Source organism: Notechis scutatus, chromosome 2 (genome assembly GCF_049901735.1).
Source record: "Notechis scutatus isolate UNSWTSFEM ecotype Mainland chromosome 2, rNotScu1.2, whole genome shotgun sequence".
Taxonomy (NCBI): Eukaryota; Metazoa; Chordata; class Lepidosauria; order Squamata; family Elapidae; genus Notechis; species Notechis scutatus.
The window spans coordinates 54,511,883-55,525,514 of NC_142010.1; the positions used below are offsets into that span (position 1 = coordinate 54,511,883).

The following is a 1,013,632-nucleotide window of genomic DNA, read 5'->3' on the forward strand; positions in this document are numbered from 1 at the left end:
GTCCCATTTTGTGTCGGCGGCGATATCCCTTGCCGTTAGTGGCGGCGAGTTGAGGGTTTCAATTTGCACCGTATTGAGGGTCGGAGCTGGGTCGCTGACGGTTTCCGGAAGTGGGGAACGGCTCAAAGTGTCAGCGTGGGGAATGGCTTTCCCTGGGCGATGCTGCAGTACGTAGTTGTAGGCTGCTAGGAATTCTGACCAGCGAGTCATTCTAGGTGACAATATATGCGGCGTTGGTTTATCACCTGCTAAAATGCCAAGTAAAGGCTTGTGGTCTGTGACTAGAGTAAAGGGCCGCCCGTAAACATATTCGTGAAATCGTTTCACAGACGATACAATAGCAAGAGCCTCTTTGTCAAGTTGGCTATAGTTTCGTTCAGCCTTTGACAATGTGCGGGAAAAGTAAGCAATAGGAGCCTCATTCCCGTTTGGTAACACGTGGCTTAAAATGGCTCCAACCCCAAACGGTGACGCGTCGGATGTAATGTTTAATGGCAAAGTCTCGTTGTACTGCATCAGCACAGCGTCAGAAGTTAATAAGTCTTTAACCTTTCTGAAAGAGTGTTCTTCTCTGTGACCCCAAACCCAAATAGCTTTCTTGTCGAGAAGTCGATGTAAGGGTTCGGCTACTGTTGCCTTGTGAGGCAAGAAGATGTTATAAAAATTGATGAGTCCCAAGAAGGCCTGGAGATCAGCCTTATTTTTTAGGTCTTGGGGCGTTTTTAATTGCTTTGAGTTTGGTCTCGGTGGGGTGAATCCCTTGTTTATCGAGGAGATACCCAAGAAACTCCACCCGCTCAGTACACAGTTGACACTTATTTTTTTTCACCTTGAGGCCAGCGTCTTTGAATCTATGTAGAACTAGTTTGAGACGCCGTTCGAGCTCTTCTTTATTAGGGGCCGCAATTAAAACGTCATCAAAATACGGCACAACCCCTTTTATGCCTTGCAAAAGTCTCTCCATTAGACTCTGAAATATCCCTGGGGCTATACTCACTCCGAACTGGAGTCTGTTGCATTTAAAGGCACCTCGGTGTGTAACGATAGTCTGTGCCTCTGCGGTTTCCGTATCAATGGGTAGTTGTAGATACGCTTGCGCTAAGTCTAACTTTGCGAAGATCTTCCCGCCCCCCAGGGAGTGGAGAAGATGTTGAACCACCGGCACCGGATAAGCGCTCTGTTGGAGTGCGTGGTTCAGGGTGGCGTGGTAGTCTCCACAATTCTGATCGACCCATCCGGTTTGATGGGGGTTACGATTGGGGTCTCCCATCGGGCATGGTCAATAGGCTCCAACACCCCTTGGGCTATTAACTTATCAAGTTGCTCGTCGATCTTGGGTTTAAGGGCGAACGGCACCCGACGAGGCTTAAGGCGGATAGGGGCTACTTCTGGATTGAGGCTAAATGATATAGGGGTCCCCTTGTACTTGCCTAAGTTGTCCGAAAAGACGTCCTGGAATTCCTGGACGATGCCTTCTTCCCAATCATTGCTCTTGGCATGGTGAATGCCGGCTAATTCAATCCCTAGTGGGATGAACCATTGTAGGCCTAGCAAACTGGGCCGGTTGCCGTCGACAACAGTCAATGGGAGTGCTGCACTATGATTTTTGAAAGTTACTCGGACTTGAGTCAAGCCAGCGACTGGAATCGTGTTCCCCTGGTAATCCCTGAGGACGGTCCTCTGGATGCTGAGGTCCTGACGGCAGATGGTCGGGATGAGTTGTTTGAGGGTCTTCCAGGAGACCATCGAGAGGGACGATCCCGAATCGACTTCTATTTGGCAAGGTTGGTTTTCTATGGCGACTCTCACTCGGATTTTCTGTGCGTCTAGTAGCGAAGCGTGGTTGATGGTTGTCGTTTGGTGTGCCTCTTCTCGTTTTGCTTGAAGAGCCGGTGCCCTGTTTCTGTAGGAGTGGTTGTTTTCTTGGTTACCCAAGCGATGCCGGTTTACAAGAACGTTTCTTGCGGGTTGTCAGAGGTTGTTCTCCCTTCGGCTTGGGTTGGACTCTCTCTTGCTTCTGCAGGCCCGTGCGATGTGGCCTCTCTTCCCACAGGTGTGGCAGAGTGCGTAGCGGAATTTGCAGTTGCTTCTCTTATGGTTGGCTCCACAACTTTGCAAGAGTGCATAGCGGAATTTGCATTTGTGTGGAGTCCTTAGAATTCGTGGACTCTGATTGCCCCGAATCCTGATGACTTCTTCTTCATCACTCTTTGGTTTGCGATTCTTTGTTGCCGGAAACTTCTCTAAACCTGGTGAAGTGTCACGGGCGAGTTGACGAAGCGGTGCGTGGTTGCGGCGCCTTCGAGCAGCCGACTTCCTTGTTTCTTCTGCTGCAGTAGCATAGGTGACGGCCTTTGGAAAGCTGACGTTGTCGTGCATCTAATCCCAGAACTGGGCAGCTATGGCTTTTCTGTTGTTCCCTCTGGTAATACTCGCGTCTTCGGGCCAGTGTTGATGCTGTGGATGCATAATGAGCCCGAAGGAGGGGTGCGAGGGTGTCCCAACCCATTTCTGTTACTTCAGCCGGTTTTGCGATTGCTTTAGCCACCCGGAATACGGCAGGCCTGCAGTACGTCAAAAACACCGCTCTTTTCTTGCTGGTGGACACGTCCTCTAAATTGTTGGTTTCCAAGAATATCTGGAAACGTTCCATATACGACTCCCAGTCTTCTTTGTCTGGGTCAAAAGGAGCGGGTGGTATAGCGCCGCCTGACATCCTGTCGATGTAGGTGCACTCTCAGCCACGTGCTTCGGTTGGTGCTCTGTAGGGTTTAGCCAGCTCTATTGTCTCCGTATCCCACCCTCGTCGCCAGTGTTATGTACGAAGCATGGGCGTAGAAACGGAGACAAAACTGCTTCACGTGAACTTCAGCTCTTTATTTACAGCATAATAACAGAGACAAAAAAAACCCGGATAGCGACCGCCCTTTTATAGAGTGAACTGCTATCCGGATGACCAATGGATGTTGTTATAGGGTTTGAACCTCGTCCAATGGGACTCGGCCCGCCAACAGCCAGTCAGATTGCTCGGAATTAACCAATCATAACTTGCCATTATAAGGGCCAATAGGAAGTGCAGGATTACGATCCTGCTATGCAAATGAATCTTTATTAATTACATTTCTTTAGTTCACAACAAATACCAAAAAAAGTCTGCAGGAAAATCCGCCACCGTGTTTTCCTACTGATTGATCATTCTTTATTTGGGATCACAGGATACTGTCTCCAGCTCCATTCTCAGGGGAACAGAGAGAGAGAGAGAGAGAGAGAGAGAGAGAGACTTATTGACTTTTGGCTTTATGCAAGGAAAGCAGCAGAAGCAGCAGAAGTCTTTCTTTGTCTTCCCCAAACTCCACCAGAAATGAGTCTTTGTGAGATTTGTCATGCCGGCATAGCCTCTTGGAGCAGGATGCCTTGTAGGGTTCCAAAGACTCATTTCTGCAGTTTGGGGGAGAGAAAGAAAGACTTTTGCTGCTTTCCTTGCGTGCAGCCAAAAGCAGAAGAAAGAAGCGGAAAGAAGCAGCCCGGTGGCCGGGCCAGGCACATGGGTCGAGTAAGGCAAGTTCCCCCCCTCTGCCCTTTCCCCTAGGAGTGGGATCCAATAGGGTTAACTACCAGTTCGGTCATTTATGAAGTTTGGTGATTTACGATGTGCTTCCCTGCACGCTGCCAGCACACGCCTGTAAATCGTCATCAGCATGCTGTGTGCAGAGAAGCAGCCTTTCAAAAAACCCTTTTATCCTGTTTTTTTAACTGCAGCTGTGCCTCGCACGGCAGCTGAAGTTGAAAAAAATCAGGAAATAAAGGTCAGGTAAGAGTCTGGGTGGGCAGGTGGGCAAAAACATCAGCAGACATAGAACTGGTTCTATGTCTGCTGCTCTTCAGAGTTACTGGTTCTACAGAGGTGGACAGAACTGGTAGAAACCCACCCCTGCTTTCCCCTCTCCCCTCACTACCTTGTGGGGTTCACAATGCAAGCGACGCAAGCCTTAAGTTCCCACACAGCCTGGATTAATTGCTTTGGGGGAGTGCTTTGGGGGTGACATTTCTCTGTGGACCACCAAAATTTTCTCACGAACCACCAGTGGTCCCCCGGCCCACTGGTTGGCGACCACTGCCCTACTGCATACATCCTTCCACGTGGATATAGTAGAACCCTGTGTTAAAATGGTTGTTCATCCAATAATGAATCCTTCTGATAGTGAAACTATCCATACATATTGTTCCAGTTTATCAGAAGCTGTGATCTACTTTATGAAATGCCTTATTGAAATCTAAGTACATCAAATCCTTGGCCAACTAACCTAGTCACATTATTAGTGAAACAATAAGATTTATCTTGCACAACTTTTGCTTTAAACAAGTCTATGCTGGCTTCTGGTAATTACCTTGTTTGTTTTCAATGCTTGCAAACCCATTGTTTGAAAATTGACTGTTGTATCCTTGATAGCATCTGGAAAGGGGGCCTTGCTGAAGACCCAAAAGACCCAATTATCACTCTAATTGCATTCTTTTTAATTTTTTCAAAAGTTGATAAACCATTCCTGTAAATTCCTTATTAAATCATCTACCTTCATGGAGGTAAGGATGAAATTATAAGAAGCACACTGAAGCTACTTATAAGGATGGCTATGTATTTGTTTACATTTAGAAAACTGTGGTCTTAACACAGTTTCAAAATACAAATGCTATATTTCTTATGACACATGTGTTTAATGTACTTAAAGGGGAAAAAGACACTGGCTATAAATAAAATGGTTCTAAAATTGCTTTTGTTTGTAAGCTGTTATGAAGCTCTGAACTATTTCACTATTCACCAGTGTCAAATTCTTGGTCAGCTGCAACTCATTATTTCATGCTCCAGTGTTTATCATAGAAGAATGGGGTTCCTATGTTATGCTTACATCTTTTCTATAATTTTATTACTCTATGTAAAGTATTTTTCACTCATTATCTTAGTTTTAGAAATAAAACTTAAAACCAGGGAAACAAGCTCTTGAACTTCTGCTTTTTCTATTTAAGACAATTTTAGGCCTTAAAAGTTTAGGGTGTATAATTAAAATGGGACAGACAAATGATCCATTCTAAGACAACACACAGAGGGTAAAAAAATGTACATTATAATTATTTCATTTGCATCTGAAAGCCTTGCCTTATTCAGGTGACCAGAACATTCATTTCAAATTGCCTACTCTATTTGGTCCCTTCATAATCCACCAACATGTTTATTCCCTCACTGGATTTTAGTTTATGATAATTTTTCAGGCTGGCATAGCAACTAAATGGTTTTGAGGCAAAACAATCTGGTATTCATGCTTTTAGAAACTATTCTGTGTTCACATCGAGTCTCTGTGTTGCATGGAAGTTGCATAAGAGCTCAGATGGTACTCTGAGGCCTAGAAACCACACCAACCAATTCTAATCACTTACTGCTAACATGTCATATCACTCCCATCTCTCCCCCCACCCCATCCCTGGGCATGATCTGTCTAGAGTTTGGAATGTGGCTATAGCATTTTCTGTTGGGCTTGCAGGCCAACTGTTAGATGGTCTGCATTGGGAGTTATGTGATTAACATGCATAATTTGTTAGGTGAAATTACAGGTCTGGATTGGTCAATTAATCCTGTTGAAGGCACTTCTAACACATTTGTGATTCACCTAAGTAAGAATAACCTAGATGAGCAGAAGGATATAAATATTGAAATGTTGAAAGCCCAAATCCAGTGACAGTGAATCTGATCATAAAAGGGCTAGAGCCTTACTCTGTGTCCACTCTTTGTCTATCAGTCTGCTGCTCTCTATATAATCTATCTTCATTTCCTCCTGGCTTTCTTCTGAGGTATACATGAATGGAACACATGCTGTTGGGCTCCCCTTCTGGTTGGACGTATTTTGTTAAGTAGTAGGTTTTGCCTATACCTAACATGTATTTACTGTAAACAAATCTCCCTTTTATTATAGCTATGATAATACTAATTATTGCTTTCTCTCTTAACACACATTACAGAATGCTTCAGTCTCCAACATTAAAGCTATAGCTACACTGGACCTTTGAGAGGTGAGAGCTGCATTCGCAAAATTAGTCAGATTTGCTTGCTCAGGAAGAATGATGAGGGACACAAAAAAATACCAAGAACTGAGATTGGGTTTTGCATGCATCAGGGGAACAAAATACCTGCCAAATTTGAATTTGAATCTGGTTTTAGGATGATCAAATCTTGCATTTGTTATAACCAATATAGTTGTGTCAATACAATCCAATTTTGGACATATGTTGCCATGATACCCTTAGCTCTGGATGTAGTATATAGCATTTCCAGAGAAAATACATAACCTTTTGGTAAATAGGTAGTCCCAGAAACTGTTCCTCTAAACCAGGAGTGGGGAACAATAAAAATCGGGGTGAGTGGGGTGTTTGCAATTCAGCCTCTTAATACTTTAGAGAGATAAAAGAGGCTATGCAATGATATGACATCACCAAATGGGACGGGGTTAGTATTTTTGCTTTTGGGGGGTGAATAAGAATGTTACTGCCTTAAAAGTTACATTTATGAGTGAGGTCCTGGATATTTATTTTTTCCAGAACTACATGGACATGCAGTCAGAGCCCTCTAAATGAATAGCAAGATTATGTGTTTGTATGACATCTGAAGCACTTCCAAACCATTTTCAAAGTGTGCCTCACTATATTATATTATTTATTGGGCTTTAAAAATGTCGAGTTAACCATACAAACTAGTTGTAGGCATCAATCGGAAGTGCCCACAGGGTGGAAGATAGCAAATAACAAATCATACACCTGACTTCTGCTCTTAAATACAGCATTGTGCACAAGGTTATGGCAATGTCATCTTGACATAATATTTTGACATTATTGTGATTAGAAATTGATGTCCATGTCATCCATTGAGCAAGATACAAATATTGACAAAATTAATTACCTAAATACATCTACAGGCATATTATTATAAAGTATAGATTTAATTATTAATTATTTAAATATTTAAATAATCGTTAGTTAATTATTGTATCCTTGTTGATTTTTGAGTAGCTTAGAACCTGGACTTTCAAGCAATCCAACAATATTACCAAATTTCATCTGTCCACTTGGTAATGAAAAAGCTAATCTTTTAGGTGTCTAGTACTGGAGACTAAAGAAATTATGCTGAAGACAAGTTAACTGCTTTCTGATCTAAATATTTTCTAAACAATTTTCATTTGAACATGTACACATTTCTTGCAAATCTAATTTAAGTGGAGCCTCTGCTCAGAACTTTTGACAGTAATTCTTTCTTGCACCTGACTGCAACCATACCTTGCAATGTACCTTGGGAATTTTATTAAAGAAATAAATAAACTTATTTTCTCTAAGGCATCTATTTGGCCAATTCATATGGTAAGTTCATACATGATATGAAAGTCTTTAGAATCTACACTTCAGCAATTAAAGAACTAATCCAGAAATGTGATTTATGTTCCACTTGTTACAACATGTGGAATCCCACGCAATATTAAAAGGAATACTGTTTAATTTTCTTTTGAAAACAGAATTTAAAAAGACATTATGGTTCTGTAGTATGAACCCATTTTATCTAGGACATTATGCCTACATTAACATAACAGATTGAATATTATGATTGCAGTAGATGAGCTGCTCTGATGAACCAGTAACTAATTTAGAGTGAATTATGTAGCAGTATGCTGCTGGTTGAATTCATACAAAGATGACTGATTTAGATGTCTCTTGGTTTAATCCAGAAGGTACTGCATCTATCTCTTTAAGATTGCATGCTGAGAATAATCTCACAGACTAATTATGGATGAAGTACTGTAGTTAGTCATATAGGAATAGGAAAGTTTCAGATCTAAAGTTCTGTTTACGCTGTTACCATGTTTCTCCAACAATACGGCCTCCACCAATAGGAAGACCCAGCATGTTTTCTAGGCATAAAATCGAATTAAGCGCCTCCCCCCCCAAATTTAGGCCTAATTTAAAACATGCAAAATGGGGGGAAGGGTGGGGGGACTTGCTGTTAGGAGCACCCCGTGGGCAGCAATTCCTCGCCACCAGCCGCTCCTAACGGGTGATCATGGCAAAACGCAGAGAGCTCCCTACTCCCACCAAACACCTTTGCTGCAGACCCAAGACCTTTGGCACCTGCCGCTGTTGCTTTCCTTTCTGCCCATTCCGTCACCAGGTTTAGAGCTGCCGCTTCCGTGTTTGGAGCTGCCGCCGCCGTTTGGAGTGCCGCCGCCATTTGGAGCACCACCGCCACATTTGGAGCACCGCCACCATGTTTGGAGCTGCCGCTTTCATGTTTGGAGCTGCCACCGTGTTTGGAGTAGCGGTGGTGCTCCAAACAGCGGCAGTGCTCCAAACACGGAAGCGGCAGCTCCAAACACGGTGGCAGCTCCAAACACAGAAACAAAAATGGTGTTTGGAGCTGCCGCTGTGTTTGGAGCTGCCACTTCCGCGTTTGGAGCACGGCTGCTATTTGCAGCACCACCGCCATTTGGAGCGCCACCGCCACTCCAAACACGGCAGCAGCTCCAAACACGGAAACAAAAATGGTGTTTGGAGCTGCCGCTGTGTTTGGAGCTGCCGCTTCCACGTTTGGAGCTGCCGCCGTGTTTGGAGTGGCGGCGGTGCTCCAAATGGCTGTGGTGCTCCAAACAGCGGCAGTGCTCCAAACACGAGCCCCAACGGCAGCTCCAAACACCGTTTTTGTTTCCATGTTTGGAGCTGCCACTGTGTTTGGAGCTGCTGCTTCCGCGTTTGGAGCACTGCCGCTGTTTGGAGCACCACCGCCATTTGGAGCACCGCCACCATTCCAAACACGGCAGCAGCTCCAAACACGGAAGCGGCAGCTCCAAACGTGGCGGTGGTGCTCCAAATGGCAGCGGCAGCTCCAAACATGGAAGCAGCAGCTCCAAACGTGGCAGCGGTGCTCCAAATGTGGCGGCGGTGCTCCAAACAGTGGTGGCACTCCAAACGGCGGCGGCAGCTCCAAACACGGAAGCGGCAGCTCCAAACGTGGTGGCAGAATGGGCAGAAGGGAAAGCAACAGAGGCAGGTGCCAAAGGTCTTGGGTCTGCAGCAAAGGTGTTTGGTGGGAGTAGGGAGCTCTCTGCACTTCGCCATGATCACCCGTTAGGAGCGGCTGGTGGCGAGCTGCCCACGGGGTGCTCTAGATGAGGATGAAAGGGAGGGAATTAAGTCACCCCACAAAAGACGGCCTAGCCGTTTTTTCGGGGCTCAAAAAAAAATAAGTCCCGGCCTTATTTTATGAGAAACACAGTAGGAAATAAACATGTGCCAATTCCAGGACTAGCATACTTTCCTTCCTTGTGGGGATGACTGGACAGCTTTAGTGCTTTACTGGATCAACCAACATCTGCCTATCCCAGGTCCTTGGAAGGACTTGATAGGTAGACAAAAATGCCAAATGCAGTCTAAACATCTGGTTGTGTGACCAATTATAATTCTATGTTTACAATTGCTAATATCTTGGATGATAATCAGGTTTTATTCTGAAAGGATCAAAACAGGGTTGAACATATACAGTACAGATAAGTCCATTTAATTCAGAAAAGGGAGCATAAAGCATGTAGATGATTATATACACTAATTATCATGTGGCCTTAAGATGAATCTTTTCTGGGGGGAGAGAATTTGTACCTATGTCAACCAGAAGGTCACCAGGAGGAACTAAAAATAACTATTTTATTTTTACTACCAGTTTATATTTATTTTGTCCAAGTCATGAAGGCCACTGACTGTTCCCCTCTGTTCCCACACAGATATCCTCTTTCCTCTTGCTGCTTAATGTTTTAAAGTTTAATTAAGCCCATTCCGTAATTTGAAAACCACAAAGAGGTAGTTTTTCAGACTAAAATAAGGTGGTTGCTTGAGATCAAATAAGACATGGTCATTGCCACCCACTACTTCGCAAAGTCTAGTGATCTAAGCAAGGATTGCTCCCCACACACCTGCAGGCCAAATACCAAAGACCAAAGCCTGGATCAACAATCCCTCTCCAAGCCGCAACTAAAACCACAGTAGCAAAGGCAATCCTATTTTTGAACATGGAACTGAGACTGCTATTTAGAAAGAGGCCAAGTTGTGTTGGACAACTCTTTTTCAACCGTAGGATTTTTATTTTTTAAGAAAACATCCTTAATTCCCTCCAGATAATTGGCTAACCCCGCTGTTCTAGATAAGCACTTCCAAGGCAGTTCAGACAAGCTGTTTCTGCTTAATTAAGAAGACAGTGATCCAAGCAAGAAATGTCTTCAGTCCTTTTAGGAATGCAAACATTTCACAGGTGCAGATTTCTTTTTCTTCTGCAACAAAGTTGGAATGAAAAGGAAAACACCTGTGGTGCTTAGGTTTTCTTGGCCTCAGACAGTTCAAAGGAACAGGTTGCTGTTGCTTTTAATGAATATTTAGGCATTTAAATTTATAACTCTTTTATTGGCTTCTAGTCTTGTTAATTGGAGCAGAATGAAGTGCAACCCGAGATATAAATTATGGACCCCCTTGGCTTGCTCAGCTTTGACTTATATAAGTGACTCCAAAAAGTAGGTGTGGAGTGCAGAAATCCAAATAATCACTAGATGGCAGCAAAGAGATTCAGACAATTAACTTTTTTGCTCTCTAGTGCATTTTTTAAATATACCCAGATCAGATATCTCTACCAAAGAGATGAATCTCTGATTCTTGCAAGAAAGGTTCAGATTTTGAAATCCCAAAGAGAAGGAAATCACACTGGATCTGATCTTAGGTATATTTTTGCATCTGAACTTGGTAGAGCAACAGAACTATGGAAGCCTAGAATATGAGAATTCAGTGGTAGAAAACACACTTTCGGATATGTTAAAAGTCCAATTTCATTCCCTGGAAAGTGCAGTTCAAGACTTAGAGCAGCAGGGGAAAAACAGCCTGCCACAATGCATGAATCCAACGAAGATTTCTTCTAGCTAGATTTAGATTGGAAACCTGGCCAACATGTAAATTACTGGAAGACGATTGAGTTTATGATGCCTCTAGCTTTGATATTCCAAGTTAAACCTAAACAAATTAATCAGAGCAGAGACACTTATGTGCACATTCACATCTCATAACAGTTACACTGAATTATATTTAACAGATTCGGTGGAAGTAAAAATGAACGTTTTCTGCCACGACACAGTCTTTTGAAAGTATTTCACGCTACAATAGATTTGTTTTCCTTTCATGTGATTCAGTCCAGATTTCTCTGCACAAAATCAGATGATGCATATTGCTAAAGTGATAGGACAGATTGCTAGAAAGTACCATATGACAATCTGCAAGTCTATAGTTTGTCCATCAAACAGGTCAGCAATCATTAATGTTATGAATATTCCCATGAACATCCTGAAATTCTCTCTATACTTGGAGAAAAAGTCCTTGCACCATTTCAGGCAGAATTTCAGTGATGCAGAAATGTGACTGTTATACCTCAAAAAATGTAGAAAACAATTTTTACCTAGATACCATATTATTCCACAATTTTTCTCTATAATGTAAAAAACAATATTTTAAGCTGACCCTAACATTTGGGAATTGAGTACACTGACTGGCAGAACCAGAGAAGTATAGATGTTATAATAGTTGAATATCTCATTTGTTAAATATGTTAAACCTAAAGTAAGTTAGATGTGGGTAGTTCAGTTCCATTGTATCTGGAGAAACTGTAACACTTGAATTTACATTCTTTTTTCTACACTGTAAACTATAATTATACAGAGAGCTAAGTATACAGTACACACCTATAATATTTAATAGCACCCATTTTCACATAATATCCATAAAACAATAAGGGCAACTAATGTGTAGAAACAGATTTCTGTGCTGTTTCTGTATAAGGTGAAAAAAACATTTCTCCTCTAATAGTTATTTTATTTTTTATTCTGTTAAAAACACTTAGAATATGGGCATGGAACAAGTCCATTTTATTCTCCAATAACCATCTAAAGTAGATAAAGTTAAGAGACCATCCACATTTCTCAGTTGGGATAGACTTTGTTGATATCATTTGATTCCACAATGGTTTCAATTATATAAATAATTCAGTAGGTGTAAGCCAGCCTTCCCCAGCTAGGTGATATTCAGATACCTTGGGATTTAACTCCTATTATTCCTTACCACTACAGAGGTTGGCCATGATCATTGAAAGTAGCAGATTAACACACATGGAGAATGCCAGGTTGAGGAGAAATGGTGTAGACCAACAGTTTAATAATGCTATCATTGTTTCTTTCTTGATAATGAAATAGAATAGAATAGAATAGAATAGAATAGAATAGAATAGAATAGAATAGAATAGAATAGAATAGAATAGAATAAACAGAGTTTGAAGGGATTATGGAGTCTTCTAGTCCAACCTCCTGCTTAGGCAGGAAACCCTATACCATTTCAGACAATGTCTTCTTTAAAACATCCAGTGTTGGAGCATTTACAACTTCTGGAGGAAAGTTGTTCCATTGATTAATTGTTCTAACTGTCAGGAAATTTCTCCTGAAATTTCTTCTCTCCTTGATTAGTTTCCACCCACTGCTTCTTGTCCTGTCCTCAGGTGATTTGAAGAATAGCTTGACTCCCTCTTCTTTGTGGCAGCCCCTGAGATATTGGAACACTGCTATCATGTCACCCCTAGTCCTTTTCTTCAAACAACAGAAACAGAAAGAATCTTGTAGCACCCTTTAGATTGACCGGTTTTTATACTAAATTGAAAAGTTTCCTGAAATAATGCCATGGAATACACAAAATGGCTTCTCTGATGTGAGATGGGATTAAAATGCATAGGGATGTGGACCGGGGAGAGGAAGGGGAAAGGGTTAATGGAAAAGAGAAACATTAGCTTATAATTAAAATGGGTTAAAATCCCATTGTTTTTTGTTCAGGCCTTTTGAGGTTGTTTGAAAATGTTTGATCTCTTTAAATTCAGCACATTGGAAAGGAATTCTATGAATGCTTTAAATAACTGGGACAAACAAAAATATTATCTTTTTGATACTGTGGAACCTCCATAGGCTTCTCTTCTATTGTCCTTTCAGAGGTCCTGAAAGAAACCTGTTTAATTCCAACTCTGGTCAATACAATACAATTGCACTAATGACTGTTGTTGCATTTCTGCAGCCATTTATGACCTTCACAGGTAGCTTTCAAGAAGCAGAGTCAATGGAGAAGCTGGCATTAAAATTGCAAATTACACAATGTCTCACTTAACAACCACATCACTTAGTGGTGGAGTTGCCTGTTCCAATTGTGGTTATTAAGTGAGGACTACCTGTTATATGGCAATTATTCAATATGATGTGGATGGTAAAACACTGAATGATCCATATGAGGACATACATATAAAACAGGGGTGTCAAACTCCTGTCATCCTGGCATTGTCACGTGACATATCGGGACTTCCCCCCCTTTGCTAAACTGGGTGGGGGCAGGGCCAGCACGTGATGCATCTGGCCCTTGGGCCGTGAGTTTGACCCTCTGATAAAAACAACAGAATGTGATTTTTGAGAGTATCTTTCCTGTTATGCACATATCCATTTATTAAAAATGAATGAGAGTGATGCTGATGCTAAACAATGTTTCTTGCCTCAGAAATTTGCTGTATGGTAATCAATCTAAAAAAAAGTTATTTTTGATATGCATAGCAAAATTATAGAATTGGCTTTCTGTTTAGTTGTGGTTGGAACCAAATTTTATGAGTTTTTGGTACCAATTACAGGCTAATTTTATCATAAACCCACTATGCAGTCAGTTTGCTACTTACATGGTTCTCTTTTAATATTGTATGTTCTTCATTCGTTCAAGTTTTACATCAGTTGCATGGCTGTATCTCACTTCATGTTTATTTTGAAGGAAACATAAGCTAACATTTTAGAATACATTTTGATGTTGGAAAAGTCAACTTGCAAAAGTGGAAAAAAGCCTATTGTTGAAGGAAAAGCTGCCACAATATGAAATATTATCTTAAGTAGTATTGGGAGGGTTGAGAGCTGATCTTGATGATGATGTACCTACTGCAGCAGTTTCTCAACCTCAGCAACCTGAAGATGTGTGGATTCCAAATTGCTGGCTGGGGAATTCTGAGACCTGTTGTTCACACATATTAAAATTGCTGAGGTTTTGTTGGGAAATGCCCAGCCAGACAAGGAGAAGAGATGATGTGAGGAATTAACCTTGAATTGTTGTGTAGCCATAAAAGATCCAGGACTGATCCCCCTCCCCTTTCCTAGCTCCTTTATCTATCTGTTCCCAAGGGTTGGCAAGCAGTCTGTGGAAAATTCTTGTATTATCGGCAGAATACAATAAAATAGTTTCCTTGAGCTCTAAACATATGGATCTGGTTGCTTGTGTCTGGAAGGTTGAGAGACACTACACCACAGCAATTCTTGGAGAGCCATTTTGCTATGCAATGTGCCTTTAAAATAATGGATATTGCTCTGTTTAGCTATTACTGATGGATTACTGAAGGATTGTTGGAAAATGTCACTCCTTCTGATGACATATCTTCTAATATGTTGGTTATCCAATTTATGGAACCTGCTAGAATCCAAGACTATTATTTTGGCAATAATAGTCCTTATGTAGCAGTTGTTACCCACCTCTATGATTCCCTCCTTCCTTCCTGCACTTTATCTGGTTATGGTTAAGGCAGCTGTCAGCACTTCCCTTTAAAGAAATACAACCCCCCTTTTAGAAACTCTCAAACTACACAAAAACAAATGATGATAAATGCAGACCTCTTCTCGGCTGGTGACCATGTATAAGAAATCCCTGTAGATCTTTTTATTATGAGAGCTGATGTACCAAATAAGCCAAAATCTTTGTTGGGAAGTCAAGAGGGAACTGTCTGGAGAAAGAATTTGTGTTTATCAGAGAAGACAGAGCTGGAGAGAATGTAGAAAAGAGAATGTGATAAGTCAAACTATTGTTAAAGGCTGGATTTTAATATTTTCCATTATACTTTAACACCCAAACAATATTTTCTGTTGGAAATTTGATAGCCTTTTTCTCCTTACTTTTTTAAAAGAGAAGTTAGTTTGCCCTTATATCAAAATATTTTACCATTATAGACTTGAAGGATGGAGGAGGAACAGTTCAGCAGTGAAAAACTTATGAATTAGAATGATCTGTTAAGTGCCATACAGCGTAAGTGTGAAAGGGGACTAAGAACTTTGAGTTTGTTTCCCAGCTGTAAGTGAATGAGGATGTTCAGGGGAGAATCAGGTTGCATTACTGACAGCACATGATGGAGTGAACAACTTGGAATAAATTGCTTTCAAGTTGCCATTGGATAATCACTTTGTGAATAAGCAACTTAGTTTGACAGGTTTTGGCAAGAACCAGCTGTCCTGTAGCTGAAGGTTGCATCAAATATCAACTCTTACATTGTAAAATGCAGGGCAAGATGTTAAAGGAGTTCTGGAAAAGTTAAGAAATTCTCCAAGATTCAACTTCTGAAATCAATGAACAAGATGACAGACTGCATGAGGAAAACCACTTTTCCCTGTGTGAATTTTCCTCATGTCTCATTTGTAGGTGGATAAATCTGTCAGTTTTTGTAAGTTTGGGTTTCTTATTTCAACAGTCTTAAGTTTATGTTCTTGTTTCTGCATCAATTTGTGATTTCTTTCAACAAACACATATTTTTTCAAGCACATGTCTCCATGATAGAATCATGTACATTCTCTCCACATATATACTTTTTGCTGAAGATCTGCACCACAACATTTTAGATGGAAATTAAAATATGACAGCTACTGGACTTTATATATACTAATATATTAAATCATCTCTCACCACCATTCTATGCAGTCTTGAGGTGTGTTTTGTGGACCGAGTAAAGATATGCTTTATGATTGGAGTAAAGTAACAATCGCTATCAAAGAAAAAGAACAGCAACAGCCACTTTGCTTTATTAGAGCAACACTTGGTTCTGTCCATCTATTTTTCTAATAGTGGTCAGCCAAATGTTTCTGAGAAGGTCACACAAATCAAACTAAGTCTTCCTTTCTCTGCAGCCTATTAGCAACTGACATTAATTCCATTTAGTTGTTATGCAACTTGATCAGGAAAATTTTCAGCACTCATATTTTCAGTCCTCTCATATGTGAGATCATGAGAGCATCTACACTGCTTAAAAAAATAAAGGGAACACAAAAATAAGACACCCTAGATCTGAATAAATGAAATATTCTTATTAAATACTTTGTTCATTACATAGTTGAATGTTGAGTTCCATTATCAATGGAAATCAAATTTAGCAACCCATGGAGGTCTGGATTTGGAGTTACACTCAAAATTAAAGTGGAAAAAAACAGTACAGGCTGATTCAACTTTGATGTAATGTCCTTAAAACAAGTCAAAATGAGGCTCTATAGTGTGTGTGGCCTCCACGTGCCTGTATGACCTCCCTACAACACCTGGGCATGCTCCTGATGAGGTGGCGGATGGTCTCCTGAGGGATCTCCTCCCACACCTGGACTAAAGCATCCCCCAACTCCTGGACAGTCTGTGGTACAACATGGCATTGGTGGATGGAGCAAGACACGATGTCCCAGATGTGCTCAATTGGATTCAAGTCTGGGGAATGGGCGAGCCAGTCCATAGCATCAATGCCTTTGTCTTGCAGGAACTTCTGACACACTCTAGCCACATGAGGTCTAGCATTGTCTTGCATTAGGAGGAACCCAGGGCCAACCGCACCAGCATATGGACTCACAAGGGGTCTGAGGATCTCATCTCGGTACCTAATGGCAGTCAGGCTACCTCTGGCAAGCACATGGAGGGCTGTGCGGTCCCCTAAAGAAATGCCACCCCACACCATTACTGACCCACTGCCAAACCGGTCATGCTGGAGGATGTTGCAGGCAGCAGAACGTTCTCCATGGCATCTCCAGACCCTGTTACCTCTGTCACATGTGCTCAGTGTGAACCTGCTTTCATCTGTGAAGAGTGCAGGGTGCCAGTGATGAATTTGCCAATCTTGGTGTTCTCTGGGAAAAGCCAAACATCCTGCACGGTGTTGAGCTGTAAGCACAACCCCCACCTGTGGATGTCGGGCCCTCATACCACCCTCATGGAGTCTGTTCTGACTGTTTGAGCAGCCACATGCACATTTGTGGCCCGCTGGAGGTCATTTTGCACGGGTCTGGCAGTGCTCCTCCTGTCCCTCCTTGCACAAAGGCAGAGATAGCGGTCCTGATGCTGGGTTGTTGCCCTCCTAAGGCCTCCTCTACATCTCCTGATGTACTGGCCTGTCTCCCGGTAGCACCTCCATGCTCTGGACACTATGCTGACAGACACAGAAAATCTTCTTGCCACAGCTCGCATTGATGTGCCATCCTGGATGAGCTGCACTACCTGAGCCACTTGTGTGGGTTGTAGACTCCGTCTCATGCTACCACTAGAGTGACAGCACCGCCAGCATTCAAAAGTGACCAAACCATCAGCCAGAAAGCATAGGAACTGAGAAGTGGTCTGTGGTCACCACCTGCAGAACCACTCCTTTATGGGGGATGTCTTGCTAACTGCCTATGCTTTCCACCTGTTGTCTATTCCATTTACACAACAGCATGTGCAATTGATTGTCAATCAGTGTTTCTACCTAAGTGGACAGTTTGATTTCACAGAAGTGTGATTGACTTGGAGTTACATTGTGTTGTTTAAGTGTTCCCTTTATTTTTTTGAGCAGTGTATTTCCATTTTAAGTTTGCCAAAGAATATTCCACAAGCAGAGCTTTGGTAAACTGATTTTTAAGTAGGTAACCTGATTTATCTAGCAGGTTAGTATTTTATTACATTCACCTGAACTTCCCTTCAAATTGAAATTAATTGTAATTATAATCCAAAGTAAAATGGAACTGAAATGAATGTGACCTTTTGTTATATCCCACCCTCCTCAGTGACTTGGGAATATTTTGCCACTTACTGGCAATATATTCTTTATCTGACATTTGCAGTCAACATTCTTTGATATCTAATATTTTATTTATCTAGGAAATTGCCTACCAATGTTTACCGTACTAGACATCATTTGGCAAGTGACATAACTTAATAATATCTGAAAAAGCGCTCATTATTTGGCAGTTGACATATTGATTCTAGAGCAGGGTTTTAATCTTGGCAATTTATAAGATGTATGTACTCCAATTCCCAGAATTCCTCAGCCAGCATGCTGCCTGGAGGATTTTCAGAGTTGAAGTCCACACATCTTAAAATTGTCAACATTGAGAAACACTGTCAAATAACAGACATTTTCAACTTACTTAAATAATTGGGAAAGGGGAAAAATATTCGTCAAAATGTTGTACTGGAAAATATCATCTTAAAAGAAAAAATATGGACAGATGTATTTCCTATGTTTCTTAGGTTTCTTATGTTTTTTTTTCATTTTTCTTCTCCATAAAGAAAGAAAAATTACACATCTATTTTGAGAGAATAAATACAGTTGAGATTTTTTAGCAATAAATACCATAGAGAAAATAATAATCCCAGATATTATTTACAAGAGTATAAGAGTTGAGGCTGTTACCAATCTAGATTTTTCCAAGGCAATTATTAGTAATTCACTTAATGGATTAGCCAGCTGAGATTAGGCACATTGTGGACTATCTCAATTCTTTCCTATAATCTCAAATTCCAGTCTAAACTTTTCCACAGTGAGAGTCAAATCATTAATTATTTTAAAGCTTTAAAATAATATTAGTTTGTTCCCCATCACTTCAGAAATAGGAGAGGGCTCGATCTAGATTTGCCTTTCACTGTGCTCCCAATTCAGATAGGTCTCAGCTCTTATAGTTTCTATTTAAAAAATTTTTTGGAGTTTTTTTCTCCAATTTAATACTGTTGCCACTAAAGATGAAGAAACTAGGCAATAAGACAAATGCTGTATTGTCAGTTCCTTGTTGCTAGTGGGTTGTTGCAGGTGGGGCGGAGGCTTGTACCTTGATGACAATGGGACAGCACAGGTTGGTGAAAGCTTCTATATAAGGAGCCGTTGATTTCCTGTCAGTGCTTGAATAATAAGGGACAAGGAAAAGAGACCTTTAATAAACCTACTAGCTCCACCCTGCCTCCTTTGAGATGGAGCTAATTTCTTTATCATTTAAACATTTTTTTTCTTTTCAGAGTTCTGTCATTTATGACAGGTTGATAGTTAACTGCCTGTCTGGGCTCCTACTTAAAAGGCATTCCCAAATCCATCTGAATGCATCCCACTGACATGAATGCACTCTATCCCTGTGCCAACTGTCAACGAATTAGTTGTTTGTCAGTTTTGCCCTACAGCTTGTGTGGTTTCTTTTGCTGGATTTTACTTGTTCATATTCCCATTCTTCTCTTCTCCATCTTCATAGCTTTTCTTTAGCTGGTTTCATGTTATTTCTTTGTTGGATTTTGGATTACACTATCCAAACTGTCTTTAGTTTAGCAACATTTGCAGAGTGCTTAAATCCTTTTTACTAAAAAATATCATAGATCCTTGGAACATACCAAACAAAAAGATATACCAATAAAGCTCAAAGTAGCAGAAACCTCAAGATCTGCTGAGATTTTTTTCAGCTATGGAAGATGTTGAACTTGTAATTTTGGCAATTTCATTACAGAAGTACAGTGTTTTCTAAGAGTTAGGCAAGGTCAGCCTCTGAAGGGGCTCCAACCATAACTTATGTAGTTATAAGAGGAGCTCTAATATATATCTTTCATACAATGCTAATTTTCTGTAACTATCAGCCTCCACAGTCTTTAGAATCTCATATGACTACTATAATGATCACTGTAGTGACCAGCAAACTATATAACAGGCACAGATTTGACTAACATTCTATTGTTATATAACAATACAGTATATGTTCTCTAGGTAAGATGTTTGCAAGCATTTTTCATTTTTCAAGGTCTCTAACACTTCTTTAGGACAGAATTAGATGGCATTAATTAGTTGTTCAGTGGGGACCTGTGTCCTTCTGAATTTGAGACAGAGATTTTCAGATAGATTATTCATGGAAAAGAAAGCATTCTGTTTATTACAGCAAGTAAGCCACTCAAGAGCTCTGTGTGTGATTGTTCTGACCCTGGTTAAATGACATGCTTAATTGGGTCTAGAGGGAAAGAAGAGTTATTATGTTACTAAAAGAAAACCCACCCAGTTAATCTAGGAGATTAAATTTAACCCAAAATGAACAGTCACATCATACAGTTTAACTAACTCACCTCAGTCAGTTTTTTTAAACATTTAAACCCAACCAATTAATCAATTTTGCCTATACAGTTTTCCAAGAAAAAAAGAGCTAAGGAGATAGAATGACTGAAAAATCCCCAGCCATTCTTTAGAATTACATAGCTAGAATTCTGCAGCCACCGAATATCTTTCCAAAATGCCCAATGCCTGCAGGAGCAACCAAGTCCTCATCCATCAAGCTCTTACAGAGACTTACAACCAGCCATGAAATTAAAAAGGAAATCTCCAGTGGAGCCTCTCAGGCCTAACTCTCTGAAATAATCACACAATTCCCAGATGCTCCTAAACAATACTTGAGAGACAGATAAATCAATGTTCATAAGATTCCAAACCAAGATCACCAGGAGTATTTCCATTCTGTGCCATGCAATTCCATGATGACCCACCCATGAATAATAATGCTTTGGCACAGTACCAAACAAATCTTGGCTTTTTTCCATGTTACAACCCTTCAGGCATTTGCAAAGTATTATTGCATCCCACTGATTTCTTTTCTAAGAATTTTCTCTACCATACACACTGCTTACAGTGGTGTCTGATCAACATAGAATAAAGTAGAAATATGACTTACCGGGATTTGCAAACCATGTTCTTGTTGAAGCAGACTGAATTGCATTTGCCTTTTGTGCATCTGCATACCCAGCTGAATCATATTCTGTTTGCAATCAGCTTGCATTCTCTTTCCTGGGTTTAATTGCAAAGTTGGTATGCATTTAATTTCTTTGAGTTTATCTATGTTAAATGTCATGCGATTACACTCTGCCCATTTTGATAACATATTGAGACTATCTACTCTTCATTTGGGATACCCAAGGTACACATTTAGCTGAACTTGGCTTTAGTTTCCTCTCTTTCAAGACCCCCTGCAAAGTCACATTGGTTTCAGCTATCTACAATTTTTCTTGGAAAATATTGTGCAGAGAACTTGGCTCAGCAGAGAACAGTATACACCAACAACAGTTTTATTCCCCCCTATAATTTGTATTAAAATTATTAAACAAGATTAATAATTAACATCAACTAATATAAAATAGGAAAAGAACAATGAAAAGAAAAAAAGAAAGGAAAACTAAAATGTGCAAGGAAAAAAGAAAAGAAAAATAGAAATGAAAGAAAAGGTAGCTTCCGATATTCTTCTCAGCGCTGTAAATACAAAAATTTCTCTTTCTCTAAAGTTACATCATATTACCCTTCTGTTTGTAATCTGTCCTTACTAATTATCAAAACCATAGATCACTTGTTCATCTTTTATTTTTATGCAAAAAGCTCATAAGAGGCTTCCAGTCACCAATAAATGTAGATAATATCTTTTATCTAATAAAGAAGTCAATTTATCCTTTCAGCAAAATCTGTCAACTTCATCAGCCATAGTTGGTAATACCAAATCTTTCCATCTCTGCATATAGTAAACTTATCCTGATCAGGGGTGCCAAACTTTTGGCTTCCTTGGGTTGCATTGAGTGTAGAGGGCCACATATAAAATATATATAGTTAATGTATATAATTCACAGATTAATGCAAAAAGTCTACAATTTTGTGGGGCCGTATTACTAGCTGTCCATTACCACATGTCACTCACAGGCTACAGGTTAGGCATGCCTGATCTAGATCATATAGCAACCTGACAGAAACATAGAAGTGAGAGCCTGAATAACAGAATGCACTGTCTGAAGCAATATTTCACGAGACAGCCTCAATTGAGCAACATAGGAGACCCCATGGGGCAGAAACACTTGAAAAGATTAATCCAGGACAGAATCCATTGCCAGTTTGAGCTTACATTTTCAGAAAAAAATAGATCTTGGAAAGATTTCTGAAGAAAAAAGAGATAAGTGTCATCTAATACCCATATCTAGGCCCCATTGTACAGGCTGCATACTCCTGTGTTTGTGGGAAAGAGAAGGAATGGTGGCTGCTGCTCCAGTTGGCCTTTAGAGTGGCTATTCTCTCAGGTGCTTAAATACATTGAAAGACCTCTAGAAGCATTCATTCTCTCATTCTTTTGCATAGTGTATGGACTTGTACATGACCTTCACCCAAGAAAGCAATCAATGGCAAGGCCTTAGCAAAAGTCAGCAGTATCAGCATGTCCACATTGCAGAAGCAGTCTCCAACTAGCCCTTAGTATATTGCAACACCCATGCTGTCACCTGAAAGAGACTGACTAAAGAGTAAGCTTCCCATTCAGACATAAGAAATGTCAAGATTCCTGAGTACTACTACAGCAATGCTCCATGAACCAAAGTCTGTATTTGTTCTGAATACAGCAGCTGTGCCAGCTCCTTAGTCCACACTTGTGCCACTTGCTCTTGGCTACTAGGTTCCTGCAGAGAGGGCAATTGAGAGAGTTCCCATGATATTAATTGTACTTTTTCCCTGCTTACTTTCTTTTGGGATGATAAAGGGAGTGTCCAACAATATGAAAAGTTGATTGAGTCAGGAACAAACAAGGTCCTGGATATGAGAACAGGGCCATTATAGATGGACAACATCAACACTCCAATTTTGTTTATGGTTATATATTTTTAAATGAATTTTGGCAAGGGCAGCTCCTGAAATATCAAAAACACAATTGGAAACATTGAAGAAGAATTCAAGGAAAATAATTCCAGTTCATATAGTAACATTTAGAAGGTTAGGAGGGACACATTGTCCAAGTTCTGGCAGTAAAAGTGAGGGCTGGTTTTAAGAATCAAATAGTCTGAATCAAGCCATTGCAAATGTTATTTCAGTATTTGAATGAGCCCAGACAAAGACTTTTATCCCAGAAGCTTCTGATCTCCATCCAAGCACAGCTGCTGCTGGTTAGATTGGATGGACGTTGTTGGGCTACTTTGGTCCCACAGCCTACTCAGCAGCAACAGGCTATTTCCAAGTTAACCACTTCTTCCAAGGCAATCTTCCCAGCTATTTGGCATTCGGTGTCTTTGGTCTGTGGTGCTGGAGCATTGCTGTGGTGCAGTAATGCTCTGATTAGTTTAGTGACTGTGCACTTGTTTCAGAATCTGAACTGAGGATGGCAGTGGTAAAAAAAAGTGATTATGCTAGGCCTCAAAGCCATGGCCTATTGGTTTCTATTAGACTCTTACCTTCATCCAGAGCCTGCTCTTCTTTGGAAGATATATTTTCTGAATGAGGTGTGATGGCCAATAAATTGAAGTAGGAAGTGGAAATCTGCAGCTGTAGTAAGTGTTACCTTAGGAGTTAATACTTTCCCCTCAATGCTTTTTCACTGTTGCCTGATGTTTCTTTACTACTCAAACTAGAGTAGAAATTTTAGAGAAATGATGGAAAAATTATATCACATAGATTTAATCCTTGTAGCATCTAAAGGGAGTCATTGTAAGCAACAGGAAAAGAAACCAACTTCTTTTAACTCATACCCAATTGACCTCTAGAAAGCCTCAAGGTAGCTACATTTACTCTTCAAGCAATTGTGGCTACTTCAATTTGAGGAGAGGACCCCAAAGAGTGAAAAGTGCTTCATCAAATTATTTTCACAGGCTTGATACATAAGACAGATATGTGGGGATGTATGTTCTTACCATGAGGCAATATGAGTCACCATCTGAAGTTGCTAATTTTGGATTTCATAAATGAGCAACAAAATACTAGTTATCTAATTATGTACTAATTATATATATAATAGTAATTATACTAATTATATGAATATATAATTTGTTGGGCCATGGCTATCTATGACACATTTTGCTTCAGATAATAAATTAATTTCATTAATTTTGGATAGTAATCCACAACTGGAGAATGGGAAATCACTGGCTGATGATTTGGGCAACAAAACCTCTTAGGGCAACCCCAATGGACAAATAAGTTATGTATCTACTTTTGACTATCACTACTGTTATAATAACACTCCATTACATCAGGACGAGCACTTCCAGTCTGAACTGGGCTACTCCTTGTATGTCACAATTGGTGGCATATGGCAGTTTATAAATATCTAGATTGCAATAGCATGCACATATTACATAGATTTCATTCATAACTTTTTCCTTAATTTTTTTCATTGAATATTAATTTAGAATCCAATGTTCTTTTAAAATTTAAGATAATATGGTGATAGCCAAAATAATGCACAAATGTTATTCTTATTAATGGATGATACCTGAGACTGGTGATACCTAGATTTTTGAAAATGATTTCTGCATCTAATTCTATTTCTCTTCAAAGCACATGGAATAATACAGGAGTTTCTCATGACAGCAAATATGTTTCTTAAACAGCACATCGATAACTGAAATAAGTTGTAATTGAAAATGTTGGATATAAACAGCTTTTTACGATGCCAGATACTCAAAGCATTATGAAAAGGGAACAACCTTTAAGCCACACACAATCAATAACTTAGTACACATGTCTTTGCTACCAAAATGTCAATATCTCATTTTGTTTGTGACCTCTTATATTTGTTGCTTGTCCCAAGTTTTTGTACTGACATCCAGAAGCATGTGGTATAGTAAAAATGTTTTAATTAAAATGCTATTCAGAAAAATTTTGGTGTAGATATTTATAGCACTTTGCAGACCTTTGACAAGAAAGAATGCTATTCGGAACACATGCTATTTAATTGTAATCATTCTCATAGTAGCACATTGCATTTGATAAATGGTTATCATGAGAGACATTTCTGTGGTTGTTACTGTTATTTGTTGATTGAACACTGTATAATGTATAGTAAAGATACATTTAAGACTGCAACCAGGCCTGAGAAGAGGGTGGTTCCGGAACCCATGGACTCAAAGGGGGCCCATGAGGGGAATTTTTTTTTTTTTTACAAAACTAAATTTTTTTAAAAAAAAACAGTGGGATGGTGTGTCAACCTGGACATGCCCAGGTGGGGGTGGGGTGGGACGGTGGGGGTGGCTCGCAGCAAAACACTCCAAAGCTGGATCAAATCAACTAATTGGAAGGCAAATGACAAGGAAGAAACGCATGTCCTTCCTGCACAGCAGCAGCAGTAATGATAGGCCCGCCCACTTCTCATCCTGTTGAAATCCTTCATGGCAAAAGAAAGGAGACTCTACTGTCAGCTTAGTCAGAGGATCTGTGTGTGCCAGCCATGCCAAAGGGTAACTAGCATGAAGTGGCCTTAAAATGTAGGAGGATAAACCGGAGGAGGAGAGGGCAGGCGGGTGAGGGAAGCTTCATTTGTCTTTCATTCGTATAGACTAGAGTGAATTCTTCTGCCAGTCTGGAAAAATAAATCTACTTGGGGGCTGTGCGGACTCTGCTTGTCTGTACTTCATCTTCACCCACCCCCCTGCTTCCCAATCTGTTTCACTGCCCTGGCACCCCTCCTTTTTAATGAGCCTCTTGGTTAGTTAGGAGTTACGACGGTGCAGGGAGTAACATGAAATCCACAGGGTGGTGAGGAAGGGGAGATGTTAACTTAATGTATAGGTGAGAAGGCACATATTAGTCTTGTTCCAGCACTTAATGATTCTCTTGGAGGTCCTGACTGCAACATTATGTAAATTTAATTTGGGATACATAATCTTGCAGAAGTCTGAAAATCTTTAATGTAGAACCCTTGAATATGTGTAATAAAAGTTGCTAATGCATATAGCCTGAACACTGAGATGATTTTCTCCCACAGGTTGTACTTAATTCTTATAACTCCCAATCAGCATGATTAAACTAGCCACAATGGTTGGAGATTTAAGTGACACTAGGTTAGGAGTTACTGCATAATTGCATAAAGCAATGGGAGAATGATATGTCTAATGTAGACAAAACTGTGCACAGATATTATATAAATCTGGCCAGAAATTAAAGTTCTAAGATAGAGGAGATGTTGGCTGGGATATAAAATATTATGTGATGTTAATAAAAGATGGACAAAGATGAAAGAGGAGCAGAAAGATTAAGATAAATTTAAATTGTCTTAAAAAGAAAATTCAAGATCTGCCGATAGAATCTCTCTCATGGGAACAACATAAGGAATATAATGCCATGCATAAGATCAAAGGAATATTAGATAAAATCAAAATCAAAAGTAAGAGTAATTGTTATTCATTAGGTGTGCTAAAAGGTGGAATACCCATTGCTAATCCCGGTCTTGTGGTTGCTGTAACATTAAGTACTTACTTTGACTCCCATCCACCTTAATGGCAACTAATGAAGTGAGAAGCATTTATTTTTAGGGACCTTGCAGGAAGGAAGGTAATTTTGAGCTTTGAAATACCTCAATGTCTCTGCTGAAACTTGCAATTCAGCAACAAGACAGGCAAATGAGGATACAGGAAAAGAATCTAGTCGGAATTTTCTGCATTTTCAGTGGGACTCAAAATTGACTGCTGAACCTAAAATATTATTTTTTTTCATTAGGGAGAATGAGGAGATCCTTATGGTAAAAGCTACTAAAAAAAATCCCACGGAAACTTCAATGCAATGATAAAGGTGGAGTTACAATTTGCTTCTTCTTCTTGTTTCTTCTTGATGAACTAGGTAATGTGAAAGAGGAGAGCCATTAACAAACTGGACAATAATAATTCAGAATCACCAGTGTAGTGTCTTTAAGTCACTTTCCACACTTTCAAAGTGTTAGCTGCAAAACATGGGACACTGGGATGAGTAGATGTAGACCAAGTCACAATGGTCTGATCTTAGTAACAAAGTTCAAAAGACATTTGGTTCTAATCATAAAAAGCCCATTACTTTCCAACTGATCTTTATCCCAATTTTCAAACCTAGTAGTCTGGTTTTTTTGTTTTTGTTTTTTTGGTGGTGGTGGGAAGAGAATTCAAAGTGTGAATAGTAAAATGAAAAAGAGAACTAGTAAATTAGGAAAAATAAAATAACAGACTCTATCTGAAGTATACTGATTAGAAATTGCAAAAAGTAGAATCTGTTATATTCAGTTTATTCAGCAAACATATATGTACAACTGTAGTATCAGATTCCACAAACATTTCAGTGTTACATTGCTCATTTTTGCAATTTCCTTTTGTTCACTTCTATTAAAATATGTTTTTCTCTGTTTTGCATTGATTTTTTTTTGCTGCTGAGCCTTTCTACTTCAACCTAATAGTGTTAAGTAGACAAGAGAAATAATGAGAAGGGATGAAACTATATCACAGATGATTATAATAAAATATGTGTTACTGAAACAGTATGTGCAATTTTTATCATTTTCTTCCCTTATTTTTCATTTTTATCAGGATGGTTTATGTAAACCTGACACATTTGTGTATTTGAAACAGATGCAAAGTGAAGCAGTTTTATCCACTGCAAACACATTTTTTAAATCAGAGATAAGATTGATGGAAAGGTTTTTTTTTTTTTTGCTACAAAAGGTTTTTGTTGAATAAAAACAAGTTAACATATTAATCATATATTTTTCTTATACTTTCTTTGGGTGCTTTTAAGAGCAAGAAAATAATTTGGAAAATATGAGTGAAAAATCATACAATTTTTAGTCTATGGAGATGGATAGCATCCTTGATTCAATTAAATTTTTGTCAAGAATTACTTTCAAGTTTTAGAAATCAGATTTTCTTATTTTAAAACAATGCATAAGATTCTTTTACTTTCTAGAAGTCCAATTTGCAAGATACCCAGAAAGCTGGTTTTTTCACTAAAGCTGCCCAAATCATCCATTCATATGAATAATTAAATATAATTATGTTAAATATTTTATAACACAAGTTGTACACTAATAGTAGATGTCTCAGAACATATCATAGCTTGAAGCTATGCCATTTACCCTCAGAGATCAGACAATCCAATGAAGGCAGCAGCAATAGAGGCAGCATTCTAGAAGGTTATTTTGACTTTCCAGTCCAACTTAAATTACTGGGATTTCCTAAAATTCCTAAAGACTTCCAGATAAGCACCATTTTTCCCAATTTCACAGTGATCTTAGTCAAGATCAGCTACCTGGTGCTACCTACTACCAAACTTAGTTCTCCATAACGTAGGTCAGTTTATCTCTCTATTCTCCATTCACTTAGAAATAACAGTGGGCATAGTTAACTGTGGTAGCATAATCCTTGCAAAGTAGTTCTTGCTGATTTCCACAGGTTTTAGGAAAAATATATTTAGCCCAATTACATAAACTTTTGCACCAAAGCCATATCAAATTTGTGGAATATATGTGTTGGAAAAAGAGGACTTCTGATTGTGGAGACTTTGGGGTGACTCTAGGTTATGGGATGTTTTTCTTAACTTTTTTTTCTATTGGGTTACATAGCTAAGACCCTCAAGTTCTTATCTTATGTGATCAACAACGTTACTATATCTTTCTAGATATTTACATATCTATATATCTTTTTATATCTTTTTCTACTTATTATGTTCCTCTTTATATACTGTAATAGTAAAAAAGGAAATTGTTGTTGTTGTTTTTGTTGTAGTTCAGTCACTAAGTCAATGTCTGACTCTTTGCAATCCCATAGACCATAGCATGGCAGGTTCTCCTGTCCTCTGCTCTCTCCCTGCCCAAATTCATGTTCATTGCATCGATGAGTCTATCTAGCCATCTCATTCTTTGCTATCCCTGTCTCCTTTCCCAACATAGGGCCCTTTTCCAATGAGTCATCTCTTCTTATTAGGTAGCCAAAGTATGAACTTCAGCTTCAGTATCTGTTCTTCCTACAAACAGTCAGGGTTGATTTCCTTAAGGGGAAAAACAAGGAAATGCTGTATAATAATATTGTAGATTCTGGTGAGGACTGAACAGTTTACATAACATGGGGTTAATTTAGGATTAAAGTTATCTCAGAAAACATTATTGCTTGATGTCATGTTTGTATTGGGAAGTTATGATAAGTGTTTTTTTTTAAATGATGATCATTGCCAAATGTCTACCATAATGCATAAGCTGATGAAGGGAGATCATTCTAAAGAGGTGAAGTATTGCATGTCAGCTTTGCTTTTCAGCAGAGTTGGTTGAGGAAAGTAAGAACTGTGGAGGAATTTCACAAAGCTTTGCAGACCACCATCACTGCACTGAGCCCCGTTTGATATTTGCTGTCAGAAGGGATTAAATCTTTGGAGCAGATTAGGGAGCAGTTGCAGTGAAACAAAGTGAAAAGATTCCACAGGTACGTGGTAGATCAATATCGATTTAAATTCAGCAACAAAAGAAGGTCAGTGGGAATTAAGCAGTGGGTACCAGTCAGTATTTCCCAATAACCATTTTCCATTATTCCAAATGTTCCTAATAGGCATGTCAAACTTAAGGTTTATGGTGCAATCTTGAAGAAAAATATCTCATTACAGCTCCTGCCCCCGCCTTTTCCCTCTTCTGAAAATGGGACTTAAGCCAACAGCATTTTTGTAATACAGTTTTATAGAAAAACATTTTCTCAAAATATTCTAAGAAGAGGTGCATTTAGAAAAGCCCAGATCGATCTTCTAATACAATTCAGTAAGGTAGAAGTAGACAGAAATAATGGGAATTCAAATAAGGAGGCCACATTAGCCCTACTCCCTCTGGAATGAGGTTATTTTTAAAATCCAGATGAGCTGTACATTGCTGTTGGTTACAAGAGTCACGAAGACTTGATGTCCCTCCAGGCTTCTGATGAGGGACATTGAGACATTTTGCTTGATTTTGATATGGCCTGTTGTTCTTGTCATCTTTTGCTTTTTTTTCTTTTCTTTTAATTGGTTTTTTTAATTGTTGTGAGCTGCCCAGAGTCAGGTGCCAGGTGCATGTAATAAGTAAATACTTCAAATCAAAAGTGATCATTTAAAACTTGTGAATAATGTATTATGTAATTTAGCCAATAATTCAACAATGGTGTTGAGCTCTGAAGTCAATAAATATCTCTATTTTTAAATATTTTTACATTGTGCCTTTCTCTCAGAGTGGAATTAAAGCCATCATTCAAATAATTGGAAAGATTCCTTGTTAGTTTCTGGCTCAATAACATTTGGACCAAGTCATGCTTAATTTAATCAGATAGTTGACTGTGTGCCTTCATATAATTTCTTTGAACTTGTCCATTGCTCATATTCTCAGCCACCTGACTACCTACTGAGTTGCATGCGCCAAACTTCTTGTCAGCATTCCAACAAACCTCTACTCCAACCAATAACTCCGAGACAGACATCACTCAAAAGTTCTCTTTTATTTAAATAGTAACTGGCACAACTGGGGAAATCATGAATCTGAAAATTCCGGGCTTCCTTGCAATAATCAAAACTACAAATCCAACCTCCTACTCCCATCATCACATCACATGCCCCAATCATCATCCATCCCAACTGAAGACCTCCCTTCACAAATGCGCACAATAAAATGACCTTGAACTACAAAAATAATGTTATTTTGTCTAACTACATATACCCCAAGAACTTCTACCCTCACTCAATTTGTCCCAGGCTCAAATTGTGGCAGTGTGGGAACATCTGGTTTCAATATGGCTTCCAAAGCTGGTGTCCCTCCTTGAAAAAATTACATCCTGAAAAATACAACAAACAAAACAGAACCAAGGGTTAATGCATTTCTTAACCCCCTCTCCCCCCTCCAAGAGGACCCTTTGGCTTATCAGGGAATTGTTCATTAAATTGTTTAAGCGATCTATCTGCATGTAAATCCCAACTTTTCACCCATGTAGCTTCTGACAAAGGGTAACCTATGCATAGTACTAAATATTGTAATCGTCCTCTGTGCAATCTAGAATTTAGGATTTTCTTTATTTCATAATGTGTTTCACCCTGTACTACCAGAGGTTTGTGGGGAGCTGCAGGTCCTGGCCATAGATTGGAACCAATAGCAGGCTTCAACAAGCTACTATGGAATACTGAATGTATTTTCCCCAACAGCCCATGGAGACTAAGTTGGACAGTCACTGGATTGATTATCTTTGATATAGGGAATGGACCCAGGAATTTTGGTCCCAACTTTCTACTAGGAATTTTCAACTTAAGATATTTAGTTGACAAAAATACTTTGTCCCCCAGTTTAAATGGTGGTTGGAAAGATCTATGTTTTTCTGCCTGTTTCTTATATTCCTCAGCGGCTCACACTAGAGCTTTTTTTGTATTCTCCCAACTTTTCTTTAATGATTCCATACAATCCATTAAATACATGGATAATGGGGGTTCCCTAGGCAACTCTGGCATGGGGACAAAATCCATCCCGATAGTGATTTGGAAAGGAGTTTCACCTGTGTTGCTGTGTACTGCATTATTGTAAGCAACTTTTGCAAACAGTAATAGATCCGTCCAATTCTCCTGTTGATAATTCACATAGCATCTAATGTACTGTTCTACCATAGCGTTTGCTCTCTCAGAGACGCCGTTACACACCAAATGGAATGCTAAGGAAAGCCCTTGGGATGACCCAATAGACTTCAAAAACTCCCTCCAGAATTTAGCAGTAAACTGTATGCCTCAATCTGAGATTATTCTACGAGGCACTCTGTGGAGCCGATAAATATGCTTTACGAACAATTTCACCAGTTTTTAGCTGAAGGTAGTCCATTACGCACTGTAAAGAGGGCTTACTTCGAGAATAAATCAATAACAGTCCAAATCACGTACTTCCTCCACTCTACGGTAATTCCACAATAAAGTACATTGCAATTTCTTCCCATGGTTTCATTGGTTCAGCTACTCGTTGGAGGAGACCAGGGGTTTCCCAGTTCTGTGTTTCATTGTGACACAAATTGAACAGCTTTTTACATAGTCTTCAATATCAGTTTTCATTTTTGGCCACCAGAACTGTCTTCTGACTAAGTGTAGGGGTTTGAGGAACCCAAAGTGTCCCACCAACTGCGAGTCATGGTTACATTTTAGTACCATCAATCTTAGGATATTGGGTACATAGATTTTGGTTCCTTTCCAAACTAATCCTTCGTTCATTGTCAAATCGGTTTGATTTTCAGCAAACCATGGATTGGTTAAAAGTGCTGCTTTCAAATCAGTTGTAAGTTTGTCCTCTAGGAGCAGGGGTGGGATTCAACCGGAGTTACTACCGGTTCAGTGATTACGTACAGAACCAGGTATATGGCTACTGGCCATACAAAAAAGCATTGGCTGAATAGCGTTGTTACTGAATGATAAGAAAAATCAGAAAAGCAGGGATGAATTTATTATTTAGTCAAGTATGTATATTTATTTTTCTACTAGAAATGTACTGTTCTTTGGACCCAGTTGGCTTAGAATGGGTATGAGCACACATGCTGCATCTGTCATTGCTATTGTGTGGACAACCATCTTCTCAGCTTTAGATCCAAAATACAGGTCATACCCTATTTTCCACTAAAAGAGATTCAGGCTCTGTTACCTGAAGTGAAAAGTTCCATACTAGTAATGTGCAGTACCAATACCAGTAAAGTGAAAAGTCCCATACCAGTAGAGCATTAAAGTATTAAATGCTTTAAGATGATGACTTCAAATTGGTGTATTTTATTACAGGAAAAAAAATACATTCATCTGGTTCTTAGCAAGAATGCATCCTCCTTTTTTTGGCCATTGTTTCTTACATACCTCTTTCTTATTATCAGAATCTGGAAACAATATTTATACAATAACAAAACTGTAAGTTTTAAAAATAAAGAAAGAAAGAAAGAAAGAAAGAAAGAGACTAACCTCAAAACTGCTTGTAAGTAATTCAGAGAAATCTGGAAGGCTGGTTAATGGTAAATGTGAATGATAGGAATTGTAGTTCAGAACAACATTGGGTAGTCACAAAATTGGTAAGGTCTCTGCTAGACCTTTTGAGAGTCATGGGACAATTATATTACAATTGTGAGAGACAATGTAAGGAAAATAGTATGGATATATATATTTGGCTTTTATAATCATTTTTTCACTTCCATTGTTCATAATTTTATCAAACCACCATGAAATATACAGCAATTTTTATAAGCAAAGATCTGATATAATGTTTTGAACAAGTGATGCAGACAGCATTATCTTATCACCTACATAAAGGAAAGGAGGTTCAGCCTTTCAAAACTGGGCAGCAGTTGGTATACCAGCCTATAATAGTAGAAAGCAGGCATGTTGAATGTAACTGCTTGTGTTTTCTAAGCCAGTGGATAGACCACAAAGCCTCTCTGATATGAACTTTTAGAGGAAATGTAATCCTATCCAACGCTAGTTGTAAAAATAGTTATTCTTCTTACAGTATCTATCTGATCTATAGAACTTCTCAGTTTGTTTGTACTTAACTATCCTAACATAATTCCCAAACATTTATTTAAAAGTTTCATAAAATCCTATGGATAGTTAGAGAGAAATGAGACATTAGGTTAGCAATTATCTGCATATAGATAATTCATCTAATTTAAAGCCTTGAAAGATTGTCAAGGTACAGAAACTCAACATGGCAGCTGCAATAAAATCTTTGCCTGTTTATTTTACTTGTTTTTATTGTGCCATGCAGATTTTTCCCCTGCAAATGGGGAAGATCCAGTGGTTTTGGTAACAGAGAATACTTTTTAATGGTTAGGATTAATTTTATCTTTCCACTAGTGATACTTGTTGAGGGATGGTCATCAAGGGTGGTTGAGAAGTTATAATAGATGGAGAAGATGGCTGACTACTTATTGCTAGAAGACAATCAGTTGTGATGCACCATTCAGTACAACAATGTGCCATCTTTAACCTTTAAAATCTTCTGTGGTTTCAGATCAATTAACCGCCCTCATTCCCCTTCTTCGTACCATTCTGTCCAAATGTGGCAGAGTGGTATGAAGAAGGGGAAACGAGGGCAGTTATCTCAGGTGAGAACCTTTTCTTGGGCTGTCAATAAGAGCTCCTAGTTGATGGGCATAAAGAAATGGTTGCAACAGCTCCATTTGTGGAATGCAACATCAATCTTCATCTTATGGGCTTTGTAAAAATCTTAAAAACCTGTTTTCTGTCCCCTTTACATAGGAGAGATTCTTTTGAGCAGATAAAATTGCTGGGTTATGTATTAGTTTCACTTTTTTTCCCACCCACTGGTTCATATTCATGTTTGAAATTTATGGTTAATTTAATTTGGAAACTGTCTTGAGGGAATTTTTACCTTAAAGGAAGAGGATAAATATTTTTTGTAACGAAATAATTGAGAAATCATTAAAAATAATGTAGCTTTTTAATTTTTTTAGACAGAACCTGTATTTTGGCCTCAGACAAATATTTCTGCTGTAATTAATCTGTAAACTGTGTCTGGGAAAGTATTAATTGAATTTAATTTAATTATCTTAATGATAATTAAACTTTCAATCTTTCAATCTAAAGCTGTGGTTGATGGACTGATACATATACTTTGTTAGACTTCCCACATACAATAAAACAGTGGTATATGACTGGTCTTAAAGGAATAATGTGTTTTAAGAACAGAAGCAGATGAGGAACTTCTCACAGAATTGGAGTGGGTTGAAATTATTATAGTGTTCTAAAGATTTTTGCCTAGAAGACAAAAAAAAAAAAGAGAGAATCCCTTCCTACTAAAAATGCTATAATTGTTGAGATCCTGTATACAGGCAGGTTTCAATTAGTGTGGTTAATGAATCCCATGTAATGGTCACATTATTTGAATTTGCATTATTCAAAGTGATATTTCCATGGAACATAGGGTTGTTGGTTGCAGCTTGATGGAAATAGGCAATTAAAAATTTAAACACATGTTTTAATACATGTATTAATGAAGTGAAAGTAAAAGAGGTTATAAACCCATATCTAAAGTGTACCTGCTATGTCCTGAATTCCGCTGTATTTCTTCAAACTGAACCTCTTTTCAGCTTTCTTCAGACAGAACTTTTCTCCATTTTGCACACATGACAATTAGCATTTAAAAGCACAACCATGCAAGTGCTGGCCTGGACCACACACTGGCTAGCCTTGCATTAGTTGAATTTTGGCTTGCAATAAACAAAATCTGGTATCAATTTATAACTTGCACTAAATCAAATATTGCTACACACGCTCACATTAATCATAACCTACCTGTATAACTGAAGAGTTAAGCTCTGTTCTATTATTGCATATCTTCTCAAGCATTTATTCTGTCTAGTTACTGTTAAGATTATTTAAATTGCTTGTATTAATTCCATGTTGGAGAAAGCTGGCATTCAAATTTAAGAAGGTGTGCTGGAAAACTTCATGGGGATTAATAAAGTAAGTCAGGGATTGCATAGTGCAGCCTAGACAGAGGTGGTATTCAGCGGCTTTGGACAAGTTTATTATATATATAATAAATGTAACTTCAAAAAAGGCAACTATGATCTTATACACAACGATCTCTCATCCCTTGATTGGCAATCTCTATTCACTGGATGCAATACTGTTGAAGACCATTACAACATATTTTTACTTGAAGTCAAAAGAGTCATCAAACTATATGTACCAACAACAACTCCCAAAACAAAACAAAAAAGCAGATTACCCATATCAGTAAGGAAACTTCAATCCAAAAAGAGATCACTCTGGCGGAAAAACAAATCTGGTCACGTTGCCAATTTCAAAAACCGATACAAAAATTTATGCCACCAGATAAAGACCGAATGCACCAATTATCACATTAAACAAGAGGAAAACCTTCTAAGCACCAATTCCACCCATGCTTTTTACAATTTTGTAAACAACAAACTAAAAGACTCAAGGTCCATCCCTCCCTTGATAGGACCTGATGGTAAAGACTGCAACGACGACACCATTAAAGCCAACATCTTTAACACATTCTTCGGCTCAGTATTTGTAAACAGCAATGGATCATGCCCAGTATTTCCTAGCCCAGGGGTGGGCAAACTACGGCCCGCGGGCCACATCCGGCCCGTTGGTCTGTCCAATGCGGCCCGCCCCTGAAAAAAAATCGCTGGGCGTGGCGTATTGCCCTGTGCTGCGTGGCCCCCAAAGCTGCAAAACAGTGCGGAGCGATCTAGGGGTAGGAAAGAAAAGAAATTTGCAAAGGCTTCGGCTGGGAGTTCGAAATCACCTTCGAGTGCGACCTCTCCGAAGGTGAGTCCCCGCCGATCCCCCTTTTTTTTCTGGGGCTTCCAGGCTTAAACTTTGCAAAGGCAAAGCTTGCAGGCTGGAGCGTCTTCCCACCGAGGAGCGGGAAGGGTTCCACCCGGCGGGCGGGGCGGGCTGCTTGGAGCCACCTAAAGCTAGGCTGCTGCTGGTAGAGCCTTGCCCTGCCTTGGTGCCCCGTTTCCCGGCTCGGCGGTCCTGCTCGGGCAGCACTTTAAAAGCCTGCTCCCAGCACCCAAGCAACTTCCCAGCAACTTTCGGCTTCATTTTAACTCGCGGGCGCTCGCGCCTGGCCCCGAGCCGCGCGGCGGAGGGAAGCCCGGTGGGCAGGCGGGCAGGCGGGCTGCTTGGAGGAGGCGACCTGGCGGCGCTCCTGGCTTCCCCTCCGCCGTGCGGCTCGGGGGGCGGCGCGCCCGCGGTTAAAACGAAGCCGAAAGTTGCTGGGAAGTTGCTCGGTTTCCGGGCTTCCAGGCTTAAACTTTGCTTGGGCGGCACTTTAAAAGCCTGCTCCCAGCACCCAAGCAACTTCCCAGCAACTTTCAGCTCCTTTTTAACTCGCGGGCGCTCGCGCCTGGCCCCGAGCCACGCGGTGGAAGGGAAGCCCGGCGGGCGGGCGGGCGGGCTGCTTGGAGGAGGCTCCGGGCTTCCCCTCCGCCAGGCGCGAGCGCCCGCGAGTTAAAACGAAGCCGAAAGTTGCTGGGAAGTTGCTCGGGTTTCCGGGGCTTCCAGGGCTTTGCAAAGGCAAAGTTTACAGGCTGGAGTGTCTTCCCGCCGAGGAGCGGGAAGGATTCCGCCCGGCGGATGGGCGGACTGCTTAAACTTTGCTCAGGCGGCACTTTAAAAGCCTGCTCCCAGCACCCGAGCAACTTCCCAGCAACTTTCGGCTTCCTTTTAACTCACGGGCGCTCGCACCTGGCCCCAAGCCGCGCGGCGGAGGGGAAGCCCGGCGCGCTGGCAGGCTGCTTGGAGGAGGCGACTCGGCGGTGCTCCGGCAGCAGCAACAGGCAGTTCCGCCCAGGCTCCGCTCAGGTGTCCGGCTGGGGCTGTCAGGAGTTGCTACCGCCGGCGCAGCTCCGCACGGCTCCAGTCCCGCGTTGCCTTGGGAAGGGGAAGGCAAAACCAGGAGCTGCTGAGCCTGAGCCTCCGGTGCCACTGCTGCCGTTGCAAAGCACCGCCGCAGCTCTTCCTTTTTGCCTTTCCCTTCCCGAGGCAACAAGGGACTGGAACCGTGCCGGCGGTAGCAACTCCTGACTCAGGGGGCCTCCGAGGGGAGGGGAAGGAGGAGAAGAAGTGGGGAAAAGGAGGGGGGGCAATTCCCAAAAAATCTTGTGCTGACCCGGCCCGTCTGTCAAATTTTAAAAGTCAATGCGGCCCCCGAGCCAAAGAGTTTGCCCACCCCTGTCCTAGCCGTACCACAGATAACAACAATGATCTAATACATATCGATTTCACAGAAGACAATGTTGAAAAAGCACTACGCAACCTAAAACCATCTCTATCTATTGGACCGGATGGAATATGTGCCTACTTCTTAAGAAAGCTATCCACTGCCATAGCCAAACCTCTAAGCATAATCTTTGAAAAATCTTTCAGAACCAGCTCCTTGCCTAACCTATGGTCACAAGCCACAGTCATCCCCATCTTCAAAAAGGGAGACCCAAGCCTAGTTGAAAATTACAGGCCAATCTCCTTATGCTGCGTCACCTGTAAAGTCATGGAATCAATTATTAACCAATCCATCATCCTTCACTTAGAGACAAATAACCTACTCTCCAATAAACAATTTGGTTTCAGAAAAAAACTATCCTGTAATCTGCAACTCTTACACTGCAAAAACATATGGACGACACAACTCGACCAGGGCAAAGCAATAGACGCAATCTACATAGACTTCTGTAAAGCCTTTGATTCAGTGGTACACGACAAACTACTCCTAAAAATAAAATCCTATGGTATCTCTGGACAACTGAATAACTGGATAGAAGCATTCCTGTCAAACAGACAACAAATGGTCAAAATCGGGAGCGTACTATCAAACCCAGTACCTGTCAATAGTGGTGTTCCCCAAGGCAGTGTTCTAGGACCAACTCTCTTCATACTCTACATAAATGACCTCTGTGATCATATTAAGAGCAATTGCGTTCTCTTCGCTGATGATGTAAAGCTGTTCAATACCACAGACAATACTGCTACCCTACAAAAAGATCTTGACTATGTATCAGAGTGGTCAAACAAATGGCAACTTCAAATCTCAACAAATAAATGCTCTGTCTTACATATTGCCAAAAAAAATCAGAAAATAAAATACAAGCTGAATAGTCAAGATCTTGTTGATGACTCAAGCTCTGTAAAGGACCTTGGAATACTCACCTCTAATGATCTAAGTGCTAGAGCCCACTGCAACTACATAGCCAAAAAGGCATTAAGAGTTGTTAACCTAATCCTACGTAGCTTTTTCTCTGGTAATATCACACTACTAACCAGAGCATACAAAACATTTGCTAGACCAATACTCGAATACAGTTCATCAGTCTGGAACCCACACTACGTATCTGATATTAGCACAATTGAGAAAGTCCAGAAATATTTCACAAGAAGAGTTCTCCACTCCTCTACTCGTTATAGAATACCTTATGCCACCAGACTTGAAATTCTAGAACTAGAAAACCTTGAATTACGCCGTCTTCGGTCTGACTTAAGCATGGTATATAAAATCATACATTGCAATGTCCTACCTGTCAATGAATACTTCAGCTTCAACCATAACAACACAAGAGCACACAATAGATACAAACTCAAAGTAAACCGCACCAAACTTGATTGCAGGAAATACGACTTCAGCAATAGAGTGGTCAATGTCTGGAATACTCTACCCGACTCTGTAGTTTCTTCCCCAAACCCCAAAAACTTTAACCTTAGACTGTCTACTATTGACCTCACCCCTTTCCTAAGAGGTCTGTAGGGGGCGTGCATAAGCGCACCAACGTGCCTACTGTCCCTGTCCTATTGTTTCTCCTATTCTTTTATTTTTCTTATATGTACCCATTTCATGTATTCACAACTATGTATACATTTATACTTATTATCTTGTAAACAATTGGCAAATCAAATAAATAAATAAATAAAAATAAAAGTTCTGGATAACTGGTAGTGGAAAATTTGAGTAGTTCAAGAACCAGCAAATACTACCTCTGACTGGAGGTTTTACAGTATCCTTCCCCTGCCATATGAACCAAGCCACGTCCACAGAACCGGTAGTAAAAAAAATTGAATCCCACTACTGAGCCTAGAATAGATGGGACAGGATAGTACTGTACAAATAATCAAGTTTTACTTAATGGGACATTCAGTAAAATCTTTTACTGTGATGACTATGTCAGGACTCCATGAGACATAAAATGGATTTTTTTAAAATCAGCTATAACTTTCCCCCACTTTTCCTGTAAGGGGAGAACATTGTTTAAAAGCAATTATATAGAAAATTCTTGGGCACTGTATATCTTTAATACTTTGTTTCTACATAGTTCATGTACCATGAACTTTCAGTGTTTGCTCTTGGTTATTTTCAGGCCAAATATATGTTTGTGTATCTGAAAAGCATGGCATGCTTCACCCGGTATTAATTTTAAGATCGTACTGAAGCCATGCTTGAATCACAGGAATACCTCACAATGATCTCACAGGAGAAAACAAAGATTCAAGGTTAGCTTTGAACTTGATGTTTTCCTAACCTTCAGTTGAAAAGAAGCAACAGGTGAGCACTAAATTTTTAACTTTTCATTCAGAGAAATTAGATGACAGTTGTGTATTGTTTCTCCAAGCTAGTACTTCTCAAAATGATGAACTACAGCTCCCCATATCCCTGCCTATTGGCCTTAACAGCTGGAAATTATAGTGATTTTTGTTCAAAATCTCTAGGGCAGGGGTGTCATACTCTCGGCCCATGGGCCAGATGCATCACATGCTGGCCCCGGCCCGATCCAGTTTAGTGAAGGATAAAAACCCCGATATGTCACGTGACACCGCCATGATGACATGAGTTTGATATCCCTGCTCTAGGGTTTTTAGCTTGAGAAAGGAGCAAATTTTTACAGTTTTGACTCTTTTTCATACAGAAATGGCCAAGGATTTGGAAGTGAGATTTAGTACTTGGATGAAGACTAGCTGGGGAATGCCGGAGCAATAAGCTAAACTGGGAAGTTGAAAAACCATAGGGATGGAACTATCAAGGCAGGGAACAAACAACTGAGAAAATGTAAGGCCTTTTCTGATGCTATCAACAGCCCAGGTAGAAAAATGGGCTGCAAGCATTTGCTTCAATAAAAGGACAAGAAAAAGAAGCTCTGAACTTACATCTACGTATATGCTAGATGCTTAGTATAGGGAAACTGATTTTCATCATTATTAGAACTGCTTGTATCACCAATTAAGTTGCTTATGTATTCAGTCTGTGTCCTTAATTTTTGACGAAAGCCCTTAAATATATTTAGAGTTCCAAGAGGAAGATTTATTGAAGTGGCTTGAATGTAATTAATGCAGTAGAAAATCATTTCCCTAATGTTGGTCTAGAAAACAATATGGGACCTGCTTGTGAAGTAAGTCACCAGAAACTGCTCTTACTTTTTACCTTACAAAATTGTCCAATATTGTGGTATTAAAATCAAGCAAAGATAAGAACACTTAATAAGAGTACTAAAATAAATATTGTTAAGAGAATACATAAGCTTTTTGTTACAGTACTGGTAAATAGTAGGGAAATTTATGAAGTTATTTGCTCTAATCCATAATCTGTTATCCCATATTTACACTGATATAGTTAGCTACTACCTATGTTTCCCTGAAAATAAGACCATTATATATATATTTTTTGCTCCAAAAGACGTTTTAGGGCTTATTTTCAGATGATGTCTTATTTTGGGGGAAATATGGTACTAAATACATCCATCTGGCTGACAAGCTGAACTGGGGCTTATTTTGGGTTAGGGCTTATGAGCATACTGAAAAATCATGCTAGGACTTATTTTCAAGTTGGGTCTTATTTTCTGGGAAACATAGTACATCCTTAAAAGATGGAAATATATGCAACATATGAACCACTTAAATTCTTAGCATTCTTGACAATATTACATCACATATCAGTTCAACTAAGCAACCTTTTGCATCACACATTTTTTCCTCAGAAGTGTGGTAGTGAATCAAAACCAAGAACAAATGTATTTATTTTCCTACAAGATTTAAGAGCATCATAAAATTCTACTCGTATATTTGTGGCATGCCTACATTTTATTCTCATGTGTTGTAAGAGCATCACAACTCTTGTCATAATAATACAATTAAGTTAGACACCAAGAGTCCTTAACACCAGATCCTAACTTTGTGTGTAATTTAGAACCCATGACATTTATAGCAATCTGCCTAACCAATCTTGTGTACAGACTTCAGTGTGTAGTTCTTGTGAAGACTAGTGCTTATTTTTATTAATTTGCTATGAACAAGTCTGAATCCACATGGGACATTTTTTCACTCAACTCTTCATCAACATTGTGGCCATGCATAAGTCCTGAAACTAAAAGGGTGCTTTATGATAAGTCACCCTTCACTGGGTATTTCTCCCTTTCACATACATCATTCACCTACAACCCAGATCTGAAATATAATAAGTTTTATGGAATCTATTGCTGAATTATCCAGGTTTTGTACAGTGAAATGTACAACATGGAGTTCAAGAAAGACATTATTGGAGCCAAGAGGTATTGAGATTCCTTAGCAAACGTGGGTTTGTACTCCAACACTTTGCATGGATACAAGGACTTGCACAAACGAGGGGCATTGAGATAAATGGCAAGGAGGAGGAAGGACTGAAATGTGAGAAACTGGAGGGTGTCTCAAAAGTGTTGAGATCATGTTGGAATCCAAGCCCTTTTTCAATATTAATGCACACCTGTTGCCAGTGCCCATTTTTCCTCTTATGAAACATTCCAGTGCTTATCATTTCATCAGGCTACTTTTCCATGTAAGGGGCCAGTCCTTGCAGCTGCTGAATACTGAAACAGGCCAATTATCTGGGTTTCTTTGTAGAAAGATACACGGCCAAAGTGCACCTGAGCCTGACCATTGGAAACTGTTCAATTATTTGCTTTTAAAAAGTTCAGAATAATTTTTACTTTTGGCCTTTTCCTTTCCTTCTAGGCTCACTTCAATTCTACACATAACCAGATTCTGAACATACTATCTCTTTAGTCAGAGATATTTGCTTTCCCTGGTAATAGGATGCAGACAAGCAAATCAAGGGAAGAATAATGCCACACGTGTGACTGAATCTTTGAAGAGCAGGATTTGTCTGATGGCATGTTATTTCTGATTTTTAATTTACATTTTGTGGGTACTTATTTGGTTCTTTCCCATTTTTAAATGTGTGCTAAATAGTCATGTCCCATTAAATGAGATGCCCTTTAAAATAGCTTTTCAATCTTCCTTTGCTATCCATTTACCCTAAAGCAGCTGAAATTTCTCATTCTGGAAATGGAAATCCAAATGTTCAAAGTTAGCTTTGGTGAAGAAGGGAAATAAATTTCTGAATCTGTTCAGGAATTTGCTTGATTCCATGAATGGTTTAAACTGGATAGAAGTGGGTCGTTTGAATAAGAATTTTATGTGTGGCTCACAGCAAATACAGTATTTTATCATCTAGGACTTGCATGAAATCCTTACATTCAATAAGAGTATCTGGAAGCTATATATGTTACAAAATGCAACGGGCTGGGCTGGGCATTTATGTGTATTCTAAGATCAGTGCATGTTATATCTCTGTTCCAGATTTACTTTGGTTACCGTTTTGCTTCTGGGCTTACTTCAAGGTGTTAATTATGATCTCTAGAGCCCTATATAGCATGGGGCTGGGTCAGGTCCAGCAGAAGGAGCATATCGTGGATCCCAGATACAAAGGAAGTTCCATATGGTAGGATCCAGGAGGAGAGGATGATTTGCTGTGACATCACCCTCTGGAACATCATCCCTCCTGGTGTTAGATTGACCCCAACTTTGCTGGCCTTTAGGGAATCCCTGACGACATGGGTATGCCATCAGTCATAAGGATCCTGTGGACATTGGGAACCTGAAAAATTGCCATATTGTTTTGAACTATAGGTTGGAACGCTCTTGCACTTTGCATGTTTCCTGTTATTTGCTTTCAACTGTTTTAATTGCTTTTAAAATGTTATGCTATGCATTTGGTTTTGGTTGCTTAACTTATTAAGCTGCACAGAATCATGTAAGCAAATCTGCAGCAATATAAATAAAGAAGTGTGCATTGATTAATTATATCTGATAAAGGTAACTTCTTTTTCAGACTACTCTCATTCCATTTTTTCTTCCAAAACACTGACAACTGCTTCCATACAAAACTATATTTAGCTGAATTATTCTGTTCCCATCTGTATAAAAGCATTATTGCTTTATTAAAGTGGAGATGTAATATTTTTGTTTTACTTTAATGCAGCCTTCTCCAGTATGGCCATCTACCACCAGCATAAAAAGAAGTTGAGACTCTAGAAAGAATGCAGAGAACAGCAACAAATTTGATAGAGGATTGGAGGCTAAAATATATGACTAATGGTTGCAGGAACTGGGAATGTCTACTTTAACAAAGAGAAGACCTAAGGGTTAACAACATGGTAGCAATCTTACAATATTTGAGGGACTGCCACAGAGAAGGAGAGGTCAACTTATTTTACAAATAAAGGGCAAGACAAGAAGTAATGGATGAAATCTTAACAAAGAGAGATCCAACCTAGAATTAAAGAGAAATTTCTTGCCAATAAGAACAATTAATCAGTGGAAGGCTTACTTCCAGGAATTGTAAGTGCTCCATCACTAGAGGTTTTTAAGAAGAGATTGGACAGCCATTTGTCTGGAATATTATAGGATCTCCTGCTTGAGCAGGGGTTGGACTCGAAGACCTTGAAGGTCTCTTCCAAATCTGTCATTCTGTAATTCTGTAATAACTATTGCTGATAATTTTGAGAAAATGGGATCCACGTATCTGGAAGTTGCCCAAGTTGAAAAAAGCTGTCATAGCAACTGGAATACAATCTATCTCAAATCCAGGAATGTCCATCTTGAATCAGTTGAAGTAAATCATACATCTAATAATTCATTTTTAATAATATGGGTGTGCATATGTGTTAATGTATATGGAAACTTAATCTTTAATACCATAACAAGATTGAACATGCACACATTTTCAAATAGGTTCTTTTATCTCTAGAATTTCCTTACCACCTATGTTGAGGAGGAACCCCAAACTTGCTGCCCTTCAGCGCACTGGGCAAAACATGACTTCTGAATCCGTTCTCTCTGCCAAATTGTGCAACAGACTGGATTGTAGCAGGCTATGCCTGGATTTCAGCCAGCTAGGAAGAAGATCTCTGCCTATGGTTTGAGAAGTGGAGGAGCTTTGCTTTACTTCCTTGAGAGGGTAGATGTCTTGTCTAATGTATGTGATGGGTCCAGAAAAATAGGAGAAGATTCATTGTTTGTTTCCAAAGAGTAATTTGTAGCAGAGTGAAAAGGAGACTTTCCCCCTAATTTCTCAGTGTTCTAGCTTATGGCAATCCATTAAAGTAAGTTGAACAGAAAACACAAATTATTTTCCCATCTTAATTCACTTGGCTTTGCTGCTCATCTCTGAGAGTTTGTTATGTGAGACAACATGGTTTTTCAGATCTCCCTACATCAACTTAAAATTAAGTCACAGAGAAAGATAAATAGATGAACTGATTTAACTTCAGGGAAAATAGTTTCTATACTACTTCCCTTCCCCCAGTCACCCACCCTTTGGATTTATCACCCTAATTCTTAATTTTGTTTTTAAGAGCTGCCAACAAATTTGTTTTCTTTATTAAGAAGTTTAGAAACTAACACAACATTGCTCTAAGGTTATCATTTGTGATATGGTATAAGGTGTTGACTTTGAAGATTAGCAGCCCCAGGCTGCAGTGCTATACAAACTGACTTGGGAACAAGTCCTATGGATTTCCACCAGAGCTTACTTCTGAAGGAACATGAAAGGATTGTGTTATAAATCACTCCAAAACTGATACTCTTTGCAATATGAGAGAAGAGCTGATCATGCATAGAAGCAGTACTACCACCCCTGGGGGTTGGATGTCTTCCAATCAGTAAGAATGTTACACAAGCACATAAATTGTCAAGGTAGGAAGAATCTAGAGGAAGCAAGGCATTTCTGAAGTTTCTAAAACATGTTTTTAAAAGAGATATACATACCTAAGAGACAATAGTCCTTCAAATCATCTTCCATAATTTAGTATTATTAATGACATCCTTTCATTTTCCTTGCAGTACAGAAGACTGAAGCACAAATAACTTCCCAAATTATGTTCAATTTTGTTGCACCAAAAATGTCATGTATCTTTTTTCAAGTTTCAAGGTCAAAATGCCTAGATATGAAACAGAATGAAGTTGACCTGACTAGTTCAAATATATAACCAGAACAGGATTTACAGCAGGAATGTGCAATTTCAGTCAGCATGAGGTGCACACCAGGCCTTGTGCAGCATGTCAAAGGCTGTACCCCAGAAGTTGGCAGGGCTAACAATATTTTTTTAGGTGCTTCAGAATGAAATGCGTGTGTTAAAACTCTGCAAGACATAGTTTTCTCTTTAACCATCTCCGATTCCAAAACATAATAAATGATGAAATTGTTTGCTCACGCATTTAGAAGCAGAGTTCTGGAGAAATAAAAATAATGCTGAGGAAACACAAGGTGGGGCCTAGATTTTGTACCCCTGATTAAAGGGTACTCTATTCTGGATATGAACTCTATTCTGAACTCTATTTGAACTCTATTCTGGAGATATTTCCACCGTAGTCATCTTTTGGGTAAGAAAATGGAAGCGGCAGAAGAGCAACAAAGGAACGATCCAGTTTTTTGTTTTTATGTCTGTGCTTGTAATACGTTATGCTCATCAGAATTGTAACTGTTAACTGATAGAAATATGAGTGCAATCCTATCATAAAGTAACTGAAACAATAATCAGTATATTTTCTACGCAATGGGTATCTATCTGATTTGTATTTTATGGAACTCAAAAGTATTCATGGATAATACATGTTGCCTATAGGTATCCTATGCAAACCATTTGGAAATGAGGCTCAGAAGGAACTTGTCTTAGAAATGGGTAATAGCCAGAGCTGTTTACTCCGTGACAATGACACATATACTAAGGTGTATGTCTAAGGGAAACAGTGTTCTTCATAAGTTACTGGAAACTTCCTAAACAAGAAATGGTAGCCAGTAGCCAAGGTGAGAAAGATGCCATGAGTGAAAGTCTTAAAAAATTTATATCAACAACTGCATCATTTCCTAGGAGTCTCCATTCAAGCAGTCACCAGCTCCAACTTTACTTTTTTTTTTTTTTAGTCAGCCAAGGTTGACTAGAAGCTACCACTTGCTAAATCACAGCTTGTGCCTCAAAATGCATTTATAGCTCTCAGACATAAGTGGGTTGCACTTATGTTAATTACAGGTTCGCTGGTTGTGAGTGCGCACAGGGCTGAAACTCAGCTTCAAACATGCAGCTAATCTACTCAGGCAGCTCCAGTGAGTACAGCAGGCGCATTGCAGCTGTGCAGTGTGAGTGAGTGGGAATGAGCCAGAAAGTTAGTTATATATGGAAAGGATAGCACAGGGTGGGTGGGCAGGCCCAGCCAGTGATCGCAACTATCAGTTCACCCAAACCAGTCCGAGGCAGCAGCCCACTACTGTTCTCAGCATAAAAAGCATGCTATAAAAGAGAAATGATAAACACAAATGTCTCACTTATGATAACATATTAGAACTTGTCAAGGAGAATGCAAAATAAAATCAGGAGATCTGATGACAAAAAGACTAACTTGTCAATTATTTTCTAAAGTATAATTATTAGAAAGATTTAAATTAGATAAAATAACTTTTGATGTTTAACATGATGAGTTTGAAACAGAACTGTGGAAATGTTGAACATGTCATCACTAAAATGTATAAACATCTACTGAAATTTGAAACAGAAAAAGAAAAAGTGAAAGGATGTATGATAAAACTGTTTAAAAATGTAACAGTGGGAGAATATGTGATTGAAAGGATTGAAATTTATATGATATATTTTTAAAGATTTTTTTTAAATTAAATGATGTGCTGCTGGTAAATCCCACCAGAAAAATTCTCTAGAATGTACAAAGGTACTTCAGTTTTTTGGAAGTATAATTAGCATGAGGGGACATATCATCATGCTTGGTGGATGTGTAAGAACGTTAGAAACTTTGGCCTTATTTACATATATTAGTTCATAAGATTTTTAAAAAATATCATAGAGTTTAAACTAGTGGATTTTCTTTTGGGACTAACAATAAACAGTTGGGAAAAAAGGCATGGAACTTTGTTTTTATACATGATAACTGCAGCAAGACTATCATATGCACAAAGGTGGAAAGTTCTGACATTACTCTCAATGGAGGAATGGATGGTGAAACATGATGGAGAGCTAGTTTGGTCTAGTGATTAAGCACCAGGCTAAATAGTGGGAGCATGTGAATTCTAGTCCTGCCTTAGCAGAGGTGATATTCAGCAGGTTCTGATCAGTTCTGGAGAAATTTTGAGTAGTTCAGGGAACCAGCAAATACCACCTTTGACTGGGGATTTTACAGTATCCTTCCCCTGCCATGGCCACCAAGCCACGCCCACAGAACCAGTATTTAAAAAAATTGAATCCCGTTACTGTGCCTTAGCCATGTGCACCAGCTGGGCAACCTTGGGACAGTCATTCCCTCTTACCTCACAGGATTGTTATGGGTAAAATAAGAGCAGGAAGTGTTGGGTATGGTTGCTGAGATGGCCAAACTGGCAGCTTTGATAAAGGAAAAGACATTATCTAAGTTTAATGCTGATTGAAATCCCTTATAGATTTTTTTTGTGTAAAAAAATGAAATTTGACATATGGTTTTGATAATTAGAAAAAAATAGATTGTAGAAAAATGTAAGTTATGTTTAACCATAGAGGAAGAAGTTGACTTACATTTTTACCCATAGCTGTTGTAAAAAAACGAAAAGCAACTTCTTTTCTTTCTTTCCTTCCTTCCTTCCTTCCTTCCTTCCTTCCTTTCTTTCTTCTGCACTTTTGACTTTATCTGTTTAGTTCTTTCTTTTCTCTCTTTTTGCTTTATTCTAAACACCAACTCTTGTTAGCTTTTACATTTCTTATTTAACAATTTAAATAAAGCTATATAATTATGACTGAAATATCATAGGAAATGGATGTGGGCACAGCAAATTGCGGAATATCTGAAAATGGAGATCTTTCAAATGGAAGCTGAGGGGGCTCTTTATTGGACATTTAAATGTGGCAGGAAAGTTTTTGGTAGATTACTCAAATTAGAAGGGTCATCATATTTAACTTCCTAAACTGACTGCAATGAATTCAGAGGCACATTCTCCATCAAGCCTTAGAAAATTATGATGGTTGGACTAATCAGACATAACAAAGCAGTAACTAGCTTCCCCAAAGAAGCTTGCTTGCTGGCTTTTTATCTTATCTTTAATGTTTTCATCAGCCAGCTCATAAGGTAGATATTTCAAACCTGCTCTACTCCTTTTCCTGGGGTAAATCAACAGAGTTTGAAACCAAGCGTGTTGTTATTCAAACATCCTTCAGAAAAGAAAGAGAAGAGGGAGGGAGGGAGACTGGTGTTAAAACATTTATGTGACTCTGCCGTTATATTACTCATATTTAATAAAACACCAACCAACGGCACAATTCAGTTTTGCACAACAGGAGTCTGTTTCCCCTCCTCCTTTCCTGCGTATTTATAAAAACAGGTGGCTGGACCTCCTGAGGAATTTCATTTTAAACATTTTTTTTCAGGTGTACTTAGGAATGTGGAGCAGTCTAAGAACTCTATAGTTAGTCATGCAGACTGCCAAAGGATTGGTTTCTTAAAAAAAAAAATAACAGAAGCTTATTCTTAGCACTTGCTAATATTCTTTTTAATTTCAAGCTCAAATTACAGCAAAAGTTAATTATACTGAGTCAATATCTTTTCGAGTGATAAAAATCCTGACTACAAAGTCATGTTACAATTTAAAATCTGAAGTAAAATATATTCTGAACTATCATTTACAAAACAAATAAATTGCAATCCGCAGCAATATAATTTGATGGGTATTGTTTCATAGACATGTGTATAAATAATGATGGAAGCTTTACAAAAGCTGATCATTTCATTTCTGTGGTGGGAACATATTGTTTTTCTTCTGGGAAATAAATTATTTCATTGAAATAAATATGAATGGGGTCCATAAGAAAGATTTCTCTGAGATTAAATTTGACCCAGATAAAGAGGTCTAAAGCGGCCAACACATAATTCAGAAACCATTTATTCCCAGAGTAGACTTTACTTCAGAGAATTTCCAGAGCCAAAAAAGTTAAAATAATTTCAAGCTCATACACACACACACACACACACACACACACGAAAACTTTCAAAATGCATATTATTAAGAAATGTTATTTAGTGTATAAAATGCTGTACATCTGCTTTATATCCTTTAGTAATGTCCATTCCCCTCAAGTCTCTCCCATTCCTGTGGAGAGCTCTAATTAGATTTAATGTGTGGTTTCATTGTCTTTTGGGCAGATTATTCATCTGTGAAGTTGGAATTTCTGCAGTTATGAAATGAATTTTGCCACCAAAATTGATATCATTGAATATGACATTGTGATGATACAAAGTTTGAACAAAGTGAATTCTACCTCTGAAACATTTCAATCATATCAACCTAGCAATAGAATGCTAAATCCTTGCAGTCCTTAGTAGGGATTTGAGAAATGTACACCATGTACCTATATATATACTGAGCAAGGGTTCCCAAATGTTAAAAATTTTCTTTACCTAACAATTAAAAACAAAATTAAGATCTTTCCAGGGATGATCCTTCTGATATAGTGCAAGGATGGGTTCAATAAACTTGAGAACAACACTGACAACTTCTTGGGATTTCTTTTGTGTTTTTAAGCTCAAAAGAAGGGGATAAAACTAAGGATAATCTGCAACTATGTTGAAGACAAATGAAACTCTGCAGATATGAGGGAACTAGGAAAAAGGACCTCCAAAATCAAATCTAGAATAAGACAATGGCAAAGATTTTGGCAAGGTTTTTAAGTATATGGACATGACTGAAACCACTTTTTTTTTGCCAACAAAGTTATAAAGTTTTTGCCAGGAAAACTGTATAATTATGGCTGAAACATTTAATCAAATGTATACACTCAAATAAGAAAGCACTTCTGAACTCCTGGATTGTTCTGATAGAACCCTGATCATTAATTAGAATGAGCACTGCAAAGTCAGGACTAGGCAAATTCAGGAATTTTTCTTTCAATGAGCTGCTGATATAGAGATGAATCATTTTGTCCATGCATTTGATGAAATAACAACATGTCGATTCCCTCAATGCATAACCCAATTGTGTCTGTATCAATGAGACAAGAAGACCAAAAAAAAAAAGTCTTTTAATATTGCCCAACATAATTGTACAACAGAAAATGAAGAAGGCCATCAGTTGCAATCTCAAGACAGATACAGATAAACATCGGCACCTGTACACAGGAACTCTCTGAACCATGGCTTCTCCACTGTGGCAGCTTGAAGAGGTGTGGATTTCAATTCCCACAATTCTAAATAGAGATGAATCATTTTGTCCACGCATTTGATGAAATAACAACATGTTAGGTTGGGTTATTCCCTCAATGCATAACCCAATTGTTAGGTTGGGTTATTCCCTCAATGCATAACCCAATTGTGTCTGTATCAATGAGACAAGAAGACCAAAAAAAAAAAAGTCTTTTAATATTGCCCAACATAATTGTACAACAGGAGCTGGAAAGCAGGTTAGGGGGTGGGGAGGGAATGGGGAGTTGGCAGAATCCTTCCCCTGTACAACAGAAAATGCTATTTGAAGTCTTTCTCTCTCCCACTCCCTCTTCCCTTTCTCTCCTCTCTCTCTTTCTTTTTTCCTTCCACTTTACTTTCCTATCCAGAATTTATAAGATAGGTTCATCCCTCCTGGCATGTTGCCTATGACATCTATGTCTATCATGTGGAGGTCTACGCTAAGAATCCCTTGACATTTAGATTCCATAAGTTTGCAATGAGCATCCCTTTGCCATAGAATTAAATGATCTCCACTGATTTCCACATGAGAGGTTAGGTTGATCTCATTGGGTTCATTTCCCTCTCCTTATGATTGTTTGCAAAAGACCACAGACCTATAAATCATAGCGAAATCTGTATGAGTGCCCAATATGACTTCACATCGGAAGTGATGGGAGCTTGATGCTTGCCTTCTGCCCCCAAATGTATTATTTCCCAGAACGCAAGATGCATTATGGGGATGCAAACTTCACAGATTCACACTGAAAGCAGTAATTGAAACAAATCGGGTTTATTAAATTTCCAGATGTTCATAATTGGAACTACAACTGTAATGGATGGGAAGAAAAAAGCTACTTTGCTGCTTCCCATCATAAATGTAACATAATCATTTAAATAGTTGTATTTATCTTCTTGATCACACAAAAACTCCTTCATGCTGTAAATTTATGGAATAGCTAATGGCTTCCAAGTATGGGGATCATTAGGGAGTGGTATTTATTGCAGTATTCATTAAATAAAAACATTGTAATCTCATAAATTGAACAATTATGCTCATTTGAACATTCTGAAACAGAAAATCTTTTATGCACTAATTGTACTGCCTAATGAAAAGCAGGTGTCATACAAACCATAAACAAAGTCAAACTGGAATGGTTTGAATAGTAAAAACAAAAGCATAAAAAATGTGTACACCTTATTTTTCAGGACACGCAATAGGAAGATTCATTTCCAGATTTGTAACCTCTGAGTGTGGTATATTACTTCTAAGCAGATAGGCCACCCTCACATACCAGTTGGCTAACCCTTTCAACTTCAAAGTTACTGCTTGGCTACCAGCCTGAGACCATGACAGTCTGGCTGGGGGCCCAAAACCTGACAACCTGGCTCAAGGCCCAACAAATCAAGCTGACGGGCTTTTCTGCAAAAGGCTGATGAAAAGTTCCTGGCAGCTTGGACTGCTTGTGTGAATGCTATTCAATCACAAATATGTGCTTGGAAGCAACCTCCATCGATCTTGCCTACTAGCCAGATGAACTGCAGGTTTTCAGCCAGGTTTATACCTTCTGGTTGGAGGGGCTTAAAAGTCAATCCTCCTATAGCTCAGAGGTAGGCAATGTGGTGCCCATCTGCCTAAATATGTTTGTAGACATTTCCCTTACTGCCTCCCAGGTTCCAACCTCTCAAGTGATTTTAATTCTTAAATTAGTCTTTCAAACAGATAAATGGATGTTGCTGCTTTTGCAAAAACAAAGCAGTAGCTCTCGGTATCGTCTCTACACACAAGAATGTTTTAGGGCGTCACCTAAGGCCCATAGAAATCTTTGGAACATAATAATGGATGCTGGCTGACAGCCAAGGCTTTGTTTGAAAAAGCCAATCAATCTCTTGAGTCAAATCTTCAAAGCACATCCAATAACATCAGGCACCTTAGAATCAATTTAGCAGTCCAGTGGACTTTTGTTGTGCATACCTACACACTTTAGCGAATCATATGGAATTTTTAAATCCGGGGAATTTTTTCAGGAAAAAAATTATATTTCAGTTCAAATCCATGATCGAAACAATGTGGCACTTTTTTAATTGGATGATGGTGATTTTAATTAAGCATGCCTTTGATATCAGAAAGCACTGGCAGGTAGAAAGGAACAACCTCCTAGTTATTTCATCTATTTGTTTTTCAAATGCCAACTGCCTATGCTAACTATGTAAGCTATTAGGATTGTGCAAGTGCTCCTCTGACATCACTGGAAAAAAATGGAACAATACCTAAGAAGACGTATTTCTATTTAAAAAAAATCCCAGTGCAACAGTGGATATCTTAGGAAAGAAAAAATAGTAATTGAAAAAAGTTGTTGCTTGATTTTCAATGATGTTCAGTGTGTTGAGTAAGTGTTGTAGTAAGAGGTCTTTCCTGGTGGTTTGGTGGTTCTAACAGACAGCTGCAAGACCTTCTTTAAAAAATATTGGGAAATGCAAGAAAAACAGTCATATTTTTTTTAAATGGGTATCGTGCTTGCACTTTGCGTATATTGTTGTTTAGCAAGAAGGTAAAACAATAGTACTGTCAATGCTGCCAAAGTCTCTCACACTGCACAGGTTTCTCTTAAAATGGCTTAAGGTTAGGCCAGCATCACCATGGGACAAGAGCAGCTTAAAGGCTCAGAGCACATATATTCTGAAATAGTTTTTACTTTTGTCTTTCAGTGCAGTATTATCCATAGAGCTTTTGTGGAAATATTAACAGATAACAGATAATCAGAGTTGGAAGGGACCTTATAGGTCATCTAGTCCAGGGGTTGCCAACCTTTTGGACCTCAGGGACCACCAAACTTATAATTTTAAATCCCAGGGACCACAACTGGTACTGTGGACTTGTCCTAATTTGTGGGTGTGGCCTGGTGATCATGTGACAGGCTAGGCATGGCTTGTATGTAAATATTATAAATATTTATATAAATATTGAACTTTTTTAATAAAAAAGAGCAACTTTTACCCAAAATCAGGCAAAGCAGGCAGGCAGATTGAGTTGCTCACAGAATCACAGATTCATTCAGAGATCTATCTATCTGCCATTGGCTAGCTCAGTCTGTCACATAAAATTTGCTAGCAAGCAAACCCACACAATTAACTCACAACACATCATGTATGTAAATATTGAATTTTTTATAAAAGAAAGAACAACTTTTACCTCAAATCAGGCAAAGCAGGCAGGCAGATTGAGTTGCTCACAGAATCATTCAGTCATCTATCTATCTACCAGCGGCTAGCTCAAATTTGCTTGCCATGAGTCTGCACTGAATAATAGAACCTTCAGTCCTAAGGGAGGTTCGGCTGTGCTTAAAAGCAGAGACGAAGTTCTAAAGACTAGCTAGAAAGCAAGAAATCCAACCATTTCCTGTTACCTAGCTAATCTAAATCTCCCAGCACAGCAGAACAGATGATGGTCAGAAAAAGGAAAAATAGCAATTTAGCAGGCAAGTTTGCCGGGTAAGGAGTGAATGGGTGGAGAGGGTTCTCGCGGGCCATGTGGCAGCGCAGCCTTGTGTTTCTGCACAGCCTGAATTAATTGCTTTGGGGGGATGCTCTGGGGGTGAGATTTCTCTGCGGCCCACCAAAATTTTCTCACGGCCCACCAGTGAGCCATGGCCCATCGGTTGGTGACTGCTGATCTAGTCCAACCCCCCTCCCAAGTGGGAGACCCTACACCATTTCTGACAAATGGCAGTCCAATCTCTTCTTGAAAGTCTCAAGTGATATACTTCCACAACTTCTGAGGGCAAGCTATTCCATTGGTTAATTGTTCTCACTGTCAGAAAGGTTCTCCTTATTTCCAGGTTAAATCTTTCCTTGTGCAGTTTCCATCCATTATTCCTTGTCTGGCCTACAGGCGCTTTAGAAAATAGTTTGACCCCTTTGTCTCTGTGGCAGCACCTCAAATATTAGAAGACCGCTATCATGTCTCCCCTGGTCCTTCTCTTCACTAGACTAGCCATGCCCAGTTCCTGTAACCATTCTTCATAAGTTTTAGTCTCCAGTCCCCTAATCATCCTGGTTTCTCTTCTGTGTATATTTTCTAGAGTCTCAACATCTTTTTTAGAATGTGACCAAAACTGGATGCAGTACTCTAGGCGTGGTCTTACTAAGGCTTTATAGAGTGGTATTAGTACCTCACTTGATCTCGATTGTATCCCTCTGTTAATGCAATTTAGGATTGCATTAGCTTTTTTGGCTGCTGCTGCACACTGCTGGCTCATATTTAGCTGGTTATCCACTAAGACTCCAAGGTCCCTCTCACAGTTACTGCTGTTGAGCCTGGTTTCACCCGGTCTATATGTGTACTTTTGGTTTTTCTTGCCTAAGTGTAGGACTTTACTTTTCTCTACATTGAATTTCCTTTTTTTAGATATGGCCCAGTGTTCTAGTCTGTCAAGATCCATTTGGATCTTGAGCCTATCTTCTTGGGTGTTAGCTATTCCTGCCAGCTTAGTATCATCTGCAAATTTGGTAAGTTCTATTCCCTCGTCTAAGACGTTAATGAAGATATTGAAGAGTACTGGGCCTAAGACAGAACCTTGTGGCACCCCACTGCTTATTTGTAGACCTAGACCCATTATTCATTACCATGTAGACTACTACCCATTACCATGTAGACTTAGACCCATTATTGATGCAGAGTTGTTGATAAGTCTGACTGTTCTGTTTATTAGACTAGATAATGCTGAATCTGCAAACACACTCCAAATGATTACAGTTATGTTCCTTGATAGCATAATCTGACATTTTTATAGGTACATCTGCCCATAAAATAGTTGTATTCCTCATCTGAGTTCAACCCTGATAAAATAAGACAGCGTAGCAAAATATTTTGGCTGTATTCCTGTTCTGAAAACAGCATTCAGCACCGAAGTGTTTCTCTTTTTTTTCCCCTTACAAGCCTCCTGGTATAAAACCTAGAACCACAAAAGCTATTACAAAAGAGATATGAACATAATTTCTTTAAAGATCTATTTCCTTGACAAGGGAATATAATTGTGCTGGAAAGGGAGTGGCCCATTATTTGACATTTAAAAGTTCACAGGGATTACCAAGAGCTTGTGTGAGGAGTAGTCACAAAATCCTATCTTTTTTATGTCCATATAAGCTATAATTAAAAGTGGTAGATTGTCACGATTGTGCCTTGGAAGCACATTCCTGCCTGCATTATCTTAAACATGAGTAATTATTTATATGAATATTTCTCATAATCCCTCACCATGACTAAGCATTTATAGGTGTATAAATAAAAAAAGAGATTTACCTGACTGAAAGTGAAAAAAACAACACTCTTTTTAATGAATTGCTTTAGACAAAGAGAACATATGTGTTACTACTTTCAAGCTATGATAAAGGCTAATTGAGTTCTATGGGGATTGATCTTTGCCCAGTGTTGTGCTAACACTGTCACTGAGTGACAACTTCAATCCTAGCTAGTACTCCTGTGAATTGTGATATAACTTGCAATGGCATATAGATTTAGTCAGAGTGACACAGTCTTTTAGATGGTCTCCAAGGTCTTTTTTGATTCGTCTTCAGTTCAAATGTCTATCCATCAGGTCCATCCATAGAATGTGGGAATGGAGTCCTGGATCTGGCTGCCATCCTACTCTGTATTTTGTTGAATGTGCTCCCCTGCCTTGAGCAGGATCCTTCCATGGAAGTGTACCAGCCATAGAGAGCCACCCAAGTATCTGATCAATCTGAGTTCATGTGCTTAATCTATTGGTTATATTACATTATGACAGGAACCAGAGACAATCAATTGCAGCACCAGGTTGGAGTCTTGCTGTGACATTGTCCTCCAAAACAGGTCATTGTGGTATCCCTGGAATGGATCAAAATCTATAGAAAAAAACTTAGCTCAAGGGTCCAGGGTTTTCCAGTAAGCCAATAAGATCCTCCCTCAACAGTTATTCATGCAGATAGGTATTTTTTGGTTTGTTTTATTGACCTCTGTGATCATATTAAGAGCAATTGCGTTCTTTTCACTGATGATGTAAAGCTGTTCAATACCACAGACAATACTGCTACCCTACAAAAAGATCTTGACTATGTATCAGAATGGTCAAACAAATGGCAACTTCAAATCTCAACAAATAAATGCTCTGTCTTACATATTGGCAAAAAAAATCAGAAAATAAAATACAAGCTGAATAGTCAAGATCTTGTTGATGACCCAAGCTCTGTAAAGGACCTTGGAATACTCACCTCTAATGATCTAAGTGCTAGAGCCCACTGCAACTACATAGCCAAAAAGGCATTAAGAGTTGTTAACCTAATCCTACGTAGCTTTTTCTCTGGTAATATCACACTACTAACCAGAGCATACAAAACATTTGCTAGACCAATACTCGAATACAGTTCATCAGTCTGGAACCCACATTACGTATCTGATATTAGCACAATTGAGAAAGTCCAGAAATATTTCACAAGAAGAGTTCTCCACTCCTCTACTCGTTGTAGAATACCTTATGCCACCAGACTTGAAATTCTAGAACTAGAAAACCTTGAATTACGCCGTCTTCGGTCTGATTTAAGCATGGTATATAAAATCATACATTGCAATGTCCTACCTGTCAATGAATACTTCAGCTTCAACCATAACAACACAAGAGCACACAATAGATACAAACTCAAAGTTAACCGCACCAAACTTGATTGCAGAAAATACGACTTCAGCAATAGAGTGGTCAATGTCTGGAATACTCTACCCGACTCTGTAGTTTCTTCCCCAAACCCCAAAAACTTTAACCTTAGACTGTCTACTATTGACCTCACCCCTTTCCTAAGAGGTCTGTAGGGGGCGTGCATAAGCGCACCAACGTGCCTACCGTCCCTGTCCTATTGTTTCTCTTATTCTTCTTTTATTTTTCTTATATGTACCCATTTCATGTATTCACAACTATGTATACACTTATACTTATTATCTTGTAAACAATTGGCAAATCAAATAAATAAAAATAAAATAAATAAAAAAATACAACATTGTTTTGCAATTCTCTATGAATGAAGGGAAATTGAAATCAAGGGATGTCATTCTGGTCAATTTGTCATTCTTTTCAAAAGACATGGACAAGCCAAAACACTGATGGTGTTAAAAGAAAAACAAAAATGAACTTCAGTTGCATAGGCATGGTCATCATCCCTACTCCACCCAACCCTCTGGGTCCTTCTGCCTTCCTAGTTCATGAAAGATAGAAGTAGAAACTGCAGTGTTCTATTCTGATTCCTTCCAGATCTTTCTTGTGTGCCAAGTAAGTCATCCACTGAGGAAAAATGCGAAGAAATTGAAGAAAGTGAAGCTTTCTCTTTGAGAGATTCATCTTTTTTTTCTGCTAGTGTATCTTACCACAGCTAAAATAGCAGTTTCTGGTATATTTGTGTTCATCCTACTTCCAATACAGTAATGAATGAAGTTTGAAAATGGTGGGAACAAATAACAAATGTCATAGATCTCTCTCCCTGGGTGGGCTGATTCTAATGAATTAGTTTCACACACACACACCCCAAGCCTGTTGGCTGCCCTGTTCCTTTTCACAAATATCTGAGGAAGGGAAGGCAGAGCAAGGAAATCTCCAGAGTTTACTCATTATTATTATAACAGTAGCATTCCTAAGCATTTCGATAGGCAAGGCTGAGAATGATGCAAGATGTGAAGCTGTTTAAGATAAGGAAATTGATGGAATGAAAAGCAGCAAACACAAAAGTCCACTTTGAATTTCAGCAAGTTTATTATTCAACTGCCAGTGAAACACACATTTTTCTAAACTTCTGCTGTATGCACAGCATTAGAAATTTTATTTATGTATTTATTTAATTACATGATTTCGGTAGTGCTCCTGTCTTAGAACTTGAGCAGCTTACAAAAAATTCAAATAGTGATCTAAAATAGTGCATATGCAGGATCATCAAGCTAAGCTCAAGGATGAAGAAGAACAATTCATCCAGAATCCAGTTCCTGATTTGTTTACTCATAACAGAATCTTAGCATATAGATTTCAGTAGCTGTTCTGAAACCTGTTCATGACAAGGAAATACCATATTTTTCAGTGTATAAGACACACTTCCCTCCCAAAAAGTAGGTGGCTGTGCGAAGGCTAAAAATGGAACATGCGGGAGCCAAAAGCAGAGTGTGCAGAGGTTGAAAATGGGGTGCACGGAGATAAAAAATGGGACACGTGGAGGAGGTGATAGGCAGTGGCAATCCCTGCAGACTGGAACAGCTGATCGTCAGTATTCCAGGAGGCAGATCCAACTGACAATCAGCTGCTTGTGCTAAATCAAGCTGTGTTGAAGCTGACCAGCTGCTTGCTGTTTGCTGCAAGGAGGCAAATTGCTTGGAGGCAGAGACAGAGGCAGATTTTTTTTTCTTGTTTTCTTCCCCAAAGGCTAGGTGCGTCTTATAGTTCGGAGCATCTTATAGTCCGAAAAATATGGTAACTGTGAAAATCCTTCTCCACCAAAAAAAATAGATTCTAAGGCTTTCCATCATGTATGCTAAAATGCCAGATTCACTGTTTGGGGAACCTAAGCAACAAACCTGAGACCATCTTAGTCAGCCAGGGTGGAGAAACTTCAGTGCAATGGAGTCGGTGCTTTTACCCAGCAGAATTCCCAGTCCATTTTGAGCACCAAATACAACCACTAAAGATTAGCACTAAAATAGATAGGAAACAGAGAGATAAACAATTCATATTGGGTATAGCAATAGGATTGCTATTTGACTCCTGATAATACTTATCTGACTGAGTATAGCTCCTTATTTGACATCTGTGCTGAATATCCAATTAGATACAATCAATTTGGTCTGATGATAATACAGTGCCAAGCCATATTTATGACATTATACATGTGATAACTTCTAAGTTGACACATTACTCTGTTTTTAGGTTGATCATTACCATTTTAAGTTGCATTAATGAACAGATCAGTACAGGTGCATTTAAGGATTCCTAAATGCACCTCTCATTAAGATGAAGGTTTTCATCTTGAAGTACTTTCATCACTGATGCAACTGCAGAATTTTCATAAAACAAGAAAATGATGTACCTTGCCCAAGTCTATAAAATATCTTAGTGGCAGAGTATATCCCAACTATTTTAACCTTCAGTGTTGGTTGCACAAATTGTACAGCTTTTTTTGTTCTGTTCATGGATGTCCAGTGCTCATATACAACTCTTGGTAATTTTAAAAACTCCAGGGCTGCAGCCATTAATGGCGTATGAGATTACAGTAGTGTTTATATTTCCATGAAAAACTATTGATGTGACAACTTGGTCATTTATGTAACTTTAGAGGCCAGATGAAGATGGGGATCCTGGTTTCTTTCCATTTTCATTTGTGCCTAAAGTTTGTAACATTATCCCATTTTTTTCTCTCTCTCTCTCTGCATTGATGAATTTGTGATTAATGGGGTTTTATCATAAATGTATGTATACAACTATAAATCAAATGCAATTACGTGTGCAGAAGCAATCCCAAAAGGTATTTGCTTTTGAGTTCAAGTCATTGATCCAGCTATAATTTCTGGTTCCACACAACAGAATTTGGTAGATTTTGCAAGAAAAACAAAGTAATTAAATAATAGTGAGAAATCTTTGGCATCCAAACTATCAAGCCCTGGAGTTACACATTACTCATCTTGGTAAAATATAAAGTAAATATATTCACACTGTTTATTATTCTATCATCATATATGTTGAACCTTTATATCCTTTATATCCATGGGGATTAAAAAGAGTCATTGAAATATCTTTTTTATCATTTTTGTACAATTTTCCTGATTTTTCTAAACATGAACAGATATTAAACATGAACAGAATTTGACTCTAACATCTAAACAGAGCAGTAATATGATATCTTCTTGAGAGGCTATAGATGCTTTGTATGTAACCACATTTCAAAGAGTTTACCAGAAATAAATCTCTGACATATTGGTATGAGCAACTGATACTAGGCATATCTAGATGTTGTAGAATACATGCATGTGCATGTGTTTTTACTTGCTTCTTAATTGTTATGGCACTGAAAATAAAGTGCACTGCCAAAAAGTGCCAGGAAGGGCAGGTGCAGAGAATAACATAGCCCTAAGTGCTAATCCCCTAAGGGAACAGGCAGGGAGAAAAAAGACATGGTTATCCATGGAAGATGAAGAGCTCACATTTTTGAAACACCATCGTTTGACTGTCAGATTATAGATATATGATATATGGTAGATAGATAGATAGATAGATAGATAGATAGATAGATAGATAGATAGATAGATAGATAGATAGATAGATAGATAGATAGATAGATAGATGGATGGATGATAGAGATAGATAGATGATGTTAGAGATAGATAGATAGAAGATAGAAGATAGAAGATAGATAGATGATAGATAGATAGATGGATGGATGATATAGATAGATAGATAGATAGATAGATAGATAGATAGATAGATAGATAGATAGATAGATAGATAGATGGATGATAGAGATAGATAGATGATGTTAGAGATAGATAGATAGAAGATAGAAGATAGATAGATGATAGATAGATAGATGGATGGATGATAGATAGATAGATAGATAGATAGATAGATAGATAGATAGATAGATAGATAGATAGATAGATAGATAGATAGATAGATAGATAGATGGATGATAGAGATAGATAGATGATGTTAGAGATAGATAGATAGAAGATAGAAGATAGAAGAGATAGATAGATAGATAGATAGATAGATAGATAGATAGATAGATAGATAGATAGATAGATAGATAGATAGATAGATAGACAGACAGATAGATAAGACAGACAGATGATAGAAAGTTAAGATCATCTCCAGCACTGTAGAACTTATTTGAAAGACAACTTCTGTCAAATAAGTGCCCTGATAAACAGACATTGCTTTAAAAACATGTTCAAAACTTCTGCCAAATATACTTGACAAAATATATATTTACAATGAAATGTAATACAATGCATCACATTTGCACATTTGGACTTTGCTATATTTTATATTGAAACGATACGATGCTTGGTGTCCAACTCCAGAATGGACTAACTCTCTATCCAAATTAAACACATCCATTAAATTTAACGGGCACTGCATGAGAGTCAAAATGTGTATCTGTCTAAAGTTAAAGTAGCGTCATTATCAAACATTCCTCATGGAATGATCAAAATAGTTCCTTAAGGAGAAAAAAAAAGATTTGCAAAAAAAAGGTAGACTTTTTTTTTTTTTTAAATCCATTATCTTCAAACATGTCTCTCTTTTTTGTCTACAGAAGACAAATAAGTTGCTTTTCTGGTTAGGAGTTAGAAGGAAGTGAGGTTAATTATGGGGAAAAAAAGCCGTTCTGCTAGTTGATCTGTGGGGAAAAAACCATGCCCTACCTACAAAAGTAAAAGAAGTTATAAATGATCTGTGTAGAAACATTATGGCCAGATGCCAGCATAGAATTATGTGATCTTAAATTGACCAATATCAGGTGGTTTAAATCTGCATAACTCTGTATTAAATTTTAACCTACATAGAGTGCGTTTCATGGAGTGTCTTGGCAGGCTGCTCCACATTCACTGAATTCAGATAAACCCGGGCAATTGAAATGTATACCAATTATTTCTCTTCATAATTTGCATGTACTTGACTGATATGAGAATGCCGGTAAATATTTGCAAAAAGAATTCAGTTGTAAGAGCAATGAACACTAATTATTCAGCAGTATGACAAGGGTCCTGTTTGTATTAGCCCAACTAGAAAGTTTATCTGTATTTCAGCAGCAAGCAGACACCATAATTTATGTTTGCTGCCTAGTGAGTGAGAATTGGCTGAGAACTATTAGTAAGTGAAAGTAATGACCAGAAAGTGAAATAAAGGCATATGGTACCTGCAGGCAGTCTTCAGTTCACAGCTAATGTTCAGAATGCTGTCTCCAAGAAGTGCTGACAATGAAATGAAATTAGGGGACCACTTCAAAACACAAAACCTTACTTTCAGTTAAGGAATTTTACAGTTCATTCTCTATTGTGTCCTTAATAAATGTACTGGGAAATTACAAATCTATGCAGCCCACATGGGCTGCTGGATATTGCTGGCTGCTATTGCTGTAGATCCTAATCCACATGTAAATAAATAAACCAACCAACCAATCATGTTGAATATAGGAACAGAGAATGCTTTCCATGAGATGAGACATATATGCAATGGATTTATGACATGTATTTCAGTAGAATGGGAAATAGTTAATTCAAGTGAGATAATTAGCTCAAAAACCTCTTCTATGATCGGGGCTTTGACAAAGTGAAGGATGGGTAAATGAAATCATGGGCTATGACATTGGACATGAATATGTCCCAAAGGGTCATCCAAGGTGAACAGGCCATGATGGATACCCCAGACTAACACCAATCACATCTGCCAACCTGCATTGGAACAGCGTGGCAGATTATAGTCTATTCCTTCCACATGTCAATCTTCTTTTAATGACCCCATAATCCCTTGCAGGGTGAAATCTGGTCAACTGAATGCAGCTGAGTGTTTACTGGCCATATGCTTTTTCTGTCACCAATGCGGAGTTTTCTTCAGCTGTTATATTCTCGTTGTACCCAGAGAGAGAAATATCTGTCTCTACCTGGGATCGAACTCACAGCCTTCTGATTGTAGGGCATAAACGCCACCTCTAGGCCACACACCACTCTCCTTCCACATGCTAATACAACCTCAAAACCAGACCTCATTCCCTGGAGGCCCTAGGGGAACTATCCACAGCAGCAGGAAGATCCGCATGAAGGCAGAGATTGCTAAGAATTGCCAGGCTAAATCAGGCTGCCTTTGGACATATGAAGTATTGTGGGCCCAACTGTCAAAGGAAAGCTCAAGACCATATTGCTTGGAAACATGTGAAAGAGGCCTTCATCCTGCAATGGATAGACAATGCCTAGAATGATGATGGTGATAAATTAGCTAAAAAAACTATGTTTAAGAAACAAAGTATATGCTTTATGCTATTTATTATAAAAGAGAAAAATGACTAATTGGAATATCTGACCACAGCACAAGTATCACTGTACTAGTAGGCTTAAGGATGAGATTGGAAAAATACAGAGACGAAGGAAATTCAAGCTACAAATAAGAAGTTGGGAGTACATTACAGGATATAAAACCTATAAATAAGATAGATTTTAGGAATCTATATATTAGAAGAAAGTACATTGGTGATACATAAGAATGGAAAAAAAGATAGAAGTGTAAAAATTACACAATAGGAAAATAGAGGGACAATCTTAACTTGCCATGTATTTACCTACAAACACTTGGAAGTGTTTGAAGGTAAATGAGCCTCGGTGGCACTGTCGTTAGAATGCAGTACTGCAGGTCACTTCTGCTGACTGCCAGCTGCCTGCAATTTGGCAGTTCAAATCTCACTAGGCTCAAGGTTGACTCAGCCTTCCTTCCTTCCAAGGTGGGTAAAATGAGGACCCAGATTGTTGGGGGACAATATGCTGACTGTAAAACCGCTTAGAGAGAGCTGTAAAGCACCGTGAAGCGGTATATAAGTCTAAGTGCTATTCCTATTCCTAAATACAGCCTGTAGCTCTATCTTTTCTAAAGAATGAATAATCACAATAGAAATGGAATAATATATTAAAGACTCAGCTGAAACATCAGCCAAAAATAATTGTGCATCACTTGGGCCTGAATATTATTTACAGCTTTTGGAGTTTTGTGCCATCAGTAGCGTTAGGTCACTTGGTTCAAGTTATCTGTGATCAGACAGTAATTTATCTATCCTGGCCTGGATTGCTTTTACCTGAAGGAAAAAAGTATATTGCTTAGTGACATTCATAGAACTATAACAGTGACTACAGGCCCAAGTCACACTTTTTAACAACTTGACTGAAGCAGTAGGATGCTGTGACCCATTTTTTGGAATGCCAAATCTCATTTGCTACAGTGGGATATGTAGAGCTATCTTTAAGCATGGTACTTATAGTGCAGCATATATAAAATATATGTGCAAGGATGTTGAAGGGTATGCCAAACTGTTACCATATCTTAAAAGAACTGCTCTGATCTTGCTTTTGATCCCTAACATATGTATAAAATTGTGGGGCTAGGATACTTGAGAGAATACCTTCTCAGATACAGGACTTCTTGACCATTGTAGTTAACAAAAGGGACCCTGGTCATTGTACCCCTTCATGTGGAGTCTCCTTTGGTTCAGAGGTGGGGGGAGGGTATAGGAATGCATTAAGATATATAACTCTAATCTCCCTTCTCAACAATTTACTCTAAAATAGCTCTATCAGCATCAAGTGGAGATGACAGAAGGAGGTGCCTATCCTGCCATAGGTACTTGTCACACATAGCATCTGAACAGAAATGCAAGCAAAGCCAATGGAACATTCTCTCAGGCTATTGTTTCCCAAGTTAATGTCTTCCAGATCTGTGGCTGGAAATAATGGGATATAATCAGAACAGCTCTGGGGTAAGGAAAGACTAGAATACAGCATTCCACAAAATTAGAACAAAGTAGAGTAAGGGATCAAGATCACATTCTGAAGCAAACACTTCCTTCTGATTCTCTACTGATGCCCTGAGATCTCGTAATGGAACATAATAACACCCAAATGCAATATTTATTTTATTTTATTTTACTTTATTTTACTTTACTTTACTTTACTTTACTTTACTTTACTTTACTTTACTTTACTTTACTTTACTTTACTTTACTTTACTTTACTTTACTTTACTTTATTTTATTTTATTTGTCAATCGCTTACAAGATACAGGTATAAGTATAAACATAGTTTTGAATACATGAGATGGATACTTATAAGAAAAATAAAAAGAAACAATAGTACAGGGACGGTAGGCACAATTGGTGTACTTATGCACGCCCGCTACAGACCTCTTAGGAAGGGGGTGAGGTCAATAGTAGACAGTCTAAGGTTAAAGTTTTTAGGGTTTGGGGAAAGAAAACCACAAAATCAGGTAGAGTATTCCAAACATTGACCACTCTGTTGCTGAAGTCATATTTTCTGCAATCAAGTTTGGTGTGGTTAACCTTGAGTTTGTATCTATTGTGTGCTCTTGTATTGTTATGATTGAAGCTGAAGTATTCATTTATAGGTAGGACATTGCAATGTATAATTTTATATACAATATTTAGATTGGACCGAAGGCAGCGTAGTTCTAGGTTTTGTAGGTCTAGAGTTTCAAGTCTGGTGGCATCAGGTATTCTGCAATGAGTAGAGGAGCAGAGAACTCTTCTTGTGAAATATTTCTGGACTTTCTCAATTGTGTTAATATCCGATACATGATATGGGTTCCAGACTGATGAGCTGTATTCAAGTATAGGTCTAGCAAATGTTTTGTATGCTCTAGTTAGTAGTGTGATATTACCAGAGAAAAAGCTATGTAGGATTAGGTTAACAACTGTTAATGCCTTTTTGGCTATGTAGTTACAGTGGGCTCTAGCACTTAGATCATTAGAGATGAGTATTCCAAGGTCCTTGACAGAGTTTGGATCCTCAACAAGGTTCAACAAGGTTGAAATATCAGAATATGAGTTTGGAAGTCTCATTTGTATTTTTTCTCCAACAGAATTTTGTTTAAGTCCTTAGTCATATTATAATTCCTCTTGGCTCTCTGCCTTTAACATATCTAAACAAATCATTAATTCTTTACAAACCCTATTTATAAAGGTCCCTCCCTCAACTTGTTGCTCTTTGTCCATCTGCAGAAGAAACTGACCTAAGATTGAAAGAACTCATTAACATTTTTTTCTGAAGACATCAGTCCCAATCAACTGTATAATATTTTACTATAGTAGAATGCTTACAGCCACAATTATTATCAATACAGGAAAGAATAAAAAAAGTTTAGTTTATTTCAGAATTGAGAACCAGTTAGGTGTAGTGGATAAGATATCAGGCTAGAAAGTAGAAGAACATGAGTTCTACTCTCCCCTGAGCACAAAGCCAACTAGGTGACCTTGGGCAGTTGTTCCCTCCTGGCCCTAGAAAGGAGGCAATGGAAAAAATACTGTACTACTGAAAAACCTTGACAAGAAATCTTCAGGAACTATTTCAGACACTTGCCAGGTGTCAGAAACTGATGCCAAACACAACACTTCAGAATTAATAATGTATTGAAATTACAAATTAGAATTCTGTTCTCACTTTAAGTCACTTGGTTGCAATTGATTGCAATTACAAATATTTCAATCATTTTTTCTCAAGTGGCACATAGCACATTGGACTGTGGCTCAGGGGCTGTTTACATCTGTGCACATAAATACACATAGATGTGTACAAGCAGTCAGTGTTTCTATCTTAGTGTACAAGGGGGCCTGCTACTGATGGGATTCCTTTAAAAAAAAAACACATTTTTCTAGACCAAGGTTTTCCTATCCATTTTGTTGATTTGCCTGTTTCCATAACATTGCTCAACATTGCTAACTTACCCCATGGCACCCTGACAAATAGATTTGCTGTTTCCCAGGAGACTAATTAATAGACTTAAGGAGAAAGGTTTTTGCCCAATGATTCAGGGATGGTAAGGAAAGAAACATGAACTTCCATGAAGTGAGAAATCAAATGGCTGCTCCAAAATACATGTGGTTTTGATAAGTGACCTGTGATCAACAGAACCACTAATCTGTAGGCTGGATATGATATCAAGGGAAGTGTGTTGCTTCCCAGCCACAAAGATCCAGGATATGATGAAGAGGCAAATCTACTGATCATTTCCCCTTTCTCCTGTTTTTTGTTGAAACACAGTATTGCCCAGAAAAAGCATGGAAAGAATATTGAGGATGGCTGGAAACTTTCCAGAGAGAAACTCAGATTCAAAATAGAAAGTAATTTCCTGATTGTGAAAGTTATTAAGCAAGGAAACTGCCTGCCTCCTGGAATCATCAGTGTTCCATCAATAGAGGTTTTCAAGCAAAGTTAGGGAGCCATTGGTCTACTATGAGAGATTCTGCCCTAGGTAGGATGTGGAACTAGAAGATTTCCAAGCTCCTTTTCAACCCAAGGATTCTATGATTATTTTGGGATTATTGGAGAGGGCTAATAAAAAAAAATCTAAATTTATGTATATCTGTAGTATCTCTATGTATAATCCCCATACAATGGTGATAATTCCACAGGATTTTTACAGTGGATGTAAAAACAAAACAGATAACAGATAATCAGAGTCGGAAGGGACCTTGTAGGTCATCTAGTCCGACACCCTGCCCAAGCGGGAGACCCTATACCATTTCTGACAAATGGCAGTCCAATCTCTTCTTGAAGGTCTCAAGAGATGGTGCTCACACAATTTCTGAGGGCAAGCTGTTCCATTGGTTGATTGTTCTCACTGTCAGAAAGTTTCTCCTTATTTCCAGGTTAAATCTCTCCTTGTTCAGTTTCCATCCATTATTCCTTGTCTGACCTAAAGGCACTTTAGAAAATAGCTTGACCTCTTCCTCACTGTGGCAGCCCCTCAAATATTGGAAGACCGCTATCATGTCTCCCCTGGTCCTTCTCTTCACTAGACTAGACAAGCCCAGTTCCTGTAATAATTCTTCATAATTTTTAGTGTCCAGTCCCCTAATCATCCTGGTTGCTCTTCTCTGTACTTTTTCTAGAGTCTCAACATCTTTTTATAATATGGTGGACAAAACTGGATACGGTACTCTAGGTGTGGTCTTACTAAGGCTTTATAGAGTGGTATTAGTACCTCACTTGATCTCGATTGTATCCTTCTGTTAATGCAATTTAGGATTGCATTAGCTTTTTTGGCTGCTGCTGCACACTGCTGGCTCATATTTAGCTGGTTATCCACTAAGACTCCAAGATCCCCTCTCACAGTTGAGCCTGGTTTAACCCAGTCTATATGTGTACTTTTGGTTTTTCTTGCCTAAGTGTAGGACTTTACTTTTCTCTACATTGAATTTCGTTTTGTTAGATACGTCCCAGTGTTCTAGTCTGTCAAGATCCATCTGGATCTTGAGCCTGTCTTCTTGGGTGTTAGCTATTCCTGCCAGCTTAATATCAACTGCAAATTTGGTAAGTTCCCCTTCTATTCCCTCATCTAAGTTGTTAATGAAGATATTGAAGAGTACTGGGCCTAAGACAGAACCTTGGTATAGACCAAACATTTTCTGAGATCAGGTTTCAGCTGCTGAGGGACCATCATCATGTCCTTGATTTACTGAGGGAATACCTTACCACATGAGATTAAATTGGTCCCAAACCTCCTGGTCCTACAGAAAAAAAGCACTCAAGGCCTGTTGTGGGAAGCCAGAAAGTTAGGAAGACCTGGGTGGTTTGTTATTATTTTATTTTATTTTAAGGTTCTTCTTTAGTTCTTGTCTCCCAACCTGATGATAGGTTGCATTTTTCTAGGTATAGTATTGTTTTAATTTTACATGTTGTTCGCCAACCAGAATTCCTAGTGTGGGAGGGGAAGCCATATAAATAAATGTGTAAATGATGAATTGGGTTAATGGATATTCCAAATTATATTTTGCCCTTTGAATTTGGACTATGGTTCTTTTACAGATAAGATGTGTGGAGATCAATCTAAACATCCTTCTTTAAATTAGAGACAAATAAATAGTTGCAGATAATAGAGGAGATAGCCATTAACTTATGATCTGGGTTTATTGGACTATAGTAGCTAATGCTGTCTGAGGATTATAGAAGCTGTAGCCCAGAACATCTGGTGAATGCCACATTGGGGAGAGTTCATAAGAAATCCATCATCCATCATAGGCATACAAGGTCAAAGGACAACTAAGAACAAAGAAAGCCACATAAGAAATTTTAAGCCACATAGGAAATGGACATTTCAAATCTTTCCATTTCTATTCAGGAACAGTGGATGAACCCAAGCAAAACAGGCTTCTATACTAATGCAGCATAAAAAGTTCAGTATTTTTTTTTTTAAAAAAACACCCTGTAAATACAATTCCAAAGAAAATGCAATTTATTGTCTCCATATTTCAGGTTTCCTTGAGAACTGGGATATCAGTTGAGCATCAGTATTTGCCTGCTTAGTGGTATGATACCAGAGTTCCGGGGATGCAATATGTCAGTGGTTCACTTACCTTGAAATGTCTGTGCAGCTGAGCCAAAAGCCAACTGAGTGGCTTTTTTAGAGTTTGCGGTTATATGGAATACAGACTGTGCCTTCAGATCCAGTGTGCTTTTTAGTTTTGCTTTGGTGAAAGACTGTCTCACTGGTAATTATCTGTCTGTTGAAGCCTTGTTTTTTGAACATGGTGTTTTTCCTTTGCCTTTCCCATGGAAGACATGTATCCATTTATCTAACAGAATAACTACCCTTTTCTTACATATAGCTTTGCTATCATTCTTTTGCATGCTTGAATGTTCTCCCACCTGTCCTCAATTTAATCCACAAATGTTAAGCCATAAATCTTCATGACATTTTGGCAGAAATCACCCCATTTCAGAAGATTCCTTGAGGAAACGCTGAATCCAGGTGTTTGTTTTTTACATAACTGTTGCAAACTGAACATTTCAACATGGCTCTTTACAAATAAAGGTAGAAGGACTAATGTGTGGACGATTATAAAAGCAAGGCCATAGACTTGTACTCAGACTTTGTATAGACCAGCCACACTTTTAGGTACCTTCAGACAGAAAATGTAGACCAAGAATGCACCATCAATGCAACACAAAGTAAAATGTTGATTTTCTTTTAAAAAAGTGACTTACATTTTGCTCATGTGTAGTTTATTTGTTACACACACACACACACACACACACACACACACACACACCCTTTGTTTGAAAGGCTCCTCTTTTGCCAAATGGGAATAAAAAAAATGGAAAAAAATGGGTTTCTCAAAATAACTGAAACATTAAGGAAAGTGAAGAGAATAGAAGTCTATAGAAGCATTTGTTTCGAATGTATAGCTTAAGTGTAAATCTATTTATATGTGCACATGGCAAAGGAATATATTTAAAACTAAATATATGGTGTATGATGGAAGATTGAAAAAAAAATAGTGAAAGATATAAGGCTGATGAGAGTTTCTGACTACAGGACAGACTATAACATGTCAATGGACAATCTTACAAAAAAGATGCAAAAGGGTTCCAGTTTGTCAGGCTTCGGAGGCGGCAGGAATTCGCGTTTGTGTGCGATCCCTGCTGCGCTCGCTGCTGAAGTGCCTTTGATCCAGCTGGATTTGGAGGCTATAGTTATCCTGTAGGGATAACTGAAGACAGGAGAGATCCGGGCAGGGGTCTGGGGGCATCGCAACCCCCTTCCCCAGCCGGCTAAACTCCCTTTTCCAAAGGCGGTGGAGCGGCGGTCAGCAATGGCCGCCACAAAGAACCTCTCAGCCGGACAAGTTTTGTGCAGGAGGAAGTGGAGAAAGTGAAAGTTTTTGGCTGAACCGGGACAATAAGCAACATCTGAATACCCTGGAAGTTTGGCTCTCTAAAGGATACATTGTTTCCCAAGAAGATCGTAAAGCTGCGGTTGAAAGTGAAAGGGAAAGCTTTTTTTCCCCCTCACTCTCCTTCCCTACGGAGATAGCAGATGGAAATCGGAAATACCCGCTTTGGCAGCAGAAGGTAACTAATTTTGAAAATTAAAGCCAAGGGGACATTAGATTTCTAAACACTGACATTTAAAAATTAAAATCTTTTTGCTAACAGTGGGAAGGAAGAGAGGTAAATGATTTATACCAAGATTTGCTGAAGGAGACTGCTTGGAGCTTATAAGATCAGAGATTAATTTGCAATAAGACTTCAAAAAATTATTTTGGAATTGTGTAATTGAACTCTACCCCAGGAAGAGAAAGTATTAAAAGAAGAAAGTGCTAAATGAAACAGTTTGTGTTGATTTTGATTGCTTGATGACTTCGGGATTTTTGCAAACTATCTTTTGAAAGACTAAAAACATTTGGATTGTTTAAAATTTTTTTTACAATGGTATCTGTTGAAGAATTGAAAATGGAATTTGAAAAGCTAAAAGAAGAGGAGCAAGAAGGCAAGGGTTCTTTTGGATCTATTTTTCGCTTCTTAGAAATGGCGATTTCTACTTATCAGGAAATACAGCAACAAGAAAGTTGGGATGAAGAAGAAGAAGCCATCTTTAATGGACACATAACTTTAATTGAGGAAAAAAAGGGAAAAAAGGGAAAGAAAATGGAGAATTCAAGTTCTAAAAAAACAACCAAGAAAGGGAAAAATAAGGTGAAAAATCGATATAATGTCAGAAAGCAACAGAAAAGAGGAATACAACAGAGAGGGGAGACTAAGAGGGTGGAGATTGAGAGATGGGGGGGTAAAGGCTAGATTTGACAAGAAAGGAAGGGAAAAAGTGAAGAGAAGTTATAAAGGCTTAAAACAAGATGTTAAAAAACAGGTTTTTTTCAGAGACAAAGGGTAAAATATAATTTAAAAAGAGATTCTGCAAAAGTACATAAGATTGTATTGTAGTATTTGTATTTGAATAGAGTCAGAAAATTGGAATAATATATGTGTTAATAGAACATTGCAGGGAATGCGTAAATTGTCTAAGATTTAATAATAGAGTTTAATTAATTAATTTGTTATGGAACATTGTTTTTACCATACTATAAGTTCATTATGTTTTTTATTCTAAAATGTCATGTAGAATGTACTAAGCAGAATCAGAATGGAAATTATGTATTATTTTAAGTGTTAAATTTGGGGGAAAGAAAATGGAGAATTCAAGTTCTAAAAAAACAACCAAGAAAGGGAAAAATAAGGTGAAAAATCGATATAATGTCAGAAAGCAACAGAAAAGAGGAATACAACAGAGAGGGGAGACTAAGAGGGTGGAGATTGAGAGATGGGGGGGGGGGGTAAAAGGCTAGATTTGACAAGAAAGGAAGGGAAAAAGTGAAGAGAAGTTATAAAGGCTTAAAACAAGATGTTAAAAAACAGGTTTTTTTCAGAGACAAAGGGTAAAATATAATTTAAAAAGAGATTCTGCAAAAGTACATAAGATTGTATTGTAGTATTTGTATTTGAATAGAGTCAGAAAATTGGAATAATATATGTGTTAATAGAACATTGCAGGGAATGCGTAAATTGTCTAAGATTTAATAATAGAGTTTAATTAATTAATTTGTTATGGAACATTGTTTTTACCATACTATAAGTTCATTATGTTTTTTATTCTAAAATGTCATGTAGAATGTACTAAGCAGAATCAGAATGGAAATTATGTATTATTTTAAGTGTTAAATTTGGGGGAAAGATAGAAAGGCGTCATACTTCAACCAGTGATTACAGGAAAAAAATTGTATTAAAGAAAAAAGATAAATAGATAATTGAAAAAAAACGGACAAAAGATACAAGTATAATGATTTAAATTGAGATGAAATAAATAGAATTAAGAGAGTGAAAAGAGGGGAGAAGACATATAGAAAATATAGAATGTTATATAAGATATGAAATAGTATATAAGGTGAGCATGAATTTTATTTATGTCTGTACAAAAAGATGCAACCCGGGGTTAAGCCACTTTCTAAAAAGTGAGTGTGCCTAGGAAAGTATTTGGCATAATTCTGACTAAATAACAGAATTACAGAGTTGGAAGGGACCTTGGAAGTATTTTAGTCCAATGCCCTGCTCAGACAGGAAACCCTAGACCATTTCAGCCAAATGGTTGTCCAATCTCTTCTTAAAAACCTCCAGTATTGGAGCACCCACAACTTCTGGAGTCATTCCACTGATTAATTGTTCTCACTGTCAGGAAGTTTCTCCTTAGTGTTAGATTGGATCTTTCGTTGATTGGTTTCCATGCATTACTTCTTGTCCTGCCTTCAGGTGCTTTGGAAAATAAGTTGATCCCCTCTTCTTTGTGGCAGCTCCTCAAATACTAAAACATTGCTATCATGTCACCCCTTGTCCTTCTTTTCACTATCATAAGTCATACTCAATTCCTGCAACTGTTCTTCATATAATTTAGCCTCCAGTTCCCTAATCATATTTGTTGCTCTTCTCTGTATTCTGTATAGGGGACAAGAGCTAACAATAAGCAAAATGAGGGAGTGAAGTTTGCTAGGCATGGCATGTGTATGCCATATTTTTGCTTTTCAGGAGGTCAATGGGAAATGATGGATGTGAAAAGCAACTTTATTGTACATAATGGAAAAGCATTTTAAATAGGATATACTCAAAGACAGGCCTCATAGGCCAATCACAGTAGGTTTCAATTCTTTTTTTTTTTTCAGTGCACTTAGAAAAGTTCAAAAATTATGCATCAAGTAAGAAAATGCTTATAAGATAATGGCAAGCAATTTAGATTTTTAATTTAATTTATATAATAGATTGTTTATGGGCCTGACTTTATCTATGAGGCCTGATTTTTGATATATGGAATTAAAATTTGATTGGTAAATGCAAGAAATATATGATATAAATAAATTGAACATTTCAATTGCTTAAATGGGTAAACTGTAAACCCTTAAGAAGGAAGAAAGTTCACCTGGTTATTTAAAATATTTATTGATAATTGTAAAAAAGGAAGATTAATGCAATGTTGTGTATAATTTTGTATGCAGGTGGTTCCGTATTATTGGCTGAGAACACAAATAATTTACAACAAACATTGGGCAGTATAACTAGTATCACTCTGATTATACTAGCCAAAGTAAGATTGTGACAACTGCTGTACCAAAGAGCAAGGCAACTTTTTAAACCTAAAATGAAGGAAAGAAATAAAAGTTGTACATGAATATTTGTAAAAAGCATGTACTGTATATGAACTTATGTATCTAGTAGAATGTTCCCTTAAGATGGGAAAATGTACATAGGAATCTTAAGTTGCCCAAATTCTGATAGAACATAATGAATTGTATGTGAGTTATTGCAAGGAATGAATGTTTGCAGAAAGAAATGAAAATGACTGTATATAACAGCATGATTTTTTCCTTATATGGAAGTAAAAGTTGAGTGTGTCAGCTTAAAAGTAAATTGAATGCAGTGGAATGAATAACTAAGGTGTGTGTAGTCAAACAAGAAACTGGTTTAAGAATGAATGTGGATTGAATACAAAGATGTATAACCTATATAAAAGAGGTATGTTGAAGTGGTTAGGTCATATGGACAAAATAAAGGAAGCTGAATTTCATAACAAATATATGAATGGGTTGAAAGGAAAGGGAAGACTGATTGGGTGGAGTTGATAAAATCCTGAAAGAGAAAGTGATGAAAAGTTTAAAGTTCAGAGTAGAGGCAACATGTGAAGAAATGTATGAATGTGGAGAATGAAATAACATTTTGAAAGGATAAAAAGCTATGAAAAAGTATAATGAATATATTGATATATAGGTAGTCTGACGATATTTTCTTAAAATTAAGGGAAATATAGTCTTCTTTGGTGTACCTGCTCCTTTTCTGTCTTTTACATAACATTGCTTGTACCAAAATAAAATAGTGTAATGGATGGGTAGTTACCAACCTTATTTCAAGTTCAAAGCCTTTATTGTCATTGTACACCATGTATACAATGAAATTAGTTTAGCCTCTACTGGTGCAGTCCATACAAGAATACAAGACAACATGAATAATACTGTATAAAGAATAATCCTTATACAAATAGTGAGGGGGAAAAAACTAGTCATACGTTTCCATAGGTATGGCATATTCTGTACAATATATATATTACTCTGGTGTATGATCTTATATCATGGTATATTCATATTACACACTATACTGGCACGAGTGAAATTCATCACATTAATCTGTTTGTGGTGCTATATTGTGTTCAGGAGTCTGACAGCCCATGAGTAGAAGCTGTTTTTAAACCTGTTTGGCTGGCTGGCTGGCTGGCTATACTTCTATGTCTTCTGCCCAATGGTAAAAGTGAAAAGAGACACTGGCCAGGTGTGAATCATCCCTAAGTATCTTCCTTACTATGCTGAAACAGCGAGACCTGGCGATGTCATCCAGTGGTGTTCAGTGATGGCATTCAATTTTTTTTACTACCGGTTCTGTGGCCGTGGCTTAGTGCACGTGGTGTGGTTTGGTAGGCGTGGCAGGGGAAGGATACTGCAAAATCCCCATTCCCTCCCCATCCCACTAATCTGCTTTCCCGCTCCGTTCTCCTGTGCAGGGCAACAAAAGAAGACCCAGCCAAGCAGGTGGAATTGGGGAGGCAGAGAAGATATGGAGGTGGGGCTAGTCAGAGGTAGTATTCCAAACTACTCAAAATTTCTGCTACCGGTTCTCCGAACTACTCAAAATTTCTGCTACCGGTTCTCCAGAACTGGTCAGAACCTGTTGAATACCACCTCTGGTGGTGTTAGAGGGGCAATCAATGGTTTCTTGTGCTGAATTAATCACTCTCTGTAGTGCATTCCTGTCCCTGGCTGTTAAACTGCTCTGAGCAGGCTAGTTCATCAATAGTTCTGCAATGGCTATTGTGTGGCATATGAAACTACAGGTAGTATAAAGCCATATATAGTTTCCACCCAAACTTCAGCCTATGCAATAACTGTGGTAGCTATTACACAGTCTTTAGTCCAAAGCATTGAAACAAAGCATTTGGCAAATATAGTCTGCCTGCAACAGATCCACAGGTATACAAGAAATGCTGGGGTTAACCGCAGGCTATGCGGAATGAAACATGTTTCTTGTGCCAGCGCTTGTATGTCTTCATTTACTAATCACATTGTTTTTGCTTTTCAAGTCCACAGTTTTCCTAAGACATCTCAGCTTGCTTCCTTCTCCTTTCTAATTTCTTCAAAGCAATTGGTGGTAAATTCATTTTGCAGATTGGGAGGAGGAGAATACCATTTACCAGTTATACTTAAAGAGGGCTTACAATCTACTCTTCTACTCTCAACATATTACTCAGGGAGATAGAATGTATATTTTTTGTTGGAAGGAAGGATGATGATAATAATGATGACGATGATGATGAAGGAGTCCCAAAATCAAGTTTTGATAAGAAGGAGAGAGTTGTACAACTCATCTACACAGATTTAAAATATAAAGAAGCATCCATTGAAAGGCCCCAGAGATATTTTTATTTTAAAGGCATCTGGATTGGAATAAAAGCCCCTTTGGGACAATTATGACCTGAATGAATGAGAACCTAAATAGACATCCATTGAAAGGCTGCTTTCAAAACCTGTTGAATTGTCACACAAGGGCAGAAGGGACCCAAAGGAAAGTCAGCTGTAATTCTGTGATACAGATTTTCTTCATCTAAGCGCAGCCTCTGGCACAGCATTTCTGGAGAGCGTTTGAAGAGCAGGGAGGCTCAGATGAGAATGGAAGATCTCAATTCATTATCATTAATGACCAGCATGCTGATTAGGGTTTTGTTTTACTTTGGGGTCAAAGACCATTTGTCCATTTGCCTGCTATTGGTAGCATGGATTGGCAGCTGCTTTCCAGGACTGAAGGCAGAAGATTTTCCAGCCAGAGACTGAACCTGGACAGTTCCTTATGGCAACAGTTTGTTCTATCACTCTACCGCAGAACACCCTGCAGGCTACTCCAGCTGCTATAGAAATAGGTGTCATGTATTCCCTAGGATAAACAGTCACCACATAAATCACAAATGTCATGTCGTGGGGCATCCCAAAGTGTAGCCACAGATGGCTTGTGTTGGTTAACAGAAAGGAAGGTGTAATACTATTTCACCAACGCTGGCTTTAGTGCTTTTTTTCTGGGCTACGCTACATGCTTGTGCCAAACCATGCAGCTAATTCTTAGAGAACCTCTTTGGAATGTGGGACGTACTCAATAGTTGTCCTTTCATTTTGGAATCTCAAATAACAGAGACAGTGTTTAATTCTTGAATCCAGAATGAATGTTTTAAAAGAAACCTCTCCCCCCTGCACTCCCACCTCCTTACTCCTTTTCTTCTATCCAGCAGGGAATAGGTTCCTGTGGATCCATTCAACTGATCCCATAGAAGTCTGTTCTATGGTTATGATTTGGCATTACTGAATCAAGAGCATTTGGGCATTATCAATTTCTCCAAGGAGAATGTCTAGCTGCTAAGCAGCCTGCTGACTTCTATAATCTGTGTGGATGGTCCCCTCCTCTTTTTTATTGAAAAAGTTAGACTTCACTGCACTTCACTGTATGTTTCACACAATATCCACAAAGGAACCAACCCCCTGCTTGCAAACAGAAGGAAAGGTTTTTTTTTTAAAAAAAAAATTCCTAACTATTCAGTTTAACTTGGCTGCCTCCTTTTAAACAAGCAAGTTTCCCCTGAGTTGAAAATGCTAGATTTGGGTTGCCAAAAATAAATTCAGGGCAATTTATAAGGCGAAAATGGATTTACTGTTTAGCAGCAACCCGTTAAAATTCACTACAATACCTTGGAATCAAACAGCGATTAAAATTATTTTTGTTGAGAAAACATTTAAGAAGGCTTCTTGCTATGATCTCATGCAGTGTATGTATTCAAAGGACAAAGACCAGTTAAAGCATAGTTTTTGTTGTTAGGAAATAAAAAAGAACACTTGTGGGCCACATCAGACTAAATATTTGCTGCCTTCCTAAGTGTGCTAGTTTATAAAGGTTCAATGGGACCAGAAGATGCAATGTTTCCATCACATACATATATGTAAGAATGAATAACACATAGAAATCATTTCTGTACCCCCAGAAGTCTTTGGTCAATGGAAAACACAAAGCAGTATAATAATATGACAACATCTCAATAACAAAATGAAAACCAAAACTGAATGTCTTTAAAGATAATTTAGAAAACTGTATTCAAATCCTTCAAAGACCTGGTGCGATTAGCAAAGATGAAGGATACTGATATAAAAAAGATATATCCATCTCTAGTAATTTGCTCTCTAATTTCTCTTCATAGGTGAGACAAGCAACAGGTTTTTTGGTTAAGTTGAATTTTGGAAAGACTCAAACAGAGGAAACAATCTAAATCCAGAGCCACACTGGGCATTTTAGTGAACTAGACTTGGAATCAGATAGGTCAGTCAGGATAATGGATTAAAAGCAGACACTGCAGGTTTTATAAATGATACACCCTATAGCAGTGTAATCATTGAGTTTTGTGTTAGATTTTTTTCAAAGCCATTTGTAAAAATCTCAAGGGTTTTTATAAAAGAGCACCACGAGCAAAATGAGAGGTAATTACTGGGATCAAATAAGTTTCTCAGAATTGGACTTAGTTGGTGTAGTAGCTGAAATTGAATAAAGCTGCTCCTGGCACTTCAGGAAATCCCCCACTAAACCAAGCTGCCAATGTAGATGCAACCATATTCAGCTGGTCTTCATGCACATGAGAGCACTGGAACCTGGAAGAGCAGCCGCCCAGTGTGCATGCGTGCACTGGGCGGCTGCTGTTCTGGTTTCCTGCAGATGCATGTGCAACAGTCAGCTGGAGTTTGCATGCATATGTGCACCAGAAACCGGAATACCAGGTGGCCACATGCCAGAAACAGGAAGATCAGCCACTCTTCCTGTTTCTGGTGCACATGATCCCATTTTGGCACTCGATGCCAAACAGGTTCACCAACACTGCCCTATACCATTTCAGATAAATGATTGTCCAGTCTCTTTTTGAAAGCCTCCAGTGATGGAGCATTCACAAGTTCTGAAGGCAAGGTGTTCTATTGGTTGATTGCTCTCACCATTAGGACATTTCTCCTTAGTTCTAGATTGCTTCTCTCCTTGGTTATTTCCATCCATTGTTTCTCATCTTGCCTTTTGGTGCTTTGGAAAATAGTTTGACTCTTTTGCCTTTGGAGGAGCCCCTCAAATACTGGAACACTGCTATCATGCCTCTCCTAGTCTTTCTATTCATAAGACTGGACATACCCAATTCCTGTAACCATTCTTCATATGTTTTAGCCTCCAGCCCCCAATTATTCTTCTTGCTTTTCTCTGCATACTTTCCACAGTCTCAACATCTTTTTTTTAATATTGTGGTGACCAGGACTGGATGCAGTATTTCAAGTGTGGTCTTGGAATACTGCCTACCAGCAACTCTGTACCACCAGCTCTGTTGGGCTTTTGTATTAGGGTGAAGTGTAAAAACCACAAGCCAACAGCATTTATGCATTCTCCTTCTCTTACAACTTAATTACACCGATATTCACTGTAAAGTCTAAATGATGTTTGTTATATCAAATATTTTATAGTATCTAGCACAAGAGTTATATTGTCTATGAGACTATCTCTTCAACCATTCTGGGGAGGTGGAATTTCCTCCAGGCTTTTCTAAGAACCTTTGGCTTCCAGGGCTTAGGATTGCCCCAGGATGACAGTAGGGTGGTTTACTGTACATTGCATAAATAAAGGGAGGTCTTACGCACATTTAGGGTCCAATGGCTATAATGGTAAACGTACTGCTTTTATTCATCATGAGCAATTTGAACTGGTATTTAATCTTTATTTGTTAATTTTACTGTAGCTGGGCTGCTTGTGGATGGATGCATATTATAAATAATTTTTTTTGTTCATCTGAACCTAACTTATGGGAAATCATCAGTGAGAATTTTATTGCAAGCCACTCATTTTCATTACTCTGTTTAAAAAATATATACTTAGAATGAAAGTTTTTTTTGCCCTGGATAAACTCTAATGAAGTACAATACTCATAAAACCTCAAATATATAGAGAAACTAGGACCAGCATTTCCCATTTGGAAAGAAAATGAGTAACATAATAAATGTTATGCCTATGGGGTCTAATAAAATTGGTGTAATGAGTAATTTGCTTCTAAAGTGCATTTGCTCCATAAGCATAAAATAAAACACCAGTCATGTCTGTTTTATTGAAGTCTCTGTCTAGTCATTTATACTAGTATAAAAATGTTGAATACCTGCCAGCATTACAAATAAGTAGTAAATTTGCACTCAATAGTATTCAATGTCCTTTGTTTCATACTCACTGTTAACTCTGAAAATATTACCCAATGACAATAATATAAGACAACAGGATTTATTTATTTTAAAAAAAAAAATAATGTTAAGGTTCTGATGCCTCACTCTCTGTTTCTTTATCATTATAAAGAAAAAGATTATAAAAAATCTTTATAATATTTCTGAAAAAAAACACAGAAATTGGATTTTCTGAGTGTGGGTATCGTAATGCCAAAGCAGGACTTTAGATTCAGAGCATCATACAGTATATTGTTTACTGGAAAGGTTTACATCCAGGGACATTCATAAGAAGGAGGGTCAAGCAAGTGATTATTATGGTATCCACTAGAGTGTAATCAAGCCTACTTTGCAGGGGTAAAATGAGGGATGGGGGAGAGAACTTTTTATGCAGCCTTGAGCTTCTTAGAGAAAGGCAAGATAGAATTACCTCAGGAGACAACAATATGACATGGTTGTCAGCCACCCGGAGTCACAATGTGGAGATGGGCAGCCATATAACTTCTAGATCACAGGTGGTATTCAGCAGGTTCTGACTAGTTCTGGAGAACCAGTAGCGGAAATTTTAAGTAGTTTGGAGAACAGGCAAATATCACCTCTGACTGGAGATTTTACAGTATCTTTCCCCTGCCATGCCCACCAAGCCACACCCACAGAACCAGTAGTAAAAAAATTTGAATCCCACCACTGTTCTAGATACAGCTGAAAAGCTCAGGACCAAGTGTCCACAGTTTCTTTTACATAAGCCTCCAATTGATGAAAATCCACAGATTCAGAATGGAAGGTCTATTAGACTTGTGCCCAGTCTGTCTTCTTGATTAAACAAGCTTTGTTTTCTTCAGAAGGACGTTTGTGCATCCAATGAAATATTTTTGTTGCAATAGAAGAGGAGAAGAAGCTTTCCTGAAGATTAAATGCCTGTTTTGTAGTTTGAGAATGATAAAAGTTTAGCCAGAAATATATGAAGCAAGGATAAACTCCAAAGACATGAAGGGTCATCTCTTTCCATTTCATTCTAAATGTAAGCTGTGCCTTAACAACAACAAAAAATATTCCTTATGGTACAGGAAGAGATCTTTCTTGTTATACCTCTATTGTGTGCCCTAAAATGGCTTCTTGGTCTCTCTTGCTCTCTGTATAAGCCTTCTCTTGTTTAACAATTTTGCCTCTTCACAGACATTCACTCAAAAGTTTAGAAGGCTGTCGTTCTACCTTCTTTTGGAAGTAGTCTGTCTAACTAGACTTTCCACCCCTTCCCCCCTTTTCTCACCCCTTCCAGTTCTTTTCAACTGGAAAAACTGCAAGCCAAACTCAACAACCATTGTCCTCACTGGTCTTCAACAACATACAGATATTTGAACTTCCCTCAAGCCACAGCCTAAATTCATTTTTGGCTCAATGTGCTCCTCTGGCCAACGGAAGGGACCAAATCAAGAATTGTGGATAACTCTCAGTCCTTTTTTATTACAATTTAATTTAGGCCTGCTAATAATTAAATTAAAATGTTACATTATGACATAAAGCTAATATTACTTTCCCAAAAGCCATTACATAATGCAAATTAAACAGAGACATTTCCTATAATTTACATGGCGCATAAACCAAAGACTCTGTTCTTTTCCTCTTGACTATTCTGGCACTATAGGACCACATGGGGAGGGGAGGAGGGAAAGGAAAGGAGTCCTGAATATGTATCTGCTTGATGGAGATGGAGAATTAGGGCCCCATCACCACATTATGGAATGTTTTTCTCATTCAGACTGTATAAATAAATATTACAAAATGCTTTTTGGATTCTGCCTTGTCTGTTATGTAGACCACTGAGGTTTGCTTTACATTCATGGAGTTTTGCAGGCTGGCAGGCAGCCACCGGACAACTTATTGAAAATCATTTCAGAATCTTCCCTACCCCATAAGGCACACAAATTCAATTTATCACGAGGGGTGAAATCAAGTAGAAATATATCGGCTGTGATCATTGTAATGCCAGAACAGCAACAATGATAACAAACCACAATCACACTACACTCTGCCCAAAGACTGAATTGTAACTCAGTTCTGTTTGTCAAACAAAGAATTTTCTCTTAAAATTCTTGAACACAATTAATGTCACCTGTTTTTAAGAAATAATGAAAGAAGGAAGGAGGGAAGGAAGGAAGGAAAGAAAGAAAGAAAGAGAAAGAGAGAGAAAGAAAGAAAGAAAGTCAGACAAAAAGAAAGAAAGTCAGACAAAAAGAAAGAAAGAAAGAAAGAAAGAAAGAAAGAAAGAAAGAAAGAAAGAAAGAAAGAAAGAAAGAAAGAAAGAAAGAAAGAAAGAAAGAAAGACTCCAAAATAAAACACTGCTGATATGAGGAGTGTTAATCTGCACATTTGGAATGTAGTTTCTTTCATTTCCAAATGCTCAACACAGCATGTTGTATTAAAAAGAAGGCGACTGAGAATTTTTATCTGACACCATTAAATGTTATTATTCCTCTTCTGCATGCCAGAGCAGTACTGATCCCTATGATACCATGGTTTTTATGTCAATCTTTGTATGCTGACTCAATTAATTTGCTGTTCCAGAGAACAGGCAGCAAAGAGATTTGCAATCTTTCCTCTGTAGCTCTGAGGCTGTCAGCAGGAACTCCTATCCTGCCTAGCCTCCTGGAATGTCCCCACCTGTCTGAAGCAAAGTGCTCTATGCTCTGCTACCATTCTCCCATGGTTTCCTGGCCAGTTGGAGGGGAGCCTTTTTCATGTCCCCCTTTTAAAAAAACATTTTGAAAAGCCAATGCAGGAACAAAAGAATAAGGAAGGGGACAGAGAGGTGGCTCACTGCCATTTCTGGCTGTTCCCCTCTAGAGTTAATTTTGGCTTAATGGGAAGATCATGAGTTGTAAAATGCTACACTTTACTACAAAAAAAAATTACTTGCTGGCAGGTTTGGTAGTAAAGCTGGCAGCTGTTCTGATGGGGCCTACATGTAAAAGTCAATTAAGTTTAAAGCTAGCCTCTGTGAGGACCAATTATTTTGGGGCTTGTGCTGTTATAAGATTTAATGGCATAATGGCATAAAGAACCTAGAATATGTATGAAGACAACAGCAAGGTCAGAAATAAGTATGGAGTAGAAAATCATGGCCATCAGGAAAAGAAATATTGCTTCTGCAGAAGACTGTGGTTCATCTCATCAGTAGATGCCGCATTGCCATGAATGGCAGTTTACGAAAAGATTATATGCAGTTCAAATATTAATTTGAAATCTAAAGATCTAAACTATTGTAAAGAAGCAACTGGGCCAAGGCTATCAGAAAAAGAAGAATGAAGGTGGAAAGGAAGAACCTCTGAATTTTCCCTATGTCAGAATCACTTGATTAAAACAATCAGATATCAGGTAATATAACTGACTTCTTTTAGAGACATGGTAGAGTTTCTGACAATTGTACTAGGCAATATTGAGTGAGATGGATACGTGATCTGGATAAGATAATACATTTACAGATATTGTCCAGAGGCCCGCACAAGATGCATCAGAAATTTTGATCCCTCTTCCTCAGTTTGTCACAAAATTGTAACTTACAATTTGGGGAAAAGGAAAAAAGGGAAAAACACATGAACAAAACAATCATATTAACCAAATCTCATTTTATTTGTTGTAAATGAAATGGCTCTTTATTCTACTTTTTAACCTAAACCAAGACTGACGCCTGTTTTGCAGCTTTCTTAGCTTTTAGATGCTGAGATGCTCTTTATTTTGGCATCTGAAGAATACCAAGGACCAAGAAGCTTTTTTTTCGCCATACTTCTATATAGCTTGGGAAGCTGTTAGAAGCCAACTTGGCATCTTCTAGCTGTACTAGGGCTGCAGTTCTCATGATTTTCATCACTTGATATTGGTAATATGACAATGAAATTGTAATTGATGATTCAATACATCTAAAGGTTGCATTGGTTTACGCATCATAATTGCTATGATACCAGAGAGCAAATTCTTAGCAGAAAAAAGGATAAGTTGAACCTCTTGGGCAGAGGTGTGCAACTCAGCCCCTTTACAACCTGTGGACTTCAATTCTCAATTCTTGAGTCTGCCCTTAGGTGTATGCTTTAGAAAAACAGGTATTCTCAACTTCCACCCTCTTGTATCCTGGTGAACAATATGAATGTATAATATGTGCAAAAATATCTCTGGCCCAAAGATGAAGATGATTTATTCATTAACTGAGCAAGAATGATTGGGCATGGGGTGACTCCCTATATTAATGAGTTCCAGTATATAAAAAATAAGTTGCTTGGTTAGCTTAAAACATTGAATATGGCAGACAGAACCTGCAGAGCAACAACACAAAGAAAAATATGAACTCTGCAGAACTGATTTTTATGAGAAGAAGAGGCTGGGGGTGGTAGATCGGACATATCTGATTCAGTTCCCATCTTCTTCCTTTTTAAACGTTTGAGAGACCAGGAAATTGGCCTTTGAGCATATTCAGGGAGGTCATGTAATCAAATGTCTGAGGATTCTCCAGCCTTTTCATCATCATTCTACTCCCCTCCTTCCCTATTACAAATATGTTGATATGAGTTTCAATGTGCATAAGTCATCTGTTCAATTGGTGCCATAACAATGTATTTGAGCACTCCCAAATCCAGATCTGGGATTGGGCTAAAAAGTCTTGCACAGTCAAAATCCTCTAGAGTTAATGCTCATCATGCTAAGTGAGCATTTAGGGAAACATAAAACAGATGTTTATATCAAAATATGATGTTTCTTTCCCTCTTAAGAGCTAAACATGAAAAAGACATTAAGCTAAAACATGCATGCTAATAGTTCTCTTCAAACATTTTAGGCTTTTTCAGATCTGAAGATATTCATAAATGCATGGTCCAAGCAAGATTTGATAGTTTTTAAGAAGGCAGGATGATCTGGAATTAATAGATCTGCTGCTTTCTATCAACAGGGAAGATTTTCTTTTGAGTCTTGTCTCATCTTGGATTTTCCTCCTGCCTTCACTTATTAATCCTTGAGAGGATTGCTTATCTTTGGCTATTTCCCCACTAGTGACTTATAGCATCTTTTAGAATCATCTAACAATTTATTTTGCCAAAATAATAGTATGAGAATGGCTTAATATCACTTCAAAAAAGGCTGAAAAGAAAAACTAACAATGGGAAAATGTGGGTGGCAAACTGTCTCATCTGCTCCAAAGGACAGAATCATTTGGCAAACAGGCTCCCATGTAAACTGAACAAACTTTTATTAAATCTTTAATTTCTGAATAACTTGATGGAAAGTGCTGTGATTGCTTATATTATAATCCTTTGACAGATACATTCAGAACTTTAACATGCATCAGATTCAATAAGACTTATCCACAAGTCAAAAAATTCAATCTAGTCATATCCTCTCCCAATTTAAAAAGACAAGAAAATAGGATGGGTCATTCTGATCAGACTAGGTTCCCATGTGGTCTAATGCAGGGGTCCCCAACCGCCGGTCCGCGGACCGGTACCGGTCCACGGAACAAGTCTTACCGGGCCGCTGGTTGCTGGGCGCCGCCATCTTTTTGGTAAAAAGTGCTTCCGGTGAGCTTTTCCAGGGTAGAAAGCTCACCGGGCACTTTTCATCAAAAGATGGTGGCGCCAGCGCTTCCAGTGAGTTTTTCTGGGTAGAAAGCCATTTCTGCCGAAAAAGCTCACCAGAAGCGCTAGCGCCGCCATCTTTTCGTCAAAAAGATGGCGGCGCCCAGTTGATGCGCGGGCGCCCAGCTGATGCCGGTACCGGGCCGCGACATCAAAAAGGTTGGGGATCACTGGTCTAATGTATCACAAGGTGGCCAGCCAGTTGCACCCAGGATGTTCAGAAGCAAAGGACGAGGATGATTATTCTTTTTTATGGTCTTTCTTTTTAACGCTCTTCAGCACCTCCTGCTTGGGTGGAGGGGGATTGGACTAGATGACCTACAAGATCTCTTCCAACTCTGCTAATCTGTAAATAAACTGACAGTAAACAGTACTCCTTTCTAGCACTGATGATGTTACCTAGTTAGGGTAATGAAATGTCTCCAAGAAAATCATCAGAGAGCACCAAGGACTCCTCATTGCAACCCTGAGCTACAAATATTCTCCTTTATTGGTACAATAATTACAATATCCCCTCCCCATGGAATCTAGCATGCCTAAATGAAGTCTACAACCTGGCATTTACCTTGACAACAGACACGTTTGCCGATTTATTTACTTAGCTACATGCCACATTTATACCATAGTTTTCTTCCAAAGAGCTGAAGCTGACACTCCACACTGCCACTAACATTTATTTATTTATTTATTTATTTATTTATTTATTTATTTATTTATTTATTTATTTATTTATTTAGTCAGTCAGTCAGTCAGTCAGTCAGTCAGTCAGTCAGTCAAGCAATTATAAGATAACAGGTATAAGTGTAAACATAGTTATGGATACATTTTACATTCAAAACAACCTTGTTGTGGGGTTGTGGTGGGGAAGCATGATGGTCCCAAGATATGATCCTAAATATTGTTGTGGAGAACCACACTAACATTTAATCTCTCTGGCCTCTAAATTAGTAGGTTTATATGGAAAACTGTTCCATTTGATCTTTTTTCATGGATAGAGGCAAAATGGGAGTTGGACTCCTATTTTTGCTGAGTTACAGTTCTAGGATTTTAATTGGATCATTATTCCAAAGGGGATTGCACGTTTGGCTTATTTCACACATGACATAATGCTCATAAGAAGGACTCACCAGAATGGTTAGAGCATGACTTAGTCTAAGTAGGTTTTTGGAACGGTAAAAGATTTTAATGTTTCCTTTATTTTCATCTTGGCTGACATTTGGTGACATTTGGTGGGAGTATGAAGTGAGAAACTTGTACTAGTTATCAGTTTTCATCTGGTTTCATATTTTTTTTTAAAAAAATAACATTTTGAATCACTCATGGGCTGTTCCTTAGGGGTGAATGGGCAAGTCATGCAAACAAACCGTGAGGCCAAAATAAATGTTAATTCTTTATCTAGTGAACCTAAATGTTCATTTTATTTAAGAGACCAGAATCTGAAGATTGGATAAATATCCAGCTACTGTAAAAAAAAGTATGTATGTATAACTGTATATCCCATTCATATTCATTATCACTCATATAGCTCTTCCTTTACATACAACATACTGTACCTTTAGTACCCTGGAATTGTCCCAGATTCCAACTCTGAATTTATTGACAAACATTTGAAAGTGGGCATAACTTTTTTTTTTTTTTTGCCTTTTAGCAAAAGGAAAATAAATTTAACCTTTAACAGTTTGATACATCCATGGCATTTTATTCAACCTCTCCCAACTCGAACAAACAAATAAATAAATGGTGTAGCTTCCCCCACCCCCCCATACTGTACACCTTTTTGTTTGAGACCTTATGGTACAAAAAGAAACTCCCTTGTTGCCTCCTCCAGAAGTGGGTGTTACACACCATAAAGATCAATAGAATGATTGGGTTGGGTTTTCAATGCCCCCAATGAGAAGGCAATATTTATTTATTTGTTTATTATGTATTACACTTATACCCATCTCTCTTAGAAGCAACTCTAGGCAGCTTACGACCAATAGAAATAACAACATGAAACATTAAAATAATAAATAGTTATACAAAAATCTATTTAAAATTGACAAAGGAAGGAAGATGAACACAGGGTACAGTCTTATCCTAATGCATTAATCATCTTCAGAAAAACAGACTCCCACTGGGGCCCCAGGCCATTTGGCAGACCCTTTCATGCCAAAAGGGTGGGTGTAGAACTCACCTTGGGAGGCACGATGTTCCAGAGGGTGGGAGCCATGGCAGAAAAGTTTCTTCTCTTGGATCCCACCAGTCACAATTCCTTGACTGACAGGGTCCATAGCATTCCCCTTTTGCTGGTGCAGGCAAGGTTGGCCAATCCCATTGCAGTGAGATGGTTCCTCAGATAATGTGGACCCATTCCTGATGTTAATAAAGATTGCCATAAAATTAATGCCTGATGTTCAGCTCATTGAAGCAAAAAAAATTTTGCTCACACAATGCACACACCACAGAGGATTCAAGGAGTTTATTGAGGCTTTTGAAACTCTCTGAAAATCTTCCTCCAGGAATCCCAGTCCAGTGACAAGGCAGCTCCCAATGAGTTTCCCAATTCAAAAATTATTCCCGCACCAATCCACGAAGCTGGAACAGTCCACATGGCAAGGACAAAGTACAGGCAAGCAAGGCACACACACCCCGAAATCCACTTTCAAGGTCCAAACCACAATTTGAGAAGGAGGTCCAAGAGTCAAACCTGGGGGCTAAGTCCATAGTCTGGGTCAGGAACATCAATAAAGAAACTGGCAAACACTAGGCACCAAAATGGACACATTGTTGCCAGTGTCGTTCCCCTACTCTTGCTATATCAAATAGTCATTGCCCGATGCAGTCCATCAAGAGCGGTGAGGTTGCTACCTCACGAATAGCCAGGCTGAATGCCATTGCTCTTGCCTTTTTGCCACTTTGTGTACTCTTGGACCTCCTGATTCATGCTGTTCTGCTGCAGCTGTGTCTTGACTGTTGCACACTCAGAGGGCTGCTCATTCAGTCGCTGCCCCTGCAACCACTCCACGTCTCTTGGTCTTGCTGATCCTGGCTTGAGGCCACTGGCCGCCTCTCAGTATGTTGCCACCTCTTCCACCTGACATGTCTGGGACTAGCTCATCTTCCTCCAAGCTGGCATCCAGAGAAACAGCTGAGAAAGCCATCTCATATATTTATGCCATAACTCTGGATATTTGCACTATTCTCTTTATCCAACAAGGCATTGCTTGACTTCTGGCATATTTAGATGAACTGCTCATGGCATGGCTGTTGGAGTACCTGCTTGTAGAGAAGTTTGGCTTGGTCCATTGAAGCTAATGATGCCAAGTGGCTCTCCAGTTGATGAATCCCCTTGTTTTGTTTCATTCGTTTCATTCCTAGAGACATAATAAAAACAAGAGATGGCACATCCAGGCACAAAACTGTAGCCTGAGTGTGCCATGTTGTACTGTGTAATTAGAGCAGCCTTCTCTATGTAGAGCAGGGGTGTCAAACTTGAGTCATCACACGTCATCACGTGATGTATCAGGACTTTTTTCCCCTTTGCTAAACTGGGCGTGGGCATAGCCAGCACGTTATGCATCTGGCCCACGGGCATTGAGTTTGACAGCCCTGATGAAGAACCTTGATTTGGCATTTCTAGAAAACTTAAATCTAAGGTTGTCTACTCCTTGTTTAGCAACCAAAGTTCTCTTCCAACAATTAGGGTCATTAAACAAAATGGTCGCTCGCTAGGTGAACATGTGAGTGAGAAAGTGATAAAGGCATACAGCTATGCCTGGGTTGCTCTCATTTCGGTGAGTGTTGTTGTCAGGTACACAAAATATGGCTGTAAATGCATAGACTGGTTGAAAAAAAAATGTCTTTTTTATTATAGTCATATTTGCAAATGGTTGTTAACCAAGATAGTTGCTAAACCAGGAATGTCTGTAGTAGAACTGAAAATGCACATTCTTTTACAACCAGTAGAGCACTGTATCTTCTTCACTGACTTTCTATGTCCTGCTGTGATGGCACCATTTAGGATTTTTTTCAGTATGCAAGTAACACTAAATAGAGCTCTGTTAATAAGTGCATAGTGACAAATTGGAATGATCAATTAGATTTTGATTTTTTTTAATCCAAAATGCTTATGGAGACTGACAAGGTACACCTACCAAAGGGTTTAAAAGATTTAAAATTCAACAACTATATCCATTGAAGCAGACATAAATAATGCCAAATGAGCTTTGCAAGCACAAACAATTGCAATTCCAATGTTTATGGAATCAGGATGTATAACCAGAGAAGTAGATTATGAAACTGTCAGATCACACAAGCATTTTCTTTGACTCCTTCATGTGCATTGATATATTCCCTGCATACAAGCGATTCCTCACATATGATAAGATCTTCTGTCACACCCCCATTCTTAAAAGCATATACATGGCATTTTTACAGCAAAAATATTGTTGTTTTGCAATACCCACATGTATGGTATTTTTATTAGAGCTATGAAAGCTTATATAAACTTAGCATGCAAGGTAACAGCTAGATTATGAGACTTTCATGTGGAAAGGACACCTAAATAGTCTAGTAAAATGTAAGAATATCCAGAAGGGTGCAGAAGGGGGAACAAAAGCAAAATATGTGTAGAAGGGAGTGAGCAAACTGGATTCCACAATGAAAGACAAATATTTGATACATCCTCTGTATCTGATTTTGGTTATTGTGATCACTGATCTTTTAAAAGAAGATTAATGGGGAGGGGAGGAACATAAGTAGAACCAATAAATTATGGTTAGTAATAGATGTTTTATAGCAAGATTTTAGACAAGTCAACAGATTCTATAAGTAAATAAATAAATAGGAAGCAGTAACTTCCTCCCCCCCACACACACTTCTGTTAGCTTTTGATACACCAAAGTCTAGTTAGTAAAAGTATATGGTAGATGGCAGACAGACAGACAGACAGACACACACACACACACACACATATACACACAGAGAGAGATGATAGATAATAGCCCCATAATGTAGCTATTGGTATGATGATTGGTAGAGGCAATCTTGATGGGATTTTCACACATTAATTTTAATTATTTTATAATCTCATTAAAATTATTCTGCAGAGCATTTTGTTATAGCAGCACAACAGGATCCTAGTGCATTTCTGGCCCAGATAGCTGATTAATTATGAAGCTTATTTTGATCTGATCAGTATTAAAATCTTCAAGCAAAAGACTCATATAAACATGTCCAGGAATGCTAGAAACCATGTAAAAATCCTTTTCATTTCTCTTCGTATAATGGATGGGAGGAAGAGAGATAAAACAATGGCCTTGTTTTCCTAGAATACAAACTATCAATATGATTGGAAAGCTCTCCGTTAACTGTGCACGTTCACCCTGTAGAGTCTCTGTTTAGGATTTAAAGGCAGAAAGGAGGAAAGCCCCTTCTTATATGGGTTAGAAGAAATCTGTCCTGTACCCGGTTGAGGCAAATCAGAAAGCCAGGCAAATGCAGGCTTTATTGCCATGTCATAAACTTTCTGATAATAGAGTAACTAAGATTTCACAAGTTCACAGTCTATAATTTGTTTTGTAATTGAATTAGTGACCTGTCAATCAGAGAGATGCAGAGGCAGGGCTGCCTTGTAATGATCCAGATTCAAGCACTAGAGATTTCCATGAGCCAATTCAAATGCCAAGCTTAGGATAAGAGTAACAGGAATGCAGCTTTGTAGTTGTTGGAGAATTATTAGCATTGGAGGCACAACCCCCTGGAGGTAGCTCTTACATTGTAGACATACCTTGATTAGGAACATTGCTACCTGCCCTCTCTCAAGAGGACATACTTGTTGCCTTTGCTCTACTTCTCAAAGCTGCAGTGAGGTAGAGCCATGAGTCCAAGGGGATCCTTAAATTACATACCAGTACCATCTGGAGAAGTGCAATCCTTTCCAGAACTAAAGTTGGAAAAGTTCCTGAAAGCAGAGGTCCCGTGAATCTACAGCCACTCAGTCTTGCTAGGTTTGAGGTAGAGACCACGCAGATCATAAATGCCCCCAAAACCGAGATAGAACCTCAATTAAATCAGCTACAGGGATCAAGATATACAATTGGGTATCAAGTGCTCGTTAATGTTATATGAGCCCAGACTTGTGCATAATCATGGCATCAGAAGTTGGGGAATGGGTTGAGCCTAGTGAAAACTTGCAAAGAAATGGTCTTGAGATTGATTTCGTCCCTTCACTGCTATCGACTTAAAGGAGAACCATTACAACACTTTTTATTTATTTTTTAACATTGCTGCTGAATGACATTGTAAAAGAACATTTGATTCCAATAGTAAACTGCCAAGAAATTAAGATCTAATTTTTTTATACATTTGGGAAGAGAACAGTTTTTTAAAAGCAGACTGGCATTATTTAGCCCAGTGATTCCCAAAGTGGGCAGTATCACCCCCCGGGGGGGCAGTGGGATGACATAGGGGTGATGAGAGGCAAGGGGGAGGCAGAGGAGTGCTGGAGGTGGGTCCCTCACAGGGCTCAATTCAGCTTGCCCCCCACCACATTTGCCTGGCTTGCTGGTGGCCGAGAGGAAGGCTGACCCGTTGCCACTTGGATTCTCCGCACCTGCTGGGTCTTGCCTGCTAGGGGATGGGGTGGGGGATGGGGACGACCAGGGAGCACGATACAATGCCTCCTGCATCGCCCCTTACCTGCCGCCCCTTCCCTCTGCTGCCTGCCAGCCTGCACTCTTTGGCTGAATGTGGGCTACCACTATGAATAGAATGATGCGAATCAAGCCACATGAGAGTGGATTTTTCACCCATCGAGTTTGCATAGCAGCAGCCCACACTTGTCTAAAATGCTCAGAGGGGCGGCTGGCAGAGGGGCGATGCAGGCAGTGTAAGCCTCATGCTTCCTGGTTGCCTCCCACACTCCCCCTCAGCAGCCGCGACCCACGAGCCCCAGCAGCTGATGAGATGTGGGCTGGTGGGGAGCCAAGTATTTATTTATTTATTTATTTGATTTGCCAATTGTTTACAAGATAATAAGTATAAGTGTATGCATAGTTGTGAATACATGAAATGGGTACATATAAGAAAAATAAAAGAAGAATAAGAGAAACAATAGGACAGGGACGGTAGGCACGTTGGTGCGCTTATGCACGCCCCCTACAGACCTCTTAGGAAAGGGTGAGGTCAATAGTAGACAGTCTAAGGTTAAAGTTTTTGGGGTTTGGGGAAGAAACTACAGAGTCGGGTAGAGTATTCCAGACATTGACCACTCTATTGCTGAAGTCGTATTTCCTGCAATCAAGTTTGGTGCGGTTAACTTTGAGTTTGTATCTATTGTGTGCTCTTGTGTTGTTATGGTTGAAGCTGAAGTATTCATTGACAGGTAGGACATTGCAATGTATGATTTTATATACCATGCTTAAATCAGACCGAAGACGGCGTAATTCAAGGTTTTCTAGTTCTAGAATTTCAAGTCTGGTGGCATAAGGTATTCTACAACGAGTAGAGGAGTGGAGAACTCTTCTTGTGAAATATTTCTGGACTTTCTCAATTGTGCTAATATCAGATACGTAATGTGGGTTCCAGACTGATGAACTGTATTCGAGTATTGGTCTAGCAAATGTTTTGTATGCTCTGGTTAGTAGTGTGATATTACCAGAGAAAAAGCTACGTAGGATTAGGTTAACAACTCTTAATGCCTTTTTGGCTATGTAGTTGCAGTGGGCTCTAGCACTTAGATCATTAGAGGTGAGTATTCCAAGGTCCTTTACAGAGCTTGGGTCATCAACAAGATCTTGACTATTCAGCTTGTATTTTATTTTCTGATTTTTTTGCCAATATGTAAGACAGAGCATTTATTTGTTGAGATTTGAAGTTGCCATTTGTTTGACCATTCTGATACATAGTCAAGATCTTTTTGTAGGGTAGCAGTATTGTCTGTGGTATTGAACAGCTTTACATCATCAGCGAAAAGAACGCAATTGCTCTTAATATGATCACAGAGGTCATTTATGTAGAGTATGAAGAGAGTTGGTCCTAGAACACTGCCTTGGGGGACACCACTATTGACAGGTACAGAATTTGATAGGACGCTCCCAATTTTGACCATTTGTTGTCTGTTTGCCAGGAATGCTTCTATCCAGTTATTCAGTTGTCCAGAGATACCATAGGATTTTATTTTTAGGAGTAGTTTGTCGTGTACCACTGAATCAAAGGCTTTACAGAAGTCTATGTAGATTGCGTCTATTGCTTTGCCCTGGTCGAGTTGTGTCGTCCATATGTTTTTGCAGTGTAAGAGTTGCAGATTACAGGATAGTTTTTTTCTGAAACCAAATTGTTTATTGGAGAGTAGGTTGTTTGACTCTAAGTGGAGGATGATGGATAGGTTAATAATTGATTCCATGACTTTACAGGTGACGCAGCATAAGGAGATTGGCCTGTAGTTTTCAACTAGGCTTGGGTCTCCCTTTTTGAAGATGGGGATGACTGTGGCTTGTGACCATAGGTTAGGCAAGGAGCTGGTCCTGAAAGATTTTTCAAAGATTATGCTTAGAGGTTTGGCTATGGCAGTGGATAGCTTTCTTAAGAAGTAGGCACATATTCCATCCGGTCCAATAGATAGAGATGGTTTTAGGTTGCGTAGTGATTTTTCAACATTGTCTTCTGTAAAATTGATATGTATTAGATCATTGTTGTTATCTGTGGTACGGCTAGGAAATACTGGGCATGATCCATTGCTGTTTACAAATACTGAGCCGAAGAATGTGTTAAAGATGTTGGCTTTAATGGTGTCGTCAGGTCTGCCCTGACTGGCTTACCTTGCCCTCTGCCACCAGCCATAGGAGGAAGGTAAGTTTGTAGGCAGTCAGGAAACCCCAGACCACTGCAGTTTGGGCTTTCCCGACTGCCTCAAACTTACCTTCCTCCCGCGGCTGGTGGCAGAGGGAAAGAAGAGCCATTCAGGGTGGGCTGGTTCACCTTTCCTGCAGCTCACTTCTCCTGCAGCTCCTGAGGTGGGTGAGGCTGCAGCCTCGCTTGAAGTTCCCAGTCCTTTCCACAAAAGAGGGAGAGGTGGAAGTCCCGCCTGTGACCCCTGTGTTGGATCCGGAAGCCTTGCCTGCTAGCTTTTCTGGGCAACATGGGACCGGGCATGAATGGACAATCATGCCCAGTCCCTGAGACTCTGGGAGACTTATCACAAGTGATGCTGCCAGGTGACTACCTTGTTGGAAGAGAGAGAAAGAGAGTGTGTTTCAGGTGGGTTTCCTAGCTTAGGAGGAGAGAGCGAAGGAGGAAGGAAAGGGATAGAGAGAGAGAAAGAGAAAGAGGGAAAGAGAGAAAGAAAGAGAAAGAGTGAAAGAAAGAGAGAGAGTGGAAGAGACAAAAAAGTAAAGAAAGAAAGGGGAAAGAAAGAAAAAGGGAGAGAGAAAGGAAGAGAAAGGACGAAAAGGGATAGACAGAGGGGAGGATGGAAGGAAGGGACAGAAAGAGAGAAAGAAAGAGAGAGGAGAGAGGGAGAGAGGGAGGGAGGGAGAGGGAGGGAGGAAGAGGGAGGGAGGAGAAAGTGAATGGGACATATGGAGGGAGGGAGGGAGAGAGAAAGAGAAAGGGAAAGAGAGAGAGAAGGAAGAGACAAGAAAGAAAAGAAAGAGAAAAGGGAAAGAAAAAAAGGGAGAAAGAAAGGAAGAGAAAGGAAAAAAGGAATAGACAAAGAAAGAGGTGGGGATGGAAGGAAAGGACAGAAAGAAAGAAAAAGAAAGAAAGAAAGAAAGAAAGAAAGAAAGAAAGAGAGAGAGAGAGAGAGAGAGAGAGAGGGAGGGAGGGAGGAGAAAGTGAATGAGATATCTCGTCCAACCACCTGCTCCAGCAGGGTTAAAAGGGAATGTGTGTGCGTGTGTATGTGTGTGTGTGTGTGTGTGTGCATGGCTGTCAAAACTCCAAAAACAGGCCAAGTAGCTCTGGGGAGGTCAGTCATAAATTAGAACTCTTGCTAAGCAACCGGTCATTAAGCGAGGACCACTTGAATTTGGTTTGCCAGTCACATGGCCACCTGGCCATGCCCACCCAGTCACATGACCACCAAACCACGCCACCCGGTCATGTAACCACCAAGCCACGCCCAGCCAGCAAGCCATACCCAGCCAGTCACATGACCACCAAGCCACACCCACAAATTAGGCCATGCCCACAGGTTGTTAAGAAATTTGAATCCCACCCCTGGGTGGGGGGCACTGAGGATGAGTTTGTAGCACCAAGAGGGCGGTGGGTTGAAAACGTTTGGGAACCACTGATTGAGCCTATTTGGTCTAGTTTATATCAACCATTTATAAATTTTCTTCCCCATTACACACCTCATCTTTTGTCAACATTTTTATGTACCGTATGTTTCAGACAAGGAGTCTGGCAGAAAGGTCTGTGGCAAAAATAGGAAGTCATCAGAAAAATCGGGAATGGAAGGCGAGTGAAAAATATATTGGAAATATTTTGGCAGCACCCAACATTTTTGAAACATTTGGGAGAAGCTCACAAACAGTGCAGGAATTCTCATTGTCTCTTCACTGGAAGGCTAAAGTTCAAGCAAAGACAAGATTTGAAACTCTTATGGATATGTTTATTTGTTTACTTGTTTTAATTCTCCTTCCCTAAATCTGTCATATGTATGAAGATTTTCTTCTTCAATCTGTACTCGGCTTCTTAAATTCTTTGTTTTTCCATCTTGGCTCTTTGATATATTGTCCAAACAGAAGTTTTAGTTCTTGTGCAGTTGTCTGAAAACTACTACAGGAGGATTTAATTTTTTAAAAATACCTCCCATAATTAATTTATCAGGTTTCAAGAGCAACAAAATACCTCTCATTTGAACATTCCTGACTTGGGGGCACTTGGTTTAAAATAAAAGCCAAAAAAGGTGATTAACCAAAGGAATAAGTGGAACCTCAAAGTGGTACTAGGAGGCAAAATGTTATCGAGATAAAATACTAATCAGCCCATACACAGGAAATTATTCTTTGTCATGCAATCCTGTGAGAGGCCAGACTTAAAAAGGGAGATTATTTTTGACTCAAAATGGAAACATAAGGAAACACAGCAGTCCTCCAGTCAGGATATTCTACTTTTGAATGTGATAAGCAAATATTTAAACATACCATCTGTAATTCATGAAATATTTAAACGCACAGAAAACAAAGTATTAACTCTGGTTCATACAGGTATACAACAATCTACTCTTGTACCGAAATCTTTCAGCTTCTTTACAATTTTGTTCCACTGCAAAAAAAAAAAAGCTTTCTGTTTTCTACCTTCTCCTCAGGATGTTTGATAATAGCTTTTAATTGTGTTTACCTGTTTTGATTTGTTCTGTTTTTGTCTCAAGGGAGTGGAAGGTATGGTTGCTTTTCCCCCCCCCCTATTACAACACATTTCCTTATCCTACAGCCTTCTTGGCTAACACTGTTTCCCATTTTTAATTTTTAAAAGGCCACATCTTTCCCTGGGATTTAATTGAAGCCCTGAAAGCTAGAGAGGCTGCAGACAACTGGAGAGATGCCACACAAGGAGATTCAGGATTGTATCTGTGCAAAGCCTTGAAGGGCTGCTTTGTTTTGATGATACTTTGAGCAAAGTGGTCCTACAAGAAGCTTTCACAAAGCAACACAACTTCCCCTATCATTTGCTACCCTTTGGGTTGTGCTGGCATATACTGAATTCACTGCAATTTTAGCTCATATGCAGATGTCCAGATTGGCTGCCAGGGAAAGCCTCCAGAAATAAGGCTGACTGATTTAATGGGGCAAATGGGATCACTGCTGAGACTGGAGTGAGAAAATACAAGTATCCCTCAATGTACGACCATAATTGAGCCCAGAATTACAGTTAAAAGTTATGCTGGTCTTTAAGTGGATCACCAGATGACTGCACCCAATCTGATGACCTTTTTTGTGGTGGTTGTTAAGCAATCCCATTGCATGCAATGGATTTTTTTTTTTCTGGAAAATGGGAGTCAATAACATGAGAAACATGTTGGCAAAAACATGAGATGATGCAAACAGCAGTAAATGCAAGCCAGTTGCCATGCTCCCCAAATGCAATCATGTGCTAAAGAAAGAGGAGGTTTGGGTTGCCAGATCTGAAATTGTACTTTGATGCTTGTTGTTTGATCTGGCTAAAAGAAAAGGTGACTCTTCGAAGTAAGAGGTTACCTGAGCTGGAGGGCCACAAATTAAGATTGGAATAGCACACTTATTTATGGTATGATAAGGTTAAAGTAAATGTTGAATTCAACAATCACTTTGTTAGATGTGCCATCCAAGAGTTTGGAATAAATGCAAAGTAAGATTCTCTGTGAAGATGCCTCTTTGGGTGTTACACACACACACACACACACACACACACACACACATACCCTTCCCCCGAAAGCTTTTCCTTAGAAAAGAAATTGTGACAAGGCCTAATTGGTGGACTTATGGTGAAATAATATTTTTCAATTATCGTGACCCTATCCTCATATCTAAAGAGGAGGTGGAATTAAAGGACATATTTGTTATATTTTAAAAAGACAGAAAGATTTAAGCTAGATTTTAAAAAAACTATGCATTTTATTTTGTAGAAATTAATACCAATTGATAAACTGTAAAATTTCCATTTTATTTTGTAGAAAATAAAATGGAAATTTTACAGTTTATCAATTGGTATTAAAATTAAACTTGGAGAATGAGTATGTAAAGAACTGTATGACCCAATGGCCAAAGAACTTTGGGTATAACATAGTATTTGAACAATGGAAAAACATGCAGGTGAAAGGTTTAACATTTATATTAAATTATAATTTAAAATAAAAATTGTATATGATGTACGGTTGGTATTTAACTCTGGATAAATTGTCAACAATGTATAAAGTTACTTCAAATAAATGTTGGAAATGTAAATGTAAAGAAGGAACTTTTTACCATTTATGGTGGACATGTGACAAAGCAAAGAAATATTGGAGTAGGATTCACATCTTAATACAGAAGACTCTTAAAGTGAATGCAAAGATAAAATAGAGACTTTTCTTTTAGGCTTAATGGATAAAGAACTTGGGAAAATGGGATTTTGATACTATATATATGCTGACAGCAGCAAGAATACCTAATGCACAAAAAGGGAAGGATATTTGACTCCCACAATGTATGAATGGCTGCAAAAGTTGATAGAGTTAACAGACATGGCTAAATTGACTGCTTTGATTAAAGAAAAGAGTACAATTAATTTTGTTTCTACTTGAAAACCTCTTTTGGACTTCGTGGTTGAGTTGAAAAATATGAAACTTTGATTCTGGGTTTTTCTGATTAGTTAGATTTCTTGATATAGAAATAGCTAGTGGATATTATTATGTAATAATAAAAATAAAAGTTATTTTATTGCACCAAAAGACATTGGAAGTCAATACTTTTTTCTTTTCTCCTTCATTCTTTTTCCTCCTCCCCCTTTCCTACCCTGATTTCCCATTATTTTCATTTTTCTTTGCATCTCTGTAATTTATATTTTGATAAACTAATAAAATACTGAAACCAAAATGCAAGCATGTGACCACAGGAGGGGCGTGTGGCTTTTAAAACTTTGAAAGCAGGTCCTACTATAAGTAGTACTATAAGTGTCATAGCTTCGGTTGCTAAGCAACTGATTGTTAAGTGAGGACTACCTATACTGTCTTTACCTGAGAATCCTGACTTTAAAAGGATCTCTGCTCTAAAAGGGAAAAAACAACCAAAACAACCAGCATAAATATCAGCATATATGCAGGATGAAGGCCTTCTTCATGTTACCAATCAATATGGTCTTGAGCTTTCTTTTGTCAATTGGACCTACAATACTTTGGACATTCCTATGGCTATTCCTTAGCCTGATTTAGCCTTGCAGTTCTTAACCCTCTGCCTTTGGGCAGATCTTCCCATTGCTATGAGTAGTTGCCCTAAGGTCTCTAGAGAATGACGACCATTTTTGAGGTTGCATTGACTTGTTGAAGGAATAGACTATAGTCTGCCACAGTGGTCAATGCAGATTGGCAGATGTGACTGGTGTTAGTCTGGGGTATCCATCATGGCCTGTTTACCTTGGGTGACCCTTATGGACATATACATGTCTGACAACATAGAGCACAATTTTATTTACACATACAAGCCCCTTCCCCTGGTCAAGGTGCCGGTCATAGAAAAGGAAATATGTTTATGTGTGTGTGTACATGTGTGTGTGACTAATGTAGTGTGTGTGTATGCATTAGTACACAAACACATACACATATTAGTAATAATCCTTTTTTCTAAAAGAAAAAGTTAGTTTACAAATGTGTACTTGATTAATATCTCATCAAAGGAACAGTTTTTAAAAGATTTCATTGGTAAAAATGTAGAAAAAATGGGTACAAAATAAGAGGTTTAATAAATAAAGACAATAAGCTGATTGATGAAAGTGTGCTAAAGTTTCAAGAGAAATAGTGAACTCATCTATCAGAAATACATAAAAGAAAAATCAATATCCTTAAATGAAGGAAAGGCTAGAATAAAGCAATCTATAGTAGTGGTGTTTGCATTACTCTTCCTCCTCCCCCACCTCCCGAGTCTCATTATGTGCACTTGGAAGGAGACAGCAAAATCTACAAAGAGAAAAATGATTTTCTAATGACATTGTGAAGATGCCCAATAAGAATGAAGGAGGGAGCCATGACCATTTCATAGTAAACAGGCCATATGGATGTGTCCCAGCAAATGCTAATTCTTTGTTCTTCCCTCTGAGTGATACAATCAATTCACCTTTCCTCACGGTAAGGAACAGATTGTCATACAGAGAACAGAAGCTGACTCAATATTTCAGAGTCACATCCCTAATAAATCTACTTTACTTTCTTTTTTAACAATCACTTTCCGTGAAATTAGAAAACAAGCCCTAAGAATATTTTAAAAGGCTCTTTACACCAGTCTTATTGTTCTCTCTCAGTTCTTCCTCCTTGCCCTACAATCAAGCAATTTGATGGGATTTAATACCACAGAGAGGGAGGAATCTTAGCACAAAAACATGGCTAGGTTCCTATGGTGTTCCAGTAACTAGTCAGACATTCCTTTGCTAATAAAACTTCTTTACCACAAGAGCTAATTTACAGGTGTGCATTTTTCCTCAATAAAATATAAATTAAATAGCAAGCTGAATGAAAACCTTTTGAAAAAGGGGCAAAGTAAGATTAGGCTTACATTCCAGAGCCTTGACTTTTCTTTTGCTTTTCTGTATTAATGTCCAAAGAAACACACGTGTGCATAATTTTTAGTACAAACACATACAAATAACCAATAAAAGGGCCTGGCTTTATCTGGCAGCAAGACAAAGCATACACGTATGTCAAACAACATAGAAAACAGTTTCAATATTTTTAGAAAAAAATCCTTTATTTATTTCATTATTATTTTTCATTTTATTTGTTTTGTTTTGTTTATTTATTATTGTTATGATGCTGCCTATCTCCAATTGACTATGGGTGATATAATAAAACAAGCATGAAACTAAGAATCAAGAAAGGAAGGACAACCCACAATCATTTCCATCCCCAAAGATCCCTTCACTCACCTTCATTTCAGGAGGAATTCCATATAGAGCGCATTGCAGTAGTCCACATACAGAATGCAGAATTACAGAGTTGGAAGGGACCTTGGAGGTCTTCTAGTCCAACCCTCTGCTCAAGCAGGAAACCCTATACCATTTCAAACAAATGGTTGTGCGATCTCTTCTTAAAAAGAAGAGTTTCTATCCATTGCTTCTTGTCCTGCCCTCAGGTGCTTTGAAGAATAGATTCACCCCTCCTTCTTTGTGGCAGCCCTTTAGATATTGAAACACTGCTATCATGCCACCCTTAGTCCTTCTTTTTATTAAACTAGACATATCGAATTCCTGAAACCGTTCTTTACATGTTTTAGCCTTCAATACCCTGATCATCTTTGTCGCTCTTCTCTGCACATTATAAGGCATTATACAGGGGTGCACAGTGACTATGATGAATAAACATAACTAGCAAACAGAAGTTGTATGCAAACGCCTTTCTGGCTACAGTTAGCACCTGCTCATTAAACAAGACTGAACGGGGAAATATGATCTCATCCAATACTAAAATTGAAAGTTCTCCAGACCTGAATTCCCCCAATACCAATTCAGTCTTGCTAGAATTGATCTTGATAAGCATCACTTGGCCATCCTGAAGTTGAGACATACAAGTGAGTATTATCTATATACTGATGATACCTGAATCTGAACCAAGAGATGACTGTGACCAGCAGCCTCAGGTTCAGTGGTGGGATTCAGCCTGTTCGCACCAGTTCAGGAGAACCAGTTGTTAACTTTCTGAGCAGTTTGGTGAACTGGTTGTTGGAAGGAATCATTAGGGCAGAGAACCAGTTGTTAAATTATTTGAATCCCACCACTGTTCAGGTTGATGTTAAATAGGAAGTGTGTGAAGAATCAGGAACTTTGGACTTGATCTTTCTCTTCCTATCATCATAGACTCAAAACACACTTGGAGACAGGATGAAAAGCACCACCACAAAACACAAAAGAAGGGGCCCAGGGGCTCCCACTCTGACTCTCCATTAGTCCAGAGATATACCATGAGTTATGGTATCAAAAATTTACTGAAAATTCAAGGAAGGTCAGCATGGCTGCATGGCCCCATCTCAAATCCTCCATGATCATACATAAATGCTATCAATGCAGGCTCTGTAACTACCTTCTAGCCTGAAATGCAAATAAAAAGTTCTAGATCATACAGGATCTTCTGAAACTGAAACCCAGCTACCTTCCCAGCCAGCTTTCCCATAAAGGAAAGTTGAAGCCCTTCAACAGTTTTGAAAATCATTGGATTCAGCAAAGTCTTATTGAGAAGGCACTACCATCTCTTTCGAGGTAGATGAAACCATCCCCTTTTTCAGGCAACCTGTCATTAGTTTCCACTCTTCCTAATACTCCCAATACTTTGAGTCTACCATGATTAGATAACTACAATATTCCATTATCAATCATATATAGCAGGAGTGGCCCATTCCTGGAATTCTGATTAAACACAATCAGGTGGCCTCTGTAGATACCATCTGCTTCTCTGTGTGGTATAGAATCATAACCTTCAAATGGAAAGTAGATCAATCTTGTAAAGAAATTACCTTGGGGCATGTATGGAAGATTAATGGGTGAAAAGGGAAAGGAATAAGCTGTTAAGAAGAGATATTAAGAAGTGAATGAAACTTGAGAAAGAAACTCAAAATAACCCCACCTTGATTTTGTTTAGTATGTGATGGGACAGAGAACATGGACAGGACTTCAAGATTCTGCCACTACATCTTATAACAATAAAGTAGCATTCCACCTACCCACACCCACACCCACCAGTATCTGCTACTGTGGCAGGAGTTTGTTCCTGGGAGGGATGAAAGAAAAGCATTGGAATCAGAGGTGGTATTCAGCAGGTTCTGACCAGTTCTGGAAAACCGGTAATGGAAATTTTGAGTATTTTGGAGAACCAGCAAATACCACCTCTGACTGGCCCCGCCCCCATCTATTCTCTGCCTCCCAAGTCCCAGCTGATCATCTGGGTCTTCTTTTGTTGCTCTGCATAGGAGAATGGAGCTGGAAAGGAGGTTCATGGGGTAGGGAGGGAATGGGTTTTTGCAGTAACCTTCCCCCTGGAGTGGGGTGGGAATGGAGATTTTACAGTATCCTTTCCCTGCCACGACCACCAAGCCATGCCTACCAAGCCAAGCCATGCCCACCAAGCTACGCCCACAGAACCAATAGTTTAAAAAATTTGAATCCCACCACTGATTGGAAGTGTATGCCAAGTGTATATATTCCCAGTAGGATCACCCACAATATGAAGGTCATAAGCAGCTGCCCAGCTAAAACAAGCAGGGGCCTATTTTATAAGAAGATGACGGAGAGGGATTATCACTTTAGTGATAACAGCAAAAGCATAAATTTATACAAAGAGAAAGCAATGGCATATGACCATTCTATTTTTAACAAGAAAACCATATGGATAGAAAATATTCAAAATCTATTTATATGGTTGCTAGGAGCCAGAAATGACTTGATAGCATTAATTGACCAATCAAGCATTCCAAGGATTCCCTGTAGTGTCTGTTTCTTCACTTGGCTTACCTCAAGTGGCTGGCAAATCTAGAGGGTATTAATTGTTTATATTAGCCTGTCACATAATCAAATCTGATTGGAATATAGAGGGAAAACTTCCTTCCATAATATTTAGCATGAACTGTTTCCCCTATTATGGTATTTCTATTCTACTCTTGCAGATCAGATTCCAAATGATAAAGAGCACTTGAGGTGCGTGTGTGTGTGTGTGTGTGTGTGTGTGTGTGTGTGTGTAAGAGGGGATGTTTGACAGAGATGTGGGGAGAGAGAGCTGTTTCCAAGGAGTCACTCTGTGTATAATTTATTGAGAACAGGTGCTGCCTTATGATGAAAACAGATAGGAAACAGAGGCAGTCAACATGATTAACTGGAGCCAGCTTTTTCAAAAGTTAAATACAGCCAGACAAGGTGACTGTATAACTATAGCCAGATTTATAACATCCCACAGGTCATTATGAAGGGCAAGTCACTGTCTCGGAAGTCACAATCTAATGAAAGGCTGTATGTGACTCTTGTTGGAACGTAAAGGTAATTATGCAATGCTGGCTAAAATAAATTGATTAAGAAGAGGAGGGGGGAATTGAACATACTATGCTTCAATCAGATGGAAATAAACATTATGGTATGTATTAACTGCAATGTTTTCCTTCAATACTGAACTATCTTTTACTCCCCAAGTACAGAGATCAAAAGTAGACTGGTGTGCTTCAAAGAGTATGCGTTTGTTCTTTGTTGCCTCCTCTCCTATATGATACTGTAGCTGTGCTAAATTATCTTCTTTCTTCTCTAATATCTAGGACAGCTTTCCACAACCATATCTGTAACCTTTCAGATCTAGGCTTGAAGTGGTCTAGGGCAACTTTCCCCAGATGACATTATTGCGGTGTTAACTGTGCACATGTCCATATAATTGGCTGCTGTTGACAACTGGAACATTGGAACATTGCCAGAATGCAAGGTACTGTATATTATGGCAAGCATCAAATGAAAGAGAAATGTGATGCAGGGCAGCCATTTTCAGCAGCCCCCTCCTGTTTATTTTACTATTTGATTCCATCATAGCAGGCAGATCCCTCACATTCCTGACTCAGTAAATGTGTTTTTAGTATGATATATCTATTACTGCCTAAGGCCATCTTAAACTTAAACCAATGTCTCTGGAAATTTTAAATCTAAACTCAAGTCTGGATAAAAGAGGACAGAAGGGATGGGAAGCCTTTGTACATATGCAGTAAGATTCATTTTTAAATTAGTTGATATTGACCAGAGATCTCAAATAGTAGGCTCTAAGGCTGAGCCAAGTGGTGGAAATGAACTGTAATTCATAGTCGGTTGTAATAATGTTCATCTGCCACTTCAGTAACTCAGATATGGCCTTCAAGTTCTTCCTGAGCTACAGTTTTGGCAGTTTCAGCCAGAAAAGTCAATCTGAAGAAACCATCCTGGCTGTAAGTAAACCCAATTCATCACAATAAAATAAATTAACTCCATTAAAGCTGGATCAGCAATTTGATATAGCACTAACAATAGCATTTAGGCTTATATACCATCCCTTAGCTCTTTACAGCACTGTCTGGGTGGTTTGCAATGTATTATTTGCATTCTCCCCCCCTCCCAATAATCTGGGTCCTCATTTTATCAATCTTGGGAGGATGGAAAGCTTGAGCACCATCAGGATTGAACTCAAGGCTGTGGGCAGACTTTGCCTGCCATACTGCACTTTAACCACTGAGCCAAATATAGTGATTGACTTTCTTTTACTGTGTGAAAGTAGTGTAGTTATACAGAATCAGTCATATGTATCCCACCTAAAAACATTACACTTTTAATCCAGTTAGTATTTTGGAAGGATAAGAACCTGACTTGAAGAAGAGTTTAATAAAGGAGATTTCTCCATTTCCATCAGTAAGATTTGTTGCACATTGTAATATAATAGCTATAATAATAAAACTGTGGAAGTTGTCATATTTCCAGTCAAGCAAAGATTTCAGGCAAACAAACTATGACTGTAATGGTCTCTTACTAGTTTTGGAAATTCTGGAATCATCTTACTGTACAACATTTCACACAAAGTTAAGAAATTAGGTTATTAATAATATTTCTCCAACTTAGGTTTTCTGTCTAAATTTACTTCACTGTAATGTAAATGAAATGAATCCAGTGAAGAAAAGTGCATGATTACTGTTTATTCATGGACTAAATTTTGCATTTTTAAGAGTCCAAACCCTAATTTAATCATGAGTATACAGTATGTAGTTGACTCAGGGCAATCAATCGCCACACCATTTGTTTTGGAAAAAGGTTTTAGGCTCAGAATTAAAAAGCATAGAAATTTACATTTTGAAAATATGCCCGAAGCCATATGGGATCATATTAAGAACTAATAAGTCACCAGGTATTTCCTCTCCAACATTTGAATGTAAAATCTGAAATGACAAAATTAGATAAAGAAAATACAGGATACATGCTAATGATATCCACAAAACTTTATACTGCCCTTAGCAGCTATGTTCTATTTAATATGCATATAACATATTCGTACATTCTACAAGCAGATATTTGTTCTTAGCTGTCAGTGAAATTCCCCCATTTCTAATCTTGGGATTATTAAAGTATGTGAAGGAGAATTCAGCTGTATATGGGCCTTATGCTTCCAAATATATGTTCTTTCTTAGTTGTTAATGCATCTCTTTTTTGTGATCTGAGCTTAATTCAATCACAGGAAGGGAAAGACTTCCACCAGAAATTATAGTCTCACTGCTGAGAATATAAATGCCATTATCCATGCCAGGCAAGCACAATAAGGACAAGTATGGTTTGCATCTTTGCTCACATCCCAAGGCTTCCAACACCAAGATTCCTCCCCTTATTCTGAAAACAGGCCTCTGAAAGCTACTCATATGAATCTGGACAATGCTTTCACTTCTCTTGAGCTGATTTTGCTCATAATAACACAGGATGTTGTTGTCCACATATCTCAGTATTAAACCTGGGAGGGAAATCAACAGTTAAGAAATGCAGCTCTGATCATTTTATCAAAAAGAGTGGAAACTCTAGTAAGGTATTCAGGAGGAAGGCAGAGAGGGAAAAAGAGAAAGAAACGCAATGACAAAATGCTAGCTTAGGCAAAAATAGGTTGGGAAGTATTTGGTTTAGCATGCTGTGAGAATCCAAACATTGTCACATCAACCATTTTGTGCCCAAGCAATATGACTTAATCATTTTAAGTCATATTGCTTGGACAAAATACTGTATGTTATGTGAATATAGAAGTCCCATTTTATTAAGATGGCTTTAAAGGTAAAGGTAAAAGTTCCCCTCGCATATACATGCTAGTCATTTCCTGCTCTAGAGGGTGGTGCTCATCTCCGTTACAAAGCCAAAGAGCCAGCGCTGTCCAAAAACGTCTCCATAGTTATATGGCTGGTATGACTAAACGCCGAAGATGCACAGAACAATGCTACCTTCCCACCAAAATGGTCCCTATTTTTCTACTTGCATTTTTACATGCTTTAAAAATAATCCTAAATAACCCTAAATAATCCAAGAAGTAGAGATTATGAGTATACCAAGTATCAAATATCTATTTAATGTGGTGGCATTTTAATAGTTTCAGTATGTCTGTGCATAAGTCAGATGAGGCCAGAGGTAAACAAGTTCTCTTGGATTAGAAAGACAGATGCAACATCACATCCAAAGCCCTTTATTTGACCTTGAAAGATCAGCTATTCTAGAAAGAAAGAATACTGTTTTCATGATTCCCCAATCTTAGTTTTTCTTTGACTGAGATTTTTGGAAAGGAAAGCAAACAGCTAATGGAATAATAAACCCTCTTGCTAGAAAATATATAGGTTCTATTTATAGTGGAACCCGCTCAAATAAATATGCCATTAATAAACTTGTGTAAGGAATTATACTATCACATAGTGCACCTAGTGATGAAATAAAATGCCACAAGACAAGTGGTGAAACCTGATGATTGATTATCAGGGCTGCTAAGCAAATAAACCACTGTCAACTAATGATCATCATTTTTGATGAACATCTTAATACGTTAATGCATTAATGCCCAAACAAGGAATTAAAGGAGTTAAAGAAATCAGCTGCTTATATTTAAGGTGATATCTTCTGCATCCAGGTTAAAAGTATGGTAATATAGTTGAATGAGGATGTATTTTTTGGTCCCAGAAATCTTGGAGTTAAACTCCATAGGTCTGAAAATTGAGAAGCACTGAAGCATTGAAACAGAGAGTGATAGTGTGTAGACAACATAATTGGTGAACATGTGCAGCTGAACTTGAATTGGTTCCATTATCTGGCTGACATTTTGTTTTCTTCCATTTAATGGAAGAGGGAAAGGATAGCACATGAGTACCACATGTAGCATGAAGATACTTCTGCCATGTTGATTAAAGAGGAACTAAAAAGGCCACCACGTAATGATTATACAAACAAAAACAAATGAGCCCCACGGGCTAAGGTATTTGGAAGCTAATAAAAGAGAAATGGAGGACAGGGTTTCCCCCCTATTATTAATTACATTGCTTCAGAAAGTATTGTATGATTCAAAACAGGGTTTAAGAATGTCCTTGAATACCCTACAACTGTGTCCTAATGTCTCAAGAGATCTTGTTACAAATATGGATCATTATTTAAAAGCTCGCTTATCAATACTGAACATGGGAATTGTACAACACATGAATCTTACATATTCAGAAAATTCTTCGAATCAAGAAAGCTGGGCCTCATGTGCATTGTTTGCTCTTTGTGCATTGTTTGCTGTATGTGGTACACTGAAGCCTTTGAAATATGTGACACATATGCTTTAGGTAAGGGTACCTGAATCGTCATTGGGTTCCTTTCCTTTTTAAGTTTTCAAATCGTATAAAAGAAAAAAAACAAATATTTAAAGGAGTGGTGATGTTTTCTAAATGCAACTAAATCCTCCACCTTTCATCTTGAAATCGTGTTAATGCCTTTCACATCAAGATGAGACCAGTGAATTTCTTTAGATGTAAGTTTGACTGGAAGCAAAACTTTCCACGTGCCAGAAAATAGAAAGTGAGTGAGAATGAAGGCAAAGGGAACCCTCCAACTGCAATCTTCTGGAAAAGTAGGGAGAAGGTAGCAATAGTAATGGAAGTTGGAGGTGTTCAAGGATGCCAGCCAGGGATGAGAAAGGAATGTGAAGGCTAGTGTGATCGGTGGTTAGGAAGAAATTGGTATAAGAGGAAAGTAGTGGTGTATTTTAGGAGTCTCTGTTTTCTGTTGTTATACTCCATGCAATGCATGCACGCGTCTTACTATTCATTTCCTCAAATTATAATGGATCAATTGATAAATACTTTGGACTTCAGACTCCATTGTGTTCTAACATTTTAAAAATCAGTTTTGCTCACCCAAATTATAAAAATGTTATTCAGGTCTACACAGTTTAAATAGATCTGAATGTGACTAAAAATATGAAAGTTTTGCCTGCTATTTGGGAAATAGTGCCCCAGTACAACTACAGTATATAAAATGCATCCGTGTGCATGTTTTAAGTAATCCAAACTGTTCCTCAGTACAGTGAAGCCTTTGATGCTCGAAATCCAACACTAGTAAGAAGAATCTAAATCCTGGGATTGAAAAATGGGTGGCTTGACTGCTGATCTGTCAAGACCTGCACAATATAAACAGGAAAATATCAAAGATATCTTCCAGAAATCTTCTGTGTAGCACGTTGCCTCAGTAGAGCTCAATGCATTGCAGTTTCTATACATTTGTTTGTCAGATCAAGGATAGCATTTCATTTGTTTTTATAATGAAGAGTTTACCAATTCTTCAAAAATAATGGATGCCTTGGGAGAAGAAAGAAAGGGAAAAGGTGGAGAAAAGCTACAATGTCTTGAAATTAAATGAAAAAAGAAACTTTTTTTGGATAATGGATAAAGTATAAAATTTTTTTTTTTTTTTTAAAAAGATTTTGCAAGGTACATAAGATGAGATGGTAGTATTGTAATGATTTAAGAGTTGATAAGAGATTAAAATGTTAAAATGTTTAAAAATGATTGGCTTTAAAACTTAATAATAGGGGAGGTTTAGAATATTGTTTTAATTAAAGAGTTTAATAAGACTATGGTATTGATGTTATTATAAAATTTTTATTATAGTATCTTTTTTTAATATTTGGATTTATTGTCTAATTATGTACTTAATTATGTTGGATGTATTAGTTAGATAGAATGTACCAAAAAATCGGATTGGGTATTAGATATTATTTTAAAGATTAATTTGATTAACTTAGGGGAGATAGAAAGGCATCATACTCTGATTAATGATTTCAGGAGAAACTTATTTTCTTTTTTTTTATAAGGAATGAGACAAAGGGATGATAAAAAATGGACAAAAGATATAAATATAATGATTCAAATTAAGATGATTAATTAAGATAGAAGTAAGAAGTGTGAAATATGTGGGGAAGTTAATATAGAAGGCTTAGAATGGTAAATAAAATAAGTAATGATATGTAAGATGAGCATGAATATAATTGAAGTCCATGAAGAGAGACACCTGGGTCCAAGTTACTTTCCAAAAAGATTTTTTTATGTTTTGTGTGTTGTGTGTATATGTCTTTTTGGGGGAGAATTAGTTAAAAATTGTAGAAATATAGATTGAGAATAATGGTAACTAAGTCAGAAAGAAACAGATGAAATAATAATAATGATATTGAATAAGAGTAAAGAGAAGTAAAGAGAAATTGAATAAGAGGTTTTGGTATGTTGTATGGAAATGGTTTAAAACAGAATTATAATTTATCTGACTTGTTAAATTGACAATGAAAAAAGGTTTAAACATGTAATGAATAATGACAATTTGTGTGTTTTAAAAATTAATAAAACTTGTTTTTTTAAAAAAAATAAAATAATGGATGCCGAGAAATAGCAGGCCAATATGCCATTAATAAATTTTATTGAACTAAATTTTATTTACACTGAATAAATTATTGCAACAGTTGTCACTGATGTACCTACTGTAGGCATGATGATATTAAAGCGACACATGTGCCTGGATGTCATAAAAATGAAAGGGTTATATAATTTGTGATCTGCTCTCCACATTATTTTACACCATATCATCATGATGTAAGTCTTAACATGCTCCCTCCAACCTCAAAATAGATACTATATGTATGTGGAACAATCATGTAACTGAAATTTAATGCCCACCCAGTAGATTTATGTACTGTTTTAGTGCTATTTGAAGAATAGATTTTCTAATTTCCTAGAGGGTTTCTCAAAACTCAGAAATAATGTTTAGTCTTATAGCGTCAACAACAATATTTTAAAAATATTCTTTGGAACTGGACCAAATTTGAGTATCATGCATTTATTAAGCAAATTAGTAAAAATATTAAGAATTCATAACCGCAATACAAATTTATATGCATTGCACATAACTGAAAAAATTTCCAAGCCGTAATATCCTTTCATCAAATAATTACATGTTTGATATCCATATGTAGTACTAGCAGAAGAGAATAATTATACTGTTTTTGGTTACACTGACCACTCTAGCATCTGAGCAAATATATTTTCTACTTCGCTGAGGGGTTAAAGCACCAGGCTAGAAACTTGGGAGACTGTGACTTCTAGTCCTGCCTTTGGTATGAAAACTGATTGGGCCAGTCACAGTACAATCCACATCACAGGGCTGTTATAGTGGAGAAAATAGGAGAAGGAAGGAAGATTAACTATGTTTTGCCAGCTTAAGTTATTTATAATAATAATAAAGGTGGTATAAAAATAAATAAAATACTCTCAAATTATCCTGGTCTAATTCAAGATTAATAAAAGTAAAGGAAAAAGGGCTCCCTCCAAAGTCAATTTCAGTTGATCTAAAAAATACCCAGAGAGCAGAATGTTTACAGTAGAATATTCTTTAGAAAGGAAATAAAGTTGTTTTTAGAAATGTAGATAATTAAGGGCATAAGAATCCAAATAAAAATGGATTGTAGGTACAGAAATGGAACTAAGGTGGAAAGGAGGGGTGGGATTCAAATGTTTTAACAACCGGTTCTTTGTGCATGGCTTAGTAGTTGGTGGATGTGGCTTGGTGGTCATGTGACTGGGTGGACATGTCTTGGTGGTCATGTTATTGGCTGGGTGTGGCCAACTCAATATCACTCACATCGAGGCACGCATCTTCTCTCCTGGCCTGTCATGACTGTGGGGATGCTGCAACAGTTGTAAGTGTGAAAAATGGTCATAAGTCACTTTTTTCAGTGCCATTGTAACTTTGAATGGTCACTCCACACAAGCAAAGTACCAGCAAAGGAGGGGAAAAAAACTCCAGAGACGTTCCTGAGACAGGAAGTCTAGTCCTGCCAAGAATGTAATAAGGGTTAATGGAGAGGCAGTTTCTGTAAGCAACACCAGAATGTTTCCTTCCTGACTTCCTTCCAGGATTAGGCCAGTAATTTCTTCTAACAACCGGTTCTCCGAACTGCTTAGAATGTTAACAACCAGTTCTAGCAAATAGGTGCGAACTGGTAGAATCCCACCCCTGGTTATAAGACCATCTACTTAAAGGGTATTTTAAAGGCCCTCCAATCAACATGCTGATACAGAAATTAAGTTGATGCAACATTCCTGATAGGTGACTCCCAACCACTCATTAACAGCTTCTATCAAAGATAAATTCACCTTTAAAATGAATATAAAAACTTACTAGTCCCAGAATAAACAACCATTCCCACAACTAGTTAGCTCCAATGCCTAGATATGTTTGTGTGAGGGAGACTTTAAAAAAAATACAGTTGCATTCCATTAGCGTGAGTATTTTAAAAAGTTTAATAATCTGCTGCTACACCCCAGTTTTCTGGATTAACCTAAATGGACTTCTGCTGCTCCAAAGATTTTCTTCTATTACAGGAATAAGATATGCTATTGATCTGGCCTATTATGGCTATCAGCCAAACAACCAGGATAGTAGTATAGTTCCAGAGTTTAGAGGGCTGAATTTCATAGTATTTAACAAGAGAATTGATCAGATTGAGAAAAGAAGTATAAAAACATTGGAGTTGCATGATATTCATCTGCAACCAAATGGGTTTTTATGTTGAGCTTCTGAGCCTTTCCAAGAATGTGGAATCATAGGTGGAATCACAATGAGAAAAATGTAGAAAGGTGTGTCATAGTCAGGGGTGGGATATGACAGGGTTAACTACCGGTTTGGAATTTATGAGCATCCCTGCAGGCTGCGAGCTGCGCGCCTGCAAATCGTCATCAGCAGCTGTCTGCAGAGAAGTAGCCTTTGAAACAGCCCTCTTTTCTTGCTTTTCTAACTGCAGCTGTGCCTTGTTCAGCAGCTGAAGTTGAAAAATCAGGAAATAAAGAGGTGGGTGGGCGGGCAAAAACATCAGCAGACATAGTTCTAGTCTGCTGCTCTTCAGAGCTACCGGTTCTACAGAGGTGGACAGAACCAGTAGAAACCCACCCCTGGTCATGGTGTTTGTTCTATCTCGGAGAGTGGGCGTAATAACGGAGACGAGACATCGAATAGTGACTCCAACTCTTTATTTGTGACTTCAGGAAACAGAGCAAAGAGAATAGCAACAGCAGCTCCTTTTATAGAGCTGGCTGCTGTCAAAGCGTCCAATGGTTTAAGTTTGCCGCGCTTGGAGCGTCCAATCGCGGCAGCCCGTTAACTAGCCAATCAGATCAGTCCAGAATGACCAATCACGACTCGCTGTCAACGGACCAATCAAATGTGCATGATTACGAGTCTGCTTGTGGAACGGCCAGTCAGGTTTGTAGGCTTACGAGCCTGCTAGTTCGGAACAGTGCTGTGATGGAAGCTTTAGCCTTTTGTACTTGCACTGTGATATATACACAGATATAAGGGACAAAGTTTGCTTTGCGAGATCCCAACATACATTTCACCACTTGGCCAGCCCACTCATCCCCTGCTACCTCCTACAGAGAATGACTGTTATCACAAATACCGAATATTATAACACTATTTCTAAAAAGCATACTACAGACTCTGACATTTGAGACACAATCTAGCTACAATCTCAGTTGTGTGAAAGAAACTTCAAAAGTCAGAGAGCTGATTACACAATGTTAGCTTGCCCCTTTTTTGATCCATCTGTAAAATATTTCAAAAGTACTCTGTAAATGTAGGGGTGATGCTCCTTTGATATAAGAATCCTTGTTAAGGTTAACTTTAAACAGGCATACTGCAGTTTTCCTGAGGGAAGAGACAATTAAATCAATGCTTTGCTAATCTGTGTTTGTGACTTGCCCCAAGGGACTAGGAGAAGCCTGCATCTTATAGTACATCATAAACTAAAAGAAGTGAACAGTCACATTCTTCCTTTGCTCTTTAATTTCCCTTCCTGGAAGAGATAGAGCAGTTGTACTTGTAAACTTTAAATGGGTTGCATCAAGAGAATGTAGGGCTGTGATCCTCACATTCCCAACTCTGGAGTCACAGGATTCAAAAGAATAGAATAACTCTAAAGTAAAGGACATGCAGACTAAATTTCAGTGCCTCTGGTGGTGACTGGTGTGCGGGGAGAGGCTGACATTGCTCAATCCAGAACATATGCCAGTTATTGCTTCCACTCAGCAATTCTTCAGCAGGCATGGCAACCTTCTGTAAATAATATATAGAAACGTACACAAACCTACTGCTCTGCATATTCATAAATATACTAGAGAAGCTTAATTGACAGCAGAGCTTCCAACACAGAATCAGCTCCACATTGGCAGAAAACAGGCTGTCTTTTTATATAAAACATTTTGAGTCAATCATATTGCACAAACAAAATTATTTTCTCTTAGGCTCCAGTCTATGCTGAATGTGTTTTGCATTTTTTAAAGTCTTTCATTGGTACGTGTAGGTATGCTATAATAATAATATTAATAAAAAAATAACCTAGTCATATAGCTTTGTCAGCTCAGGTGCATACAATCTCACAACCTTGGTTAAGAATTGTCATTTAAGGGAACAAAGATATTTTGGACATGCCATAGAATCAGAAAAATGCTAGAGTTGGAAGGGATTATCAAGTCCCCTTGCTGTTCAATGCAGGAATTCTGATACCCTCTGCAAGGAATGATACAATGAAGAGAATCCCATTGTCTATCTGGGAGACTTATACTACTACATGTCTACTGTCTTGGAAAGGTGGACAAAGAAACAAAGCATTTAAACCCAGGCTGTATAGGCCAAGATTCTAGATGCTTTGTTCTGCAGTCATCTGTAAGCTACCAACTGTTGCGCTAAAGACCTCATTCTTGTCTGCTATAAAAAATTATTCTAGTCAAGTCATGTCTGAGAGTTTTCTTCCAAGTTAACTGAATAAAATATGAAGCATCTGGAGAGTTCTGCTGACTGCTGCTTTGAAAGCTAGCATTAGCATCGTTCATCAATCTCAGTTTGTTATGAGCTTTATGGATACCAGCTCTGTAATTCTGGGTTGTAATCGATATAAGCAACCCTGCTTTCCAACCTATTCCTTAATATCTTATACTAGGAAGTATCAAGAAAAATTCAAAAAAATGCAGTGGCCCATTTCTCAATTGTCTATCAGATAACAATAGGCATGGCTTGGGGTTTTGAAAGGTGTGCCCTCTGTGGCCTGACCTTGGCAGTGATCTCTGTAATGGAAAAACTTATTTTTCAGCCATTCTGTCTGTCAAACTACCTTCCTTATTGACTGGGTTTGGAAACAGCTTATTATCTTATGCTGGAGTGTGTATTTTACACACACAAACACACACACACACACACACACACACACACACACACACACACACAGAGAGAGAGAGAGAGAGAGAGAGAGAGAGATGGACAGATGACACATATATGGCCAGGGCAAAAACAATGACCTGGTGATGCAGTGGTTAGAAGGCAGGCTAATTCTACCAACTGCCAGTAGTTTGATTCTGACCAGCTCAAGATTGACTCAGCCTTCCATCCTTCTGAGATCGGTAAAATGAGAACCCAGATTGGGGGCAATAGGCTGACTCTGTAAACTCTTTAGAGAGGGTTATAAAAGCACTGTGAAATGGTATATATTTTTTAAATTTATTTTTATTTATTTATTTGTCAAGCAATTATAAGATAACAGGTATAAGTATAAACATAGTTATGAATACATGAAATGGATACATATAAGAAAAATAAAAAGAAACAATAGGACAGGGATGGTAGGCACGTTAGTGAGGTTATGCACACCCCCTACAGACCTCTTAGGAAAGGGGTGAGGTCAATAATAGACAGTCTAAGGTTAAAGTTTTGGGGGTTTGGGGAAGAAACCACAGTCAGGTAGAGTATTCCAGACATTGACCACTCTGTTGCTGAGTTGCATTTCCTGCAATCAAGTTTGGTGCGGTTTACCTTGCGTTTGTATCTATTGTGTGCTCTTGTACTGTTGTGGTTGAAGCTGAAGTATTTATTGACAGGTAGGACATTGCAATGTATAATTTTATATACTATACTTAGATCGGACCAAAGGCGACGTAGTTCTAGATTTTCTAGTTCTAGAATTTTAAGTCTGGTGGCATAAGGTATTCTGCAAGGAGTAGAGGAGTGGAGAACTCTTCTTGTGAAATATTTCTGGACTTTCTCAACTATGTTAATATCAGATACATAATGCGGGTTCCAGACTGATGAGCTGTATTCGAGTATTGGTCTAGCAAATGTTTTGTATGCTCTAGTTAGTAGTGTTATATTACCAGAGAAAAAGCTACGTAGGATTAGGTTAACAACTCTTAATGCCTTTTTGGCTATGTAGTTACAATGGGCTCTAGCACTTAGATCATTAGAGATGAGTACTCCAAGGTCCTTGACAGAGTTTGGATCATCATCAAGGTCTTGACTATTCAGATTGTATTTTATTTTCTGATTTTTGTTGCCAATATGTAAGACAGAGCATTTATTTGTTGAGATTTGAAGTTGCCATTTGTTTGACCATTCTGATACATAGTGAAGGTCTTTTTGAAGGGTAGCAGTATTGTCTGTGGTGTTCAATAGCTTCACATCATCAGTGAAGAGAACACAGTTGCTCTTAATATGATCACAGAGGTCATTTATGTAGAGTATAAAGAGAGTTGGTCCTAGAACACTGCCTTGGGGGACACCACTATTGACAGGTACAGAATTTGATAGGACACTCCCAATTTTGATCATTTATTGTCTGTTTGACAGGAATGCTTCTATCCAGTTATGCAGTTGTCCAGAGATACCATAAGATTTTAGTTTTAGTAGTAGTTTGTCATGTACCACTGAATCAAAGGCTTTAGGGTCTATGTAGGTTGTGTCTATTGCTTTGCCCTGATCGAGTTGTGTAGTCCATATGTTTTTGCAGTGTAAGAGTTGCAGATTACAGGATAGTTTTTTTCTGAAACCAAATTATTTATTAGAGAGTAGGTTCTTTGTCTCTAAGTGGAGGATAATGGATTGGTTAATAATTGTTTCCATGACTTTACAGGTGATGCAGCATAAAGAGATTGTTCTATAATTTTCAACTAGGCTGGGGTCTCCCTTTTTGAAGATGGGGATGACCATGGCTTGTGACCATAGTTTTGGCAAGAAGCTGGTCCTGAAAGATTTTTCAAAGATTATGCTTAGAGGTTCGGCTATGGCAGTGGATAGCTTTTTTAAGAAGTAGGCACATATTCCATCCGGTCCAATAGATAGAGACGGTTTTAGATTGCATAGTGCTTTTTCAACATTGTCTTCTGTAAAATCGATATGCATTAGATCATTATAGTTGCCTGTGGTTCGACTAGGAAATTCTGGGCATGATCCATTACTGTTTACAAAGACTGAGCCAAAGAATGTATTAAAGAGGTTGGCTTTAATGGTGTCGTCATTGCAGTCTAAGTGCTATTGCAATGCCAGGCTTTTCAAGGTTAAGCCTAAGACTCTTCTGCTTCACTGACTGGAATTTATGTTTGCGGGGAAACTAATCCTTCCAATATTAAGAATATTGTTCAAATCCAACCATTTTGTCCAATTTTATATGTAACATTTTCAATATTGTTTTGAGATCCATCATTATGGGAGTGGATACCTTTTTGTGTGTTCAGACAGATACTCAATAGATATTTTGAGGTGATGTTTAGTATGGATATCTGCATTTTGAACAGTAGTTGGTCTTAAGGAGGTATCCTTTTTTCTCCTTCTCGCATCACCCACCACTTAGAAAAACTGAAAATTATATAGGTGGATTGTCCATTATCAATACTCACACCAGTCTGCCAAACCCTCCCTGAGATTTCCTCTACTTCAGTTCTTAAAGTTTGGTTATAGCTATTTCCCCAAGTGAAAATTTCCCATTGACTCAGAGAGCTAGAATGACAGATAATCCTGTTCTTGAATAGGCAGTTGTCTTTCACACCAGGAAACTGGGTGGGGCAGAATAGGAAATCCCCCTCCTCTAGAGCATAGGTGTGGAACAACGGTCCCTTTATGACTTGTGGACTTCAACTCCCAGAATTCCAGAGCCAGAATGGTTGGCTCGGGAATTCTGGGAGTTAGGGTCCACAAGTCATAAAAGGGCCATCATTCCCCACCTCTGCCCTAGAACAAAACTTAGATAGTTTCACCATTTCCCTTTAAGCTGGTTTACCCAAATCAAGTGCTTTTGGAGATGCTAAACTGGGGAAAATAGATAATATATGAGACCAGAGAAAGCTATCTTATACAAAGAACTTGAATGCATGTTTTACAGGTTGTAAATATGCAGTACTAAAGTTATTCAACTGTTGCCTCAAGGCACTATATTTAAAAAAAAAACTTTTAATGAGTTATTGGGCAAGAGTTGCATTAAGTCAACTAACAATTGTAGATCAGAAGATTGTCATCAGCTTTAGGATTTTAGGATTTTGTCAGAATGGCAGATTGTGACACAGGCTGCTGAAAGCCCATAGGGCAACAGTTCTAACTTCTGAAAAGCATTGTCAGTCAACAAGGTGAGTAACTGATTTCCCATGCTGTCCAAGTATTCACTTTGCCAAAAGAAGCAACATTAGCCGCATGCTGCATTTAGTTGAGAGATAGATTCTTAATTTATATGTGGATCCAAACCACTTTTTATGGTTGTTGGAACCACATCAAATTCAAGAATATTGCATCACAATTCCTGTTAGTTTGAGAGGTTAAATACACAAACTCACAACGAATTTCCAAATAGCTTTAACAGTGTAAAAAAGAAACAAACAAAATTTTAAAAAAAATCCGCCTCAAACATTCCTGGAGTCTGTGTGGTTCTCCTTTGCTGTTCTTTCAACTCCAACTAAATGCAGCCTTAGCCACTGAAACTAGCTCTTTTCAACTTAGTGGTCCTCAAGGTGCAATCATGGATAACTGATGATCCACAGCCTCCTCACATTCATGGATCAGAGCCTGGTTGCCCCTTAAAATAGCCTCTTCCTATGTGCCAGAATACAGTTGGTGAGAACCTGCTTAACTCTCCATCCATTTCTTCATGTGTGTTTGAGCCCACCTGCCTCTTCCCAGAATGTGCTAGGAGCCTGCTTGCCACCATAGTTATCATGTCCCATCTGTACCATCAGAGGGAACCCATTCATCACATCACTTGGTTTTGGCTGCCCCCGTGTTCAATTAATCAATAGGAATATGTGAATAAGCCAGTGGCTGGATACTGTGGAGTTTTCCCCAAAATAAAACTTGGTCTTATATTAATTTTTGCTCTAAAAGACACATTGGGTCTTCTAGTTAGCTCTTATTTTCAGGAAAATATGGTACTAAATGCATCCGTTCATCTGGCGATCTTAACTGGGGCTTATTTGGGGGGTAGGGTTTATATTATGAGCATCCTGAAAAATCATATTAGGGCTTATTTTCCAGTTGAGTCTTATTTTAGGGGAAACGGTAGTTCACTGATGCAAGTGATAAACAAGAAGAATAAGCAGCAAAATGAATATTCTTAATATATGAAAACAGGACTGAACTGCATTTGTGGATGTAAGATACATACACTGGGTTTAATGGAATTGTGATCTCACACAAGTATTCATAGAAAAAAAGTACAATTAGAAAATAGGATGAAGAATATCTAAAATTGGATTTAATTAAGATGGAACTCTACCACTTAAGTCCTTTGCTTTCATAGATATTTCTACTAAAGAACATTATTGACAAGCTAGTTGGCACAAAAAATGTTTTTGTTGTACATGGTACATTAAATAATTCAAGTACCAGATAAATGTTTAATTTACAATTTCTTTTTCTGGTATAAGTTTATTTTTATTTATTTATTTTATTTATTTGATTTGCCAATTGTTTACAAGATAATAAGTATAAGTGTATACATAGTTGTGAATACATGAAATGGGTACATATAAGAAAAATAAAAGAAGAATAAGAGAAACAATAGGACAGGGACGGTAGGCACGTTGGTTGTTTTAAAAGTTTAGTTTTAAAAGGTTTTTAAAAATGGAGCTGGGAAAGCATATTTGGCAATGCAACCATAATTATTACTTTAATTTGTCCCTAAAGACAAATATTTAATATACTTGGTATTTATCTACAGTTACTCCTCAACTTACAATCATTCATTTAGTGACTGTCTAAGTTCAATGGCACTTATTGCCCCTAATAAGGAAGCAGTGAAGGTTTTGAGTAGTCTCTGAAGATTTTATTAATGTACCCTGTAACAAAGTAGCATTTCTGGATGCCATACAATGCCAGCTGTTGATCTGGTCTACCTTAAAAGACTGATAGCTTCCTATATAAAATGGCTTAATAAGTGATTGGACCATTCATATTAATTGTCTAGCTAACAATTAATACTCGTAAATATTAAAGGAAAATTAATCAGGTCCAGACACATTTCAAATAAATTGCATGGATGTTCATTCCTTTTCATCTAACCCAATATACTCACTTACAAATTTCTGAGTTGTTGAGAATTCCCAGAGCCGCTCAATATGTGTGATTTGGGGCAGATAACTCCCTGGATTGGATGTTACATTGCAAATGCCTAATGCACAGTGGGCATTGATAAATCTAGGCTGAAGAAGGCACGGGTAAATCTAAAATGATCTCTGCATGACAGATGCTTTGCATCAATCAGCAATTCTTTTATTAAATTTGTGAATAAGCAACAAGCCTCCAGCAGAAGTCTGATTCAAATACTTCAAAACATTTGAACCTTAGCATCCCTATCCGGATCTGTTCTTCAAGAAGAAATGTATTTATTAAAGAGGTCAACGTATATGCTACTGTATTTTTTTAAAAAACTTCTCTGCCATTTTACATAAAATATTGAATGTGCAGGACTATACTAAGAAGATTTCCTGGAAAGACAGCCTGCCCTCCCCAAGATGCACACTAAACATCTGTTTTGTATCTGAATGCCAAGCTTTTAAGAATGTTAGTCTGTAAAAAGTACCCAGTTCCTTATTTTAACTGAATCACCAGGTGCTTATGAAATATCATACCCTTGTGAAACCAGAGTGGACAGGAGATAAAAAGGCTGCTGGGGTAGAATATAACATTTCCCCACCAGGAAGATGGTCTGCGAACATAGTAGTTCTACGGAAGAGAGAAGAGAATATATTGGCTAAATAATAGGACGTACTTTTTAGATTGCATAACAGAAATTCTGCTGAGGCTATTTTTTTAAAAAAAGTCTTTAAACTAGGATAGAATTATATGCAATTCAAAGCACATTATTATACTTTAAAGTTCATATGCATGTCTAGATGCAAAACTAAGCCATGTGCAGCCTTTGCTATGCATGTATATGCCCTCCCCAAGTTATAATTGTGTATGTAGATTCCAACCTCTGAAGAACAATGATCAGTCACAGCAAGCGGTACTGTAGCATCAGCAAAGAACCGAACATCCATCTACACCAGGGGTCTCCAAACTTGGCAACTTTAAGACCTGTGGACTTCAACTCCCAGAATTCTCCAGCCAGCTATGTTGGCTGAGGAATTCTGGGAGTTGAAGTCCACAAGTCTTAAAGTTGCCAAGTTTGGAGACCTCTGATCTACACAATCCAAAATCAGTTCTGGGGAGCCTTCATGTTCGCACAAAGGCTTCCTTGCACATGAGTTTATTTGACACCTCCCCCCCCCCATCCCTCTTGCAACCCTCTTCTTCATTGCCCTCTTTTCCTAATGGATGAAAAATGATTCAAAGAAAACTAACAATGAGAAATTGAACTGAATGTTTTGCCTGGGTTTCCATTCAGATAATCCAAAAGTACTAACTGCTTTCCACCCCCCTGAATCACAGAAAAGAAGGAAACCAAGAACCTATTTTGCGACGACAGAAAAAGTCTGCTTAGCTTTTTCTTTGCTTCCCAGGATAGAAGTATTGTCCAAATACTGGCTTTGCTTTATTTGTCCTTGTCCTTCTCTTTGATGATCAGATATCAAGTCGAAGGCAAACATAAAGCTCTCTGATATCTCACTGTCTGTATACAAAGCAGAGGTGGAAAAGAAGGAAATGATCAAGACCTTTTTTTCATCTGACATTCTCTGCAAAGTCAAAGGACAGTTTCTGCTGCACAGTATTTTCTTCACTGTGGAAAGGTTGACCAATGGAGTGGCACAGTGGTGGGATTCAATTTTTTTATTTTTTTTACTACCGGTTCTGTGGGCGTGGCTTGGTGAGTGTGGCAGGGGAAGGATACTGTAAAATCTCTATTCCCTATCCACTCCTGGGGGAAGGTTACTGCAAAATCCCCATTCCCTCCCCACCCTGTTAACCTGCTTTCCCGCTCCGTTCTCCTGTGCAGGGCAACAAAAGAAGACCCAACTGATCAGCTGGAACTGGGGAGGCAGAGAAGATATGGAGGTGGGGCCAGTCAGAGGTAGTATTCCAAACTACTCAAAATTTCTGCTACCGGTTCTCCGAACTACTCAAAATTTCTGCTACCGGTTCTCCAGAACTGGTCAGAACCTGCTGAATACCACCTCTGGTGGTGTTAGAGGGGCAATCAATGGTTTCTTGTGCTGAATTAATCACTCTCTGTAGTGCATTCCTGTCCCTGGCTGTTAAACTGCTCTGAGCAGGCTAGTTCATCAATAGTTCTGCAATGGCTATTGTGTGGCATATGAAACTACAGGTAGTATAAAGCCATATATAGCTTCCATCCAAACTTCAGCCTATGCAATAACTGTGGTAGCTATTACACAGTCTTTAGTCCAAAGCATTGAAACAAAGCATTTGGCAAATATAGTCTGCCGGCAACAGATCCACAGGTATACAAGAAATGTTGGGGTTAACCGCAGGCTATGCGGAATGAAACATTACACAGTCTTTAGTCCAAAGCATCAGCCAATCAGCTGGGACTTGAGAGGCAGAGAATAGATGAGGGCAGGGCCGGTCAGAGGTGGCATTTGTCGGTTCTCCAAACTACTCAAAATTTCCGCTACCAGTTCTCTAGAACTGTGGCAGCTCCCTGGTCATACACAGATTGTTTTCTCTTTGCAGCCAGAGCAATGGATCTTTCATATTTTTTGTTCATTTTTTAAAATGGAAAGGAGAGCTGAAAGGCAATTTGGCAATGCATTTAAAAAAAACAACAAATAAAAATAAAACCAATTAACAGGCAGTTGTTTTGGAGACAAAAAGGGAAATAGTAATTAACCCTTAACCTTGCAATCTAGGCATGTTATGACTCTGCAAATGAATGGGAAGAAAACCATCATTAAAGGAACAGTACCTACTGGTAAGAAGGGGAGACCACTTACTTGAAAAGAAAAGAAAAACCTCTAGGAAGAAACTATTAATTAAAAGGCCTGCTGCAAGAAGAAACAAGATTTTTATGCTGGTAGGCATTTATAGGTGTACATGTCCCACGAGTGGCTTCTATTTGCCCACATGCCCTTTATTTTCAAATAAGGCCAAGATAAAACAGTATGACCATAAAACTAGTGATCAGCTACCCAAACCTGATAAGTTTCAATCTCAGCAGGGCTAAGATCCATTTTATTCTCTAGCTGATCAGCTTCCACACACGAGAGAGAAGCAAAGCTGAGCTGTGAGGAAAATTTATGCCCTCTTCCCCAGGGTTGGGATGTGATCAATGACTTCTGGAAGGGGTTTTAGAGGTCAGGTCATTCATGGGTGAAGGGAAGGCCCTGGGCATGGAGACGACTGAAAAGGGCTCCAGAAAATCATTGCTCTCAATTGTTCACCTGCAATTGTGGCCATGCAAGCTATAATTTAGAAGTAATTTGGCAGTAATTGCTGTAACTGCACCTTTTTAAAAAAGGTGCTAGATTCATTTTGTTTCTATAAACGTGATTTACTAATGATGCCATTCATCATTTTCTGTCAGAACAATGGCAGGTAAATCTGAGAATGTGCGTAGTACTTTTGCATGTGTATAAAGGGAAGGAAGTTATCTCATAAAAGAAAGCAAAACTGTCAACTGTTACTGTTAAATTAAAAAAAATATTCTAATATTATTAGGATCATTGAAACTAAACTAAAGACTATGCAAGTTCATGTGCTCATTTCCTCTGCTCAGGATGAATGTGTTTAACACACTTTCTTATTTTTCTACACCTTTGGGGTTTTTGAACTTGAACTGCTCATTCTTCTTGTCCCAAGGTATATAAGTTGGAATAAGTGCTGGAGAAGAATCTGATCAGAAAGGTTCAGAGAAACAAGAGCTACTGTAGACAAAGATGCAATGATCATCCCCTTGAATGATTATCCGCCTCAAAGGCATTTTTGTCCCGTCCCCCCCAAAAAAAGGCCAAACACATATGCCGGCTAGTCCTGAAAATTCCCTTGATATTAGTCTCTCAGTTATTGCTGACTTGGTATCCTGCTCTTCCTTTGAAAAAAAACTTAAGCAAGTTTCTTTTCAACCTGCAACTCGAGCAGTCCTCTGGTCCGCTTAAATAGTACTCATAATGCTACATCAGGGATATTTTAACCACTCCAAACTTCACATCACACCAAGCTATAATATGATTGGTTTGGTTTGGCTTTGCATGTTGTAGTAACCCAGGCTACTGCAGGGTTGAAAACCATGAATGGAGTTTAGCAATCCAACCGTTTCCTTGCTATCTAAGCTATGGGTCAACAGGATGTGGAAAAGTAAATTAATCCTTGAGACAAGAGCCTTCCTGCTTGGAACTTAATTGATATCTATCCTGACCTTAATGTGCTATAAAGCTATATCACAGCAATTTTCTGTTTCCATAAATGGAGGTTCTGTACAAGGAAGTGTATTCCTTGTTGTAGCAATGGGCCAGCGTTCTGTGAAAAAAATGTGTGTATCGCCTCATTCATAAACCTTGTTTGTTTGGCTGAAGATGTGCACATCGATATAAACATGTCCTTTTGCATGTAGAATGATAGGTCTATAATTATGCCCTGAAAACAGTTTGGAGAGTTCCAAAAGGAAATGTCATGTGTGCTTCGGTGAGAGACGAAAGTATAAAAGCAAACATCTTTCTACAATTAGTGTCTAACTTGTCCCTCAAGATTCTTCTGCTCCTTTTTATTGTCCAAGGCAGGCTTCCAGCTGCGGACACCAAAAAGTCATTTTGAGTTTGACCACAGACTAGGAACCATTTTTCCCCTTAGTTGTCTGCTCACATCAATATATTATTTAGGAAGAACATCTGGACCAAGCATTGGCTACATAGTTAGCCACACACATGATCTTTTGTTCCAATTGGCTGAGCAGAATGCTGATATTCTAGTCTGGAGCAGTTAAAATACTTGGAAATAAAGCTTTAATACGTGCTCAGGTTAAAGGCTTAAAAACTGGAAGGACATTGAGTCTTAACACATCTAGGAAGATGACAATATGGAAGCTGTATTGTAACACTAATATATTACCTCAGTATTCAAAACAGAATGACAGAGGCTAATTGAACTCATTTAACAGAATCAGCCATCAATCATACCTCATTCAGATCAATAACAGAATTCAAAATTCTGTACTCACAGGGCATCCAGACTGTAGTACAACACTGTTCTCACAGAATCAGTGTAAAGTAAGTTAGAACAGATCTGAGAAGTTGAGAAGAGATGCCTACTCCATTATGTCAGAAAACTATTTCACTAACCTGCCTGGCATATATCAAGGGAGATATATCCCACAGTTTGTCCAGCTTGCTTATCCATTGCTCTGGTTAGCTGGAAGGTTTTTGTTGTGTCTGGATGAAAAGGTCAGCAACCATCATCATAGCTCATCACTGGCCAAACATTCCACCAGCTCCTTTTGCACAGATAATATCCCTAGAGTCCGTTCATGGACTTGGTGATTATTTAGCAATATGGTACTTCTTAATCAATGTCTGAGCAAAATACATCGGCCTTATTTAAAACATTAGGATAAGCTAGTATGCAAGTGGACTCTTTCAGTGCACCAGTACTGATTTAACCTAACAAAGATGTGTGCAAGATGGTGTTAGGCTGGCCAACCTGTATTAAGCGTTTTTAAGCCAGCATTTTTAAGAAACCAAAGCTTTGTCTCTTCATCATCATCTAACATTTGCTTTTATTGCTTTTGCTGGCTTCTTCCTTTTACTATTGTCACTTCTTAATGACAAATTCTGAGCTTACAAGAAATATTCTCTGCTCTCTCTACTCTTTCCAACAGTTTCAGCACCAATGAATTCTGTATCTGGAAGCATGGCTGCCTGTCATCTGGTCATCATTCCATTGTTCAGTTAAAGCAAAAAAGGACAAAGTTATGATGGTAACGGACACCAGAAACCATGTGCTCCTTCTAACCAACTGAGTTGGGAGAAGAAAGATGGAGAAAATGATAGAGAAAATATTTTACTTACTGGGAAGAGAAGAGAGAAAGGAGGAGGAGCTGGATCATCCTGTCAGAAGAAATGACAAAAGTGACTATCTAGAGTGAAAAGGAAGAACCATTCTTGTTCCATTCTTGGATCTCAAATTATCTAGTGCTGGCTGAGGTTTGGTTGATTCCTTTCCATTCTTCTGCCATGCCAGAACTGTAAATTGGATGGGTGATTTCTCTGAAAGTTTCCATTGGCTGAATATATTCTTCAACAATTTCTCATGGGCAGCCTCTTCCATAGCCACGAGAGCAGCACCACTACTGAGAAAAAGGCCCATGAGAGGAGTTTCCTCATGAGGTCTTTCCTTGGCATATAATTGAAGCCTAGGAAGTCAGAAAGGCTGTAGACTGCTGGAGGGATAATTATATCATCCAAGACACACCCTTTGACCACTTCTTAACTAAATAGGTGCAAGTAGACCACATTCTGCCCGCAGGAATTTTTCTAAAATACTCTTCTCCTTTCTAAAGTAATTCATCAAATTGTATGAGAACTGGCAGCGGAAAATGCAGAAGAATTCCTCTTCCAGGAGCTACTTTCAGCCATCCTGTCAAAATTAAGCCAACTTTTTCCAACCTGTTGCCTTGCAGATTTGTTGACCCCAGAATTTCAAACCAACACAGCTAGGATGGCTATGTTCCTGAGAATAATGGGACTTGTAACAGGAGCATACCTAAACAGCATCATCTGGAGAAAATGGAAATATTTTTTTCTACATGAATGAGAGCTTTTCATACTCAACTGCTCCGGTGCAATCAAATGTATGTATGCATGCATATTCAGTATTCTGGAATACAGTACATATCAGGTAGTCCTCAATTTATGACCAGCATTTACTGCCATTTGCAGCAAATCGTAGTTATGAAGTTTTTGTCCTGTTTTGGCATTTAGTTCTGGCTTCAGGCAAAGCCCACACATAGCGAACATTTGCTTAACGATTGCTATGTTTGCTTAAACAACCTCTGCAAAAAAAAAAAAATGTTTGTAAAATAGAGCCTGTGATGAGATGACTTGCTTTATGACTGTCACAACTCATGTCCCTAATTGTGGAGCTCAATTACAGTAATAACTCAAGGACTCCTGTCTATAATATTTATAAGCATTTGCAGAATATCAGCGCAATGGCTAACCTCAAAAAGCTAAGCAGGATCAGACAGATTACTACTTGAATGGGAGATGACCACTGATGTAGGTTAGTCTAAAACCAGTTCAAGAGGCAGCACTGACATCCATTTCCATATTCTCACAAAGAAAATTATGTGGATAACTTTGTGAAGTCACCAGGACTTAGATTGTGGACAAGAGGTTTTTTTTTGAGTCCACGTTATATATTTCTTTAGAAAATAAAGAGTTAGCCTCGGATAACTCTCCTCCTCTTATACAGATCCAGTTCAGATGTTCCAGACATTTTTTTTTAATTGATAAGTATATATCCCTTGCTCCACATACTCCTATTAGCTAAGAAAATTTTACCATATGCCCCATGAGTATCAACATTAGAAAGACAAATGACTATTAAAATATGGCTATTCCCTTAGAAGAAAATGAATGAGCTATAGAAATCATAAGGATTTTTGTCACTTAAACTGCTGAAGGAAAAAAAAAAGATAAGTTTGTTCAACAAGAGCACATGTATACTAGGTATGTAACTTCCCTCCATGGTGCTGAGTGATCACTACAGATGACACAGTGCTTTCAGGCATCTTCCAAAATAAGTCTTTTTTTCATTCCTCCAATATTCCTCCTATATTTTAATTTTTCCCTGCCTTCCAGTCAACTTGTAAAACATCAAGCCCCATCTTTCTCTTAATCAAATGTTCAGTATAAAACACTTTCATGTTACCAGAGGCTTTGCCATAAAAAGGGTTTCCTATTCTGATTTTTACATAGTAAATGTAAAAAGGAGACTAGGTTGAAACCAATACACAAACAACAGAGATCTGTTGAGGAGGGAGGGAGGGAGGGAAAGAAGAAAGAGAGAGGGGGGGAGAGGGAGAGAGAGAGGAGAGATATAGATTGCCATTCTCATATATTGTGGAGAAAGAAATGCCAAAACAGAATTATGAAAAAAAAAAAAAACATTTCTGAGAGCTTACACATTTAGAACTTTGCTATGCTAAGAAGGAAATTAACTGTGATATAAATGCTGGAAGAATTATCTAGCTTGTGTGTGCATAAGATTTGTTCTTTTTTCTGAAATGTAATTTATTCTCTGAGATGCTGAGTACATTTTACTCTGAATGCCATAAACCATTTGCCTGCATTTCTCAGCTGCTATACTTAGTTTCCAATTCTTTTTTCCTCTTTCACTTGCATTAGCAAACAAGGCTCATGATACAGTTACCCTAAATCTTACAACCTCTGCCCCCCCCCCTCCTCCCCAACAATTACAACAAGAAAGACGAAAATACCAATTCCTGCTTGCTGGAGATTCCATTCTACCACTCTTTGTGAGCAGTTGTGGCAATTACACAAATAGCTTTGTAACTATTTTCCCAATCCTTATCCAATTTGGATGGATGTTTTACAGAGCTGTTTATATGAAACTTTGGAACTTTTTAGATTATGTGATCTCTACACCGGGAAACATCCAGAATTACCAACCATTTCTTCAATCAAGAAGAAAAAAGCTTATTATTTTTCATAGCAGCCCTTCAAGAGCAGGACTGGATATTTGAAACTTATCCCGTGAAAAAGAAAACACTAATATAACATAATACAATATTGATCTACCTTCACATATATTACAGTACATGAAAGCTATCTAGTTTATCTGCAATTCAATTTGTTTTCTATTCAAGGTTTTTTTTTTAAAAAAAAAGCCCTCCTAGCAGTGCCTTACTAATTATTGTAAAAAGAGCATATTAGCATCAAGATTAGTATGTTTAGATTAGCGCATAACCCTTAGAGAAATTTTGAGAGCACAGTGGTTAAAGTGCAGTATTACAGGCAAACCCTACCAACAGCCTAGAGTTCAATCCTGATGGGGATCAAGGGTGACTTAGCTTTCCATTTTTCTGAGGTCAATAAAATGAAGATCCAGATTGTTGGGGGCAATATGCAAATAATGCTTCAAACACTGTAAACCACCCAGACAGTGCTGTAAAGCATTATGTAGTAGGTAAACCTAAAGGCCACTGCCATGTTATTCTCTGCCCCACAAGTCTGCTAAGCTCCCATGTGCCAAAGAAAGGAAGTAACTATTGTCAATAAATATGCTTTGAAAGGATGCAAAAGGCATGCTGTGGAATTTACATTTGTTTAATACTGTACATTTCTGCCACTTATTTAACTATCTGACTTGTTCAGATAGAAATTTCAGAAATAAAGCTTCTTAATCGGGACCAGGATTGCTATCAATCAGCAATGCAGTTATAAAGTGAGATATCATGTGACTGCATTGCTTAGCAACAACAATCCTGGCAATCCCATTGGCTGTCGTAATGCCAAGATGAGCAAATCATTACTTGGGAAGCACTGGGGGTCCCTGCTAAGGAGCATGCAGCTACCATGGAAGGAGCAACAAACGCTCTTGAGAGGCCTGATACAAGCTATGCATAAGTACAGGAAGGATGAGGAGAGCAACAAAAAAGAGAGAAAAATATGAATATGATAAAGAAAGAAAAAAATAGATAGTCACTTCCAATCTTTAACACAACAAATAAAAAAATGAATGATTATTTAGCATTATTGTTATTTATATTTATTTATTTTTATTTATTTATTTATTTGATTTGCCAATTGTTTACAAGATAATAAGTATAAGTGTATACATAGTTGTGAATACATGAAATGGGTACATATAAGAAAAATAAAAGAAGAATAAGAGAAACAATAGGACAGGGACGGTAGGCACGTTGGTGCGCTTATGCATGCTCCCTACAGACCTCTTAGGAAAGGGGTGAGGTCAATAGTAGACAGTCTAAGGTTAAAGTTTTTGGGGTTTGGGGAAGAGACTACAGAGTTGGGTAGAGTATTCCAGACATTGACCACTCTATTGCTGAAGTCGTATTTCCTACAATCAAGTTTGGTGCGGTTAACTTTGAGTTTGTATCTATTGTGTGCTCTTGTGTTGTTATGGTTGAAGCTGAAGTATTCATTGACAGGTAGGACATTGCAATGTATGATTTTATATACCATGCTTAAATCAGACCGAAGACGGCGTAATTCAAGGTTTTCTAGTTCTAGAATTTCAAGTCTGGTGGCATAAGGTATTCTACAACGAGTAGAGGAGTGAAGAACTCTTCTTGTGAAATATTTCTGGACTTTCTCAATTGTGCTAATATCAGATACGTAATGTGGGTTCCAGACTGATGAACTGTATTCGAGTATTGGTCTAGCAAATGTTTTGTATGCTCTGGTTAGTAGTGTGATATTACCAGAGAAAAAGCTACGTAGGATTAGGTTAACAACTCTTAATGCCTTTTTGGCTATGTAGTTACAGTGGGCTCTAGCACTTAGATCATTAGAGGTGAGTATTCCAAGGTCCTTTACAGAGCTTGGGTCATCAATAAGATCTTGACTATTCAGCTTGTATTTTATTTTCTGATTTTTTTTGCCAATATGTAAGACAGAGCATTTATTTGTTGAGATTTGAAGTTGCCATTTGTTTGACCATTCTGATACATAGTCAAGATCTTTTTGTAGGGTAGCAGTATTGTCTGTTACTGTTATTATTACAGTTGAATTCCAAAGACATTGTTCTCTCCAGATTCTGCACTTTCTAGTGCATGAGCTCCCACAAGGCAACAGAAGATGCCACCTGCACTTGAATTGTAGGGATAAAGGCAAATAATCAGTCTTCTTTCTGACCAGAAATGAGGCTAGTGTTCCAATCCAACTTATGTCTTTGTCATGATCATATTTATGAAATGGAGTTGGCTCTGTCATGGTCTGAGTTTGAAATGGAGCTGACTTCTCCTGGATCTGTGATAAACACATTTACTTGGGACAAACCATATGTGTATATGTGTAAACAGTGAGTATTAGTAATGACCCTGATTGATTACGTACGAACCTACATTGTGTAATGAGTACTTATCAGCCTTAGCAAGCTGTAACATGTTCATGCCAATCCAGATGTTAATGGGCTGGGTAATCATTTAGAGACTCTATGAGCTTTGATCCAGCCATGTTACATTTTTAAATCAATAAAAATGTATTGATGTTTTTCAAAGAATTGTGGTAGCTACAAAAAAGCTCAGTCTAGCTTCTATTCTTGTGAAATGTTGACACTAACAGCCAATTCTGGAGAAACAACTGCTACCTGCAATCAAGGTTTTCACAAGAAGTCTTAAATTCATGAAAAATCCTTAGACTGTTTTCAAGAATGGAAAAGGCATTCTAAAATGCCCAGCTGTAACTGGTACAGTATACGTCTCTTCTATTTTTGTTAATGAATGCAAAATTAAACATAAACTCATTCATTTCATTCCTGTGGAACTGATTGAATTCAATCACATCATTGCTAAATGAAATCCTATTCATTACTCATTTAATTCTATTAAAAACATCCTGGAACAGCAGGTATGGTTACAAAGAGAATAACTTTCCAAGGCAACTTATAAAATGAGCAACGATTGTGCTATTCTTAGGTCATCTGGCAAATCTGATGCATCAATGAAGATTAGGAATTCCAAAATGATGTATGTTAACTCAACAGGCATCTGAAGATGAGTGGAATTTTCTATTAAAATCAATGATAAGCAAAAAAGAAATGAGCTGAAAAAAAAATGATTTAAATTTGTAATGAAAAAAATGTAATTCTAATGCAGAAGGAATTAAATGAAACTTCTCATAAAGAAAAAGGAATGACTAATAATAAAAAATACATATTCTTATTATATCAAAGGTAATATGTAGAAATCTGAACAAGTAGATCCAAGTCCATAATTATTTTATAATATAATATAGGCTACAGGGTTCTATTTAAATAATGGCAAATCACATTTAATAAAACTATTGGGCATCCTAATTCTTCTTCCCCCTACTTTTTATTCATCTTTCTCAGAATGGGACAACTCGCCACAGCAAATTTGCTACAAATAGCTCAATGCTGACAATTTGCCATGGCCAACTTACCATGGGACAATTTGCTGCAACCAATTTGCCACAGAAAAATTTGATGCAGGACAATTCAACAATTTTATTTAATTATTTAAAATAATTTTAAAAAACTATTTTAGTTTTTGTCATTCACATTTCTTTTTGTCCCTCTTTTTTAATTATTCTATTTTACCATTTCTTCAATATTATGTACCTTTTATCAGGGATGGGATCTGACCGGTATTACTACCACTTCTGTTGCTGTGCGTCGCGTGCACATGCGTGTGAGTCTCACAAGTCACATGAGTGCAATTTACGACCTGCTGAGCTGCCCGGACAGCTGAGCAGTGCAAGTGTGCAGCGGTTAGAAAAGCACTTTCCCCCTGCTTTTTCAACTGCAGCTGTGTCGCACAAAGCAGCTGAGGTTGAAAACGCAGGAAATAAAGGTCAGGTAAGAGCCTGGGCTGGTGGGTGGGCCAAAACAGCAGCAAACATAGAACCAGTTCTATGTATTCTCTCTGTTTGCTGCTCTTCAGAGCAACCGGTTCTACAGAAGTGGACAGAACTGGTAGAATCCCACCCCTGCCTTTTATCCTGCAGCAAGTTGTCCTGTGGTAAGTAGGCCATGGTAAATTGTCTTGCGGCAAGTTGGCTATGGCGAGTTGGCCATGGCAAGCTGGCCAAGGTGTGTTGCCTGTGGTGAGTTGTCCTCGACCCCATCTTTTTTCTTCCTTGATAAAAAGGAGTCAGATTTGAATCTATGGCATTTTGTTGTTGTTTATTATCTTGATAGACTAATAACAATGTATTTAAAATTGTCCTGCCAGATGGGACTTTTGGGGAAGACTGAAGACAACTTCATTAAAAGCAGAATCAGCATAAAGAGTGGCAAGTAGGCCAGCTTTTCTTAATTCTTCTCTGAATAAGGAAAGGATTTAAGTTTGCCCAAAAGTATTCCAGACAGTTGGTTCTGGAGATGAGGAGACTGCAAAGTAGTGGTCTCTGGTGGGTTTAATGCTCTAGGAGATGAGAGAATATCGATCTTGCTTAAATCAGGTCTATGCCTTTGAAAACACACTAAATTTACATACTTTTCTACTAAATTTCAGAAGTTGTTATGCCAAATCTTTGGCCTGACAAGTTTGAAAACAGGGAGTGAATTTCCTTCAATCTTTAGTGCGAGAAGCTTTAGCTACAAGTTTAAGAACTTTTTTTTTTTTTTTTTTAGTGAACAGCAAAAAAAAATTGATTTTAAAAAGTTACAAACAGATTCAGATAAATTTGAACTAAGAGTTTGGATTGAAGCAAAAAAAAAAATTAACCTTGGATATACTGAATGATATTTTTGAAAAGTGGATTCAGAAGTTAATTTTAATATGGTCCACTTCTACAGATAGACAGTGTCTAAAAGATTATATAGAAGAGGATCAAGTTTTTCCTGACAAGAGTGAGTATGAGTTTTGTGTGTTTTATGAGAATGACATGGAAAAAGATGTTATATCGGACAAACAAAAGAAATCAACTTCTTAATAATGTCTTAATAATTAAAAGGGATATCAAAACAGCAAACACAAGAGAGTGATCTAGATAATTTTCCTAAATTGGATTTACAAAAAAAAGCTTTTAAATTTGGAAACCCTTAATGGACTCTCGCTGATATCAGGAATGAAATGATGACACTTTATGGATTTGTTTATTGTTAAATGATGGGATATGGGGAGATCATTTCTTATATTTTAAGAGAAAATGATAAGTTACTAAAGTGGTTTGCACTTGGAATGAAGGTGTGAAGTCACTTCTCTATATTTTTCTTTATTTGTGTACTATATTTTTATTTTTTCTTTCTTTTTCTATTTTTTCCTTTGTTCTTTTTTCTGCACCTTTTACTCATTTTAACCTTTTTTCCCCATAGCATATTAGCTTTTAACTGTTGTAATTATAATATTTAATAAAATTGTTCTAATTGTCTTGCCAGATAATTCTTAGGAAATCAGACAAAAATGAAATTCATCCAATAATAACATTGACTTATATATACATTTAACACAATGGATTAAATCCTGGTTAGGAGGAGGAAGGAGTATTTAGATATATTCATAACCCCTTGAGTTATTTAGCAAAATAATAAAGGGAGTAAAAATAAATAAATAAAAATTGAATAAATAAATAAATACACTATAGAGATGACTCTCAAAATTCCCACCACTGATATAGATAATCAGTTCCAGAAATCTAATTATATCCAATGTGGGATATTTGTCTCATTTTCCAATTAGTGTAGACTATTGATAATAAAGGAACAAGTATGATAACAATTCCTGGCATTTGTAAGCTCCCCTAAACATTATCAACTTAAGCAAGCAGATACTATGACTAGTTTTATATATTGTAGTAAACCAGAATATAGTCTGCTTGCTTTGTGGATAATTATGTTTTGTAAGCCATAGTTTATGGCTTAGTGCTATGTGTGAACTCAGCCAACTGTGCATTTTTGAATAGTTTGTGGTTAACCAAAGTGTTGCTTAGAGCAATTTGTGATTTGGTAGAATTTTGGTTGAGATTCAACGTGAATGCCTTGCTTAATCAGTCTGAGTCAAAATGCTATAAACCAAGAGCAGAAATAATACTTGTTGCACTGAAAAAAAAAGTACAGATTTTAGTTTCCTCCTTGCCCAGAACAAATGAAAATCTATATAAACTAGTGTAGATACAAAAATTCATTTTCCTGGGGAACATGAATAGCAGCCAAATACAGTGTACATAAAGCTGGCTATTATGAGGTCATGATGGTTACACACAAAGGCCCTTTATCAAGGTCTGAGACCATAGTTTAACCAAGCTTTCTTTGCTCCACCAAGCCTTTCTTGTTACTCCTTGCATGGATTTTTTCTTCTTCTGCAAACTTGGTCTGTCGCTCTTATACACCTTGGGAGTGAAAATCAATAGATAAACTAGAAGATCTTGAATTTAGCTTTCATAAAGCAGGAGCAGCAAAGGAAAAGATTGCCTTTAATGTGTGGACATTGTTTCACATCAGGGGTGGGTTTCTACCGGTTCAGCCCAGTTTATAGAACCAGCAGGTCTGAAGAGCAGCTGACATCAAACTGGTTCACTCCGAATATCTTCTTATCTTTGGTTGGGCCCAACTGCCTGCCTGGGCTCGAGACTGTCCTTTATTCCCTGCTAAAGCAACCTTAGTTGCTTTGCGCAGCACGGCTGAGTGCCATGCATCAGCAGGAGGTTATTCTTTGCAGGAGAAGTTGATTTACAAGTACTGCGCATGCACACGCACACCAAACCAGTTGGTACGCTGGTTTGGATCCCACATATCTACAGGATGCATTCTTTATGAACTACAAAGGTATCAGAAGTTTTAAATCATTATTCTTCTACTAAAATCCTGGCTTTTATTTCCTTGCATTCACTGGGCCTTTCCTTGGTCCCCTCCTTCCAGTCTGGAATTAGCTTCACTCTCTGGTTTTTTTCTAAAAGACAAGAAAACAAGCAAGCAAGCAAACAAACAACCTTGCATGGTTCATTGTAATCTTACTCAACTTTCACAACTGACCCCCAACATAATCAGGGGTTAGCATTTTCAAGGCAATAGACAAGTTACAGAAAATCTATATTTCAGCAACCACAAGCTTTACAAGCCTTTCTTCACAAGATCAAAGATCAGGGCAGGTAGGAATTTATCCAGAGGCAAGAGATAATTTGGCATGATAAAACTTTATGGAAGATGTTAATGAAATGTTACGCACATGGTGGTCTCAAAAATTAGTAATTAAACTTTCCCAATGGCTTTTCTAATGATTGCTGAATAGTTTCCAGGAGATGGTAGTTGATATAAAAATCAAATCCAAAAATATCTCTGCTATGGGACTTTATTTGCTTTTAACCAACCAATTGTTACACTTCTAAAATATTTATCATCTTTTGCAGCTGTTTATGAATGATCCAATTGATTTGGCCTCCTTTTATGTCACTCTGGGTTACTTTATTCATAAACATTCCAAACTGCTCTTTGATACAAAAATAGATAACTTAAATGTTTTGCTAATAACAGTGACATTAATCAGAGCTCACAAACAATTTGCTGCAAAAAGTCTAAAAGAGAAGTGGACATTCAATGCTCTTCTAATCTTGATGATGTACAACTTAAGAGTAGCAAGGGTGAGAAATACCAGGAATTGGGCTAAGTAGTTCCTATTTTTATTTGAAGTATCAAGTTTAGGACTGCAGATTTTGAAAATAATATAATGCTCCAGTAATACAGTCTCATGATTAAGTAATATTTTAATAGCATTTCTTTGTATGTGTTACATTTTGAATTTTGAACAGTACTATTACATGATTAAATCATAATTACCAGCCAATTTTTGCACATCAGAGCTTTAGAAGTAAGAAATTTGCATGGGCCAATAAAAACAATCAATTTGAATTGGACAAATTGATCGTTTTTATTGGCCCATGCAAATTTCTTACTTCTAAAGCTCTGATGTGCAAAAATGGCAAAGGATGAGTAGAGACATGTTTTTTATATGAACAGTGTCCCTTATATCTTTGCTTATATACAGTCATATATAAGATTTTTAAAAATCAGACTGGGGCTTCTTAAAACTACATTGATTTGAAGAGCATGAATATTTTTCTGAAACTAATATAATCTTAGTTTTTTTAATATAGACATTTATTCCCAAGATTCTTGGGAGTCTGCCAATTTGTATTTTCTATGGTTCTAGACAGGGGTGGGATTCAAAAATTTTAACAACCAGTTCTGTGGGCATGGCTTAGGTGGTGGGCGTGGCTTGGTGGTTATGTGACTAGGTGGGCATGGCTTGGTAGTCATGTTATTGGCTGGGTGTAGCCAACTCAATATCACTCATGTGGAGGCACGCATCTCCTCACCTGGCCTCTGAAGACTGTGGGGATGCTGCTACAGTCGTAAGTGTGAACAATGGTCATAAGTCACTTTTTTCAGTGCTATTGTAACTTTGAATGGTCACTCCACACAAGCAAAGTACCAGCAAAGGAGGGGGAAAAAACTCCAGAGACGTTCCTGAGACAGGAAGTCTAGTCCTGCCAAGAATGTAATAAGGGTTAATGGAGAGGCAGTTTCTGTAAGCAACACCAGAATGTTTCCTTCCTGCCTTCCTTACAGGATTAGGCCAGTAATTTCTTCTAACAACCGGTTCTCCGAACTGCTTAGAATGTTAACAACCAGTTCTAGCAAATAGGTGCGAACTGGTAGAATCCCACCCCTGGTTCTAGAGAATGAGAATTTCAAGAATGAACATATATTATGTGTCTACAATAGTTCTACTCAGAACATACTAACTGTTCTATTCAGAGTCTATCTTCCAATGTTATTGCTCTTTGAAAAAGCATACCACTAAATTATTCTAATTACTATAGTTTTATTTCATTAAGTAAAAGAAAACACAAAACCTATTTTGTAACTGGCATGTACAAAAATTAATTTACACTTTCTAATGTGTCTTTACCCACAAATGTCCCTATCACACGAATCTGTTTGGGAGCTTGGCTTTCTGCTTTTATCAATAGGTTAGCTGTCTGTATTCCTTATTAACAGTTACCTTTGTTGTTCAGCTTTTCTTGGTCTTTTCTGTATCCTGCCTATCTTACGCCTTATTCTTCTTGAGCTCATCTCAAGGCTGAAATACAAATATACTAAGATTTGTTTCAATGCTAGCATTATTCTATATAATATTGGGCTCCAATAAAACAGGGCTGGAGGCAGGTCAGATTAAGTACAATCTTGAAGAAGAGCCACAGCCAAAATGAATGGCCAGATAAAAGAGAAATCTGAGTCCAAAACAGTAATGTAATTTGAAAAAAAAAATCTCAGATTTGACCTTACTAGTTCTCTTGCTTATTAAAACCAGGGAGGGAAGAAGTATATTTTCAGGCATGCATGTTACTATAATGTTATAATAAAAATAGTATTAGCATTTATATCTTTGGCTTCCTGGTCTAGATTACTTTGAAGGGCAGACATTAACAGGGTCTTTGACCAAATATGTTCTTAAAATGAATCCATTTGTTTCCAGAACTATAATCCTGATTTCTACCAGTGTCTTTAGAATAGTGCTCAAAATCAGATTTCCATTGTAGTGTTCGTTTTTAAAATTTGAAAACCCACCCCCCAAAATTTTAAATTATCTATACCAGATAAAAATGGATCAAATCGAATGGCCATAACAAAAGAAATTGAACATTAGTGATTTCTTGAGTGGGACATAAGCAACTTTGAATGACTCAAAGTCTCCTTCTTAAAGAAGCTGTGGAAAAACTGATCTACATAATCCTCTGTAAAATTAATTCTTATTATCTAAGTTTTCCCAGTAGAAATATCTTTCATTTTCAGCAGCACTTCCCAAAAGAAGTGTGCATTTTGTTGCGAGGTATCTAACGATTATTTATTTACCCATCAACAAGTTTGGGCAGAGCTTTTAGGCTGAACATGTCTTTTGTTTGCTAGCTTTTGTCAGATTGGAGACAACTGAGATGATTCATCCACCTTAAAATTGCTGCTGTTTTGCTAATGATGTTGTTGAAAGGGGAGTATTTTTTAGCTTTGTGCCTCTACCTCCAGTTGCTGTGCTCTCAGTTCCCTTCCTTAAATGCTACCTGAGCAAAACAATAGATGAGACTGATTTCTAAAAGTCCTTTCCAAGTTGGAAGGACCTGGAAAGGACTTCCAGATACTATGAGTTCATCTTGCCAATCTGGATGGTTGTAACTGAACCAGTCAGAATTTCTGCCTCCATATCTAGCACAAGCCATAACTAAAGTAGGATTAATGTGCTTCAATCATTGCCTACCTTGCCTAATTTCAGGGGCTGGGAGTCAACTATTGGCTGACAAAGAGACATTCAGAGATATCCCACAAATATGATCAAGGATTATCATTTTGTATGTGAGATCTTGGGGTTAAGGGAAGGTCATCATCTTTACAAAGATCCATACTCAGATAGCAAAGGCAGCTTTGTTTGACACTGACTAAGTCTTGAGAGAAAGCAGCATAACTAATGCTGGCACTATTAGGCAGCATAATTTTTTAGTCCCAAAAAGAGATGTTCCAAAAAACAGTGAGGTAAATTTCCTTCTGGGATAGGTTGGCGATGTTATTTCAGGGACAATGTGAATTACTTTTTTTAAAAAAAATCCTGAATCCACATTAGTAGACTTGGTATGTTGGGGTTTCCTGTCTGCTTTTCTATTCTTTTTTCCTCCTTCCTATTTGTATTTTTAAAGAATAGGATGAGCAACCTGAAACTATCCAAATGTTGATGCTTTATAATTCACTATCATCCCACTCTGCTAGTCATCCTGACTAAAGTTGATTGGTCTTGATAATTAGGTAGAAGTAAGCTAGTTATTAGACAACTTTATGTCTTAATCTCATTCTTTGGGGATTTCTTCTTATATCATTCATTTATTTCAAATAGTATGTTGTTGTAAAAAAAAAAACCTATTGTTTTCTGAACATGCTCAGATACAGAATAGCGATCTGATTTAGTGCTGTAGAAAGGAGTTTGTTTGAGATGAAATCCTTTTCAGAAGCAGAAACAATATTTGCATGAAAACCTAGGGGAAATATCCTGAATATAAATATTGAGAATATTCCTAGCTCTGAGCATAAGCAAACCAGCTTGAACTTGTACATTTGAATGGGATAATTAAAAACTTGGAAATCATAAGAAATTAGGTTCAAGGGTAACAAAGAGTTAATAAGAACTTCCAAATAATAAGATCAGAACTACGCACTGAAGATCATTTTTAATTTAAATAGTGTTCTTTTCCACAATTAAGTGAACTATCTATATATAATTATATTTGTCTATACGTAAATTATATTCAGATGCAAGGATAACGTTAAAAAACAGATTTAGCTGAAAAAGCATTCTACAAAAAATATTTGGTAATTATTTTAACTCAGATATGGAATGTATTCTTGTATAAGCTTGTTTAAAACGTGCTATAAGTGTATATTGTCAATTATTTTCTGCTTAAATGGGCAAAATTTGATATTATTGTGTGACTACTTGTCAATTATATGCTAGATTCATGTAACTGCAAAATTATACTTGATTTTGTACATTTTGCCAGAACATTTTCATTATCCAAATATTTAAACTACCATACAAAATATTATAACTACCGTACAAAATTAATATTATGTTCTTGTGGGAAACTCCAATTAGAGCATTTAAGTATGAAATCCCTACATTTTCAGGTCAGTTTTTAACATGAATTACAATAACTACTATTTCACTGCTTTCATTCAATATCTGGAATCTGTGACTTATATATTATAATTAAAAAGTGCAAATGGAAATAACTATTAGAGAAGTATGCAGTCTTGTGAAATAGCTATAAATGAATGTAGAATGAGATCTATTAAAAAGATAATGCAAGCAAATTATTTATTAAACCAAAAAAGCTACTCAAAATCATGTTTTTAAATTTCATAAAAAAGCTACTCAAAACCATGTTTTTAAATTTCATAAAATATTAAACTGTTAAAAAGTTAAATACTTAAATTTTTACAGCTAATTTAATGTAAAAGAATTGTAGCTATTGTTGAAATTATATTTTCTTTTTTCTTTTCCCTTTGTTTTTTTTACTTTCTTTTAAAAGCACTCTTTAAAATTTATTTTCTTTGCCAATATATGAATTTTTATTTTTATTTCACATTTATTTTTGTCATTATTTAAAGCAATAAAATAAAAGATAAATGCATTAGCAATATGCTTATTTTCAGCATTTGTCAAAGGTCATTTCTAATTCAATCCATAAAAAAACTAAGTTTGCAAAAATGATCATAATCAGCTATCATTAATTGTTGCTTAATTAAATTGCAAGTATGAAGTAAAATATGGACACATAAATTATATTTAACTCATGAAACTAATTTTGAGTAGCTTGGCAGAAAATATCTTGTAAATATATTTTGTTAACTATACTAACAGTTCATTATTTTTAGGATTTTATCTGAAAGGTCACTATGTTTACAGATTTTTATGTATTTTAAAATCTTAGTAATTTAAGTAAGGAGTGAGGAGATGAGTTCATAATAAAAATGTTTAATGTTTGCTGGATTCTTTTATTAATATTAATATTAACTGAGAATATAGACAAAGCAATCAATGTCTCTTTCCCTAAAATTCTGGGAATATATCCAACATTAATATAATTTACCAATTTGTTTTTTGCTTTTCACACAATATTTTTGACATTTAAAAAATATATTTGCCTTTTTTTTTTTTTTTTTAGAAAAAGCCCTACTTTTCTCCATTAAAGTGTTGTTAAATGGAATATCATGGCAATGAGAAGCCTGGCTTCAGAGCAGAACAGATGTGCAAATTCTCCTGTTTGTTATAAAATGGAAAATATACAGTACTGTCGTTATTTATTTCTGAAAGTACATATCTGTTGTTTTTAAAGAGAGAAGATGAAAAGTGCTATAATACACCACTGCGGTAATGAAATATAAGCCTGGAAATCTGAAGCAACTTGCTTGCGTGTTGTTTTATTTTTTTCTTGTGAGACTTACAAGCTCCTTGTTTAAAAAGAGTAATGTTCTTTTTGAGTGTTTCATTTACTCTGCAAAAAAATGGAAATCCATCTAGATGCAGCAACAGTTGCCAATTTTTCTTTTTTTACCCCTTTTTTCATTAACACTTAACATACGTTACCATATCAAACCCTAAAGATCACCCAAAGAAAGAAAATAAAATGCAGAACTATCCATCCACCAATTTCACATGCAGGACAGATATAGCCAGGGGAACAATATACTCCATCCTTATGAAGATATTCTGGTTTCATTTTCCCTTTTTGCTTCTTATACAAAGATGCCTGATATTCCTCCAGGTTCCACAATCTGGAGTTGATTAAATAATTATAAGTGTCGAACAGCAAATCTATCATTCGGGCTCCTGAACATGCCAATATGTGCTGTTTGTGGCTATGCCAACCAAATGCTAAAGCGCCTCTCATTATTGTCACTGAAAATATCGTGGTTTGGTGTTTGTGCTATTTCCTGGATTTTGGTGATATAAGGTTGCCCAGCAATTTGCTTCTGTTGCCAACAACACTAAAAAATTTTATAATAAATCCCTTCTATATTTATTCAGTCCACTCCTCTGTCTCTCAAATTAGCCATTTATGATCATATGTTCCAAAATACCTGCTTTCTTTTTTCATTTATTTTCTTTTGAATTGTAACAGAAAATTCATCAAAATAGTGCTTTTCCCCTTTGGGAAGACTTGGGTTCAATGGACATGTGGCTTTTTCCCCAATGCTGTAGTAATTCCATGCTAGACATTAGTGAAGCTAAATGAACCCTTTTGATCCTGACTAATTGACTTAAAAATGCATTGAAACCCCTGACATGAAATATTAATTGAAACTAAGTTTTGATGTAGTTGAGGGATACAAAAGTTAAATTGGAGGAAATGAAGTAGTTACAGTAGGTAACTACTGTATTGTACTGTAGTTACAGTAGGTAACTACTGCTGAGGATTGTATTGCTGAATCTATTACTTTGGTATTTGTTTTGTTATTTATTCTGTTTATTCTGACTCATCTGGAAAGGACAGAAAAGGACAGATAGGAAAGTTTATCCTATGTAGATAATTTTGTTTTGCTCTCAAGTCAGATTGATCCTGTTGCTACATAGGCAGCATTTTCAGAGGTTGCTTGTCATTGCTTTCTTCCTAAGAGTAGGAGTGAATGACTGGACCAAGGTCAGCTGGTTTTCATGCTGAAGGCATGAGTAGAACTCAGGTTTTCCTACTCATAGTCCACCATTTTAATCATTAAACCAAATTGGCTCTAAAGCATAGAACAGTGTAGTGCAAATGTAGCATAGAATTCTAGTATTTGAGGGGCTGCCACAAAAAAGAGAGGGTCAAGTTATTGCCCAAAGCACCAGAGGGAAAGGCAAGAAACAATGATTGGAAACTAATCAAAGAGGGAAGCAATCTGGAATTAAGGAAGAAATCCTAACAGTGAGGACAATTAACCAGTGGAACAGCTTGCCTGCAAAAACCATGGGGGCTCATCACTGGATGTTTTTAAGAAGAATCAGTCACTTATCTAAAATGGAATCGGTTCTCCTGCATGAGCAGGGGGCTGGACTAGAAGGTTCCTTCCAGCTCATTCTATTATATTCTAAATGAATTATAGTGTTCCCACTCAGAAGGTTGAGAGTTCAATCCTAGGTAACAGCAGATGTTTCTCTCTCAGAGTACAAAAAGAATATTTCTGTTGCAAACTCCATGTAGGAAGGGCATCTGGCTCAGCTACATTCTGTCACCCTGACTCTACCCCAAATTTAGGGATTTACAGGGTTGTAAAAAACAAACAAACAGAACTGTAGTATAATAATAAATCAAACTAAGCATTATGAACCGAGGAGGTGCAGTGGTTAGAATGCAGTACTGCAGGCTATTTCTGCTGACTGCTGGCTGCCAGCAGTTTGGCAGTTCGAATCTCACCAGCTCAAAGTTGACTCAACCTTCTATCCTTCCGAGATGGGTAAAATGAGGACTCAAATAATTGGAGGCAATACACTGACTCTGCAAACCACTTAGAGAGGGCTATAAAGCACTGTGAAGTAGTATATAAGTCTAAGTGCTATTGCTATTATTTTGATGGACAACAGCCTAAATCCACATATGTGTACTCTTGGTTATAAAGTTATGGCCAAGAAGAAAAGCAAAATAATTATGCTCCAATAATGCTTAAGTAATATTTGTTCTGCCCCAACTGTTAAATGAGGCAAAGAAAATGCATATCTGGCTGAAATTGTTCATCTACATAATTTCTTATCAAGAAATATCAGCATCTGTTCATGATATACAATGAAAAAATAAAGTCTCTTGAACATATCTTCATTTTAAATTCCCAGAAATGTGGGATTTGCTCTAAAAATCATCTATTATTTGGAGAAGGCTAGTAATCAGAAAATCCCAAGTCAACCTCATGACCTTTCCAAGTAGAAGAACAGATAGCAGGTCCTGGGGAAACCTTTTCTCTGAAATTTTGGAAAACTGTCTACCAATCAGAATGGACAATAATAAGAGGGGCAAACAAATTGGCCACCTCCTTATCTTTTTTATTATCATAAATATAAGTTCAATGAAGATGTTTTATGTGAAAAACAATCCTACATTTCTCATTATGTGATTTAAGAGGATGAGGAAACTGAACTACCTCTGTTACATTTGTTTATCTTGCTGTAGTTCCTCTATTACTTCGTCCTATATGAATACAGTTTAAATTGGATCACATTTAATACTATTCTTTTTAGCTCTGCAGACTTCAGTTTCTATGGAAAAGTCATCTAAGTAAGATAACAAACATGTAAGGAGAGTGTAAGAATATATAACATATTTAAAACCTATAAAGCAGAAACTATAAAATAATATTTTACTATGTAAGCAACCTGATTAATGAGATAAAGTAGAACTGACATCTTTTTGAGCTGGCCACAAGAGGTCACTCTTATTTTTTATAGCATGGATTAAAGCTGTATTAAATATTTCAGAATCCTATACCATAAAGGCCGTTATTAGTTTAGCTTCTGCACAGAAACAGCTACTTTCCTTTTAAGGCATACTATGAACTACTCTTCAGTGCAATTTCTTTGGGAACCAATTAGTATTAGAAATATGAAAAGCTGATAGTATTGCTGCTACACAAATGTTACTTTCAAGGCAGATTTCTGTAGGTTCCATAAATTGCTTAGTGGATCCAGTGATCTTTCCAGTAAAGAAATTGATATTATGAACAATATTTACTCTTCTATGTAAGACTTCTCCAACCTGATCTTCTGTAAATGTAATGGATGATGGCTTCATCATTGTCAGCTAGTATGGCAATATCCCAAACAGTACGTTTGGGATTGAACCCCTGCAAATCTGAAAGGACCAAGTTGAGGAACAATTCAGTGATTAATGACAATGCACTGTTGACCTGTAAATTCCACAGCAATGGACAAAGAATTTTTCCCATACTCTTCATTTATGGTCTCAGAGATTTATTCTATCATGGATATGGTTTGTCTGTGAGACACATACATCCAGAGCTTTCTGGCCCATGTACTACCACATCCCTATAAATCATAAGTGAATAAAATGTACAAAGATGTAGTATATTAATGTACATATATTCACAAAACATCACAAAGAGGTACATTTAATTTAATTTGTACTAGTTACAATCTTTGTAGACTCCTTCCCAGAGTGACCTTAGTTGCTTTGTATTCTGTTCTGTTACTTCTTGGTCACCATGCAGTGGGCAGATGAGGTGACCTGATAAGGGCTATTGATCACTTGTCATATCTGTACAATCAAGTCTTTATCTAACCCATAAAGTTAAAATACAGTTCAGGGAATATCCTTACCTTTACCATAATCCATCACATATAAATGATGTGACTGCAAGCATCTTTGAATACCGTAAATCCAATCTGTACATCTGGTAGTCCTCATTCCATATATCATTAAAGTCCTAAACTGCAAAATTATCTTATGGGCATATGAGATAAGTGCAACTCTTCAGTAGTATTTTTTACAATTGCCCAGGTTTGGTTTTTGAAATATAGATGGATCTTTTCTAGTCTCTAGGCCACTGGTGTGTTTTCCATTCTTGCTTACAAAATATACACATTTTAACTGTATCCTTTTTAAAATTTGAAACAGGTCTCCTGGTATTTCATCAGTTCCTGTGGCTTTGTTGTTAGCAATAGTTTCAAGAGCGTCACTTTCCAAAATGCCTGGTTCTTGTTCGGTGATCAAACCTTTGTACATAGCCTTGATTTGGAAATAATTATGTACAGTGTTTCTGTACATGCTTACTACCTCTTATTTATATTTTCTTTCCCAAGTATGTCTTTCCTTGAATTTTTCATGCTCACGTTTGCATAAAAGTTTTCTTTGATTTCTGTAATTTTCTTTAATACGTCTCTTGTTCCAGTCATTTGATTATTATTCTTGTCTTCTTTGCATTGTTTATTTATTTTCTCCTTGCCAACATAGGAAACTTTAACATAGTGAAAGATGAAATGAATTGACTGCACGTTGACATTAGGGGATTGAAATGGACTGGAATTGGATAAGCAGTCAGACAATCTTCTTGTTTACTTCTTAGAACATGAAAAATAAAGGAGTGGTGTTACTTTCATAGTCATGCAAGATATTGTAAAGAAAGTATTTGCTAATATAATATAAGTTAGATGTCATGGACAAAACTTTAATACCATGATTATCCAATTCAGGTTTATGGTCCAACCATTGATGCAGAAGAAGAGATTGACAAGTTTTACAATTAAATTCAATCTGAAATCAGCATAAGATGTGTTGCTTGTGGTTCACAAATTGGAAATGTTAATGAAGGAAATGCATTTGGCTGGCTTAGCAAACAGAAATGAAGGAGAATTGTGACTTATTAGTTTCTGCTAATCTACTGCTAACACAGCCTTCGATCAAAAAGTGCCTATATACAGTACATGAACATTACCAGAAAGAGTACACAGAAATCAAACTGACTATATGCTGGGTAGAAAGGCATGGAACAGCTCAATTGTAATAACAAAGATATGGCCGGTGATCAACTATGGAACAGACCATGCACTATTCATTTGTAACTTCCAAGTCAAACTAAAGAGCCAAATCAGCCAATCAGTTCCCATGATAGTTCCTGAGCATATACTTATCTCTTCAAGGTTAACACTAACAATCACTTTAATAAGCCCTGAACCTTATTGATAGGGAACCAGAGGAATCATGGAATGAAATCCAAGAAGTTGTTAAGGAAGAATGTGGAAAGAGGTTGTCAAAGACCAAGAAACAGAAGAAAACAAACTAAATGTCAAAACAGATAGTGGAAATTGCCAAAAAGAGAAGCCAAATCCAAGAAAGACAAAGATCTCAGGAAGAAACTTAACAAAGAATTTCAGATAACATGCAGAAGAGGAGGAAGCAACATTACTGTGATATTGTAATGGTATCAAAGATAAAATTGACAGAAAACAAGGGAAATCTTTTTTAAATCTCTAAAATAAGAACCTTAAATTGGTATATTAAAGTATGCCAGGGGACAAGTAATTATTACTATTATTTTGATTATATCCCATTATTTTTACAACTTAGGCTAGTGTACTAGTAACTGATTTCAAAAATTAATGATGATGGAAGGAGTAAGTCTGTACAACATCCAAGATACCTTGAAGATATCCTCTATTTATAAAAAAGTTTAGTATTAGAAATGAAATTAACACCAAATCAGAAGGCTATAGGTATTGATAGAGTAGCTACATAATTAAGGCAAGTCACAAAATCAGAAAAGGTTGTAATAAAACTATGCCAGCAGATCTGAAGAATGATACAGTGGCCCAAAGACTGAAAGAAATCAGTTTAAATATCAATTTAGAAAAGGGAAGTTGACAAGTGTACAAACTATTATACAATATCCTTAATTACACAGGCTAGCAAAAAAAAAAAAGCTTGAAATCATCCAATACAAATTAGGGTTCTACATGGAAAAGGAGTTGCCAGATGTTCAAACTGGTTTTAGAAAAGAAAGAAGAAAGAGTATTGTTGATGCACACTAAATAATGCCAACAAGAAATCAATATGGGATTTATTAGAAAGGTCTTTAGAGTGTATCAATCAAGTCAAACTGTGCTTAGGAAAATGAAAATCCCAGAACATCTCAAAGTAACATTCAAAATAAAATGCCTAACCAGGGAGATAAACTGATTCAGCAGTAGCAGTTTGAGACTTATTCTCCTTCTTTTACACCAACAATCTCAACCAGCCTTCCAACTTCAATTCTGAACATAGAAGCAACACCTTACTTGTGTACTCTCTGACCCCCTTCCTTCCCCAGGAGGAAGCACTCCAGTTTAAGGAACCAACTCTTTTCTCTTTCTGGACAATAAAATGTGTCAAGACCACCTGCAGAGAAGGTTAGGAGACTTGGTTTGTACAAGCCTGATAAGAATAATCTAGCAAGTGTTTTCTCTACAGACCTCTTTTTGTTATCTTCTGGCATCTCCCTCTTCTTCAACCTCTTCTTCAGAGTGGCCTTTATGCTCAACAGGCAAAAAGTCTTCAGATACTCATACTTTGCTACTAATTCCTTTATTCCTCCTTTATTCAAAAGGAGGCTAGCATTTTCCCTTCATGGCAGATAGATTTGCCTTTTTAGGATTGGCTTTCAATAATAAAGAGACTACCAATCAAGATATATTCCATAGACTAGCAATTGATAGGGCAGTAGTGGAGACTTTGGGAAAGATACTTAAACACTGTGATGTATCTCCATATTTACAAATATCAGAGTCATTCAGACACTGTTTATCTCTGTGACAGCATAGAAATAGAATTGATCCAATTAATGTTTGAGAATACTCCTGAGAATACCATATGTAGCCAAGAAAACAAACTGATAGATCATACCAGTAGAACAAATCAATCCTGAGTTCTCACTTGAAGCACAAATGGCCAAGCTCAAAGTATCATATTCTAAACACATTATGCAAAGACCTAGTTCTCTAGAGAAGTCTACAATTCTGGGAAATGTAGAAGGAAAGAAGGAGGATGACCAGCAACAAAGGAGATGGACTTTATTTACAATGGTAATATATGCACAATTGGAAGATCTGAAGTTCCAGATTGAGAACAGATTATCCTGGAGTAAGTCTATCTATGTGGTTGCTAAGAGTCAACATCAACAAGGGAACATAACCAATCAACTTCTTGCCATTTTTATTTATCTCTGAAATTCAGAGTTTAGATGAACAATATTTTATCTGTTGTTTTCCATGGTCAGAAGTTGCTGAGATTTCTGGCATACTTCCAGGTATCACTTTTTCAGTCCCAATCAGTCACCAATTTCTGGGTAATTAAAAGATGAATTTTTTTTTTTTTAGTTTGGACATGAGCACTGATTAGCTTGTTAGCTACTGCATATTTCTACCTCTCAGGTGCAGAAATGTTGAGGTGTGCTGAGAAAATAATTCCAGCACCAATAGCACAGTCTTCCCATCAAATTGCCAGAAAATATATATTTTTCCTCCTGGCAATTCTGTAAGTATATATTTCAATTAGATATGTTGCTGAAAATACAGTGATGACTGAATTATAGAGTGGCTCTATTCTATGATGCTTCTACTGCTTGAATTGTAGTTGAGCAAATGAATTTGTCTCTTTCCTCATCTAATCCTTCACTGATTTGGATGTTGCTGAGCCACTACTACTAGGCCAAACTAGCAACATTTTACTACTATCAGTCTTGAATCTGCCTTACAAGCACTGGCTATCTGATATCCATGCCTAAATCCAAATATGTGTCCTTCTAATGTGTTACGTTATAACTTCCACAATGTTTAGTTTGCATGACCATTGGGAACTCTGCCAGTTGTAGATCAACATCTGGAAGGTTGTATGGCATCATATGAAAGCATAAGACCAGTCAAGGAAGGCTGCATTATTCCATCTAACATGGAAAACAAAACAAAACATTTCAAGAATACACAAATGCAGAAGCGATCCATCTTGGTTCCATTTACTTTGTATCCATCTGCTCATTTTGAACAGGTTTCTTCATGAAATATTTGATTTCTTATTTATGTGACTTTATGAAATGTCACAGAGTCTGCTTATGTTTTCACTTAGAAGAGCAAACCTATTTTCTTGTTACTTGTTGGAAAGTGGATGACAGAAAAGTCAAGATATTTAATCCTAATTCTGCAAAGGTGGCAGTGATTACTCTCACACTATGTCTATTGGGAGAAAATCACTTTTAGCGGCGGTTTGGACAACTCATAGCAGTTGCCTAATATTTTCAATGATATTAACACAGCTGGTTGCAGCAGGGACAAACCCAAATCTGACAGTCGATCTCTTTCACATACATTTATTAAAAGCTCAGTTTTCAAGATTATTTCTACTATAAATTTCCTGCCAAAATTCAGACACTGGATCTGCAAATCATATCTGACCACTGTTCCTCCCAACACAATATTATTCTTGACTGTTTACTAATATAGAGAAAACCCAGGTGCTATCTCCAGTTACCATCAATTGGTCTGAATTTCAAGGATTCCTTTGTTGAATCATACTTGGATCTCACAGAATCTCCATGGGCATTTCAAATATATAGAAACCCAGGCATTTGTCTTGTTATAAATCCAGCCTTTATGTTATGCAGAAGTAGGAAAAAGGGAGAAAAGTTTGACTGACTTATATGCTACTGTTTCTCCTGTCTGCTGACATAATGTGCATAGTTTATGGATCTTTTCTACAAGAATTTATCCAAATGCCAAGAAATGTTGAAAGGAAGCTGTTGGAAATTAGTCATTAGTGTAACCACTTGACATCTGAGGCACATGCAACAGCATATATGGGCAATGAAAAAAATTTAATAGACCTATCCCCTCTAGGAAGCAATGCAATTCAACCAAACAAAACATTTACATTTATTTTTTAATTCATTATTTAGCTTTCCTCCCCGCTCTCAGGCACTAAATGAAATTTTTATACAAGATGGCTCTTCCAGTAAGTCACTGTGAAAAACAGAAGTAATTCCATGATGCCACTGTGAGGACGTGAATTTGACACCCCTGGTCTAGATTCTAGATTCTAGAAACATGAGATATAAATAACACTTACAAAGGCTTTGAAGCCCTACTGGGTCTCTCTTTCTCTCCACCATATCATCCAGTTGCTTCATACAGAAACCTCCCAAATATTATTTTGCTCTAGAAATTCTTAAAAGGATGGAATTTGAAATTCATTTAAATATAAAGAAACATCCAATGCACTTAGCAGTTGCCATTGCCCTTAGTATCTTTTTAACAACAGTATGTTGTAGAATAGATTGAAAGTAGCATCTGATCCAAGGTTATCCTACTGAATGCCAGCATATATAAGGATTATATAAACCCAGGTGTCTTCACCCAAGCCCAATACTTATATAACTCAATATAATTGATTAGTTCTAGTTATTGGCATTTGACTGATGGCCTTGGTTGATGCTGTGGAGATCACTAGAGTTGAAACATGGAGACCATTGTATTGCTAGGATATCAACGATACCCTGAATCAGTACCAGAGGTGGTATTCAGCAGGTTCTGACCAGTTCTGGAGAACAGGTAGCAGAAATTTTGAGTAGTTCGGAGAACCAGAAAATGCCACCTCAGACTAGAGGTTTTACAGTATTGTTCCCCTGCACGCCCACCAAGCCATGCACACAGAACCAGTAGTAAAAAAAATTGAATCCCACCACTGATCAGTACGTTAATCCAAGAGGAGGTGTAATACACCTATCTGCATGGCAACACTTTAAAAACAAAAGGCAAAAATTGCTGCAGAAAAATTGCATTTTGCCACAGTTTCAAAACTGAGGTCCTGAGGGGTTCATGAGCCATAAAAATGGGCTGGAGACTGCATTGAGCTCACACACAGTGTTCAGTCAGTTCCAAATCTAAGCACTCAGACATGACATAACATAATTTAAAAAAAAACTAATTGTAATTCTTATGCAGTTTGCATCAAAGAAAAACAGTATTAAGGTTATGGACTGATGGTACCCTATTATTCTGGTTTGGCTGAGATAAGAAAAATATTGACAAATTATTGCATATGCAGAAAAAATGATAACGATGATCTAACAACCAAACCATATAAAAATTGGAGCTTTTCTATTTTAAGCCCCTACCTACCAACCCAGAATCCTCATACCATCCTGAAAAGTTGAAGTACTTGATACGTTTTGATGGAAAAGATACATTATATTGACATTCCAATATCTAAAAGGTTGTCACAAAGTGAAGGAGAAAAATGGGTTTCTGCTACTTCTGTAGGAAGTTTCTCTCCTAGAAAAATGAAATGTTTTAGGATATATTAAAAAGGCATAATATTTCCCCTAAAAGAGAAGTAGAAATTCAGAAAGGCAGAAACTCAGCCCTCCCCCACCTTTGTTAATGAGCCATTAAGGCCCGGGCCAGTTTATTCTACATAACAAAGTTCTACCTCCTTCAGGCAGAGCCATTTAATTGTCCTTCATTGAACCACCCACCAAGTTTCAACCAAACTTAACACACAGACAACCTACAGAGCTAGCTATGACCCCTGACAGCAACCAGTCAGGATACTCTTTCTGTGCCCCAGGAAGTTCAAAGCCAGAGAGAGTATAAACCCAGAGACTCTCAGCATCCCTTCCCTTTTTCTTCGCCCAAGATCTCCAAGGCATGTGATTCTGTCCACCATTAAACCATCTTTTCAAACAGCCTCAATGTTTCCAGTGTCTTTCTCCCGACTTGAAACTGAACCCAGAAGGATATTTCTTCCAACACTTCTTAGAGCAAGATCTGAAGCAATTAATTCACATTCCAAGAGAATTCCATATGAATAATGCAAAGGCTGACTTCATACCCTACGCTGTATATTAAATATTCTCATAGAAGGATGTCTTAGTATTGCAAAAAAGCACCCAGGGTCACTTAGGAGAGGTGGACAATGTTGAAATTGAACAAAGAAACAAACATGATAGTATAAGCTACTGAAGAAGAAAACTGCTTGGAGGGCAGTGGTTTGTCCTTCATTAGAAACCCTTAAGCAGAGTTTGAACAGCTGATCTCTCGCATCAGGAAGGAGTTGGAGTGGTTAAACACAGAACTCCCACCCCCACTCTGAAATAGGAGTGCTGTTTCAGCTCATTAATTCCTCATGTATATTTCCCATTGAAGCTTATTGCTGACAGCTTTTGTCCCAACTGACAGGTACCACTAAGAGTGGCTGGCATCCCATGGAGAACTGTAAAAATTACATAGAGTTCTACCTTTGTTTTTTAGGAAATTTCCATTGCTCTTCTAGTCTTTAGAGTTGTTATAAACTGCACAAAGGAGCAAGCTGTTCATTAGATTATTCATAAAACAATTCTGGTAGTGTTACATTCCTGACCTGTGGAAGGGAGGGGGAACCACAATTAGCAAATAACAGACAAGCCCACACAACCAAACAGGACTTTTTTTTTTTGTATTGTTCCAAATAATGGCATCAGTGAAATACATGCTAATCCACTATGCGTTTCTCCCCTTCTTCTTCATTGGCATAAAAATTAAAGAGTCAATATGTGAGTGTATGAATTCTCAATTTTTGCAAAGCATGCTTCAGTCATAATGAAAGCATTGATCATTCATTTTAATACCTGCAGTGGCATGTGCCAGATATTCAGTTCTGCTCTTATCCAACTTACTAAAATGCAGTAGAAGGAAGAGGAATGGGCAAATCTCAAACAACAGCTTATTATATCTGAATCTGTGAATTAGGGCTTGTAAAGGGTCTCATTCCCTGAGTATCAGATCTCATCCATTCAGCTGGGCCAGCTCCAATGGATACAGCCAGTGATTGCTTTCAGTGAGACTACTTCTTTTCTGCTCCTTAAACCAGAGATTAAGAACAATCAAGGCTAAAAGGATGAAAACACCTTTTCCTTTTTCTTCATTAATAAATGGTCAGTTTAAGCCAGGGGTGGGATTCAACCGGCTCGGTATTTGTGTTTTGCAAATATTTTTTTACTGTATTTTCAACATCAGATGTGCCGCGCAAAGCAGCTGAGGTTGAAAAAGCAGGAAATAAAGGTCAGGTAAGAGCCCGGGCAGGCGGGCGGGCCAAACAGCAGCAGACATAGAACTGATCCTGTGTCTGCTGCTCTTCAGAGCTACCAGTTCTATAGAGCCGGGCATCCCGCCCCTGTTTTAAGCCCAATAATGAATAGGGAATTTGCAGAGGCCTAGTTTGTGAGATTACTATCTCCAAGACATAATACACAAGCAAAGATATCTATTTAAAATAGCATTCACTAGATTAGAAAACCACAGTGTCATAGGTGAACACAAGTAGGCTTAGAGAAACTGTTATAGTGTTACTGATCCATTGGGAATCTCTAGAATTATGTTATAGAAACATCTGTTATAGGTCTGTATGATATTTGCATCTCTCGGGGGGGGGGAGACAAATAAGAGCAAATGACACCCACTTTTTCCATGGGGTGGGACAATGTTTGCTTATTTGCCTGTCTAACTGTCTTTCAAATGTGTAGGCTACTCAAGTCTAACATGACTCTGGGTGGCTTCAGAGATTAAAAGGAAAAAAATTAAAAGGGCAACAGTCACTCTAAATCTAGGAAGCAGTTGAGTTTTCCAAGCCTGCTTAAAGGCAAATAGTGTGGGGCTAGAATCAGAAGAACAAAGGATTCCCAAGCACCCAATCTTGCTAGGGTGGGGGCTGAACCTGGTCCTTCCTAGACAGACATTAACAGCCTACACCATTGGAACAAAATCTTCAGAATATTGCTTAGTCAGCCAGAGTGAGCATGATCCAGAAAGCTTGGAAGAAAAACCCTGTGACCAACTCAGACTGGATCTACGGTATTATCAGCATTTCAAATTCCCAGCGGTTGTGGGAGGAGTTGCTGGCTGCTTGTGAAGGAAGCAGAGGGTGAGTAGAAAGGAGAGAAGCAGCTTGAATTGCTTCCATTGCATTTCAAATTCCCAGAGGTTGTGGGAGGAGGTGCTGGCTGCTTGTGAAGGAAGCAGAGGGTGAGTAGAAAGGAGAAAGACAGCGGCCCGTGCACCTAATGGTGCACGAATCATATAACCATAAACCAAGAATATCAATAAGACATTTAGGGTAAGTGTGCTTGAGATTGTGATTTTATTTTATTTCAAAATGACCAGTTTAGTTCAGTGTAATAATTGTTTTACAGCTGTCTTTCGCAGTACTCTTTTCAAACATGGATACTGTCCTCTTTGTAAAAAAAAATACCAGTCTACATGGACAGATTACCTATCTAGAATCTCTAATCTGTGCTCTCCAAGCAGAAATTAGGTGCCCAATCCAGCCATCTATTGAGCTGCTGTGCTACCAGCCCCCATTACCACAAAGATCCTACAGGAAAAGGGCAGTATGGACAACTGTGGGATCTGGTAGGGTGAGAGCTGTGGACCATAAACACAAAGCTTTTGCTGTGTCCCAGCATAACAGATACAGTGCCCTTGCTGACCTTAATAGGGACACTAAAGTGACAGGTCAAGGTAGTTGTGATTATGATAACTCAAGTAAGCCGGGGATCATGGTCCTAGAAGAAGAACTTACTTTGGAAAGGAGAAAGTGTGAATCAGGTTGAATATGTACCAGTCACACAAGAAGAGCAAGGCATCCAAAAAGAGAACCCACCTTCTGGTTGGGGACTCAATTGTAAGGGATGTAAATTTAGGAAAGGATACTGAGGTTTTGAAAGAGGTCAGGTGTCTACCAGGTGCTACTGCCAGCAGAGACAAGAAGCATATTCTTAAGATAGTCAAGAATACCAGCAAGGAATGTGATGTTGAAGCTATTATACATCTTGGTACAAATGATCTGTCCCAGAAGGATGTACTTTCTGTTGAGAAAGCCTTCCAGAGCTTGGGGTATGAACTTAGTAAATGGGCTGTAGGCTTATCTTTTCAAAGGTTCTACCAGTATACAAGGAACAAAAAGGGAAAGGGCAGCGTGTAGCAGAGTTTAATGTGTGGCTAAAGGAGTGGTGTAAAAGAGAAGGCTTTGGTTTTATTAGTCATGATGTCTGCAGCTGGTCCAATGAAAAACTGTACAAAAGAGATGGTTTGCATCCATCAAAGAAAGGGACTGAGTTACTTGGCATTAAATTCACAGATTTCCTGGATAAATATTTAAACTGAACAGTGGGGACAGAGAATTATTGGATTCAGAACATTTCTGTCCCCAGCAACCTAAAAATAATAAGGATACCAGTGGATACAAAATAGATGTTTGTGCAGGTAAGATTATCAACCTTGATGCCAACCAAAACCAAGCATTTAATAGTATGTGCCATACCATGTGCACTAATCAAACAGGTGGCAAGAAAGTAGGGCCAGGCAGGCACAACACAGGTTATCTAGACAGTAAACACAGTGTCAGACATAAAGATCTCAGGTGCCTATATACAAATGCACAAAGTCTGGGGAACAAACAGGGTGAACTCGAACTACGAATACATGAAGGTAAACATGATATAGTTGGAATAACAGAAACTTGGTGGGATGAAACCCGTGACTGGAACATACTGGTAGAAGGATACAAACTATTAAAAAAAAACAGACCCCATAAAAGAGGAGGTGGAGTTGCACTGTGTGTAAAGGACTACTATATTGCTACAGAAATGCATGAAACCAAAGATGAAAACCTCCTAGAATGCATATCAATATAAAAGAAAAAAAGAATGACATGGCCATAAGTGTATATTATAGGCCACCCAATCAAGCAGAAAAAATAGATGTCCTTTTTGCCAGCCAACTAACAAACATATGCAGGAAACACACAACAATAGTAATAGGAGACTTCAATTATCCTGATATCAATTGGAAAACTAATTCTGCACCAAGTGAGAAATCAAATATGTTCCTAACCAACCTAGCTGACAACTTCGTTGTCCAAAAGGTAGAGGGTGAAACTAGAGGGACTGCCATAGTGGACTTAATTCTTACAAACAGAGAAGAAATGATAGAGGGAGTTGAAACTGCAGGAACCTTGGATGAGAGTGACCATGTCATACTAGAAATTCAACATAACACAAACACAAGCAACAGAACATAATGACACCAGAGTCATTATTTTAAAAGAGCTGATTTCAATAAACTCAGAGAGAACTTGGGAAAGATTCCATGGATGAAAATCCTAAAGGGGAAAACAACTCAAGAATCTTGGGAAACTCTAAAAAGTATGATCAAAGAAGCCCAGACCAGCACAATACCACTGAGAAAGAAAAACAAGAAATCCAAGAAGAAAGCAGCATGGCTGCACAAAGATCTCTCTGGCAAATTGAAAGAAAGAAAGGACAAGTACAAAAAATGGAAAGAAGGACATACAACTAAGGCAGAATATCAGCAGATAGCCAGAATCTGCAAAGACGAAGTCAGGATAGCAAAGGCTCAGAATGAACAAAGATTTGCAACAAAAGTCAAAGATAATAAAAAAAGTTTCTTCCAACATATAAATAACAAGAAAAAAATCAAGGAAACAGTTGGTCCACTAAAGAGAGAAGATGGCAAGGAAGTAACAGGCAACAGATAGAAAGCAGAACTGCTTAACTCATTCTTTGCATCCGTCTTCACGCAAAAAGAAACTATAGCTCAACCCACCAAAAACATAACTGTAAAAGACAGACCAGAAATAAAATTTAAAATAAGCAAAAAAGAAAAAAGAAAACACCTGTCTGATCTTGATGAAAACAAATCACCGGGGCCTGAATTACATCCCAGAGTTTTAAAGGAGCTGGCAGAGGTCATCTCAGAACCACTGCACCATATCTTTCAAAAATCCTGGAGCATCTGGGAACTACCAGAGGACTGGAAACGAGCTGATGTGGTTCCCATCTTCAAAAAAGGAAAAAAAAAACAGACCCAGGAAACTATAGACCAATCAGCCTAACATCAATACCCAGGAAGATACTGGAAAAGATAATAAAAAAACAGATCTGCCAACATCTAGAAACAAGTAAAGTAATAACGAGCAGTCAGCACGGGTTTGTTAAAAACAGATCATGCCAAACCAATCTTACTTCATTCTTTAACAAAGTGACTAAATTAGTAGACCAGCAAAATACTGTGGACATAATATATTTAGATTTCAGCAAGGCATTTGACAAAGTAGACCACAACCTACTTCTTAGTAAGCTAGAAAAAAGTGGAATAGATAGCACCACCACTAGATGAACTCGCAACTGGCTGGCAAACCGTACTCAATGAGTAGTCCTCAATGGGTCTAAGTCTACATGGACTTAGATGAGGGAATAGAAGGGGAACTTACCAAATTTGCAGATGATACTAAGCTGGCAGGAATAGCTAACACCCAAGAAGATAGGCTCAAGATCCAGGTGGATCTTGACAGACTAGAACACTGGGCCATATCTAACAAAATGAAATTCAATGTAGAGAAAAGTAAAGTCCTGCACTTAGGCAAGAAAAACCAAAAGTATACATATAGACTGGGTGAAACCAGGCTCAATAGCAGTAACTGTGAGAGATATCTTGGAGTCTTAGTGGACAACCAGCTAAATATGAGCCAGCAGTGTGCAGCAGCAGCCAAAAAAGCTAATGCAACCCTAAATTGTATTAACAGAGGGATACATTCAAGATCAAGGGAAGTACTAATACCACTCTATAAAGCCTTTGTAAGACCACGCCTAGAGTACTGCACCCAGTTTTGTTCACCATATTATAAAAAAGATGTTGAGACTCTAGAAAAAGTACAGAGAAGAGCAATCAGGATAATTAGGGGACTGGAGGCTAAAACATACAACGAACAGTTGCAGGAACTGGGCTTGGCTAGTCTAGAAAGAGAAGGACCAGGGGAGACATGATAGCGGTCTTCCAATATTTGAGGGGCTGCCACAGGGAGGAAGGGGTCAAGCTATTTTCTAAAGCGCCTGTAGGCCAGACAAGGAATAATGGATGGAAACTGAACAAGGAGAGATTTAACCTGGAAATAAGGAGAAACTTTCTGACAGTGAGAACAATCAACCAATGGAACACCTTGCCCTCGGAAGTTGTGAGAGTGCCATCACTTGAGACTTTCAAGAAGAGATTGGACTGCCATTTGTCAGAAATGGTGTAGGGTCTCCCGCTTGGGTGGGGGGTTGGACTAGATGACCTACAAGTTCCCTTCCAACTCTGATTATCTGTTATCTGTTATTATCCTGGGGCACATATATTTACCTTCATTTGTGACTATCATCCCTATATTAATGAGGCCAAACATCTGGTCAGAACTGTACAATATTTGCTCAAAGCCACTGAGAGATCAAAAAGGGCCAGAATTGATGCACCAATGCATGTTGGTTCCACCAAAGCCATTAACAAATATAATCATCTCCATATTATGATCTGGCCTGAAACACAATTGAAAAGTTCCCAATTCTTCCAGGACATTATGCCAATGCAGTTCAAATTCCTTCTTAACAACTTTCTCAGGAAGAGGTGATTCAAGATAGGAGGGAAATTGTACAGGACAATTGGATCCAGGTATCATTTGTTTTGAGGTGGGTCATACCACCTCTTTCAAAGCTGATACTTCCTGCTTCACTTCACCTATCCAGACGGTTTCACCACCCAGGAGATCCTGATAAACAGATGGCTGGGTTAACACTGCTCAGGATCATGCTTACTTCCTCAGCAGTTACAGGATTGAAGTCTTCCCAATTAACCAAATGATACCCTGTCTCCTTTACCTCAGCCAGCCTAGCCCAATTAAGACCAAGTGAGTGACTCTGAGTGACATTATCTACTAGAGACCTATGTGTCCCCAAGAAGGAATGGTCATTGGTCTTCACAGCAGCCCAGAAGATAATTTTGAGGCCTATGTGTCCCCAAGAAGGAATGGTCATTGGTTGGCTGTCAACAGACTCAATAGGAAATAACTACTGCTCTTATTATACATGTAACCTCTACATTGGGTTATTATGTGTGCTAGGTCAGACTGACACTTTATCTTCCCCCAATATTGTTCTAAACATCTATTCTGAAATTTCATCTCTTGAGGTTCTTTGAAAAACCAAGTAGCCCCTACAGGACCAATCAAACTCATGTCATCACGGTGGCATCACTTGATGTTTCAGGACTTTTTTCTCCCTTCACTAAACCAGCATGGACATCATCAGCACATGATGCATCCAGACCATGGGCCAGGAGTTTGACAGCCCTGGTCTAATCCACGAGCCTTGTCACTCACTACCCATTCAAGGGAGAAACTATGGCCTCAAAGATCCTCAGGAAAACTTCCAAAATCCCTCTGGAACCCCCTGAGTTCAAGCTCCTGATGCAGAGAAATCCAGTGAGCTTATCTCACTGCTAGGAAGGGCACAGGGAAACTGTGAGGGAAGGCGCCCCTGGAGGAGGATGTGGTGTGATGGACTAAAAGGAAGCAGCAGTTTCCCAGGAAGGAGAGAGTACATTCCAAGGGAGTGGGGGAGAGAAGAGGCCTGGATCTGGATAGAAGATAGAGGAAGAGAGTCGGGACGGCCATTCCGTAGGTTATATCCATTAAGATGAAAAAAGTCATGGTTTGGTCTGGTAAGATTCTGTCCATTGCACATATACAAATAAAGAACTGAATTTTGCTGGATCATTCTATATTGGGCTGAGTTTGACGGGAGCAAAGGCAACATTAGCAAGTGAAAAGTTATCTAACATTGACAACAGACTAATAGTAGTTTTCTCCACCTTCAGATCATATTCGCAACAGCTCTGAGAAAAAAGCCAGAACTGATAAGCAACCTCCTGATAACTGACCGTCAGTTATTTAAGACAGGTCCATGGTTGTCATGGTGGCCATGAACATCTGACTCAACACACCCAGGGGAAAGCTAATAAGGTAATAAAAAAGCTAATAAAGCTAATAAATCTGCTGTCCCGGTGATGGAATCAAGCAGCTGAAGCAGGAAACCACTGCATAGCAAGGAGACAGCTCTCCAGAGCTCAACATTGACCAGAAGAGCTCATATATGGTTAGCAAGCTATCAAACTCCCAACTCGCAAACCAGATGCATCACATGCTGGCCACACCTGGTTTAGTGAAGGGGAGGGGAATCTTGATATGTCATGTGACACCGCCGTGATGATGTGAGTTTGACACCCCTGGAATAGAGCCTTTGAAAATCATCAAAGCTGCCCAGATGATAATCGCCACTCTTCTCTTTCATCTGGGGTTTTGTGGCTGATGCCAAACCAGAACTCAGGCAGGCACAGATCCAAGAAGGATCTTCCCTCATCACCACCCCCAATGAAGCCCACTAGCTGTTCCACAAGTTAGTGACAGATAGTGACTGCTCCACAAGCAAATTATGTGTGAAAATGGACTTATTCCTCTCTGGCATTTGATGGGTTGTGTTGAGAATGAAGTATAATTACTTCTTTGTCACCCTTTTTAAAAGGTAAGAAGCATAATGAATAAAATAGTCCTAAATGATGATATTTACAAATAATTATGGGTTGGGACATTTTTAATAAAACGTCATATAATGGCAGCAAATTGAAAACCAAAGCTCAGAATCCAGACTGTGATTCCAGAAAAACTAGTCTAGGATAGCAAAGCTTTCTTATTATTACTAGGAGGGAAAGGGAATTGTTTGATTCTCCTCCAAGAAAGCACAGTCGTTGTTATTGCAGCTGACATGGTGAAAGGAGATTCCAGAGAGAGACACCAATGTGGTATGACCTGGGATGGGAGGCATTACTCATCATAATAACTTTTGCAGTTATTATTTTAATGTCTTCTTGCCACACTCCCTCATCTAACACTGGAAATTTCATTTGCCCTTTTAATTTTTTTTTATCTATGCAATGAGTAAACTTTTTAAAAATGTTATTTTATTTATTTATTCATTTTGGTGCTTTTGAGTCAGTGTTGACTCCTGGCAACTGCCTGGACTGCCTGCAGTTTCCTTGGCAAAATTTTCGGAAGTGGTTTGCCCTTCCCTGCTTGCTAGGACCGAAGGAGAGAAGGACTGGTCCCAAATCATTGAACTTAACCTGGTGCCTTAGACACTATGCCAAAACTACAGTGCCTTATTTTATTTATTTGGATTTTTTTTTTTTTGCTCGCCATTGCTAGATTGGGGAAGCTGGGCATTCGTCACATATGTAGTCTATTTGACCCATGCACTTATCATCTTGGCAAAGTAACAGAAGAACCAAAGAGGAAATCTGTTGACCAGGCTAAAGCTTCATACAGTCCAGCATTCTGTTTTGTAACAATTTGGGAAAATCCACAGTCTTCTTCCCAGCAGTCCCATAAATGCAAACCTTTCTCTAGATGAAATGCTGACCAAACAGCAGGATACAATGACCTCGTTGTCCTATTCTGTTCAGGTGTTTGCTGTTCTGAAGAGATTGTTAGCTTGAAGGTTCTGGTCAGAAACTCTGAGTTTGTCTCAATCGTGTTTCCCATTTCAAATAGCAATATTTCTTTTTTTTTTTTCCCCTTCTATGTATAATTTTATTAAAACTTGACAAGCAAAAGGATAAAATCTAACACAAACTAGAATGATTGATGGGCAGAAGTTTCCCAGTGATATTACCAGAAGTGTCCCATGAAATTTACTGTATCTTCCCATTCGCCTCCCCCACAATATAACAGATCACCCTACTCCAACAAGCTTAAATTCTGTGAAGGGGGAGAAGGAAGAGATTGGTGAGATTGTCCTCCCACTTGGTTTATGCATGCTCTCACAGCTCTAATAAAAACAGCAAAAGAAGGTAAATTAGGATAGACAACTGCTTCTGTCAACACCGAACAAACAGAATCTTTAAAGTTTATGTGTGACTTAGAATTGAAAAATGCAGACTGTTGCAGTTGATCGGATTGTTAAAGAAAACACTTTGATGGGGGAAGGAAGGAGAATCATGGCAAAGAAACAAGAACAGATTTCAAGTACAAAAAAGAAAAGGGGAAAAAAAACCCTGACATTCAGGCAGAATTAGAAATGAAAGCAGAGAAATGGAAGATTGGATGCACTTAAAACTCTTCTTGGGACCATTGCAGAGGCTTATATGTATGCAAGCCAAAAAAAAAAAAGAAGAAGAAGAAGAGTTGGAATAGAGGCCGAAAGTCGCTCCTGACTTGAAAATCCCAGTGGTCAAGCAAGAAGGTTTTGAATAGCTTACAAAATATCTGATGACATGGAAGATATTAATTAAAGGCAGGGAAGAAGCAACTGTGAATGCTAGAATGGTTGGTAGGCGGGTGATTTAAAATTCATGCTTCTAGGCAGAGATAATAACAAATAAAGCACAAATAACAGAGTCCTAGACCAGGGGTGTCAAACTGGCAGCCCGTGGGCCAGATGCGTCACACGCAGGCCACATCCACCCCAGCTCCGTGAAGGGAAATTACTGGGTGTTGAGAAAACAAAGAGCAAGTAGGACAGTGTGCGTGCAAGTTGTTAGCAGAATGATCTGAGTGCAATAAATAATGTACACAGGCCTAGCCTGGCACAAAGTAGATGAAGCACAAGGCAGATGTCTTAGGACATCATCCACAGGTCATACTTGCCCAGTCTAACCCCTGTGCCATGCTGCCTCTTTTCCCCAGCATGGTTGGCTTTCTGCAACTGAGCTCTGTAGCTACACAAGAGCACAATTGTGCTGTGACAACTGTTCTGTAGTTGTTAGGCAAACTGTTTTCCTTTGGTGAGGAACACTGTCCAACTTCTTGGCTTCTTGGCCTTCTTTCCTCCTCATCACTAAAAGTAAGACACCATAAAACTGACCCACTATTTCAGTGTTCTTTCTTTTTTCAGTGTAGTGACTTTTGTTTTTACTGGCTGCAAAAATGACAGCAGAGCAATGATGAAGAGAGAGAGGGATGGTGGCCGGAAGCTGACTTTGGCACTCTCCCATTGGCCACTTGGATGGAGCTCTAGTCAGCTTGTGGGATTCAGGCACAACACAAGGACAACAACGTTGAGGATATTCATAGCAACACGAAACTGCTTCTGGCAAGTTGAGTAATAATCTGGTAGCTGTACGGTGGCTTTTTCATTTTATAAAGGCAAAAAGGCTTGTTATGTGCTAGTAGAAAAGCTCTGAGTATATTAATCTATTTTATTAAAGTTATTCATATTTTAAATATATTAATGAACTACAACAGTTAAACACATTTTATCATCATCATCATCATCATCACTAAACACAACTCCATATATTTATATAAGGACATGCTTTTCCAGCTAAGTTTTGTTCTCTGCATGCAAATGACATAATGCCAGTAAAACTTGTAGCTAGATTTTTGTTTACTAGCGTGCTCATTTTAAACAGAGATATTATGGTACTTCTTTGTAAGGTTGTGGATTGAGTGAAGATTATTCACATATTATTCTAAAAATAATTCAGAATATACTTATGCTTGCAGTCTAGGTTTGTTTTTTTAAGCTTGGCTAGTCTTTTTCAGATTTACTTCAGAAAGTCAGAGAACTGTAAAAAGCATGTGCATCAGTGAGTATATACAGCATATGTTTTTGCTTCTTATCAGCATCTACACAGGCATTTGTTTTTATCAAAGGCACATTCACAGAGGTTCTCAAGACATAAGGATTTTAGAAATGAATCACTGGCTCAGGATCTGGTTCTGCCAAGAGAACTTCAGATTCCTAGACCACGATCTGCATTACCTACTACTAGGACTTCTGGCAAGAGATAGGCTGCACCTCACAAGAACTAGGAAGAATGTATTTGGAAAACAACTGGCTCAGCTTATCCAAAGGGCTTTAAACTAAAATTGAGGGGGTGAGGGAGGATGAACAATCTTTAGGATCTTTATGACCTAATCCCGAGCATAAACTCCAAGACAACCAATCAAACAAGGAAGTAGAGAGTGATGGGAAGGAAGAAATACTTGATACAAACTAGGAGATGTAGGAAGCATACCAAGGTCAGCCATAAAGGACTCGGATGCCTATACACTAACATTCAAAGTTTTGGGAACAGACAGGTGCCATGTCATATTAGAATTCGACATAATGCAGACACAACACACCAGAAGACAAGCTCAAGATCCAAGGCTGGGACCTATCTAACAAAATGAAATTCAACGTAGATAAAAGTGAGGTTTTACACTTAAACAAGATAAATCAACTGTATAGGTACAAGCTAGGTGAAACTGGGTTTAACGCCAGTAACTCTGAGATGGATCTTGGGAGTCTAGTGGACAATCACTTAAATATGAGCCAATAGTGTGTGCTGGCAAACCCCCCCAAAAAAAGAAAGAAACACCCAATGCAACCCTAGACTGCATTAATAGAATCAAGGTCATGTGAAGTTCTAGTACCTTTTTACAAAGCCTTAGTAAGACCACACTTGGAACATTGCATCCAGTTCTGGTCATCACAATATAAAAAAAGATGTCGAGCAGGACTGTCAAACACCCATCCTGTGGGCCAGATGTGTCACGTGCTGGCCACTCCCACACCCAGTTTAGCAAAGGGGGAGAAATCCTGACACATCATGTGATGCTGCCGTGATGACGTGAGTTTGACACCCCTGATGTAGAGACTCAGAAAAGAGTGCAGAAAAGGGCAACAAAGAGGATTGCAGGGCTGGAGGCTAAAGCATATGAAGAACAGTTGCAGGAATTGGGTATGTCTAATGAAAAGAAGGACTGGGGTGACATGATAGCAATGTTCCAATATTTGAGGCACTGCCGCAAAGAAAAGGGGATCAACTTATTTTCCAAAGCACCTGAAAGCAGGACAAGAAGCAATGGATGGAAACTAATCAAGAAGAGAATCAACCTGGAGCTATGGAGAAATTTCCTGATAGTGACAACAATACATTAGTGGAACAGCTTGTGTCCAGAAGTTGTGGGTGTTCCAGACACTTTTTAAAAAGTACTTGTCTAAAACGGTATAGGGTCTCCTGCTAGAGCAGGGGGTTGGACTAGAAGACCTCCAAGATCCCTTCCAACTGAGTTATTCTGTTAAGATATGCTACAATATCTGGATCCTCTACCACATTTCTCTGATTCCATTAGCAAAGTAGGCAACTGTTTGCTTTAATATTTGTGATATACTGTAATTTGCTTGGTCTTTTATAGAATGATAAAAACCATATAATAAAGCAAATCAGTTATATTAGACCCTCTCTGGTAGTAGGAGAACAGCTGGTTGACAGATCTACAGGTAGATCTCCAATACTCTTAGTTTTTTTTAAAAAAACTTTTTTGACTGTCAAGAAATCAATGTTTTTCCTAGTAATCAAGTCATATTTTTTCTGCCTCAATTTTTGTTTGACTGTAGTGTAATACAGTTTTACTCATTATCACTTCAAATGGCTGACCAGATTATTGTAGTAGCTAAAGCAGATGGTTTGGCCATATGAAGAGTAATAATAAATCTGTTGACATTATATCCCAATCCTCTCCTCACAGAATTTCTTGTTTGGTATACTGTTTAAGTCATTATAAGTTGTTTCTGGTGATCCTGATTTATAAGTACCAGACAGAGTATTAGAAAGAATATTTTCATGTAGAACCAACATACATTTTATTTCACTAAATGTGCTTTTTAGGACAATCTGTGTTACTCCTGCATTTAAGAATGAAAAGTAGAGAAAGCTTAATTTGCTTTATATGTATATATGTAAGAGAAAGTGGGGACTGGATAGCATAGTGGTTGGAGCATTGCCCTTTGATGCGGAAGCCAGAGTTCAAATCCTGAACTGATATCTGCTTAACCAATTTTCTCCTTGGGCAAAGACCCCACTAACTGGGGTGGGATTCAACTGGTGTTACTACCAGTTCGGTGACTATGTTTTGCTGTGTGCATGTGTAAAAAAAACCTTAAGCTGTGCCACCCGGACAGCTGGAAAAGCCTCTTTTTTCCTGCTTTTTCAAGCTCAGCTGTGCCGCGCAAAGCAGCTGAGGTTGAAAAAGCAGGAAATAAAGGACAGGTAAGAGCCCAGGCAGGCGGGTGGGCCAAATAGCAGCAAACACAGAACCAGTTCGGTGTCTGCTGCTCTTCAGAGCTACTGGTTCTTTAGAACCAGGCAGAACCAGTAGCATCCCACCCCTGCCACTAACTCTTCACTTGCTTACTTACCTCAGATGTGAGAGTGATACAAACTAAGAGAGTCATGCCAATTCAGACATCACCCAGATTAACAGGGTTCATATCTGCTGTTGGACAACTAGGTCAATCTGATGATACATCAGCTACTGGAACAAATTATACATCAAAGAGATAGGAGAACCTGGGATTGGTATTACAATAATCGAGCAGTGAGAGGGGATATATGAAACATATGAGAGAACTATGCACGGACAAAATACCTTCACGTGGGCCATAAGTTTGACAGCCCTGCGATAGAGCCTTCACAACAATCCCTATTACCACCGTAACTCAAACCAATGAACTGATATAGGCTATAGCTGCTGTGTGCTGTAATCCTGGAGATGCTTGGCTACACAATCAAGAATAGCAGTACATACCACCACCACCCCCTGTGAAATGAGGTTGGAAGCTAAGATCAAGGCAGCTTGGAGAAAGGTGAGTCAGCTGGTGGAACTACAGAAGGATGTGGCAATTAAAGATAAGTCTTGGCTACTGAAAAATAATAATACTCTAGTGCAGGCTTGTCCAACCCGCGGCCCACGGGTCGCATGCAGCCCAGGTCGCCTCGTAATGCGGCCCAACACCCACCCCAACCTTCATGAAATATCCAGCGAGGAGGAGGAGGAGAGGCAGGCGCGAGGCGAGCAACAGAAAAGGCGGGCAGCCGCAGCCCAAAGTCCCGCCCGCCACCTCCTGCTGTTGGCGGCGCGAGGCGGGGCGAGGCGAGCAACAGAAAAGGCGGGCAGTCGCAGCCCAAAGTCCTGCCCGCCACCTCCTGCTGTTGGCGGGGCGAGGCGGGCGAGGCGAGCAACAGAAAAGGCGGGCAGTCGCAGCCCAAAAGTCCCGCCCGCCACCTCCTGCTGTTGCCGCCGCCGCCGCCACCGCTGCTGCATTTGCAGGAGGAGAGGTAGGCGCGAGGCGGGTGAGGCGAGCAACTGAAAAGGCGGGCAGCCGCAGCCCAAAAGTCCCGCCCGCCACCTCCTGCTGTTGCCGCCGCCGCCGCCACCGCTGCTGCATTTGCAGGAGGAGAGGTAGGCGCGAGGCGGGTGAGGCGAGCAACTGAAAAGGCGGGCAGCCGCAGCCCAAAAGTCCCGCCCTGCCACTTCCTGCTGTTGCCGCCGCTGCCGCCACCGCTGCTGCTTCTGCCCCCCACCGCTGCCGCCGCTGCTGCTTCTGCCCCCGCCGCCGCCGCTGCTGCTTCTGCCCCCACCGCCGCCACCGCTGCTGCTGCTTCTTCCCCGCCACCGCTGCCGCCGCTGCTGCATTTGCAGGAGGAGAGGTAGGCGTGAGGCGGGCGAGCTTTCTTCCCCCCCTCCCCCCACCCCGAAATTTGGCCGGAAAATTAATAAAAAATAAATAATTTGCAGGAGGAGAGGTAGGCGCAAGGCGGGCGAGCTTTCTCCCCGCAAAATTTGGCCGGAAAATTATAAAATAAATAATAAATAATTTTTAATAAATAATTAATAATAAATAATAAATAATTTTATTTTATTATTTTTTTAATTTAATAATTTAATTTAATTTAATTTAATTTAATTTAATTTAATTTAATTTAATATTTAATTTAATTTAATTTAATTTAATTTAATTTAATTTAATTTAATTTAATTTAATTTAATTTAATTTAATTTAATTTAATTTAATTTATTATTTAATTTAATTATGTGCGGCCCAAACCAAATTTTCATCTTCTAATGTGGCCCAGGGAAGGTGAAAGGTTGGACACCCCTGCTCTAGTGCTTCAGATGAACTCAAATGCTGCATTTTCCAAATGTTTTCCAGCTTCTCCAGATACGGCCTCTGTAGTAGCTACTGAGATCCTACAGATGGTGCTAGATGCTAAGCAGCAAACTGCCATCTAGAAACTCTATGTGGGCCTCTTGGCTATTGGCATGATCTCATTTCCTATATTTTGGTGAAGGTGGAAAGTCCCAGACTTTCCAGACTTATAGGTGTCCTCATTTTACTAACATCACCGCTAGTGTTAAGGATTGGTTGGGAGGTTGTACCAATGTGGATGGGAGCTTTCACCCATGTGGGATCTATTCTCCAATCCAGATGCTGTATCTATGTTGCCTTTGTCTTCTTGTAAAAACCCTATAAATGTAATAAACACTGCCCAGGCAGTCAGACATCTTGGCACCCTGCACAATGACTGGTCTTTGATCACCACAGTCCTCAACATAAAGTGGTATACAAGTTGGCTTATGACCACAATTGAGCCCAACATTTCTGCTTCTAAGTGAGATACTGGTTAAGTGAGTTTTGCCCTACTTTACAAACTTTCCTGCCACTGTTGCCAAGTGAATCGCTGCACTTGTTAAGTTAATAACATGGTTGTTAAATGAATCTGGCTTCCCCGTTGGCTCTGCTTGTTAGAGAGTTACAAAAGGAGATCACATGGCATTGGGACACTGCAACTGTCATAAATATGAGGTAGTTGCCAAGTGTCTGAATTTTGATCCCATGACCACGGGAATGCTGCAATAGCCTTAAGCGTGAAAAACAGTCATAAATCACTTTTTTCAGTGCTGTTGTAACTTTGAACACTCACTAAATGAACTGTTGTAAGTTGAGGACTACCTGTACTTTATATACCCTAATAGCTTAAAGAAGAACACATCAGAAAAGTCTCATGTATGTTTTACAAAATGTATTATAAATCATAGTACATAAACCGGATAAATAAGTATACCTGGAAACATAAATGACATAACTTCCTGCTGAGAAAACTATTTATTTCAGTTCTTAGTTAGGGTTGTTTTTGGTTAGCGCTCTATCCCTTATCCAAATATTTTGTGTCTGACTTAGTCTTAGAAATATTAGTGACAGTTTTCAGCTGCTACTACTATTCCATGTTTATGGCTTTCTTCCCCATCTAGCTCTCACATTCCTGACTCTACACCATTCCTTTTAAAAGAAGGAAGCAATTTAAATAATATTAGCAAAGTTGAAAGGTAATTTTTCCCCCCATTCCAGTGAGTGTTCTCTCCTTAATGAAATGATGCAGCTGGTCTTTCTTCAGAGATAGCCAGGAATTTGTTCACTTCTTTCTTCATAAAGAAGAGAGATTTCATGTTTGTGTCCTTAACTAAGCATCCTTGAGGGGGAAAAAATGTTAAGAATTGGACAAAGATCTCTCTTGGTTTCTGTCACCTCACCCAGAATCTCTTATTATCATTGGGATACTATTCTGCTAACAAAAGAATGCTTGAGAATTCATTTTCTGGCTTGATAATTGTCTGCAATATCAATTGGAAGAGATTTCCTGTTATTTAAGAGCGAGGGTGGGATTATCTATATATATAATCTTCAAAACAGAGAGACTGGAAGACTATATTCCTTTGACACCAAAAATGTCTCGAGAGTTTGGTGTACTGGTTAGAAACCAGAAGACCATGACTTCTAGTCCTCTCTTAGGTGCAAAGCAGGCTGGGTGACCTTGAGCCAGTAACTCATCATCAGCCCTAGGAAGGAGACAGTGGAAAACACTAAAGAAAATCTTGCTAAGAAAAGTGCAGGGACTAGACCAGAAGTTGACAGTGACTTGACGACAAAATAATAATAATAAAAAAAAAATAAACAGCAAAAATAGTGTGGGCATGAGATTCAGTGGGACTTTGGATGCAATAAAGCCTTTTACTTAAGAGCCATCTACCGTATTCCAGATAGAAAGAGAACTGGGAGGAGAATCTCTGATGAAGGTCTTAATGAACAACAGGCTGGTTTTGAAAAGACATCTCACTCTAGCCATGAAAGATTTTAAAAGTCAGGAAAGGTCATGAAGTTGATGGCTTGAATTTACACAGTTCCAAGGTTGAATTCCTAAACTTGACTACACTTTGCAAATTTTACATGTCTTTAGATCTTACATGTTATCTCTATTCAAGTGTTCTCTATGATCATACACAGAAGGATCTTTAGCTGGCTAGATAAAGAGAAGAAATATTAATCCCACTTTGTCTGCAAATCCTGCAGAGACAAATAATCTGTGGACAGTTGACAATTTTGTGTGCAAATATGGTGTTCTGGGTGTAAAACTATCGCAAAGATTAATAAATCAATTTTATGAATTTAACATAAATGAAAGAAAGTAGTACTAAAATATTGCATCAAAATATTGCAGAAGAAATGGCAATGCAGAGGAAATTGAAACTTAACTATTTCCTGATAGAAGTCCAGGTGGTTTGTGTCAGTCTACTGGATTATCAAAAGGAGTGCTGAAGAATTTAGCAAATTTCCCATTGCACAGCATTTCAAGTCCAGACTGACAACATGTAACAACAATGGGTGGAGACAAGGAGCTTATTTTGAAACAGAAGATCAGTCTATTAGCATGTGCTGCTTACCAGCAAATCCCAAGGTTGTAACTTACTTTGGCAGATGTCCATGTGCAAATATACATTTGCAATCTAAAGAAGCCCAGCAGGCTTTAGTGAAAAGGAGAACAGAAGGAGACACAGGAAATGGAATTATCTCCATGTCAAAGTAATTCTATCAGCAAGATTTCATCTCAAAATAGCCAAAGCAAACAAGTCCAAAAACAAACAGAAAAGCAGTCACACAGGAAGAACTGAGGCTTCCACTACCATTCCCCTCTCTGTGCTGTTTCCATAAATATTTCCAGATTGCTTACAGGGTTATTATCCTACCCTTTAAGGTGCAAATAAACCTCCAAAAAGTTCATAGATTTTACATAGTTCATTGTCATTGACAGTGCCTTCCCCAGCTTTACATTCCTTTTCTAGCTGCCCTTCCCCTTTCTCTCTCTCTCTGTATTTATTTATGTATTGCTATCTTGCATAATGAAGAATTCACAAAAATTCTAACTATTTTTGTAAATCTTAGTTTGCAGGTGACACCAAAAAGTTATTACCTTTATAAGGATTTGTTTTTTATAGGGAGGGAGGGAGGAAGGAAGTCATTTTTTTCTTTTTACCATAGAATAAATGAAGAATTATTCTCATTATCTGGAGGTAAACTTAGAGATAGGTTGTCACTGATGGCACCTAAATAATGAACCAGTTATCATGGAATAAACTCTTATTTGGAGTACAGCTAATAAGTAGGGAAAGGGATTTTAGACAGGATGGGTAGAAAACCATACAATGCAATTATCACTTCCCGATTTATACTAGAAAATGTCCATAGGGTATGGTCAATAAATTCAAGATGTTGACTATGATACTGCAACTGAAGCTCCGGTTTTTATTATTATCATTATTATTGTGTACTACGTATAAACAGGCAGAACTTTGATTTGATTTTAGCTATATTGGAAAAGTTTGCTTTCATGCTTTTTTAAAGATTTTATCTTGTTCAAGCCACAAATAACAGTCTTTTTGATCATTTTTAACTCAGCTGTTTTGTCCTAAAATCTATTTTTTCACTTTCTTTAAAGTCAGAGAGAAATTTTCTGGACAATTGAATCATTTTACCCATCCATCTAATTTTGTATATTGTAATGATGTAAAATGTAAAAATGAACTGGTGAAAATACATCTTGTTGGCATGTTGATTTGAGACGAAAGAATTACTATCACTGGCTGACAACATTTCATTTTCTTCTCAGGTTCTTTTTTTCCTGAGAGTCCCATGGGCCTTATTGGAGATAAAATGGATTTCAATGTACTGCAAAAATGACTATTGTCACAGAATCAATATAAATTTACAAATGTATTATTTACAAAATTATATTCTTTACAAATCTATATCATCAGTTTTAGTGACAATGAATAGAGTCTAGGAATAATCAAATCAAATTTCATTAATGGAATAGAACGAGTGATTTCTTGTTCCTCTGGAGCCTTGTCAAAGATTATGGAGTGACTCTGGAGATAACTTAGGGTCAACTTAGGGAGGGGAGAGGAAGCATCACATAAACAGACTTTTCGCTCAGAAGCTATTTGGTTGCCTCCAGTGTTAAAATCAGATCAAAACTCCAATGTGTGCAGAATTCTTTGTTGATTCAAGGAAGAAGCAGGCTGATTAAAAATTTAAAATAATAAAGAAGTTGGCAGATTACAGGCAGTCACTGGCAACCCTATGAGGCAGACCAGACCATGAAATAAACTTGGTCTAAATATTATTTTTATTTAGGCTAAATAAATGAAATATTATTTCTAGTTTAGACTATTTATATTAAAAACTATTTTTATTTAGATTGGCTGAATCTTGCAAGACTGATTGTGCTCCTTTACCTTTCTCTTTTATAACTCTGTGAATTTAGGGACATGTCTCTGCATACTTTTCTATATGTCCCAGGCTTAATCTATTTTCTCCCTTCTGTCTTTTTTAATGGCTTTCTTCTCTCTCCCTTAAAAGCTTTAATTCCATCTTCTGGCATCTACCAAAATATCCATATGCCAACACCTCTCACCTTCAATTCAAGGCTTTTGCCTATTTACATTGTTTGGCATTGCTCATCTCCTTCAATTTTAATCATTCCCCAGAACTACTACCATCTCCAAATCTGGATTCCAACACATAAACTTTATATATATGGTATTCAGCTTTGTTCGGGTATTTTCCCACGTCATTATAGTTGTGCTTTTAAAGTTGTAGCAACGTTTCGGCAGAATCTCATCTGCCATTATCAGGCTTCTGTATTGTACACCAGAAGCCGCACTGCAGCTGCATCACTACCCACTTCAAACCCCTCTGAGCCATACATGAAGCAAACTGACCCCCACCATGAAGATGCAGCACGACCACGAACTCGAAGCCAAACAGCAAGATCACAGCTCAACAGCTCAAATCCCCCAGTAACTAAGACCAACCTGAGCACAACCAAGCCCCCACCTGAACAGAAAACACCTCCAGCCAATCAGAACATGGCCAACCCCCAACCAATCAGAACACAGCCAAACCCCCAACCAATGAGAACACACCCCCACCCAATCAGAACACAGCCAAGCCCCCACCCAATCAAGTCACACCCCCACTAGCAGTTAAAAGGAAGAAGCAGCTGCAAGCTCACATCACTCTGAGAAGCACAGAGCTGAAGACAGAAGCCTGAAGATGATGAATGAGACTTCATCGAAACGTTGCCTAGATACTTCCAATCTTACGCGGGAGAAAACCCGAATAACCAAAGATATATATATATATATATATATATATTCTATAAATATATATGAATATGAATGATATCATAATTTCCTTTCTTCCAGCAAACTTCCAGCATACTATAGATCTTGTTTTAACTGGAGGGTTTTGAATTTTAGCCAATACTTTCAAGGTTGAATGGAAAGATGGCAAATAATGTTCCTAATAAAACATTAAAAAAAGATTTCATTCATATCCCACATAGCTATACAATCTCCTACCCCCCATTCCAAAGCCACAGAATGCCTGACAAATCATCTCTAACTCATACCATGATGGAAAAAAAGAAACCACCGTGGTGTGCAAACTGTGTGGATTGTTAACCTTAAACCTGAATGGTTTCACTTTTGTGGTCTGATGTTTGCAAAGCTATTCAAAAGCCAGATTTCTTTGTTGCCTCGTTCTAAAAAAGAGTTCATCAACTGTAGTAATGTGGGTAGGATATGAAGATCTTTCCAATACACACTTTCTCTCTGTTGTGACTAGAACACAAATTTAAATTTAGCAAATTCCTACAGTTATTCCATTGTATGTTTCAGTATATCCACTCTGCATCTTCAGGGGTTCTGAATGCAACCATCCAGAGATACAGAACGCGATGAGCTCTTAGACTGAAGTGGGCACCCTTAAAGGAAGGATAGTTCCTGAGGTCTGGTATATTTGCAAATCCAGGCAGAGAAGAAAAGCTGGGCATTGGGGGAGTGGGAAAGTGGGGTGCTGCAAGTGTAGCCCTAAAACCACCCACTGTAACAATTCTACTCATATTTTGTATAGAATGCTCAAGTGAAGAAATATTTCACTCTATTCAGGTGTAGAATTTATAAGAACAGGCCTCAAACTAATATAAGAATATAACATGTATCACCACAGGTCACGACTTGGAGAATAAAGCACATTTTTTTTAATTATTTGGCTGAAACAGTGTGCTGTCCAGCTTCCTACACACACACACACACACACACACACACACACACACACACACGGCAAGAGTTCTACAGATGTTTATTCAACCCCCCCCAAACAGGTTCTTAGAAAGTACCCTTGTTGCACAAGTCTGGATTCCAAACTCAATACAGCAGGAGTCATTGCATAACCAAGTCCAATGGGCACATACAAAGTCCAGGAAAGCAGCCCGGGTGTCAAAGAGGTTAGGATACACGGCAAAAGCACACAAGACACAGAACCAGGCATATTGCTCCAGCAACGTTCAAGTCCTTAGGGTGGGGTTAAGTAGGCAATGGCAGTGTATTCCTTCATGAGAAATAAAGTTTCCTCCTCATGACTAGTCCAGCTGACTGACATTCTGCCTGTATTTCTCTTGGCTCTAACATGCCCATAGATCAGGAGGGTCCTCCTCATTGATAATAGACAACAGCTACTCCCAGTCCTCACCTGGAGCCTCCTGGCCAACTTGCTGCAAGTTTGGCTCGTCCATCAACCCAGTTGAGGCTGCTCCATCAGGATAGCATTCTCTAAGCCCCAATCCTAATCATGCATTTCTCTGTAGACTCAAACTCATCTTCCTCGTCTGAACTTGTATCTGGAGAGGGTCGGGGGCAGATCCATGACAAACAGGTATAAGCACATATACACACACACTCTCTCCACCTCATCTCAACTATCTATCTATCCACCTCATCTCAACTATCTATCTATCTATCTATCTATCTATCTATCTATCTATCTATCTATCTTTATGTTCTGACGAAGGCTTCCAGAGACCGTAATTTAGCACATGCTTAGTTAAAACAACTCTTGGTTTTTTTCAACACTGGGAATTATTTTCATTCCCAGCCAGTAATTAGTTCCAAACCATCCCTTCAAGATGAGCACCCACCTTTCTTTCCTTTGAATTGCTGCCAACAACTAGAGTGCCAAATGAATTATAAAAAACCAACCGAAGTACAAAGTCCACACAGAGCTTCAAGGATTAATCCGAACAGAATGAACGATTTTGCTTCCTACAAAGGTTTTGTCACTTTTGCCTGTCCTTTATACCTTATGGGAGGGGCAATCACCTCCAAGCCTTACTCCCGAGTCTCCCCTTTTGTCTCAGCTGCTCTTATTTTCTAGCACCTCTGCGCGCACACACACTGGGAACAGGCTCCCCTTGTTCGTCGGCCTCACTGCTGCCAGACTCCGGAGGCCCTGGAGTCAGCACACCACTCCCAGATGGTCCTGGCCCCATCTCTGCATCGGACACAGGACCCTCATCCAAGTCCCCTCCAGACTTCCTGACTGGTCCCCGTTCTTCCCCTCTGTCTGATTCCGCTGCTGTCTGCACAGGCTGCTGGCGAACCACAACAATCTATTTACAGTATGTATCTATCATTATATATCCCACCTTGTATATGTAAACCTCTGCTGCTAGATTATGTGGACAAAAAAGAATTTGTACCACATGAACACAAATTCAAAAACATATTGAGCACATTAATGCACTTCAGATGATATTGGAAAGTGTTTTATTTATTTGTTCATTTATTTACCTATTGATCCCATTCAATAAAAAATTTCACTCTACTAGTAAGTGGAAGCCACAGATATTTTTGTTAAATCAGCAGTGCAGTTACATTTAACCTATGGATTGATACCCTCTATTTATAGTTATATAAATACCTCTGTTAAGTTATTGGAAGACTTTCCTGAACGCTTTTATTCTTTAAATCTTCCTGGGAGAGCAGCAGTTGGCTGCAAGGGATGGAAGGAATTTAGATTCATTCATTTTACTTCATTCATTGTGGAGTTAAATCTTCAAGGACAGCAAAAGAAATCCAATGCATTCAGACTTCTAGATGCAGGAATAATTAGATATCATGTGGCAGAGTTTTGTTTTGTTTTGTTTTTTTAAAATTTTGGACATGCTCAAAATCTTGCCTGAATAATTTCAAGCTTTTTTTGCCTTTTGCCTTTATCGTAATCCTATTTTTTAAAAAGTCCTGATCCTTTTTCTCTAAGGGTTTTTCCACATTACAACCTTAAGTGCATTAACTGTCTGGAAGTAAATCTGCCTTAAGAACTCTCTTTCTGGATTTCAGTTTCTTCTCTATTTTGGCCATGTTGATGGCCTGATGTCCCAACCTTATTTTACATGGCCCTTGGTTGCTGGATTCTTCTTATTGTCCATCCCCCATTGTTCAGGAAAAGAACAGTGCACAGTTTCACCATTTTTCCTGTCACTTGGGCTAGAAAGGGAAAATGGCAGAATTCTTGTCAATTTTAGGGGAAGGAGACCAAAACATATAAAGAACAGTTGCTGACATGATCTAGTCTTATGAAAAGAAGGACTAGCGGGGGTGACATGATATCAGTGTTCGATATCTCAGGGGCTGCCACAAAGAAGAGGGAGTCAAACTATTCTCCAAAGCACCTGAGAGCAAGGGTGGGCTGCTATGGGTTTGTCCAGGTTTGGGCAAACCCGTTGCTAATGTTATGGTTGGTTTGGTGAACTGCCAATTCCCAGCCCTGGCTGGCCCCGCCACCCCACCACCCCTGCTCCTCCCTTCCTAGGACCCTCCACGTGGCCTGTTTTGGATGTGAGGTAAGTGCAGGATCCACACAGAGGCTCGGGGAGGGGAAAACCAGGCTTCCTGGAGGCTCTGGAATTCTGGAAACTGGCTCATTTCCAGCCTCCACAGGGCCTCCAGAGCCTGGGGAGGCAGTTTTCGTCATCCCAGAGGTTCGAGGAATGTCTCCGGAGCCTGGGGAAGGTGAAACTTTTGACCTCACCCCTTTCCTAAGAGATCTGTAGGGGGCGTGCATAAGCACACAAACGTGCCTGCTGTCCCTGTCCTATTGTTTCTTTTTTTTTTCTTATTCGTATCCATTTCGTGTATTTATAACCATGTTTATACTTATACCTGTTATCTAATAATTGTTTGACAAAATAAAATAAATAAATAAATAAAATGCCCACCACCACCATGGTGCAGGAGGCTGACAAGGCTATGCCCACCATGGCCACGCCCACCCAGCAACCAGACAGAGAACCCATTGCTGAAATTTTGAAGCCCACCCCTGCCTAAGGGTAGGACAAGAAGCAATGTGTGGAAACTAGTTTCATTGGTGAATTTGTACATTAAGGGCTGGGGAGCACAGGGATGACCATGACTAGAAAGCAGGGTCATTTTGCATGACAATAACTAATTGGAGTCAAGCTATTCACTTATAACAAAATGAAGCCCAGAATAGCACCATTTGAGCCAGAAAAAGACAGAAAACAAGACTTTTGATGTATAGCAGAAAAAAAATGACCAACAACTTATTTCCTGTTTGTCTGAGGGTACATAGAGGAAGATAGAGTAGCTACTTGTCTTTGGGAAATGCCCTCAAGTCATGCTAAGGTCAGAAGATTTGCCCTGAGCCTATTATCTACTTGAGTTTCTATTAAACTTTCAAGCAGTCATTTTTGTCTCCAGTTTGTCTCCTGAAAGAGTTGGAACCTGATAATCCACCTCTCATAACCTAGACTTCTCCAGGCAGATTATATTGCTTATGGGATATTAGTTTAGGATTTCTCATGTAGTAGAAAGAAAAAAGGATGTCCTGCCTCCAGGAAAGATTAAGGGTGGCTGATATCCCTCAGCCCTTACATTGTTTAACTGACAAGAATTTAAAACTCAAAAGCTGAAAAGTAGAGGTGAATGTAACAGTGAAATGTTAAGGCCTGCCCCCTTTCACTTGGTGCCCCAAGAACATGCTTATTTTTTTTAATGGGTAATCCAGGGATGCTTTGTTTTTTGGCATTTCTCCTGCAGTTCTCTTTGGGGGAATACAAAAGAAACCATAATAAACTTGGGCAATTCAGGTTGGATGGGGCAGGAACTGGTGGTAAGAGACCCTGACTCTTTGTTTTTGGTCTCTTTAATTTTTCCTTCAGTAACAAAAACAGAGTGGCATAATATAGCCAATTTTGCATTTCCAAAGGGGATCGCTCTGAAGAAACACATTCTCTAAAGCAGTATTTTTCAAGCTTACCAACTTTAAGATGGATGGACTTCAACTCCCAGAATTCCCCAGCCAGCATGTGAAAATAATAAGAAAACAAAGAGCCTCAGCATTTTAAAGATTTGCTATTTAGTTTCACAACCATTTATTGTACAGGCTACTTTGCCCGCCCACCCCAACCGCAAAAAGGAAAAAGGAAACAGATACAACATAATATTGCAATTTCAAATGTTTAATCACAGATTACTGCCAGAAGGCTGTAGCTCACTGTATCAAATCATATATCAGAAAAACTTGAAATATTAATCTGATATGTTTTATATTTATATAAAAGGGTTAAAGGGCCAGGAAAAGCAAGAATTTTGCATTTTCTATTAATGTCAAGTCTTTAAAAGGGGTACTAAATATGGAGCAAAAATAACACGATGAGTCCATTAAAGAAATTATTATTATCCATAAAAATGATAGGTATTATGTTGAATTTCAGATTTTTGGCAAAGGGCAACATTCAACATGAATGTTGTCTATAAGAATGTTGGGCAAACTTCTTTATTGCTTAGATGTTGGATCAAAGACAAAGAATTCCCTAATATGCCCACCTTGAACTTATATTAGTGATGAGATGAATCCAAGATTTTGCTCTCACAGAGGAAGAAATATTTATTTCTCTAGAACAAAACAGGATATGGTGGTTGTCCATTTAAAAGTACTTTGCAGATGTAGTTTGCAAACACTTGTAACACCAAATTGCTGTGTTTCTTGCTGGTGTCTTCAAAAAGCATGAATTATTTTATGTCAAACTTGTTACCAGTCCAGCTAGATGCTTCCAATTTTTTGTGTGTGATAGTGCAGATGAACTGATGAGAAATAATGCAATTTGTTTATTCCAATCCTCCTTTGCCTGGACAGCACATAGTTATGGTCAGCCAAGCATTTATTCCCATTGGCAATGATTGAAATCAGGCTTTGGATGGGGCCAGCTCTTTAACTTCCAGGTATCTGGGCTTCATATTTAAAATCTATGGAGATAAACACTTGTAATAGTCATGAATAACTCTGACAACTTTTTTCTTTAAAGTGCCATAACTTCTGTTGCTGTAATTGGTTTGGAAATTAATGTCATAAGTAGACCACTAGAAAACATACAGACATTCCAGATTCGTCCCTGTATGTTATTGTGAAAGACTGAAAAATAAAATAGAAGGTTTTACTCCTGAAGGAATGTTCAAGAGGTTGTTAGCTATTTCCTCCATGGTAACACTAATAAAGAATAGACTCACAGCCACCAATCCTGCCCCCTTTCATTTGAACAGATGTGGTGTATGAGACCAGCGCCAGCAAATTTTAAATTCATTGCAGATGTCCAGTAGGAATGTGCTGTGGACTGTGCCCTTTGTCTACAACTCTTTAGCTATCTCTTGAATGAATTGATTTTGCCAGCTTTAGTGGTGACTCTTTGTAATCCATTCAGTATGTGAACTTCTCCTTGGATAGGAGACAGTAGTTTTGTGTTAAATTTCTATCTGCTCCTAATTTCCTACGTCGTGCATAATGTCATCTCATTTCTGACATTTTGCCAGTGGGGAAAATTTGTCTAGATCAATGCTATCAGCCCTCTTCAAATACTGCAAAACATCAGTTAGGTGTCCATTAATTCTCCTTCCTGGTGAGAAAAACTCTTCCCTCAGCGATTTAAATTCTCAGTGGGGAAATTCCCCAATTTTGTCATTTGACCCATTAATTTAGCTCCTTCTTCTATGAAGTAGGTTTTATACTTCATAGAGGAAAATGACAAAAGTTAGTAATACACAGTCTTTCCAGTAGAATCTGTAGAAATTATTTCTTTAACTGAAGGGGGAACAAATTAAAAGAAATTTTAAACTGATGTGGAATACTTTTTTTAAAAAGTACCAGTAACAAATGTTAATATGTGATAGTAACAGTGAAAATCAGTGTGGTATCTTGTTTTATCATTTATCATTATTACTGGCAAGACCATGCAGTGGATTGAAAAACATACCAAAATGAAATGAATTATATCCCAACAAAGCAGAAGGCAGATACGGGGGCAGGGGATATCAGTCTCCACGTTTCATTGGATCTCCTTTCTTTCTGGATTGCAAAACATATTTAGTAACCCCTAAAGAGGATCTCTTGCTAGGAAGTTGCTATTATAATATAGCATGGCTGGTGTTCAGTGCAAGAAGGAGCAAACTTAAAAATAATTTTCCATGTTGCTTTTCAAATATAATAAGAGAGTTCACTCAGAGTGCAGACTTGTTTAGGGCCTATATTTCCACATTGCATAACAAGTGGCTAGAGATAAGGAAATTTGCCTTGAGTATCTACTATAATAGGGGTTATATATTAGTTTGCATTGGATGCAACCCTAAGTCATTACATACTAGTTCAAACATCATGCTAAATAGTGATTGTTGGGATTAAACAAAATGCCAAGAAAAAAACAAATAATTGTGCTGAAATCTGCCATTCATTTTTTCAGAAATGTAAGAGGCTTCTGTTTCTCCTATAATATTTTCAACATCAGGACAACAGATCCAGCTATAACAATCTGGTGGACTATCAATACATGACCACAACAAGTTAGATTATTACAGCCTACCTCTTGTAGCCCTACACAAGTATGATATGTTACTATCTTCTGTAACATGTCATTTCCATCCCAGGTCTCTGAAATCTTCCTAGCTGGCCATATGTTTGGTACCAACAAACAAACAAGCAACAAACCTCCATGAGAAAGGTTTTCTTGCAAAATCTGCTCCTAGGATTTAATAGAAATGAGAGAAGACAAGGAAGCTGCAACCTGTTCTTCCGGTTTGCAGGGCTTCGGTGGCAGCAGGAATCCGCGATCGTGCGCGGTTTCTGCTTGCGCTCGCCACCGGAGTGCCCCGAGCCAGCCGGCTTTGGAGCTAAAGCCACCCCGTAGAGGTGGCCGAAGATAGGGGAGACGGTTTCAGGGGAGCCGCATCTCCCCTCCTCAGCTGGCTTAACTCCCTTTTCCGAAGGCGGTAGAGCGGCGGTCAGAAATGGCCACCACAAAGAAGCACTCATCCGGAAAAGAATGTACAGGAGGAAGCTAAGAAGTGAAAGTTTTGGCTGACCGGAATAAGAAGCAACATTCAAGATACCCTGGAATTTAAATTTTTTTTAAAAAGATACATCGCTCTCAAAGAAGATCCGGAAGCAGTGAATGAAAGTGAAAAGGGAAAGTTTGTTTTTTCTCACTCTCCTTCCTTACGGTGACAGCAGATGAATGAGAAATCAGAAAAACCCGCTTTGGCATCAGCAGGTAATTAAACTGGAAAATCAAAGCTAAGGGGACAATAAAGATTTCTGATCACTGAAAAAACTATTTTTTGCTGTAAGTGGGAAGGGAGAGGAAAAGAATAAGAGTAAGATTTGGCTGGAGGAGACTGCTTGGAATTTTTAAAGAATCTAAAGTTAAACTGTAACAAGACTTCTAAAAGATACATTTTAATTGGAACTTTGTAACTGAATTGCAACCCCAGGAAGAGAAAGTCAAAAAAGAAGAAAGTGTTAAATGAAAGAGCTTGTGTGTATTTGGACTGCTTGGTGACTCTGGGACTTTTGGAAATTATATTTCAATGATTAAAAACACTTGGGTGGTTGTTTAAAATTTTTTTTACAATGGCATCACTTGTGGATGAACTGAAAATGGAATTTAAAAAATATAAAGAAGAGGAACAAGAAGGGAAGGGCTCTTTTGGCTCCGTTTTTCATTTTTTAGAAATGGCGATTTCTACTTATGAGAAACTACAAGAACAAGAAGATTGGGACAAAGAAGAAGCCATCTTTAATGAACAAGTAACTTTATCTGGGGAAGAAAGGGGAAAGGGGGGGAAAGAGAATGGAGAATTTAAGACCTAAAAAAACAACCAAAAAGGGGAAAAATAAGGTGAAAAGTGGATATAATGTCAGAAAGCAACAGAAAAGAGGAATACAGAAGAGGGAAATGGAGATGGAGAGACAAGGGGGTAAAAAGGGCAAAGTGAAGAAGCAAGGGAGGAAGGAAGGGAAGAGAAGCTACAAAGGTTTGAAACAAGATGTAAAGAAACAGGATTTATTTAGAGATAATGGGTAAAAATATAACTGAAAAAGAGATTCTGCAAAGGTACATAAGACTGTATTGTTGTATTTGTATTAGAAATAATTTTAGAAAATTTGAATAACATATGATTATAAAATGGGATAAAATATTCAATGTAATTCAGTGAAACTTTTTTTTTCTTGAACAAAATAAATGAAATGAAATATGAGAGAATTGAATTAAGAAGGAATGGGAACATTTTAATGACATAATGTTTTAAAATATAAGTGAAATGGGGGGGGGAAGTAACTACGCAAAATTTATAACTGTTCCCATAGAAGCATGATACCTATTTGAAAAGGAATGTGTAAAATGTTTAAGATTTAAATAAATATTAATTTTAATGATAGAGTTCAATTGGTATGGATTGTTGTTTTTAATTATATTATATATTTATAATTTTTTCTTTTCTTAAAATAGCTTTAGCATGTACTAAGCAGAATCCGAATGAAAGCTATGTATTATATTAAGTGTTAAATTTAGGGGAAAGATATAAAGGCGTCATACTCCAATCAGTGATAACAGGAGAAATTTTGTGTTAATGAGAAAAGATAAATAGACAGCTGAAACAGGACAGACAAAGGATATAAGTATAATGATTTAAATTAAGATGAAATAAATAAAATAGAATTAAGAGAGTGAAAAGAGGGGAGAAGCTATATAAAAATGTAGAATGGTAATAAGATATGGAATGGTATATAAAAGTGAGCATGAACTTGAATTTATGTCTGTACAAAGAGATGTAACCCGGGATCAAGCTGCTTTCCAAAAAGATGTTTTATGTTTTTTATTTTTTGTGTTTTGTTTGTATATGTTTGTTTTTTTAAAAAAAATTAATAAAATTTTTGGGGAAAAAAAGGAAGCTGCAACTTGTTTAGATCATCTTGTAAAAAAAATTAACTCATTTATCATTTCAAGAAATAAAATTTCCAAGATGACCTCTCTATCATCAGAATAAAGAGAATTGGGGGGAATCACAGGTTGGTTGGTTGGCTTGTTGTTTTGAATATGTTTACAAATATATAAGCACTATGCAGGCACAAGATGAACGTGCATTGTTCTTGGATTCTCATTAACCAAATGGATTTGGCCATTTTATTCAGATAATCTTGCCTAACGGTTGAATTTTGCAGCCATGATAATATTAGAGTTGAGTACAGACCGCAGGAAGTAGTCTGGGACCAATTCCAGAAAATAGGTCAATTCAATTTAGACTAAGTTAGAGATTGAGTTGCTATCGCAATGTGGCCATCAAATCTTGATCTAGAGGTTAAGTTTCATTGACATTCCAGTACTGCTAAGGACAGTTTAAAAGGAAGGGTCTTAGAAGAACCTGTCTCAAAAGGAGCTGTCCTGCCCCACTCAAAAATCAGTGATGAACCAAGTGGGGTGCTAGCATATCTGACACCCAAAGCAATTCATTTGTTAACACACCTCCACAATCAAAATCCTGTTTGGTGTAGTGGTTAAGGCACCAGACGAGAAAACAGAGGATCATAAATTCTAGTCCTGCCATAGGTGCAAAGCCAGCTTGGGGTGGGGAGGGGACCATGGGGCCAGACACTCTCTCCTAACCCTATGAAGAAAGCAGTGGCAAGTCACTTTTGAAAGATGTTGCCAAGAAGACTGCAAGGATAGTTTCCAGGAGTTAAAACTGATTTGAAAACATAAATGTTTTATGCTGACCACTAATAAGCAAATTGAGATACCAGCAATAACAACCAACTTCACACTAGTTGTTATTGGCAGCATCCCCTCTTTGCCTGCAACTGAAATGGATACCCTTACCTTTGGTACAACCACTGCCTGATGTGTCTGCATTAAAACAAGTCTCATTCATGAAGGAAACATTGCAGCTCAGAGTTTAAAATTAAGCAGAATCACAATTTTATTTAAAACTATGCCAGCTCCTATTGTAAGAATTGCAAGAAAGGAACTTCCGGTTTGAGCCTCTTTGGCGACAGACCGAAACCTTGTCTCTGCGAGGCTTCGATCCGTGCTCGCCGCTGGAGTGCCCCAAGCCAGCTGGTTTCGGGGCTAAGCTACCCCGTAGAAGTGGGGGGAGACTGCCTGCAGGGTGGAGAGCCGCATCTCTCCTCCTCAGCTGTCCATTATTCTCTTCCCCAAAGGCGGTTGTAGTGATGGTCAGAAATGGCCACCACAAAGAAGAACTCGACCAGAAAAGAATGTGCAGGAGGAAGAAAAGAAGAGAAAGTTTTGGTTGACCGGGTCAAACAGCAAAAGCAACAAATAAGGTACCCTGGAATTGAAACTATTAAAAAAAAACAATAACATTGTTCCGTAAGAAGATTTTTAAGCTGCAAAGGAGAGAGAAAAGGGAAAGGATTCAGGTTTTTTTCTCCTTTTTCTATACTGACAGCTAAGAGACTTAAGCAAGAAATTGGGAAAAAATCCACTTTGATATTAATAGGCATTTAATGCTGAAAATAAAAAGTCAAAGGGATAATAAAGATTTCTGGATAATCAAAAGCTTTTGAAAACAGGAAAGGAGAGAAAAAGAATAAAAGGGCAGGATCTGGAAGGGAGGAGACTGCCTGGAATTAAAAAGAACTTACAGCAAAATCTCAACAAGACTTCCCAAAGATACACTTTAACTGAAATATCGCAAAAAAAAAAAAAAAAAAAAACAGGAAGAGAAAGTGGAAAAAGAAATAAGAAGAAATAACTTGGGACTATTTGGATTACTTGATTATTTCTGGATTTTTGGTTATTGTATTTGAATGACTAAAATCAATTGGGTGGTTGTTTAAAACTGTTTAAAATGGCTCCACTTTTAGAAGAACTGAAAATGGAACTTAAAAAGTAGAAAGAAGATGCACAAGAAGGGAGAGGTTCTTTTGGCTTCGTATTTCAGTTTTTAGAAATGGAGATTTGGAATTATGAGAAACAAGAAATGCCTGCAGAACAAGAAGATTGCAATAAAGAAGAAGACATCTTTAATGAACAAGTAATCTTAGGTGGGGGGATAAAAGAAAAGGGGGGGGAAAGAGAATGGAAAGTTTAAGATTGGGAATAACAACTCCCCCCCAAAATAGAGTGAAAAATAAGTATGAAATCAGAAAGCAACAGAAGAGGGAAATGCAGAAGAGAGAATTAGAAGTAGGGAGACAAGGGGGTAAAAAGGGGAGGAAGAAGATGAGAGGGAAGAAAGAAAGGAAAAGAAGCTATAAAGGACAGAAACAAAATATAGAGAAACAGGGCCTATTTAGAGATAATGGGTGAAAATATAATGGAAAAAGGGATTCTGCAAAGGTACATAGGATAGTATGGTTATATGAGAAACAGAAATAATTTTAGAAAATATGAAACAATGTATGATTAAAATGTTTGATAAAATAGCTATCGTAATTCAGTGGAATGCTTGTCAATAAACAAATGTAATAAAATGAATATTTAATGATTTACAAAACATATGTGAAGAGAAATAAGGGAAAAATTAATTATGGAGATTATATGTGTCTTTAAGGAAGTATGATATTTAATTTAAAAGAAGTGTTAAAGATGTTAAGATTTTAATGATTATTAATGATAGAACTGAATTGGAATGGAATGAGGGTTTATAATTACATATATTTATAATCTTTTTTTAAAAAAGAATACAGTGTGTATTATAAGAATGTATCAAGCAGAATTCGATTAGAAGTTATGTATTATGTATTATATTGAAGGTCATAACCTTAAGGTATATATTGAAGTTTAAATAAGAGTTGAATGGATGTAATTAAAAGATATAAAGGTGTCATACTCCAATTAGTAACTACAGGAGAAAATTTGTTTAATGAGAAAAGATAATATGAAATTGAAACAGAACAGACAAAAGTATAAATATAATGATTTGAACTGAGATGAGATAATCAAAATAAAATTGAGAAAATTAAAAGAGAGGAAAAACTATATAGAACATGTAGAATAATATAAGATATGGAACAGAACACAAAAAGGAGCATGAAATTGAATTTTGTGTCTGTATAAAGAAGTTCAACCCGGGACCATGCTATTTTCAAAAAAGATGTTTTACTTCTATTTTGTATGTGTGAAAACCCAAATAAAACTTTATTTAAAAAAAAGAATTGCAAGAAAGAAATGTTTGGATTTAATACAGCATTTAGCATCTTTAATACATTGGCCAGGATCCAGTAGAGAGTTAGGCATGCTTAAATGCTTTTATTTCAATGATATTAAGCATGCCTAACTTTCTACTGGATGCTGGCCATTGACTTAGAAGCCTATTTGAAATATCATATCCTTCCTCTCTCTCCTCCCTCTCTCTCACACACACATGAATAATTTTGAACTTTGAGTAAATAGTCTTGAACATTAGAATGAAGTGAAAACATTTTGGACTCATAATAAAATAGGGCATTTTTTTTTTGCTTTGTTTTCTGATAGACATAATACTGTATCACTTTGGCTACTTTTATCTCCTGAAATAAATGTAGAGTGTATCCTTATCGGTCCTACTATCTTCATCATTTAAGCACAAAGAAGTTACAAATGTAAGGAAGGAAGCATGTAGTGCTTGAATGTTTTTATTTCCATTGAGTAGGCACTAGCTTGATATCCATGTGTTCAATATCTCAACCGATCTGCCTTTCAGAGAGGTGGCTATGATGAAGAGATACATTATGTGAAGTAGTGTATACAGGAATGAGAGGAATACTGTTAGAAAATCATGCAATCATCATAAATGAAATTCCTTGGTGCAATGAATGAATCCCATCAGGACAACTAAAGAAAAAGTGGCTGGCATATATAAGCAAAGGTTGATTAATTATGGCAGAATAGCAATCAGGATGACTGAAGGTTCAAAAGGGCTGTAGAAATGCTAGATTACTATTTCCTCAAGATCTTACTACATTCTTTAAAACTAGTCCAATTGATAGCTGATGGGCCAGGATTATGAGGTTCAATCAGATTTTTGGAAGGTGTGGCAGTATATGTTAAATCATATCCATGTGTTTGTAAATTGAATGCACACAAAACAGAATAACATACAGACTCTTAAACCATGGTCACTTAAAAAGTCTTCTGCCCTTCTGCAAAAGATCTTACACAAAGTTATGGGAAATAGTGATTTGTTCACTGAAGAAAACCTGAAGCAAATTCAAAACACCCATTGGAGAAAGTAAATTTACATATTAAACTAAAGATATTAATTGATCTGAGGAATTAGAATCAATAAGAAAAAATAATAAATTGAAAGAGGAAATATTTGATGACAGTGTTTGTATTTGTTGATTTAAAATTGATTTAAAAATTAAATCTACCAAATTTCTAGGTAAGTGTTAGTCTGGCTAGATTAAAACAGTTTGCAGTGGTGGCAATGATTTTGAAACAGTACTTTTTGAAAAGTTATAGAAAAGGGAGAAGTTAGGAGTAAAACCAAGGATTTTCTAGCTTATGAGACATACAATGGAAAAAAGGAAGCTAACAACTGAAAACAGAACTGGGATCCAATTTAATTAACCGTAATTAGTTGAATAAAATGTGGGAGGTTTTGCAAATGTTGTGCCCATTGTGAAAAAATAAGAAAAGACATATGGAAAAGAGGTTAACTGATTTATGGACTAAGTTAGGGGAAAAATGTAACTGCCCTGCTGACTAGGATGTCATGGGAAGCTGTCTTAATTTATTCTAAAGAAGGAAAGAAGCAGAGATTGAGAAAGGGGATGGGATGTGTCTGTTGAACAGCAACAGACTTATGACAGACCTTCCTGGATGACAAGAATCTTCTTTCTAAAATCCTGGAAAGGGAAAAAAAAGTGTTTTCTTTTTTTTTCACTTATTCTCTGGTGAATTTAGGAAATTAAATTAAAAGAAAACCAAATTCTCTATTTGGGAAAACTCATTGGGTTTAGGAAATAAATTATTGACCATTCAAATGTGACAAAGCATTATATTTCAATCAATGAGAAACAGAAACTCCCAGTAACCAGTTCTGGTTACATGAATAGGATGTATTGAGGTAACTTTTGGAATGACAAATTATTCCTATGCTTCAAGTGCTGGGGTTTTCCTCTTTCTGATTCAAACTCTGAAAAATAAGGTCATAAAAGTCCAATCACACAAATAGAACAGAGAAATAAAAACAAGAATTCCAAGTGAAAACAACATACAAATATATATATACAAACTCATGAACACACAAATGCTTATTCATTGTAAAATTGGCTTATAACAACCTTCCCTTTTGGCTTAAATGAGAACATTAAAACCAGTATAAGGAATTACTTATATAGTGGAACTTCGGGTCGCGACCGTAATCCATTCCCGGATTCTGGTCGTGACCTGATTTGGTTGTGTCCAGAAGCAATAAAATGGTGGCAAAGGGGAAATCAGCATGGAAAGGGAATCTTTCCATGTCGATTTTGTTCACCACCTGATTTCTGAATTGTGGCCTGATTCAAAAATCGGGTGGATTTCTTGTTTGCCACTCGATTTGGTTGAGAACAGGAGCGTTCATGACCCAAGATTCCACTGTAATTATTTTTATCTCTCTTTCATGTAGTATCTGAAATTTGGGGTGTGTTAAAAGAGAGGAGTAGGAAGTAGTAGTAAAAGAATTTTCCAAAGGCAACAGAACCTATCACATTATTGACTAGACTACTGCAATGCATTCTGTATGGGGCTGCCTTTGAACACCTCCTGGAAACTGCAATTGGTGGAAAACACAGTGACCCAGGTAGTACGCGATGTTACCTACCAAAAGCACACTGTAGGTATGCTTTTGGCCTTATATTAGTCAACAATAGATTGATTTTGACCTTTAAAGGCCTGTATGCCTTGGTGCCTAGGCACTTACAGAACCATTTTTTCCTATCTGAATCAGCTCATTCAGCACATTCTTCCCAGGAGAAACTTTTGGTCATACAATATTTTATGAAGTAAGGGGAATAGAAGCCAGAACTGCTGCTGCTGCTGTCTCAACCTCATGGAATACCCTCCCCTTAAAATTAATACTTGCTCTATCTGTTCTATCATTCTGGAAGCTCTTAATCTTTATTATAACTTTAAAAACAGAAAACACAATATATATCCAATATGTACTGTATATTAGATATATAAAGAATCATGTACACCTATAATATATAGCAGTGGTGGCTAACCTTTTTGGGCTCCTGTGCCAAAAATTGTGTGTGCGCTTGCGCACGCTTACATGCCAGCACCCAGAAGGCAGTGCACCCGCCCCCTGCCCCTTGCGCATGCGCGTGCAATCCTCCACACCACCCCCTTACCTGCACTGTGCCTCACAGCTGATTTTTGACTTGTTTGAGGCCTTTTTCAGCCTCCCAGAGGCTTGAAAAAAGCTCTGCAGGCTTTGCAGGCCGAATAATAGTATTACAGGAAGTGATTAAACAGTATTACAGGAAATGATGGAACAGGCCTATTATTCGGCTTGTAAAGCCTGCAGAGTTTTTCAAGCCTCTGGGAGGCCGAAAAAGGCCTCAAACCAGCCAAAAATCAGCTGTTAGGTGCGCGCATGAGCAGTGAGGTAAGTTTGCCTGTGGCTCGCGTGCTGGCACAAATGGCTCTGCGTGCCATCTGTGGCACACATGCCATAGGTTTGCCATCACGGATATATAGTTATAGCCAAAAGATAAAAGTAATAAAACAAATAATGCATATAACCCTGGTGATTATCAAGATTAGTATTATTATGCAGTCATGAATGGGACAAGTAAAACAATATAGACAAGAATCAATCAACCTGGGAAAGTACATCAGACTCCTGGTCAGACAGAAGAAGTGACAAATATGATTCTTATTCTTTGCCAGGGTTTTTCATCCAAATGGAATGGATTACTATCATCTGAGATTCCCTATAAGGCAAGCAGAGCAGTATAGGGCTCATGCACTCTCCAGAGATTTCTCCACAAGAACATTTATGCTTGTGTAGAGGTAGATCTTTTTTAATGACCCCAGTAGTCCATCAAACCTGGCCACAGTGAAGTTTTGCCAAGTTTCAGAAGAGGGATGGAGGAAAGAGAGGATGATGGTGAATGTCAATTTTTTAAAAAATCAATATGAGATTAGATAATAGGCTTAGAATAATTTGTAAATCAATATTCCAGATACGTAACTTAAGATGACTCCTGGTGTTTTTGTACCCTAAGAGGCAGAGACTCTAAGAGGCAGAGACCTAAAGACTGGTATTTGCTACAAGCTCTTTTTAGCCAAATTGATCTATAATGGTCCATGAAAACCAATGGGGCCAAGCTCACAGAGGTAAAAATAAATAATTTTAACCAGAAATTAAGGAGATAGCAACAGGATCTGGCAGCCATGTGAACCAAATCTGCCTCTAATCCCAAGGCAGCATTCTTGTTGCATCTCAGACCTTCTAGGATAGCTTTTATAAACTTGCATTGGATAGTTATGAAAGACACTGAAGAAAGAACTTGTTTTCACCATCTTTCAGTTACATATCCTTGAATTTTTTATGTTTATTTAAGTGTTAATATTATTTCATTTGACCTTGTATTATTTATTTTCTTTATTGCTCTTACTATAATTTATACCTGTACTATTGTAACTTTGTTTAGGTATTAATTGTTTTAATCTATATTTTCTGTGGACATTGAACTATTAGGGCCATACTGTTTTGGCAATGTTTTGTAAACCACCATGAGTGGTTGATTCAGTAGTATAAAAATAGAAAAATAAAAGACAAAACACAGACTGTAGTGAGTAAGAAAGGGGACTTTGTCGGAGATATGTGAAATGGTTGCCTAGACTAGTGGTTCACCACCCCCTTGGTGCTAAAAACTCATCCTCTGTGCCCCCCACCCAGGAATGTAATTCAAATTTCTTAATTGGTTCTGTGGGTGTGGCCTAATTTGTGGGTGTGGCTTGGTGGTCATGTGACTGGCTGGGCATGGCTTGATGGCTGGGCGTGGCTTGGTGGTCACGTGACTGGGTAGGCGTGGCTTGGTGGTCACGTGATTGGGTGGGTGTGACCAGGTGGTCATTTGACTGGGTGGGCATGGCCATGTGGTCATGTGACTGGAAAACCAAATACAGTCCTCGCTTAATGGCCGGTTGCTTAGCAAATGTTCTAATTTATGATTGACCTCCCCAGAGCTACTTGACCTGTTTTTGGAGTTTTGACAGCCATGCACACACACACACACACACACACCCTTCTAACCCTGCTGGAGCAGGTGGTTGGACTAAATATCTCATTCACTTTCTCCTCCCTCCCTCCCTCCCTCTCTCTCTCTCTCTCTTTCTTTTTTTTCTATATCTTTCTTTCTGTTCCTTCCTTCCATCACCCCCTCTTCCTTTGTTTATCCCTTTTCTTCCTTTCTCTCTCCCTTTTTCTTTCCCTTTTCTCTTTCTTTTCTTTCTTGTCTCTTCCTTCTCTCTCTCTCTCTTTTCCTCTCTCTTTCTCTTTCTCTCCCTCCCTCCCTCTCTCCCTCCATATCCCATTCACTTTCTCCTCCCTCCGTCCTTCCCTCCCTCTTTCTTTCTTTCTCTTTCTCTTTCTTTCTCTCTTTCCCTCTCTCTCTTTCCCTCTCTCTCTATCTTCCTTTCTGTCCCTTCCTTCCACCCCCCTCTTTCTTTGTCTATCCCTTTTCTTCCTTTATCTTCCTTTCTCTCTCCCTTTTTCTTTCTTTACCTTCTTGTCTGTTCCTTCTCTCTTTCCCTCCCTTTCTCCCTCTTTTCCCCCTCTCTCTTTCTTTTCTCTCTCTCTTTCTCTCTCTTTTTCCCTCTCTCTTTCCCTCTCTCTCTATCCCTTCCCTAACCTATCTACCTATTTTCTGCCCAGGCAGGCATGGCCTAATCTGTCAAAGGATTGGGCTAATCCTGCATCACCCCATTTCCCCTTTCAGAGGCCCCGGCCCTTAATCTCCCTGTAACCTCCCCCACGACTGCCTCTTTTGTAGTCCCACAGCCGTGACTTTACCTTTCTCCCACAGTTGGTTGCCAGGGAAGGTCAGCCAGGGCTGAGTCATTGTTGCGACTGGGCTCCCTGCCAGTCCACGTCGCCCTTGTCATGAATGTCTGTAGCCACTGTGTGTATTTATGGTGCAGCTGGAGGCTTTTTGCAGCAAAAATTACCAACCACTGGCTTTGCTTGCTCCACTTCTCCAACACACCGCTGCGGCCTCACTCTAGGCACTGGCCCCGCAGGTCTGCCCCATTGAGCCCACTACACCAGAGGGACTTGCCCAAGCAAGTCCGAGCGGAGTGCTGCAAGCAGTCAATGGGGTGAGCCTGCATGGCCAGCACCTAGAATGCAGTGGTGGTGGCATGTTGGAGAAGCAGTGCAAAGTTGGAGATCAGTAATTTTCACTGCAAAAAGCCTCCAGATGCCACATGTTTTTTTCAGTGTGGCTGGAAAAAAGGACGCGGTGTCTGGATGCTTTTCGGAGCGAAAATTACCGACCTCCAGTTTTGCTGGCTCCGCTTCTCCAATGCGCTACTGTGGTGTCAGTGATTGTTGCACATGCATGCGATGTCACACATGCACAACAAGAACTGACTTGACAGGGAACAGAGGAGTGGGAGGAGAGGAGTGGGGCCAGCCAGGGGCCCATTTTAACAGTTTTCCAAAGTACTGGGAATAGTAATGAACTGATAGAATCCCACTCCTGCATTGCGCCCTGCGAGGGGCCCACCTCCAGTGCCCCTAGCCTCTTACCGCCCCCCTGCTGCCCCCCTTGCCTCTTAGCACCTCCTAAGTCATCCCACCGCTCCCAGGGGCGATATTGCCCACTTTGGGAACCACTGGCCTAGACAAAAGGGGATGAAGCAATTTTTAAAGACCAGAATGTCTACAGAGATTCTCCGTCATCCAGGTCATGGTTGTCCCAAAGGTGTTTCTTTGAACGAGAAGCAAAATGTTTTCAAAGAAAAAACCCCAAGAAAATCCAGTTGCCTTTTAGAAAAAGCACCTTTGGAATAAAGACTGGAACATCCAGATAACATTTGGAAGCAGCTCAGGTTAAACGGCTTCCTCATTTGCTGAACTATGAGGAGGAAGAGGTACGGCACAACCACACTTGCAAGATTCTGTTATTATAGCCAATCTCAACAAAAGTAGTTTTAGCCTTCCTGTGGAGCTGATTTCATGGTCTGTTCTGCATGGACCAATGCTTGCCATCTTGACTTGTCTCCAAGCAATAACTTCAGTTCTTTCAAGCATTGTTGGTTTTATTTTCCTAGTTCATTGTCTGCTTACATTACATGTCCAAAGTATGTGAAATTTTGCTATTTGATCACTGCCTCAAGGGTACAGTCAGTCTTTATTTCATCCAGGGCTGGCTAATTCATTCTTTTTGCAGTTCACAAGTAACTGTCTCAAAATTCATAATGTTTTTTATCTTGCTCTTTCTCAATGTGAAGCTTTCACAGCCATCCATTACTAGGGGAAATACTATCTATTTTGATCTTTGTTGTCATAGAAATATACTTATTCTTCATGATTTTAAGTTTGTCATTGTCTTCCTTTCTAGGATTAATCTATTCTTTATTACTCTGTTACATTAGCTTTTATCTACTCTTCAAACATGAAAATCAAGCTGTCTTCCACTTCCACTTCCATTCCCACTACTTTACCATCAACTGCAAATTCACTAAACATTTTTGTTGATATTATATCTGACTTAATATTTAACATAAGCCCAGATTTTTTTTACTTTGTATTTTTACTTTCATAACAAGTTCTTTTAAGGGTTCTATTGCTTTAGCTAGCAAAGTGGTCTTGCCTGCTTATCTCAAATGGCTAATGTTTTGACTTCCTATTTTGTTTCTCCTATCTCTTCTTGTTGTGCCATTCTTATATATAAATGGTGCATAAGTTAAACAGATACAGGGACATCATACATCTTTGTCTTACTCTCTTTTTGTATTCTGAACAATGTTGTTTCTCCAAACAACTGTCCTTATCTGTCCAGTAATAATGGAATGACAGAACCCACTCCATGTTCCTTGCCTTCCAAACAGAACATAGACAAATCTCGAAATTGGTATTTGTTGCCTGAATAAAGGAAAGAAAAATAACTCAGCTTTCTTTGGGACACCAATCTGTTAGCAGATGGGGAAAGAGAACTTTATTCAATTTAGATACAATAGGGAGTAGGAAATGGGATATAACCCAGGGATGAGAGGACTGAAGACCTATCTACTTCTTGTTGCAGTGCTGGGATTGCTAGATGCTTCTCCCACCAACTGAGGAAGGAAGGAAAGTAAATCAAAACTACTCAATCGTTTGGGCTAAAACATACTGAATATGCAAAATCACGATAGTACTATTCAGCAATGAGTCAAAAAAGAGACAAGAGAGGGGCAGCAAATTTCACTTGGGTATGACCATCAGTAAGAAAATGTCTAAAGATAGCTATGCATGTATTCATACACAGCCAAACAGACAGAAAAAGATAGGTTAGCCCTTAGATTATATTTGAATATCCTTTGAACTCCATTAAACATACATACGCATTTTGGTAGGTGTTTTTTTAATAAAAAAGAAAACCTTGTGCATACAATGGACAGAACTATAATTATGTAAATTTCTGCTATGCACACCGTTGCCAAGAGAGGAGAAATGCCAGGTCCCAGTTGATTGCCATTACTAGACTGTAGTGCATGCACCAAAAAAATCATCAGTAAAAAAGTACAATAGTGATCCTCTCCACCATGGTGTTAACTGAGCATTCTCTGCTTCCTCTGCTTTCTGACTCATATCATGACAAAATGCTTTATCAATTTTGTAAAAAAAATAAAATATTTGTTTTCAATGTGGGAACAAAGAAAAATGAACAATTTGTAGAGTTTATTTTAATTGTAAAGAACTGTTTCTATAGTATTTGCATATTTGGCAAGGAGACATCTCTTCTTATGCTTAAGTGTTATTCTGTCATTTCACACTAACTTCAACCACAAAGGATCCTACTTTGGTCAGATTTACTCTAGGTAATCTAAAAAAAATATCAACATTTGAATTATTGGTGGAAGGGAGGGCGTTCCTTAATTAAGAATGTTGGCTAGCCTTATGGAAGTAGACTCTTTAAAAGGTGGTGGGATATTATATATGTTAAATGAATACATTTAATTAGTGGATAAAACAGAATAACTTGCACTAGTGTTTTAAGAAAGACTCGTTAAACCAAATAATAGCATCGATATCCTCTCTACGCACAAAGTTGAAAAGGACTTTTCTAGAGCAGGAGTGTCAAATATACGTCGTCACAGTGGCATCACATGACCTATTGGAACTTTTCCCCCCCTTCACTAAACTGGGCATGGGTGTGGCCAGTGTATGACGCATCTGGCCCACGGCCGGGAGTTTGACAGCCCTGAACTAGAGCATGCTAGTATTCCAATGTTTCCCACCACTGATTAGAGCATTCTACTGTAGAAGTAAAGTTTATCGTGCACTACAACCTAGTTGATATAAGCTTTCTTAAATAATAAATATAATCATTTACCTGATCCTTTCAGATACTGAATTTACAGGGGCACGGTTCCAAACTGGTAGGATATTTGTAACAGTGATTTTAAAAAATCAAACATCTTGACTAATAATCAGATAACATTGACCCTAACCTGGTCAAAACCAGGGAAATACCAGGGTCTTGTGAGTTAACTGGTTTAAATCCAAAGAAAAAGTATCCATTTGCAAAAAACTACCAAGTGCCAATAAAATCAGGAAATTGTGTGAAGCTGTCACACCTGATGTATCAAATCATCCCATCTGTTTCCAATTAAGTATAAAGAAAGATGAGGGTAAATATTAACCACAATTGGGTTAGAATGAAGGGGCTACTTTGTAGTTTCTTGACCCTTCCATTTATTGACAGTATTGGACATGCCCTGCAGCATTTTTCCTCTGTTTGGAAAGCCTGTAATTAATGATATGGTTCATTAACCACAGGGAAGCTAAAGCAGCTAGTAATACAGTAGTTCACATGATTTGGAGAAGTAATTAATCCCACATGCTCAGGCACTTGTAATTCTAAAATATTTTCCCAATAATTTTTAAATGGCTTTTTATAGACATTCCAAGAAAGACAGACCCCAATCCATCTTATTTTTGAGTACCATGAATAGAAATGGCTCAAAATATTTAGCTGCTTGATGGTATACATTAGCAAGGAAAGCTTGATATTACAAAGTACCAATTGAGATATTTTGGGGGGGACAATAATACCCCCTTGACCAAATGTTGCCCACTTAAGCAGCATGAAAGTAGCCCCAGGGATGGGAGGTAGCGTAGGACTGTGAGAGACATAATCTGTTGAGTGTAACTCACTTCCTTATGTAAATGTTTCTAAATAAAGTGAAAAATCTGCCATTACAATCTACTGAACACTGACTGTGCAGTTCTCCTATCCAAAATATTCTGTCTTTGCATGATTCCTAATTGAAACCCCTGACAAAATGCATTTCATTCAACCTTTGAATCTGGAAGACTGTATCTTAATTAAGGATGTTTATCATTTTTTTCTCTGAATTTCACTTTTTTCTGTTTTATTTCAGATACAAACAGTAGGCCAGCCCTGCTTTGTTTGTTGGTCATTTTGGATACCTGCTGAGTGAACTTCAACCTGCTGAGATAGGACTACTGTTCCAAAATACAATAGAATTAAAGTATTGGGTTCGGGTTAGGGTCTCCAAGAAAGAAAGACCCCAATCCATCTTATTTTTGAGTACCATGAATAGAAGTGGCTCAAAATATTTTGCTGCTTGATGGTATACATTAGCAAGGAAAGTTTGATATTACAAAATACCAACTGAGGTATTTTTGAGGGACATTCTTTTATTGTCTTGTGTGTACTGCATTCCACAACTCTGCTTAGTTCCACACATGTGCCTTTACTTCCCCAAAGGAGTGACTTGCCTTGATTAAGTACTGCAAATCGATCTTCTCAATGCTTTTTCTCTATAGCTGTACCAAAATCAATTTCATTTTAAATTTTTATTAAAGTTTATTACAATATAAAATAAAGATAGAAACAAAGATATTAATGGAATAGGGGGTGGAAAATAAGGGAAAGGGGTTGAAGATAAAAGGGAAAGAAAAAAAGTAGTGACTTACAACTTTTGGGGTGTAGTAAAATATATAACATAGTTACATCAACTTTTTGCTTTCTATATTTAGTGAATTCTAGCTCTTTCTATAACAACAAATTAACCTAAGCATCAAAACCTAAGATCAAAGTTTCATTTTTTCTGCCTCGAGTATAAAGTCCAGAAGCAGTTTCCAAGTAAAAACAAAACTGGGTATGTTCTTTTCTTTAATTAGAGCAGTTAATTTTGCCTTCTCTCCCTGCTCCATCACTTTTTCCATGCATTCTTAATCCGTTTTGTAGCTATTTTGCTTCTGGCTTTGAAACTGGTAAGACACTTTAGCTATTATGGGCAGACAGAGTGGTGAAGATGTTGAAACTCCTGAGGAGAGTTAAAAGGGAGGGGATTCTCTTTTCTTTGCCCCTCTCAATTTTAAAACGTGGCTGTCAATATAGATATGCTGAGAGACATCACCAGGAAAGAGGAACTTGACAATTGTAAGAATCGTATTTGCCTCCCATGAAGTGGGAGGGAAAGAGGAAAAAAAGATGAAAAACTTTCCATTTACAAAAGTAAGATACCCTGTTACAAATACAAATATTTCAATAGGTCACCTCAAGATTTATTGCAACTTTTCTAACTTTCCCCACCCTTTATAGATAAAAAAGAAAAATATATTATACCCAGAACTTCAAGATCACTTGCTCAGGATTTACATATCAATAAATAGCACAAAAGAATAGTATTTTTTTTGAGTTGAGGTGGGAAAAACTTTTTTTTTTTGTAAAGTCCTACCAAGCACACAAGGAGCAAAAAGAAGCAAATGAACTGGAGCTGTGGCAAACTGTTCCCAGATGGCACATCATGCATCTCATCTACTGCTCCAGAAGAAACAAAGCAAAAGCCACATTGTAGCTTTCCTTCCAAAGTTGTGAGAAAAATAATTATCTAGAGGTGGAAAGTTGTTCTCTCTCTCTCTCTCTCTCTCTCTCTCTCTCTCTCTCTCTCTCTCTCTCTCTCCCTCTCCCTCCCTCCCTCCCTCCCCTCCCTCCCTCCCCTCCCTCCCCCCCCCAACTCCTTCAAATTCTCTCCTTGAGAATCAGAACATTCTTATTTTCCTTGAATCTCTGTCAAGAAGAGCAGGTCCTCTTCTACACTGGCCCATATAAAAATTCATGGAGCAAGCTAAGAATGGGGGCAGAATTTAGGCCTTCGACCACTTCTAAGTTTTTTGCCTCAGCCTTGGTCACCTGGAGAGGCTCCTGTCCACCTGGTAGAGAGGTCTGTACCCAATTAGTATGGCAATGATGGAGACGCTCAGAGGGGTTGTGAGAGGCTATTTCCGTTAGTTTGAAGGGTGGCACGGATGGTTCTGTGGGAATACCTCTGGGTCATTTGAAGGGTGACCAGGATGTTGGAATACCTTATATTGTCTGTATATCCAGAAATCTGTCTTGCTGCGGAACTGGAAAACCCCATTGCAAGTATTCCTCTGATCTTGATAGATTTGATAGCAAAGAAGACGGGGGTTGGAACTGTTGAAGGCAGAGCAGGGAAGCTTTGAATGATCAGGATCCAAAACTTTACTATTCCCAGACATGATTCTCGACAAGATCTTCTTTGTTATCCCTGCTCACAAAATACAGAAGTCCCATAACCAGAGGTGGTATTTAACAGGTTCTGACCAGTTCTGGAGAACCGGTAGCAGAAATTTTGAGTAGTTCAGAGAACCGGCAAATACCACCTTGACTGGCCCTGCCCCCATCTATTCTCTGCCTCCCGAGTCCCAGTTGATCAGCTGGGTCTTCTTTTGTTGTCCTGCACAGAAGAACGGAGCTGGAAAGCAGGTTAGTGGGGTGGGGTGGGAATGGGATTTTGCAATACCCTTCCCCTGCCACACCCACCAAGCCACACCCACAGAAACAGTAGTAAAAAAATGTTTGAATCCCACCACTGCCCATAACATTCTTTTCCTTGCTGTTGTGAGTAGATGGAACTTTTGACTGGAAGGCATCCTCTGTCATGGAATTTCCATCTCTCCCTCAACAAATAAATTTGCTTTCCCACTGAAATGGAATTGTAAGCGATGCAGACTTTGATGCTGCTGTTGCTTTTATTTGGGAAAGAATATGAGCCCTGCTGCTAAATTTTACAGTGAAGGCTCTCTTCTATTCCCCCCTCCCCTTGGCTGAATTGCACTTAACAACTGAAATACCTCATGTTCAGCATGATAAGTTGATGGTATTGATAAATGCCTTCCAACGTAGGCTTAAAATATTTCAGTATCTCTTTTAGAAAACAGCTTGATAACAAAATTAGTTTATTGTAAAAGCCTTTTGCTCCATTCATAAAATTTCTTTAAAAAAAAAAAAAAGAAGTAGCCAGTCAAACCAAATCAAAACAGAAACAATCCGCCATGATTTAATCTTAGAAGAAAATACATGAAAACATTTATAAAACTAGGAACTTATCTGTTCTCATCAGCAATTAGGCTGCAATCCAGGAATGCACTTAGGCTACAGTACTATGCACACTTTTCTGCCTATAAAACCTATAAAACCCATGTGTGTGTGAGAGAGAGAGAAAGAAAGAGAAAGAGAGGTGGATTTATGTTCAGATAATTGGATCTGGAAGCCAACAGATGGCAGCAGCTGGCCAATCATACCTGGATTCAGAAGATAAGCAGATATGGGCCTGCTTACTTGTTGAACCGGAGTCCACTGGGAATATCAACACTGAAGAAGGTTAGGACATTTATAATAAAGCCAATGGAAGAGGTTGTTTGGTCTTCAATGCAGACAATGCCATTCTACTGTTGGTTTTTGTGATACTAATCCCAGTTGAACTTCAGTGCTGGGTGATTGATGGCAGTGGCAAAATGGAGGAAGTTGAATATACTAAAAAAAAAAAAAAAAAACAAGACAAAAGTCCCAAATCTTCAAATATAGCCAGAGGAATTCCATTAATATGGAACGGGATCGATCCCTTTGGAAATACTAGATCTATGGTTTCAGATCCTTAAGACTTACTACTATGTAGGAAACAAAAGTTGCTCTCATCACAGCAGTTCTTCCTAAGGAAAGAAGCCTTGGCATCAGTCATCCTTCATTTACAAATACTTCATTCTTGGTGAAGGTGCTTAAGACCAAGATAAATGCTATTAAAAGAATATGTCATTTAATTCCAGATTGGGGTAGAATAAACTTTGGTGGATGACTTTATATTGATATGAAAAAGAGGAAGCACTCTGTGGTTTCTCGATGGTATTTAATACAACCAACCATGTATTCTCTTGCATTAATTCTATGATGTTGTAGTAGAAGACATTGTGTGCATGTAGAACCATGGTGAACATCTAATGACAATCTAACTCTACCCTTATTTATTTTGACAGAGCACCCATAGAGTTTGGAATTTTAAAACTTCTATTAGTTTGCAAAATGAACATGAATATAAGCATTGAAAAAGTTTTAGTTTGATCTCAGTCGTTTATTGCTTATAAAAAGGTAGGCTTTTAAAAATTCATTTAAATGCTACTATAACTGTATTCATAAATAAAGTGCATGTTTCAATACTGATAAAAGTAATATTCTTAAAACCATTAAAATATTTCCATATATAAAAAGGATACAATAAAGAACTCACAAAACTTGTGTCTTTGATAACATTTGCTAATCTAAAAAGGTATCACCAGACTACTGCCTTTAGGCTAGCATTTAGCAATAGCACTTAGACTTATATACTGCTTCACAATGTTTTACAGCCCACTCTAAGAGGTTTACAGAGTCAGCCTATTGCCCCCAACAATCTGATCCCTCATTTTATCGACCTCGGAAGGATGGAAGGCTGAGTCAATCTTGAGCCGGTAAGAATCAAACTGCCAACCTGCTGGCAGCCAGAAGGCAGCAGAAGTAACCTGCATTCTAACCACTGTGACACCACGGCTCTTGGTGGCATAGCATGCCTCTCCTCCGCATGTCCAAAATAAAGTGATGAATGTCCATTGAGTATAGCTCTAATATTGGTGGTTGTAAACAACTTAGGGGAGTTGTGAAACATATTTTTTCAGGGTTGCAGTTTCTTGTTTCTCCAGAAAACTCACATATATGTGAGATGGGTGGCATAGAAATTTAGTAAGTAAGTAAATAAATAAATAGTACACATTTAAGTCCCCCCCCCAATCATTTTCTAATATTTTAGAAATTTGTATAGGCAAATAGATTTTACATCTTTAAATTATTAGCATAATCAATATAATTGGTATGGGAAAACAATCTTGATCTTTAGCATTTTGAGACAGGTTTTTATTCCAGTTGTGGATGAAAAAAATAAGCATATGCATCTTTATTAGAAGAAAAATATTTCCTGTGACATAACCTGATGTTTAATTTTGAAAGGTTTTGCTTTGGAATTTGTAGGAGTAGGTCTTGTTAAGATGAGAAACATATCTGAATGGGGACAGAGTGGGTGTGTCCATAAAGTGGAGACCATTGGCTTAGCAAGCCATAAAGCTATTTTTCAAACTGCTTTGCAGCATTCTTTTTTCTATTTTTTTAAAGAAATTAAATGTTTTTAAAACAATTTAGATGATGCAGGGATGATACTAAGGTGGTTGTCCCTAAAATTAGTTGCTTTTATCATACCAACGTTTTCAATCCCAGAACACATTGGAGCATAAACCAATCAAAATTGAATGACCATGGTGAAAATCAAGCATCACATTTCTAGGATGAATTCCCCCCACCCCCCATTTTTCATTTTTATTTGTATGTATTTTTCTGATTTGACTTGGAGTCCTGGGTTTCAAAGTATGTGATGAAGCAGTGTGGCTGAAGAATTACAATCTGGCATGCTAGTCATACCATTTTCTTTCTTTTTAAAATTCATTTCAATTTTTCATTATGGTACTGCAATTATACTATTCAATATGCAGATAAACCATACTAAAGAAGAATAAACTGTGTGTTTGACTGTTTGCACAGTCAAAAAAGAGGGGGAAGGGAGAAGAATAAAAATACTAAAAATTGATATCAAGCCAAAGGACATGCATTACTTAGAATACCCCCAAAGTGTCAAATATTAAGCTAGAATAACCAAAGTTAAATTAATCAGCCAATCAAGCTATCGCATAAATATTGGCTACATTAAAACTGTTTGAGTGCTGCTCAGATAAAAGATAACAAACACAGAATTCATTTGGTAACCCAGGAAAAGTTTTAATAAGGGGTGCTAAAAATCTATTACAGAAAAGTCAGCAACAATCACTGTGGTTTTTCTTCAGATCATATAAATCTTTTTTCTTTCTAAAAATAAATGATTGTGGTATGCTTGTTCAGCTCTTTCTACTCCCTCTTTTAGCGATTCTGAGTATAACTTTGAGCTATTTTCTTTTCCAAATTAGTGAAGCAGGAATAACTATTTCTCAAATAACAAAACTTAGAGAGGCTGGGCTTATACAAAATATTAGGCTTAAATGCACTATGGAGGTTTTGTGGTTCAGGGTGTTTTGTGAACTCAGCCAGCATGGTTAGTTTATAGTTAAATACAAAACCAAGCCATTGTGTTAACAATCTGGACTGTGCATATCACCCCACCATTAAGAGAATCTTCAGACACATGACTAGTTATGCCCATGTCTGTACTTAGTTTGCATGCGCTTTGCGCATGCAGTCTTAATTGACCTTTCTTTGCATTCAAGTTACAATCAAAAGATTCTTGATATGGGTCAAAGTAAACTATGCACCCCTATTCTTTATAAGTTGGTCAGGAGCCATTTTAAGAAGAATTCCAACCCTTGGATGTCTTCTTCTAAATTCTAAATGAGATGTGGTTTCATATATTGCCTTTCATTTTCAAAATAGAACTCGGTTTGATGTAAGTAGATACTTGGGTTATTCTATTTTTCATCCACATGAAGGTGGATTTGAACAATACAACTGTGGATCCCTTATACTCAGGAAGGTGGAGTAGAATGGTATCAATAACATAAATCACTAAGGATCCATTTGACTTTTGAGAATCTCTTTACCTCTTAAAAAGTTGGTTATCAGTGTTGATCTGATTGAAAAAAGCATAATATTTTGGGGTCAGTTCTTGTAAATCATAGAGTCTAATATTTTCTCTTCCTTGTTCCCATGATGTTTGACATAAATAATGAAAACCTTTTCTTTCTGGTACAGCTTTTATGGCGTTGCCCTGAGTAAATCAGAATCTGTTCCAAATTAGGTGGATGCTGTGGAAGATAAAAGATCAGACCAAGTTGAAATCAGGAAGAAGGGGATTTAAAAAAGCAAATCAAGATTTGCCCGGCTTTTAAGGAACATTGAATTTTGTATCCTTTCAAATGAGAATATAAAATCATTAAAACAGCTACTGGAGCAGCAAGAATTTGCAAAAGCTTTGAAGATTAGTAAGTATCAATCAGTTTTTCAATATCATATACCTCTCTGTAAATATATAGTTCAATATAGCTAATTTTTAAAAAGTTATAAAGTGCAGGATTATCACTGAAGGTGCTATCAAACACATATAAATGAGGATCTTAGATATATTTTGAGGAAAGTTTTATTCCGTAGTTGTATTTACGGTTTGTTCCTGTTATATTTTTGTTCCTTCTGTCTTTGCTTCTGTACAATTGCTTAACTTTCTTTGTTGCTTTATTTGCTTGTTTCTAGGTTGTGGGGATGATCACTCTAATCTGTTTTATGGCCCAAAGAATTTATATAAATGCAATAAATAAAATAAGAACAGAAGTGGAATATCCAAAATAGTGTACAAGAATGCTAACTGCAAAGAAATTTCTATAAATGGTAGGAAACCTTTGACGCCCCATGACAATTCTCTTCCATTTTTCCACCACTTTCCTAGCAAAATCATACTTCCTAATATTCAGCCTCACTGTTTCAGTGGTGAAAAACTTTGAAAACTTCTAAAGTAATATCACTGAATGCTTTCTAAAATATAGCATCAAAATGGAAAAAAAGAAGAGCATAATATTTTCTGTTGAAAATGGTTGCAGAAGATTGAAAGCTATTTTGCCATCAGGAAACTCTGCTGTAAATTATTGTGCCAAAGTGCTGCTGTCTGAAATAATGAGGAGTAATTAGAAACAGAAAATATGTTTATGTTTTGTTTATCATTAACAAAAACAATTTAACACAGAATCCCTCTTTGCAACATTAGTTTTCTAGACTAAAATGTGTTTTCTGGAATAGTAAATCTGATCTTTCATGCTGAGGACTGAAAATACTGCATTAAGATGCTGGAAAAACTAACAAATATTGAGTTCGCTAATGGTTAGATCTGATTCCAGTTATTTCAAAAGAAAATAATTTTTGAATGGGAAGAAAATTAAACAAGGGGAGACAAATGTATCCTGAATATATACTTATATAATAAATCAATATATCAATGTATTTTGTTCAGTTAGGTGACATACTTGTAGCTATTTCTTTGCAAATAAAATAAAATTTGTTTCTGAGGTTTTTTTTTAAATTAAACCAGCATAAACTTGCATGTATATTTTGAATAAATATCTCTCCCATATTACCACATTTATTAACATTTTTCCTAAATGTATATAGATTTTGCAAACAATTTTCATAAAACTAGTACTTTTTGTATAATATGTTCATGAATAGGTTAGTTTTGTGCACTTTTATATTATATATAATATATGTATTTTATTAGAAAAGTGGATTGAAAATGTTGAAAATTTTATAACTGTTTCTTTGATTTAAAAAAAATGTATTTTTAGATATACAGATGCAAAGCAAATGAATTTCTTCTCCATCCCTAGCTAAAAATGAAAGTGTTAAATGAAAAAAAATCTTTTCATTTGTGTAATCCATACAAACATACATTATTTTCTTTCACCACAGTAAACCATGAAACCTCTGTTTTAAGACAGTTAATTAACTAGACCATGTTCATCAACCTTGATAATCTTGGAATTCCCCAGCCAACATGCTAGAAGCTGAAGTCCAGACATCTATTTTAGAGTATTAAGGTTGAGAAACAGTGATCTAGATGAGAAGAAAATGTATTTTTTTTCTCCTTTTTTAACTTGTTTCATTTCAACAACTGCTTAAAAAGAGGCAATATCTAAGCAACATTTGCTTTCTGCTATCCAAAAATGATGATTATAACTAAGAGACAATCCTGGTGAATTGATATCTCTTAGGTCATGAAGAGTCAGAAAAAACTAAAAACTAAACAACATCAACAGCAGCAGTAGAAGCAGCAAATTACAAAGCAATTTTACAGAGAAGAGAGCTTAGTATTTTATTTCTTAATGGAGCACCAAGCCATAAGATAAACACTCTTAATTTTTTTTCCACTAGTGGAAAATGTAGTTAATATCAAATTCTTCTTATTTTCTGATGGCCGTGAGAACAGAGATGAAAGTAACTTGCTTGCTACTTAGATTTTATTAACACGCGTAAAAAAGCCTGACTGGGTCACTACAAAAATTCTCCTATACAATCAGAGTTCCTTTACGTACCGTGGATGCCAGTAGGAAGAATTATCAAAATTAATCAGAGGGCATATAATTTAGCATATGTTATACTAAGTATAAGTTATGGGTAGCTATTTTATTTGATGCATGGAAGAATGCATACATTTTTTGAAATAAGTTGAAGCAAGAACAAAGATACTGATAGACAAGGAGAATAGATAAGAGCTGAGGATAAGAACAGGTTTGAAATAACCCACATAACTCATGGGTTACCCATAATCATGAGAATACTATTGAGACATACAATGTTTCTGAAAAAGTGCTGACAGGTCATTGACAAAGAGGAAAGGAAACCTGGGTGGATACAGTATGATATTCTTGTGGCAGATAGCAGATATGGAATGAGTAAGTTACTATGACCAGATGGATAAACAACTCAGGATTTTAAAGATGACAACATAACACAACACAAGTATGGTTTGACTATTGAAATGTGCTTTACATGGTTCTGCCTTTGAGGAACACCTGTTAGGAATGATAGTCACGTAACAGTTGGGTTGGAAATATATAAACCAGGATAGTAATTTAATACTGTATCTTTAAGAGAATGCTGTAATTGTGATTGGCTGAGGTTCCTCCAATGGCCATAAGATGGAGCCAGAAACCTGGTTTGTTCTCCTTGCATTTCCTGTTTTGCTGTATTGCCTGATCGTCGTTCTGCTTGGATTGCTGTGAGTCTTGTAACTGTTAGCAAACTCCGTTTACTGAACTTTGTTTATGATACTGGACTTCGTTTTTGGATTATCCCTGGACTGATTGTATTGAATACTACCTGCTTTAACCATGTATGATTTGGACTGTTTGTTGGACTTTGTTTACCTGTTTACTGGAAGTAAAACCGATATTTTACTATTCAGTGTATCTGTATGCTGGTTGTGTGATATTCAACACCACTCTCACTACATTTCCCTGAGTGCACTCATTCTCCTAATGGGGAATACCTCAACAACACCCAGAAGCTTCAACTGGTCCAAAATGCAACAATATAAGCAGTGATGGGTATAAAAAGTCATTTTTATAAAAAGTAACACCTCTTCTTCATGAACTTCAGTAGTTGCCAGTTTGCTTCTAGATGCAAGTCATGGTGGTGATCATTACGTATAAATCCCTTCATGGCATAGAGCAGGTTACTTGAGAGACCACTGACTCCTATAATATCGGCCTGGACAATTTGAACTTGCAGGTTTGTCACACTCCAGCTTTCTTCATTTAAACCTTGTTACCTATTGGGATCCAGGAACCACACAGTCTCTTTAACAGCACATATCCTTTGCAATGATGTCCCCTACCCCCCAAGATTCAAATGGTCTCCACTTTGCTGTTATTCAGAAGAGTCCTGAAGACCACAGGCCTCAAGTGAGAAAAAGCGAGACCCTCTGCTTCATTCTATCTGGTCTTTTGCACTTGCCTTCTGTTATCTTATATTAATTTTGTTATACTTTCATCGTGAGCCACTCAGAGTTGTTAAGAGTCAGGAGGCATACAAGCTTAATAAATTACAGTATAGCCATGTCTCAGACAATTTAAACAGACAGAAATGACAGAACATGCTATTTTTTTAAAGACATGCGAGTTATAATGAGAGAATAAGGGTATGTAAGAATGAAAGTGATTTGACAATAAGACAATTCTACACTGCCTCCTCTCCCCAAAAGCCACCTTGGGTGTGTATGAATATGAACTGAGAACCTTAGTTACTATTTCAGATAGTGATCCATCTTGCACAGTAAAATATGGACAAGGCATATTAATAATTCATTTTCAAGTAGTCTGTAATATTAAACAATTTCAAAACGACAACATAGTGTTGCACCATATTTGGGGTTGATATAATACCGGACTTGCTCAGTAATGTGCTCTGGTAATCCCAAGAAGCAGGTGTGCTCACTTTGCTTAGGAAATAAAGTGAATTAAAGCGCTATGTCTCTTTCCTGGCCCCACAAAAGGGATCTTGTGGACTCAAGGAAGCTCTGCTGAAAAGGCTGCTTCTGTACTTAGGCTGTATCCATTCCAGCTGCTGCTCCCTGGAGGAACCGGAACTTTATTTCAAGGAATTGCTTTCCCCCTCCTTGTTTCCATAAAAGCTTTTTTTTTGGTTTTGTTTTTGTTTTGGATTTCTTGCATCTAATCCTGTCTGAAAGGACCAGCTTGTTTTCTTCCGGAGATACAAGCCACTACATTAGCCATTAAGACCAAAAGGAAGAAAATAAATAATTAAAAAGAAAAGACACCAGACTGCATTGCTTCTCTCTTGTGCTGAATTGTAACCTAAGCTTCCTCTGTATCTATATAATGTAATTGGTGGCCAGCCTGGGATGGGGGTGGTCCCTTCATTTTTCCTTTGAGCCCATTAGCATCTCCTTAGGGTATCCTGTCTATATTAACCTTAAATCTGCCAGATCTTTCCAATGAGAAAGGAAAAGACTGAACAGGCACATTTCTGACTTCACGGCTATGAGTTTCAGACTTTCCCCAGTCAAGTGAAATGCATCTTGGAGGTTCCTGCTCGGTTCTAATCTGAAACAGAATTGCCTGGAGGCCTCAAAGACGGAGCTGGAAGTAAGGTGCCTGAACTGCAGATCATTTACATCCTTCATAAGGCTATTTAAGATCCTTGTTTACTCTTTGAGGAGACCATAAGTGATTAGTGCTAAATATGTTCAGTATATGTCTTTCCTTTCAAAGACAGACAGACTCAGAGATGTAATAACTGCCATATGTAAAAAAAAAAATTAAATTATTATTTTTTTTTAAGAAAAAAAAAAGAGTCTGTGATGAGGATTCTCAAGGGTAAGACTTGGAAAATGTTGTTTTTTTCATTTCCTGCAAATTCAACACTTTCCTAAGCTATGACAATTTTCCCGCTAGAACAGGAACAGTGTATATGTGCGTATATTTGAGGAGTGGGAGAATTATTACTACCCACTAAATATCTTATCTTGGCGCCTGTTCCACCAAACTGCTACAACATGGATTGCACAGAACAGCAAAACTAGAAAATCTTTTCTTTAAAAAAATAAATTATGGATACTTCAATTAATTATTTGCGAATTTTAGCTATTTTCCAGAATAAGAATCTCTTCATCACTTTTGGTCTTTTAAAATCTCTACACAATGGCTGATAGTTAAATCATTAATTATTTAACTAAAGGATCTTTTGGAAAACCCAAGAATAGAATACAAATTAAATTTGCAAATCATATATAAATATGAGTGGCTCTAATTTTGACTGCCTTTTATAAACTCATTTTATTGACTTTCCTGAAGAAAATAAAATGGCCTTTTAATCAGTTCCAAACTGGAGCTTGTCCATTATCTTATTTTTAAGTCCTCCATGTCACATTTTCTTTTATAAACAAACTGGACATATTTGGTGATAAAACAGCCAAAAAGAAACATTGTAAGGTTTATGAGATTACTCTTATTTTTTTCTTTAATGAATGCTCATATGTAAATCTGTGTAGTATGTTGTTAGTAAAATATCACATATTGTAAAGGGACATTATGGGAAAAAATATGCAGGAGCCTGATTGAGAAGGATTGCATACTTCAGATCCCCTCAACAAATTTGTGTCATCTTAGGGACTCCAGGAACCTATTTTCACTGTCACTGCTCCTATTACCTGACAGAATATCCCACTACCACCATCCACAACCTATCACAGACCATGTGGTTTTCAACCTGCTGGTCTTTAGGAAAACTTTAAGAACTATGGGTCATGGTAATTTATGAACACTATGGGTCATGGTAATTTGTGAACAAAGATGAATGTTCGTTAATTTATTTTTTGTAATTCCTCAAGAAAAAAATAATCTTAGTTTCTGTTCTCTTATTTCATGATTTCTGGTGATTATGATGTCTTATAAAGGTAATAAAATAAATGAAATGCATGCATTATTTCTGCATATACCCTTATACAGGGATCAAGCTGTACAGCAAATAAGTCTGAATGAAGATATTTTAAAATGTCTTTTGGAGAGATGTAAGCAAAACCAATGAAATATAACCCTGTAGGTATTTTCTTATTTTGTCTTCTACCTTAACCTCCAGATCAGAACAGTGGGAGAGTAGAAATGCTAAGAGCTTGTTGGATTTCTATTCCAAAAAGAAACTTTTATAGTTTCTTAACAATGAAACCATTATTGCTTTCCTTGGCTCACTTTGTCCCAGGTGACCTCTATTCTGGAGGAATTCAGAAAAAAACTGAAATTGGTAGTAAAAAGCTCAGTGATATAGCCCGAAAGAATGATGTTGGTCCATCGTGTTTGAAGAGGACCTTGATATCTAACAGGTTGTGGGCTGTCCATGGTTGTCTGCAGATGTCTGGTAAGGCCTATATGGGCATGGAATGTTCTGCCACATGTTCGGCAGACATGTGTGGGCACCATTGTTGCAGCATTTGAAGCTCTGGCTCTTTGGAGTGCTCACATCTTTGGTGCTGTAGTAGTTCTTTTGTCTTCAAATGTCTGTCAGCTTTGGTGGATCAACGTGTGCCATATCGATCGATCTTGTACCACAGTTTCCCAAGAGGAGGTGGCGATGTCCAGGGACTTGAAGGAGGCTTCCAATGTGTCTTTGTCCGAAAGAATACAGTGTCATAGCAGTGTTGGACTCCCCTAAACAAAACTAGGAAACCTCTGCAGCACAAGAAGCAAGTTTTCTTCCTACCATTCATAAATGGGGTGCGAGGGGAGGGGGAAGAAAGCAAGGGATCTGGCCTGGGGTCTTTGTAGTTGGGCCCTAAAATCCCCAGCATATTTGTTGAGGTAATTCCCTGTCAGGAGAATGCGCGCACACAGGGAGACATAGTGAGAGTAGTGAAGAATAACACACAACCAGCACACAGTTACACTGTATAGTAAAATGTAGGTTTTTACTTCCAGTAAATAGTTAAGCAAAATCCAACAAGCAGTCCAAGTCATACACAGTTTTAGCAGTCAGTTTTCAGTCCAGGGATAATCCAAATAACAAAGTCCAGTATCATAAACAGTTCAGTAATAGACTTACATCAAATCCAAGAATAACGATGATCAGTAACAGTCAATAGGGAAATGCAGGAACCAGAAACAGCGAACATCAACCAACTAGAACTAGCAACACTCTCGGAAAGGTTTCTGGCTCCATCTTATGGCCGTTTGAGGAACCACACCCAATTACAATTTTAGCATTCCCTTAAAGAGACAGTATTAAAATGTCTATCCTGGTTTATATATTTCCAACCCAACTGTTAGGTGACTTACATTCCTAACAATATTGACATCATGTGAGTCAGTATTAAATTGGATAGTAAATGCACAATTTTTGTCTCCATTTCATTTTTCTCCCCTATCCCCATCCTTTAAATATGTACAATTTAAATATGCAAGATAGATATCTATGGAATATATGTTTCAGGGTATCGTCTGCAGGAATCCATATTTTTTTTGGGGGGGGGCGCTTCACTGTATTTCCCTAGCCCATACGTCTTCCCCCCTCCCCACAAGAAATGATGGTCTTTGTCAGCAGTTTATCAACATTTTGGGTTTACTAACAGTGGTGGGATTCAAGTTATTTAACAATAGGTTCTCTGCCCTAACAATTTCTTCCAACAACCAGTTTGCCAAACTGCTCAGAATGTTAACAACCAGTTCTCCTAAAGTGGTGCGAACTGGCTGAATCCCATCAGTGTTTACTAAGCAAGCACTGTCCACAGTGACCGAACTTTTAGTTTTCTTTGGCCATCATTTTTCTGTTTCTACAAATTCTGGAGTTTTCCCCAGCTGGCTGATACCTTGTCTTTCTTTGGCATTCATGAAGCCTCCTTAAGGAAGTAGAATTGTCACTCGTAAATCATGCACCAAATATCTAGTCTTTGTTTAGCTGCCTCTTGGGTTTCTTCAAAATTCTGACCCAGATATGGCTCCTGAGCTTTGGGAGAATCTTCACTCTCTGCAGTGTGCCCTGTGTTCTCTGAAGACAGATGGTTTTGTTCCACCTCTAGCTGGAGTATGATTGAATGATCCCGGCACACCCAGTGCAAAGAACAGGCAAAATGTCACGCTCCAAGGAGAGAGTGATTGGAAGGAAGCAGGTGAGAAAACATTCTCTGTGGATGGGTGAGCAAGGTGTGTTCATAGCATTTCATTGTTTAATTCAATTCTGTCTTGCAGCACCCTGGCAGTCTGTTTGACCTGGGTATTGACAAATCTATCCGGAAAGACTGCATGAAGTGCTTCTTAAATTTTTCATGTATTTGTAGTATTGAAACGCTTTTTGCTCTCTTTCTTGCTCTGGGGTCTTCCAATCACAATTTTTCTTTCATTGTGTGGCTTTTATGATGTTGAAAGGTGCTGGTAGTTGTTATGTTGTACAAAAGAATGAGTAATAAATAATAAAATAATAAAATGAGCAGAGCTTGTCTGAGATATGTCTATTGTATCAGAGTTCAGGGGATTTTCCTAGATTGATTTTTAAAAACAGCCTCAATGCTCACATCAATCCTAACACACTCCTGATGAGAATAATTCACTTGATCAATTCAACTTAGAATATTCAATTCTTCTGTACTGTAAGAGTATATTCACTTTATTTATGTTCAGAGGCTTTCAGAGGGGGAAATGGGCTTCTAAAGAAAGTAAAGATGGAACCTGTGATTGTGCTATCAAAATCCCCTTTTTATCTGGGCTGCAAAAGAGTGTTTGGCTATATTGTCATAACTGCCTTCCTTGATGGTCCTTTGGATCAAGTAAAGAAGTCAAGGATGCATAGTACATTTTGAAGTCAGTTCAATAACTTACCTTTATTTTTTACAAGGTTCTCTTTTCCAAGTCGACAGCAGACTGTCTGCTATAGTGTTCTTTATCTTGAGTACCATGATGTTGTCAGTGGTCTGCTAAGTTAGGAAGGGGCAGTCTTCACTGGTTTTTTCTTTCTTCCCATTCTTATCAGACTTATAATGCAATCGCATTTTTAAATACACCCATGTGCCTTTTCTCAGACAATGTGCCTAGTGATGTCATTCTCAAGAAAGTGACATTGAAGCATGTGGGAAATGAATTGGAAGGGAGTATGACAAACCCTTAATCTAACTCAGGTGGTCCTCTACAGAACATTTAACTCAAGGCCTGGGGACCAGATATTGCCTATGGGGTGCTTAGATCTGGCCCGCAGGGTTCCCCTGGAAATAATGAAAGATCGGCCTGTGGTGCCTCTGCCAGCAAAAAATAGAGCCTGTGAGGGCTGTACATGGCCCACCCAAGCTCCATTTTTTGCTGGCAGAGGATTGCAGGAGGCTGTTGCAGCCAAAATAGAGCTTGGAGCCCCTTTTCACTGGCACAGTGTTCAGGCTACCACAGGTGACCCCCAACACAAGTGATGTCATGCTGGCCACACCCATCCTGGCCACGCCCCCTCACCCTCCCAAGGTCAAACACAACCCTGATGCGGCCCTTAATGAAATTGAGTTTGACACCCCTGGCTCTTGGCCCTTTTTGGAAAATACCTTAGAACTATCCTTTTGCATTGTTTAATAAAAGTTTACTCTTTCATTGAATTGTCTCATTTCTATCCTTCTGCATTTAGCATGATATACTCATTTCTATCCCCCCAATAATTCTCTGAAACCCATCTTTAAGAATCTAAAGTGAACCATTACTAAAAGCTTTTATGGCACTGTTATATGAATTTAAATGCTGCCTTTAGCTTTTTGCTTTATATGATTCTTTTTTGTGATGCTCTGTATTCTCTCAATGATTTTAATGTATTAAAATACTGTCTGTCATTTTGCTGAAAAATGCTTCTTGTTTCCATCTCCACTTATCTCCATCTACATCTGATTAAGAATTTAAATGTCTTTCATTTTCAATTCACATATGCATGCCACATTTCATTGTAATTTGTTAATAGCACTTCATCATCATACTTTAGCAAGAGAATTTCACAGACACCAACATCTTTTTAAAAGCACATGCACGTGCACATGCAAATCAATATGGGCTTTTCTTAGGTTTACAATGATTGAGAACTGGGCATTATATTTCAGTATTCCTTCCAATGCAAATGGATCAACTGGAACCATAATCTTGGCTTTTTGAATCTCTCATAATTTGATATCAGTCGGGACAATTCTAGACAGTTACTCAACAATTTCTTTGTTTAGGAGCTGGCTAAAATGAATGGAATGGAATTTTAACAGAGAGGAATTTGAAGTTCTGTATCTGGCTAAGAAAAATGTGAGGTAGAAGTATAAGATGGGGGACATCCAGCTTGGCAGTACATGGGAAAGAAGTCTGGATGCCCTTGTCAGCCATAAAACAATCAAGGGCCAGCAGGGTGATGTAGCTGCTGAAAAACAAAGGCTCTCCTAACAGAAACGTTGAAGCCATATTTTTGGTAGCAACTATTCCACTCTGCTCCTGATCAGATCTGGACACCAGAGTTCAGAAAAGATAGTGACAAATTGAGGCACCTTCTGGAGAGGGCTAGAAAAGTAGTAAAGGATCCAGAAGCAACTCCCTGAGGAGAATGATTCAAGGATCTGGATATGGCTAGCCTGGAGAAGACTGAAAGGAAATATTATAGCATATCTTCAAAAAACTGAAAGGTCATCATACAGAAGAAGGAATGAGCTTATTGTCTGTTATTATTAAACTCTATTAGTAGATTTGTCTAGAGCTGAGGAGTGACATCTGACTATATGAACAGCCAGCCAGCTGCCAAAGGTAATGGTGAGTTAAAGTAGAATAGAATAACAGAATTGGAAGGGAACTTGGAGGTCTTCTAGTCCAAACCCCTGCTTAGGCAGGAAATCTTATGACATTTTGGACAAATGGTTGTCCTATCTCTTCTTAAAAACTTCCAGTGTTGGAGTATTTACAATTTCTGGAGGCAAGTTGTTCCACTGATTAATTGTTCTAACTGTCAGGAATTTCTTCTTAGTTCTCTCCTTGATCAGTTTCCACCCATTGCTTCTTGTTCTACCCTCAGGTGCTTTGGAAAATAGCTTGACTTCTTTGTGGCAGCCCCTGATATAGCCCTTCTCCTTTCCTAATGGTCATCAGGCAGAAGATGATTATCCATCAGAAATCTTCTAGTTGGTTCTGCAATGAGAAGATTATTTGAATAGATGACCTGAAATATCCCTTCTAAGACTTTATAACTCTAGCTTTCTCTCATGAGGGGAAGTATGGGGCAAAAATGCTCTTATCCTCTGAAATGTAACCTCTTTTCCAAATTTCAAATGAACATTTTGAGAACCAGCAAACAATGGAGCATGCATACCAGTGCTACTTATTTTATCTTGATAATCTCATGCATTCAGCAAAGTTCTTAAGATAACATTCAGGACCCTGCTTTCTTAAGATTTATTCCCCAAATGGCAAGTGTAGCTCCCTTCCCTTGTATTCTTTTGCAGTAGTACTCTCCGGTCACCTCAACTTCAGTTGATTTTGCCTTGGTTCCTGATTCTGGCTTCCCATGTACCAGCAGTATGGGTAACGTTACAGTATCAAACTTTCCTTTTGCTTCTGGCCACTGCTCTCATACTGGCTCTTTGCTCTTTTCAGTAGCTTAAGGGGTCCTCTTTCAGTATCATGCCAATGTTGTGAATACACATTGTTGCTTTTGGGGAAGAATACTGGAGTGGGGTGGCGTTTTCTTCACCATTCCCTTCTTTATCATTGCCTCCTCCTCCAAAATTACAAGAAAATGTCAAAATGCTGAAAGTGAGAATAAAGCAAATCAGCTTTATTGCTTGGACATTTAATGTTTTTACCCATTCCATTGCTATCAAAATAGCACAACCCTGTTCTGAGAATAAGATGCTTTGATTTACAATGTTTTGAGGAACAGTGAAAATCCATAAAGTAAAGTGCACAGAGTTTCGTTGGCATATAGAAGTTTGGGGAAGTTGTTGTTTTGCATATGTTACTATTTATTTTCATTCTTGTTTTGATAATGATAAATCAGAGTTGGTCATTGGAAGATGTTTGAACGTGTATACATGCATGTATGTGAATATGTGTGTGGAGACAGCTGCAAAAGACATTTGGGCTACTCTGTACAAGTCTGAAAATAAAAAGAAAGAACGTAACTCCTGGAAACTGAAACGAGACATAGTGGAAGGTTATCTTAGTTCAGGATATAAGGAAATAGAAGACAGAGGCCATAAGCAATGTGACATATTTAGAGCGCTTACATCTATAGTAGCTATTGTCTTACCTATGTGAAGAATTTAGCAGACGTTGCAGAATCATAATGTTGGGAGTGTTTGAATTGCTGTACTTGGACCCGGAACATAATTGATTTCAAGGTTACGATTTTTGTCTGTTTGCATTTTTCATGAAAAGAGTGATGTACTTAGCTAGAAGGTTCTTAATTAATTAAGACATCTTTGAGCATGAACATCTGTCTCCTACTGAACATTTATATGGAACAGATTTGTCAAGCAAAGTTGTGTTTTTGCTGCATATTTCTGGGTGACCTGGAGTGCTATATATATCAAGGAGTGAGGACTTAAATCATTGGTGGAAAGCAGACAAGACAGAGGGGGAGAGGATCACTGGAAAAAGGAGGAAAAATAACCGAGGAACTCAGCAGGAACAAGCAGAATCAGAAAGAAAGATCTCCAGAGCACACTCCGTGGTGGAAGGACTGGGCCTAAACTGGAGAAGACAGAAGAGGAAAACATGACCAAAGTGATGTCTTCCCATGAGGTTCAGAAAAAGGGAAATTTCTCCTTCCATTTCTGTAAGGTAAGAGGAGAAGATGAAAGTATTGCTAATGTGCCTAAAGGAAGAGTTAACATCATAAAACAGTGATTGAGGATAGCATCCATGTACTGTAAGGTAAGAGAGGAACGGTTTAAGCCACAAAAAAACTACCCAAAACTTGTATACCAAGTTTTGTTGAACTAAGACTGCATATTATAAATATAAAAACAAAAAAATTCACTTCATTTGTACTTTAACAATACAAATTACCAGTTTGGAGAGGAACAATACATGTACACCTAGAGATGTTGCTATCCCAAGAATCTAACTTTTTCTATCTGCCCGTCATTAATTTGTAACTTCTGTTATTTTGGGTCTTGCCTTCTGAAACAAGAAAGAGCAGTTCCTAGTAAATATTGGAAAAGTATTATCATATAATTAATGTAGCTGGTTCAGTCACTCTTCATTAGACTTAATTTCTGGTCTCTTGATTGTCTTCATTGACTTTATCTCAACCTGTTTCTCTGAATAATTATTTTCCAAGATTTAGAAATTGTACAATTGTTAATGCTCTCTAAACTTGCATTTGTTTTCTATGCAGCCATACCACACTGATCTCTTTTTTGTTTGTTTTGGTTTTTGGCAACCATTGTTACTAAGTCAAGCACCCTATATATATGTTCATCTGATTTTTGGTTCATAAGTAATAATTTTGCATTTTTTCTATTATATTTCATTCTGTTCCTTTCATGATTGTTTTGAAGTTTAATTCTTGTCTTTTCAGCTATTATCTCAACCATTTTTGTGATTTTTGGAAATCTGAGCAGTCCTTTCAACTTTTTATCCAAACCATTAATGGAAACATTGAAGAGCAGAAAACTGAAGACTGATTCTTATGGCACCTCATTTGATACCTCTGTCCAATCTAATGAGGAAGCATTGATGAGCATCCTTTGAGTATAACTTTAAAACCAGATTGATATTCATTTACTTGTCATGTCAACCAGCCACCTTGCTAATCAGAATGTCACAGGGATACAATAGTTTTGTAAAAGTACATGCCTACAATATAATAAAAAGAGTCACTCCATCAAAAACTGAGATACATTTGGGGTGGCAAAAAAATTTTTAAATGTCTATGCTGACTTCTGATACTCACTACATTTATTTTTTTGCATTTTGCTGTCCTCAGTGAAGAGCTAATAGATTGGTGTTTTCCTACCTTTTCTTTTCCTTTTATTAGATTTTTTTTTTAAAGCTTTTAGAAATTGTTATCCACTCACCTGGCCTTATTCTGAACTTTTACTTTCTAAACAGCACTTCTAAAACTCTGGACTGCCTGCCTAAAATTCTCCTTTCAGCCTAACATTACCATTTCCTTTCCTCTTCCCCCCCCGTATCATCACTGGATGACATATTCCCCATTTTTTGCCCTCCTCACTGGAATTTTGTTTGCAATTATGTTTTTAGCATCTCTTTCTTTAGGAACGCTTTCCCATCATGAACTTCTTTTCCCATCAGCTTCTTCTGCTATGGAATCACATTATCTTTATTAAAATCTAGTTGAAACCCATTTGATTACGCTCAGGGTTTTCTTCTCTTAATATCTTTCCCTGATCCCATAAATAAATACATAAATATTTAAATAAGTATAAATAAAATATTTATTTATAGTTAAATACAATTAATGGCCATGTCAGATAAATCATCCACTAAAACATTTCCATTTTAATATACTTTATTTAAAAAGTACAGTGTTTTAAATTGTTTTCCATGGGGTAAAGCGGAAAGTAATGACCATTTGTTTCTATCTACTGAAGAGGCTCTGTTCTTGATGAATGGTGATTATTGTATGGCAAATCCATATATGCATGATGTGCAAAAAAAAAAAAAAAAAAGATAAATGTCTTTTATTTACATAATTTAGAGTTTTTATCATCCCATTGTTTAAAATCATGAAATGCTGATGTTTTGACTTATTTCATATCTTCTAGTTGCACCATTTCTCAGTTCACAGTTTATCCATAGATTTAACAGTACATCAGCCTTTGTCACCTTGAGAAAATGACCCACAGCAGAGATAGCACAAGAAGAGTAGGTTTAGCACTCAGGCCTGAAACACCACCACATTCTCTAGCATTCTCCTAGATATAAAATAAATATGGATGAAGGAAAAAAATAATTGTATTTCATTAAATAAAGCAATATTCACCAAAAGATCCAAGGGTTCTTTTTCAAAAGGCAACTGGACTTTGTTTTTCCTAGAAAATGTTTTGCTTCTCATCCAAGAAGTTTCTTCGGTTCTGATTGAATGGTGGAGAATGGAAGGATTTATATCCCTTTGCACTCATCTGGTCATTAGCAATAGGAATATAATCCAAGCATCCTCCACCAGTTGCCTTTTGAAAAAGCACCTTTTGGACAACCATGACATAGATGACTGACAATCTCCATAGATATTCACCAATGGAGGGAGTCAGAGGAAATATTACAGATGCGGATACAAAATTCAAATACAAGGACATTTTAGAAATCATCAATTGCTTACATATAATACAATATCATCAAGACTTGTACAATACCGGTATGTGCCTCTTTAAGACAAAGGACACAAACCTTGAATTACAGCACTGTGGGAAAGACTTAATACAGCTTCATGGATTACCTATAGCCCAAATACCACTGAATCCAATGATATTCCTCTGATGTCTAATCATATCATCTGGAACTTTCTAAGGTTTGAATTTCCCAGTTTTTCTTTTCTTTTTAATTGCAGAGGCTGGTGAGAAGCTGGGAATAGGAAACCATTTCTCCAGTGTGCTTCATGTTCCTTCTCAAACCTCTGAAGGAAAAATCTTATCATTCCTTAAGGATTTGCCACATCAGTACCTCTTTTGTATGTCTGCAAAATGGAACTATAGCAATCAGTACAGATGGAGCAGCAGAAGCACTGACCTCATCTTTTAGCTAGAGGTGATGCCTCACTGGTCTTTGATAGTGGGTCATGCTTTCCATTCATTTGGACCTCTGCTGCCCAATCAATAATTGTCCAATCGTAGCTAAAGAGAATTCTCCTATTGTTGACATTTTCTATCCTGTTTTCCTTTTTCCCCTGATTCACCACCCACCTATTCTTACTTGCCCTATATTTCTGATTTACTCTGAAATATTCAAGTTTTCTAACAGTATTAAGTGCATTAGATATAAGGAACAAATTCATGTATAAAATGGGCAGTCTGCTAATTATCATTATTACAATCGGAATCTAAGTGAAAGGAGTAGAGTCAGAAGCTGAGGAAAATAGTAGTGGAGTTTACAGAAAAACCTTAATCTAGCTTATTAACAATATACATACTATATGCTTAGATTTAGTTGCTAATTTTGTTGTGTGATAGCTCATGAGAACTAAAGAGTAGTGTGAAATGTTTCACAGGGAAAAAAACCAGTGGATTTGAGGCAGGAAGGAAGTGACAAAGAGATGTAGTACCAGACACATGTTTTGGGGGGCATGTGGAATATTCATAGGTAAAAATGGTAGAATGCATTGTAGTAGTAGATTACTTTTTGGATACCAGAACTGATGTAGCTGGCAAATGAAGACCATGGGCCGAGAAATATCATACAGACCATAAAAGCAGAGATGTAAACACAGCAAGAATTTGAAAAGACACCATATGTTCACACAAAGGCAAAAGAAATAATTTTGACTGTCTAGTTCTGAATATATAGCATTCAGACCAAGATGAGATAATGGAAAAATAGAAAAAATAAGATATGAAAAACTAATGGAGTTAGAATGCAAATGGATGCAATTAGAGAAGTGTAATCAGTGAAAGAAAGCAGTAGTTTTATTGTTAGGATAAAGCACTTACCTCAGGATGAAAACCATGACAAGATTCTGGACGTCTCCTAATCTTGTGAGATTTTAAGCGTTCACATTTTAGGGATTCGTTATGTTCACAGAAGTTAAAGATATAGCTTAAATCTTGAATTTTGTCACATTCAAAGTGATTAAAAAAGCCATCTAGGCCAACATTTGACACTTGGATTATCTGACAATAGTTGTTTTACCCCACCAATCCACTCCTGTTCTCTGCCTCTGGCATGCTAGCATAGTCATCTGGACATTAATAAAGCAAGCATTGTTAAATTAAGAAAGCAAGTTATTTCCTTAAAAAAAAGCTCTGTATGCTGCTATTGAGAAAGATTATCTAATTTTCCATCTCCATGTTCTAATGTCTTCACTTCTCTTGAAGATATATTCTATGTTTACATAATTAAGTAACATCCAAAATTCGGAACTCAACAGCATGTATTTTCATTGTATTTGAACAAACAATAGTTTGGATTAAAGTATCACTTGATTTAACTTTTAACTAATTCCAAATTGTTTCACTAAGTGCTAGTTAACCATTTGCTAAATATTTCTATCCAAACATATGACATTAACATAATTGTAGATGAAAAGGATATACCTTATTTCTATTGGTTCCATGGTAATTGGTGAAACTGACTCACAGTCACATTCATTACTTACTACTACCATGAAGAGATTGCTATTTTGAATTTGTTGAATAACAAAGGACCTGTTGACAAAGAATCAATAATTAATATAATAAGCACTAAAAGAAAACCAACAAAGAATCAAACATGGGCCAAAATGCCATGTTCCTATAGAACTTGGAAGGAGAAGTAAACATAGGAATATTCATTCTTCACCTGTGATTATTACTGTATATTGATTTCCATCATCCTATGAGATAATTATTTGTAGAATAATACAATAAAATTCTTTGTGGTAACATGATACGGCACATGGATTGATTTAACCCAACTTAGGCAATTACTTACCTGAGTATCTCTTTTTTTCCTCCTTACTAATTAAATATGAAGTAAATTTTATTCTCATCTAACATCCTACATATTAAAATTTGAGCACAATCCAGCCAAGATTGGCTCCTACCAGTCCCTGATGCAGATATGCAGATATACAAGCCTATGTTCACTTCAATGTTATTTGAATTAACTTTGCTTTGCAAAGTAGGATTTATTCCTCCTCTTCTCCTATAGATGCTTTCAAAAAGCTATGACTTCATATAATGGCATCACAGAAAATCAATTTTAATAAATCCCAAAAAGATGAAAGAAAAATAGTGAATAGAAAATCTTATTAGAAACCCCTGGCTGTAGTAGAAAAAAATGATTTATTTGAATATTTTGAATGATGTGGTGGAGAATCTCTTGTATCCATCTGCATCACTGTAGAAAAAAGGGGAGTCTGTCCACAAGTTTTTTTTTAACCCTCTTATAACCAGCAATTCCAAACAAGAATAGTCCTTGGAAAACAATAATGATTTAGATATTTCAAGATTCAGATTAGCACATTGGAAGTGGTAAAAACCTTTTTGAAAGCCCCTTGGAACAACCATGACCTGGATGACTAAGTAACTCCATAGACATTCCTCCTCTTCTCTTAGTAAGGATGGTGTAGGGCAAGGGGATAGGGAATGGGATCCTTCAGAATATATCTGAAGCAAACAACTGCATTATTAGTCTCTGTGTTGGCCCACAAGGATGTTTAAGCACAAACTTCTTTCTAAAATAATCATTTTCATATTTCTGGAATAAGTTTTTTTGGCACAATAGGTGATCCTTATTATTCAAGTTTCAAATCCATGTTTTCCACATTTGCAGTGGGTAAATTGCAAACTAAACATAATTACCGAAAGGGTTCCATGCATCCACAAGTTTGGGTGATGGGTTCCATCTGGAGGAACACATCTTTAATACTTTTTGTGTGCTTTATGAATGGGCAAGATAGCAGAGCTTACTATCTGTGGTTTCATTACATATAATAAATAGGCTGAAACAGATTCTCCTCCCCCCGCCACACACACATTGATAAGTTGCATATATCATTAGCTGAGTCACTTCATCTGAAATCTAAAGCTCCTCCAAAGCTCCTCCAGATCGAAAAGGAGATGGCCTTGTGGACAATAATATGTTTCAGAAATGTAGTTCAATATTCCTTTACGCTACTGTCCTGACATTTCCCTAACCATGTAGTAAAGGACTCTATTTTTGTCTTAATCTTTAAATCAGTTCCATGTAACATGTCATGACATATAACACCAATGAATCCAGAACAGACGATGTCAGTGGTTTGGCAGAAAAGCATGAAGTTAAATGAGGACTTGACGTGTAGATGTGGACAAAGGCATATTTCCACTCAGACGTCTTTACTTAAAATACATATTGTCTTACTAAGAAAATGCTCTGCTTTTTCCAAAAATCACAGAAAACTGAAGGTGGGGGAAGATTTGTAAGGGAGGCAGAATCCTTTGAACTGGCTCTGGGAAAGAAACAACAGGGGAAACTGCAATTAAAAGAGCACTAAGAGGAAGATTAAATGCTCTTGGGGGTTTTAAACTTACTGAACCCCCATTAAAATTACACTTACTGGGATCTGTAATACAATGATGATAAACACAATGTGCATTTACAGTCTAACACACTAGGTTTGAACTTTCTAGCAACGTCTACAAACAGCTGGACCTTGTAGCACAACTGACATCAGTGTAATGAAGCATCTGTGGCTTTGTGGATTTGTGGGGAGGGAAGAGAAAGAGGCCAATAAAAGGAAAAGAGGAACATTCCTTAACACAGTATTACAGCTATGTTTTAAATATGAAGATATCTCAGAAAGTTATAAATATTTATCTGATCCGCAGGGGAATAAAATACAGTTCCAGGGTACCCCTTTCAGGAAGGGCCATCAGCCAATCCTACAATAGGTTGCAAAATCCTACAACATGCTACAATAGATTGTAGCATTTTCAACAGCAACCTTGCATGCAAAATTAGCTCATCAGATGCCTGGAAGGGGATAGTATCCAGCAATTGTCAGAGTTACCATTTGCTGGAACTACTTATGGTGTCTGAAGAAGGTTAGTTTGGGTGGGGGAATAAAAAGGGATTAAACACGAGAGATTTGGCTAGACTTTTAAATGATGTGGACTGCCCCATATTTAGAAGTGTTCCCAAGGACATTTAAACATAGGAGGAAATCCAACATAAATGACACTGATCAGGAGACATTTTGTCCCAAACTGCCTGTGCTGTGGATGAACTATAATGACTTAATAATATATTATGTTAAAGTTATATATATGGATAACTGATCCAATCCCTATCAGCACAAGCCAACTCCTGGAAGGCACCAGATAAGGCAAAGCTGACTTTATCCATATGAAGGAACCGGAAAGGGTACAAGCTCGTCCAGCTTGTGGGATATGCTTTTAAGCAACTTCCTGCTTTGTCAAAATATATAAGGTACATTGGGGGATCTTCAGAGGTGTTATTCAGCAGGTTCTGACCAGTTCTGGAGAACCGTTAGTGGAAATTTTGAGTAGTTCGGACAACTGGCAAATACCACCTCTGAGTGGAGATTTTTACAGTATCCTTCCCCTGCCACGCCCACCAAGCCACGCCCACAGAACTGGTAGTAAAAAAAGTTGAACCCCACCACTGGGGATCTTGCTTTCTTGGAATCTTATTTTCAATTATATGTGCATAGTGTTCTAAAAAGAATTTGATCCTGGCAATCTTAGTGAGAATGTGGTTTTACTGGGTATTCCCTTTTCAAAAGGGCATCTCGGTCAGCTATTCAGCTTATAAGAAACCCATTTTAAAAATCTTTTAAATGATCTACAAAATCACGTATTACTCCAGCCAGATTCCTGACTTGTAAGATTTTAAAGACAGGGAGGGAGGGATGGTGTTATTTCTGGTCCACATCAGTTTCACCTGGGTTCATTCAAGAATTAATTGCATTCCATTTCCGTATATATCTGTTATTGTTTTAAAGAAACAAAAAAAAACACGACAATTTATCTTATTGTTTAACATTTCTTTCCAAGGTTTAGCAATCTTTCCATAAAAGTCCCCCCTGCACATTTTGCTTTAAAATCTAAGTTTTATATGAGAATAAGGGCTCAAAAAATAAATATATGGACGTTTGATCCTTCACCCCAGAGTTGTTCAACTGAGTTTTTCTCCAAAGTTTCATATATGCAAAGGCAAACAACAAACATCAGCACACAAACAAGAACAGCTCACACATCTGTCTAGTATGTTTTACTCCAGTAAGATGCATATATCTTTCCTGACCCATTAGACATTTTGCATCTGGATATATTCGATCCCAGGTAACAATCTAGAGTCACAGGCCCCAATGAATTGGATTCACGCCATTATTCTGACAAGTCATTAGCATCTTAGCTTAGGTTTATTCACTTATCCCTTCCTAGGATAGCTTTACTTACTTACTTACTTACTTACTTATTTGGTCAATGACTAACAACCTAAAATAATAAAAAGGGAAATAAAGACAACAATTACAACCAGGATCAATGGGAAGAAATAGGTGCAATTATATGCTGGCAACTATAAAATAAATCAAATATAGCATACTCTGATCACCCCTATTACAATAATAATATGTTTATTTGCCCAACACTAATAAATCTAAGGATGAGAGAACTTTCTTGGCTTTACAATATAAAAAGACCACACACAGATCATTCAGGCCTTCTCTGAATGAATATAGTAGTGCATTTTCTCAGACATTCTTATCTTAGATTCCATCTGTGCATAATTTAATGAAGTGTTGGTGGCTTCTCCATTCCTGTAGCCTAACTAGGCACAGAAATATCATGTCAATGTCTGAGTTATATACAAAGTCAATTCCATGTTGGTTCATATACAACGGATTAAATTATCACTATCAATTGTATAAGAAAGGTATAGTTAGTGTAGTGATGTTTACAGTCTCCATTGTGTAATTCATCAGAAAAAAAGTTCTCTTTTTGTCCAGTTTATTATTCCCAGATATTTGCAATAATATGCAAAAGATTTAAATTAAGAGAGGATGGATGGGAAACATGCAGTCTACAATATGTTTCTGAACTTCAACCTTTTCAGCATGGTCAATATTGAGGGTGCTGATCAACTCAAGGTGGAGAATATACCTACTGCTTGCTTCCCATTTTCTCCACAACAACTTTCCTGTGAGATGAGTTAGATTGAGAGAGAATAAGTCACCAGTCAGAAGAAGGCCTAGTCTTCTGGTTTCTAGGCTACCACCCAGGGGTGGAATTCAATTTTTTTAACAACTGGTTCTATGGGCATGGCTTAATTGGTGGGCATGTCTTGGTGGTCATGTGACTGGCTGGGCGTAGCCAATTCAACATCACTCACATCGAGGCACGCATCTCCTCGCCTGGCTTCTCATGACTGTGGGGATGCTGCAACAGTCATAAGTGTGAAAAATGGTTATAAGCCACTTTTTTCAGTGTCATTGTAACTTTGAATGGTCACTCCACACAAGCAAAGTACCAGCAAAGGAGGGGAAAAAACCTCCAGAGAAGTTCCAGACAAGTCTAGTCCTGCCAAGAATGTAATAAGGGTTAACGGAGAGTTTCTATAAGCAACACCAGAATGTTTCCTTCCTGCTTTCCTTACAGGATTAGGCCAGTAATTTCTTCTAACAACCGGTTCTCCGAACTGCTTAGAATGTTAACAACTGGTTCTAGCAAATAGGTGCGAACCTGTAGAATCCCACCCCTGCTACCACCTTCATCACTACACCAAATTGATTTATAGATTGATTATACACCATTAAGGCATTGCTGACTTTTAGTGACCAAATGGATTTTCTTCATGATGACCATTCCTAACATAGTCTTTCAGGTCTTCCAACTGTGCTTCCATCATGACTGCAATTGAATTGTATCCTTCTGATAGTTGTCCTGCTCTTTCCTTTCATCTTTCCCAGCATTACAGTCTCCTCCAAACTGCTAGCTTTTCACATAATGACATCACAGAAAATCAATTCTGAAAAAAAAAATCACTGGATGAAAAATCTTGTTAGAAACTCCTTGCTGCACTAGAAAAATGATCCACTCAAATATGATGTGGTGGAGAATCTCTTGTATCTATCTGCATCACCTTATAAAAAAGGAAGACTGTCACAGTTATTTTTTTTTTACTATTGAAATCAGCATGGAACAATTCTAAAGAAGAACAAGTAGCCCTTGGAAAATAGCAATGATTTAGATCACAGATTTCAAACTCGCTGTGTCACGTTGCCATCACGTGATGTTTCGTGGTATTTTTTCTATTTGTGGAGCTAAGCTGGGCATGGCCTGCACATGACACATCTGGCCTGCGGGCTACCAGTTTGACACCCTTGACTTAGATTCTTTAGGATTCAGATTAACACTTTGGAAGTCATAAAAATGGTTAATTATCTTCACTGGAAACCACTGTCTGAACATAGTACCAATTAAAATGTGGGTTAACTGGGGTCATTCTAACACTAGTTCAAGGAATTCAAAATAAGAGCAAAGATGTCAGCAGGAAAGGAAAAGGACACAGATTACCAAAATATCTGGCAACAAATATTATGGAAATCTGGATTTCTTCTCTTAAACAATAATAAAGAAATGTGTGACAGATAATCTGCACATTTGCTCAATCATTTGGGTTGTTATGCATGATGAGTACCTTCAAGGATATGTGTTACAAAAGCAATTCATTGCATCATTAGACAATCCATGCCTGTTTGGATCATTATTTCAGAAATATTTCCTTATGTAAGATAGAGAAACAGAATGACCATGAGCGGGCAAAAGAGCAGTGGAAGAGGGGCAACTTCCATATTTTGGATGCATTCTATAAGTTATTCCATTCTGAGCTACCTTGGTTCAAAAACTTTTGTGGTGTGATGCACCATTTCAGTGAGTTAAAGGTCATGACAACACTAGTTTTAGTATTATATATTGATGTAAGGGAGGAAGAAGTATGCTATTGCAAAACAAGTTTATAAAGCAAATCCCGAACATGAACCCAAACCAAAGTACTTGTTGGAATCATGGCTATAATGGCTGAATTATGCAGGGGTCATGGATTTCTTTGGTTTAGTTAGATTTCTTTAGCACCTGTTGAAATAATCTTTCCCTAGTATAATCTAACATAATGCTTGACGTTAGCTACCTATAATCTAGATAGGTAGCTAACTTCAAGCATTCTATTTTCACTGGTAGTTTTAGTGGTTATGCTGGGATTACATCTCACAGCTGTCTCATTTTGATTTTTCTTCCTGTTGGTTTAAGTCACAAAACAAAATGTGCACACATATATTCACAATTCATAATGTGGAAAATGATGTACAGTCTCTATTCAAGTATCTGTTACTCACATAATTAGCAGTTGCAAAACCCAAACCCTAATGGCATGGAACAAACTTCAACCGTTCAACAGGCAGATATCTGTTGTTTTGGTTTTCAATCCTTCTAATGTATTTTCCAGACTTCTGGCTAGATTTCTAATACACATTAAAAAAAAAAACCACCCTGATTGAATGTTACATCTACATTGCCAGGCTATTAAAAAAAGAGAGAATGGATCAGTTTTAAGCAATTAAAAAACAAAAGAAATTAATAAGACAGTAACTGAATTTCAGCATAATTTGGTGAAAAGATATATCTTATGGACAATTTGTGCTCGAAATTGGCAGTGGAAGCACATTTTTAGCCAGCTGGCCCAGCTTTGCTGAGCATGATCACTAAATTTGCTTGTTTTAACTGGGAAAGAAGAAGCTATTTCTAGTCTAATCATTGTCAGCTAACCAGGGGATGAAACTGGAATCGAACAGATCAATAATAATTACCCGGTTAAATATTGGAATGGGCCTGAGTCAGGAATCCAAGTGAAAACATCTTCCTTAAATTATTTTCTAGCTTTTATTTGAACACCTCTAACAAAGTGGGAAACCCCTACCTTTCTAGGTAATTGATTCCACTGTTGGGCAGTTTTTTTCTTCTTTTAATGTTCAACTGGAATCTGCCTTCCTGTAATTAAAATTCACTATTTCATGTCCTAAAATCTGCAATGAGAGAGAAGAAATCTTTAAAAAAAGATATACTTGTGTATCTGTGAGGGTTAGAGAAAGATAATAGATTCGAATGAGGGTGATGTTATGGACTTCAGGGGAACCAAAGTGGGCTCTGCAAAAGTGGAATTGACAATCACAGTAAAGACCAAGAAATTGGCGAATGACATCACCCCTTGGAGCTTCTGTGGATTAAGAGAGAGCAGATCATCTACCTGCGCTCCAGACAGCTGCTCTTTGTAAGCTGACCACAGGATAGCTTTCCATGGGTTTGAGTGCATAGAGACAATGAGGTTAGTCATCTTGCTTGCCATCATGGCAGTCTTTTAAAGAGAACTAAGCTTTCAAACCTTTCTAGCAAAGAACTTTTGGAAATTCTCATTAACTATTTTTAAGCGAACAGAGAGCTTTGGAACAATAACTTTGTACATGCTAGGTGAGCCTGCCTTTCATCCTGAATGAAAGAAATAATAATAATTGAAATCTGAAATAAACAGAAAAAAGCTAAATAAGGTTTTGATTCCAGAACGTTGTAAATGGACTAAGCATCCAGATAAAATTGTAATATTGAAATTTTTACAATAAGACCTTCAAATTAATTATAAAGTTAGAAACAACTTCTAATGGGAAATAGATCCTGTTTTGGTTTTTACAAGACATACCCTAAATAATTTCATTATTTCAAAAATGGACACTAGAGAGGACTAAAGATTTTAGGTAGAGGAAAGATATACAAGTCTGCAAGATGTGGTGCAAATGTTCTAACAATTAAAATATTGAAAGAGACTTTTGAAGAATGAAATCAGAAAATAGTAGTCATAATATTAACAATGTCAATAATGATGCCTGCTTCTATGGATAGTCATTGACAGGTAAGTCATTGCAATGTATAATTTTATATACCATACTTAGATCAGATCGAAGACGGCGTAATTCAAGGTTTTCTATGTCTAGAATTTCAAGTCTGGTGGCATAAGGTATTTTACAATGAGTAGAGGAGTGGAGAACTCTTCTTGTGAAATATTTCTGGACTTTCTCAACTGTGTTAATATCAGATACGTAATGTGGGTTCCAGACTGATGAGCTGTATTCGAGTATTGGTCTAGCAAATGTTTGTATGCTCTAGTTAGTAGTGTGATATTACCAGAGAAAAAGCTAGGTAGGATTAGGTTAACAACTCTTAATGCCTTTTTGGCTATGTAGTTACAGTGGGCTCTAGCACTTAGATCATTAAAGATGAGGTCCTTTTCAGAGCTTGGATCATCAACAAGATCTTGACTATTCAGCTTGTATTTTATTTTCTGATTTATTTATTTTTGCCAATATATAAGAGAGCATTTATTTGTTGAGATTTGAAGTTGCCATTTGTTTGACCATTCTGATACATAGTCAAGGTCTTTTTGAAGGGTAGCAGTATTGTCTGTGGTATTGAACAGCTTTACATCATCAGCGAAGAGGACGCAATTGCTCTTAATATGATCACAGAGGTCGTTTATGTAGAGTATGAAGAGAGTTGGTCCTAGAACACTGCCTTGGGGGACACCACTATTGACAGGTACAGAATTTGATAGGACACTCCCAATTTTGACCATTTGTTGTCTGTTTGACAGGAATGCTTCTATCCAGTTATGCAGTTGTCCAGAGATACCATAAGGTTTTAGTTTTAGGAGTAGTTTGTCATGTATTCTGGTGACTGTTGAGTTCTTAATGTTTGTCTCTTGACTGAAACTAGTTTTAGGAAACTAAAAATGCTTTAAAATTGGCTTATTTCTCTTACAATTTCTCCGTACTTGTCAATTTTAATATTTTCATCCTATTTTACTAACAAGGTGTCGTTGATCATCTAATACACATTACAAAATATTATTTCTTTGTAATAATTCTTTCAATCTATTAAGCAGGAAAATACATAAATCTTTCCTCAATTCATAGAGCAGCAGAATTACAGTATATAGTCCATGATCAAAACTAATTTCTGCTTTTTATTCTATACTTTTCTATCAATGTATCATGGCTTCACTGCCTTTTACAAAAGAAAAGGTAGATTTGAGCTAGGATTTCAGAGTAATGTCTAATTAAAAACATTTTAGAACACAAAGTCAATATTGTACTATCTGCTGGCTAGGTAAGCAAAATTAGATCTCTACTGCTATGCAATACAATGATAGTTTTCTATTTTTATTCTTTCCACTGCATTCATGGGGAACAAATAAGAGATGTTGGTCACAGAGAAAATATAGTATCCTATCATTTCCTTTAAGAAAAATATGGACTTGGAGATAGATCCAAACAGCTAAGCCTTCTCTATGCATTGACACTAGCACAAATTTTATTTTGTCTACTGTTAGGATTTCTCCATAAAATTCTTACAAATGTTAAAAAACTATAATTATAGATGTTAAAAAATAGAACTTTAGTAAATGTGGAAACAAATAGGTTTTCAAACCCAAATTAACCAGTCCAGATTTTTTTTCAAAATTAAAATTCTGTAGGTTTTTCTTTTTAAAAAACCCTTTTTTTAAATAGTTGAAAATCTGTTACGTACTTATTGAAAACTCACAATCTTTGCTATACAAGATTATTATTATTGCAAAAGCTGTTAAATTATGTGTTCTTGCATTTCATCAATTCAACACTGCTAATAGATGAAAAGATTTATTACCTGGTTTAAATCCTTGCCCAAATAAGAGCCAATTTACAATAACATTTGACTTCCTAAATTTGGCTGAAATGTACTCCAATTTTAATCGGTTTTCTTAATCCAAATAATTCCTCCCATGTATTTCTAACAACTTAGCTGAAAATATTATGACAATAATAGTCACCTTGTGTTTCAAAATGATCCCCTCCCTATGTAAACTATAATCTTTAACTTAAACCCTTTCTGTGGTGTGTTACAAATGAAAACATTAGACTTTCCAGCGATTCCATTTTAGTATTTTTCAAGAAGGAATATAGTTAGTCATGGATTTTGGATGGAAGAGAAACAGGACTAGTCATGGGTGAGCTCCCTTGTACTTGGTTCAGAAATTATCTATTTTTTCCAAGTGAGTCTTGGGGAAAAAAGGACAGATTTTTCTAATCTGATTCCAGAAAAGCTTGGGAAATAAAATTACAAGGAAATTTCTGCAAAATTATCTGGCAATTATTTTTACTTACTAAGCAGGAAGTTCCTTGTGACAAGATAGGTGACTGATTTTGAAGGAAGCTCACCAAAAATAAAGAAGCAATTTATGTATCTTCTTTATCTTCCAAATATTTCCTTGGGCATATGCCCACCAACACAAGCATTTTCTTCTAAAATTAATAGATTTTATAACTATTTATGGCTCCTGGTTAATATTCAATTATTTCCTGGGTCCACTGACTGATGTCTGTTAGGCTAAATTTTATATTTGTGGGATGGTGGGGGTGTGAGGAAAAGTTTAGAATGGTGGACACAAATCAGATGGATTGGAATCCAGCTCATAATGAATGTACTGAATTCCAACTCTATAAAGGAACTTTTGGATCTTTTGGGCATATTTAGAAATGTAAACATGCAGAATACTTTAGGCACATCCTCAAAATTAGGCTATTATGGTTAATATATTTTTCCATGTTTTTCTGGATACATGGATACATTTTCAGCAAACTATTGAACCATAGCTATTTGTCATTTTTATCTTCCAAGATGACAATGCCCATGCTACGCTAGTGTTAGAAAGATGCTAGAAATTAGTGCTCTGATTTACAATAAGAGTATGTTCTGCAGGCCACTCCAGCAATCTGAGTTTATGTAATGTATTAAATCAGGGCTGTCCAACCTTGGCAACTTTAAGACTTGTGGACTTCAATTCCCATGCTGACTGGTGAATTCTGGGACTTGAGGTCCACAAGTCTTAAAGCTGCCAAGATTGGACAGCCCTGCATTAGATAATAGATTGAAAAAGATATTGAATATCTTCTAAACTAAGGCGGCCCTTTTCAGTCAGGTACCATGCAGGTTAGGGTACACAGCTGAGACAGCATTAGTTGTGCTTGTTGATGGTATTTGGCAGGACAAGATGCGGGTGGTACACCCATCATTGTTTTCGTTGATTACTTAGCAATTTTCAATACCATCAATCACATTATCCTTCCTGACTGCATTGGATTGCAGTGGTTCACGTCCTCCCTCATAAATTGGATTCAGACAGTGGCTGTGGACCCCCCCTCCCAAATCATGCCTTCTGCCTTTTCCCTGGGGAGTGCTGTCTTACCCTACCTGTTAAATATCTACTAGACTGAGTGTTTGGGTCCCTGACTTTTAAGATGGTCTTGGATCTGTGCATTTCCCTATTCAAGACTAGTATGCAATTTGAGGGCCCTTCTGGAGTCATAGCTTGAAGAGGATCTGGATTTGTAAATATTGTTTTGCACATGTCCAGCTGCACGTTCCTTGAGTCGGAGGCTCTTCAATTGGTAATTTATTTCCTAGTCACTTCAAAACTGGACTACTGTAATGCATACTACATGGGACTACCTTTGAAGACCATCCATAAGCTACAGCTGGTCTGAAGTGCAGTGGTGTAGACAGTAATGGATCACCACTGCTTTGCAAGCTGAACCAATTAACAGTTGATTTTGAATGCAATTCAATGGCATTCACCACTATGTCTATGTGAAGAGTCCAAAACTGGATGTAATATTCCAAATCTGGTCTGATCAATGCAGAATAGAGAGGGGAAACAACCTCTCTTAGTTCTGATACAACCAATTAAATATGAGCCAACTGTGTGTGGCGGCAGCCAAAAAAGCCAATGCAATCCTAAATTGCATTAACAGAGAGTTACAATCAAAATCAAGGGAGGTACTAATACCACTCTATAAAGCCTTAGTAAGACCACACCTAGAGTACTGTTTTGGTTACCATACTATAAAAAAGATGTTGAGCTCTAGAAAGTGTACAGAGCAGAGTAACCAAGATGATTAGGGGACTGGAGGCTAAAACATACGATGAACGGTTGCAGGAACTGGGCATGCTAGTCTAGTGAAGAGAAGGACCAGGGGAGATATGATAGCAGTGTTCCAATATTTGAGGGACTGCCACAGAGAGGAGGGGGTCAAGCTATTTTCCAAAGCACCTGAAGGTCAGACAAGGAACAAAGTATGGAAACTGATCAAGGAGAGATTCAACCTAGAAATAAGGAGAACTTTTCTGATAGTGAGAACAATCAACCAAAGGGAATAGCTTACCTTCGGAAGTTGTGGGAGCTTCATCACTGGAAGCTTTCAAGAAGAGACTGGACTGACATCTGTCAAAAATGGTGTAGGGTCTGCCTGGATAGAGGGTTGGACTAGATGACCTACAAGTTGCTTTCCAACTCTGTTAATTTGTAATCTGATATTTTTTTTCTGTTGATGCAGCCTAGAACTTCATTTAGTTTTTAAAAATCTGTATTTCAACTTTAGCCCATTTTCAACTTGTGATCTAACAAGAGTTTCAGATCTTTTTTCCATGTTCTATCACCTATTATAGCCTCGTCTATCATACACTCATGCCTTTGCATTTTCCTTACTAAATAAAGGACTTTGCTAATCCCTTAACTTTGAGATGTTCACAAACTTGACCTTTATATTTTCTAACCTCTCATCCAGGTTATTTATTTTTTAGTGGTGGGCAAGCTTTCCATAGTATCCTGAATGTAACTTCAAAAGATCATTGCTGTCAGCCTTCAAGATTCTCTTCCTTTGCTTTGCATCTTTCGGCTGTCATAAGTAACGGCGGGAGGAGGGGGGGACATGATTATGGGAAGCAAGTTGGAGGTTTTAAAAAACAGAACTGTATAAGTTGGGGGGGGGGGGTTTTCTTGCTTAAGCTTCTATCCTATGCTATGTGCAACCACAACTCTTTATCAAAATATGTCAAGGTCAATGGACAGAGGCCTCATCACCACCTGGAGATGCCCACATGATGCTATACACAACTTTTAATTGGATGAGCCAATTGGACTATTGGGGGTGGGAACATTGCCATCACTTTGTATATGTGATTTACGTGCTCATTTTCTCAGATTCAGAATTCTTTTGTTGCTACCACTTGATTTCCAGTAAAATATATCTTTTCTCTAATTAATAGAGTCTAAGTATTTCTCTCTTGGATTTTGAATGAAGCACCATCTGACATTTGCATCGGTCTGTTTTAGTAGGGAGTCACTACCAACCATAGCTTTCTCTTCTTCTGGGCAGAGGTAAGTGTCGTCCTTTCCACCAAACCTGAACAGTCTTCTCCTCAATTTATGACACTTGTGGCATCCTTTCTTTGTTTAGGAGTCAAAAAACATTACATATAGTAAAGTTCTGCATCGGTTTGGGGTTTCAAAGGGAAAGAGCTCTTTCGACTTTTGTGAACCATTCCTTCATCTATTCATACAGGAAGATGTCTTGGTATTGTTGTTTCCTTGTAAGAACTTCCTATGTTCAATCGAAGAATTTCTTATTTCCATTGATAATTTGGAATGTAGATAGGTTTACCATTTCCTTTTCTTTTCAAGGACAGCCTGCCTGCACTTACAACATGTGTAGTTCTTGCTGTCTTCAAAAGCAAACAATTGTACATTCTACAGCCATACTACAGTAGTTTTCTCCATTGAGGAGGAGGAGTGACCTCCTGTACAAACATCCAGTTTACTTTCTGAAAAGTGGCTCCTTTATGTTTGTCTATGAAGCTGCCTCAACTAATAATGCTTCATTTACAAACAATGGGCTATCAACAGTCCTCAGGAACAACTGGTCAAAAATCAATCAGCTGCACTAATCAGTCAATTCTTTGTTGATATCTCCAAATCCCTTCAAATTCTCCTTTCAACATCTGAGTGCTTACCCGATTACTCATTTTAATCAAAAGCTGACAGCATATGACTTGATTAGTTGCAACCATCCATTATATTGAGGTGAAGTTTAAGTACGTATCAAAATACTTTGCATAATAATTTTAAAAATAATTTTCTACGTTTCTTTAAAAAATCCCATAGGTGAGCTGGACAAATGTTAATACAAATTATCTTGCTCAAATTGTAGGGGCAAATATAATGGACCTTTGAGGTTTGACATGGTTTTGACAATAATTGTTATGGGATAGAAACAGTTATGATTAGTAAAGGGGAAAAAAAACTTCCTCTTCCTGCAAATTAGAGTGGACGTTTCTTGAATTTTATACAGTGTTCCTTTAAAGAATCTATCAAATTTCAGATTGTTATTTGTATGTTAAGGACAAATACATTTAAGAACTTTTTTCTGTTTTCTTTGAACTGCAAAGCTTATTTAAGTCCTAGGTTTTAAGAAACCATCCAGACTCAGCTGATCAAAGTAAAATCCAAGCATATACAGATAGATGTGTACAGGTTTGACAACTCACAAGGAAATTTCAGATGAAGAAATGACAAAGAAATATCTTGTTGACACAAAGATGCCATGTTACTATAAGCTTAATACTAGAGATGATAAGTACACGCTAAGAAAATAGAAATTATAGGAATATTTTCTCGTACTATTTTGACAGCACTTCGAGCCTGCCCAGTTTACTTTGGAAGATGATTCACTGGCTAGCTACCAGATTTGACTTTCTGGAGATCTGCCTGCTGGACTGCTAGCGCCTTGGGTTTGCCCTACTTTGGGAGTAGGAGATCGAGTCAGTATTGTGGCAGCTGCTAGCCCAAGGGTTAGTGAGGGAAATGTTGAATTTATTGTTTAAAAAAACATTTATATAGCTGTCCATCTTAAAAGCAAACTCTGAATGGCTTACAATGAATAAAACAATGTATGCAACAATAAAAGCAAAAGAGACAATACATCCAAGAACAGAAAAATCTGGGGCCACAACCACACTTCTTGATGCAGACCAAAATATTCTCATTCTGCTCTAACCTCATCCTATCCCAATGCTTGGGAGTGGAGCCAGATTATTAAATACTCCCTGGAAGGTTAAAAGAGTGGGGGTTTGTTGGATCTCAAGGAGGATGGTGTTTTATATTAATTTATTTGATTCTTTTTATTAATTTTATTGTTTAAGATGTGACTTTATATTTTGTAAGCTGCCTTGAGTCACCACGGGAGAATAGGCGGAATAATAATCATAATCATAATAATAATAATATAGTAATAATAATAATAGTGCCTAGGTCTTTAGGCACAGCATCCAGTGGTATTCAGAACACTGGGTGCTGTGCCTAAAGACCTAGGCAAGCACTTAAAAACAATTGGCACTGACAAAATCACCATTGGTCAGCTGCAAAAGGCCACTTTACTGGGATCTGCTCACATAATCCGCCGATACATCACGCAGTCCTAAACGCTTGGGAAGTGTTCGACTACTGATTTGTGATATGAAACCTAGCATAGTCATCTCGTTTGCTGTGTACACCATCGCTTTTTGTGTATAATAATGCTAATAATAATAATCCATAGGCATTGACAAATTTGTCATCAATCAATTGCAGAAGGCAGCTTTACTTGGAACAGCTTCCATTCTGTGATGATATCTGTAACACCATCAAACATCCAGATTTGCCTATCCCAGGTCAATAGGTAGACAAAAATTCCAAACCTAGTCTGAACATCTGGATGAGTGTGCGATGATGATGATGATGCTATTATTGTTGTTGTTTGTTGTTATTCACAAAAAACAACAGTGTACACAGCAAACGAGATAACTATGCTGGGTTTCATATCACAAATCACTAGTTGAACACTTCCCAAGCATTTAGGACTGCGTGATGTTTTGGCGGATTATGCAAGCAGATTCCAGTAAGGTGGCCTTCTGCAGTTGACCAATGGTGATTTTGTCAGCGCCAATTGTTTATAATTGCTTGCCTAGGTCTTTAGGCACAGCAACCAGTGTGCCGAGTATCACTGGAACCACCTGAACTGTTTTATGCCAGAGTCTCTGCAGTTCGATTCTCAAGTCCTGATATCTGGTGATTTTTTTCAAGTTGTTTCTTGTTGATTCTGCTTTCACCAGGTATGGCAATGTCGACGATCCACACTTTTTTCTTCTCCACAATCATGATATCCAGGGTGTTGTGTTCCAAAACTTTATCAGTCTGTATTTGGAACTCCCACAGTGGTTTTGCATGCTCATTTTTGACTACTACTACTACTATTACTACTACTACTACTACTACCACGAAGAAGAAGAAGAAGAAGAAGAAGAAGAAGAAGAAGAAGAAGAAGAAGAAGAAGAAGAAGAAGAAGAAGTAGTAGTATTAGTAGTAGTATTAGTAGTAGTAGTAGTAGTAGTAGTCAGGAGCTGCAATGGAAAAGTTACACAAAGATCTGCAAAGTCACAATGTTTAAGGAAAGGGATCTAGAGCCAGTGCCTGCTGCCTGGTCTGGTGGGCTGGGCAGGTACCCTTAGGGGGAGGTTGTCCTGCAGACTAACCTGATTCCATTCCATGTAGGGCTTAAGCAGGTAATGATGTTTTGAAAGAAGTAAATTGCTCTGCTCTGATTGTTTTAATAAGGTGAATTTTTATTTTTGTGAAGGTATTGCCTTTACATTTACAGCTTCACCATAAGAACATATTGTCAGAATACTGGAATACTGTATAACGCTAAAGCTGAATTATTTCAAAATAATTAAACTCAAATCTTTTGAAGGACACTGAGCTTATAAAAAGCATAGATAATCAGAGGCCTGAGATGGAACCTCACAAATCTTATCTTTAAAGGCAACAGCCAAAAACATTTCCCTCCAGAAAAGTGAGCTAACGGCAATACATAATTTGGCCCTGGGATTTAAAGGCTTGTAAATCAAACCATTCTCACTGGACTGTATATATAAAATATTTCATAATTAACTTCTAACCTCTTGCATAGTTGAAGTAGTTTTTTTCACTCCCTTTTTTTCTCTTTGATGTTTTCTTTTTTTTATATACTATATTCAACATGATAGGAAAACTGCCAAATTGCCCCTTCCTTTTCTTCCTCTATTTTTAAATCAGTTATGTATTTATTTAAATTACAAGGTTCTGCTAGATAAGAGGCAGCATATGCATGCTTTCTTTTCTTCTAAAAAAAGCACATAAAAAAACAAACCTTTATCAATTAGGCTACAAAAAGGAACTGAAAATTCTTTAAACAACAGCAAAATGCTATTCACCTAAAGATAAATCCGGTGAACCTGAATAAAAAATGAAAAGAAACTTATTGGGAGTTTCAGGTGGACCGATGATGCAATCTTGAAACTGTAACCAAGCAATAAAATTTGTGGAGCTCATTTGAATTTATACCTAAACCTGCTTAGGATTTCACAATTCATAGATAAGATTTGGACCACTGTCTTCTTCAGTTTATTGTAGATGCTTCTATCTTTAAAAATGGAAATGAATGAGTCAATAATCACTTCCTGGAAAATGTGAAAAGCATTGTAACAATACCCAATTTTCTAATTCTTGTTGACAGGCACAGAGGTTCAAAAAATATAGCCTGACTTCTTCTGACTTGCTTTTTAACTAGAAGATTAATTTCATAATCAGTGGGATATAGGATGTCAAAAATTATTGATTATGCCTGCCAAATCATAACCAAAATGGCATTCCTACATAATTCTTATTTTCTTTTAGGCTCCTTCTTTCTCCAAGGCCCCTATATTTTGGAAAATAATGTAAACACTGCAATTCATGAAGTACAAATAATGCATTTTTGTCAAATACAAAGAGAGGAAAGAAACCAACTCGCATGTGTTACATATTCAATAGTGGATTAATTATTTCCAGGATTTGATTGTGTGTTGTCTACTCCCACACTGAAGAATCTTACAACTCATCATGTTTATTGGGATGAGGTCATTTTATATCTTGTACAAATGGCTTTTTGACATACGTTTGAAGCCAAGAACAGAAAATAGTGATATTCATATAATGTAAACATGGCAAGAGAACTTGTGGAAGGTTAACAATGGCTTCTATGTAAATTAAATTTAATGCCTCCTCAAAGGACTTATTTACAGTTTGGATGTTTGGATAAACCTCTGAGTTATCTAGTTCCTATAGATTTTAAGGTGGCTTACAATCAGCAGAATAAAACACAAATGAAAACTGTTGAGTAACTTAAATATCATCTCACCCCTGGACAACCAGGTTCTGCTTGCAGCTGGTTCCAATCACCTAGCAGCTCTCCCTTCACTGAAGCCTTTTGGTAAAACGCTGCCTGAATACTAATGTAGGGATGGCAACTGAGAAGGGACCAAACTGACCATTGGGGTGGGAAGGTTATTCCGTGCCAAGAGGACCTGCTTTTGGACATCCATCCATTTTTCATTTCAAAGTTGGAAACGCATTGAATGTTGTCCCAGCCCTGCACATTTGTAGAGAGCAATGGAGATAGCTCCGTAAAGGGCAGAACCATCCCTTAAACCCCGGGAAAGTCTAAGAAGAGATTCAGGCTGGTTCCTCCCCGAATGAATGGATAAAAAAGAAAGGGAAAGTAAAACACAAGAGTAAAAGTAAAGGTTTCCCTGTTGTGTCCTACTCTAAGGTGTAGTGCTCATTTCTTTCTTCTTCTTTTTTCTTTTTGGCTGAGGGAGCCAGAGTCATCTGAAGACATTTTCTGTGATCATGTGACCAGCATGGCTAAACATCAAAGGCACATTGGAACACTCTTACCTTCTCACCAAAGTTGTACCTATTTATTTACTCACATTTGCAAGCTTCCAAACTGCTAGGTGGGTAGGAGCTGAGGCAGGAACAGGCGCTCATCCTATTGCTCAGCTCTTGGGTCTCAAACCTGGGCTTTCAGCTTTCCAGCTAATAAGCTTAAATGTCTTTAATTGCTGAAGATTTGTGAAATTCTGCTACTACAGACTATCTCACAAAAGTATATGCCTAGCCTTCTTGTGGAGTCAGTTTCCTGACCTGATCTACATCATAGAGCTGACAATATTAGGTAGGTAAATGTATCTGGAGCAGACAGAAAGAAATAAAAATGCAACATTTAAAGAGCTTTATAACTAGCACTCCCAGCTGGAGCCATAAGCTTTCCATGAGCCAATACAGTTATTCCCAAAATGGTAGCTTCCTTTTTCCTGGTAAGCATGGCATTTCTGCTAGCTTCAGCTTCTTGCATCACTTTCAAGGGCAGATCTGTGTGCAGTGACTTGCAATGATTCAAGTTCAAGATCATGGCAAAAAGAGAACACCACACTTACATAGATTTAATAGGGCAATAGGTCCTTATAGGAAATTGGGCAAGGGATTGCTACTGCACCCCCCCTCCTTTATCTACCACATGTATATTATTTAAATTAATTTTCAGACTGGAACTGTCAGAAAGAAATCTGCAAAAGCTTTCAGATTATATTATTAAAACATTGTGTGGGACACACTTAGAAAAAAGTGACATCTGAATCACAGAGCCAATTTAAACATGTTCTCTCTGATGTGGTATAGTCTCAAACAGTAACTGTACCTTCTCAGGCTCCATTTATGGAATCTGTTTTATGAATAAACTACTCCATCAACACTATTTCCCACATTTTATGTTTATATAGAAGCCTAACTGTCGGGTACAGTGTTTTGAATTCTTTTCTTTCTTTCCTTCCTTCCTTTCTCTCTTTCTTCTCTCTCTTTTCTCTCTCTCTTTCCTTCTCTCTTTTCTCTCCCTCTTTCTTTCAATGGAAGTAACTTCCCACTCCACAAAGAACTAGCAAAACTATGCAAAAACATTGTGATGTCAGAAGCACAACATTGAGAATCTGCCCTATGTCACCATTCAGTGATTGCAAATGACAGTAATTGTATAAATTATACCATGAAGAATGTTCCCATGAGTCTTTAGCACTTATTTCTTTGGTTTACTATTCCTTGCTGTGAAAAAAAAAACCATGGGTGCCTTGAGATCAACATATTATTAGCATAGAATATTTATTTCTACTATGGAATATGAAATGATTTTATGAGAAAATTTATCACAACTTATTATTCTTAAAACTACATAATTTTAAGTAAAGTCATTTTTCCTACAGATTCCATCCAAGTATACATCATGACCTGAAAATACTTTTGAAAATATCAATGGTATATTTTTATTTCACATAGGGAAAAGCTGTCCATATTGAATTACAGTTCCTTTTTATATAATCATACACAAAGCATTAAATGATGAGCATATCACATTTGAAATGTTTTCCCAGTTCTTAATTTTGCAAAAAAAAAAAAAAAAAAAGAATGTGTAATTTTGCACCAGATCTTACAGTATAAAAATCTGTGTGTTGATTATTGCTACTTCAAATTTTCACCAACTTTCTCTTTTTTGAGGAGATAGCCAGTCAAATTAACCTATTCTCATTTTCAAGCATTATAATATTACTGAACTTAATAGGTACAAAATGTAACACCAATGGGGAAGACAGAAACCAATAATAAAAAAAGATACTAGGATGTATAAAACATCGTCTAGTGAGGAAATTCTCTAAGTGTAAAATTTCACAAAGATTCATGTATTCATTGTGCAGCTCTGAAACACAGAAGAACAAAAATCTGATAGAAGTATCTACATCTGGCAACTACATCAGCAGTTAATTTAAGCAGTTAACCAAGGGACTGGAAAATTGACTGCTGGAGAAACTAGCTAATAAATGTCATCTGCTTCTGACTAAACTAGGAGGAGTTACTTCAGGGTGTTCAGGTGACCATTCTCTTCCTACCTCATTTAAGATGCCTTTGAGATTGATTTGCAACCTATTTAAGTATCAAGACACTATAAACATGTTTATGTTCATAGTGTTGAGAGTTTAGAGCTTACAGAGAGACCTTGCTCTTTTGGGCTAATACCTAAATGCAGAGAATTAGCAACCAATTAAGTCTAGCTTACTAATTTGACCTCCCTCCTGGCTCAGTTTTCAATGTGTCCATATCTAAAACATTCCTTTCCTCTCTTCAGAACCAGAAAAGGAAATAAATAGCTAGTGTTTTTCTTCTCCTAAGCTCCATGTAGTTCTGTGCATAGATTTGTGAATACCTGTCTCTTGTTGTATCAATATTCTCAGTTTTGAGAGGAAAATGTACAAAAGAAGGAGGATCGCTTCAAACATCTCAAAACTTTCCCACTTACAATGGTGTCAAACATCTGTTGCCTTTACGTCTAACGTGATATACCAACAATTCTAGTATATCAGAACTGAATATTTCAGTTCCTTTTTCCAATCATGACACATGTGTCTATGCTGGGTTACACCCTGGAACAAAGGGTGAGCCAAGTTTCCAGGTCACTCCAACATAAATTCGCAAAATGTTGCTAATTTTGGAACCAGTTTTAGGTTTTCCTTCACCACAGATACTATAATTCTACTGTATCAGGAAACAGGAATGCATCAATTTGATTTGGATAATATGCCTCCTATATAGTATAATCAGGGGGCCTCATATACCTCCCCCCTTGACTTGGGCTGTGTTTTCCCTTGTGTCTAAATTTGTAATTGTATAGACTGAAGAGAAGATCAACTAATGTAACAGATAAAACAGTTGCTAACAGTTTATATGTCTTGCCATTGATTTCTCTTTGAATTATGGAACTTCATTAGATAGAATCCCAAGGAAGGGCTCCTATGAAGCACTAAAGTCACATGGCTTTACCTGATTTACTTATTACATTTATGAGGATCATCGTCTAAGCATTATCCATTCTGATGGAATTCGAGTAATATTAAGAGCCAGGTTTCCATGAGATTAGCATGAAGTTTAGAATTTTTCAACCAATTCCACGGAAAAAGAATTAAGTACTTACTTGAAGCAGTTGTCGCAATAAATATTTCCTGTGGTCTCCTTGATTGTGCGTTCAGAAACAAAAGCTGGATATTCAGTGTCACAAGGCTCTAGGGTTTGCTTCAATCGCTGAGCTAAAGAAAATAAGGGAGACTGAAGGGTTTTGATAATGACTCCATTTACAGTTCTTCGGTGTGAGATGCTGTATCAATGTTTTGGACCTTGTGAAATCATTACAGTGCTCCTGCCACCCTGTGATTTATGCTGGTAATGCATAAGATTTATTTTATAATTAAAGACATTTTAAAAAGACACAATGTACTAAGGGATATCCTTATAATACATGACTTTACTCTGATGATAGTTTGATAAGAAAGACATGGGATACTGATTCAGTGGTAACTGCATACATAAGTAAATGTAATATTTATGAACATATCAGCAACAATATAGATGTGGAACTGAAGTGGCATTTCAAAGTCATTCCCACCCTTATTTCTTAAAAAAAAAACAAAACAACACCTAGTTAGACATGGGAAATTATGGCAGTATTGTTCTCCTCAGTTTGGTAACATTCATTCAGCTGACAAGAGTGGCATTAATACCATACTTTGTATTTGCAATACAACTTTATAATTTACTCAAAGCTGTTTTGAAAAGCCAAACTTATTTAATTGTTTAACCTTACCCCTCCCTATCTTAAACCTGTTTGGAGAAGCTTTAAATCTATTATTTTTAATATTCTCCTTATTGCTGTTCTTTGCGTTATGCATATCGTATCGCCGGGTTGCATTTTGCCCACCACTTCATTCAATTATTTTAATATTAGTAGTTTAAATGTGTGTGGTTTTGATATCCAATTACTTATAATATATTGTTATCATTATTTTGGTGTACATTAGAAGGCTACAAGATATGCAAAAATATAAATACCATCTTCTGCCATGTCCCTTACCTAGTTAGCTATTATTTAAAATATTGATGACCAATTATGACAATTCTGTCAGAGAAGAAACATGAAAATCAGGTTGGTGCCAACCAGTTTAACATTCACTAACTACAATGGGTCTATATTAATTATGACAAGTTTGGATCCAGTCCAATTTTCTTTCAGTTGAAGTCAAGAAGAAAAATTAAAAGAAAATCCTATATCCTCAAGTTTTATTTTAGGTTTTCTTTAAAACCAACATATATCCATGCCTGTAAATTGTGTGTCTATTTGTATAGTGATAAGAAGTACCTGATGCCATATAATTATTGAATGTAACATCTGGGACTCCTATGATCAGTGCTTCATATTCTTTACTGAATTTACTGAATTTGTCAAAGTAAAAATAGGATGCAAACAACTGTAAATATTTTCTTTCTGTTTTGCAAGGTATATTCAGGAACTACCACCCTCCTCCAATCCAGCCAAAAAATAAAAAGGAAAATGAGATTTCATAAATCTCATTAGGATGGGATAAAACATCTTGCTCTCTATATTTGGATGTGTGCTGGTAATCATCTCTCCTATGATTGCCAGCTCACGCAATAGACTATAAACATCAACTGCATTAAAATGATGCCTTTCTTGTGATCAGAATGAGGGGGTACTTTGCAGCCTTCTGGTAATTAACAAAAGGGAGCAGGTGAAGTGTGTAATTATGTGCTCAGGTTCCAGTGTAAAGTAAATTCTAAAAGGCAGTATCGTTATCTACTGAGGTAATGGCAAACCTGTGTCCGTAAGGAAAGAAGGATGCAAGTTAATTATATATCCGCAACGCATATTTATTTCTAATTCTTCCAAAACAAAGAGTTGTGGATAGCAAACCATTTCACTGGACACTGTGAGACAGTATAATTTGCGATAGTTAAATAAAGATGCTATTTTATTGGGAAGATCTCAGAAGTGGTTGGCCATTGCCTGCTTCCTGAGGGTGGGGAGGAAGAGAGACAGAGAGCGGGCGGGGGGAGGGGGGGGGAGAGACTGGCCCAAGGTTTCCCAGCTGGCATTGTACCTAGCATGGAACTAGATTTCATAGTTTCCCAGTTTCTAGTCTGGTACCTTAACCACTACACCAAACTGGCTCCCCATATATGTTTATACTGCAATTGATTTAAATCTCAGGCACTAGGGGAGCTTAAGACTTCTTCCTTAAGACTGGTAAATCATGCAAAAATATTACAGTGGTTACATAGACTTTTTTTTAAAAAAAATTAAATTCCCATAACTATCTATCTCAACCAAGTTGCTCTGGGGAGTGAGCCGGATGATACAGTGTGCCTTGCGTTGGTTTGGGGTAGCTGTTTGACAAGCCACCAAGGTGATTTCTTTTTCAGTACAATGTGCCATAAAAATTGTTCTATCCAAAAGAGGCTATTTACTTATGACTGTTACCAATTGCATACATTAAATTCCACCAGAAACCTAAACCACAAAAACCAATGGATGTACTTAATTTGCTCCTTGCATTGGACAAGCCCACCACTAGGAAATAGGAATTCCTTTTTTCTCTTTTACAACTTCTGTCCAGATTATGTATTTAGTGGGTGCATACAGGAGCTTACACAGGAGCTACAAAACTCTGGGTGAAATACAGATTTTTGCACTGGGATTGATTCTTGCAAGATTAGTGTAATGACTGTCTCTCCCCTGCTTTTCCAGCAATGGTAGAAGTTTCATATAATCTCCAAGAAACTTGTTGGTTTACTGAAATTCCAGTGTTTGAAAAAAAAATAAACACAATGCAGTAATGATCACATCACTACAATACTGATAGAAAAGCCCTCTATGATAAAAAAAAATATTGTTAAACTGTCCTACTCCAACCTAAAAAATAAATAAATTCTTTTTTGTGCATAACCCTAACCCTAGGGAAACTGGAGCTTTCTGTCATGCATCAAGCTTTGTGGAATATTGACTTCTTATAAAAGCAAATAACACAGGTGTTAATATATCTGTTAATATAAATTATTCTTACCCTTTGCTATAAGATCTGAATGCCACCAATTGCATAGATTAAATTCCACCAGAAACCTAAGCCACAAAAATATATCATTTGATTAGATCTGGCATGTTCATACCATTAACTGTCAGTAGTACTTTTTTCTAGCATGTTCAAAAACAGAAATCAAGCTAAGTTCATGATGAGATATAGTCTGATATAGTTGTACATTTTCTCCCAGCTGAATTCATTTTACAATTTTAAATTCTGTTGAAATTGGTATCGCTGCTGGACTGTTCTGTAGCCAAGAATTTTATTTTAAAAATACCTTATTGCACTTTCTAGTGCATGACAAGCTGCAGTAGCTGTTGCTTCAGTACAGAGAACACTTTGATTGTGAGATTAAAATTTAGCCATGATGCATACATTCAATCTTGCATACTCAAAATCTCAAATTCTCACAATAGGCTCATAAACAATAAAATGTTATTTCTGATTTTATCAGCAAATGATCAAACCTTCTCATACAAAAATACAACTTTCCCAATGGCAGTAGCTTTTAAATGTTCACATTGAAAAGAAAAACAGTCATGATAAACAATCAACCAAGAAGCAATAAATTTTCTGAATTTCACCCTATAATACCCATATTGTTTTGTACAGTGATCATCAACGTTCAATATTATTTTGAATTTTGCAGATTTAGTTTGCAATAAATCATACACACACATTTCCTTCTACCCACTAGGAGAAATCTCATTTAAATCTATGTCATAAATATCTGTAAAGTAATAAGCCTGGCCAATTACAGATTGTTCAATCATGGCTCCACCATTCCTATTCTCCACCAAATGGATCTTCACAAAAGTGTTAAAGCTCCTTTGTGCTTTATTGGTACAGTCCAGTTATTCAAAAGAAATTACTACTCAAGTGTATAATCCATTTTTACTTTAAAACTGTTATGAATTGACAGGAGCTCTATATTATGTGGAAAACACCACTAGATCTTGCATGAACTTCAAATATGCCAATCATAGGACTGCAATCACTTAAGAAATTAGAGAACAACAGAAGATCCTCTGAGAAAATACACACATTAGTAGCCCACCCAAGCAGAACTTGAATTAGCCAAATATTTATATTACATCTAAGTGCAACCACAGTAATAAATTTAGGCTGCAGTCCTATATTTGAATTACCCAGTAGTTAGCTCCACTGAAAATAATAGGATTCTACTTTTGAGTAGGCATGTATTGAATTGCATTATTAGTTTATATTTTGGAAATGATTACTGTGAAATCCATAAGGCTTTAAGTACTTTTTAAACCGCTAAAATTATGCACTAAGGATTTGAAAATGTACATAAATTACTCAATTGGTACAACAAGAAGAATGAAAGATGGAAAAGTATAATCTTCAAATCAGAACAAGTTTTACTTACAAGACAAGTTCAGTCACAATCCATTTGACTGCAGCAAAGAAAGCTTTGTAAGGCTGAAGACAAACAAATTACTTAACCAAAAAGCCAGAATCTATAATATTTATATATTAAGTGACAGATGTATATCATGTTTTAAACACATTAACATTTCTACAAATAAAATACTATGAGTTCAGCTTAGTTATTATTGTGATGCTTATGTGTGATATAATTATTGGCAAAAATAATAACATGTTGCTTGAATTTTTATCACTTCTATCACTTCCCAGACTAATTGATTCTATAACTATTGCCCCACTATTGATTTACAGCAGCTTCTAGTATCATCCAAAAATCATAATGCTAAAAAAAAACAATAAATGAGGACAGACATTGTAGCACCTCAAGAATCATTAGAAAGTTTCAAAAAGTTCTATTGATGAGATACAAACCATACTGTTTTACATGAGATATAACTCATATTGTAAATTCATTTGTTCATTGCCAGAAAATCTAAGAAGCATTTAGTGAATGCTTGAGCAAATTTGCTGAATTGCACCAATAGTGTATGGTGTAATCCAGGGGGCTCCAAACTTGTCAACATTAAGACTTGTGGACTTCAATTCCCAAAATTCCTCAGCCAGCATGCAAGGAAATAGGAATTCTGGGAGTTGAAGTCCACAAGACTTAATGTTGCCAAGTTTGGAGCAACATTAAGTTGCTCCAAACCAACCCATGGTTTCTCAGAAGATTGCAAGAATGACAAAGGGCTAAAATTACATAAATATACCCTTCCTTCCTTCCTTCCTTCCTTCCTCCCTCCCTCCCTCCCTCCCTCCCTCCCTCCTTCCCTCCCTTCCCTTTTGCAATGAATTTGTGTATGTTCATTTTACTATTCATGGCAGTGATTCTTCCTTTTATATAAATCATATTTCTTATCAAAAACTCCCTGATTAGAATGCTTGAAAGTTAGAGTAAGGCCACTGCTTTATTTAATTCATAAAACCTACAGATCAATAGTACAATGATTAAAATGTGGACTATTCTATTCTATTCTATTCTATTCTATTCTATTCTATTCTATTCTATTCTATTCTATTCTATTCTATTCTATTCTATTCTATTGTTTCTATTTCTATTCCATTTTTCAGCTCAATATAATTCTCAGCCCAACATAACACTTTTGTGAGGAAATAAAGAAGATAGTGGTATGCCTTCTTGGGCAGAAATGGGATGTAAATCAAATGAATCAGTAGTAATTGCTTACTTTATAACACTTTTTATTTTTAAATATTATTCTAATTTTGATCCAACAATGATTATACTGATGTCTTATTGTTATAATATAAGAAAATATTCAAGCTGGCCAGAAACAAATATAATATTGCCTTTAAAATTCCCAATTTTCCAGCTAAATGAGGATTATGGTACAATTTTATGCATCTACTCCAAAACACATCCTGTTGTGATTTGAGCACAATATATGAAATGAAATGCCTACTGTGCTTATACAAAGTTATGCATTTATAGACAATTTACAAATCCAGGATGCAAGCATACATTAGGGACAAACATGCTGAAAAGTCTTCAACGTCCAGGTGAGCTAATAGCTTTTTAAAAATTACCATAATGTTGTTGGCCACCATAGGCACACTGTAAACACACAATAAGTAAAGGTCATTGATACTTTGAGAAGGATATATGATACCCATGCTTTGCTATGAAACTATGTGGTTGGGCTTCGTTTTTTGGGGAGGAAAATAAGGGGAAAAAATTCTGCCTCTGCCTACCAGCATCCATCTGTATTCATCTGGCTACTGTCCTGTCAGTGTATACGGATGTGAGAGAGTTGAGGGCTGTTTGGAAACTGAAACAATATTTGCTGTGTGAGCAAGAAGGAGACAGCAAGGCATGGCTTAGCTCAAGTGTTCTAAAGCTGCTTGGTGCTTTGAAACTGAAAATCCTCTCCACTGCTTGTGTTTTGCATTTGGAACAGATTTCTTTTCAGGTGGGGAGGGGGAGAAGAACTCGTTGGCATCAGAGTGTGTTAATAATAATATGCAAAATACTAATGCTCTGATGGTCATTTCAAAAAATTATTTCTTAGTGAGCACCTAGGATATGTGCCAAATTTCAAGTTTGTCCGCTTTACGGTTCTGAAGATTTTGTGATGATGAGTGAGTGGTATTTTGCATATATATATGTGTGTGTTTTCTTAAGTTTTCACGGGTATTTATATGTATGGTATTCAGCTTTGTTTGGTTATTTTCCCACGTCATTATAGTTGTGCTTTTAAAGTTGTAGCAACATTTCGGCAGAATCTCATCTGCCATCATCAGGCTTCTGTATTGTGTTCGTCTGTATCTGTATCGTCGAAGAACACAATACAGAAGCCTGATGATGGCAGATGAGATTCTGCTGAAACGTTGCTACAACTTTAAAAGCACAACTATAATGACGTGGGAAAATGCCCGAACAAAGCTGAATACCATTCATGTAAGTACCCGCGAAAACTTAAGAAAACACACACACACACACTATATAGTTAATATTGTAAATATTAAATAAATGACAATGTAATAATAAGCAGTAGAAGAATACTTACATCCAATAAGGTGTGGGCACTATCGCTACTTTCTTTGGTTGTTCTACACATGGCTTGGTAGTCATACAGAGTAATTCTATAGAGAAGAATAGAAAACTGCTTGACTAGAAGGAAAAAAATAAACCGAAAAATAATATGATATGCAACACGACTTGCTCACAAGGCAAAAATAGCAATAGCATTTTTAAACGAAGTGGTTGAATTATAGAATTAACACATACACAGATTTTAAAAATTCACAAAATAGAAGTATGCATTTAAAAACTAAAATATTGGTTTCTGTTCCCTTGGCAATTCTAAAAACAGTAACACTGAAGTACCAAAGTACTAAACATTGTGCTTATAAATAGTTTAAATAACACATATTAGAATGTCTAATGGTGTTATTTGTTTTTTTTTCTGGGATAAAAAACAGTATTTTGTATTGTCTGGTGCCTCAAAATAGTCTGTCACACATCCACATGCATCGTCACTTTCTATATTTATGTAAAAGGAAAGAAACAAATGAGATAATTTTCTTTTACTACAGGGTAGTAAAAGAAAATTATGTAATTAAAAAAAAAGATTATAAAACCCAACTCTTGATTGCAAATATATACAAAAACCCAACTAAAGTTATGTATATTTAGATCCATGGATATCCAGGATATTCTTTGTAAGCATGAAAGACAGTGTTTTTTTTCCCAGTGAATTGAATGATTGTATTTAGCAAGTTGCTTGTTGTCAACTATATATATTTATTAAAGTGTTTCTAGAACCAAAGGCCTATTTGATGTCCAAAATCTGCGGAGGCTGGTGAAAACATTACTTAGATCAGCAGCCCTCAACCTTTTGGGTGCCAGGGACCGGTTCCGTGGAGGGCATTTCCCCCCGCAGACTGGTAGTTTTGTATACTAACTGGATCTCATGTGTGTGTGGATAGAGAGCCTTGGCTTAGATTACTTAGAATAGGCCTTCCCCAATTTTGACAAATGCTCTTCCACTGTGATCTGATGTTCAAAAAAAGAATGGGAAAGAAAGAATGGAATGGTGAAGACTCTTCCTTTCTCCCTCTTTTCTTCCCCGTTTCTCCAGAGCCATGGGGTTGTGCATGTGAAACACTGCTCATATAGATACGCTTGTCTCTTTGATGCTCTACGATAGCTGATTCCAGATTAAAGCTGAATCAGAAAGCACATTTCATATGTTTTGCATTATTGCAGAGTGTAGCCCATTTGATTTTTATGGGGTTTTAATGGGGATAGTGGTTTCAATTTGGTTTAATTGGGTTATTTTTGTTTTTACTGTTATCTGCATTTTGTTTATTGTTCTTTGTGTTTGTTTTAATTACACGAGCTGCCCAGAGTCACAAATTTGAGATGTGTGGTAACACAAATTGAATGAATGAATGAATAAGCAAGCAAGAATGGCTAACCAAAATTTGTTTCCAGAAAATGCATAATATGAAAACAGCAACAACCTTGCCTGTGGTTTATTCTTAATTTTATGCTGCTAAATGTTAAAGCACTAAATCATCTCAAACAAATTTCTTTTCCTTGAATTGATTTTCATATTGATTGTCTAAAAACCTCTGGGTAATCTCAAAGAACAAAGAACTCTACTGGTATCCTGAGGATTGTAATGAGATCTTAAAATACTATAAAGTGAAGAATAATTAAGCGATCCATCAATATATCATAACCTAGAAGGCTGCAATTCTAAATTCTTAGGAAAGAGTCACTCCCTGTGAAGGCTGTTGTAACCCTTTCCCCTGTTAAACCTTATCTGTTTCTCAAAGACTGTCTGGACAAGTCCCTGCAGTTTTGGGGCAAGGATTTTCAGAAACGGTTTGCCATTGCCTTCTTCCTAAGGCTGAGGGAATGTGACTACTTCAAGGTCACACAGATGACCTTGTGCCTAAGATGGGATTCGAACGCAGTCTTCTGGTTTCTAGCCTGATGCCTATACCAAACTAGCTCTCCTTGAAACCATTAATATCAATAGCTGCAGTGTGAGAAAAATGTTGCAATGCCTATTTCGGTCTCAATATGATGTTTCTATTATATATTATATATTCTTTATATCTTTATCCATAAAGAAAACCCAAGCGCTGTCAAACTCCTTTCAGCAAATTATGACTTTGGTCCCAAAGCATTTAGCAAGGAGAAATGCTGTTTCTCTACAGGTTGTTTCTTTTTTATTTCTTATTCAAAAATCTTGTCACCAAGGTGATTGAAGAAACATCTCCACATAGATGATGTTCTCCATCTTACTAACATTTTTTCATCAAGATGGAGTTGTATCAATTAAAGGAGGTGCATTGCAAACAAATGTATGTAATGACTCAGGCACCATTAGCTGTTGAATACTAAAAACGTTCAGTAGTTTTAGACTTAGAAATTCAAACTGGTTAATGCAGAGCAGAACTGAGTTGGACTGCATTTTGGTGCAATCTTTTCCTGGCTATTTTATGTTTAACTGAAGCTAGTGAGAATCCAGCATCATCTGATCATCCCCACCCTCAACATTTTGTTGACCATGCCTGTTTTGTATCTTTGCAATCCATGAAAAAGATCTGGCTTTCCAAATCTCATAGTTGCTCTTTGGTTAGTTACCAAAAACAATTCAGTCATGACATTATATTTATTCTATGCAAATAAACTGTAATGTTTTAGCCAAAGTATCTGAACACTAACAAACTGAATGTGTAATTTAAATACATTGAGTAGCACTGGGCTTTGTTTGCCTACATCAGATGAAGGGAACTTAATGCAGAAATAAATTGGCTTGGCACGTGTTAACAAAAATGACAGCATCTTGTTGCTGTAAGACATAATCTTTTAAACAGAACTACATCTTTAGTTCAATTGCCCTGAATAAGCAAAATTGTTCACATTGTTTTCTAAAACAGCTTGTTATTTCATTGGCTTGCATGCTTTCATAAGAATTAAAATACAGAAGGATTAAACATATATATATATATATATAGTTTTTTTTTAAATTATACATCCATATTGTGGTTCTGGGTATCATTAGGTTTTTCAAATATATATAAGCAAAAAATGCCTAACTCCTCATCTTTATCTTTATCTTCACCTTCATCAATATCTTTCAGATTCAATCTAAATATTTCTCTATTATATATAAACAAATTTAACTAGGTTTCATTCCATATTGATCCAATTCATGCTAACATTGTTAATAGTCTCTCTCAGGGTTATCAAATTTAACCCTCATTTTATTTTAGCGTATTTCTACCTTTTTGTATTTCAATTTTTATCCATTTTTTTATATTAATTCACAATAATATGAAGAAATTTAACTTCGTATCATTCATATTAATTCAATTCACGCTAATATTATTATTAATCTCTATCAGAAGGATTAAACTTGATGTACCTCATGTACAGGTATACATTATTCAGGTTTGATTTTTCCCATCTTGAGATTGTCCTTGAACAGTGTTGACATAAGGAGCAAGATTCTGTTTTACTATTAGAAAAGCTAAGAACTGTCTCACATATGGGCTGGGCAATGAAGGCAATGTTGTAGAATTATGGCAGAAAAAAAGATATTGTCATTTATTTTTTGTGCCATGATAAGTTACCCAATTTTTAAAGCAGAGAGTGCACAAACCGAACAGCTGAAGTGCTGTAGTTTATAAAATGCACATTTTATATTCCAGTTTCCTGGATAGTTAAAATCAGAAACATTTTTTAAAATTTTATTTCCAAGACTTATATGGCCACGTCTCAGATAATAACTCCAGGTAGCTTACAACAATCAACAGAAAGAGAAATAAAGCTGGCTTGGTGACTTTGGGCCAGTTACTCTCTCTCTCAGCCCAACCAACCTCACAAGATGATTGTACAGAAAATAGGAGAAGGAAGAAATATTATGTACAATAATATCATTGTTTTGAGTGACTGATAACCACAACATCTGGAGGCAAAGTCCATTGATTAATTGTTCTCACTTTCAGGAAATTTCTCTTTAGTTCTAGGTTGCTTCCCTCCTTGGTTAATTTCCAATCACTGCTTCTTGCCTTGCCTTCTGGTGTCTTGGAAAATAGATTGACCCCCCCCCCCTCTTCTTTATAGAAACCCCTCAAATATTGGAATATTGCTATTTTATTCCTCCCTCTCTGGTACTTCTTTTCACTAAACTAGAACTTTTCACTAAAATATCCAATTCCTGCAACTGTTCTTGGTATATTTTATCCTCCAGTCTCCTAATCATCTTTGTTGTTCTTCTCTGTACTTCCAGAGTCTCAACATCTTTTTTATGTTGTGCAGACAAAAACTGGATGCAGTGATTCCAAGTTGTACCAATACTTCACGTGATCTTGATTTTATCCCTCCGTTAATGCAGTCTAGGACTGCACTGGCTATTTTAGCAGCTGCAGAACACTGCTGGCTCATATTTAAATGATTGTCCACTAGGATTCCAAGATCCCACTCACAATTACTACTATTGGGCTTGGTACCACCTATTTTATACCTGTGCATTTGGTTTTTCTTGCCTAAATGTAGAACCTTACTTTTCTTGCCTAAATGTAGAACCCAATTGAATTTCATTTTGTTAGATAGGGCCTGGTGTTCCAGTCTGTCAAAATCCTTCTGTATCTTGATCCTATCTTCTGGAGTATTGGCTATTCCTTCCAGCTTGATGTCATCTGCAAGTTTAATGAGTTCCCCTTCTGTTAGCATCTTAACAAGTTGCAACAATATTTGTAAAGCAATGTTTGTGAGATATTTAGATATTTTGTTAGAGTTGTGGTGGTGCAGGGATTAGAATGGAGTATTGGAGGCTAATTCTGTTGACTGCCGATTGCCAGCTGTTCAATTGGCTCAAGGTTGGCTCAGCCTTCCAGCCTTTCAGTAAAATGAAGACCCAGATTTTTGGGGGCAATATGCTGATTCTGTAAACCACTTAAGAGAGGGCTGTAAAGCACTGTGAAGCAGTATATAAGTCTAAATAGCTATTGCTATTTTATATCCCATTAAATGCCTAGTTAGGTGCTAAAGTCTTTAAATTCACAACTTATTTGAATGAAAGACATTCAGTAAAGCATCAAGTTTATTGTTGGATAGTATATATTTAGTATTTTTCATAACCCAGTGCTAACATGGAGTTTATAAAATAAACCTTTGACCAATATTGGACAACTCCATGTGTAGTCTCTTAGCTTTGCTCACCAGCTTCCCAACTTTCCAAAGGGGGGGCATTTTTTTCCCCCAGAGAGATTATATGTTTTAAATGGTTGAAGGGTACAGTGGGAACAGGAGATCTCTGTGATACAAATTGTTCCAATCCCTAACCTTAATCCTTCATTTTCTGGGCTGCATTTAGACAGCTTTTTGTGTTTTTGATTGGATGAAGGATTAAAGACAGAAAAGGGAGCTGTTTGCCTCCCACAGGCTTTCTGCTGCCATCCTGACCCTTAAACCTTTCCAAACTACTGAAAACGATCTGAAATTGGCTCAAAACCCCCCATCTTTCGGGGATTTGGGATATAGATTTAAGAGGAAGAATGGGAGTTGTTTGTCTCCATTTCCAGTCTTAATTTTGAATACATTGAACACAATTAAAAGGCTGTCACTGAAATGCTATAATTTTGTTGCCAATATCTGGGGGTGAGACTGGTAGAATATGCAGTGCAGAAGAATACAATCTGATTGTTATCCATCCTTAGTTTAGGTAATGTCTGGAAGCACATAATAGGACTTGTTCACACAAGTTTCTAAAAAATTTCTCCTGGAAAATTACTACATGAAAGTGATTACATAGAAAGAGAATTTTGTTTAAACAAATAGGCAGAGATTTGGCCTCCAAAAACAGTTTTAAGAAATGATTCAATGGGAGGGAGAGAGGGAGGGAGGACAAAGGGAGGGAGGGAGGGAGAGAGAATAAATTTACATAGCTTCTGTGGGTTTGTTTTTTAAGCACAAATTCCTTTAATTTTCCCACTGTATTCTTAACTATTACAATATATTAATAATGCTCATTTTACATGAGACAGTATTAACACTAGTTGTTTTCTTAATGTCAACAACTATTATTAATATTTTGACTTCATCAATGTACTAAGTTTTCATCAATGTACTAAATTAAAATGGTTACGTTTGATTTATTATAGCAATCAATCTGGGTCATGCAAAAGGATTGTTCCATTTTTTTTTTTTTTGTCCTGGGTTTCTTCCTGAGACACATCATCCTGGAACCTGGCAGTGAGATGACATCTCTGCTCCAAGAAATTCAATAAGTGCTCCTCTTTAATTTTTTGGAGGAGGACATCTCAGGACAGTATGATCAGGAATGGAGACCCAGCCTCAGCCCCAGGAAAAATCCTGGTCTCAAAAGATCAGAAAAAAAAAAGAGCATGAAATTAGATTATTCCATTACACAAAGAATTGGGGGGGGGGGGAATCTGCTTAACACAAATAAAGTGATTTCAAGCACTGCCTGGGTGGGTGGGGGAACTGAGAATTTAAAACTGGATATCATTATAGGCTTGAGTCTGGGTTGGAAAGATGGGGTGGAGGTTTTTTTTGGGGGGGGGTCCTGTCTGCCTGTCATAAATTCTCTTATCATCTGTATCCTCAAATGCCTGAATGCACCTGCTCCTAGATCTGTGCTGTCAAGAGAAGCCTGAGTCTGTCCTTAGACGGGAAGGGGAAAGAAAGGATTTTGGCTCCAGGCTGGGTCTGCCACTTTTAAAATATCTTTCATGAAACAGTGCAGTTTAAATTTTTGGGACTATCTTTGCTCTCTTTTGGTGCACTCATTCTACTTCTATTTGCAGGTCTTTCGTTTTGTGATTTTCTTCAATTCCTTTTTTTAAAAAAAATTCTCCTTTGTCCAGGCACTGCTACATCCACTGTCCAGACTTTTGTTGTCTTTCTTATCGATGATTGTTAAGTCGGGGGTGGGGGTGGGGGTTGCATGGCAGGTGTTTGTTTCAATTCTAAAATCTCAGAGCACTTTAACTTCTTCATTTTCTATTACTTTGGCCATTTTGTGGTCCCACCAGTTCTTGCTTGCCAAGCACATGGTATTTCTTGCCTTGCACCATTGTTGTTACTTTGCATGCCATTTTCTGTAGCTATGATGTGTGATCTTCTTGCAGCAACTAACTAGCAAGTCCACTGTTTCTTCAGCTTTTTTTTCAAAGACAACATTTGCTGTCTGTTGCTGTCATCTCAGCTCTAGCTTTGCATGCATTTGTTCTTAAGGCTTGGTCTTGTGCAGTCAGAATTAGTCCCAGATGAAGTTGTGTAAAGGCCTTAAGGATCATAGTTGCCATCCGTCGTTTTGCAGGAGCTGTGACTCCTGTAGGATCTCCAAGTTGCATCACACCCTTGAATGGAGAAATACCCCCTCCCCCATTCAAAGTCAGATATGAAATACCTTCAAATCTGGGAAGCCCAAAAACCCACAGTACTTGGTCTTGTTAAAACTGAGTTGGATTTAACTTCCTGAAAGGAAACATAAGATTGATTCAGGGATGTAAATATTTTTGATTCTGAAATTTGTTTGGGATTAGGTTTGTAAGAGTCTACTCTGATTTTATTTATTTTTATTTGCCTATCTATTTTTTAAATTGTATGCCGCCCATGTCACCTAGTGGCAACTCAAATTAAAAACGCAGAAGATGCTTTGTTTGTGCATGAGTTTAAGTAGAAATATGTATTCTGTTGTAATTGTTTTATGCATTTACTTCAATGTTGGCACCACTAAATTCCAGAGTAGCCTTGGGCAGCTCACAATAAGCAATAAAAATGCAATAAAAATGCAAAACAAAACAAAATGGAATCAGTCCCTCTCTCTGGATAGATAGATAGATACACACACACACACACACACACACACACACACACACACACTATATATATATATATATATATATATATATATATATATATATATATATATATATATACATATATATATATATACATATATATATGTGTGTGTGTGTGTGTGTGTGTGTGTGTGTGTGTGTGTGTATCTTTGGTTATTCGGGTTTTCTCCCGCGTAAGATTGGAAGTATCTAGGCAACGTTTCGATGAAGTCTCATTCATCATCTTCAGGCTTGTGTCTTCAGCTCTGTGCTTCTCAGAGAATCTATCTATATATCTATCTATCCTCTGTGCTCACTCGAAGCCAAACAGCAAGATCACAGCTCACCAGCTCAAATCCCCCAGCAACTAAGACTAACCTGAGTACTACCAAGCCCCCACCTGAACAGAACACACCTCCAGCCAATCAGAACACATCCAACCCCCCACCCAATCAGAACACAGCCAAGCCCCCACCCAATCGAGTCACACCCCCACTAGCAGTTAAAAGGAAGAAGCAGCCGCAAGCTCACATCACTCTGAGAAGCCCAGAGCTGAAGACACAAGCCTGAAGATGATGAATGAGACTTCATCGAAAAGTTGCCTAGATACTTCCAATGTTACGCAGGAGAAAACCCGAATAACCAAAGATCCACATACAAATACCCACAAGAACCTTAGAAAACAAACAAACACACACACACACACACACACACACACACCTGAAAAGTGGCTCCATTCCCACTCACCTAACACCTGCAAGAACAACCAGGACTTCGCCAAACACTAACAGGATGGGGAGGGGAGGAAACATGGATTTAAGTAGGGATTTCATTCAAGAGGGCAGGTCCAGGGATAGAAAAGGCATCATTCCTGGGTCCTGGTAGCTCCTTGTTTAATCAAAGGAACCCAGAATGCATTAATTCTTCTGGCATTTCTAGCTATGCAGAAAACATGCCAGACAGGCAATAACCTAGCCTTAAGCCATATAGTGCTCTGTAGATGATGGCCATCACCTTGAATCACCCAAAACAAACTGGCAAACAATGTCACTCAATAATCAAAGAACTCAGCTTTGAGTGGCTTTCTAGAGGAGGCCATGAACAACATATTGCTGTTGCAGTACACAAGTTTGTGTCTAAGATATAAGTGACAATTTGAAGGGCCGTCCAATCCAGGAAGGGGCTCAACTGGAGGACCAGATGGAGTTGTGCAACTTGGTTACATCTACCATTTATTCTTTGACTCCAAATCACTATTATAGGGGAAATATCTCTGTCTTTCTCTCTTTCTCACATACACATACACACACATACACATATGGACAGTGAGAATATGATGCTTTTATATAAACCATATAGACAGATGAAGGTGTCAAAATTAAAAAAAATTAAAAAGTGTTAACGAAATTATAGATAAAAGGGGAATATTTTAGAAGGAATCAAATTTGTGTTTGCCTTTGTAGTTTAATGTCAATCCTACAGTTATTATAGAGACAATGAGTTTATCACTGTAAATAGTGAGTAGACATCTGGCTCTCCAAACAGTTTAAATTTCAACCACAAGCAGCCTAGCTAGCATGGACAATGGTTACCACTGCTGAGCACTGTAATTCAGTAAAATTCAGGAAAACTTTAGTTCAGAAAGATAGATCTGATGAAGCATGGTAATTCATGTAATTTATGTAAAGTCAAATGCCTACTTATTATACCAGTATATATTAAATCCTCTGCAGTCAAAGCTGATGAAACTTCCTGGAAAAACTGTTCCTAACCAAATAGATACTGACTAAGGTTACTCAGTGGTAGTTATGGGAAGATTCTGGGTCCCTAAAATTTATAAATTTTGTGTAGTTATATTGTTTATAGCACTTCTTTTGCTGCAGACCCAGGACCCAGGACAAGTTTCAAGTAAATTATTTTAAAATCCCATGATTAAAAAATAATAATCCTAACAGTAAGAGCTGCATAGAATGGAATCAGGCACTTATCCAGGCAGAAAATGGGCAATAATCTATCACAGAGTCTTTAACTTGAATTTCTGCATGGAGCAAAATGTTCTACATAATGGTCAAAATGGGCTCTTCCAAAGCAATGATTCTGTATGGGGAAAAACGCAAAATATGGCCAATTCTTAATAATACCATTATGGTTGCTTACATACTGGATTCCAAGTATGGCAATAGTGACATAAATCAACAATCATATATCATGAATGTCAAGTGGAATTATGTAATTACATCTCAATATAATTTTCTGGGGTCAATAGTTCAATTGTGAAAAAATGAGCACATTTATTTGACACAATCTATTTGGTACCTATTGTTTGGCAGAACCAATAGTTCTACCAAACCAGTTTGGATTGGCTGAGGATTAAAAACAAACCTAGATGGATCCTGGACTAATTTAATGGGGCAGGTAGGGAAAGGTTGATAAGTACTATCTTATCACTTCTCGCCTTACCTCAGTATCACCCAGTATGGCCTCTTCTACCAAACTGCCTGACTTTCATCTTCCCTTCCCTTTATTGTCAAAGTAGCCTCAGCAGTAAGGAACAAAGTCCAGACAGTCTAGCTCTCTGACTCGCCCACATCCCTAACTTCTAGTATCCTCTACCTCCCTCTATCTCTCCATCTTGTCAACCACTGATGCTACTGATGTTCCAGAATAGCATGACCACCCCTTCTCTGATCTTCTCAATGTCTTCCCTTCTTTCCATTTTTCCCTAATGCACATCTCTAGAACAATTCCTATATGACTAATCCTACAATCTAGTTTGGTATAACTCATCTTTAGCTGAGTTAGATACAAATATTACTTCACCTGCATGGAAAATAAAACAAAAGGTTCATTTTCTATTTCATAACAGCTATTATTAGTTTAACAGAGGAAAATAAAGATGAATTATTTTATTTTATTTTATTTAATAAATTTATACCCATTTCACTGTCCCAAGTGTCTCTGGGAAGCTTTAAGTCTAATTATATAATTTGACAATTCATATATATATATATATATTTTGCAATAACCAGCGCCTTGTATTTAAACCACCAGCTCATTTTTTATAAGGTGTTTTTAACATGGAGCTTAGCTGTTCTCAGTAGACTTTGACACTGGAAATTTTATAAGCATTAATGCTTAATCCATAAACCATTCCAAATTAGCTATCAGAATTATAAAAATAGGTACCAGCACGTTATCCATAGTCTTTTTGCTTTATTCCTGTCAGATAGAACATTTAACAAAAAGCATAAAATATTTTATATAAATACAAATCACTGCTTGTAATCCTCACTCTCCTCCTTCTGCCTTCAGTTTATTTATTGGATGATATTTGGATTGGCTTTGATATTTCCTCCACTGGCAGAGAGACTATCCAGTGGGGGGAGAGTATATTGTTCTGGAAATCTCATTCTTTGCCCATGGAAGTCTTTCCAAGTATAGATCAAATTTTTGGGTCCCTACCAGGTGTGGTTTTCTTAAGTGATGGTGGATCTGCATTTTTAAGCACATCCATTCCCACAAAGCCCCCTTGCATCAGCATAAATAGCATTAATTGTGTAGGTTATCATTATGGAAGGCATGTCAGCAATATTGTTTTATACATAAATATACCTTGCAATTGTATGTGTACATTTATGTCACCAACCAATTTATCTCTAATATCATTTTCCCTACCCTGTCTTTATTTAAACAAGCTTTTAAAGCCCAGTTACTCCAAGCCTTAGGCTAGAGCGAATGGCAGAGCCCATAACAAGATGAGCGGTTTATTAGAAATAGTGTTATTTTTCCAGTCTTCTGCTTTTTTAATGCTTTGATTCTGTTTTTATATTGTTTGTAAGATCATGATTTAAACTGTACAATCCAGTGTCCTAATAGGAAGCTTATTCTCTTTTTTTTTACACCCTCCCCCTTAAATTCCATCCATTCTGCTGGAAGATTATACTTTTAATATCTTTTCATCAGGATAGTTACTTTTTCTTAGAGCCATCATTCCACTTTCACTTTAGTTTCTTTCCTTCACTATGTGGCTACTAGGCAGTGTTCCAGTCTTGTGAGATTTGTTACAACCTATTAGAAACAGTATTAAATTAGAACAAATCATTTTCTTGTAGCGAATTACCAGCCCAGGGCCTCATCTGTAAGTGTTGTTGTCCTTCAATATGGTTGAAATCCTGGTTACTTGTTTAAAAATGAACTTATTTAAAAATGATACTTGAGCTCTGGAAGCACTTAAACTATCACTGGATAGTCTTTCACACAAATTATTTCCTAGCCTAATCCATCTTGGAAGATGTTTTGGGAATAAAATCGGGCGGGGGGGGGGGGGGGATAATTTTATAGTAGAGAAAAGATGAGAAATGAAATCAGACAGAGTTACTTCACTATTGTATGATGCCAAATAGTTTGTTTCTTCTGAATTAGCCTAGCCTTTCAGCTGACTTTAATGCACACTTGTATTTCTATAAAAGACAAAAGCTGTTTCAATATGTGACTATCCTTCCCTAGCACTGAAACAAGGAGGATAAATATAGGAACAGTATCATTTTTTTTTCTTTTAACGACCCTGTAATCCCTTTCATTGGGATGGATTCAGGGCAATTGAATAGAGCTGAGCATTTACTGGCCAGATACCCTTCCTGATGCCTGTGTAAAGCTCACAGTAGATACTTTCTGAGAGAGAGAAATACCTGCTACTTCCTAACATCAAACTCACAACCTCCTGATTGTTAGGCGAGAGCTCTTCCATTAGGCCACCATGCCGTTCATGGGAACAATCAACAAGATTTACTGAAACTGTACTTTGATTATTAATTTGTGTATGGTGGGGATATTGGATTGGCTATCATCTTGAAAAATAAGCATCTTAAAGGAATTATGAATAACAGCTGATGATTGCATTTTGCTACAAAGATGTACTTCATTTTGGGATGCCACCTGCACAGAAGTATTGAAATACAGGACACTGTATGTCCTGTAGATAGATACATAAGATAGATACACAAACTAATCTTTGCATTTGTTGGACGTAGATACATATGCTCATTTTAGCAAGATGAAATAGGCATGTAAATCCTTACCTTTTAAATGAGTCCATTATTAGCAATTTGTTCATCACCGCACCTTCGATCTCACCAAAGAAATTTCCAGTCTGAAGCCAAAAGAAAATGTCCAGAAATTTCAGATAAATGCAAATCAACACGGGTTACAATTTTATTCCTATAAAATGATCAGAAAATTTTTAAAAAGCATGAAATGAAGTCTTTTGCTGTTGTAAAAGTTGAAAAAGGTTTAAATATCATGTTGAATGATAAAGCTTACAAACTAATTCCTTGAAAGTTATGAGAGTTTACATAATAGATTGCAGTTTATTGTGTAACATCTGATGCTGTATGTATGGCATTCAGCTTTGTTCGGAGTATTTTCCCACGTCCTTATAGTTGTGCTTTTAAAGTTGTAGCAACGTTTCGGCAGAATCTCATCTGCCATCATCAGACTTCTGTATTGTGTTCGTCTGTATCTGTATCGGTCGGCGAACACAATACAGAAGCCTGATGATGGCAGATGAGATTCTGCCGAAACGTTGCTACAACTTTAAAAGCACAACTATAATGACGGGAAAATACTCGAACAAAGCTGAATACTCATACATACCCACAAACACACACACACACACACACACACACACACATATATATATAAATGTGCTGAACTCAAGCTTGTAAAGAAAATGTTCTAATCTGAACATAAACCCATTTGATCAAAGTTCTATTTCCCAAAAATACAAATAGGGTTAGAAAGAAAATTCTAAACAAATAATAAAAAGTGCTTTGTTTAATAATTCCTACACAATCTATTTAATGCTCTGCATTTTAACCACATACATAAATATTTAGTTTTATATTACGAAATGAGCTATTTAGACTCTATTTACTACACTAAAAATGAATTGACAAAGATAAGTTTGAGATAAGAATTCAAAGTCTTAGATTGTGGATTTTCTGGGCAATCCCAAAGAGATTTGGCCAGGCTTTTCCCCTTGACATTCAAATCCTCCATATATGCAGCATATGTCATTTTGCAGTACAGGAACAACTTTTGTTTATTCCTCAAAGAAGTAATCCCAGCATTTCTACAGGGAAAAAAGGATGTTGCATTCTATGAAGTTTGCTTTAATGAAACACTGATATTGCTGTAAGTGATAGACTTGGCTTCAAATATGCACCTGGGAGTTTGCTGGCAAAGAAATTACAACTGAGGCCCATAATGGAATGTGTGTGTGTGTGTGTGTGTGTGTGTGTGTGTGAGTGTGTGTTTGGTTAATATAGTAAAAGCTCCCTTTTTTATATCCAAATTATTTGGGTGGGTAAAATTCGGTACCAACATTTGCATTTTATAGCTTGAACATATTCAGTTCTGAAGGCTTGTCTGAGGAGATCAGTCATCAAATAAGTCTAAACATGCCTCACTTTCAGAAGAACATATCCAAGTTACTGGAAAAAAAGGGGAGATATGCTTAAAATATACAAGAGTTATTAATCAACTGTAAAAGTTAACTTTCAACATAATATGGGTTAATTAATTTGAAACAAAAGGGTATGATCAGTTTTATTTCCCATTTTCAGGAAATATTAAAATCTGTGGTTTGTGTATAATAAAATTGTGGAACATAACTGTCTGCTTAACTTTATGTCCTAGAATTTTCTCTTCTACAGAAGTTAATTTGATCTGCTCAATTACTGTATATACAATACGACTAATTTTGTAGAGTACACAATTGTACTGCTTTTTCAATAACCCATGAAAGAGGATGTTTATAGAATTCCCATAAAAGGGAAATGGAAGCATATTCCATTATTTTTCAAGTTATAGTCCTGTTTCCATAAATTATATTCATTAGTGGAATCCAATGTAGTTTTTCCACTGACAGAACTTTTCAATTACAGAATCCCCTTCATCAACTCTCAAACTCAGTTGAGTTACATAACTTTTTAAAATAAATCTGGGGGAAACAGGATAAATTCAGCAGAGAATAAGAAATGCGATATCTGCTCATTAGCGTTTGATTGTGTCCCGCATCTGAAAATATCTGATTATCCAATATTTTTAGTTACTATTGCAAGGACCATTGTCTTATAGTTCTGTTTACTTCAAAAAGATTAAATGTTACATTTACCATCTTTAAAGTTATCATGGAAGAGATAGAAGCCATTATAGTATAAACATTGCTATTTAGTTAGCTGGAAGCCTGACACTAAGGAGTCATCTGGTAACATCTGTTCTGGCTGTGACATTTTGTTAAATGGCTTACAGTAAACATTTACAAATATGTATGTCTTTTAATAAAAGTTGTTAGTCAGAAAAGGTGCTATCAGACTTCTCATATTTCACAAAATTTTATAATATATATATATATATATATATATATATATATATTTTCTGAATCAAAGACTTCAGCTGCTGCATCAGGTTTGGCTAACATCCAGATCATGTACTGTCTTCTACTTTTGTTTCCGTTTCTAAAAATTAAATTAATCCTGTAAAATCCTATGCAATTATCAATTGCCATAACTTGCTTATATAAAATTGCCAGAATGTTCAAAACCTAAACACAAATGTTTCTAAATTGGGCAAAAGGCTTGAGGAGAAATCCATATTTAACATAAGTGTCTTCAGGCATGGTAGACATGTCTGAAGAAGGGATTCTACAACTTAAAGTTTTATGAGCTTAAAAACAGACCAACCCAATGAAAATTCATTATTCCAGACCATCAGAAAGGAAATTATTTCAGACCCTCTGAAAAGAAAACTGTGTGCTTTGGGGCAAGGTGTCTTTTTAAAATTCTTTCCATCTCATGCTATTCATTATTTCTGTATACCACCGGCAAAAGGCATTGCGTAACACTGGACTTTTGACAAGGCAAGAAACAGATTTCTTCTTACCTGAGTGTAGTCTTCTGAAACTAATATAAATCCATTATTATCAATGAGGTAACAGTTAATATTCTGTAAAGTAACAAAAATGTGTGTTAAGTCATTTCAATATTGTATTTTTCACTCAAGGAGGAAATAATATGCCTTAGTAAGACCACACCTAGAGTACTGTATCCAGTTTTGTTCACCACATTATAAAAAAGATGTTGAGACTCTAGAAAAAGTACAGAGAAGAGCAACCAGGATGATTAGGAGACTGGAGACTAAAACATATGAAGAACGTTTACAGGAACTGGGCTTGGCTAGTCTAGTGAAGAGAAGGACTAGGGGAGACATGATAGCAGTCTTCCAATATTTGAGGGGCTGCCACAGAGAGGAAGGGGTCAATCTATTTTCTAAAGCGCCTGAAGGCCAGACAAGGAATAATGGATGGAAACTGAACAAGGAGAGATTTAACCTGGAAATAAGGAGAAACTTTCTGACAGTGAGAACAATCAACCAATGGAACACCTTGCCCTCGGAAGTTGTGAGAGTGCCATCACTTGAGACTTTCAAGAAGAGATTGGACTGCCATCTGTCAGAAATGATGTAGGGTCTCCCACTTGGGCAGAGGGTTGGACTAGATGACCTACAAGGTCCCTTCCAACTCTGATTATCTGTTAAATCTGTTAATATTTCTGTTTTGATTTTAAAAACTAATCTGTAGTGCAGTGACTGAAGAAAACTTCACTGAGATTCAAGTGACATGATAGTAGTGTTCCAATATCTCAGGTGCTGTCACAAAGAAGAGAGAATGAAGCTATTCTCTGAAGCACCTGAGGGCAGGACAAGAAACAATGGGTGGAAACTAATCAAGGAAAGAAGCAACCTAGAACTAAGGAGAAATTTTCTAACAGTTAGAACAATTAATCAGTGGAACGACTTGCCTCCAGAAGTTGGGTGGGTGCTCTAACACTTGAAACTTTTAAGAAGAGATTGGACAGTAATTTGTCTGAAATGATATAGGGTTTCGTGCCTAAGTAACGGATTGGACTAGAAGACCTCCAAGGTCCCTTCCAACTTTGTTATTCTATTCTATTCTATTCTATTCTATTCTATTCTATTCTATTCTATTCTATTCTATTCTATTCTATTCTATTCTATTCTATTCTTCTATTCCTATTCCTATTCCTATTCCTATTCCATTCCTGTAATGATCTTGGAAAAAGGGAACTGGAGAAATGTCTGGCAAACTGCAAAAGTCAAACAGGAATATTATTGGGTTTATCCACTTGTTTCATGAAGTGACCATTTGAGAAAGGAGAACTGTACACAGAGAAGCACATTTATGGGGTTAAAAACTTTAGATAACATACTATATTTAGAATAGACATATAAGAGGTTTCCGAAAAGAGCTCAAGAGGTGACTTAAAGAATAAATGCCCTGTACTTCTACATTTTTCAAAACCAAGAAATGAAAACTGATACTGAAATTCATAATTTTTTCACATTTACTTTTAATCGGTGCATTTTAAATTTATACAGACATATCAAAGTTTTTCTCAAAAGGTAGGCATAAGTGCAGTTAACAGAATATTCACTAGAAAAACTTGTATATATGTTGTCTAAAAAATCAGAATAAGAGCATCCTCTCAAACATTTTTCTTCCCAACACTCAAGACTTGGAAATTTGAATAAAAAGAACTTTATGTTAAAAATGCTACTCATTGAAAAGATACTGGCTGCCACAGTAAAGGGCAGGTTAGTCATTCAGCAAGACTAAACAGTAAATCATTTCCTGAACTATGCCACTTCAGGTTTAAGTTAAATTGTGGTGGCATAGTTAAATATTTTGCCATCAAACACATATACACACAATCAATAAAAATATCACGTCAGGAAGAAAACTGGAGTAGATTATTTTTCAAATGTCAATGATTTCTTTTTACATTAAACATTTTCCTTTTGGAAATATTCAGACGTGATATAGCACAGTATTTACTACTACATTTGTGGTAAATGAGACCTTAGTTTTGAACAAGCAAATACTCAAGGCTAATTCTCCATGTCGTCTTCTAAAATTGCATCTCAGTTTCACGGTCATGCATCAGTATACCCAAGAGACAGAATATCTTTTCTAAACATACACTGTTTGTTTCATTTAGTATGAATATATGCTTTGAATAATTGTCTGCAGTTTTATTGCTAAGAAAAAATTGGCAGTGCATGTATGAAATATCTTGCTTACCTCATCATCACAGCTTATAGAACACCGACCATCAAGAGATGTGCACTGTAAATGGAGAAGATTTATAGTACTGAAACAAGTTTAGAATTTTCATCTTCTGGACGCAAAGAAATCTATAACATTTTGGTATGATATGGTGTGCAATAAAATAAATATTTATTTTGTGTGTGTGTTGGGTTCATAAAACTGTATGGTAACAAGGAACAATTAATTTACTGTTGCAAAATAAGAAACTGAGTCAACACAAAAGTGCACTATATTTGAACGCAATAAATATCTCTCTGATCCAAAAATGTCTTCAGACATTTGGAAATGAGAAATAAATTTGAGTCATCCAGATTTGGTGACTTGTGCCCCACATTTTGAGTGATTTCTCTTGGCACTTGTGTTAAACTCAACTAAAAAAAAAAATCCTGGCTCATTAGGCTATTTAAGCCTAGCTTCATCTTTAATTGATGATGATGACCACATGATGGAATTTATTTACCAAAACATTTTCTGCCAGTTATATTTAACTGGCAGAAATAACAGATTTTGTCAGATGTTTTCCTAATTCTCTCCAGCTTTATTGCTAGCCAGTGACTCAAGTTTTTTAAATACTCAATAATAACATACCTGTCTACTGGCAGTCCAAAATTTCCTTTGGAAGAACTCCAGTTTCATCTGGATACCTATAGCTGATTGAAATAACGAACAACAGGTATTTTAAAAGTTGTTTTCATACAGAGATTTACAAGTCCATTTTTTATAATCTGAAAAGTGTAAAACAAGAGCATGTAACTATATAATTCTACATCAAATGAAAAAGGACAACAAAGTGGGCAGCAAGTAAAATTTAACAAATAGATTTTCAAACTTTTTTATCTGATATTAAACATCTCTGATTCACTCTAACCTCATTTGGGAACCTGGTTAGGCTTCTTTAGCAAATCCTAATGTGTCCAAATATGAATCAAGATTCCTGCAGAGCTCTGAGGAAGTGTGGCAATATCTTGGAGTCAAGATGTCATTCTAATTATGGTGTATATTTCATTATCTAAGAAAAGGTCTTCATTATTTTCTACTATAACTTTGTGCAGCGGTCCCCAATCTTTGCGGCTTGGCATCCGAGTGGGGGGGAGGGGAACAGTGTCATGTGATCCGAGGGTTGGCACACATGCAACTCAACTTGCATGAATGGAGAACTGTCATGCATGTGCATGCACACGCAGCTCAACTGCAAGTTGAGCTATGCACGCATGTACAACGGCCCACCTCTTGTGTGGCCCAGTTCAAAATAGGCCATGGCCTAGTAGTAGGTTGCAGCCCGGGAGTTGGGGACTCTTGACTTAGTGTACATATGTACTGTATATACTCATGAATAAGCTGAGAATTTTAGATTCCAAAATGCAGCTCTAAAACTAGATTGGTTTATCCATGTATGGCATTTTTTAAAGTATATGTACTTGAGCACATGCCAAACCAAAATACTATGAAAAATATGCCACTTGCAGATAAACCAGTTGTGAAAATTTAAAACAAAAATTAAAAATAAGTCCTGCAGAATACATTTTAAAATCATAGAGTTTTAAGAGGCAGCTTATCCGTAGGGACAGATTTTCCATGGTGTTTTGATTAAAAATTTGAGGGTCAGCTTATTCTCAGCTGTGCTTATTTGCAAGTATATACATTAAGACTGAAGTATATAAGTGGCCTAAGAAACAAAAATAGAAAAGCATTTTAATTACATTTCTAATTATATCTAACTACTGTAGAAGAAACATTCCCTTTATGCGTGCTAGACTTTTAGCTATTTTATTGACACATCCATGCTTTTTTTCTACAGAAAGGTGGAAGCAGTTTGTTCTCTTGGAATTTTAAAACTCTTATTTTTCCTATGCTATGCTTGCCTTGCCTTGCTAGCAAGGATATCGCAGAAACATATAAAGGGGCAGGTCATCCGTTACACATTCATATCAGCTATCCTGCCCTTGATCACCTCAGTTGCAGGTCCTTCCGAGTTCTAGTAATGCTGAAGAGTCTCTCATCCAAGTACTAACTAGGCCTGATCCTAACTAACTAGGCCAAGCTAAGATTCAGTAGGAACTGTCACTTGCTGAAACTAACTAACAAGCTTATTTAATATTTACCACTGAAAAAGAGGATTGGGCTGTGCAAAACTGTTATTTCATGAGAAGGGGGAAAAGTGAGAACTATTGGTTTACTTTTATTGGTGTCAGTTTTACTTTAATGATTGGCTGGTGCAGTTTATAAATGGATTATGTAGGAAATCAAATATCAGATAGAGTCTTTTGATCTATTCCAGCTTGCTATTATTCAGGCAGAACACCTGTCATTTTCAGTGGAAAATTTCCTCGCTTAAAATAGATTTATCTCTGTTTTCTCAGGTGTGCAATCCACTATGATATCTTAAACCTTTGGCACATTTGGACACAGATACAATCAACTTAACTCTAGTATTTGGGATGTAAAACTGAAACTGTAGATTCAAAACAATAGCATGATCAAATAAACCTATTACATGATGCTTTGATAGTAGAGAATAGGGAAAAAAACACATTTCTCCCACATGAATTTCATGGGGTCACTGAAGAAATTTGTTTTAAAGAAAGAGAATTGATTTTTAATTCAAGTAGTCATGCTGGGATGTAGTACTGATTTTCTTTCAAGTCTCAAAGGTAAACATATTGTAAATGTCATATAAGAAATTTATATGAAGAAATGAACTACTTGAATTAGTGTATCTTTTTATTCTCTACAGTAAATGTTTAGATGATATCATATTGTAAGGATTAATCAAATATATTCTCGACAAACTTGAAAACTGGACCCTATCTAACAAAATGAAATTCAATGGAGAGAAATATACAGTTCTACTCTTAGGCAAAAAAAAATCAAATGTACAGATACAGATTAGGTGAAACCTGGCTCAATAGCAGTAACTGTGAGAAGGATCTTGAAATCCTAGTGGACAATCCCTTAAATTATGAGCCAGTAGTGTGCAGCACATATAAAAAAGCCAACACAATCCTAGGTTGCATTAACAGAGGGATAGAATCAAGATTACATGAATTATTAGTACCATTTTATAAAGCCTTAGTAAGATCACACTTAGAATACTGCATCCAGTTTTAGTCAATATATTATTTAAAAAAGATGTAATGCACTGGAGACAAATTCCTTGTGTGACCAATACTTGAATACAGCTCATCAGTCTGGAACCCACATTACGTATCTGATATTAATACAGTTGAGATAGTCCAGAAATATTTCACAAGAAGAGTTCTCCACTCCTCTACCCATTGCAGAATACCTTATGCCACCAGACTTGAAATTCTAGACCTAGAAAACCCAGAACTATGCCGCCTTCAGTCCAATCTAAATATAGTATATAAAATTATACATTGCAATGTCCTACCAGTCAATTAATACTTCAGCTTCAACCATAACAACACAAGAGATAGATACACAATAGATACAAACTCAAGGTTAATCGCAACAAACTTGAGTAAATACGACTTCAGCAACAGAGTGGTCAATGTCTGTAATACTCTACCTGACTGGTTTTTTCCTCAAACCCCAAAAAACTTTAACCTTAGACTGTCTACTATTGACCTCACCCCTTTCCTAAGAGGTCTATAGAGGGCGTGCATAAGCGCACCAACGTGCCTACCGTCCCTGTCCTATTGTTTCTTTTATTTTTTTTATTTTTCTTATATGTATCCATGTATTCATAACTATGTTTTTACTTATACCTATTATCCTGTAAGCAATTGACAAATCAAATAAATAAATAAAAATAAATAAAGAATTCTATCTAAAATTAATTAGTGGAGCAGGTTTCCTTCAGAAGTTGTAGGTGCCCCATCACTGGAGGCTTTTAAGAAAAGACTGGACGGTCACTTGTCTGGAATGTTATAGAGTCTCCTACTTGAGCAGGCAGTTGGAATAGAAGACCTCCTTGGACATCTTTTGTCCTTTAACTCGTTAGATGTTTTTTCTCTTTTTTTGTTTGCATTTAAAATAAATACCACACACAACTCTAAAAAAAAAAAAAAATTAATTTATTTTTTTATGTTTCTGCCTTTCTCCCAGGAACTTGAAACTTACAGGGGATTCTCCATGTATTTTATTCCCCATAATAGCAATCCTGTGAGGTAGGTTAACCTGCAAGTGTCTGGCCCAAAGTCACATTATCAGTTTCCAGGGCTGAGGGTGAACTGATTCCCTCCATTCCTAACCAATATTACAATCACTTCGCCATAATGAGTTCTTAGAACAAAGGTTAAAATGACCTATCAAAATAGAGAGCTACATAGGATATTTGACAATCAAGCTGCCTTTATGCTGTTTAGAAAGCAGAAATCTGGAACAGTAACCTGTCAAGTTACTGGATCAGTTGTGGGACAGGGTTTCAGATTCAAAGAATCAGGGCCATCCTTTAAATTCAAGCCTAAACACAAGAATCTGGTCAATTAAAGCTCAACAATAAATTGTTGACCCAGCAGGTAATTCAAGAGGGATTGAATTTGGATTGCTTGTGGGAACACAATGACTCTAAGCTGAGGATGCAATTAATTCTGCCTCCTCCCAGCTCTGCTTGCTCTTCTCTTACACAGAGGTACCTATAATTCTAGTGATCCACTAACAAGTGAGTGGGGCATCCACAACTTCAGCTTTACTCAAATGATAAAGAAGCCGTTTGCATAATTTTGCATTAAATGCCATTATAAAGTTAACATACACAACTGATAGAAAATAGGAATATTGTTCATGGTATCCAGCCACCATTGCATTAAGGCCCATTAAATGAAGTTTCCTTATGTAATTAAAGCCTATTACTATAAAGTACATATATAGCATCTATCTGCAAATAAGTTCCAAGTTGGTCTGTAATACAGAGGGTTAAAAAAAACCTGAATAATCTCTCCAATGTATTTCCTCATAAGGCAATCAGAGAGTAGTTAAGAAGATAAATGCACATTTATTACAATCACACACACAAACACAAATCAGTCACAGATATGGGCCCCACACTTCTGTGTACAAAAATGAGGAAACATTTGTCCTGAATTTTTAATAAGGATGTTGACATGCTGACATTTATGGAGGAGATTACCTGTTAAGGGATATACAGGCTAAGTACCTTAAAAGCAGCTTATCTATTTGTTATCATTATCCACTGTTAGGCATTTCTTTATTTAATATTTGTACAAAATATGTGGCATTTTGTAATCTCTGCAAAGGATAGTAGAATTCTATTTTGTAAAATGATCTTTAGTGCTCAATATAAACATAAAGTACTTACTATATTGGCTGAGAGCTTGCTAGCTTGAAGTACTCTGCTCTTTCATTTTAAGCCATGTTAAAATACAAAGTAATTAGTTAAATCCCAGAAAGATGCTGATGTAAATGGCAATGTTAAGATTTTCCTTTTTATAATTTGCATTTGCCTTGTAGCCCTTCAACATTTTTTAAAGATTAGGGCAGTTGTGTTTGTAATTAATTGCAGGTGTGCCAGGTAAGGTTCCTTTGACATTAACTTCAGAAGTTAAATGATACTCACCAGATCCCAGAAAAGTTCCTGATTCTGAAATTGCTTTTTACAGTATTTCACTGAAGCATTAAGAACAGGGAAGCATAAGGCATCATCCTGAGAGCTGTTAAAGTGGGTGGCACCTGCTTAGCTTCAACCATTTGAAGTCATCAACAAAAATGCAGTATGTTGTGTGTTATTAAAGTGAATGTTTTCAGTTTCTTTTTCAAATGTTATTAATTTGGTATATTTGTACAAGGAAAAACAACAACCATGTCTTCATAAATGAAGATCCAACCTCTTTCTAGATTGAGCAGGAAGATCTAAAAGAGAGCTTTAAATTCAGATAACGAACAGCTGGGAATGCCAAGAAAACTGATGCCAAGAAAACATGTCCCTTGGTCCTCTATTGCAGGGGTTCAAAGAGAGCTTCCCTAAAACCCATCTTGGTTTTTTGCACTTTCACCATTCATTGGAATATATCATGTAATTATATAACCAATTTATGAATTCATACTTCCATAAGCATTCCACAATATTCGTACACTCTGCATACATTTTAGCCTTTTCATTTATAATTAGGCATACATCTTTATTTCCATTAATATATTTTATTTCATCTTTCAGTTTTTCTTTGATTTAGACTCACAACATAACTATTTTTCATTTCATTTATTAATTCATGCTTATTCCATTTTTGACATTGCAATCTTTATAGGATCATAGAATGTAAGGGTTGGAAGAGAATATAGAGATCATTAATCCAGTACCTGGGTGCAGGAATCCACTATGATAGCTCTGCAAAATGGTCATTTAATCTTTGTTTAAACATTTTGAACTAATCTTTCATAAGCAGTTGAATATTTCACCTGATGTTCCACTGAAATTTACAGCCTTGTCAATTAATCCCACAATTAGTCTTCTGGAATACTGATGGTGAATCTGTTGACCTCAGTGTTTCAAAAATTGGGAAAGTGCTTAACTTCATTCTGCTGGTGTACTTTCTCCCCCAACAGAAGAGAAACAATTCTTTATATATTCATTTATAATGCAATGCACACAAGCAAAAAAGCCGATTTCATACAATTGCTGAAAGTATGCTCATTTAGGAGACTGTAGTCACAGGTATCCATTGCCCTTTCCCCTTGTAGTGATTGGAAGACAACCAAACTATGTGGTTGCCATGTTTCTATCACATTTTGCAAGTTGCTTTCTCTTTCATGTCACCATCAATCACAATTCTGAAATGACAGATCAGTGAAAAATGGTGAGAATCCATTTTAAGCTTCGAGTGGTGTGGCATTACATATTTAGAATCTTTTCTTAGAAACTTCCAGTGTTGGAGGCAAGTTGTTCCATTGATTAATTGTTCTAACTATCAGGAAATTTCTTCTTAGTTCTAGGTTGCTTCTCTCCTTGATTAGTTCCATCCATTGCTTTCTTGTATTTCTGTTCATTCAGTTTCTTTGGTAACTCAAACAGGGAGAATAGTTGTTGTCAGGTGTTGGTGAACACCGGCATGTCATCTAAAATATTGTGACATGTCATCTTTGACATGAGTGACATAAATTTGTCATCACTGTTCTAGAAGCACAAATCAACTACATCTTCTACAAAACAGTTCTTCAACTATGAAAGCAACTATAGTTTCCCCACAGTTGTCAAGTTCTTAATTATCCCATCTCCACAAAAAGCAATATTCTTCCCCAAAGTTTCAGTGAAACCTCCCAAGTTATACTGAAAGAGAATAGTTAAGAGTTCAGAAATCTTACCAAGAGACATTTTTCTTACATTATTGGATATCTTCACAGCCCAGAGATTGGCATTGCACTGTTTTCTAGACAGCTTTATTCTCTCTTTGTAGGACTGATCACCATCACTTGGTTTATCTTCAGTGTAGAGGTTCAAATCCTTCCCTTTGTATAGTTTTCTTCCCAGTCTCTGGGAGATATAGCAGCATTTTTTTTTAATGCAGCTTCATTAAAAAAAAATCAATGGAAAAATTCCAGAATCTTATTCTGAAGCTCCAAAGTAAAGGGGTCTTATTTTATAAGTATGGTCCTTCTCCCCGACCTCCACAAATATTTCCAGTATTTGAACCAACTGTTTTTCCTCATTAATGCAATGAGGGGTAGATAGGATCTTTCACTTTGTTCACCAGGAGGGCAATCAATCTGCACTTAAACCATATGCAATGTATAACATCTTCTAGGAAGAAAACAAAAGTGGCACATATTCTTTACAAGAGCAGTTCTTTTCATCCCTATCTTCCATAAAGAAAACCATGCTACTAAACATCTCTCCTCTGTAAAACCTCTATTTGGTCTCCCTGTTCACTTGCTTGCTGAGCTTGTTCTGTGGACCATGATTCCTAAAGCTTTTCTGAAACTGCTTGTACTAACTCAGTAAGAGGCAATCTGTAATGCCTTTTAAGATTCAAAAAGACCAGAAACCAATTACAAATAAAATGAGATTAGGAGGGAATCTAGTAATTCCTATCTTTTCCTACCTTTAATTGAGTCAAAGATTTGACCTTGCTTGTTAATCCTCGCATACATAACTTTCCAATGCTCCATTGCTTGATTATCATAAATGTACAAAACTGATATATATATAGAAAATTTTATTTTCTGACTGCAGAGTTGCTGGATTTTAAGACACAGCAGAGCAGAAAAACTACATAATAATGTAGTAAAATCTTATTCTTGAGTTCTAATTGTTGGCTTTTGAAATGGAGCTATCTCAGATTGTGCTTATTGGCTGTGGCAATAAAATGATCAAATCAACATTTCAACAGTGTTTCTCTATTCCTACCTTCTTAAAGTATAGGGACAATGGCCTGACTGTTTAATACACTGAATACATTTGATGGTAGATTGTTTTGTTTAAGGGATATTAACTGGGGCCACTATTTCCTAACAGCCTTACCAGGAAAAGAAACATTTACAGCAATGCTTTTATTCCAACAGACCTTCACAAAATAATCCCCACTTTCATCCCTTTTAATCACCAAAGAACAGGAACCATCAGCACTGCCATTTCTTATCTAACAAAGCCTGCACTTACTACTCTTACAACAATACTGTAATCTCCTTTACTAATTGACAAAACCCATCTTTCTTTAGTATAATTTTTGCAGGCATGCTGCATCTGGAGTTCTTAAAATGCCTACCCATAGGAAAAGCCAATATGGAACCAGGGTGGTCCACAGACAGAGGCATAGGCAATCTGCTGAAATATAGATGTGTGGCATAGAAGATGTATTCACTTCAAAAATCAGGAATCTGACATACATAGTCACTTGTAACCCAATTACCCCTCCCCCCCAAAACACACACACACTTCTATGTCTCACTACTCTTATACATTGGATTTTGCACCAGAAAATGAAAGGAGTTGATTGACTGAAGCATCCAGGATAGAACAACCTAGGAACTCCCCTTCTACATATTTTTGAAGGCTAGAAGGAGTAAATTATCAGAGGTTCCCACTACTATTACCTCTGCAAACTATAACATATCATGTAAGTATAGAGCAGAACCTTTCAAGATAGACCATTGGAGCTGAGTAACTAATAAATTCAAATACATACATACATACATACATACATACATACATACATACATACATACAAGTTAGGTAATTAAGTTATGCTATAAATATTTAAATAATTGAATATTTTGCTTTAAAGGCTTCACTAATGTCTATAAAATGTTCTTTAAGAACAGCTATTCTGGGATTCACTTCCACAGAAATTATGGATACAGTTGAGGGAGATCTGATTAAACTCATTAGAAAATACCTGTCCAATGTAAGGGATTAATTTACACACACACACACACACACACACACACACACACACAAAACAAAGAGGGAATACCTAAATTTTAATCTAGCTTTCTTTCAGAAATTTAAAAAAAACACTGCTAAATGGTTATTATCGTCAACAATTATGAGATAAAAGTTACTTTTATAAATATATTTTATAAATGAATTACATGGAATACTTGGAAATGCATGTTATTTTCACAAGCTGCAACACTTATTTTAATGGATATATCAAATGCTCTGTAAAGTTTGTGAAGGAACTTTTTTACTAAGATCTTCGGCAACTTTTAGGGCTGGCTTATATAAACCCCTAAACCATAATTTGGTTCGCTTGTTTTTGGCTTAATGTGATGCATGAATCTCTCTTCTGTGTCTATGTAGCCAAATGTAGATTGTTTCAGTACTGTAGATATTTAAAGTAGATACATTTCAATACTATTTCTTATTTCTAATATTATTAAAATGACCATATATCTCTGTTCTTCCAATAGATCCCAGAATGTTAACCAGTTAATATATCATAATCAACGAACAATACAAAAAAACTGAAGCATGCATAATAAAATAAGGCAGTAGCCCAACATATACAGCAACCCAAGGCACTTCTTAAATGCAAACAACCTTAGGGTTTAATGTTCTATTACAGAGGAGTCCTGACCATGATGTTTGTAATAGAATCAAATATAATTCATTATCCTTGAAATCATGAACAAGATTAGATAGCAGAAAAATCTTGCTATTCTTAGGCATCCATAAATCATGTGAATATTTTAATCTATAGCAGGATTTTTTTTTCAAACAAATAAAACTTCCCTTTTTCACTAAAAATTGATTTATTACCATTAATGTTCAAGCAAAATAAAGAATCCATTTAAGAAGAATTAAAAAATGTAAGAGATTTTTCTGAGGAGGTTAGAGAGTAGCCTTTTAACTGGACCAGGAAAAATCTCCATTGATTGATATGGGGAAATGCTACAGGATTCAGTTAAAAGTAACATTTGAGCAGAACCCTACGCATCATCCTCACCCCAAGGGCAAGTAACATCAGCACTTGTCTTTCAAAATTAACAAAATGAGCAAGCAAAAAACACACCCAAACAAAATCAGATTCTTTGCAACTCACACTGTAGCCTGGATATTCTCTTCTACCTGGCACAAACTCTAAGGTATATTTATTATGTGTTAGTCTTTGACATAACTCTCAGACCTCTTTTAAGACTTCAGCCTTCTCAAAGTATGTAATCTAAAACAATCAACAGGTGGTATTAAATCACAGAACAGCTCTTGAAAAGTTAAAGCAATAGTCAAAATAAAATACTATTTCAATGACCTAAAAGCTGCAAATGCCATAGAAGGCTTTTCATCAAAAGTCAAACAACGCGAAACATTTTTTTAAAAAAATATTAATCCAAACATACTAGGATGCGACTAGCCACATCTGACATTTTCACTGATGTAACACTATAGACATGCTTATGCTTAAAGAACAGCCTATTTAATAGCACGCTGCCATTTTCATAAATAGCATGTAGGTTTGTCATGGATTTTATTAAAAAACAAAACAGCATGGTCAATGTTGGAAATATCCAGCAGTAAAATCAGTATAATTTCTCTTCAACTGAGTGTTCCAAAGATTTAATACTTCTGACAACAGCACAACTGTGGTACATGTGGTGAATAACAAGGGTTCACTTACACATACCTTGCTTCCCTCTCCTTCTTCATATGTGGGTAGAAAAGAGATTATTTTTTTTTAAAAAAAGGTTCATATACTCTAAAGAAATCTGCTTGCTTTGTATGATATTATAGTAGATCTAAAAAATACACAGTTGCTTACTACACCAGTTGATAAAAAGGAGAGCTTTCCCTTTGGCAAGAATTTAAAAAGAAAAGTATGATAGATGATAAATTAGATAGATAGACAAATAGATAGATAGATAGATAGATAGATAGATAGATAGATAGATAGATAGATGGAGATGGATGGATGGATGGATGGATGGATGGATGGATGGATGGATGGATGGATGGATAGATAGATAGATAGATAGATAGATAGATAGATAGATAGATAGATAGATGATAGATATAAATGATATAGATATACACACATATAGTTATCTCCAGAAACAACCAATCATCAGCAAGCAGAGATATCCAACATATCATTAACATTGAACAGTATCACACAGAAATGTTCAACAGATTCATACATTAATGTCCTAGGAAATGCCACATAAAGTAGTAATACAGATATTTCATTTTCTATCTGGTTATCAAATTTATATATGCTATTGATTAAACCATTAAAGATTGCTAAAGCCAATTACTATGTAGTGGACTCAGTTATATATGTTAAATAAGTATAGATGAGATTATTTTCCAGAGGATTCTGGATAGCAAGTCTGATTATATTTTGCCAATGATTGTACTAACCAGATCAATGGGAACCATAGTTTCACCATATTCAATGAACCATAGAACAGAGAGCAATAAAAAAGAGACAGAACACAGAAAAGAACTTTGGAGGTCCAGCCAAGCAAATAGGTTGTCCAGTCCCATCTTGAAAACCTACAGTGATGGAACACCCATAACTTCTCATGGTAAGCCATTCCACTTATTAATTGTTCTCATTGACCACATGTTATATAGCTCTACTATAGAAACTGCCCACTTGCAAAAAAAGGAATACATTTGCCAAACAGCCATTTAGAACCCACTTGCTAGAGAAAAAGGAACAAATATTGCAATGGTAGCCTTCAAGGAGATACAGTAGTAAAAAGATAACACGCTGTTTTGGAAAATTAAAGAATGAATTAAGAAGAAGAAGAAAATTTCAAGAAAACCTGAAAAGTCATCTTAGTGGTATTCATTTACACACTGAAGAACATTTCCTGAAAACTTACTATACTATCCCTCTCTTTTATATTAAAGTAATCTAAATACCCTACATACTTTCTTTTACTTCTTGTCAAAGTTTTCTTTCTCAAGGTAATCTCAACCCTACATTTCACTTTCCTGCTTTGTATCAGTGCTCTATTCTGTCTATTTCTTATTCAAATTAACATGATTGTTGAGGGTCTCTAATAAAATGATAGTTTTTAATGTGAAACACTTCAAAACAAGTCATTATTTTCACAGTGTAATAAAAATAATATATAGGGTAAATAACTTCATAATCATATCCTAATATTTATCAAAATAGATAAATACATGTAGGAAGCACTATAAGTTAGAGAATACCCTGGTAGCCTCTAAGCTGAAAAACAAACAAACAAACAAACTTGAATAATGAAAAGTCAAAGCTGGAGTCTCCTTTGATGTAAATTGGGTGATCTATCATGTCTAAAAATGAAATTAAGTTAAATGTATAGCTTTTAAGAAGAGACCAGAAATGATCTAAATAAACAACATGTAAATCCTATATTTAATCTCAGACATGTTTTTCTAATTCTCCTTTTTCTTGATGCCTTTTGTTGCTATTACTTTTATGTCAAGTTTCATCTGTTTCCATTTACAGTAACAACTATATGAACTTACTAATTAACTTTAATCATGCTTATCTCCCCAGCATTTTTCCATATCTACAAAGATGTACATTGCACACAGCGCTCTATGCAAGCTGGGAATTGATTGACTGAAGCCTATGTGGCTGCCATCATGAAACAGGCAGACACATGAAATTTGATTTAAAGACTCTTGGCTACTTCTTTATTTAACTTGCAATTAAATGTAAGCTTAACCAGCCTTCTTAGATCCCTAGAATAGCACTAGACTCATAAGGCCCCCTTTCCGCAAACTAAAATACTATTTCACAGGATAGATGGAGTGCACAAAGCAATTCCTAGACCTGAACCAGGTTGCCAAAACATTTTATTCTCCACCTTAAAAGACTTCTGTCTCTTCTTGTCCTACAGTGAAGCCTACATTTCATAAAGATCATGCCAATAAATTACTTTTTGCAAGACTGATGCTTACATTAAAAAGTAAATAAAATCAAGCTGATTCTCTGATGGAATTCAAAATGTAAGCAAAAGATAAGGTGCATTAAACCATGGTACATCCACCATAGAATCATTTGAAAGATCAAATGACCCCGGACCTAATTTTCCTCCTAGTAGCTAACTTTTGAAGGGACGAAGATATTCTTTTATGTATCAGCAGCCATTGAGGAAATCTGAGACAATGTCAGAGACAAGAATCAAAGTTTTGATCCAGGTTCAATATAATATAATACGACATCCTGTGAACCCTCTGGCAGCAATGTTTTTTTTTCCCCTTTACAAATCACTATCTTCAACCTCAGCCAGCAGGCAAAAGAAACTGACATGTTACACACCCATATATAACTAAGCATTTACTGAAAATTACCTATACTAGAATAGCAAGACAAAAATTCAGGTCAAAATCTATGAGAAAAAGATGCTTTACAGCTCTATAAATCTAACTATTGTTTCTAGAAAAAGCCACTTAGATGCTTTTAATGAACTGGGCTTAACCCTTTTTCTGCCTGCTGTTACTCAATTTCAACTCATTCACAAAAATTCCTTTCTGCTATTAGTTTCCAAACCTCAAGCTGTGTATGGAAACCAGCAAATAAAAATGTAATTTGGAGAAGCAATTTGAAATGAAGAAGAAGTGAAAGATATATTAAAAGCTATCTGCCAACAGTACCACATTACTTTCTTAGTCCAACCAGCTTTTCTTGGAAAGAAAATGCGAATTAGCCAATTTTGATTTCTCTTGCAAATATTATTGTTAAATATCTTGGATTGTCTTTATATCTGAATTTAGTCAGTGTTTTGTCACAAAACATCAATTCCCTTACTTCACTCAGCAGTATTCTTTTTTAAAAAAATATTTTTTTTTGCAAACTAGCTATACTTCCACATGGAATCTGCAAGATACCAAGAGAAATTAAGAAGACTGATCACCAAAGTTTTAAATCGGTTTGAAAAGCTCAATTACAGAAAAGCTCAATTATATATATGGATATACAGAAAGCTTCTCAATTTTAACTCTATCTTTCTAACATCCGAAAAAAGCTGAGTCTTATCTTTAAGCATTTTAGGATTGACAGCTAGATCATAAAAATTAAAAAGTGCTGACATTTATCTTGAGATATTTCATAATATTTTATTGCATAATCATACATTATTTTATTATGTTTTGTTTGTGCCTTTGAATCAATGTTGACTGCAGGTTTTTGGAAATGGCTTGCCCTTACCTCCTTCCTAGGGCTGAGAGAGAGTGATTGGCCCAAGTCATCCAGGTGGCTTTATGCCTAAGTGGGGAAGGGGAAACTAAAATTCACAGAATACCAGCCTGCAGCCTAAACACTGCACCAAACTAGCTGTCTTTTATTAGGAGTAAGGTATGAATATACAGATGGCTCTCAAAGTAATCTTTATTGCATAATCAACCATAGCAGGTCCTTCGCATGTGTCAGGCTACTTTGGCACTTTCAAAGGGATTTATCCATTTGTTCCCGTTGATGCCTGTCTTCTTACCCTTTGTTTATTTTTAATAGACAGGGAGGAAGGGAGGGAGGGGAAAAAAGGGAAAGTACAAAGTAGAGGAGAATCTTCTTGCCAAATCCCTCAAGAGGAATGTGAAAATAGCCACACATGCCAGAACACTAACTTGACGATTCAAATCATATGTTGCCAAAAGATAGACCGAGCATGAATGTTTGACTAAGAAAGAAATGAAAAGCTCTGAAGGATAAAAATTTCTTCTACCACATCATGAAGCATATTAAACAAGGCCCATGTTGTTGTTGGAAATGAACCTCACACCGTGCTTAACTTTTCAGTGACCTTTCCCTGTGAACATCTTCTCAATTTGTTAATGCTAAAAATAACACAATTGTAGCTGTTGAGGATTACCTAACTATAAGAGGCAGTCGGGAGGCACGCTTTACAGATTCTATCCTCTGACACACATAAGAACTGCACCATCTTGAAAACAGCACCTGGCTAGCAAGCCTCCTTTTAAAGACAATGGTTATAAAAATAATGTGTCAACTAATCCAATATGTGAGCCAAAGGAAATATTTACTGAAGTCCATAGAGAATTATGAGCTGAGAAAAACCATAAATGCCACAGCAGGAAGCAATAATTTCTATATTACCATTCCACAAGGTCAGGAATCACTGGGTACAGCTTGATGTCAGTCATCGTGAAACAAAGGCACTGCCTAAGTCATGAATGTGAAGAATTTTACTTGTAAGAATTCATACAATGTAGCAAAGTCTCAGATCTCCTTCATGGCTTTTCAAAAATATAGAAGTATTTCAGCCCGCACTTTTAGACTTAGGCCTACACTTCAAGTCTCATTAACCGCAATACTGCCAAAAATTTGATAGAGCAGTGATTTGCAAAGGCATGTTCTGTAGTCAGTTGGGTGCATGTCAATAAGTATTCATCTCTTCTTCATGTGTCAAAGGATGTGGAAAATTCAAATTCTTTCTTCTTATTGAGTGGCTTTCCTTGTATCTTCTTTCATCATCTTCTAAGCTCTGTATAAAATGACAGCTGTGTCCTGAACAGAAGTGAGCAATTATTCCAAAACTTGATTAAGTCTTCCTACTTCTCATTTTGGATCTGAAATCCCTCTCTTTATATTAATATTCTCTGTATTTCGATTGTTCTACTATCTGTTGTTGATAAATTATTAATAACTGCTTTATTCCCTTCAATATTTGTGGATTTATTTCTACTATTTGTCATAAAATATCACCTTAAATGGTAAAGAGACCTCATTATTGTTATCACTGCCAAAGCATTTACAGAAAATTCTGCTGAAACTCTCATGCTTGAGTTTTATGAGCTGATAACCACTTATTATGTGTACTTATTTGAGAAAGCTCCAACCAACAGGACTAGAAATCAGAGAACGCCAACGTCAGCAATTTGTTCATGACCTTGAAGTGTATACCCATTTGGGGTTTTCAAGCAGTCCTAAAGAACCACATAACCAATCTAAATTCACAGGATGCCTTTATACAAGAGTTTTAGCCAGTCTTCTGTCTTTGCAATATATCAGTCATCAAGATCATTATGAGCTGAAACTAAGCAATGCTGAAATAGCAGCACAAACAGGGGAAAGGAAAAGGGTAGCCACTCAGTGCAATGTCACATCTTTGTTCAAATTAGTTTTCATCAACCAAAATTAGCTACAACACAACAAAAAATTTATCTCCTTGGGATGCAGGTCCCAGTAACTTTTGGAAAAGGAAGAACTGCAGTAGAAAACCATGAGAAAAATCTTTTTCTGAAGAAATCGAATCCACCATTTGTAAACAAACATTAGCAAACTAGCCAAATATAATGCATGGTATTATGGCTAGCTGTTGTGTTTTCCTATGGCTGGGCCACTAGAAAGCACGTATGAACATATATAATGAACATGTGTGCATCATAATGAAATGTAGAAAAATGCCAAAGATGCACAGAACGCTGTTACCTTCCCACCAAAGTGGGCCCTATTTTTCTACTTGCATTTTTACATGATTTCGAATTGCTAGGTTGGCAGAAGTTGGGACAAGTAATGGGAGCTCACTCCGTTACGCAGTTCTAGGTATTCGAACAATTGAACTACTGACCTTTCTGATAACAAGCTCACCGTCTTATCCACTGAGCCACCATGTCCCCTTAGTTCAGTATAGTTCGATATAATAATTACTATATATTAATTTCTACTTTCTGATAAGTTTGGTATTTCAATTTTAGAGGGAACATAACCCATAACCCATAATCTTAGAGCAATTAAAACACATTTAAATCTTGATTTATTTTACTCTTGAAAAACCACATTCCAGGTTCTGCTATGGCAACTATGGCCAATAATCATTCTCAGCTATTAAAGTTCATGTTTTTAAACACTGTAAGTAGAAATAAATATCGGTATAAATTTAAAAAGAGCTGTGTATAAGAGGCTAACTTGCATCGAATAAAACAAATTGTATTTATAAAAAATTGACTGTATTACTAAAGACTGTGTAGAAAAACATATAGTGGGTAGTTGAATAGGAATAAAAATATCATTTTTAAAAATCTGACAATATGTATTGAAAAACTGGTCCTTTTCTGTATTTTGCTCAAAATTGGAATGAGATGGAATAATCTGTAAAAACTTATTACACACAAATGGACTAGGTTTTTTTTAAATTAAAAATAAACTTTATTAAAGATTAAAAAGAACACTATGTACATTACATAGAATACAAAATTTCATTGCAAATGAAATCAATATACAGATACATAACAAATAAACATAAAAAACATATATGTTTCTAATCAACTAAGACAGTGTGATCTTTTATTGAAAACAATTTTACTACTATTCATTTCCTATTTTTGATAAATGTTCTTAATCTAACCACTGCATTCTTCAAATCCTTATCTTTTAATTCCCTGGTTTTTTTCTCCTTAATCCACTTGTACCATTTTTCCCAAGCTGTAGTATATCTTGAGTCTTCCTTATCCCTAAGTTTTTGTGTAAGTAGGTCCATTTCAGCACAGTCAAGAACTTTCTGAATAATCAAATTATTTGTTGGCATTTGGTCACCCTTCCAACATTGTGCCAATGCAATTCTTGCCGCCGTGATTATATGGAGAATTAAATATTTAGTTTCTTTTGCATAATCCCCTTTTAACATTCTCAGCAAAAATATTTTGGCCTTAAATTCTATTTGGATACCTGTGATTTCTTTAATCCACAATCTAATTTTTTTCCAGTATTTTTTACTTTTTGGGCAGAGCCACCAAGTGTGGAAAAAGGTACCCCTCATTTGCTTACATTTCCAGCAAATCAGCCTTAAGTTTGGGTACATGTTCACTAACCTTGAGGATACCACCAGTAACACATTTTATATTGATTTTCTTTATAGACAGCCAATTTTGTTATTTTATAATTTTGATTCCAAACTTTTTCCCAGTCTTCCAAATTAATGTTGTGCCCTACATTCCTTGCCCATGCAATCATTGGGCCTTTAACTATTTCTTCCACCATTTTGAATTCTAACAAGTAATTATATATTTTAGAAATTAATTTTTCATCCATTCCCTCCAATATTTTATTTAATTGGTTCAGTTTTACCTCAATTCCAAATTCTTCCATGTCTTTTTTATATCTTGTCTTGAGTTGTAAATATGGCCACCACTCTATTTTCATCCCTTGCTCTATAAATTCTTGGTTCACCTTTAATCCTCCTTGGGAGTTTAATACATCATAATATCTACCGTATTTGCCGGCGTATAAGACGACTTTTTGCCCTGAAAAAGATGCCTCCAATTGGGGGGGTCGTCTTATATGCCGGGTCGTCTTATACGCCGGCAAATAGTAATTGGGAAGCACTGCGGCTGCTCATAGGCTGAGGCACTTTGCGCACCGTGGAAACGAGATCCCGTGAAGCGAAGGAGCAGCCAGCCTTCTCCCAGCTCCCAAGGAACGAGGCTCGACCGCCGGGCTCCGCTGAGTATCTGGCTGGGGCTGTCAGGAGTTGTTACGCTGGCGGCTCAGTCCCACGTTTCGGGAAGGAAGGCAAAACCAGGAGCCGCTGCTGCATTGCAGCCGCCGCGCTCTTCCTTTTGCCTTCCTTCCCAAGGCAGGACTGGAGCGGAGCCGCCGCGGTAACTTCAGCGAGCCCGGCTGGCCTTTCAGCTTCATGGGATCGTTCACGAAAAAATGCCTCAAAAAAAAAAAGTGCAAAAGTGGAAGGCGTGTGGAAGAGGGGCAGTATATAACAAACTATATTTTGAGTGGAAATGTTGGGGGGCTTATCGCCAGGTCGCTTATTATACGGTAATTTTTCTTCCGGTTTCTAAGGCATTGGGTGGATCAATGCCTCCATGATGGATACCCACCCTGGAATCTTCATATAATGTTTGTGTTTAATCTCTTTCCACACTTTCAATAGTGAGCTTCTGATTATATGACTATTAAAGTGTGTATAACTTTTATTTCCAGGGTTCCACATGAAGGCATGCCACCCCGCCTCCAAATTGTGCCCTTCTAGAGTTAAAATTATTTTGTTTCTCATATTGGCCCATTCTTTAATCCATGTTAAAACTGCCGCTTCATAGTATAATTCCCAGGCAGGGAGTCCAAATCAACCTCTGCATCTATTATCTTGTAATGAGCTTAATTTTATTCTCAGTTTTTTCCCTGACCAAATAAATTTTGTGATAATTTTGTTTAATTCATTAAATTTTTTTATCTAATTTAATTGGAATAATTTGAAAGAGAAATAGTATTCTTGGCAAAATGGACTAGTTTTTTTTTATAGATTACACATCCCTAATTCAATTTATAGTTCTCCTTAGGTCCAGAAGCATTTTTCTTATTATCAGACAATAAATTGTTGATACATAGATCTTCTGCCAAAGCTGGCAAAGGGAACCAACAATCACCTCCAAGATTACACAAGGAACATAAAGTCTTCAGATTGCTTTGTTTGGAAAAGTAATAAAAGAGGTGTCGTTATAAAATATAGCCAACCATCCCTTTCTATAAAATTGGAAAATGAGAATAACTCCTAGTCCTGAAAATCAGATATGTGCTATTGAAGTCTTCAATGGAGAAAATAATAATACAAAACATATAGCTCCCAGTCACAAAAATGTTATCACCCCTTGATCTTTAGTATGACCTTCCACTAGAAGTATTCAATGAAACTAGGTGAAGAAGAGATATTTATCAGGAAGCCATCAGATCTGTTCCCAGGTATCTGCTATGGTGATACATGAGCCTGCTTAATGGATTTCTCTCATCTGTTTAGTGGAATACTGTAGTGCTTGGTGGGAGACACACACTAAGAGCTGCTGAGTCCAATCAACCGTTGGCATTCTTTGATCCAGCATGAAATTGCACCAAGAAACCCTAATCCCAATCTCTCATCCATAGGAGAAGACTGTTGAATATGTTTCTATTTGGATCATTTGTCAGGATTTTCTATTTTTATACAATACCAGATTTAAAAGAATTTAATTAGGAGGTCATAGAATGAAAGAGATCATTTCTCTCTCAGTCCAAATTGGTGGCTCATGGTTTTTGTGTGAAAGTGATTATAAAAATAGTTTTATTTTCAGGGGCACCAATAAATTGGTCCACACCTGCAGCATAAGAAAACCCATATATCAGTTGAAGTTCCTTCCTGTTTGGCAAAAACAGGCAAGCATATTTTGAATGCTTGAAGTTATATTTTTAAAAAACAAATAAGAAAAAGAAAGAAAGCTATGCACGCACATGCACATATACACAATGTTTTTTTTCTATGCAATGAAATCCTGTCAGCACAGCTAATCCCTAGAGAAATCAAAAGTATAAGCTCCAGAACAGCAACAAGTGCATGGTCAAAACCATGTAATCAAGATGAAGGCTTCTTCATACTGAGATTACACACCCCATTGCCTCCAATCACAACCAAAGATGACAGGAACACAAATTTAGAATCATCTTATTTTGCAAGGACTGACAACGTGGGTATAACTACTCAACAAATCATAAACTGCTCCGGATTTTAAAAATCCACTTTGTCTCTGTATCTTGGATTTGAGATAGGTTAAATAATTGAAAAGGCTGGGCTATTAGGTCATGATTTCTCTACTGCAGCTGTCCAGCACAAATTGACAGACACTCTGTAAATCCTCTTGATTGAATAAGAGGCAGAGAAAATCTATGTGCAGAGCAAAACATACTTGAAATGGAGAAAGGAGCGTAATCGACTGGAAAATAGAGACAACCTTTTATATGGATTTACTTAACTGGTCCTGTGGTAGTAAGAATAGTAATTTATAAATTAAGGCATCAATGGATACACAAAACCAGTATAAACGGCAACAGCAACTCAGACAGAATTACTGCTTCTCATAAAAATTGCACTGAACCTTCCGCAAACTTGACAAGTGAAGAACCATGAATGGTAAGACATGCCTTTATTTGGTACTATTGTGGAAAGATTCTGTCCAGCAAAGAAACACTGTGTTAACTTCTTAGCAATCCATGATATCTCTTGAAGCAGCTTGTTTCATTTGTACCTTAGCAAATAGTTGTACCCTTGGCTTACTGATACAGAATGAATCCTTTTTCTCACACAGCTTCAGAGTTCAGGAATGCTAAAAAAGATCTTTGGGTGAACCATTCAAACATTTCTGAATTTGGTTGAGCCATTGAAACTTTTTGAATTGTATTTAATGAAGGAGCACAAGTTCATTTCAGAAAGTGAAAAGCTTCGTTTGAAGGTTGACATATTTAGCTGTGCATATATAGTTTTCCAAGTAGCTAGGTCCTGATAGTATTAATGTAGACTCAGTGGCTTGCCCATCTTAGATATATTAAAGATTTGATTTCAAATTCAGTCTTTTGCATGTTTACTAAGTGAAATGTTCTCCCAAATTCAGCAGAATTTACCGTATTGATAATTGAAGCCCTTAATTATTATAAGTATAAAAAGAGACAGGAAATTCTGAAAACAGGAAAATACCAAAGCTATTTTGTGTTCCCTAGATGGGGATGAACTGAGCCAGTCTGGTGTAGTGATTAATGGCACCAGGAGACTATGTGTTCTAGACCCACCTTAGACCCCAAGCCAGAGGGTGACCTTAAGCCAATGACACATACTCATCCCTAGGAAGAAGGCAAGGATACACCACTTTTGAAAAACTTCCAAGAAAACTGCAGAGACTAGTCCAGGCATCACCAGAAATCAAACATCAGTTTGAAGGCACACACACACACACACACAGATGGAGATGACAAAATAATCCCACATATCATAAGACTAAAGGGAATAAGGTGTTGTATACAAAATGAAAGCACTCTTATGATTAAGCTAAATTCGTTTGAATGCTTTTCATGATCCTATTGAGCACTTAAAGGTGACTTTCAAGGTCTACACAATGCTAAGCAAAGTAGAATTTAAAATTCCTCAATCATTTTGAAGTTTTATTACAAGAAAAAGTAAAGTTGTGTATTCCCCACTGAATATTTTCTAGTTTTCTATATGTTATCAATAAGATTGCTTATAATCTTCTGAGTTCCTTCACATGTATTTTTATCCAGACATAAACATCTTAAAAGTTAATTACACTTCTGATAAAGAACGAAAAGTAATTATGTTTAAATTCTTAATCTTATCTAAAAGAAATTTCATATTCTAGGAATAGGGCATTGGGAACTAACAATATTGTGATTATTCAGCTTTCTACTTTGATATACAACCCCGGATTCCTAGAAAAACTCCAATTAAGTGTTGTGACAATAAACTAAATGTGTCATTAACAGTTATTTTCTTATTTTTAGGTTCATTGCTTTTTGTTTCAAGCATTATCATACTGGTAGATCTGGTGACCAGCTGTCCCCTCAAATGTCTATGTCATCCAAATTCAAGGACAGTGGATTGCAGAAATCAAGGCCTTGCCAAAGTTCCTTCCCATTTACCTGCTGAAACTCAAATATTACTTTTGTCAAACAATGGCATTCAGAAACTCAGTCAAAAGACTTTTAGAGGCACCCAAACTCTCAAAATTCTGGACTTATCAAACAATTCTATTTCAGGTTTACTACCTGAAACATTCAGAGAACTAGAGCATTTGCAGATTCTAAATCTAACAAACAATTTCATTGAATATGTAGATAATAAGATGTTTAGCTCTCTACCCCACCTAAGAGCACTGGATTTATCATCAAACAATATATCGAGGCTTCCTAGAACTTTAGGAAACAAGACAGAGAACATTACTTTATTGTCTCTGAAATATAATCATCTTCAGGAAGTTGACAGACTTCTGTTAGAATCACTTCCAAATCTGAAAATGATTCTTTTCAAGGGTAATTTCTGGCAATGTAATTGCCAAGTCTTTGGGTTGAAATTATGGCTGGAAACCTTTCTGTATAACGGTGAGTCTTTCTTTTCATAACACATATATTGAATGTCCAGCAACATTAGCTTCACTTAATGGTATTTCAAGGAAAGTTCTAAACATGCAAATTTGTTTTTTTCTAATAGTTGTGGGCACTTTTGACTTCCTGATTTACATAGCATCTGTACATTCTGCCCTGTGAAAACCTTATAGAATCTGCAGATTACAGTTGTAAAGTTAGCCTTCTCATCTTTTTCTACCACTTTCTCCTTTGGGTATCATTAGTATGATTATATTATATTACTTTGTTATTTGTATGTACACTGAGAGCTTATGCATCAGAGACAAATTCCTTGTGTGTTCAATCACATTTTGGCCATGGGGGAAGGGGATATATAGCCAGCCAAGCAATCTTAAGAATAAAAAGGACCTGTCTCTGAATTTGTAATTGTTACAAATGTTGGGAGAGTTAAAATCTACATTTTAAATCTTATAGGAGTTTTTTTTTAAAAAAAAAAATGCTCCTCTTAAAACGTCTAAAGTCTCCTTTCCAAAATACTAAGAGGGCTTTTGCACAAATATATGGTCATTTGTGCCCATTTTGAGATCACAAGGCACTGCTCATAGTAATCTATGCCTTATTCACCTCCTGATTGGACTATTGCAATGTGTTGTACAAGGGGCTGCCTTTGAAAAAGTATTTGGAAGCTTCATCTGGTCCACAATGCAGTGGCATGAGCTGTATGGCCACATGACATCATGCTCATGAAACATTACACTGTCTCCCAGTGGGCTTGCCAGTTGTGGGAAGATGCTGGTTGTTACATTTAAAGCCCTTCACAGCATAGGCTACTTGTAGGACCACCTCTCTCTGATCATTCCTCCCTGACCCAGAAGATCTGGCAAAGTAGACATAATCCTGCTGCCTTTGTGAGAGGAGCTCTGATGGATTCTAAGCAGTGGGCCTTCTCTGTCTTGGAGCAGCTTCCAACAGAAACCTGAACAAAGCTTTTTAGGCTTTGAGAAGGCTGTGAACACCTGTGTCATCCCCAGACATGGTGGGCAGGTTGTTAATTTCTGGAGCTCTCATGTGGGTGTATGGAATATAGATAGTTCTTGACTTAAAACTACAATTTGAACTGGACTATCAGTCAATAAGACGTGGTAATTAAGCCAGACACTATGTGACTGCTCTACTCAATGAGCTCAATCACTGAGTGAGAGAGAGTGATGGCCCCAAATCACTCAGCCAGCTTTCATGCCTAAGGTGGGACTAGAACTTGAGGTCTCCTGGTTTCCAGGCCAACACTTTAACCACTATATCAATGTATTTGAAATGGTGTTAACCCTGTTACAAATTATAATGGTAGCTTTACACTGTACAGGCTCTCTCCAAATTGCATTGAAACAAAATTTTGGTTTCTTTTCATGTATTCACTGACTATGTTGATACAAAATTAGAGAAAGCAAAGTGCATTAAATTTTGTTAACATGATTAAAAGTGTTTATTTCCCTGAGATAAATTTAGGAAACATAACAATTAAGATGCACTTAATCATCCATTCATTAGGAATTTTCTGCATTCAAAATTTGGAATTTCCAGGTATTCCCCTTTTGGAAACTGACTCCAATACTTTCTAGCAGGAATCCAGGATGGTAACAATATTTTAACCATCCAAATATATCAATGGTATCCAATATAAAAACTTGGGGGGCGGGGGGGACTTGGATGGACTGTAAAATTTATAATTTTACTTCCCGACTCTAGTTCTTCTTCCCAGTTTAAGCTAAAGTAAAATTAGTTTCTATGACAGGGAGAATTTTACTTTAGCTTAAAGTGGGAAGAAGTAATCACTAAAATAATCACTATGACTTAGCTACCACCCTGGCAGAGACACAGGTAATTCAAATGCTCATTTATTAATTTCACAGTCGTATGCAAATGTTTGTGCGCCCTTCATCAAATTGTGTTCCAATCCTTCAGTGATTAGAAGCTAGTCGAATTTTGATGTGGCATCCAGTTTAACATGAAACCATTCTGCAAATGTGAATGCATATTAAGTATTTTGGACATAGATCTCAAAGTATCAGTTTCGGAGGATAGAAAACATGAAAACCAAGTGAATATATTGAGTTAGAGTTTAGCACTTAGGAAAGAATTAACCACCTGTAACTTGATAGTTGTGGCCAGAACTTCTCAAGGAGACAGGAGACCTACAAATGTACAGTAAGTTGAAAATGAAAGAGGCACAGGTAATAAGATTTCAAGGAAAAGCTCCTTGAGAATTATGGTCTGCTTGACAGACACCATTTCTACTTAGTAGACAGTCTATGTTAGCTGTCTGTAGAGTTGACATAGTGAAGGGATCAAAAAAGAAAATATGGCAGTTGTGATGTGTGCTATTAAACCCCCATTGTTTGTTTACTTGTGTTATGCATGTTACCATGTGTGTGCATGTTTGCATACATAGGGCAGAATTTTGATACATTTTGTGTCTACCATCTTGACTTTTTGATGTCCCCTGTGGAAGCCCAGGGATGCAGGCCAGCTATATCAAAGGGATTCTGTGATTTTGCTCATGGAATTATGTAATCATATGAAATCTTACAAGATTTTGAATATGGTTTATAAAAAAAATTAGGTGGACTGCTGTTACCATTTATGGCATTGATGTTCTCAAGGGTGCCACATTGCTGACCATGGGTTAGTGTAAATGTGTGAAAGAATGAATCCAATTATAATATGTGATGAATTGGACTTTGATTGCTTTAGTTTAAGTATTTTTTAAATTACAAATTATAATGGTATGACTGATCATAATTATAATGTATTGCAATTTTAAACAATTTAATGCTTCACTGTATAATTTTTCTATGGTTGGCTCCTTTTCAAAGTAGTTGATAAAATAAGCATACATTGAATAGTTGTTTTTAATAATTGTTTTTAAAAATGTTTCTCCTTTTCACAACACATACTTATAGTATCTAATGCAGGGAGAAAAAGCAGTTTCTATCTTAGCTTAGCCAATCAGTAGTTTCAAAATTTTCTGAAATATCAAGAGTTAAGATACATCTTTTTTTTTCCCCATCAGGAGGAATTAGCGATGAAATCATCTGTTCCATCCCTGAAAATCAGAAGGGAAAAGACCTGCTGAAAATTCCCTATGAGTTGTATGGGACCTGCTTTCCTACAGCTTCTCAGGGTCACCAAGTCTATTGGCATCACAATTCTAAGCATAAAGGTTCTGCAAAGCACACCCACCCCAGTGAAAATGGAGGAAACAACACCCAGATAAACTGTGAACGTAAATCAAAGCCACAGCTGGTTAACTTGCGTCATTCAGTTGTCACTGTGGCTATAACTGGTGTTGTCTGTGGGATCATATGCCTCATGATGTTGGCTGCCGTAGTATATGGCTGTGCCTATGCAGTAATTACAGCAAAATATCACCAGGAAAATTCATATCCTGGCAAGGAGAAGGGGAGCCATGAGGAAAAAGAGCCATTTGAGAATTCATTGGCTTGACTTTCTGATGGCTCTGAACTGCCTGAAGGAAATTCTTTGGTTATTTGTGGTTCCTCTTTTCTCTAGAAACAAGAAGAGTATTGAAATAGGTCTAAATGTGTCCTGAGGATTGATTTCCTTGGTACAGGAACATGTTTCAATGTAGAAATAGTGTAATATGTGATGTTTTATATTTACCTGGTTCATCTGTATAATTTAATCCTGTTTACATATGGTAGGGTTGTAAAAGTTTATTAACAATTGGAGCAACATATATGCTTAGCAAAATAAATAAGCAAATTTACCCTGGCTTGATTTTTTCCCCCCACCATATTCCAGAGTGTTTTCATATAAATCTATTTTCATAAAATATCTTTTGAAATCTGTAAAAATGGAGTTAACAGGTAGATAGCAATAGAGGCAGAAATATTAGATGTTCTCTCCCTCCCCATGAATGGTCTTTAAAACCTTTGTTCTTGACCTCTAAAAAGATCTTATTGAAAGGAAAGATGAAATCCACTCTGTTCCATTCAACTGCTTTTCAAAAGCCTTTCATAAATAAGTTTGAGGTTCTGCTTGAGGTCTTCTACCAAACTTCTAATTTAATCCCCAAATCATAGCCTAGAAGAGAGACATGCTAATAACCATAAATGAATCCCGAAAGGAAAATTCAATGTAGATTATTGTAAATACACTGCACCACAAGTACAACTCTGATGGGATACCAAGAATAAAAATATCATAAGGAATTTGCCTAAAGAGTATGTGATGGATTAAATAGGCTTATTTATTTGCATTTTCATTTATTCCCTCCAAGAAACTTTTAATTCTTCAATCCTAAATTTAGTTTAATCACTATATCTTGGTAGCCTTTACAATTCTAGTTTATGCATAGTTGAAAAAAATATTATATGGGGGTTTGAATTAATAACTTATTTCATTGTTGTTGCTCTATGATAATTACATTTTATTACAGTACAGATTTTGTTCATATGACTGTTAAGTGGATATTACCAAATGAAACATTCAGCCTGTACACTATAATAAATAAATTATTTTGCAAACTATTTACTAACATTTCAATCTCCTAACTTGACTTAACATTAACAAATAAGACACTACTATGCTGCACCATGAAATACTTAATACTTCAATAGAGACAATGACTTTGAAAGTCGCAACTAGTTGTGAATTCTATGAGCATCACAAATTATTTCCTACTGCTAAACATTCAGGCCAATTTGCCAGCACAACTGTTCTTACTTCCAAATGCAAATTTGGGGGGATGGGAACTACCTAGACAAACCTTAGGGCAGAAGAAAGCAGCTGTGCTATTATCACTACAATCCTTTCCCAGGACCAATTAGACGATGGTTCCCTCCCAGTTTCTAACAGGATAAATCATTATGAGAGATAGTTTGCATGCCTCTGTATCAGAGGTGGTATTCAGCAGGTTCTGACCAGTTCTGGAGAAACAGTAGTGGAAAAATCTCTGGATACCTGCATAAGGATAGAGGCATTCCTGTCAAACAGGCAACAAATGGTCAAAATTGGGAGTGTCCTATCAAATTCTGTACCTGTCAACAGTAGTGTCCCCCAAGGCAGTGTTCTAGGACCAACTCTCTTCATACTCTACATAAATGACTTCTGTGATCATATTAAGAGCAACTGTGTTCTCTTCGCCAATGATATAAAGCTATTCAACACCACCGACAATACTGCTACCCTTCAAAAAGACCTTGACTATGTATCAGAATGGTCAAACAAATGGCAACTTCAAATCTCAACAAATAAATGCTCTGTCTTACATATTGGCAAAAAAATCAGAAAATAAAATACAAGCTGAATAGTCAAGACCTTGTTGATGATCCAAACTCTGTCAAGGACCTTGGAGTACTCATCTCTAATCATCTAAGTGCTAGAGCCCACTGTAATTACATAGCCAAAAAGGCATTAAGAGTTGTTAACCTAATCCTGTGTAGCTTTTTCTTTGGTAATATCACAGTACTAACTAGAGCATACAAAACATTTGCTAGACTAATACTTGAATACAGCTCATCAGTCTGGAACCCACATTACGTATCTGATAATAATACAGTTTGGAAAGTCCAGAAATATTTCACAAGAAGAGTTCTCCACTCCTATACTCGTTACAGAATATCTTATGCCACCAAACTTGAAATTCTAGACCTAGAAAACCTAGAACTATGCTGCCTTCAGTACATAGAATTATATATTGCAATGTCCTACCTGTCAATGAATACTTCAGCTTCAACCATAACAATACAAGAGCACACAATAGATACAAACTCAAGGTAAACCACACCAAACTTGATTGCAGCAAATACGACTTCAGCAACAGAGTGGTCAATGTCTGGAATGCTCTACCTGACTGGTTTTTATCCCAAACCCCAAAAAACTTTAACCTTAGACTGTCTACTATTGACCTCACCCCTTTCCTAAGAGGTCTGTAGGGGGCGTGTATAAGCACACCAATGTGCCTAGTGTCCCTGTCCTATTGTTTATTTTTATTTTTCTTATATGTGTCCATTTCATGTATTTATAACTATGTTTATACTTATACCGGTTATCTTATAATCGCTTGACAAAATAAAATAAATAAATAAATAAAATAAATAAATTTTGAGTAGTTCAGAGAACCGGCATGTACCACCTCTGACTGGAGATTTTACAGTATCGTTCCCCTGCCACACCCACCAAGCCACGCCCACAGAACCAGTAGTAAAAAAATTTGAATCCCACCACTGCTCTGTATACAAAAGACAACTACAACAATGTTGGGGACACCATGAGCATTCATAATTAGTTGTACTGGAAAATGCATTTGTGCAGTTGTTGATTCATTTAATCACTAATAAGCCACGGAAATAAATATCTCCTCATGAGCTTCATCAGGAAGAAGAAATATGACTTTTTCCCCCCTCAAAATTTCAGTCTCTTGGGATGAAAAATCAAGAATCAAATCAAGACTGTGATAGAAAATTCAGGATCAGTATTTACTTCTATTATAAAGAGAATGGAGATGGGGAGATAATTGTTAGGTAACTTTGCACAATTCTATTTTTTTTTTTTTAAAAAGGCATTTTACAAAATCTTTTATCAATGATTCATTAATAAATGTAGCACCCACTGGGATTTTAGATATAATTTTTGATGCACTGTACTTTAGCAGACTATATTGAGTTCAAAGAACAAGGCAGAGAGTTGTAAGTCACTAAGACTGTAATGAAAACACCTGTTGTTCTCATAAGCCAGTTTATCTAATTATATGCTATTTTCCATTGTGAAAGGAAAGTGTTTGATGACACTCATACCAGATGATCAGCATGGTCTCACAGGGAAATAGATACCTGGAACATCTATTAATATACTCAATTGGCTCTCCTGTTCTTTAAAAGATCTCAATGTCACAAAATATACTGTTACTTTTGTTCTTTCTGAAAGGTATACTAAGCGTATCACTGTTAGTTAAAATCTACATACATACTCTTAAAAGTCTGTGCAACTATGCTAGTTTGTAAAATACATAGTAATTATTGCTCAGTAAAGGAGAAAAATTTTGCATACAACTTTTCAGGCTGAGGTTCAGTTTTTCATGAACACCCAGAGCCAGTTGTTTGTGTCTTGTACAAACTATGGCTATATGCTTTGAATGTCAAAAAATAACCTGTGTTATGAAAGTTAGACACTTAGAACACTAAGCCTGATTTCCCTCTTTAACAAAGTTAACAATGTTGCACCAACGAAACAGAAGAACTCTAAAAAATAAAATAGGTCAAACAAAACTATTTTGAGAACTCAAATAAACTTGGAAAATTCTTGGTATATCAAATCAAAAAGGGAGGGGAGAAAGTTATGTGAGAGTGTGTGTATATATAGTATGTGCAGCTGCCCAGAGTGTTTTATTATGAGATAAACTGCAAATAAATTCAATAAAACAAACAAACAAATGAAATGTATATTTATACATTTCGATAGATAGATAGATAGATAGATGATAGATAGATAGATAGATAGATAGATAGATAACAGATAGATATAGATAGATAGATAATAGATAGATAGATAGATAGATAGATAGATAGATAGATAGATACTTTTCAGTGTTTTCCCGTAAGTGCAGGTTCTACTTGTTTTGGATCAACCAAGTGTCTATTCTAAATATAAAATAGACAGAGAAAGTTTGAAAACATACATTGAAGACATAGAATAAAAAAAAATACTCAAGAACACAGGCAAACATTAAGCAAACCCATTACAATTCAGGAGGTCAAAGAAGCAATAAAAAAATATCAAATCTGAAAAAAATGCCAGGTCCAGCACAATTCCCCCAAAAAGTAGAGGAAGAACTGGTGGAACTACTCCTGGGGAGATTGAATGAAATCCAAGTAACGAAAACAATACCAAAGACAGGGGGAAGAAGTATGTATACTGTAACTCTAATAACTGAATTATCCAAAGAAACTTCAGTCATGCAGACCAAGTTCTTTATTAATGTTGATTATAAGGCATTCACTACAATATTAGTTGAATGAATGAGGAAATACATTTCCAAAATCATACATAAAGATGAAACATGTTGCATTCTAAAGAGGATGCTAAAAGACAAGAACAGGATTTACAATAAAGGCAGTAGGACACATCAATACTTTCTTTTTTTCTTTTTTCTTTAAAGTAGCTGGTAGTAATATTTTTAGATACAGAAAAAGCATCTGTCAATTTGGAATAGACTTTTCTATTAAAGAGCTTAAATAAAATGAACTCAAGGAGAGAGTTCAAAACTTGAATGGAGAGAATATATCAATGACAACCACAAATATCATATTGAGTAGAACACTCTCTGAAAGCTTCTTAATATGTAAAAACAAGACAAAGTTGTCTACTTTCTCACTTACTACTATAATTGCTTTGGAAGTCATGGTGGATGAGATGCAAAAATATAAATAAATACAAATTGAAATGTTATATACATGTCAGCCTTTCCAGACAGGAAATCAGACAGGAAATACAATCAGAGCATCCAATTCTACTTTATGATAAAACTCTATTAACAGAATCTTGCATGTCTAAAAAAATAAATCTCCTGCTCTTTCCTTAACAGAAGGAGAAGCCAGGGAAAGTCCCCTCTGAGATTTTTTTCTCTGCCCATTAAGGGAACTGTACTTAGACCTTCTCTTATCTGATGGTTCCTTAGGCAGTATGTCTCTCAAAGTATTTTTTACAAACCATTACAGTAGATAATGTAATATTATGCATCCAGGAAAGGTCTATCAGGTAGTTAATAAAAGACTTAATGATTTTAGCTTTGGTTCTGGCTACAAAGTTAATGAGAAGAAAATGAAGATAATAACAAGGTATTTAATTTATGGGGAAATTGACTTGATTTAAAAAAAAAACCTGGCTGTGAGATCCCCTAAGACCCATGAAATACTTAAAGTTATTTGATATGATGAAATAAAGCTATATTTTAAAACAATTATAGCAAATTATGGAAAGAAGTAAAACAATACCTCAAAAGTGGAAGAATTTAAAATTCTCTTAACTGGGACTTACTGCAACAATAAAAATGAATATACTAATCATGATGAGCGCTTTATTTTAAATGGCATGACTATCCATCTCAGACCAAATGTTGCAGATAGGCACAAGACAATTAATAGCAAGAATGGGGGGAAATGAGAATAAGATTTACAAGACAAAAGAACGTGGTGTATATGCTCTTCCTAATCTTAAACATTATTAAGCAAATTATGTGTTATGGATAATGGAATGGATTAAATTTCTAAGAACAAAACATAAATCATAGGAGAAACTAATTTAGGTAATAGACTCATAGGCATTTATGGTGTCAAAAAAGAAAAGAACAAAAGATTTTGAAGGGACATATTATAAGAGAGCCAATTTGGTGGTTAAGGCAGGGGTGTCAAATTCGCGTCGTCACGGCCTGGTCATTTGATGTATTGTGACTTTGCTAAACTGAGTGTGGGCATGGCCAGTGCATGACACATCTGGCCCATGGGCCATGAGTTTGACAGCCCAGGGTTAAGGTATCAAGTTAGAAACCAGATGACTGTAAATTTCTAGTCCCACCTTAGGCACCAAGCTGGCTGGTTACCTTGGACTAGTTTCTCTCAGCCCTGGGAAAGAGATATAGGCAATCACTTACTAAAAAATCTCACCAAGAAAACTGCAGGGACTTTACCAAGCAGTCTTCAAAAATTGAACTTGATTGAATAAGTATTTGAATTCAGTGAAATTAGATTAAGATCAACAATTTCATCATTCACATCCCTGTCAAATGCTTTTTGCTTTAAGGATAAATTATTGGAAGATGTCAGTATGATACATTTAGATCCAGAAAACAGGATAAATAAATAAGATCTGCTCAATGAAGAAAGGAACTTACCATTGTTAAACACTTGCAAAAATTACTGGAAAAATAAAAGTGATCTTAAGAAAGGCTGTCCTTGAGAAAGAATTTGAAACGCTTAAACAAAACCAAGATTATTTTTTGGGGTGCATCTATAAATCGTTATTGAAATATGATAAGGAAGCAGAACAAATTAAAAACTACATGATAAAATGGCTGCAACATTTCAAAGAAAGAATTCTAATAGAACAATAGAAATAGCTATGAAGGGGAAAAATCAGAAAATTCACTCTAAGCTGCAATGTGAGAGAAAATTGGTACAAGATGTTTTATAGACAGTATATAATTCTTTCAGTGATTACCAGGCTGGACAAGTCATAAAATAACAAATGCTGGAAATGCTATTTTATCAAATGTGGTGTTCTTGTAAAGAAACCCAAAACCATTGGAAGGAAATGCATAATTTAAAAAAAAAATTAAAATAAATTTGAATTGAAACCACAGAGATTTTTATTAGGAATAATTCCAGAGAGTGTAAACAAGTACCATAATTTACTGAGATACATGCTGATAGCGGCAAGAACCAATTTGGCTCAACATTGGAAAAGTGAAACCTTGTTGACAACACCAGAATGGGAATCTAAAATTGGAGAATATGCAGCAATATAACAGAAGTTTAACTAAATTCAAGCAGTAATGGCTCCCTTGCATTCACCATATTACAAAGCAAGGCGAATTCAGATATTTATCAGAGAAGTTCTAAAAAAAGGAGCTACAAGATGCTGAACAAAGATAGCAGATACAATTATTTAAACAGCTGTAAGCAATAATTAGAAATCTTCAAGCAAAAGATCTTGAAAGAAAAGTATAAACTTTGAACAGAAGTTAGTAATTGAGAATAATGGAAAGAAAGAGGAAAATGTGCCGATGAAAGTTTTTTCCCCTTAATCTATCTCTGTGTATGCAATAGCTAAATCAATTACATTGATTTAAGCATCTCACTTTAATGAACAAATAATACTCCTTTTTTATAGCACTGGTCATCCTCCTGCATGCCAACTGCATACACTGCAATATTTATATTACATCAGTGGTTGGTTTCAAAGTGGTTTACTACTGGTTTGGTGGGTGTGGCTTGGTGGGCACGCTTTGCGTGCGTGCACGCCAAACGTGCACATGCAGAGGATTTCCTACTCACCTCCTGCAATCCCTGTAGCTTCAAGAGCTGACATGTGGCAATCTGCTGTGCCATGCAAAGCAGCTGCACTTCAAAAGCAGGGAATATGGGAGCCAGAGTAGGTGGGTAGGCCCAACAGCAGCTAATCAGAGAGAACCGCTTCGGTCTCAGCTGATCTTTGCTGCTACCGGTATGCCAGAACCAGGCTGAACCTGTAGAATAGCACCACTGTATTACATCAACTAATATGGAAAATCATCCAACAGTTTGGGGTGAAATATTACCAATGTAGTTCCACCTTGGAGGAGATATGGTGCAAATACAGGCCTGGTTCATCAGCTCTACGTGGGGAGAAACAATCCAAGCTACAGGAGAGGAGGGCCATTAATTTAGAAGACTGTTAACTCTGGGACAGTATCAAATCTGACTTTTCATAATAGTTGTCTCCTGAAAAGGCAAGATATGGGGCCTCCTGGACATACATCTTCTCTTGGAAGCACAGGTAAAGCTGTGGCCAGGAGATCCATTATCCAGTTCATGTGCCAGTTGTGGATAGGAATGTGATGCTTGATAACAGAGTCAATTATTCCTCTTACATAGATTACTATAATTCAGTTTACATGCTGCTGCTTTTGAAGAGTGTGTGTGGATTCTCAGCTGGTATAAAATGCCTATATGCTTACTGAAAAATCTAAATATACACCACTGCAAAGGAGTTGCATTGGCTACTGCTTTATCTCCAATTGCAATTCAAGGTGCTGGTTATCACCTATAAAGATTTAAATAGTTTGGGCCTGGGTATCTGCAAGACTGCTTTTTGGCCACCAACCCATGTGAGCAGAGAATGCATCTTCCATCTATAATGAGGGATGAGAGGAGGTAGCACAACTGAAGGCCCCTCTTTTAGAATAGCTTGCTTGCTATGATGAAGGTGACTCTTTTTCTCATGACCGCCCAAAATATGTTAAAACTTGGCATTTGTAGAAGACCCTTGGAAAATGAATGGTTTGTGGAGTCATCAAAATAGATGAATGTGGTGAAGTTGTTAATTTTTCTTTTATTGTATTAATATTATATTACTATTATTCTTATATACAGTCTAGAAATAGTCTAGAAATAGATTTAAACCTTTAAAGTAAAGGTTTCCACGGTCCAGTTGTGTCTGACTCTAGGTGCAGATCTCCTCTCCATTTCTTAGCTGAGGGAGCCAAGGTTGTCCAGTACATTTCTGTGGTTCATGTGGCCAGCATGACTATATGCCAAGGCACCTGGAACACTACCCGCCCATCAAAATGGTGCCTATTTATCTACTGATATTTGCATGCTTTTGAACTGGGCTGGCAAGAGCTGGGGCAAGTAACAGCAGCTTACCCTGTCACTCAGCACTCAGGTCTTGAACCCAGACTCTCAGCTTTCCAGTTGACAAGCTCAGCATCTTTAACAACTGAGTCATTGTGCCCCCTCCCAATTTAAATAAACAATCTATAAACACATTGCAAAAATTCAATGAATAGACAGATGCCAAATTTGTCTATTTGTTTTATTTATTATCCCACCTTTATTATTATTACAGATAACTGAAAGTAGCAAGCATATACAACACACTTTCCTCCTCCTATTTGTCCCACAACTATAACAACCCTGTGAGGTGAGTTGGGTTGAGAGAGAGAGAGAGTGACTGGCCCAAGGTTACCCAGCTGGCTTTCATAGCTAAAGTGGAACTAGAACTCATAGTCTCCTGCTTTCTAGTCTTAACCACTAAACAAAATGAAGGTAAATCAATGTTTTTAACATTTTATTTAGGAGAAAATATGTGAGATACCACAGAGCTTCCCAGGCCAATGTTTATTGATAATAATGATTATAATTTGGTTGGTTCCCCAACATATCAAGAGTCGTCTCTCACTCAGGAACAAATGTTTTAAAAAGACCTTCTAAAACTGTGAATTACTGAACTTTCTTCCAAAATAGGTTTTAAGTGACAATTCCTACGAATCAAGAAATCCCATTTAAAGCATTGTTATATAAATTAAGTTTTGTTTTTACCTGCTACCACAGGTGACTTTCGGTCATCCAGCAGCTGTATGGCAGTACTTGCTGTCACCACATTGCTCTTGTTTGCTGTTTCTATAAATTGAAAAGGAATGGATATTCAGGTCCAAATTCTCTCTCTGTATGGCAACAGCCATACCATTGTCCCTAACAATGGGGGTTGGCATGATAAATGGGGGGGGCACCATTTCTTTGAAGTTGGGGCATGCTTTGCCATTAATCTGGAAGGGAACTTCTAAGACCTTCAAGTTTTAAGTTAGGCTTACAAAGCTGGGGAAATTGACAGTTTTGTCCCTGTTTCAAACGGCACAACCTGCAATTGTTCTGGGGGCTAGGAACAGGGGACTGGGTGGGAAATGCACATTATCTATGAACTACCCAATTCTGGTATCTTGTATTATGATTGGATACATTACACTGGACATGGCTCCCTTTCTTTTCTTCTTTTATATTAAAGAATGGACGTCCAACCTTTTGGTTTGCCTGGATCACACTGAGTGAAGGAGAATTGTCTTGGGCCACATATAAGATATATAATATAATTAATGTACACAAATCACATAATAATGTTAAAAACTTTATGATCTTGTGGGGCCACATTACTAGCTGTCCAGGGCTGCATGTGATCCACGAGCCATAGGCTGGATATGGAAATTTTCCATTGTCTTCTGGCTATAAACCTCTTGAAATCAGTTTCCCTTTGTAGTTATCAAGAGTTTTTGTTTTTTCTTGAAAAAAATGGGTCAGGGAGGGAAAGAGGGGCCCCACCTTCCTATTCCATGAAAAAAGAGGGTTGCATAAGGGACAGAAAAAATAGGCCTTATCTCTCCAGATGCCAGTACTCAAGATGCCACCTCTCTCCAGGCCCCAGTATTTGGATTTGAATAAAACCCACCAAAGCCAAACAAGGATACAGAGGAATCGATGTATAATGTACATTGGGTAAAGTTTCTCTTCCTGCTTTAGATTTGATCATTTCTCAGGACTGCCATGAGAAATAAAAACAGCCTTCAAGTAATTGTATGCAACTTATTATACCTAATTGACCTTGGCCGATCTTGAACAAATAAGCAGGTTCAGGTTTAGATGGATGGAAGGCCAAAGAAATCCAAAGGACATAGGCTAGAGTGGTACATTGGAAAGGCACTCCCGGAAAAAAGACTGTGGCAAACTATCTCTGTTGAGTTACCAATAAAGTTCTCCCTTGCAAATTGTCATTTCCTATCATGTTTTGACATGCAAAGTGATATTATGTCCCAAACTGAATTATTTTAGTTAAGAATTAGCAGCAGGATAAAATGTAATTCCATAACAAACCTGTACTGAATGGAATGGAGTAGACAAAACTTCCTGGAATCTGCTCAGCAGCCCTTCTATACCAAAGTGGGAAATGATCCGCGTTAAAAATATTCTCCTTGTCTTCAGCTGTCAAAAAGTCTCTTGAAACAGAAGGAAATAAAAAATTGCTCTTTTTCATTTCATTTTTCACTTATCCTCTAACTTACCTAGTTTGTGTTTTATTCTTCTGTTTGTTACTCAGAGCTATCTTTGATTGATGCATGGCCATATAAATTGGCTGCCTAAATAAATAAGATATTGTAAAGCCTGGCTTATTTTCTCCCCAGTGTAAATAAGGTGGTGAACACCATTTTGCACGTTCTAGGTTTTGTAATCCCAGCAAAAAAGACATTTGGGGTGGAGGCCAGGGAGTGCCTTTCTCATCTGCTACTTCCCTTTGTTCTGTTACAAGAAATACAAATACAAATAGAAAGAAAATAAAGAGAATGGAATAAAGGGAATTGAAGGGGAATCCTGTTCTGAATCAATAACCAATTAAAGTACAAATAGACAGAGCAAGGAAAAAGGACCATTTTGCTGGTTGGTTGGACTTTCTGCAATTTGAAGTAGCCTCTAGGCAGTTGCTAGGAACTGAACAATTTCACCTTAGTGAGAGGGAAAGGAAGGAGGAAGGAGAGAAGTGCAAGAGAAAATGTATGATAATATCCACTGTGTGTTTCTTCCAGTATATACAGTGTCATCAGGGATCAAATTCCCCTTCTTCTGCCTTTGAATTTTCTAGAGCAGATTTGGGTGGCATCATGTTGCTCCTATGCTGAAAAGCACTGCAAAACCTGATTTGCTCCAGCAGAAGCCAATGAAATTCGATTTAATTTATCCTCTGTAGATAAGTTGCAAGTGCGTTATTTCAATAAGGCAAATGCCAGGTGGATTTTCCAGTCCCAAGGATCCAGGATTTGGATATAAAGTATTTTGAAATAAAAATCCCACAGTTGTTTTTTAAGTACATGCATGTGATATATATCCCATGCATTTTGCTTCCTTATTTGCCAAAGACTTTGAGCAGAAAAAAAGAAAACGAGCTGAGGAATATGTCTGATATCAGAATCAAACATGCACATGCAAAAAGATTTACAATGTGGTAACTTTCATGGCGCTTCTAGTTATTCTAGAAACAAAGCAATTTGGTTTGATATGTTCTGAAAGATGAAATCTATAGGGGCATAGCTCCAGGGTGGCTCCCTCCCCTTCCCATTATGAATCTCTTGAAATTCATGTGAACTATTATTTAGTTTCCAAAGAATTGCAAAAGACAGCTAAGCCCACCTAACTTGCAATTTAACCCCCTGATTTTTTTTCCTGATACCACCACTAGATGGAGAGAAAAGATCGAGCGTTTTCCCACAGCAAGCATCCTTCCTTTTCTCAGTATAGTGCAGTTACTATACCTAGTTTTAGTACTTACTGATTAGTTAATTGTTCTGGTCCAACAAAAAGATTGATCCGAGAAAGACCGGTCCGAGTTCCAAGGAAAGCAACCTCTACTCCCTTGTCTGAATTTCTGAAAAGCAGGAACAGCATGAAAGCATTCTATTTCTACAAAGTAAACAGTTTATGCCTATTTCAAGGTCACAAAACATGTGTAGAAACCAGGACTGCAACTGCAATCAGTTTACCAAATTCAATAATCAACTTAAGCTTTTAATGAAAATTAAAACGTGCCCCCAACGTCCAAATGAAAGCTGACTGAAAGGATATTATATTCTGCAAATGACATGGATGTATTATTTCCTGAATGAAGGGGTGAAGTTTCCAATGTTGGGGCAGCACAAATCTCAGAATAATTTAGGGAGAAAAAAAATCCACACGTAACCACTTATGGATTACAAAGGCTCAAGCCTTTATCTGGATAATTAAATGATGGGATATGGATCTCCCTCTCCAATAAATGAAGTAGATTTTGATAGTGGTAGATTTTGTGTGTGCGTGCACCATCTCTCTCTCTCTTCCCCTCTCCCTCCTCCCTCCCCCCCCCTCTCTCTCTCACACACACACCCTATGATATATTTTACATTTATCATGTTTGTCTGCATCCATATCTCTGGTGTATTGTTTTGTTTTGTGAGCTGCCCAGAGTTATATGCTTAAGCTGAGAAGTTATACAAATTTCCTAAATAAATATACAATTACTTTGACTTTTTGATACACATAAATGTATATATTTGTATAAGAAGCTTATACAATCTTTCATGAAATGCTTGAATTCATCTATGAAAGCCTGGTGCTCAGCAAAGTTGCCCTGTAGTCCTCCCCAAAATGGATGTTCATTGTGGAACCCCACAAGGATAGGTGGTGAACAAAACTGTCATATCAAGCTCCGGATTATCTGGGGCACTTTTATACCAACCATATGTGCCTGAATATTCTTTGATTGTGAGTGAAGTAACTTAATGAAGAATTTATATAGTCCTAAATTATATTCATATCCAAATTAATTAATATAAGAAGAAGGAAGTACAGTCTGTCCACTCACTCTGATTTATTTAGTGCAAGGCTGGTCCAATAAGCTTCAATTGGGGCACTCACTACTGCATCAAATAAGACTTCCTGTATCAATTCTTTGTCACCTGTAATGTTTAAAACATTCATGAAAAGCATGCATGGAATCTCCTCACCAGATAAATTTGACCTCACCAGATATTGATAGGTATTTTCCAGGTTTATTGTTTTAAACTTAATTTCAGAAAATGTTGGAAATGAAGGATAACTCCCCCATTTATTTTTGAGATAGAGAAGGGAAGCAATATTTTTTATCTCGCTTTTGCATATCAAAACCTAAATTTCAAATATTCCCTTTTCAATTTCAAAACTGGTGTGTAATTCATCTTGCTGGTATTAAGCTCATTAAGAAGTTTTATACTATTGCACCCTACCCGACTTCCTACTTTAAAAGTCAATGTTTACATAAGCAAATCAGTTATTTATTGTTTACCTTTTGATTGCAGAGTAAGGCTAGCCATTATTGTTTGTACTGTGCATATGGAAGATTGCAACTTAAACTACTTGAACCCACATAGTCAATTTGGTGGCTGCGACCCTGTACAACTCCACAGTGAAGTTAATCAGTGGTCCCCAACCACCGGGCCCCGGACCGGTACCAGTCCGTGGAGCATTTTTTACTGGGCCGCAAAGAAGTGGGCGCCGCCATCTTGTTTTGACGGCGCTTGAGAAAGTGCTTCCGGGTGAGCTTGTCGGCCGTCGATTGGAAAGCAGTGTTTGGGTGCTGAATCCTCGCGCCTTAGTTTCATCGAGGGGGGGGACGGCTTCGAACGAAGAGCCGTCCCGATGGCAGTGGAGTCTCGCGTTAGGAGGAGATTAAGAAAGAGCCCGAAAAGCCCATCGACAAAGGTACAAAGGAGGAGTTGAAGGTGGCGGGGAGAAGCGGGGGACGGCTGGCTGGCCAGTCGCTCGGCTCGCCTTGCCTTGGTCATGTGTGTTGATGCCGGTACCGGTCCGTGGATCATTTTGTGATGCCGGTACCAGGCCGTGGGACAAAAAAGGCTGGGGGGCCACTGAAGTTAATGACTTACTTCCATGGGTGCTGCTATACTAGATTTTACAATGAAGTGTGCCAGGTAAAAAGAGGATTGAACTTCTATTACCCTGAACAGTTGATTTGAAGAAAACAGGTAGGGCCTCAAAGGTTCTTTTTTAAAAAAACAACAACTAGACTTTCTTTGTTTTTTTTTGAAGATGTTTCACTTTTTATCCAAGGAGCTTCATCAGTTCTGACTGGATGGTTGCGGGGTGGAACAAATCCATCCGCACACACATACACATCACCCCACTATTTAGTGAAGCTTCTTGGATGAGAAATGAAAAAGCACCTTTGGGACAACTATTACCTGGTTTACTGAGAATATCCACAGACAAAGGCAGGTATAGCTTAAAGATACAGGAGCTATATAGTTTTCTTGGATCCCTTATTCCATTAAAAATTAAAAAGCAAACAGAATATATTTATTTGAAGAACTTTCCAGATTCATCTGAATTCAACTGTGATCAGAAATATACTCACAAGGAAGCAATGGCTCTTTCCCAGTGAGATAGTTTTTAATTGCCTTCAGTTGAGTCATTTGGCGGTGTTCCGGATGCAAGTCTGTGTTGCAATATGACCTGAGGACAATGTGTGGTTAAAAATAACAATAACAAATGATCTCCCTTTGTCTTTCCATAAGTGGGGAGCGGGCACACCAAGTACAGACAGAAAGAACATCACAAGTCAATTGCATGCAGATTTACCATTCATCTGCCAAAGAGACATCAGGCTGTTCTAAGTCATGTAATCCTGAAAGGAGAATAAATGATAAAGAGTTACTTTGGGGCACACAACAGCACCAGTTCAATCTTTGAATAACATTCATAAAAGTCAAAATGCCTTTCTCCTTAAAAATGCAACAAAACCCCCTCAATATACTTTAATCAATGATGGTAAGTCATAATTCTATCAGTGATTCGCAAATATGTAGGAAATTCTAATTCATCTATTTCAGCTTTCTTCTTCTCTTTTCCTTTTTATGGTTTTCCCTCCTAATGTCCCCCTATCTTTTATTTACAGATTGAAGCATCTATTGTCACATGAAATCAAGGGAACATCAGATTATGCAGGTGTCTTGCAGCTGTCTAGCTTCTATCATTTTGTGTACTTAATTATCTTCTCTTGCTTCGACTTAACTAAATAGTTAGGGATAAACAAGTTTGATTTCCCCCTCCCCCCAGTTTTCTATTTTTTCAGCTTTAAGTTGGAATTTTATTCCACCTCAAAATGCAAACTAAAAGAACGGCAACCCTGATTTATATTACTGTATGAAAACAACTGTCAATAATAAGGCAGCATCAGTGATCTGGATGTTCCAACTGTTGGAAAACATCTATTGAGAGCTGGTTTGTTGAAAAAAAAATTGGAAAAATTTGTTCAAGCTGAAGACAAATCAGAACCCTAATAGTAATGGCAGTAGAATTAATTTAGGCAAAACATCAGTTGTGAGTGGGGCTCCTGGGAATTTATAAATGGCGGCAAAAGTTACCAAGAGTGGCATGGAAGATTACTCTCCTCCCAGTCTAATCTAGTCTTCTTCACAAGAAGTGGAAATTTTCCTATGTACCAAGAAGCTGTTTTTCTCATCACTTGCTATTGGGTTGTGTTTACTTGGAGATACCTGGGGTAAGTGAGTAATTTTTGCATGCACCAGCTAAGTTTAGTAGCTGCAGATTTCAAAACTGCATGACCACAAGAGAATGAAAGCTCTCCTTCTCAATGTGTAATGCTGTCTAATAGCAATAGCACTTTGATTTATTGTTCTGACCCAACCGGGTTCCCAAAGAGCAAACACAGACAAAGGCAGCAGCCCCCACCTTTTAAGGTTTAATAATGAATTCTGTTCTGAAGGCTGCTTTCCACTAATTAGCTCCGACAAGAAAGAGCCTTGCCAATTTGTTTGTCAAGGCTGCCAAAAACCCAGAGATAAGAACTAATTTACAAAAATCTCCAAACACGAACTAAGATGTCCACCAGTTGAGTTTAAGAGCTTCTTTGCTGTCTGCAAAGAACGCTTTTCCAAACCTGGTTTTTATCCTGTTTAGGGAGGGGCCATTACCTTGCAGCCTTGCTCCCAAGTTGCCTGTGCTGCTGTAATTGTTCCTTCCTCCGAGTAATCCTTCATGCACATGCACTTGGCACAGGCTCCTCGGGAACCTCCTCATCACTGCTGCGAACCCACATAATCTCTGAAGGCAGCAGTCCACTCCCTGATGGTCCTGGCCCCTTATTAGAGTCATCGCTCTCCTCAGCCATCTGCACCTGCTGCCAGCTAACCACAACACTTATATACCACTTTACAGTGCTTTACAGCCCTCTCTAAGCTGTTTATAGCATATTGCCCCCAACAATCTGGTTCCTTATTTTACCCACCTCTGAAGGGTGGAAGGCTGAGTCAACCTTGAGCCTGGTGAGATTCGATTTGCCAAACTTCTGGCTGCCGGCAGTCAGCAGAAATAGCCTGCAGTACTGCATTGTAACCACTGCGCCACCATGCCTAATGCTGTCCAAAGGATCAAATCAATGCTTCAGCCCTAGTATTATTACACCATATGTTTTGTCAGTAAGTATTTATGTGCAATTCCAAAAGAAAAAGTAAGGCACCTGAAATGGACTCCTTTAGTAATCTAATGGGAAATCTTTGTGCTGCATGCTAGACTCAGAAGTCAAATAGGTAATTTTGAAAAAAGCAGCTGGAAAACCCTTGTGGTATTTTTGCCAAGAAAATGCAAAGGTTATTATACTCACACTGAAAGCATTTTTACCATTTGCACACAAATATACATTCATGCACACAGATGTCAAATTGGTTGATTTGTGTACCCAGGGCTCATTATTATCAGCACAATAACATGGTTTATAGGAATTGGATTGAGTCAGTCAAGTATTACCTTCTTCTATTGTCACGTTCCCTCTGAAAAAATATCTGCCGTGTCCTCTAGACAGAGCCACACCTAAACTGTGCAGATAAACAAAAAGCAGACCATAAAAACTGTGGCATAAACAAAGCTAGAAAATACAGGAAAAGATAATTACTCCCTAAGGTTTTAATTCCTGCTCTAGAAACAATTTTGTTTTGTTTCCAAGACCTTGGTGGTTACATGTCTTGGCCAACCAGCCACTTTGATGCCATTTTATGTTTGTTGTGCCAGCAGCAATGGACTGTGTATATTTATTAGGGGTGCAATAAGCCCTGCTCTCTCTGGCAAGCGAAAATGAACACTCACCAAGGTCAGCGTTGTTCAGCCAAGAGTAGAATCTGCCCATAGGCTTGTAGAGGAGGAGGCCGTTTTCATACAAATAAAAATCATCTGTATGGAAAATAATTCTTACTGATAGTATAAGAGCTAGCAGAGCTGTTGAGAGCAAGGAAATCTAAGAATGTGAAAATCGGAGCTTAATGACACACTTGGCATAATTTCTTGATTACATATGTTAACCTTGCTTAATATTTTTGTGATGGAAATAGTATTGCCATGCGCTTTTTCCCATAAAATACTAAGGGCAGCACAGTGGAGGGTTGCAATAATTGTTGCATTTTTAAAATGTTTCTTACATTTTTGAAAGTACTGATTTAACTGTATAGGTTGTCCTCGACTTACAACTGCAAATGAGCCCAGCATTTCTGTTGTTAAGTAACACATTTGTTAAGTGAGTTTTGCCCCATTTGACAAACTTGCACATGAGAAGGTCACAAAAGGGAATCAGGTGATCCCGGGACACTCCAACCATCATAATTATGAGTCAGCTGCCAAGCGTCCAAATTTTGATCACGTGACCGTGGGGATGCGGCAATGGTCATTAATGCAAAAAAATATCGTAAGTCACTTTTTCAGTGTCATTGTAACTTTGAACAGTCACTAAATGAACTGTTGTAAGTCGAGGAATACCTGTAGTGCAGGTGACTAGAAGAGACCAATAGAGTAAAAGCACTTGTTCTCATTTTGGAATCTGATCCAATCTGTGAATTGAATGCCAATTTTATGTAGGTAAGATTCAGCAAATTCTTCAATCTGGACATATGCTGCAAAAGTTATGCATGGAATTTAAAATCACATCTGCTGCTATCAAACCAAGACAACATGAGAAAGTTAGGCACATGACAAAGGAGAATTGACAAAAAAAGGGAAAAAAAAGAAAAAAATTGCAGTGGTTGTTCAACAGGTTTTTTGTATCTGAACTCACATCTATTTCATGAACATCTGCCTTGTGGGATGACAGACACAAAGCATCAGGAGAACTCATGCTTGAACTGAAAGAAGAGCCTTGAGTTTTCTGTGCAACTACTTCATACAAAAAGTTTACAAAATGGTAGCTTACAAAATCTCCCTAGCAGGGGTGGGTTTCTACTGGTTCTGTCCACCTCTGTAGAACTGGTAGCTCTGAAGAGCAGCAGACATAGAACCGGTTCTTTGTCTGCTGATGTTTTTGCCCACCCACCCACCCAGGCTCTTACCTGATCTTTATTCCTGATTTTTTCAACTTCAGCTGCCGTGCGAGGCACAGCTGCAGTTTAAAAAGCCGGGAAAAGGGGCTTTTTGAAAGGCTGCTTCTCTGCACCCAGCGTGCTGATTACAATTTACAGGCGTGCACCACAGCGTGCAGGGAAGCACATCATAAATCACCGAACCTCGTAAATGACCGAACTGGTAGTAAAGGAGTTTTATATACTGGACTACTGAGGCTTCCTACGGACCTTTCCTAAACAATGGAGTCTTGTCTCCAGTGTAAGTTAGTATGGCCCTCTTGGCATCAATCCTACCAGCTGACTAATCCCTGATTGGTGCATATGTTTGAGCTCTAATGTCTGGTTGAACGGTACTGATTTATTGCACAAGTAGACAGCATTGGGTGCCTGTCAGTGTCACAGCCAGAAATGAACTCCAGTCTGCTCACTAAAGGCAGAATTACACTACGAAAAGGACTACATATGGACTGTATCGTGCTTAGGATTTGATTTGTGGTTCAGTTACCGGAACAGGCATTCCATGAATATGTAGAACTAAGCTCTGTATAAATAAATTCTAATCATTTTATTTGCTAGTGCATCTACAATCAGTAAGTGTTGCATCATTGGATCAGTGTTACCAGTCTGGATATTGTTTAATTATTTTGTGGATGGGAAACATTTTAGTGAAACACAGCACTCATTCTTCCTTTCTTTTGAGTACAAGATGTGTTTATGCTTCATGTAATTGCTTATAACAAATGAATAACATTTCTGAGTGTGTGCATGACTCTCTGAGCCTTTGAATATGTGTGACTGAGGTAAAAGGAACTGCCTGTAGATAGTGATGGGGACTACAGATTTATAATGAAGATGTCAGTGTCCTAGAAGTGCGTATTAGTAATATTCTGTTAGCCACACCTAATCTACAGCGTACATACAAATGCATTTCTTTTAGCCCTGTACAAAAATCTGAGCATTTTTTTATCAATGGCAGGGAAAATTCAGCTGAAGATAGGCAGCAAATTTCTTAACAGAGCACAGAATGGAGTGCCTACTGAGTGACAGGCCAGGCAATTTATCTTTCATAAATTTTCCGTCTCTGAATAAAACCTGAAAAGGCACACTGGAAAGCAATTTCCCTTGCTTTTTTCAGCATCATTTAGGGACGTTTTATTGTCAGCCCTCTTCTGATGAGCTTTTAATGAGCTCATGAGGCCTGTAGAAATGCGATTGCAATAAGCCCGATGAAATATTCCATTTATTGTGAGCTGTTTTACCTGAAAGGGGTACCCTTGATATCTGTATAATAGTAGTCATTTGTCATCACCAACACTCGCTTCTAGATACAAGAGGGGGGAAAAAGCTTAATATGAAAAGTTTGGCAGGTTTGAACTAAAAAAAAGCAAACATGTAATCTAGGACAACATTAATAATAGCATCATAGAAAGATATGCAAACATTCAAAATTCATCTACATGTAATAAACACAAGTATACAATTTCATTTTTAAATTTTGTTGGAAAAGAATTGCCTATACAAAATACCCCTTTGTCCACTGTTTTCTTTACTTCCATGGAGAATTTTCCTGTTTTCCGATTCACCATTGCGTTCCGAAGCTTAAATAGGAAAAAAGAAAAAAAAGGGGGGGGGGAGTATAAAAAGAAATTTAAATAAAATAATTAAGACAACATCTTGTTTTTCCCTTTATATATGTCATCATTTAAAAAGATATTTGAACCAAAGGAAGAATAGGTACATATGCAATCTTTCCACTCTAATTTGTTTAACTACCAGTCATGCTCATTATATATTCCTATATCACAACTTCCAGAGCCAAAGACTATTTCACTGAAAATGCTGGGAATTTAGTCTAACAGGTTTTAAAAGCAATTGTGTTGAAAAACATATTATAAAATAAAACACGGCTGAAATGGGATTTGAGCCTGGGTCCCAATTTGTAGAAGTCTAAGACTGAAGGTACCACTCCAGTTACATTATAAATTTAGCACTTAAGACTTCTATACCACTTCACAGTTTACAGAAACCGCTTCTAAGCAGTTTACAGAATCAGCCTATTGCCTCCAACAATCTGGGTCCTCATTTTACCGACCTCGGAAAGATGGAAGGCTAAGTCAACCTTAAACCTATGAAAATCGAACTGCTGAATTGCTGGCAGCTGGCAATCAGCAGTAGTGGTCCACAGTACTGCAGTCTAACCACTGTGCCACCATGCCATTGCTTGGAAAGCTTAGTTTTGAAAGGAAGTTAAAACTGGCAACCTTTACCAGCAGGCAAGTAAAGGTTAAAATGAAAGTTAGTTGCAGGCTATAAGAGAAAAATAATTATGGTTCATGTATAAGTTTGGAGTGAACTTATGCATGAATCCATAACCCAAGCAATTCCTTAAATGTGGTACCTGATATGGCGGTACTTTCTTTCTCTTTCTCTCTCATTCAAAACATTCCTGTGTTTCTCTCTACATATGGTTATCCTGCCTTTCAACTTTGAAATTAAGCAGCCAAATAAAGAAGTCCAATGATGTCCCATCCTCGGAAACCTCCAAGATGTTTTTAGAATAGAATAGAATAGAATAGAATAGAATAGAATAGAATAGAATAGAATAGAATAGAATAGAATAGAATAGAATTCTTTATTGGCCAAGTGTGATTGAACACACAAGGAATTTGTCTTGGTGCAAATGCTCTCACCATACATAAAATAAAAGATACATTCATCAGAGTCAAGAATCATCAGGTACAACATTTAATGATAGTCATAGGGTACAATAAGCATTCAAATCATACTAGGAAACAGTCCATATAAATTGTAAGGATACAAACAACAAAGTTACAGTCACACAGTCACAAGTGGGAGGGGATGGGTGATAAGGAGTGATGAGATTAATAGTAATAGTAGTGCAGACTTTGTAAATAGTTGGACAGTGTTGAGGGAATTATTTGTTTAGCAGAGTGATGGCTGTTTGTTTTTTATTTGTTTAGCAGAGTGATGGACAACTGTCCTTGTGTCTAGTTGTTCTGGTGTGCAGTGCTCTATAGCGTTGTTTTGAGGGAAGGAGTTGAAACAGTTTATGTCCAGGATATGAGGGGTCTGTAAATGGACAGATCAGCTAAATTAATTTAAAATCTACTTTTATGTAGTCTTGATTACACGAACTAAAGCCCAATCATACCAGGTGTCTAGTAGAAGCCACAGCGATATCAAGTTTGGCTTAATATCACCATGCAAGTAATATTAATTACTTAAATTACATAAATGCTAATTATATAAAGTACATCTTTTGTTTCATGATGGTGTGACATACACAACATCATTTGGCCCTGAGTCCAACACATCTGGAGGTCATCTAGTTGGATAGGATTGACCTATGCCACATATTAGTGCCTTTCAGTGCTTTGAATATGAAGGTACTGAAAAGAATGTGTAGGTACAAACAAGTAGTACTTGCCACCAATAACTTAGATCAAAGCTATCTTTCTCCTGGATCATACTACAGATGCAGAGAACAGGCAGGCGATTCCAAGGAGAAGATATAACTGCTTTAAAAAGCTGTCTACACTGTTACATTAATCCTCTTGTGAGCTCTGAATCATTCCAATTCCACCCACCCCCAACCCTCTTTAATCTGAATCAGACAATATGTGCATTTTGTTAGGTTATCATTTTAGAGGTATTGCTTTACCTAAACAGAATGAGCATGTGTGGACAAAAAAAAAGGCAGTGGGAGTGGGAACTACTTCTTACTTACTTCCAGCTTCTCCTTTGAGTTTCCTTGTGAGAAACTGGCAAGGAGTATCAGAAATACATTCTTCTCCCTTCCCTTCCCTTCCCTTCCCTTCCCTTCTCTTCCCAGGAAGGGTAAATGGCTGCTGCTGGGTGGGGAGGGAGCAAGGGACTGCGAGACTGGGAACATTATGAGATTGGCTGTCATGCAACATTGAAACGAAAACTACATGACCACAGCAGCAGTCAAGTATGTTCAGCAGCAGCCAGGAGCACTGAAGCAGTCAAAGGTTTCCCCAAATTCCATTCCCTCAGGAGTCATGGATCCCAGATTTTGGCCACATTCTGTAAATTAGCCCATCTAAAGTGCTTCAGTTCAAAAACTGTTGCTCTAAAGCATTTTGCCCAATTAAAGATCAAGACAACAAGGATTTTAGTAGTATGTAGGTAGATTCCTGAATAGTATATCTAATTCACATCAAGTATATGTAGCTGTTGTAAAGAGCTTCTCCCAAGCATGTTGTGCTTCAGTTCATTGTTGACTCAAAGGTGAGCTGTTATGAAGCTAAAACTGATTACACTGCCTTTACAACTTGTTTAGTATTAATTTACAAAGCAGTATAAAATTCAAGTTTAAATATCAGTTAAAATAAATGTAGCATGTCTCATAAAAAAATGCATTTTAATGTGTTTCAGAGAGACAGGTCCAGTCCAGAGCTCCCATATTAAATCAGAACCAGAGGACCTTATCTAATCATATGAGAAAATTGAATCATTCATCATGCTCTGCTCCTTGCAGCTTTTATTTCCATTTAAAAAGTAGACCTATCTATTGCAGAGGTGGCTTGACAATCATCTTTGGGGGGATGCTTAAGTTCAGTTTCTCTATTGAATGGGGCAATTGGACTTTACTGGCCTTCTAATTCTCTGGTACTCTAATTCTACAGATACTTGATAGGGCCACGTGACATTTCTTTGCTCTTGACAATTTAAAATGATCATTTTCTTGAAGTCAAAGGCTGTCTTTCAAAGCTGAAAAGCACAGGGGAGCAAAGCTTGCTTCTCAGTAAAAATAACTGATTATTAGCATATTTTTTTTCATTTTGGGGCATCTTGATTTGAGCCCACTATCTTTTTTTACAGACAACAAATGTAAAGAATTTTAAAAATGTTTTTGTCTATAGGCTTTATCAAATAAAACATATATTTTACTGAAGGTTTTTTTAAAATATAAAATGTAATATGTAATATGCAATTCTGGAAATATTTTCCCTTTTTAACTTTTGTGGTTTTGGACTTGGAGAGCTGGTCTTAATTACCAATCTACTTTCTAATGTTTAAAGAACTGTTCCATTTATCTTTAACATGTTTCTCATTTTTCTTCATCTCAGAGCCTGCAGTATTCCACTCCCACACAACCCTCAGGCAAGTTGCAAAATTACAAAAAGGAAACTCTCCTAGCTTTTAAGATCAAGTATGCATATGGGAATAAGATCTCTTTTTTACCCCTGAATATAGTTTTTGGCTTGGGATAATAGATTTTCATTTATTCTGTAGATTTTTCTTTTGCTACCTCTACAGGGATTAAATTGGTGTTCAGTGATATGAATGCAGGACATCTTTCTTCCCACATTAGTATTGTTGCTAAAATAATAAAACGTCAACTTCCATGTATAAAGTTCTTTAAAAAGATCATTATAAAAGAAATAATAAATGTCAGTAAATGAAGTTATGCTTCCATTAATTTAATTAAAAGTAATTCTCTTAATAAATGATGAAATGTCAGAAAGCCATTTAGAGAATAATAACACAGATAGACAGACAGCTTCATTTGGGGCAGGAAATCTTACGCAGCCATTAGTAATTTTGAAAGGATGCTATGGGCCCTCTTACATAGGAATACTCCTGACTCTGATGTTTTCTGCTTGCCAATTCAACCTATTTCACTCTTTTTGATGGCTGGTGGGCACAGTTCCAAAGAAAATATCATTTGGAATTTCCATGGGTCACTATAGGGTCTAGGGAGGGATGACCAACCTTGGCAACTTTAAGACTTGTGGACTTCAACTGCCAGATTTGGCTGATTTCTGGGATTTGAAGTCCATAGGTCTCAAAGTTTCAAGGCTGGACACCCCTAGCCTAGGGTCAAATGTAAAAAAATGAAATTATAAGCTGCTATTCTGCTTTACATCAGATTAGTTTATTATTATTTTTTCTTAAATCAGGAAGGTTAGGATACCTGGGAAGAATAATCTTTGGGCATACCTGAGTATATGGACATCCTGTTGCCTGCTTCTGGATTAATATATAAGAATGTGAACTAGCATATTGTACTTCAAGTCCCAAGTCTTTTAGGGCAGATAGACTTGAAATTTCTCATGTATTGTGAGAACTCTCACAAAATGGCTTCTATAGAGTTCCACATGAACAAAATGGTGCCAAGACATTTCCTAAGCATTGATTTAATAGAATGCCAGTTGGTTTTCCTCTATTCCTTCTCTGTTGGGATGTTCTAATAACATGTCCCTGGCACTATTTTAGGAATTCAGGTTCTTGCAAGTTATATCCATGGTCCTGGGATGGTATTCTACCAGTTCAGTTCAGCCCAGTTCAGCCAAACTGGTAGCTCCGAGGATCATTTGTGAGTGAACCGGTTCGCTCCAATGATCAGCTACTGGGCTCGCCTGCCCGCCCTGGTTCTATTCTGAGCTTTATTTCCTGGTTTTGAAACTCAGCTGCTTCGCTCAGCACAGCGGATTGCTGCGTGTCAGCTGTTGAACACACAGGGAGAGTGCAGGATTGCAGGAGAAGGTCAGTATCAAACCCTCTGCGTGCGTGCGCGTAAAATGCACCTACCAGGAGATGCCCACAGAACCAGTGGTAAAAATAATTGAATCCCACCACTGCCATGGTCCCTGTTATAAACGAAGTATCAATTACAGAACAGAACAGTTATGGTATTCCGGAGGGCATAGGTTTCAGGGATGGAAACCCATCTACTGCAGCTATGGCTTCCTACAATAATTAAAACCATCACTGCTAATTCCCTTCCCAGTTTTAAGAATATACCTAGAAAAACCATATAACTGATGGAAAGTTTGCTGGCTAATTTTTAGAGCAATTTACATCATAACAGTTCAACATCTCAGGACAGGCAACATCCCTTCCCATGTCCTTCAATATGGCCCATGGGGATGGCAAAAGAGATGCACTGCCTCTACCTTACTGCTGAGTAGAAGCCTTCCCTCTAAAGATAACATTCTATGTCAGGGTGTCAAAATCATGTCATCAGGTTGTCGTCACATGACATATCATGACTCCCCCCTTTTTACTTTGGTCACTTCTGTTTTGTGGCATTTACCACTACCACCACCACAACAACTAAAGATTTTGGGAGGGGTCTCTAGTGCAATTGACAGACGCTACTCTTGGTGATCCTTCTTTAGAATGAGGCATTGGGTAGGTTCCTCTGGAGATAATTTGACTGATTCAGCATTCTGAAGGACACTTCAGCATAGCAGTCTGAGACCCAGACTGACATGCATTCTATTTGCACATATTTATTTACAGATGTTTTAATGTTATTTTGGTCACCCTAGAACATCTACCCAACACCCCACTCTGCTAACTAACTCCTCAGATAGTTCCAGTAAGTACAGAGGAGAAGTACACCTATTGCTTTGTTGAAATATCAGGGAACACCAATGGTTGTGAAAATTAGACATTTTGACATAGACAATTTAATTTTCAATTATAATCTTAAAAATGAAATAAGCCAATTTGTTTTTTAAAAAATAGAAAATGATATACTCTTAAAGAAGACTATTCAAGTAGAAACTGCAGGAACAAACATAGAAAGCATTTAAAATGCATCTCTGTGAATTGAGACCACAAGTGTCAAAATATGCAGGCAGTATGACCTGAGGAGGCACAGAAGATGGGAGAAATTAGTTAACAGTAAAGACAGACATTGCTTAGGTTATTATGACTCATAAATAACATTGTGATTTAAACCCTGAGTAAGGTAGGTTGACAAGGCAGAAATGTGTATATACATACAGACACACACAGACACACACATGAAAAGGCAGCAGACAGAAACTTGAGTCAGAGAAAAGTGATCAAGAAATGTCTACATTTGAATACTGACAATACTCCAGAGGCAGAGATACGTGATGAATCCCAGATTTCAGAAAGACGTGACACTGTAAATATGGGAAACTTCTGTTGATATATTCAAAACCTCTCAGAAATGATTGGAGTTTGGAAGGATATAGGAGCTGTTAATGTACTGCTGATATATGAGAAGGGTGCAAGGAAAGATTTGTAGAAAGGCAGACAAGAAGGCATGACTTTAGTTGGTACAGATGTTATGGGAAAAGCTAAATAACAGAAACCAAAAGGAGAACACCTGGAAAGTTATGATTTAATTAAGGACAGTCAGCATGGATTCACACAAAATGAAACATACCCCAAATATCAGATTTATGGAGGAAGTAACAGAAAAACAGACAAAGGTTAAGTCATAGACATAAGGAAAACTTTTGATACAGTACAGCAGAAAATTGAAATGTACAGAATGGCATTAAAGGGAACTGCAGAATGACCAGAAAGAAGCAATATGGAGTTTGATTAGAACAAAAAAGAATAAGACTGTGAAAGTTAACAGATAAGACATTTAATAGACAACATGAACATAGTGAATCTGTCACCTGGATATAGAACTAAATGCATTTCATCTTATAAATAGTAGCAAGCTTCAGGTAGTTCAGACTATAGCATAAGAGAGATAGAACTGTCTTGGCAAAATTTGGTACAGATTTTTGTTGCTGTGCTGCTGTTATTTGATCTAACATCTGAATGTTACTAAAGAGACCAAAGCAAAAGAGTTTTGGAATCCATATGGCTTTTTAAATTTTTGCTTCCTACTCATCTCACCTACTTTCATCTAACCATGGCAGCAGTACCCTCATTTGGGAAGGAATATGTTCCTCCCTTAGAACTGACCTAGCCAATTCAGTTTAGATGGGAGAAGGTTCTCCATTTAAAGAAGGTGTGGGCTGCTATTTCTTACTAAGAGAGCAGACCATCTGGAATCTCTAACTGATTGATTGCTGCTACACTTCAAAAAGACCTTGACTATGTGTCAGAATAGTCAAACAAGCGGCAACTTCAAATCTCAACAAACAAATTCTCTGTTCTTACATATTGGTAAGAAAAAAAATCAAAAAATAAAATACAAGCTGGAAAGACAAGACCTTGTAGATGACTCTCACTCTGTCAAGGACCTTGGAGTTCTCATCTCTGATGATCTAAGCGCTAGAGCCCACTGTAACAACATTGCCAAAAAGGCATTAAGAGTTGTTAACCTAATCCTGAGAAGCTTTTTCTCTGGTAATATTGTACTACTAACTAGAGCATACAAAACATTTGCTAGACCAATTCTTGAATACAGCTCATCTGTCTGGAATCCACACTGCATTTCAGACATTAATACAATTGAGAGAGTCCAGAAATATTTTACGAGAAGTGTCCTCCGCTCCTCTACTCGCAACAGAATACCCTATGCCTCCAGACTTGAAATTTTAGGCTTAGATAACTTAGAACTATTGAGCTTTTGGACTGACCTAAACATAGTACATAAAATTATCCATTACAATGTCCTACCCAACAATGACTACTTCAGCTTCAACCTCAACAATATACGAGCACATGACAGATACAAACTCAGGGTTAACTGCACAAAACTCGATTGCAGCAAATACAACTTCAGCAACAGAGTGGTCAATGCCTGAATACTCTACCTGACTCTCTGGTTTCTTCCACTAACCCCAAACACTTTAACCTTAGACTGTCTACTATTGACCTCACCCCATTTCTAAGTAGTCTGTCTTAATGTTCCCTTTTATTCATAGCTATTTCATATATTAATAATCATGTTTATATTTATATTTGTATTTGTGTGTGTGTGTGTGTGTGCATATATTCAAATGCATGCTTGACAAAATAAATAAATAAATAAATAAAATAAAATTCCCATTAGGGCTAAGGTCAATTCTGAACTTGGTGAAAGCAGCTGGAAGATGGAAATCTTCCAGAGAACACCTGAGATTGTCACTTGGGCTTAAATTTTTGATTTGTTTTTTTTAAAAAATGGTAGGTTTTTATTATTTGTATGGTACAGTGGATGTTTTAATGGTTTGCATATTCTGTAAAACCATCAAGAATCCTGTAGGAATTGCAGTGAGGTATAAATGTAATAAATAAATGAATAGGATTTGGATTGCTTTTTTGTTAAGTTTTTATCATTTTTATTGTACTCGTAGCTGTTTTAACGGTTCATTGATTCTAAAAAGCCTCCAAGAATCTTGTGAGATTGCAACAGGAAATGTGCAGTAATAAATCAGCTTCAACAGTTTCGGTACATGCCAGACCTCACATAGGCTGAAAGCGTGTACCAGGAACAAAGAACATCAATCAGTAACACATCACCATGGGCTACTAACTGAACTGCAGGCGCTGATTTGCTACTTTGTACCCACTAAACTGACCATATAACACTGTGATTGGATGCTACTATGTGTCCACTAACATTTCTACTCATGTAACATAATGATTGGATAGAGTTCACTGCTTGTGACGTATCACTAGGTGTTTTTAATAAAAGAGCTTCCTGAGCTCGTGTTCGGGGCAACTCACCCGAGATAGAACCAGCCTGGTGTCTTTCTTGATGCATTCGACCACTCAGTGAGAAGCCTTCCAAATGCGGAGCAAAGCCACAGAAATGATGTAGTCAGCCATGCAGACTACTTTTTATATTCATTCATTCATTCATTCTTCATTCATTCTATATTTTCTACAGCTGTCTATCTCAACAAGTGACTCTGGGCAGTGTATATCATAAAAACAATGCATCTGTCCTACATTTACTTTAGAACATGGGTCGCCAATCTTTTGGACCTCAGGGACCACCAAACTCATAATTTTAGATCCCAGGGACCACTAACCGGTTCTGTGAATGAGGCCTAATTTGTGGGTGTGGCTTGGTGGTCATGTGACTGGCTGGGCATGGCTTGTATGTAAATATTATAAATGTTTATATAAATATTGATTTTTTTTATAAAAAAAAGAACTTTTACCCAAAATCAGGCAAAGCAGGCAGATTCAGTTGCTCACAGAATCACAGATTCATTCAGAGATCTATCTGTCGGCCATTGGCTAGCTCAGTCTGTCACATAAAATTTGCTTGCAAACAAACTCACAAAATTAACTCACAACACACCATGCATGTAAATATTGAATTTTTTATTTTAAAAAAGAGCAACTTTTACACAAAATCAAGCAAAGCAGGCAGATTGAGTTGCTCACAGCATCATTCAGTGATCTATGTATCTTCCATTGGCTAGCTCAGTCTCTCAAATTTGCTTGCCATGAGTCTGCACTGAATTTGCTTGCAAGCAAACCTTCAGTCCTAGGGGAGGTTCGGCTGTGCTGAGCCGAAGAGCTAAAGACTAGCTAGGAAGCAAGAAATCCAACCATTTCCTGCCTCCTAGCTAATCTAAATCTCCCACCACAGCAGAACAGATGATGGTCGGAAAAAGGAAAAATAGCAATTTAGCAGGCAAGTTTACCAGGTAAGGAGTGAGTGGGCGGGGAGGTTTCCCATGGGCCATGTGGGCGGCACAGCCTTGTGTTTCTGCACAGCCAGGATTAATTGCTTTGTGGGGGTGCTCTGGGGGTGAGATTTCTTTGCGGCCCACCAAAATTTTCTCACGGCTCACCAGTGGGCCGCGGCTCACCGGTTGGCGACCGCTGCTTTAGAACATTCATTCCCCCTTTTTCTTTCATGTTGAAAAACAACCCTAGCTACATGTACAATGTATTAGTATTAGTAGTTCCAGGCATCTACGAGATCTACCATTGTTTTTGTGAGATCAATCTTGGCCTTTGTCTTGGCACTTTTCCCCCTCAGTTTGCAGATATTCATGGCCACTCTTTCATCCCTTTGGAACTCCTGAGGTCTCCTTCCCCAATGGGCCCTGAAAGTAGCTCTTCACAGGCCATTCAAGTCTAGTGCAGTCATTGAGTTAACTGGGACTACACAAATCTAGTAAGAATCTGCTTTCTAGGCTTGGGCCACTTCCATTCTAGAACTGAAAGCCACAACTGAAAATAGGGAGAAACGAGCCATTTCCCTTCCATGATAGTAGAAACTGGGCTTTAAATGATGGACATTAGGAACCAGTCAAAGAAAATGCTTATTGCCATTGGTTGCATGTCATAGGATAAAGTTACATTATGCAATTATGCTGCCATGAGGATCACCAACTTGGGGAATTTGAGAACACATCAGATGAACTTAAGAAGTGTAAAGCCATGAAGGATTCCATATGCCTCCATGATCAAAGGCACCGACCCTTTGATCAATACCTCTAGGAAAGCACTGTTTTGTGTATGTTCTGCACACAAAAGGTTGACTTGAGGATAATGAATGAGGTAAGAGGATTCTTATAGCATATATTGGGAAAAGAAAGTCAGTGAGGAAATAGAGATTTTTTTCATTTATCTACATTCTTAGTGATTTACTGTCTTTTGCTAGCAGAATAGGTAGCTAAAAATAAGCGCTCTGCACAATAGACTTGTAAACTCATGAACTATATTGATACAGAAAGACTCAGTGGCATTGAAGATCCCTTTTTTCTCTTAATGTTCCAGCTCAAGTTAGTAGAGTTGTGTAAGGAATGAAATGAAGGGACACCCTTCCCCCTTCAGCTGCTTTGAACTACCAGAGGAAGACGGGATGGTAAATGCAACAAGTAATAACAACACGCTCACACTTATATAGACACATGAACACAAATTAAAAACACAACTGAAGCATCGTGGAAACCCCCATTACATCAGTCAAGTATAACTGAAATATATTTGTTGGGAAAGGGCTAACATAAAATGAGATAAAAATAAAATGTGCCCATTTTTTAAAAAACAGTGGCTTTCCTTTCTTCTCTTCCTGTTGTCTAGTCAAGCTGGTAGTTGAGTGCAACTGACTTTTCTGTCAAGCAGTGACTGAACTATCACTTACCACATCATCTCTGTCTTCCCATTCAACCTCAGAGAGGTCAACGCTGCTGTAGTTGGGCTTTCTTCGCTTTTTCCCTTCTTCATACTAGGGTCATTAAAAAAAAAGAGAGAAATGAGATGCTGGGTGAAAAAACCCTGGCACTTCTATTTTTGTAGTAAATCGATACAGACATAGTCGACTTTCTCCTCCTGTTATGTTCACTTTTGCACAAATGTATAAAAAACTGTTCTTTTGGATTATATCAAGATGCTTTTTTCAACAACCTTCCATGCCGGATTACAAACCCATCTCATCCAGCCAGCATGACTATGGTAGTTAGAAACAGCACATTAAAAAGGTATCCTGTTAATCAGACTATGCCTTTTCCATTATTGTAGCTATGTGTTGGCAATGCACCCTTGCAACAGTATAAACATAGAACAATAAAAAATAGTGATTACTATTCATTTTCTTACAAAACTCTGTGCCATACATGAAATACAAGCTACATTCTGCTGCAAACCACTTCACACTACAGCAAATACACGAAAATACGCGAGACCTTGGTAATACTTGCAAAATTTACAAAAGACATCTTGAACCTTCTCTTCCAGACCCGCAGGAAGTTATATTTCCTAGAGTGTTATCAACAAACTGTTTATATATTTCTATTTAAACAAGATAAGAGACTACCCCTGGGAAGTTTGGTGTTAGTATCTGCTTGATATTACATTTTATCTGTTCTTTCATGGAGAAAAATGCAAGAAATACAGCAATAAGGAAATGTAACAATAAACACTGGTATTGTTATATTGTAAATCTCACTTTTTAAAAAATAAACATCAGTTACAAATGAGTTGACATTGGTGGTGTTTTCATAATGTAGAAAAATCCTGCCCCCTGCTGCATCCAACAGCAAAGAGATCCTGCTAAAAATAACTAACTTTCCAATGTGTAGGCTAAGTCTGAATTCTAAAGTGGAATTTGCTAGCTTTCCAAGAAAATAAATCAAAGATTATATTTTAAATATTTGTTATTCAGTATTAAAATTAACACTGTTCAAAAGCTGCTTTGAATTCATTAGTTGCAATTAGGCTTCAAAACTGAGTTTTAATCTTAAAGTTGTAATGCACAAAAGAGTGACACTTATGTTTCTGAAGGATCTAAATTATTCATGCAAAGATGCTCCTGCATCAGTCAAGGGCAGTTGGGTTTCATTATAGCCATCCCCTATCCCTTGTTTAACAAGAAGGCATGGTGAGCTTGCATTCAACTGGTGCCAGGGAAAAGTATCATCATGGTCATTTAAGAACTAATTATATACTTAGTGCCATAACTGAGTCATACAGCTGGCTGAACAAGAAAGTGATGGGCCAGAAGGGTCAGTGACGTAGGGCTGGAGGCAGAGAAAGAGGGAGTTTAGGAGCAGCACATTGACTGTATCATTGTGGTGTCAAGCCTGACCAGGATAGGAAACAGGTGTAGCTAAATGGAATGTTGCTGGAAGACAGAAAGGGGGGCGGGGAATTAAAGAGTGCTGTGGGCACAACATAATCAGCAATGGTTGAAGTCAGTCATGGGCTGATTTCATTATAGCTATCTTTTATAAAGACATTCTGAGGGTCAAGAAGGCCAGCTAACTAAGTCTATCAGACTTAAAAGTTTTTCTGAGCCCATTCGTGTCAGAGCAAATGGCAGCAAAGTACAACAGTGAAGGCAATCTTTGGGATGCCAGGAATGGCCATATTGCGCCTCTGTTCCACAAACTTCACTGGATACCAGTCTGCTTCCTTTTCACACATTAGTCTATGAAAGTTTCACTTTTGCTGGATAAAATCAGAACAGAGCTATTCCTTATATTTAATGTCTATTGTATCCTGATTAAAAAAATGAATCTGACAAAAGGCAAAGAAAAGATCTCCCATCCCAAAATCTCTTTAATTTTCAGCCTTACACTTCCTGAACATAACATTTTGATTTGTTCTGGATTTGCAATTTCTTTGCCTGCAATGTGGATTATAAGAATCAAAGTGATCCTTACCAATCCACATTGGTCAATGTCTGGAATACTCTACTTGACTCTGTGGTTTCTTCCCCAAACCCCAAAAACTTTAACCTTAGACTGTCTACTATTGACCTTACCCCTTTTCTAAGAGGTCTGTAGGGGGTGTGCATAAGCACACCAACGTGCCTACCGTCCCTGTCCTATTGTATTTTTTTTCTTATATGTATCCATTTCATGTATTCATGTTTATACTTATACCTGTTATCTTATAATTGCTTGACAAATAAAATAAATAAATAAAATAAATGATGCTACTGGGGGATGTGAGATTTAGAGGCTGCAGGAACATAAGACATGCATTCTTACCTGTCAAGAATAGCATAGCATTGTTCCCAACAATGAAAAGCTTAGCTAGTACTGAGTCAATTTTCCCCCTTTTTAATTCAATCCCTTCAGGAAGGCAAGTGGCAACTGAAATATGGAAAAAACCTGACATGGTTAAGGTGTGGTCATTCTCAGTAGGGAACCTGGGGAGAAAGGAAGTTGTAACTTCATAGTAATTGCTAGGCTGTGTAAACATCTGTCCTTGTTCCTTCTCTTTTATCTTTTTATATCTTTAGCTTTCAAAAAAGCTATGGTGTGCTTATTTCAGCATAATTGGGGATCTCCTTATAGTTTAATCACGATATAATATTGGTCATGTGACCTTAAAATATTGCATGGTTACCTGACCATTTCCAGAAAATGCTGCAAGCTTGTGCATAGTTTTACCAAAAATAAATAAAGAAGATGAATGGACAAATCAAATAGATATTCCTCCCTTGGCCATTTTCCAACCTTACTTCTTGTCCTAACTGAACTTCACAAATGTTTAAGTTCTTTTTTTCTCCCATGTGAAAGAGAAAAAATAAAATCTGTATCCTTTTGTGAGCATAAGAATGCATCAAAAACTTAGGATTCAACACAACAGCAGTCTTTGATACAGTCCAAATCAACTGAAATATGACAGATAATTTGATTTCCCCCTTACCAGTTCTAGTCCTGACCTACAGAAGCTGAAAACCTTTCAAAATAAGAAGGACTAAGTGTTGTCAGCTTCTCACCTACAAAAATGGCCCAAGTTGCTCCACTTACTAGAGAGAAGCTGTCATGATCAGAATCCAATGAGCAGCTAAGTACTGGCAGTCAATGTTATCTAGCTTGATGTGGCTCTACTGGTGTTCTCTCAACCTCTAGTGGCAAAAGAAATATATTTTCCCAACTCTTCCTTTCATCAAGGTTAGAGGAACATTATTTACGATTCCTGTAAGAATGCAAAACCTGCCAAGCTCTGCTCTCATTAGTCACATCTATGTCCATAGTTTATAATATTGCATCATAAATTCTTGAAATAGTACTACACAGATTTGTGAGGGAAAGCCTGTCTGATCATTTTTATCACAGTCAACTTTGAAATGCATTCTTTGCATTCCTCAGTGACAACCATGACAATACTTACTGAATCACCTGAAACCTGTTTGTTATAATAGAGTGTCAGACTAAACCCAGTTTCATAGCCCCATCCAGTCAGAAACCTTGTTTTACAGTGGCCTGCTTTAGCCAAAATGTAGGTAAAAGAGAGAATTGTATATTATGCCATGTTTATGGAGGAAAGATGAAATATAATGCATATATAATAACATGATACTTCAAATAATTTGGTAAGGATACTTTTCTTCTTGTTTAATTATTTCTGCTTTAAATTTTCATCTGGTTTACTATCTCAGTTATTTATTCATGCAGTGCATATTGTAAAACACTTGTAATACCACATACATTATAAATCCAGTATGATTAAATAATGTAGATGATGTGCAAAATGCTAGAGAAGTCAAAAGAATTAATTTAAGAAAGGCATATTTTTGGTTGAAGATTCAAACAATTCCAGAATGTAGCAGAAAGGCAGTGGAAATAATCCTTAAATTCCCAAAACCAGAATTCTTGGCCATTTTTAAATAGATAAAACATTTACCTAATTGTGGTCACTTACGAAGCAAACCAGATGTAGTAGCTAAGAAACCCTGAGAATTTCTCTAAAATAACTTTATTCACTATTGGAATGAGAAAGAGAGATTAACTTTTGGACCTAAAAATATAGCTTTCTGCTACATTTATTTGAGCTGAAGTCCCCATTAAATTGGCATCCCTGTGGATACAGGTAGTTAAGTTTAATTGCCTGACTTTTAAGGGATTGATCAATTGATTGATTGTGTTATCACTGGCACAATTCTAATTGATTTTCTAAAATCTTGGGGTTTTATAAAATGGAGTCATTTTTAACTACAAGAAGTCCTTTACTCAGAGATATTGAATTTGTGATGGACATGCAGCATATTATCTCCTAGAAAAGGACCTGTAAAGGCAAACTTACAAGATTAAGATTGAATTATATAAAAGAATAAGATGTTCCCCCCAAATAAAGACATTTAGAAGAAGGGTATAATTTAAGATTTTAATCCAAATGTTTTTAAATTACAGTTGGCAATAGAGACCAGTTATTTTTGATTAGAGTTTCTTACCAGCTGGCAATGATAAAATGCCTTGAAGTAAAATTGCCAATCTTTATTACAATGAAAAAGCAAGAGTTAACTGTGTCAAAGAAAGAGGGATGATAGATGATAGATCTATGTGCATATACATGAGCATAAATTACAAATGATAATAGGCAAAGTCTAAATCTCCAGATTTTGAAAAGCTAGTTTCAAGGTATCATGTCAGAGCGTTTGCAGTGTGACTACTATTGTGAGACAACCCAGGAGCAAAACACAGCACACACAGAGGCTTTGTCTTTTAACAGTAGTTTATATACAAGACTGCTATATACATAAATATATACATATATATATATATGGCATTCAGCTTTGTTCAGGTATTTTCCCATGTCATTGTAGTTGTGCTTTTAAAGCTGTAGCACGTTTCGGCAGAATCTCATCTGCCATCATCAGGCTTCTGTGGCAGATGAGATTCTGCCAAACTTGCTACAACTTTAAAAGCACAACTACAATGACGTGGGAAAATACCCGAACAAAGCTGAATGCCATACATGTAAGTACCCGCGAAAACTTAAGAATACACACACACACACACACACACACACACACACACACACACATGCAGGTCTTGGCATGTTCGGGTCTTTTCCAGTGTAAGATTGAGAGCATCTTGGCAACGTTTCGACGAGGTCCCACTCGCCATCTTCAGGCTGGTGCTTTCGGCTTCGTGCTTGTGCAAGCAAAGCGTGATCGGAGCTGCTGTCTCCCTATATATACTGGTGGGGAGGTTGGCTGTGTTGTCATTTCTTGATTGGTTGATGGAGTTGATGTTTGCAGATTGGCTGGCTTTTTCGTAAGAACATGTGTGGCTGAGGTATTGGCTGTGTGTCTATCAGCCTCCTGTGTTGTAACGACCTGGGTAATGGGCTGTGTGATGACCTTCTGAGTTCTATTGTTTTGACATCCTGGGTCTTGTGCTGTAATCTCCTGGGTCGTAATGACCTGGGTCATGGGCTGTGTGATGAACTTCTGAGTTCTATTGTTGTGACATCCTGAGTCTTGTGCTGTAATCTCCTGGGTCATTGGCTGTGTTGCAAGTGTGTGTGTGTGTATGTGTGTGTTAGGCAAATACCTGGCAATCAATCAATCTTCTTTACTCTGCACGGAGAACCACAATGGGGACAGAACACAAGGAGAGAGAGATATGCCTTCTCATGGCCTCATATATATATATATATATAGACAGTTTCTTAAAGTGGTAAAACTCTGTGGGACCCATCCGCAGTCTTAAAGCAGCAGTAACCATGCTGATTCATCCTCATTGGATCAGCCTTACAACAGCTGGTCAGCTATTAAATCTCAATATCTTGACATAAACCATTAAACTATTTCTACAGAAGTGAGCTGCTCTTTACCAGGCAAATGTGTGAGTACACACATATAATTTTGTAAATAATTATAACATTTCTATGGATGATGATAGTGAGGACTCTTGGAAATTACAGATAGAGCATGTCACCTTCCTAGTTTGATGCTCTCTGCTCATCCTGGGATCGCCAAACAATGTATTGTTTGGAATTATGGCAGTTCGATATATATCAAAGGTGGAAGTTGGGAAAATTGTAGTTGGTGTAGTGGTTTCCAATTTCATACATTAAATGTATAAATGTGGTCTCATTTCTTTTGGGGGATATCTGGCTTTGGTGTACTTCTTTACATTTTTTTAATGTTATATTGTTTGAACAAATCAGTTTCTAAAATAGTTGGGATATACCATATTAAGAAGGTCTGTAGTAGTCATTTGATTTCTCTTATATGGTCAACATCACCATTCATAAACTGGGGAAAAACAGATTGAGTTCATAATTCGCCACCTGGACCTTGTGACAAACTGGCTCATGGTGACCTTGACACATAAAATATAGAATCTTATACTTTAGGGGCAACTATTGAAACTCAATTAATGTTTGTCTACAAGACAGTTTAATAAGTCTTCATCTAAATGGATGAGAAAAATGAGGAACACCTTTCTATGCACCTACAAACATGGGAAAAACAATATCTTCATTCAGATCAGTTACACAGAAATAAATTAGTTGTGTGACTTATACTGCATATGATTCTTTCCATATCAGATCCTCTATATTTAACATTACATTTGCATTCTTAAGAAGTTATCATTCAGGATTATGTAAAACTGACAGCTGCTTATAATTAGATCTTTTTAGTATGGAAATAATTTAAAACATCTGCCCTTAGTTCAACATTTGCAGACTTCAACTCAGTGAATGTCGTTTTACCTAAAGTCAAAGTTGAAAAAAACAAATAATATAAAACTGCAAGTATTGCTACCAAATTTCTTGCATTTCATTTGTATTACAACTGGTTTTATGGGCAAAGCCTTCAAGCAGCTAATTGTCTTTTGTATATAATGTTGGATTACTAATGTGTGGCAATTTTTGCTCTCACAGGGATGCAGATGATCTTTCTCTTTTAAGATGGAAATATCAACAAAAATAATTGTTGATACCCAAATGATTGGGCTCTTCAGTTATTTAAATGAACACAAGGCATTTTCACTACTAGGTTTATTTAAATATTTGTTTGACAGCTACAGCTGTAGAGTTTTATAGAGCCTCTGAATTAGCAAGGGTAAGTGTAGGTTATCTTAGTTTCCAGCAGGCTTCCCCAGAGAAAAATAAGATTTGCTGCTTATGAAAGGCTAACACCACTTAAGTTGGCATTAATGTTTCCTCTGAGACTTGGATTCCTGTTTTTCTATATTAGGAGAAACAATTTTTCCCAGAATTTACTGCTATGTTAATACTGATTCAACAATCTTTACATATGTTGGGCTTTTTTGCTATGTACAATGTATTGTGACAGTTCATATATTTAATTTAAACTCGGGAGTTTATTATGAAAGCAAAATAGCTGTCATTTTAACACACACACACACACAGAGAGAGAGAGAGAGAAAGAGAGAGAGAGACAGAGACAGAGACAGACAGAGAGACACACACAGAGAGAGTTTTCCATATCCAGAGACATTTTCTGTTGTTTTGAAAAGGACAGATATAAACAATATAAATCAATATAACTCTTGAAAAATTGTTTGTTAGAACTATCTTTTACAAGAAACAATAGGAAAATTGAACTACTTTGTAACAAACGTTAACAGTTTACATTTTAACATTTTCAAGATCTCAATTTAAAGATCACCATCACTATTTATTAAATAATAAGAAAAGTGATGACTTTTTGTGCTATTTAAAACACACTCCTTAAACATTATATATTGCAACTTTCTTGTAAAATATTAGAAAAAAAAATAAGAATAATATATGTTCTGAAAAGTGACCAAAAATGCTACAGTGCAATCTAATATAGGTGTGCCCCCAAATGAGGAAGTATGGTCCCACAGGCTTAAATTACTACAGTTTTAGAAAATGAGGACTAGAGGACAACCCACTGTGTCTTTTTTGGTTGAATGACAAACAGAACCATCTCAAATTTTATCAATCAAAATTTACATTCCAAACTTTAAGAAAAAGGAGTGTTTTGGATGAATCATATTATGCATTAAGCAGATGATGAAACTGTGTGTTCAATCCAAATAATTTGGATTGCAACTGAAAGGGTATTTAGGAATATACAGAAAACTACTTAAATTTATCACCAGCGGGAAGTTAATACGTCCTATAGTTAACATGTCTACAATGAAGTTGGGATTTCCGGGGGCAGAATATGTTGAAAATTAGGATATCATGGTGATGAACTCATAATCTTGACATTGATTATGCATTTCTGAATTAAGAGGATTTTTATAGTGGTGGATTTGATGTGTGAAAATGGGACACAATAAGATATTCTATTGTTAAAACAAGAAAAGGTATGCTGGTGAGGAGTTGGTGATAAAATGCAGATAAAATGCCACTGGAGGACAGAATCTCTGTTATTGTCAGCTTTGCTTATAGTAAACAAGATAATAAAATCTGTCAAATACTACGGATAAATAATGAAACAAACAAAATACAACCCTGAAACATTTCATAATATAACAAGGTTTCAACCTTCTTGCAGGTATCTCAAAATTATTGGTCATTAAAAGAAGAGTGCTAATCTCTTGACCACAGGGACAATTGAATTTTCTGAGAATTGGCAATATGATATCTTTTTGCCATTTAGCATACAATGAAGTCTTTGACACCATATGCAATATGGTGACACTACTGCTGTATCAGAGCATATACAAATGTGGTTTTAATAGGCGAGACTAGTATGTTTATCCATTGTCCCCCTAATGGGTTACACATCAAATCAAGGCAGGAAGAAAAGTATACTGTGAAAGGATATATAAGATGTTAAATAAATATCTAGGGAGGGAGAGAATTGCACCATAGCCCAGATGAAAACTCAAGCTGTATTAATTTGAATATCTGCCTCTCAAATTCTCTGTTTAACTTCAGCCAAAGTTTTATTAAGATTGAGGGGATGTATTGTTAAACAGAAAAGCCACCTTTTGCAAGGTCATGATTAATTTGTCTCCTTAGGATTGAAATGAACCTATTTTACAATGTGTGTTGAACAAAGGAAATTCTCCAAATGATTTGGTTTGACCAAAATGTAAGGTGACAAAGTCTCAGATGAGGCCAAAGGAAGCACAACCTAGTTCTAGAAAAATGTGCATGTTGAGAGTTGAATAAAGGTATTGTGGCTGATGGGGTTTGGACTGGATGGCTTCTAAGCTTGATATATCTTTATAGATGCACAGCTGGGTGCCAACCAACATCAATCCAAAATGTTAGGTTTAAGCATTTAATCTGTTGCTGAAGTGCAATTGCTATAATATCATTTGCATATTTAATAATTAAAAAGATGCTTTTTTAAAATCATTTTGGCATCATTGCTGGATGCCAAAAGAATTTTTTTTAAAGTCAATCTTTTAACAACAGACTTGTCAAATCTTCTGACAATAGGTTTCAATTTTTGATTGATTACGTACCATCAAATCATTTTCAACTCTGTGACCACATAGGTTTTCTACAAGATGATTTACCCCTAACCTATGCACTCATTGCCTTTGTAATTGAATCCATCCACCTTGTTGCCAGTCATCCCCTTTTTGTCTTTCCTTCTACCTTTCCTGGCATTAGAACCTTTTCCAGAGAGCAGGATCTTCACATAATGTATCTGAAGTAGGATAATTTGAGCCTTGCCATTTGTGCCTTGAGTGAGAACTCTGGGTTGATTTGTTCAGTGATCTATCAGTTTATTTACTTGGCTGTACATTATATTCTCAGGAGTATTCTCCAACACCAAAGTTCAAAAGCATTACTCTTCATATTCTGTTTCTTTAAAGTCCAACTGTTGCTTCCATACAGTGTAACAGGGAGTATCATGACTTGCATAATTCTGATTTTTATAGGTATACATCAAGGCATTTGAATAGCTTTTCCAAGGCCTTCACAGCTGCTGTACTGAGTCTGTGCCATAGTTTTCAATTGCTTGATCCTTTATTGTTGATTGTTGATCTTAAAATGTAGAAGCCATCCATCACCTCAGTAATTCCTTACCACTAAGGATTGTTGTTCTACTCATCATTAATTTGATCATTTTTTACTCCAATTTTTTCACTGTGCTCTTTGATTTTGAATACTGAAGCTTGCAGATCCTTTGCATTTTCAACTATTAACATAGTGTCGTCAGCATAGCACAGCTAATGATGGTTCTTCCACCAGTTTTAAAACTAGACTCATCTTCCCTTCAATATACAGTATATAGTATATTTTGCATATAGATTGAATAACTAAAGGAAGAATATACAGCGTGGTCTCACTCCTTTGCCAACCTAGACCCAAGTCTGTTTTATCACATTCTGTCTGGATTGCAGCTTCCTGACCTGTGTATAAGTTTCCAATGAGGAAAATAAGATGTTTTGGGATTTCCATTTTTCTGAGCATATTCCACAACTTGATATGTTCATCACAGTCAAAGTTTAGTGCATGTAGTTGATCAAGACAGAGATGTGGGATCTCGATTTTAGGGAAGGATTTATGAAGTCCCTGCCAAAGATTTAGAATTCAGAAGTGCTTAGTCCATGCTGTTGCCATCTCCATCTCCCCTACACATAAATGTGTCTGTGGAAATTATCAGGTGCTGATCTCAACTTGGTGAAAGCTTTTTTTCTTAAAGAAAATGCATTGTTGTGGTGATGGTGATAATAACAGCAATACCAATTATAATCTAATAACCTTCAAACTATCCTTGATTCAACTATCTGAGACTAAATATGACTTGCTTCTGAATTAGTTAAGACTCATTTATGCAGCATAATCCTAAATTTATATTCTCAAAATAAAACCACATTTTGATAGACTTACATCCAGGTAAATACACATTGGATATAGCTTTAATGAATGCTGAAGATTATCAAAGAAAATAATTTTTTATGCCTTGGGTACCATACCAGGATGTTCTTAGATGCATTCAGAAAAGCCGATATGACAAAAGTTCCCAGTGATCATAGGAAAAGGATTAATCAGAACTGATTAAAATAACTTGCATATCAAAACAATAATAAGCACTTCCTAAAGTTAAAATAGATCAATGAGAGCCTCTGAGATAAAAGAAATAGAGGCTTGGGAGAAACAGGATGAATTAAAAGCCCACAGGTAACTGTAGATTTAAAAAATACAGAAAGTACACTGTAATTTACAGTAACAGTGGTTATACTGGATATCCAAAAAGATATCAATTGGATATCTCAAAAGAAGCACGCTGATTCACAGAATAGCTAGGATATAAATCCCAATCCAGGAAATATGATATGTAGGATGCAATGTTGTTCCCCCTTCTCCCTCTCCTCTCCTAGCTTAGGAAAGGTAATCAGGGAAACAACAGCAAAAGAACCTAATATTACAAAACCAGGCAACTTCATTATCCACCAGTAGATAAATTTAGTTCATGATAGTGGGGTGGGAGGAATGTCTTGTAGAGAAATGCTTTTTAGTATGGAAGAAATTGTTAATAATAGAATTAAGAATGGTAGAAAGAACTCTGTTTAAGTACAGCAAGGATGGAACCAATCAAGAGTTTTGAAAGTAAATTTCTTGCATACCATCCTTTTTATATGGCCAATGGTATAGAACATAACCAGGTACTGAAAACCAGGTGGAATTCTACAAACATTTACTGGAGAGAGGAGATGGGTGGAATCTAATGTGGTATCTTTTTTTTTTTTTTTGGCCTGGGATAGTGTGCCAACATCATGTTGCTAAACTATATTTTGTCTAATCTGTGAGGTTACTCACTCCAGCACTGATGCCAAAAAAGCAAACAAAAACAGGACAACAGATGAAGCTCTCTTCTGAAACTGTACGCAATTTTAATTATATCCTGACCCTATGACATGTGTGCCTCACTTACATAACCTGTTGTGAAATGGCAAGTTCTGAACCTGAAGCATCATTTTATGTGTTTTCTGACCTAGGTGGTACAGAAAATAACAAGAGCATGCCTCTTTTTGGTTCTAATCATTTGTGTATTAAAGTCAATGGATTGACTCTAACGTGCTCCCAGTGTGAACAAAAGTTTTATGTTCATTGTCAAATGGGAGTGAAATTTTTCCGGTGGAAGAGTGAAGACTATCACAGATCCTCCCTTTGACAACTGTTCAAACTGGTCCTCAGTTGCCAGGGGAAAATGCATCCCATTAGCGTAACTGGCCTGCTCTTGTTATTAATAGAGCAAATTTAAATTAAAATGCTTCAGTGAAATGCATTTTTGTGTAATTTGTTTCAAAATGGAGATTCAACAATATTGCTTTTTACAAAAATAATCATTTATTGAGGCGTGCCTATTATGCCTTTTAAGACATGAGAAAAAAAGTGACAGAATGTATTCAGATACCAATTTAAAGACCGAACTGCTAGTAAGGTAAAAGTCAACCACAGAGGTTCATTGATGGAATAGATTGATGAGACAGAGGTGAACATCCTACTGACTTCTGCAGCCTTCAAATCCTACCCAAGATTTTTTCAGAGAGAACCTCAACCTCCAGATCAGCTTCTGAGGCCAAAAAAAGTTGTAGGAAAGATGCAGTGTTTAATGCCTTTTTTCCCCCCAGCTGCGCTCAATATTATATTACATTATTATATTCAGATTTGTAATACAAGAGCAGACCTTACAACTGCGATAAAATTGTTGACTGCCTGTTGTATCATTGAGCTTCTGATTTTGCTTTCCTCTTTTGTGTGTGTGTGTGTGTGTGTGTGTGTGTGTGTGTGTGTGTGTGTAAGGAATAGCTCTCTCTCTGTGTGTTAAATATATATCTTTTTTTTACAAGGCTACTTCTTCGGACCGTGGAAACATTTCCTGTTAATATTTCCATACTACATCCAAGCAGAGCTTTTAAATGTAGCAGAAAGTAAAACATATAGAGTTTCTGTTTCCTTATTGCTACTTTTTTTTAAAAAAAAATGCCAGTGGGGTTTTGTTTCTGCATTTTAATAATACTGTATTTTGCAGTAAAGAGAAACACATTCAATTTAAGTCTTAACTTTCACTTTTTACATAAACACAATATATTCAAAACATGTATGATTTAAAGATGTGTGTGTGTGTGTGTGTGTGTGTGTGTGTGTGTGTGTTTTGAATAATGGCTCTGTCTGTTCAGATTCTGGTGAAGGCTCTGCTAGACTCACTAGATGGTAATAGATGGCAGTGCTATGCTGCCCTCTAACGTCACATTCTGTACAGTTCATCCCTGGCACTAAGAATCCTCTTTATAGAGAACAGAAATTCATTCAGTTAACAATAATACAGTGGTCCCCAAATTTGGCAACTTTAAGACTTGGGGACTTCAACTCCCAGTTGGCTGGAGAATTCTGGGAGTTGAAGCCCCCAAGTCTTAAAGTTGCCAAGTTTGGAGACCTCTGCAATAATAGAAGATACAGATGCATAGAGACTAATACAAGTGCATTAACTACATTTCACTAATCTGGTCAAAAGATGCTTCCTCATTACAGCACGTAATCTGCAGAACATTGATTCCTTTGAATAATTATATAAAGATACAGTTTATAATTGTAGCAGAGACCAAATCTTCAACAAAGTTAGTTTCTCGGGTATAAAAATAAACAGAAAGATTGTTCAAAATGTAACTTGATTTCTGAATATAAAACTGCAGTCTTTTTCCATCTGGTGTCCTCCAGCTGTCTTGTATTCTAACACTTGTAGTAATCCATAGCCAACATGGGTTTTGAAAAACACCCATTTGAAAAAAAGATATTTTTTTCTGAAATAATTTTAGCCTAGCCATTTTTACCAAAGATTATATCATCAATGGACCATAGATGTTTATATTAGAGAATCAAGGATTTTTTTCAAATTCACTTCTCATATTCAACTAGAAGCCATCCAGTATGGCCACCAGCAAGCAATGATGGAAGTTAACATATGTGGAAATCATGAAGCAGGATGTTTGTTTTAGACCTGAGCATATCGTATCACATTAGTGTCCAAATAATTAAACAGGAGCATTGTTAAATTGCTTTCATGAGCCCCACAACCTAGTACCTATTGGTTCCCCCCCAAAAAAAATTAGAATGGAATTGTACGTCAATCACTGAACTGGCATTGTGTTTTCAGGAAGAAAAGATATGGGTATTTGGCTACCCTTAGCATGTTACTTTTTTTCTCATTTCTGTCTTACTAATATTTTTATTAAGAAAGGAACATAAACAAATCCAGTACTCTAAATCCTAGAAACCAAACTCATGTGAGGGCAATTTTTGTGACGCAATTACTTTGTACACATAATGTCTTATGAGCCAAAAGAAATTCAATTTCCATGAAATAAACAATTGTAGTAATCACAGCACCACTTTAAACAAAGAAACAAATTGTTGGTCATCAAATGGGAATTTCCACATCATTAGTTACCCCTAGTAACAGTTGGATCATTGGAGTTCATTTCACCAACAGATCTTCCTGCCAGAAGCATCTCTGGGCAATATAACTTACTGGAAGTTTCTATGGCCTGAGAGTCTCCAGATGGTCTGGAACTACAATTCCCAGAATTCCCAGCAACTATGAGTTGGGAAGTGGAGAGTTACTCTCAACCTATTAGGAAGGCACCAGTGTAGACACTGCACCTAAGATGATGTTTATGGGGTGTATTTTCAACTTATGGGCCAATTTATCTAGGCAAGTAGAAATAGCATTAGAATATAAGATAGTGAATTCAAAGTTCTTAATTCCAAGTTTATAGTTTTATTTATCTGTGATCTTTTTAGTGGAATGATTGTGTATGGTAATGAGCCAGAAAGGTCAGTGATGTGAGGATAGAAAACATAACTACTTTTCCCCATTTTTTTTTTTTTAAAAAAACTTGCTGTCATGAATTACATCATTTGCCAGCTAGTCCTGGATCATTTATTATTGTTAGAATATATTACATAGATCCCTCTGAAACAGGGAATTTATGAGATTTAATTCATATAATGGCAAAACCATAAATAAAGAGAAGATGACAGAACAGGAACCCCTGTCTCTGTTGTAACTCCAATTTATCATGGCAATGATCCAATTCAAATTTATATTTGCATATTTCAATAGGTTTAAGGACATACAAGCTAGTATTGTGTCATGGGTTTTGTGAGCAACTCAAAAGCATCAAAGACTTGATCTCCATAGTGGATATTATTCTAAGAAACAACATAACTTTCCTACTTCAAATTCCATTTTTCATTTCCTAGTCTTTTATGACATTTTTTTTTTAAAAAGAAGAACATTTGTCAAAAGTTTGTTTAACAAGAAACTCTATAGCCTGGCCAAATTGTTAAATTTTTTTAAAAATAGAACTTACTTGATATACAAGGAGCATAACAGTGTTGCAACAGGCTCTTGAACTATTATTCATAATGGTATGTCAAGCTGCATACAGTGCTTACTTCAGAAATATACTGAAAGTCTCCTGACCTGAGCTAGAATGTTTGAGAACCATTCTCTCTTCTACTATAACAGCTTGTATCAAGAAGAGAAGCAACCTAGAACCAAGGAGAAATTTTCTGACAATTAGAGCAATTAATCAGTGGAATGACTTGACTCCAGAAGTTGTGGGTGCTCCAACATTGGAGATTTTAAAGAAGAGAATGGACAACTATTTTTTCTGAAATGACATAGGGTTTCCTGCTTGAGCAGGAGTTGCACTAGAAGATCTCCAATGTCTGCTTTTCTGTTAATTCTTCACCCGCCTCCAACCATGGCACCAATTTGGTGACCAATATTTTTTCCTGCTATTTCTTCATGATATTTCTTTTGACTCATCCATGATCAAGCCACATTGGAAGTAGCCACTTGTGGTCACTATCTCTGGAGGAATCCCATTTTCACCTGGAGGAATCCCATTTTGTTTTTGCAGAGACAACTGTCTGCATAATGTTCACCAATATTTTCTATTTTGTGTCTTTCATGCCAGCTTTGTTGACAGGAACCATGTCATAGTAATGACTGTGGCCACTACAATCATGTATATGCAGAGAATTGCACTAGTGCAGGGGTGTCAAACTCACATCATCACAGCGGCATCACGTGACGTATAGGGACTTTTATCCCCTTTGCTAAACCGGGAGTGGGCATGGTCAGCGTGTGACGCATCCGGCCCGCGGGCTGGGAGTTTGACAGTCCTGCTCTAGTGTGTTTGTTCCCCATGGTTATCCAGTAGCTATTTTCAGCCTCAAAGTCAGAACTAGATGATTTGGCCCCTTGCGGTCACCAGTAGCATTCTCTTAAAAGCCTAAGTGAAGATGGAGTTCATGTGTGATTGGTTGCTTCCTCCCTCTTTAACATACAGTATGCTCCTTTACCTGTCAGCTGGGTTCATGAATTCAGCCATTTTTCACCCAGACTGCATTGGACACAGGTAGAGAGAAGAATTGTGCTAATGAAGAGATTGCATGAGACCTTTAGTTGGTTTCAGGGAAACTTCACCTTTAACTTCCATAATATGGATGCAACAACTGAAGTCCTTCACGTCCAAGAAATGGTACTAAAAAAAGTTTTCAAAACTTTTTTTTTTACAATAAGCTGGTTCAAAAGCATATAATATTTTTCCTCAGTGTTGCTACATTTCAAAACAGAACCACAGGGGTGCATGGGGGAAATCTTGGCAGGTTTTTTTGGGTGTCCCAATAACATTTTTTAATCTCTTGACTGAATCTGCTAAAATGTAAATATTAACAAAGCCAAATCCAAATGTTTAGAGGAAGGAGGCTGCAATCATGGCTTCATATACAACAGAATCTAATGATTCCAAATTTATGATATGCAAGCATCCTTCTGATAAATATTCTTATTGCTTCTGTTAATTTATTATTAAATTCTGATGTTACATTATGTGTCCATCCTATTGGACTGAACTAATATTTTAGTGAATCCTTTAATACCATTCTTTTAGTAACATTTGGTGGTGTTGAAACCTTTAACAAATGTCTATCTATTGTATGTGTGTGTGTGTGTGTGTGTACACCAAACTAAAGTGTATGCCACTATTAAATAGATATCAAAAGAACAGACACATCACAAAAACTGTCCTTATGTCAGTTAACTGAGAGATAGAAGTAATAGTAATAGAGGAGAATACACCTAATCCTTGACTTGCAACAGTTAATTTAGTGACCATTCAAAGTTACAACGGCATTGAAAAAAGTGACTTATGACTGTTTTTCACACTTGAAACTGTTGCAGCATCCCTATGGTCATGTGATTAAAATTTGGACGCATGGCCACTGACTTATGGGGTCATGTGATCTCCTTTTGGGTTCCCCTAAGCAAAGTCAATGGGGAAGCCAGATTTGTTTTAACAACCAGGCTACCAACTTAACAACTATAGCAAGAAAGGTTGTAAAATGAGACAAAATTCACTTAACAAGTATTGTGCTTAGCAACAGAAATGTGGGCCTCAATTGTGGCCATAAATTGAGGATTACTTGTATTGCTATTTTTTATTTGAAACCTGGGAAGGATCCTTATTCTGTCTTTTTTAAAGGGGGAGGGGAGTGAGAGGGCTTGTAGAACAATTCTACAATTTATAAATTAGAGTCTACTTAAACATGACAAATAGGGGCTTTTAACTAGAAGTACAGCATTCCATTTCTATGTAAGTGTACATAATTGCTGCAATTTATGGCTTTGCCTTTCTATACTTTTAGGCGTCTGAGTCCTTTGCTCTGCGTCTTGTACTTGTCTGAATCACCAAACAACTCCCATTGTCATTTATGCTGGATCTCATACTGAAATCCCTGTAGCATTTACGTTAATCAACTATTTTTTTGAAACAGTTTCCTGTAGAAGCAATGATTTGTCCTTTTCTGAAAAACTTCAAATGCTACATTTGCTGTATGTCAAGAAGGGGTAAAATTGTGCACGTGGGGGGGGGGGGAATCCCTTTATCGAGTATTTCATGATCTTACCAGAGGCCTGAGTTCAGGATGAGTCAGAATATATCCATTATTCGTAATTGCAAATGCATATCCGTGAATGCCTAGCTGCAAGGAAGAACAAAAACAAGAACACATGGAATAAGTACGTCCTTTGAAAAGCAACAGGTGAAGTAGCTGCAACACAATCGCAGCAGGAGATTATGTTGCCTGGCTTCCCACTGGGATTTTCTAAGAAAACTTCCCTGAAAATTGGACCTTTTATTCACTTCAAATATACAGTTGGTTCCTTTGTTGCATCGACTAGTCACTTGTGTTTTTTAACTTTCAGCCTTTTCCAAAGAGAGTGGATTGGATATTTTTTTTAATATTCTATTTTTAAAGCTGTTTCCTTCTTTCATCTAAGTTTTCTTCCTTTCCTGAAAACCAACATGATAAATTCTGAGATTTTTCTCCCTAATGGTGACCTAGAAATATTTTGATTATATAAATTACTTTTTCTGTTCTATCATGCCCACTCACAAGGGTCAAAGCAGAGACATCTAGTGTGGCCAGCTACCTCAGTAAGACCACATCTAGAGTACTGCATCCAGTTTTGTTCACCACATTATAAAAAAGATGTTGAGACTCTAGAAATAGTACAGAGAAGAGCAACCAGGATGATTAGGGGACTGGAGGCTAAAACATACAACGAACGGTTGCATGTCTCCCAATATTTGAGGGGCTGCCACAGAGAGGAAGGGGTCAAGCTATTTTCTAAAGTACCTATAGGCCAGACAAGGAATAATGCATGGAAACTGAACAAGAAGAGATTTAACCTGGAAACAAGGAGAAACTTTCTGACAGTGAGAACAATCAACCAATGGAACAGCTTGCCCTCGGAAGTTGTGGGAGTGCCATCAGTTGAGACTTTCAAGAAGAGATTGGACTGCCATTTGTCAGAAATGGTGTAGGGTCTTCCGCTTGGGTGGGGGATTGGTCTAGATGACCTACAAGGCCCCTTCCAACTCTGATTATCTGAAATCTATCTGTAACCTTTGAAAAGGAATCCTTTTCAATAAGATAAGGAGAAATATTTAACTAGACTCTAACAGGTGATAACCACTGCATGTCACCTTACAACATTCTACATTCTGAGTGAATTTATCAGTATCCATTGATACTAAAATTCAAAAAAGTCCTAGAAACCATTTTGTCCACCTCCCAGAAAAAGAGAGCTGCCTGTGGTAGTTGATAACCTAAAGCAGGGGTGTCAAACTCATGGCCCGTGGGCCAGATGCATCACACACTGGGCATGCCCACCCCCAGTTTAGCAAAGGGGAAAAAAAGTGGTGATAGGTCACGTGATGATGTGACACCACAAATTTGACACCCCTGACCTAAAGCATTCGAGAATTGCAGAAAAAGAGTGAATAATTTAAAAACAATAATTTTAAAATAATTAATTGAGAGGAAAGAGAAAATAAAGTTATTATTGGGTAGCATATGAAAATTTTATTTTTTTTAAAGGGCAATATATGAATCATGGAAGAATAGGATGGAGGCAAAGGATGGTTTGCAAAACTAGAAAGGCCTGAAGTAATAAGTATACTGAGTGGCCTTGGATTAAAGTGGATTAAGACTCCTCACTGCATTAAAATGCCATCTATCAGTTCTTAAACTGGCATAAAAGTATGCCAGCTTAACATTTACTCCCAAAAGGCTAGACTTTATTCTTGCTCAATAATATGGCAGGTAAATGACTCTACCCTTAAAAACTGAGTGCACAACAAAGGAAGCAACCAGTGGAACCCTCTGGTTTCCCCCAAATATCAGCAGTCTGGGTGGGGGAACATCTACGAAATATTCTACATGTCCGTCCATCCATCCATCCATCCATCCATCCATCCATCCATCCATCCATCCATCTATCTATCTATCTATCTATCTATCTATCTATCTATCTATCTATCTATCTATCTATCTAGTATTCCATCCATTTCGCCAGAAGCAACTCTTTAAAACACGTATCAACTTTTCAGGAAGAGGGGAGACATGGTAACCTTTGCTTTATGTCCCACAAAGCAGTATGGGTGGGCTAATCAGAAGTGGTGGGAAATATTTAAAAAATGAACTGACATTTTGTGGGGTAACAGATGCTTTTAGTAAATTTAGAGAATGAGGAAAAACAAGGAGCAAAACTAACCCATTAGAGCTACACCGTTTATATGAAAAGCCTGAGAAAGAGCAGAAGAAGGGAAAAATGGGTTGAGAATGTCCTGCTTTACCAAGAGATTTCTATCATACCAAGAATCACTAGCCTAGAGTGAGTGGGAGATCCAGGGGGACAGTTGTGAGATGTAGTAAGAGCACAGGCAACCAGGCTTCCTAGTTTCTCCCTTAAAGCCCTCCAGGAAAGAAAATGACAAGCAGCCAGGAAGAACCCAAGCCATTAGGCTTCTAGAGCTGCAGAGAAGCGGAAGCCTAAGTTCAAGATTTCTTCTCAAGCCTTTTATCTCTCCCATCATCAATGATAACATTAGTTCCATTTTTCTTTAAATACTATTAACATTTACAGTAGCCTAATTAAAAAAGAGGGTGATCAGCAGCCCCCGCCCCCAGCCTGAAGATAGAGTGTAGAAAACAGCTGACTGGACCCAACTTGTGTACACAGATACAACTGAAGATTAGTGCTCTATTAAGAGAAGATTAATTTAAAAACAGGTCTACTGTGATTTCAGTATACTGGGAAATAAACCATCTCAAAGAAATGCTTTTTGTCAAAAGAAGTAATAAGCTTTAACTTCTTTTACCTGTGTTTTAATTAAGCCTTATTGCCTCTTGATCTTTTGTGATATAGGTAGGTCATTCTATATAATTTCAGGCTGTTTCCCAGAAGATTTATTTTCATTTGATCTTATGAACTGAAAAAGTTGCCTGCATTTTTGTAAACCAGGTTTGGTGTATTTCAACTCTTCCTTTCTCTCTTATTTTCCTGACAACATTTGGATTTATTTATCTCTTGCACTTCTTGAAGACAGGCAGTGGCAATAATAAATACTAAGCAGCTAACCCTGAGGAAGGTTATGATGGAGACTAGTTATTTAGACCTAGCAGGCTTCTGGAATAGAAGCTCTGGAATCACCAATACACACACTCCATAGATCTCCAGAATGCAACATCACAAATGAACAATGGAGCTTGTTCTGGGTGGCAGGGCAATCACGTTTTTCCCATATTCCCATTGGAACACTGTAAGATTTATATGGGAATTTTTACTGTTTTTTTCCCCTTTGAGTTGTTCTTCTTCATGTTGTAAGGCAATAGTCTGATATGAATAAAAATAAATTTCAATTTCAGACCTAAGAGAGCTATGGGAAATAATCTAAAATAATGTGGTGTTATATTAGCCCTAGAAGTTTACGCATAATCAAATTTAGACTATACCTATTTCACTAAAAATCCCATTTATATTTGACAATGCTTCTCTTGCACAGCTGAATGCACTCATTGATTGCAATAAATGTACCTTCAGATCAATGATGTGCAGTCATTAAAACATCCCTTGGTGGGAAACTCACTGTTAATAGCTTTCACAGATGTTCTGCATAACCCAGCTTTACCCCCAGGATGCAGAAATGATCTAAAACCTGCTGAGAGGAGGGGTTTTTTTTCCTTTTTAAGTTATTTTATTGTGGATTTTTATACAATGAGAATACAGCTCTGTTCTAAAATTCTCTGATTAAGCATAAAAGTGATGAGATGTTTTAAAACAATGTTTAGCTCAATGATTTTAAGCTAACCCACCTGTCCTGATCAGGCACATTTTAAAAGTGATGTCAGGAGTGTCCACAGAATGAGGTTATTGCCATTTATATCAAACAACTGGAATTCTGAAAAGCTTACAGAGTATAGAAGTCTTAATAAAGCTGATCTTTGGAGAAACTGAAAAGATTATTAAGAAAAACTGCCCAAAGGTGAACAAGTTTACGTTTAAAAACAAAACTCTGTTAAAGGATATGACTAATCATTTCCATGCAGCAAACTACAATGTGATTTCATATCTAAGGTATGAAAAGAATTTTTGGATTCCATGACAGCATTTTGGAATGCTATTTCTAATGGTAACTTTCTCATACAACAGTTGTGCTTTATTTTACATGAAAAGGTAGCTTCTATTACAATGACCGGCAAAGAACTGCATCCAACAATATGTCAGTTGGAAAAGTAAAGTTGCTGCTACTGAAATTTAATAGAATTTGATGCACCATTATAGAGTGAGCACATGTCTTCAGATAATATATAAGATCACAACCCAACAGTAATCATGTTAGTCTTGTGTAAGACAATGTACAGTGGCTTGTACAAGTAGACTTGTTTGCTTCTATATTAATTTTCTTTTGTGGTAAAAGCAATTATTTTCATAGAAGTGTTTCTTTGGTCATAGCTCTACCCATTTTTTTATTTACAATTCTACACATTCAATTAACTTTGAGTAGCAGCTTACAAATGGATAAATTACCTTGTATTTTGGAATCGCCTTCAGAAGTTCTTTCACTGGAACATCTGTGCCCACAACTCCCAGGAGAATGCCTTTTGATCTCTATTTTAAAATAAATATATATTTAATATTGGGTCAATAAACAATTAAAACCAGAGGTTTCAACCAATCAATTTAATCCCACATGGATTAAAACTGCGCCAAGGATTGCAGTAATTCTTCCTTTATTAAGAAGGATCCCTGTGTAGTTAATCTGCCTGTCTAAACACTAGGGCCACGTGAACCTGGGCAACCTCAAGTCTCATCACTATATGTGGCAATTCCCACAGAACATCAGGAAGGAAGACTTCTTCCTTGGATTTCTTGGATGATAAGCGAATCATCTTCAAAAATACAAGAAAATTCAGTTGCCTCCTCAGAAAGCACCTTTGGGACTTCCTTGGAAGAATCCCACTAAAAGAAGCTTGGGTGAACTATTAAGTTAAAGCAAAGGGCCTCTCGGAGATGTTGCATGGGCCTAATACCCAAATATCCAAAATCAAAAGTCATCAATTTTTTCCTAATCCTGAAAAGAAAAGCATAAATGATGTGCAACATTTCAGCTGATAAGGGTGCTTTCCATTAAACCCTTTGAGTCTGGAAGTGTATTGTGGAAAAATGTTGCATGGAACTATGCAATTTACTTTGGTTTCTTTTTGCCTTTTATAGAAATATGCAACTTACTTCCCCAGCCGCCTGATCCTGCTAACTGATACCTCAAAGGGAAGTTATTAAAAGCAGTTTAAAAAGTTAGAAATGAAGCAGAATGTTCAAAACATATTAAAACTTTGTTGAACTTATTTTTCCGTAGGCAACTTTATACCATAAGTACAGACATTTGTTCTAATAAAGAATTCTATAGGAACAAAAATAAAAGTGCATGCATTTGTGTTTATGTATATGTATGGTTGATTGTGTATATGTGCAGGGTGCTACTACAGACAAGAGTTTTTACACAGCCAGATAGTGTATAACTAGTTCAGATGTTTGAGACATAATGCAAATAATCTAGGAGCAGTTAACATGCTTACATGTAATTGAAACATAATTTTAAAACTTTTATAACAATTTTCAGGTTTTATATCCCGTTGGATATATTCCCTTTCCCTTTTACAAGCTTCAATAAACATGCAAATAAAGAGCTTAGCATTCTCAATTTTGTGCTTCATGAATTCATGACACTATATTTCAAACAGTATTTAATGCTCATTCGTATTAACAATGTGTGCTTTTATTTCAACGGCTAGTGCAAATATATGGGGAAACAGCAGAATTTAACAAAAATACCCATGATTTCATCAAGCCATTCAAATACTGTATGTGCTAGTTTAAAGCTTTCATTTTCCAGCCGATGACTGTGGGAATACTTACAGTCTCATTTTGCTTACTAAATACTGGCATGGCAACAGTGGTCATCAAAACCAATCCCTGATCGTCAGCAAGCTGTGTTTTTTTTTTAAAGAAAAGAAAGATCAAGAGAACACAAACTAAGATCACAATCAAGCCACAGCAATGAAGACATTCAAAGGAAGAGATTTCTGATTTACTAAAATAGTAGCATTTAAGTATAAATCTATACTTTGTATTTATGCATTGTTATTGGGCATTCAAAAACACGGGCTAAGGCTCTAATAAAAAAGTCTTCTCTTTAAAGAAAGAAAACACTTGGTGGGTAGTCCATTCATCTCTTGGATATAAGATGCACATTTTTTATTCATTTTCTGGACATTTGGTTTCTCATAGGAAACCACATCTTTTTTTTCCTAATAATTACACCACTGCAATAAAAATCATGGGGCATTAATGACATCAGTCTTCAGCTGGTTTCTGCATTCTGTTACTGATAAACAGCATGACCACACAGAAATCACTGTAATTTTGGTAACTTTGGATTTTCAAAATGAGCAACGAGAAGATGATAATCTTGCTAACCTTGGCAAACTCCCAGCTCACAGATTGCATTGTTCAGGCAAATTCCAGATAAATAGAAAAGCATTTCTGCATAGTGACTGAACCCAACTCCAATTTGGTTTTCACTGTCAGTCAGTCTGAAGCTTGGACACATTTAAGATATATGTTGTAATTAAACATGCAGTAATTCCATATTACGATTGCGAATAGTTGATATAAAAAGGGGGGAATCTTTCCTTCACAGAATTAATGGTTGATGAACTTTTCTGAAATTGTTCCTAAAATATAAGATAAGAGTTTTTCTTATATGATTTTCCAAGTCCCAGGGGATTTGTCTGGCCTTAGTATGATTTAGGTATTGCAAATGTAAACTATATTGTGTAAGACAAGCATGCAACTAAAAACCCATGAATCTTTACTTACAAATACATATGTAAGGGAAAAAATACTCTTTAATCTTCTACTACCAGCAATACTACTCTATTGCTGGTAGCAGAAGATTAAAATTAAAGCCTTCACATACAAATGAACAAAAATGGACTGTGGTGGGAAAACATTTCCCTGGGATTTTTTATTGCCTCAAGAATTTCCTTCATGCACAATTCCTACATAGGTCTTCTACAGCTTCTTCCACCCATTCCATCTATTTTTATTATGTCCCCAGATGGTAAAATCAGCAGGTTTTGTTGCTTATATTATTCCAACTAGAATGCCAACTAGCATGAAGCTGTACTTAGGGACCCCAAAACAAAAATTCCCAATTCACAAAATGTTTGCGTACAAATGATGCTCTTAAAATAATTGCTGCAATGTGAATGTAAGTAAGTTTAACCATGTTGGGAATGGTTTGGATTAGGTGACCTAATCCAGAGAAACATAAGGGCTTGAGTTCATTCCAAGAAACCAATATGAGTAACCACTGTAATTCACATGAAGATAACGCGAGGGAAGGAGAAGCATATTCTCATGTATACGATTCTGTTACTATAGCTATAGTAATAAAATTGGTTTTATATCTATATGGCAATGGTTTCTTAATCTGGTCTACTTTATAGGGCTGACATCAAGAGCAATTCCAAACTTATCCTGCCCTCCCTGCCTTTGGCTCATGATAATTTAAAACTGCCTGGGCTGCCCTTCAAATCCCTTTTAAAGAACAAGTTGAACATTGGAGTTTAGCAGGAAGAAGGAAGGAACAAAGCTGATGTTCTGATACATTTTTTTATTTTTTATGATGAGCTTCATCTGAATGAATCTGAATACCTGCTAACTGCAGAGGTTGTGTCTTCAGTAGCTACTTTCTACTTGGCCAACTTCAGGGAAGAATAAATGCAGTTCCAACTGTGATCCTTTAAAAAGTAAACATGAGGATGAGTGGACATGAGTTCTCAACTGGAAGTTTCAATACTTGTGATGTGTTCCTTTTTTAATCAGAAACACACACACACACACGCACACACACACGCACACACACCTGTCATATATTTGTAATAAATGCAAACATATATTTGTAGTAATGCAAATCTTCAAAGAAAAAATCAAAGGACTGCAGCAGCAAGTGGCTATAGTTTAGCTAATAAGAAAGAATAAAAGATTTCTTAGTTTAAAGAAAAGAGAATCTAATAGTTGATGCAATTCTCCACAAGACAAGAAGAGGATAATTCTGGTGCAGAAAATATTCTTCACTGTGGCAACCCAGAAAGAGATTTAGACCCCTGCAGCTAAAACATATTCTTTACATTTAATAAAGAGACGTTACAGAAGGGAAGGAGAGTTACTGGCTCTCTAAATGCCAGAGAAGGTGCCTTATAAGAAAGAAGAATCACAGTGGTTGGTGAATCACTCCTATAGGAATGTATAGAAAGACAATATACAGTATGCCGTTTGATACTAGATTCACTGTCAAATGAGCTATCTGCAAGGAGCTAAAATCAGGATGTAATAGAATGACTTCCAGGAATTCTCAAGTATAATTATTCCCTTTCTGTTATTATATTTGGGGACCAGTAATACTTCAGAGAACAGCCATAAATATGGTATATCACCAAAGACTTTAACAAAACCCTGAAAGAAAGGTTAAGCCCTGGAGACTCAGGTGATTCTCAGTTTATGGAAGAGATCTAAGAAAAAGAAAGAGGAATATTGCAAATCAATGACTACCTACACAAATGATATTGACAGAAAAGATTTGACTCCTCGGACAACAGCTTGAGTTATTCACGTGATGGTCTATGGGCATGAGATGCATAGAATTTCACAAAGAATGATTAAAACAAATATTTAAAAAATCTTGCTAGTTTGATTGAAGGGGACATCAAATCCTGTGAGTGCTGGTAATAAAGAAACAGAAAGTAGGATCTCTGATGAGCATTTGCACATAGTAGAAAGTAGAGTAATTATACAAATGGGTCACTCAGTGAAATATCAGAAGGAATATTGGCTCTTAAACCTTGTAGTTTTCAGTATCTAAACAGCAAGGTTCAGCATGTGGGAGTAACAAGAGAAGCCTAAGCTTTTAGTATGGAAAATTAAATGTGACTTAATTATTTTAAGAGATTTACTAAGACGATTCCCTTGATTTAATATAGGACTTGAAGGATACAATTTGTTAAAAAAAAAAAAATGAGAAGAAACCGAAAAAGAAGAGTTGTGATAAATGCTGAAAATGTCTAGAAAATGTTCAGAAATAAAAATGGGAGAACTTGGCAATGTTGCAGAGGTTCAAACAAAAACAATACCGTTGCTGGTGTTCATTATTCCTATTTATTCAAATAGCAATAAAAACTAGCTGGTGGTTTGGACCAATTCTTATGTATTCACTCATGGAGAGTGAATATTACTCAGAGTAATGTTTAAAAGAAGAAGAAGAAGATCCAGTAAGCTGTACCAGTCAGTCTGACATAATACTGGTAACAGAAAGGATTCTAGAGATAATCTGTAAGCATTTGAAAACAATGGATATTTGCAAACAATCAGAATTGGTTTGTCAGGAACACATTTTGCTTAAATAGCTTTATCTCATTTTTTGATCAGAGAATTTTCTTAATAGACTTTAAGGAATGTTGTAACTGCAATATATCTTGATTGCAGCAAAACATTCGAGAAAGTACCTCCTGAAACTGTACGTACCAAACTAATCCAGTGTGGGATGGATGGCACCACAATTAAGTGAATATAGAAGAGGCATAAAATTGTATTAAAGTAATCCTGGATCTTTTGATTCTTCACTATTTTTATTAAAGACCTAGAGGAAAAAGGTGAAGGCATACCTATCGAACCTGCAGGCGATACAAAACTGAGTGGGACAGTTAATACCCTAAAAATAGAAATAAAAATAAAAATGAAGTACACAGTAGAGGAATGAGTTCAAAATAAAATAATGAAACTTAACAGAACATCCCAATGTTCTGCACTCAATAAAAGTAGATCTTCTTCTACTGCTGTAGTTAACTAATTAATCAAAGAAATTTATATGGCTGCCCAACTCACATATATTGAGGTGGTTTACAACATTAAAAAAAAATCCAAATCATAAAACCCCACCCACCCACAGCAGTGATAAATATAATTATACCAACCACTTGATTGGCTCCACATAGCCCCTCCCCCTCAGGGGGAGAAGGCCTGCAGACAGAACCATGTCTTCAAGACCTTCTGGAAAAATAACAAATTGGGAACCAATCTTCTTTCTGGGGGAATATTTCATAGGGAGAGAGCTACCGTTGGAAGGTTCTTGCTCCCACCAGATGTATTTCCCTAGTATATGGGATCTGCAACATACCTGCCTCCCCCTCTCCCCCTGGTGGGTCACTAGATCTAATTGGAGTCCTTCAAATATCCTGGCTCCAAGTCATGTAGGGATTTTAATATGATAACCAGTGTAATTCTTGCAAAAGAGTTGATTCCTGAACAAATATTCCACAAAACTATGCAGGCTGATGTATTTTGAACCAACTGGATCTTCTGGATACTGTTCAAAGACAGCCCCATGTACAGTGCATTACAATAGGCCAAATGAGAAGTGAATCAAGGCATAGATGACTGTGACAAGGTGTTGTTCCAAGTAGGGGTGTAACTGGCCCACCTCTCGCAGTTGTGTAAAAGCTCTCCTGGTCACACTTTGAGTAGAAGTTGCAAGTCCAGGAGAATCCTTAAATTACATACTGGGTCTGTCTGGGGCAGGGCACACTTCATTCATGATGAAAGATGGGAATTATCCAAGGACCAAGGAGCTCTGAACTCAAAGTCACTTCATCTCATCCAGGTTGTCTTAGTCTGTTGCTCCCCTTCTAGACTTCAAAGCCAGGAAAAGGTGGTTGCAGCATAACTTAATTCAAAACAGGCAGTAGTACCCAACTGACTATCATCTGCATACTGATGATATCTCATCCCATGAAGCTGGATGTTTGACACAGCAGTTTCAAATAAGTGACAAATAGGAGCAGAAAAAGTACTGACCCTTGAGCAATCCTACAAAGCAGGAGCCATGTGTCAGATCTCTCCCCCTTCCCCCAATCATCACCAACTGCAAATAGCCTGAGAGGAAGGAAGTTAATCAGGAGAACACAATGCCTCCCCACCACCACCACCACCCAGAGCCATGCACATTGTTATGCACTTAGAAAATGTATGATAACTATGGAAAATATGGACACCTGATTTGGCAATATGAAAAAATGATTTATACCACTCAAACATAGGGATTCCCCCCCCCCCCAAGGTTAGACTTGGGAGAACTAGTTTTATTACATTAGTCATATAGCACAGCAGTCCCCAACCTTTTTGACAACTTTTCCATGGACCAGGAGAGGGATCTGTGGAAAGACAATTTTTTCATGGGCTGGGAGAAGGATGGTTTCAGTTTTGCTTGCTCACCTTCTTAAAAGTTCAAATAAAGATATTTGTCAAATCTACTGCCTGAGCAATTTATGATCATTCCTACATAGATTGAAGCAAAAAGATCTTTCACATGGTCTCTGTTTGCAATGGGCCATAAACATCAATATTTCTAGTAACTGTGAATCACTGGATTTCAAATATTAATATAATACTTAATGCAATTTGTTTGTGTCATTGTCAATACAATTTTATTTTTATTTTGAGGTCTTCTGTATTCCAACCTCAAATAGAAGGATGTGTGTTTGTCCTTTGAAATACAAGAATAATTAGATTAAATGTACTAACAAAGACCAGATTCTTCCACCCTATTGCTTTGATTTTTAAAGGCAAACATATTGCTGCTTCATCTTAAGTGCTTTCATGAAAGGGTATTTTTTTTTACATTTCATGAGGCGCTTCCATTTCCATGTGTAAATGGTGCACGTAAAACATTTAAGCAGACAGAAAGAGATAATGATTTTGAAGGAAAAAGCATTTTATATGTTGTACTATTACATTCCATTTCTCTATGTGTGGGTGTACGCACGCATGTGTATTAATGTAGAATAACCTAAACAGTCACATAACACACACACACACACTTTAAAAGATGAAAATCAGATTTAAATAATAATAAAACTTTTCAGATTCATAAGACTCCAGGGCAAGTTCTTTGTTCCCTTCCTTGCTACATTCTTGAAGAACTTCCTCCATCTCTTTTGAAGCCAGGATTCAGTGGGAAGAGGAAGAGAGATCTTGAATTTGGAGAATTTTCCTCAAAATGGAGTAAAGATTTAGCACTAAGGTACTAAAACCCTGGTAGTACCTTCTCTGAACTCATCCATTATCGCCTCACGTACTCATCCCTGAAGATGAGATTGCCTTTGATACCTGTCCTTCTTCTTGGGACATCTTCCCTAATTGCTCACTTCTCTCTCCCCACTGACAGTGGTGGAATGTCAGGGCTTTCCCTCCATCTCTTGAGAAACTGAGAGCTGGGATGGATCAAAGGGAAGCATGTCTTGGCATTCACATACAGTCCCAAATCTGAAAAGAGTCTAATCCTTTATGGTATATTGTCCACTTTTAGGGGTCTTCAGATGTGTTTACGCCCATCAAAAAAATGTTTAGGCTTGTCCATAGCAGGAAAGCAACAATGCAGTGACAGGGATAGTGAGGGAAAGGAAGAGTGTGTGTATGTAACAGAAGTGTCTATTTTCTAGTAGCAGACTAGGGGAGTGCTGGGATTTATTAAATTGATTTTCTCTATTGTATTGTTGGGTATTTTAATATAAAGCATGAGCTTTGTGCTACAGCTAAAACTTATGAATTGATTAAGTGACAGGAATTTTCTGTAACATATGAACCCTCCTGGTTTCTTAATTCTTCTAATTAGTCTTTACTTTTGAAACTATTTCCTGCCTATTTTCAATGTTTCCCATAACATGTTCCATTCTTAAACCATTTCTTTATGTTTTTATACTTTTTAATAAACAGAATTTAGGTTTCTTTTAAGGAAGATATTTGATATGTCTGATATGGATCTTCTTAGAACCTAATGTACACAGAAAGTCCCTTACTTCCCCCATTAGTTTAGGATATATTTGTAATCATTTACCCTGAAAAGAGTCACCTTCACTGTTTATGGAGATCTGGTTTAGAATTCCTTCTCTGTTTCCTTCTTTTTTCCCCCCTCCCAAATCAAGATCTAATTTCATCCATGACTTTAAAATTATTTTTTTAGTCTGAAATAGATTTTAGGTACTTTCTCCTTGTCTTTGTTACTTATCAAAAATCTATTGGACCTTAAACATTGTCCACAGTCTGAAAACTTTTGTTGTGCATGTCTGGGCTCAAGTACATTTAAGATTCTTCCTCCAAAGTTTTCACTCAGAAAGAATCATTGGCTTATATTTCTGCCTCCTGGTCAGTTTCTAGTTTTTACTATTTCCATAGTAATCTATTTAGCATTCTGGGTGTATATAATGATTATACATATGACAATCATTCAAGTATTACATAATCATAGGAGACAATGGTGGGAAACTGTTCCATTCCAACACCCAAAGTACCATCATTAGAAGCTGAGACTCTAGAATGTCTACAGAATTTCCCAAACAAACAATAGTGATATTGCAGAATAATTTGTAAAATTCCTCTGCTCCTATCTGTCTGAAATGTACCCTCTTAAAAGGAAAAAAAACTGTATTAAGAAACATTTTACATTTCTACAAAGAAACAAACATGTAGAAATTTCCCTCTTTTTATAATATTAAAAAAGCCAACACTGGAAAGTCTGCACCTATGTTTCTGACATTTGGCAGGTTTTAAATCTTAAAAATCTTAGAAGTTATTCCGTGCTAGCAAACATTAGCCAATTCTATTCAAAATAATAGTACAAAGAAAACTGATTGTGAAAGGCAAAACATTGGATTCCTGAAACTCATTTTGGATTCAGCCCCAAGTTTGATTAGGCAGCTTAATAAATCTGTCCAAGTTAAATTAGCCTACATTCTGAATTGCTTAATCAAACTTCAGATCTGACCTTGTGATGAAAACGTTTTGTAATCAGTAACCTAAGAACCCATGAGCAAGGCTTCAAGTATACCCTTGAAGAACTCCAGAATTTGCACTAGAGAATAGCTATTCCATGTGTAAACAACTTGTGTCAATTTGCCAGGATTATGTTCTTTTATAGCAATGTGTCATTGGTCACTTGTTATTCTCCAACTAATTTCTGGAATATGTAAGAACCAGACAAAAAAGCCAGAAAAGAAAATGGAAATACAGTAGAAATAGGAACATTAAAATTATTTTAAAATAGTACAAGCAGTAAAAAACAAAATACAGTTTTTATAGCCATGACAAATTTTGGGGAAGCATCCAGAAAAATGTAATTAATCCAAACTAGTTACCCTTCTCATCATTCATTGGGTAAAGTTTAGAGCTATCAGAATGGCTTTAGAGTTAGATACCCATTGTTCCTAAGAATGAGTAATATAGGTAGTCCTCAATTTATGATCATTCGTTTGGCAGCCATTCAAAGTTATGACAATGCTGGAAAAATAAACTTAAAACCTATACACAAAGATATGGCAATGCTGTGCCCCTGTGGTCACATGATCAATATTCAGGTGCTTGGCAACCTGCCTATACTTACAACTGGAGGGGCACTTCAACTTCCCCCCTTGACTTACAATTACAATTGGGACTGGTATTGCCATCAAAAATCAGTGAGCCATGATTCTGGGGCTGCTTGCTGCCCCATAGGGCAAGGTGCAGGGCAAAGGGTAGAGTTAGGATTATAGGTGGGTGGAGGGTTTGAGACAGTTTCTTATTTTACTGAGGCTCAGGGCTGGGTAAGACCAAACACGGAATGGCTTGGATTGGAATGGGTACTTATTAATAAGCTTTGAGTCTTGGTTAGGAACATTAACAGTGAATGCCAGGATTGCAGTTGTAAATCAACACAGTCATGTGATGTTTTGCTTTATGACCTATAATGGCAATCCCAATCCCAATTGTGGGCATAAGTTGAGCCACCTGCATAAAATGGGCTGGCTTCTGAATGAACACAACATCGTTGTGTTGATCCTAGGAATGTTCACAGGGGAAGTCAGTGTTCTTAAATCATAAATTGTTCATTCAGTGTTGTCAGGTCTGCATCTATAAAGGTTGAAGTCAAGAGTGAAACTAGAAGGCATAATGAAGATGCAGTGCTCCACACACCTATTTTACCTTGAATGTTCAAAGAAGGTTTTCATGTTCAACCAAGAGATATAAATAAGTGACACTTCAAAAAGAAACAAAAAATCATACACCAATCACTGTATTGTAACATTTTTTCTTCTTCTGAAATTCATTTGATTCCATTTAGCTTCTTGGTTAACTTTAATAAAATCTCTAATGTTTCTCCCAGTGCAGTTTCATGACAAGATCAAGACTGTAAATTTCCCATTCTTTATGTAATTCAACACCTTGAAGAATGAGAAAAAACTAAATGAAGCAAAGAATGATGAATGGTGTACCTAGATTTTTCAAAGCAAAATTGTATTAGGATAAAAGGACAGCATGCTGTGCTGAAAGAAAAGAGAAAGGGAACTTCTGGAAACTTTAAATGAACAGTTATTGCCCAAGTCATGTTCTTAAAACATTTGAAAAAGGGGTGAGAACAATATTTTCAAACAGAGCAAAATAATTTTCTTCAGGTGAGCTCTTTCATTAAGATGTGTAATAGATACAGTAGTCTCTCCAGTTTTACAGAGGATCAGCACAAAATACCTCACAATAGGAACAAGTTAACACATCTTGAAGCCTGCTGTTTCCACAAATCATGTAAAACAATGCCTTACTGGCTGTTATAAAGCAATACTTATGTCTGAGAGACACATGGCAGAAGAGGAATCAAGTGTGCTAATTCATGTCCACAAACTCCATAAATAAAATGATTTATTTACTCATAATAAATCATTCCTCCCTCCCCCAAGGAAACAACAAGGAAGAGACCATATATTTTATACCTTGCTAATTCCTTATTATATTTTAAATTGACCTGGACATGGTCCTAATTTGGATGGTTCATTATTAATATAATAACCATTTTGAAATGTGCCATTTCACATGCAAAACTCTATAACATGTTCCCTCTATTTACAAATCCTGTGTGCAATATTTCATTCTATATTCTAACACACATTTAAAGAAAGAAAACTTGTGTCTGCTTTCTTTTGTATCTTTTGTACTACAAAAAAGATACCTTATGTATTTTATGAACTATTTCTAAAATCTATCCACCCATCCCTCCCTCTCTCTATATATATATTTCACTACACATGAAATAACAGGTAATTCTAAGATTTGAAATCTGCCCCATATTCATGAAAATGTTCTGAATGGTAATTGATAGTCATAATTTTAAAAACTAAGAATTATACTGCTATTTCTTTAATTATGCTTAAATGATACCAGCATATGTACATATCATAGGTATCAAAAAAAATGCTGCCAAGAGATTGGCAATTCATAGAGAGTGACTGACATAATCATAAAGATAGCTAAAGTGAAAATAAATTTGATACAGTCTGACAAAGCTGACGTATTATGGGGTTTTTTTTTTAGATGTTCTATTGACCAGTATACAAAGTTGAATCATAAAGTTTCTTTGATCATTTATAACCAAACAAGTTTGACTTATTTCTTGGCTGATCACTAATAGGAACTATCATTGAATCAGGAGGAAACCTACAGATGTATAAAAGGAAAAGAGTTCTAGTTTTCTGAAAACAACTTAATTCAAATCAGATGAAAATAATTGAATGTAAGTGATTCAGCTGTCCTCCTAAGTAGTGATTACTGCTCTGAACTAGTGAACCTCTAATAAACTTTCAGCTATGTAGCTGAGGATGCTTTTTGGATCTATTTCTGTTACAAGAATGAGCAGTGAAAGATAGTTTAGTTGTATAATGACTGTTCCCAAACTAAGGCAACTAATTTAACAATTTATGTTCTGAAAATTGCCCATCTGGATGACTGCCATGCCATGCCATGTCACGGTATATGTGATTCTGCCTTTAAAAATCCCATTGAGTCCATAATAGGGTTACTAGATGTCTGTTTTAATCATATTATATATTTTTGTCATCTGCACTAGCAGTTTGTCCGTTTCCAAATGGATTTTATTTGAAATGCAGGTTTTAACCTACAGAGCCTTAAATGACTTGGAGGCAGATTAGATGAAGCAATGTCTCCTTCCATATTTATCAGCCTATATTTTAAACTCAAGGATGTAATCTCCAAGTGCCCTTACAACAAACAAGTAAATAAAGTAAGGGGGTGGCCACAGAAATGACAATTTTAATTATGATTCAGTCTGCAGTAGATTATCCTGAGTTAATCTGAGGCATTAAAGATCCTAGAATAGGTAGCAATAAAAATATTTGAAGAGGACAGGCTTCAAACTGAGTGCCCCCCCACCTCCCCAAATGGAAATTATTTTAGTAGGATTGTGAAAACTGTTCAAAGGCAAAGGGACTGAATTGCTGCTTTGAATCAAACTTTAGATCAAACAGCCAAATCAGTTGAATGCATTAAATCAAATCAGGTGGCTTGGAACCAATTTAATGGACTTTTGCACATGTACACACATTTTTTTTCTTACCATTAATTCAAATCAAATACTGTAGAGTTGGTTCTTCAAATTGAATCAACCCATTGAATCAATTCACTAATCAAAATCAGATCCTGGGTGATTTGCACATTGCTAGTTTTCAGTATTTTCATAGCTTTATAGTTACTTTTGCTGCAAGTGTTATATTTGATTTTATCATACAGTCTTTCTAATTTGCCTTGCTTTTCTCTGGGAACCACTAATATTTCATCATTGCAATGTATGTTTGTGATACATATGCAACTACAAAAAATTTAATATGGCAAATTTAAATATATTCTTCAGAATGAAGATACACCAATGAAAGGTCAGAAAATATAAGTTATTTAAAACACAGTTCTCTTTAATTGCAACCCTGATAATTTCAGTGACTATGGCTGACAGTAATAGAAAAAGAGTACTGCTTCTTGCAATAATGACTACTTATATGCAAAATGAATCACAGCATGGTTAGCTGGGGAATTCTGGGAGCTGAAGTCCACATACCTTAAAGTTGCCAAGATTGAGAAACACTGCTATATAGATTCAAACAAAATACAGCACATATTCAGCCACCATATGGGAAAACGTGCACTTGTGTTGACTCAGTCATTCATAAAGAATGCATCAACCTGTGCAGTGAGCTTCTTCAAAATGCCAGATGGATTTGAAAACTTCTCATCAAGTTCCACTTGGTTAGGCAAAAATCTGAATGTTATAATGGTAGGATTAAAAATTAAGAAAATGCCTTTTTATCCAACCAACCATTTCACTCAGGGTTTTGTATCATGTTCATCTCAGTAACCAACAATTACTTTTCCTTGATAATAGATCTGATGGTGACAATGTTGCTCAATCAAATCTTTCTTTCTGAGGACTGTAACTCTTGATCCAAAGAAGCTGTTCACTGTGCCCACACTAAGTGTGCAATTCAATAGTACTGCATTTACCCTAGCAAGGTTTTTTTTTTAGTGTTCAAAGAATATTTGTAGGAATCTTGCATTAAATGGCTCTACCATTAGAGATATGTCAGTATGGACATTTTTGAAACAGTAAAAGCCATGGAAGTTAGATGCAGTTCTAAGTAGTATACATAGGAGTATATTCTTAATTAAGAAATATATTTCTGCTAATGCACTGAGGAAATATTAGTGCTTTGAAAAATGTGCATATATTAATATCAACAAACCATTTTGTTTGTTTAGTTAATGCAGAGAAAGAAGCCTCTGACCCTTCAAATATGGTTCCATTAAATCTTCTAGCAAGAGCCCTGATGAGAATTGTGGGGAGCTGAAATTCATTAGTATCTGGAGGGTCACAAATTACTTGCTCTTGAATGTAGCTTAGGGAAGAGGGCAGCTAGCTCAAGGATGATTAGAATCAATGTTATATTTTCAGCCCAAAGAAAATGCTGAAAATTAAAAATGACTGCTGCAAAAGCAAAAAATAATATGGAAAATAATTGATGAAAATTCCTTAGAAGTGTAAAGATGGAACAAGTCCAAGAAAAGAAAACTGACTAATGAGGCAAATGTATTAAACCTTGCAGTCCCTTAACATTTTTTGATATTGCAAGAAAGCCAATGCTGCTGTAATTTATTTCATTTTTCATACTGCCCACTTCTTACCAAAAGTGCCTACAAATCAGAGGTGGTATTCAGCAGGTTCTGACCAGTTGTGGAAAACCACTAGTGGAAATTTTGAATAGTTCAGTGAACCGGAAAATACCACCTCTGACTGGAGAGTTTACAGTATCCTTCCCCTGTCATGCCCACCAAGCCACACTCACAGAACCGGTAGTAAAAAAAAAATTGAATCCCACCACTGCTACAAATTGTACTCAGTGATTTGGAGATCATGTTGCAAAATGAAGATATAGTTATATTTTCCTAATATTTTGCAAAAGAGATTAATATAAGCTTAAAACTTATTTCATACTTTCTAGTGGTGATCCTGGCATTTAGCTGGATCATTAAAGAACTGAACATAAGGGATTCAAGAAGGAAATGGCTGTATCTCTTTGCTTTTAGAAGTCTAAGCCAGAATTCCTGAACCTGTGATAGTATGCTTAAAAACTACAAAACTCCTGTGCAAATATTACAACGAACAATGTTGCATCAATCATATGTAGTAAGATTTAATACCAGAAGAACTTTAGGAACATTATCCTTTCCAGTCTACCACCATAGCTATTTCAAAATTGTGAGCGTGAAAGACATCTTACTTGCAACATGAAAGAGAATATTTAACAAACTTTTGCTTTGTCACTATTCAGTTTCATAACAAATCACTGTGAATGAGGCTAGTTTAAAAGGCGATTATAATTTTTAAGAAACTGTGGGGTTTTTTTAAAAAAGAAAAGGATAAGATGCTGAATAATTCTCTATAACATAGGGGTTTGTTTTTTCCGTTAAAGTTTGCCCATCCATGGCTATTTTCACTGCAAAAGAGTAGAAATTTTCTTTTTTGTACAATGAGAAGAATAGTCAGAAACTATTTGTAAGAAAAACAGCCAGTAAAGAAAATATAAAATATTATTAAATACAATTCCCATCAAATTAAGGTTCTTCCCTAACTATAGATGGTTTAAAGAATAATAATACCCAGATAAAACCATTCTTGCTTCTGTCTAGGTTAAACATAGAAAATGTTATTGCTAATCTATTTGTGCAGACAGTGTCTGCACGAATAGATTAGCAAGATCAGGAGATAGCAAGATCAGGAGAGAAGAATGGGTGGGGTGAAAGGCTGCAGTTCAAAAATAGAGAAAAAAGAAATCAAGCTAGGCACATAGACTGAAAGGCCTTCAGACTCCTACAACTGAAGTTAGATCCTTCAAGAATAAATTTTAAAATAGAGATTACTGTATTACCATGTTAGTGGAATCCTTGGAAGCTACAGATGGTGTTTCCTAATTATATGATGGCATTCCACTTTGAGGCATTTTTTGTTATACTTTTATCTCAATTACATTTGTAAATTATACATGAAATGGCAATGGGCACCAAGTGATATGTTGTAGCAGCCGCCATTATTATTTGTGAGATCATGAAATGCTATGAGATAGCTCTGGAACAGACCATATCAAAGCAGAAGCTGTACACTAATAATACCAGCACACTGCATGGAAACTTTTCTGCACAACATGTATGTTAGATGCACTCAGAGGCTTTTGAGAAGACAATACAATGGAGACCAGTGAAAGAATATAGCTGTGTATATAGTTCATTTGTTTCTCTAGAATAAATACCTTTGAATGACTTCTCTGTAATGATTAAGGCTACCAGTCTGTAGAGATTATATAGAGATTCCCAGTCATCCAGGTCATGGTTATCCCAAAGATTAAGGCTTCCCATTTTTTTTCTAAGTAAAAACAAAATGCATCCTTTATTTGCACAAAGCAGTAGTCCACCCTGTCTTCATTTGGTTTAAATTACTCTCATGTTGTGTCTCAATTGTAACTCAGTGGGTGATATGCCTATACATAGAGTCCTGCTCTGATTTAAACAATGTCATGCTCTCCAGTTCATTAGTGCTGACATTGTTAAGCATTTCACTGATCATCATTGTAAAGTAATTTCATGATGTAGAAGCGTGAGGAGTTGGTGATTTCTTCAAGTATTGACTGAAAGTAGTTTACCTTTTGAGCCTGAGGAAGCTGGGGAAGGAGGGAACAAGAACAGAATAGAAGAGGCCATCATTATATAATGAATATAATATATTTGAGCCACTTTAGCTGCTTAATTAAAAGAAAACACCAAAGTAGTAATGAGAAAAGGAGCTAGCATGAGAAATATTTCTACATTAGGTCAATGCAGGATAGTGGGATTACAGGAAGTCCAGATGACTTTTCTCTGTGGCATACCAGTCATGCTGTTTGTGAAAATGCTTTCATGCTATAAGGAAGAACTTTCCCCAAAGAATGGGGAAATGTACATTCACACAAACAATCCGGTACAGATCCCCTGAAGTCAGCCTTTTATAAAATCCTTAGGAAAATTCATTCTGATCCATGTATCCTTTAATTTGCTTAGATATAATGGTCTGTGATGTTTAAACACAAATATGTGCTGCATAGGTGTGACACAAGAATGGTTTTGTCAGTGGAAGCCATGGAAGCTAAGCATCCTATTATATCTGACTGTTCTATTGAAATCACTGAATCCCTTTGAAACGTTTGACTTTGGCTCGATCATTTTGTTAGAGTATATACATAACTGGAAAAAACAGTTTCCTCCAGGCATTTTCATTGTATCAGGAACTCCAAAAAAACCACCTAAAATGGCCATTAAGAGTACATACTTTCTATTACCTAAAAAGTCATATTATATTTCATAATACTTATGAAAAATGGCCTTTCTCTCTCTTCAACAGAGTTGACTACATAAAGCAAGAATCTACTACTCCCTGCTCCCAGCTTCTGTTTTCCTTAGAACTCCATTCCCAACCATGAAATAGCTGCTATATCATGGATAGAATAAGAAGAAATTTACAATATCACAGTACAATTTTAGTGTGATCAATTACCAGTCACTAGAAATATATGTTTACCCAAAGGGGGAAAAAAAGAAAAAGATTTATATACTACACTGTATTTATGATTTTAAAAAAGTTTCTTTCCACTGCAATCTGGTATAGAGTAATAGCAATATGTCTATGGAGATTCTCAGTCATCCAAATCATGGTTGTCCCAAAGGTGTTTTTTCAAGAGACAACTGGACTTTCTGGTTTTTCTTTGAAGACTTTTAGCTTCTTATTGAAGAAGCTTCTTGGATGAGAAGTGAAATGACTTCAAGGAAAAAACAGAAAGTCCAGTTGCCTTTTGAAAAAGCACCTTTGGAACAGTAATAGTAGTAGTAGTAGTAGTAGTAGTAGTAGTAGTAGTAGTAGTAGCAGCAGCAGTAGTAGTAGTGAATTTATTATAACCTTATTTTAGAACAGTAGTATAATATGTGATATATTGTATGAAGCATAAATAAACCACTCTCTCTTTTAAAACAGCCCATCCTCAGATATTTGGCCTAACCTCTTTTTTCTAAGCTTTCAAAAAGCGGTGAAAATTATTCAAGGATGAGTAAAGACCATCCTATTCCTGAAATATGACACATCAGATTGAGCATTATTAGCCACCATATAACTAGTTTGAATTACTAAATTTGTTGTAAGCTACTCAATATATCAGAGTTCGTAGTAATATATAAAGCAGAATAAATTAAATTTCATGAAATGTGGAGTTATACCATTAATCTGAACTGAAAACCATACAAGGCTAAGTCTACAACTTCACCTTGGCTTGAGACCTAGAAAGTCTGACAGTCTAAAATTTCTTTGTAATTTTAAAAGACAAAATAAGAATAGTCATTTGAAAACTAGTATAAGGAAATATTTTTTTCCCTCCCCCAAAAAAATCTACACATTCATCTTCAGAGTCCCTAAGGTATTCAATAATATGGATGGTTACATCATAGAAGGGTAGGACTGCACTTGTTTGATACCTGCCTATTTCATACTACATGTACAAAAATGCTGCTACTTGGATACTTTGTGGAAATATGACGATAGTATAGTTTGGAATCTAAGGTGGTGGATACCTTCCTTAATCCTGGACTAAAAAGCCATAATAGAAAACAATAAGTTTCCTTAATGAAGGATATCAAAGGAAAACTTTTGAGGGCTGGCCAAATTTAAAGCTCAACTAACAGCCTGCTGTAAGACTCAATCAAATATATTTTCTATTTCACAGGATTTAAGTCCCTCTGCACAATATGGGACATCATGTTTACGTCCTGATTTCCTCCCCAATGATACTAGTAACAAAACTAAACAATATTTAAGCCATCAATTTAATTTTTTTTTAGTAATGTTAGATGAATCCTGACAAAGACCAAGGGCAATTTAGTTCCCATTTAGATGTGCAGCAGGAAAGACTCAAGATTTTCCTTGAAAAGGTACTCTGTAATATTCAACTTCCAAATCTGGCCACAGTCTTCCCTTGGGGTTTGAAAAAAGAAATTTCAGCTTTTGTGCACATTTTAGCTGTGATTCATATCCAATACTTGAAGGAAAAGGGAAGAAATATACACTGCTCAAAAAAATAAAGGGAACACTTAAACAACACAATGTAACTCCAAGTTAATCACACTTCTATGAAATCAAATTGTTCACTTAGGTAGCAACACTGATTGACAATCAGTTTCACATGCTGTTGTGCAAATGGAATAGACAACAGGTGGAAAGCATAGGCAGTTAGCAAGACATCCCCAATAAAGGAGTGGTTCTGCTGGTGGTGACCACAGACCACTTCTCAGTTCCTATGCTTTCTGGCTGATGGTTTGGTCACTTTTGAATGCTGGCGTTGCTTTCACTCTAGTGGTAGCATGAGACGGAGTCTACAACCCACACAAGTGGCTCAGATAGTGCAGCTCATCCAGGATGGCACATCAATGTGAGCTGTGGCAAGAAGGTTTTCTGTGTCTGTCAGCATAGTGTCCAGAGCATGGAGGCGCTATCAGGAGACAGGCCAGTACATCAGGAGACGTGGAGGAGGCCATAGGAGGGCAACAACCCAGCATCAGGACCGCTACCTCCGTATTTGTGCAAGGAGGGACAGGAGGAGCATTGCCAGAGTCCTGCAAAATGACCTCCAGTGGGCCACAAATGTGCATGTGGATGCTCAAACGGTCAGAAACAGACTCCATGAGGGTGGTACGGGGGCCCTACTCCACAGGTGGGGGTTGTGCTTACAGACCAACACCATGCATTTGGCATTTGCCAGAGAACACCAAGATTGGCAAATTCGCCACTGGCGCCCTGTGCTGTTCACAGATGAAAGCAGGTTCACACTGAGCACATGTGACAGACGTGACAGGGTCTGGAGACGCCGTGGAGAATGTTCTGCTGCCTGCAACATCCTCCAGCATGACCGGTTTGGCAGTGGATCAATAATGGTGTGGGGTGGCATTTCTTTAGGGGGCCACACAGTCCTCCATGTGCTTGCCAGAGGTAGCCTGACTGCCATTAGGTACCGAGATGAGATCCTCAGACCCCTTGTGAAACCATATGCTGGTGCGGTTGGCCCTGGGTTCCTACTAATGCAAGACAATGCTAGACCTCATGTGGCTAGAGTGTGTCAGAAGTTCCTGCAAGATGAAGGCATTGATGCTATGGACTGGCCCGCTCGATCCCCAGACCTGAATCCAATTGAGCACATCTGGGACATCATGTCTCGCTCCATCCACCAATGCCACGATACACCACAGACTGTCCAGGAGTTGTGGGATGCTTTAGTCCAGGTGTGGGAGGAGATCCCTCAGGAGACCATCTGCCACCTCCTGATGAGGCCCAGGCATTGTAGGGAGGTCATACAGGCAGGTAGAGGCCACACAAACTATTGAGCCTCATTTTGACTTGTTTAAGGACATTACATCAAAGTTGGATCAGCCTGTAGTGTTTTTTCCACTTTAATTTTGAGTGTAACTCCAAATCCAGACCTCCATGGGTTGCTAAATTTGATTTCCATTGATATTTTTTGTGTGATTTTGTTGTCAGCACATTCAGCTATGTAATGAACAAAGTATTTAATAAGAATATTTCATTCATTCAGTTCTAGGATGTCTTATTTTTGTGTTTCCTTTATTTTTTTGAGCAGTATATGTGTTAGTACAATTTGTTCCTCTTTGCTGAACATCCATTAAGGGTGCCTATTTCAGCACATATCAGAATGGAAATTAATTGAATTTGACTCAGTTTTTCAGTTGAGAACATGAATTTCTCTGCCGTTATTTTGCACTTCAGCTCCTAGAATTCACAAGCAACACAGACATTCTGGAGGCTCTATAAATTGTAATAAGATTTTAGTTTTTAAATACTTGGGTGCCTTGGAGATAATCTAGGTCAGGAGTCAGAGTCATAAGGATGATTTTGGAGTGATGGTGATGATAGTATTGCTCATCCATGGCCACTTGAAGATGCATGGACTTCAATTCCATGAAAGCTGGAAGTTGAGGTCCATGGCACTTAAAGCATGATCTATCTATCTATCTATCTATCTATCTATCTATCTATCTATCTATCTATCTATCTATCATCTATCTATCTATCATCTATCTATCTATCTCTATTTCATATTTCTTAACTGTCCATCTTTCTCAGAGAGCGGCTCTGGGCAGTGTAGAATATATCCTGTTATTGTATAACTTCTTCAAGTTCATCTCTTAGCTTTCGATATCACCAGAGATTCATCAGGGCCATCTCTGTATTTATTATATTTTCTTTATTACCCAGTACCTACTAGTATTACTAATACTTTGTTTCTATCCAAAGCTCACTAACCAGATGAAAAGGGGGATGTGCACATCTTCCTACATGTCTTTCTTAAAGATGAAATATGTTTTATTAAATTGTATAACTTCTTCAAGTTCATCTCTTTGACTCTATAGCTTTCGATATCACCAGAGATTCATCAGGGCCATCTCTGTATTTATTATATTTTCTTTATTACCAGTACCTACTAGTATTACTAATACTTTGTTTCTATCCAAAGCTCACTAACCAGATGAAAAAAGGGATGTGCACATCTCCCTACATGTCTTTCTTAAAGATGAAATATGTTTTATTAAATTGAGTGGACTTTTATAAATGTTGCTTTAAAATTAAGGGTAATTTACAACAGTGGTAATTACAGTAAATAAACACATAAAGCAATAGGAATAGGGATAGCAGTTAAGACTTATTTACTGCTCCATAATGCTTTATAGCACCCTCTGAGTGGTTTACAGGCTCAGCATACTGCCCCCAACAATTTGGCTCATTTTATCAACCTTGGAAGGATGGAAGGCTGAGTCTACATTGAGTTCCATCAGGATCAAACTCCAGGCTGTGGGCAGAGTTGGCATGCAATACTGCATTCCAACCACTGTGCTACCAGGAGTCATATATCCATTATTTAGTCTTGAAATATTGCCATATTTTTTACAGGAAAAAAACAGCCATAGCAAATGTCATCATAATGACTATATGTACAATTGGTGACATTACACAAATGTCTTTATATCCTGTTACAGTGCTGATTAATTAATCAGCTATCCCCATGGCTTGACTTGGCAGGATATAAGTAGCTGTAAATTAAATAATCAAAGCTGTAAATGACCCATTTCCTCTTTCCTTTCTATGTAATGAAAATTACTTTTCCTATTTTTACAGAGGCCAAAGTATTTTAAGTCATTCATTTCTCTTGTCTGCATCCTTTTTCACTCAAGATTTTATTATCTTACATAAAGGACATTCTGCAGTTCACATTAACATAATGCCATTCAGGTCATATCTCCATCTGTTACAATCATTGTTTTAAAATAATTTCTTTGATAATTACCATTATTAAGCTACATAAATATTCACCAAAAGTGATTTATAGGGCTGAAACTAAATAGTATCTTGGAAGTTACATAGTTTCAATGAGATATGTCTAGAACTGTATTTGGGATAATCCCCCTCCCTCCCCCAAATAATTGCAAGATAAACACTTAATGAAAATTGTGAATAGCTGGGATATTTTAAGTACTGGAGAAGTAAAATGAACTCAGAGACATTATCGTAGAAAGTTCTTTTTCATGACTAGATATTTCATAATGGATGTACCTATACAAGGTTCTGGTTCTATACTTTAGCTGCCTTAATCAGTAGTTCATTTATTTCAGGAATAAAATTTACAGTCTCGACATTAAAGAAAAACATTTCAGATTTACTTTTGTTAATGTATAGATGCATATTTAGAAATAATTATATTTTATCAAAAAGGAGTACACTGAAGACCAACTTCACAGTTTTGTCTCTTCTTTTTTAATTTTTGAATTTGATTTGAAGAAGAGTATCTTAGGCTTTTATGTAAATGCTTCCAATGGCTGCCTAAAATAGCTCTGAAGTCCTTACACTGAAGAAATGTATGGAAGATTGACTGGGAGACCAATTAGGCTTTAATAAAAATTCTAATGGAAATTACACTTAAATATAACATAAATGATAGGACAGGCAATATATTAGGCTTGTAAATTTGGCTTTTTTTGGTCTTTAAAAAAAATACAGAAAATACTCATGAGTATTCATATTCTTTGTTATATTTTTCCATGTATACATTAATCATTGCTGGAGTTATACAACATTGTAAAATGACAGAAGCATTTTTAATGTAATAAGTACTTTATTTCAAACCTTATTTCTATTTTTTTAAATATTTATTATGCTGAACTATTAGAAGTTCTTAGAAGATAAAAGGAGAATAATCATGTTACAGATATGTATAATATGTTTGCTTAGACACCATTCTCATAAAGCACACTCATATTCATGAATTCTCTAAAGTAGGACCTATCAATCATTCTCTATTAAGAAATCATTGATCAAATATAATATGTATGCATTCAGCCAAAAACGAGAAAGTTGTCCATTTATTTTCAACACTAAGTTGGCTTTTCTCCAACTTACAACTTTCTAAATAAATTAGAGTTCAGCTTTTTTCTTTACTGGTGTTTATTTTTGTATATACTGCTTCTTATAACAAAGGATCACAGAATAGTAAAGAGAATGGTAAAATACATTCTAAAAGAAGAAAAAACTGTATTTAGGTCAGGGTTGAATTGTGGAATCCATGATGCTCTATGCTTGGCTGTTAGCTTGCAGATGTTTCATTACTTGGCTAGGAAATAACATCAGTGATAGCAGTAAAAAGATACAGAAAAATTTAACCCTTTGCTATCATTTTGTGATTATCCAGAGTTTTGCAGAGCAGATATGGTATACCCAATTTCAGATACAGACTACAATGCTGATTCCTTAAATATGATGCTCTTTTATCTATAAATGAAAGGAACATTTAAAAGGGAGGCCCTAAATTCCTAAGGATTGTTGTATTAATAGAAAGTCATAACTTACAACACTGTCTGAGAATCAAGATAGTGATTCAATCAGGAACCCAGGCTATTGCATAGCCAGCGAAAATGACTATCATTAAATTTAATGTGGCAGTGGGTTGTTTGTCCCAAAGAACTTGTTTGGCACAGAATTATATGGAAAACCAGCATAGCTTTATAAACCTTGGGAAAGGCTTCAGGGCATTCTTCCATGCTAACTTTATGGCAAAGATAATAATTATTTTTAGAGAATTTTGCAAAGTCTCCTGGGAGACTTTGGATAATCTTGCCGTTATCCAGAAGCAGCATATGAGGAGTGCCATACACCCAAGCAAATGTTTGCCATTCACATTTTCCACTTTATTTTCTATGACAACCCACATATTTAACTTGTTAGTGTAGCATGACAACCAATGTTTTTCAGAAAAATAATTCTCAATTGTCAACATGTTTGAGCTTATGATCCAATTACATTGTAGTCATGCAGGAACATTTGTTATTATGGACACATACACTGTTAAGCAAGGCTATACTTAGCAATAAAGAGAATATTTCTAGCTCAGGATTGAAATGAGGAGTCATTTGTGCTCTCTCTGTTTGGTTGTTTTCTTGCAGATATTTCATTCATGCTAGCACTGGTGATGTTACCTGGTTTGGGTAATGAAACATCTGCAAGAAAACAATCAAGCTCAAAGAGGAGCAAGGACCAATGGTGGGATTCAAATAATTCAACAACCAGTTCTCTGCCCTAATGATTTCTTACAACTACCAATTCACCAAACTGCTCAGAAAGTTAACAACTGCTTCTCCCAAACTGGTGCGAACTGGCTGAATCCTACCACTGCCAAGGACTCCTTAAGACTATCATATACCATGTAAATTTAAAAAGTCTTGGTCAGATTTTGTCACTATTTTTAACATCACTGAATTTTACCTACTTTAATTCTCAATGATTTAGAAGCATCAGAACTAAATATCTAAACAGGTTGCTGTAACAGTTTATTTTCTTAGAAGAATTGAAAATTCAGATGTTATTCCCAACAACATATAGAGTTATTAGTTGAGTAAACAACAGAATTATTTTCCAACCACAATATTACTTCTACTCTTCAAAATTTAACTTGTTAATCTAAAGTGTATTTCTTTAATATAAAAATTTCTGTGTGTGATCCTAAGCAGATTTACCAAAGCAGATTTACCAAAGGAAACATCACCACTCAAAATTTCCAAATTTTCTTTTGATCGAATGATCACTAAACTTATATAGGTTATTAAACTTTTATAGGTAACTCTGGGTAGTGAACAAAAATAAAAATGGAAATACAAATCCATTAAAGCTGAAAAAATACTCATAGTTTACTCATAGATACTCATAGATTACTCATAGATCAAACCCAGCCTTGCCAGTTCATTTAAGCTCCAGCATCTGGGAGAAAAACAAGGTCTCCTCTCCTTTCTTGAAGCCACTGCTAGATATTTCATGACAGGTATGTGACTTACCCATGGATGGCATGTTTAAAGGATATGAATAGGTTATTTTTTTTTCCTTTTGGAATTCAATTTACTTTTAAAAATATTCATTTCAATAGCAAGTCATCTGATGACTATAAAAAAGATGTGGGATCACATGTCAATGTTTCCATTCTGAAACATAAATTTCCTACATTGAAAATGAGGAACTGGGGAAAAAAACCTATGCTGATGAAGAAAAAAAAGAGTAGTACTATATACTCTATCATTAAAATTAGGAGTGAGATAGTTTATTGGTATTGGAAACTGATCCCCACACATTGCATTCTATTTGTCTTCTAACATAAAGTTTATTGAAGAACATTTTCATACCATATGTTAAAAAAAAAAAAAGGCAAAGGAAATCTAGGGAATCTTTTCCAATGTGGCAGCATCAAACAAAACTGAATACTTTTTTTAAAAGGACAGCCCTTCACCCATCCAGCTTCTGAGACTGCTTTAAGGACAGATAGAGGAAGGAAATAAAACCCACAAGGCCACAAATGACACTGTATCCAAAACTCGAGCAATCAGAGGAGCAGAAACAACAAAAGCTAGGCTGCCATGAGAAATCTACTCCTACAATTGCCATGAAGAGAAGCAGCAACAGTGAGGAGGAATTCCAACATATATTTCTTCAGTCAGGCACTAGATAGTTTTCCATTCAAACACCATTTAACCAAAACTGAGGCATGCACATTTAAGAAGACAATACATGGCATGAAAATAAAATAAAATATTTTGCAGAGCTCTGTGAAAAAGAAAGCTTTCTTTTGTCTAATTGTTAGAATTGAAAATAATTATTCAACTTTACAGATCAACTTTATCAGAGTAGGTAGACCTTGGAAGCAGTAGTTTCTTGAGCTTTTAAATGAGCCAAACCTGAGCCAATGGGGAGGTGTGTATATTAATAATATCAAGATACTTCCCAAAGGAAAGCTAGTAGAATGTGACCTAGAACAGGGGTCACCAACCTTTTGAATCCAAGGGACCACCAAATTTATACTTTTAAATCCTGAGGACCGCTAATACATTTTTTTAAAGCTAATATATTTAATATAAAAAAATTATATTAAATATACATTTATATATGTATTCATGTATGTATGTATGTATGTATGTATGTATGTATGTATGTATGTATGCATGTATGTATGGTATTTCTTCGGGTATTTTCCCACGTCTTAATATTTGTGCTTTTATTATAGCGACATTTCGGCAGAATCTCATCTGCCATCCTCAGGCTTGTGTATTGGGTTCTTTTTAACATCATTATAGTTGTGCTTTTAAAGTTGTAGCAACGTTTTGGCAGAATCTCATCTGCCATCATCAGGCTTCTGTATAGTATTCGTCTGTGAGTCAGACTTTTACAGTTGTTTCAGTTTTAAATTTGGGGCTAGCCTACTGCTGTGCCAGAATGGTTTTTTCTTCATCCTGATTGGTTGGGAGTCTTGGTCTAAGTTTATTGGTCTTGGAGTTTGCTGTGTTCTGCTTGATTGGTGTTTCTAATATCTTCTGTCTGTTTTGTGGCTTTTTTTGTGTCTTGATTGGCTGGCAACATTGTGTTCCTGTATTGGAGGCTTTTAGTGCAGCTTGGCTCCGAGTAAACAGACGGCTATCATTTGTTAGGAAGCTAGGTTTCATCTGGGTGCCTGGTTGGGGTGTGTTTGAGCTGGAGGTATCAGGGGGGATCTGTTTGTGCCCAGGTGTTTGCCTGGCTAGTGGTGTGGAGATTTTTTTGTTTGTGAGTGCAGGCTTCCAAATAATTGACAGTCTGGTGGAATCATCTCTTCTATTCATGCTTTCAGGTCTTTTTTCAATCTCTATGGCTTCTCTGATAATTCTGTGGCTGGGGTTTTCTATAGTGGCTAGGGTTTTGGTGCCATTGAAGTCGATGCTATGACCTGTGGCTTTCATGTGTTGGACTAGTGAGGAAGTGTGTTCCAGCTTTTTGACTGCATTTTTGTGTTCATCAAGGCGGGTACTTATTCTTCTATTGGTCTGTCCAATGTATGTGGCTGGGCATGATGCACAGGGGACTTCATATATGCCTTGGTTTTCCAGGTCAATTTTATCTTTGGGGTTTCTAAGGATGGCTGCTATTTTTCTGTCTGTTTTGAAGGCAAAACAGTCTTGATGTGATGCCTGTGTAGTATCTTACTGATTTTGTCTGTAGTACCTCTTATGTAGGGCAGGACAGCTGTTCCATAGGTCTGTTCATCTTCTAGGTCTCCATTATGGCTCAGTGTGTTTTTGTGGATCAAGCCGGTGATTTTGCTTTTGTGGAAGCCGTTGGCTGTCAGTACTTTAATCAGGGTGCATAGTTCAGTCTTTATGTGTGTCTTGTCTGCCAGTTCTTCAAAACCTTCAAACGCTCCCACTTGCAGTTCCCGCGCCTCCTGGCTCAGGTCCTTGAGATGCATGCTCCCACACATGGCAGCGGCAGCAACAACGTTCCCCTCCCCCAGCGCCCGCTGTCAGCTCTCCCCATTAGTTCTCTAGCTTTGAATTGCTCCTGGCTCTCTCTCTTTCCTTCCCCCTTTCCACCTCCCCTGCGCCCACGTGCAGGCAGGCAAGGAAAGGGAGACAGAGCCATGCACAGCTCTCAGCTCTTCCAGCCTTCACTGCCTCTCCCAACATCAAATCCTCGGAGACACAGGCAAAGCCACCACAGCAGTAGCACCCTGAGTTGCTTGCTTCTCCACTACTGCCTGCTCCTCCTCCAGCACCACCTCCTTCTCTGGGTAGGACGATTCTTAACTAACCGAGCATGCTAAGGCAACTCAGGACACTACCACTGCAGCAGCTTTGCCTGCATCTCCAAGGCTTCGATGTTGAGAGAGGCAGCGAGGGCTGGAAGAGCTGAGAGCTGAGCATGGCTCCATCTCCTTTTCCAAGCCTGCCTACACATGGGCGTGGGGAGGAGGGGGAAGGAAAAAGAGGCGGGAGCAATTCAAAGCTAGAACTAATTGGGAGAGCTAACAGTGGGAGCTGGGGGTAGGGATTGTTGTTGCTGCCACCGCCACCGTGTGTGGGAGCTGGTTGGCACATGCATCTCAGGGACCTGACTCTGGGATCCCTCAAAGAGCTGGGAGGCACGAGAACTGCGCAGCCCCGATTAATTGCTTTTGTTGGGTATTTCTTCTGCGGCCCACTAAAAAATTTTAATGGCCCACCAGTGGGCCATGGCCCACCGGTTGGCAACCACTGACCTAGAAGGCCAACCCAATCAAGAACTTTTTTTTGAAACCTCAAAAACAATTTTACTCTTTAGACATTCTTTTACAGTCCAGAATGTACTATACAACAAAGTTTAAAATATAATAATGGAAAGATAAAATTCCAATTTTGTTTAGTTGCTTTCTGCATTTTTAGTAAGGACGCTGATGTTCAAAAGAGAAAAACAGATGATAAGAGGTCTAGTAGGAATAATTTTTGAGAGGCAGAAAAACCTCAGAGAAACATTTAGTCTGATGAAGAGAAGGCGATGGGGAGACTTAACAGGGTCTTCAAACATTTGCAGAATATCTTACAAGAGAGATGACAGAATTATTCAGGGTTATTGCAGAAGTCAAGGCTTTTTTTAAAATTAAATTTAAAACAACATTTTAAAGTGGCTGGTTTATTTACATGCATATAATCTGTTGATTGAACTTGATCACAGCATGCATTTGATTTGTCAGTTGTTGCTGCATTGTATTTGTAGCTTATTGATTTACTTAATATCTCACCTTTCATTTGGGAATTCATAGTAATATACATAACCCAACAAGAAACCTGTAGAGTAGATTGAGCTGAGAAAAAGTGCCTGGCCCAAAGTCACCCATTAAACTTCTATGGTTGAACATGAACTAAAGAACCTGGGTCTTTCCCACTTGTAAATCAATTATCTTAACCATTACACTACACTATCTCTCAGGTTTTCAAGCAAGGTGTGACTTTAAAAAAGTTATATGCAAATTTTGTTTCCACTAAGTGTCATTGCATTTGTTTTAGAGCAGTGTCCCATTATTACCAACACATCAAAGAAGGAAGGAAGGAAGGAAGGAAATTCAGCCATTGAATCTGATTAATAATGCAGAATATAAATATTGTAACAAAACATTGCAAGTGTATGGGTATATTAGTATAAATGCATTTTAATGAAGTAAAATTTCACAAATATTCACTGAGATTTTAATTTGCTTTTTGTGGTGAGAGGAAACATAAGAAAGAATATGGCAATTTAACTTTAAACCAGGGGTCTTAAACTCATAGCCCACGGGCCAATTGCGGCCCGCAGGACGATATCCTGTGGCCCCCACCGTGATATGAAAGTATAATATTAGTGCAGCCCGCAGGGGAAATGGACCTCTGAAGGAAGTCCCGCCCGCCGTTCCTCGTCGTGGCTTCTTCTCCACCCTGAACTTTAACAAGTCCAAGTACAGGTCCAGACTTACTGATGATCATCTTCAAGCCATACTGAGGGTCTCAAGTGCCTCCTCTCTCAAGCCAAATGTGGCTCAGATATGTGAGAGGAAGCGTTGTCAAGTCTCTGGAAGCAAGGAGTAAGCTGGAGAAGCCATGTTCTGAGGAACTGTTCATGATCTTCATTCAATGTTCCATTCATGTGTTCAGGACAGTTCACGTATTGGAGAAATCATTAACCGTTGATAACATTTGAGGATATTTTTTTAACAACGTTTTTTGTGGAATCCCTTATGCGGCCCAGCCTCACCCAGCCTCTGCCTCCAGTGGTCCCCAGGTAAATTGAGTTTGAGACCCCTGCTTTAAACAAACTGAACAAGAGAGGAGATTATTCACTATGATACATCCATATTTTCCCTACATGAAAAATACCATAGAATGGTGCTAAAATTATATCATATTCATAGTTTTATAATTATAGTTTTTACATCTCAGTAATGATCTGATTGTACCAGAATTATAGCGCAATCTTAAAGTGATTCCAGGATTCCCAATGCTAAATGGCTCCTATAAGATAGTAGAGAAGGTAGTTGTGTGCATTTGTATGTATGCATGTGTTTGTCAGGTTTTTCAGCCTTTTTGTTTTTCAAATTTCCTTTGTAACTTTGTAAGTTTCAATCTGGACCCCTCTTAAAGGGATCCAGCAGAACTCAAGCAACTTCTGCCTTGTTTGCTACAATTTGCTACAATCCTGCCCCTCTCTAGGAAGACTTCCATCCTGATAGCAAATTTCCACAGGGAGAAATGTACCCAAGGTGCAATTGCCCTTCTCTCTTCTGATCCCCCTCCTACCTCCTACCTCCTTCTAGCAGGAGACACAGCTCTGGCTTTAGTATTTAGTATTTATTTGGTTTGTCAATTGCTTACAAGATAATAGGTATAAGTAAAAATATAGTTATGAATACATGGATACATGTAAGAAAAATAAAAAGAAACAATAGGACAGGGACGGTAGGCACGTTGGTGCGCTTATGCACGCTCCCTACAGACCTCTTAGGAAGGGGGTGAGGTCAATAGTAGACAGTCTTAAGGTTAAAGTTTTTGGGGTTTGGGGATGAAACCACAGAGTCAGATAGAGTATTCCAGACATTGACCACTCTGTTGCTGAAGTCGTATTTTCTGCAGTCAAGTTTGGTACGATTAACCTTGAGTTTGTATCTATTGTTTGCTCTTGTATTGTTATGGTTGAAGCTGAAGTATTCATTGACAGGTAGGACATTGCAATGTATGATTTTATATACTATATTTAGTTCAGACCGGAGGTGGCATAGCTCTAGGTTTTCTAGGTCTAGAGTTTCAAGTCTGGTGGCATAAGGTATTCTGCAATGAGTAGAGGAGTGGAGAACTCTTCTTGTGAAATATTTCTGGACTTTTTCAATTGTGTTAATATCAAATACATGATATGGGTTCCAGACTAATGAGATGTATTCAAGTACAGGTCTAGCAAATGCTCTAGTTAGTAGTGTGATATTACCAGAGAAGAAGCTACGTAGGATTAGATTAACAACTCTTAATGCCTTTTTGGCGATGTAGTTACAGTGGGCTCTAGCACTTAGATCATTAGAGATGAGTACTCCAAGGTCCTTGACAAAGTTTGGATCCTCAACAAGGTCTTGATTGTTTAGCTTGTATTTTATTTGCATCCTGTTTGGTACAGATGTGAAAAAAGCTTTTTTTGGGGGGGGGAGAATTATAACAGTGCTAGGAACTGTATTTTAAAACAAATTAGCTCATAAGCTTTTGAGTTTGTGCTAAAATAAAACATCATGAACACAATAGTTCAATAATTTTGTACTACTTAAGCAACAAAAAGATGTCATCAAACTCAAATAATTAGGCTGGTTAGCTGAGCAACTTTATTTCAGTGAATTAAAATGAGACTTCAGAATCTGAGAGCCTTTGAATCATTATGTTTAATGAGGCTTCACCTTTTAATGAAACACTTCAACCTTTATAAATTTTACCCAGCTTGCTGGTGTTCCCTTTCTATCTCCTTCCCACCACTGTCCTGCTGGAATTTTTAGCTGCAGTACCTAATTTACCATAATGAAAATTTATTTCTCTTTTCATATTCACAAGTGAAGTTTCAAATTTATTTAACCAACTTGCAGCAATATCACTTCACAGAAAGCAACTGGAATATCAGTTGGAAATTAAATGTGTCGTAACAATAACCTCTTGTAGCTGTATATTTTCACAATAATGCATGAAGCTTGCATGTAAAAGTGGTCAGCTACCTAACCAATATCTTGCCAATTTCCTGGATAGAGATTAAAAAATTTAAACTTAATTTAAAAATAATTCATACCTGGGATGATATTGCCCCAAACCTTGGGTTAGTTCTGGGCTTTGCATCTCAAGATTTGAGCTAAGTATAGTTTAAAGTGCCAGAGTAATCCCACTGTCATATCTCTTTCCTTAGAAATTGGTATACCTCATTTATCAAATAAAAAGCCTCCCTTGTGACCAATGTTTGTCTAGATCATAATTTAGGAGTTACTTCTGATATCAACAGAATTTTCAGTTATGAGAACATGGAGCAGATTTAGCTTAGCCTATCTTCACAAATAAGTGAAGTTTCTAGTCCTCTCCATCAGAAAACTGAGGGGAAATTGATTAGATTTATAGGTCTGTAAACTGCCTATAGAAGAATCTCATTTGGAGACAGAGGTCTCACTGGAATTCTCATACTGCAACCATATATTTCTTTTAATAAATATTATTAATCAGACCTATTATAAGTTTGCTTCTTGGGTTAACTACTGTATTTTCAGTCTAGACAGGTCACAATATATCCCTAATACTAGAGAATTACTGAATGACATCAGAACATTAACCTAACATGGAAACTAGAAAACATTTAATGTTCTAATAAAACAGAACAACCCGAAACCCCTGAATTTTTCTTGGCCCTGACTTTACTGTCTTTAAGAGGGCTGTGAAAATATTTACAGACCCCTCAACATCCAGGACATAAATTGTTTCAACTCCTTCCCTCAAAACGACGCTATAGAACACTGCACACCAAAACAACTAGACACACGAACAGTTTTTTCCCGAAAGCCATCACTCTGCTAAACAAATAATTCCCTCAACACTGTTCGACTATTTAGAAAATCTGCACTACTATTACTATTCATCTTCTCATCACTCCTTATCACCCATCCCCTCCCACTTGTGACTGTATGACTGTAACGTTGTCACTTGTATCCTTACGATTTATATGGACTGTTTCCTAGTATGATTTGATTGCTTATTGTACCCTATAACTATCATTAAGTGTTGTACCTATGGTTCTTGACTCTTGATGAATGTATCTTTTCTTTTATGTATACAGAGTATTTGCACCAAGCCAAATTCCTTGTGTGTCCAATCACACTTGGCCAATAAAGAATTCTGTTCTATTCTAAGAATGAAGACTTGATAGTTCTCCCAGTTCCTAGGCCAGCTTGTACATCAGCATCTTGTAGTTATATAAATTGTCTGTCTGGTCTTTATTACAGTACATTATATTTTAGTAGTTTATCATTTTGCTCTATATTTAATAATGTTAGCTGTCAACATTGCTTGTTGAATGGACAGCCATATTACATTGAACACATCAACCAACCACCAAACAAATCAGAACAATGGCTAATAAAGTGAATCTATCTGCATGTTTCAGAATCTACAAGTAGGCTATTTACAACCATTTGGAATAATTATAGCAACAAACCAGCAAAATCCCTATGAAGTGTATTAAATATGGTCTAAGGATTTTGTACCCAAGGAAGATAAGAAGAGTCTTTTACAAAACAAAGTACCTGGACTGTAAACACAACACATAGGACACACACAACTTAGAGCATACATACAAAACAGTGCAACAGATCTATGAGTTGAATTGACAGCTAGAAGATATATTTAAACTTCTGTTATTTCATGCTTAGATAAGATTGGTTTCAGTTGAGAAGATGTTGAAATTCTAAGTCATGCCAAAATCACATAATATATGTGAATGCCTAGAATGGTAGCATGATGGCTCAGTGGTTAGCCAACAACCTGGGTTCAAAACCTGAGCATCGTGCAATGAGATGAGCTTTTGTCTTCGCCTAGTTCTTGCCTACCTAGCAGTTCAAAAGCAAGCAAATATGAGTAAATGGTGAGGAGCTAACAGCTCTTTGCCACATCGTGCTGGCCAACAGTGGCTCAACGGCCTTGAAATGAGTAAACACTCCCCCTATAGTTGGCAACGACTAGTGTAATAAAATCCACAGGGATTCCTTTCTTTTAATACTTAGAAACATGGCATTCTGGCAAAATTAGCACTTAAGAGACACAGATATTTTGGATGGTTTATTGAAAATAACTAGCCAAAGGTTAAGTAGGGAGGGGGAGGGAAATGCAAATCTCAAAACACCTGTTATCACACGATTATTAGCCAACATCCAGTTGAAAAGGAGATGGGACAACATCAATATAACAACAAAAAAGATAATAGTATTCCAATCATAAAAGAAATAAGATCCAACAGTGTAGCCTACCTAATCATGTATAAGATTCCACAAAGGCAAATATATTCCACAACTAAATGATCAATTTCTTCAAGTTCACAGGAATAAATATAAATATCTGCTAATAAAATATCTGCGAATGAAAAAACAAGTTTAAATAATTCCTTCAACCCAAGATTTAATCTTTCTACATGGTGCCAAATGTTTCCACAATCAAACATTTTTGCATAGGATTTAAAATGATTCCATGTCAAATAAAATTCATACCTAGGGTTGTATCACAATATCAGAAATATTTTCTGTATCATGAAATATAAGTTTGACACACTGAAGAGAATACTTGTTTGAAACTTAAAACTTTGCCCTGTTTGTTATTCATTTTACTGTCTTTTCTCTCCCTTCCCCCTTCATGGTATGATTATGTAAAACAAAAGATTTTCTCCTACTTTTTTGTGAACATCGGTATTATCTGAACTGTAAGAAAAATATATATTTATACAAAGATAGTGTCTTTCTTGAAGAGGGGCAATTGGCTTAAGAAGGAAGAGAGAAACAAAGATTAATAAATAGAGCTGAGACCAGTTAAATGTACAAATCACAAAATGATCCAATAATTTCTATTCTAGTTTACCATACTTTTAGCTCCATGGAATAGCTCATAAAACAGAACATATATCATTATTTCATTTCTTCACTAGATACTGAAGAATGGCCAATCAGACTTTAACCCAAATTTTAATATCTCTTATGACACTTTCATATGTTGCAACATTTTGAAAGTGAAATAATTTAGCAATCACTTGGGCTTAATACCTAATTACATCCAACTCCAACTTATACATTCTTGTTCTTCTGCAATGATCTATATAACTTACAGGTAGCTATGTGGCTTTTTCCTGATTAGTGCCCTTACTCTTAGCTGTTATTGGCCTCACTATAAGATATTTGCTAAAAAAAATAGTATACTTTTACTTACTGCCAGCTTTAATGATTTTTAATTATCCTTTTATGAAGATTGAGGGGAAGGTGAAATACAACAACAGAGCCAGATTATAGTGCCTCTTAATTCCATCCTTGTACAGAAACAAATATGCACAAATGCCCTATAAATTTTAAAGTACAATTAATTTCCACTATACAATTCAAATATAGCAATTTGCAGCAAATTGGGAAATGTAATATTAGGAATGGAAGGAAAGAGAAAAAGAAGAAGATGACCAACAAGAAGATGGATGGATTCCATTACAGTGGCAATTCAGGAAACATTGGAAGAACTAATGGACCAATTTAAGGACAGATCATCATGGATTTACATGATCACTAAGAGTCAGCACCAACTTATGACACACAATCAGTCAATCAATAAAAAATATATATACTGATGTCTTATGAAATGAAGTACTTGTGATTTGATGCTATTTGGGGGATAGATTGAGGAGAAGCAAGATATGAATGGATTAGGTGCTCTTGGTAAGAATATGAACCACATGGGAAACTTAATGAAGTTCTTCTGTTTATAGGCTACTGGTTCTTGATATATATTAGCCGGTATAACTTCCCAAAGTTTGCTTTAATGGAAAGCTTTTAATTCTTTTCATCCAAAGGCCCAAACCTGCTGTTTTAGCTTTCCATGTTGGAAAGGAAGTCAAAAGTACAGCTATCTCTTCTTTCCTTGTCATAGACAGAAAAAAAATAGAAAAAAGTATATGTTTATATATATAATAAGGCCCAGCCTCCCAATATATAGAAATAGACAACTGAAAAATAAATATTTCATTTGAAAGCAACCTAGAATTAGAGTTTTTTTAAATGAAACACTCTACACAGTAGGAAGGTTTATTTTTGATTTTGATTCTCCAAATTCATGTTTTTCTTTTAATATTACACATTCTTCTAAATTTGTAAGCCACCCAAAGACCTTTTAGAGTAAGGAAGCCTCTATATCTAATAAACAAATAATAAAGTGTTTAAGACTGCACAAATAAGACCAACTTAACATTGTAGTTCAGAAATAAGTTATTAATAAGTTATTAACACGGAGCTCAAGAAGAAATAGAAAGTGAAACTGACAAGAGTGAATGGTGTAACTGAAATGGACATGAAGATTGCTTTTTTATTGTTAGCATAGTGTCGAACAAGTCTGGCAATATTTATTAACATATTTGTGTAGTTAAAGGTCTTTTATGACCACACCTTTTATGGACTTGAAGGACTCGAAAAACTAGACTGGAACTGAAATTAAACCATCAGCTGAAAAAAAGAAACATTTGGCTGACTACTGCCTTTTGAAACTTTCAGCTGATTTTGAATCTAATTGGTGGAAGTGCCCTACTCTCACACACTTTTAATCAGAACTGACCCAGATCTTTCTTTTGCAAACTTACATTCAGATGTAAGATCTGAAGAGATGGCAGATTTGAAAAAGTAGACAATATACAGCAGACAAAACAAATTTACACAATGATTGGCATTGAGTTTGAGGTGCCTGCAAATAACTTATATGGCTACTGTATCTTCCAAAATACATTTGAACTTTCTATTTGTGTTTGCAGTTTATATTCTACTTATTTTTGGAAGGACCTATTGTGTCTAATATTACTGACATGATAATTATATAATTAATCTGTTAATCATGTGAGTAATGGATATTGTATAAATTATTGGTCAATAAGAAGTCAACACATTAAAGTTATAGCTTACAAAGACCTGAGACATTTATAGTACTAAGCTGAAAGAAAACTTAATGGCTCTGGTCTTTCTCTATGCAGAAAAAATATTAGATATGTATATTTATGGAATACTAGAGAACAAGAGAGGGAGAGGAACTCCTAAGGAATGTTTACATTTTAATTTTATTTCATTTTTAAACAGGCATTACGTAAAGATTTCTTTTAAAAAATATGAGATCTTGTTTGATCTAACTTAAATGTATATTAAACATTCAGGAATATCTTTCTTTAATTAATCTTTTGCCTTTTGATTTTTGAAACTAGGTCATGATAAACATAAATGGTTTCCATAATAAACAAGGCAGAGAAATCTAAAGCATTTTTATCTTCTCAGAGAAAGGTGTTATATAACAATATAAATTGAAATATTTTCTAATCTGCCATATCTCTGAAAATAAGTACAAAAGGCATGCACAGAACAGAGGTCCTAACGGAATAATCTAGAAAAGTCAGAACTCAACACCAAGCTTGCTTCCTTGAATTTATGTAGAAAATATATAAAAGATGGTTTTATAGAGTCAAAACATTTGAGAGCCGATAAACATTACTCTAAAAGTTTCAGTCCAATGCTGTTTTATTCTTTCCAATCCTAGGGAATATAGGAAATAAATTATATACCGTGGCCCAGGAATCTGTATGTCAGGATAATTCTCATAAAAATGAATTGAATGGGATCAAATTTGGTATGGGAGTGGAAGTCGGGGGTGGGGGAGTTTTAAAATAGATTGGCTCTAGCTTGGGGTTACAGAGAACCCCCCTCAAAAAAAAAACCCAACCCAAACCCATCCAGAAAAATAATTCATTGCATCGCTGCGGGACAACAGCTCAGAATGCAGACATGTCCTCCATGCTAAGCCCCACTTCATTTCCCTCCTGATCACATGACCTAGAATGGAGATACTATTAATGGGGCTAAAAAGTACTCAGGATCCATGTTCTTCATGTTTTCCCTACCTTTGTTTAATAAAGTGACTTCATGAAAAAGCAACTAAAGTATAGCAAAGGTGGAACAATCCAGAAGATTTCTGACAATATTTTTAAGGGACTGGGATCATTGCACCCTTCAAAGTTTCTAGTAATAGAAGATATTCACTTACATCTAAATAATATTTTAAAATCAGAGATTATTTGAAATATTAGCTTGCGGCAGGCTTCAAATTTAAAAAAATGAAGCCATTATGGGGCTTTCAAGATTTAAAAAAAAACTGTGCTAATAACATGAATAATAGTAATTTCCTTCATTTCTGCATTTGGCTGAATAATGTGGGTAGGTGAGAATATGAAAACTGATTCCAGAAATATAGATATGGCAAGGAGAAATACACATACATTTATTAACAAATGGGGATATATGTATCTTTTAAGTCTACCTGTATGTTCAGGTTTCTTCATTTCACTGATTTTGATGACACAATTATATCTAGTTCCCCATATAATAAACTATAAATAGCAGAGTACACGCAACAACAAAAAGTATGAATGACAAAAAAAGATAAAGATTATTTGAAATAATTAAATTGCACAATCAACCGTAACACTTACCATGGCCATTTTTTTGTATTTCAACCAATATTAATCTGAAATCTACCAGTTCTCTTAACATTCAACTATTTTGATTTATATGTGGAAGACATGCTGTGGAGTTAGAAGAGATGTAACTTCCAATCCATTTTTTTAGATATTTGACACTATTGCCATTTATTTGTTTTTATAACCTGTTCAAAGAGTAACTTAAGAGGGGGGGAAAATTGTCCTAGAAACAAAAGGAGTGCTCTTCAAACCTAATTCCTGTTCCTATATGATAACTTAAAATCATGAAAAAATCTTAAAATCAAAAGCTGACTGGTCTTTATGCTTAACAGAATGTGTAACAGTATCCCAGCATGTTACATTGTTCTACAGGAAAAAAAAAGGTATATAATCAAAACTAACATCCCTTCGTATTTCAGCTGTGGTTTTTGAGATAAAACAGCATATCTTCTAGTTTCCTTGCCACCATAGGAGGTAAAGTGGCTAATTTTCTTAATCTTCTTGGCTGCATTTTAAATTTCTAATACGAGCTTGCAAGTTAAATAACAATTAGAACTCAATTTAACATGGAGATGAATGTATCTGAAGTTCAGCAGCAATGGATTATAAAAACTGTAATGCATTCTAGGAAAACAACATGAGGAAAGGCTCCAATATTTTTAAAATCACAGTACATGAACAGCAACAACAAGAAGTAATAATTAGAACAGTCATTTGTTTCAATAGAATAAAAGTACTGTAATATTTATAGTCTGTGCCAGAATTATAATGACTCTAGGGCTAGATGTGAAGTATCACAGCATGTTCCACATGTTTTTAACACTGTTTCTAAAAGCTCTAGAGGCTATTAAATTTAATGAACCCATCTGCTATGAAATAGAGGTCCAACATAATAAGTTTTCTCAGTGCCATATAATGCAGATGGCACTCCACAATCTAAAAGCTTAGATAGATTTTTATAATGGTCCCCTTTAGGTGTGTTCCTCCCTCCCATTTTGTTTGATGGTCAAGACATCTTTATAATCCACACTGTTTATTTTGCAAATAGCATGTGTCATGATCTGCATATAGAAGTATCACTGCTCAGGAATAGGCAGTTATTCTTCTCTCCAGAATCACATTTATCTTTTTCCTCCAGAAGTTAACCAAGTTCATGATTTTTCTATTATATATTTAAGGAACAGATTTCTGCCATGCAAAAGCAAATCATGACTTCAAATCAATTTATAATGTTTGAGGGCTCCATTGTTTACCTCTGTTCAAATATTATTTCTCTAATTTGCAAGGGAAACAAGATAAATGCTGTTCAGCCATTTTTAAAATGGATTTATAGATACAATCAAAAGAAAACAAAGAAAAAGAAAAAGAAAACTATTAAAAGGCGATAAAAAGACATTATAAAATTAGAAAAAAATAAAAATCACATTAATATAAATAAGTATATCATAATATCTTATTTTACCTTAAAGATTTTCAGTCAAACATTTTTAGTCAGTATTATCATTATGTAATAATTCATAATTATAAACACAATAATTCAAATTTTGTTATCAAATGAAATTAAAAATTACTGGAATTTCTGTATAAGAAACTCTGTGTGTGCGTGTGTGTGTGTGTGTGTGAGACTGTGTGTGTGTGAGACTGTGTCTATCTTCTGTCTGTCTGTCTATCTTCAAACCACTTTTTTGATTCCTGGCAACTGCCTGGAAAAGTTCCTATAGTTTTCCTGGCGAGATTTTAGAAGTGGTTTCCCATTGCTTCCTTCCTGGAGCTGAAAGAGAATGACAGGGCCAAGGTCACCCAGCTAGCTCCGGCCCTAAGGTAGGACTAGAACTCACAGTTCAAAGTTTGTTTTTATATTACATTACTTCCCAACTATACCAATGATCTGGAGCATACTCAGCTTACATTCATAATATTTAGTGGAGATGTTTATTTGTAAACTTCTCAGATTACTCACTAGTATCTCAGAGGAAGCAGTTATTTTTTTCTTGCACTGTTTTCACTATAGTAATGCCATTGGACAGCCAAATCATAATTGGTTTAGTTTAGTTTAACTTAGATTGGTTTAGTTTAGCTTAATTTAGTTCACTGCCCAGAGACCCTTGGTGAGATAGACTGTCTTACAAATTGAATGAATAAATAAATAAATACATGCATACACAGGCCAGTAAATGCAATAGTGGTCTTTGCTTCCATGCTGACATGTTCTGGGTGAGAACTTTGTTGAGGTTAATATATCCCCCAGCAGCGTGGAACTTAAATATTGCCAGCTATTTCTTGAGCACAGAATGTGACTATCAGCAAGACCAGACCAGAGCTGGAAAAATAATTTTATTTTCCTCAGTGTAACAAACTTTGGAGAATATTTGAAAATGTTGTAAATCATTATTCAAGCTGTTTTATTTGTCCTCTAATCTTTTTAGAAATAGCAATATAACATACCACCACAGCTAATCACAGTCTAAAAAATAACATCAAAGAATAAGCAGGTCTAAGAAACAACGGCAGGAAATAAGTTTGAACTGAAAGAACACTTTCATGGTAGAAATGAGAAAAGTGATTTGAAAACTGTCATGACTTCCAAAATCAATATTCAAAATAATATCTTCTGTGGAAAAATATGTTAGCCAAAGTTTATTCCAAAAATCACCTGAGGATGATATTAGCCAATGTTAATGTAGCAGCTTAGCTATTTTTACATTTTTATATAGAACAGATATAAAATTTAAAACATAGCATCGAGTTCATGCAAACAATTTATGTTAGAAAATAATACCTACAGCCATAGTTATGTCAGGTTAGTCATGGTTTCCTTGTCAGAAAACATATCTACAAAGTTTCTCTACAAAGGAAATGAAAAAAAAAGGAATAAAAAGGAGGGGGGAAAGAATGAAATTTAAATAAAAATGTATTTCAGAAAAGAAAAGTGCAAATCAAAAGCAAATATGATAGTTTAAAGCAAATTTGATTTGAGAGATAGTATTAAAAGGAACAGATCTTACATATTTTAATACTAAATAAATCCACTTTATTAAAAAATATTAAATAAACTTGGAATAAAATGGCATACAGAAATGAATGAGCATAAGCCAGAATTATGTGAAAATCTGTTTTGCATATTTGCATCTTCTGGCTGCGAGTAGCACACAGGCAAATAATTTAGGCATATATTATGATGGCTACCAGGGTAAGCTAATTTACCAGAAGAAATCTCTACCAATGGGGACTTGGCTTGTGATCTTACAATAATTTTAGGATCAATAATACTTAGAATTCATTCTAACTTTTTAATTACACCCTTTTTTATTGATTTTTTTTAAACCCAAACCCTGAAAACTTTTTCCTGTAAATTACATTCAATTTAATCCTCATCAATATTCAAGTACACTTAGGACTGTCTGTCTATGAGAATTACTTTCTGTCATAGTGAAATTTCTTACTGGGACCTTGTCAGTTAATTTAGTGAGATGTTTGTGAAGCTCTTCGGAGTCTAAGGGGTGTTTTTAAAAATCCAGGATAATTTCTGTCAGCTGCAAATCTGTGAACTAAACTGCTCAATACTATATCTAGATCATTTCAGATTTACACAGAAGAATCTATGAGCTGGTGCTTTTGTCCTGGAAATGTTATACTCTCCCAGTATTACTTTATTTTCTACTGTAAATATTCAGCATAAATGAAAGACTAAGTAAATAGTTATTTTGAGTTGTACTGCATTTGATATTATAAAAAGAGCAAACAGTACATGCTAAGCCAATATTTTATTAAACAGGATCTGTTTGTATTACTATACTGTGTCATTTTACCATATCACAAATTAATGCATTCATTTAATTGAGAATACTATATTTTTATATACATTATGGAAAGAAGACTTGGTAACTTTCAATAAATACAGTATATGTTGAATTTAAGGTCAAATGCTGATATTTGAAAATACAACTGAAAAAATATTATTAAATGCATTTAACAAGGATTCATTTAAAAGGCATATACAAAAAACATCAGGATAAAGCTAAAACATAGTTATAGCAGTTCAGATGTAGAGAACTACAAGAGAAAAAATATGGGAAATGGAAAAAGAACAGATTCAAGAAAAGGAAAAACAAAATGTTAACCTCTGTCCATCCCCCCACTCCTTCCATCTCCCAGGTTTACTGAGAAAAGAAACCATTGGTTCACTTTCTAGAAGGCATGAAGAGAACTTGGAGAGAGAATGACAACTTGTAAGGAAGATGGAAATGATTTCCAAAGAGATGCTTGAATAATTGGAATGTTCTTTTAAATAATAGGATGCTTTCTAACAGGAGGTGGAATGGGCTATGATAATAATCTTGAGAGAGAGGAGGAAGAGCTGCAGTTTAGATAATGGTCTGATAAAATAAACCGAGTCCAAAAAAGGCATGAGGATGGAGAATGTACTTCAGAACTGACCCCCTCTAGTTCTCTGGAACATAAAGGCAAGTGAGGGAAGAAGGCCATTCAGACTTGCAAGACTGATGACAGCCCTTTGGGGTACTCCAGACCAGGAAACTAAAACCACAGATATCACTACTACCTCCCAAAGTTATTTTTATGGCCACTTACAGAGACCTAGAAGGAATGCAGAAAACTTTCTGGCCAGTTCATATGAAGTTATAATCTGCAGATTCTATTTAGAAATTTAGAAACAATATAGGAGATGAGGGTTGAGTTATGGGTCCAATATGGGATAGGAGGGCTGAATGAAAAGAGCTGAATAAAGGAAAGACTAGAAAAAGTGAAATACATTGGGAGCTAAGGGTTCCTGGGATAAAAATACTACACATGACTAGCACAGTGTGTGAGAAGTATTAAGGAAGGTTTATACTACATTATGGAAGTTTCAGGAGAAAAGGGCACCAAATCTAAACTCAACAGGATAGAAAATGGGAGCAGCAGCCAATGCTATCAGAAGGAAATCAGTCCTCTGAACAAATCTGAATCCTCCAATGCAATGAAGATCCTTGACTATAGCAATTGGGTCACAATCTGGTAGCTTCAACCAAGTTTGAGCCAGCCAAGGGGAGACTGTCTTTTCTTAGCACAGTGACAACCAAAGGTGGGGATGAAACATGATACAGAGAAAGTGATTATTAGAATTGATAGGAACTATGGGCCAAGATGATAATAAGCTACAGAACAGAAAAGGCAGAAAACAATGTGATGCTTTGAAATAATCAGCTTTGCTTTTGTTTTGTAAAGAAAAAGAAGTATTACTGTATGTTAAATATGAATGGAATATGGACAAATATTGCAGAGAGATTTCTTTAGCAGAATACAAGTACATCTACATACCTTAGTCATATTGTATTACAAGAGCTAAGGATTAGATTCTGATATGTCTGTCCCAGTGCTGGTACCACCCAACTAAGATTCTCATGCATAAGTAATTTGTATATGGATGAAACTTGGTTTGTCTTGTATAAGTTCATTCACAAATCTGAATGACAATAATTTAAATTAATCCAATTCCAGAATACACACTGTTGAGCCTTGGCTTTGTGAATGATGGTTGCTTCTAAGAAAGTACAATAATGTGGAGAAAACTTGTCCTTTTACTATGGAGTGTGGAGCTGTAGCTGACATCAGTTTGTTTGCAAAAACAATAGCAGCATCTTGCAAAATACTGCATTTCGGGATTTTCAATTGTTGTGGTTTTATACTTCTTTATTATATTTCTTCTACCATAAAGAGAGTTGTCTGTTAATTGCCTGTTAATACCACAAGTATATTTTACACAAAACTAATTTTTATCTTGCTGATATTAATGCAAAATATTTAATTTAAATTCATTAGAACCAGTAGAACTTCAAAGTGCTTAATTTTGTTTACCAATTTTGTGAACCCTAGCTCACGTGTTTAATTAAAATCATAACAAAGTATTTCTCATATGGAATAGTAAAGGAATAGAAAAACCTAGAAACAAGAAGAGGTTAAAAATAGTTTCTTTAAGCAATTTAAATTCCTTTAAAGCATTTGAGCTCAAAATGCTAAATGGATCTTCTTCCAGCTAGATTTCTACTGCCAGTTGCTTTGTTCACATGATAAACAGCCAGAAACCAGGACGGCTGATATGCAATAATCATTTCACACAACTAACCACTCAGCTCCCAGACCAGAAAATAGCACTCATGGTGCTTTAAATCAAGTAAGAATGAAATACGCAATAAAACAGAATTTTTTAAAAATTATCAGCTCTCTTCCAGCTTTGCACAAAATTTGAGGTAGTAAGCAGTTATTGATGGGGCAGCAAACATTTCAGTGGAACAGATGAAAACTCATCAAAATTCTAATGCTACTTGAAAAAAATTGTTACAGCAATTACATTGTAAAGAAAGAGACCTGTAAAAAAGTTAGGACTATGCATTATGATGATGCTCATTGCTATAGTTAATATTTAGATTTAATATTTATCAAATATACTAGAAATTGAAACAATTAAAAACATTAAACAATTAAAAGCAATGAATCAAGACAGCCCTAATTAAAAACAAGCATTTAAGCATGTCAGCATCTCCCTCCCAATACATTAACTATAGTCATGGGACAAAGGCCTGAAAGGGCTTTTCTGAGCCTCGGAAGACAGGGAGTCCTTATCACTTGAGGGATGCCACTCCAGAGGGTGGGAAAGTATGAACACAGCAGAATATCAACTTCTTTAGAAAATTGTCATGCCCCCGTTGGAGTCTGAAACTTCGGAGGAAGATGAACTGGAACAAGAGCTGACAGAGATTGAGAGGCTGGTTCCATTGACCTTGGAGGAAACTGGGGAAGGGCAGAGTCAGTCCAGGCAAGGCTTTTCTGAATTAGTAAGGCCTGCAGTCAGGGAGAGTGAGGACCATCCCCTCCTGATATGAGAGCAAGGAGGGAAGAGAGACGGTGAGATCAACGCAGATTGAGATGGGCTATGAGGGAGGAGAGTGCCCCCTTTCACAAGGCACACCTGGGAACTGAGATGTAAGGAGGTGCCGCTGAGAGGGGCATTTGTCTGGAACAAGCATTGAATCTGTGAAGCCTCGTGTGCACTTGCCAAAGCCTGGAGATTGCTGTGCTCTGTGTTGTGGGGCTTGCTAGTTTGCCTGCTTTGCTGAATTTCTGGCTCTGGTTAATGTTTGGACTAACCTGGCTTCTTGGAATTCTGGCCCTGGTTGCTGTTTGGTTAACCTGGCTTACTGGACTGCTTGCAGCCAGAGGCTTCTGAAGGTGTACGTGAAAGCTTTGCTCCAGGACTTGTAGTGAATGTGGAAACATTTGAGGACACAGTTGGAGCAAAAAAAGGGAGATAGACCTGTTCTCTGGGTGTGTTGTTTTTGTGCCACACCCCCGGGTCATCACAAAAATCAAAATAACAAATGGTAAATAAAATAACTTTTCTTTCTTTTTTTTACCGTTTTAGTGAAGGGGAAAAATGTCATGATAAGTCACATGATGACAACATGGAACCACAAGTTTGACATCCCTGCTCTAAGTGGTGCTGCAGAGGATCATAAGAAGTCAAAAAGCCTATGCAGGCTCTTCTCAGTGATCTAGAAATGAACCTGTTGCTTTCCCTCCTCACTTTTTAGTATTAGTATTGATTTAATCATATGCCCTTAATTTAATCTGCTCATTTTTAAAAATTCTTTTTCACATTATGTATAATGTTGCATCCCTGAAATGGAAAAATAGGGATATGCATGTACATACAGTATATTTAAATATTAATATTGTATATTGAATGCACATTATATTACAATCATAAAGATAATTTTTATCAAATATAAATTATTGATACATGTCACCAGAGAAATTGTCTAGAATTTTAAAAGCATTTCAAATTTAAATTTATGTTGAAAATGTGAACAAGAAGGATCTAATTTTCTGAGATTGTGGATTTGGGGTTTACATGAGCTGTAAGCCATCATCATCACAATTATGACACATCAAGACTTGAACTATCTTGCTTTGCATGTAATGAGTCTATCTCATATATTAGTTTCACCTTTTAAGTTACATTACTGAAATAAATGAACTTTTGCATGATATTCTAATTTTTCGAGTTTCACCTGTATAACTGCTGTAAAGAAGATTGGAAGCTACTTCCTTGAATCTATTTTTCATTTTCTATTTTGCTTTTACTCTTTCCCCAACTTTCTTGCATTTTTAGATTATTTTTCAGTTATTAATTTTTCTTTTCTTCATATAACATTTTTCAGTTAGAATTGGTTTGTTTCTGTATTTGTTTTTATTTATATGCTAGGTTCCTTCAAGAGCTCACGGTATTTCCTCTCATTTTCTTTCGCATACGACTTTTTGAGGGAAGGTTGCAGTGACTGTCTCAGAGTGACAGCCTTGTGTTCTCTCTCTCTCTCTTCCTCCCTCCATCCCCCCCTCTCTCTCTCATAGATGAAGGATTCATGTATGAGTTTTCAACTCTTCTACTACCTGCCCAAAGTTAATTATGTTAGGGAATATGAAAGTTAAGTTCCAGTTCATTTTGAATAATTTTTTTTTACTGACTTTACACAATTCTGGCACTGTCAAACATTCATCAAGTCTGTCTTGACTCAGAACATGTTGCATTATTTGTTCTTGCATAAAATATGTAGATTAGAAGACTTTGAAAGAATTCTTGTATCCTTGTCAGCAATTAACCAGTCACCAATTTTTGCTTTACATCATAACAAGCATGATCCTGCTATTTGTCCTACAGAATTGTTTATAATTGAAAAACCAGTTGATAACATACATACTTCCTCTGTGTGTTTGTTGGACAATATGGCAGCTTTAATAAGCTCTGATACAGGGGATTTAACATTTATTTAAAATGAAAGCCTTTCCACCAAGTGCTGCAGCTGCAGAATTCAGTTCATTTAATATACGTAAATATTAGCAGCATTTGCATAACCCACATTAAAAAAAGGAGCAGAATCACAGAAAATGTATTACAACACTGGAGCAAAATTATTCAATACTTTACATATAAACAGGATTTTTCAAACATTGCCTCTTGCAGACTTACAGTACTGTCGACATAGGCTTCAGTCCACACTACATCATGTTCTTGATCAATCACTTTAGGTCGACTGAGCACATGGAGATATTCCATAACATTTTCTTGCACATCAGCTAGAGTAGAGATCTGAGTGAAAAATCCTGGATATATTTGAGCAGAGAGAGAAAAAAATGTGGTAATTCAGACATAATCAAATGAGAAATACACATAAAAGTTATAAATATCTTTTCTCTTTGTGTTAAAAGGAATGGGGTGTATGTGAGGGGAATTGACCAAGGAAGAAGCCCTGTCAAGTTTTAATTTGTGAAAGCACTAGTCTGTGAAATGATATGTCAGTCCAAAATGGCTCCATTCCTGTGAGTGTTCTACACCATTGCACAGCTGTCCTGACTTTTTTCCCTTCAGTTCCAAGTCAATTTTTTCAGCCTCAGGAGAAAGTAAAAAAGGAGGGAGTTTGTTCTTAAAGATAAATGCTTATGGCAGAGTTCTATTAACTTTTACTCCACAACCTTTGCAACTGCCAAGTATCACAAATATGAGGGTGATATTTTAGTTTTATCAAATTTTATCTCTAACATTCTATATCTGGATCAGAGTTTTAGTGCTTCCCATCAGAGTGTTCTAACCCATTTCTTACATAGTCCAATTATCCATGCAAGAACCTTAGCATGAAGTCCTATGGACACAACCACATAACCACATACTTCAGTCCTCAGGCCATCGTGAACTACTGGAAAACAACCCATGACTTATTTTATGATAACTTGATATACCAAGAATAAAGTAAATTTGCTTCAACAAATAATGTTTCACATAACATCCAATTGAAAATCATCATGGAATCTGTAGATTCAAGCATTTTATTCATTTCCCAAGTTTAGTTTTCTGCCGTAGAATGGATTGTCTACATTTGGACTTTCCTGAAAAACTGAAGTTCAAACTTAGGAATCATAGGGTAGATATAACGCAGCTTCAAAGTTATCTGCATTTTTCAAATACAATAAAAAAATTCAAATAGCTGCTTTTTCTCAGGTGGCATTCAATTCCTTCTAATCTGAAGATGTTAATTAATACATTAACTTAAAGTATCATGGACTACAAGGACTCTCAGCAATTTTGAAGAATACATAAACAGCAACAATAAAATCAGAAACAATCAAAGCCAAAAATATTAGCAGTCTGTTTTCAGAATGCATTTTAAGGTTTTTTTAAAAAGCCAATTATTTAAAAAGCCAATTAAAAGCCTCAACTCATTTGGAAGTGCACAGCAAAGAATGGGGGCAACTGCTTAGCTCAGAGCCACTTCGAGACAAATCCATGGCAAATGTAGGTGAACATCTTTAATATCAGGGAGAGAAGTCAAAGAATCATATGAAGAGAGGTGTTCTCTTACATAACTTAAACCTAAGCTATAGTATATAGGGTGTAAAGGTTTTTGTAAAATGTAATTGTACATTTTCTATTTCATACACATTTTTTTTTTTTTTTTTTTTGGCTAGCAATGGCAATGCATCTAAGTACTATGAAGCTTCTCTGGGTTCTTCCAGAGACAAATTTGGCTGTTGAAGTTTTGTTCCTGCCATACTTCCCAAACTTGACTCACAGGTTGTCCTATACACTACATGTTTTAGTGGTCAGGGTGGGACACTTCCAGCACAATAACTGTGCTGCTACAGTTTGGGCTGATAGTGATATTCAATAATACCTCAAAAGACCACTTCTTAAGATTAGTTCATTTCCAGACACCATACTGGTGACCTGATGCATCTTTTCTGAACTCCTTTCTCCTGAATTATCAAAAATGCTTGATATATCATTGATAATTAGACAAACTAATTTCAGATAAAACAGGTCTGTCAAATGACTGTAGTGAGATACACTTTTTTTTTATTACGATCCACTTAATAATGGTTATTTTGTTTGTGCCAAGCTAAAACATTATAGTCTGCCTTTGTTTTTTACAGCTGGCAAATTTTCAGTTGTATTTGACTGCTAATCTATTCCCTTCAAACCTGGTATGCTGAACTTCTGCAAAACTTTATTGAATATTGGACGGTCCTGGTAATATTTGCAATTTTTTCTCCCTTCAGGCTCATTGTCCTCCAGGCTTTTGGGGAAACCACTGTAAGTTCATTAGCTATTCCACAGCAGTGTTGGGATCTTGACTGTTTTAATGTATTTCAAATGAGTTGTCGCTCCACCTCATTAGGCTCACACTCCCTCAAGATATGCCCTACTTTTTATAAGAAAGTTGGAAACAAGATGGGAGGTAGAGGTCTCATACAGCATGGTGTAAATTTCTAGTGATCCAGTTCTGGAGAAAAGATTTTGTACCCTAAAATCCACTCACTTGGAAATCTTGTACAAATCTTTCATCTCTGCTAGGTGCTTCCAAGGGGAAAATCACCACAAGGAAAATTGATTTTGGGGTCAATGACCTCTGTGATAGCTACACTGTTTGACTTATCCATCTGTACAGGAATTAAAAATATATTCCACTCCTTCTCAGATTCAGCATTACAATGCTGCCAGGCCCTGTTGTTTTTTGCAACTATTATCCTTCACTTCCCCAACACTTAGGAATACTGTAATTGATTAATTATAATTAAAAATATAATTCCATGACTAAAAAAAAATATGCTAGAAAAGACATTGTATAGAATCCAAAGACTAATATCCCATGAATTATGCCAGCTTCTTCTCCAGGCAATGTTTCCTATGTGTTAAGAAAGCAATTTTAGAAGATGCTGATTTATTTACACACACACACACACACACACACACACACACACTATTAGAAGCATGTACTTTTGTTTTAAAAGTGTCAAAAGAAATAATTCATATTTACATAGATATAGAAACAGGAACAAAATCTCCTCAGATAACCAAGGAAAAAAAATAAATTTTGCAAATATTTTTTAAAAAATATTTTTTTCTTAAAATAAAAAAGTAGAAGAGAAAAACTTAATTAGATGGGGTGGGTACTTTTTTTCCAGAGCTACACATGCTATGTCTTAAAAGTGTATTTTATTTTATTTTAATTTAAATTACAGTATTTAAATACAGTTAATATAATTCAATGTTTTTGGTAATTTTGTCATATTCTAACTTAGTTTTGTCACCTTAAAAAAATCAATTCTTCAAGCACCTTTTAGGAGGCCACACCAAAAGATTTTGGGTAGCCAAACTGGACAAGGAGAAGTTTCATTTCACTCTGGCCTACTTCACATGGCTCCTCCACTTAGTAGTTACCACACTACAATGGATAGCCTCTAAATCACAAATGCTGCTTACTCTAGCAAATACAAGATAAGCACCATATAGACATTGGGAGCAGGCAGGCAACTGACAAAATGTGCATGACTTCATCAAACAAATACTTCAATTTATATACTGGTATCAAATTTTGGGACGGAGTATGCAATGAGTATGTGAGGTCATGATGATAGTTGAACTTATAGATGCCACTGACTCCCAGGTAGAAAAATTTATCTGGAAGTACTCAAAAGATATGGTTGAAGAAGAGGAAGTCCCAGAAGGCATTGTGTTCAAAATCCCAAGCTAAAGGATTTTGCTGGGTCATCACAAAATGTGAATACTAAGAAAGTAGGTTAGTAACCTTCTGATATATTTCCAATTTCTTCCCATTATTATCAAATTGTAATTTTCAAAGTCTTATATGGTACTTTTACAGTGAGACAATTAAAAATAAGAACACAAAGACAAACTGCTTTCCAACAGCACAAAATTATAGAACAATATATGATCTTTTTGGCCAATAATATAATGACAAGTGATTGGGCAAGACTCTTGAAATCAACCATTATGAAAGGAAGTGCCTTTTCATGAACAGATGTCCTTAGATCTTTATCAAGCGTGGGTAATGCACTGTCTGAAAATTGAACATGCTTTGGAAGTAACTAAACTGCCTTTGAAAAACTTGCTTCAAAGGATTCTTGTACAGTGACTAAGTCTAAATCCTAGTGTTCAATATTAGTTGATTAAGACAAATCTTTAAATAGGATAATTTCCATCAGATGGACACCAAGACTGGTTAATGCAGTAATGCATAACTAAATGCATATACTTCCAATGAGTCATTAAATGTCATGTGGCGTGCACACATGCATAAGTGAGAAAACCTCAGTACATATATAATGGAATTGCAGAATAAGCAAAGCATTTTTATTATTTTTACATCATGGCACCATATTATGTGTTTTGGAATCACAGTTATGTCATTATTTATCAAGAGATACATCTGCTTTAGTGTTGCCTGATGAGTGTTATGCAAGAGTGGGATCTGTTATGGCTCCACAATCTTTAGAAGCAAAAGGATGAACTAGACCAAACAAAGGCGTCATGGTCAAGTATTTCCTATTATTTTAAAATCAACTAGAAACCCCCAAAGCTGCAGTAAAACCTGATGACGTTAAGCAAGACAATTTCCACCTACTATCTCTTTAGTAAATATCCAGGCATTCCAATTTGTGGAGTTAAGTACATCATATAATGCATGTGTGTCTATATCTAAAAGAGAGAGAGACCAAGAAAAAAATATCATCTCTCATGTCACACCAAATTTGGCCCTTGCTTTCTCTCTTAAAATGCAAAATCTCTATTTTCCTTGATAGGATTTCTTTTGTTTCTCTATGTAAATCAAAAACTTCCTTCTTTCCAAAATTTCATTTAATTATCTTATATTAGTTATCTCTCCTTCCCTGCAGTTCAGAAGCACAAACAATACCTTACTGGGACACAGAGACCGTGATTTTCATTTTAGATTTAAGAGTGAGTTGATACTCTGTCTGTTATTTTCTTGTGGTCACAATTATTACAGGGGATGTTTGCATTTGGCAATGGTACATTATTCAATTTTAAACAAGAAAGATGCCAAAAGTGAATATTTACATTATTCAATATAGGCAAAAGACAAACAAAATTATCAACTAACATCAGGATATAAATTATGTTCTAAACACTTAGAAATTTTATCCACTCAACCACCTAGGAGGAAAGGTTTTGTCAACTATCTTTAGTTGCTTACGGAAGATTTTATTTGGCAAGATGCTCTGTGGAACTGGCACCTAACAAAATATATTCCTGCTTTTTTTCTCCTATATACCAATTCTGCTTCCCAATATCTAGATCAGCATTACCTCTCCAGCACATAATCATATGGATGTTTATTTCAGTGTTTCTCAACCTCAGCTATTTTAAAATGTATGGACTTCAACTCCCAACTACAATGCTGCTTGCAGAATTCTTGGGATTTGAAACTTAAAGTTTCTGAGGTTGAGAAATATTGGTTAATTTTACTGGCAGAGTGATTTACTCCCAGGTAAACATACATAAAATGGCAATCTTGCAAAGAGTTCATACTAGGCTACGTTTTTAGGCAGCAGGATCAAAGTGGCATAATACTTTGCAAGCTAAAATCCAGTATTTTTCATTAAATCTGGAAAGTTAGTGGGAGTAATGACAACTGAATGATATTGATAGAATAACTCCATTTCCCCTGGAGACAAAATGCATTATTTTGATACAAACAGTTGCACTTTACTGAAATGCTTGTAATGATTTCGTTTTTTCTATCCAGAAAGAAACAGTGATAATATAGATTCTGCATAATATTGTGACTACAGAGTTAATTGAAAAACCTGGTTCCAAAGTTAGTTGCCCTTGAAAATCAGGCCACTTTACATATAGCTATGTAATTGCAGCCTAGGTACTTGTGCTTAACTCCTGATTGTGACATTGCAGCAAGTCACAGTTATATGATAGCAATTTTTGACACTATTCCATGAGCAAATTTAATTGGAAAGCCAACAGAAAATCGTAGTTACACAAGGTTCTTGCTTAACAAGCCACCACATTTCTTGCATAACCATGGCAGGTGGGACTACTATCACTAAGTGCTGCAATCATGTTACATTGTATTTTACAAAGCAATTCCTTTTCCAATTGCCAGAGGGCTACCTATTTTCATGTGTCAACCTATTAAACCAAAACAAGGAACTTATAGATGCCACTGACTCCAAGGACTCAGATGCATTTTGCCAGGTCATTAAAGGTCCAAGAAGAACCAATCAGAAGGGAGGGAATAAGCATATTTTGCGTAGAATTGATACCCACCTTTGTTGGCACAAGCCATCCATTTGAGATTTTCTGCAAAGGGAGCTTCTCTTCCTATCAGGTAGGTGAAAATGCGAACCTGAAGATATAATTGTGTATTATTGTAAGAGAACTTCATTTACAGGAAACACTTTATATAAACTTTGTATTAAGCAGGTTATAGCACCAGACAAAAATATCAAAGAATTGCAAGCACATTCTATTGGAATTTTCTTTTGAGCTGAATCAGCAATAATTTCACACACTTACAGATTTTGGTTACACACACACACATTTGGCATTTTCTAGAATTATAAGTGAATGTAAATGAATAGGTATCATTTCAGAAGTTTAGCATGAAATCACACAAGAGAAAATGTATTATTTTGCTCTGATCCTAAGCTTGCATTTAATTACTGTACTGCCACAAAAGTCTCCTGCATATGCAAAAACATGAGGTAAGCTTCTATCTCTCAAATGCAGTAATACAGATTTCCCACAATAATGATAAATTATTTCAACCAAAAGAGCTATCCAACACTGACTGTTCGTTACAGGTTCATAAAGTCAAAGCTTAACATTCCTCCACTCCCAATTACATGAGAAAATAGTTGGAAGCATAAATTCAATTTGCAGTCCAAGGAAAATTCAGGTTATAAGTACCTCAGTTCATTAAAAATGACCTTTTTTGTTGTTGTTACTCATCCCTGACAATCATTTATTTGGGAAAATATTCAAGAGTATTCAACCAGAGCCTTCTGATTCTCTTTTTTAATTTTAAAAATAAATTTTATTAATCATATTTTCATCATAAAAACACATCTCCACTCATTACAGTGTTTCAATATTGGTGTTCACTCACATTGACATACTATCTAATTATGTAGGTAGTTACTATATATTACATATTTGTTTTTACATTCAACATAAATCAAATATTTACAGGCCTACAAACAGTATTTATCTCAACTTACTATATAGCTCCTACATACCCTTCATCTATCAGCTTTGAGTCTACTTTCCAACCAATTGTACCATAAATTCCAAATCTCATAGTACTCCGTTTCTTCTCTGTCGTTTAATTCCATCGATAACCTATCCATCTCTGCACATTCTAAAACCTTTTTTATTATCATTATATCAGAAGGAGTATTGTCTTGTTTCCAATTCTGGGCAAAGGTAATTCTGGCCATGGTTATTATATGAGTATTATGTATTGGAATTTTTTACATATATTATATCTTAATGTACACAATAAAAATATCTCTGGTTTCATCTTGATTTTTTGTTTCATAATTTCTTCTAGCCAATTCTTAATTTTTCACCAATATTTCTTAGCTTTGGGGAAGGTCCATCACATATGAAAATAGGTTCCTTATTTATGGTCACATCTCCAGCATTTCATTGATCTGGTAGGGAAAATTTTAGCCAATCCTGCCGGGGGTAAATGCCAGTGATAGAACATTTTATTCAAGTTTTCTTTGTAAGCTCTGACATTGTTAGTTTATCATTTATATCCCATAATTTTTCCCAATATCCCAATTCGATACTATATCCAAAATTTTTGGCCCAGGTTATCATAGACTCCTTAACTGTTTCTTCCTCCATTTTAAAATGTAGTTATATATTTTGGTAATTATTTTTTCCTCCATCCCTTGTAATATTTGTCTAATTCCTGTTGGTCTTTATAAAAACCATATTGCTCTACATCTTTTTTATACCTTGTCTGGATTTATAGATATGGCTACCAATCTATCTCTATTCCTTGTGCCTTTAACTCTTGGTTAGAGCCAAAATGGTTATGAGTCAACAATGGACTATTTCCCCCAGTAAAGAAGGCTAAGACATGATAGTCACTTCAATCTAAGAATTTCAAATATGCATAAATTCAGGAGTGATAGCTAAATTAGGCAATAGATTTCCAACAGCAATAACCAGTTCTGCTCTGGACTTTCATCTTGAAGGAGATAGTCTCTTCCTGTCCTCCCAATGCCTTTCCTGCCCCACATGGCACTTCTTGCATACCATTCTTGATCACACCACCTCTTGTGGACCATCCCAGTCACCCTTCCCAACTCTCATTGCCCCCTATACAGCCTTCCTAACTTGTATGGCACCTCTTGCATTTATCTGCGATGGTCAGGTATCCTTATCAGTTGCACCACATCCTCTTTCCCTTCCCTGGCCCATGTGCCACCTCTTGCATATCCTTAAGACCCCCACAGACCCCTATTGACCCACATTATCCTAGCAACACCCTATGACTTCTGAGACTGGATTCTGCCCTTAAAGATAGGAATCCAACACTGACTCCAATCCTAAGTCTTTTTAGCTGTTTTTCAGCCTGGGAATTCCCCATCCCATTGGTATATACACCAAACCCCTATATTGTTCCCAGTCCATTACTCTGAGTGGGAAAGACTAGTTTTTTTTTAATAAGCATAAAAGAAAATTAGGGGGGAACTAATATTGTTTTTCCTACTTCTGTGCTGCTGAAACTAATGTCTAGGGATATGCTAGACTTCTTCAGAGTCCCATCCATGTACTCTAATCACTGACTAGGTTTAAATTCAAACGCAAGAAAAGATGATGAGAATGGCAAGAAAGAGGTAGCCTCATACAGAGATAAATTAGATATCCGCCTTATTAATTTTGAAATGAGGAGAATTGGTTTTTCTGATTAGCAGGCTTATTCACTTGACTAACATAACACTTGACTGCTCTTCCATGTGCAGAGCATTGCCCAACAACAATTTTGGTACTGCCACTGAGGTAGCATCCTATCCCATGTTACAGACTAATATAATATTTCCTGCAGCCAATTAAAATCTGAAATGCTTTTGCTGGCCTATGGGTCTGTTTTTCATTACTTACTGCAGCTGTTACAAAGAATCAGTGAACTAATCAACCAATGTCAAATCAGGAAGTGCTTTAAGAGAGCTGAAAATCTTGCCCAACAGCAGCCAGATGGGCATGAAAACTTCTTCATCTATTCTGGTTTTAAAAAGCAATGAGGCTCACTAGAAACATCCATCATATAGTACATACACAAATGGTGGCATATATACAATATATAGACCTATTTCTTATTTCTCAAAATCATGTCTTATGTTTGGGCAACATGGATGGCCATAATAGTTACTCTGAGTTTCATAGGGCTTCTAGGAAGAGAAGAAACATATCTTTTTACCTCAGAGTGACCAACACCATAGCAGCAACAATAATGCAAACCTGTTTATAGAATTGTCTACTACAGGAGTCCCCAACCACCAGGCCACAGATCACTACTGGATCTTAAGCTGACCACAGAACCGGGCTGTGGAAGTGGCAGGCAAGCACACACGCACACAGATCCATTTGTGCAAGCAGTAGGTAAGCACATGTGCTCACACTGCATCTGCGTGAGTAGCAGGTGCAGGTGCTTGCCACTTGTGCAAATGGAGCTGAGCACATGCATGCACTTGATTGCCGCTTGCAATCTCCTCTGTCCCCAACAGTCTGCAAAGCTGGAAAAGTTAGGGAACTCTGGCCTGCCGTAAGAGATCCACTTCTTTTTAATATCCTTTTATAGTAATCCATATATATTTGCTCCCGAAGGTTATGTTGGGTTTGATTCAGCCTAACTGCTCACTTAGGCACAACTGCACTATTGTAAGCAAAATGTTTAATCACAAAAAGAGAAGGAAATAGTACCATCAGATTTATATCCAACCCTAATACATAAATTGTCCCCAGTGCTTATCTCAGAAAAGAATGTGCTGAAATACATTCTAAATAGAAAACAAATCAATCTGAGAGATTTATGGCTAATGGTCTTCTTTAACATACACACAATCAAACAACCATGTCCATAATAGAAGTAGAATAGACTGAGCTGCAGAAAAGAGAAAAATGACCTAATGTGGCATCAGGGCCAAAGTACTAGAGAAACTGAATTCAAGACATTAGCTTTGAACAATAGTTTCCTGAAGATCCCTATGAAGAAAAGGGCAATGAAAACTGTTTTCTCCTTCTATCAAATATGTATGTATGTGTATCTGTGTCTGTACCAACACACACTTGTGTACAAATATTGAATTCCAGAAAAGATGTGACACTTCTTATTTATCACAAGTATATTGCATTTCTTGAACATTATTTGTGATATAGAAAAGAACACACATCAGAATTCCCAGTCTTACTTTGGGCAGCACATTGTACAATGATTTTTTAACCATTTTTCAGAATTAAGTCTTTGGAGGGAAGATGCTAGCTTCCCAGAATTACAAACTTTCACCAAGCCACTTTTCAAAGTAGAAACCACAACATGAATTGCCATTATAACTCCCATCACAATATAATTTTTTTTTTGTCTGAATAGGTTCCTGTTTTGCTTACTGGTCTTCTACTTGAATTTAACTAGATTCTGAGAAAAAAATTTAGGCTAACAGGATGCTTTATTTACTCTGGTTTACAAGCAAACCTCTGCAGATTTACATCTGCTATTAGCACGGGAGCTTTCCTTACTTGAAACAGAAAGGAACATGTAAAAAGACAAAGGAAAAACCCCTAAGCAATGTAATCTACTAAATATTAATATATTAACTAAGTAACTTAGTTATTTACCAGTACCATTTTTTCAATAAAATATGTATTCTCATATTTCATATTTCACAAATTCCTTGTGTGTCCAATCACACATGGCCAATAAAAATATTCTATTGTAGTCTACATCCTTTGTCCTTATCCACAAATGATAGCATTAATAAAGCACAGCTGTGAATCATTTTACCCTTACCTTTCATTTTAGAATAAACCAAGATATAAATCAGTTCGTTGGCCATCTTTAATTATAGGTCAGCCTGATAAGCTAATCAATATAATTAATTCTTGGGCAGTTCAGAAGTAAAATCTTTCACTTTATCACTGGCACATTTTACACAGGGCAATCAGCACATTTTAAAGGACACACTTGCCACAATTAATTTCACTTCTGGATGATTCTACTATTAAGTTTCTTATGTATGGAAGCAATAAATATGCTATATGAAAAGCATTGGACAACATCTTTATCTAGATGGGCTAATGTCTATGGAGATTCTCAGTCATCCAGCTCATGGTTGTCCCAAAGGTGCTTTTTCAAGAGGCAACTGGACTCTCTATTTTTTCTTTGAAGATGTTTCACTTCTCATCCAAGAAGCTTCTTCAACCTTGAAAAAACACCTTTGCGATAGATATGCTAATTTTTTGGGAGCAATTCTTTCATGGGACTGGGCTCTTTGAGGGGCAGTCTCTCCCCACTTACAAATGGGCACACTCTGCGCTAGTAGATGCTGCCGAAATAAGAGATGGGGAACTATGACTTGTGGACTTCAGCTCCTAGAATTCCTGAGCTGAAGTCCACAGGTCATAAAAGGGTCATAGTTCCCCACTCCTGCCTTAAATTAAACCAGTAGAATAATCACTGGGTGTCTGAAATATACTTCCCTAGACAAGTCCACCATTAAACCAGTATCGCCTCCCTCCACTCCCTCTGCCCCATTCGTACAGAAGCAGCAACATACAAAGAGAGGCTTAAATCACTAACTTCCTAACAGCACCATCTCCACAGCCTCAGATTAGTTCCTCAGAGATTAAAATTCAGGAAAGTTTCCATAGCTCAAAGTAAGTCTTTGATAAATTTAAAAGTAGTGTGGACTTATGGAAATCTACTCCCACCCCAAAAAATTGGGATGGAACTTGCAGAGAAGCTGGCACTTGCCCACAAATAAAACTGGGAAGTTTGGACATTATTAAAAAGGCTGTTCAGGAAGAGCAAGAGAATGTGCAGATCTGCAGACTGTACATGTGCCCTCTGTGCCCTCTCCAATGTACTCTTGAGAACCTTAGGATCTCACAAAGAATACAATTGATTTGCATGCTTTTGGGCAGGCACTGACTAAATTAGGATTTTAAAGTCTATGTTGTTACTTCTGTACTTATACCTACACATAAAATTTTAATAATGAAGCTTGTGACATGAATAAATAATAATCAGCCCAGACCTTTAGATCTTGCAGAAAAAAAAAATCATGCTGCACGTGCCATCAACTAGGGGTCTACAACTGGCTGGGTCCTAAGAGACATGGTTGCCTTATGGAACATCACCCCCCCATTAGATTAACCCCATCCCATTTGATATTTTGAAAGGCCACGATGTGCTTAAACTCACTTTTAGTTAACTAGTATATATTATAATTAGTTAGCATACTTATTAGCTAATAATTAATTAGCATTGTTAAACGGACTGCATAGTTATCATTGTGCTTTTTGTTTATCCTCTTGAGCACCATTTTGGCAGAAAGGTAAGATATAAGGTCTATCCATCTTCAACATTAACAAGCCATTAATCACACCTGTTTCCCACTCTTCTTGCTCCAGCAAAAAGGGCTTAGTTGCCCACTTTAATGAGCCATATAAAATTGCCACAGCCAACCAATTTTCCACATTTAATGCATGACCCAGAATGAAAATTATATGGATCTCAGGTGCTTGGGAGAGATGCCAAAAATGAAATACCTTAATTTGCAACCTTAAACCTAAGAACATTTAAAGACTTCTATGGCTTGTACAGTTTATTCTCTTGTGGAAAATACAGTGTATTTACAGGGAGAAACATTAGTTTTCCATCATGAATGCTGTTTTATGTAACTTTGATATACTGGACCACAAGCAAATCATGTAACAAAAGCAAGCATTAAATAAAGGTTGGGTTTACTTGAGTTTCATATATCATATTTTACATCTATATCTGTGCTCTGTAACTTTTATTGGTTTGCTACAATTTGGCATTAAAAGAAAGTTCAATTAATTAGTAATTGTTTTATTTTTTTTCACTGAACATTCTCTCCACAAGACGTTTTTATTGTTGCACCTTGCCCGAAATTAAATGACAGATTTAATTGCACAGGCTCCTATCCAAATCCTAGCCACGTCTTTTCAGTTAATTTGCTACCCATATAGGTCTGAAGGATTTGAAGATTATAAATTACCATTATAAATTAGAAGTCTGATTGCTACATTTGGGAATAAATTCTGAAAAAAAGAACAGCAGCTGAAATGACATAAATTATTTATTACTAGATAGTTTTAATTCCAGCCATCCTCCAGGGAGCTTAGGCCTGCATATTACCGTTCCTTCAGTACCCCACCCAACACAGTGTGAGTCTCATAACGTACCTGTGAAATAAAATTAAAGACAGTGGTGCGTTTATTCTTCCACAGTAGCTTCTCGTCTAAGTTGGGAGTGTTTAAATCCAAATCTTTTCAATTAATTTTATCACACTAATTCTCCACTTTGTTGGATATTCTTTTAGTATTTAGAATGTAGCCCTTTCCAGAGGTCATTAAGAAGAATGCGCTTAAATTTATAACCCAAGTATAGCAGGGTGGGATTCAATTTTTTTTACTACCGGTTCTGTGGGCGTGACTTGGTGGGCATGGTGTGGCTTGGTGGGCATGAGTTGGTGGGCGTGGCAAGATACTGCAAAATCTCCATTCCCTCCCCACTCCTGGGGGAAGGTTACTGCAAAATCCCATTCCCCCCCCACACTAACCTGTTTTCCAGCTCTGTTCTCCTGTGCAGGGCAACAAAAGAAGACTCAGCCGATGAGCTGGGACTCGGGAGGCAGTGAATAGATGTGGGTGGGGCCAGTCAGAGGTCGTATTTGCCAGTTCTCCAAATTACTCAAAATTTCTGCTACCGGTTCTCCAGAACTGGTCAGGACCTGCTGAATACCACCTCTGAAGTGTAGGATTGTGTGAACGGGTACTGTCTTCTATACCTCATTTGGCCTCTAATTAATTCCCCTCTTAATATCTTTGCACACAGAAATGAGTACTAGAGAGAACGGCTTTGGTACCTATTGTATGAAGGCTTCCTGTGATATGCAACCCAGAACAAGACCCTTCTCTGCAGACATTCACACCGTGTATAGGTACTTCAGAAACTCTGTTGTGTCATGTATACTGCAGAGCCCAGAAGGAAATGCTCATGAGGAATGGGTGGAAGCAATGGGCATATTTAACCTAAAGAAGATGTAATGATTATTTCAACATATGAAAGGCTGTTAAATAGACTATGGGGCAGAATTGTTTAAAGTTTTTCCAGGAGACAGAAAAACAATATATAGGTTTAAATTACACAATTTTGACTGGACATTAGAAAAAAAACTGCCTTGGGACTTGCCTTCATTGGAGCTTCTTAAATAGGGGCTGAATGGCCATCAGTTAAGACATTTTGCAGTAATGTAGTGCCATAGAGGGCTGGCATTGGACTTGTTAATTTCTGAAGATTCCTTCCAATACTTACATTCTATGAGGTACTCATGTACTGCCAGTCCCTATTTAAATATGAAATATTTATCACATGATATTGAATATTTATATATTAATAGATATTTATTCCATAAATAGTCCACATGCAGGCTGTCCGGGGAATAGGAACTATAGGACATCAGCAATATTTTAGTTTATTTTGAAAATTTGTATTTCACAATTCAAAGCATCCTTTTTCAAAACTTTCAGTTACTTTAATATACTGAGAGTATTTACACCAAGACAAATTTCTTGTGTGTTCAATCACACTTGGCCAATAAAGTATTCTATTCTATTCTATTCTATTCTATTCTATTCTATTCTATTCTATTCTATTCTATTCTATTCTCTATTAAGGAATATTTGAATAGGATTATCATTGTCCTGCGTTAGTGAATGCAATGGCCTTCTACCACAGAACCCTCTAGCTGTTGGTTAAGTTTGGACTACTGAAAAATTAAGATGTGAAACTATCATTTGAAAAGCATTTGCCAAACAAGATTTACATGAAATATAATTCATACATCCAGCATGGAGCAAATTACAATTAAAGCAATTTTCTGCCACTCCAGTTTCTCTGCAGCAATTCTCCAGGGACCGGTCACAGCTCATTAAGCTAAGGCAGGGTTTCACTGAATGCCTGATCTTTTAGTCCAGGAATGTACTAATCATGATTGTGCATGTTGTTTACAGCTAATCAGCGTCTTCAGTACTTGACCATAAGTTGTTCAGGAGGTTTCTTGAGAGTAAATCTTTTTTTTTCCTCCCATTCTCCCTCTTTCAGGACTTCTTCTCCTTCTCCTCCTCTTTCCCTTTCTTTCTGCTATCATTTGTCATTTTGTTTTAGCACAAAACATTAGCTTCAACTATCCTAAGCATGTCCTGCTAAAGTCTAAAAGTCCTTCTTAAAGTGGGTTAAGGGCTACAGCTTTAATTAGAGGCAATATTATGGGATACTTCATCTAACTGCTGACATCGGAAGGTTCATTATTTCCTATTGTATGATTTTTTTGAGGGGGGGGCAAGTCTTTGCTTGATTTTCAACAGCTGTCCAAGTAATAACCTTAACTACCTCGGTTTACATGAGGGGAAGGAGGGCTTTTGGCTCTCAGCTGCCAGGAAAGAGAGAGGGTGAGGTTGCTCACAGCTGAAAGCCATTTTTGTGGACAATCCAGGCAGAGGAAAATTTTCGTATTTCTTTGTGCTCCCCAGAAATTGCTGCTACCTTTACAGGAAAGGAGGAAAGGAAAGGAGGCTGGCTGGATTTATTTTCCCCCATCACTAAAATAACAATCTAGGTTCTTTCCATGTTTCCCCCAAATGGTGAAAATATAGCTGGAATGCAAAGGAGAGTCAAGTACTACAGAAAAGCTTCAATTATTAAAAAATACATATTTTTCAATGTGCTTCACTTTGTATTCAGCTAAATGAAACCCAGTGGGGTTAGATAAGCAGTGACTTGGCTGAACCTAAATGAGAGGAATTGTCCATGTTCATAGTGAGATGAAAAAGAGATAAATGGAAAAACGTAGTTTTCATGCTCAGCCATAGAGATGTGTCAAGCAAATAACGTATGGAATTATAAAAATTAAAGATGGCAGGTTATCAATATTAGAAATAATGCTTCATTTGTTTGGATTATATTGAAGCAATAAAGGCATTTTGATTTTTGATTGAATACTATTTTCTGAAATAAAATGGCAAAGATAGGACTACTCATTGAATAAATGTTTTCTGTTTATAAAAAAGAATCTGTAATATAAAATTGGGACTTATATTATAGTAAATATTAGAAATGTTGCCCATGAAAGAATCTGAAAAAACACAATCTGTTCATGAAACTATTTTTATTAGAGATGTACTCCATATTTCTACTGTCAAAGACAGACAGTTTGGCATTAATCAGTGGAACAGAAAACTAAATATTAGAAAAATTATGAGAACATTGTTAAATTGAAAAAATATTGAAAAAACAATGATAACATAAAAATGCTAAAAACAATTCAGAAGACACAAATGCTAAATTTTGTCATTCTCCCTAAAAACAGAGCTGTGCCATAAATCCCTTTGGTGGGGGAAGTTTACATGCAAAATTATATGTACTGCATGAATGTTTCTATTGGATAAAGAAGCTCCTGGGAACATTTCTTTAGTTCAGAAAGTTCCCCAGGAGAAAACTCAAGTATATGTATTAAAGCACATTACAAGCATCAAAAGGTGAACAGTGTGCTCAATAATTTCTTGAAAAACTCTTAACCAGTGTTATTTAGTCAACCAATGGTTTTAAATGAGGAATTCAAGTTACAAATCAAAACATACTACAAACGAATTTCAGTACTATTAATTGTTGTGGAGAGAAGAAATCCAGAATGTTTAGTTTGATCTATCTATATTAAACTCAACTGTTTTGTTGTTATCAAAATCATCTACCACTTTTGGCAGATTATTTGAAAGATTATCTAACTCAAGTCCATTTTAACTATAAGGGATTGTAACAAGGAAAAAAGAAACTTTGAAGCTGACGTTTTGATAGCAGGCTGATTAAGTCACTTAAACAATACTATTTTCCATTATAATGAGACAGGCTCTTTTCCTGCTTAAATTGTATCTGTTAATCTAAATTGATCTAAATTGTTATTTGTCATATGGACATTTTTCCCCCTTTCTTTCTCTTTTCTTTCAATTTCTTGGTGAGATATTGCTACTCTCATTTTGCAAGTCATACAAGCTCCTGTGAAACTTACATATAGGGGGCAAAAGAATTTAGACACACCATGATTCATATTGATCCAGGAACAGATAGGAAAACAGGAACAGCTCTATCAACCATAATACAGGTGAATTAAATTGTCCTTTTAAATTTTATTTTTGATCTAACCAAATGATTAAATCAGGCTGCATTCTCACTAAGCCTATGTTATTGGCTTCTTTATTTCTAGTAGACATTTAATGGTTGTCAGGTATTGTGTGAATAGGCAGACATTCACGATATATTGTACTCTGCACAGAGCAGACAGAGATTAAACAGGTGACACAATGGATGAAATCCTGCCCTTTTGCCCCTGGGATTTTGTCCAGGCTGCAACCTTACCTGGTAATGAGCTTGGCAGTTGCTGTGATTTTCTGCCCATGCCCATCACAGAAGCCTCTGTATTCAAAATATAATTTAATATACCTGATAGGTTTAGCTTAGTTGAGTTTTTTTCTTAAATATTCATTCACAATGAAGTCAAGTGATTTTCAGATTACTACAGTTATAAACATTTCTGCAAAAACTGACAACCAAAACCGGCAATATACAACCTGAAATGATTTTTCACCCTCAATCTCCATAATCCTAGGAAGAAAATCTTCTAATTTGTTTTTTTTTTTTTTTTATAATACTTACAAAATTACAAAATCTTGTAATTCCTAAATTTGTTTCCTAAGTATCTTGAATGTTCACAGACTGGACTATTTATACCACTCAGGCAGTAATTGCAAATGGCTTTACTTCAACAAGTTCAGTACTCAATATTGAGGATGTATGTGTGGTAAGAATGTCAGCAACTGTGATGAGCTCAGGCAGGCTTCCACAATTTATCTATAAAGCTGAGCAGACTCCAGGAAATTGTCCTGTGGATGATCAGAGTACTGTATTCAAGAATAAAATCAGCATTTTGTCTTTATATTTGATTAAACTTTAACTCCTCTTTAGCTTTATGTTTTAGTAGCTTCACTGCATCTATAAATATTTAACACATTATTCTAATTAGGTACAAACTGTTACCTGATTTTTATCTGTAATCGAATTTGAAAAGCGTGTGGAGGCTTAATGTTAACCTTCATCCACTTGCATTATAGGTGCTAATTAGACTCTTTAAATTTCAAAGAAATAGAATTTTCATAACTAGCTAATTAAAAATCTAAGGCACCCTTGGGACAGGCCAAATTGCTTCCACTACAATCAGCAGTTTATTCTTGTACAATACCATGTAGAAGATTCATGTTGTCTGATTTTCACAGCTCATATTTCTCTCAAATTAATCAACAGCCACATTGGTCCAGCTGCCCCTTGGTGCTGGGGGAAAAAAATGAAAAACCATGGCTACTAAGTGTCCAAGCCAACTGCTAAATTAAAAAAAATAGCTTAAGGGGACACAGCTGTTGAGATGCCTGTTGACATTAAACTAATCAAGTCCATGAATACAGAATAAATGCCTGAAGATATTAAAAAAAAAAACCTGCCCCAAACAAATAACACCACTGTGGTTAAGTGTTTCATTAGATCAACTTTCAGTGAAGGTTTCGGCTTCTTTTTTTTAGTCCATGCAGAGATAGAAAGTTCTGAGAAATTTGGTCGAGAAAGCAGCCATTATTTGTCACTTGCCTGGAAAGTCTTGAATTGTTTGTACTAACAACAAAAACATGGAAATCATGATAATGATGTTATTACATAATAAGGGATATTGCAGTGTTTATGTCAAAAGGACTTAGGTTGGACAGTCAATTTCAATAATACATATACTTGATTATTTCATTGCATGCTGCACAGGGTCCGTGCTGAATGAGGCAACCTAAATTGTAAATAAATAAAGGTAATTTTTCTAGTAGAAACCTACTATGCAATGTAAGAGGAAAATATCTGACAGACTGGCAATTTCTGCTATGTAGGCAGCTGGGATATGATGAGATATGGACAGGTTATGCAATGTAAACCTGAAAGCACTTAAAATGGAAATAAGAAAAAGAATGTACTGGAAAAAGACAAAGCCATACTGTCTTAAATCCCTGTTACAGCTTATGAAAAAAAAAAAAGAGAAAGAATCAATCAAATGTTCATATGGTAATGAAAATGGTAGCAGTCACTCATGCCCCAGTGGTCAAGTCCTTGATTCTTGCAGCATCATAATACATAACATTTCTTATCCCCTTTGCTTAGATGTTCAAGACATGCAGTGAGATGTTTCCCCATGGAGCAGATGTTCTCACAGATGCTCTTTCCTGGGGAACCAAATACATTGGTTCTAGAACCACAGTAACACAGTGAATGCAGTATTGCAGACTATTTCTTCCCACTATCAGGAGTTTGATCCTGACCGGCTCAAGATTGACTCAGCTTCCATCCTTCCCAGGTTGGTAAAACCAGGAACCAGATTGTTGGGGCAATATGCTAACTCTGTAAACTGCTTAGGGAATCCGCATAAAGAACTATGGGATAATATATAAGTCTAAGTGCTATTGCTATCTACAGTATATACAGTACATATTCTAGCAGCAAATGAATTAAGGAGCTGCTGAATCACCTACTGGAGTAGACAATAATTTTAATAATTGTTGTGGGTGTATCTGCATTATATATACACCATACCATTGAGTTTGGTCTCTCTTATTCCCAGGTGAACATACTGAACCCTGATATCATAAGAATCTATATTTTGAAATGTCTGAGACCTAGCTCTTTAGGGAAGACTTTAATACTGGGAAAGGTGGAAGGAAAGAGAAGAGAACAACCAGTGGTAATTGTATTGAGATAGGGAAGGAAGGAAGGAAGGAAGGAAGGAAGGAAGGAAGGAAGGAAGGAAGGAAGGAAGGAAGGAAGGAAGGAAGGAAGGAAGGAAGGAAGGAAGGAAGGAAGGAAGGAAGGAAGGTGGATGGATGGACTCAGATACATTGGCAATAAGTGTACCATTAGAAGTTCTTTAAAGACCAGGTTAGGAGCAGATAGTGACAAATAAAATCTATGTGGTTGCTAAGAGACAACAATGACTTGGTGATATATCCATCCATCCATCCAAACACCAGGGAAGTTTTCTTGGAGAGGAAAAAAGTCTCTGAAAATGGGTCTACTAAAAATTAAATGTAGTTATTTGAAAATGCTACATCTAAAATCAAGGATCTCAAATATGATTTTGAAAAGAACCAACCAAAGCTTTGCATCATTAAAATTGAAGTGAATTGTGTTTTTGCTGTTTTTACTGAACTGCAGCCAACAAACTGTAATATGCAGGTATATATTTTAAGATTGTCCTGGGATGTAATATACACTGAAAATATAATTAATTTTACTTTTTTGATACATATTGTGTATAGAATTGCTAAAATACTTTTCAATGGGCATCATTATACACTGTTCAAAAAAATAAAGGGAACACAAAAATAAGACATCCTAGATCTGAATGAATGAAATATTCTTATTAAATACTGTGTTCATTACATAGTTGAATGTGCTGACAACAAAATCACACAAAAATTATCAATGGAAATCAAATTTAGCAACCCATGGAGGTCTGGATTTGGAGTTACACTCAAAATTAAAGTGGAAAACAACACTACAGGCTAATCCAACTTTGATGTAATGTCCTTAAAACAAGCCAAAATGAGGCTCAGTAGTGTGTGTGGCCTCCACGTGCCTGTATCACCTCCTCTTCAGACCCTGTCACGTCTGTCACACATGCTCAGTGTGAATCTGCTTTCATCTGTGAGGAGCACAGGGTGCCAGTGGCGAATTTGCCAATCTTGGTGTTCTCTGGCAAATGCCAAATGTCCTGCACGGTGTTGGGCTGTAAGCACAACCCCCACCTGTGGATGTTGGGCCCTCATACCACCCTCATGGAATCTGTTTCTGACCGTTTGAGCAGCCACATGCACATTTGTGGCCCGCTGGAGGTCATTTTGCAGGGCTCTGGCAGTGCTCCTCCTGTCCTTCCTTGCACAAAGGCGGAAGTAGCAGTCCTGATGCTTGGTTGTTGCCCTCCCATGCCCTCCTCCATATCTCCTGATGTACTGGCCTGTCTCCTGGTAGCACCTCCATGCTCTGGACACTACGCTGACAGACACAGCAAACCTTCTTGCCACAGCTCGCATTGATGTGCCATCCTGGATGAGCTGCACTACCTGAGCCACTTGTGTGGGTTGTAGACTCCGTCTCATGCTACCACTAGTGTGAAAGCACCACCAGCATTCAAAAGTGACCAAACCATCAGCCAGAAAGCATAGGACCTGAGAAGTGGTCTGTGGTGACCACCTGCAGAACCACTCCTTTATTGGGGATGTCTTGCTAACTGCCTATGCTTTCCATCAGTTGTCTATTCCAGGGGTCCCCAACCACTGGTCCGCGGACCAGTACCGGTCCGCTGAACAACTCCTACCGGGTTGTGAGCTGCAGTGGCGCGCCATCTTTTTCATGAAAAGTGCTTCCGTGAGCTTTTCCGGGTAGAGCTCACCGAAGCACGCTTTCATCAAAAAGATGGCGGCGCTTGCATGCTTTCCAGTGAGCTTTTCCGGTAGAAAGCCATTTCTACCTGGAAAAGCTCATCGAAGCGTTGGCGCCGCCATCTTTTTGATGAAAACGTGCTTCCGTGAGGTCACCGGAAGCACTTTTTCATAAAAAGATGGCGGCGCCCAGCTGATGCCAGTACCGGGCACAGACCCAGCTGATGCCGGTACTGGGCCGCGCATCAAAAAGGTTGGGGATCACTGGTCTATTCCATTTGCACAACAGCATGTGAAATTGATTGTCAATCAGTGTTGCTACCTAAATGGACAGTTTGATTTCACAGAAGTGTGATTGATTTGGAGTTACATTGTGTTGTTTAAGTGTTCCCTTTATTTTTTTGAGCAGTGTATATACTTCTCATACTATTTAACTGAATAAATATTTTTCCTCATTAAAACATAGACCTAAAACCTAAATCTCAATTAATACATTATCCACAGGAAAAAGCAGATGAATATTCTGACTGGGGGCGTGGGACATTGAAACGCAGCCTAAACAAAAGAATTCCATCTCTATTTGTAATAAGAAAAATGAGAAACAGAAAAACAAGATGCGGACACAGGGGTTTCAACAGTTGATAGCAATTAAAATGATTTTCATATTTGGTTGATGCATGTAGGAGGTCCAACATTTTGACTTAAAGAATCTCAAAATGATGGATTTTGGAAAATCTATACCTCAGACTACTGCCAAATACAATATGCACGGGCAGTCATATAACTGAGTTGTCTAACCTTGAAGCAGCAAAAGGATCTCCCTCTCCCCTCCAGCCCCTACCCCCCTATGATAACACAAGGAGAAAAGGACAAGTATCTATTGCATTAAGCATTAGAAGCTGGAAGGTGCCACAATCTACTTTTACAGCCATTATTAGTATGTTATTTTTTTATATGTATAATAAGCAATTTGTTCTACCAGGTCAAAGAGAATAGGCACTGGTATGGGGGTGGGTGTTAAAAAAAATAAGAGGATGGTCACAGCAATGCCACCCATTTGGACAATTAAATGGAACAAATGAGGCAGGGCTTTGAACTCTTGACTTTTTGAATTTTTTCTTCACAATGCTTCTGAAAACAGGCAGCCATTTTGAAGTGGTAGTTACATCTGAAATTTTCTGGATGCATGTTCTGGCTCAAAGGAATAAAGGGCATGACCACACCAAAAATATCAATTTCTTAGGCAGAAAAGAAGTAAGGCTACTCTGAAGCACCATTTTTAGCTTTCCAGGATAGCTTCTATCAGCTGGTTGCCTTTTTTGAGGGGAAAGTGGACATATTTTCAAGCAAAATCCTGGACTCCAGAAGCCATTTTTATTACTAAAGAGTGGCTATATGGGGCCCAGCAATATTCTTGGAAACACCTTCTAAGTTCCTTAGAATTGGAAATAACCCTGTAGAAATACAATAAGCCCTAATGTATCAGGCACCTACAGAGATATTAGTGAACACAGGTCTTTTTGCCATAACACAGAGAACATGAAAAGCTCTCATATGTCTGAGGTTAGGAATACTCTTTGTTTCAATGATGAAGAAGACTGACTTATTTTCACCGTATTTGTATCACAGGAGTGCTTATAGAGTCTTAAATATCAAGGTAAGCAATGTCAGAATACAAGTTTGTTCTGTAAATCAAGATAATGGATGGATGGATGGATGAACGGATAAACAGACAGACAGACATTTTTTGCCTAAGGAACTATTTTTCAGAAGAACCTGATTATTTTAAAACATTTTGACCCACTCTATTACTATACACGTTCTCCTTTTGGCAAAGTTTTAGAAAAAATAATTAAATCTACTCAAAGAGCTTCTTTCCTGATTATTTTTTTTATCACTTGCATGGCCACCCTAGTTACAAAGTTTAGAATAACAGCAATGAATCAGAGCTTGAGGGCATTTTAATAGGTAGCAATGTTCTTAGCACACCTATCAAGAGCTTTATCATAACTGACTGGTGCTCTTTTCTATCCTGAGGGTCCAGACAAAAAAGAAAACCTAAGGAATAGATGGATTCATGACTGGAATGATAAAGAGACTAATGATGATTAAAAATTAAAACAAACACACTATTTTCATGGGAATACAGGATACACATATATATAGGATATGTGGGTTTATGATGATGTCTGAACTTAGTTGTTTTCTTGCAGATGGTTTATTATTCAAACTAAATCCAGAATTAGTCAAAGAATCTATGACCACATTGCTCCATAATAACCTGATTTAACTAAATACATGAAGATTGAAACACCCAGGATTATGGATCTCATAAACCTTTGCCTAACCCAGGGTTGTCAACTTCATGTCGTCACAGTGATGTCACCTGATGTATTGGGACTTTAACCCCCGTCACTAAATCGGGTATGGGCATGGCCAGAGAATGATGCATCCGGCCCGTGGGCCAGGAGTTTGATAGAACTGGCCTAACTACATGCTTCCAATTTGATGGAAAAACTTATTAACAAATTCAAGATACACCTATGGGCTTATCTCTCTCAAGACATATGGTGGAGGTCATTATGCAATGTTTAAAAGTCATAGCACTTCCCCAAATACAGTCCAAAATATGAGTCAGATATGCAGACACCTTCACTACAATAAAAAAGGACTAATTAGAGTAGCGGTCCCCAACTTTTGGAGTTTGGTGGCCCAGCTGTGGGGGGGGAAGGGAACTGGGCAGTGCAAGCGGCAGGCCGATGCATGTGCATCCACACAGCCCTTGCATGACTGGCTCAAACTTCATGAAAATAAGTCTCCTTCTGACTTTATCTATAGGCTCAATGCTCTCACTGTCAACTCCTAAAACATTTTGTATACACGTTTTATAGCTGTCAACAGAAAGAAGAGGGGAAGTTTCAAAAAGCAGGCAGCAGTGTGGAATCAAAAGTGATTTTGATTCATATTTTCTTCAGACTGATTAAATGACTGAAGCTTCTGCCGTGCAAAAATCTAATTGGAGAGCATGATTGATGATTCTTGGCTATGGACATGTTTCATTGGATGAAACACCCAGAGGGGTGGTGGTGGGGAAGCAGGATCAAGGGTGACAGTGAATTACGTATCTCAGACTTGGTTACACCCAGGCTAATGCTGGCATGTTAACTTCTAATAAATCCTTTCAAGTTTTGGGAGGTTCATGATTTAATTGGAGTAACTGCCGGAATCCTGACACTCACATGGAGATCAATGAACATGGATACCAATACAGTCTTCATTCACTGGTGATGCATCCCAGTGTTGAGACAACCATGAACAGAAATAGTCCCTGCTGCCAGACTCATATTTGCTTTCCTTGCCTTAGTCCAACCTTTAGTATTGACATGTAGAAAAGCAGCAAAGAACACTAGCCAAATCCTAAATAAGAAAGTTAGTACAACACCTGGTCACTTTTATGCTTGACTCATAGGTATTTTCTTCCTCAATTCTCCATATGTATGAAGGCCAGGTCATTTAAAATAATAAACAATTCTTTGCTTGGAGAAGAACAACTCTGACTTTAAAATGCAGGTGTTCTGATTTTAAAGACAACAGCAAGAGAATGTTATTATATTATGAAGCAATTTTATATATGACAATAGAGAGGAAAAGGCACTCCATGGTCTGAATTACTGGATAATAAAATATGCCAAAATTTATTTATGCTCTCAGCCTAAAATGTATATTATGATAGTAATCATTACTTTCTCTGCTTTTAATACTCTACCTGTTTAATGCAAGGCTAATGAAATAAGGTAATAATCTTATGTCCTCAAAAGCAAATTTGGATCACCAGTTTACAGTGAGTTAATGTATTAGAGTTAGAAAAGAAAGGATTCTATTTACTTCCAAATAGATTTTGCTATAAGGTTGTATTCTTGATTCATGACCATTGTTTGTTAGAATTGGCTTGCATCTTCACAATTATATGCCAAGCATCCTCCCTCACTTTATCACTGCAGCAATAACCATACAACCCTGTAGGCTGGATTGAGGGAAACGGATTTAAAGTCACCATATTAGTTCCATGTATATACAAACTCAACATCTTGCCTACCCCTCCTGAGATTTGCACCTGCAGAAGGATGTTCCTAAGGCCTTCCTTGCCTAACAAAGCAGTTTATGACGATGATATTTGAAAGCGCTTAAAATCTGTATTTTTCTTGCTATTTAACAGTCCAAAAACTGGATGGTTATACTACTTCAGGGCTATATATTTGAAACATGAACCTTTTGAAGTTAGGCTATAAACAATGGCATCTTTGAAAAATATTACAAATTGGAAAGCAATTTGTTTGCCCTAGGTTGAACAGCTTCATCCTGGAGAAAGTCTACCCATGTACCGTGTTTCTCACAAAATAAGGCTGGGCCTTATTTATTTTTTTTGAGCCCTGAAAAAATGGCTAGGCCGTCTTTTTAGGGGTGACTTAATTTCCTTCCCCACCTAGAGCGGCCCATACACATGTACCTCTCCACGAGGTCATTTCTATCGGCCGACGAAAGCTCCCTTGAAGGCAGAGTCCCCAGCCACTTCGGGGCGAGGCATGGCTGCCTGTGTCCCCTTGCCATTAGGTGGTGCCTTTCGGGCGATGGAAGCTCCCCAAGGGTAGTCACCAGCCACTTCGATCAGCCGGTGGAAGCGGCCTCGGGGCAAGCGCACACACACACACCCCTCGCCGCGAGGCTGCTTCTATCGGCTGATCGAAGTGGCTGGTGACTGCCCTTGGGGAGCTTCTATCGCACGAAAGACATTGACTAATGGCGGGGACACGGGCAGCCATGCCTGCCCCAAGCGGCTGGAGACTCTGCCTTCAGGGAGCTTCTATCAGCTGATGTTCTATCGGTAGATTGGGGTATTCATTCTAGCCTAGGATACCTGCAGGGCACTCCTAAAGGCAAGTTTTCTCCCCACCCCCTGCCCTTCCCCCCATTTCTCTCCACCTCGTGCAGTTCTAACCAACGATGTGAGAAATGGCGGGGAAATGCATGGATTAAATAGGCCTAAATTTTGGGGGTGGGGCTTAATTTCACCTCATGCCTAGAAATCATGCTAGGCCTTCCTATTGGTGGAGGCCATATTGTTGGAGAAACACGGTAGTTACTAAGAGTCAAGGTCAACTTCATGATACATAATTAACAGAGGAGTTATTTCAAATGAATAGAGGACCCCCAAATTTTCTGTTCTCCTTGAAGAAGGCCACCTTAGTTTTTAGGGTATAAAGCGTAAGTAATTTATTGTTATTCTAAAAATTCTAATTGGCTTTAAGATATTGCTGTCTATATGGCTACTAGTTCCATAACTCTGTGGCTTTTATTTACATGAAACAAACTGGCAGATGTGTATCCTGACCAACGTTCAAAGATCAATACTCGTAATGTATTAAGCAGGTGGGATCTGACCAGTGTAACTACCGGTATGGTGATTTTATATTTTGCATGCACAAAATGCGATATACACATTGCACGCGCATGTATATCACTGTCATCTAGCTGCCTGGACAGCCGAGCAGCGCTGTGCACGGGTGCACAGCAGTTGAAAAAACACTTTTTTCCTGCTTTTTCACCTGCAGCTATGTCGCGCAAAGCAGCTGTGGTTGAAACACACAGGAAATAAAGGTTAGGTAAGAGCCTGGGTGGACGGGTGGGCCAAAACAACAGCAGACATAGAACCGGCTCTCTGTTTGCTGCTTTTCATAGCAACCGGTTCTACTGAAGTGGACAGAACCTATAGAATCCCACCCCTGGTATTAAGGTTTCTCTTATAGCAGGTTCTATGCTTGTGGAGATATGGATAAAATCACAAAATAAACAATCTTATCCTATGGGGCCTTTGGTGTCCTTTGGGCTTGTTTTCTTGCAGATATTTCATTACCAAACTAGGTAACACCAGAGGGTTGCCAGTGTTTGCTCTCATTTTATATATTAGTGGTTTGCTATGTAAGTGTTGATGGCAATAATCATGGTGGGTTTCAAGCTGTTGTTTATTTTTAGCTTGTTGTCTGAATTAGTAGTTCCTTGAAAGGGGTTTACTTCTTGATTGTTGTTTTAATGTTAAACTTAATGCTAATCTCTGCTCCTCTGGGTGTTGGTTGTTGGTGAGGAGGTATTTTGGTCTTTTTGTTCCCTTTTTGGCTTTCTGATTGTCTCTTTTGAATATGTATTATTATCATAAGTTACATTATATGTAATCATATCATAAGGAGAAATTTCCTTACAGAATCAGTGGAACAACTTGCCTGCAGACATTGGAGGTTTTAAAGACGAGATTGAATAATATTTTTTTTCTCAAATGGTAAGTGGTTTTTATTTGAGCAGGGGGTTTGACTAGAAGACCTCAAAGATACCTTCCAATTCTGTTGTTCTGTTCTGTTCTACAGTTGAAGGATATATCTCATCATAAGTTGTATGCGTATGTGAAATAAAACCCTTAACTTTTGATAAAATCTGAATGTATGGGGATCTATAGTCAGTGCAAATGGCAGTATTTTTCATCTGTTGGAAAAGGAACCCAGTCTTAGATTTTAAAAAAAGCAAAAATGATGATGAAAAATAAACATTGAAGATGTAACAAAATCTTTGAAGAGTTCTTTTCTTCTCAAGAATGCAGGTGGTTAGATACGGGTTTGCAACAGAGTTGTATGTTTAAATTGTAAAAAAGATCTTGGCCTACAAGGTTTAATTAATCAGATGCCTGTACAAATAATGTTTCCTACTTTTATAAGGCATTTTGGCCATGTTTGGGGCATAACGCTGCTAAAGTTCTACCTTTCCGTGCCTCTCTCCTCTTTCAACACATGCCTATTATAAATATCCAAAATTCCATTTTGGCAGTTCTCCAATTTGTTCCAGTCAAAGAGATTTTGTTCAGTTTCATCCATCAGATGTCATATGCCCCCTCCCCCACCTCCAGCCCCTTTGTAACCATAACATCCTCAGCAAACTTTCAATATAGCAATGGAAAGCTTCAACTTTCCACCTTAGAACTGAGATATTTCTGTTTTATTACTATGCAGTAATACTTTCCTTCTTCTCCTTCTCTTCCTCCTACCTACCATCAAACCCATTCTCTGTCTCTCTTTGGAAGTACCATTAAATCTATAACAGGTTAGCCCCTGCAGGTAATTCTTATTTGAATCAGTTACCAGTCGGTGGAATGGAATGGAGTACACAGACAGGACTCTTGAAAATGGTGGGTTTATTTATCCCTCATTTATCAGAGCCAAGAATTGCAAACCTCCAGGGGAATTAAACAAGTCCATAGTGTTTGGCTTTTTAGCAAGGAAGAAAGAGAATAATAATTCCCTCTTCCACCCATGACCTCCATTTTAGTGTGCAGTCTTTAGAATTATTGGGATCAAACTGGAAAAATACAACACTATGTTGTGGCCAGATAGCCATCAGATTGTTTAAGTAATGTTATAACAATGCAAATTAATACACACAAAAAGAAGGAATGCATAAAGAAAACATTGTTTAAATTGTTGACATCCTTAAAATATAGAGCAACCACACACTGCAAGGTATCTTTTAGAAACATACTGCAATGATTAGGAGCAGACAGCTAGAGTTAAGCTGCTTTCCAAGGTTGGCAAGGGTGGGCAATTAGAGGTCTCAATGCTGCACTGACACTCATTTTCTTCAGGACATTTGCAGCTCTCTTCAAACACAGCTATTTAAAATCAGTTACATAAGTAGTCCTCCATCTACAACAGTTCATTTAGTGGCCAAAGTTACAATGGCACTGGAAAAAGTGACTTATGACCGTGTTTCACACTTACGACCTTTGCAACATCCCCATGATCACATGATCCAAATTTGGATGCTTGTCAACTGATTCTTATTTATGACTGTAGCAGCGTCCTGAAATCATATGATTAAGTCTTTGCAACCTTCTGTCAAGCAAAGTCAATGGGGAAGCCAGATTTTCTTAGTAACTTAACCGGGTTACTAACTTAACAACTGCAGTGATTCACTTAACAACTGTGGCAAGAAAAGTCTTAAAATGAGGTAAATTTCACTTAATGAATGTTTCATTTAGCAACATAAATGTTAGGCTGATTTGTGGTCATAAGTTGAGGACTAGAACACTAGTGGGATTCAAAAACTTTTTACTTGGTTCTCTGGGTGGGGTGTGGCTTTGTGGGCATGGCATGGCTTGGTGGGCGTAGCTTGGTGGGCATGGCAGGGGAAGGATACTACAAAATCTCCATTGCCACCCAACTCCAGGCGGAAGGTTACTGCAAAATCCCATTGTCTCCCCACCCCATAACCTCCTTTCCAGCTCTGTTCTCCTGTGCAGGGCAACAAAAGAAGACCCAGCCAATCAGCTGGAACTCAGGAGGCAGAGAATAGATAGGGGAGGGGCCAGTCAGAGGTGGTATTTGGCGGTTCTGTGAACTACTCAAAATTTTTGCTACTGGTTCTCCAGAACCGGTCAGAACCTGCTGAATACCACCTCTGGACTAGAAGTAGTTTCCCAATCATTCTTGAAATTGAGGAACACTAAAAAGAACTGCAGTGCCATTTTGACTTACTTAAAAAAACAAGAAACATCTCCTCTAACTACTTCCCAATTCCCCCTGTTTATATGTGTGAGACCACTTAATTTACCACCCAAAATCAATGCAAATATAAAAGACATAATTTGGACATGATCATGACATTAACTGAATCGTGCATTTCATCTATTGTATCTACTGATTTTATATAGAACTATTTAATGTATTTCTGGTCCATCAGACCTCTAAGCCATTTACATCTTACTACTGAGATATTGCAGTAGCAAATCACGATGATTATAGTTAATATATTTGTGTCAATTATTAACATGCAAAGTAGATTCTTTCAAAGAAGGACTGAAATTAATGTACTTCAGAATTAATGTCTTCAGAAGTTGTGGATGCTTCATCACTGGAAGCTTTCAAGAAAGACTGGACAGCCATCTGTTAGAAATGGTATAGGATCTCCCGCTTGAGCAGGGGGGGGGTTGGACTACATGACCTAAAAGGTACCTTCCAACTCTGTTATTCTATTATACTCTGAAGGAATTACAGTTTTATGGTAGAGCTAAAATGTGTATATATTATACTGAAATGTATAAATACTTCATCTGCTAAAACCAAAGAAGTATTGACTATTTGGCATAAAGCATAAATAAGGCTAGGCTGAATATATCTGTGGCAATATCTTTTTAACTTATTTTGGTTGGTCTTTTATGTGGTTTCTACTGAAATGACATTGTTATATGATTTGAATGATGATCTGATTTGTAATACATAATCTGAGATTTACACAGGGTCCCCCTCCTAATAGCAGTGGTGATCAAGTATTTTCACTGACAGACAAGAAGACACACTGTCTAGTTCTTTTTTATAGACACCTCAACCATGCAAAACCAATTGGAAAGCATATCAGCACACATATTTTGCAGCTATTTACAAATGTTCTTTGAGAATACCTGACATTTGCAATCAGGGAAACAGAGCATAAAATCCCAATCTCTGCTTTTTGTATTCAGGCATGCTACAGATAAATATTTTTAAGGCCAGAAAAATTCCAACTGTAAATTCCTCTTCTCTATAACGGACATTCTTCAGGGAATTATTCCCCCCAGGACAAGAGACAGCCAAATTCTAGATTGCCTCCTTCAAAGAAGTGTTTTTGCAGACTAGCCAGGAAGAACTGAACATCTTCATCCCATTTACATAAAAATAAAAAACAATGCCAAATACAGAGAGCATCTGCCAGGGTAGATGGAAAGCATCTGCCAGGGTAGATGGAAACATATGATTTAAAAAAACCATCAAAACCTCAGTTCAGGAAAATCTCTATAAAATGTTCTATAGGTGGCATCTGCCCCCGGCGAGATTAGCTAAAATGTTTAAAACTATGTCCCCAACCTGTTGGAAATGTAAACAATCACCCGGTACATATTACCACATGTGGTGTACCTGTATAAAGACAAGGAAATTTTGGACTAGAATACATACGTGGCTAGAGAGAATGACCAAACAACATATAGATTTTAAACCAGAATTGTTTTTACTAGGTATCATATCAGAAGGCTAAGACAAAGGGACATTACTAACATGGGCTGTATCCTGCCCATACCCTTTTATCTTTCTTGGTGATTTCAATCTACCTCATATTGACTGGACCCTAAATGATTGTACAACTGAAATCATACACACAACCTTCTACAATGCTATTACAAATCTGGGACTGGAACAACTAGTAACCAACAACACTAGACTAAACAACTGCCTCGATCTCATCTTCTGCAATAGTTTGAATTTAATTTACGGAATACAAACTAAAGAACCCTTTTCCAGTAGTGACCACAATATGATTGACTTTTGTCTCAACATACGTCCACACAAAAATCACCACAATGATGTAATCCCCAATTGTAACTTCAAAAAAGGCAACTATGACCTTATAGACAACGATCTCTCATCCCTGGATTGGCAATCTCTATTCACTGGATGCAATACTGTTGAAGACCATTACAACATATTTTTACTTGAAGTCAAAAGAGTCATCAAACTATATGTACCAACAACAACTCCCAAAACAAAACAAAAAAGCAGATTACCCATATCAATAAGGAAACTTCAAGACTCAAGGTCCATCCCTCTCTTGATAGGACCTGATGGTAAAGACTGCAACGACGACACCATTAAAGCCAACATCTTTAACACATTCTTCGGCTCAGTATTTGTAAACAGCAATGGATCATGCCCAGTATTTCCTAGCCGTACCACAGATAACAATAATGATCTAATACATATTGATTTCACAGAAGACAATGTTGAAAAATCACTACGCAATCTAAAACCATCTCTATCTATTGGACCGGATGGAATATGTGCCTACTTCTTAAGAAAGCTATCCACTGCCATAGCCAAACCTCTAAGCATAATCTTTGAAAAATCTTTCAGGACCAGCTCCTTGCCTAACCTATGGTCACAAGCCACAGTCATCCCCATCTTCAAAAAGGGAGACCCAAGCCTAGTTGAAAATTACAGGCCAATCTCCTTATGCTGCGTCACCTGTAAAGTCATGGAATCAATTATTAACCAATCCATCATCCTCCACTTAGAGACAAATAACCTACTCTCCAATAAACAATTTCGTTTCAGAAAAAAACTATCCTGTAATCTACAACTCTTACACTGCAAAAACATATGGACGACACAACTCGACCAGGGCAAAGCAATAGACACAATCTACATAGACTTCTGTAAAGCCTTTGATTCAGTGGTACACGACAAACTACTCCTAAAAATAAAATCCTATGGTATCTCTGGACAACTGAATAACTGGATAGAAGCATTCCTGTCAAACAGACAACAAATGGTCAAAATCGGAAGCGTCCTATCAAATCCAGTACCTGTCAATAGTGGTGTTCCCCAAGGCAGTGTTCTAGGACCAACTCTCTTCATACTCTACATAAACGACCTCTGTGATCATATTAAGAGCAATTGCGTTCTCTTCGCTGATGATGTAAAGCTGTTCAATACCACAGACAATACTGCTACCCTACAAAAGATCTTGACTATGTATCAGAATGGTCAAACAAATGGCAACTTCAAATCTCAACAAATAAATGCTCTGTCTTACATATTGGCAAAAAAAATCAGAAAATAAAATACAAGCTGAATAGTCAAGAACTTGTTGATGACCCAAGCTCTGTAAAGGACCTTGGAATACTCATCTCTAATGATCTAAGTGCTAGAGCCCACTGCAACTACATAGCCAAAAAGGCATTAAGAGTTGTTAACCTAATCCTAAATAGCTTTTTCTCTGGTAATATCACACTACTAACCAGAGCATACAAAACATTTGCTAGACCAATACTCGAATACAGTTCATCAGTCTGGAACCCACATTACGTATCTGATATTAGCACAATTGAGAAAGTCCAGAAATATTTCACAAGAAGAGTTCTCCACTCCTCTACTCGTTGTAGAACACCTTATGCCACCAGACTTGAAATTCTAGAACTAGAAAACCTTGAATTACGCCGTCTTCGGTCTGACTTAAGCATGGTATATAAAATCATACATTGCAATGTCCTACCTGTCAGTGAATACTTCAGCTTCAACCATAACAACACAAGAGCACACAATAGATACAAACTCAAAGTAAACCGCACCAAACTTGATTGCAGGAAATACGACTTCAGCAATAGAGTGGTCAATGTCTGGAATACTCTACCCGACTCTGTAGTTTCTTCCCCAAACCCCAAAAACTTTAACCTTAGACTGTCTACTATCGACCTCACCCCTTTCCTAAGAGGTCTGTAGGGGGCGTGCATAAGCGCACCAACGTGCCTACCGTCCCTGTCCTATTGTTTCTCCTATTCTTTTATTTTTCTTATATGTACCCATTTCATGTATTCATAACTATGTATACACTTATACTTATTATCTTGTAAACAATTGGCAAATCAAATAAATAAAATAAATATATTTAATATTACATGTTTTGACCACAGCAAGAATTGTATATGCGGAACAGTGGAAGAACGAAAACAGACCATCAGAGGATGAGACGATAAGGAAGACTGTGCACAAATGGATAGACTAAAGCTAAAAATAAAAGATAAAGGAGATACAGAATACTATTTAACATGGAATAGGTTTTATCAATGATTAGAAACACTAGGTAGAAGTTGGAAGGCGAAAGAATCAGGTGAAAGGGACTTGGAAAGAGACTATTTGTATTATTGACAGAGGAATATAAGTATTAGTATGATAGATGAGTTGGCATATTAGAATATGATGATCAGAAACTATTGTACAACACTAGCTCAGTTTAAATAGTCTATATATTATTCTGTTTTTACTTCTGTTTTATGGCACTTAGAATGCCATAGCCAATTACACTGTATTCAATATATCTATATGTAAACAATAACAAATATATTAAAAAAATCAGTTCTGTTTTATCATTTTAGGTAGATTAAATGGTTTAAAAGAAAATTTTTAATTTCATACCCAGAAACATATTAAGGTTAATAGTTAAATTGGAATCATGACTGAAAAATCAAAGATTACAAAACTGGTTTTGATATTGTTTTAGAACTTACTTCTAAGAATAAGCATTGTAATTCAATGATTGTGTCCTGAAGATTTTTTTAAAGAAAGATGCTGTTTAAAGAATGAAACACCAATCAGCTTCCTTTCTTCCCATTTCACCTCCTCTTTCATGGCTGACTGCAGTACAACTTTCCTTGGTTTATTTAATCCCAGCTTTTCTGTGAAGTCTGAATGAGGATATTATGATTTAATATAGTTTCATGATCCTGAATCATGAAAAGCCATTGCTTTGAACTAAGGTTAGAGTTAAAATGTATGGGTTTGAACTGTAGTACTGGATAAAATTTTTGAGAATCCCTTGAATGAGAAAAAAACTTGGCAAGAGCCCCAGATGAAGTTCAACCAGACTGTTCCCTGAAGCTAAAGCTCAACTAACTTGAGCACATAATGCAAAGGCAGAAGAAGATCCCAGCTCTTGAAGCAACTGAAGGCAATAAAAATGAGGACAAAAAAATGTCATTGCCTAGATGAGCTTACAAAACATATTGTAGGACTGTAACTTGGTCGCTTGTATCCTTATGATTTATATTGACTGTTTCCTAGTATGATTTGATTGTTGATTGTACCCTATGACTATCATTAAGTGTTGTACGTTATGATTCTTGATTCTTAATGAATGTACCTTTTCTTTATGTATACTGAGAGTATTTACACTAACACAAATTCCTTGTGTGTCCAATCACACTTGGCCAATAAAAGTATTCTATTTTATTCTAGTTGCTTTATTTCTAATATTTCTAAGTTTCTAATACCTGTTTCTCTAAAAATATGACCTACTCTGAAAGTAAGTCCTAGCTTGATATTTACACATGAGCCAATATAAGCCTTACCCCCCAAAATAAGCCCTAATTAAGATCCCACCCACTCCAGAGTGCAGAGGTAAAAATTAAGCTAGGGTGGGGATGGGGCGGTGGAGCTGCCCTACTACTTACCTTTGGACAGCTGTAGGCAGGCCTCGCACACCTGACACATGCCTTGCCATGCATTTCTTCTGCAGCTGGCAAGGCTGACAAAGCTTTCCTGAAGACCTCTGTAGCTGATAACAAAGCTCAAGATTGATCTGGAGCTCTGTTATGCACTGCAAAGGCCTTCAGGAAAGCCTTGCTGGCTTCAGAAGAAGTTCCTAAAGGCCCCTGACAGCTAAAAGGAGGCCAGGAGCGAAGCGCGCAAGTGAGGTTAGTCAGTGGATGACATTCCCCTCAAAATAAGACCTGGTGCCTTTTTGGTGGTAAAAAAATATAAGACAGGTTCTTATTTTGGGGGAAACATGGTCTTAATTTTTAATTCTTATTTTAAACATTTTTGTACTTTTCATTCATATTTCAAGTGCATACAGTACATTTAAGTAATAGATTATGAATTATTCTGCCTTTGTCCCAAATATTTGCATCCTACAAAGAAACAATTCCTAAAATTGTCTAGAATGCAGCCCTAAAAAAGCTGGATATTTTCAGGCTTGTTTTTGCCACATCCACGTGTACTACACTGAAGTGTTCTCAGTTTTCTGTGATGTGATACTCCTGTGTTCTAGTGGGAAGGGAAGGAATGGAATTCAGCCAGTATTCCACTCCTTCATCTTTGTCCTTTCCTTACCATATTTTTTTTTAAATGATGGACAAGATTAAATGACCACTCTGTGGGAGAGCAATGGGATAGAGAAGACTGGCAAGACAGAAGATTTCTGCAAGATTATCCTGGGGATACAAAGATGCTCCACCAATCTTAGATCAACACAGTTCTTGCATGTGGAAGGCCTTCAAGGGATGAGAAAAGTTAGATATTTCAAAGTCTGGAGGATGTTAGAAGATGTTAGAGGGAAAAGAAAATATATCCAAATGATTAAGCAATAATCTTGTCTGTGACTTTTGTCTCAAAATATGAAGCAAAAAAGGATATTTAAAACAAAATCTTGGCCTTACAAATAATTGGAAAAAAGCTTTTTTTTTTCAGGCTTATGACTAATTCTGAGTTAATCTACTGGAATAAACTGTAGACATACTGTATGTTATAAAGTCTACAGACATATACATAAAGACACGCTGAAAAATAATCTCAGTTCCAGTTAGCAACCACAAAATGAGTCCTTGCTTGTGAACGTAAACAAGCTATTTCCCTAAATATTAATTGTTTGTCCTAAATCAGCCTTTTGAAGCCTGGTGCCCTCCAGATGTGTTGGACCATCTCTCATTATTCTCGCAACTTTTCTAAGAGTTATGGGAATTGAAGTTCAACACATCTGGAGTGTATATTGTTTTCCCCAAAGAACAATATTTTTTTCAAAAACAAAACATCATCTTACTTATTCCAGAATAACATGGTAGCTATAATGTAATAGGTTCTGACATATGACACTGTTTATTTGACGTTCTGAAGCACACCTCTCTGCCCAATATCGCTGGACAGGCAAAAACTATGGTTAATAGATAGTCCTTCAAATTCCACTGTGTGATTCCTGTAAAGCAGGGGTGTCAAACTTGATTTCATTTAGGGCTACATCAGGATTATGTTTGACCTTGGGGAGCCAGGCGTGACCTGGTTGGGCATGGCCAGCTTGACGTCACTTATGTCAGGTGATCCTTGTGCTCTGCTGGTGAAAATGGGATCCCGAGCTCCGTTTTTGGCTGGGGTGGCCTCCTGCAACACTCTGCCAGCAAAAACAGAGCTCAGGAAGGCCACACACAAGTTCCTTTTTTCACTGGCAGAGGCACTGCAGGCTGGTCCTTTGCTGTTTCCATGATGGCCCTGCAGGCCAGATTTAAGCACCCTGCAGTCCGAATCCAGCCCGCAGGCCTTGAGTTTGACATCCCTGCTGTAAGGAATATGCCAGACTGTCTTGAGCTGTAGTATACTGCTGCCCATTGTAATAATTTTAAAAAGACTTAGAACTGAATTAACTATAAAATTAGTTTAGTCTAGCAATGAATTTCAAACATGGAAATAAAATTCACACACATAAAGGTAGGATGACAAAGACAAGTGAAAATAAAAAATAGCTTAGAAAGGAAGAAGAATTTTTCTTTTCTTTCTTCATCACCAATTTCCAGCTATTTTTCATAATATTCTACAATCTCCCTTTCTCTTAGGGATGATTTGCTGTCGATCAGAAATATATTAATGGTTTCAACTATTACTTGAGTAAATCATAAATTTTCCTCCTGCTACCAAATAAGTACTACTAAATTCAACCAAAGGGAAAGTCATTTTAGGAATCCTTTTTATGGCCTTAATTAAACCTGTGACCAACTTCTCAGCCTCTTGCCTAATATAAAGCAAATTATCATTTACAAAGGAACAAGTTTTGCTACCAAAAATTACACACCCACAACTGTTATTTCAAGGGTTTCTCCAGTGGTGAGATTCAATTTTTTTTACTACCGGTTCTGTGGACGTGGCTTGGTGGGCATGGCAGGGGAAGGATACTGTAAAATCTCCAGTCAGAAGTAGTATTTGCCGGTTCCCTGAACTACTCAAAATTTCCTCTATTGGTTCTCCAGAACTGGTCAGAACCTGCTGAATACCACCTCTGGGTTTCTCCCTCAGCCACTCTCACTTAGGGGTTATAAACCAAAAAGTAATCTTTCCTGCCAACTGCGGATGTTGAAGTTAAATCCAGCACTTCTGGAGGGCACCAGCCTGGAAAACACTCTTTTGAAGAGCTTAGTGAGAGAAAAAATATTCACCAATAAATACACAGGCACAAACACACAAAGAAATAATTTTCTGATCAGTAGTTCTAGCACTAAATCCCCAAGGTTGGTCTTTCAGAGTCTTCAGAGTAATTCAGCATATAATTTAGTAGGTCAGAGCTGTTGATTGAGGTTCCCACTGACAGACATGTGTATATATTGTGGTATAGAAATGCCTCTTTTCATATAACATTCAAGTTTGGTGAATATATTCTATATTATTCCAGGAAATCTTACTGGCAGCAGATCTATCAACGTATTAAAAAAAGTTGAGGCAAGACAAGAGTTTCTAGAAACCTGAAGGTTATATTTAAAAAAATAACTTCATGTTACAGTATGTTCCCGATAATATTTACTTTGTGATTAACAGAATTTACCACCAGAATTCTTTATGTACAATTATCAATCACAAATTCTGTAATTAAATTATGCAAGTATGTGGAAATCTGTTCCAATAAACAGATTCCAAATACATCACAAAATACAAATCAAGATTGAACTGTGAACAGGTTGGTGATGTACTGGAACAAGCATCCTGCCAATCACATTCGATCAAGATGTCACTGGATTCAGATCCAGTGGATTAATTTTTCCCCAATGAATTAACGGAAGAGAAAAAAGCAAACACAATCAGTAATTATGGTTAAGACAAAGAATATTAGACTTGGCCACCATCACACAGAGACATCACAGGACAGTTAATGTGCCAAACAGCTTATAACTGTGTCTACAACCTTAGAAAATGTGGTTGTGTAGACCTCACAAAGATGCAGTAACATTTAGCAATAGCATTTAAACTTATATACTGCTTCATAGTGCTTTACAGCACTCTCTAAGTGATTTACAGAGTCAGCATATTGCCCCAACAATCTGTGTTTTCATTTTACCAACCTTGGAAGAATGGAAGACTGAGACAACCTTCAGCCTAACAGGATCTAACTGCTGGTAGTGAGCAGAATCAGCCTGAAATACTGCAATCTAACCACTGTATCATGGTCTGCTGTATTGTTTGAAACAGGAAATCTCTAGACAAGAAATTAATTGATACTGGGCTTTCTGGGTTGGGAAAGCATCTTAAAAAGGTATCATACCTTCTGTTGAATTGATCTTTAAGCATAGTGACATGATTAGGTTTTGCTATAAGTGTTACACATTTATGTCCCTAGAAGTTATTAATGAATTGGCGTATCAACTACATCAGTTGTAGGATGATGCTCTAAAGTGAAGGGAGAAGATCCTTAGGTTTCTTCTGCTAAAGAGCAGGGTACTAATAGCTTTCAGCATGCATATCCAGGACATAATATTTCAGCTGGGAGGGCAGGGGTCTTTTAAACAACACTCAAGTATATGCAGTGATTTATATGTCAAAATTTGAGAAAATTGAAAGACAAATGGGTCAATGGAACACTTACAGTAGGGTGGCTTTTAGGCTGAATTGTAGTCTCTTTCCTGATGCCTAATAAATTATCACCTCTGAAGAAACATCATTTATTGCTTAAATTCCATTTCCAGAAAATGTGCAGTTCTGTATTCCCTAGAAATTAATAATCATTGTGGTAATGCTGAATCTCATAATACTTATTTCTTGTCCACCTACACAAGCTAAAAAAGAGAAATTCTTCCAACCGTATCTTAGGAATCAATGTAAATATCATCAAGGGATAAATAGTTGAGTATATAGATTTTTAATTTCTCACTCACCCTCCATCTCAAATATAATTTATCCCAAAGGATAATTACCATGTAATGGTCTCTTTTTTTCTGTGTATATATTTAGTTCATATATAACATAAACTATTACAAAAACAAAGTGATTATGTGCTAGTAAAAGTAATCTAAATAAACCCTCATCTAATATCCCCATAGCAGACTGGAAAAGAAAGATAAAATTCCCTAGTTCCCAAATAGATTATTCCCTAAGCATGGAACATAGTGGAATAGTATTTGGAGAAGAGACAGATAACTTGTGGATAAAGGAAGAAAATAGGCACACCCACACCCCACATACAATCATTTTCCAGTCTTTTAAGGCAGCAGGGATGATAGGTAGGTAGTAGGTAGATAGGCATCACCAGGGGATGAAATTAAAATTTTCAGTCTTTTTTGGGGGGTATTTGGAGGATTTAAAGGATAAATATATATTTTAAAAATCTCTGTTTTGCTTATATTTTAATGCATTCTTTCTACAACATATCAGGAAGTTATAATCAATTTGCCACCAATTTTTATGATGCATTTTAGGAATGCTCATGGGCTGAGGAGATGTCCATCTCTGATTTCGAGAGTTGTGTTTTCTTGGAAAGCAAAATAACAGTAACAAATTCAAATCAAGAGGAACAAGTTGCAGTACATGTTCTATAGCTATTCATTAAATCTAGCCCTTTAATTTTATTTTATTTTATGCACGCCCTCTACAGACCTCTTAGGAAAGGGGTGAAGTCAATAGTAGACAGTCTAAGGTTACAGTTTTTGGGGTTTGGGGAAGAAACCACAGAGTCAGGTAGAGTATTCCAGACATTGACCACTATGTTGCTGAAGTCGTATTTCCTGCAATCAAGTTTGGTGCAGTTAACCTTGAGTTTGTATCTATTGTGTGCTCTTGTGTTGTTATGGTTGAAGCTGAAGTATTCATTGACAGGTAAGTCATTGCAATGTACGATTTTATATACCATACTTAGATCAGACCAAAACCAGCGTAATTCAAGGTTTTCTAGGTCTAGAATTTCAAATCTGGTGGCATAAGGTATTCTACAACGAGTAGAGGAGTGGAGAACTCTTCTTGTGAAATATTTCTGGACTTTCTCAACTGTGCTAATATCAAATACATAATGTGGGTTCCAGACTGATGAGCTGTATTGGAGTATTGGTCTAGCAAATGTTTTGTATGCTCTAGTTAGTAGTGTGATATTACCAGAGAAAAAGCTACATAGGATTAGGTTAACAACTCTCAATGCCTTTTTGGCTATGTAGTTACAGTGGGCTCTAGCACTTAGATCATTTGAGATGAGTACTCCAAGGTCCTTGGCAGAGTTTGGATCATCAACAAGGTCTTGACTATTCAGCTTGTATCTTATTTTCTGATTTTTTTTTTGCCAATATGTAAGACAGAGTATTTATTTGTTGAGATTTGAAGTTGTCATTTGTTTGGCCATTCTGATACATAGTTGAGGTCTTTTTGAAGGGTAGCAGAATTATCTGTGGTGTTGAATAGCTTTACCTTAATCCCTGAGGAGTAAGATTAAGATAGGATGCGAACATCATCTTTCAGAGGTAAAGCAGTATGTTTTTATTGGACAGACTTTTGAAGACCTGGTGTCTTTTTTTTTTAGTTGTCGTCTTGAATTTAAGCATAATTTGTTATTACTGCTATCGTCTATTTTTCCTTTATATTTTTAAATGCATTTTTCTACTATGCTTTGATATCAGAGCACATCTCACAATTTGTCTCTCTTTATATAATAGAATGAGAAAATATCAAAACATGTGCTTAGCAGCAACAGAGTAAACAGGGAGGATCGCCAAGTGAAGCATATGTTGGCCCTGAAAATAATAGTAACATTATGCATTAACAAAGAAGAAAAAATGTATTGTGGGATTCTTTCATAAAGAACTGAGCCCCAGCTATCTTATGAAAACAGGAAGGCATTTCTTTCAAACCAATCACCACACCTCTGGTTCACATTATCTTTGTATCTTACTCAGCTTAAACAAACTGTATCACAACTTCAAATAATTCTCATCATATACCCAGCCTGTTTCAGGGATCAGCACTAATTCATATGATAGACAAATTAATTATTGTTTAATATCAGCGCCTGCTAACAATGTTCTACCACAGATGTACCAAAGTACTAAAAACTGGAATTTGTTTCCATGTCCAGATGGAGCAAACATGTCAGGCAGCTATTAAAATGTTAAAAGAGACTCAGGAATTTATACAAAGACGCTGGCTAGAATCACACATTTTGCTCTGCCCTGCCTTGCTTAATAAAACACAATCGGATGTACTAAATTATAAATCTCGATTTACAAATCAGTCATTGGGTTTGCATACTATGCTACATGGGTTGCTTAACCTTGATTTGTTTCCTAACCCATAAGTGACTGCATTCACACACTGTGATAAACCACAGAGCAAAGTTAACAAAATTCATTGACTTAAACCAAAGCAAACAACCTTATCAGGCTTTCAGGTTTCAAAAAACCAATTGGCTGTAGTGGCTAAGGCACCAAGTTAGAAATTGAGAAACTGTGTGTTCTAATCTCACCTTAGGCACAAAGCTACTTGGAAAACCTTTGGCCAGTCAGCATCTGTCAGCCCTAGAAGAGTGGCAGGGGCAAGCCATTTCTGAAAATCTTGCCAAGAAAATTTACAGGGATTAGATGAAACAGTCATCAGAAATCAAAGCTCTCTGATAGGCACAAAAAAAGAAGCACACAAACAAAAGATGTATGAACCCTGTCACTGCCAGTCCTCCTCTATTTTTGTTCACAGCCAGATGCTTTATATCAGGGGTGAGGAATTCTGGGAGTTGAAGTCCACAAGTCTTAAAGTTGCCAAGGTTGGACACCCCTGCTTTATATCCTCTTAAACAGACTCCTGATAATGACACTTCAGGTAAATCTGAAGGAGTTCCATTAGCAATGCTAAAATTCTTGTACAGTTTATTGCTACCTTTCACGTGGAAAGTGAAGAGCACCAAATAAGAAGAATTAAAAACAAACCAGGATTTGATTGGTCAAAGGTGATTTGGGATCTCCAGGCCCTCTGTTATTTATTGCATTTTACTTCAGATCATTTATGGGAATGAATAAACTCACCAAAATCCCAAGAGGTCTTTTCAAGGTCCAGATCACATTGTAACCTAACCATATCATTCTAAACAAAGCTAAGTTAATAGACAAGGCTGCCTGTTCCCCCCACTATTATTTGTATTGAAACTGGAAATCTTGAATAGAAATATTAGAAAAAATGGAGAAATAAAGGGAATGAAAATAAAAAATGAAGAGTATAAACTACAAGCATTCGCAGATGATTTGGTTTTTATATTGGAAGAACCATTGGAAACAGGCCCAAAGTTGATTACAGAAATAGAGGAGTTTGGCGAAGTAGCAGGACTGAAAATAAATAAAGAAAAAACAAAAAAATTGGTGAAAAATATGACAGAAAAACAAAAGACTAATGGACAAATTAAATATTCAAATTACAAAAAAAAGTGAAATACTTAGGGATGCAAATGACAGTAGATGTGGAACACTTAAAGAAAATAACTATGACACATTATTACAACAGATTGCGATAGATCTAGAAAAATGGAAAAATCTACAACTATCCTTAATAGGAAGAATAGCGACAATTAAAATGAACATACTGCCAAAAATATTGTATCTATTTCAAACGATTCCAATAAAAAAATATTTTGAAGATTTAAATAAAATGATGATGAAATTTATTTGGCAGAGGAAAAGGCAAGAATCAAGATAAAATTACTACAGGAAGCAAGGTTGAGAGGGGGTTTTGGATTACCAAATTATGGGAATTATACTATCAGACAACAATATTGATGTGGGTGAAGGAATGGATTGTATTGAAAAATGCCAGATTACTAACGTTAGAAGGACATGATTTACAATTGGGTTGGCATGCATTTTTATGGTATAAAGAAAGTAAGGCACATGGATATTTTAGGAGACATTATATTAGAGGTGCTTTATTAACAGCATGGGAAAAGATAAGAGACTATCATTATTTGAAAATACCAGTCTGTTATCAACTTTAGAAGCCTTTTCATATCCATAGCTATTTAAAAAGGAAAATATAATAAGATATGATGAAATTTTAAATGAAAAGGGTGACCTCAAAACAAAGCAAGAATTTGATTTACAAGGAATAAATATAAATTGGTACTCTTACTTGCAAATACATACAAGGTATGAAAAAGACATTAAGATGACTGGGTTTTATAAGGAATTGGCTGAATTAGATAAAATCCTAACAGGCACTGATGAGAAGTTGATTAAAAAACTATATGGTTATCTATTAGGAATGAAGTTAGAGGATGAACAAGTAAATGAAACAATGATTGCGTGGGGGAAAATTTTTGGATATGGAATAAATCTTGATAAATGGCAGATATTATGGTCTGGAAATTATAAATTAACTATGTCAATGGCCAATAAAGAGAATTTGTATAAGATGTTTTACAGGTGGCATTTATCCCCAATGAGAATTGCTAAGATGTTTGAAGATAAGTCAGTGAAGTGTTGGAAATGCCAGAAGTTACCAGGATCATATTACCACATGTGGTGGACATGCACAGAGACTAAAAAGTACTTGGTTAAAATACACATGTGGCTGGAGAAGATGATAAAACAACCTATAGACTTAAAACCAGAGACATTTTTATTGGGAATTTTGCCTGAGGGTTATAACAAAGAAATAACATATTTGATTAGTAATATTTTAACAGTAGCTACGATTATATTTGCACAAAATTGGAGAAATGAAAAAAATCCGACAGAAGAGGAAATAATTAAGAAAATAATGGAATGTGCAGAAATGAGTAGATTAACAATGGTGATTAGAGAACAAGAAGAAAAAGACTATTATAAAATTTGGAATCTATTTTATGAATGGTTGGATAGAAGAGTAAATAATTGAATTATATAAGTATAGTATAACATATTGTTACTGATAAATAGATGAGTTAGATAAAGAAAATGAACTTGAAATATATTATTGAAAGTTAAGGACTTAAAAGCTAAGGATAATAGAATAAGCGACAAATGTGATATAAAATATTGATAAGAACAATTATAAATATATACAAGTTAAATATGTATGATATTATTTTGTGCATGAAGAAATATGTACTCAACTGATACACTGTGGAACAGAAAGGTTTTATGTTTATTTTTGTTGTTGTGATAAAAATAAAAAAAACTTTTATTTATACAAAGCTAAGTTAGGTCATTAAACTATTCGGTTAAGTTTTAATAACAGCAGGTTTTCTCAGTCAAAAGAATATCTCTATGATTCCTTCAACTAAGAATGTTTTATTTATATATAACAATAGCTACATACAATATCTTTGCTTTAAAAGGCAGGAAGTAAAAGATTGAGAAATTTTCAACTTTGTCTTCCCCTTCTTTTGAAACTTTAAGATTTGGTGTGTGCATGATTTGGAACTCAGATCCTATTCCAGATATTAAAATTAGAGCGCTTTATTGTAAACGTTGGCTGCAAATGGGCAAAAACGTTCAAACAATATTGATGAAACATTTGGTTTTAGCTTGCTTTTATGGACGCCTACTTGTTCATTTCAAAAGCAGATCCTGAGAGCAGTGGCTGCTCCTTTTTTCCTTTTCTTCAATTAAAACAGAGAGCTGTTAATAGAATAGAATAGAATAGAATAGAATAGAATAGAATAGAATAGAATAGAATAGAATAGAATAGAATAGAATAGAATAGAAGCTGGAAGGGACCTTGAAAAACTTCTAGTCCAGCCCCCTGCTCAAGCAGGAGATTTAATTATTTAAAATAAATAAAAATATTTTAATTTTTGTCATTCAAATTTCATTCTGTCCTCCTTTTGCATCCTTTCTTTGATTATTCTATTTCACCATTTCTTTGATATTAGTGTAACTCTTATCCCACAGTGAGGTGTCCTGTGGCAAGTTGGCCATGGTGAGTTATCCCGTATTGAGTTGGCCATGGCAAGTTGGCTGTGGTGAGTTGTCTATGGTGAGCTGGCTTTGATGAATTGTCATAGACCCTCCTTAAAATGCTATACCTTTATCCATTTGAATGTAATATAACATTTCAAAGCAAACTATCACTGAAGGGCTTAGAGAGACACAACAATATAATTGAAGCTCCAACCTGATGCTGCCTATGAATTGGAAGGAGATATATTTGGCTTATGTGAGGTAAAGGGGAAATAGAGATTAAACCACCTATGCATTCAACCAAACATCTTCATTTCTCTTTTGCCTTCTGTTTTTTTGTGCCAGTCACTTGGGAGGTCTGCATCCATGGAAAGCAGTTTGAGAGAAGTAACTGGCTACACACCACCCTCCCTTCTTTGGAATGCATAGAAAATAAGTAAAATCTGTGTTGCTCAAGCTGGCAGAGAAAGAATGTGATGAGCGAGGCAGAGGGAAAAAGGTTACCTCTGAAAAGGAAAACACAAAAAGTCCTCCTGAAAACCAAACAATTTATATTAGCAGTAATATTCAGGGTAGTAACCCAAAAGCAATTCCTGTGCTGACAAAATTAATCTTTAAGTTGTATGTTATATGATTACTATAAATCTAATAAAATAGTCTTGGCAAAACTTCAGAGTTACTTGTTACTCTCTTTTCTGTTTTGCTTTTCCTTAATCCATTTAATCTGCCACTTTTAGAAACAATTCAAAGTACATATTTGTATCCTTTATTTTGGCATTTTTGCATTAACCATTCTCTTCCCCCCTCTGCTTTTATTTTCTTTCACTCCCTCTGTGGAATACAATATGTTCACTGACACATGCACACTGGCACCTGTCAAGCTCCTAACTTCATTCGTCCTGTGAATTTAGTGCAAACTGATCAATGAATCGCTAAATCGATCAATATAATTTTAAATTACAAAGATGAAAGGAATGCCAATATGCTACAGAGCAAAGCATTACTCTGAAATATAATCAGCTTCACTTGTCCAAATCCCAGAAGGAAAATGGGTGACCTTGGGTCAGTCTCTCTCTCTCTTTCAGCCCAATTCACCTTACTGGGTTGCTGTTGGAGGAAAAATAAGAGGAAGAAGATACATTACATTATTTGTAAAAATAATAAAGGCAGGATACAGATAAATAAATAAAAATAAATTAAATGTGTACAAATATAATCACAAATGGTGACAGTTTACTGATTCCTTTAGTTTTCACTGGATTGATGTTTGTAATTGTCCAAATCCAATTCAACATTCCATATGGGCCAAAGGTTCTGCCTACAGCCTTTGATTTATGTGAAAGAATATCTCAAACCAAGCAGTAAAAGGTTGACTCATCCTTCCATCCTTCCGAGGTGGGTAAAATGAAGATTGTGGGTAAAATGAGGATTGTGGGTAAAATGAAGATTATTGCCTAGATTGTTGGGGGCAATTTGCTGACTCTGTAAACCTCTTAGAGAGGGCTGTAAAGCACTATAAAGTGGTATATAAGTCTAAGTGCTATTGCTATAATTATCTATTGTTCTCAAAAAGGTAAGAAAGGGAAAATGGGTGATTTATATAATTTTTTACAAGTCTGATAATATTCCAAAATGGATAACAATCTAAAGCTACTATATTCACATATTCTCTAATATATTTATATTAGAGAAAACATGCTGATTTTAGACCTGCCTAATACAGAAAAGACAAAATGGAACTGGACAATTTGTGGACATTTTGTGTTATGATTTGCAATACAATAATTGTAGAAATACCTCTAACAAAAAAAACTATTTATCAACTTCAGTGTTCACAATCTGTCCTTTGTTCACTTATCTACAATAAAGCAAAGCAAATTCATCAAAACATCTCTGTGTACAAGCTGTGTCAGCTACTCATTCCTCAATACGTAATTAGCAATTGTCTAGTCTTTTTCCTGTTACTACTTCCCTTCAGATGAATGTAACATGCGTGAATGTTAAGTTGATTGTGAGATATATACCGTGTTTCTCATATAATAAGACCAGGTCTTATTTTTGAGCCCGAAAAATGGCTAGGCCATCTTTTCGGGGTGACTAATTCCCCCCTTGCATCTTCGGGTGGCGGTGACGGCTTGGGTGTTGACCTCGGCTTTGGTGGGGCACTTCGTTGGGGTCAACGCAGGCAGCACCATATCCGGGTGTGCAACAAAAATACTTCCTAATGTCAAGCCCCCCACCATTCCCCCATTTCGCATGTTTTAATATAGGCCTTAATTTGGGGGAGGGGCTTAATTTCATTTCATGCCTATAAAACATGCTGGGACTTCATATTGGGGAGGCCATATTGTTGGAGAAACAGGGTGTGTGTGTATATATATATATATATATATATATATATATATATATATATCTTTGGTTATTCGGGTTTTCTCCGCGTAAGATTGGAAGTATCTAGGCAACGTTTCGATGAAGTCTCATTCATCATCTTCAGGCTTCTGTCTTCAGTTCTGTGCTTCTCAGAGTGATGTGAGCTTGCAGCTGCTTCTTCCTTTTAACTGCTAGTGGGGTGTGACTTGATTGGGTGGGGGCTTGGCTGTGTTCTGATTGGGTGGGGGTGTGTTCTCATTGGTTGGGGTTTTGGCTGTGTTCTGATTGGTTGGGGGGTTGGCCATGTTCTGATTGGCTGGAGGTGTGTTCTGTTCAGGTGGGGGCTTGGTTGTGCTCAGGTTGGTCTTAGTTACTGGGGGATTTGAGCTGGTGAGCTGTGATCTTGCTGTTTGGCTTTGAGTTCGTGGTCGTGCTGCATCTTCATGGTGGGGGTCAGTTCGCTTCATGTATGGCTCAGAGGGGTTTGAAGTGGGTAGTGATGCAGCTGCAGTGCGGCTTTTGGTCTGTGGTCGTGTCTCATCTTCTGTGTGGGTGTGAGTCTGCTTTTTACGTGGAAGTGTGGTGGTGGCATCTCGTGTGGCCCTCGTGGGTGTGGGTCTGGTGTCATTCATCATGTTAGGTACTCGTCTGTTCATGAGGGCGGGTTTCCAAATGGCTGGTAAGCGGGAGGTGTCATCTCTTTTATTCATGCTGTGTGGGCGTTTTTCTATCTCTATGGCTTCTCTGATTATTCTGCTGCTGTGGTGTTCAGTTTTGGCGATAGTTCTGGTATTTTTAAAGTCAATCTCATGTCCTGTGGCTTTGAGGTGTTGGACCAGGGAAGAGGTCGGTTCTTCTTTTTGATTGAGTTCTTATGTTCTTCAACGCGTGCACTTATTCTTCTGTTAGTTTGTCCAATGTATGTGGTGGGTCAGGCAGTGCAAGGGATTTCGTATACTCCTTGGCTTTCTAACTCGATTTTGTCTTTAGGGTTTCTTAGGATGGTGGATATTTTTCTGTTTGTGCAGAATGCTGTTTTAATGTTGTGTTTTTGGAGGATCTTGCTGATTTTGTCTGTAGTGCCTTTTTTTATATGGGAGGAGGGCTTTGCCGTTCTCTTGTTCTCTGTCTTGGATTTTGGTTGGGGTTTCTTTTTGGATTAGGTGGATAATCTTCTTTCTTTGGAATCCATTGGCTGTTAGTACGTTGGTGAGAGTGTTTAGTTCGGTTTTTAGGTGTTGTTCATCAGCTAAGCATTTTGTTCTGGAGATGAGTGTCTCAGCTACGGAATTGATCTGTGCTGGGTGGTGGTGTGAGAGTGCATGTAGATAGCGGTTTGTATGTGTTTTCTTCTGGTAGATGGTGTGTCCTAGGGAGCCATTGGGTTTTTTTGTATACCAAGACATCTAGGAAGGGAAGTTGATTGTTAGCTTCTGTTTCCATGGTGAATTGTATTTTGGGGTGTAGGCTGTTGAGGTGTGTGAGGAAGTTGTTCAGTTTTTCTTTCCCGTGTGGCCAGATTATGAAGGTGTCATCTACGTATCTGAGCCAGAGTTTGGGTTTGTGATCATATTTTTCTAGAGCTTGTGTTTCAAAGTGTTCCATGTAGAGGTTTGCGATGACAGGTGAGAGGGGTGATCCCATGGGTGCTCCTTCTATTTGTTTGTATTTTTGTCCGTTGTAGGTGAAGTATGTATTGGATAGACAGTGGTTGGTCAGATCTAGGATGTGCTGGGGGGGTTGTATTTGTTTTGGATGGCTGTCAAGGCTTCTTTTATTGGCACTTGGGTGAAGAGGGATATGACATCGAAGCTCACTAGTAGGTCGCTGGGTTGTAAGTTTTGTTTCTTTATGATCTCGATGAACTGGAATGAGTTTCTTACATGTGAGTTGATGGATTCTGCATAGGGCTGTAGTTGTTTGGCGAGAAATTTGGCTAAGTTTTGTAGAGGTGAGCCTATGGAGCCCCAAGCTTTATGGTCTCCCCAAGATACACAAAGAAGGAACTCCACTTAGACCAATAGTCAGCTCCATAGGCTCACCTCTACAAAACCTAGCCAAATTTCTCGCCAAACAACTGCAGCCCTATGCAGAATCCATCAAATTCCCCGAGAACCTCAGAAAACATATATATATATATATATATATATATATATATATATATATATATATATATATATATATATATATATATATATATATATATAGATATATATATATATATATATATATAGATATATAGATATATATATATATGGTGTTCGGCTTGGTTCGGGTATTTTCCCACGTCATTGTAGTTCTTTTAAAGTTGTAGCAACGTTTCAGCAGAATCTCATCTGCCATCATCAGGCTTCTGTATTGTGTCCGTCTGTGAGTCAGACTTTTACAGTAGTTTCAGATTTGAATTTGGGGCAGCCTATTGCTGTGCCAGAATGGTTTTTCTTCATCCTGATTGGTTGGGAGTCTTGGTCTGTGTTTATTGGTCTCGGAGTTTGCTGTGTTCTGCTTGATTGGTGTCTCTAATATCTAATGCATCATGCCCGGCCACATACATTGGACAGACCAATAGAAGAATAAGCACCCGCCTGGATGAACACAAAAATGCAGTCAAAAAGCTGGAACACACTTCCTCACTAGTCCAACACATGGAAGCCACAGGTCATAGCATCAACTTCAATGGCACCAAAACCCTGGCCACTATAGAAAACCCTAATCACAGAATCATCAGAGAAGCCATAGAGATTGAAAAAAGACCAGAAAGCATGAACAGAAGAGATGATTCCACCAGGCTGTCAATCATTTGGAAGCCTGCACTCACAAACAAAAAAATCTCCACACCACAAGCCAGGCAAACACCTGGGCACAAACAGATCCCCCTGATACCTCCAGCTCAAACACACCCCAACCAGGCACCCAGATGAAACCCAGCTTCCTAACTAATGATAGCCGTCCATTTACCCGAAGCCAAGCTGCACTAAAGGCCTCCATTAAAGCAACACAATGCTGCCAGCCAATCAAGATACAAAAAGAGCCAAAAAACAGACAGAAGATATTAGAGACACCAATCAAGCAGAACACAGCAAACTCCGAGACCAATAAACACAGACCAAGACTCCCAACCAATCAGGATGAAGAAAAACCATTCTGGCACAGCAATAGGCTGCCCCAAATTCAAATCTGAAACTACTGTAAAAGTCTGACTCACAGACGGACACAATACAGAAGCCTGATGATGGCAGATGAGATTCTGCTGAAACGTTGCTACAACTTTAAAAGAACTACAATGACGTGGGAAAATACCCGAACCAAGCCGAACACCATACATGTAAGTACCCGCGAAAACTTAAGAAAACAAATATCAAACCTCTACGGGAGGAAATAAACAGCCAGATCAAAACCTACGAGAAACTGGAAATTAAAAGAGCAGGAATACTATGTGACCTCCAATTCCTACGCAGCTGCAGAGACAACAATACTACACCAACCTGCTTCAAATTAACATTTCATCAAAGCACAGCAGCCACTAAACGTATCCTGAAAAGAACTGAAATGGCTTTACTACGGAACGAGCTCCACAGTAAGAGATTCCGATTAGATCAGTTAAACAAAGATTTGCTAGCACTACACCTGGAACTGAGCAGCAAAATCCACCCTCTACTTTGGGACAAGATAAAACAACTTACAACTTGGAGAGCTGATTCTGAAGGTATTTACAAACAGGAAAAATTATTGAAAAAATTAAAGAAATTAGAACATGACAAGAAAACCCCCAACAACTCACAACAACACCTGAAACAATTAGTGCACAACGTTTCCAACAGAGAACTCACCAAAACAGAAACAGATGTCCTAACCAAAGGATTCAATTATGCTATAGCACCCCAAAAATCCCCACAGAATCCATCATATGTGCAGTAGAATCCAGCCTAACTAAATTAAATACAGATGAAGCTGATAAAATAAGACACCAAGTTACCAACATCTTATGCACAAGCAAACCACCAAAAAGCAACTTACAGAAAAATGAAATCAAAGCACTACAAACCCTGAAAAGAGATAGCAGCATAATCATCCTCCCAGCAGACAAAGGGAATGCCACTGTAGTAATGGACAGAAAAGACTACGAAACAAAATTGACAGACCTACTCCAAGACTCCACATACAAACCCATAAACACTGACCCAACCACATATCTGGAAAAATTAACCAAGAAGAAAATTATAACCAGCCACATAAGCAAAGAGATCCAACACATGATCATACCCAGAGAGAAATCTTCCAGATGCCCCAAACTATACGGCCTCCCAAAAATACACAAAGAAGGCATACCTCTCAGACCCATAGTCAGCTCCAGAGGAGCACCACTACAAAACCTAGCTAAACACCTAGCAAAAGAGCTACAGCCCCATGCTGAAACAGCAGCTTCTCATGTAAAAACTCATACCACTTCTTGGAAATGATCAAAGATCTACACGTGGAGCAAGAAGATCTGCTTGTAAGTTTTGACGTGGTTTCACTATTCACTCAAGTCCCGATAAAAGAGACCCTTGAAATCATCAAAAATAAATACCAACCAGCTAAACACCTCATGGAACTAACAGAACACTGCTTAACCAACACATATTTCATATACAAAGGACAAAGATACAAACAAATAGAAGGAGCTCCCATGGGATCACCACTGTCACCTGTCATTGCAAACCTGTTCATGGAAGAATTCGAATCCAGAGCCCTGGCCAATGCCACCCTCAAACCCAAACTATGGTTAAGATACATCGATGACACATTCGTGATTTGGCCCCATGGACAAGAAAACCTAAACAATTTCCTAACACACCTAAACAGCGCACACCCCAAAATCAAGTTCACCATGGAAACAGAAACAAACAAACAACTACCATTCCTAGATGTACTAATCTACAAAAAACAGATGGCACACTAGGACACACCATATACCAGAAGAAAACCCACACCAACCGCTACCTCAACGCCCAATCCCACCACCACCCAGCACAGATAAACTCCGTGGCTAAAACACTAATTACCAGAACCAAACGCCTGGCAGACAAGACACACATTAAGACTGAACTATGCACCCTGACTAAAGTACTGACAGCCAACGGCTTCCACAAAAGCAAAATCACCAGCTTGATCCACAAAAACACACTGAAACATAATAGAGACCCAGAAGATGAACAGACCTATGGAACAGCTGTCCTGCCCTACATAAGAGGTACTACAGACAAAATTAGTAAGGTACTACACAGACATCACATCAGACTGCCTTCAAAACAGACAGAAAAATAGCAGCCATCCTTAGCAACCCCAAAGATAAAATTGACCTGGAAAACCAAGGCATATACGAAGTCCCTGTGCATCATGCCCGGCCACATACATTGGACAGACCAATAGAAGAATAAGCACCCGCCTGGATGAACACAAAAATGCAGTCAAAAAGCTGGAACACACTTCCTCACTAGTCCAACACATGGAAGCCACAGGTCATAGCATCAACTTCAATGGCACCAAAACCCTGGCCACTATAGAAAACCCTAATCACAGAATCATCAGAGAAGCCATAGAGATTGAAAAAAGACCAGAAAGCATGAACAGAAGAGATGATTCCACCAGGCTGTCAATCATTTGGAAGCCTGCACTCACAAACAAAAAATCTCCACACCACAAGCCAGGCAAACACCTGGGCACAAACAGATCCCCCTGATACCTCCAGCTCAAACACACCCCAACCAGGCACCCAGATGAAACCCAGCTTCCTAACTAATGATAGCCGTCCATTTACGAAGCCAAGCTGCACTAAAGGCCTCCATTAAAGCAACACAATGCTGCCAGCCAATCAAGATACAAAGAGCCAAAAACAGACAGAAGATATTAGAGACACCAATCAAGCAGAACACAGCAACTCCGAGACCAATAAACACAGACCAAGACTCCCAACCAATCAGGATGAAGAAAAAACCATTCTGGCACAGCAATAGGCTGCCCCAATTCAAATCTGAAACTACTGTAAAAGTCTGACTCACAGACGGACACAATACAGAAGCCTGATGATGGCAGATGAGATTCTGCTGAAAGCTGTTGCTACAACTTTAAAGAACTACAATGACGTGGGAAAATACCGAACCAAGCCGAACACCATACATGTAGTACCACAAAACTTAAGAAAACAAATATATATATATATATATATATATATATATATATATATATATATATATATATATATATATATATATATATATATTTTCTTAAGTTTTCAGGGTACTTACATGTATGGCCTTCAGCTTTGTTCGGGTATTTTCCCACGTCATTATAGTTGTGCTTTTAAAGTTGTAGCAACGTTTCAGTAGAAACGTTGCATGGTTCATCTGCCATCATCAGGCTTCTGTATTGTGTCCGTCTGTGAGTCAGACTTTTACAGTGGTTTCAGATTTAAATTTGGGGCAGCCTATTGCTGTGCCAGAATGGTTTTTTCTTCATCCTGATTGGTTGGGAGTCTTGGTCTGTGTTTATTGGTCTCGGAGTTTGCTGTGTTCTGCTTGATTGGTGTCTCTAATATCTTCTGTCTGTTTTTTGGCTCTTTTTGTATCTTGATTGGCTGGCAGCATTGTGTTACTTTATTGGAGGTCTTTAGTGCAGCTTGGCTTCAGGTAAATGGACGGCTATCATTAGTTAGGAAGCTGGGTTTCATCTGGGTGCCTGGTTGGGATGTGTTTGAGCTGGAGGTATCAGGGGGGATCTGTTTGTGCCCAGGTGTTTGTCTGGCTTGTGGTGTGGAGATTTTTTTGTTTGTGAGTGCAGGCTTCCAAATGATTGACAGCCTGGTGGAATCATCTCTTCTGTTCATGCTTTCTGGTCTTTTTTCAATCTCTATGGCTTCTCTGATGATTATGTGGCTGGAATTTTCTATGGTGGCTAGGGTTTTGGTGCCATTGAAGTTGATCCTATGACCTGTGGCTTCCATGTGTTGAACTAGTGAGGAAGTGTGTTCCAGCTTTTTGACTGCATTTTTGTGTTCATCCAGGCGGGTGCTTATTCTTCTATTGGTCTGTCCAATGTATGTGGCCGGGCATGATGCCTTGGTTTTCCAGGTCAATTTTGTCTTTGGGGTTTCTGAGGATGGCTGCTATTTTTCTGTCTGTTTTGAAGGCAGTCTTGATGTGGTGTCTGTATAGTATCTTACTAATTTTGTCTGTAGTGCCTCTTATGTAGGGCAGGACAGCTGTTCCATGGGTCTGTTCATCTTCTGGGTCTCTATTATGTCTCAGTGTGTTTTTGTGGATCAAGTTGGTGATTTTGCTTTTGTGGAAGCCGTTGGCTGTCAATATTTTGGTCAGGGTGCATAGTTCAGTCTTAATGTGTGTCTTGTCTGCCAGGCGTTTGGTTCTAGTAATTAGTGTTTTAGCCACGGAGTTTATCTGTGCTGGGTGGTGGTGGGATTGGGCGTTGAGGTAGCGGTTGGTGTGTGTTTTCTTCTGGTATATGGTGTGTCCTAGTGTGCCATATGTTTTTTTGTAGATTAGTACATCTAGGAATGGTAGTTGTTTGTTTGTTTCTGTTTCCATGGTGAACTTGATTTTGGGGTGTGCGTTGTTTAGGTGTGTTAGGAAATTGTTTAGGTTTTCTTGTCCATGGGGCCAAATCACGAATGTGTCATCGATGTATCTTAACCATAGTTTGGGTTTGAGGATGGCATTGGCCAGGGCTCTGGATTCGAATTCTTCCATGAACAGGTTTGCAATGACAGGTGATTACTAGAACCAAACGCCTGGTAGACTATAATGATGTGGGAAGGGGGAAAGAAGAAAAAAAAAAAAAAAAAAAAATATAAAATTATATAAAAAATTTTTTTTTATAAATTTTTTTTTTTTTTTTTTTGGGGGGGGGGGGCAAGGGGGTAAGGGGGGAGGAAAAAAATTTTTTTTGTTCCCCAAAAAATTTATCTCAAACTTGCCGGGGGGGGGGGGGAGGGCCCCCGGAGCCCTTTTTTTAAAAAATCTGTAGCAAATTTTAAAGGTGGTGAAAGGCAGCCATATAAACTTTTCATAGTCAGCATTATGACCAATTAAAAGAATAACAATAATTTAAAAGAATAAAATAATCCCACAATGACTTTTATGCATTTTATTTATGGATTTTACTGCACTTTTATTGAAAAGCCACGATGGGATCATAGATAAATATCTTCCTCTGATTTGGCTCCAAATTCCAAATTATCAACATTAAAACCATAAAAAGTAGGACACTGTTGAAGGCAGGTATTAATCAGGATAATGTTGCTTCCCTTTAAAATGGCAGGATATTTGTTCTATTATTTTGTCAAAATAATATTCTATTTTATTTGAATATATGTTTCTCCTTAATATTACTGTAAGTAGTATTAGTTGTCCTGTGTCTTTATACTTTATTTGAGGTAGCTTGTTTTGTAAAGTGAAAAAATCATTTTAAAATATGCAATATTTAAAAAAGAAGACTCCAGTAGAGTCTGATTAAACTTTCTGAAACTCAAGCCAAAGGAGATACGAGATGCTCAAGGAAAATGTACATACAATCTGTAGATTTATTAGTATTTAAATGCTCCATAGCAGCATGTGATCATGGGAAAAGAATGTAAAACTTTTTCCCTTGACTTAAGATTAGTTTTTATAATTATATTTCCCAGGGAAGCAATCTTCAAATTTCAATAATGAGAAGAAAGCAAATATAATGCATGTATTTTCTTTAACAGATAATGTTTATATTCCTGAAGGAACATCTTTGGCTCCAACTCTACTAAGGGTTCAATCTTTGGGGACGTATTAAGTCTCTAAAGGCCAAAGGAAACAGGCAAGGTTAATGTATAATTCAACATATTAATTTGCTGTATATGTCACTTGGGTTATATAGAGTGTTTTTTTATTCTTACACCATGCAAAATTCAGCTGTTAGGAACCAGATGTATTAAATACACACAGACATACACTACCTCACTTCTCACTCAATGAAAATAAAAATGAACTATACAATACCAAAAATATACAGAAATAAATACAAAACAGCTTCTTTTGCATGAAAACCAAAGGGCATAAAAGACCATCATTGCATTTCCAGACCCACAGCAGGTAATAAACAGATTTTAAAAATACAATGCCAGAAAAATCTCTATTTAAACTATATTTGTCATTTATGAAAATCACACAATTACTTGCATTAGTTTTATAAACACATTTTTAGAAATTAAAAGAAAAAACTTCTAAATTACTTCAGTGGTATGCAATTTAAGTGCAATTCATATGGTATATTCATTTATCAGTAATTCCCAAAGTAGAAAGTTTATCCTTCTGTTCCTATGAAGTGATCACAACAATATCATCCTTATCTTTCTGTTCGCACTGTAAAGTTGAAAGAAAAATCATCTACCTTTTGACTTCATTCAATAAATTGTGCAAAAACAGCCTGTGTGAATCATTTAATCAGGTAATGAAATAAGTCATTCTCTGGATTTGGTATATATTAATAAATATATAAATGTTGAGATTTTCATAACTGAAAAGAAGATCCTTCAAAAATTGAACATCTCTATTTGAGGTTAAAAAAAAGATTGGACATGTGTAAGTATCAAATAGGATCAAATTATCAGAATAGAATAGAATAGAATAGAATAGAATAGAATAGAATAGAATAGAATAGAATAGAATAGAATGGAATGGAATGGAATGGAATGGAATGGAATGGAATGGAATGGAAGGGAAGGGAAGGGAAGGGAAGGGAAGGGAAGGGAAAGGAAGGGAAAGGAAGGGAAAGGAAGGGAAGGGCCAAGTGTGATTGGCCACAAGATGATTTGTCTTCAGTACATAAGCTCTCAGTGTAAATAAAAGATATAAGTGATAAATCATGATCATAGTCATCATAAATACAGTCATCATGAATCATAAGATACAACACTTAGTGATAGTCATATAATACTAAATAAGCAATCAACGCAAATCATACTAGGAAACTAAATAAAACAATATAAATCATAAAGATACAATTTATTTAAACACATTATATGAAGATTCAGCTCTCTGAAAAAGGTCTAATGCTGGGGAAAGTGGAAGAAAAGTGAAGAGGATGGCCAGCAGCAAAATGGATCCATAAATAAATAAATGACCAGTCTCCGGTATGGAGAAAATTATTCCACAAGGAACAAAATGTGATGTCTTTGACAAAATGTTAATGACAACTAATATGGCATGCAGATGCTTTATGGGTAATAGATCAGAAATAAAACCCAAGAAAATCATGTCCTAAGGCCGTTATAGAGAGGAAAGGACATCCAACTATCTGGTTTGGTTTTTAAAGGCTTGGTAGCAAGATTGTCTAGGCCTTGACATCTGTTCAGAAATGAGAATACAAAGTCCGTAAGAAAAAGGCAGGCAATGTTAAACACATTAAAATGTTAGCTGATCAAAATATTCTCAGAAAAGGGGAGACAACTAATGATCTTATGTCAATACTCACATTATCATCATCCATTTCCTCAGTGAAGTTAGGAATGTGCTTCCCAGCATCTAAAATCTCACTAATTGGGACAAGTTGGTGACAATTGGAGACAAAATTTCCCAGTTGCAAGAAGTTTAAATAAGCAGGAAAGGGTGTCATTGTTTCCATCATTCATTCATTCATTCATTCATTCATTCATTCATTCATTCATTCATTCATTTTCTATTTCAATAAACTCATACAACTCAGAACAGCAGAAAAAGGATATGAAACATCCATACAATACATTCCAAATAAATGGATATCTATGCAACTTTATCAAAAAAAAGTCCCTGACCACTCAATCCAATACAGAACAACCAACACAAACCCTAAAAAGAATTACACTGCCATAAATCAAGGATATCTCGAGGTATGGTAGCCATATGGAACTTAATTCTAATGAATAGGAAAAAAGGAGGATTGAAATTGTGGTAACCTTGGGTGACAGTGAGTATGTCATACTGAAATTCAATGTAATTCAAACATAAGCAATACAACATAATGATACCAGAATCTTAGATTTTAAAAGAGCTGATTTTAACAAAACTTAGAGAGAAAATATTGGGAAATATTCCTTAGATGAAAATCCTAAAAAGGAAAACAACTCAAGAAGCTTAGGAAACTCTTAATAATATGATCATAAAAGCCCTGTCTGGCACAATACCACTGAAAAAGAAAAACAAGAAATCTAAGAAGAAACCAGCATGGCTGAAAAAAGATTTTTCTTACAAAGTGAAAGACAAAAAGGACAAAAAATGGAAAGAAGGACACGTAACTAAGGCAGAATATCAGCAGATAGCCAGAATCTGCTATTTCCTGATGAAGTTCATTCGCTCATAATGAATGAAGATCATGGAATTAATATAGTTGTCTCTTTGTTGATATTGTTACTAAGTTGAAGAAACTCTTCAGGTATACTAGTTTGGAAGCTGTCTTAGTAGTTCCTTTAATAAAAAGTATACTAAAACAGATTTCCTATTTCCTTTCCTTAATGTGTTGATTATCTGATTAAATAAGAAAAGAGCTGCATAATTTGAGACCCACCAAGCCAAAAGAAGCAATCGCCATTGATGCTTTAGGCATGCAACACAAACAGGAAGTTTATCAACTTCCAGTTGGGCTGCCAAACGTGACTGAGTTTTATTTGGCAGACCTTCAGTTGGTTTTCTCCAAATATATAATCCTGGAATAAAGCTAAAAAAAAAAAAAAAAAAAAGAATAATTTAACTATACAAATGAGAAAAGTAATTTAACTATACTTCTATTGAAATACTTTTTAAATCATGAAAACAATAGAAATAACTCCATGAAGTGCTTATGTTTGTCAACTTAATCTCCTTAATACATTGTCAGACTTAGCATTGAAGATTGAAATAAATCTTTTTCTACATACCAGTGTATGTTTGAAAAAGATAAATACTGTACAAAAGTAATCATGCACAAGATAACAATAGTGCCTGCTTCTAAAAGAAAAAAGTGTCATTTGCTATTTATTTCAGAATATTTTTTCTTGATGCACTTCACTGCATTTTCCTTATCTGTGGTTATTTTGAGAAGTTGCTGATGATCACTGAGTCTTTAAGGGGCAAATGACATATTTCAATTTCCATTTTAGAACTTAAATGTGCATACTGAACAGTAGACGTAAAATTACTTCAGTATACCTTCTTAGGGAAATATATTTACCCTAATTCTCCCAATTGCCTGAAAAAGACAGAATAATTGTTAATTTCTCTTTGCAGGTCAAATATTGTAGTTCCAGGCACTTTGAAAATGTGAGAAGACTTTTTACATATCAGTAAATAGGTTGACAAACACCTAACTTTTGACTATCCCTTGTATATTGAATGCAGTTTAGGCTAAGCCAGGATGTGGATTTTTGAGATGGCAGACCCTTTTTTTAAAAAATCTAAATATTAGGAGGGTTGCTAAAAGTGTTGAGTGAGTTAACTGCTTTATGTGAAGTCATATTTCTAAATGGATGCACGTTAGTATTAGCACCAGACGAAGAGAATATGTGGTCTGTGTTTCAACACAAACTATTTAAACTTTAATTGCTGCTGATTTCTGTCCCAGACATAAGCTGTCTTGCCACAAATCAGGCACCTGAAGAACTGGAATCCTGCTTAACCACTTTTCATGAAATAAAAAGCACCATGCATTAATTTCACAAATCCACTTAAAATATTTCTGGTGAAGAAAGAAGTTTGTATGAAAATCTTTCTTGACTGTGGAGAACTCTCAGTAATACAATCAAATGTACAATGGTAACTTTTATTAAAAAGTTAAATTAGCACACAATTGGAATATGCAAATTCATCTACCTTCATCTGAACTAAAATTGGGTTTTTGTCAATTTAAAAGAAGTTAGTGATGAAACAAAAAGTAAAACAAGCTTTTCTTGTTGTTCTTCTTTTTGGACACTTCAATTTTCTGGAGTGGAATGTAAATTACCTATGGTTATTCAAATCTCCATTGGAACAATAGCTGATATTTCATATTAGACTTTTTATTGATGATGGTAGGAGGGCTACTAAGCTCATCTATTAATTTCTGTTGAATTTGTTTGCCTCTCAAGAAATTCAATCAGACCATGGCCCAGAATTTGCATAATATCCATAGTAGGATATTTGCCTGTTCCTAATTTGAACTGTTTTAATTTTGTACGGCTAGATTCAGTCTACTCCATCATGCAGTATTCATTGTGAATGATTAGTGAGTTGGGAAGGACTGAGTGTGAATGGTTTGGTCTCAGGTGAGCAGCTTTTCATAAGTAATTGAAACTTTTGCCTCAATTTGTTATGGGACTAGTCAGGTGAATGGCATTTGTGACAGCCTGCGCTCTCTCTCTTTCTTTCTGTCAGAAAAGCCTTGGCAGTCCTGCTTTTGAAACAAATTTATTTTTTTAATGAAATCCTTTCCTCAGTTATGTTTGATGGGTGATAAAAAGAGAATAGCAGTAAATAATAACACAATAATAAATACATACAGAGGTGGGTTGCTGCAGGTTCAGATGGGTTCACCCAAGCCCCTTGTTCCAATTCTGCATGGTTCAGAGAACTGGAAAATTGGACCACCGGCTGGCCCTGGCCCCACCTGTTTTTCAGGCTGTTTTCAGCTGTTTTGGGGGTGAAAAATGACCTGGAAAAGGGACAAATAACAGCCTGAAAATGGACTGAAAACAGCCTGAAAAACAGGCTGTTTGGGGGCTGTTTTCAGACTGGTTTTGGGCCATTTTCAGGGAATTTTTCCAGCCAAAATTGGCCTGAAAACAGCCTGAAAACAGCCCAAAACTGGCCTGAAAATGCCCCTCAAATGGGCTGAAGATGGTTGGAGATACGGGCTGAAAATGGCATGAAAATCAATCTGAAAGTGCCCCCAAAACAGGCTGAAAAACAGGCCGGAAAACAGGTGGGGACGGGGCCAGCCAGTGATGAGATTAGCCCCAACCGGCTGAATCCTACCTGTTCCTTTGAGGGAAGTAACTGGGAGGCGGGGCTGGGTATGATGTATGACATCACCCACCCAGTCACATGATCAACCGGCCACGCCTACCCAGCCAGAGAACTGGCCACACATACCCAACCAGTTGTTAAAAAATTTGCAGCCCATCACTGAATACATATATTTTAAATATATATATTTAATTATTTGCCTTTAGTGAATGAAAATAAATAAAATTTGAGACTAATCACTTGGAATGCTGGGATAGGAGGACATCTATCACAAGTTACAACTTCACTCATTTTCACTTATTAATCTTGCCTTCTTAATATTATGTTTCCATTTGTGTTGAGTGGATGTCAGTGTTTATAATGAAATGCTATAAGCGATGCCAATGCGGAGAGGGGAGTTCTCTTGTCAATAGCCAAGCTATGATATAACCATTTTTTTTGGACATAATTAATTATAAATTCTCTCTTGAGGTGTCCAATCCAGCCTTCTCTGTCTGGTCTCTTTTCAAAAGGGAATATACAGTATATTGGGTAGAAATTTTATTAACAAGCTACCAAGGAACTGTGTATTTGTTGATAAGCCAATTACTTTTTATGCAATCTGTATTCTATCCTATACATGCCACAACTACAGAGAAAATATGGATGCAAACTTCTTGTGTTAACAAGTACACCCATTATTTAAGCTATAGACACTATTCTTAATGTAGAGAATGATGAAGATGGAAGAGTTCAAATGTTCCTCAGTTCAGATTAATTTATTCCTATATGTGACAGGTCTGGGCAATTCTAAATTTGTCATCACCACCACATAACACCTGTCTTTTCTTAAAGTTGTCACTCTTAAAAGGAAGTCAAGAGAATCAAATAAAGTCATTATTGGTATGACAAAGTGGCACTGGAATTGACATCCATATGATTTCCAACAGAATTCTTATTTATTTTTTACTCCATTTTCCAAATTGATTTGAGAGCTGAGTGGTTGCAACATAAATTCTTTTCTGACTCTCCTCCTTCTAGAGGGTCATTTTCCCAATTCTGAATCACTGGGTAGAAAAATGGGGACTAGAAAGAGAAATTTCCAGTTAAGAGAAGAAAGAATAGTAGTGGAAGCTAGACTGGATAAGTACAAGGAATTAGTTGGTTTAATTCATTCATTTTGTAAGGAATGAATTTACTAATATGAGTGCTCAAAATTACTGCTCAATTTTCAGATTCTGCGGCAGGCCAAAAGTAGAGGATTTAGTCCTATTTCAGGACCGGGACAGAAAGCCAGTATAAATAACACAAGAAATTGTTTGTTAGGCAGCGGTGGAACAGAACGAGACAAATTGCACCACTTGAACTGGAAGCTATCCCAAACACTGTGGAGAAGCCATCAGAAGCTGAGAAAACACTTGATCTTGCCTGCTTTGAGTGAATTGCTCCCAGCTGAGGGCTTTTTGTTGGGAGCAGCTGAGGACACAGGTCCAATCCTGGAAACAGACTATTAATACTGTGCTACTGAGTCCATGCATCAAAGAAAATATCCTTCCCACCTGCTAGAATGATGGTGGAGAACATTCAGGAACATGGAAAGCAACCCAACTGTTATCCTCATTTTGACACAAGAAAACATTATGCATATAGACTACATATTACAAACATTTATGAAACATATCTGTGTTTTCCTACCCTGCATCAACAGTCTCCTGGAAGCAGCCACAATAAAACATCAAATGCATAATGATGAGTGGAGTGAAGGATAACAAAATGAATGAGCATAACGTGTTCCTTTTTCAGGTGGCAGTTTAAGGCTCTTTTGCCACCAAACCTTTGGCAGATTTTGTTCTCTCTTGTTTCTAAAGCCTGAACTGACTCTATTATTTGTTCTTCTTAGTGCCTCTGAAATGTTTGTACTGTTGTATATTGTGTATGGTTTTGTTCTATCTTGTGAACACAGACATAAAGGAAATTATTTCCTTCTCCCAAGATTCTACCTTTGCTAGACCAATACTTGAATACAGCTTGGCTGTCTGGAATCCACACCGTATATTGGACATTAATACAATTGAGCGTGTCCAGAAGTATTACACAAGAAGAGTACTACACTCCTCTGTTTGCAACAGAATACCCTACACCACCAGGCTTGAGATTTTGAACTTGGACAACCTAGAACTATGCCATTTACAGTTTGACTTAAGCATAGTTTATAAAATAATCTGTTTTAATGTACTACCAATCAATGAATTTTTCACCTTCAACTGCAACAGTACAAGAGCACACAACAATATAAACTTAATGTACACCACTCCAAACTTGATTGCAGAAAGTATGACTTCAGCAACAGAGTGGTCAATGCCTGGAACACATTACCAGACTCAGTTGTCACATCCCCAAACCCACACTTCTTTTCCCTCAAACTAACCACTATTGACCTCACCCCCTTCCTAAGAGGTATGTAAGGGGTGTGAATGAGCGCACAATCATGCCTACCATCCCTGTCCTATTGTCCCCAATTATTCATACCCATTTACTGCATTTATATTTATGTTATTATCTTGTAAGCTATTGACAAATAAATAGATAAATAAAAATAAAATGTTTCAGAGCATAAAAATAAGAACCTGAGATTTTCTTAATGCCGTTAGAAAAATCTGTGATGAAGGAATTATTCACAGCACATTTTTTGGTGTAAGTTTTATAGCATGAGTCTCAGTTAGTGGAATGAGGTTGAAATGCCTCTTCTCTCCTGATGGCTAAGGCAATGTTTGTCATCTTCCTGAACCTTCTCCATAATGAGTATTTTTGACTCCTTTCAGAATGATTACAATGAGCTGCTCTTAGACCTCAAAAGAAAGCATTAATGTAGAACTAAATGTTACTTGTACTTCATTAAAATCAATAGACAAATTTAGGTTTTGTCTTAAAATATTAAGATACTGTATTGAATTGAAAGTTCATATCATCTGTACTTTCATTGTTTTAACATTCAAGAAAGATACTGTAAGTTTTAAAATAAATGGAGTAAGTTACACATAACTAACTTAAATCCTTTGGTGAGGATGGGTATATGTCTGTTATATTTTATACTTTCTTTTTTCTTTTTCTTTTACTTTTTCCTCTACTTTCCCTTTTTCCTTTATGTCCTGTTGTACTTTCCTCTACTTTCCAGTTCAGGGCTTGTTTGATTTATTTGATTGTGAATTATAAAATTACATCTATCATTTGATAAAGTGAACAAAGATGCAGTACCATGAATGATATCCAAAATAATTTAAAATGAAAACTTGGTGATAATAAACATTCTTTAATCCTATCTTTTAGATCAAACTAATAGGTAACAATAGTACATGGCAGTATAGCTTTAATTAATTTGATTCCTTCTCCTGTATTTGTTAAAAGTCAAGAATATTTGCTTAGGTTTGAGAGCTGCAGCACATTAAGAAAGGAAGGGTTAATGGTGACATTACCTTTTCTATTTTTGTTGCCACAACTATTCTCCACGATCCCCCTTCTTTTTCCTTAGACCTAATAATATGCATTATCTTTGACCATAATTTTTAAATCAAAGGCAACAAAGCCTTTTGATTTCATAATTCACAAGTAGTATATTCATATGTAGAAATACCAAATAGCTTATCACGGATAAAAGTGACATTCACACCCACCCACCCTGATGGTGCTCTGGAAGTCTTTAAAAACTTGGCTAATATCCCAGGACCATGGGGAGCCCTGTTGCATATGGGGTCTAGTTTGTATAGATATGTGTGATGAGCCTCTGAAAAAAATAAAATAAATCATAATTTTGCTGTGGATTCTGAATACATTAGACATTTGGAAGATGAATACCCAGCAGAATGAAAAGCCTATCCTGCCTAAAATTTTGAATGACGCCAAAAGGCTCTGAACAATTTGCTCCTAAAGTATATTTACTGTTACTATTTACTATTTATTCTCAGGTTGTATGATCATTTATAATTACAATTTACAAATTAAATATCTGTGTAAGATTCATTTAAACTCCACCCTAATATGCATCTTAAATAACTTCAAGGAAAAAGAGAGAGAGTGCAATTCCAAGAGCCGTCTGATAACAATCCTCTCACTTTAATGTCATTTTTGCATTAATTTGTATATTTATTTCCTGCCCAAACCATTTAGGCATTGCCATCCCTTCCCAGCAATATGTTACAAGGTAGATTTTTGTTATGCATTTCAGCATTGGAGATGGTTTTATTTGTTTCTAGGTGCTTATACTAGGAAGCTGAAGAACAGCATCCAACTAAGTGAGCCCTTGACACTACAGCACAAAGCCAATGTGAGTGGGAGGCAGGAAACCAGGCAGCACGGCTAATAAATGTAATTATGATAAAATCCCCCCAAATGGCTTCATTTTGCACTGTCATTCACAACCCAGCCTCTGATTGCTCACTGCTTCTGCTTTGCAAAATGACCTTTGTCTTGCTTGAGAAAATAGCTCCCGCTGCTATTTGACTCTTACTGAGTGACCAGATGGGGCAGTTTTGCTTCATTATTTGTGTCTGTGAAGTGGAAACGCCAACAGAAAGATTCATTACTGTCAAGACTATCTCCACAAAACACCACTGATTTATTAGGGCACAACCACAGTCCTGGATGTAATGAGACATAAATGTTCTATAAGGCCTGTGAACTCAAGAAGGAAATGCACTGCCATCAAGAGGCTAAAGTTTGCCTAATTTAGTTTTAGAAATGCATTATATAGTAACAGAAGGCAAAAATAGCCAGCTTCTTCAGTATTTTGATTTTGAAGAGTAAATTTTATCCAAGATCGGGATCTTAATGGAAGAACTGTGCATTGTAACATTTAAAACAAAATCCCTGCAAAGTAAGAAGGCTTTGATTCGGATTTTTGCAATTCAGTATGAATTCAGAAAAACAGCCTGGTATTTGAATATGAATGTGCGATGGATTTGTGCAGAATACATCAAATATTAAATCATAGAGCTGTTTCCTACAGGATAGGTTCAGTGGACAACTTTCACTTCATCTTATGTTTAATGTTCCACTGCAAGGATAATCGAATAGTGATAATAACGAGGTAACTTGATTCTGAATTGTAAATGTCTATGGAGAGTATCAGTCATCCATGTCATGGTTGTCCTAAAGGTGTTTTTTCAAGAGGCAAATGGACTTTCTGGTTTTTCTTTGTAGACATTTCACTTCTCATCCAAGAGCTTCTTCAGCTCTGATTAAATAGAATAGAATAGTATAACAGAGTTGGAAGGGACCTTGGAGGTCTTCTAGTCTAACCCCCTGCTTAGGCAGGAAACCCTACACCACTTCAGACAAATGGTTATCCATCATCTTTTTATAAACTTCCAGTGTTGGAACATTCACAACTTCTGGAGGCAAGTTGATTAATTGTTCTAACTGTCAGGAAATGGTAAGGAATGAAAGAATTTATACTCCTTGCAGACAGTTGATCATTCCATATGTTGCAGGAATATTGGAAAAGCTCAGGAGGAGCTTCAACCAACACAACATATGTGCATACTTCAAACCCAAGAATACACTAAGGCAGACGTTTGTCTACCCCAAAGATAAAACACCCAGACACAAACTAAGCAACATAGTATATGCAGTACAATGCAGTGAGCCACGTGCAGATCTGTACATTGGGAAAACAAAACAACCACTTCATAAACACATGGCACAACATAGGAGATCAAACCCATCAGGACTAGATTCAGCAGTTTATCTGCATTTAAAAGACAATGCCCACTCTTTTGAAGACGGCAAAGTCCAAATTTTGGACAGAGAAGACCGCTGGTTTAGTAGAGGGGTCAAAGAGGCCATCATGACAAAACTGAACAGTCCTCTCTCAACAGAAGGTGAGGGATATGACATCATCTATCTGTAGTGTACAACACAGATCTTTCAGCAGTTCCAAGAAGGATCCACATCCATTTGTACCACTCAGCTGACCCTGATGACACAGATAAATCTCCAGGTGGCCTTAAGACTTGCTAAAAGAATACAAAATGACCAGCTGTCTGCAAGGAGTATGAATCTTCCGATTCCCTACCATCCAGTCAGATCTAAAGAAGCTTCTTGGATGAGAAGCAAAACGTCTTCGAAGAAAAACCAGAAAGCCCAGTTGCCTCTTGAAAAAGCATCTTTGGAACATCCTGAATTATTTATCAGATTTAATCACTTTAACCACTTGTTGTTTATATCACATGACAGCTCAGTCCAACCTTATATATGATAGAGTGTATTTGTGATGGCATTCAAGGCCAATCTACTGACTTCATGAAAAATGCATTTCTACAGAATTGTAATTATATATGAATAATGCAGTGGTGGGATTCAAATTTTTTTACTACCGGTTCTACCGGCTTGGTGGGCATGGCAAGGGAAGGATACTGTAAAATCTCCAGTCAGAGATAGTATTTGCCAGTTCTCTGAACTACTCAAAATTTCCATTACCAGTTCTCCAGAACTGGTAAGAACCTGCTGAATACCACCTCTGGAATAATGGTACTGATAAAATAATATGTCAGAGAAACAGAAATCAGGGTTGAAAACTAACAGTTTTTGATTCCTCTGTATGAAGAACAAGACCAAGTTACATTTGAGCTACAGTAGTTAATATCAGAATCTTAAAAACTGGGTCTCATTTTTTTTAAAAAAAACTTTCTTTTCTTTTCATTCTTAATACTTACAGATTTAAACTCTAGTATGTATGTATGTGTGTGTGTGTGTGTGTGTGTGCGCACACACACACACACACACACACACACACACACACATACATACAGAAGCCTGATGATGGCAGATGACATTCTGCTGAAATGTTGCTACAACTTTAAAAGCACAACTATAATGACGTGGGAAAATATCCGAACAAAGCTGAATACCATACAAATACTCGTGAAAACTTAAGAAAACATACATACATACATACATACATACATACATACATACATACATATATATATATATATATATATATATATATATATATATATATATATATGTTTTCTTAAGTTTTCGGGTACTTCATGTATGTGTTCGGCTTGTTCGGTATTTTCCACGTCATTGTAGTTCTTTTAAAGTTGTAGCAACGTTTCAGCAGAATCTCATCTGCCATCATCAGGCTTCGTATTGCGTCCGTCTGTGGGTCAGACTTTTACAGTGGTTTCAGATTTAAATTTGGGGCAGCCTATTGCTGTGCCAGAATGGTTTTTCTTCATCCTGATTGGTTGGGAGTCTTGGTCTGTGTTTATTGGTCTCGGAGTTTGCTGTGTTCTGCTTGATGGGTGTTTCTGATATCTTCTGTCTCTTTTTGGCTCTTTTGTATCTTGATTGGCTGGCAGCATTGTGTTACTTTAATGGAGGTCTTTAGTGCAGCTTGGCTTCGGGTAAATGGCGCTATCATATATATATATATATATATATGGATCTTTGGTTATTCGGGTTTTCTCCGCGTAGATTCAAAGTATCTGGCACGTTTCGATGAAGTCTCATTCATCATCTTCAGGCTTGCTTCTTCGGCTCTGTGCTTCTCAGAGTGATGTGAGCTTTCAGCTGCTTCTTCCTTCTAACTGCCAGTGGGGGTGTGACTAGAAGAAGGAAGAAGCAGCTGAAAGCTCACATCACTCTGAGAAGCACAGAGCCAAGAAGCAAGCCTGAAGATGATGAATGAGACTTCATCAAACGTGCCTAGATACTTGAATCTACGCGGAGAAAACCAATACCAAAGATCCACACACAAATACCAGCGAGAACCTCAGAAAACTATATATATATATATATATATATATATATATATATATATATATATATATATATATATATATATATATATATTATATTTCATTTCGCATTTTCTTTAAGTTTTCACGTAGCGAATACTGCATCATGTATGGTGTTCTTGGCTTGGTTCGGGTATTTTCCCACGTCATTGTAGTTCTTTTTAAAGTTGTAGCAACGTTTCAGCAGAATCTCATCTGCCATCATCAGGCTTCTGTATTGCGTCCGTCTGTGGGTCAGACTTTTACAGTGGTTTCAGATTTAAATTTGGGGCAGCCTATTGCTGTGCCAGAATGGTTTTTTCTTCATCCTGATTGGTTGGGAGTCTTGGTCTGTGTTTATTGGTCTCGGAGTTTGCTGTGTTCTGCTTGATGGGTGTTTCTGATATCTTCTGTCTCTTTTTGGCTCTTTTTGTATCTTGATTGGCTGGCAGCATTGTGTTACTTTAATGGAGGTCTTTAGTGCAGCTTGGCTTCGGGTAAATGGACGGCTATCATATATATATATATATATATATGGATCTTTGGTTATTCGGGTTTTCTCCGCGTAAGATTCAAAGTATCTAGGCAGCGTTTCGATGAAGTCTCATTCATCATCTTCAGGCTTGCTTCTTCGGCTCTGTGCTTCTCAGAGTGATATGAGCTTTCAGCTGCTTCTTCCTTCTAACTGCCAGTGGGGTGTGACTAGAAGAAGGAAGAAGCAGCTGAAGCTCACATCACTCTGAGAAGCACAGAGCTGAAAAGCCTGAAGATGATGAATGAGACTTCATCAGCGTGCCTATCACTGATCACTGAATCTGCGAGGCGCCCAGCAACAAAGATCCACACACAAATGCCAGCGAGAACCTCAGAAAACTATATATATATATATATATATATATATATATATATATATATATATATATATATATATATATATATATATATATATTTGTTTTCTTAAGTTTTCGCGGGTACTTACATGTATGGTGTTCGGCTTGGTTGGGTATTTTCCCACGTCATTGTAGTTCTTTTAAAGTTGTAGCAACGTTTCAGCAGAATCTCATCTGCCATCATCAGGCTTCTGTATTGCGTCCGTCTGTGGGTCAGACTTTTACAGTGGTTTCAGATTTAAATTTGGGGCAGCCTATTGCTGTGCCAGAATGGTTTTTCTTCATCCTGATTGGTTGGGAGTCTTGGTCTGTGTTTATTGGTCTCGGAGTTTGCTGTGTTCTGCTTGATGGGTGTTTCTGATATCTTCTGTCTCTTTTTTGGCTCTTTTTGTATCTTGATTGGCTGGCAGCATTGTGTTACTTTAATGGAGGTCTTTAGTGCAGCTTGGCTTCGGGTAAATGGGCGGCTATCATATATATATATATATATGGATCTTTGGTTATTCGGGTTTTCTCCGCGTAAGATTCAAAGTATCTGAGCAACGTTTCGATGAAGTCTCATTCATCATCTTCAGGCTTGCTTCTTGACTCTGTGCTTCTCAGAGTGATATGAGCTTTCAGCTGCTTCTTCCTTCTAACTGCATTTCTACAGAATTGTAATTATACTATGAAGAATGCAGTGGTGGGATTCAAATCCTTACTACGCTACCGCTTGGTGGCATGGCAAGGGAAGGATACTGTAAAATCTCCAGTCAGAGATAGTATTTGCCAGTTCTCTGAACTCCACTCAAAATTTCCATTACCAGTTCTCCAGAACTGGTAAGAACCTATGATATACCACCTATATATAATGGTATATATATATATATATATATATATATATATATATATATATTTGAAAACTAACAGTTTTGATTCCTCATGTATGGTGAACAAGACCAAGTTACATTTGAGCCCAGTCAGTTAAAATCAGAATCTTTTAAAGTTGTCTCATTTTTTCAAAAGAATCTCATCTTTTCATCAGGCTTCTGTATTCGTAATCGTCAGATGGGTTAAACTTTTACAGTGGTTTCAGTATTTAAATGTGTGTGTGTGTGTGTGCTGTGCCAGACACACACACACACTTCATCCAGATTGATTGGCAGTCTTGGTCTGTGTTTATTGGTCTCGGAGTTTGCTGTGTTCACTTGATGGGTGTTTCTGAAAATATCTTCAAAGCTGTCTACCATTTGGCTCTTTGTAAACTTGAAGAAAACATACATACATACATACATATATATATATATATATATATATATATATATATATATATGGCGGCTATATATATATATATATATATATATGGATCTTTGGTTATTCGGGTTTTCTCCCGCGTAAGATTCAAAGTATCTGAACAGCGTTTCGATGAAGTCTCATTCATCATCTTCAGGCTTGCTTCTTCGGCTCTGTGCTTCTCAGAGTGATGTGAGCTTTCAGCTGCTTCTTCCTTCTAACTGCCAGTGGGGGTGTGACTAGAAGAAGGAAGAAGCAGCTGAAAGCTCACATCACTCTGAGAAGCACAGAGCCGAAGAAGCAAGCCTGAAGATGATGAATGAGACTTCATCAAACGTGCCTAGATACTTTGAATCTTGCGGAGAAACCGAATAACCAAAGATCCACACAAAATACCAGCGAGAACCTCAGAAAACTATATATATATATATATATATATATATATATATATATATATATATATATATATATATATATATATATATATGTTTTCTTAAGTTTTCATGGTACTTACATGTATGGTATTCGGCTTGGTTCGGGTATTTTCCCACGTCATTGTAGTTGTTCTTTTAAAGTTGTAGCAACGTTTCAGCAGAATCTCATCTGCCATCATCAATATATATATATATATATATATATATATATATATAGTATATATATATATATATATATATATATATATATATATATATATATATATATATATTCTTGAGTTTCGGGTACTTGCATGTATGGCATTCAGGTTTGTTCGGGTATTTTCCCACGTCATTGTAGTTGTGCTTTTAAAGTTGTAGCAACGTTTCGGCAGAATCTCATCTGCCATCATCAGGCTTCTTTATAGTGTTCATCTGTGAGTCAGACTTTTACAGTGGTTTCAGATTTAAATTTGGGGCAGCCTATTGCTGTGCCAGAATGGTTTTTCTTCATCCTGATTGGTTGGGAGTCTTGGTCTGTGTTTATTGGTCTTGGAGTTTGCTGTGTTCTGCTTGATTGGTGTTTCTAATATCTTCTGTCTGTTTTTTGGCTCTTTTTGTATCTTGATTGGCTGGCAACATTGTGTTACTCTATTGGAGGCCTTTAGTGCAGCTTGGCTCCGGGTAAATGGACAGCTATCATTAGTTAGGAAGCTAGGTTTCATCTGGGTGCCTGGTTGGGGTGTGTTTGAGCTGGAGGTATCAGGGGGGATCTGTTTGTGCCCAGGTGCTTGTCTGGCTAGTGGTGTGGAGATTTTTTTGTTTGTGAGTGCAGGCTTCCAAATGATTGACAGTCTGGTGGAATCATCTCTTCTATTCATGCTTTCTGGTCTTTTTTCAATCTCTATGGCTTCTCTGATGATTCTGTGGCTGGGGTTTTCTATAGTGGCTAGGGTTTTGGTGCCATTGAAGTTGATGCTATGACCTGTGGCTTCCATGTGTTGGACTAGTGAGGAAGTGTGTTCCAGCTTTTGGACTGCATTTTTGTGTTCATCCAGGCAGGTACTTATTCTTCTATTGGTCTGTCCAATGTATGTGGCCGGGCATGATGCACAGGGGACTTCGTATATGCCTTGGTTTTCCAGGTCAATTTTATCTTTGGGGTTCCTAAGGATGGCTGCTATTTTTCTGTCTGTTTTGAAGGCAGTCTTGATGTGATGTCTGTGTAGTATCTTACTAATTTTGTCTGTAGTACCTCTTATGTAGGGCAGGACAGCTGTTCCATTGGTCTGTTCATCTTCTGGGTCTCTATTATGTCTCAGTGTGTTTTTGTGGATCAAGACGGTGATTATACACACACACACACACACACACATACACACACATATATACATATGGGTGTATGTTTGTATGGATGTATGGATGTAGAAATTTATATATATTTATATATTGTTCCAAACCCTCAGGAACTTGTCAAAAAATATAAGGAAGCATAATTTCTTGCTATTTTTTTTTTTAGAATAAAATTGAACTGAATATGGAGTATAGTTCCTGGACACATGGAAGAGACCCAATCTGGTCTTAGGTTAGAAAGCAGGAGACTGTGAGTTCAAGTCCTGCCTTAGCCATGAAAGCAGATGGGTGATCTTGTAACTGTTGTGGGGAAAATAAGAGGAGAATGGTGTGTTGGATATGTTCATTGCCTTGAGTTATTTGTAAAAATAATAAAGGCAGAATAGAAATAAAAATAAATAAATATGACTCTATTTAGGATTAATATTATTTGTTAGCATATTAGATTTCTAGGCTATATTCTGAGGAGGGGAAAGAAACAAGGCCCACATCAAAGAACTAGATATGCTTTGACTATTTCATGATATTAATTTATCTGGCTATTTCTATGACATGCATTCAAATTATACTAACCCTATTCTCATTTTACTAACATGCTAGAAGTATTCTCTGTCTTATCCTTAAATAAAAATTCAGTGGCAACCATTAGTATGTACATTAGCAACAAAGAGATAAAGAAAGCATGAAACTATTTTTCTACTGTTTGTTCCAATTTTGGCAGTCCTTATTTTATACCCCTATTTTGGTTCATAAATGATAATAGGGTTGGCACCAGACTTAAATGCCTTGTAGATTTCTCCAAAATTTTAAGATGAAGGAGCTAATAAATGATCCATGAAGTTGAAAAAAAAAAACCTGCATAGTATGTGCATTCCAAGAAAAAAAAATCCTTCAAAGCAAGTTGTCAATTTCATACTTGAATTCTCCTATTCTATAAAGGATGAAGAGTATTTGAAAACTTCAGCTGGTGCTGAATGCAGCAGTGTGGGTAGTGAATGATGTATGGAACACCCCTACTCCATGAACTGGTATTGACATCCAGTGTGCATCTGGGTACTGGCTCTCAACTTTAAAGCCCACCATGGCTTATGACCAGTTATTTACAAAAACATATCTGCCCAGATTGTTTCTACCTATCCTATCCAATCTGGCAGGAAACATGTGCTTCAAGTCCAATTAGCTAGGAAATGTCAGCTGATGGGCCCCAGAAAAAAAGTTTTTTTCTGTCATGGCACCTGTCCTATGGACATTGTATTGTTCCTGTTCTTGATGGCCATTCATAAAGCTTTAGAAACATAACTTTATGGTGAAGCTGGGCCCCTGGGTATGGTTATAGCCCATTTTATGGTTGTATGAATGATAGGGTAGATCTTGCCTGACTGTTATGTGTTTTTATTTTTGCTTTCCATTATGTATTGTGTGTTGTTAATTGTTTTATTGTAAGCCTCCTAGAGTCACATAAAAGTGAGATGGGCAGCTATATAAATCAAGCAAATAAAAAATAAGCAAAAAAATTATTATTGATGTATTTCTTACATCACACTTAAAAATTCAAAAGCTGTCTCTCACATCTTCACTTATCATATCCATAGAAGATATCTTTATCTTCTTTTGTTTATTCTACACCTACTATACAAAATAATATTATCTATATATGTGGTATTCTCCAAACTTCGTGGTCTATACATATCTTGGCATCTCACTGACTTTTAGTGAGTTCTTTGTAAACCAGACATACTTTTTCAGCCTAAATCCAACCTGAATATGAGCATGGAAAATTATTTTTCTGAACAATCTGTAAAGAACTCAAAGACTTATTAATAATCACAATATAACAAAAAGACCAGAATACAATATAGCAAATTTTAAAAACTGGTTTTTTAAAAATCTATTAGCATATTATGCACAATAACATTGGATCTTTCCAAAGTGGGAAACCTTCAGTTAGCTAAAAAAAAGGTCAACTGAAAAGACTAAAAGAAGCCTTTGAGGGGGAAAAAAGGCAATGCCTTTACTAGATTTAATTATATAATTTTTTAAAAATGTTTTTTAAAACATTTATATAGTCCATCATCTAAAACCAAACTTTTGGTGCTTACAACCAAAATTAAAATAATACGTATGTACAATGAAAACATTGTAGGGGACGTGCATAAGTGCACCAACGTGCCTACTGTCCCTGTCCTATTGTTTCTTTTATTTTTCTTATATGTATCCATGTATTCATAACTATGTTTTTACTTATACCTATTATCTTGTAAGCAATTGACAAACCAAATAAAATAAATAAAGAAACAGAAAATCTTGCACAATATCTGCATTTCTCTGATGCAACTCATACATTCTCCTCCTGTGTTGATCTCTCCCCAACCAAGCAAGCACTTGGGGGCAGAGCCAGGTTTGAAGTGCTCTTCTGAAGGTTTAAAGGGTGGGGGCTTATTGGATCTCAGGGGCAGGGACTGAAATAGAAAAGGTATGCTTCTGAGGACCTACAAGGTGGCAGTGGGTACAAAATGGGTCTAAACTCCAAACATTTGAAGCAAGTCCACCTTAATTGCTTTGGTAGGATTGGCAGATATACTCTTAGGAACAGGCAGCCCTGCAGGTAACCTTAGATGGGTCTGTTCCATGTAAGGCTTTAAAAATGATAACCATCATTTTGAATTGCACTAGGAAGTAAACTGGGAGCCAGCACAGCTCACATAACAGGAGTGTGATATGGGTAAACCGACAGGGCTCAAACACTGTGGACACCAGTTGTACCTTCTGGCTGTCTTCAAGCACAACTGCAATAATCCAGACAGGAAGTGACCAAGTTGTGAATAATTGTGAGCAATTGTGAGTTCAGGAAAGGATGGACACTATTGTTGGGACACTACTAATAGTAGCGAACCATAAAATAAGCCCTAAGCTTTCCAAATACTCACATTTTGTAAAATCAAGGGCAGAAATAGACACAATAAAAATGCTTATGACTTATTCATAAAATAAACATAAAGGCTTTCCCCAGCCTAGTGTTTTTCAGATGCATTAACTATAATTTTCAGGCAGATTCTTCTTCCTGACACAAAATAACTTTCTTTTTTTGTCTCTTAAAAATCTTGAAATATTGTTCAGCATTGCTGTAGAAAACATTCAAAAATGTGCTCTTCTTCAAGGCCTTATACACAAATACAAGAAGGAAAATACTGAAGCTCTATATCTGTGTCCATATGCACAAGGCCTATTGAGCATAATGTGGAACTTACACCTGAATAAATATGCAAAGACCTGATCATCATGACATTTAGCTTTAAGCAAATTCATGTTGCTGTGGCTGAAGTCCAATCTTCTGAAAAAAAATAGGTAGAAATAATGAAGGAAAGTACAGTAAGGCCATGTGCTCTTATAGTTCAGCAACCCCAACTATAATTTTAATTATTCAGTATTCCTCGGAGATCTGTAATAATTTATACCAGCATAACATCTCTTAGAACTTTGGGGTCTTGTCAAGACCAAAGTTCTCTTAGCACTTGATTAATTAGTAAGATGGGAATAAGTTACAGTTTCTTTTGCCATTCAACAATTTGTTAATAAATCATTCTAGAGCACAAACCAAACTAGCTCAAAAACAGATGTTTGTTGTATCATTTTATATGAGTAAATGTAGCCTGATAACTTGGTGGAAAAAGTTAATTTGTTAGCTCCATTTTATACAGTACTCACTTTAACTTAAGATTCCCTTGTGGCTCATAAATAGTTTCTCTTTTACAATGCTCTGAAATGAACTCTAGAAAAATCAGGTGCTTTCTCATTAACTTATGCATATAAAAAAGTCTATTTTATGTTTCACTGTAATTTTACTTTACTGTTGAAAAAACATGCACAACAAAAAGTTATCTATGGAACATTACATGAAAAGAGTAAAATATACTTATTTAAACTGGTACAATTTTCATGTTTTAAACTCACAAAGCTCTAGAGGTGTGACAGACCGGCCATGTAGAGCAGGGGTATGAAACTCATGGCCCGCAGACCAGATGCATAACATGCTGGCCTCTGCCCGGTTTAGCGAAGTGGGAAAAAGTCCCGATACATCGTGTAGTGACACGGTGACAATGTGAGTTTGGCACACCTGGTTTAAAGATCATGACGTTTGGTTGGTCTTGGTGGTAAGCATTTTCTTCTACTATAATTTAGAATTTTAAAAAATGCCATATGGAATACTTGCCACTTTATGGAAAATCCCATCATTGCTTGGTAGGCCGTGACAAAGGAAATTCTCACTTTCTGCTTTCTGTGCAGTTATCAGTGGGCTCTTTGCAAACTCTGGATTGCATATCTTTACTTATTATTTCTTCTGAGCCTTCTATTCACTTGGAGAGCAAAGAATGTTACTTTTAAAACTTGAGATATTATGGGGATACAATGGTTTATATATGCAATTCCTGCATGCATATGCATGATCCAGGAAAGGTTCTTCCAGGTTATCTATTTAAGATATAATTTGCAAATTCATATGTTGAATTTTAGATGTATACTTTACAACATGAGATTTTAACAAGCTGGTCAAATATGGGTTCATGAGATAATAAATTATGTTTGACACATAAACCACTGAATTGTACATCCTACAGCAACCTGGAAAAATGCAAGACAATTTCATCTCATCTCACCAACCATCTTGGCTACTGACAGTTTTATTTAATTTGCTTCATTTGTTAAAACTGTATTAATTTAGTTTCTTCCATTAGCTTTTCTTTTTTTACTTTACCATCCATTTTAATGACACTCTTATTTGCAATTTTTCTATTTTCTCACTCAAATTGGCACAAATTTTCAGGCATTCTACTACCCTCCTACAAAGAAATGAGACATGCCAAATTTCACACAGATTAAAAAAGATTTTTTCCTATCCTATAGAATTTAATAAAACATATTTGACACACTGCTTTCAATTGGAAATTCTGTTGCCTGAAGTACCAGTATATTTTATTACCTAGCATGAAAACTTCAGGCATTTTGCTAACTTATTGAACGATTCATGTCAAATTTCAGAGAAAAGGGAAAGTATCTCCATGTTACAGGCAATTAAAGAAAGCCTAGTGATTGTCTTAAACAATGTAAACTAAACTAAATATAAAAAAATAATTAACAGACACAAAAAAGAGAATTGTAGAATTGCACAGAAATTTAAAAAATGATTGGGAAGTTGAAGCTATTTTTAAGAACAACAGAAAATTAGTGTTTGATCTCTGAAAAGAGGAAAAACAATCTGTATAACTCTCATTTATATGTGACTATGCTATGGCGACACTAGAATTTTGTTTAAAAAGAAAACTTATCAGAATTCTAGACTCTTTAATTACAAAAAGCTAATATCTGGACAGTTTAAACTGCCAATTTACTTCTTTGTTCCTACCCCTTCCTTTGGTTTCAGTCTTTCTTATGTTTCTTTCTGAGAAATGGAAACAAATAAAACTAACACATAGCTGTCCGTGAATAATGCATTAATTTATGTTGCATTTGTTCTTGGTGTTTTTTTCATGATGAATTGGTCATAACTGATCCCCCTTTCCAATCCTGTTTCTAGAATGGAGCAAAAAAAAAAGACACTACACTAAGCATAACTCACAAAGGATGAGGATGTGGCACATCATTTTTTGAAGCTGACAAGATGGAAACAAATATAGGTAAGAGGAAGTGGCAGTGTGAGACTTGGCCTACAAAGGGAAACTCTTCCATTAGCTAAGGAGTACGATTCACGGTGGAAGGTTGAAGAAAGGATTAAAGGAAGAAGGCTTATATTTACGATATTCAAAGAGTTAAAGCATGTCTAAAAGAAAAAGCACTCAAGCTTTTAAAGAATGCTAAAAAAAACAATAATAAAGAGGGTTAAAACTATGCAAACAATAAATAAGGAAAGCAAGGCAATATATTATTCAGATAGTTGAAAAATCAATTTTCTTAGAGTTGTTTTTTTTAAAGACTAGACAAAGGGCATCTTTTATGTGAGGTTAAGTTAGGACAGTATTCACATTTTAAAACTATTTTACATATCTGATCAAAACTCCAAGATCTGCCAGCCATACAAATAACATAAATTTCACTTTTAACAAAAAAAATGTTTCTCTCAACATATTCATAGTGTAGGAATTTATTTCGGGAACCAAAACTTCTGAGCTCATAGCTCTCTTGAACAACAACAACAAAATGGTTATTTCAAACTGTTATACCTATTATGGGAAGGAAATAAAAAAGAGGCAGAACCAACTAATACCCCTCTCTACCCATTTTTATTTTCCTCTTTTTTATTTTTATCTTGGGTTTGCAAGGGGCATTATTTTATATGTTGGTATTGTTAGCCATCTAGAACCTTCAGGAATAGGTGACCTAAAAGGTGAGTAAATATGCAAAAAAATACACACTGTAGATCAACTGGAGAGCTATATCTGGCCTACCCATTCTCCATGCCTGGATTTACAGTTTCTAAGTTTGATATCTATTTATTTATTTATTTTATTTTTATTTATTTATTTATTTTATTTATTTGATTTGCCAATTGTTTACAAGATAATAAGTATAAGTGTATACATAGTTGTGAATACATGAAATGGGTACATATAAGAAAAATAAAAGAAGAATAAGAGAAACAATAGGACAGGGACGGTAGGCACGTTGGTGCGCTTATGCACGCCCCCTACAGACCTCTTAGGAAAGGGGTGAGGTCAATAGTAGACAGTCTAAGGTTAAAGTTTTTGGGGTTTGGGAAGAAACTACAGAGTCGGGTAGAGTATTCCAGACATTGACCACTCTATTGCTGAAGTCGTATTTCCTGCAATCAAGTTTGGTGTGGTTAACTTTGAGTTTGTATCTATTGTGTGCTCTTGTGTTGTTATGGTTGAAGCTGAAGTATTCATTGACAGGTAGGACATTGCAATGTATGATTTTATATACTATGCTTAAATCAGACCGAAGACGGCGTAATTCAAGGTTTTCTAGTTCTAGAATTTCAAGTCTGGTGGCATAAGGTATTCTACAACGAGTAGAGGAATGGAGAACTCTTCTTGTGAAATATTTCTGGACTTTCTCAATTGTGCTAATATCAGATATGTAATGTGGGTTCCAGACTGATGAACTGTATTCGAGTATTGGTCTAGCAAATGTTTTGTATGCTCTGGTTAGTAGTGTGATATTACCAGAGAAAAAGCTACGTAGGATTAGGTTAACAACTCTTAATGCCTTTTTGGCTATGTAGTTGCAGTGGGCTCTAGCACTTAGATCATTAGAGGTGAGTATTCCAAGGTCCTTTACAGAGCTTGGGTCATCAACAAGATGTTGACTATTCAGCTTGTATTTTATTTTCTGATTTTTTTTGCCAATTTGCCATTTGTTTGACCATTCTGATACATAGTCAAGATCTTTTTGTAGGGTAGCAGTATTGTCTGTGGTATTGAACAGCTTTACATCATCAGCGAAAAGAACGCAATTGCTCTTAATATGATCACAGAGGTCATTTATGTAGAGTATGAAGAGAGTTGGTCCTAGAACACTGCCTTGGGGGACACCACTATTGACAGGTACAGAATTTGATAGGACGCTCCCAATTTTGACCATTTGTTGTCTGTTTGCCAGGAATGCTTCTATCCAGTTATTCAGTTGTCCAGAGATACCATAGGATTTTATTTTTAGGAGTAGTTTGTCGTGTACCACTGAATCAAAGGCTTTACAGAAGTCTATGTAGATTGCGTCTATTGCTTTGCCCTGGTCGAGTTGTGTCGTCCATATGTTTTTGCAGTGTAAGAGTTGCAGATTACAGGATAGTTTTTCTGAAACCAAATTGTTTATTGGAGAGTAGGTTATTTGTCTCTAAGTGGAGGATGATGGATTGGTTAATAATTGATTCCATGACTTTACAGGTGATGCAGCATAAGGAGATTGGTCTGTAATTTTCAACTAGGCTTGGGTCTCCCTTTTTGAAGATGGGGATGACAGTGGCTTGTGACCATAGGTTAGGCAAGGAGCTGGTCCTGAAAGATTTTTCAAAGATTATGCTTAGAGGTTTGGCTATGGCAGTGGATAGCTTTTTAAGAAGTAGGCACATATTCCATCCGGTCCAATAGATAGAGATGGTTTTAGATTGCGTAGTGCTTTTTCAACATTGTCTTCTGTAAAATTGATATGTATTAGATCATTGTTGTTATCTGTGGTACGGCTAGGAAATACTGGGCATGATCCATTGCTGTTTACAAATACTGAGCCGAAGAATGTGTTAAAGAGGTTGGCTTTAATGGTGTCGTCGTTGCAGTCTTTACCATCAGGTCCTATCAAGGGTGGGATGGACCTTGAGTCTTTTAGTTTGTTGTTTACAAAATTGTAAAAAGCACGGGTGGAATTGGTGCTTAGAAGGTTTTCCTCTTGTTTAATCTTGTTTAATAATCTAAGAAGAACTGGAAACAGCTCTGGCAAATCAATCAAAGCATCTGCTTGAATTTTTCTAAAAGAAATCTCCAACTATCAGTAGACTAGATATACCAAATCTCTTGCTCTTACCATTCTTATCCATTCCAAACTTCAGTGTAAATACAAATTGTCACAAAGTTGCTTTGAAATGGGTTGGGTGAAATGTGTGACACCACCTGATAAGCTTGTTTGTTTAAACATTTTACTTGAAATATTTTATTAACTAAAATGTATACAATGGGTTGAGATTCTTTTTTAAAAAGTAATAAGCCTACCAAACCAGAGATAAACAACCTTTTGCCCCCAAATCTCCTCTTTCTGCCTTGAACCATATTTTGGTCACTCCTACAAAACAATTACTCAGCTTGCTATAGAAGAAATAAACTGAGGTTTAAAACAGATTTTAAAAAAACAAAGAAAACCTTATTCATTTTATATCACGCTCACTATGGCCCTTGGACCAAATGGTCAATACTATTGGGATATAATACAACTACACATTTCCAACTCCAACCCTCTGCTTAATAACCGAATAGCAGAGTTGGAATGAACCTTGGAGATCTTGTGGTCCAACCCCCTGCTCAGATAAGAAACCCTATAACATTTCAGACAAATGGTTGTCCAATCACTTCTTAAAAACTTCCAGTGTTGGAGCATCCACAACTTCTGGAGGCAAATTGTTCCACTGATTAATTGTGCTAAGTTCTAGCTTGCTTCTCTCCTTGATTAGTTTCCATCCCTTGCTTCTCATCCTGCCTTCAGGTGCTTTGGAGAATAGCTCGATCCTCTTCTTTGTGGCAGCGCTTTAAATATTGGAACACTGCTATCATGTCACCTCTAGTCCTTCTTTTAATCAAATTAGAACTTCTTTTCATTAAACTAATGCTGAAATGCAAATTCAAAATCTCCAAAGATAACTATCCAGCCTTCACTTGAGCAAATCCAATAAAGGGAGAAACTGCGTCCTTTGGTATTAGACTTACTCTTGATCTGCTCTTTCTGTAACCTAAGATTATTATATGGCTTACTTTCTTGGATGATAGAGTACAACCTTTGGCAGTTCCTTTGGATTACTAAACTAGCTTGGTAAGAAAAACAGAAGCTACCCATGTGCCTGGTCAGTTTCCAGTATAGTATCCCTTTGTAGCATTCACTGCTGAGATTACATTTTTATTACTTAGCAGTAGCTGTAGTAGTCTTCCCACTTTTCTAATATATGGATCACTGCAAAAAACAAAATTAAGTCTGTTTTTGCAACCATGCTGCAGACTTTGTATATGTGTAATTTTGGTATGCAACTAAATTCCAGGCCCATAATCACATCCTTTTTCCTTCCATGGATGTAGATACATTTTTTTTATTGGTGTGTGAATTTGATAAAAGCAAATGTATTTAAATCTTTGGGCAATGTTTATAGCATTCCATTTATTTCTGTCACAGAAGTGTCAGCTGGTATAATTTAGCTAGCATGATCATTTACTTAAATGATTAACTTTTTTTACAGATATTCTCACAGCAGAATAAAAGTAAATAGACTTTAATTTATTCTTTTTGTTCCTTGGGATTCTTTTGTTCTGCAGGAAAATTAACAAGCACATTTATAAAATACAATGAAACCTTTATCAGATCTCAAAGCAATGGATTTCACATATAAAAGTCCCAATTTCTCCTGTGATTTACAACACTGGTCTCATGCCACTATGTCACAAATAATGTAAATTAGATTCTGCATAATAGCCAGGTTAATTAACAATACCTTTTCTTTCTTTTTGGGGAAAAAAAAAGATAAGGTAGACCTAAAAATAGCATGTAATGTGAAGCCGAGGCATGTAAATTAGCATCTATTACATGACTGGTTTTTTTACGATTATGAACTTGAATTGACTCAGCCCAACATGACTTAAACAATTTAGTTGATTCTAGTTAAAACACGCCTTTTATGTGCTCTTTGACAGTCTCCTGGATGAAGTTCTACCTAAACCTACCCTTCCTTTAATAGTCCCAACCATATTGTAAAATATCTCTCCAGAATTCAAAAGAATGAATTTGCTTTCTCATGTTGCCAAATTACTTTTCAAAAATGTAAAAGTAGACTGAAATTATTCTGCTAGAATATGAGATTTCCATTGCTCAATGTAAGAGAAACAAGAAGCGTAAAATTCCTGAAATGTAGAGAGGACATATAAAAATTAGTTCATGAGAATATAGTATGTCTCTTCAAAGATCAAATCAAAGGCTAATTTAACGTTCCACATTTTGTTTTAATAATAACCAACCAGATGCTTTTGGGAATTCCACAGGAAGGATAAAATATTTCACTTTTTGCCATTTATAGAGTAGAACTAGCAACAAAGCGTAAAGGACAATATAGTTTAAGATGGGCAAGAGACCCATAAGTATGCTTCCTTTTTTTCTTCACAAATATTGATTTAAGCAGCATAAATGCAGACACCATTAATGAACATTACCAGTACAACAAAGAATCATATAGATTATAAAAAAGGAAAGATCAGAAAGAGAAGTACAATCAAGTCAACTTGGATATTTCAGATGGAGGTTGCAAAACATTATTGGCGTCAAATACATAGGTTAAACTTGGAAGATTAAAGAAAATAGGTGCCAGCCCAGTATGAACAGGCAGATGAATATATTGTGCAGATTCAATAACCTTAATGTATGTGTAAAAGAATCTGAAAATCTATGGGGAGAGATAAAAGACTTTATAAGCAGAGAAAAAAGATATTCATAATATTTGAAAAAGCAAAGGATCACATTACTATGAAAGACAAGAACAGATAAAGATTGGGAATAAGAAGCAACATAACTTTTGAATGCAATCTTCCAGTGTTAAGCAAGAAATGATAAAGAAACACATTTCAAGTGAAAATATCAGCAAGTAAAGGAATAAAACAAGAAATGAAAAATGGAAGGTAGACTGACAGAAATGCCAGGAAAAATTATAGTTATGAGAGAAATACAACAAAGAAGCATGGAAATGGTCTAATAGATGCTACTCAGATTAAAGGAAGGTGGAAGAACTGTGGTGGACTGTGCTGACTTTTTTTTTAATAAAAGAGATAATAAAATAACAGAAATATACAATTCTACCAGAAAGTGCAACAATACAAATAATAAGTAAACATAGGAGAGGTAGACTGAGGTGACTGAGTAGACTGAGATACTCACTGAACTGTTTACAACTGCAAAAGAGGCAATCAAATGCTATCAACTCTGTCAATAAATATGGAACAAGATAGTAGAGAATTCCAAGGAAGGTACTTGCACAAAACGTGCATTTACTGAAGCACTACAGTTAATTCCTCATATAAGAGAAAGAAAGGTCAAACGGTCAATCAGATTTTAGAAAAAGTCAAAAGATCACAATGTCAAAATAAGATGGATAATAGAGACAGCAAAATACTATCTCCTAAGAGACTTAAGAAAAAGACTCAGCATTGCTTCATTGACTACACCAAGCCTTTTAAGTATTTAAATCATGCCAGAATAATGCATATATTAAGATGTGCCCAAATACCTGATTACTCTTCTGAGGAAACTTTACAATAAATAATAACTGAATTTGGACTAGCTGAGTAGTTCCGAATAGTAAAGAAAGTGAGTTAAGGAGGCCTATTGTCCCAATATCTATTTATAAATGCTAGCCCATTAAAAGAATGGCAGGACTAAAAGGGATGACAATTAGAATGAACATTGAAAGATAAAATATGAACAGTTGGCAACATCTGGAGAATGACACTTTATTTGACAAAAACAATTATAAAAGGAAAAAAGGAAAAAATTAATATTTAATATTAAAACCTAATTGTTCTGACCCAGGCTTTGTCAGACTTAATAAAACACAAACTGAATTTAAAAGTAAAACCTTTTTTAATGCAACACTGGGAATTACTTGCATTCCCAGCCAAAACTCATTATACACAGTTCCTCCAGATAAGAGCATGTTTTTCAGTGCTGTCGAATGCTGCCAAGAAATAGAGGTCCAATTAAGGCTAAAATAAACCAACCCAAAAACCTAGAAAAAACCAACCAGAGTACAGAGCTTCACAAAGGACTCGGAGATTACTGAACTTCTTTGCTTCCTGGAAAGCTCTTCGTAATTGAGGTCTGACTTTTATCCCTTATGGGAGGGGCAATCACCTCCCAGCCTTAGTCCTGAATTGCCCCTTCTGCATCAGCTGCTCTCGCCTTCTAGCAGCTCTGCGCACAGTACACTGGGAACAGGCTCCCCGGGGTCCTCTGCTTCGCTGCTGCCAGACTCCGAAAGCTCTGAAGGCAGCACCCCACGCTCAGATGGTCCTGGCCCCATCCCTGCATTGGATGCAGGACCCTCATCCAAGTCCTCACCAGACTCCCTGACTGGTTCCCTTTCATCCTCACTGTCCGATACCTCTGCCATCCACACCAGCTGTCAGTGAACCACAACACTAATATCAACCAGCATGCTTAGTGAATTTATAGCTGAAAGTGGACTTTAAAAAGTGAAAGTGATAGACAGTTTTATTTTTTGGGACTCAAGGAAAACAAGATGGAAAATTTAGTTTATTTATTAATAAAATTTGTATTGCCACCCATCTCAACAAAAGCAATCCTGGGCGATGCACAAACATCAGATTAAAAACCACAATGTGGACAACAATGTGGTAAACCAAAGAGAAGATTAATTTTATGTAGGAAGAAAATGACAAAATTAAACAGGTTCATAAAGGCTAACAAATATTTCAATGACAATAAAATTAAGCCAGTTAAAGAACTGAACTTTCCAATGATCATGTATGGCTATGAAGGCTGGAAACTGATCAACAAGGAAAAGAAAACAGACAGGACTTATAGACCTGGATACTGTTGTTAAGAGTACCTTGGAAGAATCAAGTATCAAATAAAGGTTGACTGATCCCTTGCAGTCATGATCAGCAACAGAAATATGCATATTTGGGGCATGTGATGCCAGCAGATGCTACATCTGGAAAAAATGTTTATGATTAACAAGGATTAGGGAGCTGAAAACAGACAAGTTAAGTTGGATAGATTTGTTTGTTTATTTTAAGGGCTTATAGGTCATTCCAATGAATGGTGCCATGGCCTAGAGGTGAAGCTCTTGACTCACAATCAGGAGGCTGTGAATTCAAGTCTAGGTAGTGAAGCGACAGATATTTCTCTCTTTAGGGACAATGAGTAAATATCAGCTGCAAACTCTGTATTGGTGACAGGAAGAACATCCGGCCAGTAAATACTCAGCTCCATTTAGTTGCCCTGACTCTAGCCCAATGCAAGGGATTATGGGGTCATTAAAAGACCAAAAAAAAAGGTCATTCCAGCTTGGAGTAGAACACAATTGTTCCACACAAATCAGGATAAAAACAAAACAAAAGACAATATGCAGTCATACAGGATATTCAATAAAATCACATATATATGATAAATGAAACCATAAAGTTAAGCATATTATGTAGCAGATAAAATGTCTGGTTTTAAGTTAGGTAATGTTGGCTTTAATTGGTTTTCTAGCTGTAGGCTATCCAGAGTTCGGTAGCCTATAAATCAAATATTAATATTTTTAAACAAATGTTTAAAAAATAAGCATGAAAGAGATTACTGTAATCTCCTATATATATTGGAAGCATTTGTCCATGAGATCATTAGGAGTTGAACTTGATAACTAACTATCTAACAAAACACCTAACTAATATAACTAGGATAAAACAAATTAACAGAAATTTTTCTCTACAAAAAGAGTCTATATTTAAGAATTGTTTTTGTTAGTTCTGTTATAGAATTGACCTATTTTATATAATCACATCTTTACATTTTTATTATCTAGGCTTTCACAAGGCTGTTTTTCTAAGGAACATGTTGAACAGCAGATGGTAGTACTTCAATAAAAAAAAATCACAATGCATTGTAATCTGCATTTCAGCACATAGATCAGGGGTTCCCAACCTGGGGTGCGAGACGATATTCCAGGGGGTGCGAGAAAAGTCCAGGTAAATAATAGGATATTGGCTATATGTTGGCATTTTTATTTATTATTTATTTCAGGGAGTGCGAGGTTCGAGTGAAATTTCTTTAGGGGTGCGGGGCGAAAAAAAGGTTGGGAACCACTGATATAGACCCTAGTGAGTCTTTATTCTTTTAGGTCTATTTTCAAGAACTAAATCCTAGACAACAATGTGAATAAACAAAAACTATACTATAGAGTCCTAGCAATGGATTCAGTTAATTTTCTGTGTTAAAACATATTGAAACAAGATTTCAGTTTAACAAAAATGGTACTTTACGGTTATTCCACACAAACAAGTTGTGTTTACTTCGAAGTATAAATTGCTTCATAACAGATTTTAGTTCCAGTTATGGAAAATGAAATTATAGTACGTTGTAAATGGGAGAATAAGGTACTCAAACAAGTTTTCTAATAGGATAAAAAGGGTCTATATCTCATGAAATGCCATCAAAATGTGGAAGACACAACATCAAACACAAATATTTGATAAGACAAACTTCAGTATGGCCATTAACCAATAAACATACATTAAATAAAATGAACAACATAAAACTCTCCCCTAACAACAAGAACTATTGGCAGCCATTTGTGGGTGAGGCTTACACATAACATAGCAAATTTTTGCTATACTTAGAGAAATAACTCTAAAGATAATCATTTACAGGTAGTGCAAATAAAAATAATCAGAGATGTAAGATGGATTGCAGAGGGAGAAGATCCAGATAGGAAAGTGAAAACATCTTGTTTTCAAAGAGACAAATTTCTATTTTTGTTTTATATTATCAGATTAATCCCCTTTTAATTACCTGTCCCTGTGCATAACTGTATAATGACTAATCTCCAAATAATTCAATGAGAACTCTTTATATTCTACTGCCAAGAGAAGATTACAACAGAGAAGATTATAACACTGAAAGAGAATGACATGACAAAGAATGGATACTGGCTTGCAGGATTGCTCAAACCAAAAAATAGATGACCCAGTGGAATTTCAAAAGAAGGCTTCTGAAAATGAAAATGTACGTAATGACTGCACTAGCATTAGCATTATCAATAAATCAAGCTCTGGAAACACTTAGAATACACCATACAGTATATGATATGTTGAACTGGGATTTACAAGATTAAACTGTAGAGAACCACCCCATTGTGGAACCAAATTCCCAAGAAAGCTTAAATATAATATCTATGGAGATTCTCAGTCATCAGGGTCATGGTTGTCCCAAGAAGCTAAAGAAGCTTCTTGGATGAGAAGCGAAATGTCTTCAAAGAAAAACCAGGAAATCCAGTTGCCTCTTGGAAAAGCACCTTTGGGACTTAGATATAATAGTTCTGTCTTCTGAGGCACCTGCATGCTTGATTGCAGCATTTACCAACAAAAAGCTGCCAAGAAGACATTTCCAAAAATGAGACTACGGAACATTTGTCTAGGCAAAACTTACAGACTGCATGGACTTTATTATCAGTCTTTGATTATTTAACAGAAATATATGATCATTGTTGAAATGATGAACATTTAGGGAAGGTTCACACATTGTTCAAATCCCAAACCACTTGTATCTATACTATCACACGTGATGATGTGTAAGTGATGACTCGAAACTCAGCATGATTATTTGATTATTTATATATTTTAATCTTGCCATTTATTCATTTAAAAGATGTATATGGCTGCCCATCTTAAGAAATACAAATCTAGCTTGTCCATAGCAATGGCATGGAATCAAAAAACCCTATTTGTCCTCTGTCGAATTGCCTTATATTTTGCCCACCTGACCAATAGTTCAGGTTGAATGGAGATGTCTTCTTAAAAGGACTGCAGTTGTATACACTCGGTGTGCAGAAAGACAATGCATTTTTCAGTAAGGAATTTCTCCCTCTTCAACTATAATTGATACCCTGCCCAGTTACCTCAGCACAAGAACACCACTTTATGCTGAGAAGGAGAGGATATATCTTTTTGAAAGTGTCTCTCCAAGTACAATTTCTTTCACCTCTTTTCTTAAAACTAGACCACACAATTAACTAATGCCACAATATATTGGGTTTAGCTAGAAGAAAAGGCAATCATTACAACCTGAGCAATTGAAGGAATAATTCTGTGATAGAAGGGAGACGATAAACACAGTGTGCCATTCAATTATGTGATCTTCCAAATGTATAGAATGCATTTAAAGATGATAGCCTGAGATTGGAAATTTTCTGGGAGAAAACAGATGAGATTTTCCACATAGAAAGAATGTCATGAGAGGAAGGAGAGAAGTTGAAATGGGCTATGCAGAAGGAGTTTTGGTTGGCCTAAAAAAAAGGGGAAAAACAAGATGGAGGGGTCTGAATGTATGCAAATTCCTGAGTGATGGAAGCTCAGCACAGGGATTGCTGTAGAATAGAGAAGAAAACAATGCTTCAGCGAATTAGAATTTCTAAGAAAGAAGACCCAAAGACAAAAAGTTAACATTGTGCTATTCATAAAAAAAAATGCCAAATGCATCTGTGTAGTAGCTATTGATTAATAGCTACTACGCAGGAGAAGAAATGTAACTTTTGCAGGCAGGGAGGCAATATGGAAAACTATAACTGAGTCATGAGTTTTCATGGTTTAATGTAGGTTTGAACCTGGGTCTCTCTGGTCTCAGTACTCATTTTAAATAGCTTTTTCAATAAGTTATTAATCATACTGGTCAATTTCAGATGGAATATAGCAAAACATAAGCTGAATAAATACAATAGATCTTGTTTTCACATGACGCTTACATATGAATGGACTGCTTGCAAATAGAACAACCCATTCATGACGTATGCATAATTAACACCATTCTAATTATGGTGAGGGGACACATAAACATTTTTTTTAGTTTTTTAAAGTAGAATTTTAAATATAACTATATTTACCAAACACCTATTTTGAAATAGTGCTGTATTACCAAAAACCAAAGGAAAGTGTAAACATAAATAATACAGTTTGAATCCTAAAAGGATTGTGATATATTCACTGTACACCCTACCAGAAAATATACAAGAAGTCTTTTTTCACAGCTTTCATTGAGTTTCTAATGACAAAACCACTAACTGTCAAGAGCATCAGTGCCAGGTGAAGAAATGTGCCAGCTTTAATTATCCAGATTGTGTTTGAAGTCCTATAGTCCACGCCACTGGCAATATGGAGAAATCCCTAACATTTAAGGAAAATAAAAATGTGTCATGTCTTATTTTCCTAATCACAACTCCAAATTACATTATCAGTGCATAGTCTGAGATCAAAAAAGAGGTGTGTGGGGGATTTTATGTGCATAAGTATGTTTCCATAAATATATATGATACTGAGGGAGAAACATTGGGTATTTCAAAGCAGGAATGGCAATTAATGTCAATAACCAATGATGCCACACTTTGTACAAAAATAAAAGATATAGGTTAAAATTATCTGTTAAACTTGGGAAAAGCCAGGAAGAAGTGAAAATTTAAACTGTAGAGGCTTTATTCCCCTTCATGCTTACAAAGAGAAATTGGCTAATTTATATGTCTTTAATATATTTAGCTAATCATGTTATATTCGAGCATATAGGTAGCTTCTGGCAAGTTCAAGCTATAGTAATGCTGCAGATCCAATTTGGAGTACATGGGGTCACAAATGTAATTTTCCCAAGAATGCACAGCCTTTCATTTGTGAAAATCAAGGTAAGACAGATGAAACCAGTTTAGTGAGATGGAAACCAGTGTGACATTTGCATTTTCATGGACTCAAAAGTAACTCTTTGAATCAAATTTAAAGCACTGCATAGCACAATGAAGCCCAGAAATATGTACAGATCTAACTTTGCACTCAAACAAATATAACAGATGGGCAAACTAGATGATGCATTAAACATCATGTGGTCATCCTTCTGACTCTTTTTTTAGAGAAAGTGATTAGTAATCCAAATTTATATATGTGATCTTATTTTTTTTTTTTTTTTTGCTCTGGCTGTTTTAAATATGAATAATATTTCCATTATTTAATAGCAATATAATTTTGACACAGGAATGCTATGTACACGTAGTAGCATACTCTACGGTTTTAGTTTAACAATTAATAATTTATCTTCATCAATACTATAATACAATTATGATATAAGAAATTATCTTCCAACTACATAATTTCTCTAAAGGAAAGTTCCATAAAATTTTAAATATTGGTTTCCATTGGCAATAGTAAAGGGAATATTTAAGGCAGGCCAGTCCAGCTAGTGGCCTGCGGGCCAGATGCGTCACTCATAGGCTATGCCCACCTCGCTCCGCAAAGGCAAAAACATCACGATACGTCATGTGATGTAATTGAGTTTGACACCTGTGATTTAAGATATTTAAGATTTTGCTTTATTGACTCATCCATAAACAAATATGAACAATGGTAATTCCATCAAAATGTTTACTTATGTAAGAATACTTTTCTCAAAATCTGAAAATATGACTGATACAAAAATAAATTAACCAGATAAAGTAACTGTCTTGCCTAACCACACAGCACACATGCAATAAAAAGTAATACTTCTTTCATACTACCCATAATGTATTTTCATTAATGCATTGTAAAGGAGTTGATATACAAATCAATCACAGAAAAGTAGCACATACACACTCATTTCAGTTTAACCGGACCTAGCTGTCTTTTTCAGTGATCACAGATCATACATAAAGGAAACTAAATTCTATTCTGTAATTGATAAGATCCCAGATGTTGTATTGAGAAATGCTTCAATATTAGGGTCCCCTTGTGTTTAATTTGACATATAACCTCCACTTGAAGAGCTGCCTATTTTAATTCAGAGATTAAGAAATAGGAAAGCAGAGCCATAAAATTCCCAGAAGTTTTGATCGTGCATACAGATTATTGTATCATATATTTCCATGTTATCCTGATATGTACAGGTATTTCTCTAAGCAAGTTGATACATATGATATCTCACTGCAGAGTTTTAAGACTGCAGCAGGATATAAATAAATAAACAAATCAATAAATAAATTTACTATTGAAATTATACCAACCATTTTTAAATGGACTCATGTCATTTTTAAACAAATTGATCTTATCTATTACACTATTTTGTGATGCTCATTTTTTCTTTTGGGGAAGGATAATAATTGTTCTATTTTTCAACTATTTTTCAAATTGTTCTATTTTTCATCTACTGAAAATCAGAAAGTATTGTGTCCAACCATTAAATATCCTAATGTCAGAATGCTTCAGATACGTTTTCTAGAACATAACCTTTTACCAAATTCATCCAACACAGGAATGAATGTTCCACTTTTAAACAGTTTGGCAGAAAGTCATGAAATAATAGAAACATCCTTAGAAGACTTTAAAACTTCATTTACAAAGTGATTTCTGACAGTATATATCCATCCATAAAGAAATATCCATGAGAATGCAAATCTTGATCAACATTTGATCCAGTTATTTCATGGATAAGCATAGTAAGATTACCTTCCTATCCGGCCAATTATATTTTTCAAATATTGCATCGTATGTATCCACCGCACCATCAGTAATCAGCATAATGGCTTGACTGCAGATACTTCCTTGTCCTGTGTGATTGAACTAGGAAACAAATAAAATATTATTTGGCTTTTGACAAACCTAGTTAGGCTTTTGCTATAAGGTACCTGTGCTTCACTTTCCATCTAGAAAAAATATATTTTAAGATTTCATTTCTTATTTTGATGGAGTATAGTAGTCAAACATATTCCACATTTAGAGTATGATATACTTTAATCAGTGCAATGTCATATGGAATATTTTTATAGACAAGCATCCATTCCATCAAAAAGTCAAGTCTGCAAATTGCAAGCCCCAGAGCAAAAAATATTTAAGTACCTCAACTCTACTTGAAATATGTCAAAATATTAGCAATCATTTTGATGATCAAGTGAGAGGAGAGAGAATCGAAAATGAATGGGGAATATAAAACCAATTTTACATATCACCTCACCATGGTAGTTTGCTTACTTTTTTGGCTTACTCCCATTTTTATTTATATGTATACATAAACACATATATACATGCATGCGTAAGTACATAAATAATGCTTCCTAATATTTTCAGAGGGGAAGGCTTTTCTTTGCTATTTTTTTTTCTTTTACAGGATAAGATTTTCTGTGGTCTCCATTCAATATTGCATGAATGGACTTTTTGTTAGAAAGATAACCAGGTAACAGTGAACGGGTTCTACCTGAAAAAGTTTAAGATGAGAAAATAAAGGGGACAAACAGAATGATGGGAGAAATAGTTTAAGACACTGCATTCTCTTTCTGCATTGGGCTGCAAACTTTTGGAACTTGTGGCACATTTAGGATTTTAATAGCTTGTCATCTGCAGTCTCATAAAAAAGCTGTCATATAGGCATATACAATCTGAAAATTTCCATTTAGTAAAAGGCCATTTTTAAAATTGCTCCCATCATCTCTATTCTTGCTCAACATACATGCATATATATATTTGGGCGGTGAGAGGGTGAGCACTTTCTGCCCAGAGAAAATAAAGAGATGAAACTCTCTGCTGTTGATAATTGGTGCTTGGTAGTTTAAGACAATAATACTTGACTGATACTTGCTGTTGATAATTTGTGCTTGGTAATTTAAGGAAGGAGGGATATGTAGACTGTAGCAGACACAAGTAACAGTATATGTGAACACTCTGGGCACATATAAATTTTATTCTTGCTGTGCCAAGATAAAACCAGCCAACACAGATTATTATATGAGGAAAATTAGAAAATCTATTTACATCAGTGACTCTTCTTTATTTTAAAACAAAGAACTATAGATTTTAAAAAAATAAACAGTATATTAAAATAGTTTGGAACTGGGTCTTTTCATCTATTTATTTTACTGTAAATCATATTAGCTTGGAGGGGTATTTCTTCTTGTATGTATTTAAACATTTTTATTGAATAACAGAAATGATTAACATCATTTCCAGAGTAATAACAATAATAAGAGACCTTATGATGAACTACAATTAACTCAGTGATTCATTATTTAGCAGGGAAAATTTCTGACATTTGGAGCATTTGTTTATGATTCTCTTAAAAATGTCACAGAATTTTAGATTGGAGATTTTATATATATATATATGATATATATATATATATATATATATATATATATATATATATATATATATATATATATATATATTGTTTTCTTAAGTTTTGGTACTTACATGTATGGTGTTCGGCTTGTTGGGTATTTTCCACGTCATTGTAGTTGTTCTTTTAAAGTTGTAGCATTCAGCAGAATCTCATCTGCCATCATTCTATACAGAACACTATACAGAACACTATACAGAACACTAAAAGCCTGATGATGGCAGATGAGATTCTGCTGAACGTTGCTACAACTTTAAGAACAACTACAATGGCGTGAAATATTCCAAGCCGAACACCATATATATATATATATATATATATATATATATATATATATATATAAATATGTATTCGCTTTGTTCGGGTATATTCCCATGTCATTATAATTGTGCTTTTAAAGTTGTAGCAACGTTTCGGCAGAATCTCATCTGCCATCATCAGGCTTCTGTATAGTGTTCGTCTGTGAGTCAGACTTTCACAGCCGTTTCTGTTTTAAATTTGGTGCTGGCCTACGCTGTGCCAGAATGGTTTTTTCTTCATCCTGATTGGTTGGGAGTCTTGGTCTGTGTTTATTGGTCTTGGAGTTTGCTGTGTTCTGCTTGATTGGTGTTTCTAATATCTTCTGTCTGTTTTGTAGCTTTTTTTGTCTTGATTGGCTGGCAACATTGTGTTTCATGTATTGGAGGCTTTTAGTGCTACAGAATTCTCAGGGAAGCCATAGAGATTGAAAAAAGACCTGAAAGCATGAATAGAAGAGATGACTCCACCAGACTGTCAATTATCTGGAAGCCTGCACTCTCAAACAAAAAAATCTCCACACCACAAGCCAGGCAAACACCTGGGCACAAACAGACTCCCCCTGATACCTCCAGCTCAAACACACCCCAACCAGGCACCCAGATGAAACCTAGCTTCCTAATAAATGATAGCCGTCTGTTTACTTGGAGCCAAGCCACACTAAAGTATCAGAGGGAGTCTGTTTGTGCCCAGGTGTTTGCCTGGCTTGTGGTGTGGAGATTTTTTTGTTTGAGAGTGCAGGCTTCCAGATAATTGACAGTCTGGTGGAGTCATCTCTTCTATTCATGCTTTCAGGTCTTTTTTCAATCTCTATGGCTTCCCTGAGAATTCTGTAGCACTAAAAGCCTCCAATACAGGAAACACAATGTTGCCAGCCAATCAAGACAAAAAAAGCTACAAAACAGACAGAAGATATTAGAAACACCAATCAAGCAGAACACAGCAAACTCCAAGACCAATAAACACAGACCAAGACTCCCAACCAATCAGGATGAAGAAAAAACCATTTTGGCACAGCGTAGGTCAGCACCAAATTTAAAACAGAAACGGCTGTGAAAGTCTGACTCACAGATGAACACTATACAGAAGCCTGATGATGGCAGATGAGATTCTGCCAAAATGTTGCTACAACTTTAAAAACACAACTATAATGTGGGAAAATACCCGAACAAAGCTGAATACCATACATGTAAGTACCCGCGAAAACTTAAGAATATATTGGCAAAGGAGGTAATTGCATCTGTCACATGATATAATTCACACAGTAATCCTGAGGAGAAACTTGTGGTAATAGCATAAATAATGGTTGGGAAGAATTTAGACTTAGCTATGAATACAATTCGGACAATCATGAGGACAGTTAGCTCTCTGGAAAACACAAGGGAATCTGAGGCTTAGTTATTCTAATCTAGAAAACAGTCTAAAAGTGAGATTGATCATGAGTACTGGCCTATCATTCATAACAACGATTTTCAAAATTAGCATGTTGCAATACTACTACATTCAGTAAAAAAAAAAAAAAGCTACATTGTCCATGTAAACAGATTGCATAACTAATATAAATTCTAAAATGGAAAAGAAATATCAGTAAATTGTGCTCCAGTTAATGAAATCAAAAACAAAAGAGGAGGCAAAATTGATGAACTTACATCGCTGAGCATATTGAAAGCTTCAACTAAGGCAATGTCCAGCATTCCGATTCCTTTGACAAAAAGTTTGTCAAGATGCTCCCTGAAGTGCTGCAGAAGAAACCGAAAGAGGATTTCAAGCAACCTTTTTGGGAAGAGTTTATATTAAAACAATTGATTTATTAAAGTCAAGGAGCTTTTCACATTTGTAAAGAAACAAACTCTTTATAAATTATTTTAAGAGTCTTTCTTCCTATTTCTGTTTTTCTTCCTTTCTTTCTTCCTATTTCGTTTTCTTTCTTCCTTTCTCTTTCCCCCCTTTCTTTTTTGTTCTTTCTTTCTCTCCCCCTTCCTCTTTCTTTCTCTCTCTTTTTCTCTGCCTTCCTTTTTTTCTTGCTGTTTCTTTTCTTTTCTTTTCTTTTCTTCTCTCTCTCTCTCTCTCTCTCTCTCTCTCTCTCTCTCTCTCACACACACACACACACACACACACAAACACACACTTGGTCTGAAATGAACTGAATGATCTGGTGAGCTCCAGTCAGCAGCGGGTGGCAGAAAAAGGAGGAAAGTGGGGTGGCATGTGGCTGCAGCAGGGCCTTGAGCACCCCCCACCCCGACCCTCCCAAAGCACCTCCGCGGTGGCAGTGGCAGCAGTGGGGCCTTGAGCATCCTCCGCCCTGATCCTCCCAAAGGCAAAGCACCTCTGTGTGTGATGGTGGTGGTACAGCAGGGCCTTGAGCACCATCCCAGGCCCCAGCCCTCTGAAAACACCTTCGCAGGTGGTAGAGGTGGAGGACCTGCCCCTGGCTACCTCCTGTAAGCCTCCCTGGCTTGCGAAGGAAGCAAGCAAGCACATGGAAGGGCTCCAGTCAGTGCCACAATCTCCCACTTACTTCACAAGCCACCCTGGCCTGTGAAGGAAGCAAGCAAGCATGGGAAAGGGCTCCAGTCCATACCATGATCTCTGGCTTGCTTCCCAAGCTGGCCTGGCCTGTGAGGGAAGCAAGCGTGATATCACAGCATCAGAGCACTTCCCTGTGCTTGCTTGCTTCCCAAGCCAAAGTATCTCCACATGCAGCGGCAGTGGGGTCTTGAGCACCCCCCCCAAAGAACCCTCCCAAAGTACCTCCATGTGCAACGGCAGCGGCAGCCCTGGCTGCCTCCCATAGGCAGCACCATTGCCGCAGCACCTCCGCCCACTTCCTTTCGTTTTGCCCCCAGGAGAAGTGGGCGGAGGCGGCAGAGGCAGCGGAGGAGCTGCGGCAATGGCCCTGCTTATGGGAGGCATCTGGGTCCAGCACCGTACCCATCAGAATATCACTGCAGCAGCTCATTGTGCTACAGCCGCCATGTGGTAGGGAAAGCTGGGAGAGATCCGCCTAGGGGCTTAGCCAGCCAGCCAAGCCCGGGTGAGGCCCAGGGAGCTCCGGAGATGGCTGGACATGGCTTGAGGAGCCCCGGAGATGGATGGGGAGGCCCAGGGAGCCCCAGAGATGGCTGGGAGAGGCCTGGGAAGCTCCGGAGATGGATGGGCAAGGCTTGGGGAGCCCTGGAGATGGTTGGGGGTGGCCTGGGGATCCCCAGAGATGGCTGGGAGAGGCTTGGGGAGGCCCGGGGAAAGTGAGGGTGGGGCTAGTGCATCTCACAGGCTTACCTGTGAGCAGGCAGATCAGGGCTGCTCAGCTGGGGTTAGGGTTAGCCTAACTCAGCTGGAAGGAACAGTGGAGATGCTCGTGTCGGCTCCAGGATGCTTCTCTCACCTGCTCTTGCTGGGGGAGCCTCTCCCAGCATAGTGAAAAGCTTTGCTCCTGGGCAGCAGAGAGAAACAGGCTGCCCAGGAGCCATTTCCCGAAGAAGGGAGACTTGCAAAAGTTTCACTCTGCCGCAGCGAAAGGCACACAGCAATGGGTGGCCTGGCAGGTGGGCAAAAGCAGGCTGCAGGCATGTCACACAGGTGCACGATGTTGCGCATGTGCGATAGGGATTGGCTGGGCAGGGAGTGGAGAAGTAGGTGGAGAAGGGCTGGGCCAGCCACAGGCCCAATTTTCCAGTTCTCCCAACTACCGGAAACCATAACAACCGGTTCTACTGAACCGGTCCAAACTGGTAGAATACTACCCCTGTGTCTACCACATCATCTTTTAAATAAACCATACAAATTGTTTTTTCTTCCCCAAATACAAAAACCCATGTATCAAAAAGTATTGTTTAGATTTAACAAGGAAAAAAAATATGAAACATAAGAAGAAATTAAATGCTGCTATGCCTAATATTGTATTTGCAAATTTCCTATAAAGAACATTTTTTTTTCTGTACTAAAATAATGGATTCATACAGTTCAGTGAATGATAAAATGTTCATATGTTTAGAGGGGGAAGAAATCAGCTTAAGGCCATTTTGAAGCATATGATGCTCCCACAAACTAGGACTGGTTTTCCAAAGCAATTAGTGTAACTTAATGTTCATCTTGACCCAGTAAATTTGTTCATCTCAGTATTTCAAAACATTCAAAGTTTTGTTTAGCTCAATAAGCATTTAATCTACAATGGATTCAGATGCTGTGGAATGGATTTCATATTTTGCTCAAACTAATCAATAAAAATTACTTATATTTCATCATTTTGGAAAACGTTAATAATATTTTCTCTTTCAGTCTGAAGCATATGGAATATAAAATTTGAGAAGGGACACATGCTCAGTTTTAGAAGAATGTCCTTATCAATAGACTTCTGGTACTAATTGTGATATAGCATTTATTTGCCCTTACAGAATTGAAATAAAACCAAGGGAATCCAATTATCTCATCTTAACCTTTAACTCATTGATCCCAAAGGTTTGTTTTTTGTATCATTATATGCAGTAGTGAGATCCTACCTTAGTTGCTACCAGTTCGGTGGGTAATCGTGCATGCGCGCACGCTCATGCCCCTAATGTACACGCCCCTAATGCGTGCTCACCTAACAAGCCAAACAGCTGAGAGGATGAAGAAACAAAAAGCTAGGAGCAAGCCTCCCTCCATGCACTTTTCTGTCTTTCATCCTCGCAGCTGATTGGAAGCTTTTTTTTTTTTTTTACTACTAGTTGGATCGAACTGGTAGTGATTTTTACTACTGGTTCACCTGAACCTGGCCAAACCGGTAGCATACCACCACTGATTATATGGTCAAGTCAGCAGGAGCAGCAGTTGTTGTTTTAACCATTTAGCTGCATCTGACTCTTGGTGACTTAATAGTGCTCTTCATAATACTGTGTCGAACACAGCTTAAAGCATTTCAATGTTTCATTTTGTATCAGATTTGATGCGATCAAGCTAGCATGTTCTTTGGTTGCCCCTTCTTCTTTGTCCATTAAACATTCTAGCAACATTGCTTTCTCCAATGAATTTGCACGTATGACATGGCCAAAGTAAATCAGTTATAGGAGTAGAAAACTAAGTGGTTATAACTAAAACCAAATTCAAGTCCACATTTGGCCTAGAAGTTTATTGTGTCACTCTAAATGCCCGCCTACTCCATGGACATCTTGCTGTGAGGAAAATTTGGAGAAGGCTGCCTTGCACTTCAAAATGGAATGGGACACAAACCTAAGAAACCAATACATTAAATAGATGTAGCTGAAATAGATGTAATGTATAGCTGTGGAAACACGTAGCCTGTTCTTGTTGTGGACAAGTCTCTATCTAGCCTCTTTCATTAATATGTTGTCTAAGCTTTTCATTACAATTTTTTGAAAAGAAAGAGAGAGAGAGAGAGAGAGAGAGAGAGAGAGAGAGAGAGAGAGAGAGAGAGAGAGAGAGAGAGAGAGAGAGAGAAAGAAAGAAAGAAAGAAAGAAAGAAAGAAAGAAAGAAAGAAAGAAAGAAAGAAAGAAAGAAAGAAAGAAAGAAAGAAAGAAAGAAAGCCCCCACATTAAGAGTGCAAGTCCAAAGGCTTTGGGGAGAAATTTAAAGGATTGATAAAGTGTTTCTAAATGGAGCATAAAGTCACACAAAAAACTTATGTTAGTAGGAGATCTCCACAAAGCATGCAAAAGAGGAACTTCACAGCAACTCAAAGGACCTCTTTTCAAAGAGTTCAAGCGTGTGCCACTGGCAAAATCCAAGCAGCTGCTTGCAAGCTGTTCTCAGCTGTCTCTGCATACAGCTACAGGCATAGCCATTTCACTTGGCTGGGAAGAAAGCAAACAATAAAGCTGCTTTTTCTACATTAACAATACTTGGGACTTATGTAACCATGTTTGGGGGAAATAATGTTTCCGTAATGTGTATAAATGCAACACTGACATTATGCCAAATATTAATATACTGGAAAAAGTTAATATCCAAAGAAATCAGGTTTACTGTCTTCTGTGTAAAATGTATGTTGATGAAAGCAACTCTTCTAATTTATAGTCTTTACTATTTTTAATTGCATCCAGGCCTTTTTTTTAAAATGTCTCTTGGGAATTTTATACAGCAAAAGTGGAAGGAAATAGGGGAAAAAGGGATGGCCAGTAGCAAGGTGGATAAATATAGTGGCACCTCTATATTTACACTATTGGAAGATCTGGAGAACTGGATCATTCTGAGAAAATCTGTCTATGTGGTTTCTAAGAGTTGATACCAGCTTGATGTCCCATAATCAAATATGACTTATTGGACATTCAAATGGGGTGACTATTATGTCAATCATTTGGGTCACTCCAGATTTCAGCTTGAAAGCATTATCATTTTAGGAAACAGAATTTATATTCCTTTCCTGTGCCCATAATAAAATAAAGCAGTAAAGATATGAAATTATAACTTCCTTGTTCCATAAATGGAAATATCTTTTCTAAAAACAAACTCTGTTTTTCATTGTCTCTCACTTGGATAAGAGTCTACTCTATATGTGATTGTGTGAAAAATAATCCTGTGAAGCTTGAAACTTTCTCTTTCATCCCTGCCTTGGACATAATTCAATGCAACCCCCCTCCCCCATTTGGGGTTATAAAGAATTCCCACAAAGTATTCCTTGTTTTGAGAGAATCTTAGATTTGATTTAAGAAAAATACATACACCCTTCTAATCCAATGTTGTCTCTCTTAGTTCTTACCTTGAGTGGAACTCACATAACCAGGAAATTTGAAAAAAAAAAACAAAAAACTACTGCATTATTTATATCAGAACTTGTTGCTTGCAAACATGAGAAGAAACATGAACCAGGACAAGCTAACCAGCATATATACATTGGGTGGCTCAATATGCTTTCAATTCCTGATTAGTTTAACTGCTTTTGTTATTATGCTCTTCACAGTAATTCAAGATAATCCAGAATAATTATCTCAGTTTATTGTTATGGTCACAAGAGAAACTTGCAAATACAGATGATAAGACTTATCTTTCTGAAATTGCAGTACAGGCAAGAAGTATGGCTTGCCAAATTGCTAAAGGAAGGCTCTCTTAAATATGATAGCTATTTTAGCCACAGCAACAAAAAGTTTTGTATTCGATTATAACAAAGAATAAAAGGAACCAGAATTGGATTGGATTTCATGAATCTGAATCCTGGGAAAGCAATGCAACTTTCTGAAACTAATTTTGATGTGCGTGCTTCATCTTTATTTATAATCACAAAATCTTCAAATGTGCAGGATCTACATATAGCATAACGGTAATGTTATGCAAATGAAATGAGAAACTGGAGCAATTATATCCTGATATGTGATTAGTAAAATGACAAGTTCATAAAAATAAGATACCGATGACAATAATTTCTGTTGGACCCAAAGATTAAGAAAATGATGGAAAATCTTTGCTTGGGACCAGCTTTGGTGGCACTGATCTCCAAAGTTGATCTCTAAATCTCAGGTTTTACAATTCAAACTTTCCATTTCATCAAATATTTCATTAAGCAATGAATGCTAGAAGAAAGGAAGGAATAATCTTGAAAGGGTATGTTCTGTCTAAGCATGATCTCCTAACTACTTTGGATAGAGGAATAATCAAGCCAGAATACTGTACAAAACAAAACATATTTAAAAAGGAAGTGATCACTAATGTGTATTAATTTTTAAAAATTCAATCATCAAAATTTGCTAGAAATGCCTCCCTAGTGATGTCACTGAACAATGGGAAGTCAGGGAGGTTGCAGATCATTGGAGAAAGAGCAATACAAAGGAAGGTGGTCCAATTTGTAACTATGGTATGTATACGGATCCTGTATCTCATCCAAGAGATTATCATTTAAATATGAAAGCAATTTGGAAAAAAGCAAATGGAGTGAAACCACTTTAGAAAAGTAGAAGTAATTTCTGGCATAGGCCTAGCATCATGATCTTGTCAAAAATGAACAACTCATCCATCTCAAAAAGAAGACATAATCCAGATATTTGAGCTATATGGCAGGCTTCACTGAGAATTGTAACCACATTCAACCAAACACAATCTGAGGTTTCATTGTTACAAGGAATAAACATATAGGCACAGGTAAGCTTCTGATTCCATTATGATACCCATCATTTAAGCACACTGTCTTCTTAATTTCATCTGGAAATATTTATAAGTGTGTATCTGCATGTGGGTTAATGTATAAAATGCAAATTGTGGTATGTTGCCTTAAATGTAGAGTTGCATTAAATCATATAGTCTTATAATTCCTAAGAGGTAAGAAGCATGTAATATGGAATTTCTCAAACATGAAAACTTCTTGGCCTGAGTAAACTTGTATTAACCTAGGCTGTTGCACATGTTTGTAATTTTGCTGAAAAAGCACAGACAATGATAAAACACTGTCTGCTCTATTTCCCACTTTGAAAAGGGAAAAAAGAAATGTTTTACAAATTGGCATATTGAAAGACAAGACCAGCTTAATAACAAAACCATAAACCAGACTAGTACTCTATAAGAATAATGAGAAGGCATTTGTTTCTAAAGATAGTTTGAATTACAATTGCACAGCAGAAGGATGTGAGCATCCCACCCTACAGAAGAAAATTGATCAATACTTTTTTTCATTTGTGTGGTGCACCTTGAATGGGACTAAGACATTGGCATAATGAGTGAGAATAAATGTATATGAAATTATAGTATTTAACCTCAGTTGGAAATTCCTGTGATATAATATAAGTTGCATATTTTTTTTAAAATAGTATTTTCAAACTACAAAAGAACCAAAATATATTAATAAAACATTACGAGGCTAGGTGGCCTGTTTATTTTCTAAATTTGTACACATACAAGCTATTCATGTAAACATATCAAATACTTTAACTTTTCCCTGTCATATCTGACACTAAACTTGCCACTTAGCTCATTTCATTACAATAGTTCATTTGATTCAGATGTTACTTAAAAGCTTTCTTTGCAAAACTGCCTACTGCCAATAAACTGACAGTAAAATGAAAACAATTTAAACTTGTATTACATGGAACTCAAGAAAAGCTCAACGAAGGTACATGAAAACCTGCACCTTACGAGCAAAGCAATTTGATATAACCTATTATCTGATATCCTACATATTCTTGATATACTGACAAATTAAGGGAAGTGAGATATCTAACTTTTCTCTCCCAGCTTATATTTCAATGATATGTGACCAATAGCAAAGAACAATTTAGGGTAAGGAAATTGGGCAGAATAAGACAGTAAAGTTTGGTTTCCTGGACCATAGCCTAATCCAAATAATGGTTGATATTCATTTAAAAAAATGTGGGCAGAAGGAATATTTTAAGATTAATATATCTGGGCTGCAAATATATGAGTGCTTACTAGATGGCAGGAAAGAAAAGCAGGACAGTTTAGCTGATTCCTGCCATCTAATAATTATCTGGATTTTTACTGCCCCATGTGTACTAGCTTAAAAGGTGTTATGATGGTGCTCCCAGGTCTTCTAATTATAACTTTGTAAAAGCTAGTCACTCTGTACTAGAAGTGTTGGGTGCATTTTTGATCCCACTGAATGTAATCTTCAAATACATTTTATTTTGGCAGAATTACACAAAGATGTGAATAGCAGGAATAAGTGGACATCCAATGAGACAATAAAAACAGAACCCTCATTTTAAGTTTCGCTATTAAAAGCCAGTCCAAATAAAACTGTCTTGGAGAGTTAATTTGATACTAGATCTGTTAAATGACTCCCAATGAACAGCTTTGTGATGAATACAACCCACAGCATATAACACATACCTGTTTTTAAACAATGACAGCAGTTGCATTCCCCCCTCCCCAGCTGCTTTAGAAACTGCTCCCAATTGTCTCAACATGTGTGGTTATCTTACTTTCCTGCATGTTTTGAAGCACCTATTTCAGTGACTTTAACAGCCCACTTAGATGCTTCCCAATGGAATATTTTCTGAAGTAATACAGGTCTCTGTTTACTTTTAGAGTGCAGTGTCTGCTATAACAAGAGAAAAACTTCATGAATGTTTCTTCACTACATTTCTACTCAACTCCACAGTGAGAGAACCAGTTTTCCCTGAGCTGATATGTTTTCATGACAAATCTACTTACTTATGTATACATTTATTGAACAGAATTTGCAAACTGACAAATTATAAACACTCTAAGCAGGTTGCATCAATTCAATAATGAAAACTTTCTTTAAAATCACAATGCCAGAAAGTTGATATCAAATTAAAACAGAAGATGTATTCCAATTACAGTGAAACACTTGCAAGTTTTGTAGATGTTCATTTACAAAAACTTGTCAGAGGAACCACAGGAAGGGTGGTGGTTTCCCCATCTTAACACCTTCTTAACCACTAGACTAGGGGTGTCAAACTTGTGTCGTCATGGCAGCATTACCTGACATATTGGGACTTTTTTTTCTCCTTTGCTAAACTGAGCAGGAGCCTGGCCAGCGCATGATGCATCCAGGCCACGAGTTTGACAACCCTGCACTAGATCAAACTGGCTCTCATGTTTTTCTTATTGTGAGGGGTCCTTGGTGCCCTCTGAGTTTGGTTGTTTTCTTATAGATTCATTACCTAAACTAGTAACATCAGTGTACTGATATTATCTAATTTAGGTAATGAAATGTCTGTAATAAAACAACCAAGGCCAGAGAGTACCAAGAACCCTTCATTTCAGCCCTGAGCTACAAATATTCTCCTTTATTTTCTTATGGTAGCAGAAAAGAAATACGTCCATTATACTATCTGTGTGTACTATATGCTTCAAAGCTACTAATTACATTATTTTATAAATTTTAAATTTTATTTATTTAACATTTATTTATTAATATGTGGTATCTATTTTTAATCTATTCAGGACAAAAAGAAAACTAGTATGTAACTTAACATCCAATCTGGTTAATATTAGTAATGGCTTCTCCCTCCCATATATACAATTGGAAAATTAATTACATCACTTAAATCTTTCAATAAGATCTTGCCACAATTAGCTCTAGCTACATCAAAGGCCAAAGATATAACAAACTAATGATGACTTGTTTGCCCATAATGTGGAAGAGAAGGGAAACACAGCTCAATGTTTACATGCATAAAGCCATAGATTCAGCTGCTTCTGCAGTTAGAAAATCATGGAGAGATAAATAAGAAAAGCCTCTATTTAAGAATTTTGTAAACCACAGTCAGAATAGCAATATCACTATAGCAATAGTACTTAGACTTATGTACCCCTTTACTGTGCTATTACAGCCCTCTCTAAGTGGTTTACAGAGTCAGCATATTGCCCCCAACAATCTGGGTCCTCATTTTACTGACCTCGGAAGGATGGAAGGCTGAGTCAACCTTGAGCCAGTGAGACTCGAACTGCCAAACTTAGCAAAAGTAGCCTGCAGTACTGCCTTCTAATCACTGTGCCACTATGGCTCTAGACAACACTGGGCCAGAGGGGCCATCTGTCTTTGGATAAAACTATTTACCTGCTTAATAGAGAATCAGCAAGGGTTCCTCAGACTACTTAACACTTAATTCACCTAAAGTGACTGGCTGATATTCTGACACACTAGAAATAGGTGTAAGATGACAACTTTCTGTAAAAAGAGTTATTTCAATTGGGGATCATTTATAACCCAGACCTGCCACAGTGGTAAGAAATATATAGTAGAAAATATACAGTAGAAAGTTCTTTGCATAACATTGCTTGGAAGATTTCAACCACTGCATCTAAATCTTCACAATGGCTCCAAAAGATCCTCTAAAGAAAAGAAGTTAATGACTCTTAAGGACTATAGAAGAGTAGTGGGATTAAACAGAATCCATTGTTACAGTCACCAAGGAAAGAATTGGCAGCCCACTTCTGTTTAACCCTTTTGCAGTGCAACATTCTTGGCAAAAACAAAAACAAAAAACAGTTTTCAAGCAAGAATGCCTATCAAGATCTTACTCATTTTTAAGCAATCCTATATTTAGATATCCTAAGTCTTTAGGCCTCCATGTATAAAGAAAGGAATTTGTTTGTTTGAACATTTGTATAAATCTCAACATGTTTGTTCCACCCCACTTTAATACACAGTTACTTAGCTCAGTAAAGGCCTTAAACCCATTCCTTACTCTTATTAGCTGCAGCTGCAAAGGCATTGGCTGACATGTTCTGTTTCTGCCAAATATTCCAGACCAGTTCATGTGTATCTGATTGCTTGCACCACCCTTTACTTTGCTTACATTCTGATACTGAAAGTAATTATCTTCTGGCAGACAGCAATGAGCATAGGAGAAAGATATTTCTGGAAACATTCAGCAAATTGATTAACAAGAATATTTGCAAATTGGTAAATTTTATAAGGAATATTAGAATAAAATAATTCAAAGGTAAGAATGGTGTGAATCAATTGATGATATCCACAGACTATATTACAGTTTCCTCATGAAAATTACATTTTAAGTAGAATTCTTCTGTCACAGTTCCTTTTTATGTGCTTCTTCTGTGCTTCCAAGAGACAGACATTTTACAGTCTATTCAACTGACCTATGAATTCCATGACACCTTCATCAGAATGTTCAGGCTTATGGAAATAGGCAGGCAACCAACCCACTAAAAACCCAGAGCAAAACTTTGATACTCAATTACTCAGCTATTTTGCAACATTTCAAGGATAGCTGAAAACATTGGTTTATATTCATGAATTAGCATTCTGCCTAAATCCACAAAATGCTAGGTTTTTTTAAAAAGCTGTAGCAATTCCAGCAGCTGCAGAAAAAGCAATTCAAGGTAAGGATAGTCTGAAAATTCTCAACCCTGGGAGAAGAATGGGGGAAATCAGGGATACATTTAGTTTATGTTTAGTTTATGTTATGTATATCCTTGCAAGAATTACCCATTCTTGTAAGTATTCCAACCTTGTTGGAAAATTGCATTTGTCTTACTTACCATCAAGCTAATTCACAAATAAGCTGAGCTACTTATACCCAAACTGGTAAAAAAAAAAAAAAAGGCATAATGGCAAACTTAAGATTTGTTAGATTATGTGAAGAGAAAAATGATTGTTTTACCCAAAGATTCGCATTACAGCAAATTTCTAGCCTACAGACTGAGTTTTCTCAAGCTGACTAATTAAGGCAGTTCATTACCAAGAAGAGATAAATTTCTAAAAGTCTCCCATGAAAAATCAGGTTGGAAGCAAAGACTTGTTCCACAGCTTATTAGAATAAAGACATTAGCAAAAACATTTTAGAACATTTATACTACTTTGTTAGGAGTTGGGAAAAATGACACATTTCCCCAAATAAAATGGAAAAACATCAGAAATTTAGGATCAAAGAATCACTGGGAGATGAATGGTGGCTGGTTCTTTTTTACCATTTTAATATTTACTGGGGCGTTTTTCACAGGGAAGCTGGGGACATTTGTACAGTTTGGGTTTTAATCAGACCTGGAGGAGAATTTTATGGCTTCTCAAATTTGCCTTTCCTTTAAGACAATAATTACCAGAATGAGCATTAGAAAGCTTTTAAATCTTGTTTCCAGACCTGAGTCAAACAAACCAGTGACAACTCACCAGACAACTATTTTTTGAATGAGCAAATGAAACAAATCAGTTAAATTTATATGCTTTAATTAATTCAAATAAAATCCAGCAATATGCCTCATATGCAAAATATTTGCAGCTTTAAATAATTATCGTTTTCTCTTACCTCTTTGTTAGCTCTATCTGCTTGTACTAAAGTTCCATTCAAGCATGGTTCTACATAGTGGAGTTTTTCATTATACTACAGAGAACAGAAGAGACATTTAATATAAACATCCAAAAATATAATTTAAGATAATGAGAGAAAACATGAAAAAAAAAACCTAAGAATCTATCATTGAATTCATTGCTTTTATTCACATACTTCAAATCAGGGCTGTCAAACTCATGGCCTGTGCCCAGATGGCATCTGGCTCATATTTACAGTGTTCCGGGATCACTTCTGGTAACTTTCTGCAAGCAAAGTCAATGGGGAAGCCAGCTGACCACGCCCAATTTGGCGAAGGAGGGAAAAGTCACAATACATCACGTGACACTGCTGTGATGCCTCAAGTTTGACACCCCTGCTTTAAATGTACTGTAGATAGCCCTCAACTTACAACATTTCATATAGCAACTGTTCAAATTTAACAGCACTGAAAAAATCCGACAACTTGTAACATCCACATGGTCACATGTTCAAAATTCAGAATTCAGGCATCTGGCTCATATTTACAGTGTTCCGGGATCACTTCTGGTAACTTTCTGCAAGCAAAGTCAATGGGGAAGCCAGATTCACTTAACAATTGTGTTACTAACTTAACATCTGCAGTGATTCACTTAACAACTAGGGAAATTAAAGTCATAAAATGGGACAAAATTCACTTAACAACTATTTCAAAGGTGCTTTTTCAAGAGGCAACTGGGCTTTCTAGTTTTTCCTTGAAGACATTTTGCTTCTCATCCAAGAAACTTCTTCAGCTATTCATTCTGAAGAAAGTTCTTGGATGAGAGGTGAAACATCTTCATAGAAAAACAAGAAAGACCACTTGACTCTTGAAAAAGCATCTTTCGGACAACCATGACCTGGATGAGTGAGAATCTCCATAGACATTCACTTAACAGCTGTCTCACTTAGCATCAGAAATTTTGGGCTCAATTGTGATAATTACTTTGAGAACTACCTGTGTTGTCAGTACAGCTTTAAACAAACATTTTGAATGGTAAATGAATACTGAAATAAGTCGGAACCATGAAGTGCAGCAGGGACAGTTGAAAATCAGTACTGTAATAGTTAAACTGCTAAGATGAAATCCATCAACATCAAATGACTGGATTAAAAGAATCCCCTTGCAATTCCTCCTACACTCATAAAATCTACTCCAGTGGTGAGTTAGGTTCAAGGGGGAGGGTGTCAAATAATAAAAGTAATCATGACCAATCACTGTGACACCACAAACCATGTACAAAATAGGACCCTGGAGATGACATTTTCTTTTGTATCAAAAGCAGATACCTTAGTGGAAATACAGGACTGAATTTAACTAGATACTTTGGATATTGACTGACAACAACCCTACAGGCTGAAAGGATCTACAACCCAATTTAACTTCTTTTTTAATTTGATCTCTCTTAGCAAGTATTTTTTTTAACATGCATTAGATTAGATAATAGTTCCATCCTAAATGGAAGAAAATTACAAGGTTTTTTTTTTTTTTTTTTTAGCCTCCTTTCCTCTTTGTGCTCTCTGAAAAACTGCTCTTCGGGGTATAGTAATGGACTTGATGAGTCTACAAGGGATTTGTTAATAAAGAAGAGAAGAACCAAATAACAGTTCACTTGGATCTCTTATAATATGTATGACCAGCTAAATTTTCCTAAAAGTATTTTTGGGGTGTCTTAACTCTTGATAACTACATGAGTCCAAAGAGGTTTTTTGGCAACATAGTTTTAAAAGAAGTTTGTCAATGCCTTCTTCCTAGGTAAGAGGAAGAGATTGACTGGCTCAAAGTCAGGATTAAAACATACATATATCTCCTTCTTTCTAGGCAAAGTCTTTTAACCATTAAACTTTCTATGTCAAACATTACTGAATACTAATCAATATTTTTATATGTCCATTTACTTCAATAACATTTATTTTAAAAGACTTAGTTTCAAAATGATATCTTATGGAAGGTCAGTGTATGAACATATTTTTGTTCTGATAGACCCTGTGTCCATTCAGATCCCATATAATATAATTCTTCTCTGTCCGTTCTCTATGAAGATGACATTTGTTCTCAGAAGACTGACAAATGCTCCTCATTCCTGAAATAACCCTAGAAAACAACATTCTATATTTATACTGTTTAAAATATCTTGTAGTGCAATTAAGAGATCATAGCCATGATTCCCAGCAGAGCACACTCAAGTGAATGTTGAGAGGCACAAAATTAGCAAAATACTTTTTCAGTCAAGTCTGATGGCATTTGAGAGGAAGTGATACATTTGTTCTTCTTGCACCAATCATTCAAATTGAGTTTTGTTTTAAGATTGTTTAAAAATCAGTCTGCGAAGTCAGATGAGCCGGTTGCAAATATACTGTGTATCATTCAAAATGAAAAATCCAAGTCTGAATACAGTTTAGGCCAATTTGATATCTTATCTTTAGTGAAAATGAAAATTTCACTTTGAACCCCGTAACATTTTTTATGGTACTGTTTACCATTCATTCTTTATTTATGTTTTAAAGCTAAAATTACTTAGGACTAAATTTTCTTCTGTTATGGTATTGTCTGTCCTTCTTTCCTTCCTCACTTCAATTATGTTTTTTTCTAATGCACCTTATAACTGTTCCATGTTCAACTCATAACACGTCCCCTTCCCCGGGGTGTTCAATGTCAGAAGCAATTTCAAAGCTGAAAGGAGAGAGTTCCAGTGTCAGTTTTCTCCTTACCATAAAGTCCTCTCTCTTTGTCACAACTGTGTTGCATGTCCTTCAAGCTATCAGTTTAACTACAGTATTGTTTTACCCTGCCTGTTTACATGTTTCAGGAAGGACCTTTCTTTCTCAATACTTCTTAGAGGTACCAAGAATTGAGTTAGAAACCTTCTCTCTGGCAGGAATGAACTATTAATGAATTATAACCATTATTTAGTCATTCATTCCTGAAATAAGATGACAATTCATAACCCTTTCTTTTAGCTTGGCAACTCTTACCTAGAGACTTAAATGAATCCTACAAATCATTCTAAGTTCAGCTAAGACTATGCCTCTCAAGATTCTTCCATATTGTTTTATTTTACTTCATTTTCTTTGTTTGCTTATTTATTCAATGTCTTATAGCTGTCTACCTTGAGCAACTGTCTCTGGGCAGCAAACAATCATTTATTGCACACAAACTCAATAATAATCAATAGGCTTTCTTCTTCTGAATTCATTTTTCTTCTCAAATCTTTTCTATGAAAAACTTAAATTAAATTTAGAAGAATTCTGAGATCATTGTTCATTTAAGAGATAGCCTACTTTTCTATAAAAAACGTTTTCCCCAGGCAGAATTAGCACTCTGTTTTATGATAACATGATAACAATTTAATGCTTCACTTAGAATTTCACTTCAAAGCAAACATTTCTTTTTCATCGCTGCAGACATTTCAGTTCATGCACTGCTGATCTGATCTTATACTTAACTTAAACTACAGAAAAGCAAATGCATACTTTAATAGTTCCTTTGGTAATGCAATCATCTACAACAGTCCATCAATTTTATATAGTTTTTGCAATAAGTAATCCCTGAAAAACACACCTTTTTTTGGTTGTATTATCTTTTTATGGTTACTTTATGCACTGGCCTATTTGGTGACTTTATTCATGGATCTACTTAGAAACAAAATTATTGGCAGATGAAATGAAATCAATCCAGTACACATAAGACAACACAGCTGTTTAATTATAGGACTTCAAAACCACCTCCGTACTCAATTGAATTTGCAATGATGATCATGTTCATCTCCCTTTATAATTAATGACAATTAGTGAGAACTAGACAATATGTGACCTGTTGGGTCATTGTTTCATATATATTTCCTTATCTAAAAAGAGAAAGAGAATAACCACATTTAGGCAAAACCGCAGTGGGAGCAGGAGCAACTTCTGACTTCCCGCCAGTTTCCCCATTGAATGTCCTTGTGGGAAACTTCTTTCCTTCTTCCTTCCTTCCTTCCTCCCTCCCTCACTTCCTCCTTTCCTCTCTCTCTCTTACCCCTCCCTGGTGTGGGGGAGGAAGTGAGGATTGTGCAGGGGTACAGGTCAGGAATGGTACATGAAGGTGTATGAGAGGTGCTGCATAATTTGGAAAGAATATGTTGGTGTGCACCAGAGATGGCATGTGGGTCAGAGAGGGCATGTGGGTGGGCAGCACAGGCTAGGAAGGGAGCTGGGGCTGCATGACAGGTGCTATGTAGGTCAGAGAGGGCTGCATAAATGCAGTGTGAGTCAAGAAGAGTACATGGGGGTGGAGTGTGAGAGTGTCTTGGTCACAAAAGGTACCATGCTGGTCACGGATGGTGCATGGCTGATGGTATGGGTCAGGAAGGGTGCATGTAGAAAATGAAAGAAGTGCCACAGGGAAGGCCTGAAGGAGTAGCACCGATCAGGCACAGATCTATGGATGCACAAGAGGTACTGCATGGGTCAGGGAAGTCCATGGGTGTGGATTGGAGAAGACATGTAGTGAAGTGACACAGATTAAGGGAGAATGTGGGGAGTGCCGTGGGCCAGGAAAAGTTTTCAGGGATCCCTTCTGTGAGGGGAGAACATGAATAAAATCCATTGTGTACTTTGTAACTGTGACTCAAACTTCAAACTGCGAGTTGATACTTTTCTACTGCAAAAGGGAGAATTGAAACAATCACACGTTGTGCTCTGGGAAAATCTGGGAAAATGTGTACGTGTTAAGGAGGCATCTAACTTCCTGATGTCCCATATTAGGTGATGAATTGTATACTGTAATTCAATAGGTAGATTGTAAACCATAGGATGGGGGGTAATTTTGGGTATAAAATAGAGCAGAAGCTTTGTCTTTCGTTCTCTCCTCAACTGCCAAGGGGAGGACCCATCTGCAGATGTAATAAAGCCTTTTCCTTGGATCAACTTTGAATCCTGGTGGTTTTTCTTTAGCCACAATCTCACACTTCCGACCTTCCTTCTTCCCTTCTCAACAGAAAAAAAATGGGTACTGTTAAGTGTGGGTGGAATGGGGAATAAGGGATTGCAAGATAGACTGGAAAATTATCACAGAATGTTAAAAATGAAGATCATGGGCCCTCAGCAAAAGCATAGTAGCAGCCAGTAACACTGAAGCAAGAACAACTTTCCCAAATTTTATTTCTTCAGGAATCATGGGTCCCAGATTTTGGACACATTCCAGTTAGCCAGGAGTGTCAAACCCGTTCACACCACAGGCTGTATTGTGACATATTGCAATGTGTTTTGCCTTTGTAGAGCCAGGATGGGCGTGTCCTGCATGTGCCGTATTCGGCCCACAGGCCACAGGTTTCACAGGCCTAAGTTAGACCATTTTAGGTTCTTCGGTTGAAAGAGTTTTGCCATATGGTGCACTATTTTATCCAGTTAAAGGACATGACAATGAGAATTTTAGCAGTACAGTATGTAGATTATAGAAATCTGTATCTGTTGCAGCTCTCAAAAACGTAACATAAAAATGTCACCAGGAGGGTGATAAACAAATCTATTATGTATATATACAGGTAATCCTTGTTGAGAGACCATTCGTTCAGTGACCATTTAGTGTGAACAATGTGACCATGTGGTGTGAACAATGGGTATTTACAATGAGTACAATGCAGCCACTGCAGCGTCCTTATGATCCGGTAATCACAATTTGGACACTTGGCAGCTGGCTTGCAATTTCATCATCCTGCAGTCCCATGACTGCCATTCATACCCTTCTTCGCCAGTCAATAGAGAAGAAAGCAGGAAGCCTCAAGTGGCAATCATGTGACTACATGCCACTTCAACTGTGCAGGGTTTGCCTAATGGAGGTAACTGGGACTACTGCAACTGCTGTCATAAATGCAAACATATGATGTCACATTTTATTCCACTGTCAGATAGTGACAAAGTTGCTGGTCCCAATTTCATACAAAAATGACAGAATCAATTTCATAAAACAAGATTTATGTCCAAACCCGCATACCTTTGCCTAGAAGTTCCTATACAGATGTGCAAAAATGTCTTATGTATTTTCACTATTAAATAATCAAACTTTCACTACTTTCAGATTTGCTTGTAATATTAATTTGGCTGTGCTTATAACTACTCTAAATTGGGTCCAATAAAATCCCCAGAAGGTTTTTAATAGCAGCACTTTATATTATTAAGGCATATGTAGCAAGAAGCCAATGTAAGCTGGTTTAAGGGGTAAACCAATCATGGTTTTATTAAATTATTATATTTGAACTGATGTCTATCGATGATATGTAATTACTTCATGATTGAACATGAAAGATCTGGAACCAGCTTGTAAATGGATTTCACTGATAGCCTATGACAGAAATTGGAAATTGTTCATCCATCTGAATTCACAGACAACTGATAGGCTGTTATTAGAACTGAATTGGATGCAGTGGATTGAGAAATTTATTTCAGACATATTGTGATTTCCTAAGTTGTGAACTTCCACTAATAAAAATATAATTACTAACTGTAGATGAATAAGGGCACTATAATGATATATATGACATAAATGTTAATGTTTCCTATTTGAGAAAGTAGATGTGCTCTACAGGCTTCTGAAAGCAAATTTCCAGTAATTATAGAGTAGTGATATATATATATTACTATCTCTAAAAATTTTGATTCCTAAGCTACTCCATAAAATAGTAATGTGCATAATCAATTTAAGATTGTAGAAACATATCATTAAGAAAATGTTTCATTGTGGACCAAGAATTAAATCTTATTTTAATAAGAGCTTCCAATCTAAACAATAGTTCAAAAACATATTATGAAAACATATATTGGCTTTTAATTTTTTGTAATTTGTTTCACAGCAGTCCTAAATACTGTGGCTATAATATTATCCCTCATAAACTGAACTAAAGATTCTAGCCTTGGAGAATTTTTGATGTTCAATTCTTCCTTCCATCTTCTCTGTCTCGATGACCAAGTACTGATGGAAGTGGAACTGCACAACCTCAGGTGAGGATTCTTATAAATGATTCCTTCTCACCTTGCCTATTTTGAGCCCTCAACAATTTTGAAAGCCTCATCACTCAAAGAGGCAATAAACCTTGCCTTTGCCCTTAGAGATATCATTAGATCCTTGGAGCACTTTACTATCCATAGAACAAGTTTCCAAGACATTATTATAAGATTAACAGCTCAGCAATTTATGAATGTAGTGTTCTGTACAAGTTTGTTTACTAGCAGAAATGTTGCTTTACTTCTCATATACTATCCTTAAAACTGGAATGTTTATTATTGGGGCAATCTGTGCCTGTTAATGACTAATTGACAATAGAATTCATACAAGGAAGTATGTTACTCCTCATCTCTTCTTGTTTTAAGTGCAGAGTCAATCTGTTAGAATAACAGTTAGAACCTTTACTCAACTGATATACAATGCTACAATGTTGTGTTGTGATTTCATATTATAAAAAGATCCCATGTCTCCCTTTTCATGATTATCAGATGTAAAGCAATTCACTTTTCTGCAGTTAAGGTCTTCCACTAGTGGATATGTATGCTCAAACTGCCCTTAATCACTATCGTACAGAAACTCTGGTTCTTGCTTTTCAATAATAAAATAATATTTTGTATCTCCAGTTTCCTTGGTGAATTACATTTGTGAAGTTACTTATTAATCTGTTAAGCTCCAGGCAAAGATATATTTACTCTTCCAACTTTGAAATATTTTGATATGTGTAAATTGTATGCTGTATATTAAACCTTTTAATTACTGTTTTGGTGAAAACTATAATTATGCAATGTTACAAGCTATAAAATTTTCAAGGATGTGCTTGTGTGTGTATAAAGAACCCCAGAACAACATCAATAATAAAAGAACAACTTAATATGAAAAAGAACATAGTGATACTCACAGCAATTATATTAAAAAAGTCATCATCTCCAAGGGTATCCAAAATGGAAGATACTGTTTGTTTCGCAATAGTCAAGCGAAGTCCTTTCATACTGCCACTAACATCAACTAAAATGACAACATCTTTAGGAGAAGTGGCTGCCTGAATATACCTGGATGACAGGAGAAGAGGAATAGGGAAGAATGTAAATTGAATTCATTGGAATCCACATTCAGGGCCACTACTAACCAATTAGGGGCGTGCATAAGCGCACCAACGTGCCTACCGTCCCTGTCCTATTGTTTCTCTTATTCTTTATTTTTCTTATATGTAACCATTTCATGTATTCACAACTATGTATACATTTATACTTATTGTCTTGTAAACAATTGGCAAATCAAATAAATAAATAAATAAATAAATACAGGACATTAGGAAATTAGGAGGAATCCATGTGAACAATCGTTCTCCTGTTACAAGTCAGCTATGCCTGTTTGTCAAGATGACTCAGAACTCTCCCACCTACCAACAGATTAACTCACTTTTTGTTCTTTTGCCTAGAAACACCAGTGTCACTGATTCCCTTCCTTTTGCTAGTTGTGACATCCTAGTGCAGGGCACAACTTAAACAACTATCCACAGTGGCCCTTTCTACCAGCTTAACTTTTTTGAAATTCATAATCAGGACCTACCATTTTCGATTTCTGCAGTCAAATGCAATGACTCCATTTTCATCTGGCTCCCATTTAATTCCTGGAGTGGAGAACAATATTACACCATTAGAATTCCCAATGTATGCTTTCTTCCTTGAAATTGCTTCTTTTGTTTTAATGTATTGACCAAATTGGCAAGCCCAGTCAAAAGTAAACCCTGTTGTCTTCAAATAAATTTAATCTTAATCACCAGGGCTGTCTTTCCACCTTCTCCAAGAGCTCTGATACTGATGTTTTCTAAGATTGCTTAAATTCTGCCAGGGCAAGAATCAAAGAGAAGAGGAATCTCTCTCCTTTCATCACCCCTACCCATTTGTTGACAAATACATATGTATCAGGTTCAGAAGTAACACTATATACAGATTAATTGGGAGTATATCAAAAGCCAGAAAGCCTGCCTAGGAACTGGCATTTAGCTCCTAACCTGCCTTTTTTCTAGAGAGAGGATAATAGGATAAGAATCAAAATATTTTTTCTAGCTATGATGCAAGTAGAATTCAATGCTTTATCCTAAGAAAGCTAGCCTGGGAGCACCAATTATATGAAATATTTTTATCTTTGACTGGGTCATTTCCATTGCTAATAATTATTATTTATACCATATTTATATGGTATTTCAATATGCATAGTATTTTATCTATTCATTTCATTTGTTCTCTTAAATTATGAACAAGCCTAATTATACTTCAGTAATGTATTAGTAATTGTGCTAAAATATAATGATTGTCCACATTTTCAATTTAAAGGATTGTGTTCCCATTCCAAGAAATCTAGGTATTCACAGGACATACAGTATATTATTCTGCATAAAAGCAAAACAATCTTTTACTAATATCTCCTTAATTTATGACATTCCCCCCTATGAAATTACTACCAGAAGCAGAGTTGGTAAAAGTTACATCCAAGCTACTTATGGGCAAAGTTATTCTACCCATATTACAGTAATCTCAGGCTGCCAAAGCTTCCAGCAGAAATCAGCAGAAGAAGGAATCAGACTGATTTAACTAGTTAGCAAAATCATTATTTGGTAGCAGAGAAGAAATGGCATGGTAACATTTAAAGTTAGGACATTAGGAAACAGTTAAGCCATTTTAAGCTCCCTTTAAAATATTATTTTTAGTTATGAGCTTTTATTGTCACAGCTGTGGAGTCAGCACTACTGCAGCCTTAAGTCATGTTTTCTAAACTCCTAAGAAAAATTAAAACTTCCTTTCTATTAAACATTCAAATACTGTTACAGCAGGGGATCTGTCCTAAGGGTTTCAGCTGTTTCCAACAAGAAAAATAAGGAAGTTTGCTGCTTCAGACAGACTTGGGAGTAAAAGAAACAAAAAGTCAAAAAAGGTCCACTGAAAGACTGATATTAAAACTCCTTGACGTTTTGAGGTTGCGTTTGTTCATCCTTTTCCAAAGAAGAATTGATTTATTATCATGGTGAAATACTTCTACCGATGCTGCCTGTATTGCCCCATACCATAAGTAACCAACTGCTCCACTCTTTTAGGAACAGCAAATAAATGCATGTAATAAAAGGAGGAAAGAAAAGAAGCACGTGCATTTTTTGTCTTACCTGGATACTGCCTGAAAAATCCCTTTGCGCTTCCAAAGTACTGCCATATAAGGGAAGGGTCATGGCCAAAGTTGTCAACAAACACTTTGTTTAATGATTCGGACCAGTAAACTCCATTCACAATTGCAGGATCTGAAAAAAGAAAAGAAAAAGAATCAGAAGTTCTAGTGTAAGTTAGTTCTGGATATTAGATGTTTTAAACTAGGATCTGAAAGCATTTTGTAAGACACGTCATAGACTTCAAATGATACCAAAACCCAAAAGACAGAAGAAAAATTGTCTTCAGAATGAATGCAATGAATATTTCTTTTGAGGGACTTCTCTGAATCCATCTCTCCCTTCACCTTCTGGAAACATTAATTTCATGGTTTTGAATATTGCCTTCCTATTTTTGTCATTCTATTCAGGTTTTTGTTGGAAGCATTTCTTCACTGGTGGTTTATTACCTTGACATTGTTGTGGTGATATGAAGATTCTTCATTCAGTAATGACTGAATGATGTCATTAAATTGCTTGTGTGGAAATGCTCTGAAATTGCCATTGTGAATGTATGCATACAGTATTTTGATTTTCTTGTAAACCATTCAGAGATTTTACTAGAATGAATAAAGAGAAGAAATATAACTTTACTGGAAAGAGAGTTAACTTATTACTTCTATTTTATTAGTTGTTAACTCCATCAGCAAAAGAAATTTTATCCTGGAAAACTTTCAGTTGGAAGCAAATTTCAGTATTACTCTCCACTGAAATTCATGAAGGGATGAGTACGAACAGAAATGTCTTTTCCTTAAAATAATCTATAAGGACTGAGGATTGCAATGGAACTGGAGCTACTTCACTAAAAGAATGAGCTGGCTGGAGCATTTCTTTTTCCTTTTTCTGAAAAACATCCTGTACAATTATTGAGGTAAGAATATATTTATAACCACACAATATCTAGAATGCCCTTGTGGCAATACCATCTTGACTTAAATCCCATCAGATTGACATTTCAGGACTTTGTGATTTTCATTACCAGCTCATTAATTCTAGCCTTAACTTCTCAAACAAGTACATGAAAAAGGCCTCAGATGTATAGAATTCTGGTTGCCCGTGGAGTTACAAAATTCTTACAACCCTACATTGCCATAATGAATCAACTGGCAATTTCATCTGTCCGTGTTATAAGCACAGAAGAAATCTGATTATCTTCTGTACCAGAGGTAATGCTTAATATTTACATGTGGAGCAGAGAAGTGCCCCATCATTTGATGCAGTACTTCACTGACTTGTAAACTAATGGCTGGTTTCAAATTACTTAAGTTTAGTAAGATCATTTTAATGAAGTGGAAAGACGTGAATTGTTTTGTATGAGAACATTCATCAGGGAAACACTGGGGATGAGGGCACAATGAAATGTCTCAGCTGCCTGCCTTTGAACTAAACTTTCATCTAAATATTTATATTTACAAGCACATGTTGCACATAAAGAATATAAGAAAATATTTCTCTTAGAGATAAATGCCTTTATAAATAAGACATAAAAAAATTGAAACTGCCAATATTTGAGGCATCAAGGCAGAATCCTACATGTGTCCCAACCATAATTTTGACTCAAAACAAACTAATGTCCCTATACATTTCCAACATGTTTAACAGGGTAGGTATCATTAATTTGGAAGGGAAAAAAACTACTGATGTTTAGTATCTGAGGCATAACTGCCAAATTTCTAATCTTGTGCACAAATGACACTTTCATATACAGAGTTCATGTATCTATCTTCCCACATATGTTCTACCAGCCCTGGAAGCAGATATTTGATATATGAACAACAATTCCAGATGTTCTACAGTTAGGAGCTAATCTTTCTGCTCTTCATTTCAGGGTAGCTAAAATCCTGTGCCAAGAACTGAATAGTGTGACACTGTTCTGGTTGATGCAAAGGCCAGGAAGAGCTACTGTGACCACTGGTCTACTGCCAAATAAAACATGGAGAAATACTAGTTCCAAACCTCTACATGCTGTGAATTGTTGTATATTTTCCTTTATCCTTCTGTTAGAAAATATGTGCAAACTCACAAAATGAATCCCAACACACAGTTTTACCTCCCCAACTGCTCGTAAGTTAGGCAAGGGCTTTTAAAGAATATTATCACTGACACATGGAAGAAATACTCAACTATCTACAGTTTTAGCTGCATCCATTCTTCTACAGCCATAACAATAAAGAAAGTTTCAGCCAGACATAATCTTGACTTTTATGACCTCAGTTTAACAGGCCCAATTTGACCATGCCAAATTCAACTTGGCACACGAGACTCCATCTTCACACTGGATATGGGCAATGGCAATATCTATGTCCCTTGAAAACATTAAGCCTCATGATATGCCATCCCTTTTAATGGAGCCTGAATGCCTCAAAATATTTAATAATGCTTAATATTGATATTTTCTGGTTTAGAATATGGAATGCATTTTAACCATGTTGTGAATTTAATTATGACTGATTAACAAATCATCTTTGGTTGTACTGTGTTGTGCATATATAGCAAAATCTCCTAGCTATAAAATCCCTCAAAGAAATATTGAAGAATAAATTTAAGGATTGATTGTCCTTGCTATAGTCTTCTTCTATAAACTACATTTGAAAAAGTATATTTTGTCAAATGAAAATGTAAATTATTAGAAAAGGGGTAAGCAGTGAAAAAGAAAAATGATAGATCCTTCCTTTTGTTATATTCCAGACTTATTAACTTTTGCTTCACTAGTTTTTCTTAAAAGTAATCACGAATTGCATTTTCCAGAAAAGTTTCCTCACAACAACCTTTCAAATAAAATTAGAATCTTTCTTCTATATTTTTGGTAAGGCACATGTTTTAATCTACAGTTTGTTTCCCTGTTATGTCTGTTGCTGTACTATTGATATTTAATGAAACAGGGGTTGTGGAGAAATAGGTACACTGTCAGGAATCTGAAATATAATTCCCAAAGAATAGTCCAAAGGCATGTAGCAATTAAAGATCTGTCATAAATATTATTGGCTCTCAGAAACAAAGGTGAAAGAAATGATGCAAATGTTAGACTTAGTCTGAAATAAAACTGAAGAATGTTCAGAATGAAAGTACTTTTCAATTTTTGTTCAAAGTTAGGGCAGAAATTAGATATTTGCAACTTTACAAAATTACAAAAGGCAATATGTGAAAACAAAATAATTTAAATAATGGCATCTCAGTTCAGGTTAGTTTGATGTGCACAAACAATAATTTGTTTTCTAAGTACATTCTTTTTCTTAATTATGGGAAATACAGTAGTTTCATTTTTTTCTACATTTTTCAAGCTTTACCCATTTTGATAAATGGCAGTTTTACCAAAATTCTTCAGAAAAAAGCAGTGAAGTTGATAAGGGAACCAGAAACTGTACTATCTTAAGAAACTGAAAGAAACTGGAATGTTTTTAGTAATGAAAAGACTGAGGAGGTATAAGATATAATTTTTCAATTATGTGAAAAGATTCACATAGAAAAAGTTTGTGGGGTTTTTTTTCCTTTTGGATACTCATTGGTCCAAAGTACAGGCTGTATTACAATGGGGTTTAGTTATGGGTAAAGAGATTATGACTGAATATTGGAAATGATTTTTAACAGTAGGAGAAATATGATAATGACACTAACTGATCATGGCACTAACTGAGAATTTATGGCTTCCTTTTCTAATGGATATATTCAAAGAGATGCTGTCAGGGATATTTTAATTTGAATGCTAACATGGAGTTGCAGTTTATGCCCTAAACATTTTTCATCCTCTTATCTCTTTTCATAGTTCCTCAGTATCTTCTTCATATATGTGAACATACGGAATCTATTCCTTACATAACTGTTATGTTTTGACTAAATCTTCTCCAGGTCAAATCTTGCTAGCAGACTTTTTTCCTTTGTTTTCTATATTTCAGCTTAATATTTCCCACCAATAAAGTATGGCCTTTTCTACAATCTGCATTTCTCCAGCTTTTGGACTGCAGTTCTCCAGCTTCTGTTCACCATTATGTGATTTATTTGGTTCCGTTGTTTCCCATCTAGTAATTTCCACATTCATGTCAAAATGGTCATGGAAGGAAAAAAAAAAAAAAACGATGTAGCAAGAATGTAGCAACATTCTTCAAAAACTCCCAAAGATTGGTGTCCCTCCACCCCTATTTTGATTCAGGTGGCATTGTGACAGAATTATTATTCCCTGTGGTCCTTGGCTGCCAAAACAAACATGCTAAAACAATTGGATTTTTTTGATCTGAAAGTAATTTGTAATGTTAATAGTTTATAAAATTATTACAGAACTAATCATGATATTTAGTAATAATATCTTGAGAGACTGGTGTGATAATTAAAGGCACCAGGCTACAAATCGTGAGACTGTAATTTTAGTCCTGCTTTAAATATGAAGCCAACTGGGTAATTTTGGGGCAGTCACTTTCTCTCAGCCCTCGGAAAAAAGTTGTGACAAACCACCTCTAAAAATGTTTATCAAATAAACTTCAGGGACTAGTTCAGAGCAGCCTGACTGATTTCAAAGCACTCAAAATGCCTTACTATCACCTTAGATATGGTTGGCAGCACTGTACATGACAGTTCTATTCCCATCATTAGAAATAGGCTAAACTTACCTAAATAAGACTATTCTTCAAGAAGGACAAATCTAGGCCATTGTGAAACGATATGAGTCTAAGGGAAATAGTATCTGAAAATGTGCATGATGTGATGTAGGGCTCCCAATTTATTAATGGGCTATACACGGTTCTTAGTTGATATTTCTCTGCTTGATATTGATCCACTTGTTCCTTCATAATAAACAACTGTCATGTGTACTGGCAGGAATGAAATACAGGTACATACTTTTACAGAAAGTGCAAGTGCAAAATTGTAGACAGCAAACTAAATAGCAAATAATTAATGTGCCACTTAATGAAATTTTAGTGTTTTACAGATATACAGTGGACTGTGGTGGACTGCTCTTCCCTTGCCTTCCCAAATTGTCTATCCAGCATATGTGAATTTTCAATGCCCGGAAGGATTACTATGAAAGGAAACAGTGAAATGAGTATGTATGTATGTATGTATGTATGTATGTATGTATGTATAGATTCATAATGCAATGGCATCTTGTGTGCCAGATTATTCATTAGATTGACATACTTTTCATTTTGCCTGAAATTGTCATAGAATCCTACCCTGGCATGTCTCCCTTTTTGCATTTATTTTTCAAAGCTTCTTCTGCAGATAAAATTCAAAACATACATTTTTTGACTTCTGAAAATATTAATATTAAATTTTATAAGATTGTCAAATTTATTAAATATGAAAAATATTGTCATATTTGTCTTCAAATGTAAGACACTGCAATTCCTCACTGTTCACACAATGATATATTTGTAAAAAATAAAAATAAAAAATCTGCCTGTGAGAGTTAGCTTTATCAGGCCAGTCTTAACGTATCTTATGAAACTTGTAAGCATTTGAACACAACACCAAAATATATACAAAATATATACTGCACTGAACATAATAGGGGTATTATGATTTTTTAAAAAAGAGGTTTTAAGAAAGAAGACAAAACTGGACAGAAAATAACTCTTTTGTTACAATTACTACTCAAGGCTATCGTTTCTCCTGCAAAAATCTACAGCAAATACAACCCTCCCACAAACCATTCTGTTTGCAATGCAGGAAGGATTTACATTAGTGCATTGGCAAAGAAGATAGACAGGATTACACTTAAGAGATTCTTGGCATATCCTTGTTTCTCTGAAGAGTAAATGCATAAAGCATATCCCCGATGAACTTTTATCTACACAACATGGCAAATGGCACTTAGAAATCAATATTCAAGAGCACATCTCTATAGGGTCATTTTCATAGGAAACAAATTAACCTGCCCTAATGACTGCTATATTTCATATTTGCTTAGTCTTAGTAGCTCTTTAGAAAATGACAATTCCTTTATAATTAAAGCAGCCTATGACAGTACCAATATTAGTAATCGTACTAGTATTCAATTTTCTTCAGCCTGATACTTTCCAATAATGCTTGTCATGTATTCCCATAATTCCAATACAGATATGACAGTGAGAAACACTGACAATAATAAAATTAATTATAAGAAGACACGCAATTGTGAATAGTTTTCCTCTGAGTTCTATAGCTCTGTATAAATAACAAACTAGAATTTTATTCTTTATTTCAAAATAGGATTTGCAGAATCTTGCTGAATATGTTCTGAATACAAAAATACAACTTTGTAGTAATATTTATATAAGTTTGTTGATAAATGCTACTGTCTGCTAGTGAAATATAAAAAGAGGAGTAAAGATGTCATCCATCAGATACTGATTAATTATTTTTCTGGGATGATCAGGACCAATTGATAAAAATACCATTTAAAAAATGGCAAAATGTACAACTAAGTTTATATGGCAAGGGGAGAGTAGAAACCCCAAAATATGTTTTTTTGCAAAATGCAGAGAGATTTACCAGATTTAAAAATGTATTTTGCTGCTGGTTGTTTGGTCTGGATAAAAGAATGGATGTTGCTGAGAAATAGGAGTCTTTTACAATTAGAAGATCATGATCTGAGGTTTGGACGGCATGGGATTTATGATATAATAAAGTGAAAGTTAATTTGGACTTAAAAAATCTGTTTATTACATGTGCTATATTGAAAATATGGAATAGATATAAATCCAAAACACCTTTATGGATCCCAGCTCAAAAAGCATGTTATAACAAATAAATGATAAATATTGGAAAATTATCAAACAGAAATTAAAATCAAATTAGTTTTTATTTACTTTAAAAGTTTTAGTAATATTTTTTTTTTGAAAACCACACAGGCCCTCATAATGCAGATAGGCTGATATTTAAAAAATGGATCTCCCTCCCTTCTTTTGTATCTGAAAAAATGTGTATTATTGTTTTCTATGAATTCTTGCTAGACTTAAACCACAAGACCATAGAATGCTAGAGGACTTCCTCGTTTGTCGAGCTGAGCGAGTGGCAGGATTTGCGGTTGCGCGCGATCCTGCTGCGCTAGCCGCTTGAGGTTCCGATCCGGACGGGTCCGGGAGCTAGCCACCGGCAGGGGCAGCTGAAGATAGGGGGATCCGAAGAGGGTTTGGGGTGTTGCAGACCTCCCCGGCTGGCAGAACCCCTTTTCCCAAGACGGTGCAGCGGCGGGTCCACAATGGTCACCACAAAGAAGCTGGCAGCCGGGTAAGAATGCGCAGGAGGAAGTGGAGAAAGTTTTTGAAAAGAGAAAGTTTTTCTTGGTTCCCAGGACTCTAAGACATATTTAACAAAACCCCTGAAAATTATGACTTTCTGAATGATACCTTCTAGAAGAGGAAAAAGCGGCAGTTTGGTGGTGCTGAAAGGAAAGTTTACTCTCCTTCCCGACGGAATTAATAAGTGGACATTGAGAAACCTGTTTTTTCAGGTAAAACTAGCTTTATGGGATAAGTCGGAAGGGAGAGGACAAAAATATATTCATCTGGTTTGATTTTGTTGGAGGAGATGCCTTAAGGATTTGAAGACAGAAATAGAACTCCAATAAGGCTTCAAAATACAGATTTGGACTTTCTTTTTCTTTTGTCTGATACTACCCTGGAAGAGAAAGGGAGAATTTTGTCTTGGCTTGGATTGATTGAGGATTGTGGATTTTGGGATTGTTTTATTTTTTTTTGAAATATCTTGGTTGGTGTAAGAAGAAAGAGGGAAAAAGAAAAGAAAAGAAAAGATCTATAATGGCTTTTTCTTTTGAGGAACTGAGGGAAGAATATGACCAAACAAAAGCAGCCGGTAAAGATGGTATGGAAAAAGCCTTCCTATTTTTAGAAATGGCGCTGGTTAACTATCAACAAACAATACAACAGATGGAGGCAGAAGAACAACAAGAAGAAGATGAAGATGCCATCTTTAATGAATTCCAAAATTTAACTAAGAAAGAAGGAAGGAAGGAAGCGAGGAAAATGAAGGACTTAAGATCTAAAAAAACATTTAAGAAAGAGAAAAATAAGATGCAAAATAAATATAATGATAGTAAACAAAAGAAAAAGGGAACACAACAGAAAAGGGATGCCAGCAAGGCAGAGGCTAGAAGAAGGGGGGGTAGGAAGATTTGGTGGGGGAAGAAAGAAAGGGGAAAGGCGGAGAAAAGCCACAAAGTTTTGAAATTAGATGGGGAAAGAGGAATTTTTTTAGGGACAAAGGGTAAAGTACAATTTCCTTAAAAATATTTTGCAAGGTACATAAGATGGTATTGTAACATCTGTATTAGAAATAGAAAATTAGAATGGCTTAAGAGTTAATAAGAAATTAAAATGTTGAAATGTTTAACAATGATTGATTTTAAAATGTAATAAAATATTAAAGGGAAAGGCAATGGGAATGTTATAAGATTTAATATTTAGATTTATTATTTAACTATGTATTTAATCATTTTGGATTTATCACCTTGTTTTTATTGTTATTAAAAGAAAAAAATAGTAGATAGAATGTACCAAGCAGAATCAGATTGGGTATTAGGTGTTATTTTAAATGTTAATCTAATTAATTTAGGGGAGGATAGAAAGGCATCATACTCTGATTAGTGATTTCAGGAGAAATTCTTTTTATATATATAAGGAATGAGATAGAGGGATAATAAAGAATGGGCAAAAGATACAAATATAATGATTTAAATTAAGATGGATTAAATAAGATAGAATTATGAAGAGTGAAATGTGTGGAGAAGTTTATATAGAAGATATAGAATGGTAAACAAAATAGGTAATGATATGTAAGATGAGCATGAATATAACTGAAGCCCATATAAAGAGAGGTACCTGGGGCCAAGTTACTTTCCTAAAAGATTTTTATATGTTTGTTGTGTGTTTATGTTTTTGAGAGTATTAATAAAACCTTGTAGAAATACAGAATGAGAATAATGGTAATCAAGTCAGAAAGAAATAGATGAAATAATAATAGTGAAATTGAATAAGAGTAAAGAGAAGTAAAGAGAAATTGGATAAGAGGTATTTTTATGCTCATATGGAAATGGCTTAAAATAGAATTGTATTGTATAAAATAAAGTTTTATCTGACTTGTAAAATTTATAATGGAAAAGGGTTCAAATATGTAATGGTTGATGATGATTTGTTTGTCTTTGAAATTAATAAAATTTGCTTAAAAAAAAAAAAGACCATAGAATGCTAGACTTAAACCACAAGACCATAGAATGACTAATTGCAATAACAAGGTGATAGAGTCCTTCACAAAACCATACCATGAATTTTGAGCCTGATTTCAGACCAATTGTTCAGTGCTGAAGTGGACAATTTATTTGGTCTCTTGATCTCTTGGGTATCATAGAATCCAACCATGGATTCCTCCATTTGATAGCCAGACTGACAATCCCTGGTGGGTAGAAAGTAGTACTTTGTAAAGCTGTTGTTCCTATCAAGGTTAGTAGTAAGTGGGTGAGTTTATCAGGTAAAGTAGTTGGTTTAGGAAAAAATTGAAATAGGAAGAAAAAGGCAAAGAAAAACCTCCAAGTCTCTCAAAAATTGTTTCAAGTATAAAAATAAAATGAAGAGGCAAATGTCTAGCTTAGTATTTGCTATCACATACAACACTTCAATCATTGAAACCATAGTGATATTGCTTATTACTATTGTTCACACAATCAGCCAGATATTTAGACTTCATTTGGCATTTTTACCCACTTTTTGAGCCCTTCACAAGAATCTGGGAGAGGCGGATGTTATTGTTTGATGGTGTTAAAGGTATAACAGGATGTAAACTGTTCCCAGCGAAGTTGCCTTTTGCAATTGACTGGTGGTGATTTTGTTAATGCCAATAGTGTTCAAGTGGCGCTTCAGTTGTGTCGGGATTGCATCCAAAGCATCTATCACTATTGGTATTATCTTTGCTTTCTTTTGCCATAGTTGTTGTACTTCCATTTGCAGGCCTTTCTATTTTGTGATTTTCTCCTGTTCTTTCTCTTTTCTTCTGCTGCCTCAAACTACTGTCACATCCACTATTCAAACTTATTATTATTGTTATAGTTGGTTGCACAGTCAGCTATATGTTTAGTCTGAGTTTGACATTTTTATCACGTATCCAAGGACCTGGGATAGGCAGAAGTTATTATTATTTTAATAGAGTTATGTAAGCTACATAGAATCTCCCTTTAGAAGCACCTATAATTACATATTACACAGAAACATTGCAATAAACTCAAATTGATGCACTTTCCTAGGTGTGTTTTTTTTTCACTAGAATGTAGCTCTTTCTGAATTATACTAAATGTAAAAATATTCAATGCAAAAGAAAACCTTGAATAAGCACAAAATCTGATATATTGTGAAACAAACACAAATAAACTAAGTATTAATGCTAAATTGTTAGAGCACTTTTTTTGCCAACAAACTTTGCAAAAGAAATCAAAGGAACCTTTGTTCTCTGTGAAAATCAAATGACATCCATATTCCAAAAGAACAAAATAAAAGTAAAGAAGCCATGGTCTAAAAGAACAATGCAAGAGGAAGGTATGTATCTTTATAGACCTACAAAACTTTCTACCACAGTATAAACAAAACTTACACTTTTTACAACACCAGCTAGATGAGGACCTGGCAACACTAGTCCCAAAAGACATCCCCAAGCATTTAATGAAGATGTCATTTTCCATAAAATATATAGATTAGTAGCCCAACAGATGTTTTTGCAGCAGCCATTGTATTTTGTGATTTTTGTTCCAGTTGTTGAGTCTTTCAAATGTCATCCCTATAAATCTCAGAAAGTTATAAAAGTATTGTTATAAATCATAATATACCAAGTCATCCTGTTTTAGGTTTAAAGGGCAACTTGACATTTCTTTATTTTCCATGAAAGCTATGCTCATGATGCAGAAACTTTTCACATCCTCAGTCAGTATGATAGAAATGGCATTAATAAATGTGCACTTTTTTCTACAGCAGGAATACAGTACACTCTTTCACTGAAGTGTATTACAAAAATGTGAGGGATTCACTATGCATTCTGGACATCTATATTTTTCTAATGTTGTGTATGTGCGTATCTTTGCATTTTTGTACATATATCAAAGACCAAAACAAAACACAGGGAAAATTAATTATTTATCTCAAACTTCATACACAGGGGAAAAAGTTGAACGTACAACTGGATTTTACAAAGCAAGGCCTTAGTTTTTTCCCTTCGTACCATCACTTGGTTGAACACCTAATTACCACAGTATTGTCTTATGTCTAAGGATATTTACCCATCTAGTATGGCTGTATGACCATCATCCTTCTCATTTTCTCTATTACCTTCTCCTTTTGGTATCTTATGATTATACTACTTTGTTGTATGTAGACTGAGAACTTATACACCAGAGACAAATTTATTGTGCATCCAATCACACTTGGCCAATAAAGAATTCTAGTCTAGTCTAATCTATTTATTTTTCTGAGTAGCAAAAACGATGACTACCACACATTTTTTTCCCCATAAGGAATAATAGAGTGAGTCACAAGACAGCCAAGACCAACAAGTTTTAGTTTGTGTGTTGAGTACCAAACAAACAATGATTACTAGGACATAATTTTCATGTCAGAATGAGTTTGAGTACTAAATTCAATTAGCTTCAAAGCAGTTGAGTAACAAGGTACCAAATAAATAAAAAATGTACTAACTTTTGTGGGTGATTTTTGTGTATGGATTTTATATGTTACTGTATTTTCAGTTTATGTTATTCTGGTTTTTTAAACTATCTTGGAAATGTCTGCTTGTATGAATATGCACACATACAAATATATTAGATTTTCCTGTCATGGATCATTACTGTTTTAAAGAGGCTTGTGCATCCTAATGATGCTATGATAGTTGATTTGTTTGGCATGGGTGGGATTCTACCAGTTTGCACCTATTTGCTAGAACTGGTTGTTAATATTCTAAGCAGTTTGGAGAACCGGTTGTTAGAAGAAATTACTGGCCTAATCCTGTAAGGAAGGCAGGAAGGAAACATTCTGGTGTTGCTTACAGAAACTGCCTCTCCGTTAACCCTTATTACATTCTTGGCAGGACTAGACTTCCTGTCTCTGGAACTTCTCTGGAGTTTTTTTTTCCCCCTCCTTTGCTGGTACTTTGCTTGTGTGGAATGACCATTCAAAGTTACAATGGCACTGAAAAAAGTGACTTATGACCATTTTTCACACTTACGACTGTTGCAGCATCCCCACAATTATGAGAGGCCAGGCGAGGAGATGCATGCCTCGATGTGAGTGATATTGAGTTGGCCACACCCAGCCAATAAAATGACCACCAAGCCACATCCACCCAGTCACATGACCACCAAACCACACCCACTAAGCCATGCCCACAGAACCGGTTGTTAAAAATTTGAATCCCACCCCTGCAACTAACGAAATATTGTCCCTAAAAAAAATGAAAGAGCCATGGTAGTGCAGTGGTTAGAATGAAGTATTGCAGGCTACTCACTGCTCACTCCAGGAGTTCGATTCTGAGTGGTTCAAGTTTGACTCAGCCTTCCAAACTTCCGAAGTCAGTAAAATAAGGACCCAGATTGTTGGGGGCAATATGCTGACTCTGTAAACCGCTTAGAGAGGGATATAAAGCACTGTGAAGTGGTATATAAGTTTAGCTGCTATTGCTATTCTGTCAAGAAAATCAAGTGGACATTCACAACCAGGACAGTATCAACATGATACTAGACTATTAACTTCCAAGATGGAAGGTATCCAGTGATTATTGGCAAAGAGCAGTGATCAAATTTAAGTAAAACTGTTGTTCATTATGTATTTGAATAAAGAAAAAGGACATCTGGTTATTGATGAATGAATGCCAGAATCAAGTACTAAGGTGAACACCATACCTTTCCGACCACCAAGACTGGAAAGAATGAGTTCAATGAATAAGAATTTGAATGTTCTAATTAGCAGTCTTTATACATGGACTATAAAGTTATAAAACAAGATTAACAGTGGTTACTTCCAAATAAGACACCTACATATAGACAATTAAGCTGCAAAACTCTTTTCATTTTTTTTACATTCTTTCTATATAAAAGGGGCAGTTTCCAGCTGCTCATTGCTTTGGTAACTTGTGAAAAAAATAGCTATTAACTTCATGATATCAAAGAACAAAAGTCAAAACTGAACACTGACATTCTGAAAATCAGCCAACTGAAACAGACTGGAATTGATCAGTTCACACCAGAGGAGCATCAGATTTTCTATTCCACAAAAGAAATAGCACAGACATTATTAACAGAAGGTCTTGGATACAATAGTTCGACTGGAATTTCTATTAGCAAAATAGCATAAACCTCAGAATGGTCTTAATTTCAATCCTAGTCAATCCAAAAAAATATTATAGAGATCTGTATATTCTAACAAGTCTATGTTCCAAACAGCAATTCACAGCTTATCCAAATAACAACGAAATGGTATTATACTAATTATAGGTCATTGGAATGCTAAAGTTAGAAATAAAATAGCGTCTGGAATAATGAGAAAAGTTGATCTTAGTGAAGGAAACAAATGAGGTAACAGACCATAGAGTCCTGACAAGACAATTCAATACCTATACTTAAAGGGAAAGACAAAATAAGGCCATCATCATAGAGATTGCAGTGGAATTTAATTGGCTATCTATTCTGAAAGTAGAGATAAAGAAACTCTATTCAGTCAGGAAAAACAAGGTCTGGTGCTATCTAAGGCTCAGGTCATGAATTTCTTTTTTTAAAAAAATGCAAATTAAACTAAAGAAAAAATAATTAGAGCAACAACATACAATCTCAACAAAATTCATATGATTATGTAATTATAGTTAATAATAGATTTAAAGTATTAGAGCTCATAAATGGAGTGCCTGATATTACAGTTGTCAATAATGAGGAAGCAAATAAAATATCCTGAAATGCAAAAAGCAAAAGACAAATAGAAAACAACACAAACAAGATGGATTTCCATTCACATGTTGAAAAGAGTTAAAGAAAGGTAGAATGCAAAAGGCAATGTAGGCAGAAGAAAGTTGGGCCAACTAAATGCTCAGACAAGCAAGAACAGATAGTATTATATCTAAATAAGCATGCAATTTCATGAGAATGATTAAAATATATAAGAAAATGTACTGAAATTAAAAGAAACTTTTACACAAAGAAGGGCATGATTTACTTAAAAATGCTGAAACTACCCAAAAAGTGAACTTATTTCATACACTAGTAAGATAGTACTCAAAGATTTTGCAATTCAGAATCCAACAATATATACAACTGCAATATGCACATGTTGATTTTAGAACTAGCAGAGATACCCCAAAGCACATTGTTAATATCCAATGAGTAATAAAAAACAGGAAGGTAATTCCCAAAAAATGTCTAGTTTTGCTTTGTTGACTATTCAAATGCCTTTCATTGTACAGAAAAACTGGATCACTGGAAAGGGCTAAATAACAGCAGCAGCAGCAACAGAATGTCTTTGAAGTGTGACACTGTAGAAAATGGTTGAGAATAACTTGGACTGCAAAAAGAATAATTTATCCACTATTACATGAAGTAAAATCAAACTATACACAGTCCATACTAATGAGCAAGCTAGAACTTGACATTCTGGAAATAACAGATGAAAAAAAAAACATCACTGGGGAATAAGCCCTATAGTTTGGCAAATTAAATTAACTGGAGAGATGAAAAGAACACAAGATGGCTAAATAATATGAACAATGACACAAGCAAGAGCTCCAAGAAACTGTTATTGGCAGACTACCCTGATGAAACGCTGCCTATTTAGTTACAGAGAATCAGAAACAACAAAATAAATTTACATATTCATACAATAAATATATATACAAACTGTGGTGAATTTCTATCTGTGGCACTTTACACATGTTGGGCAATATTACATATGTAGAAATAACAACAACAATAACAATAACAATCTAGAAACAGGTAACCTGAATGAGAAATGAGAAACACAAACCAACAGTAGAGTTCACGTTTCTCACAGAATCTTTTATTGTAATTTTTTTTTCAGAGTAATGCATAAGGATTTTTTAAAAGGTTATTTTTTTCATATCAGTATACTTGAAACCTGAAAATATATAATGCAAGCATCCTGACTTGACTAAACAAATCTCCAAAGCTCAGCCACTTTATCACTGGAAAAGGGAGTGCAGCTGAAAAATTCACAGCAGTGAACTGTGAACAAGCAGGCTATTAATTTAAGCAATGGAGCAGTTTTGTAGGAAAGTAGATTTGGTAGGAAGCTATTATAAGTAATGGTGCCCCAAAGAAAATAACTCTGCAGAATACAAATAAAAATCTATCTCTACTTGTGATACGATTAGATCACTCGTCGAAAGAAAGCTGCTGCTGAAAACATCAATATAATTTACATTATAGGTCATATCTGCAAACTGCTGCTGGTCATCGAAACTGATGCCTAAGATTAAAGCTATTACATATCCTACCCATTTCAGTACACCAGGAAAAGTAAGCTAGAATATGATAGTGAGGATGAGAGACATAAACTTATTTTATTGCTTTAGTGCATTTTTTTTACTCTTTGTTCAGTTCCCATGTTAAGGCAACTCTAAAATAAAGAGATGTGCAGGGTTGATGTCAGCCCTTTGAAATAAACTAGGGAAACCAGTACTAATACTACATTTATTTTAAGGCAGGGGTGTCAAACTGGTGGTCCATGGGTCGGATGCATCACATGCTGGCCACATCCACCCCAGCTCAGTGAAGGGAAAAAATGTTGTGATATATCACAACATGATGCCATAAGTTTGATACCCATGTTTTAAGGTAACAGTCCTGCAAGTCTGATTCTATCTCCCATCCCTTTGCCTCCTTTATTTTCAAACTACATTTCTACTTGGACTCCAATTTCTTTTGTCTAAACTTTGTCTTGGCTGTGACTGTCCCTCCTGTTCATCAAGATTACTCTTATCAAAGGATGCCTATTTTTCACCTATGGCCTGTCTCCTAACTAAACAAGAAAATAATATGTATAAGTTTCTGGGGAAAGCTTTGCCTCTTCTGTTCTTATCTCCAATAGGCAGGTAAGTCCTCCATGGAGTCCTCTTTGGCACTTCAGATCTGCTCTGAGAGGTTTAACTAATAGAGCACCCTGCCTATCTTTTCATTAAAAAAAAAAAGATGATACTATTCTGTATGTGATCATATTTTTAGATCAGCGTTCTGGTTTGAATTTTTTTTCTTTATATTTCTATAGTTCTTCATACTGCTCATATGGAAAGTCCCCATGTCTATTAAAGAGAATAAATTCCTATTATTCTTCAACTTCCCAACAGATCTAGCCATTCATAGATATATTTACATAAATAGACACACAACCAGAAAGAGGTTGAGTAGGAATGAAAGAGATTGCTATGGTTGACTAGAAGACTTGTGGAAAGTGCATTTAGAGATGAGTGTCTACATCACATAAATGTGTGACACATGTATTGAAGTTTCCGACGTTTGTATTTTTAGTGTTATACTTTGTTGACATGCAACCTCCATGAAACTCTGGGAATAAGTAGCAATGTAATACCTGCAATAGGTTCTATATTGTCTCAGATCTAGGTACAGGTGCAGATTTGGGATTCAATTAATCTTGTATACCTACACAGTTGATTGTTCTGAGAATACAGAATAAAATACCTGATATCTGCTTGTCTGCAATAGCTGAAAGTATTGTATACTGTACATTGCATACATAATGTATAAATATTATGTAACATAAACTGCACATTAGAAAAGGAAACTATTTAAGAAACATACTGAACTAAATATTTACGGGGATGGAGAAAATCACGTGTCTGTACATATATGTGACGGATATCCCTCTTTTCTTTTAGGACCTAGGGCAGCTTCTATGAGGATATCCCTTCATGTTATCCCTACAACAGAACTATCTGAGGTAGCATCAGATGAGAGAGACCAAAGTAAGCTTCCATGGCTGAGGGTGGGATTGAATTCAGGCCCCTCTGGTTTTGAATCAGTATACTTAAACCACTACATCATGCTACTTCTTGTAAGGGAAGTTTTAATTTTGAGTGAGAGTGAGAGTGAGAGTGAGGGGGGGGGGGATATTTCCTTGGGTTCTATGACTTATCTTTAATTTTATCCCAACCCTACACTGGACCATTTTTTTCCAGCTGAGCATAGCCCATAATTGAGCTTATTTTTAATATTGTGAAGTAATAAATTATGGTATTGGGAGAAAGTGATGACAGTCATAGAAATAAGGTGCAGGCCACTTCATCTGCCATAATTAAATCCTGCTTCTTAAGTCTCCAATCCTCCAAAAACCTCCAAAATGTGGCACCCCCAACACATAAGTATGACAGTGAGGGATGGTACATAAAGTTGCCTTCACTTCTTTACTGCTTTATTCTAGCTTCTTATTATATTGTTAGGATTTGTTTCCCCCGAAGGTGAATAATTTTGCAGTATATTAAAGATTGACAAATACAACCAAACAGCTTCATCTGATTTCATTTCATAGCTTTCATGCTTTTATAGCCACACATTGCAACTGTGCCCTTTAAGGTACAAAGTACTTTATTTGTAAAAGGGCTGATGTTGGGGATGGAATTTTCTTCTACTTCCAGATGAAGGACATGCCAAAATTCAGAATGATCCCCCAAATCATTTTTGACTAATATTACCCATGTTACCATAATTACCTCTGTGTCAAGTGAGTTATTTTTACAGCTTCTGGTTGAATAAACTGTTACAAATTGCCTCCAATACAAGATTGCCAGAAGCAGTCAACTGCAAAACTAGAAGATTTCCAATCCATTCTATTCTATCTTCACTCACCCTTGCTTCTTACCATGTCCCAGCCCATTATGGCTGCTGAGAAGGTAGCTTCAGAGCTCCTCAGTACTGAAGCAATATTGATTGCATCCCACATCCTTATTATTTTGCAGGCCACATGATAGTAGATTTTATCCCACATGAATTTGAGAGAGGTTGTTCCTTCATAATAAACAACTGTGATACTGGCAGGAATGAAATAATTCAGTACAGGTAATACTTTTACAGAAAGTGCAAGGACTAAACAATTGTAAACAGCAAGCAATCCCAAGTAACAAATAATCAATGTACCACTTAAAGACATTTTAGTATTTCACAGATTAAGACAAGTTTACAGTGGTGGACTGTTTTTCCATCCCCTTCCCAAATTGTCTATCCAGCATATATGAATTTTTAGTATCCTAAAGGATTATCAAGCATGAAAGCCAACAAATTATACTCTGTAATTGACTGCTGAGATTTTATTTTCATGTTTTAAGTGCCTTGGAGGAAGTAATTTCTGTCTAACTGCCAATTGTATTTTATAATCAGAGTATAGCATTTGAAAGATGAAAAAGGCTCTGGTTATAATATTCAAGAAAAATTGATAATCTTAGCTTGACAATCCACTTGGAAGAAGCTGCAGGAATGATGACTGAATGATATTCATTGTTCTTTTTAAACGGTTAAAAAAAGTAACCCAACCTGCTTTTATCTGCAGTGGCTGTGGTTCATCACATTTCAATATATTTTTGACAAGGCTCATACACTCCGAATAATTTATTCTCTAAAGCAATCAGAGCTTTGAATACAGCATGCATTTATCACTTTTTAGCAACTCAGCTCTTAAGACAAAGTAAGCCAGTAGAAACCTCATAATGGAATGATCTCCCTCCCCCCACTATCTTCTCTTATTTTCACTGGGCTGAAGAGATCAGGAGACATTTTAACTCCAATTTCTTCCAGCATAACCCTTGCATTGGGAGAAGCAAACAAATTGTTCAAACTAGAAATATAAATTCCACAGAGATCTGAACTGGGGAAAAATAATAAATAAATAAGTCATTCAGAAATAACCAAAAAAAAAAAAAAAGGAGAAGAGAAAGCCAGTAAACCAAGAAAATACATTCTACATTTTTCAAAAAATTTAGTACATGTCCACTCTCATACACCAACAGAAGGTGGCTAAAATCCCAATCCCACCTATAATATAAAGCTAAACAAAGCCAGCAACTAGTCTTCCAACACAGTGACATCAGGATTGTGACTTGAAAGAATGAATACACAATTCCCTTTCCCATCCATTATCTGTATTCCAGAAATGTTTACTGTACCAACATTGAGAAGTATTTTGCAGACCTATTGTGTAACACACAATCGAAGGAGACATAGTAATAGGTTTTTAAGTTTCAGGATTCTGTGTTATAAATCAACTTTCAATTTACTATATCTAAAAGATACCTGTGAAAGAATAAAAGTTCAAGTTATGCTATTCATTGCATTCATGCAATGCAAACATGGATAGGTTTTGTTGCTGCTGCTATTGTTTCATTACTTGTATCCTATAGAGCAGGGGTGGGCAAACTACGGCCCGGGGGCCACATCCGGCCCGTTGGTCTGTCCAATGCGGCCCGCCCCTGAAAAAAAATCGCTGCCATTGGTCTGTCCAATCCGGCCCGCCCCTGAAAAAAAATCGCGGGGTGTGGCGTATTGCCCTGTGCCGCGTGGCCCCCAAAGCTGCAAAACAGTGCGGAGCGATCTAGGGGTAGGAAAGAAAAGAAATTTGCAAAGGCCTTGGCTGGGAGTTCGAAATCACCTTCGAGTGTGACCTCTCCGAAGGTGAGTCCCCGCCGATCCCCCCTTTTTTTCCGGGGCTTCCAGGCTTAAACTTTGCAAAGGCAAAGCTTGCAGGCTGGAGCGTCTTCCCGCCGAGGAGCGGGAAGGGTTCCACCCGGTGAAAGCTAGGCCGCTGCTGGTGGAGCCTTGCCCTGCCTTGGTGCCCCGTTTCCCAGCTCGGCGGTCCTGCTTGGGCGGCACTTTAAAAGCCTGCTCCCAGCACCCGAGCAACTTCCCAGCAACTTTCGGCTTCGTTTTAACTCGCGGGCGCCAGGCATGATATTCCGCTCTGAAAAAAAATCGGGGCCGGCCAAAAGAGACCCCCTGCCGTGCGCCCGGGGAGTGCCCGCTGCTTTCCCTCGCCGGGGCCGGGCGCCGGTGTGTTGCACGGAGGCTGGTCTGTGGCTGGCCCAGCTCCCTTTTCCTGCCGCTCAGCGGCCTCCGCTCGCACCGCCCGGGCTCCGCTCAGGTATCCGGCTGGGGCTGTCAGGAGTTGCTACTGCTGGTGCAGCTCCACGCGGCTCCAGTCCCGCATTGCCTCGGGAAGGGAAAGGCAAAATCAGGAGCCGCTGCTGCCGTTGCAAAGCGCCGCTGCGGCTCTTCCTTTTTGCCTTTCCCTTCCTGAGGCAACGCGGGACTGGAGCCGCGCGGAGCCGCGCCAGCAACTCCTGATTCGGGGCCTCCGAGGGAGGGAAGGAGGAGAAGAAGGGGTGGGGGAAAGGAGGGGGCGATTCCCCAAAAAATTGGAATTCCGATTTTAATCGGAAGAATATCATGCCTGGGGCGCTCGCGCCTGGCCCCGAGCCGCGCGGCGGAGGGGAAGCCCGGCGGGCAGGCAGGCAGGCGGGCTGCTTGGAGGAGGCGACCCAGCGGTGCTCCGGCAGCAGCAACAGGCAGTTTCGCCCAGGCTCCGCTCAGGTGTCTGGCTGGGGCTGTGAGGAGTTGCTACCGCCGGCGCAGCTCCGTGCGGCTCCAGTCCCGCGTTGCCTTGGGAAGGAAAAGGCAAAACCAGGAGCCGCTGAGCCTGAGCCTCCGGTGCCGCTGTTCCCGTTGCAAAGCACCGCCGCGGCTCTTCCTTTTTGCCTTTCCCTTCCCGAGGCAACGACTGGAGCTGCGCGGAGCCGTGCCGGCGGTAGCAACTCCTGACTCAGGGGGCCTCCGAGGGGAGGGGAAGGAGGAGAAGGGGGGAAGGGTGGGGGGGCGATTCCCAAAAAATCTTGTGCTGACCCGGCCTGTCTGTCAAATTTTAAAAGTCAATGCGGCCCCCGAGCCAAAAAGTTTGCCCACCCCTGCTATAGAGTAATAGATACAACTGAGGCTCATACTGAGTGAAAAGTTCTCCCCAGAATTTAATGATGGAATACACCCTTTAAACTAATTTCAGAAGTATGTTGAAAATAAAGTAAGATGTGTAATTGGGTTGTAGAAACATATATCTATTATTTCTTACAAACTTTCATTCCAAGGTGGGTTTTATATTCAGGTTAAAGAATTCGTGACATGAGGATAAAGGACAAGGAAAAAGCTGCTACATTTGCAGATGTACATTGCTAACAAAAAGGACCATGTTTGTGCTTGCATAAGTAAAAAGGGTCTGTTCAAAAGTGCTCAACGATCTGCAATTCGACCCATCCTTATTAGAAGGTAAGGCGGTGGGGCTCGTCAGTACCGGGGACTCTATAATCATCCTTGCTGTAAGGCTAGGTCAGGATGAGATTGGGTTTTTTTATGGTTGGTGTTGTTTTTGGCGAGTGAATTTATAGTATAAATGAATTTGCGTTTGCTTAATTCATTTTTGAAAATGACTCTGCAGAAGCGTGGGGCCACAGAGCCATCTCTGTTTTTGAGCTCTCGGCCAATGTGAGAAATGTCAAATATATTTCATCAGGGGAGATGGTTGATGCTTGATACTCAGTGATGGTGTTCTGGACAATTGTGATATCATCATTGTTACTGATGTCCTCTAGACCAAATAAGATGGCGTTAGGACACTTTCGTTCGCACTCGACAGCTTCTCTGATGAGGATTGGGATATCGTTATTTGTTGGATTTAAGGTGTTTTGTGGATAAGGTTGCAGTTGTTGGTTTGTAGCTATTGGATTAGGTTGCAGTTGTTGGTTTGTAGCTATTGGTTCTTCAGGTTTTTGTGCTGTGTCTTCTTTTTTTCCCTCAAGGTTAATTAATCTTTCATTTAAAGGGCCCAGGGATGCTACTATGGTGTCAAGGGATGATATTTGCGTTTCTATAGAGTCAACTCTTTCAAACAGGGCTATATGTTTGTACAGTTTGGGTTTGCATGGTGGGCAGAAAAATGGAAATGCATAATTGGATGTTTCTAGGAATTGAGTCATTTGCTTGGGTAATTCCAGGCAGTCATGATGAGTGTATTTTTCACATAGAGAACATTTCATGGAATTTTCATTAATCTTTAGAGTTACAGAGCATATAAAGCATGTGCAGGAGTCTTGTGGTTCATTGGTGGGGATTTTTTTTCTTAAGTTGTGGTTTGGTATTGGATTTTTTTACTGGCATGGAGGGTTTGCTTAATAAACATTTTTTGGGTAATCAATATAGCCAATATCACACCAATTAATCAATTACAATAATCTCTCTAGTCAAGTAATTATGCTAAGCAACAATCAGCCTAATTAATTAATTACACTAATTGTTAAATACACTGTTCAATTAAATTCACATTCTTTGGCTCAGTATTTGTAAACAGCAATTGATCAAGCCCAGTATTTCCTAGTCGAACCACAGACAACTACAATGATCTAATACATATCGATTTTACAGAAGACATTGTTGAAAAAGCACTGCGCAATCTAAAACCATTGTTGAGGTAATTCCCCGTTAGGAGAATGAGTGCATAAAGGGAGACGTATTTGAGAGAAGTGTTTGAATAATACACACACAGCACACAGATACACTGTACAGGAAATGTAGGTTTTTTTACTTTCAATAGCAAAGTTCAAACAAGCAGTCCAAAGTCATTCACAGGTACGATCAGTCAGTTTTCAATCCAGGGATAATCCAATAACAAAGTCCAGTGCCAAAAAAAGTCCAACCCAAATAGCTGTTAGGTGACTCATATTCCTAACATTCTCCCCTTTTGGGTAAGACAATATATATAACCTTACATTCTAAGTCCATAATCCTCACAGCAAGCCTTATGCTTTATAGAGCCTTGGGCCTTTGTAAAATGATCTGCTATATTATTTTCTGACATACAGTATTCTAGCTTAATCATCTTACTTTGCACACATTGCCTCACATTTAAATATCTTAAATCTGTGTGTTTCGTTCTTGTTTTAACAGCTATATTTGAAGCCATCTGTATTGCTGATTGGTTGTCTTCATAAACTACAATATAATTTGTGATATCAATTCCCATGTCAAATAGTAATTGTTTATACAAAACTAAATCTGTACATAGTAAAGACAAACATGAGAATTCAGCCTCCATTGTTGATAAACTTAAATGTTTCTGTCTAATAGATCTCTATCCAATCAATGCTTTTCCCAATAATACTACAGTACCCAATGTAGATTTTCATGTATTTATGTCTGTAGCAAAACTTGCATCAGCATATGCAGTTAAACTCAGTTCATCTTTAGGCTCCAAATACAATGCATAATACTTTGTTTGTTTTAGATATCTTAACACACGTTTAGCAGCTTTCAGTTGGCTCAGCGGAAAATCTAGCTAATTGATTAACACTGTATGCAATATATGGCCTTGACCATTTACTGAGATAAGATAAACTACCAATCAAGGACTGATAAATGCTCTTATCAAAAATAGGACTTTGAACATCACTATGGCTAAACTCCTGACTCATTGGTGTTTTAGCTGGCTTACAAAGTTCCATTTTAAATTATTTTAGTAATTGGTTAATATTATCTGCCTGTGAGATTTTGTATCCTCCTCTAGTTCTATCTATCTTTAAACCAAGATAATGTTTGATTTCTCCTAACTGTTTTATCTTAAATTTCTGTTCTAACAGTGAGATTATTTTAGTAGCTTCTTGTTCAGTTTTGGTGATTAATGCTATGTCATCAGTAAACAATAGCAACAATGAAATTACACCATTACTTTCTCTTTTAAACAAACATGGATCAGCCATGCCAGCTACAAAACCTATCTTAGTTAATTCTTTAACTATACATTGCTTCCACTCATATCCTGATTGCTTCAAACCATAAAGACTCTTTTAATTTCCAACAATCAGTTGTATTATCATTTTTGAGACCTAAAGGTTTCTTTAAATATATAATGTGTTGCAACGGTGCATGCAGATAAGCAGTCTCTACATCTAAATGATTTATAATGTATTTCTCCTTAGCTGCCCACACTAATGCTGCCCTTAATGTAGTAGCCTTCAGACTAGGTGCAAACACCTCATCATAGTCATCTGCTGTCTGATTGAACCCTTGTGCTACTAACCTGGATTTATGGGTAACAGTCCCATCTACATCTGTCTTCAGTTTATATATCCATTTACATCCTATGGCATGTTTACCTGGTGGTAACTTAACATTTTCGCATACCTCTAACTTTTTTAATGAATCCAGTTCCTTATCCATTGCTTTCTGCCAAGCAGCCTGATCCTTAGCAGGATACAGTTTTAGTTCATTATAGTTACTTGGAACTGTTATCACTTGGCATACAACACTTGCCTGATATCTATCAGGTGTTGTGTTACTCGGGATGAACGTCTTGGTAATATATGGCTAACTGGTGGACTTTCCTGTGCCAACTGCTCCTGTTCTTCTACCTCCTCCTGTGCCTGTTCTCCTACTTCCTCCTGTTCTTCCTCTTTAATGGCTATTTGTGCTTTACTGATTTTATCTTTAGGGACTATTTGGATTCAATAATGATATCATTGATGGATTCCTGTTCCAGTTTATCCCACCCAACGTGCTCTAGAAATTTTGCATTAGCACTACAATAAACATGAGCTATGCCTTGATCCCAAAATCTAAATGATCTATGGTTGGCCTCATAACCTACAAAAAATAACTTCTTAGCTCTATGTTGCCCTTTCAGTCTTACTTGTGAGGGAATATGCACCCATGCTGGAGCTCCAAATGTGAGTAGGTAACTTAAATTTGGCTTTCTGCCATGCCAACGAGTGAATGGCAATTCTCCAGTTGTTGTGTTAACTACATTGTTTAAAACATGATTACTACACATTATGGCCTCACCCTACAGTGTTTCAGGTAAACCTGAATCAGATAACATAGTGCGAGCCATGGCTTGTAATGTTTGCCCTCTTCATTCTACAAACAAGTTATGTTGTGGTCTGTAAGGTGCAGAACGTTTATGCTCATCACCAGCTAATTTCAACATAGTTTGGAATCTCTTGTTAACAAACTCAGTCCCATTATTAGTAACTAAAGTAATTGCTTTACTTTTCATTTTTCTCTCTGCAAACCTTAGCCAGTTAAAGAAATGTTGGAATGATTCTGTTTTGTTTTTCATAAGATAGCAGAAACCGTATCGTGAGTAATGGTCCATAATACTAAAAATATAGCAGGCACCTCCTAAACTTGGTTTCTTAGGACCAATTATGTCAGCAAACACAACCACTAAAGGTTCTTTGGTCTTAAACCCATTAAGTTTGTTTGCTGGAGTATCCTTACTCTTTTCTTGGCTACAAGCATTACAGTTTAAATACTTACTACAGGGTTTTGATTTTACTCCCTCTGACAAGTTAACAGTTTGTTTGAGCATTTTGAAATTAATGTGCCCCAGACATCTATGCAGTAAATGTATACATTCATCATGTGGCTTAACATTGTTGTAAACTGTGTTAGCCATCTTCAACTGGTCATCATGTATTATATATAAATCATTCTCTAAATTAGCAGTAACACTTTTACCCTCTTTCTCTATTATACAGTTATCTCCTCTAAAGGTTACTACATAACCAAGATTAACTAAAGCCCTTACTGATAATAAATTAAATTTCAGTGTAGGTACATATAACATAGTTAAATGTTCGTTTATACAAGAACAATATGCAGTAGTTTCACCTGATGCTTTCATCTTCCATCCATTTGCCAATGATACATGTTGCTTACTCATAGACATCTTTACAAACCTTTTTCTATCTTTGGTAATGCATTCCGATGCTCCACTATCAACAACCCACAAATCATGGTTTACAGTTCAATTGCTAGACATAGCTAAACTAACATTTTTCTTGGCCTTCTGGTGATTACCAGTATTCTGTCTTTTTCCTTTCTTACAGAATCTAGCTATATGTCCTCTAGCCCCACAAGAAAAACATTTCCTAACAGTATAGGCAGTTGAAGATAAATCCTCTTCTTGTGGTTGTTCCTTCCTCAGTTGGTCCCTATCCAGCCATCTTCTTGCTTCTTCTATCTTCCAGTTATGTCAGTCAATGTCAGTTTATCTCTGGGCAGGACTTCCAGTGAAGATACGTAATAATCATAACTTTCATCTAATGAGGAAAGAATGATGTAAACTTGATGCAGCTCTGAAAATATTAGTTCTTTTTCATGTACCTCTTGAAAAGTTATTTTCATGAAGTTTAAATGAGCTAACATATCTCCACCTTTCAGAAGACGTGCTCTAAACAGTTTACGTGTAAGATGTATGTGTGCACCTACACTGTCATGAACATAAATCCTCTTCCAATTCTCCCAACACTTAGCAGCAGACTCTTCTCCACGAATATGGACTAGCTGCTGGTCACTCAGTGTTAGTCCAATTATACAAAGAGCTTGTTTATTGTTCTGTTTAAAGTCAGCAAGCTTCTTGGCATCATCCTCATTTTCTGGATCCCAAGCATTTACATCTGGTGGGTCTTGAACTACCTTCCATAAACCTTCTCTACGTAGAAGTAGACTGCACTTCATAGACCAGGAAACATAGTTTGTTCCATCCAACCAGGTTTTCAGTGATAGACATGTTGAAGTGACTTGTGCCATCTTTACCAGGATAGTAAACCACAATTAAACAGTAAACAGCTGTCTGTATACAGTACTGTGCATTCACACCAACTCTCAGTTATCTGAGCCTGGTATGGCCTGGGCCCATAACCAGTGTTGAGGTAATTCCCCGTTAGGAGAATGAGCGCATACAGGGAGACGTATTTTGAGAGTAGTGTTTGAATAATACACACAGAGCACACAGATACCTTGTACAGTAAATGTAGGGTTTTACTTTCAATAAAGGTTTAAGCAAAGTTCAAAATAAGCAGTACAAAGTCATTCACAAGTTAAATCAGTCAGTTTTCAATCCAGGGATAATCCAATAACAAAGTCCAGTGTCAAAAACAGTTCAGTATCAAACTTACATTAAATCCAGTAATATTAGTCAATTAGAAGAAATGGAGCAACGGCAATATTTTCCAACAGAAGGAAACAGAGATAGAGTCACACTCTCTTCTGAGACTAAGACTAAACAGCCCAGGTTTCTGGCTCCATCTTATGGCCGTTTGAGAAACCACACCCAATTACACTTTTTTGTATTTTCTTAAAGATACAGTATTAAAATGTCTATCCTGGTTTATATATTGTCCAACCCAAATAGCTGTTAGCTGACTCATATTCCTAACAACCATCCCTATCTATTGGACCGGACAGAATATGTGCCTACTTCTTCAAAAAGCTATCTACTGCCCTAGCCAAACCTCTAAGCATAATCTTTAAAAAATCTTTCAGGACCAGCTCCTTGCCAACACTATGGTCACAAGCCATGGTCATCATCCCCATCTTCAAAAAGAGAGACCCCAGCCTAGTTGAAAATTACAGACCAATCTCCTTATGCTGCAAAGTCCATGACCTGTAAAGTCATGGAATCAATTATTAATCAATCCATTATCCTCCACTCAGAGGCAAACAACCTACTCTCTAATAAACAATTTGGTTTCAGAAAAAAACTATCCTGTAATCTGCAACTCTTACACTGCAAAAGCATATGGACTAAACAACTCGATCAGGGCAAAGCAATAGACGCAATCTACATAGACTTCTGTAAAGTCTTTGATTCAGTGGTACACAACAAACTACTACTAAAACTAAAATCCTATGGTATCTCTGGACACCTGCATAACTGGATAAAAGCATTCCTGTCAAACAGACAACAAATGGTCAAAATTGGGAGTGTCCTATCAAATTCTGTACCTGTCAACAGTGGTGTCCCCCAAGGCAGTGTTTTAGGGCCAACTCTCTTCATACTCTACATAAATGACCTCTGTGATCATATTAAGAGCAACTGTGTTGTCTTCGCTGATAATGTAAAGCTATTCAACACCACAGACAATACTACTACCCTTCAAAAAGATCTTGACTATGTATCAGAATGGTCAATCAAATGGCAACTTCAAATCTCAACAAATAAATGCTCTGTCTTACATATTGGCAGAAAAAATCAGAAAATAAAATACAAGCTAAATAGTCAAGACCTTGTTGAGGATCCAAACTTTGTCAAGGACCTTGGAGTACTCATCTCTAATGATCTAAGTGCTAGAGCCCACTGTAACTACATAGCCAAAAAGGCATTAAGAGTTGTTAATCTAATCCTACGTAGCTTCTTCTCTGGTAATATCACACTACTAACTAGAGCATACAAAACATTTGCTAAACCTATACTTGAATACAGCTCATCAGTCAGGAACCCATATCATGTATTTGATATTAACACAATTGAAAAAGTCCAGAAATATTTCACAAGAAGAGCTCTCTGCTCCCCTACTCATTGCACAATACCTTATGCCACCAGACTTGAAACTCTAGACCTAGAAAACCTAGAACTATGCCGCCTCCGGTCCAATCTAAATATAGTATATAAAATCATACATTGCAATGTCCTACCTGCAAATGAATACTTCAGCTTTAATCATAACAATGCAATAGATACACAATAGATACAAACTCAAGGTTAACTGCATCAAACTTGACTGCAGAAAATACAACTTCAGCAACAGAGTGGTCAATGTCTGGAATACTCTACCTGACTCTGTGGTTTCTTCCCCAAACCCCAAAAACTTTAACCTTAGACTGCCTACTATTGACTTCACCCCTTCCTAAGAGGCCTGTAGGGGGCATGCATAAACGCACCAATCGTGCCTACCATCCCTGTCCTATTGTTTTTTATTTTTCTTATAAGTATCTATCTCATGTATTCAAAACTGTATTTTTTCTTATACCTGTGTTTTGTAAGCGATTGACAAATCAAATAAATACTAAATCCTAAATACTTTTAAGATGTCATTGATACATAATTTGCCATATTATACTGTGTCAATGAGCATAACCCAATATAATTACTAGAAATTAGTCCAGATCACTACATATCTTTCTTCAGCATATTTTGATATGAAAGCTAAAAGTACAATTTTGCAGCAATATATTGTTTGTTTTATTTTTATCTGTTGAGTTGAACTAAAACATACTGTATATCCCATTGAAAATAATTCCTAAAGATATTCCTAAAAATATTTACCATTTATCAAGGAAAAATTGCTGAAATTCTGGCAACCCAGGTAAAATAATGTTCTGAATACTCTAAAAACTCAATCGAGTATAAAGAGATTGATGGGGGAAGGACAGCGATTATTTTTTTAAATGCAGAAAGTGTAGTATTCCACTGGGAGTTATTTTCTGAGCTGATAGGGAATTCCCCCAAATTGTTTACTCAAAATATTGTATAGATTTTTTTTCATTTATACCAGGATTGGAAGAAATATGTTTTTATATGGATTGCTATAAAATGTATTACTTTGTTTTGAATGTTTTACAGAGATTTTGAATGTTTTACAGATATATTTCATTTTAATACATTGCTTCCCCAGATGCTTTTTTTTTTTTTTTTTTGGCTTTAGTTAAACTCCCACAATGACATCAGGCTACTTTCTTGGATAAAGAAGCAGTTATAAAATTGCAAATGTATACAAGTTGGCCCAAATACAGCCCAAATGGAACTATGACAAGCCCAGGGATTTAGATGAGAGAGGTTGCAGAGCTGAGGGGAGATTACTCACACACGTACACACAAACACATACAACTGAATTTCAGTGATCTGTTACAACTGAGAAACAGGCCTGTTTCAGTGCAATGGCAGAATAAACAAAGCTTGAACACTGGAAGAGGCAAATTTAATACAAAAGGCTTTGGTTGTCTCCTGTACTCTGTTCCTTATATTTTAATAAGTTGATCCTAACTTAAAAAAAAGTAAAGAAATAGTCAGTCCCCTGAAACAATTGTGCTAAAAGATGATCAGAAATGCTTCCACCAAGGGTAGGCAATGTTTGGCCCTCAGTCTAATTTCAAGAGTCCTAAGAGCAGCTCCTATCAGCAATTAATTGTAGAAGAGGCAGAGTCTGGGGGCAGAGTTAAAAGAGTAATCAGTCTGGAGTCATTATGTTGCCACAAGTAATCCAAGACCAACCTTCATTGAATTCCATTAACTCTTATCTAGCAGCAATAGTAACTAGATTCTTGTGTATAGGCTTGAGCAATAAATTGTCTTAACTGGGACTTAACAATTGATCATGATTCTTTGTGCCTGACATTATTTCAGTTTTACTGGCAAAAGGTGCTATTGTAATCTGCTGAGCAGAAGTGGAGGAAAAGTAGGAAGGGTGTCAGAAGGGATGACCATATTTTTGAAAGGGTTAGATCCTAAACCCCATTTTGGATAAGATCTACCTACTTATGATGCACCATTTCTTCGAATGAAAGGCAGCTTTCAAGACGATGAAACACTCAACCTTTTCTGCTGTCTTGGGAGAAAATATCTATGAATTTGTGGCAATAATGAAACAATGCTAATCAAAAAATTAATCGCATGCTAAAATGTGATTAAACAATTGAAAATTATTGAAAGAAACAGCAGGTTTGATGCCAAACCCCACTGATCATTTTGTGTGCAATAAATATGTACTCAACCTTATTTTTTTTAAGAAAAAACTATTTATAATTCAAGCAAAAACTTAATAAAGTATACAGCACATAATGAAATATTAATGCTAAGATTTTAAATAGCAGATCAGCATAAAGCCAATAAGTAAAATATCTTGGAGAATAAAAGAAGTTGGTGTCCGGAAAGATGTAAATGTAGGTAGTAGACAAGCATTTTGTCAAAGCATCTTTTCATAACTGGAGATCAGTGGAGAGAAAACATTTTTCTAGGCATTTCCTGCCATAGTAATACAGCTGATATGGTTAAATGAGATCTTAAAAATGGTCTTAGCTGACACTCCATGAGGTGAAAGTTAGAATTAAGTATCACATGCTATTAAGAATCAGTTTGGTGCAGTGATTAAGATACTAAGCTAGCAACTAGGAGATTGTGAATTGTAGTTCTACCTTAGTCATGAAGTTGGCTCGAAAGCAAGAGACCATGAATTCAATTCCTGTCTTTACCATGAAAACCAACTGGGTAACCTCGGACCAATCACTCTCTCTTAGCTAACCTTACCTCACAGAGTTATTGTTATGGGGAAAATAAGATGTGTTGGATATATTTGCTACCTTTAGTTGTTTATAAAAATAATTAAGGTGCGATATCGATAAACAAAAAATAAAATCAGTGATGACCTGTGCAGTGCAATATCAACTTAAGCTATTCTATATATCACATGAGGGCAAATGTGAAACATGTTTTCCCTTTCAGAGAATGAGAATGGGCTTTTAAAGCAGGCTAAGTAATATAACAAAGGACTATGCTCTGTTATGCAAAGAAGTTGAATTGCCCAAGATACAAGATTGGTGTAAGAAATATTTGGGGTCTTTTCCACCTTCTTTCAGTTGTGCACACCAGTACTAGTACTGTTTATTAAATAGTAATTTCCCTCCATATATAGCTGTCATTTCACTCAGTGAGTAGGATTTTTGTCTGAAAATACTGAATGGCAAATATTAGATCAGTGAGAAGGGAGATGGAATACTTCCATAAAGCTACTGCTTATATTTAGCAAAACCTTGAGAGTTTGTAGATCATTGTCTAGAATGTAGTCGATGGAGAAGATCCATATTTTGCAATACACTTGGTCTCACCATTGATATTCCAACTTTATCAAAGAATTGGTCACCCAACAATAATAATTTTAAATGGAAGATTATAGATTATTATGCCTATCCCCAAACATCTTATACAGAACCCAAATGAAGATGCAACACTAAAATGGGAAATTATACATACATTATTTTTATGATTGAACTATTAAATAAATATTTTATTAACCTTTATTTTAAAGATATCAAAACTTCAGTTTTGGTGGAAATGCATTCATCTCCATTTTCAGTGGACATTATATCAACAGAAATTGGTATTAACAAAGGTATGTTGACATTGCTAAATGATATATTAGAAAACATTTTCCTTACCTTTATTGTACATATTTGTTGGCACTTGGACATCACTCAATGTGACATTCACAGGCAAATTATTGAAATGATCATTTGGTTCAAGGATGAATTCCTTTCCCAGTTCTAAGAAGTTTCCATCTTCATCTCGTTCATTAATGAGAACAGCATTGAAATATTCATACTGAAATGGAAAATCAGTGATGATAAATCTATAAACTGATTTGTTAATATACTTGGATAAAACCAAAAGTCTGTCTAACATTGGGTCCCACAATGTTGATGTACAACAAGGCCAGAACAACAATTTCATAAATTATTACATAGAAGTAAACCATCACTGATCCTGAAAGTTATGCATACATTTTGATTGATTGATGTTTTTATCAGTTCAGTCATAGATAATTCCAAGAAACTCACAGTTTGGAATAGATATCATTATTATTAGCAGTCTAAAATAATATGGTAGTAATCATAATATAATTGCAATGACACAACATAATCATCTATCTGCATATATTCAGAGCCACACTTAACCAATATGGTTTGAAATAAGATTGTTCTGCAACACTTGAAAGGAAATGGCTATCCTTCACCCTGGTAAAGACTATTCAATAAGAGGAGTACCCACAGAGAATGTCCACCTCTTAAATCCTGTCACATTTACCAATAAATGGGGACTCTTAGAAGTCACTACTTATTACTTATTACTTATTACTTAGAAGTCACTACTTATTATTGCAATGTATGATTTTATATACATGGTATATAAAATCATACATTGCAATGTCCTACCTGTCAGTGAATACTTCAGCTTCTACCATAACAACACATGAGCACACAATAGATACAAACTCAAAGTAAACCGCACCAAACTTGATTGCAGGAAATACGACTTCAGCAATAGAGTGGTCAATGTCTGGAATACTCTACCCGACTCTGTAGTTTCTTCCCAAACCCCAAAAACTTTAACCTTAGACTGTCTACTATTGACCTCATCCCTTTCCTAAGAGGTCTGTAGGGGCGTGCATAAGCGCACCAACGTGCTTACCGTCCCTGTCCTATTGTTTCTCCTATTCTTTTATTTTTCATATATGTACCCATTTCATGTATTCACAACTATGTATACTCTTATACTTATTATCTTGTAAACAATTGGCAAATCAAATAAATAAATAAATAAATAAATAAATAAATAAATAAATAAATAAATAAATAAATAAATTTGTAGGCACTGAGGAAGCAGATTCTACATCAAACAGACAACTCTAAAGATACTAGATCCAAAACCAAAAATGACTTTATAGCCAATTTAAATTGCACACAGAAATTAACTAACAACCAGACAGCTCTTGGAGCATGGTGTTACATGAGAGTAACACACAAGTAGCTGCATTCTAAAACTCTGGTAGTACAGTGGTTAGAATGCAGTACTGCAGGCTAACTGCCCACAGTCAGGAGTTTGATCCTGACCTGCTCAAGGTTGACTCAGCCTTTCATCCTGTCCTCCTTTTGGTAGTCATGGTTTTAGTAATTAGATCAGTCCCCATTTATTGGTAAATGTGAAAGGATTCAAGAAGTAGACATTCTATGTGGGTATTGCTCTTATTGAATGCTTCTTCTGTCTGCTGCACACACCTATGCTTCAGCTGCCCTCACTCCCTACCTCATCTCTACCGCCATCCTGCCAACACTATAGCCCTATGTTTTGCTACTCTGCTTCCCCTGATGCTCTGCTGCCTATGACTTCTGCTTCCCTGTACTCTGCCAGCACTGCTGCCTACAGCTGATCTTCATGGTCATCTTCTTCCCATTCCTGACAAGTCCAGCATGCCCTGCTTGTGTGAGGCCTTCAGAAGGCTTGAATTAATTTTTAGAGAATAGCTAGGAATATCAATAGCTAGCAATTACCGTATATACTCGAGTATAAGTCGACCCAAATATAAGCCGAGGCACCTAATTTTACACAAAAAACTGGGAAAACTTATTGACTCGAGTATAAGCCGAGGGTGGGAAATGCAGCAGCTACTGGTAAATTTCAAAAATAAAAATAATTAATTTGGGAAACGATCTCACTATCTCATCGCCGCCGGGAAGGGAAAGGCAAAGCGCTTTTGCCTTTCCCTTCCCGGCTGGGGCTGTTGGGAGTCGCCGCCGCCTGCCTTTCCCTTCCCGGCTGGGGCTGTTGGGAGTCGCCGCCGCCTGCCTTTCCCTTCCCGGCTGGGGCTGTTGGGAGTCGCCGCCGCCTGCCTTTCCTTCCCGGCTGGGGCTGTTGGGAGTCGCCGCCGCCTGCCTTTCCCTTCCGGGCTGGGGCTGTTGGGAGTCGCCACCGCCTGCCTTTCCCTTCCGGCTGGGGCTGTTGGGCCGCCGCCTGCCTTCCCTTCCCGGCTGGGGCTGTTGGGAGTCTCTGCCGCCGGCACGGCCCCAGTCCCGCCACCTCGGGAAGGGAAAGGCAAAGCGCTTTTGCCTTTCCCTTCCCGGCTGGGGCTGTTGGGAGTCGCTGCCGCCGGAGCGGCCCCAGTCCCGCGTCGCCTCGGGAAGGGAAAGGCCACGGCTTGAAGGCCGCTGCTGGAGCGAAGCTGCGCGCAGCCACTGCGCTAGCATCGGATCGGGCGCGCCGGACGGTTCCGACCGAGCCCGAGCGTCGTCTTTGGCGCCCGCCCAGCGCCATGCGGAGCTCCCTGTACCGGGAGAAGGGGAAGACACATCCCCGGGCGGGGCAGGGAGAGGAGCCCTCCCGCCCGCCCCTCTTTCCGCGCCCACCGGTGTCCCGCAGGGACGACCCCCGCCCGCAGTCGCCGCCGCTTGAAAGAGACGGGCCGGGGTGGGTAGAAAGGTGCCAGGCGCCCTGGAGGAGAAGGTCCCGCATTCACCTGTCTGCCCGCGGATGTCAGCGGGAGCTTTGCCGCTGCTTCGTCCGGGGTCTCTGGGCAAACACGTCCACCCGAGCGGGCTTGTCGCCTCCGGCACGCAACGAGCGCTGCCTCGGATTCCCTGTCCGGTTGCCTCCTTTGAGGGCGATGGCAGTAAACTGTTCCAGTAGCAGCGGCTGCTCCTCTTCGGCTGGGCTGGTGAACGAGGCTTCGCAGAGTTAAGACTGTATGGACTGTATGGATTCAATCTGGATTGGGATTAAAATGATTCTAGATTTACTAAACCCCAGTTACTTCTTCCTGGCCTGTCCCCTTGTTGGAGCCAACAGTGGTTTATGGTTCACTAAACCTTGGGGTACTTAGTGGGGTGTTCTGCTGAACTGTGACTGAAGCAGGCCAGTTACTTCTGCCCAGAGCACCAAGGAAAGTATCAGGATGCGGCCCAGGACCTGCATTTCAGGGGCTCCCTGGCTCTGATTAAAAAGCCAGATCTGAGCTGTGTTCAGACCAGCCTTTGCACCCTCGCCTCTCTTTGGTGGGAACTACTGGGTTCTCCGAAGAGGGGTGGGGCTGTTTTTGGCTCTGAATGTTATCACAACTTCCCGTGGGTTCTGTCCTCCTTTAGGGCGGTCTGAATCAACCCGCCAGGCCAGAGTTGTAATTTGTTGCCTGGCTTCCTGCAATCACAACTACCCCACTACTCCAGGGTCAGATGGAGCAGAGACCTCATCAGGCTGGCCTCTCTCCCCCCTCTCAAGAGCCTGGAAGCTCTTCATGTCCTTCATGTGCAGCCTGGAAGAATGAATGACTTCCAAAGCTCTGACTCCATCAGGCCCCTGTCAGGCGCAAGTCCCAAATGGGGGTCAGGTGTCCCTTCTCGGGAGGGGCATGAGATTGCACAAGAAGCAGGAAAGAATCCCAGAACAGCTCCTGCGTAGTCACGTGTTCCCTTTTCCCCCACCCTGGTGCTCCTCTCAGGTTTGCTAAAAACAAACCACCCGGGTGACCCTCCTGCCTTCTGGAGGGCACAGGCGCTGGCAGAGTCAAGAGGGGAGCGCGGCGACTGTCCGGCTGGCAGGTGGGACTGCGAGCATTTGGGGGACTTGGCTGCCTCAGGACCCGCATCCCCTGCTCTCCTCGAGGGAAGCGCGTCTTTCGCTCTGTGGCGGAGGAACCAGCCGGCAAGGCAACCAGGGGCGCCTCAGGTGTATCAGCGAGAGGGACGAATTCACGGCTTGAAGGCCGGACCGGAGCCCCTCCCCCAGCCCCTCCGGGCAGAGGGGCCGGCCTCCCGGGACCAGCCGCCCGGCGGAGAGAATTGCTGAGCCGAAGGTGCCCTGCGGCCTCGTTCACCAGCCCAGCCGGGAAAGAGGAGCAGCCGCTGCTACGGGAACAGTTTACTGCCATCGCCCCGAAAGGGGGCAACCGGACAGGGAATCCGAGGGCAGCACTCGCTGCGCGCCGGAGGCGACAAGCCCCGCTGGGTGGACGTGTTTGCCCAGAGACCCCAGACGAAGCAGCGGCAAAGCTCCGCTGACATCCGCGGGCAGACAGGCGAACGCGGGACCTTCTCCTCCAAGGGCGCCCGGTGCCTTTTTCTACCCACCCCGGCCCGTCTTTTCAAGCGGCGGCGACTGCGGGCGGGGGTCGTCCCCATGGGGACACCGGTGGGCGCGGAAAGAGGGGCGGGCGGGAGAAGCTCCTCTCCCTACCCCGCCCGGGGGTGTCTTCCCCTTCTCCCGGTACAGGGAGCTCTGCGGTGCTGGGCGGGCGCCAAAGACGACGCTCAGGGCTCGGTCGGAACCGTCCGGCGCGCCCGATCCTATGCTTAGCGCAGTGGCTGCGCGCAGCTTCACTCCAGCGGTGGCCTTCCAAGCCGTGGCCTTCCCTTCCCGAGGTGATGCGGACTGGGGCGCCGGCGGCAGCGACTCCCAACAGCTTAGCCGGGAAGGGAAAGGCAAAAAGCGCTTGCCTTTCCCTTCCCGAGGCGGCGGGACTGGGAGCTGCGCGCGGCAGCGACTCCACACCATTTTTTTTCAGAGGGAATTGACTCAGTATAAGCCGAGGGGGATTTTTTCAGCACAAAAAATGGGCTGAAAAACTCGGCTTATACTCGAGTATATACGGTATGTAGATTTAGTGGAAACATGTGTTAAAAAACCAGCTGTTGGAGACCACTTGTGGGAGAAAGTTTTGCACACATATATTCCTTTTGAATTCCCCATGGTATGAAACTGCTCTCAGAATGACTTAGCGGGGTTCTTTTTATGTCCCTATGACATTTAAAGGAGAAAGATTTACAGATTACAGGATAGATTTAATTTTTCTTCCAACATTAAATAACAGATAAGCAAAAAGCAATTTAGATAATAATATTGATTATTTTTAGGTCAAACAGAGACTACATCAAGTTCTTGGAACAAGTGGAGTCTCTGGTAACCAAGGATTTTAAACAGTGAAATAAAAACAGAAGAGAGAATATGGTGTTAAATAAGTCATGTGTTTTGTTGTAATAGTACTGTTTTACCTTTATCTCAAACATTATATTAAGTACTTTGTAATCAGTACCAAACTTAATTTGGTACGTTGTAATCAGTACCAAATTAAGTACCAAACCCAACCAAGATCTTCATACAATTTTCTATAGTTTCCTGATTTAGTTGCATAACAAAGATCTATATAATTCACCTAACCAGTTGAATATTTTTTCCTAACAATTGATCTTAATCATATTTGCAAGACTTCACACAATAATTCATTACTGGCAGCAGTTAAATAATAATTCAATGGTTTGATTATAATTACACTGTCTTTAAATTTAGGAAATTACTTATACTGTCAATCTAACTCAATACGTTTGTATCCAAGAGCATAAATCATCAGAGTTTCAGGCAGAATATAGTTTCAGGCACTGCACTTAAAAAAAAAACACTTTTAAAACCATTTAAAAATATTGAATGCTGTCCTATACCAAATCAGATTTGGGGGTCATCTGATCAAACACTGATTGGTAATTGTCCTCCAACATTCAGGCAAATGTTTGTTAAATCTTTTTGAAAATTGCTGAGACCTCACTGGAATCTTCTGAAAGATTGTACATAGATCATTGTACATGATCTATCACAGAACTTTTGACCCTCTTAAAAATCTTCTGCAGAGATTATGCTTCAGTTTTGCTATACAATTACATTGAATTCAGAGTCTCTTTCAAATGCCAGGAGCATCTGAGTTAAATCAACCAGCAACTAGGGGAAAAGGGAAGCACATTCATATATGTGGCTTTCTGTGCCTAAAAATGTTATCTGTAGTGGTTCCTCAAGCACACGCACTGACTTTCTTTAAGAACAAATCATCAGAAATACCAACTGGAATGGACCAAACATCAGGCTCCAAGACTGAATTCAGAAAAAGTTGCTCAGTGTAAGGTATGACCAATAAAGATATCAATCTTTGATGGAATGAAACAACTTCACTTGAAACAACTGGTTGTCCTCTGTAAATATGAAGTGGATTTACTTAATACCAGCAGAACTTATTTATAACACTTCTTCCCATCTCTGCCACAACTTGATGAACATTGCCTTATGCTCCTTATCCTTGGAACTAAGTGAATACTGATTGACTTAACAGATATTTCAGCCCTGAGAAATGTTAGCTCCCAATATATTCTCAACAGCAGGATTTCAGCAGTCCCAAGCCATTGATTCATGTAGGCTTGAACCTCTGTGAACTCTTTTGTTCCCTTCTAGAGTCAATTCACAACCAGTGAGGAGATACTCAGCTCCTTCTCTATTTTCCCTAGTACAGTATGTGTGCCTGGAGATAAATTGTTCAAGGACTAATTCTAACCACAATCACTCTACCTTATCTAACACAAGTTTCTTTAAAATATTTACCATTAGCCCTTTAAAAAAAAATTGGAATTAGTGCTTTCATATCTTATTTCACATATTTTAAATACAGGCTCCTGAAATGTTCTGTTCAAATTTGAGCGGCTGTGAAATCCAGTAGTAATGAAGTGCCACTTCCAATACCACAACTTTGTTACAGACTTTATTCTGTTAATAAATCTTAGTACGACATTTTGGATGTAATACGTTGGTATAATCAGCTTTTATATACATATCCTAATTCTTTCATTTTATTCACAGATGATGTTGACTGATTTGTCCTTATTATATAGCAGTCCTTTGAAATCTAAAGTGTATTTTGCTGTAAAGAGAACGAATTCCAGGAGTGGTCCGCATATTACTTGCACTCAAGTTGGTATTGATCCATTAGGAATTGTCCCTAGATAAAGTCTTCCTGTATTCCTTCATTATCACCTTATCTTTATTAAATCAGTTGTACTGTAAATATTCAGATGCTGGATGATAAGTCTGTCTTGCTTTCTAGACAAGCCTTGTTGTCAGATGGTAGATGCTGATGCAGGCATTTTAGTATAAGCAGAACTCTATATAAGGAAAGTATCTTCCTCTATAAGGAAGATAACACAGAACTACATTATCACTTTCTTGATCTTCTTCCCATTTTAATACATAAATGTGCATATTGCACAGTCCCATTCATATTTTTTTATCTACTCCTATGCAGTCTGACATAATTGACTTTTAATCTTTGCACTCATGGAACAGTCGGATGCAGCATTTCTTAAAATGTTTTTCATCTTCCAATCCTTCACAAACCAGTTTCAAGCCAATCTTCAATCATCTTCACTTCTATGGATGTAAAATGCTAAGGGAAAGGCAGAAAAATCAGGAGCTAAACATTTATCCTTCCAACTGACCAGTACACGACTTTTGTAAAATGGAATTCAAACAGTGCCTTCCCTGAACTGCCATAGCTCCTGGAATAAACAAATAGCTATACCCTTTTGTCTGCACCCTTCAAAAAGAGAATGAAAATAAATTATTTGGATTATATCTATCTATATCTCAATGCATGTTATCAAAGGGCATCAATGCATCTAGACTATGACAAAATTATTTATCAGTCTAGGAGTGGACTCTTCTGAATTCCAGAATGTTTCATTTCCTCCAGACTATGACAAAATTATTTAACAGTTCAGGAGATATAATTTCATAGTTTCAGAACACAAAGCCCCTCCAAACTAGAAATCATTCAAGTATTCAGTATATAATGGACAGGACAAGAGAGGGCTCTTTCAATAGTGGACCACCTCTTAAAGCACTTCTGGAGAAGAAACCCCCACCTAGGAATGATAGGGTCCAGAGAAAACTAGAATACTCTGCAGTTCTTCAAAATGGTCCATACTTGGATCCATTAATTTTGAATGTCCTTAAAGATGCATGCATTTGATTGATATGTATAAAAGTGTGGAAGAGAGAGGAGGAGGGAAAAGCAGAAGAGTGTGTATAGTAGTAAGATTCATAATGTCTTTTTATCTTGTACAATCCAGAATTCTTCTGGTAAATGGGCAGCTATATAATTTAAAAATATGTGTATGTGCAGACATATGGGCCTTTGTATAGCAGTATAGCTTTAGTTTGCATCATTAATGGTATGTGATATTTTCTTTTATATTTTTGTTTAATGATTTTGGACACTGCCCAGAGTTACTTTTTTGACTTGGATAGCTGCTAAATGGTCCAATTAAACGAATAAATTACATTATTTGGGAAGACTATTGGAATCTAGCAGATTTCTTGCTTTAGATGTACAGATTTAAGTGTATGAAACATAATGCATTTGACTCTCAGAAAAAGGAATGTAATAAAGATGATTATACAAATCATTAAATTCCACCATCCATGCTTTCAAACTTGGGAGGGTGCAAAGGTTGTAATTGGGCTTGCATTTGTTTAGAATGCAGTCTAAATATTAAAAGAAAATCTACAACTATCAACTATAATGAAAGCTTCCTTAAACATAGTGGGAATTCTATGACATCATGTATACCACAGTGCTTTGTGACACTAGGTCAGGGGCGGGGGCGGGGGGTTGGTGTCCAAGAAAAGCGCCCCGCGCCCGAAAAACGCTGGGGTGCTGGGGCCCCAAAGCTGCAAAACAGGCGGAGCGATCAGGGGTAGGAAGAAAGAAGGGAGAAGGGGCGTTGGGGGGGAGGGGAAAGACCCTGAACCTCCCAAGGGAGCCCCCGTCCCCTTTTCCGGGGCTCCAGGCTTCGAAAGGCAAAGAGGTGGGCGTCCCCAGGAAGGCCACCCGGCGGGCGGCGCGAGCCCCTAAAGCAGGCGCGCCACTAGGTCAAGAACATCTAGTATCATTTGAAACCATATCTTCAAGAATTATATTTTAACTAGAAAAAAGGACTTCTTCTAGAAGAGTGTTTTTCAAAATTGGCAACTTTAAGTTTTATGGACTTCACATTGGCTGAGGAACTCTGGGATTTGAAGTGCACACAACTTAAATTGCCAACTTTGAAAAACACTGTTCTCAGCAACATGAGAAATCCCCATGGAACAGAATCCTTCCTTCCCTTCTTAAAAAAAAACCCAAATTATTAGTTCAGTTTAGTTATTAGTTTATTTTGAAAGGTGGGAATTAAATTTCACTTGTCAAAATAAAAGTACAAGATGCAAGAGATATTACAGCACTAACATCAATTCAAAGCCAGAAGTCAATTAACTTTTACAATATTTTTTACAAGAAAATTTGACAAAGTAATATTTTTGTTGCAAAGAATGTGCATGTTCCCAACTTGATAAAATAATCTAAAATATCTATGGAACAATATGCTAGTATGACTATTGACAAAGAGCCATTTGAATCTAAATATATTTAGAATTATTAGACAGCCAACATTTAAGAATATATCATATCATATATCTTCTTAAATGAAGGATTTTCTCCCCAGACAAATTAATAGCAGGGGTGGGATTCTACCAGTTCGCACCTATTTGCTAGAACTGGTTGTTAACATTCTAAGCAGTTTGGAGAACCGGTTGTTAGAAGAAATTACTGGCCTAATCCTGTAAGGAAGGCAGAAAGGAAACATTCTGGTGTTGTTGCTTACAGAAACTGCCTCTCTGTTAACCCGTATTACATTCTTGGCAGGACTAGCCTTCCTGTCTCAGGAACTTCTCTGGAGTTTTTTTTCCCTCCTTTGCTGATACTTTGCTTGTGTGGAGTGATCATTCAAAGTTAAAATGGCACTCAAAAAAGTGACTTATGACCGTTTTTCACACTTACGAGTGTTGCAGCATCCCCACAGTCATGAGAGGCCAGGCGAGGAGATGTTTGCCTCGATGTGAGCGATATTGAGTTGGCCACACCCAGCCAATAACATGACCACCAAGCCATGTCCACCCAGTCACATGAACACCTAAGCCACGCCCACCACCTAAGCCATGCCCACAGAACCGGTTGTTAAAAATTTTGAATCCCACCCCTGATTAATAGCATTTATTATCCAATACAGATTTGTATGACATTTTCATTTATTTGAAATCAAAACTGTAGCCTAGCTCAAGGCATGAAGATTTACTCTAAAAACAACTTAGGTGATGAAATACAGCTGTTTTATTTACTGTCTACAAATAAGCAACTCACATGACAAGCAATACACAATCATGCCAAGAATAAAAAAGGTTTAAAAGTACAGCCATTTCTTAGTGTTGCTTTGGCTGCATATCCACCAGCACAATTGTATTTTTCTACCGGTATCAATGAATAATGTATGGATCATCTTAGGAAAAACCAATGCAGATCTGCATGCATACATTTTGCCATATTATAATGTAAATATATACATCAAAATTCTTGGGGAAAAAAATCCCTATCCTATCCTTTAAATTCTGTTCATTCTTTTTATCTATTTCAGATTTGGAATCCTTTAGGCCGGGAGACCAGTGCTGTTACCCAGCTTCTGTTATAGGCAATTTCAAGATTTCTGATCTCTCTTTTCACAGTCTTTTATCTTTTTACTGAACTAGATGGCTTTTCAGTATAGAATGTCATCATATGAAATAGCACCCTCAGCCAATTGAAACACGAGACTGTTCTTATCACTGACAAAATAAAACAATGCAACCCAGAAAATATCTATCTACAAATGAAGCGATGGTTTCAGGTTTTTTTAGTTTTTTTTTAATTATTAGATAGTTATTGCTCACAACAGCATGGCTTATAGACTAAAAGCATTATACAAGCACAACACAAAACCATTAAATATTTCTAATAAAAAACCTAACTGTACTTAATTATGAAGATTAAACTCTTTGATAAATACCATGCTAATAATGGCATAGTTCCAGTCACTAGCAAAACAAGGCACACCATCCATAGACTTGGGATACAGATGATCAGAGACAGTTTGGGGTATTGCTTTTGCTGTGAAGCAAACCATACCACAATTAGAAAACCAGCACAATCTGAATATGTAGTACATCTCACCCCAACACTCAAGTTTCTGAAAACATTAAAACTACAGTCTTTTTCAAGAAATATGAGAAATTCATAAGGATCTTATTTCTCTTATGTATTTGGCAGTAGATTTGTGGGGAATATGCTTTTAGCAATCGAATAGTTTCAAATTGGGGAGGGGGCTATCTACCCAAAATATGTCATCATTGGTATTTAGCACTATATAAATTGAACCTGAGTTATAATGTGAATAACAATTGCTGCTGGAGTTGTGGAAAAGGCTATCTAGATTTTTTTTCAATTTGAGGAGGGGAAAGAACTGTAAAAGATAAACGGAAACGGAGGTTTGTAAAATGTGCAGACTGTAGGAATTTCTGGAGCTTGCTTTGTAATAAAATATTTCAAGCAGAGGTGGGATCCAACCAGTTTAACTACCGGTTCAGTGATTGCTATGCGCACATGTGAATCGTCATTAGCTTGCTGCCGGGACAACTGAGCAGCGCTGCGCGCGGGTGCGCAGCGGTTGAAACAGCACTTTTTTCCTGCTTTTTCAAACACAGCTGTGCCACGCAAAGCAGCTGAGGTTGAAAAAGCAGGAAATAAAGGTCAGGTAAGAGCCCGGGTGGGCAGGTGGGCCAAAACAGCAGGAGACATAGAACCGGTTCTATGTCTGCTGCTCTTCTGAGCTGCTGGTTCTATACAACCAGACAGAACCAGTAGAATCCCACCCCTGATCTCAAGGTAGCTATAGCAAAGTGGGGTTAGTCCTCAACTAACGACCACAATTGAGCCCAACATTTATGTCGCTAAGTGACAAATTTATTAAGTGAGCTTTGTTCCATTTTGCAACTTTTCTCACCACATTTGTTAAATGAATCACTGCATAAATTAGTGACACTGTTGTTAAGTGGATCTGGTTTCCCCATGGACTTGGCTTCTCAGAAGGTAACAAAAGATCACATGACCTCAGGACACTGCAACCATCATAAATGTGAGTCAGTTGTTAAGTATCCCAGTGTAAATCACGTGACCATGGGAATGCTGCAATGGTCATAAGTGTGAAAAATAGTCATAAGTTATTTTTTCAGTGTTGTAACTTTGAATGGTCACTAAGTGGTTGTAAATCAAGGACTACCTGTAATTAGCAAAGTTCCATAGATTGTGATTAGCTTTCATTGGAATATTAGCAATATTTATATTATTTTGGAAAGCAATGCATTATTTCAGCTATTTCAGCTATTGAGGTAATATAAGTCCAATGCATCTCTCTCTTCAATATGACAGGGGAAAAAATACAATCCTGCCAGGCATAATGGAGTCAATGAAGTCTTCCAGATGGATGTTTTACTATACTGCCATAATGTCCTCCCCTGAGGATACCATAAAATGCAGTTATTCCAATTTCTTTGCACCTTCTTCTATGATTTTCCATACTGCAAAAAGTTCAACTTTTCTTCACAATTTCACCACAATCATGATACCACTCAAAAGATTTTATATTTCCACATAGAGAGAAGACCTTTTTGGTGATTATCCTACCCTTCTACATTTAAGCAAATCCTGCTAATTTCTTCCCCACAAAAGAAACTTATATGATCAATCAATCAATCATATCAATCGATCTTCTTCAATGTACATGCCAGAAGCATACATACATGATGCTCACAGATCATGTTTTTTGTTTTCAATTCATGCACTCAAACTTATATTCATTTGGCAAGTTTCCATATATAGCAGTTTCCAGAAAACAAATGTAGGGGCAGCAATTCACTAGTGATCTATGTTTTGAAAGGTTGGGGGAGGGACTTTGTTCCCGGGACCTGAGATCATCAGATGAAATGGGAGAAGGGCCAGTGAGTGGCTGACAGAGAAAACCACTGCTTCGTCTGTTTAGAAAGTACCAAAGACAATTACTAATTGGACAAGTTGATCACAAGCACAATGACACCCCTACTTAAGGAAATGAGAAGAACATAACATCATATTGTTTAGCAGAATTATTATTATTATGGTTCATTGCACAATCAGCCAGATGTTTAGACTGGATTTAGCATTTGTATATAACTACTCCTCCAAATGTTCTCACTACAAAGTATGAGTCATTATATGTATCTTTATTCAACAACTTATTAGATTGAATTCTTATCCCATCACCAAGAAATAGGTTTCAATGCCTTATCCAGCTTCCCACAAGTAAAAGCTTCCATATAGCTTCCATATATCTAGCATCAGGCAGTTATGATATAAATAATGTTGAACGCCTCTACCACATTTATTAACAAGCACAAGGGAAGTACTGAAGAGTAGACCAGATTGCAGTGATCCTAGCCAATAATATAGACTACGATGGTAACTGTGCTAGATAAGATTTGGGGTTTTTTGCAACATTGATAGACATAGAGATTATCTGTTCATTATATCTATTTGATATATTCTGCCTGCTTATCTATTTATCTATCCACTGATCCTTTCATCTGACCACTTACTTACACAATGTGTAATTCTGGGGGTTTTACTAGATTTGTGAGGCAGAATTGAACAGTAGTGCATACCTCCTTTTCTTAAATGCATAGGATATAGGATTTTATATTCCCATGTAATGGTTGAGCATGTAACACAAAATTAGGAAAGCATTTTTTTTAATCACTGAAGAGTTATAGTTGGGTCATAATTTGTTTTGCCCTGTCCTTTGTAGGATCTCAGCATAGAATAAGATGATCTCTCTCATCTTCATTCCAAAACCAAGAGAAGCAGATGTTCCTTAATTGTGAAGTGGTCTCACCACCTGTTGAAAACAATGTTCCTTAAGTGTGATGATCTTATCCTTGGCAGGAAACCATAACCTTGAACCTCAAAGATTTTATTTCTGGCAGGATCAGCCAACACATTTCAAGGTCTTGCTGGCTTTTTGGAAGGGCCTGGAGACTTGGCTCCACCATCTGACCTGGAGGTCAGAGTGATGCTGAGCCCATAAAATAGCTATACTGTTCTTGAGTGCCTGTGCAATCCAGAGATTGTATTATATCTATGTGTTTTAAGTCTTTTAAAAGTTTCTATTGTTTGTGCTGCTTTATGCATTGATTTTTTATTTTTTTTTGGTACTGTTTGTTTTAATTGTAAGCCATCCAGAGTTACAAATGTGAGATGGAAAGCTACATACTGTAAACTAAATAAATATGTATGTATATAACTCATCATTATTATCATTGATAAAAATCTAGCGATATAAGATCATTGAAGTCAGGTATGAGTAATAATGGTTCAGAGCCCATATATGTTGTTTAGAAACTCCCATTAAATGATTATCATATATGCTTTTTTTAATACATCACAACATTTACTGCATTTTATTACATGTGTTATCTATTTCTGCAATTATGTACCATCGTTAAAGCATTCTGTACCAATTTTCTCTTAAATTATAGCTTGGGGTAAATTCTACTGAATTATGTTGCTAATTTGTTATAAACTCTTGGAAGAAAGGCCTACATACTAGTGTAGATATTGCTCTGAAATCTAAAAAAATCTGCAATCCAGCTTGCTGTACCAAGGACAGAACAATACACCTAGATCTGTCTTTCCACCAAAGGACAGAGCTGAAAATGATGAACTTCCCCTTCTCTGAGCCAGATTTCCATGATATGGATGTCATTGATTTCATTTAAGATTAAAACTTGGATAAATTTAATTCATGATCTAGCACTAACTGATCAAGCACTAAAAACATGGTATTTGACTGAAGAATCTTTCTTTCAAACCTGCAATGGCCAGGTTTCATATTTTTGTATTTTGGCCTTTGAGATTTTGTCTGAGGTAGCCACCCTCTTCCACCCAGTTTGACACTTCAGAGGAAGTACATAGAGTGTCAGCTATGGAATTCATCACTGCCACATAGTTGAAGAAAGTGTGTGTGTGGGGGGGTGATGTTAATTGAGTAGCTCTTAGTAGACAAAATATATTATTTTGACAGTTCAAGGTTACAGAGTATGGTGCAGAAAGAATAAAAACTTACTTTGGGATTGGTGCACGTGATCTGGTAATGAAGGAAAAGGGGATGGGTTGTAGCTTGGGACTTTGTGGGGAAGCTGGGAAGATTTAGTTCCAGATTTCCCCAGTATGTGCCAGGTACTGTTCTAATAAAAGTACTTTGAGATGGCGTGTGTCTTGGAGTTACTAATAGGAATGGAATTTCCCTGGAATGCTGACACAGAGCAGCAAGGGAAGAAAGGGACCTAAGCCAGGTAGATCAGTTACATAAACCATAACAATTACTGGAGTGACAGATGTCATAGCCAGATTGCCCTCATTCCCCATTTCCTCCTTGTTTTATGGTTTGGTTAACCCTTACCCACAATCAAACCCATTTACTAATTTTCTTATTCATGATACTAGATGCAGATGGGATGCCATCATCTCCAAGTTGCAATGAAGATTCATACCTAGTAGCCAATTACACTTGACAAAGAAGGACTTGGATTTTTGTTGAATCCTATATTTGCTAAATTGTTTAAAAATAATATCTTAAAGGTTAACACTGCAAGTTTCAATCCAATCTGGACCACAGGATCCATACAGAAAATCCCAGTGATATATCAAGTTAGTAGGACATATTTTCAGCTCCCACATACATATACAATTTCTTTCCTAAACTAGGATCATAGAGGTGTAGATCTTCTTCCATCCAAATGTTTCCCCAGGCAGGTTAGAGCACCACAGTATTAACATTACCTGACAAGAAGAGAGTACTCAAAATAAAGAATAGTCTATAAAGCTGCCATTAATTCAGGTTTTCCAGGTCAAAACTGCTGCTCTTATGACATAATGTTTGCAGCTTCCAAGGCCATTCTCAAATGTGTTCTAGCAATGTGGAAATAATACAACAGCCAAGCAAATGCTCAAGAAGATCTTATTATAAAAATTGGACTCAAGACAAAGCATCAATTAAATTGAACATTCAGGTCATTTTGTGCTCCAGTCCTCAAAGTAAACTTCTGCTACAACTCATAGCAGCCTTTACTGTGCCAACATGCTGATTGATAATGAACAACCAAGGCATGCTGTTCAAATTAGAGTGCTATCTTGGACTTTTTGTGAAACGTCTCTTGAGAACAAGATAGAATAGAATAGAATAGAATAGAATAGAATAGAATAGAATAGAATAGAATAGAATAGAATAGAATAGAATACTTTATTGGCCAGTGTGATTGGACACACATTTGTCTTGGTGTAAATACTCTCAGTATACATAAAAGAAAAGGTACATTAGTTAAGAATCAAGAATCATAACATACAACACTTAATGATAGTCATAGGGTACAATCAACAATCAAATCATATTAGGAAACAGTCAAGTGGGAGGGGATGGGTGATAAGGATTGGTGAGCAAATTAACAGTAATAGTAGTGTACACTTTGTAAATAGTTGAACAGTGTTGAGGGAATCATTTGTTTAGCAGAATTATGGCTTTCGGGGGAAAACTGTTCTTGTGTCTAGTTGTTCTGGTGTACAGTGCTCTATAGCATCGTTTTGAGGGAAGGAGTTGAAACAGTTTATGTCCAGGATGTGAGGGGTCTGTAAATATTTTCACAGCCCTCTTTTTGACTTGTGCAGTATACAGTCCTCAATTGAAGGCAGGTGGGTAGTAATTGTTTTTTCTGCAGTCCTAATTATCCTCTGAAGTCTGTGTCTGTCCTGTTGGGTTGCAGAACCAAACCAGACAGTTATAGAGGTGCAGATGATAGGCTTAATAATTCCTCTGTAGAACTGTATCAGCAGCTCCTTGGGCAGTTTGAGCTTTCTAAGTTGGTGCAGAAAGAACATTCTTTGTTGTGCTTTTTTGATGATGTTTTTGATGTTAGGTGTCCATTTTAGGTCATGTGATATAGTAGAATCTAGAAATTTGAAGGTCTCTACTGTTGATACTGTGTTGTGTAGTATTGTAAGAGGTGGTAGTATGGGAGGGTTTCTTTTAAAATCTACCACCATTTCTACGGTTTTGAGTGTGTTCAGTTCCAGATTGTTCTGGCTACACCATGAGGCAAGTTGTATAACCTCCTGTCTGTATGCAGATTCATCATTGTCTCTAATGAGACCAATCACTGTTGTGTCATCAGCAAACTTCAGTATTTTAACAGATGGATCGTTTGAGATGCAGTCATTGGTATATAGGGAGAAGAGAAGTAGAGATAGCACACAGCCTTGGGGGGCCCCTGTGCTGATTGTACAGGTATCGGATGTGATTCCGCCTAGCTTCACCTGCTGCTTCCTGTCTGTTAGGAAGCTTATGATCCACTTACAAGTGTGTTCAGGTACCGCTAGTTGGTTTAATTTACTTAGAAGAGTGCCTGGAATGATGGTATGAATGCTGAACTGAACTCTACAAAGAGGACCCTTGCAGTATTTGGAGATTCAAGGTGTTGTAGGATGTAATGCAGAGCCATGTTAACAGCATCATCTGTCGATCTATCAATATTCCTTATTTTAGATCCATCTAGAAATGGCAGTCTTTCATCTTTCTAAACAACTTCTGCTAGATGCTAGTAATTATGAAAACAGAAACAGGGGGCAGCAACAATATGAATTAACAACTCACACAACTAAACTTGGCAAATAGGTTACAAAAGCTTTATATTAGGTGATTGACCAAGTTGGTGATACAACAGGAATATAAATAAAAGTTTGTTTACAACAGAACCTAAAAAGGCCTATGGAGCAAGTGAGGGTAAAATCAGATTGAGAGATCCCATTTACAGAAACAAAGGTACTAGCTGATTTTCAGCCCCTCTTTCCAGGAATATGTGATGGCAACATCTTGAGAACATCCATATTCATTGACACTAGAGAAGATGATATGGAATATGATTCTTGATGAATGTATCTTTTCTTTTATGTATACTGAGAGTATTTACACCAAGACAAATTCCTTGTGTGTCCAATCACACTTGGTCAATAAAGAATTCTATTCTATTCTATTCTATTCTATTCTATTCTATTCTATTCTATTCTAACTGAGGCTAGGAAAGAGGACTTCTACTTTAGCTGCCTTTCTTCCTCCCTCATTTTTTAAATGAAGAGTTATGTAAAGGAGTGACCACAGAGGATCAAAAAAATCAAGTCAGTGGCCATAATGGCACAACCAAAACTCTATCAATTTTTATACAGAGTGTTTATAAAACACAAATAGAGTTTCGGTTAAACCATCACAGCCATCATCTTGACTTTATTTTTATTTATTTTTTGCCATTCCCCATTAACCACTCCTGGCAACATATTAACAGTTAAAAAAGAAAAGTTATTAAGGGAGGAGGAAAAAGCAGAGAAAGAACAAAAAGTAAATTTGGGAATACTGATGCATAAATATAAACATTCACATTTGCAAAGTAGAAATCTGTATAGAAAAAAGGATTACTAAGGATTACTTTTATTCGTACAGCCAAGAAATAGTGGTCACATTGAATACACCAAATGTTAATTGAATGATTCAGCAAAAATTTTGACACTGTGTTAATTTTTCTGCTCTTGCTGCCGAGAAGAGAATGACCTTTCTTGATTCTGTTCAGACTAATTGAACAAACTAGGCTCATGAGTCAAACAAAGCTGCTCTAATTTCCTTTCCAGAACACTTGAGAGAACTCTGTATTCCACATCTGTATACTTCCTATTTCCAATTTCCATGAGACTTTATATGAGTGGATGCATCTGAAGGCATGTGCATGTATATAGATGTATCTATATAAATATTGACATGGGAAGAATTTGGCACCAGTATAACCTTAGGAAATGAGGAGCAATCATGTTAAAATCTTCAAACTGGGTTGGGGGGAAATATGGCTTTTGAGTTGGCAACAATACGAAATGCAAAAGATTTGGAACTGTTCCTAAGTGTATAAGATAAAGAAAAATGGAGTCCACATGTATCCATATCTGCATCTTATGGGATTTAGATTGGTGATGACAAAGAGTGTCTAAAAAGAAACTGCTTTATATCTAATGCACAATCCCTCTGAGCCAAACTGGAGGCAAAGAGAGGAAAGTAATATAAAAAGTGGGAAAAGACTTCTACATCCAAATATAAAATCTAAAAGCTGTATTTTGGTTGTGCGTGTGTGTGTGTATGTGTGAGTGTGTGTGTGTTTATGTCTTGGCAAATAGCTTCCAGCTATACCTTGCTCTTGCGCTTTCTAATTGCTCCCAGGAAATTCTAAAAAGAAAGAAGAAAATATTCTATACATTTCAATAAGAGGTAGAAACATGTGCACTTTCATCAATCTTTACTGAGAGCCATTTGTTCTGACCAAGACTTCCTGAGATAGTAACAATCACATGCTGTTCTCAAAACCCTTTGTTTTTATTTCAATGGCTGTGAATTCTATGCATTCACAGCCTGTAATGAGTCCCAAGCAGTTTATGAATAGTCCAACAGAAGTCTGCCACAGTCTTTCGGGATAAGGCTGAGAAGCACCCACCTTTATCTCCCTTGAAATGCTGCCAACAACTAAATTGCCAATTAGCTGTACTAGGCCAAACGGAGCACAAAGTCAATACAGAGCTTCAGATTTTAAACCGACCAAAATGAACAAAGTTGCTTCCTGCAAAGGCTCATGGCCCTTTGCTCCTCTTTCATGTCTTATGGAAGGGGCCAATCATCTCCAAGCCTTACTCCCGAGTCACCCCTTTTGTCTTAACTGTTCTTGACTTCTGGCAGTTCTGCACAAGCACGCACTGGGAACAGGCTCCCCCTTTTCCTCTGCCTCACTCATGTCAGATTCTGGAGGCTCTGGAGCAGGGGTGGGATGCTACTGGTTCTGTCCGGTTCTATAGAGCTGGTAGCTCTGAAGAGCAGCACACACAGAACTGGTTCTGTGTTTGCTGCTGTTTGGCCCTACCTGCCCACCCGGGCTCTTACCTGTCCTTTATTTCCTGCTTTTTCAACCTCAGCTGCTTTGTGTGGCACAGCTGAAGTTGAAAAAGCAGGGAAAAACAGGCTTTTTGAATGCTGCGCACCTGCACATAGCACTTTTCAGCTGTCCAGGAGGCACAGCCTAAGGTTAATTTACACACAGCATGTGTCAGGCTCACGTGCACACGCAAAACGTAATCACTGAACCGGTAGTAATGCCGGTTGAATCTTACCCCTGCTCTGGAGGCTCTGGAGTCAGCACATAACTCTCAGATGGCCCTGGCTCCATCTCTGTGTCGGATGCAGATCCCTCATCCAAGCCTTCCCCAGATTCCAGAACTGGCCCATGTTCCTCCCCACTGTGACTCTGCTGCCGGCTCTGCAGGCCGCTGGCAGACCACAACACCATTGATCCTTTTAAAGAAGTATCTAATACAAGCAATAACACTTTTTTAAAACCAACTTTATCAATTATTAGACAAGTTAAGCTTTCATCTCTCTAAGATGAATCTATGTGTGAAAAGCATAATGTGCTCTTGGTCATTATGGCTAATTTAATACCATTTTCATAAACAGTAATAACAAGGCTTTAATAATTCTTCTCTTGTTTTCCAGATCATGTGAAATATTTTTTGGATCAATCTTCCTTGCTTTACTTCAAAAAGCACAATAACTTTATTTTCCATCATTAGCTTTAAGAGCTTAAGTTATTTAAAGCTCTTTATAACAAAATCCACCTGGAAGAACTCATTTTTCCACCTCATCTATCAAACTCTCCACTTCTTTTGATTGTTTTTCCCTGCTTTTTTTGCACATAGAATAAAATTTCAAAGATGTACTGTATATAGACAAAGAAATTCTGTCTATCTAACCCAGTGTTTTTCAAACTTGGAATTCTGGAAGTTCACACTTCTTAAAGTTGCCAAGCTTGAAAACCACTGATCTGACCCAGTATTATATATAGCATGGGAGCATAACATGGTGTCAATATGCCTCTTCCATAAAACTCAGAGACCCTGGCATACCCAGACTGCATATCCCTCTTCTACTCTCCAGTGTGTCAGACAGACTGTTTCTCAGTTCTGGCTGGCTGATATTTTGCATGCACAGCATGAATTATGATTCTTTTATAACTGAAAGCATTTAAGTTTGGCATGCTTTATTTTCCTGTGAGAATTGCAGCCCTGGGGTTTTTTAAAAGTCAAAGTGGCCAAAACTCTAAGACATCTTGTAGCTTTTAGATGCTGGATTCAAACCCCTTGTTATCTCTGACCAAGAATATTGACATGCTCATTTTCATGTTTTGCAGACCTGAATATTTTCCCTAAATTTTAGATCAGCCACTACACTAGCAGATGAGCTGATGCTGATCCTTCTTATTCCTTCCCTCATACAAATATTTGTGTGCGTGTGTGTTTGTGTGTTTGTATGAAGGGAGGAATAAGAAGCATAGGTAGGTAGGTAGGTAGGTAGATAGGTAGGTAGGTAGGCAGGCAGGCAGGCAGGTAGGTAGGTAGGCAGGCAGGCAGGCAGGCAGGCAGGCAGGCAGACATTTAAATGAGACCTGGCACTGATCTATAAAATGAATCTTCCTGTCTTTCTTCATTGCCTTGATGCAATTGTCCCAATAAAATGTGCTGTTCTCTGACATTACCACTCCTCTCCTAATCAACAATGCCATTCCTTCTGCTTTCAAATCAGTTTCTTCTTAATTATGTCTTCATTCTCTTATACGTTTTGATAAAAAAAAGACATTTTTAACCATTTCTTATAATGGAAACATTCTGAATGTTGATATTCATGTCTTATAATGGAAGCCACAAGGATCTGTTTCTATTTTTCCTGTCTTTAAAGATACAAAGAAAACTTGCTTCAGGATTTTGAGAGAGGCAATAGCTTATCTGAAACCTCCAAAACTTGTAGTTTAATAGCAATGCCTTGAGCATCCCGTCTATAGGGACATGAAAGTAAAATTAATTCTCATTTTATCTTGCTCTTTCATATATGCTGCTGGCCAGTAAATGCCAGAATGAGTAGTGCGTTTGCCACGGAGGAATCTTTCACATCAGTTTGTTACACGGAGATTAGTAAATATCTTAAAGGCAGAAATGCTTCCCACATTAAATTGATCTTCACACCTTTGTTTTATTCTCCATCAATAGGTCTCTAGGTCTTGTAAAAACTAAATGCTTTTCTGTTCTCTGAGTTGGAAGGTATGTTTCTGGGTTTGTCTTAACCATTAGAAAGAAGCATCTTAATGCTTGTGCTTCTGAAAGCTATTCTACCTAAAGTGCCTGGCAATGGCAAAATGGGCCTAATGAACTCAGCAATAACAAGAACATGCATCACTCTGTCTGCTAAGGGATGCTTCTTGTGACATCAGATTGGTACTGTTATTATTATTTTTTCAAAATTTCAAGCCCTTTGTGCCGTTTCCTCTTCCTTTGGTGGAAGCAAGTACCAATAATAGCAAAACACACAAACAAAGAAAAACGCCACTTACAAGTGAGTAATGCACTCACATGTTACACTTCAGGTCCTCCACCATTTTAAGACAGTGAAATATGTGGTCAGGGCCGCAGATACATTGTATGAAAATTAAAATGGCAGATGGTGCGTGCAAGGCCTTAATGCTGCCATCACTAGTGATGGCTGGAATTGTTTGTCGACTCAAATGGAGAATACTGAATTCTTAGGGCCTGCTTTAAAATCCTAATCAAATTTGCACAAAGCCCACCAATCTCTACCCTGAGGCTACATAGCACATAGCTGCTGCCTGGACATCTCACAGTTTTTGCTGAGTCTTTCCCCAGTTTGCAGGGTGACATTGTTCCTCTCTCTCAGGCCAATTCACCTCACAGGCTTATTATATGGAATATAGGAGGAAGAAGTATTAGGTATGTTCACCACCTTGAGTTATTTATTAAAGTAATAAAGGTGGGATAAAAATAATTCATGGATGATTACAGAAAAGGGCATCGGCAAACCTGCTCCGGGGTACACATAGAATTGCAGAGAATCAAAGAATTAATGAAGGCAAATATATGTGTCCCGAGATAATGGTGCAGGATCCAATCTGAGTCAATCACCGGGACCAGAGGTTTATTCTTCCAGGCTTTTGGACACATTCTGGAGAGAGAGAAGTTCCCTGAGGATAAGCTCCACCAAGAGTCCAAAAGTTTGGAAGTATAAACTTCTGGTTTCAATAACTGACTCAGATTGGATCTTGCAATGATAAAACAATTGTCTGGATAATGAAAAGATACTGAACCTCATTTGCTTGGTGGGCTAGTCTTCTTATGCTTTCTACCAAGTTGGAACTTCAGCCCATCTCATGAATCATAGGTCAGTTGATTAGCATCAAAACCTTGTTGCAAATCACAGACGTTGTTTGGACCACTGGTTTGAATTTAATTTTGCAGAGTCAAACACCCCCTATTCATGTCACAGTATTGCACAACAGTTTTCCTGGAAGTGTAAATTACCAGCAAAGCAAATGAATGAATCTACGAAGAATAATTAGATCCAACGATGACATATGACAAGCAATTACAGACTCTACATACACAGACTCATTGTTAAACTAGCTCCAGGCCTGGAAATGTCTTCATATTTTTCCACAGTTTATAGAGGAATTTGGTATGCACAAAGTATATAATTAGTATTATTAAATGTGATTAATTCATACTGTGAGAAAATGTAGAAAAAACTGAAAGATAACTTGGTGGATTCCCTCCCCTTCTCCCCTGAAAATGCAATCAAGCATGTACATGTTTGTCTCCCTGAAAATCCAAACAAAGCCAGATCACAATCATGGAATCTGGCTTTTTCCCCCCCTAGTTCAAGTAAAGTAAGTCTCATTTTTCACTGTCAGAATCTGTTATAAGAGTCCTTTATTTGAGCCATATCATTTCACAACACAGTTATTGGGGTCAGCTGGCTTACCCTGAAATCATTCCCGGTGCTCCTGCATGTCATTCTTCCCATTCCATTCTCAAGTTTTTATTCATCTGCTCATGCCAGTTCAGTGCAGTCATATTTCTTCCCTTTGCTTCCCTTCCCATCCCTTCTCATCCCTTCCCTTCCCTATCCTTCCCATTCCTTCCTCCCTTCCTTCCCACAAAATCTAACTCTCTTTAGCAAATAAAAGCTGTGGGAAATTGCAATCTGAAATTTTGAGTTTCCATAAAACCAAGAACATTGAGCTATCTTTTGGATGTTTACATCATTCGATTAAAAAATAATTCTGAGTTGCAGATAGTGGCACCAATGAGAGGTGGTAATATGAAGAAAGTGGGTAAGCTGGGTTTCACTGACTTGAAATACGATGGATCTATCTGTGCTTTGATACAATCTTGACAGGTCAGAACTGTTGCAAAATCCTCAGGTGCCCTCCATAGTTTTTGATTGAACCTACCCTATTGAGCCTGCAATATGTATAATATTCAGATATGAAATTATTATGACTTGTTTACACCACACTATCAAAGCAGACATACATCTTTATTTAACCTTGTATAAAACTATCTCTGTAAAACAACAACCCTATAATCTAGTATTCAAGTAGACTCACTTCAGTTCGCTTATCATCCAAATAATTCCACAGAGGATACAATTTCCTCTTTCTCCATCTGAGCTTGGCGCACTTAGAGGAAAGAAATACTCAGGTGTGAATGCTGTTTGTTGACCTTAGTTCAGCATTTTTAGTTCTATATCCTTCCTCAGAATTTATTAGATAAACTGGGCCTTTTATGCTTCAACAGTTCTTTGTGCAATTGGGCTCCTGATTTCCTGATAGGCCCTGAGACTAATATATCTACCATGTTCTTGAACACAGGTTCTCCTAAGGCAGTGATGGCTAACCTATGACACGCGTGTCACTCGTGACACGCGGAGGCACTTTGACTGACACGCCTGTTGGTGTGGGGAAAACTTGCACATTTAGAGGCTGCCTGTGCTCTGCTCCAATCCCTGCTCCCTGCTTGTTGCGTGGAGGCATGGTGTCACCGCTGCCGCAAGATCTTTGCAGCAGAGAACCAGTTTTAACCGCCATAAACTGAGGTTTGTCAGTTTCATTACCTCAGGAACGCTACAGGAGGAAAGGAGATCCATCAGGTTCACAGCCCTGTAAGGTGGCCTTCCGATCCCCACATCCTGCATCTGCAGCCCTGAGACCAGGGAGACGAGTTTCACAGCCCTGTGTGATTACCCCAGCCCAGTCCGTCATAAACCAAATTATTGATATTTCTTGAAGTGACCCACGACCCGAGGAAGGCTACACTTTTTCCCGATTTTCTACACACCAAGCTGAAAAGGTTAGCCATCACTGTCCTAAGGGCTGTGTCTTAAGTCCACTGTTGTTCACCCTGCTGACCCATGACTGTTGTGCAAGGTTTGCTACCAACCATATAGTGAAGTATGCTGATGGGCCTTATTCAGGATGATAATGAGGGTGATTATTGGAAGAAGGTAGTGGGTTTAATGAACTAGTGTAATAAAAACAGTCAGTTTTTAAATGTAGGAAAAACAAAAGAGATCATTATCGATTTTGGAAAAGGCAAGTACAGCTCTGTATTCACCTTTGTATTCAACTGTGGAGGTGGTTAGTAATATCAAATTTCCAGGTGTGCAGCTGATAAGCAGGTTAGTTTGGTCACTCAACAGTGAGACACTGGTGAAGAGGGCACAGCAGCACCTGCATTTTCTGCATTGTATAAGAAGATCACATCTCTACAGACCTGGACATAAACTGTTTCTGCCACTATAGGACATTGCATGACAAAACAGTTAGATACAAAAACAGTTTTTTTCTCCTGTGCCATCACTCTGCTGAACACATAAGTCCTACAGCACTGTCTTAGGCCTAAAGATATTTACCCATGTAATAGGCTGTTCTGCTATTATCCTTCTCATCTTTCTTATCTTCTCATCTTTCTCGTCTTCTCATTTTTCCCATTACCTTCTCTTATTGGTACCTATGATTATCACTTGTTATTGTATCTTATGACCAATGATTACATATCCTCTCTGTTGCGTTCGGAAAAGACTGAGCTGAAGTCTCCACTCTGGTCCATGTTTCCAGCGGGAACACATACTGTTCCTATTGGCTGATGCTGTTTGACAGCTGGCTATAAAAGGGAGCTGTCAAATGGCATCAGCTGTTGTCCGCCAGCTGGCTGCCTTGTTAGCGCGGCAGCCGCGGCAACCCTTTATTGTTACAATAAAGTAAAAAGCTGAAGTTTGTTCCGCGTTCGCCTCAGTTATTCCGCCGCTCCACAACACTGATGAGGAGGATGGGATACATTTAAGAGGAAACCGAGCAAAGAATCGTGGAGCGAAGTCACTACAAAAAGAGCCAAAGCCACTACCAAGCTGTATGTCACTTTAAGAGCTTACTGTCACTATTCGCGAGCGCGAATTTCAACTTTCCTCAGAAGATCCGGCACTGCAGAGACGAGATGACTTCGAACCCTGCGTTCCCGCCTTTCAGACCGACAGCAGAAACATGGGAGTCCTACAGAAACCAATTTGACTGTTTCCTAGATGCCATAGACATCGCTGACATTTCTGACCATAGGAAAAAGTCCTACTTTTTAAGTTTTTGCGGAGCCACAGTGTTTGACACTGCTATGGCATTGTTGGCTCCGCGTTCAATTAAGACTGTTCCATGGGAAGAATTGCAGGAAATTCTTTCTAACAACTATTCCCCTAAGCCATCCCGAATTGCCAGGTGTCATGCTTTTAGAAGACGGATTCCGGCTGAGGGAAAGACTATTAGTGGGTACATGGCTGCCCTATGAACAGCTGCCTTGCACTGTGGGTTTAGAGACTATCTGGAGGACATGTTATTAGACCAACTAGTTTGTGGAGTCAGGGATTTAAGGCTACAAAGGCATCTATTGGCTAAAGGGGATTTAACCCTTAAATTAGCAATTGAGAGTCTCAAGCTGCTGAACTGTCAGCACTTTCAGCAGCAGAAATTTAGGGAAATCCAATTAGCCAGAGCAACTCAGCCATCCATTACGATGAAGCCTCCACAGAAGAAGGCTATGAAGAGGCTAGTGATGTAAATCGCCTCAGGCAGCCCAAAACCAGTCAAAGGGAAAACAGGTCAATCCCAAATCAACCTCCACGGTTTCAGCCCATTTGTCTAAGCTGTGGGGGAAACCACCTCAGGGCATCCTGCAAGTTCAGGAATGCCATTTGTCTAAAATGCCAGAGAAAGGGTCATTTAGCCAGGATCTGTCAGGCAGGAAAGACTTTTGCCCAAAAGCTTCAGACAACTCAGCATTTCCAAAAACAAATTGAAGACTGTTTCACCTGCTATCAAGCCAAGCTGACTAACAAAGGCTCTAACAAAATCAGTGTTTTTGCTTCTATAGAAGGGAAACCTTGCAGGATGGAGGTTGACACTGGCTCAGCACTGTCCATCATCTCATGGAGCACCTTGAAACAACTGCTTCCCAGAATGGCTAAGAAGAGGCTTCAAGGCTGCCAATTAACCCTATGTGACTACCAAGGCAGAACCATTCCAGTCATCGGAAAAGGCAAGTTTTTTATTCAATTTCAAAATTTTAAAGGTCACTTGCCTTTAGTGGTAGTGGATGGTGCCCTCCCAAGCCTGTTGGGGTTAGACTAGTTCCCTGCCCTTGGCCTCCATATAAGCGGAATCCACTCTATTGCAAATACTGAAGTGGACGCCTTGTTTAATGACTATGCTGATGTGTTCAGCGAGGGCCTGGGCTGTTACTCGGGAACCCCAATATCTTTCAACTTGGACCCTCTGGCAGTACCAATCCATCTAAAGCCTCAAAGGCTACCTTTTGCAATCTGCCCCAAATTAGAGATGGAGCTTGACAAATTAATTAAACAGGGTATATTAGAGCCTGTGGATTTCGCAAAATGGGAAACCCCAATAGTGACACCCCTGAAGAAAGATAGTAGCTTAAGAATCTGCGCGGATTACAAGAGCTCTTTGAATAAATATTTACAAATCAGCGCTTATCCAGTCCCAGTAATCCAGAACCTGCTGCATTCTTTTGAGCCAGGAACCATTTTCGTGAAATTAGACATGTCACAGGCCTATCAACAGTTCCCTGTTGATGACACAGCCGCTGAACTAAAAACTATTGTAATGCACAGAGGCGCTTTTAAATGTAGGCAACTCAAATTTGGCGTAAGTGTGGCCCCAGGAATTTTCCAATCATTAATGGAAAGACTACTTCAAGGATTATCTGGCGTAATTCCTTATTTCGATGACATTTTAATATCTGCCCCTGACAAGCCTCATTTACTGCAAAGAGTCAAAGGAGTCCTCGATTGTTTCAGAAAGTATGGTCTCAAGTTAAAAAAAGAGAAATGCACTATTCCCACCCCACAGGTCAAATTTTGGGGATACAGAATTGACGCCTCTGGTATTCACCCAATTGAATCCAAAGTAAGGGCTATTCACGAGGCACCCACACTAACTAACAAAACTGAGCTCCAGGCTTTTTTAGGACTTCTTAACTTCTACGCTTCATTTTTGCCACATAAGGCTTCCATTGCAGAACCTCTGCATAGACTCTTGGATAAGCAATCCTCCTGGCATTGGGGACCTAAGAAAGCCCATGCTTTCAGTGCAGTCAAATCATTGCTTACATCCGATGCTGTTCTGATCCAATTTAACGAACATTTACCTTTAGTTTTAGTAGCAGATGCTTCACCTTTTGGCATAGGAGCCGTTTTAAGTCATAGACTGCCTAATGGTTCTGAGGCACCCATTGCCTTTTTCTCCAGAACGTTTTCCCCAGCTGAGCACAACTACAGCCAAATTGGCAAGGAGGCTTTGGCTGCAGTTGCTTCTGTCAAAAAATTCCATGAGTTTCTATATGGACACCATTTCGAGTTAGTTATGGATCATAAGCCTCTGTTAGGTCTTCTGTCAGGCAATAGACAAACTCCTCAGATTTTGTCTCCAAGAATGGCTGCCTATTCCTATACACTGGTTCATCGAGCTGGCAAGAGTCTCAGCCATGCTGATGCCCTTAGCCACTGCCCCCTGCCTGTTACTGTTGAGGATCCTGCACCAACTAATGCTGTGTTCCTGATCAACGATCTCAACCTTCCCATCACCACCCTTGATATCTCTGCCCACTCTGCCAGGGACAAGGTAATCGCCAAGTCCTTGACTGGGTGGGAAGGGGGTGGCCTGCAGTTCCTTATGCCCCTGAATTTGTGCCCTTCAAAACTCGCCAGCAAGAATTGTCTTCTTTGCAAGGCTGTTTACTTTAGGGGACTAGGGTAGTTATCCCTTCCAAGTTGCAAACCTCAGTTTTAAAAGTCCTGCATGAAGGGCATCCCGGCATTGTCAGGATGAAGGCCCTAGCTCACAGTTATGTATGGTGGCCAGGCATAGATGCTCAGATTACAAGTTGGGTGAATGCTTGTCAGTCATGCCAAGCTACCAGACCTGCTCCACCAACATCCACTCCAGGCATGTGGGAAGATTCAGTGACCCCTTGGTCCTGGGCTCATATTGATCTGGCTGGCCTTTTTCATGGGCGTACATTCCTGGTGATGGTTGATTCTTTTTCTAAATGGGTAGAGCTGACCTTGATGACCACCACAACTTCAGAAGCTGTCATTAAGGCTCTATCAAGGATATTCGCTACCCATGGCCTCCCTGACACTATCGTGTCTGATAATGGCCCCCAGTTTACTTCCTGTGAATTTGAGGTCTTCCTAGCTAACCTGGGAATCAGGCACGCACTTACAGCTCCTTTCCACCCTGCCAGTAATGGTCTGGTTGAAAGGGCAGTCAGGTCTGCTAAGGAGGTCCTGGAAAGGCTTGGCCCATAGATTGGCACTCTTGGCTCACTAAGTATCTTCTAACCCAGCACACGACTCCCTGTGCCACCACTAATCGGTCTCCGGCTGAACTTCTCATGGGTAGACGTCTGAGGATTACTTTAGACAGGCTCCATCCAGATTATGCCCCAGTCACGACCCAAGGATCAAATAGCCAGACAAGGGAGTTTGCTGAGAGTGACCAGGTCTATGCCAGGAACTATGCGGGGCACCCTTTGTGGATGCCTGAGTGGATTGTGGCAGTAACCGGTCCTAAGTCTTACAGGGTCCAACTGCAAGACAGGCGCATTTGACGCCGCCATATCGACCAACTTAGAAGGCGTTGGAGTTTGTCTGCAGATGGCCCTCAGGACATTCCTGTGGCAGAGAAACCACCGGTGCCTGAAGAAACTTCCTGCAAACCTGACAGCGACACAAGCCTACCTGAGCAGTCATCAATCCCTCACCCAGAGCCGCCTGAAGCCGAGACGCCAGCTCCGTCATCATCAGAAAATGCCTGACAAGCAGAGAAGTTCCATCCAGCAGCAGTTCCATCGGAGCCTAGAAGATCTGGCCGCTTGCACAAGCACCCAAGTTACCTAAAGGACTACGCATGTTCCGTGCTGGGGGAAAGGAGTGTTGCATTCGGAAAAGACTGAGCTGAAGTCTCCACTCCGGTCTGTGTTTCCAGCGGGAACACAGACCATTCCTATTGGCTGATGCCATTTAACAGCTGGCTATAAAAGGGAGCTGTCAAACGGCATCAGCTGTTGTCCGCCAGCTGGCTGCCTTGTTAGCGCGGCAGCTGCAGCAACCCTTTATTGTTACAATAAAGTAAAAAGCTGAAGTTTGTTCCGCGTTCACCTCAGTTATTCCGCCACTCCACAACACTCTCCATGACCAGTTTTTTTTATTACCTACTGGGAGGAGGCTTTGCAGTATCCCTTTTTTCCACTATGTATTCAAAATGAAATGTGATTTATATATGTGTGTGTGTGCGCGCGTGTATGTGTATAGCATATGTATATGCATGTATGGGTATGGGTGTATATATAGAGAAAGCAGGCATCAGAATTTCATTTTTAACGGGTACCAGTGTGTTCTCAGAAAAATTGATAATAAAGGTAATCTCATCTCATCACATCTTATCTTAAAGAATATTTCTGAAAAGAATACTGGAGCATATATAGTAGATCTACAGCCATATTTTTATTTTTGAAAGAAAGAAGCTTCAACTCATTAGAATATGGTTATGTTCTTCTTTTTTTTGTAAAAAAATTATTTCAGTTTTCACAAAACATAATACAAATAAAATATCTTTTTTTGAGAATAGCATGATCCCGGGTTATCACTTCTCCATACAGACACAAATTCAATTTCATATTCATCTTTGTATTTTATTCCATATCTTATTACTATTTTAGCATTTTCTCAGTAATTTTTCCCTTCCCTTAGTTTTCTCAACCTTGTTTTTAATTATCTCATTCCTTTCTAAATTCAATTATATATCTTTTTCTAAGTTTCAATATCTTTCAAATCATTATATTTATATTTTTGTCTCTCCTGTTTCAATTTCATATTTTCTTCTCTCATTAAACAAGTTTTCTCCTGTAGTTACTGATTGGAGTATGATACCTTTGTATCTTTTAATTTTTGTCCATTCAAATCTTATTTAAACTTCAATTTACAATTATAACTTTCAATATTTAACCTCTATTTTATAACACATAACTTTTGCCAATTGAATTCTGCTTGGTACATTCTTAAAATACACACTAAGTTCTTAAAGAGAAAATATGTATATAACAATAGTACATAAAACACTTATTCTATTCCAATTCAGCTCAACCATTAATGTTAATTACAATCTTCCATTAATATTAATTAATCTCTTTAACATTGCTTTTCAAATAAATATCATACTTCCTTAGGAACACTTATAATATTTCCATAATTTTTTTTATATTTCTTTCATATTTCTCTTCACTTAAATTTTTATAAATCATTAATAACAATTAAAATATTCCCATCTTTTCCTAATTTCATTCTCTTATTCTCTTTATTTCATTTATTTATTAACAAACATTCCATTCCATTATAATAAATATTTTATCTATCACTTTAATCACACTTGTTTCATATTCTCTAAGTTCATTTCTATTTCAAATATAACAATGCTGTTTTATGTACCCTTGCAAAATCCTCTCTTTCAATTAAATTTTCACCCATTGTCTCTATGTCTTCTAAATAGGCTTATACCTTTAATCCTTGTACGTTTTCCCTGTATCTCTATATCCTGTTTCTGTCCTTTATAACTTCTTTTCCTTTCCTTCTTCCCCCTCTTCTTCTCCCTCCCCTTTTTGACCCCTTGTCTCTCTAATTCTAATTCTCTCTTCTGTAATCCCCTCTTCTGTTTCTTTCCAATATTGTAATTGCTTTTCAAACTATTCTTTTTTTGGTTGTTTTTTCAGGTCTTAAATTTTTCATTCTCTTTCTCCCTTTTCCCTTTTTTCTCCACATAGAGTTTCTTGGTCATTAAAAATGGCTTCTTCTTTGTCACGCCCTTCTTGTTCTAAATGCGTTTCTTGTTGTTTCTCATAGTTCAAGATCTCCATTTCTAAGAATTGAAATACGAAGCCAAAAAAAAAAAAAAACCACTTCCTTCTTGTGCCTCTTCTTTCTGTTTTTTAAGTTCCATTTTCAGTTCTTCCAAGAGTGATGCCATTTTAAGTACTTTTAAACAACCACCTGATTGATTTTAATCATTTAAATCCAATAACCAAAAATCCAGAAATCACCAAATGATCCAAAAAATCCAAGGCTTTTTCTTCTTGCTTCTTTTTTCCACTTTCTCTTGCTGGGGCTCTATTTATCTTGTTACAAAGTTTCAATTAGAATGTATCTTTTAGGAATCTTGTTAAAGTTTCACTGTTAATTCCTTTTACTTCAAGGTGGTCTCCTCCATTTTTCCAGATCCTGCCCTTTTATTTTTTTTCCTTTTCTCTCCTTTCTTTCTTTTAAAAGTTTTTAAATATCCAAAAAATCTTTATTTTCCCTTTGACATTTTATTTTCAGTTTAAATGCCTATTAATGTGTAAGTGAATTTTTATCAATTTCTTACTTAAGTCTCTTAGCTGTCAATATGGGGAAGGAAAGAAAACAAAGACCAAATCTTTCCCCTTCCCTCTCTCCTTCGCCGCTTCAAAAATCTTCTTTGGGAACAAGTTATTCTTTATAGTTCAAATTCCAGGGTACCTTATATTGTTGCTTTTTCACTTCAACCCGATCAGTCAAAACTTTCTCTTCTTGAGTTGGCAATTTATGTTATTGCAATTGGAACAAATGGGCTTTGGTAAAAAAAATTCATTCAAGCCATTGAAATTATATACTATGAACAAACTGCAAAGGTTATGGTAAATGGAGAACTAACAGAATCTATAGATACAAGAAAAGGGACAAGGCAAGGTTGTCCACTGTTGCACCTGCTGTTTGTGTTAACATTGGAAGTGTTGACTAGGAATATTAGAGAAGACAAAGAAATAAAAGGAATGAAAATCAAAAAGGAAGAGTATAAATTGCAGGCCTTTGCAGATGACCTGGTATTTATATTAGAAGATCCATTGGAAACAGCACCTAAATTAATAGAAAAAAATAGAAGAATATGGAAAGGTAACAGGTTTGAAAATAAACAAAGATCAAACAAAGATATTATCGAAGAATGTGTTAGCAAGACGAAAAAAAAAAATTGGAAGAAGTTTTAGAAATATAGGTCACAAACAAGGTTAAGTATTTAGGGATATATATCATACCAAGATGTAGCACACTGAAGGAGGATAATTATCTTAAACTCAAACAGCAGATTGCAACAGATTTGACAAAATGGGTAAACTTACAATTATCACTTACTGGGAGAATATCTACAATTAAGATGAATGTATTGCCTGGAATTTTATATTTATTCCAGACAATTCCAATCTGACTAGGGAAAGAGTTTTTTGAGGACTTAAATAGAATTGTGCTGAAATATATTTGGCAGGGCAAAAAAGCAAGAATAAAATTAAAATTGTTACAAGATGCAAGAATAAGAGGAGGTTCCCAGTCTCACCCCTCTATTGTTATTTGCTTGTCTTTCTCTCTTTCGACTGCTGAAACGGTGGGGGGGGAACTTGGAGGGAAGGCGGGGTGTGCTTCCGTGGGTAAAGGGAGGGCTTTGTTTCTTTCCTTTTTGTGCCTCTGTCCTTTTCTGCCACTGACTTTTCAAAATATGTCAAGGTCCTGTGCCTCTCATCCCTGGAGTCCCTGTCCTTTCAAGTTTTTTGGAAGATCATTGTCTTTGGGGGCTCTTCCCTTGATGCTTCCGCCATATCTCAGTTTCGTTGTTCTGTTGCTCCTCAATTTCCAGTAAAAGAATATCGCCCCCATGGTCTGGTTTCTCTTGGGTTTGAGGCGTCTGCAGAGGGTTTACCTTGCCTAACTGGGAGTTGCATTACCAGGTGACAAATTTGATGTGGGTAAAGGAATGGATAACATTAAGGAACAATAGACTATTGACCTTAGAAGGGCTTGACTTGCTGTTGGGATGGCATGCCTTCCTTTGGCATAAGGGAACTAAAACACAGGGGTATTTTAGAAGACATTATATTCGTGAGGCATTGTTTTTGAGCTGGGAGAAGATTAAAAGACAATATTATTTAAAAATTCCATTATGGATATCTACCATTGAAACTTTTTCTTATCCAATAATATATAAAAAGGAACAAACAGTTAGATATGGGGAGTTATCGAATGAAAAGGGTGAACTTAAATCTATGCAAGCGTTGGAAGAACAAGGTGTAAAAATGAACTGGTTTTCATATTTGCAAATACAATCTAGATTTGATAAAGATGTTAAAACAGAAGGTATTTATGATAAGTTGACTGACTTAGATAAAATTTTGATGGGTACTGATGAAAAGGCAATTAAAAAACTTTATGGACATTTATTAGAATTTAAATTGGAGCAGGAACAAGTTAAAGAAACTATGATTGCTTGGGGGGAATTTTTTTGGATATAGGATTGGTTTAGAAAAATGGCAAAAATTCTGGTCTCAAAAGTATAAAATGCCAATGTCAACTGCATATAAAAATTTTTTGTATAAGATGTTTTACAGGTAGCATCTACCCCCGACGAGACTTGCGAGAATGTTTAAGAATAAATCGGATAAATGTTGGAGATGTCATCAGATACCTGGTTCATATTACCATATATGGTGGACATGCTTGGATGCAAAGAAATATTGGACTAAAATCCACACATGGTTGGAAAAAATGATAAAAAAACATATAGACTTTAAACTAGAGATCTTTTTATTGGGAATTATACCGGAAATATACAACAAAGAGTTGAAATATTTGATTGTAAATGTATTAACAGCGGCTAGGATTGTATTTGCTAAGAATTGGAAAAAAGATAAAATACCTATGCAGGAGGAAGTTATTAAGAAAATTATGGATTTGTGCTGAAATGAGTAAATTGACATTTGAAATTAGAGAACAAGAAGATAAACAATATTATATGATATGGGATTTGTTTTATCAATGGTTGGATAAAAAGACATGGTAATGTAATTGACTAGATAATTCTGTGATAGAAATTTAATAGATTGATATAAACATAATATAGACATATATAACCATTGGTTGAAAGTATAACATAATTTTTAAGATAAAATTTGGAATATATCGTATAAAATGATGGAATAAATAGTTTAGTCATGGATGATTAATAACTGATAAATATATAAGCATATGTTAGTTTGACAATGTGAAAATTGATATAAACTGAGTAAATGACTATAAAAGGATAGCACAAAAGATTTGTAACCAACTGACACACTGTATGTATGTAAAATGGAAGATGGTTTTATGTTTTGTATGTGTATGTTTGTTTGTTTTTTTAAAAATAAAAACTTTTCATTAAAAAAAACTTTCACTTCTTATCTTCCTCCTGCACAATTTTTTCTGGTCAAGTTCTTCTTTGAGGTGGCCATTTCTGACCACCACTGCAACCGCCTTTGGGAAAGGGAGTAATGGCCAGCTGAGGAGGAGAGATCTGGCTCTCCTCGACACTGCTGGCAGTCTCCTCCCTCTTCACCAACTCCATAGGGTGGCTTTTGGCCCAAATCCAGCTGGCTCAAGGGGCTCCGGTGGCAAGCATGGATCGAAACCGCACACCAACGTGCCTACCATCCCTGTCCTATTGTTTCTTTTTTTAAAATTTTTTTTAATTTTTCTTATATGTATCCATTTCATGTATCCATAACTATGTTTATACTTATACCTGTTATCTTATAATTGCTTGACTAAATAAATAAATAAACAAACAAACAAACAAACGATCGCAGATTTTGGTCCGTCGCCAAAGAAGCTCAAACCAGAAGTCAGAATATGGTTACGTTCTTGACCAAAGTGCAACAGTCCCTGCTAGAATAACTAAACTGGGCTCCTTTGTTACTGTGATGAGATTTAAATAATGAACTTTTCACATTAAGATCACTGAAGAATTGCCTTTTCCTGCACCTGGTTAGAACAAGAACTCCTGTGGTTTTTAAATGCTTTTATTTATTAATTTGCCAGTTTGGGGAAATGTTTTGTTATTTGGAAGATTTGGCTTCATTCATTCATTCATTCCAATTCAGAATAGAGCTGGAAAGGACCTTGGAGGTTTTCTAGTTCAACCTCCTGCTCAGGTGGTATTCAGTACCATAAACCAGTAGCAGAAATTTTGAGTAGTTCAGTGAACTGGTTCTGACCAGTTCTGGAAAACCAGTAGCAGAAATTTTGAGTAGTTTAGCGAACTGGTAGCGGAAATTTTGAATAATTCGTAATACCACCTCTGATTGGTCCTGCCCCCATCTATTCTTTGCCTACTGAGTCCCAGCTGATTGGCGGGGTCTTCTTTTGTTGCCCTGCACAGGAGAACAGAGCTGGAAAGCAGGTTAGTGGGGTGGGGAGAGAATGGGGATTTACAGTATCCTTCCCCTGCCACGCCCACCAAGCCATGCCCACAGAACCAGTAGTAAAATATTTTGAATCCCACCACTGCCCTTTACCATTTATTTGTTTATCTTGTTTATTTTATTTTATACATTAAACTGCATTAAGGAAAAGTGAGATATATACAGTTATGTTTAAGCATGCAGTAAAGGGGATGGAATTATGCATAATTATCCTACAAGTATCTAAATTTCAGCCTGTATGTTTCCCCAAGGTATTGTCCTTCAGATACCTTGGCTGGCTGGCAATAACAGGAATCTTATTTCAGCACATAAGTTGGGGGAAACCATTTTATATCTTTACTGGTGATGATAGAGAAGTTGTTTTTGTGCCTGTTGTATTCAACACGGAACAGGAGATTTATTTTTCAAAATATTGTCTGGCAACTTTTTCAACAAATTCATTTTATTTGATTACATGGCATTCCTTCAAAACATCATTTTCCATTTAAACTTGAGAAACACATTGTGAATTAATAACATGTTGAGAAACAGGGTCTAGTCAATTAAGAGTGGAAATACATAATACATGCCAGATATTTGTTTCCCTGCCATGGTGCAGCAGAGAAAATATATACAAAATTAAGAAGTCCCATTTGCTGATGACCACAGAAACCTCTCACTGACTGAGTGGAAGACCATTAACAAACAGATTACTAACTCACATACTTTTAGTGGTTGTAATGAGGATTTACTGAATTACACATGTGGGAAAATGTAAACAAACTCTTAGGTTGGGAGAAATGACCTATATACCTTCCGATTGCCCAGTTACTGTTCATCTTGAAAATGCATTTCATTGGCTTCTCTGACATCATTTACTTACCTTACTTCCTGAACCACTTCTCTGAATATCATTTTCTTCTTATGCTTTTCTCTGGCATACAGCTGGAGATCAAAACTGCAATCCTTTGCACAATTTTATGTATTTATTTGTCAAGCATGTATTAGATAACAGGTATAAGTATAAACATGATTATGAATACATGAAATGGCTACAAATAAAAAGGAACATTAGGACAGGGACAGTAGGCAGGCCCCCTACAGACCTCTTAGGAAAGGGGTGAGGTCAACAGTAGACAGTCTAAGGTTAAAGTTTTTGGGGGTTGGGGAAGAAACCACAGAGTCAGATAGTGTATTCTAGACATTGACCACTCTGTTGCTGAAGTCATATTTCCTGCAATCAGTTTGGTGCAGTTTACCTTGAGTTTGTATCTATTGTGTGCTCTTGTATTGTTGTGGTTGAAGCTGAAGTAGTCATTGATAGGTAGGACATTGCAGTAGATAATTTTATGTACTATACTTAGGTCAGACCGAAGGTGGCGTAGTTCTACGTTGTCTAAGGCTAAAATTTCAAGCCTGGTGGCATAAGGTATTCTGATGCGAGTAGAAGAGTGGAGGACTCTTCTCATGAAATATCTCTGGATTTTCAACTGTATTAATATCCAATAAGCAATGTGGGTTCCAGACAGATGAGCTGTATTCGAGAATTGGTCTAGCAAATGTTTTGCATGCTCTAGTTAGTAGTACAATATTACTGGAGAAAAAGCTACGCAGGATTAGATTAACAATTCTTAATGCCTTTTTGGCTATGTAGTTGCAGTGGGCTCTAGCACTTAGATCATTAAAGATAAATACTCCAATGTCATTGACAAAGTTTGGATCCTCAACAAGGTCTTGACTATTTAGCTTGTATTTTATTTTCTGATTTTTTCTGCCAATATGTAAGACAGAGCATTTGTTTGTTGAGATTTGAAGTTGCCACTTGTTTGACCATTCTGACACATAGTCAAGATTTTTTTGAAGGGTAGCAGTATTGTCAGTGGTATTGAATAGTTTTACATTATCAGCAAACAGAACACAATTGCAGCCATTTCTCATACAGTTCTCCTCCATGAGCCTTTCTATACCCTATCCTAAACTCTTGGTCTCCAGCCCTAGAGTTGCTGTCTCCACTTGACCCCTGACATATTTGCCTGGTGGAAGAATTTGAAAGAATTCGGGAGTCAAAATATCACTAGACAGAGCTGTTGTCCTTTGTGCTCCGAACTCTCCACTCTGGTACTTTAGCTTTTCTCAGTGTTGTACTTTCCTTATACTTAGAGCTATGGACACAAGGAAAGTACAACACTGAGAAAAGCTGAAGCACCAGAGTAGAGGGTTCAAAGCACAAAGGACAACAGGTGTGGGAATAAGGGATGGAACTTCCTCAAATTGAGTGGACCCTTAATATATTTTAGATGCTGAGGATGGGCATATCTCTCTTTCCCTCCCTCCCTCCCTCTTCCTCCCCTCCCTCTCCCTCCCTCTCTCTGCATGTGTATAGTCAAACTGGGTAAGGCTGATATGAGACCAATCCAATTTTACCTATCCTTTACTATTATTTTAATACATGCCTGCTATTTCTCTCTCTTCACTGCTGCACACAGAAGCATCTATCCTGTGTACATTATAATACATTGATATTGTATGTAGAACATATTGTTTGTTACTATGGTAACGGATTTACAAATGAACCTCTCTGCATGATAGAGAAGCTTTCCAGAAAATAAAAATCAAACCAAAATTCATAGTTGAACTTTTTCCTGCTGTTTGTATGCTGCTGTTTATATTAAAAATGTATTGAATTTATGGTCTGTATAAAATAACCAAAATGCTTTACAGATAAAGATACTATCCAATATTAAATAAAATCAACCCACAATTAAAGCAACACTAAAGCAAAAGCAGCTTTAAAGTACTAAAGACCAGACTAGAAAATGTTAAACATTACATATGCAGTAATGGGGGGGGGGATCCTATTTGAAATAATGTCTTCAAAAGGAGATTGGCAACTCTTTAAAAGCATAAAGAGAGAAACCAGCAATAAATATATCACCAAAACAAGCAAGAATGATGATGTTTCAATTACATCCCTTTCTGCCCCATTGCAAACATGACCACCCATCTCCAGGAAATAGACATGAGACTAAATTATGTCATTTAAAAAAATGGTGATCCTCTGTGGAGAGATTATCTTATTATTTGTCTTTGTAAATAGATCTGGAGCCTTTTCAGATGAAAAGCAAAATAACAGTATTTTTCAATAAATAAATAAAAAACTATGCCAGTATGTATGAGCCTTAAACTTTTCTGTTCTACAACTTTCCTCAGAAAACTGGGAGAAAGAGTTTGAAAGGATTTTCTTTTTATTGCCTAGAATTGACTATTGTAGTAATCCAAAACTGATTATCTTAATTATGTAAGGATTGCCAACTGTGACTAAATTTTTTGAAAAGAAAATCAAAAGATTCACTAGTTGGTAATGAATTATAGGTGGACAGTTATATTAATCTATGGTAGCCAAAAATCAGAAGGAACCTGGTAAAAAATTTACCCTGTGGTAAGATGGGTAGCCAATACATTCAATAAATTAAAATAATAATAAATAAATAAATACCATCTTTTCCAGCTAAATAATTTTATCAAAAGCCATTTTTCTTTTTTAAAAAAAATGCTTCAGCATTATTTCTGATAAATAAGTCCAAGTAATCTATAGGAAGGTATTATTTTCACTGTGTCCTAACAGTAGTGGAATGCCTAACACTAAATTGTATTAATTGTTTGAAGACATCAGAAACATACCCTTAATTGGATGAGCAGACAACCATCCTCAGACAAGCATTCAGAATAATTATTAGGAGTTTTTATTGTGTGACGCAGATGGAAAACAAAAATATTAATGAAAAAATAATACTTAAAAGCCTATGATTTAGCCCCAAATAATTTCAGTCTTTATTACAATCTCCTACTAATGCCTCTAATTGCTAGAACTCCTAGAAATATGATTGATATCTGGAGGGCACCAGTTCGGGAAACCTATTGTCAACCCTAAAGTGAGCCTGGCTGAAGCCATCTTGGAGGCTTCAGGGTTGCCATACAGTATGGGTGCATTACTTAGAATGCTGACATCTAATTTAATGATTCATTTTCCTTTCATCTACACCAGGGCTTCAACCTCCTGGCCTGTGGACCGGAGGTGTCACGCGCTGGCCATGCCTATGCCCGGTTTTGCAAAGGGAAGGAAAGTCCCAATATGTCACCTGACGCCGCCGTGATGCCATGAGTTTGCCTCCCCTGGTCTACAGGCTCTGACAGTATGCCTTCATTATATTCCTTTAACTCTAATGTCTAGGAGTTAAGAATAGGAAAAATTATGTTAGTAAATGGTAAATTCCTAAAAAAATAGGTATGTTTCATAAACAAAGGTTTACAAAAGCATTTTCCAAGTAATTTGATGTACTATGTATTTACATGGAATGTTTCATATGTGAATATTTAAGGAAACACATGCCTACTGGTTTAAGTAACAAATTTTGGCCCATATTAACTTCTTTCATTTGAAGAAGGTGTGATAAAGTCTTACCAACATTTCCATACTCTGTTGCTTTTCTGTATGATTCCCTAGTTAAGCTCTGATTCCAGAAATAGATCAAAAGTAAAAAAAAAAATGTCTTTTGTATGGAGATAAGACAGGAGCAAATATATCTCATATATTTTGTGAATTCTTCTTTAATATTACAATTAACCTTCAGCCCTGCATTATAAACATAAATAAAGTAGTATGCATAATCCTTTTAATAAAAACATTAAAAAATCAAAAAGTAGATGAATCCATGATCCTAAAAGAATCCCAACTTTTGGTAAGTATTCAATATATATGCCTTTAAACATATAGGAACTTTAATAGTAGTTCTGCTCTAAGAGTAATGTGTTTTTTTTAAATTGCAGGCTGTTACAACAATCTGATGAAATATTTGTTTACTAACAAGCAGACCTAAAGATCTAGATAAAAGGATAAAAAAACAAATATAACAATATATTACTTAGAGATCATGAAAATATACTTGTGAAGACATATCTGTAATTTCTAAACAAGAAAAAATACAAAACAAAATTCAAAATAGATATAATACAACATAAATAATATATATAAAATGTACTAAAAAAATCAAAGGGAAAGAATAGAAATGTAAAGCAACAATAATACAATATAAAAACAATAATGTTCCAGATGCTCATATTTTCTTAAATGATTTGTTTAAAAGTATCATAAAAATTCATCCTGCTGTATTGGTATAAAACAACAGTGGCATCTAGTGGCTAGTAATATTACTTTTTAACTATCTTCTAGAAAAATGTAAGTGAATTCTGTAAATTATATTTTAGCATTTGATCACTGCTATGCTCACAAAATGTGGAAGAAAAAATGTTACGTTTTGCTTTAGTGTGAACTTAATACAACCCAGAATTGTTTCAGCACAGTATAAAAAATGTTATCTTTGTTATATGCACAAATTTCATGTTGTCAGAGCAACATTATCATATTACATGTACTGAGATATTAAACAGAATTGCCAGAAAAAAAGTTAATATCCACATTTCCCCCCTCTTTGAATAAACCTTTCAGAGGGCTTGAATCCCAAAAGTTAATCAAGAATTGGCATGAAAGCAAGCTTGATGACTTGTGGTCAGTCCCTCTCTCTTAGCCCAACCTACCTTACAGGATTGTTGTTATAAGGAGCCTTGGTGGCACAGCGATTAGAATGCAATATTGCAGGCTAACTCTGCCCACTGTCAGAAGTTGGATTCTCATCAGCTCCAGACTGACTCATCCATCCAAGGTTAGTAAAATGAGGATCCAGTTTGTTGGGGGCAATATGCTGACTCTATGAACTGTTTAGAGAATACTGTAAAGCACTATGAAGTATATAAGTCTTAGTGCTAATGTTATTGCTATAAGGAAAATAGGGAGAGTATTATTTAAGTATGTTTTATTGCCTTGAATGACTATAAAGACTGGGTAAAAATCAATCAATCAATCAATCAATCAAACAAACAAACAAACAAACAAACAAACAAACATAAAATAACTTAAAATCTATTTGAAAGCTATTTCCCTGGCTGTTCTCCCCAGCATTCTGGCTGGAAAATTAGGTGATGCTCCTTTTTGTTTGGGGGTTATTGTTTTAATTAAGGTGACCTAGATTATATGCTGCTATGTTAATTTTAATTCTTTATGCCACCCGGTATCATGCTTGTGATGAGATGACCAGCTCAATAAAATAAATTTCAAAGTGGCCACTATGAAAAAAACAGATAAATATAGAACACTGTTACTATATGTTACAGTGACATAATAACAAATTGGTTTGCCTAACTTTTTTTAACTGAAGGAAACCATACGCTTTTTCAAATCTTTCTGCAAAATCCCAAATTTCATAAAAAGACACTTAACAAATTTCTCACTTAACAACATAAATGTTGGATTCAATTGTGGTCATAAGTTGAAGACTACCTGTATTTTTTCCCTTATCTCTATAGGAAACTTATCAAAATGTTGAAATACTGTCTTGGTTCAGTAATGGTTGGATAAAGAAGAGCAAGCTGAAATTAAATCCAAATGGGGAAGAATCAAATTAAAAGTCCAACTTGGGGACTGTAATTCAAACTATTTTGTTGGCATTTTCCTTAGATGTGCTCCTTAATTTCCCTTGAAGGTTGTGCACTGGCACAATTACATTTAATCTGCCTACTGAGCCAATCTGAAAGTCAATGTTGTGTACAGAATAATGTGCTGGACTGGGCCATGAAAGATCCATTGTCAATATCCTGTTTGATAATGGGATTCACTGAATCACCCTAGATAGGTTATTACCTTTCAGCCTCATCCCTTCACACAGGAGGGATGTTCTTGTGAGAGTAGAAAAACATAATATCAATTTCCAATGTTCATTTACTTATCCAACAAATTGGAGAGTCTAGCTTACTTAATAAGTAAAGGTAGTCCATTGTTAGTTCTCAGTACCTAAGTTAAGTCATTTTGATGAAGTTCTCAGACCTCAGTTGAAAGAACTTGGCACACTGGATAAACAATCATATCAAGTTCTTGTTGGCTGCAAAATGTCTGGCTAAGGTGACAGTCAAGAAAGGCGATTTCAGTTCCAAATAAACTTCTTTCATTTGCCTATAGCAAATCCATCTGAAAATTCCCCAAGTTCCCCCTTTGCGGCTCACTGGTGAACTCTGACAAAAATAAACCAGATAAGTACAAAATCAGATAATTTTGGGTACATATTACTCAGTGATAATTGAAAAGCAACTGAAAAAGAATGTGGAGGGAGGGAGGAAGAGAGAGAGATTAGATTGGTTCTGACTTCATTGGCTTTTCATAAAGCCTTAATGAAATGGTTCTGCTGGTTGGACTTAGGGAGGCTGGACGTGTAGTAGAACCTAATTAAATTGATCACTGATGGAAATTTTTGTATCTAAACTGCCGATTATGTTATATACATTTTTATTGTTTTACATTGCTTTTTAATGTTTTTTAGCTACCTAGAATCATGTATTTGAGATGGGTAGCCCTATATACATGAAAGCAATAACTGCTAGATTTATTATATTCTATGTGGCAAAATGCAAGTTTAAACTCAATGGCCAGTACAAATGGTGACATGTCAAAAGCTGAAAATAAAGATTGTGAAACAGATGGTGAAACAGGAAACTTGAGAAGACTACCTCTCAAGATCATTCTCATCTTCAAACCCAGATCTCTTATACTTAAGGATTCCTCTGATGGAGGTCTTGGCAGTCAGCTTATCAGTTCCTTCAAGTCCTTAATTGTGCTACACCTGATCTTATGTTGTTTACATGCAGTCATGAACTATTTATCAAGATGTTCTTTATTCAGGTGTTGTATGAGTTCAATTGTAATCTTGCCTTTTGACTGCTTTACAGCTTTATTGGTTAAAAAACACTTTGCTTTTTCTGAGTTACAAGCTTGCATGAGATAAAGTGCTCATTAAAAGAAAAAAAGGGGAAGCTCCTTTATCCACAGAAAAGAGATTCACAGTGTCCTATTTTAGTTTGTACTCCTCAATTTAGCCTTTGTCTTCCCAAATGGGATAAATGAAAGAAAACCTAATAATTTGCTGCAACAATCCTTCAGTTGCTTGAACTTCAAAGAAGCTAAGAATCCTTTCATCCCAATATAGAAAGATATGAACTAGTCACAGTTGTATTCTGAATACAATTCATATTGTTAACTCTTTGTTTCAAACAATCACTGATCTCCCGTTGTGGAATGTTCTCTTACCACAATTAAAATTAGCCTTCAGACTGTCTTTTAAAATTGGAGTTTATTTATTTTTCAGTCTACCATTTTCAATTTATAACAGTAGCATTAAATATTTCAGTATTTATATAAATATTTCCGTATTGCTTTAGCATTGTTTATAGTTCCTAAGCCACAGGAAATACAATTTTATCTGAATTTTTATGCCCTGCCTTTAGAAACATGATTATTATATATGTAAATAACATTATTGTAGTTAAATACTGGAAATATTACTTTTACTGATGACAACAATGATGATGATGCTATTATAAATTAATTATTCTTGCTTACTGTATGTCATTAAGTTTATTGGATTTCAGATTTGTTTTGTAATTTCTGAATTAGGCAACCCTTATAAATTAAATATCTCCTTAGCTGAGTTGGTAAAATAAACGAAGATCACCTCTTGCCTGTGTGAATTTCCAAAGGCAAATAGACATTGGCATGAAAAGGTAAGTATCGTATTACAGACATTAAAAGAGTCAGCATGATGTTGTGATTTAAGAACTGGACTACAGCAGGAAGACCCAGGGCCTGTCTACTTTTAGACATGGAATCTAGCTAGGTGACCTTGGGCCACTGACTCCCTCTCAGCCCTAACAGTTTCAGCATCTGTGACATACTGGCTGAAAAACAGCTGCCTACATCATACCAAACCTTGAAGCCTTTCTGAGAAATAGACAAGTGCAATGCAAAAACAAGGAAGACTGCAACTCTGAAGACACCATAATCTGAAAATACAGCAAAGACATCTGCAGAGAAGACAAACAAAAAACAAAAAGCAAGAATCTTGTCCAAAAGATCCTTGTGGGGGGTAGATAAGAAGGAAGCAACTTGCTAAAAGTCAAAGGAGAAATATTACTAAAAGGATACTTTACAAGGAGAACATAGAAATCCCCTCAATATTATTGACAGCTACCGGATTTTTGAATCCAAAAGGGAAGAACTTTTGGAGAATAGCAATAGCACAAAGTCTTATATATCGCTTCACAGTGTTTTACAGCCTTCTCTAAGCAGTTTACAGAGTCAGCCTATAGCCCACAACAATCTGGATCCTCATTTTACCCACCTTGGAAGGATAGAAGGCTGAGTCAACCTTGAGCTGGTGAAATTCTAACTGCCAAACTGCTGGCAGCCAGTAATCAGCAGAAGTAGCCTGCAGTACTGCATTCTAACCACTCCACCACCGCAGTGGTTAGAATGCACTGCACCACAGTGGTTAGAATGTTAGAAAAAATTCTTTAAACTCTAACCCAATCTTTGAGTGATCCTAGCTGCCATCTTCTAGCTCATTTTTCCTTACCCTTAGCAACTTTAAGATATGTGGAGCAAGCTGGCTAGGGAATTCTGCAAGCTGAAGTCCACACACCTGAAAGTTGACAAGACTGAGAAACAGTTCTAGCTAATGCCTGGGAGGCTAGGTGCGAAGGGTGTGTGTGTGTGTGTGTGTGTGTGTGTGTGTGTGTGTAAGAGAGAGAGCGAGAGAGCGAGGGGGGGGTAAGAAAGCAAATGAATATTGTACCCATTAAAAGTTTGCTGCCACTTTGAATTCATTAGGCCTTTTGGGTCCTAATTACTTCTTCACTGCTGATCAGGGATGAGTGTCTTGTATGCTCTACTTCAGGGCTGTCAAACTCCTGGTCCACAGGCTAGATGCGTTATGTGCTGGCCACACCCTTGCCCAGTTTAGCAAAGGTGAAAAAAATTCATGATACATCAAGTGACAATGACGTGACGATGCGAGTTTGACACCCCTGCTCTACTTGCACCTGTCTAGAAAACCCAGGTAAAAAGCAAAAGAAGACTAAAAGATCCATAAGCCAAATCTGGCATGGCATGTAACACAACCAAGCAAGACAAACACTAAGAATACCACATCACCTCTAGTACCTGTAGACATTAATCCTAATCGAACAGCCATAGAGAGGAGGGTGTCATACAACTGCATTCTTTATGAAATGACCTTCAAAAAGTCATTCGTAATGAGAATCACTTTGGGGGGAAATGGTGTCATAAAACACATAATATAAAGATGCCACTTAATCAATATTAAATAACAGCAGGGATGTTAAATAACATGGTAGGAATTTTTTTTGTTTACAATTCACATTTTTATTACGATGATGCTCTTCCATAATGATGGTAATGATATTTCAACTACATTCACTCCATTAAAGATCTATCATCACAGACAATATGTTAATTGGCATTCATATTTATGACTATATAATTACATCAATTGTCAATGAACAGTGAAAGGACTTTATTAATATTAGCAGTTAAGATGAAAAGAAAATGTGAATTACAGTGGCTGTTTGTAATTTTAATTATTGTTAAGGTTTCTGATTTCTACTGAAATACAGAAAACTGTGATTGCAATATTAATTTGCACTGTTTAATATTTTAGGAGAAAAATAAAGTAGAAAGTCAACACACTGATTTACTTTTGCTGTTATGTTTCAAAGTATTGCTCAGAAGCTTCAAAACAAAAAAGAAAAAGAAAAAGAAGCTATAGGAACATTTCTTTCCCTATAACAAACAAACAAAGAAACACATGTACCTTATGTATTCAGCATTAAATTAAAATTCCTTGAAATGTGTATGTTAATAAAGCTGGAATAAGCTGAGAGAAAGACATGTGCAGGTATTCTTGTAATGCAGTATGTTAAACATATTTGCTATTTTCTAAGTCTCATTTTTGTGTTACACCTAATTATTATTGATGAACATTTTAAAACAGCCTAATCATGACATTTGGCAGATTTGCCAATGAAACACTACAGAAGAGAAAGTTGGCATGTATCTAGTGCAGCAGAATAGCAGCTGGTAGTCAAAGTAAACTTTCCCTTGAGTCAAGCTTAATTTCTGGTGACCAGATACATTCATATTTTTAGCAACAATATGAAACAACACGGTATTGCCTTCTTGCAGGTTTTTTTTCAGCTTACAAACTTGGTATCTCTTATCCAAATGTTTAGCTTTTTTTAAGATCAGTACAATTACCATGTTTTTATGACACCAGCTAGTTCTTCAGTATATCAAATTTCATTTGAAAATTTTGTATTTAGTTAAAACATTTATAAAGCCTCCCATCTTATAACAAAGTCTGGGTGGCTCCAAATCAAAAATAAAACAACATAATAACCAAACACATTAAAAAAAACTATAAAGAAAACTATAAAAAACAAACACATTAAAATATATATTAATTGAAAAACTCCACCTGCAAGGTGCATCCAAATTTCATATTGTGATTTTTCACATTGTTCATGATGATGCAGTTCAAGAAAGATTAAGAGGGGAATTTGTGCATTTGCCAGGACGTGCTTAGGATCATTCCTACAAATAAGAATCTTACATGAGCCCATCACATTTGATCGGGCAGGGAAGGCATATCGCAGGGTCCATCAGCCAGGGACTTGCATTTAGTGGATCCCAGAAGATGGGCCTTTTCTGCTGAGGCACCCCTGTGGAACATTCTCCTCCCTGAAGTTAGACATGCAGAGGAATCCCACAGGGAAGTCCCTAAAGATCTGGTTATGTCATCAGGCTTCAGACATTTTTAGATGACTCCACTGTGGTTGATATTCTTACTCTTTTTGTGGGGTTTTCATATATAAAACAATGTTTGATAATATTTTTATCTGAATGTTTTTCTACCTTATACATATACATATACATATACATATACATATACATATACATATACATATACATTCCCTGAAGAATCCTATGCCCTTTTTCAGTGATTCAGCATTTTCTCTCATGTCTTCTGCCTTATTTCAGAATGTATGTTTTTTTTTCCTCTCTCTGTTTCTCAGATGTGCCACTATTCTTAAAAAGAACATACAGAAACAAATAATTAATATGTGCTTTATGTAAATTTTGGAATAATAAACTGTTTATTTAATTAATTTATTTGCCTTTAAATATATTAATTCAATTAAGAAGTGCATGCTCGAATAGCTCTGGAATGGAGTGTGAAAAGGAACAGTAATTTCATTTTTCTAACAAAAGCAGCATTGTTAATTATCATCTTGTAATTAAAAGAAATTCAATGTATTTTTTTTTTTTATCTTAACACTTCTGCTGATGTAAAAAGGCCGGGCACAATGCTCCATGTACTGATACAATGTAACTTCAATTTATTTGAAGTTATTTGAGAAGAGCTACAATAATCAAACATTTTATCTGGGATATGGTTTTATCAGAAATAATTGCAAAATTTCAGTGATTAATTATGTATGTGAACAGTATGTGACCCAATACTAACAAAAGATATTATAAAATCTACAATCTTCTTGTTAAAGTTTCATTACATTGTGACTATAGTTGCTACTATTGTTACCAAAAGACAAGCTTTATTTATTAAAGACATTATCTATCTGTTATGGAGCAATAAAAATGATATCAGCATTCTGTATCTATCAGTAGTGCTTTCTCTTTAAAAAATCATCCTTGATTATTGTGAAAGGAAATGTTTTCAAAAGTTAGTTTAGATTACTGTTTTATAATCATATTATCAATTATTATAACATCCATTAAGATGAACAGCAAATAACCAATCTTTTGGGAAAATTATTTGTACTACCTCTAAAAGATCAGACAGAACTAAGAATACTTCTTCACTCAATATTATCTTTAATAATCAAATGTTTATAATGGCAATAATGGCCTACCATGTTTTATATATTCCTGAAGTTCTTTCCTAAATATATTTTCTGGGTTTGAACTGATCTGGCACATAGTTAGTATGCATACTGTTTAAAAGGTTTAAAATATGCATACTGTCTAAAAGATATGCCAGTAAGACTAGTAAACCTGAGCACAAGAGCAAAATAATGCAAAACTAATGTGTGAAGATAGATAGAAGATAGATAGAATTCTTTATTGGCCAAGTGTGACTGGACACACAAGGAATTTGTCTTGGTGCAAATGCTCTCAGTGTACATAAAAGAAAAGAAACATTCGTCAAGAGTCAAGAATCATAAGGTACAACACTTAATAATAGTCATAGGGTACAATAAGCAATCAAATCATACTAGAGTAGCAATTAAACACTTTTTCACTCATCTTCAAAGTTTAAATTTTTAAAACCTTGATTTCCTTAAGACATTGATCTTATCAATAATCTATCAATGATTAAAATGTATGGAAGGCATACTGTTGAGGATCTTGCAAATAATGGGATTTTTCTCCCCCAGGTCCCCCTGTGGCTGTGCTCCCCCACTGTTGTGGAGGCATTCCCCAAGGAATGAGAAAAGAACATTAGAAGTGAATGGCATATTCCTGGCAGGATCATTCAAGGCATGAAAATGAACCCAGCCATCTAGCAAAACCAAGCAGGCACCTACATTGGGCAGCAGTGATATAGGAAGATGCTGGAGGCAGATAATCATTTTAGTGACAAGGCATCAATTCATACTGCAAAGGAGAAGCAGTGTTAAACCACTCCTGTATTTTTACAAGAAAACCACAAGGATAGAAATACAAAATGAATGAATGCATCAAAAGTGAAGGACCCAACAGTCAAGAAATATGCTGCAAACTAGTGGTGGGATTCAAATTTTTTTACTACTGGTTCTGTGGGCATGGCTTGGTGGGCGTGGTGTGGCTTGGTGGGTATGGCAGGGGAAGGATACTGCAAAATCTCCATTCCCTCCCCCACTCCTGGGAAAGGTTACTGCAAAATCCCATTCTCTCCGCATCCCACTAACCTGCTTTCCAGCTCTGTTCTCCCTTCTTTGTTGTGCAGGCCAACAAACGAAGATCCAGCCAATCAACTGGGACTCAGGAGGCAGAGGAGAGATGGGGGTGGGGCCAGTCAGAGGTGGTATTTGCCAGTTCTCTGAACTACTCAAAATTTCCACTACTGGTTCTCCAGAACTGGTCAGAACCTGCTGAATACCACCTCTGCTGTAAACTAGTACCTGACAGTACTAGAAACTGGAAAAGACAAATGCCATGTCATGTGTACACCTACAAAGATCAGAATTGTGTAAGCTATGGAATTCTCATTGAAACTGAAGTTGGACTTTAAAGAAGCAGGATTGGAAGAGTATTGATGCTTTTGAATTAGTATTGAAAAAGATCCCCCTAAGATTATCTTGGACAGCTAAGAAAAACAACTGAACAAATCAACCTAGAGCGGTCACTCAAAGCACAAATAACCAGGCTAATAATGAGAACAATCAACCATGGAATGGTTTGTCTTCAGAAGTTGTGGGCATCCCAACATGGGAGGTTTCAATGAGACTACATAGTCATTTGTTTGAAATGGTATAGGGTCTCCTGCTTGAGCAGGGGCTTGGACTAGATGACCTCCAAGGTCCCTTCCAACTTGTTATTCTGTAAGTCTGTTGTAGGCGCAAATTATCTTACTTAAGATACATTATGGAAAGATCCAGGTCTCTGGAAAAGGCTGTAATGCTGGGAAAGGCTGAAGGAAAAAGAAGATGAGCAGTAACAAAGTGGACAGATTCATTGGTAATGGATGCACCATTGAAAAACCTGAAAATAAGTGGATCATTGGGGGGGAATTTATCTGGCTGCTAAATGTTGACACTAACTGGATAGAACCTAATAAATCAAGGAGTTTGGGGAAAATAATTTGAGGACTCAGTAATGTTCAATGATGTATTGTTTTAAAGCTGTTGCCTTTATTTTTTTTTATTCTAGTTTATTCTAGTTATAATAATTATGTATTATGCAACTATATGGCTCAAAACTTTTCTAAAGTTCGGCCATAGCTTAGTTAGAGCTAAGTTCTAACTGCTATAGTTAGAATCTGTGGGTTCTAGATATCTTAGCAAGTTTCTCAAGATCAAATGGAACAGTTAAAACTTTAATTGTAAATTTACTGAAAGTTATGTTTTCACATCCAACAAACATTATCATTTTGGATTCTAGTGACATAGCTGTACTTTGATTTATGTTTTTTGATGAAGAGATAGTATCATTTAAGATAAGATTGTCCAATCTTTTGACTTGCCTGGGCCACATTGAGTGAAGAGGAATTATCTTGTGCAGAATATAAAATATACAATATAGTTAATGCGTATAAATAACAAACTTCCTTTATTTTTATTTTATTTTTTATTGTGGGACTACATTACTTGCTGTCCAGGGCCATATTTGGCCCAGGGATCATAAGAGCTTGGACATATCTGATTTAAGATTTCTATAATTGTCTCAAATATTGTCTGTATCATGGCCCATACTTTCACTGCTAGAATATGTGTTTAAATATATTTTTTTCTGGAAAACTCAGTATGAACATTCTCATTTTTTATACACCCACACACTTATAGACTGAAACTGACTGACTGAAAACACAGGAAAAGAAAAAAAAATAAAGCTATTCAGTAGATATTTTTTCCCATTATTCTATTTGTTATTCTCTGGGATTTTCCAACAATAAATAGATGAATTCCCTCCAAACACATCTGAAGACCAATTTTATTTGTATTCATTCACTCTGAAGAAATCACATGGAACTTACTATCAAATAAAGTTTCTCAGTCAAGCTTAACCTTTTGCACTATAGGGATAATCAGGTGCATGATGACATACAACACCAGCAGAGGGAGCTCTCCCTACAGCCTTCTCCCAACCTTGTTAGAGACACCAGGATGTAAGTGAGAGAAAATCTGAGAGTCAAATTTCCAGTCTATTTGGAGGGAACTAAATTTAAGAATGACATTATAAAGTATTAAAAGAACATTTTTATAGAAAGAAAATGGGGAGAGAGATGTTGGCATCCATATGTACATAATGTTTACTGGAGAACAAATTATAGCGGGTGATATGGATGTTACCATATCTGTAAAAAGAACATTCCATATAAATATTTCCGTATTTATATTTCCATTACATACATGTAGCACCTTGGTTTGTTGTGTCCAGAACTGGATCAACTTTACAGTGTAGTAATAGGGAACAAACACTCTCCTTCAATATAATTCTACTTATAGTAGACTAATTCCTACGAATATTATTTTGTGAAGGAAAATAGCAAAAAATACTTGTTCTGAAAGAGATTCTAGGCAAGTTTATTGATAGACTGATAGATAGAAAACAATTTGTGGCTTACTGCTATATAATCAAGGTGTGTATCTCCCTATCTCAGTACTGGTTTGCACCCATCCTATTTCCATGCTCAAATTAATTTCAAGAGAAGGAAAATTCACCTATGGACCTTTTCTAATCAGCAAGCTGCACGGGGTAGGAGATATAACAAAGAAAATAGTCTTCTAGGCCACTTTACAAAGATAAGGGAAAATCAAAAATACCACAAATGAAATATAAAAGGGATGAAGGTTGAAAAGCAAGCCCCTTTTATAGAGAACAAAACCATCTAAGACATGTTGAATAGATTTTACAATGCTATTTGTAAAAGGAAGGATGGAGTTTTGCCTTTCCTTGAATGCACTACCAATTTTATAATTTCCCTTCCAAAGTAAAGGAGCCCAATCATTACTTTTCATTGAGCAGGAAGTATTATAAGGGTTTGCTGTTGTTGCCTTTTAATAAAGAACCACCTCAATCTCCTGTGAAGGGTGGCAGTGGGGTTGCCGAAATCAAGATTAACAATTGATTAGTTTTAATGGTCCATGACAACAATAAACAATAAGACCCCTGTCAGAAATTAGATTGTGCTGCTAATGCTGCCAACTCAAATGACTTTTAAACTAAAGGTGCTCAACACTTTTACAAACATAAACATTTAAGATATTCACAAATTCTGGAAACATTTGTCTTAAATCATAAATTAGAAAACAATAGCTTTTCTTTGATTTGAGCAATCGATCTTTCTGGCCATTAGAAAAAAAACAAAATAGAGTAGAATATTAAAATAATAAATACATACAATCAAAGTTTATAATCAAAAGTATCCTTTTGATTGTAATCTTTAATAATACTTTAAATAATACTAAAAGGGAAATGGATATTTCAGCTATATTTAAATTATGTCTTCATTGTACTTCTTTAATGTATTTGAAGCATTATTTCTATGTGTTTAATTTTAAACATTTGCACCATATTAGTCATAGTAAACACTGCAACACATTCATATTAATACACTGTGCTATAATCTGGAAATAAAACCAACACTATTTTTTGTAAGCCTACGATGCAAAAGACCTGAGATAACATATAAGAATCTAGTCAATATGCATCAGTAGAAAAATATTATGGGCTGGGGAAAAGGAGGGAAAAAATTTACAAAACATTGTAGTAAATTATATAAACACATGAGCTTTTTAATGCAACAAGAAATAAGGCAGGTAAATTCTCTTGCATAATTTTGCTACCAGTACTTAACTCATTTTGATGAAACAGAAATTATTTCAATGGAGAAGAGAATTTTGAAGGAATTCTCATTAAAAGTATTGAACAGTTTTATTTTTAGCTGTTTTTGTTGGCTGGTTGACTATAAAAGTGATCTTTGTTGTAAAATCATCTTATCAGCAGTTTCAAATTTCCCTGCTTTTCCAAGCTTCATTCAGTCCTAAGAAGGACCTTTTCCCATTGCCTTTTTTTTTTTAATCAGAGGTGCTAGGAGTACTCCCATAACCATTTCTCCACAACCATCTCTCCGTGGCCAACTCACTGCAGGCCAACTCAGCACAGACAATTTTGTAGGATAGCTCAATGTGATCAATGTTATCTGCCACTATTTCTTTGACATTATTTTTAATTGACAAAAATGGAAATAATGTCAAAGAAACAGTGGCATATAACATTTATTGCCTTGAGTTACTCTGTGTGAAATTATCTGTGGCGAGTTGCCCCACCATGAGTTGGCTGCAGCATGTTGCCCTGCAGGAAGTTAGCCATGCTGCAGCAAGATGGCCATGGTGGATTGGCTGTAGCAAAATATCCACGGCAAATTGTCCCCTTCCACATTCTCACTATAAGTGAGAGTCCTGCTCTTTGTAGAAGAATTTCTCCTTCATCTGTTGAAATTTGGACAATTTTTCTCTCTCTCCAGAAATGTCATGGATATCCCTACAGAGCCAATGATGCCCAGCTACAAAAATATGTGGTAAATAGAAATATGTAGTGATGTATAGAAAATGAATTTTACTTTATTTTTTCCCTTTTCTCTTATAATAGTAGTAACTGAGGATAGCCAAGCTGGATATCTGTCCTTCATTCAGATAAAACCATTTTTTAAAAAAATATAACCAATATTTAAATGATGGCATTTGCTATAACAACTTGGAATTTGCTATACAGCAGTGGATAAATGCATGGAAATTAAGTAAATCCTAATGGATATTTGTTAAAAAGGTTGTATGATTTCCAATAGCAGAAGAGTCTATCAGCAGAATAATGCTTTTAGCTCATTTCCTGCCTATGTCTTCCCATTGGCTTTTGCAATTTATGATGCTAGATAACATATAGACATTTCAACTTACTGAATCTCTAGTAGGATTTATATTGCTTTTGAGTTTATTTACCATCAAATCTTTTGAAAAGCGAACTTTTAAAAGAATATTTCAGTCACTTTAATAAACAAACAGGCATCCTATTGCTATTGTTTGATCACTTCTTTATAGCAATTTTTAGATGACTATAGTTTGATTCTATAATGAGAAGGCATCTCCATTCTTTACTAACAGTCCTTTTATAGATTCTGCTCTCTTTCTATGAATAGTTGTAGCGATTCATGAAACAGAACCTTTTGATTGTAACTGCTGAAGTCAGATTTTTCTTACCTGTAAATCAGCATCAAATGTATGTTTCAGGTGAGCTTCTTCTGCAGCTTCAACGAGGCGCTAAACAGAGAAATGTAAAGAAGTAAAATTATTTCCTAGAAATTTGATTTTCCTCCCATGTTGATAATCAAAATGCAGGTTTTTTTAAGTTCAACATACTCAGTTCCACTATACTAATTGCTATAAATATTTGCTTTCTGTAAAGTAAATGACCTGGGATGAGGGGGTGCATGTATAAATAGGGACATCAATCCTTTGTAGCAATCTCAGTCATGTCAAATGTTCCAATATATGTAAATGTTAAATACTAGTACTTTCTGCTATGCAAAGACATTTTTTTTTCCAGAGTAGTGATTTTATTGGGTACGGTCATGAATATTCAGCCAACTTCATTATAAATTTTTGAAAAAGTCTAAAATGGCTGTTGCAGGCATTTTAAATAACATCTCCCCTCTTTGTGTGGAAAAAAGGTCAAAGGACTTGATATATAATTGAACTCTGTGTAAAATGTTTCAGTGATTTTTTTCCCCCCAGACAGCAGCATTTATGAACATGCTGCATAAAAATGAGTCTCCTACATCATCAGCAGTCAATCCCTTGAATCTCTCTAGTGGAAGCTATAATTCAAAGGTCTCAATTTAGTTTGTTATTGATCCAGAATTTCCAGCCACATCAGAATTAGCAGTACAGTAATGATAATATTGAACACTTATGCTTTAAACAAGAAAAAAAGACTTCAGCATTAACATTAAATGAAGAGCAACTATTTATCAAAGAACGTTCTCCTTTTCTTTCTTTCCCAACTATGTAGCCAAACAGTTTTTGTTGTTCTCCTCAAGTTCCTTTTGGTTCCTGTTCAAAGAAGCTACTATATATTCAGTTGATGCACAGGCTAGAAGCGTATTTGACTTTTCTTATTGCTGTCTAAATACAAGTTAATGTGACTTAGTTTCTCTTTATCTCAAAATGAGCAGGAATGAAGCTACATCAAGGAGACCTACTTGCTATGCTCCATCAAACAAGCAGCCTCTCCCTCAATGACAACACACACAGAATGAACATTGGCAGGGGAACAGCTTCTTGTGTACAATGTAGACAACAGTATAATAAATATTTCCTTAAGAGCAAGACTGCCAATGTAACAGCAATCACATTCGTGTGAAAGCCTTTGTACATAGAGTATCCAAACATAGTATTAAGCATTTCTCATTTGTACATTCCTTTCAGTGGTAACTATAAACAAACTTCAATTTTGATCCCCAAAAGAGCAATTTTAGGGAAGAAAATAAATATAACTAAACTATTATCAATAAAACAATCAGAACCATGTAAGCTAAAAAAAAAATGAAAAACCATTATTTCAAAACCATTATCAAGTACATTGGAGTCACATTGTTCAGACTTCATGACTGAGCCCCAGTGGTGTCATCTGCCCCATCAGATGCCATCTTGTGGAGAGAGTTGGTGGGATGGGAGGTGGCTATATCCAAGCTATGGGGCTAAGTTAAGCTCAGGGGCCTTCAACCTGGTTATATTCGATATTGATGTCATGAAAATAAACATTAAAATTCTTCCCCTACTCATTTTACCTGCAGACTGAGTTGGAAAAGAGCAACTGGAGTAAGTTTAACCTAACTGGTGATAGACTAACATTATTTCTCTTTTAAGAGACCCTTATGCTGAAATACTGGTTCTGAATTTTTCCTATTCTTGATTTAAAGGTTCAAGTCTTTGAGGGAATGAACATAAACTTGAGTGGAATTAAACCAAATGAGAATTTGAATTTTTTTTTTAAAAAGCAAACCTGCTCTTCTGACATTGTTACTTGTTTTTTTAAAAGGGGGGAACTGTATTACTACAAAAAATGTACAAGTGATTAATTACATGTTCCTTGAAATTTTAATGTAAATTTGTTCTTTTTATGTATATCTTAGATAAGCAAAAAAATGTGTGTGGTAAAGATATAAATAGGATCCAGTTATTAGATCATCAATATTTTAATCTAAAAAAGTAGAAAAGAACATAATCATGGGAATGCTCGCAGTCATGGGGCATTATGGCAGAAATCCATTTAAACACTATAATTTTGGAATATTTTATAGATTAGGGATATCTGGCTTGGTGATCATACTTGTAAAAAAATCTTAGAGGAGTGGTATTGAGATGTATCTCTTAAAAAGACAAATAGAATCAGCGACAAAATCCAAATCATGGGAAGCAATAGATCTGATTTACCTGGTGTTGCTCAGATCCCCTATCTCCAGTTGTGGGCATACTATTTAAAGAAGGATTCAGAGAAACTGGAACAGGTTGGCGGAAAGACAATGAAGCACCCATGAAAAGATATTGAAAGAGCTCAGAAAGTTTAGATTGGGGGGGGGGGGGGAACTGGCAAGGAATTATGATAGTGTTCTTCAAATAATTTCAGGACTTGGATCTATCAATGCAGAGGAAGGGTTACAAGGTAATAGATTTCCAACTGAATGTTAGAGAAACTATTGTTAACAATAACAATAAACCAAATTACCCAACGAGATTTTCAGCTACCTTATCTAGTTTGTGTTCAAGATGCTGTAATTTGGATTCCCACACTGAACAATCTATGATTCAATGATTTCACATCTCTGATTTTTGCAAATTTTGAAAATGATATGAAAAGTTCAAACCCTGTTCTAGCCAATTGTTTACCCTACTTCTCCACTGTTCAGCAAGTCACAGAAAATAAAAGAGCATTGGTAACTTATATTTGTGCAGAGAATAAGCAGAAGAAAAGGAACCATGAAGATAAGGCTAGTGATAAGCAAGGATATACCTCTTTTTTTCAAATTTTGAATTATAATTAGATATCAGTCTACATCAGGGGTGTCCAACCTTTCACCTTCCCTGTGGTTTTTGCTGCCCACACCCTGGCAACGGGCAGGGTCTGAGTTCAGAGCCCTGGGCCTCTCATGGTAAATGAATAAACACACGGACACAATGCTTACTCGGGATGAAAAGGCCCTGAACAAAAGGCAGGTACCTCCTTTTATTAGGTTGCTTGCAAGCGTCATAGCAGGAACAGGGAATTTTTCCTTATAAGGTAAACTACATAATTATGCTAATACAAAACTATACCATTGCTGGGGTCTTATCACCTCTGCTCTTAGACCTGCCCAGTCCCACATAACTTTCGTTTCTCCTTCTCCCATAACTTTCGTTTCTCCTTCTCCCATAACTTTCATTTCTCCAGCCAGCGCCCCTCCCAGCCAGCATTCCACAAGGTTGACCACTGCAACTTTTAGCATCCATTTATTATAACAGTTGTATATTGCAACATTCCCTGAGCCACATTAGAAGATGAAAATTTGGTTTGGGCCGCACATATAATAAATTATTATAAAATAATTATATTATAAAATTATATAATAAATTATAAATTATTTTTATTTATTATTAATTATTTATTTAAAAATATTTATTTTTTATTAATTTTCCAGCCAAATTTTGGGGGAGGGGGGAGAAAGCTCGCCTGCCTCGCGCCTACCTCTCCTCCTGCAAATGGCCCGGCTGGATGTGGCAGGACTGGAAGGCGAGGACCGGGAGGCTCGGTGCAGCAGCAGCAGCGGCAGCAGCGGCGGGGCAGAAGCGGCGGCGGCGACGGTGGGGGCAGAAGTGGTGGCGGCGGCGGTGGCAGAAGCGGCGGCGGCGGGGGCAGAAGTGGCAGCGGCAGCGGGGCAGAAGCAGCAAAGGCGGGGGCAGAAGCAGCAAAGGCGGCGCCCGCCTTTTCTGTTGCTGCTTGGCGTGGCGCTCACCTCGCCCGCCCTCGCCCTGCCTCTCTTCCTCCTCCTCGCTGGCTCTTGCCAGAAGGTTGGGGTGGGCACTGGGCCACATTACGAGGCGACATGGGCTGCATGCGGCCCACGGGCCGCAGGTTGGACAAGCCTGGTCTACATGAATTATCTCCCAGGTCAGGTCTTCTAAAAGCAAGGGTCACCAACTTTTTGGACCTCAGGGACCACCAAACTCATCATTTTCAATCCCAGTGACCACTAACCGGTTCTGTGGGCGTGACCTGATTTGTGGGTGTGGTTTGGTGGTCATATGACTGGCTGGGCATGGCTTGTATGCAAATATTATAAATATTGATATAAATATTGATATTTTTATAAAAAATATCAATATTAATAAAAAAGAGCAACTTTTACCCAAAATCAGGCAAAGCAGGCAGGCAGATTGAGTTGCTCACAGAATCATTCAGTGATCTATCTATCTGCCATCGGCTAGCTCAGTCTCTCAAATTTGCTTGTCGCGAGTCTGCACTGAATAATAGAACCTTCAGTCCTAAGGGAGTTCAGCTGTGCTTAAAAGTAGAGCTGAAGATCTAAAGACTAGCTAGAAAGCAAGAAATCCAACCATTTCCTGCTTCCTAGCTAATCTAAATCTCCCAGCACAGCAGAACAGATGATGGTCGGAAAAAGGAAAAATAGCAATTTAGCAGGCAAGTTTGCTGGGTAAAGAGTGAGTGGGTGGGGAGGGTTCCCGCAGGCCATGTGGACTGCGCAGCCTTGTGTTTCTGTGCAGCCTGGATTATTTGCTTTGGGGGGCTACTCTGAGGGTGAGATTTCTCTGAGGCCCACCAAAATTTTCTCACAGCCCACCAGTGGCTGCAGCCCACCGGTTGGCGACTGCTGTTCTAAAGCAGAGGTCCTCAACCTTTCCTGCTTTGCGGACTGTGGGGAGAAGGGATGGTTTAGTGCAAGCAGCCAGTAAGCATGCACACATGCGCAGCTCCATGTGTGCGAAAGGCAGGCACACATACCCACTACTTGCACAAACAGAACATGCATGAGCACACGCTCATCTGTTGCTTGTGCATATGCTCGCCTGCCCCTTCCACGGTTTTGAACAGCTCATGGCCCAGTAGTGAGCCATGGCCCAGGGATGCTCCCCACTTTTCTAAAGAATAAATTTCCAAGTTTCTCTACTATGTATCCATATTAATACGTGCACAGAATAAAAACCCATTCAGGTGGCACTGCTAAGGAAGTATATTTTACACCAAAATGTATAATCAGATCTATCTAACCCTTTACTGCATTTATGTAATGTATATACCTTTCCCCAGTCTGTTATTTTTAATTGCACAAACATCTAATGACACTGAATGATATTGAAAGGTAGTGATTAGCTAAAATCATACAATGAAAAATGGAATGGAACTATTTACTGGACCCTAGATATCTTACACTCCATGCTAGATTTTATTTGTTCTCATTGGCTATTGTGAATAAAAGAACAATTTTCAGCTCTAAGTCATTATGCACATATTGTGGGGAGTTGTTTTTGCACATGTCATGTTTTTACTAATGTAAACTCATAAAACATTTTGTATATATGTTTTATAGTTGACAACAGAAAGAAGGGGGGGAGTTTCAAAGAGCAGGCAGCAGTGTGGAATCGAAAGTACATTCCATTCATATTTTCTTCAAAGACTGATTAGATGACTGACACTTCTGCCACGCAAAAAATCTAATTGGAAAGCATGATTGATGACTCTTGACTATGGATGTTTTCCGTTGGATGATACACCTAGAGGGGTTGGGGTGGGGAAGCAGGATCAAGGTTGACAGTGAATTACGTATCTCAGACTTGGCTACATCCAGGTAAATGCTGGATGTAGAATGTTAACTTCAAATAAATCTTTGTTAGTTTTGGGAGTGTGGGTCGAGGCTCATGATTTAATTGGAGTAATTGCTGGAATCCTGACAACTACAAAATTTCATAGAAATTCTTCATACTTTTCTAGAAGCACAATATTCTCTTTCCCACAATAGCAAACAGAAATAGAAATACCTTTCTCTCTAAGTGCTTGTCTATGTATGTATGAATGTATGTGTTCATGTATGTGGGGAGACACATTACATAGATATAGAAATATGTTTGTATGTTTACAAGTGATATTTTGCTTTTCTTTCTTCCATTCAATTGTGTCTTTCTAAAAAAAACATGAAGGATTTCTATGAAACTATGTAGTATTTCACCACTACACCACCTCCATGGCTGTTGTAGATAAAATTTGCTTATGTAAGAATACACAAATATCATGGGCTGCTTATTGCCTGCTAACTCAGCATCATCCTGGCCTTGATTTGCCCTGCAAAGCTTAACACTCTAGTATTTCACACTGAAAAGCTTATTACATGCCAAGGAGAACATGGATTTATATACCATTTTAAACTCATTTCATAGAAAAGCATTTATTTTGTCACTTTTCAGCAGCTCCTCCATAAAATCCAGTCACCAGAGTGTAACATAGAATAAAGTTAAGGAAAAATCATTGTTTCTCATTGTTCAGAATGACTTATTTTATATTAACATGCAAATCTGATTACAGAAGCATTCAGATGTTCTGGCTTTTTGTTGAAGTACTTGACACATTTGACAAATGTTACCTTCACCACCAAATCTAATTTTTTTTTGTTTATTTGTGTTAAAAATATTAAAAGTGAGATGTGCATTTACACATAAAGATGTTCGCAAGGCCATCTCTCTATTTTGTAGCATATATGGTTTCCACTTGGTGCCAGTAAAATTCTGAAAGCAAAGCAACAAACAATTGAGGTTGATTTTCTCCTAATCCATTCTAAGTATACATATCCAAAGGGATGTTTAAACACCAGCATTCTGCATATAACAATATTTTTAAACCTAAAATTGAAACTAAGCAAGTTTTACTCAGGGGAGAGCATGAATGAAGTAAACTGAGGAATCAATGGTTACATTTTTCCACCAACCTACTTGTATCAACTCTGGGGAGCTTTATGCCAGCATTTCAAACAACACAACAGATCATAAACTAGACAATCATGTTTTAATCTACCATTTTGAATGAATCCAGTTCATGATTTAATTTATAGTTCACTCTGTTACCTGAACTTAATGAGGCCAATTTCTGTTTCTTTTTCTTATTTATTCTATAACCAAATCATTATATTCCACTGATAAATAGATCAACAATCACACCGTCACTTTTTTTAAAACTTGGGACTATGTTTTAAAATAACACTTCAATGCAGTTACCCAGAAATAGCTTAAATTAAGCAAGACTTGCTTACAATTTTTTTTACATTATTTAAACCCTTATAGATATTCTTTGTGCATCAGATATTAAAATCCTTGTCACTCAACTACAGCCTAAAATTAATCTAACTAAAATGAGTACCCTTGCAATCAAACACTGTTTAAATTCCAAGACTGGAAAAATCCACTTAATTAAACAGATTATACTATGTTGTCTCAGAAGAATCATTGAAAAAACATTCCATTTGCCTCGTGCAGTACCCAAACAACTTTATTTTTTTTCTCATAGTGTCCAAAATTTAATAAGATTTTTATCTGCAAGACTCCAGTTCAAGCTTTCTAAACTTTCTAACCAAAAGTACCCTACACCTATTATTAAGAATACATCAGAAATAATGCATCACATTAGATGACATTTGTTTATTTTATAGATTACTTACTTCCAAATTGTGTCTAGATGACTTATAAAAAATTAACATTAAAAAGCACACATTCACTATAACATGCAACAATATTCTAATATGCTTTGTAAGGACACTATAGAAGTAGCTATTATTACTTTAAAATCTCATGAATTCATTGTAATGAACTTTTGTTAGAATCACAAAAGCTAGATTTGAAAGAACTTAAACTTAAATTTAAAACAACTTAAACTTTAAAAAACTGGAAGAACTGAAAGAAATTACCTTTCAGATAGATAAAGAATATAATACAAGAATCTCCCTCTAATCTTAAATTGCCACATTACCAAATCCATCTTTCTTTACATAATTTTCTTTTCTTTGTACCTCCCTGATCTTGTTGCCTTTCTCTGAACCTTGTCCTCTTTCACAAATACTTTTTAAAAGAGACTGCTTAGAATCAGACACCACAGAACTATTGAGGTAGACCAATACAGAATAAAGAATATCTAATATGATTATATTGAACTGATTTTTTAAATATTACAATTGTATAGATGCTGTTGAACTCCAACCACAACAGTCGTTCAGTAAATCTTGGAATATTTTTTTTGACTAGCTGATAAAAGCCTAATAGCAACCCTCTGTAGATGTTTTGGGGCTTGTCACCTTTTTATCACAAAAGTCTATTTCCTTTCTAGAGATTAAGCCTCTATCTGTTCTCCAAATAATCTTGTATGTGAGGCCTCACCTTATGCTTTACAAAGAATGATTCCTCACAGTAATACTAACACTAATTTTGTCCATACCCCTATAATGTACACAGAAGGGTTTAAAAAAATAGTACCCCACCAATTTAATTCAAAGAATGAAGCTTGTGCTGGCAATATTTTTCTTTATCTAGGAATGAAATCCTAGAAGACAAACTAGTCTTCAGTGTTAGGCAATATAAATACCTGCTAGGCAATCTAACTGCTATTCTATCCCTGAAAACAAAGAGGTATTGGACAATTAAACCAGGTTCAATTAATAACCAATTAGAATCACTGTAATGCATTAAGTGATAATACTATGATCTCTATACCAAGTAGTTGCTTTTCAAACTCCCAGTTTGGTTTCTGTTATACTTTTACAAAAAGTCCTAGATGAATTTTTCAGCTAGGCTATACTCCAGAACATTGTAATTATGAAAGATGTGTTAACCGTCACATCCATTTAGTATTATCCAGATATCCAAGATTCATTCCAAATTCACTTTTTAAAATCCATGATCCTTTTTTTTTCTCTTTCCCTGGTTAAAAAAAAAATTATTGGTGGAAAAGGGAATATCAATTCAAACCTGATCTCATCTCAGAGTCATCTTTCCAATGAGATCACCAACTGTCGCTCCAAACACAGTCTTTTGCATGGAACAATGGACACTGACAGGAGATGAACCAAAAAGATCATGGAAAAACAAGGCAGGAATATGGAGCAGCTTTGAAATCAACATGGCAATGGTTTGAATAAGTGGCTGCTTATCCAAGAAATAGCAAATTATATTATGAGATATCTGTTTCTAATTCACGTTATAATCACTATCACTTGAAATTAAGAGAGTCTTAGGTGGTATCTCAGAACAGGAATTTTCCCCCTTCTCTTTGCAGTGGCCTTGCAACTACTATGTTTTACAAAGAAGGTAGTTTATAGATTGATCCTCTCCAATAAAAACTCATGTACATTAGGATCTATCAGGGAGGGGAAGAAAGAGAAATGTCACATTTGTCATGTCCCACATACAAGGTTTCAACTAACTTCCAATGATAGCTCCTAAAGTTAATGCATTGTATGTTACCATCTAGAATGCAATGGTTTATAAATTCAATTCCCAATGGAAAGTTTTAGCCCCATAGAATAACAATTGGCTACATATATTTTTTTTTAACAAATTTTATTCAGTTTTTCACATTAAAAACAAAAATCTCTTTTTAGTGGACAACATATTTCCAGGTCATCATGTTTACATACAAATATGACAGCAATTATACATTCATATATGCATACTTAATTCTATTATTACCTTTTCCATTCCAAATTTTCAGTAAGGAGAGAAACAAACACATTAATTCTACCCTCTTTCATTAATCTCAATCGAAACATCTTTTTGTTTCATTTCAATTATTTCAAATATAATCCTTTAATATTTATTTTAAAAATAAATATAAACAATATGTGTTTGCATAATAATAATAATAATAATAATAATAATAATAATAATAAGTTACCAATGTCTCTCCTTGCTTTTAATAGTCTATATTAATTTATTAATTTAGTTGGTTCTTTAGTGTTTCATATTCCCTTTCCATTACACATTCTTTTTATAAATTCTAGATTAATACAAATTTTAACACACACACACACAAAAAACAAGTATAGGTTTCCCCCCTTTTACTGCTTTGAGTGTGACAACTCAATGATTAAAATATACCTTTATTCCCTCATCTTGATTCCCAATAAGCCATTATTTTTAAGAAGTTACAATAATTATCATTACATCTTTTCATTTGGATTCCGCAGCATATTTTCCCCGCTTGATTTTTAATAAGAGTTATCAGTATCTATATTACCCTATTTTCTAAATATTTTTAATTGCAGAAATATTCTTATTACCCCTTGTCACCCTGCAGAATCCCCTTTTTAATTCATCAACCATTATCTCTAAAAAAAAAACAATTTCTTTTCAGCATTTTACTATTTCTGTATTTCTTTATTTCATGCACCTGTTTCTTACTGCTTCTCCTCCCCCTCTTTTCCCCATATCTTTTCTCATTCCAATTTATATCCCTCTCTTTCTTAATATCTTCCTTTCCCCTTTTCTGCTGGGTCTTTCTGCCTTTCCTGACTTCACAGGTATTCCCCCTTTTGATTGCCTTCTTAAATCTCAACTTTTTAAACCTTCCTTCTCTCCCCACTTCTTTGTAGTGTTCTTTGTGTTAATTGTCTATTTAAAATGTCTTCTCCTTGAATCGACTCCTCCTCCTCTGAAGCTCTTCTTGTTCTTCAATCGCCATTTCCATTTTTTCTAACACAGAGCAAAGTGATTCGCCTCTTTCCTGTAGTAATTCTCTCATATTTTTAAGTTTCATTTTTATACCCAAAGAGATATCATCATTGCACACTCTTATATTTTATGATCGTTAAAGTCCACACACAAAAAAACACTTTTACTTTCCTTCTTTCTTCTTTCAATTTTCTAAAGTTCTCAGTTATTCCAGCCGAGGTTCTATATCAAAAACATCAATCAATCCCACAGTCAGTCTTTCTTTGCTTTTTCTTTATTGTTGTTCTGCTTTCACTTTCTAAGATTCTTACTTTGTTTCAATATTTCTTTAATGTTATATCCACACAAGTTCATTCAGAAACAGGATGCTTTCCCTTTTGTTTGAGCTCGACTTTTTGTCAAAAGGTGGCACTCTCCATTATACAAAGTCTTCACCTTTTTCCCCTATTTTTTTATTTAGGGTTTTTCGAACCTCAATATTCCAGCACAGTCCAGTCTCCAATTTGTAAACTTAATTATTATTATTTTTTTGACAATCTTAAATCCAGCTTTATTTTATGCCTATTTATTCCCAAAATATTTTAGTCCAATTTAGTTAAATTTTTAGTTCCAGCTTCTTCCTTTCCTGGTTCGAAGCCCCACTTAGCTGTCAAAAATATTTTCTTTTTTTTCCCCTGTCCCTTTGTAATTTCGCTGCTCACTTTTCTTTTCTTAAAAATTCCATGTTACCTTAATCCCAGGGTACTTTTGTTTAGTTGTATTGCCCAGTTGTCCCAGTTCAGATGTTATCCACCTCTTTCTTCCCTCCTGCACAAATCTTAATCCAGCTGAGTCCTCCTCTTCGGGGTGGCCATTTTAAACCACTACTGCAGTCGTCTTTGGGGGGAAAAAGACCAAGCCCAGGGGGGGAGACGCGGATCCCCTCGACCTGGCTTGCGGCTTCCCTTACTCCGCCACCCCTCCAAGGCAGCTTCAGTCCCTAATCGTAATGATCGGGGCTCTCCAACGAAAGAGCACGGACCATAGCCACAGAGAGTCGCAATCTACGGTCCGTCAGCGAGGAGGCTCCGCCTTCTTCCGGCTACATATATCTGAAGAGTCCCAAACAGGACAAAACCAGTCATGTCCTGCATGCAGGTGGTTAATGCAAAATCAGACTAAGAGGAAACAGTAATCTTTTTGATGGTTGTGGATTCTTTGCAAGTCAAATTACATTCATTCAGAGTTAGATACTACTTGGGAAAGACAATGGGCAATGCCCTCAAGATGAGCTGGGCTTAGTTTAATTTGTAGAGAATGATGAAATGGATAGGATGATTTATGGCATAAGTTCCACTTCTTGTGTGCTGGACTCATATCTCAGCTGGCTCTTTCCTGCAGTATTTGAATTATGGAAGGAAAATATGGGAACCCTTTAAAAATATCCACAATCCCAATATCTGGGTTTTTTTTTTAGTTTAAATCAAATCCTACAGGAGGTCCTCTACTTCAGGAAGCCAGCAAGAAGCTACAAGTAAAAAGACTACTATTCTTCTCTTGTTTGCTGCAAATGTCATGCTGCATTCATACAGATGTTTCTATATGTGATATTTGATATTATTTACAGACATTGTTCTTTGGATTGTATTTTTCTTAAGATTCTTAACTGCAAGTACTATTAAAGTTAACAATTTCCTTCTGTTTTCATAAAAAGTCATACTTCTCCACCTGTAATATTATTGTATTCTGTGAGCTCTCCTGTGGCTAAATTTTAACATCTGCATATTTCCAGAATTGTATAAAGAGGAAATTCATTACATTGGATTAATTTTTTATTCCAAAATAATGACTTCATGAAGGGGGATCTAGCTTCATCCTAGTTTCTGCATGTCTGTTAAATTTTTACATTTCCGGGTGTTAATTACTTTTGTAATCGTAATACATTCAACATGAGTACCAACAATTTAATATATTTCTGACCCAATTTGAACTCCTGAATAGCTAGCTGAATGTGTTCAACTTGCACTGAAATCTTTATGTCATATAGCTTATCCTAAACTACATCATGATTACTGGCCACCTCAGTGGAAGAAGTAGATTTACGGATGCATCCTCAGCATCGACTGATCCCGCAATCCCACACAGATTGAAAGCTGTTTTATTAGGTTACAGCAGCGATCACTCTCCTTCCTCCAAACTAAATGGTGGGGATCTTGCAAATGGAGTTAAGTTTATGATGCATTAGCATTTCTTTTTCCGCAAGGGACTACTGGCTAATATACTAACATCCGTGCTCATTCCTTGATGTCGGATATAACTAATTGCATGGAAGGAATTTGAATTAATTGTTTTGGGTTTTTTTTTAAATAAATGTAAATTCTCTAAGCAACTGTTACAAAGTCAACCTGAGGAAATTGTTTTCACCATATTAAAAACAATTAATTCATTAAGTTTAAGCCTCCTAGAGTCACTTTATGGTGAGATGGGCGGCATATAAATTTAAGAAACAAATAAATAATTCACCTCAGGAATACCATCAAGTAAGGTATTGAAAACTATTATCAGTAGTTGTAAGTATTGGAAAGTTAGCTTCATTTTCCATAAAAATGAGCCAGTGGACACAGAAAGCAATGGGCCAGCACAACAGAAATATGTAGGTAAGCATGGGTGAGCATTTATTATTCTGGTTCAACTGGCGATGAGGACAGATTTTAATGTTAGATTTTACAAATGCAGGGGAGATAAAAGCTCCAAACTTCCTGCTTTTCCAAAGCTATCCTTCCAAAAGAAATTCTAATGCCTTCTCCAAGTTATATTTCTCAGGGTAAATGAAAATCCTAAATTGCTCATGTCTGATTTGGTTTTATAATGGCACAGATTATTATATTCAACCGAGCAGGGCAGAAATCATTATTCACCAGCCTACATGTCTGTGGTTTCACTGATGCCATTCAGATTTTGCACAGAAGGTTGACCAGTAGCACTTGCAGCATGCTTTTAAATTGCAAAATTTGCATTCATTCAGTCTGGCTATTAGAATGTGCAAATTCTATAGCCAATTTAATGCAGTCTGATGACTTATTTACCTGCCTTAGTGTTTAACTGGATTTTTTTTCCTGCTGCCCTACTACCCATTTCAGATCAGGTATTTATAAACAAGCATAGTCACAAATGCATGACTATGTCAAGTAAACAGAATATGTGATATATTTAATCTGCTTGTGTTTCTGATAGCTTTGGCATTTATTTTTGTTCCATTACAGACCATAAAGAACTCCACCTATTCTTTATAATATAATATTACATACATAATCTACTCCATGCAAATAATGCTGCACATATGGGAGCAATATTGAAGAAATCTGTAGTAGGATATAGTTAGTGGTAAGAAATGAAAACAGCAATTATTAATCATTATAGCTGTTTAAAAACAGTCTAGGCCAAAAGAAAAATATTAATTCATAATAATATGATGAAATGCATTTGAAATATATTTCATTCTACTTTTATACCAGAGAGCTCAAGCTTATATGCAAGATTTTCTACATTATATTTGCAAGGTAAAATTCAAATTTACACAATGATCTATCATTCCAATCTCACTGTTTTAATTGCATTGCACAAACATTTTCCAATTAATTTTATAAATCTGTTATACATTTTGTAACTTTCCATGATTGATTTAAATAGAAAAAGTTATCAGATGCATTCATACCAACTTAACTCAGAAACTAGTAAGATTAGAGAAGGCTTCATCCTGGTTTAATTGTATGATAATTAATGGAGGAGAAAAATCAATGTTTGATACAATATATTAAAAAATACTAAAGTGAGTAAAAACTGCATAATGAAAAGTCTGTGGTTCATTTAATACAGGGCTGTCAAACTCCCGTCCATGGGGCAGATGCATCACATGCTGGCCATGCCCATGTCTGGTTTAGCGAAGAGGAAAAAAGTCCCAATACATCATGTGACACCGCCATGATGACATAAGTTTAACACCCCTGATTTAATACAATCAACTGTCTGACTACCCTGATTGCAAGACAGTGTCACCAGATATGGAACAGATAATTTCTTGTTGAAGATATACTAGAAAGAAAAACATTGTTGTCTTTTCTCTGAACTATTAAAGTTATTTGAATGTGGTTTCTATCTTAGATTAGACAGGCCAGCAGGGCACTGCTTATGTTCTTAACCTTCACATACCTGCCAAGGCAGTGTTCTAGGACCAACTCTCTTCGTACTCTACATAAATGACCTCTATGATCATATTAAGAGCAACTGCATTCTCTTAGCTAATGATGTAAAGCTGTTCAATACCACAGACAATACTGCTACCCTTCAAAAAGATCTTGACTATGTATCAGAATGGTCAAACAAATAGCAACTTCAAATCTCAACAAATAAATGCTGTGTCTTACATATTGGCAAAAAAAATAATCAGAAAATAAAATACAAGCTGAATAGTCAAGACCTTGTTGATGATCCAAGCTCTGTAAAGTACCTTGGAATACTCATCTCTAATGATCTAAGTGCTAGAGCCCACTGTAACTGCATAGCCAAAAAGGCATTAAGAGTTGTTAACCTAATCCTACGTAGCTTTTTCTCTGGTAATATCACACTACTAACTAGAGCATACAAAACATTTGCTAGACCAATACTCGAATACAGCTCATCAGTCTGGAACCCGCATTACATATCTGATATTAACACAGTTGAGAAAGTCCAGAAATATTTCACAAGAAGAGTTCTCCACTCCTCTACTCATTGTAGAATACCTTATGCCACCAGACTTGAAATTCTAGACCTAGAAAACCTAGAACTACACCGCCTTCGGTCCGATCTAAGTATAGTATATAAAATCATACATTGTAATGACTTATCTGTCAATGAATACTTCAGCTTCAACCATAACAACACAAGAGCAAACAATAGATGCAACCTCAAGGTTAACCGCACCAAACTTGATTGCAGAAAATACAATTCCAGCAACAGAGTGGTCAGTGTCTGCAATACTCTACCTGACTCTGTGGTTTTTTCCCCAAACCCCAAAAACTTTAACCTTAGACTGTCTACTATTGACCTCACCCCTTTCCTAAGAGGTCTGTAGAGGGCGTGCATAAGCGCACCAACGTGCCTACCATCCCTGTCCTATTGTTTCTTTTATTTTTCTTATATGTACCCATTTCATGTATTCATAACTATGTATATACTTATACCTATTATCTTGTAAGTGATTGACAAATCAAAATAAATAAAATAAATAAATAAAAAGAAGCAAGCAACTCCAGATCATCTAGATTTCTGCTGATGACTAAAAAATTATAGTTGAATAAGGATTTGGAATAACAACAATAAGGAACTTTTTAACAGAATTGTAAATTAAATATCAGGGTTGTGTATTGAAGCAAATAATTTTGCAGGATTTCATTTGTGTCAGTCTTCAGGACCAGAGGTTTTATCTTCTGAGCTTTTGGACTCATCTTGAGGGAACTTCTGTCACACTCTGCTAGAGAGAAGTTCCATGATGATGGGTTCCAGCTTGAGTCTGAAAACTCAGAATATAAGTCTTGGTCACTTGTGACCAAGACATTATCCTGGGACACCTGTATTCACTTTCATTCATGCAAATAATTTTTCCCAGAAGTTGAAAACATAGCATTGTGCCTATGGAAAATAAAATTAAAAGTATTATTTCTTCAGGACACTAGTAGAAACTCTTAGGAGTTGAGAATTTAAGAAATAATTTTGATTGCCCAAAATATGAATAAAGGATAAAAATAAAGCCATCCATTTGAGTATCTTAATTCTGGCTAACTCATTTATATTCAGGTTAATGGTATTAGCAATTCATTTCTACTCAATGAAACAAAAATGAAATTAAAGAAGCTCAGCTGATAAGCTTTTCTTAAAAGTAAATTCTTTGAAATTCAAATGTATTTTACTCTGGTGCTCATATAAATATTTGCCCATGTGGTATAAGCTGTTAAAATTACTACTTAAAAGGACTTGAGGACAACTAACTGAGATATAATTAGGTTTCCATCAATGATCAAAAGGAGCCAGTTAACCCTGGGATAAATAATTAGCTGCTGTTTCATTAAGATAATTCCCAATTTTAAAATCAAGGGATTAAATTCAACCCAAACAAAATCCCACTGCTTTTAATGAATTTCAAAGACATGATCATGTTTTTACCTGTGGGATCCATTAAAGAAGATAAAGGGTAGTGAACCATAGCAGCTATGACATTTACTCATCTGGCCTCAGAGTTCTCCAGACATTCTTTTTTAAGGATAATTCCTGGAAAACTGGTCTATCAAGTGATTTGCTGATATCCTGTCAACAGCTGCTGCCTCATTTCTAATGAAAAGGGGGAAAGGGGGCATTTATTAGCCTTCAAGAGCTAATAGAAATATTATTTTCCCTTAGATCATTTTCATGCTGGGAATATCACTTAAGGAGAGTATGAGATGCAGAGTAGTGCCCTCTAATAGAAAATATATAGTTGGGAAGGGGGGGGGAGAATTCTGGAGTTTTGAAAGAAGTCATGCAAATAATATACAGTATGCACAAAGGCCAGTTAATAACAATGAAAAATAAAGGGAGTACTCCAGGTAATTCTTAAAATCCAAACCTTGAATAAGCATTATCATCTCTTTTTCTTTTCCCAAAAGCTTTCTTCATTTGTTTTCTCCATAAATGTTTACCAAAATAATAACAACAACATCAAGCATCTACAACTGTTTATCCCAGGTCCTTGGGAAGGACTCGATAAATGGATAAAAAAAATGTCAAATTCATTCTGAAAATCTGATTGACTGTGCGATGAACCATAACAAAAATTGATCTCCAGTGAGGCCATACCTTTATGTGGTTGTGGGGCATGTGTGCTCTGAGGAAGATGAGAGCTATACCACAGGTTGAACCATACTGAGGAGCCAAACAAAGAGTGTCACTCACTTAAAGACATATGCTATTTCATATTAAAAAAATCCATACCAGATCAATTATCACCCATGACAACAAGGACCACACTTAATGTTGGAGTTCCTGGACATCTGTAGAAAAATGAGCTACAAGGCTCAGAACTGTTGGCTGAGCAACCAGGGCCAGCATATGTAGAACTAGTACAAGAAAAGGTGTTTTACCTTTAACACCACAAACATCAATATCTACCTATCCCAGGTCATCCGGAAGGATTTGACAGATGGATAAAAATGCCAAATGCAGTCTAAACATCTGGCTGACTGTGCAATGAACCAATAATAACAACATGGAAAGCTGTTTACAAAGAAATTAAGTGAAATTGTCAATATAATTAGGATATGGATGGTGATGTCCAAATTTATCCAGTATCATATTCTTGATAAGAACTTTATTGGGGCAATATATATGAAATGTTTGGGTACACAGCATAACTACCATTCTGGTTTCTAATGAAAAAATTATTTAGCAGTTGCTCCAAATATAAAGAACCTATTTCAGAGATAAACAGAATATGATTAAGAGAAATTGAGATCACACAAATGATCTCAAAAAGGCAAATGGAAAGCACAAATTTGCAATTCTCCAAGGTCTCTCTTCATTTTTCCTATGAATGTAAAAGTAAAAGATGCTTTGGGTCTCTACCACATATAATGATATAACTTTTTTTAAAAGCAAATTTAATAATTCAAAATTTTGAAACTTTTTTAATTTACTCAAGCAAAACCTCATAGTGTTAATATCTCAAGCTCTAGCAAATTAAGGTTTAAAGCATATGTTTTAGGGCCAGTCATCTTTTTTGTCAGTTCTTATATGGAATTTGATTACATTCCTACTCTGACAGAGCTATTGATTTTTGAAATTCTCCCCCAACTTGGCCTTCATACAAGTTCTAAAATGCCACAGGGAAAGATTCAAAAGAACAAAGAAACTTCTTCCTGATTTCATCTGCCTGTCCCACCAGATCCAATAGAATGGACATGTTATGGATTCCATTAGTCTAGGAAACTTTATTTGGCCAGCCCTAGGTAGTGGGCTTTTTCTGCTGTGCTGACTGCATTATGGAATCTTCCTCTAGAGATGAGATTGGCCTTATTTCTCCTGAGCCTTTAAAGGTCTCCTAAGATCTGGTTATGCAAGTAAGCATGGAGACCTCAGGGGACAGGTGAACTAATGAAGTGCCTCCCTTATTATTAATATTCCTCCACCTATTATTTTATGTTTTATTTTAGTTTTGCTTTTACAATTTTAATGATTTTTAATAATTATATAATTTTTATATAATAATATATAATTATTATATAGCCATGATGGCGCAGTGCTTAGAGTGCAGTACTGCAGGCTACTTCTGCTGACTGCCGGCTGCCAGCAGTTTGGCAGTTCGAATCTCACCAGGCTCAAGGTTGACTCAGCCCTCCATCCTTCTGAGGTTGGTAAAATGAGGACGCAGATTGTTGGAGGCAATATGCTGACTCTATATACTACTTAGACAGAGCTGTAAAGCACTGTAAAGCAGCATATAAATCTAAGTGCTATTGCTAATGGTTTTAGATAATGAATGTTTTATATTTTTATTGTTTTACTTTACTATGCTGCCCAGAATCACTTTCTGTGAGATGGGCAGCTATGTAAATTTGGTAAATGAATAAATAAATGTGTGTGTAGAACTGTGTAGACAGTCTATATACTGTATCTTTCCTTAGTTCCTGCTATACAACTTCATCATGATGATGTAGTTGTGTGATTCCTGGAAAGGATGGGTAATAATGCCAAGTATATATGCCAAGAGAATATACACCCAGGAGGATAAAACAAGGTGTGAACCTAAGTCCATCTGTTCAGCTAAAGCGAGCCAGCACCCATATAGCAGCAATATAAGAATTCGCTGGAGGCAGATGATAATTTCAATTACAATACTAAAACATCATTTCATACTGCACAGAGGAAGACAGTCCTCTCTTTTAAGAAAACCACACGAATAGACAAGCTGAAGTGATTGATTATACATTGCTAGATGATGGCCCCTCAGGTCAGATGGTATTCAACATGCTATTGGAGCAAAAGCTAAGGATCTTTTTCAATACTAATTGTTTTCATGATGTTGCTACATTAAAGCTTTCAGGATGTCTAGTTGCTGTTGCTGTTGCTGCTATGCAGGGGGAAAAATCTGAGTCTGCAAAGAAGAATTATACTGGGAATATGGAATATAACAAGAATAAACAAGGAAAAGTTTCACACAGTGAAAGATGAAATGCATCAACTAGCAGACTAATATAACCACATGGCATCACTGTAGCACACAAACAAATGAAAGCCCTCCAAACTTAAAAAGAGATAATAAACAAAGAATAAAAATCAGGAGTGATCTACAACAGGTGTGTTAAACTCATGTCAACACTAGCAAGACACGTTATCAGGGTTATATAAAAAGGAGCAAACTCTACATTCACTACAACTGATGTTGTTCAGGTAATGAAACATCTACAAGCAAACACCCAATCTCAGAGAGCACTAGTGATTCCACTGTTCAACCATGAGCTATATATGTTTTCTTCTATTTAAATTGTAAATAATCTGCAAGCTCTAATAATAAAAATCAAGAAGCACAGACAAAAATGAGGGCAAAATAAAGATAAAGATAAAAGTTGGCATTGACTTGATGGCAAATTTTATGTGTCTATGAGTGTATGTACATATGATGTAGCACCTTACGAATCAAAATTTGTACATAAAAATTCTCCTTTAAAAGAAAGTTTCACTTTAATGTAATAATGGTATAATACATCTAAAAGCTCATTTTCTTATGAAAATCAGTTGGTATGTATTTTTAGTCATAGACTTACTATAAGAGACAACACTTAGGCGATAGGGGATATTAACAATTTGTAAAAGATTCTCCAACTCTCCACCCCCACTCCCAATGAATTGGCCTAAAGTCAATTATCTTTATGTAGGAGTTTGGTATATATGGTTTCATAACTAACTCAATAAAGAGTTCTCACACTTTCCCTTGGGAAGAGAAGATGCACTGATTGCATTACTTTGTTTTATATCCAAAATAAAAATTGTGGGCCTCAGGACTAGATTCATAATCTTCATAAATCAGACCGTTAACTTCAAATTCCAGCCACTCAATAAAATGATAAAGAAGAAAGAGAACAAGGAATAGTTGAACAAAATTTAAGCTTGGTTAATGAACAGAAGCTGGGAGGAATCACATTCCAATTATAACTTAAGTGAAAAACAGATTCTGGTGAGAGAGAAATTCCCTAAGGATGGGCCCCAGCACGAGTCCAAAAGCTCAGAAGACTAAACCTCTGGTCCCAGTGACCAACTCAAATTGGATCCTGCACCATTATCCTGGGACATGTATATTTGTTTTCATTTGTGAAAAACAAAGTTCTAAAACACAGCAGCCTGGCCAATAACCAACAGCATTGAAAAATGGATGACACTTTAGACACTAAAGCTATAACTCATCTATTTAAAGCAGTATTTTGGAGAGCTTTTTCAAATAACAGTACATTACCTCATTCTTAGAAGATCTTGTTCATTCTCAATTTACTATAAAAGGCAACAAGAATTGTCTACCATTGCACCTTCCACCATAATGTTTTACGTAGTATTTAAGATCTGTAGTTTGCTTTGCTATTTTGAAATCTGCTCCTTGATCTTCATTTCAAAATGTATTATATAATATATAATACCCATAATTTTCCATGCACATGCCTTTGGTCAATCTAAAAAAAATGAAAAATGCATTCCTAACATAACAAAAGAGCACCATACGTTATAAGTTAGTCTCTCTATTTTCTTCCTTGCGCCTGTAATTCTGCAAGCCCCGTGAAATCTTATTAAACCCTTTATTTTTCCCAGTTTTATATTTGCAGCCCTTTTGCGCAGGAAAAGATCCTCAGCAAGATAAGATCCTGCAGGCCCTGTTTCAGCTCAATCTGTTCCCAAACCACTTCAGCACTAAGTTATGCAGTAAGTCAAGCTGTTCTGCTTCCAGAAGAACACACTGGCACCCAGAGGCTGGTAACATGCTATCAGCAACATCTTGTATGTATCTGGAGCTACTGTATTGTGGTATTATTGTATTTCATTTGTTCCAGATGAAGACAGCTGTGCTCCAGAAATATTACATAATTTGCAGCCAAAATATTTTAAATCAGAAATGGCATTACCTCATTAGGTAATCCTATCAGGCCAGCAGGAAAACATTCAATTCAATTTAAAGTAGATGTTTAAATCAAGTCAAACTCATCTACACAGACTACCTTATAAGATCCAGATATCTTATCCTGATGTTAATGCAACTTCACTAATAATTCCCAGTTAGTTGAGGATGTAAAGGTTTAAAAGCTTGTTCAACCCTGAAGTCTACCTTTAATTAAGTAGAAGTCAGATTGTAAGAAAGACAATCTATAGGAATATTCAACATTAATTTTAGCATAATTATGCTTTTCCAGCAAACTAAGTCATAAACTGCTTTTTTATTGATTTAGTCATTTTGAAAAAGAACATAAATTAAAAATTATACCCAATGTATCAATCTTTTTCAAAAAGCTTCAAATCATGCTAGATTAATCTTTTTTCTAAATTTTTGTTATTACACTGTAGTTGAATTTTTGTGGAGAATAACATTCATTAATGTTGCAGTTCTTATTCAGCTGAATTCCAAATCCAACACTGAACTGATCTGATATGAAAAAAAGGGTCAGGAAATATTTGGAAAAAAGCAGATTCTTGTGTGACAGACCGAATCTGAACTTGAACCTTGTCGAGGCATTGTTAGTCATTCATAGATCCAGAGAGACACAGTGTGTCATAAATAATCATATATTTGTCTCTTAGCTTATCAGATAAGGACTATGTCAAGTGGGGAAAGGATTATTGTAGCAGTTTCAATTTAGACTGGAGTAGAACTGGAGAGGTTCTTTGGGGTTTCAGCTTTGGGACTAAAGTTTCTGGAGATGATCAGTTTATATTTGTACCTGCACTTCTGCAATTTTTTATTTAGTAAACATGGTATAATCTATTTTATATCTCTCACTAACACAAAATATCATTTTGTATGATATAAATGTAATATAAAAGTCATCCATTGCAGTCAATTTATTTAGCAAAACATAGTTTGAGCAGAGGAATTATCTCCCAGGCTCTCATTCTCTAAGGAAATTACCACTTACTAACTCCTCTGCATGTTCAAACTCTTGGAGTAAAGGAATGGATGGATTTTTTTAATGTACTTATATGTTTCTTTTACAATTATCTTACTGGGAAAGAAATTATTATAATAAATAAGTACATAAATGCATAATAGGTTTTTTTTAATGTCAAATTTTCTCAGTGGAAGTTTGCAATACTTGATTTTGGCTGCATTCTGAAAACATCTAATAAATCCATTTTTTTTTTTTGTATTATGTTGTAACTCAAAATATAAACTAAAGTACTAAAGGATGTCTGCTATTACAATTATTAATAGGAGTTTTCAATAGTCCTATTAAAATCCCAAGGATTATTAAAGCAAGTTTCTCACTTGGCAATCTTCAGGGTGAAACTTCTACAACTGCATCTACCACCTTATTTGCCCAGATGTCTCCATGGATTACTTTCAAAGGTAAGAGAATATTACTTGCCCTGCATCTTACAGTGGTCATGGGAAAATGAAAATAACAATTAGACACGGGTTGTTTTATGTTTTTTTATGTTTTTTGATTCAAATAAGGCAGTCCCTGCTAAATAACTGATTGTTCAAATTAATAAGGTCCTTAGAAAGGGTGTTTTACAGCCTGTAAAGCACCTACAACTATTGCAAAACATCACACCACCATACCCCACTGTCACATGATTGCAATCTCTGGTATTTATGACCAGATGCCAAGTACCTAGTTACGCGATTACCATTTGCAATGTTCTCTGCTGGCTTCCCCAGAAAGACAATGGGGAAGCAGTCAGGAAAAATTGCAAGTTGCTGCAAAAGGACTCCCTTGTAGGGAGAAAAGAAACAAGAGATAGGGAAAGAAGACATAGAGAGAAGGAGTTTAGTTCCATGCATTCACTTAAACAACAAGTGAAATCACTTCATGACTGCTACTGGCAGTGCTGGAATCAGAGTTGTTGACAAAGCAGTCACATGACTTCCCACTTAACAACTACTTAGCTCAATGACTGATGTGTCAATTGTGATTGTATTATCATTTCTTCATCCTGTCTGCACTACTGTGATATAAAACATTTGAGTGTTAACTCTGTGTTGTAAATCAAAGACTAGTTAAGAATAGTCTTTCTTAATCAGTCTCTGTTCCTCTCACATACAAGCATACACATTAAGATCAAATGCCCTTAAGGAATTCTAAAGAAATGCATTTATTTTTCATCCTGATGGTTTAATAAAAGGTCAAACAAGAGGAAACTATTATACCTGATGTTTAGTTACAAACAAGACTTCACAAACAACCTTCTATCAGTGGCCCCCAACCTTTTTTGTGCCACGGCCCGGTACCGGCATCACAAAATGATCCGCGGCCCGGTACCGGCATCAGCATGCATGACAAGGCAAGGCGGGCCGAGCGACCGGCCAGCCAGCCGTCCCCCGCTTCTCCCCGCCACTTTCAACTCCTCCTTTGTACCTTTTTTGTGCTTTTTTGTGCTTTTTTAATCTTCTCCGCCATCGGGACGGCTCTTCGTTCGAAGCCGCCCCCCCCCTTTGATGAAACTAAGGCGTGAGGATTCCTTCAGGACCCAAACGCCGCTTTCCAACCGGAAAAGCTCACCCGGAAGCACTTTCTCGTCAAAACAAGATGGCGGCGCCCAGCAAACCGGCGGCCCGGTAGAAAATGATCCACGGACCAGTACCGGTCCAGGGCCCGGTGGTTGGGGACCCCTGTTCTATTACATTTGAAAGAAAAAGAGAAATTGTAAGTCATAAAGATTCCACTCAAATCTTTAATTATTAATTCAGATGATTAAATTAGGGGTAGTAAGTTCAACAGTAAACATGTACAGTATAATTTATCCAAATTATAATCTTTTATTTTTATTGGAAGAATTGTTTGCTTAATTTTTTTCCATTTACATTATCTGAACTTTGTAAAGAAACTGACCTTAGGGAAGACCCATTAAGGAGGGATGGATCATGGAAGGAAGGACCTGTTAAAGAAGAAATTGACCGATAGAATACCCAGTCCAGAGACAACAGAAGGCTTGAGAAAGAAGTTCAAAATAACCCACCTTGAGTTTGCTTATTTAAGATATGGCATTCACAATTCTGTTACTAAACCATACAAATGTAATATTCTTGGACCTATGATTTCTATTTCTTGACCTGGTCTACCTCAAAGAGTTGACAGTTTCTTAATAGGAAAGAAGGACACTAAACACCAATAATTTTTGCATTAATTCATATAAATGCAAATATAATATATAAGGAGGAAGGAGTCTTTGAAGGTAAAAAAATAATATAATCATCCATCATTTCACAATGAAACCTGTTCTTCAATCAGGTCTCAGAACTCCTGGATCAGTTATGGTTCACAGTTATAATCTGAGAGACAGGAAATCACAATGGATAATATATCACAATGGAGAACATAAAGAAAAAAATCATCAAATAAGTGTTTTAAGATCATGGAATTTTTGTTTTTAAAATGATTACTTAAATTTTAAAAAATATTTCCAAAGTTCTCTTTAAATTAACACATGAGTTTGACACACAATATAACACTAAACTTCAAATTAAATCCAATATAATTTGCAATATCTTTAAAAACATATTTTTGTCCTTAATATAATTGTAATATATGGGGGTTTATTCCTCTGCTTCCTGCTTTTAGGTGATCTCTTTTTTCGTTTAGTTTACTTTATTGTCATTGCACCTCATACAACAAAATCAAACACCATCTTCAGTGCACATCATGACCATGAAAATAAACACAAACACACATCCTTCACTCTCCACACATTGAATTGAAAACCCCCAATACCACTCCAACACTGCACTATACACTAGGATTTAAAAGAGATACTGCCCTGGGATTTAAGTTTGATTTAATTCAAGTTTGATTCATGTGATTTTCTGTGTTTTATTACAGTTGTATTGTTTTACTATGTATCAAAATTGTTTATTTCAAGTATTTATAAGATGAGTCACCTCAGACAGATGCGACTCTGGGTGGCATACAACAAAACTAAACAGAAAAAAATAAAAAACCATACATCATTAAAATAAAAAGCTTCATCTATACAAGGGCAAACCAGCAAGAGGGAACTCCACTCAACTAGACCCGAAAATTGGGGGAGGAGGGGGGGACAGATGAAAATCAGTACTATATTGTGGAATTTTCTCATGATCTAGTCAACAATTTCACCTTTACTAAAGCTGTCACCACATTTATATAAATAGAAACAAAACAATAAATGCTGAAATCCAAGCTCAGGGATCAATCTCCATCTTTGATGACTCCTTGGTTGAAATACAAGAGATGCTCTATTTTTTTACTAAAATTAGTGGAACTTTAAAGTATTTCACTTTGGCTACATCAGATCCAATGTAAGCACATAGCAATCTAAATATAAATCAGGGAATAGTGTTATTGCCTACTGGAATGGCACAGATTGACAAATTAAAGCTGAATCATTCTGCAGCATTCAGAAAGACAAAGGCAATATTTGAGGACAAGGATTCCCTTGGAGTACATTCTCTGCACAGCTGTGAAGGCACTGAAGTATGTCTGAAATGTAAGCATTGTCCAGAAGCAGAGTGAATTCTAGGTATTTCCCCTTGGAAATGTGTAGCCACAGTCCTGAAATGAAAAGCAATCAAAATCTCTGCCCAAGGCAAATTTGCAACTACACATTTTACAATTGCCAGCAGCAGGTTATGGGGCAAAGCTGGCACTTAATGATCCATGCAGACCATCAGCAAGGAAATGCTGCACATGAATAAGGTTTCTTTCCCCCTGGAAAGAGAATCAGAACTTTGCAACTGAGAGAAAATCATACCAACCCATGTGGTAAGTTACCATTTTAAAATGTTTTCTAGCAAGAGGAAAAGGGCAATTTATTTTGAGATCATTCATTTGTCCGGCCAGTAGAATCTTATACACATGAGCACTGGAAGAACAAAGGATACTTTAAAAGTGTCCTTGTTTGTAAAAAAATACTTGTCATTATTTTTCCTCAGGGTCTCTATCCAGCAGTCTCATTCTTCTTAAGTTTCCTGCAGGGTCTCTTAAGATCTGGGCCATTTTTCTTGACAGATCTAAACAATTTGCCTCACACACATTAACAGATTTTGAGTGAGCAATTGAAAGTGCTCCTTATAGAATCAACAACATTAACTTCATTTGGATAATGAGTTTAGAGTGAGTCATTTGGCTGAGTAGACAGTTTCCATCTCTAGAGTTAATCTCATGGGAATCTCCTATAGATGGCCAAGAATACTAAGAGACCCATTCATATTGTCATGGGATAACCATGATATGACATACACAGCTGTCAGAGAGTCCAAGCCAAGTTTTTTTTTTTTTTTTAAAAAAAGGAATGAACCATTTGCACAGAGGAATAAATATTAGAAAGGCAAGTCCTTTCTCCTAAATGGCCATAAAGAGAATGGTTAGTAAACTGCTACTGAGTTATGCCAACTAAAAAATCAAGAAATCAATTTTTGACTTTTTCTAATGAAAAGAAAGCCTCTTTTTACAATTCCCATCCACAAAACATATGAAATCAGCTTTAAGATTGTAAAGAACCTTCATCTTATAAAATACTCATTACTATTTAAGCTATATGAAATAAACTCTTGTTGAAAATCTTTATAAGATGTTTTACAGGTGGCATTTACCACCTGCAAGATTGGAGAAAATGTTCAGTAATCTATCTGCTAAATGTTGGAAATGCAACCAAGTCTCAGGCACCTATTACCATATGTGGTGGACATGCGATAAAGCAAGAGAATATTGAAAGAATATACATAAATGGATGGAAACGATAACTGAACAAATATTGAGTTTAAAACAGAAATGTGCCTTTTAGATATACTATCAGAGGATTTTGACAAAGTGACCACATATTTAGTGTTACACATATTGATGGCGGCAAAGATTACATATGCTAAATACTGAAAAAGTATGAATACTCCACCAGGTGAGATTATAATTAGGAAAATTTGGAACTATGCTGAAATGGATAGATTAACTTTAAAAATTATAGACAAAGATGATTCAGAATACTTTCAGACATGAAATAAATTCTATGAATGGATAGAGAAAAGAGGTAGGAATTAGAGAAAATAAAAAATAAGTTCTTGTTGGCAGGTCTTTATTCAATAACACACTCTGAGAATAAATCTGGTGCTTTTGTTTGTTATTCTTCTGAATTTGTTTTATTGCTGTAATAAATTTTGCATTGTTTGGAAAATATTTTCTTGACTACATCTTATACTTAATTATTGAATTCAGTATATTTTATAAGGGAAGAAAAATCTGCAAGGTATATATTGCCATCAGAGCACCATGTAGTCTTTAATCCAGAACAAAGTTCTGGGTAGATCTTAAAGGAGTATCATATCCAAGATAGATAAGTAGTCAGAGAGATAGCTCTGGAATCTGAATTCTACTCAGAAGAACTGACTCTGCAAATCAGTGTGTGAAAATATAGGTTAGTCCTCAACTTACAACAGTTTGTTTAGTGGCCATTCAAAGTTACAACAGCATTGAAAAAATTATGTATTCACTTACAATCATTGCAGCATTGCCATGGTCACATGACCATATTCATGACAGTTGCACAGGATTAGGTGATCACCAGGATCATATTCATGACAATCATGGGATTAGGTGATCACCTTTTGCAATTTTCTAACAAAGTCAACGGGGAAGTCAGATTAGCTTAACAACCGTGTTATTAATTTAACAATGTAATTCACTTAACTGTTGCAAGAAAGGTCCTAAAATGGGGCAAAATTCACTTAACAACTGTCTCACTTCGCAACAGAAATTTTGGGCTCAATTGTGATCATAAGTCAAGGTCTACCTATATACGCAATGAACACATGGATGGGACTAAAGTTTTCAACTTTCTGAGTACAACTTCATCTTCTAAATAACTAACTGATTTCACATGCCAGATGATTTCAAGATAGTAATTCAGTTGTAGATATCTATCAACCTTTTATACTTATTTCCAGTTTTCAGATGATAAATGTAAAGTTTTTTGGAAAAGCGAATAGGTTATTTATTTTCAACTCTCAAACTCTGCAAATGTGATGTGTTGGATTCATAAATAGTTAAATTGTAGAAATTAGCATAAATGGTTAAATTCTAGAATTACATTAAATTCCCCCTTACTCATGGAAACTCGCTGGAGATTTTGGCCATTAGCTCTTTTTCAATACATCTTAACTATTAGATTTTAATTTTGTGGGAAGAAAATGAACAAATATCCTCATGTAAGCTCCAGAAGAAAATGCAGATTATACTATATACAAAAGCAATGGGCAAAATCATAAATGAAATATTACCATTTATCTACTTGATGTTCATCAGGTACACTGTAAGAAACTAGAGAAATTCAGTAGATACTGATCCATCCAGCTCAGTCCTTATTCTGATGTGAACTATTTATTTGCAAAATATAAAATAAAATAAATGTTACCCATCCTTGCCCAATAGATCCCAAAGATCAATTTTTTGAGCATATAATGATGAACATTCCCAGACTCTCTTTATTCTTCTCTTAGTAGAATGAAGTTTACTTTGTGAGTGTCATTTTGTTTGGTGAATTTAATTCCTATGGTGGGTTTCCTTAACATATATGTTCTGATCAGTTAACTCTGCAACAAGTTATGTGATGGATGGAAGAGAATATAGCCAGTGCCAGACATCGAAGTATCTTTAGGTGGTTCAGTGTGGCTCATGGTAAAATAAAATCTACTTGGCATTTACAAAAGAAGTTGAATATCTAAATGGGTTTGGGAGGAAGCTCTTTAAATATATGCCTATTTCTGGTTTATAATGCAAGGTTGAGTATACATCTGGATAGCAAAGTCTCAGTTAGGAACAAAATTTATTTTTCATTGTTCACAGATGTACCTCCCTATTAGCTAATAAGTTGAACAAATGCATTTCAATGTGATTTTCAAAGCTTTCATTTCAGGAAATTGCTTACTCTTGGAATGCCAAAAGTTTCAGTTAACATTTCACTAGGGCATTATACTGCAATTACGTTGATTGATGGCACTCTTTGAAACAGCAACCAGAAGAGGTCTACTGAGCTAGCCACTTCAGATCGCTAAACTCAATATTGGTCTGCAGATGGGCCTCCATATTTTCTTTCATACTTGCAGAATAACCTGTAGTTACAGAGCAGTAACCCTGAAATAGGCTTTAAATATTACACTGTCATGTCTATAGAATAGAAGATAGTACTATAGTATTCCTCAAAATCAAAACATGTATTCATGCCAGAATCCCACAAAAATAATATATCTAGCACTGATTGGAATTTCTATGATCAATAATATGTATATCAATATAGAAGTTGATTTTACCTGAACAATTATTGAAATTTAAACACATATTCATTCTTTCTACATATACAGACACATGTGCAAGTGCATTTTTTGCAGTTTCTATAAACTGGGTTCAATCTAATGTATTTCAGTGGACAATATGGCTTTAAATCTGAATGGTTTTTTTTTTAAATAGTTAGTGGCTATAAATTCCAGGGACATTCAACAAAATGGAGATGTTATTTTCTTTAGTTTGAAGGATTTTCAATGCAGGTTGCATAAATATGTCAAAGAGATGAAGAGAACAATTCTAATCTCTCTTGATCACCACAAGAAAGAAAGAAAAATCTGTAGGCTGCAACACAGCAATTAAACAAAATACTAATTGCTTGCATGAACAGCTTTCTTCTGAAACAGGAATGTAATATGTTTTACACCTCAAAAGATTTAACAAGGCAATACAGAAGCACTCAAAATTCCATATGGTGTGCTTCACATTTAAATGTGGGGTATGTTTTTCAGAGGAAATAAGCTTTTACTGGCAACATTCAGGAGCATATATAAATTGAAGTGATAATAGATCACTTTAGATTTAAAAGGAAATTTCCTTTTAAAGTAAGACTCCTGTTATTATTACTGCTGCACAAAGGAATGTGAGAACAAATAAAAGCTCGAGGTTCAGCAATATCAAACAATGTACTGCATGTCACAGTATGTCATTCATTCCTCGACTGTAACATAACACAGAAAATAAAACAGTATAACAAAATTGAGACATTTTCATGCATTAAACATAGGCTATTTTTTCTTCTCTTCCTTTCTTCCTTTAGTGAGCATCTGAGTGAGGTTGACCTCACAGCATGTTGCTGTGGTAGCTGCTGGACAATCAAAATCCTTTATAGTGGTTTCCCATGTTTTTCAACAGCAACATTTTTTTTTAATCTCTTAAACAGAATCTCAAGTTTTTCAATTGTCTTTTAGGTTGTTTTGTCCATATTGTTTTAGGTACAGGTTGTTGGGTCTTCAACAATATAGGCCACTTTTGTTACAGTAATCTGTATCAAAGGCAATGTTCTGTCACTCTCCATACAAATAATCTTAATCTGTGCTTTTGTATTTCATCTTCAACTGTAGGTTGTTCATTGCCCCTCTATCTAAAGGTATTATTCTTGAGATGGTTATTTAGAGAGACTCCCAGGATATAACATAGGAACCATGTGTATGTACTGTAGCTTTCACATTAGGAAAACATCAAGTTTATTAAGTGTGCATGTCTCAGAGACATGTAAGAAGACGGGCAGGACTAATGTCTCAAAGATGCATGTCTTTGTTTTCACATAAGCATGTTTTTTCCACAAGTATCATTTTAACCATTCATAGACAAAATTGTCTGGTCAAGCCTGCTTTTGACTTGTTTTTGTTCTTGTATCAGTAACTCAAGGTATTTGAAATGTGTATGCTGCTTCATTTAGACTCTGTTGTATAAAGTTGTCAAAAACTTTATTTTGTCAGCAATAATTTTTAGGCTGTATGAATGGGCTTTATTTCTATGTTAATTAATGTTATCCATATTACTAACATGGCACATTTTCATTTATTTCAATATTGCACTAATGAAAACAAGTTTCAAAGATCTCTATCTTTCAAAGGCCAATAAATGTAAATAAATAAATAAATCAAACCTGCCTCCCTGATTTGGCCTGTCTAGGGTATTCACAATACATACTTCCATGAGAAAAAGAGAATGGAATTCAGAAAATATCTCTCCTTGATATTAAGGCCAACCCACTCCTTTTAAAAACCAAATTATTCTGCACAATATTTAGAAATTAGTAGAACATGTCATTTTAACCTTTTCCCCTCCAAATGAATTGATTCAGGGTTGCTGCTTTGTTGTTGTTCTTAATCTACCAATTATTGTTGTTAATTCTTACTTTTGTAGTTGATTTCTTATTTTTTCCAATTTTTTTAATTATCTGTTTTTAAATTACTGTTTTACTGAGTTGATAGTAGACAAGTAAAAAAATTAGGTAAATAAATAAAATGTTGTGTACAGTGTAATAATTATACTTACATCTACTGCAGAAACATTCAAATGTTCTCTGAAACTACAAAATACACCAAGTGTACAGGCAATGCAAATGATTAGATATTATAGCATTATTTCTTATCATATTTCACTTTTATACTAATTAAGATAAAAATGCACATGTATGAGAGTTGGAAATATAATATCAAAAACTTTAGAAATAAAGAAAGAAGGAAATTAAAAAAGAAAAGATCTGAAGATACTGCAACGAAATAAAATAACTCCAAGAAAAGCTAAATTATTATTTTTCTACCCATTGTGGCATAGATTTAAAAAAAATATTCTGACTTTTCTTTAATAATGGGCATATTTACTTACATCCTTGATTAGTACCCTGAGGTTCTCTAACATAAGAATTCAAACATGACGCAGTAATGTCACAGGACTAACCAAGTGCAACGGAGGCTCCGGTGAAGTTTGCTGTCATCTATCATTGATGCTGAATTAGAATCCCACATTATTTTGTTCACTAAGCAAAACCTGGGCACCCATGTTACATAGCATGTCCAAATTGGAAAAAAAAAATCTGGCAAACTATGTGTGCAATGAAGCACCTGGTGCCTCAGCGGCACAGTGGTACTCCAGGCCACTTCTGCTGACTATTGGCTGCCTGCAATTTGGCAGTTCAAATCCCACCAGGCTCAAGGTTGACTCAGCCTTCCATCCTTCCAAGGTGAGTAAAATGAGGAGCCAAATTGTTGGGAGCAATATGCTGACTCTGTAAATAACTGCTTAGAGAGGGCTGTCTAAGTGCTATTGCTGCATTCCCTCTGTTGCCCTCCAGAACCTGGGCTACAATTTCCAGAAAGTGCATCTGAAAGAGATGGGAAGGAACAGCTTGTCTTTCTCAGCCCCTGAATTGCTAATGGGGAAGAGTGGGTCAATTGCCTGAAGCAGCAATGCTGTCACCTTTGCTTATGCAGAGGAAAGAGCTCCCCCAATTGCCAGGTCCTTTCTCAATCTCACCCACTGTGATGCCAGTTGATGGGACCACTGCTCTTTTCAGAAAGAATGGGCACACTCTGGAGCCCCATAGAGCAATCACCTGAACCAGCTTTCCTTAACTGGGAAATCTTAATACCAGCCAGTTATATCTTGTTCTGGGGAGAGTGAGGGAAGAATATAATTTAAATAACATACCTAACTAATTGTACACTGAGCAGTAAGGATGGGAAGCCTTAAAAACAAACCTCTTTTTCAGATAGCAAATGAATAGACTTTATCCATCTGCATGCAAATTCAGCAAGCAGCAGTACTATCAGTGCCAATACACACAAACAAAAATAACTGGAAGAATTAATTCCCCCAAATAAACAGGCAGAAGTTTAGGACTGATTTGGAAAGCAAGGAAAGTGAGGTATGTGTTGGCAGCAGAATTCCCTTTGTTCTTTTTAATTAAATTCTTCAACCACCTCACTACACTGAATCAAAAATGAAACTTATGAAATACTTAGACAAATATAAAATAGGTTCTGGGTCTGTGGCTAATTTGGCAGCATACCAATGGAATGAATGAATAGATTTCTACATAGCTGTCTATGAAACTGGCTTGGAGCTAAATATTGCATTCAGCCAATACACTTTTTCACCCAACTCCATGAGTATTTTCATGCAAATCTGCTATATATCACATCCTCTGCACTGAGAAGCCCTGAATTTAAAGCAGAATGAATGTATTTTAGTATCAGCTTTAAAGAGGCTGCATTTTCTAATTCTATATTTTGGGTTGACGTGTATGCTGGCCAAATGTGTCATCTGTTGGCCAAATCCAAAATTACCTTGATTCCGTATAAACTAAATCACAGTTTTTGAGCAGCAGATTATTGTCTTTTTCTGGAAGTGATTCATTAAAATAAAGCTTTGTTCCACTGTCTACCATGGAAGAAATGCTAATGAACAACAGAAAAGAATGAAAGGAAAGCTAGAGACACATGCAAGAACAAAGCATGCTAAACAGAAATTAGTTCCATGTGTATGTATGTCTTTCTGCACACATACACAGACAGACAGACACACAGACAGACACACACGAAATACACCTGAAAAGTGGTTATTTTAGAATAGAATGGGCTAAAATGTCCAGCAGTTGTAGGTCCTGGAAGGTACACACTCAGTGCCGAATTTCTATTAAATGTGGAGAGTCCATGCAAAGAAAAATTCTGTTTGCAAGGTATAACAATGCTGATTTTAAGAACCAATGCTCTTGTTTCATTCCTATTTGTTATCTACTTCTGCTGAAAATGTTGTAGCCACAGATTAGTTCCTAAATTAACACAAGAACAGGTAATGGAGGGGCTGTGCTGAGAAATTTTGAATGTTAATTTTACAGTTTAAGTTCTACAGAACTTAAAATACTTTAGAGAGAATTACCCCCTCTATTCCCAAAAGTCCTCATTGTGGTAATATATTTTATTAATCATTTTATCATTTTCTGTAAGGCCTTTGAAATACTAGCAGTAAGTCTAGGGAGATGTGGGCATTCTTGGTGGGGGTAGGAGTACCTTTGCTCATGAGTGTCTCATCCTGTTTTGATTCTGCAAGTTTAGAAGGAATAGGAAAATGGGTGAAAGTTCAAGGTACACAGTTGTGCTTTCTCATGGGACTTTCCAAACTTTCCCATGAGACTTTCCGTGGCTGTATGATCTCATCCTAGCAAGGTAACATCTGGGACTTTCCAAGATTGTGTGTTCTCATGCTGGTGAAGTAATCTCCTGTTGAGGTCATTGTTTTCTGAATATGCATACTGTATTTTTGCTTGTGTTTTTCTCAATAAATACTGCTACCTGAGTTCACTCAGGGCTGGCATTTTCTCAGAGACATTTCCCTGTGTCTCATTTCAAATGTCAGTCCACCATAAATGGTGACCCGACGTGATAGCTTGGAAGGCTATACGTTTCCCGCATCCTATACTCATCGTCGCGGACGTCGACTGGGCCCTCATCTTCTTCGCTGGACGAAGATAGATTCTTTCGTGAGTATGGGGGAGATCTCTCGAAGGCTCAGAAAGAGCACATCAGGGAATTGAGAGGGATCATTGGGAATAGTTTTGGGTTTGGAATTGGCAGTAGGGGTTGTGCTGCTGTAGGAAAGAAAGAAATTGAGGACTTATTACAGTATGTTTGGAAAAATATTAAGTCATATCCGGAGGGAGGTAGTATTAAAGTAGAGTCCTGGAAAAAGATAGGGAAATTTTTGCACGAGGAACCTCGTGCCCCTTCTTCAATTTTGTTAACCTGGAGGGTGATTATGGATGCGTTAGCTACTTATGAACAACCGCTCCTAGCACCCCCTGAAGAAGGTTTGCCGCTTTACCATGCGGTACGTTTGTTGCCGCCGACGGCACCTCCAGATAAATCTGGGGACTGTCCGGCGCTAGAAATACTTTGTCAGAGGATAAGAGTTTACCTTTAAGGGTTCAGGTGGATGCAGTTACTGCAGCTATTCAAGAAGCAAAGAATAGAGGGGAATTATCAGGAGATGATTTGGTGGAGTTTGGAGTAGAAGTTCAACTTAATCCAGTAGAAATTGTCATGGACGCTGCGTTGAATCCGCAGCGGGAGTGGAAGCCTTTACCTCTCAGGATTTTGAGGGAAGTTAAGCAAGCAGCAAAAGAATATGGTGTTAGATCGCCATATACTCAGGCATTGTTAGAAGCAGTTGGTTATGGAAATAAAATGATTCCGGCTGACTGGAAAGCTCTGTTGAATATGATTTTAACTCCAGCTCAATATTTGGTGTTAGATCAGAAATGGAGACAGCTGGCAGTCCAGAGGGGAACAGCAAATGTTACCCCAGATCAGCTTTACGGAGCTGGTAATTTTACAACAGTGGAACAACAGAGAGATGGTATGCCTGATGAGGGTTCGTTCTTCTCCCACAATTAATTTTTCAAGCCATAGGGGCTCTCCCTGACGGAGAAGGTGGTGAGAAGACCTTTACTAACATCAAACAAGGGAACAATGAACCCTATGAAAATTTCATTAGCAGACTGAAATTGGCTATTGAAAGACAAATTGATAATCAATTCGCCCAGAAAGAGTTGCTTTTAAGTTAGCAGTAGAACAAGCTAACACAGATTGCAGAAAGATCTTAAATCCACTTGTAGCAAGTGGAGAGCGAGAAATCGCGGATTTGATTAATGCATGTAGGAAGGTAGGGAGTCAGTCTTTTAACATGGAGACTTTAGCTCTGGCTTTACAAGCAGGACATGCTCAAAAGGGAATTGTTTCAATTGTGGGAAGCCTGGACATTTTAAAGCGCAATGTCGGGCTCCTGGAGGAGGTCAAAGTCAGCAGAATAAGAGATCAATGGGACAGGGTGTTCATCCTAAATCAGTGTGCCCAAAATGTAAGAAAGGCTACCATTGGGCAAATCAGTGCAGACTTCATTCTGAGGGAAAAAACTAGGAAGCAGGGATCAGGGCATTCTCCCTACTCTAAAGAGTGAAGTAATGTCCGAAGGGTTGGAGCCACCAGAGAGAGGTAGGGATAAGATGTGGTCGCCAGCTACTAAAGGTTCAGCAGGAATTGATCTTCCATTAGCCGAGGATTTGGAATTGGGGTTTCCACATGTAGTTTGTTTGGGGTCAACGGATTTCTATGGACCGTTGCCTCCGGCTTCTGTGGGTCTTCTTCTTCCTAGATCATCGGCTCATAGGCGTCAATTGTTTGTGGTTCCTGGGGTTATTGATTCGGATTATGAGGGTCAGATCAAAATTCAGGTTCACTCACCTGTCCCTCAATTTTTGAAAAAAGGGATTGTTTTGCACAGCTTATAGTTTTGCCATCTATGTCTTTGGGAGAGTCAGATGGAATTCGTCAGGGTGGATTTGGATCTACGGATAGGTTTAAGGAGTCTAGTGTGTTTTCTATTATGCAAGGTATTAGGCAAAATGACAAACCAAAATTAACTCTTTTGGTTGAAGGCAGAAAGTTTACTGGAGTGCTGGACACTGGAGCAGATGTCTCTGTGATCAGTGAAAGTGAGTGGCCTAGGGAGTGGCCGACAGATCCTACACCGTCTGTTCGAGGAGTCGGAGGACTTCAAGACGCACGGGTTAGTAGGAAGATTCTTAGAGTTAAAACACAGCAGGGAGGAGCTGTTGCATTTGTCCAACCGATTGTTCTGCGCCTTCACGTTAACTTGTGGGGCAGAGATTTGATGCAACAGTTTGATACAAGGGTTGTCATTCATGATGACTGAACACCCACCTGTGGAGTTATTAAAATTACAATTACTCCAACAGGAGCCAGTGTGGATAGACCAATGGCCTTTGACTAGTGAGAAATTAGTTCATTTACATGAATTGGTTCAACAACAATTAGAAAAAGGACATATAGTGCCTACCACTAGTCCTTATAATTCTCCAGTTTTTGTTATCAAAAAGAAATCTGGAAAATACAGATTTTTACATGATCTGAGGAGCATAAATTCTATATTAAAGCCAATGGGTCCACTTCAGTGTGGAACGCCTAATCCTAATTTAATACCTGATGGATGGAATATAAGAGTGTTAGATTTGCAAGATGCTTTCTTCTCCATTCCTTTGCACCCTGAAGATGTAGATTTGTTTGCTTTTACTATTTTGAGTATAAATCAGGGGCAGCCCGCTAAGCAATACGCATGGACTGTCCTTCCGCAGGGAATGTTAAATAGTCCTACAATGTGTCAAATGTTTGTGGATTGGGCTTTACAACCTTTTCGGAGTAAATTCCCGGATTGGAAGGTTTATCATTATATGGATGATATTTTGATAGCTGCTAATATTTCTGATGATGCCATGAATTCTGCTGTCATTCTTTTAACTGCTATACTAAAGGAGAAAGGCCTAATAGTTAGTCCTGAAAAATTGCAAAAAGAATATCCTTTTGCCTATTTAGGTCATAAATTATTCCTGAGTCACATTACACCCCTGAAATTGGAATTTGTTCTTCCTAATCCTTTAACCTTAGTGGGTTTACAACAATTTTTGGGTCATATAAATTGGATCAGGCCGTATTTGGGTTTAACTACTCTTCAATTAAGTCCTATGTTTCAAGCTTTGGCTAGTGCTAAACAAGCATCTGACATAATAACCTTAAATGAAGAACAAAAAGGGATTTTGTCATTGATTGAACAAGTTTTAAGCCATAGATGGACAGATAGATGCTTGCTAGATTGTCCATTATCAGTTATTTTAATCTCAGAACGAAGGGCTACTGCATTGATAGTTCAGGTAAAAGAAAAAACTGCTTTAAGGATTTTGGAATGGATTCATTTGTCTCATACACCATCGAAATCCATAAATTGTATCACAGAACAGCTTGCTGATATTTTTAATCGTGCTCGTCAGCGCTGCAAGGCTATTGCTGGTATGGAACCAGTAACATGTTATGTTCCTTTTGCTTTAGCTACCTGGGAACAGATGATTTGCAATAGTGAGTTTTTGCAGGTTTTGGTACATTCCTGGCCAGGGAAGTTTTCTTGTCATCCTCCAGCCGATCCTAGGCTATCTTTGTATAAATCAGTCAGAATTAATTTAGCAAGTCTTTTTGTAACTCAGCCTATATCAGATGCTCCTACAGTTTTTACTGATGGAGGAAAGTTTTTGGTGCTTGTGTTTGGAAAGATAAATCTGGAATTTGGCATACAAAAGTGACTTCAGAGCAGAAGTCTGCCCAGCAGGCAGAACTTGCTGCTGTAGTTTTGGCTTTTCAAAATTTTCACAATCAGGATTTTAATTTAATAGTGGATTCATTGTATGTGTATAATTTGTTACCCTTTGTAGCAGGTTCTTATTTGTCTCCTGGAATATCACCTGATATTTTAAGATTGCTTTTGCTGTTACAAGGATGTTTGGAGCAGCGTGTGAATGTGTGTTTTGTTGCTCACATTCGTAGTCATAGTAATTTGCCTGGAATTTTATCACAAGGTAATGCCAAAGCTGACAGTGCTGTAACTTCAGTCCTCACTGTCCAGCCATGGGACAGTCATAGTTATTTTCATCAAAACGCTAAAGCATTGGCACAGCAATTCAAACTTACTACTGCAGAAGCTGCTGCCATAATTCAACAATGTCCAACTTGTTCAAAGCAGGGCACGACTATACCTATGGGAGTTAACCCCAGAGGGTTGAAACCCTCAATGATTTGGCAAATGGATGTTACTCAATATCCGCCATTTGCGCCCTGGAAATATATACATGTGACTGTGGATACTTACTCAGGATTTTTAATGGCTACCCCTCAAAGAGGTGAGATGGTTAAACATGTCATCAATCATTGCATTAAGACTTTTTCAGTTGCTGGTACACCTAAAACTTTAAAAACTGATAATGGTGCGGCTTATCGGAGCACTGTTTTTGATCAGTTTTGCAAACAATGGTCCGTGGAACATAAATTTGGGATTCCATACAATTCTACTGGGCAAGCTATTGTAGAACGTCATAATGCCACGCTCAAGACCATGTTGACTAAATTAAATAAAAAGGAGGGAAGCTCCTGGGGCTTCCGGCGATTCAAGATCAATTAAATCTAGCTTTATATACTTTAAATTTTTAAATTTGTCTGGTAACCCCCTGCGGCGCGGCCAGCAGGCATTTTTCTTCTCCTTCTACAGATGCGGTGAGACCTCGGGTGTTGGTGCGGTTTCTTCCAGATCCAGCATGGGTTCCTGCTGAGCTGATAACGTGGGGACGTGGTTATGCAGCAGTTGAACATCTTGGTCAAATTCGTTGGGTTCCTGGTCGGTGTGTTCGACCTGATCATTCGCAGGCACCTGTGAAGGAAGTTTCGGAGGAGCAGGATGGCGCATCTGTGGTTCCTGATCCTGGTGATTCTGCCTAATCTGTCCTGGGCTGCTCGGGTGCGGAGAGAGCAGCGACAGCATGTTCAGCGTGCTGGAGATTTGGGCGATGATTTGTGGACAGATAATAATTACATTAAAGATTTGCGCACAACTGCCAAAAACTTGAACATCACCAATTGTTGGTTGTGTATGCACCTTCCTGGGAGAGTGGGAGAAGGACTGACTCTACATGGAGTTCCATTTAATCGGTCTACTTTGCAGACCGGAAAGCATAACATTTCATATGCCATGAACTTCACGGTCAAGGTGAAGACTGCACTGCAGTCTCCAGCACATTTATGTTTCCAAAACATTACAAACTCGCAATTCTTGGGGAATCATAGTGTCTGCAATTACACTATTAAGTGGACAAATGGTTCAGAGAACAACATAACTTGGATAAATGGGAAAAATGAGTCTGACGCATTTGGCCAGTATCAATATCTAGACATGAAACAGCTGATGCAAGCGGCAAGTCAACAAGGTTATGTACAGCTGGAAGGGTTTTGGTTTTTATGCGGACTGTGGGCATATCGACAAATCCCTGCAAATTGGTCAGGGACATGTACTTTGGGGTTTGTCATTCCGGTTATCTATAAGTTAGATACATTACCTCCTGATGTTCGGATCCGAAATCGTCGGGAATTGGATTCGGGTCTAACCATGGGAGGTAATCTATGGACACAAATTTCTCGAGGTCTCATCCCGCCTTTGGGAATTGCTATGAACTATAGGGATATTCATATTTTAAATAATTTTACTGTTGCTATGTTTAATGATACTATAAAGAATATTAAGATGATTAATGTAGAAATGTCTGAAATTCGTACAGTTACTTTGCAAAATCGATATGCTTTAGATATTATGTTAGCTGCCCAAGGAGGAGTTTGTGCTTTAATTCATTCGCATTGTTGTGTTTTTATACATAATTATGAGCCAAACATTACAAAGACTGTTCAGGACATGGAAGATCGTATTGCTCAGCATCAATCTGGAGCCGATGGGTTTAATGCATCATTCTGGGACAGTCTGTGGTCCTGGCTTCCTGATGGATCATGGTTTCGCTCCTTATTGCAAGGGGTTGTTATTATTATTGCTATATGTATCTTATTATGTTGTTTTATTCAATGTATTCCTAATCTATTACAAATGTGTACCTCAGTCTTCCGGCGTGTGGGATCAGGTCATGAGGGAACTATGTACTATGCCACTAAAACACCCCCTATCTTTGAATAAATAAAAAAGGAGGGAATGTGGTAATATATTTTATTAATCATTTTATCATTTTCTGTAAGGCCTTTGAAATACTAGCAGTAAGTCTAGGGAGATGTGGGCATTCTTGGTGGGGGTAGGAGTACCTTTGCTCATGAGTGTCTCATCCTGTTTTGATTCTGCAAGTTTAGAAGGAATAGGAAAATGGGTGAAAGTTCAAGGTACACAGTTGTGCTTTCTCATGGGACTTTCCAAACTTTCCCATGAGACTTTCCGTGGCTGTATGATCTCATCCTAGCAAGGTAACATCTGGGACTTTCCAAGATTGTGTGTTCTCATGCTGGTGAAGTAATCTCCTGTTGAGGTCATTGTTTTCTGAATATGCATACTGTATTTTTGCTTGTGTTTTTTCTCAATAAATACTGCTACCTGAGTTCACTCAGGGCTGGCATTTTCTCAGAGACATTTCCCTGTGTCTCATTTCAAATGTCAGTCCACCATACTCATTCAAGACTAACTTGATTTCCAACTTGATCATCCCAGTGTCTCCCAAAAAAAATCTTGCACACTGTACTTTGATTTATCTCTGCATATTTATAGTATAGTACCTGTACTGGATACTCCTAAATTCTGGTGCTTTTTTTTAACTGACAAATGCTTCAAATAAGTATATTTTGAAGTGAGTGAAGCATTCTGTAAACCTAATGCCATTTAGCAGTTTGTTCTCATTAGAGCAATTAATTTTTAAAAGATGCACATACAAACTCATTTAAAATCATTTGTTGCCTTATTGCTCTCAGTAGGCTGTTACTTTAAATAAGCCAATTCATTTAACTAGTTCGCAGGAGAAAGAAAATATTTATAATGTGCTTTCAAAATATATTTCCCTTCCCTACTCAAATTACCAAAAGTAGGATTAAAAAAAAATTGAAAAGTTGATTTCTATTAATAGCTTAGCAAAGTTCACTGTTGCAAAGAATCTAGTAGAAAAAATTGGTTTACTGAAGCAATTCATGCTGTTTATTGTTTGATTATTTACAGAAAAAGTGCTAAATGAAAAGCAGAGGCACCAAATGTGCTGCTGTCTTTTTCTCCCAATCCTGGAGCCAGGCAGAAAATGTTATAGTATATAATTAATTAATTGCCCTTTTCTAGAGTCTTTCTCAAAATGTAAATCAATGCAAAGATCAATGTCTAGCTAAGGTGACATCATCACCCAAAACTATGCCTTTAATACCATTTCTCACTTTAAATACTTATTCTAAGATTTCTGCCTGTCACTGGAGTCCACAACAATCATCCAAACAATAATTCAAGAATTTATATACATTCCTATTATATGACTGCAGGTATAATATAAACACTAGGAAATATGTTCCCATACCCTCTTCTTCTCGTGCATAATGTATTGGACAGCAATTCTCCCCATTCCTTCATCTTTAGAGCAGTAGACTCATCAAATTCTAGATGGAATTTAAGAGCTGCTCTTCTATAGAATTTTTAAAAGAATTTGGTTGCACCCAGCTTTCATCCAAACACTGATTATCTCTTGCCAGGAATTCTCTGAGCCAAAGGAAGATAAGCAGAAGATTTTCAGCATAATCCAACAGAAAAAAAGTTCATTTTGGTTTCTTAACCAAAAACTTATTCTTAGCTGGGGGTTTTAGGGGTGGCTCATAACATGACAATATTTCTTAGTGTAGGACATTAGGAAAATGTTCTTCACACTAAAGTTTAATTTCTGTTATAACAGATACCATGCAAAGAAAGCTTGTTATTGTTTTCTTGTGCTTAATATCCCTTAATAGACCTTAATTAACTTGCACCAAGAACAATCCATATGCAAGCCTACTCAATATCAGCCAATAACACATCATTACCATACAAAAAGCAAATTCCCTACGGAGGGGGTGACAGATGCAAATCTCTGATAACAAAAAGAAAAACCTATCTTATCTCCATATTGCAGAGATATTCTAATAAGCTCCATTGATATAATAAAATGTGCAGCTGAGATATCCAGCTTCAATGCAGCACTATTGAATAGGCTGTTGTAGAACACATTTATTGTCCTGTAAAAATGGACCAAGAATTCTATATTACCAATATGTTTACACATCTACTCTGGAGAAGATACATTAGTGCTTTTTCCCATTTGACAATGCAACACAAGGAAACAACAGCTAGGAAGGACTTGCAGCCATGGTATTCAAATACCAACATAGACTTAATGCCATACACTACTATGGGCTTACAGCTACCTCCTAAGTGGATACATATTCAGATAAAATAACAGAATAACAGAATTAGAAGGGACCGTGGAGGTCTTCTAGTCCAACCACCTGCTCAAGCAAGGAACCCTATACCATTTCATCCAAATGGTTATCTAATCTCTTCTTAAAAACCTCCAGTAGAGGTAGTCCTCAACTTACTACAATTGAACCCAAAATTTCTGTTGTTAAGTGAGTTTTGCTCCATTTTACGACTTTTCTTTCTACAGTTGTTAAGTGAATCACTGCAATTGATAAGTTAGTAGCCTGGTTGTTAGGTGAATCTGCCTTCCCCATTGACTTTGCTTGTGAGAAGGTTGCAAAATATGATCACATGATCTTGAAACACAGCAGTAATCATAAATATGAACCAGCTGCCAAGCATCTGAGTTTTGATCACATGATCAAAATGCTGTAAAAGTCATAACTGTGAAAAATGGTCATGAGTCAGATTTTTCAGTGCCATTGTAACTTTGAACAGTCCCTAAATGAACTGTTTTAAGTCAAGGATTACCTGCATTCTTAACGACAGCGAGCAAATCAAACAATGCAAGAAATAGCAATAGGTTTACCATAGTCTTACAAAAAATACAAGGACATTTTTAAAAAATAGTGGAAGGAATACATGATTCATTCAGCTCTCAGAGAAAAAAAAGCCTAGAATGCATGCAGCAAATGTTAAGGCCACAGCAACAATAAAAAACAATCATGATTAATGATACGGGGGAAATGCTGTTTGCTTTCTAAGATAAGTTATGTTGATTAATTTTTACACAATAGAAAACTTCTCAGATATGTTTATATAGTTATCAGAAGTGAAACATGATTCAAGGAAATCTTTGTCTTTAATTTGATCAGACTTATTGAACTCGCTTGCTTTCTGCCATATGGGAGAACAGTTCAGATTTTCTTTTGATCTACCTCTTCTATGTCAGACCAGTCCTCTTTGTATAGCAAATGGCATGCTTTGTTACACAGTTCTTCTAACACAATGGTGCATTATTAACAACTTTGTCACGAGTCATGATATATAACAGTACTTGTGATTCTTTCTAGCAAAAAATATACCCCAAACTCATTCCTGGAATCGCTTGAAATATGCACACGTGTAGACATTTTTAATATTTGTTCTTAAAAGAGACAGGTCGAAAAGATATTTCATTCCAAATAGAATTTTATTAGTGCTGAAATCCACTATATGCAAACATGAAACACAATCCCAGATGTGACTTTGTGTGAGAAGCTGCTTTGGGGACTGGTTTGGATTTGAGGAGTGCTGGGACTGGTTGCCCATAGATGTTTAATTCACTCTACCATGCCAAAATCTGCATCCTGTGCTCCAATACTAGCTTCACCTTTGGATAGCCTTTCAACAAGTCTGCCTCCTTACCATTCCAGACATATAAAGGTAGTCTTCAATTTATAAAGTTCATTTAATGACCATTTGAGGTTACAAGAGCAGTTAAAATATGATTTATAACCATTTTCACACCACTGCAGCATCACCATGGTTACATGATTTATTTTGGATGCTTGACAACTGGAGGGTCATGTGATTATCTTTTGTGATCTTCTGACAAGCAAAGTTCATAGGGAAGCCAGATTTACTTAACAACCTAGTTACTAATTTAACAACTACAGTGATTCACTTAGGAAATGTGGCAATTAAGGCCATAAAATGGGGCAAAACTCACTTAACAAATTTCTTACTTAGCAACATAAATTCTGGATTCAATTGTGGTCGTAAGTCGAAGACTACTGGTATATGCATACACGCTCTTTTGAATTTTAGAAAGATGAAATAAAAATAAGTAAATAAATACACTCATTTCAAATAAATACACTCTCTAAGCCCTCTATGCACATAGAATGCAAGTAGAATGAACTGCAGTAAATAATATGCAAGAAGAATCTCCACATTGTCGAATTCTCTTTCAATATACTTTCCAGTCATGCTTATGCCTCTCAGTCCAGATCTCTAAGCTTTCAGCAAAGAACTCTACAAATATAAGATTGAAGCACTTGGTCTTCCAAACCACCTAGCAATTGTAGATATGCTTACACACACAGAATAGACCTGTTACAGACTTATGGTTCTTTCATGTGTGCACACCGAAAGTATATACTGGAGTTGAGCCATAGGCATCTGTAAGCAGGATTAGACACTTTTGGCAAGATAAGAAGACAAGTATTGTGACATTAGAAAGGTACTTTCATTACTTATTTATCCATCTCATCATTTTAGCCATTGTCTATATCCATTGCAGGATGAAGGCTTCTTCTGCATGTTTCCAACCAATATGGTCCTGAGCTTTCTTTTGTCAATTGGGCCTGCAATGCTTGCTGATGTCATTGATCCATCTTGTTTTAGGTATCAAGCGAGTAAAAGAATTGAAATGAAAATGGGCTGGTCACAGAGCAAGAAGGACTGATGGCAGCTGGAACAAGGCAGTCATAGAATTTCATAAAAAAGCGTTCACAAAAGAGACTGTTATGAACTAATAAAACATGCCTTATTAAAAGTTAACAAAGCTAGCTAGGAAAGCAGGCTCGAAATCCTGCTCTTCTGATTGGCCCATCAGAGCAAGTCGGGATTGGTCCATTCCGGGCATCCTGATTGGCTTAGAACGGGCCGTTCCCATTGGACAGAAACCAAAGGTATTAAACGTAGTTCATTAGTTAATGAGACAGCAGCCAACCCTATAAAAGGGCTGCTGCTGTCCAAAGGTTTTGCTCTGTTCTGAAGTCACTTAATAAAGAGTTGAGTCACTACTGATGCCTCGTCTCCGTTCTTGCGCCCACGCCTCCAAACTTAACAGAGACCTAAAACAAGATATATCTATTATCTACTTATTTATTATTAGACTTTTAGCCCATTACAATCTAATAAACTCTCAATGGCTTGCAAATGTAATACAAACCTAAAAGCCAATAAACAAAAACAAAGAAAGGCCTAAAACCATAAAGGATATAATAACCATCAAAAACTATCATGATTCAAATGCTCTCTGGAAAAGCTTGTTCTTCAACATCTTCCAGAATGTGGCCAAGGTAGGAGCAGTTCTAACCTCAAGTGAAATACCGTTATCACCAAAAACATCAGCCCAAGGTGAGCATCAGCCCAAAATGGGGAAGAAACAGCTGCTTACTCCCAACACATTCATAACAGCTGGGCTGACTTCAGTAGTAGATATGCTACTGAAAGTAACCTGGCACAGAGCTTTAAAGAACTTTATAGGTTGACACTAGACAATCAATTGCTCCCAGAAGTTATTAGGCTTCAAGGCTTGTAAAATGGGTGTCACTTGGTCCCAAAGGTAACTGCTGGCAAGCATCAAAGCTCCTGTATTCTGTGCCAAATGAAGTTTCCAAAGAGTTTTTAAAGTCAGTTCCATTGCATGTGGCAATACCATGGACACTGCTGCTCGACCAGAATAAATTACTCATCTATATCTAATTAAAAGCAAACATTCGGAAGTAGAAAATTGACAATGCCAATTCGATGAAATTGTCTAAACACTAAGGTGTTCTTAGCTTCCACAGGATCAGACAAATGTATTTTCATGCGTATTTGTTAGACAAAAATCATAAAACAAGAAATCTACAAAACTTGCAGCTGAAATACTGAATAAAATATGGCTGAAATCTTTTCATTTGTTACTGATAATTAATACAATTATAGCCATCTTTTTATGTCTTTATTCTGTCAGTTGAATCTATTTATAGTGAATCACCATAATTTCATTCCTCCCACAACCCATTTACAAGCCTTTACTAAAAAAAATTAAAAAATAAATTCTTTTGCATGCTAATATCATCGTCTCTGAAGGACAAAAATGGGATCTTAGATACAAATCTTTCAAAACTGGCATGTGCAGATTAACCACTGCTGTGGTTATAGAAGCCTAAAAATTATCTAAACTATATGAACCTTTTTGTATGCCAGTTTGCTAACAACAGACATATATGTTCACATGTTTATTTTGTACTCTGGTAACATGTGCCAAAATATGCCAAACATATGTCAAAATTCCCTATAGGCTGTGAATTTGGACTATAGACTGGCTGTGAATGGAGAGAAAGGAAACAGAAGACATATTAAATGTTTTATTGTGTATTAATTCATATACAATTTTATTTAATGTTAGTTTAGCATCCATGGAAAAGCTGGAATAGATTTAGGACTGTAAAAGGTGAGAAAATACAGTATAATCTAAATACTAATTGGTCAGCAGGCAACTTGACTGTGCTACAGCCATGCTTTGTAAAAGTTTATATAAGGTACTTCTCAAGCAAATTATTCAGAATGATGGAGCTTAAAAGTCTGAAAAAATGAATTCAATAAGTCCAAGTTTAATTATATCAAATTAGTCAGCATGATTGAAAGGAAACGGAAAGGAGTTCCTGTAGGTTTTATTCTGCTGGTTGTTGCTGGTTATAGGAGGCAGCACTCATCTCAGTTTCAAGGCTGTTGAGCCAGTGATTTCTGAAGTCATTTTTGTAGTCATGTGGCCAGTATGATGTCACAGCACACTGTTTCCTATTTATCTACTTGAATTGGCATGATTTCGAACTGCTAGATGGGCAGGAGCTAGGCACAGCTCAGCTTTTGAACTTAGGCTGTCAGCTTTCCAGCTAACAAGCCTAATGTCGGAACCACTGAGCCATCACACTTCTTATAATTGTGTAAAAAAAACTCCCAAAAGACTAAGAAATTGAAAAATGCCAATCCAGTCTAAAATAAATGCATATTGGGGCAAATCCAGGGGTGGGATACGACAGGGTTAACTACTGGTTTGGGATTTACGAGCTTCCCTGCCCGCTGTGAGTCCGCGCCTGTAAATCGTCATTAGCACGCTGCTGCCGAGAAGCAGCCTTTGAAACAGCCCTCTTTTCTTGCTTTTCTAACTGCAGCTGTGCCTCGTTCGGCAGCTGAAGTTGAAAAATCAGGAAATAAAGATCAGGTAAGAGCCTGGGTGGGCAGGTGGCCAAAACATCAGCAGACATAGAACCGGTTCTATGTCTGCTGCTCTTCAGAGCTACCGGTTCTACAGAGGTGGACAGAACTGGTAGAAATCCACCCCTGGACAAATCTATCCTAACTTCTCAAAAAATGCATTTTCTGGTATAGCCATTGAAAGTTAATATGCCTTGTTTATGATTACTAAACAAAGAATCAAGGCTAAAATTATTGGAATAGTGATGTAATTATTATTTATTTTATTTATTTATATCCCCCCTTTATTATTTTTATAAATAACTCAAGGTGGTGAAGACCCACAAAACTGCAAGATCGAATTTGGGTCGATCACTGGGTTCAAAGATTTACTTGTCCGATTTATGCTGGAGCCCATCTTCAGGGAATTTCTCTCTACTGGAATATATACTTTGGGCTATTCTGTGAATCATGTTTATAGGGTGCCTTCCTATTGGCTGATTGGTGTATTGATGGCTGGTGATTGGCTGTCATTTCCTTGTGCTGTCAAGCCCTCGGGTCCTAAGTATTTGATAAGCTGGTGGTAAAGCAGCACTCTTGTTACCTGACAAAAGGTCCATTTCCCAGGCTTCAATCATTTGTGTCCTTGTGATCTGGTGGTTAGCTTCTCCCCATTTGTCCTACATAGTTACAGGGGCAAGCTATGCAGGGGATTTGATAGATTACATTGGAACTATCTCCTACCTCCAAACAATTTTTTCAGTGCATAATTTGTCCTCATATGGTAGCCTCTGGGCAGTGTGTGATGCCCACTTGCAGATCTCGGAAGCTGCATTTTAGTGCTTCCCCAAAAAATTTTTTAATGTATGGCAGGATGAGCAATATAGTTGGTCTTTTACCTCCTTTTTTTTCTTTTCTCTCCTTTGCTTTTGCACAGGCATTCTGTAATGAAGGCTTCTGGGTACCCATTATACTTGAATTGTTCATGTAGGAATCTTCTCTCTAATTGTTTAGTTTGCAAACATATCAAACACACCTTCCTCTTCTTATTTTCCCAAGAGCAACCCTGTGAGGTGAGTTGGGTTGAGAGTGAGTGACTGACCCAATGTCACCCAATTAGCTTTCAAGCCTAAGACGGAACTCAAACTCACAACCTCCTGGTTTCTAGCCCAAACTGGCTCTGTGATGAAACTCTACTTAGAATACCATGCAAAATTCATATCATTGCATCCTCAAAAAGGATAATCAAGGCTAATGAAGAGTTGTACAAAAACAGATGAACAAGAAAATAAGCAAGATTATATTATTTATCAAGAAAGAGTAAAATATTTGGGGGCATTTTATTTTATATAGAAGCATATGAAATTTCACATGCTATTGAAAATAAGCACCTTTTTAAAAATTCAGAAACTGTGGTCATCCCACAATGCCAAATGATGTGATTTTGGGTACAATATGAGATACAGCTTCACAGAGTTAACAGAGTTAACCTGGGGAATTGGCTACAAAACGTAATTATGATAGGCACTATTGTTTGGCTTTAAATAGGAATATGACAGATTCATGAATGTTATCAGTGCATGCAAATTATCATAATTAATTATTATTTCCATTATCTCAAGTAATAGTACTGTCATTAGCCGATGCTCTGCAACAAGAAGAGTAAGAAAGTGTGATGGATTTATGCCACGCATTATGATGCAACTGGATAATGGAATCAGGAAATTAGATCTTTGGCTTTATCTAATATTACCCTTGATATTTCTGCCAAGTGTGTTTTCCTCATGATAGCCTACCTATCTAGCAAACGATAGGAATCAAAGAGCAGAGAGAATCTTCAGACAAGAGCCAATTGATTTAGGATGGTTGAGGGAGGGAGCATATGGTATAAAAAAAATGAGTGGAAGTCTACTGCGAAAGCATGCCTCATGCGTAACATGAGTTAACATTATTACAAGGAAGGGAGCAAGAGTTTACCCTCACTTTCAGACAAGGCAGGGACAGGAGGTATCTTATGGGTACCCATGCATACTTCCTGTCCCAGCATGGCATAAAAATCTATCTCAGCTCTGTATTCTGAAATAGAGACAAGAAGGTTAGATAAGTGGTTTCCTGCAAGGAAACCATACAAGCAAAGTTCTAAATATCCATATATAGCACATTAAAAAACTGCCCCATTCCTCCTTCCAGCCATTCAGCCATCCATTCATCCCAGTATTAAAGGGCTGAGCCTCTTCCTCTCACTGTCAGAATTCCAGAAAAACCCAATTCCAATTAAAAACTCAGAGACAGGCATTTTTCTCAGTTTCACTTTATTAAAGTAGTTAGACTGGCACATCTGGGAAAACCCGAATCTGAGAGTTCCGAGTTTTCCCTTAGTAATCCAATAGTCAAAACCCAACCCCTGTATCCATGAGTCCATCACATATCCAATCACCAACCGTCCCAACTTGAGACATCCCTTCAACCACTCCTCCACCAGGTGCAGGAATAACATGACCTTGACCGAAAAGAAGACTGTTATTATGTCTAATTACCAACACTCTAAAATTCCCCCCTCCTACTTTCCCAGGCACAGGAACATGGCAGCGTGGAAGCTTCTGGTTCTAATATGACTTCCAGAACTGACACTCACCCTTTAGATATAAGACTTTTAGTTACTACCTTCCCAGCTGTGAAGATCTCTGCCTTCTAATCTTTTTCACAAAATGTCTACCTGTGGCAAGGGAATCTTGGGTTCTAATTTCACTAGCTTAAAACATCACAATTGATATTCAAAGCCTAAAATATTTAGATAAGGCAAAGCTTGGGGTTGGCCAACAATCTGTCTGTTCAACTTCAGGGCACCCAGTTTTCTTGGCAGCCATCCCTAAATAAAAGGCATGGTTCCTAATAGACATTTGAAAGCAAAAGCAAATTTCTACAGCTAGCAGTATGGCTGATGAGCTGCCAGTGACATTCTTCAGTGCTGTCAGTAGCCAAGCTTTCTTCCACATATCACCTCTCACTGATAGACAGCACGTGATCTGACCTTATCTCTGCTTTCTCATACTCTGCAACCATTACCAGACTTTCAAGCAGCTGATTGTAAGCCAAAAACAACCAAGATGTGAGCACAAATGAGCCACCATGACTGGCTTGTCAAAAACTATCCAAAGTTTCAGTACTTCATCACTGTGATTTGGTAAAACACCACCCCAGAACATGACTACTTGGATGGAACAAAGCTTACTTGGTCCTGACAAAAAAATATTCATTATTGTGATGGAATAACTAATGGATTTTGAGAAACCAGACAATTAGCACGAGTAGAGAAAGAAAACAGGGCAATAACAAAAAACAATAACAAAAGAAAAAATGTTTTCTTTGCTGGGAAATGGGGAAGCATGCGAAAGTGATTCAAGATAAATCCACCTTAATTGCACCTGTGCAAGAGAATTACTTTGGTATGCTTTAAAATTCTTGGTTTTTGGTGTTAATCCCTACTTATCTGGGTGCCGTTTGCAGCAGGAGATCTGTTCTGTTTTGTTGTTGTTTCATTCTTAGCTATTTTTATTGCCTTTTTTGAATGAAGTGTAAATGTGATTCATCTTTTTGTGCCTGTTGATGGCTTATGTGTCTATATGCCTGTCCTCCAGGAATTTCCTAGCATTTTTGTACTTAGTTTAGTCTAGGATGTTCATAGTTTCCTAGATGAAACTATTGTTGAATCTTCCATGTGTTGTGAGTTTTCATCATGACTTCTGATGGCTAGGTGGTGTTCATGGATGCACTTTGCTAGTGTTTTATCCGTCTGTCCTACATAGTGGCTATACAGTCCTTACACTGCATTATAGGTGATTCCTATTTTTTTTCTTGGATTACTAGATTTTCTTAGTTAAAAGTTTGAAGTTTTAAATTATTGCGAAATGCAGCCCCTTATACAGTATATAACAGTAATCTATGAGCTTGGTATAAAGAATGAGGGTAAGATTTCTCATTCCAGCTACAATTAGCACACAAAACTCAGAGGAGCAAATCTACTCTAGTGACAGCCTTTCCTTGAGTTTCCAGCCAAATCAGGAAAGCTTTGTCCTCTTTCAAAGCTAGTAGCATCCTGCTCTCTCACAGAGAAGCATTAACTACCTCCCAGATCTTAACTGTTCTTCCCCTACATCTTGTTGCAAAATAATATCCCATAGATTACATAAAGTGATAGCATCCCAGCAAGGAAGTCCCGGAGGCCCAAGAAGAGCTGTTGCCCAGCAAAAGCACAGAGACAATTATTTTAAGGTGAAATGCACAAATAAAATAAATAAAACTGGTGTCCAGGTGTGCCTGGACATTGTTCAAGTCTGGAAGGGAAGAACAGACTGAAACTGAATCCCAGCAAGATGGATTAGCTGTGAGAATGGCCTGCCTATTCCAATGAGATACCATCTTTAGTTCTGAACAGGATTGCACTCTTTGATCATGGCTGGTTCACAATTTGGAGATCCACTTGGACTCCCAGCTCCTGCTTAAGAAGCAAGTGGAACTGTAGCCAAGAGGGTATTTAGCTTGTTGTGATCCTTCCTGGTACCGGAGGCTTTGTTTACTTTTATTCACATCTTAGTCATCTCCTGTTTCGGCTACTGCATTGCACCACATATGGGGCTGCCCTTAGCCAAGTGCATTAATAACAAAGTTCAGCTTTTATAAGCAAAATTGCTTCTACCAATTCTAAACTATCTATCTATCATCTATATATTTATAAAATTTGCCCATCTTACCTCAGAATAACTCCAGGCAGCTTAGAACAATAAAAAAATAAAAACTGTGCAAAGATTAAAACCTAAATAAAATACTGCACAGGACCAAATACCATGGTCAAGTTAAAAGATGGTGAGGGTGGGAGCAGGATGGAGAGGAAAGTGGGATCTGTCATTAGTCGATCAACCACCTCCACCTCAATTGAGCCCCAAGCCAACTGGCAGAGCCAGGTCTTTAGGCTCTAATGGAAAGTCGGAATGGATTGGAGCTAACCTCAGTCCAAGTGAGGGGGCAAGATATTCCAGAGGGCAGTTGCAATGCAGAGATGGACTACACCAGCAGCAATACTTGGGCTGGCAGGGCCTGCAGCAGGCTCCTCTGCCAGCATGGGTGGGACAGGCCATTCCCAGTGGGGTGAAACCCTGGAGATTCTTCCACAGTTCTTGTTGCTAAGTCACCAAAACCAGCATGCATTAGTATGGCATTCAGATTTTTAAACAGTGGCTCCCCTTGGGGATGAATTTATATTCATTTGCGACTGTGTGAGGAGCAAGGTAAAACTTATATGTCATATCAATACACTTTTCACATGCATATATAAAAGCACAGCTGATGTTTGACAAGCCTAAACAATATATTTCTAATAATAGCTTGTAGCCGTCAATGCTGTAGCAGAAAAAAAGGGAAAAACCCACCCTTAGAGAAAGAAATATTTATTCACAATTGGCCATATTTGTGAAATGATATTCTGCTCTTTCAAAAAATGAGCCTCTACATGTGGAATTTCATGATAAAAAACTCTAATGTCCCTGTTTTCTCTTGATAAACCCAGCTAGGTTACTGATGCGTGAATGTGCTGAAATTGAATTACTGTATAACAGCAATTACTTTTCACAGTACACCTATAATGAGAATCAATTTTGCCAGGTAGCCAGGAGAAGGGGCAAGAAGCAGAAGGAGGCACTAATAAAGGAGGGAAAATGTCTGAAGAAGGAAAGAAGGAAGGAAGGAAGGAAGGAAGGAAGGAAGGAAGGAAGGAAGGAAGGAAGGAAGGAAGGAAGGAAGGAAGGAAGGAAGGAAGGGATTTTCCTTTTATTCTCCAGAAAATACTTTTTTCTTTTTTTTTACAATATCAGTTTAATTTAAGCAAACAGCATACATTAGCAGCAGTAAGCAGTTATTCAAATAAGCAAAGCATGTTTTTCATTATTCTTTTCAACAAACAAATGTTTCTGTCTTCATCTGTGTAACAAGGTATTTTTATCTAACTAATCAATAAATTCATTAATATCATTGCCCATTCAGCACAGGATTCAGTGTGGCACATACAGTATCATTAAAGATCAGAGACATACAATAAAACCACTTTTATTAAAACTTAAAAAACCAAAACAATGACATATAAACACATAAAGTACTGAGGGGAAAAAACTGATTCAACAGTTCATACCCTTGTCATACTCAATGCTTGAGCAAAAATCAGGTCCATAATGCCTTCTGAAAGGCTGGCAGGGGCAGGGGAGGGTGAATTTGCAACGTCCTATTTCTCTGTGGTGCTTCACTTTCTGCTCATGTCACAATACCTTATTTGTAGGTTTGTACTGGGAAAGTGAGTTACACCAGCTGAATCAAAAGAACAAAAGGATCAAGGAAGTTTAGAATAGATCAGGCAACAATACTTTATTTATTTATTAAATTTATATTTATTGTAATATTTGCCAACTTATCTTCCATTGGGCTGTATTAGATCAGTGGTGGCGACCCTATGGCATGCGTGCTGGAAATGGCATGCAGAGCCATCTCTCCGGGCACGCCAGCCGTAGCCTGTTGCTCTTCTGGGTTCACCAGCTGGTCTTCGCATGTACTGGAGTGCTGGAAACCAGAAGAGCAGCTCCCTGGTATGCATGTGCATGCCGGCCAGCTGGTCTTCACGCATATGGGAGCACCAGAAACCGAAAGAGCAGCTCCCTGCGCGCATGCGCACACTGGCCAGTTGGTATTTGCACATCCATGCATGTTAGAAACCAGAAGATCAGATGGCCAGCAGGCATGCATGCACTGGGAAGCTGAGCTTCCGGTTTCCAGCGCTCCCACACAGCGTGCCAAGGAATTGCTCTTCCGATTTCCGGTGCACATGTGTGCTCCTGTTTCAGTACTCAGTGCCAAAAAGGTTTGCCACCACTGTATTAGATCATTCTTTTCCAAACTTCTTTCTTTTTGGCATGATCTATACCACTTCCAAACTTGGTCTCTCTTTGGTCAGCTGTACTCACATGCAAAATTCAGGCCCCATTTTTTTTATTTTCCAGGAGTTACTCTGCTGATAGAGTCCTGGGCACTTTCCATAATTTCTTTCTAGCATTCTGCTGGGTAAGTAAGAGTAAAAGGATGTTATGTTTCAACATAAGTGAAGCCAGTAATTTTTAACCATGAAATTAATTGCATTTCACTAAACGAACGATCTTTATAAATCCTCTTGAATTTAGTTCATTTATTTCTCTTAAGTAGTTTACATTTACAAGTAATGTAATGAAACAACAATGATATTTCTCTTCTTGCCTGATAAATCATTATGGTAGACTGAACATTCTCCATTTGCAAAATACAAGCCCTTTCACTGACCGGATAACAAGGATCTAAACATGGTGGGACAACAAAACATTGCTGAATTTGATGTCATTCCAAAATAGCCTTTGGATATATAAACGATAATTAAACTGTCTGCTAACAGAATAACTGGCAAAATTATGTCAAAGATGAATTATATAAATGCAAGGCTTTAGATTAGATTAATCTTTATATTGCCCTTAATTTTTTAGCCAAAAGTAAGATTTCTACAACACACTGAGTAATTTTGAGAACAGCAGATCACTTGAAGATAAATTTTGAGTCCTTCAGATTGGGGACTACAAACAAAACATTTTAAAAGTTTTTTTTAAAAAATGGAAACTATTTCTCACTGAGACTTTGCAACTAACAAGGCACATTTTTCTTTAATCCAGAAGTGAATCCCGCCTTGTTTTTCCTCCAATGTTATAAAACAGATTGCTATTAATTCATGGCTGTTGACTAACTCTGCTACTATCTTTTACACTACATTATGATACAGTGCAGTGACCTAGAAATGTAGCAGAAAGCCTTCTGCTGCAATTCCGGAATCTCACCAGACTTCCATAGAACCATATGACCATTAATGCTGATCATCAAATAAACAGCATGGAACAAACATAGCCAATTGCTTTTAATGAATAGTAATTTTGCAGTTACACTATAAACAGGATTCAAAATAAACCCACTCTTTTAAAAAAGACCTCAATGTTATAGTCTGACAATATTTGCAGTTTTAAAAATATGTACTATGAAACTGTGTATCAGCCTTCAAGATTTTCTTCCTTTGCTTTGCATCTTTTGGCTGTCATAAGTAACGGGGGAGGAGGGGGGACATGGTTATGGGAAGCGAGCTGGAGGTGTTACAAAACAGAACTGTAGTTTCTTGCTAGGCTTCTATCCTATGCTATGCGCAACCGCAACTCTTTATCAAAATATGTCAAGGTCAACGGACAGAGGCCTCATCACCACCTGGAGATGCCCACATAATGCTATACACAACTTTTAATTGGATGAGCCAATTGAACTATTGGGGGTGGGAACGTTGCCATCACTTTGTATATGTGATTTACGCGCTCATTTTCTCAGATTCAGAATTCTTTTGTTGCTACCACCTGATTTCCAGTAAAATATATATTTTCTCTAATTAATGGAGTCTAAGTATTTCTTTCTTGGATTTTGAATGGAGCACCATCTGACACTGTGATTGAATAAATCCATCCAAAGCTGCAATCACACTCTTTTATTCTCGGGAATTTCCTATTTTTCCATCCCTGATCTAGGAAGGAATAACACTGGAATTGGATCTTCTAGTCCAATCCCCTGGTCAGGCAGGAAACCCTATACCATTTCAGGCAAATGATTATCCAATCTCTTCTCTCCAAACTCTTCTTAAAAATTTCCACTTCTGGAGGCAAGATGTCCCCTGATTAATTCTTCTGTTGGGAATTTTCTCTTAGTTCTAGGTTGCTTCTCTCTTTGATTAGTTTCCATCCATTGCTTCTTGTCCTGCCTTCAGGTGCTTTCAATTTCAGCAAGCGTTATTTATACATTTTAGGCTCCAGTCCCCTAATCATCTTTATATATCTTTTCTGCACTCTTTCTAGAGTCTCAACTTCTTTTTTACATTGTGCAGACCAAAACTGGATGCAGTATTCCAAGTGTGGTCTAGCCAAGGCATTATAAAGTAGTACTAACATTTCATGTTATCTTGATTCTATCCCTCCGTTAATGCAGCCTAGGACTGTGTTTGCTTTTTTGACAGTTGCAGCACACTGCCAGCTCATGTTTAAGTGATTGTCCACTAGGACTCCAAGATCCCTCTCACAGTTACTAATACTGAGGAGCCAGGTACCACATATACTATACCTGTGTACTTGGTTTTTCTTCCCTAAATGTAGAACCTTACTTTTCTCACCATTGAATTTCATTTTGTTAGTGTCCAATGTTCAAGTCTGTCCAAATCATTCTGTATCTTAAGTCAATCTTCTGGAGTGTTGGCTATTCCTGTTAGTTTGGTATCATCTGCAAATTTGATGAGTTCCCCATCCATCCCTTCATCCAAATAATTGATGAAGATATTCAAGGGCCTAAGACAGAGCCCTGTATACTTCCCTCCATGTAGATGCAGTTCCATGGAGGACTGCACATTGAGTGTGGTTGGTCAGCCAGTTTCAAATCCTTCTGGTGGTGATGCTGTTTAACAAACATTTTTTTTCTATCTTATGAAGTAGTAGGTTGTGGTTTACTTTATCAAATACCCAACTGAAGTCCAAGCAAATTATATCCACAGCATTTATCTGGCCCACTAATTTTGTCGCTTGGTCAAAGAATGCAGCCAGATTTGTCTGGCATGTTCTGTTTTTGACAAACCTATGTTAGTTTTTGCTTATGACTTTGTTTGCCTCTAGGTGTTCACAGATTCATTGCACAATTATCTTTTCCAGAATCTTCCCATATATTGATGTTAGGCTGATAGGTCTGTAGTTTCCTGGGTCCATTTTTTCCCCTTTTTTGAAGATGAGAATGCAAAAAACAGTCCAACTTATCAAAAACAGTACCATAAAAATAGATTAGAATTACAAGTTAAAAGGCAAAAAAAATGGTAGGAAAGCACCTGTCCACCCTAGATGAATTCAAATCACCAGGACCAGATGGATCTGAAGGAACTGGAAGACATGATCTTAGAACCACTGAACTATATCTTTCAAAGATCCTGGAGCACTGAGAAATTACCAGAGGCCTGGAAAAGAGGTGATGTAGTTTGTGTAAAGACAGATGCAAAAAACAAGTTAAGTAGTTCTTTTTCCCTGTTGATCATCGCCTTTTTACCATTATCTCACATTAATGGACTAAAAATTCCCTTGACTTTTTTCTTGTTTTTTACATGTTGAAAAAAGCTTTTTTTTTAAAAAAAAACTTATTGTTGCAATTCTTAGTTCATTTTGAGCTTTAGCTTTCCTGACTTCATCTTTGCAGGTTCTGGTTATTTGCTGATATTCTGTCTTAGTTATGTGACCCTCTTTCCACTTTTTAATACTTGTCCTTTTTGTCTTTCAATTTATTAAGGAGTTAATTCAATTTCAAGGGAAGGAAGGAAGGAAGGAAGGAAGGAAGGAAGGAAGGGAAGGAAGGAAGGAAGGAAGGAAGGAAGGAAGGAAGGAAGGAAGGAAGGAAGGAAGGAAGGAAAGATTTGAAAGTTTATTTTTAAATAGAGGGTAGAAGGAGTGGTGGAAACAAGATTTATATGCTCAGTACCTCCATGCTACTAATCCAAAATGAAAGTAGCAAAATACCTGTACCATTTCACAGGAAAATAGATGTATGCCAAAGTATACCACTTTTAAACATCTGTTTGTGAATGTACCCTCTGATTCAAAAAAACAGAAAACTAAATGAGAACAGGAATTCCAAATTGAGTGCTGTCAAATTTCATACAGAATGATTTGCATATTAGTTATAAAAATGAGCAGAAAAAATTTATTTCCAGCGACATCAAATATTTTAATAAAAATAAATAAGAATACTTACATTTTGTCTTTATTCTATTTTTTATTTTTATGCCACCTATTCTGATTTTGCTTCTTATGAAGAAAAAAACTAAATTCTGTAAAATGTAAACTATTACAAGACACATTTGCTCTTGTTTTAGAGATTTCAGTAGGGATTATCCATGAATTTTAAACATAATTTTACAACTGCCAAGTCTAAAAGCTTGTTCTTTTTAAAATAAAAGGCAAAGTTAATTTCTGTATCAGACATGTTTTTGCAGTTTTTCCTGTTCTCTCACATAATTACAACACAACCTATTTATTATACCACTTAATATTTGCCTTTTCTTTCCTATTTCAATTGTTTTCCTCAAGTAAGATAAATCTTACAATACTTTAAAAACTCACAGTAACTTATTCATAAGGAAATGCTATTATCAAGAGGGAGAAAAAAAATAGCAATACTCAAAAACCATGTACCTATTATTGTTCACATAGATTTCAAAATAATTCATACACTTCTATGAGCAGGTAAATTCTGACACTTAATTTCAAGTCCTAGTCCCTCTTACACAGGAAAAGACCAGAACACGCCAAGACCTGCATATATATATGTTCTGTCTCACCTTTCCTCTTTCTCAAAAGATGAAAGAGTACAAACTCACACAAACACAGGCAGGCTGGCTGGCTTGGACTTCACAGAGTTAATTCTTTGGAACTGATAACGTCCTTGGCATTCCAACAGGCTCTGCCTGCCAAGTCCGAACTGATAACAAGTAAAAAGCTACTTACAGAAAATTACAAGGCAGACCACAAGAATCATTCACAAAGAAAACCTGAAGTAAGATCAAACTTTGTCCCGTACAAAGTTCCAGCCGACAACACACCCACTTTTATCCCCTGTGGGGTGTGTCTCAATGTCTCAGCTCACTCTCTGACCCTCCCACGCCTCCTACATTGCTGCTCACATTTCTCCCTACAACGCTGCTTAGGATCAAGCCAAAATTCGTCCTCTTGACTCCCTGTCAGGGGCTGCTCCGATATGCCTTCCTCCTGATTAATCTCAGGCTGTTCCTCTCGGTTCTCTGATGAAACCTGAGGCATTATCAGGGAGGAAGGCATTGCCAGAGAGGAAGGTCCTGGGGAGGAAGGCATTCCCAGTTCCTCCTCCTCATCTTCCAAGTCCTCATCATCAGGCTTCTGTATAGTGTATACACAGAAGCTTGATGATGGCAGATGAAATTCTGCCAAAATGTTGCTACAACTTTAAAAGCACAACTATAATGATGTGGGAAAATACCTAAACAAAGCTGAATACCATACATATATATACCCATGAAAACTTAAGAATATGAATATGTATGTATGTATGTATGTATGTATGTATGTATGTATGTATGTATGGTATTCGGCTTGGTTCAGGCTTCTGTATATACAGAATACAGAATACAGAAAACAATACAGAAGCCTGATGATGGCAGATGAGATTCTGCTGAAACGTTGCTACAACTTTAAAGAACTACAATGACGTGGGAGAATACCGAACCAAGCGAACACCATACATACATACATACATACATACATACATACATACATACATAAATATATATATATATATATATATTTTCTTAAGTTTCGGGTATTACATGTATGGCCTTCAGCTTTGTTGGGTATTTTCCACGTCATAGTAGTGGTGCTTTTAAAGTTGTAGCACGTTTCAGCAGAATCTCATCTGCCATCATCAGGCTTCTGTATTGTGTCCGTCTGTGAGTCAGATGAGATTCTGCTGAAACGTTGCTACAACTAAAGCACCACTACTATGCGTGGAAAATACCGAACAAAGCTGAAGGCCATATATATACAATATATATATATATATATTTTCTGAGGTTTTCACGGGTGTTTGTATGTGGATCTTTGGTTATTCGGGTTTTCTCCGCGTAAGATTGGAAGTATCTAGGGGAGTTTCGATGAAGTCTCATTCATCATCTTCAGGCTTGTTTCTTCAGCTTTGTGCTTCTCAGGTGAGAGTTCTCTGAGAAGCACAAAGCTGAAGAAACAAGCCTGAAGATGATGAATGAGACTTCATCAAACGTCGCCTAGATACTTCCAATCTTACGTGGGAGAAAACCCGAATAACCAAAGATAGATAGATAGATAGATAGATAGATAGATAGATAGATAGATAGATAGATAGATAGATATAGGATATAGTATAGGTATAGATATAGATATAGATATAGATATAGATATAGATATAGATATAGATATATAGATATAGATATAGATATAGATATAGATATAGATAATTCAGCTTTGTTCGGGTATTTTCCCACGTCATTGTATTGTGTTCGTCTGTGAGTCACAGCCGTTTCACAGCCGTTTCTGTTTTAAATTTGGTGCTAGCCTACTGCTGTGTTAGAATGGTTTTTTCTTCATCCTCATTGGTTGGGAGTCTTGGTCTGTGTTTATTGGTCTTGGAGTTTGGTGTGTTCTGCTTGATTGGTGTTTCTAATATCTTTTGTCTGTTTTGTAGTGTTTTTTTGTCTTGGTTGGACACACATAAAGACTGAACTATGCACCCTGACTAAAGTACTGACAGCCAACGACTTCCACAAAAGCAAAATCACAGGCCTCATCCACAATAACACACTGAGACATAATGGAGATCTAGATGAACAGACCTATGGAACAGCTGTCCGGCCCTACATAAGAGGTACTACAGACAAAATCATTAAGATACTACAAAATCATTAAGATACTACTATCACATCAAGACTGCCTTCAAAACAGACAGAAATATAGCAGCCATCCTAAGAAACCCCAAAGATAAAATTGACCTGGAAAACCAAGGCATATATGAAGTCCCCTGCGCATCATGCCCTGCCACATACACATTTTTATTTATTCAATACATACGGCTACCTGTTTGGACAATAAAGTTCATCCCATTACCCCTACAAAGAAAATGCCATGCCACAAAAAGGAATCTTCACTTCTTTGGAGGTGAAGATTTCTGAGAAATATGGAGGAAGCGTCTTGGCTCAGTATTACTCCCTACCTACCCGGACAGCTTCAGCCTTTTTATGAAACATCTCTTCCATATTCTTGGCTAGTTTCTTCACAAGTTGAAGGCCATCAATTTCTTCAATGGTAACCTCCTTTTCATATTCCTTGTATTTCTGCAAGACAAAAGGAATGCATTAAAAGAAGTATCAAAACATTGTTTTCATGTATACAGGTGAAACTCAAAAAATTAGAATATCGTGCAAAAGTTCATTTATTTCAGTAATGCAACTTAAAAGGTGAAACTAATATATGAGATAGACTCATTACATGCAAAGCAAGATAGTTCAAGCCGTGATGTGTCACAATTGAGATGATTATGGCTTACAGCTCATGAAAACCCCAAATCCACAATCTCAGAAAATTAGAATATTGTGAAAAGGTTCAATATTCTAGGCTCAAAGTGTCCCACTCTAATCAGCTAATTAAGCCATAACACCTGCAAAGGGTTCCTGAGCCTTTAAATGATCTCTCAGTCTGGTTCAGTAGGAATCACAATCATGGGAAAGACTGCTGACCTGACAGTTGTGCAGAAAACCATCATTGACACCCTCCATAAGGAGGGAAAGCCTCAAAAGGTAATTGCAAATGAAGTTCCCAAAGTGCTGTATCAAACCACATTAATAGAAAGTTATGTGGAAGGGAAAAGTGTGGAAGAAAAAGGTGCACAAGTAGCAGGGATGACCGCAGCCTGGAGAGGATTGTCAGGAAAAGGCGATGGGGGACTTTCACAAGGAGTGGACTGAGGCTGGAGTCAGTGTATCAAGAGCCACCACACACAGACGGATCCTGGACATGGGCTTCAAATGTCGTATTCCTCTTGTCAAGCCGCTCCTGAACAACAAACAATGTCAGAAGCATCTAATCCTGGGCTAAAGAAAAACAAAACTGCTCTGTTGCTCAGTGGTCCAAAGTCCTTTTTTCTGATGAGAGCAACTTTTGCGGCAAATCACGGCTTGAACTACTTGCTTTGCATGTAATGAGTCTATCTCATATATTGGTTTCATCTTTTAAGTTGCATTACTGAAATAAATGAACTTTTGCACGATATTCTAATTTTTTAAGTTTCACCTGTATGTTACAGATACTTATGCAATAGCAATTTTCATGAAATAATAAATTAATTGTTTCGGTATAACCCCAAATTTAAGAAATGTTCTTCATTCCTGAAATGATTGAGCTACTTATATATGGTTGAATGAAAGCAAAAGTAATTTCATTGTTAGCGTGAATTACATTTTTACTATAAGCTGTGATTAGTCCTATCTATGGACCCACTTCAGTGGTGAGATTCAATTTTTTTTACTACCAGTTCTGTGGCTTGGCTTGGTGGGCATGGCAGGAGAAGGATACTGTAAAATCTCCAGTCAGAGGTGGTATTTGCCAGTTCTCTGAACTACTCAAAATTTCCACTACTGGTTCTCCAGAACTGGTGAGAACCTGCTGAATACCACCTCTGGCCCATTTGCCATTTTCATGCTTTTAGAGATTTGCAAAAAACATTTCATGTTCAGAATGACCTGTTTCAAAATTGAAATACCTCATTTCACATGTGAAGCAGGCTGTCTTGATCAATTTGGAAGATTCTCAAGCTGAAAATACCCAATTTCACACTTCAGACAGCTGTTTGGAACCCAAATAGGGCTTTTCAAACTCAAGATCCTTGAATTCAAAACATTTTGTGTATAACTCCTTCATTCAAAATGGAGTTGTTGGAAATCACTGGTCTTGAAGATCTAAGGTACAATCCACATTCTGATTAATGTTTTGACCTTCACTTATGATCCTGTTCCTAGTCCATTAGTACAACTCTATGACTTTACTTGTGCTAATTTCTTAGCATAAAATAGAATAAGGGCTTCCAACTTTCCTAAATGGATTTGTTCCTCTTTTGTGTAATCCCTTTGTCCAATCTCTATCTTTTTCTAGAGACTATTGTGACTTCTTTTCATTGTGTTTGACTTATACCCATTTTCAGAGATGGTATTCAGCAGGTTCTGACCAGTTCCAGAGAACTAGTAGCGGAAATTTTGAGTAGTTCAGAGAACCGGTAGCAGAAATTTTGAGTAGTTCAGAATACCACCTCTGACTGGCCCCGCCTCCATCTATTCTCTGCCTCCTGAGTCCCAGCTGATGGGCTGGGTCTTCTTTTGTTGCCCTGTACATTAGAACGGAGCTGTAAAGCAGGTGAGTAAGGTGGGGAAGGAATGGAGATTTTGCAGTATCTTTCCCCTGGAGTGGAGTGGGAATGGAGATTTTACACTATCCTTCTGCTGCCACACCCACCAAGCCACGCCCACCAAGCCACACGTCCCCCAGCCACACCCACAGAATCGGTAGTAAAAAAAATCTGAATCTCACCACTGTCCATTTTCTTTTAGGCTATTTTCTTTTAGATTTAAGCATTTTTAAGGGTTTTGCTTTTGACTGCCCTTATGATTTCTCACCAAAAGACACAAGAGTTAAGCTACATAGGCCTTGTTACTGATACCCAGAAATTCTTGTAATGCAGGCTAATATCCAAGGCTTAGACCAGGGATGTCCAACCTTGGCAACTTTAAGACTTGTGGACTTCAACTCCCAGAATTCCTCAGCCAGCTTTGCTGGCTGAGGAATTCTGGGAGTTGAAGTCCACAAATCTTAAAGTTGCCAAGGTTGGACAGCCCTGGCTTAGACCAAGCCAGATTGGTCTAGTGGTTAAGGCATGGGGCTAGAAAGCAAGAAACTATGAGTTCAAGTCCTGCTTAGACATAAATACCAGCTGAGTGACCTTAGGTCAGTCATTCTCTCTCAGCCCAACTAACCTCAAAGGCTTGTTGTTATGGAAAAATAGGAGAAGGAAAGAATGTTGGATTCCTTGAGTTATTTGTAACAATAATACAGGAGGATATAAATAATCAAATAAATACATATCCTAGTTATGCTGAAAATCAGCTCTGAGACATGTTGTTGTGCATATCAACATACACCTAATGCACATAGCATCAAACCTACTGCCTATGCTGGGGCTTTGGGGTTAAGAGTACAGCTGATAAGCAGTTAGTAGAAAAACTGTTTTAAAAAAGCAACTGCAGAATATTTTAAAATATTTTTACATACAAAAAATTCCAAAGAAAAGGCTTAACTGCAGCAAAGATAATCAAATAAAAGGATTAGGACCTTATAATAGTCTTTAGTGAGGTCTGCAACTGGCCATTCTAACAAATATGATCAGTTGTTAAAGGATGAACGGTTATTTCATTACCAATGCTCATTATAAAGGAACTCTAGTTGCATGCCTCAGTGACTAACTCTATTCCTATTGTTCATTATAATTGTCCATCCAATAAAGAGTGTAGAATTTCCAATTTTGTTGTCAGTTATGGTTTATGACTAGTAAAGAAGATAAATCTCACAAACAAATTAGGATGGCATGTGAGAATATTCTGAATAGCAAAAAGGAGATTATATAACAAACAGTTGGGTTAGCAGATTATGTGGGACAGAAGCCAAAAAGATTTCAATAGTCAATATGTTGAATGGCAAGCTACTGGCATCATATGGTGAAGAGAAAAATTACCAGTAATTCTCCCAGCAAATATCTAAGTTAAAAAAAATACAAATAAAAAAATGTGGCCTAAGGCTCCTATTGCAAAATGGAATTTAGCTTTTCTTTTTAAGTGGAAGTTCTCTGATGCAGAGAATCAATGCTATTGCCAAAAATAGTGTGTTCACATGCAGATGGACTCAGCTATCTGGGCATACAATGCTCAGCTGCTGTTCAGGAGCATCCATTGTTTCATTCACATTTCAGTTGACTGTCATATTTAATGAGTCATTTTGTCCAGCTTTAGTAAGAATGCCATTATTTAAATAGCAGAAGAGAAAATGAATATGGCTTATTTTTACTACTAAACAATTATCATTTTCATAATTGTAAATTATATTTAGAGGCTTATCAACAGACAAATACAGCTCAGAGGAATTCATTGGCCCCACGCAAACAGAAAAACAAGGGTTTTACTTTGGAAGGAAAGGTTGGTATTGTGAATTAAAGTCCCAGGTTTTATATGCTAATGATGCCAGGTGTACCATCTCTGGCATTTTCTAGAAAATTACTAGCAAAGTTTAAATAGATAATATGGTACCAGTGGGTAACAATGTGCCTACAGACAATTCTCCTTGGCAGTCCTCCATCTGATTGTTAAAACTGGTTAATTTAAAAAAGGACATTCAAAATCCAAATGCAATCTACAGTATTAACTTTATTTACTAGAAAGTTCCCAGATCCCATAATCTTACAATTTGGAATACTGGATGGCTAAAAAAAATAATGCTTTGTGGTATCCTGCTCAGATATTTTTAAAAGACAAATGAAAAATGGGGAAGTCATCTTTAGAACATATAACATAGAGCTGGAACGGTCCAACCCCTGCTCATGGCAGGAGACCTTACACCAGTGTCCCCCAACCTTTTTCGGTCTTGCAGACCGACAGGGGGAAGGGAGAGGGAATGGTCATGCATGTGCCTGCCTCTCACATAAATGGAGCACACATGTACTCACCCACTGCTCATGCAAGTTAAGCTGCACATGTACATTCACCCATCAGTTCTGTGGCCTGGTTCTGAATGGGCCAAGACCCGGTAGTTGGGTGCAGGCGTGAGGTTGTAGACCCCTGCCTTATATCATCCCAGTCAAATGGTTGTCCAGTTTATTTTTGAAAACCTCCAGCAATGGAGCATAGCCAACTTCTGGAGGCAAGCTATTCCATTGATTAATTGTTCTCACTGTCAGAAAAATTCTCCTTACTTCTAAGTTCATCTCTGTTTAACAAGCTTCCACCCATTACTTCTTGTCCTGCCCTCTGATGCCTTCCTTGGAAAATAACTCAATCCCCTCTTCTCTATGACAGCTTCTCAAGTATTGAAAGACATTATCATGTCCCTCCCAATTCTTGTCAACGAGTAGTGCTTAATGTGTCCATATCTACATAGAGGGAAGTAAGCAGAGGGGAACCCAGTACTCTTCAATATCTTTATAAATTACTTAGATGAGGGAATAGAAGGGGAACTTACCAAATATGCAGGTGATACTAAGCTGACAGGAATAGCTAACACTCTAGAAGATAGGCTCAGGATCCAGATGGATCTTGAAAGACTTGAACATTCGGCCTTATCTAAAAAAATGAAATTCAATGTAGAGAAACGTAAAATCCTACACTAGTGCACATATAGACTGGGTGAAACCAGGCTCAATAAGCAGTAACTGTGAGAGGGATCTTGGAGCCTTAGTGGACAACCAGCTAAATATGAGCCAGCAGTGTGCAGCAGCAGCCCAAAAGCCAATTCAATCCTAAATTGCATTAACAGAGAGATACAATCAAGATCAAGTGAGGTACTAATACTACTCTATAAAGCCTTAGTAAGACCACACCTAGAGTACTGCATCCAGTTTTGGTCACTACACTATAATGTTGAGGCTCTAGAAAAAGTGCAGAGAAGAGCAACCAGGATGATTCGGGGACTGGAGTCTAAAACATATGAAGAAGAGTTACAGGAACTGGGCATGGCTAGTCTAGTGAAGAGAAGGCCCAGGGGAGACATGATAGCTGTCTTCCAATATTTTAGGGTCTGCCACAGAAAGGAAGGGGTCAAGCTATTTTCTAAAGCGCCTGTAGGCCAGACAAGGAATAATGGATGGAAACTGATCAAGTAGAGATTCAACCCAAAAATAAGGAGAAATTTTCTGACAGTGAGAACAATCAATCAATGGGACAGCTTGCTTTCGGAAGTTGTGGGAGCTTCATCTCTGGAGGCTTTCAAGGGGAGATTGGACTGCCATTTATTGAGGGTGGTATAGGGTCTCCTGCTTGGGCGGGGTTGGACTAGATGACCTACAAGGTCCCTTCCAAATCTGTTATCTATCTATCTATCTCTATGATAGATCAGACATACCTACTGCAGCTCCCTCAATTGTTCATCATAAATTTAGCCTCCTCTTGTTAGGAACAAAACTGGCATTTAAAATGCCAGCCATTCCCGAGTGAGGCTAGTGAGAACTGTTACATCAACAAATTCCAGCTGTACTCCTTGACCTTGAAGGGTGTTGCCAAGTAGTTATTAACTTGGAAAATGTCTAGAATTTAATCCACATCATGGTAGACATTTTAGGAATACATCCCTCACTAGCCATTTTGTGAGATCATTCACAGCCATATACTTTCAAAATGTTACGTGTGCCTACTTAGTTCAAAAAGATAGAGCCATATAAATCAGTAGTGTCATCTTGTTCAGACCATGCTTAAACATAGTTTGTGTACTAAATTACAAAGATTGGGTTTGCACAACATGCTAAGATACAATAAAAATAACATTGTGGCTTAGTGTGATGTGTGAACTGAGTCATGGTCTCAGACTCAAAGAGAGGCAAGAGTAGTAAGTGACCAAAGATCCTTTTGAACTTCTGTCGGACTGTAATTTTAGTATGATTATGATTATACCTATGGTTAAATTGTTGATTTTTATAGTCCAGTACTTAATTTAATTTGAATTAGTTTATTCAATTTAGGCGCCACCTGACTCCAAACTGGCAGGGTATAATAAAGCCAACAGAATATGGAGTAAAATACAATAATTATAAAAGAAATAAAAACACTCTCAAAGATCTTATAGGAGCCCCAGCCACCCTAGCCCCAGAACCATGTGTCAGCATTCCAGCAAACCTCCATTCCAATCAGTAACTCTGAGACAAACATATCTCAAAAGTACCTTTATTAGAATGGCACTTGGCACATCTGTGGAATCCCGAATCTAAAAGTTTTCAGGCTTTCCACAAATTCCCAAACTACAAATCCATCCCCGCTTGGCCATCATCACACCGCATGGCCCAATCACGATCCTTCCAAAAGGAAGGTCCTTATTTCATCCTGCACCATACTCAATGACCTTGAACTAACAAAAGAATTTTTTTTGTCTACTTAGAGCTAGTTAATTGAAATCACCCCACTCCCACTTTCTCAGGCTATATGGCAGCGTGGAATATGGCTTCCAAAGCTGACACCATGTCTTTAAGGCTTCCTGGGATGCCATCAAGGTGGAAGACTCATGGGCGTGAAGCTCATTTCAGAGGGCAAACATTGTGACTGAGAGAAAGGGTGTTTCCCAGGTCCGTAGAGATTATATTATTTAATTGGAGGGATCCAGAACATGCCAACCTGAGATCAACCAGCCAAACTGATCCCATGGGAGAAGTATAATATTCCTTTATTGTTTTTTTTTATTCATATTTTAAAAGTAAAGATGCTTCACTTCTGTTGTTTAAAGTTTTCCTTTACATTCCATTTTCTAAAACAAATCCAAAATGCTAAGCAGCAAGAAGAGAATATTTATCAGTTCCTACTTTAAAAGATGGACTTTTTAGCCTCTCTGCACGCACCCAACAGCAAAACTTAACAAGAGAATGAGAGAAAAATGATATGAGAGAAAAATGGCACTATGCTAGATTACTTTAATGAGAATACTTCTCCTTCCACCTGCCCATTTTCTTTGCCAGTGGAACACATAGCTATTTCTCCCTCAATTTGCACATTATGTTTTTTTTTCATCATCAAGAAGTAAATGTCATGCTTTGATAGTATTATCTAAGATCAATAGCTGTTTTCTTCCTTCTTGATTAAATATGACAGTAGATAAAAATGGGCAGGTTATTGTCAACATAATTTGAAGTCAAGACATCAATATTCAATTACTAAAATCAAAGAAAAAATGTTAAATAATAAATGATAAGCATCACTCTATTGCTTCTGTAGTTTTGATTATATCCAATCAGTGATTCTGAAAATGAAGGCTGTGGTTTTCATATAGTCCAAGTTCTATGTTTAAAGGAAACAGTGGATGAGAGATGGCTCTGCTGAATACTGAATGAAATTGGTGAATGAAATTGGTGAAAAGTGGCAAGATGAAAGGTGAATTGATTCCATGAAAAGTTTTGTGTGGACTTCAGAGATCAAGGACTCTTTTAAAAATCGAGATCTAAATCAACTGTCTTAAAGAAGTACTGTACTTGATAAGTCAAGAAATTAGAAGGCTATTTATTTTTTGCAGCGAATATATTCCATTCTTACAAATAATTTTGTTAGCAGTTAGCCTCCCTTAACATTTGGTAACATGGAAAGAAAGAAGCTAGAAATGAACTCATTCAGTTTGTATCCATCACTGGGTATATCTATACAAGAAAAGTGAATACTATAACAATCTCAATTTCCAGCTGGAGAACTTCTCTATTAAGGATTTTGTCCAATGGACTCATCAGCTAAGACTTCCACTAGGATATTTTACCTTAGCTCTCCTACACTCAGCACCCTCCATATGTGACACATTTTGAGATGATTAGGAAGATGAAAACAGCCTTAACCTATTCTCACTTTTTGTTTTCTTGTTTTTCAGCTAACTCAACATTTCAAACTCAACATTATTCAATATGATTTTTTGGTTGGTTGTTTTCAAAAGTCTGTACTTCCACATGGTGATCATTTAGTCATGAGGCATCAAATAAACTTCGTGTTTAGAGTGCTTTATGGTAACTCAGTATTAATACATTTGAAACTTGGCATCAAAACTGCTAAATAATTATCATATCTGATTGCTTATTAGTAACCTATGACTATAACTAAGCGTTGTATCCTATGATTCTTCATGAATGTATTTTTTTTTCCTTTTATATAAACTGAGAGCATATGCACCAAAGACAAATTCCTTGTGTGTCCAATCACACTTGGCCAATAAAGAATTCTATTCTATTCTATTCTATTCTATTCTATTCTATTCTATTCTATTCTATTCTATTCTATTCTATTCTATATAAGAAGATTTAATTTTATGCGTATTTCCTCCAAGGTGATATGTGAGGCTCTCTGCATAAAAGAAGACTTTGAACTGTATGTATGGCAGATCATGTGATAGTAAAATGCTAAGGAATAAACAAAAAGGACAACACATGTAGAACCTCAGAAGCTGGCTCAGAAGGCTGAAGGTCTGGGTCTCTATTTTGGGCCAGGCCTGGCACATCTGCTAACAAGTGCTGCATTGCAGATTGGGGTGGGGCCAAGGTCATCTGGATTGTTCTCTATGATATAACGCTTAACCCTGTATTTTGACAAATCACCTACACCACAGGTCAAACCACCACCAGAGTGGTTCCCCAATGTTCTAGAGCAGACTACAAGGTTGAGGGAGGCACAGGACGGACAGAACTGAATCAGTGCATTTCAGTTATATATGTGATTCTAGAGATCAGTGTGTTGGGAGCACATTTTTAAAAATAAATAATATTTGCATTATATATTGTATGTGTTACAATTATTAATAAACACTCAAAGTTACCACAAAGTAATTACTTAGAAATGGTGCAAGAAATTAAATGTTTATAATTTAAGGCCGTATCAAAACTCTGTTGTATTCTCTGTGTAAATATGTACAGCTGCCTAAAAAATCAAGTGTGAATCAACTACTGTTGTACCACAAAAATATTCAAATACCACATCCTTTTATTAGTAGAATCAGCATTAGCAAGGCATTCTGTACTATCCAAGAACATGTATCATGTTAGGGGGAAAAACTCTGCATGCTCCAGCATTCACACATTCATTCTACAGAATCCATTGTGCCAGATCACTTCATATAAGCACAATAGAAAATAGAAACACTACTTCACTGTCAAAAATGTTCACATTATTCTTCATATTTTTAGTTGTGTGTGATTATAAACTTGTGGGAGAAGATTTGCACATTTAAAAAAAATGAAATAGTGCATAAGCCATCAAACTTTTGTTTAAAAAATTATGAGATCAGAAAATAATGTCCATTGGAAAACTGTACATAAACATGTTTCACTACAATTTCACAATACATCTTCTCAATGTATCCTTGTCCATGTAAAAAGTATTTCTGAATAAAAAGAGAAGAGGAGCGATCAGGAAGAGCATCGAATTCTATGGATAGAGTGTTGACAACCTTATGACCAGAAACATGACATGAGCTAATTTTACTTTATTGGAAAGCTGCATTAACAGAATCTTGCAGATATGAAAATTTATCCTCTCTCCAGTCTCTTTTACAGTCAATAAAATAGAACTCAGAAGGTCATCACACAGCCCATTACTGAGGTCGTTACAACACAGGAGACTGATAGACACATAGCCAGGACCTCAGCCACACACGTTCTTACGAAAAAGCCAACCAATCTGCAAACACCAACTCCATCAACCAATCAAGAAATAACAACAACAGAGCCAGGACACCACACCTCCCCACCAGTATTTATAGAGAGATGGCAGCTCCGATCATGCTTTGCTCGCACAAGCACGAAGCCGAAAACACCAGCCTGAAGATGGCGAGTGGGATCTCATCGAAACGTCGCCAAGATACTCTCAATCTTACACAGGAAAAGACTCGAACACGCCAAGACCTGCATACCTGTACCCCTATGAAAATCTATGAGAAAACACACACACACACACACACACATTCACATATGTGATATTTAGTAATTAGAAGATTATTGTTTGTTTATTTATTTTAAAGAAAGAAAGAAAAGAGAGGAAAAAAAAAAAAAAAAAAAAAATAAAAAATAAAAATTTAAAATTTTAAAATAAAATTTTTAGAAGGAGATATTTTTTATTTTTTTTTGTTTTTTTTTTTTTTTTGTTTTGGTTAAAAATAAAAATAAGAATAAAAAAAAAAAAAATAGAGAAAAAAAAAATATATATAAAAAAAAAAAAAAAAAAAAAAAAAAAAACAAAATTTAAAATTTTTTTTTTTTTATATTTAATATCTTATAATATTATATAAAATATAGAAGAGGGGGGGGAAAAGAATGTGATAATTTAAAAATGACTATATTATGGTAAATTTTTATAAGGATTTAAAGAGAATAAATTGGAAGAGTGTATAAGGCAAAGGGGTAGCAAACTCGAATTGACAATTAAAGGGGACAACTTTTGGATTATTAGAATTAGGATGGAACCTACTGAACAATGAATTGAATAGTAGTATGTGATAAAATTGCAAATGTGACAGATAAAAGAAAACGTGTAATGAATATAGAAATGAAATAAGAATCTTAGATAATATTGTAAAACAAAATATGAGAATATTTAAAGAAAAATGAAATAAGATATGATATGATATGATATGATATGATATAAGTTATGATATTGGAATTGGATAAAATAAGTGTAATGAATATAAGAATATTTGAGAATATTTAAAGGAAAATGGAGTAAGTAATAATATGATATGAAATTGAATATGAAAGATGAATATGTAAATATGGTCATGTTTGTATTGAAATGTAAAAACCTGGAACCACATTGTGCACCAAAAAAGATGTTTTTTAAAATATAAAAATAAAAAATTTATTGGGACAAAAAAAGGCCATTCCCACATAACCATTTCACTTGTTCTTTGGGGGCAAATTAAAGAATGTCCAAAATAAGAAACAAATTAGACTGTGAATAGATGTAGCAATTTCACATAAAATACATAATGTAGAATCCATTCAAATAATCGCAGAATAATATTCCATTCCCTGAAATTAGCATGCAGATCATTGGATATTTATATGTGTAGGAATGAAAGCTAAAGAAATGAAGAGTTGTCACCCCTCAACTGGAGCTTCTTGTCCAGATAGATCCTTCTTCATCAAGTATGGAAATTGAGAGCCAAAGTTTCTCAGGGCAGCTAGTTGAACACCCAACAGTCACCCATCTTTAAGTTTGAGAAGCAAAGGGAAAAAGTCTATTAAATGATGGGATGAGTAACAGAAAGTGGTGCCAGAATTAAATTATAAAGGCTATAAGAAAGAACTATACATTCATGTTGACAAGAGAACAAATCTACTGTTTTATTGCATACAGTTTGAAATAAGGATTGTTACCAAGTTATGTCATTGTGTGATCTTCAGCCCAGTTCAAGCTTAGTCAAACTATGCCAAGTCAAACATTTAGGAATCATTGTTGAATTCTTGTTGGTGAGCCCAACAAGAAAAAGTTTAAAGAAAGGTTCATACTTGTTTGGAAGTATACTGTACTAACAATGAACTTACAAGGCTACATTTCTTAATCATGTATAGGTTTCTGCTGTTAGTCAACTAATGCAGTTAGACTATCTAATCAAATTATCAATACTGATATAAGCAGTAATACTGGCAATGTCCCCATAATGTTTGATCATAGTAAGCCATAAACTTTTTAAACAGTTCTAGTTATTAATTTAATATATAAAATACTGTATGCAATAAAACCCTACTGTATATTCATAGCTCACAATTGCTTATATTTCTCTGAGAGATATTTCTCTTGAATCCTATTTCTAATGTAAACGGATGCAAGTGTGAGTTTGAATTTATATTCTTCAGCATCTCTAGATTAAGAACAAACATAATTTCAAGGTGCCTCAATAAACAATCAAACTATGAAAACAACTTTCAATTATTAACCTGTTCAAGTATTTTGGTATATGGCTCAGTGTTACATGTGAATAAGTCCATTTATCTTGATGTACATAGGTTTGTTGCTCATGTATCATCAGTGATCTATCTGGCATAAAAAATTGGCAGCAGTCAGTAAAAAAAAAACTGATCTTTTTAAAGTGTTTTTCATTAAATATTTGGGGTGTTCAGATAATCAAATGTTGTGAATTAATAAGCCAGTGAATTAATAAGCCAGTTTAATACTAATATTATTCATTTATTTGATACATTTTTGATATACTATATACTATTTTCCCAATACTTTCCCAACAAAGCCAGCTCTCACTAGTTAACAAAGCAATCGAAACACTATTCATGAGTATATGGTTGATGGTTGGGGTTTTTTGGGCTGCTGTGTATTTCTTTTATCTTTTATCTTTATCATCTTTATCTACCAATGTTGGTAGACATTAAGTCATTGTTGAGACAGGCAGTTATATAATTTGATTAAGTAAATAAGTAAGTCACAGTAAAAAAGATTTTTGAAAGAGTGCATGAAACATTTATCAGCAACTTCTTAAACCAAACATATTTTATCTATAGATTACATGGTAAGAATCCTGGAAGAAGCACAGCTTCCAGGTGTCGAATGAGCTTCTGCAGAGTTCACACTTCAAGACATCTACTTTGCTTTCAGATATGAAGCCTTGCACAGACCTAATATATTATGCTATGATTATCCAATATAATGAATGGGTCCTATCTCAGATTATCAATTCTTCCACTGGACAATGTATCTTATGGCTCTGAATTGCCAAACAAGGGTCCTATTTCATTTTTAAAAATGTCTCGGCTTCTAGTTCCAGAGAAAGGCACTTAAAGATAATAGCCGGAATGAAACAGTGTTCATTTTAATAAAATGCACAAATTCTGTATTTATACTGGAGGCATTTTATATGATAATTTTCAGTAACATCCAAGACCTCCAAAGATAATTGGTTTTATTATGCTTCTCAAACTGATGCATCTCTGTGTGTGATAGTATTTGCGTCCCAAAGTTATTTTATCAAACCAAATAAAAGATATTTCCCTTATTTATTTCTACATAATTTTCACTGCAATTTTTATAATTGATTAAATAAGCCATATTGATATATCTCGGCTAATAGCATAGCTAATAAGACAATTTAACAAATCAGGATAGTTTTATAAAGCATATGACAGTTCTCCTTGCAAGGTTTCTTACAATATATATGCAAAATATGAAGACCAAATGCATATTTTTAGTAAATGCAATGCATTCCAGAAGTTATACAGCTCCATGGCAAATATTTATTGTATGTTCCCCAATCAAATTTATATATTGCTATAGGCTTCAAAGTCTTCCAGAGGTTAGTACAATAAGAATCAACCAATATAGGTAGCTTTCACTAAATAGACACACTGAATTGATTTCATGGTTATATCTGTATTCTATTAAGCCATAACAAGTTTATGAATTAAACTAGCATTTTGATCTATGTCCAGAAATTTACTGGTTGCCAAAGTGGGACCTGCAATACAGATGAAATACATCTGCGTGAGAATCACCAACCATGGCAGAAGGCAATGGTATTCTGGACCAGCTGATATTTTAAGTGGTCTTCAAAAGCAACCGTACATGCGTACATACATTGCAGTGATTCAAATAAATAATGGTGAGGAAAAGGATCGTCCTCATGGGATCTTTCTACTCCATATAGGACAAAAACTGAACCGGAACCTGTGGGTTTTCTAGACACGGTTTCCACTTGCCCCTCTATCAGAAATCATTAACCTAGTGTTCTGGCCCACCAGTGGCTGGCAGAGCTGGCAAAAGAGTTGGGCAGTAGTAAGGAGGTTGGGGAGGAACCTGGACCAGTCTTGGAGGCTGAGGAAGGCTCGGATGAGGGATCTGCATCAGAAGCAGAGATAGGGCCAGGGCAGGCTGGAAGTCATCAGCTGCCTTTGGGCTCAGATAGCAGTGAGGCTGGGGAGCAGTTGGAACCAGTTCCCAGCCTGCGCACATGCAGAGCTGCTAAAATAAAGGAGAAATTAAGAACTCAGGATCAATGTGGGAGCAAGGTCACAGGGGGATGATGACTGGCCCCTTCTATCAGGATTAAAAGAGGAGCAAAAGGGGAGGGGGCTTTTTCAGGAAACAACTCACTCATTCAGTTGTTTGTTTGTTCCAACCTTGTGGAGATTTGTCTGCAAACGCAGCCTTCCCAGCCAACAGTGAGTGTGGAACTATTTACTAAGCAGATTCCAGGATTGATAAAGGTCTAAGATAATTAGTCTACCTTCACGAGACTGTTTGCCAAGCTGTTGGCTGACTGTGAATGAAATAATTCACATTATTGTAAATAAAGCGGTTTTTGCCGGGACTCAGAATTGACTGTGTGCTTTTAGGTTAGGCCTAGGAGAGAACAACCAGGAAATCCTTCAAACCATAGATCCAAGGTAGTGCTTCCTTATACAAAGTCTTCTTATATTTAAAAAGAAATGTTTCTATAACTATTTATTCCAAAACGTTGTTTTAGACTGAGTCACGTATTATTAAAATAATGTTGTTTAGATCATTGATTCTACTTCGTCAGCATAAAGGGCACTTGCTAGAATGATGATCTTCTTTGAACAGGTAGTTTTGTAGATATGTTTTCTAATTAAAGACTGGAGATAACAATGTTGCTCTCTGTGATGTTTTCATAAAGAAACTAAAGAGCTGTAATCACTGAGTTTGTCAGCATCTCCCTTCATTAAAATCAATTAAGGAAGAAGTATGGAAAAGATAAGAGGTGAATCAGCAGTTACTACACAATTCAGACCATCCAATATTCAGATAGAGACATAAAACACAGCAACAAAGCACAGTCTTTCAATAATAGACAGTCAACTCAGCACTGTTTCAAAAGTTGTTCAATGCATGATTGTATATAGAAAATAATTTACAACACAAGCAAGGCACTAATCCTCAGCTGTTCGATGTCACCTTTTCATTTATCCAGGACTTTTTGAAACAGTAGGATTGTGACTGCAATCTAGGAAATAGTGTCATCTTCAGTTTCCATAGGACACAAATGATTCATAATATATTAATGCAAGAAGATCTGGACTGGTCTTGCAATAAATGCAAAAGAAACATACTTTTCAACACGTTATGTGCAGAATTCTGAACTTAAAAGTGTAAAATAGAAAATGATAGATCAGAGGTAAACAGACTACTGTTTTCCAGATTCTTTCAAACTCAACTAGTAAGGCCAGTGCAAAGGAGAATGGACAATGGCAAAGGAATTAACCTCCAAAATATCCAGAGGGCACAAAACTATGCATACCTGAAATAAATTATTCCTGCTGTAACAACAATCACATATTGTATCACATATTGTATCTCTTTCCAAAATGTACTTCCATTGGGAGAGATTCCTATTTTGTTTTTCAATGTTACTGCAAAACAACATAGAAGTCTAATTTCATCAGCAAATGTAAGAAAAGGGGAAAGAAGAAAAAAAAGTATCTCTATTCAAAAAGAAAACACATCTCTATACTTCAATCTAGCTCAATGTATATGTAATTAAGGGGGATTAATTATTCCAGAATATGAATCAATGCAAGAACACTTAATCTTAAAATTGATGCAAATGGAAAATAAGAGATTTTATTAACATGTTATAAATCTTTCACCAGTAGCAGGGACAAAGGTAACATGATAATTTAGGGAGGGAGACTAAAAGTTCAGAGTTTCCTTGCCTCATAAATTATATCATTCCCATAATCTGCTAGTTTGAAGAGTTGAGAGGCAGATTAGTAGGATAAACACCAGAAATATAGCCAGAAGTCAAGCAAAAGGTTTCAGGAAAAGATCACAGGAATACAGGACACAAACAAGAAATCAGGTTGGTTTGCATTACTTGTTCTTGATAAATCCATGATGGGTTTTGCAAAGTAGTCCTTCTTTTCTAAATGCTACAAACCAATTACTTAATAACATTAGCAACATTAATACCAAGCAAAATTAGGGCTTTTCTTCCATCAAACTGACTGGTCTAGATATACCTAGGTTTTCTCCCACCCCATTTCTGAACAGTATTTGTCCTTCTCATCCTCTGGAAGTATAACTATCCTCTAGGAGTTCTCAAAGATGATAGAAAGAAGCTTCAAGATGACATAATTCCTCTCATATGTGGCCAGTCTGGTCTTGGAGATTTAAACATATTTATGGTAGCCAGCTGCACAATAGTCATCTTCTTTATTTATCTTGTGTTAGTTGTTCCACTCAGAAGCATTTGAATTTATTATCTCATAGAGATAATAGTTTTCCAGTATGCCATTAATTTTGAATAACTAAATTTATTATATTGTTTTAAAAGTTTAAACATTGTTATTAAGCTCTAAGCTAAACAAAAATACAATAAACCAAGGTAAAGAAATAAAAAACACCAAGTAAGATTATTTGCTACAATAAATTCAATCCATGCTGTTAAATTTTTGTTCAAATTTAGATTGTCACAGGCTGTGTCAGGAGAGTTGCTGATACAGACTCACACACATAGATAGTGTTTAAACAAATTAGGGATTTTTATCTGGGACACTATAATACATATGCTAATAAAGTAGGATGATCAAATAAATACACAACTAAAAATATTATTTACAAAACCAGTATTTGTTTCTATACATGTAGAGAATAGTATGAGAAATTTAATATATGAAATCAACTTTTAATCTACTTGTTTTCCCCTGCCTAATGTCTCTTTCCTTCATTTTCTGTTTGTATTTTATTATGGCTTCTTCTTCCCCTCTTTATCACAATTACATATAGAGGAATCTTTCTGAGTTTTCTCCCAGCTGTCTTGCTGACTAACAAAGCCATTAACTTACAAAGTTCCACTGTCCAGCATCAGTATCTCTGCATGTTCAAGGTTCATCCTCCTGGTATTTCTGTGTTTTAAACAAGCTGCTCTAGGTTTTTCCACATGGTCTTCCTTCTCATCCCAGAGTCTCCAATCCATGCTAACTAGGTGATGTTCTCCCCAGCAGTGCAACTGGAATGTCTGAAATATAGTCCACCCATTTTCTGCTTTTCCTTATTCCCTGATTGTACCCTATGACTATCATTAAGCATTGTACGTTATGATTCTTGATTCTTAATGAATGTATCTTTTCTTTTATGTATACTGAGAGTATTTACACCAAGACAAATTCCTTGTGTGTCCAATCACACTTGGCCAATAAAGTATTCTATTCTATTCTATTTTATTTTTTTATATAGGACTCTAGTATACTCTGGATGACCTTAAGCATTATTTTACTTTATTCTACTATTCCATTTAAAAAATACATTTTGCTAAATCTTAAATATTACCAGCCAAAAAGTTTGACAGTAAGATTATCATATATCCTCTCTCATGCATGCCAAAGATAAACCATATCTCTTCTATGCTCAGCTAAATGGAGCATTCCTCCACCAAATTTTACTCTTTGTATAAAATCACAAGGTAGTCTATTGCTTACCCCACAGTGTGCTGGGTAGAAAAAAGGGAAAGAAAGAGAAAAGAGGAAAGAGGAAGTGAAGGAGGGAGAGAAGGAGGGAAGAAAGGGAGGGAGGAGAGAAGGAAGGAGAAAGGAAGGAAGGAAGGAAAGAGAGAAAGAAAGAAAGAAAGAAAGAAAGAAAGAAAGAAAGAAAGAAAGAAAGAAAGAAAGAAAGAAAGAAAGAAAGAAAGAAAGAAAGAAAGAAAGAAAGAAAGAAAGAAAGAAAGAAAGAAAGAAAGAAAAAGAAATTTCTGCTCTTGGCATTATCTGCCAAAAATAAACTATACAAGATTTTTTACGATATGATGTAAAAATCATAGTAGAATGAAAATGGGTTCTACACCACCATTTCTGGCATTTTAAAGAATGCACATGATTTCCTCACTCTGAGGATCAGCATTTGTATTTCCTTCAGTTTTTAGAATATTATGGAACATATTAAATCAGGGATGGGTAACTCTGGCCCATTTATGACCTGTGGATTTCAACTCCCAGAATTCCTGAGCTAGTCATGCTGACTCAAGAAATCTGGGAGTCGAAGTCCACAGGTTGTAAAGGGGCCAAACTTGCTCACCTCTATGTGAAATGATACTTGTTAATCAGATGATACCAGATGAAACTAAGATGTTTTGGTCCACCAACATAAGACAATTTTGCTGGAAACTTTTTCTTCTGAATCGGTCCCAATAGTATCACAGGATAAATAGCTGTAATGGAACTTTTCTAAGGGTGAAAGTTTGGTGGTAATGCCAATGACTTTATAATAACTGAACATTGAGAAGAGATCTTAAAGAAAGAAGAAGGAGGTAATAAACAATAAGGGCATTCTAAATGGAAAGAGCAAAAAGAGAAAGGTGGTTGCAAAATATCCTTCCAGTTGCCTTACTCTGCCATCCCTACATCAGCGTTGAAAACATAGCTCTTTCGCCAAATGCATTATATATTCTCAGGTACAATTTTATTAATACATTAGTGTTTAGATCCTTTTTTGTCTTTTCTTTGTGGAATATTTTTAAATTGTAAGCCACATACAGTCACTACGAATTGGATGGTTTATAAATTATGATAAAAAAAGAAAGTGAGGAAGCTGTTAGAGTTATGTTTTGCACACATACATTTTGTCCTAACTATGTCCATTAATCTGCAGAGCATAAGAACTCAAAAACAGTGGGGAAGAGAAATGAAAGCTATATTTTTTTTAAAAAAGCCCTCAAAGGAAAGATGTGCCTATCACAACTATCCGTATGTCACTGTTTAACTCTGCCTGCAAGTGAAATGCAGCTATTCAAAAATATTTCAGAGACAGAAGATAGCTTAGCAATAAATGAAAGAGAATGTTTAGCTTCAGCATTGACCCACATCCTCATTCTCTCAACTCAAAACTTTGCAAGACAGAAATGTTTACTAGGCTCTACACTTGCTTATCTCTTTGAATAATGTGCTCCTAAAACTTCCCTGTCTGGGTACAGCAGGCCATTAACTTCCACTTCTAGGTTGGTTTTATTTCACTAATGGCATCCTCTGAGGAGAGAAAGAATTGACTTCTCCTATGCACTGTTGGTGCACATTTCATCCACTGATATTCTCTTGCCTATTTGAAAGGATGTGCATGCTACTATACTCATGAAAAGTTATTAACCTGAAATTAATAACAGATTCCCAGATAAGAAGGACTATTTTAAGCTTTCTACTTTTGTAATCCAAGCTATCATTTCTTATAGGAAATGCAGAAAAGAAATTCAGTTGCTCTGTACTAACTAGCAAAGAATAATAATTAATCTTTGTTATTTTTTTCCCTTCTCTCTCTACAAGTGCTTGTTCTTAAGAAAAGCAAGCCAATTCCAGAGGCTAGAAAAAATGTTTAGAACCTGGGAACTTACAAAGCATGCTTTTAACCATTTGCAAGTAGAGAATATGCTGAGATCAAAGTATTAACCAGAAGAGATTTCTAACTAATAAAAGGACTTCCTTTGTTTTAGGGTAATTTAAATCATAATGAGTCCTAGTAGCAAAGCTACTGTTACAAAATTATATCTTAAAAATTATCAATCAGTAACTTTAAAAGAACATTTTTATACAACATGGCTTCACTAGTAAGATTTGTCTTACAATATTTTAATTAGAATTTACTTATTTTAATTATAAGAATATGAAATATTTCAAAATAAGCCCACCTGATCTCACAGTTGTTCAATTTAGCTATATAGATAGTCCTCGCTTAACAACCACAATTGGGACCAGCAAAGTAGTCACTAAGCATCAAATGACCATGACAGACTTATTCACTCATTGAGTGAGTTACCAAAGGTCATTAAGTAAGATATCACATGACTATAACAGATTTTTGCTGTTGGCTTTTCCATTGACTCTGCTTCTCAGAAGCTGTTTATAAAATGCACAAATGGTGATCATGTGACAATGGGACACTGTGATGGTTATAAATGTGAGGAGTGGTTGTGAAGTTTTTCAGCACTGTCAGAACTTTGAAAGATTACTAAAAAGGACAGTTGCTAAGTGAGGTCTGCCTGTATTTCAGAGTGATAGGAAGTAATCCAGAGACTTTGCTGTCTTGGACACTTGCTTTTTATGAAAGAAGCTGCTTAGGTAATTTGTAATATCAACAAACTATGAGACAAATATTTACCAAATAAATCCCCAAACATCTGGAGCACTTCTTGAGCACCATTAGCACTGGCAAATCACAATCAATTGTAAAAGAAGTTTTACTAGGAATAGCTTACATTCTGCAGCAATATATTTGACACCATCCAACAATAACCTCTGTCTTTCCCAGATCCTTGAGACAGACTCAATAGATGGATAAAAATGGCAAATCCATCTAAACATCTGGCTTGCTGTGTGACCAACCATAATAAAGTGCTGTCAGTGCAGATTGGACTTGCTTACCACTATTGCTAATGAGAGGGTGACCAAGCTATTAAATTGAACCAAATTGTTAAAAGTAAATATTTTTTTTAAATGTTACTCTGCTGTAATGGAATATTTAATATGTATTACTTAAGATTTTAATATTAAGTACTAAAGGGATCAGACCCAATCTTCATGCTTTTCTGTGACTTATTTATATGTTGTGAAGTTTAACAAGAATCATGTTTACCTTTCTTTCCATAACTTCAGCTCCAGACCCTATACCTTTGACCTGCACCAGCAGACATATATCCATATATACCACTGTGTTTTTAAAATACATTTTAGTTAAACGAAGAAGGAGATGGAACTTAAAAATTAATAGGAAATACCTAACACACAAAGAAAACAGCCAGAGCGCATTATTCAAGGTGTAGTTCTTTTCAGTTTCTAAGAGAAAGATGATGAATAATCTGCATGTTTTCTGCTAACAAACATAAACCCACCATATTATATCAGTTAATTTTACAATCAATCAAAATGAACAGAAAATGAATGTATCTTCTCTCATCCCGCATTCCCAACCCAACTGTTACGAAATCGGCTAGAAAAAAAAAGCAAACTTATTCCAGATTTTTAAAAGTCAGGTGATCGTTGTTTTACAGGAGTAATAAAATTATTTAAGTATTTGCTTTTAAAGATGTTGTTTCAAAGCAATAAATTAAAATGTCAATTATTTGTGCTTAATTGGTAAGAACATACATGAATATATAACATTAGATGAATGAGATAAGAATCCTGTATAACTCTCAGGACACAAAGCAGAAATAGGGTCGGGACATGGATCCCTGGAGTAGCCATCGTCATGGACATAATAAAGTTCCAGCATGAAGTATCAGAGTGGTTGGTGTTCCATACTAGCAGGCTTGTAGGCCTGCATTCCTATTGGTCCGGAAAAGCCGGGCCGTGATTGGACAAAACTAAGCGTTCTGATTGGTTCTTATTCGGCTGCCGCGATTGGGTAAAACCAAGCGCGGCAAGCTCAAATGCATGTCATAGGCTGCCTAGCCGCAGCCAGCCCTATAAAAGGAGCTGCCTTGGCTGGGGAACTTTGTCTCAGTATCTGGTTTCCTAATAAAGAGCTGTTGTCACTACTTCGAGTCTCGTCTCTCCTTGGGACCCACCGCCCAGACGTAACAGTTGGCTATATCCAAAGTCCTGAGGTTCATGCTAAATGAGATATCAGAGAAGGTGCACAATCCTAGAGAGACTAACAAGTAATCTTTTGAGGCCTTATTCTAAATTCCCAGAATGAAGAATTAACTACCTCCTACTAATCCCTCAAACAGATTTTCTGTTGGGTGCCTTGCTTTCATGAACTTCTCTTAGCATGCAAATTGATGGGTTCACCAAAACTTTTATTAAAGATGCCTTTTCATCATGACATTTTGCTGACCCTTTTTTTTCATGCTTGTCTGTCTGATGTCTGAACAGAAGCAGTCACATATGCTTGATGTTAAACACAGCATTTTTTTCCTGTTATGGACAGGGATGCTGCTTAAACATCGTGCTTATAGACTGCTTTGCAATCATACTTTTAAGTCTATTACTTTGAAGTCTTAAAGATATCTTGTACATTTCACTATTCACTCTCTACATACAGGCACCTCAGGAACAAAGAAAAGACAGAGTAATAGATGGCTAGGGCTTAACTCAGTAAGTGATGGTACAGATGAGGCCTGATAAGTTTAACATTTCAACTCCCTGCTGCCACTGTGGGTTGCAAGAAGATTAAAACTGTCTTACTGTGAGGAGGGCAAGCTCCACAAATTCACTCATACATGGCAGTTCTATAATGAGGTGATACTTCATTCCGTAAACTACTGAACTCGAACTGCACAAACAGATGTGTGCCTCTGGCAATTCTTGTCTACTCTGCACCCGCTCTACAGTGTTTTTTTTCATATACTGCAAACAAAATGTCCAGTGGCTTCAAATATTATTCATAAGTATTCATTCATAACATGCCTAGTCATAAAACCCAAGACTTTCCAAGATTTGTATTTTATATTCCACATTGTCCTATTTATAAAAGAAACTGTGACCCACAAGGATCTTATGCCCAGCAAAAGGGATAGCCTTTGTGAATTCCTCTTTACTCTTACTACATTCATGAAATTGTGAACTGTCTTCCAGAAAGCCAGAAAATCAGGGATACACAGCAAAAGAGGAACCAATAAAATTCAGAGTATCTTCCACAAAATTAAAGAACCTCCAGTGAATAGGATGGATAAACACTATTGTTCTGATATTAAATATCCAACCAAAATGTATTTCCCTAATTGGGAGCCAACCAAAATGTAATTCCTAATTCTAAATGTGCTTTTAAAAAAAGTATATTAATTTGAACATCTGGTCTTAATATCTACTGCTTTACTTAACTATTATATTTCTTATAGAAAGTTACAAACAGGAGTATAATTCATCTTTCTAGATAATACCTAGATTTCACTGAAGTCTATCACTTTTTTAGTGTTTTGGGTAACCTTAATCTCAACAGGCTTGAAATAGATGGGAAAATTCACCTATATTTGATTTGCAAATTACAAAAACAAAATACTTGCATTCATTAAATAAGTCTGTTAGTTAGTCAGTTTTTAATAGACCCAACTGATTTCTAGCTTTAATGGTAGACAATAGGAAGGATCTAATTTGCATTTAAATGAATTAATCTATGCAAAAGAGCAGTGGCCTTTTAAAGAGAGATGGCCTCCTTCCAAGTAGGTGACCAATGAAATAGAACTCATTAGTTTATCAAACCAATGCCTCAAAAGGTGTTCACAATATAAAAATAAATGCACAAACAAAAAGAAATTGTTTTCATGGATTTTTGGTTTCTTCAGAACCATAATGGAGAAAAATGCAAATTATGTGACTCTTATTTTAATAAATGATCCCAGGGACTGAGCATCTAAAACCACTCAATCTTTTGAGGATTAGCAGATTTTCCATTAATTGTTGTCTTTTATTTAAGCTATAAATGGTAGCTGCTTATTCCATAACACAGACTATGTACCTGCTTGCATATTAATCATGGATCATTATGTGAGCAAAGTTGATTGGTAAGGAAATATTATTACAATAATAGTAATAATGTAAATAGTTCTTCCTATTGGTCAAACAGATCCAATCCAGAACCCAGAAATAAATATCTGAGTAACTTCTCCAAATTTTTCTTTTGCAAATTTATTTCATCTTTGCAATTTTTCAAATCAAAAGAATTTATCAACTGAAAAATTCTGACATTCAATTGTGAGGTGCAGAGCCTGGGAAACAGATTCAACTCAAGCAAAATACAGAACTTGGATATACTGTATAAAGCCCAGATTCAATTTCTGATGTCAACAGGTAGTGCTAAACAAGTCCTGGATATAAAACTCTTGAGAATGATTGCCAATCAGTGTTGACAGTACTGAGCTACAGCTTCTATAGCAGTTTTTATGCTCCAAATCTTCTTGAACAAGAGATCATTTGAAAAAGCTAAACCAGGTAATCTGCTTTGAGGGAATACAGAATACAACTTTAATAGACTTGACAACAATTACCCTTCTGTTGGGAGCAAAACTCCTCAAGTATTTGACACAGAACATTCTTGGTACCACAACAAATTATGAAAAGTGCTAAGTTAATTAAACTTAGCTGCATTTAGAAGTACAGCCTTAAGAAAGAATATCTGAAATTCTTCAGCATAAGAAATTATGCTGAATTCAGGGCTGGTTCCAGGTTTCCAAGGAAGTAGTATCAATAGAACCCAATTCTTTTGCTCCATCCCATTTGCTATAACTATGCCTTGCTTGATCTCTCCATTTAACTTATAAAAGTATTGTCCAACATAACATTCCTCATCCAGTTCCTAGGAAAAACAATGCTACCTGATTAATTCATTATTTGCCTTTTATGTAATGTATTTTGGCAAATATATTGTGATTTACAAACACAATAAACACAAAAATATTTCCAATGTGCAGAGAGGTATTATTGTTGTTTGTTCTCACAGAAACTGGATGACTATTAAATTTATTCTTAGCTGCATATACAACTGCTTCTGGGCTCAAACATGTGATCTACATAAGGAGTGAAGTTATACCTTATAGCAGATTTATAGCAGACCCATTCCAAGTCACAGTTCAATAAATGAATTCAAGTGAGGTACTGCACGCCTTAGTAAGACCATACCTAGAGTACTACATCCAGTTTTGGTCACCACACTAGAAAAAAGATGTTGAGACTCTAGAAAAAGTACAGAGAAGAGCAACCAGGATGATTAAGGGACTGGAGACTAAAACATATGAAGAATGGTTCAGGAACTGGGCATGGCTAGTCTAGTGAAGAGAAGGACCAGGGAAGTCATGATACCAGTGTTCCAATATCTGAGGGGCTGCCACAGAGAGGAAGGGGTCAAGCTATTTCCTAAAGAAACCTGTAGACTAGACAAGGAATAATGGATAGAAACGGAACACGGAGAGATTTAACCTGGAAATAAGGAGAAATTTTCTGACAGTGAAAACAATCAACCAATGGAAGAGCTTTTCTTCAGAAGTTGTGAGAGCTTCATCACTTGAGACTTTCAAGAAGAGATTGGACTACCACCTGTCAGAAATAGTGTAGGGTCTCCTGCTTGGGTGGGGGGTTGGACTAGATGACCAACAAGGTCCCTTCCAACTCTGTTAATCTGTTAAATTATTTCTATTATAAGATCTTAAGAATACAGTTTAAAGGTAAAGGTTCTCCTCGCACATACGTGCTAGTTGTTTACAGCTCTAGGGGGTGGTGCTCATCTCCATTACAAAGCCAAAGAACTAGTGCTGTCCGAACACATCTCCATGGTCATGTGGTCAGCATGACTAAATGCTGAAGGTGCACGGAACACTGTTACCTTCCTACCAAAGTGGTCCCTATTTTTATACTTGCATTTTTACATGCTTTCGAACTGCTAGGTTGGCAGAAACTGGGACAAGTAATGGGAGCTCACTCCGTTACGTGGCACTAGGGAGTCGAACCGCCGAACTGCCGACCTTTCTGATTTATAAGCTCAGTGTCTTAGCTACTGAGCCACAGTATAGCAGTTGCTTATTTGACAAATTCAGTATAACAAGCTAGTTTTTCAGTGAAGAGCTATTCCTATCCATAAACAGCATCCCTGCCAGAGGAAATGAGGAGACCATGGTTTAAGACCATGGTCTAAGACCTCTTCCTTCAGGTCTTCTACTGCTCCAAATAAACTTTCAGTGCAGCACATGATGGAGGAGGCTTCAGAGCTATGGAGATAATTATTTCAAATTAAAGAGATTGTTCTTTGCAAAGGAATGGTGGGAATTGTACTGCAGAAAGTTTTGGTTGCAAGAAAAAACACTACTAGAATATCTAGCAGTGACCAGCAGTCTTAATATTCCAATACCTTCTAGTTTCTCAATTATTCCAGATATGCATGTCTTAAGATGGTTACCTATGAGGGCTCATGCACTTCCTTCAGGTAAAGTTTCCCCCTTATGAAATGAAATAATGTGATCCATCAATACCAGGGAATTGTACTTTCTATGACATGATGTTAGTCCTCTGGAATGAAATTTCCCTGAGATTCAGAGGCCTCCCATCCCGATGATGTTCCAGAGGGGAACAAAAACCTGGCTGTTCTCCCAGGCCTTGGGATATTCTTGTTGATTTATATATATATTGTATTTTGTATTTATTATAATTTTGTTTTGTTTTGAATTGTGAGCTACCCAGGGTCCTCTTGGAATTGGGCAGCCTATAAAATAAAGTAAAATGAAGACATATCCTTAATTTTTTTTTTCAGCTCTCAATGTAAGCAGGAAGATCTGGAGCATGGTCAGTTTGGAAATTATCTTACAATGATAAGGAGAAAAAAGCTTTGCTCCATAAGATGAAATGACACCTCTGTGATTACAAAGCATACACTATATTGGCAATAAAGCAGAGTAGGTTATGTTAAAATTGAGATAGATCAACAGACTATCTTTTGCATTTCTGGAGGAGTCAGCAAATAAATTGTCCATAAAGACAATCTGATATACTGCAGTAAATTGTAGCCTAGTCTGGCTCAAAGAAATTCCTTCCTTGCTTCTTTTATCTAGTTGGAATGAAATTATTGCAGATTAAAGCTTGCTATTACATAAGGAAACAAAAAAAATGACTTGTTAACAAAACCAGGGATGTATCAAATCTAGAGAAGACACTGGGCTTTATTTAGTTTTGGTTTAATATATCATGTCTATCAGCCACTGTAGTCTATTCAATAGAGCATAGTTTATGCACAGTTCACCACTTTCCAGGAGACTGTGGTAGCACTTAACATAAGAGAATCAAGCAGTACAAAGACGCAAAATAGTTGCATCATCACCAAATATTTTCTATTCTCCTTCTCTCTCTCTCCCCCTCCCTCCCCCTTCTCTCTCCTTCCCCTCTCTTCCTCTTTCCCTATAAAGGAAAGTCAGGTTATATAAATTATCATAAGCATCTTTAGGATTTAAAAGTGGTCAGAAAGCTCCAAAGATTACAAAGTGGAGATTGGGGCATATATGTACAAACTGTTTTGTTTGCTTGATAAAAAGTGCTGATGAGTTGTGCAAAATATCAAATATGCATAGCAGTAAGAATTCCATTGTCCTCCTGGAGATAGGCTGGCCTTTCATTAAAACAAAGATACACATAATATGCCTTAAGTTTAATATATCTGTGAGTTGCCCCAAAAAATGAGGTATTTTAATTTAATCAGGAACTTAGAAAAAATAAAGTTTGAGATACAATTCTTTACTCACCGAAAAACATAATTAGATGTTTTTTATTCTTAGAAATGAATACTATTAGAACCATTCACTTACAACTGATCGTTAAAAGAAAAGCTCAGTTAGGGTTCAATTGGAAATAATCTGAAATGCATTTAGTGAAGTATGACAGTTTTTATGCAGATACTTTCATATCTTGAAATAGCTTGGAACACTGTGAATAAGAAAAGTTTTAGAATGTCGTGTTAAAAAAAGTATATGAAGTTCATTTCATTTCAAAATTAGAATTCATTTATTAAAGAGGTAGATCAGCAATTTATATTAGATTTTAAAATAGAAAACAACATTTATAAATTTTAGGGTTTTCATGTACAGAACTCATGTAGAGAAAGAGGTTTGTTCATATAGATCAGGGGTGTCAAACTCGATTTCATTGAGGGCCGCATCAGGGTTGTGTTTGACCTGAGGGGAACTGGAGTGGGCATGTCCAGCTCGATGTTACTCCTGTTGGGCACACCTGTGGTGGCCTGAGCACTCTGCCAGCTAGAACAGGTTCCTGAGCTCCATTTTTGCTGCCATGGCTTCTGTCAGAGAAAACAGAGCTTGGGAGAGCCGCATGAGTTCCATTTTCACTGGCAGAGGGTTGCAGGAGGCCCTGGCAGCCAAAAACGGAGATCAGGAGCCCGTTTTTGCTGGCAGAAGCACCACGGGCTGGTCCTTTGCTGTTTCCAGGGCAGCCCCTAAGTGCCCTATGGGCCTTGAGTTTGACACCCCTGATATAGATAGTCTTTACCAACGTGATCTATGGATTTAAAAAAATAGCATTTACAATGCCAAGAATGTAATCAACATTCATACATTCTGTAATTCTGCAAGGTCTCCAATAGGTCAGTCAAAGGATCCATAATGTGAAATTCCATGATTATTTCTTCTTGTCCCACAAAAATATGTTCAAGTTTTAACAATTATTTTTAATCTATCTTTTTTCCCCCAATGTAATATAACAGCTTTAAAATGTTTATATTTTACTTGTACATTGCCCAGAGTCCCTCTATGAGGGAAATGCACAGTTTCTAAAATTGATGAATAAATAAAATAAAATAAAATAATAATAAAATAAAAATAAAAATAATAAAAAGTGGTGTAAAATAGTTATAAAAATAATACTGCACACTGTACTTCAGATATGTAAAAGCCAATGGAAGCTAACACTTTCTCTGTTCATGAACATTCAGACAAGCGTGTGAAGGTAATATGAAGGAACAATGATTGTTTCTGGCATTGAAATTAATTTTTGCATTGCTACAGAAACACGTAAGGTACCAAGAACAGCACAATGATGCCTTTATTTATTTATTTTCAAATTCTATGGTTACAAAACAATAAAAAACTAACTCCTCAAAGTTTAGCTGCTTTTAAAAAAGGCAATTTACAAATGCATTTAAATTTACCTTACAGATGTACTAGTGATTTCTACATTTTATTTAAATGATATGTACTGTAGCATTTGCTCATTTGTTTTGATACAGTATATGTAAATGAGCCTTTCATCTCAGATCTTCTGAATTTCATTTATTTTCCTTTCATTCATCATCAACACACCTGAATCTCAGATGTAATGCTAAGAAAACATTTTATTTAATGACAGCATTTTATTCAAATAATTCCAATCACTCGGATTTGTCTTTAAAACAATTTTCATTATATGTAGAAACCCGAGAGAGGAAATGCATTTAAACTACATTGAATTTTTAATTAGCATTTACAAGCCATACTTATGATGTATGCTTGCATTGTTCCCTTATCAAATCATATTTAAAGAAAACATAAGTATTGATAGTTGCAGAGTTGCAATGGAATAATTTATTCACTTTTTTCATATGAACTTAGCCAATTTGCATTTCTTAAGCTTTCATTCCGCAGGAATATAATTATACACTGAGATAGGCACATTTTCTTTATTTTTTAAAAGAGAGTATAAGTATACACAGAAAAATATAGTATATACATAAAATAAGAAATTAACATATATGGATGGCTGGATCCTATCTTCAAATTTATCATTCCCAAACTTATAACTAATGACTGTTTTTCTATAAACATAATTATGTGAAATATAAATACATTAAAATATGTGCCCTTTTCTGACTTCTGAATTCAGAATACTCCCCCAAAAAGTAAATATTAAAGGTCTATACACAGAAATGTGTACTAAAATGTACACAAACACACATTATGAGCAAAAATTTGGAAACTTTTTATGTGATAATAAAGATATATATAGAAGTACACACATACACTCACATTTCTATATACTTGTATAGATTAGACATGAAACTTACACAAATATACATAACAATGTTATGGGCATGTGCACAAGTTTGTGCAGAAATGGAACAAAATAAATTTAAGACTGAAAAAAATGGGAAACTGAGATAAATCCAATTTCAGTGATTTCTCCATCTATACTTGAAAATGTACTAATTTGTCTTACATCAGGATGGAGTCAGGGAAACTGAATAGAGCAGAGTGTTTACTGGATGGATGCCCTACCTGTTGTCAATGTAGAGTTCAATGCAGATAATTACTCATTGTGCCCGAGAGAGAAATATCTGCCGCTACCTAGGATCGAACTCACAGCCTTCTGATCATGAGGTGAGAGCTCCACCTCTAGGCTACTGCACCATTCAGAATATTGTACTAATAAACACTGCCAAATAAACTAGATCTTATAATTGGGAGATGTAACACCTTGGCTTGATATTAAGTATTTTTTCTTGCCGCTAAGAAATAATTTGATAAACTCAAGCTGATTCTCTTGAAAAGTAGGCTGACTAGAACTGAATTGACCAATACAGCTTGGCAGTGCATCAGAAAATCCATCCAACATTTTTTCACACAAGGAAATGTATTTCCTCACTGCAGTATCACTCCACTTCATATTTTCATAGGCAACTTTTTTCACAACAATTAGTTGAAGTAAAATAATGTAGATTGCTAGTTAAAATTTCTCACTCTCCTAGTTCTGAAAATGTATGCTGGTGGAGTACAATGACACCCAAAGAATCTTTCATCATAGATTCTTGGCTCTTATACAAATGTCTACAAATAATATCTTACAGCCCTAGGAAGGTAGCAATGGCAAACCACTTCTAAGAAAACTTACCTAGAAAATTTGAAGGACCTATCTTGGTAGTATCCAAGAATTGCACACAAATGAACAGAAGAAAACAAGATCCAAATACTTAATTAAAATAAAATGATATGTAATTTTTTTGCAAGTTAGAGAACGAAAATGCATGTACGTGAGGTCTCCTGCCCTTTTTCTATCTAATCCTTACAGTTATAATATTTTATAAATCCTTTATATTGTGTTTAACTTTGCCATACCAATAGGGTTTTTCTAATTAGTATCCAACCACGGTCATCTATATTTTTAAAATATGCTTCCTGAGATCCAAAGGAAAGCTGTTAAGATAATCAAAACAGGGGTAAGAAAGCCTAACAGCAAGAAGCTTTATTGTTTCTAGAATGTATAACAGCAACAAATTACTCTCTCAGAAGAAGAATGCAAGTCTTACATGAAGTGGAACTATTAATTTCACGCTTGTCATCCCAGCCTCAATAATGTGTGGATTCGAATCAGATATTTGTAGCGTATTATTCCATGCAGTGGGCAGTCTTGACGCCTCCTGAGTATCAATGATAGGAATGATTGTAAAACAATCCATCAATGAGAATAATTACAGTATTGATTAAAACGGTGGGCTGTTTTCTATCAGAATCAATTCAGAAGAATAACTAGGAACAGAAATGTCTAATGGACTATTCCATCTCTAATGACTGCAGCTCCTGAAACAGCTAATAATCTGGAAAACTCTTCATAATTACTTATGACTTTGGAGTTCTGCTCCAACAGTTAACTCTATACCCAATTTACTGTTGCTTGAAAGTCAGTCGCCAAAGGAAAAGTCTGAATGCACCTTGGGGAAACCAAAGCAAAATAGCCTTTTCAAAAAAAGTAGACTTCTATTAATCAGATAACTAATTACAGTTCAACTGACTTTATTCCAAGTGAGAAAATTCATTTTAAATGTAGACAGCTTGTTTTATGGTAGCTGCCGGTCCATTTTTTTTAAAAAAAAAAAACATAGAAATAATGATACTTGGCACAAGCAATAGGGAAATACTGCCATTCAGCTGCAGGTTTGTTTTCACGGAATCTTTAGATTCATTTTCCTTGAGCATATAATTTGATGTAGTGCAATACATTAAAATTGTAATTGAAAATTTCAAAATATTTGTTGTGGAGTTCAAGTCTTAAAAGAAACTATTCATAAATACAATATACAGATTTATTTTGTGAGCTTAAAGCAACTCATTGCCCAATTTAGGTAGCAGCTCCAAACTGATGTCATTTGAATTAAAAAAAAACTAAGCAAGATTGGGTATGGTTAGACCATCACCAGAAAATAGTGTATCTATGTGTATGTGTGAAGTAAAATACACACAGAGAGAGACACACGCAGACACACAAAACACAAAGCAGTGGTAAACTACTCCTTTATTGTTGCTAGAAAAACTATAAACTTTGCATTTACATTAAAGAAGATAGTATCTTTTAAGCATCTCTGTCTTTAGCTAGTCAGTCAAAGCAGCATTTTATAATTTTGCTGTTGAACTTTAGAAAAGATGTGTCAAACAAAATCCATGTATTAATGAAATTAAATATGGAAAGCTTAGTCCGGATTTAATTATCTATCCTCAATCATTCTGGTGACATCGTAAAAATCAGAAATATATACCTTTCCCCATTCCATATCTAGAATATTTTTTCTATTCCAGTTTCATCAACCATCTACAAAATTTCTAAATAATAAAATATACTTTGAGTGGCTTAAAGCCTGATAAAACCTACAGTCAGAATTGTTTCAATCACATATTTCTAAATGAATATAGAAAAGGCTATTGGCAACTTTACTTGATATCCAATGATATCCAGTTCAGCTATTTCCAAGATTATTGTATTGGACTGAGTGACTTTCTGACCAATTTCTTAAGGTCATAATTAAAAAAACTCTTATTAGACATACATGCAAGACATTAGACATACAACCATAAGCAGTATCAAGGTAAAATTAAATGGAGACATGTCACTGTTCTGAATCTGAAACACTTGTTTGATTATTTTTTTACTCCACCCTTATTATTTTTTATAATTAATTCAAGGGAGGTGAACATACCGAATACTCCTTCCTCCTCCTATTTTCCCCATAATAACAGCCCTATGAAGTGAGTTGAGTTGAAAGAGTGTTACTGGCCCAAAGTTACCCCAACTTTCATGCCTTAAATGGACTAGAAGTCACAGTCCCTGGTTTCTAGCCTGGTGCTTCAGCCACTAGACCAGGGGTATTCAAACTTAAGAGCTTTAAGACTTGTGGACTTCAACTCCCAGAATCCTCCTCCAGTCATGTTAGCTCAGGAATTCTGGGAGTTGAAGTCTACAAGTCTTAAACTTGCCAAGTTTGAAGACCCTTGCACTAGACCAACTCAATACATTTGTTTCAAGTTCAAAGCAGTAGTTTTGAATTCAAATCAGATTCTTCCAATGCTTTCAAAGATTATCAACTGTAAATTCAACTTTGAAGTAAAAGAGGGGTAATAAAACACAATAAGGCACTCTTATTGATTTATAAAGCTCATTTTCTTGTAAATTCCTACATAACAGAATTCCTATGCACATTGGCATATAAAGAAAAAGAAGGGGTGGCTGCCTGAGAGGTATCCTCAGCAAGCCAAAATTTCATCAAAATAATAAAAAAGTATATTGTAAGGTCATGCGATAATCCTTACATCTCACATCTCATTATCACATTTCAAGCATGAAAAGCAGTAGAGTTCGTTTTGTGTCATCACAAGGCATGTTTTGTCATTTCCTCCCCAGAAGTCCACAGGCTGCTTCACTATCTTCCAGTCCAAATCTAAAGGACAGATCTTCATGACACACTGAGACCCCTCCTCTATTCCTATGCATAGGAAGGAAGAAATGCATGTCTATACTGATATGGACAGAACCCTTAAAGGTGAGACAGATAGCAAATAAGCAGCTCTGGTGGCCTAGAGGTGGAGCTCTCGCCTCATCAATCAGGAGGCTGTGAGTTCAATCCTAGGTAGAGGCTAATAATTGGAATAGACTTTCCTGCTTGAGCAGGGGGTTGGACTAGATGACCTCCAAGGTCCCTTCCAACTCTTTTATTCTATGAAAGGAAAAGGAAATCTTATTAGATAATACAAATGCAACATCACCTATTGTATTATAGGCTGAAATGTTTTAGAGTTGACATAATCCTACTGAAAATAAAGAAGGTGTAACACAATGCTTTTTAAACTGTTCGTCCTTTGGGAGGCCTGGTTGTACTGTTCTGCAGAGAAAATTATGAGAGTGCAACCCAGGCATCAACCTTCAATCTTAGAGGATGTACAATCAGTGACAAAAGGTTAAAGATTTAGCAAAGTATGATATCATACTGTCACACCTTTTTAACAGTATCTTCTCTGTTCTTTCTACTCATGTCATCCTATTAGGACAAATCAGACAAAAGCATCCTTTCAGACAGTTGGGTTAGAAAAAAGATTAACCTTTTTGAGAGGCTTAAAATAGACCAAAAGCCTATCGCTAAACTGATATTCCCCTTCTGTCAAAGCTGTAAGAAGAATAAAATGGCTAGTTGTTTGAAGGATATGTGAGCCCACATACTGAAACCAAAAGGCATCTTTTACAAGCCTGAATTAAGGGAGGGGTGTAGTAGAACAATAGCCAAATGAGATGCAATATTATTTGCTATGAACAGTAAAAATGTGCAAGTTGTTTTTAGATGAATAGCAACTTGGGAAAATGTGAAGTTTTGGGATGCTATGGAAAGAGGAGATTGGATGATGTTTCTCCCCTATTACTATTATTATTTTAACAAAATGTGCCTTATCAAAGCCACTGCCAGCTTTTTAGGACATGTCCCATAACTTCACTGCATTACAATTATCAATCTGGGGGTAGAAAGAGTTAAATATCCCTTATCCAACCCACCTTGGTGAACTCAAGGCTTACTTATAACATTTCTTTTTATATACATTCATATGAATATTAAGGGCTAACTTTGATTGGCTTGAATGTTCTTTTTTTGTAGGATTTTTTTTTGCTAACCTTTAGCAAATTGTGAATGATTCCCCCCCTTATAATTCTATTAAACTTTTTTATGGTTGGAAAGTTGTATCACGATATCTCCACCTTGGGTAAACTAAGCGAAGCTATAGATGTTCTTTTGCAGTATCTGGAAGCTGTGGAGATCTGGATGGGAAACCACAGGCTTCAGCTGAATAAAGACAAGAAGATTGACTGTCAATATGAAGCTCATTTGCATCTGCAGATTTATTATCCTCAGTCTTGAATGGGGTTGCACTGCCCCAGGTGCCCCAGGTGTGTAATCTGGGGGTCCTTTTGGACTCATAACTCCTACTCAAGGACCAGTTGGATGTCATAGGTAGGAGTACCTTTGCTTAATTTCAAGATTCACCAGTTTATGCCCCTTCCTAAATGCACTTCTACTTATGTCCTGGTCATCTCTTGTATGGATTACTGCAATGCATTCTAATATGGCTACCAATGAAGAGTATGCAAAAAGCTGCAGCTAACAAATAATGCAGCTTCATGAGCACCCCTAGGACTGCATATGTACGTGAGCTTCTTCTGGATCCAATTTAAGATGTTGGTTATCACCTTTAAAGCGCTTCATGGCATGGACCCAGGTTACTTGAGGAACCATCTTGTCCCGATTACATCATCTGGTCAGGCAAAGAGTGTATGTTAAAAATCCTGTTGGTTAAAGAATTCTAGAAGAGAGCCTTCTCTGCATTGCTCTTGCTCTATAATACTTCTTGCTCCCAGAAGGGATGTTGGCTCCTACTCTCTTGGCCTTCTGGAGAATGTGAAGACCTGGGTCTGCCAACTTGTGAGGGGGTTAAAGAACAGCATGCAACCTTGGGGATAGTTGATGCCTGGTAGCTGTCCACCTGTTTTTAACATACTTTTTATCCTTGCTTTTATCTGTTTTTATTCTGTTTTAACTGTATCTTTATCATGATTTTCTGACTTTTTATCTGTAAACCACCCAGAGTAAATTGGACAGTATATAAACTTGATCACTAAAATAAAATAAATAAATTATACACAGTTTTATCTGAAATTTACTTATCACATCATATTTGTTGCACTGCATTTAATATTAGTCTTGTAAGTACTAGTGTAAGAACAAGCTCTATAAGAGAAAAATATTAATCCATACATAAACAAAACAATGAAAAACATTGAGTATGCAAATTCTCTCCCTTCTTCAGATTTTTTATGTCTCCTTGCTATCCCAAGCTGCTCCAGAAAATGTAAAATGTAATACAATTGCAACTGCATTCAAGAGATATCCCATAAAATTATCTTTTAGGGACATGATTCAGATGACAGGTTCTATCAATTTATATGGACATAGATTATGCAGCTAAGTAGTCCAATCCTAATATACATAATAAAAATAAACTGTTTAGTAAGGTAAGCATACATAGAGTTGGACTACAAGGATATAGAAATATATATCTAGTTATTTTTTTCTACAGGTTGCAAATTAGAGCATAAACATAAATTATTATTTAATTTATTACATAAATTATTACCCAGCATCTGATTCAAAATTTTGTCATTTTTTAAAAAAAGTAATGCCTTCATTTTGACATTTTAAGAGCTACAACCATGAAACGAAGTCATGACTGAATGACTAAGCAAATTGCAAATATTAGTTAGGCAACCATAATATTATAGCCACTGCATAATGTAGCAATTGTGACAATCTTACAGTGTATTCATGCCATCTAAGAAACCCTTCTTTGTATAAGTCCAAGTGAAATAAATGCCAATTTTCATTCACTTGATTCATATAATTTACGTTTGATCAATAATTTTGTAGATTCTTTTCGGTATATTTTCATAATCTGCTTCACCAACATACAGCTCATATGACTGCTAATATCCCACTCCTACCTTGTGATTTCTCTCCTGAACAGCAGAATAGCTGCAGTTTCTAAACCACTAATTGGGGTTTGTTAATGGGTTACCCATGTGATCTAAAACTGAAAACACATGTACATATTGTTACGAACTAAGTTAACGCGTTCATTAACAACCCTAATAGTTTTACTTCAACAGCAGGCTCGTAATCCTGCACTTCTGATTGGCCCGCGAATAGCGAGTCGTGATTGGTCGTTTCTGACTGATCTGATTGGCTGACAGCGGGTCGACTCTGATTGGACATTTCTTAGAGCGGTAAACTCAAATCATTGGTTGTTTTGACAGCAGCCAGCTCTATAAAAGAGCTGCTGCTGCCCAAGTATTTTGCTCTGTTCTGAAGTCACTAATAAAGAGTTGAAGTCACAGATCGATGCCTCATCTCCATTCCTTGCGCCCATGCTCAGGACATAACACATATAACAGAGAACGTTGCCATATTTTGCAGTAGATTCAAGAGTGGTTACTTGCAGATAAAATACCCACTATTCAAAGTAGGAATCGGGGAACATGAGGGGAAAGGATTCCTAATTATACACTCACCAAAAAAAACACCATTTTGAAATATTGTTCTTCTATCTATGAACACAAAACTCTGAAAAGAGGATCTGTATCAAAGATAATCTGTGCAGCTCTTTATCTATTTTTGTGGTTCTACATTTAACATGGCTTCATTCTGCTTTTTCATCTTCATTGCCATCTTAAGAAGGGGAAACTTCCAAGTGGTTATATCAGTCATGAAAAGAGAGATCTGACTGTAGATGTGGGGACAGGCTCAGAGTAAAATAGAGCAGGTAGATATAATGACTACACAGGGGATAGTTGATGAGTATGGAAGTTGATTCTTTTAGGGAAAAGGAATAAGGGGAAAGGGTAGATAAAGAAATACAAGGAATATCAAAGTAGACCTAAAGTCCTAAAAACCTGGGTTTTCAACATAATCCCCTTCCTAAAAAAGAAAAAAGAAAGAAAAAAAAATAGTAATAGAGCCAGGAAATCACAAAGCAGTTATAAGGAGCTGCTCACCACATTAGCTCTTAGCCTTTCAGGATAATACTCATTATACAATCTCATGGTTAAAACTAATGTACTGTGAATGATCTACCACTTCATTATAATTTAAATCGCTTTTTCCTCCTATTTTGCAATTCATCATGGGAGTAACTTTACCGCAGGATGTAATGAAATATTATATGTATCTGTATTTCTCTTTCTCCTTCTGCCCTCCCCCTCCACACATCATCACAATATGGAAATACTTTACAGGTCTTGAGTCAAAGCTTCTTGAAGCCCACAAAGACCACACTGCTGCACAAGATTTGAGTCATCTCAAGCAACGGTTATACATTCAGCAAACAAATCAATTCAAATTTAAAGATGGGCTAAATGTTATTCACGTGCATCATTTTACACAGGCAATATTAAATAGTACTTGTCCTTCCCTTTTTTACAGCAAAATATATTTTATTAAGAACATCTGTGCGATGCAAACATTATTTTATATATTTATTCAAGAGTATTTGGTATGTATAGAGCTCAAAAATTTCTCAATTTTATTCTTTCAGTAAGAGGTATTAATTTTTTAAAAAATTACGTATAAATTTTATATATATAAAAAGAAATAAAATAAACTGTAAATAAACATAATCATTGCTATTTTATTGGTATTATCACTACCATAAATAAGATTTTCATGAGTAATTATTGGGATATGTTATCACCGGTAACATATTCAAAAACACCCGATCCTTCTTTGCTACTATTTACTAGTTTCTGATTCGTGTTTTAACAGTATAACTGAAAAACAGAAAAGCGGAAGTACGGGAGAGATTCAAGAACACAGAAAACATTTGTTTGAACCCTGCAGCAACAGCCCATTATATACAAAAGAAAACAAATTAATTTTTATCTGTTAGGGGCAGATACATTCCAAAAGACTAAATTAATGTAAACTCATATATTCATCTGTGGTTCAAGGGAACAAATGTTTTCTTTTATCATTTAAAAATAAAATGGAGCAGAAAGACCACATTTCCTGCCTATCACTTATTTCCATCTGCAAGGGAAAGTAATGCATCTGTGTATTGCTCTTTTCTTCCAGTTTCTAGAGCCCAGGATGCAGGAAGGGACATGGAGAAGGAGAGATGAAGAAATTCTAAATAGTATTTGTAAGGATATTCAACTCAGAGGACTTTGAGCAGTGAAAAATAAATAGCAATAGCACTTAGACTTATATACCACTTCACAGTACAAATCTCTTTAAGCAGTTTACAGAGTCAGCATATCGCCTCCAACAATCTGGGTCCTTATTTTACCGACCTTAAAAAAACATACAAAAAATTAATCAACAGAAACGTAATGGAAACACCTCACAATCCTCTTCAAACATAGGTCATTCCATTCAGCTAACCCAAGACCTCAAGCCAGGTTTACAAAGGCTGCTAGAAGGAGTGCAGGACAGGACTGTTTCAATGGATGCTATTCCACATATGTGTCAGGGCCAAAGTACATGAGCAGAGGATTTCAGAGGAAAAAATGTGCATGGAAATATAGAAAAGCTGCTTTGAGATTATCCGGGTTTTCTTAAAGAAGAATTACTGAGATTCAAGAAGCATATAGAATAAATTCGGTAGCAGCCTGAAGGAGAAACTTTTTGTGGGACTTATTTGTTAAAATGATATGCAGTATTTAAGAACTTAAGAATCTACAGTGCAGTGATGGCCAATCTTTTTGTCGTCGCGTGCCGAAAGTGTGTGTGTGTGCGCATGTGTGTTTGCACCCATAATGCAATGTGCACGCAATCCCCCACCTCCTGTGCATGTATGCATGACACCTGTGCATGCACCGCATGCCTCTGTGCATGTGTGTGTGACCCCCCCCTACAGATAACCGACAATCAGTTGGCTGGCAGGAGGCACGCACACATGTGCAGAGGCAGACCACTAATATGAATCCAGCATGCCAATTGATGAAGCGCCTGGACTCCCACTGTCGGGATGGGGGTCCTTCAGGCACTTAGCTTGGCTGCCTGTTTCTGCAACCTTAAATACTCGAAGAGTCATTTGGACTCGTTTCCCACAGAAAACCACCGGGATTCTCATCTCTCTCTCTCCCTCTCCCCCTCTCTCTCCCTTTCTCCCTCTTTCTCTTCCTCTCTCTTTCTCTTCCCCCTCCCTTCTCTGTCACCGGGGGTGGGGGGAAAGGAACCTCTGAACTGGTGCTGGGTGGTGGGAATCTGGTGTCCGGAAGCCACATGCTGAAGACCAGATGGTTGGCAGGGAGGTGGGGCAACAGGAGTGATACTGGCAGCAGATGGACTGATACGCGTGGGGAGGGAGGGTAGCATGTGGGAGATCGCAACATTGGAGCCCTTCCTGGGTGTTCCCTGGCCTGCGAGGAGGTGGGAGTGGGGGGGAAAGGAACCTCTGAACTGGTGTTGCCTCCTGCCTCCATGCACCAAGGAGACAGAGCGGCTGCCAGCGATGCCCTCATGTGAAGATGTTGTGAGAGGGAGGCTCGATCCCTCCCCTCAGGAGCCACAAAGCACTCAACACCCCTCTGGCACCTGCCAAGCCTCTTTCCCGCTGGGCATGTGAGTGCTTCTGGCGAGAGGAAGAGAAGGAGGGTGGCAGGAGGCTTGGCAGCTGCCAGAGGGGCAGTGAGTGCTTTGTGGCTTCTGAGGGGAGAGGTTTAACCCCCCTTTGCAACATCTTCACCTGAGGGCAGAACTGGCAGTGGCTTCCTGCCATTCAGGAGGTCCACGTTCTTCCAGCTGCTGCTCGGCCTCCTCAATGCACAGAAGCAGGAGGCAGCAGCCATGACACAGGTTTGCTAGGGAGACTGTAGGATTACTCCACCTCCCCGCCAGCCATCTGGTCTTCAGCACATGGCTCTTTGGCTTCCGGACATCAGATTCCCACCACCCAGCACCAGTTCAGATGTTTCTTTCCCCCACTCCCACCCCCTCACAGACCAGAAAACACCTGGGAAGGACTCCGATCCCACAATCTCCCATGTGCTACCCTCCCTCCCTGTGCATATCAGTCCATCCGCTGCCAGTATTACCCCTGTTGCAGACATGGGTGCACTGCAGACCACCAGTGGGCGACCTCTGAATTAGACCATGTACATGCAGCATGTTACATCTGGGAGAAAGTGATGAAGCAATTTATATAAAAAGCTACCACGAACACTGTAAAAATAAGTTGTTGACAAATCAGGGAGAATATTGATATTACAATTTGTAACTGATCAGAAGAGAAAAAGGCAATTTTATTAACATTTCCTCCAATCTTTTCAAGAGGTAGAATAAATTAAATGATATTTAACGGCATGAACAGAGCATAATCTATCAGTTGATAAATCTGACAGTTATAGGAAATTCCCTATATTGTCAATGAATGCTGTAAATGGCATGTTTCTATTTTCTTTTATCCTTAGATAGTTATTGGCATCTCAAACAAAGGCACCTATTATTGTCCATGTTACAAAACTCATTCTAGAAAGACACATGTGTTTTGGATTTATACTTTATTATGGAGTAACACTTCATACTTCAAGATGTAGAAACTGCAGCTTGTAATCCATTTATCCACAAAAACAAAAGAGATCTATTCTGGAATAAAAGGTTGAAGTTAAATGACTCAAAGTTTTGCATGACATAAAGTTGAAATTAGTCTAGAATAAGCATTTTAGTTTGGACTATTATGTGTTAGAAATGTTTATATAAAGTATGAGACTCTAGTAAAGCATTTATGTGAGGAATATTTATTTCTTTAGCTAAAAAAAGACAAAAACAGAAAGATGGGTTATTAACTGGTTTGAAAAGCATGGAATTAAAAGTATGAGCATGAGCAACTCAACTCATAAAATATTACACATCATTTTATCAGATTTAAATCCATATATAAATAAAATAAAATCCATATATAATAAAATAAAATATTTCTTAGACAATGAAGGCATTGCAGGAGAATGGTATGCCAAAAATCTATGGTAGCCAAAAATCACAGAAATACATGCCTTTAAATAATACTTGTTTATATGAAAGGCAGCTCCCTGAGTCCTTCTGATTTTAGACAATGTACAAAGCTGAAAGTTGGAAGCATTGAATCAATCAATTACCAAAGAAAAAAGAAAGGAAGAGATTTGAAAACTAAAATTAAGCAAAGTTTCTGGCCCAGACATCTTCCCTGCTGTATATTATGCTTTTTTCTTTGATTTATTGTTTGTTTTTATTCTGTATGCTACCCGCTGGTTGAGTTGGGCAGCCTTATAAATCTTATAAATAAATAAAAATAAAATAAACGATAAACGCTTTAAAGAAATATTTGTTAAACCATTAACATTAGCACAAGTAATGAATAAGATAAATCAATATCACATACTTAATTTATAAAGAGAGTAATGATCCAATCCCTCTCTAGTCCTGCTGTCCTGCCTTATCATGGCAAGGGGTATTTTTGGGATGGATGAACAATAAATCCCAGGAATATGCAGTATGCCAGGAATATATATTCCCAGAAGTGTCACTCAAAGTATAAAGATAATTCCAGCCTCCCAGAAAAAGCAAGCAAGGACTTCTATCAGGCAGCAAAAATATAAGATGCTGAAGGTAGATATGGCAAATGCATAATTTTATATTGTCAGGAAAAAGCACTCCTATATTTTCTCAAGAAAACTACATGGATTGAAAATTTGTAGCTAACTCAAATACTGAAGAAATATACTGAAAAGCTGACAGTAGAAATATAGATATCCCAAATACCCTAGAACACATTCCTTACTTACAAGAGCCTCTAGTTCTAACAGATGATTTAGATCAGCACTGATTCATTACTAAATCAAAAGGCTGCAGAAATTGATGGAATATCTGCAAGAATATGACAAGCAATAAAAGAAGAATCATTCAAAGTTCTTAACAAACTATGTCAGCAAATCTGTACAGCAAAGTGGCTGAGAGAGATCAATCTACATACCAATAGCAAAGAAAGGAGAGTTAACAGGCCATACATGTACAAACTTTTGTATTATATAATCCTTAGTGTCATTTGATGTGAATGACGTTCAAGCAGACTTTAGAAAATATAAAGGAATAAGACACATTATTGGTCACTGGGTAGTTCAGAAAGCTAAATAATACAAAAACAAATTTAAAATGGGATGCACTTAATATGGAAAAGCCATTAATTGTATACAATTGTATACAATTAATATATTAATTGTACATTAAGTCTATAATGTCTATAATGCCAACAATTTTACATTGTTTTCATGTAAAATCTCTATATGGGAATGGAACTCACACTCTGGATGGAACATAGCAAAATACTGTAGATACTAGTTCTTCTTTGGAGGCTGAATTGGAAATAGTTGTTGTAGCATTAAAATTGGACAAAGAAGCATCAAAAATCTGCACTGTACTAACATTAAAATGGTATTGAAAATGATCTGCAATGAACTTTAAGGAATCTAATGAAAAATGAGATGAATGAAAAAGTCCAAACTAACAACATCGCAACTAGCCTGAAAATTCACAGTGAAACTAATTGAAGTGGTAAATAAATTCTGCTTCTCAGGATCAACCATCAACAGTAATGAATCAGTATTCCATAATATGTGGAGCACTTGTTGGCTAAGGCTTTGGAAAAGTTATTCAGATGCCAGGATGTATCTATAATTACAAAGATCAGATTCATGCAGACAATGGTTTTCCTTGTGACACTTTATGGAAAGAAAAATGAAGTCCAAAAGTTCAACCTTACTTCTTTAAAATCCCTGTTCAAATTCAAGTTCAAGTTCAAACCTTTATTGTCAATGCACCATATGTGTCCAATGAAATTGAATGAGCCTCTCTTGGTGCAGCCACCCAAGAACATGGAATACATCTCAATAAATCAATAAATAAAAAAGAAATCCCTAACTCCAAATAAGTAATCAACTAGCACACATTTACACACACACACACACACACACACACACACACACACATACAAGTACCTATGCGAAAACTTAAGAAAACAAATATCAAACCTCTACGGGGAAGAAATAAACATGATGATGGCAGATGAGATTCTGCCGAAACGTTGCTACAACTTTAAAAGCACAACTACAATGACGTGGGAAAATACCCGAACAAAGCTGAATGCCACACACACACACACACACACACACACACACACACACACATATATATATATATATATATATATATATATATATATATATATATATATATATATATATATATATATATGCATTCAGCTTTGTTCGGGTATTTTCCCACGTCATTGTAGTTGTGCTTTTAAAGTTGTAGCAACGTTTCGGCAGAATCTCATCTGCCATCATCAGGCTTCTGTATAGTGTTCATCTGAGAGTCAGACTTTTACAGTGGTTTCAGATTTAAATTTGGGGCTAGCCTACTGCTGTGCCAGAATGGTTTTTTCTTCATCCTGATTGGTTGGGAGTCTTGGTCTGTGTTTATTGGTCTTGGAGTTTGCTGTGTTCTGCTTGATTGGTGTTTCTAATATCTTCTGTCTGTTTTTTGGCTCTTTTTGTATCTTGATTGGCTGGCAACAAAAATAAATACCAACCAGCTAAACACCTCATGGAACTAACAGAACACTGCTTAACCAACACATATTTCATATACAAAGGACAAAGATACAAACAAATTGAAGGAGCCCCTATGGGATCACCACTGTCACCCGTCAAAACACAGAATTTGCCAAGCATTGGTTACATGCTCACAGAACTGTGTTAGTTAATTACAGTTTATATATGAATAACTGAACGGATAATAAATATCGGGTACTTAAATTTGTAGGAGAAGGAAATATGAAAGATATGAAATTACTTACTAGGGGAGACCAAATTACAGTAGAGCTTCACAATCTGTTTGGAGCTTAAATATATAACTTGTAGGTATCTCAAGAGAAGTTATTAACAGAAAAAAATCCTATTAAAATTGATTAACAAAAATGCAGCATATGGGATAGGAACTAGTTATAAATTATTTTAATTAGACAACTGCTGAAATGTAATATTAGAAAAACAACTGAGTTTGGAATTCACTTGCTCTGTTTGCATTTATTTTATGCTATTTTTCCATCCCAAATACCCTACATGTCTGACCACAACTGATAAAAGGTTATCTCTCAGCAAAAAAAGAATTTATAACTAATCAAACTAATAAAGGATTAGGACTACAAAGCTTTCAGGGTTAGAAATCAATAGAACAACACCTTTCCTATTCTATACTTTATTATGAGACTGCTTTTGTATTTCTTTGAAATTGACCCACATAAACTCAATAATTAAACACTTCTATTTGGAATTTTGTCAAGCTACATTTTCTTTACTTAACTTTTTTTTTAAATGGATACTCTATTTAGAAAGGAGCAAAATCAAACATTGTTACATTGTAGTGATTTTTGGGTGACAATCTTACATCTCTTATTTATTTTAATAATGACTTCTGCACATCTCTTCATAGCAGGACTTGTTCTGACGGTCAGGAATTAATATGTTAGCGAGGATGGAATTGTAGTGCTTAGAATAGCAATGTGATATCAATATAATACACTTGCAATCATCCCCAACCAAGCAAAAGATCCCTAGTTTTTAAACAAAGGATGAGAAGCAAGCTAGTAGTAATCACTTTAAACATTGGAAAGATAAGCACATTTTGAACCTGAAGCACAAGTGTCTGGATTATGTTTTAAGTTTTAAGATAGCCAAACTCCTAAGATCTTAATAATATATAAAGTAACAAGGAGTTCCCAGTAGCTATAATCTGTTAGTATTATTGTTGTATAAAATTAATATTAATAATCATACTAATTATAAATATTTATTGAAATCATTAATGAATCTTATTTGTGAAGCAGTTTTATATTATTACATCCATTTTTGGAAGATTTGAGTTGTGAGATAAATATCAGTAATTTTGCATTGGGACTTATTCTTTGTATACCATTTTCATCAAGTGATAGAATCAGGCCAAGGAATTTGTGTATAAAGGATCAGCACACATTGGTTATTACATAATGTCATCACCCAACATTCTCTCTGTTGCTCCATATAGATAAGCAACTTTACATCTTTATTGCTCACCAAAGATGTAATTTTCATGACATTTAGGGAAAGTCCAGTAAAGGTTTTTGTTACTATTATATCAATACCTATTCATTTTCATATTCCCTTGTTTTCCCATTTAATAACTCAATAACTTGAGATTTTCCATATGAATAAATTAATCCATCTTTCCCCCTAAAACTAAAAATGACACAAGCACACATTGGCAGATTTTGTATCTATCTAGAATGTGTTCAAGTACTTTCCATTTTATCCTATTCCTTGTCCAAAGAGTTTAAAACTGAATATTTTATTTTCCCTATTTCACGATTACAATAACTCTCAGAGAAAATTACAAATACTATAATTCACTATCAAAACTGGATTATATTAATGATTTATTGTTTTTGAATATAATTTATACAGAAGTAAAAATAGTGTCTGAAAATTAGCAACTCTGAAATGGGTATGTAGAAATTATATCGATCCTGTCTGTATTATTTTCTGATGCTCTTCTTTTTCTCCTGATTTCTTTAAGCATGTAATCATTTATTTAATCAATATTTCATAGCATATGGAAAAATTATATGCATATTTTAATTTACACAATGTGTATATAGATTACCCCAAACCCTTTTGAATTGAATGCTTTCATTCCTTGAAATATAAATTTCCCCGATACAGACTTTCAAAATGCAAGTTCTAATGTAAAACTATTTTTTCAATATATCTATAGCTGTTTATATACAACTTCAAATAGCACACCTGTTTCAGATGATAGTATTTGTAATTATTATTACTACTACTATAGAATTAACAGTAGCAGATTTTCTGTGAAACTAGGTCACTGCAATTTCCAATGAGAGGAATACATCCAAATTAGCTCTCAATTATCTAACCTAAAGACACAGATCAAGCAACCCTAGATGTACTGTAAATTACAGTGTTGTTTCCTATCCTGAACACCAGCAACTATAATAAACCCTGCAAAACCCATTGAACTGTTTCAAAATGTATTATTTATTATAAAATAAATTACTTATTAGGAAAGTTTTATTATTGGACTCTGTTTGGTATCATAAATAATCTCATAAATAAATACATACATTTCCATTAAAAGATGCTACATCTGTAAAGTATGGCTTTCTACACACATTAATATGTTCCTGGAAATAATAATAGTAATGCTAATGAACTTAAAGATTTAACGCTACAGGATCGAATGAAAATACAAACATCAAAAAAATACAGATCTGTTTGACAGGTAAATATCTCCTCCCAGATGATCTTCAAATATGGAATTATCATTTTATTTACAGAAACATCAACTGACAGCTTTATGTTTAATGCTACAAAATGAGGTAGTCCCTAATTCCACAGATTGAGAGGTAAAATCTGCATGTAAACCACAGAAGCATGTCACACTACTGCCTTAATTCAATCATGGTTCCTGACGGAGCAATTACGTGCATACTGATTCAGACTTGAGTCCCACTGCGTTGAGCAGGGTTTATTCCCAAGAAAGTGTGTTTAGGATTACAGACTCATGCCAGGAAAGTAAATAAATCCATCCATAATTATGGTCACAGGAAAAGAAGGAGAAACAGGCGGTTATCTTTCCCAGACAGACTCTTATCAACAGAGCCATTAAGACTCAGAATTGCTATCAAGAATTAAAGTCTGGAAAGGAATTCCACATGCATAATTGATGTACTAAGGAGTAAATGATGTAACGATCCCTGCCGCTGTATTTCACTGCTAATGTTATGTGAAGTATAGACTACTGTACATGGTACATTATTTTAAGGTTTAATTTATTCCACATCACATTGGCTTGGAATTAAAGCCTGAAAGATTTTTAGCCATATTTGGAACATTATCTGCTCTTTCCAAGAGAAAGGCCTGAGACACAGAGAGGTACATATTAATACTACGTCAATCATGATTCATGAGTGTTTAGTGTTTTTGATATCATATTGATGGATGCTTTTCAGTTTCATCACTTCTTGCTAAAGTTCTCTAAAGCTAAGTATAGTCTATATTGTTATCTTCTGATTCCCCCGAATAATATTTTTCTTAAACACAGATTAAGCATGGAACATAATTAATCAATAATTTTGTTGGAATCATCTTATAGTGAACATGGGTGGCATAAAAATTTAATGTTAACATTTGTTTATATAATCAACTAGGGCTTCATCGTGGATATCTATTCCTTGGACAGTACACTTTGCCATCAGCAGAAGGGAATAAAAATCAGTGCATGGGCCCTTTACAGGAAGAACGAAAGTAGCCCCAAAAGTACAAACTGCACTGTTAAGGGAAGATGTACACCTTTTTCCAAACAAGTCAAAGAGATTTCAGAGACCCAGGGAGGAAAGGAGGAATTGTCCCCATCCCATTAAGATTCAACTACAAATGATCATCCCCTTTTAAGGGGATGCACAAGGAAAGTGCACAGGGGAAACACAGATTGAGAAGGGTGCATAGGGACACACAAGAGGTCAGGGAGTTTACACAAGGCGGGAAGGCACATGGGGACAGTGCAGATCAGGGGAGCATGTGGGGTCATGGGCCAGGAAGGACACAAAGTCCTTCCTCCTTGTTATTTATTAGTTATTTCTTCATCCTTGTTATTCTGTTCCTCCTTTCCCCCCTCCTTTCCTTCCCTTCCCTTTCCAGCAGGCAGCTAAGTGGCTGCTGCTGGGTGTGGGAATGAGGGAGGGATTGCAATCCTGGCTGGGAAACTGTTATGGAATGCTGAAAAGGAAAACCATATGACTGTAGCAGTATCCCAGTAGTACAGCAGCAGCCAGTGGCCCTAAAGCAACCACAATGTCTCAAATTTAATTCCTTCAGGAATCATGGGTCCTGGATTTTGGACACATTCTGTAAGTTAGCCCCAATACAGGAAAATATTTGTAGGTCAGCATTGAAATGAGAAGTCCTTGGTGCTCTTTGAGCTTGGTTGTTTTCTTGCAGGCATTTCCTCACTGAAAGTAGGTAACATCATCAGTGCTGGGAAAAAAAGTTGTTTCTTGGTGAAAATGTGACTATAGGCAAATTTTTCCCATTTCTGTGCTTTCTGAAGCGTTTGATATCCATATGTGGTACCAATAAAGTTAGCCCATTTGAGGTACCTTGCTCAAAAGCTCTTGCCCTATGACATGCCATTTTATCCAATTAAAAGGCCCTGAGAATTTGAGTAGTATATGGTTACGTGCAGTGGTGGGATTCAAATATTGTTGCCACCGGTTCAGTGGGCATGGCTTGGTGGGCACGCTTTGCGTGCGTGCACACACTTTGTGTGCATGCACGCACCGAACACACACTTTGCGCAGGTGCAGAGGCGTTTGCGCAGGCGCAGAGGCTTTCTAACTCGCCTCCTGCAAGCCTGCATGATCCCGGTTGCTTCAGCAGCACGGTCCTATTCTGTGCTGCGCAAAGCAGCTGTGCTTCAAATTCAGCGGATAAAGGTGAGTATGGGAGCTCGGGTGGACAGGTGGGCCCAACAGCAGAGCCAGCAGAGGGGTGGAGAAAAGGGGTTTGATCTCTGCTGCTCATCGCTCCTACCGGGTCTCCAGAACCGGGCAGAACCGGTCGAATACCCACCACTGGTTATGTGATAACGGGGTTGTATGTTATTGATATTGCTGAAATGTGTTAAAGGCAGACCCTATTTTAACCTAGATAAACTTTTCATATTAAAAATTACAATGCGGCAGTGAGAGTTTATAGGCCTCTGAATGATACATCCAAGACTTTGGGGGAAAGGGGCAGTTAGGCTAAATAAAATTGTGAAACCCATACATGTGTTGTGAATCACGGACATCAATACAAAGCCATTTGAAAGGTATCTGGGGTGAAATCTTTAAAGTACAGAAATTAATTTTCTATGAAGACCTAAGTAATTTCTGAAATGAACAAAACATATTCTTTTTAGACTCTTCCTACCAAATGCACCTGCAGGAACCTAAGAATGTAGTTTCTCTCATTCAGTTTAACAGCCCCTCCTTACTAATGCTAACAATCCAATCACCTCTAGAGCAATTTCCCCAGCAAATTCTGTAATCTTTCTCTCTCCTTTGCCATTATAAGCCTGGCTTGATCTTGCCATGCCATTTGTATTTTCCCTTCATTATACCTGAAGAAGCTGAAAGTATTTAACCTTTGACTTGAAGAAAGAATGCTATGCTAAATGCTTAAACGTACCGACTGAAAAGAATAATAATTGCCCCAACTAAAGAAACTTTATACATTTGATAAGCTATATAAATTTAATAAATAAAGGGGTTCTTTTAGATGCATCATGATTTAGAATAAGTTTTCAACATCAGTGGAAAGGGAGAATTAGCATTAACTCATAAATAATTTAGAAGGTGACTTTAATGTAAATTGTATGTGGCTTTTAATTACAGCAAATAAAATCTCTCTCTCTCTCTCTCTCCTCTCTCTCTCTCTCCCCTCTCCTCCTAATTTCATCAAAAGAAAAGCTCCCCAGAATTACTCTATTCTGTTTTCCAGATCTCATATATCACAGTCTGTGTATTCATACCAATAAAGGAGTCCGCCTAAACTATTGGTGGGCAAAACATCTATTTAATATGCAATTTTATTTTTTTAAAAAATAAATGCAATTTACATTAGGTCTTTATCAGGTATAAATATTCATAACTTCCAGCATACCTCAAACAAAAAATGACAGTTGCATCTTCTGCTTTCAATATGCTTCAGTCAGACTAATTTTACATAAATAAAAGCACATTTCTCCCTAGTGTTATTTAAGAAATAATCTGTCATAATATGAAACCAATCCAACTATAATAACAAAAGTCTTAAATAAGTGCGGTTTTTAACACTATACCAGTAAAGTGAAAAATTTAGTTAGATCCTTATTCTTCAACAGGTCCTTATTCTTCAAACATTCAAAGACTACTACAAATAAGGACTCAATATAAACCCAATAATAAGAACAAAAACAAGAAAAGTACATATTTGATTAGGGAGGCAGGAGTTTAATACTTTCTAAATGCAAAAGTTGTTAATATTATACTGTAGTGTATTTAGACATGTTTTATTCTTTAGCTCTTTTGTATGTGTATGTTAATTTTATATCCTAGTTTACCATCATGTAGCATTCTTCTTTTATTTATTTATTTATTTATTTGATTTGCCAATTGTTTACAAGATAATAAGTATAAGTGTATACATAGTTGTGAATACATGAAATGGGTACATATAAGAAAAATAAAAGAATAAGAGAAACAATAGGACAGGGACGGTAGGCACGTTGGTGCGCTTATGCACACCCCCTACAGACCTCTTAGGAAAGGGTGAGGTCAATAGTAGACAGTCTAAGATTAAAGTTTTTGGGGTTTGGGGAAGAAACTACAGAGTCGGGTAGAGTATTCCAGACGTTGACCACTCTATTGCTGAAGTCGTATTTCCTGCAATCAAGTTTGGTGCGGTTTACTTTGAGTTTGTATCTATTGTGTGCTCTTGTGTTGTTATGGTTGAAGCTGAAGTATTCATTGGACAGGTAGGACATTGCAATGTATGATTTTATATACCATGCTTAAGTCAGACCGAAGGCGGCGTAATTCAAGGTTTTCTAGTTCTAGAATTTCAAGTCTGGTGGCATAAGGTATTCTACAACGAGTAGAGGAGTGGAGAACTCTTCTTGTGAAATATTTCTGGACTTTCTCAATTGTGCTAATATCAGATACGTAATGAGGGTTCCAGACTGATGAACTGTATTCGAGTATTGGTCTAGCAAATGTTTTGTATGCTCTGGTTAGTAGTGTGATATTACCAGAGAAAAAGCTACGTAGGATTAGGTTAACAACTCTTAATGCCTTTTGGCTATGTAGTTGCAGTGGGCTCTAGCACTTAGATCATTAGAGGTGAGTATTCCAAGGTCCTTTACAGAGCTTGGGTCATCGACAAGTTCTTGACTATTCAGCTTGTATTTTATTTTCTGATTTTTTTGCCAATTTGTAAGACAGAGCATTTATTTGTTGAGATTTGAAGTTGCCATTTGTTTGACCATTCTGATACATAGTCAAGATCTTTTTGTAGGGTAGCAGTATTGTCTGTGGTATTGAACAGCTTTACATCATCAGCTAAGAGAATGCAATTGCTCTTAATATGATCACAGAGGTCGTTTATGTAGAGTATGAAGAGAGTTGGTCCTAGAACACTGCCTTGGGGGACACCACTATTGACAGGTACTGGATTTGATAGGACGCTCCGATTTTGACCATTTGTTGTCTGTTTGACAGGAATGCTTCTATCCAGTTATTCAGTTGTCCAGAGATACCATAGGATTTTATTTTTAGGAGTAGTTTGTCGTGTACCACTGAATCAAAGGCTTTACAGAAGTCTATGTAGATTGTGTCTATTGCTTTGCCCTGGTCGAGTTGTGTCGTCCATATGTTTTTGCAGTGTAAGAGTTGTAGATTACAGGATAGTTTTTTCTGAAACCAAATTGTTTATTGGAGAGTAGGTTATTTGTCTCTAAGTGGAGGATGATGGATTGGTTAATAATTGATTCCATGACTTTACAGGTGACGCAGCATAAGGAGGTTGGCCTGTAATTTTCAACTAGGCTTGGGTCTCCCTTTTTGAAGATGGGGATGACTGTGGCTTGTGACCATAGGTTAGGCAAGGAGCTGGTCCTGAAAGATTTTTCAAAGATTATGCTTAGAGGTTTGGCTATGGCAGTGGATAGCTTTCTTAAGAAGTAGGCAAATATTCCATCCGGTCCAATAGATAGAGATGGTTTTAGATTGCGTAGTGATTTTTCAACATTGTCTTCTGTGAAATCGATATGTATTAGATCATTATTGTTATCTGTGGTACGGCTAGGAAATACTGGGCATGATCCATTGCTGTTTACAAATACTGAGCCAAGAATGTGTTAAAGATGTTGGCTTTAATGGTGTCGTCGTTGCAGTCTTTACCATCAGGTCCTATCAAGGGAGGGATGGACCTTGAGTCTTTTAGTTTGTTGTTTACAAAATTGTAAAAAGCACGGGTGGAATTGGTGCTTAGAAGGTTTTCCTCTTGTTTAATGTGATAATTGGTGCATTCGGTCTTTATCTGGTGGCATAAATTTTTGTATCGGTTTTTGAAATTGGCAACGTGACCAGATTTGTTTTTCCTCCAGAGTGATCTCTTTTTGGATTGAAGTTTCCTTATTGATATGGGTAATCTGCTTTTTTGTTTTGTTTTGGGAGTTGTTGTTGGTACATATAGTTTGATGACTCTTTTGACTTCAAGTAAAAATATGTTGTAATGGTCTTCAACAGTATTGCATCCAGTGAATAGAGATTGCCAATCCAGGGATGAGAGATCGTTGTCTATAAGATCATAGTTGCCTTTTTGAAGTTACAATTGGGGATTACATCATTGTGGTGATTTTTGTGTGGACGTATGTTGAGACAAAAGTCAATCATATTGTGGTCACTACTGGAAAAGGGTTCTTTAGTTTGTATTCCGTAAATTAAATTCAAACTATTGCAGAAGATGAGATCGAGGCAGTTGTTTAGTCTAGTGTTGTTGGTTACTAGTTGTTCCAGTCCCAGATTTGTAATAGCATTGTAGAAGGTTGTGTGTATGATTTCAGTTGTACAATCATTTAGGGTCCAGTCAATATGAGGTAGATTGAAATCACCAAGAAGGATAAAAGGGTATGGGCAGGATGCAGCCCATGTTAGTAATGTATTTAGCTTGTTTACATGTTCGATGTCATAATCAGGTGCTCTGTAACATAGTAAGAATCGATTGTGATATTTAAGGATAGTTCACAGATGATGGTCTCAGGAAAAGCAAGCTCCTGGGTAGCTTGGATATTTTTAGATGTAAGGATTTTTATAGAATATAACACCTCCTCGATGATTTTCACGATCTGATCGGTAAACATGATAGTCTCTTACTGTGGTAATGGAGTCGGGGAGAGATGCATTGAGCCATGTTTCACGGACAAATATAATGTCGAAGTTAGCCATATTTAGGAGGATGAGAAATTCAGGTATTTTATTCACGAGGCTTCTTGCATTGAGTAGTTTGCATTTAAGGCCGGCAGTAGTTGGAATTGAGGTAGTTGGGGGCGTGCGTGCCTAGTCTTGGGTGATGGTGGATCAGTTGATGTAGGGTTGTGGTTGAGGGTAGAAGCTGAGTATTGGGTTGCGTGGCTTACTTTTGATACAGTCAGCATGGTAGTCAATGTACAGGTCCTTCTCTCCATTGTCTAGACGGTTTTTGAGTTCAATGCGGAGTGCAGGGAGCGGGCACGTTGCTGTATGGTTAGGTCAGGGCGGCAACGGAGGTTCTTATGGTTGGTGTTGGTTTTGGCGAGTGAGTTTATAGTATAAATGAATTTACATTTGCTTGATTCATTTTTGCAAATGACCCTGCACAAGCGTGGGGCCACAGAGCCGTCTCTATTTTTGAGCTCTCGGTCGATGCAGGAAATGTCAAGTATTTCATCAGCGGAGATGGTTGATGCTTGATAATCTCTGATGATGTTTCGGACAGTTGTGATGTCATCATTGACATTGATGTCCTCTAGACCAAATAAGATGGCGTTTGGACGTTTCCGTTCACGCTCAACGGCTTCTCTGATGAGGATTGGGATATCAATATTTGTCTGGGTTGTGTTTATTTGTGGATTGGGTTTTGGATCGGATTGTGGTTGTTGGGTAGAGATGTGGTTTGTAGCTATTGGATGTTCAGGTTTTTGCGTTGTGTCTTTTTTTTCAAGGTTGGATATTCTTTCTTTTACGGCGTCCAGGGATGCTACTATGGTGTTAAAGGATGTTTCAATGGTTTCGATGGTAGGGGATGTTTCAATGGTTTCGATGGTATCAACTCTTTCAGACAGATCCAGTTTGCATCTGCATGATTTGCAGAAATATGGAAACTCATTGGATGATTCTAGGTATTGAATCATTTGCTCAGGTAATCCCAAGCAGTCATGATGAGCGTATTTTTACACAGAGAACATTTGATGGAGTTTTCATTATCCTTTAGATTTTGTAGCATTTAAGGCATGTGCAGGAGTCTTGTGGTTCATTGGTGGGATTATCTTCTCTTTAGGTTGTGGTTTGGCGTAGGATTTTCTTTTTGGCATGGTAGGTTTGTTAAAATAGTACGTTGATTGAATTAATTAAAGGAACAATTTTGGGTAATCTATATAGACAATATTACATCAAACAATCAATTGCAGTAATCTCTCAAGTCAGATAATATTCTGAGCAACAATCAGCCTGATCAAGTCAGATAATATTCCCGAGCAACAGTCAGCCTGATCAATTAATTACTCTAATCACTAATCAATTAATTACACTAATCATTAATCACACTGTTCATTTAAATTCACTAAATCATTGATTTTACTATTCAATTAAATTACATGAATTTTGATCTTTTAAACTAGTCAGTAATCACACTATTTGCACTAAACACTCTAATCACACTAATCAATTAAAACAATAAATCAATTAAACCATTAATAAAATATTTTATAGAAATTGATTAACTAATCGTTGCTATAAAATATTTTATTAATGGTTTAATTGATTTATTGTTTTAATTGATTAGTGTGATTAGAGTGTTTAGTGAAAATAGTGATTACTGACTAGTTTAAAAGATCAAAATTCATGTAATTTAATTGAATAGTAAAATCAATGATTTAGTGAATTTAAATGAACAGTGTGATTAATGATTAGTGTAATTAATTGATTAGTGATTAGAGTAATTAATTGATCAGGCTGACTGTTGCTCAGGAATATTATCTGACTTGATCAGGCTGATTGTTGCTCAGGAATATTATCTGACTTGAGAGATTACTGCAATTGATTGTTTGATGTAATATTGTCTATATAGATTACCCAAAATTGTTCCTTTAATTAATTCAATCAACGTACTATTTTAACAAACCTACCATGCCAAAAAGAAAATCTACGCCAAACCACAACCTAAGAGAAGATAATCCCCACCAATGAACCACAAGACTCCTGCACATGCCTTAAATGCTACAAAATCTAAAGGATAATGAAAACTCCATCAAATGTTCTGTGTAAAAAAAAAAGAAAGAAAGAAATTGATTATCTAATCGTTGGGGGACGAGTGGTCTGCCACCTCCAAGTGGTGTCCCTGGATGCGCGAAGCCGTTAACGCTGACCGTAACTGAGAGCAGACCCTCCGACGACAGGCCCACGCGACAGGCCGGCTGGAGTACTCAAATGCCGCATCAACATGGTGGAAACGTCCACTACTGAACACACGCCCAATGCTACCGCGTTCGGGAACCGACGGGCGCAGGAGACCATTGGCCTGCGTCAAAATCAACGAAATGGTCCACGCGGAAAGCACGGCGCACTTGCACCGTGTGAAAGCTATGACGGCCGCGTCCGGGTCTGGCGCCACGGAGACTACCCGATCCGTGTGAAAAATCGCAAGCGGGAACAGAGGATTGCCAGACGCTCAAGGTGGCCACCTGGAACGTGGATTCACTGACTGGGCGCTCGACCGAGATCGTCAGGGCCATGCGGGACAGGAAGCTGGACATCTGCTGCCTCCAGGAAACTCGCTGGAAGGGCAACAAGGCTACGACTATAGACGGCTATAAGATCATATACACCAGCTGTAAGGAAAACCGCGGCGGTGTAGCTGTGGTTGTCAGTCCCAGCTGGCAAAGCTCTGTTGCAGAAGTTAGCGCCTCACAGAGCGACTGATGATAATCGTCGTGGCGACCGAGGCAGCGCCTACACATCTTGTCCGCCTACGCCCCTCAGACCGGATGTCACGAGGAGGAGAAGGATACCTTCTGGGAACTGCTCGACATCCAACTCAGGCAGATCCCATATGAAGACGACATCATCATCTCTGGCGACCTGAATGGTCATGTAGGGCGGGACAAAAAGCGGACACCAGTGCCACGGTGGGCACGGCACAGGCGATATGAATGAGAATGGCCAGAGGATCCTGGACTTTGCCGACTCCCATGATATGACCATCACGAACACCTGCTTCATTAGGCGAGAACCCCAACTCCTCACCTACCATAGCAGAAATGGGAACCACCACACACAGATCGACTACATCATCGTACGACGAAGAGCCGCTAAAAACGTGCTCAACGCCAAGGTGTACACGTACGAATCGAGCAGTCAGCACAGGCCGCTGATGGCGAAGATCAGGATCAGCAAGCCCAAGAGCAAGATTGACAAAAGAATGCAGACCAGCCACGAATCAAGTGGTGGAACCAGAAGAAGATGGCGGGACCCCTCATCAAACCGGAGCAGTTCCTGCAGATGGTCGACGGGCCACAGGAAGCGTGGTCCATGCTGAAGAGCACTGTTCACACTGCCGGCTGCCAACAGCTTGGTTGTACCAAGCCAGGACGGAGACGCATCGAACGAGATACATGGCTCTGGACACCGGAAGTACAAGATGCCGTGCACCTGAAGAAACGGCTCTACAAGGCCTTTCTTCAGGACAAGACCAGCGAGAAGCTCTGCGAGTACAAGGCGGCCAAAAAGGCAGCCAAGAAAGCAGTAGCGACAGCCAGAAGCTCCCACTACGACGACATCTACGAGAAGCTGAACACGCGAGAAGGCGAGAATGAGATCTACCGCCTAGCCAAAAGCAGACACAGGAAGACCCTGGACATTGACCAGTTTCATGGGATCAACGACGAAAGGGAAATTTGATCGTCAACCCCAGAGACGCTCCCGAGAGGTGGTGGCAATACTTGAGAAGATCTCCACCGAGGAGTTCCCACACCCACGAACCCGCAAGTGACCCGTCGAAGGCCCAGTCTCAGGCATTCACGCCAGCGAGGTCACCGACGCCATCAAGGCCATGAAAACGGTAAGGCAACAGGACCAGACGACATCCCTGCCGACTTCTGGAAAAAGGCACTACCGGCTCGGCATTGTGGCTGTGCGAGCTGTTCAACAACATCGTCTCCACGGGAATAGTGCCACACGACTGGTACCGCAGTACCACTGTTCCGATCTGGAAGGGAAAGGGCAGCCCAGCGGACTGCTCCAACTACAGACCGGTCAGGTTACTGTCACACACTATGAAGATCTTCGAACGCGTCCTCGATAAGCGCATTCGGGACATCGTCGACATCAGCGTCAACCAGGCCGGATTCATCAAGAACTGCGGCACCACCGATGCCATCTTCGGTGTGCGGATGCTGATGGAGGCTCACAGAGAGAAGAAAATCCCGCTCCACACCGCCTTCTTGGACTTGGAAAAGGCCTTCGACCGAGTCCCGCACGATCTCATCTGGTACGCACTGCGAGATCACGGCGTGCCCGAGCTACTCGTACAATGGGTCCAACTCCTATACAGATGTCACAAAAGCCGTGTAAAAGCGGCAGCTGAGATATCAGAGGAGTTCAATATCACCGTCGGCGTACACCAGGGCTCTGCTCTCTCACCACTGCTGTTCATTCTGGTGATGGACACAATTACACACGACCTGCACACGCCCGCCCCATGGACGCTGCTCTACGCCGATGATGTGTTCCTGGCCAACCTGCGCAAGGCTGAACTCGAGCACCTAGTCCAACAGTGGCACGACCGCCTCGAGCAGTTCGGGCTCGGTTGAACCTAAAGAAGTCCGAATACCTGACCACTGACAACGAAGCGACAGGCTCCATCCACGTGAACGGGCAGGAGCTACCGCGCGCCTCCACCTTCAAGTACCTGGGAACTACTCTTGGGAAGAAGGCCTACTACAAACTGAGGTGGCAGCCAGGATCAACGCAGCATGGGGCAAATGGAAGTCCGTCACGGGCGTCCTCTGTGACAAGAAGATGCCGATGCGCCTGAAGGCGAAAATCTATAACTCTGTGGTGCGCCCGTGGCCATATACGGCGCAGAGTGCTGGCCGATGACCAAAGAAGTCGAAAGCAGACTCCAGACAATGGAGATGCGAATGCTCTGATGGTCGGTAGGCCTCACCCTACTCGATCGCGTCAGGAATGAAGAAGTTCGCAGACGGTTCAACGTCGTGCCCATCCCCACGGTCATGAGGCAGTCCCGCTACGATGGTTCGGCCATGTGAGTCGCGCCAAGGAAGAATCCATCATCAAATCTACGATGAAGGTGATTGTCGGAGGAGCGAGACCGTGGTAGACCTAAGCAACGCTGGATGGACACGATCAAGGCCGATTTAGAGACCGCGAAGGCAGACCCGACATACGTGGCAGACAGAGAGGCGTGGAAGCAGTACTCAAGGACATTAGCGGACCTCGCCAGAGCGCGAGACAAACGCTGAAGAAAAAGAAGAAGATTATCTAATCGTTGATATAGGTGCTGAGGTAGAAAAGTTGAAAGTTTTGAGGTAGTGAATTAATCAGTGTTTGATTAAAGTAATGAGGTAGTATCAAGAGTCTGCAAGGAACGGGTTAATTGTTTTACTAGCAGCTGTAGTTGACTGAATGAGAGGAATTTATTGCTCTTTGAATAGCAGATCGCTATTACTCTGTAAACAGGAAGTTGTAACACAATGTTCAAAGGGTTTTTATCTGAGTGAAGGAAAGGGCTTCACTTCTAAGAACAGAGGAAACCAACTAATCTTCTCTCCTTTTTTGCAAGCAGACTTTGATTCAGCAGAGACAAATTGAACAGCTCACAGGAAACTATTTGTTTTTGTTTTCCCTTGGTGAATGAGATTTCTCTGAATACACTTTCAAAGTTTGTTGCTTTTAAGAGAAAGTGGCACGTCTTGCACTGGTAATTCTAACAGTTTATATTTTTACTGTGTAGACTCAGATTTGTATTGAGCATTCACTCCTGGCTTCGATATACCTCTGCTTCTATCACTCCTGGCCTCAATATACTTCTGCTTCTATCACAGGGAATAAAATTGCTTCCAATCTTCTCAGGAGTTCAGTTATCACAATACTTCCCTACTTATTGGAAGTCCAAAGTTACTGTCCTTCCAAAAGATGGAGTCCGGATTAGCAATTTGGCGAAGAGAAAAGAGGGAAGAGGGAAGTGGGGGCGGGAGGGAGGAGGCAGTCTGCTTCACACCCTGGCTGCAAGCTTCTGGAGACAGACTCACAGCTCCCAGTGCTCACCGCCCTGCAAGGATGGGATGAATCTCACCGACTCCAAGGATGATCGTTCTCTGGGCTGGGTCGCTCCTGGGAAAAGTCAGATTCCCACTCAGCAGTCGAGGGGAAAACTCTCGAAGTCGAGGGAAAAAGCCACAGTTGGAGCGCTCTCGCTCAGCGATCCTCCCGGCCGGCGCTCCTCGGGCTTTCCTCCCTCTCTCTCCGGAGTGAAGCGGTAGCAGCGGCAGCAGCATCTCCTCCAGTCAGATTTGGAAAGTCAGTCAGATTTGGAAAGTCAGTCAGTCAGATTTGGAAAGTCAGTCAGATTTGGAAAGGATTGCCTGTCGCACACAGTGACCATTTTGTCTCCTCCAGACTTAACAACCGACATGTGATCCTTGACTGTTTAAATCCTAAAGCTTGCAGATGAAAGCATTAAGAGACTAACTAATATTTGAAGAAAATGTGTCTCCTTGCAAGAATGTCACTGCAAACATAATTTCATCACTCTCAACTTATGTTAAAGTCAGCTTGGTGAACAGAGATGTTGGGTCTTACAGAACGAGGTTCCAAAGACTTGTCATATATGATCAAACTGACTAATACTCAGAACTACAGCTTTCCCCCATAAATTATAAATGTTTATTATGTGTTGGGATTCTTGCTTTGAATTAAGAATTCTAAGGTACTTTTATGTTGAGGAGCATCAAATTTTCTTTGGAAAAAAAAAGTGTTGTGGTACTAAACCTGGAGTTTTTGGCACCGGGATAAAACTGCTCTATTTGAGTTTTAAGTTTGAGATTATTTATTATTTTAATCCCAAAATTGAGGCATCTGATCTGTTGAGGTAATTCCCCATTAGGAGAATGAGCGCATACAGGGAGACGTATTTGAGAGAAGTGTTTGAATAATACACACACAGTGCACAGATACACTGTACAGTAAATGTAGGTTTTTACTTCCAGAAAGGTTTTAGCAAAATCCAAAATAAGCAATCCAAAATCATTCACAGGTAAAATCAGTCAGTTTTCATCCAGGGATAATCCAAATATCAAATTCCAGTGTCAAAAACAGTTCAGTATCAGACTTACATTAAATCCAGTAATATCAGTCAATCAGAAGAAATGGAGCAACGGCAATATTTTCCAACAGAAGGAAACAGAGATAATCACTCAGACACACTCTCTTCTGAGACTCAGACTAAGACTAAACAACCCAGGTTTCTGGCTCCATCTTATGGCCGTTTGAGAAACCACACCCAATTACAGTTTTGCATTTTCTTAAAGATATAGTACTAAAATGTTTGTCCTGGTTTATATATTTCTAACCCAAATACCTGTTAGGTGACTTATATTCCTAACATGATCTTGGCACTTGAATGGCTTTTTAAGTGTTATATTTACATGAATCCATTTCGGTGGGTTTTTGGTAGTCTCTAAGTTTGGTAGTTTTATTGCAGACGTTTCATTTCCAGGCTAGTTGATATTATCAATGCATGACAGAATGAGGTTTGCTGCTGATTACACACAGTAGTTTGCTTTAAATATTGATAGAGGTGTAGCTTCCTTCTTGGTAGTTCCTTGATTTGGATATTATTTTTGTTACTGTTTATCTGATGCTATTTCCTGCTTTATTATGAATCAGCATGTCAATAGTTTTGAACTGCATATCGTGTTCTGTTTCATTTTAAAATATAGCCATTAGGTTTTAAATGATGCAGCCTGAAGATTATTGTTTTACTATCACTTTACAAATTAAGGAAATATTAACAATGTTTTGATATATTTTATCACAATTAGTTTTAACAGGTTACAAATGTGTGTGTGTTTGTACACACACACACATACTGATACTAACTTTTGGTGGCTCATCAACCACCTAAAGTCCTCAACTTACAACCATTCATTTAGTGACCATTTGAAGTTATAATGGTACTGAAAAAAGTGAATTATAATTGTTTTCACCCTTACGACTATTACAGCATTCCCATGGTCATTTGATTATGTGAAGCCAGATTCACTTCACAACCCTGTTACTAACTTTACAACTGCAGTGATTCACTTAACAACTGTGGCAAGAAATGTCATAAAATGAGGCAAAACGCACTGAACAACTATCTTGCTCAGCAATGGAAATGTTGTGTTCACTTGTGGTCATAAGTTATAACCAAAAAGAATTAGAATAATAGAAGTTAGGAATGGAAGGGACCTTCTGCATAAATCCATAACCACATCATTCCCACCACAGGGCCTCCTGAAAGAAGGGTACCATCTTCTTAGGCCTGTGATGGCAAACCTATGGTACGTGTGTCAGAAGTGGCATGCAGAGCCCTCTCTGTGGGCATGCCCCCTGTCACCAGCTGCTCTTCCAGGTTCTGTCGTGAGCATGCATGCTAGACAGCTGCTCTCTTCTGGACTCCATCACACGCATGCGTGTCAGCCAGCTGGTCTTCATGTGTGCAACGGAATCCAAAAGAGAGCAGCTATCTGGCATGCATGCACGTGATGGAACCCAAAAGTGCTGCTGCCCGCTACATGCAGGAGCACCGGCCAGCTGCTCTCTTCCAGGTTTTGGCGCTCCGGCCCACACATGAGTGCTCCAGTTTCAGCATTTGGTGCCGAAAAGGTTAACCATCACTATCCTAAGCTAAATCATTGAACAGCTCTTACCATTAAAAATGCTTTTCTGGCACCCAAAATCTTCTTCCTTACATTTTCCTATTTTCTGTCCTGTCTTCTAGACCTGAGAACAATTCTGCCTCACTCCTGACATTTTCTGTCCTGTCTTCTAGACCTGAGAACAATTCTGCCTCACTCCTGACATTTTCTGTCCTGTCTTCTAGACCTGAGAACAATTCTGCCTCACTCCTGACATTCCATTAATCACATCATTCTTAATTCATAAACGCTCTCCTGCCTAAGAGCATGTTAAGCAACTGAATGAGTAGCTACTTTCAGGCCTTTGATAATACAAGATAAAACAAGATAATTCTTATATCTAATCAAAAGAAATCATATGATTTCTATAGGATCCAGGTGCATAGGATGGCATTTAAGGAAACCAACATTAATTCTACTCAGAGATAAGTAGCCTATAACTCTTCAGATTATAAATTCCATTCTTGGTGGTTGTCACCTGGCTAAAAACATGCCTTGAAGAAGGCAATGAATCCAATAATGTTAAGATCTGCAATGCTGACAAAAAGAAATGCTTATGCTTAGAAATATTCTTAAATATGGTAATCCAGTATCAAAAGGCATGTTATGAAAAGGGCACCATAGCAAAGTTTTGTGTGACTCTAGAGTATTGCAAATAATTATTATCCTTTCCCAAATGCTAACTCATACCAAAAGTATGCTTTAGAGCTTCCAGGATATTTTTTTTTATTGAAGTGGGAGGTAAAATACTGAAAGCAGTATCTAAACTGATTGAAACAATAAAACATAAATCAAGATTTTAGTCTATAATTAGGGCACAATCACTTTAGAAAAACAGAACAACAGATTTGAAAGACTTTGGAGGTCTTCCAATTCAACCCTTGTTCAAGCAGGAAACTCTATACCATTTCAGGCAAATGGTTATCCTACGTTTGACTTATTTTTTTCCCCCTTGCAAAGTAGAGAGAATGGAAAAGAAGGGATTAGAAGAAAGTAAGCAGGCACCAAATAGGGAATACACATCAAAAGCAATGAGCTGGGATCTTCAGTCACAAGTGTGCTCCGGAAACAGTCAATGTATCCCCGTGTGCCTGGTTACCTTCTTGTAATCTCTTAATCTCCAATGCTCTGCATGGGAGTGAAATAAGAGAAAACAGAGGAGAGGATGCACAAATAGCTTGGTAGGGGGACCTTCTTTTCCAGAAGAGCCCTTTCCAGAGGGGCAAGGGGAGAAGAGTGGCTATGGTTAGCAAGCAAGAAAAGGAGAGCAGAAAATGGTTGGAATGACTTGAGCAAGTGATTGGGGCAGGGGAGAGAGAGGGATGAGAATGTTTTCTCTCTCCTGCTTTACAGACATGGGTATGGGCAGTGCATTTGGATGGGAGAGGATCATTAAGAGGAGAAGGAGGCTTCCATTTGGGGGTTATATGCAACAGGAACCTCCATTCCCTCCCCTCTCCACCTTCCATTGACAATGTTGGGCTAAGGATTCCATCGCACATACACACACACACACACACACAATATGCACAAATGGAACATTATTAAACAACATTGACCTACTGATGTCAAATATTAACTAAACATTCCAAAGGATTCATACAAAACAATTGACAGTATGACATTAATCTTGTATTTCCAGATTAGTGTCATATTGTCAATAAACCAAAAATTACAGCCATAAACTAAAGGTCAGCAGTAATCAGCTCTGGACTGTGTAGGGTTTTGACTTAAAAGTATAGTTTACACACTACAAAACCAACCTACAATGTCAAGAAGAATTTGGTTAGTTCTGCAGTTTCAAAGCAGCAGGATAGTATACAATATAATCTAAATACATATGTTTATAAATGTGTCTGATACAAATTTGATTAATATATACATATATATAACTGTGATTAAAGATATGCATGTCATTATAGTTAATTATTAACTAATTAATTATTATTAAATGTGATAACTAAATGTTTTAACAAGCCATATCTTCACCAACTTCTCAAAAAATTATCAACCAATTCTATGCTGCAATCCTTCCAGCTGATTTGTACTTATGTTAAAAATCACCAAATCTTATCTGAGAAGTCTACGCCAAATGGACATTTTCCTTGTGCAGTAGTGCAGTAGTAAGAAAGCAATTTACTTGATCCTTACAATATAGCTTTTAAGTTTTTTCTGTATTGATTTTTGTCTTTTCTTCCAGGCAGATGGATACACCACTACCACTCCCTCCAAAAGCCAAAGAGAACTGGGTTGCAGGTAAGCACCATTTGTACTCGCTGTGACCATGGGCACAGAAAGATCCTTGCAAATAAAAAGGATGTTAGTAGCATCAATTTTGCATCATGCCAATTTCACTCTTTTTTTAAAAAAATGAAAGACAGTTTAAATAATCGACTAGGTCTGGCAAAGAGTTGATAAGTGACAAGGAAGGTATTCACATAGAATCCATTTACTAACTGTGCTGCAAATATAGGAGTTGATGGGATTGCTGTCAAAATGAGCTGCAGGTATTGTATAACTACAAGAGAAAACTATCAGTGGGACCAAAGTCCTGGATATATTGTATGAAACACAAAGTACCTAAGACTACAAGGTGCTACAAGAGATAAATAATAATTGCAAGGCAGGGACCAGCTCAAAACTCAGACAGGACCTTTATGAATTGATGTTTTCCCCCAAGTCTCCCTCCCTTTCCACATACCTTGCAGGCGTCTTTTTTATTCAATATATGCAATTTCTCGATGACATATTTAAAAAAGTCTCATTTTTTTTCTTTGTTCTGAGAAACACATATACATTTTTCTCTCCATTCTTCCCTCCAGCCATACACTGGACATAAACATACATATGCATGAAACCATTTTTTATAAGGCTATCAGATCTGGGCTGCAAAAATACAAATCCAAAAATACACAGCATACCCAACTTAAACACAGCATACCCCCAAACCCAGAATCATGGATCACTGCATACTTTCAATTCAACAGATAGAAAATCAAAGGAATGCCCATGGGACCACCATTTTCAGGACTAACAGCAGAGACCATAATAAAATGCCTGAAATACTCCCATACATGCAGACCAAACTATGGATCCAGTACATAGATGACCACCTGTAATTAAAAAAAGACCAGATAGAGATAACATACAAACCCATTAACAACATCTTCAAATGAATATAATTCATTAGGGAAGAAGAAAACAAGAACATGGTACCCTTCCTTTATATCCTCATCAGTAAAGGCAGTACTGGCAAATTAGAAGCACAAATCTATTGTAAAACTATCCACATGAACCAAGAGCTCCACTACCAAAGTAACAACCCAACCTCCCACGAGACAAGTTGTGTAAGAACACTATTCAGATGAGCAGTAATACACTGCAACAACCTGGAACATCAGAAAAAGGAAACAGATCATCTATAGAACATCTTCCAGCAAAATGGGTATCTACACAACTCCATCAAAAAGTGCCTTAGCACTCAACCAATATAGCACAACCAACACAAGCTTTAAAAAGGATAACACTGCCATACACCAACAACATCTCAAATATCTCACCAACGGACTATTACAGCTACATGGCATCACTGTAGCATGAAAATCAACTAAAGCTCTCCAAAACATCCTAAGTAAATTAAAAAAAAACAGCAGTCCCAGAAGAAGAAAACAACAAGTGTCATCTACAGCATACAGTGTAAGGACTACAATAGCCACCATGTAGGACAAAGAGGCAAAAGACTAGCAGAGTGTATCCATGAACACCAACTAGCAGTCAGAAGATATGATGAAGACTCCTTAATTTCACAACACATGGGCAGATTTAACCATAGTTACAACTGGGTTATGACCAAGCCAAGTCCAAAAACACTAAAGAATTCCTGGAACTCTGGCATTGAGACAAATTGGCCATCAGCAGGCACAGCTCCCACTCCTGCCAGCATCCCAATGGAGACAAGTGGACTTTCTTGTTTTTTCTTTGAAGACATTTTGCTTCTCATCCAAGAAGCTTCTTCAGCTCTGACAGGACAGTGGGGAATGGAAGGAGCTGAAGAGGTTTCTTAGATGAGAAGGAAAACATCTTCAAAGAACAAGCAAGGAAGTCCAGTTGCCTCCTGAAAAAGCACCTTTGGGACAATCATGACCTGGATGACTGAGAATCTCTACAGAGTTCCTGCCAACATCACTTTCAGGGTCACTGAAATTACTGACACCCTCCACATCATGTCAATGTGGTAATTTCTAGGGGATTCAGCAATACAAGTATTGATCAAGGAAAGTGTCTTGTCTGTGGCTGATCAGAATACTTCATGTATTTTCTGCTTAAACCCTGCTACCTGAGGTCAAGGTTGTCTTGATCTAATGAATCGGTGCCAAGGAAATTCTATCCTATACCTCCTAAGATTCTTCTTAATACCCAAAGGGCATCATAGGAAAGACACTCTATTTAGTAGTCTTCTGTATTCATCTGCAATATGAATGTTCCCATAAAATTCAAGAATCTCCTTTATCTCTCTGCATTTGATTCATTCATAAATATGACAGCTGGGGAGAGGAGAATTGGAGGTAGAGGAATGCTTTTAGCTTTTCCCATTTCCTGTAATTCGATATAAAACAATACAACATAAATCTGTTTTTTTTTTAAATCTGGAACATCAGTAGTCTAAATAACAGCAAATCAAGTCATAAGCACTTTGCAGTTTTTTTAAGTGCACAGTGACTCAGCTTATATGTTGTCAGACTTATAGAAAGATGATCTGGCATAAAAGTAGGCCACAATGAACACATTAAAGAAATCTATTTGTTTGTACAACATTCATCTGCTGCAGTACAACAGTAGCTATTTTTTCTGTATTTATCGTGTAAAATTAATGTTTTTACAGCACTGTTAATGTTCAGGCAGGAAACTAGTTACCAAATATTCTCAAAGAGAAATCTTTGTATCTAGAGATACACTGTATATAAGTTTCTAAACACCCCCCCACCCCCCGATTCTTATTAAAAGTCTGTTAAAAGCAGGGGTGGGATTCTACCAGTTCGCACCTATTCGCTAGAACTGGTTGTTAACATTCTAAGCAGTTTGAAGAACCAGTTGTTAGAAGAAATTACTGGCCTAATCCTGTAAGGAAGGCAGGAAGGAAACATTCTGGTGTTGCTTACAGAAACTGCCTCTCCATTAACCCTTATTACATTCTTGGCAGGACTAGACTTCCTGTCTCAGGAACTTTTCTGGAGTTTTTCCCCCTCCTTTGCTGGCACTTTGCTTGTGTGAAGTAACCATTCAAAGTAACAGTGGCACTGAAAAAAGTGACTTATGATCATTTTTAACACTTATGACTGTTACAGCAATCCCACAGTCATGAGAGGCCAGGCGAGGAGATGCGTGCCTCAATGTGAGTGATATTGAGTTGGCCACACCCAGCCAATAACATGACCACCCAGTCATGTCCACCCAGTCACATGAGCACCAAGCCACACCCACCACCTAAGCCATGCCCACAGAACCGGTTGTTAAAAATTTGAATCCCACCCTTGGTTAAAAGTCTGTGGTGTCGTGCCACACAAATAAGCGAAAGAAAAACTTAGGCTTACGTTGTACTTCCTGACTATTATTTTATTATATTGTTCACAAATTGTGATCAGAACAGTTAGTTTCTGACATAACCATAAAAACTTTCCACTAACAATTGAATACAGAATACAATTGAAACATGTATTAAGTAAACAGTATGGCCTGGGTGCTTTCATAGACCTAAGATACTTGCAATTTGACTTTCTTGAATAGAAACAAACAATTCAGTTTATAAGGTATTAAAACTGAAATGTAAGTTAATATTTGGTCTACGAAAAGAAAAATTATAATATCAATTGGGGGGGGAGAGAAATAAAGAATCCTGGTATTAAAAATATGGAACATACTTCTATTTTTTTTAAATTAATTTATCAGAAAATATTACTACAGATTTATTGGACTCTCTAAAAAGGAATGGACATTAGACCTTTTATGCTGATCATGTATCAATTTGAAAATTAACTTCAATGAATTAGCCTTGTTCTTAACTCTATTGTGGTTTCAAATTAATAGGCATGCTAGCATAACTTATGGAAAGAATATATTTATGGATCTCAAAGTGGTGTTGAATTATATTTCTATAATATAGATTTTGTCATTTTATGAAGACTTGGCTATAGGGAGCTTGAAACACAGCAAAGAGATAATTTTATATAACTGGAATGAAAGTCAATATCCTGTTTTTAATGATAAGACTGAAATAATAACTCCAAAGATGACATAGAAAAGCAAATATCATAATCTTGTATTCTGATGATAGATCCATTTAAAGAAGAGAGTTCAATGGAGTATTCATGAGTGCATGCTGTGATAAAAGTAGATCAGTTAAAAAAGTTTTGCTTACATATATAAAATCCTACAATGTGGTAAAAACATTTTTGTTCAAATAAATGAATTCCTATAGTCACTTGCAAAATCTATAGATGCTCTTTAAGCTGAAAAAACCCCAAATATAAAATATATTAACTAACCTAAAGGTCCTGTACGTTCAAATATGCACCTCTCAGCATGCTCAACAATTCCCATAATGATGTTTCATTTGAGCAATCAGGCATTCCATTTCCTTTCTGAACTATTTTCATTATGCAAACTGGTCTAACCCATAAGGACAAGAACTTCATTAAAATACTCCCCAATGGGCTCTCTTTTTATGACCCACTGCCCTAATTAGATTTTTGTCAATAGGAGGTACAAAAACATATTCCTCAAATCCTCAGAGCTGCAAGAATATACTCTGCTTACATAGAGTACTGTTTTGCTATCTTTTTTCCCCTTCTCTGCATTTATATCTAGGGTCAGCTAAGATGAAAACATGGGCTTCTTTCACTGTAGCCAGTCCTCAAAATAATTACTCCTAAATATTTAAATTCACCATGCTAATATGCGTTCCCATATTTTGTGGAAGCTCTTCTAATAAGGTTCTATCCACATGACATGATATATAATTAAAAAAAAACTGGAATAAAGTATTTCTGGGAAAGAAATGGAGAACTAAAGATGGCTCCTCTAAAGGCAGAGCCAACAACCATACTGCAATGAAAAATCAGTGAGTAGTGTTAGGGATAACATGGTTACCTAACTTAGTTTGGGTAAAATAATATATATAGACTATGATTGTGTGTGTCACTTTAAATGCAGACCATGTATTTTGGGTGCAGTTGTAGAATCACCATAAGAGGGAGCAAGAGAGCTCACTGTTTGCTGGCTTATTGGATTGATGATTGATGGTTTGCTAACTGCGTGTTTTCTTTGCTACTGAGTTTGAACTGCGAAGGAAGAAAAAGAGAAAGGAGGTTTGACTCCTTTTTATCTCATACTGCGAAGAGATAAAATACTGGACTGATATTGTAAGTTTAATGAACTCTTTTTCAACACTGGACTTTGCAAACTGAATAACCCCCGGACTGACTGAACTTAGTGTATGACATATGGACTGTTTGACTATGCTATAACTCTTGCTGGAATAAAAACTATTTAACTTGCACAGTGCATCTGTCTTACTGAGTGTAAGCTACTACAACGATTTATCTCACATATCTGCCTGTCTGCTAGACTGCCGTTGCACGTTCTGCTAGGGTGTATATCCCTAACAAGTAGATTGGCTCTTTTTATTTCCTTTGTGAAGAAGAAGAAGATTGAGATTGCCCACAAGTGCTCCAAACAGTTGCTCATCACATGTAGACTGCGGGATAGCAGGTTTAGAGCTCTGGAAGATGAGGAAATAGCTATATTGCTCAAACCACAGTCAATGCCTTCAAAAGAACATTGGGTTTCCATATTTCCTTTTTTAAACACTTTCAGAAACTGCTTGATAATTACTCTTCAGCTCTTCGAAATCTATTATTCTAATTTACCATTAGAAACACTAGTTGAGTTTATTCAGTCCTTAGGGACAGAAGTTTTTAAATACAAGTTTAAGGAGTTAAAAAAGAATGTTTGGGGAGGAATAAACAGCAAAAGGTTGATTAGAACTTTGGTTTTGGAAACTTACATGGATGGATTTGAAATAAGATTTTGGAATTAATTTTCATGGGAAAATGGTTTTTTTTAATTTTGATTTTTTCGTAAAAAAAATGGTTTTTTTTAATTTTGATTTTTTCGTAAAAAAAAATGACAGGATTAAACTTTAAAGCGTGGACACTAGAAGGAATTAAAAGGAAGTAAAGATTACAATTAAAGGAGAAGAAACTTTAATTTGATATTTTAATTTTAGACTTATTGAAGGATATTTTTTACCAAGGGACCCAGACCCACTGGTAACTAGACTGTGAGTATGTGGCACAGGCAGTCCCAAAGCCCAGTTGCTTTAGCATTTAACCCTTATATCTCCCTAAAAACAGTAGAACAAAGGTGGAAGGTAGGATAGTAAGTAGTTCCTTCTGTGTTCTGCACCATAGATGGAACAATTTGATGGACAGGGATAATAATTCCAACATTGTATTCATTCTATTAATTCATTTTATCACAACTACTATCAACATAAATGCTTAATCCCTGAAGTAAAGTTATATACATTGGCAATTTTTAAAGAAATTTATTCTACCATACGCTTTTAAACATCTAAAGAAAATTAAACTAATGGAGATTTATTTATTTGCCAAATGTAGAGACACATATCTCAATCACAGAGTGACTCTGGGTGGTGTACAATTTAGTGTTAGATTTGACACTGTTAAAATTTAATCATCTATAGTTCTACAAGGGACAAATAAGAGAAAGATAGAATCTCTAAATCATTGTTGAACAAAGTACAAATTGGATGCAGATTTTGTAGACCTAAATTAGATAATATTTCACCATACGTAATCAATGGCAAGAGCTATATTACAAAGTTTTTAAAAAACATAAGAACAGCTTGTTATTTGTAATTCCTATAGAACTCTAACTTAACTAAGAAAGCTGTGGAAGAAACGAATCTACCAGTCTGAGGATGGATGAGGTTTTGTGTGATTGTTGCCATATTCAATGATATTTTCCTGGAAAAATACACCAGTTATTTGAATCCCAGTGAGAAACCTAGGAAGAAATGTTGTCCCATATCATAAAATTAAACATAGTAGATGTTCAGTAGATGTTTAATTTAGTGGATAATAAACTGTGTCACATTTACTTTTTCTAGTAATATATTTCCTGATTCCAATCTGCAAATGCTTTCTTGAGCTCCAAAACTTTCTATTCATTTGTTTCAACTTTTCTAGAAATATTTGCCTAGATAAATGTTCAAAAGCATTACACCAAAATATAGATTTATTTCCAACTGCACACTTCAACTGAGACACAGGAATATGAAAAACATATTTCAGGGCCAGCAAGAAAAACCATTTCCTGATATAATTTACTGAGACAGGGACAAGACTGACAGAAGGCTGTAAGTCATATAAAGTTCTACTGCCTGCTAACTCTGAAGACCCAATTATCTACTAGCATATTATTAAAGGCTAAGTTTATTGCAGGTGCAGTAAATAATAATTTCTTAGTCTCTATAAGTCTGCATGGAGGATTCCTGCACAAAATATTTTCTCACTCTTTAATATAAAAAGAAAAATAAAATGCAAAAAACACATGACAACTCCCGCCCCACCAAAAAACCCAGTATATTCATATTTATAATCAGCTCAGAGTATATTAGGTATTTTAGATCCAGCAGCTCATGTAATGTGAGAGAATATGAATAAACTGATGATGGGAAAAACTAGGAAAAACGTGGGTTGTGTTTTTACCAACGTGCACTGAGGATGAGGTTCACTGCAGCTAGCAAGGATGGAATGTTTCTTTCCATCAGTTAAAAACAATATGCAAATATCAGAACACAGCTCTGTTTCCTAATGTTTGTTTTTGTGCTCAAAAGGCAAGATATAGTTTCTTGTATAATTCCCTTAGACTGCATGCCAAAAATGTTTCACATAATAATGTGCGCTATTTAAGGAGCACCTTAGAATATTGAAAGATCTGTCCTACAACACACTAAAAGGTCATAATTACATTACATGACCTAAACTTGATCTGTTCTCCACAAAAGTCCTAAAACTAAATAGAGAAAACCCATTTAAACAAAGGAATCAAAATTATTTTATTTTATGTTTGGTCTAATTCAGTGGTCACCAACTGGTGGGCCAGACACCACTGATCGTCTGTTAGATAATTTTGGTGGCCCACAGAGAAATGTCCCCCCAAAGCACTCACCCCAAAGCAATTAATCCAGGCTGCATGGGAACACAAAGCTGTGCCGCCCACATGGCCCACCCACCCAGTGGCCCTCACCTTTGGTCAAGCACAAACCTTACCTTGAGTAGAGCCACACAAGCTGGAACTGGAAGGTAAGACCAACAGTGGGGGAGGGAAATCCGCCCTGGGGTGACTTGCTGACGTTGTTGGGAAAGTTGGTCCCATATTCCAGAGCTGCAGTAGTCACAAGACTGGCCCTTTGGTCATCCCAGAGAAGCTCCTCTACTCCAGGGGTCGCCAACCTTTTGGACCTCCAAGACCACCAAATTCATAATTTTAGATCCCAGGGACCACTAATTGGCCTAATTTGTGGGTGTGGCTTGGTGGTCATGTGACTGGCTAGGCATGGCTTGGATTTAAATATTATAAATATTTATATAAATATTGATTTTTTTATATAAAAAAGCAACTTTTATCCAAAATCAAGCAAAGCAGGCAGGCAGATTGAGTTGCTCACAGAATCACAGATTCATTCAGAGATCTATCTATCTGCCACTGGCTAGCTCAGTCTGTCACATAAAATTTGCTAGCAAGCAAACTCACAAAATTAACTCACAAAACACCATGCATGTAAATATTGAATATTTATTAAAAAAAAGAGCAATTTTTACCCAAAATCAGGCAAAGCAGGCAGATTGAGTTGCTCACAGAATCATTCAGTGATCTATCTATCTGCCATCGGCTACTCAGTCTCTCAAATTTGCTTGCCATGAGAGTGCACTGAATTTGCTTGCAAGCAGATCTTCAGTCCTAAGGGAGTTTTGGCTGTGCTTAAAAGCAGAGCGGAAGATCTAAAGACTAGCTAGAAAGCAAGAAATCCAACCATTTTCTGCTTCCTAACTGATCTAAATCTCCTGCCGAAGCAGAACAGATGATGGTCGGAAAAAGGGAAAATAGAAATTTAGCAGGCAAGTTTACTGGGTAAGGAGTGAGTGGGCGGGGAGGGTTCCTGCGGGCCATGTGGGCAGCGCAGCCTTGTGTTTCTGCACAGCCTAGATTAATTGTTTTGGAGGGGTGGTCTGGGGGTGAGATTTCTCTGTGGCCCACCAAAATTTTCTCACGGCCCACTGGTTAGCGTGGCCCACTGGTTGGCGACCGTTGGCGTGGCCCACTGGTTGGCGACCGCTGCTCTAGTCCATGGCAAGCCAGGTGGAGGAGCAGCTGCTCCAGGATGACCAAAGGACCAGTCCTGTGACTATTGCAGCTCTAGAATATGGGACCAACTTTCCCAACAACGTCAGCAAGCCACCATCAGTCAAAATTCATATTAGTGGTCCACGGGATTTAAAATTATGAGTTTGGTGGTCCCTGAGGTCCAAAAGGTTGGCGACCCCTAGTCTAATTAGTTCAGGCACCAGGCTAGAAGCTGGGAGTCCAGGCCATAAATTTTAGGCCTGTCTTAACTATGAAAGCCAGCTGGGTGACTTTGAATCAGGCATTCCCTCAGCCCAATCCATCTCACAGGGTTGTTGTTGTGGGCAAAATAGGAGGAGGAAGAGGAGGAAATTTTAGGTGTGTTCACTGCCCTGAGTAATTTATAAAAATAATAATTAAATACTTAATATAAATAAAAGCCAGGATAAAAAAATAAATAAATAAAACACTAAATCTCCAGAATTATCATTTGAAGAGGAAATTATTACTGTAGGTGTTTCAATTAATGGGATGATAATCAAATCCTGCCTTATTTAAAGCACAACATTCTGAGTATTCACTATCAAAGTCTGTATTCTGATCCAGACTTCGTCAAACTTAAAACACAAGCTGAATTTAAAAGTAAAACCTTTTTTAATGTGATGCTAGGAATTACTTGCATTCCCAGCCAAAACTCATTATACACAGTTCCTCCAGATAAGGGCATGCTTTTCAGTGCTGTCGAATGCTGCCAAGAAACAGAAGTCCAATTAAGACTAACATAAACCAATCCAAAAACCTAGAAAAAACTGACCAGAGTACAGAGCATCACGAAGGACTCGGAGATGACTGAATTGCTTTGCTTCCTTCAAAGCTCTTCATCATTGAGGACTGACTTTTATCCCTTATGGGAGGGGCAATCGCCTCCCAGCCTTACTCCCGAGTTGCCCCTTCTACTTCAGCTGCTCTCGCCTTCTAGCATCTCTGTGCACATGCGCACTGGGAACAGGCTCCTTGGGGTCCTCTGCTTCGCTGCTGCCAGACTGCGAAAGCTCTGAAGGCAGCAACCCACTCTCAGATGATCCTGGCCCCATCCCTGCATTGGATGCAGGACCCCAAGTCCTCGCCAGACTCCCTAACTGGTTCCCTTTCGTCCTCACTGTCCAATACCTCTGCCATCCACACTGGCTGCCGGCAAACCACAACAGTCTGATCTTCACATCACAGGTATGTGTCAGTGTGTCCATGCTTGAACAAAGGATATAGGTTATAGGTCATATTTATGTAGAAATATTTAAAAAGTCCAATGGGTTCACAAAGGTTTAAGCACATCTGTAAATAAATAAGAATCCATTATGATAGAATAAGATTGAAGTAATTTTTGTTAATGTTCAAAGCCATGACAGAAATGATTAGAGTTTTCTTTTGACAATGTGGAAGAGACATATTGCTGAAAAGATTCTTTCTGTGTCCACCTCCTTGGAATTTGAGATTGAGAGGCCTTAAAAGAAGAGCTTCCTTTAATGGCCTAAAGATACAAAGACATAAAGGCTTGGCCCTGGTTGACCAGGCTCACCTCCCTCTTATGCTCTAGCTGGACTTTCCAGGCTATCCTCAAAGGCAGTCCTTCCCCCTATGTGAATTACTGAAACTCTTGTAGTACATGCTCCATTGCATTCTACAAAAGGATAGTTTGATTGCTGCTTTATCATAATTTCTATTGACATCAAATGATTTTTTTTAAAAAAACTACATCATGTGCTTTTATTTTTTCTTAACATATCCATATATGATACTAGAAACACAGGAGCACAAAAGGTAACTAATCAGACCATAGGAATCTACTGAAGACATTAAAACAGATAATCCTTTGGGCTTTCAGCCAGCCTAAATTTACAAGCCTCAATTTGAATCCGTGAGCAGGCTGGAAACTCTATTTTTACAAAAGTATTATCCAACAACTAGGTTCTTATTAATCATCATTATGAAACAAAACCTGTTCTATTTTATTGGGGAATGACTTTGCAAGACAAAAGCTGGAGACACATACTTCACGGCCAAAGAAGATGAATCTATTTAAAGCTCTTCTATGAGTTATGGAAAAAACTAATTCTTCTGTAATAAAAGGTAAAAACTAAAATGATGACATTTCTAAGCACTCGAGGATTTTAATTCCAGAGAATTCTTTCTCAGCATTTACATTTGTATCTGTCATTTTAGATAAAAAGCAACTGCCCTTGTTATTTTTAACTTCCACAATAAGCACCTTGGACACCACCGTGCAGGTGCACCAATATTACAAATAGCATGACAAGAGAAGTGCTTATCTTTGTGTCTGTCTGCAGAATTGCACTAGCCAGCAGCAGGCTTTGTGGTGTGCATCCATAGGGGAATTGTCTACGGACAGTTTCAGAAGGAGGAGATCTCAAAATCTCCTGCTCATTGACTCACCACAGTCTTCAAGTTCAGACAGTTCCAAACAGCACTGAAGAGAGCAGGCATTATAACATTAGAAGGGAAAAATACCATGCAACCCATTATTACAGACAAGCTTGGCTATGCTTATCTCTGTTCATCTACAGATTGGGTGTTTTATTTCCCTGGACATTATCCAAACATATTGGGTCAAGCTTTCTTTTTTTTTCGAGAGAGAGAGAATCAGCCAAGCTGATTGAAGAAAGAACTGCTAGAAAGAAGAACTATAGTTATAAGACAGCATGAATGCATTAACTCTGGAGGCTAAAGCCTCTATTGGGGTCTTATGGACCATTTTGGAAGATATCACAATTGCTTTTAAAAAAATTCTCTCCTCTTATATTATCCACTCAAAGCCTCTAACGTGCATTTTAATTTATTAATTGGAAATGTACATATGTGGCCCTCAGGGGATTGTGTCCATGAACAAGGGCACTTTCAGATTTTACTACCAATTTACTTCTGTAACACGTAGAGCTGCATACTAATCAATCAACATCATCACTCACCATTGTTTACTGCACTAGAAACAAGTACTTTTTCCCATGCAATACAAATGCAACAATTGTTATTACTATATAAAATGGCAGCAACCTTAATGGAGCTAGTCACAGAGTCACACTTCAAAAACTAAACACAGATTGGCTTATACTTCTTGCTTCACTTATTAGCCAGATGGTTATTTTCAACTGACTGCAGTTCCTTATCAGTGTTACATATTCTTTGCACTAAAGTCAATACTCTCCTTCAAAATAACTCCCTCAGGTTCTTCTCGCTGAAAATGCAAAACAAATAGACGTGTATCACAGAAAATGTGAACCAATCCCAGGATGTGTACCACTAAGAGCTACATAACTTATATATCACCCCTCATTAAGAAGTTGTTTCTTTGTTAATTTGTGGCCATGAAAAATAATTTTGAGTCGCTACCCTTCATGGACTCTTTCAACCTGCACTTTAACGCCCACCAGGAAATAAATTATTTAAGTACAGCACTGTGTTTTTTTTCAAACCCTCAAAACCATCTTCAATTTGAGAATCTGAAAAAAAATTGTTCAGAAAAGGAGAGTACTTGAGATTGATTACGAGTATTCCATACAGTTCATGTGCAAGACAGTGGGAGATGAAGGAATAGCCCTCTTACTCAAACCATAGTTGGCAGCTTGGAAAGGACAGTAGTTTGCATACTACCTTTTCTAATCACTTTCAGAAATTGTTTTTTCACTGCTATTCAGCTAGTAGGAATCTTTGGACCAAAAAGTCTAAAAGCACTGGGTGAGTTTATTTCAATCCTTAGTGAAAGAAATTTTATGTATAAGTTTAAGAATTTTTTTTGCGTTCTTGTTGGTATATTAAACAGCAAAACAGTGATTAGAACATTGATTTTAGAAAGTTACAAATGAACTAAAGATCCAAATAAATTCAAACTAAGATTTTGCAATTAATTATAAAGAATCTTTCCTTTGGGAAAAATGTTTTTATTTTGAATTGAAAAGTAATAAGATTTTAAAAATTGGACACTAGAGGGAATTAAAGACTACAATTAAAGGAAAAGAACACTTGAACTCAACTTACTATTTCAGAATGAAGCAAAATATTCTAACATTTGGCATACTGAAGGATACTTTTGAACAATGGACCCAGAAGTTAATTTTAGGAGTGCCTGACTCGATAGATAGATGGTGTAAAATATGTAATGAAAAGAAACAAATTCTACCTAACAAGATCAAGACTAAGTTGAAGGTGAATTTAAAAATGACAGGCCAAAAAATGACATGGAAAATATGTTGCATTGAGCATACAAAAGAAACCAGATGATGTATTAATAATTAAAAGGGATGTACAAACAAAAGTCAAAACAATGACTTGGATATATTTTCTTTATTGAATTTACAGGAGGCTTGTTACTTGAAGAATTGTGTAAGGTACAAAAAAATGAAAAGAAATCAAGTTCTAGGACATTATTTAAATGTAGGAAAGATTGGGGTTATTAGAAGCAAAAGGAAGCAACTTTACAAAGTTGGTTTATTTGACCAAGGTTGAAAGAGATATGCTGTTATCTCTTTAATGGATTTGGCTAACATAAGACTGAAATTATTATGTTTTATGGATTTGTTCATGGATATGAAATATAGGGGGAAAGGGATAATTTGTTGTATTTTAAGAGAATATGATAAGTTACTAAAATTATTTATATTGTTGTGATGAAGGTATATTCGGTTTTGTTTAAAATATCCTTATTTTTTCCCCTTCCCCTTTCTTTTTCTATTATTTCTCTTTCTTTTCTGTCCCTTCTACTCCTTTTTTATTCTTCTATCTTTTTCAATTTCTATTAGATTTTATTATTAAATTAAATAAATTTACTACATTAAAAAAGACATTCAGTGGCTGCATAACTTCAGTAGACTATATTAAGGGAGAAGATTTTCACCTGACAAATATTCTGGATATTTTGATGACTCAAAATTTTCTTTCCACATTTAAGGCAAATGCATAGCTGTGGACTTGTAAAGCAATAACTGTTCAACAAAAGAAGACTCTGGCCTTGGAAGGTAGGTAAAGTGATAGAATAAAGAGCAATAAACAACATCAGCATTCTGCTAAATTAACACAGAGACAAATCTTCCCTGAACTTAAGAACAATCAGACAGATTAACACAATGTTTCTCAACTTTGGTCACTTTAAGAGATGTGGACTTCATTTCCCAGAATTCCCTACCCAGCATGCTTACAACACTGAAGGGCCAAAAGGAACTTTAGGGAGAATCTGAGGACATAATTGTAGTATTTGAATGAAGCAGGGAGAATTGCAATGAAGAGAAAATTATTAGGAAATTATTAGTCATATTGTGAGGTCAGTTTAGCTGTAAATCTGATGAACTGAAGCAAAGAACAAAACAAAAGGAGACCATGCTATCACTTACCGTCATTTCATTTTTAAGAGTGTAAAACTGTGTAACATCTAACCCAAACTTTTAGAAAATGCTGTATTCTTTTCTTCAGGTTAATGACCCTGTGAAGTTACATATTGTGTTTTTCACTTAATCTTGAGAAAAGAATATTAGAATAATTTTCTTTGTATTCATGGCTTTTCAAGGTGAACAGCTAATGGCTGGCAATAAGTTACCTTCTTAAGATTAATGGTATCCTGCATGGAGCATTGTAATTTGCCCTGTCATCCTGAGTAAGATGTATGGATGAATGAGCCTGATGAAAGAAAGCTATCAATGGTTTTCAGGGCCACTGGACATTCTCCAAACAAATCAGTGTCTTTCTCAACCTTGGGCTTGCCATTGGAAATAAACTGACAATGCAAAATTATCTTAAAAATTAGTACTAAATGCTTTTTAAAAATATAACATTTCCTTCTGCTTTAAAAAGCATCAGTCTTCTAGTTCATAGCCATGTTGTCAACTCATAAAATATTTCTATGGTCTTTTTAGAGTTGCAGAAAGGGAGGGGGGAAAGGGGGTTTAAAAGAGCAGCTTGGAAAGCAAAAGTGCATTCCATAAATAGTTTTTCAAAGATAATAATTAGGTGACTGAAGTTTCTGCTGCACAAAATTCTAACTGGAGAACATGATTGATGACTCTTGGCAATGGATGTGTCCCATTGGAGAATATGAATTATGATACACCCAGGGAGTGGGGGAAAACCAGGGTCAAGGATGACAATGAATTATGTGTCTTAGAGTCGGCTACACCCAGGCAGTGCCAGACATGTTAACTCCCAATAAATCCTTTTGAAGTTTTGGAAGTGTGGCTCGAGACTCATGCTTTAATTGGGGTAACTACTGGAATCCTGACATGAGTCACGTGATGTCACATGATGTATCATGACATTTTTCTACCTTTGCAGAGCTGGGGTGGGAGTGGCCTGCGTGTGATACATCTGGCCCACAGGCCACCAGTTTGACACCCCTGTTCTAGATCAGAGTTCCCCAATCTTTCCGCCTTTGCAGACCAGTGGGGGGGAAGGGGATGATTTGATGTGTGCAGCGGGCAAGTGCACACACATGCTGAGCTCCATTTGCATGAACATGCACATGCACATGCCGTTCACACAAATGGAGTGAGCACACAGTCGCCCGTCACTTCTACAGCCTGGTTCCAAAGGGCTCAAGGCCCGGTAGGGGACCCCCATTCTAGATGCTAAATGAAACTGAGACCACTTATGTCATGCAATCCCTTTCGTGTTTCCACTGTATTATAGGCATTAAAAACAGCTCAGTTCAAATCTAAAGCTCTTTGTTCATCTTACCAAATAACATGAGGCAAAAAAAAAAAAGATTTGGGTGCCAGAGCTCTTTTAGTTTAAATGTTGCCAACATGGGCTTTCAAAGCACAAGCCAAAACAATCTCTACTTAGATCACTGATACACAGTTCTAGAATATTTCTTTATTTCTTTGTTTTTTTTAATTTATCTGCTATCCATCTCTCAGTTTGAGGCATATGTAGAATTATATATGCATGTAATTCTAAATTATTCTTCTAATTCTAGTTCTTAAACAAGAGAAAAATGTGTAGATGAAAAGTTTAAAATTTACATCAACAATTTAAAAGATTTTTTTATAAAATGATGTACTGTTGGTATTTAACACCTGATAAACTATCGAAGGTGTATAAAGGTATTTCAAAGGTATGTTGGAAAGGTAGATGTAAAGAAGGAACTTTTTACCATCTTTGGTGATAAAGCAAAGAAAACTAGAGTATTTTAATATAGAACATTCTTAAAGTGAATATAAAATTAAAACCAGAGACATTTCTTTTAGATTTAATGGGCATAGAACCCAAAAACATCTGGAACTTTGCTGCTATATATGTTAACAGCAGCAAGAATGCTTTATGCACAAAAACGGAAATTTACTTCAATTCCCACAATGGATGAATGTCTGGAAAAATTGATGGAACTAGCAGAGATGGTGAAATTGACTGCTTTAATCAAAGAAAATAACATATCCAACTTTTTTTCTACTTAGAAATCACTTCTAGATTTTGTGCTTGAAGGATGAAAAAACATAAAACTTTGACTTTTGGTTTTGCTGATTAGGTAAATATGTATTAGCCATAGAAAATAAAATTAATATAATTATTAAATAAAAAAAAACTGAGCAGTTCAACACTATAGGTTAAAACATTATCATAAAAAATACAAACAAGAAACAAGAAAAATAGAAATGGAAAAACATGGCACCATAATATTCTCTTTAAAATCTAACCACATCTTAACCCAATGCTTGAGTTGCGATAGGGTGAAGTTTAAAAATGAAACATGATTTAACAGCAAGGTCAGAATTCAAAGTACCACTGAGCTTGGAAGCTTGGGCATTATTTTATTTGGACAACTTGATTACTTGATTTGACTATTTTTCTGCTTTTGAAGACACTCAATGTCATACATCTGAATAGTTTGAGAAATATGGTACCAAAAATTTACATTTATGAAACCAAGTTATATAGACACCTACTTCACAAACAAGTGATTCAAGGTAGCACACTACAGCAGGGATCCCCAACCACCAGGCCGCGGACCGGTACCGGGCCGTGGATCACTTTGTACCGGGCCACAAAGAAAATAAAAAATAAAATAAAAATGGCGGCTTTCTTCGCCTTCGTTGAATGCTGCTGGGATCAGGGATCAAGGACACAAATGAAAGAAGGGGAGGGAGGAAGCAACCAAAGCCTGTCCTACTCTCCGGCTCAGTGGCTTCAGTTTCCTCCCGCCTCGTTCCTCTTTCACTCCTCCACCAGCCCAGGAAGAAACTGCTTCAAAGAAGCCGGCAGGGTGGCTTTTCCTGTCTGCGCAGCTCCCCCGAAGCGCCCGTTCACCCCCACCCCACCGCCAATCAATCCAGAAGCTGCTCCGAAACAACCAGAAACGAAGGCAGGCAGGCAGGCAGGCAGAACGGAGCACTGGATTGAACCGAGGGCGGCGGGGTGGGGGTGAACAGGAGCTTCGGAAGAGCTGCACCGACAGGAAAAGCCACCCTGCCGGCTTCTTTGAAGCAGTTTCTTCCTGGGCTGGTGGAGGAGCGAGAGAGCGACTGAGAGAAGAACGAGGCAGACACCTGAGGGATGAGGCTGAGGGAGGCAGGGTCGAGAGGCAGGGCTTCTCAGCCGTCCTGCAGGGACTTGTCCTGAGCCGCGGAGACAGCCGTGGGCCGCCGCCGCCCAGCGCTCAGTTTTGAAGGCGCTCCTCAGCCAGGCGCAGTTCCTGAATCTGCAGCTGAAACCCTCCATTTTAAATGTCCCAATAGAAGAGAATATCTGTCGCTCAGGGTTGCAATGAGGAGGCATTGGCGCTCCTGAACTTGGTGGTTTGCTGGCAGACGTTTATTACCCGACTAGGTAACAACATCAGATGTTACCTAGTCAGGCAATGAACCGTCTGCAAGCAAACCACCAAACTCGACTCCTCCTCCCCCCGGTCCTTGAAAAAGTGTTTCTGCGTAAAACTGGTCCCTGGTACAAAAAAGGTTGGGGACCACTGCACTACAGGACAAAAAACAGTCAATAAGTATATTTAAAAGATAAAAACCAAGCTAAAACAAAGAATAATAGATGAAGAGATGGTGTAGCCACCTCACTATAGGTAGTCCTCAACTTATGACTGGTCACTTATGAAGTTACGCCAATCCTCCTCAGAACTATTTATGACCCAGTTTCAAAGTTCCACTTGCTGTCTCCCCACTCCCTGAAGTCACATGATCACATTTTGAGTGTTTTGCAACCGGCCCACATTTATGCTTGCAGCATGCCATAGTCATTTGACCATGATTTTAAAGGGTTTTTGTAGAAAGCAGAAAGCTTACTTCCAGTTTACTTCCACACACACACAAATCATGTATAGAATTGTTCTACTTATTCCTGTGAAAAGAAAGCCACCCCACAGATAATGGAGTAAAAAGGGACAAAGGTATAGCTTGTGGGCCTTAGACTCAGACCCTTGTCTTTGGCTGTTAGATGAGCATTTTCTCCTCAGTTTGAATCCTCAGGTCTGTGATTCTTCTTTTCCCTTAATGGATTTGCTTTTTATTAAAAGGAGAAGAAATATGCAACAGGAAAACATAAACTATATAACAAATGAAAAAATGACATTTTGAGATGCTATGGAAAAATTGTGAATTAAGCAGGATTTTCTAGTTAAATTTTCTAGCCAGCAGACCAGAATGCTTACCATTATTGCTCTTGTTCTAACCATGTAGGGACAGGTGCATCAAATCCATTGTCCACAGTTTTTCATTGTTCCAAAGTAAAGTTCATTTAACATTTTTCTATGTATATTTCTCCAAGACATACACAATTTTCTTAGCTATAAATAGTATTACCAAGTCCAGAAGATATGGATTTTCTTACTTTGAAATATTCCAATTTACAGGCAGCTATGAAAAATGTGAATCGAATTAGAATTGCATTAAAATGAGAATCAAATTAATTTCTCTACCATCTCTCATTGAGTAGCTAGACATCGGATTGTACTGTTAGTTAATACTGTTAACTAACAAGTTTGAGGTTGTTCCATTAACTCTAGCTCCTTGAGTTTAATCTTGCAGACAAGAATGATGAAAGAGAATTTAGCTACTAGATTGTCTTCTTTTATTACTGCACAGGTGCTACTGCTTAGAAACCCATATAGACTGGGGCTATTTTCTTAGTATATATGATTCTATAAAACACAGCTGCATTAGAGGTCTTTTTTTTCTACAATGCAGTTTTGAAGTATTAAAGTGCAGAGTTTTCTCCTTTTGTACAGAAACTGCATGCAAATCCTTTTTATTGTGTAAGGTGTCAAGCATCCAGAAAGTATCCATGATATCAATCACTCCGAAACGTTATCTCTCCAATTGATTTATTAGGAACAGATCTGGCATGTCAAAAGCAATTTCCCAAGTGAAAGTTTTTTCGTGCATTACACAGAACATTCTCTCCTCCCTTCTCTCCTCCCACTTCTAAACTTCATAAATCATGAGAACCAATTAACTGCAACTGGAAATTCTTAATACGACACACAAAATAACCTTAACTTTTCAACTCCTCTAACTCTCTAAAAAAATTATGTGGCAGCTGAATTTCAAAGCTGACAGGCGTCCCCCCTTGAAAACTCCTCTTCCTAAAAGAAAAGAAAAAAACACACATATAGGGGTTAATACATTGTCCTTAACCCCCTCTCCTCCCCCACGAGGACCCTTCAGTTTGTGGGGAAAATCCTCATTGAATTGGTTAACCAATTGATCAGCATGAATATCCCAACTCTTTACCCAACTAGCATCTGGGGTATCCTTTCCATAAGACCAAATATTGCAATAGGCCACGGTGTAATCGAGAATTGAGAATTTTTTGAATGTCATAATTTGTTTCCCCATGTACCATCAACGGTTTAGAGGGAGTGAGTGGTAGTGGTCTTATCATCGATGTAGTAGCTGGCTTTAGTAAACTACAATGGAACACTGGATGAATTTTCCCCAATAGTCAAGGAAGACGTAATTGGACAGTGACCGGATTGATTACCTTTGAAATTGGGAACGGACCCAAGAATTTTGGACCCAGTTTCCTACTGGGCGGTTTCAACCAAGATACTTGGTCGACAAATATCCTTTGTCCCCTACTTTAAAAGGCGGTTTATCCGCCTGTTTTTTATAAATGTTTGCAGCTTCGTTCAAAGCTTTTTTTGTATCTTCCCACCCTTTCTTTAATGAGTTCATCCATTCTGTCAGGGACATGGATGAGGAAGGTTGTCTAGGTAACTCTGGCATCGGGACAAAATCCATTCCAGTGTTGATTTGGAATGTAGTCAATCCCGTGCTGCTATGTACTGCATTATTGTAAGCAACCTCTGCAAAAGGTAATAACTTAGCCCAATTTTCTTGTTGATAATTTCCATAGCATCTAATGTATTGTTCAATCATGGCGTTAGCCCTCTCCACTGCTCCATTACAAGCAGGGTGGAAAGCTGAGGATAATCCTTAAGAGGAGCCAATGGATTTCAGAAATTCCCTCCAAAATTTTGTGGTAAATTGTACCTGTCTGTCTGATATTACTCTGCGAGGTACACCATGTAGTCTATAGATATGTTTCATGAATAGCTTTGCAAGTTTTTTCGCAGATGGAAGCCCTTTGCAGGCTATAAAATGGGCCTATTTAGAGAATAAGTCAATTATAGTCCAAATGACCGTATTCCCTTCACTCTTAGGTAATTCAACAATAAAGTCCATTGTGATTTCTTCCCATGGTTGGGTTGGTTCAGCAACTTGTTGCAGGAGGCCAGGGGTTTTTTCAGTTCTGTGTTTCATTGTGGCACAAATTGAACAACTTTTTACATAGTCCTCGACATCAGGTTTCATTTTTGGCCACCAGAACTGTCTTCTTAGTAAATGTAGGGTTTTTAGGAATCCGAAGTGGCCTCCCAGCCGGGAGTCATGGCTATGCTTTAGTACCAGTAGTCTTAGGGTTGTGGGTACATAAAGCTTAGTCCCTTTCCAAGTTAGTCCATCATTCATTGTCAACTCAGTTTGATGGTCCAGGAACCAAGGATCAATCATTAGGGCCGTTTTCAATTCCGCAGTCAGCTTATCTTCCAGGTGGTTGGGGTTAGCTTGGGTTCACATGGTTACTTGGCCGGCCAATTGAGCATTGGAAATTAAGGCTTGTACTATTTCCTCTCGGTGGCTGTCAAACTGAGGTTTTCTGGACAGAGCATCCGCCAGTACATTTTTCCCTCCAGGGATATATTTAATGTTGAAATTGAATCGCTTGAAATATTGGGCCCAGCGGACTTCTTTGGGCGATAATCTCCCAGGGGTCTTTAGAGCCTTGAGGTTCTTATGATCAGTCCATACCTCAAAGGCCTATGGTGCCCCTTCTAGAAAATGTCTCCAAGTCAATAAAGCCCATCGTATGGCGAATGCTTCTTTCTCCCAGACCGCCCACCTTTGCTCTGCATCTGTCAGCTTTTTGGACACATAAACGCAAGGCATCAGTCAGCCCTGAGAGTCTTTTTGAGCAAAATGGCTGCCACCGCTACATCACTTGCATCTGTTTGGACAATAAAAGGCTTGGTCGCGTCTGGGTGCTTGAGGATGGGCTCCATTGCAAAGAGACATTTTAATGTCTCAAAAGCTTTCTGACAGTCCTTAGTCCAAGCAAGGGGTTGACTCGGCTTTGGTTTGGTGGGTGACGGGCCCGTTTTTAATAACTCTGTCAATGGGACAGCAACTTCAGCAAAGGATGGAATGAATTGTCTATAGAAGTTGGCAAACCCCAAGAAACTTTGAAGTTGTTTTCAGGTTCTGGGGGGTTGCCAGTCCAGCACCGCTTTCACCTTTCCAGGGTCCATTTCAATCCCCAGGTTGGATATTCGGTAGCCTAGGTAGTCTAGTGACTCTTTGTGGAATTCGCATTTTGAGAGTTTCACATATAATTTGGCGGCTAGAAGTTTTTCTAGAACCTGTCAGACCAATTGAACATGTTCTTCCATGGTTTCGCTGAAGATAAGGATGTCAACCAGGTACACGAGGACCCCCCAGAAAAGGTGCAGGTGTAGCACCTCATTGATGAGCTGCATAAACACTGCAGGAGCCCCCTGAAGTCCAAAAGGCATGACTTTGAATTGGAAGCTATCCAGGGGGCAGTTAAAAGCAGTTTTCCGCTCATCTCCCTCTTTGATGCAGATCCGGTAGTAAGCTTCCCTGAGATCTAGCTTGGTGAATATTTTGCCCTTCGACAGGTGGTTCAATAAGTTCTTCATAAGAGGGAGAGGATACATGTTTTTTGACGCATACTGCGTTTGCGCCTCTAAAGTCAACACACAATCTCAATCTGCCATCTTTCTTCTCCTTGAACAACACAGGGGCAGTTAATCTTGATTTGGCCGGCTCAATAAAACCTCGTTCCAAATTGCTGTTGATGTATTTTCTTAATTCAGCCACTTCAGCAGGCGTCATGGAATACAACCCTGGTTTTGGTAATTTCGCCCTGGGCTCTAATTCTATGGCACAATCAGCGGTTTGATGGGGAGATAAAACATTACACTCTTCTTCACTGAATACTTTCGCCAAATCTTTGTATTGGTCAGGTACCTGGTGGTTATCTGGGAGAAGGTGGGATGCCATGGATGCTGGCTCAGGTTCTGGGTTCGAGCTGACTGGTGGCTTTGTAGTGGTGGAAGAGGGGGCAATGGGCCTGGTCCAATAAGTATTTTTCTGAATCCATCCTCCCATTTGATCATCGGGGCCCATTTGTCTAACCAAGCAACCCCGACTAAGAGAATTGTGGCAACTCACTCACCATTGGGTTGTCTTTGCAGGTCGGATTTTCAGGGACGTGGTGTCAGTCTGGTGGTCCGTTGCTCCCATTTGCACAGAGGGTGCTTTCCCAGCTGTGTTTGGCGAACCCGTCCCTGCCCAGAGGTCTTCCTTGATTCTTCCGACCTCTAACAGCTGTATTAGGCTTTGACTGCGGAGCTTGTGGCACAGGAGCAGGGGCTAGACAGTCTGCTGCCCTATGACCGGCTTGGCCACATTGGTAACATTTCAGCACCCTGGTGGGTCAGGTACGAGCAGGTTTGGCTGGTCCAGTCGGCAGTTTCCTTGCCACAATTCTCTTAGTCGGGGCTGCTGGAAGGGGTTTCCTGTGTGGGTTGATGCTGCGACCAAAGCTGAGGGAGGCGGTATACCATGACTGTAAAGTCTCTGGGATTTCCCTAATTTCACAGGCCTTCTTTACTTCTGGATCAATGGATTTTTTAAAATAGTGTAAAGTCATTCTTTCAGGCCAATCCATGAGGTGGCTTGCGACCCTTCTAAAGTCCCAAATGAATTCTGACAATGGTCACTTGCCTTGCCTCATTTCCATCAACTTCTCTTCATTCTCTGCTACCCTGTCTGGATTTTCAAATCTGAGTCTTCATAATTGAATAAATCTGTTTACATCATATAATTCAGGGGCTTGTTCGTTGTGTAGTTGGGCCATTTGTTATGGCCATAACCAAATCACACTCAGTAGCATATTGATCTCCAAATTGTTCTATATGGGATTGGATTCGAGTGAGAAAGTAATTGAAATGTTCGTGGTGGCCATCGAATACGGCCTCAAAGGGTATTTGGTCCAGCCTGGGTCATGGTTGTGGAGGTGGCACCTGCCAGGCCCCTGCAGGTTGTACTGGAATGGAAGGAACAGGCCAGGTGGCGTACGTAGGTTGGGTAGGCCCCCTGAACCCTGGCTGGGTGGTGCCTTTCTGGAATAGGGGTCCCTGTAGCCTCGCTTCTGGATGGGGCTGCAATTGTGGTTGCCAAGAGGAAGATGGGTGTGGCCTGGTTCCCTGGTCAGGTGGAGGGGGTGTGGCTGCTGTTTACTGTCTGCTGTCTGGGCAACCCCTCTTCAGACCAGGGCTGTGTTGGTGCTGGCTGCCATTGGCATTGAATCCACCCCTGGCCTGGATAAAATCCCCACCCTGGAGAGATACTCTCTGCAGGGGGAAAAATTCCTTCTGGAAAATGAGGGGATTGCCTCTGAGGCTGCAACATACCTCTGTTAGTTGATGCTTCTTTCTGACTTCCTCCAACTGCATCTGTATAGTCTCCTTGTTCCTCATGATATTTGGGTAGTGAATATGGGTGGTCTCAAGCTTCCACCCATCCAAACAGACTGTGCGACCAAATCTGTCACCTTTAAATTCTGGAACTGTTGATGTAAATCTGCCCTTGATGGATTTCCAGGAATAATCTGGGGGTTGTCTTCTTGACAGAAATCCGACCTCAATTTTCTCTCTTCCCTCCAATTGACAGAATAGCCATATGCCTGGGGCTAGAGAAAGATTCCTCTTCAGACAGCTGGGTTACCTCTGGTTATAACAACTTCTTGAGTTGAAACGCTTCAGTATAGCTCTCAAATCTCTTTCTCCTGCTGCCATCCTGAATGCATCCATCATCTCCTCCAAACAAGGGCTGGCAGGTTCAATTAATGCTCTGGAGGGAGGGCCCCCACATGCTTCCCCCTGCACACCTCCAACTTCAGCTGATTGCTGCTCTTTCTCCATATCTGGGAAAAGAACTCCAGGGCATCAGCCAAGCCCATTCAAAAAATAAAAGTAGGACTTGGGAAATAAATGTCAAGCATCCAGAAAGTATCCATGATATCAATCACTCCAAGATGTTATCTCTCCAATTAATTTATAAGGAACAAATCTGGCATGTCAAAAGCAATTTCCCAAGTGAAAGTTTTTAGCGTGTTACATAGAACCCACCTTCTCTCCTCCCACTTCTAACACTTCATAAATCACGAGAACCAATTAACTGCAACTGGAAATTCTTAATACGACACATAGAATAACCTTGAACTTTTCAACTCCTCTAACTCTCTAAAAAATATGTGGCAGCTGAATTTCAAAGCTGACATAAGGTTAAAAAACAAAAAATATGCTTTTTATGGGGGAAAAGTTCTTTTTCAGAGGGAACAAAAACTAGTAGTGCAAACCAACGGGATATAAAAACAAAGAAGAAAGCAGAAATTGCATGAAATTTATGATGAGGAAGAATACCATTTATGTTAATATTGCTATTTTGTAAGATCTAAGACCCTCAATTTCAACAATTTTTCTGACAATCAACATACATAAAATGTTTTCTTATTCAATATGTTTCCAATTTAATAACTTTACATTTTATTTTGAACTTAATTTTTTCCTTTATCACTTATTGAACCATTATTAGTTTTAATTGTGCCATTTATACTAAACTCTTTATGATCATAAAGCGTATCATTCATTTTCTCACCATTTTAATCCTCTTTTGTTTGTTTCGATAACTACCTTTACAGCAATGAAAGTGATTGAGAAAGTTAAGATTCAGCTAAGATACATGCTTCAAAATAAAATAAAGGGAACACAAAAATAAGACATCCTAGATCTGAATGAATGAAATATTCTTATTAAATACTTTGTTCATTACATAGTTCAATGTGCTGGCAACACAATCACACAAAAATTATCAATGGAAAACAAATTTAGCAACCCATGGAGGTCTGGATTTGGAGTTACACTCAAAATTAAAGTGGAAAAAAACACTACAGGCTGATCCAACTTTGATGTAATGTCCTTAAAACAAGTCCAAATGAAGCTCAGTAGTGTGTGTGGACTCCACATGCCTGTATGACCTCCCCACAATGCCTGGGCATGCTCCTGATAAGGTGGCGGATGGTCTCCTGAGGGATCTCCTCCCACACCTGGACTAAAGCATCCCCCAACTCCTGGACAGTCTGTGGTGCAACGTGGCATTGGTGGATGGAGTGAGACATGATGTCCCAGATGTGTTCAATTGGATTCAGGTCTGTTGAACGGGTGGGCCAGTCCATAGCATCAATGCCTTCGTCTTGCAGGAACTGCTGACACACTCCAGCCACATGAGGTCTAGCATTGTCTTGCATTAGGAGGAACCCAGGGCCAACCGCACCAGCATATGGTCTCACAAGGGGTCTGAGGATCTCATCTCGATACCTAATGGCAGTCAGGCTACCTCTGGCAAGCACATGGAGGGCTGTGTGGCCCCCTAAAGAAATGCCACCCCACACCATTACTGACCCACTGCCAAACCGGTCATGCTGGAGGATGTTGCAGGCAACAGAATGTTCTCCACGGCGTCTCCAGACCCTGTCACGTCTGTCACATGAGCTCAGTGTGAACCTGCTTTCATCTGTGAAGAGCACAGGGTGCCAGTGGCGAATTTGTCAATCTTGATGTTCTCTGGCAAATGCCAAATGTCCTGCACGGTGTTGGGCTGTAAGCACAACCCCCACCTGTGGACGTCGGGCCCTCATATCACCCTCATGGAGTCTGTTGCTGACTGTTTGAGCAGCCACATGCACATTTGTGGCCCGCTGGAGGTCATTTTGCAGGGCTCTGGCAGTGCTCCTCCTGTCCCTCCTTGCACAAAGGCGGAGGTAGCGGTCCTGATGCTGGGTTGTTGCCCTCCTACGGCCTCCTCCACATCTCCTGATGTACTAGCCTGTCTCCTGGTAGCGCCTCCATGCTCTGGACACTACACTGACAGACACAGCAAATCTTCTTCCCACAGCTCACATTGATGTGCCATCCTGGATGAGCTGCACTATCTGAGCCACTTGTGTGGGTTGTAGACTCCGTCTCATGCTACCACTAGAGTGACAGCATCGCCAGCATTCAAAAGTGACCAAACCATCAGCCAGAAAGCATAGGAACTGAGAAGTGGTCTGTGGTCACCACCCGCAGAAACACTCCTTTATTGGGGATGTCTTGCAAACTGCCTATGCTTTCCACCTGTTGTCTATTCCATATGCACAACAGCATGTGAAATTGAATGTCAATCAGTGTTGCTACCTAAGTGGACAGTTTGATTTCACAAAAGTGTGATTGACTTGGAGTTACATTGTGTTGTTTAAGTGTTCCCTTTATTTTTTTGAGCAGTGTACAATTAAAACATATAATGCACTATAAAGCATCCAAACTGATAGTACAGATTATACCTAGATTATACATAAAAAAATTATAAATAAAAATGTTTGTGGAAAGATCACAAAAAGTGTATTGTTTTTAAACTCTCTCTCTCTCTCTCTCTCTCTCTCTCTCTCTCTCTCTCTCTCTCTGTGTGTGTGTGTGTGTGTGTGTGTATACAAAGGCATGGAAAAGGAAATAGCCATGTCTCAACTCTCCACTAAGCATGCCTGAGACCATAATAAAGACCTCCCTCTAAGGTCTTAAGGCACGTTTGTCAAACTCAATCGTGTCACGTGATGTATTGCAATGTTTTTGGCCTTTGCGGAGCCAGTGTGGGTATGGCCAGCCCATGATGCATTCGGCCCGCAGGCCGCCAGTTTAACACCCCTCTTAAGGAAATCTTAAGATCTTCTGCCATTCACAAGAAAATAATACAATGCTGGCTGAGGAATTCTGGGAATTGAAGTCCACACACCTTATTGTTGCTAAGTTGAGAAACACTGGGTTAATACTTAAAAATAATTTGTCTTCCAGTGCTTTAGAACCTAGCTACTATGGAAAACTCTTTATATTTATAGATCATTTAAGTGCATTTTATTATATTTCAAACAAGACTAAAAAACAATAAAATAACAATATTTAACCATGTTTTATAACTGTGACTATAAAAAGCCAATTAAAAAGATTCCAAAGATTAATTAAAGTAACATGCCCTGAGTTATTTAGGACTTTGAATAGTTGCATGAAGTAGCGTAATGGATTCCCAGCCAACACATTTTTTTTTTACTATTCATCTCACATATGCTTTGTAGGGATAATCCGTCAATTGGTCAGTAACCAAGCTGCAACATTCTTTATTATTTACATACTGTATTCTGATTAGATTTAAGGCAGCGATTGTTACAATAATCATTATTGAAGTTACTGGCCATAAACCACAATGTCTAAAATTAACTTAATTATCATACTCATTTAAACTACTAATAGAAACTCATATTCACAGAAATAATTTTCATTTCTAAACTTAAACTAGATATGATCCTAGGATAATTTTCACAAAAATATTCAAATACAACTATTTGCTAAGGAGATTTTTCATCATCACTGCATCTTTATCGCTATAAAAAAGTTTTGGAAAAGAAAAAAAAAGACAGAACTCTGGTAAAATTTCTCAAAGCACATTATTGATCTCTAATAACACAAAGTCACTAGGAGCACCCCCAAACTGTGAACCTATCTCTTCAGGAATGAGATCCCACACAATTATTATTCTTCACATTACCAAACTTGAGAATCATTCACCCAAAGAAAATCCTGTTTTTTATAGCTTTAACTTGCTGGTCATCCAGTCTACCGATGAGCCTGGGTCATGCATAGCCTTTCCTGATTCAAATGTCATGTCACAGAAAAACAAAGCTGAATGTCATCAGCATTCTGGAAATGACACAGATCACCTAGTGACTGCTAAATAGCACCGAAAACAGAACGGTACTTTTGTACTTTGTCTTTTATAGTAAGGTTGCTAGGAAATCACCTTACAGTCCTTTACTGTTATCATGTCATATAGATCCCAACCTATAATTTCAGTAGAATCATGATGGAATCTGTTTCCCTAATCTCCACTAAACAGAGCAAATCCAAGATTATAAATATCAAAAGCCATACAAAAGCAAAACACATTAGTACACTTTCTATTTCTTTCCTGCTAGACATTAATCATCGAGAAAATTGTAGTTGATTCCATCTCACAACCAACCTGGATTATTCTGGTTACAGCAGTTGGTTCAGTATCATCCTCATTTAAGCACTTTGTCCAGAAAAGGCAGGATTAAAACTATCCTACTTCGGACACATTATGGAACAACCAGGAAAAAGCTCTTAACACTGGGAAAGATGGAAGAAAGAGAAGACAATAAATAGATCTTCAACACCAACAAAATAGATACACCACTCAGTTACAGTGGTGAAATGTACATTGCTAGAAGACTTAAAAGGCCAGGTTAGGGGCAGATCATCATGGAAAAAATCCATTTTGTGATTGCTGAGAATCAACATTGACTTGATAAAACATCAGCCACCACAAATGGAGATACAAGCAGACTATGACTCTCAAATACTCATACAGCCAGTGCTACAAAGTAGCATGTACCAAAGAATGAGAAAGACAACAGAGAATAAATGGAGGCTCAGAGGAGGCCCTGGGGCTGACTCTTACATCTGCCACAGTGATAGCTCTTGCAGCTAGCCAGCCAGCCAAGTGGAACAGAATGCTCACTCCTGCTGTTGGGCAAAGCCTGGCCTCTGATTTGTGATGCACTGCATGTATTCAGACCTCACATAAATATTTTGGAAAGTTATGATTTGTAAGAAGGCAGGCAATGAAACATAAAAAGAAATCCATAATTGCATCTTGTTCCATAGAAAAGCTTCCAGTGTAATTTTAATATTTACTTTTAAAATCCACTAAGGCTAGATGATACAGTGCTGCATTAAATGATAACATAATGCAGATTTAACTAAGAAGTGGCAGCCAGAAAAATTCTTCTCTATATTTTTAGTAGACTGAATGACCTTGAGGTATTTGCCACTTTTACAAAGATGAAGGCAACAGATAGATGATGTGCCAACAAAATAATTTTTTTAAAAACACCAAGATAAAAAAAGCAGATTTTGGAAATGGCAGAGAGCAATATATGTCTTCACCCCAATGGCTCTGATTTTTAAATAAGTGTATAGTGGTTATAGTGTTATACTGGCACCAGAGAAATCCAGGTTCTAGTCTTTCCTCAGCTATAGAATAGATTAGTTGACTTTGGATCAACCATACTCTCTCAGCCTAACTTACTCTATGGGGACACTGATGTTATCATCGGTATGGCTGTAGGTATGTATATGTACCAACTGGCTTTCAAGGAAGCAACCATATGAAAGACATGAAGTCCAGCTTATTACTGTTGTCTGGGCTGAGTTTGATCTTGTTACTCCTGAGAAAGTAGATAGGATTCTTAGAACTATCAACCTGGCCACTTGTGGGTTTAATCCACGCCCCTCCTTCATTAATCAAGGCTTCCCATCTTTGAATCTTGTGGTTGGGTTCTGGCAATGGTGAATGCTTCCTGTCATAGCCGGTAGTCCTGCCAATGCTTAAGTAGTAGTTTCCCCACTCCTCAAGACACCATTATTAGAACTTTAGAATTTTGGAAAAATTTTATTCTGTCTCAAATCTTCCTTTTGTAATGAAGGTTGTTGCAAAGATGGTTGTGCTGTAGCTTCAGAGGCTGAAACAGCACTTCTTAATCTTTCAGCAGTCTTAAAAACCATTTATCATATCATTATAAACCATGTTTGTAGATTTGAATGCATAGTCTTTTGCTTGTTCTAATAATAATGCTAGGTATTAATACTATACAGTATTGGCCTCTTTCCTACTTTCTGGCCACTTTCATCCCTGTAGATTGAATTCATCATGTTTTGTAGAGGTTGTAAAAGTTCATCATCGAAACATTTATAATTAAAATAAAAACCAGATAATCCCACTAGTCCAGGTACCTTTCCTTGTTTAATATTTTTTTTATAATTTCAGAAAGTTTCCTTATTGTTATACGTTTGTTCAAATTTTTTCTCTGTTCCTCTTAAAACCTTGGAAAATTTGTTTGGCCAAATTTCTAGTTAATATTTAATATTACCCTCTTATAATTTCAGTATCATTTTTTTTCTTTTCATAATTTATATGGCAACCACTTTCTTGGTTTGTTTGCGAATTCAGGTTTTTTCACTTTACATAATTCATTTTTTCTTTTAATTTTCTTACTTTAACAGATAACTTAGAAAACTTTTATTTTAATAACGTAATCTGTTGACAAATATTGATCTTCTCTGGGGATTTCTTTTAAAATCATGCTATAGAAAATAAACTCTGATAGAAACTTTACTTCCATCCCAAACCATTTGTAAATCAGTACCTTCACCTAAATTGTATTCAATACTTTTTTTAAAAAAATAATCCTCCACTATTGTATATTTTGAACAATATTTTATTCAGTTTCCATCTAAAACAACTAGATTTTCTTTTTAAACCAAAGTTACAGGATTATAATCCAAAAAAGTATTTGCTAGTATCTCTTCTTTAGAAACTTTAGTAGCCAAGTTCTTTAAAATCCAAATCATATCTATTCTTGGAAAGGATCTGTGCCTTTCTGAAAAATAAATATACACTTGAATTGCTATTTTTCTGCCTTCATATATCAACCAGCCTAAATTGTCAGTCAATCAAAAACAACATTTAGTAATTTACCTTGAGTGACTTTAATGTTTTTTTTCTCGGAAGTTCTATCCAGTTATGGAGAGATTACTCCATTTCAATCCCCCACCAAACAACCATTTTCATAGGAAAAGCCTATTAGTGTCTCTATAACAATGCTTTATGCTCATTTGAGGAGTAAATTTTTAGTACCAAAGTCTTAGTGCCAAGCAAATTAATTTCCACCCCATGAAAACTACCATTCAGTACAAATTTTGGTTTTAAAGGGGGTTTAGTATACAAAACAACTCCATCTCTTTTATTCTTTCTTTGTTCTTGTTGAAATAAGTTCTTCACTCGGATTTTTATCAATCATGCCTTTTTTTTTTAATAGGTGTCTCTTGTAGGCAATTCTTGTAGGAATTTCAAAATTCGAGACTTTCTGATTTAAGAAGTTGGATACTAAAGGGAAATTCAAGGCACACAAGAAAAAGGGGGAAAAGATATTTTTTTTACTTTTGCTTTCTAAATGCAATAAGGCCTTTGCTTGCTTGTTGTCGCCTGTAGGACAGACAAGGAATAATGGATGGAAACTGAACAAGAAGAGACTTAACCTGGAAATAAGGAGAAACTTTCTGACAGTGAGAACAATCAACCAATGGAACAGCTTGTCCTCGGAAGTTGTGGGAGCGCCATCACTTGAGACCTTCAGGAAGAGATTGGACTGCCATTTGTCAGGAATGGTGTAGGGTCTCCCACTTGGGTGGGGGGTTGGACTAGATGACCTACAAGGTCCCTTCCAACTCTGATTATCTGTTATTTATCTGTTATCTGCTTGATAAATTTCTACACCACCCATCTCACCTAAATGACTTGGGCAGTTTATAAACAACAATCAGTTTAGAGCATGATAGAGTAGAATGTATTTAGACTAATAAATATGCCAGAAGTCTTGATTACAGGTAGTCCTTGACTTATGATCACAATTGGGATCAGGATTTCCATTGCTAAGCAAGGCAGTTGTTAAGTGAGTTGTGCTCCATGCTTGTCCCCATGCCCAAATTCTGGTCATGTAACTGTGGATCGTAGGTTCAAGGACTGATTGTAAGTCATTTTCTTTGATGCCATTTTAATTTTGAATGGTTGCTAAATGAATGATTGTTAATTGCAATATATTTTTCAAAGGAACAATGAACAAGAAACAAGAGTAATAATTGGGTCTGGAAAAATGGTAGTTCAGAATAGGAGATCATAGTCCAACAAGGAAGCATACTGTCATCACATTTTCTATATATATAATATAAAAATGTCAAGAACTGACGAGATGACAGCTGGAATCAAAAATGAGAGGATTGAATGTTTATAATTTAAAATATGCAGATAATGTCACTTTTGTCAGCCAAAAGTACAGGCAACTTAGTTCAGGATTAAAGTAAAAGTGAAAAATCTAGCTTAATGTTACATATCAAGAAGACAAAGATAACATTAATAAACATGTTTATTGGATTTGCAGTAGATGGCAATGAACTGAAGGTAGCATTGTAGACAGTTTTATTTTCTTAGATAAAAATGAGCAATGTGCTGGAGTAATTAAGAAGAAATTAATCTTTAGGAGGAAGGGAATAACAAACTGTGAAGAATGTTGCTATGACAAGAAGATGAGAATAGTGAAATGCTTTAATGTACAAGCTGAAAGCTGAACATTGATTAAGAGTGAAAGAAAGAAGATAGATACCCATGAATTATGGAGATGGTTCCTAAGAACACCATGGACTACAAGAAAAACCAATCCATTGGTCTTGGATAAAATAAAGACAGACTGTTCCCTCAAGGCAGTGATCAGCAAGCAGATGCTAACATAATTTTAGGACATGAAAGGCAAGCAAATAATGGCCTAGAAAAGATTATAATTAGCAAGACTGAGGGAAGAAAAACAAGGCAAAGACAATGACAAGGTAGGTAGTTGAAATTTAAAAAAAATCTGTTGTTCTTGGAAAGTTACAATTTATTATTAGAAACAAGTCAAGATGCTGAGAATTGTCCATTTAATCATCAGGAATTGGGTTCAGCACAATGAAATCTAGTTAACTTTTGCTTCTAAAACTTTGTTGATCTGCTTAAATGCTAATTAAAGTCAAAAGGGAAGATATAAATGAAATGAATGTAATACAACAAACAGCATTAGGCTTTCTTCTAAATTAAGACAGAATGCCTCATGACAACAATACGGTGTCATTTCCAAAGGTTTGCTTCGAGAAACAGTTACATATGACTATGCGATTGTCAAACAGAGGACATTAACAACTTTGACTGATACACTTTGGAGGAACAAATGTTTTTACAAAATCATAAATTGTATATTTGATATCCCATTCTTTTGCTAAAATACATCTGGGCCATAAAAATCTATCTTCATTTTAAATTACCATTCTAGAATCTGGGCTTTATTACATCAGACTAATGAAGATAGCATCTGAGTATGAGTAAAAAGCATATACCCACCTTTTTTTTTCTTGAAGAAACAGGATGTGAGATATCTCCAAGCTTAATTGCCTACAAATTGATTTTGTAAGACCCACATTTCAATTTCTTATTCTACACAAATTCAAACTTATTCAAAAAATATACAATAAGAATAATACTTTATTCTGAAGCAGTATGAACATATCTGAGTCAGCTCTTCTTCTGATAGTCAGAAACATTATACAGAGCAGCCAGCTGTGGAGACAGCACCCATGTGAAAGCTCTTTGATTGACTTCAGGTTTCTAATTCAAATCTTTTATTATGGATATGAGATTTTCAAGTCAGAGAAACTAGAGTTGAATTAAAGTAAAAACTTTGCTTGCTAACATTTTTATCCAGATTAAATGTAAGACTAAATGAGTTATAGCCTTCTGCCTTCCAACTAGCCCAGTTCCAAACTTTCAGTTCAAATCTAGTCCATACAGTAACTAACATGTGCTGTAAGAACTTAGTTCTTTTTTGCCCAGTGACTAAAGTAGCTATCTCCCATCTTCCAGAATATTGTATGAGAAACCATCTTCCAGCACACTGTATGAGAAACCAGTGAAATCTTGATTGATTTCATAACTGACCACCTAAATAAGTGCAAAAACTTTTTGTTAAAGGATAGATTTTTATTCCTGGTCAAAATTCTTACCAAAACCATGCCAGTCACCTTCTTACTTTTCACTGTCATTTACTTTTTCTTTCTCACCAATCTCATATGAGCGATTTCAAATCTGATGCAGCTTTACTATTTTATGGGTTCATAAAGTTAGTTTCTTAGTATATTAGATATAACATTTTAAATTATATATCCTGAGGTAGGCAGACATCATGAGGCACAGCAGACAGACATAAAAGCATCTGTGAGGAAAGATTGCATGAGGGTAGAAAGTATTAAAACGACTGTGGCCATGTACCATATTTATCATCCATGTGCCGGTAATATCCTTGGAAGTAGTAAATCAATATTGTGGTTGTCTTTTAGCAATAATACAGTTTCTTACAGAGATAATAGGAAATTAAGGTGGTTCATCCATTACAGAAGGTCAGAATTTTTACTGAGGTGGCACTTAAAAAGTGGGACTCCATCTAGGACTGGCCTATTCTGTGTTTTTATCAAGTTCTAAGCATCACATTTCAGGAAAGACATTGACAAACTGGAGCATGTCCAAAAGAGAACAATCAAAGTCAATAGAGGCCTAGACAGAAAAACAGGAGGAATGATTGGAGTCATTGGGTTTATTTAATATGAAAGAGAGAAGTCCGTGAGAAGATGTATTATCAATCTTCCAGAATCTAAAGAACTGTCAAATAGAATATTACACAAAATATTTTAGTATTGCTCCAGAAGACCGTATGAGGAGAAATGGGCTTGAATTAGAAGATTTCAATTAAATATTAATAACAACATCAATAATAAGACAAACTATCTTGAATAGTCAACTATCAACTATCTTGATTCTCCTTCACTAAATAGAAGCTATATAGCAAGCTGTCAGGGATCTTGCAGTAATTTTTAGCAATGAGTATGAATTTGATTAGATAATCGCAAAAGTCCCTTTTATTATTTCCTGATCCTATGCAAGTGGATCAGCTACTGTAATCTACTTTTGTAAAAAAAAATTATTTGGGTTTTCACAAAACATAACACAAATATTTATTTTTTTTTGAGAAATAGCATGATCCCAGGTTATCACTTCTCCATAGAGACACAAACTCAATTTCATATTCATCTTTGTATTCTATTCCATATCTTATTACTATTTTAACATTTTTTCAGTAATTTTTCCCTTCTCTTAGTTTAACTTTGTTTTTAATTATCTCATTCCTTTCTAAATTCAATTATATATCTTTTTCTAAGTTTTGATATCTTTCAAATCATTATATTTATACTGTATTTTTGTCTGTCCTGTTTCAATTTCATATTTTCTTTTCTCATTAAACAAAATTTTCCCCTGAAGTTACTGATTGGAGTATGACACCTTTACATCTTTTAATTTTTATCCCTTCAACTCTTATTTAAACTTCAATTTATGCCTTTACAATTATAACATTCAATATAACACATAACTTCCAGTCGAATTCTGCTTGGTACATTCTTAAAATATGTACTAAGTTCTTAAAAAAAAAGTATATATATAACAATAATAAATAAAATACATATTCTATTCCAATTCAGCTCTAACATTAATGTTAGTTATCTTTAACATTTCTTTTCAATAGGATATCATAATTCTAGAAACACTTATAATATTTCCATATTTTTTTCATATTTCTTTCATATTCCTCTTCACTTAAACGTTTATAACACATTAATGATAATTAAAATGTTCCCCTCCTTTCCTCATTCCATTCTCTCATTCTCTTTATTTCATTTATTTATTAAACATTCCACTACATTACAATGAGCATTTTGTCTATCATTTTAATCACACTTGTTTCATATTTTCAAGGTTCATTTCTATTTCTAATATAACAATACTATCTTATGTACCCTTGCAGAATCCCCTTTTCAATTAAATTTTCACCCATTATCTCTGTGTCTTCTAAATAGGCTTATACCCTTAATCTTCATATGTTTTCCCTGTTTCTCTATGTCCTGTTTCTGTCCTTTATCATTTCTTTTCCTTTCCCTCTTCTCCCTCTTCTTCTCCCTTCCCTTTTTGACCCCCTCTCTCTCTAATTTTGATTCTCTATTCTGTAATCATCTCTTCTGTTTCTTCCTAATATTGTAATTACTTTTCAAACTATTCTTTTTTGGGGTTGTTTGTTCAAATCTTAATTTTTTCACTCTCTTTCCCCCCTTTCCTTTCTTTTCCCCACATAGAAATATTTGGACATTGAAGATGGCTTCTTCTTTTTCCCGCCCTTCTTGTTCTACAGGCATTTTTTGTTGTTTCTCATAGTTTAGGATCTCCATTTCTAAAAATTGAAATACAAAGCCAAAAGAACCTCTTCCTTCTTGTGCATCTTCTTTCTGTTTTTTTAAGTTCCATTCTCAATTCTTCCAAGAGGGATACCATTTTAAAAACTTTTAAACAACCACCCGATTAATTTTAGTCCTTTAGATCTGATAGCCAAAAATCCAAAAATCACCAAGTAATCCAAATAATCCAAAGCTGTTTCTTCTTGCTTCTTTTTTCCATTTTCTCTTCCTGGGGTTTTATTATCTTGTTACAAAGTTTCAGTTAAAATGTATCTTTTAGGAATCTTGTTAAAGTTTCACTGTTAATTCCTTTCATTTCCAGGTGGTCTGCTCCATTTTTCCAGATTCCACCCTTTTGTTTTTTTCCTTCTTTTAAAAGATTTTGAGAATCCAGAAATCTTTATTATCCCCTTGACATTTTATTTTCAGCTTAAATACCTGTTAATGTCAAAGTGGATTTTTGCCAGTTTCTTGCTTAAATCTCTTAGTTGTCAATATAGGGAAGAAAAGAAAAAAAACCAAATCCTTTCCCTTCCCTCTCTCATTCGCCGCTTCAAAGTCTTCTTTGGGAGCAATGTTATTCTTTATAATTCAAATTCCAGGGTACCTTATATTGTTGCTTTTTCAGTTTGACCCAGTCAGCCAAAACTTTCTCTTCTTATCTTCCTCCTGCACATTCTTTTCTGGTCGAGTTCTTCTTTGAGGTGGCCATTTCTGACCACCACTGCAACCATCTTCGGGAAAGGGAGTAATGGCCAGCTGGGGAGGAGAGATGCGACTCTCCTCGACCCTGCTGGTGGTCTCCCCCCTCTTCACCACCTCTACGGGGTGACTTAGCCCCGAAATCAGCCAGCTCGGGGCATTCCAGCAGTGAGCACAGATCAAAACTGCACACGATCACGGATTTTGGTCTGTCGCCAAAGAAGCTCAAACCGGAAACAATTTTAAGCACTTTTAAACAACCACCCGGTTGATTTTAGTCATTTAAATCCAATAACCAAAAATCCAAAAATCACCAAATAATCCAAATAATCCAAAGCTGTTTCTTCCTGCTTGTTTTTTCCACTTTCTCTTCCTGGGGCTCTATTTATCTTGTTACAAAGTTTCAATTAGAATGTATCTTTTAGGAATCTTGTTAAAGTTTCACTGTTAATTCCTTTTACTTCCACGTGGTCTCCTCCATTTTTCCACATTACACCCTTTTATTTTTTTCCTTTTCTCTTCTTTCCTTCTTTTAAAAGTTTTTGAGAATCCAGAAATCTTTATTATCACTTTGACTTTTTATTTTCAGCTTAAATGCCTATTATTGTTAAAGTGAATTTTTATCAATTTCTTACTTGTCTCTTAGCTGTCAATATGGGGAAGGAAAGAAAAAAAACCCAAATCTTTCCCCTTCCCTCTCTCCTTCGCCGCTTCAAAAATCTTCTTTGGGAACAAGTTATTCTTTATAATTCAAATTCCAGGGTACCTTATGTTGTTGCTTTTTCAGTTCAACCTAGTCAGTCAAAGCTTTCTCTTCTTATCTTCCTCCTGCACAATCTTTTCCGGTCGAGTTCTTCTTTGAGGTGGCCATTTCTGACCACCTCTGTAACCGCCTTCAGGAAAGAGAGTAATGGCCAGCTGAGGAGGAGAGATGCGGCTCTCCTCGACCCTGGCGGTGGTCTCCCCCCTCTTTACCACCTCTATGGGGTGGCTTTTGCCCTGAATTCAGCCAGCTCGGGGCGCTCCGGTGGCAAGCACGAATCAAAACCACACACGATCACGGATTTCAGTCCGTCGCCGAAGAAGCTCAAACCAGAAGTCCTACTGTAATCTACTTTCAATGGTACCTAAGAGAGATAGTTGGGGGATAAAGACTTAACCCCAATTGGATCAATCTGAACTGATCTTCAAGAGATCACTGAGAGTTCATCACAATGGTAATGAAATGGGTGTTTGTGATGAAATGTGCAGCTGAATGGGATGGAGGGTGTGTGTCAGCAGTAACATCATGGTTTCCCAGGGAGAAAGCAACACGTTTCAGAAAGGAGCCAAGAAAAAGAACTGTGTAGTCCTGAACTGGATGGGGTGGGGAGGAAAAGGTTCAAGGTAGCCACACACTCCAATCCCCCAGGGTATATCTATTAGGTTAAAAGGTGATAGCTTTAGTGTGGCAAGAGTCTGTCTATTAGGGGCAAGCAAATAAAAAACTGGCCTCAATTGTTTTCCCTCCAAAAAAAATTTTATTTTTATTTTTTACACATCTCTTCACATGAGCAATGTGATTCCAGATTTATACATAGTCATAGTTACACTTTCAACTTTCACTTTCACAGATTTCCTGGATAAACATTTAAACTGAACAACAGGGACAGAGAATTAATGGATTTGGAACATTTCTGTCCCCAGCAACCTAAAACTAATAAGGATATCACTGCATGCAAAATAGATGTTTGTGCAGATAAGATTATCAACTTTGATGCTAACCAAAACCAAGCATTTAATAGTGAGTGCCATACCATGTGCACTAATCAAGCAGGTGGCAAGAAAGTGGGGCCAGGCAGGCACAACACAGGTTATCTAGACAGTAAACACAGTGTCAGACATAAAGATCTCAGGTGCCTATATACAAATGCACAAAGTCTGGGAAACAAACAGGGTGAACCCGAACTACGAATACATGAAGGTAAATATGATATAGTTGGAATAACAGAAACTTGGTGGGATGAAACCCATGACTGGAACATACTGGTAGAAGGATACAAACTATTCAAAAAAAAACCAGACCCCATAAAAGAGGAGATGGAGTTGCACTGTATGTAAAGGACCACTATATTGCTACAGAAATGCATGAAACCAAAGATGAATACCTCCTAGAATGGGTCAATATAAAAGAAAAAAAGAATGACATGGCCATAGGTGTATATTATAGGCCACCCAATCAAGCAAAAAAATAGATGTCCTTTTTGCCAGCCAACTAACAAACATATGCAGGAAACACACAACAATAGTAATGGGAGACTTCAATTATCCTGATATCAATTAGAAAACTAATTCTGCACCAAGTGAGAAATCAAATAAGTTCCTAACCAACCTAGCTGACAACTTTGTTGTCCAAAAGGTAGAGGGTGAAACTAGAGGGACAGCCATACTGGACTTAATTCTTACAAACAGAGAAGAAATGATAGAGGGAGTTGAAACTGCAGAAACCTTGGGTGAGAGTGACCATGACATACTAGAATTCAACATAACACAAACACAAGCAACAGAACATAATGACACCAGAGTCTTGGATTTTAAAAGAGCTGATTTCAATAAACTCAGAGAGAACTTGGGAAAGATTCCATGGATGAAAATCCTAAAGGGAAAAACAACTCAAGAATCTTGGGAAACTCTAAAAAGTATGATCATAGAAGTCCAGACCAGCACAATACCACTGAGAAAGAAAAACAAGAAATCCAAGAAGAAACCAGCATGGCTGCACAAAGATGTCTGTGGCAAATTGAAAGAAAAAAAAGGACAAGTACAAAAAATGGAAAGGACATACAACTAAGGCAGAATATCAGCAGATAGCCAGAATCTGCAAAGATGAAGTCAGGATAGCAAAGGCAAACAAAGACTTGCAACAAAAGTCAAAGATAATAAAAAAAAAGTTTCTTCCAACATATAAATAACAAGAAAAAAATCAAGGAAATAGTCGGTCAACTAAAGAAAGAAGATGGCAAGGAAGTAACAAGCAACAGAGAGAAAGCAGAACTGCTTGACTCATTCTTTGCATCTGTCTTCACGCAAAAAGAAACTATAGCTCAACCCACCAAAAACATAACTGTAAAAGACAGACCAGAAATAAAAATAAAAATAAGCAAATAAAAAAGTAAGAGAACACCTGTCTGATCTTGATGAAAACAAATCACCAGGGCCTGATGGATTACATCCCAGAATTTTAAAGGAGCTGGCAGAGGTCATCTCAGAACCACTGCACCACATCTTTCAAAAATCCTGGAGCACCGGGGAACTACCAGGGGACTGGAAAAAAGCAGATGTGGTTCCCATCTTCAAAAAAGAGGAAAAAAACAGACCCAGGAAACTATAGACCAATCAGCCTAACATCAATACCCGGGAAGATACTGGAAAAGATAATAAAAAACAGATCTGCCAACATCTAGAAACAAGTAAAGTAATAACGAGCAGTTAGCACGGGTTTGTTAAAAACAGATCATGCCAAGCCAATCTTATTTCATTCTTCAACACAGTGACTAAATTAGTAGACCAGCAAAATACTGGGGACATAATATATTTAGATTTCAGCAAAGCATTCGACAAAGTAGACCACAACCTACTTCTTAGTAAGCTAGAAAAAAGTGGAATAGATAGCACCACCACTGGATGGACTCGCAACTGGCTGGCAAACCGTACTCAACGAGTAGTCCTTAATGGGTCTAAGTCTACATGGAGGGAAGTAAGCAGTGGGGTACCACAAGATTCCGTCTTAGGCTCAGTACTCTTCAATATCTTCATTAACGACTTAGATGAGGGAATAGAAGGGGAACTTACCAAATTTGCAGATGATACAAAGCTGGCAGGAATAGCTAACACACAAGAAGATAGGCTCAAGATCCAGATGGATCTTGACAGACTAGAACACTGGGCAATATCTAACAAAATGAAATTCAATGTAGAGAAAAGTAAAGTCCTACACTTAGGCAAGAAAAACCAAAAGTACACATATAGACTGGGTGAAACCAGGCTCAATAAGCAGTAACTGTGAGAGGGATCTTGGAGTCTTAGTGGACAACCAGCTAAATATGAGCCAGCAGTGTGCAGCAGCAGCCAAAAAAGCTAATGCAATCCTAAGTTGTATTAACAAAGGGATACAATCAAGATCAAGGGAAGTACTAATACCACTCTATAAAGCCTTAGTAAGACCACACCTAGAGTACTGCATCCAGTTTTGGTCACCACATTATAAAAAAGATGTTGAGACTCTAGAAAAATTACAGAGAAGAGCAACCAGGATGATTAGGGGACTGGAGGCTAAAACATACAATGAACGGTTGCAGGAACTGGGCTTGGCTAGTCTAGTAAAGAGAAGGACCAGGGGAGACATGATAGCGGTCTTCTAATATTTGAGGGGCTGCCACAGGGAGGAAGGGTTCAAGCTATTTTCTAAAGTGCCTGTGGGCCAGACAAGGAATAATGGATGGAAACTGAACAAGGAGAGATTTAACCTGGAAATTTCTGACAGTGAGAACAATCAACCAATGGAACAGCTTGCCTTCGGAAGTTGTGTGAGCACCGTCACTTGAGACTTTCAAGAAGAGATTGGACTGCCTGCTTGGGCGGGGGGTTGGACTAGATGACCTACAAGGCCCCTTCCAACTCTGATTATCTGTTATCTGTTAATTTTTTTAATTAATATCACTTCAAATTATTATCCATTCAACTAATCTTTAGATAAATTTCTCTTTCATATTTCAATTCATTAATTCATTATCAAAATCATTATATCCTCACATATATTTTCAATTCTTTATCTCCTATTATTTCCATTTTCAGCTTACCAACTATTTTATATTACCTTATGTATTGTTATCATCTATAACTTTCTCAAGACCAATATATAATTAGACAGTCAATGAAAGAAAAAAATGAGTAAAAGTAAAGTAAGATTAATACATTTAGGATCCACATGGTATATCCCCCCATCTACAATATATCTTATATCTATTCCAGAGATATTCATATAATCATTTCATATTTTTCTTTGTTTCCAAAATTTACCTATATAATTTTAATAAATTTTCATTCCCCTGCTTTTTATTACAATTCATTCATTATAAATATTTTACATTCCCACATAATTCCTGCTAGTTCATTATATTTTCTATTTTCTCATATCCTTTCTATAATCAGTTGTATTTTCTATTTCATGTATACCACAAAGAAAAAAAATAAAAAAAAAAAATAAAAACAGAGTCAATTTCCCCTTTTACTTCCCTTTGACCAATTTCAACCTATAGCATTTATATAACCCTAATTCACACTTTTTAAACATAATTAATACCAGTTTTCACCCAAGTCATCATATTGTTTTCCCATTGAAATAGCATATTTTAGAATATACATATATATGTGTGTGTGTGTGTATCTTTGGTTATTCAGGTTTTCTCCCGCGTAAAATTGGAAGTATTTTGGCGACGTTTCGACGAAATCTCATTCATCATCCTCAAGCTTGTGTCTTCGGCTTTGTGCTTCTTGGAATAATGTGAGCTTGCAGCTGTTTTTTCTTTAACTGCCAGTGGGAGTGCGACTTGACTGGGTGGGGGCCTGGCTGTGATCTGATTGGTTGGGGGTGTCATTGGTTGGGGCTGGCTGGATGTGGGGGTTCTGATTGGCTGGGGGTGTGTTCTGTTCAGGTGGGGGCTTGGCTGTGTTCAGGTTAGTCTTAGTTGTCGGGGGATTTGAGCTGGTGAGCTGTGATCCTGTTGTTTGGCTTCGTGGTCGTGGTCGTGCCACATCTTCATGTTGGGTGTCAGTTCGGTTCATGTATGGGTCGGAGGGGTTTGAAGCGGGTAGTGATGCAGCTGTGGTACGGCTTCTGGTCCGTGGTCGTGTCTCATCATCTGTGTGGGTGTGAATCTGCTTTCCACGTGGAAGTTTGGTGGTAGCATCTTGTGTGGCCTTCGTGGGTGTGGGTCTGGTGTCATTCTTTGTGTTAGGTACTCATTTGTTAATGAGGGCGGGTTTCCAAATGGCTGGTAGGCGGGAAGTATCATTTTGTTTATTCATGCTGTGTGGGTGTTTTTCTATCTCTATGGCTTCTCTGATTATTCTGTTGTTGAAGTGTTGAATTTGGGTGATAGTTCTGGTATTTTTAAAGTAAATCTCATGTCCTGTGGCTTTGAGGTGCTGGACCAGGGAAGAGGTCAGTTCTTCTTTTTTGATTGAGTTCTTGTGTTCTTCAATGCGTGCACTAATTCTTTTGTTGGTTTGTCCAATGTATGTGTTGGGGCAGGCGGTGCATGGGATTTCATATACTCCTTGGTTTTCTAACTCAATTCTGTCTTTAGGGTTTCTTAGGATGGTGGATATTTTTCTGTTTGTGCAGAATGCTGTCTTAATGTTGTGTTTTTGGAGGATCTTGCTGATTTTGTCTATAGTGCCTTTTATATATGGGAGGAGGGCTTTGCCGTTCTCTTGTTCTCTGTCTTGGATTTTGGTTGGGGTTTGTTTTTAGATTAGGTGGGTAATCTTCTTTCCTTGGAATCCATTGGCTGTTAGTACGTGTTAGTCCAATGGCTCCCTAGGACATACCATCTACCAGAAGAAAACACATACAAACCGCTATCTACACGCACTCTCACACCACCACCCAGCACAGATCAATTCCGTAGCCGAGACACTCATCTCCAGAACAAAATGCTTAGCCACCAAACAACACCTAAAAAGCGAACTACACACTCTCACTAACGTACTAACAGCCAATGGATTTCTCTCCTTCCTTATATTGACAATTAAGAATAAGAAATTGGAAAAATCCACTTTGGCATCAATAGGCAATTAAGCTGAAAATATAACTAAATGCCAAATGGACAATAAAGATTTCTGGACATTAAAAACTTTTTCTTCTATAAGCAGGAAGGGAGAGAAAAAGAATAAGGGCAGGATCTGGAAGAGGGAGGAGACTGCTGGACTTTAAAAGAATCTAAAGTGAAATTTCAATAAGACTTCTAAAAGATACATTTTAACTGAAACTTTGCAACTAAATAGTAACCCCAAGAAGAGAAAGTGGAAAAAAAGGAAAGAGCAAAAAGAAACAGTTTGTGTGTACTTGGATTACTTGGTGACTTTTGGATTTTTGGCTATTATATTTGAATGACTAAAATCAATCGGGTGGTTGTTTACATTTTTTTACAATGGCATCACTTTTCGATGAATTGAAAATGGAACTTAAAAAGTACAAAGAAGATGCACAAGAAGGGAAGGGTTCCTTTGGCTTCATTTTTCAATTCTTAGAAATGGAGATTTGGAACTATGAGAAACAACAAGAAAAGACTGCAAAACAAGAAGACTGGGACAAAGAAGAAGCCATCTTTAATGAACAAGTAACTCCATGTGGGGAAGAAAAAGGAAAGGGGGGAAAGAGGATGGAGAATTTAAGACTTAAAAAAACAACCAAAGAAAAGAAAAATAATTCGAAAAATAAGTATAATACTGGAAAGCAACAGAAAAGGGGAATACAGAAGAGGGAAGTAGAGGTAGAGAGACAAAGGGGTAAAAAGGGGAGGGAGAAGAAGAGAGGGAAGAAGGAAAGGAAAAGAAGTTACAAAGGTTCGGAGCAAGATATAAAGAAACAGGACCTATTTAGAGATAATGGGTGAAAATTTAACTGAAAGGGGGATTCTGTAAAGGTACGTGAGATTGTGTTGTTATATTTGAAATAGAAATAACTGTAGAAAATTGGAAACAACATATGATTAGAATGAGGGATAGAATGGTTAGTGTAATTTAGTGAAATGTTTGTGAATAAAGTAAATGAAATAAAATAAATGAGAAAATTGAATTAGGAAGGAATGGGAACACTTTAATTAGTCAATGTTTTATAAAATATAAGTGAAGAGGGGGGGGGAATTGATTATGGAAAACTAATAATTGTTCCCATAGAGGTATGATATTTAACTGAAAAGTAACGTGAAAAATCTTAAGACTTTAATGAATTTTAATATTAATGATAGAATTGAATTGGAATGGAATGTTGTTTTAATTATATACATTTATATATATATTTTTAAGAATACGGTGTGTAGTTTAAGAATGTACCAAACAGAATCCGAATAGAAGCTATGTATTATATTGAGTGTTACAACTTTAGGGGAAAGATATAAAGGTGTCATACTCCAATCAGTAACTACAGGAGAAATTTTGTTTAATGAGAAAAGATAATAGATAATTGAAACAGGACAGACAAAAAATATAAATACAATGATTTGAATTGAGATGAGATAATTAAAATAAAATTGAGAAAATTAAAAGAGGGGAGAAGCTATGCAGAAAATGTAAAATAGTAATAAGATATGGAATAGAATATAAAAATGAGCATGAACCTGAATTTGTGTCTGTACGAAGAAATGTAACCCAGGATTACGCTACTTTCAAAAAAGATATTTTATTTGTATTTTTTTTCTCTTTGTGAAAACTCAAATAAAATTTACAAAAAATAAATAAATAAATAACAATAGAACCCTCTTAATATCACGCACTTCATTTTCATTTTTCTCATCTATAATTATCTAGTAATCTTGAGGTAATTCCCAATAAGTTTCAATTTGATCTACTGTGTCTTCTTTGGGCTTAGACCTGATAGTATTAGAATTTCGCCTTAGCTAAAATTCCAACAACGTCAAAGCTTGGTTTGTCATTGACTTAATTTCTTGGGAAATCCATCTAGTCCTTCTATATGTATTTTGAATGGTACTCTAAAAGCACTTTTATTTATTTATTTGATTTGTCAATCGCTTACAAAATAATAGGTATAAGTATATACATAGTTATGAATACATGAAATGGATACATATAAAAAAATAAAAGAAACAATAGGACAGGGACAGTAGGCACATTGGTGCGCTTATGCACGCCCCCTACAGACCTCTTAGGAAAGGGGTGAGGTCAATAGTAGACAGTCTAAAGTTAATGTTTTTGGGGTTTGGGGAAGAAACCACAGAGAGCTTTATTTATTTCAGATGGCTTTCTTATGGCTTTTTTTTAAGCTGATCTGTTTCTTTTCTTTTAATTGAACTTATCACATTAATTTTTACCAGTGATGTTTTCCTGATTGCATCTAAACGTTAGCTACAAAAATATGGAATGTGTAGGTCTATAAACAAATTACTTTTTAATTTAGGATAGGATAGATTAATAGCACCTCTTATAATCTTATAAACACTGTCTTTGTGTTTTGCCTTTGTTTTTCTCTCTCCTTTCCTCCTTTATGGAACAGAATGGGGAAGTTTATACAAGTTTTAATTTATTTCCTATATTACTTCTCCAAAACACTGAATCTACAGAGTGTCCTATGCTTACATGTGTTGGATTCATCTGCTGGGTAATCAAAATGGATATCTCTGAATTTTAGAGAATATTCTGTTAGGAACTTCTCAGCAGGCATTAATGAAATGAATGAAAGAGCATTATATGCTTTTTAGTGGAACCTGGCCAGAAGTTCCCATTAAGCTACTAAATCAAAGATAAGAGATACCCAGTTAACAGCAAATATTTGACTGAGGAGCCAGTAGAACCAGATAGCACAAATCTTTTTACCTGAATATGTCACCAGTCCTATTTTCATTTTCCTATTTAAGCTACATGCCTAAGCAAATTCCTATACAAATTTTTGAAAATTTAGTAATGAAACAGCATTTATAATGCTCTGATGTTTCTAGCAATTGCAGCTTTCTTGTAAAATTGCAGCTCTCACATGAAACATGATTCTAACATATTCACACAGGTCAATAAAGATGCAAGCCTGTTCTCTTTGAGAGTTTTACTTATGCTGCCATCCTGTGACCAGAATTAGAAAATGCACAGCTAATACCCTGGTTGACATACCCCAAGCCTCAACAATTATTTCTACTATACTCTTGCTTCTCAACTCATTACTGTCCTAGGGTCTTATCATTTATGCAGTATGGCTTGCAATGCCAACTACAAAACTCTCCTGTATGGTAAATGTGCATGTTTAACATACTCAGTGGGAAGGCGGGTGGGAGCTGTTCTACCTCCCAAATATTTGCAAAGATATATGGCCTGAAGGAGAGTTCCAAGGCTGAAAACATCCAGGCTCCTCCTTAACTTCTGTGGAGGCTACTGCACTGCAGTAATAAAAATCCTGCTTGTTTACTAAATTATGCATCATACCTTTAGGTCTAATTCTTCACTTCCTATGTTGAACTGAATTGAACTGAACTGAAACACTGCCAGCAAAGCAGCCATAAGAAAAGCTGACTTCCAGCTGAAAGAGGAGTGGCTTGGCATAGGCTGGTTCCAAGCCCAGCCAACCTTGGTGATTTCCCACCCCCACTCCATCCCCCATGGAATCCAGGGAACCAAGAGAAGGGAAAACAATTCCCAGAAGCTTAAGTTATTCTAAGCATAGATCTGATCCTGAAGCTCTGCAAGAAAGGAGGATCTCAGGATTCAATAAATTCCTTTTTCATCTCAATTCTGCCACAGAAAATGTTATTTTCAGGACCATCACAAGCTACCAGTGACAGACATGTAGATGGCAGTAGTTACAAATGTTTTGAACGTTCCACTAGCATAGCAACTGGATCTTAATAAGTGGTTGTGAATTTAGTGGAGGCTTTTGGTTCCAGTCTAAATGGAGGGACAACTCAATTTCAATCCCACTCTCATCAAAATTAGCCATGTGAATGGCTGAGGCTTGCTCTATAAGCCCTTGCAATTGTGTTATTGGCATCTATTTCTTCCCTTCCAATTGAACTATACATGGGAAAGATACAAACACAGAGACACTCAAACCGTTCAGAAGCCACAATAGTCTATATTTTTGATCCAGTATGAGGAGAAAAAAACAAGAACATACCCCAAATGTAGAATTTTCAACATTTTTCTGGAAAGTCTATCTCCAGAAAAGTGTCAGTATAACTATGTTCAAAAACAGCTCTACTCAGCTGTTATAATAATTATAAAGATTATAACTAAAATATAGTCATAAATAATTGTATAATTATTATTAAATGCTAATAAAGCTTTCTCATGAAATGAAAACCAATCCTAATAGAAAAAAAGAAACCATAGAAAGAAACACCATGGGGACAAATAATCTTGTCCTCTTATGGTTTCTGACACATGAAAAATCCCATATTATAATCGTCTTTAAACCATATAATCTGCTTCGATCACCATCTCAGTTGGATCTACACCCCTACTGACAATGGTCAATGCTCCCAATTTTTTCTACTCCTCATTCTCAATCAGGCGCTACCATAAGCAAGCCAAGATGATACCAGAAATAAAATCAAACCAGCCGTCTGACAAGAAAATGTGCCCAAACTGAAAGAATACAAAGAGGCAGCAATCAAGTACAATGTATAAACCATGCAAAGAGGAAACTCTAATTTATTCTCCAGGTAGAAATACACTGAATCTCAATCTAACTATATCTTTAGAAGAAAAGTATGTATTTATTTAAATTCTGATGCCACTCCACTCAATAATTTTGGATGGCTTACAAATAAAAGCAGAAAAAATATTTATAAAAAATAACATTAGACAAATTACTATGGATTTGTGATACAGTTTGCACTAGGCCAAGCTACTTTACATAGGTTTCAAAATACAAATGGTAGGATTGAAAGGCAACACTTGTGTGTTTTATATGCCCTGGTAGTGATGCCCTGGTAGTGATGCCAAAGAATCCAGGAAATTTGTTATCTCAATAGAATCTTCATCCTCTCTCTTTCAGCTTCTCAACAATTGGAACGAACGATAAATCAGTAAGTAGTGTTGATTTTTCCACAGTACCTGGTTCCAGAGATAAGTTATCCCTTTGAGCTCCAAAGGATACAGGCATGATTGCCCTTGATGACATTTTAATCAATCTTCCATTTATTGCATGATCAGGATGGGCCCTGGGAGGCCCAGTCAAGCTGGACTCACTGAGCCCATCTTGACTAAGAAAGCCAGAATCAACATTAATCCTAATAGCATAATATCAGATTCCGCTTTTCAAAGAATGTATAACGATAGAAATACATTTGCATCTTTATGTAATATATGAGGATCCAGTCCTAATTCCTCTAGTCCAGCTGCACAAACCAATGAGCTGTTAACCATATGGTTCCAGAGTGAATGTTTTCTACTCCCTGACTGCAGAACATGGCAAAGCAAAGAATATTCCTTCCAATAATCTGTCAAAGTAAATGGTATAAAAATCTTATCGATGCAAGCAGATTTGCCCATGGAAGAAATTAAAGCTAAAAGGATCTAGCCAGATGCACATACAGAGAAACAAATGACAGAAAAATTAATTGGTCAAGTGTTTTGCATGTGCAGAAACATTTTTCAAAAAACCACCATTTCAAATGTGCATAGGAATTGGGTCAAATTAAACAAAAAATATTACTCAGCTGACGATAGATGTAAGCACCTGAGATGACACTATAGCTGAATATACAGTACTTATTTGACTGCTACCAGAAGATAAAATTCTTCTAAAATATTTTATTTTTATTATCGATGTACAGCACGCAAACCTTTTGTTTGAGCTAGCCTAGCATGGTTATTCATATTCCTTATGGCCAAGGTTCAGGTCTGGGCATAGGGCAAAGACCACTCTGGTGGATGGCTTTCACCAGAAGCAAGATGAGAGGAATGTGTCACTTTTGATTCTATAAGACCTCTTTATAGCCTTCAATACTGTCAATCATTACATTTCACACAGTATGCTATTGTGGGGATTAAAGGCACTGTGTTGCATTGGTCGGGAATTTCAGTCAATGAGGCAGGAGAGACAATTCTCTTGTTGGTTGCTGCAGTCCATTCCCTCTGCTTTTCAACATCTACATGAAGGTACTATAAGAAGCCATACTTATATCGCCATCCAGGGACTGCCTAGAAATGCTGATGAAGTCTTGTCTTGTCCTGATGCTTGGAGGCTATTGCAGTGGAGGCTATTGGACGGGACAAAACCAACTAAAATGAATATCAAGCAACACAAAGTTATTATTTGCAATGTTCTTCCAATTCTCTTAAGGTTGTGGGCAGGGCCCAGCTTCAGTAGGCACCCCAGTTGTGGCCCTACCTGGAGCAAGAGTTTAGCTATGATCATTCAGAGGTCCTTATCATTAAAGGGTGGATTTTAACAATATGCTCCACACAGGGTTTGAAATTCAACCAGAAAATATAGCAACCCACTCACTGGTTGGGGTGTTTTTACCATGAACATATTATATCCATCTCACAAATCTTATATTGCCTACTAATAAGTTTCCAAGTGCAAGTCAAAGTCCTGGTATTTTTTTTACCTGTAAAGCACATTATGGTTTGGCAGAGGTTCTTATAGAACATCTACTTCTACTAGAATTAACCCACCCAAGGAAATCCACATAACAGAAGCAATAAGACCAGAAAGCACTGCTTCTCAGAAAAAATGCCAACACCTGGGACTATCTCCCCATAGAGGTAAGACTGGGCTTCTTAGCAAGAAAATGGTTAGGATGGAGCTTTCAGGGGGGCATTGAGATTTGACTGGATTTCCTAAATGGCATTAAATTCCCCTTTTTGTATTGCTGTGATTGTTCCAGGTATATATTGTACCATGGACATTTTAATCATTTTATTATGGGGTTTTGTATTGCTGTAAGCCACTGCAAGTCTCAAAATTCATGGCATAACAGTGAATAAATTTAAAAAATTGCTTAAAATAAATACCATGTAACTAATTCTTCAGAACATCATAGTCATTGTATTATTATCAGCAAAAAAGGGAGGGGAGCCACTCACCCTGACATGAATTCTGAAATTAGCTTAGCTTCATTTTATTATTCTTTGTAGGTGAATGTATGCATGAGTTCTGTGTCACTTCCCACAGGACACGGCTGCATTGATAAAATATGCTATTCCCCATTGAACAAGCGGGTGAGGGGGTGAGATATTTATATAGGCATCCAAAAACTACAGATCCATGACTAAGAAAAAATGGACAATCACTCTTCCGAAAATCTCAGCCAGGATACAGGCCAAGCTATGCCAGCATCTAATGGAATTTGCATTAGTCTGCAGTGTAGAAGTGCTCCCATATTATCAATTGGCAGAACTAAAGAAAAACTATTTATAGCTCTTCAAGAGGGAGACACAATGGAAGGTTGCACAGAAAAGCTGTAGGATAGTTTCTCCCTCTACTTATGGCAGAGTAACCCTTTCCCCAAAATAACTGATCATGGTGGAAGACTTCATCTACCAAGAAGTCCATTAGCAGACTTTACAGAAACTCTAGTCATTCTTTAATGCTAGATAGCTATCAAGTGAAGGAAAACCACATCCCAAGTTATCAAAAATCTGTTGCATACAACTTTTTATTTAGCTATCATCCTCTTCCACAAAGGATTCAAGGCAGGTTGTAAGACGTGTAAATGATTAAATAAAACACAGATAACGCCTAGGCTCCCCAAGGGCCTCTTGATGGTAGAAAGATCCCTAGATGCTTCATCTGACTTCTCATGCCAAAACCAGAACCTCAGACAGTGGATCAGCTTTCCAATCATCAAATCATACTTAGAAGAAGGTAGGAAAAAAACAAGGCTGTTAGAATATTTATCTCTACAGGGATAATGAAATTATCCAATTTTTCTCATCTTTTTTCTTCTGTATTGCATTTATTTCAGTCACTTGCTTTCATAAACAAACTGAAAACACCCTTATCCAGCACAACAACAAAACCTTTTCATGTTTGAATTCAACAAAATACTTCTGTAAATCAAATCTCTCCAGAAATCTTCTATATTCCTAAAAATAAGAGTTGACAAAATACTGCCCAAAGGTAACCATGCACCCACCAGAATGGCAAGACCTGCTCCTAAACACATATAATGATATAAATGTTTATATCAAGAAAATCTCTGTGAGAAATCCTTACACACTTTCAATAATTTTTGTGAACTTGTATAAATAATTTGGTTCCCATGCCATAAAATGAAATAAAGTCTGCTGACTTTATTGAATCCAGATCGCAGAGAACTCATTGGTAAAGAGCAGAGGTCAAAATTGTGCCTCTGTAAAATCCCCAAATTTTGTAGAAAATTTTCTTCCCAGTAGCAGCTGCTATTTTCCCATTAAACCAAATGGTGCAGTAGAATGCTATTATTTATTTATTTGTATCCCGCCTTTACTATTTTAAAAAATAACTCAAGGGGGCGAACATATTTCCTCCTCCTATTTTTCCCACAATAACAACTCTGTGAGGTGAGTTGCTCTGAGGAACAGGACTAGAACTACAGCATTTCTAAAATGATGCCTTAACCACTAGACCACACTGACCCTCACACATTAAACATCAAAACACAAGCCTTATTTGCTTTTGGACAACTAAAGCGAGAATATACCACAGACCTGTAGGAAAGACTAGCAAGCAGTATATTTTAATACAGATTTTAACTTAATATATTGGTGACAGAAAGGGCATTCAACCATTAAACACTCTGCTAGCTCCATTCAGTTGCCCAGACTCCACCCCACAAGGGATTGTTGGGTCGTTAAAAGAAGAAAATGATTTTAGCTGAATATATTGATAATAATTACAATTAATCATAATATATAATACTCTTCAGAAACTGAATTGGTCCAAAAGACAATGATTCAAGATATGATCAGCTCCTGGTTTTAGGTGCATAGAGCAATAATTTTGTGAGCTCTGTAGAGATTGTTGTTTGATTGTAGATGTAAAAAAGATTTTCAGGCAAAAGCATGCTTTTTTCCAGTCAGAATCTATCTGAAAAATGATTTGGGAAAATCTATATCTACCTACACTAGGAAAGAATTTTCTTATATTTGTCTTCTTACACATTTTAGTGTCATCAGATTCCAAAAGGGGCAACAGGGAAAAAGCCCATAACATGTCTGGATAACTGTAGCAGAAGCTGATTTTTTGTGGTGAAGTACAGAATGCAAAAACCAATTTGTTTATAAACTCCATATCTGTCAAAGAAGGATTTCCACTAAAAACAGCAAAGGTGCAGGATTTTTCATGAACTGAATAATCAGAGCATGAAGCAATCAAATATAAATGAACATATTTTAATAAATCAAATGAGTTGAAAACAAAGCAAATCAGTTTGAAAAAAGAACAGATGTTCTAACTACGTTCATTGCTGTACTCAGTAAATACCACAACAGAGGATGTTCACAGATTATTAGCACAAATGTAAAATGGCATTTTCAGTAGTACAGTTCACTTAACTTGCAACTCTTGGAGCAGTACAGAGATTCATTCTTCTTTAGCATAATAGTTTATATAATCTACTCTTAAAGAAGCATTTAAAACTATGTCATTTAATACAATTTGAATGTGAATTAGACACCGACAGCAACAGTGCATATAGAGCCCATGGCTAGGGGCCTTTAGTCAGTTCTGTCTACTGTACTAATTGCAACCTTACTTGGTACAGAATGACCTAGATATAACAACTCATACTCCCATTTGGACTACTGAAAAACTTTCCACATGGAGCTGTCCTTAAAGACTCTTCAGAAACTGAATTGGTCCAAAAGACAATGATTCAAGATATGATCAGCTCCTGGTTTTAGGTGCATAGAACAATAATTTTGTGAGCTCTGTAGAGATTGTTGTTTGGTTTCTGCATATATTTTCAAGTGCTCACCTAAAAAGACATTTGTGGTTTGGTACTTGAGTACCTGCAGAATCATCTGCTCCAATCAGAATCAGCTTGATCTACTAGATCTTGTAGGCAACTGTGACCCCCTCCACATTTCCAGGAAATAAGACAAAACAAAGTTAGAAGGTTGCATGATTCCAACACTCTGAAATTAGCTTCCCTACAGAGCTCAGATGCACATTTGTAAACTTTTCCATTTTTTGAAGGGCATTTTCTTGATTTAATGCACTGTGTTATCTGATCTTTATTCTTCCCTTGGCCTGTTGTCCTCCATTCTCTTGAGGTTTTATGATGTATTGATTTTGGATTGTACAGTGGATGTTTTAATTGTACATACCGTACGCTGTCAAGAGTCACCCACTAGGTACAAATTTAATTAACACATAAAGAATGTTTGGATAACAAATTTAGCCTTCCCTCTGTCCACCTAAGTTTCAGATCACAATACTATGATAATAACAAACATTATGAGTGGTGGAGTAATGCTATTAGGATTGATACATTAATGCAAGTGATGAAAATATATGTAATGATTCCAACTATTCTTCATATATTTTTCTTTCCAGGCTGCTTATCATCTTGGTTATTCTCCTCTGGATATGCTTCAGTTTATCAATGTTCATTTTAAATACAGAAGCAAACACAATTTTGTAGATGCAGTCTGACCAACACAAACTGAACAGAAACAATGATTCTGTTGATTCTGACATTGTACCTTTGATGCCACTTAGGACTGCATTTGTTTTTTCTAAAGCTATATTACATTGTTGACTCATGTTGAGTTTGTGATACACCAAGATACCCAAATCTTATTTGTGTATACAATATAGCTACCTCATTCTATATTTAATATTCTAAATATATCTAATATTTAATATTTGTATCCATATTTATATTTTTTTATTAATCACTGTTGACATTAAGTCAAAGTTTCACATTTTCTCAAGACAATATGTCACATTGTCCAATTGGGATGAGGGCTAGTTGCCTGGCGACTTCTTGGCCATTGGAATGTGACTCATCGGCTAAGTATGTTGTTTTGGCTGAAGACTCCATCCACCTCAGCTCCCCCCTTCAGCTCCAACTGCCAACCTGAATCCATATGAGAATAACCCACGATGGAAACAAACCAACCACCAAAGAGGAACCATCCAGCTTCTGATCAGATTCAGGCTTGACAAGTCTTGGGTGCCTAAGAATTTTGAGACATTTCTGTTCCAATACAAGCTGTATGTATGCATGTGCATATTAGTCCTGCAATGTAGTTCAGACAAGAACACAAGAAGAATTAGCTTGATCTTTATTGTAAGGTTACATTAACTGAAACTTGCAAGCCAAAAAGTATTTTCCTCTCCTTTCCTTTACTCTTTGGAAAATTAAGGAAGGTCCCTTCTGAAGCATTTCCCCTCCTCCTTTCTGTGGGCTGAGACATCCTTTGCATCCCAATTGCCCAGTCTGCAGCTTCTTCTTCAGAGATCATTCCCACATACCAATACAGTACACCGGGCATCTGAGCCCACTCTCTGTTCCATAATTCTGTAGCATTATTTCATATGAAACAGTATTCATCTTCCAAATCTTGGTTTGTTAATACAGTACATTGTCCCCTATATGCTCTTGTATTATTTTTACATTGTTGTGCTTTCCATGTTCCTTTTTTTAAAGTCCAAACTCAAATACAAGTTTTTCCTCTAAATGAAAGTTCTTCAAGCCTTTTTCCACTTGGTACTAGGTGACAAAATTTGCTGACCTTGTAGATAAGCATAGTCAGGCTAGTAAGTACTTCAGTAAGTGGCTTCTAGAGAATATCTGGGCTATAGGCTAGGCAGAGAAGTTAAAAACCATCTTGAGAAAGGCAGCATGAAACATCTGTGCTCTTTCAAAAAAAAAACTGTAGGATTGTATTCTTGAAGCAACCAGAAACTCAGGTCAATTTGAAAAACTTTACATCTTACAAGAGTTCATCTATTTCTTTGTTTCAACATTCTACCATGTAGCATGTGACCTTCTGGAATCATCTTTCTAGACAATTATTTCTTGCCCTAGTTCTATTCTATTCTATTCCTTTCCTTTCCTTTTCTGCCTTTCACTGTAAATTTCATTTCTTCTATTTTCTACATTTCTTTATTTTTATTTTATTTATTTGTCAATAGCCTACAAGATAATAAACATAAGTACAGAAATGGGTACGACTAATGGGGGACAATAGGACAAGGACGATAAGCATGATTGTGCATTATGCACACCCCTTACATACCCCTTAGGAAGGGGGTGAGGTCAACGGTGGTTACTTTGAGGGAAAAGGAGTGTGGGTTTGGGAATGTGACAACAGTCAGGTAGTGTGTTCCAGGCACTGACCACTCTGTTGCTGAAGTCGTACTTTCTGCAATCAAGTTTGGAGTGGTGTACATTAATTTATTCTGTTGCGAACTCTTCTTGTGAAATACTTTTGGACACGCTCAATTATATTAATGTCCAATATACAGTGTGGATTCCAGACAGTCGAGCTATATTCAAGTATTGGTCTTTTATAATAATTCTTCTTAATGTATAGCCCTCATACTTCCATTTGAGACAAATTTTCTTACTAAACGTACAGATTTAACTTTCTTATGAAAACTATGTTATAAAAGGGTATAACTTGCATGAACCTCTGAATACTTCATGCTTAACTACACCAGTTTCTTTGCTATTATAAGTGAAATACAGAATCTGTAATAGAATACATATAGCTGATTTGTTTTTAAAATAAAATGCAACAAGGTAAGATCATTTTGCATTCAAGACTCTGTTAAATGTGATCTTCAAAGTTTTAATAAAGTATCTGCACATTTGCTGACCAAAAAATAGCTGCATAGACTATAATATGTTAGACCTATCCAATCCAAGCATTTTTATTGGGATATGTTTTTGGAAGAATGGTTTAACTTAAAGAATGAAATGTATTGAGGGAATATTTTTAGTATTAAAATGGTTGAAGAGTGGAAGAAAAAAATCAAGAGCAATTAATTTTATTCTATTCACTGATGAAAGGACAAGAAGTGCTAAAATAATCCACAAGAAAAGAGAACTGAATCCAAGTATTAATGGCAAAAATTTTAACAATGCATGAACTTGAACAATGAAACAACCAACAATGAAACATCCAATGCTACCTTTTAAATGATGCTCTTTAAGCAAAAGATACTTTATCCTAAATTAGAATTTTGGAACACAATGAACAGAATTAGTCTTTTGTTCAGTATGTCATTTCTAAGTAAGTACTTTTAACACCAGGCTGTTGGGCTAAATAAAATCATCATAAGTTTACTCAGTGGTTTAAAATAACAATACTATGTTTGCATTTCTAAATATTACTTTAAATATATTTTGGATGCAGGATATATATGATAGGATTGCTGTTGCTCATCAAGTTTACAGGATATGTTTTGATAGGCTGCAGAAACAAAGAAGGAAGCTATGTTGCAATGTTGTGAAAACTGAGTTAATAACACACACACGTGTGTGTGTGTGTGTGTGTTGCTCATGATAGAATCATTTGAAAGGTGTCAAGTCTGTACTATACAGAACACTGATTACAGACAACATGAAGAACTGAATGAGAAGAGTCAGGTACATGGGGCTTATGACCTAAGCTAGATGAGCACACTGAGAATAAATTATAGTCCTTGCCTTATGACCACAATTGAGCTCAACATTTTTGTTGCTAAGTGACATAGTTGTTAAGTGAATTTTGCCCCGTTTTACGATCTTTCTTGTCACAATTGTTAAATGATGTTGGTAACATGATTGTTAAACGAATCTGACTTCGCTATTGACTTGGCTTGCCAGAAGATTGCAAAAGAGGATCATATGACCCAGAGACACTGCAACCATCATAAATATGAATCAGTTGCCCAGCATCCAAATTTTGATCATGTGACCATGGGGAATGCTGCAATGGTCGTGTGAAAAACAGTCATAAGTCACTTTTTCACTGACCTTGTAACGTTGAACAGTCACTAAATGAAGTGTTGTAAGTCAAGGACTGCCTGTATAGTGACCTCAATAGTGAACAGTGAATAGTGAACATTGAAAAATTCCAAAGAATTGCTAATACTTGAAAAGACAGAGATGAATACTGAACATGGTGCTCTAGACTTCAATGGGGTGTCACCAGCTAGTTCTGGCCAAAGTGACTGTGATAGAATACAGTGAAGGGGTGGATTCCCAAGAGGGAGGGAGGTGCATTCCAAGTGCACTAAGAGGCAATTCTTATGTGTGAGAGAAGGAAGGTGAAGATAATCCTTCCTGTAGAGCCCACATAGTATATAGTAGGTACAGATAATAAGAGTCTGTAGCCTGACAAGATTTTATCTATAGGTATGAAACAATAAAGAATTCACTTTGGAAGAATTGACACATGTTAATTTTGAGCCTGATGTCAGATTGGAAATCATGGTGTCCATATTCCAGTAATTCTCAGGAACTGCTGTATAGTGACTCATGGTTAGGTTTGAAGGAAATTACTAAAAATGTTTTCCTCTGTGGCCTTGATTTTTATAGCCATTTTTCTCTATTTTATCTTCAATATATATAGGGTATCATGCATTTCAGCCTTCCTTGCACACACTGTCATAATGTTTCTAGCAGTAGTTAAAACAAAAGCACAGGCCTTCAGTATCCAAAAACAATCAATAGATACTATCTTAAATGAAATTTTGGCTATTAGGCTTTGTCCAAGTTTATTTGGAAACAAATCCAATTATTCTGAGTGGAACTTAATTCCAAACAGGTATATTTAGGATTTTTTTCTAAATATAACTTAGGTCAAAAACGTAAGCACAAGACTGTGATACATTGACTCCAGTGCAAGACTAAATACCTTCTATAGGACTTCAAAAGTCCTTAAATATGGCCTGATCATATCATCTATTCATACACTCATCATCCCTTGTTTTCTGTACAAAAACAGCTTCTACAAAAGAAATTCAACTAAGTAACTTGTTCAGAAAATAATCATTATGTAGTCATGAGGAGATGGCAAACTCACTGATTAAAAAGTGAAGATGATAACAAAGAACAGAGGCAAAGAATTTAATTATATGTTTGCACATATGATGGGTATTGTTAAAATTCCAAAGCAAATAAAATTTAGCTCAAATATTCAAGTCAATAGTTAATGTGTTAAGTCGAAAACAATACTAATACTGCCTCAGGGTATTTCTGAAGACAATAGCCTGTATTTATTAACTTTTTTTTAAATTAATAAGATCTTTAATTTTTAAACTTCAGGCAGTTATTATAAGAAATGACCAGCTGAGCCCAAGTGGGTAGGTGTTTAAATGTGTGATTGCCTTGAATCCCATTAATTCTTATCTACCACCAGTTAACTTTGACCATTCGTAGTTCTGATTCTCATAAAGAGCATTAGCTATATTTGTTTAACTGCTGATGGGCTGTGGTGGCACGGTGGTTAGAATGCAGTATTGCAGATTGACTCTGCTGACTGCTAGGAGTTCAATCCTGGCTGGCTCAAGGTTGACTAGCCTTCCAGCCTTATGAAGTCAGTAAAATTGGACACAGATTGTTGGGGAAAATATGCTGACTCCAGAGGTAAATCACTTAGAGAGGACTGTAAAGCATTGTGAAGTGATATACAAGTTTAAGTGTTATTGCTGTTTCCTGTGCTTAACAGTTATCATATAAATGGTAACTTGGGGCCCTAATGGGAGTTTGCCATATTGGAGGTGGTGGTTAGTTGTGGTAATATAATCTATTGATCATTTTATCATTTTCTGTAAGGCCTTTGAATACTAGCAGTAAGTCTAGGGAGATGTGGGCATTCTTGGTGGGGGTAGGAGTACCTTTGCTCATGAGTGTCTCATCCTGTTTGATTCTGCAAGTTTAGAAGGAATAGGAAAATGGGTGAAAGTTCAAGGTACACAGTTGTGCTTTCTCATGGGACTTTCCAAACTTTCCCATGAGACTTTCCGTGGCTGTATGATCTCATCCTAGCAAGGTAACATCTGGGACTTTCCAAGATTGTGTGTTCTCATGCTGGTGAAGTAATCTCCTGTTGAGGTCATTGTTTTCTGAATATGCATACTGTATATTTGCTTGTGTTTTTTCTCAATAAATACTGCTACCTGAGTTCTCTCAGGGTTGGCATTTTCTCAAGACATTTCACCGTGTCTCATTTCAAATGTCAATCCACCATAGTTAGTCGTTCAAACAGAAGACCCCACCTCCACCCCATTATATGCTGGCCCTTATTTTTGTTTAATTTATGTGCCACCTATCTTTCTGATAGGGCTACACTGGGTGTCTTACAGAACACAAAAAGATAATTAGAAAAGCAATTAAAAGTTTCTGCATCAGCTGTGACTTTCTAATACTTTTCAAGAGTAGCCCCATGTAGAATGCATTGCAGTAATCCAACTGACAGATGAGTAGGGCATGGGTGACAATGCGCAGGGCCTCACGATCCAAATATCTTAGCTAATTATGTTAATTATGTTATATTTACTGTTTTAACTTTTTAGAATGCATTTTTGTTATGTTGTAAGTCTCACGATAATGAGATGGATCGCATGTACATTAAATAAATAAAGAAAGAAAGAAAGAAAGAAAGAAAGAAATAATCACATGAAAGCTATTGTTTTCACGAATCTTTCAAATATTGCCCTTTAACCAACTGGCATTCTCTAGTAGTAGTATTTTAATGTAATAAATAACCCAAGCTTGAAAATTCCAATAAATTACAGAAACAATGAATGATAACAAAAAATGGCAATATCTTTCTGAAAGTCTCTGTAATGAGTGCCGCTAATGCTAAACTTTCTGTTGTATCAGATGACATATATCATAACCTTCTTTCACTCCTTCTTCAACCAAGTGAAAACAGGGTAGAATAGTTAGTAGAGCACCATATTTAACATAAAAAGATTGAAAATCAAATATTTCAACTAATAAGTATGTGTGTACATATATATACACATACAAATATGAATAATTACAATTTCAAGCTTACATACTCATGCAAAAAAATCAGATGCAATCTATCAACAGTTTTTCAGATTAACAAATATTATTAAAAAGCATGCCTCTTAATAAAATTTGTTAGCTAAAAAAACTCTTACCAGATTTTTGGTTTTTGACTACCATAGACTAACAGGGCTCTCCTCTTACAATATTAATTATACTGTGATGTCCAGAGCTGGTCTCACATATGTTTTGTTTTGGATTTCTCCTCCTCTATTGTGTTCTATCTGCAAATTAACATGGGTGTTCCATCACTGAAGGCTTTGAAAAAGAGACTGGACAGCCATCTGTCTGATCTCCTGTTTGAGCAAGAAGTTGGATTAGAAGACCTCCAAGGTCCCTTCCAACTCTATGTTATATGTTATATGTTGTAAGAAATGTATATGGTGAAATTATGACAATCACGAGTTTTCTTTATTGTGTTCTTTTATGTCACTATTTTGAAATAACATAGATAGATGTCAGCCCCCATCCATCTTGAATCGGATTTGGGGCTACCACAAGGGAGGAAGGGTAACCATGGGAATGAAAGTAAAGTGAGAAGGGAGGATAGCCACAACAACATTCTTTCGCCAGAGCTCAAGGCTGAGTCACTGGAGTATGGAGGGGAATGACTGGACTTGGCAGGAATTCAGAAGTTCAGAATGGAGGTGGATTGGACAGTGTGACTTGAGGGTCATCAGAAAAGTGAGTTTAATATAGCGGGGAAAACGCGGGAATTCAGATTCGGTTTTCCCAGATATGCCAATATGACACACACAAACACAAAGTAAATTTTGTAGGAGCAGAGTAGAAGGTATTAAATCCGATTCTAAGTTTTAAATTCCAGACATTTAAATTTTATTCCATTCCTATGATAAGCTTATAGTTGGTGGATAACAGAGATAGACAGACAGACAAAGTGAGTAGTGAGGATGGTAACAGCAGCAGCAGCAGTAATGTTTTTGATTTAACTTTGCTTCAATAGATGAAATCAAATCCATTTTACAGAATGAGTGTTTTGCCTCACTCGTCAAAGCATTTTGCAACATAGCTCAGAAATAAATTTCTATCACTTTATAGTCCTTAGAAATTGTACAGGATGTGGTACAGAGTACAATAAATGCATAAATAAAAGCTGGTTGATGATAGAAATCAATTACCACCACCTTGACTAAATGAAGGGACAACTCAGGTTCCAAGCCAACGAGCAGCAAAGAGATTTTTAAATATACTTCATATGGATCATTTCATATCATTCTTTTTTATGAAATTCTTCTTCCTCCATTGAAGGAAATTGCCTGATCATTTCATGCATCTTATCTGTATAATGCAGAACCTGATCAACTGCAGGTTCATTTCATTCATAACAATTATTTGAGTGCTGGCTGCACAGATTCTCTTAAGCCTAGCACTACTTCCATCACTTTCCCCAAATGAATTCCTTCAATAGCCTTTAATGTATTATAGTTTATCCTCATTCAAATGTAAAATAAATACCTGCAAATTCAGATGCATCCACCTCCTTTATTCTGGGCTAAATATTCCTAGTTATGGTTAACAACAGCAGACATAGGCTTTCACTCACAACAGTACCATGGGATTAATTTTGACTTCTAAGTAGCTAAAAATTTTGCAGAGCTCATTCTGTTTTCATAGATTATTCTTTTGCATAATGTATTCTGGTGTTTGAAGTTAGAAAAAAAAGCAAGAAGTTATGAAATCCACCATAACTAGAAATCTTACTGGATAACCTGCCTGGCTTCTGACATTTCATGAGGCTTTTACACAAGTTTATTTTGGGGGGAGGGAGTGTCTGCTTTGCTAATTCAAAACCTAGAGGGAAGTAATGGTTCACGAAAATTAGACTCGTGGGTTCTGGATTTTGCTGACCTCTGACTTTGGGGTGCAGGCAAAGGACAGCTTGACAAAAATTTACATTATGAGCAGGCAACCAGGAATGGACTTTTTACCCCAAGCCTTAATTTAGGAGGCAGAGGTGAGTCAGGCTTGATCAGCTGCATCAAAACACTCTTATTTTGGAAAATGAAATATGAACATGAAAAAGTTCATGTTAGTTCTACCCTGGTCCTGTTGAAAAGGGACCCCTAAAAACCTTCACCCAGGTCTTGGTTTAGGTTAGGCGAGAAAGGGCATATGTTTGAGAGAGGCGGCTTTCATTTTTTCCCAAAGCCAATTATTTTCCTTTGCATTGTTGCTATAAATTTATTTTTTAATGTTATATGTATCTTAAAGTCATTTTGGGGTTGGGAAGTTTTGCAAATTGATGTATTCATACATATAGTATAAATAGAATACTGGGCCCAATCTTTTTTTTAATAACTAATTTAATCTTGCCTTCTCTGCCTATAAGGACAGCTTTTTCTTATCTGTAATGTACCCTATAATTAGCTCTAATGTGTGTTATTAATCTTTTATGATTCCCTTTCTGACTCAGCTTCGCATTATTTCAGTATATTATTCATTCTTGATTTTTCTTCTTTGAATTATATGGCATTATTAGCCAGCAGCAAATACAAACAAAAATTTAAAGTTTTTGTTGTGCAGGACTTGTGATTCAAACTAGCTTGTCAATATGAATGAGACAAGGCCTTATGATTTCAAAAATATCATATGCTGGCAATGGTAATAAAACTAATTTATACATTTTTATTAAATAAAAATACTATTACTACTTTTTAAAAATGTAAGTATTTTAAAATACATATGGATGGCTATTTTTTTTTAAATATAATTGGAAAAAACAATTGAATTGTAAATCTTGTGTTCCACAAAGCCAGCTGATGAAACCCCTACTTCAAAAAGTTGCTCATATCAATTACATTATTGACCTCTGTAAAATTAATGGTGTGAATAAGTGATCATTAGTGCATATCAAAGATCCCATTCTAGCAGATAGAATTAATTAATTAATTTCAGTCCCGTGGTGTGCTAAAATGTGTTGCTTGGCTGAACACCACAAGAACCACTTTATATCTGCAGCTGCTGTTGCATAATGTAGCAGCCATGTCCCAGTATCTATCATTCCCATTTTTTTTATGAAGACATCCATTGTCTTCATTTTTCTTCATTCTCTGGATTACACATCCAGATCTTCATTTTAAGACTCCTGATTCTCCACAATCATTTTCTAGTAATGTCTACTGTTGCTGATTAAAGCAACCAAACACTCAAAATTAAAGGGAAATTGTATCGTCTAAATGCTGACTCATCACACCTGAATAGGATGAGAAGGTAAATCCTTAAAACAACTGCATTGCCTGTTATCCTTTGTGCTACAAGAGGACATGCAAAATGTAGCAATTCCTGCTGTTGTGATTTGAAGGATATGATATCCAGTTTATAGTTTACACTTAGTCCCTTGATAGCAAATCTATGGCTTGCGTGCCAGAGATGGCACGCAGAGTCCCCTCTGTGGGCACACATGCCATTGCCAGCTGTTCTTCTGGTTTCCAGCATGCACATGCGCACTGGCCAGCTGGTCTTCTGTTTCTGGCGCTCCGACGCACAAGTGTGCATGCATTCGCACACACGTTCCGGTTTCAGCACTCAGTGTTGAAAAGGTTTGCCATCACTGCACTAGTCCATATGGAACACTAACATGTCTCTGCTTTTGAAGATGCTACACAAAAAGATTATTGTCATAGACTGTCTAATATACTTGTACAGTTATTTATTTATTCAAATTTTACAGTATGTTACCATGGTACAGTACACTTTAAATCAAATTTTAAGAAAAAGTGCCCTGTTAATCTAACCAAAGACCCTCATGTAATCATGAGCAGCTCCAATACAGAAATAAACTTGCATGCAGGGACATCCTTACCTTACCTACCTTTGGAGGCACACTGTTGGCACATACTTCACCTGAGCCCTAACTTTATCCCAATGATCAATCTTGTATTAAAGTTCAATATGTAGTCATAGACAGGATGTCAAAGTTACAAAATGTGTGTTAAGATCCTGTAATACAAGTTTCTCTCTTTCAGAGTTGTTTCACAACATTGTACACCAGAACATAAGGAACAACATTTGCATCATGATACATTTTGTTACTTAATCCCCGTGGATGTCCATGCTAACAGTTCAATCAGCTTTTGAACTGGGGAGCTGAGATCTCCTTTTCCTCTAAATGAAGCAGGATGATTCTCACTTATTTCATGCAAAGTCTTAAAATAACATGGAAATCATGGGGATTCTCATAGTCAAATTCTTAGGAAAGATATCTCAGCAGAAAAACGTTTTCCCTTAAGAATTCTAAGACTTGTAGGCCCAGCCTTGACCAGAAATGGCTTCTTGCTGGGTCTGTAGAAGCACCACTGATCTTTCCTCTTCTCAAAGCTTGTTTATTTCTTGGAAAGGCTGAAGAAGAGAGTGTTGTGAAACATTCTGAAAATTCTGAACATTTTCCAAGAAAGCTGAAAGACTATTATGCAGTTATGCATTTTTTAAAAAAGAAAACTCCAATGCTTTGGGTATTGTGTAAAGAACCAAAAAATTGAATGAAGAAATATTAAGTTTAAGAGATTTCCAAAATGAACATCTTTCATAACAACAATAGAGACAATGGAAAATTTACTTTAACCAGGTAATGTTACACAGGAGAGATGTCCTGCTGAACTATATAAACACACTGCTGAATTCCTCACCATGTGAACTAATTACTTAAAACCCACTCAAGGGCTCCACTAAACAGTAAAAAATTCCCCCAGCTCTCAAAGTAGGACAGATGGCCCTTTAAATAAGTTTTGGCTCATGTTTCCCAGAAATATAATTAGGATTCACTGTATATATTGGTATTTTCTCTGTACTTGGGGAAAGTAAACAAAAGAGCTACAGAAACAACAGAAATTTCCAGGAACATGAAAACAAAGTTTAAAAAGCAAGAAAACTTTAGAGTCAAGTGTGTAACAAACTATTATAATGGACATAATAACATTGTGGAAACAAAATGGAATTAGGTTAATGTTATAAAGCAAAATAAACAGCAAAGTATAGCAAAAATTATATAAAAAATAAATCTCTTTCTCTTTTTTCTTTATAGAATTAGATTACTGGGGACTAGATTTGGCAATCAGATTTCCATCTGACAGAATAAAATACTGGTTAAATCATGATAACAATACAGGTTTTCCTCCTAGTTATGAAATTCTCTATGAGGTTTGTAGAAAGAACCACAAGAAACTGGATGTTGAAGTAACTTGTGAAGTTTAGTCAGAAGCAAAGCCTGGGGTAAGACATGAGAGTATTCGTCAAATTCTTGAGTAACTTCCACCTCAAAAATACATGTTATTGTTATTCTAAAAAATAGAAAGAAATCCAATGAATGAGTTAGAAGAGGGTGAATTATAATTGAATATTAGGGAGACTTTTTAATGACAAGATTAGTTTTACATTAAAAATAATTATCTAGAGCACAGGTGTCAAACTTGTGGTGTCATATTACCATCATGTGACATTTTTCCCTACGCGTGATGCATCCGGCCCGCAGGCTGCCAGTTTGACACCCCTGATCTAGAGAAACAATGCTACATTCTTCATTAGCTTTTCAAACATAGGTTAAGACAGCCATTTGTTGAAAATATTCTGCCACTTTTGGATTTCCTGAATTACGCAGGGATTGAGCTCAGTAGATTACAAGATTCCCCTCTAACACTTTGACTCTAATATTCTGGCAAACAACTATCTTTCTTAGAAAACATATAAATACAATTCTCTAAAATATTGTACATCTACAGATATATTGGGATATATCTTTGACTTTCGACTGTTGCTTAGCAACTGTTTAAAGTTACAACAGATCCTCCAAAAGATTTATGAACCAGTTTTGAAGTTCTGAACATGCCCCCCTCCAGAGGTGGTATTCAGCAGGTTCTGATCAGTTCTGGACAACCGGTGGCAGAAATTTTGAGTAGTTTGGAATACCACCTCTGATTGGGCCCACCCCCATCTATTTTCTGCCTCCTGAGTCCCAGCTGATTGGCTAGGTCTTCTTTTGTTGTCCTGCACAGGATAAAGGAGCTGGAAAGCAGGTTAGTGGGGTGGAGAGGGAATGGGGATTTTGCAGTAACCTCCCCCTGGAGTGGGGTGGGAATGGAGATTTTGGAGTATCCTTCCCCTGCCACGCCCACCAAGCCATGCCCACCAAGCCATGCCACGCCCACCAAGCCACGCCCACAGAACCGGTAGTAAAAAAATTTGAATCCCTCCATGGCCCCCCTCCCATGGTGACACTCAATAACTAGCTAACATTTAGAGCCATTTGCACTGCTCAATGGTCACATGACCATGATTGACAAAGTTTTTGCCGAAAACAGGCTTACTTCTGGTTTCCGGTAAAAAAAACCTGCCCATAGTGAACAATGGGTTCACTTAACATCCATCATTTGCTCTTTATGTCTGCCACAATCACTTAATAACCATTGCAGAATGGTTGTAAAAAAGGGGTCCCGTCACATGGTCACCTTACTTATGACCATCACACCCTATAACCATGATTGCCAGGCTCAATTCCTGTCATAAGTGGAGGATTGCTTGTATACTGGCAGCAATTTCATCAACCTTCTTAATTTGTATCAGCAGCTACAACTTTCTTAAAACCTTCACAGAATTTTAAATATCTGCATGGATCTCCTTTACATCTTGGGGAATCTGGACTCTTTAAAATTTATCCTCTCATATTCCACATGCCTCTTTTTAAAAAACTGGTGACTTTTCATAATTTTCCATGAGCATGAAATTTGTGTTCTTTTCAATATGTCATCTTCTCTTTGGAATAGATTTTCTGAAAAAAAAGGTAAATGATAATCACATCTAGTCATCAACCATAATAAAGGATTTGATTGAATTTGATTTGACAAATAATAATATAGTGATTTCATGCAGTTTGTGAAGTAATGAAAGCTGAAACACTCTCTATGGTGTTCTGAAAAACTACCAAATAGAATGGAACTTATTTAATTCTGTGAAATCATTATTTATTTTGAACTAAGATGGGTAGTTAAGGGCAATGTCAGATTTCAGTAATATTCTACCTCTACTACTACCATGCAGCCTTTGTGGGACCACTTCTAAAAACTGTTCGAAATGACAGCTGGTTGTAGCAGTCAGATCACTGATCAAAATTAGTCACAAAGTTTATGTTACAGAAAAACAATATTTCATAGAAATAAATAAGATTTCTTTTAGTATGCTAGTGTTTAAGTTCAACATTTTCATTTATAAAAACATTTTAGTGTTCTAAATTCTAGATATTTTATAACCAAAGGTCTAATAGGAAAATTGTAATCTATGAGGAATTATTTCATACAAACCCTAAACCTTACCTCCCTTCCTTATTAACATTAGGGTTAATTAAAATTAAATTTGAAACATTTGGAAACCAAAAAATATCCAGTAAAAATAGGAGTCTGCATAGCTTGATATCCTGTATATGTTTATTTATGTACCAAATATATCTGCTGCCCATCTTGTGGTTCAAATATTAAATACCTGTTAATAAATATCTATGTCACACATTAATGCTGACAAAATTAAATCAAATTATTAAGTCTGAATATAAACAAGGTGGTAAATACAATAACATACTAATATAAATAAGTTTATAATAAGAGAGAAAATAACAAATGATGTATTATAATGTTTTTTGTTTGAGCAAAAGAATATCATTTGAATATTTATAATCATGGTCTGGAATTACCATGGAAATCTTAAATCTTATTTGTTTTTAGAAATCTATCAACTGGCCCTTAAGAGAAAAAAAAAATCTGGTCAATTCCAAGCTGTATACATTTATACCAAGTTGATGCAATCAGGTAATAGGATAGAGAAGATGGAATAAAAAGATTAAGAAAAAATAATATTCAAACTTCAGCTTTTATGAGCTTGAAAGGAAATGGTGTTTTTTTTTCATTTTATGACAGCTGCACCAAATTTCTGTCCATCGCACTGTTTGTACATGATGCTATCATATTACATTAATACAACTTTTTTCCACTGATAATAGAAATTGGTAGGAGCTAAAAGTGAAATGAAATGTTATGCCTTGTGGATACGTACTATCTGCATCTGGCAGATTTATACTTATTTTTACCTTTATGGTATATGAGCCTACATTTTAACAAAGCAGAATACATGAAGTATTTTAGATGACACTGTACAATGAGTTTTGAGTACCCATTTCATGTTTTGTATTTTTATCTCAATATGGAGGGTATGGGATCATTCTAAACTAGAAGCAAAGATAAGTTATAGCATCGGTTTCTATAATCTGTGCAAATTATACAAATAAACCCCAACATTATTAGTATTCAGGAATACTACCTCATAGGAGATAGTGTTCTAAAGAGTGGGCACAACAGAGAGAAGGTTTTCCTGTGAGATAACAATTGAAGGCAACCCACAGATCCACAGCTGCCTTCATCAACCTTAGGTCTAAAATGGGAAACATGATCCACAGGATAAAATTCAGAAAGTCATCTGTTTCGTAACTTGATAAGTTATCTAAATTATAGAACAAATGACTTAATGAATTCTGTGCTACTGTGTGACTTATGCATCAAAACGGAAATTATCTGAACTAAGGATAGATCACTTCTTTCCACCCTTCCCCCTCCAAAAAAAACTGTAGGGAAGCTGTAGCCTCTATAATTAAGACCTCCTCTTATTATTCTTTTATTTTTAAATGGAAATATCATGGATTGTTTTATCAACAAGGTATATTGCTGACACTATCTCAAAACAAATATACTTGTATTTTTTCCTGTATCGTGGCATTTTGACAGGAAAAACTAGCAATTGAGGGTCTGGTAGTAGGTAGAAGGTACATCTTGAGAAACATCCAAAGACAATACAAAAGCTAGATGGTTACATAGCTTTTTCACAATGAGGCATACATTGTCAGATGGTTCTGTAACTAGTGAAAAAAACCTCATCCCACATGGAAAATCTCTAAATACCATTGCTGAGAATTCTGGGAACTAATGGCCACTATCTGGAAGAGGCTTAATTTGGGGAAGTCTGGAATTGTGGGATAAACCTAGGCCATGGCTTTACCTGTGTCTCAGATACAATCTATCTGATTCCCTTTCAGCTTGCCAAACTCCATGAGAAATAAATCAAAATCTAGATTCCTTTGATAAGTCACCACTCTCATTAGCAAGAGTTTACATACACTAGGGTCAATAGTCAATATAACATGCTCAATAAGAAGTGGTAATAGGATTCTAGAATCCAATGAACAGAATCCAGAATAAATAAGAAACAGAAGAAAATTATAGGAGTGCAGTTGTAAGTCACTGGTTTTTAGTTTGTGGGCCGTGGTGATGTGGCAAGCAACTGTAGGTTGTGACCCTCCCAACAGGAATCATAAAGTGGGGGATTGTTACAGTTTTTAAAAGCTGATCAGGTTTGCACTAATTCATTTATAATTTGAGACAACTGCAGTTTGAGAACCTGGGGGAACTACCCTAGACTTGCCTAAGGTCTTGTCACTCGAGTCTACCTGTTTCCTATCATCTATTCTCCAGCACTGTCATACCTGTGTGGAATCTGGACTGCCAAGAAGCATCAACTGCCCATAGGCTCTCTCCTGAAAGCAAGGCAATAATCTTCTCGTCAATTTATCCATTAATTATCCAGTGAATGATACAACAGATGCTAATATACATCCTATTTTTCTGCATTTGTCTCCATCCTCCATTCTATCATCCCATGAGCAATTGTTATATAATAATATTTCTACCTCATAGCGGTCAAACTAGATAGTTCTGAGCTAGTTTTCTATATTTACTTTTGTTCCAAACTTTATATTATTTATCTTATGCTTCATCCTTACTGTCTTCACATGCAATTATATAAGTTGCTCCAAATGATGTTTCATAGGGAGGGGAATGGTCATATTTGAAACAGTACCATAAAACCAACATTCAGAATTTTTTGGAATAAATCTATTTTTATGTGGGAACTAAAACAAGAATATACACTGAATGTACAATGCAACAAAAGACAGTATGGTGCACTTATTCTGGCATTGCTTGACAAATGTGCATTTTGGCTTAAAGTTATCTGCTGTATCTCACAAGCTTGCCAAGCTACAGTATTTTAATAATTTCATACAAACATACAATCATGTGATACCAGCTCCCTCAAAATGCCCACTGAGACTGAAGTTCCAAAACAATTTTAAATAGAAGAGGATCAAATTACAACTTAATAATTTCAAATAGTTGCCATAAGAGAAAGCTAAGTTTGAAAGAAAGGGAATCTTATGCACATTTTTAAACAGCATATTCCCCAAATTATTCAATAAACACAAAAAATTGGATTTAAAGAAAGCAAATAACTCACAGAACTAAATTAACTTAAGTAACTTTGAAATGACTTCTGGCTTAGAAAGAGAAGGTTGTGGTAAATATTTTCCCACTACAACCATCATGTCCCATTTTACATGATGTTAAGGAATGATACAAACTGAGTAGAAGAATGCACATCTTCATTAAATCATCTGAACAAATGGGAAAATCTACATAGCAAGCTGTACTGAACATAACATCAGCATATGCAAGATGCCATTCATGTGGGTTCAGTAGTAAACTAATCTTCATTCAAATGTTTTTCACGGCTTAGCCTCAAAAGACTGACTTTAGTTTTCTATATTTCCACAGGTAGTCCTCAACTTACAACCACAATTGAGCCTAACATTTAGGCGAGATATTTGTTAAGTGACTTTTGCCCCATTTTACAATCTTTCTTGTTAAGTGAATCACTGCAGTTGATGAGTTAGTAATCCGATTGTTAAGTGAATCTGGCTTCTCCATTGACTTTGCTTGTCAGAAGGTCACATGACCTTGGGACACTGCAACCATCATAAATATGAACCAGTTGCAAAGCATCTGAATTTTGATCATAGGATCATGAGAATGCTGCAAAGGTTGTAACTGTGGAAAATGGTCACTTTTTTCAGTGCCATTACAACTTTGAATGGTCACTAAATAACCTAACGTAAGTCGAAGACTACCTATAATGTTAGACAAAATATACTTTAACCAAAAATATACTTGGCATAATAGCTTTATGCAATATTTAAGAGTTTAAAATATCACAATGGCTTAAATATTGCTCTGACCACACCTGTTATTTATTGTAACAGGCAACCACTTGCTTTTAAACAGTGGAGTACAACTTGAGTTTACCTTGGTTACCATGCGACAGCTATCTTCATTGCCTTAGTTAGGCTTTTCTTAGGTATAGTAGAAAATCTCAGCTCTCCAGAAGGAAATTACCTTATCCAGCAGGAGGCTCACAACTCAGCTATGTTAACAAGGCTTCATACCAGAGATAATTACAGATCTATTGATCTACCCTTCATCATATTTTTTTTCCTTTCTCTCAGTTGCTCTCTCGGCTCTGTATACCTGAGCAGACAAAAACAACTAGTATAGTAGTTTTATGTCAAGAGAATTAGGAAACCACATATACAAAGAAGTTCTCTGTGTAGCTGCTGCACATAGGATATCTGCCCAATATATGTGCAAGTTCCAAAGATCAAATCCTGGTCCTTTTCCTCCATCCTGTTGGATTCAACAGACTTTGCAGGACGACTTTCCCAACCTAGTAACTCTCTGCCATCTGCCTTAGTTTACACTATGGCACTCTCTCACTCAAGAGACTTTACTTCAATTTTACATTAATTATCTACCTATATTCATCTAACTCCTATCCTTGTCTTTCCCTGTAATAACTGCTGCAGCTCTCCTTTCATTTGCATTGGCTTTGTTGATTGATGCTGACCACCTTTCCCCCTTTCATATCTTTCAACAGGTCTCTCCTCTTGGCTGGGAAACTTAGTTAGTGGAAGAAGTGGAAATGCCCACTTAACTGTAGCCAAATAAGATAGCAATAGCACTTAGACTATATACCGCTTTATAGTACTTTATAAACCTCTAAGCGGTTTACAGAATCAGTATGTTGCCCCTAACAATTTGGGTCCTCATTTTACCCACTTTGGAAGAATGGAAGGCTGAGTCAACCTTGAGCCTGGTGAGATTTGAACTGCCAAATTGCAGGCAACCAGCAGGCAGCAGAAGTAGCAATACTGCATTCTAACCACTGCACCACCACAGCTTAGATCCATCTCTTCAGGTTTTCTACCCTTCTATCAGGCACTCTTCCTATTCCTCTTTCCGTCCATCCTGCACCAAACCAATCTATTTTTCTCCAAAACTGTTTCATACATGAAAGATTAAGTGACTTCCACATGAATGAAAGTTTCCTGAAAAACACAGTATCATATTAATTATGCATTCCTTCTGTACTGAAAATTAAGCCACTCTCACATGCTTTCATGGGTACTCCTGGCATATGTGCTGAAATGCTTACTAAAAATATGTGTCTTTACAATCTGTCCTAATGAAAAAGAATCATTGCACATCATTTCAAAATGCAAAGGCACGTACTTATTTATCAATCTATTAATGTTTACAATGATTTTATCCTAATGAGCACTACAGTGGCCTAAGTGGCAAGTTCTTTGCATCCTTGAAAAAGATTTATATCTCTGATTTCAAGACATTGGATTACAGCACTTTGATAGCAAGAATTGTACCTGACTCCAGAATTAGCAAATTAATGTTTTAGTTAAAACAAAACTGGGATATGCAATCGAAGGTGAAACAAATGCAGTCCATCTCATGGGAAATATAGAGCACTATAAGAAATAACTCACTTCTGTTTATTTGCTCATGTGGTTTATGTATCAGCTAATTCTCATGATTAATTTGCTGGTACAAATACAACAATAAATCTACTGTATGTAAAGTATTACCATAAGTCACTGGCTATAATTAATTTAAATGAGACTGATATTTAAAACTGCAATAATAACAACACATCACCAAAAGAAATATTCAAAAATGTTAGAAAAAAATGGAAACATGAATAAATGCCACTGATTCATTTCCTTTATTGTAAGAAATAGAAAAACTCAAGAACACAAGGTAATTTTCGAATCTTGTACGAAAGCTTGAACAGAAAAAAAGAAAAAAGGAAGAATTTTATTTATTTATTTAGTGTATGGCAAAAGTGAATGCTGACAAACATAAATGGAGGAAGTTAAAAAAATGCAAAAAAAAAAAAAAAGGAGTACTGCTATGTAAGATTCCATGTGCATGCTTTTTCACATTTGCCAGCATGCTGAAATTGCTCTCTCTTTTATTTAAATAAGAACTTCACTGTGAAACTCTGAAATTCCTTTTTAAACAATATATCTAAAAATTCCCAAGGAGACGAAAAGAAATTGTAGCACATTAGAGTGCTGGATTTAGTCTAGAAATAACTAGGCTCAAACCCTTGTTGTTGTTGTTGTTGTGTTCCCACAATCAGTCAGACTGGTTTGACATTTTTGTCTACCTATCAAGTCCTTACCAAGGACCTTACCATAGACAAATCTGGATGTTTGACGTGTTACAGATATTGATGCAGGATAAAAACTTTGTTGTAGTTGTTGTTGTTGTTATCTCTTTTATTCATTAAACATGAAACTCATTCAACTGAACATTTAAAAATGTATCACAAATACCAGATACGGGTTACTACATATCAACCAAGTATCTTCTTAAAATATACGATGTTCTGAGTAGTAGTTGCTGTGGTGGTGATGATGATGATGATGATGATGATGATGATGATGAAATTTATAATCAGTAAAAGAAATAGGGAAAGTATTAAGATGTATGGCTAGAATAGATATCAAAATTATCTGAAAGCAAAATTTTCAATGAAATTGGGTGTTGTTCCTCAGATCATTTTGTAGAGAATTTCCTGAAAATAAAAATGTATGTTGTATGAGTAGGAATCCATTAATAATTTAATTTCAGTTTAATCCAATTAAGGCCATTTACTCCCGATAGATACCAGAATATTTTCGTTTCTTTTCCTGTAGTATATGGTACATGCGTTGCCATATACCTAACCAAAACATATTATTAAAAATGCTTCAAGGATTTGGAAAAAGATTCAGGCAAAACAAGGTACATCTACCAGAGTTAGTGATTGTGCTTTTCAATCACTGATTCTAATCAGCAAATCAGCATCAGAGTTTGTGGCATCATTAATAATAAAATATATAGACATTCTAAAAGAAAAGAGAATGCACCAGTGATTATTTCTAGCCATTACTTTTAAGTAAGTCTGTGAAGCTCTTATTTTTATAATTCCATCAAGAGGTTATGGGAATCAAAAGGATTTATGATTCCTGTTTATCTGATACCAAAAAGGTGTTCCAAGTAAGAATGGAATCAACTCGACCAGTACATTGGGGTTTACTTACTACATAATCATCTTCACTTCCCAAAGGCAAGATCCTGACTACAAGTTACAACTATGTTCATTTTACATAGGCAAAAGCAGTCCCTTCATTATCTGTGACTCCTTGTTAAAGGTTTAACCATTCAAAGAACTTTATGCAAACCTCTCAGATTTTCAAATCAAATGGCATATTCCACATATGAAATCATTAGGAAGAGAAGTAAAAAAAGAACTATTGATACAAAAGTTGCCTTACACAATCTACTATGATACCACAACTGGAATATTGTGTAGTTCTGGCAACTGCACTGAAAACAAATATTATACAGGCATGAAAGTGCAAAAAACAGCAACCAAAATGATTGGTGAAGTGGAGTCCCCTTTTAAGAGAAAAGGCCTACAACTGGATCACTTTAGTTTGGAAATAAGGAGGATAAAGAAAGACATGACAGAGGATTATATAGGCAATGTGGGGAAAAGTTCTTCCTCCCATGTTCACAATTCAGACTGCCAGCTTAAACTACAGTATATACACTGAGATTTAGGACTACAAGAATAATTAAATTTTGTCCACAAGTATAGTAGCCAGTCTGGATGGTTTAAAGAGGATTGGACATAACATGAAAGATCAGCTTCTTTACAGCTAGTAAAGTTGGGATATATTTTCTGCCCCCTGAATAATTGTCAGCATTTCTTCTGTACAGGTTGCTGGGAAGGGACTGCAAAAGAGGCTTTCTATCACTCTCTTGTCCAGGCTTCAGAGCTTCCCAGATCCAATCATTTGCCACTGTGTGATGCAGAATGTTGAATCCTTAGCCTGACCCAGCAAGATTCTTATGTTTTCTCTTCTATGGCAACTTCAAACAGTTGGATGCCTCCCAGATCTGTTATGACTATGGTTTCCAGAATTCCCAATAAATATTCAACGATAAAATCACTTTAGCAGTAAATTTATTCATTCAGTTACCTTGAATGCACTACTTGAAAAGCAGTAGATCAAAATTTTAAAAGCTATGACATAGTACTAGTTTGTAAAATTATATCGTTATCGTTATTCAGTTTTCTCAGAATAATTAAAAAACATAAAACAGCTATAGTATGTTGTTCTTGAAATATCCTCTCTGGAAGGCAAACTGGCATCAACATTGGCTTAATTTCAGCAGCAAGACCTACTGTTCACCCAAGCAACTGGGTCACAGTGGCAGTAATTTACTTACTTACTTGCTTACTTACTTATTTACTTCATTTTCTATTGCTACCCACCTCAGTCAATAACTCCAGCTGCTTAAAATTAAAAAAAACTTTACAATTAAAAATACTAAAAAAACCTGAAAACAATAAAAACATTTAGATTAAATATACTGAGAACAAGATACTTGGCCAGTGAACAAGGTAAGAAACAGGGTGCTTAACACATTCAGCACCCCAGACATGGGAACATAGCAGGTTTTTAGAGCTTTATGAAAGGCTAACAAGGTTGAGACAAATTTGTGCTCTATTTTTTCTAGATTGTGTGATACTTTTTTTGTTTTACTATTTTATTGTTTCCATCTGATCAGAAAGTTTTCTTTGCATAAATAGGCAGATAATGGAAGACCTCTTGGCTGAAGGAGAATTCTTTCATGGAGAACGTCCAAAAGATGCTACCCAACAATAATTAAGTAACTATGGCAACTCAGGCATTCATCCTCACTCTTCACTTCTCTGTTTTTCTCCTCCCTTCCCTAACTTGGGAAGCTGACAAGCAGCTTTTTAATTTTTTTCTAGCCCCCAGAAACTTTGTCTTAATCCTATCCCCTTTTTTCCTCTGGCTGCAAATGTTACCTATGGCTGAACAGATGTAAAGCTTTATCGAACCTAGGTATGCAGCAATTGTCCTGGAAACTATCTTCAATGAAGCCCAACCAATGGTGAATAAAGCAAGCAGGTAGAAAAGGCAGAAGAGATCTCTCTATCAACATTTTTGATAATCTAAACAGATTATTAGCTTAACTAATGAGAACAATGCTAGGAAGATACCCCAGCAAAATCATGTTGACAACATGATAGAATATGAACTAGACATGATGATGCTGTTAAGCTTTGAACTTGATTAACTGTACCCAAAGTATTAGATCCAATTGTGTGTGATGGTTAAAACACCAGGCTAGAAATCAAGACACTGTTAGTTCTAGCCCTACCTTAGCCACAAAACCAACTGTCCTTGGATGAATCATTCTCTCTATGCCCTAGGAAGAAGACAATGGCAAAATACTTCTGAAACTCTTCCCAAGAAAAGTGCAGGGACTCAACCAAGAGGTCATCAAGAATCAACAATGACTTGAAGGCACATGCATACAGAGCATAACTGCCTATAGAAAATAGACATATTTGGCATAACCTTCATTTGAGTTGTTCAACATCTATATTGATGGCCCAGGTATAACAGAACGGCAGATGTTCATTAAATCTGTAGAGGACACAAAACTGGAAAGGTGGATAACTTACAAAAAAATTAACAAATTTCAGGGTGAACCTAACAAGTTAAAACAATTGATTTTCCATAAATAAATAAAAAATTCCACATTTTGAAAAACACACACACACACACACACACACACACACACACACACAATATATATATATATATATATATATATATATATATATATATATATATATATATATATATATATATATATATATATATGTATTTGTTGTATTTTCCCGTATGTATAGTTGTATTTTATGTAGCATATGTATATGCCATCATCAGGCTTCTGTATTGTGTCCGTCTGTGAGTCAGACTTTTACAGTGTTTGTTTGTCTGATCATAGCGGACATATGATGATGTATATGCTATATGTATGCGTGTATAAACTGAATATGTATATTATATATATATTTTTATGAAAATATATATATATTTTAAAAATATATATATATGTATATGTATATATATATATATATATATATATATATATATATATATATATATATATATATATATATATGTCATATATATGTCATATATATTTATATATGTCATATATATATATATATATATATATATATATATATATATATATATATATATATATATATATATATATATATGATATTTGATATATATAAATGTTATTCATATATATATATTTATATGTATGACAAGAACTTAGTTGAATTTTCCCAATATTGTAGTTCTTTTAATACCCGAACCAAGGTCTACATCATTTTGTTTTTATGGAAGTCCTATATCCAGCTTTGGATACCAGGTTTCAAGAAGAATATTAACAAATACAAGAAAGTGGGAAATATTGGTCCTGAAGATGGTTAAGAGGCTGACATAGAGTAGAAATTATATTCATTTTCACAGAGTTAGTACTATGAATGATTCAACTCAGCCTACTCAAAAAATTGACATTCTTTCCATTAGGTATTTATGAACACAGCTGAATGTCCACTTATTAAAAATATTGCAGTGATTGACTGAGTTATTGAGAGCAGGGCAACAGCTAAACGTAATGTATTATAAAAGTCAGCCAAATATTTAGACTGGATTTGGCTGTTCTGTCCACCTATCAAGTCATTCTCAAGGATTTAGATTAGACAGAAGTTGCTTTTTAATAACATTAAAATTATTGTTGCAGGTTGTAAGCTGTTCCAAGTAAGCTGTCTTTTACACTTGACTTGATTTTGTCAATGCAGGTGGTGCTTAAATGGTGTTCCAGATGTTTTGGATTCCACCCAAAGCACCTATTACTATTGGTCAGCGGTGGGATTCAGTTTTTTTAACAACCGGTTCTGTGGGCGTGGCTTGGTGGTCATGTGACTGGGTGGGCGTGCCCAACTTGACATCACTCATGTCAAGGGGTGCTTCTCCTCGCCTGGCCTTTCATAACAGTGGGGATGCTGCAATGGTCATAAGTGTGAAAAATGGTCATAAGTCACTTTTTTCAGTGCCATTGTAACTTTGAATGGTCACTAACTGTTGTAAGTCAAGGATTGCCTGTACAAAAATACAAAAAGCTTCTTTGTTTGCCAAAAGCTGCCCTAAATACCAATCATTAGATTAAAAATACCTGCAAGCCAGAGTTACAAATCAGGCAGGGTGCCAGAGCATCTTGAGGAATGAAAATAGTTAAAATGCAGTGATAACCATCAAGCAGCCATCTCTTGCTCCTAAAGTGAAACCCTTTAGCAGAGAGGTCATTTAAGCTCTCCAGAAAAAGCACACCCAGGAAAAGCAATCCTTAGATCCATTTGCACCACTTAAAGATATCAGCTGGTCTCACTCACCCCACAAGATATCCTAAGGAAACAATCCAGATTTAAGGAAAGGTCACATGCCCCCCAGAAAGGCAGTAAAAAAAAATCAGTGTCAAGCTTGTATCCTGCTTCTTGGAAGTATACCCCAAACGGACAGTGCCAGATACCACTAAAGCAGTGAAGGAAGACCCCCTCCCCAGACATAAAAAGAAACCATGAGGCAGGAAAAATTCAAACACAATACAAATAATTAAATCACAATAGTATCTGTTGCTTGTTGAAGCTGAATAGGGAAAATTATCCCATCAATAAACACAGGATTAAACATCACCAAGCACAGAATTAACTTTCACCCAAAACTGGCTGTAGACCAAAACTCAGAAAAGGCATGTAAACTCACGTTTGAATGTCAATCTTTCTAGCTAGCCAAGAAGCCTTGCTGAACGTCACTCATCTTGGTTCCCTGTCACTAAAAGCTTTGCTTCATTATTCAATTATTTCTTCAAAGTGCTGATTGTCCAGGGAAGTATTTCCTCCCGACAGCAGTGTAAAAATCTTTAAACAACCCTTCCCCTTTAAGAAAGTACCAGAAAAAAAAACCTCCCTCAGAGACAGTAAGTCTAGGCGTACTGGCAAGAATGTAATAAGGGTGGAAAAAAACAAAAGAAGATTGCTTCTAACTACTGGTTCTCCAAAATGCTTAGAAAGTTAACAAGAGGTTCTATAGAACCGGACAGAACCGGTAGAATCCCACCCCTGCTATTGGTACTTTGTTTGCTTTCTCTTGCCGCAATCATTCTACTTCTAATTGCAGGTCTTTGTATTTTGTTATTTTCTCCAGTTCTTTCTCTTCTCTTCTGCTATCTCCAGGTACTCTACTATTCAGACTTTAACTTCATCTACTGTTTAGGTCTTATTTAAAGTTCTAAAACACTTCAGGTTTTTTTTGTTTACTATTTTGTCTACTTTGTGGTCCCACCAATTCTTGCTTGTAGTCAAATGATATTTCTTGCAGATATTCTTGCTACTACTTTGTCATGCCATTATTTGTAGCTAGTCTGTGTGATTTTCTTGCAGGAATTAATTAGGAAATCAACTGTTTCTTCGACTGCTTTGCAGAGGCAGCGTTTGCTGTCTGTTACTGTCTTCTCAATTCTGGCTTTATATGCACTTGTTCTTAAGGATTGGTCTTGTATGGAATTATGTTATTTTCTTTGCCTGCTAATTTCGTTGTGTACTGGCCATGTAATACTTTGCCTTACCATGTCCATTTTCTATTCTTCATTTGGTCTTTTCTATAGGCCAGATTTGTTTCTGTGGTATTCACTAAGTCTTCCATGATATTCTAGTTCAGATGCATCTTCTCCACTGTCAGATATTCTTCTAATGCCATTTTTCATTTATTATTAATAATTATTATTTCCTGCATTGGCAAAACACTTATATAAACTACCTATGAAATCCCTTTCAGCTGTGTGTCTGATTGACCGTAATCAATCACAATAATTTCATCACCTGCCATAACAATGTTGTTTGAAGGTTAGACATATACCTATAGCCATTCCCTTCTGTTCATTTCAATCCTACTACATATCCAGCACTGAACAATCTTCAAAGAATGCCTCTTCCATACATACATATTTTCTCTTAAGATTGAAAGCTTTGTTTGTGTGTCTTTCTCTTTTTCTATGTGTGCATGTATCTTAAAGATGCTGAATGTGTAATAATGCCCATGCTGATCCCAAAAATTCTCATTTGTATGAAAAAAGATAGATACATGTATGAGGAAGAGATGAATATGCAAAATATCTTAATAAGATACAGTCTTTTCCTATCTACCTCTCTTCCTCCAATATTATCAAGGCAACTTTGGAAATCAAAAAATTATGGTAATCTAAAATCTATAATTTTAAAATAATATTTTTAAAATAAAAATTAAAAACTGATAGTAAATAGATACATATAAAACAATGGTTGGAATAAGAGAGAAAACATGTCCAAACCAAATTATAGCGAGTTTTTCTTCTTTTTTTAAGGTGTCTAAATAACAAAGAGAAAGCTGCAGAAGTGAGAAGAGCAAAGTTCTACCCTATCCTTAGGGTGGACAAGCTTCTGTCTTAGTGTATTTTTGGGTTTAAAGTGTGTATGTATATTGTGTTGGTATTGAGTACCTGAAGATAAAACAGCTAGACTGAGCATTGTACTATGATCTATGCAGTAGAATGCAGTGAGACATGTACAGATCTATACATTGGAGAAACAAAACCACCACTTCACAAATGCATGGCACAACGTAGGAGAACAAACTCACCAGGACAAGATTCAGCAATCCATCTGCATTTGAAAGACAAAGGTCACTTTTTTAAAGGACAGCCGGGTCTTTTATGAAGACAACAAATACCACATTCTGGACAGAGAGGACTGCTGGCTTGAAAGCGGGATCAAAGATGCAATCTACATTAACACTTAACAGTCCTCGCTTAACACAGGGGGAGGGATATGACAACACCTATCTCCTGTTTACAACATAATCCTTTCAGTAGTTCCAAGAAGGTTCCACACCCATATGCACTATTCAGGTGATCCTGAGGGCACGAATATACTTCCAGTGGCCTCAATGACTCTCAGAATGAGTGCTAATGATCAGAGGACTGCAATGAATATAAATCCTTCCACCCTGCACCATTCAGTCAGAGTTGAAGAAGCTTCTTGGATGGGAAACAAAATGTCTTCAAGGAAAAAAAAAAAACAAAGCCAGTTGCCCTTTGAAAAAACACTCTTGGGACTTGACATTTAATCTTCTTCCCTAAATAATGCAAATTGACCAAAGCAGTTGTACATGAATCCTAAAAGAAAATAAGATACTTAACCACCACCCATCTATGTTTTTCATTTCCCCTTTTTCCTTCCATTTAAAAGCTACGTGTTAAAAAGGCATCATTGGAAGCATCAGGTATTGAAAATATACTATGAAGAAACCTGAAAGAATTTTTCCACTGCAGAGCACTTCACATGTTAATCATGAAAATAATGGTATCATCCCATACATGCAAAATGCTGTGAAATAGCAATTGAGACTTTGATTATCTGAGCAAGTACTAAATGGATTGAAATTACCTTTTTCTTCCAGTTTAAAAAAACAAAATCTAAATATATTGTTTTCCACTGAGACAAACAGAATACATGGTTGATTATCAGACTTATTAAGAAACAATCAGAACTCTATGAAACAAGATATTCACAGATAAATGGAATGAGATCTATTTATTTTTTTCCCTTATTCACCTGTGCTGAAATAAGTTTCTAGTTGATGAAGAAAATATATGTAAATATGTGGACACACAGCAAACGATTGCTGATACGGACTGCATGGTAATTGTCAGGTTCTTCCATTTTCTTCCCAAAAGCTTTGTAAGACAGCAAGGCTGCATAAAACTAACCATGGACACCTGCATGAAGATTTTGCTTTCATCAAAATGACACATGGACAATAAGAGAGGTGCTTGAGTGGTTGTGAAAGTGGGATGCTCTTTTTATTGTTCTGGAGCCATGGACACTAACCCCCTCTTCCTCCCAACCAGGGAATTGCTTATTTTACATATGCAGGTATTCCTTGCTTAGTGCCCATAATTTGGATCAGCAACTCTGTAATTTCATGCACATGATCACAACAAACTTATGTCACTTCCCATTTGGTAATTAAGCAAGACATCATGTGACCTCAATTTGCAGTTTACTTCTGTATTCTCAGTTATCTCTGCTTCTCACAAGTTGGTTGTGAGGCACTTGAATAGTGATCCCATTTGGGACAGTGCAATGGTCATAAATGCAAAGATTGGTTGCAAAGCTGTTTTTTAATATCATCATAAAATTAAATGATTACTAAACAAGCCAATCAGTAAGTGAGGACTATCTGTATTGGATTTGAAACACAAATTGAAATTCCTACTTATCCTGGAAACTGATCATACAGGCAGAGCAACATATAGTATCATTATGAATTTTTGTCATTTTTTGTTTATAGCAGAAAAATTACCAGCTTTTCTTATATGCTATTCCTGTGTTGCATGGTAGAGTTCTCTCTTTCATTTTAGGTAGATTTCACTTAGCTCTATGACTTGGCCACTCACTAATATCATTGCAGTTAAAATTGATCATGAGTTCTGATCATGATTTATAATATTATCTAATTCTTAACAACTTAATCTTGGACATGAATATCAATAACCGTAGCACTGTGGAAATTAAAGATATGCACACACATCACACAAAGCTACATTTTGTTTAACCATAAATTATTGAATAGTTCACAATTTCCTGGGCTCGTATCAACCCAAAACTATGATTTACAAGTCACAATGGCTGGACTTACAGTCGCACAAATTAAACTAACAGTAAACAAACTATGGTTTCGTTTGATTGTAAACCTAGCCAAATTCTTCAGATATTTTAAATTCCAAGGCATGAGGTCAGTTAGCTATCTATTTTATATCATGTTCTTTCATGATGGAAGAAAAGTTGGATTTAAATATACTTGGTTAAAAAAGGCCTCATGAATTATGTATACTACATAAAAATAAGAAAATTGGAATAAGAAAATCACTCTAAATTTGAAAAAAAACATGCTTAATATTTATTTTACTTATGCATTAGATTTTTATCCCACCTATATTACTTTTATAAATAACTCAAGGCAGCTAACATACCTAATACTCCTTGGTCCTTCTATTTTCCCCACAATCACCCTGTGAAATGGATCAGGCTATTAGAGAGTGATTGGCTCAAGGTCACTCAGCTGGCTTTCATGCCTAAGGTGGGACTACAACTTCTAGGCCACCGCTTTAACTACTACACCAAGGGGCTAATATTAATAGTTATTCTCTTTCTACCTACCTACCTACCTACCTACCTACACACACACACACACACACACTTTAAACAAGCTTATTTGGTTTTTGGAATTTATTCGTCAAGACACAAACAAAAAGATTCCACTCAGCATAGACTGAAGCACACAAATTATAAATTGTGGACAGAAGCACTCCTGGAACACCTGTATTATGACCTTAAGGGTGGTAGATTTGCTTTGATTACTAAATGGTGAATTAGTGATTGCTACGTTTTAGTATTTAATATGCAGAGTTGCAGATGGAGAGTTGTTAGAGCTACCAATGAAAAGGTACCATGATATTTTACCAACTTTGCATCCTAAACATATTTTTTCTGCAATAATAAATGCAAAGGAGCAGAAAAGGATACATTACAATTTGGTATTTGAGGTCACGGTGCTCAAAAATAAATTTCAGGTAGCACAGTTCTTTATTTCACACAACAAGTATTTCAAGAAACTGGGATAGGTTTCAAAACTAGTTAATGCTATGACACAGGGGACCTGTTGTTCCAAGGAGAAGGAAAGTCAAACTCACCCTCTGAGCCTTTGGGTGGGCCTAAAATAGTTCTCTAGATTCTAGCTCACATTGCCAAAATATGTGCAAAGATTTAAAGGGGCAAACTTCTTAAACTGTTCCAATACAATATTCATAGCTCAGGATTGAACTCTGGAGTCCTTGGTGCTCTCTGAGGTTGGTTGTTTGCTTGCAGGTATTTCATTGCCTAACTAGGTAACATCATCAGTGTCCTTGTACATATAGGAAAAAAGTAAACATTTTCAAATCTGCTATTACAAAGCAATTTGATATTCTTGCATATTTCATCCTGTAACAGTTTCATATATGAATGGAAACTGTGTATAGACTGAAGTTTAAACACTAATAATAATATTCATATTATGTGCATTAATTACAATTAGTATTTTAAAAATTAAAAAAAATTCTATGACTGTTAATTTTGTCTTCAAAGCTGATACATTGGAGGCCTAAAACTGTAAAACAATTATCATTACAAAATGAAACTTACACAAGATGGGAATGTCATTCATGACTTCCTTTAATTTGAAAGAACTCTCATAATTTTCTGACCCTTCTTACAATAATGATGATATTCTGCTGAGTTTTTTCTCCTCTTTTAAAACAACTAAGCAGAGAAAAGGGGAAAGACTAGCAATTAATGTCAAGATGATTGGAGTATAGTTTTCTGGATAAATATAAAATGATTTCTTTTCAGAATTTAACTTACCCATTATGTGTTTTAAAACCAAATATAAGATATACAGCATTAAACAGATACAGCAGTAACTGAATATTAATTGACCTGAAACAAGGATAGTTAAAAGGGAGATATGGATCTATTACTAAACCTATATAGGCACTTGAAGCTAATAGCCACTTTTCTTTAGCTGGAATGTATTGCGACACGCTTTGATCTTTAATTCAAATTGTATTCCAGTCCCTCTTTCCAGCTCACTATTTGGCATTCAATTCCAGTTGGTGGATAGCAGAAATAATACTCCCATTTATCAACTCTTCTTGATTTGCAGAGAAGAACACAAAATATTGAAGAATAGAAGATAACAAATACTGAATAATAACAATAGCACTTAGACTTATATATCACTTCACAGTGCTTTACAACCCTCTCCAAGCAATTTACAGAGTCAGCATATTGCCCCCAACAATCTGGGTCCTCATTTTACCGATCTCAGGCGGATGGCAGGCTGAGTCAACCTTGAGCAGGTCAAAATTGAACTGCTGGCAGTCCACAGAATTACCTGCAATACTCCATTCTAACCACTGCATCACCATGGCTCGAGAATGTTGGTCATTCAATTAAAAGAAACTCATTGAAGTTTGAATAAGCAACTGCATCCTCACCTTCACATAAAAGTGACATCGTAAAATGTGCCACTCTCTTTGTTACATACAGTGTCTTCACTGTCCTAAGTAAATATCTGCATGGAGAAGGAAGGAAAAATAAATCAAATTATCTAAGAGCTAGATTAAAGGACACAGATGGAATCCTACCCAAAATGTTGTTTTTAAAGCCACATCTATTGTATATTTTATGTTAGGGGTACCAAGTATAGAATAGAACTAAGTTGTGAAATGCATTATGACATATTTACTAAGCAGTTTCACAAGTTGTTAGTTTACTTTGCATCCATAAAATGTGTCAAACCTTCATCAATAAATAAAACTCTCCATTAAACATGTAGAATCTGATGAAGCCTCTCCATCAATGGCATTATTCCAAACACTGAATCTAGTAAAACTGCACATTTTCAGACATAACATATACCTTTGGACAATTCCATTAGCAACATCGGGAGCTTCATTCTCACTGGAAAAACAATGAAGTCATAAGCCTAAACTATTGAAGGAAAAGAGTAACTAAATAAAAATTAATAGCAGCTCTTCAATTATGCCTTTCAAAAAACTTTATGGGGAGTAGAGAATGCAGCACAGAACTAAATTATTCTTAGATAAGCTTCTCTTTCGCTATTTCTTGTTTTCTGTCCAACTTTGCTATAAAGCTGCTAATCTTCCTTCTAATTAGTGGTTGAACTTTCTCCACTCAACAACAGACTATTATTTCACTTACCCTTATTTTATTTCTCTATTGTTAATGCTTCCTTCTTCTACCAAAAAACTTGGAAGCTGTCTGTAATGACTTTGTCATAAATCTATGCATGCCAGTGAAAATTGCATATTAATTTATTAATAAATAAATTTTGCTGTTTCCTTAATTCACATTGTTATTTTTCTCAGCAGACTTCTGAAGTTTTGCAGAACTTTCATAATCTATGTGCAGTGAAATGGGAGGAAGCAGATATGTTCTAAGGCAAATCATATTTGTTTTTACTGCCAGCTCTCCTACACTATTTCTGTTTTAACCTATAATCAATATTTTACCTGCACTCCAATCTATAAGAGCTGTTTAGCATTGGACCGTACTCATGTAGGCACTTGCTTTATCTAATATGCATAACACTAAATCTATATAATCTCAGCAATTATATGCATTTACATATCCAATATGTATCTTTAAAGAAGGGAAGAATAAACCCATCTCATCAACTTATCAAATATGACTATGATCATTCAATATATTTAACACATCTTCTAAGTTAACACAATAAACTGAATGATTAATTAACCAAGTGGTTTGAGTTCACATAACATACTAAGTTGCAAATACATTCAGATAAGCTTAAAACTAGCTAGGGTTGCACTTTATTCAAAGATATCGCCAACATCTTTACAAGACATGTTGAGGCACATTGTATGAATGCAACCAGTATGTAAACGGAACTTTGCTAACTTTTATCTTTGTTATTTCAGTTGGTAAATTCAATAAGGAAGATGTTGTTTTTGTTTTTAATATTTAAACTTGATGAAACTTTGCCCGATTCTTCTAATAGCTCTCCCGTGATGTGAAATAACAAAAGAAAGCCAATCAAATCACTTCCTCTACCTGCAAAAGTCTCTCCTGGATCTTTTTTAAGGGCACTAAAAAATTATTTTAAAGACATCTAACTTGAAAACATGATGTATTTTGTCATATGCTTCCCCAGGGACAGTCCTGTTAACTCCAGAAAGCCTATAGTAGTGGATTTAATTTTGTTGATACTGTCTTGAAAGCAGCCTTATCAGCAGCATACAGCAGTGCCTGCACCAGGCAGACACCTGCAGTGCAGACCTTAGCTTAGGCAACACCCTCCATAGCAGTCAGGGAAAGACCCCCCCTCCCCAAAAAGCCCCTCTTCATGCGCAAAGACAACTGTCTGGTGTAGATGATTAATGTGTGCTGCATTGGCCCATGGTAGGGCGATGGCAGAATTCTTGAATAGCTTTTCAAAAATAATTGATTTCATTTGAGGTATGAATGCAATGAGCCCATTCCATACCTAGGGGAAAAAAATAAAGGTGGAGGATTCTACCCTATCAAAGTATCAGTATGTATATATGTTCGAAAGTGTACAAATGAAATGTGAGAAAAAGAGGCATAGTTAAAGAAATATGTGAAATACACATGAACTACCATTCTTGATATATAATTTTTAAACTTAAGAAAATGTAAACAATTTCTATCTCTTCTCGCATTTTATAGCTATTGCTCAAACAGATGACTGTTTGCCAGAAAAGCAATTCCTGATAAATTGTAACTGAAATGCTCATAAACCTCTGGATCACAGATAATAGTTAATATTCAGACCCATCTGACAGCAGGCAAAATAGCAACCTCCCATATCTTTAAATCCTTCCTTTAATGCAGAAAGCACTATCTATTAGAGTGAAGTATTGTAATGCAACCTTATTGTCATTCAAATCTTCAATATCCACAAAGAGCCCAATTCTCTGAGAAGTTCACTCATATAACTGAAAAGAATGAGAATGCACCTGTATAACTGAAAGATTATTATGCATGGTGATTTATGCCTCATACTTGGGAAATACAGCATTTTAAGGTGTGTTAGTCTGAAAGAAATACATTTTCAAAATATACATAAAGTTTAAACTTGACTGTAAATAAAACAGCTCCATACTTAATTTAAACCTAACTACAGTGTTTGCCAAGTCAAGATGATTTCTCACTCAACTAAGCAGGTAGACGATTTATTTTATGGTGCCAAATCTAGATGACAATTGAAATCGAAATTTCACCAAACTTACTTGGATTATAGAAGATGATGTAAATGGAGATATTTCTTTTTTAAAGCATGAAAATGCATTGGCTGAAAAGGAATCCGTCTTGAACTCTCCTACTGAATTCAGGACTGTTATGAATACTTTTGGATTTAATCAAAAGACACTACTATCAAAGGATAATGGTCCTTTGCATGAGTGTAGAGGAAACAGAAGGATTGGAATAAGAAAATATTTAGGGTAGCCGAGAACACAGCCTATACAGATTGAGACAAGCCTAATCATAAAGTAGGCCATTAATAGAAGATAATGTAAATGGGGTGCCTAGCATTGATAAGAGTGCTTTGAGGACTTAATTCTTCTCTTTGTATTTTGAACTTTAGTATGCTAAAAACAAAATAAAATCTGCTAAAATATGCAAATTTTATTTTCAAATAAGTAGATTCAAATAAAGATTATTATGTCCAAAATATTTTGCTTGTTGCTCCAAAACAAGTAATGAGAAATAGAAAAGGTGTCTTCTCAAGTACTCTCTGCATTGCTTCTAGATTGGATAGCTACAGTGCTGCAGTGTAGTGCTGTGTCTCACATATCGCTATCCACATTATCTTCCAATAATTTTAGCTTCTAAAATATAATATTACACTGTGGCTCCAAGTGAAATGCAAGATATCCACTGAAACCAAAGTACAAAATAATGTACCTCAGAGTGAGATCAAACCAAATTTATTTTTTTATTTCCAAAGCCCTCTCTGCCTTTTATGAAAAAAAGCACAAATACAAATTATAAGGTATGCTTATGAACAATTTAGTTACCTTGAAAATCAACTTGCATGGCCCACAGTATCACTTTAATTCTTTATTTGATTTTAAGACCCCCTTGGATGTGATATCTGGAATTTCAGTATTTTCATTCTCATTATTCTTATTTTACAGGGGGAGAGAAAGAAAGTTACACTTGTGTTAATGTACAACAGTGTAAAACCAGATGTATCCTAGGCATCAGAATAGCACTGGGGGGAGTTTCACATTTCAGATTGTGCAATTGTGACATTGCAATAATAGTTTTGATCACTGCTGTTCCAGTGAATATTTATGGTTTGAAAGCTCCAATTCTGATACATCCAAAAAGACAATGCACATATTTTATATAGCAATGTTTAAAGTGTGATGATGAAAAAAAAACTATTTGTAACAGAGATCGGTTACCTTAGTTTTGCAGTTACAAAAATGTATAGATTGAATGCAGAAAAACTGACATTAAAATAAAATTGAATTAAATATCTGAAAGTACAGAACCAAAGACAAGGACACCATAAATATACCATCAGCTGTACAACCTTGAATACAAATAACCTCAGCATTTGTATTTCCTGTTTCATTTAGTTATAGTGTATCAACTTCAAAAACAAAAATCTCCAGATGGGAATTAAATACATACTGTCGAGCTGCTGAAAGACTGTCTAGCTAATGAAACTAAAAGATGATAAAGAAAATGTAAAGTGAGCATGGTAATAATTTCTAATTACAACACTGCAATACATCAACCAAAAGAAAGGCATCTGACTGCTACAAATATTCCACATATCAGGAGCTCTAAAGTAAATGGGAAAAGAATTATTATAAAGATAACTTTTTGCATTCTTGATTTGCTATGAAATGTGTAGAAAATGAACATTCAATGGTTAAACAGTTAGAGATTTTCCTTATAAAACACGGATTTTAAATCAAGGCAGAATTCCAAAATTAAAATTTTAATTGAAGATATATCCAGGAACAATATTTTATTAAGCTTGGTGCATCTTTCAATAATCTCAGACTTGGTTGTGATATTGAAATTTCCCATAGTGTAGTATATGTGTATATCCTGATTTAGAAGAGTTTTTCTTTCACAGCATGCAAAGTCGACATTCTGATTATGAAGCAGATGTTATTTCAGATGCCCAAACGTGATCCCATGGGGATTGAGAAAAGCACCTTAAATTATTTCAATGATACTTATAAATCCCAGAAATTGCTATTGCCAATTATCCTAATCAAATCACCTTTGTGCTACAGAACAAAAACAAGGAGCCTTTGTGTTTTGTTTATTATGTTCCCACAATCATCATTAGGTTTACTGCATCAGCTACACTTACTGAATCATAAAAGTTTGTTGTTTGCCTCACCAATGCAATAGGGGAAAGCTTGTCATACAATTCCTCATGAATAAGAAAGTGTTTCAGCTCACTGATAGGAATTGTATTAGACCCTTCCAGCAAAAACACATGGCCTATTGTTAATTTAAAGCTAAGCCTCTTTTTAAAAAACATTTTAAATTTGATCAAATCATTTCAGTCAAATGAATCTGAACTTTGCCTCTAAAGCTTACGTTTTGAAATCACAGGAAACTGAAATTCTCAAACATTTTTAGTTCCCAACACCCCCACTCCCCCCCCCCCCCATTTCTCATTTGTGTTGTATTCACCAACAGTTCTATTGAAACACATGTTAACTGAACAATGAACTTTCTGTATAAGGTTTGTTTTAAGTGAGCTCAGATGCAGCTTCTTATAAAAATAATGTTCTATCCTCCTTACTCATCAGACTTTTGGAGACTTAGCCCCATTTCTGAAGGTTTTGCACTATTTTACAACCTTATTATCCAGCTGTGCAGCTGAGCCGGCAGATAGCCACATTCATTTTCCTTATCTGTAATGATGTGATACATCCCAACACTGACCTGAGATGTCTGCAAGAATAATAGTTTGGGGGGAAATTTTTTTTACAGTCAATTTTGTTGTTGATGATGTTGCAGAAAAGTACAGCTAAACAAAGAAGCATAATATTTCCAGTTTTTCTCCTTCCTCAAAAAAAAATCTCTGCATGTGTGGGATGAAAACAAGAGAAAAACTGAGGTTAACTTCCTAACCTGCAATCAAAACGAATACTGGCAACAGTCTAAATAGCTTCACCTGAGATAGTGAAAGTCACTGGGTGGGCTGTAATGTAAAAATAACCCCCACCCTTGATGAAATTTGTGGTTTCTGCCAGTGGAAAAGAGACAGCAGGCAGTTAAAAAGTGTTGTGGAAGGAACAGAGGAAAATCTCCAGAGGAAGGCTGCTCTTCCTCTGGCTTGTCTAGTACCCAAATCCTCCTTCCTTTTCAGCATTCATTTAAATTAATCTTAAACTAGAGGGATCCTTACCTTCTGCAGAAGTTGGGAACCTGAGTATTTCGCTGCAATGGATCTGATCTCCCCACCGAAGGCAGAGGCCCAGAGTTTTACACTACGGAGAAAAAAAAAACAGGCAGAGAACATATATTGAAAAGGGAAATGTAATTACGCACTTCAGTAAACACCTCAGACAGGCAGACCCAGTTAAAACACGGCAGAGTCTGAACGGTCAGTTCCCAGATTTTCCCCTTTAAAACAACATGGTGGCGATTCCGAAGTGAAGATTTCCACCACCACCCCTCCACCATCCCCGAGTCGAACTATTCTGCTAGGCAAGGCGTGAGTCAGACCTCTTTTGGCCAAACTTCAAGAGAAAGTTATCCGTAACGCACGAGAGGGAGAAACTGCAGGATATATACAGAGACGGGGTCTCTAAGATCAGCTTTTGCAAGATCGCTTATCCCCGAACACCTGAGATGAAACGGGACCGCAATGCAAGAAAAGCGGCTGGAGCTAGTCGGCGCCGCAGTCGAAAGTTCATCGCGGTGCAAAGCTTGCGATGCGAGGTTTGCCGCTCTCGTCCAGCCCAATTCCAAGAGCTGCCAGCCGGGTCTCCTTGTCAGAAAGGCTGAGGAGAAGCCAGCGCAATGCCCCCCCCCCCCTCCAAAACCACGAGAAGTCTCTCCCCACCCATCCCAACCGTCGGTCGGCACCGGCGGACTTTTCCATACAGCCTGCGACACTCACACAGACAAGGGGATCTGCTGCTCCGAACCGGCCCCTCCGGCGTGCCTGATGCTAGCCGCCGTCCAGACCAGAGCCAGGAAGGCAGGCAGAGTCCGCAGCTGGCGCCCGCTCTCCGGCATGGTTCTCCTTGCTCACTCGCGAGCTTCGGAAGCTTCTGCTTCTCTGTGGACTCCGCCGCTCGAAGGGGCTGGTTGCGGCAAGAGAAGGGAGCGAAAGCGGAGCAAAAGGCCGGCCGGGAAACAAGTCACGGCACCATCTTTTTCCACGGCTCCGAAGGAAAAGGAGAGTCGGCGGACCCGAAAACTTCGGCGCCCTTGGTGGTGGGTCCGGCGGCAGCACTGCGGCTCGCCCCTCAACCGTCGCTCGGGCCGCCGAAACCTGACGGCGGACGCCAGGTGCTGCCGGACTTACTTCTCGGACCTCGTGCTGGTGAGGCAGGCGGGGCTTCGATGGGAGAGGGAAGAAAAGGGAGGGCTGTCGACGGGGCAAGCGCTGGGGCAGGAGGGTCTCACCTTGCCTCTCCTCGCCGCGCTTCCCCGCTCACTTTGGTCCGAAGGCAATGCCGCTCGAGGCGAGGGGGGTGTTCGCCCGCTTTTGTATCGCGCGCCCGTGCGTGTGAGCGAGGGGGAGAGCGCGAGCCAGCCAGCCAGCGCGCCTTTTATTCACAGCGCCGCGAAGCTCCCGCGCAGTCTTGTTCTCGCCGGCAGCGAGAGCGGAGCGAAACTAAGCTGTCCAGGGAGCGGCGGCGTGCGCCGTCATGCAGCCCTCACGGAAAAGAGGGAGCGGGAAGGGTGGCGGGGGGAGGAGGAATCAGCCCACCGAAGCTGGCGGGAGCTGAGTAAGTTCCGAGGCCAGACAGGTGGCCGGGTGGGTCCGCGCGGGTCTCGGTGGCAAAGCTGCAAAAAAAAAAAAAAAAGCGCGAGCGCCGCAAAGGCAGCCCCTGTCCCCGCTACGGGTTAGTTTCAGGCAGCGCGCGGCTGCGTGGCCGACAGCTGTTAACGCAGCCGTGGAGAGAGGGAAGGAGGGAGGGAGGCCTAAGTGGATCGCTTCACCTCTCCCGCCCGGAGAGTGGCCAAGTCGCAACATGGGAGGAGGAGGAGGAGGAAGAGGCGAGGAAGGCGCGCACACAAAGTCTCGGGCCCTGCCTTGCTGCGTCTTTCTTAGGGGTAACCTGCGGGCCGGCTTGTCCGGACTCGACCGTCTGGTCAACTCATAGCCTTGTCCTTGAGTAGTCCGGATGGGTCTCTCGCTTGAATCTTGGCTGCAGTGAAGGCAGATCCGAGAGATCTGACTGAAATAGAGAGATTGGCGGGGGTGGTGGAAAGGGGGTTGGAAGAAAGGAAATGCCGCACAAGGAAATCAATGCAAGTTTAAGTGGCTGCTGGAGCCGAGGAATAAATTATTAATTTGGCCTTGTGGAGGAATCCCCTTATTAAAGGATGAGCAAGATCTCAAGCTATTGCTTTTGCTACGAGGAGATGATGGGGAGCCGGTTTGGGACAAGCACTGAAAGAAAAGGTTCTTTTTTTCTTTTCTTCATTGAGCACTTGCAATAGACCTTACTACTTTGCCCTCTCCGGGTCTCTTTGGTAACTCTTACCTTAAATACAAACAAAGTTTCCTGCCAAATTGTAAGTAAGCTAGGAAAATGGTAAATTGGAGCTGAAGTGGAACAGGGCTGAGTCATCCTGGGGGGGGGAATGCTCTGGGTGCTAGTGTAGCTTTAGAATAGAAGGACTCTTTGGAAGTATAATCTGCAAGTCAATGTCTCCTCCCTCCCCCCTTATTAAAAATCTCTTTCCTTTTCAACATACTGGTCGTTACCTACAGTGCAGACAGCCATACTTGTCTTTTTCTTTTAAAGGGAAGCCACCTCAAGAGAAAAATAAAAGCTTCTAGCACTGCACGTTTATGGAACACATTGAGCTTGCACAATTCAAAGGTCCTTGCCGATGCTTTTATCTGATGAAAATAACTTCCCCCCCCCCCCCATCTTTCATCTGGAGTGAGAAGTTATGAGCACAAAGAGTTGCAAGGCTGTTTTTGCACAGCAGCACCGTCAACATCTTTCTACTGCAGCCCGGCAATGAATCCATGTTCCTTTTTTTCCTTGAGTCATGCAGACAGGTAGAGAGGAATGTGCCCTGTTCTCAGATTTCTCCGTGTCAGAAACCAGAAAAGCTCAGAATAAGTTTGAGATGCTCCAATTATTATCTGTTGGCATCTCTGTGCATGACTGTCTTGTCAGCATTCATCTGAAGTTAAAGCACTCCCACAAAATCTCATACTGAGTTGTGTTTCATTTTGATCCCGTAGGACTGATATATGTGTTCCTAAGCTATGCTTTTGCTATCTAGACCTTTAACAAGGTTCTGTTACAAGGATCCTTTGCACTCCCAGGGTGCAAAATAAGCATCAGATGGTATGTCTGAGGATGCTCCCAAGCCTATAAAGCATAGGACGCTATGTGGTTTCAAGGTAAGAGGCTCATAATATCCAAGCCCTTTGTTATCAACCTGTGTTAACTGTCTGTGGAGATTCTCAGTCATTCAGGTCATGGTTGTCCCAAGGGTACTTTTTTTCAAGAGGCAACTGGACTTCTTTGAAGAGGTTTCACTTCTCATCCAAGAAGCTTCTTCCGCTCTGAATTGAAGAATTTGTACTCCTTGCAGACAGCAGTTCATTCTTGCTAAAAGAATGCATTTAGTTTTCTTTGAAGACTTCAAAGAAAATCCAGAAAGTCCAACTACCTCTTGGAAAAAAGCACCTTTGGGACAACCTGTGTTAACGAATAAGGGCTGAATGAAAGATTGTGTTAAACAGTTTTTAAATGAGGAACAGTGGATAATTTAGGATTTATTTATCTCAATTTAAATGGCATCCATCTCAAGTTCATGACTCTGAGCAGCTAAAAATAATTAAAAGAGCATGCAAAGTATAAAAATAACCACACTTATATGATCAAACAATATACTCAGCAGTAACAAATCAATACAATAATGGCACAGCCAACAATATTTGTCAACAGTCAAGAGTTTCATTTTTTTCCCCATTTCAATCAAAGACTACTATCTGGACAAGTCCCTGCAATTTTCCTGTCAAGGTTTTTTAGAACAGGTTTGCCATTGCTCCTTCCTAGGGCTGAGAAAAAGTAACTGGCCCAAAGTTACCCAGCTGGCTTTTCACTTAAAGTAAAACTAGATAGAATTAGTGGTCTCCAGGTTTCCAGCCTTCACCATTACCTCAAACTGGCTATCAAAGGAGATGTGAAACATTGTAATTTTGAGAATTTTTTTCAAATGAGAGGTTGCTATACTGCTGAAGAACAGGAGCTGCTGGAGCAACTTAAATGTTAAATTGCTACAATCATGGTAGCAAATAGTAGCAAAAATATAAATGGATTCAGTTTAAGTTAGCCACGTTTTGGTCTTAAACTAAAAAGGTAGATGTGGCAAATTTAATGGAACAGCTAGCTCAATGTCATGACTATTTTATAGCTTGTTATCCTAGTAATAGCTATATTTGCTTGAAATATTTCATACACATGAGAATATGGTAGAGTATAGTCTATATAAGTGTCACAGTCTAAGGCTAAAAAGGGTCCTCCCAGGACATAATTTTAAAGATTTATATAGTGCTTTTAATGCTCTTTAAAATACATGAGGAAATCATAACTAGATTTTAGCTACTTTCTGTATTTAATGTATACATCCCTATTACTTTTCAGGTGGATTACTACAGCACACTTTACCTGAGGATGCCCTTGAGGGTAACTCAGAAATTTCAGCTGGTACAAAATGCAGTGACTAATACAGTACCAATGTTGACACTACATTAGCTGCTTGAATATTTCTGGGTATAGTTTATGGTGCTGGTTTTGAATGAATGAATGAATGAATGTGTGCTGTCCCAGCCAGTCTATGGGAGTTGGATAGTTACTTAGGAATTGTGAGCTGTCCCCTTACGGGAATGCATCTTGGTAAATGTAGTTAAAGGTATCCTGGGAAATGTAGTTCATGTCACGTGGCCACATCTGCAATCCTGATTGGTCACTAAATTGACCCTCGGGTTGAGGGAGGTTTCTTCCATTCTTGCCTGGACTCATGAACTGATAAGCAGCTTACCGCTACGAGATGGGTTAGGAAAATAACCATCTTTTACCTGCAAGGCTGATATACAAAGGATTGGTCATTATAGAAGAATTTCATCGTAAATGTGAGTTATGAAGATACCTGAGGTACCAATAAATGTACTTTGTTATGGATGTCTTGTGGACTTATCTATCTGCATCTGCACAGCTACAAATCCACCTCTGTGCATGAGACAGCACAGAATGATTAGTGTGATTCCAGGGGTCTTCAAACTTGACAGCTTTAAGACTTGTGGACTTCAACTCCCAGAATTCCTCCTCCAGTCATGTTAGCTCAGGAATTCTGGGAGTTGAAGTCCACAAGTCTTAAACTTGCCAAGTTTGAAGACCCTTGGATTAGACACACAAGGAATTTGTCTTGGTGCATATGCTCTCAGTGTACATAAAAAGAAAAGATACATTCATCAAGAATCATAAGGTACAACACTTAATGATAGTCATAGGGTACAAATAAGCAATCAAATCATACTACAAGCAACAAAGTTACAAGCTAAGGATACAAGCAACAAAGTTACAGTCATACTGTCACAAGTGGGAGGAGATGGGTGATAGGAATGATGAGAAGATAAATGGTAATGCAGACTTAGTAAATAGTTGAACAGCGTTGAGGGAATTATTTGTTTAGCAGAGTGACGGCTTTCGGGGGAAAAAACTATTCTTTTGTCTAATTGTTCTGGTGTGCAGTGCTCTATAGCATCGTTTTGAGGGTAGGAGTTGAAATAGTTTATGTCCAGGATGTGAGGGGTCTGTAGATATTTTCACAGCCCTCTTTTTGCCTCATAGGTCCTCGACTGAAGGCAGGTTGGTAGTAATTATTTTTTCTGCAGTCCTAATTATTTTCTGGAGTCTGTGTCTGTCCTGCTGGGTTGCAGAACCAAACCAGACAGTTATAGAGGTGCAGATGACAGACTCAATAATTCCTCTGTAGAACTGTAATCAGCAGTTATGACCTCTGAAGCCCTCCATTGCTTTGGTCCAGAATACTTTTAAGGACCATCTTCAGGGCAAATCTACTATCCCATCTAATGATGCCAGTCATATAAAATTTGCTTCTCCCTGAAATATGTTGGACTGCTGTGTGTAAGGTTATCAAGACCTGCCTTTTAAATATGCTATCTGGATTATAACACTAAACAGAAGTTGCTATTAGCTCTTAAAGGTATTTTTGCTATATCATATTTGTATGATGATCTTTACTGCTTTATATTTATGTAAACTATCTGAACTCTTGGGAATGACTTGGGTTATGAGACTTTAGAGAAAAATACATAAATATGTCTCCATTGACAAATTGTTCTTTATTCACATGTTCAAAATCAGTAGACCATTTTCTAAGCAAATACTCATCAGTTGCCATTCTGATTCAATTCAAGTAACCAGTCACATTTTTTAACTCCCTTGTCTCATTTTCACCCATATATTCATGTCATCTAACATAAACATTTTCCCATTTGAATAAATTACATTTATTCAAAATATTGCATACTTTTTACCAAAAGTCATTTCTGGTGCTTTCATTAGCACCATTCACTGGACTATTACATGTAGCTATCATTAACATATGGATTCCTATTTTCATACATACCCACAATGACCTACCTGACACCAATTCATATTTCCTAACATCCATTTTAATTATTTCATTCATAATTAAACCTAAACTTTCATTTTCTGAAATGTTTTCATCTACTCCACTACACAATATCAATCTGCCTTCATTCATATCACACTCTGTGGGTGGGATAGATTGAACCCTAGCAGATAGAAATGAAATGTAAAACAATTTTATTAGGTTGGAGAAATGGGAAGAAAATAACAGTATGACGAAGGCAAAGTTTTCATGTAAGAAATAAAAATTAAATGAGCATGGGTAGGATGGGGATAACTAGATAAAAATACTTGCAAAAAAGAACTTTAAATAGTAGCTGATTGTAAACTGAATGTGATCCAACACAGTGATGTGGTTGTAAATAAGGCAAACGTAATTTATAGAATAGAATAGAATTCTTTATTGGCCAAGTGTGATTGGACACATAAGGAATTTGTTTTGGTGAAAATGCTCTCAGTGTTCAAAAAGAAAAAGAAATACATTCGTCAAGCATCATAGGTATAAAACTTAATAGTAGTTAAATATATATAATAAGTATAATAAGCAATCAAATCATACTAGGAAACAATAATCAACAATCAGATCAAATTATACTAGTAAACAGTCAATAAAAAATCATAAGGATACAAGCAACAAAGTTACATTCATGCAGTCATAAGTTGGACGAGATGGGTGAAAGGAAGGATGAGAAGATGAATAGTAATAGTAATGCAGACTTAGTAAATAGTTTGACAGTGTTAAGGGAATTATTTGTTTAACAGAGCGATGGTGTTCAGGAAAAAACTATTCTTGTGTCTGGTTGTTCTGGTGTGCAGTGCTCTATAGCATCATTTTGAGGGTAGGAGTTGAAACAGTTTATGTCTAGGATGTGAGGGGTCCGTAAATATTTTCACAGCCCTCTTTTTGAATCGAGCATTATACAGGTCCTCAATTGAAGACAGGTTGGTAGCAATTGTTTTTTCTGTAGTTCTAATTATCCACTGAAGTCTGTGTCTGTCTTGTTGGGTTGCAGAACCAAATCAGACAGTTACAGAGGTGCAGATGACAGACTCAATAATTCCTCTGTAGAACTGTATCAGCAGCTTCTTGGGCTGTTTGAGCTTTCTGAGTTGGTGCAGAAAGAACATTCTTTGTTGTGCTTTTTTGATGACATTGTTGACATTAGGTGTCCATTTTAGGTCTTCAGATATGATAGAACCTAGAAATTTGAAGGTCTTTACTGTTGATACTGTATTGTAAGAGGTGGTAGTATGGGAGGGTTTCTCCTAAAGTCAGGGGTGGGCAAACTTTTTGGCTCGGGGCCTCATTGACTTTTAAAATTTGACAGACGGGCGCTACCTGGTGTCGAAATGCCTGTCATTACAAGTCAAAATCAAATGAATGCAATTATTCAATCATTCACATCAAACCTTAATTCTGTACCAATCTTCGGCGGGCCGGATTAAAAAGACCAACGGGCCGGATGTGGCCCTCGGGCCGTAGTTTGCCCACCCCTGTCCTAAAGTCTACCACCATTTCTATGGTTTTGAGTGAGTTCAGTTCCAGATTGTTCTGGTCGCACCAAGAGGCAAGTTGTACAACCTTCCTTCGGTATGCAGATTCGTCATTATCTCAAATGATACCAATCAGAGTTGTATCATCTGCAAACTGAGTAGTTTAACAGATGGATTGTTTCAGATGCAGTCATTGGTATATAGAGAGAAGAAAAGTGGAGAAAGCACACAGCCTTGGGGGTCCCTTGTGCTAATTGTACAGGTATCAGGTGTGATTCTGCCTAGCTTCCCCTGCTGCTTCCTGTCTGTTAGGAGGTTTATGATCCACTTACAAGTGTGTTCAGGTACCACTAAGCTGGTTTAGTTTAACTAGAAGAATGTCTGGAATGATGGTGTTGAATACTGAATTAAAGTCTACAAAGAGAATCCTTGCATAGGTATTTGGAGATTCAAGGTAGAATGTAGTGTAGAGTCATATTAACAGCATCATCTGTTGATCTCTTTGCTCGGTATGCAAATTGCAGGAGGTCTAACAGCAGGTCCAGAATGGTTTTCAGGTGGGACAGCACTAGTCTTTCAAAGGTTTTCATAACTACAGATGTTAGAGCAACTGGTCTGTAATCATTCAGACTAGGATTCACAGAAGAACTATATTTTTCAAATCACAGGAAACAATCAACATTGTATTCTATTCTTGCTGGGTCACAGTGGCTCATGTGGTAAGGTGCTGGGCCTGCACACCACTAAGGCCAGCAGCTCAGCGGATCGATTCCTGTGAGTGAATAAACCAGGGAGGGACAAGAAAGAAGCCTCCCCCAATTGCCTACTGGCATTCAGGTGTCCCGTGGGTAAAGATAAACACCGCCTGAAAAAATTCCTTTCACAGAGGCAGGCAGCCACCTCAGTGATCCCTGGCTAACATATTTTATATGCTAAATAAATAAATCTATTCTTGCCAGACTTTATCTCAAGTACTATATCTAGTACTGGGCACCATACTTTAGAAGAATTCAGAGAAAATTTAGTAGGTTCAAAGAAGGGTAATAAAAATAATCAGGAGCCAGGAGCCAAATTCAACAATGAGAGTAAAAAAGCCAGATATATTTAGCATTAAGAAAATGTTATGGGAGGATAGGATAGCACTCTTTAAATATTTGAAAATATTACAATTTTACATTTTTGCTTATTGTTTGTGAATGTAGTTCATTATTTTAAAAACTCAGAATAAGAAAAGAAAGAAAATGATGAAAACATATTTCTCATTCCAAACTACTGTACAGCAAAACAGATTTAAGTTACAGAAAGGGAGATTCCAGCTGAACTGCACAAAAGACTTCCCAACATTAACAGCAGTCTTAACAGTGGGATCAATTGTTCAGAGAGGTGGTGGAAGCTAAATAGCTATTGTATGGAATGCTTTAATTAATAGCCTAAATTGCCTCTTTTATCCCTATTAAAAAGTGATTCTACATTTCACCTTAATCAAATGTAGATTTTGTCCTGACCTATTCTACAAAACAAAAATACAGGGTTTTGCATTAAAATGGTAGTTCATCCTTGATAAAAATTGACAGCTCTCCTGGTTTTTAAAATACACTTTTTTAGTTGTTCTCAGAAATGTGAGGGTCTTGAACCAAGGAGTTGATGTAGATGATAAAAGCATTTTGTCACTGAGCTATGACCCTTTACAGATTTCCTGGAGGAGTTAAGCCCTGAACTGCAGTTCTGATTCTGAATGACATGATGTATAGTATCCTGTTCTCAGGCTCTGGCATTCTTCAACATTTTCTAAAGAATTAAGCATCTACAGATGATAAGGTATAAGGAGGAACTTAAATTCTTTGGTGAACAACAGTCAGTCTTACCCACTTTCAATAGTCAAAAACCTAGGAAAAAATTAAAAATTCAGAGTGGGAGATAATTGGCTAGGGAAAGCACTGAGCTGTGGTTTATAGTGGAACACAGACTGAATGCAAGCCAGCAATGTGATGCTGTGGCAACTAGAAAAATATTATTTTTCATATCATTAGAATAAACATCATTATCAGAAACATGGGAGGCAATACTAACATTAAGATCCGCAATGCTGCTCACTCCTCCATACGATTTTGCACAGCTCTAATACTGAATTACATAATGATACAAAATATTGGATATGATTACATAAGGATAAACAAAATTATGCAAAGCATAGGCAAGATGTAAGGAATAGTAAGCCAGAAAAAATGCATGAAGTAAGAAAAAGAAAAGAAAATACAGTTAAATCTAGCCTATACCTACTGTCTTCATTTTGTCACTCTGCCTCATCCTTGCTTCCATCCACTTTGCATTTTGCTCTTTAAACTAGTCACTCTATGGATTTCCTTCATTTCCCTCTAGCCAACTTTTCTTAATCTTCCCCTTCCTCTTGCCCCCTTCATTCTTGCTTTACATATTTGTTCTACAATTTAGTCTTCATTTCACTATCACACTAGCACTGATGATGTTACCTAGTTTGGGTAATGAAACATCTGCAAGAAAACAACCAAGCCTAGAGAGCACCAAGGACCTTTAATCTTCATTCATTTTCTTTATAGGACTCCACCATATCAATGTACTTCATTGGTACCAATCACCAATGAAGTGCATTGATTTGGTGTACTTCATTTGTACCCAATTTATGTTCTTTCAGCACCCATTCATTAATGACCTTCTCCCTTGTTTTACTGCATGCACTTCCAAAACAGCCATTCAATTTATTTTTATGCTCCTATTGACATACTCAGCTTCATTTCCATATAAGAAAGCGATTAGAAGCATGGTCCTGTTCTTGTTTCTTTTGATAAACATTCATTTCAATGACTCAGTCTTTGAGAGAGATGGGTGGTTCAGAAATGTGAAAAATAAAATAAATCCTCACAAAAATGACATACATCCTCACTAACTGACCAGTTTGTAGAACAGTCATTCCCAACCTTTTCTATATCCCACATTCCTAGGAAATGTTTGATTAATATTTGCACCCCTATAAAAGTAATTGTTGCTCATAACTTGTCACTAACTCACTTTTGTCACATCCCCTGAAATTCCATCTTGCCCTCCCCCTTTGTGGTGTTGCAGGCACCCCTAGTTGGGATCCCCTGTTCTAGAGCATCTTGCTGTCTTAAAATTTCTCCAACTATTTTCTCACATTGGATAAGCATTTTATCAAGACACCAATTTATCAACATGCCCCACTTTTGCATCATGTATACATAACTTGGAGACATTCATCCCATTCCCTGTCAAATGCAATTACCTTGCTGCTTGATACATTAATTTTCAGATCCATGCTCTCCGTTGCAGTGTACAAACTGTCTAACATGCTGCAAATTAGGCTTGCAGCCAGCAATATGACAGCATCTCCATAGCAAAAGTATAGGCATGTCCATGCGTCCAGACAACACACCTCAAATATTCCCTATTGATATAAATACTTTAAGTAACCAAGAGTTCAATAATGGACAAAACCTTCTCTTATTTCTTGCTCAGTGTTGAACCATTTCTTCAGCGTTCCATTTGTTCTTACTCATGATTGCTTTCCATCGTATATCACCCTTACAGCATTCAGCAACCAACCTTCAACTCCTTATTCTCAGGAAAAATATTCCATAATTCAGACCAAATCCACTTGATGTTTCACTGCCTTACAATTATGCAGTAATTTTTCTTTCTCACACACATGCAGGCATTTGATTCCAGCCTGTACACTCCCTGCCTGGCATAAAGCCACACCGCACTTCCCAAATTTCACTTATTGTCACTTCTTGTGTCCTTTCAGGTTCATTTTTGTCAAAGATCTTACCAGGCACAGTAAATAAACTCCCTCTTGATAGTTTGTCATTGCAGCCCAGTTTGACATGGACATTCCTAACCAGTCCCCTCCTGGGCATTGTTCCCAGTCATTGTGGGTTTACAACTTGTCCCTCCTCACTGACCTTGGCATCCCTGGCCTTGGCATCCTCCCATTAGCTCCCAAGGGTCCCACTTATCTCCCTTTATCTCACTATAGGAAGCAGGAGATTTCTCCAATGCCCCATGGTTCTCACTCTTCAGAAATCCAACCTTCTTTCCTCTGGGAATTCAGTCACTCACTCTGGCTCCAGTACTGATTCTGGACAATTTCAATCCAGGTTCTAGGGATTCCTGCTTACCCCAGTAGCACTCTTGCTTTCTGTTCTTCCCTGATGCTGCTGTTTCCATAAGCTATTCAGCTGATGCCAGACCTCTGATTTTTTTCCCCATCTCCTAATGCAGGGGTCTTCAAAATTGACAGCTTTAAGACTTCTGGACTTCAGCTCCCAGAATTCCTCCTCCAGTCATGTTAGCTCAGGAATTCTGGGAGTTGAAGTCCAGAAGTCTTAAACTTGCCAAGTTTAAAGACCCTTGTCCTAACTTAACCAAAGCCAAAAAAACAAAGGGCTGGGCTCCGGTCTCCTGATTTGTTTTCTGACTTGTTTGTCATCCCTCCGATGCTAATGGCACCCACCGCATTCTTCTACTACCCTCTTGTCATAATGTGTGCAGGGCTCGCCACAAATACAGCCCCCTCCCCATGCAGAAATAGAAATGTGTCAGCTGCAACTTTATATTGAGTCTGGCACCAAGTCCAGCACATAATATGCACATATATAAACCATGTATTTGAAACAACCACAGGTAATCCTAATCTTTATTGAGACCACAATTTCTGTGGCTAAACAAAATAGCTGTCAGGTGAGTTCTGCCCCATTTTACGACCTCTCCTGCCACAGTTGTTAAGTGAACCACTGCAGTTGTTAAATTAGTAATGGTTGTGAAGTGAATCTGGATTCCAAATTAACTTTGCTGGTCACATGACCCCAGGACACTGCAATTGTCATAAATACATGCCATTTCCCAAGTGTTTGAATGTTGATCACATGACCACAGGGATGCTGCAATGGTCATAAGTGGGGAAAATGGTCATGGGTCATTTTTTTTCAGTACCATTGTAATTTCGAAGAGGCATAAGTGAATGGTTGTAAATCAAGAACTACCTATAGAGCTTTTTCTAAGCAAATGCTTACCAGTTACTGTTCCCATTTTGGTTTTCCAATTTGGAGCCAGTCATTTCTTTTTGTATTCTCTCATCCCATCCCCATCCATCTATTCATATCACATCACTTAGCAGTTTTTGTTGTTGTTGCATGTTCTACTATAATTGAGAATGTTGCACATTTTTTTTCCAACGCATATCCTCTATTCTTTCGTTATTAACATTCACCGAAGCATAGTGCATAACTATCACCAATGTGTGGCTTCCTGTTTTAATATGCACACACAACAATCCTCATTAAGCTTATACATTTATTTCTGTGCCTGTATTCATTAACTTCCCAAGATAAGACTCCCTTCGTATAACTCTATTACATCTATTCGTTTTCTCTTAATTTCACAGAGAACAGATCTATTTTTCTTTCACTTATTTTATTTGTTAATTCAAGAACTTTGCTATTTATTTCTTTATATTCCAAGTCACACTCTTCCTCTCTGCTCCTATTTTTCCCAAGATATTTGAAGAACCACTGTAGCTAAATTCTAGAATGAGACTAACACAAGAACCCAAAGATGTTCTTTAGTCACCACCAACAGTGGCTGACCATTTATATCCATTCATTCTTTCCTGCCATTGAGTTCCTTGAAGCTATAATGAAAATACATAAATGTCTACTAGAAGAACCCAGTTTGAAGATGCCAGGCCTTTTAAGTGACTATTGAAATTGGTTTGCCAAACTTAGCCCATTAAAATTTAGATGGGATTGTTGTTGCTATGTCTTTATGGAGTTATTTTTAATATATATATATATATGTATGTATGTATGTATGTATGGCATTCAGCTTTGTTCGGGTATTTTCCCACGTCATAGTAGTTGTGCTTTTAAAGTTGTAGCGACGTTTCGGCAGAATCTCATCTGCCATCATTAGGCTTCTGTATAGTGTTCATCTGTATAATAATAATATATAATTATTATTATATAATAATTATTATAATATAATATATATATATATATATATATATTCTTATTATTATATAATATATATATAATGTATAGTAATACAGAAGCCTGATGATGGCAGATGAGATTCTGCTGAAACGTTGCTACAACTTTAAAAGCACAACTACAATGACGTGGGAAAATACCCAACAAAGCTGAATACCATACATGTAAGTACCATCGAAAACTTAAGATATAGATATAGATATAGATATTGAGGAGTTGTCTTTTGTAAATACCCAATAGAAATATTTATATTATAAAAAGGGTTTAAATTAATTGACAATACACATTATTAAAGAATCAACCTAGAAAAACTTCAAAAATTATATTAAATGTCATATTGTATATATACAATATACTGCTTCCTATATGCTGTTCATTGATTTTCACAAATAATATAGAGGTACTATTTTGAACAGTTTAGGTAGATTTTCATAGAATTATTATTTTTCTTATATACACAGAATTTTTGTATGTATGATTTTGCGTCCATGTAGGAAACATGTCTATAACGTATTATTTCATTCCTTGTTATTTGAGACTATTCCTTGTTTCAGGTTATAACAAATCCTAACTTCTGAACAAAAGAAAAACACATTTTTCTGGTAATATAAAGACTAAAAAAAATCTATATCATGTAGAGTGCACATATCACAATCCTAGGGTATTCATTGTACATTTCTTTCTCTTCTGTGGGCTTCATCAGTTGGCAAAATCTTGTCAGATCTATTTCCTGAAGTTAGCGTTTCACAATAACCAACTGGCCAGTACTGATAAATGATTTTGACATATATGTTCCACTTCCTTGGGCTAGTCTATTTAATCTCTAAATAATTTAATCTATTTAATCTCTTTTCCCATTTCTCTTTATTCCTTTATTTAAAATAAACTCAATTCAACGCTGGCACGTTGCAAGGCAAAATGCTTCCTTGTAACATGGTTGTCTTTTTTCCAGAGGTGGTATTCAGCAGGTTCTGACCAGTTCTGGAGAACCAGAAGCAGAAATTTTGAGTAGTTCGGAGAACTGGCAAATACCACCTCTGACTGGAGATTTTACAGTATCTCCTTCCCCTGCCACGCCCACCAAACTACACCCACAGGACTGGTAGTAAAAAAAAATTGAATCCTACCACTGCTTTTTTCCCCTCCTTACAAAATTCCTTGAGAGCCTCATATATGATCCATAGAATTCTTAGAAAATGATGGTGGTCATTGCAATCCAGTGCTTTAAACCTCCCAGAAAAGGAAAACAAAAACAAAAATTGCTGGAATGGTAGAGATTAGAGCCAGCGCTGCAGAGTTTTTGTCCTGGTGAATGGACATTTTGTCCCAGTAAATGGACATTTTACAACCCACAAGGCCAAGCATGTTTGTGCGGTTGCATTATTAGAAAAAAGAATCTTGCACTTTTCTCACATGCAAGACTGCATTGGTGTTAAACTGTTGTCTGTTTCTTGAGAAAATAAACTCAAGGAACTTTCCTTTTTACTGATGTTTAAACTAAGGTGAAGGAAAGGGTTTTTGGCAGAGTGGCTTAGAATCCATATAGCTGTAGGTTAGGCTGGGGGAAAAAGTTTCTGAACGTTGACAACTTTAAGATGTATGGACCAACTTCCAAACTTCCCCAGCTGGCATGGGAAGCTTAATGATAGATAAGAGCTTATCATAATTGTATTATGAGGTATCATAAATAAGCGGGGTGGGGGCACTGGAGCTGGGCAAGAGCAGTGAAGCTGGTATTTGGGGAAGAAATTGAGGCCTTTCCTTCCAAGGAATAAGTAAAAGAAAAGAAAATGGAGTTATTCATCCCATCTTCCCTTCAGATTCTTAACTACTGTTCTTGATGGAAGTTCTACTTAGCACATCTGTGGCAAAACCCAATTAAGCACAGTAGGATTTATTTTTCAAAGAAGCTACACAGACATCTTTATACAATAAATCTCATCAATCTCTTCCACAAACATTATTTACAAGCTGGACATCTTCCTGCTAAACTTCCTATCATGTAATCTTTTTGGGGGGGACATGTTTGTTTTTAGTTGCATTTTTTCAGGCTAGTTCTCCTAAAATTGTGCCTGGAATTTCATGTTTTCCATATCTTATTTATATTGCTTTATTATCCTTTCATTTTTAGGAGAAACATGTGATAAAATAATATTCTAGCTTTTGAGGTAAAGTCAATTTGCTTGAAAGATCTGGATTTAATATATTAGTATATGAAAAAGTCTAAATAGCATCTATTTCGGAAGGAAGCAGCTTGTGTGACCTCCCCATGTAAATGAGCTAACACCTCCTGCTGGCTGTCAAAAGAAGTAGCACAACATATCTCAGAAGAAAACAATAATAGCTTGGCTCAGAGCATGTGCGAAAGGTGTTTTGATGAAAATAAAATGAACAGCTTAATAACATGAGAGGAAATTAACAGTACAATTCACCTGTTGGGGATCAGGCTGCAAACAGATCTCAATTTCCTAGTCTTGGGAACAAGGTTAGTACTTTAATTCCTTTCACTCAACGATTTCCCTCTGACCAGGGACTGCTTGACAAATCAGAGCAAGCATAGATATCCCCATGGCAGACAGGAAGAATGACAACAGCATCAGACCAATGCCTAACTAATAATAATGCATGTAATGCATTATTACGTGCATTATTATTATTACATCACTGCACGTAATGTCAGTGTTTGCCTGATGATATCTTCATGTAAATGTCATGGCCATTTTGATGTCAGCATGACTTGTTATAGATTCAAGAGACAGGAAGCCACCCTTCAGTTAAGAAGTTGTACTGTTCTAGAATTGTGCTGCAAACGTATTTTTGCACTATCAGGAACCAACTCTTTTCTCTTGCCTGGAAAAGAAATCACTAGTTTGCTTTTTTCCTGAACCAATTTGAGGTCCATTTGTTTCAATTGTGTTTTCCTGAAATATATCTTCCTGGGAAATTCTGAACAGCCAGAAACAAGTTTTATCACCCAAGAGGCCCACCCAGGAGGCATCTACTTTTTACTTTCCTAATGTTAAGATTAGTTGTCAATGGACATAATAGATAGAATAAAACTATGCAAAAAAAAAAAACCACCAGCATTTCTGTCAGGCTGGACTTAATCTGTTGTTCCTGGAGTGTCACTAGTTCCTAAGCAAGTTCTACATTCTGTACTGAAACAAACAGGCACAAATTAGGTATCCACTTCTGTCACAGAGCTCAGTGTTCAACATTCACTGATTGTATTGTTTTATTGTATATCTTTTTGTAATTTACATAGCACTGTGGGTACAAGAAATTGGACTGCAAATGAAATAAAGCCTCATCGTTTATGCTTCAATATTTTTCTATTATATTTTCAATTTGTGTCATTTCAAATTCCATCCATGTTTATCCCAAAAGAGATGATAGAGCAACCGGGTGTATATTTCTTGAACTTGGCAACCAAGGAGAAGCTGGATTTCAGAATTTGGCCTACCAAAACAGTAGGCTACATCCCTGGCATTTGGACCATAATTTGTCAGATCCCTGCTTTAAAGTCTGACTGACAAGCCAGGAGCTTACCTGAAATTACATGCTTTACAAATAGCTGTCTGGCAGATAACAAGGAGAAACTTGGAAGCTGTTGCTATAATTTGGTCTTCTTGAAAGAATGTAATCAACTTGGAATAGGAATGGTAAGGTATAAACAGGTGCTAGGACGGATTGAAGAGTTTCCTATGAATCATTGGCTCTTTAGTCCACTTTAGAAGACAGCAGGACTCTTTCATAGGATTAGAAAGCTTCAGTTAGAGGGTTTTGCACCTTCCTGGAGCTCATCCCTGCCACCCATGATTTTGCTTTCCAGGTGCCTTCCATTAGAAGAATGGAACTGCTTTCCCTCCAAATCCTAGAAGTAATTCTGTTTCTTGTCTTTGCTTACTCCAGAGAAATTATGTTATTTCTCTCTTTTCAAATGCATATCCAGGTGGAGTGGCTTGAAAGGAGAATTCTACAAAATACTTTGCATTTGCTGAGTATCAAGAAAAAGGCAATTAACAGGGACACTTGGGGGAACATATGGCACAGGGGAAAAGAGCAGGAAGAAATAAAATAATTGGCACAAATGGTTATTGTATTTAATTTTCTGACAGTTGTGCAAATTCTTTTCCAATACATGTGCTGTATATATATATATTAACATATTATCAGCCAAATTAGTAATTTCTGCAGAAAAAAATGATATTTTAATCAAATCACTATAGTTAATCATGTATATGAATAATATGGAATGGGGAGAGGCAATGCACTCACATAGTATTATCCGTAGCTATGTCTGTATGCCAAAAAATACTCCAAAGTATCTCTATAAATATGCAAAATAGTAGCTTTTTATGAAAAATTGAAGGCATAGTTCTTAATCCTTCATTTTGTTTAACTGGAGAAGGGGTATTCAAAAGCACTTCTGCCTCTGTTTTTTTAATGCTGGCTCCAGCTTGGTGACTTCTTTGGAAACTGTTACGGGCACTGTTTATCTGGAAATCTGCTGTTGCCCAATTTTCTTTTTAATATGCAGGTAGAGATTCATTCACAAACCAAGATATTAAGACCAGTGGAATAAATTTAAGGTTAAACTTCCAGGTACCATTTATACCAGTTTATTTATCAATCAATTTATGAACTCTAGAGGCCAACAGACTCTAAGCAATTCTTGCACATTAAGAGAACAATAAAAATAAACAGATCATGCACAGCCAGAAGGCAAACTCTGTGAGTGCGTGGGCGTGTGTGTGTATATATATATATACAAGCCCCCACCTTGCCCCAAGATCCAGGAGAACAACATCAAGTAGGGGCAAAATATAGGTAAAATATATGAAATATGTGGTGGTATATAATGTATGTTTTATTTTTATTCATTTATAATAATTACACACTCCCAATCCAAACAGAATTTGGGCAAGGTATACCATAGTCAAAACAAGAACAACATATTTAACAAGGGGATCAAATAATAAAGTGTCAGTAACGGATCAGCACAACATAGGCACTCTTCATTAAATTGACCTCAGGACAAAACGCTCACTGACATTGCACTGCTTTCTAGTTTTTGAAATTCAAGTAGAATAGAGGCCATCTGTATCTCCAGAAGAACATGGTGCTTAAAATGAGGACTGCCACTGAGAAGGGCTGTCCCCATGTCATGACCCCAGGAATCTCACAAAAAATGTACAACTACAACCAGGTCTGTTAATAATTGGACCAGATGGGCAGATTTGATTTGGGAAGGCAATCTCTCTCTCTCCCTCACCTCCCTCACTCACTCTTTCTCTCACTTGTGCCTGTAAGCCAGTTACTGCAATGATAAGTGGTTCAACTAAATTTTAATATTGAAATGAAGTAACATTGATAGATGACAATACCCAGTAATATGCCATTTATTCTGTGTAGATGTATTTTTTTTCTATTTGTGTGTGTGTGTTTCATTTCTCTGCAAGACATAAAAATTGAGTTAGAACATAAATTTTGAACTGAATGTATAAGTTGGCCATTGGCCATGCTAGCTGGGCATGATGGGAATTGTAGTCCAACAACAGCTCTAGAACCAGGTTAAAACAACGGAGTAAATATTGCACTCACATTATACATTTGCATGATGTATTCATTTTCTAGCTTAAAATCATAAGGATATTAATTGAAAGGTTGAAATGGCTGCAGTCAGCTGGTTTAAGCAACTGCACAAAGGGTAAAAATAAAAATGAGGAAAAGTGAAAATATTATCACATTCCAGCCTAGGAGAGACTGCATTGCACTGGTGTGCTAGAATGCTGTAAGTGAATGATGTTTTCAGCTACTCATATTCAATTTACCAGGCTACTATACTTCTGGACTATTAGATCTATTAAATATAGCTTTAATCTCAGAACTGAGTGACAAAGTAAAAAGAAGAGCCCTGCTTGTTTTTTCAGGGTGTCCATCTGAAAATGAATCTGTACATTATTATTTCTAACTGCTGCCAGTATTGGTTGTACATGCAATATTTATTACAGCTTAGCAGTTGCTTAAAAGGTGAGCACACAATGAGATATACAGTCAGGAATTAGAGCATTTAGAAGAGGGAGTCTGACTCTGAAAAATGGATTTAAAAAAACATTTTTATTACTAATTAGTTCTGTGATGATAAAAAATAAATAGTAATGAGAAGTGGCTAATCTGGACATTTTACGCTAGTTGCATAGATGAGTATACTACAACTTATGACCACACTTGAGCAGAACTTTTGTATTGTTAAGTGAGACATTTAAGTGACTTTTCCCCATTTCTTGCCACAGTTGTTAAATGAATCACTGTAGTCGATAAGTTAGTAACCTGTTTGTTAAGTGAATCTGGCTCCCCCATTGACTTTGCTTGTGAGAGGGTCACAAAAGGTGATCACATGACCTGGAACACAACAAAGGTCATAACTATGAACCAAGCATCTGAATTTTGATCACATGATCATGGGAATGCTGCAAAGTTTGTAACTATGAAAAATGGTCATAAGTCACATTTTTCAGTGCTGCTGTAACTTTAAATGGTCACTAAACAAACTATTATAAGTTGAGGACTACCTGTATTAGAATATGAATATTACTATCAATTTTACAATATGACTATCCCAATTACAATCACATTACAAAAGCTTTGGAGCACAGAGAAGCTGGGCACAGAGGAAAATCCATATTAACGTTCCTTACCGTTTTCTGATTTAATGTGGCCAGGTAGAAATATGTGTTTTTATGTGTAATTTACTTCCAAAATTTGTGGTAAATTTTGTTCTTTCACATTCTATCTGTCAGGGTTCCAAGTAATAGGTCCATTGCAAGCAAAAATTCCAAGGCAAGTAGATTCCTCAAAGAATAGTTTTATTAGAAATATCAGATTGGCACTTATCTGATGAAAACTGATTCTGAGGGGTCCCTCAGTTTTCACCTAATTGAAAGTTTTCCCCCCAACCCCAAACAATCAGTCACATGGCCCAATCAAGGCAGCATCCACTGGTCTGGTGACATCATTCCTCCTTCCTCCGGCCAGGTGTGAAAACATCCTTGGAGAAAGTATTTTATTTTGACTACGCAACCCCAACTATCTCTAATCTCCCCTCCCTATTCCTCAGCTCTAGTGTGGCAGCCCTTAAGCTCCAAGGTGGCTTTGGCCAGGCCAGCTTCAGGGTTGACAGTATCTCTGTCACACTGCTCTACAGTTGAATTCATTCTGGTGCATTTAGTGTCATTAGATCCCGATTTTGAGTTAGTTCCATTACAAACCCACTTTCTATTAGTTGTGGAAATATCTTCTTTGTGGTACCACCTGTCTTGAAATGGTATCCACCAACACCAGATATTTAGGTGGCTCCTACCCTTGAGATGTCCAGGAAGCCAGGGAAGTTTTGGCTATTTTACCAGGCCTTGTGGTAGATTGATGGGGAAGTCACTGATGGATGGGTTTCTCCCCCCCAACCTCTTTAGTTACATTTCTGTCTTTGGGCCTTTTTTCTATTTATTATTTTTCTACAGTGGTATGTCTGTAACTTGACTGCTTCTAAACTTGTCAAATTTGATATTAACATTTTGATGTGAAAATGTTGTCCTGGTACTCTTTGTTTGTTTGGTGTTTGATGCTCTGCGATAGGACAGGGGGAATGGCCATGGAGAGCAAACAGGAAGTTGGCCATGCCAGGAAGGCCACTGCAAAAGGAAGATGGGATGGCTGCAGAGAGTGGATACGAAGTCAGACATGCTGGGAAGGTCACTGACATAGGAAAAGTGACAGACAGGAAATCCTTCCCAGCCCAAACAAAGAGTCACATGTTAAGTCACATGGTTTGTTTGGCACTCATCATTTTTAGTACTCGTTGCACTTCCTGGATCCAATGAATACAAGATACCACTATATCATTTTTTTTCCACCGTACACCAGTCACTGGAAGTTGAGTGTTCTGTAAATTGTATGCATATATGAATGAATAAATAAATGCATGGATCTATTCTTGGACTACTTTGTATCCCTCATTTGGGAAGACAGCTGTTACCCCACACATTGCCGAGTTCTGACCAGCTCTAGTATATCAATTTTAATGCTGATTCCTAAATTACCACACTCATCTTTCTGTACTGTTTTCTCTCTCCTGTTTCTTTTCCTTCATTGATATCTTCTCACATTCATTTTCCTTATCCTTTGATTGTAAAAACAAAGAGGCATATTTAATTTCAGTGAATAAGAATCCCACCCCATAAAAAGATCACCCATCAAAAAGAAGCTTAGTTAAAGAAAGAAGCAGCTTAGAAAGACAAAAAAGGCACATAAAGGACACAGATTAGGAAATAAATCCAAAAAAGATGCTAGCCTGCTTAAATAGCAGAATCAGATGGCAAGAACAATAAAAACAACAGCAAGAAAGGTATTTTTCCATTTTAAAAAAATACAAAATGTGGAAGTCCAACTATAAATGTACAGCAAGGGAAACCACCAAGTTTGAATACAATTGCTGAAGAATATTTTTAGTCTTTTTTATTTATAGAATGCTTGTATTTATACAGCAAATATAATGGGGCCATCAAATAGTATGCCAATTCCTCTCCTGGGTCAAAGTAAGAATCAAAACAGAAAAGGCCCCCAGATATCAGTTTACCTTCCCACCTCCTTCTGCTGAAGATTTGTAGCTCTGTTTTCTGTTGTTTTAGGCTAGATCTGGAGAGGATTGACCAAAAGAATTCCCTTTCCACTGCTTGCATTAAGAGAAAGTCGTAAGAACAGCAAATTTATAGACAGTCTAGCAATTCCTACTCTTTTCTTATATCTATTTACCTCACCACTTGTTAGTTCTCCCAAGAATATTGAGAATAGTTTTCCATCCTTAACGAGGCTTGGGGAAAAAATGCCCCAAAATCAAATGGCATCTACTGCAATAGTTTATTCAACCATTTGGATGTATTAGACTACGATACAACCGTAGTAAAAGGAAGAGGGGGAAAGAACAAGCTACAGTAGTTTTTACCATCTATCCAGTATGGCCAGTTACCTGATTGTTAAGGATATCCAAAGAAACAGTTCATCCCATCTGGAGGATGGCAGGTTGGCAGAGTCTAAATCATAATCTTCCCATTCCACAACTGCCTTCCTTATTCACCTTTTTCTTTCTTTTGTTCCACTCTCAATTTGAATTTTCCAGTATTGGTAATATTGTTACAGGAAGTCTTCTTGAAAGCTAATTACTTCAGGGGAGGCTCCATAGATTGTAGAACTATTTCTTCTGCAATAATTTTGCATGGATCATAAAACACTTAAAACCTGATAGGGAAAATTCATCTTTTAAAAAAATGACCTTGCAACTAAGGAACCAAGCCAACATATATCTTTAAAAGTTTGGATATTTTCAGGTATGCTGGTGTGACTTTAGTTTTTAGCTTCTGATCAATAATGACAGTTTTCATAATATAAAACTCCAAGAAAGCTAGAATTCATTCATTCAAATAACGATCCTCAACAGGAATAAGGACAACACTTTTGGTTTTAAATATGTATAACATATAAGACCATTAATAATTTCTGGGGTGTGTATGTATTTGTGTTTATGTCAGAGGGTTGTTGAAGCATAGATATATTTCTGGTGTAGACTATTAATCTGCCACGATGACGCTAATGTAAGAAATTTCAGTCTGACTGCTATGCATGCTTCTATTTAATGGCATGTTTCATTTTAAGTAATCCAACTGGCATATTCAAAACATAATATATATGTCTAGGGTTATAAGGAGTAATGGTTAACATATATGTATCTTAGATGGATCAATTTATACTGTAATTGGTATTTTTAAAATTACTTTACAGTAAATAGATGTTATACTTCCAAGAAGACCCTAGATATTTGAATAAATCAGTATTTCCTTTAAACATCTATGAAAAAATATTTCTTCCATTCCCTTTTGCCCTTTATCATATAAGTAAACAGAATGCTTTTTATAAACTAACTTGGCTTACATTTACGATGAAATTAACATAGCTAACTTTCAGGATGGTTTAGAAAAAAAAATAATACAAGGGATTTTAAATAATATGAAGGACTCAGATATTGAGTTCTTAAATGTTCTTATTCAGTACATTTTCCTTGTGTAAATAGTGTAAGCCAGGGGTGTCAAACTAGCGGCCCCCAGGCCGGATGTGTTACACATAGGCCATGCCCACCCCAGCTTCGTGAATGGGAAACATCACGTGACACCGTGAGTTTGACACCCGTGGTATAAACATTGTCAATGACAAATGAGAAAGTTTGAACTTTTAAAATATTCATTTATTTATATTTCCTATTTCTTAATCTCCCATCTCCCTCCCTGTTTATTTGTTGATTGCTGAAATATACAATTAATCCTAGTTCGGAGGAGGAGGATTGGTACTCCCTTTTAGGTATATGGTTCATGTGGTCTGTTTCAGAAAAAACAAAAAAGCAAACTACCAAGGTGATACCTATGATACTTAATGCTGCAAAGCTCCCTCATATGAGTAGCATGGAATAATAGTATGACTAGTGTGCTTTATTGGCAGGAATGTAAGACTTCAGCAGCCTATATTAAAATTTAATGTTAATATTTGCAATATTGTGTTATAGGAGTACAATGTTCAAGACAGAAATTAGTGTGGTATCGTGGTTTGGGTGTTGAATTAAAACTGTGAAGTTTACCTTTAAGTTCATTCTCAGCCAGTTCATTAGATGATCTGGGGCAAATCATGAGTTCACAAATTACTTGGAAAAAGGAGAATTGGAGTTATAGCAAGAAATAAGTGGCTTCTGGAATTATTTCTGACTCCTCTACACATTGGTGACACAGGAGGTATCTGATGTTTCTGTTTTTGTAATGAAGTAATTTACAACATCTGTGTGAGAGTGCACATATGCACACATGTTTTTGCCAGGAACTAATCAGGACATGTACATGTATGCTTGTATGTGAGTAGGCAAGATATATATATATAGAGAGAGAGACTAAATCATGTGAGTGTATATGTATGTGTTTCCTCTCTGTGATTGAGTAGTTCTGCTCTTCTGTGTTATATCTCTCAACTATATGTGAAAATGGAAGCACGGAGGGAAGGAGTGTCTTGAGATCCTGTAAGAGAGATGGGATATAAATTATGTTATTATTATATAAAGGATCCTGATCTTAAATGAATGCTGATAATATTATTTGCTGATGAGTGTAACCTTTATTGAGAATAACTATAGTAACAAAATCTTGCCAAGACTGATTGTTTTGTACCTATCACACTTTTTATACTCCAATGAATCAGAGAAGCATCTGCCTAAACCACTTCTGAATATTATCTTCCATCTCAGAACTTTAAAAATGTTTCAGATGCATTTGCCTTTCAAAATATACCATTCTTGCATATTACTTTCAAGGTCATCTTCCTTATTCCAGACATCGGCTTCCTTCAGGAATCGGTCCTGTCATGTGTACATCCTGAAGTTGAGGTAGATCAAAAGCTTCCACTCCATCTATCATGGCCACAGATCTTATATTTTGTTGTTTGCAGGATTGGCATACTTCTTTCTACATTTCATTTTTTTAGCAGAGATGTGTTAGAAAACATCACAAAATATAACTCTCCTTCCAGCAATTATTATTCAAACTACTTTTCCCTTACAGTAGTCATTCCCTACCCCTTTTAATCCATCTTGTATCTTCTCTGTGAGGAGGAAATTATTTTGCTCCTCTTGATATGTACACAGTATGGTTAATAAAGTTGCCTGTCAAATGTATCTTGCCCCCTAATTCTATCTATCCCTCCATCAGGCTTCATGACTTTATAGGAGGGAAAAAAGGTTGTATTATTTACAGGACCTTGGACAGCTCCCAACTATTACATAAAGGAATGCATAGCTGGAAAATGATTTTAAACAAGGAGGTTCCTGAGATGCTGTCAGCCCTTCAAGGAAGACCAAACTAGAGAATCAGAATTAGGAATGCTACTACTACTATTAATATTACAAGGTTATATTACCAGAATATAGCAACTCTGAATGTATTTGTTCCTCCCTCCTTTCCTTTTTGTGACAACTATGTATAAAATAGTTTCTCAAATTACATTTCTGCCTCAGACTCAAATTTATTTTATCTGACTATTGTGTTGGGTGTTTTTCCTGTTCTTTAAAGTTATTCCTATTGTTCATTACAGAGACCAATAGAGGAGAATATATATAGATATAGCTCAGGGTGGAACTCTGGAGTCCTTGGTGCCCTCTGAACTTGGTTGTTTTCTTGCAAACATTTCACTACCCAACTAAATAATATCATCAATGCTATATTAAGTATGGGATTTGCTCTCTGCTTATACACAGTAGCTTGCCCTGCCAGTGTTGGTATATGTGTGTTTTTCCCTTGGTAGTTCCTTAATTAGTATAATGCCCAATATTTATATCCACATATGTAGAAGTAATATTTCTGTACATCAGACAAGTTTTCTGTTTATACATTGTGGCCATCCACATTTGGTTCAAGCCTACATTTAAACAGATTTGTTTTTAAACTTGGGAATATTAATCAAGAATCAGGAACTGCTGATTTTGACATGCAAATGTTATTACAGGAACAAGGAAAATAGAAAACAGGGAAAATGAAAAACAAACCTTTTTGATATACAATTGATTATGAGGATAGCTGGCCCTAATTACTAGCATATATAAATTTATTTCTGGTGGTTTGCCCCTGCTTCCTACCCCCTCTCAGTAGCTGCTTCATTCTGCTTACTGATAATGCCAGTCCTGCACAATGTCACCCATGGAGAGGGTAACAGCATCCACATGACACACATTACACCAGTCAATGAAACCCCACCCCTTTCTATGTGTGCATGATGTGCACAATGCACATCAAGGAAGAGTAAAGTTTTGATGGATTGGTGATGCCCTCTTTTATACTCTTGTGCCACTCAACCCTTGGGGACATCCCCACCCTGCTGCTATCAGCTGCACTCTGAGGGAGCTGCTTTTCCCATTGGGAAATGCTACTAATTTTTCAAGCACCAGATATTACTTTAAGAATTGTGTTAAGCCAGAAAACTGCAGTAGTTCAGGCTGACATCTCAGTACTGCACATTTTGCCAAGGAGATGGGTATGTTCATTAAAAAGAAAGAGAGAGAGAGTGAGAGAGAGAAGCACAAACTTCAAATTGATGTGGGAAGCTCAAGCGGAAACATACCATAATCAATGTCTTTTAGGTCATTCAGAGGAATATTTCACCTATAGTGCCATAGAACATAATCACCTACAATACTGTCAGCCCCTGAGACAAGGAAAGAAGCTGGCAAAGCATCATCATTAGGGACTAGTAATAATCTTGAAGCTTGTATCATTTCACAGCCGAGTTGTTTGAAAACAGCAGACTGGCCATTATAGAAGACAGCAGTAGCAGCTGGTTCCCGCTCTGATTTCCTTATCGTATCAGGTCCTTAATATTTTCTCATTTACAGCATTCCTTCCTTCCAATGTAGTTACCCTTTCACCCCTCATTCCTTCTATCTTAACTCCCCCCGAAAGGCCTCTTGAGAGGCTATAATTCATATTTCTAAGGAAAGAAGCCCTGCTGAACTTATCAAATAGACATGCTTAAGGGCTGTGCGGTAAGTTGCTTTAGCTGCATTGCTGCTTCTAAGCAAAAAAAAAAAAAAAAGTAGGATGACATGGTGGGGGGGGGGTGACTTGGCTATCCTCATGTAACCTTTTCTCCCTTTCTCTTTGCACATGGCTTGCAAGCATTACTTCAGCAGTTTTGTGTGCAGCCTGGCATTATCTACAAGCAGAAGGAACAAAGACATTTGTCTGTATTTCTATGCCATAAAAAGCTAGGAGTAATGAAAGCCCATTTTCACGTTCCTATTTATTTATTTATTTATTTGTTTTAGAAGTAGCGAGAACACCAGACACCATCATTATCTACTACGCTAGAAGACTTGATATACTTCTGCGCACAATTCTGAAGCATTTCTTTCAAATAAATAAATAACAAAAAAAATTAAAAAGGAAAAAGAGAACCACTTTAAAATCAGAGACTCAGATAAATCATATGCCTCTCTTTTTTTTTTTTTTTTTTTGGAAAAAAAGACAGTGCTTGAACTATAAAGTGTTTGTAGTCCCATGATATTTGGGGTTTTAAAATCACTTTTCCGTACGAGAATTAGCTATAATGGCTGTCAGAAGTATTCCTGAGCATTTTCAATTACTGTATTGTTCCACAAAGATATTTGTATTACTTGATCTTACAGAAATAATCATGTAGTAAAGATGCTAACATTAGCTGCAGTTTAAAAGCAACGGTATATATTCTCAAAGCAATCATTTTTCTTTTTTCTTTTTTAAACAATTCAATCAATCAGAATAGAGGTCTTGTAGTCCAACCCTCTGCTGTAGTCCAACCCTCTATACCATTTCAGAAGGTGACTGTCCAGTCTTTTCTTAAAAACCTCCAGTGATGAAGCACCCACAACTTTTGAAGGCAAGCTGTTCCACTAGTTAATTGTTCTCACAGTTAGGAAATTTCTCCTTCATTCCAGGTTGCTTCTCTCCTTGATTAGTTTCCATCCATTCTGGTGCTTTGGAAAATAATTTGACCCCCTCTTCTTTGTGGTAGCACCTCAAAAACTGGAATATGGCTATCATGTCATCCCTATTCCTTCTTTTCTCTAGATTAGCAGTACCCAATTCCTGACACTATGCTTCATATGTTTCTAGGTCTTTAATCATCTTAGTTGCTCTTTGCACTTTTTCCAAAGTTTCAACAGCTTTTTGTAAAATGGTGACCAAAACTGGATGGAGTATGCCAGGTGTGGCCTTACTAAGGCTTTATAAAACATTACTAATACTTCGTGTGATTTTGTTTCAGTGGTGGGATTCAATTTTTTTTACTACCAGTTCGGTGGGCATGGCTTGGTGGGCGTGGCAGGGGAAGGATACTGTAAAATCTCCAGTCAGAAGTGATATTTGCCGGTTCTCCAAACTACTCAAAATTTCCACTACCAGTTCTCCAGAACTGGTCAGAACCTGCTGAATATCACCTCTGTTTTGATTCTATGCCTCTGTTTATACAACCAAGGGTTGATAAGGCTTCAGCTGCACATTACTGTTTTGGCTCATGTTTTAGTGATCATCCACAAGGACTCAAGGTTTCTCTCACAGATACTGTTTTCATTCCCAAAGACTTCTGAATTTATTCCAATTGTAATTGTTTTTAACTTTTAACTTTTAACACCGCATCATCACGGCAGTGTTACGTGATGTATCACAATATTTTTCCCCTTTGCTAAACCAGGAGTGGGCGTGGCCAGCACGTGACGCATCCGGCCCATGAGCCATGAGTTTGACAGCCCTGTTCTCCCACGAGCTGCTCAGAGCATCCAGTAGTGGGAGGTGTTGAGGTAATTCCCCATTAGGAGAATGAGCGCATACAGGGAGACGTAGTGAGAGAAGTGTTTGAATAATACACACACAGCACACAGATACACTGTACAGTAAATGTAGGTTTTTACTTCCAGAAACGTTTAAGCAAAGTTCAAACACAGTCCAAAGTCATTCACAGGTAAGATCAGTCAGTTTTTAGTCCAGGGATAATCCAATAACAAAGTCCAGTGTCAAAAACAGTTCAGTATCAGACTTACATCAAATCCATGAATAACAGTCAATTAGAAGAAACGGCAATACTCTCCAACAGAAGTAAAAACCTACATTTACTGTACAGTGTATCTGTGTGCTGTGTGTGTATTATTCAAACAATTCTCTCACTACGTCTCCCTGTATGTGCTCATTCTCCTAATGGGGAATCACCTCAACACTGGTTATGGGCCCAGGCCATACCAGGCTCAGATAACTGAGAGTTAGTGTGAATACACAGTACTGTATACAGACAGCTGTAAATTTACTGTTAAATTGTGTCCTGGTAAAGATGGCACAAGACACTTCAACAAGTCTATCACTGATAACCCGGTTGGATGGAACAAACTATGTTTCCTGGTCTATGAAGTGCAGTCTACTTCTGCGTAGAGAAGGGTCATGGAATGTAGTTCAAGACCCACTGGATGTAAATGCTTGGGATCCAGCTAATGAGGATGATGCCAAGAAGCTTGCTGACTTTAAACAGAACAATGAATGAGCTCTTTGTATAATTGGACTAACACTGAGTGACCAGCAGCTAGTCCATATTCGTTGAGAAGAGTCTGCTGCTAAGTGTTGGGAGAATTTGAAGAGGATTTATGTTCGTGACAGTATAGGTGCAAACATACATCTTACACGTAAACTGTTTAGAGCACGTCTTCTGAAAGGTGGAGATATGTTAGCTCATTTGAACTTTATGAAAATAACTTTTCAAGAGCTACATGAAAAGGAACTGATATTTTCAGAGCTGCATCAAGTTCACATCATTCTTTCCTCATTGGATGAAAGTTATGATGATTACATATCTTCACTGGAAGTCCTGCCCAGAGATAAACTGACACTAACTGACATAACTGGAAGATCGTTAGAAGAAGCAAGAAGACGGATGGATTGGGACCAACTGAGAAAGGAACATACACAAGAAGAGGATTTGTCTTCAACTGCCTATACTGCTAGGAAATGTTTTTCTTGTGGGGCCAGGGGACATATAGCTAGATTCTGTAGGAAGAGAAAACAACAGAATACTGGTAATCACCAGAAGGCTAAAAAGAAGGTTAGTTTAGCTATATCTAGCAATTCAACTGTAAACCATGATTTGTGGGTTGTTGATAGTGGAGCATCGCAATGCATTACTAAAGATAGAGAAAGGTTTGTAAAGATGTCCACGAGTAAGCAACATGTATCATTGGCAAATGGATGGAAGATTAAAGTACCAGGTGAAGGTACTGCATATTGTTCTTGTATAAATGAACATTTAACTATGTTATATGCACCTAAACTGAAATTTAATTTGCTATCAGTAAGGGCTTTAGTTAATCTTGGTTATGTAGTAACCTTTAGGGGAGATAACTGTATAATAGAGAAAGAGGGTAAAAGTGTTACTGTTACTTTAGAGAATGATTTATATGTGATACATGATGACCAGTTGCAGATGGTTAACTCGGTTTATAACAATGTTAAGCCACTAACACCTTCAACTCGATTAATCCATCTGGGGGCAGTCATAGATACAGTGGAAGGCAAAGTTTTCCTGTTACCAGACAGACAAAACAGCATTCATCAATTAGTTAAGGAGATCAAGGTTCATAGGAGGGTGTCCCTAGCTGATCTATCAAAATTGTTAGGCAAGATGATCTCATGTATATCTATTATTCCTTGGGCCTGGCTCCACACTAGATCCCTCCAGTGGTTCCTGCTCCCGTACCAGCGATCCGGCCGAAGCAACTCCAAATACAGGGTCAAAGTTCCATCACAGGTCCTCATATCTCTCCTCTGGTGGACCAGACCAGCCATAAACAAAGGTTGTCTATTCAAAGAGCCCCACAGACTTACCATCACCACTGATGCCAGCCTGATTGGATGGGGAGCTCACTTTCAATCGCTCACAGCCCAAGGCCGCTGGTCCTCCATAGAACGGTCATGCAGCATAAACTGGCTGGAGCTTCAAGCAGTACACCTCGCTCTCCGCAGCTTCCCTCCATGGGTACGCAACCAACACATATTAATATTGACCGATAATGTAACCGTGAAAGCTCACATAAACAAACAGGGGGGAACTTAGTCGAAACAGCTCATGTGAGAAGCGGAGCGTTTGTGTTGTTGGGCAGAGAGCAACCTGATTTCCATCAGAGCAGAACACGTTTCAGGACTGTCGAATACACAGGCAGATTGGCTAAGCAGGGCCACGATAGATCAATCGGAGTGGTACCTCCATCCGACCCTCTTTCAAGAGGCAGTCAGGACATTTGGGCAGTCAGTGGTAAACCTGTTCGCTTCCCCCCTCAACTCTCAGCTCCTGAGATTTCTTTCCAGATATCCCTCACAAGGAGCGGAGAATTTCAATGCGTTCCATTGCCGTTGGCCCCTGGGGCTTCTGTATGCATTCCTGCCACATCCACTGATCCCCAAGGTCATCCAGAAGCTGCTCAATGAGAGGGCAGAGCTGCTTCTGGTAGCTCCCTACTGGCCCAGACGGTCGTGGTTTGCAGACCTCCACAGTCTATCTGTATCACCACCATGGAGAATTCCGCCAGACAGGGTCTTGTTAACCCAGGGACCCTTTCAACATCCGGACCCTCAATGGTTGCACCTGACTGTCTGGAGGTTGAGTGGAGTCATCTGAAGAGCGAAAAGTTTTCCAACAGAGTTATCGCCACCATCCAAGCTGCCAGACGCCCCTCAACAACTCATATCTACAATGCCACGTGGTCCAGTTTCTGCAAATGGTGTACCACATCTCAAATTGATCCCATTTCTCCATCTGTGGCTCAAATCCTAGAGTTCTTACAAGAGGGGCTTGTCAGGGGATTATCAACTAATACATTGAAAAGACAAGTGGCGGCCTTGGTGTCAGTTGTCACTTATAAAGGTCTCCTATCTTTTTTCCATCATCCATGCATACAGTGTTTCCTTTGAGGAGCCACAAACTTACGCCCGCCAACAGTTCACCATTATCCCACTTGGGACCTTAACAAGATCCTTCTTGCATTCACTAAGTGCCCTTTCGAGCCTCTGCAATCGTCAAGTCTCCAATTTCTGATGTATAAAGTAGTTTTTCTTGTAGCGATCACTTCCGCTCATCGTATTTTGGAACTGGCAGCCTTGTCGATCAGACAAGATCTTTGCGTCTTCCATTCCGACAGGGTCGTCTTTCGTCCTGATCCTACATTCATACCCAAAGTTAATTCAGCCTTTCACAGGGCACAAGAACTGATACTTCCTAATTTTTGTCCAAGACCATCCCAAGTGCTGGAACGACAATGGCATCAGCTGGATATGAGGCGAGTGTTGCGAATATATATTCACCGCACAGCCTCTTTCAGAAAAATGGAAGCTTTATTTGTGTCTTTTCAGCCCAACAATCAGAGATGCAAGGTCTCATCCTCCACAATAGGCCATTGGCTACGGGCCGCAATAACGAAAATGTATCAGACTCAATCACTACAGGTGCCCAGGGGCACAACAGCTCATTCAACAAGGAGCGCCGCAACATTGGCAGCATGGGCCACACAGGCACCAATCACTGACATCTGTCATGCCACAATCTGGGCCTCTCAATCGCCTTTCATTAGGCATTATAAAATAGATGTGTTTGCATCAGTTGAGGCCTCCTTTGGCAGAAGGGTTCTGCAATGGGCTCACAGGGACCAGGAGGGGAGTCCAAAACAGACAGAATCCCTCCCGTAGGACAAGCCAAGCTTTGGTATGTCCCACTACTGGATGCTCTGAGCAGCTCGTGGGAGAAAGGGTGTTGGTACTTACCTGACACGCCTGTTCTCTTTGAGCTGTGAAGAGCATCCAGCCCCACCCTCTTCCGTCTGGTGGGATCCTGTTTCGGCCAATGAATTTTTAGCATATTAAGGGCAAGGGTGTTCATTTCTCTCATCTTCACCAAAACTGGGGAACGCTGGGAAGGAGTCCTGTGGAGGAGGAGGAGCATTCCTCAAATTAAGCCCAGCCTAAACAAGCAGAGGCTAAAGCACCTCCCATTACTGGATGCTATTCGCAGCTCAAAGAGAATGGGCGTATCAGGTAAGTACCAACCCCCTTTCTAGTCATATCAAAGCCAGTAGGCGTCTTGAGGAACACACACTCCAGTTACCCTAAACCCCCATCTCCAGCATAAGGCTTCTTGAGTCCACATTGTGTTTGCTAATACAACCTTAATTTTATTTTAAATACCCTTTTAATTAAAAAAAAAAAAAGTGTTGGGATCTAGAATACTCCAAAGCAGGGGTGTCAAACTTGTGGTGTCACAGCAATGTCACGTGATGTATTGGGACTTTCTTCCCCTTCGCTAAACTGGGTGGGGGCATGTGATGCATCCTGCCCGTAGGCTGTGAGTTTGACACTCCTGTTCCAAAGCATAACACCAGCTTTTTTAAAAAAAAACCTCTATCCTATCAACAATACAGGATAGAGTGATCACCAAATTGACCATCATATTGACCACCAAAACAAAATAGTATGGCCCCTATTCCATTTGCATCTTGTTTCGTTTTCTGGCCTCACGCAACATGGCATCACGTATTTGTAAAATCTAAGAGAAAAGCACTGGTTAGGCAGTTTTAGTCCAATGCTATTTCCACTAACTAGAAAGAAACATATTATTGAGGGTCAGTAGACAAAGCTGAAACATTACACTGCAAGAAACACTACAGTCTTTTCAAACACAGCCCACTTTTAATCACTGGGAAAAAATAGCTAATTAAGCAAGTTTTAATAAAGCTTAGAATATCAGTCAATGGAATTATTTATGCCCATATTTAAAAGATTCATTTTACATACTTTATAAACCAAGGAAATATAAAACAAGGAAATATTACTATTTAGTGTATTCTCTATGTGGTTGTTTGATATTTTTATGTTAAGTTACATTTTATTTCTAATACTAAAACAAAAGGGGGGGAAACTATATGCAATAGAATTAAAGTATAAACACTACTTCCAAAGTGATAATCATAACAATAAAAAAGAGTGGGAGGATAAAACAACTTATTGCTCAAAAGTCATTATTTACTCCTTTGTCAAAAAAAAAAAGTCTAATTTAAACGTTGACAACATGTATCAACAATTCAATGCTGCAAATCAGATGCAAATTACTTTTTCTAGTGTTGTGAAATAATATTTTTAGCCAATACCTATGCCTCCTAAATCCGGAATTTGTCATATTTTCATGAGACACTGATTTATACTTTTCAGTCATTTGATAGTGATATATGTTTTATACTTATTTATGTACAATTTGCTTAATAAAATGTACCTAAAATATACCACAGTGCACAGAGAACAGCAACTAAATAGGGATTGGCAAAGCAGATCTTTCTCTAACCTGTCATTCTCCAAATATGATGAACTATTAATTTTCCCGCCCCAAGTAGGCGAGAAATCATTCTGGCTGGACATTATGGACTATACTAGATCTAGACAAGGTTGTCCACAAGCAGATGGGGTGGTTCATAAATGCCAAGACAGCAGCCACAACATGGGGCCAAATCCCTACAAACACCCCTTCTTCTGGAGGATATTTCAGCACTTTCCTCTCATTTATTAGCTACTAAGATTGTATGGCATGAAAACTGGGTCTCAGTATTAGTTGCAAATTAAGTTTAGTGTTTTGAAACCTTAGATTTCAAATCTAAGCCTTATTTAGGGAAATGATTTTTGCTACTGAAAGCATAAACCAAACCAGACATTCTAAATTGTAATGAAAGGGGGTAAAAAAATAACAGCTCATCTTACTCAGATTGAAAGTTTGCCATAAGTAGAAGTTCTGAGAACATCTTAATACAATTCCTTCGAAATCTGTCATAAAACGCTGCGTGTGGTAACAGCCCATCAATGATGTGCACTGTGGGCAATAAGGACTTCATGTACCTTCATCCACCCACTAGAGAAAGAGATGAGAGGTGTAATAAGCAAATTTGGCATTCTCTGGTTTGCTTCATTTTGTCTTAACATGTGAAGTAAACCTATCTATTCTGGCTAACATTTAGGAATTGTGCAAACTCAGCCAATTGGGAATTATTTAATAAGACACAATTAAGCCACCATGGCTTAGCACAATTTGTATTGATGTTCATATTTCCACTACCCTCACAAAGTATTTTGGAAAATGTATTTGGATGAAAGTTTCAATACTTAAGAAAGCCCCTAAAATCAGCCTATAATAGTATATGGCAGGAAGCCACAGTTTAACTGGAACATGGTGAAACAGACAGGCAAAGGAATCAGCCAAAGCTACAGACAATTCTGTCTAGTTACTCAAGTTATGTGCACAATATATATAGAGAGGAGCTGGGCTGTAAGAAAATAGATGTGGATTTAAATTTGGAGAAAGAAACATCAATCGCCACTTCACTGATGACACTACTCTAGTAATTTAAGTCAAAGAGCAGATTGGGGGTGGATAGGACTACAATTAAATGTGAAGAAGACTAAAATAATGACAAAAATAAAATATGCAGAAATCACTCAGAACTGATAATTGTGTTTATTTATAAAATCTGTATGCTGCCCATGTTACCATTGAGTGAATCTTACAGAGAATTTTTATAAAATTATGTAGCATTGGTATATGCCACAAGAGAAACTGACACGACTTCCAGTTTGCCAGGCTTCAGCGGCGGTGGCGATTCGCGATCCTGCGCGATCCCTGTTGCGCTAGCTGTCTTGGTGCCTCCGATCCTGACGGGTCTGGAGGATAAGGCTGCCCGTAGAGGCAGCCGAAGATAGGGAGGATCCGGAGAGGGGTTTGGGGTATCGCAGACCCCCTCCCCACCCGGCATAACCTCCTTTTCTCAAGGCGGTGGAGCGGCGGTCAGCAATGGCCGCCACAAAGAAGCCGGCAGCTGGATAAGATTGTGCTGGAGGAAGAAGGGGAAAGAAGAAACAGGAGAAGTGAAAGTGCTGGCTGAGCCGGGACAATAACCACTTTCAAATACCCTGGAAACTGAATTGCTTGAATTGCCTGAAAGATACATTGTATCCCTAAGAAGATTGGAAAGCGGAGGAGAAAGCTGTCAAGGGAAAGATTTTTTTTCTTCACTCTCCCACCCCATATAAAGCCAAGGGATAAAGGTTTCCTGGACATTGGATTTAACAACTTAAGAAATCGGAAAACCTGTATTGGAGGTATGGATTTCTGAACATTTAAAGGAAAATTGTTGTTGTAAGTGGGAAGGGAGAGGGAAAAAAATTGGAGCAGAATTTGAAAAAGGAGGAGATTGCCTAGAACTTTAAAGAAAGATATATCTTAATTGGAACTCTTTGATTAAACAGTAACCCCAGAAAGAGAAAGAGAAGAAAGAAAAAAAGTATTAAAAGAAATAGTTTATTTGGACTCTTTGGTGATTTTGGAACTTTTTGGAATTATTCTTGATTAAAAATACTTGGGTGGTTGTTTTGGAAAAAGTTTTTCTCTTCACGATGGCATTGCTTGTGGATGAACTAAAAATTGAATATAAAAAATATAAAAAAGAAGAACAAGATGGAAAAGATACTTTGGGCACTCTTTTTCAATTTCTAGAAATGGCGGTATGCACTTATGAAAAATTGACTACGCAGCAGGATGACTGGGACAAAGAAGAAGAAGAAGCCATCTTTGATGAACAATGGGTTCTTTTTGGGGAGGAGGAGAAAGAGGAAAAGAAAAAGGGGATTTTAAGGTTTGAAAAAACAACCAAAAAAGAGAAAAATGAGATGAAAGGTGGATACAAGGTTAGAAAACAACAGAAAGGGGGTAAGCAGAAGAAGAAAAGGAAGGAGGAGAGACAAAGGGGTAAAAAGGGCAAGGAGAAGAATAAGCAAGAGAGAAAGGAGGGGATGAGAAGCCTTAATGGTGGGAAGCAAGATTTAAAGAAACAAAACTTATTTAGAGACAATGGGTAAATCTAATTGAAAAAGGGATTCTGGAAGGTACATAAGATTGTGTTTTTATATGTGTATTTAGAGTAAAATGTTTAAGATATAAATGAGCATCAATATATATGATTAGCTTTTTAATGGTATTGATAGTGGTTTTATATGCTTTTATTTTGTTATTGTTGTGCTTTTGTTTTTCTCATAAAATTTATTGTGTAATTTTAGAATGTACTAAACAGAATCCCAATATAAATTAAGTGTTATATTAAGTATTATTAAGTTAGGGGAAAGAGTCAAAGGCGTCACTCCAATCAGTGTACAGGAGAAGTATATTTAAAGAGAAAAGATGAATGGATAGCTGGAAATAGAACAGACAAAGAATGATAGGTATTATGAATTGAATTGAGATAAGATAAATAAAATAAAACTAAGAAAAATAAAAGAGGGAAGAAGCTATATAGAAAATTGAAAATGGTAATAAGATATGGAATGATATATAAAGTAAATATGATTTTTGAATTTGTGTCTGTGCGAAGAGTTTTAACCCGGGATTAAGCAGCTTTCAGAAAAGATGTTTTATGTTTTTTATGTTTTATGTTTTTTATGTTTGTGTATTGTTTTTGAAAGGCAATAAAATTTTAATTAGCAAGAAATATAATTTGGATAATAGAATGAAAAGGAGAAGTTGGGATAAGATATGAAGTTGAACAGATAACGTAAATATATATATTATAATTTGGAACTATTTTGTATGTTCTATTGGTTTTCTTAGAAAAGATCATTTATGTTATTATGCCTTGATTGTTTGTGTATTGTTGTGTAAAGCTAATAAAATTTGTCTTTAAAAAAAAGAGAGAGAGAGAAACTGACACTAGAATGAGATGCCTAATCTCACCAGGGCTGCCCCAATCCCCTTCTTGCAGGTCGCAGGCCCATCAGGCAGTGCCAGAGACAGCCCTTGCTATGTCTTTGGTGTGTTGTGGGGCCTGGGTGGGCTGCACATAGTCCCCCCAAGCTCTGTTTTTGTTGGCAGAGGGCTATCAAAACAAACTAAAAACAAAACAAAAGGAGAAATGTTTCCCCTTTTGCATTTGAACATGCAAGAAGGGACAGGAAAGAAGAAAGGGAAAGAGGAAAGACAAAGAAAAAGAAGGAAAGTTGGGAATAGAGCAAGGAGGAAAAATAAGGAAGAGGGGAAGGAATAAGGAAGGAGAATGAAGAGGGAAGGAAAAAGAAGAAAAGGAAGGAAGGAGATTATAATGAGAGTAAGGAGAGTAAGGGAAGTCCTGCCTTAGCACTTGGCCACCACAGGTGCCCCCGACATGAATCTTGTGTCATGCCCACCCCAGCCATGCCCTCCATGGTCATGTGCCACGCCCCTCCCCCCATGATGCTCCAAGGTCAAACACAACCCTGATGCAGCCCTCAATGAAATAGAGTTTGATACCCCTGCTTTAGATCCCTAATTAAGACTCATCATAAAGAGCAGAGTTCCTGATCCAATACAGACTTCATCTAGAATCCATTTCTATTTTTTTTTAAAAAAAAAAAAATCTATCTATAAATCCATCTCCAAAATTTTCTGCTGCCAGTAAAAAAACTATTTTTGGAAGGGGAGAATTTTTGGCTGTTTTTGATACAGAGAAAAAAATCTTTTCTGAAGCAGTGAGTATTTTTTATATTTTTTTAGGCAAAGGAGGGAAGGATCAACTATTTTAACTAGGTTGCTAAATAGGGTGCAACGGGTTAGTTCAGAAATATTAAATACTAAAGGAAGTAAAAACAGGTAATCCTCCACTTACACCTAATTCACCTAACAGTTTGCAATTACAGTGGTGGTGAAAAAGTGATTTACAACTGGTCCTCAGATTTATGACTATCACAGAATCCCCATGGTCACATTATCAAAATGTAGGAGCTTTGGAAAACCATTGCATAATTATGACAATGACAGTATCCTGGGGCCAATTAATCACCATTTGCAACCTTCCTGACCAGCTTCTATGTTAGTGAGGGTGATTTGCTTAACAACTTTGGGGGGGGGATTCACAAAATTGGGTATGACTCAATTAACAACCACGTCACTTAGGAATGGAAGTTCTAGTCCCAATTGTAAATACTGCCTATATGTTAACCTGTAAAAAAAAACTGAGTGGAGTTCTTCTTGGTCATCCTGAAGAACTGATGACTTGCAACAAAGAGAATAGAATCACGTTAGGTTAAGAGGAATTTCCTGATAGTAAAATCTGTCCACCGGTAAAATTAGCTGTCTCATGAAGTCGTATGTTCCTCTTCAGTGGAATTCTTCAAGCAGCAGCTGGATAGCCATCTGTCCAAAATGCTTTAGCAGATACTGCATCTATAAGGGAATTAGACTAGATGACCTCTGAGAGGTCTCTTTCAATGTTATGATTCATTCATTGAATCACAAACCTCAGGATGCAGAGAATAGCCATAAAATAAGCAGAAAAATCTCAAGTCTTCCATGTTTCCTCCAGCAAAATTCATGTCCGTGTTCATGGTTCCTTTGGCTCAGCTATGGCATATACTGGTCTAAGAGAAATCTCTACACCCACTTTCTTTACCAAAAGGGGGAAATTCAACAACTACAATTCCAGTTTAGAGCTTCTATGTGCATGCTGTGGGGGCCTTGAGAAAAAATAGCTCAGAGTCTGCTAGCCAAGATAAGGTCAGTTCAAGCACCTTATATAAGCAGTTAAACTCAAGCATAGCATTTTCTTCAGAAATGGTGAAGTTGACTAGAAACTAATTAGAAATTTTATGTTCAGTTGAAGTTTCCTGTAAACTCTATTAAAGAGTTCCCAAGTTCAGGCAGCAGGAGGCAGGATAAGGGAAGCATTCCAGCAAACTGGGAAAAAGCTGTGTCTCCAATTTGAACATCGTAAAATGCAGAGCAAATGCGATGTTATTTGAGCTGTGCAGCAGCTAAGCCAGAAGGAAAATTAATTGCCAAATGGGGACAGCAGGTAAACATAAGAGCTACAGTATTCATGCAGGATCTTTCAAACCCCACACGTGTTGGGGGCACTTTGTCTTCGTTGTTCTTTTTTTCTTTTTTACATTGATTAAATGTTTTTGTTTTTTTTGTTTTCTCTTCAGATGTGTTTTTATACACACTTGAGAAAAAGAACATGGGATGCTATTCAGTCAGGATCTTCCTTAGATCCAAGTTGAAAAAAAGCTTCCCCTTTGGAGCCCTTCCAGAAAAAGAAAATGAGAAGAAGGCCTTGAGGATGGAAACCTGAATGTGCTCCTTTGAAACTGCAAGGCTTGGAGTCTCTGGGACCCTCCCAAGGCCTTGTATGTGCAAGAGCTGAAGGCGTTTCTGCTGGAGTTGCAGGTGAAGCAAAGCTAGACAAACACAGGAGGACCTTCAACCAGCTTCAAGGAATAGATCAGGGAGACTTAATGATTTGTAAAGAGCAGGGGTCCCCAAACTTGGCAACTTTAAGACTTGTGGATTTCAACTCCCAGAATTCTCCAGCCAGCTATGCTGGACTTCAACTCCCAGAATTCTATGCTGGCTGGAGAATTATGGGAGTTGAAGTCCACAAGTCATAAAGTTGTCAAGTTTGGAAGACCTCTGGTATAGAGCTACAATTTATGAAACCTACTTACATACATCTGTCTTCTACTGCTGATTAATCTGCAGTGTGCAAATATTATTGTACAGCAACCTTATATGAGCTGTCTAGGGCATTTATTTGTGACTCATTAGCCATGTATGGGGAGTTATTAAAGAATGATTACCCCTCTCCTATTTCTGGCCACATTAGAACACAATATACAAAACACAAAAGTAATTTTGAATCCAATATACATATACTTCCAATATACATATACATATACCTCCCATACAAGGGAGAAAAGTGGTGAACAACAATTGAAGAACTTCTATCTGAGTGTAGGTGTGAGTTTATCTGCTTGCGATGCAGTTCTCAAAATGTGCTTCAGCATCTAGCACTCTTTTCCCAAGATCAACAAAGGAGAACACTTGTAACTCGAGTTTGAAATGAGAATTCCTTGGTACTCTCTGAGCTTGGTTCTAATTTGGGTAATGAAATGTCTGCAAGAAAACAACCCAGCTCGGAGAGCACTAAGGACCCCCCCTATTTCCTGAGGTCCCATAGAACAGGGGTCGCCAACCTTTTGGACCTCAGGGACCACCAAACTCATAATTTTAAATCCCGCAGACCACTAATATGAATTTTGACTGATGGTGACTGCAGGAAAAAAGTATGCAGGAAAATTCCCCACCCCATTTTCCTACCAATCGATCATTCTTTATTTGGGATTGCAGGATACCGTCTCCAGCTCCATTCTCAGGGGGAGAGAGAGAGAGAGGGAGGGAGGGAGGGAGAGAGAGAGAGAGAGAGAGAGAGAGAGAGAGAGAGAGAGAGAGAGAGACTTTTGGCTTCATGCAAGGAAAGCAATAGAAGCAGCAGAAGTCTTTCTTTCTCTCCCCCAAACTCTTTGCCAGAGCAGCCTCTTGGAGCAGGATACCTTGCAGGGTCCCAAAGACTCATTTCTGGTGGAGTTTGGGGGAGAGAAAGAAAGACTTTGGCTGGTTTCCTTGCTTGTAGCCAAAAGCAGAAGAAGAAAGAAGTGGAAAAAAACAGCCCAGTGGCCAGGCCAGGCATGTAGGGTGAATGGGCAAGTTCCCCCCCTCCACCCTTTCCCCCCTCCCCTCACTACCTCATGTTGTTCACAATGCAAGCAATACAAGCCTTGTGGTCCCACGGGCCATGTGGGTGGTGCAGCCTTGTGTTCTTGCGCAGTCTGGATTAATTGCTTTGGGGGTTACATTTCTCTGTGGACCACCAAAATTTTCTCATGGACCACCAGTGGTCCCCAGCCCACTGGTTGGTGATCACTGCCATAGAAGATGTAAAAGATGAAGATGTAGAGATATAAAGTCTTGCAATCTCAGAATATAATGCAGCTGCTTTAAAGGGATGCAGGCAGGTGTTATGCTACCATTCCTGTTTGTTCTCAGAAGCATTTATCTAATGTCAAATTCAACTCCTGGATATTTCATGGATCCAGCTGTATAAATTGTTTGACAATACAGAAGAGGATGCCCACCAATTTCTTCAAGGATGTTTTCACAATTGTGAGTCTAGCCTATAGTTCCTGACTCCCCCTGGTAGCTGCCAAAATACTAATTAGCTTTTTGTTTTCCCACATGGTTGCAGGGTTGGACTTATTTTATTTTTTAAAATCTCATGATTAGAATGTACTAATGGAAGGATACAAACTGTTCAAAAGAAACAGACTAACAAGAGGAGTTAGAGTTGCATTATATGTAAGAGATCATTACATCTCCATAGAAATGCACAAAAACAGGAATGAAAGCCTCCAAGAATGAATATGAGTCAATATAAAGGAATAAAAAGGAAAAAAGAATGACATTGCCATAGGGGTATCCTTACAGGCCACTCAGCCAAGAACAAAAAATAGATGGACTTTTTGCTAAGTAGTTAACAAATGTATGTAGGAAACATACCACAATAGTAATGGGGCCTTTAATTACCCTGATATCAACTGGGAGACAAACTCTGCATCAAGTAGGAGATCGGACAGGTTCCTGACCAACCTAGCTGACAACTTTGTCATCCAAAAGGTGTAGGAAGGTACTAAAGGGACAGGTATACTGGACCTAATTTTTTTACTAACAGAGTATAAGTGATGGAGGAGGTTGAAGTTGCCAGAACTTTGGGGGAGAGTGACCATGTCATATTGGAATTCAACAGAATGCAAACATAAACAATAGAACATAATAAAACCAGTGTCTTAGACTTTAAAAGAGCTAATTTTAACAAACTTAGAGAGAGCTTGGGAAAAATTCCATGGATGAAAATTTTAAAGGGGAAATCAATTCAAGAAGTTTGGGAAACTCTGAAAAATGTGATTTTAAAAGCCCATTCCAGCTCAATACCACTGAAAAAGAAAGACAAGAAATCCAAGAAGAAATCAGCATGGTTCCACAAAGAACTCTCTGATAAACTGAAATACAAAAAGAATAAGTACAAAAAATGGAAAAAGGGGCACGTAACTAAGTCAGAATACCAACAAATAGCACAAACTTACAGAGATGAAGTCAGAAAAGCTGACATCATGAACGGTCAAAACAGTCAAAATGGCAGCTACAATTAAATGATCCAAGTCCTTCCCTCTAACATCTTACACATAAGAGCCATGGTTTAAAAGATGGGGCTTCTCTTCTGTAAATGCCTCTGAGAGTTGGGGTGCCCATGGAGAGTAGGCAAGCGATATAATCGCTTGCAACATCATGATGTAAATGCTAACCCTTACGTATATATCAGACAACATCTGTGAAAGAGTAGAGCTTGCATATTCCAACAGACTTCAAGATTTTGTCATCATTCAGGCTAACTATGTGCATCTCTAATAAGGATATGCAGATCAGCCAAGATTCATTCATATTTAAGATTCAAAGATGGAAATAATTGAATCAAATCAAAGGCAGTAAGATTTTATATGAATCTGTTCAATATCCAATGCACTGCAAGACTTGACCCTAGGCCTGTGATGGTGAACCTATGGCACATGTGCCACAGGCAGCACACAAAGCCATTTGTGCCGGTACACAAGCCACAGGCAAACTTACCTCACATTCACACACCTCACAGCTGATTTTTGGCTGATTTGAGGCCTTTTTTGGCCTCCCAGAGGCTTCAAAAAAGCTCTGCAGGAAGGCTGAAAAAGGCCTCAAACCAGCCGAAAATCAGCTGTGCAGTGCAGTTAAGGGGGTGGGGGCGGGTGGCATGGGGGTGCATAGGGGAATTGCATGCTCATGCTCAGGGGGCAGGGGGGCGGCGCACATTGCCTTCTGGCAGCGAGCACGAACGCGCCAGCATGCACACAATTTTTGGCACAGGAGCCCAAAAAGGTTAGCCACCACTGCCCTAGGCTATGATGGGGAATCACCAAAATAGCTGGAGCTATTTCATTTGAGCAGAAAGGAATGAAAATGCAAGAATAACAAACCATCTCAAATATATTAACTTTGAAAAATTCCACCAATGTTTTGAAATATTTCTCTTGCACCTCACTTATAGCAAAAGGTGTAGAGATAAGGAAATGGGAGCAGAGCAGCCTCCAAACTTCCCAGCGGAGAGTTTACAGAGAAATTCTGCTAAAGCAATGCAGAAACATGCTCTACTTCAAGTGTTTAAATGTTTAAAAAGTAAATTCTGAATAAAGATCAAGTACACCACCTTCTGACCATTCGCTTTTCTGGGATGGTATACAAATTCACATGGTATGGCTTGCATAATATTTTTTTAATCTGATACTTGCACAAGTTATTATACATAATACATTATGATCAGGGATGTCCATGGGATGTGGTCAAAAATGTCAAAATTGTGAGATCAAAACTCTGCTCTTGATTATGATATAAAGCAACAGTCTGCATTATATGCAAGAGTCTAACAATACTATCTTAGTTCTATGTATGTAATGAAATTATTACAACACTAATCACAAAAGTCACAAACTCCATCAGAAGAGTAAGATATACGTGAGCAATTCTACAAGCAATCTTGACAATTTTATCACAAACTACTTATATTAACACAAACTAGATCATACCATTCAACTCCCCCCACAACTTGTTCCTTATATGGAGGGAAAACCACAACAGTATTTTAAACTAGAAACCCAAAAACATCTTAAAATCCATTTAATCCAGTCTTTTTCAAACTTGGCAACTTTTAAGATGTGTGGAGTTCAACTCCCAGAATGCCCCAGCCAGCCTGAGGTTTCAAAGCTTGAAAAACACTGATCTAACTCTAAAACTTTCTTTGAATATATCTGAAGTTATTATTGCCACTTGATTTGATACCAACACCTTGAAATGCTTCCAAGATTTGATTTAAAGATTCGATTTGATGGAGTTTTCTTTAAATCAAATCTCTTCTTCAAAGCTTTGAACATTCCTAGAAATTAAGCCACGTTATATTATTAACTGAAGGTCAGTACAGAGTATAAAGAAAGCACATGTTTTCCACTTTATTTTAAAGAAATATACTTTTACATTACTATCATAAAGATTTAACACAGCCTTCACTAATTTATCTCCTTTAAATGTGTGGGTCTAGAATTCCCAAAACTCCCAGCATAATGGAGTTGTGGAGCCTCTGTGGTGCAGTGGTTAGAGTGCAGTACTGCAAGCTACTTCTGCTGCAGCCAGCTGCCTACAATTTGGCAGTTCAAATCCCACCAGGCTCAAGGTTGACTCAGCCTTCCATCCTTCCGAGGTGGATAAAATGAGGACCCATATTGTTGGGGGCAATATGCTGACTCTGTAAACCGCTTTGAGAGGGCTCTAAAGCACTATAAAGCGGTATATAAGTCTACATGCTATTGCTATAATAACTGAAGATGGACTTCTGGACATTGTAGTCAATGTGCTGTATCTGGAAGTTGCCAAGATGGGGAAGGCTAGCTGCCAACAACTGTTCTTTTGAGCCGCAGTTGCGCAGTGGTTAGAGTGCAGTACTGCAGGCAACATCTGCTGACTGCTGGCTGCCTGCAATTTGGCAGTTCAAATCTCACCAGGCTCAAGGTTGACTCAGCCTTCCATCCTTCTGACGTTGGTAAAATGAGGACCCAGATTGTTGGGGCAACATGCTGACTCTGTAAACCGCTTAGAGAGGGCTGTAAACAGTGGTGGATTCAGCCAGTTCGCACCACTTCGGGAGAACTGGTTGTTAACTTTCTGAGCAGTTTGGTAAACTGGTTGTTGAAAGAAATCATTAGGGCAGAGAACCAGTTGTTAAATTATTTGAATCCCACCACTGGCTGTAAAGCACTGTGAAGTGGTATATAAGTCTAAGTACTATCGCTATTTTGGAGGGGATGCATTTTGCACAAACTGAACAATAAGGGGAGGGAGAACCAACCCTGTTTCATGGACCTTGGTGAATGCTAATCAGGAGCCTATTCTTGAAAAGCAAAAGGGAGGGCTGAGAGAATCAATGGAATGAAGGACAATTGGTTTATATGGGTAGTCTTTAGCTTATGGACATAAGCTGGAATTTCCATGATAAATTATGATGGTCATAAATCAAGGGACCCACATAACCAACTTGATTTTACAACTTTCTTTGCAGCAGTTATTAAATGAATACCATAATTGTTAAACAGATCCATTTATTTCTAAGGGTGTTTTTTGTTGGAAAAAACATTGGTCAAATGACCACAGAATGATGCCATCAGATGTAAAGATGAGTTGGTTGCCTAGTGCCCAAAATGTAGTCATGTGATCATAAAGTGTCATCATTGGAACTCGGAAATCAGGCCATAAGTAACGTTGGGATGGTTCTTTGTAACTTCAAATGGTTCATACTTTCACATGTACGAAGGGTGGGAGAGAGAAGACATCCCCCTATTATTGGAATTTGGTTCAAATGATGCAAATCATGTAATTTGAAACAGTGAAAGTACATAATTTGCACCAGTTCCATGTGCCCTCATTGTGTATCTTCCAACTGAGAAAATTAAACAACTATCTGGAGTTATTTTAATTTTGGAAATGGTTCAATAGAAAGAGTTCAAAATCCCAAACCTTCCCTAAAATGCTTCCAAAAACATTGGTGGACCCTTGCAAATATATTGTGCCAGAGGAAAGTATGTGTTGTTTGGGATTGAGTCTCTTATTGTTTTTACCTGTTTAGCTGAGTATGGTACACACTATACCCAAAATGTATCAGGACATATTTTTGAAGATGGATAAATAAGCTATATTTTATCTGCTTCCATCACCACAAAGATCGTTTGAAAAGAGTCAAAATGTAATCAGTGTTAAATGCCTTTATGTCTAATGCTGGACAAAAAAATATTGTTCAGAGCCTTTGCCTTATCTGCAATAAAGAGCTAGAAAGTTTCCATTACCTAACCGTAGTTTAACTATATGTCCAAATGAACTGTGATTCGGTTGTATGTCCAAACTCTACACTGAGGTTAATCTTCGTTATGATTAGTCCATTTGATAAACAGTGAGTATTTCAGTTACCATGACCATCAAGTACAATTTGTTGATTCTGGACAACTCAATAAAAGTTCATTTAACTTTTCATTTAATCCAAACTGGAACAAAAAGCTTGCAGATTTCTCTTGAGAGTCCTTCTGGCCTTGTCCTTGAAATGCTGAAGAATTATTAAATGTTACATGTGAATGTGGCTATATTGTTTTTATGATACATCAGTTTGTAGATACTTATATCACACCATACTGGGTGTTCTGAAGATTTAAGACCCCACAAACATCTTTTCTTCCTGTTCTTCATTTTATTAGTTCTATCTTTTGCTCTTTTTTTTAGTTTAGATGCATGCATGAACATTGATCCATTTTAATATTGTACCACAGTATGTTGGTTATAGCCTTAATTAGGTCCAAATATTTCAAAAAGGTGTGGAAACTCATAGAAAAATTAACATGCAAAAAACTGAAAATCACAGCTATTTATCCAATGTGGGTGAGGGTTCTTTTTTTTTAACACAAATGTTGTGCAGCCTGCAATGATTCTAAACAAAATAATAATGGCATCTAGTTATTGCTGCTTTTTCCAGCTAAGTATTCAACTTGGTTAGCCATCTAAATTTTGAAAATTTGGCTCATCTAAGACCTAATCTCCCCTCATCCCTCTTTTTTCTTCCTTTTCTTTTCAGCCAAGGAGACAAAATACTCTGGTTTTGATGCCTGAAATTCACCACTGGGATAATTAACTATAAATAATTACAATGCACATTGCAAATGATAGCTTTGCCCTGGGTGGAAAGGACATGTTTTATTTCTGCTTGTCCCCTTTTGGCGTTGTAACTTATCAAGTGTGAAGTTTCATATTATAAGGTGAGTAGCTGACATGAACCTTCATTTTGTAGCTACTAAAGCACCTGCCATCAAATGCCTGGGCTGACTTTGTTCTCTTTCACAGTCATAACAGAACAATTATATTCAAATAACCCAAGATTTCCAAACTTGTAATAGCAAAATATAACTTGGAACAGTAGCCTTTCTTTCTTGTGTTGCTCTGCTCCCCTTACATTTTAAATTATCTTTTATATGCCTTTTCTAGATTTTTGAGACTTGATAATTTTACTGAAGGAAGGGCAGCCTTGCTAAATATTGACCTTCATTGTTAATCCAGAAATGATACTTGATCCCAGAAATCAGTACATTACTGATCTTTATTGGAAAAGCAGCACTGAGACCTAATTGAGATGAAAAGATGTTCTGAAGTAGAGCCCAGGTAGCATCTCTTTCTTCCAGATAAAAATGGCTAACTGAAGCAGGTGTTATGAGAGAACCAGGGCTTTCTGAGTTAAACGGACATCTTGGAGATGGAGGCATTGTAGACATCTTCTAAGGTGATTTTTGCTGTACAGGCAAAATTATTACAGTTTAGCTTTCAACAGCCCATGTCTTCAACATAGGAGTCCTAGGTTGCAAAGGTTAAAGGTTCCCACTCCATCTCTTGTGCCCATGGTTCCTATATTACCCTCCTGTTTCCAAGAAAGGGCTTGTCCTCTCCCATTATTCAAGACAGCTTAGTTCTGGCTCATCTGCTTGTTCACCCTTATCCATTTGCGAGAAGTTTTATATCTAAATATATTTTATTCTTTATAGTCTAAATATATTTTATACTTTATACTTATACTTTATTCTTTATATCCCTTAAAACAGGGGTCCCCAACCGCCGGGCATGGACCGGTACCGGGCCGCGGAACAAGCCTTACCGGGCGCTGGTTGCTGGCGCCGCCATCTTTTTGGTAAAAAAGCAATTTTTCGTCAAAAAAGATGGCGGCGCCAGCTTGGTGAGCTTTTCCGGTAGAAAGCCATTTCTACCCGAAAAAAGCTCACCAGAAGCGCTGGCGCCACCATTTTACGAAAATCACTTCCGGTGGCGTGCACCGGAAGTGATTTTTCGTCAAAAGATGCGCGGCGCCCAGCTGACGCCGGAACCGGGCCGCGGCGCCAGCTCAGCTGACGCCGAACCGGGCCGCGGCGTCCGAAAGGTTGGGGATCCCTGCCTTAAAATATTAACAGAATCCACAATGGTCTGACAATCAGTTTCTCCACTGCATAATTGACAGTCAAGCTGAAAGTAAGGTCATCAACTAAAATTAGCCAACTTCCTCAAACCCCCAAATAAGTTACCCAGAGCTAATCCACATATCAAAGGATAAGGTGTACAAAACAAATAGAGCTAATTAAATTAGGTTTTCCAAAAGAACTGCATGTTCACAAGAATAAATATACTTACACACACACCCCTCAAGAGTCACCCTAGAATCAGCACATAGGCACTTCACTCCAGACAAGCTCCCTATAAATAAATATCTACTGATGTACCCCATTTCTCTGCAGCCTGCCCCTAAAGGCAAACTGTTTTGATTTTAGGAATAAATATTTCTTCCTTCCCCACAGCTGTCTGGATCTCATTTTTATTTATTCTTGTGCAACCCCAGCTCAAGTTGGAACCTGAAATTATTCTTCTGATACATTGTTGGCTTCTGCACCTCATAAGAGTGTGTGTCACAGGCTTATGTGTTCACTCCAGCCAGTGTCTGTTTCTCACTTTTGACTGGTTAGCCCTTTCTCAGTATCTCTTTACACTTAACATGAAGCAATTACCAATGACACAGTCAATGCTTCACAAATAATACCATGTTTCCCCGAAAATAAGATTCTGTCTTATATTTTTTTTGCCACCAAAAATGGCACCAGGTCTTATTTTCAGAGAATGTCATCAACTGACTAACCTCACTTGCACACGTTGTCCCTGGCCTCCTTTTCACTGTCAGAGGCCTTCAACAGCTTCTTCTGCAGCCGGCAAGGTTTTCCTGGAGGCCTCTGCAGCTAATAACAGAGCTCTGGATAGATCCAGATCCAGCCACAGAGGCCTCCAGGAAAGCGTTGCCAGCCTTGACGACTGCAGAAGAAATGGGCTGGCAAGGCAGGTATTGGGGTGTGTGAGGCCTGGCTACAACTGTCCAAAGTAGTAGGACAGCTCCACCTCCTTCATCCCCACCCTACATTAATTTTTACCCATGCACTCTGGAGTGGGTGGGATCTTAATTGGAGCTTATTTTGGAGGTACGGCTTATATTGGGCACATGTGTAAAAATCAAGCTAGGACTTACTTTCAGGGTGGGTTGTATTTTTGGGAAAACAGGGTATCTCCAACAAGAATACTACTTGGCACAACTGATCACCTTTTTTGTCCTGTAATCTACCTTATCAGTTTAAAATCAACAAGGCATGCTCAATGGAGGATTTTTTCCTTATTGTATTGTTATCCTGATTAGCTAAGACATTTTACATCAAAATTCCTGGCATGACACATGATGGAAGGGTCTTCTTGAATGAAATTCAGAAATGAAGCACCAGAATGAATACTTGGGCAATGAACAGAAGGAGAAGGACAAGGGCGTACAACAAGAGATGCATGTGTAAATGTGACACTATTGATTGGGTTCAAAGTTTAGACTGAGATGTAACATTGTGTTGGTTTAATGTGATGTGTGAACCCAGCTACTAGGGTTTACAAACCATATTTCTATGGCTTAGATATACATGTGGATGTCTTATTAAATAAAGAGTGCTTTAGAAACATGGATCATCTGAATAAATACAATTGAATCAGAATATCTTACTTTAAACACCCATAGGTAATAGAACACCCTAGGTCAATTTATTTTAGTACTTCAGGTGTCCAGTTATCCAGGAAACCTGAAAATTGCTGAGCTCAGATTAGGATTGAGATGTTTTTTTCTTTGTCACCTTGTCCTTCTGCATAGTTCCAGTGCATATACTGCTTTTAAAGAAAAAACTGAAGTATGGCATTTGGGAAATTTCATAAATTTAGTAAGTCCACGACTGATGGTATAATAGAACTGTTTTGGCTTTTAGAAAAACCATAGCATGCCCAACACCATTGCTCCTCCATTGGCCAATTTACTTTCTAAAAGCACAATACCTAGAGCAGTTATACTTCCCATGGTGCAAACCCTGGTTCGGTTTTTAGCCGCCTCTTCTTGAGACCACGTTTTCTTCGGTGAGCCCAACATTTCATTACCATAGCACGGGATGTTGCTAATGGCACATTATAGGCCTGCAATTAAGATCTACATTTTGAGTGACAAATTAAGGGGCATTTTCATTCTCTGGTGCCCCATTTAAATAAAAACTATACACATAATTATCTCTGCCCCCCTGTTGTCAGTACAAATAATAAAATGTTATGATTAAAAAAAACATGCTCCCCCCACCCTACCCTCCCAGGCAGTTCCTTTACCAACATTTGTGCTTATAAAACAGATTGCAAATTTTTTTTTTTGAAAGATTACTCACCTGCTCTTGAATGCCCCATGGATGAGGGCATTCTTGCCACAACAATTTGTTCTCCTGTTAAACTACATTTCCTTTGCATTTGCTAATTACACGTAAACATAAGAGTGTACACCAGGTAGGCTTTATATTTCTCATCGTGTAAGTTTCTACCGCTGTCAAGGAAATAGGTTGGCATTTGGATTAGTCGGTCGGTGACTGAAATTGTTAGAGTTAAGAAAAAGGAAATAAGTGCATGATCGGGTGTTGCTGGCACAAACCTACAAGATTTTCAAACACAATTTCAGTTTTAGAAAATATCAGTGTTAGGAGTATTGTGCATATTATATGAGAAGAAATGGAACAGTATAGTGGTGTTATAATGCCTACACACATGCACACACACATACACATATCTATCTATATTAGGGGTGTCACACACGTGGTCCACAGGCCTGATGCATCACATGCTGGTCCCGACCCTGCCCAGTTTAGCAAAGGGGAAAAAAATCCCGATGCTGTGAGTTTGACACCCCCGATATCTATCTATCTATCTATCTATCTATCTATCTATCTATCTATCTATCTATCTATCTATCTATCTATCTATCTATACATACATACATACATGCATACATACATACACACAAACACACAAGTGGGAACAAATTTACCCAGAATTTAGATACTGACTTTTATGATTCCCAATCCTGTGTGTCTATTTGGTTGCTATTTTATACCCTTAATGCTATATTATTATTATTATTATTATTATTATTATTATTATTATTATTATTATTATTATTATTATTATTATTATTATTATTGTTGTTGTTGTTGTTGTTGTTGTTGTTGTTGTTTAGTGAGATTCACAGCTTTTGGGGTTGGTTGATAGCTCAACAGTTCGAGTCCTAACCAAGGACCTAGGAACTGTTAAGGTTTATTATTATTATTACACACACAAAATAACAGTGTATACAGAAAACAAGATAATTATGCTGGATTTCATATCACAAATCACTAGTTGAACACTTCCCAAGTGTTTAGGATTGTGTGATGTATTGGCAGATTATGCAAGCAGGTCCCAGTAAGGTGGCCTTCTGCAGCTGACCAATGGTGATTTTGTCAGTGCCAATTGTTTTTAAGTGCTTGCCTAGGTCTTTAGGCACCACACCCAGTATGCCAAGTACTACTGGAACCACCTGCACTGGTTTATACCAGAGTCTCTGCAGTTCGATTCTCAAGTCCTAATATCTGGTGATTTTTTCAAGTTGTTTCTCATTGATTCTGCTGTCACCAGGTATGGCATGTCGATGATCCACACATTTTTCTTCTCCACAATCGTGATATACGGGGTGTTGTGCTCCAAAACTTTATCAGTCTGTATTCAGTCTGTATCAAGGTACTGCCTTGATATGGCGGGGGGCTTAACTGCTCCAATGAAGCTGAGAGCTGTGCTAGCAGTAGTGCAAACTATCAGCAGGTCCAACCATGTCAGAGAGGTCTCAGCCAAGGAGCAGAACTGAGTGCACCCACAACCCATGCAATGAATCATGGTGAAACACAACCAAATGAAGCCTATACCGGCTCGGTCGTCGCCCAGGTTAACAAGGACCACGTCGGGTGTTGGGGAATCTGGGCATCCATTGACAAGTGGGCTACAGGCCACGGGTCCCATAGCTGACCAACCAGGGCATGGGCCTGCAGGGCTACTGGAAGCTGAACAACCTCAGAAGCAGCAGAAATACACTATGTCAGAGAACCGCATTGTAATGAAATGCTACTACAAAGCAGAACCAGAAAAACAAGCCTAACAAAAATTATTATTATCATTGTTATTGTTATTGTTATTATTATTATTATTATTATTATTATTATTATTATTATTATTATTATTATTATTATTATACACAGAAATGAGAGTGTACACAGCAAACAAGATAACTATGCTGGGTTTCGTATCATAAATCACTAGTCAAACACTTCCCAAGTGTTTAGCACTGCGTGATGTACCAGATTATGCAGTAAGGTGGTCTTCTCCAGCTGACCAATGGTGATTTTGTCAGTGCCAATTGTTTTTAAGTGCTTGCTTAGGTTTTTAGGCACAGCACCCAGTGTGCTGAGTACCACTGGAACCACCTGCACTGGTTTATACCAGAATCTCTGCAGTTCGATTTTCAAGTCCTGATATCTGGTGATTTTTTTTCAAGTTGTTTCTCTTCGATTCTGCTGTCACCAATGTTGATGATCTATTATTATTATTATTATTATTATTATTATTATTATTATTATTATTATTATTATTATTATTATTATTATTATTATGCCACTTTTCAAAATCAGACTGATGGAAAAGTGGATTTTAAAATAATAAAAGTACAAAAATGGCATGGAAAAGGATACACTTCACATACAAAAGAAACTGTCTGATATTGTAATAAAAAGGATCTACAAAAAATAAACTAAGAAAGTGACCTGGATAGTTTTTCTATATTGGATTTTCAAAAGAGGCTGTTTGAAGCCTAGAAGAATTTTGTGAGTAGGGACAAGAACAAAATAAAATGAATTTCTTATTCACGTCATGTCTTTTAAATATACCTATGTTGTAGGAAAAAGATCAGAAAACAGTTAAAAACACTTTCGTCCTCGACAGTTTGTGGGACCTTAACTGTTCTCTGATCTTTTTTCCTACTTTTCTTTTTTTGTTCTTTTCTCTTTTTCACATTTATGTTCGTGTTGTTTGTCTGTTTTAATTCTAAAATTAATAAAGTTTATTTAAAAAATAAAAAATAAATATAGCTATGTTGTTAATACTGAGCTAGATCAGATTGGTGTTGCTTATGCAAAAAACTCTTTTGTAAGATTTTCTCACTTTAGCCTAAATATAGTTTGGAGGTAGAATTTACATATTGTGTACATTTATGCATCCATTCAACCCCAAGTTAAATTTTTACTACAGCCCAACATTGTTATGAAGATGTTAGGCAGTAAAAGTTAAGAAGTTCATAGAAATTAAGAAGTTTATTCACAAGCTGGTTTACAATAAAAGGCAGAAGAAAATTGTTGGTTATGGTAGAGTTCAAATCAGCATCAAGCAGAGATGGATGATAACCACCCAAGGCTATTCCTTGACTCTTCTGTTATAGATTTCTAGTTCCAAAATTTATTTACGTGTTCCAATTTTTATTTTTTGAATTTTGCTGACGTATTTTTGGTGATTTATAATGCTATCTTTTGAGAAAGGTTTCTTCTATTATTTACTTTTTCATAACCGTAATCCTAAATAAGGGGAAATTTTCTGCAGAGTTCTGCAAGTGTCTGCTCTCTTGGTTTAAGTGCAGACATTAAAATGTTAACAGCAACTTTGATTTGAAGACTTCAAACTATATTACCATCAATATTTCATCTGGTACAATCTGGTTATATAAAAGAGTGACAAGCCGTAGTTAATGTAAGACTATTAATGATATACTTGCTATACAATTAAGCACATTTGGTGATGTTCATTGGATTCAGGAAAGGCCTTCGATATGGTAATTAAATTATTAGAGCATGCCTTAGATGAATTGAATTTTCCTTTGTTGAATTGAAATGTAACCTTAACCCATTAGTTAAGATTATCAAAATTGATTTTTTTCCCCACTCTTCAGATTATGTAGAACTGCTTTTTCCATTTTATTAGTCTGTCTACTAAAAGAAGGCCATTGTTAACAATGTAAAGGCATTTGAGGTAAGGTGACTGGAACATAACACAAATTGCTATTATATTGTATTGTATTGTGTTTATGTTATGCTGTTATGTTATGTTATGTTATGTTATGTTATGTTATGTTATGTTATGTTATGTTATGTTATGTTATGTTATGTTATGTTATGTTATGTTATGTTATGTTATTATGTTATGGCAAAAGCAATAGCAATAGCAATAGCACTTAGACTTATATACCACTTTACAGTACTTTATAGCCCTCTCTAAGCAATTTACAGAGTCAGCATATTGCCCCCAACAATCTGGGTCCTCATTTTATCGACCTTGGAAGGATGGAAAGCTGAGTCAACCTTGAGCCTGGTGAAATTTGAACTGCCAAATTGCAAGCAGCCGGAAATCAGCAGAAGTAGCCTGCGTTACTGCATTCTAACTATTGAGACACAACAACTCAAGGGAGCTATGGAAATGGTACAAATTAATCTTAGATATTATTTGAATTCTTTCAAATATCTCAGAATAATCTCAGAATAATTATTGCAAGCAATATTTCATTGTTGGCATGGATAAATATCTCAAATCATTTATTTCAAATATATATATAAATTCCTGTGAGTTTATGGAGAATAAATGTTAAAACAAATGGCCCTACAAGATTGAGATATGTATGCTAGTTTGGCCCACACCTTGGTGACTGATGAATCCTGTTCTTTGTATATATTTGTGCTTGCTCTCTGAAAAAAACAAAATAAATAAAATGAACTGCCACCATTTATTCCTAAAATAGTGTGTATTTGAAACTATAGACCCTGAATGTACTGGAGCATTTGCATAAAAAAAAGTGCACATGGATTGAACTGTTTAGTTATTTTCAAAGAGAAGAGTAATTGACATAGTTCTTTGCTAGACTAAGATATAACTTCATTATTTATGCTTATTACAAATGGTTGCCTGACACATTCCCTAGCAAATCTAATGAATAGGCCAAGGGGATCTTGGGATTTTCTGTTATGTGTGATAAGGAGAGATCAAACTGTGTTGCATTTTGCTCATGGCATCTGGCAAAACATAGCTATATCATCTGAGGTGGAATGAGAGTGAGGAGGGGTTTTTTTACTATTAGAAATGCTAAATAGAACATATGTATATAACCAAGACAAATGAAATGCCCCTAGAGAAAATAATTTGGAAGAAGGGAAAGCTGCTGATCTATGCTGCCATTCTGATAAGACTTATTACCATAATCCTTTAATTAAAACTGAAATGATAGTGTGATCCACATACAATATAGACACAAAGTCTGAAGTCATTGTCTCATAATATGTAGCCTGAATCAGTTTATTGTTGATACCCTTTTTTAAAAAAAAAATCTAATGACTTGCATTATTGGGAGTAAAAGAAAATAGATCAACACTCTGAAGAAGAAAGAGATTAAAGGAGAGACTTCAAAAGAAACATTACTGTGGGGGTTTTTTCTTTATGCTTAACACAGCCAGTACCTGGCTCAAGAAAGACTGAAATGTAGTTTCTCTTATTAGTATAATACAATTCAATTATGACCACTGGGTGAAAAGAAATGCTGTGACTAAGCTCTGAAAGGCATCTGCTACCCAACTCTTCACTTGTTTTCTTTGATCTCCCAAGACTTTGGACAATAGTTCGTCAAGCAAAACAACACAGGCTTCATGGAATGTCTCTGTAGGTAAGTGAGAAACAGATTTAGATGGGGAGAAAATTGAGCAGAGAGCAAGAAAATGCAGCAATTTCATCTTTATCATGCAAGCTACCATCTCCAATACTGGCTGGTCAGTGCAATAAAGCCTTAAAACTTTATCCAAGATGAAGGGAAAAGATCATGTTTTACCCTCTCCTTTTGGACCCATCAACCTACCATCTGAAACTATTCATCACTCCACATGGCAATTAAAGTAGAGAGGGACAGGAAGAGCAGTAGTTCACATCTCTTTATTGGCAAAATAACTTCTAAGTAATTCTGCACGAGAGAATAAATATGTGCTGACACTTCTCACTAGCCATGCTGCTGGCTTCTTCAGAGTAGATCTGAAACAGAACTTGGCAACAGATGTCACATCCTTAAATACTTCTTGCCCATGTCCTAATCACCATGAAGATGACAACTGATAACCTTTCTACCTATTAAAATCACTTGGATGTTTACATATTTCTACTGCCTTTATAATAATGCTGAGGAAGTAGTCACACCAGGGTGCTGGTTTTTTTCCCCTCAAAGCCAAAGCCCATTGTTTATAAAGGCAGAAAACATATTCCCTCCAGAAATTCCTGCATTTGTGGATTTATATTTTTATTTAAACTATTGCTGTTTACATTGATTAAATAGATGATGATGGGACAGAGAGAACACAAGAGGCTTCATTTATTGCTGTAAAATTATTACAGTACATAAGAAATTCAAATACTGATATTAGACAATACTTTGGACCATAAATTTCAATGTTGTTGCCCTCGCTTTTTCTTGGATGATCTCAAACAAAATTTAAAAGCAGCAATATTCTTTCTATCATGCTTCTTCAAAGTCCAACTTTCACTTCCATAGAGTGTCTGAACAATTCTGATGTTTGTAGATATAGGCACATCATGGCATCTGAGTATCTTTTGCAAGGACTTCTCTACCTACTACTCTACCAAGTGTTATTCTGGGGTACATTTTGCTCACAAACAATGATTTGTGGCTAAAACTTTGCCTTTCATCTCATCCTTTTTTTTGAATTACTGAATTACTGAATTTTTCCCCAAACCTACACTACATATTTGAGTGTGTCAAATATGGTAGGGTTTTGGAAGCTGGTAGGGTTCAGTTTCTTTGTCCTTGAATGCCGTAAAACCTCTAAAGTACCAGAAGACAAAACAAGAAGCAAGACGATGGAAACTAATCAAAGAGAAAACCAATCTAGAACTAAGGAGAAATTTCCTGACAGCGAGGACAATTAACCAGTGGAATGGCTTCCCTTCAGAAGTTATGGGTGCTTCATCACTGCAGGCTTTTAAGAAGAGACTGGACAGTCTGGAATGGCATAGGGTCCCCTGCAGGGGGTTGGACTAGAACCTTTCAACTGTGTTGTTCTAGCATTTGATCTATGGTTCTCAAGTAAGATTCCTCAAGTAAAAACCACAATAACTATGTACTGAAAGAAATGTCAACAGATTTAAAAAGCACCATTCATTGATTGATTAATTTCTCCCTCCCTCCTTTCTTACTCTTTCTTTCTTTCTTTCTTTCTTTCTTTCTTTCTTTCTTTCTTTCTTTCTTTCTTTCTTTCTTTCTTTCTTTCTTTCTTTCTTTCTTTCTCAATTCCACATTCATGTGTCTTACTGGAGCCTGAAAATACCATTTTTTCAACTATATGCAGATGAATGTGTCAGTAACAGACAACTACAAGTAATGAGAAAAAGGTGTGGACGTATTTAGAATTTAGACTCAAGTCACTTCTTAAGATCATGCTGTTTAATAGCTTTTTCCCACACTGCGATTTGGCTGTACTTTTCTCAGTGGAGCAATTTTATGTTTGCATTTTCGAACATAACTTCTTTATGAAACTGCATCGCAGGGGGCTAGGAAAGTAATTTAAGTGATGTTTTCTTGCGAAGTTTTAAAAGAAGGTGTTATCGAAATATTAAGTCTTCTTATTATTTAATGTTATGAACTGAGAAATGTTAACTCATATGTTTGCATTTAATAAAAAGTGTTTTTTTTTTAGAAAAAAAGAAAAGTAGGCACGCTATAGATGTTAATTTAATTATATTCAGGATAATCATAAGACATTCAGCTGCATGTCTTACTCCAAATATAAGATTTATATATTTGAAAAGCAGTTAAACATTTTTATGATAAATATTACTGCAAAATATTTATTAATAATAGGCACTGTGTATATGTAGATTTTTTTCACACTTTTGATCAAGCGAAACAAAAACAACATTCTCACATATGGGTATTATATCCCTGAAGCATTTTAACTTGAAATTTACCATAAATTTTTCTGGAACAAGCCTTTAGAAATTTTATCTTTTATTTTCATCATGGTCTTAAACAATGTCTGATTGTACTACAGTGCCCATGGTTTTAGAACCTCTGCTTACTCTGAAAAAATATTTGTGGTGTAGAAGAATATTATCATCTCTTCTACATTACAAGTGATTTTCTTTGTAAAATATACCAACCTCAACAACATTAACATGAGTGGACTTCAACTCCCAGAATTCCCCAGTCAGCATGGTTGACAGGTAAACCAGCTTATGACTTACCATGCTGTTATATACCTAGGAAACAGAAATAATGGTTTTAAAATGTCAGACAAAGTCAATCCCAGAAGCTTGCCCTACCTGGCATCATTTTCCCCCTCTCAATCATTACTACTAATTGACATATGTAATGGATCTCAGAGAGTAGTAGTTTTAATATTTAGTTTTTGTATTGTTACAACTATATGCAAGTAAAAATGGGCAATGAAAATACAGAGGAGAGGAATATAATGTCAACCAGCATGTTAGTAAATTTATGGTTGTGGATGGAACAGCAAAGGTGGCAGATAGTTTTGTTCCCTTGAATTCAATAATAAATTAAAAAGGACAGTGTGCTAGAGAAATAAAGAAGAGATTAATCATAGGGAGAAAGGCAATGACAATATTAGACTAGATCATGAAGAATAAGGATATCCTAAGACAATAAAGTTTGGAAAAATTAAAGAAATTGATTTTCTAGTAATAATGTATGACTTGAAAGAGGACACTGAAAAAGAGAAAGAAGATAAACATGTTTGAATTATGGATTCGGAGAAGACTACTGATAGTACCATGGACTACACATAAAAATTGACTGTTCCGTTGGGGTGATGATCAGTGAGCAGATAAGAGCCGATGATGGATTTTTTTTAAAAGGAGTGAGTTTTGTTAGAAGAAATAAAAAGGGAGAACAACAAATAAGGTGAATGGATCAAGAAGATTACAAGATTGACCTTGAAAGCTCCACTCTATGTGTGAAGAAAGGTCAAGATGGAAAACATTTTGTGTGGCTAACAGGATTCCAGCTTAGTTTGATAGTATCTAACCTTTATTTATGGTTATTTATATTGCTTGTAAGCCATTTTGGAAGAGTCAGGCAATTAGACAGCTTATAAATACTGTTAATAATAATTAATGAAAGCAGTTGTGACTTATGTGACATATAGTGAAGTCATTGTATTTTGTCACATGTTCCTGACTCTTGTTTCCCCAAAACAACAACCATGTGAGATGACGTGGGCTGAGAGAAAGTAACTAGCTCATAGTCAGTCAGCCAGGTTTCATGTCTAAGTAAAAAGGTAAGGATTTCCCCAGTCCAGTTGTGTCTGACTAAAGGGGGTGATGCTCATCTCTGTTTTTTAGTCAAGGGAACCAATGTTGTCCAAATAACATTGTGTAACATTGGAGTAACAATACTTCAAATAACTAGCATGACTATACAGTACACTGAGGTGCACAGAATGCTGTTACTTTCCCACATAAATGGTACCTATTTGTCTACCTGCATTTGCATGCTTTCAAACTGCTAGGTTAGCAGGAGCTGGAGAAAATAACAGGAGCTCACCTTCTTGCAAAGCACTTACCCGTAAGTCTCAAACATGGATTGTCAACTTTCTAGCTGACCAGCTCAAATCACAGTCTTCCAGTTTCTAGCTCAGCTTCTTAGGCACTATATCAAATTGGTTCTCCAATAGGTTTTGAATATGTATCTGCTCCTTGCTAAAAAAAAAAAAAAAAGTAGACTGGGGGGGGAGGCTCTTACCTGTTCCCATTACTGTATTCTCAAAGAATCTAAAGTTTTAAACAAGGGTGGGATACAAGGGTTAACTACCGGTTTGGGATTTAGGAGCTTCCCTGCAGGCTGCGAGCCGAGTGCCTGTAAATCGTCATCAGCACCTGCCTGCAGAGAAGCAGCCTTTGAAACAGCCCTGTTTTCCTGCTTTTTTAACTGCAGCTGTGCCTTGTTGAAAAATCAGGAAATAAAGATCAGGTAAGAGCCTGGGTGGGTGGGTGGGCAAAAACATCAGCAGACATAGACCGGTTCTATGTCTGCTGCTCTTCAGAGCTACCAGTTCTACAGAGGTGGACAGAACCGGTAGAAACCCACCCCTGGTTTTAAATATAAAAATTTTGTGTAAATGCAGCTTCCCTTTCTGGTGGCTGTAATACTATTGGCTTGACAAATTGAATTTTAGAAATGTTTCAAGATCAGCTGCTTAAAGTTCATGTGATCCAATGCAGTTTGATTTCATAGAAAATAATGCCCTTTTTTTGCTTACCATTATTTCCTGTGTGTAACAGATCTAAATTCAGACTTTGGAATAACTGAATAACTGAACTCATTTATGAAGCTTTGTTAGGACCTGGAGCCAATTTCTGTCTCTTCATCTCTTCTTTCCTAAATTCCTTTATTTAGCATAATACTGATATTGCTTTTTTTAAACTGACCTTACTGTATTTCACTAGAAAATTGGTGCTTACCCAATGCTATTTATTGCTTGGTAGTATCCAACATTTGAGGAGAAAAGAATGACTACGTTAGCAAGGTTTTTATCAGCAAATCATCTTCAGACATCCAACTTGATAACTGCATTACAAATTCAATTTTCCAGTCATTATTTTTATGAAGTATTGTAGGAGCCAAAAGATTTATCCCACTGATTGAACAAGTTTATATTCATACATAAAAGAATGAAAAAAAAATCAGTCCAATAGTAGTCATAGGTTTGATACAAACATTTCACATATAGAAGAAACAGTACAATGGACTATTTGGATTTATTTGTTTCAAAGTACTAAATACTAATATTTATTTTATTTTTTTAAATAAAACTGAGGATAGTCTCTACCCTTAAGCAAGCCATCTGGCTGCAACAAATACAGGAGGGAATAAGGTAGAAAGGGACAAGAGAAAAGAATTCAAACATCAACCTAGAATTTAAAGCTACCAGAGACAAAGACAGACACACACAGAGAGCAAATGTAAGAGTGAGTGTGTGTATTTGTGTGTGAGAGTGTGTGTGTGTGTGAGAGAGAGAGAGAGAGAGAGAGACAGAGAGAGAGACAGAGACAGAGACAGAGAGACAGAATATAAGTATTAAAGGAGAAAAATGGTTTTATGAAAAGCTTAGCAGAATTCCAAACATAAGCAACCAATAAGAAACATAAAAGAGAACAAGCATGTTGAAGACCAGTTTAGTGAGCTTAGTTTACAGTTTATTGATTAGTCTACATTAGTCTACTACACTATATTAAACTGATAAAATAATATAGTGGATTGGGATCTAAAAATATTCAATGAAATAATCAGGTAAAATCATCCACAAATCTGATTTAGATAGATAGCTCTCAGTTGAATGGCTTTAGCTGTAAATTTGGCGATCATTCTTATTGTACATGTGCTTGGACTATGGAGGAACCAAGATATCTTGTTGATGGGGGTTCCAATGAGCTAGTCTGTCAACTAGCAGCTTTAAATGCTGTTTTCTGGCTTAAGTATACAGTTGACAATCAAAGAGGATGCAAATATTGTCCTCTGTTTGTGGCATGCCACATATACATATCCTATATGGATAAAGTATTCGATGAAATTATCTACGTGTGTTACCCTACATCCAGGCACATACATGTTGATCTGATAAGAGCTGTCCTTTGGCCCTGTGTCACCGTGTCAGGCCCAGAGTTAGTTATTTGTCTAGTCAAAAAGTCTTTTTGTTCTCGGCCAACCACTTCAAGGATCTGAGTCTGTCAACATGAGCACTGATATCCATATTTGATATTATTTGGCTTACTGGTTGCCTGAAATTAAATATGGAAATGAAAATTCATGGAGTGAGATAGTCACAGTAAGTTGATTTAACATGTGACAGGGTGGATCATGCCAGATAGTATCAGATAGCATTCTATTACATAAACTGTCATGATGTCTCAGAAATATAATTGTCACTGTCCGTAGGAAATGAGCATAAAAATTTCAATTATTTCCTGAGAAGAGAAATGTATAATGCAATTTGGAACTACATTACAAGTGACATCCTAGAATCCTTATTCAGTATCAATTAACATCATAATTTGTACAAAGGGTTTCCACTATGGGGTGAAATGAATGGATAGATGAATAATAAGTTGATTATGCGAACATTTAATTGGGACAAAATGCTCTTCAGACTATTTGATTATCTAACTGTAATGAATATAACGTTCTCAGTGTCAAAGAAGTTACTGCCATTACTCTATGACTTGTATATTGGCTGAATTATGATACAGAAAAAAAACTTCAGGCTAATCATGAATGAGTTTTTAATCTTAATACACTAAGGAGAACTCTGCTTTGATGCAAACATTCTGCCTTGATGCAAACATTACATATATTAAATGCTTCCATTCACTTGTATTATTTATGGATCAACAGATTTTTTTTCTCTCCATAAAGTATCACAAGTAGCAAACACTACCTATTAACCAAAGGTAAACCATATTACAAATGCTCATGTAATGTTCTACCTCCTGAAAATAGTCTGGTGATTTGTCCCTACCATAGTTTGATATTCATGCAACATCATCACAGCGACTAGCATAGGATTACATCGCAAGGAAGGAGTTTTCATTTTCAGTTTTGGTAAAATAGGTGGAATACATTTTAAGGCATTTCCACACCATAACTGCTTCCACTCATTCTTGTTCCCTCAAAACAATTTGAAGGCAATCTGCAATCATTTCATCTAACTCCATATGTTGAGAATATGCAGAAAGTCTTAATTTGCAAAGGGCAGGGCATTTCTGCTGGTACAAAATTAACAACAAAAATGTAACAATATTTCTTAACATATAGTAACATATATTAAAAACCAGATTAAAGGAACTGGCTTTATTCCTTCCCAAATGCACTGAAAAGCTGCAATAGTAATAGAGGGCCATTTTTGGCAAAGAGGCATTGTACTTTTAAATCAAACTATCAAATTGTTGGACAAGCAAAAAATGTTCTGCCTCAGAGCTGAAATGAAAAAGTAAATTGATGCCACCACCAAAACTTTTGGTTCACTCATCCGGTGCTCATGGTGCAAGCCTAACATTACTATGCACACCAAAATGTGATTAGTGTATGTCAGTCACTGCTACTATTAGTGCTACTACAGTATTGGGATGGATCAGTTAATATGCATCTTTTCCAGTGATGAGTCAGGTGCAAACTTTCATTGGATTCCAGATCTGGATGCATTTATGGAGAACAGGGCAAAGAGATTTGAGATTTGCTTTATAGTTGACCTACAGCTTGCTCAGTACTTTCTGATTCCGTAAGGATTTTAGTTATTGAATGAAAGCAAATTTTAATTATTGCTTGAAGACAGAATGAGCAAGTTAGGACCGTTCTTGTAGGTGAGTCTTTTTCATCAGAGCTGCACAGTCGCCTAGTACAAGCTGCAATACATCAATAATATTGTTAAAGGATATTGTTAAATTGGTTGAGTAGTATGAAGTAGTAAAGAACTGGGGCACATTTGGTGCTGGAATATGCTGTTTCCAATGGTCAGCCCATTTTCTGCTGCAAACGATGACAGACACAAGTCATTATCATTCAGTGCTCCCTGTGTAACATTTCTGAGTATATATTATCACCCTTGCCAGTTTGCCACATTAGCATTCAAATCTCCTGAAACAATGGTGCAATGATGACATCACAGTGTAAGGAATCCAGTATGAGGAGTCTTAGGTGCTCTCTGAGCTACAAATATTCTCCTTTATTGGAATCCAATATGACTTGGGGAAGAGAGCTAATGCAACTTCACATATTTTTTATTGAATTATTGAATTTCTTAAGGTTTTCCAACTTCAAGAAGAATCTGGGAGGCATACATTTACTCCAATATGTTGATTAAAAGCAAACTAAAAACTACATAATTGCCTTGACCAAAACCACCCTCTGCAACATGTAAAAGCTCCACAGGGGCTCCACAACCACCCTGACCCCATGTCTTAAGAGATTTCTGAAAGGAGAGTGGGACAGAGCCATGCATGGGTAAACAGTGACCAAACGCATTTGAATGATATCTAGCATATCAAGTTGACTCAAACTAGTTTGAAAAACCAACAGTTATTTGACCACAAACCAATGCCTTTTGTATGTTCATCACAAACTACAATGCATTGTCTAATAGCTTGGAGGGCAGGCAGTCACAATTCAAACAATTATTAATATTCCATATTGCAATTTCATGTACAGTGTTCTCTTTCTACCAAAAATGGAAGTCAGCAAAATATTTCAAGTGACCAGTATCAGCTGTATGTTTGCATTAAGGATTTTCGGTTATTGGTCTTGACTCCTGGAAACTTTTCCTGGAAGTCTTTTCTGATTAATCCACTAAAACCCCGAATAACATTATTCAGCAAATATTTCCTTCCTGTAGCTCTTGTAGATTTGTGCCTCATTTTATGATCCCTTAGCTAGGGATCAACTCTCCCTATTGATTTTAGTTTGTAAGTTACATACATTATTCTCAATTTGGCTTGATTATAAACAGATTGGTAAAGCTGACACTAAAATCAAAAGCAATGGTCAACATTTAGATATCCAGACAAAACTACTTTGCTAGCTGAATATAAATAAGGTTTCGAAAAGATCATTACGAACATTAAAATAGAAAGTGAAAAATCTGGGCTAGTTAAATATTAAGGTACAAAAGGTAATGTAAACCTTGATGTTTAGTGAACATAGTGAATACGGCAGATAATTTTACTTGGGGGATTTAAAAATAAAGCAGGATAAAACAGAAAAGAGGACATAATCCTAGAGAAGATGACAGTGATAACCTTAAAATAGAATATGTAAGGTAACAGTCTTGGCAGTGATATACATTTGGCTTGCCAGTAAGAAAATAAGTCAAAAGAAGATAAACTTTGACATAATGGTTTTGGAGTTGGATAGACTGTCAGTGCACTACAAAAAGAACCAATCAGTCAAGGACCAAATTGTCAAGACTGACTCGCACTTTCACCTACACTTTTGTTTCGCTCGCAACTTGACAATAACCTGGGGGGCAGGGGAGGGAATGGAATGGAAGGGTGGGAGAATAGTATCCATGTAACTGCGGGCTTCCGTGAGACATTGCTGGCATCTCAAGGACACACTAAGTGGATAGATGTTCCAGTGTGGCTGGCTGTTTCCCATAATAAAATGAACAGAAGTGGTAGGTGGATATAATTGGACTGTGGGCGGCTTGTAGGGAAAAGGGGGGATTAACTATGCTTGCTTTTGCATAGGAAACCCAGAGCTGGTTTCGTTCCTTCTGTGCCAATGTGGTTTATTCAGTAAAGTTTTATGGTCTAAGTAAAATAATGTCCCAGGAGTTTCTTTTTTTGGATTTGCCAACTGGACAGTTGACATTATTTTATGAAGAGTATAAAACTTTACTGAACAAACCACATTGGCACAGAAGGAGTGAAACAAGCTCTGGGTTTTCCGCACAAAAGGAAGCATAGTTATTTCCCGCTTTTCCCTAGGGAAAATCCACAATCCAATATGTCCACCTATCACTTCTGTTCATTTTGTTATGGGAAACAGCCAGCTATGCTGGGACATCTGCTCGGTGCGTCCTTGAGATGCCAGCAATGTCTCATGGAATAAACAGTAGCTGTTTTCTTGCAGCAATAATCAACAACCACAAGTTGATATAAGCAGATGATGAACAAGAAAATATAACTACATTTCTCAAGATTAAGGGGAATTTTAAAAAGGAAAACAATCAATTGAAAGGATTGGCTCAATTATTGGAATGCCTTTGCAAGAGCTGTATTACTAAAAACACCTCAAGATGGCAAGCATTTGCCCATACAATCACTATGTCACAAACCCTATTGAATGCCACTTAGTCATTCAACACAAACACTACTTAAAAGAAGTCAGAGATACAAAATAACCAGTTTACAGCAAATTCTTTCTCTGCTTCAATGGTTTTTCCTGTACTAGCATATAATACTGCATACATCGCAAAATACTATCCTTATAATACTTTTGTGTTTCTTTAGAATTGATGAGGTGGGTTAAAATTTTGTTACAAAATAAAAGTATATATTTTACCAACAAAAGGAGGAAATACCTGAATTATGACACCGCCAGATGTCAACACTGCCTGTCTGTTTTTTATACTCGTTGGGAGTCAAAGCATACTTTTATTTTAAACACAGACACACAGCTTTTTCAGAAATCAGTTATTACAGAGATACAGACATCTTTTATTATTTTTTCCCTGGAGGAGCAGGTAAAGTCAATGTTGGCTCACATATACTTAAAACTCCAGTCTTCAGTTCCTGGCTTTGTTGATTTCCATGTGTCAAGCCGCAAATTGAGGAAAGCCAACAATACACACCTGGTCCTGACATCCAAAAAGATCCGCTGCCAGTTGGAGCAGTGACAGTTTTGTATAATCATAAATAATAATCTGCCAGTCATCCCAAACTAAATATCATCAGGATTTTTAAAAGGCTACCTCATTTTTACTTAGTTTATATTGGACATATTCCTCAGATAATTTACAGCAAAAAAAAAAATTGCCTTGTAACTATAGTAACTATTACTGACTATGCAGATACAAACCACTTGTAGCAAATGTCGCTAGATCAGTGGGATAATATTCATTTATTCATATATTATTTCTTAATCAAATATTAAAATAGTTAATGAAGCAAATGATGTGGCTTAACCTTTAATACATCCTGCATGTGGAAATGTGCAATTCTGATTAGGGCAGTAAAGCAATTTGAGCAACCCCTAGAAATATATAAACAGTGACTAAATTGCACATTGATGACTGTTTCAAGGTGGAACCCATGCCAATTGGGGATAATGTAAGATGGACCAAATGTGTGTGATTATGAATCCTGCTTAATCACTTAAGGTGCAACTGAAGACCTATCCAGAAAGTTCCAATCAATTTAATGCAATCTTCTTCCAAGGCAGTGTGTGTAACAAAGATTTTCATCCCACATATTAGATTGGCTGGCGGCCACATTGGCCACATTGGAGAAGTAACATGATTGCTCAGATAGACAAGGACAAAGCAAATATGTCTTCCATATATAAGCATGCAGAGAGAGTCTTTTTACATAGTTTTAGACCATCTAGTTCAGGCTTTGGTCATACAATGGGCCATCAAACTGTTAAAATTAATAGGTTTCTAGTGTTGTTCCCCTGTTGCTAGTGCATCCACATATTCAGGACACATCAGAGCTAGCAAATCTGGAATGTAAAAATCTCCATGACTATTAGATGGCAGTCAAAAATTACAAGAAGTATAGCTTTCTGCTGCCCTCTCACTGTCAGATATAGTGCATTTAGGCACATTCATTTATTCTATAAATGTACATTGGACATATATTTAATGATCAAGCAGTATTTTTTCAGAATTTAATAAGAAAATAATAAAATAGATTTTAATCCAAATTGCTGAATACTTTTAATTCTATTTTATCAGTTTTGGCTCTGATATCCTTTTATTTAAACAAACACAGTTTTTTTATTTAGTTGATCTTCATGGCTATGTGAAAATGTTATATGCAAAGTGCAAGAAAGAAGTACATTGCTCATAATAGCAATGATCTTTCTATCATTGAAATGTTGTTATTCACAACTGCAGATTCATTTGATGGTTTTTTTTTCCTTAAAAGGAGTAAAAGTGAGGGTTCACTATATGTGTAGGGGGAAAGGGGGGAGTGTTTGTTGATGAATGTTATCTACCTTTTCTAGGATGTAGCAAAAAGTTTCTCCCCAAGGAGAGAAAATTGTGTTTCCAGTTTAAAGTTATTCTTGCTTACAGAAATACAGATTAAAGATCCTGAATGGAACAGAATCTTGCTCAGCAGATTTATTTAGTTCAGAATTTCTTGATCAGATGTCTAACCTGTACAATTAGCACAGGGGTCCCCCAAGGCTGTGTGCTTTCTCTACTTCTCTTCTCCCTATATACCAATGACTGCATCTCAAATGATCCATCTGTTAAAATACTGAAATTTGCTGATGACACAACAGTGATTGGTCTCATTCGAGACAGGAGGTTATACAACTTGCCTCATGGTGTAACCGGAACAATCTGGAACTGAACACACTCAAAACCATAGAAATGGTAGTAGACTTTAAAAGAAAGCCTCTCATACTACCACCTTTTACAATACTAGACAACACAGTATCTATAGTAGAGACCTTCAAATTTCTAGGTTCTACTATATCACATGGCCTAAAATGGATACCTAACATCAAAAATGTCATCAAAAGAGCACAACAAAGAATATTCTTTCTGTGCCAACTCAGAAAGCTCAAACTGCCCAAAGAGCTGCTGATACAGTTCTACAGAGGAATTATAGAGTCTGTCTCTATAACTGTATGATTTGGTTCTGCAACCCAACAGGACAGACACAGACTTCAGAGGATAATTAGGACTGCAGAAAAAACAATTACTACCAACCTGCCTTCCATCGAGGACCTGTATACTGCACAAGTCAAAAAGAGGGCTGTGAAAATATTTACAGACCTCTCACATCCTGGACATAAATTGTTTCAATTCCTTCCCTCAAAACAATGCTATAGAGCACTGCACACCAGAACAACTAGACACAAGAATAGTTTTTTCCCAAACGCCATCACTCTGCTAAACAAATAATTCCCTCAACCCTGTTCAACTATTTACAAAGTCTGCACCACTATTACTATTAACCTTCTCATCACTCCTTATCGCCCATCCCCTCCCACTTGTGACTGTATGACTGTAAATTTGTTGCTTGTATCCTTACGATTTATATTGACTGTTTCCTAGTATGATTTGATTGCTTATTATACCCTACAACTATCATTAAGTGTTGTACCTTATGATTCTTGACAAATGTATCTTTTCTTTTATGTATACTGAGAGCATTTGCACCAAGACAAATTCCTTGTGTGTCCAATCACACTTGGCCAATAAAGAATTCTATTCTATTCTATGAGATTATTTGAAGAGATTTTCTTCTAGCTCTTTTCTGTTGTGATATTGGGGCCTGTGAGGAGCTCCTTCTTACCTCGCTCTACCTCCCAGCTTCAGGGCTTAAGTGAGTCATTTTATTTGAAGCAGTTGCTGAACATGTATCTAAGTAGGCTCACTTTGTCCATCAGTTAGTCCCTTGCCAAAAGGAAGAGGGAAATAAACAGGGCCTTCCTTAGTTCCATCCTTTTCTTTCCTGCATGAACTTCTTTGTACAATCTGTGAATAGCTATAGTCTATTGGCTCCATCCTGGCAATGTTTTAAAGGGAATTTTATTGGAGATTGTCTCCATTGTCTGAGACATCTCTCCTCTTCATGCGTAGCTAGATTGATAACTGGGTGCTTCTCTTAAAGCAAACCCATGGCCCATGGGCCGGATGTGTCACACGCTGGCCACACTCACACCCAGTTTAGCGAAGGATGGAAAAGTTGCAATATGTCACGTGATGCCATCCTGATGATGCGAGTTTGACACCACTGTTTTAAAAGGATATTCAGAAGCTTTTGTGTACCATATATCCCATATAGTAACTAGATTCCTTGAATGCTTCCTTGTTTTTACAAAGCATTATACAAAACATGGGTCCCCATCATAGCAATAGGGAATAGGAAAAAGCCAGTAGCAATTTCTTTTTCTCTTGCCATGATTTTCATTTCCTAGGACTTGCCACAGCTGGGCAATGTGGAGAAATTATTCTCTCACTCTTTGTCCTATTAGTTAGTTGAAGGAACTGGATGATTGGTTAGTGCTGTTTCAGGAGGTTCCCTGATTTTCAAGGCCAGCAGCAGTAAAGGTAATTGCAGATCGATTTCTGCCTTAAGTGGCTTGGGAGCAAAAAATATTTTGGTGTTGAAGTACCTTTCAGTCCTAGTAAGATAAATGCTAAGCTTTACTCTTTTGGTTCCTCTGTCCCTTTTTCTTTGTATGTCCTTAGAAAACATACCGAAAGGAGACAGACACTAAACTCTTTTCCTTTCAATAACTCTTGTTTGTTTTTCTGTTATGCTTGAGACATTCCTCCATGGACAAGTAAATGTTTACTTTTAAAACAAATATTCAAATGCATTTACTTTTTATGTTTTCAATAAATGAGAGGGACTTCCATGGAAACATATTTTGAACCAGGCTGGATATCACTTCATTGTAAAAGGCTACAGTGTTGTTTCCGAGAATGCTCGTTCCGCAGGTTAATGACATTGAAAAGATACCTTTTATTACACATATATTCCACATCACTACTTATTGCTTGTTTGTCATAGGTCTTTCTTTTATCTTGGCCATTTAGGGCAATTTATGAGAGTGAATTAATTTAGCACCAGCATGATTTAATTTTAGTCAATAATGCTTCAATAATGCCAGGCACAGTTTCATTCTTGCAGCTCATGTTTTGTGAGTCTCTAATGCTTGGCGTCCTTCAAAATGTTCCTGGAATATGTTCTGGTCTCTGGATGTTTACATTTAGAACATGTGCGCACATCGAGGAGTTGAAATTCAGTACATTTGTAAGCTCTCAGGCTGGGAAAAGTGTTATACATAATTAGCAGGGAATAACTTCCTGTGAATTTAGTGGGGCTTACTGATCTGGTAATACAGATCGAGGAATCTTATCAGCAAATGATAAATGTATATTTTGTGACAAACACTAAAAATGTAAATAAAAGCCCTCCTCCCCCTACCAATAAATAAACTAAATAAAACAAAGCCTAAAACAGAAATGCCTTGTTTGGAAGTTGGAAATACAAGTTATTTCCATTTCTTCTTTTCCTTTAACAAGGTATGTAGACCTACATTGCAGACAGGAACTGCTGTAGGTAGACAGCATCAAGCTATGTACATTGTCAGTGATTTTAAAGGCAGCCTTAGTCATACTAATACTAATTCTGGTAATGATGAGCATACTATTAATAAATTATAAGCAGAGGAAATGGTTATAATTATTATCCTAGTAATGGCACTGATAATAATAATTTGCAAAAGAACTGGTGGGACCATGAAATAGATAAAGTAATAGAAAAAGAAAAGGCTAAATTACCCTGGGCTTTAGAATTCAAGCAAACAGGCAACTGCCACATAACACATAAGACTCAACAATTGTCAATAAGAAAGACAAAAAAGTCTGGATAGTGAATGTGGCAGAACCCAGAGATAGCAGAAGAGAAGAAAAAGAACTGGAGAAGATAACAAAAGGCAAAGAACTGCAAATAGAAATAGAACAACTGTGGCAAAAGAAAGCAATGGTAGTTCCAATAGTAAAAGGCACCTCAAATGAAATCCCAAAACAACTGGAGCATCACCTAAATACTATAGCATTGACAAATTCATCATCAGTCAATTGCAAAAGGCAGCTTTACTCAGAACAGCTTAAATCCTAAAATGATACATCCACACCTGCCCATCTCAGATCCTCGGGAAGGACTAGATGGGCAAATAAAAATGCCATATCCAATCTGAGCATCTGCTGACTGTGCAACAAACCACAATAATAAGATTGTGGAGGAATGGGAGAATAATGATAACCATAGCACTGAAAATTGATTATCATAATAATGATTACCATCTCTATTTTTGGCCCTGCCCATCAAAATCTTCCTGCCTATTTTTGTGTTTTAACATTTCCATTTCTGCTCTTGGAATAACTTTGACATCTGAATGCAGCTCCCATAAAAGTTGAGTAGCCTGCCCCAAATCATGAATTATGAATAACTTTTTAAATAGTCCAACAGTTTAAGTCAACCTTGAAAGATACAAAAAGATGTAAACAATGTAAAACTGTGTGCCAGGTTAGGGTACTCTTTTGTTCCTTAACAACTCTGTGAACTGACATTATTATTTTGTAATTAAACACGTAACATGAGTCCTTCTTAAAATATGCTTGCTGTAAGGTTAATGCAAATAGCATTTATAAAAAAAAACAGTATTCAAAACTCATCAAAACAAGGTTTGCTAAATGTGCTGCAATGATAATTTAGCATATCTTAAACCTCCTTTAATATTTTAATCACTCACTAGAGAAAAATAAGATCTGGTGAAATACACCGTTATTACACTGTTTTGTTTTTCTGAGGAAAATGATTTACACTATAACTTTTGCAACATGCCCTTTATTATATATAATGCATGTGCCTGGATGTGTGAGGATATGGAAGTTTTGTGTATTTTAAGGACGCACCAGGACTGGCTAGTATTTCTAATATTGTTTGGAAGCCTGATCAGTAGTGCATGATAGAGTTTGCAGGACATATTTCACAAATTGTTTATTTTTTTTAATAACAGAAAAATAAAAATAGTTCAGTTATATGAAAATATAAAGGCTGCACTCTGACTCTTGATTTAGAAACTTAGTTGGTATAAGTTGAGATGTCGCCTTTATACAGTCTATCTCACTTCCATCTGCCAATAATGGAACGTCCATGTGCTATATGGAGAAATCTCTAACACTGATAAATAGGAGAACTAAAGACTGCTTTGGCAGTATTATTAGTGAACGTTAATATGCCCTCAGTTATAGTCCAAACCAGACTAGTAAGTATCTGTAATATAGCTTCATTAAAAACAATCCATAGACCCCCAAGAAGTGCAAATTCTTGTTACTAGGATGCCTGTCAAAATAGCCAGTTTGATCATATGACACTATTTTCCATCAGAAATTAATAGCTTAGTCTCCTTTCTTGTATATTTCAGTTTGCCTGCTGCATGCTGAGTCATAACTACAGTACATTCAGGCTCATTTCTAAATAAGATTGTGAAATGTTTCTTTTTTCTTTTTAATCTATGTACATTTGCATTTAAATTGAATGCATTTCTCTATAAAATAGACATTTTAAAATACAAATTTCAAACCAAGATCTGTTTCATAAAATTCAGGGAAGTGTGTTCCTTGGAGAAGTAAGAGTGGTCTAAAGCCCAAAGTGGTCTAAAAGTATAAATTAAAAATTAAAAGTGAGGATCAAATCAAAACTTCAGCACAACTCTAAGTTATTTCTTCATTTCTGTGTCTTTTGTTGTTTTTGCTTGATGAACAGCCTCCATAACCTATTTCAGTGTCTTTCCTAAGGTTGATCAAGTCGGAAGGACCTAGGGTCCACATAGAATCATTTCCTTTGAGATTTCTTGATCCTTTTCAGGTAAAAAGCATTGTCACTATATCAGGCATAGATTTTTAAATATTATTTTTACTTTGCTCTTAAAATCTTAATAGCCATCCACCTTGCTAGTTTATGCCTTGAACAACATAGCATCTGTTTTTGCTAGAAACTGTCTTTTTATCATTCAGCATAGCTCCATCTTGGAATATTTTCCGTAAGAAGATTGTAGGTGTAAAAGTGTAAAAGAGTAAAAAGAAGTGCAACAGACATAAAATCTCTTCTAAGTTGAACTCACCTTCTGGAGATGTCTTGGACATCGATTCCAGCAATATGGAATAATTTTCCAAAGCCTTCTCATAGACTTTCCCCCTGCGCCCCTCCACCCTCTCCAGGTCTATCCTATAGCCCTGATACTTCATCTTGAATCCAAAAGTCTGGCCTTGCTGAGTTTGTGAAATCAAACAAGTTATAAAAATGAGTTAACTGAAAAGAACTATATATTTGTAGGGGCCAGTTATGTTTGTATAATCCCCCAAAGAACACAGTTTAGATCAATCAGAAAGTCACTAGCTGAAGATCACCAACTAGTACTTCACCACTCAAAATTTAATGCATTTTTTCATTATGCTTTGGCAAATCAATCTTCCTTTAAAGCTGTAAAATCCTACTTCTTTCAAATTTGCATTACGTCACATGAGGCTGTATCATAGATGTCTAATGTAACCAACCCGAATATTTTAATTCAGCAATTTTAAAATCAATTATCTGTTATTTTAAAAAAGCACAAAGTAAAGTGGCTATTACAAATAATAGAAAAGCTTTGCAAAAAAAAGGAGAAGAAAATTGCCTTTCTGTATTATAGGATCATAGAAGAAAATTAATACCACTGAAGAGGAAAATGCCTTTTATATAATTAAAATGAATTATACATTCATAAAAAGATATTACTTACATAATATATCTCAATTTTAAATGAACTTTTGTGTTGCTTGGATTTCACTGTGTATGCTCTATTCTGAATTACAATAAGCAGATGTATAGGTGCAAGGTAAGATGAATAAGAACTAATGCAGTAGCTATTAAGAAGGAGAAATATAAGACTTCCAAAATTACACATTGATTTCAGCAAGAAATAGTAAATATTCATTGCTAATCTTCTTGCTGAAGTTTATTGAATTTAAGAATTCAAAATTATTTTGCACTTATATTGTAATACCAAGAGAATTTTAGCTTATATGCCACGCCATAGTGCTCTACAGCATTTTGTTAGCAGTTTATAGAGACAGCATATTTCCCCTATTAATCTAAGTCCTCATTTTATTGACTTTGGAAGGATGAAGTCTGAATCAACCTTGAGCCCCATCAGGATCAGGTTTTAGGCAGAGTTTCCTTGCAGTTGTTGTTGCCTGTCGGCTGCCAGCAGAGCTAGCAGCAGAGTCAGACAAGGAGAAGGTTGAAGGAGAGCCTGGGCCAGCTTCAGAGCCTTTGGAAAGCTCTGATAAGGAAACAGAGGCAGAGCCAGGGCCTTCTATCCTCCCGCAGGTGGAAAGGCAGCTGTCTTTGGGGGGGGCTGAGCTGAGTGAGGGAGAGAAATAAATGAGGCCCATCCCAGATGCACATATGCATAGAGAGGAAAGGAGAGGAGAGCAAAGGAGAGCAGTAAGCTGGCTCTCAGGGAGAGGCAGACACGGACGATAGCCAGCCCCGCTCTGGCTGGGAAATAAATAATAGGGGTTTGGGAGTGGCCAATTGTTGCAGACAACCATTGACTTTTAGAATACAGCAAGCAATTCAGATTTCTGGGCCAGGTCTGTTGGAACTGGTGATATTTGATTTTTGTTTATCCATGTGAATAAAAGACTGTTCCTATCCTGTTTGAAAGGGGTTTTTTTTGTACTCACATGTAAGCGGCTTATAATTACTTGCTAAGACTGGGTCAGAACAGCAGTACTGCACTTTAACGACTGTGCCACCAGAGCTTACATATCATTACAATAGATAGGTGGGACCAGTGGTGGGCTGCTGGGTGGTTGGCGGGGTTTGGGTGAACCCCTAGCTGTGATCTCTGGCAGGGCCTACCCACCCGCCCTTTTTCTATGCTTTCCCTAAATAACTAACTTTTCTCCTGTCCAGGCTGCCCAGATGAGTTCCATGCTTCCCTGCTGTACTCACCAGCATAGCCTGAGTCGATTAGCTGCCTGTTTGAAGCTACGTTTCAGCCCCAAAGAGGTGCGTGCAAGCAAAGTGAGTGTGCAACCAGCGAGCCCCTTGTCAACAAAAGTGTAGCCCACCTCTGGGTAGGGCTACAACTTACAAACATAGGTTTTATGTGAAATCAGTCCAATCCTTCAGGTCTCCAGTACAAATCAGCATAATAATTTGTATCATAATAATTAATTTCTATGAAAATTAATTTCTATGACAATTTAATGACTTTTTAAAGTCATTAAAACAAACTAGCTTATTTAGGAAGGTGGCCCTGAGCACTTACTTAAATTTGTCACATGGTTAATTCACAAAGGCAAAGTAAATAAAAGCAGGTAGAGTCTCTTTTTAACATCACTATCCTTTTCTTCTTACCAGCATGGAGACCTGTTTACAGTATGCACATAGGAATGTTTAGTGGAACCACAACATCTGAAATTTAAAAATCCAGACACACAGTAGACAGTAGCACAGAAATAAAGAAAACTCTATGGTTTTGCTACCATCTGATAGTAATCCAGAGTTTTGTAGCCCACATCTAGTAATGCTGCTTAGCTGGCTAAGTAATGATCTCAGACACTGACAATGTCATGTGTACACATTGTGCTTGGCAATAATTGATTCAATTTTGTTTATTGAACAAGCCACAGTTGGTTTCTTTAAAGTAACCATTAAAATATTTTAATACATATATGCCATATTCCTTGATTATAAATTAAGATGTCTAAGTGCATAGAACCAAAGAAGTTGCATCTATGATTTAGTGCAAAGTATAGATCTAATTTTTGCTTTCTCAGCTTTGTGAACATGCAACCCACATGAAGAAAAGCCATGGCTGAGCACCTCTGTAATATGCTGCATTTTTCTTTTTCTCTTTTTTTAATCTTGTCATACTCAACAGTAGTATCCAGATAACAGCAGTATAAGAAAGAGAAAAGTATATCAGCTGTCCTAGGTTAATGCGAAATATGTTGTTATTACTGCAACACTCTAACTCAGGGGTATTAAACTCGCGGCCTGCAGCCGGGATTCATCACATGCTGGCCACACTCAACCATTTAGCAAAGTGTGATGATGTGACGCCGTGAGTTTGACACCCACGCTCTAACTTGAGAAGGCAGAAAACAAAAACTTTATTACAATTCATCAAGATAAGTTTTACTGTGTTTGGGATAACATAGTCTATTATGCTCAATATTCCATAATTGTTCTACCTTTTTCCTCTCCCCATTTATTATACATAAAACAAGATGCAGAAGAGAATTATGCCACGTTATAACTTAAGCAAAATATTTCCGGGGTTAAAGAGGTTTGAGACCCTGAGTTCAACAACATAATATATTACTTCAGTGCTGAAAAAACTCTAAAATTATAATGAGATGGATTCATCTCCATCCTCATTATGCTAATCCACATTCCTTTAGGAACATCCAAGATAAAAAGCTGAAACTGACATAACCTATTTATGGATAAGCAACAGGCCTGCACTCTCATATCTGAAGTGCATGTTCATTCAACACAAATGCTTTGTTCCTAATCTCTTGAGCTGTACTTCATTAGACATGTAAAGCCCATTCTTGTATAATTTGACAAGGTTGGAAGGATGTAAGGAAAGTTGAGGTGTTGAATTGTTACATACATGTTCCTCTTGACCAGGTGTTTTTCCCCCCATTGGTACCCAATATAATGCTTTTTAAGTTATTTTATTCAAATAAAACATATAGAACTTTGACATTATACAGTATTTACCAAAAGATGGGAATCCCTAGAAGAAAGCTCCTTCAATTCTTGAACTTTGTGTCAAATGACTCCAAAATTTATATGACTGTACCACTGAAATTTGAGGTTATTTGTAAAGATTAATTATCCACTGCTTACAAAGGACAGATGGATAGAAGGTCCATTGTATGGAATGAGGCTTATTTCAGAATACCCACATATGAATAGAATAGAATAACAGAGTTGGAAGGGACTTTGGAGGTCTTCTAGTCCAACCCCCTGCCTAGGCAGGAAACCCTACCCCACTTCAGACAAATGATTATCCAACATCTTTTTAAAAACTTCCAGTGTTGGAGCATTCACAACTTATGGAGGTAAGTTGTTCCACTGATTAATTGCTCTAACTGTCAGGAAATTTCTACTTGAAATGAAATTGAATTGTCAATTCATCGAATGTGTACTCAGGCAGAACTCCAGTACAAATAAAGAGCCCCACATAGTTTTCTCCATTTGCTTCATTGCTATGGAAAATCTTAAGGTCTATTCCCCCAATGCCAAAGACAAACACAATCATTATTGAGAAATACGGATCAATATTTATTTATTCATTATTTATTTTATTTTGTCAAGCGATTATTAGATAACAGGTATAAGTATAAACATGGTTATGAATACATGAAATGGATACAAATAAGAAAAAAAAGAAACAATAGGACAGGGATGGTAGGCACGTTGGTGCGCTTATGCACGCCCCCTACAGACCTCTTAGGAAAGGGGTGAGGTCAATAGTAGACAGTCTAAGGTTCAAGTTTTGGGGGTTTGGGGAAGAAACCACAGAGTCAGGTAGAGTATTCCAGACATTGACCATTCTGTTGCTGAAGTCGTATTTCCTGCAATCAAGTTTGGTGCGGTTAACCTTGAGTTTGTATCTATTGTGTGCTCTTGTATTGTTGTGGTTGAAGCTGAAGTATTCATTGACAGGTAGGACATTGCAATATATAATTTTATGTTGTCATGCCCCTGGTGGAGACTGACTCTGAGGAAGAGGAGGAACAGACAACAGGAAGTGAAAGTGTGGCTCCAGAGGTGGTGGAGGAGGCTGGGGAAGGGCAGAGGCCGGCTGAGCAGTCAGAGGAGGACCCAGGCCCATCCCCTATCCATCCCAGGGGACGCAGGGAGGAGAGGATCAGGGTAAAACATGGTCTACTCAGGACGAGAGGGCCATGATCCTCTTCATGGGTTGCAGATGTGTGATCTGCATAAAAGGTTGGACCTGCGTGCTAACAGATGCTGGAGACAAATTTGTGTTTTATTCCTAAAGAAGGCTTACCTTGGTTGGCGTTCTTCCAATGGACTGTCCCTGGTTATCTTCCTGAAGTTGGCAATTATCTATCCTGGTCTGTCATGGAACTTTATTTAATGCGGTTTGTTTTTGGTTTTTGCTTCGTTATCGGCTCTTTGAATTTGAACTGTGTTTCTTTCCTTTGAAATATTATTTTGAAAATAGTTTATTCCTCCACTGTGAACAATTAAACAATGAAGCCAAGTTGAAAGCATTAAAGGACTTTTGTTATATTTCTGATATACTCTGAGTCATCACATATGTACTATACTTAGATCGAACTGAAGGCGGCATAGTTCTAGGTTGTCTAGATCTAAAATTTCAAGTCTGGTGGCATAAGGTATTCTGCTAAGAGTAGAGGAGTGGAGAACTCTTGTGAAATATTTCTGGACTTTCTCAATTGTATTAATATCAGATATATAATGCGGGTTCCAGACTGATGGGCTGTATTCAAGTATTGGTCTAGCAAATGTTTTGTATGCTCTAGTTAGTAGAGTGATATTACCAAAGAAAAAGCTATGCAGGATTAGGTTTACAACTCTTAATGCCTTTTTGGCTATGTAGTTACAGTGGGCTCTAGCACTTAGATCATTTGAGATGAGATATGAAATATGAGATATGGACCTTGGCTGCTTCAAAGGCAACTTAGTTGCTTTCTTACTCTATGGATTCCATAACAGAATTACATCCTATAACATATCTTTGTCAAAAGCTCAAGAATATTTGAAAGTGGATATTTCTGGGTTATTTCAAACATGGGCTAGAGAGCTAGAATTTCCAATAAGCCAATTTGGTCTGGTGGTTAAGGCAGCAGATTAGAAGCTAAGAAACTCGCAATTTCCTGGTTTCTAGATCAGCACTTTCACTACTACACTAAACTGACTTTTGTTCTTTGTTCATATCATGCTGCATCCATCTATCCCATCATATCTGGCAAGAGAAGTATGTTGTGGGTCCTGTCAGCTATAAAGTTCCATCAGACAGGACCTGGGAGAAAAGGCTTTGGTTCCTGGCCCTGTGGGCTCCTAAATTGGGGCTAGCCGAAAACATGGTTTTGCCAACAGGCTTGGTGGAGCCTGCTAATAAAGTGGAGCCTGCTAGATGCTGTATGATACTTAACTGGATACTCTTTGTCTGCTTTGCCATAATTCTTTATTAGCTTTAAGATTGTTTTTTTAATTTAAATTTAAATTGTGGTTTTCAATAGTCTTGTTATATTTCATTTATTATGCATGTCACCCAGAGTAACTATGTGAAATGGACAGCTATACAAATGGGACAGAGAGCAAGAGACAAAGACAGAGACAGAGAATAGCCTTGAATTCATTAGTAAACCAATGACTATTGTAAGTATAAAATATGAAGTAGTGCTTTTTTTCTTTCTTGGTCTATATTTTAGTTTATAGTTTTAATTTAAAAAAAAAAGACACATATCTTTAAAATTAAAGACTGGACTCTCTTGTAAAAAAAAATCATAGGAGCAATACTTCAAATACTGTATTGCTTGAAGTTATCTGTTGGGCTGGACTGGGCTTCAGTATCCAGATTACAACTAGATGGCAGCATGCCAGCTCATCTTGTAGCCCCACATATTTTTGTTGTCCAGAATTGAAAGTCTGTAGAGATTCTCAATCATCTCAGGTCATGGTTGTCCCAAAAGTGCTTTTTCAGGAGGCAACTGGACTTTCTTGGTTTTTCTTTGAAGACGTTTCGCTTCTGAAGGAGCTTCTTGGATGAGAAACGGAAGGTCTTCAAAGAAAAAACAAGAAAGTCCAGTTGCCTCCTGAAAAAAACACTTTTGGGACTGTCCAGAAATGGTAGCCCTTGTTTTGTTCCTTTTATATTTGGAGTCTTGCAGAAGTATGGATTATAATTAGGAAATCTGTGATGCAAACAAGGTTGTGGGAAAACCTCTAAAGAGAAGGAACAAACTAAAAACTGCTTGGAATAGAGACTGAGGAGAATATGAACCAATGGAAGATTGGAAAGGCAGCCCACCCACCCCGCATAATTTGTTCTAGGATTCCATCATTTATAACATGCTTGTTGCCAGGAACTTTAAACAGCAATGCATAATCAGAAGTTGGGGTTGTGACCATCAAACAAAAACATTTTTTCCTCTTGCAAGGAGATATAAAGGATGAAAAAAATCTTAATCAATACCTAGGGTGCATTCACTCAAGATGGATTCCTTTTTTCTCTGTTTTTAAATTCAATTAACAGGAAAATTGTGTCATCTTTGATTTCTCTGATATGTAGCTTTTCACACATAAAGAAACTTAGTCAATCAGCTGATCAGGACCAAACTACCTAATAGTCTTTGCCACTTGCTCATGTTTTTAAATGAATAATTTATTTCTTAGTTCCCCATTCTCTTTACTATCTCTTTCTTTTAAATTTTAAATGTACATATGTATATGCTGTCCTTTAACCAAGTGATATAATAAACCAAATTAAAGCTTGCTTTAAACATTCATCTTCTCATTTATTTATTTCCTTCTGCAAAAGAGATAACAGAAAAGAAATATGTTCTTGCTTTCTCTAGTAACTATGCCCATGTCTTACCTAAAAAAATATTTGAGTTATTTTAATGTCTATCAAAGAATGAACAGTTACTTTCTATCTTCCTTCAACAAAATTATCTAAATAGATATTGTATGTATTTCAATTATCCTGAGCAATTCTTTAAAAAAGCAGTCACTCATGTTATCTCATTGCTGTAAACCAGGGCTGTCAAATTTGCAGCCGGTGACCTGGATGCATCACACGCTGGCCATGCCCACACCCGGTTTAGCAAAGGGAGGAAAAGTCCCGATACGTCACATGATGCCACTGTGACATGAGTTTGGCACCCCTGCTGTAAACTATTGAAAGTGCTAGAACAACATTTAATGATGTCTGTTTTCTGATTATAAACCTAAAAAGTGCATTTAGTTTCCTTATTATCTGACTGTGATCCTGTTGCTCTGAATTTCTGTCTATTGAATTCTTTACCTGGATCTGCCTCATATCTGTGTGCTTTCTAAAACTCCTCTCTGGAATATGTTCTCCTTCTAAAGAGTTATATGAGATCTTCAGTCTAAATTAAACTTTATTGATCTTTCACAAAATACAGACTGAATTCTGACCTTTCTGGAATCAGAGATGGCTTTTGACAGAGTGATGGAGCCTTGACCTTCTTGCTGCTAAAAAAAATCAATGGTTTTGAAAATCTGTGGCCAGGGATGAGAGGATTGTTGTGCCCACAGTAGCCTTAGATGGTGCTTGCCTCTATATTTACCTATTTCCTGCAGATTGACCAATTGGCAAGGAGCTGGAAAATACCACTTTTGAAGTGACACAAGAAGAGACAGATGAAGTCTGGATTTGCAGTGTGCCAGGATGGAATAAGGGGAATGTTGCATATTCATTTCCTAAACCGGAGATCTCCAAACTTGGCAACTTGTGGAGTTTAAGACATGTGGACATCAACTCCAGAGTTCCCTAGTCAGTTGACATCCACAAATTTTAAAGTTGCCAAGTTTTGAGAGCCCTGTCCTTAAACAAATGGACATTTTGATCGATGGTTCATTGGACAACTTTATACAGGGACTAGTAGGACATACAGATGAGCTCTTTCATGTGCTTAAGGGTGCTAATGTTATTATTGAACATAGGCACAGCATTCCCCCAAACTATACCATGTTCAGGTTAATCTTGGCGACCTTCATGATAGGAAGAGCTATCATGTTGTTGATAGAACTCCAACCCATTGACAGCTTTCTCAGCCAGTCTCAATTCCTAAATGCTGTTCCAGTTATTTCCATAAGACCTACTTCCAACCTACATTGTTTATTGTTGTATATTACAACTGTAGGTTTCATTCCAGTGGCAATGACCTCTTCTCCTATCTAAGCTTTAATTGTATTCTTTTTTAGCTTAGTATCTAAAATGTTTCTCAGATTCATGATATATAACTGATACGGCTAAACCCATCACATTGGTATGATTTTGCTATTCACTTCCAGCCACATTGCTGGTCTTATTTCAGCTTTATGTTCTAGATTTTCAAGATAGCTCTCTCTGTTTCATTTTTATTATTGAATTCTGCATTGTAGGATGTACTCCTTTTAAATGAATAACTTAGTTGCCTATTTTTGTATATCATTTGCTTTTACTGAAATAACAGGTTCCCTGAATTAGTCCCATTTTATTTCGTTTTTGGTTTTTTTTTGCAGATTTCTCCTTTAAATCTACATTGAAATGGTATGTGTGAACTTCTGCTACAACAGTATAGTTGATTTTGCTCTACTACTTTCTGTTTGTATGCTATTGACTATTTACATCAGTTTTAACTTCGGATGCAGCTATATACAGCAGTTCGGATAGCATTGTTCCAATATATAAGGGGTTGCCACAAAGAAGAGGCAAAGCACCTGAGGGCAAGAAAAGAAGCAATTGACTGAAACTAATGAAGGAGAGAGCCAACTTAGAACTAAGGAGAAAATTCCTGACAGTTAAAACAATTAATCAGTGGAACAACTTGCCTCCAGAACGTGTGGGTGCTCTAATATTGGAGATTTTTAAGAAAAGATTGGGCAGCCATTTATCTGAAATGGGATAGAGTTTCCTGCTTGAGCAGACGGTTGGATTAGAAGACCCCAAGGTCCATTCCAAATCTGTTATTCTGAGACAGAAATTGACATGCTTCCTCAAATGATAAGTCCTCCTGTGGGAAGATTCTGTTTTAAACGTTTTTTTTCCAGAATTCCACAAATTTACCTTATTATTCAGTGCATTGTTTATCAATTTTAGTTAAGTTCAGCTACAGTGACAGAGTCTCTAACAGATCCTGTCTCAGACACAAAGAATCAGGGTGTGATGACCCGTAGTCTCTCAAAATAACCCAAAACCCAAAACATACATTAAAGTCCGGTAAGGCCTTCAACTTAACTTCACTGTTTTATTAGGCACAGTTTAAAGTTACAAAAGTAAATAATGAGGCAAAAGGAAACTAAAACAAACCGCATTGATGAGAGTTCCGAAGCAAGCCAAGATAATTAATCATACATTCCAGGAAGATAATCGAGGGGAGTCGATGGGAAGAACGCCAACAAAGATAACCCTCTTTCAAAGGAAACACTAAGCTTTGACTCCAGCAATTCTGACTATGCAGTTACAAACTTATATACATAGCTCCCAGCTGCAAGCCACGAGGAGGATCATGGTAATCTCCTCCTGAGTAGACCTCACTTTTCCCTGATCCTCTCCTCTCTGCGTGCCCTAGGATGGGTAGGGGATGGCCCTGGATCCTCTTCTGATTGCTCAGCCGGCCTCTGCCCTTCCCCAGCCTCCTCCACCACCTCTGGAACCACACTCCCACTCCCTGTTGGCTGTTCCTCCTCTTCCTCAGAGTCAGTCTCCACCAGGGGCATGACACAGGGTCACATGGTGAAATATGATTAGTACATAAAAAGATGTTGCTTTAATGCAAGATCATATTATAAAAGATGTCAGAAATGCAGTCACCGAAATCTTATGAGATTCTTATGATTATATATAGCCTTTGGGGCAATTTTTAAAGGGGGAGAGGGTCATCTGCAGAAATCACACAGGGGTGCCCAGCATCTGAAAAGTTTTCTAAGCTTTATTGCAAGAATAACATCTGAAGGCTTCACCCTCCATGTTCTTACTGCGTTACCTATTTATAGTGTTTCTTTTTCATCAGAACAAGCTGTTCTAGGGTCCAGAAGAGAGCTGAGGGGGAAAAAAGTCATGGGTAGGACAGAAAGGAAGTTTGGCCAGGGAAGACACGGTTCAACTAGCTGCCACATTCTTTTACCCAAAGTCAAATGACATGAATAATTAAAGTTTGAGCCTTGGTCTTAATGCTTTGCATATAAGCATTTTCAGCACCACATTTCTATGCTGGCTCCCTAGCTGACATGACAGATAATTTGAATTGGAGTGTTTTAAAAGCTTCTTGCATCATAACCCTCATGATTTTAGTTCTACATAAATTTTCTGTTTCAGTCAAGTTACAAGAAAATACAAAGGCAAAGTCAAATAAATGCATGTGTGAAAACAAGCATCAGCAAACACAGGTAATCCTTGACTTATGACTAAAATTGAGCCCAATTTTTTTTTGTTGCTAAGCAAGGCAGTTGTTAAGTGAGTTTTGCCCCATTGAAGACCTTTCGTTTGCCCCATTGAAGCAAACTGCACTGCATTTCTTTAGTGAATCATGCAAGCACAATGTGAATCTGGCTTCCCCTTTTGATTTTGCTTGTTGAAAGTTGGTGAGATGGTTCCAAATGGTGATTACATGAGCCCCAGGGAGAGTGCAATTGTCATAAATGCATGCCATTTGCCAAGTGCCCAAATCTTGATCCTGTGATTATGAGAATGCTGCAACAGTTGTTAAGTGGGAAAAACAGTTATACATCCCTTTTTTCAGGGCTGTTGTAACTTGAAACAGTTGCTAAACAAACAGTTGTTAGTCAATGATTACTTGTATGGGCACTTTAAATAGCAATACAGGTAGTCCTCGACATACAACAGAATAGAATAGAATAGAATAGAATAGAATAGCATAGCATAGCATAGCATAGAATAGAATAGAATAGAATAGAATAGAATAGAATAGAATAGAATAGAATAGAATAGAATACTTTCTTGGCCAAGTGTGATTGGATACACAAGGAATTTGTCTTGGTGCAAATGCTTTCAGTGTACATAAAAGAAAAGATACGTTCGTCAAGAGTCAAGAATCATCAGGTAAAACACTTAATAATAGTCATAGGGTACAATAAGCAATCAAATCATACTAGGAAACAGTCCGTATAAATCATAAGGATATAAGTGAGAAAGTTACAGTCATACAGTCACAAATGGGAGGGGATGGGTGATAAGGAGTGATGAGAAGATTAATAGTAATAGTAATGCAGACTTGGTAAATAGTTGAACAGTGTTGAGGGAATTGTTTGTTTAGCAGAGTGATGGCTTTCCGGGAAAAACTGTTCTTGTATCTAGTTGTTCTGGTGTGAAGTGCTCTATAGCATCATTTTGAGGGTGGGAGTTGAAACAGTTTATATCTGGGATGTAAGGGGTCTGTAAATATTTTCACAGCCCTCTTTTTGACTCATGCAGTATACAGGTCCTCAATTGAAGGCAGGTGGGTAGTAATCATTTTTTCTGCAGTCCTAATTATCCTCTGAAGTCTGTGTCTGTCCTGTTGGGTTGCAGAACCAAACCAGATAGTTATAGAGGTGCAGATGATAGACTCAATAATTCCTCATTTAGTTCAGTTCATTTAGTGACTATTTGAAGTTACAACGGGACTGGAAAAAGTGACTTAGGACCGTTTTTCCCATGACTGTTGCAGCATCATCCCTAGGAACATTTATGATGGTTGCAGTGTGCTGGGGTCACGTTTTTTAGGAACTTCTGACAAGCAAAGTCAACGGGGAAGCCAGATTCACTTAACAACCAGGTTACTAACTTAATAACTGCAGTGATTCACTCAACAAACATGGCAAGAATGGTCGTAAAATATTAACAAACGTTTCATTTAGCAACCAAAATGTTGGGCTTAGTTGTGGTCATGAAACAAGGACTACCTGTATGCAGCACTTTGTCAGACTCTTTATTCAAGGATGATATGATACGAGCTGGCACAGTGGTTAGAGTGCACTACTACAGGCTACTTCTGCTGATTGCCACCTGCTTACAATTTGGCACCAGCCTCAAGGTTGACTCAGCCTTCCATCCTTCAGAGGTGGGTAAAATGAGAACCCAGATTGTTGGGGGACAATAGGCTGACTCTGTAAACCGCTTAGAGAGGGCTCTAAAGCACTGTGAAGCTGTACATAAGTCTAAGTGATATTACTATATGCTGGCTGCCGAAATCTCAACTTTTTCAACAAATACTCACAACTTCTAGTCTCACTCTGTGCCCAAGGCTTAGCTACCTTTCTTCCTCTCCCTCTCTCTACCAGTGGCAGAAGCTCTTGATAGACTTTTTAAAAAAGAGGCAAGGATAACGCTCACATGCAGTGACATAGCCCAATTAAATGCACTCCCTCCCCCATTTCTCTTCCTGCCAAAGTAGCCCCTTTAATCTTAACTGGATATCTCCAGATCACAAAGAATGTTAAGTACTGATGAGACAGGGCCTGCCTCTGCTCTCTTACATGACAAAACAGAGGCTCTCTGCCAGCTGTGCTACTCTAAGACCACTGCATTTTTGATAAGGGCTTCTCAAAAGAGAAGTAGCAAAGCAGCAAATTAGTTTTTTTAAATGGCCAGTCATCTGTCAATAGCCCAAGACTGCAGCATTTGAGGTCATGTTTAGTGAGCAGAGATTGAACTGCCCTTGGAGACAAAATATTAATTATGCCGCTGAACTTCTCTTTTGAGCACAGAGGCCATTTCACACCCCATGAACCTTTCATTTAAATCAAAGAACCAGATACAAAACCTGGCAGTTGGAATATCTTGGGGATTTCTGATACCCATTGGGGAAAAAGCACCACCCTGGAAGCCATGCGTAAGACTGTGCATGAATCACATGCAAGTGTACATGAATAATAAGTTTTTCCCATTGGTTTCAAACACCCACTTTTCAAACAGCATCCCACAGGACTAAATCACACAATGGTTTTCTGGAATTGTGTAATTCCTGAAGTTAAGAACAGTTCACCAGGTAAAATATTACCAATCCACTCTCAGAGGAGCAGAGAGGTAGCCTTGAAAAAGGCCTATGGCAGTACTGGCACTTTTTCCTGGATTTGTTTCCAATTTTTATCAAAAATATTTATTGGATAACAATGGATTGATTTAATGACTGCCACATTTGCTTAATGACTGTGGCATTCATTTCACAACTGTGCATTTGCTTAATGACCACTGCTAAAATGAGCTGTGGTGGCACTGTGGGTAGAATGCAGCATTGCAGGCTAAGTCACTACTCACTGCCAGGAGTTCAATCCTGACCAGCTCAAGTTTCACTCACCCCTCCATCCTTAACATCAAGGTTGACATAGCCTTCCATGATCCTTCTGAGGTCGGTAAAATGAGGACCCAGATTGTTGGGGGAAATATGCTGACTCTGTAAACCACTAAGGGAAGGCTGTAAAGCACTGTGAAGAGGAATATAAGTCTAAGTGCTATTGATATTACCAAACATCAGCTTAACCTGGAAAAACAGGAGACGGTGAGGAAGACAATTGCCTCTCTGTGATATAAGAAGGATAAAAAGAGGAACTTTCAAATGTGTTATTACTGCCTATAACAATATAGTAGAGCCCCATACAGGTTAGTCCTCACTTAATGACTGGTAGGTTAGCAGCCATTCAAAGATACGACAGAGGGGACCCCCCCCCACAACAGTACTTATGACCCGTTCTGGAGTTCTAATGGCTACTCCCCTCCCATGATCACATTCTGGGTGCTCGGCAGCTGGCTCACATTTATGACTGTTTCCAGTCTCTTGTGGCCACATGACCAAGATTTTAGGCACTTTCCCCCATTTTTCTGGATTTGCTTCCATTTTGGTAAAAAAATTCATTGGACAAAATGGATCCATTTCATGACTGCTATGTTTGGTTAATGACTGTGGTCTGCATTTGCTTAACGACCACTGCTAAAAAAGTTGTAAAACCAGGTAAAGTAATATGGTGACTTACTTAATGATCACAATTTACAACTATAATTCCAGCTTCAATTACTCTTGTAATTCGAGGATTATCTGTATATAGTGTATGTTTCCTGATCTGGCCCACCTCGTAGGGCTGATAGCACTTAACAGACCCTCATATTCCAATATCTGAATCTCAGCAAATGTCTACATTTCTCTCGTATATCATGTTATTTCTTATCCCCTTTTCCTCTGCTTTATTCCTTTTCAATAAGTTGCAGTGCACTCAGGAAATTCATCCCCCACCCCCAGGTATCATAAATGTCCATTTAATCATCTTTTTTTCTTCCTGCATTAAGTTTTTTTCCCCTGTTTACTTCCCATATTTTGGGCATGTGTGCATTCCAGTGTCTTTCCACTGTAATTCTCAGGACATGTAAGAATCATCTGGTTTTTTTCCTCTAGTTACTCATTATTGGGAACCTCAAAAAATGATGAATGAAATATACTCTCATATCTGAACATAGCGGTAAACCTCCATGTCAATCAAGTACTTGTCAAGTACAATGTAGCTCTTTCTGACTTTGATCCATACATTGATAGTGGAGAGATAACAGTTAAATCTCTTTTTATGGATTATCTTTTCATGGAATCCTCTATCAAATCCAGTCATTTTCTCATAGCCTCCTTTCTTCCGAATACTTGATCTCTATAGGGGGTTATAAATGAACCCACACATATTTTCATACTCTTTGGAATTTATATAAATCTACTGTTTCCTTTATTTGGCTTTTGTTCTACAAAATGTCTAGAATGTCTAGAGACAATTATGTGAAGGGGACGAGATTCTAAACAGAGCAACAGTGAGTCAAATTAACTGTAAGTAAAACAGCTATTTTACATACACAAAAACAAAGCTACTGACATTTATCTTACTACCATCATTTCAAATGGACCTTAAAGCCAGCCTTCATTTTCTCTACTTTGTCTTTATCATCTGCAAATCTCTTACAACTTCATTTAGATGCTTTTTTAATATGCTTCTGAGTCAAATGTTTGGAAAGAATACTTTGGAAAAAAAATACCGTCTTATTTTTCAGCAAGTTTTTGTGTATAAAATGTGAAGAGGTCTCATCTTCCTCAAGCTATAAAAGGTAATTAGTATAGCAGCCAATTTGTTGACTCAGCTGTCTTTGAAAATGCCTGGGCTGTAGTGACCAGTCTCCACTGTTGCTTAAAGAGACCAAAAACTACTAGTACTTCTGGAAAATCTTTTTGCGTAACCTTACAATGGCAATGCTTAAACTGTACTAATTACGTCAGTATAAGCAAGACGTTCCCAAGCTAAACACTGCTCCATATTTTGTCCTAGCATAATTTGCAGTTGTGTTTGGGATAGAATCATGAACACATGAAGTGTTAATACCAATTTATAATGCCTTGGTAAGACCACACTTGGAATACTGCATCCAGTTTTGGTCGCCACAATATTAAAAAGATGTTGAGCCTCTAGAAAGAGTGCAGGGAAGAGCAACAAAGATGACTAAGTGATTGGTGGCTATAGCATATAAACAAGGGTTGCTGGAATTGGGCATGTCTAGTTTAATGAAAAGAAGGACTCGGGGTGACATGATAGCAGTCTTCCAATACTTGAGGCACTGCCACAAAGAAGAGGGAGTCAAGCTATTCTCCAAAGCATCTGAAGGCAGGAAAAGGAGAGTGGATGGAAGCTAATCAAGGACAGAAGCAATCTAGTACTGAGGAGAAATTTCCTGATAGGTAGAATCAGTGGAAGGACTTGCCTCCAGAAGTTATGAATGCTCCAACACTGGATGGTTTTAAGAAGAGATTGGACAATCATTTGTCTAGAATGGTATAGGGTTTCTTGCCTGAGAAGGGGATTGGACTAGAAGACAAAATAACAGCATAACAGAGTGGGACCTTGGAGGTCTTCTAGTCTAATGCCCTGCTCAGGAAGGAAACCCTACACTATTTCAGACAAGGAAGGCACTCCAAGGTCCCTTCCAACTTTGTTATTCTGTTAATAAGCTTTTCTTGTTCACATGAACCCAAGATACCAAACCTTAAGATGAAATTCACAGCAAGAGCAAAATCCGATCTTTTTAATGTACAGTTGTTGTCATATCAGTTTCATTTAATCTCCTAAATTTTGCTATAGGGCTCATAAAATTTGGCAGACTTTTATTATCCATTAATGAACTCACCACAAATTGTAATATTTTATCTTTTGTTTACACTTTGTCTTTATTTCGGTCAGTGACCTTAATAAAGATATTCTTTTCTAATAAAATTGCTGGGCAAAATTGCAGGTGTGTTTCCCAGCTGTGACAAAGTCATTGCATATATCTACATTGCAACTCCAATGTTGAATACCATAATATTAATTTATACAAGAATTAATAATGCAATTATGCTGAAGTATATGTTATGGAATGCCACTAGAGAGTTATATTCCAACCCTTAATTTATTACATACAGCTAAGTTCCATGGAAATCAAGAGAATGCATATCCATGCTTTTAGTTGTAGGCAAAATGCACTGGGAAGGCAAACATTATCTCATCATAAAGTTAAATAAATCCAAGGGTGGGATTCTTCCAGTTCTGACCAGTTTTCTAGAACCCCTTGTTAACTTTCTAAGCTGTTCAGAGAACTGGTTGTTAGAAGAAATTTCCTTTTGTTTTGTTTTTTTATATTTTTTTTACATTGGTTTTTTATTACATTCTTGGCAGTATGCCTAGACTTACTGTCTCTGAAGGAGGTTTTTTTTTTCTGTACTTTCTTAAAGGGGAAGGGTTGTTTTAAGCTTTTTACACTGCTGTTGGGAGGTAATACTTCCCTGGAAATACTTCCAGACAGCATGCAATGATCAGCACTTTGAAGAAATAATTGAATAACAAAGCAGAGCTGTGGAAAGGAGCTTTTTAATGACAAGGAACCAAGATGAGTGATATTCAGCAAGGCTTCTTTGGCCCATGGGAACACAAGAATTGCATTGCTTGCATTGCGAACAACATGAGGTAGTGAGGGGAGGGGAGAAAGGGAGGGGGAACTTGCCCCACTCACCCCATGCACTCTGCCTGGCAACCAGGCTGCTTCTTTCCATTTTGTTCTTCTTCTGCTTTTGACTGAACGCAAGGAAAGCAGCAAAGGTCTTTCTTTCTCTCCCCCAAACTCTACCAGAAATGAATCTTTGGGACCCTGCAAGGCATCCTGCTTCAAGAGGCTGTGCTGGCATGACAAGTCTCACAAAGACTCGTTTCTGGCAGAGTTTGGGGGAGAGAAAGAAAGACTTTAGTTTAGTTTACTTTGTCATTGCACCTTGTACAACAAAATCAAACACCATCTTCAGTGCACATCATGACCATGACCATGAAAATAAACACAAACACACATCCTTCACCCTTCACACATTGAACCAGAAAACCTGATACCACATCAACACTGCACTATACAGCAGAATTCAAAAAAGCTACTGCCCTGGGATAGAAGCTGTTTTTCAGCCTATTTGTCCTTGTTTTTATTATTCTGTACCATCTGCCAGATGGTACAATAGTTCAAACAATAGTTCAAAAAAAGGGTTCCCAGGATGAGATGGATCTTTGAGAATGTTTTGAACTTTCTTAAGGCAGCAGGAGTTATAAAGCTCTTCCAAAGAGGGGAGAGGGTAACCAATGATCTTCTGGGCAATGACGTTAACCCTCTGGAGTGCTTTCCTATCTGACACTCGTGCAATTGGCAAACCATACAGTGTGCAGTATGTTAAAATGCTCTCTATGGTGCAGCGGTAGAAGGTCACCAGCAGCTTCTCATTTGTTGTTTTCTGAGAAGCCTTGGGTAGTATAATCTCTGCTGGGCCCTTTTGACCAGGGCTGCAATGTGAGCACCAGGTCAGGTCCTCTTTTAGGGTAACACCCAGAAACTTGAAACTGGCCACTTGCTCCACTCAGTCTCCATTGATAATCAAGGGCTGGATGTCTGATCTGTTCCTTCTATAATCCACTATAAGCTCCTTGGTCTTATTGGTATTGAGGACCAAGTTGTTGTGTCCACACCACGAAAGCCACCAGTCCACCTCATCTCAGTAGGCAGACTCATCCCCTCCCAGAGATAAGTCCCACCACTGTTGTATCATCTGCAAATTTAGCAATAGTATTACTAACGTGAGTGGGAATGCAGTCATGCACATAAAGAGTACAGAGTAAGGGACTCAACATGCAACCCTGTGGTGTACCAGTGTTAAGAATAAGGGCTGAAGAGGTATGATTACCTAATCTGACCCTCTGTGAGTGGCCAGACAGGAAATCCATAATCCAAAAGCAGATTGAATTAGAAAGCCCAAGGTCCAGAAGTTTAGACACTAGTCTATGTGGAAGAATTGTGTTAAACGCAGAACTAAAATCCACAAAAATCATCCTCACATAGCCCTCCCGCTGTTCTAGATGAGTCAGAGCAGTGTGAAGAGTGATGGCTATAGCGTCCTCTGTAGATCTATTTTTTCTGTATGCAAACTGGTGTTTATCAAATGTATGAGGAAGACCAGAAATGATGTGCCGGAAGACCAGTTTCTCAAAGCACTTCATGATGATAGGAGTGAGTGCCACTGGTCTGTAATTGTTGAGGTTTTTGATAGGGAACTTCTTTGGAAGTGGAACAATGGTGGAAGTCTTCAAACAAGATGGAATAGTGGACTGGGATAAAGACCAATTGAAGATCCTGGTAAACACTCTGCTGCTTCTGCTGCTTCTGCTGCTTTCCTTGCATGAAGCCAACTCTCTCTCTCTCTCTCTCTCTCTCTCTCTCTCTCTCTCTCTCTCTCTCTCTCTCTCTCTCTCTCTCTCTCTCTCTCTCTCTCTCTCTCTCTCTCTCTCTCTCTCTCCCCCAGAACAGAGCTGGTATCCTGCGATCCCAAATAAAGAATGATCAATCAGTAGGAAAAGAGGGTGGGGAATTTTCCTGCAACTTTTTGGGGGATTTTTCCAGGTCTCTGGTCCGCAGGATTTAAAATTATGAGTTTGGTTGTCCCTGAAGTCCAAAAGGTTGGCGACATCTGGCTTAAATGACCTCACTATGAGCAAGAGTTGGCTGCTGATAGTTATCATTGCATTTTAACTATTTTAATTCCTCAAGGTGCTCTGGCACCCTGCCTGATTTGTAACTCTGGCTTGCAGTTATTTTTAATCTAATGATTGGTATTTAGGGCAGCTTTTTGCAAGCAAAGAAGGTTTTTGTATTTTTGTACAGGTAATCATTGACTTACAGCAGTTCATTTAGTGACCATTCGAAGTTACAGTGACACTGAAAAAAGTGACTTATGACCACTTTTCACACTTACGACTGTTGCAGCATCCCCACTGTCATGAGAGGCCAGGCTACCCAGTCACATGACCCACGCCCACCCAGTCACATGACCACCAAGCCACACCCACCAACTAAGCCACATTCACAGAACCAATTGTTAAAAAATTTGAATCCCACCCCTGGATAAAATTATCTGTGAAATAAATATTCGGTGTGTGGAAAAGAAAGACACTGGGGTTCATAAGTAAACACAAAGTTGAAAGGAAATTTTCTTTTCAGGGAAATTTTTATATAAAGTCTTCACAAAAAGATTACTGGGAAACATCTTCTATTTAACCCTTATTTCTAAAATGATAGAAAAATTGTTTATCCTTTCAATGGGGCCCATTCAACCATTACAGGAAGATTTCAACAAATGTGGCATTAGCATGACTACTCCAGTCCATCAGCCTAGCTCTCTTCCAGTACTGCATTCTATTCCAACTTCCATCTATAGTTCTAGTTTTTCTTAATATTCAATTAAATCTCAGGCAATTATCATGGCCAGTTCTCACTGAGCTGATTTGGGAATTTGCCATTTTATAATTATTTTACAATATTATGATTATTATTATGGTAATCCTGAAGCTGCTGATTCATCAGTTTTGTATATGGGTGGTGTCTTTCTGGCTTCAAAAACACCCATATTCATATTTTGGAAATTTGTACTCATATTTAAAGCCAAAGAAATTAACCAACAGGAAATTAGGAACTTTGAGTTGTCCAGATCTAGAACAGCCAAAGAAACTCAAATGACAACTTCTACTCAGTGAAGACAAGCTGATTCAGAAGTTACATATTGGAGACATGGTATGGGGGATATCAAAAACATTTATGATGGTGATCACAACTGCAGCATTAAAATTGTGGGCGGGTGTAAATAAAGAGGGTGGGTGACCTCCTACCCTCAAAGATAATTTTCCTGCTGTTAACCATATTTTTAGTACATAACTTCAGGGGAAAATAATATTTCTTTCAAATAAATGCTAAATTTACTTAAACTGACTGACCACTTTTTTATGGCAAAAACATTTCTGTGGAAAAAAATTTTGTCCCTCCAATGCGTCCCATAACCATCTTAGAAATAGAATATAGAAGTACTCAGTAATAAAGGAAGAACATGAAATGCAATATTTTTACTTTTCAAAAACCTATTATGCTTTTCCACAAACTATATTGATCCCCAAACATCTACCTAAAGCAAGACAGCCATAAGTGTGCGGAGTCCAAAGTCTCCAAATTCATAATCACACCACTGGGCATATCTGGGACCAAAGATCTCTAGAGTTTTGCAGTCCTTCATGAAATGGTCAAAGACAATGTAGTGGAGTGGATCCTTTTCTCTATCACTGAGTGATAGAGTTCATAGATCCGTGTTCTTGAAATTTAGCAACTTTAAGATGTAGGGACTTCAACCCCCAGAATCCCCCAGCTAGCATCTTAAAGCTGCCAAGTTAACAGATAACAGATAATCAGAGTTGGAAGGGACCTTGTAAGTCATCTAGTCCAAACCCCCGCCCAAGCGGGAGACCCTACACCATTTCTGACGAATGGCAGTCCAATCTCTTCTTGAAAGTCTCAAGTGATGGTGCTCCCATAACTTCCGAGGGAAAGCTGTTCCATTGGTTGATTGTTCTCACTGTCAGAAAGGTTCTCCTTATTTCCAGGTTATATCTCTCGTTGTTCAGTTTCCATCCATTATTCCTTGTCTGGCCTACAGGCGCTTTAGAAAATAGCTTGACCCCTTCCTCTCTGTGGCAGCCCCTCAAATATTGGAAAACCATTATCATGTCTCCCCTGATCCTTCTCTTTACTAGACTAGCCAAGCCCAGTTCCTGCAACCGTTCATTGTATGTTTTAGCCTCCAGTCCCCTAATCATCCTGGCTGCTCTTCTCTGTACTTTTTCTAGAGTCTCAACATCTTTTTTATAATGTGTTGACCAAAACTGGATGCAGTACTCTAGGTGTGATCTTACTAAGGCTTTATAGAGTGATATTAGTACTTCCCTTGATCTTGACTGTATCCCTCTGTTAATACAATTTAGGATTGCATTAGCTTTTTTGGCTGCTGCTGCACACTGCTGGCTCATATTTAGCTGATTGTCCACTAAGACTCCAAGATCCTTCTCACAGTTACTGCTTATTGAGCCTGGTTTCACCCAGTCTATATGTGTACTTTTGGTTTTTCTTGCCTAAGTGTAGGACTTTACTTTTCTCTACATAGAATTTCATTTTATTAGATACAGCCCAGTGTTCTAGTCTGTCAAGATCCATCTGGATCTTGAGCCTATCTTCTTGGGTGTTAGCTATTACTGCCAGCTTAGTATCATCTGCAAATTTGGTAAGTTCCCCTTCTATTCCCTCATCTAAGTCGTTAATGAAGATATTGAAGAGTACTGGGCCTAAGACGGAACCTTGTGGCACTTCATTGCTTACTTCCCTCCATGTAGACTTAGACCCATTAAGGACTACTCGTTGAGTACGGTTTGTCAGCCAGTTGTGAGTCCATCTAGTGGTGGTGCTATCTATTCCACTTTTTTCTACCTTACTAAGAAGTAGGTTGTGGTCTACTTTGTCGAATGCCTTGCTGAAATCTAAATATATTATGTCCACAGTATTTTGCTGGTCTACTAATTTAGTCACTGTGTTGAAGAATGAAATAAGATTGGTTTGGCATGATCTGTTCTTAACAAACCCGTGCTGACTGCTAGTTATTACTTTACTTGTTTCTAGATCTACAGTGATCTACAGGACCCCCTTGGTTAATACTTATTTATGTGATGTTGCAATTACCTATCCCAATCTGAAAGGGCATAGGTGCAGCTCCTCTGAGGATGAACACTCACAAGTGCACATGCCAATTTGTCGCACAGAGAAAAGCAGTTGTTTTGTGAACCATTCATTGCGGCTTCCCACCCTTGGAGTCTTTAATGAGACCCCTGATTGCGTATGAATTCTGGACTTCTTTTTGCCTCTCCTGAGTACTCAGTAAACACACTATAATAGATTCTCTCTCTCTCTCTTTCTTCCTCTGTGCCAGAGCAACAGCAAACATGCTGGAAAAAAGAAAGAAAGCTCACTGAGCCTCACAGCAATTGCTATAGAGCACTGAAGAGGCGTAAAGCTCTTTGAAATTTTTCATCTTCCTTGTCATCACAAGAGCTGAGCATCATAATTTGTCTTGAGCACCAAAATTACGAAGATAAGTATTCATTGTAGCACTGTTTTTTAAACTAAAAAAAAAAACATGCACACATTCAAATAGAAGGTAGTTTCTTCCTTCCGCCGCTCTCCCCTCCCCTTCTATACGTGCTTATGCCCGAGAGATGGAGTTAATTAAGGGTTAACCGCTTTAAGGAATAATACTTAGAATTAGAAATAGGATTAACACTTTGGAAGAGGAAATGATTGGCCATTACAGTGTAATGGCAGAGCAGAATAAAAGTGCAAATTACAATTACCTAGGGAAATATTTACCAAATGGAGCTGAGCGGGACCAGGTTGGAAACTGAGATTTAGGTATGATTATTGTCACAGTGTGTAAGAAGATTTTTTTTCAGTGAAAGCTGAAGAAAGGAAAAAACAAACAGCCTGCAAGTGTATTTAAAGTTGCAACAACTTTCTCTTCCAGGGCTGTGTGTGTCTCTATGCATGCCTATGAGAGAGAGAGAGGTAGATCCAAGCTACAGCTCTTTAAGCCAAGGTTTATTAAGTGATGCCATTAAACATAATTTACAGCAGAAACATCTTAACCAAAATGTACATTAATAGTCACATATTTCTCTGTTCTGAGGCTTGCAGCCTTTCTCCAGCAGCACAAGAGATTTATTTTATTTGCCCTGTAATAGGGTGACACCTACTGGATCCATTCAAATAGTTACAAACCCAGAGTTGGACATGCCAATAGGAGTAATTGGCTCAAGTTGGGATCTAGTCAGAGAATCTGAGTCTGAGTCAACTCCTAGTACTAGGCTCACAAAGACCATTTTAAGGCTAGCAATAAAAAATACCGTAGTCTTTCTTGATAAGGACATGCAATTTAATATTCCTGGTTTCCACAACTCAGAAGAAGCCTGTTGGCACCTTTACCAAGTAACACATTTTATTAAATTATTACTCTCTCCTTTTATTTTATTATTTCATATATTTCTACCTTACAGGCATCAAGAAGCAAAGATAAAATATTACATTCAATAAAAATTAAAGTTGGCAGGAGCCTGCTTTCATTTCAAAACTCTGCTAATCAAAGGGGAAGATCGATTTTATATACTTGCAATACCTTGAACACTATAAAGGGGGAAATGATAGATTCTGAAACGATGGATTTTAATACTAGAGCAAAACCTGAGTACTTCTCTTGTTTTCTGATGTATATAGATTTGTATTGAGTACAAAGAGCTGACTTATGACCTGAGAAAGATGGACAGACCTACTTCATGTCCTCAAAACTGCCCTATCAAATTTTGGCCACAAAAATAGCAATTGTCTCCAAATATTTTAGTGTGTGTAGGTGTTTATTAATAAAAATTCTAAAATGTCTTCCTCTCCTTCACCCCAAGCTATTTACACACTTGTCAGGTTTGGAAGCCATATTAACACTTTTGTGCCACATGGAATGAATAATCCCATCTCCCACATTGCTAGTAAAAAGACCAACAATCTCAGCTTCCTCACACTTAATGAGGTCACTACATTACTAGGATTCCATCTGCAGCCAGAAAAAGGTAGAGAAGAAGTAGTACTTGCCACTTTGAGCCAAAAATCTGTCTATTCCTAACCTCTACTTACTGGCCCATTTTGGTCTAATGATTTGTATTGGCTAGAAGTTTCCAGAGAAGTAATTTCCACTGTCCTTTGGGATTAAGGTAAATGAAGAAGACACTTCATGAAGAAGTGCCTTCACATATACATTTCATGAAGAAGTGCCTTCACATATACACACAACTTCCATGGAGATGGGATATACAGGTCTGTTACCTGCACAACTTAGAGAGAACTAATCTCTCTTGGGACATTCAATTCTACCCAGGAATGTATTGCCTGAAATCAGAATACAGAATGATAGCATTGGAGATCTTCTAGTCCAACTCCCTGCCCAAGGAGGACATCTGCCTATACCATACTGGACAATGACTTTCCAATCTTTTCTTTAAAATCTCCAGTGTTGGAGCATCGACAACTTCTGAAAGCAAACTGCTCCACTGATTAATTGTTCTCACTGTTAGGAAATTTCTCAGTTCTAGGTTGGATCTCTCTTTGAAAAGTGCCCATCCATTGCTCCTTGTCCTTTGAAAAGTTTCCATCTATTGCTCCTTGTCCTGTTTTGGAGAATAGGTTGATTCCCTCTTCTTTGTGGCAATGCCTTAGACATTGGAACACTGCTATCATGTCACGCCTAATCCTTCTCTTCATTAGACTAGCCATTCCCAGTTCCTGCAACTGTTCATCATATGTTTTAGACTCTGGATTCCCAATATCTTTGTTGCTCTTCTCAGCACTCCTTCTATATCTCAATATCTTTTTTTGTATCATGGTGATCAGAATTGATGCAGTATGCCAAGTTGTGGTCTCACCAAGACAGTATATAGCAGTAGTAAAACTTCACATAATTGTGATAATATTCCTTTGTTGATGCAGCCTAGGACTGCATTGGCTTTTCTGGCAGCTATAGCACATTGCTGGCCCATACTTCCTTTTGTGATTAGATACTCCGTCTATCACTACCTGGGAAATGTTGCAAAACATAATGTTGCAGAGCATGGAAGCAAAGATCACATTCTTTAGGGATTAGTATGTAATCTGAGAGCTTTTAGAATACACCTATAGCAGGGGTCCCCAACCACCGGTCCGCAGACCGGTACCGGTCCGCGGAACAACTCCTACCGGGCCGCTGGCTTGCTGGGCGCTGCCATCTTTTTTTCATGAAAAAGTGCTTCCGGTGAGCTTTTCCGGTAGAAAGCTCACCGGAAGCACATTTTCATCAAAAAGATGGCGGCGCAGCGCTTCGGTGAGCTTTTCCGGGTAGAAAGCCATTTCTACCCGGAAAAGCTCACCGAGCGCATCGCTTATCTTTTGATGAAAATGTGCTTCCGGTGAGGTCACCGGAAGCACTTTTTCATCAAAAAGATGGCGGCGCCCAGCTGATGCTGGTACCGGGCCGCGGCGCCCAGCTGATGCCAGTACTGGGCCGCGGCGTCAAAAAGGTTGGGGATCACTGACCTATAGTGTCTCAAAAATGGCCGAGGTGAATATTTATCTGTTTACAAAACAATTAATACAATGCGACATTGTTCAGAGGACAAAATGTTAAGACTCTTTGTCATCCCTTTAAAATCGCCTCAACCTTCCAAACTCCAACTTATTTCTGTCTTTTTTCTTTTCTCTCAGTAAGGAGAAACAGTCTAAGCAAGGCCCTGGACTGCAGCCATCCCTCATTTTTCATTTCTAAGAATAATTTTGAGAGTTATCTGGGGCCGGAGGAAATAAAGACAATGGAGAAAACTAGCTGGCAGTTTGTTTTGCAGCATACCAACCCCTTCAAATTAAAATCAAGTGGAGGTGGAGCACCTGATACAGGGTTGTTGTAAAATTAGTTCAGTCAATTTCATGAGCATCAGTTGTCCTCCGGAGCTCTATTGCACTGAGTAAAGTGCATCATTTTTACAATTATTGTAAAATGTATAGTTGAAGTCAGTTATGAAATGACAGGAAGAAGTGGTGGGCAGTTGCTGGGATCATGTGTAGCTGAGGGGCAAGCTGGTGGGAAGAAACTAGCAGATGAGGAGTGACTTGTTTCTGAGAACAAAGGGATTAAGCATCTCAACCACCATGTGTTATGCAGATACGGGCAAGCAGAGAACAAGGAGCAAGTAGACAACTCCTACTTCTGTGCTTAAGAGTTGGAACACTCTGCATCTTGAATTTAATCCACAGATACCAACATCAAACTTTTCAAGCATCTGCTCTATGGTTAATCCCTCTCTGTTAACTTTTTGTTCTTGTTCTTTGCTATAAACCAAGATGCAGCCTCTGCAGCCCATGTGAACCCTCTACAAATTGCCACATGGAAGTATTTCATTTTTTAAAAAAAAATAGTAAAAGTATCAAACACATGGAAAGTGCAGCAATTTTATTAGCTGCAGGTCACTAATACTAAAATGGAAGTTTAAATTTGATTTTTGTTTATGCTTTGTTTATTAATAGGAGCTGCAGTGGGCGAGTTAGAACCAAAGCACAATGCAAAGCAGAGAGTCAAAGCACTTACAAGATTGCCTTGCCTTACCCAATAAAATAAAAATGTTGACCTCCACTAGAGGGCAGCAACGTGTTCCTCTTCTTTGTTCCTTAGCTGCCCTCTAGTGGTTGTCTGAATTCTCCAGCCTGGATCTGGTTATCCCTTTAGATTTTATATAACACATTGGAAAAGTGTCCGATGAACAAATGTTGCTTGTGGATGTGCAGGTCTTCTTTGGCCATCTCTTTTTCCTCCAATATACAGCTAGAATTCTGTCTCACTGTGCATGTTCAAGCATAATTGACTTATTTCGATGTGAGAGTTCATATCTAATGAACCAATTTTGGAGCAGTAAATTAAAGCCACTTCTCAAAAATTACAGTTTTCCAAAAGACACGAAGCCTTGTTGAACCTAATACTTGCCTTTTGAGGGACTCTGGCTTGTTGGTGTGCATTGTTTAGATATTTGGAATCCACTCAAATGCTACGTTCTATAGCCTTTATGCAGTCTAAAAATGAATATGCATGACCATCGTTCGGCATAGAATACAATTTCCCGCATTGTTGTAACGATTTTAATCATGCCTGGTTTGCATTAGTCTCTTTCTTAACATTAAGGCATTTAATCACTGTGAAGGAGGTGGGGAGAATGCCATTCATAGTCCTCAGCCTTGTCTGAATGCCCAGGTTTCTGTCTGGTGCCTTGTGCCAACTTTGATTTCAATGCATAGTCCTCATTTAACCACAGTAACTGTTCGCAGAAAAAGGTCCACGTGACTACTTCACAACTCTTTAGTTTGGTCCTTGTGATCATACACCGAAATAACATTGAAGCAAACACTCAGAATCAAAGCAGTACTCTAGGAGATTTGTAAGGTCCCAATTGTGCACAACTGGAAGCCAACAAATTATATGAGCACTGTAGATTCCAGCTGGTTTTGTAGAACTCCATTATATTTCGTGCATTGTAGCTTTTGATATTCTTAAAGAACTGACAGCCTCTATTTCCTTTCAAAGAGACCTGCTTTCAATTTAGCGGCATTCAGCAACCTGCAGATTGGAGTCTGCAAGGAGTCTACTCTTAAGAGTATCACTTTCAGATGACTGATGTCTTGCAGGTGGTTTTTGCACAGAACCATGAAACACAGCTGCTGTAAAACCTTTGATGAGCGTAAGTAGAACAACATCAAAAAGCATGCTTTCTTTTGAGCAAACACATGAAAGCACAAAACTGGCTGACAATGTCACAGCCCAGAATTCATTTACATTAGCAGGCACAAATCAAGGGGAGGCATTTTGCAGATAAAAATGTACATTGCAGCGGAACAGAGACAATACATTAATAAAGATATGGATTGATTTGAAATGTAATTTGGTCATATTCACAGTGTTTTTTTAAAAGCATTGTCTCCTTGACTCTAATTTAAATCCTAATGGTTATGTATGGGAAGGAAGCAGGGGTGGGATTCTACCAGTTCAGCCTGGTTCAGCCTAACCGGTAGTTCTGAAGATCAGCTTAGAGGGAACTGGTTCACTCCAATGATCTTCTGTTCTTTTGTTTGGCCCATCCACACTCCTGGGCTCTAGGCTGTCCTTTATTTCCTGCTTTTTTAACCTCAGCTGCTTTGTGTGGCACAGCTGATTGTTGCATGTCAGCTGTGTTACACACAGAGCCTGTAGGAGATTATTTTCAAATGCTGCGCACGCAAAGCACACGCTCACCGAACCAGTTATTACACCGGTTGAATCCCACCCCTGGAAGGAAAGGAGGGAGGGAGGGAGGGAGGAAGGAAGGATGGATGGATTTCCAATGATCCCTGTCAATTTCCCACAAGGAAACACCGTGAAGAAGCTGGCAGGAAGTCAGAAGTCACTCTCGCTCCCACTGCTTTCCTGCCTGTCTATGGCCATTTTGTTCCTCTGTTTGGATATAGAAATACCTCTGCAATGATGAACCAACAAGGCATTAGTTTAATACCTAAAATGCAATACTTAACTCTGTATACAGTATAATAATTCATTTAAAATAGGCTTAATTGTAGAAGCATTGTATCATATTATATCAGAGGTGGTATTCAGCAGGTTCTGACCAGTTCTGGAGAACCAATAGCAGAAATTTTGAGTAGTTCGGAGAACCGGTGGTAACTTTCCCCCTGGAGTGAGGTGGGAATGGAGATGTTGCAGTCTCTTTCCCCTGCCATGCCCACCAAGCCACACCCATCAAGTCATGCCATGCCCACAGAACCAGTAGGAAAAAAATTTGAATCCCACCCACCACTGTATTATATATATTGTAAGCTGCCAGATTCACTTGGTTGAGTTAGGCAGCTTTAGAAATGGATGGATGGATGGATGGATGGATGGATGGATGGATGGATAAATGTTATTCCTTTGAAAACTTCAGCAAAAGATGAAGTGCTTTAACTCTGTGGAGACTGAATTCTTAAGCTGCATGAAAATTGATCCTTGACTTGCTGTGATGACACATGGCGTCATAGATGGTGTATGACTCTTTATAAATTAGCATGCATGAACAACAACAAAGCCTCCTTCTTTTTTGATGTAATAGATCTGAGGGAAAGGGAACTTATTTCTACTTCCCCACGTCTTTTCTTTCTGGTCTAGAGGTGTTTTTGGAGATTGATAAAATTATATATTAAAGAATTAGTAACTATCCACAGCATGCTTTTCTGAAACCAAGCTTGGGAACTAGCACAAATATTTACTTTAAAGAATGAGTGGCATTTTTGTTGAGGGCTGTTAGAATGCCCTTTGCTAAACACTGGAAAGATAAAATTATAATGTTGGAACTCTAAAATGTTTGGCACATTGCCATAGCTGAAAAATTGACCCTACACTCTGGTCAAATTAAAACTTTTTCAAATACACGGTCTGATTTTATATCTTATGCTAACCAGAGCAACCATAATTATTTTATACCAGATGAATATATTAAAGCAGGGGAGAAATATTAAGGAATTGTTAATACATGCATTTATTTTATTTTATTTTATTCCTTTTCAAATCTTATATGTACAGGTAGTCCTTGACTTACATCAGCTTGTTTAATGACCATTCAAAGTTACAACGGCACTGAAAAAAGTGACTCATGATCATTTTTCACACTTATGACCATTGCAGCCTCCCCATGGTCATACGATTTAAATTGGGATGTTTGACAACTGGCTCATCTTTATGATGGTTGCAATATCCCCATGGACATGCGATCACCTTTTGTGTACTTATGACAAGCAAAGTCAACGGGGAAGCCAGATTCATTTAACAACCATGTGACTAATTTAACAACTGCAATGGTTCACTTAACAACTTTCACCACATTATAAAAAAGATGTTGAGACTCTAGAAAAAGTACAGAGAAGAACAATCAGGAAGATTAGGGGACTGAAGACTAAAACATATGAAGAACAGTTACAGGAACTGGGCTTGGCTAGTCTAGTAAAGAGAAGGATCAGGGGAGACATGACAGCAGTCTTCCAATATTTGAGGGGCTGCCACGGAGAGGAAGGGGTCAATCTATTTTCTAAAGTGCCTGAAGGCCAGACAAGGAATAATGGATGGAAACTGAACAAGGAGAGATTTAACCTGGAAATAAGGAGAAACTTTCTGACAGTGAGAACAATCAACCAATGGAACACCTTGCCCTTGGAAGTTGTGGGAGCGCCATCACTTGAGACCTTCAAGAAGAGATCGGACTGCCATTTATCAGAAATGGAGAAGAAATATCTCCTGCTTGGGCGGGGGATTGGACTAGATGACCTATAAGGTCCCTTCCAACTCTGATTATCTGTCATCTGTTAACTATGGCAAGAAAGGTCGTAAAATGGAGCCAAACTCACTTACCAAATTTCTCATTTAGCAATGTACATTTTAGCCTCAGTTGTGGTCCAGGAATACTGGTATATGTGAAATTTTATTGTATCTTTTATAGTTATTGGGATTTTTCAAAATGTTAAAAATTATATTATTATTTTGTATGCTGCTGATTGTGATCAGTTCTTCCTGGTTTCCTTCCTTTGTGTATAATTTTTATTAAAACTTTTAAACAAGAAAATAAAAACTAACAGAAACTAATATAAAGTAGAGAAAGGAAAAAGGAACAGAAAGAGGTCAAAGAAAAAGCCAAAAGGGCAAGAAAACGTGAAGAAAAATTTTAAAAAGACCAAAAAAAAAAATGAAGATATGCTTCCAATATTCTTCACAACAGCTATTGGTACACAAATATACTTTAACCTCTGTCTAAAGTTACATCACACTACTCTTCTAATAATATTAAATAATGAATAATAACACATCATTGACAACTATAGCCTTCCATTATTATCTTGATCTAATTTTAAATTCTCTTTGATAATTTTCCAATTAGTCCAGTACATGAACTATTTATCTTTATTTGCCATTTCCTTTCTATAATACACTTCCTGAGCTGAGAGTCATAAAGGTTTTTTCAGCACAACCTGGATTTATATTTATTCCATATTCTTAATTAGGCACATCTAATGAAATTATTTTTAAACTTCAGATTAACTGTACATTGTTGATGGGATGTGGCTAACTAGGTGCTAGGCTTTGCCTGTCTTTATTATATATTGCTTGTACAGGTATCTTCTTTCTGTTCTAGTTATAAAACCTACATTTCAATTCCTTGCTCATGGCAGATTCCCATTTTCAGAAACATGCACACCCAAAAATTTCAACCTCTGCTAGCCACTCTTGGTGGACTAGACTATAAAATCAACTGCATGGGATAGATAAAACTACCTTGACATTGACTATAATAACAGAATCTTGCAAGTCTGATTGAGCTGTACTTTCTCTCCTTCTTAAAGTTTGTTGAATTAGGGAATTGCACTTTGGAGATACTTTCAAAAATCACCAGCATATTCTAGAGTTTTAAAAAATGTTTTGGCTCCATTTGCCTAGGCAATAGTAGCTGCACATCTTAACCAAAATCAAAATCATTTTCCTTTCTCTCTACATCCTCCAGCCAGCCTCTTTAGAACAGGGGTCCCAACCCAGTGGACCACAGCCCACTACTGAGCCGTGAGCCATTCAAAACTGGGCCATGGAGGTAGTGAATGAGCGCATTTGCACATCCCCACTTGTGGAAGTAGGTAAATGGAGATGCACATACACTTGTCAGCCAATCATGCAGAACCATTCCCTCTCCCCCTCCCCCTCGCCAGTCCACATAGCTGAAAAGGTTGGGGAATTCTGCTTTAGATGTTCTCAGTAACGAAGGAAGAAGGCAGGGAATCAGGTAGAAGAAGGCATATCTTCATATAACCTGGACTTAAGCCACTTAGGACTTTAATATAAGCACTTATATTTCAACCTGAAACACATTATCAGTACCTTGAGCCCTGACTTGTTATAATTTCTCAGTTTCAAATCCACTTTTAGCTGTGGAAGCTCAATGGGTGACTTTAGGTCAGGCGTTAGATGCCCTTGGTTACAGTGGTGGTATTCTACTGGTTCAGCCCGGTTCACCTGAACCAGTAGCTCCGAGAATCATCTGTGAGCAAACTGGTTCACTCCAACGAGCAGCTGTTGGACCCTCCCACCCACCTGGGCTCCATACTGATCTTTATTTCTTACTTTTCAACCTCAGCTGCTTCGCATGGCACAGCCGATTGCTGTGTGTCAGCTGTTTTACACACAGGGCTTGCAACAGAAGGTGAGTTGCAAACGCTGCACGGATGCAAAGCACGCACTCACACCAAACCGGTAGGAAAAAATGTTGAAACCCACCGCTGCTTAGTCACAAGCGTGCAGTAATGGGATACACTGGAAGAAGGAGGGCAGTATATATCTTGGTGAGTTTATGGAGAATGGTGAGATGTAAGCCTAACAATAAACTAACAAGTTTCCATACAAAAGCAGCCCCATGTAGAGAGAATTGCAGTAATCAAATCTGGAGCATTACTAGCACATGCAGTCAGTTTTTAAACCATTTCTTTTCTTGGAAATTCACAGTGGGAATATTTTCACCATTATCTTAGAACTTTAAAACATCAGAATACAACTGAAACACTCAAATAGTAAAGCCAAACAGTTCAGCTGCCTTCTTCTTCAATTACTCAGAAATGAATCAAAAGACTGTAGGCAATGTGGCAATTACAAGACTGTGAAGATTGGATATTCTGAATTTATAGGAGGCCAAACAGAGAAAATAACTTTTAAGACCTATCAAATTAATAGCTCTGTGAATTGAGTTAGACAGAGGGAACCTGAAAATAAGTGTTGGAAAGGACAGCAAAATATTTAGGAGGAGTCTTGTGTCTTGTTTCCAAATTATTCTGTCCCCCAAATACTGTCTCTCTATGGATAGTACTGAAATTCTGTGAAATTCAAACTGGGGAACAGTGGGGCTCAAAGGGTGATTCTATTTTCTTGGGCTCCAGGCTAAATCAACTTCCTAAAGGTCAGCATTGCTTCATTTCTTGCCAGTAACAAAGACACAAGAAGCTTCATGTGCAGAGCTCTCACCACATCTAATCTGGTTTTAAAATAAATATCGTTCTGTACAATAATGCAGAAGTCGGAACAACAGCAATTGATTTGCTTAACAGCGGAGTTGTCAATCCCAATCCCAGGACCACCTGTATTTTACATCTGACAATATGATGTGAACTTCTAACAAAGTGATTAGGTAGCATAATACAATGAGGGGTAATCTTTAGTTATACTTCCCATGTGGCAGCACAAGGGGAATGCAAGCCATTTACCATTTTTAAGAAGGCAAACTTGATCTTTCCCGCTCTTTGCTAATCCATAGATTTGTCTTTAATGCTCCTTTGTCTTTTGAGGAGACAGGTAGGCAAGCTCTCGAAGGATATGGCTGCAGTTGTCTTTCATTTGATTTTTTTTTAAAGGGCCAATTGGATCTCTGACAAACTCTGGGAAAGGCAAAAAGTAATATTAGAGGATGAGCAAACCAGTTTTATATTTATTTTTTAACTAAAGGAATATTTTTTAAAAAATTGGTTCTGGTGGATTAAGGGACTCTAGCAGGTTCCAAATGAGATGTTTATAGGATCCATATTGCCTATTCTTGCAATAATGGGTATGACTTCCTTTTTGTTTCCACAGCACTTCTCAGGAGAGCCGTTCTGCATACCCAGTTTGCATTAATCTGGGATCTGTGCCATGTCTCAAGGTCTCATGATGCTGGAACTCTTTGGCAGCTCCTCTGAATAATTTCTGCCTTATGCAACTTTAATATACTGGTTTAGGCTTTCAATGGCCAGTATCTGTTGGAGACTGTTGGCCTTCATCTTTTAGTGACTGTGATCTAAATAACAATTTTTTTGATGTTTTGCCATTAACTGTGATTGATATTTTCAGAGGCAAGAGAGTTGGCTATAGCACTTAGCGCTTAACAATAGCACTTGCTGTACACTTATATACTGCTTCAGTTTAGGGATGTGGTGGCTCAGCGGCTAAGATGCTGAGTTTGTCAATCAGAAAAGTCAGCAGTTCAGCAGTTCGAATCCCGAGCACCACGTAATGGAGTGAGCTCCCATTACTTGTCCCAGCTTCTGCTAACTTAGAGTTCGAAAGCATGTAAAAATGCAAGTAGAAAAATAGGGACCACTTTGATGGGAAGGTAACAGTCTTCTGTGCACCTTTGGTGTTTAGTCATGCCGGCCACATGACCATGGAGACATCTTTGGACAGTGCTGGCTCTTTGGCTTTGTAATGGGGATGAGCACCACCCCCTAGAGCTAGAAACGACTAGTCCATATGTGCGAGGGGAACCTTTACCTAAGCAGTTTACAGAGTCAGCATATTGTTCCCAACAATCTGAGTCCTCATTTTACTGACCTTGGAAGGATGGAAGGATGAATCAACCTTGAGCTGGTCAGAATTGAACTCCTAGCATTGAACAGGGAGTTAGCTTGCAATACTGCATTCTAACCACAGTGCCACCACAGCTCTTAAAGACAGGAAGTCTGTAAGACCCTGCTTAGTTGCTTGTGCACTGCGTAGTAATTCATTCATGATTTCTGACATCTATCCCCTATTTTGGTTAATGATGCCATCTTTCCATTGTTAACAGAAATAGAGTAATACCTGTGCTGAGATCCACAAAGGCAAATAAAAGTACTGGTTTTTCCTCTGAGTTTTGAGTGTTGTTATCTGCTGAACTACTGGCACCCTTTGAACCTTGTAACTGTTGGCTTTATATTTTAGCTCCATCTCAATTATTTTTCTTTTTGTGTTGTATCTGGTTTAGTATTTGGTTTTTGAAAAGCAAGAAAGTTAATAGTAACTGAGCAATGGAAAAGGGCCCTTGAAACTATCAGCATGTTCCTTCCATGTGATGCCATTTAGATAAATGTGTTTTTATACATCCAGTATTCAAGAAGATTCAAAATGTTGACACAGATCCAGCAGCAAAAAAATCCAGGAAACTAGCAATGGGTAGGATAAGAGAAAAGCAACAGGAAGCAGAACTCTGTGTTTAGCTACTCAGAGCATATTGTTCTTAAGTGTGCCTCGCAAAATGAAATATTGAACATAATCATTTCTAAAATGATAATGACCAGATGTTCATGCATGTCACTCATAAGCCATAGTTTCTTCTGAACTATTTCACTGACAATGAACAACTCCTGTAAGAGAGCTAAGATGGAGGAGGAGGAAGTTACCCTTAGCATTTAAGAGGGACAACCAAAAGCAATCAATTTTCAAATACAATTAAAATACATTGTAGTTTCTGTGATAGAGCAAGACTATGACTCGATCAGCAGAGATTGTTTTAAGCAGAGGTTTTTCTAATTGCCTTTGGACCAGCAGTGGGATTCAAATTTTTTTACTACTGGTTCTGTGGGCATGGCTTGGTGGGCATGGCAGGGGAAGGATACTGTAAAATCTCCAGTCAGAGGTGGTATTTGCCAGTTCTCCAGACTACTCAAAATTTCCACTACCAGTTCTCCAGAACTAGTCAGAACCTGCTGAATACCATCTCTGCTTTGGACCATGGCCTCAAGTTTAAGACCTTAGCTTCAAGAAACAGGTGTGAGGGCTTTTGCTGGCCCCTGGCAAATTCCAACATCATGCAGGCATTCACCTTTAACAGCAATGCAAATTAGCCTTATTAAATAAAAGTGTGCTGTGTGTTATTGCACTTACTTTCCTACAACATAAATCCACACTGGATATGTTCTCTCTCACAAACAGAAGAGTTGAACCATATCTCAGCTTCAAAGAATTCTTTACAAACCTAAAGAGATGACACTCAAGAGCCCTGAAGTGGATGGACAAGCAAGATCACATCCCACATGGAATGACAGCCAGAGGCATCTGAGTTTCAGTCAAGGTTTATTCATCAGAAATAGTGCCCTGCCTTGGGTCATAGGAAAAATTGTATGATCAGCTGAGTGCCAAGATTAAAAAGTGGGGAGGTAGCTCTTCAGCCTCTGATTAAATGGAGAGAGAAAAAATCAATAAAAATATTTTTAGAAGATTTTCTTTATTTTTCCATGCCTCTTTCCATATATTTACAACCAATAATAATTTCTCTTCTAACAAATCTCCAAAATTATGTGTGAAGTCCCTTCCTGAAATCTTTGACTTTCTTGGCTTTGGATTTTCTTCTCTTGTTAAGTTCCACCATTTGTTCTGACTGTAACAAGTCAAAGTGTCTGACTGAAGGAAAGCAGTTTGGGTTGTGCCAAGGTCATGGAGGGGTTTTCTGGAAGACAGACAACTCAGGACAAGGCCATGAGCACACAGGCAGAAAGAAAAAAAAATGCTAGAAAGGACCTGTACAGTAGTATGCATGTTTCTTTGGTATAGATCGGGTGTCAACAACCCGTGGCTCTGGAGCCGCATGTGGCTCTTTGGGCCCTCTCCTGTAGCTCCCTATTGGATGATCCCACCACTGGCTGGCCCCACCTCTCGCCCTCCCCTCCCAGTCACTCCTCACCTGGCCTGAGAAGGTAAAACACAAAAAACAGAAATGAGAGGGAGGGAGGGAGGGAGAGAGACCCATTTCCACAGAAAACACCAGGAGCCACAAAACCTGGGTAGGTGTGGCCGGGGGTGTGTGTCATGTGACTGGGTGGGAGTGATGTTCAGTTGGCCATGCCCACCCAGGTTTTGTGGCTCCCGGTGTTTTCTTTTCTGTTGGAAATGGGCCCAAATGGCTCTTTGAGTGTTTAAGGTTGCAGACCCTGGTATAGATTATAAAATGAACCAGGAAGAGGAGGGGAAGGGGCAGTTACAGATCCTGCAGAACACACTACTGTACTGGAAAGGATGTCACCTGGAATATATGGGCTGGAGTAGATCCTGTCAAATCAACAGTTTCCATCCCTGATACTAGGAGGGAGACCAAAAAAAAAAAAGAATCCTGCAGAGACTTTTGAAAATGTGGAAAGAAAAGATGCATTGTGTCTCAGAAAATTCAGATACTGTATAGTGGCATTCCATGAGTTAAAGATTTTGGCAGCAAGACAGCCATGAAAAATCTCCCACATTCCAGTATCAGTCACCGAGATAAAGAGGCAAAGAAGAAGCCAAAATGTAGCACAAAAAGCAAAGGAAACAGGGTTGAGTGAGAGAAAATTAAGAAGCTTATTTCTTATAATCTATACATTCTATTCTGCACATACAAGATTTCTGGAAATTATATTGTCACTTGTATACCTTAGCTCACACTATTTTATTGGCTTAAGTGTCTTAGTGTTCACAATAAAATCCATCATTTGTTCAAATGCTGTCTCTGTGTGTCTCTATCAGCTCCTATTCTTATCCACACTCCAACACTGTCATCCAGTTTGCTTTCTTCAGTTCCTTGGTCTTTGGAAGCATCTTTTCATAGTTATAATTAACAACTTCTTTGTTTCCATTCCATTTTTTAAAAAACAAGATTTTAAAGTAATTCCTGTGTCAGCTTTGGTAGCCATAGTAGCACCAGTAACTTCCATGTTGCCACATTCTTGTGATTGGGAAATTGGTAGGGGGAATTTCATGGAGTATATGTGGTTAGACATAATAGCATTTTTCTTTACAGTCAAGGTCATATTATTCCTGCACCTGAGTGAGGAGTGGTTGAAGGGATGTCTCAAGTTGGAACGGATGGTGATTGGGCCATGTGATGGGTGCAGGGGATGGATTTTGTATCTTTAATTATTGAAGGAAAACCTGGAACTCTCAGATTCAGATTTTCCCAGATGTGCCAATATGACAACTCTAATAAATTGGAACTTTGAGAAAATGCCTGTCTAGGAGTTTTTGATTGGAGTTTGGTTTTTCTGGAATGCTGACATCCAGATATTTCTCTTGAAAAATATATTGTCAAGATTGTGTCTGTTTGGCTTTGTTCTACTTCAGCTTGATTTGGAACATTATTCCTGTCTGTGACAGCAAGACTAATCCTGCTTTATTTCTTGTGTTTCTTGAGTAGTAAAAAGTATAATCCGCTTACTGAAAATGTCCAATACCAGTCATTTCACTTCACTGAAGCCTAAAATGTCAATGTGTGATTGATTCATTTCATATTTTCACTGTGTTGACTTTCCCATGTTCATATTTTTTTATATTCCATTTTCCTACTGAATTTTATCTTTGAAACTACAGGTTTTCTTTTTCTCAAGGGCAAAATCAGCAACTAGACATCTGGAAGGCTTTAATGTAGTTATGCCATAAACATAATTAATACTTTGAAAGCTCCTCAGAGCTCCCTTAATAATATATATTGAGTGCCATCTGACCTGATGGAACCATCACCAATTAATTTATATTGTATATCCATGTTGTTTTCTAGTAAACAGAAGTAGTTTACCATTTCTCTCTGTAGCACAGTACGAAATAATGTCTTTGCTGTTGTCACTAATATAATCATCTGCCTCTAGCATGTTTGTATATCATTGTTGCTGAATGAATGAATGAATGAATGAATGAATGAAATTAGACAACCTGAGCCCCATTGGGTCATTTGAGATAGTCCCTTACCTAGACAGGGAAACAGAATGAAAATAGCTGGGTAAAAAAGGCAGTGGGGTTGGAAGTGTCTTCTAATTTCTTGGCAGCTTTCCAGCAGAGCTTCCTTGTTCCTCAGAAAACTTCTTCCCTCCCTCTCTCTCTCTTCTTTCCCTTTTCCTTCCCTTCTCAGCAGGCAGGTAAATGATTGTTGTTGGGTGTGGGAAGGGAGTAAGGTATTGCAAGAGTGGCTGGGAAGCTGTCACAGAACATTAAAAATGATCACATAAACAGCAGCAGCCCAACAGCCTTGAACCTAAATTTCATTCCCTCATGAGTCATGGGGTCCATATTTTGGACACATTCCATACATTAGCCCATTTGAGGCACCTTGCTTTAAAAATGGCTATGATTCACTGTTTCTCCCAGTTAAAGATCATGACAATGAGAGTTTTAGAAGTATATAGATAAACTGGCTGTTTGCTTTAGCTGGGCAGCTAGAGTGACCTTCACATTTTGGGTGATCGCTGTATGTATTATTGGTGAACCTTCCCAGAGTTCATCTCTCATCCTTCCCAGTAATACCCACCCTCACCCTATTGAGACAGCATAACAGAAGTTCATGGAGTCTATGATAAGTACTATTATCTAGTTTAAGAGTCAAGAATTTATCATAGAAACAATTATCAAGTTTTAAGGAATAGATTTGGATATGAGTAAGTTGAAGTTCCGATTTTTAAGTCTCTACATTGTAAAAATGAGAGGATGACACAACATGTTGCTCTATGGTTTAAAATGAATGATTAACTTAAAGCTTGAATTAATTTTATGTAGGTATTTATACTTATATGGATCCTTTTTTTCTATTAATTAGTGGGAGGAATTGGTTAGATTTCATTTACTATATTTTTTCCACTTCATTTGACTGTTTATCTTCCTTTTTTATCATATAAACATGTTTCTTTCATATTTTCCCATTTTAACCAAAATAAAAAAAAGAATTTACTATTAATCCTAAAGTTTTTTAAACTGTCAAAGGTACCATCTGCAAAGGGAGTGAAAAGCGAGCTCAAGGAATGAAACAGGAAAGTCTGTAATCTCCATGCTGTCCCCTTTCATTCTACTTTTCCAGTTGACATGAGAGACCCAGGTGGAAAGATTCACTCAGCATGTCAGAGAGGAGAAAATCTTCCCCTCACATAATTGATTATTCTTACTAAGGAAACGGCTTTTGCCAAATGCATTTAGTCTGCTTAGGCTCACTCTTAAAATGAATTATTCACTTCATATCCCTAGAAAAAAAAATAAGAAAGGCATACTTCCCTACTGCAGTAATTATAATAAGCATAGTGTTGGATTAATTAAAAAATGAAGAGGAGAGAATTATGACAAAGAGACCCAGGTGTAAGGTTATAGATGTTGCCCAATCTATGGAATATCATCTTGTGTCCCTAGAACCAGTGAATGAGAAAGGATGGTTCATAGATATGACTTAAGACTAGCAACATAAAGCAAAATGCCCAAACAGTATAGATGTAAAGCATGTACTTATTTCAGTTTAGCATTTTTAAAAAAAACAAATGGTTTCTTTGGACACAAACTCTTCCTCAATTAATGTTAGCATTGAACAAATCATCTAGTATTCTATACTAGCAATTATGGCTACTTTTTGTGCATTACCAGTAATTGTGAGTATAATTTTTGTTTCAGTAACTATCTGACCATTTTGTAAGTTCATTAACAAATTTCTGATCAACATAGCAATGGACTTTGGGAAGAAATTTGAATGTAGAATAGCAATAGCACTTAGACTTATATACCACTTCTCAGTGCTTTACAGCCCTGTCTACACTTATAGAATCAGAATATTGCCCCCAACAATCTGCGTCATCATTTTAAGGATAGGATAGAAGGCTGAGTCAACCTTGAGCAGGTGAGACTCAAACTGCCAAACTGCTAGCAGTTGGCAGTTAGCCGAATTAGCCTGCAATACTGCATTCTAACCACTGTGCCACCAGGCTCTAGAAACAAAGGCAATAGAGTCTTTCATCCATGGCAGACTTTCCTGTAAGACCAAACTCTTGCTATGACATATTTTGGATGAGAATATATCTGTACTTGGTTTGTCACATTCAAAGATTAGAAAAGACCCATCAGTTAATTCTTCATTTCTCCAATCTTAGGAGTCACATTACTGAGTGTTCCTAGCACCATTGGAACCACTTTGGCCTTTACTTTCAATATCATCTTCAGTTCTGGTATTTCTCCAACTTCTCATACTCTATTTTCCTGATGTTGTTGTCATTTGGCACTGCTACATCTATCACCACCGCTGTTTTCTGGTCCTTGTCTACTATCATAATGTTTGGTTGACTGACCTGCTGGATCTGGAAGTCCCACAGGATCTTATTCAGGGGTGGGATTCTACCTGTTCGGACCAGTTCTATAGAACTGGTTGTTACGATTCTGTGCAGTTCAGAGAACTAGCCACTGTTTGGCTCCTCTCCTCTCCACCCACCCTGCCCAGTCACTCTTTACCTTGCATGCACGCCACCCAACTTGCCTGCATTGTTTTTTTGGCAAGTTGCTATTTTTCCTTTTTTTCCCCCCAATGATCAGCTGTTCCGACTATCAGCTGTGCTATGCAATTTAGATTAGCTAGAAAGCAGGAAACCATGGGATTTCTTGCTTTCTAACTAATCTAAATCACTGTTGTACTGCTTCTCCTTCACCCAGGAGGCTTCCCTGAGGTCCAGTCAGGGATGGTATTCGAGGGGGGGAAAGAAGTGGTCTGAGAGCAGAACTGAACCTTCCTTAGGACTGAAGCTTCTATTTTTCAGTCCAGACTCAGGCATCAGATTGCAGGAAGTTAGATCTGTGAATGAATCTGTGATTCTGCAAGCAACTCAATCTACCTGCCTGCTTTGCCTGGTTTTGGGTAAAAGTTGCTCTTTTTAATACAAAAATTAATATTTACGTAAATATTTACAATATTTGCATACAAGCCATGCCCAGCCAGTCACGTGACCACCACACCATACCCAGTCAGCAAGCCACACTCACCCAGTCACATGACCACCAAGCCACACCCACAAATTAGGGCGCGGGCACGACCGGGGTTATCCAGCAACCGCGATAGATAGCCATCAATCTGATTGAATCAATTTATATAGATGAAAAAAAAAGAAAGAAAGAAAAGGGTTGGATGGGTGTGGGGGGGGGGGGGGGGGGGGGGGGGGGGGGGGGGTATTTTACTCCCTTAACAACAGACCCTTAATTTTTCTCCCTTTAAAATAAAATCAGTGAGCCTTAAGTTAATTGATAATTTAATGTTTTATGTTACTATGTAGTATTCTATACACATTCACTGAAAAGGAAAGAAGATGGAAAGTAAATCCCAAACAATCTATCAAAAAATTCATAGAGAGACAAAAGTTAGCAAAGGAAAAAGGGGTGTTAAGATAGGTTCCGTGTCCATGTGATTGAAGTCCCAACCCCTTTCTTATGTATCCAATGCACAACACAGATAGAAAAGAAAAAGGTGTCACTCACACAACTGTGGCCACCATTTTGACTTTGGTATCCCACCCTACAGAAGACCACCATGCAGAGATGGCCTCTGCGTAATTAGCAAATTAGATTTAGCTATGTCTTCTCCACTGAAGTAGATTTGTTCAAAGCATGACTCTGTTTGGAATCAATCCAATCTGTTCAAGCAATGTACTTTGTTGAAGTGACTGTGTTTTTATGTTCCCACATTTTATTTTAAATGCTACTTTTTTCTAAGCCATTTCTGTGAAATGAAATGTCATCTGCTATGTTGTCAAAAAAACCTACGTTTCTTGTCAGAAAGAACTTGATTAAAATAATTGCCAGCCTGGAAAGCACAAATTCAATTCACTGCTGCAGTACCAAGAGGTATTGCTTGAAAAAAAAAATTAGAAGCTTGCCAATGAAGAAATTTTTTTTTTACAATACAGAATATTTTTTGAGAACAGTTGTGTTAGAAAGTCAGCTTTAAGCAAGCAAATAAAAAATAATATTGCTGTGTTTCAGAAATGATTTTGTTAACTGATAGTCAAAAATGAAAAATTCTTGACAGATGAAATGCTCTTGGATGTGAGTAGAATGACCTCCAAAATGAGGTCATTCATTGATTCAGAGCCAGTTATTATCAACATGATGATTATATCTAGTTGTATATGTCAATCCCAGACCAACCAAGTGATACTGTTAAAATCCTTGCCCGGTGTCTAGAGATTGTACAGGCCTATATGGAGAGGAACAAATACAGAACCAACTCTGATAAAATCAACTGGCAGGGTTTATTTGGGGCGATATTCCATTGTTAGTCTCCAATGGATTGTACTTTCTTATTTGAGATTTGTGCACAATTTCTAGACTTTTTCCTCTCATCTCTTACTAGAAGAGGAGGTTGCGATGTGGCCAGGAGATGCTTTACATGACTGCTGTCAAACTCCCAGCCCACGGGCCAGATGTGTCACACATCCACGCCCAGTTTAATGAAGGGGGGGAAAATCCCGATACTTCACATGACACTGCCATGATGACATGAGTTTGACACCCCTGTTTTATATTATGTCATCATCATGCTTTCTCACTGCTCATTACTGGAGTGGGAGATTCTTGTCATGGTAACACATTCTTTGTGGCATCTCCTGCTTGTGGGTGACTGGTTCTACCCTTGAAGACCTCTAAGAAAGTCCAGAGTGTTCAAAATGCAGTGGTATGCTTAAGTTATGCTACTACTTTTGGTTCTGAATTGTCTTCTAATATGATTCCAGAAGTAATTCAAGTTACTAGTTGTTACCTATAAACTGGGTTATTTGCAAAACCATATTTCTTCTGTTACTTTTGCAAATCCCACCAGATATTCATTATGTTTCTTCATTCATTGCATTGACATTCAAAGAGCTCAAGGTGGCAAAGAATAACCAGCGTATCCTCACACAACAAACCTGTGAAGTAGGTTCAGTTGAGCTAATAGTTGAGTTGATAGTGACTCATCACATAATAACCTCTGCAGAAGACTTTTGAGGAAGTGAGAATAGTATATTGAGCAAAGGTTCTTCTCAAGATCTTGACAGGCAAGATCTTGAGCTATTGCCTTTAAAATTGCCTGGTTCAGTGGCTCACTGGTCTGCTTCATTGTGAGAAAGCTTTCCATAAATGGGCTTTACAAAGATGAATCTTTTTTTAAAATCATATAACTGGCTTCCCATCTCACCGCAAGCCATGATAATCCACCCTGAATGGATGAAGATAGTGCATCAAATCATAAACTCTGGTTTACAAATCATAACAGCTGTGCCATGAAAAATGCTTAGAGGGGAAAAAAAGTATCTTACTGAAGTACATGAATCCAGCCTATGTTTTATATGACAATGTGGTCTCTGTTCCATAAAATCCAGAGCTTTGCTAGTTGATTTCACAGCATTATGGCTGGAAATTTTAACATTTAATGAATATTTCAACTGAATATTTTTCATTGTAGAGTATATGTGTTTTAAATTATCTTACATTCATCATTGTCTTAAAATACAGTCTTCTTAGTCCTTTCTCAACTTTTTCCATTTTATGATGTAGTCATTAGAAAAATGCATATGTATTTGGAAGGTGGCTTAACAAGCAACATACTGATCTGATCATGTATTTTTCTTCCTTCCTTTCTTCACTTTTGGAGTTCAATTGCATAAGATTCCTCCTCAGAGATTTCTAGTTCTGGTAACATTTACTAGTAAGTGAAAATTGCACTATTTTTAGCACTTTTATAATACTGTGTTCCCTGATGCATTAGCAAATGACAGTTGAACTGAGATGAAGTATCAACAAGGAACTGCACTTTACAAGCTGTAACTATTTGCACCAAATGCCAGACTTGATAACTAAGTAAGGGTATGAAGTCAATATCTGTAAATGTAGTGAAAGAGGGAAATAAAAATATTTTTTCTATTTTATCACTGGCCAAACCTATTTTTTTCTGGGAAGAAAACAATGAGGCATGAAGTGACAGATTTTGCAAATAATTCTAGTTTCTCCAATCAACTGTTGTTCAGTTGATTGGAAAAAAAACCCACCATGTATCTAAAACAGAGTTTATCAGAATGAGAAGAACATGTCTCAGAAAACCTTGAGTTGATAAATAATTCCATCCTTCATCCACTGGGCAGTAATGAGCAGAGTTCAACTAGCTTTTCTAGCTAGTTTTTCTAGCATTACAATATAAATTGGGTATCATCTGGACTGATCAATCATGGTTTGATACAAAACAGATTTAACTCTTCCTCAGAGGAAAACAGAGGAAATTTTTCCTTAATCTTCTCCTTGCATCTTTTACCATGAAGGTGTTCTTCTTCAGAAAAAGTGCCAGAAAATACCCAGCATTCCAAATGTAGTGGTCCTGTAAATTTATAAATGGATAGAAGATACTTCTTTATTCTTTTCAATTCCTTCCTGAATCATCCTTAATCAAAAATTGACAAATTATGGCATTTTGTTTCCAATCATCTTGGAGTCATTACAAAAGTTTGATTCAAAAACTCTGAATCATACCTAGCTGCCTGCTTCTTGTTAATTCTCCTTTGAGTTGAGCTTGGCACATATAATGATTCTTGACAAAGGTATGGAAATGACTCGCTACTGCATTGTGGCTTGTTGTTTGCATAAAAGATGAAATGGGAGGAACGAATGCATTTTATAGGTTTGTTAAGATTATAAGAATTCAGCAAACTTTTTTTATCCCCCAAAAAAAAAAAAAAAGGAGTGGGAAATTGTGCCAGTGGCAATTCATGATTTGGTGCTCAATTTTGTTCAATCATGATGGCTATAAAGAAACGTCAGGCTTAAATAGGATGTGATAGATCACTTTTATGCCAGAAAGCTGTTAGTTTTATCTTGCTAGAAAAAAAAGCAGGAGGATGATCATGATAATACCCACCATATTCCTTGCCACAACAGTTTATGGAAGTATGGTTTTGAAATCAATTTTGTCTTCTTCAAAGCTGAAACATCCCTAACAGATGGATTCTGGACAGATCCATTGAAGGGAATCTTAGTATCTGTCTGCTACAGAATCTTAGAAATCCTATCCCTTAACCCTTGACCAATATATGTTATTTGTAAATCAATAGTTTGACTAAAACTCCAATAGAGATAGTTGATAATTTACTCTGTGGGGACTGACCTAATTTCCTACTGTTCAAAAAAGGGAACAAGGAAAACAATATTTCCTTTAACGCTTTCTTAAGTAGATTTGGGGGAAACATTCAAATCTGCTTTAATCCTGAGACAGCTTTCATTCCCATGTACGTAGCAAAAGCCAGCATGTTCTATAAATCAATCATTTTCATTTTTATCAACAACCAACTGTGTTTAAATTAGTATAATCACAGAACATAAGAACCACAGATTTAAGTATAGGCATCCCCAATGCTAAATACAGAATACACATCATTTATATTCAGGCCAATCCAATCCCTAGTATATAAAGCACTTATGTCATTTTTATATCTAACCACACAGACAGGCTTTGATCACAGACTTATACTGTAGAGGGATTGCTTTCATTGCAAAAATAGAAAATGTTCTCTAACGATGTTGTATCTGCCTGACCTCCTTTTTTTGGATTGCTCAACATGTCAAGATTTCACTACCGTATTGTAAGTCTGTTCACTAGTCAGGCAGTAAATCTAGCAATACAAAATACTCTTGTACACAAAGAATGGAGTGTGATGCTCTTTTTGATTTACCCAAGGCAGATGTTATGTGCAAAATACTCTGTTATGCTGCCACCCTGTGGTTATGTGGCCAAAAGATACGTGGAAATTATGGATGGTAGATTCATTAGGTGAATAAAACACCTAAAAGAAATGAATGAAGACACTGCAACCAATACATTGGTTGCTCATATTAAGATATGGAATTCAACATAGCTCTCCCATTGGGGTGGGGATTCATAGTCTAGCGATGTCTTAATACTGCAGTAATAGCCAGGCCCACCACTGGAAAATTTCCCCTATTAAAGTTAAGATTAGCAAGGTCTTTTAATCACTGAAGAAGTGATCTAGTGTGGCTTCTGTAGAACTCTGCTCAACAAACTTAAGTTAACATTCCTGTCCTCAAGCTTTGAGAATTCCCTAGGCCCAATTCTGTTTTTAAAAGCAGCACTCCTGGACTTTTCCATGACTAAGGATCAGCCTGTCACAAATAGTGCAAATAAGTGAGTGGGCTTTCATGTTCTCCAGAACTTTAGCTGTTTCCCAGTTCTCATGCTTCATTTATTATTCATTCAGGTTTTCATTTTATAAACCATTAAATATCTGGAATAATTGCTTTGTCTTATTGCCTCCAAAGTAAATGTCATCTAAACTGACAATCTTCCCTTCCCTCATGAAAAGTGGAGAAGTGTGGCAAATGTTACTTTTCTGGGCAATTGACTATTCAAACATCATTACATCAGCTCAGACATCAAATGTCAGAGGCTTTACTACTTCATGCAATAAAAAAATAATTACTGCAACTAGCATGCAAACAGCACCAGTGGCATGTTAAAAGCGTCATTGATGGCCGACTGGTGACTGATGTGCAACTCCATCATCAGGCAAGTGGTATTTATGCAACATCTGTTGCAGGTAAAAAACAACAACAACCCTGCAGCATTTTCTTGATGTTCCTACACAATATCATTTGTGCCCAGCCCTTGTCCCCACCTACCCTATCTTTATCAAGTTTGAAGGAGAACTCTGTTTGCAGACTCTATTTAGAATCTATCATAGAATTTATTGTACCTGGGCCATCCCTTTAGATATTTTAGTGTTGGAAGAAATGTCCATCTGGGTTCAGTTCCAAGTGGAAAGAAAGACACTGGAAACACGGCAACTGCTTGAAAAGATGGTTTAATGGTGGACAGGACCACATTGAGGTCCTGGGCCAAAAAAGCACATGGGTGAGAGAGGGAGAAAGATTTATAATCTCCATTGGGCTTTGAACTTGCTTCCTGTTCCTGTGGTAAGAAATGTATCCTGATTGGTTTTGTCATGCTCCCATGGGGCCATGCAGGGGTAACTTTGTAGGTTGTCTTGAGTCCCAAGCTTGGTTGAATCTTGCTGGGTGATGTAATCTTCCCAGGTGCTATGTGGTGAGATAGGTAGAGGGCTAATCCTATCATGTCCTGAGGGCCGTGTCTTAATTCCATCACACTGAAGCTGAAGGTCTTTTGTGTTGTAGATAAGATGTCTTTTGTCTTTCGGGGGCTATTAACAAAGATGGGGGCTGCTTTCCAAGAGCATGTTTCTCCTTTTCTCATCCAGGAAGATATAATATTCTGCCTTTTTAATATTTCCTAGAATATTTCATTCTTCTAGGAGATGGGTGGGTGCTAACTTTCTACACTAGATAGACCTTCTTTCTACCTGACCTCTAAACTCTCAGTTTTGTAGAATAGGGAGGAAAATTAAAAAAAAATGTTCAGAGAGAATAACTTGCTATTGTCAAGCCTTGTGTAGCTCCAAGTCAATCAATTATTTATGCCCTTCTGAAATCTCTGATTCTTCTTTCTTTAGTTTACTAGCTATGTTGGGTTTGACAAAAGCAACAGTAACTGTCTCTAAATCATCTTTAATGCTGGTTTGAGGAGTAACTTGCTTTTGTCAAACTGCATAGATAGATAGATAGATAGATAGATAGATAGATAGATAGATAGATAGATAGATAGATAGATAGATGATAGATAGATAGATAGATAGATAGATAGATATTAAATAGATATTAAGCCAGAGCCTCTTTAAAACATTTCCTTACCACAGCTCTCACATCTGGACATCTCATTCCAACCATATTTTCTTCACATTTTTTCCCCAGTTTCTCATAATTTTGCTCAATCAAGCAAAATGCTCTATCTCTGAAGTTCTGGGTCTAGCTATCAAAACAGGAAATTATCTGGATTTCAATCCAACTTCTTAAAGTTCCCTTTGGTTGAATGACAATGCACCGATAAGTTTTTAACTGCTTCTGCATAAAAAGGATTATGAGAGAATTTTTTGGGATTCAAGAAGAAATTTTATCAACTCTGGTTTCTCAGCAAGCGATCAGCATATGCTTTAGAAATTCTATTGTACCACTTCAATAGGGATTTGTCATGTATTAGTGGAAGACTGATAAAGTTATGGGAAAAGTTTTATTACAAAACTAATGTGTGTGTGTGTGTGTGTATGAAGTTTTCATTTTAAATCACAGAAGCAAAGCTAATTTCTTTCCTTCCTCTTTTTCAGTTTGCTAAGGCAGTTACTCAAATGTATACTGTTCCTATAAGGATATGCGGTAGCCTTAAGATATCCTAAACTGGTAGTAAAATACTGTTATTATACAGAAATGAAACACTAATAACTAATAAACTAAACAAACTCAAATATCAAAACCATATATTATGAAATTTGGAGTGGCAAACATGAAGTTATATTAGTTCTGTTCAATACTTGTTATTAGATTCTTTTAAGATTTCCAACTTCAGATTTTATTTGTGTTGCATAAATGTCATAATGAAAATTGCAAATTCTTCCAATGAAGAACACAATTAAAGTAGAATTAAAGATATAAAAATTATAAAGCTAATAAATAATAAACTACTGACAAAGGTGATAAATGAACCCAATAAATTGATCTAATGAAAATCATAAGACCCATGGCAATAGAGGTTTTTTTAATGAAATAAATAAAATATTAAACATATATATTATGCTAAAAAAAGAGGGAATAAACAACAAAATCCTGGGAATCTACAGATACACACAACATTAAGGAAACTTAAATTTTAAATAAGTTATTCAATCACTTCATTTTAATGACTCTCCTAGGAATTAAATAAACATTTTAATGAATGAATTACAACTTATTCTTCCTTCCCAACTCTCAAGTTAGCTGCTTTGGCACTTGACTTTATTTGCCTTATGATAAGATGAGATTGTAGTTAAATGCCCAACAATATGCATTTCAGTTAATGCTTATTGTTGGGTATTTAACCAGAGGTGGTATTCAGCAGGTTCTGACCAGTTCTGGAGAACTGGTAGCAGAAATTTTGAGTAGTTTGGCGAACCGGCAAATACAACCTCTGACTGGCCCCTCCCCCATCTATTCTCTGATCAGCTGGGTCTTCTTTTGTTGCCCTGCACAGGAGAACGGAGCTGAAAAGATGGTTAGTGGGGTGGGGAGGGAATGGGATTTTGCAATATCCTTCCCCTGGAGTGGGGTGGCAATGGAGATTTTACAGTATCCTTCCTCTGCCACACCTACCAAGCCACGCCACACCCACTAAACCATGCCCACAGAACCGGTAGTAAAAAAATTTGAATCCCATCACTGTACTTAACTACTCAACAATAAGCATTAACTGAAATGTGCAGTAACCTCTAGCAGTGTTTTCTAACTAACAGATTATTCCAAGCAAAACCAGATGCATCTAAGAACATGTTGCATTCATCAGTAGCTGTCAAATCTTCCAGACGAACAACAAGGAATTTTGGGTCCTGCAGTCACATTTAACCTAGCCACCTCTTTTAGAATCCTATCACTATTGCTGAAAATCAATGGCATGGGTTCCCCATGTTCCAAGGCAGCAATAAGCAAACTGATATGGGTCTACAAAAGGTAAAGACATACTGGAGTTGGGTTGGATTCCTGCTTGCATTCAGGCAATTTTCTTGGCAGCATTTTAGAAGTGCTTTTCAATAGAATTTTTTCCTTCTAAACTAATTTATGATTCTCAGATACATAATCCTCGACTTACAATCACAATTGAGCCAACATTTTACATTGTTAGGCGAGACATTTGTTAAGTGAGTTTTGCCCCATTTTACAACCTTTCTTGATATAGTTATTAAGTGAATTGCTGTAGTTGTTAAGCTAGTAACATGGTTGTTAAGTGAATCTGACTTCCCCATTGACTTGGCTTGTCAGAAGTTTGCAAAAGCTGATCACATGACCCCAAGATATTTCAAGTATCATAAATATGAACCAGTTGCCAAGCATCCCAATTTTTATCACATGACCATGGGGATGCTGTAATGGTTGCAAGTGTGTATATAAGTCATTTTTTTCCAGAGCTGGTGTAACTTTGAACGGTTACTAAATGAACTTTGTAAGCTGCGAACTACCTGTATTTTGGTAATCCCCTATCCAAACAACTTTGCTTAGCTTTCCAGGTCAACCAAACATTGACCAGGTCTGTCATCCACTGAGAATAAAATGGTAAAAGTGAGATATAATTCAGGTAGTCCTCAATCTTAATTGAGCCCAAAATTTCTGTTGTTAAGTGAGACATTTGTTAAGTGAGTTTTGTCCCATTTTCTTGCCTCAGTTGTTAAGTGAATTGCTGCAGTTGATAAGTTAGCAACCCGTTTGTTAAGTGAATCTGGATTCCCATTGGCTTTGCTTGTTGGAAGCTCACAAAAGGTGTTCACATGACCCTGGGACACAGCAACAGTCATAAATATGAACCAGTTGCCAAGCATCTGAATTCTGATCACATGATCATGGGGATGCTACATAGGTCATAACTGTGAAAAACAGTCATAAGCCCCATTTTTCAGTCCCATTGTAACTTTGAATGGTCATTAAATGAACTGTTGTAAGTTGAGAACTACCTGTATATTTTAAAGGCTAATGAAACACCCTAACTTCTTTCTCCATTGAAATGAGAGGTAAAATAAGGAAAATCTAATTCCTGTTAATATTAATAACAGTCTCCACTTTGTATTTTTTCCATCCAAAACAATCCTCCTCCCACCTTACTGCTAAATGAGGCCCATGGTCAACAAAAAAAAGTCCTTTCGAAGCAAATGAGTACCACTAAACTTTTAGAAACTTGTGACTGCTTATTTATGATTGTTTGCTCAATAAAGATGAATGGCCTCCTATTTTAACCTGTGAGTACAGACATTTAGCAACAAAAAACAAGCACTAAATCAATTGTTATTTCATATTTTAATTTTTTTTATGAAGAATGAATATTTATGATCACATCTACATACAGCCAGTTGGGCATAATGATTAAAGTACTGGATTAGAAGCCAGGAGACTGTGGGTTTTTTTTGGCAGAAAAGCTGAATGGGTGACTTTGGGCTAGTTGCTCTCTCTTGCTCAACCTATTGCACAAGGGGTTGTTGTGAGAAAATAAGAGGATGGAGCATTTATTTATTTATTTGATTTGTCAATTGCTTACAAGATAATAGGTATAAGCATAAACATAATTATGAATACATGAAATGGATACATATAAGAAAAATAAAAAGAAACAATAGGACAGGGACGGTAGGCATGTTGGTGCGCTTATGCCCACCCCCTACAGACCTCTTAGGAAAGGGGTGAGGTCAATAGTAGACAGTCTAAGGTTAAAGTTTCAGAGTCAGGTAGAGTATTCCAGACATTGATCACTCTGTTGCTGAAGTCATATTTCCTGCAATCAAGTTTGGTGTGGTTTACCTTGAGTTTGTATCTATTGTTTGCTCTTGTGTTGTTATGGTTGAAGCTGAAGTATTCATTTACAGGTAGGACATTGCAATGTATTTTATATACTATACTTAAATCGGACTGAAGGCGGCATAGTTCTAGGTTTTCTAGGTCTAGAATTTCAAGTCTGGTGGCATAAGGTATTCTGCAACGAGTAGAGGAATCTTGTGAAATATTTCTGGACTTTCTCAACTGTGTTAATATAAGATACGTAATTATGTATAATGTATATGTATAAGCATTATGTATAACATAATATTATTATTGTATTATATATATTATAACATTATGTATAACATTATGTATAACAGCCTGAGCTTCACAAAATGAAAGTGGGATATAAACCAAATGAATAAATAAACCTAATGGCTGGTTTTGTAATGTGTTGTTAGTTTTAGCTTAGTGTAGTATAAAAAACAAAGCACCAGAAAACCAAAGTATCAGTGGGTTTAGGCACCATCGAAAACTGCATCAGCTGTAAATACTTAAGTATCTTTATGATATTTGGAAGGAATATAAGGAATACAAGAAATACTTAAGAAATACCTTAAGTACAGTATCTTTATGATATTTTTATAGTATCTTTATGTTATATTTGGAAGTCCCATAGGACCAAGCTGTAAGCATAATCTGAAACTGTGTCATTATAACTGTTGCCAAGGCAACAATTGTGATATATTCTATTAGCAGTTCCCAGGAAATAGATTATATGCATATGTATCTTTCATTTAAGAACATCAAATACCCTTGAGGTCAAGTGGAGTGAGAAAGAAAAAGAAACAAACAAACAAAGATCTGGAAGGAAAAGACATCAATGTCTTACATCTCAAATGGTAAGCAACTGTTATGCCAAGTTTAAGAAGGCTTTCCCTGGCCTATTAGTGGGGAATTCAGGCATTGTCCTTTAATATATCATGGTTGATGTAAAATAGAAAGTCTATGAGGAATTCCTCTAGTACAGGGGTGTCAAACTGGCGGCCCACAGGCCGTATCTGTCATGCAAGGCCACACCCACCTCAGCTCCGCAAAGGCAAAAAACATTGTGATATATCACATGACATCAACACGCTGCAGCGAGTTTGACCCCTGTGCTTTATTATGTGCTCTTTTAGACTCAAACACAAGGGAGGAACATACATACATACATGAATTCAAATGTACAAACATACATACAAGCAAACATGCAAACATACCCATCATGTCTTCCCTTTGGGAATAAACAAATGAAGACAAGAAAAAATTAAACATATTAAAGCTAAACCTTGATAAGGCTATGGTTGTCACCAGGTATGATGACAGATATTATGCCCCACATTATGACCTTGATTAATTAAAACATTTACATAATATTTTAGTACTAATAAATTACTGACACCAGAGATCGGTCTAGAAGATTTTCTAAACTTGTTTAAAGTTTCAAACTTGTATAAAGTTTGCTTTCCAGACGATTGTTGTAAAAATGGAGTAGCAAGGATTTTATCTCTTTTTCCCAACCCTTCCCAACAATGTAGCCAAATATCTAGGCAGATTTAGAGAGGACTATGCAATTTGGAAACATACTTAGTAGCAATATCCTAGTGAAATCTTTAACATGTTTGTCACAGATTGCAGCTAGATTTTTGGGAAAGAACACCAAGCATGAATGCAAAAAGTGAATCTTCAGTGACATGTTGCACTTTGTGGTTTTGTAAGTTGTAAGAAGTTTGTCAACCAGCTGGATATAGCTGGATATAGAGTTTTGTGCAAAGCAGACTCAAAAAATATCTTTCTTGGGTCAACAAGTGGTTCCTGTGCCACACTTTTCTGCCCTGGAACCAAATTCTTTCAGGGTGGCTAAATGTGACATTTGTTAAGTGAATTTTACCCCATTATATGACCTTTCTTGATACAGTTGTTAAGTGAATCTCTACATTCGTAAATTAGTAGCATAGTTGTTAAGTGAATGTGGCTTCCCCGTTGACTTGGCTTGTCAGAAGGTTGCAAAGGGGATTATATGACCACTGGAGACTGTGACTGTCATAAATAAAAGTCAGTTGTTAAGCATCTGAATTTTGATCATGTGACTGTGGGGATGGTGCAATGGTTGCCAAGTGCAAAAAATGGTCAAAAGTCACTTTGTTCAGTGATGAACTTCAATCACTAAATGAACTGTTGTAAGTTGAGGACTACCTATACATTGCTATTGTGTAAAAACAAATGTCAATAAAACATTAAGAGCCACAGTGGGGCACTGCTTAGAATGCAGGACTGCAGGGTACTTCTGCTGCCTGGTGGCTGCCTGCAATTTAGCAGTTCAAATCTCTCCAGACTCAAGGTCAATTCAGCCTTCTATCCTTCCGAGGTGGGTAAAATGAGGACCCAGATTGTTGGGGGCAATATGCTGACTCTGTAAGCCACTTAGAAAGGGCTATAAAAACACTGTAAAGCGGTATATAAGTGTAAGTGCTATTGTTATTATGTAATGGATTGAATTATAGGTTATCTTCACAATTAGCAGCCAAAAATCCATAACGAACATCAAAAGTGTTCTGAAAGCAACCCTTTTGTGGTGCAGTGTATTCCTTCGATCATGCGTCGACCAGCATTTATTTATGTCACGCAGAGATACGCTAAGTAGAACGAGCATGTTAAAATGGGGGCGGGGGGAACGGACACTTTCGAATCTCCCTTTCTTTACAAAGCCATATCCCTTCTATATTTCTAGCTCTATATTCCTAGCTCTATATTCCTGAGACTAAAAAAAATAAAAAAATGAGGGGGTGGGAAAGGAAGCGTCGAAACGGGCCATCCCTGAGCTCTCAGCCAATGGAGTCTTCCCAACGCTGACTTCCTTGTTGAAGGGGCGGAGCAAAAGAAAGAACACCGAGGGGGTCGGCTAGGGGGATTGCCGGGCACTCTCGGGGCGTAAACGAGGCGGCGTAAGCGATGGTTTACATTTCGAATGGTGAGAACCGGAAAATTTTGACCGGGGGGCGGGGGGAAGAGTCCCTTTCCCGGGGAGGGGGAACGTTCAGGTGTCTCGGCGTTCTCTTTTGCTTGGCTCGACCGGCAAAACTGGCCGCTTACTACCTTCCTCTTGGGTACCAAATTGGGCTGGAGTCCGCCCGGCAATACGCATTGAAAGGGACTCCCGTGGATCCGCCGGTGAAAAGATCACTCTTAAAGGCGCGCGGTGGAGGATCAGTATCCTGTCTGCAGTTTCCTGGCTTCTTTATTTAATGTCATCGTTTTTTGTTTTGTTTTGATTGGTCGCTTCTGGAACTATCATTTTTATTCTGAACAGTGAAAGGAATGGGTATGCCTGGGTTTACGAACAAATTTTGGATTAATAATATTATATGATGAGCTCTGGTATTATGGTATAGGATTATTGATGTTATTATTTCAAAACAGTAATCATCATTGTTTGTTCTGGATTGTAGGACAAGTTTTGGATAACCGGAGTCGGGCTCCATGGAGTTTGTCATCTATAACTGACTTCTTCTGGGGAATAGCAGATTTCATAGTGATGTTGTAAGTGAAGTTTTTCCCTCAAATTAAAAACAAACAAACATGAATTATGCAATTATTATTCCCCCTTGAGACACTTAAGGCCTGAGTAGATTAATATATATAATGGATGCATTTTACAGTTAAATTCATTTAGCAAAACTCCAGTGGAGTAGAAGAAACACATTCTTATTGCTCCTCTTGTGGAGTTTTTGATTAAAATTGATGAAAACATATAGTCAATGTCTTAACAAAAGATGTGAAAGGAAAGTAAACACAAGGCTGAATTTTCGGCGATAATTTTGTAAGATTTATAGAGTAATTTGGATATGTACAAATAAATACATAGCTTCTCTATGTATAGAATTCCTTGTAAAATGGAGTTTTTGGAAAAACTAATAACTTTTGGAGTATCCTTGAATATTTGGAGAAGACTGAACTAATAGTTGTCCCTCAAACTGGATTGTGCTTGTAACACTTCTGAATCCATATTTAATTAAAAGATCAGATGGATTAAATAACTTGAAAATAAAATTTCTAACATTGAAAAATGTTCCTTAAAAGGTCAGGCATCTGCAAGTGTTTCCCAGCCTTGATGAGAGACGAGAAACAGCGGTGACAAAGAATTGGGCACTGTAACTTGGTCTGCATTTCCTGATAATGTTTTCTGATCCAGGATCATATTTTTTCATCAAAGTAGAATTCAGCTACTGTTATAATCCATTATATATGGAATGTAATGGTAGTATTACCTTGTCCTTCACAGGCAGTGAAATGTCTAGTGCTGGACTATATGATCTGTCAGTCTGCAATACCATTTAGATGTTATATATTCTAAGTCTTTGGACATTTTAGCTATTCTTTTTTAATTCAGCAAATGAAGAAACAGATGATGTAGTGAGACATTAAATAGTTCCATCTGGAAAGAGCTATAAGTTAGCTAATGGTGGGTTCTGTGAGTTTTGTTATATACCGTATATTGACTATTGTCCATTCTCATACAGTATTGGAAAATTATGATTTTATATAGGATAATTAACTTCATTTATTTAAGCTTTGCATTATAAAATTCACTTAGCTGATTGTGTCACATTTAATTGTCAGCTTATACATTTTCTATTTGGTTTTGAGGGATCTGCTAACAATAATATTTTATTTTCAGTTCTATTTCAATCTATTTTTGTGTTTGGAAAATAAATGTGGAACAACCAATTGCTTGTTCTTTAGCATTGGTTATTTTTAAAATGTTGCACATGGTTCTAGAAATACTGAATATTTCAGATCTTTCTTATTTCAGTTAACAGAGATTTTCATTTTAGTTTTCAGAGCATCATTCACCCAGATTTGAGGAGAGGCTACGCATCTTCTTCTTCTTCAAGATATGACGATGGAAGAGGGTACTGCTTTTTTTCACTTTAATTTAGATGAAATACAGTGTGAAAAATTGGGGTGCAATGGTTAAAAATCATTGTGTTTTTCCAGAGTGTCTTAAGCTTTTCTGTAGTATCTCCATTATAAGTTAAGTTTCCACACTTAAGTATAGTTGAATTTGAGTGGAAAAAAGATAAAGGATGCATTGCTAAGATTCAGAGCTAAATTCATGAAAGACCAGATACATGATTTTTCTTGCTTGGTTCCTCCTGCCAGGAGAATTTCAATTTCTGTTTATGGATTGTTTATCATCACAGGCAAATAGGTAGTCTTCACTTAACTATGAGCCTCTCCAGAGCTACTTAAAATCAACTTCTGGAATTTTGACTGATGCACATATTTACATGATCACGTGTTCAGTTTTCGATGCTTGGAAACTGGCTGCATTTATGACTTTTTTGATCACATAATTATGATTTTTGCTGTTTGTTTGCCATTTTCTGGTATTTACTTTTAGCAAAAAATGCCCATTGAAGAAATCTGCTTAATGACCATGGCAAAAAAGATTGTAAAATTGGGCTGGTCAAGTGATGACTTGCTCAATGACTGCCACAATTTAAGACTGTGACAACAGAAAATAATATTTGTAACTCAGGAAAACTTGGTGCTCTCTAAGCTTTTTTTTTTCTTCAGGGTCAGTTATGGTTATAAGTCAAGGATTACTTGTACTTACTTCTTATTTTTGGCATTTATTTTCTAATGAACCAGTTATAAACCATGAGTTAGTTGGGCTTATTCTGCTTTGGAAAAGAAATCTCTATTCTTGTCTAATTCAAAATATGTCACAGATGGGGGTATCGAAATACAATCATATCTGTTAACAGGTGAACAGCACACATGACTCTATACTTTATTCACATTAAATCAGTTTTTAATCTAAATTACTGTGATGCCCAAATATGACCACAGAGGTGGGAATTGCTGCTTTTTAATTTGATCTTTGTTTCTCAGACCTCCAGGATTTCCTCGTCGTAGAATGGGTCGAATAACCCACTTTGGAGGTCCAAGTCCCCCACCAATGGCTGGTGGTGGATGAGGAAGGTAGCCCATCTTTTTTCTTCTTAAGATGCTCTGCCCAAAAGTCACATTGAACTCAGCTAAAAAAATCATAATGCTTAACGTCACAAGAATAATCTTGTAGGATTTCAAATACGTAATAGGCCAAGTGGTTGAACTTTTCTGTTTCATTTTTATCCTTATTCAAAAAGGTAAATGTATATTACATAAAATAAAATTTGAGATTAGGAAAAATGGGAATGGATATATCCTACATATATAACATCCTATGTTTCTTAGTATAAGTAGTTCTTATTTAGCAACTGTCTCGTACAGTGGCCATTCGCTGTTATCATGGTGATAAAAAGTAACTTTTCAACCAGTCCTTGCGCTTGTCATCTTCACAGGTCTGCAAAGCAAAGCTAAAGATGAGCAGAGTTGCAGTTACATTTATCATCTGCTTTACTTAATGGTAGTGTTAATGGTGGTCACTAAACAAGGACTATCTGTAATATATTCAGTAAAATAAATTGACAAAGAATTGCATGATACTCCCTTTCATTCTCCAACCATCCCCTGCTGTAGTTTCCCGATTTGGGGCATCTCTATATTTTGAGAATATGTAGAAATATACTGCAGATACACTGGCAAGCCCTCAGTACTATGATGTTCACTAAATTATTCCATTATGGAAATTTTTAGTATTCTATTGTATTACATTAGCATAGTTGATTCATGTTGAATGCCCTAATTTTCAGTTATATGCCAAATAACATTGGAATACAATTTAAGCATATTTTAGTAATATTCTACTTAGAAGTATGTAAGATCAATGTGATTGGCATATATTTACTTACATCTGTATCATAAATAGATTTATCAGAAAGGATGTATACAAAGTAAAGCAAGTTTAAAATGGCTTTTTCAGGTTCTGGAAATATTTTATTAGATAATGGCTAAAGAAACCATAAAGAAACAAATACCTTAATCAATTTCTCTTTTATTTCTCCATAGGTAAACGCCTGCTTTAAGAAGCAGGCGTCAGACTACATATTTGCATGACTAAAAGAACCTGATCAAGAATGCAGCAAAGGGATCTGAAGGTTGCAAATATGTTGTCTAAATGATTTGACTGCTCTGTGAATCAGCAGAAAAATGAAGTTGTACTGGGAATTCCATTTTCTAGGATCCAGTGTAACTGAAGTGCAGTTCTATTAAATGTACCTGTTTACTGTCTGTTTTAAGCCTTTTGTATAGCTGTTGGATATTTTGTGCTAGTTGTAAAGTTATGGAAATATATAACTTTGCAAAATACTGAGTTGGGATCATTTAATTGTAATCAATATTTTAGAATGGACAAATTGTGCACATGAAGACTTAAAAAAGCACAATCTCAGAATATGTATGTTAAGATCAGGAAGAAACTGCTACAAACTTAAGCTACTTCTAACATCCCACTAGATCAGGAGTGGGCAACTATGGCCCTTTCAAGATCTGTGGACTTCAACTCCCAGAATTCCTGAGTCAGCTCAGTATGTTCAGGAATTCTGGGAGTTGAAGTCCACGGGTCATAAATGGGCCATAGTTGCCCCCCCTCACGCTAGATCTATTATACCTTAAAATGCTTTTGGTGAGATTATTACATGTTCAAATTCTTTTTTTTTTTTATTCTAATTTTAGCATATACACACACATACAAATCTTGGTTATCTCGGTTATGTTTTGAAGGAAAATGGTGTCTTGTGTTTTGAACACTAATTGATTATGGCTTAAAGTCAGCAGACCATCTGTGGACATCTAGCTGTTTGAAAACTATAATTCCCATTTTTTCCCCATTATCCACACCCATTATCTGTGTTACTTATAATTTATGATCTGTTTCATTTTGACCTCTTCTTTGCCATGTTAAATCCCAAATGTAAAATATGACCTTATTTCAATTTATGTTAATAAATATATAAATAAAAGTACATTTATCATGATTGCTAAATCCTCACACTAAATCCTGGTTTGTTTTTTTTTTATTCATTTGCAAAATGCTCTCCAAGAGTTTTAGACTCTAACTCAGTTTCCCTTAAGTTTCATTCTGTTTATGTATGGGAGTCCAATTCATCTATAAGTACCATTACAGAGGAAGCTCTAATGAGTTTTCTGGGACAATTTAAATACAATTTCATACTGGAATCTCCCTTCTAAAAAAAATTATTTCTTAAGTTTCTTTAACGGATTAGTATATTCTGAGATTTTTTTTCTGCATTTTTCTGTCAGCTGTATATTGCTCTTTTTTATGCTGAAAGTTGTATATGACCGAGTGTTTGGAAGTTGACTGGATCTATAGAAAAGGATGCTGCTGGCAAGTTGATGGCATATTGCATTAGGATTACTTCTATTTAAAAGTGGATATAAAACTGGTTTTAAAAGGGACCATTACAGGGGCTGGATAAAACATTTAAAGAGTGCTTTGCAAAATATAGTAGCAAAAGTAAGGCTCCCCCCCCCCCTCTTCTGAATTAGTAAAGTCGTACATCCTTGAGATAGCTCCAAATACTGCCTCTGGCTGTTTGCACATGTGGGTGCAGGTACAGCTGTGCCAGCAGTTCCCTGTGGAAATGTCTGCATACAAATACACAGCTGGTCAACAAAGGAAGGAAAGAAGCTTTCCAAAGGAGACAGCTATTTTTCTGCTTTAAGGAAATGAGCTTTGCTGGTATTAGTGCATTTGTAAAACTCTTCTTTCATATGTGCTGTACAGCTTTAGGAAACTTTAATAAACTTCAGCCAAGATCTTATAATTTTTCTCTTCTCTTTTTAAATATGATGTTAAGAGGTAAGGATGCCATTCTTTTAGCAATCCTTTGCTTTTTCTCCTGTGGCATTAAAAGGAGCAGGAAACCTGGCAGATGCTATGCGCATTTTAGCAATAAGAGAGATGACAGCCTTGAAACAATGACTCAAGAGAAGAACACCAGGGTTCCCCCCCCCCTTAAAACTTGGGAGGAAAACTTGCATATTTTTCTAAAGGCGGAAACTACATCATTTAGTCATTGCCAGATTCCTATTATTTCAAAAAATACCACGTTAAGCCTTGTTAATAAAACTACCTTGTTAAATAGAGATTCAAATGGTATATAGCAGTGGTGGTGAACCTATGGCATGCGTGCCACAGGTGACACGCAGGGCCCTCTCTGTGGGCACATGCACTGTTGCCCCAGCTTAGCTCCGCTGCGCCTGCACGAGCACCTGCCTCCTGGTGGCCAGCTGGTCTTCAAGTCTGCAATGCATGCACGGGGGCAGGATGCATGTGCAGGGGCACGGGCATGCAGGGGGCATGCACGCAGAGGTGCATGCATGTGCAGGGTGTGCACGCATGTTGCATTTTGGGTATGCACATGCCTGCACACAGGCTTTGGGCACTTGGTGCCAAAAAGGTTCGCCATCATTGTTAGGGTGATTTCTAGTAGGAAGCATCTAGTAGGAATAGCTCAGTTTTAAAAGTAAGAAAAAAATAAACTATCTTGGCTGAAATATCACCCCCATCCCCAAACTCAGGTATTTTGTTAATAGGGAGGTCCCAAGCTTTCTGTTCATGACCCATTTTATGCTAAGAATTAACAGATGGATGCAAATTTTGGTCATATGTATAATAACATCTTGTATTTGTGGAATGGGGAAAGTAAAAAAAACAACCAGGGATAAACTGGAAAAATTGGTGAGTAGGCCAACTAGATTTGCTGTGTTGGGACATTGAAAGTGATGAAATGGAGGTGCTGGGAATCCAGGAAGCAGTCATAGGGTAGGTTGTGGTAGGTACCAATAATGACAATTCAGCAGAACCTCCAGAATGCTACGGTTTGGTTTGAAAGAAAACAATTTGGCATTATGATGCAAGCTCCTACTCAAAAATCCATTTCATTTAACTTCAAGCAGCTGAGTTCACACTTATCCGCTAAGGCTGTGCTTCTCAACCTTGGCCATTTGAAGCTGTGTAGACTTCAACTCCCAGAATTCCTCAATATTGGTTGAAAGCTATCTCCATGCCATGGAAATGCAAATGCTCCCTTGGATATCAGGCACCTCCCTTCTTGACCACATCACAAGTGACACCATTCAACAGCATTTTGGTGTGGCACCAATTACAGGGAAGATGAGAGAAGGCCAGCTCCGCTGGAATGGAAGCAGCTTTCAGCATTGCCAAGGTAGCCTACCAACTAGAAGTCAATGGCCAGCGACCTCGCGTGCATCCAAAACAAAAGATGGTGAGACATGTCAACAAAGACATGTAAACCACAGGCCTGCACCAATGATGGGATTCAAAAAAATTTGCTACCAGTTCTGTGGACGTGGCAGGAGAAGGATACTGTAAAATCTCTAGTCAGAGGTGGCATTTGCCGGTTCTCTGAACTACTCAAAATTTCTGCTACCGATTCTCCAGAACTGGTCAGAACCTGCTGAATACCACCTGCGCCCTGGAGATGCTGCTGCTGACCACGCAGTGGCATTCAATGATCTGAAAAGCAGACCCTGCACCTGCAGGAATACTCTAGGAAAAATAATAATTCTGGAAGTTGAAATCCACACAGCTTCAAGTGACCAAACTTAAGCAGCCCTACCTAAGGCAAAGCCTAGTGAAATCTGATTATTACAATCTCTGTGGACCATTCCTGAACTCATTTTTGGGCCTCCCCTAAAATAAAGATTGTTTATTTTAAAATTGGTTTTTTTTCTTTTTTCTTTTCTTTTCAGAGGCCCAATGCCTGGGAGGTGACGAAGTTCGCCAATTTCAGCTTTTCTCAAACTGAGGTCTGGCTTCAGCCACTTTTACAATAACGTGCTCCCTGGAGGCGGCATCGGTGGTGCACCCAGCAACAGAAGAACAGCCTTCACTGTTTCGGTGTACCTACAAGGAGTCTATAGCAGTGGTTCTTAACCTTTTTGAAAGAATCGCCCCCTTGAGCCATTGAGGAAGTTATCATCACCCCCCTCCCCCAACATAACCTCTCAATCACAACACAGGGAAATAATTCTTCAATTTATGCAAACACGTTTTTTGTTTTCTTTAAAATTGTCATCAGGACATATCGATGCAAATAATTTATTTCCAGTCTTTTTCCCATATCTCAATTGTGTGAAAAATTCTGATGCCACCCATCACTTTACTCCCAAACTTTGTGATACAAGTATTTCATTATTATCTTATTTATTCAAGACGCTTAAATGCAATGACCACTGAAAACAAAATTCAATTGCAAGAAAATGAAATGGCCGAAAAAAACAGTAACATTTAATGATTTAATCACAAGTGAATTTTAAGATGCAAAAAGACATATAAAAAAGGGCATAAGAACAAACCGCAATGCAGGAACTAAGAATTTCAAGACGAAAACTCTGAAACCAAATTGAGATTCGAGGAAAATATATATTCATGCATCCTGTAAAAAGGGTTAAAAAGACACAAAGAAAATTTTTACAGAACATTTTAAAACACAGTTCAATCCACTAATAGCGAGGGATCTGATGTTTTTGTATGACAGATATACAGCTGTTCACTGTACGAAAAAAGTCTCAAAAGTGTCCCCCAAACTTCTCGCTCCATCGCCCCCACATCACTCCCCTTCCGTTCCTTCGCCCCCACGTCGCCCCTTTTCGTTCCATCGCCCCCCTGAAAAACAAAATCGACCCCTGGGGGGCGATATCGCCCAGGTTAAGAACTATAGGAACCAAGAAACAAGGCGGCGCGCCAAGGCCCTTAAGAAAATAAATATATAAAAAATAGCCGGCCGTGATCGGCGGCTTGTTTCCCTGTCACCGGGAAGTCAACCCACCCCGGGATCGTTTTGATCGCCCGGAGGAAGCGCAACCCCGCTTCCTCCAGCCCACTTCGCCGCTGAGGCAGGGGCGGGCGTCTGCTCTCGCCGCCGCTTTCCCTCGGAGGAGGAGGAGGAGTCCCGGCCGGCCCTTGGAGCGAACGAGAAGATGACCCAGGCGGAGAAGGGGGAAACGGCCGCGGCTGCGGCGGCCGCAGAGAACGGGAAAGACAAAGAGCGCGACAAGGAGAAGGAGCAGCGCGGTGCCAAGAGGCCCATTGTCCCCGCCGCCGTGCCCGACTCGTTGCAGGAGGTGAGCCCCGTGACCCGCGCATAAGGATCGGGTTCAGCTGCGCCGTCCTCTCCGGAGCCCTTTCCAACGCCGGGGCTTCTTCGCAGCTGGTCTTGCCTCCAACCGAGACAGAGTTGCAGGAAGCCTCCGGCGATGTGGAAAGCTTCCTCGGCAGCGCGTGGTCATTGAGGCCTGCTTTTTTTGTTGTTGCCTCGGTAGCCCCCCACCATCCCCGGTTGTATTTGCACCCGGAAGGCCTCGGGTGCTCCACTAGCCGGGGAAGCCAAGCGTCAACCCGGAAGCAGCACGGGCTACCTCTTAAGAATGGCTGCGTCCGGGTAGCCATCGGGACTTGAGCTCGGTTTGATCAAGCATTCCCTTAGTTTAGTTTGCTTAGTTGCGGAAATGAGTGCTTTCTTGGACTATAGTCGTTCCTATTGATGCCCCGGATTTGAGCGGGTCTTTAAATATATATATATATATTTATATTTATATTTATATTTATAGATATATATATATATATATATATATATAGATATATATATAGATATATATATATAGATATATAGATATATAGATATATATATATAGATATATATATATATATATATATATATATATAGATAGAAGACAGACAGATAGATATAGATATAGATATAGATATAGATATATAGATTGTAAAGCCTTAAGTGAGTCAGGAGGAGAAGACTTAATGTTATACCACTGCATGCTCCTCCCTACGAATGCAGGGTATTTTTTTTTTCCTATTTCATTTAGAAGTACAGTGGCCATATTTTCTTGGAAAAAAATCAAGGAGAAACATGAAAAGGGTGTAAAATCTGAAAGAAGTTCATAAGGATTACAAGAAAAGTTTGTTTATAACTTTGTTTTACAAAGGAAAATTCAAAACCAAAATCAAGAAAATAAATAAATCTAAAGAACAGTTTTCTAAAATAAAGGACTGTCCCTTTATAATGGAAGACATATGGTCATAGTATTTATAGCTGGGTTGCACAATTGACTTATTTTGTGGCCATACTTGTCACTTGAAGTGATACAGGTAGTCCTTGATTTACAACCATTCATTGAGTGACCATACAAAGTTACAAAGACGCTGAAAAAACTTTCTGACGTATGACTTTATGACAGTTGCAGTGTCTGTGATCACCTTTTGTGACATTCTGACAAGATCAGTGAAGAAGTCAGATTTATGTAACAACCATGTTACTAACTTAACAACTGCAGTGATTCACATAACAATTGTGTCAAGAAAGGCAAAATGGAACAAAACTCACTTAACAACTGTCTTGCTTACCAACAGAAATGTTGGGCTCAATTGTGAGTCAAGAACTACCTGTGCTATCTATAGCATTTGCTCAAATGTGTCTCTTGTGTAACTTTATGCTTAGTAAGAATAAACTCCACTGAGACCAAGTATTAAAATACTATCTTGTGTGTGAATATTGCATGGGGACCCTTGTACAAGAAAATCTTTGGGATTTTAAAAATACTTTCTCCGGTGTTTAAGATTCTCTCAGGAATTTATCAAATTGGGAACATCATATTAAATTAAGTACATAATGTACTTAATTATTTGCAATGATATAATGTAAGTATTCTAAAGTAAAACCTATTCAATAGAGCCATTTCTAGATAAACGTGCATAAGTATCAATCTACTTTTCTACTCCCCCATATTGAGGCATACATATATGATTTTTTGCTTAGGTTTGTATAAGGAAGTGTGCAAGTATACTGCATTTTTTAATTGCTTTTAAATCAAAAACTTTTTATTGATATAAAGGGAGTCTGCAATGAAACTGTGTAACTCAAAAACCTAGGGTAGCTTACAATGGAATAAGCTTAATTTATAATATTGTCATAGAAAATTGTTTTCAAAATAAAATATGGGCTTGTTTTATTATTTTTAGCAAATCCAGAGCAACTTCATTATTGTAATACATCCTGGCTCAACGACTTTAAGGATTGGAAGAGCCACAGATACGCTTCCTGTTAGCATCCCGCACATCATCGCAAGAAGACATAAACAACAAGGACAAATCTCATACAAAGACAGTTGGCTTCTAAGAGAAGGACTCAACGTAAGTCTTCAATATTTCAGTCTTACATGAAACTGAAACAGTTTTTGCTTATATGAAATATATTATTTTCATGGCTTGTTCTTGTATGCTAAATTTGTGTTGTTTTCCAATCTTCTCATATCTATGGCTGTGATTTCTACTTGTGCACTGTGCCTAACAAATAATACAAGGGGGGATTAAGACTTACTCCACCCTGTAGACTCTTTGGGGGAATACAAATGGCTTTTATTGAATTACCATCATCAATAGATATAAATAGATTATTTGTATGTTTTCTAAATGTGTGGAAGCTAAAAAAAATTTTACATCATCCAGTTTCTAGATATGGGAGCTGTGTTTTTTCTCCTTTGACGGCAGAACATATTTGGTCAATAATGTTATTTCTGCTTTAGGGAAAACACTGAACTTAGCACATAACAGTCATCTTGTCACAGACTGCAGCCCACATAAAACTTTGGTAGCATCTTCTTGTTACTAGATGAATGTAATGCTCAGGATTACAGGAGTCTGAGGTATTAAACAGTCTAACATCCAATAACCAATATATGTATCTAAACTCTCCATCTGACTTCTGAAACAAGGATTTTATTCAGAAGGAATTTCCTCCATATTAAATTGGGGACCCTTGCTACATCAGTTCCAGCAGGTATAATGTCAACAATATTATCATTAGCGGTTTCTATAGGATACCACCAGAAAAGCCTTCTTGAGTTCCCAAATACACAATTTTGATGGGGGTAGGGATGGTTCCCCAAGATAGGGGAAGTGAACAAAATGAAAGGACACCCTTTATTACCATTCTTCAGTCATAGCATAGGGATTTTCCTATCTCTCCAGGTTGTTGAGGTGGCATTGGTAGCAGTAAGTATGCTAGGATGTGTGGATAATGAAATAAGAACATACCCAGCAGTTAGTTTGATTATTGAGGGCAGAGGTTACGTTCAGAGTTAACCTCCAATTCTTTCACCACCCCCAACCCCAAAGTCTCAGCCCAGCTAAGCAGGCAGATCTGGACATCAGGTCATTTCAGCAACTATTCAGGCAGTGCCAAATCTGTAAATCAACAAATTTTTAAATTTCAATTTTAACAATTGAAAAATGACATTCAATTGTTGCCTGCTTTTTTTTAGCTTAGATACCAATTTATCAGCCATTTTATGGAGGATAAAATGAAATACGAAATATGGAAGTTTGAGTTTTTATATGATGTAGGTTTTTTTTAATGTAATAGATTGTTGGTTGTAGATTGTTAGTTTTTGAAATAACTAACTGATATAACTAAAATATAACTATAAAATAATTAGTCCTAGGCTTGGACTAAATTACTGACTGATTTTTATTTAGAAACCAGAAAGTACTGAACAAAGACAAAATGGGCTTAAAATGGTTGACCAAGCAATATGGTCTAAGAAGATGTCAAATGGTGCCAGACGTACACCTATCTCACCTGATCAGGTATCCCATTTATAAAGTGTGGTTAATACTAATAGCATGTTTTAAGCAGAATCAGTAAAGTCTGATGAAATTTGAAAGCTCAGAGGAAGATAAATGGTCACAGAATCAACTTTGCAGTAATTCAGCACTTTAGACAGAGTCTATTAAATATTAAGTATCACAGATAAATAAAAAGATCTTTGAATGGAAAGATTTTTGAGCTCAAAGACTTAAAATGGCATGTTTCAAGTAGAATTCTGTATGTTGAACTTCAATAGCTGGCATTATTGCCAAAAAGACCTCTCTCAAGTAGTGCCTAGTAGCTTACATAGACTTTTGGAATATGAGGTTTAATTTGGTACTGTTTCAGATATTACGGCCTCAAGTAGTGAAGGATTTTATAAGTTAACTTCAGCACTTTGAATTTGGCTCCAAAATTAATTGTGATGCAGTAATAATAATGCATAAACTGTAATTGGGACTAAGACTTTCCGAAACTAAGAAGCATGATTATAAAGTGCCACGTCACATCACCAGACTACTTAGTGGTGGACATTCTAAAACTTCTGGTTGCCATTCTTAAATAAATCCAAGGGTTTCACGAAGCATGACAACACATGGTCACCATTTCCAACCTTCTACCAGCTTCTCCATTAATTTTGCTTGTAAAAAAACAGTGTAGAAGGTTGCAAATGGAGATCATGTGACCACAGGACACTGCAGCCATTGTAAGTATGAGGATTTGTCATAAGTACCTGTCACTCAGTACTATCATAAGCTTGAACAGTTGCTGAAGATGGTCATAAGTGAGGACCACCTGTATTTTATCATATTTCACAATCCTCAATATCTACTCACCATAGTTTGGACTAATTGAACTTTCAGGATTGTCTTCAAAGACAGTGGACAATATTTAGGAATATACATGATCTCGGAATTCAAGTGAACAACCCTGCATTATTAAAGTAAAGATTATTTTTGTCTATAGCATGATTTTTTTTATTTTTAAGTGATTTCTTTAAATCACTTTATTCTAGATCCGATCTTACAACAGACAAATGCGACCTGCTATTTTAGATCACAGCTCTGGGACAAAATGGACAAATACTACTCACCACCCAGAATATCTTGTTGGTGAAGAGGTAGGGCTTCTTTTTTTCCTCAATGCAGTAAAGTTACATGTGTAATTTTGATTTAAAAGTTGTTAAACTGTATGCAACTTTAAGAGCTCTATTTTGACTTGATGCAATCATAAACTGTCTTTACTTGAAGGTCAATCCTTGCTCCAGTAAGGATAAATGATTCCAATCTGTCTTCAGTGAGATTCCATAGTTCTTCCAAGAACATCCCTTTGATCATTTCCATCCATCTTGTCCATTGTCTTTGGTTTCTTCTATTTCTCTCAAGCTTTCCAAGCATAATTCATTTCTTCTAATCGATCATCTACAAATATCACATTCACAAAGTATGTAAATTTCTGCTTACCATTTGTTGCCTCAAGAGGGCAGTTAATTATATCCTGAACAAGTTGTTTGACCTAGTAATGTTCTCCAAAACCATAGTTTGAAATATATTTATTCCAGCATGTCTATCTAAAGAAAAGAAACTGCTGCTTAAAGAATGGCCGACACATGCAGCATTCGTGCTTTTGTACTTTCTGAAACAACTTTTGGGAGGCAAATGTAATATGGCACAACAGTGATATTTGTCAAACAATTTCAAGCTCCGTATTCATTAATTCTGATTGGTTTTGTGACCATTGTCATCCAAGAGTCAGTTAATTTTCTTCTCCACTAAGGACAGGCAGATCAAAAATTATTCTTTCCCCCAGTCTTAGCACTGCCTTTCTCATTTACTTCCTACTCTGTTCTGCTTTTTTAGGGGGGACCTTTTGTGGAGTCTCTGTGCGTGTTTTTTTTTAACTTCTTTATTCTTTCATTTCTGATTCTATTTTATTAAAAAAAATGCCCCTCTCATTTTTTCTTTCTGCTTCTCTGGCCATTGTGGCTTTTATTGCTAGTGGCAAATAAATGGTCCTAAATTTGGAAGCCAAAGGCAAACTTATTCACCAGGAAACCCAAATAGGCAAAATATTATGCATTTTTAAATAATGTGTAATTGAGCAGTGGGCATTTGTATATAATGTATTGCTTTCTGTTCTCTCTCCAATTAAAAAAACAAAGTACAGGTAGTCCTCAAGTTATGACCACAATTGAGCCCCAAATTTTTGTTGCTAAGGGAAACATTTGTTAAGTGAATTTTGCCCAGGGGTGGGATTCAAAGTTCTGTGGGCGTGGCTAAGTTGTTGGGCGTGGTTTGGTGGTCATGTGGCTGGCTGGGCGTGGCCAACTCAACATCACTCACATCGAGGCACGCATCTCCTCGCCTGGCCTCTCATGACTGTGGGGATGCTGCAACAGTCGTAAGTGTGAAAAATGGTCCTAAGTCACTTTTTTCTGCCATTGTAACTTTAATGGTCACTCCACACAAGCAAAGTACCAGCAAAGGAGGAGGAAAAAAACTCCAGAGAAGTTCCTGAGATATAAGAATGTAATAAGGGTTAACAGAGAGGCAGTTTCTATAAGCAACACCAGAATGTTTCCTTCCTGCCTTCCTTACAGGATTAGGCCAGTAATTTCTTCTAACAACCGGTTCTCCGAACTGCTTAGAATGTTAACAACCGGTCCTAGAGAATAGGTGCAAACCTGTAGAATCCCACCCCTGATTTTGCCCATTTTATGACCTTTCTTGCCACAATTGTTAAGTGAATCAATGTTAATAACCAAGTTAATAACATGGTTGTTAAATGAATCTGGCTTCCCCATTCATTTCATTTCAAGTAGCACAAAGAAAGAGAAAAAGATGATATGTCACAAAGGAGAAAAAGTTGACCAGAGGAATGGAATATGTACAGATAGCTACATAATATTGTGGTTTCAATCCATATTGACTCTGGCTCCTTCCCACATCAGCTGCAGCCTCATTTTGACAGTATACCATATTTAGGCTGGTATGATATATGGAAATTCCAAATAGTTGTGATTAAATTTTGCATGAAATGTGTGTGTGTGTGTTTTAATTTATATTTAGAATTGCAGGAGAGAGATGGGTGGTGAATAAATTTAATAATAAGTAATTTTTTTATAGAGTAAAATATTAAAATATAAAGTTAAAGTTAATATTGCATATGATAACCCCCTCAGCAGAATTAAAACTGTTCCTATTAATAGAAATGGTGTTTTGCTTGTTTCTTTTTATCCCTTTCAGGCATTATATGTTAATCCTCTGGACTCTTACAATGTTCATTGGCCTATTCGGAGGGGACAGCTGAACCTCCACTTAGGAGCTGGGGGCTCCCTTACTGCAGTTCTTGCTGATCTTGAGGACATATGGTCGCATGCAATTCAGAAAGATCTAGAAATATCTCTAAAGGATTTGAAGGTGAACAATGATTAATGTCAAATGAATGTAACAATGACAGTCAAGTTACTACCATTACTGTAGTACTGCCATTAATATACCCTAAGGCCATATACCATGTTCACTTTCTTACATATTGTCTAGATTATCTATAATAATAATTTATTTACTTGATTTCTGTAGCCTCCCATTTCACATATATGACTCTTAGGTGGCCTACAATAAAATAAAGAATATACAGAATACGTAGCATAAAAATAAAAAATACACAGCAGCCAAGCACCCTTTTGCTTGAGTTGAACTAAAGCCTGTTGTGCCCCACCTGTCCTTGACAGCCTCAGGGTAATGAGATAGAGCCACCAAGCTGTAATTCAGGCAGTTGGTGGGATGGGGGTATATATAGCTGAGTATCATTAGCATATTGATGATATCTGCTCCGAAACAGTTGGATGATCTCACCCAGTGACTTCGGGTAGATGTTAAAACAGAAACTAGACCAGGGGTGTCAAACTCACGGCCTGCGGGCCAGATGTGTCATGTGCTGGCCACGCCCATGCCCAGTTTAACGAAAGGCGGGAAAGTCACAATAGGTCATGTGATGCCACCGTGACGACGCGAGTTTGACACCCCTGAATTACACTGACCATTTCCTGGGTAACTAAATTATTTTATTTATTTAAATGCTGACATTAGCATTTACCAAAAAAAAAAAAAAACCCACCCCCTATTTCAGATGCTTGTCATTACTTGTCAAATGGCATTGGTCATTCTGTCACATGACACCCTCTTCTTTTTTCCCTTCTCTTGTTCAGTATTACAGATGTATTTTACTAATTCCCGACATCTATAATAAGCAGCATGTGAAAGAAATCGTAAATATGACTCTCCTGAAAATGGGCTTTTCAGGTAAATAAATCACTATAATCTGCTACCATGATGTTTTAAATTAATTTCTGCATTTCAGTCACAATTGTTTTATCTTTGTGATTCTTGCCACGCATCCATCCAGTGATAAATCCATTATTTTCAACTGCCAAACTGAAATGCAAGTCTGGCTATAAAGATGGAATTATATTGATTTAAACCTATCTAGAGTATGTCTAGGCAGTGTAAACTTTTTTTTCACATACTTAACAATCTTCTCATTATTTACTTAACATTGCCAAAAAAAAAATAATCTGAAGTATTTTCTACATTCCAATAGCAGTTTCTTAAGAAACGACTGAAGAGTTGAAGAGTTCATTTAGCTGTTTTATTGCTCAAGCCTATATGCAACCATCTTCTTAGACTTGAAAGTTTGTGCGTGGGTGAGACTAGATAAGGTTCAAGGGCATGGTGGGGGGAAGTGTTTGGACTTTGCCCTCTTGTGCCCACATAGGGATTCTAGACTTAAGTTCTCCTTTGACTCCTCCCCCTGGCTTGGCCCTCTCTCCTATACTTTATAAGGGGAATGGTTGCACAATCACCAGCTTCCTCACCAGTTATAAATGTTTATTTGCCAAACAATATGATTCACTTTCCCTCTCAATCCATCCCTAGTTTCAGAACAGCAGGGCTGTGCCATAAAAACAATTTGTACTATGTACTAACCAATCACTGTTTGTGGGTGAGAGTAGTACTTGAGTATCAAGAGTTAATAATTTTGTCCTTAATATGGTAACTGGTGAAAGGATTGAGCCAATTCCATCCTTTGGTCACCCTAAACCATCAAAATCCCATATGCTGAAGTCTTTAAGAAATCACAGACTTAGAAGCAAGGTTAGCCCAAATGTTCTGGCAGCTGGAAGAGACATGCAAATGTACATCTTGTTTCATGGGTTGGGTTATCTCAGTGCAAGTTTTATTCCTGAGCCTTAAAGTAGCAGAGTTTTATTGTGTGCATGCACACACCCAAATCTTGAATGTGATTCTCAAATATATTTCCAAGAATAGGGGAGAAATGCAGCCCTAGACCTAAAAAAAAAAGTCCTTTTTTTAACAAGTTATACTGTACTTTGAGAGACAAAGTTTATATAAATGTCAGTGATTAGTTGGGAAATAAAGAATCGTGAAACGCAGATAGTTTTTCTGGGTAAGTTGACCTATTGACAAAAGACACAGGTGGAATTTAGCACAGTTCTTATTTCATTGACAATGGGCACATAAATTGAGAGTTTTATAAAATGGGGTTTGTAAATTGTTCTGGAGTCTGTGACAAATGCAAAGCTGTCTTTGCACAATAGAGATAGTATATAGCAGTTACAGCATCCTTTTGTTTTTAGGAATAATAGTGCATCAAGAATCTGTATGTGCTACTTTTGGAAGTGGTTTAGGCAGTGCATGTGTTGTTGATGTGGGGGATCAGAAGACAAGCATCTGCTGTGTTGAAGATGGGGTTTCACATCATAACACCAGGTAACAATCAAAAATTAGGAGCAAACATTTTACATACATTTAATATTTTTAGTAAAATTTAACATTTTATCCTGGCCAAAGAATCTTGCGCAAATAGTCGTCAATTATAACTAGTTACTCAATGTCTGTTTAAAGTTTCAGTGGACATCCCCTAAACTACTAATGACCCATTTTGAAGTTCCAACATTGTCTCCCATGGTCATTTGACCACATTTTGGGCACTTGGCAACCAGGCTGCATTTTTTGGGCATCTGCTGTCACATGACTGTGATTTATATTTTTGCCAGAATCCAGTGTTTACTTTTGATTTCCAGCAAAAGCCAGCCCTTAGTGAACAACTGGTTTGCTTAACAACTGCTGTAAAAATGGTCATAAAATTAGGTCCAGTAATGTGGAGACCCACTTTTTCACCCCCATGATTTACATTCTTAAACTATGGACGTAAGTCTAGGATTAGCTATATTTTATAAGTTCCTTTTAATTATCTTTTTAAAAAAGAAAATCTTTCTGAACCATTCTTAAAAATCACTGCAACTTTTGTGTTGGAAAATCAAAGATTGGTACAGCAAAATTCATATTGGACCAAATAAATAACTGGATTAATAATCATGACTATAATGTTTCTTCTAAATGTTTTTAAATTTCTTTCAAGTTAAATAGCTTCTTCTGGAAAAGCCTATGTTCTGACAACTGTGTGTGGGCTTTTCTCTTTTTTTAAGGTTACGTCTTGCATATGGTGGCTGTGACATATCAAGATGTTTTTATTGGCTTATGCAGCGAGCTGGGTTTCCTTATAGAGATTGCCAGCTAGTTAAGAAGACAGACTGTCTTCTTCTCCAGCACTTAAAAGAAACATTTTGCCATTTAGACCAGGTAAGATCTAAAACTGACAAGTTCTGCATTTTTAAATGTCAGACTCTTAATGACCGAGGCATTTTAAAATGGATAGAGAATGCATCTGGAAGTTTATAAAACTAATGTGTTTATGACACTGAAAAGGGAAAAGTAAGTAAGAATTATGATGACTTAGTGGTGAAGATTCTCACCTCCCACTTGGAAGATTGAGAGGTCAATCCTAGGCAGTAGGCAGATGTTTTATTTCTAGGGCACAAAGTAAAAATATCTGCTATGAAGTCTACCTAGGTGTCAGGCCACTAATCTAGCCACTAATCTCTGAGCTCCATCCATTTACCCTGACTCTACCCTGTATTAAGGGACTACAGGGTTGTAAAAAGAAAAAATAAAGAAATTGGGAGACTAGTCCTGTCTTAGGCATGTTAGGCAGCTGGATGATTTCGGGCTAGTCACTCTCTTATTAGCCCAACCCACCTCAGAGGGTTGTTTTGTGGGGAAAATATGAGGAAGGGGTTTTGGATATGTTTGCTGAGATAAAGGAAGAGAGGTGGGAAACCCCCCCCCCCCCAGCTCAAGCCAGGCTGCCAAGCCACAGAGGTTGGGGACTGCTGCATTAGATAACAAAGCCAGCTGAATGATTTTGGGCCAGGTTGTTCAGCCCTAGAAAAGAGGCAATTGTTAAACCACTTTTGAAATCTTGCCTAGAAAACTACAGGGAATTATCCAGACCATCCAGTTTTGTGACTTGAAGGCATCCAATGAACAAAAACCCAGTGTGTTACTTCAAAGTATACACTCATAGTTAAATCTATAAAATATTTATACTTTCTTTTATTATTAGGATTTATCTGGACTGAAAGATCATGAGTTTCAAGTCCGTCACCCAGATTCTCCAGCTTTGTTGTATCAGTTGCGCTTAGGAGATGAAAAGTTACAGGTAACAAACTGTGAGATGCATCCCTTATAGTGCTTTGAACGAAACAGAACATTTCTTCTGAGCTTTAAATTTTAAAAAAGTTCCATTAGAAATTTCCCATCAATCTATTTTGTGTTGGTTCAAGCATTGTATATTATGACAATGGGAAACAGCGAGAACTTGGAAACTGCTACTGTTCTCTTGTTTATTACTCTAGGGTAGCAAGATCACATTGGATGGTAGTCCATGGTAAACTGTATGCTACCTACCTAAATGGTGGGTAATTTGGCCAAGGACTATGCAGTATTTGGATTTTTAGAAAAAACATTAAAATAAATTTTCCTAGGAAGTAATGGGACCATAACTCTCTTCTGATTAATTAGAAAAAATGGTCTTCTTAATCATATTTAATCATAGGTTGTTTAACTGTAACCCAACTGCAAGGAAGATGGAGGAATCTATGGATAAATATTGACAATAATTTGAAATTATTTTCTTTCACATTTAGGCTCCAATGGCACTATTTTACCCAGCAACTTTTGGAATTGTGGGTCAGAAAATGATAGTTTTGCAGCACAGGTCTCAAGGTGATCCAGAGGACCCTCATGACGAACATTATCTCTTAGCTACCCAAAGTAAGCAAGACCAGGTGTGTGTGCGTGGCTTTCTCTCTCCTTTTGATTCCCCCCTTGTATACTGTACAGTGAACTCGGTGTCTCATTCTATTTACTTAACACTTTCCAGAGTATTGGTAGATGAATTCTATGCATATGACCTGCCATGTTCTGACATTTCCCACTAAGTTGGGCTAGAATTTCTGTGTGCCCATAGCTATGTTGACTAAGGATAATGTAGACCAGCAGATCTGAAAAGTATCAGGTTATGAGGATGAGAATATAGTCAGATCAGGGCTTCTCAACTACATGTGGTAGTTATAACTTAAGCATGCTTTTTTAACTAATACTTATCGTTTATAAAGCTGGCTTGTTTCAGCTATCTATAAGATTATCTAGTGTTTAATACACAGGTGTCATAAGAAACTGCACATAATTTAAAATAAAAGAAGACATTTTAGAAGTTCTTGCAATCATGCCAAAGAGGACAAGAGACAGCTATTACAATTGGCACAGTCTCTCTATGTGTAATTGTGCTTGTGTGCTTATATGTACGTTTACAGTGTTCAACTATCCTGAACTATAATCACTATGATACTTTAATTTGTTTTTGTTACCTAGATACCTTCTTTTTCAGGGTTTTTTTTTTAAAAAACTAAAATCGATATATAGGATTCCTATTTGGAAGTTATAGAATTGAGTTGAATGGATGTAATTATTGGCTACATTGGGAATATCCAATATAGGCAAGAAGCATACACTATGTTTACGAAAAAAGAATACTCTAAATTTAAATTTGCTGCCCTGAAAAGAATAGGCAGTGGGAAAAAGATAGAGATAAATATTATTTGCAATCAGAGTGTCTGTTTTGTCAACCTAACCTTGCCAATTTCAGCTGAAACCAATTTTTCAGTTTCCCCCTAAAATATATGTGAGACACTAGCATATACCCCTGCCGGAAGCCACATAGAAAAGGAAGGATATGGATAAAAAAAACCACACATTCGTATTAATTGAAATACTTAAATTATAAAACAAAGTACCTCTATGTATAAAATTATTGATGCCTCACTTCTACCAAACTTTTTCTCTCACAACTACCTAGTAACATAAAAACATAAGAGATACAAATGCACATATTCACCCAGTGTGGGGGAATCGAAGTAGTCAAGATGGTAAGTCTGGCAATACGATGCAAGATCCATCACTCCTGGGTGAATTGATTTTACATATATGTCCCTGCTCTCTCCTGTTAGTACTACAACTAGATGAAAAAGGATGGAAAAAATGTAACTGAACAGAGAAAGACTGAAAAGGAAGGAAAGTCCTGTTTAGGTATTAGAAAAAGGGTTACCATTCACTATACTGGGGATGGGCAACTGTGGCAACTGTACAACCATGGACTTCAACTCTCGGAATTCCTGAGTCAACCATGCTCTATACAAACCTTCCCACCCAGGCAAATGCTAATTCCTGGCTCATTTCCAAAGGTGTAACAGAATAAAATAACAAAGTTGGAAAGTCCAACTGCTCAAGCAAGAAACCCTATCTCAATTCAGACAAATGGTTGTCCAAACTCTTCTTTAAAATCTCCAGTGTTGGAGCATTCACAACTTCTGGAGGCAAGTTGTTCCACTGATTAATTGTTCTAACTATCAGGAAATTTCTCCTTACTCCTAAGTTGGTTCTCCCCTTGATTAGTTTCCATCCATTGTTTCTTGTCCTGCCTTCAGGTGCTTATGAGAATATGTTCTTCCTTTGTTTTAGCCTTCAGATTTATGCTCTTCTCTGTATTCTTTCACTTTTTAGCAGGCACATCTGTAGTCATTTACAGCTCATGCATTTTCTTATTTTCAACAGCAACTTATTGGTGAATAGAAAAGCTTGTGAATTTGTTGAGAAATTGTTGAGGGTTTTTTAAGTGTTTTTCTGGATTTTTGTGGTCAACTACTTTGATATATTTTTTAAAAATTGGCAAAGTATTAAGTACTGATTCAGTTGTGTGTTGTCAGTTCTCATCCAATGTATACATGCCTATGGTTTTGGATGGGAGAGTCAATTGCAACACTTTTTTACATTAAGAATTGGGTCTAATTAGGAAATAAACTTGAAGGGACAGAAACAGCATTGAGCCTTTTTAGGTGGTCTTCAGCCCAAGTTATGGGCAGGATTTGTGCTTGGTTTTATTGAGAGATAATCTTATTTTTCCTTTTTCCAGTCTGCAAAAGCAACAGCTGATCGAAAATCCATGACCAAGCTGGGTGGATTTGATGGAGATCTCCGAGGCCAATCTGCAAGTGTTGCTGAAAATGTTTATCATTCTGAAGTGGATTTAGGCAGTTCTCATAGTGACTGCATTATTGGTGGAAATGAATCTGAAGAAATGCTAACAACTCACATGTCCCGAAAAACTGCTGTATCTCAGTTTGAAGGGAAAGCTTTAGGTCTTGACAAAGCAATTTTGCATAGCATTGACTGCTGTGGTAAGAAAACTGTATTATTTTGTGTGATATGTAATACTAATTATTGTAGGCAAGATTTATGCTAGTCACAGTAAATTTTAATCAGTGTGTGTATGAAATAGTTTTAATACTTTTCCAATTATTGTATTAATCATTATTTTTTTAATTTGTTTGCTACAGTTTATTTAAAATTCTTTCATGTGCACTTTTCTAGCATCAGATGATACCAAAAAGAAAATGTACAGTTCAATCCTTGTAGTTGGAGGTGGCTTGATGTTCCACAAGGCTCAAGAATTTCTTCAACACAGAATTCTCAACAAAATGCCTCCCTCTTTCAGGAGAGTTGTTGAAAACGTAGAAGTCATTACAAGACCAAAGGTATCTTTGTATGGATTTATGCAGGCTTTCAAATAGGAGAGCAGCTGGGAGTAGCATTAGGAAATGTGAGGGAATTAATTATGCAGTAATCAGACACATTTTGAGATGAGCAATAGGCTCTCTGTTCCGTTCAGAAGGATGCTTCACCCACAGTACTGCTGTGAGCATAGATTGAAATGACCACATCCCCCAAAGTGGCAGCATCCAAGGGTTTTCTAGAATTACCTACCCATGGCACTTGTATGTATGGAAGTACACTTATATGGGGATTGGCGAAATCTTTTGTAGGTGATAATAACAAAATCTTCTTGTAGATAATGACTACATGTAGCATCAGTTTTATTATTCTAATATGTATTGAATTGAATTAGTCTATGATAAAAAGTATGCACTGGAATCTATTTGACAATTAAAGCAATGACAGTCTTTGGAGCAGTCAGCAAAGTAACAATATGTTTTTTTTTTTCAAGAGTGAGTTAGTTCTATCTGTTCTTTTAGAGCCTTTAGAATTTAGCCATATTTGTAAGAGTTCAAGGAACCAGCCATGGGATCGTGTTTGATTTTTAATTGTATGGTATTTTTATATCCATTTAATATTAGGACATGGATCCACGTTTGATTGCTTGGAAAGGTGGTGCTGTTCTAGCCTGCCTAGATACAACACAGGAGCTCTGGATTTATCAACGAGAATGGCAGCGCTTTGGTGTTCGTATGTTACGTGAAAGAGCTGCATTTGTGTGGTGATCCAGTATTATTTAGAAATAATAGAACATTTCCTTGATCCTTAGTTTTGTGTTTTAAATAAATTAAACAGATTAAAAATTATTTCCTCTGGAATCATTTAAAAATAAGGTATAATGGTATTAAATATTTCTCTAAACCCTTTCCTCTAGTTCGGTGTTTCTCAAACTTGCAACATTAAAATGTGCGGACTTCAACTCTCAGAATTCATGAGCCAGCCGTGCCATGTTTCCAGAATTCCCTAGCCAGACAGCCATGCTGGCTCTGGAATTCTGAGAGTTGATGTTTATACATCTTAAAGTTGCCAAGCTTGAAAAATACTATTCTGGTTGAATATTTTATTATGATCTTAGTGAAATCTGCGATAGAAAATACAACGCAGTTTTTCTAAAAAAACAAAATCAAAAACACAAACAAGATGTGCACACGTTCAGGACACCAGACCTGGGCACCTATTGGAATAATGCCAGTTGGCAGAACTGGTACAGAGATTGCAGCTTTCAAAACTTCCTGGCAACTAAACACACATTGTCCAAGCATCTACAAGCCACTTCTATTTCATTAGATTTAGACTGACTGACTCCGAGGCAGCTCCAGGAAAGTCACAATTATATATCTATCATCTCTTTCTCACAAAAAAACAGACCCACCAAATATTATAATGTGAAATATATTTTTAAAATACCTTTAGACATCATTCTTAATTCCAAAACCCTATACAAGGGGACCATATTTTCTTTACCCAAAATCTTGGGAAAATGCCAATCAGAGTAGGAGTTACACAAATCTTTGGAGAAAGTAGGATCTTACTTACGCAATGCAGCTTGTGAAGAATATACTAAGGAACTCCCATCATTACCTATGTTGCGGCAGTAATATTCAAGGGCAGTGCAGACTATTTTGCAGAAATCAAACCAAAAAGGGAGTCTGGCATGAGTGGCTGTCTGAAAGGCCCAAGTGTTCCACAAGACAGCTATGCAAAGGCCTCATGCTGTTCAAGCAGAAGTTGTGTGTTGAACATCATCTAGATTTGAATACTGCCCCATCCAAGATCTGGGGGATGTTTGGCTGGTTCAGGGTTGAGATGTATCTATTATCAGCATGCTGAAGATACTGATTGTTGAGCTGATGAATTACTTCAGCCTGCAGTTTTATATAGACCTTAAACAGGAGGAGCAAGAGTGCTGAATCCTGTTGGCACGTGACACTGGTGAGACTGAGGGAGCAATCTCTCTCCCCAAACAACGTATTTGTGTAAATTCCTTATTCATGTTCCATTAAATTCAAGGCTGTTTACGTTTTTAAAGCAAGTGTGGGGGAAGCTTCTTATAACAAAGGAGAACAAAACAGCTATGATTTGTAAATTCTGACTGAAGTAATACATATCTCAGGTTCAGCCAACGCGTTTAGCTGCCAGCAAATCATGAGCGTATGAGTCAGTAGAAGAGCTTGTGAGGAAGAACCAATAGGTGTTTGCAGTAATCAAGTTTTATATTGTGCAAATGAAACACTTGAGAAATCCATATCTGACATAGGAAGCAGGGACATAATTTCTATCGTGGGCCAAAATTGTACAGTGATTTAAATATAATTGCCAGTCTATCAAGCTCTGGGGAAATCAGGTAATTCAGGCAGTTCAAATGAGTATAAAGATATATTGTAAGCTTAAGATGTCTACAAAAATCTGAGCTACTAACAGTTGAGGGAAATGAGCAGGAATTAAGGCATTCAAGGGAGTTGGAGTTTGATCTCTTGCAGGCATGCAGGGACTCATGATCCATTTGACTCGTCCCTTGGGCTCAGCCTGGTCATGTCCTTCACAGTCCTTTTAATCCCTGGAAATGAATTAGCAACCATGTATGTTATGAAATTGTTACCATTCACTTTCTTAAGTAGAGAAGATAATATCAAAAACTATAGTATCAGTTTTCCAACTTACAATAATAATTCACTTTTATAGTTAGAAGAGAAAAAAAGAGTGACAATCTCTATTTTAATACCATACCTGCAATCCAGGACTAATCTTAAATTCCCAGGTCTGCTTCTCTTTGCAGCTTTATACTTCTGGCTCTGTGAAAAGTAAAGGTCTCTACAAAAGGAGTCTATATCTTTCATTAAAAAATAGTTTGGGCAGATGTTCAATGGAGTTGGGAGAAGTGGATCTGGATGTGTTTCATTGAAAGAAACAACCATGTACTTGCAAAGAGAAGAATTCATTTTCCAATCACTGAAGAAAAAGTGTAATGCAAGAGTGAACATACATTCAGAATTTTTCTGGTTTTCTATAATGCTCTTACAGGTTGAATCACATGAAGCACTTGAGTGGGTTGTGCAAAGAAAAATGACTTTATCAGCAATTTCTTTCTGAGTAGCAAGCCATTGCACAGTTCCTATTTCAGCAATTCTCCGTTTTTGCCACAGGTCTATTATAACATTACATTTACAGTATTCCTGTAGAAATTCAGCAAAACTTAGGACGGTATGCTGTAAACAGGCTTCTTGAGAATATACAACAAGAATTGTTACGGGTTTTTGTGCTGTTATAGGATGGAAATGAGCCAGATTACTTGCTGGACCTGTTTAAAAAAAACAACAGCACCACTGTTAAAATGAAACTTGGAGCAAGGAAGTTCACATTTAAGTAAGCTGAAAAAAACAGTATTTGTTATCTGGGAATATATTGTGGCATATAGTTTTACAATACAAATTAGCTGACAAACATACCAGTAGTTTCATATTCCTATGGGACAACAGAATGCTGTATGATAATGAATATGGTACAAACAAATTCCTCCATCAAAAACAAAATAACAAAGTCAGGCCAAATCGCTCAGGAGGGGTATTGATGGTTTTGGTTAAGTTAGCTAATACTTTGGACTGTATCTAAAAAATAAGTGAGAAGCAGTGAGAAGCAGTTATCAGCTGAACTATAGAAAAGAGAGGTAACTGCAACACCATGTTTTCAGACTTCTATCTTCTCACCCTTCTGAGGATTACCAAAAGTAAGCATACAAGGGAAAGGACTACCTTTAATATGAAACCATTTTCTTTTCTTCCCAAGGTACACAAGATGAGCAATTGTGAATGTCCTATTTGAAGAATCCACACTATCATAGTGGGAATTTCATGTTACTTAAGGCTATCTTTCAGATTTTCAGACCTTTTATCACTAAGTGTTGAGGCTGAATATATAATGCTTCCATGACCCATCCATGTAAGAGGGGAACAAGTGAGGAAATGTGTCAGTGTTAATAGGACTAACATCATAAACATATAAGAAAGGTGGAGCATGGAGTGACATCATGGCACATATTTTGTCATTTGAGCATCATTGTGGTTAGGAACATGTCAAAAAATATTCTGTCAAAAATTACAATCAAACACCAACAATATCAAAGAAAACACAATTGTCATGGAAGCCTCAACCCATTATACTTTTGTTATATATTATCAACAAAAGCAGCCTCCAGTTAAGTATTGCCAAATATAGCCATAGAGTGGAGTCAGCTAGCACAGGGGTCCCCAATCGCCGGTCCACGGACCGGTACCGGTCCGCGGAACAAGTCTTACCGGGCCGCTGGTTGCTGGGCGCCGCCATCTTTTTTTGGTAAAAAAGTGCTTCCGGTGAGCTTTTCGGGTAGAAAGCTCACGGGCACTTTTTCATCAAAAAGATGGCGGCGCTCAGCGCTCGATGAGCTTTTCCAGGTAGAAAGCCATTTCTACCGGAAAAGCTCACCGAGCGCTAGTGCCGCCATCTTTTTGATGAAAAGTGCTTCCGGTGAGGTCACCGGAAGCACTTTTTCGTCAAAAAAAGATGGCGGCGCCCAGCTGATGCCGGTACCGGGCCGCGGCGTCAAAAAGGTTGGGGATCACTGAGCTAGCAGACTCCACTCATTGGCCCAGCCACTGGTCGGAGAAATAAAGCCCTGTCAGTGGCTGAAGCTTTGGACAGCACTGGCTACAAAAGCCGGCGCCTGCCATGGCTGAGCAACTTTTTCTTAATTCACAAAATAAAGACTGTTACCTGTTCCTGCTGTGCCCCAAGTGGAATTTTTGGGGTTCCTGATAGATGCAGCAGGCATCCGACCCACAGATGGGTAGCTGAAAGCAATTCGGGAAGCCCCCCAAAAAAAACAAAGCGGAACTGCCACCCTTCTTGGGATTGGTCAATTTTTATAATGTCTTTCTACCACAGAAAGCAACCATCGCAGAACCGCTCCATAGACTGCTCGATAAGATGACCAGCTGGATGTGGGGACAACGCGAGGCTGATGCATTCAAAAAAATAAAGAACATCCTGACATCCGACAGCGTCCTCATGCAATATAGTGAGACAGTGCCATTGACACTCACATGCGATGCCTTCCCCTATGGAATCGGAACAGTCCTCAGCCACAAACTACCCAATGGGACAGAAGCCTCATCACATATTTCTCTAAGACTTTATCCAAACCACAAATGAACTATAGTCAGATTGATAAGGAAGCGCTTGCCGCAGGGATCAAGCACTTCCATGAATACCTGTAGGGAAGACAATACAACTTTATTACTGCCCACAAATCCCTGCTGGGAATCCTTGCCGGAGACAAACCCACACCAAACATCCTATCACCCAGGATGTTAAGATGGGCTGTGTTCCTGGCCGCATACAGCTACCACCTAATTCACCGGCCAGGAAAAAACATTTCAAATGCCGATGAATTGAGTTGCTGCCCTCTCCCTGATCTCGTCGAAAACCCGGCACCCTCCACCACAGTACTTCTAGTAGAAGAATTACAGCCCGGACTGATGACGTCTGTAGAAATCGCCAAACTCACGGTGCGCGACAAAACCATGGTGTGGATTTCGAACTGGGTGTGGAGGGGATGGCCGGAATCCATAGAAGGGGACGAGTTCAAGCCTTATAAAAACAGACAGGCTGAGTTATCCATACAAAAGGGCTGTATTCTATGGGGAGAGAATACAACTAAGAAACAGAGTACTAACAATGCTACACGAGGGCCACCTGGGGATAGTCCGCATGAAAACCCTAGCCAGAAGCTATGTGTGGTGGCTGGGACTAGACAAGGAAATAGAGACCTGGGTCTCTACCTGCATACCCTGTCAAGAAACCCGACCAGGCCCCCCAGCAGCCAGCCCTAGAAAGTGGGAGACACCCACAGCCCCATGGGCCCGACTACACGTCGACTTCGCTGGGCCTTGCCAAGGGCAAACATACTTGATAGTGGTCGATGCATATTCTAAATGGCTAGAGGTAATCCAGATGAAATCCACCACCACTGAATCAACCATAAGAGCCTTGCGGAAGCTGTTCGCTACCCACAGAATACTGAACATTCTCATTTCCGACAATGGGCCTCAGTTCACCTCACAATCATTCAAGAGTTTCCTAGCTGGACTAGAAATCAGGCATGCCCTATCAGCACCTGCACATCCGAGCACGAATGGGCAGGCGGAGAGAATGGTCCAAACGACCAAGGAAACTCTCAGGAGAATGGGCAAAGGGGACTGGCAGGAAAAGATCGACAGAATGCTGTTGGCCCAACACATCACACCCCATGCGACAACCCACCGCAGCCCAGCAGAGCTATTGATGGGCCGGAAGTTCCGATCGACACTAGACAGGATCTACCCGAACTACAGTCCTGAAACCCCAGTAGACTCCACCGGGAAGTGTAGGAACTTTTCCATAGGGGACCCGGTCTACGCACACAATTACACAGGGGGACCCATTTGGGTACCTACCAAAGTCATCGGGATAACCGGACCCAGATCCTATCGAGTAGAGACAGAGGAGGGAAAACAGTGGGAGAGACACATCGACCAAATCAGAGGCCGAATCCCGATCACAGACAGGCTGTCAGAAAACCAACACGAGCAAATGAAACGGTCCCTAGCAGATGCCCTGCCAACAGAACTCAGAACAAGAACTAATGAACTAGCCTCGAACCCGGACAAGATGCAGGAACACTTATGTTTTGAAGAGGAGGTCCTGCGGTGTAATTCTGAGGTCTCAGGCTCAACGGTCCCTGCCACACCATGATGGCTTCGAGACAGTTCCACAGGCAGGAACTGGAGCAGCAGCAGACCCGTCCGCTCGGGCTGCTGCCCCAGGAACAAGTGAGGTGCGCAGGTCCAGCTGCACCTCCCGAAGCCCCGCCTACCTACGTCGTTACATAAGGTACGCAGGTGCTGATTGGCGGAATATTGACTAGGAGGGGAGGGGTGTTAAGTATTGCCAAATATGGCCATAGAGTGGAGTCGGCTAGCAGACTCTCCACTCATTGGCCTAGCCACTGGTGGGAGAAATAAAGCCCCATCAGTGACTGAAGCTTTGGACAGCACTGGCTACAAAAGCCGGCATCTGCCGCGACTGAGCGGCTTTTTTTAAAATTCATGCTTGTAATTATTTATTCAATTTCACTTGAAACATTTCATTGTGAAAAGCAGCTGGACTAGAAATATTGTCATCGAGTTACTGGCTTAATACTACAGTATTTCTTACATATTAAAACTAAAATTTATTATATGCCACATTTAACACTTTCTGCAGCAGCTACTTTCTATGAATAATTGTAACTGCTTGTATCTTTTCCTTTCAATGTTTGCTCTAATCTCTTTAAACATTCTCTCCATTCTTTCTCATCTGCCTACCTCCCAATCATATGTGCCATACTCAGATCTATTTGCATATGCTAGTGTTTGAGATGTCACAGGACTTGTTATTTTCCCAGTAAATGTTACTCCATCTGTATTTTGAAATCCTGCAGTTTCTTAGAATTTAGACAAGAATCTGGATTCAGAGAGTACTTCCATTTTCCCAGATGTCTCAGAATTGACAGGAAAAGTCAAAGTAGCACCTACATTTCAATCTTCTGAGTCTTCAGTTGTAGACAGAAGATAGAGGAGGGACTATAAACAAAACAGAATAAGATAAGCTCTTACCATGCCTACTCTTGAAATAAAGCATAGCAACAACTATGCACACAATCAGAAGTAAAGTGATGGATATGCCAACATATGTTTTTTTCATATCTAAATGAGAAAGAAAACAGGTTTGTAAGATTGCAAGATTCTTTTAAAAGCTTAAATTTAATTTAATAAAAAATGAGCAATTGCTATTTCTAATTCTCAAAATATTGTAAAATGCATTCTTATGTATGGAAGTGGTGATACAGCACAGATGGAGGTGAGATATTAGAGTTTAAATGAGAAGATGTGGGAAATCTAAAATATGTCAGAATAACATGGGTGGTTCAGTCTCCAAATTCACAACGACCAGCAAAGCAATCTTCTGATCATGGTCTAAACTAGGAATAGGCAACTTGATGCTTCGCAATCCATTTTGCTGAAACCTGCCAATTGGTAGGCAATTTTGGGAGGCTAAGTAGGTAAATACCACAGTGCAGGGGTGTCAAACTTGTGACAACGTTGTTGTCACGTGACGTATCACAATTTTTTTCCCCCTTTGCTAAACTGAGCAAAGGTGTGGCCAGCACATGATGCATCTGGCCCATGGGCTGCAAGTTTGACACCGCTGCCATAGTGAAAGCTTAAAACAGGAGTATTGCCATTAAAAAACACAACACAAAACCTTCTGCTAAGAACTGAGACCACCTTCTTGTTTGCTACATCTGGCTCTAAGTTGTAGTTCTCAACCTCCCCAAAACGTAAATATTGACTCTGGCCACAGATATGTTGCTTATCCTACCATCATCACAATCACCCACTCAAAAGGTCAAAAAGAAAAAGTCCCAGAAATATCTAAAATGGTAGCCAGCCAAAATGTAGAACTAATGACACTAATTCAGTGTCAATGTATCTTGTTAGCATATGCCCAGAGACAAAGAAAGTCTTTCTTTGGCAACCAAAGGCTGCCTATGTCAGACTGAGGACTGTAAAGATCTTTGCGACATTTCCAGGACTTACTGCTTTTAGAATGCATAGAGCCAAATATGGGTTTAAGCTTACTCACTTTCCAAACTAAAACTCCATGCACTCATACATCCATATATCTTCACCAATAAGTCTTATCCTGGGAATCTTCTCTATATTGATTGGGTTCTATAACATCCTGAACAGCAATTTTCCTTCTCAGGACAGTTTTGCAATTTGTGTTACTAAGGCAGTCTATTTTTTTTTTCCTTGGAGATTTCTTCCCAGAGTCTGATCTTAGCCCATCTCTTAATTGCTGGTCATTAATTGCTATATAATATGTTCAGTTAACAAACTGTATGTCTCTATGTCATAATCAAAATAAGGAGTTTCAGGTCTTTCTTCCTCCCCAACATGCACCTGCATCCTCTCTTCAAAGGATATTCATTCTTCATTCTCTTTACCTCATTACACAAAGATGATAAAGCCAAACCATATGATGTATGACTAGCTTAACAAAGAGAAGGATTAGGAGTGACATGATAACTGAATGGCTATCATAGAGAAGAGGATGTTGATCTATTCTCCACTGGTGGTCTGCGAGAAAATTTTGGTGGTCCACAGAGAAATGTCACCCCCAGAGCACCCCCCAAAGCAATTAATACAGGCTGCGCAGGAACACAAGGCTGCGCCGCCCACATGTCCCACGGGAACACAAGGCTTGAGTCGGAACAACACGAGGTAGTGAGGGGAGAGGGGAAAGGGCGGAGGGTGGGAACTTGCCTGGCCACCGGGCTGCTTCTTTCCGCTTCTTTCTTCTTCTGCTTTTGGCTGCACCTAAGGAAAGCAGCAAAAGTCTTTTTCTCCCCCAAACTCCACCAGAAATGAGTCTTTGGGACCCTGCAAGGCCTCCTGCTCCAAGAGGCTGCACTGGCAAAGACTCGTTTCTGGCAGAGTTTGGGGGGAGAGAAAGAAAGACTTCTGCTGCTTTCCTTGCATGAAGCCAAAAGTCTCTCTCTCTCTCCCCCTGAAAACGGAGCTAGAAATGGTATCCTGTGATCCCAAATAAAGAACGATCGATAGAAAAGCGGGGAGGGGAATTTTCCTGCAGACATTTTTGGGATTTTCCCAGGATCTCTGCAGGAAAATCCCCCATCCTGTTTTCCTATCGATCGCAGAATACCCCCCCTCCCTCTCCCCTGAGAACAGAGCTGAAGAGCAGGTTAGGAATGTGGCTACCTTAGAGGGGGTGGGGATGTGTGAGGGAACTCTCTCTCTGTGTGTGTGTGTGTGTGTGTGTGTGTGTGTGTGAGAGAGAGAGAGAGAGAGAGAGAGAACATCACTACCAGCCCTCTAAAATTAGATCATATCTCTCTCTCACACACACACACACCAACGTCAGCAAACTACCATGAGTCAAAATTCATATCAGTGGTCTGTGGGATTTAAAATTATGAATTTGGTGGTCCCTGAGGTCCTAAAGGTTGGCGACCCCTGCTCCAAAGCACATGAGGGCAGGACAAGAAATAATGAGTAGAAGCTCATTAAACAGAGATCAAAACTGGAACTAAGGAGAAATTTCCTGACACTAAGAACAATTAATCAATGGAACAGCTTGTTTCCTGGAGTTATGAATGCTCCATCCCTGGAGGTTTTCAAGAAAAGATTGAACAGCATTTATCTGCGATAGTATAAGGACATTAGCCTTGGGCAATTGTTTGTACTAGAAGACCTCCAAAGCTCCTTGCAGCCTTGTGATTCTGTGATTTTCATATTATTATCCTGTGATTTTCATATTATTATCCTTTTTTACACTGTTATCATTTGAATTTATCTTCTTCACTCACAATGTCCTAGAAATAAATTTATCTTTATATAAACCTAACAAAACTCTCTTCTTTTCTTTTTTTCTGACATGGAACTGATAAAATACTGAGTAGCTAAAGATAAAGGCTATCATGATCTGGTTTAAATTAAAAGATACAGAACAAAATAACTAAATAAGCAGTTTAGAGACCATTCTGGGGAGCATATAGAAAGGTGGTTTTTTTTTTTTCTGCTGTCATCTTCTTGTAGCTTAGCGTATGGTTCCCATAAACTTTTATAACTTCCAACAGAGGTACTCCTCAAGTTATAACTACAGTTGGGACCAGAACTTCTGTCCCTAAGAGATACAGTCATGAGTTACATCTGATTTTATGATCTCTCTTGTCACAGTCAATGAACAAATTTGACTTTCCTTATAGACTTCTTGTTGGAAGCCTCTGGAAAAGTTGCAAATGGCAATCATATGACTCTGGGACCCTGAACCTGTGATAAATACTTGGGTACTGGTTCCAAATAGTAAATTTTGATTACGTCACCACAGGGATGCTATTCTGGTCATTAGTGCAAGGACTGGTCAAAGTCACTTTTTTCAGTGCCATGAAAACTTTGAAAAATCGTTAAATGAATGGTTGTAAGTCAAGAGGTGCAAGACTCGAATATTCCATTGAATCTTGACCATTCCCACCTTAACACTTTTCTAATAAATACTGGCATTTTTCAATGAGAATATTACTATCCCATGGAAATCATCTTTTATCTTCCTGATGTGTCTTTCTCAATGTGTTCTTTTTGGTACTTTTCCACATGCTGTATATGTTGAAATCTGCTGGAAAATTCTTCCTGTTTCTGTGGCTTCTTTTGAAGGCCACTTATTCAAATACATGGGATAGATTTACTCATTATGACTATTCTACAACATTATACAATGATTGGCATCACATAATAATGTTGAAATTGAACAGAACATTATCCAATACCTAGTTTGTTTACTATGAAAGCTGTAGAATTTGGTTCTGCAAAAGAGAGGGGGGGGGAGAGAGAGAGGGAATTCTGATTGCTTGAATTAATTATGTACAATCATATTTATACCATCTACTATCTGCTACATTTTCAGCACGCACAAAAAAACTAAACCTGAATGAAGATGCTTTTATTCATGGTTAACACATCAGTACAATATTTGCCTCTCTCCCCATCTTCTAGTCAAAATCTGACCCAAGTCACATTGGGGCTATCACTGAATTACATACTATGGGTGTTGGCTGCCTGCTTATTTGAGTGTTTTTGTTACTTTCTGGAGTTTCTTGCCTAAGCAGGGCGTTGGACTAGAAGACCTCCAAGGTCCCTTCTAACTCTGTTATTCTGTATTCTGTATTACTTATCCACCAAGATTATTATTTTATCTTTTGCTCTTCCTATAAAATTGCTCAAAGCAACTAATATAGTTCTTTTCCTTACCCTCCAAGCTCTTTTATTCTCACAAACCTGTAAGAAAATAGAGTCTAAGCTGTCTGAAGCTGCCTAAATGAGCTTAATGATCTCATTGGCCAATCTTAGGCTTATACTAAGAAAATTACCTTAGCATATAAAGCTTAATGTTTCCATCCATAGATAAACATTTAGAAGTTTCAACTAACCAGGGATACGTTCTTCATTGCAAACTGTTTGATAATACGAGTATCTTTTGCAGTCATTTTGACATCCTGGAAAATAAGGAATTAGCTGGAAGAAGAAAAGCATAATAATAACATTGATATTATTATTAAATACAGTGCTTAAGCATTGCTTTTATATTTAATTTTGTACTGAAAATTTCTTAACAACAGTGAAGAAGGTAGCTGTGAGAATACAATTGTAGAAAAGAGATCCATTCTGCACTTTTCAGTTTAAAAATATAAAAGGCATGTCCCATAAAAATTAAATCAATTTTGGTTATATATGCATATATTCCAATAGCATAAACTGTTGTTGGAGGAAACATCTATAGGATAGAATTCCTAAAGCACTATGAAGTGGTATATAAGTCTAATTCTATTGCTATTAAGCTCCTTTCCTGCAAAATGATTAACCCTCCCAGAAAATGCCCATTAAACTATGACCTCTTGTAGCAAGATAGTACTGTCAAAGCTTATTTGAATAATTATCCCCTCATACACATTGATGAGGCAGATAGCATCAGGTGTAACTTGTGTTTCAATGTTTGGGCCATCAATCAGAAACATTCATACAACCCTTCTAATTTAACATTTTTCTTACAAACAAAAATAAAATCTTACCTCTTTAAATATTATGTATCTTTCTTGATCATTCATTCTTATTTTTTCTGAAACTCTAATATTGTTTCCCTATTCCAAGAAAAAAATCAAGATAAATGTATTACAGAACTTTTCAAAACGTTTACTTTTTTTTTTAAAAAAGTGACAGTTTTATTTCTTATCTGTTCAGCTTGTAATTGCATGATGTTTTTCAAAAGCTAATATTTACATTAATTTTGACTTTATTCAATCTGGTATCATCTGTGTTCAACTCTTATCTTAGTCATATAATCTCACAATCATCATACTCATTCCTAGTTTTATAGCTAAAGAAGAAAAAAATATACCTTGGTAGTAGGCACAGCATGAAGAATCGAATTATTGCATTCATAAGAGTCACAAAGATGGATTTTATATTTAGAACAAAAGTTACTAGGTGTAAAATTCACTTCTAGTTCAAATTCCCTGTTACATATTGTTATATTTGGATCCCATAAACTCCCTGTGAAATTAAAAATAAATCCAGATTAAAAAATATGATTGATGTTTTCATTGATTTTACTTTAAAGCACACATGGCTTTCAGATCCTGGACAGAAAAAACAGATTAATATAGCACTTTTCTGCTGTTATAATAGTTTTTAGAAATATTTAATTTAATGTGTTTATTGTATTTACTGTATGTTTCACAATTATCCCATGACTTTTAAACATATACCGGTTATTCCTTTTTATGAGAACATCCCTTTGCAAGTAATTTTAGGTAACTTTTAAGTGACAATTATTGCATGAAATGATAAATCTGATATTTTCAGACTGGGCAACGGGGGAATAATCTGTTTCCTAGCACCAAAAGACAACAGTAAAATTAACCACAACTAAATTACATAAGACAAGCAGGATCTCTGATTAAGAGATGGCGAATGTAAATAAAAGAAAAACTAAACTGGTGCCTGTCATATGTGTTAGGATAACAGCCCCAGTTTTCCTTTTGTAACCTTCCCAGAGTCTTTTCAGCTGGACATGCTATAAAAATGTTAAATAGATACAAAAACAAACAAATTCCTCAACCGGCATTAACCAGGGACTATATTGGTCCTGCACAACAGCAAATAGGAGAAAAAATGAGTTTGCTTTTTTAAAATAACTTCTAATTGAAATCTTATAATGACAGAATTTTATATTGCTAACACTGCCTACATCAGTTAGAAAAGAACTGAATTGAAAAGCCATGATTGTATACTAGTGTAATGCACAATTTCCTCACATAGATTCTAGTTCTAACAGGTTACAAAGCTATACATAAATGCAAAAATGCTGTTAAGGGCTGTTAATTAAAATGGGCAGGAAAAATAACATAATCAAATGTTCTTCTGTAGTTAACCAAAAATAGAAAGCCTCTTCATCCTCTTGGTGCCCCTGGATTCCCTGGCATTTTATTTGTGAGTCATAGTTTATGGTCCCCATTGCATTTAATATCTTGATATATGCTTTATAATAAATTTTAATGACCCTTAGAGTAATGAATTAATGAAAATAAGTGCTTACCTTTTTCTATACAGTTTTGGCAATATTTCAAGCTATTATCTTCACAGTCTGAATTTAAATAAGAGTTTTTGCATTAGAAATTATGAACACTTATAATATCTAAATCAATTGATTCCAGTTATAAGAAAAAAAAAAACTTTTAAAATAAAGATTAGGAAAACTGCATGAAAGCATAAGCCACCGAAGAGCAAATGAACACATTCTAAGTCACTAGATTAAATATCATGCTTGTTCTAGTTATCAAACAAAACTCAGCTGGACCCATTACTTTTAAGTACCATATTTTTCGCTTCATAAGACTCACCCCCCCCAAAAAAAAAAAAGTGGGTGGAAATGTCTGTGCATCTTATGGAGTGTATATTGCATCACAGACTGTGAAGTTTTGGTGAACAGCAGTCGGGCCGCAGTGGCAGGGTCCTTTTACATAGTGGTAGAATTCCAAATTTTTTACTACCGGTTCTGTGGGCGTGGCTTATTTGGTGGGCGTGGCTTGTGGTCATGTGACTGGGTGGGTGGGCATGCTTGGTGGTCATGTGACTGGGTGGGCATGGCTTGGTGGTCATGTGACTGGGTGGGCGTGGCCAACCCAATGTCACTCACATCAAGGGGTGCCTCACCTGGCCCCTCCCCTCCCAGACATTCCTTGTCACCCAGCCTCAACTTATCTATAGTTCTGTAAAAATGTTGTTGACCTTTTTTGACTTTATCATCTGCATACTATAGATGTACTTTCATGGACCACTGAAAGGAGGAACTGGCTCACATCTTTACTCAAGAGTGTAATATAGGCAACAGGCTTTTAAGGGGCTGCCACAAAGAAAGGGGGGGATGTATTTTCCAAAGCACCAGGAGGCAAACAAGAAGCAATGGATGGAAACTGAACAGAGAGAAGCAACCTAAAACTAAGGAGAAACTTCCTGACAGTGAGAACAATTAACCAGTGGAACTGCCTGTCTCCAGACGTTCTGGGTGCTCAATCACTGGAAGTTTTTAAGAAAAGACTGGACAGCCGTTTCTCTGAAATGGTATAGGGTTCCCCCCAAGGTCCCTTCTAAGTGTTATTCTGACACCTTTCCCAGGATTTCTACTCAGAGTTTGGCATCCTCAGTTTTCTTGCCTGAGCTGGGGGTTGGACTAGAAGACCTCCAAGGTCCCTTTCAACTCTTGTTAAACACATGTGTATTTTATGCTCTGGACTATTGACATTGAATGCATGTAAACCCTGAAAAATATGTGGTAGCCTTGAGCAAAAGAAGGCCGAAAAATCACTCTAGGTGTAGGGACAGTGTAAAATATTAACACATGATAAATAATGGAACAATTAAAAATAATAGCACAGAGTTTTATCTCTCTCTCTCTCTTCCTATTTTTCTTTTCTCTTTCTTTCTCTCCCTTTCTTTCTTTCTTTCTTTCTTTCTTTCTTTCTTTCTTTCTTTCTTTCTTTCTTTCTTTCTTTCTTCTCTTTCTCTTTCTTTTCTTCTTTTTTCTTTCTCATACACACACACACACACACACACACACACACACAGCACTTAACAGACAAGCATTGTGGAAGCAGCTCCTTTAAATTTCTCCAAGGCTCGATTCACCCCCACCCCCTCTGTCAGACTGCACTCCTTCTCACTCCAGCACTTTAACTCACAAGGGGAAAGCGATACTTGCAGCGTCCATGGGGAATCCTTGGAGAAGTTTTTAAAAGACCTACTTCCAAAATGCATTTCTTTTACGTTGCAAAAGTGCTCCAAGGCTCGATTCACCCCCACCCCCTCTGTCAGACCGCACTCTTTCTCACTCCCGACACTTTAACTCATGCGGGGAAAGCGATACTTGCACCGTCCATGCCTTTCTTCCTTTTCCCCGGGGAGAAAGAGGATGTGGGGAACTGAAAGCTAGGAGAGCGATCGCAAGTGAGCGACCGGGCGACCAGCTTGGGGGCGTGGACAGCCAGGAATTGCCACCAGTTCGGCGACCCATGCCAAATAACCACTACCGGTTCGCCCAAATAGGTGCGAACCGGTTGAATAGCACATCTGCTTTTACAGTGCTCTTCTGTCTTTGTCATTGCCTGCCTCTTCTGTCTCTTTTCTGCAGTGCAGGAGTCAATAGGAGAGCTGGCACATGAGAGGACACTTATCTGTGGTCCTCTCAGGCTCTGACTCCTGCCCTCACTATACTGCTGCTCCATATTCAGCGCTCCATATTCACAGTACTCTGAATATATTTTTTTTCTTGTTTTCCTCCTCTAAACCAGTGGTGGTATTCTACCGGTTCGGACTGGTTCAGCCTGGTTCTGCTGAGCCAGTAGCGGTGATGAGCACCAGAGACAGAACTGATTCTCTCTGCTGCTCTGCTGTTGGGCTCACCCGTGCGCGCAGGTTCCCATATTCACTTTTATCCCCTGAATTTGAAGCACAGCTGCTTTGCGCGGCACAGCAGAGTGCTGCACAGCAGCTGCTGAAGCGACCAGGAGAGTGCAGGCTTGCAGGAGGTAAGTTAGAATGAGTCTGCGCCTGCGCAAATGCCTCTGCGCCTGCACAAAGTACGTGTTTGGCACGTGTGTGCATGCAAAGTGTGTGCATGTGTGCAAAGCGCACCCACCAAGCCATGCCCACCGAACCGGTGGTAAAAATATTTGAATCCCACTACTGCTCTAAACCTAGGTGCGTCTTATGGTCAGGTGCATCTTATAGTGCGAAAAATACGGTATATGTATAACAGTTTTATATATTTATATATATATATATCACCTTAAAATTACAGAAGCTATTTAAAGGTGAAAATTTGTAAATCAACACTATTTAATCACTTACCTGGAGAAATTAGATGTTTCTGTATTTTTGAATGATCCTCATTTATATTTGCTGGTGGAAGGTTATAAACATCAATGAAGTAATTAGTATTTTCTTCTACAGAAAATCCAACAAAGTTGAATTGCCACTGTAATTAGAAGGTTATATAATTTTGGATATGAACTAGTCCACTTTCTTTTTCTGAACAATATTCTTTCAGAAATGCAAGCAAATCAGAAGCATATTTATTTATTTATTCATTTAATTTATATTGCCGCCTATTCGCCCATGGCAACTCAAGTTGGCTTACACAATGTAATTATACATATACTGTATACTCCTCACTTACTCCATTTTCCACTACTGATTGGATCTGGTACATTAATGAAATACTAAGATGACAATATCACAAAAAAAATTATAATGGGATTTCTAAGTGCATGTTTATTTGCCCAGAATAAAAAAATTAGAAAGCAGTTGTTGCTTCCAAAAACCATACATGATGCAGTTTGTTGGTCTAAATCTGGTTTATATCAAGCACTATCTTGCCAGAATTAATCTGCTATTTGATCAAACCATTTTGGGAAGTCTTGTTAAGAGTTATCCCCATCATAAAATCTGACACAGAAGTTAATTCAAATGGAAAGACATTTTTTAAATTATAATTCCATGTATCAGCTTGAACCACATCCAGCCTTAGGATTTCTCTTAAAATAAAACCATAGTATTCTAATTTTTAACAATCTCTTAAATAAGAATTTATCCTCGTATGAGATACAATGAAGGCATATGTCAGAGGCTTGATAATAGACTATACAAGGAAAAGAAATACCATGAAAAGACTAGCCTCTAAGGCATTAGAGGATGAGTATAAAGGACTTGAAAAAGAGCTACAGAAAATGCCACAGAAAAAGGACATTAAGTTAAAAATGGATATAATTAAACATAAAATGGGACTAATGGAAAAAGAAGAACTAGCACAGAAAATCAGAGGTGCGAAACAGAACTATTTTGAAGATGCAAATAAACCAGGTAGATGGTTAGCATATAAATTGAGAAATGAGAAAGAATCAAGGAAATATTGCAATTAATAGATGACCAAGGCCAAGTTTGCTATGGTAGTAAAGAGAAGAAGGAAATTATACGAGACTATTATGGGAAACTATACACACAAGAGAATATTGATGAGGAAAGAGTTAAACAGTACTTACAGAATGCTAATCTACCCCAGATACCTAAAGAGATTGAAACAATGTTAGAAAGCAATATAACGATGATGGAGTTAACTGAAGCACTTAAGAAGCAAAACAATGGAAAGGCACCAGGCCCAGATGGACTTCTGGCAGAATTTTATAAAACACTACAAAAATCGTTGAACCTTCCATCGCTAGAAGTTATGAATGAAGTTATGTTAAAGAAGAAGATACCCAAATCATGGTCAGAAGCTTATATTACACTTGTCCCAAAAGAGGAGGCCGATCCATTATAAATCAAGAATTATAGACCTATTTCCTTACTAAACGCAGATTATAAAATCTTTTCTTCAATTTTGGCAGAAAGACTTAAAAAATACTTAAACAATTTTATCCATCTGACCAAAATGGATTTCTGCCAAAGAGACAAATTAAAGACAATATGAGAGTAATCTTGAACACTTTGGAATATTACGAGGCACATCCTGAAAAACAAATGGCTTTGATATTTTTAGATGCACAGAAGGCATTTGATAATGTGAATTGGCGATTCATGTTATTACAGCTGGAATAGATGGGCTTTGGTAAAAAAAATTATTCAAGCAATAGAAGCTATATATCATAACCAAACGGCAAAGGTAATGATAGAGGGACAGACTCTATCGATATAAGAAAAGGAACAAGACAAGGGTGCCCACTATCACCTTTGTTGTTTGTGTTAATCTTGTAAGTGTTAAACAGAAATATTAGAGAAGAAAAGGATATAAAAGGGATGAAAATTAAAAAGGAAGAATTTAAGTTGCAAGCATTCGCAGATGATCTGGTTTTCATTTTAGAAGACCCACTAGAAACAGCATCAAAATTGATAGAAAAGATAGAGGTATATAGAAAGGTGGCTGGTTTGAAAATAAATAAAGATACAACAAAGATCTTGACAAAGAATATGCTATCAAGACAAAAGGAAGAACTGGCGGATGTATTGAAAATTCAGGTCACAAATAAGATCAAGTACTTGGGGATACATTTGACAGCAAGATGTAGTACACTAAAAGAGAATAATTATATCAAACTTAAGCAGCAGATAGTACTAAATCTGGCGAAATGGGAAAATTTACAACTGTCATTAATAGGGAGAATATCAACAATCAAGATGAATATACTACCCAGAATTTTATATTTGTTCCAAACAATTCCAGTTAGGCTTGGAAAATATTATTTTGAAGATTTAAATAAAATTGTGTTGAAATATATATGGCAAGGTAAGAAAGCGAGAATAAAGTTAAAACTTTTGCAAGATGCAGAATAAGAGGAGGATTTGGTTTGCCTAATTGGGAGTTTGTATTACCAAGCTACAAATTTGATGTGGGTTAAGGAATGGATAACATTAAGAAATACTAGATTGTTGACATTAGAAGGATATGCTGTTGTTGGGGTGGCATGCTTTTCTATGGTATAAAGGAACTAAAACACAGGGGTATTTTAGAAGACATTATATACGGGAGTCTCTGTGGTTAAACTGGGAGAAGACTAAAAGGCAATGTTATTTGAAAATTCCAGTCTGGCTATCGACTATTGAAGCATTTTCTTATCCTATAATATATAAAAAGGAACAAACAGTTAGATATGGTGAAATATTGAATGAAATAAAGATGAATTGGTTTTCATATGCGCAAATACATTCAAGGTATGAAAAAGATTCTAAAACAGAAGGTTTCTATGATAAACTGACTGACTTAGATAAGATTTTGACAGGTACTGATGAAAAGGTGATTAAAAAATTGTATGGATATTTATTAGAAATTAAACTAGAAGAAGAACAAGTTAAAGAAACTATGATTGCTTGGGGGAAGAATTTTGGATATGGGATTGATCTAGAGAAATGGAAAAAATTGTGGTCTCAAAATTATAAAATGACAATGTCAACAGCATATAAAGAACATTTGTATAAGATGTTTTACAGGTGGCATTTTCCCCCAACAAGAATAGCAAGAATGTTCAAGAAAAATCTGAAAAATGTTGGAAATGTCATCAGATACCTGGCTCATATTACCATATGTGGTGGACTTGTGCGGATGCCAAAAAATATTGGACTAAAATCCACACATGGTTGGAAAAAATGACAAAAAAGCATATAGACTTGAAACCAGAGATATTTTTATTGGGAATTTTACCTGAAATATATAGTAAAGAATTGAAATACCTGATTGTAAATGTATTAACAGCGGCTAGGATTGTATTTGCCAAAAACTGGAAAAATGAGAAAATACCATTACAGGAGGAAATCATTAAGAAAATATTGGAATGTGCTGAAATGAGTAGATTGACATTTGAAATCAGAGAACAAGATAAACAATTTTATAAAATTTGGGATCTATTCTGTCAATGGTTAGACAATAAAACATGGTAATGAAATATGTAGATTCTTAGAAAATAATAAATATATAAAGATGTATTCTTTTCTTATTATATCTACAAAATGATTGTAGGATAGATTTGAGATGATAATATGAACTGTCATAAAACAAATTAAGTAAAATATGGATTATTTCGTAAAACATGAATGAATAAAAGTATAGTCAAATGATTGATTAACAATGATATTAATGTATTTAATATTTGACTGAAAATATGAGAGTATATACAATGTAATTGTAATTGAAGACTACGAAATGGAAGCACAAAACAATTTGTAAACCAACCGGCACACTGTATGTATATATATGGAAGATGGTTTGATGTTTTTATGTTTTGTTTGTCTATGTTTGTCTTAAAAACCAATAAAAATTTTAAAAAAAAAAAAGAATGTATCCTTCAATGTTTGGATATAAATTACTGTAGTATGATTATTTGTGATTTATTGTGCACTGATTATTATCATTGATATTTAATTTGATTTTAACAATGACCTGCAGTTTTAAAAATCAATGTAAGATATTATCTTTAGGGAAAACTTGTAAAATATTGAAAATTCTTAACTAACAAATGTCCCATCATTCTTGTAAATTATCTGTTTATTTACTGGGTTGTTTTTCTTTTTTCTCTCTTTTTCTCTTTTTTTCCTTCTTACCTTATGAATTTTAAAGACAGTTTCATTTCACTGGACCTTCAATCCTAACTTTAATTGCCATTTATCTTGAGGGAGGGTTAATTTGTTAGTACTATTGTTCTTTACAATTTTGATTTTTTTAAATTGCTTTTGTAATCAGACATGCTGTAAACTAAGTATGTAAACATTCAACCTTTGACTTCAGTAAAATATTAAATATGCACATATAAGCAATATAATATTTAGATGTTTAATCTAAGTTGCCTCAAAATTTATCTTGAGTTACTATTTATTTACTGGTCATTATTGTTTACTGTCCAAAATAGAATTTGGTAGGATTTTAAGTGTACCAAAAAGTTCAGAATAATTGTGTTTTTATTCAAAGTGGAAATTCAATAGTTCAGTCAATTTTCCATTTTTATGATACTTTAATATCCACCAACAGAGCCAGTTGCAAAAACATATATTAAAGAACAGAAACTTTGAGCACATTTGGAGCACTGAAATTTATTTTTATCTCGCAATAATTTTACATAAAAATAGATTTTTGTATTTCAGCTCAGAAGATAAGCTACAGTACACTATTTTTGTTCTATTGTACAGAAACAATTTCTACTCCAACTCACCATGTTGTCTTAAAAGAAATAATTTACTGTTGCATTAGGTAAGTAAACTGACTAAAATCATATTCTAGCAGCACAACGTAACAGCAGCAAACCACAACTTTAAAAAAAAACGCTTACTTTTTGATGCTCAGACATAGTTTGCTTTTGAAATTCTTCTAAGTAGTCACATCGAATACAGCCATGATAGAATTCACATATCTTTGTTGCCTTCAAGTATGTTATACTGGCTGCAAGATAATTATTTTGTCAATGTATCCTAGTTTGTTTTCAAGAGGTTATCAGTAACAGTGCCATTCCAACTACTACAAATACAATGGCAGATTTGTGGTTACTTTTACTACCTTGAGCCAATTCTGCATCCTATTCCATACATCTATCTACATGGATTCCAATACTGAAATATATATTTGTTCTCTTACTGCTGGATTTTAGATGTAATCAAAGTGTTGTACCCTATGACTATTATTAAATGTTGTACCTGATGATTCTTGACTCTTGACGAATGTGTCTTTTCTTTTATGTACACTGAGAGCATTTGCACCAAGACAAATTCCTTGTGTGTCCAATCACACTTGGCCACACTATTCTGTTCTATTTGTTGCATATCCAAATCAGACAGGAATCAGAAAACAGAAACAGCAAGGGAAAACTGTATATTTTTAATCCTCCTACCCCCAATTAAAAAAATTAAGAAAATATCTGTTTGCATGTGCTTCCTATTTTTAAAAAAGCTTTTTGTTAACATACACATAGCAACACCAAAAAAAGTTAAAAGTACTTTCAGTTACCCTATTGCCACAGAGCCAAGAAGAAGCCTGAAAAAGGTTAAGGAAAGAAGGTTGTGTCCTCTTTTCTGATTTGATGTTTCTGCCAGATGGGACAGCAATAAAGAGATTTACATTCTTCTAATAACTTTTCACATTTGTTCAAAGAATTCCGTTTCCTGCTCTGTCAGTTTGCCATTTAATTACTGTGCAGTTGATTAGACTATCAACAGAAAATCTTAACGGTAGAATTTCTTCAAGATACTTGAGTCAGATCATGACTCAGTTTTCTAGTTACTTGTTTGTAAAAAAAAATTTTTTTTTTACTAATAAATTAATTCATGACACAGAAAATTCTACAAGACAGATGTAAAATCACTGAACCAGTAGTTACACTGATCGGATCCCACCCCTGTTTGGATCTATAGTGTATATAGTGAGCTTGTATGTTTGTTATTACTTGTGTGTTAAAATACAACAAATATTACAAGCTCATTGTAATATATTCGTTATCATAAAAAAAAAGGACATTGAAATGTATTATCAAAAAGAAGCTGACTTTATAATACTTCCCCTGGAATTTCTCATTACTTGAGAATTTAACAATATTACATTTATTTATTTACTGATTTGGGTTTATACATTCCTCCAATCTCAATATGATTCTTGACTATTTACATACCTTCTTACAATTATACATTTAAAAAATATTTTTAAAAAAATCCAGGAGAAAATTTTCATAAATCAGCATAGATAATATTTGAGATTATTTCTCACGAACTTTAATTTTTTGTCAACTTTACTGCTTTCCACATTCAGAATTTCAATTAGCTTAACTTAATTGCACAGGTCAGAAGCATAAATATATTTCCTTACTTTTTTATTACTGAGTTGATTTATTTAACAAATTTATATGGCTGCTCGTCTCACAAAACATGACTCTGGTGAAAGTCTGTGGAGATTCTCAGTCATCCAGGTCATGGTTGTCCCAAATGGAAAACATCCTGCAGCCACAAATGCTCCACACACACTTGCACTACTCAGGTGACCGTGAGGATACAGATAAACCTCCAAGTGGCCTCAATAGCACTCTAAAAAGAATGCAAATGACCAGCTGTCTGCAAGGAATATAAATCCTCCCATCCTCCACCATCCGGGGAGAGCTGAAAAAGCTTCTTGGATGAGAAGCCAAACATCCTCAAAGGAAAAAGGGAAAAAGTCCAGTTGCCTCCTAAAAAAGCACCTTTGAGACATGACTGGCAAACACAGAAACAATTAAAACAACACAACCAATCTTAAAAGACTGAGCTTAAATCAGAAACCTCTGTGATCATATTAAGAGCAACTGCATTCTCTTCGCTAATGATATAAAGCTGTTCAATACCACAGACAATACTGCTACCCTTCAAAAAGATCTTGACTATGTATCAGAATGGTCTAATAAATAGCAACTTCAAATCTCAACAAATAAATGCTCTGTCTTACATATTGGCAAAAAAAAATCAGAAAATAAAATACAAGCTGAATAGTCAAGACCTTGTTGATGATCCAAGCTCTGTAAAGGACCTTGGAATACTCATCTCTAATTATCTAAGTGCTAGAGCCCACTGTAACTACATAGCCAAAAAGGCATTAAGAGTTGTTAACCTAATCCTACGTAGCTTTTTCTCTGGTAATATCACACTACTAACTAGAGCATACAAAACATTTGCTAGACCAATACTCGAATACAGCTCATCAGTCTGGAACCCACATTACGTATCTGATATTAACACAGTTGAGAAAGTCCAGAAATATTTCACAAGAGTTCTCCACTCCTCTACTCGTTGTAGAATACCTTATGCCATCAGACTTGAAATTCTAGACCTAAAAACCGAGAACTACGCCGCCTTCGGTACGATCTAAGTATAGTATATAAAATCATACATTGCAATGTCCCACCTGTCAATGAATACTTCAGCTTCAACCATAACAACACAAGAGCACACAATAGATACAAACTCAAGGTTAACCACACCAAACTTGATTGCAGGAAATACGACTTCAGCAACAGAATGGTCAATGTCTGGAATACTCTACCTGACTCTGTAGTTTCTTCCCCAAACCCCAAAAACTTGAACCTTAGACTGTCTACTATTGACCTCACCCCTTTCCTAAGAGGTCTGTAGGGGGTGTGCATAAGAGCACCAACGTGCCTACCATCTCTGTCCTATTGTTTCTTTTATTTTTCTTATATGTACCCATTTCATGTATTCATAACTATGTATATACTTATACCTATTATCTTGTAAGCAATTGACAAATCAAACAAACAAACAAACAAAAAAACAAACAAATAAATAAATAAATAAATAAATAAATAGAATAAAAACATGAAAAAGCCAAGATTGGAAGAACAATCACCTAACACCATACAACCACCTTGCAGCTTTCTCATGGGTATCCCAAGGTTTCTGGAAAAACACACTTTAAAGCTTGCTGGAAGGCTACTAGGAATAGCGCCAACTGCACCTCAGGGGAGTAATGTTGTAGACCAGTGGTAAACCTATGGCACATGTGCCACAAGTGGCACACAGAACCCTCTCTGTGGGTACATGCACTGTTGCCCCAGCTCAGCTCCGCTGCACATGCACGTGCGCCTCCTGCCGGCCAGCTGTTCTTCGGGTCTCTTCTTCAGATGCGCAGGGGTGGGTGCATGCACGGGGAGGCATGTGTTGCATTTTGGGTATGTGCGCACTTTTGGTACTTGGTGCCAAAAAGGTTCGTCATCACTGTTCTAGACGGTAAAAGCTGCAGCAGAGCAGGAAAAGGGTCAAGAAACCTGATCTCATGCAATTTAGGGCTTTATAGGCCAAGATCAACACCTTGAATTGTACTCAGAAGCAGCCGGGAAACCATTGCAGCTCATGAGGCAAATGTGTAATGTGTGCCATCCTACCGACACATAAAATTATTAGTGCAGCCACACTGTTTATCAATTGAAGCTTCCAAATGTTCTTGAAAGACAGCCACATGCAGAGCCTGTTGCAGCAATCCACTCTAGAGGTGACCAAGGTGTAACTCTGAGCACAGTCTCATGATCCAGAAAAGGGTACAACTAGCATACAAAATGAAATTGTACAAAGGCTCTCCCAGCCAAAACTGCCACTTGATCCTCAAGCAGAAATCATGAATTTAGGACCTCCAGATTGTCCACCAGGTCTGTATAGGATGGTACCAACTTATCCACTATCAAAGATGGTAAAGCCCTAGATCCAGAAGGCCCAAAATGCCAGAGCTACTTAGTTTTATCAGGGTTTAGCGAAGGCCTGTTGTTCTCCATTCGAAGCCCACAGACTTCAGGAACTAAAACAAGACAATCACAACATTGCTTACTTCCCAATCATGGTAGGAAGGGCATATTACAAGTGAACATTACAGTATTTATTATATTGGAAAGTATTCGTTATATTTAATACAAAATATTTATCAGCCTATTACTTAAATAATGAAATTTACCGTCTGCATTAAGGATCCAAGTTATGTTAAATTTGCATATTCCTTGTATTTCAACAATCTTGATGCTGATATTAAAAACATCTGCTGGTGTGAATCTATGTTGTTGTTCCAACTCAGGATGAGGCCCTTACAAAAAATGAAAGCGAGGAGTGAGTATATTTGTAGGGAAAACCTCCAGCTTATTAGGCTGTCCCAACTAGCCTGCAAAGGCCTTGAAGCCTTGGATGAGGTACTCTTCCTTCTCTGAACACCACCATTCATCCCCAGAAAAATTCACAATGGTGGACATGTCATTTAGAGTTGTCTGCTGCCTCGGCTACCCTTCTAGAAAGGGTATAGAAAAGCCAACAGCCATAGAATTAACATCTATAAGAGTTGGAGAGTTTACCAGTAAAAGTCCAGCTGCAGTATATTTTTGGCTATCCTATACCTTCCTCCAAGTGAGAAGATTTAGAATTAAAGATCTCTTAATAGACTTTGGCAGCCATTTTACCTCATACCTTTCCTGAAGGAGACGTAAGAAGAATCAAAATAACTCAAGAAATGTATGTGTACTAATTTAGCCCTCAGAAACATCCTCCTTATTGTCATCAATAAATTTCCATTTGAAATGTGATTCCCAAGATCATTTGCTTATTGTATGTCTGTTTTAAGTTTTTATGATGGCTAAAATTGCCATCAGAATACATTCTGATTCAGAAAATGAACAATTTTTCTTGTATAGGAATGACATTATTTTTTTCAAAGTGCAAATATTTACATTGAAATTTAATTTTTTCCATCAAATGTTGGAAATGTGATCTTGATGTCCTGGAATACATTATACGGTTCATGCCAAATCCAAACCCATCCTTCCTATGAGTCATTTTATATACCTGATTCATTTCAGTAATACCTTTCAGGAAGTATAAGTCATGTCATGACTTCACCCTTCCCTGCCAGTCCCTTGTATTTTCTTCATTCACTTCTTCCACTACTAATTCACAACTGAAGATATTAACAGTAAAACTATCACAATATAACATTAAAAAGAATGTCATGTTCTAAAGCCTACTCCCTTGAGAAAGTCACTAGTATTTATTTACAGGGAAATCAACATCATTGCATTCTTTAAGCATTATGGATTTAGTTTGCTTTATGCAAAAGCATTGGAGTGGAAAGATTAAACATTATCTCCAGGAATGATAAATTCGTCAAGGAAGAGCAAAAGTCAAGCAGTCATATGATGAGTATACTTGTTCGATGCACAAGGTCACATATTGATATTTTAAACCACCTACAATGGCAATGAGGTGCATGAATGTCAAATACAGAATTTTCACAATGTTAACACCTAAAACCACATCTTATTTATACATACCATCTTCTTCATAGCAGTTGATATGCTGTAATGAAAAAGAAAACCAGGATTAAAAGAAAACGAAATGTAATAAATAGAACGTTACTTTCTAGGAAAATTAAAAGCTGCCCAGTCATTTATTTAGATAGGCTGCTATAGAAATGACTGAATTACTGAATTAGGAAATGTTTTTGAGTAAAAGTGATCAGAGATTGGGGATGAGACTGACTGACTGATGAGCAAAAGAATTGGAAATGCAGACTAATTTATGATTGCATTTATATTCCACCTCTCCTCAAAGGTGTTCATAGTTAGATAAATGGATTCATTCCTCTTTCACCTTCATCATTTTTCACTCCTAAAAAAATCACTGGCAAAATGGATGTTAACCAGTCAGAGAAGTATAATCTCAATCTAATGGGTTAAGAAGTTAATTTACTGTTAGCTATGGACATGGCATTTAAAAAAATTAAAATATTTTTAAAATATTAATTAAACCCATAACTTGCTGGAATGCAGATAACAGCATGCCAATGATAATGGAAGATATCTTGCAGCAGGAATCATATATAAAAAATAATTTTCCATAGCTCTTTTTTAATTGTTTTCCTTTAATTCCAACAAGAACACTGTTTTCAGCCAAATGTTGACATTTTTTGTACAGTTATATGCATTTGAACCCAGAAATTATTGGCCTTTTTACAAGTCCATCAAGTAAACATCTCATCCCCAATCTCTGATCACTTTTACTCAAAAACATTTCCTAATTTCAGAATTAAGTCTTCAAAAGTTTATTTGCATCAGGCTGAGGCTAATTCAGTTCTTTTTTAAGTAGTTTCCCTAAAGCATGCTATGATAACAGACTGTTGCTGAGGTGTCAACTAATATCAATTTATATATTCATAATACCAAAAAAAAGCCAGACTTCCTAGGTATTTCTGCTGAAATCTTCAGCAGAAGAAGGTCTCCCAAAGCCCTGCGTGGCAACCAAACATTTCCAAAGAAGAGGAACGCTGAACCTTTTGAAAGCCACTTTCCAGGCAGAAGTTCTAATGCCTGAACTTCTTCAAAGCTTCCCAATTTCTGCGGCGAGCAGGGGAGAGGCAAGGCTCGAGGCCAACGCAGGGAAGAAAAAGCGCAGGCACTTTGGCGCATCGCTTACCGGCTGGACTTCTCCCTGGAAGCTTTTCCCGCTCAGCACCCAGCCTAGCAGCACCCACGCTGCAGCCTTCATCCCGGCCCGGCTCTTCCAGGAGCCGCCTCCTAGCTACTACCTGCTCTTCGCTCGAGTGCTGGCTCGCTAGCTCTTCTCGCTTAGCCTCTTGAGGAAGTCGGCTCAGCTAATTCTCCTGGCCTCCCTCCCCGCTACATTTATATCTTTCCTCCGCCCTGCGCCTCATCGCAACCTATAGTTCTGCCAGGAGCCCTGCCAAATATGGGTTAGATCAGAAGAGAAACAGAAAAAAATCCAGTCGCACGTTTCGAAACCGAGGAGCCGGAACGTGCAGACTACCAAACTAGGTGATTCTCAGCTGTGGCAGCTTGGAAATGTGTGGATTTCAACTCCCAGAATGCTGCTTGGGGAATTCTAGGAACCGAAATTCACATATTGTCAAAAGTCTGTAGAGATTCCCAGGCATCCAGGTTGACTGAGAATCTCTACAGACTTCTAGCTATACAATTTGGGATGAGCACCCTTTGAATGGTGTGGGAGTAGGAATGGATTTCCAGAGGAAAAAAAAAAATGCAGACTACAGGAACCAGGAGCACTACTCATGTGTCCCTGAAGACACAGATCTCCAAGTGCTTCAAGGACCCTCTAAAAGGATGCAAATGACCAGCTGTTTGCAAGGAATATAAATCCTTCCATTCCCCACCATCCAGTCAGAGCTGAAGATTAAGCTTCTTGGATGAGAAGTGAAACATCTAAAGGAAAAAACAAGAAAGTCCAGTTGCCTCCTGAAAAACCACCTTTGGGACACAAGCTGCCAAGGTTGAGAAACACTGCCAGAATTTACAGGCTTCCCAGACTGAAGAACAAGTCGTGGATGCTGGTAGGTGCTCTCTTTGATAATTTCTTCAATTTCACCCTCCTAATTTTCAAACAGCGTTAAGGGAGTCCTGGGATAGGGTAACTTAAATAAAACAGTCAAAATTATTAACATGAATTGGTTGTATTATTTAGTCTCTGGCTAAAAGCCAGAAATTTAGTGTGAGGGAGCAGGGCTCAGGGGAAGCAAGCAAGGTAGCTGCCAATGGTGCCTACTGTATTTTTCCTTTATTATGGTATTGTTATTGTCATATATTCTTTTACACCATTCATTCACAATTTTTAATTAGCTGTATCTTTTTTATGATATGGTATATTGTATCCTATAGACACAGATATTCTTGAAATTGAGTTTTTACTATAGTATCCCCGCACAGCCAATGCACTAATATGTGCTTATATGCTTTGCTAGTGTTTTGGCTGTAGACTACATGAAAGCTCAACTTCAAAACATTATTTACTTGGCCACTTGTTTCCCCCCATCCTAACCTACTTTATCAGGTTGCAAAGAAATTCAAAATTGGAGTCATTTATGCAACTTTTAGTGGAGAACAAAACTATTTCTGTAAAATTATTAATATTATACAAAGATGGCAATATTACCCTGATATTGCAGAAAGATGACAAACAGATGTATTTGCACCTAGGTCCACATAAGTACACCCAATTCCAAAGTTCATAACACAATAAATCTCTTCATCTTCACATTGTCACCAAATACATTTTTAAGGAATGTTTAATAAAATGACGTATCTCTTTGCATGTTGTAAAATAAAAATTGATTTTAAGTATTTTATCTCATTTATGAATGAATAACTTCTTATAAAACTCAAATGAGAACTACTTTTTCTTTTGTGTTCAGATAATTATCTGTTCCATCAGATATGAATACTACATGGATACTTTTGAAAAAAAAGCAGAAAATATGATTGGGGCCTTAGATCCATATATTTACATTAAAAAGTGACAATTGAATAAATAGAACCTTTGTAAGAGATTGGTACAGTATTTGATTTGAACTTGTGTAATTTTTTTAGTCAAATATGCATATAATAAAATGTCAGATTATTTGTTCATGTATCCAGTAATAGCAATCCAAGGTTCATTTTTGACCCCTTAATTTTTAAATGAAATATATTACTGATCAAATATTCTACTGTGATTGGGAATCTGGCAACATGCAAGTTTAATTAATACATAAATATTATTCAGTTATAATCTTCTTCATAAAGAAAGCTATATAATCTTTCAGATTTGCATATATGGAAACTTAGTTTTGAAGCTTCAGCAAAACTCAATCAGGTAAAGTCCCTTTACCTTCCCAGAAAAATAAGTCTTAATATTTTAACGCAGTGCTAAACAATCAAATAAGATCTATTTTTTCTGAGTAAAGATTCAGATAATAAAGGTTAGTATAAAGATCAGAATTAAATTAGGGATACATTATACTTTCAGGTAGTTTTGATGTGTAGGAATGCATCCTTCAAATGAATACGGTCATTTTCATAATATGAAAATATTTGTAATATTCCTCAATATTGTAAATCTGAAAAAAAAAATTGTCACATTTCAGGGTATGGTTAGACTCAGAATTTACCTATCTGAATGTTCTTCTCTGGAAAATGTATATTTGCATATTTGTATTTGATTATGCAAATGAAAAGGACTGTAGTGACACAATTTCTCTAACATATACTTTTCTGAATGTATTGCCTGGGAGCAGGGGATGTGAGAGAAAAGCATTCACTGTTAAAGAGGTAAAATCCTATTCTTATTTCCTGTTTCTCTATAGCAGACAGGTACCCTAATAGTGAAAAAACTGACTTTCTGTGATTTACATAACTAGCTTAAGTCAAGAATAAGAAAATATTTAACATCTGTTTGAAATGTAAAGGTAAGCTATATTTTTCTCAGTTTAGTTCTATTAGCAACTGCAACCTTTCTAGTTGGTAGGAAAAGTAGCAAGGTATTTTTTTAAGTTGATGAATGCTGTAAAGTTAGTCCTAGGCCTAGACCAGGGGTGGGCAAACTACGGCCCACGGGCCACATCCGGCCCGTTGGTCTGTCCAATCCGGCCCGCCCCTGAAAAAAAATCGCTGGGCGTGGCGTATTGCCCTGTGCCGCATGGCCCCCAAAGCTGCAAAACAGTGCGGAGCGCTCTCAGGGTAGAAAAGAAAAGAAGTTTGCAAAGGCCTCGGCTGGGAGTTCGAAATCACCTTCGAGTGCGACCTCTCCGAAGGTGAGTCTCCGCCGATCCCCCTTTTTTTTCCGGGGCTTCCAGGCTTAAACTTTGCAAAGGCAAAGTTTGCAGGCTGGAGCGTCTTCCCGCCGAGGAGTGGGAAGGGTTCCGCCCGGGCGGGCGGGCTGCTTGGAGCGGGCTGCTTGGAGCCACCTAAAGCTAGGCCGCTGCTGGTGGAGCCTTGCCCTGCCTTGGTGCCCGTTTCCTGGCTCGGCAGTCCTGCTCGGGCGGCACTTTAAAAGCCTGCTCCCAGCACCCGAGCAACTTCCCAGCAACTTTCGGCTTCCTTTTAACTCGCGGGCGCTCGCGCCTGGCCCCAAGCCGCGCGGCAGAGGGGAAGCCCGGCGGGCGGGCTGCTTGGAGGAGGCGACCCGGCGGCGCTCTGGGTTTCTCCTCCGCCGCACGGCTCGGGGCCAGGCGCGAGCGCCCGCAGTTAAAAGGAAGCCGAAAGTTGCTGGGAAGTTGCTCGGCTCCGGGCTTCCAGGCTTAAACTTTGCACAGGCAAAGTTTGCAGGCGGGAGCGTCTTCCCGCCGAGGAGCGGGAAGGGTTCCGTCCGGCGGGCGGGCGGGCTGCTTGGAGGAGGCGACCCGGCGGCGCTCCGGGGGCAGCCATTTTAACTTCGAAAATGGGTTGTAAGTAGCTTTGGGGCGGAGGGGAATCCATCATAACTTCAGAAACTCTTAGTCATGTTAAGGACTATCTGTATATTTGTCATCTCATATTTTGGGAATGGCCTCTCTTGCTGTTCATTCAGCTAATAGTTTGGACATATGCTGTGGCAGACACAGGGAACTTCTGCCTCTCCAGATATTGTTGAACCAATACTATTGACATCCTTCATTTTTGCCCATGCTAGGTATAATTAATGTTTGAAGAGTCAAATCCCCAAATTCAGTATTTCTAATAACAGAAATGTGCATCTTTTTACCTACTTTATATTTAGACATTTCAGATTGGCTAGGTTGCCAAGACTTGAACTGAACGTCTAAAGAATGAGCCTCTTTCTCCATTAAAAGAGTGATCTCAAACTACTGAGCCCATGGGAACCTGCAGCCTTCCATGTCATTTGTCATATTTCACTGACACAAAGCAGGAAAAATATAGCAGAGGTGGCTCAGTAGCTTGCTGAATCTGGCATAAAACTTTCTGGGCCATTGCCAATCCCTTTCTTACCCCATACTATCTGCTCTGGCTTGCCACCAAATTATGGTATCGGGCTTTTGCGTATGTAGAGGATTGAACACTCTGTATTAGTTAAACCGTCTGGTTCTGCTGTCCATCCCTTTCTCAACATCCATAATTACTGGGACAGGTGGAATTGGCTGGTGCTTTTGTTAGATGGCTAGATATGTAAATATAGCCATCTATCAGAAATACTGCATTTCCAAGTTTGTTATCTCAAAATCTGTGGTTGCTTCCTCAGATGCTGCTTGATGGGCTGTGGGTTTTGTACCTCACCTGAGAAGGGGAAA

The 1,013,632-nt window shown here is 37.2% G+C and overlaps 5 protein-coding genes across 11 annotated transcripts; 3 read left to right on the forward strand and 2 right to left on the reverse strand.

Moving 5' to 3' along the window:
* Positions 1-220,294: 220,294 nt before the first annotated feature.
* On the reverse strand, positions 220,295-827,673 carry CACNA2D3 (calcium voltage-gated channel auxiliary subunit alpha2delta 3). Its single transcript, XM_087954773.1, has 37 exons — positions 826,820-827,673; positions 826,103-826,184; positions 668,773-668,889; positions 606,565-606,624; positions 550,733-550,895; positions 518,694-518,825; positions 517,103-517,163; positions 516,432-516,582; positions 508,513-508,587; positions 496,479-496,568; positions 492,870-492,983; positions 404,902-404,980; positions 398,773-398,906; positions 352,553-352,624; positions 351,164-351,244; positions 346,696-346,770; positions 328,706-328,789; positions 317,427-317,498; positions 317,160-317,221; positions 314,324-314,391; positions 312,137-312,182; positions 311,913-312,010; positions 310,368-310,461; positions 309,300-309,395; positions 307,853-307,974; positions 306,530-306,610; positions 270,796-270,857; positions 270,181-270,225; positions 267,963-268,025; positions 265,100-265,170; positions 252,200-252,275; positions 249,616-249,668; positions 248,211-248,266; positions 245,270-245,381; positions 223,048-223,160; positions 222,447-222,529; positions 220,295-220,718 (listed from the first exon to the last, which is right to left on the reverse strand). The coding sequence occupies exons 1-37, from the start codon at positions 826,936-826,938 to the stop codon at positions 220,626-220,628; spliced, it is 3,255 nt and encodes a 1,084-aa protein (XP_087810899.1). The 5' UTR covers positions 826,939-827,673; the 3' UTR covers positions 220,295-220,625.
* On the forward strand, positions 290,943-297,982 carry LRTM1 (leucine rich repeat transmembrane protein 1). The gene is made up of 3 exons (XM_026676295.2): positions 290,943-291,471; positions 292,851-293,447; positions 296,503-297,982. Exons 1-3 carry the CDS (start codon positions 291,465-291,467, stop codon positions 296,934-296,936), a joined length of 1,038 nt encoding a protein of 345 aa, XP_026532080.1. The 5' UTR covers positions 290,943-291,464; the 3' UTR covers positions 296,937-297,982.
* Positions 827,674-956,596: 128,923 nt separating the features above from the next.
* On the forward strand, positions 956,597-961,013 carry SELENOK (selenoprotein K). Of its 2 annotated transcripts, XM_026677432.2 has the most exons (5): positions 956,597-956,728; positions 957,207-957,297; positions 958,593-958,670; positions 959,656-959,745; positions 960,715-961,013. In XM_026677432.2, exons 1-5 carry the CDS (start codon positions 956,710-956,712, stop codon positions 960,716-960,718), a joined length of 282 nt encoding a protein of 93 aa, XP_026533217.1. In that variant the 5' UTR covers positions 956,597-956,709; the 3' UTR covers positions 960,719-961,013. The 2 variants fall into 2 exon arrangements, with proteins under 2 accessions (XP_026533217.1, XP_087810902.1); XM_087954776.1 differs by lacking the exon at positions 960,715-961,013 and having other exon boundaries at positions 959,656-959,749.
* Positions 961,014-965,391: 4,378 nt separating this feature from the next.
* ACTR8 (actin related protein 8) lies at positions 965,392-981,192 on the forward strand. Its single transcript, XM_026677420.2, has 13 exons — positions 965,392-965,817; positions 967,727-967,897; positions 969,242-969,352; positions 970,369-970,473; positions 972,599-972,772; positions 973,564-973,657; positions 975,013-975,145; positions 975,865-976,018; positions 976,842-976,937; positions 977,425-977,565; positions 979,749-980,013; positions 980,207-980,370; positions 980,971-981,192. Exons 1-13 carry the CDS (start codon positions 965,674-965,676, stop codon positions 981,112-981,114), a joined length of 1,896 nt encoding a protein of 631 aa, XP_026533205.1. The 5' UTR covers positions 965,392-965,673; the 3' UTR covers positions 981,115-981,192.
* A 1,391-nt stretch (positions 981,193-982,583) lies between these two features.
* Positions 982,584-1,009,186, reverse strand: IL17RB (interleukin 17 receptor B). Of its 6 annotated transcripts, XM_026676732.2 has the most exons (13): positions 1,009,033-1,009,186; positions 1,007,892-1,007,916; positions 1,006,532-1,006,657; positions 1,002,387-1,002,496; positions 997,426-997,552; positions 994,616-994,663; positions 993,416-993,570; positions 993,090-993,158; positions 992,451-992,535; positions 991,791-991,826; positions 988,057-988,146; positions 983,117-983,687; positions 982,584-982,946 (listed from the first exon to the last, which is right to left on the reverse strand). In XM_026676732.2, exons 1-13 carry the CDS (start codon positions 1,009,102-1,009,104, stop codon positions 982,940-982,942), a joined length of 1,521 nt encoding a protein of 506 aa, XP_026532517.1. In that variant the 5' UTR covers positions 1,009,105-1,009,186; the 3' UTR covers positions 982,584-982,939. The 6 variants fall into 6 exon arrangements, 4 of the variants coding, with proteins under 4 accessions (XP_026532517.1, XP_026532526.1, XP_087810900.1 ...); XM_026676741.2 differs by lacking the exon at positions 991,791-991,826; XR_015747512.1 differs by lacking the exon at positions 982,584-982,946 and having other exon boundaries at positions 983,645-983,687; positions 992,451-992,516.
* Between the last annotated feature and the right edge of the window lie 4,446 nt (positions 1,009,187-1,013,632).

Bases quoted from the DNA above. Each gene is read 5' to 3' on its own strand.
- IL17RB (XM_026676732.2), bottom strand. From the start codon at position 1,009,104: ATGAAGGCTGCAGCGTGGGTGCTGCTAGGCTGGGTGCTGAGCGGGAAA. The intron at 1,006,658-1,007,891 runs GTATGTATAAAT...ATTTTTTGTAAG, and splicing joins CAACTGCTATGAAGAAGATG to GGCCTCATCCTGAGTTGGAA. The intron at 983,688-988,056 runs GTAAGAGCTTAT...TTTTTTAAACAG, and splicing joins TTATTTCAAGAGTAGGCATG to GTCCAGCAAGTAATCTGGCT.
- LRTM1 (XM_026676295.2), top strand. The intron at 293,448-296,502 runs GTGAGTCTTTCT...TTTCCCCATCAG, and splicing joins GGAAACCTTTCTGTATAACG to GAGGAATTAGCGATGAAATC.
- ACTR8 (XM_026677420.2), top strand. From the start codon at position 965,674: ATGACCCAGGCGGAGAAGGGGGAAACGGCCGCGGCTGCGGCGGCCGCA. The intron at 975,146-975,864 runs GTAACAATCAAA...TCTTTTTTTAAG, and splicing joins GTTTCACATCATAACACCAG to GTTACGTCTTGCATATGGTG. The intron at 976,938-977,424 runs GTAACAAACTGT...TTTCACATTTAG, and splicing joins TAGGAGATGAAAAGTTACAG to GCTCCAATGGCACTATTTTA.
- CACNA2D3 (XM_087954773.1), bottom strand. From the start codon at position 826,938: ATGCCGGAGAGCGGGCGCCAGCTGCGGACTCTGCCTGCCTTCCTGGCT. The intron at 314,392-317,159 runs GTAAAACAGCTC...TTATCTGCACAG, and splicing joins ATCAAGGGTACCCCTTTCAG to TTTAGGTGTGGCTCTGTCTA. The intron at 222,530-223,047 runs ATATCCTTTTCA...ACTTCTGTGAAC, and splicing joins GGAACCAATAGAAATAAGGT to ATAACGAATCCCTAAAATGT.